Source organism: Desmodus rotundus, chromosome 3 (genome assembly GCF_022682495.2).
Source record: "Desmodus rotundus isolate HL8 chromosome 3, HLdesRot8A.1, whole genome shotgun sequence".
NCBI classification, from domain to species: domain Eukaryota; kingdom Metazoa; phylum Chordata; class Mammalia; order Chiroptera; family Phyllostomidae; genus Desmodus; species Desmodus rotundus.
Genome location: NC_071389.1, coordinates 168705071 through 169858503, shown reverse-complemented (window position 1 = coordinate 169858503; position 1153433 = coordinate 168705071). Strand labels below are relative to the sequence as shown.

The window sequence follows — 1153433 nt, the reverse complement described above, 5'->3', positions numbered from 1 at the left end:
GATTTGTTGGTAGATGAAGTGTTCTGGCAAATGGAGCCCTTGGCACAGGAGAGAAGAAAATTGGCGACTTCCTGCGTTTTGTGCTCTGATAGTCCCAGGTTCTCCTTCAAAGTGTCACTTCACTCCATGTTTGAGGTCGTAAAGGTAAAACAAATGTGAATGTGTTTTTCCAACTCTGAAAATATAAACACATTTTAATAATTATCATGGCTATTAAAACAAAAATTAATGTGTCTGTGTAGAGCTTAGCTCAGTTGATCATATTTTACTGTAGTGTGGTTTTTAAGGATGTGTGTTCTGAATTCAGGCTGCCAGGCTTAGAAACCTTAATTTTTCAGTGCCTCAAAAGTCTCATCTCTAGAATGGGTGTACAGATAGAATTTACTGCATACATTGTCTTGAATATTAAGTGAGATAATTCATATAAAGTTCCTAGTGCAGTGCCCAGGACATAGTAGGAGCTCAATACATAGTCGGTGTTATTTTTACTGTCTTCAATACAGGATGGCCCTTTAGATTTCTTTAACCAAGACCAGGTGTATTTATACATGGTCACCACTAGATGGCAGATGTACCATTTTTATTGCTCAGAGTGGTTCCCAGCAGTACTTTGCCCTTTGCCTCATCCTAGAATTCAAGGATCATGGGGAACCTGGAAAATAGCACTTTGAATAAAGTAGTAATATTTTTTTAAATAAGTAATTTTAAGTAATGACTATTAATAAGGTTTGGGGTCTTCATGAGAAAGAAACATAATATGATATGACATAAGCTTAATGGTAGGATATAACATGTAACAATAATGGCATGATATAATGACAATGGTATCAATAACAGTACCACAAGGCCAATCCCGGTGTTGTAGAACAATTGATCCATGGCTAGGAGAGCTCACTTACCTGTGAGAGGTTCGGGGAAGTGCTCAAAAGAAGGTAATGTGGGAGTTAGGTCTTGAAAATGACAAAGAGGGTAGGAGATGAAAAAGGGAAAATGGTCTTCCCGCCCCCCTCTCCCCAAATGTATGCACAAACCACGAAGCTGTGAAAAGACATGATGCATTTGAGAACAAAGAGAAATATCTGGGCCAGAGCGGGCAGGGCCTTGAATGTTACAGAAGAACTTGTAGAGAGTGTTCCGAGGAAGGTCACGAGATCTAAATGAGTTTTTGGAAAATAACTTTTACCAAAAAGCTACATTTTATGAAGGCATGAGACTTCAGTAAATGCTCATTCATTTCACTATGACTGTATCTTCATCTCTCTCACTTCTCCTCTCCTCCGTTTTGGACATGTGTTGCTAACCGTAAACAGCTGTTTGCCAAACACGCTGTTCTGAACCCAGAAGTAACTCTCCACTAGCTGACTGGGTCATAGACAAGTTGGTCTTAGGAGCCATTTGGGGTAAATTAAGTGGGATGGCCTTCCATGCTTCTTGTCCTTGTCCTCCACTTGTAAATGCCCCTTGGAGCCATACTCAGTAGCTTGGAATTTATTTTAAGAGCAATGAGAACCTGGTGCAGAGTTTTGACCAGGGGAGCAAAAGGGGGTTGGGCTGAATGAGGCCAGTGATCAGAGGGGACCATGAGTGAATGCCACGGTCTAGATGAGAGATGGTGGCAACTTCAGCTTAATGCAGTAGCATTGGAGAGATTTGCAATATGTTTAATAGGTGAAAAACCAAACTTGGCAACCAGTTGTCCGTGAGTCTTCCAAAAGGCCCTGCTATTAAACATTTAATTTCAGCTTGTCTCTCTATTGCTAAATTCTTCACATCAGGAGCTATAACAGAAAAGGACAAGCCTCCAATCTGCAAGCATAGACAATTTTTTTTCCATAGGCTCCTGATGTGGGTCCTCATGTCTTAATTTATCTGCTTTAGAATATTGCCAAAGTCATCTCCAGCAGTTAGCAAGGGTCAGGCTCTGCAGAGGTAACAGCGGCAAAATCTCAGTGGCCTAACCCCAAACAGATTCCTTCCCCCTCATGGGCCATGTTCAGCGTGAGCAAGAGGCTTGGCTGGACGTGGTCCCTCAGAAAACTAGCCCGACAGAGGCTCAGCCCTCTTGTGGCTGCTCCCCTGGAAGTAAGTAAAGAGAGAATTGAGAAGCCCACCTGTGTCTATTCATGCTGCACCCCAAAGTGACATTTTATTTCCACGCGTTTCATTTGATCAGTTGCACGACCTCGCTTACTACAAGAAAGCAAATGGGAATATCTAGGGCGTGTTGCAGCCTCTGCCACTCACACAGCGACCATTTTTCACACAGGGCCTTTCTAAAAAGTGTCCTCCTCTGCGAGAATGCTCCTGGCTGGGGAGGAGCAAGTGACCCGCTGTGAGAGGTGGATCTTGGGTTATACCAGTTAGATGCACTCACTGACTAAGAAACTTTTTCCTCTAGACAAACACAATTTAAAGCTGGGCTTTATCGTTACAAACAGCTCAGTCGGGGACCCTCAGGTGTGTAGAAGAGGAGCCCACTACAAATGGGAATGTGAAAGCTCGCCCGGCTGCCGTGTCCTCCCGAGCGCCCCGGGCTCTCCTTCTCTGGGGGTAGGAGCTCAGCGGCTTCCCCTTTTCCATCCCAGGACCTTCCCTGAACTGCAGCTTTTCTAATTGAGTTGTCACCCCTCAGTCAGGATGGCAGCTAGAGCCCCTTCTCAAAGCTCGTCTGTTGAGTGGAAAGGGATTTAAACTGACATTAACACCAACCTGAACTGTCCACGGGCTTGCGGAATTTCTTCCTCCTGGCAGCCCGGGGTCTCCTTCAGATCCTCGCTAATAGAGTCCTGCCTTCCACTCCTTGAGTCATTAGACGAACTGGGAGACGTTTTTCTCAGCCCCTTTGGCTTAGTTCTAAATGAAAAGGAACACAAATGGAGTCCAGGGTCTTTCTTCCCGTGTGATTGCTTTCTCCCCCGAAAGGGAAACTGCGAAGGCCAGCAGGGCAGCGTTTAAGCTCACAGTGGTCTCAGCCCAGGATGCTGCTCCTCCAGTCTCTCTGTCCCCCCTTCCCCTCAGGCAAACGATTTCCTCATGTTGCTACCCTCCTGAAGCTCTTGAATCACAAAACACATAACAGGCGATTGTTTTTGAGATCAAATCTGTGTAACTGGCAATTAAAAAGACAATTTCACATCCCTTCAAAATGCTATTGTTTGTTATATGGTAAAATTCCAGAAACATTTGATAAAAAATACTATCGTCTGTGTGGTCACAGTTAAGTGTCTATGGCAAGTTTCCTCAAATGTAAAGGGACAACACTAAACACTACCGAGAGCATCAAGTTGTTTCATAAAAAAAAAAAATACACGTGGATGCTCCTTCAAAATCTTTTAATCACCAGACAAACAAAGTGTTCATTTTACATGTTTTCTGTTGCAAAGAAGATAGATTCGAGGGACCTCCAAAACTAATTTGTCCTCTCAGGAAGTAATGCTACACACAAGCCATTGAAAATATTCATGGAGTGACGTCAGCAATGGCTACCGAGCAGGACTTCCATGGCTGGAGTGACCACTGTTGCTTTGTAAGCGTGGGAATATGCAGGACTGCGATTGCCCCCACCTCCTTCGCAGGTCTTTCTAAATTACTGCCGCGTGCTCTTTACCTTCAAAGCCCCTCGAAGTGAAGGATAACTAAACTTTTCAGTTTGGAGTGAGGCAGGGCTCCCTGTTCTGTACATTGTTACGGTGTCAGGGTCTATTTCAATACAGCAAATGAACAGAGAGGGATTTGGGGAGCCACTCGTTCGGATTAGGAGACACTGTCTGTGGAATACAGTGTTCATCATCCTTGAAATATAAATGATTCTATTTATATCTCAAGTAATGATGGGTTGAAGTGTTATTATGAAAGGAGAGACACAGATTTTCTATAAATGTGTTTTTCTTGTGATAATATGTGAAATTACATTCCATGTTAAATTGCTTGAGGCAAGCAAGGTTTAATATGTATCTAAATAATTAAGCTAATTGTGTAAAAATATATTTGCAGAATTCACCAAATGTGTTAATACATTTCACATCATGTTTACCCATTTTACATGACTAAAGTTTGCTTTGTGAAACGTTCTCCAAAATACTGAAAGCCCTCAGTCTTCACAATTGTTGTCAACATTCACTGCTTTCTGGGGAGGAGTAAGAGATGCTAACAGTCACATCTTAAAACATGGTACGCCGGCTTTCCCTTTCCTTTATTCTACCTGTTTCTCTCCCTTTTCCTCTACTGCATTGCAAATTCACGTTCTTAAATGCATACTTTGGGCTATTCATGACATATTTCTAAATGGCATTGTCAAAACAAAAAGACATTCTTACGGGTCGACGTTCCCCATCTCAATTAATTTTGCAGGACCCATAGTTTTCAGTTTGCCAACAGATTCCTGTTGCAGTGTGTGGGCTGAGCTGATGTCACATGATCTTTCCAGTCCTTCCCTGAGTGAATTTCACAGAGTGCTGGGTGTGGAGCAAGAGTGCTGCCACGGAAAAAAGAAGAAAAAAAATTTACTGCTTCTCATCACTTCTTAGGGTGAATGTATGTTATATTTTGGTGCACAGAAGAGTGATGTGGGTCAGGCCATGTTTTGGCATGTGAACATGCTGTTAATGCCAAATGACTCAGTTTTTTGACTGGATGTGTGTTCCTGTTGCTCAGTTAAAAAGTGCTGGTGTGCTGTCAGCACAGTTTCTAAGATGAGTAAGTAGATGGCATCTCTGGGATGCCTCTCCCACTGACCTCTGGGGGTTCCCCGACCCTCTCAGCTTCTGCTCAGGGTTAACTCGTGCCTTGCCTGGCCCCCGACGTGCTTCTTCCCTACAGCTGATTCTCACTTCCTCTTCTCTACCACAGATGGGTCTTATATCTAGTTCTTTCATGTTGTATTAGAATTATGTGACCAAGATTCCATCTTTCCCAGTAGACGGGTCACTGGTGGTCTGCACTTTATTCATTTTGTCACCCATATTTTCCTAGACCAGAACAGCCAGGAGAAGAGCACAGGACAGGGTCTCCAGGGGAACAACTCGAGGGTCATAACCCACTTTGAGGTCTATTCAAGAAAGTTGCTCTTCAGTGACCGAGCGCAGGTTATCACAGGATATTTACATTGGAGGGGAAGCATGGAGGATTCTCCCCACATGGGCTTTTCTCCGGTTTGTATATAAACTTGCTCTCAAAACTTTTTATCTGCACTCTCTCTCTCAACTTGCCTTTTATGGCAGCAAGTTAGCTGCCTAGGGCAATGCATTAATTTTATGGCAACTCAGAGGCCATTTAGAGAGCAGTGGACCTAACCCTCCACTGACCCAACGCTGGGAGCACATGAGAATGCAGGGCATTGACCCAGTAGCCTGGATTTAGACAGCCACCCACCCCCTTTGCATTGATCGTCTGCTGCTCCCTGTTCTCATTCGCTAGGTTCTTGTACACTCTTCCAGTGCCTGTTTGTGCCCTCATTTCTTCATCCATAAAGGGGAATGACAACATTGTCTATGTTTTAAGGATCTTTTATGAATTGAGTAAACAAATGTGAAACTTTTAAAACAGCCCACAATAGTAATAGCAGTAGTAAATAATAAATAAGTCTATGAAACATAAATATAATAGTGGTAGCCATCAATAGTTAACAAAGTAAAAGAAGGTATAAGCAATTATCACCACCATCATCATCAATGACATCATCATTATCATTGTCTCAGCACCCCATGCTTGATTCTTGTGCTGTAGAATCAAATTTACTTGGGTGTAATTGCCTGGCTCACCCTCAGCATTCTCCCTAAAACTGTGCTGTGTAATAGGGTAGCCACTAGTCACACATGGCTACTGAGAGCTTGAAATGTAGCTAGTTGAGTTCATACTGAGGCATGCCATTAGAATAAAATGCATGCCAGATTTAAAAGACTTACTATGTGAAATATCTCAATAATTTTATACTGATTACATGTTTAAATTGTAATATTTTTACTATAGTGGATTGCTTAAAATATATTAAGTCAAATTTCCTGGTTGTTGGATTTTTTTTTTCACTTTTTAAAATGTAGCTACCAGAAAGCTCAAATTAAGTATAGGGCTCGCATTTGTGGCTCATATTATAGTTCTATTGGACAGTGCTGCCCAAGATTATAATTCTTTCAGATTTCTTTCAGGAATCCCACATCCGGACTGTGAGCAAGAGACACTCCTGCCTTCTATTATGGATTTGCAGGGCCTGGTTGCCCAGGGCAGTTAAGCCCAGCCAGCCCTGCCAAGAGAGAGCAATGGGAAGAAAACTGATGGGTGTGCAACTTACAAGTCCGTTACTAAGGACTTAACTGGAGCCCTCAGGAAAGAGTTATTGCCTCTTAAATAGCACCTTACTCTCTGAGAGTGAATGAAGGGAGGAACTCTTTCTGTTAAAGTCATTTAAGATCCTTTGCTGAAAGGAACCATATGCTACACAATGAAATATATTCCAGACAAGATGCATATGTTTTGCACAATAAACACGTATGCAAATCTTGCAAAGATTTTCAAGGAGAAAAATGTGCTGATATTATTCACATCAATATCATTTAACCACATCCTTGTTCTTCTGATCTGAAGTTAAACTATTGCTTTTCTCCTCCGCCCCAACCGTTGACAATGAATATTTTATACGAAGCAATATTAAGACTTTTGTTTTTGGTCAAGAGGAATTTGTTTCTGAGGCTGAAATTTAAGGCTCAATAAATCATACACTCCAAACAGATTGGCAGATATCCAATGGGCCTGGCAGCATCTGTAAATGCCTCCTTCCTCTTGGGGACAGTCTGGGTGGGAACAGCACTGCGCTAGAATCCCAAGTCCTGAAGCTGCAGTCTGTCCTTTTCAAATCAAAGATTCACAAAGCATTTTCTCTTTAGGGCTGTTCTCAGGCTCATAATATTTTGAACACAGAGCTGTGATGCATAATTGGAGCCAGTGCTGAAAGGAAATTAGAATGCTCCTTGAATCACAACCAGGCAAGGTTTCTCCTGGCCCAAATGAGTCTCCGTTGCAGGTGATAGAGTAGGAGAGGCCTTGTGGGGTCCCAATAAAGTTGTGCTGGCTGGTAAATAAACGTGAAAATTCAGAAATCAGTGCAGTCCTGGGAAACTCCATTCAGGGTGTAAAAGGTCTCGCCGAGCATGGTGCTCTTCCTTTAATTGTCCCCTGCTCCTTCTGTTGCTTCCTAGCATCCATTCTTTTCAAAAGCCATATTGCTACAAATACACATTTAGGATTTGATTACAGAGTCTCATCCATTTCCATGTACAAGATAGAGCCTACTGTGACAGATTAATGCCCCTAAAGTTTGTACAGGAAGGTTAAATAAAGTGTTACTTTTACGACATCGAATATCTTTATGATGCTTTTGCTCAATCAGAGACCGCTTGGTGATACTGCAGATGGGCGAGACCCATACCTCGAGCTGGCAGCGTGCCATCAGTGCTTTCCCATCTATCACACTCTTTACCTTTCTGCACAGACACCCTCGCTGCTGTGTGTAATACAATATTCTCCAGACAGCTTTCCCGTCTCCACATTTAGTCAAAGTGAAACAATTCAAGTCCTGACATCCTGAAACATTGCCATGTACTAGCAAGGGTGAAACTCAAAATTTCACACACAGTTCTGCTCTTTTCGACACAGATATAACACACACACTCACACACACACACACACACACACACACACACACCCTATCTTAGGGATTGTAAGGCCATAGTGAAATCTGCCAGCCACAGTTTATCATCTTTTCCTCCTGTACTTCTTTCTTTTTTTTTTTTTTAAGATTTTATTTATTTTATTTTTAGACAGAGGGGGAAAGTAGGAAGAAAGAGAGGCAGAGAAACATTAGTGCGTGGTTGCCTCTAACATGCCCACTACTGGGGAACTGGCCTGCAACCCAGGCATGTGCCATAGGCTGGGAATCAAGCCAGTGACCCTGTGGTTTGCAGGCCGGGGCTCAGTCCACTGAGCTCCACCAGCCAGGGCTGCTCTCTTTTTTTTTTGTTGATATCTATCCACTTAAGTTGCTTTGCCCTTCTTCACACTGTGAAGCTTGGAATATTCTCTGGTGATCTATGGCCACACTGAATTTTCTGTCTGCTTCCAATTCCTTCATAAACATCTATGTTGAATCTTATCTAATTAGGTCAGATTCTTTGTGTTTTCCTTTAAAAAAAAAATAGGTACTTAAAAAACTGGGGCAAAAGCACCCCTTGGCTGAGCCATAACTTGGCCAGTGTTATGTATCACTAATGCTTGCTATTGGACCAATGGAAGAAAGCTACAGGAGGTAAAGAGATCCCCTGAAGGTATTACATGTATGTTTTAATTACCTAGTTAATTTTTCTATGTATGTTTTAAAAGTATGACAAAGACCTTTCAGTCGTTTGCCTGCTCTAATAGTGTAACAGTGTGAATTTCAAGCCATGTTTGATGGTTTAAAACTGAACACCAGGGTGTTTAAGAGAGGGTCAAATGGTACTATAGAGACAGCTCTGTACTTTGCATCTGAACAATGCAAGGACCTTAAGCATCTCTGGTGAAGGATGTAGCAATGCAAGGAGTGCTCTTTTCTACCGGAGATGGGTCTTCCTAGTACAAAATGAAATTGCTGCTTAAATAGTGCAAAAAGAGGCAGGGAAGGGACCTTGAGCATTACACTGGAGCACTGTAGGAGAGCTGTTAAAATAACACTCCCCTCCCCCACATGGTGGCCATATAAAGTAGATTTACTTTTAGCCAACACTGAGCCAGCTTTTCAACTCCCTCTCAACTTTAAAGAGTTTCTTGTGGAATCAGGGAAAGTGATGGAGCCCAGATGAAGTCAGTGGGGAAATTTAGTCCTTGGGGCAAATGTTCTCTGATATCATCTACCTTCCTCACTGGTACTCAGGCATTCACTGGAATTGCAGCAGGAGTAGAAACACAGCAAATCCTTATTCCATTTGGTTTCTTATGGATGGAGTCACTCATAAAAATATTTTAAAATACAGAGAAATTCAGACCATACTAATAAGTTTCATTTATGTTCTTAGGTCGTATTCTTAGAGATTGCTAATGTGAAAAATGACTATTGATTCCTTCTTTGTTTATTAAAATGAGAACAGATATATTTAGCCATTAGCCAAAGCTTTGTGATCACGAGATGATGAATATAAAGATGCTTTGCAAACTGCAAGTTATGATACCTGAGTGAGAAAGCACTTGTAAAGTACCACATAGAATGGAATATTATACTGCCCTTAAAAGAACATGTATCGAAGCAGAGAGACGTCATGTACTTAGGCAGAAAAGCCAGTTGTCAGTGTCATGTGTGTAACAGTGTCATGTATGTAATATGATTCAAATTTGAGGAAAAAGTGCTGTGTGTGTAGATATATGTGTAGTGTATGTCCATAAAAATGTTTGAAAGCAGGAGACCAGCTTTGCACAGTAGTTGCCTCTGGAGTGAGGGCTTGGTAGGGGAAGGAGTCCTTATGTTATGCATTTCTATGTCGTTTAAACAAAAGGCTATGTCATCTGTTCATTGACTTTATCCAAACAGCCTTTATACAGTCTCTGCAGAGTGGCATGCTGTTAGGTCCAAGGCTAACCCACAATCGTCCCGTTCACTCTTGGGCTAGTATTTTGTTCACTGTAGAAAACCAGAACATCATGGATAAGATGGACTCTTGAGACAGGTTACTTGTGATCAAATTCTGGCCTCTCCGTGTTCTAGCTGTGAAACCTTGAGTGAGTTACTTGGCATCTCAGGTTTATCATGCTTAGTTTGGAGATCATATAGAACCTACTCCTAGGACTGTTACAAGAAATAAATAAGTTAATATATGCAAAGCACTTGAATTCATAGGAAGTACTATATCAATGTCCATTAGACAAAATAAATATGGGAAAGGTATTGTCTCAGGAAACTTATATTTTCATAAGTAAAAAAACAGGACATACAACAAAATACAGACCAAAGGCATGTTAACCACCCAAAAGTGTGATCAATGTTTTAGATAAGTATGTCTAATACCCATTTTTGCCCTCCTTATATTTGACAGGCTAAAAAATGCATAACCAGATGCTTCTGCAGCTAGGATTGTGGATTCAAATTAGGTTCCACTGAATTAGGCGCATTGTTTGGTGAGTGTCAGAGGCAATTATAGTAGAAACGTCCTTATTGCTAGATCACAACTAAGAGTGTCACATACAGCCAACAAATGAGTGGCAGGTTCTCGATCTGCCAGCTCTTCCAGCTCGTCCCCTGCACTGGAATGAATACCTGGGGAGATTCCATTTCTGCTTGAAATACCTGGAGTAGTTTCTGTTTCCTGGACTCAACTCTGACTAATACAAAGAGAGGAAACAATTACTGACCTTAGTCCATGGAGAGATCAAGATATTTTGATGGCATTATGAGGGTAGGGTGTACATTCCCGCAGGAGCCATGGAATAAGAACAATCCTAGATTCAAGGATGTATGTGGCATGACTAGAATACATTGATAAGAGTAGAAGACATTCTTGGAGGTATTAAAACTTCAAATTAAAAAGAAAGGTTGAATATGATTTTGGAGAGCACTGAATACAAGGTGAAAAGTTTTGCACTGTCCTTTATACAGTAAAGGAGTAAGAAAGTTTTTGAGAAGTTCAACAATTAAAGTGTGTGTGTGAGTGTGTGTGTGAGAGAGAGAAGGATGGAGTGACAGAGAGAGTCTTTGCAAAAATGTTATCCTGTGCTAACTTTTCCATGGGACTTTTAAGTTCAATTTAATAAACATTTACTGAAAGTATACATGAGCATGGCACAAAAGGAATGATTGTGTGATTTGTCTCTTTACCTGCTGACAGGGAGACCAGAGAGTGTAAATCTAGTAGCATCCAAACAAGTAGGAATTAAGATAGGCGAACGTGAGCAAATCTTAGGCTAATGGTGTGGTAAAGGCAGCCTGATATCATCATCCCAGGAGCATGTCTGGATCTCATGAGACATGATGCCTTCTGGACAAACGACTTTTTTACTGCTTACAAGTGAAGTTCAAGACCATGAAATAAAATTGCATGGGGGCCTGGATGTGTAACCCCCTTCCTGAGTCCTTGGGTAGGTAATTTAAACACCCTATGCTTCATTTTCAGTTTAGTACAAATAGAAATAATACTGACACCATTATAGTGTTGGGAAGATTAATTGAAATTATATGTACAAAGCACTTTAGATGGAAAACCTTACAAAAATATCAAGTATACCAATGTGTTTCCAGGTGGACAGACTTGCTATGTGCAAAGATTTTCCAAGAATTTTCTTTTCACAGGGTGTCAGGAGTGTTTCAGCTAGCAGAAATAAATATGCTAATTGAAAGTAGATGAATCATAACCTGTGTCTTTTTTTTTTTGCAAAGGTTAGGTGTGATCTGAACTATGTGTGGCTAACAAAAGAGAAGCATAATTAAAACAATTAGTTGGTGGTCCATTCAATGTGTCTCCAAAAGACACCCTGTCAGTAAAGTCTCAGCCTCTCCATTCAAACACCTAGTTCACACCCTGTTCTCTTCACACAGTCAGTTCTGGAATATTGTATGTGTTTTTCCTTCTGTGTCTGCATTTCTTTATGCTTTATATTTATCCAATCTCTTTACTCTAGGTTTAATCTGTACTTATTTCAGAATTAAAATAGAACTGCCCTTAGTCTCATCCACTGCCCCTTGCACTCCATCATCATATAATGTGCTTTTCTGCTTTACCTGTGCTTTTTCTTAGGACAATATAAAGTGAGAGATGCAAGAGTGAGAAAGAAACAGAAGGGGGCAGTAGAGAGTGAGTACCCCAAAGGCAGGAGACTGGCAGGAGAGCAGGGAGAGAAGTCGAAGACTTGTCTGCAGGGTTGTCTTAGGCTGCATGTGCCTCCTCTCAAAGGACAGTATTTCTTTCAAAATGGACTTCTCTCCAAGATTCTTGTGTATTCTGATGATAGTCACTGTCTTCTCTCGACCAAAGAGCCCAGAGGAGTGAGCCCCTCCACAGTTGCTCAGCCTTAGGTGCCTGTACTTTTTTTGTTGCTCCCCTTCCTTTTTCCACACATCTGTAAATCTTCCTTTTGTAAGTAAATCCCCATAAATTATCCTAATCTGAACATGCCATTTTTTTTTCTGGTGATAATCCACTGGTACATTCCTTTTCCCCACCAAGGTGATACTCTATGATACTCACTTTGGATGTGATCAAGGAGTTTGATAGACAAGAAACAACTTTGTGGAGGTGGATCAAGAGGCCACAGAAAAATCCTGACATGGGGTTTCTTCCAGAGAGCAGAATCAGGGTCTAATCAGAGAGATGCTCCCACCTTTAGGTCCATTACCTTCAAATGTGTGCCCAGGGGGATTTAAAAATGCTCCCATTCTTTCATTCCTTGGGTGGGAGTTGCTTTCCTGCCTCTTTCCAGGGGTAGGACAGCCTTTGTGCAGAATCTCAGTGACACGTGATTCGCTCTGTATCTCAGCCTGGTGAGGTTCTGTTCTCTTCCTGGTACTGTTTGCTTTCTTGGCTGGGCTCTCCTCCATTATATGATCGCTGCAGCAGCTCCAGAATGCTCTGTCTCTCAGCTTCATTGACATGCTGACCCAATCACGTTTACTGCTCATGGGTAGGTAGTAGGCTGAGGCAAATGTGGCGCCCCCCACAATCAAACGATACGGAATTGGAGTGGAGAAGATGATGATCCCAGAGGAAAGTCAGGGTATTTCTCCTTCCCCTCAAACACAAACATGCCCAGTACATTTAAAACAAAAATGACTTCTTACTCTTTTTTTCTCATGTTTTTAATGTTTAGATAAGTATTAGTCTGGTAAAGCTATTGTGTGTTACTGTTTTTAATTGCAAATTTAAGCTACACTGTGTGAAATAGATTTTTGTGAAGTGGTCTAGGAACCTTACAAGTAAGCGTGACACCCTAACTAAAGGAAGATGTGTTCTGAGTTTCAACAAGTCAACTTATAAGTGTTCTTTTAAAACACAACTAATTTGTAAATGGGGGGGTGCTCTTTCATTTATTTTATGCTATGTAACAGACCACTCAAATGCTTTTTGGCACCAAATGATTTGAGATGTGTCTCATGGTTCTGTGAGTTGTCTGCTCAGGTGGTTGGCTCTTGCTTGGGAACCTCTCAGGTAGTTGCAGCTGGGACTTCCATCATCCGAAAACTGGACTAAGCCTGACGTCTAAGATGGATTGCACAGATGACTGGTGGTGGACACTGGCTGTCATCTGGCAGCTGGATGTTGATGGAGAAACTTCACATGGCTACCCCATGTGGCTTTGGCTTCTCAGAGTGTGGTAGCTGGGTTCTGAGAGGAAAAATTCAGAAAAAGCTCCAAGGGGACCAGGTGGAAGTTGCATGGTTTCCTAAGACCTAGCCTCCGATGTCCTAGAATGTCATTCCAACTACTTTCCATGGGTCAAGGAAGTCGCTAAGACCCACTCAGATTCTAGAGGATACGGGTTAGACTTCACCTCTCAATCTGAAAAGCAGCAAAGAGTTTGCAGCCATTTTTAACGTGCCGTGGAGCGTATCAGCATCTGTCTAGGAGTAATACAGAGGCAGTGCTTAAAAGCTGGGCTACCTATGTTCACATCTAGACTTCTCTTTCTTAACCCTTCCGTGCCTTGGCCTCTTCACCTTCAAACTTAGTGATAAATACTTAGCTTACAGAACAATTCAGTAATAATAAGTAATGCATTAAAAAGTGCTTGGTTCAGTTCCTGGCAAGTATTACCTATTATTATTATCGTCAGCATTTGAGGATATTGTTGCAAGACACGTATACTTGACAGACATTGCTTCCATGTAGATTACACAGGCATGCAAAAGTATGTATGTTTGTATGTATAATATGAAACTATCAGCAGAACATGACACATTTGTGGACTGCTGTTTTTGATTTTAAGGACTGGGCATTAACTCCCTCACTTCCCTTCCATGATGGAGCTGCTTTGATTGCTATCAGTGACATCTTAAGTCGGTTACACAAATGCTTTCTTCATTGGCCGGGTTGTTAGTTCCTTGCTTTTGATTGGTTACTGCTGTGTCATTTATGTATCATGTCTTTTTTTTTCAAGGACTCCAGAATGGTTTGTCATGCTGGCTGGTGGATCTCTTCTACCACTGAATTTGGTGATTGATATTAAAGAACCTACTTTTTTAAGGTGAAATAATTAATATGCTCTATTGTACATCATGTGTTCTAGGAAATAGTTCTTTAAACTGCAAGTGAAGTTTTAAGTGAGAAAAGAGAAAGTAATGTTTATGGCATGGTGAACTCCAAAAAATGTTCTTTTCTAGTGAAGGTAGTCCACAGATTGTTTTTCAATAATAAATAGACAACTAGAGTTAACTTCTTTAAAACAAGACTTCTGTGGTGACTTTTTCCATTCATTCTTTTTTTTAAAGATTGTATTCATTTATTTTTAGAGAGGGGGGAAGGGAGGAAGATAGAGAGGGAGGGAAACATCACTGTGTGTTTGCCTCTCCAGTGCCCCCAACTGGGGACCTGGCCGGCAACCTAGGCATGTGCCCTGACTGGGAATCAAACTGGCCACCCTTTGGTTCGCAGGCTGGTGCTAAACCACTGAGCCACACCAGCCAGGGCTTTCATTTATTCTTAAACAGGACATCCCATGAAAATTATCAGGCTACTAGAAATAAACTAGATTTTAATTTTTGCCAAAAGAACTCTAAATAGCTGTTATACAAACCAAAACAATATTGGCAGAAAAGATTGTAGGAATTATTACTATGCTGGAGGACATTTTCTATTTCTAGAAGAAAATGTTACTTGTATCCAAGGAGCATTGTCGTTTAGGATTTGGGCTCCCTTTCCAAAGAAGTCTGAACATTTTTTAAATCTCAGCCTACAGAGAAGCGTAGTTAGGTGCGGCAATAACTTAGAAGATTGCCTTTTTGGGTCAAGTATAAAGGTTTTGTGGCACTACTGGGACTCAAGCAGAGTACATGCTCAGGTCATCTTGACCTTAAGGGATCACTGATACTGTTTCTCCCATAAAAGCTGTTTTCTCTAGTCTCTTCAGTGACAGAATGTTAGCACAGCTAGGTTCCAGGGAGCTCAGAGATGATTCCTTTTATTTTACAATTGGGGAACTAAAGACAAAAGTGGGTAATTATTTGTAGTCCATTTTTGGTAGTGTGTAAGAATTCAGACTTCCATATTTTCTCTTTAGTAGACCAGGAAGTCCTCTGAGTGGTCCCCACCCCTGTTTCAATCCAGAGGGTGCATCTTTGGTTAGATGTCTACCGTGGCTCAGGGCGTCAGTGAAGATGGCTGTGGGGACAGACAGTACACCGCTGGAATTTGTACCTCAGTTCTGAGGTCTAGTGTCATTTGGGTAGCTCTCAGGTTGGTATTGCTCAGGGACTTGATTTTCAGCCCCCCTTCTGCTTATATTGAACTATCTCTTAGCCTTGTGGAAAACCAGTTGTGCATCAGAGGGTCTTAACCTGTATAGCATCAAATAAGGGGCACTCCTTCATTCCTTCATGGAGGTATCCACACGTTTATTCACAGATATTCATTCATCGTTGACTCTGTGCTAAGCATCATGTGTAGCACTGGGAGAGCAGCACATACTGCTCTTGTCCCCACAGTGCATGGAAAGTGAAAAAAATGTTAACCCTAGTCAAATTCCAAATATATAACTTTCTGAGCCTACCCTCCAGCTTGCCTTTTCACCATCTTAACATTGTTTTTTTGATGAAGAGGAATTCATAATTTTAATAAAATTGTTATAAACTCTTTATGATTAGCAATTTTGAGAATATCACAGAAATGGCCACTGGTGAAATCCCTTACACAGAGGGTGTGCAGTGGGTCTCAGTAAACCATAGAAGGTGATGGAGAAGCCGTTATCTACAGCAGCCGAAAGACTTTCTCAGGATTGAGCTCTGTTTACTGAACTTTTCCCCCATTTCCTACTATGTTCAGTCAAACTGGTTCTAATGCTTAGTTCAAGGATTCCTGTATTTTTAGAATTGTGACAGCAAATCACACTTTAGTTTGCACGTGACTCTTACCAATTTTGTAAAAGTGCTATATATATTTTTTAAATTAATTATAGTGGAATCAATCACATTTGAGGATTGTTGTTGCATCTCTTGAAACAATGTCTCCTAAGGGTGTTATGAAACAAAGGGTTTAATCACTTAGAGCCTTTTCTCACCTTTAAGCGAGCTACAGACACAAAGTACATATCTCGGCAGTAAAATTTAGATTTTGGCTCACAAACTAAAAAAAAAAATGTGTCCCATCCCACCAACTGACAGTGCTTTAAGCTATTAATAACCCGATCCTAGTATATTGGTTCTCTGATATTTTTAGAGTTTGCTTTGGAGTGCATTAAATTGTTTTTTCTCTTTTCTTAAAGAAGTAATTATTGAGACTAGATTCTGTTAACAACATGTTGCAAAATAAAATAATAGCTTGGAATTGTTTTGAACTACAATATTACTACTTTCGCTTTATTACCATATGAAGTATTTTTAGTGGCTTATTTCATGAAAACAGCGTTCTCTGTAACCCATTATTACATTAGTTGATGTTAACTGTACTTTCCTTAAAATTGCCCTTGTAGGGGGTACAAAACTCATCTTTCCTTTCAACAAGGGAATACTACACACTGGAAAGTCAAATCAAGAGGAAACCACTTTGGGAAATGGTTACAGTCAAAGGTATGAAATTACACCCACTTCACTAATTACTGCTAATCTAATTTTATTTTTAGCTCCTAAGACAATAAAAACTCACTTCTCTTAGATAACCTATATAGTCATTTTACAAACCCATTGAAAATAATTTAGTGGTAGTTAAAAGTCAAGGAGAACCTACCTTGGAAGAAGAGCCTTTAGTCTGAGTTCCCAGTTACAGCACGTTCTCTCTGAAGTAGTCCAGGGTGAATGCGACCCGCACATCTCGCCAGGGATGCATGGTGCTAGCAGGCCTGTATGCCAGCCCCTCAGACCTAGCTGCAGAGGGCAGTTGCGGCGCGGAGGAAGGGACTCCAGGGTTCAGAACGGTGAAGTCCCCTACCCACTATGAGTCAAGGACCGCTGTCTGAGGTCTCATCTATGAGGTTACTTTTGAGTCAGGCCTCTTAGGATTCAGAAATCTCAACTTAGCATTCCTGAGCCATAGCTAAATGGTCTAGGTCTTCAAAAGATTCATGTCAAAAAATGATTTCTTAGGGCACTTGATAATAAAGTCAACCAGATGAAGCTTTCTTGAACCATTTTTCTTCTTTTTCTCGCCCTTTTCTTTAAGTAGTGTCTCTAGCCCAGACCTCTACTCAAGTCCAGATAAGTTAATTTGGTAGCCTCCTGAACATCTCTGCCTACAAGATAAATATAAAATATTAAACAACTTATTATTCTGATTAATAACACCCTACAGAAAGTTCAGACACTCTAGTGTAATAAATATGTGTATCCTTTCTATGTACTTTTATGTTTTCTGTTTCCTCATGAATACCCTTTTCTTTGGCCTAAAAATAAACAAGTAAACAAACCAACCAACAAAGACTTCCAGTCTCCAAACCCTATGCCAAGAACACACTTTCTCCATCATTGCTCTGTTGTTTTTATTGTTTTCCTTCAAAACCTAGCCAAATGTAAAATTTCTGATGTTTCACCTTTCTTATCTTAATTTCAAAAGAATTAAGTGGTTCATCCTGGGTTCTGAAAGTAATTTTAGAAGCCCTGCATTTAGTAGTAATAGGTTTAGCTATAAGGGTGTGTGTGTGTGTGTGTGTGTGTGTGTGTGTCTGTATTAGCATTTCTTTAGAACTGCAATGTCCAGTGTGGTTGCCACTAGCCATATTAAACTACTCAAATTTAAATTTTAATATGTTGAAATTAAGTAAAGTTAAAAGCATAGTTCCTCAGTTTCACTATCTACTAGTAAATATTGGCTAGGCTTACCATCACTGCAAAAAAGTCTATTGGGTGGTGCTGCCTACAGAGTGAACAATGTGGACAGACAGTATTTCCCATGAATATCACAGTGGTTGCTCTACAAGACATGCTCAGAAGTGATTGTTGATTGAATAAATAAGCACAGTTTTATAATCCTAGTATATGGCAAATAATCAATAAATATTTACCAACAGAGGAATTTGATGAATAATTACCTAAAATATTACTGACTTGATCCCTGATTTTTTATCCTGTTCTTTATTTTGATGTCCTAGACCATCACCTCTTTTCTTGATTAATGATATTCCTTAACTAATGTTTCTACCTTCAGTCTAACCCATAATCAATATACTGTCTAAATTTCTGCTATAGTGATCTTCCTAAATAACGTTACTGTACTTAATCACATTTTCCCTTGCATTAAAAACCTTGCAATGGGACTTCTACTTCCAGGTTCATTGGTGTAACTAACACCAGAGAGCCTTTCATCATATACAACTAGAAAACTGAGCAAAATTTAGAACAAATCATGTTGCAAACATGTGAACGTGCAGCAGAAGATCGTAATTCTGGAGAGCGGGAAAATGAGGTACCAACCTTGGCTTGGTAGCACTTTTCAGATCATGGTCCATGGAGGGGGCCTCCAGCGGAGAGTGGCAGCTTGAGTTCAGACAGCCCAAACTGGAGGTAGAAACTGAAGAACAGAGAGGGACAACAAAAAGGCATGCACACAAACACAGCAACATGAAAATAAGCAGAGATTAGTGACCTGTGGGACAATAAGTAGTAGCCTAATGAACATGTAATTGTATTCTCAAAAGGAATTTTCAGAGGCTGTAAATATTTGAAGACATAATGGATGGAAAGTTATTTTACTAAAGACTATAAAATGACAGATATAGACATCTAGCATATAGCAAGCAGGATAAACATAAGGAAAACCAACCAAGGATGTGTCAGAATCAAATCAATGTAAATCAACAATAATGACATTAAAAAATTTTGATAAAAGTTAAGGAGAAAAGATTCATTATTACACACAGAGCAATGAAGATAATAATTATAATTGATTTAACCTTGAAAACAATGTAAATCAGGAGACAATAGAAGGACAGTTTTAAGGTATTAAAATAATTGTCAACTTAAAATTACATATTTGGTATAAATACCTTTCAAAAGTGAAAGTAAAATAGATTTTCACTCAAAAAAACCTGAGAGAATCAATTACCAGCAGATCTACACTAAAAAGAAATGTTAAAGGAACTTCTCAGGCTGAAAAATAAATGAAACCAGATGAAAGTTTAAATAAACAGCAAAGTATGTAGCAAACTACAGTTGATAAATATACAAGTAAATATAAATATATTTTTCTCAATTTAAATTTCTCTAAAACCTATTTGACTACATAAAGGAAAAATAATGAAGTGTTTTGGGATTTGCAACACTCATAGATGTCAACTCTATGATCAAAATTACATAAAAGAGAAGAAAATGAAAGTATAATATCATTATCAATAAAAGGGAATAATATACTTTGAAGGTAAACAGATAAGTTAATGATGCATATTGTCGACTCAGAAGAAACCATTGAGGATAAACTGAAGCCATATGGTGAGTGAGCCAACAGAGAGGATAAAATGGAACACTTAAAGTAATTAATTTTAAAAATGGGGGGAGGGGCAGAAATGGAAATAAGCAACAAAGAACAGGTTGGAAAGTAGAAAATAAATACCCGGATGGCAAATTTAAGTCAACCAATTTGATATTATATTAAATATAAATAGCCTTTAGGATTAAAAAGAACTTGTCTACTGTATTATAAAGCAATAACAAACTATACACTGCCTTCAAGAAACATACTTGGAATATAAAAACATAGATATATTGAAAGAAAATATCATACCAAGCAAATACTGCTCTTAGGAATGCTGGATAATATTATAGATTTCATTTTGGGGCAAGGGCATCCTCAAGGCCCAGAGAGATCCCTGCTGTCCCTCTGGCTTGGCAGTTTAAAGCTTCCTTAAATTTCACCAGTATTTATTTAGTTATTTAGTTAGGTAGGTAGGTAGTTTTTTGTCTTTTCCTTTTTTATTGTCTATGCTATTACAGTTGTCCCAATTTTTTTCCCCTTTTGCCCCCCTCCACCCAGCCCACCCCTTGCCCACAGTCAATCCCCACACTGTTGTCCATGTCCATGAGCCATTCAGACATGTTCTTTGACTAGTCACTTCCCCTTCCTCCCACCGTTCCCCCCTTCTCATCTTCCCTCCTCCAGCTCTCAGTCTGTTCTGTGTTTCTATATCTGTGGTTCTTTCTCGTTATTTTGTTCATAGATTCCAGTTATAAATGAGGTCATATGGTATTTGTCTTTTGCCGACTGGCTTATTTCACTGAACATAATAGTCTCCAGTTCTATCCTATTTAGAGATAGATTTTTGTCCCACATGACCAAAATTCAAGTAACATGGATATATAGGAATTTCTACCTTACAGGGTATGGCATTAATGAGAAGAGAGTTGACTTCTGGTCTAAGACTGCCACTTCTACTCTGAAAAATATAGGGAGCAACTTTCCCAGTTGCCTCTTTTCTTATTTTAAGTCACCATAAAGAAACAGTATATATTAATGTTTGAGTGGTTTAAGTTCTCTAGGCCTTTCCTCTTTTTGGTCTTACAGAAAGAAGCCTGTGATGAACTTTGACAAATGGAAGTTAGGTCAGTAAATTTGTTATGAAAATATTGTTATCTTAGAAAAATTTTAAAACTAAATATAAGTATGTCATTAAGACCAGGGAAATTTATTATTAACTTAAAAAACAAAATTAGGGCATTTTAGGACAAATTGTAAGAATTCATACATACCTCTTTTTATTATGCTTTGCTTTATTGAGCATTGCAAAAAATTACATTTTTTTTACAAATTGAAGGTTTGTGGCAACCCTGAGTCAAGAAAATCTGTTGATATTAGCACCTTTAACAAGGTATATAATTTATTTTAGACATAATGCTATTGCACATTTAATGTGTGCTCATATAGTATAAATGTATTTTATACGCACTGGGAAATAAAAATTTTGTGCAGCTGACTTCATTGCAATATCTGCTTTATTATGGCGATCTGGAACCAAACCTGCAATATATCTGAGGCATGCCCGAAAGTGAAAGGGTAATATTTCTAAATACAGGTGGTCCTGAGAGCTTAACGTAAGTCGGCCTAAACGAAAGTTCCCAGACAATCCAGCAAGTTTCAGAGGCAATAGCAGAAATCCACTCAAGTCTGTAAGTATTTGCTCACTTTCATATTGAAATGTATTGATAGAGATTGAGAAACATCCTGGTGACAATGTGATCATTTTATCATTTTGCCACTTGTTGATTGACAAAGATTTACGTTTGAAATCAAGAGTAGTAACCCTCGAAAGCCGACGGCGTGCCCCCGTGCTGCAGGTGCTAACGCCAGCACTCCAGAAAACAAGTGCTTGTGCCCTGGATGCTTGTAAAAGTAATACATATCTTGGCAGAAAATTGTGAAGGACGAGAAAGGGTAAGAAAGAAAAAGAAAATGCCCGTAGCCTTATATTCATCTGTACTATGAGGATAATAATAGTATTTATCTCAAAGCGTGGCTGCAAAAATTAAGACAATTCATGTTAAATCTGATATGAAGAGGTGCTCAGTAAATTTAAGTTATGCTTATTAGTATTGTGCTGTCTCTGTTCAAATGTTAGTCTTAGTTTGGCTTTCCAGCAGCAAAGGTGCTACGGGAAACAAGGTTGTACAGTGGGTAGCTGTGGGTCGACCCACAGGAGAGAGATGTCCCAATTAGAGCAAGAGGATGTATGTTCCCTTCAGTCACTGGTTAAGGGCTGCCCCTGGGGTCTGTATATTCCCAGGCGCTTTTAGTAAAGCCAAGAGCAGCCAATCAATGGAGACGCAAGCTCTGGCTTGGGGAGGGAAAGCACACACAAGAAGTCGTGCCCCAAAAGTGGTACAGGGATCTGAGGGATACAAATGCAGTGTCCACTACAATCCCTTCTACTCTCTTGCTTATGCCTGCTTATTTTGATTGCCTGGTTGTTTGTTTACATAGTTAAAAGAACATTATTAAATACACCAGAAATTAATAATACGCAAGGGAAGAGATTTCTTTCTTTCTTTTCTTTTCTTTTTTTTTTTTTTGCTGTTTGGGGCTCTGTAGTCATCCCTCTAGACTTAGAACAATGCTTGTTCCATGGTCAGCCTTAACAAATATTTATTGAAAGACTACAATAAGCTTTTATCACTTAATATTACATCATGAGAATCTTTTCCTAATGATAAAATTTTTATTTTTCAATTGTGTTCATATTCATGGGGCAAATGTACTGATTTATACAACCATTTATGTTTTATGTAATTTTTAATATTATAAATAATGTTTTTATACTTACTTTTTATGTAAAGTATTGCTACTTTATGATTATTTTCTCACAACAGAATCACAGAAATAGAAACATTGGGTTTAATAGTACCCTTGGTCTTATTTACAAAGGTTTTCCTTTTTTTCAGATATTTTGACAAGCGCAACTAGTAATATTGACCATGAACTAAGTCATTGGCAGCTGAAAATATTAGGCAGATTGTATTTTTAACTCAGTTGATTCTCTGTAAACCAATAAAGTTGTCAAAACTTCTGGTCAAAAGAGAGTGTTGAACTTTCAATATATGATGTATCTGGATCAAATATGACACATTTTAATGACCATTAAATGTGGAAACCAAATGCCAGGAAGGGCTCTGTCCACAGGCATCAAAGTCACCCAGACCAGCAGCTCAGTGTCCGTGAACTTGTTATGTGAAGAGGTCCACCAACACCAGAAGCACAAGTGTTTCCTGCTTGATGCGCATAGAAGGGTACTGTTGCATATGTGAAAGTGCCAGAGACTCGTGTCCCTGAAGGCAGTGCTATGTGATTGGCGGTTTCAGGTCACCCTGATTATACATTGACTCTGTTCTTTTGATGGCAGCTGCCAGATACCGCTTGCAGGGTTTGCATTCTGCCATCTTCTCCACCAGGTCAGCATGACATCTTTGTTCAAAGGGAGTCATCCATCTCTGATTGCTGCACACCACTGGGCTCTGGTGGCTTCAACCCTTTCCCCATCTATTGGAATCACTGAGCCGTTTCATTTCTTTCCCCGTATATGGTTCCGTTCACTCAACAATGCAGGCGCATTTCTGTGAGTTGCGTGTCATATATTCGACCCCCCAGCAAAATCAGGCATGTTGCATTAAAAAACAAAAACTATTTATGTTAAGAAATGTAGACTAGATTTTCTGGGCACTGCTAGACAAATAAACTGATTTTATTTTTTTTCACCAGACTTCTTATTTTTCAGACTCGAACCAATTTGTATTTTGAAGTTTTTGAGAATAGAAACTATCATATATCATTTTTATGTCTACATGTATAGTGTTGCGTATATGAGAAGTTCCTTATATACACCTTTTGATTTAAGTGAAAACAGGTTAATTATAGTTTTTTATGTGTTAAAAGAAATTGGATTCCTTTGTGAAATGTGGGCAAAACAGCCAGCTGGATGGCTGATATTTTTCTCTTCTCAGAGAATTCTGGCTTTGTGTGGAGAAGACTTTGGTCTCTTAGGTCTGATTCCATCTGCAGCCCTCTGAGTACATTATCAATTGCCCCTTTCAAATAGCCTCGAAAAGTTCCATGAGGTTGAGGCCTGGCAAAGCTTTTAGATTGCTTTATGGCATTCTTTCCTTTCTTTGCACAGGTTGTCAGTATGTACTTTCTCTAAGCTTAAATAAACCTCTTCTTTGCTTATAAGAAGTCATGTACAGTATATTGTGTTTCTCAAGGGTAATATTCATCCTTCTGGATAAATTCCCCAAATGAGAGAACTGTCAACATCTGTTTCTGGCAAGCTAAGAAAGAGAAGGGATGTCAGAGCCAGCAACTTGCTTCCTGTGGGAATAATTTTGGGTTTGTACACCTCCTTGACTGTTAATTTATAAACATGCTAATCATATTATTATTCCCATCAAAACTTCATGCCAGTTTTGAGGAGTCTTAGAAAAAAAAATCCTAAATGTAAAATCAAATTCTCAAGCTTCCATTAAATAAAGTGGACATCAAGGATAACTTAGCAAAGGTTTCAATGTCTGTTATGCATTTTAAAATCTAAAATATGTACAAGTAACAGAAATAAAGTTTAGCATTATAGATGCAAAATAATTTAACTTATTCCCCACTTTTCCAGATAGAATAAGAAAACTCACCCAGATGTGGGTGGCAGCTAGTGTGACTGATTAGGCAGGAACCAGAAAGCTGGGTGTGCAAGGTAGTCTGAGTGTTGAGGGCCAGATGACTGCTGAATTGTGAGAGAGCCAGGAATTTGAAATCCAGGGCATCAGGCCATAGGCATGAAGCTTGCAGGTCTTGGAAGCCAAGAGAAAGCCAAAGGGGGAGAAGCTCAGGAACCAGTCAGGGAAGGTTGGAACAGTCAGTTTTCCTAGAGATGAAGCAATAGAGAAGGTAATGGAGTTTGATGCTGTGCAAGTTTTTAATTGAACTGGTAAAATCAGACTGATCCTCACATGGTGAATTTGTTTTTCTAATTGCTTCCATAGATCTCACTGGGCATGGAGTATAAGAGTGAAAAGGAGGCAGTGGCAGCCAGAGAGAAAGTCAAATGCTGTTTGGTAGATGTCAGGATTAGGAGATAGATATAGTGGGAGAGAGCCAGACCTGGAGAATAAACAGCCTTTTGGAGAAGGGCTCAGCAGCTTGGAAATACAAAAAGATGGCAGAACCTGCTGTCCAGGGGCTTTGGCAACAGGTAGAAGCTAAATGTCCAGGCAGGCAGGTGGTTGGCAAAAATGATGGCCAGAGGTGAGCAATAGATGGCTCCCTAGCAGGTGGGCAGATCACAGGATGAGGGCATGTTGGCAGTAGCAGATAGGGTGCCAGCCATGAGGAATAGGGATCAGATGGAGACTTTTGTCTTTAAAACAAATGGGACTGGTAGGCAGAAAAATTGGCAGGAAATGAGAGGGACCTGATTCTTTCAGCGAGGGCACAAAGCTTGGCCTAGACCCTGGGAAACCAGAGAAAGAAGTACTTAAGATCAGAGAAGCACCAGAAAGGAGGGCAAACTTGATGTAAAGCCTCAACTGTGAAATGCTTATATTTCTTATAACCAAGGACCAAGGGGATCACAGGGACTACAACAAGATGGAAATTTTGGTTGTGAGAGCCTATAACAGTAGGGATGAAAAAAAAAAAGTAATAGTGAGGAGGCCCAGACACAGAGCTGGAAGATATAGGGAGCCTGAGAGTATTCCCTAAGATCTGAACTGGAACTATAGACATGAGGGAGTTTTTATAGTATCTTCTCCGGTGTAATGGTGTCCTCACTGCTTTCTGGGTTCCAGGTTTGTTGCATTAGATGCAGTAAAATGCCTAGGAATTTGCAGGAGCATGGGATTAATGTTCATGTTTTCACTACTGTTGTCCAGTTGGTACCTGTATAATTTACGCTGTTGGGTGATTGTTTTCAAAGTGTCCTCAAACTCTTGCATACTCCTTCTATGAAGAGATGGAGTCTAATTCTTCTGCCGTCAAATATGGGTGACCTTAGAGACTTGCTCCTAAAGAACAGGAGCAAGGAAGTGAGCCTGCGTGATTTCTGAGGCTTACTTCTGCCTCTATCTTGGAACCCCTGTCCTTGGAACGTATCCTCTATGAAGGCCAGGTCACATGGACAGGCCATGTGTAGTTGTTTGATCAACAGTCCCCACCATGGCCCCAGCTGACAGCCAGCACCAACAACCAGACATATGAGGGAGGAAGTCTGAGATGACTTCAGACACAGCTGCCATCTGATTGCAGGTACATGTGAGACCTAGTCAGACCTACCTTAGCTGAGTTAGTTAACTCCGAGGCTGTGAGATGGTGATGACGATAATAGACAACTGTTGTTTTACACTACTAAATTTGGGATAATATGTTCCACAGCAATAGATAACTAAAATAAAAAGATTTTGGTACCTGAAACTAGTACCAAACTACTACTGTAGCAAAAACAAATGTATGACCTTGGCTTTGGGACTGAACCGTGGGCAGATGCTAGAATGGCGTTGAGGAGGCTGTTAGTGATGGGTTGAAGCAAAGTGAGGAAAAAATTACTGGAGACTGAAGGAAAGGAGACATTTGTTATATGGTGTTAGACATTTTAACAACACTGTTGCTTATAGTAATCAGGTAAACTGGATGATTCAGCTAGAGATTTTCAGGCAGATTGTTGAAGATGTCTCCTACTTTCTCCTTGTTGCCTATTAGAAAATGAGAGAGGAGAGAACTGAACTGAAAATAGAGTTAAATATAATATAATTGTGCCAGGACACACTGGGTTATAAAAAATAAAGGTTTTTTTTTCCCTCATCTTCACCCCTACAGATGGAAAACAATTTTCTTGCCTTTTTTCCAACCATAAAAAGATACTATTCAATCTTTCCTAATTAAATATGATGATAGCTTGTTTTTCTTAGATGCCCTTTATTTGATCAAGGAAGTTTCCTTCTACTGCTAGTACGCTGATGGATGCTGTATTTTGTCTAATATATTTTCTGCATCTATTGAGATTATGTTTTCTGGTTTGGATATATTTTTTGTTTTTTAGTTTGCTAATAGGTAAATTACATTGAATTGTTTCCAGATGTTAAATCAACCTTGCATTCTTGAGATAAACCCAACTCGATCATGTTGTATTGCTCCTTACTATGTATCACTCTACTCAATTATGTAAAATTATATTACAGATTCTTGTGTCTATATTAATCAGGGCCATTGTTCCATAGTTTCCTTTTCTTGTGATTTTTAAAAATTAGTTATTTTATCAGGGCAATCTGGAAACGTAATCCTTCCTGGGAAGTGATCCCTGCTCTTCTCTTTCCTGAAAGAGTTTGTATACAACATGTATTACTCCTTCCTTAACCCTTTAGTAAAATTTACCAGTAAAGTATCTGAACCTGCAGTTAAGTTCTTAGTGAGAAAATCTATTTAATTTAAATTTAATTAAATTAAACAGGTAATTTAATTCTTTTTTAAAAACTAACTGTTTTGTATACAGATTACATTTATTATTATTTGTGTTGGTTGCAGGTGTACAACACAGTGGTTAGACAATCATATGCTTTACAAAGTGATCCCTCTGATATTTCAAGTTACAATATTATTGACTATGTTCCATATGCTGTATTTTATGTCTCTGCAATAATTTTTTCATTGTTTTTTTTCTCTATATTGTATCTTTTTCCATTACCATTTAGTCCCACATGCTCCCCACCCCCCCAGCAATCACCACACTGTTGTCCAAGCCCATGAGTCCTTTTTCATTTTTGCTCCACCCTCTAACGTAACCTCTGGCCCCAGAGGTCATCCTACTCTCCCTCTATAAGTCTATCTCTATTTTCCTTGTTAGTTCAGTTTGTTCATTAGATTCCACATATGAGTGAAATCATACAGTCTTTCTCTGACTGGCTTATTTCACTTAGCATAATGCTCTCCAGGTCCATCCTTGTTGTCACAAAGAGTAAAATTTTCTTCTTTTTTTATGGCTGAGTGGTACTCCACTGTGTAAATGTCCCACAGTTGTTTTATCCACTCATCTATTGTTGGACATTTGGGCTGCTTCCATATCTTGGCGATTATAAATAATGCTGTAATGAACATAAAGGCGCTTATGTTCTCTCAAATTAGTGTTTTGGGTCCCTTTGGTTAAATTCCCAGAAGTGGAATCACTGGGTCAAAACACAGGTCCGTTTTTATCTTTTTGAGGTATCTCCATACTGCTTTCCACAGTGGCTGCACCAATCTGCATTCCCACCAACAGTGCAGAAGGATCCCCCTTTCTCCACATGCTCACCAGCACTTGTCTGTTGATTTATTGATGATATAGCCATTCTGACCTGGTGTGAAGTGGTATCTCACTGTGGTTTTAATTTACATTTTTCTGATGATTAGTTTAATATTTCTATTGGGCATCTGTATAGCCTCCTGGAGAAGTGTGTATTCAGATACTTTGCCCATTTTTAAATTGGGTTGTTTGTTTTTTTCGTGTTGAGTTTTGTAAGTACTTTATAAATTTTGGGGATTAACTCCTTATTAGATGTATTAGCGAATATATTACCTCATTCTGTGGGTTGTCTTTTCACTTTGTTGATGAATTCCTTTGCTGTGCAAAACCTTATCAGTTTGATATAGTCCTGTTTGTTGATTTTTTTTTTCTTTTGTTTCCCTTGCCTGGGGAGATATATCCAATAAGACATTTCTATTAGCAATATCCAAGATTTTGCTGCCTATGTTTTCTTCTGCAGTTTTTATGGTTTCAGGTCTAACATTTAAGTCTTTGATCCATTTTGCATTTATTTTTGTATGTGGTGTAAAAAGGTGGTCTGGTTTAATTTTTCTGCATGTATCTGTCCAATTTTCCCAAAACCATTCATTGAATAAACTGTCTTTAACCCATGGTATGTGATTGCTTCCTCTGTCAAATATTAATTGACTATAAAAGTGTGGGTTTACTTCTGGGCTCTCTATTCTGTTCCATTGAACTATGTGTCTTTTTATGCCAGTTTTCATGTTGTTTTGATTACTATGGCCTTGTGGTATAGTTTGATATTAGGTAGCATGCTTCCTCCAACTTTGTTCTTCTTTTTCAGGATCATTGTTTCTATGCAGGGCCTTTTGTTGTTCCATATAAATTTTTGAAATATTTGTTCTAGTTCTGTGAAACATGTCATTGGAGTCTTGATAGGAATTGCATTGAATCTATAGATTTCTTTGGGTAATATGGACATTTTAATGATGTTAATTTTTCCTATCCATGATCACTGTATCTGCTTCTATTTACTTGTAGCTTTTTCAGTTCCTTTCTTCAGTGTCTTATAATGTACAGGTCTTTTACATCCTTGGTTAGGTTTATTCCCAAGTATTTTATTCTTTTTGAAGCAATTGTGAATGGGATTGTGTTCTTAATTTCCCTTTCTTTTAGTTCATTATTGGCATATAAAAATGCAGTTGATTTCTGGATATTAATTTTGTATACTGCTTTTTTGCTGAATTCATTTATCAGTTCTAGTAGTTTCTTGGTGGAATCTCCAGGTTTCTCTATGTACAGTATCATATCACTGGCAAATAAAGACAGTTGTACTACTTCCTTTCCAATTTGGATGCCATTTATTTCTTGTTGTTGTTTGATTGCTGTGGCGAGGACTTCTAGTACTACGTTGAATAAGAGAGGTTAAAGCGGACACCCTTATCTTGTTCTCGATCTTAGGGGGAACGCTTGTAGTTTTTGCCCATTGAGTATGATACTGGCAGTGGGTTTGTCATATATAGACTTTATTATGTTTAAGTATGTTCCCTCTATTCTCATTTTGCTGAGAGGTTTTTTTTTTTTTATCATAAACAGGTGCTGGATTTTATCAAATGCATTTTCTGCATCTATTGATGTGATCATGTGGTTTTTATCCTTCATTTTGTTTATGTGGTGAATCACATTTATTGATTTACAAGTGTTGTACCAACCTTTCATTCCCATAATAAATCCTATTTGATCATAGTGTATTCGTGTATGCTGTATTCGGTTTGCTAATATTTTGTTGAGTTTAGCATCTATGTTCATCAGGGATATTGGCCTATAATTTTCTTTCTTTGTAGTGTCTTTATCTGGTTTTGTAATTAGAACAATGTTGGCCTCATAAAATGGAGTTGGGAGCTTTCCTTCTTCTTGAATATTTTGAAATAGTTTGAGAAGGAGAGGTGTCAGTTCTTCTTAGAATGTTTGGTAAAATTCACCTGGGAAGCCATCCAGTCCAGAGCTTTTGTTTTTTGGGGGTTTTTCGATTACTGTTTCAATATCATTAGGTGCAATCTGTCTATTCAGATTCTCTGATTATTCCTGATTTAGTTTTGGAAAGTTGCATGTTTCTAGGAATTTAATCATTTCATCCAGGTTGTCCAGGTTGGCATATAGTTGTTCATATTTTCTTATAACCCTTTGTATTTCCTTAGTGTCAGTTGTTATTTCTCCTCTTTCATTTCTGATTTTATTTATTTGGGTCCTTTCTCCTTTTTTCTTGATGAGTCTGGTTAAAGGTTTGTCAATCTTGTTTATTTTTTCAAAGAACCAATCTTGGAATCATTAATCTTCTGTGTCATTTTTTTTAAGACTCTGTTTCGTCTATTTCTTCTCTGATGTTTATTATTTCCTTCCTTCTACACTTTGGGCTTTGTTTGTTTTTCTTTTTCAAGTTCCTTTGAGTGTCAAGTTAGATTTTTATTTGATCTTTTTCTTGTTTTTTGAGAGAGACCTGTAACACTATGGATTTCCCTCTTAGGGTTACTTTCCCAGTGTCCCACAGATTTTGGATTGTCATGTCCTCATTTTCATTTATTTCAAGGCATCTTTTGATTTCTTCCTTGATCTCGTTTTTGACTCATTCATTGTTTAATAACATGTTATTTAGCTTCCATGGTTTTGCATGTTTTCAGTGTTCTTCTTGTGATTGATTTCTAGTTTCATAGCATTGTGGTCAAAGAAGATGCTTGATATGATTTTAACTGTCTTAAATTTATTGAGATTTGTTTTGTGCCCTAACATGCAATTTATCCTAGAAAATGTTCCAGGTGCACTTGAAAACTATGTATATTCTGCTCTTTGAAGTGAAATGCTCTGTAAATATCAATTAAATCCATTTGATCTAGTGTGTCGTTTAAGGCTGCTACCTCCTTGTTGATGTTCTGCCTGGAGGGTCTATTCATTGAAGTCAATGGCATGTTAAAATCCCCGACTATGTTTCCTATACTATTCTTACCCTCCCCCTGTCTATTTTCTACCTACCATTTATGCTACTTATTCTCTGTACCTTTTCCTCCCTCTCCCCTCCCACTCCCCTGTTGATAACCCTCCATGTGATAGTATAGGAAATGTAGAAGCCAAAGAACTTATATGTATGACCCATGGACATGAACTATAGGGGGGGAATGTGGGAGGGAGGGGGTGAGCAGGATGGAGTGGAGTGAAGGGGGGAAACGGGACAACTGTAATAGCATAATCAATAAATATATTTTAAAAAACTTAAAAAAAAATCCCCGACTATGACTGTTTCTATTATTCTCTGCCTTTATGTCCAGCAAGATTTGCTTTACATATTTAGGTGCTCCTATGTTGGGTGTGTAAATGTTTACTAGGGTTATATCCTCTTGTTGGATTGTTCCCTTTATCATTATGTAGTGTCCTTTGTCTCTTACTATAGCCTTGGTTTTAAAGTCTGTTTTGTTGGATATAAAAAGCTGCTACTCCAGCTTTTTTTTCCCCTTTCCATTTGAATGCTATATCTTTTTCCATCCCTTTACTTTTAGTCTGTGTGTATCTTCAATTGTGATGGGTCTCTTGGAGGCAGCATATATATGGATCTTGTTTATCTTAGCCATTCAGCTATTCTATGTCTTTTGGTTGTCATAAAGTAAGTTTAAGGCCATTTACATTTAAGGTGATTATTGGTAGGTACATATGTAGTGCCATTTTATTGTTAGACTGTTTTCCTATGTTTTTTTTTTCTTCTTCTATAGCAAGCCCTACAATAAAGGGCTTGCTTTACATCACCTTGAATATTTCATGCCACGCCCTTCTTGCCTGAAATGTTTCTGTTGAGAAATCAGATGACAGTCTAATGGGAGCTCCTTTCTAGGCAACTACCTGCTTTTCTCTTGTGGCTTTTAGGATTCTCTCCTTTCATGACTTTTTTGTAAATACCAATCTATACTTCTTAATCTTATAGTGTCTGTATGTTCTGTCATGTCCCCCATTTCATTTCTGTTACTGGTAATTTATGTTGTCACCTTCCTTTTCCTCATCATATGGCTAAAAGTTCATAAACTCCATTGATCTTAAAAAATGGTTTATTTGAGTTTCTCTATTGTTTTTCTATATGTTGATTTCTGTTCCAATATTATTTTCTTAATTCTGCCTACTTTGTGTTTAATCTGTTCCAGTCTTTGATTCTAGTTTAAATATAATTTACTTTTAAATATAAACATTTAATATTATAAAATTACCTCTATGCTGCATACAGGAACTTCAGTGTTGTATTGTGTTTTTATTTCCATTTTGTATTTCTGACAGTATTTCTAATTTCACTTTTTTAAATTGTTTAAAATTGTTTTAAACTATTTAAAAATGAAAATTTTTATTTCCAAATATTTGGGGATTTTATAAATATCTTTCTGTTGCTGATTTCTTGTTTAATGCTGTGAAGGATCTGTGGACGCCTTACTGTTAATTTATTTGGGCATGTCTTGTTGTCTGAAATGTTGTCTATTTTCATGAATAGTCTACGTGCTCTTGAAAAGAATGTGTATTCTTTGCTATTGGGTGGATTGTTCTACAACTATAAGTTGATCTAAATTGTTTTAAAGATTTACTCAAATTTTCTATATAGTTACTGATATTCTATGTAATTGTTCTATCATATACTGAGCACAGTATGTTGAATTCTCCAACTTTAATTTTGGATCTTTTAATTTTTCTTTTCATCCTGTTGGTTTTACCTTTCTACATGTTGAAGCTCTGTTATTAGGTGCATGCATATTTAGGATTGTTTGGTTCTCTTGGTGAATAGCTTCTTCATCATAATTGAATGTTTCTTTTTATTCATAGAAATAATCCTAGTCCTGAAAACTACTTTGTCTGTTATATAACTACTTTACCTTTCTTTTGATTAGTGTGAAAAGGATATATTTTTTTCATTATTTTACTTTTTAATCTATATTTTGATAGTTACAATTGACTTCTTATAATCTGAAAAGCTGTTGCATTTCACTAGTTTATATTATTAATGTTTAATTTAATTATTGATATTTATGGGTTTATATATCATCTTGTTATTTGTTTTCTACTTATACCATCTTTTCTTCATCCTCCTTTCTTTTTCTGACTGTTTTTTTAATTGAGTGTTTTTTTTATCTTATTTTACCTCCACTATTGGTTTACTAGGAAATTCTTTGTTTTATTTATTTAATTTAGTCATTTATCCAGAGTTTAGAATAAATATTTTAAATATATCACAATATGCTTTTAAAATATGCAATTTCATCTATATTTTCTTTACTCCTTCTTGTTTGTGTAGGTTTATTTGTCCTACATTAATTTATTCATATGTTATAATCCCACAACACAGTTATTAGTTTGGTTTGAACAATAAATTATCTTTTAAAGAGGTTGTCTTAATGTTTAATAGTTTTCTCTTAATTTTTCTATGTGTTACTGGTTGTGTTCTTAATTTCTTTGTGAAATCCAAATTTTCATCTGTTTGCATCTTTTTCTTGAAGAGCTTTCTATAAAATTATTCTAATTAAAATCTGTTGGAAATGAATTACCTAACTTTCCTTCTTCCTAAGAGTCATTATTTCCCTTTAGTTTGTGTAAGACATTTCACTGGGTGTATGATTTATTTCAGTACTTTAAAGACACTGGTTAACTTTCTGTAAACTTGTATAGATTCTGACAGGAAATCTACTGTCATTCTTCTCTATTTGGATGTAATATATCATTTTTATTTGGTTGCTTTAAGATGGTTTTTTAAACAACCCCTGGTTTTCAGCAATTTTACTATGTTGTGCATTAGTTTGATTTCATTTTGTTTAATTTCTTTGAATATTATCAATTTTCTTTATCAGAGGTATATGCTTTTACCAAATTTGGGGAAATTTAGGACATAGTTTCTTTTCGTTTCTCTATTCTTACTTTGCTCTCCTCACTTCTGGGTCTCTGATTACATATATGTTAGTCAACTTAATGTTATTTACAAATCACTGATGACTTCTTCATTACTGAATCTTTTTCATCTCTGTGCTTTATTTTGACAAGTTTTTATACTTAGGCATTCGATTTCAAAGATAATTTTTCCTGCAGTATCTAACATACTGTTAACCCCATCTAGTCATTATTAAATTTCAAATGTTATGTCACTTTTATTTTAGCAGATCCATTTGGTGTTCTTTTTTAAGATTTCATATTTTTACCATCATTTTTTATTTTTTTCCTCTACTACCTTGTGCATATTAGCATATTTATAAGTATTTCAATGCCTTTTTTGATATTTTTATTATCTCTGTTATTTATAAGCTAGTATTTATTGATTTTATGCCTGATAATGGAGCATCATTTTTTGTGCCTTTGCCTGTCTAATAATTTTTTATTGGATGTTAGACATTGTATTTTATTTATTAAGTTCTAGATTTTATTGTTGCCCTTTAAACTTTTTAAATCAATATAAAGGGCAGCAATTACTTTATGGCATTCAGTTAATTTACTTGGAAAGTTTGATACTTTTGAGGATTGCTTCAGGCTTCATTAAAGTGAGAACAGCTTTAATCTTGGGCTAATTTAGATCCTTTAAGTAAGATGCCATCCTTCAGAAGATTTTACACTATATCTGGAACAAATACTTTTTGTTCCAATCTGGAACAAATACTTTTCAGCCCTGTGTAAGCTCTGGAAATTGTTTGGCCTGCTGCTTTTTTTGTTGTTATTTTTTTGGCTTAAAACAATTTCCCATCAAAATGTAGAGATTAGCATACAGCCAGTGATTTGAGGGAATCTCTCTCCTTTCATCTGTCATGATTTTTCTCAGTGTAGCTCTCTCTTTTTTTTCATTCTGTGCAAAAAAAAATTTTTCACCTATTTTTATCTTCCCAAAGTCCAATTTCCATCTCTTTTACTTGGCAAGACTGAAAGGATCTGTTTTAGTTTCTGCTTCTTGCACTGGAAACTGCTTCTAGGCAATAAACTGGGAAAATTGTAAGGCTCACATTCTTTTTTCCACTTTTTCAGAAAGCATAGTCCTGTACTGCCTACTAGCCAGTGTCTGAAAGATATTGTTTTATATGTGATTCCTGGTTGCCTAGTTGTTTAAAGTTAAATTTATCAGGAGCTAGATTTTATTGTTTAAAATGAAAAAGTAAATTTGATTTCTGTCACTCCATCAGAAGCAGAAGTGTTTACCATGTTTATTAAAATCTATGCTTCTTATCATGACTAAAAAGAACCTATTAACCTGGTACCTGACCAGATCTCTTTAATTTCATACCTACTCTCTCTTTATCTCACTATGTTGCTGATACACTGACCTCGTTACAGTTTTGTAAGTACCGTAAGCACTTTAGGGCTTCTGCCTAGATTGTTCTTTATTTAACATAGTCCATAGATTACTTCTTGTCATTCTTCAGGATTCAGTTCCAACGTTACATTCCCAAGTGTCCATTGCATCAAAATAATTACTACTCATTATCCCAGTTTTTTTATACCTTCATATCTGGTAATTAATTTTTATTGGTTTATTTGTTCATCAAAACCAAGGAACTTTTCTCTGTTTTGAGTGTTTCTCCAACATTACTTAGAATTGTGTCTTGCATATAGTAGCATTGTCCTTGTTTTATTTTGTTTTTTAGTTGAAATATGAAATACTCAGATCTTAAGTATATAATTCAGTTTTTATGAATGTATATCAATTTACAGAATATTTCTATCACCCAGGAAGGCTCTCTTGTGCCCCTTTGTATTAATCCTTCCCAACAAATCAACTGCTCTGTGATTTTTATCAACACAGGTTAGTTTTTTCTATCCTAGAATTTCATTTAAATGCAATAATGCAGGATACGTTTTTGTGTTTGCAATCTATCACTGAACAAATATTCTTGAGTTTAATCCCTGTTGTTGCATGAATCAGCAGACCATTTGTTTTTATTAGTAATAGTATTCCTTTGCATAGACAATGAGGTTCGTGTAGCCATTCTTCCACTGATATAAATCAAGATTGTTTCTAGTTTTGGACTATGATAGAGATAATATACTTTTTTGTACAAATCTATTTGTGGTCAAGTGTTTTTATTTCCCTTGAATCAATACCTACAAATGAAATTGCTGGATCACAGGGGAGATGTACATTTAATTTTATAGAACTGACAGTTTTTCAAAATGTTGGTATCATTTAACATTTCTGCTGCCATTGCCCGAGAGCTCCCATTGTTGTCTATCTTCTCCAAAATTTGATGTTTTTATTTTTTTATTTGATAATTTGCTATTCTAGTAGGTGTTTATGTTGGTATTTCCTGGTGTATTTAATTGGCATTTTCTTGATAAGTAATGATATTAAGCGCCTATTCATTTTAGCCATTCTCACAAATTCTTTTGTCAGGTGTCTGTTTGATTCTAATGTTTAGTCCATTTACATTTGCTGTAACTATTAGTGTATTTCTATTTAACTCTACCATGTTGATATTTTATTTTTATTTATTCTTCCTGTTCTTTGTTCCTCTTTTTCTCTGTGTACTTTTTATATTAGGACTGAATAAAATGTATATTTTTGCATTCCTGTGACCTTTCCTAATGAATTTTTAGTTATGCCTCTGTGGGATTTTTAAATCATCAGTTTAGATACTACGATATCAAAAACATTTTTGAGTTGTAATAGGCATCTTTAACATATCATAGCCTACATTAAAAAAAATTATATTGTTGTCACAAAATGAGAACTTTACAGCAATTTATAGCCAATTACTGTAATTCCATTACCCCCATTATTTGTGTTCTTGTTGTCATGTATTTTCCACAGATCTTACATGCTCAGTTATTTTTTTCCTCATTACATTTAAATTTACATAATTTTTATAACCTAATTTTCAGTTTATGATTCTTTTCTCTCTGTGTCCAGTTTGCTGATCTTCCCCTAAGAGCAAAGTTTTTTTATCTCTAATATTGTATTTTCATTCCTAGCATTTTCATTTGTCTCTTTTTTTTACATTTCTTATCTTTCTCTAAATTCTTTCACTTATTTCAACTATATTCTTTAACATATTAAGTATAGAAAAACAAAAAAGAAGAGCTCTCAACAGGAAAAGATAGCATATTTAAGCATAAGAGGTCTGCAAATTAAAATAGGGAATGGTCAGTTTTGAGACTCAAAAACAGAGAGATCTATCTCAAATGCAGAGCAAGTACAGAGGAGTTAAAAATTATTAGAGAGAAACAACCAAGGTACATAAAAGATAGATTCAGGTAACATAACATGAAAATGATCAAACTCACAAAAAAGAAAAAGAAACATAAAATTAATAATTGATAAAAATAGCAAAATAAAAGTTGCTAAAGCAGATGAAATGCACACTTGCAGAAGAGGTTCTTTGTATGCCAGGAGCAATTGATGAGAAAACATATTCGATTGTAAATTCTTAGAATCCAAACACTAAAAGAACATCATTACAAGCTTATGGACAAAATAAATAAATTACTTCCAAAGAAAAAAACCAATCTGTCTGGCATCGTATTGCACTTCTTATTTGGAACACTGGATGCTAGAAGGTGGTAGAATAGAATACGTCTACAAAATTATTGTGGGGGATGGGAGGCAGGAAGGTAACTCAGGAATCATTCACTCAGTGCAAACTGTATTCACTGTCAACGTGAAATAAGACATTTGTACACATGTAAACTTAGAATATATGTTTTGATCCTAAATTCCAAAATGCAATACCCCAAAAAAGATAGAAATTTATTTCTTTCATGTAACAGTACACAGGAGAGACAGTGAATTGGGGTGCCCTATGGGTTAATTCAGGAATTTAGTTTCTTCTCAATCTGCCGTTCTGCTGTTCTGGAAGACAGGGCTTCATAGCATTTGCTTGTGTCATTGAACCCTCTGGCAGACTGGTAAGACCTATCTCAAAGTAAATCTTGTAGACGAATAAATAATTACAATGTCTTACAAGCAATAATTAACAATTCTGGTGGTGGGCCTAGTAATTACCTTAATTTTGAAGTAGTGATGAGTGTAAATACCAGCCGAATGTGGAAAGTTTATCATAGTTCCCATTTTGTAGATGAGGGAACGGAGTTATGAGTGACCAAATAGCTCATCCAAAGTCCCATGCCTAGTATTTCATAGCCCGACTGCCCAGGCTGTAGAGTTACAGCCTGGGCAGTCGGGCTATGAAATCACTGTTCTTAGCCACTACATAAATAAGAGAAACAGGAAAATAAAATTAATTAATAACAAAAATCAGTGAACTAAAAAAAGAGCATAAGTAAAAACCTAAACAGATTATTTTAAAAGGATCAATAAGATATAAACAAGTAGTTAACCTAAATAGGGAAAAAATAGAGAGGAAAGAAAACAAGTAGAAATGAGAAAAAAGACAGAGCTACAGATGTAATTGAGAATAAAAGTGTGACTGCTCATGATGAATGACATATTTCCTGGGCTCCCCCGAGGCCTCAGTGAAGTTATCAGTCACAGCCATCCTGTACAGTCAGTCTCTGGTCCCGGACTAGCCAGCTAGCCATTGACACTTGTCACTTGCATCAATGAGTTTGGCTTGTTCTTTCAAATTTGAACACTAGATTAAAATGTCTAGAGAAATCTAGTGGAGTCAAGCCAGAGTTTAAGGCAAAGCCAGACAGGCTGCTGGTCCACCATCCCAGTCCAGCCAGAGACCAGAGCTTGGAAACCCGGCCGGTTGCCAGGGCTTTGCAGCTAGAGGTGAGTCAGGGCAGGCTGAGGGTCTAGAAGCCAAGGAGTCGGTTAACACAGGAGTGAACAAGTAGGTTCTCCAGGTCAAGTGAACCAAAGCCAGGCTGAGTCAGAGTCACCATGGAGCAGGAACACCAGACTGAGTCTAATGGGCTGACAGGAAGTGTTTGCCCACTGGGCACTGTAGCCAGGGAGGGAATGAAAAGCTGGTCAGCCACGCCAGGTCCAGACAGAGCTGCAGTGATGCAAATGAAATCCCAGAAAGGTTCCTACTTACAGTGAGGACACACAGCTCTGTCCTTCCCATGAACATATATTTTCATGAATAAAATTTTGATGACCTGATGGTTTTATCTACACTGGGTGATTATATCTTTCCATTTAAAATCTAATACAAGAGGAACTTTATAAAATAAACTAAGCACTACAGATAGGAATATCTTCAACAACCATATACACAAAAACAAGGACTTAATGTCATATTAAATATGTCCACAATGTTTTCCAGAAGTACTTTGTTTACTTTAATGTCACTGCCCCCAATCCTAGAAGAAATTCTGACCATTTCCACTGGTTAAAATAAAGAAGTTCCCCATCTCAGACTTGGTTCAAGCCAGGAGCAGACCAACCAGAAGACATTGCTCTTCTCAGACAAAGAGAAGCAGGGTAGTGAAGGCATGAAGCCCTCAGGCCAGGTGAGGTAGATGGGGCTACTGTGGTAGGGAGCTGAAATTTCCAGACCTAATTTATCTAACCTACTTCACTAGCTCATCCTTGAGCTACTGTCCAGATCCTTTGAACAAGCAGTTAAGATCAATTGGAAATGTACACTTGAACACTTTGATGTCTGCATTGGAGATATCTCCAATTTATGGACTAGGACATGTGTTATATTCACTTTACATGCATAAACTCATTTCATGTTCACAGTAACTTTAGGAGATTGGTACCATTATTCCCGTTTTATAGACGAGGAAATGGACAAAGAAAGGTAAAGTATCAATAAATTACCCAAGGCTTCCATAACAATATTATCTATTCTCCAAATTTTGGAGTGAATGTATTTTATCAACATATTTTTCAGATTATTTATTAGCTGCTCTAGATCTTTATTAGAGGAATCTGTGTGGATTTTGATTTAGGACTTCATGAGAATATCCTGAAAAGTTCAACTCCATTCAGAATGCACAAAACTAACTATAAAGAATGACTGTAAAGGAGACAGGATTTTACAATATATTTAGAGTTGTCCAAAGTCATTGCTCAGGCAACATCATCTTTTATTAAGTGTAATCTGCATTGTTAAATGAGAGAGGAAACTGGCTAGTCTGCTCATACATTTGATTAATAAATTTTGGGGACAGTCTTCCATCTCTCAGACCAGAGGCAACACTGTGGACATTTCGCAGGCAGCTGAATTTATAAACTCAGAAATACAGGGAATAATTTTGCAAAGCCCAATACACATAGTATCCCAGAACTAGACCCCAATAAGTCTAAAGAAGGCACTGAAGCCTTTTATTTTAATCTCTCACTCTTTTCGGTTAGACACAGAATGTGCATGGACACAGCAAAAACCCTCATAATCACATATGTTAACTCTACATTTTCTCTAATCTACAGCACACCTGAAGCTACCCAAAGAAGGGGAAAAAAAGAGGATATGAAATAACAATATAGATAGCAGCTGTTTGGTGTGGTCATTATTTACCTATTTTCTCATGGTCGTCTGCTCACTCTTGCATATTTGTTTGTCAATGCTGGAGCTGAGAACTGCATTCCAGAATCCCGTGTGATCTCACTGCCTGATAGGTTTTGCTAATAGGAGCTACAGATGGGAAATCAGAAGTTGTGAGGAGAGAACTAGTGTTCGTCGCATTTCTGCCCTCTCTCCCTTCTCCCGTCTTCTGGTGGTGCCAGGAAGTGTCTGGATTCCTTCCACCATTCCAGCTCATGCAGGGCCACAGTGCCAGCAGCACCAGCCCCTCTTCCACACCCTCAGGTTCCACTGACCCTTGCTTTGTGCTACTCAGCCTAGAGATGATTACTAACTTCTGGGTTCCTTCACACTACATTTTGTGCTTTTCCAACATTATAATTCTCATGTAACTCATTTCCTGCACTAAACTGCCTCAGTTTAAATACCAGCATGATTTCTATTTTTTTCTCCTGGACCCAGACCGATTATATGTACCCTTTGATCCACCCTTGTTCCTGAAGACAGTCCCTGCTGTTCTTCAGAACAGTGCCCCTGGCTGATGAGTGAGGAAAAAACCCAGAGGGCAGGTGAGGCATGGCAATCCTTTTGTGCACCAGGCCAGAAAGTCCCGCTATGCTAAAAACAACACTTTTACAGTATGGGTGTTCCTAGTTGGAAAGGCTACCTCAAGGCTGATACCACTTTCTTCAGGATGAATATCACTCCAGGAACATGAGCGAAGAAAGGATGCCCGTGGGTTCTGCCCAGACGGTAGTGTTTGCTACCTGCGCTCCCCAGATCACAGCATAACACTTAGCGACTATATGAAATATTGAGGCTTTTAAAAAAAATCATTGACAACCTAGAACTTTCCATCTCACAAAGGATGAAAAATGAAATCTGAGTTAGGATATTAAACAAACAATGTGGATTTTCCACTTAGAGAACAATAGAATATCACAGCTGAAAACCAACGTAGAGGCATCAGTTCCAGTCATCTTACTTCAGGAAGACAAAGGCCAAACCTGAGGCCTATGGAAAGTAAAAGACATAACCAAGGGTCATTGTACTACCACTGTCTTGACAAACCTCAACAGCAATAACTTCTGATGAAAAGAAATCAGATACACTGGAGTGAGTCCAACAAGGTTCCTTTATGATGCAACAGGCACATTGGAGCAATAGTCTCCGATGACTGATGGAGGTACACCAATAGAGTTCCTCCCAAACAGGCCTCACCATAGGCCACACTGCACCATGAACCAAGTCTGCATAGACCTCTGGACTGCAATTTCCCATCCAATCCCATCTTTATATTTGTAGCACTCTTAACACGCCAGAAATGTGCTAGAGACACCTTCAAGTTAGTCAATCTTCATCAATCTTGGGGTCACACAGAATACAGTATTCTGTGGAGAAGAACACAGGACATGCACTCAGGAAAGGACACAGCCCTCATTTATCACGCTGCCCTCCTAGACCCACCGAACTGAACAGGCCCTTTGACCAGCTACCATACCGTCCTGCAGTCACAGAATTACTTAGGGAATCTGGTCAAGATTCCAGGACTTCTCATGCCAAGTCAAATGCTTTCTCCACGAAAGCACGAAAGAGTGATAAAATTGTATAACTATACTAGAATTTTCTTGTACTGTATACTTTTTAAAATAAGTGAATTGGGAATTATAATTCTATTGAATATTGAAACCAGACCCAGATGTAAATAAACAACCTTTTCCCTAATTAACACAAAGGAATGTGATACATTTTTTAAATGTATTTTTAAATGAGCCCTATTTTTAACTAAAATACAGTAGTCTATACCCAATTCACTTGTAGAATTTAGCTAAAATAAATCACGAGGCATTTTAAAAATATAAACTGACACTGGTTCCAATGTGTTTAAACTGTTGATTGATTTTGTTATTTAAATTCTGCATTTCAGCAGCATTCCAATATATTTTTAAGTAAGTTCTCTAGTAGTTTTTCAGATAATTGTTCAGAATTACTTACACCGTTCACAAAAAAATGATTTCCATTGAACACTCACCTGAAACCAGAGAATTGCCGATTTCTAAATCATATTTTTATTATTACCTTGGTTAGTTTTATTTAAAAGAAGAATACATTGGCTGTATATATTCAGAAGGATTTTTTGAGAAAGCAAGCAATTTTTTAAAATAGTGCTTCTATTTCAAAAGAGTGAATATCTTCAGTTATAACAGGATGCTACATTTTAATCATATGGCTCTTTGTCCCATAAAAAAGTACCATTATTCATAAAAATATGGAAAGCTATTGATTCTAATTAAGACTTAATAGTTAGGGTTTTGGTAAACATTTGAATATAAAACTTTAAAAGAATTTATGCTTATTGAAATAGCTTCAGCTGAATTTCCACAAATCCAGTTTTTAAAAACCCAAGTGAGCATACTTAAATGTAAAAATCTTAAAACTAAAAGCTTATCTCACAGACAAATTGGTTGAATAAGCATAATTCTCAATCAAAATGCAATAATGTTTTGTTAATACCAAAGCAAACAATTAGATTTTACAGTTTTTCCATTCATAGGTAGAAGGCAAATGCTTCCATCCCAGATGTCTCAGTGATAAAATATTTAATGAAACATTGCTTAATAGATATATAAAAGCAAATAGGACTTAGATGATAAACTTTAAATAAAGGTCAAATTTAAATGTTTTAGACTTTCCAAATTTCTGCTTATTTGTTTACTTTATTTAGTCTGCTTTCTCCCTAGGAATACACATGTACCATACACACCAAGTGTTTTTTGACAAACTACTATAGTCACAAAAATACAATATTCCTAGAAAAAGAAAAACAGGGTATGTGTGTGTGTATAAATATATATATATGCTAAAACTCACATCTTTTTCCTCAAAGTTTTTTTCAAATAACTCCCCAAGCCAGCCTTTGTCACTAGATGTCAATGTGGTTCACCTTATTTTTTGCACTCTCTGGACCCTCCCCCAGAGCGCTGCACAGAGCAGGCCCAGCAATGATTCGCTAGTTTGCTGAACAAAGGACGATGAGACTCGCACCCATGACTGTGCTCCCTGGCAGGCAGCCACAGTTACACACCACCTGAATATTTGTTTCTGCAAACATAATTTCATCCAACCAACTTACTTCAAATATTAAACGTAGTTTTTAAGTTTCCCTTTTTTTAATTTATGCCTTTGCAATAAAACTAGACATGATATTATTTAAGAACAATTTTTACCTCAAAATCAAACCATCTCAACCCTCTAACCCTGAAGCTGGGGGACAGCTCTCAACATCACGCTCAAGTTTACTTTAGATAATAGATAAGGCTACACTTGACAAGTACCTTATCTTAAAAATCATTAAAAATTTGCCCTACAGGATTATGGAAAATGAACAATACTACTAATGTATTACCTTGACGTTGAACATAGGCTATAAAACATTAATAAATACTAGTTTTCAACATACTGTGCTATTTTTATCATTAAGCTAGGAGAATTCAAGATTTGTAATCCCAAATTGCACTGCATGCAAATTTTCATATTAAAGAGAAATAAACACAGAAAGAGGCTATAAAGCTAAATGTTTAATAAAGTAGCATGAAGAATGTGTTAAGAAGGAAAAAAGTACATAGAAATAATATATACCCAGCAACATGATGAAAATGAAAATTTTGTCATATAAACCTGGAGCTAGAACCAAGCAAAACTGAGAAGGAAGCAGACAAAATTGTGTCTGTAAATTTATGCCCCGTCTTTTCTTCTTCCCACCCAACCTGAACACTCAGAAATCCTGGATAAGAATTTTCACTGAACCAAATCGGTACTTGATCAAAGGTAGCAAAGCTCTGAGTCTTTTTAGGGTATACGGCCTCTCTGTATTAAAGGAAACTTCACAACTGTTGAATTATAACTATAGGTTTAATTATAATGTGACTAAGTAGTCACTCTATTTCTTTTCCTTGGTACCATTTCTTCCCTTTCAGTTTGCTTGATTTAATATTGTCAATTACAGTTACTTTGTAATTAACTAAAATATATATTTTATGTTTTGATTTAAAAAATTTAGGATCTTGAGGAAATGAAGCTGAGGGTTACCACTATATCATTCCAGAGTCTGAATTTACATGAAACATTTTAGCTAGTGCAGATTTCTTTGTGGAGGACTTAGCAGAGATAAACATAAAATTCATCCCAGAAACGTGATTGGAATAAGAGTAATAAGGAACCTGGTGCATTTTCATGATCTCCTAAACTGTTGTTGCATGGATACTTATGATTGTTTCCCCCTTTTGGGGAAATTTCAGAGCTAAAGACCAGGATGTACACATTTCCCTTCTAGTCCTGTACTGACTGTGCTGTCTAGAAAATGCACTGAGCTATAAAATGAAACTAACATTGGCTCCTCCCAAGAGGTCAGGTGAGGGATAATGAATTTAGCTTTTTAAAAAAGTTCTGTGAAACCATAATACACACTGATTCTTTATATATTATTAATTTCAACTCAAAAGTCTGATAACCGAAACATGGTCTTACTGCAACTTCCTTCTCTTGGCTGAGGCTCAACAATTCCTAAAGACAAGGATCATTGCAGACATCTGATTTCTGAATTGTTGAACTAAAGAGAGGCATATACTAGGGCCATGTTCCTCTGGGCACTTGTTTATCTTGGGTTCAGTTGGTGTGTTACAGAAATATATTAGACCTTCGATCCCAGGAGGAATGTGAAACTGTGAGAAAGACAAAATCTGGCTGACCTTCTGCAAAAACAGCCAGCCAACCCTGCTGAGAGGCAGCAGCAGCAAAAACAGAGGCCAGGACTATTGAGTTTTTGTTTTGGAGGATGATAATTTGTTAAAAAATGTTTAACTATAGAAGGAGCAACTGGGCTACACCCTCCCGTTTCATCTGCATTAGGGCAGATAACAAATGGCGACGTGTAATCTATATGGGTAATAGTGTCAATGAAAGATCAAGATTATACATGATACTTGCTAAATTTGTTATGCCTCATTAGTGTTGTGGCTTATTACGGAGAGCTCCACAGTTCCCAGGCATTCTCTCATGGGCTGTCCTGATGGATAATGCAAATAAAGAACGGAAAAGCACCAATGACAATGCTCACAGTGCATTTGTCAGGGGCATAGTTAGCGGGATTAGGTATGCTCTGCATTTTCTTTCACCGTCACATATTGATCTGAATTTATAGTCACGCTCACTTAGCGCTGCAGTATTTTCCACGATGGTGTTCTCTCAAAGTACAAATGGCACTCAAACCAAATTTTCCAGAAGAATATCTGTGTTTTCCAATATAAAAATGCCACTTGGCTAGTCAGTTCTCCTTTGGATCTTTAATTGAAAGAAAAATTTATATATAGGGTAGACTTTTTAAGGATTTCCTTAAAAGGGAAAAAGAGCATAATGATTCTAAAGGCAGTTTGCAAATGGCAAAGCATTGAAAAATTGTATACCTGAGTTCTTTTTGAGGTTAATTAAAGGTAAGAAACAAGTTCATTAACCTTATAATCCTAAAGAGACAACCTTAGTTTAGGATCTGGGTATCTCTCCCTTTCTCCTCACTAGATTCCAACCACGGATGCTCTTAAGGAAGGTCCTGTTTCCCAGGGCACTTTGAATGCGTCACCTGCACCTAGATTACGTCCAAGATTCATGCATTGTACTTTCTTTGAATGCCACCAGAGAAGGCCCTGCTTTTTACTTGATAATATGGCATCTATTTTTATTAAGCCATAGCAGAGAAAGAGGTGGGGTGCTAAGAATCAATGTCATCAAGAGCACCTGGGCGTGTTAAGGGATAACCGCGTAGAACATTGAAAAGAGCATGGGGCACTGTAAGAGATTATAATCTGTAATGAGGTGTTGGACCATCCATTTTCACCTTTGATTGGCTCTGCCAATTCCTTTAGTTATTTTACACAATACCCGGTAAACATGTCTACTTATCCAAGAAAAAATTTTGATAACTGCTTTCTTTAATACTCACATATTTATCATGGCTATTTTTTAATGGGGCTATACCATGGGTGAAATGCTCTGGTTAAAGAGAATTTTATGGGGGGAAAAAGCTGGAAAGGTCATCAGGTGAAGAAAAAAACATATTATTGAAAAAGAAACATATGAGGATATTCATTGGTAATAATCACTCTATTTTTGCACATGAATAGGAAAAATGAATTTAGGAATAAATCAGGGAAACAAACAAACAGTGTCTTATCAGGAATCTCCAGAGAGAGAAGTTGCCACTAGAAGTGGAAACAGTTCAGGCTTTTTGAATGGGAGAGATGGGAGGAACCTTAGCGGCCCTCTTGCTTGAATTACAGAACACCAGAGCTGGAGTGGGAACTTGATAGTATGTTTCCTTTAAAGAAACTAAGGTATAGCTAAAGGGCCTAGAAATCCAGGTGTTCCAAATACGATACAGGGCTTTTTCCCTCACATTACACTGCTCCACATACCTGGGAATCTAGGGTCATCCACATGCCACAGAAAGGTCTAAGGAGACCTTAAACAGAGACTGAAACCAGCTTTCTAGGTAGGTCTGGAGTAAGCCAGGGTTATGATACTTAAGGTAAAATGCAACGAAATTGCATTGTTGCAAGAACAGAGTTGAATTGTACTTTGTGTGTGTGCATGGGGGTAGGTACAGAATTATTACTATTAAGCTTAATTGTTAATAAAATATCTGTTTTCAATATTTGAAAAGAACCCATGAGTGAGAAAGTATGTTAATCTTCTATGTTACCCATTCCCATTGTGGTCTGGCTGTTTGATCCAGAAATCTATAGCCTAGGCATCACTTTTCTAAACATAGGAAAGTTATGCTGAAAAAACAAGAAGCATCCAGAGAGAAGCTTACAAGCACTAATCTTACTAACTATGCCCCAAATACTGTATTGCTATTGATTATAATATAGCAATAACTCCTTTTAAAAATACTAGGATTTATAAAATCAATATTTGATTGTTGTAAATCAAATCTTTTTAAAGATAATTTACTTGACAGGTGTTATACTTATTTAATCATTCAGCCAATGTCTCATTTCCTATAATGTGCTAAGCATGGTTCTAGGTACTAAGGCAAGATCAACAAGCACTTCAAACATAGCGCTGTGGCTTTCAAACTTTTTTGGCAATGCTTCCCAGAAAAAAGTACATATTGCGTAGCAAATTCATGTTTGTTTGTGTTTAGCCAACAGTTTCACAAAACCATATTTTTTCTATCTGCACTGATATTTTATTTTCTGTTCTATATTCTTCCTTTCCTTTCCACTCCATTTCATCTTATCCCATCCGTTTCATTTTCTAACTACTACATTGACCTTGTGTCCTAAAAATAGATGGCATCCAGCATTCTGAAAAGCACCTGGGGCCAGGACTGAAAGCATGATTATCATAATAAGTAAGTTAGTGATTATGTTATAGTGCGAAGGTATTTCATACCATAGACTAGGTAGTCGTCTGAGTAGGTAATTCAGATTGAGGGGGGCATGTTTGGATAAGAAGTAAGGTGAGGTTAGGAGTACTGAAGGAGAATAGGTGTTAGGTAATTAGATGTAGAAGATGCTTCAAAATAAATCGACAAACAAAATTAACCCAGTGGCATGGATACATGGAATAGCCTGACAGATCTTAGACGGGAGGGTGTGGGAGGACCAGAAGAGATTAGCGAGAGAACATATATGCATATATGCGTGGCCCATGGACAGCAATGTGTTGAAGGCTAGGGGTGGAGTATAGGGGCTGGGTAAAGGGAGGCAAAGGGGGGGAATGGGGAACATCTGCAATAGTGTCAACAATAAAAAAAAGACACTTCCTGAGGAGGAATGAGAAAATGTAAATACAATGAAGCATAGCATAGACAGAGAATTACAAAAACATTAGTATATATGAAAGATATTGTGCTGGCAAAAGAAGCAATACAGTGCAGTATCTCAGCTTACCAACTGAGAAATTTATCAAGAAAATTCTTGATTAATTGTAAAATAATCAAACTCTATTTTAGGATGATCAATCTTTGCAGTGATATTGTCATTATTCAAAGCAATTGCTGAACTTTCCCACTTGAAATTGCCTTTAAAGTTTATTTAATGAGCATCAAAATAAATTAATCTTATTACTGTATAGCCACACCTTGACTTTGGATAATTTGGGGGTAGTCCCAAAGATCAAATCTATTCTCAATGCTTCAAGAGTTGTTAGCTCAGAGAACCATCAAAAGGATATTCAAAGCACTGTTTGATTTAACAAGACACTTGGCTAGCAGAGTCTGATACAGCTTCTCAAACTGCACACTGAAAGAAGCAAAGAAGGATAGAAATTCGAATCACTACCAAATGAATGATTGATCATATAGGAGATATATCTTGCACTGTTAGAAAAATAAAACCGCATAGAGGAAACACCACCTCCACTCTACCTCATGGAGATACACTTATGAAAACATAATTTTATGAAATGTAGACAAACATAAAGCATAATAAGACTACCATTTCATATGTCCTCAATTCCTTGCCCCCAAACTCACAGCCCAAAGACAGGCCCTAATCAAGTTCCCTGGAAATGGTTTGGGTAGTTTTTGTCACCCATATGTGATGCATACAGAAACTTAGAGTGCTTGGAAACCTCCACAGGCACGTGACACTGTGTTGTATTCAAGCACCTGATTAGTGCGTTAGTTTTGTTGCATAGGAAATAAACCAGGCTCCGTATTGTTAAAATCGTGAGGTATGTCGCATGTGCAGCAAGATGCAGACTGGTCATACATGGTACCCACGTGCTATACATTAAGGTCAGTTTCCAATTATAACCTGTCAGTGTACAATTCTTTTAAAATTATTATTGTCACTTGTACTTTTAGCAATCACGTTAATTTTTAGTCAAACCTGTTTTTAAATTTAAAGTCTAGCATTATGTACTAAATATGAGATGTGCAATTCACATTATTTTTAACCCAAATCTGCAGGTAGCAAACCCTCTCTGGAAATTTCTTGTAAAAACCATTTTTTAGTGCATTAGTAGTGATTAGCCAAATGATGATTATGAAAACAATTTCATACATATAAAGACTGAAGAGTGTAGATCAGTTTTACTTGGAAGTAAATATCTTCATATGTTGAATTCAACCTTGTAGCCATAAATACATTGAAGTGTACAAACCCCCGGTGTGCCATTCGCAGAGATACACTGACTATTGAAACAATGGAGCCATTGTAAGGTAAGCAGTATTTACGTTTTTCAAAAGACATAAAATAATAAGTCCAGAACTGAAAGAATTTTTCAAAGGAAAAACTACGGATTTTAAAAGCCAGAAAAAACAGATGTCACTATTTCATAGTGTATTCCTGCAAAGAAGGACTTTGGGTTACTAAAAGTAAAACATCATAGGTAATTTCCAAGACATTAGTTAAAGTCTGCACTGAAAATGTTTGCCTAGAACTGTTGAAAGATCTGCAGCATAGAAGAGAGTTCAAGTGTCACTCTCCCATGACACAACGTTCCAGAATACTCAGGAATTCATTTCTGATGTGAAAGACCAACTTACAGAACAAATAATACTAGCAAAGTACTTTTTATTGCAACTTGATAAATGCATACATATTTCCAATGTGACATTTTTAAGTATATGTACAATTTGTACATGATAATATAAAAGAATTTTTCAGCTTTATTCAGAATAAACAATAATTTCTAAATCACTGCTACTACTTTTCAGCATTATTCAGGATAAACAATAATTTTTAAATTGCTACTACTACCATGAATGACTGTATTGTCAACAATTCTGGTTTAGAGTTCAAGTTCTATATAGGATATATTTTATAGCACAGCTGAACTTACAGGAAAACAAACATTCTGGAGTTATTAACTAGATGAAGGAAGTTATTTCAGAACGTGAATCAACATGCTGCATCCATGATTGAGACACTCTTGCTACAAAAAATAAAAGTCACTTGTACAAAACAGTTTGTGTTTGACAGAGTAAAAATCATGAATTACATAAAAGCTAGTGTTTATATTTGATGTTATTCCTATAAATATAATATTAAAGCTGATCATAGGTAACTGTTACTGCATTTTGAGGTAAGATGTTCATCCAGGGGAAAAAAATCTATTAAAAAATGCTTGAATTATAAAATGGATTGATAATAATTCTGCCAAATAAATTCAGTTAGTTCCAATTTTTAAATGATGTAAATCATTCAGCCAGCCTTTCCTTATTTTCTTATATTGTTATATAGTTAATGCTCTTGATACAGCCATGTAATGAAGTAATTCAACAGAAGTACAGAACCCTGGTGACAAATCATATTTTGAGATCCATGCAAGGAAAGTATACATCATTGACAAGCAAGCAAGAATCTGAAGAATAGAAGTTCACTTTTGAAACTTTTAAATCAGAATTATGTAGTGTTAAACTTATTAAAATGTCTTTTATAAGAGTTTAGATTTAGGATGTAGCATGGTATCAGTAGAATTGAAATGCAGTATTGGAAAGTTAACCCTTCGGATTTCAGTTTTCCTAATGCACAATAGCTATGCCTCACAAAAGTATTATTGTGTTAATGAAGGGATTCTGACAGGAAGTGTCTGTTACCTTTTCAAAGAACCAACTCTTGGTTTCATGGATCTTTTGTGATGTTTATTTAGTCCCAATGTCATTTATATGCATTCCTATTTTTTATTCTCTTCCTTCTACTTACTCTGGTCTTTGTTGTTCTTTTCTAGTTCTTCTAGATATAAAGTTAGATTATTTATTGGAGATTTTTCTTGCTTCTTGAGGTAGGCCTGTAATTCTATGAACTTCCCTCTCAGGACTGCTTTGCTGTGTCCCATAGGTTTTGGGTTGTTGTGTATTCACTTTATTTGTTTATTTGGGAAGATAGAACAAAACGTCTCCCTTTGGGGGTGGTGCTGGTTGAGCCTGCAGATGGGGAGGAAAGACTGGCTCCTGCTCCAAAGTCTCACAGTTCAACGTCTGTCTGAGTGTCTACCTATTACCTCTCCAGAGAAAGAGTACACCATAGGTCCCTGTTGGGTGTAGCCAACAGTCCTTTCTGCTGGACTCAAGCTTGGCAGGGTGGTGTTGCCAGTGTTTGGAGGACCAGGTTAGAGCACTTACCAGACTGGTGCTGTAAAAAAAGGAGCACCCAGCCCTGGGAAGATAGTATCTGAGGGCACTGTGGGATACTGACTCAGAACTGGGACCCCCAGATCTTTCTTTGGGGTCATACCACTGAGATCTTCCCTTTATGACTCTCGTATGCCTTGAGTCACCTTCTCTCTACCAGAGCCCTGGGTGAGTGCCCAACAGCAAGCTCCTGTGCATTGACCTTTTAGGAGATCAGCTGGAATTCTAGCTGACTCCCTCCTCTTCCAGGAGGACAGAGTCCCTGCTGATTTCCACTGCCAGATGCTATTCAGGCTCCACTCTCAGCCCTGGTGCTCTGGGTTGGAGGTCCTAGCAAAAGATCCAGGAGGGGTCTTTTGCAGCTGAGATATCCCTTTGGCTTCTTAGTCACCACACGTGGGTGCAGGGGCCAGTCCTCTCTGTGTTTCAGCCTTTCTTACTAGTATCTATGTAGATTTTTCTATAAATCCTTGGATATAATACTTTTGTTCAGCTTCCCTGTGGTTGATCATTCATGTTGATTGTACTATAATTTAGCTGTTAATTTGGTTTGGCACCAGAAGGAGATGAGTGTAATTTCTACCTACTCTACAGCCTTCTTGAAACTCCTGAGACCAATTATATTTTAAAAAGAACTTGTACAAATGAAAATATATAACATATAACATATATAATTATAAACCTGTTTTATGGGATGGGATTAATATCAAGCAGACAATGCAGAAGAAAATATCAGTGAACTTGAAGATGTAGCAATAGAAACTGTTCAAAATGAAACAAAGAAAGAAGCCCAAAAATATAATCAGTAACCTAAAAGACAATATCACGCAAACTCAAACAAATTAACATACATGTAAATAGGCCCCAGAAAGAAAAGATGTGAAGAGAAAAAATAATGTAAGTAATACCACAAAAAATTCTAAAATTGATGGCAATTACAAACAACAGATCCAAGAACCTTAATGAATGACAGCTAGAATAAACACTAAAAGCACACACATTCATGTACACACACATCAATCATATGCTCATCAAATTACTTAAGAACAAAAATAAATAAAAAGAATCTGATGAGAATCCAGAGAAGAAAAAGTCACATTATATACAAAGGAACAAACTGTTCTTGAATTAAAAACAATCTAATTGTAAAACAACTACGAAGAGGCTACTAGAACTAATAAGTGAGTTCAGCAAGATTTTAGTGTTAAATATTAATCTATAAAAATCAATCATGGCTCTAAATCCAATAAGTTTTTGAAATAAAGACACCATTTACAATAGCATTAGAAAATCTAAATTACTCAGAAGTGAGTTTAACCAAGATGTACTTGGCCCGTACACTAAAAACTTCAATTGCTGAAAGAAATTAAGAAACATCTAAATAAATGCAGAGGGATACCATTTTTGTGTACTGAAGGCCTTGAGTTGTTAATGTTAAATATATTAAATATTAAATATTATTCAGGACTTGAATAATATTTCCCCAAAGAAGTGCAAATGACCAATAAGCACAAGATTCCCAACATCTTTATCCATTAGAGAAATGCAACTGAAAACCATAATAAGATACCACTTTATTCCTCCTAGAATGACTATATTAAAGAAGACATATAACAACAAGTGTTAGGAGAAGGAATTGTAAGCCTCATACATTGATGATGGAGATGTAAAATGGTGCACTTTGGAAAACAGTTTAACAGTTCTTCAAAAAAGTTTAAGAACTGGCAAATCTAGAAATTGAGAGTAGATAAGAGGATGCCAGAGGCCTGAGTGAGGTGGAGTGAGGCATGACTTGCTAACAGCTTTTGGGTTTCTTTGGAGATAATGAAAATGTTCTGGAATTATGTATTGGTGATGGTTGCACAACTCTGTGAGTACACCAAAATCCATTGAATTGTACACCTTAGAAGGGTAAATGTTATGGTATATAAATTATATATCAACTTGAAAATTGATTAGATCTAATTATAAGTGTTAAAACTATAAAAATTTTAGAACAGGAGAGTATCTTAAAGAAATTGGGTAAAGATTTTGAAATTTAATTTTTTTAAATACCGGCTATTATATGAAAGGATGCTCAGCACCACTAGCCATCAGAGAAATGCAAATTAAAACCAATGAGATACCACTTTACACCAGTCAGAATAGCCATCATAAATAAATAAACAAGTGCTGGCAAGGTAGTGGAGAAAAGGGAATCCTAGTACACTATTGGTGGGAATGCAGACTGGTGTAGCCACTGTGGAAAACAGTATGGAATTTCCTCAAAAAACTAAAAATGGAACTGCCTTTTGACCCAGCAATTCCACTGCTAGACTATATCCTAAGAATCCCGAAACACCAATTCAAAAGAACCTATGCACCCCAATGTTCATAGCAGCCTTATTTACAATAGCCAAGTACTGGAAACAGCCAAAATGCCCATCAGTAAATGAATGGATCAAAAAACCGGTACATTTACACAATGGAATACTACACAGCAGAAAAAAAGAAGGAGCTCTCCTTTGAGACAGCATGGATGGGACTGAAGAGTATTATGCTAAATGAAATAAGCCAGGTGGTGAAAGACAAATACCTCAAATACCATATGATCTCACCTATAAGTGGAACCTAATCAACAAAACAAACAAGTGAGTAAAATAGAACCAGAGACATGGGAATAAAGATCGAACTGACAGGGGCCAGAAGGGAGGGGGGAGGAGGATAGTGGGGGAAAGAAGGGGAAAGGTCAAGTCAAGGAACATGTATAAAGGACCCATGAATAAAGACAAGAGGGGAGGAGGATTGAATGCGGGAGGTGGAGGGTGGGTAGGGCAGGGGAGAGTAATGAGGGAAATATGGAAACAACTGTAATTGAACAATAAAATAAAGAAAAATAAAAATAATAACTTGGTTTTATCTGTTGTTTTTGGTTTATTCTAACTTGTATAGATGTTTCAATATCATGACATATGTTAATATAGCACACCATTCATATATTTTTCAATAAATATAATAAAAGCATTAGGTAAGTTTGATTACCTATTTCTGATTTTAAAATACAATGATAGGAATAGAAAATAATATATTTAACTTGATAAAGTTTATATGCATATATCAAAAATCTTAAGAAAATGTTTTAATGGAAATATTTAGGTGTATCTCCTTTAATACAGAAAATAGAGTATGCTAGTGTTATTTCTAATATTATAGTACCAGAGGGCTGTCAAACAGTATGAGACATGACAACATAGAAAGGCATAGGTGCTTCAATAAAAGAGGTTTAATATCCCATTTTTATTATGTGATCATCTCCAGAAAAGAGACAAAATTAGGGCAGCAAGTATTATACAAATATTTTCTTGACACTAGCAAGGATCATCCAAAATTATAATAATTGAAAAATGTTATTCACATAACAACAAAATATAAAATATCTAGGAATTTCACTTAAGAAAGAATAAGCCAATCCTTTACAGGTAAGATTTTAAAAACACCATTAAGTGAGACTAAACAAAATAATGCATATTCCATTTATTGTATAGAATGTTTTAATATTATAAGCATTTTATTTAAATTAATTTATAATTTGGATATAATACCAATCAAAATACCACCTGGCATTTTATAGGAATGTGACCAATATATTTCAATTCACATGAAAATATTAAGGGACCAAAAACCTTATCAACTTTAATAAAGAGATCAAAGAAGGGACACTTGTCCCTCCAGATGTTGGGGTATAACAAGCTACAGAAATGAACAGTGTGATACTCATATAAAAAATGGGATGGAAAAGAGCATAGAGAAAGAACTATTTATATACAGACAATAAAGGTTAAAATTGCACAAAAAATATCAGTGGAGGAAGACAAAATATTTAGCAGATGGTGTTGAGACACTGCTCACTACATATGGAGATACTGAACTCACAGCACACTAAAAAGAAATGAATTGCAGATGAAATAAAAACCAAAATAAGAAAAGTAAAAGTATGATAACCTATCTAATGCTCTGGCTTTGAGGTCCAACAGGAGAACACAGGAAGGGGCTGATGCACACAAATAATGGGCTGAGTGATTTGAAGTACAGTGGAAGTATCTGCAGGGCAGGGTAAGAAAAAAGGCTCAGATGAGATAGAGCAGCACAGGAATGAGGGGGCCTGGATAACAAATAATTAAATATGTTTGGGTTGCTAGAGGAGACGGAGGCATGAAAAGGAGATGGTGCTTTGAGAAGTCAGTGATAATTTTATTTTAGCTTTATTTTTGCTAATACGGTATTTCTCAAACATTTGCATGCATCAGAATAATCTAGAAGGTTTGCTAATGCCCAGAGGGGAAGGTCTGACCTCCAGAATTTCTGACTCAGTAGATCTGGGCTGAGGCCTGAGAATGTTCATTTCTGATGAGTCCCTGGGTGATGTTAAACTGTTGCTACTCCAGGAACCACTTGGGAAACAGTGCTTTATACTTCAAAGCCAGGATCACATAGTACCATACTTTGCCTTGTATAATGTGCACTTTTTGCCCATATTTTTGAGGACAAAATAAGGGTGCGCATTATGCATGAATAGTACCTGAAATACCTTGTATCTGTTCCTATGTTTTGTAATTATTTGTTACATAAAATTTCTTGTACCATAATGTTAAAAAATAAATGCTAAAATTCCTCTATAATACAAAAAACAAGTATCTAAATATAAATAAATAAATAATTGAATTAAAAAATTAAAACGAAAGATTTTTTTTCCTGGAAGTTTGGGTGCAAAACATGGGTGCACATTATACATGACAAAATATGGTAGGTAGTGAAGGTCCAGGGCGGTCACTGTCTTTGGGAGCACTGACTGGTTGGTCATTTACATAACTTCGGTTTTTAGGAACATGCTTAATATATAGAAATATTCGTTAAAACCTTGCCCCACAGATGAACAAATGAATAAATGACCCATTTTATGGATCAGGAAATGGAGGTTTGAGGAGAGTGAGGGAATTTGTCCAAATTATGCTAATAGTTACCAGTTTCCAAATCCAGTAGCTCTCCCAGTGTATTATCCATGTGGAATCAGAGGTGGGGCAGGATCCTTCTCAGCTTAGGTGAGAAAGACTTCAATGAATGAACATTAGAGCTGAGTGTTAAAGGAGAAAGCAGGAGCAGTGTGGGCTGATCTGTGGAGGTGGAACTGGGAACTTGAGTGGCAATCAAGTAGTCTGACAAGTTGTATTTTGACACAGTCCAGTCGTTCTCAAAATGTGCACCATGCATATTTTGAGAAACCCTGGGACATATAGGTCAAAAGAGGTAAAACTGAAAAAAGCTTCACTATACTGTATACCTTTTAAATACTGAAGAGTCTGTGCCTCTTGCTGTAGGCAACTGAAAGCCATTAAATATCTTTGCCCAGTGAAATTATGTGATTAGAGCTGTTCTTTAGGGCAACAATTTAGACAATAACTCTACTCAGATTCTTTCCTAGAGGTGGAAGAAAGTAGGTTCTGGGTTTGCTATCTGGACATCTAGCCTAAAGCCAGCAATGCTTTTGCACCCTAGTTTACATATGGCAAACTGCCAACTCAGGAACACGAATTATATGTATTTAAAAACTAAAAATAAGAAAAGCTTGTAATAATTACTGCCACAATGTGGTGATAAAATTTCATTCTATAATCAAGTAATTAGATTCTTCTGTTTCTTGGTTGTCCATATGGAAGAAAATGCTGAGTTGAACGCCTGGAAATGAGGGACCACTTGCTTCTAAATCCCTGATGGTTGTTCTAAGACTGCTTATCGCAACATTTCCATCGATTTGATTTCATCTGCTCTCAATAGTTATCTTTGTATCTTGTTCTTCAAAAAGATGGTCTCTTTGGAGAAAAGGGCTAGCATAGATTTGAATGGTTCTTTGAAATGGTATCATAAAATACAAAGAATTCAGCTAGGGGAAGGGACACAAACAGGATTACCTAGGACATGGGTTTAGTTCCTGTGTTATGGAAGCATGGAAAGGATGGAGAGGAAGCCAGAGATAACCTAAGAGTTCATGACAGCTAAGTAGCACAAAGGTAGAAGTTACTGTGCAGAAAAACACCTCCAATTTAGCAGTCCATTCTGCATCTTGCAAGGGCCTTAGGGATGTCTAATCTTGAGACAGACTTTATGAGAGAAGGCTTTCCTAATATGTTTCCAGAAGCTCAAATCTACCATCTGGTTGAAGCAGCTGTGAGGAAAACCTTTGTTGTGTTGTTTAGCAATTTGTTTCTGCTAGTGTCAGACAGAAGCTTGATGCAGAAGGGAAGGGCTACAGTACAAACAAAATTAAATTATTTAAAATAAATAATTGGAATTAGGGTGTCAGAAGTGTCTAGGAAATTACTGACATGCCAGTAAATTCCATTGTGGCGCAATAAAGAAAACATTTCTAGAAATAGTGGTCTACAGGAGTGCTACTTTTTGGAATTTTTACTTAGATAACCAGAATTAAAATAATGATTCTGTATTTAATTTTGGATCATGGCTATAAGGTATTCCCAACATTATAAAAAAATAATTTAATAGTATATTAACATTAAAAAGTTATACTGAAATGCATCTTTAATAAGGAATATGATTTAGAAGTTAAATGTACTTTTGTATAAAAATAACATGTAGTTATGGGAGAGAATCAAAATAAAAATATTTTTGAAAACCATCCATAATCCCACCATACAAAAATAACTTAGTATTTGCCTATATTGTATAAAGTATTGTGTATATGTAGTATCATGAATTATATCAAATTAAAAGCTCCATTAAGGCAGGGATTTATTGTTATCTTGTTTAATTTTGTTTATTGCTGTATATTCTGTGTCTAGATCATTATCTATAGTATGTACAACAAGTTTTGAGTTAATGAATATGCACATTATAGTTGCATATCTAAAAAAATACATATGTAATTTAACATTATAGATGGGTCACCTTGTATCCTCATTTTTTCATTTAATATTAAGTCATCTGCTAGCAAATAATTCAATAGTTACATTAAATTCATCTTATGAATATATGATAAAATTTGCTTAGGAAAACTTCATCATTCCTTAGGATTTAGCCTTAGAAGTGGAATGTAAAAACCACAAAATGTTATCATATTCATCAAACCAATATAAGAATCTTTTTCTCTTTCATTAAAAATATGACCCATTTGTATTTATCATTACTATGAATATATTTATCTGACTTTGGTTATATCTTCTTAAGCATTATATTTTAAATTTTTCTTTGCTGATTAATTTATTTTAATCTTTGTTAAATAGATTATGTTTTCTCTGTATTTTATTGAAAATCTGTTATTTTAAGTCTATTAGTGGTTATCTTATGCTTACCCCCAAAATTAACTGTAATTCTCCTGAATTCTCCTGAATTCAGCTGAACATAAGTTGAAATCACAACTTTTAACTTCTTTTAAAGACACATAATTAAACTAAATCTTGCTTCCACCCGAACTTAAAGTCATGTGCATTTCTCTGGGTAGTATACCAATATGAGAATAAGAGTGTCGTTTATTAAAATTTATATATTTATACATATTGCTTTCTGAATAATTTTGACATTGTAACACTTAAAGTCACATATAAACATTATTTCAAGTGAATTTCTATTTAACTTGCTTTATTACGTATTGCATGTCCTTAAATTCTCATTTTTTATTTTCCCTCATGTCTGGTTTTTTTTAGGTCAAATACAAACTATACAGAAAGCAGTGTATCATTTATATTCTTCCATATTTGAGGATATATTTTTCTCATATTGAAAGAGAAACTTTCTGTCATCTTAATCTACAAAAGTTTTCCCTCAGATCTCTACATATATAGCAATATTACTGTTTATTAGTATTTATTAGTGATAGAAAGCCACTTGCCATTTTAATATATTCACAATGCCTGAGGAAATTTTCATAATCCTTGTATTTCATATATTTAATCTGAAAATGTTTAATGATGTGACTTTCTCCCAGTTATTAACCATAAAATGTGGGATGACTGTGCATTCTCTTACATGAGTCTGTCAGTTCAGAATATTTTCTCTAGTTATATCGTTCATTGTGACCAAGTTTCTTGCTTCTTTAGGTCATTGCTTATAGTTACATTTTTATTTTCTGTTGTCTAATTGTCTCACTTCCTCAGTACTTACTTTTAACATCTTTATCTTTTTGCTCTGCGCTCTAAGTTGATTTGCAAGTCTGTACACGGCAGGACTAATTAAAGTTTTTTTCTTTGTTGTTTCTGTATTTTACTACCTCCAATTGTTGTGTATTTGTTTCCTGGAAGTGTTTCCTATTTATATTCACTTATAGTTCATCCTACTGACACTTCTTTCAGGTTTTGTCTTTTAACAGATTAATAGTATTATAGTGGCCATATATTTTTACATTTTATTGAGTGTGCCCATTTGTTTTCTGAAACTTATTTTCTGGTTTCCAAAGCAGATATATTTTGAGCTGTTTCTTTTTAAAATTTGTTGCTCTGTTGTTTAAAATATATTTTTCAAAAACCACGTATACATACATTTTTTACTTTGATCTTATTCAAATGAGGCAAGATATTTATTTCCAGATTTAGCATTTACTAATGCACATGAGTGTGTGTTACATGAAGCTGAGAGATGATCAATAATCTCCTATTATTTTTCTTAGGTGGAATTCAAGTTGCACAACACAGACCTAATTCTCTGCATTTGGCAGGAGTTAATATACTATTTAATAACCGGTGGAGCATGTGAAATGCTAGACTACTAAGCTGGCACTCCTCTGGGGTGTTTTTTTTTTTTTAATCTCTGTTTAACCTAATTCATTTTACTTGTCAAGACTATATACCTCTCAAATGCAAAGCATGAAAATTGTCAGTTTAATGCTCTCCTGGCTTTGGTAATTTGCTGAATCTAGTGGATAGCTGGGTTGAAGAAACACAAACAGAAATAGTCTTCATGCTTCTTACAAAGCAGAGAGAAGGCTTGTAAGCAAACTTGAGTTGGCATAGCCTATGAGTGTCTGAGTTCATGAGAAATACAATACAGTGTATCTTCATAATTTTTTTAAGGTAGTATTCATTCAGAGGCAAATCCTGGGGAAGATTTTTCCAAATCAAACCTCATGTGCCTTATACTTGGTAAGATTCCTCTAAGATTCTAACATATGTTTTTCTTTCTTTCTTTGGTATTAATGTTTGTGAGTTCTTTTTTTAAATTGTCTGTATAGGTTTTTAAGCTGGAATTTGTGAGGATCTGAATGTAGGATTAAACTTAAGGTCAATCTATATATGTCCATTTTTGATGATTTTAGAAAAATGTAGTGCCTATGAATTAAGTACTTGAATTATGCAAAGTCACATGACTAATAAAAAGTACACGCCTACATTGTTGACAATTTCTAAATCTGTGAAGAAGTATCGACTAGTGGTTTGCTAATACATAATAGCAAAAATAAGAAGTAAAACCTTAAATATCTCCAATTTCTTAATATAAATGTGTATTTCATAACTTAGTATCAATGTAATAAACAGCACTATTGTAATACCCAGATGGCATTCATGATTATGACTCCAAACTCAGAAACTCAAAACCTGGAAGGATCAAATACTGTTCAAATGTTTACACTCTACCCCCTGCTAAAGTTGGGTTTGAATTCTGCTTAATTTATTCATCCTAACACCTTGGTGTCTGCTAAAACACCTCCATTAAAGTACTTAAAACTCTCACCATCTATTTACATCTTTCTATGAAGGGAATGTAGATGAAAGAAAAGAGAAAGAAGAATGAAGAGCAAGGCTGTAGTTGATCAAACCATGTTTGGGAGGTGGAATTCCTTGACCATGTTCAGTTGTTGAGTATGATTTTGAGGTTTTGCGATGTGCTATTTGCTACAACTATCAACATGGCTTTTATTTCCCTGAGCCCAAGTGTACACATGGAAAAAAAAAAAAAAAGAAAACAGAGCTCTAAAAAGACAGGGAGTCTGCACTTTTTCCTCCTGTTTCCCTGACATTGAGGAGGAGAGCGTTTGGCACGTAATAGTTGCTCAGTAAATATTTGTTGGTTGGAGAGTAGGTAAATGGATGATAAATGAAGTCAGCTATCATCAAGAGGCAGGATCAAGGTTTCTGGACTTTAGAAAAGGTTGTCTCTTGTAATGGTTTGAGCAGCGATTTTCAACCTTTTTCATCTCTTGATGCACATAAACTAATTACTAAAATCCTGTGGCACACCAAAACATACATTTTTTGCTGGTCTCACCAAAAAAGATAGGTATAATTTTGATTCATTCACACAAAATGATTATTGTGTTGGCTGTTGTCATTTTACTTGAGAATCTAAGGGAAAAGAGGTCAGTGCCCCGGCTAAATAGTCAAGTATTGCATGCTTTAAAAATTCTTGTGGCACACCAGTTGAACATTGCTGGAATAGTGTTGGAAGAGATGTCAGAATTGAATTCTCCCTCCTGGCATGGGGTTAAATTGCTGTGTAACATTTAGATTAACAGCTTTAGCCCAGCTATTGTTTTTCCCAACCTAAGTTTTCTCTTTTGTAATCTGAGTATTGAAAGAGTTTTAATGAATATAACCAGCATAAATTCTTCCACAAACTCAAATAGCAAATATAGTCATAAGAAATTAATTTTTCCAAATAATTAATATCCCATGTATACATTAGCTATAAAATATTTGCTTCTTTCTTCCCGTAAACTTCTGTTAACCTCGGGGCTTATGCAGCACAAAGCCAGGAGAACATTAGAGTCTCACCAGCCCGCTGCTGCTCTGGCTTTGCACTGCCACATGGTGTCACGCTCGACAGATGATATCAGGCCACCCAGAGAAGCTACTGTGTTCCACATGGCTGATCTTTCTGCTCTGACATCAGTAGAGAGGGAGGAAAATTCCTGTCACTGGGGCCAGCTCAGTCAGCTCTTAGATTGCGACAATTAGTGCTCAACTCTTTGAATCCTAAACGCAGCCGTCTCCCAGGGTGCCCAGGAGCGTGAGGACATGGTTTGTTCTCCTGTCTGCCGTCTTTCTGAACCAGAGCCACTACTCTCTTTCCGTTGTAGGGTCCACACCTGCAGTGTGGGCTGGCTTTCCTTTAAACCTTCAGAACACAGATTGTCTCATCATGGTATCCATTGACTAGAAAGACACACTTGCATTTGACATATATCAGTGTAAGTGTTGCCCTCCAAATTTTTCTCCAGGGAGGGTCTCTTTACACACTCTTTAACTGCCCAGGGGCCTGTCAGACAGTCAAGAAGGCTACCGAGAAGTCCCGTGATGTCCAGGCCTGACAGTCTCTTTCATCGGGAAAGTGGGGATAGCAACTGAGATCAGCTCTGATTAGCTATCTGGAAGCAGCTGGAAGCATATTGGTATAGAGGGGGTAATTACATTTTCTATTCTGGCAAATATGATAACAAACCCTTTCCCCAGGCAATGGGGCACTTTGCCAACCTTCTAAGTAAAAAATCTCTTGATGGTTCCAGAGATTCCAAAACCCACCAACTGGAAAAAGACCAGTCTCTCTCCAGAGGTGATTTACCATTTTAGGAATTAGAAGAGCAATACACAATCTTCATCTATCTCTGGACAGTGTGAATGGAAAAAAACAAAGCATTGTCCCCAGCATTGCTGAATTTAATTTTGAGCTTCATTGTCAAAGCCAATATGAGAGAAAATTGTGAAACAGATAGAGACCTACCATTAACACCATGCCCTCTCCCCCATCAGCTCCTGTCTCTATTTATCATCCCCTTCCCACAATTCCTGTGCTCAGGTTCTCGGGGCCTCATGTGTACATGTGTGTCTCTCTCTCTCAGTGGGTCATCAAGTAAGTTCTACCAAGGCTTTATGAGTACAGTTCTGTTCGCTGGTATATATTAAAGAATAGCTCTGTACAAGGAGAATTTGCATTGCCAAGTCTTTCATTGGATGATGGGTCTAATATGTTTGGTGGGAGTGTTGCCTAGTATTTCAAGTTGACCTGGGCATAGAAGTCCTACTAAAGAAGCTTTTGGAAAATGTCAGGACTCCAGCTCAGCCTTCCAGCATCACGATTAGGGATTTTCTGAACATCTGGTCATAGCCTGCCTGGCTTCATTGATAATCTTTTCTGATCCCATTCTTCCACCAGGATATGAAATGTTAGGCTGCAAACTCACCCAAAAGGCTTTTGTGTATGTGCGGGAAGAGTTGAATATGGGAAGTCTGGCTCTTCAGTTTGACACTTCTCTCACTCTAACAGAGGAGACCGGCTCTGTCTCACCACATTTGCTTCCACAACGCCAACGAGGCAGTGAATGAAACGAAGAATTGGAAACCTCTTCAGAAAGATTATTTCATTAAGCAAAATACTATTAGCTACACTTTTTTGTTTTCTTTCCCAATGCACATGCTTTTCACTGCCTCTCCTAATAGGCATTATAAAATTAAAAATACAAGCATGTCCAATTGAAGCTTGCTTATATGGTCAATGCTATGTCAACTAGCTAGATCATCACAATAGAAATTCCAGGTGTGGTAAGTTTGTCCAGACAGCCAGACTGTGGTAGCATCTCCAGAACGTGAGGTCTGTCCAGAAAGTATCCAGCCACATACTGTGAAAAATAGAGGCATTTATTGAAGGAGATACAAGATACAAGAAACATTGTACATAGGACAATGATACCTCAGTCCCCTTCCAGGTAGGCACCTTAGGATCTCACATAGTTCTCCTAATCGCCATAAGCTGTCCCATTGTATTTTCCTGAATCTCAGTGATGGTCTGAAATCTCTTACCTTTCAAAGATGATTTTAGTTTGGGGAAAAGCCAGAAGTGGTAAGGCACCAAGTCTGGGCTGTGGTGGGGCTGAGTCACGTGGGTGATTTGATGTTTCACCAAAAAACTTTGCACAAGATGTGATGTATGAGCAGGTGTGTTTTTGTGATGAAGCTACCAATCAGCAGTTGCCCGTAGCTGTGGCCTTCTGACTCATCCAAATAGTTTCCGCAGAGGAATGTTCAAGCTTAATGCAAAATTTGGTGTGTATTTGTTGATCTACTCTCTAAGTCATTGTGAATGCAACAGCCACACAGTGCACATGCTTACCCAATGGCATCTATACCCCCACCGACTTGTACAGTGATATTGTCATTGTTCACACATGTGCATTCCAGTCCCCTCTCTTTGGCTGCCTGGTTATATCCATCTCATGCAAACAGTTCTCATTATATTAATAATGGCTGGACTTTTTGTGGACAGACCTCATATAATCGTAAAAATCTATTAAATGCAAGCGCTTTGATTAGCTCTTCAGATGTAATATGTGTGTCTGCAGGAGGATGTTCTTAAATACGGTATTACATTTTAAGAGACATTACGACCATTAATTGATACGACAAAATCTGCAGAAGATGAAAGTCATGATTCTAATTTTAAGTATAATCAGCCACATATAATTTCAAGTTCTACATGCTTGAGTTGTTGGTTTTAAAATCATTTAGTTTACAGTCAGGTTAGATGTAAGAGGGGTAAAGAGGCAGTAAACCAAACTGCAACCAAGTTGTACAATCCGTTGTTATTTCTACTTCTACTTGTGGGATTTGAGGATAAGCTATATTTAAAATCTGTATCTCTAGCACATACTCTAAGCCCTGACTTTTTTATTAGTAATGTAGAACTGTTTTCTTTTTTAGGAGGGGTGAAATAATTGCATAGACTTTCTTCAATTATATTGTACCATATGTTGTAAGATAAGTTACATGAGCATATGTATTTCATTATGAATATGAGCATATCAAGAAGAGAACACAGGATATTTGGACACTTCCACTGTATGCCATATCTTCTCCAACCTCATCAAAACCCCTGAAGTCTCAGGAAATTTGGATGCTAATCACCTGTGAATCTTCTCACATAAAATTTCCAGTAGTTCCTGAAGTTAATACACCAAAAATGCCAATAGAACAGACTTTGCTATATTACAGAACATCTGGTTCTGATCTTGGCAAGAGAAAATGAAAAGTAATGGAAACCAACATTTTGCCAGGATATGTTTTTTTCAAGGTTCCTTTTTAGAAATGGGCAGAAATTCAATGGGCATCAATTCCAGGAATTGCTCGTTCCCTCCCCATTTTCGTTTCTATAGCTCTTTCAATGATGCACACACCCAGATTTATATGCAGCCATATCTTCCTCTATTTGTAGAGCAAATCTTCACTAGAAATTTCTGATCTGTAAGGTGGTACACTTGCAATATAGTCAGCACGATAAATCTTTCAAGTAACAGGGTTATAGCTACTAATTAGAATGTGTTTTGCATTTACTATTTAAAAAACAAGTGGTGGGTGTTTACGATATGTCAGTGACTCTGGCCTCCTTTATTATATTCATATTTTAAAAGCTTATAAATCCACAAGAGATCTCGTGTTTCACAGAAACAATACACTTCTGAAGACAAAATGTGCTATTATGTTTGCTGTTAAAAAAGGAATTTTTAAAAGTTCTACATTTAAAAAGAGGAAAATAATAGTGTGTGTGTATATATATACATATGTATATATACAGGCACACACACATATATATATGTACCCACATGTCATAGATACAATTTAACTTCATATAGAAATAAAAACCTCACCTTCTTTTGGATCTTTTAATGAAAAAGAATAAATTTGTTCCTGGATTTAATATTATGGCACTCTTTACCAATAAACCACATTCTAAGAGAGGCATGAAGAAATATAACAAGGCATAATAAACTGTTTGACTAGGGTTGCATTACATTTCATTTTATTTGAAATTAAAGCTAAAGATGGTCAGATGTTTGACTCTCCTAGGAAAAAGAATATTTTCATTTTCCCATCTCTGTATATCCCTTTCTGCCCTGTAATCAAAGTGTATTTCTTGTGAGAAGTGGGATTTTACATATTTTGGATAAAGAAAAGTAACTCAGTAGAAACAAAGAGATGATATGAAAGAAGTCATATAAAACATGGACAAAACAGGCATTGGGAGAAGCCAGAAATTTAGAAAATTAGGACTTTTTTAAAGCAACCCCTGGCATTACAAATATTTTATTGTTAAACTGATATCATATTCACATTACATTTATATGATTCATTGTTTCATAATTCACATTACTAAATATAGGGTCCAGCACAAATAATGCCCCTTTTTTGTTACAAAATCATAAGCATGTAATTCTGTAACGTAACAATATCACACTCAAGCACATCAAGTGACACATTAGGTGAAATGTTTAATTTCTGTCCATCTCATGCGAGACATTCACGTCCCGTACCCACCACTCAAGCAAGACTTATTTCTGCCAGACCCCGTATATCTTATACACAGTTCGAATCTTCATAATTTTTTTTAAAAAAAACTTTTCTCTCCAGTGTTTTTATTCAACTTCTTGTTTTAAAAGAACAGATCTGCTAGAGGTAGAGCAAAATATTGAGGGAATAAAAGATGTGCTATCTTTTCAGACCTTTTTAGAGTATGGGCATAATGCTATGAAATCTGCCCGCTGCTACGTCTTCCAGGTTCCTGTTAGTAAAATGGATCTATAACGTGTGGTGCTTCCTCCTTCTCTCTGAAGCTTGTGTTTGATCACGGACAAACACAATTCTACTTTCCTCGTATCACAAAATTCCCTAGGAATGAAGAAAAATTTGCACTAAATCCTTCAAAACATTAAGTCCTGTGTAACCAAAATTAAACCTACACAAAATATTTTTCAAAGTTTTCAGCACTCTCTGTTATCCTTCCTTATGTTCCCTGTTTGTTTTTCGTGCTGAACAAATACAAAGGGGAAATTCATTTTCAGAGTAGTATGTTAGAGTTGCTTTAGTGAAGTGCTGCCTCTCTATCAAAGCCATCCCCAGTATTGCTGCAGACTGGATGTGAAATTTAATTAATATGTATATTCAATATCAGGGCATGAAAAATGTACATACCCCAAAGGTTTAGGCAGGCCATGATCTGTCAGGTAAATACATTTTGATATGTGTCCAAACCCCAAATAAAACTTCGAAACCATTTGGGGAGGTCTCGAGTAAGTGTTCTTGATATTTAAAATATGCTCTGCTTACCATATGTTTGTGGAATTATGAATATTGGCCAGTTTCTCTTCGCGAACAGTTGCAGTGCTAGGACTGACTTTTATAAATTCCTCACTACAGAAGAGTGTCTCTAGGATCATGTGAATTCTGTGTGTATGAACTATATGAATTTTTAAGTTTTAAAGGATTAGTGTCAAGGCAGTGGGGTTGGTTTAAATCAAGGACTTGGAGGCAAAATTAGTTGCAAAGAGGGAAGGTATAATCTTTAGAAATAACAGGCATTTGGCAGCAACGGGGTCTCTTTCCTTTCAGCGTCTTTGGCCGGGTCTTGTGTATTGTTGGGCCACCTGCAAGTGGGTGAAGACAAAGTTCTGTGAGACACACACAGCAGGGAGAGCACCGGGAACAGAGGTCGCAGTGGCAGGTGAAGGCCCCTAGCTCTGCATCTTGAGAGCTGGGAGCAGTAAGCCATGGAGACTAGAATAAGAGCTGTAGAACCAAATGGGCTGGTTTTATGGTTCAATTGTCTTTCCAATTGGTGGCTCTGAGTAAGCTGCTTAAACTCTCAGACCTTTGGGTTTATCGTCCATAAAATAGGGGTAATGAAATCTCTCTACACAGTCTTATGTTGAAGATGAATGCATGAATAAGTAACTGTGTCTAGCACATACTAGTCTTTCAATAAAAACTGTTCTGCCTCAGCCTGTTCTCTTTGCATGATCTTATCCATGCTCAAGGGTTAAACTAAGATATATGCTGATAACTCCCAAATCTATATAATACAACCAGACTTCTCTTCCGTGTTTCAGACTCATAAACCCAGCCTCTCCGCCCACACTTTCCCTCACATGGGCTAACACACTAGTTCTCTAAGCATCCTTCCTGCCTCCTTCCCTCAAATTCATCCCCCACACTTTTGACCAAATGATCTATCTAAAATGCAAACATAACAGATCTTTCCCTTGTGAAAAACATTCAATCGTGCTCTGTTACCTATAGCAGAGATCTTCACTCTATGGCCCAAGGGCCACACACACACACAAAGAGTGTGCCACATGACTGTATGTAATCTGTAAAGCCAAACATATTTACTACTGAACCTCTACAAAAAAGTTTGTCAAACAGAACACATTACGAGTCCTGCCTTGCACACACCACTCCTAATTCGTACTTGTCCCCCTCTATCTTCAGCCACAGTGGACCACTTACACATTGTTTAGTGGTAGAGAAGCTCCACTTGCATGCCTCCCTGCTGTGGTCTCAGTTGGAAATGCCTTTTCTCTTATCCTCACCTGGTTTGAATCTTCATATTAGCTCTCTCCTCCACGAAGCCTTCTTTGAATACCTACCTCACACATACTAACCAAGCAGAGTTCATTGTCACTTCCTCAGTACTCCCATAATTTCTTTTGAATATTCCTAATATTACAACCATTAATTTTCATACACAAGTCATAAGTTGCAGCTTTTCTGCGTGCTTAATAATGTTTGATTGGATGCCAGACATTGAGAATTTAACCTTGTTAGATATGGATATTTTTGTATTGTTACAAATATTGGTGAGCTTTGTTCTGAGATATATTTAAGTTCTTGGAAAAAGTTCAACTCTTTTGGGTCTTGGTTATAAGCTTTACTAAGCTGACTGAAACACTAGGGCTAATTTGGGGCCATTACCGAGTAGTCAGCCTGATGCTCTGTGAATTATGAAACTTTCCACTCTGGCTGGTGGAAAAACAAATTATTCTCAGCTGTCTGTGAGCTCCAAGTATCATTCCTTCTAATCCTTTTAGGTCATTTTTCCATTGGCCTTAGACAGTTCCATCAGCGACACGGACTGATCGGTCCTTAATGAAGGTTGGAGGGGACTGTCCTGGGTCTCCAGGGCTCTCTGTGTGCAACGCTCTTCTTTGCTATATTCTACCACGATAACTCTAGCTGCTTGGTCTCCCAGAACTCTCAGAGCCAACTCCTCAGCTCAGAGAATCCTCTGAGCCGGGACTGGGTTCCTTCTCCTTGCATCAAGGCCTGGAAGCTCCCCCTAGGCAGTGAGCTAGGGCAGTCTTAGGGCTCCCCTGGCTATTTCTCATCCCTCAGACATCACCGTCTTTTGTTGCCTGATGTTCAGTGTCTTAAGAATCATTAATTTATAGATTTTGTCATTTTTTTAGTTGCTTCAGCAGGAGGCTAGATTCCTTTACTTCATCTTGATCAGAAGCGGAAGTACCACACTGTTTTAATTATTGATTTATGAGTGTATTTCCCCTTACTAAATTGTGAGGTCCATAATTGTAGGACCTTGAACTTCTAACACCTAATATAATGCTGTGTTTTACACATACTAGTTTCTCAAAAGGTTTTTTTTTTGTTTTTTTTTTAAACAGATGATTGTGGCAAAAGAAAAGGGAGGAAGAGACAAAATTCAGTGGATCCTGTGTCTTCTATGGGGATCCCCAGAACATCATTATTGCCAGAGCACTCTTCAAACACAAGGCTGAACTCTCTCCAGTACAAATCTTAAATTAAAGCTCCCTACAAAGATGCTTCAGACAATGGTAGTCAATATATAATGCAGGAACTATTTATCACTATTAATCAGAGACCACGAAAAATGTGGTATAACAATATGAAAATCAAACAATATAGTTTGATTTAGTCTGGCAATAGTAAGTACTGAAGCTCCCTGAATTACAGAGGTTCTCTCATTGATAACGATTTGACCTTCTCTGATTACACTGCCATGTTGTGGGAAGACAATTATATGGTGTTTAACTAAAGAAATGTTTCAGTTACTGCTTTCATTAAACATATCCTGTACGTTATTAGACTAAACATTATACCTGACTATCTGACAAACCTGCACTCATTAGTGGAAGAAAATGACATGGGATTGACAATTATTAACATCAAATTCCTCTTTTACAAAAAGCTGTCACTAGTAGCGATAGCTTGAATACTATTATAGATTGAATTGTATCCCCTCAAAATTCATACATTGGAGTCCTAACGCCTAGTGCACAGTTGGCAGACACAAGGCCCATGGGCCGAACCTGGCCCTCCACCTTGTTTCTACCTGGCGGCAGCTCCGAGCTCTTGCTTAACTGTTAGGGGGTAGTTACATTTCTACAGTCCTAAAATTACATTCAGTCCTTTGAAGGCAACTGCGAGAGACTGATGTGGCCCCCCTGCCCCCGCCCCAGTGAAAATGTGTTTGACACCTCTGATCTAGTGCCTCAGAATGTTACCCTATTTGGAAATAGGGTCATTGCGGATGTAGTTAAGATAAAGTCATACTGGAGTAAGGTGGGCCCCTAATCAAATGTGACTGATGTCCTTATTTTTAAAAAGGGAAATTTGGATACAGACATACATGGACATGGGAGAATGTCATGTGAAGGTGCAGGCAGAGTTTGGGATGATGCCTTTAGAAACGAAGGAATGTCAAACATTACCAGCAGATGATCAGAAGATAGGCAAGAGATGTAGAGCAGATTCTCCACACAGCCCTCAGAAGGAACCAGTTCTGCTGACACCTTGATGCTGGCCTTCCAGCCTCTAGAACTGTGAGATGATACATTTCTGTTTTAAGCCACTCGGTTTGTGGTACTTTATTACATCAAAACTAGCAAACTAATGCAAATACTAAGTTCTTTAAGTTAAGATATAGATTGTTTATCTAGTCCTTCCAACACGTAAGGGTACAGAGTTGGAAATTAACATCTTTTGGGCATCATCCCTGGTAATATCTCATTTAAATATCACGTTTCTGTAATGTACGTCTTCTCATCCTTATTGTATTCATAAATAAACTGAGACCCTGGTTAAATAACCATTCCAATCTGTAGAATCAGAATTGTAATACCTATTTTGTCTGATCCCAAGCCCACGTGCTTTCTTTTATATCCCAGTGTCCTGCAAACATCAGACATTGAAGAAACAGGAAATGCAGATGTAATGGTCAGTTGATGAGTAACCTGGATCCCATCTTCAACCTTAATTCCCATTTGCCATGTAAGGGTAATATTCACAGTTCTAGGCATTAGGACTTAGGCATCTTTGAGAAAGGAGGTATTCTGCTCACTTCAGGGTCTAAGGCATGTTATATGGGGCTTCTAACAAATCTAAGTAGAAGAATCACTGCAGAATTCTTTAGAGTTTTGGAGTGAAGCCATTTCATTTTTCCCAACTGTTTGTTCTCCTGTTGGGAAATAGCTAATGGTTTGACTCGCAACGAACTCTGATGGAACATCAAGTGAAAATGTGTTGGAAGACAATTCTCTGTGGATCCCTTGTGTTTCAGCGCATCTTGTTCTTAGGTCTATCTACCAGACTGTCTTTTTACGGGCGATTCCATAGAAAACAGCCTGAGAAGGTAGAAATTATGTGTCCTTTCAGTACAAACATGAGGCATGTATGCTAATAGCCCCTTTAAAAGATTGGGGTTTCCTAAGTATAGGGCTCCTCAGCTGTGACATAGGCCCACTGTGTGAGCAGCATCCACTGGGGCCCATGGAACTTTGGAGAAAAAGGGAACAGAGGCAAATACAAAACTTTGTCTGTCTACTCTGCCAAGTCCTTCATCTCTAACCCAGGAATTGTATATCTTCCACCAGCATCTGTGAAACTGTAGCAGTCTAACTTGTTCGTGTATCAGAGAATAAGACCTCAGACCCTTTCAGTTTATGACAGTTTTGGTGACAAGGATGGGGTGCTGACAGAAACATGGCTTTCTGGAAGAGGAAAGGACAAGGGCTCTTTATGGGCTGGGTTAGGGGGTCTGAGAAGCCTCCCCAGAGTCCAGTAGCAGATGCTGTCCCCCAAGTGGTGAATGAAATGGCAGAGTAAGGGTCTCCTACTGTCTTGCCTTTCAGTGAGGCTGAGAGCCAGCATGTAGAAAAGAAATAAGCTACCTCATCGTGCATTTATTGTTGTTCACTCCCCTTCAGGCAGGAAGAGGAGGAGCCAAGGAGTCTCTAAATCTAATACGGAGACCTGAGTGGAACGCAGGCATTAGAAGTTCTTCTAGCTGAGCCATGATGCAGTTACTGAAAACCCACTGTGCCTTGCTTACTAGCACCGAAAGTAAATGTCTTGCTTTCATGAAGTCTGTCTCCATCTGTCCCTGTCTTTGTCTCTGTCTGTCTCTATGTCTGTTTCTATTATTTCTATCTGTCTCTATCTCTGTCTCTCCAACTCTGTTCCTTCACTCTCTCACTCTCACTCGACCCCAAACTCACCTACTTCCTGAGTATACTGGGGAATACCAAAGAGGGAAGCTCTCTATCTTCCATGGCCGTGGCTCTGTTATATACAAGAGTCCAGTCTTCATTCTACACAGACCTGAAGAAGTGGTGCTTGGATCCCGCTGGTGGTTTTAGGCAGGGATCACATTGGAGGAGACAAGCTAACAAGATCTGTTGCATGGGGCGTGGCCAATTCTATGTATTATTTTTGTTGCTTCTACAAATTGATGTGTTGTCTGCTTGTACATTCTGGCTGTATAAATGCCCAAGGAGATTATCCCAATCTAGAAAGAACTGCAGGTAAAGAAATGCTTCTGGGGCTTTGGGATTAAATATGAGCATTTTTCTTCCCTCTGATGTCTGAAGTTTTCACTATAGAGACCACATCCTCCTTTCTTTTGGCAATTCAGAATTCTCAGTCTTGATGGCTCTGAGAAGGGTACTGTCACACTTCTGTCAACAAGAGTTGTTGACTAACCCTGAGAAACTCAGGCTTACCAAACAAACCTTGGGACTAGAAGGATGGATTCACAGTGCTCAGTCTATATAGCTAGCAGCTCCTCATCATCAACAAAGAGGTGCAACACCTTATTGGGTCCCTTGGTTATTGGAAATAGTGCAAGTCTCTGGAACTGATGCTTTTGTCAATTGGAGCCTCTAACAAAGGGAGGCAGCCTCCACCTGGAGGCAGCCTTGGGGCTTTAAACTTGTGGCCTCTCTGATGTGTCTACTAGGTTCACACCTTTGGGAAAAAATGTGCTAGATTTCTACTGAACTCTAACCAAAACTTAATGTGTGGGCCATGGAGGTCTTGTGACTCTCTGACTTGACATCCATTTTTAGGTGGCTTAATTTGGACTCGGCAACCAGCAAAATGGGAAAGGCTGAAAAGGCATGTTTCTCAAATGGGAATGATATATTCCAGAGTGCACCCTGCCTGGCCCCAGAGCCTGTCAGTTTTACATACACAAAGAGTGGCAGGTATTCTTTTGGAGGAAACTTCATTCCTACCTCTTCCACATGAAACAAAACCACTGGCTAATAGGAAACTTGATTTTCAGATTCTCTTAAATGCCTGGGCCTGGTTCACCAATGTTGACACTTTTCTTCAAGCTACTAATCAGCTGACTTCAGACACACCACAGGACGAGGATGTCAAACTCATTTTCACTGGGGGCCACATCAGCCTCACGGTTGCCTTCAAAGGGCCGAATATAATTTTAGAACTGGATAAATGTAACTACTCTTTAACAGTTATGCGAGAGCTCAGCGTTGCCGCCAGGTAGAAACGAGGTGCCAGGCTGGATAAAACAAGGCGGAGGGCCTTGGGCCCATGGGCCTTGTGTTTGCCACCTGTACCATAGGTGCTCTTGAACTTACTGTGTGTCATGTTTTTGTCTTTTCAGACCATTAATAATGCACCTTTATCTCTCTCTCCCTCTCACACACACTATCTTTCTTAGCTCCCTTTCCCTTAGACCATAAACCTTAGTAATGCAATTTGGTCATTGATTATGGCCCTCCCCAGAAAGAAACATTCTTTTTCACCTACTTCTGTGGGGATCTTCAGGAGTGGTTGGAGTCAAGTGGATTTAATTTAAAAATTCAGAATTCCATTTTGAACATTATTGGGGATGATGCAACTTTATTTTCCCTAACAGTAATCCCTGTCTAGCCTGGTTGATACATCTTCTAGGTGGCAACCTGGCCAGAAGGGGGCCAATGGGAATCAAACTTAATTCTGCTTAAGTTTTACAGAAGTGCCCTTGAGTGTCTTGTGCCTGACCCCTCTCGCTGAAGAGATTGGATACAAGTAAAGAATGACTGGGGAACAAATGAAGTTATAGCTCCCAAAATGGAACACACTGATTTGTGACAAGAGAAAGAAAACAACAGCCTGAAACTTGGAGAGGGGCCACCTTTTACCCTGGAGAATATGGGACAGGGAGGGACACGGATGATCATGGTGCCTTCCCCCAGAAAGACCCTGGTTCAGCTCTCCCAAACTGTTGCAAATGCCTTAAAATGAACTGACTGCTGGGTCTGCTATCACTTGCAAGGTGGCTTTGACCATGGTTTCATCGCCAATCCCTTTAGCCTTAGCTTGAAATCTATCAGAGACAGCAGCATACCTATCAACATCTCTTGTGTTGCCTGTCCCCAATTCTCAATCACTTAACAGGGTAGATCAATGCCACCTAGCTGGTGTCATGGACAAATAGGACAAATTAGACTGGCTCCCCTCAGGCAGTCCCTCCACCAAGTACTGGACTCAGCTATTCAAAATGAACTACTGATTATAAGACCCTTAGGCAGGGAGCCACATAGAAAGTGCTGTTAACCTATGCTACCCATGGATACAATGTCACTGAATGTCCCAACACTTGTACACACTTCTTTTCCAGGAGAAGCACCATGTCTACACTCAGGATTATACTTCTTTTGTGGAAGACAGACATTCCTTTGCTTTCCTCTGTAAGACATAAACTCACTGTATATGCAGCACCCAATTGGGACTCCCTCCACATCGTCCCCATGGGATGGATTCAAACATCAAAATGATACAAGTGGGCTACTTACTGTGCCATGAGTAATAAAGTCCTGACCCAGGAGTCTTGTGTCTTCTGCCAGCATCTGTATAAAACTGGCAGAACAACTTCTTAGCCACAAGCAGGATAAAAACTGAGCTCCTTCACAGTTATTGGCAAGCTACCATCAGGAGCTGGGTATAAGCACCTCTCCTGACTCTGAAGTTGAACAAACAGAAATCTAATGGAAATAGTGCCAGTGGATAAGCAATAAGCTAACCTAGAAGGTAAAAGTTAGTTGCATGAGCCAATTACCCCCTTAGCTTTTCTAGTGTTTTATTGCTTTCTCTCTCTTTTTTAATTGGTATGACTTTCTGGAGAGTCTCCTATGACTTGTTGGCCAGGAATGAAGAAACATGAAGCCTACTTTATTAGCTTTTCTTGATATGTTAACACAAGCTGAAGCGGTAGACAGCCCCATTTCATCATGACTCTGAAATCTTCTCAGTGGGGAGGATCTCCTCACTTGGAAAGAGGGGAAGAATAAACTGAGGTCAGGTTCCATGGTGATTCCTGCCTAAGACGTCAGTCAATACGTAGAAGTTCTAAAAGTAGGACAAGAGCACGAGAATAGCCATATGTTATGGGATTGCTCGGGTAACAACGGTCTACATGTTTTATAGAAACCAATAGCCCTAAATTCTCAATAACTTTCAAACTCTGACCTCACTTTCTCTGGCTTGATTTTATCTTGGTACCTTACCAAACCTGCTCTTTTTTTATGACATAATGCATTAAAGACTAACTTCTCTAAATAAGTAATCTCAGTATATTCAGTTCATTCAATAAGCACATTTTTAAGCTCTTACAACTTGTTTATTATTGCCTTATGATTAGGGGAACGGAGAGATGCACAGGCCAACTCCTGTCCTTATGTCGTGGGCAATTACCGAATGTTTTACCGTTCATCCAGTAAAGACTTCACTCAGACCTCTAAACTCTTTGAATCTGAAGAAAATGCTGAAAGATCCATAGTTGGAATAACATCTTTTAGTGTAGCAAAAAGACAATATTAGCCTAAAGATATTCCAGCACCAATAGACTGCCACCCCCTCTGAACCACCTAAATGCAGTTAAATATAGATATTAAGCCAGAAAGTCATATTTTGTTTAATTTGGGGTTCTTTATGTTTCTTACTGACAGCGTTATAAGCTGTTCAGTTTCTTCCCTGAAAAGTTTGAATTCTGGTGTCTCTAAGAGATTTAAATTTTTAACTTTGTATTTCTATTTCATTTAATAAGCACTTTTCATAAACCATCATTTCAACTCTTTGCTCAAGAAAAGTTTTGTTGTAACATTTCACCTAATTTTGGAAGACATTTTTTTTTTAAAAAACTAGTCTCCAACAGGCAAGGAAATTATCATCTACTGCAACATTAACTAGAATGAACTTAAAAATAGTACAACTTATTTTATAAACTGGCATTTTCTTTACAATTCTTCCCAATGTTTTTCTTTAACAATTTATATTATAATTTTTTAAAAAACTTCACAATAATGATGTAACTGCTGTGCAGCTAGGTTATAATAATTGCATAGCAAGGATTTCCAAGCATCTCACTCTTTGTACAATATCTTTTTTTTACTCCCTGAGAGAAGGTTATTGTATAATAATTACACACCTTGTTATACCTTATTACTTTAGTATTGTACACTCTTTTCTGTTACCTTGTTAGCAAAGAGGATGGGATGCAACAGAGGACTAATAGAAAGTATTGACAGGAATAAGCCTATAATAATTTCTGGCTCCAAGGAGAAGTGTTGATTATGATTAATATAATTAGATTAAACTAATGAGAAAGAAAAATACAAGTAATATATTCAAGTCCCTCCATACTTCTTTCTTATTTCTATCCATAATGAAACAATAGGAAAGAGTTGAGAATGGTCATGTTAAGGAGAGCTAGGGAGGAGAGAGAGACGCAGAAATATGAATCAGGGGAAGGGCTTCATTTCTTCCTTCATATCTAACTTCCTTACTATCAAAATTCTGGTCATCACCCACACAGAAAATTTTAAAAATAATACATATACCATCTATTGTTGTCTTCTCCCAATTTTCAGACCCTTTCTCTCATCTATTTCAGTGAGTTAGCTGCCAGTGATTCCAACATGCCATCTCAATTTCCACTGTAATGCCTTAGACTTTGTTCCTGGTGATCAGGTGAGTCCTAGCCCACGACTTCAGGTGATCAATAGGTAAATCAAACCTGGCCGCACAGAAACTCACTCACTCAAATACTTATTAAAATTACTCACTAAAAACTTATTAAATGCCATCGTGGTCCAGCCACTGGTTCATGACAACACATTTATTGGTGAGAAAGATAGATATAAATTCATGTAATCAGGAAGCTTCTAGTGTGGGAGGAGATAAATGCTGAGCAAGAAATTAATGTGAAAAATGTCATGAAGCAGAAGTCCAGATGGGAGCATGTAATAGGGACCTAAAATACTCTGGAGCAGGACCAATTGATTTAGAGAAAGTGAATAAACTCTTCCTGGTAGAACACTTTAATCACTGTAGCCTAATAGAAGTTAGCGACAATGTTTGGGGGTGGGAAAGGAGAGTAGATAGAGATTAGAAACAATAATTCCACAAATAAAACGTGTGCAAAGAGGTGGAGAAAAGCCTGCTGCAGTCCATGGACTTAAAAAGGGTTCATATATAGTGGGAGCATTGAGAACAAGCGGGGCGTTCTTCAAAGGAGTTTCTTAAATCTCTGTCCTAAGCCCTTTTTTCCTCTCATTTATGCTGTTTCTATAGCTTCAAGGGACCATGGCTTTTATTTTGACCTACAAGAAAACGGTTCCCAATTCTATTTCAGTAGATCAGATATCTCTGAAGTCTACATCGTTATATACTAGTTTATTGAAGGTCTTCAACTAAATATTGCAAAAGCACCTCAAAGTCCATATGTATAAAATCCTCCTCCTCCTCCTCCTCTGAAAAGCATCCTCTTCTAGGGTCCTCTGTCTTTCCATTATCTTGTCTCATAAACCAGAAAATTAAGAGTCATTTTGGACAATTAAGTCTATCTCCCTTCCCTACCGCATCCAATCTATAATCAAATATGTTCATTTTATTTCTTACCTATGTCTTGATTGGGTCTATTTATCTCCACCTCCATCATCACCAGCTTAGTCTGAGAAATCATCAGCTCCCTTGTAACAGAGACCTCACTTCCTGGCTCTCTTGCTTCCATTTTCTAGTAATACCATACATTTTTCTCCAAACTGCAACATTGAAACTATTCCATACATTATAGATTATTTACTTCTGCTTAGTAAAGAAAATCATTTTCACCCTTACAAAAAAACAACAAAAATACTGGACAATCTCCAAATTCACATATTTTCTTGAACTACTTATAGAGCAAAGGTCATAGGACAAACAACTAACCTGAGATCTAAGGAAGACAGATGCATGGGAAAAGAGACATGAAGTTAACTTTACCTTACCTGAGGTACATGCCGTAGAGTAATGGTAAGAATAGAGCAGCTAAATTTTTTAAGGAATTGGTAAATTTCTTAAAAGTTTTTCATTTTTGAAGTGTGAGCTAACAAGAGAACAGAACTCCTAGGGAACACAGATATGTAAGTACAAAAGAGTCCGAAGAAAGCATCACTTTTAGTGCTGTGGGAAGAGGGAAACAGCAGGCACTGTGAGGAAGACAGGAACATCACCACCACCTCTCCCCGGTCTTCGTCACTGAACGAAGGTCTCAAAGTGCTGTGAGAAGGGCAGCAAACAACAGCCTTCTTAGCGCACTGTTAAAAACTCATTCCGGCCATCAGCTGGCTAGGTAGTATTCTTACGTTTGGTGGAAATATGAGAGACCAGACATGTGATTGTAATGGACTTCCAGTTAAAAGAAATTTCTGACTTGTAGAAGCATGCTCTAAAAATACAAGCTGACTCTTTGTAAGTTTAAAAAACAACTCATTGCCTTTGGGGAAGGGCAACAGAAAAAAAAGCCCTCTACACTCAGGCTAGAATGTGTGCTGTGCCAAGAAGTGAAGCTGGGGAAGGGCTAGGGCACTGACAAGGCCACACAACCCCAGTCAAAGGGCAGAGTGCTTCCTAAGTGAGGCTTCATCAGAAAAAGAGAAAAATAACTCCATACTTCCCCCTGCCACCAAGCTGAAAGGTTTGGAGTAACAAATAACAAATACTGACTGGAAAAAATAGCTGGATAAGAGCATGAAAAGAGTCCCTCTCTTATAAAACAAAGGAGACACCACTAAGATTGGAACATATATTGAGAAAAATTCTTTCACAAAACAGCTCTCGCCCCAAACACAAAGTAATATTGGAGAAGTTTGAAATCAGTTGGACACTTATAATAACCATAGCAATAACAAGCCTCAAGTCTTGCTCAACTCTGAAAATGCAGACTCTAAATCTCACACTTATGTCCTAGAACAAGCAAAATTATGACTAATTTTAGCCATAAAATCTCAGTCTCTGCTCTTCTAAATATGATGTTTAAGTTTCAACAACAACAAAAAAATGAGGCATACAAAAATCAAGAAAAATCAATACAATAGCAAAAAACAACACAGTCTCTTAGATTTGAACCAAATTCAAACATGATACCTATGTTGGAACTATCAACACACAAAAAATCAAGTGCTTTAATGAAAAAGGTAGGAAAAAGCTAGATGAAATAAATTATTTCAGCTTAGAGATAGAAAATATTTTCAAAAATTAATCAAAATGCTATAAATGAAAACTACAATAACAGAGGGGAAGATTTCCTTCAATGAGTGCATAAGTAGACTCAACACAGCCAAAGGAAGAATAAGAGAAAAAGATGGCAGAAACACAAATACCCTGCAACATACATGAAGCAAAAACTAACAGAATTAAAGGGAGAAGCAGAGAATTCAACAATAACTGTTGGGGGCTTTAATACCTCACTTATAATAATGAATAGAATAATTGAGCATAAGATCAACAAGGAAACAGAAGACTTAAACAACTGTAAACCCTCTAGATACCAGACCACAATGGAGCATTCCCCCTCATATCAGCAGAACACATATCCTTCTTAATTGCACATGGCATATTCTCCATGCTAGACCATTATCGTGGGCTATAAAATAAGCCTTAATAAATTTAAAAGCATTGAAATACAGGATTCTGTCTCACCAGCATACAGTAAAATTAGAAATCAATAAAAGAAGAAAATTTTGGGAATTCACAAATATGTGGAAATTATCACAATCTTAAATGATAACAGGTCAAAAGAATGATCAAAGAGAACTAGAAAATACGTTGGTATGAATAGAAATGAGAAAACAGTATACCAAAATCTATAAAGTGCAGCTTAAGCAGTGCTTTGGGGGAAAATGAGAGCTGCAAATGCCCATAATAAAAAAGAAAAATGGTCTTAGATCAATACCATAATATTCTGTCTTAAAAAACTAGAAAAAGAAAACCAAACTAAACCTAAACCGAGGGCAATAAAAGAAATAATGAAGGGTAAAATGAAAATAAATGATTTAGAGAATAGAAAACTAATAGTGAATCTCAGAACCAAAAGTTGGTTTTTTGAAAGGACCGACAAAATTGAAACCTTTATCTGTATTGACCAAGGGAAAGAGAGAAAATTCAAATTAGCAAACTCAAAGACAGCAAAGAGGACATCACTGTAATCCCTGCGGAAATAAAAAGGATTATAAGAAAATAATATAAAAAACTATATGCCAACAAACTAGTGAAGCAAATCAAGAAGAAATAGAAAGCCTGAATATGCCAATTGACAAGTATACAGATTAGTTAGTAATTTTTTAAAAAGCTTTATACAAAGAAAAGTCCCAAAACCAGATGCTTTTACTGGTGAATTTTACCAAACATGTAAAGAGACTCTTCAAAGAAGTCAAGATGGGAACACTTCTCAACTCACTAAATAAGTATTAACCTTTTATTAAAACCAGACAGATTTTGCCCAAGCAAACAGTAGACCAATATTTCTTCTGAATATAGATGTAAAAGTCCTCAAGAAATTTCTGGCAAACTGGATTCAGTAACATGTATAAGGAATTACAGGTATGCCCTGCTTTTTGAAAGCTTGCATGTGTCACTTCAGTTTATGAAAGACCTATATTAGTACCTGTTTTTGCTGACTAAAAGAAACCCAAAGAGGATTTTACTTCTACAAAAAAAAAAGGTGAAAAGCAAAAATATTGTTCAGCATTTGTTCTGCGTCAAGCCGTCATAAAGGCAGCACCCACCAGAGCAGTGAGCGCAGCCCCGCCGAACTCCTTTCCCGGGAACTATGCTAATCATGTCAGCGTCAAAGCCATAGCTTTGAACGGTGTCCATGGGCATCTCTACTTTATTTAGATTTATTTTGTGCATCTGTCAGCAAGATGTGTCCTAAGGTATCAGAAAAGCCTAAGAGCTTGTAAGGGTATTAACGCTTAGGATAAAACTCAATATAACAGTGTATTTGGTAAGACTTGGCAGGATAGGTTTGGATCTGGGAATGCTCAAAACTTTTCCCACATGTATTAATGATGTGTGCTTTTGACTCTCTGCTACTTCACCTTACAAAAGCTCTCATAAGAATGTACTACTTTTGAATAACTATAACTGAGATTCATTCCAGAATGCAAGATTTGTACAATGCACAAAAATCAATCAATGTAATACACCACAATAGCCTAAAGTATAATAATACCTAATCATGTCAATAGATGCAGAAAAAAAAACCTGACAAAGCCTAACACTCTTTCACAGTTAATACTCTGAACACACTAAGAAGAAGAGTGTTCAGCCTAAAGAGGGCATATACAAAGATGCCCATAGCTGCCATACTACTTCTGGTGAAAAGCTGAAAGCTCCTCTCCTAATTTCAGGAAGAGAAGAAGACAAGAATGTCAGCTCTTGACACTTCTATTCAATGTTGTGCTGTAGGTTCTAGCCACGGCAATTAGACAAGAAAGATAAATAAATGGTACCAGACTGGGAAAAGAAGGTAAAACAATCTCTCTTTGCAGATAACATGATACAGAAAATCCTAAGGAAATCACCAAAAACCTATTAGAATTCATAATCAAGCTCAATAAGTCTACACGAACAATATACAAAATTAAATCACAATACTGTACTGTAGCAAGTAACATTCAAAATGTGAAATGAAGAAAACAATTTCTCTTATAATCACACCAAGAAAAAAATATTTTAAGTATAAATTCAAACAATAATTGTAAGACTTGTACACTTTAAACAACAATGAAGTGTATTGGAAAGAAATTAAAGAAAATCTAAGCAAATAGATAGAAATCCCAAAATTGATCTACAGATTTAATCTCTATCAAATTCCCAATTAAATTTTTTTTTTTTTGCAGAAATTGGCAGTATGGTTCTAAAATTTACATGGAAATTCCAGGAACCCAAAATTTCCAAAGCAATCTTGAAGAATAAAAGCACTAAGTTGGAGAACTCATGATTCCTGGTTTCAAAACCTACTACAAAGTTATAGCAATTAAAACAGTATGGCACTGGCATAAGGACAGGCACAGAAAGCAATGAAATAGAGATCTCAGTAATAAACCCCTTTATATATACTCAATTGCTTTTTAACAAGGGTACCAAAATCATTCAATGGGCAAAGGAGAATCTTTTCAATAAATGGTGCAGGAGAAATTGGTCATCTACATGTCAAAGAATGGGTTTCAATTTCTTCCCGTACTATATACTGTGGACTTAAATGTAAGAACTAAAACTATAAACCTCAAGAAAATAAGACAGTAATCTTGTCACTTTGACTTAGGTAATGTTCTCTTAGATACGACACTAAAATCACAAGTGACAAAAATATATATTGGACTATGTCAAAATGAAAGTCCTTTTTTGCTGCAAACTGTACCATCAAAAAGTGAAAAAACAGTCACCATATGGAAGAGAATCTTGTTCAAATTCTATATATGATGGGACTTGTGTATAAAATATGTGAAGAATACTTACAACTCAACAATAAAAATGACAAATAACACAGTTTGAAAGTTTGTAAACTGTGTTCCTAGTTTTTACAAACTTGATGCTTTAACATCTGCCTTAAATGCATGTGCTGGACATGCCATATTCTAGTCAAGTTGATTATATATCTGAATCACCTGCCTCTCTTGGGGCTCCTCTTCCATGGGGTGCAATTTTCAAATACAAACCAATCAATCCAGAGTCCACAACTTCAGCTATCTCCTCTATCAGACTCTCACCCACTAGGCCACTATCTACCTGCCCTAATCAACCTAGTAGCAGTAACAGAGACGGTCCCTAACGCCCCAGAGCCTGCTGAAATTATTCAAACTAACCAATCCTACGCTTGCTTGCCCTACCTTATCTGTTTCTTCCTGCAGAAATTGCATGTGCTTGCCCACAGTTTCCCCCACCTCATCTCTGCCTCGTAACTGACTTTGGTGCTTCCCCATTGGACCTTGCCAGCATGGCATGTTCCCTCCTCTTGAAAACTGTAACAGTCTACGGCCATATCACCCTGAACGCACCTGATCTCGTCTGAAAACTGTAACAAACTGTTGCCTGGCTGGTGTGGCTCAGTGGATTGAGCACCAGTTTGTGAACCAAAGGGTCGCCAGTTCGATTCCCAGTCAGGGCACATGCCTGAGTTGCAGGCCAGGTCCCCAAAAGGGGGCACACAGGGGGCAACCACACACTGATGTTTCTCTTCCTCTCTTTCTCTCTCCCTTCCCCTCTTTAGAAATAAATAAACAAAATCTTTAAAAAGAAAAGAAATCTGTAACAAACTGTCTCTTCAATGACAATTACCTTTTGATCTATGGGCCTTATTATACCTCAAAATTTTATTAATACAGTATATTTTAAAATAAAAAATAGGCCAAGAATTTGGATTGATATATCTCTGAGAAGATATACAAATGGCTAAAAAACCATATAAAAGGATGCTGAACATAATTATTCATTAGGAAAATGCAAATGCAAATCACATGAGATAACTACTTCGCATCCACTGAGATGGCTGTAAGAAAACAGACAAGTAACAACAAGTGTTCACAGGGACATGAAGAAATTGGATTCCACATAAAATGCTTGTGGGAATATAAAATGATGCAGCCACTAGGGAAAATCGTTTGGTAGTGCCTCAAAATATGCATCCTAGACTTACCATGTGACCTGGTAAATCCATTTCTTTTATATACCCAAGAGAAATAAAAACACATGCCCACCCCAACACTGGGACATGAATGTTCATAGTGGTGTTATTCAGATTAGCCAAAAGGCAGAGACAAGCCAAATGTCTATTATCTGATAAATAGATAAACTGATGTTCTACATCCATATAATGGAGTACTAGTCAGCCGTAAAAATAAATAAAAGGCTACAGCATGAATGAACCTTAAAAACATCCCATGATTCCATTTACAGAAAATGGGAAGAATAAGCAGGCCGTATAAACACAGAAAGTAGAATAATGGCTGCCTCGGCTGTGGGGTCGGGTGGGAAGTTACTGCTGATGGGTATGGAGTTTATTTGGGAGAAAAGAAAATGCAACACTAGATTATGCCGATGGCAATCTAAATTTTAGTGAGCCCACTGAAAAATGAGTTGTACTCTTTAAGTGGATACATTGTATAATGTGTGAATTATACCTCTCTAAAGCTGTTAAAACTATTAGAAATCCCTCTACCATCCAAGTGAAGATGCCAAGTGCCTAGCTGTAAATATGAATTTGATAGGCATTTGCGCATAACGGAGTAGATACGAGCTATCAGAGGGAAGCAAGAAGGTGAAACCAAGGGCTCAGTCGACTTGCTTTACTTTGCTAATTCGTCAAAGTAAGTGTTTTTCCAAACCTTGAATGTCTTCCTCACTACTTCTAATAAGTACAATTTTATAGTGTGTATTATAATTGCAGTTGCTATTACACGTTCATTGTTAATAGCTCGCTTTCCTGTAGGCTTTGCCATTGCAGTTGGCTTTAAAAGTGTCTTAATGGTATTGTAAAGGTGGGCAAGATGATTGGCCTATTTGCAGACAATGTGCCTATTTGGGGAGCAGAGGAAAGAAAAGCAGAAAAGAGGAGAAGAGAGGGAGTAATAGAAATAGTAATAGCTTAATAACTCCACTAGCATTTTTTTTATTAGGGCTTTCTATGCTGTGGCCACCACCCAGTGAGTGAGATATCTCGCAGTTGATACTGGGGCCCGGGGAAAATGGAATCCACCAAATCCTTAGTAACTTCGGTGACCAAATTTCAAACATAATCACTCCTCTTATTCATTTATGAAAGTTTATAAATCTGTAACTGTATCTAACAGGGGAGACATTAAGTAATTTGATTTTTATAAGAATGGGGAAGTTAGTATTTTTCATTCATTTATGGCATATTGTTTCCTCAAGGACAGTTTTCAAGAGCAATAGATGCATCTGAAATGTCAGCTGAGTACACAGTAGCAGGCCCTCACAGGGGTGCTTTCCTCTGAGTAGAAATGCGGAAGACCTTTTGAATACAATCTCAACTGTGCTTTAATTAACTTGCCTGAAGACTACAAGTGTAATTCAAAAAAAAAAAAAGTCTAGCAAAGTTGTTTAGGTACGTGTTTGAGCAGCTAATAATCAAAAAGGGGAAACCAACAAGACTGGGGACGGGTGAATTTCACTTAAGGCAACTGAAAAGTTAACCGCTTAACTGCATTGATGTGCAGCATCTCACAATTTCAAAGAAATCATCACGCCTAGTTAGTTGGGAATTATTCCTCACATTTCAGCTTTATGCTTTTCTTTTCTGTTCTCACCTAGCTCCCTACATAGTAGGCAGAGATCATGTGAGAGCACTCAAGTATATACGAGTATTTAAAATTTGAAATCCAGAAATATGTTAGATTGCAATGGCAAATCAGAATTTTTAGAAGAGGTGGACAGATAAGGTATAATTTTAAAATCACATCGTATGTTTATATTGTGAGAGAGAGAGGAAAAAAAAAACTACTGTTCTTGTAAGAAAAACTATAAGGAATAAAGCTTAGCAGAAATACTAGGAGACATGTACATGAAATTCTAGGTTTTATGTAAAGGCAAAAATGTCTTAGGAAGTTTGGAAACACTGATTTAAATAAATTACCTCTTATGTGTAGATACTATAACTTTGAATTTTTGCAATTTTTTTCCCTTCAAGTATATGTATACATAACACACATATGTATATATAGATAAGCATTTTAATTTTATTGAGGCAGAAATTTAAAAAATTAATTTAAAATAACTGACCTCACCATTTTCATAAAACATTTTCTATAGTATGTGTTATGATATAATTATTTAAGACAATGTTAGCCCAATATTTTCTGTCCCTTCCTGTGGGAGAACATGTGTGGTTATTAGGAGATATTTCCAGATTAGATCATGAATCAAAAAGAATCATAAGTACCTGTCCTATTCAACTGCTTACATCTGGTCGGACCAATAGTTTAACTCAGAATAATGAAACTCTGATTAATGAGAAATCTCCAGAGAAAACATGCCTATAACCTCAACCACAACAGCCTCTACTTTATGCTTAAGTGGAATCACTGTTCCTATACTGTATTTCTTTTTATTCTCTTCTCATGGAAGGTAGAAATTTATTTACTGGCCACCATCTTTCAAATAACATCTGTACTACACATCACATTTTATAAACATTTTTCAAAGTAAAGAAGCACAAAAGAAGTCCTATTAAAGCCTCATTGGTTTTGGGAAAATACATATTGGTTCAATCTAAGTTCTCCACTTATTAAATGTGTGAATGTTACTTAGCTCAACCTCTTGGTGATAAATGGCCACAGTCAGATCTATGTCAGGGTAATTGCAAAGATTAAATGAGACAAAGCAAATGAAGTGTCCAGTACATCATAACTACACATAGATAATACCTCTTATCAATAGTATGCATCAAAATTGGTAAGATTTCATAGACTGTCTCTGCTCCCTCTTTTGTCATTTGTGAGAAAATAAACCCCACTATTTAAGTGGTATTTTGTCTAACGCCGGTCAGCTCATGGATGACCGTCAGTACCAGAAACTAGCTTCCTGACTCCCCCCTGCACCAGCCTCCAAAGGCTTTCCATTTCACGCAGGAAAAATTCCAAATTCCTCAGCAAGTCATAAGTACCCTAAGTGAGCCCTGTCTACCTATCCATGCTCATTTCCTGTTGTGCAGCCCACTGTGCTCACATCTTAGTTTGCATAATCACCCTCATGTCTTATGGGATATCCGAATCTTCCAGAATTCCCAGACCTCCCCGCCTTCCCTCTTCCATGCCACACTGTGTTCGTTACAGCCTTCCCTCAAAACCCTGCACCTGGGCTGCACTGGCTTGTTTCTGTCTGCATCTCTCCACTAGCAAAGAAGTTCTTGCAGAAAAGCAGCTGAGTTGGTAGCACTCCTGTATCTGCTCCTGTTTCCATCCTTGAGATGTTGTCAACAGAGAAATGCAGGACATTTTGGAGGTGATCATTTTGCTGTGAACCTTCAACAACAGCTGGGAGGGTTCCACTAAGGTCTTCTGAACAAATGTTGTCTCTAAGCATCATGGGAGAGGGGGACAATGGCAGGTATTCCCATAAATTTTTAAGTGGAGTCAGATGATAAATATTTGCTCTCTTAGGAATAAAATGATTCTACCTGAATATTATGCTCAACTGGGGATTTCCTCTGCTATTTGTTTACTTTTCATTGTATTTATACTTATCCTAATTGTTATTACTTTACCTTTATCTTTAATAAGCACACTGTGTTTTTAAACCTTTCTTGCATCTGTAATTGCAAAAGTAGGCTTTTTACTATGTACAGTATGCTCTAAATTTGTGACCTGTTATGTATATCTCAGACCTACTTGGTAGCTGATCTACAAAGCTTTGTTTGCCCTCAGGAGAGTCTCTTTTGTGTTCTTCAAATCTCTCTCTCTCTCTCTCTCTCTCTCTCTCTCTCTCTCTCACACACACACACACACACACACACACACACAAGTCTTGGTTGGTATCTCCCTCCTTACTCTGTTACAGAGCTTCTAGCTGCTACAGAATAACTGGCAGGAAAAAAGAAAAAAAAATTTAAAGATCAAAAACAAGTATGACATGGCGATAGAAAAAAATGAAAAAGAAAAACTTTAAGCAAAAACTGAAATGAGTGAGTGGCAGGACTGAATTATGAGATGTTGGCATAGGTCCAAAAAACTGTCTAAAAACAAAGACCAAAATAATATAAATGTTTGGTTGTGAATTCAAAGAGGAAGGAAAATCAAGGACATGTCAATTGTATATCAAAAAGGTCCTCTTGCTCCTAAAGGCAGAAGGACAGATGTCCATAACCTCTATTCTGAGTTCACGTATTTGACTTCCTATGCGTGGGTATACGTGTGCACACAACTCTCCAATAATTACTTTCCAATAATCACTACTATTTGCAAAATACTGAATTTAGATAACTAAAAGATTCTTAAAGAAGTATCATGCTCAGAGACATTTTTTCATGAAGCAATTTTTAGGTCTCAGGAGCTAAATTAAATAAGCTAATAATTTAGTGCCCTTTCAAATAATCTTTAAACCATTTTCTTTCAAATTGACTTGGTGAAGAAGGAGAGACACCAATTTTCTATTAATAAGCATTATATTCACATATAAATTTGCTTACTCATTTGCTTCCAGTAACTGAAGTAAAAAAGACAATATGTTTTCTAATTCTTGCGGTTTACGTTCCACCTTCAATTTTCTTTTCTGAACCAGGTGTGTTTGGGAAGCAGCACAGGAAAGTGCTGTTTCCCATTTTTTATTTCCCAGCTTCACATTTATTTTCATACTGATTAAAATTTAGATGATAAAGAACATCACTTGTTCTCAGTAACTAGCATTATATGCAATCATTATTCTGTTTCAGAACTTCAGCTGTTAGTGGCTGCCAAGTTCAGGTGACTGTCTACAAGCTAGCTTCAGAGTTGGCTGGCAAAGAGTGTTTTTTTAAATAAATTTCCATTCAGGGCATCACCACTTTGGTGGGAGCAGGACCAATATTCATTTTGCCAATAATATAAGGAATTGCTTGTGGAAACCTGAGTTTTTTGGCACAGTACATTTGATTTATTCCACTGAAGTTTTAGCGCCCCTTACAGATTAACACCCCTGGTGAGAACCAGCTGGCCCTTAATCCAGTTTGTCCCTCACTCAGAGGGCATTTGCTATTCACCATTGTGCTGGACTTTTTAGCACATGAAACAAGAAATAGAACGTGTAAAGATTGGAAAGTGAAAAAAAAAGTGTTAGTATTTTCGGATAGTATGCTTACTTACCTACAGACAAAAAATCCAAATGAATCTATACAAACAAATGCAAAGGTTAACCAGACCAAAGGCTTAACGGTGTCCCTTTACGCCCTCGCCCAACAAAGATAAAAACTACTAAGGTCTTTCCATCCAGAAAGCATTAATATAACCAGGAGTTAGTTTATCAAAACATATAGAAGGTCTTTATGAAAAATTTAGAAAGTGTATTGAAAATATCAGAGATCTACCTAAATAAAGTGGGTTATGCATAAGGATGTGAATACTCCATATTGTAATAGTGTCCATTATTTCCAAATTACTCTGTAAATATAAGACAACTCTGAGCAAATCCCCAACTTTTTTTAATGGAAATTTGCTAATTCTAAAATTTATGGCATGGTGAAGCATCAAGAGCCAGTGATGTGGAAGAAAAAGATGAAGGGGTTAGCATTTGCTCTAAGAGTGATAAAACATATTATGAAATTATGGTAATTAAAACTGTGTTGTATTGCAATAGAACTAGACTAAATTAAAGAGCTGTGGAAGAACCCCAAGTGGAAGAGGAAACAGGGATCGTGATAAGAAGGACACTATGTGTCAAGGAGGGAAAGGATGAAATAATAAATTGTGCAGTTATTTGTCATTATAAAAATTTTAAATTATATTTCTCTCTTTTACAATCCTCAAAAATACATTCCAGACTGATGAATCCTTAAATGTGAAGAGTAAAAAATTTAGAAGAAAATGGACAGACTTATCTTATTACCTCCATATAGAGAATAACTTTTGAAAGACACACAAGCCCAAATTGTAAAGAAGAGCGTTGACAAGTTTGATGGCATTACAATCAAAGTTTCTTTATGACAAAAACTTGCACCGACTGAAAGAAGATATCTGCAGTGCACACAACCAACAATAATTAGTGGTCAGAATAAATCAATCAATAAATGTATAAATCATTAAAAAAAGACAACCAGCCAAAAAAAATCGGCAATGCATGTGAACATGCATTCAATTCATCAGAGAAAATAATACATGGGCCCAACAAACAGTTGGAAGGTCCTCAGCTTCAGTGCTCATCAGGCACAGTGGGGAGAGTGTATTCATTCATTCTGTATCCATTCCTCCCTTCCCATTTGGAAAGGGGAGAAAGCTAAATGTACATTTCTAGACCTTCTGTGTCAGTATTCCAGATGGAAATTAGGTCTGTCTCTAATTGTACACAGGAGAGATTCAAAAGGCAGAGAGAAGAGGGGGTCATTTTCTTTGTCCCTTCCAGCTGCTTTTTGCAGGCACGTGGTAGAAAGAAACGTGATCCTGCCCGGGGACAGGCTTCCGATTCCATTCTCTAGCTGCCTGCGTTGTGAGTGTTTGCAGCACATCAGTGATAGAGGAGGCCCTTCAGTCCTGACTTTCTGGTCATTGGTTGGCAGCTATGGAGTGTGTGACTTCCACTCCTGATTTCCAGAAGTAGGTGGGAATTGTAGTCATCTAAAAGGGCAGTTCTGCTTTGCTCTGGCATTACTGTAGAGGGCTCCCAATCTCTCTATCAAATGTCTTTCTTCTCAATCGACCCAGAGAGTCTTTTGTTTTTCCTGCACTGAACATTGATACAAAAGGTACATGTTAATTAAAATTATGCCCATTTCACAGCCTGCTTGTAAACAAAAATTTTAATTTCTTTCATTAATAATCACCAAACATTGCTGAGGAGAGTTGGAAGTAGTGTGAGTGAGAAAGCTATCAATGGTAATTTTCAAGATAAAAAAATAGAGAACTGGCATTACAGTTTAGTGACCAAGGGCATAGGTTCCAGATCTGGGTACATAATTGTTTGAATCATGCCTCTCCTACTCCCCTTGGCAAGTCCCTTTATCTAAATTTCAGTGTCCTCAGCTCTAAGATGTAAAAAATGATAGCTACCTGTAGTGTGAGAATGAAATGCAACAATAAATATTATTTGTTGAGTCCGAAACCCCATAATGGTAGACATTATCAGATTATACTTCTATGAAATGAAAAGGAAAAGAATAAAAAGTAAAAGGGAAAAATGAGAAACTGTAGAAAATAGAAACCATTAGGATATGTTAGAATTTAGGAGGAAATGAGAAATTTATGCCTCCTGGACTTTAAACTATGTCCAAAGAATGAGGTTACCCAACCTTTTAATACATAAATCAATTATGTTATAATTCCTCACCAATCTAGTTATTATAATCATCACCCCCAAACTGTACCCCTCAGGCTTTTTGCCACTGAATTTCATGGGACTGCTGGGCCCCACTCCCCTTCACTTGTGATGGTTCCACTCTGGCCCTAGAGAAGCAGCACAGTTCTTTCCATTTTCCATAATATAACTCAGACCAAAGGGAGAGAGTGAACAAGACTGCTGAAGGCTTGAGAAAAAAGACATATTAACACACCAAACAGCTGACACCTGCTTCAGGCAGTATTTGTTAGAACTCCCATATTCATAACAAAACTCAGAGCCCTTGCATTAGTGCTCGCAGACGGTTACTCGATAGGAGCCACCTCCCTGTCACTGTCAGGGTCTGCAGCCATCTCCACATGGTAAGGTTCTGGCCCATGTTTCTGTTGGCCCCAGAAAATGAATGTTCATCTCAGTTTTTGCTGCAGGAGGATTGTGGGAAATTTTAAATTATTTCAGAAAAAAATTTTATATCCCAATACATTTTTTTAAAATCCCAAATCTGTTAATCAAAATGTTTTACACTGCTAAGTGTTTTGATATTGAACTATTTTTACATTCCAGGATAAATCACATTTGGTCAATACATTGTTCTTGGAATGGACTGCTGTATTAATTTTATGTATATAATTTTACATTTATTTCTATAATGAAATTATCCACCAGCTGATTTCTTCTGTGAAGTTTTTGCTTGGTTTCATATATAAAATTACTAACCTCAAAAAATTAGTTGCCTAGTTCACCATCATTGTTGATATTGTGGAACAAATTGTAAAAGTTACAGAACAGATCTGTTCTGTGACAGTTTAGTAGATCTATAAAATCACCTTTGTTTGATGTCTTTTTTAGGAAAATATCTTTACCACCATTTTGCTTTCTTGGACTTTGGTTTGATCCAGTGAAAACATTTTTTATTAATTTATATCTCCCTAACGTTTTAATTTTATCTGAACTTCCAAATTTTCATTATGTAAGTTTGTGGATAATAGTATCTTATAGATTTTAATAAATCTCTTCGCTCTGAATTATCTCCTCTCTCCCATTCTTAATGTCATTTATAATTTTTCTCTTGATTAATTTTCCAGGAGTTTGTCTGCTTTGGTAGTCCATTAAAGATATGTTTCATTTTTATTTGTTGGTTATCACCATTGGTTTTAGTATTCTACTCCATTATTTCTATTTTATATTTATCACCTTCCATTTTATTTGGATTTCTTCTGTTTTCCTTCTGACAGTATCTTCAGCTGAACAGTTAAATTGCTTTTCTTTCTAATTTGTTAAAACCTTGAAAAATGATATTTTCCTGGTCATTTGGTTATAAATGTTTATCATTTTTATTTAGGTTTTCTTGTTAATCCAAATGTTATTTATTAATGTGCTTTTTATTTTCCAAATGGGGAGGCATAGTGGTTAGTTGGTCAGTTTTCTGAAAAAGATGAAGTTTTACAGTGCTGTATACTCAATATTTCCTTTCATTATATGGCTTGTAATCATAATTTGGTCATATAATATTCCATAATGCCAATATTCCATAATTTATATAACCATCTTCCAAGTATTAGACTTCAGCTTGCTTGTAATTTTTTGTTGATAAAGTTAGTGCTTCAGTAATTTTAGATACAATGCTGTTTTTTTTCCTATGGGGAAAATGAAGCTGGTTAATAAAAGAAAATCTGGGAATGAAAGTCATCAGTAGGGAGAAGATTTAGGACAGTATCCTAATGCAGGATTAAATGGGAGCAAAAGCTGTCAGCACCATTAAAGGAATAATTTTCTCTCTCAAATAACAGGAAATTAAGGGAATTCAGTATTATCAAATTTAGTAAGTCATGATCATGACTTAAGTTGTGGAGATGAATCAAGTAATATTTTAAATACAGCAGAGCAAGTTCTACAAATTCATAGTGCTCTTGCTTATGAACAGCTTCTTGGTCTCTCTTGGATTTTTTAACAAAGGCCGAGTGACCAGTTGCTGCTGTTTTCAAGGCTTCAGCATTTAGGACCACTTTCCCCGAGCACTTCACACCTCATCAAAGGATCTGGGCAATGAGGCATAGCCCTCACCACCTTTGGAGACCTTTCCACCCTTGCCATTCCCCAAGGCTGAGTGTGAATCCTCTTCTCCTCAGCGCATTTTCACTCCTTCCAATTCCTTTTCCTCGAGGGACTTAAAAATTTAATTAATGTGGGGTTTCTGATTGTTTTCTGGTTTTGTTTTTAACATTCAGACCTGTACAACAAAACAAAACAATGTAGGTCTTTTTTCCTGGAAAGGAAGATGCTCTATTTTTCTTCAACAGCCCACAGCAGCCAAAACCAAAACCAAAACAAAATAAAAACCCTCATCAGATTTTGTTTACCCTTAATAACTCCTTGCAATATACCCATCAAGAAACCTCTCCAATGTCACCTTCCTGAGTGTCTTAGTGAAAATGAAAAGACAGCCTACGTCCTTGTTAAAGTCAAACTAGGGATATTTTGTTAATGTTCATTGCCTGAAAGGAATCTCTTACTTACCTCCCTCTGTTTCGTGTAACTTTGCCCAGCTCCGACCTGGAGCTGTGCCCAATGTCTACAGTCATATATGGCAGAGACCGTGGATTTTAAATAATGTTTCCCTTCATAAGGGAACTGAGAAAACCACACCATTGCGGCAGGTCGAACGTGCTGTGTGTGCAGGTAATGTTAGCGTTATCCTGGGAGGAAATTTGAAACTTGGTGGTCTCCTGAGTCACTGGAGCTCAAGTTTTAGCAGATCAAACATGAAAAGGGATTTGGAAGTATTCAGGGAGCGCAGCGTGCTGCTGTGCTCAAGGCCTCCCTGTCTTTGGTCATTCTCTTTGCCTCCGAAATCGTGTGTCATTTCGGAGATCTGTAAAGAAGGTGTAAGAATAATTTTAAAAGAGAAGTATCTACATGAAAAAGGAGTAATCTAGATAAGAAAAAAGATGATTAAAACAAAGTTGACACCAGAAAAACAATAGAAATGCATCCTAATGGAATAAAGTAGAAAAATAGAAAAAGTTAACATTTTAAAAGTTAAAGAACAAAACAAACTCAAATAGCAGAATTGTAAAGACATTAAATCTCATTTTGGAGCAAAATCAAACTATAAAATCTTGACAAAATGTTAAAAAGGGTATGCATTAACAAGTCAAAATAGACAATAATAGTAAAAGAGAAAAAATGAAATCCCAAACTAAAAGATTGAGAATGAAAAATAAAATGGGTAGTGAAGTATTTTAAAAAGCAAAATTTGTATTAACACCCAGAACCCCTCTAGGTACGTCCGGCCGGTCGTGCATCCCGGGTTGTGCATCACGTTTCACCTTGTTGGCGATGTTTGGTGGGGAAAGATCATGGTGCTCTCACCTCGTCATCGCACGTGTCTTCCATTCTGAACAGGGTCTTGTCAGGCCCAGGTGCACAAGGGGTTTGTCACGTGGACTCCCCAGTTTACAGACGTATCTGAAAAAACGAAGCTTTTGTTCAGAGTGAGCATTCCAGCCTCCCGCCACCACTCTGTCATCTCCCTGACTCCCCCAACCATCAGGTTCTATGTGAAAGTAAAGAGGAGGGAGAAGAAAAGGTACGTTCTTACTAAGGTGCCCCCTGGGACACAACCCATGTGTCATTGCCAAGAAAAATTTGCCACTGGGAATGCTGGTGCTGACTCCCGCGTCCCCATCTTCTCTCCCACACTGAGTTTTGAGGAGTGTAGGTTTGCAAAGGAGTCCTGAGGAATGGCTTAGGGTTGGAGGTGCATCTGAACCCAGCAAAGGGTGCCATGGAGTTGGCTGCAGCCTGGAATTAGTCCTGCAGCTCCACTGCACCTCCAGTTACACTCGGATGAAGGCCGCTGAGCTGGCTGGTCTCCATCAGTGCAGTTGCCTCTGAAGGTAGGCAAGGAAACACAACATCGTGTAAATAATTCACATAGAGCCTCAGAACAAATTCCACCGAGCTCCCTCTCCTCCCCACGTGCCGAGCCCAGATATCTCCTACACGGAAATCCTGGAGCCACCACATGCTCCAGCAGCAAAGCAGTGAGGCCAACCACATGGCAGTGGCCTGGCCATGTCTGTGGACCTCAGCACAGTGTCCGCGGGCAGAGCTGGATGGCTTTAGTACTCTGAAGTGGCCTCCTTTCTCGTGATAACAGGGACCAGCAGCAACAGGCATGACAAAATGCACATTTACATATTGGTACTAAGTGGGGAAGATGAAGAGTGGCCGTGTGAATATGTTCGCAAGTACATGTGAGACATCTTCCTAGGACGCCAAGAAACAAGTGGGGGAGGGTACAGAACAAGGCCTTGAAGGACTAGGGTATTGGAGCGTGGTAAGAAAGAGCCAGGGAAATATTCCTACCTATCTCATTTTTATTCAAAGTCGACTGTGACTAGAGAAAATATATAAAGGCATAAAGAATGTAACTTAAAATGGCAGTAGCCTGAAGTCTACAACTGAGATGGAGTCTGACATAAATTGCATGTCCTGTATTAAATCCTCAGCCCTTGATTCTCTAACCGTCTCTAAGATTTTACTCCCTAGGGAATCGCTCTCTGCCACAATGCAATATCATTTTCCCCTACTAGTTTGCACAGAAAAAGGAAATTCATACTTACAAATTATGTGAAGAGGGTCCAAAATATTGTAACAAAGATGATCAAGCTTGTTAACATGACCAATTAGAAAACGTTAAAGGAATCAGAGTGGTGTGTCCTTGAGAAAAGAAAAAAAGATGCCCTCATAAAAAGTTCCGGTTTTTCCTTTTCAGTCCTGAGTGAGAGTGTTTGATAAGATAAAAGGGCGCAGAGAGGGGAGTGAAGGAATGTTAATGCAGTTGGGGGTGTGCCTTGAGGGATGATCCCTTTGAGCAAACAGCGGAAAAAAATAAAGCATCAACGGAAAAAAGAGTGTCGGTGCTGCAATTCATCTTTAAAAAGATAATTAAAACCCTACACTACATTCAACCTCAAAATTTAGAAAGCATTAGGTAATATTTGAAATGTGGGAAGAGGGTTATACTATGACGAGGGACCAGTTAGCTGAGGGACTGGCTTACCTGTGTCCTTTGCACCTGTGAGAGCTGCTATGGACGAAGCTCTAGAACAACAGAAGGCGATCTCTGGGTTAAAGCAGGGAAGAAGTATATGATGAAACTTATTTCAGAGAAAGTCATTTGCTATATGTAGGAAAATATATGAATACAATGTCTGGAAAATGAAAAGAATTCCTGAACTGACATGAAGTTCAGAAGCCTCGGGCTTAGGGCTTAGCAAGCTTGTCTAACTTTTTTTTTTTAATATAAAAACGAAAGAAACAGTCATGGATTGTTCTTCCTTAGGCAGTTGTATATTTCACATGGCTGTTCGGCAGCTGTCGGCGTCAGTAATGAACTATGAAAATGGAAATCTGAAATTTAAAAAAAAGGTCCTGTTTATATTGATAAAAAAAGTCTACTAACCAACTAAAAGAAGCACAATAACGAGCAAATACATGAGTAGTGAACCAAATATATACTTCTTATCCTTGAATTTTCTCAAGAAAATTCTGATAAAAAGAAATGAATCTGAATTTGTGGTCTAAGAGGAGAGAGAATCATATTTGGGTCAAAAGGAGATGACACTTTCGCTGTCCTGGTTCTTTACAACAGTTTATGTGAGTTCCCTAATAAAGACTTACAGCAACACCTCATTTTACCGCCATCGTGCCCATGCGTTAGGCAAGCAGGAGCCGCAAAGGGCGGGTTTAGAAGGCAGGGCTTGAAACAAGCCCTTGCCTTCCTTGACAGGTGAGTTTCTGTATTAGCGAAGTTTGTTTAGCCTAGTTTTTTTTTCCAGGTCTGAATAAGTTTTTGCTTTTATTTTTTTAATGTAGTATGCAAAAAGTAGTTCAGTTTGGTTTTAAAATTATTTATTTATTTTTTAAATTAAAAAATTTTCCCATTACCATTTAGCCCCCTTACTCACACACCCCCGCCTCCCCCTGCAATCACCACTCTGTTGTCCGTGTCCATGAGTCCCTTGTCCGTCCTAATTTTAAAGATTGCCGTTGTTACAACTCCAAATTTCCTCAGTGGTGCACTCCTACTTTAAGAGTTCTCTCTTTAGTCCAAATGAAGTATTTACATATATAAATCAGCCATGTTTTCTCACTTAGATACAGAATGCTCATTATAGAATCTTTAATTTTCTCTTTCACAGGCGAAACAGTGGCAATTGCTATAAACTTTTTCAGAGTCCCTTTAACCAAGTTCTTATCTAAACCACCTCAACATTCAGAATTTCTCATGGCTTAGAAATGTAGACATTTTCAAAACTGACACTGCAGTATGAACGGCTCGGGGCAGCGTTAAGGCGATGAGCTTCGCCACAAGTATGCATTTGGGTTTGTTTGTTCAAGAGTGCTGCATTGCTGCTTAAATGGGACCATCCTAAAACAGGCAGGATAGTATTCGTGATGGTTGGTTAATAGATCAGGTTTCCTAGGGAAGAGTATTCCCTTTTTAAAAATATTCACATTAGCTCAAATACATAACACTCAACATATAAATGAGTTAATGAGATACTTTGTTATACACAGAAACAAAGCATTACTGGGAACCACGGTTAACTCTAATAATAAAAGTGGAAAAAGAAACAAAATGAATAAATGTTCTCCTTTTTTCCTCTTGTGCTTTTTATTTTCTTTCCTCCTCAGTCTAGTTGTCTCTCTCCTCAGAGTCCATAGTTTATCACTGAAGCACCAGAGAAAGTGGGCCCACTCAGTTCAGAACACCCGCTCAGGCTCCACTTCTCTCCCTTACCTATGCCGCTTTGAGGCTGCATGGCCAATCAGCGGCAGACAGTTGCCTGGTTCCAAGGTGGGGAATAACCACATGCTGTAGGTGTATTCATTTCAGGTGACAGTATAGTACAATTCTGAAGTGAACCAGGATGAGCTTTAATTTTGTATCAGGTGGAATCTAGCTATAGTTTCTTCTCTCCCCCTGGGTTTTAGGCCATCCCTCCATCTGGCCAGTGTCAATTTGCCCACTGCCCCCTTGCACAATGCTTGACATTGTGAGGCTGTGATCCCCACATCTGGTGCACTGGCCTTCCCCTAGTCTGCCAACATCATTCATCTGGTTCCTGTACATGAATATCTCTTCAAGCGCACCTCTATGGTATGACTTTTTTTCTCATTAAATAAAAATGAAGGTCTTTCTCAATGAATGGCACAGAGTAACTATTTATATCCAAATCTATTGTACATCATAACTCTTAATTTTCTTTCTTTCTGTTTGCTTTGTAATTTAATTTCAGCATATAATCTTATGGTGGCTTATTATCAGTTTTCTCAGTCTATTGTCATCTGTTTTCAATTGGGAACTTTAAAGAGCAGCAGGGAGTGTGCCTGTGAGCTGCTCTGTGTGGTGTCCAGGGCAGCATTACACAGAGGTCAGTGTCACCTGGATGTTCATTAATGACAGTGTCCAGGAGGTTCTGCCTTCCCAGTTCACTCTCTCATTGAACTGCCTATTAGTGAAAGAGTGTTTGGGAAAACGTTTTTGTTGGATTCTGATCGGAATGCCACAGTACTGTTTCACTCTCTGTGCCATGGCCTACAGTGCCGTGGCATTCACGTGAGGGGCAAAGGAGAGAGAATACCCACATTTCACATAGGCAATGGTGTAGAAGATTTAGGACTTAGTGTTTTTTTAGTGGTGTGTAGTTGTGATTCTATTTGAATCATACCATTTACTCTACTGAAAAGAGTTTCTTCTTTCTTTCTTTCTTTCTTTCTTTCTTTCTTTCTTTCTTTCTTTCTCTCTTTCTCTCTTTCTCTCTTTCTCTCTTTCTCTCTTTCTTCTTCTCTAGACCTATTCAGCATTGAACAATTACAACAGAGAATATTTTATATCACCAAAGACACAATTACATGGTGAATGTAAGAAATAACAGTTTGGTGCAGGTTTCTATAGAAAAATGTATTTTCCATTGTTAATTCAAATACCTTTCCTCACCCTACCTTGAAAGAAAAGCTCTTTCAAAGAGGCATTTGGCTTTTTATCATCTATCTGTTTAGCCATCTCTCCTTGGTGTGTGCATACAGTGAGTTAACAGAAACAACCCTTTTTGTTTCTCTTGAAGATATCTAAGTAAAGTTTCAAGTAGCCAATTAGCTTTTTGACCTAAGCTTTGTTGGCTGCAGAAAGCTTGAATCTCAGGAACATTTGGTTCTCAAGGCATTTGGATCTCATAAGAAAGACTCAGTGCCAGCACCAATCAGAATGGCTGCCAGTTGTTATTCTTCTTCACAACTGGCGGCCATTTCCAGCACTGTTACGGAGCCGTGATCAATCTCTGCACCTGTCTATCAGTGGATGTTCACAGAGAGAACGGTGTGGGCTGCATCTGCAGATACCACATGTAACCAGAAGGGAGAAAGGAGGAGGGAGAGTGTCAACCCCCAAATGTGTACAACGAGAAAGGCTACAGGGAGAGAAAAATAACGTACAAGAGCATGCACCAGCGAGCTATATGTCATTATATAAATTCAGAAGAAAAGAGGAAAACAGTGACCTATAAGAGGAGGCCTATTGTTGGAATATGTAGTTCCACCCCATGCATGAGCTCAGTTTTTAATTTAACCCTTGAACAGGTTATCTCAGTGTTTCACAGATATGTCTTGTCTTTGCAATGATACTTCCAGAGAGAGAATCTGAGAGTCTTATATTTATATACCCTATACCTTCTGTGCCTACAGTTAGAATCCCTCTGTGCCTACAGTTATGTGTTAGTGTGTAAGAATGTGGCGTGTTGATTATTTTATAAATGGTTTTGTTTTTTTTCTGTTTCATTTGTTTTGGTTTGAGGGGCTTTGGGGTTTTGGGGTTTTTTTTTGCAAATCTATTATCAACTTCTTTCTTACAAATGAGGAAACTGAGCAATCATTTTGAAAATTAATAAAAGAAATTGTCATATGTTTTTATGCAGGAGTCTATTAAGTGCTGATTATGTGTACCTGTATTTTGTTTGTAATTATAATTTTTTCTTGAAAACTGGAATAGGAAATTCTAAATTCTATCAGACTTAATTTAAAAGTATTGCATAATTTTTTACCTTTACAGATGCATAAATTTATTTATGTCTTTTATACATTTATTGCAAGCTGCAACATATGATTCCTGAAGCAGTTTGATTCTGTGTTGAAAGGTGGGTTCACATTGAATGAAATTTCTGTCTAATTGCTGTGCAATGATCTTAGCTCCTCAGTGTTTCTCTCTGAGTAAACTTAGACTGCCTTATGTGGTCAATCAGTAAACAATTTAATATCCCTGCTCTTATTTCATAAGGATTATGAAATGCTGTTTTATAAGTATTCTCTTCAACTTCTGCATTCAATAAAATTCTCTTGAATAAATGGATTCATGTTAGTTTTAAAATGAAAGAAGAAAAAGCACTATCTAAAATCTTAAATCTAACAAGATGTTTTATATAGTTGAAAGATCAAACAGTCTGAATGAAAGGGTGAAACAAAAATATTTCAAATTTAACAAAACATTAAAAATATTCCACATCTGTCCAGGGATCTCAGCCCTCTCCCCGTATCAGTTAAATCAGATGAAGCAGTAGACATTTTGGGGAAAATGTGTATTGGTAGGAAAAATTATCTCTATGTCTGCTTTTCCATCTATGTTTCTTGAGACCATGACCATATGGATCTCTAAAGGGAAAGGAAGAGTACAGAAAAAATATTTTAGAACTATTGCAAAGAGAATATTCAGAGTAAATATAGATAAATTATTTTATTTAACTCACAATATCTGTAGACTCTCCGGTAAAAATCCAGCCTCAGTTAAATATTATTCTCAAGTTGGCATACAGCTCAGTTCTTCGTTTGATAAAACTAGGTCCAAAAGGATAGTAAGTTTGTATCTTCCAAAGTTAAGCTATGAATTTCTTCTGCAGTAACAACATTTGCATTTATCAAATCTACCAGACCCTAGTGTGAAAGGAGGCAGAATTTTTCTTGATAAAATCTCATCACTTGAAGAATATTCTGATATTTTTTTTTCATGAAAAAGAAACCAAGCCTTCTGAAGATGTGGGTTTAAGTAAAGGATGAGTTGTCTTTTTCCTAGAATATTCCTTAGGTTATATGGGGAAAATGGTGGAACAGCAAAAGATTATCTTAATTGCATATCATTTTAAGAGATAGACATTAATATTTCTGTTTTTTAATTCAGTCTTTTTTTTTACCTGAGTAGTAACAGAGCCTGAGCTTTCCCATGAAATTAAGAATCCCACAATTCATTTGCTGTCCATTAAATGCTCCAAGCTGTAGTCCTGAAACAATTACAGTTCCACCATCACTTCTCTCAATAAGCCAGAATGTAGAGGAAGCCTCTGGGCAGTTTGGCAAAGTGCTTCAGCATCCCCCAGGACTTTCTGTGCATACACTTACCTCTTAGTGATCACTGTCTTCACGGACAGCCCAGTGACCAAGACAAGGCTCTTATCTTTCTCTGAGAGAGTTCCCCCCAAATGTGTTCCTTTCATATCTCAGTCCCTTAGAACCCTACTGGAAAACAAAAGTAAACAGATACAAGTAAATTAATTAGATTTAAAATGTGAACGGTTCTAGATGGTTTTATCTGATGCTCTCCCAGGTAACCTATCCATTAAAATAATAGAATAAGTACCATTCTAGGATTTTAGGCATGATGGCAAAACAAGTGAAGAGGTATTTGGGGGCAAGAATTTCAGTGCCTATGAAATCAGAACAATAAAGGCAACCACATTTCCAAGGAGTTTCAGTTTTTGCTTGGATGCTGGGCCTTGGGAAAGGGCAAGGCTCGCCAACCCTCATCTCTTCATGCCCATTGCTTTTGTTGCTATTCCAAGTTCATATGTAACAACAGCCTAGTTGACTGTGACCTGCTATACCGCCACTTTTAGAGTTTACAGGTAGAAGGTCTTCCAACATGCTAAGATCAAAATCTTACTAATGAGTTCTTGCCCTCTGCCTGCCTTTCTTTCCAATCTTGTAAGCATGAGCTTCTGCCTTCCTGCTTTATCCTATGGACACTCTAGCTTCACTTTCATCACCTGAACTGGCTTGCTGGCAATTGTCCTCTGAGCTTTGCTAAAAGGGGGAGGATAAAAAAGAAGACTTATTTTTAGGATTTTATATACCTTTAATGAGGAAAAGAGATTTTTGTACAACACCACAGGTCCATATCCTGACAGCAAGGAAGCATATCTCCATATGGCACCAAATCCCTGACGCAAGTACAGTTCTAGAAAATAAGATAAAAACTACAAAAGATGGTCACTTCTGCTGTAATGTTACCCATATTATTTTCTTCCTGGAGTTTAGAAGTGATGTGTGGAGATAAAGTCACAAAGCATAATTTCACGAAAACACCACTAACTACTTTTAAGCCAAGTCAACTTCTGCAATCACTCAACGTATATCTGCATTTTAGCAGCAGTGAAATGGGAGATTATCCAGTTGCCTTTTATTATAAAATGAGGTTTTTTTAAAATAAAAATTAAATTCCCAATGTGCAAACTGCAAAAGGAGAGAGGCCCAAGTTAGTTAAGATATTCATTCACTAAATTTCAATAGAGTAGCTACCTTGTACAATAAATATTACATTTGAGTGCTTATAATGAATTTTAGATGCACTAAGCCATTTATTCCCCCAAATAGCCCTATAAAAACCAACATGAGGCCCAGAGAAGTTAAGTAACTTGCCAGTACTCATAACTACTTGGGGTATACAGATGTATAAGGCATGTTTCTTCTCCTCAAGAATGTTCATTTTAAAGTATCCCATTTAAAAAGTATGATCACAGAAGATGAGTCCTATATTCTATATTCTGTCCTCCAAACCTGGCACAGGACTTGGAACCCAATGTATATTCTGAAAACATCTGGGGGAAGAATAAAGTAATCAATATGATAACATCTTGAGAAGAGTATCTAGTGCCTAGGAAAGGCACTTGAATTAGTGAGGGAGGGGTTCTGGGGGAGGATCAATGAGTGTGACTAGGAATCTTAAGTTCAACATATGTATTACCTTCAAACTGTTTCTTCAGGTCTACTTTTAAAACCATTTAAAGTAAGTGGAGCTAATTTAAAATGCTTTTGATGACATTGCTTTAGTAAAACATTGTTTGGATACTTATTTTCAAATACCTTCTTTATCACTTGAGAGAAAAATAAAGAAATCAGAAATTTTCCATTAAATGATAACAAAGATCACAATCTAAATGTCAAATGACTGGGGGAAGTTTAAGAATAGAGAACAATTTAAAATGAACCTAAAATATTACATCAAGTTTTGTATCCTGTTATTCTCTAGCTTTAAAAGTGTGAAGTCTCTTTTCTCTTACAGAATAAAATTAACATATTAGCTTAGTATTTAAGTTTCTCTACAATCTAATACCATCATTCAACACCAAACTCAAAAGCTACCTCTCTATACAGTATCCCTAGATTACCCCAGAGATTAATTTTCTCCACCCTCCTAGGCATAGCTACTTCATTTAATATATTTTGTACAATGTTTAAAATAATACCCTACCTTTTATTACAGCATTCTGTGTTGCCTCCACTTTTTATTTCTATTACAGCAACTAAAAAATATAAAATGGCCAAGAAATATTTGGTTATTTAAAATATTTTATTTATTTATTTTTACAGAGAAGGGGAGGGAGGGAGAAAGAGAGGGAGAGAAACATTGATGTGCAAGAGAAACATCGATTGGTTGCCTCTCACAGGCCTGCAACCAGGGATCTGGCCCGCAACCCAGGCACATGCCCAGACCGGGAATCAAACCAGGAATAACACCCAACCCACTGAGCCACACCAGTCAGGGCAAAATGTTTGTTTAATAACAGCAACTTGGAGATGAGAAGATGTAAAAAAATTTTTTAAAATATGAGCCCATAAAACTCTTGACTATTGGCTGTCTCTGTTAATGTCATGTAGAGTTTGTATTACCCCAATGAACAGAATACATCATTCCACCATTCTTTTTTGGAAGTCTCTTTAGGAATTCACAAACAAAAATGATTTCAGTTTAACACCTTTTTGTTTTCACTTTCTTTTTTTAAATTTAATCTTCATTGTAATTTTTTCCATTACCATTTAGTCCTCTTATAGCCCCCACCCCCCAGCAATCACCACACTGTTGTCCATGTCCATGAGTCCTTTTTCCTTTTTGCTCGGTCCCTCCCCACCCAACCTCCCCCACCCCAACTAGCTGTCATCTGTTCTCCATCTATGAGTCTGTCTCTTTTGCTTATTAGTTCAGTCAGTTCATTAGATTCCACAAATGAGTGAAATCATACAGTATTTGTCTTTCTCTGACTAGCTTATTTCACTTAGCATAATATTCTCCAGGTCCATCCATATTGTTGCAAAGGGTTAGATTTTCATCTTTTTTTTTTTTTACAACCAAGTAGTATTCCATTGTAAATGTCCCATAATTATTTTATCCACTTATCTACTGATGCACACTTGGGCTGCTTCCATATCTTGGTGATTGTAAAAACTGCTGCAATAAACATAGGGGTGCTTATGTTCTTTCAAATTAGTGTTTTGGATTCCTTTGGATACATTCCCAGAAGTGGGATGGCTGGGTTAAAAGGCACATCCATTTTTAATCTTTTGAGGTACTGCTTCCCACAGTGTCTGCTCCAAACTGCATTCTACCAGTAGTGCAAAGGCATTCCCCTCTCTCCACATCCTTGCCAGCACTTGTTGTTTGTTGATTGAGTGATGATAACCATTCTGACAGGTGTGAGATGGTATTTCATTGTGGTTTTAATTTGCATTTTTCTCATGATTAGTGACATTGAGCATCTTCTCATATGTCTATTGGCCATATGTATGTCCTCTATGGAGAAATGTCTGTTCAGGTCCTTTGCCCATTTTTTAATTGAGTTGTTCATTTTTTTGGTGTTGAGTTTTATAATTACTTTATTTGTTTTGGATATAAACCCCTTAAGAGATGTATTGGTGAATATGTTCTCCCTTTCTGTGGGTTGTCTTTTTATTTTGTTGATCTTTTCCTTTGTTGTGCTTTTTAGTTTGAGATGCTCCCATTTGTTTATTTTTTCCTTTGTTTCCCTTGGCTGGGGAGATACATCTGAAACAATATTGCTTCCAGCAATGTCCAAGACTTTGCTACCTATTTTTTTTCTAGGATTTTCATGGTTTGGGGTCTAACATTATAGTCTTTGATCCATTTTGAAATAATTCTTGTGTGTGGTGTAAGACGGTGGCCTAGTTTCTTTTTTCTACGCGTATTTGTCCAGTTTTCCCAACACCATTTATTGAATAAACTATCTTTAGCGTATTGTATGTGTTTGCTTCCTCTGTCAAATATTAATTGAGTGCAAAGATGTGGGTTTATTTCTGGGCTCTCGTCTGTTCCATTGAGCTATGTGTCTGTTTTTACACCAGTACCAGGCTGTTTGGATTACCATGGCCTTGTAGTATAGTTTGATATTAGCGTGATTCCTCCAACTTTGTTCTTCTTTCTCAAGATTGCTGTTGCTATGCAGGGCCTTTTGTGGTTCCACATAAATTTTTGAAATACTTGTCCTATTTCTGTGAAAAGAAACTGTCATATGGCATCCAAAAGCTTCATGAAATAGTAATAATAGTGAACCAGAATAACCTACAAATTGAGCCATAAGCCTCTGATCATGTAAAAATGTGGTCAGACTGTAGCACAGAGACACGCCTAACTGAGGGGAAGAGGTAAAATTGCAGAAAAGACACTTATGTAGGATCACTACAGAAAAGAAACTACAAGAAGGAAGCTGTCATTTTTCTCCTCACATCTTGGGAGTTCATGTTTCAAACAAGACTGGTTTCTGTAATAATCAATGAAACAGGTACTAACGATTGAGCCCCTGCAGTGTAGCAAGTCCTGTTAGGTTTCAAAATCACTGAAAGGTTTCACTGAAAGGAACATGTCATTTAGGTTCCATGAAAGATAACATGGGAATGGGATTTATTGAAACCAACTCTGATCAGAATCACTTCTTTTATTAAGGATTACTAAACTAAATACAGCTGCATTTGGCAAGCCCCGATACATAATAAAGTTTCATTGATACCTAAGAGAACAAAGAGAGAAAGTGTGAGAATGAAGTCTTGGATAATTTTTAAGTGACTCCTAATATCAAAACATTCTTTTAATTATTACTATAAACCTCTTTTCCAATCAAAACACTACAAAAGTTATTAAAATATTTAAATTGCCTGATTTTGGCATTGACTTTTTCCCATTCCATTGGCAGCTTTTCCACTTTATGCCTCCATTTTTACTTACACAAAATGAGTATAATACCTGCCAGACTATATTCAGCATTGTAGTGAGAACAAATACATATAAGAGAGTGATACATTTAAAAAACACATGAAAAATTGTCACTGATATTGCAATATATTATTCAAAGATACTAATGTTCTGAAAAAGGAGCTATATAACACAGGAGAAATGTAATTTAGAGATTATTTAATTATTTCTCACTTTGTCTAGAAATAACATTACAGAGAAAGTGAAATATAACATTATCGATAGCTATTATGGGTTAGAAAAATAAGCTTTATCCTGACTCTAAATTATGAATCAGGGTATTTAAATAGTCGTTCAATTATTTGGAGAGGGGAGAAAAAAGACTTTACCCTTTGGCTTCCCATCACACATGGGTGGTAATATGGTAAGGATTTTCATTACATATGTGAGTTAATATTTCAGTTTAGAAAACTGAATTATTAACTCACTTCCAGAAAAATTATACCTTATGTATCTTTGAAGGAAATAATAGAGACGTAAAATGTTGAAATTTTTACTTTGCCAGAGGAAACTGACCTTGTGTTTACACTTCACCAGAACAGGCTGCTGAATTTTTTAAAATATCAGGAGAAGCAGGTACTTAGAATTGTTAAAGGGAAAACAAAAAAGGAGTTTCTTTTCATTGGACTGATTAACTGCTTTGTTTTGTTTTGCTTTGTTTTTTAATCCTGGCAATTAGTTCTGGTTGCATCAATGGAGTGGACTTGCCCTGGAAGGAAAGAGCTAGTGCGGTTGAGGGGTACGGCTGGGGCTCTCCTCTCAGCGCAATCTGTGATTGCACCCTGCAGGGAGCAGGGAGCAGCCGGGTCTGTGAGATACTGAAAAAGCAAGAATATTGCACCATAACAAAATACGGAGAGAAAGACAAGGGCTTGCCGTACAATAAATTAATGTTGAAAAATTAAGGACACCATTTAAGAAAAGAAGGAAGTACCAGAAATTATAAGGGGAGTTCATGATCCTCCTTCATGGCAATTGTTATGTTATTACATTTAGTACAGTCTAAATAAAGGGGGGATTGAATAATCCATCATGAACTGAGCAATCATTGACATTATCTCTTTTTCCATTGGGAAGGCTTTGGTTATGTTGATTTTTAACTATTGCTTCTACTTTACATGTTAATAAATATGTGAGGATTAAAGAATATCTATAAATGTTTGAGGTCTTCCAGTATAATACAAATATTGTTATAAGATACATTATTTTATACACCAGAGGAAATTGTGAGTTAAAGCAAAAAAAAAAATCTTTTGGTGGGGAGGGGACTTAACCTCAAGGTTTTGACTTTAGAATAATAGTTACCTTTTATCTAAATTTATCCTCTCGGCTACATGATGGGTAATTCAGAAAAATTGAGATGAGTTTTGAAGATGATGCCTTCATTGATCTTGATGATTTAGGGAAGCTGGTTCATCCTTCTTTCATGCAGGATTATCTTTAATGATTTCCAGGGAACCCACGTGCATCCATGCAGTGGCTCCCTAAATCTTTTGCTTTACAAAATAACCAGCCAGAGTTCTAGGGATGGGCTATGAAAGAGGCAGAGACATTAGGATTCTCCAATGCACTAATTGATTTAGCAGCAGTTTAAAACAATGTTGAGCATTGTCAGAGTTGTTCCTTTGAGGTATTAAATCAAGTTTCCCAAGATGGATTGCATGCTAACCACATACTATCTAAAAATCTCAAGGGCTATTTATTGTTCTGCAATTTATGATCGCCTTGTTAGAGGATTGCACATCAGCTTCCCCGGAGCCTAGGAAGAAACAGAGACAAATAGCATACAAACTATATTGAACAATTCATTATATTATATTGTAGAAACCTAAGCACAGTGTGGAGATAACCCTTTTATGTATGCTGGCTTATTGAACAGTAATCACTCTGTAATGCTTTAGATATTTAAATCATATTTATAATAACACATATTAATGTAACATCCCTCATAAAGTTCTCAAGGCACTTTATGGGGTATATAAACCATGGAAAAATACAAAATTTTAAAATGCAGATATACCTACCCTAGGGTCTTTGAAACAACCTAATGAGGAATATATACAAAATCCCAGGCTGACAGTTTAACTATTTAAGTAGCATATAGAATAATTCAAACACATTTTAAGATATTGCTGGTTACAAACTCATTCTTTATCTAAATATTTGGCCAGGTTGCATAAGTGCTTATTTTTAGTTTTACTGTAATGGGTAGGAAGAAAGATTTAAAATGTTTAGAACATTTTCAATCAAAACTTTCAAATTTACATGCCTGAAAATCAATCATTGATTTGGTTCTATGTATTGTAGAAAATTACATGCTTAGAGCAGTAATGTTAAATTTGTTTCTTTATTTATCTATTTTTATTATTGTTCAGTTACAATTGTCCTGCCTTTTCCCCCATTGCTCTCCCCTTCCCCATCCTCCCCACCCCGCTCACTCCCACAGTCAATCCCCACCCTCCATTGTCCATGCCCATGAGTCCTCTTTTTGTGTTCCTCAGCTTGTGGGGTTAATTTTAAAACAAATGAAGTTATTGATCTTGGTATGGCTTGCCTAGATTTGGTACAGTGCTGTGCACCTGTATGTCCAGTAGGTAATTCAATAATCAGCTATTGACTGATTAGTCAGTTTATCTTCAAAGAAAAGAAGTTATGAGTCTTGGGGTTTCATGAGAGTATTCTGTACTTTTCACCATATGGGGGTCTACCTAGTCTAAACTGGTTAGTTGCTTCACTTGAATTTTTAAGTCATTTTTTTACCATTTAGTGGTTAAATATAGAACTATAAAAAAGTTTGCAATAAACCTAACTATGTAAATGGCAGTATTTGATGCTCTGGGTTCTGTTTGTTAAACTTATCACATGCAACACAAATAATATGAGTTAAAGAGCATTCTCATTTATAGTTACACTGCTTTCATACGAATGAAACATATAACGTTTCGTTTCTCTAAAACAAAGCACGTTCATAAGTCAGGTGGAGAGAAAATAAGAACAGAACTCTCTGACTCTGAGCCAGGCATACCGTTAGAAGCGATACCACCAGCTGCAGCCGTTCACTTTCCTTTACTGCTCTTGGTTCGATTCTATTGTTCGCCTACTTTATTCTGTGGCTAGGAAGACACCAAGTATTCCAGGAAAGGAATAGAATAAATGGAGGATAACCAAATCCCAAGTTGTTCAGTAGTTGTTCCAGGGTCAGAAACCTTTCTTGTCAACATCATCTGCAACACATTAATACAACTGAGAATGTTTCGCATGAAGGAAACATTTTAATGCGAATAAATGGTTTCCTTTTTGCTGGGAAAGAATGGCACCCAGCAGGAATCAGTTATTAGCATTGACATTCAATTGTTTAAATATAATAAAAATTTTCTCAGTGGTATCCTGCTGGCTGTCTGGTTTTGTGTTCTTAATTTTTAACAAAGTTGTTAAATCCAGAGGTCTGCCCACTGGTACTGCCATACTCTAAGTTGTAGTACATACAAAGTTATTTTTATGAAAATAGGGTTTCCTGAAAATACAGCTAAGCTCAGGTCTAACTGTAAAAGAAAGAATCTTTTTCTTAAAATAAATGAGCTGCTCTGCTGTTTTAAGCAGAACTGTCTAGACAACTTCTCTCCACTTTTCTCAAGTTCTGAACTCAAGTGTTTGGAGTCAAATGTAAAGAAATAGGAAAGATTAAAAAATATTTTTCAGAAGTCCTGTGACTTAAATAATATCAATTCACTCCTGATCATCATTTTTATACAATTTCTGGGGATGACTACCTGTTGCATTTGCTGTAATTCGCACAACTATGTATTGTGCAAGGTTCTCTGCTAGGTGTTGAGAACTCAGCAATGAACACAGAAGCCCTGACTGCATGGGTTTTCCAGTGTGAGGATTTGCAGCTCCCAATTGGGGGTAAAGGTATATATAAAACCTTCAACAGCATGGGTTTGAATTGCATGGGTCCAGTTATACACAAATTTTTCTCAATAAATACAAACAGTACTGTAAATGTATTTCCTCTTCCTGATGACACTCAACATTGTTTCAGTAGCTTGCTTTTTTGTAAGAATACAGTATATAATACACATAACACACAAAATGTGTTAACTGAATGTTTCTGTTATTGGTAAGGCTTCCAGTCATCTGTAGGCTCTTAGTAGTTAAGTTTTTGAGGAGTCCAAATTTACATGTGTATTTTTAACTGCCAGGTGTTGGCACCCCTAACCCCCACAATGTTCAAGAGTTAACTGTATGTATAATCTCCAAAGTATTTTCATGCCTGTGTTTGTATGGCTTTTATCAGTAAATCTGACAGAAGCCTGACATGGGCTTCTGATACAGGGTTTTCTCTGGTGCTGTTTGTGGACTGCACTCCAGAAAAGTGATGCACAATAGGATGTTCATAGAATGATGGTTGATTAATGAATTAATTCCAAATCAGTCTCCACACTGTGACTTTTATTGAAGGGCTCTTATCTGTGTCTTTGGATCAACCCAGAGTTAACCTCTTTCCTTTATCACATGACAGCTTTTAAAATGTTTTAACTAAGTTCTAATGTTCCTACTAAATCTTGTCTCTATGAAACCAAATCCATTACGTCTTAAGAAAACATACATCACTTAATGTGGTTCTGAGATTCCCAAACATACTAGTCACTCCCTTCTCTCTGACATAGTTCAGGTACCTCTCCATTCTTCTACTCTGGTGAGATATTGATAAAATTTCCGAGGGAGAGCATTTTCCATATTGCTTTCTATTTTGTCTATTAGTCTGGTTTTCCATGAGTGTCCTGATCAAATAATTTGATCACTGTTCACAAAAGGTTATACAGCAGTGATTAAAATGCTGACTCTGAAATTGGACTTCCTCTCTTCCAATCTGAGCTTTGCTGATACCAGCTCTGTAATCTTGAAGCAATTGATTAACTTACAATTTTCTGAATGTAAAATGGGGAAATTTTTTGAGCTCATTTGGTTATTTTGAGAGAATTGCAATAAATGAGGTAAGGTAGTAAGCACCCACATAGAAACTGGAATACAGTAAGAACTGTAAGAAAGTTGAGGTACTTTTATTAATACTGAGAATACTTCCAGAAAGGGCATATAACATGATACCTAATTCAGCTAATAAAGTTCATTTTTTGTCCTGAGTATAAGAACAACTAGAATATCTGTTTTTCTTTTTTCAGACATGATATCTAAAATGATGCGGGTCTTGTAAGTCCTTTGTGAAATCAAATTATGATTTACTTTGACACTTGGAAACTCTTAACTCTGTTGAACTTTGAACATGAGAGCTCATTCCAAAGGTTATAGCATGATCATTTTAAAATGTCATTGTCCCAAATGTATACAGCTCTGATTCATATGTCTTAAATATATCTAGTTCTTTTTATAAGACTGAGAGAGTTTTAGAAATATAATCTCATTTTCTGAAAATATTCTTGAGTATAAAATGAGGAATATGGCAGTTATTCGTATTTAGTAAATGGGGAAACTAAGGATTGAAGGTTTAATTGAGTTATGAAAGACCATTTTGCCACTTAAAAGTAGAATGAATGCTATAAAAAGTTTCCTATTTCTTGTGAAGTTTGAGTATTTATTGCTCTTAAGACTATTTTGAATAAGAAATTATATCTTGCTTACCTCCTGAAAGATTAACTTACAGAGGAAATGAACAAAACAAAAGATAAAGAAATAAATTAATTGGCATTGGTTAAGACTTAAAGGAAATAGGACATGGGCTGCCAAAAATACAAAAGTAAATAAATAAATAAATAAATAAATAAAGGACATAAAGAGTAGTTAAACAAGGAGTACTAAAACATCACCAGTAAGAGCAAACACAAAGTGAAAACTGAGTGTGAAATTTGTGTGACTTTGAAGTGGCTAAAATATTAAATTCATTTTAAAAAATCTCTTTAGTATAAAAGAAGAAATTGAGCTGCAAGATCATGAAATCTTGAAAAAAAAATTTCAACTAAAAACCTGTTTGCCAAGTACTTTTGCACTTTAAGATGGATCAGTGTGTCCAGATGTGGGGGATCCATGGGTATTAGTACAAATGGCAAGTAAGATTTTTGAGCTTCTTACAGCTATGTGAGAAGTCTCATCTAGTCACAGAATAGTCTAGAAATTGTCTTCTTGGTTGATATTTCCCTTATCGATCCCTCATAATAAGTATTTAGGTAGAAGATTGTCTGAATAAATAATCTCAAAGTTTAAGTAACCCAGAGACCTTACTGTTCTAAATATTTAGAAAGCCATAATATAGCATTTTTTTATTCATAACACAACTTATGTTATTAGATTTAGTCTTTGTTCATTTTAATGTCCTACACCGCTACTACTTTAATCTAATCTGTCAATTCAATTAAACAAACAAACCAGTTATTTTTTATGTGGACACATATAATAGATGCACATTAAGTCAGCTGTTGCTTAATTTTGAATTTCTTAGAGGACATATTATTTGAGCCTAGGTTGATATAGCAAATCTAGAATAGAAGAACCATAAAACTTGGTTTGCAACTTTGCTTTGCCAATTTGAGTGAGCCACTTTATCTCATTTAGTCTTTGTTTTCCCCTCTGTAAAATGCTATATCAGTCAGGATAAGCTAAGCTATGCTGCAACAACCAATATGATTCTTTATGGTAGTCACTCAAGGACACATGCTTATGGAGGCAATATTTGCATGTTTTCATCATTGCTGTGAGAGAAGAAAAGTCACTTTGGCAATTAAGTGTTTTTGTCTGAATGTGATACATAAGGTCTGTCCAGAAAAAGTCTGACCATTGTTAATATAATGGGAATGGTTTTCATGACATTGATGTAACCTGGCAGCCAAGGAGAGGGGACTGGAATATGCATGCACGAACAATGATGACTTCACAGTACCAGTCAGTGGGGGCGGTAGACAACATTGATTGAGCATGTGTACTGTGTGGCCATCACATTCAAAATCACTGGATGAGTTGAGCAACGAATCCCCACCAAATTTTGCATTAAGCTTGAACGTTCCTCCACGGAAACTATTTGGATGATACACAAGGCTGCAACTATGAGCAACTGGTGATTGGCAGCTTCACCATGACAACGTACCCACTCATGCATCACGTCTGGTGCAGTGTTTTGGTGAAACATCAAATCACCCAGGTGCCTCAGGCCCCCTACATCTGGCTTTTCCCAAAACTAAAATCATCTTTGAAAGGGAAAAGATTTCAGACTGTCCATGAGATTTGGGAAAATATAATGGGGCAGCTGATGGAGACTGGGAGGTGAGTTCCTGAGGTGCCTACTTTGAAGGGTACAGAAGCATCATTGTCCTATGTACAATGCTTCTTGTATCTTGTACCTTCTCAATAAATGTATCTATGTTTCATAGTACGTGGCTGGATACTTTCTGGACAGAATTTGCATGTCAATTCTGCTTAGATTTCATGAGTTAGTGCTAGTCACACGGCTATACCTATCTTCAAAGGAGTGGGAAAGAACAATCTTACCATATGCCTGAAAGCAGAAAAACTAGGTTAATTATAAATAGTCCTATTACTCTCTGGGATAAAGGGGATTACTTATTTGAAAATGTGTGGAATATAATACACTTAATCAATGATGATATTTTGTTTATATGTATTTTAAAAGTAAAAGAAAATGAATGTTATAAGAATGGTATCATATGAGCAGAATTTGCCAATATGCACAATCACATGAAAGTTCAGATTTTGTTATAATTTTACAACATTTCTGTGCACAGAGGCTATGGGGATGCTTGAGGCTATCTAAAAGCACCAAACAGGTTCATGTTTAAAAATTAAGGTGCCTTTTTTAACTTACAAGGTTAAAACAATTTAATTTAAAGACATGAATGTTAAATTGAAAAGATTGAATTTCTTTTCAAATTTACTTGTATATGTGGACCAAGTTGTTAAAATCGTCTCAGGGTTTTGTTTTTTTTTTTTTTTTTTTGTATCTGTGAAGTAAATTTGAAAATGAAGATAATTCAAGCAAATGTTACTTTTGTTCATTTTCTTGCAGACTGAATTACCTGGCTAAATTAGAGCAAAAGTTAGGCAGAAATACAGTGTTTTAAAGGAAAATGACTTGCTTTCCCTAGGTTGGAAGACATCTGATTTCTCCTATTTCTGTCCTTTTAGTTTCCAGGGCAAAGAAAGCTCCAAACACGTAGAGAGAAAAACAACAGGCACCTCACCGGAGGAGAGCAACCTCCACAGTAGGTGGAAGAAGCCGGAGAAGCCAAGGAGGAGTTGGTTTACACCCAGTCACTCCTCTCCTGGCTCCATCCCAGGCTGAGGACTTCTTAATAAAAATGTGTCCTCAGCTGAGTATGGAGAAAGCCCGCCAAAGCAAATTCTGTGCATACAAGTTCCGAACACGTGAGCAAGGCAAGCGCTACTACTTAGTGGGAAGCAAACCTGTCGCTTCCCTGATGTGTGACTTGAGTGATTCCCTAAATCTGTTCAAATCTCCATGTCCTCATCTGTAAAATGGTTAAAATATCACTTGCCTATACACCTTGCAGGGTTCGGGGAAAAGTCAAAGGAGACGACGCAGAAGTAAGAAATCTGCAGCTGTAAAAATCAAATAAATGTGTGTTACAGTTTCTCCACCAATCTGCTTTCAACCTTTGTTTTCTTTCTACACACAGGAGATGCTGCTGCTTTGTGTGGTGCAATCCAAGTATGAGGCCCAGCACTGAGGGCAACAGAGGGAGGAGTTCCACCCTTTCCTTGCCACTCAAGAAAGCACAGCATAACTCAGGTACAATAGGAGCGATACTGTCAGAGAAAATAAAAACTGAATCCCTGTAAATTTATTTTAAAAAGTAAATAATTTTCAAAGGTGGAGACTTGTGTTTAGGAAAATTGTTGTGGCATGTCTCACAATAGAAATAACCTGCCCAGGGGTCCAGACTGGTAGAAAGCCCCGCTTACATTCAGTAGAGAAAGATGGCATGCCTATGGGCCAGAGGGTCCGGTACTCTGTTGTGGCAATAAGAAGGTGGTATTTGCAGCATCCCTTATTGACTCAAGGGGTGAACAGCAGCAGAGGCCACAGTGGCAGTAGCGAAGGCAGCGTCCCCACAGGCAGCAGACACTTGACTCCTGAGGTAGTCAGTGACTGCCCAAGCATAACAATCTGACAGGTCTCATTACTGGTCGAATAAATGATAGTGTGTTAGAGAAAACAAGATGGATAACAGGCTCGTGTATGTCAGATTGTAGGTACCACTGGAGCTCTCACAAAGGGCATCAGTCATAAGAAGGGGACAAATTACAGAGACGCTCACCCATGACTTTCCACATCATTTCCCCAACACTTCTTCACCGCCCATCAATTCCAAAGAAAACGACTATTTTAGATCCTAACTTGAATTGAGTGCTTCCCCCTTGCGTCTTGTTGTACTGTTTTCTGTCTAGTCATAATATGCACCTAAAACACCATGTGAGGACACCTTCTACTTAGGATGTACCCTGTGGCTTGGGCACATGGCTCATCACAGAGCTGCGAGCAGTCATACCTTGGCAGTTTTACTTAATGGAATAACAGATAGAGAGCAAGAATAATAGCTCCCTTGTCTCTCAGTCTATTAATAGTGGAACCATTAATATTGCAAAATGACTGGTAATAAGAATATTTTAAGGGGGGAGAAACCTTTGCAATCAATGAACTTTTATAGCTAAAATGGTTGTTAGGGCATAAGTCTAATTCTTAAGAAAATAGAACACTAGTTTACTGGATACACATATTTGCTATTAGTTATTATTGTTTGTTTATTATGTTATTCTTCCTTTCTAAAAAAGATGGTTAGTCATTTCCCTCTTAGCTTCAAAGTCCAAAAAATACATGGCAACTCATGACCTAGGACTATATTTATATAGCATCACAAACGTTTTCCATGGCAACAAGCCTTGTCACGCTGACAGAGGCCACAAGGCAGACTTCTGAGAAGTTCCCAAGTAAATATAAGTCTAATATAGGAATGAATAAGAATCCTGATTTTCTAAAATGGTATCTAATATTGAAACCACAAAAAGATAGGACTGCACACCAAAATATAAAAATAAGTATAAAAAGGAAAAAAGTGCATGCCATCATTGTCTAAACTCCATTTACTTGGACAGTAGTTTATTTGCAGAAGATGGTGACCATTGCCTTAAAGTTATGGTGATTTTTTTCAAGCAACCTTATTTCATAAACAGTGACAATTCAATAAAATTTTAGACATTCAACAGTCAAAGTAAACATTGCACCATCGATATTTTGCTAATGAGAATTATAAAGACTTAAAATTGAGGTAGTAAGAAAGACAAAATTATGGCTTCTTATTTCACCTCTCCTGTACTTGCTGGTGGCCCAGAAAGCCACACAGTAAAACACAGGTTTGATATAGAATTGCAGGCTAGTTCTTTGGTAGCAAGGTATGGATGGTAGATAACAGGTAAATGAATGAATGAATGGAAGGATAGATACATCTGTCTCCTGGTTAACTAACGGATAACTGTCATCAATCTGAACGTAATACAGTATATTTTAGTCAATAACTTAATTATTATGTAAATCTTGCAGTTGAGCACACAGGGAACAAAGAAGTACCTTTACTCTTTCTGCATTCTTTATTAAGCTTTTGTAATAGTTAAGAGTAAAATCTGACAGTATGAATTCCATGCCCTAGAAGACCTTCATTCTAGAGCTCAGAAGACTAGATTCTTGTTCCGGTTCTGCCATTATTTTGATTCGTCATTGCCCTGTAACATACCATCCTAAAACTCAGTGGCTTAAGAAAAATCAGATCTTATGATTCTGTGGGCTGGCCGGACTCAGTTAAGCCAGTCTTGAGGGCGATCACCCACGTGCTGCATTCATCTGGGGGAGTCACCTGGGATTGGGACACTGGGCCAGCCAGACTTTCTCTCTCTCCGTGATGTCTCAGGGCCCGTCCCTCTCCACATGGTCCCTTCATGTGGTCCCTCCTACAGAGTAACCAGACTTCTTAGTGGGCCTTGAGGATTCCAAGAGTATAAAAGTAGAAACTACCAAGTCGTCTGAACGTTTAGTCTTGAAAGTAGTACAGTGTCACTTGTGCTGAATTCTACTCATTATAGCGAATCTTAGATTTGGATAGGGGGTTACATGATTCAGCTCAGAGGAGCTGGGCTGTAATCATGTGTAGAAACTGCTAGCAATTAGTAGCTAATAATTAATTAGCTGAATGAACTAGACATATGGCGTGGGTTAAAATTATTCGGAAGGCCATGATTCTGAGGTGAGTCTCTCAGTAACAGGTTTAATCGGTTACTTTGTATCTATTCTAGTTAAAAACTTCTGGGAAGAAATGAGAAATGTTAGGCGAGGTCATGGCTACCGACTTTAAATACTTCTGAAACTATTTTTAATACAATGTTAGTGTAGGGGTACAAGATAAGGTCTTTGAAATACTTGAAGTATATGTGAAGGTTTTTCTGGAAATAAGGGAAACTATGGTGGAAATGTTTCTTTTCCTGAGAATGAAATAAATCAACAAATTACTATTTACATGTGAATAATCCCCTTTCCCCAACTTTTTCAAATTACTTGTTATGACTTTGAATATTTTTGCCACTAATTCTCATTGCAAAAAGAAAAATACCACATTGGCGAGAGTGTATGCCTGTTTTCTTTGAAGTTATTCAACAGCTGCAGTTTGGCCGATCACTCTCCCCCTGCCTGTCTCCTGGCAGCTGTTTGACAGTAAGGACCCTGGGGGGACCATCCCTGGGGATGGGGGAGGAATTTCTTCCCTTTTTGGTGTTCCCCGAGGCCATACATTAAAGACTTCACACAGACCTAATAAACACTGATCTAAACTGTCTCTGCAAGTTCTTGTGTGTTCATTCACTCAGAGATTGGTTAATCTGATGAGTAAACATTCCTCAGATCTGCCCTCATTCCGTGGTTCCCCATTTCGTCCAGGCTTAATAGAAGCTACCATTTGGTATATATTTCCTCCTTATTCCATCCCGGCCTTCTGGCGATTCCTGAGTCTACTACATCTAAATTCATCTATTGATTTCTATTAAACTCCTATACATTTATATGTTAAAAAGACACACTAATAACAATGTAAAAGAAGGGGTGTGGACATACTAATCCCTCCTGCTGCCTCAGTTAAGTGTGAGGCATTTTTCCCCCTCGCAGTGTGTTCATCTAAGGCTGTGCCGCACAGGGAGAGCAGAACGAGCTCATTAGGATGCTTTGGTCTGCGGCCCAGCGCCCAGTGCCCACTCTGCTGCCTGATCCCAAGTGACCCATTCAGAGCACTTTTCTCATGGCATCGCTGGCCGCAGCCAGAGAACCGAAGCCGCTCTTACTTCTGTGTGACGCATAGCTCAGTTGTGTTTTATTCGAAGAGACATAAGTTTCTTGGGTTTATTTTTATAAAAATAGAAACACTTTAGGAATATATTTCACCCAAATTCTGAGTTCCAAAAAGGGACAATTTTAGAGAGCCCTCAAATTCCATTCTCTTGCTGTCTGTCTTCACAGCCACCGCCTCTGTGTCTGTGGCATTGTCTCCCACGTGGGCCATGGACAGCCATCCACTTCCCTAACTCCAGGCATCACCCCCGACACACACACACACACACACACGCACAAACACACAGGCTGCCATCTTACTGAAATATTAGCCTGACGGACCACACTATTCCCTGGCTTAGAAACCTCCACTGACTTGCCATTCCCAGTTGGATAAAGTCTAAACAAAACAGCATGGACTTTCCACTCTCTTCCAACCTTCTTTACTAATCTAATCACTATCCCTTCCCTTCTATCTTATGTTCAGACAGGCCAGACAAGTCACTGTTCCCCAAAAAGCATCAAGTTCTTTCATACCTCTCAACCTTTGCACAAACTGAAATCTCTGTCTATATGCCCTCCTCCCCTTCTCCTCCCAGTGAAACTCCTGCACATCTTTAAAGACCCAAATGAAGTGCTGTCTTCTGTGGAGGCTTTCCCAATACTCACAGGGAGCGTTAGCGTGTAGTTACTGTATGCTTCAACGACGGTTCAGACATACCTGCTAAAGCACATGCCACACTGGATTCATCTCTTCCCGCTGGGGACCAAGCATGAAGCTCGTATCTCATACATCTTTCAGTCTAGATTAATGCCTTGTACAGAGAAAGCACTTCAGAAGTTTATCTATTCATTCATTCATTTTTTGAATAAATATGGAGTAATTGCTGGTTTGCTATTGAAAAACATATTAAACATAGTCCCTGCTATCAGGTATTATAACGAAGGTGGAGAGAGGGAAACTAGACAGACTCACAAATGAATATACAATTACTGTCTCTAATGTGCTTTGATAGAAAAATGGGGCACAAGAAAGACCATAAGAAATGGATGGAAGAGCTAATTTACGTGGGGAGAGGAGCATGAAAGACATTTCTGAGAGTGGCCTTTAAGTTGGGATCTGAAAGATGGGTAGAGATTAGCCAAGACATGAGTGAGAAAAAGCATGTGTGAAGGTCTCCAAATGGGAACCAGCTTGTGAAAGGAACTGGAAATTGGTCAGTGTGGTACCATGGAGTGAGGTGGACAAGGCGAGTAGATGTAGAGAGGCCTGAGGGACAGGCAAGGACAAGTCACAAAGAATTTGTATTTCATTGGAAATTCGTTGGGAAGCCATTGAAGGGTTAATGAATGTTGAAAGTAAGTTCCAGACACAGACAGCATAGTAACTTTGGAGTGACAAGAGGTTTTCTTCCTCGGGGACCCTGGATGAGAGATTAATTGAGCTAGTGCTAGGATGGAGAGCCCAGAGGAGGAACGAGTTTATCACTCATCCTTACAGAACAGAATTATTGACAGTTCCCTTTGGAACAAGCCGACTCTATTTGTCGCCAAGAGCTACAATTTCAACTGTTTGAAAAGTTATTAGATCTCTCCCCTATGAATGAGAAAAACATGGAATATGTCCTCAAAGGAGTAATGTTCTGATTAAGGACCAGGACACAGAGCTGTAGAGCAAATGTATAACTATCAGCACCCCAGACAACTTCACATGGATTCTAAAAGTCACTTCAAACTCAATCTGCCTAAAGCTGAACTTCCCATTCCAGGTCCCCACCTTCCTGTCACCACCTCCGTCCAGGTGGCCCTCCCCGTGCTCCTGATCTCAGTGCCTGGCGCTCCCATCAATTCCGGATGTGAGCACTGATACCTCCCTCTCCCTTCTCACCCAGAACTAAGCCATCACCAAGTCCTGATTATTTTACTTTCTAAGAAATCTCCAGATCTGTCGACATTCCTCCTTCTCCACTGCCATCACACAGCTCCAGCTATTATCATCCCTTTTCTGGACCTCTGTAATAATAATGGATAGACTATAGGACACTAATGGGTATCTCCTGTTAATTCTTTAACCCTCAAGCTTAATTTTTTCAAGTGTTACAAATGTTATTAAAGTTAACATTCTACAAGGTCATATTCACACAAAGCAAACTGAAAATAATTCCAGGAATACAAACTATGATCTCTGTTAATGTACTATCTTTTGTCTCCAAATGTCAAACATAGACATGTCTTAATGACACAAAACATCTTTAGAAAGTCAAATCCACATTCTCTTTGTGTTGGGTAAAAACCCTATTGTCTTCATTCATTTCATGAAATTCATGTTAAAAAACTGTGTCCTGGTTGTATATTCAAGCTTATTCTTAAACAGCAGTTAGAGAGAACTTTTGAAGTACAAATTGGCATCTCCCCACCACTGACATCGTTTGTGGCAAACTTTGGAAGAACAAAACTCCTTATGGTGACTTTGGATGCCCTAACTAACTGGGCTGGATTCTGCCTGCTCTTGATTTTATATATCTCTTGAGCTTAATCCTGTGTTGTTTCCCCTATGCTCTGTAAGCCTGCTTCACTGGCTGTCCTTTCGTTTCATGAGGGCATCATGCTCCATCTTTCTACCAAACCTTTATGCACAATGCTCAATCCATTTGAAAAGACTTATCCACTCTCTGCCCTACTAACACATATACCTCCTGCATAGTTCAGATCAACCATCACTTACTAATAGAATTACCCTCAACGCCTTAACTATTGGAAATCCCTCTATAATACATAGTCATAGACCAATGGACCCATCCTGTGTAGTCCTCACGATATGAATGTTTTGATTAATGTTTCTCTCTCCTGCTCTACTATGGGCTTTAAAGAGCAGGAATCTTATCTGCCCATGGGGCATGGTTGTGTTATTGAAGGCATCTGATGTGGTCTCTAATGAGCCTGGGAAACAGAAATGGGTTAATTTGTGTAATTGTCAAAGGTCCCAACAAGAAACGGATGGCACAAGTAGAAGAATGCATGGAAGGTTTATTTACAAAGGTAGTATTCGCAAAGGTGTGGGCATAGGAGAGGCAAAAGGCAGAGGGCATGGAAACTGTTGGCTTATTTCATATGGGTCAGTGTGCAGAGCAGAAAGCAGAATGGATAAGGATGGAGAACGGCTCGGCAGGGGCAATGGAAAGTCTGATCCTTCAGTGCTAATACAATCACGTTCATATGCACAGGCTAATATTATCTAAGGTCATTTAGGTTAAGCCCATTTATTGTTTATATCCTTCACTAGACTGAAAACTCAGTGACTGTGGAGATTACACTAGATAGTACATGGTTGTATCCTTAGCACTTTGCACATGGTCTGGCACATAGTATATGCTTAATAAACATTTGTTAAGTAGATGAATGAATTAACAAATGAATGAATGAATGAATGAATGAATGAAAAAGCAAACATCTAAGACTTTCTCTATAAAGACACGGTGCCAAAGGATAACTGAGAAAGAGGATATGTTGTCCAGAAGAAGACCCAGCTGATCAATAGAAATCACAGAGACTGCCAGAGGGAGCAAAATGTCTCCAAGGCGAATCATCCATTGAAAAGAGATCCACATGCAAGTGGTCTGAGGATGGTAGCCTAGGCTCCAAGTATTCTAAAATGGAACAGTTCCCTCTGGTAATTGAAGGTGATTAATACTCCTAGTTGTGTATTAAGAAACTATAGTACTTACAGTTAATGTGATGTCTATTGTAGGTCTTCTGTTCATTACACTTCCTGCCTACTCATTCTGGCAAATAAATCTGCCTTAGAGACCCTAGAATGTCCAATAGGTTCTATTTTGTAGGTTGCACATTTTGGGTAAAGGAGTGTGTGACTGCCTTGTACCCCTGCCCCTCACACTGAGCCAAGTTCTATACGTGCTCTCTTTTACCAACCTGGTTTGCCTAGCATGGTAGTGTTATCACAGGAAATCCCATGTGCTAGGAAATCCCTCCAGCCCCAACAGACTGGGAAAGTATGTTCTATTACCTCAGTATACGTATAAGTTACTGAAGTGTATTTTTCAAAATATGATTGACAAACGAAATTACTGCTACACACTGCTTTTTTAATTTTGTTTAGTAGCATTCCTATTTTTCTACTTATTTCCATTATTGTCTCAGAGACTGTGTTTGATTTTTAATCATTAAAAATGTTTCTAAATAATACTATCCAAATAATAATAATAATAATGGTATTAATGGTATTTATTTTAATTCGGCAATATATTGTTAACCTTGTCAACCATGGTCAGGAACCTGAGAAGAGAGTGGTCATCACAGGAATTGCAATCTCTATTCTTTCCCTGCTTTTGTTCTTGGCACAGAAGTGGTGTCCAGGATCTTTGGAAGCCAAGGAGATCCAGTCAGTGGCTTCTAAGGAGCACGCTAGGCTTTGAATGGAAATGCACCCAATCAGATTTTTTTACAGACTGCAAGGTGGGCAAAATAGCCCTAAATTTACCCTGTAACTTGTACATGCATCAAAGAAAGTAAGTAACATATACGTGTTTTATCCAAAGATTACTGGTGGGTGGAATCCTCAAACTCAAAGAAAAGGAAAACCATATGGGCATAAGATGGACTTGGTGTTAAAAGTGGATTTCTTTTCCTGTACTGAATTGTTCTATACTTTATGGAAATAAATTTGTTAAAGTTTCTCTAGGAAAGAATTATTATAGCTTGCCCACTGAGTGGGTATGTTATGAAAGACAGTAGTGAGAACTTGAGCGAATTTAAGTTGCTTCTAGCCTTGTGGAAATGAAATTTGCCACACTGATGAGTCCACATGTGAATTAACTTCCTTGAGTCACTTACTTTCCCGGAGTTGATTATCTGTCCTGCTGGATATGAACTTGATTCCAAGAGTCACTGAAGCATCATGGCCTGATCTAGGCTCGAGGGAGCTGATGATATTCTCCTTGGATACCTGTTTGGGTAAATCTAGCTGAAATGTCTTAGTCATAAGCCAATATAAATACTTGATCTAGAACATATCAAAATGCTAAATGTTAAATGCTCTTCTGAATTTGTATTCTAACTTTGAGCAGTGTTCTATATTACTATTTCTAAACTTTTGTGTATAATGCACATCAAAAAAACCCACTTTCCTTAAAACCCCAGGAGCAGCTCCAGTTCAGTGATAGATAGAATGAAAGAGAGAAGTTATTCATTATGATAAATAAGGAGAAATCATTTTGATGTTTTTGTTTCTGCTTAGTTAGAGGGTAAAAACTAATGAGTACCTGAATTGTGACAATTATAATGTTAATAATAAATAACACTATTTGTTCTTTATTCTTAAGGCACTAAATAGTTTGCATGTGTTACCTCATTTACTCCTATGAAGTGGATATGATGATTACTTCCATTTCGTAGACAGGTAGACTGAGCCACATAAAAATGGAGCCGTGCAGGGTCACACAGCTCATAATAAATAGAGACGAGTACTGGGCACAAGTGTCTGTGTAACAGAATGGGCTGTCTTTGATGACACCCTCTACTCATAGATTAGTAGTAAAACTCCAGTGAAACCACAGACTTTTTTTTTAAAGCTCAACTGCTAAACCAGGCAAAGACAAAAAAGCAGTTCAAAAGAGAGTACTTTTGAATAATTGAGGACAATTTTCTAGGCAGCCCTCAGGCTACAAGCTGAGCCTTTCTCATATAAAATAAGAAAGGTTTGACAACATATCTTCTACCTGCTTCTTGGAAGGAATAGGCAAGTATTTGACCATCAAATATTTTACAAAGGCCATGCTGTGACCATGTTGATATTGGGAAAAATGTCTTTCTCCACAATTACCTGCATCCACATTGCTTTGTTCAGGCTCAAATATGACCTGTTGAAATTCAAAATGATAAAATTTGGAATAACGTCAAAGCAGTTTATATAGTACCAGACAGAAGTTCTCTACACTTTAAGGTTTTTTATTCTATCTCTTCCTGTTTCCTTCCATTCCTGAATAAGTCAAGTCTGAAGCCACCAGGTGTGTCAGAGAAAGATAGATGTCCTGGGGCAACAGAGCTGTAGGAGCCAGGAGTGGGAAGTTGGATCCCAAATGCGGTGAAGAGGGCTTACAATGAGGAGTGGCCTAACACCGCATGCTGGACGCCAAGCAGGACGAAGAAGACACCTATGCTTGGAAGTGGCCTGGCATGGTGTTTCAGAAACCAAGTGGGAGTGGAGGGTGTCCGCACACCCTGGCTTGGCCCAGGATGAGGAGGCCATGCTGGAGGGGAACTGGCAGCAGAGAAGGGAGATTGGTAATCACAGGGGACTGAATAAAAATGTAAATAGGTAAGTGATGATGGAATCAGGTTCCTCATTGTTGGGAAAGGCTGTTACAAGTATAGAAAGTAAGATACTAGAATAAACCCTGAGGTTTAGGATTAGATTGGAAGTGTCTGTATATTCATACACAGGATGAGTAGATGGGTGGATAAACAGATAGATGATAGATAGGTAGATAGATAGATAGATGGATGTATACCCACAAGTACATATACATACATATGTTCTATAGCTCTGTGTGCTGAGAGGACCTGGGAATAGCACATCTCATAGCAGTGAGCACACTTATATTTCAAAATTGTGGCTTCTAAATACTATTCTCCACTAAGTAGATCAAGAATCTTTGAAAAAATAATTTATTCCATAGCTGTGGCAAAAGAAATGCAACAAAAGTCTAAAATACCCTGTTGCAGAAATCAAGGAAGTACTCCAAGAATGATGGAGATGTGTCAAAAGTACAGGGAGTGCAGCTTGCAGGGGCTGCTGTTATAAATCTAGCACAGTTTGACATCAAAATAAATAATGCTTGTAACAAATTTAACTCATAGAATAAAGTGGAAACCATGATACCAAGCAGTTATAAATGAATAAATTGAAAGGATATAAATCAATACATTTAAAATTTAATGAGAAATGAGCTATTTAATCATGGCTTCAAAGTACCTAGTACAAAAAAATAGATATTAAGAAAAAAGAGAAAAAGTAACTTTAAAGTGGGGAAACCTAGCAGACACCATTGTAAAGTGACCTAAATGAATAACATCAAGTGGATCCCATTAAAATCATGTGCCCATAGACATGATACAATAAAAACATAGCATTACTTCAATGATTTTCTTGTCAAAGATATAATCCGTAAGGCAAATCAGATAAACTCAATTTAAGAGATATTATAGCTGGCCTTTCATCTTCAAAAGTATAACAATCATGAAAGTAAAAATGGAGGAAGTGATCCGGAATGAAGGAACTAAAAAAAATTACAAATAAATGCAACCTGAGATTCTGGGTTGAATCATTTTGTTATAAAGGTGATTACTGTGATAACTGGCAAAGCTGGAATAGGGTCTGTGGATTAAATGGGAACAATACATTACTGCTAATTGCCTGACTCTTATGGTTGTGTTGTAATTTTGTAGGAGAATGTCATTATCTGTCACAATTACACACTAAAGTGTTCAAAGGTATTAGGGTTAATATCAACAATTTACTCCTCAATGGTTTTGGGAAAAGAAATGATCTTTGTACTATATTTGCAACCTTTTGTAAGTTTTTGAGACTTTCAAAATTCAATAAAATATTTTTAAATAAAGCTTTCATTATAATTACCTCTGTAACTAATATTTCAGCTGTGATACAGGGGTTATCACTAGCTTAATATGTGCATATCAAGCAATACTGAAGCAATCAGAGTATGGGGATAAACAAAGCAAAGAAAGGAAAACGGCATAAACCTGAATGCCAGGAGACACTGCTCAGGATTAAATGTTTTCTACTAGTACCTCGATGTGTAAGGATTTACAGTTACCTATAAGAATAGAGTTAAAGTGTTCAAAATTTATTTAATAGTGAAGGTTTATTCTTCTCAACTTTTTGGTCATTGTTGAATTCTTGGAAGTCTTGTATTAGAGGATGTCAAATGCAGGGATTCAATGGTCTTTGCTCTTTTAATGAGCAACAGATAACATGCTTTCACAGAATGATCTCTGAATAGGGAAAATTATTGTCAGGAGTTGAAGCCATTAAATTTGATGGAAGTCCAATTGCCTTATTCATAAGTACTAAACTTATTCACCTTGGTCTTAGAGAAGATTGTATGAATTGGACCCCAAGACAAGAGAAGTAAAGGCAAAAATAAATAAATGAAACTATATCAAAATAAAAAGTGTCTGCACAGCAAAAGAAACTGCCAACAAAACAAAAAGGCAGCCAATCAAATGGGAGAAGATATTTGCAAACAACAACTCTGCAAGGGGTTGATATGCAAAATATATAAAGAATTCACACAACTCAACACCAAACAAACAATCCAATTTAAAAAATGGGCAGAGGACCTGGACACTTCTCTTAAGAAGACACAAATGGCCAACAGATGTATGAAAAGATTCTCAACTGCACTATTAGAGAAATGCAAATAAAAACCACAAGTGAGCCCTGGCTGGTGTGGCTCTGTTGGTTGGGCATCACGCTGTAAAACTAAAAGGTTGTCAGTTCAATTCCTGGTCAGGGCACGTGCCTGGATTACGGGTTCGGACCTTGGTCAGGGCGAGCAGCCAGTCAATGTTTCTCTCTCATGTTGGTGTTTTTCTTTCTTTCTCTACAGGCAACAAACAAAAAAATATCCTCAGGTGAGGATTTAAAAAACTACAATGAAATACCACCTCATACTTGTTAGCATAGCTATTATCAACAAGACAAGTAATAACAACTCAGTCTACTTTTACTCAGTGGAAAAAATCACAATACATACACTCATATATTCACACTATGTATATTTAGAAGAAAAATGGAGTTGAGAGACTCTTGAGTTAACCAACTCTGTCAAATGTAAGTAAAAAAATATATAAATGGACAATTTTGCAAATTTCTCATTTTTTTCTCTAAAAATACATAAGTTTAAAGTAGTAATTTTATATAGCTTTATTTCTAATGCAGAATATTTAGATGTCTTAGAAATTTATTATTTTATATTACTTATTTCTAAACTGTTGTCCTTTAAAAGTAAATTTGCCTTAATTTTTAAAATTATTTTCAAGTTTCTTCTCTCTAAAAATGGGGTTCTCTTGGTGGTTCTCTTTAAAAGGATAAATATTAATATGCACTTTCAGAGAGATGATAAATAAAAGTGTAGACATATGAAGTCACTTATATTCATATCCATATTTTAGTGATTTTTATACTAAGCGAAAATAAAATTAGGTCCAATGTCATTTAATCAGCAATGTAGAATATAATGAAGTATCTACTGAAAAATTTTTAACTTTTCTATGGTTTATTAATAAGAATAAGTGAACATTTCCCTTGAAAAGAAACTGCATTTTAAAGGAGAATAATGATTTTTTTTCCACATGGAACTTAAATGCAGAATACTAATTTCACCAAAGGTGGTAGCTAGTTGTAGTTTTTCCCCCATCTTTAACCTATAAGTGGCTTTCCTTGGCATTAATCACATAGTTCCATGTATCTATATTTATAATTTTAACAGATACTTCATAAATATGGAATCAGGCTATTATCTTGATAATCTGCCACTTTTCTATAAATACAGAGATAGAGTAATTACCACTAGAACTATCTGATAAAATTTAAAAATAGATAAATAATGAATAAGTCTTCCATTCAGTCATTAAAATTCAGAAAACAAAACAAAATATATTTAGCCATTATCCTTTTGACGAATTTGGCTCTCTGCCTTCAAACCACTACCAATTTCAGCTGGCGTGTAAGGAGCAGTTTTGAATACTGCCCAGTGTGTGATGACACTAGTCAATAACAACCCATAGTATTACCCAAATGAAGAAGCAAATAAAGCATAACACTGTTTAAACACCATAAAAGTTGACATGCAAAATAGAAAAATCTAAACATTTTAAGTGAAGTTCAGCATGTCCTATAACCTGAGTTTTGCTTTAAAACTGGGAGACAAGATTACTATTATAAATACATATCAGTTGCTATAAATTCTGGTGTAGGTTTGCAGGACAGTGTGATGTTTATCATGATAGTATGACATAGCATTGTCTCATGTTGCAGTAGTGTTAGATGGTCCAGTTTATGAGAATTAATTCCACTCTACATGATCCTCAAGCCCATATGTGGAATATCATGTTCAACCACTCATTTTAGAAATACTAAGTTTTAGAGAGAGGATAAGGGACGGAGGAAGAGAGGGAGAGGGACATTGATATGCAAGAGAAACATCAGTTGGTTGCCTCTCGAACAGCCCCAGCCGGGGACCTGGCCCACAACCCAGGCATGTACCTTGACCAGGAATCAAGCCCATGACCTTTTGGTTTGCAGGACAACACCCAACCCATTGAACAACACCAGTTAGAGATGTGATTCTTGCAATACAACAATGAATAAAACATTGTCTCTAGTTGCCCAAATAAACAGACAATTTAAAAACCACAGTAAGGCTATGATGATGTTCAGCACTGTGTGCTACAGAAACATAAAGAAAGTCATCCAGCTAGCTTTTGAGGGGTCAAGGAAGAATTTCCACTGAAGAGATCACTTTCTCCAAAAAGATATTCCGGACTGCCTGGTGCATGTCAGATTCTGGCACTCTATCTTTCCTCGAGACCAGATCTTGCAGTGTGAAATTTTATGTCAATTTGGGAGTATTTTTTTCAGTTCAGTCCCCTCCATTAAATTTGAAGCACCAGAAAGACACATAGTCTGTATACCATCGCCTGCTCATTCCTTGGAACAAATCTGTGTATAATACCTGATGAGTAAAGAAAATGATATCTAAGGTTAAATTCCAAGAAAAAGTAGGAGTGTGTAAAGAAGGAAAGGGACTCACTTCTAACAAGTAGTCCAAAGGCAGTAGGGTGAAAAATGTCATAGCAGATCTAGGAACAAAGTAAAACCTAGTGTGGCTGAAAACAGCAAATAGGGGTGGGCTGAGGGGCAAAATGAGGGGAAGACTTACAAGAGTTTGAAGCTGAAGAATTGAGCAGGAGCTAGATGGCAGATCCAGGAGAGCCTTGAGAAATCGTTAAAATCATCGTTGTATAGTGGTTTGCAAAGTATCTCACACATAGTAAACAAAATTAAAATATGGTTTTATCATTAAGAATTTATTCTTTTAATTTTACATAATATGTTAAATTATATGTATGTTTCATATATATTATATATATTGTGTTTTTCTAGATAAAGGGAGTTGGCATTTCACAAGATGCAAGTCTCTTAATTCATGGAGTTTACATTCTGGGGGGTGAGGGTAGGACATGAGATAAGTAATAAATAATTTAAAAATAATCAGGTAGTGGTAAAGGCTAAGATATTAATAACACTGGTAATGTGATAACTGGAAGACTATGTAAGGTGGTCAAAAAAGAACTCTGAGAAGATGACTTCTAGGTTGAGATTTGAGTTAAAAGAGTAAGGCAGCAGTATTGGAGCCTTAGAAATGAGAATTCTAAGCCGAAGAAAGAGTTCGTACAATTGTTGCTCTGAGAACCAGCTTGGCATGCTTAAGGAATAAAAAGAGGACCAGTTTGATGACAGTGTAATGAGCTAGAGGAGTCACTGGTGGAGGTGATTTAGAAGAGCTAGGCAGGGGCCATATACGAGTTCTGTCCAGAAGGTATCCAGTCATGTACTCTGAAAAATAGAGACATTTATTGAGGGAGATACAAGATACAAGAAACATCGTACATAAGACAATGACACTTTAGTCCTCTTCAAAGTGGGCACCTTGGAAACTCAGAGTTCTCTGATCTTTGTTGATTGCATCCTTTCCATGTTCAACATTCTTAGGAGTTCTGCTTGTTGCAGGCCTTCTGGAACATGGGTCACTTTCAACAGATTCTTGGCCATCTTTGAAGTGTTTGTGCCCCATTTTTATTTGCAGTACACTCATTGAGTTGTCCCCAAAAGCCTTCTGAGTCACCCGGATAGTTTCCACAGTAGAATGTTCGAGCTTAATGCAAAATTTAAGGCATATTTTTGCTCTACTTGTTCAGTCATTTCGAATGCAATAGCCACACAGTGCACATGCTCACTCAATGGCGTCTACCACCCCCACTGACTAATACAGCTGAGTCTTCGTTGTTCACACATGCACATTCCAGTCCACTCTCCTTGGCTGCCAGATTACATAGATGTCACACAAACCATTCTCATTATATTAACAATGGCTGGACTTTTTCCAGACAGACCTCGCACTTTTCAGCTTTACTAGTTATGGTTGGCAGTTTGGGTTTTGTTATTAGTATAACAAGAAAATAGAGGGTTGTAAGGTGAGGAATTATCAAATAGATTTATGTTTTAGAAATATCTCTTTGAGTATTAAAAGATGAGTTAGTCACAGTAGATAGGCAAATCATTGTAAAATACTGTTTGGTGGGGATGTAATAAGGGAAGAGAAACATTTCCCTGTCTGAGCAGAAGGCTAATCACAGATGGTCTAAGCTATTCTCATCTCAAATAAATTATTACAATAGTCTTATGCATTGCCTCACCACTTCGTCTATTATCTGCCTTCAGTCTATTCCTAAGACAAAAGCCTGAGTGATTCTTTAAAGAAGGTATTGATAGTTATACCTTCTTATATTGCAAGTAGAACAATGCAATGCCTTTTATCTCACTCAGAGTATCAGCCAAGGACCTTAAAATGGCCATAAAAATAAACATAAGCTGGGTTTCCTGCTATCTATCTTTATTCATCACCTAATACTTTCCTACTCACTCCCTCTGCTTTAGTCATACCAGCCTTTGTTTCCTCTAATAAGACTGAAAAACAAGTCCTTACCTCAGGGCCTTTGCACTGACTGTTTCTTCTGCCCAGTCTGCTCTTCCCCCAAACATTTCATGTCTTAATTTTGTTCTTCATTCTAGTCTCTTGAAACACTGCCTTTATCAGTAATGCTAATATCCATAACTTGGATAAAATACTACAGCCTCCAAAGATATGGGCACATCCTAATCTCTGGAATTTGTGAATATTACCTTATTTGGATAAAGGTCTTTGCAGGTGTGATTAAGTCAAGGATCTTGATTTGAGTAGATTATGTCCTGGATTATCCCAGTGGGCCTTAAATATCATCACAAGTGTCCTTAAAAGAGAAATACAGTATTCGAACAAATACACACAGAAGGGAAGATAAGGTAAAAACTGAGGCAAAGATTCAATGGATGTGACCTCAAGCCCAGGAATGCCAGCATCCACCGGAAGCTAGAAGCAGCAAAAAACAGATTTTCTCCCTCAAGTTTCTGGTGTAAGCACAGCTCTGCTGACACCTTGATTTTAAATGCATGGCTTCCAGAACTTTAAGAGAATAAATTTGTTTTTCAGATACCAAATTTATGTAACTTGTAATAGCAGCAGTAGGAAACTAACACACATATCAAATACCTAGTCTATTTACCTTGTGAAACCCGAGGGAAATAAAAAGAAACGTGTAATGAGAAGAGCTCCTGGTGGCTAACTGGCTTCAAATAAAATTTAAAAAGCAGAGCCTAGCAGTCATTTCTGCCGAGGGGGCTCTCACACAAGCTGCACATCACAGAGAAGCCGGCACTAAAGTACTTGCCACTGCACTGAACTGCCCACTTGCACAGTGTTCCTGCCATCTGAACCAGCCCTTATAAAAGAGTTGCTGCAATTCTATTTCAACCAGTAGAACTGAAACTTTCCCTATATAATCAGAGCTGCATAGCTCCAGCCAATCAGAGTGGCTCTATTCTGACCAATCAGGAAACTTCCTTTTGGGCCAACCAAACTGAGGAGTCCTTATTTGCATGAGGACAGACCAATCAAGCCAAGTGCAGGATGTCTGTCCTTGTAAGCCAGGTACCCTGTGGCTCAGAGAGTACCCTACCCTTTTCATTGAAGAATGAAGACAGGGTCTCCCTGCCTGAGCTGAAACACCCATCTCCGGAATAAAGGAATAAAGCGGAAGTAGACCAGTGCAGCGCAAAGCAGATAAGCACACAGCAGACCACAGAGGAGCAAGCAGATCAGAGCTGCCTAGCCAGAGAGGAGCCTGGGACCAGGGCCGCCTTACAGCCATGCTGTTTTCACACCTGTGCTATTTCAGAGTTGAGCTGTTTTGCACTAAATAGTTTCGTTCTTCACCATGCCCCAAATTGGGATTCCTGTTGCCGTTGGGTTGGTGCCAACAACCATAGATTGACAAACATTGTTTTTATTTCATAACATGTATCATCTGCCATCATATTCAATTACCTGTTTTTTGTGTGGTTGTAAATCATGTGCTACTAGAATATGAGCATCTTAATTACAGGAACTTTTTGTGCTATATTTCCTTCCAGGCACAATAGTTCTCAATGGTTATTTGTGAGAGGAAGGAAAGGAAGAAGGAAGGGAAGGAGAGAGGAGAAGAGGGAGAAAAGAAGTAAGAACTGAACCTTAAAATTTTCAAGGCGGAAAGGGGACAGCATTCCAGGAAGAAAACTTGTCTTTTTCTTATAACTCTGATTATATGGACAGAAAAATTAAGTATATTCAGAGGAGAGCAATTCAGAGAGAAAGATAGTGAAGGGATTAGAACATTACTATGCAAAATGTGCCTATGGAATCTAGACCTGTTTCATTTAAAGAAGATAATTGTTGGTCTGGGTGTGGGGAATAGATTATAATGGATATAAACCAATGGATTAAAAAAAGCTCTATGACATTCCAAAAGAAATTCTAGAAGGTAATCCTATCCACATTAGAACATTAGAATTGACTACATCGTGACGTATTTCATGACAGAGAAAGTGGTGGAGTAGGCTGGCTGGGCGATCATTAGGAAAGTTAAAGGGGAAACTCCCACGTTATACAGTGAGACATCTAAGATTTCTTCCAGTTAATTGGAAAGCAATGAATCATGCCAGTACATCTCCCTGCTCTGATTTAATCGACAGAATTAGGACACTAGTTCAGAGGTGGCACTAATAGTTTACAACAGTTTATCTTATCCTCTTTTTTTTGCATCAATAAGGCAGAAAATAAACAAATGCCTATAAAAATGATGGATCACTCCACAGTAGTTTTCAGCCTAAGGGAGGGCATCAAAATCTCCCAGGATATGAGTGAAGTCATGTGCAGAGTGTGGCTTGAGTAAAAACTTCTTAGATGGTTCTGATATGTTTACTGAGCTGGCATGCCTCCACATTTACTCATTGGCCTAAATCAAAGCTATCTTTTTTTTGATCCCAAGATTATCCTTTTCTAATGAGTTCAAGATCTTGATATTTGGCATGAGGGGAGGCTTCAACCTCTTAAACTGTTCTTTGTTTATTTCACTTTGGATTAAAAAAATAGAAAGAGGACTCATGGACACAGACAACAGTGTGGTGATTGTGGGGGAGGGGAGTGGCAGTGGAAGAGGATAAGGGGGATTCATGGTAATGGAAACAATACAATAAAAATAAACTACACAAATTTTTAACAAGGTAGTGATAGTGATAATGCATAGAAGAGTTTTTCTGAAATCACTTTATTTTTAGAACAAAAATATTATTCAAAAGAAAGCTTGATATGATTTGAAACATTTTAAGAGACTAGTAGTTATTTCAGAAGAATTAAGAAAGTTTATTTTTGTTCATTTGTGTTTTTAGTTTCAGGTAAGAAGAAAGTGAAAGAAAGAGGGGAAAAGAAAAATAACTTCCCAAAACTATCTCAATAAAAGATAGGAAAGCCTGAATAGACTTATAAATGTTAAATTAAATTAATTAAAAATAAAATATTTTCCTCCTTAAAAAAAGAAAAACACCAGATCTAGATGTTTGCAAGGATGAATTCTACTAAATAGTCAAGGAACAAATTATTGTCATCTATACTATAAAGTATTCAAAAGTTAAGAAAAAGAGCAGAAGCACCATCTGATTTGAGGAGCCTAACATAACCTTAATAACAAATCCAGACAAGGACCATTGAAGAAAGAAAAAAATGGCCTCCATTAGAATATAATTATACATGAAAGAAGTGCCAAAAATATTAGCAAATCAAGTACACCAATGTATAAAAAAGATAATATCCCAAGACCAAACTAGTTATGTCCTGGGAATGTAACATTGATTTAACATTAGGAATTCACCAGATTAATGGAGAAAAGTCATATGGTTATCTCAAAAGATGTAGAAAAAATATTAGGTGTAATTCCACATCTATTCTTCTCTTTAACCTGAAAAAGACTATGTACACATAACATAAAGAAATCTTCACATTTCATTGTAAAAGGGTGAAATCTTTTTTTTTTTTTTGAACTTAGGAGCAAGAGTTGTTGCTTTCCTCAGTTCTATTCACATTGCATTAGAGATCTAGGCAGTGCAGTAAGGAAAGAACATTAAATTAAAAAGAAAGCAGATGTGAAAAAAAGAAACAAAACTGTCATTATATAAAGATAATATGAGTTTATACCTATAAATCCAAAAGACTCATTATGGGAATTCATTGGAAACTTACCAATGTTGTTTGAAATAAATTTTAATACCTATTTGTTATACATCAACAACCAACCATTAGAAAATGTAATCTTTAAAAAAGGCATCATTTGCAATAGTTTGTAATAACAGTTAAAAATAGAACCTTCCTGACAATCACTCTCACAAAAGTTGTACAATTTTAAAATATGATCCTAAAATTCTTTGACAGTTTTCTCACCAGAGGGTGAGATGTATGTCCCTCCCCTTGAATCTGGGTCCTGTAACTGCTTGGCCAGTACAATGTAGTAGATGTGATGCTGTTTCAGTTTGCAGACACAGGTCTTAAAGGAATTAGCATTTCCACTTCCTGTTACTTAGAATGCTGGCTGTTAGGACTCAGTCACCTGCTGGAGGGCACTCTACCAACTAGCCCTTGAGGGGAGACCCAAGGCAGAGGCCCTGAGACCACATGAAGAAAGATACAGGACCATCTGTATCTCCCAGCTTTTCAAAGCCACCCTTCTCATGTGCCCCCGCCCCATTCCAGACTCAGTCATCATCTCACTACAACCACACGGAGAGATGTTGGGCCAGAACTGTCCAGCTGAGCCCATCACTTTCAAATACCCTGACCACAGAAACCATAGAAGACAATGAGGTGTTTTTGTTGTTTCAAAGTTGCTGAGTTTGGGGATGGTGTATTACATCCATGATAGCAAACAAGAGTGATCTCAATGGAGAAATTTCTAAATTTCGCTGAATAACATTTAGACATATTAATGAAGATATAGTTGCAATGCAATTCATCAAAATCTCAATAGTCTTTTTGTTGGGACTCTTTAAGAACAAGATGAAAAATTTTCATATAGCAACAATTATTTTGACATTATAATAGTTAAATTGGCATGGTATTGTAGCAGATATTAACAAATTCGCCAAGAGAAATAATTCTGGAAAACAATTCTCTCAGTCATGTCTTATTTTTTAACGTGTTAGTTGTTCTTGTGAGGGGGAGCAAGGTCAGGAACAATCTATGTTACCACCCTGATGACATTAATCACTGGATAGCTCAATATTAAGTAAAGTTAAGAATGGCACAGGAATTTCACTGTTGTTTTATACTGTAAAGAAACTCTTATGAATGGACACAAGGAAGCATGTACAAGAATGTAGTACTGTGTGAAACAGCAAAAATCTGGAAACAACACAAATCCGTCAATGGTAAAATGGCTAAATATATTGTGGGAATCAAATATTGGAAAATATATACCAGCAGAAACATCAAGGAACTAGATCTGCTATAGGTTATTTGCAGTACAAAACCATTTATATACAAATTTTAAATCATGTAAAATAATTTTATGCTTGATTTAGGAGTAGATATATAATAAAAAATAAAATCCATGGGATTGTTAACCAAATTCAAGACTGTGGTTTCCTCAGGTTGTGGGATTGAATGACGTTGGGGAGGGGCACTCGAGTGTCATACCTGTAGGCTTGGTGTCAAGCTCAATGTCTACCAACTTGTTTAGTATACTATTCCTTATTTATTTATTTTATCTTAAGTAGTCCATAAACATTTTTCAGTTTTTAGATCAGATATTGGCTGCTTGGAAAATGTACAATGCCCTGTACATGTGTGGATACCTATTGATTTTATGAGAAAGTCAGATCATAATTTCAAGGAATACGTTCCGTGTGTTAGAGAAAGTTCAGAGGTTGACATTTTAATGTTAACTGAAAGCAGACCTGTAGCTCATGATTCTACTTGGAAAGTGTCCTTTCCAGATGGCAGGACTGAAAAATGTCTGAATCTTAAGCGGAAATTAATTTTTAATAATCTCTTATAGATAGGTAGGATTAAGGCAGTACAGGAAGTTTAAAAGATCAGAATCTTCACCTTGATTCTCAACTCTGCAACTGTGACAGTCATCGAGAAATGAGTTCCAACAGAAAGACTGGTGAATACAACCGCAGAGGCAAAATGGGGCATCTGATTTTTGTTGTGTTGCTGTTGTTTTAAGATTCAAGATTTATGCTTACCAGCTCCCTTTGGAATATTTATACCTGGTTTATCAGCCTCAGATGAGATACAGGGATCCAAAGTGGTTCAGGATTGTTTTTATGAGCTTTCTAGTCTTTGTTTTTTGTTTGTTTAGATTGTTTTGTTCTATGTGAATAAAGATATTTAAAATGATAAACAGGGACACATGCTTGTCAAGGATCAAAGTTATAAACTGGGAAGAATTTATATAGTAATCTAAAAATAATTTGAGAGTTAATTTTTTTTTTTGCGGATGACCTATATACTTTTGAGGAGTTGACATGTGATTCCCTTAAGAACATTGACATGAATTATGTCATGGTCTGCATGAAGAGCCAGCTTACATGTCAAATATTTTCACCCTTTATTTTGCACATTAACTGACAGAGCTCAGGGTTGGAGAGAGAAAGAGAGAAGTCATATTCAACAGGGAAAAGATTAAATGTGGTCAGTTGTGAAATCCCTACCCTGTTCAATTCCCAGACTAGCCATCTCTTTAGTCAAAGAATGTTCTGCCTACAACTTTCTATGGATTACATAAACACTTTTTTGTCTTATTTATAAATTCCTATGGCAATGTTAGTGGTGGAACAATGGTACCAGGTGTTAGAACTCGGTTCAGTAACCTTGGTACTTGAGTTATAGCTAAGAGAAGAATTCAGAACCAAGACTCAAATGATAAGAGAAAGTTTACTTAGAAAGTCACAAAAGTGAGTCATGGAAGAAATGAGCTCCGGAGACAAGTTACAAAGACAAAGAAGGCCCCTTGGAGCTTAGGAGAAAGAGAAAGACAAAGAACAAAGAAAAGACACCTTAAAGGAAGAAGAGGGGGAAAGGTCTGGGCACGCTGGGTGGGTGGAGGAGGGAGAGTAATCACCTTGGGGAAAGATGGAGGAGAGGAAAGACATGGGCATGGTCCATAGACACTCACACACATAGGATCCTTGGTCCTAAGGACTTGTATCTGGAGGTCTCAGAGGAGGATCTCAACAGAATATTCATCAGCTTTCCAGATGGGTCCCTTGTGGTTTCCACTGACTGGTCAGTGCCAGGGGGTCATTAGTCAATGCATCTGGTCCTGATGCCAGGCATGGCGGCATACCATTTGATTTTGCTGCTTCTCCGGGCCTAGAGCTGAAAGACACAGGAAACCTAGATGTCATCTTCCAGAGGTTAATGCGTGAGGGACCAGTTGTGCAAGGGCTTGTAGCTTTGCCCATTTGCTAGGCACCTGCAGCTCTCCGGCCTGGTGACCCACTGCCCCTAGCCTCTCGTTCTCACTCTGCTCATGCCTGTCTAACTTCCTACTACCGTAATATGTCTTTTTGTGTCTTTATAGCATTTTTCACATCTGGAATCATAACATTAGCTACAGAATTTCCTTGACACATTAGGCCTTTATTTTGCTTGCTTTTTGATCATAATATCTCTATGTGACATGGTTTGGCATTTGCTCATGTAGTAGTCTTCCATACAATTTTAATTATTTTATCCACATCCCTAAATATTTTGACAGGTTAAGCTGCTCTGATTCATTTGCAACAACCTCAGCTCTGAGAAAGAATGCCTTCAATTAATACACTAACAAGTGAACAGTTCAAGGAAAATGTTACAGAGAAACAAGAAAGGAATGCATAGCCACTGTCTATGCCTCACTGCTGAACACTGCAGCTTTTCCCACAGAGACATAACTTTGGGCTTCACTTTTGCTGTTAAAGACTCAGGGCCTTCAAGTACTGTGGTCTCACTGCCTTAAAAAAATGATCCAATGTGAGCAAAATTCTAGCAAATAAAAACATTTACCTTGTATGTTGTTAAAATCCTATAAATGCCAGATTTCAGGACCAGGAATGACCATGTTTCAATAAATTGCATGACTGGGTGCTAGCTATCCCATTGCACAGGCTGTAGAATGAAACGCATTCCACTCGCACGGGTATGTCCCCATAAAATGAAACACAGTTTGTGGCAGTGTGATCAACTGCAGCAAAAGGAAAGCTTGTCATTTATACCACCAGTAACATGAGCATGCCCAAAAGAGCCAGGTGTTAGCGATTGAAATACGGGTGTATGGGAAGGCATGATCACTGAGCAGGAAGACCAGCACATCTCCATTCAGATGTTTTTAAGAAGCGTGTAAATTCTCAGTCAAATGTTACACAGACCCTCTTTCTTAGGTTTCCCCCTTCCCTTCTAACAAAACACGTACAAGAATTTTTTTTTATAATTTAAAATACTGATGAAATATGTAGGTAAGTGAAAATGGTTATAAAATCTAAACATCCCTTTCCCGATTATTTACACACAGATAGAACCTCAGAGAAAAAGAGTTACCATTTACTTTCAACATGAAATCGAAGTTCCTAAGAATATAAGAAAGACAACATTGGCTCAAACCCACATTCCACCAAGCCCAATAGTCTGTGTATTATCACACCAAAAGCTACCTAATGACTGTGCCAGGGATGTCATCCTCAAAACTCAGGACGTTCGTTTCACATAGTTGAATCAAACACGTGCATATCAATGATTATTTGTTTACACACCTCTTTATTCTCTTTAAAAATATGCAAGTCTTCTACCTTTCACTGCTAACTCCTACTTTAGGAGAAGTTGGGGCTATGCTAATATACATCTTCATGTTTATTGTAGAAATAGGATACAATTTGTTCTATTTAGACTCAAAGAAGCTTGCAGATTGAATTGTGTAATAGCCTGTCCCCTCTCTGTGTAGCTTAAACAATATGAGCATGAAATGTTAAAAGTAACATGTATGGCTGCTCTAGGCAGAGAGATAGTCGATCACATAATATAAGAAGAACACAGAGTTCATGAGAGTTGGTTTCCTTATTGTACTCAGACTGAAAATTATGCTTTTCCAATGAAAGAATCCTAACGAACAATATGAAGAAGATATAGGCAAAGGGGAGGAAGAGGAGAAATGAGTTTGCAATACGAGAAAAAGCAGAACAAAAGAGAAAGTGAGTCAAAGAAGAGATGGAATTAGTCAACAACACTTAAAGATGGAGGGTGGCTAATGAAGATGAAGGCAAAGACAAGTACTACTTTTAAACATTGGACTAATCATCATGGGGGCAGTCACGCAGCCACCCAATATTTTAGAAGTAAAACTATTGGGAAAATGATAGAACTTTAAGAAGCACCAGAAATCATCAACGTTGTCAGTAATCAGTAATGCTGATTACTGAAAACGATATAAAAAGATCCATGTGTGTGTGGTTTTTTTCCCCTTGAGAGTCTTTGTTGAGAATGTAGCTCCAATAACCCCCGTCTCTTTGCCACTGCTCTCCATTGCTCTCACGTGGTTGATGGGTTTAACTGGCACTTCCTCCACCTGGCTAGGAGTTCCTGACAGACGTTAGCTGGGGAACCCCCAGGCCCCATCTAGGAAGTCTGGTAAGGATGAAGCATTGACCAGAGAAAACACTGCTCCTTCCTCCCTCCTTTTTCCTACCCTCTATCAGAATCCCCAAAGCATTTACCTGTATTAGGTGGTCATAAATAAACTTAAGGAGATCATTGTTTGAAAGGCTCAGGGTAAAATTTAGATTTCAATGGACTGAGAAGTAATTGCAAGTAAGTAAATATTTGTAAGTAAATAGCATAACTGTAAGAGTTTCTCTGAGAAAGTTATTGCTAAAGAGGAAGATGCGGCAGCAGTTAAAAGGGTTTTCAGTTAGCATAGCAAGAGCAAATGCTACCTGGAGATGCTTACTAGAGAATCTTGTGTATGGTCATCAGTGGGTGACCCCTTTCTACTTTATTGATTAATCAATGCTTCTGATAAAAGTAAGTATGTGGTTATGCCAGGGATGTAGACTTCCATTGTTTTTAAGCATTTTTCTGTGATCTGTAATCTATGAGGATCACTTAGATATTTATGATTGTTTAAGTGAACAAACCTTTAAAATAGTCCATACCATGTTTACAATCATTAAAAATCCTTTAATCAAAAAGTAAAAATTGCAATATTCTAGTGAGATTTACCCAATTCAGTTCTATTACCAACACATGATCCTTTTTCTTAGTAGAAGAAAAGCATGTTTACTAAAGGACTTTAGAAGCCGTTATTTGGTGTCACTCTATTCTTATCCTCAAAATTATTTGCATAGAGAAACATTGATGTGGCATTCTTATTTTGAATGAGATTTTTTTCCTATGTAGCCTTCACCTTGGTGTGGTACTGGCTTTGTTAAATAAATAAAAGAGCTGGCATACTTGAAGGGGGTTGGTAAAAAATAAAAAAACTGAATGCTAACGTGGAAATATTAAATTTCTCTTTTGACAGTTTTTCCTATAGCAAAGATGAGAGATACTTTAGAAGCATAAACAGGACTCTCCAGTGAGGTTTTGAATGGTCTTATTTGGTCAGCATTGAGCTAGTTACCTGGCCATCTGCCAAAAAGCCCCTTTACCTTGTGCTATTTAGAGTCTAATGTTAGATAATATCTAATTTTTAATGCTAAGAAGTGGCATTTGATGTTGTTACCAGTACCTGGTGGAAAGCAAGGGGCAGGAGGTCAGAAACAGTTTCCTGGGAAGTACTCTTAAACTGTTTTCTAGGCAGTAGGGAAAGTGAACAAAGAGAAACCCTGTAGCCACCATTTCCTTATCCTTCATAAGAATAAAGAAAAAGCAAAAGATTTAACATAACCTGCTCAGCAGGAAACTCAACTTTACAGCTTCACAACAGCATAATTGGGTATTTTATACTAGTCTATCATATCTAAGCATTTCAAAAATAAAACAGGAACAGCTTTTAATGCAATCTGTGTTTACTAATATCAGCTAATAAAATCTCATAATATTATTTTGTATTTCCCTAATGGGTATTGCATTATAGGATATTAGTTAAATCACCCATTATTTCAGTATTTGATGTGATACTCATAGTGGCAGCATACATAGCATAGTATGAGAGATCTGGTGGGAAAAAGTAGGGTGCCGAAGTAAATGTGGACTTTTTAAAATAGGTTTTTAAAATAGACCAGTGAAGAGAGGAGAAAGAGAGGGAGCAATGATGCAGAGGGGCATTCCGTTGTTGGAGACCTGAACCTTCTGAAGAGGCGCTGGGTACCTTCTGGGATTGCAGCGGTGTCTGCCACAGGTCGCTCCTGTGAGTCGACGTATGGAGATGATGGTGGTTTGATTGGTTACAGCTTTAGATCCTGAACTTGGACCTCCTCAAGTTTGCTATCTTCCCGTTAGTCCCTCCAATCTGAACAATGCACTTGGGTACTGAAGTGGTGTCAAGCCCAAGATCAGATGGACAACAAATAAGGGAATGGGGATTTTCATCCAAGCTGTCAGAGACAGTGCCATTACGTGATACTGCCTTCTTATCATTTGTTTCTTTTCTTTTAAGCTACAACATGTAACTCTGTGCTACATCAGACACCATTACATACTGGGGCTATTATCGATGGATCAAAGTAGGAACCAAACAGTTATGAAAGAACATCATGTGTTCCTGGATGAAAAGAATAAGTGTGAAGATTAGAAATGAAAAATGGTCTGAAGTCTGGACGCCTTCATCTACTTTTTGCATCAGTGTAATGAGAGATTATGGATTGAATGTGAGTGGAGCAAGTATACAGAGTATCTGCTAAGAGCATGGATCTTGGAGTCAGAGACAGGCTCTTTCAGTCCCAGTTTAACCTTTACAAGATGTGTGATCTCGGGAAGGCAATTAAAATTTCTGTCATTTGGTTTCTCTATCCAAATTATATGGATAACAAACATTTCCTTGAATGTATTTTAATAATATTAAATAAAGTCATGACAGAGCTTTTATTAAGTACCAGACATGTAATAAATTTTTATTAAATAGACATGATAATTACTTTGAGGGGCATAATATTAATTACTGGGCTGGCCATATAGGATGGTTACTGTTATATGTCAATTTGACTGCGCTAAGGGGTGCCAGACAGCTGGTAAAACATTATCTCAGAGTATACCCGTAAGGGTGTTTCCTGAAGAGATTATCATTTGGAATCAGTAGACTGAGTAAGAAGATCACCCTCACCAGTGTGGGCGGGCATCACCAATCCGTTAAGGGATATATACAAATATAACAAAAGGGAAAAGGAAGGGCATGTTTGCTCTTTGCTTGAATTGGGTCATCCATTTTTTTCTGCCTTCAGACATGGTGCTCCTGGTTCTCAGTTCTTTGGCTCAAACAGGGACTGACTCCATTGTCCCCACCCTAACACACACACACACACACACACACTTCTTGAGCCTTTGGACTAGGACTAGGACTTAGACCATTGGCTCCTCTAGTTCACAGGCCTTTGGATTTGGACTGAATTATGCCACCAACTTTAGTGTTTCTCCAGCTATGGACAGCAAATCATGGGACTTTTGACTTTCTAATATCCTACTGGTTCTGTTTCGCTGGAGAACCCTGACTAATATGCCATACAGCCCGGTTTATCTTATTCACACCTTTTATCCCCACATAATAATTTATGTTGCTCTCTTTTACTTTCAAAAGTATCCTGGTTTGGGCAATAAAGTATTCCCTGACCTGGATACTATAACCATGCATTGGTTTTATTCATTACAGTTTCTATATGAGGCCAAATTAATCACATGCCCTAAGACATGTTTGAATTTCTACTTTCTATAGTAATTCTTCCACAAATATTAATTCCTTTCCTTTTTAAAAAATATTTTCTTTATTTTATGTTAGATAGAGGGGAAGGGAGGGAGACAGACAGGAAGAGAAACATCAATGTGTGGTTGCCTCTTGTGCACCCCCTACTGGGGACTTGGCCTGCAATCCAGGCATGTGCCTGACTGGGAATCGAACTGGCAACCATGTTTGGTTCACAGGCTGGTGCTCAATCTGCTGAGCCACACCAGCCAGCGCTCCTCTCCTTTTCTTTATGACATTTATGAAATGACAAACAGTGATACTTTATAAAAGTATCACATGATTTGGACTTGTCTATTTGCTCATGATTAGATTTGTGCTATGCATTTTGGGAAGAACTTCTACATGAATGAAGTGCCTGCTGAAGGCATTACCTCAGGGGTCACAGCATGTCACTTTGTCTCATTATTTTTTACATTCACTTTGATAACATGGCTAAAGGCAGCATCCATCAAATTTTTCCACGAAAAGGTACATTTCTTTTCCTTTGTAGTTACTACATGATAGTTGATGAATACTTGAGACTGTCTAAAAATACCCTATTACCTAACACCATTCTCTCATTTTTTGAGAAGGCATTAGTGATTTCTCCCTGAATCAATTATTCTATGGTTGTAAATAGTGATTTCCTAAGTATTCATTGGCATTCCACTATTTAAAAAAATATTTCCAAGATATCTTCCCCCTCTTTCTTGCCTTTATTAGATTTTCTTAAAAAATTCAATGTGTTGTAATTCATTACTGACTATTCATTTTGCTGCTCAAACTGCCCCATATTTGGCCAGTAGGAGTTGCATCAAGCAGGCTCTTATTGACATCTTTTATTTATTTTTAATTAAATTCATTAGGATGACATTTGTCAATAAAATTATATAGGTTCCTATGTCTTTTTAACAAGCTCCCTCTTAATTTCTGAACCATCTTATTTTCTGATACAACAACATATTTGAAGCACAACTTGTTCTTTCCTTTACTTAACCCATAAACAGTCATTTTTTCAAGGTTTCCTTGTTCCTTTAGTGAGGAAGGGTATCTAGAAACCAAGATACAGGTACTAAGTGAGCTCAATGATACTGGAATATCATTATTAAGAGGATGTGTATATACATATATATGTATACACACACACATATATATATAGTGAGTTGCATGGATATGTACACATATATCATGCATTACATATAGATCACGAAACATAAAAATATGTTCTGTATTCTGGGTTCACATTACTTGTCATAGTTCCAATCGAATACCACAGCACCCTTCCTTGCATCCCCCAATTACTCTGGGATCTCCCTTTAGTAAGAACCCTAGCTGCTAACAATATCAATCTATTTAGTGATTTCCTGATTCCCTTAGTTCACAAACAATAACTTCAGAATTGCTACAATATCACTACAAACAACAACTAACCTACTATGTAAAGTTCAAGTTTTTTTTTTTTAATATAGCTCTTTGTGTCTCTACACATAAGGCATGCAAAGTAATGTGTTTAAAAGTTACTTGGATAAATTCTTTCTTTTTTCTTCACCCTGGTTATCTTTATACATTATATATATATTTAGGTTCACTTGTTTCTGTTGGTAGTCATTTTTAGGAAGTGAGATCTGTCTTGGTTAATTTAAACTTTTTGAATCTATATAATATTAATATGGTTTTAAGTGTGAAAAGTATAAAAAGCGTGTACCCAACTAATATATACCAAAAATGACCAATGATCAGCAACGGAAACTAAGAAAACCATCTCATTTACAATTGCATAAAAAGGTATACCCAGAGAAGCATTGCTCTCTCCCATACCCCTTGTATCTCTTCCCCATCTAACCCTTGCAAATAATGGTTGGTTAATTTACAGTCTCTCTTTACTGTCTCCATATGTTTCCCTGTGTAATTAAAAGCATTATACACACACTACCTTATTTCTTCCTTTTTTTATAATACTCTTTTGCATTCAGATTTTCTAATTTAAAAATACATCCTGTAAATCATTCCATATCAATTTCTAGAGCTCTTTCTCATTCTATACCATTAGATAGATGTACCACAGTTTATTCAAGCAATCACTTATGTATGGGCATTTGCATTTGTGAGATGATAGAAAATATATATATTAGTCTCTGGTCTCAGTTCCTGGCACAGAGCTTTTGAAACCTTTATAACTTACTGAGTGATAAGAGCACTAGGAACATCTTTTGTTCTAATATTTGGCCTTTGACCATGGTTTCTGACACAGAGTTCCTAAACTTCTTGGAATTACGTAAGTAATAGAAGTGTCTTTTGTTTTAATGAGGTGACTCTTGATGGGTTCCAGAAAGGGGATGGTCAGCAGAAAGACCAAGCAATGATTAGAAGCTTGGAATTTTTAGCTCCATTCTGCAGAGAGGGTAGAGGGGCTAGAAATGGAGTTAATGGTCAATTGTGTCTACTTGGATAAAGCCTCCATCTAAATCCCTAAAGTACCAAAAGTGCAGGGTTCAGAGAGCTTACAGGTTGGTGAACAGATAGAAGAACTGGGAGAGTGACCCCCACATAAAGAGCATGGAAGATCTATGCTCCTTCTTACATACATTGCCCAATGCATCCCTTTCATTTGAATTTAATCCACGTCCTTTATTATATGTTGTTTAAACTGATAAAGAGTAAGTAAACTATTTTTTCTAAGTACTGTGAGTCACTCTAGCAAATTAATTAAACCCAGTGAGGGAGTCATGGGAACTTCTGAATTATAGCTGATCAGTTCAAAGCACAGATAATAACCTGGATTTGGGATCAGCCTCTGAGTTAGAGTGGGAGAAGTCTTGTAGGACTGAACCTATAACCTATGGGATCAAGTTAGATTGCAGGACACTCAGGGTACCAGAATTGCTTGGTGTGGGTTGATGCCCCACAAACATGGTGTCAGGAGGGTTGTAAGCATGGGTAAAGGGAAACACAAGAGAAGTTAGATTTTCCCATGAGTTATTTCTGAAAATTTGCAATTACATGTAATGTAATGTGCTATAATGCTGCAATGAATATCTTGCACAATTATTTTCTATTAATGGAGATGTATCCCCAGGTGAATACCTACCATTTGCTGGACACAAGTGCAGACATAGCATTACAAGATATTCCCAAATCCCACCTCATAGATATTGTGTCACTTCCCATTTCCTCCACTAACACGAGTAAGTGCCTGTTCCACCACAGCCTCAACAGCAAGGCGGGTGTTCAAGCCTTTGATTTTTTGCCAGGGTGATAGGTAAGAATGGAATCGTACAAGTTTCAATTTTCATTTGCCTTATTGTGAGTAAAGTTGAAAATCTTTCCATTTGTTTAGAGACTATTTTTGTATCATTTTTTATTTTTTTCTCAATTTTTTAAAAGTTCTTTATATGTTAAGAATAACAGCCTTTCATTTGTGACATACATTGAAAATAGTATCTCCCGGTTTGTCATTTGTCTTCTGAATGTGTCTATGGTGAATTTTGTCATTGAAAAAATTACTTTTAGATATTTAAATTCATCAACATTTAATTTTGAGTTGTAGTTAAAAAGTCATTTCTCTCTCATCAGGTTCTAAAGGAATTCCCCTACATTTTCTACTTACATGGTTTTATTTTTTATATTTAGATCTCCTGTACTTTCAAAGTTTATTTTTGTGTATAGTGTGAAACATGAATCCAACTTTATCTTCATCCCAAACTGTTCATTTGTCACAACACCATCTATTAAAATGTATACTTTGTCCCGGATAATCTGACAATTTTTAATATAGTACCTTACTAGATATATAAAAGAAGTACTTTTTATTATCAATAGATTCTTGATGCCAGCTGTTATTACATTAACATTCCAAAACACAGTTGTTATTGTGTAACATTTGCCTTATTCTAAATAACGCCACCCAAACCTCCCATATGTGGCAGTTTTAAAATTAAGTACAAAAATTTAAGCTTTCTGCTGCTCCTTGCAATGTGGCAGACAAGGTATTCTGAAAAATCACTTTATTTAAACATTTAGAAATTCTGGATAATATTCAACAAATTATACTGATAATGCATTTCTGGTCTAACAGTAAGCCGAATCCATCTGGGGCCAAATGAACAGAGAATTAAAACTGAATAGGGACACAGAATGGGAAACAGAGGTGGGGTCACTTGTTTACATCAGGAAACAAAGTGCTACAGCCGTTAGCCCATATAAGACAGGGAAACTAAGCTTTTACCCCAGAAAAAGTCAGATATCTCAATGCTGCCCCCTCATCGAAGGAGCGGGGGTTTAAAAAGCTACCTTGTGGCAAAATGAGCTCAGAGGAAAATTTTGGACCAGCCAATCCCACTGCTTATGCAACCTAGAGAAATGTATGTATTGCATACATGTTCCAGGAGACACGTACAAATACAAAAATAAGCCCAAGTTCTCCCGCATGTATCCTTAGTAATCGTGACCTCATTTGGTAGAAAAGTACAGCATTAGAAATGAATAAACTACAGCATCATTATCAACATGGATGAACCTCACAAACATAATGTTGAGCAAGAGAAGAAGTACAGAGACATGTTTTTAATTTAAAATACATGCAAACTAAAGAATGTACTTTCGTCTAGGCCTGCCCACCTGTGAGGTATAACTCTGAGGATGTTCAAAGGAATGATAAAGTCTGCTTGTGTTTAGCTCTGGAAGTGGAGGGGAAAGGTGTGTGTGAGGAGTGCATAGAGGGCTTCAAAGTTTTAATAATATTTTATTTCTCAAGCTGGGCATTGTTTTGCTAACATCTGTTTATATCTTATGTTCAATTCATTTATTTACTCCACAGAGATTTGTTGAGCACCTACAGTGTGGCAGGTGTGGTTTAAGGCAATCGGTACACCAGTGAACAAAACAGATGAAAAATCACTGCCTTTGTGCATCCTGTGTTCTAGAGGAGGAGCATGAAAGAATAAACTTAAAATATTATAAGTAAACTATGTGTAGTATGTTGAAAGAAAAGGTGTAGCAGCATAAGGAGGGTTGGCAGTACGGGTGATACAAGAAACATTCATTCAGAATAGTGCAGGCTAGGAGGTCTTGTTGAGGCAGCATTTTAGCAAAAACTCAAAGGAAATGCAGGATAACAAAATATTTTGAAGGAAAAACATTTTTGCGGGTGCAACAGCCAGTACGGAGCCCTAAAACCGGAGCGTGCCTAGGGGGTTCATGGCTAAGCAAGGATGACGAGGCAGTGGGCTAAGAGCAATTGAAAGGGACAACAGCAGAACACGAGCTCAGAAACGTCATGGGTGGTGGCCAGAGAATTTCTAGAAATTTGAAAGTAAATGCAAGAATTTTTATTTTACTCTAAGTAAAAGGGGAGCCAGTGTAAGACTTTGATCATCGAATTGACAGGTTTTCACTTAATTTTTAAAGCCTGAGTCCAGCTGAGGTGTGAAGAGCAGACTGTGTGAGGACAGGGACATAATTGAGATAACCAGTTAAAAGGCCATTGCCGTAATCAGGGCAAGAGCTGACGGTGACCTGGACCAAGGTGGCAGTAAAGAGCTAAAGAGGAGTAGTCAGATTCCTCAAAGACACAGAGACAAGACTGCCGATTGCCAGTGGGGAGGGGTTGGAAGCCTGGGTGAAAAAGGTGAAGAAATTAAAAGGTACAAATCAGCAGTTACAAAATGGTCACAGGGTTGTAAAATACAGCATAAGAAATATGGTCAATGATATTGTAATAACTGTATATGGTGCCAGGTGGGTACTGGAAATATTGGGGGAACACTTTGTAAAGCATACAGTACTCTACACCATGTGGTACACTTGAAACTAATATAAAATAATGTTGAATGCAAGCTGTAACTGAAAAACAAAGTTTAACAAAAGTAGATTGATTCTATTCTGAATCTAGAGACAAGATTTCTGGATGGACAGAACATAGAATGCGAGGGGAAAAAAAATGAGTCCTGGAAAACTCCCAAGTTTTTGACATGGGCAAAAGAATGGAGTTGTTATGAACTGACTTAGGAAAGATGGGGTGTATTTGTTTGCTAGGGCTGCCATGAAACAAATATCATGGAGCAGGTGCCTTAAACAACAGAAATTCATTTTTGCAGGGTCCTGGTGACTAGAAGTCTGAGATGAGGATGTCAGCAGCTTAGGTTTCTTCAGAGGCCTCTCTCCTCGGCTTGCAGATGGCTGCGTTCTGTGTGTTCACATGGCCTTTCCTTTTTGCGCATGTGTGTTTTGTATCTCCCTGAGTGTCTTCATCTCCTGGCCTTATAAGCCCACCAGTTGGTATTGGAACAGGGAGCGCCCTCATGACCTCACTTCACCTTACTTTCCTCTTTAAAGACCCTGTCTCCAAATACAGTCACACTCTGAGGTACTGGAGGTTAGATTTTCCACATATGAATTGAAGTGGGGACACAACGGAGCCCATAACAGTGGGTAAGTAGGTTTGGGGATGGAAGATCAAGAAGTTTAAGTACATGTTAATTTAAGATATTCTGGACATCTCCCTAGAGATGTTGAGTGAGCAATGTGAAACATGGGTCTGGAATTCAGGGGAGAGATAACGGCTAAAGGTATAATTGTTAGTGTTCTCAGCAGTGGAGTTTAAAGCCATCATATTTGGTGGGATCATCAAGAGAGTAAGGATAAGCAGAAAGGAATAAGAGAACCAAAGTTGGAGTCATTGTGCTCCCTGCCAATAAATAACCAACGATAAGCAGGGACTGTCAAAGAAAACTGATGAAAGACTGTAAGAAGAAAATTGAACAAACCCTGAAAAACAAGAAGTAGCAAGAAGGAGAAGAGAGAGTATATGTAGTAAATATTGCTTATAGGTCAAATAAGATGCGGTCTAAGGATTGGTCACTGAATTTGTCAATGTGAAGGTCACTGGTGAAATTGGTGAGTGTAATATTGGTAAAGTGGTGGAGGACAGAGGCCTGAGTGGAGAGGGCTTAAGAGAAAATAGAATCAGAGAAATTGAAGTCAGAGTAAAGATAATTGTTTTAAGAAATTTTGTCCTAAAGAGGAGCAGATGGGGGATATGGGATCAAGAGAAAGTTTTCATTTTAAAGATGGAAGAATAATAGCATGTATGAGTGCTGATGAGAAAGAGCCCATAGAGAGTGCAAAATTAGTGATGTAGGAGAGAAAAAAGGAAATTGCTAGAGTAATTTCCTCAAGTAAATGAGTGAAAATGTGATCTGCTAGAGAGAGTATTTTCAGATAGGAAGGAGACAAGATAATAACAGGCATATATATATTATATATACTTTATATAATGTATTAATATATTGTATATCTACATATATATTTCAGACTTAAGTATAATTTTATATACCTACTTTATATAATACATATAATATATACTTTATATAGAATACCTATACTTTATATGTAATCCATATAATATATAAGAATATAAATGTTATACATAATATATAATGTGTATATAATATATTTACATATTTACTTATATGTAAATATAAGGTATAAAGATATAAAGTATAAAAGATATTTCAGACTTAAGTCTCACTTAATGAATAATTTTTGCCTGCCCATCCCTTTATTCCATTTTTCTAGATATGCCCATTCATAAAAGGTGGGTACTTCTGGAGAGGGATGTGCACTTCCCATTGACCAGAGAAATGAATATATAATTCACAGCAATTTATAGTAAATGGCCCAGGTATAATCATGTGACCACTCAGTGTCCTTCTGTGAATTTTTAAAATAGTAACAGCAAAGGTACTTCTTTTCTCCTTGATCACAGTATTGCCAGGCTGTAAACTTGAAACTTCCTGCCATATTGACAAGCTGTTCTAGAGAATGAAGTCCCAAAATCACCAAAGAGAGAAGATGGAGAAGAATATATTTCTGACATTGTTCGTGTCCATGTTCTAGTTATCCTTAAGATAATTTCTGCAGAGTCCTTCTAGTAACCCGAACTGTGAATTAATTAATCTCTCTGTCCCTGTCTCTGTCTCTCTCTAAAAGAGGTTAGTCAAGGTATTCAAGGACCTACAGAGCTGAAACAAATATGTCTGATCTTTTCTTTCCATCATAGTATTTGTTCCTCGTGTTTCACCCACACTATAATACTTGTAGCTGGAATTAACCTTCACTCCTGCTTTTTTTTCTCACACCTCACATCCTAATAATCAACCAATTCTTTAGCCTCCAGAAAGTATTTCCTGAGTCCGACCCTCACCTCCATCATTCCAGTCCAAGCCACCATTATTTCTTACCTTATTGACTGAACAAATGACTCTTGATTCCTCACATTTTTTTTCTAGGTTACTTCATTCTGTTTACTCTACCTGGAATTCTCCGTCTAGTCAGCCAAAAATGTCCCCCCAACTAGGTAGTAGTTTCTGACCTTTTCAACGTGAAATGACTTCTTCCACATTAAAACCCTTTAGACCTCTTTCATGTCATTTGTTTTAGTTTCGCTTTGCTCCAGTTATTTGGGATCTCTTATGGGGTGATAATCATTAAGGTGAGAGCAGCTTTGATCAACAATGTGCACCTTCAGCAGCTTGTATATACAATGTTCTCAGTAAGTATATACTTATACATATACTTACATATTTTTATATCTAGGTAAGAGAATTTGGCGGGGAAATAGTAAGACCTCTAGATTATGATATACACTACTACTATTTGTAAAGTGACTTTTGGCAAGTTTTGGAACTAGTAATGATTGGTGATGAAAAGAGATAAGAATTTATGCCACATGGCATCCTATGTTTACATGATTTTATGTTCCCTTTTTTCATTTTAAAACCTGTTTAAGACTGAGAGAATAATGAAGGAAAAGAATTTGGAAATGTAGCATTCCAGAAAAGAACATGGATATGCCAGTATTTTTAGACTGTAATTTTTGGTTCTATAGAAAAATATCATCATGACCTCTCTTTAAGATGGCCCTCATAAACAGAAACACATCGGTTAGTATCTCCATATAAATGTTGACCTGGCAACTGGTATCTTTGCTTTATAAATATGGTCTAATTTTGGAAACTTATCTGATTAAACAAAAGCTGCTGCTATGAGGCCTATAGGTTAATTGTGCCTATTCACACACACGAAAATGTTTAAATTTGTTGCTAAAAATTTCTGAGTTTAGTAACAAAATTTATTTTAATACAAAAAATGTTATTTAACATTTTAATTAAGGGCTGATAGAGAGAGCTGCCACTGAGTCATCGATACTCTTACACTCTGAACCACTTATATCTCTTCCTTTAATACCACGTTTTGACAACATGACATGACAAAGATTAAACAGCTGATGATTGTCTGAGTAAAACCATCTTTTCAGCATTAACGTTAATGCCAAACATTAGAAGATCCTAAACTGAAAGGAGCTCTAGCCCATGATCATCCATTCTCCAATTTTGATTTTACAGATGGTGAAACTAAATAATAAAATAGATTATCCTGTTAACCTATACCAAGAAATCCCTGGTGCATGCTGAAGCTAATAGCTTGTCGCAGCTACGAAAATGAAAAAGCATCACCATTAGACTAATAATGCCATATGATCTCCCATGTAATGCAAATACCAAATATTGTATTCCTGAAGAGAACGAAATGGAAATTTTGTTCTGCGGTTATGGAATGTTATGTCCCATTTGGATTATCTTCTTTGGGCCCATTTTTACCCTGAGATAATGAAAGCTTTGCATGAGTAACCTAGGAGAGACTATGGTCTTTGAAACTAACTTTTTATTACTGCCAAATAAATCTCTTTTAAATATGTTCTCTGTGAGGCAATCATGACATCCATTGGCCAACTGGATCTGGGGTTATGCCTGGATACTTTCCACATTGCACGTGGTTGTCAATTTGAATTGTGTATCAACTACCCATCATATTTGGCACATCTGTACTTAACATTGGCATTAATTTTACCCTATTGTTCTAATTGCAGTACTTTGATGTAATGACACCATTCAATTCACAGATGGTACTGGTGGGGGGTTTTCCCAAAAAATATAATGTAATTTTAATTTGGAATGTGAGAATGCCAAAAATAAGAGCTTCATTGATTAAGTTATCTGAGCCTGCTAAACAGTTGAACATTTGAACTAAATAGGAAAAACTGGGAACAAGAAGAGCAGGTTTCAATACCATCCTACTGCAAGGGTTTTGTTTTTTGATTATAGTCTACAGGACTCATAAGACTAATCTGTTCACAAACAAAATTTGAGATACTTAGAAGTAAGCAAAATAAAATCTAATTTTCAAAAAATATTTTTTAAATGATGAAACCATTGATTGGGTGAATTGAGAAATGTTCAATTTGAAATGAATGTAATTTAAATTATTAAAATGATTTAAAGAATTATTATAGATTTGATATGCATATATGCTATATTTTGCTATCAAAAGATTTCCCTGAACTATCACTCGCAATTTTCTATGACATAATAAAGTAGTGCCTATCACAACTAATATTTTATAGAATCACATCAGGGGAAAACTGGGTAACTTTCCAAAGGCCACAGAACCCCTTACTGATGAAGGAATGACTAGAATATAGATTGTTACTTTTCATTTGAATTTATTTTATGAGCCACTGCCCACTTTGTTGAGTCAAAATCTGCTACCATGTTGTTTCAACAGGAAACAGACTATGTTCCAAATAAGGTAGGGTGGCAGATGTGTAAGTGTAGGACCATGGTACTTAGCTTTAGGATGGGAGCGTGGAAGGGAGAGACATTAAGCCAAAAGAACAACTAATTTTAGTAATTGACCTAGAAATAAAAATAAAAGCTGGAGGGAAACACAGAGGGAATGAGAGGCATCTGACTGCATAATGAGTGAAAATCCCAAAGAGCTATGCAACTAATCATTAATTTACTTTAGTAAAATACAGGAAGCCAGGGTCCCAATGAGCTAAGATAGTTCTAACATAGCTGGGTACAGTTAATGAAGTGATGGGATGGTGGACTCATTGATTTTTTTTTTCAGTAAACTTGCCTGAGACTGAAGGGTCCCCAAGACAGACCTTGATGTGTGAGCAACACCTGGAGAAGGCTGAAAGCTAATTCCAGGTCCTCCCCTAGGACTATTGCTGGAACCCATGAGAAAGAGACTGCTGGCTGAAACCAAAAGAGTTATTTTTTGTAAAGGATATTTATAGCCAAGTGCTGGAAACAGCCTAAGTGCCCATCAGTAAATGAATGGGTCAAAAAACTGTAGTACATTTGTATAATGGAATACTATGCAGCAGAAAGAAAGAAGGAAATTCTACCCTTTGCATGGATGGAATTAGAGAGCATTATGCTACGTGAAATAAGCCAGGCAGTGAAAGACAAATACCATATGATCTCATCTATAGGTGGAACCTAATCAACAAAACAAGCTAACAAAATACAACCAGAGACATGGAAATAAAAAACAAACTGACAGTGATCAGAGGGGAGGTGAGAAGGGGATATAGGGACAGAAGGGGAAAGGTGAAGTCAAGGAACATGTATAAAGGACCCATGGACAAAGCCAAATGGGGAGGATTGAAACTGGAAGGTGGGGGTTGGATAGGACAGGGGAGAGTAAGAGCTGGGAAATGGGGACAACTATAATTGAACAAGAGTAAAAAAATTTTTTAAAGGATATTTATTAGTCTTGAGGGTCACAAGCAGTACTTTTCTGGCATATAGGAGACAAAGTTTCTCCCACAGAGAGCTGAGTGGAACACAGAGTGACTCCAGTTTATTGATGATGTAAGAAACGCTATTATTTGGCTCCATAACTGTTCATTGAAGTGGAAGCCCCATCCCTCATCCGAGGGAAAAGTAGAAAGTGCCTTGGCATCATTCTGAAGTGGACTTGTAAGTAGGAGATAACAGGAGGATGCCTCAGACATTAGAGCATTGCTCCTGTATATATCAGAGACACTCCAAAGTTCTTTGAGATATAACTCGAGAGAATTCCAAGGGTCACCAAAGGCTTGTTCATCAGTTTACAGTAGTCTCCCCTTATCCACTGTTTCACTTTCCACAGTTTCAGTTGCCCACAGTCAACTGTGGTCTGAAAATATTAAATGGAAAACTCCAGTTACAAACAATTCATAAGTTTTAAATTGGGCACTGTTTTAAGTATCATGATAAAATCTCACACCATGAAGCTCTGTCGCAAGCCATGAATAACCCCATTGGCTGGTGTCTCCGTATGATCCCTACCCATCAGTCGTTTAGTAGCCATCTGGCTTATCGGATAGATTGGTGTGGTATTGCAGGACGTGTTTTCAAATCACCCATATTTTACTTAATAATGGCCCCAAAGTGCAAGAGCTGGGTTGCTGGCAACTTGGGTATGCCAAAAAGGAGCCATAAAGTGCTTACTTTAAGTGAAAAGGTAAAAGTTTTTGACTTTATAAAGAAATAAAATAAAACATATGCTGAGGCCGCTAAGATGTACAGTAAGAATGAATTTTCTGTGGAACTATAAAGAAGAAAAAATAAATTTGTACTAGGGTTGCTGTCCCACCTCGAACTGCAGAAGTTATGGCCACAGCATGTAAGGGCTTAGTTTATATGAAAAAGGCGTTAAATTTGTGGGTACAAGACGTGAACAGAAAATGTATTCAGATTGATGTATGTCACACCAGAAAGCACTGAGCCTGTTTGAACATTTCAGCAAGGGATCCCTGAAACAAGTGACCATATTCATGTAACTTCTATTACAGTACATTGTTGTAATTGTCCTATTTTATTATTATTTAGTGTTGTTAATTCCTTACTGTGCCTAATTTATAAATGAAACTTTATCATAAGTAAGTATGCGTAGGAAGAACATAGTATATATAGGGTTTGGTATGGGTTCAGACATCCATTTACCCTGAGGATAAGGGGTGACTGATGTACACTAACAATAGAAGTTTGGATTTTAATTTGCTATAAAACTCGTAGGCTGGAATGTCTTGAGATTTGAGTTTTAAACATGCAAATCCTTAATGCGGTGACCTCCCTACACCCTGCCCCCTGCCAATGGTCACAAGCTGCACCAGCCCAGTAAAATTGCCAGTTTTATGAGTTAGCATCAAGGATGTGTGCACTCTGTAGCAGAGTGTGATAGGAGGCTGGCCTGGGAAGTACTGGTCATTAAATGGTACTGATTCACTTTGAACATACTTCTGGAATTTTCTCCTGCATCCCTCTTCAGCCTCTTTTCTCCAAGGCCCTCTAATTGTTTGCATAAGGCATAGTTCTTTCTGTAAACACCCTCCACCATGCAAAAACTTGCACTAAGTTCTCTTTCCATCTCTCAGTGTTTCTTGTGGAGTTTCAACGTCAGTCCTCTCCAAATTTGTATTGCCACTATCTGCAGTGATTGTTATTAAAATGATAGCCTACCCTTGATTTTTCTAGATCATGCCCTGAGTGGTAAATTAGGTGTCATGAAGTCAGTTGGAAGCCTTGGTTGGGGAAACGCCAGTTCTACCTCACAGTGCCTTTTCAGATCTTTAAACATTCTTGTATGCATTGGGCTCCATGGAAAGCTAATTGTGGAGAATATGTGTGTGCTAAGATCCTTGGAACACAGCCTCTCAGAAAGGCTATGACTCACAGCTGGTGCTCCGGTACACTGCAGAGAATCATGGGAAGATGGCCATTAAAAATGTAGGGGCTCATTCTCCTCATAGCTATAAAGAGGCATCTTAAATTTTGATAGGCATCCTTTCTGAGTAAGTAAAAAAAGTTAAGGGGACACTTTGCTTTTCTACTTTTCACCACCATTTTTTGAATCATCTAGAAGTTATTTCTCTTCCACAGATATGCTCCCATATCTCTTTTCCATTTAGATTTATCTGTTTCCATATCTCTTTTACCATAATTTTCTAAAACAGCTTTCCCTCCAAGTACATATATTTATTTTAGATATATGTGTGCATGTGTGTGTATATACAAACTTCCTCATCTACTGCCAACAGTTACTGCATTCTAGGTAATTTTTGAGGCTTGTGCAGCTGTTAATTAAAGTGGCCATTACAAGATGATTTAGCATATAATTTTAGAAAAGCATACTGCAAGTTTGAAACATCTACACCTGTGTTTACCTGTGTACTAGAACTGGTTCTAGGGAAATCCAGATGAGACCCAGGTGCCCAGCCCACTTTGTTGCAATATTTATATTTTGCACTAAATATGTTTATACCACATATTTCTAGTTACACAGTCCTAATTATGATGAACAACATTTCTATACCTCTCTCTGGGAAGGGAAATTTCTTTTCTTTAGAGAAGTAGAAGTATAAACTTGACTTACTGTTGTGCCAATTTTTCAAGCTTATTGGAATGAAAATTCCAGGATATTGCTCTTCAATGAGTCTCACTTTAAGCTAGTTTCTAGATAACTAAAATAGCAAAGCATATTTCACATAAAATCTGCTTGGAAGAGAAACATATTAAGAGATTGGAGTGTAAAATTTCAGTGTCTGATCAGATGAACTCAGAAGCATTGTTAGAGTGTGCACGGCTTTTAGTTGACAATACTGACCAGTCACACTACGTGGCATTAAAGGTTTGACTTTATCTGCGGTACTGAAATTTTTGAATGCACTCTTGCTGCCTTTCTTCCTACTTGATCCATGTGGCATTTGTTGTGCTAAGAACTGAGGAATTCTGAAATGTTGTCTTCCAGCTAGAAAGTTCTGGTTGTTAGGGTTTCGGATTTTACAGATTCAGACATGTTTCTATTAATTTTCTGAAATAAGGTCTAGATTTATGACACTCAGCATTTCAGATTATTAAGTGACCTAGCAGTTTTCTCAGTAGCCAAAAATATAATTGCCTAACTAAGATAAGTTTGATCTCATTGTCTTAATCACCACACTGAAGTCTTCAGTAGCTAAAACAAAAAATGTTTTTTCAGCTCTTCTTCATCTGGACAGTTGTTCATTTACACCAAACCTGGGGGTCCTTCAATCAAGATGTGCTGAAGGTAGCAAGATGTGAATGTATTTTTAATAGCTCTGTGGAGTGTTGGTTAGCCTCACTCTTTTCTGGTAAATGTGAATTGAAAACCTTTCAACCATTTTTTCCCTTAGTTTTAGATGTTCATAGTATTGATTTCCTAACTTGTCTGTACAGTCAGGATTTTTTTCACACATAAGAGTACCTTTAGAACCACTTGATTCAGTATGCAATATTTTGAATGACCTGAAGTCATTCGCTGGGCCGATAATAAGACCGTATCATTTCTCTGTCATCACTTTTAAGTGGTATTCATGTCCTGAGACTTAAGAAAATATTTCAGCACTGTTATAGTCTCTACAGTGTATGTGTGTGCTGGTAATAACTGAGCCTTGCCTAGTACTATCAAACTCCTTCGTAGGAGACATATTTAACTGAATTAATTATAATAGAAATGAATGAAGGCTACTCAAATAATTTTCTTGTAACTTCCTTTATATATTAAAACAATAACATTTCCCTAATAAAAGAACAACATGAATGCAAAATATCCACAATTTTATTCCATTTAAAAATGAAACAAACTTACAAACACTTCACTGAGGTCACATCTTTTATAATGGTACTATTTATTCATTCAAATAATATTATGACATATAACCATGCAAAAATCTCGATTAGTTTGCTGTTTTGTCATAATGCCAATCCATTGTCTTACACTTTGATTTTTGGATTTCCATCAATCAAATATTCTGTCAAAAGAAGAGTGATTATTTTATATTTGGAACACAATGTATGATATAAATCAATTAGAACAAGATAAATATGTTTTAAATGAGAAGCAACTGACTCTAATTTGTGTCCTGAAGAAATAGAGATGAAAACTACAAGTTTCTTAGTGATTACTCTGTTCTAGGGACTAAGCTAAGCATCTTACATCTTTTTATTCATGTACTCGTAAGATATTGTATAATTTTTATTTTATAATTAAGGAAAATAAATTCTAGAGTGCTTACACAACATTTTTATGGTTTTTTTCAAGTACATCCTTATGGAATTCCTTGAATTTATTTATATATTCATTCTTTATTTATGAGATCACATTCAATTTTGGGGCAAAAATCACCTGCTAAGTATATCACAAATTTCTCATACACCTGATTTTGAACTTCTCACAAAAACATCAGTTACATCTATATGTCAAGTAACATCAAGCTAAATAAAAAATGAGCCCATGTTCTTAGCATAATCAGTAACAGACTTCTTATTAACCTGCCAATTCTCTCAAAAATAGAGTTCACTTTTGCTTTATAAATGAGAATAGATTAAGCAATTTTTCTTCCACTGATTTTTTATTGACTGCAGTTATTACAGTTTCTTCACACATACAAGTAAGAACTTAAAAAGTACTTCTTTGTGTAACTTCATTATGCAGGTGAGATATAGACTTGATAATGTAAGCTTTCTTTACCTACTGCATGGGTCACCCATGTTCAGCTACTCTTCTGTTTATTGTGTCTGTTCTACTGGTCCAGGAATCAACAGAAAATAAGAGGAAAAACAGAGGTAATTTCAAATGCCTCCTATGAGTTGTAATTTACAAGGATTATTTAATAACACCTCAAGGATATTTCCTGATGCAACATCATAATTAGGACTGTGTAACTGGAAATATGACTGTATAATATACAAGGAAAGTGAAAGCTACCAATTATGGAATATCTACTATGTGACAGGCACTATGCTCTATGCCCGGGGTCAAGAAAGTTTTTTCTGAAAAGGCCAAATAGTAAATATTATAGGCATTGCAAGCTATTTGGTCTCTGTAGCATGTACTCAGTGCTGCCATTGTAGTGGGAAAGCAGCATTTAAAAGAAGCAAATGAACAAGCATGGCCGTGTTCTAATATTTTCTGTATAAACACCAGCAGTGGCCTGCTTTTGACTGAAAAGCCATAGTTGGTGACCTTCTATATAAATTACCTATAGTCATTGGCACAAACATCCAAGAGTGGTAATGTTGAATTTATTCTATAGGTGAAGAAAGTAGGATTCAGACAGATGTAGGATATATAGGATCTCATTGGGAAAACAAAGCTGACCTTCATCAGATGAATTTGATAACAAGGCACTACTTAACAGTGTCAGAAGTGCTAAGAAGTCAACCAGGGTGCAGAGAGACAACCCCAAGGTCAACAACAGAAGAAAGTTGTTACCACCCAAAAGGAGACAGTGGCATTGATAGAACCCAAGCGACGTCCATCAAGGACCTTGTTGGAAAAGAGATGTTAAGAGAAACCTAGAAACAGAGGTTACTATTTGGGGGAGCCTTCAGCAGAAAGGGGAAGAGATACTCTGGCATTCTTCCTGCCCTCCAACTACGTTGGCGGACTTTAGCTGGATTACAGTTTGTAGATTATCAGCCTCTTGAGGTACAGAGCAGAGCAGGGAATTAATCTCGGAGCACACAAAAAGTATCAGTAACATGTACAAGTAAGGTTAGACTCTAAGTCTGTCTTTCCCAACTTTTTGGGATGTCCACTGTACTACAGTATAAATACAGCTTACCTCTTATCTTTTCCTCTTCTGTTTTATATATGGAATGTTTCTTAATCCCTCGAAATAAAACTCTTGAAATCTTTACCTTCGTTCTATAGCACTCAGTATAAACAATATTCTATTTCTGTGAAGAACTAAACCAGTATTTCTGTTAATTGGCCAATGCATTATTTCACAATGTTGAAAGGAACATGTTTACAAAAAAATTAGCCGATTGGCTTTAAGTTATGTACTCAAGTAAAGATTCATATAGAAGACATACATAAAAGATTATTTCATTTTCATTTGATCATTAACTTGGTAGATTTTTATTTCCATTAAGTCTTAGTTTTAACAGATTATTTTCAGGACTGAGAGAAAAAGAGGCCTTGATAAATTGGCAATCTTAGTAGTATCCACAAACATTTTTTAAAAGACTGTTGTCTCAGTGTTTGCTGGAGACATTGCAAACATCTGCAGTCTACAGAACAGCGAGCACATGGTTAACTTTGGGTTTCCGGGGGGGGCTGCAAGAAGATAGACAATGAATTGAGATGCTCAGATATTATCATTTGCTCTAAGATTCTCTACCTTCTTGGGGGACCCTTTCAGTTACGTTTCAACATGCAACTATTTCATTACCCAAAGATCCAAAATGAAGATAAATAACATCATGACTACAGCAAGTAAATCATGAGTGTCCTTAGAGATTTGGAGAGGAACACAAAGCCACAGCAGCCAGCGAGGGAGAAACCTAATTCCCAGGAAACAAAAGAAACACTGGGAGTTTTGCAGAGTATCTCCATAGTATAGAAGTACGTCACTTAACTTGAGGCATAATTAAATATGTTGATGCAGAATTTAGTTTGAATTGTAAGCAACTGCAAGATGGAGAGACTGAGGGTTCTCTGCAGTTAAAATTCAGACTCCTGTAAGAAAAAATGGATGACTGTTGTATCAGCTGACGTGAGAGCAAAGAGAAGGCCCAGGGAACAATGACAAGCCTGCACCCTAGGGAACACATTTGCTTTAGCCACACTCACCTCTAATGGTTTCACCACTTCCCAGGAAGAAATTAAACAGAACCACACCGTTTATTATTTACAATCAGCTGCATATTTATTTCCTTTGAAAGGTCCTGGATAGTGGCCAGAATTTAGCTCTCATTTCAGATTATGGCTACCTCTGTTCTCAGTTGAGACTCTGAATCTTTCCCTTAGTCTTAAATCAAAAGAAAAAATTTAAATGGTATTGAAGAATAATGTTGGGTGAATCCAACTGGCAATTGCTTGTGAGTTTCTTGTGCCCACTGTGAGCTGACCAAGGGAACTGAATAATGTAGTCGTGCAGGCATGGGTGCTGGATTTATGGATTTGAACCATGCTCTGCTAGTAACTAACTGCAGGCACATAGTTAACTCTATTTATACTCTCTCTGCTCCAATAACATGAGAATAATAACTGTATTTTTAATATTGCTGCTGTGAGGATTAACTATGTAAATCATTCTGATATAGTGTTTCCAAAACTTAATGTGCATGTGAATCACCTGGAAATCTTGTTAGAATGTAAATTTTGTTTTAGTAAGTCTGGGGTGGGGCAGAAATCCTACATTTCTAACAAGCTGTAGATAATGCTGAAGGTGTTGGTCTGTGAACCGTAGAGTAGCGAGGATTGATAGAAGTGACTGGTACGTGGTAAGGTTTCAGTAAGTGTTGTTGCTGTTTTTGTTGTTGTTATCATTACACAGCATCCTTGGAGAATGGTGCTTTTGCACATCTCATGCCCATTAGGGTGTTGCTCATTTCATACATTATTTTGCAGATAATATTTTCCAGAACAGTTACTTTTTCTGCCTTACTTGCCCTAGGATGAGTTTTGTGTGTGTGTTTGTTTTCGCTGAGGCTTTCCTTTTTTTCCTCATCACTTCCACCTGAAGGAATCTTTATTTTCTCAATTATCAACTATTTTCTGTAACACTTTTGCAAAACGACTATGTACTATTCCTCGACAACTTGTCTACTGTGTAAGAAAATTTCCCTCCAAACAGAACTCATGTTCTGATGCCTTATTGGCTTTTTGAATCAGGTACTTTTTCATCCCAATGCCCTGAACGTGTGAAGTCCTAAGTGTGCTTATTTGAATTGGAGAAGCCATTGCTTGTCCATACTTCCTTCTTTCTGAGATGAGCTGACACAGGTTGGGATATGGGGACCTGTCCCTACATGCTATTCTTGGGATATCTGCCTTACCATATTACCTTAACCATATTGCCAAACCCATCTGAGACAGACAGGCACAACACATTCCTTTCCACTAGAACAGAGGGTAGTGCAAATAGGTTCTTTCCAAAAATACCTATTGAGACTGTCAGAATCTTTAAAGTTACTTGTAAAAGATTTGAGGATAAACAATGATATATATTTTTTCAAATATTCTGTGTATGCCTAGTGAAACACAAGTTCTAATCAATCCTTTTGATCTTTCCTGTCTGCTGAAAAATTCAAGTTGCTTCATGTCTGAGTCTGTGCTGGTGATTGGATGACTTTACTAGGGATTTTTTTTTTCTTTTAATTTGAATAGAATCTTCCTGCTGTTGTCAATTTTGTGAGTGTGAACACTTTTGGAAGGGAACATAAATGTGCAAACACCAGAGTCTTGAAGACTGGATCTCATCTTCACCATTTTCTGGCTCTGCGGCTCAGCAAAACACCTAACCTACCTGTTCCTCATGTTTCTCCTTGATTATGTGAAAGGAATAATTATTATATATATGTATAGTTACTTACAACAAAATTGATCAATGAATTTGAGTCGTGTTTATTGTACATATTTTTCATATTTAGAAAAGCCAACTTGAAGGGCATGGTTAAAAGATCTTTCAAAAAACTATAATTTTTGTTCTCACTAGAAATCAAAGCTTCATTCTAAACACATAATTTATTAACCAATAAGCACTATGAATTGAATCAGAGGAAGTACAAGTTAGATTCATGTCCTAATTTTCATAATAATCTCATGGGATAGAGTTATTAAATTATATTATTCTAAAAAGTTGTGATTTTTTTGTTTTGCTTTACTTCTTAAAAGATCAAGTGTGTTAAGTCTTGAATTTTGGTCAATCAAAATGTGAAGAGGAAGGAAGGAACAAAGGCAGGTAGGCAGGCAAAGGAAGAAAGAAAGAAAGAAAGAAAGAAAGAAAGAAAGAAAGAAAGAAAGAAAGAAAGAAAGAAAGAAAGAAAGAAAGAAAGAAAGAAAGAAAAGAAAGAGAAAGAAAGAAAGAAAGAAAGAAAGAAAGAAAGAAAGAAAGAAAGAAAGAAAGAAAGAAAGAAAGAAATAGAATGATAACAACAGAAGGCAGTGAAGGAACAGAAAGAAAGGGAGGGAGGTGGAAAGGAACAGAAATGGGAGAAAGGTTTCAGAAACCAGCTGTGTTAAGGAGAAACTGAGAAATAAGCAGTCAGGTGAAATCTCTCTAGAGGGAGGACAGGTGAGCATAACTTGACTTTCATATAACCCTTGATCTATTCAGAGGAGGATGAATCAGGGAATGAAGTTGTTCTCAGCAGTAGTTTAAGTCAAGAACTTAATTTACTTCAATTTTAAGTGATAAGACTTTTTTTTTACTCTGAAGAAGCCACAATTTCACACTACCAGGTTCTAGTACAATGTTGACAAAACACCTACTTTGCAAAATCAGACAAACTACTCACCACCAATTGCATGGCATCCCAAATGCTTTTATTGTATGAGATGATCACTCTTCTGCCTGTTAAATGAATGAGAGAATGAGGAAGAGGGTGCTTGTTTCCATGATGGACATGGTTCCTAGTGGGCCCTGAAGTAAAAGCTGTCCTCACTCTGCACTGTTTGAAACAGTAACCAACTGTAGTGTCTCCACCCATACAGCCCAGCGTTCATATTGACCTCATATATTGAAAATGCCATTAAAGCCTTTTGGGATAAAACAATCTTTTAAAGCAAGGATACACTTTTAATCTGAAACCTTTACATACTAAATGCATACTAGTATAATTTAATAAAAATACAAAATTATTATAAAACACCATAGCCAAAATTTTCGTTCTGAAAAATTGATACCAAGAAAAAAAAATAAATTTAAAAAAACATTATTTTCTAGATAATAGTACACAATGTTTGTATTATAAATTTATTTAAAATCATTGTATGATAAAAATGCAAATGACCAGAAGCTACCAGACGGTCGAGGATCCAGTTAAAGAATCTCTTACAGTCGGAAGAAAGGTGAAGAAAAGACTCCAATCAAGCAACTGAAGAATGAGCCAGTTCATATTTACTAGAAATCTCAACATTTAAAGACTAAGAGTAATAAAAATTGAATTTGGGAAAGGGTCTATTCTATCAGTAAATATTTTTAATTCAGATTTTTTTCCTGTTCTGTCTGTCTTTCAAAACAGAAAAAAATGCAATCTTAATACCTCATGTTTTCATGTATTATATTTTAAATGTGGATGCATCCAAGACTCAGGAAAAGCAGTGAGGTAATTATCTACTATAGACGCATTCACTACAGTTGGACAGTGCTGAGCATCAGGATGAGGTCTTAGTGGTATCACGATGGGGCAAAGCCAGAGAACAAGACATGTGTGGACTCTGCCCTGACAATTACCCTCTCCCTTTGGGGTTTTGAACTGAGGAAATTAGACTCAACTAATATGTAGCTATATTAAAAGGTTTAAGAATCGAAGGCCTATATCCATAGTTCTCAAATAGGGCTGCACATTGGAATCACCCAGTAGAACTTCTAAAAAATTCCAAAGTCCTGGCCTCACCTCATGGATTCTAACTGAATTGATTTAGATTAGGGTCTCAGATTTGGCAACTTCTTCAAAGTCACAAGGTGACTTTCAGGTGCAGTCAGCATTAAGCTCTGCTGGCCTGAACAGTCTTCCTCTCCCATCGCTCTGTCTGCCGCACACCCCTCTCTAGATATGAATCCCGGAGCCACATGGTTCGGTTTGCTTTATGGAAAAAGAGTGAAGGGACAGGAAGGGAAGGGGAGGGAAGGGAGGAGAGGCCAGGTCTCAAGAGGCACTTTGCATTTGCCTGCCATGGAAGGAAGCGAGGGTGGCAGCTCTACCCCCGTGTTTTATAATATTTGAAGACTCTTCTGGTGGTAGGACACAGCAGACTGAGCGTCAGATAGATGAGAGTCAGAACTCAGTAACTCACATCTCTAAATGGGAAGAGGCTGCCAGGCAGGGCTCCATGGGCACTGCACTCAGGCCCAGGGGAAGCTGGAGGTCTAGGGGTAGCTTATGTAGGTTAGGCAGGGTGGGTTTAGCTAAGGTTCACAGGCTTCCTGCAGATTGCCTGCAGGAATAAAATTTCACAAGCTCAGGGGGTCGGGCGCAGGAGCTGTCCCCAGTTGTCAGGTACCTGCCTCTAGGATGATTAGGGCAAGTGCATAGTGGCCCAGATTGTGAGAGCCAATAAAGAAAGAGGTTGGGGTGTGGATTTAATCAGCTGTCCAAAAAGCTTGTGGGCAGGATTTCAAAACTGGGTCAAGACAACATTAAAAAAAAAAAAACGAAACAAAACCCTTATAGCCTAAGAGCCATCAAAGTGATGCCTAGCTCAAAGGAAACAAAAGTCCTGCCACAGTGTGACTCCCTGAATGTCCTGCACTCTGACTGATCGGACTCACGGCTCCTTCATTCTCAGGAAGGGGTCAGAAGGGAGTGGTCAGAGCTTGGAAAGGAGCACAAACTACAGGCCTCCAGCTGAAAGCACAGGTCACGCCCCCTTGTCCAGAAGAGACCAGATGCATAATGGAATTCAGAAGTGTCTTGGTAACATTCCTGACAGAATCTGGGACAGCGATGCGAAATACATGAATATTTCTGCAGTTAAATTTATTAATATTTATTTTAAGTATGATAAATAAGGGTTATAAGTAGCCTCGTGTCACTTCAGATCACGTTTGCAGCTGCAAAGTTCAGGTTCGGTCACATACTACTGTAAAGTGAGGTAGAAACAAACACTTCTGTTTTAAGATCTTTAGACATTTCAGACCTTCAGATAAGAGGTTTTAGGGATGAGCAAAAGTAGGTTGACAGCCCTGGGTGGTGTGGCTCAGTGGATTAAACTCAGGCCTGAGAACCAAAGGGTCGCTGGTTCAATTCCCAGCCAGGGCACATGCATGGGTTGTGGGCCAGGTCCCCAGTTGGGGGTGCAAGAGAGGCAACCACACATTGATGTGTCTCTCCCTCTCTTTCTCCCTCCCTTCCCCGCTCTCTAAAAAATAAATAAAATCTTTAAAAACGAGGTTGATTATTGTTTATATGGAAAAAACCCTGCAGATTATGATTATCACAATAGCTTTATTAACTCAAAAGAATGTCACAATGGCACAGTGCACTTGGGAACAATCTCATAAGTGCTCAAGTAAATAATACAATAATGCACTTTGTTTCATGGACTCATAACTGTAAACCTACTTTTGCCCACCTATGTATATCTTAGATATTATCTGAATCTCCACTGTTACACTACAGGTGATAATGACATATGAAGGTTAAAAACCCCAAGATAATTTACTCATTCCATAAGTACTTACTACATACTCAGCAGGCGCTGAGTATTGTCAGGGGCACTGGGGATACAGAGGAGGCCATGACAGAGTACCTGCTCTTGTAACAGTGGGAACTGTAGCAGAGGGGAATTCTAACCCACTGCATAGTTTTTTTGACATTGTTTCTGTAAGTGCTGACTCTGACCGATATGTAGCTTGTAGATAAATAGTATGTTTGTATAAGAATCCTAGGGAATTACTTCAGAAGAGACAGACTGTGACTGTCAAGCATCCCAGTTCCAAGAGATTTGCTGACCTTCATCCATGGAGCCGGGATGACATGAAGTCAGGATGACGCGAAGCCAGACTGACTAAACTGGGATGATACACACTGGACCACCACTTGCCTTATCAGAATGGACTGTGCTTATGGGCACACGGAGACCTTTTCGACCCCTCCCTTGATCTCTTTGTTCTATTCCCCTCTGCCTCCTTGTAAAAATGTCTGCCTCCACTGAGATGGGAATATGGGCTTTGTGACAATAATCCCCCATCTTCCGGGTGGCTGGCCCCTGAAAATAAATCACTTTCTTTTACATCAGCACCTGCCTCTCGAGTATTGGCTTTCGTAGTGGCAGGCAGCTGGGCCTGCATTTGGTTACACTCTCAGGGGGCGTATGCTCTGGTAGAGAATGTTACTGTGTAAGAGCAATGTGCAATGCAGCTCCCCCGGTGCCCTGTTCCCAGTACGGTGCTAAGGTGCAAAGGTCACAGAGCCAGATAGAACAGGAGTCAAGACCAAGATCCCAGTCTCCCGATTCCACACATAAGAACATCTTGCAAAAATAATTTCGAGTCATTTATACAAAAGCAAGTTATATTTAATGGTGAGATGTTGAAAGGTACAAATAGTTACCCAGAAGAAAATAAAAATCCGCTGCTATTTCACCTCCCTGAGATAACCAGGATCAAGGCAGTGTTCCTCCTCTTCATTGCACAGGTTAGTGGGTAAGAGCTGGTATTTTGGAATTCTGCTGCTTTGGTTTTCATGCCCTGCCCCCACTTCCCAGCTGTTTGACCTTAAGCATTACTTCGGTTTTTTGGGCCACATTACTTTACCTGTAAAGTGGCACCAATAATAATAATATTTCTGTCTAGTGTTGTTGTCAGGATTACATGAGTTAATAGATGCAAGATGCCTAGTGTAGAGCCAGACGTGCAGTCAATACGCTGTAAATGTTTGCTGTCCGTTGAACTCCAGGCATGTGCTGGGTTGCCAGCTGCCCACTTCGCATCGCTACCACCCACTTCTAAGGAGGCCTCTTCTCTGCAGAGCAGAGGTCATGTTTTGGGTTAGATTTTGCCTATCCAAAGGACCCCCTAAGGTTTGGAAGGCAAGAGGGTGGTGATGGTGTGAGGCAGTTTCAGTGGCTGGGTCTAAGGGCGGCTGCCAAGTGCTCATCAGCTTCTCAGGCTTCTCAGTAGTTTCTGCCTCACAGCTGTAGACACGGCATCTCCAAAGACAAGAATTGAGGCCAGTTCCCAGAAACGTCCAGAAGCCACCCTTCCATTTCTATATTAAACCAATTTATTCCTATAATAGTTAAAGTGCCTCTGGTTTTTTTTAAATTTTATTTTATGCTACAGCCACTTCGAAAGACAGTCTGACAGTTTCTTTTCTTTTCGTTCTTTCTTTTTCCTTTTAATCCTCACCTGAAGACATATCCACTGATTCCAATGAGAGCGAGGAAGGAAGTGAGAGAGCAACAGTGATGTGAGGGGAACATCGATCAATTGCTCCCCCATATTAGCCCCGATGGGACCGAACCCCCAACGCAGGCCCGTGTTTTAACCCGGAATCAACCTTTTGAGTGCGGGTCAGTGCACCAACCAACTGAGCCACACTGGCCAGGGCTAAAGTGCCTTTGTTTTTTTGACTGAACTCATAAAGTTCCTTTAGGTGTTTTTGGGGTTTTTTGTTTGTTTGTTTTTTGGTACCAGGAGTGGTGCTGGGGAAGGGAAGCTTTACAGAGAGGAATCAGGAATTAGATTAGATTTGACTAGTTTGGTTAGATTTTAAGGCTCCGTGGAGAATGGAAGATGAGGCCCTGGTACTACTTACCATACCATAGCGATTATGTTACTCAGATCATGCATCCTTGCTGGAGTCAAGAACCTTACAGAGGTCAAGAGTTTGGGAGACAGGTCTTACGCAAAACCAGCCCCGATGGCACCTCGATCTTAGACTTCCAGGCTCCGGAACTGTGAGAAAATACATTTGTGCTGTGTAAGCCTCCCGGTGTGTGGCACTGTGTTATGGCAGCCCTAGCAGGCTAACACAGAGTTTTCTGTATATACTTGTACACATGGTAATTGGTAAATAAAGTTTCGTCAAAGTAATTAGAGTTGAAAAATAAAGAATAAAGCATCTAATACTAAAGGACAGTTAGTAAAAAGAAGCTGCATATACGACAGTGAATAAGATAGGATATTTCAGCTATATGTAAACAGAAGGATTTTAGTTCCAAATATTCTATTTATAGTTTATGTACCTTGAAGATACTTTCTGTTGGAAATAATGTGATACTTTCTAGTTACATGTAGCTGGGTCAGATATCTTCCGAGTCCATTCTTTACTCCTACCTCCCTTGACCACGACTGAGATTTCAGTATAAAAAAATATTCCTCCTAAAGGCTCTTGTCTCTTATGACAATATGTAAAGTTGTCCCAGGCACTTGACCCATTATCCCATTTTGCTTTCTTCATAACATTTATCTCCATCTGAACTTATCTTAAATATATTTTTCTTTTTATACCTCTCAATAAAATATAAATTCTGTATAACCTTGTTTTTGTGCTCACTGCAGTATGCCTAGCACCTAAAACATTGCAAGGATTCAATAAATATTATATGAGAAGAATATTTTTGCAACTGACTGCAGGAAGTCTTTGAACTAAATTTATGACCTACAGTATGGCCTAAATTTGGGGAATTAGCTTTAATTCTTCTAGCATTTATACCCTTATTTTTCGTTGTTATAATCTGATTTCATCTCACGATGTTATAAAAATCTATGTGAATTTTCTAAACATTTTTAGAGTAAGTTTGCATACAAATAAACAAAACTCAAGGTAGGTTTAGATTTCAGGTTATCCTCTCAAAATGTGTTTACTCTGTAATGAACCTAAAGTACACCACAAAACTGGCATTTATCTATATAATATAATATATACAGCACAGAATATATAGTTAACATGTTTGTTTTATTGTATATTTCAAATCCATTGAAAAGTACATATATGCATATATATTTATATATAATAATATATGATAATATATTTAATATAATATAATGTATAATATTCTTACATATAAGAAAGATATATATAACATTATTTCTAACAGCTTACAGACACTAATTAGATTTTTCCAACTATAATAATGTACTCTTGTTCTCTGTCTCCTTTTTCCTCCCATGATCCATTACCCATATTTTTTTGCTCTGCTTTCTGTCTCACTGGGTGACATCCAGAATGGCATCGCTCAGGTCCCCTTGCCATCTGGCTTCCAAGTGGATTCAGCCAATAGCAGGCACAGACCAGAGCCTGATGGGAGGAGATCAAGATAAGGTATTCATCACCCTGTGCCTGTACCCATGCTGCCTCCTGCCTTGCCACTGGTCTGACAGTGAGTATGTTCTGCTATGACCTTGATCCATTTAGACAACTTTTCTGCCACACCTCTAGCTTCCTATCTGCCACAGGAATGGCATGCCTTCCTCTTACTCCCTCAAACTTAGGGTGGCAATGGTTTCCTACTATTGCTTTACCCTTTTGGCTTCCTTAACCCTGCCCCATTACTATGATTGATTCCTTCATTGACCTCTCTTTAGTTAAAAGCTTTGAATGTGCTATCTCTTTCCTGCCAGAAACTGGACTAAATCTAATAATGAAAAATTTTCCGGCTATGTTTTAGTAGAATAGGGTAATGGTAAAACCACTATTAACCATATAGTTAGCTGGTAGATGTTTATTAAAAATATAATATATGCAAGGCACCATGCTCTTGGATTTAATAACTACGATGTTGCATAAGACATAACCCCTCTCCTCAAAGGAACATTTAAACAAAGGGAAAAATATCATAAGTTACTCTCTATATCCTGATGTTAAAAGGAACAATTCCTGCTGTCTCTATTTTGGCTGAGGTCCCAAAAATCTGAGAACAAAGGATGTTAATACCTTTTCACAATAAAACAGAGTTGTTTGATCATCCTTGCGTAACTTCCTCAGAGATGACCCAAAATATATCAGATAACACTTAGTCATCACTCACCTGGAAAGCACATATGGATAGGAAGGGAGGGAATGTCAAGAGAACAGTATTGTACCAATTCCTGTCTCTTCTCAAATCTGAGAGATTCAGGAACCCGATTCATGTCTAAAAAGCAGGCTAAATGTAAAAAACAGTATCTTTGTTGAAATATTAAAAAGAACGTATTGCACTCTTATCAATTATAAAGTATAAGTTTAATTGCTGAAGTCAATTGTACACTCTGATGAAGAAACATGGCCCTGAATTGCCTTAAAGTCTAATACAAATTGTAAAGGAAAAAGTGGACTTGGAGAACCAGGGATCAGGTGGAAGGTATAAGGAGCAAGTGATCTGGGAACTGAAGCTGAAGTTCCCAACTGGGGAGTCTCTAAAGAACTCATCAAAGAAAGGATCAGTATTTGGATGGCTACACCCCTGCCAGACTGCACAACTAGCAGTCAAGCTATACCTTTGTATCCTTCACCTCTATTTCCTCTTCCCATTTCACCCCAAAGCATCCCAGAGACCACATATTGAATGGAGGAGGAAGACCAAGGTGGCTGCAATAATATTTCTCAGACTGAGCTGTAAGAGAAAAAATAGTTTGAATTGAACAAGAGATTTAACGTTGAATTGTCAGATTGGACTGTACTTTTACTATAACTAGAAAATAAAATAATTAGTTTAAAGATGATGAGGAAGAATTTGGGATCACCCCAAAATATTTCAAGGAGATTCAGCTGAGCATGGAGGAATATAAGGATATGACAGAATAAAGCTGCTTTTGACTGGCTTCTACCTAAACCAATTCATTAAGTAATAAATTGGTCAACACTTTGACTAGAAGAAGAATAAATGTGATCAAAAAATACCTTATATTTACATTTTGGCTTGAATGAGAAAGACTATATCTGCCAAAACAACAGATATTACTAATTAGATTGATCTTTCCTACCATCCCATTGGTCAAAACCATATACAAGATGAAAATTTTATTGAGTTTGGTTGAGAGAATTTTTCACCAAATTACCCAAGGAATTCCAAGACTTGATTTAAATTTGTAGCAAAATTTGTAGTGCATTTTTTAAAATCATGGCTGCAAACTCTCTACTTTTGCACTTTTTCGTGTGCCAACACTCTTGTATGAGTTTCATTTTTCTGCATCCAAGATCCAGGAAATTCAATTATTAGACATGCATCTTAGTTCCAGTTTAGTATTAGTAGTAACTGTAGTAATAGCAGTAGAAGTAGTAGCGGCCACAGTGATGATAGTAACAGGAAGCGTTAACTACTTACAGCTCACAAGACAAAGTCCTAGGTGCTTGGCATGAAACATCTAAATTTTGTTAGATATTTTTTTTTCCTGAAAGGTTTTATTTATTTATTTTTAGAGAGCAGGGAGGGAGGGAGAAGGAGAGCAAGAGAATCATCGATGTGTGGGAGAAATATTGGTCTGTTGCCTCTGGTCCACACTGCAACCAGGAACCAGGACCGCAGCCCAGTACATAGCCTGACTGGGACTCACAAGGGCCACCTCTTGCTCTGCAGGACGATGCTCAATCACCTGAGCCATGCTGGTCAGGGCTTTACTGAATTTTTAATAATCCCAGGGGACCAGATAATGTTGTTTCAATTTCCATATGTCCTTAAAAATACCATCAAATCTAAGTGAAAGAAAAAAAACATAGCTTGAAACTATGGAAGGTCATTAGTTTATAGCCAAAGCAGATTTTAATAAGACTGCATTTAATGAATTTTCCCTATCCTAGAACCTGACATAGTACAAGAAGTAACTAATAAGGAGTAGACTATTTAATAGGTCTACTGTTAAATAAATTAATATCGCTAAATAAATTAACATTGATTAGTGGTAAAAGAATGTATAGGAGACTAAATTTTCTGCATCTTTATAATAGAAGTCATAAAATGTAAAATAGAATTCCAACTCTTAAAATTATGCATATCTCAAGTAAATATAAATTCATATCCAAGTATTTCATCCCATTCATTTTATTATTTATTCACTGCTGACAGTAGTAAGCATTCAGCTCAGCAATAAGGATATTAAAATCCTGACAATGGTAATGCCCTAATTGAGGTTAATTTGGGATCAATTAAAATCTGATTGAATTTTTAACCCTGTGATAGGGATATTAACATTGCACACAATATTTTTTTCTCAGCTAAAATCGTAAGGCTACCTAACAATAAGGACTTAATCTAAATAAATGAAAACTGTGAAACTAAAGCACAGTGGTCTCTACAGCAATTATTAAGTAAGTGCAGTGGAGGTTGCCTTTTTGCACCATTCCAGAAGCATAGCCTGTGGTATTTTTGGCTGTCTGTCCACTCTGTAGGTGAGGTAAACACACATCATTGAGTTCAAAGTTCAGCTCCAATTGTCACCTTGTCCGTGGAGCCTTCACTGACCTTTGCAGACCAACACACTGGTTCTGTCTTCTGTCCCCTCACAGAACCTGGTTTCTATTAACATGAATGAGGACAGGGCAACATGGTCGGTATATTTTAGTCATCTTTGAAATATGGTGATAAATTTATCTCCAGGTTTCCTCTTTAGAGCAGCATAACGCATGTGTCAAACAGATTTCCATGAGGAAGAAATAGAAAGAAGAGAAGGAGCCAGCTGTTGACTCAGCAGCTTTCCCAAGAAATTTGCAGCTTGCATCTTGTTCTGGATGGCTATAAAAATGAGCACAAATATTAAAGGACGGCGGTGGCATTTGGGAAATAGGGAACTGCTCATGGGTCTTAGATACCATGTTTGTTTTCAAGAAGACAGCAGATTTGTGAGAAAAGAGTCAGAATCTGAGTTGAAAGGTCCATACCGTGTATTTAGAAGAATACAAAAGACAAGCAGGTCTGTAGACTGGGGGTCACTTCTTCCTCATCTGAGCAAGGCTCGCTCTCCTCTACTTCCATGTCTCTCTACATCCTATGCTGATTCTCCTGTCCTTGCTGTATTTGACAGTGTTCTAAATAAGAGGAAAGTTTTATGTATACACATATATGCACTTATTTATTTAACCAGAATACCTAAAAGTGGGCAAAAATTGCTAACAAAGGTAATGCTGGGAAATAGAAGGCAGCCCAAATAGAGAATCATCCTCAAATCTCAAAACAGACTAAGCATCACACTGGGCGTAAGAAGGCCTGAAAGTAAGAAAATAATCTTATGCATTTCACTAGACTCTTTCTAATGGGCATGATAAAACCAAATGTCCAATTGTACTGTAGAAATAGCAGTGATTTTTGTGGGAAACCTTTTAAAATAATTTTACACTTATGGTGCACAACTATTTTTATAATAATGTTCCATCTCTGTTTTGCAGAGAAGCTGAGGAAAAAAATCTGGTATCATCAGCTGGCAGTGAACTCAAATAAGAGTTACTCCAAATTTTCCAATTTTTCCAATTATTCCAATTTTCAATGGCTTATCATATAATTCAGTTCTATGTAAAAATCTGTGCCTGACTTTGAACCCAAGTATTTACACTGAAGCTTTGAGCATTTACATAGGTTACCACCTTTTTTGTTGTTATTGTTTTGATTTCAAATTAATTAATTTATTTTATACAAGTTACTTTCTAATCTTTTAGCCTCACTTTGTTCCTCCCATATTTGTAATAAAACCTTAGAGAACTGGGGAGATAATTTGCAACACTATATAAAATATTCTTGGCTATACAGTTCCAGGTAGCTGGCAAACCTCAATAAATTGCAGCAGTAGTTATTGTAGCTGTCTTGGTTTGTAATGGAAAACAATCACATTTCTTAGTCACACTTGATTCAACAAAATGGTCTGGACAAACAGTGCCTAAAGGACTTCCCCTTAGATAAGATCTGAATTCCATTCTTCTCCAGGCTCTAGTTTTGGTGGAGACCTGCCTTTAGGTTGCCTTAAAAGAATAGTTACAGCTATTACACTGATCCTAATAAATAGCAAAGTGTGGCTGATAGAAAAGTAATTTATATTCATGGATTAGCTGGGTACATAGGTTTAATAATATTGACATTACAGTAACATGCTTAATAGCACATTGTCACAGTATCATCTGTTAAATATTTCTTACCAATCCATTTCATATTCTGGCTAAAAATAATTTGTTAAAGGCAATGTAACTGCACATGTTAATTCTTTAGTAAAAAATGTGAATATCTCATTCTTGAATGGCACATGACTTAATTCATGTTAACTCGGGTTGTAATTATATGAATAGAAATTCAGCCTCATCTGAATGGGAAGATTGCACATTTGTAGACCTGTTACAGTTGGGAAATTAAATGTGAGTGGAATGACAACTGCGAAGGTCTGCGGTAGAAAACATTTGACTAAACGCAGTGAAACTGGTCTGTGTCACCATTGCCACTCAGTCGTTGCCATTTCATCCTCTGACTCTGAAATGTATGGCAAGATGGCTGAGACGAAGTGAAGATATGACCCTTCTCCTCAGCTACCCAGATTGTATTTAGCAGTCACTTCAACTTGTGCAAAATAAAATTAGTGGACTTCATCCCATCACATTTTTGTCTATCAGAGTTGTAGGAATGCCTTAAGTTTCATTGACTTATTTAATAAACATTTATTAACCACCTGCTATCACACGGTGCTGGATTAAGCACTGTAGATACAAATTGAAGATAGATACCCTGTCTACAGAGCATCTCAATTAAGATGGAGATTATGAAATGAATTACAGATTGAAAAGAAAGGTCATAAGTAAGATGCAGCAATAGCTGTCAAAATTTCCAGACACAAAAATCATGCACTTAGGATTCTTAAAAGCTGGTCAAACAAGTTGCTTGCCTTCTAAGAAATCTTATTGTCGCTGAATATGATGTAGTATAAGAAAGATTACATAAGGGTGTTTTAAATAGTTGATGTTAAACATGGTGGACAGGTATGATTCCCAGGTCTTCTTTATTGCTCATCCTAAAAATATTGCTAAGATCCACAAGAAATCTTCCTTCTCGCCATGAGTATTTCCATTTTAAATTATTTTCTGTACTACTTGTGGTTTTGCATACTTTATACATATTATCTCCTGTGATAAAAATGATAATTTGAAACTTAATCAATTTATACTTCAATTGGGATATCTGATCTTATTAAAAAGCATCAACAGAAAGGTAAACAAACAATTCATTCCTTTTTCATTTGTATATGATGATGTTTGCTTTCCAGGTAGGATGAAAACATGAATTAGAAGAAAATATTACCTTACTTGTCTCATTTTTTCCCCTCCTCTCAGACACCTGTTGTTCTTCTGGTTTTTCAATTTTGATTTAAAAAAAAATGATGAGTTACTCTTAAAATTTATGTTAATATTTAAGGGACCAAAATTAGCCCAAACAATCTTGAAATTAAAAAAAAGAGTTTGAGAACTCAAATGCCCTAATTTAAAAATGTACTGCAAAGTGACAGGAATTAAAAGAGTGTGGTACTGGCATGAGGATATACATACATCAATGAAATAGAGTTGATAATACAGATATAAACCTTCATATTTATTGTCAATTAATTTCTAACAAGGGTACCAAAGCAATTAAATGGAAAAGAATAGTCTTATCAACAAAGGATGTTAGGATAATTGGATATAAGCATATAAAAGAATGAAATTTGGCCCTCCTACCTCACGCCATATACAAAAATTAACTTAGTATAGATCATATACCCAAATGTAAGATGTATTATAAGACTCTTAGAAGAAAACATTGTTGTAAATTCTCATGACCTTAAGTTAGGTAATGATTTCTTAGATAAGATACCAAAAGCACACGAACAAGAAAGAAAATATACATGAACTGAGCATCTTCAAAATTTTAAAATTTGAGCTTCAAAGGCCACCATTATTAGAGTAATGAGATAATCTATAGGAGACTGTTCCGGGTGGCGTGGGCCCAGCTGCCACGTGGAAAAGCCAGGGGGAGCGAGGTGTGGCGCACAGGACCCATGCCCTTGGATAGATTCTCCCGTGGGGAATCAGGCCTGCATTGTACCTAGGCTGCTATGAGGCTTGCTTTTGCTAAAACTCCTCCACCCTGAATTGAGGCAGCAAACGTTTACTGCATGTCTTTAAAGTAACTTCCTAAAATCTATGCTAAACCTTCCAAGGACGAGTGTAACCAGTTCAACCACTTTTCCTTTTACATTTGTAAATATCCTTCCCTTTTGATGTAATTATCAACATCCTCTCCTTTGTTTTCTGCAAAATGTAACCATCTAAAGTGAACCTGTGCATAGTAAATGAGGACCATCCTCAATGTAATGTGCCCAGAAAAGCAATAAAAGCCTGTCCAGGCAGGGGTCGGGCTTTCTTGGGTGCTCTCTCTGGCCCTCATACCCTCTGTTACTTACAGAGTGGCCATGCCGTCCCTTTTTGTCCACAGGATTTCTGTAGTCCGTGTGACTTTGTCCACTGCTGCCATAATACACTGATACGTGGGAGGGGATCCGCATCAATAATCCACAGAGAGGAAGAAAATATTTGAAAGTCATATATCTGATACCTTGTATCCAGAATTTTTATGGAACTATTGCAACTCAATCATTAAAAGATAAATATCACAATTTTTAAGTGGACAAAAGATATAGATGTTTCTCCAAAGAAGATATGCAAATGGCCAATGACAGATGAAAAAAGGTACATCATTAGCCATCAGGAAAATTCCAGTCAATACCACAATGAGATACCACTTCACACTTAGTGAGATGACTGTAATAAAAAAGAAAGATAATAGCAGGTGTTGGTGAAGGAGTGGTGAAGTCAATCTCTCATACACTGCTGGTTGCAGCCCCTTTGAAAAGCAAAGCAGCCATTCCTCAAGTTTAAACATAGAATTACCATATGATCTAGTAATTACCCTTCTACATATATACCCAAGACAAATAAAAATATGTATCTACACATGAAATGTATGAATTTTCATAGCAGTAATATTCATTATTGCCAAAAATTGGATATGATCCAAAGTCCATTAACTGATAAGCAGTTTCTTTCATTCATAATGCTTTTTTAAAATTTATTTCTCTAACTTCTTTTTTTATTGTTGTTCATTTCCAGTTGTCCCCATTTTTTCTACATTACTCTCCCCTGACCTACCTACCCACCCCCACCTCCCACACTTAATCCTCCCCCCTGTTGTCTTTATGCATGGGTCCTTTAAACATGTTCTTTATGTTTTAATGTTTATCCATGTTATATATGTATGTTTATGTGTGTGTATATAGTTATATATATAAATATGTATCAGTACTTTATTTCTTGTTACTACCGAATAATAGTACATTGTATGGCAATCAAGAGGGAGCAGCCATGGTCAGGTACAAGGCTAACGAGGACAAAGGAGAACACTGGAACTGAGCAAAGAAACTATTTTGATAATGAAAGAATGACCAACTTTGTTAAATGATGCTAAGAGGTTGAATAAGGTTAGGATTTAAAATTTACCGTTAGATTTTTTAAAACATAGACCTTAACAGAATTCTTTGAGTAAAATGGTTGGACAGAGTTCAAGAGAGAAAAGGGAAAGGTAGAGACTGTGGAGACAACAAGCAATGCCCAATCTTCTAAGGATTTACATAAAGAAGAGCAGAGAAATGACACAGCAGCTGGAGAGAGTATGTGGGTGAAGCCCTGTTTTTGTACTTTTCGTAAGATGGATGGTATTATGGTGTATAGGACACTAATGGAAAAGTCTTGGACAGTCGAATCAGGTGGTGGTGCAGGAGAGAGAGAGAGAAGTTGATGTGTAAGGTTGTGGGAGGTTATAGAAGTTTTCTTCTAATTCCTTCTCTTTTTTTGTTGCTGTTTTGTCATAGGATTTTTAAGAGTACTTTCAGAGCAGCTTTAGGTTCACAGCAAAATTAAGAGGGTAGCACAGAGATATTCCTTACATCCTCCTCCTACCACACATAGCCTCCTCCTTTATAACATCTTCCACCAAAGTGCTACATTTGTTACAACTCATGAACCTGCAATTGAGTTGCTCCTGTTTTTACCCATGAAATACGAAGCATGCTTCTGAGCTGCAAGCAAGGAGAAGGAAGCCACAGTGGGGCCTGGTCTCTGGGACAATGAGAGAGTAAACTGATTGGAAAATGACCAAGAAAACCATGGAATTGAACATCACTTTCAAGTGCCCATTTTCAACCTGTGGCCATAATAAGTTCAGTTTGAGGCCAAACATTATAGTTGCTCGATTGTGATTGCCACTTTCCATTCCTTGGCTGCAAGCTTAGAGTAGGAGAGTTGGAGCTTAACAAAACTGGGTTTTTTTGTTTGTTTTTTACCAGATACATATGGCAAACAGGGAAAAACAATAAAGTAGTGGTTTTATAAGGGAATATGATAATGATGGGTAATGATGGACCCTGCTAATCTGCCTCTAGTTGGAAGGGATATGGTGACAAGAGAAATGATATACAGTGAGAGAGCAATCGGGTTCATGGATTAGAGGTATTGGTTTAGTAAGGAGTTAGAGAATGTCAGATGGAATTATAGTTGGTAGCAGACAGAGAGTGCAGTGATTTACACTGAGAGGTTAGAACTCGGGAAGTTACTGTTGTTGGTGTGGATGACTGTAAAACCACGGCAGAGGGTGGCTGACGTTAATGGACAACTAGATCAGTGAAGGTAAGTCAATAACTGAGGGACGAGAACTCTCCCATTGGATCATCCATGGGGATATGGAAACAACACAGGCAGGAAGTACATAATGATCTCAAAATGGCCAGCAAAAGGAAAACTGGCCACTCTTTGAGAACATGGAAGACAAAGCATCATTGTTAGAACCAGAATATTTCAGGTGTAATAACAAGGTGAAGGAAATATTCAGAGGAAAAACTGAGGATATAGGAACTTTTTTTTAATCGATGGGAGAACATACGCCTGTCCTGGGAAAGTGTCTGGGATGAGATGAGGTCAGGACAGCACATGCAGGGTTTGTAAAGAAGCCGAGTGAGCATGGCCAGATTAAGTTTACAAGCTGTGTTTATAACTGCAGATGTGGCCGACCCTCCACACTTCATCCAGTGGTTTGGAAACCTTCAGACAACACGAGCACATGAAACATCACTTGCCAACAGAAAGGAATGGTTTGAAGGGTTATTTCATCTAATTTTGTGTTCGTGCAGCAGATAAATCAGAACACTTGATCATGTTGTTCTGTGAGATGCTGTATTCATTAGCATTATTTCCATTTCCTTTGAGTATAGCCAGGAGATTTTCCCCCCACACAGAATACATAAGGACTGAGTATCTGCTTGCCAATGGACCACTGGATGGGATAAAGACAGCTCATTCTTTATTCCACTTCGATCTCTGGCCTGTGTGGTGGTGCTGTCAACGAGGGGGTGACACATTGCCAAGTATCGTTGTGATTTTTATGACCTGGACATCTGTCTCGTATGTACTAGACTAGGACCACAAGTTCTGTCACAGAGGCCGTGGAAAAACTGCCAGATGGTAATGAATTTTAGCCACTGCTGACTTCAGCTGGATACAAACAAATGACCGAAGGGGACCAGATTCCATATCTCACTTCTAATCCTTTCAAGCTAACCACTCCTTCCAAGATATGATTACAAATGCAACATTAATGCAGAAACAAACTTGAAGCCAGAGAGTAACATTAAGGTAAACAATTTGGATTATACAGCAAAAATTAAACACTTTTGTAGAGAGATACTAAACCAAATAATTCCTGTTTTTATTTTTTGCAAACCTTTATGCATTTTTTCTTCATCTAAAAGGGTCAGAAGCAAAACTAATGAAAATTTGCCACATTTAGTTTTTTTTGTTTTGTTTTGTTAACCCCACATAGAAAAGTTTATTATAATTATTGTCTCACAACATTCAGAGAATAATGTATAATAAAATGACACATATTTTTACCAGTATTATAACCAAAGGATAGTGTGTTTTGACCTGACAAATTTAATTTTCTGATAAACAGAGTGTTTTTATTTATTTTGTTTTATTCTCATTTTTGCTTTCATTTCAAGCCACACCAAATTTTTTATATGTATAAGCAGTTATCTCAATAATATAGTGAATGGAAATAACTACTGAATTTTTTACAGGGTCTTATGATTGCAATAGTGAGTCTTAATTTGGATGGTAGAGAGACTAGACTGGGTTTGTACTTATATGAGCTTGTTTTGTTCACTCTAGTATGTGATTGAATTCCTGTTTTTTTTCCACCTTTTTCCTAAAAATGAGAAGAGAAAAATACTAGCTCTCTATGGCCATGATTAGTTTGTGCCCGACTAATTAGTTTAGTTGGCAAATTGAGTGTTACAGTCATTGTAACTTTTTGATCTCTAAACTCACTTTCTCTATATATATTCATATGGTAATCGCATGGGATCTTGGTAGAACTGTGCAGAAAGGATATGGTAGACAAATTATTAAGAAAAAACAATTTGGGGCACTTTCTTTTTAACATACTATCCAGAAATGAGGACCCCATGCTCTTTTGTCTGCATACCAAGTGGAGATATAACGGAAAATCTCTTTCCTGACAAGTTATGGAGGACCTATGGCAAACAATCCTTTCTCAGTGTTCAGCGATGTGAGTTTTGATGAAAGCTCAGTCTGAAACTTTAATTTAAAGGATTAAACTAAATATTTTTAGGGCTTATATAGAGAAGTAAAATTTTAAAATGATATTAAATTTAAAGTAAATGGAGTCTTCAAAGAAATAGCGTAGAGGACAATAGTTGCCTGATTACCTGGATATATGGTGCATTCTTTGAAACAAGGATGTACCATGTCTTACAACAAGACACCCCATCTTATCTTTCCTGCTGGACTATAAATGCTTAGATAGAAAGACCTGTGTCTTGTCCATCTTCGTATTTTCCACAGGTCCGTCTATACAACCGATGCTCAATAGTATGTGTTAAATGAATCTCTAGGAGAAGTTATCTCCAGAAACAGTGAAATTTCAACCAGAAATTTTTAAAAGCTAACAGAAAAGGGATTTGGGAAATTAACAAATCTATGAAAAGTCATGAAGTATTAATTGAAAGTCGTTTAACTTCCCACAGGTAGAATTAGTCCTAGAAGAATCCAAAAAATAAAAACAAAAAGGATAGTCCCTTCAACCTAAAGAGCTAATAATCTGCAAAGACAAAGAAAGATTTTTGAAAAAGAAACTAAGATAAATACCAACAATTATGTAATAAAATGAGAAATGGAGAGGCATGGACTAACATGCTATAGATAATGGTTACCAAAATCAGTAAAGATTCCAGAAAGCTTTCTCTTTTAATGTAAACATATCTATTGAATATGCCATATTAAAAGTTAAAACAATTTTAATTCATTTAAAAATACTGGTAAAAATAACAGTAGAATACCATTATATGTCAAAGTAATGTTTTATTTTGCAGAAAAATATATATGTCAAAACAAAAAATAAAGAAAAAGAACCACATATTTAGACATTTTTAGTTATTTATTTTTCATATAAAAACAATTTCATTATTTTTAATTGTTATAGAGTGGAGGCCATACCTTGAGAAGGACTTAGGTTCAAAAGTCATTAAGAAAAGTAGTATTTACTTGAGGTAGACATTTGAAAAAAAATCTCTTTAATGTCTGACTCAATAGAAGTCACCTGGATTGTCATACCTTCTTGTGCATTCTTTCTGTTGAGATTTCACATATCATGTAGCTTCTAGAAAATTCTACTCTATACTCATGAGAAAATGAGAGAGAAAAGGCAAATAATGTCTTAGTTTGATTATGAAAATAGTTTTGATTACATCAGTCCCCTGAGAGGATCTTGGAACTCCCCCTGGTCACTGGTCTACACTTTGGGGATCTCTGATGTAGGAGGTCTGAGATAAGACAGAGGGTGATAAGACTTGGAAGAGTAGGGGAAACTTTAACGGGACATTTTTTGAAGTGTTTATCCTAGAAAGGCCTGTGAAATATAAAGCTTTTTAAACCTGCTATTGTTTTTGTTTAGTGGGATCTTGAATTAGGATGCAAAGGATGGATAATTAGCATCTGGATGTCAAGATCAGAGAGAACACAAATGTTCCATTTTAGTGTTGTCCAATAATCCACTTGCTTCCTCAGGGCACTGGCCCTACTGAAATAGTTGACAGTGGTTATCAGTCTCTCTCCCTTTAAACACTTTATCAATCAGACTAACAATCAGAATGCTGCTCTCTCCTTTCTTTACCTGGCCATTCTTTTTCAGCTGCTCCTCTTCTCTCTGAGCAATTACTGTTGGGCTTCACCAGGGCACAAACTTTGTCCCTCTTCTCCATTCCATCTACACTACCCCCTATATGACTTCATCCCACCTCATGACCTTAAATAACACCTTTGTGCTGATGAATCCCAAATGCATCCCTAAACTTAAACAACCAGCTGCCTATCATGCATATCTACTTGGAGGGCCAATAAGAATCTCATACTCTATATGTCTAAACACAAACCCTACCTCCACCTTACAGACCCATCTCCTACTCCTTGCTCCCTTCCTGTTGAGGTACATAGGATTTCCTGACTTTCCAGCAAGTCCTTTCTACAGCTCTTCTCCCCACCTACTCGGCTCTAAGTACACTGGTGGCACTCTTCCTATTTAATCTTTGCTCCAATGTCACTTTCTCACTCAGGCCTGTTAAAAACCTACACACTTATTACAATTTGCAACTCTGTGCTCCTCACTGTTTCCTGGAACTCTCTATCCTAGTAATTATATTATATTATAGTATGTATGACATACTAAAATTTTATAATTATCTATTTGTTTGTTTTCCCCTTATGTGCCAGCTTTGTTTATTTTCTATGTAAGCTCCACCAGACAAGAACTTTTGCTTTATTTGTTAATGTATGCACAGCAATCCTCTCTTATCGGCAGGGAACATATTCGAAGGCCCCCAGTAGGTGCCTGAAACTGCAGATACTGCTGAACCCTATCTATACAGTATATTTTCCTATACATCCATACCTATGATAAAATTTAATTTATAAATTAAGCACAGTAAGAGGTAAAAAACAACAATAATAAAATAGAACAACCATGTCAGTATACAGTAATAAAAGTTATGTGGATGTGGTGTCTCTCTCAAAATATCTTGTTGTACTGTACTTATCCTTCTTGTGATGTGAGATTATGAAATGCCTACTGGGGAGATAAAACGGAGTGAATGAGGCAGGCATTGTTAAGCCACTGTACCTCAGGGTCAATATTAAGTAAAATAAGGGGAATTGAACACAAGCACTGCAATACCATGACAATCAATCTGATAACCAAGACAGCGACTAAGTGACTAATGGGCAGAGAGTGTATATACTGTGTGGAAATGCTGGACGAAGAGATGATTCATATCCTGGGGTGGATGGAGAGCATTGGCGCAAGATTTAACGATGCTATTCAGAATGCAATTTAAAGCTTATGAATTGTTTATTTCTGGAATTTTCCATTTAATATTTTCAGAAGACAGGTAACAAACCACAAACAAGAAAACCCACAGATAAAGGGGGGAACTACTGTATTCTCAGGTCCTAGAATGGCACACAGTAGGCACTCAAATGTTTATTAAATGTATAAATATTTACATAAAAATCTAAAAGTCATGGCAACCAGAAAGAGCAGGAAATGCCAAAGGTAACAGGTCAAAGTGGGGCAAATGAGGGGAGGCAAGCACAGTAAGTGCAAGTTTGCTTGGAAGAGCTTTCATGCTTCAGGGCTGTGGATGGGAAAGGTGTTCTTGACAATAATGAAATGTAGCCTTTATATAGGCTTTCATGGGATGCTATGGCATATTTTTTCACTGAGACTGCTAAAAATAGAAAGGGCCATTTCTCAGCCATTTTTAAGTCTAATCCATGTGTAGGTAGAGACTGAATGAGATTATGTCTTGGTCCTTTTTAGTGATGTGTTGTGATATATGAATATGAGTTTCAGCTTGGAAAACAAGTCCCTCATGAGTTCACTCTGTAACCAGTCTGTTACCTAATATATGTAATGTTGACCATATAAGCCTATTTTTGTGAGACTGTAGATAATAGTGTGAGAGAGCATGAGTAAGAATACAGATCGAAGAGGATTTGAATGATCTTCTATGATAGTTAATGTTATTTTTTTTAAGTCACAATTTGGTTTTGCTAATTTGCCAAAAGTAATACTAGCAACTAGGTCTCAATCTTTTCATATCCAGTGCCTTGATGGTTTACTGTACCATTACAAAATATTTCCCAATCCTCAATAAAGATAAAATTTTCAACAAGGGAAAACCTGTCGAGCCAAGTTTGGAGGTTAAAGGCTCAGTAATGAATGTTCTTGTTCTTGTGGGTTATCTCAGATCCTTAGCATTATTTTAATGTCATTTTTAATGTGAATTTCCATGCTATTTTAATTCATTAGTCATGGGCTATCATTTTTCGAAGTAATTACTGTAATTTCATCAAATGACATAATTATAGTAAATACTTTGATGTAATTACCATAAATATGGAAAGAGACACCCAAAGGTGTAATAATGTCACAAACTAAGATATTTATGATGTGTAAAGACAAATTATGATGACATTTATGACATGTAATAACATCATAGAGTTCTATGTTTATGTTGTATAAAGAATAATGATATAAATAGAATGTAAAATTACATCATGAAGATTAATTTCTTTTACAAATAGTATAGAAAGTTGAGAGCTCTACAACACTTCAGGTTTGGATTAATAGATCATTGCCACTTTCTGGCATTTGTCCCTTTGAACCATAATAAATGACTATGCTATTTTTTTAGGGATAAAAGTATTTCCCCTTAAAAGCACAGACATAGAAACAAAGCAGAAACACAAAATGAGAAACCACATTTAGTTCTTGAAAAAAATATTTATTTGAGGAATTGAAAAATAATTTTATGTTTTGAAGAAAAGTCAATGTTTGGTCCGTATTGGCGATTCAGACTCTCAGGTCATTTCAGTATTTTCTTGACCACTTGGCACTTGGCGAAGCAGCCACCAATTTAAATGAAAGATTTCTTCCCTTGTCACATTATTAAGCTTTGAGTCCATGAAAGAATAACTTTGCATGTCTACATTCTGACTATTGGGATGATGTGAAAATATGTTTTAAGGAAAAAGGAAAGTAGAAGACCACTAGCCTGCAGCAACGTAAAATTTTGTAAACTTGTTTACTTTTTGTTGTTGACTGAGACAAACAAGTACCATCGAATTAATTTCTACTGCAAAATTGTAGCCTGGAGTGAAAGGTAATATGGACATCAATTAATTTATGTATGATATTATTAGTGATCAGCATCTTCTGGTATACAAGAGAAATACAGTGTCAGAAGAAGAATAGCCTTTACCTAATGTATTAGCCAAAGGATTTTTGGAGCATTCACTTCAACTGAACATACCTTGAATGTGGAATTTAGCAACTGAGAAGCTGAGACTCATTCTCTTTCCTTCTATTTATTCTCTAGGGCAATTTAAAAGAGACTTCCCAGTCTGCAGCCTTAGAATTCCTCACAGCCTTGATAGTGTTTTAGGGCACGGTAATTTTCCTTCCATGGACACTAATTCCAGGTGACCGTCACGATAATTTTCTTAAATGTTTTGCCACTTTTCACAGTGGGCTGCAAAGCTATATTTACTAATAACAATTGAATTATTCCTGGTTTTGTTTGTTTGTTTTTGTTTTTTCATTTCAAAAACAATCAGACCCAACAGTCAACCCACAGATTTATATTTCCTTGAAGGGTTGTTGCCTACAAGTACAATATTTCTGATACAAATTTCTGCATTTGTAAGTGTTCTTAATTGCAAACAACAGAATCCACTTCACTTAAGTTAAAGAGTAAACAAATTTATTAAATCATACTCTGCAATTCACATCATCTCCACGAGGGCCAACAAAGTAGACCCAGAAGCTACAGTACTGTCAGGAAAACACCCAAATCAGCCCCTGGACTCCTTGTGGGCATAACAGCACTTCCACAGGTACAGCATACCCCTTCCCGGGGAAGATGGGTGCGGAGCCTTGGAAAGTTACTCCTGGGACTTCTGTCCCTGCTACATCTGATAGCTCATTGTCCCTGTGCCATATCCCTCTACACATGTCAGCAAAACGGCGGCTGCACAGAGCTCAGTCCTCATACTGTTCTCTGCTGCAAGAAGTCATTGCCATGGTTGGATCTGATTGTGGGAACCGAACACACTTGGCTTTGCCTCACCTGCAAAAAAGACAAAAGGGTAAGGTCCTGGCCTCACACTTGGAGAAGAGGAAATTAGAATGTGGAAAGTTACCTTAAAATATGAAAATGGTTTTCAGAAGTTTCTAGGTTGACAAAAATTTCACACGTGTCCACTATATCGGAGAAATAATCTCAAGCAGTGGCCCCCAACCTTTTTGGCACCTGGGACCAGTTTCATGGAAGACAATTTTTTCACAGATGGGATGAGGGGAGGACAGCAGGTGGAGCTCAGGTGGTAACAATGCCAGCGAAGCTTTGCTCCTTAGAGCTTGGGGACCCTGCTCTAAGGGGCCTCAGGTTTAGGAAACACTGGAGATACTTTTAAGCTGTTCCTGACCGTCTCACTCAAGGTTTACCCTTTAGTGAAATTGCAAAAGCGCTTGCATGCTTTTGAGTTTACCCTGTGTCTCAGTCCCTCTGCCTGTTAGGATCAAGATACGATGATCAGGATGAAGATACAAACGGACTCGTCTCCGAATGAATGTGAGTTGCTAAAACAAGGCATTGTTTTAAACAAAATGCCATCACGCATTATTAAGTTTCATCTGTCATCAGGCTCCCGATATCAATTTGGAATGCTCTTTATTTCTACTAAATTACTAGGGGTCACCACAACATATATGCCACAGAACTGACCAATTCTTATGTAATGTGAGGTCAGTCCCAGTTTCTCAAAATGATTTTAACAGGCAAGAGAGTCACTGACCATCACTGGGGTAACCTGAACACTAGAATGACCCTCTTTCAAGTCCATGATTTTCATTTTGGAGACGATCATGGTGGTTCAGTATCACAACAAAGATATATGTGTCCCCATTCAGCTGAGGGTCCTGTTTCCAGGCAGAGTTAGCATCTAGCTTAGCTCAAATGGAAGTAGTTCTCCTACCTCCCCCAAAAAGCTCATTCATACCAAGGATGCTGACAGGTTTAAACACAAACAAAATGCGATTAAAAATAATAGTCTGCATTAAACCTACAGGATTTTCCAGATATTTGGAGTGTAGTAAATCATTAAAAAACTAAGAGAAATTTAGTCTACGGCAGTGAAAAACACGAGGCCTAGCTTGATAAAAATCTAGCTAAGAAACTGAGGGGGGAAAGTCACAATAATTTCTTTTCAAAGTATTGAGACAGTAATAGCTGAATACTGCAGAATGTATATAGTTAGCAAAGAGATGACATAAACAAAGTTAGAATTTATAAGCAAAATGGGATAGCATAAAAAATTATATTTTTAGTGGTGGTTGTTTTCCTACAGCGGAATGTTCTCTTCCGTTTACCAACAGTGTCCCCAGGACAGACATGGAAACGATCCGCTTCCAATCCCAGCTCCATTTTGCTCTGTGTTCTTTTTTAACCACATTACATCAATGGGTTTCCTAATCACCAGAATTATTTGCCATTTAAAGTCTAAGTGGTGTAATTGTAACCAGCTCTTATAATTTCCACTTTATTCCACTTTTTAAATTAGTTTTATAGCACCCAGCTCTTGGAGTTTTGGTTAAAAGCTCCACTTTCTTCAGACCCTCTTTAGTTAAAGTACATCTGAATGGGAATGGATGCTACCAAATCTCAACATCAAATATCGGGGGTGGTTCAGGGAGGTATTAAGCAGCCCAAGATGGTGGGTGTATTTAAAACATGTGAATCTGAACCTGACTCCTTCCCTGCCTGCCTGTCTGCCGCCCTCAACAGATCATCTAACCTCCCTTGCTTCTGTTTTTATTATCTATCAGATTAAATATGGTGCAATAGTATGCTTGTCAAATTGCCACAGTATGACAGGGATATGTTTGAAACTAGTAGAAAATGGTTTGTCCATCTCCTCAGCAAAATGAAACAAGCCCCTATTGTGTTTTAAGAGTGAACTCAATTGCCTGATTTATGCTGTCACATGTTTGCAAAGAGTGTAAATTGATTTTCACTCAAAGGAGTCTGAAAAGCCAAAGTGCTTGCCAAAGTCGAAATCGCTAACCTGTCTGAAATAGCTCACCCACGCCTACAGAATTCGAGGGAATATAGATGTTTAAATCAGACGCTTGGAGAAAGCAAGTCCAGCCAGAATCATTCCACAGAGCCAGCTAATTAAAAGCTACACAAACAAATAAACAAACATCCTTCTCAGGAGTGCAATGGTCAATTTTTTTTTACTTGATTAAATTTCAGCGCAACTGGACTGAAAAGGCTTCACACATATTTATTGTGAGAAAACAAATTTCTCTAAGCGTGCCTATAGTGTTTACATGGGCGAACTTTATTAGGGGCAGGGAGTATCTAAACAGTAGAGCCGACTTTTTCGGGGTAGACATGGAAGTTTCTGAGAGTTGGAAAAAAACCCCTCAGTAACAACAAACCTACTATTTCACCACATTTGAACATCGTGGTCAGAAACGCAGACCCAGCTTTGCACAAGCCCGAGTCTGAAATCCAGTTCTGTGCCTGAATATTCTGTGCTTGCCCTTCCTCATCTGTCAGCGCAGATGGTGATGGCTCTTCCTCCCAGGGCTGCTGTGAGCATTAACAAGGTGCAGCCCAGACCGAGATGTGCTCGGTAAATGCCGAACATGTATCAGCATCCACTGAATCACTTTACCTTGTAGCTACTTTTTAAATGAAAACCAGGTAAATTTGCTCGATAAAGTGACTCACATCCAGGTTTACCTGGGACTGGGATTGATCAAGGATGTAGGATGTTCAGAGGACTGTCCCTGCGAGGCTTGGGTGCCATAGTCTTTACTACGAAGTAACGGAGACACAGAGTCAGAATTGCACGAAAAGGTAGTGGGGCCCTGGAATGGAGTAACACCAACTGTACGTTATTCCTTTGACCACGTATCCATCAATGTAATGCATGTGATTCAGCAATGCGTGCAGCCCTCTCCTCCATTTAATCAGTCAGTAAATAAAGTGAAGAGAAAATATACTAGATGTTTCCACAAATTTTTATTGAGAATCTGCTATATGCGCAGTGTAGCTAGAATGATAAATATGTGATTTGTAAGTGATATAAACTGTGATAGGTGCTCCAGTAAAGGTACTTAAAGGTACAGTATGTGGACACATTTTGCTTTTTTCCAAATTCATGGTGTTAGTATTTGCTAACAATGGCTTCCCACAGTATTTTGCAGACTCCTTGGCAACAGGACCTACACATGTCTTCTCTACCTGTAAGTCCACAATATGTAAGACAGTGTTATATAATAGTCCCCCTGTAAACATGGATAAAATAAACTATTATATGACATATAAGTGTGATCCTATAGCACATTGTCATAGCATCATCGATTATTTTTACCAAGAGATTTATCAAGATCTAAAAATGTCCAGATCAAGACAATTGTCCAGCAATATATCAAACTCTATGTTTAACTTTTGAAGAAATGTCTATTATCCAAAATAGTGGTGCTATTTACCTTTCTGTAAATTTGCCACTTCCTACAGCATTTATTATTGTTTGTCACTTTTATTTTAGCCATCTTATTGAGAACAAAGTGTTTTCTCATTTAATGTATGTTAATGTTTTTTTCCTGATGGTTGATAATGATGAACATTTTTATTGGCCATTTGTATTATCTTTTTGAAAAAATGTCTCAGATTCTTTGCACATTTTTAACACTCGGTTGTTTTTTTATTGTCACATTGTAAAGGTTCTTCATATTTTATAATACACATTGCTTACCAATATGATTTGCTTTTTCTTTTCTTTCATATTTAGGATGTTTTTACAACACTTTTGAATTTTAGTGACTCCCATGTTAGCTTTTCTTTTGTCACTTGTGCTTTTGACATTGTAGCTAAGAAACCATTGTATAACAGGGTCACACATATTTCTTCCTATGTTTTCTTCTAAGAGTTTTTTAGTTTTAGATCTAATTGGGTTTCTGATTGGGTATTTGAGTTAATTTTTGCATGTGGTGTGAGGTAGGGGTCCAGCTGCATGCTTTTGCATTCAGCTCTCCAGTTGTTCTGACACCCTTTGTTGGTAAGATCTTTCCATGTAATCGTCTTAGCACCCTTCTTGAAATCTAATCAACCGAAATGTAAGGACTGCACCCATGTTTTCTACGTTCTTTTTTCTCTTTTATTTATTTTGCATATTATTGACTCTCTGCCTTCCTAGTTACTGGTTCTATGTTCAGATTATTCTAAATTGTTAAATACTTTCACTTAATTTTTGATTTCAGACATTATAGTATTTGGGTCCAGAATGTCCACTGGATAAATTATATAAGTGTAAATTCTGATGAAATTCTCTACTCCTGTCATCTCTTTTGTTCATATTTATTCTCCTTTTTGAACATGTTAATTATAGTTATTTTAATTTTTTAGTTTTTAAAATATTTTTTTAAATATTTATTTTTATTTTTAGAGAGGGCGGTGGGAGGGAGAAAGAGAGGGAGAGAAACCTCAATGTGTGGTTGCCTATAATGTGGCCCCCACTGGGGACATGGCCTGCAACCTAGGCATGTGCCCTGACCGGGAATCAAACCGGCAACCCTGTGGTTTGCAGGCTAGTGCTCAATTCACTGAGCCAGAGCAGCCAGGGCTATTTTAAAGTATTTTATATAATTCCAATAACTGGACTATTTGCTTTCGGTTTTTCTCTTTTCATTTTTTTGCTTTTGTTATTATTTTTATTTTCTCTCTATATAGTAATTTTTATTCCATTTTAGATTAGATATAAAAGAAATATGGAGACTCTACATTAATATTATTTTTTCCCAGACATGTATCCCATTTCTTTTAAAGAGATAGGTGAGGAACTGATTACCTCAATCAGCAATTCATCTGGGCCATTCCAGATTGCAATAATAGTAACTAACTAAATCTACTTCTGTTTTTCCCCTGTTTCTAGGGCGTGGCTTTCCTGGGCCTTTGATTAGAAGCTAAGGGGTCTGTGTCTGATTAGCTGGACAGTACTACAGGAAGCCCTGTTTTGTCCTTCAGAGTTTCCCAGTTCAGCTCTCTAGCATTTCATGCTTTGCAACTTCAAAATCTAGCAAATACCTTGAGAAGGAAAAGAGCATGACTTGATGGAGGCCCTTTCCTCTGGTGGGACTTTGTTTTCTAAGCACTGTGAGGCTGTGCTTTTCATTCTGTCAACTCACCCCAAAAAACGAGGTCCAGCTGTATATCTTCAAACCGCCCTGGAAGGAACTGGTAAGAAATGTGGGTCTACCGTATGTTTTGGACTATAAGACACACTCCCCCCACCAAATTTGGGAGGAAAATGGTGGTGTGTCTTATAGTCTGAATGTAGCTTACCTGGCTCACTGCAGGGTGGGGGGGGAGTTATTTATGTTATTAAATATTTTACCACATTTTTTGTTTCAAAACGTTTTTTCTTATTTTCCTCCTCTAAAATCTAGGTGTGTCTTATGATCTGAAAAATATGGTAATTACTCACAACTAATCCCTGTGTTTTTTCAATAAAATTATGAGTTAACAAAACTAATTTTGAGAAATGCTATACACTGTGTCCCTGATTTTGTATAATAATTCATAGTGGCATATAAAGACTCTGGAAAGAAGTATAAAGACATTGTATGCCTTTAATTTTTCAGACATTTTCCCAACTTTTTTTCAATCTTGGAACTCTATTTTTAGATATTAAATATTAACATCCTGCCAAACACATTTTTAAAGATATTATTAGAGGATGGATAATATCTGGACCTATTCATATCTATCTATGACTAATATAGTAATTGAGAATATATGTATATTGGTTTGTTTACCTAACTTTTGCCCAGGAATAATTTATAATATTTTATAAGGATATACATAATGAAATACAATAGTATAAATTAAAATAGTACAAATGATTAAAAGAAGAAAAGGGGGGTAGTGTATTAGGTCAGGAATGAATCATAAAATACATGCTAAAATAAATAAGATATTTATTAGAGATGGGTGATAAATTTTATTCAAGATTTTGATACCTAAAGTGGAAAAAAAGGCAATTCATTTCCACAATGCTGTTTTTGTTATTTTTAATTGTTTTTTTCTTCTTTTTTTCTTTTTTTCCTCTATGTGGGATGGTTGATTTTGAGCCTGCAGGGAGTAAGCTGGCCCCAGATTTTTCCAAGTCCACATTTCTTTGCCTCCAATTCTTATGTGTCCAAAGACAGGGAACCACAGGCATGCCTTCATAGGAGGATTGTTATTTTTAATTGTTGTTTGCACAGTTATTTGTATTTTCACATATCTTAAGTTACTACTAGCTAATCAGATAAAATTTATCAAAACTACTTTATAAGAATAAATAACTTGATCAAGATTACACAGGTACTAAGGGCATTTAACTAATACTTATTGGACCCATATAATGTGTCAGTCACATTACTGAATAAATCAAAAACTTATAACATCTCTGAAGGGTAGGTATTATGATCTACACTTTTTGGATAATGTGTAGGTGTCAAATATCAATTGGTTTCATCATAGAAGGGTGGTTAATGAACACATTTACAGCTCAGTGGGATCAATAATCAATTCATTTCATCACTATAGTTGTCAGGGGGAGGGTGTGGAATTAAAGCAAGGAGAGGGAATTATTTTCCAAACCCTGGTTTCCAGTTAACCCTGCAACAAACAGTATTCCTAGACCCAGGAAAATTATTGCCTGTTTGTGACCCTCAAATTCGTATTTTGAAATTAACCTCCAATGGGGTGGTGTTAGGGAGGTTGTAATTAGGTTCAGATGAGGTCATGAAGTAGAGCTCACATGATGGCATTAGTATCCTCAGAAAAAGAGAAGGAGAAGGAGTCTAGCTCTGACCAGGCTGGCTCAGTTGGTTGGGAGTGGTCTTGCACAGTGAAAGATCACTGGTTCAATTCCCAGTCAGGGCACATACCTGCATTATGGGTTTGATCCCCAGTTGGGGCGTGTATGGGAGGCAGCCAATCAATGTTTCTCTCTCACATCAATGTTTCTCTTCCATTCTTTCTACCTGCTTTCCTCTGTCTCTCTAAAAAAAAAAAAAATACGGTGAGGTGCCACCACTACCATACATGTCAGGAAGAAGACCCTTCCCAGACATTGAATCTTGGGAGTTCCTGGACTTCAGAACCATGGGAAACATCTGTTGTTTAAGCTACCCAGTCAATAGCAGCTCAAACTGACTGAAACAGACCGATAAGATATGGAAGAGTAAAACAATGTGGATGATAGGAAATATTAAAATAGGCACATGATTTTGTTGCTAGCATCTATCAGCCTCCAAAATTTAATAGAAGAGAAAATATTAAGTAAGCTATTGGTGATCAGTTAGCCACCATCTTTAGCTTCTGTTGAAATCGTGGTTTTACCTTAAGCATAAACCTGCTTTGGGGTTTTTGATGTTGCTAGTGAAGTCTGGGGTCAGCAAGGTCACCTTCCCCCTCTTTGTTAATGGAAACTTGTTTAACTATGAGTAGTAGCTGGTAAAAATTCTAAGGAAGGACACTTTAGAGTCCCAAGTCATCTGTTCAACCAAAGTTGTATCTTAAGCCATTAAACCTTTGACTTATACCTCTGGGCATGTGCCCAAATGAAAAAACTAAAACAAAAAACCTCAGTCCCATTACCACTTCTTGCCCTAAGCTCTTTGTCTTTATGAATAATTTGTATAGGGCGGAATTATATCTGTTCTTGGCAAATGCTTACTTACTCACAGTTCTTTTGAGATGAAGAATATCCTCCACAAAACTGATGCCAAATGTTCTTGCTTAATTCCTTCAGGTAAGAACATAGGAGGGTATAGAGAAGTTTTTTAAATCTACTGCTTGTGCAGTTATATTTCTTCTTGACTAGTTATTCTGATGTATTTATGCACAAAGGCAATTTCTAAAACTTAGTGATTAAGCAAATAAAATTCTAATACCAAAGGTAGTCTTCTGTAAAAATCTTATTTTGATAAAATTGAACAGAGACCTGAGGACTTCCAGCCAAGATGGTGGTGTAGGTAGACATATGTGCCTCCTCACACAACCAAAAGAAGGACAACAACAAATTTAAAAACAAAAACAACCAGAACTGACAGAAAATTGAACTGTATGGAGGTCCAACAACCAAGGAGTTAAAGAAGAACAGTCATCCATACCAGTAGGAGGGGCAGAGACAGGCAGCAGGGTGGAGAGGACTCACAGCAAGGTGGTGGCTGAAGGACCAGGGTGGGCAAGACGGTGGCTGGAGGACAGGTGAGGCAGCAGCTGGCAGAGCAGGTGGTCCCACATTTGTGTGTGGATAAACCAACAGGAACAACTGGGGAGCGAGACAGACCTCTAAACCCAGGATTCCAGTGCAGGGAAATAAAGCCTCAAAACCTTTGGCTGAAAAAATCTGTGAGGGTTGAGGCTGCAGGAGAAACTCCCAGCCTCACAGGAGAGTTCGCTGGAGAGACCACAGGATCCTAGAATGCACACAAACCCACCCACCCAGAAATCAGCACCAGAAGGGCCCAATTTGATTGTGGGTATCGGGGGAAGTGACTGAAAGCCCCAAGAGCTGAACAAGCAGCATTGTTCCCTCTCAGACCCCTCCCCCCATACAGCATAACAATGCAGCGATGAGGGTTGCCCTGCCCTGGTGAACACCTAAGGCTCTGCCCCTTACTAAGTAACAGGCTCGCTGAGACAAAAAAAAAAAAAAAGGCCCAAATGAAAGAACAGATGAAAACTCCAGAAAAGGAACTAAGCGACGAGGAGATAGCCAACCTATCAGATGCACAGTTCAAAACACTGGTAATCAGGATGCTCAGAGAATAGGTTGCGTATGGTCACAAACTAGAGGAAAAAGCGAAGGCTATGAAAAGTGAAATAAAGGAAAACATACAGGGAACCAAGAGTGATGGGAAGGAAATCAGTACTCATATCAATGATTTGGACCAAAAGGAAGAAATAAACAGTCAACCAGAATAGAATGAAGAAACAAGAATTCAAAAAAATGAGGAGAGCTTCAGGAACCTCCAGGACTTTAAACGTTTGGACATCTGAATCATAGGTGTGCCAGGAGAAGAGGAAGAGCAAGAAATGGAAAACTTATTTGAAAACATAATGAAGAAGAATTTCCTAAAGCTGGTAAAGGAAATAGACTTCCAGGAAGTTTAGGAAGCTCAGAGAGTCCCAAAGAAGTTGGACCCAAGGAAGCACACATTATGGGTTTACCATAATTTGTTCAATCATATCCTTTTCCACAGTCATTCCATTTGTTTCTAGTTTTTTGAAATGCTAATAACTATTAACAATATTGCAATAATTATCTTTATACATATTCATACACATTGATGCTTTTAATTCTTTAGAATAGATGTCCAAGACACAAATTATTAGGTTGAAGTACATACCAGTTTCTGTAGGTTAGACAGTGTAACTCAGGCTCTGCCAAGCATATTCCATGTGTGGGAGGTTTGTTTGAGCTGTCCTAGCAGAGGTGATGTTACTGTTATGGATTGAATGTTTGTGTTCCATCCCCCACCCCAAACTTCTGTGTAGAATCTTAACCCTCAATGCAATTGTATTTAGAAGTGGAAACTTTGGAGGTATTAGGTTTAGAAGAGATGATTAGTATTCTTTTCTTAAAAGAAGCCGAAGAGACACCAGATACTCTCCCTCTCCCTCTCCCTCTCCCTCCCTCTCTCTCTCTCTCTCTCTCTCTGCCATGTTAGGACACAGCAAGAAGACTATAAGCCAGGAAGAGGACCCTCACTAAGAACCCAATCTCCTGGTACGTGAGCTTGCACTTCTAGTTTCCAGAACTGTGAGAAGAAGTATATCAGTTGTATACATATATCAAAGCACTATGTTGTACACTTTAAATATATACAATAATTATTTGTTAATAAAGCTGAAGAAAATATGGTATTCTGTTTCAGTAGCACAAGCTGACTGATACAGGCACATACCAGTCCTACTCAGTCATTGGCTGGAATTAAGTCGAATGAGGAGGAAAAAATGTAATCTAACCACTTACCAAGGAAAGACAGAAAAATGGATTTTGAGGAGCAGCAGGCATTCTCTATCAATAAGTGTGTGTGCGTCTATATTTCACCAAATAACAGTGCTTTGCTTTTTAAAAAGTCTGTGACTCCACGTTTCTTTATTGGCTGAACACAGGTATTATATTTTCTTTTAACTTTAGGCATTATGATGATTTAAAGTGATATTTTATTTTAAATTTAATTTGCACTTCTTTTTCTGACAAGTAAAGTTGACCCTCATTTCAAATGTTTGCCGGACACTTGTGTTTGCCGCTCTGTGAATTATCCCTTGTATTCTTTGGCCATTTTTTAATTGAAGTGTTTGTTTTCTTCTTATTAAATTATAAGAGATTTATTATAGTTATTAACTTTTGAATTGCAAATATCTTCCAAATCTTTACTACATTTGTGCTATCTTTTCCTATAAAAGTGTTATATTTTAAAATAATAAAATATCTATCTTTTTATGGTTTCTGGTATACCATCTTGGTTAAATAATTGTCTTCCACAAAAGTTGTACATATAAGTCTTCCATATTTTTATGTTTTACTTTACTGCTAAAGTTTAAACATTTTTATCTATCAGGATATTATTCATGTTAAGGGAAGTAATAAATTGTGGGTATAAGTAGAGAGGAGAATTCATAATAATAAAATTGGATTGACTCAAATAAATTTGGGCAGAACACTGACATGTACAGTGTAAAATAAAGGTCAATTTTATTTTCTTACAAATGTATAAGGGCCCAACCTCTAAGTTTTGGGATTCTCTATAATATTTCAGCCAATAGTAAAATTTTTTGTCCTTTTTTTTCTCCCACTGTTCATCTCTTAGAGTATAGGGGAATAGCTCAGTGAGATCACCGTAAATGCCTCTCGAGATTTTGTGAGAAAATGAGCATCCCCTATCACACTAAGCATGCTTCTATCACAGAACAGAAGCCCTATACATGCTTATCCAGGAACTGATCAAACTCTAAAAGTCATCACTTAGTCTCGTAAGAAATAGTGTAACTATATAAAGCAACTTCAGGCTTAAAATCATGATAAACATTATAATAAAAATCTATACTATTAAGGAAACCATAGATGGATGTGAAGTCTCACCCTCACACAGACGCATTTGTTTTCTTTCATTCCTTTTGCCTTTATGTTCAGGAAGCAATTGTGACCCACTGATTCTTTCCTTTCATTGTCAAAAAAGTTAAGGTTAGAAACCATTGCCAGTCATGTGACTCTGGAGCCACACTTTTCTTTCACTTTATACTTTTAAAAGCTCTTTGCTTGAGCTTAGTAGGGCAAGTTGACTGCCTGAGATCTAAAATGTCATAAATAAATGCTCTTGTAAAAAAAACACACACACACACACATTTCCATGAACAGAAATATTCAGAACACAAGGAGAGGATAGCACATTTTAAAATACCAAAGTAAACCATGGTATTCTTTCCCCAATCAGCTGAACACAGCTTCTGTTAGATTGTATGCTAACAGGGCCCTCACACACAGAATGTCATTGACATGAAGAAATTCTAAGGAAAAAAATGTAAGTGCCGTTTGATTTTCCTGGCAGACATTGCTAAAGCTATTCCAGTTTAGATGTTCTGCACACAGCCTTGAATTTCAGCACTTCTCTAGTTTCAATCACTTCCCCAGGCATATCTTTATTTAATCATTTCAGTTTGAAAGGCATATTTGTTGTCCATTTTAAGCACATTTCTTTCATTATCACTTTGTCACCCCAAAATAGTATTTTCTTGAGGGCTCATTTTTATTTAGCAAAAGTGACCATAATGCCCTTTAAAAGTTGTGAAATCTTCTTTTGAATATTTTCAATACCTAGAGCCACAGACTCAAAGATATTTCAGAATGATTTTAACTTGTGTTCACATATCAGGCTAAAATATGTTTGAAGAAGAAATAAAATAATGTGTATGGCAAAGTGGTGATTTCTTAATTGTAAAATTTGGAATAATTCAAACAAACTTGTTGGGTAAGAGCCTTTCCTGTGACTACTCTGTCCATTCTATTGAAAGCATTTTCTCATCTGATAATTAATTCCTGCCTCTTGGAGAGACCTGCTGTGCTGATCTGGTTTCTGAGTTTTCTGGTTGGAAAGTCGCTTGACTCAGTGACTTCTCTAACAGCTATTAACTATATTACACATCCAAATGAAATAAAAAATATAGTTGTATGACAGCAGCCATTATCCACTTGGGTTGTGGAGAATTCTGAGAAACTGAGAAAAACTAAGTTCACTCTTTCATGAAGAATGAATGTAAGAACAAACATTGGTGGGCTGATGAGGCGTTTCTTCAATTCCATGAAGCCCATTAATTGACCACACTCTAAGGTTCAGTTTCCTCATTGCAGTTATCCATAACTGTGTAACTATAGTGCCGCCGCAAACTTTCACTTAAAAGTACACATATTTATTATCTCCCAGTTGCAGTTGGTAGGAGTCTAGACCGAGCTTCTGGGTTCTCAGCTTCCGTGTCTCACCAAGTTGCAGTCCAAGGTGTTGGCTGGGTCTGCAGTCTCTTCTGAGTCTTGACTAGGATCCACTTCGAAACTTGTGTGGTTGTTGGTGGCAGTCAGGTTCTTGCAAGGCCTCAAAAGCCTTGTTTCTTGCCAGCTCTTGGGCAGAGGCTGCCCTGAGGAGCTTGCCACATGCTGTGCTACACGGGCAACTCACGACATGGCATTGTAACTAGCTTCTGTAAATCCAGCTGGAAAAGAGACTCTTCTAGCGAGACCAGCCTACAGCTTTTTTTCTTTCAGCTATTGAAAGATAATGAACACCTAAAAATTGTATATATTTAAGGCATAGCACTTGAGGTTTTGATATATGTATACATTGTGAAATGATCACCACTATCAAGCTAATTAAATTTCCGTCACCTCGTGCTTACCTTTGTGTATGTGTGTGGTGAAAATACTTAAGATCTACCATATAAGCAAATTTTATAATAACCATACAATAGTTTTCTTAACTGTAGTTACTATACTGTATATTAGATCTCTAGAACTAATGCGTCTTGCATAACCGCAACTTTGTACTCTTTGACAAACATCTTCCCACTTCTCCCTCCCCCGAAGCCCTAGCAAGTGTCATCCTACTCTCTGCAGTTTTGAATTTGACTATTTTAGATTCCTCATATAAGTGATATTATGCAGGATTTGTCTTTCAGTGTCTGCTTTGTTCCATTTAGCTTGTGTCTTCCAGGTTCATCCATGTTGTCGCCAATGGAAGAATTTCCTTCTTCTTAGAGGCTGAGTTACATTCCATTATACACCTAGATATATGTAGATATAGATAGAAAGATAGACAGATAGATAGACAGACAGAAAGAAAGATGGATGGTAGACTGATCTAGCTCACATTTCTGTTATCCAGTCATCTGTCAACAGACACAGCAGACACTTTGGTTGTTTCCATGTCTTGGCTATTGTGAAAACTGCTGCTTGAACATGGGAGTGCAGATTTTTCTTCAAAATTCTCAGTTTCTTCCCTTTAGATCTATAGTCAGAAGTGGGTTGCTGGATCATACGGTAGCTCTACTTTTAATTTTCTGAGGAGCCTCCATACTGTTTTCCACAGTGGCTGTACCAATACTGTACCAACAGTGTAGAAGGGTTCACTTCTCTTCACATCCTTTCCAATATTTCTACTTTTTTGTCTTTTTGATAATAGCCTTTTAACAATCTTAAACATGTATGTGTTTATAAAACAGTGTTCTATGTTCAAATCAACTAAGTAATTTTTATAAAATTGATGGGTTACTACGTATCACCTCACAATTTTTTTTTTAAGAAAGTGGTTTGGGTTTATACTTATTATTTTCAAAATGAAAAGATCATTTTCAAGCCATGTAATCTGCTTATTTCATGAGTAAGTTCTTGATATTTATTAAATCATTTAAAGATCGTGTAAGGCAGTAAGACAGGCATGGTTTTCCTAGGCACCTGTGTTGGTCAGGGCACTTGGACAACAAATAACTTACCAGTGAGGGTGAGGAGAGGGAGCATTTAAATCCCACTGAAGTGATCACAGAGAACTTCATGAAGAAGATTCATAAAAAAATATTGAACCTGGAGAAAACTGTAAGATTACTCACTCCAAGGACATAACGTTGCAGGTGTGAGGACTGGCACACAGGCCCTTAAGTTATACATACAGCTGCTGGTGAAGCTGGACGTTAAATCCTAGGACGTGGGTGCTCTGTCCTGTCTATTTCATGATACTGTTTCTGTCTTTAAAGTTTTTCCAGGCAGAAGCGAGGAGTTTTACTTAACTCGTAATTTAGAAATTGGGTGTGGAAAAGAGTCTTTTATCATAAATGGAGGTCATTTTGTCTTTCATGGAGACTTTACGCTTGTTACTTTAGAAACAAGAGAAATCTTTTCTGAGATGAACCAAGGTTGAGAGTAGAGATCCAATTGCCTTAGCATGGAGGTGGTACAGAATGGACCAGAAGCGGAAGAGAGGGAAATCTGTACATTTTCTGGAAAGAAACTTGACCAGAATAGTTTCAACCATTTTGATCTGTTAATATTTATAAGGAAAAAGTACCAACAAAGATTTATATAATACATAAATGTTCACAACATTATTTATACAGTAAAATTGAAAATTATCTACATGTCCAATTAGCATGCAAACAATTTAAACCAGAAAGGAAAAAATATTACATTCATTATATTTTCAACTTTGTAAAATATCATGTGTGAAGGTAAGTCTCCAGAGGTAAAAACTCCAAAGTGACTAAATTTTTTCCTGTTTTATACTTTCTACATTTTTAGTGCAGAATTTTTTAAACCATAAAAATACATATTTTTAAAATAGTTCTCATTCATTCTGCTCCATTTGGATTATTAAAATATCATGACACCTCGAATTGATATTCCTTTATATTTTAATCATGAAAAAGCTGAAATTTATCTTTTATATTACAATAGAGAAAAGCAAGCTTGAGAATACTTAAAGTTAGCTGAGGGGAACAGGAATTGATTTCTTTGTGAAGCCCTTGTTTGGTGAACAACTGACCAGATGTAACCTGGCAAATGTCCACACCTGTCGCAGAGACTCCAACTGCCATCCTTCCATACTTGGAAAATAAATTAGTAATGTAGCAAGCCATGATTGCATGAATAGTGTAAAAGTTGCCTATTGATGAAATGGAATGGACAGTATTATATGGAAGTTATATTTTGGACGAGTAGATAAAATAGTCATGGTGCATATATACAATAAACTATTACTTGGCCATAAAAAAGAATGAGATGTTACCATTTGCAACAGCATAGATGGACCTAGAAGGTATTATGCTAAGTGAAATAAGTCAGTCAGAGAAAGACAAATACCATACGATTTCACTTATATGTGGAAAGTAATGAACAACACCAACAAGCCAACAAAGCAAACACAGACTCATAGATGCAGAGAACAGACTGATGGTTGCCAGAGGCGGAAGAGTGATGGGGGACTGGGTGGAAAAGGTGAAGGGATTGAGCAGTACAGATTGGCAGTCACAAAATAGCCATGGGGATATAAAGAGCAGCATGAGGAATATAATTAAATACATTGTAATAACGATGTATGATGATGAAATATTGGGGGCACATTTTGTAAAGTATGTTCCTTTATATTCTGAATCTCTACTTTCGGTTAAGTTCACTGTTATAATAGAAATAGAATGCTAACTTGTCAGTGGAACTGTGCTAGTCTGAATCAAGACTAATTCGGTTGTTCTGTCATTTTGGCAATTTGCAGAATTACCACAAATTATAAAAATGAATTCCTAAGCTGCAAAAAAATATCATTGGTTAAAACAAAGAGTTTCTATTTGGCTAAAATCTTTAAGAGAATAGTCATTAACATTTTTTAAAACTCCATCATTTGTTATTCCTGATTAAATGTCCATAAAATGGAAACTCAATGCAAGAATTCCTACAGCAGTAAAACAAAATAAAATAAAATATGAAAAATAAAAAAAGCATTCTTACAGTAAAATATAACAAGAGGTTTTCTTTTTCTTTTTCTCAGTTGTTTAGAGACAAAGCTAACACTACAAGAAATTTTGAAAACGTGGCTTCAAAGAACAGCTCCACTGTCTTATTGATAAACTGATATATTATTATTAAAATCATTTGAATTCATCCTTCAAAATGTAATAGTTATTTCAGGAAAACTGGGAGACACTTTTTAAGAATAATGCATTTTGCCCATCATTTACCTTCACCTGTCATTTAAATACTATACTGATTTTTTCCCCATGGGAAAAAAAAAAGTTTTACCACTGTTTTCAACATGCTGTCAAGGATGCCTATTGTCATTCCAGGAGTTGTCTATGCAATTTTCTCCTCCCTGATGGGATAATATATTGACCTTCCTTATTCAAGCAGAATAAAGTAGGTTATGATGGCACTACCTACCTCCTACATATAACTTCACTTGCTATCAGGAAAGAGACAAAAGAACCTTTGAGAATCAAAATCATTTATACTTTGTGTCTTCAGTGTTCCTTTCAGGTGTTATTTGGAAACCAACTGATGTTGAACATTAATTAAGATCTTAAGATTTGCAAACTTCCTTTCAAAATCAACTCAACTGCAAGTTGTTCTGCTTAGTGATGAGAGAGAAAGGAGAAAGTCGGGAAGTATTTTCTGAGACCACAGAGGCAGGAAGTGTTCAGCAGAGGTGCCCAGGAAAAGTGGCAGTTACAATATGCCCTTTTTATTCCTCTTTAAATAAGAATTTTATCGTTAAGAAAGAAAACATATATTTTATGGAATGTTATAAAGGTATCCATGTAAGAAACATTCAAAACTTATGAGTTTATTCGAGCCCAACTGATGACCTGTACTGGGAAGCAAGATCTCGAATGCTCCAGGGAACAACAGTTTTGCAGCTTCTTTTATTCATTCGAAATTCAGGAGGGGATTTAGGAAGGTTGGAGAAAGCAAGGTGAGGGCCGGATTACCGGACAGTTAACAAGATTATGTGCTCCGTTAAGGGTTAATACCTACTTCAACACATATTGCTTCTGGCATTTCAAAGGTGTGTTAACCGGATACACAAGAACAATGGACAGGGCTGGCTTAAAAACTTTTACTAAAGAAGTCATAGGCCAGGAGCCTGACTACCCACTCTGACCTGCTCAGTTAGGAATTTATGATCAGATAAACCTGTAAGGTTACTTTTCAAAGAACTCCTGTTTTTTTTGTTTTGTTTTGTCCACAAAGGCGTGGTGTCAAAAATCACGGGGGTGCGCGCATGTGTGTGTGTGTGTGTTTTGGCTAAAATGGTTTAATTATGTCTTCATCAATTTTGTTTTCAGAAAGTTGAGAATTAAAGCATGATCCCAAAGTTAGGAACAAAGATTAAAGACTGTGTAAAGAATATATGTACTCAGTTTAGGTTAATGAATTTGATAAGAACGACCTCTGAGACATTAATAGGATAAGTGCCTGTAGGCTGAGGTGTAGCTTGTCTAGCCTTTGTGTAACCAAACAAAAAACAGAGGTTCAGCTGCCTGTTGCCACAAAAGCCAAACTCCTGTGTCAGATGCTGGTGCAAAAGAAAAGAGGTTTTATTCAGGTGTTGCACGACCTGGGAGAATGGCAGACTCCTGTTTCAAAGATCATTTCTTCTTTTTGCCATGAAAAAAGTCTAACCATGTTCTCAGCAAGGCCCAGACAATAGCCAGTGTCCAGAGTTCCTGCTCCATTTTAAAGCGTGGTCCTTTGGAGCCACAGGCAGCTGCGAAAAGGTCTTATCCCTGACCAGGTAGCTTAGCTTCTTCCCAGCTGCTGTCCATTTCAGGCTCCCTCCCACAGCCTGTGTGGATCCTGCATGGCCATGGGCCATGAGGCTGTTGGGGCCATAGTTGCGTGCTCCCAGGTGAGACAGCATGTGAACACACAGGCAATTGCATCAGCAGGTGGAAAACAGAGTGAGAGGCTTGCTCCTGGAGGCCATGGGCCAGCCACACGGCTGATAAGACTGCTAAGGCCATGTGGCCAGAAGAGAGAATAGACGAGTGCAGCATCGAGTGCATGACGTGGGCAGGAGTTATCTTTGTTCACTTGAAATTATATTAGGCTGGGTGTGAGAGGTGCCAAGTGCTTTCTCCACTGACCGATCAGTTTCCCAAACACTTTGACTTCTATGGCACATGTGCCTGCCTTCACCTGGTTCCACCCACAATCTTGCATCAGAAGGAGGGCTTTTTTCTACCCAGTTATCTTGCTAGCTTTTCGTGCATTCAGTGTAAGAACCTCCTCCTGTCGACATCTTGGTTGATGGGGAGATTCCCTAAGGTTCCAACTGACCGTTTAATGGTAAAACTGCAGACGAGTTATCAAGTGTCAATGAGTGTCATTCTTTAAAATTTAGATAGCAATCCCATTGATATTATTAAAATCATTTTGTCCCTGATAAAACTAACATCCACCTGGCATAGCTATTACAAGATTATTGATACATTCTCTATGCAATACTTTATATCCCCATGACTGTTCTGTAACTACCAATTTGTGCTTCTTTTTTTAAAACTAAATTTATTAGAGTGACCAAATACTGGTTATGTGGCAGTGAGGGAAAATCAATTATATTTATTGTGAATCACCTTGTCTTCCAACTTATTTAGAAATTAGCAAAAATACCACTGCTGATGAATTGTAATGGTGAAATATTTGTGGAGACTGCACTATTCATAAAAAATCATGTTTTTCAATTGTACATATATTTATTTACAGTTTTGGTACAGGGGGAATTTATTTACAGTTTTATTAAATCCCATCATTTTTTACGTGGAGCTCATGCTTTCAATAAAAACAGTAGAATTTAGGGAGAACATCTTGTTTAATTCCCTTATCGCCATCTGAAAGATACTCTAGTATTTGTATCCTTTCTTTGGCTGTAGAGTATATTATTTTTGTGGGTCTGAGTGTGAGCTGGCTGTGACATCAGCATCCTGCTGCCTACTAGGGTTGATTCAACGGATTTGGCTGACGGGGCTGGGGTTTATGTTCTTCATTCACCACCCTGAAAGCTGTGCATTGGCGGAAGATGATAACGCCCCCAGGGAGACCAGAACCACTTAATTTTTGTCAAAATGAAAATGATGTTTTGCTGTTAGCAGTCTTGATTCAACCTGTGACTCAGGTTCTCATAGACTTTTAAAATAAAAGCTAAAATTGTTTGACAAAAATATATAAAAATTTTTAAAAATCATGTTGTTATTTTAAGCTGATTTTCAAGCAATTTCTCTTGCAGATAAGAGTAGAAGATTCATTAGTATAAAATTATACACAAGACCTATTATTGAAGCATCCTTGTTCATCATCCATCCACGCATTCTTTATTATCTTATTTATCCTATAAAGCTTATTTTCAAGTGACATGTACTATCCCAGCAACTGAGGTCATACAACTAGAAAAGGTACACTTGCTCCTTCAAGGAAGTTCACAGTCTTCATAGACAAACAGATTTGCAAGATAAAAAATGTATTATTTTATTTTCAATAGTAATTATAAAGTATATGCAGCTGTCAGGGAGACACAAAATCAAGAGTGGTAAATTCTACTATAAATAAAGAAAGCCAGGCCTTGGCTGATGTGGCTCAGTTGGTTGGAGAGTTGTTCCATACACTGAAAGCTCATGGGTCTGATTCCTGGTCAGGGTACGTAACTAGGTTGCATGTTCATCCCTAGTCACTGGATGGGCACATAAGGGAGACAACCAATTGATGTTTCTCTCACAGAAATGCCTCTCTTTCTCTGCCTGTCTCTCTCTCTTTCCATTCTTCTCTCTCTGGAATCAGTGCATATGCCCTCAGGTGAGGATTAAAAAAAAAAGGGATTTTTCTGGAGACAGGTTCCAAGATGGAGGCATAGGCAGAAATGCTTTGCTTCCTCACACAATCAAAAGAAGGAAAACAATCAATTAAAAAACAAAGAACAACCAGAACTGCCAGAAAAATGTTGGCATAGAAGTCCAACAACCAAGGAGTTGGAGAAACATTCAACCAGAGGTAGGAAGGGCAGAGAGGGCATGGCAAGGTGGTGGCTGGTGGACAGTGCAGGCAATCACACGTTCATGCAAAACAGCCTGGGGGAAAGTGGGGCAGAAAGACGAACCGCCAAACCCTGGGTTTCAGTGATGCAACTGAGGACTCAAAACCACAGTTTGAGGAAAAGATCTGCAGGGATTGTGGCGGCAGAAGAAACTCCCAGACTCATGGGAGAGTACATTGCAGAGACACACAGGATCCTAGAACGAGCACAAACCCATCCACCTGCAAATCAGCACCTAAAGTGTACAAACTGCTTGTGGGAAGTGAGGGAAGTGATGGAAAGTGGGATGAGAACAAAGCAAGTGGCATTGTTCCTTCTGTGACCCCTCCCTCACAGCTCCACAAAGCAGCAAAGAGGGGTTCCCTGCCCTGGCGAATACCTAAGAGTCTGCTCCTTACATGTAACACGTGCGCCAAGACAAAGAAATATGGCCCAAATGAAAGAACAGATGAAAACTCCAGAAAAAGAACTAAGCAACAAGGAGATAGCCAGCCTATCAGATGCAGAATTCAAAACACTGGTAATCAGGATGCTCACAGAATTGGTTGAGCTCAGTCACAAAATGAAGGAAGAAATGAAGGCTACACAAAGTGAAATAAAGGAAAATATACAGGGGACCAGCAGTGAAGGGAAGGAAACCAGGACTCACATCAATGATTTGGAACAAAAGGGAAAAATAAACATCTGACTGGAACAGAATGAAGAAACAAGAATGCAAAAAATTGAGGAGACACTTAGGAGTCTCTGGGACTTTAAGTGTTCCAATATCCGCATCATAGGGATGCCAGAAGGAAAAGAAGAAGAGCAAGATATTGAAAACTTATTTGAACAAATCATGAAGGAAAACTTCCCCAATCTGGCAAAGGAAATAGACTTCCAGGAAGTCCAGGAAGCCCAGAGAGTTCCAAAGAAATTGGACCCAAGGAGGAGCGCACCGAGGCACATCATAATTATGTTACCCAAGATTACAGATAAGGAGAGAATCTTAAAAGCAGCAAGAGGGAAGGAGAGAGTTACCTATAAAGGAATTCACATAAGGCTATCAGCTGATTTCTCCAAAGAGACCTTACAGGCAAGAAGGGGCTGGAAAGATGTATTTGAAGTCATGAAAGGCAAAGACCTGCATCCAAAATTACTCTATCTGGCACAGCTGTCATTTAGAATGGAAGGGCAGATAAAGTGCTTCCCAGATAAGGTCAAGTTAAAGGAGTTTATCATCACCAAGCCCTGATTACATGAAATGTTAAAAGGACTTATCTAAGAAATAGAAGATCAAAAACTATGAATAGTAAAATGACAACAAACCCACAACTATCAACAACTGAACCTAAAAAACAAAAACTAAGCAAACAACAAGAACAGAAACAGAATCGCAGAAATGGAGATCACATAGATGGTTGTCAGTGGGGAGGGAGAAGAGGACAATGGGGGTAAAAGGTACAGAGAATAAAGCAGAATAGGTAGGCACAAAATAGTCAGGGGAAGGTTAATAGGATAGGAAATGGAGAAACCAGAGAACTTACGTGTATGACCCATAGACATGACCAGGGGCAGGGTGCTGGAGTGTGAGGGGGGCGGTGCAGGGAGGAAGGCAATAAAGGGGAGAAAAAAATCGGGACAACTGTAATAGCATAATCAATAAAATATACTTTAAAAAAGTCAGCAACAATTTTATGAGGAAACAACAGAGAACTATAGCAAAACTATACTAAAATGAAATGAATTACTCTTACCTTGAATCCTTAACAAAACCCCTCCTGAGATTTATCATTTTCTATTAAAGTTAAATCTCAAAGAGATCGATTAATTGCCTAAAGTTGCTTAGTCACTAGAAGTAATATGAGTTTTGAATCCAGGCCATTATGTCTCCAAAACCCACGTCCTTTCCACCGTGCTACCCTGCTCATTCTCATGCCACCTTTCCCTTGAGCCTGTTGTAATGCTTTCTCTCCGTCCTTCTGCTCACTTGTTTTCCAAACCATTGCCATCCAAGGTGTTTCTTCCTTTTTTGGATGCTCATTCTATTTACATTCAAAGAACTATGTGTAGAATCTTAGAATTGGAAGGGATATTTGAAGCTACCTGATTCAATACTATCTGATATAGCAATGAATAAAAAAGGTGCCAGAGAAGTTAAATGATCTCATTAAATTTATAAAGCTAGTTAGTTGCAGACTAGTTCCAGAATTACCTAACAAGTTTAGGGATCTTCCCTTGTGCCTAAGCTGTCCTTTCCCTGGGTGGTCATAGTACCTAGTGTCTAGCTCCAATGGATCGTTTGTTTTAGGGAAAGAACTGGCTTTTTTCATTTTTTCCTCAAAATATATGTTTTGTGTGGGGGGCTGAAAAGCCTAGCGGGTAACAACAAAAGAAATAGTTCTGTACAGCAGAAGAAATGAAAAGGGATTGGTGTGTGAAAGAATAGAAGGAGAATTGAGAAAGCAAAGCATCCAAGTGGGAGCTCTAAACTGTCAGGGTTTGAGAGCATATTTAGAAGCATAATTGGCATATTAACATTGTTGTATGGCTGTACGTTGAATCATCTTTGTATTCTTAAACTTACAGGAACACCTACCATAAGCATCGCTACTTTGGAGTATAAAAATGAAGAAAAAGGAATTACATTCCATTTCTGGGTTTATATTGTCAATTTTTTTAAAACTCTGATTTATAAGGAGAGACTGTATTGAAAGGGATCATGGCAAGAGGAGGTGGGGAGGAAGGGACTATTGCAGTGAGGGGGTGTTTTTACCATAAGGAGAACTCTGGCAGTAACATTTGCAACGGTCTCAGGGGTTCGGCACAAAGGATTTTTGTTTTGTAGGGAGGAATAAATAAGTGTGTCCAGAACCAGACCCAAAGAAGTGGGATGAAAGAGTGCCCTGATGGGACAGTAGATCACAGAATGTTTGACCCTGAAGCGGGGCTGCTCCCAGAAAGAGCTGTGTGCTTGCTTGAACTGAGGGTGGGTCTCCCGGTTTGCAGGGAGGAGGAAAACTTAACCAAAGTTTTTTGCTCCCACTGATCAAGGAACACAAGTAGTTAAACTAATCATTTATGGGTCAAAGAATGGGATTTTAGTCTGGCTTTATTATAGGTAAATTAGAGGGGGGAGAATTTATGAGTTTCATTTAACTCATACGAGGCAGGCTACTTCCTTGCAGTAAATCCTTTTCCAGAACACAGAGGGTGGGGGATATTTCTTAAGCTTTTCTATTTTCCGGGAACACAAGGATCAGGTAAAATTCAACACTGTCAACTTGGGGCAGAAAGAAGAACATATCTTTGAGAAATGAGATGGGAGTCAGATAAGAGGACTGTGGAAATAGCAATTTAAAGTCATCAAAATTTTACCGGATGTCTCCAGTAAAGAATTCTCGTGCAAGTTCTGTGGATTACATCATCATGACGTCCCTCTCCATTATCATAACGGTATTTGTCTGCCACCAGGCCTCCTCTGGGAAATAAGCAACTTGAGGGCACATCATTTGCCTTTCTTCTCTGTATTCCTAACACCTGAGGTGAAATAAGTGCCAAAGTTAACTTGTGTTTTTAGCGCTCATTCCATTAATCTACAGCATTTTTATAGAGAAAGCACCAGGATTTTTGTTGATCTATCACAGCAAAGATGAACTCAGTCTATGGCTGCCCAATGCAGCAATGGGCAGGAACACCTGGGACACCGGCCCAGTGTGGGGCAGTGCCTCTGGAGGAGGGGTTGCTCTGGGCTGCCCCCACTGCGGGAGTGACCAGAGGGCCTCAGGGAACCCAGCAGGAGTCATTGGTAGTGGAGAAGAGGAGAGGAAATTCTAAAGTTCCCCGTGGAAATAAACCATGAATAGACTGAGATTAAAAATCGATGAGATTTTTTTTTGGTGTTGAGTTTGATATGTTTTTATAAATTTTGGATAATAACCCCTTCTTAGAGGAATTGGCGACTGTTTTCCCATTCAGTTGGTTGTTTTTTTATTTTGTTGATGGCTTCCTTTACAGTGCAAAAAGCTTTTTTAGTTTGATGTAATCTTATTTATTTGGTTTTTTCTTTTGTTTCCCTTGCCTGAGGAGATATATCAGAAAAAATATTGCTATGAACAATGTCTGAGATTTTATTGCCTATGTTTTCTTCTAGGATTTTTATTGTTTCAAGTCTAATATTTATGTCTTTAATGCATTTTGAATTTATTCTTATGTGTGGTATAAGAAGGTGGTCTAGTTTCATTTTTATGCACAAATCTGTCCAATTTTCCCAACACTATTTATTGAATAAACTATTTTTAGCCCATTGTATGTGCTTGCTTCTTCTGTCAAATATTAATTGACTATAAAGATGTGGGTTTATTTCTGGGCTCTCTATTCTGTTTCATTGATCTATGTTTCTGTTTTCATTCCAGTACCCGACTGTTTTGATTACTATGGCCTTATAGTATAGTTTGATATTATGTAGCATGACTCCGCCAACTTTGTTCTTCTTTCTCAAGATTGCTGTTGTTATGTGGGGTCCTTTGTGGTTCACATAAACTTTTGAAATATGTCATTAATATATTGATAGGAATTGTGTTGAATCTATAGATTGCTTTGGGTAGTATGGGCATTTTAATAATGTTAATTATTTTTATCCATGAACATGATATGCACTTCCACTTGTTTGTGTCTTTAGTTTCTTTCTCTAGTGTCTTGTAATTTTCTGAGTACAGGTTTTTTACATTGTTGGTTAAATTTATCACTAAGTATTTTATTCTTTTTGAAGCAATTATGAAGTGTAATGATTGCTGGGAGGGAGGGGGTAGAAGAGAGTGGAAGAGAGTATAATTGATAAATGGTAATGGAAAAATACAATACAATACAATAATAATAATAATAATAATAATAATCAATTAATGAGAGTCCTGAGCAGTGTGGCTCAGTTGGTTGGAGTATCATCCCATAACCAAAAGGTTGTGGGTTTGATTCCCAGTCCAGGCACATGATTAGGTTGCAGGTTCAATGCCCAGTTGGGGCACATATGGGAGGCAACCTTTCATTGATGTTTCTCTCTCTCCTTTCCTCTGTCTCTGAAAACAATGAAAAAAAAGTGTCCTTGGGTAAGGCTAAAAATATATTAATTAATTAATTAAAATCGATGAGATTAAAAAATAAAGACAACTGTTGGACAGAACACATTAATTATAGCTAGGCATGGGTTATGTTTTTTTTTAATATTTTATTTATTTATTTTTAGAGAAAGGGAGGGAGAAAGAGAGGTAGAGAAACATCAATGTGTGGTTGTCTCTTTCATGTCCCCTACTGGGGACCTGGTCCACAACCTAGACATGTGCCCTGGCTGGGAATAGAACCGGTGGCTCTTTGGTTCACTGGCTGGTGCTCAACCCACCAAGCCACACCAGCCAGGGCTGTTTTTTAAGATTACTTAGTAGGACTGGAGATGACTCAATGACATTTTTGCTGGGATTCTTGTCTATTAAAGCCTTCTCTGTCCAAATACTGAAAAAGTAAATAAATAAGAATTTTCTGAAATGGTACCAGTCATTAATGAACAACAACCTATTGGTCAACACTGGGATGACTGAGGAGCCTCCACCTTTAACTGAATCAATTAGATCACAGTTACATAGGGAGTGGTCACAGTTTGAATACAGCCTGACCAACCTGGTTCTAAACCCACATTTACATACTTGTTGGAAAGAAATGAAAAAGAAAGTTTCACAGTAGCATTACCCAGAAATGAAAGTGAGCATTCCCTCACAATGGGATGATAGTCTGTACTTGGGTGTTCTTTGTAATGTTCCATAGCTGTAGCAAGGTTTTTAGCAGATTGCACTAATGTGAACTCAGACTTCCTGTTGCCTGATCTAAGTCAAGGAACAATGGGATGCCCTGAAGCCCTGTTTTCTCATAGCCCCTACTGTTTGAGGGAGGTGAGGTACAGAGGAGGAGAGAAGAAGTTCAGAGGGATATTCTGATTGAGAAAAAACCCAGAAAAGAAATGGTGTGAGGCAATAAAAGCTATCTGGGGCACAAGACAATAAATAAAAGCAAGGGAGAAATTAATAGTCTTATTGACCTGTGATATTATTTCATTTCCATGCAGATGGAATTTTTTTAGTTATATGTTAGTTGCTTATTTGTGGTTCAATTTTGTTGGGTCAGAACACATACTGTGTGATTTCTTTATTGTGCTGCACCTTGCCAATTGTGGTTAAAGTTCTGCAGGCACTTGAAAGGAATGTTAACTCTATTATCATCCGGAGAAGTGAGCTATACCTGTCAATTAGGTCATGTTGGTTCACTGTCTCACTCAGACCTTCCATTTCTTTACCGATTTTCTCTGTTTGTTCTAATAGCCATTGAATGAACTATATTAAAGCTTTTTGTTATGCTAGAGGATTTGTATATTTCTCAGTTTAGTTCTGTCTTTTTTTGTTTGCTTTATATATCATTTGAAGTCATACTTCTTGGTATATAGATTAAAAACTTTTCATATATTCCAATTGGATGACTCTTTTATCATTTGAAATATATTTATCTTTTGTGATGCTTCTTGTGTGAAAATCATCTTTCTCTGTTATTGTTAAAGCTACAGTAGCTTTTTATTTCATTAGTGTTTGCATGGTATATCTTCTTCCATCCTTTTATTTCAGTTGTTTTGGGTTATATTTCCTGTAGCAGCATGTATTTATTTTATTCAGCCAGACATTCTAGTCTTCTTTTAGATTATTTTTTAATCATTCTGTTTTCTTCTATCAAAAAGTTAATTATACATTTTTTCACCATTCTATTTTTTGTTATTCTAGACAGCAGAGCAGGGATCATTGTTTTCCTGCGACTGCTAAATAAATAATGTTTATTTATTTAAAACTTGACAAGCCGTTGTATACAAATCCAACTCAATTATATTAACACACTTTTAATGTCATTTCTAATGATCTTCATTCATATCTGGAATTCCTTTTTTTTATGTGGAATCATTTTCCTTTGAAATGATTCTGAAGAAATCTCAAACATCCCTTGGTCAGATCTGCTGCTGCTAAGTACTCCAAGATTTTGTTTGTCGGAAAATGTCTTTATTGCAACGCTTTTGTGGTAGAATAGTGTTTAGAATTCTAGTTTAGCAAATTTTTCTTGCAGCGCTATAAAAATATGTTTCATTGTTTCTAGATTTCATTGTTTTTATTGAGCAGTCAGCTGTAAGTCTTATTGCAACTTTTTTTTATTACAATGTGTTTTTTTCCTCAGGCTCTTTTGAGACTTTATTTTTTTCCTTTACTTTTAATGGTTTCACTATGTTGTTGGTATATATCTTTTTATTTATTCTACTTGGATTGCCTGAGCTTTTCTATATTTTAAATACTTCCTTGGACAAATGTGTACATATTTATTAATTGTTTTACTTTACAGCAATCCTGTGCTCTTCTGTGTCCACTTGATTGTTATTCATAGATTTCATCTATTTTCTTGAATATGTTACCTATAGTTATGTTAAAGTCTTTGCTAACTTCAATATCAGTATCATTTTGGGGTCAACATCTGTGCATTTTTTCTTTGATTATTAGTCTTTTTGGGCCTTTTCATATTATTAAATTTTTTTATTCCTAAATGTTTATTATAAAAAGAAATACAAAGACTCAGGTGGTTTAAATCTTCTGCCAGAATGTAGTTGCCCATTCTTGTGTTAGAGAGGGTGAAGGGGTGATCATTTTACTTTTATCAGAGATTTAGCTGTATCAATGTTGCTTGGAAGATTTATTAATACTTAGGGTACATCCATTTTGTCTCAGCATATGATTTCTCCCAAGCTTGACTTGTGAGCATGGTGGGCATTTTTCTCCTCAGTTGGGTCTGCTCTTCTAAAACCTCCTGCCCAAATGTCCAGACCTCTGCCCCTTGAAAATAAAAGCTGGCAAATACTTTGAGGAGACTGGCTGTACAGTTGCTGCAGGTCCCATAACTTTGGTTGGGTTTTGTTTCCTGAGCACTAAATATCAGCAGGAGACTTTAATTTTTCCTCTATGAATTTCCCCTATAAATCTCCAGCATCCCTCACAGCCCCAGAACCCATCAAATATGCCATTAGAAAAACCGTCTTGCATTTGAGGTCCCTCACGTTTCCAATTGGTCACTTCAGATCCACACAACTGCTAGGCTATTCTCTCTTTCACCCAGGAGTTGTCAAGCCTATGACAGCACCTCAGAACTTGCTAATGCCTTCAATAAATAAAGATGACTAGCAACTATGAGCGGACTCTTGCTTTTCTGGAACTGTGGTTCACCTAGTCCTCATTTCTCCCATAGGTTTCTAATGTCTTTAAAACATAATTTTGTATTTTCCAGCTTCTTCTAGGTGTTTCAGTGGGAGATTGCCCATTCATCACCTATTACATTTATTTAGAAGGTGGAGTCTCAGGAAATATAAAGTAATTCTTGTTTTCATTCAAAATCCTGTACCACTTACAGGTTCTGGTTCATTCATTATATTCTTATATTGTTTTATTACTTAATGTGTGTTAGCCTTATTCCCTTAGAAGTTACAAATGTTGAGGGAAGAAACATTTATATCTTGCATATACCTATTACAATACTGAACACAGCATAATTAAAAGCCTATTTGAAACATCTGATAGTTGAAAAACCTAGTCAAGGTGATGTGATAAATATTCATCACAATCACAGTTCTTCCAGCTTTATCCTTGTAAATCCGTGTCTAATCCATATATCCAGTTATCTATTCACAGGTATACTCTCTCTCTCTCTCTCACCCCCTGCAAATTATCTTCATAAAGCTCTGCTCAAGGACTGATAGAGTAAGTATATATGAAACAAACCTACAGCTTTTGTAAATCTGCTTATGAAAAAGTGGCTCTTCGTATTGTTTCTTATCCATTAAATGTGAAATCCATCTGAAGATGAACGGCAATAAAGCTTTATTTCTCATGATAAAGTTGTATGCTTCCTTCAATTAAACAATGAGAATTTTCTAACCCATGTAGTTTTTTGTTTTGCCCTGACTGCTATGAAAATAAGAGCTTTTTAAAACTTTTTTCAGTTGTTGAAGTGTCCTTCTCGGTCAATATATACATACATATACATATTCCTCTTGTGAAGAGACAAAAGGTAGAGACATAAAGATAAGAAATAAAAAGGAATCCATACACATGTGTGTGAATGTGTGTTTGTATAGTGCCTGTGTATATTTCTTATTCTTTACCTTTTGTCCCTTTGTTTGCTATGTGCTAATTGTGCTGACAGTTTCAAACTTGTGTATTTTTTGTAAACCACACCAAATTTTGAAAATGGCTGAAGGAGCCCAGGAACTTACATAAAGCCAGTATGGTGAATTAGGGAGCCAGAGACTCACCAACCTTGACAAGAGCTAGGCTTTCTATGACCAGCAGAATGAGGGTAGCATCATTTATTCAGTATTTGTCAAATCATTAAGACAACACAAACTACACAACTTCCTAAGATCCTTTTCTCATCATTCATTTTCCCTGACTTGTATTTTTGATTTATGAAAATGTCTAAACATCTTCCCATGATGCAACCTCAGGCTTTGTGTGTTTAAAATTTACATGAAAAGTAAAATTTATACAAGTTTCTGAAAGTTTGCCAACATAAACTTTGGGAATCTTCAAGTATCTGAAATATTAAGTGGCCTTTTAGTTTTTTACTTTAACAATAAGGGACAAAGATAAATCTCTACCAGAGAATATTATAAGCAAGTATCTAATATATAGGGGATATAATATGCTGTAATATGAAAGCTTATATATCTGTGGAATCAGGGGGTTAGGAGGAAATTGATAACTCTTTAGTGAGGGCAACCTAAATTTTTTAACTAATATCTATAGTTAGCTGTTTGTGCCCAAATGTTATACCATTGTCAATTTTACTTTATTTTCCAGATATCAAAAGCTATGATCATAAGGAAGATTGTTAATTCCATTTGTGCATAAGACAATGTTGCTTGAAGAATCATTTCAAAATAAAAAGGACACTTTGTATAATTATTTGGGGCCTACTAGGAATGCCTGTAGTCCTGAATCAAACCGAAGTTCCGGCAACCACAATTTGTAAACTGAACTGCAGTCGATTGCAGGTTTGGAATTTGAGGCGAGTCGAATGCTTGCTGAGGGCCAGTGTTGGAGCGAGTTGAATAAAGTCAGTCATCTGTGTAACAATTATCTAAATAAGTTCTAGGGTTTCTCCAACTTTCTACCAGGACCACGTGAATTTATTTAAAACTTATCACAGCGGTGATTTTTATAAACAAAAGACTTTATTCCAAATATATTTTACAGTTTGCTTGTAATTAAGATTGCTTTGCAGACTGAAATTTTATACTAAATTGAACAAGCAATATACAAAATGATGGTGTTTACTTAGGCCTACTTAATTCCTACGATGGTTCTGCTAATTTTTTTCCTTTTAAAACTAAATCAGTAGAGACATCAATATCAATGATAATATGAATTTCATCCTCTTGGTTATATTTTGAATAGCAACTAAGTACCATTTCATTTCATATTCACTTGTGTGTTTAGAAAGCAGTCTAATAGGGGAAGCAAAAGCTCATGTATGTGGATCTAATTAAAAAAATGATGATAGGTTGTGACCAGAGCCGAGCTGGTTTATTCTTGGTGGTACAAGTAGTTTGCTAAGCAAATCAGTAGAACAAACAAATTGTAGGACAGATGTTTTAGCCTGTTTAAAAAACACTATTTTTAAGAACTTTTAGCAATACTACTGCATACACTTTACATACTAATTACAACGCTTACTTATAAAACAGGTCTTCTCAGTTAGCTATCAGGTGGCTTTAGAAGCTAGGAAAAATAAATAATTATTTTTCATAAATAATTTTTAACTTAGGCATTGCACTAATTCATGCTTACCTTCACCTCCATTGTTATAACTGAGGTTTCAATGATAATGTCAAGTTATAAATGGGGATGACTTCTGAGCTTTAAAATTTGGTAAGAATGACAGTGTACTGCTTTTTTAAAAACACAAATATGGACTTTCTCAAACATCAATAACTGAAGTTGGCAAAATCGAGATACATTTTAAACAATGGGTTTCTTTCCACTACTGCCAGTATTTGTGTGGTTGTTCAAGGCATTGGCAGTGAAAAACACAATGTTTTATTGCCTGCTAGCCCTAAATATTCCGTAAGAAACTGAAAACAAAGGCCAAGACAATAAGTTTCTAAATTGGTGTATCACAAGACAAAACGAAGTGAACTTTATTCGACAGGAGAAAATGAGTGGTGGTTGGGACTTGACACCTCCGGTGAGCCAAGTTGTCATCCGACCCGATTTCCCCACTCATCGAAGCGATCCCCACGGTGCTGCTTCCTGAAGAAACGGGATCTGACTGTGACCAGCGTAGGCGTAGGTGGTCTCTTATAAACACTACACGGCAGGTTTCTCAACGTCTACCGTGGCTTTATTCCTTTCCAAAGAACCTCAATTTGCTTTCCAAACATTCGGTGGGTGTCGTTTGTGTGTTTCTGTTATATTTTGAGTGTTCCATTCTCCTGGAGACTGTGAAGCCCACTGTTTTGCAGTGAGGAACGTGAGAAGCAGGGAAACAAGGATAAGGTGTAAGCATGGTCCTGGTGGATCAAATGCCTTCAAAAACAACCTATGAAGAGAGAGACTGAGTGCTCTTTCCCATCTCAAACTCTTGTCTACTCACCGACCTTAAATTTTGAGGTTTTCACGTAGGCCTAAACTTGAAGTATGGTAGACAGTATGATCTGCAGAAGGGCCTTTAAAAGGTAGATGGAGGAGTAAAATAGCCCCACCTCCTGGTTGGTTTGAAACCCCGGAGAGCGCAGAATAATTTTTGGAGCTGTTAAACAGCAACAGCTTTGTCTCTGTCCCTAGATATTCTGATTAACTGCATCTGCACTTGGACCCAGGAATCTGCATTTCTAACATAAATTCTGAATGAGGTGGTCCACGGACAAGCTTTTGTACTCGTAAAATACAAGGTACACAGCGGGCAATGTGTTTGTAGGATATTTTGTTATCTGACCCAGTGTCTTGATACTTACTCAAAAAACTAACCAACCAACTAAACAAAAAGCCTTCCAGGCAACAATTACACACAGACCTATCAAAATAGAAAAAAAATTACTATGGTTTGAGAGATAAGCAAAAAATGGTCATTGGAAAAAAGGACTTTTTGTGTTTAATATTTGCTAAAAAGTTGGAGGTAGAATCTAGAGGCTAATGTCAGATTGTTAAACAATTTAGAATATTTGCTATTCAAAATTAGACAAAAGGAAGTTGAAAATTATACTTATTAATAATTTCATAATCTGAAATTTAAATTTTTTAAAATAAGCAACAGGATGAAAGACAACTCTGAAGTGGCGACAACTCACCCCACTGTGTCAGGTTTCGGAAAATGGCACTAAGGGTGCTTCTGGCTGCAGGGTCAAACTCAAGTATGTGCACAAGAGGGGTGTCTATTGACATTACAGTGAAGCTGTAACACGGTCTGCCTGTCCTTCTCAGAATGGTCACCTTTAAGAATTAAAGCCTTCGTTTTCAGTTCGAAGTACACTTCAGGAAGTGGGGTTATTTATGTTGAAGACAAAATTATTTTTGATACCTTTGCTCTTTTCGTAAGAAAACTGATTGCCCTTTCATAACAATAATTGTGAAAAGAAACACAATATAATATGTAAAGAACACATTTGCTGTTTTTATTGGTGCCTTGCATGGCAGTAATACTGAAAAAAAAGAGAATGCAAAAACAAAAAAACAAAAACAAAAACAGGTTGGTGGCAACCCACATCTTTTTTTTTAAGAGCACATAAACTCCTGTTTTATTTTTATTGTGGCATGAATGATAACATAAAACCAAAAACATGAAAATATACAACTTATATTACACTATGTGTTATGAACAAAATATAAATCTATAACTCTATGTTATATTTACATAATTATTTATTTTATTAAATTTCAAGTGAGATGGTAGGTTGCACATACTTTGTTTTAAGCTCCAGGCATTTGATTGTCTCTTTTCTACTTTTTTTTTACCATTTTCACTCATAAAATCCAAAATGTTAGAAGGACGAAGAGCTTTAGAGCCAGTGGAGCTATATAAATACTGTTTAGTGAACCAGTGACAGCAACACTGGGGAGGACAGGAGTCAATCAGTAGAAAACTCAACACAACATCATTTTCAACCTGGGAAACTGATAGTTACAGGGAATTTTAAAATTAAATACTGTAAAAGCCTGTCTAAACAAAAACCTATGCCCCATAAGACAAAGAGATATCTGAACCACTTTAAGTGGGCTTCATATTTTTCTTTGCAGACCCCATAATTTTTATTTTACTATTAACTTGATAAACAAATATCTTATAAACCTGTTTGTAAATATATAGTTGTTTATTAAAATTCAATAATTTACCTGTTAGAATGATTGAAAATGTAATTATTTGTGATGTTTTAAATGTGACATAAGAAGATTCTTCTGGGAACAGTAACAACTTCTGGATTAAGAAAATATCTGAAATGGGACCATGAAATACTTGAATAATTACCTTTAAATGAATTAAGGTAAAAGTCTACTCCAGAAACCAAAGCTATGAAATGATTTCATCAAAGAAAACTTATATTTGTTCCTTATAAGAGGATTTGGTTCCAATAATAATTATGTTCTTGGGGGGGGTGGGATTTTATACATGGTTAACTCTTAACTGCAGATGCCAAATAAATGTTTAAAATTGACTGAACTGGTTTAAGTATAAGTGTACTGAAGAATACCTTTTGTATTTTAACCAATTATAGTAACTAGCCGGATTATGAGTAACTTATAAATGAGCAACTTTAACTTCCTTTTCTCCAGTAATGCTCTCTCAGATTCATATTAAAACATGACTGTTTCCAGAGGAACTGATTACAACAGCCATAAAAAGCAGAATTCTGGCACACTTATTCTTCGGTTCTGCTGTGTATGTGTGTGTTTGAGGAGGGGGGAGAAGGAGGGGGGAGAGGGAGGGGCAGAGAGAGAGGTGAATGAGGAAGTAGGGAAAGGAAGGAGAGAGGAGGGAGATTATGTTCATTTTGGTTTGATATTACTTTCATTTCCTCTGCCTTATCTGTTTTGGTCACCATGGGGCACAGAAAAAGAATACAAGGTTTTAGGATCCTTTACAAAAATTATAAACCAATCAAATGCCAAAAAGGCAATGTGTTAACACAGTATGTTGCTATTCATAGCACCTTTATCAAATAACTTCAAAGCACTTTAAACATTAATATAATTTTTTGTTTCTTTTGGGGAAAACTAAGGCAAAGAAATTGTAACACCAATGAGATGTCAGAACAAGAGACTATAATGCTGGGTTATGAACTTGTTTTTTGTTTCAGTCCATGAACAGTTTAGTCTCTTATGACATAAATTTAACTAAATAAAATTATCTTATGAATTTCAGCAGTTAAAGGTCACCATTAACAATTTTCTCTTTTAAATAAAACAAGATAAAAAGCAAACACAAAGGACAGAGGTGTCTTGTCGATTCACTGGTATGTCGGTTAGAATTGGTTTCAGCCATGAACGCCCGCGAGTGGCATTTACCTGGAGCTAAAACAAAGTATTCTTGTAGCCCAAAGTCATGAAATGAAAACCAAGTACTTTTATAACATGGAGTAAAGTAAGTATCCAGCAAACGTGAGAGGTGAACCCACATAAATCAGAGAGAATTTCTTAATGAAGACAGAACAAATTTTTTAAAGTCTGTTTCACATTGTACGTAATAACGATATAAAAACAAGTGTCTAATTTTTTCTTATCCAGAGTGCTTAAAAACAAAATAAAACAAACAAAAACAAAAAAATTGGCTCTAGATGACTGAGGCAATTAAATAACTAAAATGACTATGAGAGCATAAGTTAATTAAGATTGAACACGACCCTCCTATTAATTCACTCCTTTGTATTAAACACCAGAACTTGACATTATTGGGGCCAGATTTTTTTAAAGGAAAAAACTTATGGAAGGAGCAGTAAAATGATCTGGGTAGATGTGTGTGTGTGTGTGTGTGTGTGTGGAAATTTATTTTAAATATCTAACAGCTTATTGGCTGCACTTCCAAATCAGAGCAGAATAGAATAGAAAGGGAGAAATAAATTATACATAACTTACTAATCTGGGAACAGCTGACCATTATTATTATTATTACTATTATTATTATTATTTTATCATCATCATCATTATTACAACACTAGCAAAAAAGAGGCAGTTCAAATGAAAATACAGTCATCAAAAACAAACAGAAAAACAAACAAAACAAAATCTCTGACATGCAGGATATGATCAGCTCCTCCAAGCAAAACCCCAGAGCAAATCTTTTAAGAGAGAAAAATGAAAAGGACTTTTTCCTTATTTATATGTAAAAATCAAATTTTAGAGTCAGGTTTCGAAGGGGGGGAGATAAGAAAGTGATGACTGGAGTTAAAATCATAGCACATCAAACCACTGGTGGGAGTACTTACTGTCTGATACTTCTGCACAAATAATGGCAACTGACTTTAAATGAGTTTGCATTTATTTATACAAGCCCTACCACCGCCTTAGCATTTGGCTGGCAAAATTTAAACAAGCAGTCCCGTCACCATCCGTTGTCGCTCTACGCGCGCACGTACTCTGCTGGAACCTCAACTTGGACTCCAGTGGACTCGTCTGACAGCGAGGGAAGAGTGGCGGCAAAGATCGCTGGGTTCAGCCAGTCTCCATTGTGCTGGGCTGCAATGACTTTGAATCAAATCCTGCTTTTTTGGCATGAGAGGCATGTGGCCTACAATTCTGAAATGCAAATGGCCTCCACCTCGTGTAATGGAGAGATGAAAAGTACCTTATAAAATCATCAGTTCCATTTCCTCATCAGGAGAGGATGGAATGTTGAAGAAATAAGCTAATTCTCTATTTCTGCAAAATGGGCAAATATAGTCAAGGAAAACAATTGTTTTGCTCGAAGTTATCAACAGGAAAAACAAACAGAAATCATTAAGTAGCAAACATTAGTGAAACCAAGTGACCGGGGAGAGGGGGCATCTGGGAGCAGCTTGCTAGTAGCTTCCATATTATACACGCACACGTCTCTTGTACAGGGCCACCGGATTCATCCAATAATAATCGTATTAGAAATTTAAAAATATAATTTCTGAGCCCTATATTGGTTAAGTTGTCATTTGAAGTGCAAAGTCAAGGTCAAGGTTGCTTCTAGACCAGTCACTTAAGAGGATGTGGGATTTCATCCCCAGGTGTGGGTTTAACTCACAATGGTCCAACGTTATTCCTATTAGTACCGTAGTCACACACGTACATACGCACACACACAAATCCAAGATCAGAAAATATTTTTCTCTAAATTTCTTATGTCTCTCTCTCTCTCTTTTCACCTGAGAACAGCACCTACAGTTTCCATTAAAAAAAAGTCAAATCTCACCAGCTGCTGGTATTTCAGGTTTTTCAAGGGATTGTCTAAGATATAACACTGTCCTAACTTAAGAAGGAACAGGAAAAAGAAAAGGAAAGAAATGCACTGGGTCAACACTTCAGTACAAATTTGGCACTTGCTCAAAGATGTAGTGTGGTGTGCAACAGATAAAGTCCTCTAAAGAAAATAATTGCTTATTTTGTGATGGATAGCAAGGAAGTTAAAAACAGGCTCTTTTTCCCTCTTCCGCCCCGCCCCCATGCACAGACTTCCATCTTTAAAGTATAGAGATGGAGAAGGTGGAGAGAAGTAAAGAGAAATTCATCTTTCTTTTTTCTGTCAGGTGCATTACAAAAAAAAAAGGAAAAGAAAAAACAGGAAAGGAAAGAAAAAGAAAAGGAAAACCCCCAGAAAACTCCCAAAACAAAGCAAAACTTATTTCTTTTTAAAAATTGTAGCACAAAACAACAAAACACATTCACAAGCCACTTGTTGGCACTGTGTACCTGAGTGAGAATTTCTAGAACATTGTAGAACAAACAGCCATAAAGTTTATTTAAAAAAAAAAGTTGACGGGTAAGACTTCAGTGCTTGAATGTAGCAGCTGAATTACTGGCATTATTTTACCCATAGCTTATTTCAATCTCTTGTTGTTGATATTGTTGTTTGCTTGTTGTTGTTGTTGTTGTTGTTTTTTCTTTCCAAGCCTTTTGAGGCTGAGGTCTATTAGTCAGCTGATGTCCCAACTATTTAAGACTAACAGTTAAAGTAACAGTCAGTGTATGAGAAAGTTAATGTGCTTGGCCACTGGTAAGGATGAACCAGCTAGGGCTTCTTTAAGTCCTAAGGTCACAACAATCTTTTGACCCTTATCAGTTGGCTTGTCCTGCGATATGGTTTTCACTGTCACTCCCATAATCTACATCTGGGTCATCCTCTTCCTCATCGTACTCATCATAAATTTCTCCGTTGATGTCCTCAGCCTGTATCTCTTCTTTGATATGTGGCTCCTCTCCTTTCACACCGTAAGTGCTCTGGATGACGGGCATTCCCGGCTCTGGGCTGCTGGACACGCTTGAGTGCTCGGAGGGCAGGTGAGGGGAGGGCATTCCGGCCATGGTGATGGCTCCCGGGTACACAACACCAGCAGTAGCGATGGGGATCTGTGCTTGTTGCCTGTCAGAGAGAAATTCCCCAAAAGAGACCATGGTGAGTGAATAGTTAGGGGCAGGCCTTGGTATATAATGAACTGGCTCAGCTTGTCCAACTCTGAGGCAGTGAGTTTCACCCTATTGCCCAACATTTTAAAAACTGTATCCTCCTGTGATTCTAATGCCTCACTTCCATGTAGTGCTTTATAGATGACAAGACACAGGTGTTACTCACTGGATTCTTAAAATAATTCTGTTCTGTTACTATTCTATTTTATGAAAAAATTGAGGTGCAGAAAGATTAAGCTAAAGAACCAGAGTCCTGGACCCCAAGTTAATTTTTTCCATCATTACAGCATGCAGAAATATTTTTAAAAAGAATTATAGTTCAATTTTAATGGGAAAATCCTAAAGTATTAGACCTCTGAAAAAACCCCCACAACTGCCCAGAAGTCACCAGAACTGAACAATATCACTGTTTTCCTAGCCCCTGGCATAGTTTTAGGTGGGGGTAGGAAACAGGGCCAGTCTTATGAGTGGACAGTCTCTGAAACCGCAGTGGCTGAAGGGCTGAGAAGGATCCTGCACTTGTCTTGAAGATTTGTTGTCACACTCTTGAAATTCTAAATACCTTTTAAACAGGGACCCTGTATTTTCATTGTGCACTGGGATCCACAAATTATGTAGCAGGAAGGGATTAATAAGTGGTGTTCATTCATGCATTTTTTTCCACTCATTCATAGGTTCATTATTTCCCCAATAAGTATTGGGTTTCATTCTTAGCTTTGAGAAGAGCCAGGCACTGGCATCTGAATCACAGACCCTTGGATGAAGCCGGGATGAGCCTTTCAAGGGAATGGAGGGGATGGGGCAGATTGCAAAAGGTTTTTTCTAAGGTATCCTCTGACCATTTTCATAACCGTATTTATTCTTAAAAGCAGTTGGGATCTTACTAACTTTCGTTCTAAATATGAGCAACTGTATTTCTGTGTTTTCTTGAGAAAATTCTGCAGAAGTGATGTGGGTACAGGCAGCATATTATGGGGTGGTTAACAGCATCGCTGTAGGAAGCAGGTAAAACATCCTGAGAGCTGCATCCTTCATGCAGAAGGGAACTTCCCCATTCACACCTGCTTGGGCCCTAAATAGAGTTCTTACTCTACAAAGGCCACACATGGGCCTGGACAGCCCAGTAACCCCTCTATACTCAGAAACTAGTGTTTCTTGCTTTTGAAATCATTTTTATATTGATTTCTCAACTCGATTGTTAGTTGGGGTGGCATTTATCTCTGTCAATCCTTGGAAGTAATGAAAGCCAACAAGGAAAAGAACCAGTAACACTTCAAAGTTTTTAATAGCAAACTTCAAAATTATTTACTTTCAGATATTAGATTTGCAAACCAGCCATAAACAAAGTGTACATTAGAGCCGTTGTTCTGGGAGCTTAGAGTGAAGACTGTATTCTTTTCCAGGGTCGTGTGGGGGAGTTTAGTTTCTGAAAACACACTACGTTGAGGTTCTTTTTCAAAATCCTGCTTTGCCAACTAAACGATTATGTTTCACATCTCATCGAGTGTAAGAGGAGTGCTCCCTAGAAAAACAGGACTGGAAGGCCCATACCCGACGTTGAAGTACTGCCGCATCTCCTGCCGCCTGTTCCGCATGATGGCCTTGTATTCACCGATGCGCAGCTTTTTGCCGTCCACGAGGCAGGTGCGCTTGGGCCTGGGCTTGTATTTGTAGTCAGGGTACTTCTCCAGGTGCTGCTTGCTGAGACGGGCCTGCTCCTCATAATATGGCTGTTTCTCTAGGTTTGTCATAGCTTTCCAGCGAGACCCTGTGAGAAAAAGGAGGTTAGGATTCCAATTTGTGCAGCTGCTAAGGATCCAAAAAAGATACACCCGAGAACAAGAAAATCTAAAGTGAAAAGTTAGGCTCAAACCCAGAAATACATAATCATGTTTCTGATTCATAAGCATTGACTCCGGAGGTGAGATTCCACAAGGATGGAGGTGTTAGTGGTTCTGTCCTCAAAGAAACTGTACACCCGAAGGTACAAAATCTGGGCAATATATATATTTTTTCTGGCACGAACTAACAACTTAGCCAAAGTTGTCTGGTATGTGCTTAAAAGCTCACAGATAATTTAAAGGATATATCTTTCATTTCAGTATTAGACCATGTTATAATTCACGTGTGAACTGAAAAATTATGCAAGAACTCATTACATATTTTGAATCTGAGGTTAATTATATAGTTTTTAGTGATTTTATGTAGAGACACATTACTTACGACAAAGGTTTCTAATGTTTATTATGTGTAATTCTCTTTCTCCCAACATGTTTAAGTATATTTACAGTTTAAAAATTCATCTCATTCAAATTTTAATTATAAAATATTATATTAACACATATACACTGTTTAACTACTGTGTGCTAGGAATTGTGCTAAAATTTCACATAAAAAGTCTCATTTTCACCTGGCACCACAATCCTGTAATATAGGCAGCATTTATACCTATTTCCATAAGCTGAGAACATTGAAATTCAAACAGATGAAGTAACTTACCCAAGGTCACACAACTATGAAATTGCAGATTTGTGACTCTAAATCACGTGGCGGAATTGAAAGCGTGCTGTAATGGAGGTCTTTACGTACCTACACCCACGTACTATACGTGATCTAGCAGAAGTCAGAACTTCAGTAACAGGTAAGTAAGACTCTTCTCTTAAGGAAACACTGCCAGTAATATGTTATGTCATTTCCTGTGATAAGTATGCATTAATAATGTTAACCCATTATTTTTTAACTTAATTAATTAAAACCTGTCAATAATTTCCCCTTCTTTTTCCTTTTAATTTTGGTTTGGATTCAACTAGGATTGCAAAAAGCAACTATTAAAGCTTAATTACAAATAGTTTATGCAAGTTCTCAATGTAGATACGATTTCAAGCTTAGATTCTATCAGTATGCCTAAGTGTAGTACTAACAGAAGTTGTAGTAGTAATGTTTATTTTTTATTGAGTGTGTGAAAAAAAATCTATTTGAAGGTGGAGTGTATTTATCTGCAAGAATTCAGTTGGTACTGCAGTTTTCACCTGCCTTCCAGAGTCATCTAAGCAAGATCTTAAAAGCTTTCCAATGGGTTCATTACTCAGACATAATTCCATCTCAAATGCAAATAGTCCTGATGAACAGTTCTTACAGAGAATTTGTCAATATGGGCTGTTATATTTATTGAAGAAATACGGTGGAAGGGATAATATCTCTTTCCTTAGAATTGTTTCTTATTGGAACAGATGTTGCCCCGGTGGGTATATCCACACAGCTGTTACAAAGATTTATAAACAGATTCCTGATCTAGACAGTCAATATGATTTTATTCTGTTTACAATAGAAACCTAGGTTGCAGTTCAAATAATAGAATTTCTTTTTCTATTCTTTTACCAAATTTGTGCTTAATTAGCGGTATCCAACATTGTCTTTTGTAGGTAGTCTCATATTCCTTATTGCCCAACATTATTTTCTAGAAGTATTTGAAAACCATTGTTATTTTCACAGGTATATACACAGATAAAGTTTTAATACTGTTGAACTGAATCAATTCTTGTAGTGGAGTTTCTTACATGTATATATAATATGCCAGAATTTTAGACCTTGAATCATGGAGTGAAAAAGTGAGCTGATCAAAAATAATTTACTGAATAATTATAGGAATACACTGAAAAGTAGATCAAGAATGTTTGACTTAAAATTCACTAGTTACCTTTATCACCACATAGAACAAAAAAACTAACATTCTCATTTCAAACAGGAGTGGCCTCTGATACTTCCCTAAGTTTAAATACTCTATAAGAATGTTTCTCTAAGAAATGAAAATGTTTATGCCTCATGGTACCCTGCCTTGGTGTGTGAAAACTCTTTAGTTTTCCCACTGTGTGGATGATGCTGTTTTAGTTACTGGATATGCAGTGGTGAATCATTACAGCTCTTCTTACAGTAAAGAAGAAATATATTAAACAGATAATTATAAATTTATTATTTTAATTATAATTGAGGAAAGTACAAGAAGCTATAAGAACATATATAGTAAAGAGGTGAAACCAATCTTCTGTAGGTGAAGAAGGCTCTGCTGCAGAAATGACTCCTACTGGTATTAGAGAGAGAAGAGCATCCTGTGCAGGAAGAACGGAATGGTCAAGGCCTTGCAGTAGGAAGGGGGATTGGAGGAACTTCAAGAGAGTTAGGTGTGGCTAAAAACAGAGAAAAAATGGAGATATATATACCCACACCCACACATACACACATAGGTAAAGTTATATTCATCTTTAATAAAAGATGAATAAATTTTCTAAATCTTACATGACCTGGAATGACAAAATATTTAGACATTTAGTAATATAATTTCTCTGGAGTTATCACTGAATCCTGAGCTACATTTTAAAATATGGCCATATCATAGTTACTAGTCCCTTTAAAATTAAGAATTAAGATACCTTAATAATTTTCTGAGTACAGGTCTTTTACCTCCTTGGTTAAACTTATTCATATATATATATATATATATATATATATGCAATTGTAAATGGGATTGTCTTTGTAGTTTCACTTCGATAGTTCATTATTAGCGTATTTTAAAAAATAGCTTAAGCACTGACTGGGGTACAATGGCTCCCTGTTCCATTTTATGAGAGGGCAAGAAAGTGTTTCAGTTTAGTGGCAAATGCAGTTTTACTCTTTAATAATGATTTCTGAATAGAGATAACCAAATGACAAGGTAGGTTTTGGTTTCAATGGCTTTGCAGGTCCCACCACTGCAATGCAACCCCCTGAAAGCCACTAGATGAGAATGATAGGACAGCATTTCATGTACTCCAAAAGTATGAAAACATCAGCTCAATTTGGGTGTGACTGGTTGCTTCTCCTGGACCACGGACAGGGACTAAGTTCCTTGTTTTGGCAGAAGACTGGCCTTTGACAATTAAAAATAGAGAAGGACATTTGGGTATTCCTTCCGATGACAAGAGGAAGATTTGGTCAAAAATATCGGATGTTCAGGAGAAAGGAAGAAGGGGTCTTGACAGTGCTTTTTTCCTTTCTGAACTTGGCAATATAATAAAAATGAGGAGTCTTAGCTGAGCAACACTGTCATCTCCATGGGGTCTGTAATGAATTTGCACACTTCACTCCAACTACTGTATGTCTAATCAGAAAAAGATGTCCCCCATTCCCTGATCTAGTGCCAAGCAGTAAAAGGTGATTCCTTATGTTAACAATTTCAGCAGAATGGCTTATTAAAACCAGATTTTAGGGTATTATAAAATGCTTAGAAGCCCTTTAAAATGTCAACTAGGATCCCCAGAGACTATGTAAAATGTCAACCCAGCTCAAGCGCCTGTTTTAAGCAGAATGAATTAGCGGCGTGCTGTCGGAGGCTGTTATCCAAAACAATCAGTAAAAAGGACAACATCAAGCTTTCTCTGTACTTTTTTATGAAATGGCCATTCAGAATAATCTCATGTATATTTAAAGATCACTTATGTATTTGAAGCTATGACTAAATATTGAGGTTCCCAACACCTCGGTGATTTCTTTTTCCTCACTATGTCTTTATTAATGCAACTTCATTGAAAAGTCTGAAATTAGGCAGCACTCTCCTTCAGGTAGTCTATTATTATAATGCAATCATACGGCTACTGCAATATTCCTAACTTTTAACCAGAAATGAGTTCTTTTAGCTGGTCATCTCTTTCCCATAAAGGCTTTTGCTAAATTTTCCTATAATATTTCACATCATCAAAACTGCTATGTCTCTCATACTCAGGATGAAGTTCTCACCAGTGATTATCAGCTTTTTAGTATTCTGACAGATGAGTTTAGTGACATAAAGACAATTTAAACAATCTTAGTATTTAGTTGGTTTTACTTTTACAGTTGGGATTTCTATTGGATTGGCTAAAAAGTTCATTAGGCTTTTTCATAAGAGAGCTCTAGTAGTGCTTAGTTGTCTCTAACTTCATTCAAAACAATTTTGTTAGATTGTATTGTGACAGCTGTAATACCAGTGTGTGTTTTAAAAAAAAGTTAACAAAATTGGTGAAGTTTTGTGTAGCCATTTTAATATCAAAGGTGGAAGAAAATAAGCAACACTTTGGACATATTATGCTTTATTATTTCAAGAAAGGTAGAAATGCAACTGAAATGCAAGAAAAAGTTTCGTGCAGTGTATGGAGAAGGTGCTGTGACTGATCGAACGTGTCAAAAGTGGTTAGTGAAATTTCGTGCCGCAGATCTCTCGCTGGAGGATGCTCCACTGTCGGGTAGACCAGTTGAACTTGACAGTGATCAAATCGAGACATGAACTGAGAACAATCAACATTACACCATGCAGGAGATAGCCGACATACTCAAAATCTCCAAATCAATACAGTTATTGGTGAAAAGGAAAACAAGTCCCTTTTGTTTTATGAAAAAAACTAAACAAGATGTTTTGGCCAACCCAGTAATTTGAAAATTATGATAAAATATGAAATATGGTTACCTAAAGCATTTTATTCATTTCTAGAGTCTTTCCAAATGAAACAGGTATGATGTTTTTTAAAGAATGAATAAGTCCATATGTCAGGTAGAAAATAGTCATAAAATGAAAAAATGGATCAGAGATGGTAAGAGATGCAAAAAATGTGCATTTCCCTTTGATGAATTCCATTATTTGATTATACAAGTATATACACTTTTATACTTAAGTATTCACATTTCCTAGGTACACCTAAAGCTTCATATCCTTTTAAAAATGACATTTATTTAAAAATCTCAAAATCATTTCAGATGAAAACTGAGACAGAAGTTTAAGTGGTTAGCATTTTTTGTTTGTTTTGATCTCTACAAATGCTTGCTGTGGACTGCTCGGCATTGAGTACATTGTTGAGAATATGGGATCATAAAAACACATGTATACGTTTAATAGCTACTTTTAGGTGATCAGTTGCTTAATGTAAATACTCAAAAGGGACACTATATTAACTACATGTAGTTCCAAAAGTATTATGAATTTTAATAAAGTTTTAATAACTTAAACAAATTTTGTTACCTATTTATTAAAGCTAAAATTTGTTGATAGAGTTAGGTGTTCCTGTTGCATTTTTATCATTTACCTCTTAGAAGGCTGAGAATAAATAATCAAAACTTGCTTAGGTTGTCCAGTAACTGGCTATCACAGTACTTGAAGATGAAGATGCTGATGATGCCAATAATGATGGTGATGATGCACAAAAGAAATGGAATCTTCCCTTCCTCTTCTCTGGGATTTAAATCAGTCAATAACAGTCAGTACCCTTTCCCTTCACCCATCTGTCCGGTGTGCTTCAGTGTCGATGTAGGTAGGGTAACTATGAACCATTCTATCTGCTTGACATGAAGTGCAATGGCACTACGGAAACGCACGCTCTCCATCTTGTTAGTCCCGGCATTGCAAACCAGCTTGTAGTTCTAGTCCTGGAGCAAACACCATCTCCACCCGACCCCTCCCACACCACATGGTGAATTCCACAGTTGAAAAGGGAAAAGATAAATATGATCGATACCAATATTGACCGGCTCATATGAAACAAACTTTTATCCTCTAAGGGGAGGGATTTGGGGGACTGGGTGAAAAAGGTGAAGGGGTTAGAAGTGCAAAATAGTAGTTACAAAATAGTCACAGGGATGTAAAGTACAGCATAGGGAATATAGTCACTAATATTGTATTGTATTACAACAATTAGTATAGAGACACAGAACTAAATAAATTAGCTGTGGTAACTGGGCACATTTCTCAATGAACACGGACTGTTTCACCATCAGAAGAAAAGGCTCCGACGATGGTACTTACTTTTACATATGCAGATAACACGAGCTGGCTGGCCTCCAAACCTAGGATCTTTCAACAAGTGTAGAAAACAGCACTGTACATTTAATCCGTCCATCACTTAACCTGTAATACTTTTCTTACCCAGTATCTTGCTGATGTTGGAGTTGTGCATGTCAGGAAAGGCTTGAAGGATTTTTCTTCGTTCATCTTTAGCCCACACCATGAAGGCATTCATTGGACGCTTTATGTGGGGTTCATTGCTACCACGCCCCCTGGATTCCCTATAAATTCTTGATTCTGAGACTCCAGCACTTCCTAAAACCAGGGAACGTTGTTTCACATTAGTGTTAAAACTTTTGGCATTTCTACTCCTTTCATTACTGTCTTTTAGTCTATTAAAATATCTGAAAATAAACAGTACATGTGATAATGGTACTTCCAGTTCTTAAGACAGATGCTTGTTTATGAAGCGTTTGTGATAAGACTTGTGGTGGCAAATGTTGTATTTTTAATCCATTTATACTGCATTTCCCTTTCTTACAATGGTGGATTATTTCACCCTTTACTTTTAAGAGCACCAAAGAAACTTGAATACGGGATCTTTGATGCAAACTGGAAAGAGAAGAGTTGGATTAGATCACGACAGGGAGGCTCTGTAGATATATTAAATAGGGGAGAAGCTCACCAAACTGTGAAACACTAATACATTCTACAGAATGGATGTGTACAGGTAGGTGGGTGTCTCTGCTACCTACGGACTATTGGAACATAAAGTATTCCCGCCCTTTTCCTCTCTTGGAGGTTACAAAATTGAAATGTTGCTAGCTTAAATTTGGAGGTTAAAGTATAATATCACCTGTAATGTGTCTGGCTTTTCTTTGAAATTATGTGCTAATAATAAGTGCAGCAAATATGCTGATGCAGAATGATAGTCTGCTCCCCAAGATATACTTAAAATAGGAAAACAGGCAAATAAATAGTTGCATTACTCTGGTTTCTTAAAAAGTCAACAGCCACATTTAAGATAAAAATAATATACCCATTTCCCTTAACTTTGCTCCTAATGTCTAAGTTATCCAGAGACCCACTGAAAGTTACATTCCAATCAACGAGACTCATGATAATAAAACACAACCAAGAGTCACAGTGGAACCTCATGGAGCTGCAGTCACCGCCCTAGGTTTAATGTGACTTTGTAGAATAGCCACAGCAGATCAAAATGCTTCTACAGTACTTAGGTCTGGGGCAGGGGGGAGAGTGGGGGCAACACATGAAATTTTGACACTAAGTTTTCCAGGGTCATCATTATAAAAGGTGGAAGAGAGGATATTGATAGCATAATATTTTAAAAATAATTTGGAAGTCTTAGAGCATGTATTATTAATTTTAAAAAGCATTGTTTTTTTCTCCTTCAGTCTTCTTTCTTTCTTTTCTTAATTTGAAGGGATAAGAATCAACCACAATTGCCCACATTTGAAGACCTCTACAAAAGCAGACCAAAAAAACACACCGCATATATGTTGGTGGAGTTTCTCATTATTTTTCACCCATTATATGCTCTTTGGTCTCATGAAGATTGGCAAATATTTTGCATAAAAGCATGACTGAATTTAACAAACAACATAACAAAATTTTGATGTTTTAATGCTGATCACCATGCATATATTTTATCATGCTAATACAACTTAAAATTTATGAGGTGTGTTATACCAGTAATTGTTTTTTTTTACTGACAAAAATGAGTGCTAATATATGGTAACATCTTTCTAAAATGGGTTTGTAACTAGCAAATGATCATTTGCACATCTGCCTTTTCTTGTTCTTACACCTTACAGCAACATAAGCGATAAAATGAATGTTATGTGGCTTCATCAAAGCTAAACAAGCTCTTTGTATGTACTTAGGCCAGTTCTATCTTATCCAAGCAAAGTAGAAAATAGAAGGAAACGTTTGGATATAACAGGCCAGAAAAACACAGCCTTTTCTTGGCTATCCAGTAGAATAAAATTCAGTTTTGACAGAATTATCTGGTTAAACGCTCAAGTTTGGCTAGTCCCTTGGACAGTGCAGAATTGGACTTAAAAGAATTGGCCCAGGGCACAAATTGGCATTGTGTATTTTGGGAGATTCAAAGGCACTCCTCTGTCCTGAGGAACGGTTTGTCCTGGCACAGGCCTTTCCATAGGCAGGCAACTCCCTCTGGAATAGTAACAATTGGAAAACAGCACTCTCACAATACAGGTATGTCACCTGATACTGGAGGGACACTTCCAGCTGGGGCTTTGTGTAACAATACTTTTTTCTTTTCCCCTCTTTGTTGGTGCTATTAAAATTATAGTATCATTTTACATAGTTATCACTGTGGATGTGAGAAGTTCAGAGATGCAGACAATGAAGTGTCGAGGCATGTGAGGAAGGCAACACTGGTAGCTGGAGTTCCAGTTGGGTTACAGGGAGGGGTAGGCAGGATACCTACCTCACTGTATGGTACACAGTATAAGAGGGAAAAGTTTCAAAATGCAAGAAACCATCCTAAACACATCCTCTGAGTCATGTGTCCTGCCTGGTTTGACAAATGAAAACTGGAAAATGAGCCTATAGATACAAATTGCTGAAAAGTTTGTTTCAGGTGTAAGGGATAGAGAAGCTAGAGACAGGGTAGATGGTGATTGAGAATATTTGCTTTGGAATCATTCCATTTGAATCCAAGACCTGCCTCTGGCACTGACAGCCCTGTAACCTTGGGAAAAATGATTCAAAATTTGAGGACCAATCTCTTTATCCGTATGACTGCTTCTCTCACAGGCCATGCTCAGGATGAATGAGACGACTGACACAAAGAGCTCGGCCGAGGGCTTGGTTCATGGGGCCTGCTCCGCACACATGAGCTCCTCTTGTAATGATCAGGTATGAGGTCACTGTCTTGTATACTTTTTAGTAGTTGCAACTGGCACTAAATAGATACTTCTGTCCACTACTGGAATACATATGAAGAATTTTTACAAACCATCAGAATCTCCACTCATATTGAAATCCATCATGGCATGGCTAAATTTTCCTTCTTCATTCTGTTTAACTGCCAGTTGCTGAGTCAGACTCTCCAGTGTTGTTTTTTCCTGAAAAAAAATTTATAATGAGAGCTCAATCTGGAAATTGTAATAATTCCAAGACATTTTTCTTCTTGGGCCATAGATAATACATCAGCTTTGAGAAGGGATGGGATGTTGATTTATTCACCTTTGCACATTCAGCACCTTATGTAATTAAAGCAAGCGATCAACAGGATTTTGGAAGACACGCATTGTTAGAATCCCCTTTACAATCTCAGCATTTGGATTTGGTGTGCCAAAAAGATATATGCTGGGATCCTTGGAGATAACCTTCCCAAATCACAAAGTGTACATAGAAATTTCCCAAAATAAACCTGTTTTGTAACATTTGGAATGCCTACTTTATTTTTAGAAAGACAGGAGAAGTATAGAAGTGGCATGGGGCCCAGAGAAAGTCTTCCAATAGTTAGGTGACCAACTGATAGGAACATAATTCAAGACTACTGCCCCCTGGTTGCCGTCTCCTTAAATGCCATCTGCATTCCTCATGAAAGGGTAATGAAGACATTGAAATATTCATTGTTAATTGCTTGTCAAGGCTCTGTACATTCAATGTGAGTGCCTGCTACTTGGACCACAATTTGGTTTGGATTGCTAAGCCAAAATATTGAGTTGGCGAATTATTTGAAATACAAATATACCCAAATTAGATCTGCAAAGAAACCAAGTCATTTAAAAGCATGCAGTGCATGACTTGAATTCATGGAGAACATTGACATTGCAAACTAAATTATTTTCAAGGAAAATATAATGCTTAATACAAACTACAGGAGATATTAAACCACTTCAAAATTAACTGGATGAGTTTAAGAACAGAAAAAGCATGCAATGAAAGGTTTACAACTTTCTCTAGCACGCTCCATCATTGCTCTGAGGACAATGTGGTTCTAAAATAGTTATAAGAAAACCATCTATTGGACTTTATAAAACTTGCTCACATTTCTTCATAACTAGTCACCTCGTTTTCTGAAGAACACAGAACAAGTTAACCACATACACTGTGCAACAGCTATTGACACAATAAAATGTTCACAGGAAATAACTATTTAAGATAATTGTATTACAAGTGAAGAGCCTAAGTAGTGTTTCCACCAATAGCCAAAAGGGCACTGAAATGAATACAGAGCATGCTTTCCTCTGCACAGTCTCTGACAGTATGACAGTTGCACTTACTAGATAAAAAATTCTCTTACTTTAATAGCCTGGGATCTCCTATTCTCTGTATGTCAAATTTTGTATGTGACTTATTAAAAATATTTGTAAATTGTAAATCACTATAAAATACTGTAGGGAAACTGGGAATAAAATAGTTTTATCTACTTTAGGATTATCTAGTATGAACATTAAAATAAATTATCAATTTAAAAATATAGAGCCTGTCCCAATTTGTTTTGTGTGTAAAGTTGGTATTTTCAACTGCTTTATATGTTCTGGATTTTTTTCTGCTGAGAGTCTGCTGTATATATTTAGCTGAGCTCAGGAGCACTAAGGATACCAGCTCGACAGACTCTCTTTATAGTAAATGTAACTGTTGAAGTAGAAGACAGTTACATAAAAAAACCACATTCCATCAACATGATATGAGAGTCGCCAGGTCAATGAAGACGGCTGTTCTGTCTTTGGGAAATACACTGGGCATAATCACCCCTCAGGTTTTGATTTAGCAGTGTATAGGAAAATTATGCCACATATATTCTAGAGAGTTTTCCATTCGGAAGCAAAGACTTTCAAGAAAAGAAAGAAAAATGAAGGTGATCAGAGTAGAAAAAGAGTGAAATGTTAAGTGACTTCTAAGATTTTGAGTTCAGCTGTAAAGATCTCGCACCATCTTACCAAGAGGCAAAATGAGCAATGAATGAGTAGGAAAGCCTTAGCTAGGTTTTATAATAGTGACCTCTAATCATCTACCTCTAAAGCACATACTATAAAAAATGACTCAATTAGTTACCCCAAAGTGGAATTTACAATAAGAGGATGTCAGTGGGAGATAGTGGAAGTTAACATGGTAGAATGTACCTCTTTTGTGACATTTTGCGTAGTTACTTAAGGTAATTCTTAGACATGTGAACAGGGAAAATTGGAGGAATTGGAGAATAGCGTGCCTTTAATTAAAACACATGTAAATCAAAATGGTAACACTGCCACACTTTAGAAGCCCTCACTGACAATAAAGTCAGGAGACAATCAAAGAATAGAGGTATGGAGGAAATAAGAAAATGGTTACATGGTAATACATATAGGTTATAAAAATATAGTGCTTATATTTTAAATCGTTGTTATGTAATTCCATATAAAAATTGATCCTGTGGTAAAAATTTTTATTTGAGTCTTTGTATAAAGGTAGATATAAATCTCCGCATGGATAGAAGTCTAGATTGGTGAACCACCAATAGAAAGAGACTGATTTAACAATAGTTCTTAAGGTTTAAATTCAATCTGTTTAGGCATGCAGGAGAAGAAAGCATTAGCCAAACGTTATAAAGCACAAATGCTAGCACATTGGGAATATCCTTATTTCCTTCCAGTCCCACACATTTCAGGCTGTTCCCCTCCCAAGAGTCTACCTATGTACTATCAGTCTAAAACTCAGCCATTTGATATTCTGTTCCTTGAGTTAAATATCTCCCTTTCCAAAAGCCTTTATTCAAATGTGCAAATATTACTGAGAATGCTCTTACTGTCAAATTAATTCTTTGTAAATATAGGCAATTAAAACAAAATGAGGGCAGGAAGGGGATAAATAGGAAAATGTTGAACATGGGAAACACCAAAGAGATTGAGTTTGGGGAAACAGAAAAAAATGTTGACAGGCAGAGGTGACAATTTTTACCAAATTTATACCCTTAGTTCCAACGGGTTCCAATAAAAACCACATTAATCAATAATTTATACAAAAAAAGAGTACTTCCTGCCTCCACTTTAAGATCAGTGTTCTAGAGCACAAATTTAGTCACTTTCCTGCCCTCTTAATGCAATCCAAGCACTGAACTGAAACTGACAAGATTCATTTAGTCTTTTGCTGCCTTTTTTCCTATTAGATATAAAACAAAAATCAAAGAAAAACAAACACATTTAAAGAAATACTTGCCAAAATTCTGTATTGCTCTGAGTAATTTCAGAGCAGAGGATGCAAACAGATTTATTACTACAAAGTAGTCAAAATTAAATAGTCTTGACCTATATGCTTTCTTTCTTGAATAAAAACTATTAATCAGGTAACTACTAGATTTCTTTTGGGAAGATGATTCTTATCTGGCCAATCAAATTTTATACAACTACGTGGGTTTACTAAGGGGGGAAACATTAGGTAAAGTCTGGTTTTACTTGAAAAATCTTATGATTCTTTGTTTTCTTGTACAAAGATCCAAATGAATGGCATCTCATCTAGAGAAGAAAGGAAAGTGTTAGACTATGTAGTTTCTTGGGGTCAAATGCATAACTCTAAAAGTCAACATTCAAAGAACTATTATTACTGTGTTAATATTCACTTAGGGGATTTGACAGCTGGTCTTGGGTTTTGTGGCTTATCCAATGACTTGAAAAACTGGAAACAGCATGTGTACATTTGGACATGAGGCCAGGCTATGGCGGGAATCAACAAGGAGAGCCACAAAACATCTAAAGAAATGAGGTCAATGAGTTGATTAGAGTGGTCAGTAAAAAATCTGTATTTTCTAAGTCAAGAACTCTCTGAAGGGCGAGAGGCCACAGGGATTAATGGGAAGACAACATATTTGTAAATACAGACATAAACAATGTAGAAAATAATGGATTTGGGGATCAGGAACATCATGTCTTAATCCAACTACCTTATATATTAGCTGTACTACTTTAGACAAATTAGTTATCTTCCTTGTGTCCCAGATTCATAATTTGTAAAATTGGGTTTAAATATATGATATATTCTCATTAGTTTAAAAAAATCAAGATACACTTTTAATATTAGGTAAAAAAGTCAGAGTGTAATTTAAAAGAATAAGATTCTTTCTAACATATAAGAATTATAGGAATAGTTAGTTTGATGGGCAGTAAGTACTGTGACATGGTTAAGATCTTCTATTCAATGGGGCCAAGTAGTGGACTAACGTGTTAAAGAGGAGAGTGCTGGTATGAACCCTAAAAATTATTGAGGGTTATTTTTTCCTCTTGTCCACCAGCTACAATAATATATTTAATGTTTTTTTTCCACTTGATGCTCATGCATTATGGTTTATAGCTCCATCATATAAGTTTACCAGATATTTAAATTGAAAATTTCTCCTATTCCAATTACTTCAACTAATACAGAAAACATCTAAAAAGTCACAGTTTGTAAAGCCTGAAATGTACATCCTTTGTTGATATTTAATAGAACAGTCAACACACACACAAGCCCCTCCCCCCCAAACTGTACTTCAGAAGAGGTAGATATTTCCTTATACCTAAGCCTGAATTAAACTGTTCATCAGTAGATGGTCCCTCTATTACCCCTTGAAATTGGAATTCGTCTAAGTGATGAGCTTTGCTCCCCACCAGACACGCATACACAAAGGGAGAGATGGGTTATGGATCAGCTATCCTAATGGACATCCCTGAAATAAAGCTCACAAAGCTATAAAACTCATAAAAAGCACATGCATGAAATGACAGAACAGAGTGTGACTGTCAAATGTTGACTCAGTAATAGTTAAACTCCTTCTGGCTACACTTTTTTTATGGTCTCCTTCTATACTAATGACATGGGAAGAACAAAGACAGGAAAAAGGTTTTTAACCCTGCATTTATGTGAATCTCACAGACCACCAAAGAAGATGAAAGATTATTTATAATGTCATAACAATTTATTAGTTGGAAAATTTCTCCTCAGTGTAAGGAAAATACAAAGAGACAATGCATGTGTCTACCCCCCAACCTCTCAGTTTTACCCTTGCTTATTAAGATCACCATTTCCTAAAAAATAATAATCCACCCACCTAATCTAACAGCACAAATGGAAGAAAAGGCTTTCTTGTAAATTGCATATAAATTACACACAAATACATACACACACTTGCTCTCTCTCACACACACACTTCCCTCCTATATCAACAATAATGTAAGTTGAAGAAATCACTCACTAATTTTACTCTGGTCAAATATTAATCTATCCATTAAGATACTATCAGACACTTTGGTACTCTGAAATCTTGTATTCCTTAGGAATATTTTTCCATTCATTTTCTCCATCAGAGTATCACAGGGGTAGATTCACTAAGTAGTTGGAAAGGTCCTTAAGTGTCCTCTGGTCTGATCATCTACAAAATCAGCCTTCTCCAATTCTGATTTTTTTCCCCTTCTAAATTCCACTAGATTCTCCTGATGAAGAAAGCATGAACTAGGAGTCACACTATGATTCCACCATCAATTTCCTTTTATGAAATTTGGTAGCCAGCTTCAAGAAATATTTCTGGAAGTGTAATTCTAAGTAAATTTCTTAGGATTGTAACTTCACTGGGCAACCAGCTGTAACCAAAATGTATTGCAGATCAAGTTTTCCTAAGAAATATTATGAAGTTGAAGGTAAATGGAATGGTTTTGAAGGAAACACACAGTTTTTGTAAATTCAAGCCTTTTTCCACATGAATAACTTTCCAAGATAGTAAAATGATGTGGATAAAATTGAATCCTTATTTATGACTTTTAAAGAATTGATTTTAAAGTGGAAGAAATATTAGAAAACTGAGGACAAACAATTAATTCTGATTCACGAATGAAGAGAGAAATGTGAGGACCAGTGTCACTTAATGTATGTTCCAGAAAGATAGAGCCTATTGTTATGAGGATTAGTCAAGAGCACTTAGTAGAGGATATGGTAATAACAAGAAGCTAGTGAGGATTTAAGAAAAACAATGGTATAATAACCTCATTTTTTTTTCCAATAGGAACTGGAATGAAGGCCAGGAAAGGTCAATGGCCACAGTGTTTTGGACTCAAACTCAGCATTGGGATAGATTCCTACCAATATCCTGTTGCCATAATGGAGAAACTGCATAGGACCCCGAAAAAGAGAGTTGAATGGAGTGGAAAAAGGAGATCAACAATAGCTATCTTTAAATACTTAAGACCCTCCATATTTAAAAACAATAAAGACCTGTTATTTGTGAAAAATAGATAGAAGTTGGCCATATGTAGTCAAGAAACAGCACCCTGACCGACGGCTGTAAGTTGCCTGGTGAAGGACGGCAAAGCGCTGACGGAAGAGTTCTCCGACGGTCAGAGCTGTCTATCCATTGGAAAGGACCGCCTTGGGATGTGAGAAACTGCGGCTCCCCAGAGGTTTTCAAGTATTGGCGTATTAGAGATATCGAAGAGCTAATCCAACCACGGTCAAGTGGCACGTTGGATTAAAGATCCTTATATAAACCTAACCTGCAACCCTATGTCCTCCTTGACATAGTTTCTCTATCCATAAATGATAATTTCCTCAAAAGTTGTTTAAGTTTCAAAACTTAAAGGCACTCCATTTTTAATTGAGAATAATATAATCATTTTCTTAAATTCAAGAAAGATAATTCAGCCTTGGCTGGTGTGGCTCAGTGGATTGAGTGCAAGCCTGTGAACCTAAGGGTTGCCTGTTTGATTCTTAGTCAGGGCATATGCCTGGGTTGCAGGCCAGGTCCCCAGTAGCGGGTGCACACAAAGCAACCACACATTGACGTTTCTTTCTTTTTCTTTCTCCCTCCTTTCCTCTATCTCTAAAAATAAATAAATTTTTTTTTAAAAAAGAAAGATAATTCAAGTTATTAAAAACAAAAAATGTGGTTATTGAAATATATTTTATGAAGAGATTGTCCAATAATAATCAGATTTACAGATTCAGGTACTTTGTAAAAGACACAGTTATATGTGCTCAATTCAGCATTATAATTTAGTCCTTCAACAGGAAAACCAGTGCCATCAGGGAGAAGTTGTCATGGGGGCGGGCTGTATGATGCAGAGAAAAGCCACTCAAGGAATCTGCAGAAAACAAATCACTCATAAAGAAGGTAGACAAGAATATTGTCATGGTAAAACATTGACCCGTATTTATTTGTTGTGATGGTGCTTATGGTGGGTACATGTGGAAGAGGAGGCAGGAGAGGAAAACAGTAAGACTCAAGGTTTCAAATGTCTGTATATGTGGTCAGCACTCAACGACAGTCTAAAAATGACTTTGATATAATTTCAGGCCAGGGTAGATATAGATACTATGCACACTGAGTCAAATCAGAAGAGTTAATGGGAAAAAAGCACAGGAGGCTAACAGAGACAAATGACAGAATTCACTGCATACACAGGATGTCCAGTAAGTGGGAGGGCTACACAGACGGAAGTGAAACTGGATGTTGTCTGATCATAATTGTTCTATAAACAATGGGTAACTCAGTTACTGAGTTATGTATAGAATCATTCTCTTTTATTTTTCCTTTTCGTGAAATAAAAACTATGAAACAGTCAGCATTCTTAACAAATGCAGCCTCAGTAGTCAGTAGTTACCTCAGTTAAATAAATATAATTGGACTATTTTAAAGAATTGCAGTTTGGTTCAGAAATGCTGGTCTGACAAAGAGAAGCAGGCACATCAGGGTTACAGTTCACTTCTCAATTATCCACAGCGGTTTAGAGGAAGGGAGAGAAAAATGTAGTTTAGAATCTCACTTAAATCTCACTTAATGAATGCTAAAATTCTACATTTTATAAGATCAGCTACGAAATGCAAAATAAGATTGAACATATTCTTTTTGGTTTTCTAGTTCATTCTCTGGTGAAGGGGCTAGTGCATGGTGAAGAAAGGAAGACCTAGAAAGGGAGCAGAAACAGGAAAAAAAAAGAATTGGAAAAAAGATATACAAACTGTGGAGATGGTCATTGCTCAAATGAGATTTTTGTTGTAAAGACTCAGAAAGAACATACTAACTAATGCATGTGAGCAACCCCGGAGCACAGGCCCTGAGTGACTGGGGTGAACTTCTCCAGCATGTCCATTGGTCCATTAGAAAAGATACTGAAGTTCTAGCCAGACGACCTTGGTTTACAAACCAATCTACCACTTGAGTTCCTGTCATCTTCGCAAATCTCGGGGTATTTTTAAAAAATTTAAAGCAAAGTAGCATAAATGGTAGGTAGCAAATAGACAGGGGGAGGTTAAGAATAGTATAGGAAATGTAGAAGCCAAAGAACTTATCTGTATGACCCATGGACATGAACTAAAGGGGAGGAATGTGTGGGGATGTGTGCAGGGCAGAGGGGAATAGAGGGGGGGAAATGGGACAACTGATAGCATAATCAATAAAATATATTATTAAAAAAATAAAGCAAAGATAAGTATACTGTTCTGCTTATATTACAGTGCATATAGGATTGAAATTTAATGTGAAAGCACTCTGAAAATGGTAGGGCACAAAATAAATGTCAGTAGCTCTTATTGCTCCTAGGACTCATAAGCAAGTGTTCCTCATTTGATCTTCAGGATGAGGAAGGGAGCAAGGGAGAAGAGAAGGGAAGGAAGGGCCATTTTTAAGAAACCACATTTAAAAAAATAATAATTACAGTCCAACAGCAAAAGCGATTCTTATTTTACATACGGAAAATTTAGAAAAATTGGAAATGTGGGGTCATATATGCAAATTTATAACCCTATCATTTCTGTATAATTATGTTTATTATTCTTCTAGTCTTATATCTATCTACTGTGAAAATGTACTTTTAAAAATATGTAGGTTATCTAGATTGTTCTCTACATAGTGTTTTCAAATTGGCCTTGTACAGTGATCACCAGAGGCAAAAGGGAGGGGGAGGTAGAGGCAGGCAAAGAGGGATGAGCAGTGATGGAAGGAGACTTGACTTGGGGTGCGGAACACACAGTACAATGTACAGATGATGTGTTATAGAACTGTCCACCTGAAACCTCTATAATTTTATTAAGCAATGTCACCCCAATAAATTCAATAAAAAATTAAAAAGAAAGAATACTATTGTAAGCACAGCCTCAGATCTTTGAGTGAAGAGAGAATCTCAGCCACCAGAGCGGCCAGTGGGTGTCTCTCTGAAAGCCCCCTCTGGTGTGGCCTGTGTGACCCATTTTACTAAGCCATCCTGCACAACCCTCTACCAGAATGATGTAAAGAACACAAGACTCTCTGTTTGAAAACACGCATAGCTTTTCTAGGCTTGAAAATTAAACCATAAAAAGTTTACTGAAAAAAAAAACCCTTTAAAAAGCTCCTTAAAAACTCACACCATAATTGCTCCCCACCAAGCGTGGGCACTTGCTAGCTGCAAGTAGTGGCACTGTGACAAATGTAGCAAAACTGAAAGCGGGCTATACTAAGAGAAAGAAAAAGTCTTCCACTGGCCATCTGTGAAAATAAGGCATGTGGCCATTAAATGCAGAGGCTGTAAATATACACAAACTCCATGAAGCAAATGGCAAAAAAAGGACTAAACTTCAAGCTCAAACAAATCAAAATGTTTAATGCATAGTTACCACTGCTGGACGAAAACAGCTCTGATCTTTGCAGTCTGCAATCTCGGCATGTATTTCAATTAAATACGCCCAGAAAGAAAAGAAAGAAATGAAAAGACACAGAAAAAAAAACCCATCTGGAACAAAAGACTATAGACAGCCTATACTCAATTTCTGGAAACAAACAGCCCCTTTAACTTGCACCAGCCTGTCGAGAATGTCGATTGGAATTATTGAAAGGCTGACATATAGAATGATGGATGGGTGATGACATAATACCTATTTGCCTTTTTGTCATGGTCTTTCAAAACGGGCTGCTCTGTGCTGATAATATTCACTAAGGGGTTTTCCTCTCCCTTCCTGTCCCATAAGAAGTGTTCCCTAGCTAAGACCCTCAGAATTAAGAAGGTTTTATGAATGAAAAACAAAAGAAAAGGAAACCTAAGAAAGAATGAAATGCCAACTTGCATGTAAGAAGCTGGCCTAGATTTTTAAATAATCAGTTGCCTAGAAAGCAGTTCCCCATCCATTTATATAAATTTGCAATGTAGAAAGACTCCAACAATAAAAGGCAAGTATTCAACACCAGATTTTGTATATCTTTTAGTTAAAGTCACCAAATACATACTTATATGTAGGAATTAAAAAATAATATATACTCACTTTTATAAAGATAAAATATCAATCATTTTGTTATTTTAATTTGTTCCTAGGCAAATTCTAGCCAGTGGCCTTAAAAGTTAGGGATTTTTTAACATCCCCCCTACCCCCCTTAGTAAAAGCTCCTGCTTGGCCACAACTGTTGCAATATCTCATTTCCTCTTGAAGGGTTTATCTAACATACATTTTTCCTTCATGAAGTCTCTCTCTAACCACTGAAATATCTAGTTCTAATTTGACTTCTCTAATGCATTTTAGCTAAAGGAAACATATTCAAAAGCAATTTATAAATCATTAAATAATTGTAGAATCTTCCATTGAATGCAGAGGCATGAGTCCCTTCATATTCACCTTTTTCAAAGAAAAACCTGTAGTTCACAATTGCTCACATGCCTCCTCCTCGTCGAAGGGAAGGGGCATGTGTTAAGTAATGCTGAACTAGACGCGCTGTGTCAGTTTCTGAAGAGTTAACGCTGCTGGCCCCATCCATCAGATGGCCAGCGAAGCATCAGGAAAGAATGATGGATGTAAAATTATTACAGGGCTGCCATCCGATACACTTACTGCCATTTGTAACTAATGCTGGGGCTGACACACTTTTTTCATTATTAAACATCCACATTAAGTCAACATTGGTCACTGTCGTTCCACGTTTGGCACTCTGTTAGAGGGAGAGAAAAGGGATGACAGAGGCAGCAAAGAGGAGGCTGTAATGGAAGAATTTCCAAGTGCCAGAGTAGTGAAAAGTCACCTTTATTTACAAATCAGTCTCGGTATATATAGTCTGTGGTAAGGCTTCCTATGAATATGACTGACGACTGGAAAGAGAAACTGATGTTATTAATGAGTAAATTATAATCTACAATACACATGTTATTCACCAAATTTTCATCTCATTCTATGGAAATTTGCAAAGAATTTTCACTGAATCTCAGAAGAAAAAGAAAGACATTTTTCCAGCTATTCTACTTTGTGGTTCTAGATGCATTCACTGCACATGCAGGTGTTTAAATTTCAGGTACACTAAAGGGGATTAATATTTAGTGAATACATTCTCCCTCTTAAGAAATGTATGCACACGTTTGCATGTTTATTTTCATGAGTGACATCTGTTTTATATCAGAAAAGCAACACAGAAGTTGGCCTTAACAGGTAGAGAGCATGTGCGTGACACTATTTATTGATTCAACCTATTTATTGTTACCAAGCAATGCTTTCTTTTGGACATGATTACATATTATATAATTCTTTATGAATCACAGGCAAGTTATCAGGAAGGTCCTAAACATGCACTAGGGGAAGAGCAAAAGTAGCTACATGGATGACAACAAACATGAAACAATAAAAACAAAGCAATTTCCAGAGCTCGACCTAACTTTTCTAATGCAGCTGTGGTTCACAATGGTCTTTTTTTTCTTTCTTGCCAATATCATCTTTCATCTTAATATATCCCTTGATTTAAGGAAGGATAGAATAAGGGCTCTCATTCACTCCCAGAAAATAATTCATGATCAATTTAAAGCAATCTCTCTCCCTCTACCTAGTATTGTTACAAAGGTATGCACATGGTCCAGCACCACCCAAAGGAGATGTCTGTGGAGGCCAACCTGAGGGGCACAGTGAAACATCCTTGTGAGAATCACATGAAAACCAAGGCTATGTGAATGAAGGAGGAATGCAAAACACCCCCATGTGAAGGAAGACCGAACTTAGCAAAGAGAAAACTAATTTTCCTTCCTAGAACTGCGTGCTTTCATGGGATAGCTGTAGGTGCAACAACATTTTGTGACCCTATAAGAAAACTAAGAAAATCACAGAGATTTTAACCCTGACATCACTGAGCTGATAAACTCATGTCACCAACCTTCTGCTCCTTACTTCATTCTATGCTAAAACTTAATCCTTGTTGAAGCTACAGTATTTAGATTTTTTGATACATGTAATAATTAAATTTCTTTTAAAAAGTTATTATTTTTTATTTTCAATTATAGTTAACGTAAATTATTATATTAGGTTCAGGTGTACACCCCAGTGATTAGGCTTACACAATTTACTAAGTGATCATCCCGATATATCTTGCTCCCATCTGACACCATACATAATTTTTAGAATATTATTGACTATATTCTTTATGCTGTGCTTTTCATCCATCTCCATTACAATTCTTTAACAATCATTTGTAATTCTTAATTCCTTCACTTCTTTCACCCATTCTCCAGCCACCCCCACTCCCCGCTCGCAATCTGGCAACTGTCAAACTGTTCTCTGTAACTGTGTGTCTGCTTCTGCTGTGCTTGTTCATTTATTTTGGTTTTAGATTTTGTTGATAGATATGTATTTATTGCCATTTTATTGTTATATTTTTTATCTTTTTTTTTGTATTCTTAAGACCATTTAACATTTCATATAGCACTGGTTTGGTGATGATGAACTCTTTTAGCTTTCTTTTGCCTAGGAAGCTCTTTATCTGTCTTTTGATTCTAAATGATGTGGGTAGAGTAATCTTGGTTGTAGGTCCTTGCTTTTCATCACTGAATATTTCTCGCAAATATATTCTGGCCTGCAAAGTTTCTATTGAGAAATCAGCTGACAATCTTATGGGAACTCCGTTGTAGGTAACTACTTTTCTCTTGCTGCTTTTAAGATTCTCTCTTTCTTTTTAACCTTTGGCTTTTTAATTATGATGTGTCTCGGTGTGGGCCTCTTTGGGTTCATCTTGTGTGGGGCTCTCTGCTCTTCTTAGACTTGTATGCCTATTTCCTTCACCAAGTTAGGGAAGTTTTCTGTTATTAGTTTTTCAAATAGGTTTTCAATTTCTTGTTCTGTCTCCTCTCCTTCAGGCACCCACATTATGCAAGTGTTAGCATGCTTGAAAATTTCCTAGAGATTCTGTAGAGTATCCACATTTTTTGGGGGGGGATTCTTTTTCTTTTTGCTGTTCTGATTGGGTGTTTTTTGCTTCCTTATATTCCAAATTGCTGATTTGATTCTCAGCTTCATCTACTCTACTGCTGAATCCCATAAATTATTCTTCATTCCAGTTAGTGTATCCTTCATTTCTGACATGTTTTTTTTAATACTGTTGAGGCTCTTATTAAATTAATTGGCATCCTTTTACCCAATGTTTTGAACTCTGCATCTAGATGCTTGTCTCTATTTTCTTTAGTTCTTTTTCTGGAGTCTTCTTTGGTTTTTGCATTTGGGACATGTTTCTTTGTCTCCTCATTTTTATAAGCTCCATGTGTTTGAGTCTATGTATTAGGTAGAGCTGCTACATCTCCCAGGCTTGGTAGAATGTCCTAATGTAGTAGCTGTCATGTAGGATCCAGTGACATATCCTCTCCGGTCACCCAAGCTGGGCACTCGAGGTGTACCCCCATATGGGCTACACACTCCTCTTTTGGTTGAGTCTTGATAGCTCTTGGCATGTCAATGGGAGAGACTTACCCCCAGGCCAATCAGCTGCAATCACTGGCTGCAACCACCAATCATTGACCTCCTACCACCTTGGTGAATCAGCTGTGCATGGGCCCACCCCACAGAACAGGACTTACTTCAGAAGAGCTTTGGTTCCCAATGAGTCTACCCCTTGAGCGTGCTGTTTATGGAGGTGGTTGGGTGGTGATAATTTGACATCATCTAAACATGTCCCCTGGGTTTGTTGTCTCTGAGGCCATTGTCAGCCACCACCTGTGTTCTGTGCAGGATCCCCCAGCAAGAACTACAAAGTGATCTGCAGATAGCTGCTACTTGTGCTGGGCTTGGAGGTGCCCAATCAAGTCCAAGCTGCAAACCAGGGCTGGCTGCTGCTAATGCCAGGGCTGGGGCCAGTTAGCAAGAGGTATGAGGCTTGCTGAGGCCAGATGCTGCTTGTTTGAAATATTTTAGAAAAATCTAAAGCATGAGCCCAAACAGGCTATTTATATAGGAAAGCCACTGGAAGCAGCTTGGGTAGGCCTGAGAGTTGGGTGGGGTGGGGCCTCAGGGAATCACCAGGGTGGGGTAAACAGCAATAGCCAGGATGAAAGAGGCTCAGATATAGCACCTGCCTGCCAGCTCTGTGGGGGGAGGGCTTAGCAAAGAAACAGTAGACTCTGCCAGCTCTGCTATCTGGGAGAAAGCTGTCTCTTAGTTCTTGTCCTGATGATGGACATTCTAGTTCCTCCCCATATGCCTCTGGTGCCTTTCAAGCTGCTGTCCCCCACACTGGAGCTCAGAGGGGATGAGTCTGAGTATGTTCATTCTTGGGCCCTTTAAGAGGAGCTGTCTGGGACTCCAGAAGCTTCCATCTTCCTTAGCCTCAATTACTGCTGGTTTTTATAGCCAGGACTCTGGGAACTTCTCTTCCTGGCACTGGAACCCTGGGCTGGGGTCCCTGATATGGAGCTGGGACCCCTCGCTCCTCCAGGGGAGACCTCCACAGCCCAGATACCCCTCCCAATTTGTTCCACCACATGTCGATGTGGGACCAGCCCCTATCACAACTCTGCCCCTCCTACCATCCTTGATGTGGCTTCTTTAATTCCCTAGTTTTAGGACTTCCATTCAGCTCAATTTCAGGTGGTTCTGAATGATGGCTTTTCAGTAGTTTAGTTGTAATTTTGATGTGACTGTGGGAGGAGGTAAGTACTGTGTTCACCATCTTGACTGAAAGTTTAAATACATTTCTTACTGATATCATAGCATAAATCATCTTCCTAAGATAACAATAATGGGAGTGAGAGGAAAGGGCAGGGAAACTTCTGGTCTACATTTCAGTCCAGAGCATTGGGTCTCTATTATATTTGTATTGCCTGGTAGACTCACCTTTTAGGTACGGATACCTTCAAACTCAAGGTCAGAACCTGAGTATGCAGTGGAATGTGCGGCCAAAACTGCCATTTACATGTTAATGAAGCAAATGGGTGTTCCTTACAAAACAAATATATGAGGGTCTTCTTTCTGAGTCTTTCTATCTAAGAGGCTTACGTATTCATCCATAACACTAATCTGTAGCAGAGCTGTGTGGTAAAAAGATAACATTATTTGAATATACAATCAGGCTATAATTAACCAGAGATGACAATTATAAATAACACTGTGTCCCAGAGTTTCCAAGAAACCTGACATACACAGTTCTTGAGTATGTTGAAACACTTCCAAGAAAAGTTAAGAAGTAAAAAATCTTTTAGAAGTCTTCAATTAAAATGTGTTTCAGTAAAAATGACTTCCACTGCATGCTTTAGTACATGTTACTGGAATACAGTCATCCCTTTCTTCACACCTCTAATTGTTGTCACTGTCCAATGCAGCTTTTCAGAACTAAGACTTTCTAGTTGGGGCAACCATACTGGTCATGTGAAATGTGAAGAAAAGTTAATATGTATAAAGTTTGTGTACTCAAAAAAAAAACCCACAAAAAACCATCTCCACTACAGGATTCCAATTATCTGGACCTCAGGTTTTGCTATCACCTTTTAGACTGATGGAAAGCACCAGGTTGAATTTCTTTCCCCCTTTCCTTTCTCCCAGCTTCTTCCTATCTTCTTCTCTCCTTTATCATACCCACTCCTTATATTTTCTGGGTTATGAAAATTGAGAGTATTGTTTTAGAGAGAAAAAGTTCTCCTTTTGTCATTCACCCAACATGAGAATATAATAGTGCAGACTATAAAAGGATGTTTTCCTATGTTCTGTTTGTCCTTCATTAAGAACTACAAAGGAAAATGCCAAACCAATTACTAATCTACCTATGCTTTGGCATGGCTAAAACTGGATGACTATAAAAATCTATTAAAAAGGTAGGTACTAGAGAAATACACAACATATTTAGTGATGTCACTTTATGTGGAAGAACAAGCATCCCCCTTTGTCAACTCAGGTATATAACTGATCTGATATGCCAAGCAATATGGGGTTCTTATTCAATTCCCATAGGTAGACCTACAAACATAAATATGTCATGATTAATGGTCAAAATAATTTGATCTCCACTATAAACACTATAAAGGCAGAGGACGTTTTTCTTATTCAGTGTGGTACCTCAAGTACATAGCATCATCCCTAATCCATAATAGGTGTTAACGTTGAATAATTATTAATTGACATATATAAATTTGACATCATCTCATTCCTATGAGTTGTACAGACATATATTATTGATCATTGATATTGTAGAAGTGATACACAAGTTAGTTCCACAAGAAAAGGCAACCGCAATGATACCCATTTCTAAGAGAACCTGAGTAATCTTAATTTTATTGTCAGGTGTCAAGGGTAACATAAGGGGTGGACTAGTTTGGATCCTGCTGAAAATGTTTACGTGTACATTATGAGAGTTTGCCATACTATTATGCCAATGGAACTGCTCACCTTCATATTTTAAGATTTTCACTTGAAAACTCCTACCTATATATTGCAGATATAATGCAACTGCATCCAAAGTGCATGGTTAAGACATCTTAATTGGCCAACAGATTTTGGCAGGTATTACTTCAAAAAGAGTCTTTTAAAAACATTGTAATTCTACAAAAGAGGAAAACTGAAAGCAGTAGCTTTCAACAGAGGCAACTCTAATTCCTGCACCTTGAATAGGAGGTGCTAATCGGAGAAACAAAATAAAGTATAATGGTGGAGGTAGAACAAGAAGTGGAAATGAGGTCCCCTAGCAATGGACAACTATGGAATGAAGTCAATGCAGATGGTTCCACTCCTGTTACTTAATCAAAAGGCTGAGCAGAGTCACTGGAGCCAGGATAGAGTCATGTGTTAGAACAACAGCTGATCTGTATTAGAGAAGATTAACTCGCAGTGCCATGGTGGAGGGCCCGGGATTATTTCATGCACTTCCATTGCTTTACAAGCCTTCGGCACAATTATTGCCCTCCGATGTGAATGACTGAGCTGTAACCAGAGCTAAACTGCACGCTGCTTAGGGGCCTAGGAGCTTCGTGAAGATGAATTTCCATACCATCAAAGTGCTTTTAATGGGCTCCCTGATCCAACCACAAGGCCTGTTTTGCAAGTATATAGAACTTAGCATGAAGGCTTCCTGTCCAAAAGGATTTGGTCGGTTGTCACTTGAAAATTCCCAGCCAGCGCAGGGGAGGAGAGGGGGGAGATAGGTAGAGTTGTCTCTGCTTTGGAGGATTAAAAAAAAAAGAAGAAGAAAGGTACAGATGCTTGCTGAATGCAACCAACTGCTGTATCCACAGCTGAATTCAATGCGCTTAACAAATAACGGCAATTTAGCTATGCTTGCGAGGAATAGCTTGAGTCACTTTGCATTAGCATCTGGCTGAGTGTTAAACTCATTTCTACGTGGGGAGCAGAAAAAAAGGAATTTCTGTACAAGCATCCTTTCAAGAATGTTTAAATATTTGAATATAAATTCCTTTATGCTTGCTATCATTTCTTCTCATAGCTGTCACTTTGCTTTCCCCCTTCCCTTCTGGTGCTGAGCTAGACAAATTTTGTGCCCTTCTTGATGCACCAATGTCTTCGCATGTCGTGAGACTGCAAGGGGTGATATGCTGACCCGTGTTTTGCTCTCCCCTTCAGAAACAGAACAGAATTAAACCTTTTGACCCATATTTGGAACAGAAAAAAAGGGTATGGTTGTGATAGGATCATGCATACACTTCTTCACTATGCAGTTTGCAAGCTTCTTAGAGATTATAAAACCTGGGTAACCAGAAAGCTATCCAAAGTACCAAACTGCTCCTTCTATACAACTCTGTTTGATTCATGTTTCCTGTGATGATTAACCGTCAAGTTATTGCTCAGAAGTTGGTCATGTTCCCCTTTTATCTATTGTACCTATGTAACTAGAGGGTTATTTAAAGGAAGTTCAATAACTTTGAATTGAACTTTCACATTTCAATTCAAAACACACAATACATTACCAAAAGAAGTACATCACTGTAAGCTTTCTATAATTTTTTTTTCTGAAAAAAATACAATCTAGTTTAGACAACAGTTGAAAATTATTACACCTCAGATAAATCCAGAAGTTTCTCTGGTCTTAGGTAGAATAATAATGTCCAAGTTTTAAAAAACCACATTTTGTTTTATAATAAAGTTAAATTTTCCAATTGTGGAGTCACCTGAAACTTGACAGTGCTTTACATTAGAAACATATGACATGCTCAGGATCCTAGGCACTTAGATTATGAGCACGGGTATCATCCAAGCTTATGCTGGTTAAAGAAGATTCGGCATTCTCAAATCCGGCTCATCCCCAAATACAAGTTAAGCATCTCTGTAAAGCAAAACTTTCACTCGGACTCATGTCACAAATGCCATTTCATTTGAATATAAATGGATGGCAGAAAAGGAGATACTAATTGTCAATAAAGTTTGAAGACAGATACAAGATATAACCCTGCCTGTTTATCACTGGTTTTGATTAGAATGGACATGGAGATTTCTGAATTGACAAAAGAAAAAAGGGATGAGAACCACTACTTTGAGATGATGAGAAGATTGAAATGATAAAAAAGAGGGGAAATATTCAGGCAATTGAAGTACTTTTGGAAAGTCACTTAGTTTAGGAACTAACCTTTTCTGTCCGGCAGTTATTGAGACCTAGACTATTCACAACAGCCACCTTCCCATCAAGCACCTGTTGTTCCCGCCGAAGTTGCTCCTTCATCTGCCGAGCTTCTTGGATTGCCTTGGTGACTGCATCGTGGTCATTTAAGTAACCTGAAGATGTGACAGAACAAAGGATATATTTTGTGCAAATGCATGGAAAAGTTAACATTTAACCATAACAATTACTTCTTTTGGCGGTAATGGCTAGTGTCTGGCATATACTAATGCTCAGTAGAATTTGTCTAAATGAATGAATGAATAAGTAATTGATGATGACTGATTCACATAGTCACATATGAACACAGTGCCAAACATCTGTAATAAAAACATAATATTTAAGTGAAATATAGTTTTCACACATTTAGAAAGAAGTTTAAAATATTATTTTTAAACAAACTCTTTCTAGTTATGTGAATATTTGGTAGTGCAAAACTAAAACCTACCTTTGATTTTTTTCATGTAAGGATTATTTGACTGTTACCATAGGATACAGATATTGAGAATTATCAGTACAATTACTGACACTCTCATAGCGTTAAAAAGGTCAACTTAAAGTTTCTGTATAGCATGTTTAGATTGTTACTTACAGGAAGAATAAATCAGTTTAACTGACAAAGAAGAGCATTTTGCTTCTGAATCCATTTATGGGGAAATAAATCCCAGGTGGCAGTGGTTTACTATGGATACATCCTTGCAATAGTTAAGAGGCTAAATTTCAAGCACAGACTGTAACCAAGCACCTGTAATTGTTTGATTAAAAAAAAATTGGCTACTGGTAAGTATAGTCACTCAATTCACACTCTTAATAAGATGGTCAAATGACCAACCCCTGTCTGCTCTACAATCCAGAGTTAGCATAAAAAAATAAGTCAAAATATGTGTTTTTAAAAATAACAGATATAAGAAGCAAAAGTAATTTAAATTGAACTTTAACACTGGTCCTTTATTTACTTGATGTACATTATTATGATAACTTGCAAGATCTGAAGGTAGAATACTAATGAGAAAAGATTGTTTTGCAAATATTGAAAGGAAAGCTAATATCTCATATTCTGCTCTCCTTATTTTTTAACTAGGGCATAAAATGGCATCAACTGAATCTATAATATGAAATTGCCCAGAAAAGGGACTTGTTTGTGACATGAGGCTAAATCTAACCAGATCCATTGGTGAATTGTGACAGATGGCGGGACTGTGAGACAGAAGGCAGGCACTAATCACACATAAAATGACCGGCTTGCCTCAACATGTTCCATGGATTCCAGCAAACTTTACACCCTAATCCATTTTTAGAACAAAAAACATCTGGGCCATAAATCCTCTAATCTGCCAAAACACACTATTAAATCCCATGATTTGTTGAAAAACACTAAGATTAAAGAAAGGAAATATAAAATGGCTAACTGCCGTGTTAGGAAAGTGTTATTAATACTATTTCTTTGTCTCAATTATGAATGTTCTGGTACTAAAGAGCCTTGTCTAATCATGTCAGATTACACATCCTCGTTGTATTGCTAGGCTCTTCTATCTGATCTGCTGATTGCCAAAAAACATAGGGTACTTTCTTGCTGCTTAAACATTTCTGTTGAAGAAGCTGATGGGAGATTAGCGCAGCACTGCCTCTCCCCCCACCCCTCTTTGCTGTGCACAGGCCAGACCTCGCCCTCCGATCTCCTTCAGGCAGAAAGATAAGTTCCAGGGTAGTACAAGAGGGAGCCAGGAGCTACTATACAGGGTGGGTCAAAACAAGGCTTACAGTTGTGAGCATGTGAAAGAGAGTTTATTCTTGCATTATTATTTATTAATCACTGTATTATTTTCCATATGAACAACTTTGTAGACCCAAGCCAGACCTTTAGGGTTAAGATTTAATATAAAAGGTGGTTGTTTTTCACATCAACATCATATTACCCTGGCTTGAACAACCTTCTTTATATATTATTCTTGAACTGTTCTGTTCATAAACACTACCACTCTAGAGAGAAATACAGCTCTTATATGGCAGTGATGGTCTTGGTATATGTTCATTTAGTAACATGCTGAGGGAACTGGCTTGATTTCCCTGCCCTCTAACTCCTGTTTATGCACAACCTGACATTGCACACTTTTGTAGTCTGTTTAGCTGTTCCAGAGCACAAATATACGTGAAATGGCTTGACACATGGCATTGAATAAAAGTGTAAAATTCTTTATGCTTTTTAGGTGCTGCCAAGATAATATTGTGTAGAAAAAATGATTAACATAGATGCAGAAGAGATGCAAATTATTGTGGGGGTAAATGACTGGCAGATGTATCTTCCGTAACGGCTTCTTCCAAGTTGAGGTGTGTGCTTGTGTGTAGGTGGAAATAGGCGTTCGTTTTAAAGTGAACATTCTTGCTTTCAGAGACTCTTGAGTATTAGTTAACATGCTATATGAAAACTAACACTGGTACCTCTTGTATTAAATCATGAAAGCTATTTCTACACTCTAGAGTTAACACTACAGGGATTGTTTGGTGGTTGTTTACAGTTTGTTCTTATTGCAGTCACCAAATTCCCAAACCTGTGACTCCCTCTCTTGGTAAATGGTCTGGCCTCTGATTTTGGACCTTCCTGTTCCCCCTCCCATTCTTACTACCCCATGCTAGCTTCAGATCTATCTCCATTTATGCCTCTTCCTGCTTCTGTGAAAATAGTGCCTCTAATTTCATTCAAGGCAACTCATTTACACTCGTGTTCCAGACTCCTATACCTTGTCATTGGTTATTCTCTTTCACATTTGTCATCTCTCTGCTCTTCTCTCGCATCTCCACCATCTCAGCTTGCACGTATGTAAAGTTTTCCTCCTAAAACAGGCAAATTAAGTCTCTCTCTCAACTTTCTGTTGCTCCCTTGCTCCAATCCTGTCTCTCTATTTACATTGTAAGCCAAACTTCTCAAAGATTCATACTCTCCCACTCCTTCCTCACCCTCCCGTTCCTAATACAATCTTGTTTCTGCTTCCTGTGTCCTTTTAATTGCCAAATAAAAGAGGCATTTTCCATTCCTTACAGAATGGCAGCACCAAGCAACTCCTCATTGAAACTCCTTCCTGCCTTGTTTCTCATCATAGCCCTGGGTCCCCTCTCCTCTTGGACTCCTCCATCTTCATATATTTTCCTGGGATCCTTTTTTCACCTGCTCTTTAGATTTTGCTGCAGAGTTTCAACCCTTTGGAGAAAGAAGCGTGTGTTTTAGAGTTGGACAAGCCTGAACTACAATCCCAGCTTTTTCACTTACTAGCTATAAAATTGTCCGTGTTGTTTTACTTTTCTAAGTCTCAATAGACTCATTGGTTATATGGCAATAACATTCACCAGACAACACAAATATTGTGAAGATTAAACGAGTTGAGATAGTTTTTTTTGTACAATAGTCATTTTGTAACCATTGGTTTATCTGCCAAATAGCATGAGTGAAACAGGTAAAATTTGGGTTTGATGGATCTGGGTTTCTAATTCTTGGAAAGTGCAATATTTGACAAATTGTAACAATCTCACTGGGTTTCCAATTCCCTCACCTGTAAAATAAATGTAAGGTCTGGAAGAATTAAACAAAATAACACATGGAAGGTATATATAACACTTGGTACCTGAGGAGACAATAGAAAATGTTAATTCCTTTCTTTTCTTTCTGTTTTCATTTCCTATCTATGCTTACCCCCAGCAGTCTTATATATGGTTTGAACCCGTACGATAAAGTCTGTAAGGAGATATCATTCCTTGTTGGTGGAGAGGTTCAATTAAATGGAAGTCCCCCACTAGAGTGCAAAGAGACCCCAAATGATCGCTTGATACATTTTATTCTTCCCTCCTTGTATATTGAGACAACAATTTTATCTAAAGGCAGGATCAGAAGGCAGGTATGTGTTTAGGAGAGGTTTAGTGAGCCTCAATCTTAGGAGGGAAATGAGAAGGCAAAGGCCAACATGGCTCCAGTTGGCATCTCAGATGAGATTTGGGAAATGCAAGTTGGGAACCATAAACATAGTTGCAAGATTCTGTAACCTCATAAAATTTACCATGAATTAATGTTTTATGTCTCAGTGTGTTTTCTTAACCACTACCAACAAAATTCTCCAAATTAAAAAAGGCCCCTATTATATATTTTCAGGGGCAGAAAGAAATGTACAAATTGCAAATTCCAATCTAAGAGAGGATAAAATGTAAACAGAAAAAGTGAGTAATGGCTGCTCCACAATGAAACAAGCTGCTGAAAGGTGCAAGGGAAAACAGGAAACTACTTGTAATTGGGTTAAGTTGTGTCTCTCAGAAACATATGTCTGTGTCTTACCCTCACCCCCCGTGTCTGTGAATGTAACCTGGTTTGGAAATGGAGTCCTTGCAGATGTAATTAAATTAAGGATCTTGAAATGAGATCACCTGTATTTAGGGTGAGCCTGAAATCCAATGACAGATGCCCTTGTAAGAGAAAGGTGAGAAAGATTTGACATGCAGAGACACAGGGAAGGTCACATGATTTTGGAGACAGAGATTGAAGTTATGCATCTAAAAACCAAGACACACTAAGGAAAGCCAGCAGCCACCAGGAGCTAAGCAAGAGGCTTGGAAGAGACCCCCCCCCCCCCCCCCCCCCGCCCTCAGAGACTCCAGAAGGAACTAATACTTACTGACATCTTGACTTGGGATTTCTAGTTTCTGAATTGCAACAGAATAAGTTTGTTTTAAGCCACCCAGTTTATGATTTGTTGCATCGGCTGCAGACCCATTATGTTACAATAAACGTAATCCTAAGACTCAAGGGCTGATTCCTAGCACTGTAAAACATCGTCTATCTGCCTCCAATCCTTCCTGATTCCCAGACACATATTATATCTGTCTCCTCAGCTTCTCTACTCGAATGTATCATGAGTACCTGAAATGTCTAGAACAGAGTTTATCACCTTCCCACTGCCTCAGTCTCTTCTTTCTACATTAATGGACATGAGTTTCAGGTTACCCATGCAGTCACTTGGGAGTCATCCAAGATATCTTTTTTAAGCAGACATCTAGAAGGCAACCAAGCCCCGATAGCTGTGTCTCCTCCTCAGATTTCAAATATGCTTCCTCTCCATACCCATGTTACTTGCTTTGCTAAAGCCACCTCACATCCCTCTTGGGCTAATGCCTTAACCTCCTAACTAGTTTCCCTGTCTTTAGGTTTATGCTCCTTGAACCCACCTCCTACTCTGCTTCCAGATAAAGCATTCCCAAATATTCCAAAATGAGGAATTTGGGTCATGTCACTTTACCTGATTAAAACCCCATCTCTTGGTACCCTAATGCTTTAAAGGAGCATTTCATAAGAGGATGGTCTGTAATATTCTGAGGAGAAGAATGATTCCATGTTCAAATAAATGTGGGAAATACTAATTAAAGTTAAAAAAGTTTCTTCATTGCAAAAATTCTCAAAATCTTGAATATGTTAATGTGCATCATGAATCTTCAAGAAGCAACAAAAATATGCAGCCTTTCCAAGCCTGGAACGAGAAACAATGCTCCCCCCAAAACGTCATTCCAGGATAAATTCCAGACTCTAAAATGGCCTAAAAGTCTCTTGATGATGTCAACTCTGCTTATCTTTCCCGTGTCACTTCTTGCTGAAGCTGCACAGGACTATTTCCGGTTCCAAGGACAGGCCTTCCTCCTCCAGCCCCACCTCTGTCTCCCAAGATTTCCTTTCACTACAATACTCTCCTTCCTGGTGTGTCTGGGAAGTTATTCAGATGTCACCTCTTCTGTAAGGACTTCACTGACATACCCCAGACATGCTCCTTGGCAACATTAGTACTTCCCATTTATATGCTTCTTCAAAACCTAGGCTTTTTCTGTCACATTATCCTTCATTTTTCTACACTTGTCTTTCACACCAGTCTTTGAACTAACTGCTTGAGGGATTTTTTTTTCTCTTTTAGTCTTTTATTCCTTTGGCCCATGGCAGACTGTTGAAGGAATACATGCATATTTCTAAATTAAAAGTATTCAGTTTATAATTCTAAGTTCATTGATTTTCTATGTCATCATATCAGTGGAAGCCTGTACCATATGCCATAGATTTATTAAAATTTATGGACTTAACAGATGCTATCAGGGTAATACAAATTCTTGTTTAGTACATATTTATTTTACATAAGACTTTTAAGCTATAAGCAAAAAGTAAGGGCACAGGTGTTTCAAATTATTTTCAACAAATATTAATTTTTTCCTATTTTTGAGGTCACATCATCATCAAATATTTGGCATCCTGGTATTTCTTCATCTATGAAACCTCACAGGAATTAATTAAATAATAAATGTGAGAGCAAACTGTAAATTATAAGGTGCTTTGTAAATGTTAATTGCCAGGTGTTGAATGATACCCCTAATGTCCTGATAATCCAATGGCTTTCTATGTAACCATTACAATATTCTCGTTCAATGACACACTCATAGAAGGTCTGCTCATTAGAAATGTAAATGTATTCAAGGTAATATTCTCCTTCATGTCATCATATTTTAAATTAGCAAGTTGTAGAAATCAAGTACCAAATTAATAGGCCTGAATATATTTCCCTTCATTTTATTGAATCTGTCTGTATATACTACATATGCTCAGGTAAAGTTTTACTTATATGTCAATGCCCCTGAGGAATGGAGGATAAGAATAGTATGTTCCGGTGTCTTCCAAAGACGTGATAGAACAGACAGTAGGCATCTAAAGCCCCAGTCCAACACTTTCATGCTTATCCTTCAGACTTAGCAAAATGTGTGGCATAGAGATGATGTTTAACACCCATTTGTTGAATGAATGAGTGAAAGGTTAAGTAGGTGACTGAAAAAAACATGTAATACAGACAGACGACCAATAGGCAATAACTACAAAGGTGAAAGAGGGTATAAGGAGGATAAATAGCAACAGAAAATACAATAAAAATGAACCATTAAAATCATTTTTTAAAGGTTTTACTTATTTTGAGAGAGAGAGGAAGGGAGAAAGAGAGGGAGAGAAACATAGATGTGTGAGAGACACATCAATTGGTTGCCTCTCACATGCCCCCAACTGGTGACCTGGCCTGAAACCCAGGCATGTGCCCTGACTGGGAATTGAACCAGCAGCCTTTTGGTTCTCAGGCCAGTGCTCAATCCACTAAGCCACACCAGCCAGGGCTAAAAATATGTTTAATAAAAACATCCCAACTCAGAGACTCTGACTGTAAGGCCTCAACCTTCACTGGCTGGGAGTTTGGGCAAGTTACTTGGTCTTTATGTACATTTGTTTCCTCGAAATCAAACAGAGGTGATAAACACAATCACAGAGCTGTCTACACTGTGAGACACTTAGAATATCTGGTAAGTACTTAGCCACATACGGTCCCTGTTCCTCGTCTGTAAAATAACAAGTTTTGACTACGTGATATGGATATTTTCTCTGTCTAGTTAAGGGTCTAAAATTTTAAAGTTTGCGGCAGAGAGAAAATAGATTAAAAATGCACTGAAAAAAGTTAAAAATGATCTATATATGTGCAACATTAAGTGAAAAAGTCCAATGAGGGAAATATAACATCTGGCCCAGATATTCTAAAATTATACATCATTCTTCTGAACCATTCAGAGCTTTTATGGGTTCCCTTTCTTTGGAGCTCCCTATCATTTGCCCACCATATCAAAGGCATTCTTATATAATATAATATAATACTGGTCACCAACCTCAAAAACTCACTTTCCATATTGATAGCTGATAGGTATGTAACAAAGAGCCCCACGTCATTAACAATATCTTAAGTTATCTTTTGGTTCACAGTTTTCCATGCTTTATTAATGTCATAACACATTAATTCTTCTTTCAGGAGTGACCTTTACAGCACCATTAATGCTCACAGCTTTTATCCAACTACATTATTACTCATTACTGTTTCAGCTTTCAACATCTGCATTTATTGAAAAGAGAAAAGTAAATTATAGTGGCTTCAACTCCTTGGAAAATATGAGGGATGTTGTGTATGTGGTGAAGGGATGTTTCGGGGAACAAAATAAGAGAAGTTTCAGGAGTGGAGAAAGTCAGATGATAAATACCATTAAATACATTCTTGCCTTTCAAAAATGTTTTGTCATGCTTAATCCTTGGAATGCCAAAGTACAAAATCCTCATATGATAAAAATGCAAATGCATTAGTTAGTCCATTAGTTTAATATTCCAGTTCTGATGACATTACAAAAGTAGCTCATATACCAACACTGTGATATTTATGAGCCTTCATGTCTGCTGTGGAAAGAAATCATTCTTGCCAAACAAAATGTTTTTTTCTTTTTCCTACCTGGGACATGAAAGCAAGTCTTATCTCAGTGTCCATTTTGGATGTGGGGCAGAGTACCTGAGAGCGCAACCATGATAGAATGGTGCATAAGAAACCATTCTTCAAACTTCTCCGATCTTAAGTTTTCATTGTTTCTCTTCTCACTGCTGCCACACTGCCCCAGACTGACCTCCTCTTGGCAAATAACCCGGAATTCTACTTTGCGAAGATAGAAGCAATTGAAATAGACCCGTTCAGCTTTCTCTCTATCCATCCCATAATTTCTCTGTAACTTTACGCTTTTTTCTTCATTTCCTTTAGTCTCAGAAAATATAATGGGCTTTTCTCCTTTCCAAGGTTAATTCTCCTTCATCATCTCTTCTCCTTGCTGTATCACATGATTTTCCTAAAATCGGTTGCTTCTCAGCCTCCTCAAAATCACTTCTCAACCCCAATCTTTAAAGAGACTGGTCTATATATCAACTGTACTTTCATTCCCCATATTCTTTAAATCTTTGTAATTGAAAGATGTAATTGGAATTCTGCTAAAACCTTCTACTAAAACCTCTCTGTCTGAGTCTGTCTATCCATGGGCTCCAACCAAATCCTAATGCTTTTCTTCTTCACCATCTTCAACTTTTCTGCAAGTGTGATACTATTAATAACTCCTCCTTCTTGGACTATTTTTTTTTTTAGTCTAGCATGACACCGTTCTATCTTCACTCTCATTGTAAGACACTCACTTGCTTTTTATCAGTTATTCCCCTAAAAATATGTGATGGTTTTAGAATATGTCCAAAGATATTTTATGTTCCTCTCTTCAGACAGGAAGCCTAATTCCCCTTCTTTTGAGTTGGGTTGGACTTTCTGGTTCTCCTATAATAGTAATAAAAAGAATAAAACAGAACTGACTGTGTGTGACTTTGGAGACCAGGTCACTAAAGGCACTGTGGCTTCCTCTTTGATCTCTCTCTGTCACTCAATCTGAGGAAGAGTGAGATGCCATGTTAGGAGCAGAAAATGGGAAGACCCATGCGGCAGAGAACTGAGCTCTCCAGCTAATAGTCACATGAGTAAGTCTTCTTGGAAAATTATCAGCCATCCCCAGTGAGGTCTGCAACCCTGGCTAACATCTTGGTTGCAACCATACGAGAAACCCTAAACCAGAACCACCTAACTAATCTTTTCCCAGATCCTTGACCTTTAGAAACTATGAGATAATAAGTGTTGGGTGTTTTTAATGCTGAGTTTTGAGTTGATTAGTCAGGTAGCAGGAGATAACTAAAACAGTGGGCAACATCTATGATTCTTTAGCCTACTTTTCTTCTTACCATACACACTCTTTTTTATTTTGTGAAATTACTTGCTTTGATGATTTCAACAAGCTCAATAAGAAATAATTTCCATGTCAAAAATTATAGCAATCCCTTTGAATATCAGGCTTATATTTACAATTTCTTCTTGAACTACTCCACATTAGTGGTTCCTTGTGCTTCAAATTCAACATTTATTACATTGTTATATTATATCTTCCCCCAAACCTGCTTCCATTCTGGTCTCTTCTTTCACAGTTAAGGCGCTACCCTAATTTTATAAATTGAAAATCTTAGCCTCTGTCTCCAACCCGAACCCCACCAGGTGCATTCTATTGTGGATAAGTTATGCCAATTCCTCTTTAACAATATCCCTGCCATCTAGTCTTTCCTTTGCTTATCATTGGTTATTTTTATTTCATGCCATTTACTCTTCTCCAACAATAAAACAATGATTTCCCTGTTTCCAATCTATCTCTGCTGCCAATACTCTCCTTAAAGTTCTTATCAGATTGCTGTCAGGAGAAAAAGTCAAAATTTCTTTAGGGCACCCTTCACTCAGATTCCATCTGCCCCTTTCAGTTTTAGCTCTGATCACTTTCCACTACACAATTACTCTATGTCTAGCTAGATCAATATATTTCTCAAAAATATACTAGCTTACTCTTTTTTCCTCACAATCTAAAATGGCTAGGGATATATCTTTTCTTCAAGGCTCCATTTGAATTAAATTATCCCCAGCCTAGTCTCCCTTGATCCTTCCCAAATAGAATTCAACACTCTCCTCTCTCGGACCAAAGGGTTGTATGTGTGCTCTTGAATACACCTGGCTATGGCTGACTTGTACAGTAAGATGACTTTTCCCCCAACGAAACCCTGAGCTACGTGAGGGCTGGTCTGTGTTAGGCTTCTCATAACTGTCTGCAAATAATAAACATATCAATAAATGTGAGTTAAGTATTTACAGTCTAATTTATGTTATTAAAATACAAATTATTGAAAAAATTTAAAAGCTTATAGAAACACTTTCTAATGTTTGGTTACTGAAATGACAATTATGGAAAAATAAAGCTACCCACTTTTATAATACTTCAATATATCGAGATAAATTTTAAGCAGTATGGAACTAAACAAACTTCATATCCTGATGATTGACTGCTGATATAGACAGAAGGTGTGTCATTATTACGTATACTTTGTACACATCACAAAAAAGAGAAATAAATTTCAGTGATGGAAAATGCAAGTCACCTAACAAAAACATTCTGGAACCATTCCTCTCTGTGATTAGTCATTAGGCTTCTTTCATATAAGCTAAAGAACATCAGGTATGTCAATACACATAAGCAGTTCAGTTTGATTTTCAGGGGGGCATTATAACTTGGGGCTCAGTTATAAATTTTAATTGCATGTTTAAAACAGAACTATGAGGTTCATCAAATTGGAACTCTTGTAAGGAACTAAAGCCATGCATAGGGTATGCGTGATTTGCCATTAAAAGATGATTCCATTCAATTGCCATAAACAGAAAATCAGCAAGAACAAAAGAAACAGAACTTACCTATTGTGCTAACTCTGGCTGAAGGACTAGCTAATGCTGCTGGGACAGAGGCTTTGAGGGGGCCTGCCCCACTGTTTATTCTCAGAGCTGGCATATGGGGAGAGGTGGGTGATGTGGGTGATTTGCCATCAGAGGTCTTGGGTTTGGCTGATAGGTTCAGTGGCTGGGCCACTTCATCCTGCAATGATCATCAGAACATGAGCTGTGATAAGGAAAAGCTGATTTAAAATGTCTAGAAAAACACAGGTACAGTGCCTGTCATTTCCCAACAAATGACTCTACCAATCAGTGATCTTAACATTCAATCTGAACAGTACAAGTGTTTGGTTAGCTGTCAAAAACATCACTTTCAGCTACATATTATGAAATACCTTTTGTATAAGATAAGGTATGCGTGCACCCAACTATCCAGAAAGCATGTAAATGATATCACCTGTAAGAAATATTCTGAAAGAGCTATTATTTGTACTTTTAATTTTTATTGAGAGACAATGCATAGTTCACATAAAATTACGGTGCAGATAGGTTTTTTCCAACCTCCAAAGCACAGGGGTTGAGTCCCAAACATCTTCGTACCCTGATGCTTAGGAAGAGTGCCTGAAGCACCCATGATGGAGGAGGTAACTGGTGCACACCTCTGATCAGAACTGCTCTCCAAGTTAAAGACAAAAAAGAAGAAACCTTTCTAACTGTCTTATAAAATAGCCCCTTGTCTTAATTTTCACAGAAGTACTTTTGGTTTTAATCTAAAATTGAAAGTAAATATAATTAACATTATACAAATATATACTATTTATTTACGTGCAACACTGTTCTAAACACTTAACATTACATTTTTAAAATCCAAATTTGTTTTACAGATTTTCCTTATGGTGCACTATATGATACTCTAAAGATTTGTATGTAGTCAATTTCAGCACGTATAGAGGTTTTCAACTGTTCTATGCTTGAATAGTTCATGTTCATTGTTTAGATTTTATTATATATATACACACACACACATAAATATATATGTATTAGTTATTATGGATACAATTATCACTGAAATTTTAATCACAATATATAATAATCAGATATTAACACTACATAACTTTTCTTTCATTACAAATAAAAGGTTATTCTTTTTTGTTCTCTAAAATTGAAATATTATATCCTTTGTTTTTAGTATTTACATTATATCCAATTTTACGTAGGTATTATTGTGGAATAAAAATAGATTTTCCACTTAGTTACAGTTTAATCTTCATGAGTTAAGTACATCAAATCTCCACCAGCAGTAGCAGGGTGACTTTGAAAGTAGAAGTATTTAGAATCAAATGGTGTGATTTGGTGACATGGGAACATGTTTATAAACATGCTAATTAATGTGCACAAAATTTTACATGTATCTTTTCAAAAACACTGAAACAAGGCACTTTATTAAAATGTTAAAATGGTATAATATAACATCTATTTAAACTTTGTATTTTTAAAAGTGGTTTAATGTTATTAGATTTTGTAGTTAGCTGCACTTATGAGACCCATGGACAGGCTAGGAAAATAGACTAACACTTTTTTCAACTCTATTTTCTGTTTCATAGAAAAGAACAGTTACTTGAAAACCCAAGAGTTAATCAAATGGCAGTCTGTAATTATATCAGATGTATAATAAATTAATGACTATTATTTCAAATTTATATGGATTCATAGAACCTTGAAAGAAAGTGAAGTAAGATAATTCCATGACTGGCCTAATATATAATTTTGCAAAGTTTACTTTAGCATTTTAAAAAGTACATGGGTAAAATCATTCCTACATTCCTCAATTTGAACATTTAGTTGAGCTGGTCAGACATAATCTGTGTATAAGATGCTATGGTTGGCAGAAATCCAGAGGTATGGTGTTTTTTTTACTCTACTCCAGTATGAATGACTGCTTCTTAAAATGTGGTCCTTGAACTAACCACCAGCACCACCAGGACCTATCAGAAAGGCATATTCTCTCTCCTAGAAACATTGGAGGTGGGTTCCAGCAGTTTGTGTTTTAACGAGCATTCCCAGGTGATACACACCAGCATTTGAGAGACACTGCTTTATATAATATACAGGGAGATTATTAAAATATACATTTACTGGCTTTGAAACACTTTAAAAACCTCCTCAATATAAGGAGGTAACATTAAAAATTATGTAATATTTTTTCAATCTTTAAAAGTTTATGAGAACATACCATATACACTAATAATAATAAATAAAAGCATGCATATACATAATAAACTAAATGCTGCTGAGATTGAGTGAGCCAATAAGGATTAGAATCCATATTTTCTCCCTGTTATTCAGCCAGGTAGGAGCTTAATACTTACTATACAGCTATAAATATTCTAGGCACTCTCCCCCCATCAAACGTTGCACCTGCTAGCTGCTACCTTCCGTGTTAAACCACTGGCTTTTGTCATGACAGCCTGCAAACTTCCTTTGACAGCATCACAACTCCTGCAAAAGTTTTGAGGGGATGCTTGAAGAAATTAAAGGTGACTGTTTCACTTGACTGTGCAGAAAAAAGGAGGAGGTTATATATTCATAGATTTGCAACACAGATTTCTGAGCACAAGGAAAGTGTGTGTGTGTGTGTGTGTGTGTGTGTGTGTGTGTGGAGAGAAGGAGCAGTGGTGTCGATGAAGATGATGCAGATGTGGTGCTGATGGGGTGAAATGCCACCGGCTGTGTTTTAAGCACTAAGAACTATTGCACGAGCATACTAAAAAATGACTACTCAAGGCAGTTATCAAGAGATCCACTGGAACTCTTAATATTCTCCTCCATTCAAGGCAGCACAGATGTCTGAAAGCCAAAAAGTGCAAAGCCCCAAGGACATAATAGAGGTTGACAGTTCCAAAGTTGATAGAAATGTCATTCACGATTGCCCTTTCATTCGCTTTCATTGTGTGACCTGGCTAATGGTGTATTAATAAGAATCCCCATGCTTGATCCTTATACTGGTAACTATAAAAATAATTTTGACCCATTGCATGCTATTATTTCACAATTTGATTCTTTTAATAATTTATTACAGAGCCACTATACCAAATGCTTATTATTCACGAATACAAAAATCACAGTATTTCCCTATTTTAGTAATTATTTTTACTTGACTAGATAAAGATTTAAAAATCCAAACTGTAAAGTGGAAGTGGACTATTCATTTATGACATGCATTCCTCATTATAATGAATATGCAAAATAAACACTGAGAGTAAGGCTTTTTCTACTTTATTATTTGCAATATCTCATCTGGGAGAAATTTGAAAGCTTAGCATGATTAACTTTATTTTTACATATAAAACATACATTTAAAAATTAAGATAATCTAGATATAAACAAATATAAGAAATTTTAAGGTCAAGAAAGCATTGTAAAAGAGTATTTCTATCAAGTTCACCATCAAGCAGTGAGGAAAGCAATTTCCTTTAAATACTTGTTTAATTGTTAAATTATGTTGTCAGTTCAAACTTTTGAAAAGAGCATATATACTTATTTCATTTCTATAAAAAATGATAGTTAAAAAGACTCCTATGTGCCTGTTGAATAGCTCTAAACTTGCATATGATAAATATAAAACAAGCATGTAAGCTAAAGTAAATGTGTAAGTTAAGGTAAACAAGTTTTAACTAACAGAAGACTATTATTTACATTGGTAGAATTATAAATATTTGAAGTCATTTATTTAATTTCTAATACTATGAAGTAATTAATATCTCAAGAAGAATCTATGGTTCAGAAAGATTTTTAAAAAAAATTTTCATTTCTGTAAGTTTTTATCTTTAAAGATTTTATTTATTTATTTTTAGAGAGAGGAAGGGAGGGAGAAAGAGGGGAAGTGGAACATCAATGTGTGGTTGCCTCTTGAGCGCCTTCTGCTGGGGACATGGCCTGCAACCAGGTATGTGCCCTGACTGGGAATTGAACAGGCAATGCTTTGGTTCGCAGACCCATGCTCAATCCACTGAACTACACCAGCCAGGGCTCCAGAAAATTCTAATGAACTCAGGTTTTTGACTTCAACATACAATATTGTTCATTCACATGACAAATTTAAACTTAAATATAAAAAATATTGACGAATATAATTTCTGAAATTTAGGCTTAACCATATTATCACAAAATGGTCAATCACATAAAATAATAAAATGAAGTAATACACATGTTATTTTATATATTAGTTTAAAAGTTGAGGCACAAATCATTAACTTATTTAGATTTGTTTATGCCTCTCTCTTCCTTACACTGTATAGCATCAAAAATTTCCTTCCTTAATATTAAAGAATTAACTTAGACTATTTTTTGAGAAAAAATACCAAGGGTTTGTATACAATATGCCAGAAATATAACAATTTATACGATAATGTATAAGAGAATACTGTTTTGTACATCCAAATGCAAGCTTTAGGAAACTATTCATGTTATAGTTTCTCCTAATAAAGTATTTTCTAATCTTAGTTGTCTGGGATAGACAAAGCACACATGCACAACCCAAACAACTGTAACAGTTCAGGCATGTTCCATTTACTTACAGCTACTATAACTTGTCTGGAAGCAAACATTTCACTTATTATCAGCTCGTGGTCACAGTACTAAAATTATCATGGAGGTCCTAATGAAATTGTATCCCAGCCAATGAACCCCCATCCATATAAATAATAAATCAGATAAGGAGATAATTTGACACAAATATGTAGCCTTAGATGCACTGGAGAAATATCACTTGTCATCATGAATGCAGGATTATACCATTTAAACTTCCCAAACACTGTAAAATATAAAGTTAAAATATATTTCATTTAGAAAAACATTTAATGTAGATGATTTTCAAGTAATAAGTTTATTGTAGAGAAAAACATGTTACTCTAACATAACTGTATAATGTCCATAATTTTATAATGAACAAAGACCAAATACATTCTGATGTTTGATTACTTATAGAAATAAATGATAATTTAGAAAAGAAAAATCATTCTCCAGAACCCTGGAGGGTTCTTTTTCTTTCTTTCTACTCCTTAGCCTTCATTCATTTCTTTGCTAAGGAATTTTAATAGAGAGCTAGAAAATAAGGATATCACTATCCTAAAGAAGTCTATCCCTTCCTTCCTTCCTTCCTTCCTTCCTTCCTTCCTTCCTTCCTTCCTGCATTCTTGTTCTTCACAACATGAATGTGGAAATATACCCACATGTAGACCTTAGATCACAAGATGGACCACTAAGTATGTGCAAATGATTGTACTCTCCAGAAAAAAAATCTTATTTATTCATTCTCTTCATCTAATTGATGATCTAGTTTATGCCACATCACAATTGTCTCAAAATTCAACTTCCTTGAATATTTATCTAAAGTAGTTATTGTAAAATCGAACCCTTATTTGGTAGTTAACAAATTTATAGTACTCTAATGGTAATGGACAAGACAATATAAATTTATTCATCCATCCATTCATTATTTATTGAATACAATTTCAACTATTTATTAATGGCTGTAATATGTCAGGCGTTAGAAAAACACAAATGACCTGACATCTCTAGGCATGAGGCTCTGAGGCTTTTGTTTTGTGTGTTCAGTAATAAAGGAGCAAAGAAATGCATTTTTTAAAAAATTTGAGATCTAGTTGTACATGTATGTGGAATTGCATCTTATTAAACTGGATTCTTTGAGGATGCATTCAATATATTATTTCATTTAAAAATATGCTTTAATCTTTTAATAGTATACAATGATTGAATTATATATATTTATATATAAGTTTAAATATATATATATAATATATATATATAAATTTTCAGGCTACTTTCTCTGCACAATTTCAAAACTGCAATTGTCCTTTTATTCATCATAAACACTCAGGTGAAGGAAGTAGCAATACTGACATATGGACAAGAGTAAAGGCATTCATGAAACATGCTGCAAGATTAACCACGCTGTTGCTATTGTCCTCTCTGATGAAATCATTGTATTAAGCTAAGTAGGGAAGTCATATGACGGGCTGCACTGCCTCATGTGCACGAATGCCGCCCCTTTCTTCCCTCGCTTGTGGTCACATTCATCTTCTGCTTCCCTTACTGTTCACTGTGGGAGCCCTCTTTCACCTTTCCCACCCAAACAAGATATGCCCTTCTACAATCCAGCAGAGGTTTACTACAGAGAAAAACAAAACACAACAGACATATAATGAGGATCTCCAAAAAGTTTGCCATATGCCTCCCTGATCCTTCCTTCAAGCGGAACTTAGATGAGAAAAGTTTACATTTAAGTGCAAGAGTCAATTAAAGAAATATAATATAAAAATAGTTTTAACAATCATTCCTTTTTTAACCTCTGAAGAATTGGAAATCCTACTCATGTGGTCACCCCGTCTCCATACTTAATTAGTAGGTTCATCCGGCAGAGCAGAGTCCTGAAGGCTCTCTCATGAACACGTGCTTGCTTTGGGACTTGGCGATTGCAACATGCCTTACTACCCGCACAGACAGAGCTCCAGGAGTTCCTCAGTAGGTATGCTTTTGCCGTGTTAAAGCTATCATCACACTTGACTGCCGTTTAAATGCAAGACTCCAGTTAATTAGCCCAGGGTAATATGTTCTAGCTTCTCTTTTGGCTTCCTCATTTTGCCATTTTATACTTTTGCTTAATGTCCACCTACTTGTTTTAAAAGTAGATGCTGGTAGTGTAATTGGGGGATATTTGCTTCTATGTGGTAATTTATTATTGCATTTACATTTAAATTGTTGGCCCTTTTAATTTAAATCAATTCAAATAGTAGTCATCATTTAATTTGTTGTGTAAAATGCCCCCTGGGCCTTCTCCATTAATACTTTATGATAAAGTATTTCCTTGTTTTCTGACTTTGTTGATTTGATGCCTCAAAACTATAAATTATATCCACAAACACATACATAGATATTTAAAAACAAATACAGCAAAGAATAAAAAGCCTGGTTTCTGGACTATCATATATTTCACATTCACTTTTTAATTTAAAAATTGTTTTGACACACTTAAACTAAATACTGCTGTTCTCTCTGTACACAAAGTGCTTCTGTGACAGCCAGCCTCTGAGATGGGCCACAGTCATTTTTGCCTCTGGGTTTTTATGTCCACATGTGTTCTTCTGTAATGAATAGGGCTGATCTAGATAACCCAGCGGATACTGCAGAAGTGTAAGTTTGACTCCTGATGCTAGGTCATAAAAGACTCAAATTTCCACCTTCCTCTTTTTTGGATCACTTGGTTCTGGAACAAGGTTTCTCAACATTTTAGAAGGAATAATTCTTTGTTGTGAGTGATTGTCCTATGTATTGTAGGAAGTTTTACAATCTCTCTGCCATCTACCACTGGATGCTTGTTAGTACTCCTACCCAAGTCTCAGAAGCTCAATGTATTTCCACGCATTTTCAAATGTTTCCTGAGGGACATCACCCCCAGGAAGAAGCTAGCTGTCATGTCAGGAGGACACGCAAAACAGCTGATTGGAGATGCCTACCTGGAAGGAACTGAGGCCTTTTGCCAACAACCGATGCTAACTTGTTAGGCCTGTGAGAGTATGAGCGAGTCACTTTGGAAGTGGATATATCAGCACCAGTCAAGCTATGCCAAGCATAGATCAGTAAGAGTTGATGTTAATACTGCAGTCCTCACCTTATCCAAGGTTTTGCTTTCCTCCTCATCAGTTATCTGAAATCATTCACAGTCCAAAATATTAAATGGAAAATTCCAGAATTAAACAATTCAGAAGTTGTAAGTTGCATGCTATTTTGAGCATCATGATGAACTCTTGCACTGACCTACTCTTCCCGCCAGGGACATGAACCATTTCTTTGTCCAGCAACTCCACACTGTATATGCTACTCACCCATCAGTCACGTAGTACCCCTCTGGGTTACCAGATCAGCTGTCAGAGTACCACAGTGCTTATGTTCAAGTAATCCTTGTTTTACTTAATAGCGGCCCCAAAGCACAAGAGTAGTGGTGCTGGAAATTTGAGTATGTCCAAGAGAAGCTGTTAGTGTATGTATGTTTAGGGAGAAACATACTGCGTATAGGGTTGGTACTACCTGAATTTTGGGCACCCACTGGGAGGGGCTCTTGGAACGTAGCACCTGCAGATAAAGGGGGACTATCATAATCATACCAGTCAGTTCCTCTTATTTACTCCTAAATGCAAATCTCCAAAAGTTTTTAAAAATGCTCTAGAAAAATTAAAAAGTTGGTCATTCCATATAAAAGAATATAATGTTTTCTTGGCACCACCTGATCAGTCCTTAACTTCATAATTAACAAGCATTTGTCACTGTTATTTTCCTATTAGTTCCACTAAGATATATGAAAAAAAATGAAGAACTATGAAATTATCAAACGACAGAGTGGATTTACAAATAAAGACGGCAGGAGCTCTCAGAGCAATACAGTTTTACAAAATAGAAGCCACCCTGTCCACATTGTATCGCCACCTCACTGTTGGGGATGGCACCTCTGCCAGTTCCTGGATGCACAAAGTGAGCACACCCCTCTACCCGAATCCACAAAAGGAATTCCTATTGAAAGGACAGCAGGAAAATATAAACACCACCAATACAATGAGTAGAGACTCTCTGTCCCACTGGAGTGCGGTAAAGGACAGGTAAATACCACAAGGAAGCCTATTATTGAGAGGGAGGGTAACGCTCATAAAAACTTTAAATGAAAGAATGAGTTGATGTTGAAACAAACAAAATCAAATACTTTCAAAGACCTCAGAAGACTAAAAAAGTCCCTTGCAAAAAAAATATATGTTTTTTTTGAGGAATTGAAGTTTTTTTAGATCCTGGAGAACATTTGGCCTGGTTTAAGAAGACAGACCATCTTTAGATAGTTCACCTAGAAGAAAGGGGCAGAAGAAATAGAAGGTATCATCATACATAAGTCATTTAATACTAACTCTAAATATTAATAGAAGACCACATTTCCAATGTCCGCATACATGCATGTACAGGTTCTAATGGGTACAAATCTCTAGCAGTCTGGTGAACCAACTAGGACTAACTTCAATGATTAATGACAGTCATGAGAGTGAGCTAGTGTATTGGTGTACATTTGGGAGACTTGAGGAAGGGCCAAATTGTCCAAGGCATAGACCCTTGGGGAAGAAAGAATGTGTGTGTGTGCATTCATGTGTGTGTAATGGGTTTGAAGGTGAACTGGACACAAAGCAAGATGGTCAGGGAAGACTCAGGTAGCACCCTGTCATTACTGATTGTGACAGTCATATCACTGGATTTCATTGTACTGAATTAGCTTTTTTCCTGAATTGATGAAAAATATTCAGGCTTTAAATAGTTTAAGAAGACTACTCTTTAAAGGAATCTTTGCAGATGTTCTTGAGTACTCTCCCCCTTTACAGTGTGATTCTGTTGAGGGTAAGCATTACTATATTAATTGTTTTTATCACCCACATATGCCTTAAATAAAAATAATAAACATTAATTACTGAAGTTTAGTTATATGGAGAGTTAAGATAAATCAATGACTAACTCTTGATAAATTCCAAGTTTTTCTATTATCTTTCATAGGTGTTTTACAAATTCTTTACATCTACATACAGCACAAATGACACTTTGACTAGTGAATAACAAACTAGAAGCACATGCACAACCATAATGTATCCCTCCGCATTTAAGTCTCTTCAAATGAATTCCTCTCACCACTTGAATTTTATAGCTCTTTCCAGTCTTCAGAGCTTTGCTCTCTTTTCTTCTTGCTTTCCCCTTAGAGCTGAAGGTTTGACATCTCTGGGACTCACTGCTTTCTATGTGGAGATGTCAGTTAACAGAGCCATTGTCAGAACTTCTTAGTGACAGGCTTCCTATTAATTTAACCTGAAACTTGACTAGTCAGTACAAGCAAACTAAACGCCTTTCACTCCATTCATTGCAGACAGAGCCAAAGGGGCAGTCACTGAAGATAAAGGGTAAAAAGTCTGAAGATAACTAAAAATAAAATTAAATGCAAAACTCTGTCTTCTTCCTCCCACTTGCTTTCACCCAGACTGATTCTCACCCTTCAGATTAAGAGCAGTATTAGCGATGTTCATTTCTGAATATAGAATGAAAAGACTTGTTCCATATGCCCTTTTTTTCTCACGTGGTATTTTTATTCTTTAATTTCTTACAAAAGCATCTTTGAGGCATTATTTCCAACACTGGTAGTAATGAGAAGGAAAGAATTCATTTTCTGATTGGTGAAATAGTATAGAGACACTAAATCACAGTACAGTTTAAAGCTATTAAATTCCTAGAAAATATAATATTTAAAGAAATATCATTGCAATTAATCTGAAAGAACCTCACAAAGGAAGTTCTTTTGAAAACAATTGTATTTCATTTAATCTGGATTATTTAGACTGAATTCTTTGTAACAAATGTGACTGGCTCACTAGTCTAGGACTGGGATTTAGATTTTGGATCATAGATGTTTAAATGCAATTTTCAGAATTATTCATAAGGTTATAATTTCCTTATTCTGTGGCTCCTCACACCACTTTTCCTGGAGTCTGCAAACACAAAAGGTACCAAGCACATGAGATTTTGGAACATTAAACTCTATGAAATTTGCTATTTAGGATCAGATCATTTCATTTTTCCTTCCTCAAGATAGTTATCAAAAACAATTATATTTGGCTCTGGCTTGTGTGGCTCAGTGGACTGAGTGCTGGCCTGTGAACCAAAGGGTTGCTGGTTCAATTCCCAGTCAGGGCACATGCCTGAGTTGCGGGCCAGTTCCCCCATAGGGGGCACAAGAGAGGCAACCACACATTGATGTTTCTCTTCCTCTCTTTCTCCCTCCTTTCCCTTCTCTAAAAATAAATAATAAAATCTTTAAAAAAAGCAATTATTTCCCAATTATTTTTGACAAAAAGTGTTTTTTTCCCTTTCTCCTTCTGTCATAATTAACCTATTAGAGAGTGAATTAAGACAAAAAGGTATGGTATATGCCTAATTGAACACAGGAATTATGCAATTTTCTCATTAAGAGGGTTAGTTTCCAAACAAGAAATAAATGCTTATAGCCCTGTTCATTCTTAGTTACATAAATATTTAGGGGGAGTGTCAGTTAAATATTAGAAGATATATAAAAGTACATTTAGTAAGTTTAGTAACCTAAAAACTAATACATTTTAAAATTAATTTGTATATTTCTATATCTGTTCATTTCTAATGCTGATTTTCTAATACTATTCACTTTACTCCCTGAAATCAAAATTTTATTTTAAAAGTTACAAAGCTTTCTGATATATTTTCTCTTATTTTGGTCTCAGAGCAAGAGTATACGGCATAATCAATTTCACTTCACAGATAAGGAAGCGGAGATTACAGATACTCTGATTTGTCAACAGTCAAACTTATAGTAAGCCTGGGACTCCACTTGGGTGTATATGCTTAGGCAACTTTTCAGAGCCGCCTCTCTATCATCTAAATGCCAGCAGGGAAAAGTATTGTTAAGCAACAATTTCTTTGAAAAATCACACTAACCACTGTAATCTTGTCATTTCTTCTTAATTCTAAAGAAATTTTTATCTCCCATTATGATAGAGACTATACAGAGTTCCATCTGGGTAACATTAATCTGAACCCTCACAAAAGGTTTATAATTGCCCAATCATGAAAGATTTTAACAAAGTATCTACATGTACATTCCAAATGCATTTATAGATCTGAAGTATGTATCAAAAGAGTAAATATTTCAAGTAAATGCCATAAACATCTTCAACACTATAATCTGAATGGACCTCTTTTATTTCAACATGAAACACATGTCAATTTATATATATCCAGGTGCTGTCTAGTCATTTCTAGAGGAAGTAATATTGCAAGAAATGAAGGAGGGAATGGAAAAGACCTTTAGCCCACCGAGTGGCTTGACCAAAGGCTATGAATCCATCCCAGGTTCATTTCAAATGAGTTGTGTCAAAGGTTACCCACAGGCCATTTTTTAGTGATTTATAGCTGATGCCTGCAAATCTCCTTTTATTTTAATGATAACCTCAATAGAGTCATTAAGGCTCTCTTTGTCTTTACTGCAGTGACCAGGAGGGGACTGACATGTCTTTAAGTAAGTCTAAGGGGTGATGACTATTTACATAGAATGTCAGTTCGGACCAGTTTTTATGTTGTGCCCTGGAGACAAAATATTTTTTTCTCAACATATTGAGGATGTTTAGCTTGATTATATATTCTGCCTACCATTGTTATAATATTAAATTGAAAGTATAGGCCAAAGAAATTCAATAAAGATGAAAAGGCTTAGAATTGAGCATCAGGTAAGAGACTGATTTTAATTATAATCTCAAATTTATATTAAAGCTCTCATAGAATAATGATTCTTAAGTGTCTGTATTGAGTTAAGGATGTCATGAAGCATGAGGAATTGCAAGATTGACTTATCAGTTATTCATTCAAGAAACAGTCAATTAAAATAATTAATGTGTAGTGAAACTCAGCTGTAATGCTTCATAACTAATTTTTCCCAGCCCATAAAATTAAGAGAATAACACATTTCACAGTCTGGATGGCATAAATGATTTTATATAGTAACCGTTATGGTATTACCACATAGGAGTTTTGATCATACTTTTTAGACACAACTAAAGAGAAAGAATGAGTACATTTGCTTTACACTTGACCTTAGCTTGAATATTGCTTTGGGTCATTAGATTCCCAAATAAAATGAATCTACATCCTTGATTCTTGCATTAATAAATGTAATATATGTATATTTAAATATAATATATAATATAAAACAAATATGTGACTGTGTATACATAAGGTAATTTCTCTGCCATATTTGAGCTAGATTGTTCATTATAAATGAGAAGCAGTGAAACATAATCTTATAAAAATAAGAAGGGAAATCATAATTTTCCTCCTCAAATTTTATTTGAACTGCCAATTAAACAATATAACAAAACTATCCAGTATTAGTATAAGCCTGTGCCTTTCATTTCAGCATCCATTTAATTCTTCAGCATAGGTCTGGGAGGCCATTCGCTTGAACATGAGTTCATACTAAACAGACTCAGGAAGCTAATGTACAAACTGCAGTGCCAGTTAATTAATTCATACATGACTAGAATACTGCTGAGATTTTTTTTAAGGTAAACTTTTTCTAATTTCAAGATACTTAGAAAAGCAAATTTCGCAATCAGAATCAGGGCCAAGAGAAGTAACTAATGAGCGCTTCATTCAGATCATAGTAAGAACTGGGAAAGTTAAGCATGCACAGTTTACCTAAGGTACTCTCTCTCCAATGACCAGAATGCTCACATTTCCTATACCCAGTGAATCTCACCTAGACTGACAACAGGATGAACCAGGACAAGCCTTACTTTTAGTTTTCATAATCTTATTGTGCATATGGCCTTTCTACGTAGGACAATAGCATTGACTGTTTCATTATTCATAGGTAAAATTTTTGATGCTGCATTGAGATCATCCTCCAGTGATCCAAGCCATTGAGCTTTGATGCTTCCACTCTAGGGGTCCCCAAATCAGTCATATGTTTGAACCTGATATCTTGCTTGGTTTACTTCCACAGATGATTTGCTGATTTGTTTGTTTGTTTAGTGGTTTAACAGAACTACAGCAATGACTCTAGGTTAATTATTATGCTTGGTGCTAAGGATGAATAAGATATAATCATCCCTACCCTCATGTGACTCCATGTCATACTAGGGATAAAAAGTATAATCAAGTGTCATAGGGGTGCTGTGGTACTACTCAAGGAGTATCTGTGCGGTGGGGTCACATGATAAAATAGCCAATTCGGCATAAAGGTGGTAGTTGACATAGTTCTTAAATGTAGGCGCAAGAGACAAAGTGGAACAAAGAGGGCACCAGCAATTCAGAGAGGCAGACTGTGATGCCATTCGAGCACACATTGGTGTTAGGAAGGAGAGAAAGGCAGAAGTAATAAATTAGGCCAACGAGGTGGGTGAGGCTAGATCAGAGAATGTGTGGTAAGGTTACACTCCCTCCTTTAGACACTTCCATCTTTCTTTACATTTTTATTCTTCTCAGATTCTCTTCCAGAGTTCTAGAGATGCATTATAGTCAGCCTTATTTGTTTATAATTCAGACAAAATCCAATACTCAATTCTTTTATACCCTTGTGTCTTTGCACAGGCTGTTTCATTTTCTTTTAAAAACCTTCTAAGTGGCACATTTTCTGGAAGTCTCTCATTGCTGTATTTCTCCTCAGGTTGTGCTGGAAACTATTTTCTTTACCTCTGCATTATTCTTTGACTAGTACTTAGCCCATATTATTTTAATTCTTTGTCTGCATTCTTCAATACACTATACAGGATGTCGATTACTGTTCTTTTTTGTTCTACCACAGTATCAAGCACATTGTAGGTGTTCAATAAATATTGTTTGATATCTTCCAAAAGTGACTCTAGAAACCTCATTTATGACTAAAATAGTCATCAGGTGATTTTTTAAAATTATATAAACAAATTAAGAAATGTATAGGTTTGTTTCATGCAAAATGTAAAGTCTAATGCTTGGAACATGTCTTTTTCCAAAAGAAGACATTCTTTTCCTGGTAGAACATATCTCATTTAGGATAAATTATACTTTATTAACTGAGTTTAAGTGGATATTGTTTATTTTTTAAAAAAGGATTCGAGTATATTTTAAAAGAATATTTTAAAGCTTAAAAATATTTATTTTAGTCTTATTATATTCTCAATGTATATTTTATATGCCCAGAACTCTATAACATAATATAGTTACATCAAAGTCTCCAAAGTTCACTTGCAAAGAATTAAAAATATATGTTACTGAATTTTAAAAGAATCCATATATGAAGCCCTGGCTGGTGTAGCTCAGTGGACTGAACATGGGCTGCAAACCAAAGTGTCATCAGTTTGATTCCCAGTCAGGGCACATGCCTGGGTTGCGGGTCAGGTCCCCAGTAGGGGGCGCATGAGAGGCAACCACACATTGATATTTTTCTCCCTCTCTTTCTTCTTCCCTTCCGCTCTCTCTATAAATAAATAAATAAAATCTTAAAAAAATAAAAATAAAAGAATCCATGTATGGATACATTCTCTTAAATCATGCTTCATTAGTAAATGTAATTGCAGAAACATATAGTGAAAACTATATCACCCTGATACCTAAGATTTAACTACTTATTATTAAGATCAAGCAGTATAATATAAACATTTTGTCCAGTAAACATTTACTGAGCATATACTATGAGCCAGCCACTTAAAATTCAATGGATAAAGGTGTACCTACTATGATCAATCTTGTGGAATTGATCTTCCCTTCACTTAGTTTGTTGCAAGTCCATAAATTATAGTTCCAGATATAATAAATCAAAATTGTATCTTACTGTAACATTATGAATGCTAATATAAAAAGATAAGCAAACCCAAATCCAACGAGAATTACCCAGAGATTCTCTTAAAACTGGATCAGAATCATCATTTTAAAAATAAATGACAGCACTATTTACATGAAAACTGGCACTAAAAATTCTATCATTTGACCCAAAATTCTTGTCTTGCCCTCAATTTATATAGGGTTGACCTGAATATTGAGCTCCTGTTGACTTAAAATAAAACTTTGATCATCAAAAGAGTTGCATAGAGAACTACAAAAACCACAAATCTATACCTATTTAGGGACATTCCTATTGTTGTCTTAATACTTTTATACATACCTCACAACTGCATTTAGATCTTATGTTATTTTAAGTGCTGCTGGAAATCCTGGAAATAGCACAAAAGAAAAATTTTTGCAGGATTTCATCTTTTCTATTTTGGTCTAAATTTTTTCTCCTATTTGTGAAATATCCACACTGCCAAAAGTCCTCAAAATTGCACAGCAAACCATAACAGCTCAAATTATGTAATAAACTTGAAAAAAATAAGATTCCTTGGTTATTGAAGGACCCGATCTAAGTGAAAGTCTCATACAGAATCTCATTACTGGTAATGATTACTGAAAGTCTCATATAGAATCTCATTACTGGTAATTTAGTTCTTTGCAAGAACTAAAACAGAGCTTTAATACAAAAATATTTTGTCATTTTATGAAAAATGTAAGGGTCATAGTCTTTTCTGGTATTAGCAAACAATGTGAGAGAAAGTGAATTTTTATCTAGTTGAGTATATATTTGTTTCCTTCACATTACTTTGGTTATGTACATCTATGAAATGAAAATTCTGGTCTTTGTTTTCTCTCAATCAGAGATCTCATCTTTATCTGCTTGAAAATAAAGATATTAAAGGGTTTTTTTTGTACTCTTGGGTTCTGATAAAAGTCACCCAGTGGAATCAGCTAGTCCACCGTTAGAAGTACAAGTGCTAAAAGCTGTGGGATATTGCATTTGTAAGCCCTGCTGCTCACAGGGATGGGGGTTGTAATTCTAAGAAGCATCCAATTCTATTATCTACAAGGGTACCCAGAACGAGAAAAGGGTATATTCTTGCCCTGCGATGCTTAGGACACCTTAGGACTCAGGTTAAGGGAAATTGCTAGCCGTTTATGATATTTAGACATGTGCATTCATAGGTATGTAGCAAGTAGCACCTGCTACATAAGTTCTTCTCAATAGTCAATGTTCTGAACCATTAAGAATGTATTTTCAAATTTAACACTTATTAAAATTTCCATGACCAAAATTCTTATTTCAGTATAGAAAATATTCAAATATATTTTCACGTAAAAGAAGAGTTATAAAATTTTTCCTATTTCCAAAATATCTATTTGATATTTTCAGTGTTATTTTGTGTCTATGTTCTCAAAATTTAAGGTACACGAGATAAGAAATATGTGTTTGCAAATTCCTCTGCTCATATTCGGCAGACCCTAAACAGTAATTAGCAATCGATATGAATTATACCACTCACTGTGCATCAGTTGAAGGCATTTTTTTCACATTTAATACTAGTCAAGTTATACAATTTTTAACTGTTCTTTGTTTAAAAGAACCATAATTAAGAATATGTGTTCTTCAATTGGTTATTAGAAGTAATTAAAAACAATATGAATGATGATGGAAAACTTCATTATCTTATAACACTTTGGAAAGGTACTGTATTAAAATAGTCTCTGTTTCTCCATAAGTTAACCGTGCAATTAATACCACTTCCATATTGTATATGCTTGATAAAATGTAAAAATAAGTATAACTGAAAAAGTATCTCCCTTTATAGAACAATAAAATAGATATATGAGAATTTTGTATATAAACTCAAAATCAGTAAAATAAAAAGAATTTTAAGTGTATTATAAATGTACAATTTTAAATAAATCATATAATAAATTTTTTGGCCAAGAAAATACACTATTTATGAATTTTGTACAAAAACTTTATAAAGTTTTTTTTAAGTGGATAGCACCTATGACAAGGGGTGTGACTGATAAAACTTATAACTGGAAGAAGAAAGGGAGCGGAAGGAGGGAGGAAGAGGAAGAAGAGATGGAGGAAAGAAGGGGGGGCGCTGATTTTGAAAGAACGTTGTCCTTTCACAAATTCTCTATTTAGGAGATTGCAGGTTTAGCCCAATGATGAAAATGAAGCTATTTAAAACTTAAAAACTACTCCGCTGCAGTTCTTTTAAGATTGTAGCACATTTTTCACTGATAGCTACAAGTCTGCTGCACTTGGCAAAGGTGCTGAAATAATTCTGCCTTATAAATTTGGGTGTAAAAATTTAAAAATTAAAAAAAACAAATATCAAAAGCAAAAACTAGGTTAATTACAAATTAGGGTCTATTTTCTTATGTGGCTTTTTAACTTGCTCAAAAGACATTAAGTAAAATAAAAATTCCAAAACTCTTAAGAGCACTTATACACAGCAATTCTAATTTTTAAGGGGGCTATGTTTAAATCAACACTCATATGTTAGTGTTAGTACCAACATATCACTCTCAAACCTCAACCTTTAATTTGCTTCACACAGGTGATGATGAATACTATCAATTTCATGTGCTTTCTTACCTAATGGAAAATCCCTAATGAAGTGAATCTGAAAAGTCCCCAGGAACTACTCGAAGTTCAATCCGTACCCTTGGCACTCACTTGCCACCCGTACATATGATTGTCTCTTTCTGCCCGTGTCCCTCACCATGTTCCTCACTGTGAACTCTGTGCTCCATCGGGACAGAGAGCTGTCGACACTGTTCACCAGCATCCGCATGTCCAAGGACTCAGGTCACCACCTTATGGGCAATTAACAGATAGTTGTTGAATTAAATGGCCTTGTCTCTCCAATGGCAAGGTCCAAGACAAGCTATTAGGGCTCAAATATATCAGAGTGTTTCTAGGGAAGTATTGTATAGATGATTAAAATATTAATGGGTCCAAGGGATAAAAGAAAAAAAAATTGCTTCAAAGACATATTACCGTAAGAAAGGAAGACATTAAGTAGATAATTACAACAGCTTAGTAAGTGGTATGACAAATGGAAAATATATGTCTCTTTAAACATGAATACATTTAGAATATATTTCAAACTCCCAACTGTGAGAAAGTCCTACGTGATCGAGTCTTTTTCATTCCCAGCCTTACTTCATATCATTCCGCTCATGTTCACTGCATTCTAGCTTCCCCAGCCTATTTTCTGAACCTGGAGTCTGTCAACCTCACTGACAGCAGGGTCTTTGCAATTAATTGCTGTTTTTCCTATATTGGAAGACCTTTCCCTCAGCCCTTGGTAGGTACTTTCATTTTCACGATTCAGAGAGGGCTTCCTTTGTAACTCAAGAAGATCACCTCACTTGTCCCCGGGCACTCTGTATTTTACCATGTTTAATTTTCTTCATAGCACTTACAATATATGAAATCATCTATTTGGTTAATTACTCATAGTTTGTCTCCTACCCTTAACCTGCAAAATCTTAAGAGGGCAAACTGTTACGTTCTTTGTTGCAGTAGCTGTAATTCTACTGCCTTGAACTGAATTTGGCAGCGGTGAGGCATACATTAAGTTTGACGAATCAGCGAAGGATAGGCGTAAGCACAGGGGGCCACAGAACACTACAGAGGGGCAGTTCTTTGAAGAATGAGAAAAGAACAGAGCTAAGATATAGAAACCAATTCCATGTCCTTCTGTTTGAGTTTCTGAGTAAGCTACACCTGATTTCAGAATCACCTTTTAAAAAATGTTAATGAATACATTGCCTTTTTGCTTAATCCATTTGGGCTGGGTTTTCTATCACTTGCAACTGAAAGAGTACTAACGAATACAATTGCCATTCAACAGAACCCCGAGTTGGAATACTGGAAAGTTTATTATAGTTCCATCTAAATGTGAATAATGTGACATTAATAGCTACTCTTTAGAAAATAATGCCACCTCATGAAGTGCCTAGTAGGAGTCTAGGCAGAGGCAAAGTGACCTCGCGACTGGCCATCACGGGTTGGACTACAAGCTTTCTGGGTTTCCTTCTTCTTTCAACTTCCATAATTCTATAAACAAAATGTCTGATATATTTTGTTAAATAAATGAAACTTTGGAATATTTTGGGTTTTGAACTTACCTGTCTTCAAGTTAGAATGTTACATCTCTTTATTTTTGACTCTTACAACTATATCTGTTTAATTACTACGTTGTCTTCTATCTCCTGTCCACTCTTAAAAGCATTAGTCAAATGAGAGACCATTAACATTCCTCTTATTTATGAATATGAAAGAATTTTTAAGCAGAATATATTTAACTCAATACACAGAGAGAAATTTGAGGTGTCGAATAATCTTTCATGGCGTCACTTCTCAATCCTCTTTTCAAACACTTCTAACCCAGGGGAGGCCAAAGGGGAGAAAGGGGCCGGTAATCAGTAGCTCAGATGAGGCTCTGATCAATTACTTAGGATAGATAATAAAAGATTTTAATTGACTTGAAGAATGTTGTAGGAAGTCAAAAGGACAAATGATTCCATAAAAAGAAAGATAACAGATGTGTACTGTTGCTTTCTCCAACTCTGACAAGGCCAGAGAGTGAAAGAGACAAGAGATGTTAATGAGTTAATTGCTGGTGGAAACCAACAACCAGCAAAAGTCTGATAACATTTCTAAGTGTATGTGGAAACTTTGAATTAATTTCCAGGTGGCTATTTCTACATTGATCTAGAGAGAATAGCCAAAGAGACGACTACTGAGTTGGACATGATCTTTTCTGGACTGTTAACCACAACCAATCCAAAAGAGCAAACGCTTCTTCCTTACAGACTATGCTCCTATCCCAGAACTATCCCCACTCCACCTCCTCCCATCCCCTTTATCGATAGCCAGTGTAATCCTTTCAAAGTAACTAACATCTTTCCTCCCCAAAGTGTTTGTGTGGAAGAGCCCTGTCAATCCCAGGATGGGAAACACTGTGTCTTCTCCAACTAGCACTGCTGCTCGTGATTCAGACTGCATGCCCCAGCACCTGGTCCCTTTCTCAGCTCGCATATGGCTCAGTACATCCTTTCTTTGAGAAAAACTTCCGGGTGCGAGCATTTTTTTGTTCGGCACGTGTTGAGCTGTGATGTTCATCGAGGTTGTGCTGCAGACTGCAGTGCAGGAACATCCTTTCATATTGTCCTGTTGTTCTTTCATATACTATTTAGGTTTAACTGCCTGGTTTTAAAATTAAAATGCTTTAAATACACAGCTTTTAGGATGGTCAATCTGCTTCAGGTTGGACCAATTGGAGAGGGCGACATTCACTTAAAAAATGTGATTCTGTGGATATTCCTGTGTCTGCACCATGCTCAACACCTTGGTTTGCATTATGAAAGAGCTTTGACACGACTCATCAGAGCTAGCTGCTGCGTGCAAGACAGGCCCCTGTCAAAACAAAATGGTACACTGGGAAGCAGAGGCCAGGCCCGCTGAATTCAAAGGCCATTACCTGAATCCCTCTGTATATTTTGCCTTTTTTTAAATGCCAAGAACATAACTAGTCTACCTCTCTTTGGTTTTTTTTGTAATTCTTACTGTTTTTATGTCACACATGTGACCAAGCCCCTTCTTCCTGAGTCACAAGAATATATCACCAAATGACCTCCTTGGACGTTTAATACCACGGCACTCAGAAGTGCTCTGTTTATGTACCTGGCTTTTTGAGATTCCTGTCAACTGAATGTACCGATAGATGAAAAAAAGGAAGGAGGAAGCTCATCGCAGGGGTTCTGTTGATAACAGTTCATTTAACATATTTCAGTTTAGCCGCATGGGACTACAAAAAGAAAACTATTTCATTTAAAATGACAGAGCCACTATATTACAGCCACTGTAAATACGTCCCACCCAGAAAGTGATGATAATGATAATGGGCCACATTTACAGTTTAACTCTCCGCAAATGAATTCACCTCTTGCATAAGGCACATGCATATCACATCTCAAAGGCTCACAAAATAGGCACTTCACAGATACTGAAATAGGAGGGAGAGAAGAGTGTTCAACAGCTATTTCACAAAGCACAAAGCAGCTGTACATAGCAAGGTCTTAAGGAGATTCTAGCATTTAATTGATATGCCAGACAGTGTTTAAAGCATAAGAATAGAAACCGGTCACTTTGAATGTCGTTATAATTAGCTGAGACTAACATCTCTTTCTGTTCTGAAGTTGTAGGAGAAATGAAATCTACAAAAGAACAGGTCCAACAGTTTCAGGATGGATCAGTGATTTTATTGTATCTTACATATATAGATGGATGGCATCTACTTTTTCTTGATACTGTTTAAGTAGATTAGTTGCAGATACAACATTCAGAGACCAGTTCTAGCCCTGTGTAGTGAGTGAGTAGTAATTATTTGAGATCTTGACCTGGAAAGCTCTAAGACTAAGTCAAATAGTAGTATTCAAGGAAATTTAACAGAATGGAAATTACATCTTAGCAACTACTGTGACTCAAAATTTTTCATGGCCAGATAAAATGTGAAAAATACTAAATGAAGTCATAGTTATACTGAGCAGCGCTTTTTGAACTTTCCTTCACGGAAATACTCCTGTGGAGGCCTTGGCACTTCTCTATTTCAAACTTATAGAATCTCTTTGATGTCTTGTGCTTTATCTTGAAAGGGTGTTTTTTTCAAATAGTAAAAATAGTATTTTTATAGTAAGTGTTGGTGATGGTTGAACTTGGTTGTGGCTATACTGTATGCGTTCAGCCGGCTCTCCTCCCCCAGCATTATAGAACGGTTTCAAAGTTAGCAAAAAAGCTTTATTTCCCAAATCTCCTGTTAGAACTAATTTTCATTTAAGATGAATTATGATTATCCTCTGGTTTCTCGTACTCACACATAATGCTGAACGTCCTGGTGGGTATGTGCACCACGGTTTGTGACTCAGTATTAAACTACCAAATTCCCCGCTGCAGATCAGTGCGTACAGATATCCTGACTTGATAGCATGGAACTACTTGACTGGTACCATTACCACAAAAAATAGGCGCCCTAACAGGAGTCCCTGGCACTTCCAACATTACTAACTCAAGCACGTGGCTAGCAAATCAGAAAAGATGGTCATTACTGTGCCTGTGATTTAGGATCAGCTAACGGTATAGTTCCACTTCTGGCTTCTGAATTTGAAGCCATGTTTAAAGGATATTACCCCTCAAAAAATCTGATTATGTCTGGTAAGCTGGCCAGGACTGTTTCTGGCTTGTTGGAAAAATATATTTCTTCTTCTTGTCATAATTCCCAGGTGCTACTGCTGAGCAAATGGGAACATCACTGCTGGGAGTATTTGAAAACAACAACAAAAAATGGGTTGGGACGATCCATATGATCCTGTCATCGACAGAGACGTAACTGCGACCAGGGGGAGGACTAGGGTCACAGCAAGGTTAACAGAAAAGCACCCAGAAATTGTCTCTTGTCATCGGCTTTTCAAATGAACTCTTCTTGGTTACTGTAGGCAATACGTTTTCGTCAAATACTAAGAGATATTTAATAGTATTTATAAGTTGCTTTTATAATTTTCCCAATAGATGGGCATATATTTGGCTACTTTTGCCAAGGAAAAACACTTGCAATATGAAGTTCAGATTGTTAACACATTTATGACGTACGATGATTTCTTGATAACATGGAATTGTAAGCTTATACGTTGCCAACAATTGTGTGAGTCATGTGTAAAACTGAGTAAAAATAGTCTTCTCCTAAGAGGACTATTTTAAGGCTGATACTAATTCTCTTATTAAAAATATGACTATTCTTACAAAACAAACGTTATCAAGACATCAATTGCTATCACAAACCAAAGGCTATCTAGGTTAGTAAAAACCTGAAACACATAATGCAGAAATAATTTAGGTAAAGAAAGATGTGGTACAAAAGTGAAAATATACTGAATACACGGTGTCCATCCTGTGACAGAAAGCTGAGCTGTAACAAAAATTCAACATTTGTTAAGAAAAGTAAGCAGATTCAAAGCAGCAATAATTGAATTTGAAATATAAGAGCCAATACTGCTAAATAATACCTTAACTAATTTTACCCAATATGAAAAGTAAAATTATTTCTAAATTTTCCTTTAAACAGGATCTCTTGTGCACAAAAGTTGAAGATTTCATTTTTTCATTCAGTTTTTTTTAACCAATATTTAGTCATAAACACAGCTGTGAGGACATGAACTATTAGAATATCTCTGAAGAATTAAATATATTTCCTTTCATTGAACAATAAAAAATTGTCCTGGGGTAGAATTAAGAGGAGAAAAAATTGTCACTGCAAAAAGATGAGTACACATGAATTAAGATTTTATGTAACACCTGAGAAACTTTAAAAACCTGCTGATGATCTGAATTTTGAACCGTTGGCAAAATAGAGCATGAAAAAAAATATTTTCTTGGCCTATGCCTAATAAAATCAAAGCACCTTTTAAAAAAGTTAAACCAATTGACCCTATGTCAGCCATTAATGAAAACAGTTCACAAACTAAGTTCAAGGACATATGTATAACTCAACAAGCAACACTGTCCGTGTTCTCCAATGCGCATTTTGAAGAGACCGGATTCCTTTTCGAGTTTTCCCCTTCACCGAACCCATTTCCTATGTGCAGGTTTTAGAGGTTCACTGTGAGTTCTCTAAAGGCTTTTTTAAAATCATTGAATATTATAAATAATTATGTTCCGAAGCGGCAGTTCAAAGCTCAGTATAGCACTCAGACAACACCAAGCGCAGGTCAGGTGACCTTTCTCCCATTCTCTCTCTGGTGCTGAGGACAAAGTGATATGTCTGTCATACGCCATTACCATTAGAACAGAATCTTGTTCTTTTATTACAACTGCACTCCGCCAGATTTCTCAGCAGGAATGCTAAGTGAAATCAATGTCTTGGATTTCCAGGCTGAGCTTGGAGGTCACAGCCACTCTATCATTTCTCAGCATTATCCTTTCTCGTTCGCGCACACACTCCCCAAGCCTCCAACTGGCACACAGCAGATTGAAAACAGCATGCATCAGAGGACTCATGCTGTACAATTTTACAGTCTTTTGGAGCCCCCTCCCTTTGATTCCCCCCTTCTATTTTTTTGCAAATTGCAAATAAGTTTTGTTTGTGTCCTTCTCTACAGTCGTGAGTCAAAGGCAAAGGCACGCCTAGGAAAAAGGGCAGGCAAAAAACACCCAGAGAACATGATTTTTGACAGCTGCCAATAAGATCATTTTCCTTACATCAGCACCTAGATGTGGCTTGCAAGTCCATTGTCCCAAACAATAAATGTACTCTCGATGTCAACCTTGAATGTGGCTTATGCTGGGAATGTAGGCAGACAACAGAAAGCCCTTTAATAAAATACTTCTACAATATATAAGACACACAGGAAAATTCACTAATAAATCACACAGAAAATACTCCCAGGACCTTTATAGCTAATTGTATAAAAATATAAAGATAATAATAAATTATTATTATATAGAAGTAAAATATCTTGTGAACTGAAAATATTTATTATGCTATGTATAAATGTCAATTTCAGGCCTCTTTATTTACCGCTGGTTTTATTTATTTTGGGCCATTTTCTTCACTAAAATGACAATGTTAATATTCATTAGTCAGGCCATTTCTAACCCACCAAACTTTTAAAACACAAGCACATTTAGGGCATTTTCTTCTGGCAGTAATTGCTGCAGACAGTGTGCTAGAGGGCACTGAACAAAGAAAGGGTATCTTCCCACTGAATTGTGGTTGTTACTTGAAAAGAGGCACTTTATTTGTGGTTAAACTTTTTATGTTTTTTATAATAATTGCAGATGGAAGGATGTATAACATCCACAGTTATATTAAATTTTATATGATAGAAAATTTATGAGGGCTAATGTTCAAAATTAAGAGCTTTAAAGATAAAGTATAAATATATTTGTTAAATTTGTATGATCATAGCTATAAAAACAATGCATTTTCCTCTAGTACTAAATACATGTAGGTATAGGAAACCATAAAATGTGGTAGAATTTTAACATTACTTAAATAATCAGTCTCTATACTTAGTCTGTAAAGTTCTGTGAGTGTCTAGAACCACATGGTATATAAAGCAGCATCCTAATTTTGGCAAAACAAATATTCAGTCACTTTTATGTTTGCCTAAAACATAAAACATGGTTACCTAAAAAAAGTATCATAGTAGCAACTGTCAGTAAGTATCTGACTGGATGAATGAATGAATGAGTGGATGGATGCATAAATGGATAAGGCTAACATCCGAAGCTTCATGATTAAGTGATTTGGGGAGAAGACATTAATGATAACATTTTTATAAATGATAAATAATAAAACAAAATGTCATATACAAAATAATATTAAATGTAAACCGTAACTGAAAAATAAAAAAGAAAGGCCCTAATGGAAAGCATCATTATAAAGCATGATACAAAATAACATTACTACATTTAGAAAACATTAATAATGCCTCACATAGTTATTTGTGTGTGACAATGACTACTCTGCTACAGCTATTTATCTTACTCACAGTTAGCCTGTATATGCATTACGTTAGAACTGCTGGTCCAAGAGACACCAAAATATCAGTGCTTTAAAATTAAATTTTATTGACTGAATGTTATTAGCAAGTTTTAGAAGATGTATGTTTCAGACTGACAGCTGTCAGCGGGGAGGGGAGTAGGGGAACTGGGTGAAAGAGGTGAAGGGATTAAGCAGCATAAACTGATAGCTACAAATAGGCACAAAGGTGTGGGTTACAGCACAGGACGCAAATAGTCAACAGAGTTATGAGGATTGTGTGTGGGGGGGGCGGGGGGGTGTTGGAAGTATCGGGGGTGCCACTCTGAAAAGTACAGGATTTTCTGGATACTTTTTGTACATCCAAAGCTAATACAGGATAATATTGAATGTAAACTGTAACTGAAAAAAATATGTTCTGCTGTCATTATAAAGAAAAGCAGACCAGGCCTTAAGTATATACTAAGCACTCAACACGCAAGGTCCATTACAAAGCTGAACGAGATCTCAGAAGTGGCGTGTGTATATTTCCCAATGTCAGGAGTGTGTACAATAATTTGTACTATATATTTGCACATACTGCTGTTGAATCACCTTCTAAGGTCCTTTTCCAGGTTACGTTATACTTCCAAGTATATTTATCTCTTAACGGGACAGCGAAGGGCTTTGGAGTTTTGAGGAGATAGAGGTTGGAATGCACTTTCCAAACTGATCTCTTCTCTCTCCCCATTCACTCTCTGCTTAACTGCGAAAGGGATCTGTTAGAGTACAAGAGGTTAAAAAAATCTTGGAATTTTTCTCTCTTTCAACATTCTCTGTTTTTTTCCCTGTACATTTTTAAACTCTTGTGAATATTCTTAAACTGTTACACTTTAGACATTTCAGCATGGCTCTGATGAAATGAAGAACAGAAGCAATTTTCTAGGTAATTCAGCAAAAGACAAAACTGTTATTTTGAGGGTACATTAGTGTGTCAGGTTTCTACTTAACATTTTCTAACAGTCAGAAAATATTTGTGATTATTTTCTTGAGTATTCTCAGGGAAACTACTTTATGATTACTCTTTTAATTCACCCATAGAAAGTTTAATATAGTCATATATCATCTAATGAATAAGGTCTCCACAAACACACAAAAAAATCAAATACATTTTTCTGCATTCCTCTTCTAAGTCAAGAAACAACTGACTGACTTCGGGTCAAGATAGCGGCATAGGTAAACGTGGCCCACCTCCTCACACAACCACATCAAAATTACAACTAAAACAGGGAACGACCGTCACTCAGAACTCTCAGAAATCCAGTTGAATAGAAGTCTGAAGACTACAAAATTAAAGAACCCACATCTATACAGACTGGTAGGAAGGGCAGAGTTGTGGAATGGGTGGATCTCACATCCACATGTGGTGGATAAAAATTTGGGAGGGATATCTTGGGAGCGAGGAGTCCCAGCCCCAAACCATGGCCCCTAGCCCAGGGTTCCAGTGACAGGAAGTAAGTCCCCATAACTTCTGGCTGCAAAAACTAGTAGAGATGAGTCAGTGGTAGAAACTTCTGGAGTCCCAAACATTTCTTCTTTTTTATTTTATTTTCTTAAAATTTTATTTATTTAGTTTTAGAGAGATGGGAGGGGAAGGAAAAAGAGAGGGAGAGAAACATCAATGTGTTGTTGCCTCTTGTGCACCCCCCACTGGGGACCTGGCCTGCAACCCAGGCATGTGCACTGACTGGGAATCGAACCAGCAATTCTTTGGTTTGTAGGCTTGTGCTCAATCCACTGAGATATACCAGCCAGGGCCCAAGCAGTTCTTCTTAAAGAACCTACACAGACTTACTCAGACTCACTCACTCCCTCTGAGCTCCAGCACTAGGGTAGCAGCTGGAAAGGCATCAATGGCATACAGGGAGAAACTGAAGTGTCCAGCATCAAGGCGAGAGCAGGGGTACATCTTTCTCCCAGACAGAAAGGCGGGCAGAGGCCATTGTCCCTTTTCTGAACCCTCCCCCCAAAAAGCCACAGAGCTATAGAGCTGGCATGCTAGTGCCATATCTAAGACTCCAACAACCTGGCTAACACTGTTTGCCCTACCCTGGATATCCCCAAAGTCTTTATCCCATGCAGCCTATGTCAGGCCCACCCAAGCTGCTTTTCCATCTGAATGGCTGGTCTTGGTTCTTGCTTCACAACTTCTTAAATCCTCTCAAACAAGCAACAGCAAGCCTCAGTGAGTCCCTTGCTCCTATACCTCTTGAAAAGTGGCCCCAGGCACAGCATTAGCAGCATCCAGCCTAGATTTACAGTTTGGCTTCTCCTGGGAATAAGTAGCAAAGTAGCAGCCATCTCAGATTGCTTTATAGCTCAGGCAGGGTGGACCTGGGCAAAATACTGGTGGGGGCTGGCCTTGGCCTGTACCACCCAGGAAATCCTAGGGCCAACATACCTAGTGGAAAGCTACAGACCATGTTGGAGCACCACCACCCTGCCCTTCGCACAGCTGGTCCTCCATGGAGGGCAGAGGTTGGTGGTCAGTGATCACTGCCAATCCTTGTGGCTGACTGGCCTTGGTAAATCCCTTCCATTGATCTGCCAATAGCCACCAAGGCTCAAGTACAAGAGGGGGGAGGGTGTACTCATCCCACAGAAAGGGTACATCTCAAGTACCCAGCTTGGGTGGTAGGGGAGGCTGTGCCACTGACCCTACAGGACACCTACTACATTAGGCCAGGATACCAATACAGGGGGTCATAGCAGCTCTACCTAATACATAGGAAAAAACACAGAGAGGCTGCTAAAATGAGCAGACAATGAAACAGGGCCCAAATGAAAGAACAGATCAAAACTCCATAAAAAGAACTAAAAAAAATGGAGATAAGCAATCTATCAGATGCAAAGTTCAAAACACTGGTTATAAGGATGCTCAAGGAACTTAGTGAGGACCTAAACAGCATAAAAAAGATCCAGTCAGAAATGAAGGATACGCTAATTGAAGTAAAGAACATTTTACAGGGAAACAACAGTAGAGTGGATGAAGCTAAGAATCAAATCAATGATTTGAAATATAGGAAGCAAAAAGCAACCAATCAGAACAACAAGAAGAAAAAAGAATCCCCCAAACATGAGGATAGTTTAAGCAGCCTCTGGGACAATTTCAAGAGGTTCAACATTCTCATCATAGGGGTGTCAGAAGAAGAGAAAGAACAAGAAACTGGAAATCTAGTTGAAATAATGAAAGAAAACTTCCTTAATTTGGTGAAGGAAGTAGACATGCAAGTCCAGGAAGCACAGAGAGTCTCCAACAAGGTGGATGCAAAGGGACCCTCTCCAAGGCACATCATAATTAAAATGACAAAGGTTAAGGATAAAGAGAAAACCTTTAAAGCAACAAGAAAAAAAGAATTTAGTTACCTACAGGGGAATTCTCCTAAGACTGTCAGCTGATTTCTCAAAAGAAACTTTGTGAGCTAGAAGGGATTGGAAAGAAATATTCAAAGTCACGAAAGGCAGGGAACTACAGACAAGATTGCTCTATCCTGCAAAGCTGTCATTCAGAATCGAAGGGCAGATACAGAGCCTTCCAGACAAGAAAAAAACTAAAGGAATTAATCATCACCAAACCATTATTATATGAAATGTTAAAGGGAGTTATTTAAGAAAAAGAGAATCAAACTATGGAAAATAAAGTGGCAATAAATATTTATCTATCAACAAATTGAATCCAAAAACAAACTAAGCAAACAACAAGAACAGAGACAGAATCATGGATATGGAGAGCATTTTGATGGCTGCCAGATGGGAGGGGGTGTGGGGGAATGGGTGAAGAGGTGAGGGGATTAAGAAGTACAAATAGGTAGTTACAGAATAGCCATGGGGATGTAAAGTACAGTGAAGGAAATGGAATAGACAAAGAATTTATATGCATGACCCATGGACATGAACAATGGTGTGGGGATTGCCTGAGGGAATAGGGGGTGCGGGATGGAGGGGCAAAGTGGGAAAAACTGGGACAACTGTAATAGCACAATCAATAAAACATATTATTTTTTTTAAAAAGAAACACATTATTTAAAAGTCCCCTGATCTTTTTTCATGTTCTCTCAGAAAATGTTTCCTATTTAGCTTCTAAAACAAAACTAATTTTAAACAGCCTTACTTGTGACTCTATTATTATCTTCATATCTTTACAAGATAATCCCACGGGATGAGTGATCTATAGATCTAAAAATGTATCTATACTGGTAACACATTATAACAGTTACTGATATTTAAATTAAACATTTTCTGTATGCCTTAATGGTACTCATATTTTAAGTTCCATTTCAGGTGCCCTCCCTTTGGGAATCCCTTCCCAGGATGCCTCACTGAAGGTAATCTGTCTGTCCCAATAACACCCAGAGCACTTTATCTGTAACTCTTATAGGACTTTGTATCATAGAGGATGGATGTCTATATTTTATCACACTGTAAGCTACTTGGGTACAATACACCCAACCTTATACATCTTTGCATTACTCACATTTCTTACTTAAGCCATCAATGCATGTTTGTGGAATAAATGGATGACTACATGTATGTATATAAATTTATACACACACGTCACTGATCCTACTAGCCTCTTGTTCCCTTGAAGACCCACAGTTAACCCAGTTGCTGGCACATAATAAATATTCAATAAATATCACTGAATTAAAAATAAAACTCTAAATGTTAAGCCATGTAGCTTCTTGAAAAGGGTACCTTGCTTTTGGGTGGTGGGCTGTTTGTGCTCTTGTCTGTGTGAATGCTGGTAGGAGATACAGCAGCACCAAGGTTGCCTTGGGGTATGCCTGGGAGCTTTCCTCCTGGAGATACCTGCATTGCAGCTAGCTGGGCAGCATATAACTGCTACAGAAGAAAAAGAGAGAGAGAGAGGAAAGATAAAAAAGGCCATCAGTGATAACATTAATGCACCCCTCAGCAAGTGCCTTATCAGATGTGGTATTTTCCTGTGGGTACTTTTGCTCAGTGCCCTGGAATATTTTAAGAAAAAAAGCTGTCACCCAGACATCCATGACTTACTTCAGCGTCAGTATGTCCAGAGACTCCAAGCAAATAACACTCAGCCATAGTTACTCATTCCCAATGTCTCTGGAAAGCAGGTATATCATTCTTTGGTCCAGACCTCTTTTGGCTGTATTTTAAATTGTACTCATCGTGTTACAAACAATGCAGTTTCATATACAAAGTAACTTTTATGTTTATGCTTCAAGTTTTGTACCTTCTTTTTTTGACTTGCTGAAATGAGTATCTAACAATTTTTTTTTGTGATTGTTAGTTGTGTTAGACATTAAAAAAGCTATTAAGAGGGACTGGAAGGAGAGTATTGAAGAACATTATCTGGTCAGTCTACCTACACTGATAAAAACTGAGATATTTCCCAGAAGTCCACTTTATTTCATAATATATAAACACAGACAAACCTGAAATTATCATGAGAATTCAGGTTTTAAGGAATACTATCTAAACCAGAGATTGTCAATCTTTTTCATTCTATAAAGGGAGATAAATTCAAAGAAAGGAACAGGAGCGGGAGTGAGCTAGATGTTGCAAAGGGAACATAGGGTACTGCGGAGCCGGGAGCGGTGTAGAGGAGGTGGTAGAGGGGACGATGACCTAACTGAGTGCATCCTCTGGGAAGAATAAAATGGGACTGGATTTGTAGGCTTAGTTTGTCTTATAGAAAGGCTTGAAATACAGTCAAATGAGTTTAAACTTAGTATGTAGACAAGAGAAAGCCACCGAATGTTTGAGAGCAATATGTGGGTTGTTTTTGACTAAAGATAAAGCAAGATGATCAGTTATGAGGTTATCAAAATAACTAGTGATAATTTTAGTGATAACTTGAGTTGAAAAGTTACAGTTGTGACAGTGAAGAGGGAAAAATAATTCCAAGTCATATTAACTGCAGAAAAGAAAAAAGAAGGAGAACAGGGTGAACCGTGTAATTTCTACAGAGTCTTCATTTCATAGATGTGATGTGTTAAAGCATTCACCTGTCATACATTCACATTCATGTACACAGTCATTGGATTGTCTCTGTAAGGTAGCCAAAACAAATGCATGTGTATATATACATATAGTTTTCCTTTTCTGAAAAAGGAAGAAGTCACAGAGAGAAATTTTATTATAATTTTACACTGGGATAGTAAAAATGCTAGAACCCTTCAATCATGGGCTTCCCCTAAAATCTAGCTCACGCAGTACTTCTTCAAGTGCTGAGAGGATGGTGTACTGCGTCTACAGTATGAGCGGGAACTGTATTTGGCTTAGCCAAACCTCATCAGTGTTTCCTCCATGCCATGCGCACGTGCACCAGGGCACTGCTAGGCTGGCAGTGGGCCGACAGCTCGTTAGCCGGCATTCTAGGTGCTGAGCTGTCACGATCCAGTGCAGTCTGATGGGATGATAAAGAACAGATATTTTAACTTGAACTAGGTAGTACAAATGATAGTACTAATTAATATGTATAAATAAATCAATTGCTAATTTGGGGAAAATAGAACAATTGCATTTGGACAACATACCTGTCAACCAGTAAGATATAACTGTATCTTCTTATGAAGGTAACATTTTACTTGGATATTCTAAGCTAGTGTTTAGTACTTTTCAGTGCTAGGGGTGGAGAAATTTCATAAAACAGCCTATTTAAATTCTAAGGTACACCATTTTGTTGATTCCCGGAGATGGTAAATTTCTGCCATTTCTCCCTAACAAGTTATTTTCCCCAAATTGCTAAGAAAACAACTTTTCCCACTGGCTATTAGCCTAGTGCTTAATTGCCATCTGGAGAGTGTGGATTCAAAGCATTAGAAGTGATGAAAATATCTATCACTGTTTATTCCCTCAAACCATTTATGACTAGTAAACCCCTTGAAGGCAGGGATTATGTCTATTATTTAATGTGTTCTCAGAAAATCTTAGAAGCAAGAAAAAAGAAGAAATGAATAAAGGCAGAAATGAACTGCATAAAATAGTATCATTTATTTTTAACAAAACTACATTTCTAGGACATATTTAATATTTAATAATAATAGTGACTATATAGATTTTAAAATCTGGAAAGGAATTGACATTGTTTTACTATTTGAGGAATTAGAAGGCTTACTGGTGATGTTGATAAAACTCATCATTCATTCATTCATTTACTTAAAAGGACAAAGAAAATTAATTTCAAAATCATATCAGCATAAAAACAAAAGATAGTTTAATATACTCATCATACCCATACTCTTAATAGTCCATGAATAAATCAATTTGGAATTATGAACAGGAAAAAATGGTAAGATTATTATAAAAATATATTTTGAAAAGATGATAAAACCAAGACTTTAAGCATATAGATATTCTTAAACATTTTGGAAAAGACAAATGAGAAATGCCTTATTTCTGATAAATGGATATACATAATTACTGAATCTTAAATACTTATAACTTAGAGAGTAAAGTTATTTAGTAGACATAAACTCTTTTGGGGATCCTTTTTTATTGCTTAGGTCAAAGTTTACTTTTCTATTTGAACTGGAATCTAGTATTAGGTGTTCCTTTTGTGTGAAAAAAAAATTGACTACAGGCCCAGGGGACAGGACTGACGCTCCATTCTGACAATTACTCAGGAGTCAGTAGCATATGACAGTATTTGGTTTGATCCAACTGCCTTATCTTCCCCTGCTGCAGGCATGAGTTGAGAGACAGGGACATTCACATTTTAGTGAGAAAACAGTGCACAACAAGTCATGTCCACCAGTCTTTCCGTGTCCGCACCCTCCCTTTTCCTCACACCCCACATGTCTCTTTCCCATGTCGCCAACTTCACACTAGATAGGAGAGCTGGGTACAAAAAGCAATTAAAGAAAACAAAAAAGGACATTAAAAATATGAGTGAAAATGTTGTCTTTCCTAAATGCTATATGGTAAAACATACTGATTCTTTAGGAAAATTTGTGAACTTGTACATTGTCATTGTCAGAATGGAGAGTGCTGACAGACTGAAAAACCATTTAATATTGTTTTTGCGGAGTTAATTACAATTATTTGTATATGTAGAATCATTTTCTCCAAATGGTATCTCATACCCAATACCAATACCTAACAGAGAGAGAAGAAAGGTATATTGTAACTACAAACAAATTTTACATGCTTTTTTATCCTCACATGGGGACATTTCTTTTCATTGCTTTTTAGAGAGAGAAATGGAGAGAGAGAGAGAGAGAAGGACAGTGGGGGAGAGAGACATTTCTGTAAAGGAGAAATATTGATTGATGGCCTTCTTGAATGTGCCCGGACTGGGGATCGACCCCACAACCTGGGTATGTGCCCTGACTGGGAATTGCGGGGCATTTTGTTCTGTGGGACAACACTCCAACCAAGTGAGTCAGACCAGCCAGGGCAAATTTTACACACTTTTCATTTTTAATCCATGAGACCAATGAGGTTGTTTTAATTTAATAACTTAAACAGGTAAAAGCCCAGAAGTTCAAGTCCTTTATCACCTTTGGTGATCAAGAAAGCCCTTACTCAGAAATTAGTAGTGACTTCTAAACTCTTGAGTAAGCAAACACATAGAGACCTAAATTTTCAAAAATAACATTACAGCTAAGTAGAGCTAAAACCTCCCTGATTAATATCACCATGAAGTTCAAACACATTCATAGAAATGGCTGATGATTTTGTTTAAGTGCAAGGACTAAATCTGGCAATAAAAGTAATATGTATTCACTCTGTTAACCACTTGGATTAAAAATTTTAAAATGTGTGCATTGACTTTTATTACGATTTTGAAAATAGGTGCACATGCAATTCTAATTTTAGGATATAGGTTAGATGTGATGTGTAAGAAAAGCATTTGTGTTTTTAAGGGAAAGGACAAAAAATAACATTTGTGAGGAAAAACTTCAGAAAACAATTTCAAGGCTCTGTAAGTGTTATCTTTATAGCTTAATTTCAACTACTTAATGTAACTTAAATGTGGAGTTTAAAGAGAAACTAATGTACTGGGGAAAATCTTTCAAAACGTATCAGTATGTTTCAATGTGAATAAATTTGCTTTGCCCATTAGTTTTCACAATATTTCTTCAGAGCAAATTATCAAAGCAACTCCCTAACACTATTCTTTTTGATATTATTCTAGTATATTGTGGAAAAAAAAGAATAGGCCTTAAATTTACTGGATCCCAGGGCAAAGGTGCACATAGAAACTCACATGCCAAATTTATAAAGAATTACGTTTTACAAATCAAGTATGTTTCATTCTCTCATCTTGACAAACGCACCTTCAAAATACCTGTATGCAAACAAAAACCACAAGATGCCATTTCACAATAGGATGGCTATTATTAAAACAAACAAACAAAAAATGTAAGAAAAACACCAGACAATAACAAAAGTTGGCAAAGATGTGGAGAAGTTGGAACCCTTGTATATTGCCAGTGGGAATGTAAAATGTTGCAGCTGCTATGGAAAACGGTATGGCAATTCATCCAAAAAAATTAAACAGAACTATCATATGATCCAGCAATCCCACTTCTGGGTATATACCCAAAATAACAGAAAGCAGGGACAGGAACAGATATCTGTACACCCACACCCAGAACGGCATTCGTCACAATAGCCAAAAAGTGAAAGAAACGTCCATGCCCATCAACAGAATACTAGCACTTGTACCCATCAAGGAATGTACTAGCATGCCAAAGAGAGCTCAAAAAGTTGATGCCTTTTACTAATCACTAAGGTGACAGCTGGAAAAAAAATGAAGACTAGACAGAGCTGACAGCTAGGGAGGAGGAGAGGGTTAGAATTCTCTCCTAGCCTCCTGGGTGATTAGCCCACAGAAGTGAGGTGGAGGCTGGAGTAGTGAAGCATTTCTCTTGCTGCTTTGGAGGCTGTAACATAAACCATGGGACAAGGTGACTGGAGAAAGGTGCCTGGGGAATTTAGTAAGAGTTTTCACTTCTCCAGTGTAAAGTTCCACCTGGGGAGTTTATCCCGAGGGAGTGAAAGGAGTAGTGGTCTGGGTAAGCCAGGGACTATCCAGTCACTTGGAGGGGCAAGTTCAAGCAGGTATGCACAACAGTGGAGATTCAGGATCTTCTGGACACAATTCTTAAGGCAACTTGAGGATAAGAAATATAATAAACTGAAAAAAGTAAGTAAACTCAGATTTGTCCAAATGGAGGAAGCCATATCATGGGGCCTAATTTGAAAAATGAACAAGTTGGAGCTATCAGAATATAGGAGTTTCAAAAGCAGGTTATGCAAGAAAATGACCTGAGTAGACAAAACCTCCGAAAGGCTGATGATCAGCTGACATCCAGCAATGAGTTCGAGACCGTGGGGGAACAAGCCACAGGGGAAAAATAAAAGTTATCAACTTCAGAAAATGAGTGCTCTGCCTTTAGAGAAGACAGGGGAGCCACTTGGAAAACATGGCTGAGGAAATAAGGGACTCGCTGGTAGGGCTCCAAGGCAGAGACTAATACCGTCATGACCCACAACTCTGTGTGTGTGTGTATCACTCCTGGGTGATATTTCCTGGAAAAGCTGGAATGAAGTAAAATATTATGTCTGGCTGTAGTGCAGTTTTACCATTAAAAAGCTGTAGGGTGCCAAGTATGTACTGGGAATATCTGGGGGATCACTTTGTAAAGTATATGATTGTCTAACCACTAGGCTACACACCTGAAACTAATAAAAAATTATGTTGAATGTAAACTGTAATTTAAAAAAAAAGCTATTGTGAATACATGCACAAAAGCTATACTGTTACCTTTGTACAGCTACTATCATCAATTATTAATAATACACAGACCAACTTTACTATTTTATTTCAAATTCAGTCTCACTCACTATGAAACTTGGAATGCTGAGCTATCCGTTAGGAGCAGAGGGAGTGAAAATGGCCTCCTGCTAAAAATTAAAGAATACATTTGACCTTAAATCTTAAGACCTATTTCACAGGTATGGTGCTCTCATGGTGTTTCTGTTACATTACAGATACCAAAGTATATACATAAGGAACACCTCAAATGTCCTGTAATAAAAGGCTTTCTTTATTTTATTACATACCAATAAATCTTGAAAAGCTAGGAAAAAAAACATTTTGACTTTTATAATTGAAGCAGTTCCATAAAGAACCAGATCTATTTGTGAGAGTCATGCAAGAAAACACCAACTGATAGTTTATCTCTCGTTCTCTCCCTCCTCCCTGTTTTTCCATTCCACGAGCCCTCTCCATGTACTGCACAGTGATCCATTACAATATGTTCTAACATCTGCCTCCCCATATGATGTATGACCTATTCGATTGACCCTTTTTATGCCGCTCCAGACTTGCTGTTCAGGACTGTGGGAGGATGAACACTGCCTCTATTCCTGAGGTCACCAACCAGTAAATACATCTCCATTTGGCAAGGTAAGAAGGACACTCGCTGCAGAGCTCTTCAAATCTTTCCATATCAGTTACTATGCTCATATCTCTAATTAGTGTAATTTATGGGGGAATAAAACACACTGCTGAAATTCCTTTCAAAGTAACGATAAGAAAAGAAATGCTTGTTTCCTGGGTGGGGTTGGGGGGAGTTCTGTTGTTACTGAATACTCATCATTTAAAACAGGAAAGCTGAGTATAATGAGGAAGATTTTTAAAGCAAACACTTACTTTTGCCTAAATTTACAATTGTGAAATTATTGTTCAGTTTATCCCAATAGATGGGGGGGGGGCGGTAATAGTCTTCACAGCATTAGTAACAACATTTTTCTCAATATAAAAATAAATTGTTAGCTTATATTAGGTCAGACGACATATTATTTTGCATAGTATTAAAATCAGATTCACTTCCAGAATACATGACTATGGATTCTTGAAACGATAAGGCACATGTAAGGGAGAGAAAATAAGAGCCATGATTTTCTCAGTGATTCGGCAGGGCCAACCTAGAAGTCTGCTTACCATTTTAGGGATCGCCATAACAACTCTGTTCAGAGGAGAAAACGAAGGCTCGCAGTGGTTCCATAACTTCCCAAAGGTAATCAACTAGTCGTTTCAGACGCCTGAGTATCCCTGGTAGTTCTCCTTTCCAGTCTGTGCCATATAAACTTGCCCCATGGGTAGTCATGTTACTATGTTAAATGAGATTCCCTTACCCACTGGTCAGTGAAAATAGGGATGGTCCCTAACTAAATTCAGAGTCAATGATAACTCCCAAGGCCAGAGTTAGAGCTTTAAGAGTAAAGGAGTTCTTGAATCTGGTGACAGAGCTCTGCTCTCCCTGAAGAAAGCACATAGCCATTCAGGACTTTTTTCCTTCGTTTTTCTGTTTTACTGCTAGTACTAATAGACACCACATGTGATGGGTTAAAATTAAAACAACTTCTTCCAATGGATTTCCCCCTTATTTTTTTCACATTTTTCCCTGTAAACCTTTCAGATTAAGAAAAACTTGCATAGTAACATTAGTATTGATTATTTGAATACATAAATTAAGAAAAATTAATCTAAGTTTCAAGAGAAATATGGACACAGAATAAGAACAACAGCAGCAAAAAAATAACTGTAACAGCTAACATTGAAAGAGGGATGCTACTTTTGTGTCAGGTCTATGCCATACCTGACATGGTTTGAGCCTTCTGAACAACCTTAGAAAATAGATACTATTCTTATTTTGTGGAGGAGGACATTAAAGAACAGAGAGAGTAAAAATCATTTGTCCAAAGTAACATAGGTAAGAGGCACAGCTGAGGTTAGAATCCAAGTCTTTTTAGAGAGCCTATAACTTTTAACTTCTGTGCTTTGTGAACTTTTTTTTCTGGTTGTTTTAATACAGTAGTTGGGGCTGGGACTTTAGGTCAAAGAGTTGGACAAGCCTGGGGAGGGCAATTCTAACAATACTTCTGATAAAAACTATATTATTGCAGATTTAGGGCAGGAAGTGACAAGTATTCCAGAGGATGCTCTTCCCAGCATTTTCGTCCTCCTTCTTCCTGTTGGCTATTGTCAATTAAAAAAAAATATTTCGGTTTGGCTTTCTTCTCAATTCATGGTGTTGTAAGAACATGGAAGACAGAGCTCTAATGTGCCCAGGCAAACGAGGAAAGGCATCCCTATAAATACCATCCCTATAAATACCAAAAGTAAGGCACTGAGAAGGTAGGAGAAGGTACTAATGGAACACCCTCGTGGCAGCAGAGAACAGGACAAGCACAGGGTGTTGGAAGGAGGCCGGGGAGGTTCCATGGCAGGTGAGGGGGTGGGGGATGTCTGGAAAGGTAGATGGGAAGCTCTAACAGCTTACGAAGAGGAATGGCATAATTAGATCTGCGTTTCTACAAAATTAGTCTAGACATAATAAGAAGAATTGACTGAAAGGGTTTGGTTCACCTACAACCTGCCTTCAAGTGGAATAACATCTACCTAATCACTTTTTCTTACATGATTTAAAATTGATTCAAAATCAATTGCAGAATAAATCTAGATATAGAATTTTCAACATTCTGAGTCCCATTCTTATTTGAATATTTGTTCTTTCCTGTATAATTTACACTAAGAACTTAACCATATCTTTAAAAAATCTGTATTTGGATATAATGCATAGTCACTAAACTTGGTTTTTCTAGAGCATTTAAATGGAATAATACAGAGATATTAAAAAGGAGCCATTTGCACTACCCAAGTTGCACATTACTCTTAAATAAATTACAATAACAAAACACACTCTAGTAGCACCCTTCATTTACAATGTGTTTTGACTTTCATTAGCTGCTTTGAACACAACAGGCTTCTTTTTCAGTTGCACAGAACGCCCTTCTCATACATCACCCAAATCATCCGGAGATGTAATCAGCAACTGCAACTTCTGCTTTCCTGCCTTAAATGGACTGACTCACTTAAAATTTCTTTACGAGCACTTATTATGTGCCAAGCACTGTTATAGACACTTACAACCCATCAGTGAAAAGAGATCTCTTCCTTAATGAAAGGATTTTTGATGGTTTTTTTCACCAAGTGACTTGCAAGACTTTAACCTTCCATTCTATCTATCCAGTAGCTATCTACTGTCTCCATATGCACTATGTATTACTTATAATTATTGTGAGAGGGGTTTATATAACCATGTTTTAAACATCTGTCAATGAACGTTGTTCTTCAAAGAACTAAAGTCATTCTTAAAAGCGCATGATTGAGAGATACATGCTTCAACATGGATAAACCTTGAAAACACCATGCTAAGTAAAATAAGTCAGACACAAAAGGACAAATATTGTATGATTCCACTTACATGAGGTGCCTGGAATAGGCAAATTTATAGAGACAGAGAGTGGAACAGAAATTCTGAGGGAAGGGGGGATGGGGAATGGAGATATTATTTATGGGTACAGAATTTTCATTTGGAATGAATACAAAGTTCTGGAAACACTGTGAAGGGATTTTAAAGCTACTGAATTGTACATTTAATAATGTTTAAGACTGCTAAATGCTTAAAATGATTAAAATTATGAATTCATTGTTATGCATACTTTATCACAGTAAAAATGTATATGATCAAGAGGAAAATAGAAAAACATCAGAGATCAGGCTGAGAGCTCTTGGGGTTGGGGTTGGGGTTGGGGTGGCAGGATCAAGCAAAAACTAAAAAGAGCTCATGGACACGGACAACAGTGTGGGGACTGTGGCGGGGACGGTGTGGGTGGATGTGGAAGAGGGTATGGGGAGGATAAATGGTAATGGAAAAAATATAATACAAATAAACTTTTTTTCCAAAAAGAACAACCTCACTGTTTTTCAGTACCATATTAATCTTTATTTTTTTAAACAATTTTTCTCTTAATTTGCTCCCATGTGCTGGATCATTTTGTACATTAATTCAAGAGAACAGTTTTAAAGGGAGAAAGAAGTACTGTTATTTTAAGTTAAAAACAAGGTTGGAAATATTAGAGTCTTAAAAACAATTACTAAAAGTTACCCCGGGCTTTGGAAACACATATAAATAAAAGCAAAAGGCAAGAGTACCTGATTCTAAATCAACCAAATCAATCAATGTCCATTTCAAATTAAAGGTGGCTTTGAAACAGACACTACGAGATCATGTGGACCCTTCACTGAATTCGCAAAAGCAAGCATGTTCTGGTCCTACTGTAAAAGGTAGTTCTCTCTTCACTTCCCTTGCTACAGCAAAGCTGCTTCTTTTTCATATTCACATGACTGTTTATGAGCTCAATCCTGTTTCAACTGCCACTCTTTACATCAAGGAAAGATAGATGGGACACACCAACCCCAACCTAAATGACCTTTGGATGTGACAAGAGTTTTAGGTCAGCCTTGCTAAATGGAGGCCTTGGTGTATGGAGACATGCCTTGGGGTGAAATTTACAGTGAATTTATTATCTCCCAATGCCCTTTGGACTGCTTCCCACCATCAAACACCATGGCAGCACTTGGAACAGGAAGAAATACATTAACTGGAATCTGATCGTTTTAAAAGGTTACAGCTGCCCAAATATAATTTAATTTCATACTTGCCCTTTGAGGGTTTGGTGTATATTTTCATTTTATGACTGCAATGATAAAGCTCTTAAGATTCCAGGCAATAAAAAAAGAAAAGTATTTTAAGGGTTAGAAGTCTATTCAGTTCATACTCAATGAGTGAAGTGACAAATTAGCTTTAAAAAAAAATCTTAACATTTCTCTTTTTTTTATTTGGACCATCTCTTATTCCTCTTTTGACCCTACACTTCAACATTTGGTTGAAATCAGTATGTAAACACCAACTTCTGATCTTTGTCAGTTTGAAAATAAAAAGGATGATAAAAAAAAATGAAGATCAAGTCAATCTGATTTAAAGCGAAAATATATTAGTGGAGAGTACAGATATTCTCGGTAGCGTTTCCTCTCATATAATTGGGACAACTTACCCAATAAAGTATATCAACGCCAAATTGACTTACAACTGATCGTGTACTTTTCTAGTCTATCCCACTTCCACCAATGAACGAAAGGTTCACAAAGTCTTCTATAAATGCCACACCATGTCCTCATTGAATTAATTAGAACATTAGTAAAGATTGTTATTATTATTTTATATTTAGGAGACAAGAGATATTGTGTTACTAATGCCAAAGAAATAATCAGAAGTAAAAACCAGACCAAAAATTCACATAAAATCACCTACAGTTTATTTTAGCCATCATAACAAAACAAAAAGCCCAAAACTAACTTTTGCCCTTTCCCTTTAACTCAATATTTTACCAGCGACTCAACATATCTTTAAATATCAATCCAATAGAGTTTGAGGCAACACAATACTTTGGATTTACTGTGAGTAATAAGAAAAGCCACTTAGTGAAACTTTTAACCCATGCAGGTCAAATGTGACATTAAGTTGCGCGTGTGTGCCCACATACCTATTCATTCATCACTATTAACTTAGCTAACAAGTATTTCTTGAAAGATATTGAGCTAGTTCCAGTGAAGTTTATACTCTAAAAATTATTTTAGATTTTTGAGAGTACTCCTAACATATGAACAGCAAAATATACAAGTAAATAGCATTTTAAGTATTATAAAACTTAAATATATTGGATAATTATAAATATTAACTACATATTTTATTAGCAAGCTTTAATTTCATGTGGACATATCATTATTTTAAAAGTATTTTATACAGTTTTTAATCTGCATAACAACCCTATGGGGCAGGCATTAATATCCCCATTTATAGGTTGTGAAAATGTAGCCTCGCAAAGTTAAGGAGCTTTCCCAAGATAGCAAATCTAGTGTCTACTGAGACTCAAACGCTCTGGAGCAGGGAGTCCAACCCAAGGCCCACGGGCCGCATGTGGTCCAGGATGGCTGTGAATGTGGCCCAACACAAAATCGTAAACCTTTTTTTGCTCATCAGTTTTTGTTACTGTTTGTGTATTTAATGTGTGGCCCAAGACAACTCTTCTTGTTCCAGTGTGGCCCAGAGATGCCAAAAGGCTGGACAACCCTGCATGATAATGGGAGACAGTACCTACTCTTTACTCCTTCATTTACTTATTTCTCTTTCAGTCAACACACCCACAAAAAGAATCTTACTTCAACATCTGGGACTTAAATATTTTGGCCTTCCTTGCCAAAAAAAGTATCAGGAAAAGTGGAAGTTGATAACATTGTAGATTATGAATACTTTTTAAAACACTACAAAATTTAGACTTGATACTTCTATTTCTCTAACATGTCCACATGGATTTAAAGAATGAGTAGCAAGTGGTGTGGGTGTGCAGGAGAGCAGGTAGCTGGGGATCACCACCCACCATTTGAGATAATAGGAGTATAAAGTACTGAGAGAAGGCTATTCAATAAACTAAGTGAAAGCAATTCTTTCCATTTCAGTTGATGCTAAGAAACCAATTGTGCAGTACTTTCTTAGTATAAAAATAATGAACTGTACTTCCACCTCTATGTTTTTCCTTTCCAGGAGAACTCACACTTCTTTCAAGTACAGTTTGAGAGCATCCCAATTCTAACTGGATGGTGGATAGAAACAGGACTGATATGGTTTTATGGTCTAAAGGACTGCCTCTACCATTGATGTTTTCCTGGCATTATTTGATTGTATTAATAGAGAAGATAAATTATGGATGTTATCAATGCTGTTTAACCAAAAAACGTAGGGAGGGGGAGCCCGATATATTTTCCACTCTTTGCCATTTGGTACTCCCAATTCTAACTCTTGACTCATCTGCTCATATCTAGTTACTGGTATAAATGTTTAGCCAATAGCAAGTACTTCTGAAGGAGGTGGTTCCTCTATTTTCACAATTGTGGGAAAATTTAAAAAAAAAATAGGCAGAGGCCCAGAACTTTGATAAACAAGAGAGAGGAGAAAATAACTAAAGAAAAGAGGTATGGAAAAAACAGGTAGAGAAGGATTAACATAAATGGGTAGGTAAAAAAACCCCAAAGTTAAGAAATCAAAAGTTAAATGAAGAAAAAGAAGAAAAGGAAGATATAAAAGTGAAAAAGTGAGAGGGAAATATTTTCAAGAAATAAGAATAGAAAGGGAGAATTTTTTTTTTTTTGCAAAAGGTTCCTATTTTAAAATTTTTAGCAGCCTTCAGGTCCAAAAAGTTTATAGTTCCTAATCAGTTGGCTGTGTAGTTCAAAATTACAGAGCACTCAGATTACTGCTATAACGGTATTCCCACTTCAGAGCATTATTTATTTCCAGATAGCCCTTCCTCTTCTTGTTGTTACGTAGTTTGTTGGGTAATCTCGCACTTGTCTGACCAGCATCTTCTTTCTTATCCCATGGAGATGTAATGGGAATAATTAAACCTTTCTAATTGGATCTTCAGAGCTAGCTGGACTATTTTTGACTATTTTTAAATCTATAAAGCATTTCTTTTGAATGCCTCAGATCAGTAACTGCCTCATCACCCTTCTCCCTTGCTTTCCCTGACAGCACCTGAATATGAATAAATGTATTCACGAGTCAGACAAGTCCACTTGTAAGTTGTGAAGGCTCCTCCGGGCTACTTTTATTAGCGCATCTTTTGCTTCATATTTTTCCCCTTCTCCCATGATATATAAGTAAGGCAGCTATACTTACATGCATTTTTAAAACAAGGAAACCTGCGTACTGGCCAGGTTAAATGACTTGAAATCAGACACACGCCTTACTTCAGAGACAGGTTGAGACTAGAACCCTTATTTGTTAAACTGCATTTGTTGACCTGTCTGGGAGCTTAGAGGGATCTTGAGTGTTAGGCCAACCCCTTTGGCTACCTTTGTTATACTCTACTTACCCCTCTTGCTGGAAAACTCTCCTTAATATAAAAAACACTACAACTTTCCAATAACACATGGCTTGCCCTGCGAAGGGAAAAGGTTGCTCCTTTCATAAATATTCCTTAATGTCATAAAAGCAAAAATGTTCCAGTAACTTTTATGGAATGAAAGGAGATGGAGAAATTGTTTACTTTTAGGAATACTTGAAACACAGATTTTTGTGTGTGATCTTACATGTAGAACAAAGATTTTCATAATGAAAGGGTATTTTATTTTCATAAAGATTTTCTGCTTGCGTTAGATGTAGGGGTGTGGCTCCCATAGGTGTACAGCCCATACTTGAATTAGATGGATTTCTCCATTTGCCATACATCTTTGTACTACATGACATAATTGCTATACTCTAGAAAATTATTTGCTAAACTGAAATATGGAAGAATTTGTTAGGCTCATTTCTGATAGTGGGAAATCCCTGAATCCGGGAGAAAATGATGAGGGTGATGATAGCAGCTAACGATGTCTGAATACTTCTGCTAGACTAAGCATTTTGTATGTATTACCTCATCGAAACCTCAGATAGCTTTATCGTGTGGGAACAGTATTATCACATTTTACAGGGGAGGAAACTGAGAACAAGAGGTATTCAGTATCTTGACCCAAGACACACACACAAAAAGGTCTCTTATCATAAAGCTCAAGCTCATAACACATTATACTATACATAAAATACATACGTACATAAGTACTTATACTATACATAAGTACATTTAAATAGTACTTAGTTATAAGATTTATTTTAACATTTTAAAATGTTTAAAACTTGGGGAACATCCTTTCAAGGGATTAAAAGCTTGTCATCTAAATTTTCTGACTGGCTGCTATACCAGTATACCAGTATACTACTAAGTGGTTAGTTACAAGGCAAAGATATAACCTATGAAAATCATGTATTTTATGGTTTCATACCACATTTAATGCTAGCTTCTGTCTAAGGTGACACTAAAATAACCGAACCTAAAATTGCTCTGGAGGTAAGCCAGCTGCAAAATGAACCAAATCAAGATGAGGATAAACATGCAGAACATTTAAGGGCCTTTGCATTTTTTTTATTGCTTAGTTACATGTCTTGGATGATCTTCTATATGTTCACCGCCACATGTTTTAGCTATACTATTTCTAATAATTCAAAATTTCTTTAAAACGAAATAACTAAATTTAGGGGAAACTAGTCATATGAAAAATATTTAGGGCACACATTGGAAGTAGTAGGAGTTGTAGAGCATAGTACAGTCACATTTCAGGCGGGAACACCTTAAAGCACCCGCAACAGACAAAGGCTCTGCACTGTGAGTGACTCTACCTTATTCCCAAATGGAAGTCACTGCCGTTGGAACTATCACTATTCCTTTTTTCATTCGATGTTACAGAAGTCCTACAGTAATGGGGAAAGCAAGAGGATGCTGCGTGTTGGAGGCATTAACTATGTGAGTCCACTGCTCATCGCCTCAGACCATTGGGGAGCATACTTTGCCTCTGTTCCTCCATTCCTTCCCGTCTACTTTCTTTATCCAAGAAGATGGGTAAGAAAAAAAGAGTATGGCCTTACGAGAAAGGTCAGGATTAAAAAAATGGAATAATTAAGAGTTTGTTTCCCTCCTACCCTTTATTTTTATGCCCTCAGTTTGGCAAGCCAATACTGAGAAACTTCCACAGGAAACAGTAAATTTGAAATGTGCTGGGCTGGCTTAAGCTTTTTATCTGAAGGAATCGAACAGGGCTCTGTTTTCAACCCTCATAAAGACACTTGCCAACCAAACACAACTCAAAATTGTAATGTGGTTTTTCTCCTTGGTCTTTCTCTTAGAACCGTTCATTCATGACTGCGAAATCTTATCTGCATGATTATATAATGATCTTTGAATACTATCTTTCTTCTAAGAAGCAAATGAAATATCAGGAAGACTTGTGATGTAAACAATCTCACTTTGAACCTTCTATGAACAAATAGATATGAAACAGCACGCTCCTCTGTTGTTTTGTTTTCTGAATTCCTTGATCTTTCAATAGCTTTTCACAAAAGAATTAATTCACAGAGCACAATCACTGAACTCAGCAAAATGAAAGCAATTCAGAAGGTTGCCATTGTTACTAATATGCAAATCCTACCCATTATTTTGTTCATCCTTAATTTAATAGTCTGAATGCAAAAATAGCAATTTTTCTCCCTTCATTTTACCCAAAATAACTTAAAATTAATATATAAATATGTGCATTTATTTTTAAAGATATCATGTTTAAATAGGAGAAAGCTAGATTTAGTTTTCATTCACTAGGATTCCAGGCACATTTCTGTTAAAGTCTGATTTAGGTCACTACTTAGAGTCTAAATTGTCTCATCAATAAAACTAAGGAGTTAGAATTGAAGAAAGGTTTTTAAATTTTGTTTTAGCAGCAGAATCTTTAATTCAAACAATCTTAGCCAATAAGAATCAATGTAAAAAACAAATAAATGGATGGTACTGTTTGGGGTACTTAAAGGCCCTGAACTTCTTTAAATAGTTTGAAACAACTGTTTTTAACAGTCTCTGATGTCCTTTGCATTTCAGATATTCTTGTTAGAACAGGAAGCTGTAAGACTTTATTCTCATTCTATCCCATACTCATACTCAATACATTCTCTTTAATTTCAAGCTTCTCTATGACACCAAGAATTCTTAACTGACTCATCTGCATTCCTTATGATGCTTAGCTTAATAGCTTACGAAGAATATTTGCTGAGTAAATAAAACTCCAGGACACTATGGGGTTTATAGAAATGATCTGCTTCCACATTTAAGTTTGAAACCATAGGAACTACTTCTTTAAATTCCTTTAAAGAATTTACTTCTGTAATGCGAGTTTACAAATTTTCTCATATTTATATGACAAATAGCTTAGCTCTACACAATACAGTAGAGAGAATAAGGTCTATATTCCTTAGTGTATATTTTATTAACATATCTTAAACAAGAGTAAGATTTGAAGGGTTATACCAGAAAATCTTACATTGTCTATTTTAAAATATGTACATTACATGAAAAACATCTATGTGAACAACTTCTATGTGAATAACTTATTTTAAATTTTATAAAGTATTTATTTAGAATAAATTGCAGGCAGCTTATAGAGACGATTCATTTACATTATACCAATGGAAAAATAGGGCTCAACAGGAGGCATTATTTTTATGTTACAGATATAAATATTGAGATAAAGAGTGAACAACAGCAAAATATAGAACACTACATCCCAGATAACTAGATAGTCAGGGGTTTTGGGGTTTTTTTTTTGGATAAGTAAACTCATTATCTCCCATAGATTCCTGTGATGGGCTTTAAAATTATGCCACAGAGGGGAATAAAAGTATTTCCTCATAAATATGATGATATGCCTCTATTTTACTAACTTGCTTTAGATGTTGCCCTGAAAAGTAAATCCACAGAAAAAAGATCTACTAAGTTGCAGTCTGAAAGACTTCCTTTAAGCAATAAAAAACAGTTTTAATACCAGTTAGTAACAGTTATTAACTAACTAGTAATTCCAAGCATTTATTATTACCTAGCACGTAGTATTTGATAAATGGCAATTTACTCTTTTTTTGCTCTAAGCACTTTCTGTATATTATCTCATTTAAACCTCACACTATCAATTATATCCACATTTTACAGAGAAGCAAACTAAGGCATGGAGAGGTTAGGTAACTTGCCTTAAGTCAGAACTAGTAAATGGCAGAACTATCATCTAAAGCTAAACAATTAGGTTATAATGACTCTCACTAATAGTGAGCCTTAAAATATTGATCTAAAGATAATGCCTTAATAGAATGAAAACTTTTACTTTAGTGCTTACGTTATCTTCCCTCTAATTGTCCCCTGCTGAGAGACTAAATTTTTCTGTGTATAATCAATTAACTACAAAGAAGTCTGTTCTGTGTTCACCAGTTGCAGGTAATGCAATTTGCATGTTCCAGTTGCATGCTTTGAGATTTAGCCACGCAAATGATGGATACTATTCAACGGTTTTCTAGTACCTACAGACCCAGCACTTGTTTCTCTTGCCTTCATCTGGGCTCTCTAGGCTCAAGATTCTTATTGGTCCTGTTAAGGTGATAATTTTACTTATGTACAATTGTTCTACTAAGGTTGAATTCATCTTCATAAAACATTCCTTGAATAAATTAAAGGATACAGGTAATATAAACTAAATGGACAATTAAGTTAAAGAAAAATTTTAATATAAATACAATCTGTAAATCTGAAGAATATTAGTTACTCTCTCTTTTTACATGTAGCCAAGATTAAAATATTAAGTAGTTCTGTTTTTCCTGATAGAGTAAAAAACTGCATACTTTGAACAGTTCAATAAACTGGTATTGTTCCTAGTATTGCATCTACTGTTGGCCTTGAGCCTAGCAACGCTTTGATGTACGATAATTGGCCCAGAGACATTTTAGGGTAACTTAACCATGTTTTGATTAAGAGAAGACAGAATGCCATCGAGGAATTGGCATGGCCTTGTGACCAGAAATCCTGGCACTGACAAATACTCATATTACCTCAGTGTACAACATGATAGAACTTTAAATATAACTTTAGAATTTACCATTTCTTTGATTGGTCATTACAATAAAAATGTGTGCTGTGGAAGAGCACACGTGGACTGATGTTTCCATTAGCATGTATGGAGACACCATAAAGCAGCTGGAAACAAACAAATACAGAAATAGCATGAAAAAGACACCGCCTGTACTGTCTCCATTGTCCAAATGTCAAACAGCTCCCGGGAACCCTGTGGGTAGTAATAGCTGTGGATGTAGCTCTTACCAAGTCCTTCCTTAAAGGAGATTCTTGAACACGGCTGGGGTCTGACTCTACCCCATATGGGCTTAGAAAAGTCAGGGAAAATGTTGGCTGCATTTTTCCAGGCCTATTTGCATATGTTCTTTAGTATGCAGAATGTTTCTGTATATAATTTAATTGTTGTTGGGTTTTTTGCCTCTATTAATACACATGCAAATGACTCACACTTGCAGCTGTGCTGTATTAATCATATGTGCGCTTCTGTCTGTCTGCCCTGCAGGCTCAGGGTCGAAGGGAAAGGAAAAGAGGGAATTCATTCTTTTAACCTGCAAGAAAACTCACTCATGCAGACAGAAGTCCAACAGCAAACAGTACTCCAGGGTTGCCACTAAAATGAGGAGCAGTGGATCGTTTTTCACCCTGTATGGAAACAACTATGACCTAAATGTTAAGCTGAATAGTAGACTATGTAGGTAGGTAAAGATGAATACTTTACAAGTATTTCTCCTTGTAAGTAATGCCTTCAATGTGAAACTAAAAATTCTCATATCCAGACCTCTCCATATGGTTATTGGTTATTTTTTTCTTATTGATTTTCTGGGCGTTTCTCTCCGTAAGACGGAGAAAGCCATAATCAGCCACTTACAGAGCTCTGGGGATTAGGGAGCATTTGCCCCTGTCTTGTCATAATTATTGACCTCCTTCTGAGGTCAGAGACTGGCAGGAGGTTGATAACAAGATGAACTTGGTTTTTTCATCCACGTCCACCTTGACGTTACTTTCTTTTAGATAGAAGCTTAAGCCATGTCCACTGTGACTCCACGTACCTTTGATAACTATGAAGAAAGATTGATTTCAGTTGACATTGTGTACGATTCATTCTCCACCGTGATCACACGTCATCTCTCATTTCCTCTATCCCAGAAAATGCATATTATTGATGCTACTGGTCACTGAAACTGCACCCCATGTGATTTCATTTATGACAGCTTGTAATGTTGAATCTTTATTCAAACAATACTATTTTAGATTTAAAAATAATCCACCTAAAAGTATTAGACAATTTGACACTAACTTTAGTTGAGTTCTGATAATACACTACCATCGGACCAGCCAGTATTAGACAATTAATTCAATAAAATTCTTGAATGAATGTGACTTGCTTATTTTGAGTAAACTGTAATGATTCAAGAAAACTTTGTATCTTTTTCCCCATTGGTTTTCACTGTCGATCTTGGTTGGAGTCAACATTTGGGCTTCCTATAGATAAAAGAGGCAGCAACCATCTTTTGGTCAATACAAATTCAGTATTTATAAAGTGAGGAATGAGTGGATAAATATTTTTTTCTAATTCTGAATCTTAGAAACCTAGTTAAAAATTAGAAATAGTGTACTATACCACAACCATTACTAATAAAAAATTCATGATGCCCATCAAGTAACATGCAAATTAATAACAATAAAGATGAGAGATAAATGTTAGATGGGTTGTCGCCATTGTTTGCTTTTATTGATTAGAAGTAGATGATAGGCCTACCTCCTTCTGTACAGCCACAAAGATCTGTAAGTTTCAAAGTGTAACTTTAGTTTTCTAAAATAATTCTACTCAATGTTTAATATTACAATGAAGCTAGATTAGGGTTCTATATAAATTAATCCTTTTTCTTTTAAAAGGGACAATATCAAGAGCACAAATGTCCAAAGTATCTTTAGCTTTTGGAAGAAAGTTGAAAGATGAAGAGGGAACAAACAAGAAAAGGACGGGGAGTAAGAAAAAGAAGGTGAACGCAGTATAAGAGATCGGTAACTGGCTAGTTACAATTTTTATAAAACATCTTTCCATTATTTAGAAATAATTTACTTTAGTGTTGTATTGGCAAGGTGAGCCGTACTGAGTTGAAAGTAACTTCAGAGTTCATATTCTTAAATACGTTTATGCATTGTTTGTTATGTACTCTTAGACATTAACAAACAGTAAAGGAATAACCAATGTTGCAATGTTTGGTCTTTTTTTCATTAAATACGAGCTTAAAGGAATTATATAAACAAATGCTAAAACACATTCTTTATGCAGCAGCCCACGGTTATGATAATATAAAGGAAGCGAAAAGGAGAGAGATAGAGCTAGAGATTTCTCACATACAAAAGGAACTCCTAGCAGGGGCTGAAAAAGTGAAAGTTCCCTTGTCTTTAGATGAATATCACTTGTTCAATGAATTAATCATATATTGCTTTGTTGTTTTAATTAAAAATCGTTATGACCATTAGCTCACAAGGGTTTCTTCCATTTTATACATATGTACTCAGCACCAGCTATTTGCCAGGTATTCTTCTGAACACTTAAGATACATTAATGAAAAATATAGCATTTCCTGCTCTGGTGGAGCATAGAGAATATTTGGGACAAACAGACAATAAATAAGGAACACAAGTAAGTTATATGGTGTGTTTTAAGATTATTAGTGCTATAGAAAGAAGGCAGAAAGAGGGAAATAGAAAAGTATGGTCTTTCTGGGAGCGTTATTTTATGAGGTAAATAGGTTAGATAGGTTAGGCCTCAGAGAGACGACATTAGAGCAAATTCTCGAATGAGGTGAGAGGCAACGGGAAGAGCCTTTCAGGTGGAAGTACAGCTAATGCAAAACTCTAGGCAGGCACGTGCTTCAGCAAGTCGAAGGACAGCAAAGGGCCCAGTGGTAGCTGGAGCAGACTAAGAACGCTAGTATGGACTAAAACTGTTACATAAGTGGTTTTTTAAAATACTGTAGTGCCAAAAATGGTACTAACCATATAGTGTTTTCATAAATCTCCTTTATTTCACTAAATGCGAATAGTTTTTATTATAAATTTCAATGTATATTTTATTGAATAAAATTCAAACTATTACTTTTTTCTTCCATGAACCACTAGTGCTCTTGATATTTGTATTTCTGCTATTGCCTTTTTAAAGAATGAAAATAAATTTATATATGAAATTAATCGTTAATATTCAGCTTAATTCCAATATTATAAAGCAGAATAGCTATTTGAGCATAATAGACACATAATTTATTGAAAGTGTAATGTTAAGGTTCACTTTTCATGTATTCATTTAATATATATTTATTGAGTCCATAAATATTTCAAGATCTGGGGCCCTGGCTGTTGTGGCTCAGTGGATTGAATGCTGGCCCACGAACCAAAGGGTCGCTGGTTGGATTCCCAGTCAGGGCACATGCCTGGGTTGTGGGCCACATCCCCAGTAGGGGCATGTGAAAGGCAACCACACAATGCTGTTTCTCTCCCTCTCTTTCTTTCTCCCTTCCACTCTCTAAAAATAAATAAAATCTTTAAAAAAATATTTCAAGGCAAACGATAATGAGTCACTGACTTCATGGATTTTGCCATCTGGTAGAGGTGAGAATGTAGGATTTCGAACATGTTCTACAAGGCTGTGTGAGTGGGGAAATATCGTGTGCTCTGGGAACATGCACGAGCTGCATTAATCCAGACTTGGGGACACTGAAGTCTCCCCTGAAAAAATGATGTTCAAACTTGGAATATTAGGGATAAGTGGGAGTTGGCTTGGTAAAGATGTAGGTAAAGCTCCAGGAAGAAGAAACACCATATGTAAAGATCCAGAAAGGAAAGAGGGTTTGATAACACCAGGGTGTCATTTGAGGTCTTTATGTGGGTGTGGGAGGATGTGATAAGATTTTTTAAAATCAAAAGGATCATTCTGACTAATCTATAAGCAGTGAGTACATTGGAGGAGGCAAGATGAGGACAGAAAGACCAGTTTAGTGGCTATTGTAAATTAGCCAAGCAACTAAGGTAGCTCCACCCAGAAGAGTGACAGTTGCAGAAGATACAAATAAATGGATTCTTGATGTATTTAGTAGGTAGAATGAATGAATTGGTACAGAGGAAGAAAAGTTAAGCACGGCTCTCATGTTTCCAGGTTGAGTGGTAGATGGAATTAAGCTATTTGCAAAGACCAAAGAATGGGCAGGTTGCGGGGGGCAAGGAAAAGAACCAGTGAGTTTTATTTTATTCTCAATTTCTACCGTCTGTAAACATCTACATATTTCATCTGAATATCAAACAAGTAACCAATAAATAGTTGGCTATATGCATCTCAAGTTCAGGAAAGACTTAAGAGGCAGAAGAAACAAAGATATTTTATTACAAAAGAAATAAATACAAAGGCACTTTGGTAAAATGTTAATTTGTATGCTTTATGTACTTAATCTAAATCAGTCAATTTTTTCTATGAAAAATAAATACAAGTCAATGCTTAGATTATTTTAACTGCGCCTAAAAGTACACAGTAAGGTGATGTTTAAATGAAAAGTATTTTTATTACATGGTAAATATTTCATTATTCTATCTGTGAACAAGAAATAATATTTAATAAAAGGTGGTTTAATTTAAAACATGCCATTTCACTGTACTTTTCATCTAATTGTACTTATCTTTATTCTTTTTTAAAATAAAGATTCTGTTTATGGGTTTTCCTTAACATAATACTATCCAAGATGAACAATTATATGCATACAATTATTTAAAAGGAAAACACAAATGGTTTAAAAAAAGTCAACCGTAGGCAAGAATATATAGTGTCCCTTCTTAGATCTAGATATTTTTATTTTTAATTTTTTAAATATTTTATTTATTTTTAGAGAGAGGGGGAAGGAGGGAGAAAGAAGGGGAGAGAAACATCAATGTGTGGTTGCCTCTCACACATCCCCAATTGGGGACTTGGCCCACACCCCAGGCATGCGGCCTGACTGGAAATCCAACCAGTGACCCTTTGGTTTGCAGGCGGCACTCAATCCACTGAGCTATACCAGCTGGAGCAGATCTAGATACTTTTGAAAAAGAAGCTTGAATTGATATGTGTGTGTGTGTATCTTTACAAAGAGGTATGAAATAAAGCATGCAAAAACTGAAGTAGAGAGCTGTCATTTCAGTATTGTAATTCATAAAGAGCATTTGTATAAGTGCCAATTAATCAGCATTACTGTTACAATTTTATTAGCATATTACTGAGTTAGCAAATGTCCTAAGAGGAGCAATGCCTCCAAAGTATCAAATAATATCACTTGTATTGGGAGAAGCAAATATAATTGTTTAAAAAACTATGGATTTTGGATTCTGTGACTCAACGTTTTCTTCTTTGTCAAATGGAGACATGAACACACAACACAAAGTAGTATAATAAAAATGAAATGATATAATCCTTGTGAAAACCTTGCCAGAGAATCTGGCATAAGTATCTAGAGCGGAAACTTAAAAAAATTAATTATTTTTATTGATTGTACTATTATTACAATTGTCCCAATTTTGCCCCTTTGGTCCCCCTCCACTCAGCACCCCCTACGCTCTCCAGCAATCCCCCCTCCTTTGTTCATGTCCATGGGCCACACTTGTAAGTTCTTTGGCAACTCCATTTCTTACATAAACAAAAGAGAATCTTAGTAACTGAAAGGGACTTGAAAGGCATATTAAGGTGTGGGAAATGGAAATTTAACAGAGTATAATTAAAAGCAGAGTTTGGAGAAAATTAAAACTGGCTCATACATTATACTCCACTTATATGAAACTTCTTAGAAATAGTTTCCCAAGTTTAGTGTGAATGTTGGATCAGAGTTAAGACTTTTGACTAGACATTGTAGTTAGCTTTTCTCTGACCAATCTGGGTAGGTTTGTGAAGAAGAAAAGAATTTGGATCCTATTTTAAAGCAAGGGGAGGGGAAGTATTACAGGTCTCTTGTAACTCTGGGGAAAGCTGAAGTCAAGGTCAGGGATCTGTGAATTCAGTATCAGTAATATGAGAAGAAAGTGAATTGATGCAGGCAGCCCAGCAAAGGTAAGACTCAGTCCACTTCCAAGAAAAGCCAGCATAGCAGCTATGTCATAAGTTTTGGCTGCGTTTGCATTTGAATACCATTTTTTAATTATGAGCATAAAATGTGTGTGTGTGTTAACAGTAGCTAATAGCTTATCATGACAGAGTTTTAGATTATTAACCTTCTTGTTATACCACAGTGTTGATTTACTGAGATCTTAATTAAAACTTGTATATTAAAATCAGGGACAAAAACTGTAATAGCATAAGCAGTAAAATACAATAAAAAATCTTGTATTTTTTAATGGGTACAATGCAACTTATATAAAGGATCCTTATTCTGTTTATAGGTCAAGCATATTTGATGCCTTTTTTTCTTGTTTTCTGATAAAGAAAAACATTTTATACCTTTAAATTTTAAGGGAATCTGTTATTATATCATAAGAACAGAAATAAAACTTGTGTCAAATATTCTAATTCCTTGTAGGAAAGGAAGTTTGGATTGTTGGCTAAGGAAGCTATGTTCTGCAAGAATCCTGTAATGATGCTCTGTCTGGTGTAGCTCAGTGGATTGAGCATGGGCTGCAAACCAAAGGGTCACCTGTTCAATCCCCAGTCAGGGCACACGCCTGGGTTGTGGGCCATGTCCCTAGTGGGGACTACCTGAGAGGCAACCACACATTGATGTTTCTCTCCTTCTCTCTCTCCCTCCCTTCCCTTCTGTCTAAAAATAAATAAAATCTTTAAAAAAGAAAGAATCCTGCAATGAAACATAGGGAAAGCCCCCAGCTTGCCCTTGTCCCACTTCCCACTAACCCAAGGGTGAAAGGAAAAGATAACATCTAACTTGCTTTGAAAACAGACATTCTCAATCTCTAAAATTCTTATTTTTTCACATTCAAATCTATTGCTGGATATTCTTCCCTTTTTCTTTAATTCTACCACTCTATTTAGTTTTACCTGTAACAACCACTTTTCTGTAGTATAGAATTTCACAGGTGCCATTTCAAAGCATAAGAAATGTCCTGTTACTTTTATTGTCCCTATGGTTCCAACAATTCCCAAGGTATTTCCAGCTCAAAGACACAGAAACTCACACTGCAGGTTTTTGCAGAAACGGTAAAATAGGAATGGCTGTTATTAACCTCTGTGGAACACAGTATGAGCTTCTCCTGCAAGGTTCAGCTGGGTTTTCCAAACCCAAGGTCTTCTGACAATCTCCTTTGCTGAGCAGATGTATCTGTGTCTTGATGCTAACATAAAAAACTATAGCTTTCCTCATTGACGAAGATCATCCATCATGACAATGCACTCTCATGCATATGAATAAATTGTACTAAGCACAACTGCTTTATATCTGGCTTCACAGGCAAAGAAAAATATGAAACTTCTTGAAATGGGAGATTATAGTTGTGTAACTATATAGTCCACAATAAGAGAAACTAGGGAAGATTTTGGAGGATGCTGATTCAAAGATTTAAATAGTGAAAAATGCCTTTAATATAATTTTATTGATATTCTTTTCAACCCCAGATATAAAATTTCCGAGAATCACTTGGTTGTTTAGTAAAGTTATCACTGGCATTCTTGGATGTGTAAGAATACGTATTCTGCAAGGATAAAAAGGTCTTAATTGGGTTGTCTAGATAAAGCAGTGCTCATTTGGGTACCTGCCTGTTTGGTCTACTTACCCTTCCTTGCTTGCCCAACCTCGCAGTTGTTAGCAGGGAAATAAAGAGACCTACAGAGTGCTTCAGAAATACTGGCACCTTGAACAATTTCATAAGTAATTTGGTTAAGTTGCCTTGATCCGTAAGTACCTGTTTGAATACCTTTTGTAGGTTTTTTGTTCTATGAGTCTTAATGAGGAGCATTCTGTGACAAAATTATGGCACATGGTAATCCAAGCAAAACTATAGCTCTTTTTGTTAAATCATTCCAGGCAATTTAAAAAAAAATACAATAAGCTATCTTTAGTACAGAAAACAGGCTAAAAATTAAAAGAATCAACATCTCAACTTTTGGTTGAGGATCAGCACAAATAAATTCAAAAACAAAAAAGTGTGAGACAGCTATCAGTAGTTGGGTTTATTTTGCTTTAACAGGATAATAGCTGTTTTCAGTATTTACTTAACCTTTGTCTCCTCCGTATTGTTTCCCGACTTACCTGCAGTTGGAGTGGGCCTAAGCCTGGTGTTGCTGCGGCAGCAGCTGCCATGGTAGTTGGGATCAGCTGAACAGGGTAAGGGTCACCTAAGTAAGAGAATAATAGAGGCGTCAGCACCTTTTATCTACTCTCCACCTGCAAATTAAACTCATGCATTCATTCTTTCCAAAAGCCTTCTTTTGTGTGCCTTGCTGAGGCCTAATGAAAAGCTCTATTGTGCAGCCTTTTACTAACACTCTTTTCACAATTCTGGCTGAGAGAGGAATGTGAATAAAAGGCACAAGCAATTAAGGCGGAAACCTCATCCTTTTTTCATGATGTATTTAGAAAAATGGGAGGAAAAAGTGCACACTGATCAGAGGGCTGCACTTTATAACACACACACATACACACACCTGACAATCTTGAATTGGGCATACGACTCCTCGGCCAATTTAAAATGGTATTGTAATGGGAACGGAACAAACTTAATGCTGTTTTAACAACTAAACTCTAAAGATTTAAGCCAGTAGCATACTTTTCAAATGCTGTGATTCAAGTAACCATTTAAACAATGCCTTGTGGACAAATTCATAATAAAGAAAACATTTAATGCACTTTTTAAGTTCCATAAAATATTGGTGCTTTTATTATTCCGGAAACAAATGTTTATAAAAATATAAAGAAAATAGAAAAATAGATGTTTCTTCCCAAAGGATTTCTATTGGTGGAGATATCTAAAAAGTAAATCTTAACAATTTAAAATTAATCTTACCGTGTTAATATATATGACCTATAAATATGTAGACACACATATATACACATATACACATAAAAGATTATCATGTATATTTTTGGTGCAAAAAAAAGTTTTTTCCACTTAGTAAAGAGATGCAACAGACTTTTTGAATAGGGCCTAAGGATATGTACATTATTAGTATTTGAAACATGTCATAGCAAATAATTAAAAATAGTAACCATAGAAAGAATTATTTAGTATATAAAACATATTTTAAAAATCTAATTTGTGAAAAACTTATTAAATGTCAAATGTATAAAAGCATAACTAATAATAACTCAGTTAACATATTCATTCAAAAATATTTATTGAGTACCTGCTGTGTTGGTAAGCACTGCTCTTGATACTAGATATACCACTTTAAAGAAGACTAATATGCACAGGTGTATTTATTAGGAAGTTAAAAAAGCTTAGTCTTTGGGATTCTGGGGCGGGCTCCAAGCAATATTCATAGGGTCATATATTTTAATATTTTTCAGCTTCCCTAATATTTTTACTTTGCTGGAATTTCTTTTTATAAGTGAATATTCAAATTTCACTTACATATGTGTGTATATATTTTTCATATTTTTATTCTTAAAGAGGTCTCCCAAATTAGATGTTTCAGGCTTCAAAATACCAATATCTGAATCTACTGCTGAGCTGGCTTTCCCAGATTTTAGAGCTTAATGGAAGAAAATGATAAAGATACTTTAAAAGAAAAAGATAATACAAGTATAAAATATAATGACTGTTAAGATAAGGATGTATATAATACTACAGATTACACTGTGGATGCTCCAAACCCAGACTAAGAGGTCAAAGACCTCTAAGAAGAGGTGATGTTTAAGCTAAAACTTGAAGTAAGTGAAAGCTAGTCAGGCAAAGAAAGGAAGGAAGAGCATTCCAAGAACGGAAATAATTTTCATGACTCTAAGTAAGATGGGAAGGTTTTATCAGAGCCCAGACACTGAATTGCTGAAGTTCAGGGGAAGTAAAGATAAGTGGGGCCAGAGAGGGGAGCAGGGACCAGATTCTGTATGGTTTTATAAACAATTTTAAAGAATCTAAACTTCATCCTACAGAATAAAAGACACTATGAGCATGGACAAAAGAGAGGTTGGGTAAAATCCTTTGAGCTAGCAGCAGGAAGATGCAGAACTCTGTGTAATATGTAGCAATGGTCTGGACCAGGGTGATGATGTTGGGATGGAGAATGGCAAAGTCAAGTGGTATTTAAGAGGCAGAATTGACAAAACCTAACAATTGTTTATAGTGAGAGAAAGAAGAGAAAACTCAAAGGCGACTTGCCCGGGTTTTGACTCGAACAGCTGATTTTACAGTGGTACCATTTGTTGTTGGGTTTTCAGATGTGGATGTGAAGCAAGAGTGCCAGCAGGGCTGGTTAGAGGAAAAGGCAAGGGAGGGGAGGAGGGATAAAGAGTTCAGATTTGAATATTTAAGCTTGTCATTATTATATATCCAAGGAGAGGTGTTCATTAAGGCACTTGATAAACATTAAACATGTCAGCATTCTAGGGGAAAAATCCACATAGGAGACCTACATTTGAGAGTGGCCAGCATATATCTGGAATTTTCAGCTATATAAGCATTCATGAGGCCATTTTGGAGTTAATAAAAAAACAAAATCAGAGGTCCAAAGATTGATTAAATCATGGGATACACTACACTTAAAGTCAGGGATAGGTAGCTAGCAGAAAAACTGAGGAGAAATATAAATTTGGTGTTCCAGAACCCAAGTCAAGACAGATATTCAGAAAGAGTGATCAATTTTTTCAAAGGCTGAGTTTAGTAATGTGGAAGCCAATGGTAACTTCAAAAAGGGCGGTATCCGTGGAGTGGAGGGGGAGAAAACCTGACTGGAGTGAGTGAGATCAACAGAGGATGACCGAAGTTAAGAAAATGGAGGTAGAGAATATAGATCCTTGTTTACTGAAAGACAGTCATTGAAAAGCAGCACTTCGGAGTTTCTTAGAAATGCAGAATTTCAGACCCCACCCCAAATCCACTAAGGCAGGCTGCCTTTAGGATGGAACCTCCAAGGACTCCCACTTTCTGTAATGCCTCTTTGTGTGACTCCCTCCTCTTGAACAGAAGACAAAAGTGAGGAGATGCTACTTTTGAGATGAGGTTACACAAAGTCTCTGGCTCTTTCTTGCCTACCCTCTTGCATCCCTACCTTCTCTCTGTTGTGGAGCAAGCAGCTATGTTGTGAGTTGCCCTATAGAGAGACTCACGTAGCAAAGGACTGATGTTGCTGGACAATGGCAAGCAAAGACAGAGGCCTGCCAACAGCCAAAGGAGGGAGTTTGGTAGAATACCCCTCCCTAAGGAAGCCTAAAGATGTCTACAGTCCGTGCCAACACCTTGACTGCAGGTATGCGAAAGTTCCTGAGCCAGAAGGACCCAGAGTGGCTGTGTCCGAATAAATGTTCGTTGTTTTAAGCCACTAAGCTTTAAAATAATTTGTTAAAGCAGCAAGCACATACACTCTGAACTAGAATTTAAATTTTGATGAGAGCCCCAAATGGCGTCCAGTCCTTTGAGAAGTACTGAAACACACAATTGCACTGTGGCGTTTTGCAGTCGCTAGTGAGGGATGTATGCTCAAGGAAACTTTATTTAAAAGGTACATACTTGTTAAAATTGTAGCACGCTTATACACCAATGAGAAAGATCCAGTAAACGGGGGGGAAAAAAAAACAACGATGAGGGGGCACAGTTGATGTTACATGGTAAGAATTTACTTATTATTTGGTATTTTAAATCTTTAATGTAGAAAACACTTACCATATTTTATCAAGTAAAGGGAATTTTAAATGTTTCAATGGTGAATTTGTATTTATGGAAAACTAAAATAACAAATGTTATAGCATGACTATTAGAATTGGCAATTTAAATACTTAAAACAATGTAATTCACTTATATTCTTCATTTAATGAATATAATAAAATTAACTATAGCAAACGTACAGAAGCTTTGGTGTTTTACAATGATAATTCATTTTATTGAATTTACCTCCCTTGTTGTGAATTAATCAATTAATAAGCACTTATAACATCTATCATGTGACCAGGAATTTGCTTGGTGGTATGGGAGACAAAAACAAAAGCAAAACATAATGAAGCTTACTCTCTATAACACATCTATGTTTTCTAATTAAGTGATTATTTGAGTAGTACTGTCCATCAGTGAGCGTACAGGACTGAAGGGAAGCCTATTGTCCTCCGAGAACAAAGGCAAAAAGTAAGAGTGAGCTTGGCCTTTGAACGTTTGCAGGTGGAAGGGAGAAAGGATGTTTTAGGCAGGGTGAAATGTGTCAAAGTTTGACTATGACATGATGAAGGAATGGAGAGAAAACTAGATTAATTGAGAGGTGGTAATATAGAGGGAAAAGAGACTGACAGCAGGGAGTTGGAAAACTTTTCATACTTTTGACTGGAGGATATTTGGATATGAAAAGGCAATGACTATGAAATGAAGTTTTAACAAGTGTCATTAACGAAGTTGGGTAGTAGGAGGTCTTAAGCATGATACTGGAACCCAGGGACAAAAACGCTCACAAATTTGGATTGATAGCGAACACCTGCAGAGGTTGTGTTGCGCACTTGCAAATTACTAGCATCCAATTGTTAATGACAAATGGAGTATTATACATACATTTGGAGCTCATTTTAGTTAAAATATAGACTATTCCATAACATTAAAAGGCATATATTGGAATCTAATCTTCATTCTTTAATTTCATCAATATGTACTAATACAATGAATATAATTTTTCTTTTGGATATATATATCCACACAGTACCCTTGAACAACACAGGTTTAAACTGCATAGGTCCACTTATGTATGAATTTTTTTCTGTAAATACCCTATTGTTTTTGACCCATGGCTGGGAGTCAGCAGACACACCTGGCTGACTGTGTGCATTGATGATCTACACCATTTTATACAGTAAATTTGAGCATCTGCAGATTTTGGTATCCATGGCAGGTCCTGAAGCCCATCCTTTGTGGATGCCAAGGTAAAATGAGTTTTAGGGAAGTTGAAAGTAATATGCAACTTTTCAGTTGCAGGGGGGTCGGTGGCCCTAACCACTGTCAACTTGTGTGTGTATATATGTATTAATATACATGTCATATTGTACAAATTTATGTATGCATATATGAAACGGTAAGCATTTATATAAGCTAAATAATTATATGTGTATGTATATGTATATGTATATATGTATATGGGCTGGATTGTTTACCCCTCAAAATTATATGCTTAAGTCCTAACACTCAGTATCTCAGAATGTGGTTATATTTGGGGATAGAGTTTTTAAAACATAATTGAGGTAAAATGAGGCAGGATGTGTGGGTTCTAATCCAATATGACTGCTTTCTTTATAAGTAGGACACAAACAACCCAGGCAGAGGACAACCATGTGAAGACAAAGAGAAAGACCATTATCTTAAAACAAGGAAAGAGGCCTCAAAATGGAATCTACCCTGTTGACACCTTGATCTTGGACTTCCAGGCCCTAGAACTGTTAGAAAATAACTTTTGTGGTTTTTCAAAACCACACAGTTTGTGATACTTGTTATGGCAGCCCTAGCAAACTAACACAAAATGTTTGCCATCAAAAGCCACAAGTCAATATATTGGGTTGGGCAGAAAGTTGATTTAGTTTTTTCTGTAGGATGGCTCTAGTGGTGCTTCGTTGTCTTTAACTTCATTTGACACAATTTTGTTAGGTTGTATTGTGACAGCTGTCATATCAGTGTGCATTTAAAAAAAAACATCAAAATTGGTGAATTTTTTGCAACCATTTTAATTTTGAAGATGGAAGAAGATATACAACAGTTTCAGTGTATTATGTTTTATTATTTCAAGAAAGGTAAAAATGCAACTGAAAGTGAAAAAAAAGATGTGTGCAGTATATGGAGAAGGTGCTGTGACTGATCAAACATGTCAAAAGTGGTTTGTGAAGTTTCTTGGTACTATTGATAGTTTAGCCAAATAATTCTTTGCTGTGGGGCTGTCTTATGTACTGGACGATGTTTAGCAGCACCCCTGGCCTCTACCCACTAGAAGCCAATAGTGGGAGGTAGCCGACATACTCAAAATATCCAAATCAATAAAGTTATTGATGAAAATGAAAAATATATCTTTTATTTTATGGAAAAAACTCAACGGACTTTTTGGCCAACCCAGTATTTTATGTTTAAGTGAATTCAAGAAAACAAAAGATTGACAGTGGGAATTAGAAAATCTACTGTAGTTGTATCATGAATCTGTAACTGCATACAGTTCCCAAGACATAAATATATAATCATAGGCAAGGTATCGGATTTCCAAAGGGTTGTGTCTAAGGGGCCACAGATAGCATCCACCTCCACCGCACATACAAACATACAACAATGGAAGCATCTCTACCTTACAACCAATTTTTCAGTCCAAGAATATCCAGCTTCATTGAAATTTGCCTCAAGTTACTAAGTAAACACAAATACGACAACTATGAAAAAGGCCAACATATCTATTTAAGTCTTAATAAAATTCAAAATATATTACATGCATGTGTCAGTGTTCTAAAGTGGACAACAATAATCTACAAAACTTAAGAAAGAAGGTCAAGGGTAGTTTTTAATGGCAAAAGAAAAATTCAGAAATTGGTGGGGAAAATCTTTTATTGATGTAAATAATGTCATCTATTTGTGGCATCCCTCAATTAACCATACTAAAAAATATTACAACAGGTTTATTTTGTAAATACTGCATGAAGTACTTATTTTGTAAAAATTAGATAATGGAAAATTCTGACTTTTAAAGTTCAACCATGTGTAAGTTATTCAAATTGACTTTCAACTAGTTAAAAGTAATTTCTTTTACTCTTTCCTAGGTTTTAACCATTTGAACAGTTTTTCCCTAAGCCTTTCCAAAATTAATTTGCTTCTTACTTGAAAGCCAAGTATGGAAAATTCTAGCTCAAAACTAAAGGTTTTCAAAGTTGAAAATACACTGAGGCATATTAGTCAATTGTTTTCACAATACAAGCTACCTTACACTAGATACCTATTGATACAAATGATACAGCTAGTATTAAATAACTTGACCCCTTGGAAAGTATATTAATTGTATTAGTATTAAATTAATAAATGTTTAGATAATAATTACCTCCAGCAACACTATGAAGGATTCACTTCTATGCTACACAGCACAGAGTAAGAAAAACATTTTCCCACGAGTTTATTTAGGCTGAGGGGCATGGTGAAAAGCAATTATGTCCTTATCCTGGGTCAGAGACACACACACACACACACACACACACACACACACACACACACCCTTCGTCCACTGAGCTAATATAAAGGTTCTGGAAAGTTTCTGGAATTATTTTAACTAAAATAATGGGATTTGTTCCGTTATTAGTCTTACATGATTGGGTTTTTTGTTGTTGTTGTTGTTTAGTTTTATTTTGCTTTCTCAACAAATACCAGATTAACTTCTCTAGGTGCTGGGAAGTATAAAAATTAAACCTATACATGGACATGCACAAAATCCCTGCCGTAGGCCAATTTTGAATTAAGTGAGGGAGGTAAACATGCAAACCAATCCAATCCAATGATTCAAGGAGCAATGCAGAAGAGTGAAGAAGGTATTCTGGACACCTCAAAAAAATTACCCTGTAAAAGAGTATCGATGAAGTAAGTGAAGTGTCTCTTAAAAATGGCTACTTCAACATCAGATTATCTTCCAGGACTATTTTACTATCTACTTTCCACGTCTTTTAACTGCTGGAGAATCACACAGCAAACCCCCACTATTTAGTGCAATTAGGATGGCTCTTTTTTAGCCATCTTCTCAGCCTGGTACTTAAAATACCCTGCTCTTACCACTCCGACTTTCAGGTGGAGGGAGCTCTGCAAAAGTCTAAGAAAAAAGAAAGTTAAAAATGACACCACGGATGGAACTTTTGAAGGAAGTCACTGTCTTTCATCTCATGGGCCAATAGATGAATTAGTGGGTTCTTTCTGCTCGGAAGGAGCCTTTCTGCTCTTGGTAGGAAATGGTAATCTGTGCAGGTAAAAGCAGGTAGGACACATATCTTGTAGCAAATTGTGTTTTATTTGGAAGGCAATGTTAAGTCACTGAAAGATTTTAAGCAGGGAAGTGACATGCTCTTATTTCTATTTTAGAAAGATGAATTTTGTGCAAGGGCTAGAATTGACTGGAAGAAGGAGAGACGGAGACAAATAGATGTGTTAAAAAGTATTTTAGCAAATCTAGTGGGAAATAATAATGTCCTACCCTTATCATAAGGGAAAGAGAGGAGGTAACAGATTTGGGAGACAGACTTGATGATCAGTTTGATGGGGGGAAAAGAGATTCAAGGGGAGAAACAGGAGGGAAAAAACATAGTTTAGGCTATTTATGTAGAGAGGTATTACATTTTTTAACTTCATTTTTGAATGATTGACTATTCTCCCACTGATTTATACTGTGAGCAACTAATATTTGTTAACTTTTGGTGCTTTGTTAAAACATATTACCTATGTACATGTCAATATACACATATGCATCCATATAGACATGTATATAAACATCTCATCTAATCCTCACAACTCAGTAAGGTAGATATTACTATTTTGATTCTACAAGTTAGAAACAACAATATATTCAGGATTGCACAGTAAGTGATGTAGTCATTACTAATTTAGTAAGAAATCACTATAGATTATTTTAGAGCAATATTCAAAAATATAATTTAATTAAAAAATATATGTATTCAAAATAGATACAGTTATAGATATATTCATTCAATGTGCATTCACCAAATGTGTATCATATACTGTGTGGAGGACACAAATGAATAAAGACAGTCCTTGCCTTCATGATATTTTCAGTTATACAAATAAGACTTACAAATATGTAACATGAAATGAATAAAGCCATGTGATTAGAATCAAATGAATAAGAAAGGCAGTAATGACCAAAGCAGGAAAAATAATTATTGGAGCTGAAGTCATTGGGGAAAGTATCAGAGAAGAGGCTGGTCTCAAATTTTTAAAAAAGAAAAGAACTAGAAAAGATGAGACAGTCCAAGAGCTGCGATGACTGGCGCCCACAGACATATAAATATTTGCTGAATGAACGAATGGGTGACCCTAAACGTAAGGATCAGAAAAATGAGCAAAATGTCTTAATGAACTAGCCTGCAGTTGTACCTTTTTCACACAGTAGCTAAAAGTAGTTAGAAGGTTGATTGAAGTCCACTGAGTACTTCAAATATCAGTGTAAAAATCTATACATGTCACGTCTTTAAACACTATGCAGAATTACCTCTGACCCTAAAAAACAACAAAATATCTACATTCTATAACCCTTCTAAACACTTTCTCTAGTATTTATTAAGAAACAATTTATTTATATTCATTTTCTTATCAATTTGCTAGAAATTAGTTTTCCAACACTTTAGTCTCAATCCAAAAACTTTTCTTGGAAGTGCTTTATACATTTACTAATAACCTCCAAATTGCAACATTTCAATGGACACTGCTGTGCAGCTACTGATATTGCTAATGGTGCCCTACTTTTTAACTATTTGAGTTTTTTATAACATGCTCTTCTGATTCTCTTCGCACCTTGTTCATGGCTCATTCTTCAAATATTGGTAGTCCTTGGGATTTAATCTTTAGTGTTTCACTCTTCTCCCTCTCTTCACTTTACCTGAATGACCTTATCCAATCCTGTGGTCCAACTACCATATACAAACTAATGTACTCTAAACCAGGGTCTCCAAACTAGACCTCACCCACTGTTTTTGGACAATCACTCCCCGTCTTCCCCAGATGTCTCATAGGACACTTATTCTTCACATGTGCAAAAACTTAATTCACCATTTTTCTCACAAAACCTCCTTCTACCAATGCTATTTCTGTCTCTTTTGGTGACACCTGGTCACCTAGGCTACAAATACTGTCAAATCCTTGATTTCTCCCTCCCTTTGACCTGCCATGGCTAATTGATCACAAGGGTTTTTTTTTTTTTTTTTAGTAACTCCAAGGCTATTATTTCTTACTACTAGAAGAGCCTCCCAATTGGTCTCTATGGCTCCAGTCCACTGCTGAAGAAATTAATTCTTTATTCACCTTTCAATAGCACTCATTAAAAGCATACAATAAATATTCACTGGTTGTAATTAAAGTTTAATAAATATTTATCGACCTGATATACCACGTGTTAAGGACTGAAAATTGCAAAACTGAACCAGAGAAGTAAGTCTTGTCATGGATAGATGGATGGATGGATGGATGCATGGATGGGTGGATAGATGGATGGATGGATGGAAGAATGAACAGATGCCAGTATGATCTCGGCTCTGCCTTTTAGGCTTTCAATGTTTTTTCAGTACCTCCAGCATCCAAAGTCTACAAATATTTCCAAATTGTCTCTTCTTATGTTCTTAGACTACTTACTTCTCACTTATTGCCTTATAATACATTCTGAAAACCAAATTCTATATAGGTCCATGTACAACCTGTTTTAACCTTTGCTTTCTGGACTTTATCCAAGCAGGGTTTTTTTTTTTTAATTGCCTGAAATGTTGTTTCTGTATTCTTCCATCCCCAAAACAACTTCTTCAATTGCTTAGTTGCCTTTCATCCTCTGAGATTTGACTTAAGGCTCCCCACTCCAATAAATCATCCCTGACACCATCCACCACTCTTAGATTTAAACTCTTTGCCTTTCCTCTGTGTAGTGTTCAATGTTCAATGTTCTGCATTTTTCTATCATGTCACATCTATTTACATCCCATTCTTCCCAACTACACTATGAGCATCCTGAAGGCAGGGATTTTATCTTACTCATCTTTAAATCCCCAGTTCCTAGCATGGGAATTGTTACAATGCAGAATTCTGTTAAATACATAATACAAGCTGTTAAAGTGTTTGTTGACTAAATAAATTAAGGAATAATTTATTTATTTCAAAGTTAACAAATATCAAACACGAGAGACAACTCAGCCCATGTCAAAAGCTCAAGTTTTAGTAGAAGAAACAAATGGGTATAATAATAAGGAACAAATTACTTTTTTGTACAGGATTTATTTCGAACAATAATGGAGTTTTATATCAGCTACCAATGACAAAAATGTAGAATAGGAAATGAAAGGGGAAAGAAAAGCCTAGAGTTTTTGGGATATGAGAAAATAAGAACCTGGAAGAGGTAGTTAAAGTATTTTCTGTCAAATGCTTTCATACGTTGACTGCTTCTTTGATAATATTTCATAATTTTTCTCTGTTGTAAGATTTGATTTTTAAAGCATTTCATATCCCATTGGATATTAAAAATAAATAATGTGAACTTCCTAAATCTTAAAATGATCTGTGTTCGTGGACAAAAACCCACTGTCCTGATGGCGCTGCAGCACCTGAGTAGGGCCAAGGTGTCCGCTGGACTGAAAGATGTTCTATGTACAAGCAGACGATAAAAACAAAAGCTTCATCACCGTGATTGCTCCAGATCACTTTAGACTTCCTGAAATCCAAGCGAATTGAACTTTGCTTTCTTATAGCAATAAGTTCAGCTATACTTTTTCTTCATTTTAGGTATTTAAATCAATAATTCCTCTAAATCAACTGTGGAACCCAAGAAATTCAGAAAGATTGATATACTATGTACAATAACAGTGAAGGGGCTGCTAAGTGCATAAAATCTATAATACCTTTATAGATTTGCTAGAATAGTATATGACTTTACTATTTAAAATTTTTATGATGAATGTCAATATTTTTATAGTAAACTCATAAGATAAGTAATCAATATAAATATTTTACTTGATAAGGTAAAATGAAGAAATCATCTCTTGTTTGATTATACAACTATTTTAAAAGATGATATTTTTAGGTAATTGTTAATCCCTAACTGATTTGCCACAGGCTTACTTTTTTCAGTAACATACTTTTTAAAATAAAAATATATTTGTCTTTGTAATGTAGCATAGAAAGTAAAAACTTTATCCTACTTAATTTAATAGTTACCTAGTTGGCTAGTTTAGTAAGAGATTATAAACCCTTTAAGAAACATCTCTCCAAATGGGAAGATGTTTTTGCACATAAAAGATGAAAGCATTCTTTCCTCACCTCTTTTCCCATAATTTGAATGAATTGTGATACCAGTGAAAATTCCTGGATTAATTATCTAAGAAATTTGAATATCCCTGAAAAGGTGACAATGAATCAAAAAGTCTCCTTCTGGAATCAGCACTAGTATTAAGGCATCATTTATCCCATTCTATAATTCATTTTAAGCTGCTCAAAGAGAAACATTAGTTAAGGAACTGCTTCTCTCTCCAGATCTCTATTAGACTACTATGCCTAATTTTGTCTCTGTGTCTTCTGAGGAAATAAGTGATGCAGAGAAAAGCAAATAAGGTGACTCAAGTATTAGAAAGTAGGGATTTGGAAGAGGGGCATTTGTATGACCCATTTAACAGCAAATCAAATGCTATTTCTCTTTTATTTTCCACTTTTAGTATTAAGGTTTAGCAAGCATTTCATTATTTGACACTTTTTTTTGACATTTTTTGACATTTTATAACCTTTCTACTTTTCTATCAGGGCTTTTTGATATACTTCCTTCCTGCTGGAATGCAGCCAGAGTCTGTGATCTGCAATCTGAGATCAGGAAGCTTCCTACACCACGTGAAAATAAGCCTATGGGATATACACTTGAGCTTTCTAGGAGAATGGTGAATTTAAAGCTCCGGGAATTAACAAGCATTAAGAAATTTCCCTCCTCCCTAAAAAATGAAAAACAAATAATTCAAATGTCTTGAATGGTCAGAAATATACTGACCTAGAGTAAATTCCTGAAGTCCTTTCATCATGTCACATTCAAAATTTTCAAAACCCATTAATACATTTAATCAATAACACTGACACATTATACGTATACGATAATTTAACATCTTTAGAAATGCAAACCCTCATCCCATCTAATTCTCATAATCTCCTGTGAAATGAGTTGGGAGAACATTACTAATGTCTGCAGCTACCGTAAAGATTAAAAAGCTAAGGCACGAAGAGAAAAATGACTTGCCCAAGAACATAAAATAATATGAGATGGGATTGTGACTACAAAGTCTTCTAATACCTTGTTTAATGTTTTTTCTGAAAGAATTTATTAAGTCCAGACAATAGTTTCTATTATGTCTTCTCGGTGCTTATTTGTAGCTTAACTCAGAGGGGTCAATTTTGAAAGTTTTAAAGCCTGTATTAACCATCTCAGCCTTAGAATTTAGAGGCAATATCTTGGTTAAAAAAAGTGTTCAAAAAGGAATAAAATGAATAAAATTAAAATACCATAAACTGGGAATGGGACTGGTTACATAAAAATTAATTTGGGGCAAAAATAATGCACACAAAAATGTTTATTGTTACATTGTTTAAAACTCTCAGTACTGCAGACAAACCTAAGCATAGATCAGTGGGAAACAGAAATAAAATATGGAACATCCAGCTTAATAAAATATGATGCAGTATGAGTTAGGTCTGAAAGTATAAAAGATGAAAGGTGGCCATAACATAATTTTTACTTATAAGTAGAATATACTCTTTTCACCCTCATATACATTATATGTGGTAGTACATATCATTATATATAATGTATAGGTATCATAGGATACATATTATAATATACAGATATGCTAACATCCTATATCTATATTTAGATATAGATTTCTATATCTAAATATAAAAGATGTATATACATAATTATATATAAATCTTTACATATTTGTGTCTACATCTACTTCTGGAAAAATATGTATCAACTTGTCCACAGTAATTACCTCTAGGGAGTGGCGTTATAGGAGTATATGGGCATAGGCAGATAACTTTAGTTTCTGTTTTCAATACTTCTGCATTATTTGAGGTTTGTACAGTCAGCAGATGTTGTCTTTATTAGAAAACATGTGAAGGGTCATTATGAGCTGACTATATATAATAGGTTTAAGAAAAGTTTAAACATATTCTTTGAAAACAGAGCCAGAAGAAATTATTAGAGAAACCGCACTGCTTGCTTAGTATCTGTAGTTCTCCCTGCCTCTGCTCTTCCTGCAGACTGCAGCTGTAAGGCGGGGAAGGTAGCGGGAGAAGACACCTGACTGAAATGGAAGCCGTAATTTACGCACAGTGATAGTAAAGAGAGGACGATCCTGGGACCTGATATCATGGGGCTACTAAATGAGCAGTGAGTGCCTGAAATATCATGTGCGTGAAAAATATTCTTTTCCCATGTTTCACCTAGTATTATTGTGGCCTTTTACAGTAAGTAATCTTAACAGAGTATCTGATTTCACATGATATTCCAAGAGCATGACTTACTCAGTCTTTGTGGACAATACATTATCTATGGTAGAGTTAGAAGCAAAATGCTATCTTAGCCTGTTTTATTAAATATGGGGTTGGCCAAAAAGTCCAGTTTTTTCCATAAAATAAAACATATGTTTTTCATTTTCACCAACACCTTTGTTGATTTGGATATTCTGAGGATGTCAGCTATCCCCCGTGTGGTATAGCACTGACTGTTCTCAGTTAATGTCTCCATTTGATCGCTATCAGCTTCAACTGGTCTACTGGACTGTGGAGCATCATCCAGCGAGAAACCTCCAGCAGGAAACTTTGCAAACCACTTTTGATAAGTTCTGTCAGTCCCAGCACCTTCTCCACACACTGCACTGAAGTTTTTTGTGTGTGTTTCAGTTTTATTCTTACTTTTCTTGAAATAATAAAGGGTGATATGCCAAAAATGTTGTTTATTTTCTTCCATCTTCAATATTATAATGGCTACACAAAAATTCACCAATTTTGACTTTATTAAATGCACGTTGCAATGACATCTGTCACAATACAACCTAACAAAATAGTTTTGAATGAAGTTACAGACAATTAAATGATACTAGAACCATGTTAGAAAAAACAAACAAACAAAGTTTTAGGCCAACCCAATATTTTTTTCTGCTTCCCTACTTTTCCTATCAACCTTATAACTGAAGTTTGTCTTCTAATGGAACTTTCAACCATGAAAGAGCAAGTTTACTGGAGAATACAGTGTCCAGTTATCATTAATAGTTACACTTATTCTCATAAAATCATATAATGCTGCTCTGGGCTTATATTGCAGTTTGATGACCTTAGCATGAGTCTATTACTGAGATATTTTCTCATATTTTCTGTGGCAACAAAAATATGAAGTTAGAATTCCGAGGGTTAGGCTGCACTAAGGCAACTTCATACACTGATACCACATTTCTAGGCCTCTTGGCTGAGAGCTCATAGTGTCATTCATTAGCTAAGCACTCTTTTCATTTGACATTCTTACGTCATTAAGAATGAGAATCATGCCAAAAAGAAAATACTGAGCTAAAGGGGCTAATATTTAAATTGAACGGCATTCTTATGTTCCTAACTGTTAAAAATCAAATGATGTGGGTTAAAATATTAATATAGTTACAATCGAATACAATTTGAGGAATTCATCAAAAAAAGGTCTTTCACTTTTTGTTTGTTTGTGCGTGTATGTTTCTGTGGTGGTAGTGTGGGGGGTGGTGGAGGGCTAGATCAAACCGTGGTCACTAACACAGCTCAGTTACCACCTCACTGATATGCTTAAATTAGCTATGTGTCTGTTTATAAATAATAATGCACAACATAAGCTGTTATTTTTATACCATGTTATGATACTGTCACAATATAGAAATATACACACAATAAAGAAATATATATCTATCTCTTTTTTCTCAGTGATGAAACATGTAAAATTATTATAAACTAATTTAGCAAGAAACATATTTTATTGACTTATGAGAAGTGGAGGGTGGCTGTTATCATATAATTCTGGAATGTTACATACAACATTGTACTCAGTTCTTTTTCCTTTTTAATCATTTCCTATTCTTAAGCCATCAATCTAACTTCCTTCGGGTGGAGATTTAAATGATTGGCTATTCAGGTACCAAAGCTATTCTTTAAAAGTATAAATATTTTTACAGAGAACAGACTGATGGTTGCCAGAGGGGTGGAGGGTTGGGTGAGCAGTACGGGTTGGTAGTTACAGAATAGTCATGGGATGTAAAGTACAGCATAGGGAACATAGTTAATAATATTCTAATGACAATGTGTGGTACCATGTGGGTACTGGGGATATCGGGCGAAACACTATGCTGTACACTGGAAGCTAATACAAAGTAATACTGAATGTAAATAGCGATTGAAAAATAACAAAGAAATACAAAACAAAAAATAAAATAAAAATATGAATTATTTCCAACAAAGTCAAGTTCACCCAAAGTCTTTGATTTACAAGATATTTGGGAGAGGGGAAGGGAGGAAAGGAAGAGCTGGTCACAATAATTCTCACACACACAAACACAGCAGACTGAGATCTGATTACAACCTCTTCTCTCCACTTACATAGCATGCAATCCTGACAACACATTTCCTGTTTTGTCAGTTTGATAAAGGCGTACCACCTCAATGGCTTTTAGCTTGTAACTTGGTGATTGTTTCATCACTGACTGTCAATGACCTGTATGTCAGCTGACAAAGTGAAATCAGAAATTAGCATGCAGTCTCCTAAAATGCCAGACACGAGGACCCGTTGCACATGAGAGATATAATGGAAACCACATGGCACCCCATTAAACAATAAAACACGTGACACTAACTAAAAGCAGGAACACATCAGCAAATATGCCTGAGGAAGTTTATGGTATTTAACTCCTAAACATTAATTTTATTGTGGTGTATGAGGAACTAATTAACTGAGAGTTTCCTCTTTTATTGGAAGCGGAAATACTGTTCAGAAAACTCATGAAGAGTAAATACAACATATTTTAAGTTTATTAAGCTTGGCTCATCTACTCCTATTTATTTAAGTTAATCTCATAAGGCAATTTAATATTTCAATCAGTAACTCTATATGGCTATTTTATTTAGCACATTTCTAAAAAATTAATCAATGCATTAAAATGCAGAATAGGTATGTGAATACATTTCTAGTTTCACACTGCCAAAACAATGACTAAATACATTTTTTAAATCGTATGATCTTTTCCAACACAAACTCTGATAGACCAGTGGAAAACGACAATAGAAAAACATTTAAAACTCAGTGATTATAATGAAAATAGTTAAGGTTAAGGTTATATCTATATGAGATAAATGTTTCCATCAGCACTGTAATACTTTTCTCTAAACAATAATGTTTTCCTAGTCAGAGGAAGCTTTATTCAGTTGTGGCCAGAATGAATTTGATCCTAGATAGGATATAAAATGTGGTTAATTGATGGGTGGGGGTTTAGAATAGAATCTTCTTTTATTTATTTATTTTTTTGAAACAGGATCTGTGTTTTCCTGGCTTTATACTCAGTATTTATCATTTATATATAACTTAATAAGAGAAACAATGGTGGGCACTCTTTCATATGTAACCCTATCTAATCTCTAACAATTTAGTAGAATGAACTTCATTAACCCACTTTGTAGATGAGGGAGCTGAAGCTCAGTAATGTGTACAAGGCCAATCAAAGTAGCAGAAGGAGGCCAAACTTGACTCCAAGTCCACGCTCTCTCACCCAAGTACCTCTTTATTTGTAGTTGCCTATTTGAGATTAGGTTAACTAAACCAAGCAGACAAGACATTGGAATGTATGAAATCATATAGACCAAGGAATCAATTACTTATATATGTAATATTGTACACAGTGCTGTAAATGACAGATGCATTTTGTTATAACATGTATTCTGTTCTGTGGTTGAAATATGATAGGTGAACAACTTCCCAAAAAGGTTATAATAATTTAAAAAGTGAATATATACTAGGCTAGACCAGAAGTTCCTGAACTTTCTTGGATTGAGGCACCACCAGTGTGGCTCAATAGTTTCTCATGGCACCCCTAGGATGAAAGAAATGTCCAGCTATTCCATTTTATTAAGTAGTTTGGTCCGAACAACTAAGGTAGTTTATGTAGTGTCTCTGTATTTTCCTTGAAGTTTTAAAATATGATGAATGTCCCTGAGAATTAGCCACAGCACCCTGGAACCTTGGCACACACAGTTTGGAAACTATAACACCAGGCACACGCCCATCAAAGGGGAAAGGCTATATCTGTAGCTATGTGATTGACACATTCGATCGGTCAGTTTGTGCTAAATTATCAAGCTGACTCTTTTACACTGTTTTATGATATATATACATATATAGAAAATGGGTTATTTTATTAGACTTTGCCTTTCTGTAGATTTTTTATATCCACATAAAATGTCTTTATGTCAAAAAATTCTAAAGTATCTATTAGAATTGCATGACTAAAAATTATACACCCAAACAGGAATAGCACTTGACCTAAGAGTAGGATGGAGGAAGCTGTGTGATGGGGAAAGAGAACTCGAACTCGGTATTAAAGAAATGGGTATTGACCAAACTTAGGACTTTCAACCACCTTATCTAAAACCCATTCTGAAGTCTAAAATGTGAGGCTAAAACCAACATTCAAAAATATTTTGAATGTTGGTACATGTTTTTCTATGATAAGCAAATACAAAAGAGATGTCTTCCTAACAACAAAAATTGTTCTGCAGGTATCAAAGGAATGTATATTTTACTCCAAAAATATCTACCCAATGCAAGCTTTGCAGTTCACAAGTTGAAGTATTTGGTTAAGAGGTGAGACTTCCCACCAGAAGCAAATGGACTGTGTCTCTAGATTCTTCCATCACTCAAAGTGTCCTTCATTCATATGCCCATTTACTTCATAATTCAGAATTGGAACCTTTGTTATTTTTCAAATGTATTTCAGGACTACAATGATTGTTTTCTAATTAGAATGAGCTAGTACCCATAAATATAATTTAAAACTGTGATTTTTATACTGGTATTGTTTAATGATGTGCAGCTATATTCTGTAGGTGTCCGTCCACTGCACACCATATTTCTAATTCTGCCATTATATTTCTTAAAGGAAAAGTATCTTTATGTCCAACAAAAAGCTTCTTTTTTGAGAAAAGATGTTAGCTAATTATATGATAGTTAGGTCTCCTGACCTATAATTTTATTTTATAATTCCCTGTTGAGAACGTTTTAGCTTTTCAGTGAAGTCCCAGAGATTTTTATTTTATTTATTTTATTAGGACACATTGTCTACACAGGAAAATTTATTGATACTTTCTATGAAGTTTATGAAAAGCATTTGAGTTACTGATAACAAATGGTATATTTTTCATATTTACTTGAAACTCAAATCAAGATGGATGAGTCAGTCTCTGTCATCAACAACTATTAATATTACTCTAAATAACTGACAAACGGAGAAGTCACATATGGCTGACATCTATGAGAGGATAAAAACTAAGGCACATTGAAGACAGGAGATGTTAGGATTTGTCTCTCTCCCTCCCCCTATTCCTTCCCCACAACGTGATTAGGCAGGGAGGAGTTTGGAGTATTTACCACTTTCACCAGGCTCCCCAATCAAACTGACTCAGAGTGCCAGGGTGTCCACAAAGGGTGGCGCTTTCTTTTGCTACTGGCTTCTTAGTTTTACAGTTTGGTGCTGGTTTCAAGCTTGCCTGCAATTGTAGAGACTTTATTCTATTTTATTTCCAAGGTTATAAAAGAAGTGGCATTGTTTTATAACTTTAAGCACTGCAGGTACAAATATCAAATGGTTAACACACTAACAATTTTCAAAAGGAAAAACTTCTGCATGCCACACTATATTCACACTGAACAAATTTAGTATGCCAACTCTGTCAACTGGGAGTGAGGCTGAGGTGTTCTTGACCTTTTCCAAGCCTACAGTTATGCTATTGTTCATACTCAATGTGGTTTTCTCTTCAGCACAATATTTGCTAATGGGACTTATTTCTACAGTAGCTTAAAAAAGTTCTTTTTGGAAAACAGAACTAGTCTATATGTGTGTACTGCAGGTGCAGTCTGAGGCAACTGATAATTTTTAAAAGTGTCTTTTTTCTTCATCTAGTAACCAAGGTTACCAAAACCACATTGGAAACATATGTTTAATGTGAATAGTAATTCCTGAGGAAAATGGAACCAAAACAGCACAAAAATCTTTTATGATTAAAATCTCAAAATGTAGTATAGCAATAGAATTTTGAATTCCATTTTTAGAGTTTAAACTATTATTAGAATGTAAATATTTAAAATATATAGCCCTTAATTATTAAACATGTTGATGTTTGTGGATGTATTGATCTACAAATATAGAATGATGTGGCAAATAATATTAAATGAATAAATTAAGGAGCCAGAGTGAGAACACCATCTTAAAACACAGGAAAATGAAGTCAAAAGAAAGATGTGCAGACATATTGGGAAACCCACAAAGGGTACAGTACCATAAAAGTGTGAATTTTTATAGTGCCAAGTTGAGTTTAGTTTTTATCTGAACTTCATAGTTGCAATTATGCATCTCAAATGATTTTGCATATTTGAAAATATATATCCTATTTCTTCAATATTACATAGAGAAAGGTTTGAAGACTAGAAGTAAGTGGTAAATATGAAAATTCACAACATCATTTAACAAGAAACATAGATCTGATTTCTATTAATGTTGGATAGAGTTCTGCAAATGTAGTAAGTACTGAAGCATAGGAAGATGCTAATTTATTAACATATAAATGAATGAAGACCTACTGTTATTTATAAAATGATATTCTACATAAATATCTAAAATGATATTATTTCACTAATTGTTTTCAGTAAATTTGCTTTCCCTATATTCTTTCTAATCCTGATAATGTTTTAGAAGATATTTAGCTTATCAGTTTAGAGCCTTTTTGGAATTTATTACTATTTTTATTTAACACATTATAGCTAGCATTTTGGTTATATACATTTTAGAAAATGAAGTATTTGTTTTCTAAACTGACAATAGCTCTGAATGATGTGGTTCAGTTGGTTAGGTGTCTTCCTGGAAAGTGAAAGGTCAGCGGTTTGATTCCCAGTCAGGGCACTTGCCTACATTGTGGGTTAGGTCCTGGGATGGGACACTTATGGACACAGTGATGTTTTTCTCACACATTGATATTTCTGATGTTTCTCAGCCTTTCTTTCTCCCTCCCTTCCCCTCACTCTAAAAATAAATCAATAAAGTCTTTAAAAATATATAACAATGCATAGTTTCAGTTTTGGTAAAAAAGGCAGTCATCAAATTACAGACATCTAAAATTAATAAGCAATATTAACGGTTATGTTGGTAACGTATCACTTAGTACAAAATGCCCTTGTATTCTTTGTAATAAGTACTCATTCACTATTCATTCATTCACTTAACAGATAGTTTACTGGTATACTAGAATTTGAGATACAACAATAAATAAGACAGAATCAGCACCTGCTTTCATGGAGCATTCAATTGAAGTGAAGAGAAAAAATAGGATGGGCAAAAGCAGGTTTACAGTTGTGAGTATGCAAAACAGAGTTTATTCTTGTACTGAATATTATTTATTTATTTATTTACTTACTTATTTATTTATTATTGTATTAGTAATATAATACAATTGTAAACTTACTTTTTCAAATCTCTTTATTCAGGACCCAAAGGATCCAAAAGAAAGAGATCTAACTAGGTCAGCTGAGCTCTCTCAGGTCTGATTTGAAAGAGGTTCAGAATATCAAAGAGAATGGACACACTAATAATTCCAGCCCATAGTTAAGAAAGAGGTTTGGTCTAGGAACTAAAAGAAGACAAGGGCACTTGGGCTGCTTCCATATAAACAACTATGGGACATTTACACAATGGAAAAACAACTCGGCTGCAAAAATGAAGAAAATTTGACCCTTTGCAACAGTGTGGATGGACCTGGAGAACATTATGCTAAGTGAAATAGGATAGTCAGAGAAAGAGAAGTACTGTATGATTTCACTCACATGTGGAATCTAATGAACAAACTGAACTCACGAGCGAAACAGAGAAGGACTCATAGATGGGGAGCAGATGACAGCTTAGAGGGTGGAGGGATTGAACATAAAGGAAAAAGGACTCATGGACTGGACAACAGTGTGGTGATTGCTGGGGGGTGGAGGGGTATAAGGGGACTAGATGGTAATGGAAAAAGTAAAAGAAGACTAGAGAAAAAGAGGTTATAAACATAGGGTGAGACAGATAATGGAAGAACAACTAATTCACATCAGGAAACTGGGTTTCCTAATTAAAGGACTTTGGAAAGTTATTGAAAAGCATATTCCTATCTTATCTATGCAAAATAAATTTAGCCTGAATATTATATTCATATTTTAAGAATACACTGGAAATAGAAATTATGAAACTGAATTTTAAAAAGTAAATTTTGGCTTCAGAAGCATAGAAGTAATCTAAGCTCTTTTAAATACCAACATAAATCCTTTTCAATACCTTCTGTGTGTTTCCTCTTTAAAATAAAAATGCTATATGGGTGATCTCATTTCTTGGTGTGGCAGAAATGTTAAATTGCCTAATTTAACGCCATATCCTCCACCCACTCCCAGATGAAAAGTCAGGGATACTCACTACATCCAGCCTTATAGCTGAAGCCTGGAGGGAGGAGGAATCCTTGCTGGGCAGCGGCAGCCAGTGTCCGTTGATCAGGAGGGAATACGGGAATCATTAATGGCGGTAGTTGACCTTGAACCTGCTGAACATGATAAAGTGGATCAAAGAGAAGAAGTTTGGGTGCTCCATGCTTCCCACCCTCCTTACTTTATGATAAAAGAAAATCATCTATTCAATTCAATATACTGGCATACAAACTCGTTACAAGTCATGCTTTGGGATTATCTTAGGAAAATCAAAATATACTATAGTTGAAAGGTTTTATCAAGTTCACTGACTACCCTGGTGAATAATTTCCCTACATGATATCATTGAGAGTGATAAAGCATCACTATTTCACACAATAAGCCTTCTTCTCATTGCATGAAAGTTTTAAAAAGTTATCTCTTAGGTGGAACTAAAATCTCATGTAAATCTTACCTGTTAGGAATCATTCTACTTTCTAAAACAAAACAAACTAAAATAGTATCATTTTATATGTTAACAGCTCTTCATTACTTGAAGATAATGCTTCTGTTTACATATAATATTGAAATTTTATAATTATTGAATAAAATAGCTGGAAGAAAGCTTAGAGAATAAGATTTCCCCCTCCTTTTTTACAGAACTGGGGCCACAAAAGACAACTTACTTGGCCAGGCCATTGAATGGGATAGTCAAAGCTAGGTGTAGAATCCAGCCCCTTAAATCCTACCCTGTGCTGTACTATTGTCTTTGTCTGTCATTTGTCAAGCTTTAAACTCCTCAAATGACATAACCTCTGCTTTGGTTGCTCTCTTTGGACTACACCTTATTAGCTGGTATAACTCTCAAAACTTAGGGTTCTCACCAGAAAAAGAATAATACAGCACAATGGAATAACCATCTTCTTTGAACTGAACAAGACTTTCCAGAAGTATAACCTAATGTTGTCATTTCCGCAGCTATGTCACATTAGTGACTAATGCAGATAATGTCATTAACTAAAATACTCAGGATAATTTTTTCCAAATATTTAGCAAGACCTCCCTGGCAAACATGATTATTGGTTAGTGTTTGTCACCGAATCTGTGGATGGGAATTCAGGATCATACTGAAAATCACCTACCAACACTGTGTTTTCACTTACTACTCCTTCCACACATTGATTCAGTTACTTGGAAAATATTTGATAAACACCTACTATGTACAAGAAAATGAACTAGGCAGCAGGAATATAATAGTGAACAAGGAAACCAAGGTCTTATACCCACGGAGCTTACATTACAATGGGAGGAATAGTAAAACGTAAAACAGGTATACAAAAATAATTACAAATCCATTCATTTTCTAATCCTAACAGCAACTCTGAGATATCTTCCAGACTTGTTGTCCTTTCTCCCCTGTCTCCGAACATTCTTAGGGCACTTATGATTCTTAGAGTTCTCATCATTTCTCACTCTGAAAGTCCACCTTCAGTTTCTCCTTCATCTTTCACACTCAACCTCTGAGCTATTTCTGAGATTTTGATGGGTGAGTGTCCTTTTAGGGGTGGGAAGTGAGAGAGAGGGAGAGCATGGAAGGGAGAGAGGAAATGGGGGAGAGAGTGTGAGAGTGAGAGAGAGGGAGAGAGAGAAATAAGCACTGTAAGAATGAGGGATCTGCTTTCAGCAATGACTCCAAATTGGAAAGCATTTCTTTTAGCCAATAGGAGTTTAAACCTACCACTAGCATACCGTTTTAGTAAAACTAAAATGGAATGGCAACAACGTGGGGGGGCAGTATCTTAAGGTTAGAGCTGAAAGTTATACCACTACAACCAGCATTTTTTAATATCCTGGAGAAAAGATAAACCTTATGTAGAAATCAATGAAAATCAATTGGTTAAAGACTCAAAATATTAGAGATTATACAGTGAGCAAGTGTAGAGGAATAAGTGGCCTAAAACCAGAGGTAAACATTGGAGGGCAAAACTGTGTAGGGACTAGTTCAGTGCAAGCAGAGGGTGCTGGCTAGAATAGCGTGCAGAGAGACACCCAAGAAACCAGACACACTGGATAAGGGTTACACCAGCTACTGTATATCCTGTGTGTTTCATTGTTAGTAAGTTATATTTTATAGAGTACTTCTCTTCCTTTCTAAGACAACACTGGTTCTAAGAGGTGTTATAAATTTAATAGAATTTTGGAGGGTAGAAGAAACAAAATTAAACACATACTTGTATTATGAGAGCCATTCAAATTTCAGATACCTTAGGATTTGGGAAAAATAACAACTAGAATTGCAGAAACAACAGGTTTTAGGGTTAGTGTAGTAGTTCTCAAGCTTGAATGGATATTAGAATCACTGGACAAGCTCTGAAGACCTCCCAAGGCTCAGACTGCTTCCCAGACCAATTAAATCTGAATTAGGGGTGAGACCCAGCCATCAGCATTTTTAAAGCCCCCCTGATGATTCCAATGTGCATACAGACTTGAGAAGTACTGTCTCAAAGAATGTTTTCAGTCACTGTCAATGCACCTTTTTGTCTTCTTCATTTTTGCCTTGAGTTACAAAACACCTTCCCATATATCAGTAGTTGAAAGGGAGACTCTGCCTGACTTTTACAGGTTCTGGTGCCCACAGGATAAAATCAGACATTAAGCTATATTCCTCATAGAATTCCTTCAGAATGAATCTTGTATCTGTTTTTTACATGCTGTTCTTGAAAAAAAACCCAAAACCCTTCTGATGGTAGGCTCTTACCAAGCAATAATGACTAAATCCCCCCACCTGCAAGTTTCTTCACAGTTTGTCCCCGTCTCTTTCCAGACATTTCTGCTGTCCTCCTTCAGATATCCTGTACTCTTGCCTCATGGACCACGAGGAGTTCTCGCATACTCGGTGTTTTTCCACGCTTGAATGCTTTCAAGACTATTTTCTTCTGTTTTGAGTAATTTCTCTTTTCCTTTTCTTCTTGGCAAAATTCTACTTATTTTTCAAAGGGTTTTGAGACATACATAATGCCTCTGCCTGTGAAGCATTTCTTCTTACGGTGCGAATTTTCAGGCAGAAAGAAGTGTTACTTCTTTTAACCTCATAAAGCTAATGAAATACTTACTGTATTGAATAATAGTTACTTGTGAAAGATGAGTTTCCCTATGACTTATGAGCTTAATAAGGAAAGAAATTGTAACTTATTTGTTATTGTACCTTCAGAGCTCAGAACAATAGGTGGAACTATTCTATGTATTGATAATTCACAAATAAAGAAGAATGAACTATTAGTCCCATCTTTCTAAATGCAGTCACGGGTACCAACTGCAAATGTCCAAAAAAGTCATGTGGACAAAAAGTTATTTAATGACCATAAAGTAATTCAATTTCACCAAGAATAAAGTACCAATTGTTTTGTGTGTCTATTCTTAATCTATAGCAAAATGGTCTTATATATTATGATATACCCATGACTCTTGGAATTATGTGTGTGTGAAGAAATAAAAAGACTCCAGAAATATCAGAAATTTATTACATGCTTTTCTAATGAACAGACATATCTGCTTATTATGTTTAATAACATATGTTTAATTTATGTTTTACTTATTATAGCTTTGCAAAATGTTTTAGTAAAAGTACTCTATTCTTACTATTTTGTTTTCAAATACATCCTGGCTTTCTTGACATCTATTTTTCCACACTAATTTTAGGACACAAAATTTCTATTTGAATTCATCAACCTGATGGTTTGATGGCTAATAGGAGGTTATATTTTGCAATTAAATTAAATCTTCTTTTGCTTCATATCATTCTTATAGTTATTAGGTAACTTTATTTTTAAGATTTTAAAAAATATTTTTATTGCTATTGTAAAGGAAATTTTTTTGTTATTTTGTTTAACTGGTTGTTGTATGCACCTAAGCTTTTCTACTCTTGTATGACAGTTTTTTATCAGGTCACTCATTTATACTCTAATAATTTATACTATTTTTCAGCTAAAAATTTTAGTATTTTAAAGAATAAACTGTAAGGAATTTCAGAGTTTTCAAAAACATGTGTATCTTCCACTTTTGCCTTATTATAATTATTGAAGTTAATTTTGCTCTAGTAGTATAATTTGTTTCAATGTATAAATTTTCCAAGATCCACATACATAGAATAAAAGAGTTTTAAGGCTGAGAAAGATCCGAGAGGTTGCCTGGCACAACACAATCATTGTGACCATAGGAGGTAGGACTTAGTTTGGCCATACAAGTTGTTTATGGTTCCACATTGAGGTAACAGCAAAATTAACACTGAAACTACCTCTTCTAACTCTGACTTTAGCACTCCTTCACATGATGCAAAGTGTACAGGGGACAGGAGGGAAGCAGAAGGACCTCCAAGGGGCAGACAGGAACTAGAACAGAAAATGGGCCTAATTTCATAGTCCCAATGATGGGTTTTCTTTAGAATATCATAGAATAGATTATAAAGCATTGTACTAATATTGAGAATAAACTAAGAGGCAAAATAAATATAACCCCCAAATGTGTGGCTTCTGCACGTAAGCAACTAGAAATGCACTTCAAAATACAATTGATCCTCATTATCTGCAGATTTTGTATTTGCAGATTTGACTTCTCATGAAAATTTACTTGCACCCCACAAAATTTGCTTGTGCCAGTGCTTCTGCAGCCACAAACTTGAGCAAAGTAGAAAGAAAGCTTGGTGATTTCACCATTTAAAAGCATTTAGAATCAATAACGAAAAGAAGGTCTCTTTAAACAGAAACATGTAAAATAAGGTTATGTTATTGATTGGTTGATGGAAATGGTGTGACTAAAGGCTCTCGGAAACCTAACTCTCTGAATATCCCCCTCAGGACAATTGCTCAGTATTCACGAATCAGTGTTCATGGCAACTTTGCGGAACACAGTACAAATAATGAGCATCAACTATATTATCGCTACATATGAATTAATGTTCAGGTCACTGCTGCTGAAATTTAGGCACTTTTTGGGAGAAAAGGACACATTACATCAGCACAGTAAAATGTTTTCTGGATAAATTTTAAAACTAATTTAGTTATAAGGGTTAGTTATTCCTTTTTGCATATTTGCCAGTGTTGAATATTTCCAAATCCTATTCACTATTAACTTCATTTATGTCCTTTCACCTAATGAATGAAATTCCCTTTAAGCACCTAATTAAGTTTTAAAATGTGTGACATTTATAATTAAGTTTCTGTGAAATACTTTTGTCACAAAATTTTAGTCTTTTTATTAGGGGTCATGTTATTCACAAGTTAAAGACAACCTATTAAAATTTAAAATCCTATATTTTTAACTTTAAGATGAAATATCATGTTTTAACTCTTTTTATAATTCTACCATATAGATAGTGCATGTAGACTTGCCCTCTAAAATCTTAAGAATCCAAAACAAATGAAACACATCATCACACTATAAAAGAAAAAGCAAATTCTTATCAATTATTCAGTTAAATTTTTATATTTTATGTAAATATTCTATGGCAAAACACTTCAGTGGTTCCTTGAAAGCAATATATCAAATAGATATTTAAGATTATTAATTTACTTTCCAATTGCATGGGTCTGTTTTTTACTTTATTCTTTCAATTGACATTTTTACTAAGCAGAACATTCACTTTTTGGATAACTAGGGATACAAAGATGAATTCACAGAGAATATCTGCGCACAAGGACCTGACTCTGGTGGGGCAAATGTACAGTCACATTGCTGTTAATTCAACACAATAGAGTTGTATAGCACACTATGGAAGCACAGACAAGAGACTCCCAACAGAAGTCAAGGCAGGCCTCGTGGAGGTCGATACAGCAGGTGTAGGGACAGATCGTTAAGTAGGAGTTAGCCAGGCAAAGAGACAGGAATGTGAGGCAAGGATTCTGAGAGGGGGAGGCATGAGCAAAGGAACAGGGACAAGAAAAACTGTCATGTGAGGCGAACACCACCAACAGTCTAGAATTGCAAAAAATGTAAGAGGGAACCAGTGGTGTGAAAGTCTGCCTGAATCAGTGTGTGTGCTGGGGTGAGAGACTTAAGACTCACCCCCACCATAGGCCCTGGGGAACCACTGAGGGATTTAAAGTAGCTTAGGCAGAATGTTCTGATGAGTATCCAGAGAAGAGATTTGAGAGGCCAAGCATAGAGAAGAGGTAGGTTAATACAATTAATTAGGTGATAGATTATGAGGGCTTAATCAGTAATAGAAGGGTTATAAATGAGGAAAAAAGCCAAAAAATTATTTAGGGGAAATATGCAGAACATCAATGATAGGTAAGGTTATGTATGTGAGGGTATATGAGAAATCTCTGTAGATATGTGTAAATATGTACAGGGTGAACAAAATTAGGTTTACAGTTGTAATATAAATAAATGACAAAATAATAATATAAGAATAAACTGTGTTTCAAGTACTCACAACTATAAACCTACTTTAGCCCACCCTGGTATATATATAAATACACATACGCTGAAAACTTGGATGTGAAGAAAAGGACAGACTCAAAGATAACTCTTGGGTGTCAACTTCATGTAACTATTTATACAAGTATAAAAGAAAAAATGCATAGGGGGTAGTGATCGTTTTCATGGAAAGCTAATGAATATGGTTTTGGATGTGATGTGTTTTAAGTGCCTAAATAATATTCTATTGGATTTATGTTACAGGCAGATGGATATTCCAGTCTGAAATTAGGGAACAGATTTTTAGAGGCCATGGTATGGGGAGTCATTCACTGCTGACAGTGAACTAGTTAATCTAGAAAGAATCTGAATGATAAAGAGAAGAAATGGCTCATAAGATAAGAATAAAGAAAATCATGATTATAGTGTCACAAAAACCGATAGAATTTGAAGATTGAGATAGTGACTGATAGTGAGAAATATAGTGGAAAGAATACTGTAGATACAAAAAAAATCTTCTAGAATTGTTAATTAGAAGATTGTGACACTTCTAATAACATCGAGTCCATTAGAACAGAGGGCAGAAACCATACAGCAAAAGGTTGAGGACTGAATGACAAGCAGGAAAAAAGAGAAAGAAGACATATACTATTCTTCAGAGAAGGCTGGATGAGAAGTTAGGAAACATTAGAGAGCAGCCGCATGGGATACATGGGCTTTATTTAGGTTGCAGAGTTGTGAGCACATTAACTGGCTAAAAGGGACAAACAGAAATTGACATTTTTAAAAGTAGGGAAGAGAGAAACTAAGTGGCGAATGAACCAAAGTTTCAGAGTAGAGTGGAAAACAAGTGAGGAGAACAGATACTACTTTTGAATGGGAATGGCATTGCGTCCTCTGAGCCCTGAGGAGGAGAGGTATACAAGCGAAATAAACAGGTATGTTTTATACACAGTTAGGGAAATGCAGAGGCAAAGAAAATCAGGCCTGATGGAAGATACTTTCTCAAGATAGAGGTAAGCTCATATTGTCACTGTAAAAGAGTCCATTGGTGTGCCAGAGAGTCACCCCCATTGACCAAGATGGCAGCAAGGGGAGGTTCTTACACAGGACACGTGAAAGCCAGAAAAATAATTGAATAGAAAAAGTCATTTTCCCCCCTTTCAGTACCAGCTTGGGGCCAGGACCTGGGAAGGCAGGCACATGGGCCACAGCGGTCAAAATGGCTGGTGGTAGGGGGGTAGTCTAGCCTGGGGAAAGAAGGGGTTAGTGGGAAGATGGACTGACTGAAGCACTCGAAAGTTTGGAGAGTTGACTGCTCATTTTGAGAAAGCACCTGGTCTGTCCCACACCCAGTCTAATATAAACCCAGGGGAACAAAGAAGCTCTTGCTGGCTTGTGACCTACACTGGCACAGTGACCTCGCCTGTTCTCTCCATGGCCATGTGGCCCTAGCAGCCAAGTGGCCCATGGCCTCCAGAAGGGAGCCTCCCTCCCTCTCTCTCTTGCCCACTTGGTGATGCATTTAACCATGGGTGTGCGCATTCTCACCCAGGACCACACGGCTGTGTGGTGCTGGCAGCCGCATGGGCCATGGCTGTGTGGGCTCCACACACAGGCTCCAGGAGGAAGCCTGAAATGGACAGCAGCCAGGGACAAGCTAGCTACATGGACGGGGACTAAAACCACTTAGCAGCCACCTACGGGCTCCAAAGTGCTGTCCTTTAAAATGGAGCAAGAGCTTTGGATACTGGCTTTTGTCTTGGCCTTACATGGCCTTGCTTGGCCTTGCATGGACTTTTTCCATGGCAGAAAGTAGAGGTGGACTTGGAGATGGGAGTCCACCATTCTCCCAGGTTGCACAGCACCTGAATAAAACCTCTTTCCTTTTGCACCAGCATCTCCCTCATGAGTTTGGCTTTTGTGGTGACAGGCAGCTGAACCTCCATTTTTGTTCAGTTACAGTATCTTCAAAATAAGAGAGACTGGGAATGAGAAAGGGAGTTCAGCAAAGGTAAGGGTGTTCTATGGTCACTGTGAGAAATGAAAAATAAAGTAAACCATAGAAAATTACAAAGAGTGATAGAAAAGTCTAAGGCCTTAGAAATGACCACATGAATTCTGATGCTGTCAGTCTTCTCTTTTGTGTGAGTGTGCACTTTGTTTTTAGAGTGCCTGGCCCTGCAGATGAGGATCGGAGAAGGTCATTGCAGCATGCATGCTGGGGAAGAAACAGGGCTCGCGGGGGACACCAACAAGCAGAGGTTAGGAGGAAATCAAAGTTGCTTTTGAACAACAATTGGCTTTTTGCTTTATCCCACCAAGAGAGGCCTGGAAGGTGTTACTACCCAGGGGACAATATAACAACCAAAGAAGTAGAGAAACTCCCATGGTATCAAGGAGCACTTTGCATGAGAGCTCAACCAGTACATTATGGTAGAAGACTTTTTAAAAATACATACACAGATATCAAAATGAAAGGCAGCTCTATGATTTAAGTCAGTACAATTTCAAATAAAATGTAAAATCTGCAACTTTTCCAATGTTCAAGTGTTTATTCCGATGACTACCATAGTATTCAAGCACGTATCATCTTTAGGGGTCGGCTCACCTACAACCGAGATTCAGCCACCTTCGGTGGGGAACAGAGCAGCTGTTTAGAGGCACACAGTGACACTACACAGCAGTTCTGAGAAAATGAAGAATATAATATCCAAATGAGATTACAACAGGGGTTTAGGTTGGAGGATGTAATTACCCAAACTGGAGTCACCAGGATCACAAAGTTGACTTTCCACCATTTACAACAAGAGGCATGGGATCTTCAATGACCAGTAATAGTCTGTGATTTTCCATTTCAAAGAACAGAAAGTTGATTTGCCAGTTTATCCCACCCAATGCAGGTCTTTAGAAAAAAAACAGCTCTGCAAAAATTAAAAATAAAGGAGTCAATTTATTTCCCAATTAATCTACTAGGACGACTAAAGAAAATCTCATTGAGAGATAGATGCGGGAACATAAAAACACTGCTAAAATTGAAATCCCTACCTCTCACTTCCCAACAGTCACATTGGAATTGTATCACTTCTAATTTCATTTGATTGAAGACAAAGACGAAGTAGCCATATTCTTTTAGAACAAAAAGGAACAGCCATGTGGATTTTTTACATAGTACTCTTCTTCGGCAAAAAGCCACAGAACTTTTTTAAAAAATCGTTTCCAAGGATGAAAGTGACTTTGCCAAGCAAAGTGGCTTCAAAACAGGCCTCAAAAATACTAATAGAAAGACAGATGGTTCTACTAAGAGCTTGGCTGCCAAAATTAAAAAAAAAAAAAAGTAGGAAAAAAAAGAGTGATGCTATTGAAGCTGACTGCAAAGTTATCTGATGACTACAAATACTTTTGTCCCACTGCAAGTGCTAACTCTGCCTCCAGGGCTGATACAGCCAAAATACTAACTTCCCCACATTTGATCCCCCGGTATTCCCACCCCTCCTAAATAAAACCTGTCAGTGCCAAATCCCACAAAACAGCACAAGCACAAACTTACTGGATTCTGACTGACTCTCTGTGGAAGCAAAAATACTGCACCGAAGGACTCCTACTTAGGAAAAGACCCACAAGGAAAATTGCTTTTCTTTTCAAAACTGCCCATCACATTTCCTTTTTCTAATTCCTTTTCCTCCTCCTCCCAGTTACCCAAGGGCCCCTGGGCCCTCTGAGTTTACATGATACAAACTCAATTTGTATAAAAAAGGCAAGAAGCAGCACTAACATCAGAGGTGGAGATAGTTTGCAAGGACAGAGAAATAATCCAGTCAAGAGGCAGCGGCAATTTTCTGTTGGAACTACTCCTACAGTAATACCTACACTTGACTTCCTCCAGGGCAACTGTCATTTCCTTTTAACTAGATTGCTACTAGATACAATAGAAACCAAAATATTATATGGTCACTGACTCTTCCTTTCAATGGCTCATTTCACTACTGCACTTTTACTTTTGCATGATGTGTTTATTGTTGGCGTTGTTACTAGGATACAACCACTTTCAAATAATGTAGAATTAAGAGCTCTGTCATAAAAGCAGTGAAATTTCATTCTTAATACTATACAAGTTGACATACATATTCTTTCTTCCTAGCAGTATCCTGTACTTATTTTCATAACTTAAGCATTACATTCTTATTAAGTACCGTTTTAATATATATTAAACTCCTGTCAACAAAATGAAGACATTTATTATAAAGATAACACAGGCTTAAACGAAGTACATTTGCTGACTTCAAGAAAAACATTCTATTTTAAAAATTGATCATCATTAACTGGTGGGTGGCAAAAATACGATATTAAGAAAGCATTGGGGAACACTATGAAAAAAACAACATGGCTATTTTTTTGGCCAAGGGCAATTTTGAGCCAAAGGACAGAATTTAAAAACACAATGATTAAAATATCTCAAAGAATGCACTGTTTAGGATTGCTATCATCTATTTCTTAAAGGCACTGTTTTACCTAGCTTGATAGCTGTTAGTTGATGAAAACCAAAGTTTCTTTAAAAAGCAATGCTATTTGTTTCCTCAAATGTGTGTGACTACTTGTATTACTTATCATGGTTTTTCACAACAATAAGACTGGCTCATACAAGGATGCATGGTTCTCTGTTCCTAGGAACAAAATCAGGCTTTGTAAATAGTGGCACAATCTCATTTTATATCACACATTACTATGTCAATTGTCATTTACATGCAAATGAAAGACAACAAAAAATATAATGCTCAACATAAAATACAATGTATTTTTCAATTATATTTCTCAGGAGCCCATGATTAGAAATTTAATAAAATTCTCTATTGATTTGTGATTTCTGATGTTTTGATGAAGGGTTTATAATAGATTATTACTGATTTTTTCTCATGCATTATAAGTCTCGGTTCAACATTTTTTAAAGTTTTTAAAAATATTATACCTCAAAAAATCATCACTTTGTGGGGAGGGCTGAAATGAGAGTGACAGCTAATGGTTACAGGGTTTCTTTAAAAGATAAACTATGAAAACAATCCCATTTATTATTGCAACAACAACAACAGAGGGCACCTAGGAGTAAATTTAACCAAGGATTTAAAAGTTCCTGTACTTGGAAAACAATAGAACTTTGAAGAAAGAAATTGAGAAAGATACAAATAAGTGGAAGTATATACTGAGTTCATGGATTGGAAGAATTAACATTATTAAAATGTCCATACTACCCAAAACATCTATAGATTCGACATAATTTTTATTAAAATATCAATGGCACATTTCACAGATATAGAACAAATATGCCAGAAATTTACATGGAACCAAAAAAGAACTTGAATCACCTCAGCAAAATTGGAGGGATCACAATACCCGATAAAAAAAAATTATACTACTAGGCCATTGTAATTGAAAGAGCCTGGTACTGGCATAAGAACAGGCACATAGATCAATGGAACAGAACAGCGAGCCCAGAAATCAACCCACTTCTATATGGTCAATTGATATTTGACAAAGGGGTAAGAGCATGCAAAGAAGTAAAGGCAGTGTCTTCAATAATGGAAAGGGACATGCAAAAAGAATGAAACTAGACCACCATACACAATAATTAACTCAAAATGGATAAAAGACTTAAATGTAAGACTCAAAACCATAAAATTCCTAGAAGGATATACAAATGGCTAATATAGGCAGTAAAGTCTCAGATATCTCTCTTAGGGCAAGGGAAATGAAGGAAAAAATAAACAAATGGGTCTGCATCAAACTAACAAGTTTCCGTACAGCTAAAGAAACCATCACAAAATGAAAAGGCAACCTACCATGTGGGAGAACAATTTGCCAATGACACATCTGATAAGGGGTTAATTTCCAAAATATGTAAAGAACTTATACAACTCAACCACAGGATGGCAAACAATACTATTAAAAAATGGGCAAAGGACTGAAGAGACACTTCTCCAAAGAGGATATAGAAATGGCTAATAGAAATATTGAAAAATGTTCAATGTCTCTAACCATCAGAGAGATGCAAATTAAAACCACAGTGAGATATCACCTCATATCTACCAGATAGCTACCATCAGTAAAACAACAAACAACAAGTGCTGGCTAGGATGCTGAGAAAAGGGAGCCCTGGTGCACTGTTGGTGGGAATGCAGGCTGGTGCAGTCATGGGGGAAACATTATGGAGTTTCTGCAAAAAATTAAAATGGAAACTGCTTTTTGACCCAGCAGTCCCACTTCTGGTAATATACTCCAAGAATCCCAAAACACCAATTCAAAAGATTATATATGCATCCTGATGTTCACAGCAGTGTTATTTACAGTAGCCAAGACCTGGAAATAAGCCAAGTGCCCATCAGTAGATGAGTGGATTAAAAAGATGTGGTATATTTACACAATGAAATACGATGCAGCCATAAAAAAGAAGGAAATCTTACCTTTTTCAACAGCATGGATAGACCTGGAGATTATTATGCTATGTGAAATAAGACAGTCAGAGAAAGACAAATGGCATATGATCTCACTTATATGTAGAATGCAATGAACAAAATAAACCGATGAACAAAACAGAAACAGAGGCATGGACACATGGAACAGACTGACAGCTGTCAAGGTGATAGTTGGGGGAATGGATGAAAGAAGGTAAAGGGATTAGCCAAAGAACGTACATTCCTAACTCACGGACACAGACAATAATGTGGTGATGGCCAGAGGAAGGGGGTAAGGGGCGGGTGGAGGCGGGCAGAAGGGGGAGTGGAAATGGGGACACTGGTAATAGGGTCAACAGTAAAAATAAAGAAAAAAGCATAGAAAATAAGTTCAAATGTCACACATTGCCATTAAATACACTTCAACTATTGGCTCTCTCAGTTAACAATATATAAAACAATGTGCCTTAAAGGTATCAAAACACCTAAAGAACAGAGAACTTAATTTGTGGACACGACCTTGTATATGTTAAAAAAAACCCCAAAACCTCTTGACTAAAAGAATTAAAGTAAATAGTTGTACCCTTAAACTCTGAATATTATTCTCATTTTGTTTAAGAAAATAATCGTGATTACACTGCTTCCGTTTGTTTTGTCCAAAGTTTTCCCAGTGCTTAATTTCAGTTTTTAGCCAGCAGGAGCAAGAGTGGCGTGAATGACTAGTGTACGGGGATTTCTTTGCAGCACGCAGAGTGTACCAAGTCAGTAATGTTAGATAAATGGGAAGAAGCCCTTACGGCAATGTTCCTGCCAAAAAAAAAAAAAAAAAAAACCCTCCAAAAAACAGCATTCAAACACCTCCCCCAAAATGCAACCCGAGTAGGAATACGTGACTGTCCAGTCCCATTCCTTAGGGTGTGAAGAATCCATGCTCTTTGTGTAATAATGGGTGCTGCCTCACAGTCGCTGTTGGAACTTGGTCTTCAGATGTTTGTCTAACTCTATGATAGCTGAGGCCACTCTGACAGTAAGTCACTCACTCACTAGAACATTTGTCACTGAAAATAAGATGTGTGAAGTTACCAGAAAGGGCACTGTGGATGTTTCTTAAGTTGAAAATGTGAAATATTTTTGTAGTTGGACAATCCATTAAACACAGTGTCATTTATATGTTTTTAAAATCTTTATTCCAGAAAGATTAATACATAATACACCAATGTAAATACATTCAATAATAGGGAATTAGGCATTACTTGCAACAATCTATGTAAGTACAGTTAATTTTACTACTTGGCAAATTTACTTGATACTTTCTAGCAAAAAGCACTGTAACTTGCCTACACACGATGACATTATTTAAATAAAGATGAATTATGCAATACTGTAGGTATTTACTGCTTTCTTAATTTAAAACTTTTTTTGTTTAGTCACCAAAACTGTGATAATTCTTTTGTATGGATATTTTTAAAAAGATTTTATTTATTTTATTTTTAGAGAGAGGGGAAAGGGAGGAGAGAGGGAGAGAGAAACATCGATGTGTGGTTGCCTCTCATGTGCCTCGTACTGGGGACCTGGCCCACAACCCAGGCATGTGCCCTGACTGGTAATCAAACTGGAGACCCTTTGGTTCACAGGCTCATGCTCAATCCACTGAGCTACACCAGCCAGGTATATGGAAATTTTATTAGACAAAGAGAACAAGGATTATATAAATTCTTTCCATCTTTCTGCCCTTTCCCAAAAGAAGTTGGTAGATGGTTATGAATGTTAATACTATTCTCCCTAAGCCTCTCTCATGATACACTTTTTTCATATTGACTTTTGCACACTTCTATGTTCACTTGTCCAAACACACAAAACCCCTCCATCACCCCATTTATAAAAGTGGAAAATGAGTAATGCCTAAAATCAGAAAGCCAGCAAGTAAAAGAACTACAATTCAAATCTAGGCAGCCAAGCTACAAAGTAGGCTTTTAATCACTATGCTTTAGTCACTTGAATAAAAGATATAATACTTATAAATAAATATTAACCATATCAAAAAATTATAACTTGCTTAAAAATTTTAAAAATGACAAAAACTTGGAGTAAACATTTGAAAAATAACTATTTCAAGACCTAATTTTTAAAGTGTAATAAAAACTGTATTAAATATTAGGTTCCTAGAAATCCCTGCTACTACAGTACAAGTAGATCCCGGTACATAACAACCAACATATTTTTTGAGGCATATTCCAAGGAAGTTCGACATGGGAGAAAGGGAGGACCAGTGAACTGAAAGTGGGTGTGGCAGGTGAGGGTTATCTTGGTAAGACATGTAGGTAACAGCACCTGAAAAACAAGATGAAGCCTTGGGTCCCTCAAAAGCTAAATTCCAGACCCCTGTACAAACCCAGGACAATCAAAAGGGGGTATATCATTAGTAAAAGATTGCAATTAAGGTAAACATACTGGAATGTTTCTATAACAGCTTTGGTAAAAAAAAACAAAAACAAAACACTGATGATTATGATGAAGATAATGATGATTCTTTCACAAATATTTATGGAATGCCTACAATGTACCAAGCATTTTCCAAGGTACTTGGAAACAAGAGTAAAAAAATGAAATGAAAACAAACGTTAAAATCCCTGATATCATGGGGGTTTACATTCTCCTACTATAAAATACTAATGGTAATAATACACTTCCACTTTTCAACCACAGACCTTGCGTCACTGGGGTCTGCAATGCAAATCACACTTCGTATAGTCAGTGAAACGCCCAGCAACAAAATTAAAAATAAGTGATCTCTGGTTTGTATTGCTTTCTGTAATCTAGCCGAATAATTCAGTCCCGTCCCCAGCAGCACTAATTTAGATACTCTGATTTCCCACAGATGAAGTTCAGCCAAATGTAAACTCACAACAGAAATTAATAAACACATGCATAACCCAGCACGTGTAAAACAGAATCAAGAAGCATCCGACTTAGATACTAAAAGTCATGTGAGTATTGGATTATCTGATGAAGAATAAAAGAATATACTTAAAATGTTTACTAAAGTAAAAGGTAGAATAGCAATTAAGGATAAATAAAAAAAACTAACAAAGATATTCAGAAGGACTTTAAACATAATTGAATAGAATTTTGATAAATGAAAAGAACAGGAATGTAAAACTAATTGAAGGCTAGAGAGCAAATTAGACACAGATGATGAGAGAAGTCATTAACTGGAAAAGACCCTTAAAGAAATTAGCCAGGTTTCGGGCCACGGAGACAAGGCGGTAGAAAACAGGAAGGAGTAGTTGGATGTCATCGAGACTAGAATAAGATGGTACAGCAAATGTCTAGACAAATGTTTAGGGCAGAATAAAAAAAAAAAGGTTGACAATATTTAAAAAAATAAGTCATTGAGAATCTTTCTACGTTTCAAAGGTATAGGCCTACTGATGCAAAGGACAAAATATATACCATCAGAATGAGAGAAAATACCACTTAATAATCTGAAATAGAACTGCAAAAGCCAAAGGAACAGAAATATTAAAAGCAGCCAGATAGAAGCCATCAACTAAGGCATGTCAATTAGTTTGACAAGAAAATTATAAATAGTAATATTAGAAGTAATTGGAGAGATAAAAGAAACTATCAACTTCGAAGTGTTTTCCCACTTAGAACAATGAATACAAAATCAACCCCTTTTCCCCAGAAAAGAGTTGATGCCAAATTCCTTCATTAGAGGAATTTCTAAACAATATTTCTCAGAAAGAAAGGAAGAAAGAAAGAAAGAAAGAGAAAGAAAGGAACCCTAGAAAGAATAGTGAGTAAAGAAACTGGTGAACATGTGAGTAAATTAAAAAAAAAAAACAAAAAAAAACAAAACTGTTCAATGAAGATAATGTCCAGTATGTGGATTAAAAAAAGAAAAAAACAAAACCCAGGACTTAATCCAAACCCAATAACATTTAAATAAAGAGAAAAATATTCACAATATAGAATTATAAGATTATTTTATAATTCAGGAGCAAAAATAAAATATTTGTCAAATTTAGACTTTCTTACACATAATGAGACATGTTAAATTATCAACAACAACCCATAAAAATGGAATAGAGTAAATAATGACCAAACTAATAGAGAAAAAAAGATATAAGAAAAAAGTTAAAATTGATACATAAAATAAGCAAAAAGGTACATACAAAATGTAGTACAAACAGAAAGCATGAATAAAACAACAGAATTACATTTAATCCCAATAAATGTAAGTGGACTATGCTCATGCTCACAGGTTAAAAAGCAGACAACAGATTAAATTTTTAAGAAAATTCAGCTCCTATTAAAGGGGCAGGAAATGCAGACAACTGTATTTGAAAACAATAAAATAATTTTTTTAAAAAGAAAATCCAGCTCCATCTGGTTTATAAGAAAGAGATATGCTGACATCATCATGACAAAGAAAGGTTGAAAAAGGGTGGCAAACTGTACCAGGGAAATATTAACCAAATTAAAAGGTAAACTAAAAGTTAAACTAAAAGGCAGAAGAACCCATTTTAGCACCATTCAAATCAGCCTTTAATACAGAAAGGGTTATTGTGGACACAGTTTCTAGAGGCAACAATAAAAGTTGCAATTCATCAGGAAGCTTTAAAATTTTAATTTTAATTCATCTACTAAAAGACTCTCATAATTCATAAAGCAAATATTGATAGAGCTACAAGGAGAAATTAGTAAACCATCATCATGGGCCATATTAGCATAACTTCTAAAATTGTTAACAGCTCATGTAGACAAAAAATTAGTAAAGATATAGGTAGTTTGCACAACACAATTAGAAAGTTTAATCTAATGGACCTTTATAGAATTCTGTACCTGAAAATTACAGAATACAAACATTTTCTAGATAAACAGAACATTTAAAAAAAATGTCCACAAAGTAAGGCATAAAACAAGGTTCAATAGATTTTAGAGTTTTAATACTGTGTAAAATTATGATAAAAACATTTGGTTTCAGACATAGGGAAAAAATGTGAGTTTTTAAAAAGGGACTCCAGAAATAACAATTTCTCTTTTTGAATGAGTGGTGGTGTCTAACTTCTGGTTTATGAGGTGTATTTTAGAAGAGACTGCAGTATTTACCTGGGGACTGAGTTTATATTTTTAATAAAAATACGACTTGATTATTGAAGTGTCAGCCTGATTTTCTAAATGTGCTTTACCATGGACAAGTGGGATCATTAAAACTGCCGTGTTTGTTCTAATTAATGTGTGGGTGGTTGGCAGGAATTAGAGTTATTTAATACCACATAGTGGTTAGCGATTTAAAACTTGTACAGTTTGAAGATTATACTATTGGGGAAAACAAGCAAGAAGAATACATTTAAAACCACTTTGTTTTTTTTTTAAGTCAACAAACATCACACATAATGCTTTAAAACTCTAAACATGTATATTAAACTTTTTAAAGTAGTTTGTTCACTTAAATGACAAAAAGGACTAAAATCCTTGTAGATGTTCGAAAAAATATAGATGGTATGTATAAAAATGTTTTTCAAAAATTTGAAGAAAATCATACAAATAATGTTAAGATACCAGCAGTAAATAAAGTGAACATTGATTTAATCTTGTAAAATAAAATGCCATTTAACAAGTTGAGTATAGATTTTGACAGAACCAAAATCTTTAACATTTTCACTAAATCCCTATTTTTAACTGGCTTTCTGAGCTCAATATACTTCATAACTGATCTAAAATTGCCAGTGTATCTATCACAGTTTTATTGGGTCATTCATCTTTCAAAACTACTCTTTTAGTTATTAGTCTAGGCACAATTAATATTGCTTACATAGCTACTACTCCTAAAGTTCACACGTGGTTCTCAATACCACACACGTATTTAGCAAGACCTGATTCTTATCGAAGAGGAACTTTAGTCTATGAATGGTTCACCTGGCAGAAAACTGTAAGAGAGGGGAAAAACTTAATGTTTTAGTATATGAATTTATCAGCAATAGAAAGCATTAGAGTTCAGAATGAAAATAAATAATAGTATTTCAATTTTATTGGCAACTGGTTTTTACTTGACATTTTCTATATATTTGCTGACAGCTTTCTTATTAAATCTTTCTCTACATTAATCTTAACACCCCACTGGTTTGTAAGTACTTTTCACCAGATAATGTTGAGTAGGAGAAAAAAAAGAAAAAAATAACTTTTTAGGCAGGCTTACAGAGTTAAAAATATTGAAGTTAAAGGGTTAAGAAAGATGGAACTAGGGGTGGAAGGACGAGTGCAGAGAGGTGTGAAAGAAATAAATGCATGACATCATATAGGCACTGTACAGACAGGAAAATAAAAAGAAAATGAATTTTTAGCATCTTCCTAGTTTCAGTATTATACTAAACATATAATGAAGATACCAAGGATCGTCTCTTTTACCTAGAAATGTGCTCTACTCTTAGTTCCATTTCTAAGCCACTATAGGTATTAAAGAGCAATTTACATGTGATTTGCATTTTTTTTGTACTTGTGGTTTTGGTAAGTTTTCCAAACCTAATGACTGTTCCTTTGGCCAGCAACATAAATGCTATAATCACACAATTATTGTGCTGGGAACAGTTTAATTCAGCATTTTGTTCTCAACCACAGAACAATTATTCAACAATTTCGGTTAACCAGACTAGCTAGCTGCCTGGAGAGAAAGAGGAATATTCACAAGATCTATTGTCTTACATAAAAGCAGCTACTAGATCAGCTGGAACTTTCTAGTATTGCTCTGTTCACAGTTTCTTTTCAGGATCTTTCACATATCTTTCCTAATGAACATGACAAATGTCACGTTTTCCTGTATGGATTTGAATATTTGTTCAGTTCTTTTAATTACACATTTGCATATTTTTAAAAGAACATGAGGTTTTTTTTGTGTCTGGAACTATAAGCCTATAGATAAATGTACTTAAAAAAAAAACTTAGTTAATACAAAGAGCTGCAAATCAAAAGTTTAAGTTCAAAACTCTTTCTTACAGCTACCCTGGAGTGCTTAAAGTGATGGGAAAGGCTTCGGAACTGTGGGTGATCTCATCTATCATTTAAATTACATGACTTTCTAACAGTGCAACTGGCTTCATGTCAACTTTCATTCCATATTTTTAATTTTTTAAAAATGGAAACAAAGGCGATTCACATAATCATGGCTGTTTAAAGTTCACTCTGTATTGTTATTTTGTTTAATACTAATTTAAATTTATCAGAACAACAATGTAGGGGTGCTTAAGCATATCATTATAAAAATATTTAGAGATACAGAATTAAATAACTTATGCACCAGAGTAAAAACATATATATATTGAGATTGTCATCCTCCTCAACCACTCCGCATAAGCACAGACAACGATTAGGCTAACCCTGGAAGCCAGCGAGAAACAAGGAAGTCAATTGGGAACTGGGACAGTAAGTAGTCAAGGGCGGTGGTAGATGAAAGTAGGTGACCCTAAAGAAAGAGGTCTTCCTTTCTCTCCCAGTGTTCTCTCTCTAGTCTCTTTGTTCCTGCTTTCTCTGGGTTTTCTTATTCTCCCACTTTTACTTAAAAAAGTACAGGGAAAAAGGTAGAGAACTTATGATTTCATTGTTAGGAACATCATAACTTAGGATAAAGATACCCCCCAAATCAGAAAAGATCTTAGACATAAAGAAAAGAAGATTTGAGAATTCTGGCAACTTAAACTTTTAATTCTGTCTGTCTATATATTTGAATGAGCAAATAACAATAAGGTAGGAAAATACATGGACAAAAGATTCTTTATGCCTAGGTTATTCACCCCTGAATTACGGTTGTCTACAAAGAGAATCTTAAGGGTATTAGTTTCAAATATTTTTCAAGCTACAAAAATCCTTTTTGCAGACACACCTAATATATAATCCTAATTATGAAAATTTAGCGTGGAGACTCAGGTTCATCCATACCCACTGGGGCCCCTTTGTCTCTTAATACATGATCCCATCTTAGGTACAAAATGGATCCTGTCAATATAATTTGAAAATCACTGATTTAACACTTTCCTGTGTGATTACACAGTACCAAAATCTAATGCTATAGATGATATAGTACACAATACTGTATCTAATTAACAGAATTGTATGCTCAGATATGATAGTGTCATGTAATAATGATTTGTAGTAAAGCACAGGCTATTCCAACTTCGAGTCTTTATGACTTCTAAATAAAAATTAAGAACAACATCTTCTACACAATAGTCACAGAGTTAAATTTATTTTGTCATAAAATCCATTTACAATATAGTTTAAGCCCCTGGTATAATTTCTAATTCTTTAATCCACGTATTGAAATGAGCTGTAATTAGAGGGCAAACATTTGTACAACTGAGTACAGTTTCTAAAACGAGAATGCCAAAATAATATCAGGTTCTTCTGAATGAAAATAACTCAATTTAGTACAAAATTTATGCCTAAAAAATGAGCCAGATATTAAATTCAGAATGAAAAAAAATTGGCTATATCCTTGCCATTCCCTGGTTAATTTGTCCGAGGGCCAATCTTCTGATATTATGACCATCCTGTAGCCCCAGTAAGTGTTTTATTTATTTATTTTTGTATTGCATAAAAATACCAGCTCATGAAGGGAAAATGTGAAATGGATGACATATTTTAGAACAGCTTCTCCCAGAATACAAAAATATTCCCCCACTCAAAACTGAAACAAATAGTAGAACTACCGAGCGATGCCAATTGGCGACTCTCTAATGCCATTCAAACTTCACAAATACTGGGCTCTCAAACTGATTTTAATTATTCAAAAGAAAATGAGGAAATGATTCAAATAGCAATTGCTTTCACAGAAATACAAATTCTCTTTTAAGAGAAGCATATGACATATCTTTTCTTTATCTTGTAACACTGCATTAATCACCTGGTTAGTTGTTTCTTTGAGTAGGGTAGTAGCAAAAACGGGAGTTCCCTTCTGTAGTTCTCCAGATTACATTATGCCTCTAAAAAGTTACTTTCTATTGATATAGATTAGAAAACAAGTGAAAAGAGGTACATTTATTATTGAAAATTGGAGGAGACAGTAACACTGAATAAAAGATCGTTCACTATGTCCAGGTGCTTTTCCATTAGAACTAATTCCACAGACATTTAAAAAAATCATTTCTATCGACAGGCATCCTTTGTGAAAAAGGGCCTCTGGTATAAGTTTAGTGTCAAGTTACACATGAACCATTGGCAACTCATTTTGTTACTGGAGATTTACCTTACTGTCTGATACTGGGTATGTGCAAAGATGACTGTATCGAGTTTCAGTGAAACAGCATGATGACATTTAAGTGTTTTCATATATATTATAAATGGTAATGCCATTAACCTCAAAAAATTGTCCAGGCCTCCATGTGTGGTCATTAAGGAACAATAGTGGTTTTTCAAAATGGAATTTTGTGAACCTAAGGCAAAATAACTTATAATCAAAATTATTGGGTTTTCTGAAATGCATGCCCAAATACAACAACATATCGAGCACTGCACTCAGCTTAGCAGAGAAACGACAGCATTACTTTTAGAAAACACTTTTTGGATGAACTGATTCTAAAAGAAAATAAAGCTTTCATTGACTTAGCCCAACTAAACTTTCAGCGAGAAATTCATAGAATTTTAAATATATCTAAACTCTTAAATAACAAATTAGAAACTGCATATTCAGAGTCTGTTTTTCAACATGTCTCATTCATTTACAAAAGCCATGGATCTTGTAGCTGGCTTACGGTAGCACTCTAAATTAGTAGTCACACAATAGAGAGCTTATGAGATTGCAATGGTCCATATCCAGTAAAACTGCCTAAACACCCAGAATAATAGGCTCAGTCTCCAATAATTCAGAAAGAACCACTTACAGCTGCAGACCACATATGACTATCTCTACAATGGCTAAAATGAAACACAGGGACTATTTCCTCTGAATCAGTGTTACCGGGTAGAGTTGGTTCAGATTTTTTTCATCTTAACAAAAAGGTATTGTTTTGCGCTCCAGTCAGCCTGCCACCGATCACCTTTCACATATTAGCCTCTGCCCTAGAATACTCTGGACAATAGTAATGGTTCCATCTGTGCTTTCCATTAAATCCTGATAATCCTTCAAGAACAGCTGGACCTATGGGTCCCCCCCACACAAACTCTTTCTGTAGATCTGTTTGGTTACAATTATGCTGGTGCTATACTTACATCTGCTTTCAAATGCCTTTTATGTGGTCCTTTGGGGCTCGGAAGTAGAATGGCCTGACATCACCAATTCAACGATACAATGATATAGTTTTCATCTCAATTATCATGTGATATTTAGTCACCTCTAATACTGAGCTGCACTTAGAAAATTATTTTTAGACATATGACAACATTAATGACAAGCTTCCAACTATAATGTGTCATTAAATAATCTGGAAGTAACATTTCCAGTTAACCAAATGATTTTGATATACTCTTGGTATCGGAAACACTGCAAATCTTACATTTCACTTACGCAATTTTTATGTGCAACATAGTAACTTGTTCTAGGGTATAATAGTTTCATCAGATTCACATGACTACACGATAATAAACAAAATATTTCAATGACAACATGTAAGTGGCTATAAAGTCACATGAATGGTCTAAACAGTCTATGATACTACTGGTTTCTTGTGTCTCACTTACATTCTATACCTCTCTCTTCCCTTATTTATTTCCCAGTAGTTTGGCACGTTAGCAGAAATCCTCTGCTAAATCCTGCCTAAGTAATTGCCATCAGCTGAGTCTCACATTTTCCATTTTTGTGTGAATAATTCCATCATTAACTAGAAAAAACACATCTCAATATACCCATAATCATGCAAATAGTAACTATCTATTCACTATACTGTAAGATCCACAGGGGCAGGGATTGCATATATCTTATTTTAACAAAATCATTTAGGTAGAAGGACTACCTGAAGGAGAAGCAGTTCAATAAATGTGTATTATATGAATAATTAAGTAGATAAGAATATATACTTAAAGATCAGGAAATTTTGTTCAACCTTCCTTATCTATTGCAATATTTCACAAGCATCTTTCAGAAAATTTTTACCTGAAACACTCCCTAAGCTGTGGTATAAGCTCCTTTTCTTCTGCTTTTCCTTCCATGTAAACGGAAACACCTCTTCTCATATTTGATGTTTGTTATAAGTCAATGTCAACATTCTTTTACTTTTTTTTCCAGGCCGTTTAGATGCAATTTCTTCAACTTTTCTCACTGCGTAAGTTGTCTTCATTCTCTTCTGTGCAACGACACTGGCTACAGCATTCGCCTACAGGTGTAACTAAATACCTACAGAGGAGTTTGTGTTCCCTGTGTACATTATGAGCTGTGGAGTCAGCTCCCACCCCTGGCGACCCTATGAAGGAGTATCGTCCACAATGTCCTGTGCTCAACAGCCCTGCTCAGCTCCTGCTGACTCACACCTGTGCTTATTGTATTGCGTGACCCCATCTCATATTTATTCTTTCTCTTTTCCCGCTGCCTTCTACTTTTCCCCAGCATCATAGTCTTTTCAAAGGAGACTACACAATGTGCAAGCATGTTTCAGGCTTAGTTTGTCTGAGGACATGCTTGTCTTTCTGGTGGTCCAAGGTAAGCAGAGTGCTCTCCCCCAACACCATGGTTCAAATGAATCATTTTTTTTTCTTATCAGCCTTCTTTACTGTCCAACTTTCACATCTATACATAGTTACTGGGATAACCAAGTTGTATATTCTTAGGTTGTATTGTTTCACATGCTTTCAAAATTAAGTTTAAAAAATAACTTGGCAGACATGATAGTTATCTGCTGCCCAACTCGTCCTCATTGGCTCAGGGTTGCTTCTGTTGTCCTCATTCATAGACTAGCCTTCAAATATTTCTTGTTCATCACCAGCGTCCCGCCCCCAGCCCCAGGCATGCACTGCTGTACTACTTTCATTTTCATTGACTGCATTTCTCCAATTTACCTGTCATTCTGCAGTCTATTTCAACCTCTGGAGTTCTAAACACTTCTTCTCATCCATTTGTATGCCTTTACTGTCAGACAAAACTTAGTCTAGTCATCATGTCATTCAGATTGTTAAGTCTTCATCCCAAAGCCCAACAATACACACCACATACATTACCTCCTATGATGTCTGGATTTTATCACGATAAAGTGAAGAAAGGAAAAGAATAAAGGGCATTGTTAAGGAGAGGCATGACAGGAAAAACAAGGGTTGAGAAAGAGGAATAAAAGTATTTGAAAGTATATTTAGAGAAAGGTAAATAAATAATCTCTCACACTGAGAGATGTACTCGGTGTTAAAAGATATACTTGCGGCACAATGTTGGAACTGAAGCTACCTGGAGAAACTGCTTTCTGATATTCAAATATATGTATCCAATTTCATGTTGGATATTGTTTATTTCATGAGGACCTCAAGTTCGTCATGGATAAAATTGAGTTTAGACACTTTACTTACAATTTCTAAATCATTTAGTCACTATCTCAAGTTGGATCATGTCATCAGTTGAGTAATTTCACTGTCTACCTCCTACTCACCATACATTCAGTTCAAGCTTCAGTTTTTCTAGGAAGATTTCTCTGGCCCAAATCTTTACTCATGTCCCTCTCACTTCCAAGTTTGGGGGAGGGAACGTATCTGCACTATTTTATTCATCACATGAATTACAATTTCATGTTGCAGAATATAAAATAATTTCTGGCTAACACATATGAGGTCTGTCCAGAAAAAGTGCAACCATTGTTAATTTAACTGGAAGAGTTTGAGCGACAACAAAGTAGCCTGGCAGCCAAGGCAAGTAGTCTGGAATGGACACACATGAACAATGACGACCACTGTACTAGTCAGTGGGGGCGGTAGATGCCATTGAGTGAGCTGTGTGCTGTGTGGTCATCACATTCAAAATGATTTAGTGAGTAGAGCAACAAATCTGCACCAAATTTTTCATTACACTTGAGTATTCCTCCATAGAAACTATTGGGATGACTAAGAAAGCCATAGCCATGGACAACCGGTGATTGGCAGCTTCATCCTGACAACATGCCTGCTCATACATCACGTCTTCTACAGAGTTTTATTGCAAAACATCAAGTCATCCAATTGACTCAGCCCTCCTACAGCCCAGATTTGGTGCCCTGTGACTTCTGGCTTTTCCCAAAACTACAATCACCTTTGAAAGGGAAGAGATTTCAAACTGTCAATGAGATTCAGGAAAATATGATGGGGCAGCTGGTGGTGATTGGGAGAATTGTGTGAATTCCCAAGGTGCCTACTTTGAAGGGGACTGAGGATCATTGTCCTATGTACAATGTTTCTTATATCTTGTATCTTCATCAATAAATGTCTCTGTTTTTCATATTTCGTGGCTGGATACCTTCTGGACGGACCTCATATATCAGAACTGGGCTTAAGTGACAGTCAAATTCTAACCCTTCAATTTTCCATGAAATACATGTAAAAAACAGTCATATTTATTCACTCAATTTTACATTAAATGATTTATTTTGTTGCCTTTTATATGCCAGACATTGTAAGACGATGATATTAGAAAGAATCGGTCTGATCAATTGCCAAGTTGATAAGTATTTATTGAATACAACCTTACTCTTTTTTCCTACCAATTTCCAATTGTAATTTAGATCCTCTTCATCTCTTTCTCCCAGTATTGATAGGCTTTAAACCTGGTTTCCACTTATATGCCAAGTGCACCTAAAATGGAAATCTCGCCACTTCAAAACGACTCAATAGTTCTCCATCCCTAGAGTATAAAGCACTAATTCCTCAACCTGCAGAGTGGCCTTGACCTAACTTTCTCCTACCTTATCTCCTACATAGGTCAGATTGCCAGAATCCCAATGGTTGACTCACTTTTTTCACTCTGCCTGAGACGTTCCTCTCCCCACTTAAATGACTCACTTGCATTCATCTTTTAGCCATCAGCTCAGGCTGACCTTTCCAGTAAGCCTTCCTTAGCTATTAATTCCTCATTCTCCCCACCCCCAGACCCCCAACCCAGCTCTTCCAGACTGAGGAAAAGGAGCACCCTTTTACACTATTACACTCACCATACTGAATTACAATTACTGTACTCATCTTCTTATCAAATGGTCTTAATATCTTGGGAACAGTGCTCAGAGTGTAGTAGAACCAAGGGCAAGTTGATGAGTGGTTTTAAGTATGGTAGAGACTAGGAAGAACAAACTGAAAGCAATGAGAAGGAACCTGGAGAGGCAGCTAGGCCAAAGGCAATGGGGCAAAGAGGGTCTATGCAGGAGAAGGTATAGGCATAAAACAAGACAGTGGTGATGAGAAAACAGCACAATCCCTAAACTCTGTCTCCCCATCAAACACTATTATTTCCTGCCTTACTGTCACAAAGGGGCCTCCCTCCAGAAGATAACTCTGGGTTTTTTGGGTCCCCCCTCATGAATTAGAATGATCTATTCTTTGAAGAATTGGTAGAATAGATTTGTAAAATTATGCAGTATTTTTCTGTGGGGAGACTTTAGACTACTAAATGAATTTATTTAATGATTGTAAAATCATTCAAGCTTTCTATTTTTGATTGAAGTTTCTATATTCCATTTTTCCTAGGAATTTGTCTATTCCTTTTATTTTAAAATAAAATTATTAGCAAAATTATTCATAGTGTTTTATTATTATATTTTTAACCTTTGCTGTAGCTCAACTTCTATTTTTATTACGTGTATTATTTATTTCTGTCTTCTTTTTCAGCTTTATTGACGTATAAATGACAAATGAGATTGTAAGCTACTTAAAGTGTACAACATGATACATATTCATTGTAAAAGGATTTGCCCCATTGGATTAATTAGCAGACCCATCACCTCACATATTTAACCACAATTTGTGCTTGTTTGTTCTGCTGAGAAAATTTAAGTTCAACCCTCTAAGCAAATTTCAATTACATAATATGGTATTATCAACTATATAGTCTGCATGTTACATACTAGATTCTTAGGCCTTATTTATTTTCTCTTTTATTAGTGATAAATCTCTCTAAAGTTTTGACTATTTTTTGCATGCCTGTTCAAATAATAACCCTTTGGTTTTACTGAGCTTCTGTACTATAAATATCTGTTTTTAGTTATTAATTCATCTAATATTTATTAGCATTTCTTTTTGTTGTTTTGCAGTTCGTCTATTATTATTTTCCTAATACCTTAAGTGAACAATAACTTACTGTTTTTCTTTCTTTACCTATATGTAAGAACTTAGTATTAAATAGAAGACACCTATTTTGGCTGTCCAAATTTTTAAATGTTATTAGGAACATAAATTCTGAGAATGTATGTTTGTTTTTACAAATTCCCCACACTCCAAAATTCTTTCTCTGCTTATAGATTATTTAAGAGATTGTTAACATATTTCTAGATATTTTGGGTTTTGTTTGTATTTGTTACTGATTTCCAAGTTAATTACATTATTATCAGTAAACACTGTTGATACTAAATTCTATGATAATTATTGAGAAATTATCTTGTATATGTGTTTCAGAAGAATATTTATTCTATAAATATTAGATGTAGGGTTCCAAAAATTCCCATTATATCATGTCTTTCACTGTTTCCAATTATTCTGTATCTTTAATAATAATGTATCTTCTTAACATCACAATAATCGAAAGAGACATGTAAAATACAGTTTCCCACAATGACGGTTTGTTTCACACTTTCTCCTTTTAGTGCTATCAGTTTTGTTTTATACAATTAGAGAATATTTTAATAGATGAATTCAGGTTTAGAATGGTACTATCTTTTTGGTGAAATATATCTTTTATTTTTATGTAAAAGCCCTCTTTATCCTTAGTAATGCTTTTTGGCTTGAACTCTATTTTGTCAAATGCTGTTATAATTCCTTAGCTTTCTTTAGGTTGGTATTTGCCCATTATGTCTTATTTTTAATCCTTTGACCTACAAACATTCTATGGACTATGCTATTTTGAATTTCCACTGGCAATTCATGAGAGTTTATATTTACACCTACAGGTACATTTGCATTAATTTTTGAATATGGTATGAGAGAATAGTTGTTATGCATTTGTGTGCATATAGATATCCAATTGCCCCTGCACCATTTGTTTAAAAGATTATTTTTTTCCCATTGAATTGCCTGGACACTTTCATCAAAAATCAATTGAAGATACTTTTGTGTGTGTATATTTCTGTTTTTCCTATTCTGTTTCACTGATCTGTACATCTGCCATTATGCCAACACATTTTATTGATTAGCATAGCTTGAAAGTAAACCAAAATCAGGAAGTATAAATGCTTTAACTTTGTCCATCTTTTTAACAAATGTTTTGAATGTCAATAAACACTTAAAAATAAGTTAGTCGATTATGGCAAAAACAAAAACCCCAAACATTTAATTCAGATGGCATTAAATCTATTGAGAAGTTTATGGAGTAGTAACATTTTAAAAATACTGAGTCCTCCAACCCATGAATGTGGTATATGTCTACATCTCTTTAGGTCTTCTTTTCACTCAGCAAAATTTTGTAATTTACATAATGCATGTCTTGCTTATCTATTGTCAAATTTATTCCCAAATATTTGACAATTTTAATGAAATTTTAATGCTTTTTATATACTTCAATTTCTGATTTTTTAAATTCTAGTACTATATTTTTTATGTTGACACTATATCTTGTGTTCTTGCTGAACTCATCAGTCTCTTTTTAATAGATTTCTTAGCATTTTCCACATAATCATGTTATTCATGAATAAATATAGTTTAGTGTCTTCCATTCCAATCTGCATGCCTTTTATTTATTTTTGTTGACTTATTGCATTGAAGAACTGGACCACAGTAAAATAATGAATAAAAAAATTAAGAATGGTCAACCTTAGAAAAATAATGTTCAATTTTTCAACATTAAATATGAGTATAGTTATGTTTTTTGTAGAAATTTTTCATTCAATTGAGAATCTTAACTTATATTTCTAATCTGAAGAGTGATTTTTATCATTAATAGGCATTGAAGTTGGTCAAATGATTTTTTCTACATCTATTAAGATGATTTTTTCATTGATAATCAATTTATAATGTTTTATGAAAGAGTTTGTATAGAATTAACATTATTTTTTATTCCTAAATATTTGGTACAATTTATCCGTGAATCCATATGAACCTGGGATTTTCTTTGTAGGAAGATTTTTAACTGAAAATTCAAGTTCTTTAATATTGTATGTGTATGCAGGGTCTGTGTTTCTTCTGAGTGAGTTCTGGTAGTTTGTCTTTCAAGGAATGTGTCTTTTATCTGTAAGTTGTGAAATTTATGGGCATAGAGTTTTTCATAGTAGCTCCTTGTCCTTTTATAGTCTGTGGAAGCTATAGATGATGTCTCTTCTCATTCCTGATATTCATAATTTGTATCTGCCTTTTTACTCAGCAGTTTAACTGAAGCTTTATCAATGTCTTAACCTCAAGAAGCAAGTTTTAATTCACTTTTTTGTGTCTTTTGTTTTTCTATTTTACATGCCAATGATTACTACTCTTTATTTTTTCCCCTTCTGCATAATTTGTATTTAATTTTCTCTTGCTCTTCTACTTCTAGATTCTAAAGGGGAATATTAACTAATTGATTTAAAAGCTTTCTCTTTTCTAGTATAAACGTTTTTCAAGGTTTTATCAACTTTAATATCTTCATTAAATGTATTGGGGTAACATTGATTAAGAAACTTTTAATGCTATACTTTTTCCTCTAAAGCACTGCTTTAGCTATGTGTCACAAATTTAAAATATTAGATTAATTCATTTTGATTCACTTCAAAATATTTTCTCATTGTACTTGTGGCTTCTTATTTGATCCATTGCATTATTTAGAACTGTGTTGTTTTTTAATTTTCAAATATCTTGGAATTTTATAGATATTTCTGCCTTACTATTTTCAATTTACTTCTATTATGATCAGAGAGCATACAGTATTTTAAATTAGTTCAATCCTTTTATATTTATTGAGACTTTTCATGGTCCAGAATAAGACCTGCATGATAATTTTCTATGTGTACTTTAAAAGAATAATTATGTGCTCTTGTTTAATGGAGAATGCTGTGCATGTCAGTGAGGTCTGGGTGGTGAATAGTGTTGTTTGACTCTTTCCAATTTCTCGTCCAATAAATTGCCGATAGAGAGCTATTGAAATATCCAGCTATAATTGTGGTTTGTATGTTTGTCCTTTTAGTTCTATAACATTTTATCACACAGAATTTGAACTTTGGTTATTAGGCACACAAATATTTAGGAATTTTATATCCTCTTGATGAACTGCCCACTTTATCATTATGAAATAATATTTTATATTCCTTTTTTGATATATTTTGCTCTGGAATCTACTTTATATTGTATAGTCATCACAGTTTTTAAAAAAATTACTGTTAACTTGTTATGCCTTTTCCTAATCCTTTGGTTTAACCTGTCTGAATCTTTATATTTAAACTGTTTCCTGGAAACAACATATAGGTGGGTCTTGCTTGTATTAAAAAAATAAAAAGGAGTATGACAATCTTTGACTTTTAGTTTTTCTACATATTTCACATTTAATGTGATTAGCAACACAATTGTGAATAAATCTACAATCTTGCTACCTGTTTCTTAGTTATTTCACTTGTTCTTAGTTCCCTTTTTAACTCTTTCCTTCCTTTGGTCAAAGTAACTTTTTATGATTCCATTAGATCTCCATTATTGGCTTCTGAGTATTACCTGTTTGTTTTGTTCTGTCTCAGTGGCTGCTCTGTGCTTTACAGTACACCCATCTATCACAGTCTACTTTGAAAAATACTATACCACTTCGTATCTAGTATAAGAAGAAACTTTCAGAAACTTACTCTCTATATGGAATGTGTCTTTTGTCTTGGGATGCTTTTTGGTGTCCATTTCACCACTGCTTTTCAGCAATTTGATCATGTGTCTTCTGCTTCATCTCACTGAATTTGTCAGATACATAAATTTATAGTTTATAAAATATTTTGAAAATTTGGGGGCATTGTATCTTCAAATAATTTCTCTGCCTTCTTTTATCTCCTTCCCTAGCTCACTGGTTCTCTATTTTTATGTTTTTTCCTGTTTTATTTCTGAATAGTTTCTAGTGCTATGTCTTTAAATGCACTAATCTTACCATCTGCAGTTCCTAATCCCATTCAGTATATTTTTCATCTGCAATATTACACTTTTAATCTCTAAAAGTTCAATCTTGAACTTTTAAAAACATCTTCCATTCATTTCCTCATCATGCTCTTGAACATATGGAGTGTATTTGTAATAGCTGTTTCACCATCTTTGTCTGCTAATTCTAACATCTGTGCCACTTTGGGCTTGGTTTTTGTTGATTAACTTTTCTCCTGATTATATATTATATTTTATTGCTTCTTTACATGTATGATAGTTTTTGAATGATAAAAAAGATTTTGAATTTTTCTTTCACTTTTTGTAAAAATATTTCATTAGATATTTTTGGGTTTATTCTGGAATGCACTTTTTAAACTTAGAAACAATTTGATCCTTCCAAGTCTTAGAATAGCTGTCAGCCTAAAATTAATCTGATGCTATTACTAAGGTAATATCCTTCTCAAAGGCTAGACCCAATGGCCCATGTGTTAGGAGTCTCTACATGGTGGCTGGTAAAAACACAAATTTTCCTAGCCCCATGTGAGAACTGGAGATTAGCGTTTCTGCCAGCTCTTTTCCAAAGGTTCTTTACCTGGCTTCAGTAGTTTACATGCATGTGCTCCAATCACTGTTCAGCCAAAACCTGACAGAAAAACCCTCTGCAGATTTCCAGAGAGTAAATCAGTCTTCCTCTTTTTCTCTCCTATGCAAAGCTGCCCTCCAAAACTCTGTCCTGCAAATGTATCTGTTTATCTGCCTTGGTATTCCTGAAATCCAACGTGTATGTCTTCAACTCAAAAAGCCTATCAGGCTCTCTCTGCCTGGGGTCACTACTCCCTGCAGGCAGAGAGCTGGGGACATTCACTGAACTCTCCTCACTTACTGCCTCTCTCTCAAGGAACACTGAACTACCTACTCTCCAATGTTGGATACTTTTGTTTCTTTTTTTTTTCTGATTTTCTAAATGTTTAATGTAGTATAATTAATCTGGTCTGTAATGAGAAGCCAGAATATGTCCATTTATTGAATTTTTAATTACAGCTACCATAGTGTTCATTTCTACAGACTCATTTTCAAATAGTCCTATTAATTTTTGAGAGTTTTAGATGCTTTCTTTCTGTGATTTCATTATTTGTTTTCCTAAGTATTTCATGCATATTTTTATATTACCTACATGACATTTCCAATTCTGAAGTCTTTGGAGCATAGGGCTAAATCCTTGAGTTTTTCTCCCAACTCTTATTCTTTATGGATTACTTCTTTGTGTGTTACACAATTTTAAAAATTTGAGTCTATGTTTCTTTCATCATACTTTGTGGGAATCTTGGGCAACTAAATTAGAGATACTTTCCTCCAGAGGGTGTTTGTTTGATTCTGTTAGGTTTTCAGGGGCACTACTGAGCTTGAACCCCTAAATCCCTATAGTAGAGTTTATTTAAAAATAATTAATGCATAGATCCATGCAGTAGGACTTTACTTTTCCTATCACTGATCTCAGACTTGGTCATGTGTCTTGCTTTGGCCTATAAAATAAGAGAAGATGATGGATGCAACTTTGAGCAAAACCTTAAGAGCCCTTGCATATTTCTCCTATAACCTTTCTCCCTCTGTCATTAGACTATCATGCCCCAGGCCAGAGCTGCTCCTTAAGTCTTGCTTGGTCTTGGATTGAAGAGAAGGTGGAACAAAGCTGGTGCTGATACACAATGGACATAAATATGAATGAAATTTGTATCTCTAAGACTTAGGCTTTGTTGTTGTTGTTACTGTAGCATGAGTTTGCCTAAGCTTGATGAGGGAATCTCAGGTTAAGCTCCACCACAACTCATGGGTTATCAACCCAAAGCTTATTATTCTCTGATCCAGTACTGTTGGTATTGGCATTTGGCCCCAGGAGCAGCCCAGTTTTTGTAATAGCTTATTCTGTAGTCCTCCATGTTCTGGACTCACCTTAAACATTTCTCCTTCTTATATATAAGGTTGAGATTTTCCCTTAATTCATGCGAGAGCAGAAATTACATACATACAAAGATTTTTATTCAGAAACAAGGTGTGTGTGTGTGTGTGTGTGTGTTTTAGCATCAGGAGTCTTTAAGCACTTACTCCTTTAGGGAGCCATCTAAACAAGCTCACAATTCAGGGGGAGTAGATGAAAGGGAGCAAATGTTAAGCATTCTTTCACGGTCAAAAGCTCCTTTTGGTGATGGCCACTGCAATTTTAAATGCTAAAACATGGAAGATGGTGTAGAAATTAATCAAACTCTTTCCTTTCTGAAGTAAAGAATGGGTTACTAGTTTCTATCAACATGTAGAGAACAATCAAGGTGACAAAGGTATTCAAGCCAAATGAAAAATCATAAAACTGGATTACCCAGAAAATACAGACGAGTCCAAATGAGGTTTTCCTTAGTCACTGTGACTATTTATGTATCTTTAAATGTTTTTATTAGGTTGATAGCTAATAAAAGTTTCACAAGTTTCAAAGAGAAACATATTACATATACCCCAGTCTCATAACTTTTTATGGAGAATTTAGTGGTTTTAAAATTAAAATTTATTTTCATTTAATTATTCTTACTTATCTGTAATTTCATTGTATATGAATAGCTTTTAAATTGCTTAAAGAAACTTGAGGTAGCCTATTTAGAACTCTCAGGTACAGCTCTTCAAAACTGCAGTTGTACTTTTATTTGACTTTGATCAAACTTTCCAGCCACTACTAAAAGAAACTGTGGTAACGTTCGTGTGCGCCAACCCATGTGGCATAGCAACCGCCTGTTTTCTTATCTCTCACAGGCCTAGTACAACCCAAAATCACAAACAACCTTTATTAGAATGTGGGAGGTGGGACTGTGGATGGGGCAGGGGAGAGTAATGAGGGAAGGGAAATGGGGACAACTGTAATTGAACAATAATAAAAAAAAGAATTTCTCAAAAAAAAAAGAAATGGCAAATACAGACTAGAATTTTAGAGTCTCGAGAAAACATTGTTTAATGAGAAGCATCTTTTTCTTAAGTTGCAGCTAAATTTTGATAACATTGTTTATCCTCTTTTCCAAACTCTTTTTCTGTCTTCATCATCGCATAGCAATGGTTAATTCACACATTGAAAAATTAAACCAACAAGTGAATTAATAATCTTTATAAACATAATATTAAATTCAAATGCAGTCTCTTTCCAAACTTTGGCCAGTATTTAGAACTACAAATCAATTATTAATACCCTCAATATTGACTATCTGTTTCTCATCAGCCAATATATTATTATATGATTATTTAAAATGTGAACAAGACCTTTTATAGAGGTTATATTTCAGCAAAAAAAAAAAAAGAAAAGAAACATTTTTAGACCCTCCAGTCCTTACTGTTTATTTGTACAGATGTATATTTATATAAATGTAACCACTTATCCACATCCTGGTAATTGATACTAGCTCTCTCCTACCATCACTACCACTCACATCATCATAGTTATAAACCCAAAAATGTGTACATTCTCTTCCATTTCTCTTCTAACACTAGTTGTTCTCCACTACCCCTTCCCCAACACACACTAACTTGCACCAATCCTTAAGAATAGCAGCACTTGGTAGCTAGCTTTTCATAGGCTACCCATGAGTATTCTAACATCAAATTACCTAGTAACAAAATATAAAAGAATTAGGGAGAAAAAAATGAAGAAAGATTTACATTATGGAATATAAAGCTGAAAGAACCCAAGCCTCTTGTCTTTGCCTTTGGCTGAAATAGGTTTGTATCTTCTAATTTTCTCTTTTGCATAGAATAATAATACCTTCAGCAGAGTATCTGTATACTAAGGATTTACGTATTTAGTGCCTGTGTTACCGTATTACTTAATATAACAGATTAAAGAGATGTGTCATGTCTAAGGTGAAGATCAGAAGGTTGACTATTTTAAAACTTATCTTTTAAGATAAAAACTACTTTTTAAACAGAGTTGCTGCCTGAGTGTATATTCATTTCCAGGTCTCAAAAGATTTCTCCAAAAATTTACCACCGAAGATGTTTAAATCCATTTTGATACACACAAATCAAAGTTGGGTTATAAAACTGAGTGGTAGTAGTAGTCATTCATTATATTTGATGTGAACCAAATGAAGCTATTTGTTTATTCAAACTAGAGAGGCCAGGTTTTACTCGGGCTGAATCAGCGCTTAAATGTGAATTCCTGCTGGTGACAATGGCAATCCTGAATAGAGTTCAAGGACAGTCTTTGGCCCTAGCAGTAACCCTAAGTCTCTTGAAATGATACGGAAAAAAATAAACTTGAGAAAGATTGTTACCCAAACAGTAAAATTCCAGATTTTCTATCATTCAGACATGCATGAATTAAATATCACCAGTGAGTTAAACTTATTCTGAAGGAACATGAACCAACAAGAGAGAGATGTGTGTGTGTGTCTGTACATGCATGTCTGTCTGTGTACGGAGTAATCAAAACAGTGACCATATAATTTAAATGTAAAAGAATTCTCTCATCTTTTCTAACAGAAAAGGCAATGAGTGTGAGCCTCACAAAAACAAAAGAACTTCTTCTTATAATTTGCAATTGTCCGTGGGTAACTGCACATTCATTTGAAATCCTGAAAAACTGAATCTTGTAAAGAGAACAAGATGGGCCCATATTAAAACTTTTAATGACTTTAGTAAAAAAAGGTGGAACTTTGCAGCCAGCTGGCTCCATACCGAAAGCCAGGCTGCACAGCTTGAACTTAAAGCTATCTTAACATAATGAATAAGTGCCAATAATTAGCATATGTAGTGTGAACAGGTTTGCTGGCACAAGCAAGTGAAAAACTCCAAGGTAAAGTTATTATTAGGGAGTAATTAGCTCTGTGAAGTAAATGAGTGAAACAATAGCTGCCAGCACTGACAATATGGCTAACATCTGACTATGTGGAAGATAACATTGTAAAGTATTGCTCCCTGAGCTAGAATCTGTTAATAACCATATGTTAGTGTAATTAATGCAGAGTCTTTTTGACCTGTTGTCACATAAGAACAATACTTTCTTGGAAACATTCAAACAGGCAGTCCCACACTCTGGGTAAGAAATAATTGTGAAAGTTGCTTACAAACAACTCTTACATCTTTATTTTTTTAAGAAAAGAAAACAAATTCAGTGAGTGAAAAAGCTGAAGGACAGAGAATGAGAGGAGGTAAACCTGTTTCTTGTCTGACATCCCAGACACCAAGAATGCAACTGCAACAGAATGGATCATTCAAGGTGAGTGGAATTCAGCATATGTTTGTACAGATTAAATTATGGATAGACAAAGTGCATTTCAATATGAAATTTGGAGCTCTCCACCAAAGGCTTCCCCCTAGTTTTCATGGGAAACACACACACATGCACACACTTGTGTGCACACACACACACACCATGCCACAGCTTGAGAAACACTTCAAAACAATTTCAAGTTCCAGTACTATTAAGCTCCTTTTGCACCTCCACCAAAACTCCTCAGGAATAAGAACTGTATCTTATTAAACTATTTGTTGTCTGTGAGTGTTAATAATATCTTATGCACAGTACTATCTTCAGTAAGTATTGGTTAAATATAGAAGACATTTTTGGATTGTCAGTGATTTTGGCAACACAACTACAATAGAGGGGGTGGGCAGGGAAGGAGATTATACAACACGATTTCTAAAACATAGTCTTAGATAATAAATACCATGATAGAAAGCAGTATATAGAACTAAGTGGCTTTTTCCATTCAACAATTGTTATTATCCTTCCCTTTCTGCTTTCTTATTTTTTTCTCCTATTTCCTTCACCCTTTTCCTCCTCCTTTTAAAAATATTTTACACCCTTATAAAGTCTTTGTTAGTTCAAAGAACTCTTTCATATACAATATTTCACAATAATTTTCTGTGCCTATAAGTTTATTAATTTTTCTACTAGTTCACTATTAGTTCCATTAATTTGCAAACCTTCCTATTAGTGGTAATCCAATTGACAGCCCTATTTTGTTTAAACTGAATTTAATACTGAAAAAGTTGAAAAATTGACATTTTCTAATAATGGCACTTTCTAGTGCAAAATATGTAAAATCAATCATTTTCCCTTATATTTTCAATCATATGTAAATGTTTCCCTGAGACTTTATAAGAACCTTCTCATACAGCCATGGCTTAAGGTATTAAAAGTGCCAAGACTAGCTCTGGCTGGTGTGGCTCAATGGATTGAGTGCTGGTCTGAGAACCAAAGGGTCCCCGGTTTGATTCCCAGTCAGAGCACATACCTGGGTTGCAGGCCAGGTCCCCAGTAGGGGGCATGTGAGAGGCAACCACACATTGATGTTTCTCTCTTTGTCTCTCCCTTCCCCTGTCTAAAAGTAAATAAATACAATCTTAAAAAAAAAGGTACCAAGACTAATTGAATATTTCTTTAAATAGTTTGTATGATTCTACCATAACAAGGTGAGGGCAATTTATCATGATACCTAACAAAGTTGTTACCACCAGTATGAAAAAGTACTACAAGGACAGAAACCTCAGGTCCATAGTCCCCTGTAATAGTGATAAAATGACAAAATAATTGATGGTCCTATCTAGTTAGCTCGATACATCATTTACACACATAAATGCAGAGACGTATGTACTACACAAATTTAACTTCTTGTCAAAGAAGGAAATAAAAGGCATTCACAGCATTTCATAGTTAAAGACACACAAAATTATCAAATATAACACAGTTCATGATGGAAATTCAGTTAAATATATGTTTGGTATATTTTCATGATTATGAAGTTTTCAACCCATATTATTTCAAAATTATATATGAAAAATATAAAGTGATGCTGCTTGAACATTTCTGGGTTATGACTAAACTTAATTTACCTTGAATCTTCTACCTATTCCAACTACACTTAAATATAGCTCATGAGGCAGAACACTCACAGACTCATTAATAAGCACTTCACAAACTATAAGAGGAAGTTTTCATTAATCCCTGCAGAAAGTTTGGTAACTTTCAAATCTAAGCTGTCTCAAATCTGGATAATAAAAGAAAGTTTGAGATTTCTTTTATTAACGGAAGCTTGTTAGTAACTTTCTCACCCCCTTTAGAGGAGGGGTTTTCTTTAGCTACGTTTAATACTTCACAGAGTGCAGTGGCCCAGTGACAGAACGCTGTGCGTTTGAGATCTCACACATTCATCTTCGCACTAAACATCTGTTTAAGGCCTGTGTGATCTACCTGTCAGCACCAGTGATCCATAAAGTGTTTGAACCTCCTGTCACAAACCTCCGAGCTGGTTTGATCAGAGGCTTTGTGCACACTAATCACAGCCTTTATCTTTCTAATGTTAGATGGGGAAACACACGCGTGCACACACACACAGCAAGACGGTCTTCTCAACCTGACTGTAATTAATCTTTCCAAGGGGAAACCTGCCTGGTTTGAAAAGCAAAGATCTGATGGGCTGTTGCTCTTTTTGTATAAAGGCCTTATTTTCCTACCAGGCATCTTTATACTTGGGTGATACCCTTTACAAACCACCTTAAATGTGGCTCAGTGACAGTGAAACAACCTTCAAGATCACCTTATGAATGAACCTGTTGGTAACTTTACGTAAGAAAAGAAACCAATGAAAGGGAGTTCTACAGGAGCTCTTTAAATGATTCTCTCTTTGTAACTGCATGCAGGAAGAAAGAAGCCAGAATGGGAAGCGGTCCCCTTTTCATGTTCCTTGTAAGCTCCTCTCTCCACTAATAATCCCACTGCTACTTTTCTCTAGCTCAGTTGTTCACAAATGTATCAAGAGCTGCAGGAGCTCCTACAGAGGGAACATTTAACATCTTTTTTTTTTAACTGTTTAATGGAATGCTTTATGCATCTTGCCTCTTACCACTATTTGCTTTTTATTGCTTTAAGTGAGATTAATGCCATGGTTGAAATAACTTGGAATGGCACTGATATTCAAAACGTAATGGACCATTCCCAAGGGACATAATCCCTTGTGTAACAGTTTAAAAACAATTTGGAACATAGTAAACAAAAGGCAAAGATGGGGAAAGCACTATATGTCAGCCATAAAAGTGGATAAAAGAGTACAAATCACAGTCATCTGATGATCTTTCCCAATTACTGACCCTGGTGTGAAATATTATGTTAGTACTTATACACCCTACTGAAATTAAAGACCACATGTTATCAGCATGCACATAAATCCCACAAATAAGATATTTAGTCAATTGGTGGATACATTCTATCTTGTTAGGCAGATAAATTCTTATAGGATTGTGTAGCATGGACTAAATGAAAATGAAAGCATGTCTAATGCCTGGCCCCATGAAGTTTATACCCAAACTCCTACTAGTCATAAAATATCAAGAAGGCTCTATGACAGAGGAACAAAATATATATCTACTTCATGGTATCTCTGGTTAAGGGAAGAACATTTAACTGTATAATGACAAATTATTCGAAATATATTTTTACCAAAGAAAAATGCATTCATTCAAATAGGTCTAAACATTTAAGTTAAAACGCATGAGGTCAATATAAAGAAGTTCAAATAAGTAGTATTTAGAATTTTTTATTTATAAAAACTCTTTAAAAAACTAAAAACAATAACAATTGGGAAATTTTACATTTAATAAATTTAGCACTTTATGTCAATATAATTTATTATCTGCTGATGATAGGCTATGTTAGTGCTAATCCAATGTTATTATTAATATATTTGAAATAATAATCCAATGTTATTATAAATATATTTGAAATAGTTGCAGAATGAGACAGCGGCTATACCTAAAACACTATCTGTGCAACCCAAAACTGTAGATCCACAGTTAAAACGCATGTTTTTAAAGACATTTTAACTTAGCTCATAGTTAAAAAAAATTCTCCGTGATGTCCAAAAGGACAGTAATAGAAACTAGAATTACTATACATGAGCAGTTATGAAATAAAGAACAAAATAATTAACCCGTGCGGGGTTCTAGGACCAGATTTAAGTTTCATTCTATTGAAAGTACTGCCCAGCCATCAACATGAACCTTGTCCTCAGTGCTAACAAAAAAAAGCCTATGCATTTTCTTGGCTCCATTGAGAGGTTTATTTTGCTTCTAGGACAGTGCATTGGGTCACCCAGTCTTTAGTAGGCACTAAGAGGCTTACCATAGGACTTGGCTTTGAAGGTAACTTCCAAACAGCAAAACAAATTGCAGGAATTCCTGTCTGTTGAGCCCCTTGGTCCTGGCCACTGAGTGAATTAGTCTGGGTTTCAGCACTGGGAGGCAGACTAAACTTCCACGGCTTTAGCCGGGCTTCAGGGAGGATGGGGTGCCATGGAACAGCACATCCTGAATAGGCCAGAGCCTTCTACGCTGGAGATGGGAGCAGTATATACAGGAACTTCCTCTCTTTTTACATGACACTAGAGTTTCAAAATAGGCACCTATTCATTATTATTAAGGAATTAACTAAAAATTGATTTGCACATATAAAAGGACTCATGGACGTGGACAACAGTGTAGTGATTGCTGAGGTGGGGGCGGAGGGTGGGAGGGGGCATAAGGGGATTAAATGGTAATGGAAAAAATACAAGGAAAACAAAACAAAACAAAAACAACAAAAAAATTGAAAATCTTGCTGATTGTGAAGATTCTTGATTCAATTAAGGCACCTTTGAGATTTAGAATTTTTCTTATTTATACCAGCTTTCTCTAGGTTAGGAAGTTGGGGACTTTTAATTATTTTCAATTGATGTCTTTATTGAGCAATTAATATGCTTCTCATAAGGAAATCAAATGTATGCTATAAAAATACAAAGACAAATTCTTATCAAGATTCTCCTTTCAATGAGAAAGATAAAACATTGCGTAGGTGCAGCCTGAGGCAGAAAGCAGGAGGACCATAAAGAGGTATAGAATGGTAAACTCCATAGGAGTTCAGAGGAACTTTTTGTTCTAGGGAGATTAGGGAACAGTTATGGGTAAGAGAACATGTAAATCTGTCTTGTGTATGTGATTGTACTTGACATGAGGGGAAGAAAAAGAGAATACCATTACAGGAAAAGGAATCCACATGAGTAAAACTCAGGGGTCAGAGAGCATAAAAATGTCAGAAATGGAAAAGTAGTTAAGTTAGCTGGATCACCAAGTTCACAAGAGGAAATAAGAGAAAACAAAGTTAGAAAAGTAAGCTAGCACCAAAGGGGAAGGGTAATGAATGACAGGCTAATAACAAAGCATTTAATCTTGTAAATAGTTGGGAGCTGTTCAAGATTTTGCACGAGGGATGGGCATTAGGGGATGTTTTCTTAAGGCTGATCCAACAGCAAAAATCACTGACTGTTACACCTAAAAACAAGTTATTTTACAGTGTGTAAATTATACCTCAATACATCTATTTACGGGTTTAAAAATTTTTAAAAACTAACCAAGGAACAGCAGTGAACAGAGAACTGGAAAGTAAAGCTACTAGCGTCAGACTAAATAGGAAGCCATTGTAGAGAAGGCATATCCCCCAATACATTTGGATAGTTTCACAAACTTTTAAACTTAGAACCATCAATTAATAATTACCAAACACATCTTGTGTCTTGTTTTGGAATGATATTTGTCAAAATTTAAAATATAGGCAACAAAGTCTGTGTGTGTCTATATACGAAGAAAATAGTTATGCATTTGAATATGTATTTATGAAAAATCAGCAATGTTGCCACACATCTGCTGTGGATCTTTGAAGCAAAATATAGTATTTAATTAATACATTTGAGATTAAAAGCATATTTCTCTGTTCTGATATATTATATGTATTTCTGTATACAAATGCATTTTTATGAAAACATATGCTGATCAACTTGCTATAGCTTATAAAACATAAGATGAAATGTTAGCTATATGTCAACAAAACTAAACAGAAAAATTTTAACAGGAACCCAAAGTGATTGCAATCAGAAAACAGAACTGGAAGGCATTAAAGTATTATATTGAAAAAGTAATTGTTCTGTCACAATGTGACAAATCCTGTCTCTTATTTCAGAAGGAAATAAAACAGTTCATTTCATTGGACGTTCTGTCATCATCTTCATCACAGACGCTATTAATATTTTATTTTAACTATTATTTATTAAGCACCTCCTGTTAGCTGGTCACTAACTTGGTGCTTTAATTTATCTCTAATGAGCATAATAAACTTGAAACAAAGACATATTACCTGTATTTGAGAAAGGAGGAGAGTGAGTAAATGGTTCATGTCATACCATTAATAGCTGGTAAAGCAGCCATTTAAACTTTGTTCTGTTTGACTAAGGTGTCCTTGCTATTTTTCACCACACTTCTCATCTGACACCTGTCCTGTCAGGACAATGCCAACACACCAGCCACCATTGTTGTGACCTCAATAAAAAAGGATTCAAGATCTTTTCTTTAAAAATCTGACTGGATTCGTCAAATATTAGTCATCAGATTAAACATATAGCCCAAGAGTGATACATAATTCTCTTTCCAGATGGTCAGAAGTCTAGTATATGGTGATGAGAATGATAAAAATTATGTTAAACTGGTATTTAACATTTCTTAATGATAAAGACAGTTTGTACAGATTTCATCAGCTGAACAAGTATGGATTAGGTACCAATGACCCTTAGGCAATGTCCACATGCTCAGCAGCCGAGTGTGCTCCATCTCTATTGAGTGTAACCTCAGGAGAGACCAAACAGCCAGAGCCCACCTGGAGGAAACATATGATTACAATAATCATCACTAATTATGAACTTTACACTTGCAGTGCTGCCTAGAATTTACATATGAATAAACTGGAACTACAGAAGATTAAATATCTTTCTAAGCTTATAAAACTACTCAATGATAGAGCCAAGATTTAAACTAAAGCTAAGTTCAGAATGCTGTCGATTGTGTTGCTCAATAATAATTCTGTATCACTACAAAGTACAGCCACACTAAAACACGATTCAGTCTGACCAAAAGTTAAAATTTACATGCTTATGGCATGATAAAGCAGTTTTGTATATAGACAGTGTTTTGGGTAGTCATGTATTGATTCTTCTCTCTACTCAATACTTTCTCAAAGAAACAAGATATCCAGTAGTCAAAATACCTGTGCCAGTAGTACAATGTATAAATAAACTTAATAGCTGTAATAGGTTGAAATGTGCCCCCCAAGGAGATGTGTCCAAGTCTAAACCCCTGGTACCTATGAATATGGCCAAAATTATTTGGTATTAGGGCATTTGTAGATATAATTAAGAATCTAGAGCTGACAACATCCTGAATTTAGGCTGAGCCCTATACCCAAACACTAGAGTTCTATAAGAGAATAGAGAAGTATATTTGAGACAAGCAGAGAGGAAGAGGAGAAGATGACGAGAAGATGGAAGCAAAGACTAGAGTGATGTACCTACGAACCAAGGAGCCCCAAGGATGCCGCACAGCCAATGGAAATTAGGGAAGAGGCATAATATGAATTCTCCCTCAGAACCTGCAGAATAAACCAACCCTGCCAATACCTTGATATCAGACCCTGGCCCCAGAACTGTGAGAGGATAAACTTCTGTTATTGTAAACCTCCAAGTTTTGGGGGGTTTGTTATGGCAAGCCTATGATAGTAACACATTAGCAGTTCTAAAAATACTAAATAGAAACCTTACTTCCCCAATATGTGGTACTGAAGGATATAAAATTTTTCCTGCAGTCCTGGATGATATATAGAGTCCAAAATCATTAATTCAGCCCTAAAGGATTTCTGAGATGTTGACTCTACTGGTGGTATCTGAACCATGGATGCTGTGGCATTATCTAGTTGTCCTTTAGGTTTTGTGTTCCACTAATAGGATAAGAGACAGATGTGTTCTTGTTCCCTTTCTTTCTTTTTTTAAAGTATTTGACCTAGAAAATCATATATATTTTGTTTTATGACTAGCATTGGTCACTGAACAATATATACAAGGTAGGGCAAAGTAGGTTTACAGTTGAGAATATGAGAAACAGAGAGTTTATTCTTGTATTATTATTAAACTACTGTATTATTCTCCATATGAACAACTGTAGGAATGGATCATATTTCCTGGCTGAGACATGTGCCCAGCCTTACTCTTTTTAGTATCTGTGAAATATTACATAGTATGAATGTGCCACATAAATTTATATCTAAATAATTCTCTACAGTATAATGTAAAGGTGACTGCAATAGACTAATTTTTATACTGTAAGCCACCATTGAAGTTAGTAGTATTTAAAAGTAATTTTAAACAGTATGTCTACAGTTTGTTATTTTCTGCATCAGCATGTCTGGCTTTGAGATTACTTGATTTAATATGTATAAAATTCAAATGCAAAGAATATACTGAAAAATTATCTATACTTGAAAAGAAATGTTGACTTTTCAAAAGAATAAATCAATGTAAGTAGTCTTTAAATGCTCCACTCAAATTTTAAAGTCTCATTTTTTAGTAAGAATATTTATAAAGTTTTGATCAAATATCTATGTAATAAGACACATCAGCAAGGAGAAATCTATATTAATTTTAAAATTAATGTATGGTAAAATTTTATGGAATTATTTACAACTGTCTTTCTGTGACACATAGGGTTTTCTATTAAAAAATGCATTTTGTGATGGCATTGGCAATGTTACTTTTTCTGCAATTTTAAAGTAAGTGTGAGTCTTTAAATTCCATACCACCTGGTTAGTGAACTAGGATGCAGTAAACATTATCGAGTTTGGAAACAATATTTGGAATAAAATAAAATGGTTGTAACACACATATTAATTTTATATTGTAGGATAGGTCAGAGACATTTAAAAAGGCCATATAGAAATTATATTCTTACTCCTACTCTGCAGAAAGCCCATTATTACTCTAAGTACCTTAACGATTTTTATAACCAAAAACAACATTAGTAGTTATCCACTAAATACAGCTATGCCAGGTTATTGGACACAGCTGGAAGCAAGATGCCAGTTGTGATGAAGCAATCAACTGCTCCCATATGGTCCTTTTAAGGAATGAATTCTATACAGAAATGTCAGTGGCAAAAAATGCAGCAACTCAGCACAGAGTCCAGTGAGTGGCGTAAAAAGGACAGAGTAGTCATTCCTCCGAAGAAATGTCTGGCCTCAAACAATTAGCAACGCAGTTAACAATTAAACAACCTTAATCTCACTGCCCGTTTTCCAAACATGACTATCACTAGTAATACATCTTATGAAATCTGGACTTAGCTTAACTGTTTCTTGGTCTGCAGAGGCCTGATGAAATTTTCATAACGAAAAATCGATTTAAATGCTTCATACAGATGATTCTAGTTTTTTCAAAGTTTACCAAAATTTTCAATCCAAAAATATGGAGGAACCATAAGTTATACAACCCACAGAATATACTGGGACCCATTGTGAAACTAAAATTACATTTTGTTAAACCATACAGATTGGTGTGCTTACATACAAATTAATTTAGGCTAATGTTTGAATTCAATTTGACTAAGGACAAAGTTAATTCAGAAACATAAGTCAATAATGATACTGAAAGCTAGCATTTACTCTTGTTAATAAAAGCAAAAAGAACCTTGGAATAGTTCATGGTTTTGTCAGATCGTTGTTCTGGACAATAAGCAGACACGCTTGTTATTTCATATGTGTGGTAATGAAATGTGGTGGAAGGCGTGACCTTGGGAAATGAGGCTGTAGTCAAGCAAACTCCTTTAGACACACACTAATACACACACTAACACGGACGCCACAAACTAAGGTTGATTATATCAATTGTAAAGTATAGTCATAATTCTGTTTTTCTCTCCTGCTCCGCTTCCCCAAGGGGGAAAAACAACTAAGAAACAAACAAAAACCTTGTTGGGATGTTGATTGTTCCAATTCCAAGTTCAGAGTAATGATATGAAGCAAAGGAGGGGAAACAGGTTACCATCAACAATGTACATTTGCTCTAGTGCTCTACAGATTTTAAGACATCCTCACATTGTTATTTGACTATTTTATCATGGCAATCACATGAGAGATGCTAAAATTTCCAATTTACAGTTGAAGAGGCTGAAAATGAGTAACATTAAATGACTTGTCCAAAGTCATACAAGTAGAAAATAGTAAAATCTCCAGTTTCTAAACCCTATGGTCTGTGTATAGCCCGTATGGCTTTCCAAGGAAAAGATAATCATCCATCCTCAATTCTCGTCCCCATGTGTCCTCTCCAGGCCCTTCCCTAAAAGATGAGGTGGCCAAAATCCACCCGCAAAGAAGCGCTGCGGCCCTCCTGTGCGCGGTCCCTCCAAGTCCTGCGTCGTGTTTCTCATCCCGTGCACTGTGGCCCTTCAGTGTTTGAAATCACTTCGCCACAACCATTGCCTCGGTTTGCACTGGTAACGAAACCGTGCTACTGGCTTTCCCCCACTGGATTCTGAAAATCTTAGTAATACAGGAGCATTGATTAAAAGTGACAAGAATGTCCTCATTGTAGTTGAGCAGGGTATCTGAAATATTTGATCCCTACCTAACTGATAGTACCTTGAGGTCCTCTCTCTACTTCACATAAAGAAATGTAAAGATAACTAAATTTTCAAAGGCCAAGAAATCCAATGTTATTAATTACATACATTGTAATAAATAACTTATATATTAAAAATATGTAGAAAATACAATATATACCTCATGCTTTGTAGTCAGTTCTCAACCTTGATTTTTTTCCTATTGCCTCAGTAACTACCCACCAAAGACAAGCATTTGTATTCTTAATTACTGCTCTTTCCCTTTTAGCAAGTTTTTAAACAGTGAACAGAAAAGAGGCCTGTAGCATTTCTCACCACCGTGTTTATTAAGACCAGCCCGGGACTGTATAAGGGGAGAATCATATTTCATATGCGAGCAGGTGGGTTTGCAGGATTGTAAAAGGAGAGCTTCAGTGAATGTGCCCCTATGAGTAGGAATAGATCATTACAACAGATGATGTGCGCAGACATCCCACTGACATTTAGTACAGCTTAACGTAGCCAGAGCAGAGTAACGCTTAACAGTGGTCAAGGTGGAGAGAAGGGACAAGTAGTCGTAAAACAAGGGCAATGCATCCTGAGGTTATTGTCTGTTTCTCCTTCAGTTGCAAAGCAGCACCATAAGGAGAGTGGTCCCCTAACTACACGGCAGGTATTTAAATAGTCGCTAGTACTAGAGGAAGATGTCTACTTGACTTTGTGCATCTTTCCTTGATGAGTTTTTTTTCCTTCATGACTTCAATAGGTAAACTATAATATGCACTCTACTGTCTGAATGCTTTTTATTTAGAAAAATATTAAAATTTCCTAAACATGTCAGGAGCACCCGTAAAATATTTAAAGAGCAAAGGCATGCTCCAAGTTCGAGATACTTAATAGTTTAAATCTTTATGCAAAAGAATCAATAAAAGGAACCAGGCCATAAATGTGGGTTTATGGGGTAAAGGTTTCAAAGAGAATATGAACATTTTAGTATATTACAACTTTTTAATGCTATTACAAGGCCCTAATCAGAGGAAGTTAAAAAATGAACTGAGGCAATTATTCTGGGATATACATATTCCTTGAACTTTCTAGAATATTCTCAATGAAAATCAATTAAAAATTCAAGATTTATTTCTTCATGTAAGCTTTTCAGTTTCATTCTGAGGCTGTAATCCCCTCAAAGATAAGGACTAAACTTCCTATCCTAATCTTTACATCTAGAAAAAGAGATTGGACCAATAGATTCGACATCCTAGGGTCCATAATTTCAGATGCTTGATGGAATGATATCACAGAAGGTTAGTCTAAATTGAACTGGGCTGGTTGAAAAATAAAATATTTTTACAAACCACATTTATCCTTTCATTTTTTCCTGTGAAAACTCAGATAATTTTGAATTTCATAAGTCTCTCTGTCTCCCAGGTATGATGTCATTACCTATTATTCTGTATCAAAAACTTCATAAAACATCACTGTTAACTTGAGGGTTTTAATTTTTTCATAGTTTTATATTTTTTCTGTTCTAGTCTAAAATGACAAAAATTAATTAAATGCTTTTACAAAAAAGAAAAGAGTGTAAAAATGGCTGTTAAATAAATATACAGAGAGGAGAGGAGCTAAAGGGGAATATTAACTCCGTGTGGCTCTGAACAGGGCACTGAAAAGCTTAGAGCACCTCTTTCTCATTTTAGATAAAAGAATTCTGAGGATTGACTTAGAAAGTGAAAGAACAATGATGATTGTATCATATCTTACCATCAGAAGCCACTAATAACCTTCACAAAGTGGGCAAAGTGACGTCCACAAGCATTTGAGGACTTCAGTGTTCATCGTAAATACAGTCTGCCTGACTTTCTTTAACCAAGGAATGCTCACTGATTTGCTTTATCATTTATTTTTTCCTGTGGTAGATCCTTGTTATGTTATTTCTAGGATTATTATTATGCAAAAAGAAAATAGTCAGATACCTGAATTTGTCATGATAGGGATGATCATAGATTTACTAGATGAATTAAAGCTAACTGCTGCATTACTCAAAGTGAGTTTTGTTTACATGTATTATTAACCTCGTTTCTTACAGTGCCTATGTAAGAGAAATAAAATATAATGACACTGCTGTGAGAAGATTTACCAGATAGCTGTCACGTGAGTGTAAGGGTTATTGGCATGGTCGTGCTCTCAGGGTACCAAATTTTCAAAGGAGGTATTTACAAAATAACATTCGATAGACAGTAATATCTGCATCGTGTTCTATCTCCCAAAATCTCACTAAGTTGATATCTAGGAAAAGGTTTGTGTCACAAACATAGAATAATTGGAGAGAATGAAATTGTGTAAGAAATTGTGCCCCCCCCAAAATATATAAAGTAGCAGAAGAAGACAGGTTAAAGAGAAGACAGTTGAAAGTAATGACGTGTTCATGGAAGTATTTGTATACCTCAAGACTGTGCTTGCAATGCATTTAAGATTAGTAGCCTATTTTAATGAAAAAAAAAAAAAAGACTTCACTTACTGTCTAAGGGATGAAGATTTTAGAAAAAAGATCTTGCTTTTCTGTTCCCCATATGAATAAAGAACTGTTACAGAATGAAACAGAAAGAAGATGTTTTAAAACAATAGGAGACTGGATGGTAAAGCTTTCAATAAGGATAGAAAAAAAGTGTATCAACTATCTGAAAGGGGGCGCTGAGGAATGGGCATCATTTTACAGTGGAAGAAAAAGAAAAATCAACTGCATAATAGGGAAGTATTCTCCTTTGCCAAAATATTCATTTCCTAATATAGGTTTCTAAAAGCATATCTAGAAATCATAGAGTTCCTGAAAAAATTTCAGTTTTACTTTAAAAGAGTCTCAGCTACTATTTATCAAAAGAACATTTTTCTTAGAAAAGCATATTGATATTATTTTCATAGTAGAATATCATTTTTTTGCATTTTATAGTTTATTGACTCTAGTGATATGTCATTATAAATTTTGATCTAAAGTGGGTCAATCAGAGATACTAATTCACTGTAAAAATGATAATTTTCTTAAAAAACTTAAGTACCATCATGAGCCAATGAAATAAATGTTAAGAAAGTTTTGCGTGTATGTCTTCCAAAATGATATACTGACAATTTTAGTGCATCAGAATTAGATTAACACTTCCTAATTGTTTTCTCCTAAGTGATGTGTCATTTAAAATTTCCATGGAAACATTAAAATATTGTTGCTAATTTCTTTAGCAAAAGACTTCATATCACTTTCAAATTCCAGTTAAAATAATAACCTCAATTTGATGGACTCTGAAGAACTGCTGCTCATTTTTCGTTCGGAGTGCTAATGATCTAGAATTATTTAATATTGTCATCCAGGACAAAGAGACCAGGGCCTACATCTAATTACTTTTGGGAACTGGGCATAGCTCTTATCATTTTTGGGCCATATCTTCACCATCTATGAAAAACAAAATGACTAAGTTATCTCTACAGTCTAAGTCTTTATATCAATTATTTTATTGATCAAAGAGTTTTAATTCAGTACTACTCAAAGTACTGTGATGAGGTCAGGAGCTTGTAGTAGGATGTCAATCAGAAAACTGCTTCCTTCATCTGGATACTTATGCAGTGAAAAAAATGTCAGCTGAATTAAAGTGGGTTTAGCAAGCTCCTTATCTCACAGAAGACTTGTAGCAGTTCATAGACTGGTCTGGGAGCCATATTGTCTGAACACTTTTTATAATGATGTAAACATCAGTAGTCTTCAATCCTACAGCAATTGAGATGAGTGACATACTTTTCAGGTTTCATCATTATACCTCTGAAGCATGCAATTGGCTATTCCTTAAATTATTGAGAGACTATACAGTGAGTGTAGCCTCCTCAAACCAATGAAGCTTGAAGAATTAATGCTAGCTATGGTTATTATTGTGACTTTACCTCCGAACCTAAAATTGGAGCACAGGTCTGACAAAAACAAGTGTCTTTATAGGTTTTCAAACTAAAACAAGTTATTTAAATAAACAGCAAGGCATATGCAGGAGGGTTAAAATAATTGGAAGGATATTGCATCTCTCTTAATAGAGATCTATGAAGTAAAGAAAAACAAATACCTTTTGTTAGTAGACAGACAAAATACTTGAGATATGAATGTCCTAGAAAATTAAGAGTAGGATATACACTGCAGTATACATATAAGCCTAATAACTGAGTACAAAATTATCATTTCAGAAGCTTCTTTTTGTAGAAATTATAGTCCAATGAATCCATATATTCTTTCATCAATATCATGTCAAAATTATGATAAAAATGAAAAGAAACAGCCGTGACTGGTGTGGCTCAGTGAGTTGGGCATCGTTTCACAAACTGAAAGGTCCCTAGTTTGATTTCTGATCAGGGCACCTGCCTGGGTTGTGGGCCAGGGTCCCTTGTTGGGGACATGAGAGAGGCAGCCAGTTGATGTTTCTGTTGCACACCGATGTTTCTCTCACTCTTTCTCCTTCCCTTCCCCTCTCTAAAAAGAAATCAATACAATCTTAAAAAAGTAAAAGAATCCCATCTCATCCTACTGTATTATATAATCATGGTGTGTAAGTTAGATATAACAGAATATTTTACACATATATTTTAAATGTTAAATATTTACACACAGAAAAGGTAAAGAGAATGTGGATTCTTCCTCGGGGTGAAATGACTACATAAGTAGATGGCATTTTTGTTATTCAGGTGCTTCATGGCATGCATTTGGTCAAAGCTCATTGATTATATAAACAATGGTGGATGGAGCATTATAGGTAATTTTAAATTTGGATGTTTCGAACTAAGTGTAAATTTCATCAAAATATGTGTAAATCACTTAACCATTGATTCATTTCACAAATATTGACACCTAACAACACTCTTTCTTTCACCCCTTCGCAGCTATTTGCTTGTTGAATAACTTTCGTCTCTCTCCGTATACACATATCCATATACCGCATCTCTATATACATTACTTCCTTTCAAATGTCTTTTAGTGCTTCTGAGTCTGACTGATGTAGGATGTTATTTTGAACATGCCAAAGCATCTAAACGGCTCCAGCCTTTTCTTTTCATCCCGCATTCCTTGATAAGTGGCGAAGCTTCCCACTTATCAGTCACTCAAAGTGACTGTAGCTGTCAGTTGTGTACAAAGCGCAATCAGTTTAGAAGCGGAGACACCAGCATTTTTCTTCTCAGCTTGAAGCAAACACGTTTTGACTGCTAGTCATTCAATTTTAAAGCATCCTCAATTAGGGGCGGATGAAGATATAAAGAAAACACATCCTGCACACCTCCGGACCAGGCAACAGAAAAAATGTATTGTTATCTCTGGATTTACCTTACGGCACCACAGTCCCTCCTCTTTTCCTGACTGCATGAGACGGTGCTCACGACAACACACCCTCTGTCATGGAACAATAGCAGTAATATATTGCACTACCACTCTGTGAACCCTGTCTGCAAGCCTGTTTATGTTTCCTTTGCTCTCTCCCTCTTGAATCACCCCACAGAAATTTAAGTAATTTACTTTGAAAATTAAAACAAGTGTGTCCACTTACTTTATTTCTTAGGGAACAACATTCTAGTCAATGAAAACATAAAATCCAACTGAACAATGAAAAGGAGGAGGAGAAAAGTTAGAGAAAGGCCTATGAGAGAAAAATTAGAAAGGACCAAGGCAATGACTAGGGGCTGTGTCAGAGGGGCAACAGCAGGTACGGACGTGGGTATCGGCAAAGTCGTGAAGAGGAATGTAGAGGTAGGAGTAAAAAACTGTACTCAGAATTAGGTGGTGGGATGGTAGAAGAAAACCTTTTCAAATATATATCTTGGTGATAAATTTTAAAATGAAGGAAAATAATGATTTAAAAATTATAGAAACTTGAGTGCATGTATACATATACATTAAATAAATCTCTCAATACAATGTATTATATAAAAATTGGCTTATAACTAATTTTACCTCTTTTAGATAAACATATGTTTATACAATGAAAGAGATGACTCTGCTCATTTCCTTTTTAAGTATAACAAGTTTTCCAACATAAAATAATTCTTTTAAAACATATATATTCTTTATAAACATGGTGTCCATTTTTTGGCATTTGTTGGTGAAGATGAGCTATATGCAACATTTGCTTATGTGAAACATATCTTTCCTCCACTTACATATATTTACTTCTCTCACTAATAAAAGATCACTCTTTTACTTGGCTTACTGTAGAAAGAAAACTAAATCACTTAAACAAACGAACAAACAAATCTCCTACCGCATTTGCCTGTTGAAAAGATTAACTTAGTTTGATAAGATCAATTATTCTTATGTTCTAGAAATTATCTGAATTAAATCACTATTGATACTCTACTAAGGAGAAAGAGAAAGAAGGCACCTTTTCAGTTTACATGGTACTCTACTGTCAGGATCTCAGAAGCGCACGTGCGTGCGCGCGCGCACACACACACACACACACACACACACACGCTTCTTAGTTCCACTGGCTGGAAAATGGAGATAAGGCCATAACTTATCTGAATCCTTGTGATAATTATATGAAATGACCTCTGCAGAGAGATAAGCACTTAAGATGCAATGGGCTGCTCCTTCTTACCAGTATAGTACCAGATACAAAATGATTTTACAAATCATATACAGCATGGAGAATGCTCGTTATCTAGTTTGATGGCTCCCTAAACATCTATTTGAACCCCTAGAGAAAATTATTGTCTAGCTTATTATATACACTACAGACTAGGTGATGTGATCTTACTTTAATGAGTCATTCATTCATACATTCAATAAATATTTTGAAGTTCTTATATGCCAGGAACTATTATAAGTACTTCCAGTACAGTGGTGATGAAGACATAAAATCTTTGACCCCACAGAATTTATTGCCAGTGTGTATTGTGATAGTGGTTAGAGGCACAGCCAAAACCAAGTAAATATAACTGTATAATTAGTGCTGTGAAGAAAAGCAAAGGTATAAGTGACCTAGATGCCCAGGGGATACAAGACCATTTTGGATTGGCTGGTCAGAGTCAGCCTCCCTGAGAAGGGTGGCATTTGAAGAGATATCTGAATAAAGTGAGGGTATGAGTTACACAATGACTTGAAGCAAGCATTCCTGGTCAGGAGAATGATAAATGTAAATGTCCCGTGCCAGACCATTCTTGGCATGGTCTTTGAAACCAGGAGGGACATGTTGCGGGGGTGGAAGGAATGAGAGTTAGAGATTGGCAGTGGTGCAATGAAGGGCAGCCCAATGGACTAAGGTGAGAAAATCTATTTCAAATAACTTAATTTTGAACATGGTTATAGCACAATTAAATTTCAAAGAGCACTGCAGTAGCTATGTGAACAATCTACTTAGGGGGTCAGTAGAGGAAATAAGATGACCGACTTGGTTAGGAGCCTACTGTGGTCATCTAGGTGAGAAAGATGGTGACTTAGACTAGAGTGATGGTGGGAGAAGTTGGTCAATTGATAGTTTTTGAGGACATAAACCAATGCTGATGGGTGGGTCGTGAGGTGTAAGAGAATGAATGAAAGGATTCAAGGACAGCTTCTAGGTCTTTGGCAACAACAACAAGACAAGTAGTATATTATTCATTGTTGTATAAAAAGAGAAATAGTTTGGGAAAGATAAAGGTTCTGTTTTGGAAATATGAATACTGAGTACCTATTAGTTATCTATGTAAATAGACTGAGTAGGCAGTTGGATATTGGACTCTGTGGTCCAGGAGAGAGATGAAGGATAAAAAGATGAATTCTGGACTATTATCTTTAGGATAGTGTATAATGCCAGTGGATGAGATCATTTAGGACGTAAGTGAAGATAAAGAAGTCGGATGTTGGAGAACTGCAGCAAATCATCCTTTTAAGAATGGGAAGGAATCCACCAAATGAGACAGAATGAGGAACAGAAAGTTTAAATGTAAAACAGACTGTGATTTTTTTAGAGGTCAACTGAAGAGTGTCACAGGAAAGTGGGAGTGATCAATTTTATTAAAAGATGGTGTGAGCTCAAGTATAATGAAGACTGTGAATTCACCCCTCCTGGAATATTCATAGAAGAAGAAGTAATTTCAGTTTTTCTTTTTGCTTGTCCCTACATGGAACACTTGGGACCATCCTGGTGTCCTAAAGGCAACCATTGTGTTCTCTCTTTCCTTCCCCATTGTATTGACTGTAGCCTTTCTTTTTTTGAAGATACAGTCAAATAGATACACACCTACACACACAGTAAAAATTCAATTAGTTTCTCATTGACTGTAAGTTACATAAAATTTGCTAGCCTTTGAGTAGAAATTAGTATTCTCATTAGATGGCAGAAGCAAATTTGCCACATGCTAGGGAGGTCTGAAATGTATATCTTGACTCACGATGTAACTACTCTTTATAGAATAATTCATTTTATGGTAACACTCTGTTAATTTCATTGGCACCTAATTTTTTACCTATTTATCAGCTCACTGCAAAGACAGAAGACAGAAAATCTTTCTAAAGATTTTTTGAGCAGTCCTTGCTACAGCATTTATTTTACTACACTAATGCATAAACCGAGATGAAATAAAAGAGCTTCATTTTAGACTAACACATTGACTTTTGACCTATATATTCAAATATGTTGTTAACTTGCTCTGTTTTGTTTTGTTTCCCCCTATTTGGTAATTACATTCCCGGGGTTTTGTCTAAGTACTGTGGACCCTGTTTTGTTAACTGATTAAAATGCGGACTGCAGAGCATCAGTGAGGAACAGTGTTCAACTTTTTCCACAGGTGATGTTGTTTGGGAAAAGGCTGCAAAGCCATGGAAATACTGCTGTCAGTCTGCTCTCTGGGCTAGTCTCAGTGGTTCCAAAATATCCATATTAAATTAAATGAACACAGGCTTCACTTCAGAAATCATATTGCAAGGATTGGAGAAAGAAGAAACATGGAAACAGCACAGATACAGGAAGGCAGAAAAAGAAAAACCATGAGGAAGATCATTTGAGATTCCACATAAAATATGAGGGGAAAAATGTCTGTTTCCATGAAACGTACTCTTTATGTTTTCAGTGACGAGCCTACGTTAGGATAAATGAATTACAGAACCAGGATTACAGCTTTTAAAAGCTACTGTCAACATCACATCAAATACAGTTTTTCCAACTAGGGTCTTCATAATAATGTTAAAAAGCTTAAAATAAAAAGTCATAGTTTAAAAATCTACATAAATATAAACTTATTTTACTTGATAAATTTATTAAAATTAGAAGAAGAATCAAGAAACTCTCCATATCTATCTATGCCCCTTGTCCCGGCTATCTTCCCATCAAAGAAACTAAAATATAAATTATGTATTATATAAACCTTAGAACTATTAAAGTTTGGTTTTAGATCCTCAAGTTTTATTTTTCTACAGTAACTCATCCTCTTTATAAAAACTCCTTCATTCCCAGTCACTGGTTCTTGTCTTGAATATTTTCTCCTATTTGAAAAAAAAATTTAAAAATCGATGTCCTGATCTACCATCCAAGTTGATAGACTAAGTGTGTATTGAGTACCTCCATTATTGCATGAGACACCATTAAAATGATAAAAACAAATAAATTTATAAACCTTAAGTGATAAGTTTATTATCACTTAAGATAATAAAGAATAAGACTCACGCCTAGGCAAGAAAATTGACCCAATTTCTGGAAAATTAAGAGCAACTGCAGAGTTTTAACCAATGGGGGTGGGTAAAACAGACTGGAGTATACATGGAAGGGGTTAAGTGCACATGGAGCATAATGTGCCCTCAGAGTCCCCCAGAGGAAAAAAAAAGTCTTGGGACTTGAAATCTCAGGTATGGGAGAGAGTAGGAGTGAGACCTGTGTTGAAAACTGTAGTATTAGATGAAACTGGGTCTCATCGGTCCACCTGTACTCTAGCTATGTCACACTCCCTCAACAGAAATTGAACAGTCTGGAGAAACATAAGATAGCTACCATGATCACTGGTATCTCAGAACAAAGACACTTCTTTATCTGTATGCAGTGTTCACATAATATATGACCAGCTTCCTGTTCTCACTGAAGCAGTGCCCACCTGTTTGTTGATAAGCCTCATTCACAGAGCTCCCAATATATTTTTTCTAATCTCATTCTTAAATCTGAATGGGTAACCATTTTAATTCAAGTGGAACTTGAAGCTGAAAGAGAAGCATCAAAAGAAAGTGAAAAAAAATAAAGTAAAAGGTAATTTAAGGAAATGCAAGTTTAAGTTTTTTAAAAATCCTCAAATTTGCATAGCCCAAGATATTCCAGGAGAAATAATCCATTACACAGGAATAGAATAACCTAAAAAAAGAGTTATCAGGGAACAAGAAGAAGCTCATGAAAATTAAAAAGGCAATTTCTCAAAGTAGATTCAATTAAAAAGTTTAAAAATAAAGTTTAGGCAATCCCCTGAAAGAATCAAGAAACAGAGACAAAAAATATGAACAATAGGAAACACAGTTAGTAACCCAGAAAATACAGTATCTGCCTAATGGGAGATCCAGAGATAACTGGAGAAAAAGGGGTAAGTGTCAAACAAACAAAAGAGAAAAGAGTATTTTCCAGAGCAAAAAACACAACTCTTTAGACTAAAAGGTTCATGGTATTTACAAAATAATCAGTGAAATATATCTGTACACATTTCAGTGAATGTCACAGTAAAAGAGACAGACTGAGCCCCTCAGTGATAATATAGCCCGTCCAGCACCTTTATTATAGCCCCACGAGACCTGAGAAGTGGACGCTGGCAAGCTGCTGAGATTCCTGGCCCCCAGAAAATGTGAGATAATAGTTGTATGTTGTTTTTAAGCTGATATATTTGTGGTAATTTATTATGCAATAAAAAATTAAGACAAAAAAGAGCTATGAAAAGCTTTCAGAAAGAAAAATATCAGTTACCACCACCAATAAAAAAAATCAGATCAACATTGTATTTCTCATAGATGTTAGAAGATGATGACAATGGATTTGAAATATAAAATCATTTGAAAAGTGATTTCTAAGTTAGTTTTATTTATAGCCAAATTGCCAACCAAGTGGGGGGATGGAAATGGAACATTATTACATATGTATACATTTTGGACATTTTAATCTCAGAAACTTTATATGCTATGCATCCCCCTGCCCCTCCTTTTCTTTTAGGAAGTTTTTTGATGTGTTTCTGGAGCAAACCAAGGAGAAATATCAAGAAAGAGGATGATACTGGAAACAGTGATTCCAGCTCTGGAGAGTTATAAATGGACATCTGACAATGTCTGCAGGACGAGCCAATCCTCATGAAAGCAGGAGGGCAGAGGACAAAGGGATGGGTATCACAGGGAAGGGGTTTTGGAAATTTGATTTATTCTTGAGAATGCAAAGAAATAATAAGGCAAATATCAAGAAGAACTAAAAATAAGGGCATTTTTTTTTGCCTTTTTGTCTTTGTGCATTAGAAAGCATAAAGCTACACAGAAAGGAAAATAGGAGCATCCTATTAAAACTATTCAGAAAACAATACATAGATGTATTTTAATGTAAGCATCATTTACTGATTTTCCACTTTTATTATTAACCTATTAGATACAGCTAATACATACACACATACTATATAAATTGAGAGTAAGCACAGCAATAATGGAAATTGGCAACTGGAAGTGAGAGAAGAGGGATGCCATCTTCATCTGAGAAGGCAAATATCAAGAGACACTATGTATAGTGTCTGATTGAATGAGAAAAGTGATGAAAGTAAGCTATTTAAAGTTTAAAAGTATTTATTGGAAAAACTTAAATGAAGACATATATTTGAGGTGAAAGAGGGGAATATGAGGGGATGTCAGGTTGGCGATACAGGAACTAAGTAAATCGCTGTGTTTCCAAGTTAACGGTATTTAATGTTGATAGTTAGAAATAGCACTGGATACATATACTAGAGGCTATTAAAAAACTTTAAAGATTTTAAAGTGGTTTCTTCTTAGTAAAAGGACTGGGCACAGAACAGCAGCCTGGGCTTTCATTACTCCCCTATGCTCTTTTAGCCATGTGGCATGTGCTATATCAATAAAAATGAAAAAAAATATGAATATCAGTCTGTCTTTACCCACAGAGACACACTTGTCTGGACATAAAAATAATGTGAATGACGGAAATACTACCATTAAGTCATCATCAGGAGATGCATTTTAAAAATGCCAAAAGGATTTAAAAGTAGCTCCCTCCTAGTGCAAGGACAGAGGTGCAGTTCTGATCACCGCTCTTTTAGAAGAGGTTGCCTACTCTTCACCCTTGCAGAAAGTACAAGGAAGAGAGGAAAGCCATCTGTAAAGTGACTTCTGTGTATCGTATCACCATAGTTTTCTCCTCTACTAATCTATCTGAATGTCAAGAACTATATTCTTTCCAGCTGTGCTATGTATTTTTTCATACGGCAAAACATTAGTTGGTGCTCGAGGAGTTAATGCATTTCCTTCTCAGGTTGAAATGCTACCTTAATTGCATGGTGCTTATTCTTGGCATTTCCAGTCTCCTAAGTAGACAAGGTTACTTTGCAATCTCTTTGTGCTCCTGTACGTGTGTGGGGTCTTGTGAGGGGGGTGAAATGTTTCCAACTTACCACACTCAGAGAAAGAAATCATAAATCAGCAGGTCGGTCAGGTACTATGATTTCACCTTTAATGTTATTTTGTTTTCAATACAATGTTTTAATGGATTTCATTCTGCATAATAATTTATCAAGAATTACCAAAACTCTTAATAAGCTTAGAGAACTTTGGCTCCAATCAAATAAAACCTTTGTCACAAATTGGTTGAGCCCATGACTACAACTTAATCATTCAATTGTACATGAGTCACATTATATTTTTGCTTCATAGGGATAAGTTCCCAGTGAAAGAAAACTCATTTTAAAACTTTGGGCCATTAAGCCTTAAATGGTAGAATATCAGTGAAATAAAAATGAACTGAGCCGAGATTTGAAAAACTTGGAATCCAGCCATTGTTCCACAAGTGAAAACTTTTGTTGACTTTGGGAAAATCTAACCTTCCCTGGTTTCAGTTTACAACTGTCAAAAAGAGAGATAGGCCTAAATAAAGGCTTTCTAAAAATCCCTTGTAATTCTAAAATCATATGAATTTGGAATACTGAATGCACAGTTTTCAGGGGCCACTGCCATGTAGATTATAGTCGTATGTTCCTAGAAATTCTCCTTTTGCTGGTAATATTCATTAAATTGTCCGACATCAGAAATGTAGAAAGAACACGTTTTTTACTGTAATGATCGGTGAAAAATGTTAGCATTGTGTGCTCGCTACATGCCAGGCATGATCCCATCGAATCCTCAGAGTAACCAATTGTGATTTATGTATTATAATTCCCATTATATAGATGGAAATAATGAAACTAGAGGGATTAAGCAATTATCCCAAGATCACACAGCAGATGATGTGTGAAGATGCAAAGACGAAATTCAGGTATGTTTAATTTCAGAAAACCTGCTCTCCTATCTTTTCAAAAAATAATTTAACACAATTAAAACTGTATTTCACAGTTAGATATATTCTTATATTACATAAAGAGCCAAGTTCTTTCCTACACACTATGGAATATACACTGGCCAACGAACAATACAAAGGAACCAGAGGTGTGTACTTTGCTCTATCTTTAGCTCCAGACAGAATCATCAACCCAAAACTGTTACTGGACCAGAACAAGCTTAATTTATGAATCAGAAACAATAACAGAGTTATCAAATATCAATTCTTTGCCCCCAAGCAAATACAATGAACAACTGTTGGAAAAGCTTATCAGAAGCGGAATGCAACAAATTTAAGGAATCTCTTTATGAAAATTCAAACACTGAACTTTAAGCATGGGAATCATGACAAATATTCATCTGACAAAAAGTATAATTTCTTTAGATTTGCTCTTAGAAATATCTCAAATGAATTTCATAGTAAAGCACATTGTTGAGTTGGCCATGGTAGATGCAAATAAGAACATTATATTCCATTAAGTATTATTTAAAAAGAATAAAAAATGCAAAATTAGGACATGCTTCCCCAGCCCAAAGCTGTAGAAATTCTGTCCCATAGAGAGCTTCAAGATAAAAGGGAAAGTGGGTGCCCAGGGATATTCAGATTGTCACCATAATGGAGGCTCAGCAGAAGTCACATTCACTTAGTTTAAAAAGTTTTGGTAACAGTGAATGAAGTCGAAATGAACTATTGCTGGAAACATAAACCACCCAACTATCAGTACTAGGAGTCAGTTGATTAATATAAAAATAGATTAGTCAGAAAATAAAATTGCTAAAAAGATGGAGACTATGTAGCGGAAGCAATAGAGTAAAAAATATTACCCTCAAAAACTCTAGAAAGATATTTCTCTATGACATACATTTCATCTAATATACTAATATGCATTAAAAGTGAGCTAGATGCAGTATATGGAAATGCAAAAATGTTCTTTTTCAAGGACAATTAAAGGAAAATATTGCCAAATAATAGAAAAGAAGACAGACTTCTTGGTGTTCCTAAAATTAAGAATCTAATAAAGAAAGGAACAAGTTCTAGAAGGATAATGGGATGGTTCTTGGCATTATATTATTTTATTTGTAGAATAAGCTGATTTATGATCTTGCAAAGCATAACAGAAAAATATCTTAATTTTTCTTTTAATCTTGAATTATGTGTAAACCTGGAAAATGACTTTAACTCTATAAATGCTTTATGAGGAAGTAGTGCAGATTGTGTTTTCAATCTAATTAGAATCATGCAGTTTTAAAGTTAAGGATGCTTTTGAAAGAGAGAAAACCAATTCGTCAAGAATTGATCCTAAGTTATTAACTAAAGCTGGTTAATTTGCTAAATCTTATGACATTCTCTCTTCAAATAACTAGAGTAAAACCTACCACCACCCTTTTTATCTGATATTGAAAAAAAAAGAATTACAGGCCCAAATAAATTTTAAATCACTGGGTCATAAAAATAAATGAATGTTTGTGCATATACATGCATACAAACATTAAATGACATATTTCAAATAAAGTAAACATGTCTAAATTAGCCTCTCATTTAAAGAGATCTGAGTAAAAGAAGGAGAAAAATATTGGGGAATGTCATCTTCCTGTCATTTACCAAATCCATCAAGCGTGGAAATCTCTCTTGCTCCCTTACCTAGATCAGTCTAACCCACAGAGCACATCTGTGGAATCCATGTAAGGTACTGCATGCCTTTACCAATATTTGGGCCAAATTAATGTGCTACGTATTTTAATTGAAACAAAAATTGTAAAGGCAGCCTTTTCTGTGGACTAGAAACATTGTGGTACACTATTCTATCAATAAAGGAACTGGAACACATTGTTTTCTCAAGTCCAGAGCGACAATAGAACAAAACATCAAAGAAAATGAAATCAAAATGAGTAACGTAACTTGGTATGTTTATTTCCACAAGGTCTTAAAGCTCCATATTTAAGAAAGAAAAAAGTAAATCAAATATTTTTGGATATCAAAGGAATTTTAATCTCTGGTAAATTTTTATGGGAGAATTTGACTATATATGCATTGAAAAATACACTTTATAATAAAATTTGTTTTATATTTTATTTGCCTTCCACTACAGCAGGTTTGATTTTTACTCTTCTTCCTCTTTGTCCTATGCTTCCAAGGGAAAGGAGGAAAAAAAAGAGAAAACATTCTAAAAAAGAAATATGATAAGGATTTGTGTGAGAAAAAACAGGATATATTTTATCTTTTTAATCTTTTGTTTCTACATATACCACTATATTAGTGCTTCCCATAACTGTTTGAACAATCTCTCAATAAACTATTTTAAATATATTGTGACTTTTATAACTATTGACTGCTTGTAAGACTGCCCCAAATTAATAGTTTATAAAATAAGCTTTAGAACTACGCTTTTAGTTAATGAATATACTAGAAGCTCTGAAATGAATTCCTTTCAGATTGCCATCTTGCTCAGTCCTTATTTTTTACCCCAAACATTCCCTACTTCCCAGACTTTTTAAAAATAATAGTTTGATGGCGTTTGACTCCATCAGGATCCTTTACCTGTACTGCAAGTAGAAAGAGGACAACCACACTGATACAACATCTCAAAGTTTCTCTTAATGTTCCCCAAATTACTATCTCTGTGAACTAGTGTAAGCCAGCAGCTTAACATTTTGATCAAATAAAAATTCTAAGCTTTTAAATTGCTCATGCTTAGCAAAATTTCTATTACCAGTCAGACAACTTTGTCTTTGATCCTACCTGTACCTATCACTGGCCGTGGGATCTTGGGCAAATCATTCATTTTGGGTTCAGCTCTCTAGAACACAGTCTCTATAGTCATGTCTTCTCTAGCTCAGATAATTTTAAGGCACTTTCTTTTCAAAATGCTCTCACTTATAAATTAGAGCGCTCTATACTCTGGAGCAAGAATCCACCCATTTCAACATTTGGTCATTGTGACAGAGCTTAAAACCCACATTATGAATGTAGTAGTCATAATTATGAAATAATTCCAAAAAAAGAACTGAAGGTATTGGCTCAATTTAAATGGTCAAAACAAAGCTTATCCTTCTACATATTTATAATATGGATTTAGACATATTTTTGCAATTCTACTTAACAAAGAACTCTCTCAGTCTCAAAAAAAATTATAAAAATTTTAAACCATTTATGCCCTCATCAAAGTACAGTGAAACCAAGTGATTTACAAAGGGCCATATCTCTGATTATGGAATTATATCTTATTTAAAATAAGAAATTGCCATAACAGTTTTATTACCATAGATTTTCAATAACTAAAAACATTTAAAATCAGATAACCTGGTACCATCCACTAAAACTGTGTTCAAAGTCAGCATAGTTAGACTGAACCTGGAAATCCCATAACCAGTTTTAAACCATTGAACAACCACACTCCACATATGAACTGATGGATCATATCACATTAGAACTGTACTTCTTCTAATTACTGCTAAGGAGGGTGAAGATTTGGGGCTGGGTCATCTCACTGATGTTTCTGTCTCACTGAAGCTGTGACCCGCTCACCGAAATCTCAGGGAGAACAAACCCGAGTAAACGCTGTAGGCTACATAAGGAAACTAAGTGCCTGACCCAGTTAGATTAAATGTAATAAGCTTGGTCGGCAAAGATGTCTAAACACAACCAACAAAGGAATGAAATAATTTTGACCCGTTTTCTTCCATCATTTATAATATTCAAATTTAATGCCATGTGTTGGATTATCAAGATAAAACCTGGAGAGCACGATGAATTTCTCCCCAGATAACCTAACTGCACATCTAACAGTTACTTCCAGATGGATGATGTTACACAGGGTTGGACTGCTGGACCCATGATTTAGGTTCCTTTTCTAGATGGCCAGAGCAAGGAAGTATTGAGCATTTTCTATTTGTCTTGACACTAGGCTAAAGCTATCCACTCATGACTTCGTTAAATCCTCATAAGTACTCTATGATGTAAGTGCTTTCAGAAAGGGAATTTTCAGGACGGGATGCACATTTTGTCAAAGTTTGTGCAGCAAGTGGTGGAGACAGGACACCCCCGGCAAGTTACGTTTTCCTTTTGCTACCAATACAGCTGCTTTATTTCTTCCTTATCAATGCTCCTTCTCATTGCAAACTTTCACATAAGAAAAATAACAGGCTATAGAGCCCTCCGTCTTGGTTTCTTCCAGTAACAGTAAGGGTGAGATTCTACTGGAACACAAAATCATACGCTCCCTAAATTCCACCTTTATCACACCCAGCTCTTCAGCATACAGTAAAGTTCTCACCACCACTGCTCTTCATCAGTGATTTTCAATCTTTTCATCTCACAGCCACATAAACTAATTAATAAAATTTAGCAGTACAGGAAAAAAAATAAGTATATTTTTGATTGATTTATGCCAGGCAGCTGGCGTGTTGGCTGTTGTCATTTTTTTTTATTGGACGATCTAAGAGATAAGAGGCCAGTGCCCTCGGCTAAATAGTCAGGTATTGCATGTTTCAGAAATTCTCGTGGCGCACCAGCTGAAAATCGCTGCTCTAAATGAAAACTCGCTACACCCTCTGCTTTGGTTCCCCTGCACCTCCCCCAGTAAGAACACTTTCAGGACTTCCAGCTACACTTTAAACATTAAACCATAGAGAAAACAAAACATTTCTAACATTAATTTCCCCTCAATATAGGATGAAAAGTACTGTCAGCTTGCTGAGGCTGACGCTCCCTGTGACAGAGAGCCACCCTCCACATCCTTCTCGTGACACAGGAGGCATGGAGTCACGAATTATGCTGAAAGTCATTTGTGCTTTGCAAATTGTTTCAAGTAGGCCCAACTAAGAATGAGAAACAAAATATTTTTCACTGGAAGCATGTATGAAATTATGATTTCTGACCTGGATCTGTTGCTGAAGCAAGTTGATTTTGTGTTGCTGCTGCAGGAGTTGCTGCTGCTGTCTGGCAATCTGCGGAGAGACGGCACACGAAAGTGTTAAAGTGGAACGTAGCCCTGGGGGAATTGCCAGTGTTCTGCTTCTCAAAGTTTGGTTGGGCACCGATCATTAAGATGATGGTAATAGATGTACTTGTGTCTCTATGGTCCCAGCAATTCATCCTTAAGTAGGATCAAACATGACATTCAGTCTTTAGGAACATGTATGGTTCTTTTGGCCTAGAACAAATGAAGACCTAAGACACTACAGCAATGATCTAATCCAGTTTGAAATGTTAGTTTCAAAAACCTCACTTCCTGGAAATATGTTGAAAAGCCACACAACTGTAATTGAATAACAATAAAAAATTAAAATTAAAAAAAAGAAGCTACTGTCTAGGATATTTTCAGCTGTATTTTATGAAAGAAAGTATTGATAAAATGGGGTTTGGGAATCAATGAGTTCAGAGTAGCACAAAGTATTGTAAGACGCTTTATTTCTTAGTGATGTTATAGTTTTTGTGTTGGTTTGTTTCTTGCTAAAATACTATCCTCATTTCTGCTTCCCATAAACCTCTAAACTGCCATCTCCTCCACGCACCCCATTCTAGTGTCTGCTCCCATTCTCAACTAAAATGATTCTTAATAAAGTCACCAGTCACTTCTATTTCCTAAAAATTCTGAAGCATTTTTTATTCCTCACCCTTTGACCTTTCATCAGAAGTCAATGCTCCAGTGCTGTCAATGATCCTGAACCTTATTTCTCAGCTTCTGGGACATCACATATTCCTGCTTCTGCTCCCGCCTCTCAGTCTGTTCCTTCTCAGTCCCCTTCAAAGGCTTTATCCAATGTTATAGTTCTATAAGGCTTAATTGTAGACTCAATTCTTTTCCCTCTATACCTACTTCCACATGTATGCCAAGTGTTTATAAATTTGTTTATCTAGATTAGACCATTGCTTCAAGCTTAAGACCCATTTATCCCAGGACATTCCCAAAGGAACTTCAAATTCAACAGGTTCAAAACTAAATTCAGACTTACCCTTTCATGTGGTCGTCTGAAATGTTTTCTAAGCCAGTGACTAGCACAATCACCCCCTATGTGCTCTGATTACAATCTCTTCCTTATATGTACTATGCTATGGATCATATATATTTTGTTCACCATTTGCAAAAAAGCCTGGAGCAAAAGGAGTACGGAATAAATAGTTGATAAGGAATGCTTGGTTGAATAGATGAGAAGAAAATTTTAGGCATTTTCAATGCATCATAAAGGGTAAGTAGCCCTCTCAAGAGATTTTAACATCAGTCTCTTATAAATAAGCTCTGATTCTTATCCTCATCACAATGATTTTCATTAAAAAGTATACTTCCTTAAATTCAGTATCAGGAAGCTGAAAATTCAGGATAAATATGATTCAAGCAGTCCTTTACTATGAATGCAAGAACCCATATGAACGGATGGGTCTGCCTGGCCACGCAGTGAACTTTTTATTTCTCTTATGGATATTAGTACAAGTATAATTATCTTAATGCTTTATTTTATCTTAGGAATGTAGTAAAAATTATTTTTTTCTGAAGAAAGGTAGGAAAGGATATGAAAAGGGAGTATCACTTTTTCCTCATCCAGTTCTTTCCTGCCACATACCAATATTCCAGCTCTATTTAAATCCTCTCATTAGCATCTTAAGACTTTAATCAAGAAACTGACCTCTTCATACCCTCTACCCTTATTGCTGTTCCAAGTTACCATTCCTTCTTGCCTGGATTGTTGTGATAGCCTCCTACTTGCTTTTTTGGCTTCTGCCCTTGCTCCCTAAAACCTATTTTAAACTAGCATCTGGAAGGATCCTTTGAAAATATAAGTTGTATCATATTATTCATCGTTTCAAAACACTGTCTCAGTCAGAGTAAAGGCCAGTGTGCAGGTAATGCCCGCAAGCCCAGTATGACTCGGCCACCTCTCTAATTTCATCTCCTCCTTCTCTTCCCTTTGTCCCTCCACTCTGGCTACACTGCTCTCCTGTCTCTTCAACACACCGAGGATGTTCCTACCTCTCAAGGATACTCCTGCCTCTGCACCTCTTGCTTTCCCCTTGTTGGAAACACTCTTCTGAGATGACTGCATTGCTCACTCCCTCACCTCCTACAAGCCTCTACTCAAACATGACCCTGTCAACAATGTCTTCCCTGACCACTCACTTTAAAAGAGCTACTCTACCTGTCATCCTCATCCCTAATTCTCTGCTTTAGTACTCACCGTAATCAACACACACTACATTTTACTTTAAAAAAATTTAACATCTATCTCTTCCCAACTACAATTCCATATATGAAGGATTTTTGTCTGTTTCATTCTTTGCTGGATCCCAATCACTAGAACAGAACCTGGAATCAAATTGGTACTCAGTAGGTACTTGTTGAACCAATGAAGGTGGAATGGAATGCAGAGTATCGTGGAAAGGCTGAGCAGTAAACAGGTTCATTAGTATCTCCCAGGGCTTTCAGAAGAAGATTAGCATGTACGGAGTAGGCATACACTATAGGAAGTATACTAAGTAGGGATTGTTAGAAGGAGAGCCAGAAAAGAAGTCCTCAAGAGAAGAGAAACCTAACCTGTATCTTAAGGAATATCTACTAAATGCCATTCAGAGATTTTAATGAGGCATTTCATTATAGATAAAAATGTCATCTTTCAAGTAGTTATGAACCACCAAGTAGAGAGAATAAATGGAAAGAAAGGGGATCCGTTCAAATATAATCTGAATATTTCTTTACCTCTTTCAACTATGCTAGTTTACCCTTTGAAAGCTGTATTGAATACCCTTGACTAAACAGTGGTTCTCCTCTACTGTGGACGGCGAGGGGACTGAACCCAGAACATGGGATATTAAAGGGAGTTAGCCCTACAAAAGATGAACCATCTCTGTATGTAAGCTCAGCTTATGACACCCTCTGTCTTCACTTATTACTACCAACTTTCCTTTAAGTAATAGTTGTTATGCTTTGTCTCCCATTTCCCACTAAATATCAATTATTCTACAGGCCAATTCTTATTGTCTGATTTCTGCTTTTAAAGCTACATAGAAGCCATACTCTTAAAGGTCAACAATAAGAATCTAAATGACAAATCCAGTAACTCCTTGTTTCTAGATTTGTTCATTTTCCTATCTCTAGCAGCTGAACAACAGTACCTCCCAAGGATCTACCCTTTAAGGCCTTCAAAGCTGCCATTTCTCTGCATGAAACACTCTGAACCCAAGATATTAATATGGGTTTCTCTGGTATGTCATTTAAATATGAGCTTAAGTGCCAAACCCAATCTAAGAAAACATTACCTTACCATATAAATCAGTATCACTTTTCTTACATTTCTTCAAATTACTTATCATTACTTAAAAATGTTTTATTCATTTCCTTTGTTTATTTGTTAATCATCCCTTTCCACTAGAATTTTGGGGCTTTGTCTTTCTGATTAATGGAGGTGGCCTCAGCAGTTGGGAAAGTGCCTGGCATGTAAGAAGCACTCAGTTGAACAGGTGGATAAAACTGATCTACTCCGGTGTTTTAAGCTCTCATCTCTACGTAGAAAATCTAAAACATTTAGCTCAACCCTCCCTTCCAAGCCATTGATTGACATTCTACCGGTCTCTCATGTACCTCTAGAGGGACAACCTGACACCGGCTCTAGTTCAGTATAACACACCCCTTGCTGTTCCAAAGTTGCCTTCCCCCCCGACTTTCCCGATTACTCAGGCTCAGCGCTTTTCCTCTGCCTTTTGCCCACTCAGAAAACTCAACTAACCGTTAACTCTTCCAGCTGTTTATTTCCTTCTTCTTTTTACCCATGGTCATTACCTTATCTAGTTTAGATTCTCACTCGTTCTTATTATTTCAAATTCCTGCCCCGTGATTGAAAATTTACTTCACTTGGTAAATCCTACCTTTCTTCAAAGCTCATAACAAACCTCTTTAATAAAGTCTTTTATAATGTCCCTGACTGGAAATGTTCTCTTGACTCTCCACGTTTCTTTTTGGTAATTCTCATGTGACTTACCAGCACCTGACCTTGATTATAATTACCTCCATGTTACATAGCGCTAAAGTAGTTGGTAACCTTCTTCGGATCAGAGTTTGCGTTGGTGTTTTGCCTTTTTATTTATTTATGTGGGGGAAAGGGGAGAGAGGCTTTAATTGCTCTTTGTATTCCTAGGACAGTGACATAAATAGCACAAAAAACAAAGCAAAGGAATTTGACTTTGTCTCTAGTCCTTACTCACCTGTTCTTGTTGCTGCTTGGCCAGCTCCATTTGCTGGCGCTGCTTCTCGATCTGAGACGCAGCCAGTTTCTTCTGCTCGTCGTGGGCAGCCAACAACTGCTCTCGCAGGCTGGTCAGCTGATTGATCATACCCATGAGCTGCCTCTCCTTCTCAGCTAGGCTTTCAGGAGTCCCTGAAAATAATACAGCAATAAAACATATAAGAAAGGATACATGAGATGAGAGTAATTTTTCAACAACAATGATTCTGTTGTGTAGAGAACTGTTCCAATTATAAGGTTGAACACACAAACGCTACTTTCTTTTGGATTTGAACTCAGTAGTAAAAAGTGATGGTTATTTACCCATAGCAAAATATCAGAATGAATGAATATTATAATTGTTTTTGTTATTTATAACAAGCAACAATTTATAGCTTTTCCCCCTTTATTGTACAAGTAAACCAAAAGCTGTAGGCTGACAAGCTACTATTTTTAATGTTCTACGTTGGAGCCTGATGGAAGTAAAAAGAAGTCCAAAGCACAATTCTCCTGGGCCTACGTAGTTTTTCAAATCAAATTAAAGAGGTAGTACAAAGACGTGAAAATTTAATAACCACAATTATTAAGAGTTCAAGATATTATTATCAGTGATACGATTCCTTAAAAAGAAACTTGAGGAATCAGAACTAAGGAAGCCAACATTAAAAGGGGAAAACAAGCTCTTCACCAATCAAGTCTCAGCCTGGTTTCTCACATGCCACTCATACTTTCTTCAAAAATAGAATATAGCTAGCAGAGAAAATATCTAAGTTTGAGATATAAATTTAGTTTATCATGAAATAATGTAATATGGTTGAAAATAAACAGACCACATTATGGTCACCTAAGATTACACTTAAATCTAAGATTTGAAGAAGTCACAGCAGTCATTTAAAATAAATAGCATGCTCAAGATTTGAAAGTACCAGTGAATCATCTAAGTGGGGTTAACATACTTATTTGATACAATGGAAAGGTGAGTAGTTCACTGAAACAGAAACATTATCACTTTTAATTGTTCTAAAACTCACCAGAGATAAGACCTCTATGGTAAAGTAATAGCGGAAGGAGAGAACATACTTTTTAATTACAATTTTCGCTTGAAACATAAGACACTAAGCACTGTTTTAATAATGCATTTGCCACCTGTACATATGTAATTAGATAGAAGAATCTGTTATAACTCAGTTACCCTTCCCCATCCCACTGCATTTCTCCCTACCAATTTATGCTGAAAAAGCATGTGCTTTTTAAAGAAGTAGTAGCTAGAGTTAGTGGCTTTAAATTTTCATTTGCCCATTGGGAATGGAAATAAAGTTTCTAATGCAATTTACATAGGCTAGAAAAGAAACATCCATACAAAAAATTCTGAGTGAATTTAAGGCAAGAATCATGCCTTATACTCCTGCCTTATTCATTGCCGGTACTCATTAGATTGACACTAATAATTTATTATGCCTCAGATATTTAGGTGCATCAAAAAGAAGGACACTGACTCAAAGAATAACTATGTGACTATTATAATTAGAATTCTAACATTAAAAAATGTAAGTGCTGGAAACGTTTTTTAAATAAAAAATATCCAGCCCTGGCTGGTGTGGCTCAGTGGATTGAGTGTAGGCCTGCAAGAGATTCCCCACTTAGATTCCCAGTCAGGGCACAACCTGGGAATCGAACAGGTCCCCAGCAGGGGGCGTGTGAGAGGCAACCACAGACTGATGTTTCTCTCCCTCTCTTTCTCCCTCCCTTCCCTTCTCTAAAAATAAATAAATAATAAAAATCTAAAAAAAGGAAAACAACAGGAAATTCAACCCATAACAGTTTCCTTCAGACGAGTGACAATATAACATCAATACTGCTCTCCCATACTTAGGGAGAGCTCTTGCTCCAGATTCCCTTCTCTGTCTCCATTGTCATTCTTCATCATCTTTCTCATGCATTGTTATGGCAAACTTTTAATAGAATTTCCTGTCATTAATTTTTCTCTCCATAAGCCTATCCTTTTAACAGGCACCAAAATTATCTTCCTAGAAAACAAATATTGTAATATCACTTTCTATGTTTAAATACTTCCAGTATTTTCTGAATAAAATGTCAACTGATCCTTAAAAAAATGAATGAATTGCTTCAAAATATAACCCAACCTTCCCATTCCTTTGTGAATCTTATATTCTAGTCACACCGAATTCTCCACTATTCTTCCCAAATAACACCCTTCACAAGTGCCAACTACATAAACATTCCTTTTTCATGCTGGAGCTCATGTGTCTTATTTTTTGTGATTCTTTTCCTTATTTTCACTAATAACAGCCATTCCCTTCCTTAGGAATCCAAACAGTATGTATCTTTATTATGGTAATTAATCACTAATTGTATTATCTTATTTTTGCATTGTGTCCTAAAGCTGGCAGAGATAGTTGTGACAGCAACAGTCGTAAATTACCATTTTTTATATTTTCATTACCTGTTACAGAACCTGGCATATAGTGAATCATCTAAACATGTTTAATGAATAACAGAAATAATAAAGTCCATTCCCTTTATACCACTCTGAATGTTGGGCATGCCATACAGCCAAGGAAAATGGGGAGATGTTTTATCTTATAAAATACTTGCATAAGTATGTATTCTGGTTTTGACTCAAAAAAGTTAAGCCAAGGAATCTAAGCTTTCATAAAAGAAAATTCCCCCATTTTTATGAGTACTAAATGAAGATGAAGGAGTAAGTTCCATGGATTCATCTCTAAATTATCATGTTCTTTGTAATTGTCTCCCAGTGTGTGGGGAGGTTGTAACAAATGATCTTATGAATATTGGAAATTCTGGTAATAGTTACAAAACATCCTAGACTTAAAAGAGAATTAAGTAGATCATTGGCAAATCCCAGAGGCTCACTAAACAAAAAGAGTAGCTACTTTCTTTACTTAGATTCAGATTTTTAGGATTTATACAAGTTTGTAACACCATGAGGACCCAACTGCGTATGTATGGATGGATTAGCTCCGTTGGATTCAAATCATGTCATGCCAATGACAGTAATTTATTTTCCTTTTCTCAGTTATTTGAACTCAAGTGTTTTAATCTATTCTAGTCTGGCTTTAATTTCTTAGGATGAAGGATTACTGAAGTAAAAGACCAAATATACTCTACATTCCAGTTTTTCCTGCTGCTTAGTAGCTACAGGCATGTTAATCATTTGAGTGATTCCTATAGTTCTGTAGGTTCCAGAAGAGAAGCAGCACAAGTCAGAATATTCCTTAGTAAAATAATGTACAGATGTCACGAGGGAAGGAAACCAGCTTCAGTCATCCGCAGCTCAGTAAGAGGTATTGCCACCCATACCATGTCTGAATTTCTTTTCCTGCCTCACTTTCTATATCCAGTGCACTGGGAATCCAGTTAACCCAAGACCATATTATAAAGCAGCCCAAGAATTGTCATTTCCACTACTCCTCCTCACTCCAGACCACCACCACCACGGGCTTGCCTTGAAGACTACAACAGTTTCTAACCATTCCACCTGCTTCTACTTCTTCCCCTACTAAATCCATTCTCCAAGCAAAAGTTCAGAATACTGTTCAGAAAGGTATATCAAACCCTATCACATAGCTGTATAAAACCATGTCATAGCTTTGTACTGCCTATAGAATGAAATTCAAAGTCCCTACCCTTACAAAGCCCTGAATGGTCAGGCTCTGAACTTCTGTGGCATCATCACACCCATTTTCATCACATCCTTCTTCTTTCACCCATTGGTTTCTCTAAGACCAATATACAAACATGCTCCCACCTTAGGGCTTTTGCCTCCAGTTGTTTCCCCTGGAAACGTCTCCTCCTACATCAGGGTCTCCCAGTCGGGGCACTTACTCACACTTCAGGCCATAGCATTCTTTTTCTGGAGCTGTACTCAATGCCTCTGGCTAGATGTTGGTAATACTCCCCACCTAGCTACAACACCCCCCAAAATGTCTCCAGACACTGCCGAATTTCCCCTTGTAGAGCAAAAACATCCCCAGTTGAGAACTACATCCAATGACTGGTTATTTTCTTTAACTCATTCAGCATCTGTACAGAGTCCCTCCCATGTGCCTCACACCAGTCTGCGTGCTGGAGATGCCGCAGTGCACAAGCCTGAAGAAAAGTCTGCTTTATAGACTTTACATTTAAATGAAGGAGATAATCAATCAATCAATCAGTCAGTCAAATGCAGATGCATCCAGATAGCAGCATTTGTTGGATTAACTGAAAATACAGTGATAAATAGACTAACTTAAGTTAGTCTAAATTTATGACTAAAGCTTCTTTTAGTGGCATGCTTATCCAACAAGAGAGAAAGGCAGACCCCCCTCAGATTTATTACTTGGGATCTGATTCTTATCCCAAATCTGCTCGCTTTCAAATTGTTTAATGTATTTAAACAGAATTATCTCTTTCAAGCCACACACTAAATCAATATCTTTCTTTTATCTCAAAATGTTATGTCACCTAAGAGAGGATCTACTTTAATCCACATGTTGAATTCACCAAGGATGTCTTTAATTCATGAGTTCTGAAAGGCCATAGTATTGCTGAATGGATTATTTCCTTGAATCTATTCATTTCTGGCATTATAGAACTGTTTGGTGTTTGCCTTTGTGTCCCAACTTCTAGAAAGAACAAAATTATAACTTTCAAAAACAGTCAATTTTTTACTATCTTAACTTCAGCTGGCTTTTTCCATAATACCAGACACCACACGCTGCCTGCCTGAATGAATGCATTCTGAGCAGGGTGAGGAGGGTCTGGGAGGGAAACTGAGGGGAAAGAAACCAGGCTCTACAGAAGGCCGGTGGAGACACTGATCTAGGCATTTCTGAGTAGCCTAGCCAGAAAACCTCTCAAACAGTGCCCTTCTTTCACACCCTCACCAAACAGAAATACTATGCTAGAGAACTTTGCAGGCAGATATTTTTTGTTATAACTCTACAGCTAAATTTAAGTCAGGAAAAATACAAACTTGCAATGACATTACTGAAAAACGAAAGATCTGTTTAGATTAGTCAAAGCCACCACGGATCCGCAGATACGGTTCTCAGGTGAAGTGCCAATGCAATGACCTTCGTGCTCACGGAAACATTGTGTGACACAATTGGCTGTCATCTGGAATGCAGCCATTGTTGTCTTCCCCCTTCGGGAGCTATGAGGCTATAAAAGGTCTTTCTTTATTTCACAGGACCTTTAGATAAAGGCAAAAAAAAAATGTAAACTGGCCAGTTCCACTATATGGCTGATAAGAGAAGAAATAACTGTTTTGTGTGGGGTTTTTTTTTAGGCAGCTAATAAGTTTGTTAGATAGATGGACTGTTTGCTGTCAGCAGAACTTTTTAGTCAAACTGCAAAACTAGATCTAGTGTCCTTTTTCTGTATTGTTGCTAATGTAACTTTAAGACCTAATTACTTCACACTTCCAAAGTACCAGACCATAAAATGGTATAAATTCTTACAGACAAAGTCATCTAGCCTGAAAAATAATTTTATGCTTTTCAAAGTGGTGACCTTTAAGGGCTCACATTGTTTCTTAAGAAGTGAGATTGACTTTAAGCAGGTATGACAACAATTTATTATTGATAGCTGAACTATCCAAATCAAATGCTATTTATTTTTCCTACTTTTAAAAAATTAGCATTTTTACTTTTTTAACAGTAAGAAACACATCTTTGAACTCTGCTGAGCTGTAACTATATCTTTGTCTGCACGCTCTGAAAGTAACTCACAGCAACTGGAAGCCAGCACTTAGGGACTGAGCTCTGTCCTCGCTTGGCTGTAGTCTTAGATGCTCAAGAATAGGTGTGTGCTGATGTGTGTACACACACACAAACACACACATTCATTCACCCACTTGCAATTTTCCTGGAACTAATTAAAAGTTAAATGAAAACCGGTCAGCATAAATGGTGGAGAAAAGTTTCAATCCGCGAGAAGACTCGGTAAATACCATAGAGGGGATACACATCCTAATGTAAGCAAAGATTCTACTCCAATAATTATTCTAAGGTGTCATTATTAAATCATCTAATAATGGAATAAGTTCATATTTTCAGACGAAAAAAGCTCATACTTATCCTTCCCTACCCCGACCGAGTCCATGAGACTTACACCTTTCTTTGCCTCATAAAAAAGCAGCTGCCGAACAGCTAAGCCATTGTTCTTGTCCAACTTCTGAGGAGGCATGAAAAACACATTCCTGGGCCCTACATAATCATGGGGAGTCTGACCCCCCAAGAACCATTAAGTAAAATTTATTTACCCCCAGAGGGCAACCCACAATTGTATCCTCTTCACTTTCTAGCCACCTATGAACAATGGATAGTAATTGCAACTGTCACGGGCAGTCAGCAGGGAAAGCAGCCCAGCGCAATTTTCCCAGTCTTCTGCCAAACCCGATCCGAGCACCTAATAACCATGCCCCCAACAGAAGAAAGATCTACAGTTGCTTTTAAAGTGCATCAGAAAACAGCATTTTGAACAGAACCAGAGCACAATAACCAAACTCGTGCTCCGAATGCGAAGCTTAAAAAACTCAAAATTAAAGACAGAAACTTCTTTTTTGACTGCACTACAGCTTCCTGAACAAACCCCACAGGCAAGCCTGAAAGGACAGCTGAGCTTCTTTCCTCTAAGCTTATCATCACTGCTGTTGCTGCTTTTAAGTCTGACTTGTGAGGAAAACCAGGGAGGGAAAAATGTGTGTCCTCCAATGCAACGAGATCACAAGGTTTGAAATGGGCTCTTCGTTCAGTCATTACCTAGGTCAGAGGAGAATACAGAACCTTGGAGAATAATGCATCCTTTATCTCAGGTGCAAATGGGTTAAAATCCAACAAAATAATACAAAATATATGCTGCCTCAGTAAAAACTTCTTTGTTCTCTTTCAACTTTGTCCTCAAGCCCTTTTAGGAATATTACTACTTGCTTAAATTGGATCCCAATACAGATTTTGTTGATTAGCACCTATTCATTCTCTCACCACCCATTCATATCTAATCATCGCCTGAATATACGTAAACTCCAAATATATTGACGAAAAGTGAACTACTCAGGCAAATATTTTCTGGAAGTTTCAAATTACCATGATGTTAGTGGCATGGAGGCCAGACATTTGTGAAGACCAATCTGGGCTTCGCCTTCCTCCAGGATGCTCTCCTGTGGAGACTTCAGAGGCAATGACCTCTCATTGGGGGCATGCACACACATGCTAAGAAGCTACTTACACACATAGTTGAACATGTATACCAATATAAATCCGGTGATATTTGAACAGATATTCAGTCCCTATCACAAAATATACAGAGGAATATATAGCAATATTTTAATATTGATAAGTTTTTTTCCTGAAAGAATATCCTTCAGAACTCAGAATTAAAACTGTCCTATTAGCAACAAATAGAAAACCATAGATTGCCTACTGTGCTCTAAGAAACCACACTTCTAAATTAATTTGAAAGGATCATTTGACCATATTTTTATGGGAAATTTAATCTTCTCCCTTTGTTATTAGGATAAGTTCATTAAGATATGAATATTCAGTATTATTGGAAGTCCATATAGAATTTTTCTCTTATTTGTATGTAATTTCTGACTCAAAAAACAAAAATGTTGCCCTTATTTGTACAAAACAACCTTCTTTTAAGATTTCCTCATTCATCATTCTGATTTTAAATGTAGATTATGTACATCCATACTTCTAATAGGTGGCATGTAGGAAATCAACTTGTAATATGCAGTTTTTAAACCTTTAGGTACATTCCTACTTAAAAAGTATATCGCTAATTTTTTATATGAATCTCAAAGCCTGCTAAAGGTACAGTAAGATCATTCTATTCAAACAACACACCACTATCCTGTAAGGTACAAACAGGGAAAAACAAGAACTCCGATACATCTACTTCCAAGCTAGAACGAAGAAACACCAAGACAGTGAACGCACAAGGCAAAACAGGGAGGGAGCAGAAGTACTTTATTACCATCCATATTCCTAAATATTAACTTAATTTTGATACATTTTGGATCAAAATAATTAACAAACATATTACCTTTTATTTCACCAAAGTTCCCTGATCCCATTGCAAGAAGCTTGTCTTTCCAGTCCTTTGATAGTAGCTTCTCAATACTGGGGGTTTCTAAGTAAAGAAGAAAAAAAGATGTAAGCAATCCACATGGCTGTCTTTACAATGGAGCTTATCAAAAGTCTAGCTGTCAGACCCTGGCAGGGGAGCTCAGTGGGTTGGAGTGTCGTCCTGATACACTTATGTTGTGGGTTCCATCCCCAGTCAGGGCACATACAAGAAGCAACCAATGAATGTGTAAATAAGTGGAACACCATATTGATGTTTCTCTTTTTCTCTCTCTCTCTCTCACTGACCCCCCTTCCTCTTTCTCTCTAAAATCAAGTGAAGTTTTTAATTTTTTTTTAAAAGTCTATCTGCTAAAAATAAGGCCATCCCAATCCCAGCCCCAGTTCATAATGACTTCATCAACAAACTGATGGCAGGGGAGGAAAAAAAAAGAATGTTTTGTCACTTGCTGTTTCAAAATCATTAGCTTTTTCCTTTTGCAGAACAAAGCGGTTCTAATTCTTTATGACAATGGGTACATATAAGCCTGCAGTTCATTGTTTTTCAATTTGGTGAATAAATTCCTGCTATAATGGATGCTTGTCAATTTCAGGGTGTTAGTCTGCAGTCAAAAAATAATTATGTTGATAAAATGCAGAGAAAAAAAGGCAAAGAATTAGCTCTTAAATCTGCTACATGTAATTATATCCCTCTGTGTGTTTACAATTACATCCACTTTATAATATGTGTTTAACATCATGTGGTGGTAAGCACACTGTGGAAAGATTTGCCGTGAACATTAAAAAAAAAGTTGGTACAAAAGAAGCTTTACAAAGATTGCAAAATCTAGAGAAGTGAGTAATGCCTATAATGGAAACCTATTATTTGCTTATTTCAGATTTGTGTCACACTTTTTAAAAAATGCCCTGCATTGGGACCGGGCACACATATTTTAGAGAGCCAAGTTATGCTTTAGTCTGATATTTGTTTCTATATATTACACAGTTTTGACCTCCCCTTTTGTGTCTGAATTTTAATGTATAACTAAATATAAATGCTAATAAAACCCCCAAACATTAAACTCAGTTCCAAACAATGTAATTGTATATTCTTGTCAGCATTTAGATGGGTCCACAGTTACAATGGCTTTCAATCCCACGATTAGCACTGCATTCAGTTAGAAAATGGAGTGTGCTAAAAGATAAGTGTCCCAGTATGCTCCATCTAAATAACAATACCCACACTTATTATCTGGGTCTGAGACGCACACTGCCATCCTCCCCACTGGTGTTTATGCGTATTTGTGTTTGTGCAGACATTTGTCGACCCCCTACTAGGAGCATAAAGGGAGTACATGTTAACTTATCAAAGGGACCGTCTGGCCTAGAGACCATAAGATTATTAGAAACTGGTTAATTTTCCCCACATCAAATGCATTTTAAGGCTCCTCCATCCTCATCTTTAGCTACTGCTATCTACTCTTCTTAAGGCCATGATCTTGCTGCCATCCGATATCAGAATCTCAAAGCCTGTGTGGAGCTCTCAACAAACTAAGGTGAAATTTGCCTTGGAGTAACTGTAACAACATGGAATGTTCAGTTTTCAGATGTCAAAAACTTGTGGAAAATAAAACGGTGAAAAGACTCTGATTACTGCTTTACATGGTCTGTATGTATGGTGAAAATTATATATATCACCACTACTGTGTGCACGTTTACCGATAGAATGCATGAAATGCATTTTTTCCTTTGTAGCAAAGTATGTCTTTCCATTTTTCACATTTAGGGGAAACATCCTAAACAATTTACTTTTTCTTAAAATATCCCTTTTTATACCATATTGTTTTTAAAATGGTAATGACAATTCTACAAGCAATAAAATGAATTAAATATTTTCTTACTGTTATTGATATTTCTGTTTATTTAAGCTTTAAAGGTAACTGTAAGTACTTCTGCAAGGACTTCCAAGGTCTATGTCCCCAGTACACACTTTCATGAGTGAAATTATTTTTTAAGCCTTATCAGAGTAGGTCAAACACACACCACCGTTTCTTTTTTCTAGCACTCTACAAAAATTCTTGAGAAGCATGTAAACAGGGCACAGCCAATATGGTATTTGCAATAGAGCACTGTCAGTCATTAAAAGCTAACAAACCTTTGCAAAGCAGGAATGCAGCAATAGAAACCCATTGTGCACTAACAATAGGCCCCTGAACCTCCCGGCACCAAAAGCAGACCATTTTACTTTTAAGGCTATTGTCTGCAAAGTCCATGACAAAGCTTTTCCCCTGCAGCTAGACAAAATATTCACTGTAGTGTGCTTATAAAGAAACAGAAGTCTTCTGTCTAAGTTGCAGAGTTAAAGAAACAGCCACCAGATTTCTGAAACCTGCAGAGCATTCCTGGCCTCTTTATTAACTTACATAAAGATAGAAGGCTCATATACAGAGCCGCTTTTTTCAAGTACCTGCCTTTTAACATAGACTACAGAAAAATGAATAACTTCTTTGAGAACAAGCAATCTGGAAGATGCAAAATCAGAAGCATATCTTACTCGGGGTTGTCATGTCTGCGGCTGAATAAAGACACTAATATTTGCAATTTGGATGAAGATTATGCTTTAAATTCAGATTCGGTGAACATTTACTGAGCAGCCTATGTTTCAGGACCTATGCTAGATGCCTTTACCTGCATTTTCTCATTTAATCACAGCAAACACCTGAAGACTGGGCTTGTGTTGTTATATCCACTTTACAGGTTTAAAAAAGAAGAAGAAAAGGGCTTGAGTCTTGAACTGTTTTGTCTTGTTGTTCCCTACAAATTCCTGACTCCCTGGACAACAATGAAACCCTGAGGAGAGCTACTGTTTTGAGGGCTAAATGCCGAACAATACACCAGGTTCTCTGCATGTGGCATCTTAAACTTCTCACAATAATTATCTGAATTAGATTTTTATACATCCATTTTACCGTATAAGAAACCAAAGTTTCGGGAACTATTCGTGATAGTTCAATACGAAGTTAGTTCAAACTACTGAATCTCAAAGCCTTTGCTCTTTCTAGTACACACACACACACGTATGTCTTCTCTTCATCTGCAAAACAAGTGTGGACAGTGTGTGGAAACTAGTGCTACTGTGGGATTTGAAGGGAGTCTCCCCAGAATGTGCCACCCTGGCTGGCAGATTACTTCCAGCTGAAAACAATGAAAGCCCAACAAAGTCAAGAATAGTATTTGTTTTTGTGTTTAACCTCCCCCTTACCTGCCTAAAAAGATTCATATAGAAAAACCTGCTTCAGGAAGGGCATTTCAGCATATTCACCTTAGCACATACGGTGAGTGTGGCAGATGGGGAGGATCCAAGCGAAAATCTGGTCACTAGACTCCCCTCAGTGTCCCACTGTTTCTACGTGGCCCTGCAAGAATTTGTTTTTACCAAATGTTTGCTCTTTCTCATCTACCTGTGAACTGCCTACCTTCTTTCCCCTCCTTAGTCCCAAATGACCTATAAGTTTCATTTTTCCCCACGGTCTTTGGAATTTTCATGCTACGTGAATTTCCTCTGCATATGTATTAAAGTTAGATTTGTCTCCTGTTAATCTGCTGTATGGAGTTTGAATTATTCAAACAGCCAGAAGAACTAAAGGGGCATGTGGGAAGCTTCTCAGCCCCAAAATTATTAACTCCATTGGATGGGTGAGGTAAAAACTTGAAAGAATAATCGAATTCCCTGGTGACATGTACCTATGAGCAGTATGGGGGGATTAAAAGCAAAGATCTCTTACAGTTCTCTTTAAGTGCAGGATACAGTCCCACAGTATGACTTTGCACTTTAGAATTTTGTGTGATCTAAGGAAAACCTGTGACCATTTGGCAGCGATGTACGATGAAATGAAAATGCACTCATATAGGGGAAAGATTATAGGCCTGTGAGTCAAACAGTCTGGGTTCTCACCAAGACTTCCTCCCTGGCTGGCTCGGAGGGGCCAAAAGTACATTATTTTACTCACTTCACCTCCCTATCCAAATTACTGTAAAACGAAGTGTTTTAAACAAATCCACACCTGGTATTCTATCAGCTAGTGTTTCAACTTGTTTCCATCGTAGTTCTTGAAGGAGTGGCAAGAAATGATCTCACAATAATCAGCACAATGGATAGATAGGTACAAATGATTGAAATTTCTCTAAAAAATGGTAAAGACTATAGAATATTGATATAATTATAAAGGATCAAATGTCAAAACCTCAATATTTATAATACACTGTTCATGAATGTGTGAATACAAGTAAAGCAAAACTTTAAACAATTTGAAAAATTTAATATATAAGATCTGCTTTAGTGCTTATGGAGTAAAAGATAGTAATTACCTATTAAATATTCCATTTTCTAAAATATAATGTGTTTTTATAAATACATATCAACATCCATTTTATATTACTGTGAGTAAGGAATGTTTGTGTGCTTAATTATTTCCAAATGTTCAAATCTTGTATTACCCATTATTTTCATGTTAAGATATACCATAATTTAATTGAAAAAACTTTTTTATTTTTTTGGTCCTCACCTGAGGCTATGTTGAGAGAGAGGAAGATGGTAGAGAGAGAGAAGAGGGTGGGGAGGGAGAGAGACACAGAGAGCAAGCAAGGGAGAGAAACATTGATGTGAGACGCCCATGCATGACCAGAAATCAAACCCACAACCTTTTTAGGTGTATGGGGGGATGCCCCCACTAACTAAGGCATCTGCCCAGGGGTTAATTGAAAAACTTTTAAAGATTTTTCAGAGATTACTTCTCCCAAGTACAAGAGTATCACAGTTAATGTGAAAATAAAAATTACAGCTCCATATATGAAAATAAATGTGAGGAATAATAATAGCTATTGTTATTTGCATAGCATTTCATGTGTAGAATGATTTCAGATGCAAACAAAAATTTTGTCAATAGTATACATTATTGTTATATCTATTTTGCATATGAGAAAATTAAAGCTCAGAATGACACTGTCTGACATCACCTGGGCAGAAAGAGGAACAAATGAAATACAAAAGCAAGTACGCTTAATTCAAGGATCTGTCTCTTTAAAGGAAAGGCCAATTTTGTATATACTTTAAAAGAGAAAATAAAATAAATGTTAAGAAATAAACTATGAGCTAAATTGGAGAGATATGAAAGATATCCTTATCAGCATATTAATATTAAGATGACTCTGATTGGTTTACTTCTGTCCCTTTTTGCCAACTGGACCCTTTTGATACGTTTGCTTGCTTTCCCTTCTTAACCTTGCCTCTCTTGCTCACATATGCTTCTTCACATCAATGACTGTAGCAATCCCCACCAGCGAATGTCCCCCCCAACTGTGCCAGCCATTGTTACAACAGCATCCTGCCTCTTTAGGGCCTGTTCATTCCCTATAACTCTCACTCCTTTTTCCCTTCAGTGCCAAACACTCTTAAGACTGACTCCCTCATCTGGAACAATGAGGCCTAGAGACTCATGCCAACATATTGTAATTCTCCAACAAGCTGCCAGTGCCAAGAATTAAACCACATTCGCTCCAGTGCAGTAGCTTTACACACAAGCTCAGGTTTTTGCTTTGTGTTTATGTAGGTTTCCCCCCTTAATCTCCCTTGAGCTGCAGTGGCAGAGCTCATTGAAAAATCAAACAAGCAAAAAAATATGTATGTGTAATATTTGACTTTTTAAACAAAGTCCCAGGAGTTAGGTCATGCCAAATCTACCACTGTTTATATTTTAATTGTGTAGCTTAGACTAAGCTGTGTTATCTCTGACATGTGATAGCATGCACGTTTAGGAATGGGAGTCTTCTTTTGAAAGGAAAAATGCTACGGCTGAACTTCGGAATCGACCAATAGCTGCTTGGAAGTCAACAAGTACAAAGCATATGTAGATTATTTATGTCATAGAATCAGAATTTTAAATATGGGAAGATATTTAGATATCATTTAGATAAGCAGTTCATAAAAGTGATTCACTAAGACATACTGGACATAAATAGAACATATATTGTTTGGTTACTTAAAACTAACTCATACTAAACAGGCATTCCATTATCATGTAAATCTAATTAACTTTAAACATATTTACATTTCTTTCTACAAGATTTAGATCTTCTTATGCGTTGACTGTCAATCTTTGAGTAACGTATTGTATAGTATTATTTAAATATTTGCCCAAGCAAATTAGTGTTAAGAGATGACTACTTTATTCAATACAATTTGTTAATAGGTGGCTTAGATCAAATTCTTCATTTTACAGACTGAAAATTGTAAATTAAGGTTAAAACGTGCCAAAGATCACTAATCTAATTAATGATAAAGGCAGAACTTGAAGCCTAACTCCTAATTCAGTGCCCTTTTCAATGTATTATACACAAGTTCTTTTAATAAAGAGTCAAAATTTAAAAACATGAAATGTTAGTCTAGTTTTAGTCATCTCATCTAGTTTCAGACAATAGTTACACACCATGGGTGGTCCTGACCCCTAATCTCTGTTGGAGTTATAGGCAATGTTAACTCCAATGGCGACTCCTCTAGTTAATATTACCTGATTCTAACAGAGATAAGGGGTCAGGACCACCCCTTAGAAGCTTTCTTTTCATGGCCCCCATAAAATTGAAAAATAAATGCAAGTTAGTGCACTTGGCCAAATATATTTTTCTTCAAAAAGCTCATTACAATTCAATAGGTCGATATTTAATCATTAAATAACTAAAATTATTACTGAGAGGAAGATTGAGCCAAATCTGGAATTCATATATCAGTAACAGTTCAGATCATGTTGACAATAGCTACATGTCTAGAAAACATTTGGGGACAAATATTAAACAATGCAATGGAAGCAGTGTAAAACTTTTAAATATCTAGAAAGTTATTTGTGCAATGAAGACCAGAAGGCCTTGGAACAGTCCCATTAGCCAAGCACTGCAGCTAGTCTGCCACTGGAAATGTCAAGTTCTTCTAGGAAATGTTAAAAAATAACACATACCACAACACACAACAGAAACACATCTGAAATTCCAAAGCATTAGGATTTGCAGTAAGCCTCATTTTTACATGTGCTTGTCCTAAAAGGAATGAAAGTCTAGAAATACTTTACACTCAGTAGTGCCAGAAAAAAAAAGTTGTCTGGCCTGCTGATGCAAGTTTTGAAATTTTTAATATGAACTACATTTTTGGAAGACTGTAATATCTAAATCATTACTCACAGGCTTAAATTTTCTTCTTGCAAAAACTGAAACTATTAAGACCTTAGTCAATTATACCCAATCTTATATCACATTTGAGAAGAACAGCACGTGACTAAATAGGCCACAATCCATATGGTATAATTGCTACATATCAATAACCTTGAGTAACCTTGGGAGCACTCCTCACAAGACGGCTCTATGCTTTCTACCCCAAAATTCCCATGAAAAGATAAACTTATAAAACTCTCATAGTTTTATCCACTCCATTACTCAGAAAATAAGTGCATTTTCTTGCATTGACTACAACACTTTGGTTTGTTTTTGTTTCAAATATTGGATTCCAGCAAAAATAACAAATAATTTGAGGGCAGCATTTCAGAAAGTAATTGCATACAGTTAATCTCACATACAAAATCTTCCATGTTTTGCTACTAATTATAAAAATAACAATTTGATGTCATACGACTTGTCTCCATCACTTACTAGTTTTGTAACTTTTGGCAAGTGATTTAACCTCTCTGCTTCAACATACGCATTTGTAAAGGGAATAGTAACTGCATTTATCACATACAACTGTCAAAAGAATTAAAGGAGCTAATTTATGTAAAGTGCTTAAAGCAGTGCTAGGTACACAATAACACGCAAAAATGTTGATAAATATTACAAGTGCAACTCAATACACAACAACCCTAGAAAAGTACTTCACAAATCAAATGAAATTAATATATATATGTATGAATATACATACGTATATGTGCTTCACTTTCCATCACTAAAACTACCTAGAAATCAAAAGCCTCATCAAAGAGTGATAGCTCTCTCTCTATACATTTTCATGATAATGACCCACAATCCTTATTTCATTTATTATCTGTGGTTCTTATGAATTTTTCAGTTGGTTCATGTCAATAAAGATGATACAGAAAGAGATGTAGTAGTATGAGGGACAAGGAAATTTGTCACTTCCATTAGGTTAATGTATGAATTGTCTCAAAACATCACAGACATACAAAAAAACACTCAACTAATCTTTGTGAGATTTTTTTTGACAGTTGTCTTTCTAACTTTCCAAAGGTTTTATTAGGTCCTCAACAATGACTAAAGCTTTTAAGTCAGTGCTGTTGACAAGTGAAAGGGAACAACAAATAGCTTTGTAGTGCACTTTTCCCAGGGTCACTCAGCCAACGGTAATAGTTATTATTTTTATTTATTAGCATTGTAGCCCTGTCCTCTATCATCGCTAACTCACCCCAACCCCCATGACAGCAGAAGCATTTTAACTTTTAATAAAAATGGGAGCATGCAGCACTCCTGTGTAAAGATCTTTCAGTAAAGTGCACAGCTAATGAATACTGTCCATTTGTATCCGAATAATTTATGATGTTAGCAAAGGGTGGGTGGGGAAATGTGAATTAAGTTCTTGCCATTAGTTACAATGCAAAGGGTGAGAGTGGAGAGTAGGAGGAAGCGAAGGGATGAGTAAGGCAAGAGGGGTGGAACATAAAAGCAGAAGCAATTCGACAGAAAGACAGTTGGGAGAAAGACAATCACGATGTATCAGTAACAGTCACCATATGAAAGTGAAAATGAAAATATTTTTCATAAGAGATTTTCACGGCTATTTTTACTATTTCATACACCAAATAACCAACTTCAATTGTAATAAACCTGTTACTTTCCATATAATTTTTTTTGAAATAGTATTTTCTCAACAGTACATATGTGAGATAGAGCAAGAAAGAAAAATAGAAGACAATCTATAAGAACTAAATTATAGCAAAAGGCATTTGAGAAGCAGGCATATTTTTAAAAGTTCTAACATACAAATAAAAATATATAAACAAGTAAGAAAAGTTTAAGATAGCTTAAACATATCATAGTTTAGTGAAGATGAGACTGCATAGTTTTAAGCAAATTATATTATATCTATTGATATATTTAAGAAAAATGACCTAAATATGTATTTGAATTATAAATGAAGCACTTATCTTTCCAAAAAAGTGTCTCCACATAATCATCCATTTAATTTAGCTAGCTACACCATGCTGAAAACAAAAATTAATGATCATATTTGTAGAGTTTTTATGTTGTTCAAAATTGTAAAAGTGAGTAGTGGAGATGATAAAGAAGATACAAAAAGCATAGAAATAGAAAACCACTTAACATACATTAGAATAAGAATTCCAATACTTAAAAAATATGACAGAATGTTTTACCACTGGAAGTGAGAATTCAAGCGCATGCAGCCTGATGCTAAACCACTACACATCCTGAATCTTCTCTATCACAACATATGTGAAAACAAATCGCAATCCCAACTTGCCAGATGCCTGAAAAGATATGAACAATAAAAACTGACATGATTCATATGATAAATCAGAGATTGTGATGTGCAGGTAGTTGAACAGTTGAGCTGAAGAGCTACTTATAACGCAGATTATATTTTTATGTTCAGTACATAACATCAGATTTTAAAATTAAGAAAAATATCCTCTGATTTGCCTAAAATCATATATCCAAATTTTGCATATCCTTCTCAACCAAAGTAGTCCATCTGCCTTAACAACTTGTTATATTTCTTATAACCTTTCATGGATTTTTGGATCATGTCATTTTAAGAGTAATTTTAGATGAGGAAATACAATAGTTTGGGGGTTTTTTTGGCAAAAAGGCATTTAATGTTCACAAGCTTAGTCAAAATCTACTCAAAAATGAAATCTAAAATCGTGTGTTAGCTATAATATGCTGTGACCCCCAAAGCGTAGAACAGTAAGAAAAGAACCTGTAAGAGTTTCCTTTCAAATGCATTTTCATTTAAGAAAGAAAAGTGAAAAAAAATTTTTAAAGAAACAAACAAAAAAGAAAAAAATATCTAGATACATAGAAAAAAAGAATAGTTTGCTTTACACTTTTTCTGTACCACCAGACTTGTAACTCTCAAGGTCAAAGGCAGTGGGTATAAAATTAGGCATGTATAATCTATTGGCATATTCATTGAATTTCTGAATTCAGTGAACATACAAACCTACTGTACTATCTTTTCTTCTGGTGTCATGTATAGATACTCTCATTTTCTTTATTTTGTACCATTTATACACATGCATGTAGCATGCAAGATCGGGAGGCATCAGATTCTATTTATGTTAATTTATCTACCAATTATCTGTTAAGCAGCTACTGCGGCACTGTGATAGGCACTAAGACATGGCCAATGCACCTTAAGTAAATCACCATCTCCTGGGGAGGATGGGTGGACTAACGGTAGCCTGGCACTAAACCTTCCTCTCAGATTATTAGTGTCATTGAGTTGCTCTCCTATTGTTTCTTTTGTTGAAGTAAAAGTAAAGAGAACAATGCCTTACTTGAATTATTATAGTAAATAAATCTTTTGATGGATTGTTTCTAAAACTACTATCACAGTATGGCCATAAAGAATTCTAAAATAGTCTTCTGTTTATCAATCAAACCTGTTATAAAAATATTCTATCAGGCAATAATTTCCAAAATTGGGACCAATTTATTATCTTGTCTGTAGTTAGAAAAATAATATGAATTAAGTCACTCTAACACTATAAAGTTAAAATAAAATATAATTTTCTTGGCATTGGGTACACAAATGAGCAAAACAAAAGTGGACAAACTGATTAGAGTTCATAGTAATAGGAAAGCTTCCTTAAAACACAAATTTCCATGGGAGAGTCTGGCTCTTTAGGTCCCAGGAATCTGCACTTGTCCAAGACCTAAGGTAATTTTTTTGTTGAACATACACTGATTCAGGATATAAAAATATGGATAAAAATGTTCTATTAAATCTTTGGAAATTTGAGTTGAAAACATTTCTCAAGTAACTAAGACCTAAAGTAGAATTGACTGAATTCTTAGAATGGTAAAAGAATTTTACTAACACCATAGTGTCACTTAAGTGATAATTTAATCATTATCAATTAAAAAAATTTCAAATACATACCAACACTTTCCTATTTTACAACTCAGTGAAATACAGCATATCTAGTTTTAACAAGTCACAGTAAAATGCTGTAATGAACTAGCACAAACTCATATATATTTTATTTACTATAAGGGAAGAAATGACAAATTACTACTGGAGTGTGGTAAATAAAAATTTTCTTCAAAAGTCTCAAATAAGGGAGCACGAATAATGCTAGGTATACATTTATATTTTTCAATACAATGTGCCACACGCATAGGAGAGGTACACGTGTTTACGTGCAGGCGAACAGAAAAGAGAGACTCCTGGGATGCAGACAAATGGCAGGCCATTCTCTCTGAATGTGGTAGAAGTGAGGTGGAAAAAATGATGAATTAATGTTACAAGTAATTTGGTAGATCTGAGAAAAATTGATGGGATAATACCCTCATTATGCATTTAAAGGAATGGCAGGACAACAAATTACTAATCTTAGGAAGGGCATTAATGCTAGAAAATAAAATAATCTATACCTTGAATGTAATTAACACATAGCGTTGTGAACTTTTGGTTCTTATTTTTTCTATATTATTAAAAACATCAATTAGTAAAATCTATAGAATTATGTTTCACATCTAGTAACTGAGAGGAAAACATGATACATCAACATTTGGAAGGAAGGATAAAGAATTACTCAGGGACAGAAGGAAGAGCCAAAAAGAAAATCTGTGGAAAATTCCTTCTTTTTGCTGTGCTTAGCTTTCCAGAGGTAATTATTGAACAACTTCACTCTCATTTATGTAGTAAAGTATGTACATGTGTGTGTGCATATATATATATACTTGTGTATGTGTGACATAAACCTTTCTCATTCACATATACTTAGTATAATTAATATAATATTTAAATATAATTTGAAATCACTCATTACAAATGTATCTGAGAAAAAAAGTGACTTGGGGTGGGAAGGGCTGGAGGGGTGTTCACCACACTATGACACGCATTCCATGCTTTTTCATTGGTTCACTGATTTAAAACGATAAACAAATGTTAAAAATATAAAGCATATCTAAAATAGCTTAGGGATTTGGAGGGAGTACAGTAAAGTATTAGCAGTTAAACATTAAAATATCAATCAGTTTTTACACCAAAAAATGGGTATCTAGTAAAATGACAGACGACCCAATTCCCTGACCTGGGAGTGAGAGAGCAAGTGTACACGGACTTGGGGATGGTCTTTCAAAAGCTGCAAAGCCCTGTGTTCCACATGCTGAAAATTCAAAAGTGTTTATAACTCTGCAACCCTCCCCTGAGGCACGTGAGAACCCCCAGGAACCTGCTATCTCAGTTCTCACAAAAGGTGCAGAGTGTGTTGAAGCCCCACAGGCTTCGCTGTCACAGGACATCAAGTCTCCCACCCTAAGGGAACACTGGGGTAAGTGCTGAAGACTCCAAAAAGGCTTCCCAGACTTCAACCACTTCAGAAAATCTCATACCTCTCCCATGAAAAAGATTCAGATAAGACGCTGTTAACAATTATGGTATGTTAGAAACATATATTTAATCATTCTTATAAATTAAAATATTCTAATAAAGAGTTGAATCTTCAGTTAAATTACAAGCATTCCAAAGAGGTCATTCCAAATATGGCAGCTGCCTATAATCTTATTTGCTGAAGGCGAAAAATTTATTGCAAAAATAAAAGAGTAAAAACTTGTAAATCATCGCAATAAATTTGTAATCAACAAAATTGATCTTTAATAAGTGCATTATCTATTTAACATATATGTTTATGAAATTAACAACTAAAGAGTTCCATTTCTAAAGAGAGAGAGGAAAACATCACTATTCCTAGGCAGCTACCAAAGAACAATAGAGACATTACTTGTTTAAAGAGGGGGTTAAATCATTTATAGGGAAATTTCTTAATTTATTAATTACATTAGATACATAATCTAACAGGTTTCCTATTATATAGTAAGTGTCAATTTATTTTTTTTAGGCCATAATTCTAGATGTAAAACCTAATTTATTTATTTTTCTCTTTTCTCCTCAGCAAATTGTTCCAAGCTTACAGCGCAACACCCTCAAAATTACAAAGCAGCACAGCCAAATCTCAAAACATGTGAGGACTTCTTTGCCAAACAAAGCTGTATAAAAACTAAAAACCAACACCTTTAAAAGATACTTGATTTGGGTTTAATTGAAATGCTTGTTTTCATACATATCTCCGCATTTCTGGTTTTGTTGTGACACTTGAAGTGCCTGAAAAATAATGATCAGCGAGGGTTCACAGCATGGAGGGGAAAAATAATAGAAAAAAAAGTTTCTTCCACACTATTTGAATTCCATTTAAATAGTTCTCTATGGGACTGCCACCAAATCCTTTAAGCCCACCAGCCTCTTACCTACATTAAATTAATGAGGCATCTCAAGCACTCATTCTCCACCAGCATCTCTAGGCTCTCCAGTTGGACACCTACAATTTACTAAATTACAAATAGTGACCTAGGGGAGACATCTGTTTGTTATATACAATACTGTGTTATAGTATAATCTAGGCAAATATTCGGGAGATTAAGATGATAAGATATACGTTGAATTATATTTTCTGGGGTTAAGAAGGCCGGCCTATAATTCTGTGATCTTCTCTTTACCAATTCAAGTTCTTATTTACCCATCAGGAAGTAAAGGCCTCCAGCAATCAACATTATGAAATACAATACTTATGAACAATCCAATACTAAGAGGTCTCTATTATGCCATGATACTCGCTACCCCCACACAATAGTTTTATTAAGCCTCAAATACATTAAGCTTGATTATAATCAATTTTTAAAAAAATACCACCTTCTTACTAATGCTCATAACACTTGGCTCCCAGGGATGCACTTGTAATGAGATGGCCGGGTGTATTTTCCATTAAAGGCCTCTGTTGGAGTTTCTATAGCGCTTTTCCTCATATATTTCAAGTTAAATGCTCCCTCTATTTTTATGTTTGCCTCACAATAGCCAGTCCCTTTCAATGATTAATTTTCTATTCAAAAACAATTTGCTTTTTTTCCCCTTTGTCCTGTCATGCTTTCAGAACAACCTCTTTCCTTTTCCCTTATCCATTGCTGGTGAGACTTACCTCCTCCCCCTTCCCCCACTACCTTCTGGACTCCAAATTCTTTTTAGTGACATATAGTCCAAAATATTTAGGAGCTCCTCCCAGCAGGAGGCTACTCAATTAACAAAAACAAAAGCCCTGAGAGATCAAGGCTATAACTGAGCCAAGAAGTACTGTAGCCATTTATATTATATGACCTCAGCAGTCTCCTGATTGAATTGCAACCCTGCATTAAATCAAACACTATGTGTTGTGTGTGTGATTTTATAAATGCTGGGTGTGTGAGGTGGAATCAGGAAAGGGAGAGGGGTGGCAAAGAGATTATAATATGCTCAGAAAAAAATTCTCGATTCAGAATGCATTCGGTGTTCTCTTTTTTAACACGCTCTTTACTTTGTTTTGGAACTTAGATTCGTTTCGTGAAATCCTCTGAACTGGTATTCCTCAGTATGTTTAAACAACAGAAATAATGGAAGCATAATTGATTGCAGCTGGGAACTGTCACCCTATCAGTAAGCAGCACCTAACTGGCAAATACTACAAGCTTGTTACAGATTCCTTTATGAATTGGGCACTGTATGAAGACTGGGCATTCTTTATACCACACACTCAAATCAAAATCTTCACTGATTTATTTCTCAAATTTTACTAGACTAGAAACAGTAAGTGGTTAGTCTGTTGGCCTCTATCCAGTATGTTTGGGCAGAGAAGGTAGGGTACTTGTTTCATAAAGTGAAATACATAGCAGATTTATAAACATGCTAGATCTTTTGTCGTGGAAGGGATATAGAGTAAAAACAATCTTCTCCACGAACTTTGATAGGAGAAAGGAGGGAAAGTGAGAATACCTTACTCAGAACTTTTTGTGAATCAAATTGCTATAAATTTCTCCATAGATATCATATTCTAATCAGGAACTACCAAGATTCAGTTCTTATCCAAAAACTAGCTTTTATATCACTCTTTAAGTTTATTTACTTAACTCATACTTTTCCCAAAAAGGGAGAGAAAAAAAAAGAAAAGAAAGGAAAACTAATAATTCCACATTAACTTACTAAGAGAAAAGCTACAGTAAGGCCCTTTTCCTATTTTCTTATATTTGTGTAGCTGTTAGACATTTTGCAAAGGAGGGGAGTACCAGCCAGCCTCTCACAACAAAAGACCCACTGTCACTGAGCCAGTCCCAGACATGGTGGAAACCAGCCCACAGGAAAAGGCCTGGCTCCAATGTTAGGCCCCGGCCGAGTACAGTCACTATATTCACTCAAATTGGCAACAGGTCTCAGTGTTCCTGGCTTTGAGCTGTGAACAAGGGTCGGGATTGAATAACCAATTATACAACCGCTGACTGAGTTTATCCAAGGTTTGCAAACTGCTATAATAGCCCAGTATTCAACCAACTGTTTTATCCTTTTCCAGATATAGTGTCATATCTCCCCTTGTGCTCCATTTACATGTCACTTTATTACATACATCCATTAAAGAGGTTAATACAGTGTCACACTCAATGCCTAAATGTTGCCTTACAGGGGTTCTGCTTCTCTCCGGGGCATTTCATATAGACACCTTTCTCTGTCTTTCACTTTCTCTCTGCAAGTTAAACCAAGTTTCTGTCAAGACTACAGAACAGTGGATGAAAGAACAGTAGCCAAATGTCAACAGTTTCAAAAATACTCCTTATACTAATAGGCTGTTTTAACCCACTTTGGTATATTAAGAATGTGAAAATTCCAAAGTTTGGCAGTTCAGACTAGCACCCAAATTTCAGGGGTACATACAAATTTATCCACATGTGTGCCTCCCCCTTTGCTAAAATGGACATCTCTCTTAATGTTCAAGAAGACCTAGAGTTCTTTCCTGACATATTTGTGTGCCTGCCTTTATACTAAGTGGCTGTGATAGAAAAAGAAAAAAAATAGAATTGCAAGTCCTTTTCCTAAATCTCTACAAAACTGAAATTCCTGAATGAGTACCTTCCAACTCAATACATAGGATAAAAGAAATGGTAGAAATATCAAATAGTTATAAAAGAAGTTATTGGGGTTTTTTTGATGCCTTAAACTTTGGTCTTTCATTTTTACTCCATGTTTGGTATTAACATGTTTGGTTTTCCACTGTGTAATCTTATCTTCACCACTGTGGCTTTTTATCTTTAAAGCCATTAATACATATTCCTTCTAGAAGTCTAAGAGATATCCACTGGATTATATAAAAAGCAAATCAACATCCAATAACAAAGCTGGCTAAAAATAAAAATAACCAATATTTTACAAGATCATTTACAGATTTAAATATCTGGAGGTTTTTATTTTTTTAATCTGTAATTAAAATTAGAAAAAAGTTCCCTCTAAATCCACAATGAAAACTTTTTATATAATTATATATTGTAATTATAATAGCTAAGCCGGAGTAATACTTACGAGTACTGACCGAAGTAATGCTTAAGTGGTGTTGACTCTAGGTGCTTTACATCTAATTCTTTTTAATTCCATCAAAGTCTTATCCGTAGTTGTTAAGAGCTGGACTTTGTAATCAGAGTCTCCCTCCTTCACTTACAAGCTTAGACATCCTGTGAAATGACAACCTCACAGTGTGACGTAGTATCCTCATCTATGAAGTTAGTGCTACCTAGTAAACCTACCATATAGGGCTATTGAGGCATTAAATGACTTTCTCTAAGTAAAGTGTCTTATTACAGTATTTTTAGAAGCTTTTCATCCTTGCTCTCCTCCTCCTCCTCATCTCCATCTTTGTAAGTAATATACTGCTCACATTACCAAATGTGAAGCAAGTCAGTGAGTAACAGAGATTATAAGAACACTTTGCTTCTTCAAGCAAATCAGTACCTGCATGAATGTTACATGTTTGGAGGGCTTATTAATAATAGCAGTCTTCATTTATTGAATATCTATTATGTTTAGCTATTTGCAAAGCAATTGTAGTAGAAATACTATTTTAATAAAGAGTTCTAATCTTATTTCTGCAACTCAGGAGTGTGATACACTCAACTATTTGAATTCTACCATAGGTTTGCTTTAATCATTATTAATTCTAGCTACAAGTGTTAAGCATAACTCTTTTGGCTATTATGTATAAAAGCATAAACACTTCTAATTTCTTGTTGCTCATCTGAGACTAGAAATAAGTTGCTCACTGAACGCAATGGGTAAGAGGGATAGAATCCATTCTGAAAACCAAAAGTATAAATTGTAAGTAGTCCTTCACTGTTACCAGGGCATTCAGGAAGTTAGAACTTGTTGCTGATCTTTTTATTTTTATTCATTTTTAAAAGATTTTATTTATTTATTTTTAGAGAGAGTGGAAGGGACGGAGAAAGAGAGGGAGAGAAACATCAGTGTGTGGTTGCCTCTCCTGAGCCCCCTTGCTAGGAACCTGATAGACATTCTGGGCAGGTGCCCTAGACTGGGAATTGAACCCACGACCCTTTGTTTCGCAGGCAGCACTAAGCCCCACCAGCCAGGGGTTGCTGATCATTTTAAAAGGAAAACAAAAACAGCTGAGTTTTTACATTTTATCATGTTTGGGTGATACAAAGATGCCAGCTATGAAACCTAAATTTCCATATAAAACATTAAAATGTTAATGAGAATCAAGTGCCTGCCTTTATACAAAGTGGCTGTGATAGAAAAAGAAAAAAAAATAGAATTGCAAGTCATTTTGCAATAAGGCTGAATTTTGAATAAGGCTGACATTTTCAGGTACCCGAAAAAAATTAGTTTCATTACTTTTTCAAAGGTAGTGTAGCATAGGGAGAAGAAAACTTTAGAGTCAGAATCAGATTTGAATCTTGGTTCTATTCTTCACTCACAAGTGGCCTTGGCCAAGCTATTCAACAGTTTCAGTTTGCTCATTTTCAAAAGTGAAATTAGGATGTCTGTCTGTCTCACAGGGAGAAGGAAAAAGACAGAGACACAGACACAGACTATAACGGTGTCTAACACACACTAAGTGTATAACAGAGGATGGATGATATTGGCATCTCAGCATCCTCATCATTTTCATCAACGTCATCATGTTACCCTTTTACTGCCACTATGAGCACACACCTGTAAGCAGAACAATTTTCTCATTAAGCAGTATTCTGGAACAAACGACTCCAAGTAGTTAACTGTGCATTTCAATTTACGTTTTCTAAAGCAAATCGATGCTCTGATCTGGGCCCTATAACTGGACAATGGTAGGGAAAAGGACAATAAAAAATAAACCACTTTTTTTTAACATATTTTGGCTGTAATTATACATGGAATTAGCTGAAATATGTATCTAATGAGTTTCATTTAAATTTTGGAGTAATATAAAAGACTGGGATTGAAAAATATATTTTACTGGTTTTTTTCTTTCTTTCTCCCAAAGTGTTAAAACCATGAGAAATTATTAATGTTTTGACTACTATTATAATTATTATACTTTGATAGTATCGGCTTAACAAAGAGGGAAAGTAAAGGCAGATGAGAAATATTTCACGCTAAGGAAAAGAGCAATTCTGCACTGAGAAGCCTTCTGTTCTTACACTGAGTCTTCTTTAGGTCACTTTCTCTAAGGAAAAAAATAATGCTGGAAAATTATACCAACTAAGTGGAGAACTTTGAATAAAGTAGGATTATACAATCTACACAGGTAAATATTTAACTATTGAAAATATTTTTTCTGGGATACATCTTTAATCTGAATCAAAGACTTTATAGGGAGATTTTTCCCCGTGATGCTCTTTTAAAATATGCAAATTTAAGCTACCTATCTTCTTTTGTGTGTATGCAAAGTAGAATTTACCTTATAACAGATTCTGCATCTGTAATGCCTATGAAAAACCTGTGTAGCTTAACAAATTATAAAAATTACAAGACCAAAGAGACAGCTTTGTAATCCCAAATCAATTGAACAAATGCTCTAAGTATCATGAAGTCATTAATATTTGACTTCACTCATGTACCATGCATAGTACTATAGTTTATGTAATTATCTCATTGAATTCTTAAAACAACCTTAAGAGGTAGGTACTATTATCATCTATTTTACAGAGGAAATTGAGGCGAGAAATGTGAAGTCTTTTCTCTAGAACACACAGCTATTGAGGAAATAAGCCAGGATTCGAGCTTACATATGTTTGACTTCAGAGTTTGCTCTCTTCACCAGTAACCCCACTGACTCCACAAGCTTACAATAGGTGACATACTGAAAAGAGAACTGAGTGCATATAATGCAGTAACAACCTGAGCTCCCGCTGGTGATGATTTCTGAGTTCTTAAGGATATCCCTATGGTTTGGGATTAGAATAAGACGCACACCTCTTACCAAGGCTGATACAGTTACGTCAGCACTTTCTCCAGTCATTTTCTACTACGCTTCCCATAATGCACTCGCCACTATGGCCATCTTTATACTCCTCCAACTCGCTAAGTTCACCCTCACTTCTGTGTGTTTCCACCTTGAGTTCTGTTCCCTTTATTTCCGACACTGTTCTCCAAAAATGTCACATGATTGAGTCCTTTCATCCACATTTTAACTGGTACTTAACCTTTTTAGAAAGGCTTTCATTGACATACCTTCTAGAGGAATATAGCTGTACTATCATTTCCAGTCAATTTCTTCCCGATTCCTTTATTTTTTATAGCACTGATCTCTAATGAAAATCATCTTATTTATTCATTTATTTATTTTCCCTTTTTTCCTACTAAAATGTAAGCTTCAGGAGAACTGAGAACTTATCTGCCTTGTTGACTATGTACTTCCATTTCCTAAACTGAAGCCTGGCGTATATCAGACACACAAAAAATATTTATTGAATGAATGAATGAGTATATGAATTTCTGCCAGACTCTCAGATTCTTCTGCTATAGGATGATTCAAAGTTATTATAATTTGGAAGTCATTCCTGATGTGTAGGAAGACCATTCTTCAAGTTAACTATAATTACAGTATAAAATGACAAATTTGCATTATCCAACTTCCTTATCTCTGATAACATAAAAGAGTTACATTGTGGATATAGGCAGGGCTATAATTGTTATCTCTAATTAAATACATTAAGAGAAAATGTAATCAGAACAGTATCAGCCATATAATTTCCTTGTCCTACACATGATTCTGGACTCACATTTTTCCTAATTTTTGGTGAGTTTAGATTCTTTCTGGATGCATTAATTATGTTAGACTGAGATAACCAATAACCTCAGCATCTGTCTGTCCCCAAATCTGCATGTGTACATACACATGCAAATACACACAAATTTTTTTACTGCACATGCATTTAACATATCTACATGTGCATGTTTTCTGAAGGATCTATAAAACTGTGACAATTATTTGGGTAACTTGACAAAAAATCCTTTAATTCATTTACCGTGGAGTCACATTGTACAAATATTTAACTCAGTTAAATTCAACTATATTTGTAATTCTAAATCTAAATTTAGATTTGTAATTACATCTAAATCTAACACCTATATTCTAAATCTAAAGCTACTTTTGTAATTACATCTAAAGTCAAGTTCATTTGTGAAAAAAACGTAAGTAAAGGAACTAACAATTTAAGTAGGGCAGATGATTCTGTTTGTCACTGCCATCAATGAACTGCACCGAGTTGTCATATGGTGCACATGATTTGAGACTGCCGTTCCCTCAGCTGGTCCCAGTTCCTGTCTGCCTTTCCCAGTTTGAGCACCTCACACTCTTAGAAGTGAGTTTCATGTATAAAGAAACATACATTTCATTCTCTATGAAACTAAAGTCAACAACTCTGTGTAAGGTTCCACCAAAGAAACAGCGATACGCTGCAGAGCTGCGTTGGACTGACCGAGGGATAATGGTGAGATGGTCTCACTGTGGCAAGTTCTGGAGTTCTTTTCCAGTGTGATTATGTTCTTCCCACTGACTTTAGAATCTAAACACAATAAATGTGACACTATTATATTGGTTGTAAATAAAGATTAGTTAAGCATTGAATTTTTACTTTACTATGTACATATAAGTAAGGATGTTATATTTTTCTACTTCCTTTTATTTTCTAAAATTTTGGACATAATATCCCAAATCTTTATAATCTTTTCAAAAATCAACATGGATTAAGAATTGAGAATAGGAACAACTATTGTCCCTATATATTCTGTGCCCACGGTGTGCCCGTGACTATGCTATGCACTGTAGTTACAAAAGGAGCATACTCCCTGACCTGAAATGCTTACAAGTCAGACACATAAATTACCACCGGACCAGGAGCTATGGCAGAGACATGCTCAGGATGCTGTGGATCACAGAATGAGGTAATGTAGCTCAGAGTAGGAAGGCCAAAATGTAAAAAGGAGCACCAAAAAGAAAGAGTATGTTAACTGAGACAAGTTTTGAGAGCTAAAAGAAGTTTTCCATGTGAGGAAAAAGGACAATATCACCCAACAAAGGAAAGCAAATAAAAAAGGGCATGGTAACAAGAGAGACTGATGTGTACTTTGATTGCTTCCAGCATAAGGCAAATGTTTTCCATAATGTGAAACACACAGTAAAACTTCCATAATGAATTTTAATGTTTAACTTTGTGCCCTCAAATATAAGATGGCAATTTTCATAAATCTTCATTTAACAATACCTCACCTCATAAAGGTCTTAATAAATGTTGTTTTGAGAAATACTAATTTTTTCCTCATGACACTTTAGCCACAAGAGCAAGTTCAAGGGTAATCATTGCTAAAAGGAGGGATTACACTCATTACAAAATCATCTGAATCCAATAAAATCACTTGACTTTACTTCTTCTGAATGGTCTAACTCAGACTTCTCTAAGACTTTTGAGACTTGTTACTGAGTGTGTGCCAACAAGTACATTCAAATGACAAAAATAAATGAACAAGTAAGAAAGGAATTTTAATAAATATTAGTACATAAATTCAAAAATAACCAATTATGCTTAGTTTGACAGTTTTTGATTAAATTCATAGACTAATTTGAAGATACCTGTGAATTTAATATGCATACCTATAAATACAGTAATATTCTCTGCTGAAATTATTCTTGGTCCATATGATGAAATTAAAAGTTAAAGGGTTTGACAAAAAGTATATTATGAGTAAAAAAATACTGGCCTAAATTAATTGCATGGGAACTTCTTGTTATTTCAGTTTTCTAGCAATTTTTGATCTCAAACATATGGCTTTGGGAAATTTCCCAAAAATTTCACTTGTTTCTTTACTATATGATCATATATTCATGCATACATGAGTAAAAAAATACTAGCCTAAATTAATTGCATGGGAACATCTTGTTTTTTTCAGTTTTCTAGCAATTTGTTTTATTTCAAACATATGGCTTTGCAAAATTTCCCAAAAGTTTCACTTGTTTCTTTAGGATATGATCATGTATGCACACACACGTATGCACACACATATATGCACACATAAATATATATATATGTGCACACCCACATACTAATGGGGGTTAGAATGAATTTGGCATTTCATGTTTGTTGGATGCCTCAAATGAGCTAGTTGTAATGCTATGGAATTCCCTAGTCTGTAAAATAAACCATATGTATTCTGTTTCCCCATCAAATCCCAGTCTTTTAAACCTAAGTTCCCCTTTGTTTTAACCTTAAGAAGGTAGCGAAGTGGGGTAGGAGTAGGTAGAAGAGGGTATGGTGATGGAAGGAGGCTTGACTTGGGGTGGTGAACACAAAGCACAATACACAGATGAATTATAGAAGTGTACACCTGAAACTTATATAACTTTATTAAATAATGTCACCCCAATAAATTCAATAAAAAAGAAATAACAGAAAAAAAGTTTTCACTGAGAAGTGATGCACTCTACTAACATTTCATTGGCCAAAGCAAGTCACATGGCCACTATTTTTTTTAAAAAGTTATTATTTTCTGTTAGTTTAACAATCATCATGATTCATTATTTAGTTTAACTTAGCCTAAATAAAAGTAGTGTCTGGATTTGGCCTTTAATTTCACTTCAGTTTTCCAAATTCTTTCAACTATGTTGATTTAGGAATACAGAGAAAACACACTCTATAAAGAAAGACTGATTGTGTTCAAAAGAATGAACAGGAGGAAAAATACACATACAAAGAGACAAAAGACAGAGAATAAAACACATTCAAATATGTTTTAAGTTTTACTTTATGTTCAATTTTCTTTGGCTAATATCATTCTTTGTTTTCAATAGTTTACTTGAAACATGTTTTTTGCTTTTTTACTTTTCATCATTTAAAAGTAATTTTTGAATTAAAATTAAACTATGTTTTGCTTTCTCCTTCATGGTCTTTCAGAAAAACGCCAACAGATATGATTTTAACAACCAGGCCTTGTGTGATTTCATGGGTTTTTTTTACTTTCTTGATTTCTGCAGTTATCTATAAGTAACAGTTATCTCTTAGCAGCATTATAACATATAGATTGGAAGGGAGGCAGTTTTTAGTCCTATGGTTAGTTGGCCAGAGCAGAGAGATGGAAAACAACAACAACAAAAGACAAAAACTTTCCATAGTAACAGAAGAGGTTTTCATTAAAAGCACGAAAGACATGAAGTACAGAAAAGTTGATCTACTTATCCTCCTAAGGTAAGAAATCTTACCCTTGGTTCCTAGCCTCTATCCAAAATATGAGCACCACTATCTTTGTCTTCATTTCCCAACCCCAGGGAAAGGTTTAGAATTGACAACAGGAGTGGAGAGCTATAAGTATTTACATTACATCAATATATATTTTTTCAACAATAGTCTAGAATCACACTATTCTATAAAAGGTTTTATCTTGTATCATCTTCAACCAGGTAGACATAAGTTTTATGAGTATATGAGTTTTTCATGCTTTCTCTGAGATTTTAGTAATAAGAAAATATAATTCTCTAATAGAGATACAAAGAAAACCTCAGAATCAAAACATAATGGAAGAAATCCGACATGTAAAATCAGAATGGCTCCTCAGGTCTTTAAGAATTTGACTTAACGTGTTTGAAGTTATTAACATGTCTAACAAAGAATACAACAAAGAAAGGAAGTTCTAGGCATCCAAAAATTGAAGGGAAGGATTGAGGTTGGATGAATATAGGAAAGGTGCAGAAAAGTAGACTCGCTGAAAATGACCAAGGGTCTGGACACATTGTCAGGGCTGTCCCGAGGCAGACATGGAGGGCTACAGTCACAGCCAGCATGAGCCACGCCAGTCCCATTGGTAACTGCCATTACTGTTGTAGTTACATTAGCATGTAACTCTCTCATTCTAATAACATGGTTACCAACACCTGTAAGACAATTATTGGGCTTACCACATGAATCTGCCTAAGGAATGGAAAAAGGTTGTTTTGTCATAGGGGTGTTCAGTATTCTAAACTTTGTAGTAGTTACTTTTTTACTTTAAAACTATACTTTTGCATCTGATTATATAAATTAACTCCTGAGCTTAAAGGAAGTAAATCTACTGCTGAGAGGTGGATCTGCTCTCATTAGCTGGTAAAATCCTACTCATAAGCCTATAAGCTTGTTGATCACTGAGTGAATGAATACTCTCCTGTAAGATATCTTGAAAATCTTCCTTATGAGGGACAAATACCATATGATCTCACCTTTAACTGGAACATAATCAACAAAAGAAAAAAGCAAACAAAATACCACCAGAGACATTGAGGGGGGGAACTGTCTAGCAGTGGCCAGGGGGGAGTGAGGTGGGGACAGTGGGAAGAGGGGATTGCAGGAACTATTATAAAGGACACATGGACAAAATCGGGGGGGATGGTGGGGGTAGGGGAGGGAGGTGGGTTCAGCCAGGGTGGGGGGAGGGAAGGGGAGAAAAGGCATACAACTGTAATTGAATAACAATAAAAAAAAAAACCCAACACACTGCCATCCTTATTAGTTCTCATTTCAAATACCACTTCCCTAGCAGACTTTTCTGACCACTGCATCTAAACTAGCTCATCATCGTCACTGTCTGTTATACTAATTCATTTTCTTCATAGCTCATATTATCTGAAAGAATCTTATCTGTTTCCGTCTATTGGAATATATGTTCCATGATCGTCCATTTTGCTAAACGATATATCTGGTGTCTAAAACAATGTGTAAATCATAAAAACAACTTTGCAATGTCAGTTTAAATGTTGAATACAGGAAAGATAGGGAAACTATGCCTGGTTTCCGTAATTTTAAAAAGTAGTAGTTTGAGGTGGATAATAGGACCTTAGTCACTGCGCAGTCCTGGAGGGTGTGCGTTTGGGGACAGAAGGAGAAATCAAATTATTTTACTTGACAACTTAGAATTGAGCAAAATTTTAAAATATTTTGAGCTTATTACTATTTAGGAATATAGAACACTAGACCTAATTCTGAGGGACTGAGTTGAAATAGTTTGCTTTATTTAGCCAAACATAAATTTAATTTCAAAGACTCTTCTGTCTAAAAGACTGCTTTTGTCTTTGTTCTAGCAAACATAAAATAAAATAAAATAATAATAATAATAATAATAATAAAACACTGCAAGCAAAGGAGCAGAAAGCAAGTCATTAATCCACAGATTAAATAACAAATGAAAATCATGCAGTACAAGTGACACTTATAAATTTTACTTTTGTCTTAATTTCAGAGTAAATTTATTCAAATTTTGTGAAAAATAGATCAGACATTTTGTTATTATTTTGTTGATATGGAACTGACAAGCTCCAGATAAACCACTGAAGTTCATTCCCTCAACATTCAACAAATTCATACAGAGAATCCAGTACCAGACATTGAACAAGCACCTGCAAACTCAGCGACGAACAAGGTGCGCGCTTGTACCTGCTTTCATGGAGTTTATAACCTAGAGGACAGCTGTAAGCTGAACTCCCATGACCCAGTTATTCTAGTCTTCCTAACAACCTGTGTCAACCAGAACGTAATTGCTGAACAATTAACACCTGAAATTTCCAAACGTATATTTAAAATAACCTAACAAAACAAGGAAACGAGGAGTAATGGGAAGAACGTAGGCCAGAGGGTGGAAAAACCTGGTTCCTGCCCCGGCTTTCCAACCAATCATCGGATAGTTATGGGCAAATACATATCCTTGTAGGGCTTTCCTTGGTGAGAGGAAGGATTGCATGACAGAACCTCTAAAGTTCTATCTGGACCTATGAAAGTCTCCCAGATTCATTTGATTAACACATTACATTTATATATAAACAAGAATAAAATGGGGATATGCAGCAAAAGTGGTCTTGTGTGAATAGACAGTCTTCTCTAAAGGTCTGCTAATTACTCAATTTTGAAGAAGACCCGTCTTATCTGCAGTTTCACGTTCCATGGTTTCATTTACTCACAGTTACTGTAGTCGAAAATGGGAAATCCCAGAAATAAATAATTTATAAGTTTTAAATTGCACACTGTTCTGAGTAGCGCGATAAAATCTCACACCTTTCCACTCTGTCCAGCCCGTTATCCAGCAAGTCCACACTGTATACCCTCCTTTTAGTCACTTAGTAACTGTCTGGGTTATCAGATCACCTGTTGCAGTACACAGGGCTTGTGCTCAACTAACCCTTATTTTACTTAGTAATATCCCCAAAGCCCAGGAGTAATGATGCTGGCAGTTTGGCTATGCCAAAGAGAAGCCATAAAGTGCTTCCTTTAAGTGATAAGGTATGCATGTACAGGAAAACAACATAATCCACATATAGGGGACAGTGGTACCCACGGTTTGAGACACTGACTGAGGGTCTTGAAACCTATCTCCTGTGGGTAAGTGAGGACTCCTTACTGCAGTTCTATCTCCATGGCATTAAAAAAAATGTCATCTATTTAATTAAGGCCTTGAACTTCCTCTTTGGAGAAGATCACAACAACTGACAAGTATTTTGATACACGTTTTTCAAAGACACATAAAGCATGATTCACACAAAGGAAACTTTATGAGGCGATGGCTTTCCAAACTGGGAGCTTTTATTGAGAGTTTGGACATCTGACTAGCCGTAGAATTCACCTTTCACTGTTTGAAATTAGTCTTTAGAAGTTGTAAATCAAAATCTACTTTCTAAAATACCTGATTTTTCCATTTCCATCAGTTTGTTGTTATAGGATTAGTATGAATGTTGAACTGGTGTCATTTGTGTTTAAACTAAACATTGAATTATTTGTGGAAAAAATAACAAGTAGATGAATCTTGCAAATTAAATAAAAACATTTCAATAAAAAGTTTAAATCATTATAAATATTAAGTAAATTTTGATGTTTATTTCAAAAGGATTTTTTATCTAATAACTTACTTTCCCTGTAAGAAATTATATGAACGTAATACTTAGCTGAGCAATTTTTTGTTTTGTTTTTGTTTTGTTATTTATCAATTCCAAATACACTCATTACAAACCATGAAAATCACTTACATGGATAATAATGTTAATTACTGCTATGTATTTTTAGAAAGTGTTTATAAAACCCTGGAGTAAAATTATACATATACACACACATAAACACACATCACATACTCACTACTAGAATGCACTGGGAATACTTTTTGGATATAAAGAAAACATGATTCCTTAACTGTAATAAGTTCATATGAAGCTACTTAGTCTCTCCAAAACCAAGAACAGAACTAGAGATGTGTGTGTGTGTTACTAAATTAAAATTTATTTCTTCCATTTTTGTTTGCATTTCCTTTTGTTATTTGGGTCAGAATTGTAAACAGGAAAGCAGATTATGGGGAAATTTTAAATAATGGGGAAAACATGTTACCTAAGCTCCTTTGAATTTAAAATGAGAACAACTTTTCTCATTATCAATCCAGTGCTTTTTATTTTAAAAAGAACCATTGGAATATTATTTTTCTGCTCCTCACTCAATTCTTTCTGCAAGGATAATGAAGTATAATAGTTTACAGATTATAAGAAATCATTGGTTTTTCCCACAACCACTAGGATCAGACCAGAAAGTCATCCTTCCACACCCTTCTGCTCCCAGGTATTTGTCTAGAGTACTGAACAATAAATTCTGTATTCTTGGTCACAGGTTTTAGGCAATAAGTTGAAACTATTTTTTTATAGCTATTTAAATTTAAAGAGAGAAAAAAAACCAGGATACAATTTCCTCCCTGAGTCCCCTGCCAAAGTTATGGAGCTTTGGGTAAATCACAGAACTTCTTTTGGTCTCAGGTGCTAGGATTAGAGGAGTAAAGAATGTACTAGAACCACATAATTTCTAGATATCTTCCTCATGATTTTCAAAATTTAAATAATCATAAAATATTTTAAATCTCAGTACAAAGAATAGACAGAGCTGTATTTATGACATATGAAAGTAAATTATATGGTAAACATACTTACAATTTTGAATATATGGATCAAGAAAAGATGAAATTCTGAAGCACCAATGTTTTCTCTAGTATGAACATGCTATTTTAAGAAGTATCGAGAACTTTTAGCTCACTTTTTCAACTATCAAGTCTTTCTGATTATTTCTAAAAAGCAATTCAGATTTACTGATTACAAAATAGGATCCCAATTTGGCAATTATTTTGAGTTACTATAAAGTAAGAATAAAGGTTTAAAAGATATACTTTTAGTTAATTCTGCCCCAAGAGAAAAAAAAAATTAAGAATTCAAAGTTTCCAAAGACAGACTCAGTTGCCTGTGAGGTCCTTCTTCATTCAAGGTTGTTCAAGTAAGGATTGGCTGATGAAGTAATTATTGATGATGTCGTAAAAGGTCGTCATTTTCTTTGCCTCTAACTAATGCCCACTAATTTTTTGAAGTTGGATTAAGCACAGCCTCCTCCAGAAAGCCCTCTCTGAGGTTTGATTTGGATATCACTGTGTGTGTCTGTACCCTGGCTTTATATTCACAATACAGTTTTAACAAATCCAACACATTAACCACCAGTATCGCAGGCCCAATAAGAAAAGCAGGGCCATGAAGGCCTTATGTTAATCTCCAGGCATTAATCCTTGGATCTTAGAGAGGCTAAAAGGTTCCTGGAGGGAGGAGGGCTGAGCCAGCCAGAGTAGTAAAGGGGCGTTCAGGAGCTTGAAAGGCTGTCTAGTCACCAATAATGAAGAATAATTTTAATATTTACTAATGTGTAGCTGATGAATATCAACTTTGTCTTACTGAAATGTTGGTCAGGATGTGGCATCAAGTATAGACTTTATTTTCCGGTCTCCCACCTAAACAGCAAAGTCCTTGAGAGAAGAGTCTATATTTTCCTATTTTCTTTGTATTCCTAAGATTTAGGACAGTGTCTAACACAAAGTAGGCAATCAGAGCATATTTCTTGGGTGTATCAAATCACATGGATCAACTTAGAGGGTGAACTAAATGGTTTTGACAATTAAAGATTATGTAATTGTATTTTGCAGTACAGTTGTTTACCTTCTGAAAACATCAGGGGTGCAATATAGTGGTCATATGATTTTATAAGGTATTGAATTTAAAGTGGTTTTGAATTCTTAAGAAAAGAAAATACTTTATTAGCAATAAGTTTTAAATAGAGGGCAGTGAGATTCTAAATCTTATTCATCCTAAAAATGTCATTGTAAGGTACTGTTCAGGGAGGTTTTAAACAGGACACAACTGGGAAACGGAAATGACAGAATTAATAGATATTGGGCTTTTTATGCTGAGTCAGCAGAAGCGCATGCAGTACATCACGTCTCCCGAATCCTAGCCCCAAATGTTCTATACTCTATTATACTGAAAGGCAATTTAAAATCTCTTGCCCATATACTCTTTAAAAAGAATTTCACATTTGCTCCGATCCAAGATTTGCACATATGATGAACACGGCCATTTAAAATATATCAGTACCAACCTAATTATTGTCATAATTATATTCCTTACAAGAACACAGTATTGGGTGTTATACTGCATTATTTTGAGAAATAAACCATAATGCCTCCTGTCTTCTAATTAATCAAAGACACTTCAGCTAAGTACAGAAGTACTATGACATCTAGAAATATTACTGCTGTTTTTTGTAAAGTGAGAGTTATAAATCATGGCATTATAGTTCAAGGTTCAACGAACATGTTTATTCCCAACATTAGCAGGGGAAGCATGCGGGAAAAGATAAAATGCTCTTCTTTGAACCTGAGATGCAGCAGAAGTAGTCACAGTCTTCAATAAAAAAGAGGGAAAGTAGTATTCTCACGTAAACACAGTGAGAAGGATAACTGCTCATATATTTATTTTACACTGGCATTCCTGCATTTATTATACTAGGTAAGATTGAATGGTAGGCAAAGTAAGTGCTAACATGTTTTGAAAAAGTTTAAATATTCTATTAAATCTAAGAATTGAAGTTACATGTAGACTTAAACTGCAACCACAAAGGTGAGAAAGTACAGAAAAGGAAAAGATGGATCTTACATAAAATGAATTGAGTGGTCAGGTGACAGAGTAGCATAGATAAACCTAAGGTACTGCCGGCACTTCCTACTCTTCAGAGCTGCAAGAGAGACAGTTTACAGCCTTATGATGTCTATCAGGTAAACACAAATACGGGGCAGAGGTATAAAATAGCTTGTCCTGATGCACAAATCGGAGTGAAGATCTTCCCATGGGTCCTCATTAATGGAACACCCGGTTTGATATAGTGAACTATGCATATCCTTTTAAATTCTTCAATGCAGTCCAATGATATAATGCCAAAGCATAGTTTAATAAAAGCATTGTACATTGTTGTACATGGACTAAGAGTAGAAATGATGAATTTCTGCTTTATTCAGCGATAAAATTTTTAACTTCCAGGTCTGTTTGGACTTAGAATAATCAGATATAAATATTCTATTTTGCAGCTGAGTTTTTTGTAACAATTGAAAAACAGTTCAGATGTTATACAGATTGATAAGAACATGGGATATGGAAACTATTACTCACAGTAATCGGATATATTCTATTTTGCAACTGAGCTTTTGGTAACAATTGAAAACAGTTCAGATGTTATACAGATTGATAAGAACATGGCATATGGAAACTATCACTTAGAGTAATCAGATATATTCTATTTTGCAACTGAGCTTTTGATAACAATTGAAAAACTGTTCAGATGTTGTACAGATTGATAAGAACATGAAATATGGAAATTATATATTACTTAGTAGATAGATTCAATAAGTATTTATTGAGCACATAATGTGTGCCTGGCACCATTTGTTGGAAATGAAGAATAAGAGTTCAAACAAAGGAAAAGATTATGTATTGATCATTGTACTTTTCTGTGTTTATTGTAGCTGAAGAAGTCCCATGTAAGGTAAAAATAAATATATTAAGGGCCACAGAGAATAGTTGTAACCTATCTGTATGGTCTGTCAATGAAATTTTCCTTCAGATAGCAAAACTGTCACATTTAAATAAGAATGTTTTAGAACTTTATAAGATAAATCACAAATCTCTATGGCTGATTAAAAAATATGTCCAAAAAATCTAGTTTTATAAGAAGATACAGGTAAGCTACTTTTGACTCTACTCCTTGCCTGTTTCTCAGATGCCTCTCCTTGGTTCCCAGAAAATTCTGTATGTGTGTCCACAGAGGGTAATTTTTGGTGTCTCCCATCACCCAGATAAGAATAATAACAGTAATTGTCATATCCTATATGCTTGATGACTTGTATAATATATAACATAGAGGGTCCACAAAAAGAAGAAAGGAAGGAAAGAAAAAGAGATGACCAAAGAGATAATTGAATAAATGATGAATCCAAATGTAATCCTGGACTATCCATTTTTCTAATTTAGCTCTAATCATTTTGAAACAAAAAAATTATGGTAACATTTTCAAAGCACATATGATGAACGCTGTCTGTGCTGTCCTTAAGGATACTTTCAGAAAACACTCTGTGATAGATACTATATAATTCTTTCTAAGGGTGACGCATGAGTTTGAGCTTGATAGCGCTGGAATGTTACATTTTATTGAGGCACAGATTTGTTGTTTTTGAAAAGCATGATATGTATCTATATTTCTATGTGTGATTTTTTTTTATTATTTTCCTTCTCACGTATACCTGATAATACCTAGATCAAAAAGATTTGATTTGGTTGTATTCAAACAACAGAAAAAGTGATTTTGCATTCTATTATCTTTTTCTGTGATCTTCTGGTAGACCTTGAAATTGAAGTTGGCATATTTGTAAACATGATTTACCTTCCTAGGTCTTTTGAAAGTTCATTCACTTGGCAGATATATAATCCTAAGAATTCAGTGGTAACATTGTTTATATTAACACAATAGGAAATTAGCCTGTAGAGTTCTAGGTTAACATATTTCTCTGTACTACCGTGAAAGTAATTGGTTCTAACATGATAATTTAAAAATTGAGGCTCTCTTAGTGCATAAGTCAGTTCTTGGAATAGGTTAGTCCAGAAAGCTAAACTACATACCACATTTATAAACCTTACCTGTATTAGTTTTAATTTTGAAACAGCCAGCCAGACAAAATCTATTTTGAAGTGAACATGTAAGAAGGTTGTTTGAATGGATAGACAAACACTCCTATCCCCTTATAAGTAAACTACAGGAAAAGCTAGCTTGTTTTGAAAGCTTTCCAAGGAGTAGTGATATATTTGCAGTGATTCATTCACTCATTCTGGGCTTCCGTAATCAATAGCATGTGGGCAAGGGACAGTTTAAATCTCTCTGGCTCATGTAGGTATTTAACCTGTGACTTTGCCCCTGTGCACATGATGCTTTCATTTAGAAAATGATGTAAAAAAGAAATATTGTATTCTCCTTTAAGAACAGGCCAAAGGCAGAATGTGTAAAAATCAACAAATGGTTCCCCTCCCCCTCGTATCACATTTGCTAGAAAGGATGTCTTCTGTTATATCATTTCAGAGGATAATGCCAGTAAGAATAGGGAAAAGCACATGTTCTTTGGATATTGTTGGAAATAGGTAAGGTATTACTATTGTTGGACTTAAAAAACATGTTAATAAGACAACTATGTAAACAAATAATATTTAATCTGTGTGTTAGAACATCAAATATAAAAATTTCATTCCTATAGAATGTATTTATAAGTTTGGGTTCAATATGAGAATTGTTGTAACCATAAAATTAGTAATAGAACATTTGCTTTAACTTTCCCAGTTTATATGTTTTACTTATTCTCCAGAAAATATTATTTTTCTTCATTTAAATAATTATCTCTGTGTTTCTGAGTTTGATTATTTCATAATGACAACTTAAGTGTACTGATTTGCAAATTGTACATAAGCATCTCTTAAATCTGGATAAGTTTTCAAGAAAAGAATAGCATTAGATTATCTCTGTGTTGTTTAGTTCTTTTTCTAGGGGTTTGTTCTGTTCTTTTGCTTGGTCTTTATTTCTTTGTGTCCTCAATTTGGCAGCCTCCCTGTGTCTGTTTTTGTGTATTAGGTAGAGCTGCTTTGACTCCCTGTCTTAGAAAACACATTTGTAAATTATGTGGGGCAGAGCCTTAGGTAATCACCAGGGCCCGGCAACCTTCTTCACTGCTTTGTGGATCTGTGTGGAGGGAGGGCTCAGAGAGGGGACAATGCCACAGCCTAGTTTCTGGAGGTATGCCCAGCACTTGTCCCCTTTCCAGTCACTTCACCCACTTCCTGTAAGCAACTGGCACCCTTCCAGCTGTTGCCCTGGTGGTGAATCCCAATAACCAACCTATTGGATGCAGAGTTCAAAACACTGGTGATGAGGATGCCCAAAGAACTCACTAAGTACAGCAAAAACATAAGGGAAGTAATGAAGATTACACTAAGTGGAATAAATAAAAATTTATAGAGAACCAACAGTAGAGAGGATGAAGCCAAGAATCACATCAACAATTTGGAACACAAGCAAGGAAAAAACATTCAATGGGAAAAGGAGGAAGAAAAAGGAATTAAAAAAAAAACGAGGATAGGTTTAGGAACCTCTGGGATATCTCCAAATGTGCCAACATTTAAATTATAGGGGTGCCAAAAGAAGAAGAGGAAAAACAAGAAAATGAAAATTTATTTGAAAAAATAATGAAAGAAAATTTCCCTGATTTGGTGAAGAAAATGGACATACAAGTCCAGGAAGCACAGAGAGTCCCAAACAAGTTGGACCCAAAGAGGACCACACCAAGACACATCATAATTAAAATGCCAAAGGTTAAAGATAAAGAAAGAATCTCAAAAAGCAACAAGAGAAAAGAAGATGGTTACCTACAAAGGAGTTCCCATAAGACTACTAGCTGATCTCTCAAGAGAAACTTTGTAGGCAAAAAACATTCAAAGTGATGAAAAGCAAAGACCTACAACCAAGATTACTCTATCCAGCAAAGCTATCATTTAGAATGGAAGGACGGATAAAGTGCTTCCAGACAAAGTAAAGCTGAAGGAGTTTATCATCACCAAACCATTATTACATGAAATGTTAAAGGGACTTAAGAAAAAGAAGAAGATCAAAATTATGAACATTAAAAAGGCAACACAACTATCAACAACTGAATCTAAAAAAAAAAAAACAAACTAAGCGAACAACCAGACCAGGAAGAGAAACATAGACATGGAGATCACATGGAGGGTTATCAGTGGGGACAGGGAGGGGAGAATGGTGGAGAAGGTATAGGGAATAAGAAGCATAAACGATAGGTGCAAAATAGAGAGGAGGATGTCAAGAATAGTATAGAAAATGGGAAGCCAAAGAAATTATATGCATGATCCATGGACATGAACTAAGCGGGGAATGCTGGAGGGTAGGGGGTTACTGGGCAGAGAGGGGCAAAGGGGAAAAATTAGGACAACTGTAATAGCATAATCAATAAAATATATTTAAAAAATAAAAATAGCATCAGAAAACTAAAGATTACATCAAGACCTAGATGTGGTGCATACAATAAATGACTCAATAACAATTTGTTATATTACACTTAGTTCTCCTCTTCCTCTTTGAACTCTTCTGACTCTTCTTTCAATGTCTGCCCATCCCTTACCTTCTCTGTCTCTCTGTCTCTCTCTCACACACACATAAACACATACACATGTGTTTATGTGTGTGTGCTTTATATGCTTTATAAATATATGCTTTATTGGGGAGAGACATTGATTTTGAGAGTATTACATCTGCAGTGATTAATGAGCTGGATATTGACAGCTATTCTGAGTACAAAACGATAACTATATTCTGTGGAAACTTTATTGCAATTTCTGTATCCACAATCTGTGTTCTTGTGATGTCCATCAAAAACTAAAGTTTGGATCAATTAGACTGCAAATTCAGTCAATTAAAAATATCTTCTAGATGGTCTGCATTGTGAAGACTGGCCACACTTAGAGCAGTTTGTTTAGATGCATTACTGGGGCTCAGTCATTGGTTCTTCGCATGTGGCACAGATTAACTGAAATACTGATGCTCCCACAGTTTGAACTAGTTTCAACTGTGTCTCGAGACAAGAGAGACTTCAGCAAAAATTAGTAGAGGATAATGGGGTGAAATTATCCCATAGCTCTTTATGGTTTTAACTCCCCCTAATCAGAAAAGATTTTAAAATTGTATTTATAAATTTGGATTTTTATGTGTGAAAATTATAATATGTAAAATGGGCCATTATAGAGAAAATCACTGAAACCTTAATTAAGGTTTTTGAAATTCAAACCCAATTATCAAGGAAAAAATTTCAAAGGCAAAACATATGAAAAAAACTTGAAACTTTCCTCTTGTGTGACTTTCACCTAGGGATTTTAGAACTACCATTAAAATAGCAATAATTTTCCCCTAACTGCAAATATCCCTTTTATGAAAATAAGTAGATATCTATTTGCATACTCTTTTCATCACTGCAAGAATTCTTGATAGAATACCTATGAATCATAAGTAACTCCAAGTTTTAAAGTAAAAGAACAAGCAAACAGAAAAACCTGGTAGTTACTACATAAGCCATTATTCAACAGGCATTTATGAAGCACCTTGTGTGCGCTATGCACCCTGGTCAGCCCTCTCCTCCTAGGCCCCCGGGTGAGGGGTGAGAGGCAGACTAAAATCAGCACTTAGCCTAAAGTAGCTTATAAGAAAAATAACCTTGAAAAATGTTGTGTTTGCCCGGAAGGTACAATATGCATTTTTGTGTTACTCACCCCTAAAGAGTAACTTCTAAGCCCGTGAATATTTAAGAACTAACTAAATTAGACTAAAGGAGAAATACACAGAATGCCTATATAAACATGAAAGCCATTATGTACTTAGGAAAGCCATCAAATCCCTAACCTAAGGTTGGAAAGAGGATACAGGGTTCTAAAAGACTCCTACCTTTCTGCAGAATTTACTCCATTGCTTGAGGTATGTGTAGGGTAGGCAACACAATATGTGAGGATTAAGCATAATAATGGTGAAGAGGTAGGCAGTCAAGTTCTGAATTTAGTATTACATTAATTAAATGTGTTTGTGTTACAACTATGGGGTATAGCAAGGAGCATCTGCCTTCAGAGCTGCATCCTGAGAGGCGCCCAGGGAGCAAAAGTTTAGGAGACTGTCACTCTGAGTCCTGCACTTGTAGACTCTCATTTGCAAGACACAGAGCGAATGCCTTCTTACATATTGTGGTCAAGGACTAACCTTTTATATCAACCATCCCGAGAGACTGAATGCTTCTCCAGGTTTCTTCCTTTTACAGGGTATGGTGACTGTGGCCATTTGTTTTGTTAAAGATAAACCTATAAAGATGCATGCACTTTTTGTATAATCCTTCATTGAAATGATTCCCATAAAATGAATTAACCAGTATTTCATTGAAACTACATAGGAAGCATATTGAAAAAGCTTTATCAAGGGATAACCCTCTATTTTAATGGACTCATATATAATATGAAAGAATTTACTGATATTCTCTTTTAATTGGTGTGCTATTCCTACTAGTTTATTTTTGGAATGTAAAAATAAATATTATACACATATTTACCTACATATATATTTATATAGGTAGACTTGTAATTCTGGTTCTCTCTAAAATCTTAACTCCTTTAAGCAAATTCTTCTTACTATGAGATTTTTCAAAAATCCAATCACACTGCTGATATCAGAATGCTTTTCACAAGTCCTGTTGTCTGACAATCACAGATAGGAGGTGTGTATCGCTGTCTCCCTCTCATGGGTTAAATGAGATGCCATAAGAAAAATGTTATGGCCAATCTTCATTTTCCCCTGGGAGGTGGACAGGATGAGGCTTTATTTGTTTTAGCATTCCCTGCAACAGACAGTATATCTGTCATGTAGTAGTCATTTAATAAACATGAGAAAAGCACAGCATAATTTTTACTGGGAATATTTTGTGTTTGTAAAAAGCTTAAAAACAATATTACTGAAAAATATATAAATATATGTATTTAGTCTTTTTCATCAAAGTATGGCTGCTATATATATATGGTCATATCTTTAGCTGACAACATGGCAGACTGATTTGGAACTAATTTATTTAGGTCTATGAGAGTATTTCATTTTTATAGTTTTTGCATTAAAATAATTGTTAGTCAAATAAAAGGTAGATTCTCTTATAAATGCTCATCATCTCTTATGGTAGTTTTAAAAAATTTAATGTACTATTTAACTTCTGTTAGAAAGATGATTTCTAACAATCCAGCTTATGTATTCAAATATAAAATAACATTTCTAACAAATACACAATAAGAGAATCTCAAAAGGAGACTGTAATACTACTGAGTATCAGGTGCCACCATCCCTATGTTTAAAGTTGTATTAGCAGACTTGATCAGAATTGTTTGCGATGCAGTGCCCTAAATGGTTGACTTCAAAAGATTATCTAAAGGTGAGTACTTAGCGTTTGACCTCTAGAACAGAGTAATACTTTGAATTTTCCGAAAAATGGGAGGAATCAGTTCAAATGGCACTAAAAATAGTGTTGGAAAAAAAGATTCACAAGGGTGAATCTCTTACCATTGATTTTTTTTTGATGGGGGGACTACTATAAAATTTTCAAAGAACAGAGTGTTCATAAAAACTGCTAGCAAGAGATATTCTAGAGACTTATTCTGTTTAGTACAGAAAAGTTACATTATGACTTTAAATATAATTTCCCCCTTTCCTTACCACAAATATGCTGCTCAAATTGTACCTTTTGGGACTACTTCTGGATACCTTTTTAATAGAGTTAACACAAGCTCGTTAAGTCCTGCCTTGTGGCTCACTTGAGGATCAGATGAGAGCCAAATGGGAGGGTGGTTTTTGTGATGTGGGGTAAGCATGTACGTGTGAGTGTGTGCTCGTGTGTATGTGCCCATTAACTGTTCAAATAATCCAGGAAAACAGAAAAAATGCTGAATGGAAGTTTTGTGGGTAGGACTAGCCATGGAACAGAGCCTTAGCTGTGCATTATTAGTTAGTGAATTTCCAAAGATTGCTGCCACACAGTGAAGCTACAGTTTACAGAAGGCCGCCCCTAGCAAGGAACGTGTGTTTGTGTGCAGGTGTGTGGGTGCACAGGCAAAATATAAAATAGTTTGTAACATCTCTATTGATCACCATTTTCTCTTCCTGGAAACAATCTTAAAAGAAAATGGAGCTTTCTAGTATTTAAATGACTGGGTAGTATTTAACTAATAAACTAAGAAATCGTCTGGAGTCTGGACGACAACGTCTAGAAAGGGTATAATTTTGGAGTCTGAACCTGCCTGATATGTGGCTCTCATTCAGCCACATGAAAGGGAGTGTGGCAAACCCCTAACTGTTACCTGTCTATACCCAATCATCCACCATGTCCTTTTCAGTACAACTCAGTTATGATGAATATTTTCACACTACAATGAATGCTTGGTGTTTGCAACTCAAATTATACACTGCCATTTCATTCAAAGTTCTTTTGCCTAAAGTCTTGCCTGGCAGCTAAATTCTTTCTTTCTTACAAGTGTAGAGTGTAATGCAACATTGAACAAAACCCTGCAAAACCCAGTAAGATAGCAGTGGTCAATGGAGAAAAGCGGGGAAAGCAAATGCACCATTATTCTAAAGATGTTTAAATATCCCTGGAGGAAAACATTCAGGGGAAGGGTAAAAGAAAACTATATGTTAATGAGTAGTCAGAATTTTATAAGTTACCAGGAGTCAAAGGGCACATTTTTTATAATGGAGTTGCATAGCTAATGCTAAAAAATCATATCAAGCAGTTTAATGAAAGTAAAAGTTGGAGAACAGGCAGGCAAAAAATATGAGTTATCACTGGTGGTGGGATTTTCATATTCCAATGGGCCTTCCTAGGAACTAAATAGGAGGGATTAAGTCTGGATTAAACTCTCAAACTGCGTTTAGCTCCTAAACTGGATCTCCTAAATGAAGACCAATTGTTCCTAATTGCAAAATGATAGGGTTTTACAATTCCAATGCATGAAAGAGCTAACTGAAAACTACCTACAGAGATCAGCAATACAGTAATTTCCATTCCAATTTAGTGTGTGTACTCATTCTTACACAGTATTATATGTGTACGTATTGAAACATGTTCTACACTGCAGAAAGCTTTAAAGTAAAATATATTTATAAATAGATGAGAGGTGGAGCTAATCTTAATGTGCTTCCTGATCTTGTGTCCCTACTATAGATACTTTTATTTGAAGAGAAATTAGTAACTGTATGTTACACATCTTAAAAAAGCAAAACACGAATCTAAGTTGAATGTAAAATCTGAAAAATAATACAGCTTCAAAGTGGTCTTAATCATCGCCAGATGCTTAATGAGTTTAAATCCTATTACTGGAATGGATTCCTGATGCCCTTCTGTTCTTTTGGTACCTTATTTGTTCGAACTCTTTTAAAATGAAAGCATCTTATTATTTTATAGACTAGGTATTGGTATGATCAGAATAATAGAGAATATTCTCTTTAACAATACTTTGGGCAGTTGTTCAGAAATCTGCTTTTAAAGTATTGAGAATATAGACAACTGTATGTTGGTCATAAACATGCAATAATGCAATAATACATACATGCAATATAATACAGGCAAAGAGCAAAACCCTCAGCAATTCTAGCTAAGGGTCAAGTTTGGTAAAGCAACTGAAGGAATAATCCAGAATAAAAATCTGCCCAGAGAAGATTTCTGTACGAGAATGTTATATGTGAGTTGTCCCTGAGTGGACATCAGCTAACTCCTAAACTCTTTATTCCACCAGGTAAGCTTAGTCATTCTCAACTAATATTTTGTTGTCTATTTTATAAAGTGTACAATAAGGAAAACCTTTTCAGTATCATTTATCTGAACAAAGTCCATCAAACAGAAAATCACAGTCAGTGTTCTAAAGTCAGGATTAAGGAGGCTGCATTTTATAACTGTGCTCATTTTTGCTTGACACACTATGTAAAGCTTAACAACCTATCTTTTACCTATGATGATTTAAATGTGTACACAATATATTTCACAACAGGTAATAAACTACATAAATTTTCAATAATGTAATTTCAATGCCAATCTTCTAAAGGTACTGAATGCAAATCTAAACTTTTTAAAATAACAGTGCACTTGACTGTTATTTGAACTTTTCTAAAGGGCTGAAATATTCTTCCGGTGAGATCTAAATTGTCAGTGAGAATAATGGAAGATGCCGTGATACTTTCTTTTTTGATTTAATCTTTATTGTATTTTTTCCATTACCATTTAGTCCCCTTAACTTCCCCCCAGCAGTCCCCACACTGTTGTCCATGTCCAAGTCATTTTTCTAGTATCAAACACTGATAAGACTTTAATGAAATTGCATCAACCCAGGGCCCAAACATACTAAGAATTCCAGAAATAGTTGTTAATATATGAATAAGCCATTGTCATGTGATGAACCAAAGGAATGAACATAATGAGAAAGAAGTGCTTTAAATATACACATTAATGAAAAGGAAGATATGGCAATACTTCAACATTGGGACAAAATTATATAATGTTTAGCTGTCACTTTTCTTTATAAAACAAAAGTTCTGTATACAAAATATTTAAGGGGTTAAGTACCTATAGCACTGATGCACTAATAGAAAGAGAGAGCAGAAAATGTGATTCCTACGGTTTTCCTTTTATACCTGTCATGGCAAATGTTCCTGTAATGTGCTGCGTGGGGAGAGAGAGCACTGCAGCTGCTCAGACGGCAAACTGCACCTACGGTAGCGTCAGGAAACGAACCCACGTTCTCCTTAGAGATTTCTCTGCGAGTATCTCACACAGCCTTTACAACTGTTTCCTCACCTGTACAATTGGGATGATCTTACCTGACAGAGTTGTAAAGTTAACTAAGTAATGTAAAGCTTTTTGTTATCTGGAGAACTTGTTAAAGTGCAGACGTATTAAAAAACACTCTGGTCATTACAAAGCAATCGGTAGGGCACAGGGCCACACTTTAAGAAATATCCCTCTAGGAAATTGCCATCTTTGCTGCATCCCATTACTGTTTGGGCTTATATCTCCAAAAGGCAATGAGAAGCCTTACCAGCAACAGGGTGTCTGGTTACCCAATTTTTTCTTGGTTTCCAGGGGCAATTTTACAGCACCCACACCTAGTGACAGTATATCAGCAAAACACAGTGGGGATATATTATTACCAGAAATAATATAGCTGAGGACCTGTTGTAATTGTAAAGTAGTGGTCCACAAGAAGAAAAGGGAAGAGAGAGGCAGAAAAGAAGACAACGAAGCAGAAGACGAAAAGGAGGAGGAAAAGAGAACATGGAGAAGATGAATAGGATATAAGAAGATAGGGCGCAATTATAAGGTCTTCCCGTAATCTTCCAAACCCAGATCGCCTAGAGAATATTTTTGGAGGTGGTTTTCAACAGACAATGGTCATTCAATCACAATCAAAATCTAGCTTATTCAATGGGTTATATATTATACTAAAGCTCAAGAGAATGAGCCCAAATCCATTTTTTAGTTTTTTCTCTTTTTTTCTTTGTTTGCTCAATCCTTCCACCCTCTACCCAGTTCCCCCAATCAACAGCTGCCAGCCTGCTCTCTATGTCTGTCACTATTTTGCTTGCTACTTATTTTTGTTCATTAAGTTGCCCAAATCTCTACCTGAGTAATTCCTTTAAAAATACATCTTTTGTTGGTGAAACTAAAAATCCACTTGATATAGTCAAATAGTAGGCCATAATATCTCATATATTTTATATAGAATATTTTACTTTTTAGCAAAGTATGAATTCTTATGCCTAGTATTTTCTCTATATGTTTTAACATTATTAATGTTACAAAAATTTGTTTACACATAGTTTTTCAGTTGGTTACTATTACATTCATTAAATTACTGTGATACTTGTATTCCACTCCTACTGCTGAGTTCAGATGTCAATGGTAATTTTGCTTTCACTTGCCTTAAAAAATTTATAGTTGAGAGAAACAAACCAGGTATTTCACTTTGTTTATTTTTATTAAATTTATTGGGGTGACATAGGTTAATAAAATTATACAGGGTTCAGGTGTACAGTTCTATAATCCGCCATCTGTACATTGTATTGTGTGTTCAGCACTCTAAGTCGAGTGCCCTCCCCTCACCATTCACCCCCAGTTATCTTCTTCTCTCTCCCCTCCTCCCCCGCCCCCCCAGTAAGCACCATGCTGTTGTTTGTGTCTATGAGTTGGGTTTTGTTCTTTCGGTTGTTGTTTTTTACTTTATTTTTTCACTTTTTTCACCCAGACCCACAGGTATTTTAGTTCATTTCACCATCCTTCATACCCTAGGAATCCTATGGAAAAAAAGATGGGTCTTCAGAATCCACTTTTTAAGCCCTCTTTCAGGATATACATCCTACAATGCTATAGTTCAAAATATTAGAAATGGATCAAACTTCAGGGGACAATTTATTCTCTTCTTACTCGAATTTTCAACACATGAGACCTGAGAGTTTTATATATAAAGTAGCCAGTCTATGGATATACACAATGCGACTCAGGTTACAAATACTAGTCATTCAGATTCTTCATACATTTCCTAATTCTAGAGTCCTACATCTCAAAATGTAACACATTTATAACACACGGTTTACTCATGAAAATCAGAATAGTTTGGTTGTGTGATTTTTCTTTCTACTCAAGTGTAAAATCTTCCCACAAAGTCCACCTTCCACTTTATGTCTTCCCAGGTATAGGGGGGATATAAGTGGCAACTGTAATTGTTTGTGAAATTTGTGTTTCAACAATATACTTTAATGCTATCCACATAAATATTCCCCGTGGGCTTGTACACCTTTTTAGTTGAAAGTGGAAATGCCCCCCAAACAATTATTTATCCTAACTGCTATTCACATAACTTATCATTCCACTGCTTTCCTTCTTATGTACTTAATCTTTTGTAAGCTGACTTCTGACCAGGTCAGTAACTATTTGCTTCTAAACTACATTAGCGAATATTTGCTAACAACTTCCACTCCAGCCACTCTTCTCCAACATTCTTAAAACTACATAATTAACTAGATGGTAGGAATCTTTTCCCAATGTATATTTATATCAAATTATCAAAATGTATGTACACTTTCAATATTTTTTCCATTTTATTGACAATTATACCTCAATACAGCTGGAAGGAAAGAATATACAAAAACCTCTATTTAGACATAATTGAAATTGTTCTTTCCCTGTTTTTCTCTCTCATTATTTATTCCCTGGTACCTTTCCTCTGAGTGTGCTACAACTAGGTGTCCCACAAGATTCCACCATTCCTGTCTCCTCTAAATTCACTGTTAAAATCTCTCCCACTCATGCATTTAATTATCATTACTATGTGAATGATTCACAAATTCTAATGCCCTTTCCTGACATCTTTCAACATCTCCATATGGCCCAAGGGTCACTCAAAAATACTATTGCAAAGTGAGGGCTTATCTGTCTCAACAAAAAATCAGGTCCTACTCCTGAGTCATCTGCCTCCTTTACTGGCACTTTCATATCACCAATCACTTTGTATCGCTAACTTCTCTCTTCATTTTCACCTTCACATACAATCTGCCACCAAGTGCCATTAAGTTTTACCCTTCAATATATTTCTGAAATTTTTGTTCCACTCTCTATCCCTAAAGTCCAAAACTTTGTTAACTAATTCTATCACAGAGCCCTCTGACAGCTTCCTGACAAATGTCCCAACCTTTAGTCCATCATTCTTTCATCAAATACTTAATACTACCAAATATGTTTAGTGTGAAAACACAAAAATGAAATGAAATAGTCCCTGCTCTCGAGACAGGAAAAATCTCCCAGAGAAAGAGATTATGAAGTATTGTGACTAAGTGCTATGAGGTATAAAAGGTAAATCTCATGTAAGCATAAAAAATGAGCACAAAGCTTGCATTTCTAACCTGCCTGATGAGAGATTAGAAAATCCTTCTTAGAAGAGGTACTGTATAGCCGAGTTTGAAAGGACTTAAACACATTACCCCAGAAAGTGAGGAGTTAAAAGCTTTCAAAAAGATGGTACAGTATTAATAGTATCTTCTCAGTATGAAAAGCTATAATAAGGTCACAAAACCTCAGATGTGAATGTCTGTTCAGACACAGCTGCAGGTACAGGGAGACAAAGAGTGCCATGGTTTCAGTTTTGCTTATTTAAATTTTATCCATTTAGGGAATGATTATATTATTAGCAATCCAACATTTCCTCATTAATCCCCTTATTCAATAAACAATAATTAGGCAAATATGATTTATTAAGCCATGCTCTTTAGTAAAAAACAAACTTCCTGGCCTCAAGGTACTTCAAATTTAATGGCGGAAATGAATTATTCCGAAGATTATAGTAAAAATCAAATTCCGTGAAGAAATAACAAAATCAAGGGTAGATGCAGCATATAAACATGGGGTTAACTAGTCACAGTATCTGCAACACCTCTCACCTAAAATCCCATTAAAATGGAACATAAATCCATACACATTGATCTGTATCAGCTTATCCGTGGTGCTACTGTTTGACTATTGTTAGCCAAAGAAACGCAAGCAAGTGTGTAAGCAGGAATGATCAATGATGAAAATAGGTTTTGAGAAGATAACTCTCATCAGACCACTCCCCTGAGGGAAAGTAATCAAAAGCTTTTTCAATGATTAACTTACAGAAAGTTTCAACTCCTTTTAGGGCTTCTCAAAACTGACCCTAAACAACATTTGGAACCTAATTTGTTTTCCTTTTCTCAATTTATTTGCCCTATGTTCCCCCAAAGTAAGTTGCTTATTTATTACCCCTGATAATACCTGACTCATTTTAATCTCTATGCTTTTAATTAAACTATTAAGCTTTTCATGCCCACTGGACTTCACTCAGAGAACTCTGAGTATCCTCTTTCGTCTCTGCCTTTCGTATGTTGCCATCTTCAATGACATCACTCCATCATGAAATAATCCACTTTTTTCCATCAAGATCTGTGCCTTTTTTATAGAATTTTATCATTTCTTGGTGTCTGCCTTTTTCTCTATCTACCTATTGTTGCATACAGCTATTGACATACTTGGGAAAAAGTCTTCAACACGAGAATTCAATTCATATGCAGAGGTTGGTGCAGTCCTTGTTATGTTGTGTGTCAGAGAACTTTGTAAGCCTAGGTGTTTGAAAAAATGATCTGTGGAATGAATGAGCGAGTGAATTAACTCATTCATTACCTAAAAAATTCACATTAACTGCTCATCGTAATATTTGAAGCTGTGATAAATAATGTAGCAAAAGAGGTAAAAAACTAATTTTGCAAGAGATATATCAGAGGTGAAATCTTGGTTTTACAAACTTTTCATTCAATTTGTTTGGCCCATGTAGACATGTTTCCCTATAGAGAGAGTGCATGTTACCTGAAAAAAAACGTATGTTCAATAAATGTTATCTACAATTATTAAAAGGTAGCATCATCAAGGTTAGTACAATCTTTCAAGCTAATCAAAATTAGTTTATAATTTTTTTTCTGTTTCTACTTCCTACCATTAAATGATAAAGAGAACAATGCTTCTGCATTTTATACAACCTGAACACGATGTGTTAGGAATCTGATAAACAAGCATCAGACTGGTCTATACAAATACACACAGCCAAACAAGGTCATTCCGAACTCGGTGAAGATTATCATCGAAGTGCAAGTTTTAGCGACCTGCAAATTTTTTATATACTGCTATCACTTCCTCTTAAAAGCCTTGAAATTTAATATTTGACTGAATAACTTACTGTATGTACAGTTCCATTTTAATATTGGATTAGACAATGTATGCTGTGGAAAGCATTTGCTTAACACTCTTCCAAGGATACTGCAGATACAAATAGAATGCATTACTGTAATACATTCTCGAATTTATGAAACTGGCAATGTTTTAAGGTTTACACAATCAATTTTATGAGTAATTTCATTTTTTTCTGGCAAAATGAAAATGAAAGAAAAGGCCAGTGGTAATCCTCTCAATTCTTTTTCTGCTTTGACTTATGCCTTACAGAGCCTAGGAACAGGAAGAATCTTTCACTTCCCCTCTCAGGGTTTTTCTTTCTTCCATTAACCTTCCATACTTCAATGAAAAATCAGTCCTCCACACTTAGACCTAACGTTTCGCAGCACAGCTCCTGAGAATGCCATGAAAAGCACAAGGCAGAAGTACAGAAAACACCTCTGTCTCCCGCAGGAAAGGTCAACCAGCATGCACCCGCGTCTTATCCTGCCCAGTCATGAGCACTCACATTGGAGGACGGGCTTGGACTACAACACTCGGCTCCTCCTAGGTGGCGGGGACATGTTTAACTCTCACATAAATACAAAGAGGTTAGCTTGAGTCAGTTTTACTTAAACATTTCTTTTGATCTTTGGTTTAAAACATTGGAATCAATGTAAAATATAAACGAAAAACTGAGGTGCTATTACAATGGAAAAATTATCCTTGTTCTATTGAAAACAGAAAGAAAGAAAGAAAGAAAGAAAAAGAAAGAAGGAAAGAAAGAAACTTTTCCTATAGTAAGAATAGTGGTATGAAGGGGAAAAGACAGGATTTGCAATAATTTCTGGCTTTGTTTTTTTAAACAATAAGAGGTTTTTTTTTACAAAATAGTCACAGTCTCAGTCACAATGGGATACAAGTTCCAAAAAGAAAGAAAAGAAAAACATGAACTCCCTATACAGCCTTTCCCGTTACAAGATACATACTTTCTTCAAGCCCACAATACACCAGGACCTGCATCTTTGAGCAACAAGACAGCTTTCAGGGACACACAGCATTTTATTATACGGTTTTCGTTTCTACTTTGCAACCTTCTCATTTTTCTTTCAGAATAATTTCCTAATTTTTCTCCGCTTATAGTATCTATTCAGGGTCCTTAGGTCAACTTTTGGATGCCCATGTTTGCCACTGAAAAATCTGTTTAGATGGAGTGGCCTATATCAATGCTTCTATAAAATCAGAAATATACTATCCTCTTTTATATGCCAGTATTTATCTTTATATAGCAATCCAAACTCACACTATGATTAAATAAGTTCATAGCAATTTATGAAGGGTCAACTGGCCCATCATTTGTGTACTTTTAAGAATGCTATGGGCTGAATTGTGTCCACACAAAAGTTATGTTGGCATCCTAAGCCCTAACGCCTGTGAATCAAACCTTATTTGTAAAGACTTATCCCAAAGTCTTTGCAGATTTGAGTTAAGGTGAGAATATTATGGGGGGGGATAATTCAATATCACTGGGGTCTTTATAAGAAGATGCATGTAAGCACACACACACACACAACCACGTAACAAAAGAGGTGGAGATCAGAATGAATCAGGTAGAAGCCAAGGAATAACAGGGCTTGACAACCACCACTGGAAAGCTAAGAAGAGGTAAGGATGGATTCTACCAAGGGTCTCTGAGAAGGCATGGCTTTGCTGACAATGTTGACATCAGACTCCTCGCATCCAGAATTGTGAAAGAACAAATTTCCATTGTTTTAAGCCAGCCAGTTTGCGTCACTTGGTTACAACAGCCCTAGGAAACTAATACAAAGAGTAGCTTATTCATTCAAATACATTAATCTTTACCACAATGTGTTCAGAATATAGTTTTGAGCAAGACATACCAGTTTCCCTGGCATCTATAAAGTGTGAGCAAGTATATTGTGATGAGCTTTCTTCCTGTTTTTCCATCATTTGTTTTAAAGGGCAGATATTTCTATCCACCATACTTTCTTATAATACTTGGCATTCCCCTGTTTGCCACCTTTCACCCTAACTTAGTGCTCTCACATATATATTTTATACACTACATTAGCATTTAATGACTATTTATTTCTATGACAATTAATGTTTACAGAAACTAAAAGCAAAATCCATGAGTAATTGATTCTTATTAGCATTACTAATATTCTTATTCAGTATCTATTATAATTTTCAGCTACAATAAATTATGTAATTTGCATCAGTATGTATCATGTACATTGTAACCTTACCATTTATGCTCACAAACACATATGCTTTCTTAGGGAATAAACATTATATAATTAAATTCGGGGTAATGACATCCAAGTTATGGTGTAAGTGAGTGTAATATCCTTCTGATACACACCACCCACCCATACACACTCATATTCATACATGTGTGTGCACAAAATATCCTTGGAGATATACTGGAGTAAACATTAAATAAATACCCCGAGAAGAAGAATTGGGTGGGTGAAGAACAGGAGTAGGGAGAATGGAGAAATACTGTCCATTATACACATTTTATTACATTTTTCATTGTTTACCTTGTGCATGTAATATTATCCTAAAAATGAGCTACATTTTTATAAATTTAGATAAATATGGAATTGTAAATTCCTTAGAAATTAATAAATATAGAGCACAGTAACTAAATCAGCATAAATTTATTCAATATCTGCATTGTATAAATTTAAATAATATTGTAAATTAGCCAGAAGTTTTGTGACTGATATATTTGATTAAAAATCATTTTCATTGTTAATTGTATATTATTCCTAAACATAAATAATTTAAATCAATTTAAGCCACTTCTTCCTTTATTTTTCCTTTGAAACATACTTTTAGCACCCAAATTTAGACTTCATAAAAGAAAAAGAAAACCTATAATTGTTCCATTTTATAATGCATAATGTTAGGATAGGAGGAAAACTCACTGGCTCCAAACAGTTATCTCAGTGGCAAATGAAAAAGGGCTCTTTCTTTTTTAAAGAGTTGAGATTACTGTACATGTGTAGTGGGTTGCAATTGCTGATAATAGAATGAATTTCCTCATAGCGTTTCCTCCTTTCCACAATATTAGCTTTCCATGCTACTTACTGAAACAGATCCCAAATATTGAAATTATACATAAAATGTCTGTTATGATTTAAAATGTTCAGTAGGAGATCTTGCCAGAAACATTATATTTGGCTTAAAAGTGCAGAGTTACTCAAACTGTTAAAAATTTTTTAATTCAATATTTCAGTGAAAGAAAAATCATAAATCTACCAGAAGGAACTATTATTTCTGGAAACATAGAAACCATTGTAAGCAGGTGCAGTACTATCTTCTGTCTCCTAACTTCATCATACCTCCCTCTTTCATGCTTTCTAAGTTGACTTATTGGTCATTAAATTAAATACCCCCAAAAGTTGTGTCACATAACTCTAGAATATAGAAAGAGGTGGCATTCAGCACAGGGCTTGTTTATATATTACAAAACAAGGCACCAGCGAGTCTTTTGAAATTATAACGATCATGTTGTGTGTGCAGCATCACAATACAAGCCCCTTTAAAATGCCACAAATTGTTACTCTATTGCATTCAGAGAGACACACAATGCAGGCTCGGATCTTGGCAACCTGTGAAAGTGCCCAGTCCAAAATTACTAACAGCTGGAGATGACAGTTGTTTTAACAGCTGAGCTGACAGGATTAATTTAAATGCACTGAAATCAAAAGTAGATAACACCTGTTTAGTCTTCCAGGGCCATTCGACAAGGTAGGCCGAAGGAAAAACGCAGAGCCAAAATTGTGTCTCTTTCTCTCTTGGAAGGACAGAGGGGCTTCAGAGGAGAATGTCACCTTTCCTTGGAGGTGGGGTTAGATTTCCACAGCAGGGGGTTGGTCAGCCCTTATCAGTTTTTAACATCTGGTTCCTATAATGTACCTCCTTCCTTTTTTTCCTTCTCTGTCCAAGGTCTTTGACCCAAACTCAACAGTGGATAAAGATCACTAGATTTCAAAGCTACAGTTTCTCACTACAGCTTCCTAGAAATTCTCTTGGGTTAATTAATGTATTCTCTTTGAGCTTCACAGCCACGGCCACAGACGAGCTGCTTGCTTTTCTTTCTTTTTTTTTTGTTCTCCCTTCTTATCTTTGGTTTTAAAATACATCATGTCATACATGACTTTGCATTTCAAATGGTTGTCAAAAATTATTCAGAGTTGGATTTTGTATAGGATATTTGTCAATAGTTGATGGTTTTAATCAAGAAAACTATTTCTCCAAAAGGAGGAATATTAAAATGAATCTTTTTGAATTGGGGAATAATGAAAAAATGGTTTACGTTTGCATGGGTAGGGATGATAGGAGACTGTCATTTCCTCAGGAGGTCTAGATTTATATATTCTTATTAACACAAGGACATAAATGAATCAAAATCAAATAGTCTGGAAGCAGAAGTATTTATTTTGCTCCACTTCCAGGAATGAGGACCTACATTTACTTGAGGAATGTAAAGACTGGTTTTCATTCACACAGAGGAATATGTTGGCCTGATATTAAGAATCCTAATATGCACAAATTAAAAAAAGCATGTATTAAGATATTTTGCTAAAATTATACTCATATCATCTGCAGGAACCATATATAATATGGAGTGAATTTTGGGTAGACACAAATTATGCCCTTCAAAATCTGACCAAATTCTATACCTGCTCTATTTAAAAGAAAGTATACATCTATTCTGTGAAGCAGAAAGGGGAATATTTTCAGGATGAAGGCTGCATCCTTCTTAGCCAGCTCTGGATGTTGAAAAATGCAGAGCATAAGGTTGTTATGTTTATTTGATTTACAGCCAAAATAAAGAGATAAGACAATAATGATTTTCTCATTTGTGGAAAAAATATATGTGCATAAGCTATTTTGAGAAGACAAAAATTTTTGAAAATTTCAAAATTTTGGAGGTATTAAAATGTTCAAGAGTGTTTTACATTTAAAACAAATGCATGACTTAGAATTTTGGCTAATTATGGGAAATGTAGGATAACACACTTTATGAGTAGGCCAACATCTGAATCCACAGGACTTCCAGTTTTCCCGTTTCATAAATGTAAGTTCTGCATTAGATATACTGAAAAAACCCCCTCATTCATAGTAATCCAGAAACTCTTCTTGAAACACTCTCATTAAAAAGGCTTATATTTGTTAACCTCAGAATAACATGGCTTACCCACAACTCAAAGCAAAAGTCAGCCTTTAAAATGTCTAATTTTAATAAATTGAGCTGTTTAATTTCCAAATATTTGGGAATTTTCTAGCTAGGCATTTCTCTGCTGTTGTTTTCTTGTTTAATTCCATTGTTTCCTGAGAACATACTTTTCATGTTTTCTCTTCTTTTAAATTTTCCTTCATGTTTTAATGAGGTATATTACATTGATTGGTTTTTGTTTGTCAAACCATCTTGCATTTTAGGGATAAATTACCTACTTGGTCATAGTAAGAAAAAGAATGCTTTAATTTTGTTCACTCACTGGGGGAGAAAAAAGTGCAGTTACTGAAGCAATTCTAAATAAGGGTGTCATGTTCTTATTTTTCCAAATAAATTGCAATGGTATTGGGATATTTTTAAATATTAGAGACCCATTAAAGAATTACATTCCATGAAATACATTGCAACAGTCTCTTTTAAAAAGCCAAGAAATGAATTACTTCTGGTAGTTACAGTTTCTACAACTAACATCTGGTGATCAACTGAAGTTGTATGGTAGAAAATAGCTACTTATGGTATACGTTTCTGTTTTATTAATATTCTAATAACAGGTTCACACAAATATTAATTCTGGTGTGACTGAAGTTTTATTACCTAATGGACTGTAATAAAGGAACTCTTGATAAAATAATGACCGTCATTTTTTCTTGTCAACATCAAAGTTATGACAGTGTTATGAACATTAAAAGTGCAATGACATATTTTAAGTACTTTGGGTCAGAGTATATCTAGTGATAATTTGTTCCTCTCAGTAGTTTCTTAGAGCAATTTCCAAAGAAAAACACAGATGGGAATTTTTTTTAAGAAAACAACATTTATGCTTTAAAGGACAATCTGTTATATGGTATTAGTTATTAGATCTCTTTAGAGAAAGACACAGAAGAAAATTTCGAACCCAGAAATAATGTGAGTTAGGCCAAAACCAAACTCAAGGGGGATTTTAAGAAGCATAATATGCTTATTGTTTGTTTCTTTTAATATCCACTGTTTATATGTGATTGGTGAGAGAGAATGGTGACTCTACAAAGTTTAAAACCTCAATTATTACAATCCCATTTACTGATAAGTAATTTTGCCTAAAAAAGATGAATATCAACATAGTATACCTCAGCCAATATATGCTTTTCATAAATGTACACTAAAATACTTCTACTTAAAGCATAAATAAATGATGTAACATATAAAGAAAAAGACAATACAGACTGTGACCTTCAAGTGGCAGTTATTGTGAAAACTAAAAAATGTGTGTGTGTGTATATTTGCCAAATGATATGAAGAAAAATTCTTCAAACTGCATTTCATTTTTCTCTTACATTCAGGTTTGTTTTTTAAAACATCATACATTTTCAGAAAATCTAATTGTATTTCTAAATCATTAAGTTCCAGAAAAATCTTTTGGTTTTTCTGTTTTATAGTTATAGCAAAGTTTTTGGTCTATTGGGCATACAACAATAATTGTTGATCTATTCTAATAATAGCTTCTTCAACTTTAATAAAATAAGGATCAGTTTCTTCCCTGCATTTTCTCTCTTTACATGACTCAGAGACTCGAAGAAGATAATTACGAACAATGCCTGAAGAATGGTCCAGTTAATGTTAATTTATACAACAAACTAATTACTACCAAATGGTAAAAATCACATGTGGAAGTCCCTCTCTCCCACGCACATAACTGAACCAGCAGCCATCTGTCTCAGCTTGGGGAGAGCTCAGGGAGACCCAGAGACGACAGGGAAAAGGAAGGGTGCAGATGCATCAGCTCATTCACCTCCACGCAAATCACAGGATTCGATCACCACATTTCTGAACGTTAAAAGCTTTCAGGAAAAGCGGAAAAGTGAATATATAGAAAGACGTTGTGGCAAACCTGTTTTAATAAATGCACATGTTCTGAAATCATCATCATATGTTGAAACCTATATTCAGCAAGTAAATGCTTATTTTGTTTTAGACACAAACTACATATTGTTTGACTGTCATTCCTCATCTACGTACCATTTTGCTATGGAAGACATAGCATGCATACTTGAATTTTCTTAAGGAAGTTAATTTCTGAGTTCTGACAAGTGTGTATCTATATTTTTAACATTAGTTTAAAAACCTCCTTTTATATGATGACTGAAACTTGAGGGATACTTGCTAAATTACTCTTATTGAAATAAGTGTGTACATTTTAATGAATAATATAAAGCAATTGATATTTTGACATGTAATTAGGCTAGAATTATATCAAATGCAGCAAAATAAGGGTGATCTTATTCCTTTACAATTACAAGGTAAATCTTGACATATAAACAGTAATGGATTTTCATATGGAAAAGTCTAAATGGGAATGTAAGAATATTAATATGTTTTTTATTTTTTTAATTAAAAGAATACTCATCTTTTCCCAGTAGGGGATTATGATCTTACCTGAGTGTAGCACTTAGGGGAATGGGTGCATTTAAAATAAAAATAAGATAAAACAAAAATAGAATATTAATTCATAAGATATGTTCAGCTATGTTTTTAATGTCATTTATAATTCTAATTGGAGGAAGAAGTGCTTGGAAAATATTTGTTGAGTGAATAACTGAATTAGAAAACTGAATGAGAAAACTAGAGGTAGGAATAATATTAATTTCCCATAACATATACACCCTGTGGAATTAGAAATGTTTTACAAAGAGCATGCTCCTATCTCACTGAAATCAGTTCTCTTGCTCGCCCTTCATATACTTGCTGGTAGCTGACCTGGTCTGATGACAGACCACACAGCAAACCCTGAAGCAGGTGGGTTTGCAGGAAACATCCCCTTCCGCAACCAGATATCCCATACGGGAGAGATGCAGGCCTTCAGTGTAAGAGATTCCTGTAGAAGCCAATGAAAAAGATGGTGCAGCAACGCAGGAGGACCTTAATACTGGCAGTGAGGACACTGTAAATATATCTATTTTTAAAGTTATTTCTTGAAATTATTTCATAAAAGTTGATATACAGCTACTAGAAAATTTTTTTTCTAAATCTTCCTGGTGGTACACAATTTTTCAATTCATTTACTGGCTTTTATATTGTTGGCAGTATTTTTCTAGTATTTTTCAACTTAAAGTTCTACATGTGGGAAAACCAGGAAAAATTAATTTGAAAGCCAATTCTATTGTGGGTATTCCATATAACCAGTTAAGCTTTTTAGCAAACACTGCAGAACATTAAAAAAAAAAATTTCAGTGCTGCATTTTAATTCAGTATATAGTGAAAGGTAGAAACACATGTAATTATCCATTTTTTAAAATAATATTTTAAAACTATCTTTCCATTTTTGTTCTTTTAACTGTACTATTTTTATAGATATGTATGATTATCAATTTTTCTCGAGAATATTCTAATACAGGTAAGAATATTTTAAAATAAAAGTCAAATTTTGTTTGCCTTTTTAAAATATGTTAGAAATAGGTATAAACTGCAAAAGGGTTTTCACCCAAACAGCATTTAAACTATGTCATGATATTTTCATTCCAGATAACTTTATGACTGCCCAAGGTTATAACTGGCACACCTACTAGAATCAGAGAAGTCACTTTAGAGATGTAATGACTTTATAATTTTCAAAATTTATAAAGTAAGATATGCAGATTGGTAGCCAAATGGCCCTTCGTTTAGCTTGTAATATCTCTGGGGAGGCAGCTTCATGTGAGAGGCAAACATGATAAAAAGAGAGAGATAGAGAGAGAGGGAAGAGGATAATTCAGGATTCTAGAAAAACTAACAGTAAAAGTATCTGTCTCATTATTTGCACAAAATTATCACCTAAAGCAATGTAGATAAGTTATAAGCCACAAATTTTACAATAAAAGATTTTATTTTCTATCCCCGTGTGTTAGTACTGGAGATGCATTTATTTGGATTACTGCAGAACACATAATCAACACCTATAATAACAAACATGTTGTATAACAAATCTATTAGAGTTCACTGTTCTTTTCCTTTTGCCTGTAATTCTTAATAAACAGCTCTCTAGTTCTGTTTTATCCTTATTTTTACATATTGACTTAATAAAAATATTGATATACCTCTAGAATTTTATATCCAGAAAGAAGTATAAAACCCATTAATGTAATAATTTTATTTTCCAATATACAAAATGAAAATGAATAAAAGAAAATGAAGCCCTTGTCCATGATTACACAGGTGACAGAGAAAAACTAGCACCCATGTCTTCATAATTTCATATTTCCTCTCCTAAACTGTCTTTAGCAAGAGAGCTAGAAACCCTGGGATGAATACTTTGGTCCAGGTCAAAGATAGCTCATTCAGCCACTTAATTAACTCATTCAACTAGGACTGTGGATAATGGGATGACTGAGACTCTGTTCCTGCCTTCTAGGACATTCATTCACTGACTTCTCTATAAAGGGCCAGATAGCAAATATTTGGGGCTTTGTGGGGTATACCAATCAACTTTAGCACTGTAATACTAAAGTGCTTACATTACAAGACACTACCTCAATATGTAAATGATGAGCATTGGTGTGTTCTAATAAAACTTTATTTATACATATGTTTGAATTTCACATAAAGTTCAAGTGTCAGAAAATATTACTTTTAGCTCATGGGTCATACAAAATCAAGCAGCAGCCTAGACTTGGGCTACGAGCCATATAAGATCAAAATGTAATGGATGAGAGAGACACACACAAAATGTCTTAAGGGAGGGAAGATGGGGCAGTTAGAGTTAGCAAAAAATTCCTAGTAGGGGTGAAATCTAAGCTAAATATTAAGAATAAATGGACATCACCCAGGTGCAAAGCAAGGCAAAAGGTATTGCAACTGACATCATGAGTGAAGAAAAGCAAGGTGGCTGTGAAAAGCCACAGGCAATTCAGCATTGCTAGGAAATGAGAAAGGAAGCTGGAGAGTAAGACAGGAAGTGAACTCACTGCAGCTGCTGGCTGACTACATTCCCACTTTAATAAGGATCTGTGGGAGACCCAATAAAAGACATAGGATAGTACATGCCAACTGAGGCTCTTTCTCCACTCTTGAGAAGATTTTAAATAAGTCTACTTCTATACCTCTGATGCTGCTCCACCATTGTCTTTTTTTCCTCTTTGGGAAAAAATAATTTAAAGTATGGATTAGATTTTATTAACTGCCAGCATAGCATGTGAGAATGTCAGAAAAAGTGATTAATACTTTGTCCTGTTATGTATGTATCTGTACCTATTATGTATGTGTTATATACAAAAATATATAAATAAAACATGAATATATGTGTGTGTGCTAACTCAAACAGTTCTGTTTAAAATTAAGGTTACAATTACAAACAAACTTTTAATAAGTTATACCTAAGCTTTCAAACTTTTGACATGAACCAACTTTCAAAGTTAAGTGTCTTTTCACTGTCTGCGTCAGATTTAATTTAGGTACTCATTATTATCATCATAATTTTGGCTTGACTTTCCAAACATCATTTTGCTAGTACTAAAACTAAAATTCAAAAACTAATATCCTCTACTATTTTAGTAAGGAAAGGCTAAACACTGCTGGAGGGGAGATAATGCATTATATGTCTGACCTTATTAGCAGGATTACCTGGGGAAAGCAATTAGAATATCTTCTTTAGAGCTGTAAATTTTTCTTGGAAAGCTGTGGATAAGCAGAAATCAATAGCCTTGAAAATGCCCAGACAAGATGGGAGGGTGAAGGAAAGTACATTAAAAGAAGTTATGTCATAGAGAGATGGATCCAGCGAATGCCGTGACATGTTTTTGCAAAAGCACTTGAGAATCGGCTAGAGAGGTCATAATGACCTCATAGGTAACATAAACAACAAAAACATGCATTAATATGTAAAATATTAATTCAGTTTAGAAGATAATTATGTGCACTGATTATAAACATATGTATAAGGCCCCTCCTCTCCACTTCCAGAGTTTCCTGTACCTTCTCACTCACAGTTCTTTTCACTGTGAAGTCACATGGCTTGTCTCCCCTGAAAGAACATGAGAAACTTAAGAACAGAAAGTGTATCTTCCATTTCTGCCTCCTCATTAGCCTATAAAATAACTAGCATACAATAGGACCTCAGTAAATGTTTTCTGTCAGAATGAGAGAATGAGTGAATAGATGAACAAACACTAACAGTGTTACAGGAGAAAGCGGGTATTGACTCTATATTGGGCATCTGGAGAGACTTTACACAGATGTTAACAGGAACCCAAAGATAATGAAAACTGAAATCTAGAACAGAATGGGGAGTTCTATTCTGTACTGAGATCCAGATCAAGTTTTGTCAAAAATTGTTCTAGGTCGGAGTTTTTAGTTTGGAGATTAAGAGTGAGACAAATTCTCCCCCAAATCTGTCACTTACTATAGTGTGTGTGTGCGTGTTATTCATTTATTCCAGGGAAATTTTAGAGATCTAATGGAATTGGAAGGATTTTGTCCTATGTATATAAGCATAAATATCAATTAAAAACTGAGAGAGATTTAATACATTTTAAATTCTAAGTCTTTGAAAACAATTAGACAATATTTTAGAAGGTTTCACAATTTTTGTAATTTAGATAAACCATTTCAAAGCATAAGACTATATACATCTCTAATAATGCAATAAACTTTGAAAATAGCAATGATTTTTAATTTCAATGTTTTCAATTTAGAAATCAAAGAAAAAAACCTTGGCAACAAAAAAATGACTCCAAGGGTTACTATGGTTTTTTTTTTTTTACTTAATTAATACTCTTTATTAAACCATAATCATAATATTCTTTAAGTGAAAAAGTGTCTAAATATGTGTAAGTTCAATTTATCTTTAGTTCTGTTGGTTCATTCTTCATGATTCCTATGAGCTACATGGGGAAAACATTAAGTAAATCAACGAGGTGGCTGTCCTCCTTTAGCACAGAACAGAAATAGCTCAACTTAAGCATTGACGAGGTAAAACATGAGCAAACACGTCTAATTCTTATCCCTCATATCTTGCTATTGGGTTTTTTTCCTTCCTGGAATTTGGAGCCCTATATGAAGGCTAAGAACTGACCCTCCTATTTACATTGTACTGTTCTTGACTTTGCAAACTCCCTTGTTTGTATGCTTTTCTTCACTTACACATGGTATGTTGACATTGATGAAAAATATTAGAATGCCTGAACAAGACCAAAGCATAAATATTAGGGTTAAAAAAAAAAAACAGAGAGAAAACAAAACTCCAAAGGGCGGAGGGTGTGTTTTGTTCATTCATATGGCTGTCTGCTCTCAACTCTTCCACATGACCAATGTCACAGGGTGGTGTGTAAACCTTTCAGGCAAATTTCTACAAACCAAGCATAACTTCTCAGAAAAGAAAGGCCTGTGCAACAGAGGTTTAATTCATCTTGAAACAGCAAATCAACTCTTATCTATTAACAAACTAAATACCAGCACAGGAGCACTGTCCTGTTATAAGAAGCAGACATACTCAATTATGGTGTGCTTTCCTAGCTACTGATCTCTTCAGTAATTACACCATGCAAAGAGTTGTACATTGATATTACATTAATTTGCAGGGAGGAGACAACTTAAGTACAAATTAAATCGAGGCTAAACATTTCAGTGAAGCTTACGTAAGGCATGAGAGCAAATGGTATGTGTCTTAGGAGGGAAAAATGATGATTTGTATATCATTTTCAGTTTCTAATTAAAAAGTTTAGAAATGAAAACTATCTTAGAATTCTAGTCCCTTACGTGTCCGTTTCAAAGTAGGTAAAACTATCGTGTTTTGTAATCACCTGCAATTGTCATATGAATAGCAATGACAATCTTCAACAACCATTTTATATAGACAGGTGGCAATAAAAAGAGAATAGCAAATAGAAAACTTGTCCTACAGACAAAACAAAAAGATAAAGTTCAAGAAAAGATTCCTCACCCTTTTGCAGAACTGTCAAACAACTTCTATTGACCAAGAATAGCACACAGTAAACACACCAAACAAAAGGAATGATGAAAGATGTATTTACTTGTTCAAGACTTTTCTTTTTCTTTTTCTTTTATGTACGCCCACACTGAACAGTCTGGATTGTGTTAATAAATAACCAGTAGCAACCTAAGTGGACCGAGGAGGGGTTTCTCTGATGCTGTGAAGTAAGACACGGTTATCCAGCACTACTAATACAGTTCTCTACATGTGAGTTGCACGCCCACCTGGAAAGACAGCCCATGGGTTAAGGGACGGGTCCTTTCATCTATTACCAAATAATGGAAGGAAAGGAAGAAAAATGGGAAAACACTGGTTTGTTTTTGGTAATTGTCCAACCCTTTCAATTTGGGAAGAAACAAATCAATTTTATAAACCATGTCCTGCCAGAGTAATCTTTTCTCAGATAACTTGCTGTGGTTACTTGGAAATTTACTAAACCATAACTCCAAACTCTTTAGCATTAAAGAGTACTCATTACTTTATTTTTCAGCTTGTTTCCAATGTGGGCTCCATGCTTTGTTACATGTAAATCAACTGAGATCAAATTTGAAACATCCTGAATAAATCTTTCCGTTTTCATTTTCTAAAATACAAAAAGTGCAAATAATAAGCATAAATAGAGACTAAAATTCACAAACTCAGTGATGAGAGTGTTAAAAGTTTACTTCATTTATGACATTACGCACACAAACAAGAGTGCTACTGTGTTAAGTCAGCTTAAGACATTTTCAGTATTTCGAGTTTATTCTTCATCAAAGTTTGTTTCCAAATGCCCCATGACAGTCTTCCCTAAAGCTATGGGGAGAGTGTAACATAAAGGAAACTAGGTTAAGTCTAAACTATGAGAATGGAAGTAAACTTGTGTATATAATATATAATCTATCTTTCTATATAATATATAATATACATATGAGTTACTACCTCAAATTGGTTTATATGATATGTAGATAATCTAAGAAATATTAATTGAAAAGATAGGTGAATAAAAGTTGGCTTTCAAATTCAAGACATAAAAAAAAGGGCATTCATTCTGAATTTCACACAAGATCTTTTCTCCAGCCATCAAAGATCATATCCAAAAATGAGAGTATGGCGGTGGAGGGAAAAGACAGAAAACTATACTTGAACAACAATAAAATTGAAAAAAAAAAGAGAGCACAGAGCAGTCTGGTATCCAAAGTTCATCAACATGTACGATGGACTATCTTAATCAACCCAAATGTCCAGGTCATATGCTCCCCCTGTTTGCCCTAGCCTCATTGCTCTCTCACGATCCTGGCCATATTTCTCCTCAACATTAAGGGTAGTTAAAGAAGGCACACTGGGAGTCCTTGAGGTCTCCGAACTCTGGGAGCAGGTGGCAAAGGAAACCCTGAGTGAGCTCTCCATGACTCTAGTGCCACCCGTGCCTTCCCCATAAACAACTCCTATTAAAAAAAAAAGACCAAGCATCCACTAGAACAAAACCAAGCAGGCCTATTTAATTAGGGCATTTGCTCGATATCCACTTCTTCATGTTAAACACACAGCCACACAGGCCTAGGAGGTCTGATTAATTTTAATATGCGCGGTCATGACAAGGGCCTCGAGGGTAACTGAGTGAAAAACAAACACGCAAACACACAAAATCCTCCTGCTAGTTGAGTCTGACAAATCAGTTTCAGAAAAATGTTGTGTGTGTTCCCCAGATTAGAGTGTTACTATTCAGCAAGGGCCTGGACCTTTAATGTGAAGAGAAAAGAGGCCTCAGAAACAGGTGGCTGGCTCTTCACTCTTGAATAAATGATATATCCAAAGGCTGAGGCACCTAAGGAACAAGAAGGGCTGCCACATTCCCCTAATGTTTATTCCTAATATACAGCCTGGGTCCGTGGAAAGTGCTCCATTTGTTATAACTAGAAGCCCAGCACTGACAGTTTTAGTTAAGAACAAGAAAAACAGGGGTCCCTTACTTATCTGAAAGGTTTAAAAATATTAGAGACACTTGGGCAAAGAGATATTCGGGATGATACGCACAGTCCTGTTACAGTAGACAAAATCACGTGTGAGCAGGAATGAAATACAACTCTTCTAATATTAACAGACAAGAAGCCATCTTTAAAAAAGGACGTTGACTTGAATGCTGTCCTCAAAAGGATACAAATTAAGGACATAATCTTAAATATGATTGTATTTTATTAATAAAAGTACAAGTTCTACTTAAAAAGGAGAATAGAAGCTTTCTTGAGCTGAATGAGGTTCTTGTACAGACCACCTTAGATCTCAGCCCCGGGACATCCTCTGGGTAGATCCCCAAAGGCTCTCCCTGAGCCTTTATAATCCAAGTAAAAAGGCCTTTCAAAAATATAAATTAATTCTCTATAACACTTAATGAAATCAACAATATCAAGATAAACTGCTCTGACAGACAGCACTTGAAAAAGAGATGACAGGGAACAAGTTTCACTTTAATGTGAAAAATCACAAGGCTTCAAACTCAGCTTTACTGCATGCTACAGTTAAAACACTTCTTCCTGAAGAAATAGGCTCTACAGCATTCGAGGGTGTCTTCTTGTCCTGATCTTTAAAAAATAAACTCTTTCCTTTCTCATCATTTTATGAGTTTCAGTTTCCATACAGTGGTGCCTTTGAGAAGGGTGCCTGGAGGTTAGACTCCAGCTTGCTCAACAAGAAGAGAGACATTTTTCAGTGACAGGCTGCAGAGATGAACACGTAGCCACAATGCATTAGGAGGAGCCTCCAACAGCAGCGGGAGTGTGAGGAACAAAACTTAAAAGGCCTCAACTGAAAAGTACCCTTGTTTGTCCTTCAGTGGAACAGCACTTACAAAGCCTCTTCAACATGTCAAAAGGACAGTGAGTAACTAAACAAAGCAACTCCAACCTCTGCCAATTAAAGTATCTTTAGGCTTTTCCCCTGATCCATTCACTTTTTATTTTTCCCACCTCATCAAATGAGGTTTTAAAACAAGAGTGAATTTCAAAGTGAATTTCAATATTCTTAATTTAATGGAATGCTTTGGGATTTTGAATTTGGGAAAGCCAATCTCCATAATTCCCTATAAAAAAACAATAATTAAAAAGTTGGTAAAATTAGGGGGTAATTTTGAATTTCCATTTCAACTTGTCTGTTAATGTAATATGGTTCGATTTAATTTTTAAAAGGCTGCTCACCAACAGACATTTAAATTAAAAGAACAGGCATCGCGATTTATACTGTAAACTCAAGCATCAAACATGCAATGCCTGTAGGGATGTTCACAAGGCCAAGTATCACGCACCAGGGGCCTGTCTTTTCCACAGAAGAATTATATGCAATGTTGCAGAACACCACAGATGAAAATATATTGCTTATATCATCTCTTTTAAGACCCCTAAAATATGTCTTAAAACAAAGGGGGAAAGCTTTATATCCATTAGAGGATCTAATGGTTCTATGTGTCAACACATTTGTAATAAAAATTGAAAGGCCATTAACACATAATTATATCTGGGGGAAAAGCACAAGTAAGGTAACATAGAAGGTGCAATAAACCAAACTGAATTGTTTTCAGTAGATGTGACTGACAGATGCAAACATCAAAGAGATACGCTATACAATAAAAATACATATTTTTCAGTTTTAAGAGAGGATAATTCATAAGCAACAATTAATACATTTTTGTCTCATAAGCTACCGGTTAGAAACTTAAACACTGTCCAATCTATTCCTATAAATGGTTCAAATGAAGTGGAAGTTTTTTTTTTAATATTTACCACTGAGATTTTGCATTGCAGTACATGATGTCAAAGTGATACCCACTTATGGTTTTCCACCTAAAACATCAATCTCCCCTATTGTGTCTGAGAGAGAGAGAGAGAGAGAGGATGAATATGAATGAGAACCCAGTATTTTCTTCACTCAATGACAGCTCTACAGATGACGCTGAGAGTGAGGGCTTGAGGTCTGCCACAGTACATACTTGTCCAACTCATTCCATTTTTTAGTTCTCACAAGAAAAGAACTAACCATTTCTGTGAAGTCTGTACTAAAAGCAATGGATTGTTTTTATGTAGAGTAACATTAGGTTACTTTGCTAATAGGTTATACCTTTGGGGTCTTGCAATATAAAATTGTGAGCAAAGATTTTCTGCAGTCAGGAAAAAAGTTCCTGTTGTGTAATAACGATGAAGTCTAGTTTGGGTAGAAACAACATTTCACACATAAATGCAGTTTCTCACACACAAGCACACTCTCCATGGCATGAGGATTTGGAAGGTGTGGGGTTCACAGTCTCAGAAGGGAGAATACTGACAGATACAGATGCTAAATAAAAGGCAAGCTTGTGTGGGATCTGAAAAGAGGATCGCACTCACATGTATAAACAAGAATAATGAAGAAGAAAAAAATCAAAGTGGGTGGGAAGTAATAACACTTAGAACACACAAAAAAGTTAAAATGTCAGAAAAATTATGAAACTTTGGTCAAGAGAGCCATCAACTACCTCCCTTATATTTGTCTTTAGTACATGTTCACATTATTGCAGAAACAAGATTATAGCAAATCCACACCCAATGTGAAAAGCCTCTCCTAGATTCACGTTGGTTACCATTTACTATTTCATCTATTTCAATTAAGATGAAATTTTCTTTCTGTTTGAAAATTAATTCTTCACAAGGAAACTAGCCTACCCATATTTTATTTAGGAAAATTTATATAAATAAACTTCAAAGCAACTACCTATCCCAGGATTTTTAAGAATGTTGGGTGTGTTGTTGTTTTTGTTGTTGACGACCTGTCTTAAATTTCCAGACTGTGAAGGTCTGAATCAGAACTTTTTAGTACATAAAAGCACCCTGGGAAAGCAGCACTGGAAACTATACACTGTTTCCATCATGCCTAAAATAACAACGTTTCCAACCAGTCAAAATGTGATAATGACAATAACTGGTACAATTCCAAGTTGGTTATAATTTATAAAGTACTTTAATATGCGTTACCTCATTTGTTTTCTTCAACAGTCCTTTGATGAAAGTAGGGCAGTCAGCATTGCCAGTTGAGGGCAGATATTCATTACGTTAATACAGTTATTATAGCAACTTAAAGGCAAGCAAATATAATGTTTTTTTACAATGCAAATTATAAGGTTGGTGCTCAGTTTTATGTAAAGAGTTCTTATTTAAAATTAAAATTTGCATTTCCCAAATTGTTGCAAAATAGATAAAATGGTATTCCCAAATACTGCTAAATACTTATGTTATTGCCTCAAAATTGATCAGAGACTAAACTATGGAGGTGTTACACCATAATCACATAGTAATCAGTGGCAGAATCAAGACTAAATTCCAAACTTTGACTCACAGTGTAGTTACTCTTTGTCATCATGGGTTGATTTGAATGTGAGATAAGAATTATGGATTATGTCTCCAAAAATGCACAAGAAACATATATTGTCACCATTTTGCATACACTTTCTAGGATTTCTAAGTCCTCTGAAGGGGCTTAGGAGTCCTGAATTGGAAACTACCCTTGAGTTAACATGTTAGAGTCCTTGGAAGACTATGCGGAAGCAGCAATGTTTTGAAAGGAATCAGTTACTTTTCTTCCACCATCGCCCTCCTAAGATGAACTGTGCAAATGTCGGTGGGGTAGGCATTGTGGACTGGAAGATCCAATAATAAACTGTCCTCATCGTGAGCCCCTTGTAAGAAATAATAACCTTCTCTCCCATGCCAGCTATGTATACCTACAAAAGGGTACTGGTCTCCGTTATGTTGAAACAATATTAAAGACCAGTTATAGCTTTGTACTTTGGAAAAGTGTTCACAGATGAATCCAATTTACTGGACAAGAATTATTTTCTATGGCCACAAATTCACAGAAAATGCCAATAAATTTTATTTGAGAAACATTTATTATTAGAGTTATTTAAAAGGTTAATGTGAATGTAAACTTTTCATTATGTGTTCTTCAACAATATCTAGTTTTGTGACCTAGGACTACACTAAACTCCAAGTCATACACACACACAAAAAATTGAAAGTAATGATCTCAAAGTTTCAATTTGATCAGGGTATGCATATGATAAGATGAAGGTTGGAAAAGACGGGATGAACGAAATAATGAGGTTGGGAGGTGAAGGAAGAGTTTGAGTAGGACATGGCGAATAAAGGACACTAAAATCAGAAGTAGACAAGTGAAACCTTGCCAGTTTTTACAGGAGTGTTGGGCAATAAAATGTCAATCACTGGGCTGACTCTCATCCACTATTAACACAATCACCTACTATGTGCCAAGTCCATTCAAAGGAAGCAGGGAGGCACAGATAACTGAACCAAGAACTCTTCATCTCAACATTCACACACTTACTACTGTGGAAAACACAAGTAAATAAACAATGTGGTAATGTGGTCAGAACGAACAGAGATGAGTCCATGTAAGCAAAATTCTGACAAAGGTGTTCAGAGAAGGTGCTGACTGATAAAAGGTGCATACAAATTCAATAGGTAGATAAGATAGGAATGACATTTAAGGCCAAGGGAACAGCATATGAAAAGGCAGAAAAGCAAGGGGGCAGCACAAAAACAGGAGAAACATCTCAACAAATATTTTTAATAGTGTGTGCACTATTTGCTCCCTAAGGAGTTTAATATGTGTGCAGAAACTGACAAATAAATGGACAATTATATTGTAGTAAAGAAAGGGTAACAATAGAGACAAGTAACAGTTCTTTACAAGGTGAAAAAATTAATGCAGGGAGTGTAAATAACTTCCTAGCAATTACACTTGGGTTAAGGCACTTGGGTGGATGAGGAATAGAATTACAGATACAGGAGATGGGATTAAGAAAAGGTGTTGTGTTTCTAGGAGGAAGAGATGTAAATTTGTCCATAATCTGAAGTAGCAATTCCAAAGAGTTATTAAACATAATATAAATGTTAACATAAACATTAAAATAAGAAGCCTGCTATAATCTTTGCATCTAAAAGGATTCTCTTTTGAGATATCAAAAGTTCTCATCAAGGTAAAAATTATTTTGACCTGCACCGTTAATGAACCTAAGTTTTGAATGAAAATCAAGTTAAGTGCATCTGACCCTAAATTTAAACGCTGCTTTGTTTTAGAAACCATTATTAGCTGTCTGGAACTTGAGAACACATAGTGTTTGTGGATGCCTGTCTATCTTGGTTTTATTAGCTAAATTAAGATATCTGGTTGTCTTAGATTCACTTAAATTTAACGGACAATGAAAAACTTTAAGAGGAGGTAATGGCATTATTTCTAAAATAATCAAGAAAAGGCAAATATCAAAAGTGTAGGCTGTCACTGGACAGGCTAAAATAAATAAGGCCCCGGGCCTGTGGGATGAGAACTGCATTCTCACTCTGGCTGTAGCAGCCCCCCCCTCCCCCCTTGCTGCAGGACTGCAAGTGCACCTCTGCCCCCTCTCACTTACAAATGCGTCTCCGTTTCTCTCCAAGTCCAAACTTCTGCTACTCCACAGCTAATTTGCTCCCGCTTTTCTAAAACAAGTTTTTATTGAGCTATAGCCTAAGGTTTTTGTTTGTTTTGTTTTTTGCTTTTTTTCTTGAATACTTGAAATTCAAACAGTTTAAGTTGAGATGATTGTTTTAACTTTCTGGAAATTTGATCACCATTCAGGCATAAGAAATTTACTTTAGCAGAATATTACTGAATACTAGTTTATTATTCATTATTTCAAATGAATTTAGGCACATAGGTGCTAAAGAATACCATTAAACTATTACTGACAAAATTCTTAATTTGCAAAAATAGCGTAACAAGAGATGAAGGGCATGGATTCTAGTTTAAGATTGACTTCACTTTGAATGATGACCCTGACAGTCACCCTGTGACATAGTTAATCATTAGTTTCTTCATCTGAAAATGGAGATAATAAGAATCAGATTATCTAGTTCCTGGGTATGGCACTTCCCGAAATTGGAATAGCCACACACAGTAGCCTGGTTCTAAGGTTTATATAAGATTAAAGAAAGTGTTTCATATAAATTACTTACCAAGATATGCACTGAATATATGCTTCCATTTTTCCCCAATATATAATTATTTATTCAATATTTTATATAGGAATTCTGTGTCACATGTCATTAAAACTCAATGTCATTCTCAACTTCTAGGTCTAATAATATCAGTCAACTGGTATGACATAGTGACTACCAAATATAATGTGACTATATTTTATCAGCTAGACATTTTGAACTTTGAGTTCACCATGGACTTTGGCATGCTCCACGTCAATTAAGTGACCCTGGACAAACAATAGTCTTTAGCAGCAGACCATTGTGAGTCATGCCAGGCAAAACTTCTGATGGAGGAAAAAGACACAACCAAAAAAATACATCACTATACACTCCCCCTACTTACAACTTTTAAAGTATATTTAATTAATTGCTGGAAACAATAAGCTAGCTGCAATAAGAGAGCCATTTTTTTCAACCCATTTGCACATCCAATTTTCTTTCTGACCACTTCACCTCAGTGGCCTTCTTTAGTATGCCACACCGTTCTCCGGTGACTTCTGAATTTCTCTTAGTTTACTGTCGGCAGGGGTAAGGTTGGAAATAATACGAACTTTCTATTGAAATCTGTTCTCCCCCCTCAACGAGAGGAAGCAAAGGCATGAATATGGCACCCTCATAATGATTTAGCTGGGACTTAATGACTTAATGAAATTTTCATCACAACCTGCTGTTCACTTTAATGGCCTTTGAAAAACAATGGGAAAAATAGCTTGAGGGAAGAAAAGATTTTTCTGTGGCATATATTTGTAAGCTTAACATTTGGGTTCATTCACTCTACCTCTCTGCTCCCCTCACCCCCATATTGCTGCTCTCACCCAAGAGCTGTAGCAATGTTTTGTAGTTTTTCAAATACACATTTTGTAGTTCTTTTGTTAATTTTTTTTCCTATGTATTTTCCCTTTTGATGCCACAGTACCTCACAGAGCTGCCAATTGTTTATTTGTACTGTGCTCAGGGTCGCTGTTCTGATGCTTGAATAATGTCAGGTGCCCATTCTCATAGCCAAACATACACCTTGATTAGTAGTCTTTTAAAGCCAGTACAACTTTCTACTTGCTGTGGAGATTTTTACACATTTTCCTAGATAAAGTTCCTCCTTTTTCTCTCTTCGCAGTAAAAATATAAATAAAAAATAATAGAAATCCCCTTCAATTTCCTATTCCTTTTCTATAAAACAATTTTTGGCTTTGCTATTATTTAAAAAATTTTAATTTTTGGGCTTTAGAGAGAGAGGAAAGAAGGTGGGTAGGAGGGGGGAGAGAGAGAGAGAGAGAGAGAGAATGTGTTGTTCCACTTATACATGCATTCATTGGTTGCTTCTTGTATGTGCCCTGACTGGGGATTGAACATGCAGCCCTGGTGTATCAGGATGATGTTCTTACCAACTGAGCTATTTGGCTGGGGCAGCTATTATCTTTTTCTTGATGATTAAGATCATCACTTTACTCAAATGTATAAATTGCTCCTTGACAAATCTCCCAGTTATCACAGTTATTAAACATTCTTGCCATGGTAAATGTCTTTATCAATAATAGTGAGTCTATTTACTGTATATTTTTGAGTATTCAATGTACATCTAAGGATCTTATGTGCATATAAAATGTATCGTGTGGTTCTGTATTTATAACAAAGTTATCTTTCTGAAACTCAGGCTTGTCATGTCCAATTTATATTCTAGTTTTCCATAAAGTTGTTTCTGTATTTTCTAGATAGCTTTATATTATTCAATAACAAATCACTCTTGAGCTGAGCTTTTATTGTAATTGATGGGGAAAAAGTACCAAAGAAGTTGTGGGAAATCGAATAATAAAAACAGTCTAATGCCCACATGCAATAGTGATGTTTCTCTGTGCATCTCTTCCTTCTGTGGATGCTCTCTCTCTCTCCTCTTTTGCCTGTTTCTAGCCATTACTAGATATTATTCTTTTCTCCTAATTCCCAGTACCTCTGAATATCTTCACTAAGCAAACTGGGGGGCATAGTCTCCTCCTCTCTTTGCTAGTATGAATGATTCATTTGGCTCTGCCATGTCTTAAACTTCCAAACTGAGAGTCCGTGCAGGCACTAGAAGTCAATATGACACGCTGGGGAAATGCCACGGTCATATACCAAATCTCTTGTAGGACGTCATCTAAAGATACGCCCCCAAACACACACACTAATATACCCCACAGCACTGCTGGTTCTTGGGCCTTAGTCCTGGACTAGAAACACATCTCAAACAAAAATTGAAAGTATACAAGTGAGAGTAACACCCCATAACTCATTCTATGAGGTCAATGTTACCCTAATATCAACAGGAGATAAATACATTACATGACAAACTATAGACCTAGAACCAGGAATGCACAAGATGAGTTCATGGTACCTTATATGCCAGAAAGTTAAAAAAGGCTAAAAAAATACCCACAATTATAGCTCTATGTCAAAGTGACACGGAAGCCAATGAAAGTGATTCCAATGGCTGAAGCTGAACAATTTGAGCAACAAAATAAAATAGAATTAGGCTATAACTCAAAATGTAACAAAATTTCCACAAGTCCATACTTATATAAGTGAATAATTGAATAAAATTAATAAATGGTGGAGAAGAGATAAATATCCTATGGAGAAGGATTACAAATAAATCATGTAGATACCCCACTCTGAAGAAGGGGAGCAAAGCTCCCTGCTCATTCACTGTGGGTTGCACACAGCACCTTCCTTCTAGAGAGTATGGTATGGAAAGGGGCCCAGGAGGCTTCGTAGTGCAAAAACCTGACAAACACCTTATCAGTCAGTTGATCGAGGTCATCATCCAAATTTACAAATCATGTATTTACCCTTGATATGATGTACTTTTTAATAGTACTTTACTTCTATGGTCTTCTTCCCCAAACCCCAAACCCCAGTTTAATTAAAAGAAAAACCACCAGGCAAATTCCAATAGAGATGCACTCTACAATATATTTGAACAGTATTTCTCAAGACTTTTATGGTTGTCAAAGACAAGAACAGTCTGAGAAACTGGGACAGCCCAAGGAGCCATGCCTATTAAATGTAACGTGTCATCTCTGAAGGCACCCAGAGCAGAGAAAAGCACACTTGGCGAAAACAAAAATAAATGAATAAACTGTGGGCTTTAGTTAATAATAATGTATCCCAGCATAAAAGAAGGAAATATAATTTTGAAAATAGAAAGTTAATCATGCAAAATGAACAGAAAATGTAAAAAGAAAGATAAAGGAATATATAATAAGCTTAAGACTAGTCTGGAAAAGCTACAATTGTGGGTGATTTTTTATTTTCTTCCTTTTAATATTTCTGTTTTTTTAAACAATTCTTAGAGTAATATAAGATTTTATAACATCAGAAAACATCCCAAATATTAAAAGAAATTGTCATCTGGGTCTTCCTCAAAATCTTATTTTTATCTGCATGCAGATGAGAGCCAAAAAGTTTTTGACTGACTAGATTATCTCTAAAACCTTCCAACTGTAGGATCATGTGAATTACATACATTTTAACTAGAATCCATGTCCTAACTATGCATCTGATAGGGACCCAGAAATTTTAATTACCACATGACTCCCAAATATACTGGTTGACATACATTTTGTCCCAAATACTCACAATTTACCAGTTTCCTAATAGCAGAATAAAAATAAATCTGAGTATTACACAGTATAAATGCAGTATATTTTTGGTATAAAGTATGTCTTTTTTATATTCCTGGTTTTTGTTTGTTTTCATTTTTCATCTGACTCTAAAACAGGAGGCATGTTCTTTCATGCAGTATGGTGCCCATGCCTTCGATGGACACAGGTTTAAATAGGATTTAGAAAACATCTGTAACATACAGGATGGCTGTCAGTTATGCATAAATTACCCAACTTGAATCAGTTGTTTTATTAGTTTGTTTCCTTTAATTTTAAGATTAGTCCATGTGCATATCACCCAAAGTCTGCTATCTGTAACTATAAAAGAAATTTACAAGATAGAACCTTAAAAGCAAGGCATTCTGTAAGCTGAACAAATGTGAAGTTCAGGACAGCCAAAAGAGTTAGAGAATCCGCACTTTTCAAATTTCAGTAGGCCTAGCTGTATTAATTGTGAACCATACAAGAATAATCCTAACTATCAGAGTGGTATGAGATGCATTAATATATAAAGGTTATAAAATGTAACAAAGTTATAAAATTGCCTCTTGGACTCTGCTGCCATATTCTATTCCTTTTTTAAAAAACAATGAAACATTTTTATTAGCAACTGTAATTTAATATGAGATTAGTATTTCAATCAACAAATGTGAAGCCATACAACACATTTAATAAATAATAATTGATTATTAAGGTCACCTGCCTACTCTTACATGCAATTCACCATCCACTCTGTTTTACAATTCAACACTCCTTGACCACAGGGAGTAAAAGGGAAATGGATGTATACAGATAGTGTTGCTAGCTGGACTAAGTACTCAACGTTTGTGTCAAATTGAGATACATTTATAAGAGCACCTCGAGAACACAGAGGAAACCACTCCAGTTACAAAGTGCTTTTTCCTTCCTATTAGCTGGGGAGCCCCTCCCGGCAAAACTCCTTCCCATTCACCTGTCATAGGCACTTCATAAGTCACATTCTAGTCTTTTTATTTTCTGTTTTTAAGTGTATTTTATTGATTATGCTATTACAGTTGTCCGATTTTTTTCTTCACTTTATTCCTCTCTGCCCTGCACTGCTCCCCCTCTAACATCCCTCCCCCTTAGTTCATGTCTGCGGGTCATACATGGAAGTTCTTTGGTTTCTCCATTTCCTATACTAGTCTTAACATCTTTGTTTCACTCAACCACAACTTCACTCATGTGTGAAAATAAGATAGCACAGCAGAACTTGGTGATCTTAAAAAATAGGATAGCCCCATTTAAATAGTACCCATTTTCAGAGCAATAGGTTCCTATTTTGTCCAATTTAACTCAGAGAGGATAAGTCAAAAACAGAACTGGAGGTTATAATCAAAATATTAAAATAAGGAGATGACAACAACTTCCTGTCCCAGCCTTTACCTTCCGGCTCGTTTTTGATGAGCTCCTCCATTTTCCTCTGCTTCAGGGTGTCCACGACGTCAGCTAAGCTGCCTTTGCGCCGCTCCGGGGTTCCCAGGGCTGTGCTGGACGCGGACTCGCCACTCTGTCGCCCACCTTCTTCTGCCTTCTGAGGTGAGGTAGATGAGTTGTGTGGGGCAAATGAAGATATAACTTTATTGCCATCAACTTCCTGAAAGAGAAAACAAAGAAAGAAATTGTGTTTAAAATTCAGTAAGTTTATTTTTTAACGTTTACGTGGCTTGAAACGTTAAAAAGTGAAATGTCACTCTGCAAGAGATAAAGGAAGGAAGAAATTTCCAAAAAGAATATATTAACTTTACAGGTTAGCACCTGAATAAAAGATTAATTCATCATAGTAATGAAAATATGAAGACACTGTCCCTTAGACTGAGTGTGAATGGCACTAGAGCCTTATACAAAGCCTATATGATTAGATTCATTTATGGTTCTGCATTTGTTTGCAAGTCTTAGATTTTTCCTATGAACATTAAATGTAACAATCATCTCTATTGATTCAACTTCTTCATGACATCATAAAACTTAAATAACATTATATATATCTTATTTTCATTTTAAGCAGTCACCTCTTCTTGATGGGACTCTTAAAGTAGGGCTCTCGTTTGGTTCTCTTCCTCCCTCTTATTTTTTAAAGAAAGTATCAGCCACACAGGTTATTTTGACATCAGACAGGAACATCGCAAGTTTATTTCTGCCGAGGCCGAAGATATTTCCAATGGCATTTGTTACCTCAAGCACTGTTTCTGTCAATACCCTGCTATTTTGTACTTTAAGCCTCATTTGCCAGACAAAATTAAGTTTCTTGCAGTCTTTACCTATTCGTAATTGTGCATTTGTATAAAAATGATTTATTCTGTAACTCTAAAATTTAAACATTTGGGGTGTTCCTTTTTTCATTATTTTCTCCACAATTTCTAGCACAGCTCTGGCAAGCTGTATAATATTTGTGGTACATCCTACATAAAAGGCACTAAACTGATTTTTCAGAGTGTCAAGAAGATATTGAAATGATGAAAAATAATTATCTTATTTAAAGCTTTTCCTCACTTTCATAATCTTTTACTTACTTCCATAATCCTTTGACTTCCCACAAAGCAGAGCTGTTCTTAAAAGAAACTCTGTATCTTAAGGTCTTTGAGGAAGTTAGTTTTCCCCTAAGTATATTTCTTAATTTCACATTATTAAAAGTTTCCATTAAAATGTACTTGAGTGTGTGCATTTTGAATATTCAGAATAATAGATTTCATCTGTCTACAATTTCTTTTCTGTTTAAGACATGCTACTAGAATATGTTGACCCCAGAAAAGTGACAAATCATATTGATTTGACATCTAATGTTTTAAGGCTAATACTAACATTTTAACTAGCTTAAAAATATCCCAAAAAATACTCAATAAATCTGTCATCCTAATTTTTAAAAAAATAGATTTAAATTGGAAGGTCAGCACAAAGATAATCATAATATGTTCATACAATTTTTTTGTTAGTAGATATTAATGAGTACAAGGACATTAGCTATGGTGCAAGCAACAGTTTGTTGGGTGGGGCCAGGGAAATGGGGAGGAAGCAAAAGTAAAAAACAAGTGTGTGCTAACAGAATCTTTGAAATTATAATTCTAAACCCCAATATGATTTCCATTTCTCTTTTTAAGATTTTATTTATTTATTTTTAGACAGAGGGGAAGGGAGGGAGAAAGAGAAGGAGAGAAACATCAATGTGTGGTTGCCTCTTGCTCACCTATCACTGGGAACCTGGCCCACAACCCAGGCATGTGCCCTGACTGGGAATTGAACCAGTGGCCCTTTGGTTCACAGGCCCACACTCAATCCACTGAGCTACACACAGCCAGGGCTGATTTCCATTTCTTATAAACATTACAGAATAAGCCTGTGAATGAATATTCTATAGATAATACTTTCACAGATGAATCTTAGCTTATAATGTATTTGGATTTAGATCAATATACATAATGTAATAATTACAAGCCCCTGCAGACTAAGTTAAAGTACATTTCTGGAATTATTTATTTAAAACCTACACATAAATACAAGTAAATGCATAAATACACACACAGAGCAATCACAAACTCATTCAGTAAACTGAGGAATGTTTTTATTAATGGTCCATAAAACATATTAGCTCAGTTTAATGTGCATACCAGACATAGAAAAACTTGTATATTCATTTTTCACAGATCTTTCTTCTCATTTATTTCCAGAGACAAAGGCAGAAACATACCAGTTTTAGCCTCGCTTTGGACATTTCTATATTATTCTGTTTTCACATTATCTGAGGACAAAGTTTACAAACAAGAACTTGGCAGGTGAACTTCACTTGCCATAATTAAGAAGTACACACATCTTCTTACAGCATCACCAGCAGAGACTATGACACCCAAACTGTATGCAATTAAGTCTATGAAAATATCAGAAAATATTTCAAATGAATGTAAAACGTAATAATTTCCCATTCTGCATGTCTCTAACTCTCTACACCTTGCAAGATGAAAGGGCATATTTTAAAGAGTATAATATATTTCACAAATACTCTAAACTCAGTTACTACCCAGTATAAGCATAAATAAAGTGTTACCGCTATTTCAGAAAGGAATATTTATCTTATCGATGTTTTACCTGTCTGATTACATTCTAGCCTCTTGCAAGGTCAATCCCTTTAAGCGTTTTGTGTAGTTAACACGTTTTGGCACCAGACTCCCTTGTTTATCTTTGTGGTGAATGGCTTGCTCAGGAGCTGGCACAGTCAAGGAAGTCCAACCTTTTTTCAGTTTCCACCCTGGGATAGCATTTGCCTTACCTGAAATAATGACTGAATATTTCTCTTCACTTTTCTGTCAGGTGACCACCCAGAGAGTCTACTAACGATGGCATTAGTGGTACAGACCAGAAATACATATTTAGTCAAGTTTTGTGAACTCTAAGGAACGCTAAGGACCAGCCTCAGTATTTTGCTGAAGAGGTCGCAGAACTGTGATATATGATGTCTAAAGTCTACTGATAAAAAAAGAATTATAAACTTTTAGAATGAGGTTGATAATCTTTTGTTATTCTTAAATGAGCTTCACTTAATTTTGCTCCCTTTGCCACTTTTGCAACCACGAGACAGAGGCAAGGCTCTGCCTAATGAATCCATCCTCATTGAAATATGTATTTTTTCATTTTTAAATTGATTCCAAAGAGACGAGAAAGAGAGGGAGAGAAACATCAGTGTGAGAGAGAAACATTGGTCAATTGTCCCTTGCACACTCCCTGAGTAGGGACCAGACCTGCAACCCCGGCATGTGCCCTGACCTGGAATCCAAATTGCAACCTTCAGTTTCTGGGATGGTGCCCAACCAGCTGAGCCACACCCGCCCGGGCAAAAACGTATTTTTAAAAGTGCATTATTTTTAATTAATTCTAAAGATAGCATTTGGTATGAATACTTTGAGAGAAATAATATTTCAGCCTTATTATCCAAATATTTGTTTAAATAATATGGTGATTAAATAAATAAATAAATAAATAATATGGTGATTAAAAAGAACGAACTCATTTGAAAGCAGAGGTTATACGTGACTCAACCACATATATGTATTCCTTTTATTGTCCAAATGACATTCATCTTTGACTTCTGGCCACAAGAAACTCATTATCATGCTGGTTTTTGATCTATCAACTGAAATTAGATTCATACAAGGTAGTAAAAACATTACATTTAATAGTCAATCTACTAGATTATAATTGCTTAGAATAATAGTCAATATTTATTTAATATTTACTTTGTGTCAGGCACTGTTTAAAGTGCCTTACATGCATTTACTTAGTTAAGTCTCCCAGGAATGATTAAGTCTCCTAGTGATGATTGTGTTTCATAACTGGAGAAACTGAGGCACGTAGACTGAACAAATCCCTGTGATTGTATGAATAATTAATGGTAGAGTAGATAATCAATCTGAACTTGGTTGGCTTCAGAGCCCTGGTTCTCAACCACAGTGCTAATACCACCTCTAATAAAATAAAAACAAAACCCCAAACTAAGTCTGTACCTATCAATGCTATCAGTGAACTAGATACACTGTCTTCTTCTTAAAACCTAAGTATGAAATTGAGAGGTTTTCACTCCTATCTGATCAATTCTTATAGAAATGATATAAATGCACTGAAATTAATTAATCCAACTATATTCTAGATTTACAGAGCTCTCTTAGTTCAAATACCCAATGGTTTATGGCATATTAAAAAAGATAAAGCTTAAGGGTTAAATAATTATTTAAACTAAACACATAGTATTGACCTTCAAGTGGCTAATCAAAGAAATGGTGTTCAGTAGCTTATGATTTTTTAATCCATCTTTTAAAAATGTGTGGGCATTTCTAGCATCCTTTCTAGTATAATAAAGATTTGAACTTGGAATTAAAACAGTACAGAAGATTTAGACTATATTAAACTAGCTTCTGAGTAATACAAGTTCATTAATTTTGAAATTGCATGAAATGAACTACATGGAGAAAGTGTTCTGATGATGAACAAGTTTTGACATGGTCACGTTCTTCTTCCAGTAATGGGCTGCTCTCATAAATATCACCAGGACAAGGCAAAAAACCCTGGAAAATATTTAAAACCTATATGATTTGGTTGAAATGAGTGTAGGTGGTCAAAAGTTACAAAATTCCAATTATAAAATAAATAAGTTCCGGGGATGTAATGTACAGCACAGTGACTATGGTTGATAATTCTGTTATATGTGTTTGAAGTATCTAAGTATGAGCATGAAAAGTTTTTGCCCCTATACATCCAATTCTTAAAGAAATGATAAAAATGCATGAAGGTTTTCATCACAAGAAAAAAATTATAACTATGTGCATGATGGATGTTAACTGAACTTAGTACAGTGATCACTTCATAGTCCAGACAAATAGCAGTTCATTATGTGGTATATGTCAAACTAATATATGTTATATATCAATTACATCTCAAATAAAAAGCTATATTATTTGGTTATTCCTTAAACTCTTAATAGATATTATGTTATTATTATGTGTTTATTTCTAAGCAAAACTGTGTTACTTATAACTTACTTTGTCAAAATTCATTTAGTAATAGAAAAATACTTAATTATTGTGTAAAAGCTCAATTATTTTTAGAGTTTCTTGGTTAAGATGATTTTTTCATAAGGGTTCTGCATGACACCCTAAACCAGTAAGTAATGCTTACTCTTTTCGGATTACAGATTCTGGGTGACAGCTGTAGGTGCTCTCCCAAACCCACATGCACATGTGCACAGCCAACACACACATGCAACTACACACACTTTCACAGACTTAGAAAGTGAATTTTCTACTCTTATAGTTCCAACTACGAACTTCCTCCATGAAATCTCCTAGAAACTCCTTAAAACCACAGATTACAGGATAAGAAACTCTGCCCTAAGTGTATATCTTCACAGAAAAGTACTATGGAACCATTAATAAATACAAATTAGACAATTTTTAAATGACCAATTATTTGCAAAAGAGCCTCAAACTCCTGAAAGTATTGACATTTTATTCAGACAAACTTAAAGGTATATATTGGAATAACTTATTTTTTTTACTGTTCCCAAGGTAAGCATTTAGAAAGAGATCTATATTTTAATTGTACTTAAAGAATAAGAAACACATTGAAGAAAAAATACTTTATTAATGGCAGCTCTTTTCTAACTTAGCAATAACCTTGGGATAATACATATATATTTGAAATGGAAGGTAGAACAAATTGCTAACTTTTATAAATTAATGTGATCATTTTGACAAGTTATACCAATTCAATTTTCAAATACAAATTTTCCTGAAAAGAGGATGTAAACATATAAAGGATATTCTGAAGCAAAAAATAACACTTAAAATGCTTGATAGAGAACATTAAGAGTCTTTCTTTGGTTAATATGGTCAGATTCAATATTCTAGGAATAGGATATGGTCAGTTCCCAAGACCTATAAAACAAAATCAGCACTTATAATAGATCTCTGAAGGTTGTTACTTATACTTGTAATTAAGGCTGGTGTTAAAGCTATCCAACTTGAAATCTTTTCTAAAATTTTGCCTTAAAAAAAGATGCCTAATGTGTGCTTAGTTCAGCAGTTCAAAAAAGAAAAATTGACATTTTCATTTGGGCAATTTCCATAGTCATCTACAGAGGCAGAGCTTATCACAACTGGTCCCTTTTCTATGTTAAAAAAAATCACTGATAAACCTTTGAAACTTGCTGAGTTTTATAAAGTCAACAGTTTTTAGTTCCTAAACAACTACAAAGTAAACTAACTGAGATTGCAGATATTAGATGAGTGGTTTACATGACTGCCTAGGGAAGGCACTAGCAAACTATGGATATGCATATTTTTTATTATTATTATTCAATTACAGTTGTCCCCATTTTCCCCCTATTATTCTCTGTCACCATACACACTCACACTTCCCACATTCAGTCCTCCCCTACCCCTGATTATCTTTGTCCACGGGTCCTTTATACATGTTCCTTGGTGACCCTTCCCCTTCTTTCCTTCATTATTCCCCTCCTCCTGCCCCTCTGGTCACTGTCAGTTTGATCTTTATTCCCATGTCTCTGGTTCCATTTTGCTCATTTGTTTGTTTTGTTGAATAGGTTCCATTTATAACTGAGATCATATGGTATTTGTCTTTCACAGCCTGGCTTATTTCACTTAGCATAATGCTCTCCAGTTTCATCCATGTTGTCACAAAGGGTAGGAGCTCCTTCTTTCTTTCTGCTGCGTAGTATTCCATTGTGTAATGTACCACAGATTTTTGATCCACTCATTTACTGATGGGCACCTAGGCTGCTTCCAGTACTTGGCCATTGTAAATTGTGCTGCTATGAACATTGGGGTGCACAGGTTCTTTTGAGTTGGTGTTTCAGAATTCTCAGGGTATAATCCCAGCAGTGGAAATGATGGGTCAAAAGGCAGTTCTGTTTTTAGTTTTTTGAGGAAATTACATACTGTTTCCTACAGTGGTTGTACCAGTCTGCATTCCCACCACCAGTGTGCTAGGGTTCCCTTTTCTCCATAACCTCACCAGCACTTGTTGTTTGTTGATTTGTTTATGATAGCCATTCTGACAGGTGTGAAGTGGTATCTCATTGTGGTTTTAATTTGCATCTCTCTAATGGCTAATGATGCTGATCATCCTCTCATATATCTCTGGGCCCTCTGTATGTCTTCCTTGGAGAAGTATCTGTTCAGGTCCTTTGCCCATTTTTTAATTGGATTGTTTGTTTTCTTGGTGTGGAGTTGTGTGAGTTCTTTATATATTTTGGAGATCAAACCCTTGTCCAAGGTATCGCTGGCAAATATATTTTCCCATATGGTTCATTCCCTTTTCATTTTGCTGGTTTTGTTTAGCTGTGCAGAAGCTTTTTAATGGATATGCATATTTTTTAAAGTTCCCTGGGGTTTGTGACAATCAGATTCTAGGCTAGGATGTACTCAGCCTACGCTATGTTGCATGCAAGCTAGTTATAAGAAACCAAAGTCAGTTTTTAAGGAAACCTTATGTTTCCTATATTTCAACATTTTATGAGATCATTGAAATTCCCTAAAAAGTAGTACTATAAATCATTAAAATAATTCAATTGTCACCATATAAAAATGGATGAAAATTCTAAAATATTCAAACATGTACCAGTATCTTTTTTGCTCTATGATCTATGGAAATGTCTAATTCTACACTCTTCTCAGTTCTAACTTTTAAAAAATACTACAAGAACTTAAGAGGTACATCAGCCTCTCTAATGTGGACACCAACTAGTCGGGGCAAATATAATATGCTAAATAATTACAGGCCTCACTAAGATTAGGCAAAAGATTATTATTTTATAAAAATTGCTCTATTATATTTCAAATACAGTACCTAGTCCATATTTTAAAGACTTTTTTTTGTATTTTGAACAGTGAAAACAGAAAAAGTGAAAACTGTTTGATGTTTCTTCAAAGCCTATAAATAGAGAACCTTTTAAAGATTGCTGTGCAATAGGATAAAAATTCAGCAAAAGTCTTAAGTCATTTTTTTAGGGGGTTTTTTTTTGTAATTTTTTGCCAAGTACTGAGATGAAAGGTTAGCTCAAGCTCATGTTTAATTATTGATCAGAAAACTAAATAAACATTAAAAGTGTGTTCTTTCTTAAAATGCATTCACACAGTACTAGACAACAATAAAGGAGTCCTAGCTGGTATAGCTCAGAGGGTTAAGCGTGGACTTGCCAACCAAAGCATTGCTGGTTGGATTCCCATTCAGGGCACATGCCTGGGTTGCAGGCCAGGTCCCCAGTAGGGGGTGACCAAGAGGCAACCACACATTGATGTTTCTCTCTCTCTCTCTCTCCCTCCCTTCTCCTCTCTCTAAAAATAAATAAATAAAATCTTTCAAAAAACAACAATAAAGGACAGGTGATTTGTACAGATACGATTTTCAAATGGTGGACTTCTTGAATGAGAAAGTCAGAGGGCAGGGTCCAGAAGTGTGATGTAACAAGTCTTTCTGGGGAGACTGACACACTGATGAAGTTTGAGTACATAAAGGAAAAATCGAAAGAGTTAAAAAGAGGAAGTTGAGTAAAAGCTGCAGTGGTGAAGAAAGGTGTCATAAAACTGGTGGAATGAATGGTTTGAGAGGAGAACTAAAAGGTAATATATTCCAGGAAGGAGAAGTGGAGGGTAGGGGAGAGGGAGAAGAATTACCAAACATGCAGGAAAAATGACTAACACATATTGGCGGAAAATGACATCAACTTAATTCTTTCAACATCCATGCTGGCACATGTTGAAATGGGTTTAGGTTTATGATTTTCTTCCTAATTGTATTGATGAAGGAATCTGTTTTATGTCAGAATTGCATTATGGAGAGAGATGGTTTTTAGAAATATATTAAAATTTGGTTTAATTTTACTAATGGTTCAATGTCATCTGTAATATTCACATAAAACAATGATAGTGTTTCTATTGTTCTTTTAAAATCAATACCATATTTGTTATCTAATTTAATTCCAGTGAGGGAAACAGAAATTTAAGCACAAATTTTCTCATTTGATAAGGGGCTGTGCCAATGGGAAATACAGTTTCGGAAAATATTTTCATTTGTAGGTGGATGCTACATGGGTAGAAGTGCCGAATGGTTGTTTTTCAGAATCACATTTACTAAGAATCTCAGAAATGCTACATTCAAGAATAAAATGTATGTTTTCATGTGCTCTCAAAACCACTTAATAAGCAAAAGTGGCATTTAGAGAATTCTAACACATTAACTAATAGAACCTGTGAAAACAAAGAACATGTTGTGCTGGGACAGCTCATTATCTCCCCGCTGATGATGTGCGCACTGCCTTATGTTTAAACATCTAGTAAATGTGCTTTAAGGTATTTGATGATCTGTTCCCCCAGGGCTCAAAGGTCAACCATAAGATGTTTCTAAACAAAAATTAGACTACACAGTAAAACATTTCCATTTACCACTATCACTATGGATTATATAATAATATTTTAAGAAATAAAAAACTTTTAACTAGTCACTAATTATATATAATACTCCATCTATCATTTTCCTAACAAGCCTCCAGAATATTCTTATAATATGGTTGTGAATACGTTTGACTAAACACTTATTCACTCTGAGTCTGAAGAAAGGCATGAGAATCTTGAGGAATTTCTCAAATTGTGATCTGTTTGGGTAATGACTTCTTTTTATCCCACAGAGCGATGAGCACAGAGTCTTATACACAGCAGATAATCAGTAAAGTTAATAAGCTAACTGCTGGCACTGCTTATAATTGAGCACTGACTAAATGTTCAGTGAGAAGTGAAATAAATTGTGATTCCCAATCAGTAGAACATGATGTCAGCAAAGCAGTATAAAGCAGAGTTAAGCAAGCTGGAGTCCAGAGTGAGGATATTTGAGTTCAAATCCAGGCTCTGTCCTCAGTAACTATACAACCTTGGGCAAGTTATCTATACTCTCCAAACTTCAGTTTCCTCATCTATAAAATGAAATAATAAGTGATAAGTAATTCATATGAGATATAGTAACATCAATAGTAATAAAACATTATAAAAATGTAAAATATTTTATTCACACAATTTTCTTTCATTCATGTAATAAAAATGCATTGAATACTAACCTGAGAGGCAGGATAATGATGTTTTCAGTTTAGCACAGTGAATCTAAAGCCAAATAGTTTGGGTTCAAATCTTGATTCCACATTCCCTAGCTATGTGAGCCTTGGCAAGTTATTTAATCTTTCTATGTCTCAGTTTCTTCATCTCTAAAATGGGCATAAAACTATTATCTACCTCATTGGGTTATCAGTGGGTTGAGTTACAAAATGATGAGTGATATGAGTTAGGGATTACAGTATATTACTTAATTTTATTTTACAAATTATGAAACTCATAAAATGGTAACTGGAAAATGACAAGAGATACACAGTATTGATTAAAGTAAGTATGCTCTGTGAATTAATGAGAAGCAAAACACAGAAAATATAAAACTGAATAAAAAAAAGCCAGGCCCTTTGCCTGGGAAGGGAGAAGAGGCAAACGCCTCCCCCTACCAGCTCACCATAAAAGAAAAGAATGGAAAATACATAAACAATTAGGTTCATAGTTCTTTCTGCTGAAATCAAACTACATCTGTGCAGTCAATTTTTAAAAAAATAATTTAAATATTTTAAGGTGACCCATTTTTAAAGATAACCTAATACAAACTTTTTTAAAGAAAATACTGTATCCACAAAATGCCATGTGACATTAATGCGCTTTTATCTCTGTTGCATAGTCAATTTTTAAATTTCACAGTTTCATGGTTCTCTACAAAGTGATAACTCATGGAAATGATCAAAGAAAGAATGTTCAATTACTCCTCATTATGAAATAAAACTTTTTAAAGTCAATGTCTATAAAAATAGAGTAATAAGTTATTTTTCAAAAATACATGACACCAATTACTTATTGTGCCATATTTCTAACTTTTGTATTCCTCCTCCTTTTTGTGAGATAGACATACAGAGATTTTTGTTTATTCATGAGAAAATTAGCACCACTAGATTCTCTTGCAAATAGACCCTTAGGTTCCTTACACTATAAACACAAAACGACAGAAAAGGTAGTGTGAGGAAGGCTAGATTAAGTACTCACTGCTTTTGCTAGCTTCCATCATCTATGCTCCGTTAAACCTTGAGTAGCATTTTGTCTCCTTACCACATCAGGCTAATGACTTCATAGCCTAATGTCAGTCAACTTTGTTATGTCATTGCACTAATCCAATTTTCCAATTAAAAACAACAACAACAATGATAAAGGACTATTTTTCTATACTAATCAAAACTTTCAACAGAGCACTATGTTTATAGCACAAGTAGCTCTTTTTCTCTCAAAGGGAATTGACGTTAAGCAATGATTTGAGATATAAGAAGCATGAGCATCAGATCTCATTGCAAAAGTAATGATAAGACATTAAGCAGCCACATACTCATAACATTTCCCAACTGGCTAAATTATTTATTCATGGTATAAATCATAATTTCCTGAGCCTACTTCAGCAGGCATATAAGGACTATTTTGTAGCATATGTAATCAGAGACACTGTTATTCTTACCGGTGAAACATTGTATTCTCTGCAAATATTATTTTCCCATGGTTTATGTGAGTAATCTTATAAATAAATTTTATTTTAGCCTTATAGGTCTGAAGACTTTAAAAAACACTACTGAACTATTGGGAATTTCCCTGACCAAATACACAGAATTTACTTAAAGTCACTAACGTTTCTGTAAAAGTATAGCTGCCGCTCCTGGAGTTCTGAAAGGCACTGCTCTAAAAGTTTTATGGACATAATCTTTTATAATTCTCATAGAAATTCCTAAAGACTATTATTCATATGTAACAGATGAGGGAATTAAGTTCCTAAGAGTAATTTACCCAAAGTAATATTAGGAAATAGTAAATTAGGGAATTGAACCCAACACCGTCTAACTTTAATATCCATGCTGGTCATCATTAAGTTATACTGCTTTCCTCAAATAATCCAGGTGCTGTAAAAGATGTCAAATGTATATTTAAAAATAGGGCTGGTTCTCTGTCCTCAAAGAGTTTAAAATTAAATTTGAGTGGCACGTGCACATGACGAGGTCTGTCCGGAAATAATCCAGCCATTATCAATGCAATGAGAACGGTTTGCAGGACATTGATGTAACCTGGCAGCCAAGGAGAGGAGACCGGAATGCACATGTGTGAACAATGACAACAGCGACTGTACGAGTCAGTGGGGGCAATAGATGCCATTGAGTGAGCATGTGTACTGTGTGGCCATCACATTTAAAATGACTGAGTATGTAGTGCAATGAATCAGCATCACATTTTGCATTAACCTTCAACATTCCTCTGTGGAAAGTATTCAAATGATTCAGAAGGTCACAGCTATGGGCAACTGGTGATTAGCAGCTTCATTATAACAATGCACCTGCTCGTGCATCACATCTCTTGTAGAGATTTTTGGCAAAACATCAAATCACCCAGGTGACTCAGCCCCTCTACAGCCCTGATTTGGTGCCCTGTGACTTCTGGCTTTTCCCAAAACTAAAATCACCTTTGAAAGGGAAGGGATTTCAGACTGTCAATGAGATTCAGGAAAATACAACACAACAGGGCAGCAGATGGACATTGGAGAACTGTGCGAGGTCCCATGGTGCTTACTTTAAAGGGGTCTGAGGTGTCATTGTCTTATGTACAATGTTTCTTGTATCTTTTATGTTCTTCAATAAATGTCTCCATTTTTCATATTATATGGCTAAATACCTTCTGGACAGACCTCGTCATTTACAAGAAAATATTAGTAATGATAACAACTATAACAAATACTAAATTGTATAGCAAATTATACATGCAGAAGAAATTTAAAAAAGAAAGAACACTGGAAATCAAAGGAAGGTGGAAACCTTTTATCATATCACTTAGCACACTGTGTTGGAATCACTTATTTAATTTTCTTTCTGTACAATGAAGGCAGGAAACATGTGTAATTATTCATAATGTACCCTGGATCATATTATTAGTTCCTAACTTATACATACTGAGTCAATTTCTTAATTTCCTAAATACAAATAATCATACACTTTCAAAATTTCATACACTTTTCAAAATAGTATTTATGTGTAAATACTATTTTTGTCTAAGTCTAAAAAATAGATAGAAAAGAAAAGGTATAGAGCATTCCTCCCTAGAGAAATCATTCAGAAAATTTTATATTGTATACACACATACAGAAGGTAGTGGCTTGACCCAAATAATTAGAGAATAATAAATAAGAAGAATGACTATCATAGGAAGGTCATCTTATAAAGAGTCTTGAAAGTCAAATGAAATTGTTTACATTTGACCTGAAAAGCCATGGAGAATTATGCTCATTTCTAATCCTGGGTGATTCTCTTGAGGTAGGTTGTTAGGAAGATTAGCCTCGTAATGATAAGGAGAATGAATTGGGTAGAAGAGACAGTAAAGATCTCCACCGAATAGGAAACTGCTACCAGGCCACATATGTGATTACGAAAAGCTTTCCACTAGATTGTTGGAATTGAGAAGAACCACTAAATTCTAAAGATGATTTGAAGCAAGTAATGACAAAACTAGAAAACTTGAAAATAAGGAAGAAGGAGAAAAAGATAAACATATTTCTTGCTTGGGAGATTGAAATAATGATTATGGTACAGAGAAAAACAGTATGGTTGGCAAATAGAGACAACTATTAAAATAAAATCATTATAACTAAAAATTAATAAATCCACATAACTAAATTAGTCTGTAACTTGAGTGTTACTCCTAGCTTCTGAGACGGGCAATGTAAAGAATAGGTGTTCTCCAATCCCCCTCAGTATTCAAATGATGAGTTTATATTGCTCAAAATCTTTAAATGTGTATGTGGAACATTGAAATATAGATGTGCCTCAAAATATAAGAGGCTGGGAAAGAAATAAGGGTTGTAAAATGATGATTTATGAACCATTAATTTCTAGTGAATGGTTAAATCCATATCTGTTCATGAGCTCTCAGAACTTACCCTCCCCCTGCCTTCCAGGGATATGAGCCAATGGTCAAGCCTTCTTCACTATATCTAAAAATGGAGTTCACCATCTCCTTCAGTGACTTGGATTTACCATGTAAATTTTTGAAAGTGTATGATTATTTGTAATTAGATTTTGAAAGATAAAAGAGGTTTTGGAAAGAAAAGTGCATACATGGAAATAACAATGGACACCTACAGAATATGCAAAGCAGAGAGAGAAAGTGAAAAATAAGAAAACTCTAGAATGCAAATGTTAGTATAAATGATACTTGTTATTCTAGGAAGTAAGACTAAAGTATGATTAAAAAGATAGCACTGTCCAAAAACTATGGTATATTTACACAATGGAATTCTACGCAGCAGAGAGAAAGAAGGAGCTTATACCCTTTGCAACAGCATAGATGGAACTGGAGGGCATTATGCTAAGTGAAATAAGCCAGGCGGTGAGGGACAAATACCATATGACCTCACCCTTAACTGGAACATAATCAATAGAAGAAAAAAGCAAACAAAATATAACCAGAGACATTGAGGTTGGGAACAGTCTGGCAGTGGCCAGGGGGGAGTGGGGTGGGGACAGTGGGAAGAGGGGATTGCAGGAACTATTATAAAGGACACATGGACAAAATCAGGGGGGATGGTGGGGGTGGGGAGGGAGGTGGGCTCAGCTGGGGTGAGGGGGAGGGAAGGGGAGAAAAGGCATACAACTGTAATTGAAAAACAATAAAAATTTTTAAAAAAGATAGCACTATCTAAAAGAAATTGGAAATAAACACACTTTTCCTAATTTACAATAATTTACCTCTCAGAATGCTATATTTTAACCTCTACAATTCTTGCCATATAGATGTTAGAATGAGGGGGAAAGAGAAACAAAATTTATCAACACCGAGAAGTTCTACAGAAACCTACTGCCAAGAGTGCTTTACTGAGTTGTGATCACAGGCGTAAATAAGAGGAGATGGTATTTGCTCCTCTTATATCATTATTAAAATATCATTCTGTCAAACAAACTCAGGGTATATGTATAAAAAATAAAAATTGTGTTTGTCATACTAAATTCTATGCAGTGTAGATAGGAGCTAAGTAATTTTGGATTTTGGACAGATGCATTTTCTTCTACAATTCTACTTGATTTCCTGACTTCTGAATATACCTGGCTTTTTTTTTTGATATCTCCAAGTGATTCTGCCTTGGTGTTCAATAACCCACAAAAATGCCAATCCAAAATAAAGGCATATTTTCTTTATATTCCCCACACCAAGAGAATATAAGCTTTACTTGTGTTACAAAGCTACATTGTTTGACTAATGGAGCTCTGTTTAAATAGTCATTCTCTTTAAGCCTGCAATTTATTAAGACTACTTCTCAGGATGGGGTCCAACAAGGTATTGTTAGGCTCACCAGCTCTGAAATGAAACATACACAGGGTCTTCTTACAAAGGCCTTTTGCTGTATCCATTTGTTATACTTAGCAATAGTAAACAGGGAAAAATAATTAAATAGCTCCTATTGAGCACCTAGAGACCTTCAACATAGACAGGGGGTAAACACAAAGACAGAATATTTTGTTACAAGAGTCACGCATCATTTCTTATTAATTTTTTTACAGTACAGTTTTGGTGTTTCCATTATTTTTCTTCTACTCCCTTAGTTTTAACTTAAATGTGTGTGTATATGTATATATATTTATATTTACATATTTAAGTATGTACGTACTTATTTAAGTGTGTGTGTATATATGTATATATATATTTCATTAAGAGGAAATAAAACGGTTGTCTTTAGTTAAGATATTTCTATTCACAGAGACTACACATTTAAAAAATAAATTGCCTGAATAAATTCAATTATCTAGAGAAGCAAAGAAAATCACATGCAAATGACATTATATGCAGAGGCCATTCCGACAGCTTCATGTTTATTTTTATTGTTTCAGTCAGTGGAAGACAGAAGCTGTCAAAAATGTAACATCTCTTCCTTTTTTAAAGGCCCAATGTCTCTGGTACTGAAAATTGCATGAGCAATAATATCAAGAGAAGAAATCTGTCTACCACTGAAAATAGAAGAAGGTTTACACTCCCTCCGACTTAATGCCAGCTAACAAGTTGGCACCTCTACACCTTGGTTGTATGTTGCCTACAAAAAACAAAGGATAACGTTACACTTGCAAGTAGTCCAGTATCAGTCCAGCCACTAAAGACTGGCTTAAAACCCAGTGTATCCAAAAAATAAGTAAGTCAGTCCACATCTTAAAGTAGCCTATAACATTACTCTTAGTCCTATCTTCTGATACCAGGATTGTAAAGAATATGTTCTACGAACTGACAATAACCAGAGGGGAGGTGGGAGGGCATACTGGAGGGGAAAGGGGGAAGGTTTGTCAAGGAACATGTATAAAGGGCATATGGACAAAGCTAAAGGGGGGTAGGACCAAGGGTGGGAGTTGGGGATGGCTAGTGTCAGGGGGAAAATGAAGACAACTGTACTTGAACAACAATTTAAAAAAATACATTCTATACATGATTTTATCAGAAGAGATTCTTCAGCTTCTTACATTGCAGTAAGAAGTAATTAAAAATAATATTTTTGCCTTGTTCTTTGAATGTGACAAAAGTACATGGAGAAGATTTAAGCTGACTTTGAAATAGCTTCCTGCTGAAAATCTCTGGCTTTTTATACAGAATTTGAGTGCTACCTGAGTTCTCTTGAAGCATGAATGTACCAAGTAAATGTGGCATATGTTTGTATTTTCTTGCCAATTCCAAATTCATTCATTCAAATCACTCATTGTAGGCCAAATTCTTATCCAATTCCACAGAGCCACCAATTTTCCTGGAAGTGAATAGTTGCTTTGTGCATGGAACCAGGGAAGTCAATAGCAGGTTTGTGCATGGAAGACCTATGCAACTAGTGGAAAGGATAAGAATTTGACCACAGAGATTCTTGAGTGTGGTAAAACCTAGTTTAAAATGACCTGCACTATGAAGCTTTCAACACTTTCACTTGAGTGTCAATTCCAAAACTTGATAATTTGAGTAACTGTGTGTTTTTATATGGCTATCTCATATACCACTACTTTTACAATATGCATGAGGATAATTATTTCATTTAATATATCTGTATTACAATTTCTTTATCATAATTAACCTCAGATTTTCTCAGAACTTGAAGGCAGATTCTTAGCAAAATGATAAAAATGCTGTTTATTAAACTTACCAATGTGTCAGTCACCATACTGGGGTTTCTAGCTTGCTATTACTCTGATCCCTTCTAACAGACTTATGAAGTAGGTATTATTATTACTGAATTAATACATACAGAAACTGAGTTTAAATGGTGTATTTCAAGTTAAATAACAAATAATTTGAACCCATGCAAATTTAATCATCTTACACAGCTTCTGTTTGGACCAAAAATACCTACTCATTCTAATTTTACTAATCTTAATCTAATTTTCTACTCAAAGTCTGCTCTATCTCCATATATCTCATCTCTCAATCCTGTACAATGTTTCTAACATTCCAGTTTGTTTTTATAATACACTTTAATACCTATTCAATTTTCTATACTATTTTTTTAATCTCACCTGAGGGCATTTTGGGAGAGAGAGGAAGGGGAGAGAGGAAGGGAGAGAGAGAAACATTGATGGGAGAGAAGCATCGATTGGTTGCCTTCCAGACACACCCAGACTGGGGTTGATCGGGGTCTGGACCTGGGAGGTGGTTGCATGTGCCTGCTCCCGTGCCCAGGCCAGAATCGAACCCACAACCCAGGGATGTGCCCTGAGTGGGAAGCAAACCTGAAGTCTTTTGATTCCACAATGCTCCAATCAACTGAGCTACACCAGCCAGGGCTCTATACTATTTTTAACTGGCTATTTTTATTTTATTTTTAAAATATATTTTATTGATTATGCTATTACAGTTTCCCATTTTCCCCTTTTTATTCCCCTCCACCCTGCACTCTGCCCCCCCCACAGCTATATTTTATATTTCAAACTCCTTGACTTGTATTTCCAAATGAAAATTAAGCACTGTCAAACTCCTAATAATATTTTTAACACTGCCCCCCACACACCAATGAGGCATGAATACAAAATTGTTAAACATGTGTCTATTTTTTGAAAAACATTATATTGAGTCCTAGAAGAAAAACAAATAGTCGTCTAATAGTTGAATCAAATATCTTTTATAACTTCTTCAAAATGTTTCCGACTATCAAACAGTTCTGAGGGCCCACTGTCTGCTGTTCATTCTTATCCCAGGCACGGCCTGTTTCGACCTTAAATCCTCTAAAATGTATTCAGCAGCCATAATAATTTTCTACTTCTCTCTCTCTCTCTCAAGGATATGATCTTGACATTATCTATTAGAGATCCTTCAGTGGTTTCCATGCAGCTTTCAGGAAAAACCTAAGAACTCCTTTGGATGATGCATGAACTTTATCATCACTCTCCGCCCCTCTTAGTGATACAAGAATAATGTACTTCCTGCTTTCCCCAGGCCACGTGCTCCTTATTTTCTCACTCCACTGCCTCTTTCAAGGCAACTTCAAGCTTTAAAATGTGGTTTAGGTTTACTTCCTTGGGGAGTTGTAAATTCTCAATGAATATTTGTGGAATAAATGACTCTTCTTAAAATTGCAATTTCAAAACTTGCCTCTATGCAGGTAGTTTTCACATTTCCATCTGTTAGCAGGGAAATTTCAATCACATATTTCCAATAATCTGTTTTCCACCCAAATATCTCAGTATCTCAAACCTAACATATATAAATGTGAACTCAGAATTCTGTCACCCAAACCAGCTGTTGCTCTTGGCTCATTTTGTTTTCTTCCTTTGGGCGGCATCAATGTTATCCTTGTCACACAATGAAGCAAAATTCACTATTTTTGATCTTAAACAAGTCTCTTAACCTCTATGAACCTTAATTTTTCCATCTCAAAATGAGTATGTGAACTAAAAGCCATCTAAGATGTAATGCCAGCTTTAAATTTCATAGATCTGTGAGTGGTAAATATGTTACCAGGGAGACCTGAGTCAGGGGGCTGCCTCTCCTCGGTTCATCTTGCTTGCAAGAGAAGAATTCAGGTGAGAGACAATGCATATAATGGAAATGAGATAGCAAGTTTATTCATGAAACACATATGAGCACAAAGCCACAAGCAGGAACCCAGCTAGTCTGAATGGCCCATGTACAGAGGAAATAAGGTTGTTAGCAAGTTTGTAAGTTTGTTCTCTAAACCTGAGCACCTGACTACAAGTGGCCGGCCACTCAGGTAATCTGAGTGTGCCAACTATTGGGGTTCAAGGGTTATATACTTTTGTCAGTTTCTAGGGTGCCCCTCCTCCTCTCCCTTCCAGACCTTGGAACAGATCCAAAGGCTTTCTTTCCCAGCTAGTGAAGATGATACACACAGAATTTCAAGGGCTTCCCTCCTCCTGCGCTATTATAGTTTTGCTTGTGATATTTGGAACGCCAGGCAATCTTACCAGACCGGGCTCGGGACTGATGGGTCAACCGGTGAGACATGGCCTCCCTTCTGTTTCTAGCCTCCTGTTTTAAGTTCTTTATTAGATTGTAAAGGCAGGGGCCCTGCCTTATTTCCCCTCTGGCTGCTCATTCCTAGCTGCTACCTAACAAATACAAGAAAATAACAACAGATCTTACCTTTAGTCTTTAATCTTTCTAAAACTATTATCATTCCATCTTTCTTTAAGTAGTCCACATTAAAAACAATCTGGGTTTACAGTAAGATAAATGAGGAATTTTTATTATTTGCCACCACTGAAATGGACTAAATGGCCTAAGTCTGCCCCTCTGGTAAGGAATAAGTTTTTTTCCCCCTAGGCACTATGACACCACCCACTGGACACTGATATCTTTTCCTCTGGAAAGTGGATCTGTAATCTCTAGCTGGGTGTGAGTTACAAACAAGACAGTTTCCAAAAAATCTACATACATGTGTACACCTAGTATAAAATTGAACATATTGCTAACATATATATGTGTGTGTATATGTATTTGTGTGTATATATGTTTATATATCAAATAAAACTGCTGACCAGGTAGTTTTAACTTCAATTGAAAAGAAAATGACAGTTTCAAGAAAATGTGATGAAATGACACAAAAATCAAGGTATAAAACTTTAATTTCCTTCTTTACTTCCTTTTTCCTTGCTATTTTCAACAAATGTGTTAAAACTTCAACTTCTTTTAATATTATCTCTCTTAATCCAGATTTCATATCTTTCTTGCCTTTTCCACTTGCAGCGTACTGTTCTATTTTAAGACTCTACTCAGTATTTCTAGGAACAACAAGGCAAGATTTCTTTTCATTTATCTCTCCAAAATGCTTAATTATTCACCTGATTTTGTCACATTCTGATTGGCCTGGATGAATAAATAATATTAAGACTGAGAAGAAAATAAATTGCAAGTATTGTGAAGCAAATAAAAATTATGTTTTTCATAAGGACCAAGAAAATTAAATACAGAAAGCCCTGGTCATTTCTCAAACTCCTAACAGAACCTACTCTCTTTTGTTTTTGGTAATATCTGTATAAGCTAATCCTCAGTTGCATATAGCAGGGTTTTTTTTTTTTTGTTTTGGGTTTTTTTTGGCTTGATACATAATGGACAAAAAATGTTTTGTTTTGTCTTTTTTTATAGAACTTACTTGACACTTGATGTGTTTCTCTAAACTACAAATAATTACCAGCCCAAATATTTGAAGGCTTTTCTTAAACAGGACACCTACCTCCTCTCACTCTTACCCCATCCCAGAATAAACCCTGGTTCAGTTTTGCTTATATCAAGTCTGAAATCAAATGAGGATTAGACTTGTTTCTCCTTTTCCTTAAGATGCATATTTAGAGTCTAAACGAAACCATATACTGATATTTAGTTCATGTAGGATTTTTATAAAGTCGTTGTGCTTCCACAAACTTGATCATTCCCCGCCAGTTACAAGTTATATAAACTCCAAACTTTTGATAGCCGTCAAGGCCCTCCACACTGGCCTTTTCTTTTTATTGTTTTGTAAAGATTTTATTTATTTATTTTTAGAGGGGGGGAGGCAAGGAGAGAGGGAGAGAAATATCGATGTGTGGTTGCCTCTTGTGTGGCCCCCCATTGGGGACCTGGCCAGCAACCCAGGCATATGCCCTGGCTAGGAATTGAACCAGAGACCCTTTGGTTCACAGGCCAACACTCAGTCCACTGAGCCACACCAGCCAGGGCTAATCTACCTTTTCAACTTTTTCCCATCAAAACATGATCTTTTGAGTCAGGCCCATTCTTACTGGCTGTGTGACTTTATTTTAGTATCTCCACTTTGGTATCCCTGACAGAAAATGCAGATAATAATACTTTCTTTGTAGAGGGTTGAAAAGATTTTATAACATGATAAATATAAATGCTTAGCATAATTCCTAGCCCGTAGTGTATCTACCTCTTGCTAAATGATATTCCCTTTTTACTGGACTCCTTTAAAGCTCAAAGTTGCCTAGGTTTCCACACACATACCTAGAAATTCTCCGTTAAGATACAAATAATAGTACAGGTTGTACACTACATAACCTTCACAACCATCACTAGAAGGTCTGCTCCTTATTGTGAGCTCTTTTCCTTGAGTCTACTTGGACTGTCTCCTTCCCCTCAATTCTCTCCATCCCAACTCGCTTCTTCAAATCATACCCATCCTAGATGAGTCAACTTAATTACCTTACTTTTAAGAATGGCTTTCATTAAACTAAGCCTTACTTAATACTCTCTCAGTAAAACCTATCCATGTACTACCCTAGTGCCCTTTTGAAACTGGTCCCACTCACTTCTGCTTTATTAGGAATTGTCCATGTATAGAGATGTACTAGGGATATTCATCTCCCCTCTGCTGATCTATACAGATGATGAACATCTATAGATATAGAACACATTTCCCATGGTTCTCTAGAGGAGTCACCCTCAAGCACCAGGCCACAAGATAAGTAGCTGCCCCGGAATGGAAATCAATTATATTACTAAGCACCCTGTTAATTCAGCTGATGTTCTTTTCATAACAAGAATTCTCAAATGGAGTAGGTAGCACAGACCACATTTTGAGAAACACTGTTTAGGAACCATTTGTTCAGCAATGTCCTTTCCTCTTCAGTCAGAAAATGTTCTTCCCCCATAAACTTCTGCAACATATCATAAATCCTTCCATCTGTACCGCTCACCACAATATGATCAGAGCCTTAATTAGGATTTATGTGTGTACCCATTTTCCCCACCAGATTGTGAATTCCCACAGGATGAAATGTGCCTTTTCCATGTCTGCATCGAATATATTTTATACATAGGAGATATTCAATGGATCCTAGTTTAATTGAATTGACTTCTCTCCCTTGTCATCACACTGAAGAAGGAGGCATTTATGATTTAGGTAAAACATGACCCCCTCCTTTAGGACAACTTTCTCCCATCATACTGGTACTCATAATGCACGTAGGTGTCTACACTGTTTGAAAGAGAGTTCTGAAATGAGGGCTAAAAATAGAGGGTGCTTCAAATGAGACAAAGACTAAGAAAAAAGTAATTAAAAATTAAATGAAGAAAAGAGTACACAGAAGTCTGTGCCTTAAGTAAAAGGAAAGTTGAGCAATTTCTCATAGATTTAACACAGTATTAAGAAACCATCTGTTGTTCAACTAGAATATTATGGAGATGGGGGAATGGTGCAATAGTTTTGGTACAGTGAGAATTATACCTGACTTCCAAACTTTTCTTCTATACCAAAGATTCTAATTGGAAAGGGGGGGTCATTATAAATCTAGAGGTCTTTCAAAGCTTAACACATTTCCCCAGCAAATATAAGCTCTATACAAACTCTAACTCTACCCATTCTTTTTCCAGATAAGAAAGCATGTAACAATGCAAATTATAAAAAGTAATTAAAATAAGAAAATGATTCTGAATACCAATATATGTATATTTATACATACATAACATTATGTGAAGCTTTTAAAATTAAAAAATGCAATATTTCAAGCTACTTAGGCTACACCAGAAAACTGATATAGATGTACTTGCAAAGTCTAACACCATAGTTAAGCCCATTTTTAGCTAACCCATAGGAACTAAGATTCTTATCACAAACCCACAATAACTATTCAACTGACTTTTCCCCTGTAGTGATGTTTGGATATAAAAGCAAGATTTGGTGCTAAATTTTACTCTAAATTGGATTTGTGCCATTCCTACTGATTTTACTGTATTCCTATTTCTTAGCTATGTCTTCTAGTTTCACTGGTCTTTCAATTTTTTCACTACTGCTACTTATGTAAGATTAAATATGATGTATTTTTTGCAGTAGAGGTGCATAAATGAGGCACTTCACTCACTAAGGAAATCTCTTCATAATTACAGGTATCATATAAGAATCCCTTTATCCACCATGGAAATCTGTACCTATTTGAATGCAACAAAAATACTTAACTATTCAATATTAGATGAAAGAACTGTTTCTTTTCTAAATCATAAAATTAAAAATTTGAACGCACATATTTTCCTCAAAAATAATAAACAACATCTTTAAGAATTATTTAAAGAAACTAAATGCCTGTGCATACATAGCACATATATTAAACTAAAAACACCTCAATTACAAATAATCAAAAACTGTCTTATTGATATTAGCTTTTGACTGTTTCATTATATCTGAATAAACTATCCAGCAAGTTAAAAGGAAATGAAAGAACGTGGAAAGAAAAATATAACTAAACATCTTTTTTTGTTTTAGTTTTCTATTAAATTTGTTTTATTTGTCTTATTGTTAATTATATTACATAGTTACCTATTGGTATAATGACTATATTTTATGTAATATGCAAATTAATTAACATGGGCCAAAACTGATAAATAACTTGATCTTTGTTTCGGACTACACAGTAGTTGAACGTTGAGATCAGTTGCTCAATATCACAATTTAAGCTACCAAAGGATTGTGATAACAAAATGACCTGAATAAAAATGACATTCCAATTTCAGACACACTCCAATGACAAACCATGGAATGTAAATGAGTGGGTATGCTGGTTGATGATGAAGAAGAAAGAGAGTGATAGGGGCTCCATATAAAGGGCACCTTTGAACATGTTTTCAAAATTGTTCTGGGTGTTTTACCCACCACAAGGGCCATATCATAACTTCCCTGGTTCCTAAGCATTTTTGCCTTCATAAACCTATTCCCTCCATGAATATAAATAGGAAAATGAACACATACATACATACATACAATACAATAAAATCTTTCAAATATATTTTCTGGCTCCACTGGTATAAGAACAGACACATGTGAACTATAAAGTATTTTCTTCAACCTAAAAGTTCACTTTTTCTATTCTGATTTTAAAGGAAACCAAACCATTCTCAATGGCCCCTGAAAGTATTGTGGATTCCTGGTACTGTGTCAACAGTGCCTAGTGGACTAGATGGTCCTGTCTACAATAGATTTTCTGCCTATCTTTACTTTCTCCTGATTATTCTAAGAACATTTGGCAGTATAACATTTTTGCAAAGCTTAATTTAACACAAGCATTATTGCATTTATTCTCACTGAATCTTTTGTACATGTTATATTTATCTACTTCTATACCTTCAACTTGCTGAGTAACAATTCTATGAGCTTTTATCATGAATAGTCAAAAATATAAGCACCAGCATATATATCACCAGACCAATTCTCTTCTAGAAATTATACTATTTATCATTATAAAAATACCAGAAAATGTAATGTCTTTAATGGTTTGGTATGAGAGAAGGCATTCAAAAAATTCAAACCTGTGTATTTATTCTGAGTATAGACTGGCAGAGCTATAAAAAAGCTTACTAATTTATATTTAAAGGGTTTTCCTATAAGTTTCTTGGATTATGAAATCATAGACACTTAATACACACTTATATGATCATCTTACTATTTCACTGTACTATTGGTGACTAGTTGCTATACAGCATGGGAGTTCTATCACAAACTTATTGAGATAACTCTGATTATAGAACAATGGGAAGATGGTTGTCTTCAAAAGAATGCTGAAGGCTGGATAGAACTGCAAGAAAAAGAGGCATAAATCTAGCCACTCACATTAACCAAATGTACCCTGGAAATTGAAGGGAGAATGAATATCCCTGGTAGATTGTCTTCATGTTCAGTGGCAATTAAAGCTAAGCTAGTGGAATAAATGTTTCCACCAAAAGCAAAGACAATCAAAATGACCTTTGCTCTCAAATTCTCTAAACCTGTAAAATATTAGCAAAGTTTAGTTTCATATCTTATTTTCCCCACATGACACAGCTTTAACAAATGAAAAGGAATCATTCTTAAAAAGTTATATTATTTCAGCTAACAGGAAAAACAGTTTTTTTCATTGTAACTCAAGTTTGATATTTGTGTTTCTCATTAAATCATATATGAGCATTTGATTCCAGCCAAGAATTAACTCCAATGTCATTGGTGACACCAAAAATAAACCACTTGTTCATATGTTAATGAACCTTTATTATAAAGTACCAGTTTGTAGGTCTGCTAGCTAAGGAACTCATTTTCATCCACATGTCAATTATAAGTTATTTATGTATACTGTGATTCCCATATAATACTCATTCTTAAATCAAACAATCTCTTATTTCTGACTTAGATAAGATCATTGCATCTTCTTTGGTAAAAAGGACATACAGGAGCCTACTGGGAAGGGATTACTACACTGTGGAAGGACTGTATAAAGCACACAGAGATAAATTTTATTTAAAAGATTCATGAAGCAAGTTTGAAAAGCTACATATCATTAACTGGTCAATGTGCTACCAATATGTAAATTATTAAATTAAAAAAATCTTTTCTGATAATTTGATTATCTAAGACTTTCACCAGATAGACTTTACTATGCTAAGGGTTCATTGCCAAAATTATGGTTAACTGTGAGACTTTTTTCAGTGAACTGTCTGAAGAAGAACAAACATTGACTAGCAGGTTCTTTGAAGATGGTGATTCATGAAACTACATTTGGTTGTGTGAAACATCAAGGAATGAGAAACAAGCATAAGAAAATGTATAAACCCAAATCATATCAGAAAGAAAAGGAAAAGATGAGGATAAATTTTCTCTGGCCTAGAAACCAAAAGATAATTAATTTCCAGTAAGATTCAAAATGATATCTCCTTATTTGAGTTCTTAGGTGAAGAGTCCCATGAAAACAGCATTTTAGTATTTGTTTATTTATGTTTAATAAATTGACACCATAGCTATTCAAAGAGGAAACCAACCTCAATGCTTCCATTTGTTCTTGGGTGGTCATTGCTGGTTGTGAAGTCCTGGTAGCAGCCAAGGCGGTCAGGTTCAGTGAGACACTATCATAGAGAACACTATAACCTACTTGCTTCTAGAAACCTCTAGGACAATTGAGATGGGCCCCATGAAATGACTGTCTTTTTTAAAGTGCCCTAAAGTGAAAGGGAATGGGATAGGACATCTGAAAAAGACATAACAGGGTTTATCAGTAGGTAATGGCCTGCCATATAGAAGAGAAGTTAGAAATATTACACATAGCAACATGGAAGAGAATTGAACCAAAAGCTGGAGTTACAGAAAGGGACATGCAATGAAGAGGTGATCCCAACATATACAGATGCAAGATGAACCCAAAGAGGCACAAGGCGAGTCCAAGGACTCTGCTGAATCTAAACATACTCTCCAGGGATCCAATATAAAACTGAACCTAAGGGAAAGGATTAATTCTATAAATGATGAGAAAATGCTTTGAAAAGACAGATTGTACGTAAAACAAACTCCCTGAAAACTTGTATTAGTGTTATTTTCCAACTCAAACCATAGGGTGCACAAAAAAAGGGGGGATAGGAATTGGTGGGTGTCCCCTCGTTTATAGCTTAAAAAACCTCAGGCTACATGTACTTTGAACAGACATTTTCTAGGAACAGGGGAGAGTTTGAGAGTAAGCCATCAACCTCCATTCCCCGTCATGGTCCCAGTGTAAGGCTATGACCATAGAATGTTGAGTTTTCTTGTCAAGTTGCAAGTTCAAAATGTGAAGTTTACCTAATGTTAGTAACAAATGGTTAAGAGGGAATTTTACTGGTCTGTGGAAGTGAGAAATTAAAACAATGCAGAAAGTTTCTGTTCAATAATCACAAATTATAATATTCTGACTCAAAACAATAATACATAAAAAACATCATCAAGAGAATCTTTAATTTTTCTGAGGAAATCAAAGAGCATAGAAAAAATAATTTGTTCTGTATCATTAAGAATGTTTTCTGTTGAAAGGTTTCAATAGTACAATGGAGGACTTTAGAAGATCATTTTAAGTTCTATAATTCTGGAAAAATTCCTCACTGTTTTTTCTTGAATGCTCCAATATCTTTTCTTAATAGTAAGAAAGGAAGGAAGAATAAAAGTAGAGAAATGAGAAAGGATTGGAGAGAGAAAAGATAGTCATGCTATTACTTTTTAAATACCTTGAAGTTAAATTTTTTAATTTTAACAAAATAATTTTTAGTAATGTACTGTCCTAAATTTATTCAAGTGGTTTATATATAGACCCATATTAAGCCAACCTTACTAACTATACTTAACCAATCATCTATGTATTTATTCATTGTTTTCAGTCTAACCCATTTGTGAAAGAGAAAAGAATACTTTACTACCTCTCAGGATACTTTGTTTCTGTCAACAAAATGTATTTTCCTTTTCCATAGATTGATGTATTGAAGTAATGTTTTCCTTTATATAGTTCATTTAATGTATAAATATTCATGACATTTAATCTCTATAACAATATAAAAGGCTTCTATCTCTGGCATTTGGTTCAACTTGGTCTAATAATAATAATGCTGCCTCTGTTTCCTGTCTGTGGATGTCCACTATATTTTTATCTTTCCTTTTGTTTTCAACATTTCACATTGTTTTTAGATTTCTGACATTTTTAAGAAGTATAAAACTATATTTAAACAAATTTTGAAAATATTAATCTTTTAAATGCAAAGTTTACCCATTTATACTTAGTGTGGTAACTGCCAACAATTTTTACTTTTACAGGCTTTCTCTTTTGGTCTGTTTATATATATTTTTCTCTTTCCTTTAGTTTTTCTGCTTTTTGTGGAAAATCCTGTATCACATTGACTTTCTGAATAATAAATATCTCAAAAAGAATCTCTAGTATTCAACTAGCCTACTTATTGCAGGCAACCCATCCCAGAATAAAGTTCTCTACCATTCCATATTTCTGGTGGTTTCAGCTGCCTGCTCCTTGGACTGCACCACTCCCCCAAGACTGGCTCTGAGTTAGGAGGTAATAGTACATTTTTCCAGGGCCCTATCCTGTTCCTTATTGATTCATTGCCATTTTGTAAGATATAAAATTGTATCCATCTTCCATGACTTCCTGTATCAAATTCCCAATTTATCTTCAAAGTTTTAATATATGAGTGTGTACTCATTAAACATATTTATTAAATAAATAAGATGAAACAGAAAGTGAGGGATAGGAGAAAGCAACGTATTTTTAATTACCATATTAAAGTTCAAAAGGAATTATTTCTCAAGGCTGGAAACAGTTCACTATAGAGGAGAGTGGCTACTCAGTGATTTTCTATTTTAACCAAGAGTTCCTAAAGCGCTTAAACCAGTGATTTTCAAACTTTTTTATCTGATGGCAAACATAAACTAATTACTAAAATTCTATCGCTATTGTCATCTTTAAAAATTTGACAGTCTAAGGGAAAAGAGGCAGTGCCCATGACTAAATAGTCAGGTATTCCATGCTTTAAAAATTCTTACAGCACACTGATGGAAAATTGCTAATCTAAACTGATGAAAAATACTAGGGAAGAAAAAATTGGCAACAGGACAAGAAGGAGAAAAGGACTGAATTCAATAGCCAACTTAATCTTAACATACAAAGGAAACTTGGTGAAAATTTTGGTCATTTTATTTTATTTTGTTTGAAGAAAAACACTATGCTTATGACAATGTTGAGCATAAACAAATTGCTTTGACATTAAAAAGTCTGTTGTCTAACAGGGCATCTGAGGAAGGGCATCTGAGGTAGAATTTAATCAGGTCACTCCTAAATTAATGTGTTTTCTTTTTCATAGTTCTGACATGCTAACTTAAGAAAAGAGGGGAGGGAGGACAATGGGCAGAAGAAAGCAAATTATCAGGAAAAAAAGAAAAAAAATGCACTGTCCTTGTTCCACATCCCTTGCAAGCTAAATGGTCTTTTTGTGTTTCTAGGGTCTGGAGTCTAAATCCAGGATACTAGAGAATTGGAGCCCATCCTGATACCAGAATTATAGCCAGGCTCTTGAGCTACTTTGCTCCCAAAGTGGGCCCAGGAAAAGGATGCTGAAAGAAAAAGCGTTAAGTAGTCAGGACCAGTAAGTAGACAAAGGACTAATTCCCACATGGCAGCCCTATGAAAACACTCCAAGGCAGGCTCGGCAGATAAAATTCCTGACTACAATATAGATGGGGCCATAACTGTGTCTGTAAGTCAGTATCTTCATTGCTAGACATATAGCAATGGATTGCAATATGAGGATTGCAGTAATACCTTAAGACAGACTTAAATTCTAGAGAAGGAATCATCTATTTTGTGGCCCATGCCCCTCAGAGAATCTAATGAAAGCTATGGATACCCTCTCTAGAAAAATTTCTAAGTGAATATATCACAGTTTCAGGAGGTTCACAGATTCCATACAGCTCTCCCTACAATTCTTAAAGTGATTTAACACCCATGTTGAAAACACTTGCTCTAGAGGTTAATAAAGAAATATGAAGCTGTACCTGGGAAACTCTGGAGGAAGAGGTAACTTGGGTCTTCTAGCGAAGGCACAATAACGTTGCTAGTTTTCCTGGGCATGAGTTTTCCTCCACACGACCAGCAGGAAAACCAGTGCCTGAGCCTTATTTCCCCTATTTCTTTACTACCAATCAAATGGAAAGTACAGAAATTAACTCTTATGGAAACTATAGAAATTAACTCTTACACAAATTACTAGGTTATTTGTAAGATAAAAGCAATTAAATAGCAGCAAATATATTCCTAATTCCAGTGCATTGATGTGTAAAGATGTCATACCATGTTTAGAACATTGGATAAGTAAAATCTTATTATTCCACCCAAAGTGTCGATTTTATCTAATTGCACCTACCTGTTGTCACCTTAATATAAAAATTATATTTTCTATACCAATTTTAAAAATGGCAATAGTCTAACCCCAAAATGCTTTAAGGATAGATAGATAGATAGATAGATAGATAGATAGATAGATAGAAAGAAATAGAGATACATAGATATATATAGAGAGAATGTATATATATGGAGAGAGAGAGAGAGACTTAGATACCATTTCTCTTCTAGGCAGCAGCAACTTCCCCAGAGGAAGAGGTCGCCAGTGTTCAACAATGTGCTGCCGTGTTAATTTACCATGACAAGATAAGCAGTAATCTCTGCTCTTAGAGGCTGTAAACTGCCTGCTATCCGGGGACATGCTCGAGTCGATTTGCACTGTATATCACCTTATACAATCGCCATGACAAATCCCCCTGAGTCCTCACATGTAAATCTCTCCGTCCCTCTCTTCTTGCTGCCCCCCTTTTTTCTTTTTCATTTCCTCCCAATTTCTTTCTCCCTGCTTCACGTCTAGGTAGAGGACATCCACTCAGCACTAAGCTCTGAAAACTTAATGCTCCGCACATGACAAGGAACACACAATATACATCCCTCTCACAACCACTCTGTCAAGTCCCCCAATTTAAGAGAAGATGTTCAGGGACTTAGATAATCCATTGATCCCACTTGCGTTGGCTTTTATATTTCAATCTGTCATGTTAAGTTGTCAAGGGGAGAGATTAAACTGATGTTCCGTGATTTGAGATTTACTTTCCTAGCAATGATAGTTTTCAAAGCTTGTCTTTCTAAGTTCTGCTTAAAGATTATCCTTAAGAAAGCTGATGCATCTTTACGGGTATGAGTCTAGTAATGAAACGATGAAGTGTTTTAGGTAAGGACATTTTGAAGATATGCAGGGTTATAAACATAAAAATGTAAAACTGAACAAAATTTGGATTTTTTAAAAAAAATGTCATCTGTGTAGCTCTCTCTGCATGAAGCAAAACACCATATGTAAAAAAAGAAGGAAAAACATGTTTCTATCTATGTAAAACAAAAATAATTATAGAATCACTAAAGAGGACATAAATGAACAGGGAAGAGTTTATATGACAGGAAATAAAAAGATCCCCTGAAGCCCATGAGGGAAGTGACAAGTCAAAGTTTTATCCATTAAAACAAAGGCAGAGAAATACGTTTAATCATCAAGAATTAACAGCTAGTGATTATCCTGTTTCGGTTAGGTGTGACAGTTTTAGGCACAACATGTCAGATTTTTGACAGGTCGAGCTGTTATATATATCCTTTTGTATTATTCCTCTTATCCATATCACATCCTGTTTTCACCATCTCAAGGTGCCCTTATGGGTAAACAGAAATGAGAGTTAAAGGATGAAAAAACAATAAACACAATACTAACAAACAAAGGACTGAATTCCCCACGATATCTCAAAAATTTCCCAAATCACACACAAATTTTAAAACATATAGAAACATAAAAACAAAACAAAGCAAAAAGTGGATATGCTAATAAAACCATAGTAATAAATAAGAACTTCATCAGCCACATCCTAGAAGGAAATCATTATGTAGCCTCCAGGATATTCATGCAAGAAACCTTAAGCAATGTTTAAAGATACTCTGTTCCAAAATATTTTTGCAGTTTTGTTCGTGTTGATGTTCTTTCCCTCTGGTACACTACTTGCAGAAGCGAAATATGTGAAGCCACAGAAGAATGCTGTGATTTTTGGTGAGTGATTGGGAGAGTAATTGGTCTGAGAGAGTTAGAAAGGAAAGAGAATTCACATTAACTGAATATTTACAACATGACAAGCACTGTGGTAGCTAATTATTGCATTCATTCAATCAACTACGTATGAGTTAAAGGTCACAATTTCAACGTATAGGTAAGAAAAGGTGCATTCAGTATCTTCTATAAGCACAGGCTTTGGAGACAGTCATCCATCCATCCAACTATATATGGGAAACTTGCAGTTCATCGGCCACAGTGCCAGACTCTAGAAATACAGTGTGGAACAAGACATATTACTGTGGAGCTTTCCCCTTTAAACGAGTTCACATCTCACGTTCATGATGAATTATATCTAAAAATACTGGCAGAAGTTACTGGTGAGACTACTGGGCCACTTAAAATAGAGCAGGAACATGGGTGATATTTCTCCAGGTGACTAAAAGGAAAACATGAGTATTGGGAGCCCAAAAGGAAACCGGGTTTTGTTCTGGTAATTAATAGTGATTAGCCACCAGGGTACAAATTATTCAAAAACTATAACATCTATTAACCTTATGCCATGTGCCAGGCATGATTCAAAACCACCCCTGAGAATTCTACTATTCAGTCCTCACACCACCTCTGTATGTTGGGAGATTCTGTTACGATCCCCATTTTCAGATGAGAAAAAAGGCACGAAGAGACGCCACAAAACACAGTCAACATCACACACATCACCAAATGTGGAATTACGGCTAGAACCCATGCTATTTAAGGGCAAATTCAGGCTCTTTACCACTGCATTTCATAATCATATCAAAACGCAGTTCTGACTTGGCTTAGGTAAATCAAGGAATGTACATATTTCTTTAGAAAATTGTTTAACCAATAAATAACACTAAGTTCCTGATATATTCCAGGCACCAGAGTACCATATATACATAAAATATACTTTAATATTATAAGCACTCTGTAAGTTAGATGCTATTGATTGTTCTCATTTTACAGATGACAAAAAATAAGATACAGAAAATTAGAAAAACTTGCCAATTGCCATGCAGGTGTCAAACAACAGAACTTGGAATAAACTCAGGAATTCTTTTCACCAACAGCCATGTGATAAGCCATGCTATGCCAACATTTGCAGCCAGAACACAACATTTATAGCCAGAGTACAAATTAATGCTAATCTGTATGCGGAAGGTTTAACAAATAATCCTATGGAATAGCATAGATTGCCTAACATCCTAGGTAAAACTTCCCGTACACCTTCTGAAATAATTAAATCTCTTGGTCCATTCAAGTTGTCTCTGAGTTAAGATAGAATAATCACGCAATGATTAGCTATAAGTCTTTCTAGATGCTTTTAAAAGTATTTATTCCGATGAACCATAAAGATGACTTCAATGTTTGTATGAGTAGGGAGGCACTAAGCGCAGTTTTTCAGGGCTTGGATTGTGAGGTCCTGCGTCCGAACTCTACCACTGACCTGCTAGACAAGTTACTGCTACCAAGACTGTTTTCCATCAGTAAATCAGGGGTAGTCACAGTGGCTCAACTCAGTGGGTTGACCGAAAAATTGGCTAATATAGGGATGATGGCTGGTACATAGAAAACATGAAGTATCACACATTCATATTATTAGTAATTATTAAATGCCATATTCTAAAGAGTACTGATTCTTTGAAATCTCCCCTATTTGAGTTGCAATGATCAGGTAGGCTGTAAGATATATTCACACAAGACTTTCAAAGATTCTTCTTATGTTCTACTGGTGACCCTGGGGAAATCAGAATCTCAGATAGAGAAGAAGCATATTCTCTGACCGTGTGTCCCTAGTGTGTAAAGCATTCCAGCCACAGCCACAAAACCTAAAGATGGATAGTATAACAGCCCAGCCATCGCCCCTCTCCAGGATATATGTTTATTTAGGTCCAGGATGGCAGGAGAGGTGATTATGAGACTGAAGTATGTTATTAACTGTAATACTGTAGGTTATTGTACTTTATGTTTTGTTACCCATTAATATAGGTTTTGACTTTTTAGCATGGTATATATTTATTTTTTCTAAATACATACAAAGCTATTTAACACTACCTTTGTAATTATACCCTTTTCCATATCCTACCTTCACTTTAAATTTTTATTAACCCTTAGAACATTATTCTCTCGTTTAGGGATATCGACCAACAAGATTAACTGTTTTATCTTGAGACAGGCTAGATTTTTTAAGAGCTAAGAGGAGACACTGAAGTAAACACCGCTTCTCTATATAATGATAAGATTGTTTGCTCTGCTGCCACAGAAGCCGCCTTGACTAAATAAGACACAAAATCCAGTCACTTGTGTTCATTTACTTTACGATGCGATGTCAGTGTCACAGAGCTGGCCAAGGCTGCTCTCCTTACATTCACACCTCATCTGCTCACATAGATCATTCCTAAAAACGGCCTGTAGGAGACTTAAGAAAAAAACATTTTGCCTTTACACAAAGAAGATACGTAAATAAAGGGACATATTACAACTGTCGACTTAGCTTTACATTTATTTCCTATTTCAAATACCAAAGATCCCCTCCCATATCTAGTAGAACACAGAAAAAGATAAAATTTACTTTCTGAAACAAGAAATGGGGGAAAGTGGCACAAGACGACCAAAACTGGTACCATACTGAAATACTGTCGTAAACTTAATGTCAGCATTAATGCTGGTACAGATTGTGGACATCTCAGACTTTGTGGAGGGAGTACAGAATTTAAATACACATAATGCTTTCAAATGCACCTAATGTGGCACCAAGAGTGTTCTAAGCATTTTGAATTCATTTCTTAAAGAATCATTTCTCTTGAAAATACCTGCCCCCATCTTATTAGATTTGCCCCTACAGAATTCCTTTCTATATGTCAACTTATCTCCTACTCCCACAAATTTAGGTATTTGTCCCTGTCTGTATTTTTTAAAGAGAAAGCTATATGAGTCTAATTGCCAAAATAAGTGAGAATAATAAATTAAAAAGGTAATCTAACACATCCTTACATTGTGACTTCACTTTAAGATCCAAATTAACTGCTACATGGTTATGCTTTTTCAAGTGGCTGCTACACAAAGATCCCTTTTCCCTTTTTAGGTACAGTGGAGAGCAGTATTAAGCTGATACAGCCAAGAGGGAATACAGTGTAAAGTATTATCTGAAATATTTTGAGGTTCCATTGGCAACTGAGTTACAGAGTCTACAAGACTGCATTCCAATTCCTAGAATTCTGGCACCGATGCTGCCAAATTCCTATTTTTGGATTCCCTTAGAAAAAAAATGAATACAAAAATCAACTAAGTGAAAAAAACAATAACTGATTGAAAATACTGACAGAGGCTGTCAAAAAATTTAACATGGAAGCTACTCCAGGCACACAAAGGGCACAGGAACCCATGGAAGCACTAGATTGAAGACCTTTAGATTTGCAGTTAAGTGCAATTTAAAAAAATAATTTGGGAACCAACACAGAATTTTAAGTGGTTTTTTTTTTTTTCCAAGCAAGGACATTAAAAATAAACTTATCAGTACTATTAACATTGGCTCATAAGAGAAAAGTAAAAGAATGCAATCTGAATAAGTTGAAGAAATACAGTTTTGTGAAGAACTCACTATACTGTGCCTGTTGACTAAAAATCAATGAAAACTTCATCACAGAACCAATTGACCCATTAATCACATACAGTAAGAGAAACCTAGGCTTACTGCAGGAAGGTTTGGCAAAGCCCCAAGAGGCAATATATGCAAATAAGAAGGAAGTCCATATCAGTGCACAATGGTGCTGATTCTCCTACCCCGTCTCCCTTCCTGATAATGGCTCCATTGAGATCCACAAGAGCACCCATTAAGAATGTTTTCTGATAGAGGCGAATTAAAGGAGAGAGAAAAAAAGAGGAGCAAAGGAGGAATAGAATCAAAAGAAGAAACTAATGAAGAAGTGGAAACACAGCATCGAAGATACAGAATGAAGCTTGGTTCCCAAAATTTTCAGTACTTTTAACATCCACGTTCAAATGATCCCATTATGCAGGTCCCAGAATAACAAGTGAAATGAAAAATGAACACCTATCCATTCAACAAAATCTGAAGAAACGCCATTCAAGTCTCCAGCACAGCTTCTTAGTGTCCCTGCTATTTCCAGTACCTAGCCAAGCAGATCACCCCTCTTTCCACTTCATGTAAGGTGGTCATCCAGATAAAGAAAGGAAATATTTAAAAACCCAATGACTAAAATAGTTGTATTTCTGTTAATATGAGATGCATATATTAATACTTTCCCCACTTTTTATTTTATGACCTTTACAGTGAACTTTGCCTTCAGTGCTGTTTTAACTTGTTCTTTTCTCTTTCATATTTATTCTGGGTAAAAATATGGAAAAAGCAAAACTATACTATAAATTAAAGATCTTGCATTACTTATAATTGATCCAATGTGAATATATATTTTTAAAAATATTTTGGCATCTAGTATGTTTTTTGTGGAAACAATTCCAAAGACATTTCTTTTGGTTTCCCACAAGTGGGATATCTTTTAACTGTGAGTCTCCTCAGCACTTATTAGCCTGTATCAGGGTTCTAACATTTTATACAACAGTATAGTGACTTCTGTGCATATATGACATCCATATTTTACCAGAAGCTATAAGGGGGAAGTGACTAGTTATTATTTATTTCTGTATCTCTGCTCATGGGTATTCATTGTATTGAGTTGAACCTTTCTACAACACTCCCTATTAAATAAGTCATTAAATTCCATTAGGCCAAACCTTCCTTTGCAAACACATGTTCCCCATTACCACAGCACAGAAGTTCTTTCTTATTCCCCTGTCACCACACAGCACTACATGGGGATGCTTACAGTAGACCTTCATTAAGTGTCCTCCACGAGCTCACAACTCCAATATGAAGCTATTTTTTATGCGAGAGTACATTCATTAATTTCTCCAGGCTCAGTTAGCTTTCAACTCAACAGCAAATACTGTGGACGTCATATGAACCAAGGGTTTCTCAACTTGCTATTGGACCCTCCCCCAACCATACAGAATGGAACTGTAGAGCAATAGGACAACCGATCTATTGCACAACTTATCCAGTGGCTTAGTGGGAACCCAACTGATTGTTTTTCTCATGTCTTCATTCCTGCTACCTCTAGGGGTAATTTTCAGAACAATAAATTATAAAGATTGAACCACTTACATCCAAACAAAGGCCTGGGTTTATATGTAAATAACTTTATGTGGTATTTTCTGACATTTACAGAATAATGTTTGTAACAATGTAATTTTATTGTATGATAAACATCAATTTACCATAAACACAAATACAAACTTGTCACCATTATCACCTTGTTTCAGTTGAATTGGCCCTGTTCAGATAAGCAGGCCTATCTCTTACAGAAACAACAGTTTATAGATAAACTGTGTGAAATCCAGTATGTGTGCGTAGAATTATACTGCCTACTATCATAATTTTACACTGCCACGCCGCACATATGGCTTGCAAGCTTACTTTATCTGAATCTTTCTGAATCTATTCTCCATGCTATTAAACTGAGCACATTCCACATCGTTCAAAAGTAATTACACTTTTGTCTAGAGTGTAGAATGGTCTCCCTAAACAATGAAATTCTCATTATTAGAACTGGCACAATAATCACACTGGTGTTAACAACTGTGTGCATTATACTACCACAATAACTTCTGCTAAGTTTACTGTACAAAGGTAACCAGAAATTTAAAAGCTTATAAAAACCACTATATAAAAATAGGAATCTTTACCATACCATAATTAAGGTCTTATTCTGTGACTTATTTTTAAATAACACATGCATTTTTTCTTTTTTAAGTTTTCTGAACAGTACTTCACACATAAAGTTATACCAGTCATACATCAAACACACATTACATGCCCTGGTCAGCTCAATAAGCTCAGGGAGAACATCATCCTAATACACCAAGGTTGCAGGTTCAATTCTGGCCAGGGCACACATGTAAGAATCAACCAATAAATGCATAAATAAGTGGAACAGCCTCTGTGTGTGTGTGTCTTCCTTCCCCTCTCTCTCTAAAACCAATAAAGAAAAAATTTAAAATGTATTACTAATGACTGTTAGATTATAAACAAAATTTACATAAAGGGCATGTCAAGACACAGCTATCATAGAGCATTAAAATTATTTTAGGTAAATAAAGAATCCCAGGAAGTGAAAGTGCGTCTGAGAAAGTAAAAGGCTTTCTCTAGCACATGTGCACTGAATCAATTATTTCAGTGTTTAAGTTTGAATTTCATATGTTGCAGACTTGCAATTGTTATACTTGATTCTAAGCTATATGTCCAACTTCTATAGAATATCAGCTTGAGTAGACACCTTTTTCTTTTCTTTTTTTGATGAATTTCAGGGAGAAACTGATTCTCACTGAATGTTGCTTCATGATGTGACCCTGAAATGTTTAAACACACTAGGATACAACAAGTTTTTTATTAAACCTAATACAGACCCAGATTTCTTTAACAATTCCAGGAAAATGTTATCGATATAAACAATAAATAAAATATTAAAACATATTGATATGTTTTAATATTAAAACATATTAATATGTTTGCAAATCAAATAGATCTTTAAAATTAAAAAATACATAGTATTTATTTCATATGTAATTCTGCTATCAGTAGAATGGGCAACTCAAATTATTTTTTAATAAAACATTATATTGTTAAAATAAATACCTATATTTTAAAAATCAATCTTGGGAAGCAGCCACTCTACACTTAATACAAAGCCATTCAATCAACTCAAGAGAGACTTAAGGATCAAGAAGAGAGTTTGGCTGAGGCAAGAATAGGATTTTTGTGGGGGAAAAAAAGGCAACTGATAATTCAGTAACCACAGGTGGTCAAGGCTTTCATTTCACATCACATTTGACACAAGAACAACAATCTCACCAGCAGAAGTAGCATGATAGAAGATAAGCACCCAAATGGCCACCCAGAGTCCCCGGGCTGTCTCTAATGCCCTACTTGATTTTTCTTCAGACTTACTCCCTCTGGTGCTCATAATAATCATGTTGATTGGCATGGGGACATGTCCAGAATAGTTCTTCACATCATAAAATAAATCCATCTACATCATATCTACTATTAAACATGAGCCAGAAATTAGTGAGTCTTGCTTTTCTCTGAAACCCTGAAGGGACAGCCTCCAACTGCATGTTAAAAAGAAGAAGTGGAGCAAGATGGTCAGACCTTCAATAAAAATGAAACTGAGGGCTGCTTTTCCATTCATGTCAGAATCAGACTTGCCTACCTTGCCTTTTACCTTTTTGAAGATAATGTGAGAACAAGATTTGCTGTTAATTGCTTGGCGAGATTTTAAGTGCTTCACAGAAGGAACCAACATTCTTTTTCATACATACACCTATCTGCATCTCAGTCTTGTATTGATTAAAAATCCAACAGTACTTTATAAATACATGTGTATAATCCACTTAATACAGTTCATCTATAGTGCACTCTGAATAGTAGTAAAACCTTCCAAGAATAGAAGGAGCCAGAGCACTCATATCAGTTACAACTGTTTCAGAGTTGCTCTTGGTTAGGACCTTAGTTTATTTCTCGAAAATACTAAGGTAACAAACACAAGTTCAGAAAGGAAGAATTGAATCCTTAGCTGACCCAATTCCAAATGCTAGTGCTTGCATACCCTGAATATGAACAAAGGGTCTGGACCCTAATTCCTCAAAGCTTTTATATGACAACAGTTATGAAGTATACAGAACTTAGATCTCAGGAAATATTTTCCAACTTAAAATTTATATTGAAAGTATGTCTCTATAACTTCAAGCCATTATTATAAAGATTACTCATCAGTTTTATTTTGTCTCTGAACTATGTGGGAAATAAAAAGGTAGACCTCTCAATATCTTTCTTTTTTATTTAAGAATATAGCATGAATGTCACATACAAGTTGGCAATGAAATCTAGAAAGCTGTTTTTCCCCCTAATTGAATGCTATGATACAAACACCATGAAACATTCTATTGTTTTCAGAGATATTGAATAGGAAAAGTATATAAAATGCATTTTTCTACTGAAATAAAAGGACATATTATGTGACTATGACAATTATCTAGTATCTAGGCAGAAATATAAAGTGTTTGCATTAGTAACAATTCTATAAAGATATTCGATCATTTTGATAAATGGGTAAAATGTCTTAATAAGCTTAACAGTTGAATATATCATAGCTATTATACTTTCTGCTTTTGGAATATACTACATTAGTAGATTCTTTTTGAGTTTTAAAATTTCTAGAAAATCAGCATATTCACCATGAAAAGTGTCTTAGCTTTGCCCCAAACATACATTTAACCATTCATATAAACCCTGCCACTTAATGAGTAATCACGAATTAGTTATCCATTACATGCTGGGTCTCAGAAATACAAATATAGATGACTGCGCTTTTAAGGTGTACATGGGAAAGTAGACATGTCAACACGCAAATTTAATATAGGCCATTGGAAAAGTCATGAGCAAGTGCCATAGATAAAAGAATTACACAGCAACCATTCCACCTTGGGAGGTCAATGAAAACATCTAAGAAGAAGCAATTTCTGAACCCAGTCTTCTGTGAGATAGAAGATAATCACTGGGAAGGTAAAACATGAAAAGAGAGTTTTCCAGTAGAACGAATAAAGCTGTGTCATTCGAGGTCACTTGGTGTGTTTATGTATACTTTTCAAATGTCCGGCATGACTGGAGCACTGGTCCCACGACAGGATGTGGCAGGAGAGGACAGTAAAGCCATAATTCAATGCTTGTCTTTATAGGATTTAATGCTAAGATAAAGAGTTTTACACTAATTCCCGTAAGCACCAAGGACACATTAGATTGCAAAGTGGGGTAAATAAGCTAACTCATTTCTCAGGGAAACAAGTCTTTTGGAAGTTGAAGGAAAGACTGGAAAGAAAAGAAACTGAAAACTTGAGATGACATAGGAGACTCTTCCAACTGCCTACTCAAGAGACGAAAAGCTGGTGGAATCAAGAAACATTTGAGGAGGAAACAAATTTAGAAACCAATTAGACATACAGTAAGAGAAAACTGTCAGTTGTGATGTCAGTAAAATGAAGTTAAATCATTTGTATTCAAACCGTTTTAACTTCTAGAACAGCAGATCTTAACCTATTTGGGTTACAGATCTACTTGAAAATCTGATGAACACCATATTCCTACTCACACATGTGCACATACAGAATTCTCCATTCATTTTCAGATCCATACACCCTGGCTAAAAACTTCTCCTCTCGACGAAGTTGTTTGAGGAAGGAGTTGTGTCTGATTTGAATCTCTTTCCATAGTACTCCACAAAAAACTTGGTACGAAGCAGGCCGTTTACAGTTTTATTTAGTGAAACTGAATACTCCATTACAAACTGAATGGTTTCATTTTCACTACATTCTGCATCACAGAATTCCTTCCTATCAACTACAGTATGTAATTTAATATGCCTTTCTCTTACCCATCCTTGAGTATACTTAAAATAATCTCGCCTTTATCTTTGTGGTTTTCTTCTAATCATAACTATTTATATCCACACCTTCAAACTTGCCTTTATCTTTATGGTAATATCTCCAGAAAACCAAACCAAGAAGCACTCTCAATAGGGCATTCCCTGAGGGAAAGCAGGGGCAAACATATTGAGAGGAAAAAGGCATTAGCAGGGATGCAATGTCAAACGAAGGGTCCGACATCACCTCCCTCCCGGTGGACCGCGCACTAACATCTTCCAAGTTCTCTTCCCAGTTTCTCCTCTGTGAGAGGAGGCCAAAGGGTCATGTCATTGCACACAACTAACATAAACTCACAGTAGATGGAGAAGGGGGAAATTATGGACAGTATGACTTAACTTACCAAATAAAATATGCCTGTGCTCTTGGGAAGAGCTTATAATATACGTAAGCATGGACTCTAAAACTAGACTGCCTGGGTAAAACCTTGGTTCTCCCACTTATTAACTATGACCTGGAATAAGTTATTTAATCTCCTTGTGCCTCAGTTCCTTCCCCTATAAAATGGGATTAATAATAACACCTCAATGAAATACTGTGATGATTAAAGGAGTTAATATTTGTAATATGCTTAAATCTATATAAGTGCTATATATGTGTTAGCTAAAACATTTTTCTTGGTAGAAAAATCTTGCACACAGTTAAATGCCCATAGAAATTTTTATCTATAAGGCTTAAAATGTTGAATGAGAGTATTTCAATCTAATGTGACTATCAAAGATGACTGTCTATTTCACAGCTATTAGGGGATATCTGATTCTTCTTGTGGATTTAACGCCACATGCATTTAGGCAATAACATCAACAAGTGCGCCTATCTCAGTACTATGCACATTGTGATGCATAATAATTTCCTAGAGAAAGCAAAAAAAAGTATTTAACAGAATCAGAGCTGTCTTTAAAGATATGAGCATGTGTGATGAAACATTTTTGTTGGTGTAATCTGGTTCACATTAATGGCACTGCCATTCCTGAAGGTGGAGAGGAGGAGAGGTTGCAAAAATGTGACATTCACCCTAGTAGCCAGGTGGAAAACGCAAGGGTGGCTCTGCGGGCAGCTAGTGCCCTGCCACCTTGCCAACAAGTAGATCCCATGTATTTGTGTTTCGCGACGGGCCTAAAGGCCTTATTAGTGTATCTGCTGTCTATGCTTCTGCCGAAGATGCAATGTTGCCTTCTTTCCTCTCATCTGTGAAACCACAGTTTCCCAGTGATCCACACCCCAGGATGAGAAGCCAGATAAATTATTCTGAGTTTCAAATTCTGGAATAGGATGCACCAGGGAATTACTGAATTATCAAAACAACAGCATGAATGGGGCTGAATTAGAAATTAGTGTGGTCACATTAAAAACTATAGTCTCTACGAAACATGTACTTTTATAATAATGCCAGTGCTTTAAGAAATACTGGAGCCCAATCTGGGCAAATAAAAAAAGTTGGAAAAAAAAAAGATTTATTATGGTACAAATCTGCAAAGTATGTTGTACCTCTATCTGGAAGAGGCTTTTACTAGAAATGGTACGACATCTAACTTTTCTGCTGACTAATTTTAAATATGTTACCCTGAAATCATTCTTATATTTACATGTTTTCCCTCAAATTAAATCATAAGTATCTCAAAAGCAGAATTTTGAAAAACAAAAGATAGCATATCTTTTACTACCTACTGAAATCAATGTACTTATAAAGCATTCTAAGATGGTAAGAATGAATCTTGTGTATGGCTATTAAGTAGATGATAGTTGTAAAGCAAAGGACTGAAGCCAAACTGTTATTAGAAGACTAGACTGGTCGAAAAGTGAGTGTAGGCACAATAGTCCATGAGAAACCTACCATTGTATTGTGCTGAGAAGTGGGAGTCCTATGGCCACAAGTCTCTTGCGTCAGCAGAGAAACTGGCTGAAATTCCTCAGAGTGAGGCTTGTTGGGAAAACTCACATGCAAGGGAAGGTGAAAGGCTGGGAGCCCGTCACTCTCCTCTTCTTCCACTTTCTGTCTGCTTGTCACCATGGCTACCTCTCCATCTGCTTCCCCATACGGAGAGGCTGGTCGCTTGGAAGACATCCTGGAAGGAACAAAAGAGGAGAAAATAATGAAACCTCCACATAAATCCTTAATGCCGTCATTGTGTGGTTAGGGGCCATTGTAACAGAAATGCCTTTCTGGGCTGGCAGAGAGCAGGAAACCATCCAAACACCACTGCAAAGCACACACAGTCAGAAACAATGGCCAAGCAGGTAGCAACAGAACAGTGCTTGTTTGTTGGGAGAATAATACACTAATATAGCACTCTCTTGTATTCTGGCTCCTTAAACAAGGGAATTCACCTAAGAATACTGCATAATGAAAGACCATTCTGGTTTAAAGAAAAGAAAAATACCCGTCTAGTTTTACACTTTGATAGACCTTATTGAAAACAGAACATCTATGAATAGCAAATACAGTTGGGAGTTAAAAGAAGGGAAATAACTAAACCATGTTTCATCAAAAGTAGACAAAATAAATAAATGATTGTCATCATAAAAGTTTGCATTTAATTTAAAGTAAGATTATTATGAAATGCAGGTATTGGTTATATGTAAACCTCAGAACACATGATAGACAAAAAGTTTGATATTTGTTTAAAGCTTAAGAATTAAATAAATTTGATAATTACTGTACATCTTGAAACATTTGAGAATTTTTCTTCCCTCAAATTCTAAATCACCCAATTGAGGCATTTAGTTCTAATATCAAATTTGCAGAATAGTATTAAGAGGTGAGAAGATAAAAATATTGTAATATTATTTCTATAATTCTATGACAGATTTTGATATGACATCAGACTTATTTACTCAGATACCTAAGTAAAAGAAAAAACAATCAAATAAGGATGTTTTGTTTGGGTAAGCTAATACCTATATGACAATGCAGTTAGCTAACTGAACAAAATTAAATATTTTTGTAATTACATCTGATTGAGAATATAATCAGAGGTAAAAATATGTGGCAAATATTTTAAAATAGATTTCCTTTTTCCTTCATTAAAAGTTTTACAGACATGTATATAGTTAAAATTTTTAATAAAAAATAAACTCTTCTTTTCACAACTTGATCTGACCTTGAAAAATCTATGCTTTGTTCAACAAACAAAGAGTGTGAACAGAATCATCTATTCTTCTCCAGAAGACCGGGGTAGGAGGCCGGGTATTAACTGACTGCAATACCACTTCATATATTCCACTGGTTTTTACATTTAAAATATAATCCCCCAAAAAGAGATGTCTCTAATCTTTCTTGATTAATAGTATTCTTAGTGTCAGAAATTTCAAAAGAAAAGTAGTGGAGTACTGAGGACATTCTCTATTAAGAAATAATAGGACTGCAGAAAAAAATAAGATCGCTGGAAGCAGACAAACATGGATTAAAAAACTGATTCCACTACTTAGAAACAGTGAGACTTTCTCTCAATTTGCTCACCTTTAAAGTGAGATGTGATATCTACTTATAAAGCTTTTTGAGAATGAACTGCATACCATCTGAAAATGACTTGTAGAGCACTTATCACAGAGTAGATGCTCAATAAACAATACCTGTTGTTTACTTTAATACACATTTTAAACTACAGTATGACACACACCCTCATCTGAAAACAAAACCACATAACTCCATAATTAGGAAAGCGGATTTGTCTTTGAGGCGGACTTAAACTATAAAGTCAACATTAAACACAAAGGCTCCTAATAGAGAAATATCCATGGCCAGTCAGACTTGACAATGAACTGATCAAATGTACAGGCAAATGTTAAAGAAGATATGTTAACAGTAGAGATCTTGAACAGGTGAAGAACAGAGAAAGAAAAGGAAATGCTTGTGGCTCCCACGTAAGCACTGTCTAAAGAAGTAGACTGAGCCAACACATTTCAGGTACCCTTAACTATTTCTAATCTCATCACCAAGGTTTACTTCAAGTACATTCAAGTATGAAGAAAAGAAATTAGGGGCTGGAGTTAACAGAATTAGAATAATCTTAGTCTCATTGGCAACATCACCTCGGTATGTTAACTTATACACACTAACTCTGAACACTGGGGGCATTTAACTTGCGCTGTCCTGCTTCCAGGCTCTCCAAGCAAATTTCTGATTCCCATATTTAAAAAAATGGGCTGACAGAACAGATTTAACGTATTTTAAGGTCTTTGTGATTTATAAGAATAAATCAATAGAGGAACTTTTAATTATTTCTTGGTTTCGGATGCAGCATGACTTCAAGGAGATTTCACCTTTTGTGCGGGCATTGTCATTCTTGCTGGAATTACTAATTGGTATTCTGGTGTCTGCCTCAGTGTTACGTATAGTCTCCTACTGTCTGGAAACTCCAGGCTATTGGCAAGAGCCGGTCTCCAGGTGATCAAAGCAGAAAGCTGGGTCGTCTAGCCTTTTCTAAGTTAACACACAATTCTATGACTTTCAGAAGGTATAGGCTTTTGCTGGCCTCTACATTATAAATATAATTATCAAATATTTATAATAAATACAGTTATCCATAATAATTATGAGAAGTGAAAGCCCAAAAGTAGTTATTAGGCAGACAATTATCATTACTCTTCTCAAAACTTGTAGTCATTTCAATACCTAAATTATTTTTACATACAACTGGATAAACATTCTATATAAATATTTATATCTATATAAATACATGTAAAGTTTTATATAAATAAATGTTTCTACGAAGCAAAAATGACAAAGTCCAAAACATTGAAAATGAAGAAATTATGGTGCTAGAAGGCAACTGATCCTGAAATATGATGTATTTCATATTTATTTTGATTCTATTTTCAGAGACCTATAATTTCTTAGTGTGTTGAATTTAAGAGTATTTTTTTACAATTAAGGTAAAAGATTTCTTAAAGAGTTTTAAATTAATACAATAAAATGGCCATAGTTATAGTTCAATAATAGGCTACTAATTTAAAAAAAATAAAATACTTAAATTATGTACAGAGATATCAATCTGCACTGCTTCTAGACATATTGATAACAAAATTACCAGTAACTTTAGATTCTTAAATTTTTGTTCATCTACTAATGGGTTTCATTTTGGACAGAGAAGAGCCTCATTCATTTCTAAAGATGGTAAGAAAGCACTGCAAGTTCCCATGTGTTTCCTATGTGGGATGTGTAGGGTTCCAATTCTTGCAGCTGAAGCTATAGGGATGTGACGCAGTGAAGGGGTACGTGGAAACGATTTAAGGATCTAGGCTGCGGTATGCTCTTATGTATTAATTCAGAGATGATTATTGTTATTACTGTGCTAGGTGCTAGACATATCAATAAACAAAACTCAGACTTCAAAGAAACCAACATCAGGCAGATAAATATAATCCAGTGTGAAACTAACTAGTGGAGCTAAAATGACAATAGTAATTTTTAACTAAGTTTTGTGTGTGGACAAGAAAATCTTAAAAGATCTCTTGTTTAATTCCAGGGCAAAAGGGAATTTCAAATCATTAACAATTGACTGACCACTGCCTATGAATAAGACGTTTATCTATTGAGAATTAAAACATGTAATTCAGGCTCTCTGCTTTAACAAGTTTATGAACCCACTGACAAGATTTTAAATAATCCTGAAAGCAGTTCTAGTTAAGGGTAAGATGACATTACAGCCAACAGCCTGAGGGCTTCCTGAAGCCTCCAGCATCCTGGAATGCTTCAGGGAATGGCTGACCAGCTTGGGTTTTGAGGAAAGAGAGGACAAATTGGAAGCTTTGAGATAAAACGAAGAGGGAATTTCACCTAGGAAGTAATGAAAAAAGCAAAGATGCATAGAGCATTTTAGAAAGCACAATATAAATTTGTTTCAAGTTTACTTTAAAAAGGGGGAAATTGAGGAATATGGACAAAATCCCCTCTCTAGTCTACAACATTCCTACAGTTGCTAAGTTACCTAAATGGAATAGATAAGAAATGGCCTCCCTTATTAGGAGTAACTTGCTTTTACAAGGAGGTGCTTTTTCTTTACTTGTCCCTGTAGCAATCTGCATAATCAGGCTACTCTAGTCCATATGTGAAAGTAATTTTAAAGCTACTGGAGTCCTCTGCTATTGGCTACAGGCTTGCTATGTGCACAATAATCACTCTAACCAGGAGGTGCTCAATTGTATTTAGACATGGGTAGCAAACTGAGGAGTAGGGTAAAGGGTGTGGGACTGCAACAGAAAACCAAACCAGTGGTTTTCAACCTTGGCTGCACATCGGACTTACATGGAGACGTTTAAAAAACACAGTTGCTTGGGTCATACTCCTTGACATTCTGTCATTATTGGTCTTTGAGTGCACGCAGGGTTATCAGAATTTTTTGAAGCTTTTAGGTTTTACTAACGCACAGTCAAGTTTGCAAATCATTTGCTTCAGTCAGAATAATGCCCCTCACCCAAGATGCCCAAATCCTAATCCCTGAAACCTGTGAATATGTTACCTTACAAGGCAGAAAGAGGCTTTTTGCTGATGTGATCAGTTTAAGGATCTTGCAATGAGATGATTCTGGATATTCTGGGTGGGCCCACAGCAATCACAGAGGTCTTTACAAGAGGGGAAAGCAGGAGGGTCATACAGTCAGAGACATTGAAAGATATGAGAGGCTTGCTGTGAAAATAGATGATGGGGCCATTCACCAAAGGCTGCAGGTGGCCTTCAGAGGCTAGAAAAGGCAAAGAAACAGATTCTTTCTAGAGCCTCTAGGCAGGAGCCCTGCCAACACCTTGATTGTAAGACTTCTGAGCTCCTGAACTATTTGTATTGTCAAAGTCATTAAAGTTGCGATAGCTTGCTACAACAGCACCAGAAAACTAACGCACCACTCACCTAAATGTATCTCTTTCGAGGTTCATATTTTTTTTCCAATCTGAAATCCTCCTAGCTCAGATATGCACCTGCCTGTTCCTCACTTTATTTAGCTTTCTCACCAACATCATTTCCCAGTAAGGCCTCCCATGCTTATTCCCCGTGAACCAGCACCTCCTCCCTCTATTGCTCTTTACTCTCTACTTTGTTCACAGCTCTTATCACTACCTGAAAATTTTCATATTTATTTCTTTGTTTCTTATCTTTCTCTACCACTATAAGATACAAGACGGTAGATTTCATTTTTGTTCACTGCTACTTACCCAGTACTTAGAATTGTTTCTGAAAAGAGTAATGTTTAAATAAATATCTGTCACATGACAGTTACTAAATAAAACCAGCAACTCCCTCACTATTCTCCATGACTAGGGTAACTAACATCTAGTCTTACAGGACAAGTATACACAATGGTTTTATATTGTCAGAGAAAAAAGGAAATGTAGCTCAGGGATCCCATAGCCTTTTTAAAAAATAGTTTCCATGGAAGTGAATTGGTAAACTGTATTTAATTATATTTTTAAGGTATTATAAAAAAATCTTATAGTTCTTTCTAAAGTGGTAAAAGACTATAAAAGTGAGATAACTGTAAAAATGCTGCATAATTAATTATTAATAGACCTATTATTGAGGAATCATCTACTATTACTTTAAACTTAACTCTATCTGCTTAGGATATGTTCTTTGCTTTAATTATTTTGGAAAGTGACAGGCACAAAGTCTAAGAATTGGTATATGAAACAAACAAAACGGAAGACTCAGAATAATAATTGCTTTTCTTTTATACAGGTGGATCTTTAAAGTTTCTTTCTTTCTCTAATTTTTTCAAAACTTTAACTGGTTAATTCCGAGATAAAGTACTAGCAAGCAGTGCCTTCTACTGGTTATTCTTTTGGCATGTTAGTATTTCTTTTAAGGTTTGCAGTTTTGTATAAAAAGTGGGAAAAAAACTATAAAGAACCAACTCAAATTTTCACTGTTCTACAGAGTGTGGAGACCGTGAAGTCACCACAGTCGAGGTGACTTCGCCCCACCTCAAGCTACACCAACTCTTCTAATTGCCCACATGAAAAACAACATCAGTGTAACCTGGGACATTTATTCAATAGTTCATTTTTCCTTCTCTACTTATTAGTATATACAGTATCTAAAGTTAAACACAAGTACTTGGAAAGCAAGAATGTTATATTTTAATTTCTTAAAGTTACCATGACACTTAAAATGTCTTGCATTTAGTAAGATTTTAGTAAGTACAGGTCTATTTTTTACCACTTCACCTGGTCTTTCTAAGATTAATGCTAAGTTTATAACTGACTACATGATAAAGGTCTTTCCCATTGCTCTGTATTTTTTCCCTAAGTAGTCTAATCCTCTATGCTGAATGAGATACAATTAATTATATGGCAGCACAATCCCTAGCACATGGTTGGCCACTCACCGTAGTTTTCTATAAATAAGTGGATGAATTGAATGAGTGTTTACTTTGTGCTCGGCAAATTACCTTTGCGTTATGAGGAAACAGATGATTTAGATATGAAGCCCCTTCTGCTTCCCCCTTAAAGCAGTACAGTTTAGATGAAAATAGATAGAACTATACCCACTCATCCATTCATTCATTAATGGAAAATAAATAATGAAAGAAAATGTACTGAAAGACTACCTTATGCCTTTAGGTAGCAACATAATTATGAAATCAATGAAGAGTATTTTAAGGTAAATTACTTCTTATAAATATTAGTACTATAATAGAGAGACACCATCTTGCTAAAATAATGAGAGAATACTACAAATTACGAGAATTCAACAGGCTGATAAAAAGTGGATTAGACGTCAATAGAGAGAGAAGAGGAGAAATTACAGAGAGGAGAAATGACATCAGCAAATAAAAACATATATAAAGCTATGGGACCGTGAGCAGGATAGTTTGGTTAAAGCAGTAGATTCTAGGATGAGCAAATGCACCTACTAATGAAAGGTAGTGAGCATAAGATCATGATTTTTGTTAAATCCTATCAGGTTTGAATGTCTAAACAAAAATTAGAACTCGGTCCTAAAGGCAGTAGGGAACTGGTGATGGCTTGTAAGTCACATAATAATATAATCAAACTTGTATTTTAGAAAGAAAATTTCTTTGAGATTAGTAGATGATAGAAGGTTTAAGGTGGGAAGCATAGGTGGAGAACAATGTGGTGAGATATTTCAAAGATAAAGAGATGACTTGAATGTCTAATTTAGAGAATACTGCTATGTAGATAAATACATGAATTAGAAAGAACGACTAATTTGTAGGGAAATAAGTTCAGTTTAGAAGTAAATCTTTGTTCAATGCAGGATTAAAAAAAAGAAATCGCACATAATCAGAAAATGCAGGATTTCTGTGGAAGGAACCAAGGCTATGAAGTCTTTCACACACAAGTAGAGGGTTAACCTCTGACTGAAATTATTTCTCATTGACTTGTTCCATAATGCCGAGTCAGCGTTTTTATTCTTCTTCTTTTATAAAATAGAAAACTGAGTCATAAAGTGGTTAAATACTTTTCATTGTTGTAGTACTCAATCTTAGCGCTATCATAGATAGCAGTTAAGAGCAGAATTGTCTCTCCCAGGGAAAAATAAGGAGAAAATAGAGCAAAGAAGAGAATAATCTGAATCTTGCAGTCCATCCTAGTTTGGGAGACCAGTGTATAAAAAGGATTGAGCAAACAAGACAGATAAAGAAAAGTCAAAATGATAAGCAAAGCAGCTTAATTATTCTCTAAACAATTCTAGAAAACTAAACATTCTGAGTATGAACGTTAAAATGCTGGATCATGGCATTTATTTAATTTAGCACAAATGAACAGGTTTTGATTCAAATGAATGAAACAACCAACACTTCTATGTGATTTATTAACGTAGAATTACACAAACTCAGCACGTCATTTTATAAAGAAAAATCAACTTCATTACCTTTAACTATGAATTTCAATTGTTATTCATATCTTATAGTTTGTTATTTTTCTTTATAACATGTTTTGACTATCTTCATTTTCCTACAAGTTCAGAGTCAGCTTTGTGTTTACCCTGTGAACACTCTATGTATATTTTATAACCAAATCTGTCATATATAATGTTCAAAAGCTTTTTAAATAGAAAATTGATTTGTGATACATTTTTCTTCTCTTTTCTCTAAATCCTCTTTGCCATCAATTTCTGATATAGAATATGCCAATCTCTATACTTCTCTCCCTGTTGCTTCCCACGTACAATGACTGCATTCATTATACTGTTATTTAGAGGCATCAACAAGTTCATCAGATCTTGGCACATACTATAAATGGAAGTAGAAACACAGATTTCATATAAATACAAAAACAGGTAACAGAGAATGATAAATAAGACTAGTCTCCCTCTTAAAACTTACTATACTTTTTACCAGAGCAGACCCTTATTTCTGCTAGTATTTATAAACAAAACTTACCATAACACTGAAGTCTAAAAATAGAAGTAATTTTTGAGCTATAGCTACTTAGGAAGAAATGTATTATTTTGGTCTCAAATGCAACTTGAATTTAGATAAAAAATGTAATAAAAATTACAAAAGCTTAAACTGCATTTAAAACGATGTTAATTAAAAATGTAGTCACTAAGAGTTTTGTCAAGGCTGTTGCTTGTGTTTACCTCATCATATGATTTGATTCTGAGATGGTCTCTACACTGAAGTTATGTGGTCCATTACTTTTCCTTTTCTCTGATAAGAATAGCATCACTTTTAACTTGTACACCACCTGTTTGCCCCTCTATTTGCTCACATCTCTGCTCTTACCAAATAGCTCTCTCCAGAACTGTCCAAACAACCAAAGAGTCAGAACATAGAGGGAAGAATTAAGAAGGAGAAAAAATTAAAAGGTACAGGATTCTCCTCAGAATATGTAGAAAATGAAAAGAAAAAAAGCAGAAGTGAAAGAGTGATAAGGAATGACTCAAAAAGAGAACTGAATTCTTGTCAGTACCTGAAAGAAATGAGTGCATCTTTATTAGTTGGATACAGGATATTTCAGGAGTGCTTGAATAATGTAACCAAAGTACACAATAAAATTAACTTTATAGTGTCCATTCGTTTTTGTTTTCTACTCAAGGGAGACAAGTACCAAAGGTAAGCATTTATAAATAGTTTATGATAGTAAACTTCCATCTTATAATGATTCGGAATTCAGTTTTATTCTTTTTCTACTTTCTTGTCTTACTGTTTTACTAATAATCGTAAGTTATAACTTATTCCAATGTTAAAACATGTGTTACTGGATGAAGACCCACAAAACTTCTATAAATAACAAGATTGCTTTATATGAGCAACCTCATCACTGGGCTCTAAAGCCCAGACTTATCTAAATAAATGCATCTGCCAGCTAAAAATTTGGATGTTTATGTTATATGGTATTATTTAAAAATTAATCCATGCTTGCTAAAGGCTTAAGACAATACTATGCATGATATATATAATGATATAAAAATTATTAAATTTAATTAAACTCATCCCATAGTATTCTACTTAGAAAATATAGAATTAATTATGAGTCTGACAAGCTGAAGGAAAACTAGTTAGGGGAACTTTCATAGTGAATACAAAGTCACTTTTATAAAGAGAAGAGCTATTAAGCATTTTTACAGAATGCTAGATTATTTTGAAAAATTATCAAAAATTTTCTCATGATTTGCAATACAAGGCAATGGCAATAAGCACTCTCTACTGAAAAATAATCTAATTTTATTTGACTCACTTAATAATTGTTATAATTTTATTTTCTTATCTCAAACACTTATTTGTGAACTATTAAATATTTGATTACACAATCTTTTTAATCACCAAATACACTAACTTCAATTAAATCTATAGAAAACAACATAAATAAGATTTTTAAATATTGAAGAGAAATTTCTTTTAAGTTATAAATAAATGACAAAATGCATACATTTAGAAGAAAAAATAAAAGTTATAAAATACCAATTTGCTGCAAATTATTTAATCTGTGTATTGTTATGAATTTGTCACTAATCAAAAACAAACAAACAAAATAACATTTAACCTTGAGCCATCTACAGGTTAAAAAATGTCAAAGTCCTTTTGTTCCGATTATTTATAAATTACTTTGAATGATCTAGCATTAAGATTTGTGGTTCTAAAAACTTGTAATTATAGTTAGAGAAGGTATACTTTTTAAGGAAATAAAAAGCTTTTTCCATTTGAGCCTGGGTTTTGCCTTTCTGACAGCTCTAAGTCCACAGGATGTGGAGGGATGATTTAAATTTTACATCAAAATTGTGACTGCACTAGACTTTTTTCTCCCTTCTCAAGGGAGGCATTGTTCTTGCCTTTCCATAACCAGGCATGACAGCGCCAGACTGGAGTCATACGGCTGGTCTCTGAGTCAGCGTGAAAGTGCTCACCTCCTGAGTTTCCCCAGATGCTCGGCTCCTTGTAAGTCTGAAAGCTGAGCACTGAGTAGCCACATACTCCAGTCCTGGGACAGACAGAGAATTGGAGGGGGAAACCTAGAGATTAGCAAAAACTGTGTCTTCCAGTGCACACTGTACAACTCTATTAATAACAATAAGAAGAAACAACAACAAAAACCCATACATTGAATAGGAGTACCATTTATCTAGACCAAAAATTGGGACAATTTGTTAACAAGTATTGCATGCTTCTGAGTTAAAGAAATAAAGTTAAAAAATCAGAAGCCTTTTGGATGTTTCTCAGACATGTGGTTGCCACATGTATAAATTTCAGGTTAAAGACAACTGGATAGAAGAGTGAAAGAATATTGTATGAAATGCGTATCAATTCTCAAGATCTCTACAAAGGTAATTTTAAGAACTGTCTGTAGAATCCCTGCAAAGGAATAATCTTTACTGCTGTCTATCAGAACAATTGCTAGTGAATCAGGGACTCAATTTCTGTTGTTCTCTCCTTGAATAAAGCTCACTGGGTAATTTGAGAGTATCCATGTCTTGTGTATATGTGCAATCCTATGTGTGTGTATGTGTGTGGGGGGGGTGAGAGAGAGAGAGAGAGAAGGGGGAAGAGGAGGGTGAGCAGGAGGAGGAAGGCAGAGAAGACTTTTACTGCATAATGATATGTTAATGGGAATTAATACTCTCTTTTTATACAACCATGTTATTAAGAATTGGACATCACCATTTTAATTTAATCCTAATCATATCCTAACATTCTTTATTTACAATAAAATTTAAACTATTTGGTTGGAAGTTTTCGGTATTTTAAAGGGAAAAATAAAGAAGTAGAAACAAACTCTTTTTCAGTTTGTTAACCCATATACAACATAAAAGAAAAACAACCTAAAGGAAATGTAATATGTAACCATTACTATCATAGTGAGTAATATTAACCTGTAACTTTTTCTTTCTGAAATAATGCCACTCATTTTTTTCATATTATCTGCATGAGGATATGTGCATATCTACATATGTTCCCATGTTCACACATATGTGGACATGTTTATAATAACCTATAAAAACAGTTCACCAGTTTCTTCATATTTATAGTGAAAGAATATGTATTTTCACTCAAATATCACTGGTCAAATGAAATGCATATGCAAAAAAATAAACAGTTTTTAAGCAAGAAAGAACATCTATTTAGGTTTAATGATATTGACCCCTCTGTAAAAATATGATTTCACTAATTTTAATGACTTTGTCATTTTGACTCTCCCAAGAGATTCTCCCTTTGGCAGAACCACAAACAGGATATAAAATTTTATTTTCCAAATTACCCTGAAGTACTTATTTTGAGTCTCTTCCCTATCTTCTTATCTGAGCATCCTCTGAAAAGCCCACCCCCCACCCTTGCTCTCTCTCCCTTCTCACATTACTGGCTAAGTCTAAATAAATAGCAAATTGTTCCATAATCAAAAGTGACTTATTCTTAGCATGGTGTATGCCTTGAAATAAAATCTGTGGCATGTTTAATTTATTTAGGATCTAATAACGATGACAAAAATAATTAAGTAACCAGTCTCGTTTTAATTTCTTTTGTTTTCAAAGGTCATTGTGAAATCAAGCAAGTTAAGCCTTCAAAAGTAAACCTCTAGAGAATGGTGTGCTGTTTTTTTTCCCCTAGCAGAAATGAGAAAGGAGGCTCACAACTAAAAGCAATACTGAACATCAATGTCAGATTTGTTGGGAATGACTAAGTAGTTCAATGAAGAAAAATATTATGACCCCTACCCTTTCTGGAATCAAAATAACCCTGGCAAGGAAAAGTTTACGCTTTGCTAAATTCAGGCCAAAGTTAGGGGACTCGCTCTTCCTTTCCAGCCCCATACACACTTGGGTGCAGTCTGTTTCTACAACAGCTGGTGAAATATGAACAAAGTAAAAAATATTTATGTTATATTCAAAATAGACTGCAAAGAACATATATACCGTGTACAAAGCTTTCCTAGGACAACAGCTTCTGATGGGCAAGTTAGGCACACTAGGCAAAGGCACATTTCTGAACTTCCCGGCAAAATGAAGAATTTGCCATTATAATCATGAAAAGTCCAAAAGTAAGGGTGCAGTGCCAAAGACGATGAGCATCTATCAACCCAAACTCCAAAACAGCGGGATGCAGCCCGGGTTGATGTTACGAGAATGCTGAGTCTCTTCATTGGTTCCTTTCATGCCAAAGCTTCTTTGCTTGGATGAATATGAATTAAATCCATAAGCTTTCTTATTTTTCTAGCTTGACCTCTAAACTCATTTTACGTCTTAACTGTTTATCTTCTTCCCCCATTAATCTTTCTGGTTTTAGCACATTCTCTGTTGTTTTTAAAGGGGAAAAAAACCTTTAAAAGCATGGTTCATACTGCCACTGTGGACAAGTCAGGAATGTTAGCTCTTCTCTATAAATGGGTACAAACTATTTATTCAGTAGTGACTTAAAGGCTATCAGTTCCCCGCCTGTGAAATAAAAATTCAATGATATGGCTGGCATATTTTGTAGAGAAAAAAATCATCAAACTCTTATGAAGGTATGACACGTGTAAAAGCACAAAATGATCTCAGTGCAGGGTTCACATGGGAGTTCAAACAGGGCTGACAGTAGTGTCACCATCAAATTTCCATTTAAAAATGTTTTTAAGTATGTCACCTAGACAAACTTTTTTTAAACAAATACTTTTCCTATTTGCTTTCTCTTTTCAAACAGTTCTATGGCTAAGCACACACAATGTAGATGTTCCTTAAAATACTATATCACTACAATAGGAATGTCTAATTTATTGTAATTTCAGTCAGTAATATGGCTGAGTTCTTCCCTGTTTTGTTCATTAAAATATAGCTGATAAGAAATTTCACTGGTTAACACAATGAATTTACCCATATCACCATGAAGTCTGTCAGTAGAAAACCTAAGAATTTTAAAGATGTTCATTTTACAAATCTATAAAAGAAGAACTAATCAACCAAAAGCAAAACTTTAAAGGTGAAATCTTGCACTCAATAGAGTGTTTACCATTTAGTTTTATAGATCCTCTGCCATATTTTCTGCTGTTCTGTAGTATTTCCCCCAAAGCTTAACAAAGGCCCAGCTGTATAAACCAGTTCTGTCAAAAAACACAGTTAAGGGATGGATAAAACAGGGAGGGGTGTCTAACATGCTGACCACTGTCTGAGCTTATGAGGATAAAGGAGCCTTGATGGAGAAAAGTAATCATCCATTGCTGTTTTTTTTTTAAACCTCATTACCACATGCTAGAACATTTTTTTCCACTACCCAAACACCCCCATTCTGATCCCCCACAACTGAAAGACCTTTGTGTTCCAAAGGGGACAGAGTTCTCCCCTCCTCCCCTCTCCTTCTCTCTCACTCTCTCTTGGTGTCTCTCTCTCTCTCTCTCTCTCTCTCTCTCTCTCTCTCTCTCTCTCTTTCTCTCTGTCTCTTGTTATTCTGCTGTAGGCATGATCATTTAAAGGCTTCTTAAAATACTGGTTTCCTCTCCATTAAACCACCCATACCCAGTTCCCTAAAAACATTTTTAATGGCTATATATAACCATATTAGCCATTCATATAACTAAATATTATCAACAGCTTTGGATTGCAAGACAGTTACTTCTGCCAAGACTACAAGAGAACATACATTAGTTTAAAAGATAATAAAGCATATAAAATTGAAGTAGAATGAGTGCTGGACATTCTAAAGAATGTTTAGTGTAGAACACACATTTCAAAAGAATTGGCTATGAGCACACTCAGGATAGCCTACATGAGACATGTTTCTGAAGTTCGAAGGAAAGTTCAGATGGAGATAATTAATCCTTTCAAAATCATCTTCTCATGTGTCCAAGAACATCAAACCATAGAGATGATTTTCCAGAGTCTTAAATACTCATTTCCTATTTTCACGTTTGTCATTCTTATATACTACACTGGCATTATTTATAAAGGACTGAAGCCAAGTTGCACACAAAGAGAACTACCATAACTGCATTTAAAGAGTCAGGGAAGCATATGAAGTGTCCAAGGAAGTCCCTAGGCAAGAGCCACCAGAATGTATATGGAGAGAGCTGTATCATCTGTGAAGTTCTATTTCAGGGTGCCCTTTGAGGTTGGGACAAATACTTGTGTGTTATTAAAGCCTCTATTTACCCATAGATCGCAGCAGCTGCAATCACACTGTCTTCTTCACACTGTCTAGTCAATGACCGGAAGGAATTACCCTTTTCGAGATGGGGTAAATGTGATTCCTTTGGCAATCTGTACACTCTTCTATAAAATGTGTATTCATAATGCAAGGCATCGTTTTGTTTAGAATGAACTATGTTGCTTTCAGAGTTTATCTCTTTCCATATCCACACCTGGAGTAGGCCCTAGAGCAACAGGCACTCATATTTCTGCTTGCTTCATGTGGTATTCTGCTCTCAGAAGTAATGAAATAGTCTCCTTGCAATAAATACTTGGTCCTGATGAAACAAGCTGAGCATATCAAAGTGCATCAAAAACAATACCTGCCAATGTTGTATTCAAATCAAGTAAAATACAGAAAAATAATTGTATACTCCATATAGCAAAAGAGAGCAATGGTTAAACAGTCACTTCTTTACAATCATGAACTTATAACCTTGCCTTTCATTAATATACTTAGTAAACTCTCCAGAAATACTTGTGCATAATCTATTGAACAGTCACAAAATCCACCAAAATATTACTATAAAAAAGAAAACCGGTCCTGACCAGTGTAGCTGAGTTGATGGGGCATCATCTCGCAAAGTGAAAGGCCCTTGGTTCTTTCCCGGTCAGGTCACATGCCTGGGTTTTGGACTGTCTCCAGTAGGGACAAGAGCAAGAGAAACAACTGATGTTTCTCTCACCCATCGAAGGTTCTCTCCCTCTCTTTCACCCTTCCGTCCCCTCTTTCTAAAATTAAATAAATATAATCTTACAAAGAAACCCCACTAAAATTAGCACAATTCTATGACATCTTAAGCAAATTTATGATAATTTAAATGATTATTTTATGTAAAGCAAATTACTGCAATATATGTTTTTAAATGATTTTTCTCCAAAAATAAAAATATATTTATAACTTCTGTCACTTTTATTTAAATGTGAGCTTTTACTGAACATTGTTGTTAGATCTACACTAAGTAAATGTTCTTTTTGCTTCTAAATTTTTTTCATTAGGTTCTTTTTTTTCTTTTAGCACCCTCTTTGCAACATCCTCTTTTTGTGGAACCACGATACACAAATATTTAATGACGAAAACCACATACAGAATCACTCCTAATGCCCACATCAGCCAGATGATATCCTGTTCTCACATGATATCTTCACAGTGGTAGGCTATCAATTTTTACTTGGGTTTCTACTAATTTCTTCATTTAAATGCTTATAGAAGATACAATGTGTTATTACACTTCCAAAATAGTTCAGTCTGGAGTAGTTTGACCCAGCATTTTAGTTTTGTTAATACAGGGAAGATTTTGGGGAAGTAGCTTAACCTCCAATTTCTCTTGAGGAAACGTCTAAAGAAATCACAACCTTTGTAAACAATTTGTGGAATCATCTCCAAAATAATTACCTTGAGCCCAAAATTAAATCATTTCCTATCAAATCAACTACTGTTGGTGCTAGCTGTGTAATCAAGCCTTAAAAATTATAGTAGGGAAACAGAATGTATAACCTGACTGTGTTTTTAATTTTTTCTTAGTAGTTTGTCTACAAATACATATCCACCATAATAAAAGTAGGACATTGTCCTCACTTATTAACATTCTATAATATATTCTAAGATGCTTTAATAGTTTGAAGTGATTTAGGTCAAATCAACATAGGCTTATTAAATAAACATTTAGGTAAATATAGTAGCAACTGTTTCAATTTTATTTATTTTCTTTTTAAAAAATTTTTATTGTTATTCAATTACAGTTGTATGCCTTTTCTCCCCATCCCTCCACCCCACCCCAGCTGAACCCACCTCCCCCCCACCTCCACCCTCCCCCTTGATTCTGTCCATGTGTCCTTTATAGTAGTTCCTGTAATCCCGTCTCCTCACTGTCCCCTCCCCACTCCCCCCTGACCATTGTTAGATTGTTCTTAACTTCAATGTCTCTGGTTATATTTTGTTTCCTTTTTTCTTCTATTGATTATGTTCCAGTTAAAGGTGAGATCATATGGTATTTGTCCCTCACTGCCTGGCTTATTTCACTTAGCATAATGCTCTCCAGTTCCATCCATGATGTTGCAAAGGGTATAAGCTCCTTCTTTCTCTCTGCTGCGTAGAATTCCATTGTGTAAATATACCATAATTTTTGGATCCACTCGTTTGCTGAGGGGCACTTAGGTTGCTTCCAGTACTTGGTTATTGTAAATTGTGCTGCTATGAACATTGGGGTGCATAGGTTCTTTTGGATTGGTGTTTCAGAGTTCTTAGGGTATAATCCCAGCAGCGGAATTGCTGGGTCAAAGGGCAGTTCCATTTTTAGTTTTCTGAGGAAATTCCACACTGTTTTCCACAGTGGCCTCACCAGTTTGCATTCCCACCAACAGTGCACTAGGGTTCCCTTTTCTCCGCATCCTCTCCAACATTTGTTTGTGGATTTGTTTATGTTGGCCACTCTGACTGGCGTGAGATGATACCTCATTGTGGTTTTAATTTGCATCTCTCTGATGGCTAGTGATGCTGAGCATCTTTTCATATGTCTCTAGGCCCTCTGTATGTCTTCCTTGGAGAAGTGTCTGTTCAAGTCCTTTGCCCATTTTTTAATTGGGTTGTTTGTCTTCCTGGAGTGGAGTCGTGTGAGTTCTTTATATATTTTGGAGATCAGTCCCTTGTCTGAGTTATCATTGGCAAATATGTTTTCCCATACTGTTGGTTCTCTCAATTTTATTTCTTTAAAAATAATTTATACTTTCTCATGGTGGAGAAATTCATTAGGAGGAAAAGGCACAGACATTTGTGTAATTATAATAACAAAATTACGTATCTAAGTGTAGTAAAGCACAGGGGTTTACTGATTCCGAAGGAACCAGATATTTTTCAAATCAACTACTATTATCTTAATAATTTAAGAATTGTTTTTCAAATCTGTGCTAGTGGTTCACATTTATTTATTTTTATCTTTATTCAATCTTTATACAACTTTTGTACTATAAGTAATCTACTTGAAAATTCTAGATTAAAATACAAAACCTCACATTCTAATCTTTATCTCTAATACTGAAACCCATCTATCAAACTTTTTAATCCCAAAGAAACTTTTTAAACCACAATCAAAATGAGTTTACCCACTTTGGATATTGAACTTCCAGAGTTACTTTGTGAGGTACTCACTTTGAATTATAAACTCCTTGACCCACAACAATATTACTCATTTTTGGATCTCAAGCAGGATTTTGCATAGAACATAATAAACCAAAGTGAAGGAATGTGGACAGTACTGAAGAGCAAGCTTTGATTAAACAAACATGAGGTGAGTCTTAGTTACACTATCTCCCAGCTTTGTGACCTTGACCATATTACTTAACCTCTCTGAGTCTCTGTTTCCTTACTGTACAAAGTATCAGCTGCATTTACAAGGAAGTAAATAAGTATATATATAAGCAAGTAGCACTTTACCAAACACACTATATGTATTGGCTAAATGCTCTCTACTGTTATTATTATTAGGGATTGAATTGAGTTGAATCTAATTTAAACAATTCAGTTGTAAAGCATAGTTAAGGTTAGGGTATGGTCCAACCTAATTAGCTATGAGAAGCCATCTGTGTTTAATATATTTTGACCAATGAAAAATAGCCAAGAGTTATTTTAATACTTCTATACAGCCATATTTTTTATTTTTGAATTAAAAATATAAGGTTTAGTTGGCTGCACTAGGCTAAGATTTCTGAATCTTGCTAGAAAAGTGAGTAATCAACTCTACTATCTGGTAACGCAGCGTGTTTGGCCTTCAAATAATTTTAGTTGCAAGCTAAGTGAAAAGAAATCACTCTTGTGTGACACTGAGAAGTATGCTAGCAGTCTTTGGACTACTGAAGTAGCCCAATGTTACCCCACTGCTAGGAATTCAGAATATGGACTTTGCTGCATGACACTTACATCCAAACAACTTATATAAAATAGGCTCCTTCTACCTGCTTTCAGAGGGTGAGGTAAATCCCTTTAGGATAAGGGTAAGTAGTACATGGTATTACAAGATTCAGTCATTGTAAAGGTTTCATTAGAAATTGTTGTCCACATAAACAATTTCCCCATTTTAGATATGGGACTTAACACTTCCAGACAAAGAGATGGTTTCAGTTGGGAAGAACCAGTGTGGAGGACTCCTCGCATCACTGGGTTTGCTGCACTAGTACAGTGAGAAACTCCCAGTTTGGCTTAGATTGACGCCTAACATTTTGTACGACCATCTGAGGACTCTGAGGCTAAACCCAAAAAGGATAATTTTGACTAGAAAAATCAAGCTATTACAACAGAGTGGGAAAAAATAACTAGCAAACTACTCAGAATTTCATTTTCAATCTCTATAACTATTCAGTTACTGAAACAATTGATGAACTCTGTTCTTTCCCCATATATTATCAATCAATAATTTTAGCCATCCCCATTCCCCAAATGACCCTGTAGTTCTCCTAAAAACATTTTGCACTTCTAATAAAATACTTTAAAACAAAGAAAGATAGCCACAAATACTCCAAGAGAAAAACAATTGAGTTAGAATGCTCTATCATCATTTGGCAAAAGAAAATCAATCTAAAATGTAAAGTTTCAGGCAGGTATCTTCTGGCTATCACCAAAAAGCAGACTGAAATAATAGCTACTTCAAAACTGAGTGATGTCAAGAGAGATTAAACACCACCAATCCCTTTCCATATGGACTATATCCCTTCAGCTCATGGAGTATTTAGAAACGAATCAGAATTAATAACCACCGCTGTCACAATACTCTCAAGAAATGTAAACCTTCGTTCATATTTTGGAGGTACTGCAGACAAATACAAGAAACAGCACAGAACTATAATCTAATGGAAGGTAATACAATTAAATTATATTTTCTGTTGAACATCAATGTTACCAATATTATTTTTTATATTATTTTAAAGGCAAACACTGGGTAAAAGGTTTTATAATAAATAATCACCGTAGCCTTCCTGATTCTTGAAACCCACAGAGCATTATCAAGGAGTGTGTTGTTAGAATCCGCACTTCAAATGTTAATATGGGCATCAGTCCAGGAGCCACTGCTAAAGTTCAGGTCTTAGATGTTTTTACCAACTTGTGTGGCAATTTCTGCCTATGGAGGAATTTCTATCCGGGATTTCTGAATACACAAAAATGTGTTAACTTCTAAAATATTATACATGGATTTTTGTGCTATACACAGCACACACATCTCTCTCTCTATATACACATATATATGTATGTATATATGTGTGTATACATATATAAACAAAAATTGTTGAAATATAAACTTCTGCTTTGGCAGAGGTTATTTTGTTTTTTTGTGTGTGTGGTTTTAGAGACATTACCAGGACTATTCATTCATTCATTTATTGATAATACTTATTGAAGGTCTGCTATGTGTTAGTTGCCCTACTTTGCAGAAGCTAGCATATAAAAAGAAAATTATAATGCTATGCAATATACAAAATATATACAAATAGTGAAGAGAGAATAAAAGAAGAGTTAAAAGCAGAAGTTCAGAGAAGGTACATTTAGGCTCAGTGTTAAAAAGAACCTGCTAACTGCCACAGCCGCCCAAAAATGAAATTGCTTGTCTCGTGGGATGATGAGGGCCACGGCACTTTCAGGATCCAAAGGGAAGACAGATCACACATCAGAAATGCTACCGAGAGGACTCATGCGCACCTTTAAGCAGCCGAACTAGTCAACCTTTATGGTTCCTTCCAATGCCTCTGCATTTTACTCTTCTTAAAAAGATCAAGTATGATTTGCTAATACTATTATTATGCTATATATTATAATAAACAACAGAATTTACTGCATCTAAAATGACAGTGAAAATGTTGGAAAATGAAAATTATAAGGGCATAAATAGAAATTTTCATTAGAACCAATCAATTGGACATACAGGGTGGGACAAAAGTAGGTTTGGAGTTGTTTGTACAGAAAGTAATATAATTAATAAATAATAACACAAGAATAAACTGTGTCTCATGAACTGTAAACCTACTTTTGTCCCACCCTGTATACTACATATTCTTGGATAATTCTTTATAATATGGTCATTGACAATGTGACTATTTTATAAATTACACAGTATATTTTCCTTCAGTTTTAAAGTAACGCAAAAGCTGACAATAGGTTATATGAGTTATATCTTAAGATTGATGGTGGATTGAACATGACTGCTCTTCCCTCATCCTTCTTTCAAGCCATTAATATGCATTTATATTTGATATAAACACAGGGAGACATATCAATATGGTATATGCATCTTTTATGCCTACTAGCAATACAGCTCTAGTATTTTCTTTAAATTTCTGTTTTTCCATTTCCTAATGAATTTAGGGACTTCATATGGATTTTTTTTCTTTACTCAAAGTATTTCATTTTAAATCTCAAAGCATATGGTTCCTAGGGATTTCTATTTTGAGGTAGCATGGGCATGCAGTTTTAACATCTTCTCTTTCCTCCATCTAAGTGTCATGCGATCTTCCACCACAGAGAAAGGGCTGGTACCAACTTCTGCACTGCCAGTTAAAATACCTGAAGCTGGTAATCATCAACATCGTGGGATCAACCAAAAGTATCAGAATGAACATTTTACCATATGACTCATTTCAGATAATGAATCTGATTCTTTGTTTGCTGACTATATTTATATTGGATTGGCCAAAAAGTCTGTTTAGTTTTTTTCTGAAAAATAGAACACACGTTTTTTTCATTTTCACCAATAGCTTTACTGATTTGGATATTTTGAGTATGTCGGCTATCTCCCATGTAGAATAACATTGACTGTTCTCAATTAATGTCTCCATTTGATCGCTATCAACTTCAACTGGTCTACCCAACCGTGGATCATCGTCTAATGAGAAATCTCCAGCCCAAAACTTTGCAAACCACTTTTGACATGTTCAATCAGTCACAGCACCTTCTCCATACATTGCACAATCTTTTTTTTGTTGCATTTCAGTTGTGTTTTTATCTTTCTTTTAATAATACAGCATAATATGCCAACATTTTGCTTATTTTCTTCTATCTTTAATACTAAAATGGCTACACAAAAAAATCACCAATTGTGATTTTTTAAATGTATGCTGATATGACAGCTGTCACAATACAATCTAATAAAATTGTTTTGAATGACGTTAAAGACAATTAAGTGCTACTAGAGCCATCTTAAAAAAAAAAACCAAATGAACTTTTTGACCAACCCAAAAGATATACGAATTTGCTGTAATAAAGTTCTGCTATATTTGATCATACATTTCAGAAGTTCATCCACTTGTATTTCAGAAACTTATATATAAAGATAACAATGCTCCTAAACCATCCATTTTAACATTTTTCCTAAAATAGTCAATATTATAAAAAAAATCAACTAGAAATCAGAATGCATTTCAGAGAGTCACAAAAATCCAGAAACTGCGAGGCACTCGGCAGATAATACCATGAATAAAGGACATAGTGTCGCGTGCAGGTGCCAGCAGCGTAATGGGGTATCGGCGACAGGCAGACTGTAGAAATTCACAGAGTGTACGACCAGACTTAGAGCGGTTGTTGGGACCTCACTCAGGTTCATGGTGCTCAGCGGCGGTTGCTGGTTCAGTGTGATCAAAACATCCAGTTATGAAGAAAAACCAAATATCTGGATTTTCATGAGAAATCTCCAAAAATTTAATGTTAGTAGAACAAGAACAACAATAAACAACCATAGCAAGTTCGTCAGTTTTTGACCTTCAGTTTAATGTGAATCTAACAGTGAATAGAAAGCATTTGGTATTAGAACTATTTCTGAATATTTTAGCATTTCTTGTCACTTTAGCTATAGTTTCTTCACTTAAATGTAGTAATGACAAAATGTGGCTAATACTTCCACAGCACTGAGCATAAAACAGTAACTAGAATGTATATCTATTATCTATCTACTTACCTATCTAATCTTTACAACCCTACAAACAGTCACTATTACTGTTCCTATATGTGGCTAAGGAAACTAAGGGACTGAGGTAAAGTGACCCACCCAAAGTCACCCAGTTAGTAGAGAGCAGGGCGGAATTCAATCCGGAGAGTCCATGTTTTCAACCACTACACTGTTTCTATGGCAAATGTCTATGAGGTGCATCAAACATACAAACTTTCACCCCCCAAAAAACCCTACCAAAAAGTTGACATATCTACTGGTAAGTATATTTGTACCACTTATTAATGAGTGAGACAGTCTGGAAAACAGAGACTCCAAAATGCTGAAGCATTTGGATGATTTGGACAGCGTACTATAATATTTGACACTAAAATTATCCCAGAAAATGCTGTTCACATGATTAGTAAACTCTATTGTAAATCTAATATATTCTCTGTAGCCCCGTTGCCAACTATCAGGATTATTTAACCCGCACTCTTTTTGCCTAAATGTCTATTTACTTATGGCATATTATCTTTTCTAAAATAGGTTTTCCCACCCCTGCTGCCAATGGAAAAAAATGATTTTAAAAGGATTAGCTAAATTAGAAATTAGAAATTTCTAAATTGAAATTTTCTAATAGAAAATATTATTATGCCAAAGCAATAGAAAAAAATCCTTATTTATAATGAGTTTCAATTTGTTTAATTTTAATTTACCTAAAATATAATTTCCTAATTCCCAGATTGTTTGTATTTTACTTGCAGATGACCTTTGATGTATTTCCAGTATGAGACAAACTTTAAGAATGCTTAGTATAGTCTTTGAGGGAATCTGGTAGTCTAGCCAGTTAATTCTTTAACATTAATAATAAACCAAGACAAAATTCCCAGCATAGAACAATGACATTTCTTGTTTATGTCCCTTAATTTTCCATTTTGATTTCAGTCTCAACTGGGTATAGGAATGATAACTTTCACACAGATTACATGTGAACTGGAAGCAGAAACTCATTGACACAGTTTCCATGAATCTTCTCATGAAGAGCCAGAGGAAACCAGATTGTCACTGGCCTGATCCATGGACCTGCTCTTATGAAATATACCTGACAAGAATTGTCTATAAATAGGAGAAAAAAAAGTAGATTAGTGGACAGAATCTAAAACATATCTTACCTAGACCTACATTTCTGTAGTAACTTTGAGAGCCTCAAAATAAGCAGTGTATAAAATACAACTACAATAGCATAATTCAAATAAAAAAATTTTGTTCATTAAGGTTTATAAACAATGCTGATAAAAGCTAATAACGTTGTGAAAGAATAAATGTTTAATAGATAGCAAGGTGAGCTGCTATTTAGACAGGCAATTTTAGGAGGATGGAGACTATGTATATATATATTTTTCATTTCTATCTATCTCAGGCTAACACAGTGTCTGACAGTGTGTTTTTGTTGAGTGATTGTCCAAATACATAAAATAATTCTTCCATCTACATTGTTTAAACTATTACTGGTACACAATTCACCTAATACACTCTTTCAAAGGGAATATATGAGTTAGAACAGGCTCTGAACTGCCAAGAAAGCCTAATAAAAAAGTACAAAAATAATCAACAGGAGCAGTGCATCAATCAGAGGAGGTCTGATCATGATTAGGTAAGAGCATTTAAAAAACCTCAAATTTCCGTTCATAAGTAGAATTTAAAGCAGCTGTTCAGCACTAGCACAAAGTCTGCCCTAAGAATTAAAAAAGAAAAAAAAATATAAAGCAAATCATGGCAGCAGAGAAATTATTGCTCTAAGACCTCAAAGTTGATATGACCTTAAAAAAAATTAGAAATCCAAAGGAACAATTTTGCCTTTTCATATTGCACAGCAGACAAAAAAGAATCTGGTATTCCAACGGTGGGGCCTCTGTTTTTAAACATGAAGAAGAGGTGTTTCCCTTAAAAGCAAAGGTCTTAGGGGACATGTCTGTCACAGCAGTTATTTTCTGTTTCACTTGTTGGCAAACTTACATTTCAAAACAACAACAAAAACGAGCCTCCCCAGCTCCCTGTAAACCAAGGAGGTAGAAACAAAAAATATTTCAAAGCAAGAAAGCAAACAGACTGTGAGGACTGAAACTCAGACCAAAGGCATCTGCTCTCCAACTCACACTCCCCACAACCACCCAGCCTTCTTACAATCTTACAGATTTTCCTAAGAGATGTTGCCATTTTAGCTTTGTTTTTCCCCAAGTTCTGGCAATACCCATCACTGCAGGCAAGGCAGCAAAGCCACTAGCAGAATCCAAACCGGAAAACAGAAAAGCTGTTCTGTCTTTTCTTCCCCGCCACTCCATTACTAATTTATTTTTTCCAAAGTAAAACTCCATTCTATCCAAAACAGCAATCACTAACTTCCAGCATATAACAATTATTTCATTAGGAGCAAGGAATACAGAAATGATTACCGTCTGCAGGGGGAAAAAAAAGACTAGTTGACACACCAAACAATTTCCCCTTCGGCTCCCAGTTTTTTCAAAACTGAATAATACTATAAACTAGCTAGTGGGTTCCTCCTTTAAAAAAAAAAAGACCAAAGCGATCTTTGTTTTCACTCTTTTCTACTATACCTACTCCTGAATTCTACCCAATATGGTCATTGCCAACACAGCTTCCTGTTGTTCAGTCTTGATTTAAAAAAAAATGAAAGAAGGAAAAAAAGGAAGAAAATAATAGAAAAGAACAAAATGTCAGATGCCATGTTGCCATTGATTATCAATATATCATTTAGAATATAAGAATAATACTAAGACAAGACTCTTCGAAAGATACCAGTTTTGAAGTTCTACCGACACATAGTGCTTATATTTTTCCCCTTTAAATTTACAATCGACAGCCCACAAAATGAAGCCAGGGTTTTGTGTCAAGAAAAGTATCTCTAGTTGTATGAATACAAAGAGAATAGGAAATCCGCCTGCATTCATGGGTCACTTGTGCCTTACAAATATTTCTCTCTGTGAGATTTAGTACACTTAGCTTCATATGTGTAATTGAAGTTCAAATGAGTTTTTAGGTGATAATATTACAGAGAAAATGAGACCCTATAAATAAATGACAGTTTCCACAATATTCATATGTAAAATGTATCAGATATACCCTGTTCAAAGTATATAAGTTCAACTGCCATTAAATCTATATTTTGAAAAAGTCAATCCAATTTACTTTGCGAGAAACAAGAGTTTCTCAAATGTTGATATTGTTTTTAGTGCAAGGAAATAAAGATGAAGAAATTTTAGCTGATGCACTCACAGTCTAGGGACATCACAACCCAGTGAGGAGACAAAACTATGAGAAATACTGTAAACAGAGGTAGAAAGAATCCTTTGAAAGTCATGGAGGGAATACATGACTTTCTCAGTCACAGGGGGCTTCAGAGAGCAGGCACCACCCGAAAGGATAGTTATTCAATAAAAAATGAAGTTATACCAAAAAAGAGAGAGAGAAGCACAGAATTGAAAGAAGGATAGAGTGATATAGAGCAGCTAGAGAATAGCTTGCAGAAGGGAATTGATAGGTAAATGACTATATAAATGGTAAAATAAAGAGCCAGAAAGTCAGAATGGGAATTGATAGGTTAAAGAAAACCTAGATATATGGTGGAATAAAGAGCCAGAGAGTCTTGAACACCAACATTATACTTAACACTGGAGCTGAGGATGCTGCTGAATTATCAGGTGTAGTGCCATGACCAAATAATACATTAACATAAAATTGCTTTAACATGCACTCATTGCACCTAAGTTCAAAAATCAATACTTTTCCATTGCCTACAGGCTAAAAGCCAATCCTGAGGTTGAGCACCCTCCACAGCCTGTCCCTAACTTACATGTTTATACCCTGTGTCTTAGTCACACAAGATTCTTGCCATGTCCAAAGCTGAGCATGGTGGTACAGTTTAGTTCATGTCAATGCACAATCTTTCAACCCTATGCCAGGGGATCTAACAGCCTACACAACCTCCAGAAGCCAGTTAAAAAGGGAGCACCTTTATATAACCTTCTTCTGGCTTCATCGTTTGAATTTATTTTCCCCTCTTTGAACTCCTGTGGCATTCTGTATCCATTGTAGTTATAAAATATATTCTTGTCAGGTTTACGTGGAGTTTTCTGCTATGCAAATGAAGCGTGAGGGAAAATTTGTTCCCCCAAATATTGCCTAAAAAGCTTATGCATTAGTATATGTTCAATGACTATTAACTGAATTGTACTAAGATAAAAGATTTAGGTAGGTTTGTTTACTTTTTAAAAGTGATCTTAATATATGAAAAATCATCTATGAATTTAACATCAGAAATGAAGCAACATGAAGCATGCCACTACTTCCTTAGTCTGTACAAATGTGGTAAGCCTTCCCAATTTTTTTACCCAGAAGCAGATTTTGAACATCAAAAAGTTATATACTGATAAGGATATACCTATGCTTGATCTTAGCCAAAGGCCAAGAAGCAAATCAAAACTACAGTGAGATGTCACATCGCACTTGTTAGAATGACTATTATCAACAGGACAGGTAATAACAAGAGTTAGAGATGTTGTGGAGAAAAAGGAACCTTCCTTCACTGCTGGTGGGAATGTAAACTGGTACAGCCCTACGGAAAACAGTATGGAGGTTCCTCAAAAAATTAAGAATAGAGTTACCATCGACACAGCAATCCCTCTGATGGGTGTCTACCCAAGAACCTCGAAAACATTTATTCATAGAGACATATACACCCCATGTTCACTGCAGCACTATTCACAGTGGCCAAGACATGGAGCCAAGCAAAATGTCCTTTTACAGAGGATTAGATAAAGAAGATGTGGTACATGCATACAATGGAATACTACTCAGCCATAAGAAAAGAGGAAATACCACCACTTGCAACAACAAGGATGGACCTTGAGAATATTATGCTAAGCAAAATAAGTCAGTCAGAAAAAGTAGAGAATATATGATTTCAGTCATATGTGGGATATAACGCTGAAACTTGTAGACACAGACAGCAGCATGGTAGCTACCAAAGAAAAGTGGGTAGAGGGGTAGTAAAGGGTAAAGGGGGCCAGATATATGGTGACAGAAGATTATCTGACTTTGGGTGGTGGGCACGCAATGCTACATACAGATCATGTATCACAGAAATGTACACTTGAAACCTATATGATCCTATTACCAATGTGACCCCGATAAATTTGATTTTGAAAAGTTACAGAAGCTGACATAAGGTGTTTGAAGCTAAATTTACAAATCTTATATAATTTGACAAATTAAAGTGAAATTTTTAGTGAAAACACCAAAAATGGTGAGGTAATATCTTTTTCTCTTTCTACCAGATGCTTCTCAGTCATGAGTAAAAATGATATACATTTAAATCAGGTGCAATGAGAAAATATCACAAAGTTTTTAAGGTGCACAACTTGTAGATTACTCATAACTTCCACTTATTATAATCCTTAGAGAATAAATGAATGTTTGCTAAAGTTTTAAATATGAGGGAAAATTTTAATATATATATATAGATAGATAGATATATCAAGGAATTCACAGAATTAACATAAAAGAGATATTTTTAGATATTTAAATTATTACTACTGACTTCAGGACATTGAGTAATTGACTCTTTGATACTGTCAACATTTCCAGCCTAAGAAAATCTTAGTTAAGCTCATATAGTTAACTCCATATATTTTAATTTTAAATTTCTTTTATTCTTGTCACATGAAATAAGTTAATAGAAAACCCAAGCCACAGTGTATTTCCCATGTATCATGCCCACAAATCATCACAAATGTTACTGTGAATGTGAATTTTTGCAATCATCATAGCTGTATGCTGCTTTTGTAATACAGCCACAAACCACAATTATAACCCCATATATCAGCATAGTGTTTTGGCTCTCTATTATAGGTAAAATTAAGTGGCATTTCTCTTACACAAGAAATATGCATAAGGTGACTTGATATCTCTCTGTTATATTTGAATTAATTTACTGAGTAGGTTTAATATCAGAGGAAAGCAAGTGGCACATCAGTGTAATTTTTAACATCTCCTTAGTGGGTCCCTTACATCATCTTCTTTATGACTCTTATATAACCATAAAATGTCACATACAATTTCATAATGTTCTTGGTAACTTAGTGATAGGTGCCAGAAGTAGTATTTTCCTTTGAAAACTCCATCCCAAGGTCCAGTTAAATATGAAGATGAATAGTAAATATAAAAGGTGAATAGTAATCTGTACATCAGAAAGTAATTTATAGTGTTGTTTTTAACTTTGAGAGATTTACAACCACATTACATTGTTTCAAGGTGAATATTCAATGCCATAAATGATCTTACCAAAATAAATCTGTTTTAAATCCAATAGCATTTTTAAAAAAGTGATATAAAACTTATTTGTTTACCCTAATTTTCCTATAAATAAATACATCTTGCAAACAATGTGGCAAATGTTATACCTGGGTATGTTGCTCTGACACTATGAAACATAATATTTTATTTCATTTAATCCTCACAACAACCTGTGGTCAAAGATGACAATTTGAATATCTTACTAGGGAGTACAGCCTGGCACCGACCAATGAGAATGTATTCTGGCTATCAGCCACCAACGGAGCCACACTGGTTGTAGCTGCCCCACATCAGCCTGCAGGGTTCTGAGGAGGATGCTGCCTCAGTCAGGGTAAGATGCCAGAGTTTTCTATATCCGCAACACCAAGATGACTTGATATTGTCATTAATAATTAACTCAATGATTTACTGTGGTATTTTTGTATTATTGGATTTGGTTGGATCAGGAGTGGTACTCCCCACCCTTACCGTCTCTTTACATAGGTATTTGCAGTATTGTATTCTGTGGCACGTCTCCGAAGAAGAAAAAGGGTGTTGTAAAAAATAAGTTTCTCTCATCAAAATAATTAGGAGAAAGCTTATATTAAACGAGTTTTTTTTAGGTCTTTGTTTTTTTATGAAGGTCTTGTTGGAGCCTCTAATACATATACTGGGAAGGGAGAAAAAAAAGTACTGTGTTTTTCAACCAAAGAATCATTCACATGGGAAAAGGAAATATGAAGATATAAAATCTCCTCATTTCACAGGTTAAATCTACTTTTGGTCAACATTCCACTGAACACAACTGAGTTTATGAATGATGCTCAGTATACTCAAAACTCTTGCCTTTTTTTCTAAAGCCCTTTGTCCCATTGATTTAAAACATTACTACAGCCATTTTTGTCCTACCAAAAGGGGCATCACTTTGCTAATAGATTAGAGTGATTTTTTTAAAAAGTGTCAAAGAGTACATACATTTGGGTACAGTTGCTCATGGGTTCTTTTTTATTGTAAATTATATTTTATTGATTATGCTATTACAGTTGTCCCAATTCTTCCTTCTTTGTCCCCAGCACCCCCACTCCCTCAGGCAATCCCCATAGTATCATTCATGTCCATGGGCCATGAGTTTAAGTTCTCTGGCTACTCCATTTCCCATACTGTACTTTATGTCCCCATGGCTACTCTGTAACCACCTATTTGTACTTCTTAATCAGAAAGACCAATTCTTAAAAACTTGGATTGGAAGATTCACCAGCCTCAGAAGAGAGGGAGAAATCAAGAAGCTTATTTCAAAGAGGACTTAAATACATTCACACTGATTTTTAAGATAAAGAACTTATCTGTTATATTAAGTACAAAAAGAAAAAGAAAGGATCTACCTAATACAAACATAAATAAAATAAGGACAATTACAATTAATTTGAAAACTTGATTTTAAAAATGAACATTCCTTTCTTTGTCCTGCACCACCCTCCCACAGCCAAAATGTTAGTATGCATCAACATTATCAAAATCCTTACACATTAGCAATGTCCCTTTTCACTGATCCTCACTATCATTGCAACTATTCAAATTTACCCGAAATAAGCTCCATAACCTCTTTAGGGGAGGCTCTTGATTCTATAATAACGTCTATCTATGAGAGAAAGTAGGGTTATCCTTTCTACTGGAAGCATATCACTTCTGTGAAGAATGCCTAGTATTTTACTGAGGGCACTCCCTCTCATTTTTCATTACTTTCTCTGTTTGTCTCTAAGTTGGCACCTCTCTCTCTCCCCTCTTCTCCTACTCTCTCTCTTTCTCTCATTCTTACTTCTGCTTTCACTGTCTTTCAGTCTCTCTTTATATGCATAGATACACCTATTTCACACATACGAGTGGGGTTACAAGACACAAGATCAGAGATAGTATACTTTCCATAATTAGTGGAAAATACTCCACCTTATTAAAATGATCATGATAACAAATAGCTATTTTAATTTTCCGATTTTCCTCACAGGCTCTGTAATACCTACAAATCACTGGCCATCATTGTTCAATGACAAGTTATATCAATATTTTGTTCTGAGGAACCAATTATGATGTAAAGATTCACCTTAGACAAATATGCAAAATAGTGCTTCTGTTTGGTTTTACTGGGTCTCCGAGAGCTACAGGTAGTCTGCTATAAGTGGCTTATACTTTAAAAGCGTGCGATATCATATATTCTACAAAACATTGAGATCCTCACAAACTCCCAAGGAAGTTCACCTTGAAATTCATTAGTCTCCAAATGGGTGTTATATTTCCCAGGATCCAGAAGATTTACAGCCCGTGTGATGGTTCTAAAACACACTCCAAAGTAGTAGGATCACCCAGGAGCAGAGGGAGAGGACACAAGCAGGGTATCTAACAATCATGGAGCTCCCCAGTGAAAATCCACCCGGCAAATGAGAAAGGACACTGGACTGTAGCATGACTCACAGGAGCAACAGGGAACAAACCATGAAGGGAGGCCAGATCAGTCACCCGAAATACAGAGTAAAAACCAAGAAGGGTGAACAGGGTGAGGTACGAGGAAAAACACGAGTCCTGCTGTGAGTCCAAGCACACAGGAAAACTGAGCACCTGAGATTCAGTATCTATGAGCAGAAGGCCCTTTGGAGGCAGAACTGTGGATTTCCTTTCTGGCCTTAATGGAGCTCGGTACTCGTGTGTAGTCAAGGAATTTCATGGGAATCGACAGTCACACTTGAACCAAAACAGAACTCTTTAATATTAAAGCCCAACTAACTAACTTTGGAAAGATGCATGAATTTTTCACCTGTAATCCTTATTAGACATTTAAATTTATAAACCTTTAAAAATACTTTTAAGTGTTTGATTCATCTCTAAGTCAAAATAGGTAAAGTATAGAAAAATACAAATTTATTTATTATAAAATAATTTAAACACTCCTTGACTTTTAAATAGCCATTCCAAATAAAAATAGTCATTTATAAGTAAGGAAATTAATTTTGGCTGCTCTTAGGTACAGTAGAACAGATAGCATTTTCACCTGCCTGACTTTCAGGTAAAAAAAAAAAAAAAGTACTTTCCTTCTGGTAATGATATTTAAGCATCTTAGCTCTTACAGCCAATAAAAGAGGCAAGCAATAGCTAATGAGTAGAAATTTGAACTCCTAAAAATAAGGAATGCAAAAGAAAATTGTCTATCATATGGGTGTCTTAATTTCTATCACCCACTACTATGTTAAAATTGCCTATTCATATTCAATTAGCTTTATTACTAATTTATGCAAGTAAATATAATTATAAATATATCCAAATATAAATTACAATAAGTTATGAGTTTCTCTGGTAATATTATTTTAAATCTGCCTCCTAAAAAAATAAAAACATAAGCTCAACATTAAAAATGTAGTAGTATTTGGAACAGATAAAGAAATTCAAAGTGGAGTAATCAGCAGAGAATTTGATAGTACCCTACAGAGAGCACCTCCTTAGATAACAATGGCCCATTTCTCTCCAAATACAGAATGCTCATATCAAAATTTGTAAAAATCAACAAACGAATATAAAATCCTACTGAAAACATTATAAAACTATGTAGGAAAAGCAAAGTTATATATTAGATCATGCTATAAATCAAAAAGAAAGAAATGAAAGGCAAATCATTTGAGAAGCTGTTAAAAAGGTAATGTTCTTTATTTCTTACCCTTTTTTAAATTAAAAAATATACTTAAGTTATGTATTTTTGAGCTGAATAATACTGAACAGCCAATTAAATTAAGGATTCTTCAGAATAAAAGTCAAAGTTCAAACATCCTGGGGCTGGCCTTTACCTGAGCACTGAACAAATCCAATACAGAAAAATAAAAACTGAAATGAAGAGCACTGTGAAAGAAAATAAACTTTCAAAAAACCCCAACCTTTCTAAACACAGGAAATTCAACCAATTATAAGTAAAGTCACACCAGAGAACATAATTAAAAAGTATATGTCAGGATAAGTATAAGCTATACTTGTATAATAATTTTTAATTTTTATGAACATACATGTTTCCACCTGGGGATACCTAATACCTTTAGAAACCAATTTTTAAAACTCTGGGTTTTTTTTTTTATCTCTCACATGACAGCTTGTATTGAATCAACAAAATGTTATATTTAGAAATTCTGCAGTAGAAAAAAAGCATTGAAGTTTATCAGACTCTATCAATCAGCAGGATAAAAACAACTTTACAGTTTCATCAAATTAAATCATTCTTTAGCATTTCCATTCAATAAAATGGGACAATCAACAGGCTGTTCAAAACGAAAACTTCCCTACAATTTCTCTACTCATCCTCATTCTGACCACACAGCGACTCTTTTCAATTCCAACCATGCATTCTGAAGCTCCCTTTCTCACCCCTCACAAACCTTAGTGGAATGAAGGGCATTAAAAGTAAGTAAACAACCAATAAATGTAACTATGTTACTGAGTCATGTGGGGAGGAGGGCAACATGCAGAGAAAATGGCCAAGTTGTTCACATTGGTAAAGCAGACTTTGTTCCGTAAACTTTCCAAGAACATTGATAGAATGCTTCATTTTTAATTCATTCAGACCCATTTAAAATTTACCTGACTACAGCAATTTGACTAGGTTATTTCTTGCTCTTACAAAATGCCAGTTCCATTAACACACCCAAGAAAAAAATAAATGTGTTCAGCTTGATATTTTGACTTATGTTTTGAAGATCAAACTCATGTGAACCTACAAAAGAAAGCTCTGTAACCGTTTATAGGGGAAGGAGAATGAAAGCCAAAGGAAATTTGCAACAAAGGATCATGGCCCAGTCACATCTGAGAAATAAATGAAGGCACTTTGGGTCCTTTAGTTGATTATACTGGTATTACCAGGACTTTGAATAAGCTGAATACTCTGATAATACAGCCAACATTTTATTGGGTACTTAAAATGCAAAAATGACAGTTCTGAGTTGTCCATGAATCACTTCTTTTAACTCTTGGAACAACCCCATGAGGTAGGTAATATTGGGATCACCACTTCAAAAATGAAGAAACAGGCAGACACTGACAGGTTAAAAAGTTCACCCAAGGGAAACCATGTTGCATATGGTTGAACCAGGGTTGTAAACTAGACAACCTTACTCTAGAGCCCACATCTGTGACCCATACAACTGCCTAGCTATGGAAAATTCTACCATTCTTCATCTTCTGTCCTCAGCCCTCCTCAAAAGGGCTCTAACACACAGACCAGGAATAGATCTCCTCGTGTTCAGCCATAACACCTCATACTTATACTTCTCCACTCACAAGATTTGCCTTTATGCAGGGGGAGACAAACGTGGGTTTGCAGTTGTTTATATGGAAATACAATAATTAATAAATAATAACACAAGAATAAACTGTTTTGCGTACTCACAACTGTAAACGTACTTTTGCCCCGCCCTGCACACTGCAATGGCTTGCTTAATGTTTGTCTCCCTTTCCAGACTACAAGCTTGATGAGGACAAGAGCCGTACATCTCTTGTTCATTATTAAATCTCCAGAAGCGAGCATTGTCCAGTATATACAAAGTACTCATGAATATTTCATAAAGGAATGCACAAACATTTTGCTATTGTTTAAAAAATCTGTTCTCTCAAGGGCCATTCAAAAATTTCTGTTAGTAACTTCAAAAATGATAAGTTCCCATCAATAATAGCTAATGTGTATTCAGCACTTACTATCGTAAGTCCGATTCTAAGCACTTAATTTATATTTGATTACTTAATAGTCCAAATTTTTCATATATAGGGGAAATGAAATTTCAAGGCGTTAACTAACTAGCCCTATACCACACAGCAAGTGAAATGCACAACCAGGACCTGCACACAAGCATCTGACTCTGGAGCCTGAGCTGTACACTACCTCTAAATAGGAGCGATTTTCAAAGGGCTAAATTTTCTGATTGAATAAAGGACTGCTTTATGCTGCAAAGCAGTTAAGAATTGGAAAATGTAGGGAAAGATCTCCATTCCTTAATCTTAACATATATTTAGTAAATAGTAGAGTGGTGGAGATAAAACAGAATTAAATAGCCTGTACTTATCCTTAATTTTTTTCAAAATTATAAAATATTTTAGAAACTTTAAAAATATTATTTCTGATTTTCAAAATATGAGAATGGGGTGTGAAGAATAAGAAAAATAATTCAATTAGTTTTTCTGAGGTAGTCAACTTTTAGCATTTTTTTTATAAACAATGAACACTAGTCCTAAGTAAGAATTCCAATCCAACGAAATACACATTTATAGTGCTTTACTATTTATAGACTTTGTAAGCAATATTTTGAGATTATTACTTGCATAAAATTTTATATTTATGGCCATTTTCAAAGTAGACTTTATGGATAAATTGTGATGGTTTCTTGGATTAAGAAAGCACTGTTTTCTTAAATAGCAGCAAATAGTTCTTTGCAAGAGAAATCACTAACTCAAATAGCTTTCTGATCACAGATTAGTTCTCTTAAAATCTAAGCTAGAGAAAAAAAATGTCTCCGTGAACTTGGTACGCCAAAATTTCAACTTGGTATGTATTTACTTCTGACAGACCTGATTATAATCATAAGTGATTTTAAAAAGGACCATGGTCTAATACTTGCCCAAAAAGTTTGTATCGAACCTGAATCTATGATGACACAATATGGCAATACAGATTGTGAGATACTATATGAGAAAAATAGCCTGGACTTTTCAAAAAGGTTGATGTGAATGTCAAGATAAAAATATGGCAGGGAACTATTTATAATGAAACCAGACCTAGAGAGATATGAAAAGTAAATGCAATACCTGATGCTTAATTTCAACCTGGATTTAAGTTTTTAAAAAGTATAAAAGGAATTATTGGAATAATGGGAAAATGTGAAATAAGCCCTGGCTGGTGTGGCTCAATGGATCGTGTGCCAGCCTATGAACCAGATAATATTACTGTATTAATGTTAATTTCTAGGATGTGCTAATGCTCTTGTGGTTATGTAGGAGAATGCCCCAGTTCTTGGAACTGTTAATCTGCAACTTACTTACAAATAAGTCAGGAAAGAAAAATAAATAGAGAAAGCAAAGGGACCAAAAGTTAATAATTAGCAAAACAAGCTGAAAAGTATATGGATGCTCCTTGTACTACTATTTAAACTTTCCTGTAAATCTGGAATTTTAAAAATAAAGACATGGAAACACTAAGGACAGCTGTATGTCCAAATCACTGTACTGTATTTTAGATGACTGGGATGTTTTCAGTTGTAACAAATGTAAAATCAAAAACCTTCCGGTCCTGGGAGTTACATTTGCCACTGTGATTTGTAAGTGCCTGAATGTCATTGTAAAGAGCAGTTCTAAAATAATGATGCCTAAACCCAAACCATCGGCTTTGGTGATACTCCAGTTTGCAAATGGAAAATAGAGTACTTTTCAATAATGTTCTCATATTGATGAAGTGATAAATTATAAATATATTTTTATGCTCTTTTCTGCCTCGTCACTCCCTCCCCTTTCCTTATTCACATTGATGTGTACCACTGTCTTGCCAAATTATCTGCATAGTAAGTATTCACTAAATATTTTTAAATGAATAAATTAATATGGGAATAATGTCTCTGGGTATATCACTCTCTATATACATGTAGTACCAAATCATACGAAAGCTTCTAAACTTATATGCTAATTTAACTTATTTTCATTAACTTGGAATGACTTTTCAAGACAAGTCAACTCAGAGGACTCAATGAAATGCTGTGCTGTTCAACATCTGCAAAAACAACACATCTACCAGAGCGGACCATCACTGACAGACAATTTTAACATGCTTCGAATGAAGATAACCCCTGCTTTATTGTACCCCTCCACACTCCAGGGCCTCAGTGCGCTGTTCTTTGGGTGCTCAAGCAGAACCAAAACTGTTCGCTGAGGAAAAGCCTGGCTCTGTCTTTGTGTACTCCTAAGGATAGAGGTGGGCGTGCTCCCAAATCTAAGGCAAGAACACAACTCAGTCAAGAACTTTTTCTTCCTCATCTCTTAGCAACAGTCTTGGTGTAACTTCTGTTATTTAAAGGCGATAGTTTAAGGGACACATGAGCATTTTCTTAGAACCCTACAGTATCCTTTCATCAGGAAGTCGACATACCTGGCAAACAGCAGTTTATCTACTTTTAAAAATGCCTTCCTACACTAAGTTGTCACTCAATATTCTTTCTCTTATTGGGTCTCTACTAAAAATGGCAATGTGAAGAATGTCTTAAGAATCTCCTATAATACTATTGAAGAAAGATAATTTAATTGAAGATAATTTAAAGAGTCATATAATAAATTACTCCCTCAGACATCAGGGCTCTCAAAAAAGTTGTGATTGCTGATAAAACATTAACTTTCTTTTTAATCAGAAAATGATAACCATTAACCTTATTATGACTCTCAGGTAACACAGAGTTAATTCTCAGCCATAGTTTTAGAAATAATTATCCCTTTTGTTATCTACCTATCTGTACATATACTTACATAATATATATGGTATCCAGACACTATGTACAATATATACTGTTATGAAATATGTGCATAGCATATTTATATAACAAAACATATATTATATGTATAATATGTAAAATATGTGATTCTATGACATGAATATTTAATTTTAAATATTTTAATTCTTTCGTAAGTACTTGAAGTTCTACTAAGTCTTATAAAACCTATGGGCTTCAACATTATTTACTAATTACTTGACATTTATGTGTCAAAATGTAGCCCAATATTATTTGCCATATTACATGAAATATACTTAGAATTATTCCTACACTATTAAAATCTGTTCAAGGGAATAGTAATATATATTTCCGGAGCATGTTAAGTTACATATGTTTTCTTACTTAAGCAGTAAAATGACCTAAATGATGGGAATTAAAATCCCCGTTTCAAAGATAAAGACATTAAGGCATGGAGAATTTATTTAACTTGCAAAAATCATGCAGCTAATAAGTGATGAAGTTGTAAAATAAATATAAGCCTTCTGACTCCAAAGCCCATGGGTAACTATAGTTATATGGTCTCTCCTTAGTAAGGTATCAAGAAATTAGAGAAAGCACCAGAAACCAGCAATATCCACACACAAAAAAACACTTAAAAGATTAAGATTTAATAGAGACAGAACAATTCAAAACTGTATTAAAATATACGAATTTAACAGCAAAATTGGAAAAATTCATAGAATTTAGCCATGGGGTTTATCCCCATTCCCAAATGCCTTATTATTCCCAGGAACCTGCAATCTTTTTATCAGTCACATTATTTTGTTATACCTGATTGAGTTTACTACTCAAATTTAGCAACATTCCTGCCTGCTACCCAATAAAATCAATATGTCATGGCTACAAGTTAAATCAAAGGATTAATGTGCTATTAATTATATCATTATTTACCAATTCATCCTGAGGTTTTCCATATTAATATCACCATATAAGATGGTGACCCTAAATATTTAAAAATTACTATCCTGTAAAGAGGCTTTCTGCCCATTAAAAAAGCAAAACCTAATCAGATAAACTTCCTGAGCCTTTGGAGCTGGATTGTTTGGGTTTATATCCCAGATCTGCCACTTATTACCTGTGAGAAATGAGGCCACTGTTTGCTTTTCTTCATTTGTGAAATGGGGATAACAAATAGGACTTCTGAGACCCTAATTCGGCACACAGTAAGTCCGTATTAAGTGTTGGTGCTACCTCTACATCTATATCCATAAGTAAATCTCTGTATCAATGGGGAAAGAGCTCACATCACATCTTGTGGATCAATTTAAAAAACTGTATGTAGTTTCAGCTGTGATGCAAAAGGGAAAAGTATGCCTACCCAACCACAAACTTCTTTAAACCCCGTAGAGAAATTACAGATAAACAAGGTGGCATTTCAAATAGTAAATGTAGTTGTCTCTTTCAAACCTACAATCTCTAAAATAATCCATACAATCTTTAATCAAAAGCCTTCCTTTCCAATGTAACTCCATGGGAGTTTGGAGAAACAGACTGTATTCATTGGGTAATTGATATAAACCTCTGTACAAGTCAGTGTTACTACTAAGATTTTTTTTTAAATGTGATAAAATTTCACCATCTTATAAAAGAAAGCTAAGAAGGAAGACAGTTAATAAAATCTTAAGTCTTTGTGACTCATTGCTATCCTACTAAGCTGTGAACTGCTGGAATCTAGATATAGATAAAAGTTTTGATTCTCCTCCCTCCACAGAAAGGGATCAAACAGTACCATCCTGTAGAAATATAATGTGAGCCACAAATATAAGCCTCACATGTAATCTGAAATTTTCTAGTTGCCACATTAAAACAGTGAAAAGAAACAGGTGAAAATAACTTTAATAACATACTTTATTTAAGTCGACATATCCAAATATTATCATTTCAACACATAATCAATATTAAAAAAACATAAGATATTTTGCATTCTGTCTTTCAAACTAGGTCTTCAAATTCAAGTGTGTGTTTGTGGTCACAGCCAATCTCAATTCCGACTAACTGCACTTCAAGTGCTCCAACAGCAGCGTGAGGCTAGTGGCTATAGTACAGGAAAGCACAGGTACACAGGATTCTGAGGGTATTTGTTTATCCTTTCTACTAAATCATACACCTCTTCCTCAAGAGCTAAGATGGGCTCAAGAGAGCTATGGTAATTCATGCAATCTAGATAAATCAGGAAACTAACACATTCGAATAGCTCATTTTCCCCCAACATTCAAAAATACAAAATATATTTATTTCAGTTAAAATAAAATAGATGAAATCACTTGGTCAAAGAAGTTTTTTTTTTTTTTTTTGCTTATTACATGCTAAGTAACAGTCTATAATAGCTCTTACCAACTACTCTATAAATTTAAAAACTTCTAGTATATAATACCTGCCAACATTCTTTTATTGAGGATTTCTTCCATACCTTTGAGGTAAATGAAATGGGTGAAATAATTAGATTTTGCCTATAATTTACTATCTATGGCATGATTTTCTTTTACTGAACTAGTGATGAAACAGCACTGGTCTGATTTAATACTATAAATTCAGAACAAATGGGAAAGCATTAAATTCAGAAGTGCTTCTGGACGATTAACTTCCATGCTGATTTGACATGCACCATCGTACTCAGGCAACAGACTCAGGAATAAAACCTATTCCTAAAGCAAACAGTACTTTGTCTCATAACCATCTGGGGTTCACGTCCTTAGGGCCACTGTGCACTCTTGTCTGGTATATTTTAATATCTTGAGAGATATAGCACTAAGACTTACTTTATTAGTGAAACTCATTTTGCCAGAAAAAGAAGACTGACATAGAAGAGATTATAGAGGGAACAAAATTTTGGATAAGGCCCTTGTTTTCATTATTTAGCTGAAGAAAATTGTGGGTTATATACTCTTTCAAACCCTATGGTTTTTCTAAGGTACCAATAAAAGTGATACCATTCATAACATGGACAGTGGTCTCTTTCATATATTGCCTATAGTCGCAAACTTAAGTGCCAAGCAGATGGTTGAAATCTGTTTTGTATAAAATGTGTGCTTTTTTCCCCCAACTGTGTTCTTTGTATTCATATTCAGCCTAGGTTTTAGCCATCAAAACACTGGCACTATGTCGATCATTAGCAGCATTTTAGACAACTGGCAACTAAGGTATTCACTGTTCTCCACAAAATGTTCAGCTAATATTTCCCAGATGTATAATTAAGGCAAAAGATCATCTTCTTAAATTGGTATCAGCACTTTGGATGGCTTCTGGATTTCAACAGATTATTTTAGTGGAAAACAATTTTATATCAAAAATAAGCGTTCTTTTTCTTAGGTGCTTCTATTTGCACGTAATACAACTGCTCATGAAGAGAAATCTATTAATTTGTCCAAGCTTCACCTACAGTCTAAGGAATAAGTAGCTAGCTAAGGCTACTTAGCCAAATTTCTATGATGTACTATATTTGTATCGATAAGTTTCTTATAGCTATTTAAAATTTTCTAATTTTCAAAATATTTGTACAATACTTTAAAAAGCAATAAATGGTATATGACCTTTTTTTTTGGCCTTAACTGAAAACCTTTTTCTGCTGTCCAATATTTTGTTCTATAAAAATATTCAGTATAATAATTATATACAAGTAAATGAATTTTAACTGGCATAGGTTTTAAAGCATAGGAATAAGATAAGTTAGCAAATTCATTACTTAAATACTAGATATACTGATACTTCCAAAAACAGCAGTTAGTGTATCAGATTTCCTGTATATAAAATGGGAAGAGATCTTTCTTAAGATATATTATTAACAGTCAGCTGTCAGAAGAAACTATAGCTATATTGCTGCTATTAAGGTACAAGTTACCTGGAATCAGTAATCATAAGTGCATTTAAAACAATTATAGTTGTATTAACTACAAAGTAAAAAATAAATAAATCAATACATTTTTTACAGGTATTGTTTTATAGGATAAAATAATTTTCAACTATTAGGCTAGAATGTTATGAAACAAAAATATATAATTTTTATCGAAGTGCTGGTCATTTTATATTTTCCAAAATGTCAAACTAGTTTTCAAAGTTTGAATTCAGTGGCTTGCATTCAGAAATATACAAATGTTTTTTTCTAAATTTTCTAAGTTTAAGATGACTCATTAACATTGAGGAATAAATAATGTTATACTCATTTTGAAGTCCATTTTATAGATGCATGGCTAAAACCCAAAGAATCTGAGTGACTTAAGCATCACAAAGTTTTAATTCTGGATTTAGAAACTGTAGGAACATATGCCAACTTTGTATATCAGTAAATGCTGGATGATATAATATATTAGCAATAAGTTGTCCAACTGAATGATTTCCAGATTTTCTTACTTTTTTAAGAGTAGGATATTTGCACATTTCCCTTTGGTCCTTGTTTTACATTTAGTTCTTGTTCAATAAGACACTTTTCTGTTTGTTTTTTTACAACCTTTATATCTGCATTAGGAGAATAAAATAACACCAATTCTTTATTCCCAAAACCAAAGTGACAGGAATATAATAAAATGGATATTATAATTATTAGTCAAATAATTAATTTAAACATATTGCCAATTCTATTGTTATCCCCAACACATGAATCTATATTTAAAGCTTGTATCTAATTTATACGTCATGATACCATAGTTATATTTTCAAGGTATACATAATCAAGAAGGACCTTGCTGTATAGTCAAAGATTATGTTGCTGATAGTATAATTACAAAATTTTAAACACTGGGTTAAAAAAAGCATGCAATCTGCCGAATGCAGTATACTACTACTATGTGGACTTTCTCCTCTAAGAGAATATAACTTTGTAAATGCATCTTTCACTGGTTGCTCCTCTACTCCTGGCTTCACAGTATTCAGCATTTCTTTTCTTGAACTTGCCAACCATCAACTGATGTATACTAGGTTGGCTGGCCAGATGCTAATGCTAATAATTGTCTATTTTGAAAATCACTTAAAATCTTTCTTTAGACTACTTATTTGTAATCTTAGTTGATTGTGACATTTCCAAGCCCTATGTTTTATTTTTTCACATAAAAACATATACTGTTTACAGACGCTGTGTTGTCCTAATATTCTACTCTCTTTTTTTTATATTTTATCTTATACTTATAAATAGATTTTCAGCACTTTGACCTACAATGCCATTCTCATGCTTTTCATGTTACTCCAGAGTGTCTTGTTCAATAATCCATATGTAATTTATTTTCCACAATATTTGTAATAGTTGAGGATGGTGACCCGATACATCTAAGAGTTTTAATACATGAAAATAAGAATCTTGCCTTTGAAGCTTTGAAACACATAGCTTCAAAATAGTTCATAGCAAATTTGAGCACTTAATCCTACATAAGAACTATACATACTATTTAGATTTCAAATTCCAAAAATATGCTATGGTTACTTGTTCCTGCACACCACCACTCAGTTGACAGGTAAGGCGAATTGAGAAGTGGTTCCACATGTGAAAGTTTGTTATATGAGATACTCTGTCCTCAACAAGCTACACAAATTCAAGAATTCTGACCACAATAGTAAAGAGCTAGGGATCTTCCAAATGTAGTTCGAAGTGATGAAATTTTGAGATTTTGAGAGAATTTAGAATTGATTCAGCCCGTCTTTCTTTGCATTTCACAGATGCATACACTAAAACCTCAAACCTCTTCTCAATCTGTAAGAAACAGCTAGAACTTAAGATCTTACACCCAGCTAATAACACTTTCTATTATGGTACACTTTCCCCAAAAAACAGTGCTATCACTGGCAAATGTATTTTTACCAAAAAATAGGAAATTTTTCTATGCTTCAGGAGTAAACACTCAAAATCCACAAAAGATTGTCCATTTTTTATGTATGCCTTAGGCCTCTATTCTGAACTTTCTCATCTCAATCTGAAATATCAGATTTTACAAAAGCAAATATTAACATACCCAACTTTTTGAATTCAAATTTTCCATTAAATACGCATCACAGTGCCACATTCAGATTTTTAAAGCTGGAAAACTGTTGTAGGTCCTTATAGCTGATGACAAAGAATTCTGTGTTACAAGTGAGAAAGTGGGAATGAATCTTGTTTGTATTTACATGCAATATTTCTGCATTTCAAGATTTTCTTCCCCAAACTGCAGCTTCATCAGTGTTTAGTAGGATTTATTCAAAATCAATTTATACAAAATTCAATTACCCTATAAGTGAAAAACTTTCTCCTGAATTCCAAACTTTTTTACATGTATGTGTATAATTATTATATTCCCCCAAATCTTCATATAACTGTTACTGACTCCCAATTATCCTTTAATTTACTTATAAAAGTCTATATATTCTGCTTCTTCACTCTAAATCTTCATATTGCAATAAGGATCTCCTAGATATGATTTTCTTTTTCTAGGAAAATGCTTTTAAAGCATTAAACATCCCTAAATTGTTTTTAGGTCAAATTAGATCCATTTTATTTTTCCAGTAATGCAAAATTTTCAAGAAACAATTACACTGCCATGTTTGTATCCCATAATTCTTAGGGTTCTAAAAACAATATCTTTTTCAGTTTCCTAAATTGTGGCTATGTTTAGGACTACAGGAAAAAGAAGTTCTTCCCTCAGAAATAGCATTCATTATCTTTGTCCATTCTGAGGTCTTCTATTTGATTAATGGTACTTGGAATATTGCATAACATTTTCTTCACATCTTGATGACACTGTGGTAGAGATGATAATCTGAATCTGATATTGTATATTTAGCTATCACTCATTCGAAGTCGAAGTTGAATTAGTGAATGAATCAAAACTAGTTTTTATCACCAGGACATTTCTTTCTCTACTAAAGAGTAAGAACACTATACGTTATTTAACAAATCTTCAACATATCTCTTGTAAAACCGATAAAGAAGAAAAGAAAACTATTAACATGATTTATGTGACATCATCCTGCAAACTCTTTTCAAACATATTATGAAACTCAATAGCAAATAAAAAAAGGGGGAGGTGTTGAAACAAAGGGATAACAGGAAAGGAGTTCACTTTACTTGAACTTAGTAAAGTATTGCCCAACAAACTCTGGCCCAGGTAAATAACCAAAAGGAAGAGTTGTGGGCAAACAAGTAATACCTTAACTTAAGAATCAGAATTAAAATGTTTTGAAACTGTGTCATGCAACCTCTATTAACTGTGTATAAAAAATTAATAGCATATATAAAGCATTCCTCTTTATTGTGTGTTCTTATGTGAATGCATATTTTTCATTTTCAGTGTTTGTGTTTCTTTTTCACTGGATGCCCTTTTATTAGATAAATATGAGATTGTTTAAAATGAAAAGTCAACGGATAATATGTGAAAGTTCTACAACCAGTTCTCAAACAGTCTACCACCTTGCTATCTTCACCCTAATTAACATAAAAACAGAAAACTAAACCAAAATCTGTTCTCAAGTAAATGATTTACTATATCTCAAAATAAATTTTAATTAAACATGTAGCAGGAAAACACTATTTGGATCTATGTCTTTCTTTTACTACTAGATTTAAAAACTATCAACATGCAAAGTAGGTTAACCCTTCCCTTTCTTTTCTCAATAATGTTCCTAAAGTCCTAAAGGAGAGAACGCATCTTTTATGAAATTGCTGCTTAATGTCCCAAATGACCTAACTGTCTTAAACTGTATACAAAAATCTTACAAGGTTTTTGAGGGTATCTTTTTGGGAGCCCCTATGAGGTGTACTTCATTTCTTCAAAATGCATCTTTTCTCAGTGCACCTGATTCTTAGGTTTCAATGTGACAGAAATGATTGGGATGGGTAGAGTAGGCACATATGCATAGAATATAATAAATATGCACCTCTACAATAAGAAACATTAAAAATGAAGCTACTAATACATTTTAAGAAATATCATATCTTGTGTTTTTTAACATTTTCTTTTCTTAAAAAAAGCATTCTTTCAAAGATGTGAAAAGCAGAAATAGAAATGCTGTTACATATGAAAGTTTCAACAGATTTGCTTCCAGAAGCTTTTCTTTATAGTGTTCTCTTACCTACAGTGTATGTTGGCACTGGCAGGTAGCCCTAATTCGTTAGTAGCCAAATTATTTTTGTCCCTGAAGTACGAGAGATCTCCATAGCACATGAATGAGACATGGTTTACTAGTTTACACACATTTTTATAACTCCAAGGAACCAAAACTCATTCACAAATGCTTTCATTTCAGCAAAGAGAAGGGCTATAGAATATCAGAGATATCTACTTTGAATTCCCTGTCCCCATTCTCCAGGAGAAAACGAAGAGAAAAAAATCTTATTAACTTCAATAGAGAACTTTGGTCTTTAATGCAAGAAAAATAAACAGCTTTCTATTTGCCATAGTCCACATTTCAATTAAGTCAAAATATTTCAGTATAAAGAATTAAGGAAAAAATTATATTTTAGTAATAAACCTAAATGTCTCCACGTTAAAATGCATCACAACGGCATAGTAGTTTAAGAGAATGTGGTTCACAATAACTAGCATCCTTATACTGCAGGATCACCAGCTACAATTATATACTGCTGTACCACCTTCACTAAGTTATAGAGAAGAAACAGGAAGATGAAATAAGCAACACTTAGAAATAAACATATAACACAAGTGATGATTCAGCCATGGCAAAAGAAAAAAATATCTCTGAATTTTAAGGCCAAGACAAAACTAAAGAGCCAAGTGCCTGAAATGTTACTTAGGTAAAAGAAAGAGAGATCTGAAATACAATACGCCAAGTTCAGGTTTGAATTGATTAAAGGTTAGACACTGATTTCAAATGTCTATGAACATCCACAAGCTTTTGTTTTTAATTTTCGTTCTGTCATGTTTTATGGGTAAAAAGTCCTTAAACTACCTTGTAATAGATTAATTGCTTTCAAGCTGGGTGACAAAAGGGCATAATGACCAGAAAAATGATACAAAAGAAGCAGAAAAAGCATGTTAACAAGTTTATCAACAAACCTGGGTAATTCTCATCAAGTACAGATTAAGGTTCAGTGGTTCCAAACTGGCAGCATTCAAGTTGGGTTCATATTTGGGTTTTTTGTTTTGTTTGTTTTTTGAAACCACCTGTCCTAAAACGACATTGTTTATGCTAATTATCTTTGTTTATGCCACAATTCTGTTTGTTTACTACATTCTTTTAAAATACCATATCCGTATAAACAGTTCTCACCAGAATTCTTCTCAATCTTGTTTCGGTCTGGTCCTTCTCGGCAGCCCACTGAGCAGAATGCAGTTCTACAGTGAAGGCGCAAGAGCTGGGAGCAACTTTGAATCTCTGACTCCTCGGGCTGGCAAAGGCAGGGAGTACTGCTGAGGTTTTACTCAGACTCCAACGGTAAAGGATACTGAACGTGTAGAAATGCAACACTCCCCTATTGGACAAGCAGAACCATACGCCACTGTATCTCCAGAGGAGATGTATAAGCTCTCAACTAGTAAGTGAAGAAGAGAATAGATAATACTAAGGGGAAGGGAGTGCAGTTTTCAAACTGCAGGAGAAAATGCACAGGGTAAAAAAAGAGAGAGAGAAGATCTCCTGAGCCGTTATCAGTTCCTGATCAATATGAGGGAATATATAGATAGCATTCTCCTAAAGGATGTCCAATAAATGCTTAAGCAAAAGAATATCAGTCTTTAAAATTTTTCTTCTCTAGCAAAACGACTTAATCATCTATGTAACAAACACTATGTTAACAATACCACTGCATGTATAAACATTCCAATTTTGTATTTAATAGAAATGACGATGATATCAATTGATGGAAAGAAGGATAGAATGAATGAAACCAGGAGGAACTTGCTCTGTTTTAGTTCATTTCTGGTTCAACAAAATATTTCCATTAGAAGGACGGTATTTCAGATTATGGTGAAATCTATGGGCATCTTTTTTCTGATTGCCATCATCTGAGTCAGAGACATGACATACTAAACTATATGTGAATTAGTACAAGAGAAACATATTGGTTTATTTCCCATCCTATTAGTTCACCTCATTGAAATGATAAGTGAATAACAAGTTATAGAAGAAAACAAAAATCCACCAGTTATCTATGAAAAGGGATGTGCTCAACCTATACAATACATATCTGCATTATGCATATATACTCATTAGGAGGCTGGAGAGATGACAGTGGAAACAATAGACAATAAAAATCAGACTTTTCCATGAATGTAATTTTGTTATTTAAATGCTTTATGAATGTAATTCATTTGAAATAGCTTCCAGCCCTGTGGAGGAGTAATGTGCTAAAGTATTAGAACAGGATTTATTATTTGCCTCTCAGGTATGATGCATGTATTTTAGTTAAAAGCTCCCTAAGAACAGGTAAATACTTTATTGTATGTTTATTATAATTGAGAAATATAAGAAAAGAACACACCAATATGTGAAGTAATCAAAACCTTCACACATTTCTATATCTATTAACCTGCTAAACACTGAGCAGTATACATTGCCACCTGATTTAACCCTTAATTGTCCTTGGCGATCAGTCAGGTCTCCTGCTAGGTCTTCGGGACAGTACTCCCATGTGGGTGTGATAGAAGTAGTTCATCCACTGCTTCGCGCAAGCTGCTCGCCAAGCTAATGTTTCAGCTCGCTTAACTTGCAGCTTATTGAGATGGTGATTAAAATTTATAATCAGTGATAGGCACCTTTTCCTCTACAAAGTATAAGTACATAAGAGTAATAAAATGAACAAAGGCAAATATCAGAACACCCTGAAAACTTAATATCAAAGTTACAGGTTTACAGTTGCCATTAGGTGACAGAATGTGAACAGGTAAGTTCCCTTTGATTCATAGCTAGAGATTACCTGCTAACTTGAATGTGCTTATCACATGAGAACAATGGGGTTTTTTTAAGTTTCTAATTAAGTCAAATAAATCTGTCTAGGTTATAAATATTTTATTAATATTGCCAAACTTTAGGTAGTAATGTGAATGTCAGAGATATTCTTGTAGACCGCTAATAGTAATTTGTCATGGTAGTTTAACAAATTAGTTTCTCACAATACCTGATGCTTATTTATTTCTTCAGAAAAACACTTAAAAGTTTCTTAATGTGAAAAAATTATCTTTAGTCAATATGACCACAAATAACTATGATAGGTATATAAGTCAAATACATTAAATTTTCAGTAAAGAAGGTTTTACCCTTGTAGTGTTGTCTCCAACATGTAGAAAATAGGCAGTCTGTTGTCTGCACCCGTTTTGAGAGAAGCAGCCAAATAGGTGATACTATGAACTTAATTTGCTGCATCCTAGTATATTCAATCCTACTTTTTCTATTTATCAAACTTTTTCTTAAGCAATCATCTTCCACTTGCTTTTTACTTAAGCCTCTAACATTGAGCAATTAGAAAGTGACAAGTAGCTTAGTCATAACACTATCAACATTATCAAATTAAATAAATATAAAAGAAATGAACAGAATACTGACAGTACCAAAATTACCTTTTTTTATTCATCAGAAACAAATATTGAAATTTAAGGCATATTTTAAAGATTTTCATTTTAGAAATATGAATAAATAAATGGAATTCTTACAGGACAAATCTTAACTCACAATATTTTATTATTTATTTTCAAATAAATACATAATTTCACTGTCTTCCTTTAAAATTTGTTAGGAGAGCTCATGCATTCATTCTAATGACGCTATTACTAACATTTAGACCATGTTGCCAATTATGTCTCCTCTAAACTGTATGACCTAAAAGACTTTGCTTACAATTTCTTAGAACATACTTTGCCTATTCATGTCCCACCTGAGAATCGTGTTTTTCATTAGTCATAACCAGTTATGACAATAATGCTTGAAAATAAAAATAAAATATTTCAATTCCTTTACTTTTCAGAATCACTGTTTAATTTGCTGTACCTCCTGAATGTTTTTTAACAGACAATGAAACTGTTACTAGAGCTGAATTACTTAACTGTTTATTAGACTGACAGCATTGACCATGTACGTTTCTAGGGCAAAAACACACACATAAAAAATCTAAATCCAAATTTTGATCCTGATATTTAAGTTTTGAATATTCCTTAAAGTTCCAACTAGTCTACAGGTTGCACAGAATAATAGAAGACGGACACAACTCTACCAATGAAATTAGAAAAAAAGATCACATAAAACTTCCAAAATACATCACCCCCTAGCACCTTGTTTATATCCTCTAGAGCAAAGTTCTCTATTTCATAAAGAAATTTTGAAGTCTTCTTTTCAGATTTCTGACTAAGTTTAGTGAACAAACTCATTTATAGCAGGTAAATAAATAGAATAAAAATTAGCACTTGATTGAAATAACCTACTTATTCAAAGAAGGTTGCAAATATTTGAAAAGGGGAAAATAACTGGCTATGATAGTGTAGTTATAGAATATATACCTCCTTTGGAGAATATAAATATTCAAAATTGAAAGTGCAAGATATATACTCTATGTGGTGGATGACTCTCTCTCTCTCTCTCTCTCTCTCTCTACACACACACACACACATTCACCCATACAAACTAATAATGATTTACTGAGATTTTTGTATATATTACCAATTAAAACCACAGGGGAAATTATTAAGAAATTTTATATTATATGACAGTTTCTAAAATTATTTAACTGCTAATATTTACAAATATGCTGTCTATACTAACAACTCAATTGATTATCACTTGCTTATTTAATTAGACAGTTAGAAAAGCATGCCTCTGGGTGACCAAAAAGAAAAGAAAAGAAAGAAAAGAAAAAGAAAAAAAAAAAGAAAATCTCACCAGGAGGAAAAAAATCATTAAGAGATTTGACCATCAGAATAGGAAAGGGAAAAGTTTAGTTTAAAAAGGGATAACTGAAAAAATACAAATAAAGTTCACAGCAGGAAAGCTTGCCTATATAGAGAAATAGGCTACAGCCTGTTAATGTGTAACTACCTTTTTATAAGAACAGTCTGTTAACACGCTTAAGAATCAGACTCAGAGTTTATTTCCAAAAAGTATAGAGTTGAAGAATACTGTTATTTAAGTGCTACTCTGCGCACATGCTGGAAAACTTACTGTGGTATATTAACAAACTGCTACATTAAGCAATAGTATGTTCCAATATTAATAACTTCAACATCTACATATGAAATCAGCTACATTTGCAAACAAAACCTTTTTAAAGAGTTAATATATAGAACTTTGAAGAGATAAATTCAAACTATTAAGAAAGCTCAATCATTCACTGGAATTATCTAGTTAGGATTCACCTTAATTTAAAAAAAAAAAAGACGAAGAGGAAATGAAAGAAAGGAGACAGTATTAAAGTATATATGTTGGCTATTTTACTTTCTTCCCTGATCTGATAATGGCTTCTCTAATATTTGGTCACATTCAAGTATTATTTTATCCTCAATATCCTTCTCTTCTATTGCTTTATTCTAGAATGTTTTAATCTTTGTCCTTTCTTTTTTCATCTTTTCATATCAAATTCAGTTGTTTGAGCGATGAACAGCTTGACTTAGCATATTTTTAACCAGCTGGTCTAGCACCTAGCTTGCATTGCATAGTCAGATACAACAAATGTTTATACAGAAGGTAGCTTTCATGAAATTGAAAAAAAAAAAGCCAGGGTATCATGCATCCTGGCTTTTTTTAGCGATTTTTTTTTAATTCACCATACAGAATACAAAGTTTGAATTCTTTTTAATGGCAAACAAAATTCTATTTATAGTTCTAAAAATGAACTCATGCTGGGATAAGAACTCAAATTTAAAAATTGCAATGTGTACTTATAGGAACACTAAGAGGGCTAAAATTCTTTCAAAGCCCTGCTTTACTTGCAATAACATCAAATGAAAGGATATTGTACATATTTCTCCAAATAGGAACTACTTAATTACAAATACACTTATTCCCATCATAGCAAAAGGAGAACATGGAGTAAATCACAATTTACTTTAAGACAGCTCGTGCAAAAAGTGGCCACTAAAACTTAGAAAGAGATCATCACTATTTCCCCCTTTTTTGACATTTCAAAAGTAATCTACTAATAGAGTGTTGTGATGTTAAATATTCTTTTAAAAGAATCTGCTCTCTTATATCAACAAAAGGTCATGTGCTTTACTGAGTAGCTTCCAAAGTTTTTCGGAAGGATCAAATAGGAACTTATAGCCTCCGTTTAACCACCACTAAAATCTTCTGTCACCCCAGGAATTGCCAGACAGAGATGTTGAAAATGGTTAACACTCTGCACAAAAGCATTTTAAAAGGTGTAGAAGGGAAGGAAAATATCAATGAAGGAAGAAAGTAAGAGAGTGAATGAGAAAGAGAAAAGCTGCGAGTGGGGGGAGAGAGAGATGCTTAATGCTCATTTAATTTCCTGTTATAGGACGCAACCTAAAAACATTGAAATCTCGGAGACTTTACAAATCAGTTCAATTGGGTCCGGGCAATCAGCACAAAAATCAGCTAACAAGATTGCAGAAACACTGGCTAAAGGCTTTTCTAACAAACAGGGGAGCATCTTCCAACTGATTCGGAGACGACTGTAAAAGGGGAGAGTTGGACTTCAATATATTAGGGGGTAAAAACTGTACTCACCTTTCAAACTCCTGAGGTAAATCAGGGTCAGTAAGCATGCTGGAAAAGCACAATTTCCCTTTGTCACAGCAGCCACCTATGATCGTCTCCAACTGAACCTGTCAAGTGAGTCCAAACCTTCTGAACCAATTGATTTTCTCTCTCTCTCTCTCTCTCTCTCTCTCTCTCTCTCTCTCTCTCTCTCTGTCTCAATCTCTCTCTCTCCCCCCTCTTCCCCCTCCCTTTCCTAGGACTCCTTGACCAGTCTCTTAAAGGGGTAGCGCACTTCCAGCAGCGGGGTCTGGCTGCTCCCCCTGCACGGAGCCGCACGCTCTCTCAGGCTGCAAAGCACTAGACAACCTCAGGATGCCTGTCCTTTCCTTTTAATTCTCTCTTCCAGACATCACCGAATGTGAGAAGTCAACTCATTTAACACATCTCCCATACTCTCCTCTAAATAACATAAGTCCTCTCCCCTCTCTCTCTCTCTCTCTCTCTCTCTCTCATACACACACCAGTAGGATTTTTTAAAATGCATTTGCTGCTGATTAAAAGAGAAATCTGTATACTAGCAGAATTGATTAAACTGCATTATTAACTTATTAAGCAAAGAAATGATAGTAATCGCCTTTTACACAAAGAATTGTTATTCCTTCTCACCCCTTTCTAGGCTCTCTAGAGCACACACGGAAACGCACACACACATACACATACACACTCACACACAACAATCAGGCATTGTTCTGAGGGAAGAAAAGCAACTTTGACAGATTGAAATATAGCAGAGGCCCCTTCAAGGAAACCTGTAAACAACTTGTCACTCACTCTGTCGGTCTCACTGTTAGCTCCTGCTTTCCACAAAGTGGTGCGAACGTCCTGGCAACCCAACCAAAGTTTCCTCAGCTCCAAACTCCATAAAACACGACGTGCGATGTGGAGGGGAATAGGTATCCACATGCCAAAATAATACGCACACACAAACACACACACCCACGAGGGGACAAAAAGCACCAGCCAAACACCCCAAAATGAAAACAAAAAGATGGGACTAAGAAACTGTCCTGCTTGGGATCGCTGAGGAGGTCAGGGATAGGAAGCGCTCCTCTAGCTGTGGGTCTCTTTAATTTCCTCTGCCCAAGCAGCCACAGATAACAAGGTGGACAAACTATGGCTTTACAGATCCTAAGCTGGCTGGCAAGGCACAGCCTCCATAGCAGTTCCAATTATCTAGATAAAAATCTGGCAGGCGAGGAAGGTAATCAGGTAATGTACCTTTGACATGAAATGACAGAGGCACATGCACACACAGACACTTACACAGACACGCACGCAGAGATGGTGGCTGCCCTGTGCACTGCAGCATCTGGTCAGGGAGTAAGCACACACTCACCAACACGAGATAGTGTGCATTCTTCACACACACACACACACACACACACACTCAGTCACACACGCTCTCCACTCCTACTGGGAGGGTTCATTCTGCACAAAAGGCTACATTACAGAGCCCGCCCCAATAAGGGAAAGAGAGAAAAAAAAGCCTTCCATTGTTGAGAGGGCAGGTCAGTTGATTAGATTTTCTGTGGAGAATTCCACGAGGAAATTCCCTTCAAAGCCGAAGTGATTAACTGGGGGCTATTCTGGAAATGGAGCAGACAATGGCTCAATAGTCTGCACAGCCAATGTCCAGGCTGGCACTGAACTCACTTTAAAAAAAAAAAATAAAAGCCAGACTCCCTGTTCTTTTCCACACATTCCCCCCCAACCCCCTCCACTCCTTCCAACTTCCCCTCCCAATTCCTTTTATTTTGCAGCTGGACAACATTAAGGGCCTTTAAAACCACAAGGGTTGACCCCACAGCAGTTTGATTAGGTCCCACTTTTTTTCCCTGGCGACAGGCAGACAGTAAGTTTACTTTCTTAGACATACCCAATGTGGCACCATACACATATTCCAAATATCAAGATCAATGATCAACCTTCTAATATTAATAAATTTATTCTTCAATCAAAGCTTATACATTTTTTGACAAAGTTGATAATAACTTAATAATGAGAGCCATCATTCACCGGGTAGCCTAAAAATAAATGTATGTCTACTACAAAATCAATGTGGAATAAGATTTAAACATGTCACTATGGAGTTAAGACACTAACAAAACACAGAATTATGACCCACCCTGAAAAAGCTGTTAAGAAGGGATGTGGCAAAAATGACTTGATGCTGACATGATTTTCATTTTCAGCAGTTGGGGAAGGGGGAAGGATATTACTCACTATTCTTTCTTGTCGTTAGCCTCAAATTATTTTTTATTACAGCAACAACCTACTCCTACATAGAAAAATGAGAAAATTATTACACTTATTTTAAATATCTGTTTTTTCAGCCCTTCTGAGACCTACAATCTGATATACTCTAATTAATAAATATACAAAAAATAAATGTTTTCTATTGTTAATATTGTTTATGGGAACTAGGGAATGGTAGCTGCATGGCTATTACATACCCTTTAAAAATAGTTTTTGCAAAAAAAAATTCTAATTAGAGAATCTTGTTTCCTCTTATATAAATAGAGAAAAATGAAGAAGGAGGGAGGTAAGTTACAGGGGCAATGGGAGCTGGAGTCAGGAAAAGGAGGAGGCAGTGAGGAGAGGATGCAGGGAGAGCACAAGGAGACATAGTGGCAGCATAAAGATAGAAACAAAGATAATGGCCATAAGGCAGGATGCTGAGATCCGTATGGTCCCAGCTGCTGTCTTGCTACAGCTAGTACCTCTGGTTGTTTCTCTGAAACTCTAATCCAGAAGGTCAGCGGAGCAGGTAGGAAAGAGAGTATGAGTGTTTGAGGCCAACTATAATATAATAAAAAAGATGCTCATATCAGAATCTTCCTTGTCTGTGGTTCTGTTTTTATAGACACTTAATATACGTACGTGTAAGTACACATATGCCAAATAAACACAAAGCACATACAGGAAAATAGTAAATGGTTTGGAAATCAGTTTAAGACCTCAACATATAAACATTACTGTAGCCATTCAAAAACAAATTATTTCTTGCACAATCATCCCTGCTGAACGATTTGAAATAAAGTAGGAACTAGACAGAAAATTTGCCAAATATAATAATGATCATTTTAATAATGGTATTTTGAAGTAGTGGAATTCTCAAGCTAATAAGGAATTTTGTTCATGTAGATTAGCTCATGGATCATAGGCAGCACAGAAAAAAGAGGTATGTATACCCCTAAGTTCCCCAGTGTATAAACTTGGGCAAAAGGAATTTAAAGTCATACAACTGGTTAGTGGTCCATTTGTTACTTGAAGCCAGATCTTATTTTGCTTGTGACACCATAACATAGAATAAAATAACACTCAAGAATTTATAGCTGAATGAAAATCCCAAGAAGGTACTCACTTTTTAAGTGACATAAAAGGCTTTCAAATAATTGCTAATGAAATTAAATTTGATATAATCTCATTGGCATGCAGTTAGAACTGTATTTGATGGTTGAATGGAATAAATATTTTTAAATATAGCTCTCTCGGCCATAAAAGTTTTCTTTCATTTGAATTCTATATTGCAAATTAGAATTTCTATAAGATTTAGAATGTCAGCCAAAGAGAAGGCAGTTCCAAAATGTTCTCATCAAATCTTATCATTGGCAATTTCATTAAAGGATTGAATTGATCTAATTGATCCAATAATGAATGGGAAATTGCTGTTATAAACTTTTTATTTTACATTAAATGTTAACATGTTTAAAAATTAAACATGTTAATGACTACCATATGATATGTGTTAAATAAAATCATATTCTTTATCTATTACCTAAAACTTTTATCATAATCAATTGGTTATGTACTTGGTATTCTCTACATAGGAATTAACATTTGAATATGATTTTGCTGTACTATTATAAGTAGATCTCCAGTAGGTTTCATAAGATCTGTAGATTAAGATACACTTTATTTTTTTAATTTTTAAAAATTTTTATTGTTATTCAATTACAGTTGTCTGCATTTTCTCCCCACCCCTCCACCCCACCCCAGCCAAACCCACCTCCCTCCCCCTTGATTTTGTCCATGTGTCCTTATAGTAGTTCCTGAAAACCCCTCTCCCCAGATTAAGATACACTTTAGTATTCACTGAACATCTATTAAATGCTTACCAATATGTTAAGTACTAAGACTTTAAAAAAAGAAATCAAGAAAAATTTGTGACAAATCTAATATATATGGTCAAAATCCAAATTGTTTCATGCCCAAACCCTCTAAAGCAAATATGTTAAGAAAAGTTACGACCAAAATAAATAAGCAAATAAAAAAAATGATGAGAACTTAATTGAATAATAATTAAATTAGTGGGAAATATGAAAATGATCTACAAATGCAAATATAAAAATATAAATACATCTTCTGAGAAGACCAGAGCACAAACTGCAACAGCCTATTAAAAATTATTTTTCATTTAATGAGTCTCTTTGACACTGCTGCATTAGTATATGGAAAATGGAATGAACCTGGAAAAGTGTGCTTTTGAGCTCATGTTGTTTGCATTGCAAATATAAACAGGAGGCTCACACAGGCTAAGGAAATGTAAGATATGCTACTGAATTCTGCTGGAAAATTCTCAAAGAGAATAGAGGAACTTTTAAGATCATAAACAAATTATTTCCAAATCACCTCTTACAGGTATTGTTTCAAGCAAGAATTTCTAATATCTCTCTCATTTAAAAGGAAGTACTTCTGTTCCCACATTTTAAGAGAATTGTAAATATTTTCTATTTTAATAACTGAAATAGAAATATGTGGTCACAGATACAGATTATACTTTAATATTTGATATATGTTCCTACCATCAATCTTTAGTTTTTTCATTTTATGGAATTTGAAAGGCTATTTTTGAGAAATGAAACATTCAGTGCTACAATCACAATGAATTCAAAGCAAATCAGTGTCAGATGGTACAAAATTGTATTGAATAAACTTGACACGGAGGCATTAAGAAACTGTTCACCTATTTTTTTCTCCTCACTGTTTTATTCTCCTTACTTGGTCACAAAAACACTAAAAAAGAACCTTCTACTTAAAAAAAAAAAGAGATCATTGACCTAATATGTGTAGTTTAAAACTTTTAGTCTTATAATTGAAAGTCAATAGCCTATCTTTTTAATATTTTATTTATTTTTAACTTTATTTTTGTTGTTGACACTATTACATGTGTCTCCATCCCCCCACTTTGCCCACCTCCACCAAGCCCCCACCCCCTTCTCTCTGGCTTTAACCTTCTTTCATCCAATCCCTTCCTAACCCTTCCCCTCTGACATGTATTTTCTTTTTTAAATACCTAAACTTCGATTCTCTACAACATTTATGCCAGAGAATTGGCACATAAGCCTACTTATGGTATTGTCAGTTAGTTACTTACTTAGCTAGTTAGTTAATTAGAATACAAATATGAATTGTCCTCAAATCACATTTTTGACCAACTAGTGCTATTTAAGAACACATTAAAAATGTGTTCACTTTAGAAACTCTAGTCTCATAATTTTCAGAAAGAGATGATGTCATTCTCAGTAACACCTCCCACCAATTGATATCGTACTCTTTATTACCTTCAGAATAATTTGAAGAAATTAAAAAATAATAGGTTTTACTTTTTAAGACTTTCTACCAGTCACTGTGAGGCACATAAAATGAAATTATCTCATTTAATATTCAAAACTACAATAGGAGGCATGTAGTTGTATTATCCCAAGTAAAAATGAGGAAACTGAGGCTTATAAAAAGAAGTGAATTGATTTGTCTGAGGTCCCCAAACTAGCAAGTGCAGATAGGGAAGCCAAAGATATGAAATCTTCCCTCTAAAGTTCTCAAAAGGCACCTAATGCTAATTATTTCAAAAATAGCTTTATAGCAATTAAATATCTAGTACAAGGAATGTGCTTAATAATTATGTTTTAATGCTAAGTGAATGACCAAACTTTGGACAAAGTTAGGTTGATTGTCCCATCCTGACAAATAATTTGATCGAAAAGTTGATTTTTACACAGCATTAAAAAGTTTAAGAAAGTACTCATTGCATTTTTGGTGATCATAAACACAAAACTTAACAGAAATAATATATTTGGGTCTCTATTAAAATAATATTTAAACATTCCCTTCCTTATTATGATTACATTTTTGGAATCTGAGGCAAAATACCTGTTTTCTAGTCCCCGTGTTACTACTTCGCATTGGAATATTTGTCTTACAGAAAGAATAGTTTCAGGCAAAGAGTGTCTATTAGGAAGATAAGACCAACTGCAGTTATACTTTTATTATTTTTACTCATTACACCATCATCTCTCCTTGTGATGGGGAGTGATGTTTAATGGCTGTCAGCTCATGGGGATGAGAAAGACATGAACCAATCACTCAGGTAGTAAAACTCAGTAGACACCTAGCGAGTAAAATATCCATATAACCTATGAGAAGATAAGCCATTCAAATGGGATCATATCTTTAAAAAGTGTCTTTGGCTATTCAGCCCTTGGCCTATTTTTAAATTAGGGATTTTTTTTTTTGGTTTTTTTGTTTTGTTCTTTTTTTGGCGTTGAGTTGTATAAGTTCTTTATAAATTTTGGATATTAACACCTTATCAGATGTATCAGCAAATATGTTCTCCTATTCTGTGGGTTGCCTTATTATTTTGTTGATGTTTTTCTTTGCTGTGCAAAAACTTTGTAGTTTGAAGTAGTATCATTTGTTTGTTTTTTCTTTTGTTTCTCCAAGGAAGACATACAGATGGCCAATAGACATATGAAAAGATGCTCAACGTCACTAATCATCAAAGAAATGCAAATTAAAACCACAATGAGATAACATCTTACACCTGTCAGAACAGCTATCATCAATAAATCAACAAAAAACAAGTGCTGGTGAGGATGCGGAGAAAGGAAAACCCTTTTGCACTGTTGGTGGGAATGCAGACTGGTGCAGCCACTGTGGAAAGCAATATGGAGTTTTCTCAAAAAATTAAAAATGGATCTGCCTTTTGATCCAGCGATCACCCTTCTGGGAATACATCTGAAGGAAACCAACACACTACTTTGGAAGAACATAAGCACCCCTACGTTCATTGCAGCATTATTTACAATCACCAAGATACACAAGCAGCCCAAGGGCCCCCCCAGTAGATGAGTGGATAAAACAGCATTGGGACATTTACACAATGGAATACTACTTGGTTGTAAAAAAAAAAAAAAAAGAATATTTTACCCTTTGTGACAGTATGGATGGACCTGGAGAACATCATGCAAAGTGAAATAAGCCAGTCAAAGAAAGACAAATACCATATGATTTCACTCATAGGTGAAAATCTAATGAACAAACTAATAAGCAAAATAGAGACAGACTCATAGATAGAGAGCAGGATGACAGGTAAGGGGGAGAAATTTAGGGGATAGAGGGATTGAGCAAAGAGGAAAAGACTCATGGACATGGGCAACAGTGTGTTGATTCTCAGGGGAAGGAGGGTATAAGATCAGCAAATGGTAATAGAAAAAATACAAAAAATAAAAAAATAAAAATAGTATCATCTGGAAAAGAAAAGTGCTTTTGGCTACTAAATAGTAATTTCTCAACCTGGAAATACATCTGCGGAGAACACTGCACTGACGTTTTATTGTAAATGAGAGGACAGCTCAGTGAGTAGTAGCACCATGACCTTGCTAACACAGGACTTGGGTTCTTATGTTATTTCTGCAAAAATTTTAGTACACACCTTCCAGCAAACTTTCCCACTGTCCATGTATGTATTTCTTGATACTAACTAATTAGAACAGAAATAAGAGCTAAAACTGGGTAAAGTATGAAACTATTTGGACACTTAGCTTCATTTTGAAGTTGATTATGCTTGTCTATTCTCTATATTCTCCTGTGATAGCTTAGTAAGTGACAAATAAATCTTATCATAGTAAATGAAAATGTTGCCCCTTAACAATGTTCAGTGTATTTCTATCTAGAATAGCACAGAAAGAATTATGACTAAGGAAGTTAGGAGGCCTGTCCTCTAAACTAGGAGTCTCCACCCCCCAAGCCGTGGACCAGTACAGGTCTGTGGCCTGTTAGGAACTGGGCCTGGAGGAAAGCTCACCTGAGCTCCACCTCCAGTCTCCATCTTCTGAGACCCTCACCTGGTCCACAGTAGGAGGTGAGTGACAGGTGAGGGGCGGGGAGGAAGTGAGGGTTGCTCCGTCTCCTGCCCCCTCCTCCCTGTCTGTGGGAAAACGGGTCCCTGGTGCCAAAAAGGTTGGGGACCTTGCTCTAAGGAGAGCCTGTGTTCGTTCCCAACTAGTCATGTGGTCTCACCTAAATCTAACATCTCAGGAAAGATGAGTTTTAAGGTCCGTTTTCACTCTCAAATTCTGATACAATAACTGCTTCTTTGATGAGTCAATTTATAATTTGCAAAATAAAATTTCTTACCCTTCTCACTGTTAAAACGGTTACATAGGCTTTTTAAAACTTTTAAGACTTGTCCTTGTAATTTTTTTAACCCTTTAAAGTATAATTACATAATTTCATTCACACACATATAAGATGATAAGGAAAATAAAACTTTTATTAATTAAAGTTAATTCAGCTAAGTTCTATTAAATTGAAATGATCAGGAGAATTTGATCACAAAAAAGACCATGTTTTCAAAAGAACTAATTTTATAACTGATATAATCTATTTGTAAATCTGAAAGATTTGTGTGCTTGAATTTTCAAGTCACTACTTTCGTTTTCTCAGCTACAATGGCATTTATTAGCATTACCTAATTCATGAGAGAATTAAAAGCAGTTCATTACTATATTGAACATGTCACATGTGTGTGATGACAGTGACTGGCGTGTCGGGAGAAATAAAAGCAAAGTCTGCTGTTATCCAGAATTTCAAAACACAAATGAGAGACTCAAAGACAGACTAAGAAGTTGAAATGTTAGAAATCCTGACAGGCAAATTGTATTCAAGAAAACCTAGTTTTTAAAATGAATTTTGTGAACACTCTGTAGAACTCCTGCCAAATAACATCTTTTTTATGTTATCGGTAAAAAAATTACTTACTGCCATAATATAGAGATCAATTCATTACGACTATCCACAGGATAAAAAAATGCAAGAAAGCAGACTTTACCAAAAGAATGCATTCATTCAATTACTCAACAAATACTTTCAGAAACTTGAATCTACACTTGTACTGTAAACCATCTACATATTAAGATTTTATTGTGTATACTGCATACTTTCACAAAATGGAAAAAAGATAAATTAGTGCTAATTTACAACTATTAATGGTATCAAATGATACATTAGTATTTAAAGACACCTATATATTAATTAACAGTAAACAAATTATGTGTCTATAATTAGAAACATTTATTTTTAATTTTGCTTCAAGTCAAGGCATAGACTAAAGTGTGACAAGCATTTGTAAGATATGACAGCATCCTAAGCGCATCTTTAAAGATATGTCTATGTCTACTATGTCCTTCCTGGTTTGTGGCCCATTTACGCTCAATAAATCCAATCATATAAACACCAAAAATTCTAAATGACAAAAGGCTCTCAAGTTGGAAAAAATATGGCTCCATGATATATAAAGAGCTCTTTGAAATCAATAAGAAAAATATAATCTAAGAGCACAAGAGAAAAATAAGTTGTTCCAAGAAAATAAGAATGATTCTTAAACAAAGGAATGATGCTCAGCATCCTTCAGTGAAGTACAATTTACAACTACAATGTGATAGCCATTTTCAACCTATCAGCTTGGCAAAAAATCAAAGCTTGGATTAACATTTTATATTAAATTGTACTATTTATTCATAAATGATTTCTTATCTCCCTTGCTATACTGCCATGGTGATGGAATTTATTTCTTATTCCATTGACTTTATCTTAGTCTTATAACTAGTGTTTGATTTAGCCTAGCCACCTGATCTTGTTTCTGCCTTCCACCATGATATAACATATCCTAGACAAAGCCTGCTCCATCAGCCTGGGTCCGCCAGTGAGAAGAAACATGGGGTAAGTTTTCAATGTGAGTCCACTGTTTTTAAAAAAAATATATGTAAGTATACATAAATTCAATTATTCAAATACACATGTAATTAAATTAAACCTTTCTAATCATTACCCATCAACTATATACAATATTTCCCAAATTCAGATAGGCAGACCCAACACATATTTTTGGAGGCCTATAATTAATGTGTGATTTTTAATTATTAAAAAGTATTTTACCTGCTTGGAAAAAAATTCTCATTTTTAACAATAATCCTCATTTAAAGATGTTTTCACTGAATATAACTTTCTTTTCTAGAAGAAACATTCCTTTAAAAAAAATTCAAAGATTGCAGTGAATATATTCTTGGAGTATGTAATTTTTTCTTTATTTTTCTTTAAAAGAAGCTTGTGTATAATTCAAGTTTGAGAGGTGACAGCCTTATTATAAATCAAATATTTGGCTCTCACTCTGCCATCTCTTCCTTACCCAGCCTCCTCTCTGCCAACATGCCATGAACTTCATGCCCCTGCTCCACTAGACAGGTCTAGTTGTGGGCAAACAGCCTGTCATTTCTTCCTTTAATGATTTTGTGTGAACTGTTTATTCTTCCTGGAATATCTTCCAAACTCCCGTACCACTATGTGGCATGCTAATTTCTACTTATCTTGTAAGATCTGTTGAAGCATCAGACCTTATTGGAATCTTATCTTCATCCCTCACCTGTTAACTTTCTTGGGATTCCCATAATACAAGTAGAGCATAAGTTCCCATTACGTGGCTCTAAGCTTTATAAAGATACACGGTTTTGATTTGTTCATTTCTGCCCAGGGGTGTCCAACCTGCAACCCATGGGCCACATGCAGCCCCAGATGGCTGTGAATGCCACCCAACACAAAATCATAGATTTACTTAAAACATTCTGAGTTTTGTGTGTGTGTGTGTGATTATGTGCCATGATGTACTTAATGTGTGGCCCAAGACACAGAAAGAGACGCATGATGCAGAGACACGAAAAGGTTGGACTCCCCTGCTAGACCAACCATTTCAAGTTCTGTAATACCTATGGCATTCTCTAACTAAAGAAAAAAAATCCAGAGACTCAGAACCCTGTGTTTCTGGGTACTGGTACATATGTGTGTGGGTGTGTATACATACCTATGTGTGTGTATGCACACACACATATATTATTATGATGATGACCATTATTATTATCAATATTATTATAAAAGGTTACCCATCACAATCATTTACCTCAATGTTTTCGAGCACAGTCTCTTTCCTAAGATCAGGACATGCTCCCCACTCATATCATCACCTTTACAGCTAGGTTTAAATACTGCTTCCTCAAGAAAGCTTTCCCGGGACAAGGATTGAAGTACAAGAAACAACATGTCCTGAAGTGTTAAAGTTCATGGACAACAATGATATTAACAGAAGTTTGGAAGTTGGCATTGATTGTGGGAAAAGTGATATTACATTGAATATGACATAATGGCAGAACATATAAGTATGGTTTCCAACTTAGAGATGGAAATATTCCACTTAATTATGTAAAAATATCATAGAAAAAGTAAATTTTATTTATATGTATGAAAGGCTCTTTTATAAGGTAATATACTAAACTAACAAGGTTAAAAGCTTCAAGAAAGGATAAACAACATAATGACTATCTTTTTAAAAAGAGGCTTATTTAAAAGCCACAGACCTGAGGAATTAGGCAGTCCCTGGTGAGAGATTCTCTTACAATACCAAGAGAACAGAGTCCATCTCTGGCAAATGAAATCATAAATTCTATAGGCGTCCCCCACCCCTCTGGCACATGCACACATGCCCACACACACACACGCATGCCCAAACACAGCACATAGAAGCATGCACGCACATATTTTATTCCCTTTCACAACAAGGTCTCCAGAAGGAACATAGGGCCTCCATATTAGGAACTGCATCTGAAAAGGAAAGTATCGCCTGAAGGTATCCTCCAGGAAAAACACATGAGTGAAAATGCTAAAATTAAAATATCTAAAGTTTTTGAGAAAAAGGTAACGTGCTAGCCACGACTTTCGAACATAATGGACTTCTTCATTCATTTCATAATGGCAATAACTCCTACCAAACACAACGGCCATTTCATTGTTATGTGTCCAGATGCTGTTTTGGCAATTAGGCAGTCAATGCCATTTTCACTGCATTGAAAGTGATCAAGTATGCAATTGCCCACTGTTGTCCTTTTCTTCCAGTACAAAGATTTGAACCTTATTTTTGATCTAAAAATATTCCATTTATATCTCTTTGTTGATAGATTTTCCTGTTGCTTTACTTCAAGGTCCTGTAGAAATCATTAGTGACATTATGCCAAGGGCTGAACCTCATAAGCAACCTGAACAGTTTGATTCACTGAAAAACCAACCCACAATTCACTAAAAGAAAATGTAATAATGACCTGTCCAATTAAAACGGTTAAATTAAATGGAGAGAATCTAATGATTTCCCCTTATCATTCTGATATTCTAGAAGCATGGCAGGGGAACAGTAAATACCAACGCATGTGAAAGATGCCCACTCTATTGTAGTTTAAGGAAAGCGAGCAAAATCTTTTAAAAGGAAACTGCACTATTACATAAAGGGCACTCTAATGGATGCATCTAAGTACAAAAAGGGGCAAATAACCTCCTCTAAATTAAAACATATTTAAATAAATTCTTCAGCCAATTAGACAAGTAGGAAGCTATCCTATTAACATGCTGAGGAAGTACAGAGAAAATAGGAAAGGCTGCCTAAGCATAAGAGTAGTTATGAAAAACACAAATGAGACATCACTTATGTTCTATTAGTTTAAAAATAATACATTTCTCTAGTTTCTATAATTCTTGTCAAATACATATAACCGTGCCTTCCAGTCATATACATGCATTTTTGTTTGCATACCTTCAGTTAAAGAAATTATAAAAGCAGACTCGAGGAACTGTCCTTCATCCTGAATGTGGCATACCCATAGAAAAGCAAACTCCAGCACCAGGGAGAAGTACACTGGTTAATTTAATGACCTGACTGTAGAAAGCTTGCAGAGATATGTTCAACAGGATTAGAACTGACGATATCTGAGTCTAGCATGCATGAATGAATGAGGTACAAGAAGTTGGAAGACTCTAAATTGTATTCAGCGAATGGTTTTTGCATTTGAAGTGTACACTATTTAAATAAGCATTCTGCAAGTAAAAACAGGCTGCTAATAAACTAGCTATAATTGGTTAATAAAAATCTAAAGCAGTCGTCTCCAAACTTATTAGCCTTGGAACAACACTTTCTCAAAAATGAAACAACAAACCTTGAGGAAAATAGAAATATGAAACTAAAGAGTAGGTGTGAGTTTGTGTGGTGGTGTTTGGAGCATAGTCAGTAACAGAGTATTTCACTAAATCTCTCCCTTCGAAGCATAGTTAGAAAAACATCACACCAAAATAATTCTAAATATCTACAGAGGCAAATTAAAATATATTTTGGGAAATACCTATTGGAACATCAAAAGAATTTAAACTAGATTCTTATAGGTATTTTTTAACTTATACCATAAAATACCCGATTTTATCACACTTGCTCTTTTTCCCTATATCTATGATTTTGTCACTATCCTAAGTACTATACAAATATAATTGTTATATTCCCTACTGTTCACATGTATTCCTCAGAAACAATCATTTACTATCCCTTTTATTTATGTTACTACCAATCCTGGGGCAGGAAAATCATATCTAAGTTACTAAGTATTTTATTCTTTCTTCGAAGACACGTAGCTCTCCTGTTAGCACAGGAGTTTCAACATAAGATATCCAGGAAAATATAACATGTTCACATTTCCTTCTAGGTCAATCTTGAAAGGGAACCTAACATAATATATTCCTAGAGAAGATTGTTCATTGTTTTGTTGTGTAAAGTCCATCATAACAATGATTGCCTAAGTTTTCCTGTATTTGCTCCATAAAAAGTCCAGCCATTGTTAATATATAAAAAACAGTTTGTACAACATCGATGTAACCTGGCAGCCATGGAGAGTGGACTGGAATATGTATGTGTGAAAATGACAACTTCACTGTACTAGTCAGTGGGAGCAGTAGACACTGTTCAGTGAACATGTGCACTGTGTGGCCGTCACATTCAAAATGACTGAGCAAGTAGAGCAACACATCTGCATCAAGTTTTCTGTTAAGCTTGAACATTCCTCTGCAGAAACTGTGTGGATGATTCCAATGCAGCGATGGGCAACTGGCGATTTGCATCTTCATCACCACAATGCACCTGCTCATGCATCACGTCTCATGCAGTTTTTTGGTGAAACATCAAATCACTCAGGTGACTCAGCCCAGATATGGCACCCTGTGACTTCTGGTTTTCCCAAAACTAAAATCACCTTTGAAAGGGAAGAGATTTCAGACCATCAATGAAATTCAGGAAAATACGACGGGGCACCTGATAGAGACTGGGAAAACTGTGTGAGGTCCTGAGGTGCCTACAGTGGGTAGGGGACTGAGGCGTCATTGTCCTATATACAATGTTTCTTGTATCTTCTTCAGTAAATGTCTCTATTTTTTATATTACATGGCCAGATACCTTCTGGACAGACCATATATATATATACATATATATATGTGCATACACACACTCACATATATACACACACACACATATATATATATATACACATATATATATATAATTTTAAATATACCAGGTAACCCAGTAAATGAATGCAATCATTTACCTCAGTATTTACCTTAGAATTTTTTAAACACCTCAAACACCTCAAATAGGGCAAAAAAGGCTTTACTTGGTTATTTTAAATATATACAATATGTTTGTACACATCAATGCACATATATGGACATCTGTCTAACCATAAAATTAAAAATATATTTACATATTTCCACTAAGTTTGGCCCCCACTGAGAAGTGAATCTTTGACAGTGACTCATAACATAAAGCTGGCAGACTGCACTTGCAAACAACTAAACTTGAAGAAGCAGCCACTAGGGGTGCAGACCCTAGGCGGGGTATAGGCCAGAACCAAGGTGAGGGGGGCTGGGGGGTGCAGACTCAGTGCAGGCAGGGCAGGAGAAGAACGTGCCTGGTGTGCATGTCGATATCCACACTGCACCCTAGGCACACATCATATACCATGGGACAGGACTGCCTCTGCGGCACTGTCAACTGCCCTTCTCCAGGAGTCCACGCAACTTACCCACACACAGTATCCAGAACAGGTGGTCAGTGTCATGTGTGGTGGCCTGCACACTAAGAGTGGCCAGTGTCCAATCAGTCTCAGGTGTCCTGTTCTGCCATGTTTGGGCAAAAAGCCTACCAACTTGTCATTTCATTTTACTTAGGACTTAAGTTTCAACACTGGTGGCCAGAGCACGTTAGACCACTGGCAGATTCTGCCTGGAAAACACCAGCCACCACAGCTAGGTGGTGGCGGTGACCTGTGGCAAAAAAGACCAGAAGTAAAGTGTGCCAGCACTGCACAACCTCCTGCACAAATTGTGCACAGACCCTCTGCACAGGGGCGTAGGGTCCCCCGATGATGCTCTTAAGTGTTAACACCAACCAATAAGCAGATGCACATATTTAAGTGACATCTGTTTTCCTCCTTACAATTGGCTTTGTAGCACCTTGAGACTGACTGTCAGCCTTAGAAGTTTTGTGTTGTCTACTACTTGATGCAGATCATTTCATTATTCAAGATTTCAGAAAAGCAGTGGAAATAACCTTTTGCATATTCAGTTTTCCAAGTTGAGAGGTAGCAGTGTTGGGAAAAAAGGGATGGGAATCCAACACCTTTTTTCCTCTCCCTCTACCCTCCATTTCTTCTCCATTACAGAGGGAAACCCAATATCACCAAAAAAAGAAAAGAGAAGAAAAAGCAACTGACTACATTAGAAGGTTTGCCTGGGTACGTGGCCTGTACTAGACATTTGTTCCTCCCAAACAAGGGACAGGAGCAAGTCTGTTTCTATTTAGTTAGAAGCTGAAGGGCAGGCAATTTCAGATGGTGATTGTCATAAACATTTAAGTAATAAGTTTTAATTTCAATGTATGGTATATTTTGAAAATAAACATATTAAAATTAAGTTGATCAAAATAAAATATTTTACTTGACCTGAAATAAGATTACCGAAATGCAATGAAGAAATCTATATTGAGCTTTCCCAGTAAAGTTAATTAAATCTTATTAATTTAATTAGCAAATAGGACAGTTTCTGAACATTGACATGTTATATCATGATAGCCAGTCCAAATTTAATGTAATATGCATACTGAGTAGGTAATGATCTATAACAGATATTTATTGATTGAATTATATACCAAAATCTCAGAGGCAATATAATATGGTGAATAAATACAAACATTTATTATGTGAAGCCAGAAAGCCCAGGTTCAAGTCATAATTCTTCTCTAATACCTCTCTGATCCTTAGTTGACTCATTTGCAAATTGAGAATGATAACAATAACTATCTTGCAAAGATGGTATAAACATTTAATATTTACTATACATGAAAAATGTTTTGTAAATTGTGAAATGCAATATGCGTTAGCAATTACTAGTCAATAAGGCATTGTTTATAAACTAAGAAAAGGAACTCCAGTGCATAAGATAAATCACACAAATTCTTATATAAAATGACTTCTTTCAGTATTGCTACTTTTCATACCAGTGATTATATTTTCCTCTTCAGTGAGTGATGCTGAAAAGAGCAATAGGATGCTTTCTAGCAGCTGCATGTTTAACCCACTGTCAATTATTTTCGTACTGTTTACGTTGCATACGATGCATGCCATAAGAAAAGAAACAACAACATTAAGTTTCTGAAGTGAGCTTCTAAATGTTCAGATTGTTTAAGCATTTCATTTATTATATGATTTATATGATGTTTAGCTTAAGCATATGCACACATAAGGGAATGAATTTGAAAAGTCAACACTAGGTGGGTCCAGAGTAATGAACTGAACATTTTAAATTGAAATGTGAGAAATATCCTTGTTTAAAAAGATACGTTACAGCTAAAAAAAAAAAAAATCATAAACCAATGAAATGAAGAGGAAGAAAAGCTCAATTGGTATTTTTAAAAGGCATATAAAATATACATAAATAGGAAATATAAAAAGTAACTAAATATGCAAAATATTCTAAATTATTTTTAATTTAGAGATTTAGCATCTGCCAAAACAGTTTCTTTCCATATAATTATACAGAAAATATGCAACATACAGTAGAAATAGGGAGATAATGTAAAGTGTGTAAGTTATCTAGAATAATAGTTCCCCAGATAAATGTATCTTTTATTAAAAACAATAATTTAAAAATACCCTTATAATTTCACAATAATTTTAGCTAATGGATGTAAGAAAAACATTGTATTTTATCTCATTCATAAAACATTGTAGAATAGTAGGAAATGTGTAAAAAATATGTGGATATAGAAATGGGAAACTGGAAAGACTTTTTAACCAGGTATTAGTAATTAAAATCAGTATAAACAGACCTTAATTTCTCCAAAGTGTCTCTATCCTCTCATTTCCCTGGCTTTGGTGTTCCTAAATAGACATTTTTTGAACAGTATGATGTTTTGGTTTTGTGGTTGAGAAGATCCCTGTGATAGACGTTCTCGTGATCCTGTCTCACAGTGGGCAATTTCATTTAATCTCTTCTGTTTTAACAATATCTATATGTCAGGACTTCCAAATAATATTTCTAACTCAGATTCCTCTTCTAGTCTTTTAACCCCACTTGGATGTCTTACAAGCATCTCAAACTCAACAAGTCCTGAAAATAAGCCCTTCACCTCTTCACTCTCCATCCCAATTTCTCTATCATGATGCAACAACATCTACCCAATTGCTTTGCCCCCAAACCTAGGATTCAGTTATTCTTTTCTTAAAAAGATTTTATTTATTTATTTTTAGAGAGAGAGAGAGGAAGGGAAGGAGGAAGAGAGAAACATCAATGTGTGGTTGTCTCTCACATACCCACTACATGGGACCTGGCCCATAACTCAGGCATGTGCTCTGATTGGGAATCAAACCGATGGCCCCTTGGTTCACAACCAGCCCTCAACCCACTGAGCTACACCAGCCAGGGTAGGATTCAGTTATTCTTGACTCTCTCCCTTAGGCTCCCAAATTAATTTGTCTCAAGTTTTTCCAGCTCTATTTCCTAAATGTATCTTGAATCATTTAATTTTCTCTAATGTCATCGTCACCACAGCAATCCAAAGCATCATCATCTCCTGCTAAGGTACTACAATTTACTTTGAATCAGTCTCCCTCTACTTACTCTTTATTCTCTTCAATCCACTTTTTACCCCCACAATACCCAGATTGCTGTGCTTTGCACAAAAATCTGATCTCAATATTATTTCCCATGATTAAAATTCACCAGCCTTCACACTTTCACTTGGAATAAAATCTATAAACCTTACTGTGGCCTATAGAACACTTCTTTATTGCTACCAGCTCCAGTCATAACATTGTTATCTCTTTTAACAGAATATACGGAATCATTCTGAACTAAGTCTCCTCTCCTCTGCTATTTTCTCTGTTTGTAATAATGTTTATCTAATTTTTATTTGCTAACTTCCACTTACACTTTATTTCAATTTAAATTCTACTTTACCTCCAAACTAAGCTGGCCTAATTTTCAGCTTTGGAACATCCGTTGTTGGTTATTCCATTTATTTTCATGGTAAAATGTGGTTAAAAATAGTTCATAATGTATTAAACAATACTAGAGCTTAGAGTCAGGTGCCATTTCAAAGATGGCTGGCTACGGCTCTGGACAGCATTCTTTCAGTTTACTACCAAACCAGCATAATGGTGTAAATATACATGTGCTAGACAAGTGTACAAGTGTGAGGATGAAGCTCCAAATGACTCTCTAATGTGAGAAATACCAAAGCTCTGCAGTCATCTGTCCCTAGTGCCAACTACCCGAACAATTCACCGAACTGGAGAAGTCCAGAAACATTTTATAGCACAATAGTGTGTCAACATGCACAAATTCTCCCTATTAACACATAACACACTACTGCTGGGTAACAGTCACAGTATCATTCTATTTTACACTGAGAGATGTATTGATATGACCTATCCCACTGCCTATCACAGGGAAAGAAAAGTATCCTTCCTTCTTCCTAGCAAAGGAGCACCTCGCAGACTTTCAGCTCTTTAGCAACTTTATTGAGATGTGATTCACATACATGCAACTCATCCATTTAAAGTATATACTTCAATGGTCTGTGGTTTATTACATTACTAATTTTTTAAAGTTGTGGATATATATAATAAAATGTAGTATTTTACATGAATAATTCAGAGCATTGATTGCATTCACAATGTTTTCTAACCAGTACTACTGTTTTCAAAATGTTTTTATCACAGCAAAGAAAAACTCTGTAACCATTAAGCAGTAACTTCCCATCCTCCCTTTCCCTTCAACCTCTAAAACCTCTAATCTGCTTTTTGTCTCTATGAATTTCCCTATTATAGTATTTAATATAAGTGAAATCGTACAGTATTGTCCATTTGTGCCTGGCTTGTTTCACTTACCATAACGTTTTCAAGGTTCATCCATGCTGTAGCATCTATCATTCATTCTTATGGCTGAAAAATGTTCTATTGTATAAAAATACCCCATATGCTTATTCACTGATAGGAAATTAAATTGTTTGCACATTTTTCCTATTGATAATAGTGCTACAATGAACACTGATGTAGAAGTATGTGTTCAAGTTCCTGTTTTCAGTTTTGGGGCTACTTATCACCGAATAGAATTGCTGAATCATACGGCATTTCTATTTAACTTTTTGAGTCAATATTTTCCATAGCATTTCAGCCAGCAAAACAAGATGGTTCCAATTTCTCTACAACTTTGTCAACACTTGTTATTTTGCATTTTTGTTTGTGTTTTGTTTTTTATTATAGGGATGATGCTTTCAACCAACTGAGTCACACTGGCCAGGGCAAATTTTTTACTAGTTTTTCATCTCTGTATTTAATAAATATGTATTAAGTACTTACTAACATCTTACATAGCATTTCCAAATATAAAAGAGATCAAAATTATACTGCTTTGGTTAAAGGCTGTGGGAAGGTCAGGATATGCACCAGGAGCCCTGGTTCTCCAAGGCTTCCCATAGGTCTGCAGTTTGACATGAAAAAGATGAGATAATACCACTGTTCCTTAATCTATAATGTCAGTTGAGCATTTCCATTTAGGATTCAAAAACTGAGCACAAACACTTTGGGATAACATAGATTGCAAAACTAAAAAGCTGACTCTAAACATATCCTGGACAAATCTTTTTTTCTCTTTTTTTCTAAAATTTTTTATCTTTTTGTTTTATGTTGTTGACGCTAACATTATCTTAGTGCCTCCAAATTCTACACTCTCATTCCAAGTTACAAGAAAATATAAAATATCACCTAGGCATAATCTAGTATAAAAAGATGGTGGGATTCCAAACCTTGACTACTATAAGCAGCCCAAGTGCTCATCAGTAGATGAGTGGATAAAAATGTGGCGGTACATGTATACAATAGAAAACCACATGGCTGTAGAAAAGAAGGAAATCATCCTTTGCAACTGCATAAATAGACCTGGAGACCATTATGCTAAGTAAAATAAGCAAGTCAGAGAAAGACAAATACCATATGATTTCACTTACATGTAGAATCTAATGAACAAAACAAACAAACAAAATAGAAATAGACTGACAGCTGTCAGAGGGGAAGGGAGTGGAGGGTAGTAAAAAAGGTGAAGGGATTAAACAACAACAACAAAAAACAAACAAAAAACCTCACAGACACAAACAATATGGTGATAATAGAAAGAAAGGGACTTGGTGGGAGGTAGAGGAGGATAAAGGGGGAATGAATGGTGATGGAAAGGAACTTGGGGTGGTGAACACACAATACAGTATACAATGGAGGTATTATAAAATTGTACCACTGAAATCTATATATCTTACTAACCAATGTCACCCCAATAAATTCAATAGTAAAAAAAGATGAGATTATGGGCTGTAGACTCGTGATTGTTCAATAAACTCATAACCAGTCTATGGTCTTCCTTTTCAAAACCAGATTATGATTTTCCTGCAAAAATATTAGGTCCATGCCTTAGTTCTCTAAAATAACTAGTCTTCTGGACAGAAATGACAGGAAGATAGTATGGAGAAGAGAATGGATCACTCTGTAAGCAAATGAAAAAGAAAAGTAATTTGTGGAATCATAATCTTAAAAATGAATTGATGCATAGAAGGCAAAACACATGAGTAAGGATAAAGTTTTAGTCTTATTTAAAATAGGGAACGTTCTTGTACAAAAAAACTTAGGAGAATTAGGAAAAATTTACAAAAGAAAATTTTGAAATGTGTTATAGAAAGGAAGAAAAGTTAAAAAGAATATAATCTTGATGTTTGGAAAAATCAACAAAATCATGTTGACAAAAATAAGCTGAAATATCAGTCTAAAAGTAAATCACTTCTATTTGAAGTTAAGGTAAAGTAAATCACTTCTATTCCACTATAAATCTGCATTGTATTAAATGTTTCAGTTAAAAGAACAATATAAATTAACTTGTCAGTCTTTTTCTTAACTTACACATAAGCATTCTATAATCCTAAATCAATAGGCATAGAACAATGGAAAATGTTCAATTATTATGTTTATTTTTTCTTTTTGTATAAAATATATTTTATTGATTATGCTATTATAGTTGTCCCATTTTGCCCCCTTTATTCCCCTCTGTCCTGCATACCCTCTCCCACCCACATTTCCACCCCCCTTAGTTCATGTCCATGAACTAAGTACATATAAGTTTTTTGGCTTCTACATTTCCAATACTATTCTTAACCTCCCCTATCTATTTTCTACCTACTATTTATGCTACTTATTCCCTGTACCTTTTCTCCCATTCCCCTCCTCCTCTTCACTGCTGATAACCTTCCATGTGATCTTCATTTCTGTGATTCTGTTCCTGTTCTAGTTGTTTGCTTAGTTTGTTTTAGTTTTTGTGGGGGTTTTTTAGGTTCAGTTGTTGATAGTTGTGAGTTTGTTGTCACTTTACTGTTCATAGTTTTGATCACCTTCTTTTTCTTAGATAAGTCCCTTTAACATTTTATATAATAAGGGCTTGGTGATGATGAACTTCTTTACCTTGACCTTATCTGGGAGGCACTTTATCTGCCCTTCCATTCTAAATGATAGCTTTGCTGGATAGAGTAATCTTCAATGTAGGTCCTTGCCTTGCATGACTTTGAATACTTCTTTCCCGCCCCTTCTTGCCAGCAAGGTTTCTTTTGAGAAATCAGCTGATAGTCTGATGGGAACTTATTTGTAGGTAACTGTCTCCTTTTCTCTTGCTGTTTTTAAGATTCTCTCCTTATCTTTAATCTTACATAATGTAATTATGATTTGCCTTGGTGTGCACTTCCTTAGGTCCAACTTCTTTGAGACTCCCTGAGCTTCCTGGACTTCGTGGAAGTCTATTTCCTTTGCCAGATTAGGGAGGTTCCCCATTATTTTTTCAAATAACTTCTCAATTTCTTGCTCTTTCTCTTCTCCTTCTGGCATCCCTATGATTCGGATGTTGGAGTGTTTAAAGTTGTCCTGGAGGTTCCTAAGCCTCTTATTTTTTAAAATTCTTGTTTCTTCATTCTGTCCTGGTTGAATGTTTATTTCTTCCTTCTGGTCCAAACCATTGTGGTGCATGCCTGCAGTCCTAGCTATTTGGGAGGCTGAGGCAGGAGGATTGTTTGAGCCCAGGAGTTCTGGGCTGTAGTGAGTTATGCTGATTGAGTGTCTGCACTAAGTTCAGCATCAGTATGGTGACTTCCTGGGAGCTGGGGGCCACCAGGTTGCCTAAGGAGGGGTGAACCAGCCCAGGTGGGAAACGGAGCAGGTCAAAACTCCTGTGCTGATGAATTACTAAATTTAAAATAAAATAGTTTTTTAAAAATCTTAAAATATTATCATAGATAGCCAGTGAAGAGCACCATCTAAATCTTCCCTTATTGATTTCTTTTTTCTTATTGACAACTCAGGCCAATAACAATAGACACCTAAAGCAGACCCTAATTCTTGAGATAATTTGATAAACTTATATAAAAAATAAAAATGAAGCAGGATTAATTATAAAACATGAAAGATCAAATACCAAGTTCATTGATTTTGGTCCTATTTATTCCTCATGTATTCAAATAGGACTTCGTGTTGGTTAGTTGGTTGTTTTGAAGTATGGTTTATTTTGTCTTTTTTATGGTCATTAGTGCCCTGCTATGTCTCATTTGTTTGAGTTACAAAATTCATAACTCAAACAATTCTGAAACAATTTGGAATATGATGTATTTTCTTCTAGTGTAGCAGTGTGATGTCATGACTAGAATCGTGGGTTTTAGACAAGGTTCACATTGCATCTCTGCCATTCATTAGCTACTCTCTGTGCCTCAGTCTTCTCATGTGTTAAGTGAGGCTGATGATAATAATCCCTACTTGATAAGATTATGGTAAGGACAAATTCAATAAATATGCTTAAGTGCCTTGCACATAACATACATTCTTTAAGTTTTCCTATTAAGATCAGAAAGGAAGACTTGTAATTAATCTACCATGTTACTTACCCTAACAAAAGTTTATCCTTCTCAACTTATTTGTAAGCAAAATGACAATGGGTATAAATTAGAATTAGTATGCTTTTTCTAGATATAGACATCAGCTTCAAATATAGCTCATATAACTCATTTTAACTATTAAATACAGCGATGAGTAAAAATGATATGTTCTGTATATCACATAAATATATAAATTTAAAGAACAAACATTTTATTTCACTCTTGTGAAACACCTGATTTTAATATAAAATTGTAGTAATTTAAATACTCTCAGAGCATAGAATTAAATGAAATCCTTGAATATTCTAAAGATATTATCTGAACCAATTAAAGGAAAAAAAGTTCTATCTGGAATTAAATAAACCTAAAACCTATTTTGTTAAAATTGCTAAGAAACTAACACTGGACAGTTTGACTAAATTTTAGGGAAAAAGGTAAACAGTCTTTCCAAAGAATTTCAGTCTCTTATAGACTATGTCTTCAATCACTTCTATGAGGTCAACACTATTAAAAAACTAAGTGGAAGATAAGAACTGTAAACAAGAAGAGAAGAAACGGAGAGGCCTACAAGTTACTAAAACCCAAGAAACAAATCCAGGGATTGGCTTAATTTTAGTTATTTTATTGAAGATTAGATGAACATAAGATTTGTTAGGACTAGAAACCACGTGATTATAAGATTGGAAAACAGAAGGAATATTACTTCGGAAGTGATGTAGAACTCCATTAGACATTCATTAGAAGGTGTATTTATAGCTGTCACAGAAGTCAGAGAACTATATCTCTCATTATAATAATATATTGAATTCCTTTTATATGCCTGGGGTATACAGAGATAGTCAAAACCCTGATAAGTTCCCTTTCCAAGACCCTGTATTCACTGTAAACTCATTACTTGTTTAATAAACAAACAGAAAAAAATACCAACTTTTATTTTAAAGATCTGTTACTTTAGAAACAGAAGAAAAAATATGCTGTGAAAAGCAAATATAAGTTGTTAAAACAAAAAAGGAGGAAAGAAATTAGAAGGACGAGATTCAAATTCCATAAAATGGCCCATCTAAATATAGTAAAAATACCTTGCTTTATTGTAACTGAACTTGGCATTTAACCTCATTAGCTTCCCTGACAGATCATTGAATTCATACTTGCATTAAAACTGTTGGAGGTTGATAAATAAGGACAATAGCAAGGAGATAAGATTTGTATAAGAGATTATCATCTATAACTTAATATGAATTAATTTAATCAACATGAATTTCTTCTAACATTTTATTGAGGTCATCCTCACAATATGGAGGTGGCTCAAAGAGGATGTAGCAAGCAATAATTTTGGAATGTGGAACATGCTATAAAATGATCCTCTACTACTCTATCCTTCTCCCAGCTCCCAAATCCCAAAATAGAGAGTCGATGAGACTGAAGTTTGAGTAAACAGAAAATTGTTATAATTAAAAAGGTTGAGATGTAGGCACTGGCCAGGTAGCTCACTTGGTGAGAACATCATCTCCATGAACCAAGGTTATGGGTTCCATTTCCAGTCAGGACATATATAAGAAATAAGCAATGAACACAAAAATGGTTGGAGTAATGGATCAATGTTTCTCTCTTTTTCTCTCTATCTCCCTCTCTAAAAATTGATAAAATTTAAAAAAAAGATGCATAAAGAAAGGCTGAAAATGTTGAAGACAAAATTTATCTCCTTATTTTATCCAGGCCACCCCATGCATAAGAAACAAAAAAGAAACAAAATGATTTTCTTATCCCCCTTGAACCACAAGGACCCTCCCACACACACAACTACCACTCTCAACCTGTTAGCACTGTAGCCCAGACACTAACTTGTAGATTAAATAGGCTTTCATGGGCTGGCCCAGTTATTCAAACACAATTCATAACTTTAATTCTGTAAGAAAATGTGTTGTGAATTCCAAATCCCAAACAATTTGAAACAACCTGTTCACAAGTTTGTGACAGCTTGAATACTGGGTGTTTTGTGTTTAAGAAGTTAAATAACACCTTACTTGATAAAAATGTATTAGGACATGTGATTTGTATTGCTGTTATTAATCTTCAATAAATTCATCTGGAGTAAGTACCCAAAGGTGTGCTAACTTAATTTAAACATCTGCAACATTTGGCTGGTAAATTTCCAAGAACAGATTGACTCACGATATTTTCAATGTCCAAAAATTTGTCTTCCAGTAGTAAAGAATAGCACGTTGCACATTTCAACACGTCTTACATCTTAAATAAAAATGAAATGTAATGCAGCCAATAACAAATGCAATCCAATCAAGAATATCAAACTTTAAACCGTGTCTTTTGATTTATGTTTTATATAGGAAGCAAAACTTTGGAATTAATCATGGAAAGTGTAAACAGTATCAATTATACACAAACACTAAAACATGAGACTGTAGATGTGATATCAAACTTCCCTCCAAATGCCCTGCTATGCTATGTCTGAAGTCAGTGTGAAGCTTGTATGGTCTATTTTAAGAGGTTTCTAAATTGAGTCTCTATGGTGGGAGTCCTCAAACAGTAGCCAAGATTTACTAATAGATAGCCAATTCTAGTTCCAATACCTACATGCCTCCCTAAGAGGTATACCAAAATTGCAGTTAGTAGCCCTCCCTTTAGAGATTTGTATTAATACTCCTTCCCATTCCATTAGCACTAGTTTAGAGGACTGCTAAATCTTTCCATTCTGGGAAACTCAAAGTTTCAATGAAATGAAAAAAAAAGTGATACTTCCTTTAACTGAAATTCCAGAATTTAAAAAAATATCATAAACTCTTCAAGATGCATTAGGAATAATGATTTAAGTACATTGGGGTATTATCTATTAGATTCTTTTTTTTCAATTGTATTTCCTAATCTTTCATGGTCAACATTCTATTTGCCATATGCCCTGGTGCTAATCAGGACACTCCCTGACCACAGTGAAGAACTACTACTCTTCAACTATCGCCACGGTACATAATTTTTTCTGGACAGTTTGCACACACACACACATTTATGAGAAGTTTGGGTTTTAGATTCTGATTTATTTAGCTCATTGTTTATTTTTGAAAAAATCATTGAAGGTGGCCTTTAAAAAGTTATTTCTGAGTGAAGAATCCTGAAAATGTAGGATGACATTTGTTTGTTTTTATTTTGTTTGTTTTCCAAGAAGGAAATTCTTAGGTATATTTCCTACAGAGGCTCAGAAATGTTATCAAATCGATGTTCATTTTTCTAACTTCTTCCTTAATATCTGCTGGTTATTTTTGCCAATTCATAAATGTAAATCCTTGTTTTCTACTAATGTACTCCATGATTACTAGGAAAATTTACTCACATTCCTTGATATGGGAAAATATTGCCTATGTCCCTGGAATATTTATGAGAACACTGTATTGTAATATGTAATACTGATTTAACAATTTAACAAGCCCTACAGTATACACCTAGAGGGCAGAGGACATACTGTTTTCTATATGTGATCAGCATCCAGAATAGTCAGCGAAAGACGTATGACTGAGGGACTATGCACATGTATGATCTCCTTGAGAAGGATGTTAGTACTAAAGAACATTTTGAAGTCAAACTTTAATTCTAAGCTTTGGGGAATGTGTTTGGAAAGAATCTTTTGAATGAATATAATCATAAAAGCCCATGTTTCATAAAAGTCCATTTCATAGCTTACAGAACAATGCATCCCCCTCCTTCCCCATTTTCACCCTTAATCAAGGAGAAATATCATTTCTACATCACCAAGAAGTTACAAACTAGATACCTTGTATATTTTGTCCTAACTTATTATTTGTCAAATTATTTAAGGTGAAGAAAGGGAAGTCATTTTTTAAAATAATATCTTTCAACAGTGTTCTTTAAACATAATTTTAGGTCAAAGTGAATTAAAACAAAAATTTAAACAAAATTTAAAAACAAAGTAAAGCTTAATGTGTAGCCTTGGAAATCAGAATCCTCAAGAATGATCAGAGACAATACCAGAAACAGCATAATTTCCAAATTATTTTCCAGCTTTGAAGCTACAGGCTCAGAGGAAAAAAATTAAAAGAGTAACCTCTCCTCCTTTGATTTCTCTCAATACTTAATTTCTCTATATGTCTTTTATATAGTCATTGCTCCATTTATTTAGTAACTATTTACTGAAAACCTATTATATGCCAGTACTGTGCTAATAAGCATCAGAGAAATAATAATGTACAAGGCGTGATCCTTGCCTTAGAGAAGCTCATGGATATTGAGGGAGGAAAACAAGTAAAAAGGCAATTTCAACATGCTGTGTTAAGTGCTACAAAAGGAGTAAATTTAAATTATAAGGGCCTGTGAAATGCACAAAGTAGTGTAGGAGAAACACTTAGCTCAGTCTTGGATTAGTCGTGGAAAGCATTTTACATAAAAGACTTCTAAACTGAAGTGATTTAGAAGTCCACCAATGGGGGGAAGCAGTGGCTGGCTGAACTGCATGTTTCCTGATAAGGAACAGTGTACTTACAATTCCAGAAGTGAGAGAGAATGCAACCCATTTGGGGGAATAGTAGGGTGTCTAGTATGATTATATCACCAGTTACAGTGAAGCAGTGATGACAGTGAAGACATATAATCTGGGTTCTTACCATCGGTATCTGATACATGAGAAAATCAATAAAGATTATCTGAATAAACAGATAATAATGCCAAAATGAGGGTAGATTTCAAACTATCTACATTTTTATTCTGGAAACCTATCACTTCCATTAAATTGACACTCTATGCTTAAATTAGACATTCTGTAGATCTAGCAAATCAAAGTTTGAAAATGTTGCCTAGTAAATATTGAGTAGGCATTTGATATAATGGACAGATAAAAATAACTGTAAGTAATTATTGTTTCTTTGTAAATGTATTTTTAAAGTATTTGAAAATGCTTTAAAATCATTTGTTCTCTGAAGTATTTTAAGTGCCCCCCCATGAGCTCAAATACAAACTTCATTTATATCATTTTAATTTTGTTAAAAAGAGAAACTGTTGCCCAGCATTTGTAAAATGGCTACACCTTCTAACTTGGCAAAATTAATATGATCAGTTTTTTTACTATATTTGTTTTTATACATTTTCTTCTCTGATAGTAAGTACATGTTCATACTAAAAAGAGATAACTTAAAGTTTATAATTAAATTACATTGTCCAAGTTTGTCTTTGTGTTCTTACAGTATGGGGGGGATGCCCCAAAACAGAATTATCTTCTAGAGGGCAGACCCCTTGTAGTACAGGCTTCCCCTGCTAAGTGATTGTTCTAGGAGCCTATCTGTATCAGTGTACCAGCTGGTGTTGTTGTGAGAGGATGCATTTGGCTTCAGTGAAAATTTTTGACAACTCAACGTGTTTGCCCATTTCATGATGGGTGATTTATGAGCGCACCTGCCCACACCATGATGAGTGTTCAACAGTTTTTGACAAAAAAGTGGTATGGCCCCTGTGCTTCACTCTCCATATTCACCTGATGTCATCTTGAACAACTTTTTTTTTATTTCCCTGATAAAAACATCCTTAAAGGGAAATGATGTGGAAAAGGTGAAACAAAAAATGGCAGAAACACTAAAAGGCGTCAAAATTGACAAGTTCCAATGCTGTTTTGAGCAGCGGAAAAAATGTCTCATTAGGTGTATTGCATCGAATGGAGAGTGCTTTGGAGGTGACTGAAGTTTAACCATATAGGAATAAATACGTGACTTTTATAAATAAATTCCATTTTTTGGTCCCCCTCATATGTAACCTAAAGAGTTTGCACAATGAACAAAAAGAACTTGAAAGAATTGTAATGCCATTGCTAAGCAAAAAACCCTCATAGGCACACATCCAAACCACTTGATATGCTCTTTTATACTTTGTTGCTGAAAAGAAAACCAAGAGGGAAACTGTATTAGTTTCCTATTGCTGCTTTACCGAATTATCACAAACTTAGTGGCTTAAAACAACAAAAATTTATTATTTTGCAATTTGGGGATCAGAAGTCCAAAATGGGTCTCACTGGCCTAAAATCAAGGTATTGGCAGGACTGCCCTCCTTCCTGGAGGCTCTTGGGGGCATTTCATTGTCTTGCTTTTTCTAGCTTCTTGAGGCTAGATTCGTTACTTGTCTCATGACCCACATCCATGGTCAAAGTCAGCAATGTTGAGCCTTTCTGAGAATGCCATCTCTCTGCCTCCTTCTTCCCTATTTAAGGAGGCCTGCGATTAATTGGGCCCATCTGGATAATCCAGGATGATCTCCATGTTTGAACCAATTGGCTTTCTCAATTTCACCTACAACTTTAATTCCCCCTTGCTATGTGATATAACATATTTTCAGGTTGTGGGGATTGGGATGTGGATATCTTTGGGGGGCTATTATTCTCCCTGCTGAGGAAACAGAGTAAGAAACAATCCATTTTGAACCTATACTATATATAAACTATATTTTGTTTTTGCCCAGTAAGATCCAATGGGAAAATGATGTTAAGCTTTCATTAAATTTCAAAGAAGACACAAGACAAAATCCCTGTCTTCATGAAGTTTGCAAAGAGAAAAAATATATATCTATATATCTTATCGATATAGATAGAGATATATAGATAGAGATATATAGATACAGATATACATATACATATACATACATCCAAAGTAGAAATCTTTGGGCACAACAACCTTGCACCACTTTAAGTACTTATTAAGTTCAAAAATAATCACTGTTATTATCAACATCAATCAAATTAATGTGATAATGTATCAATAGTAACAGTTTCATTACGTAAATCATAATATACTATTAGAAGAAGAACATAATATGTCTTTCATCAGTTGGGTGATTCATCAGTACCCACAGAGAAAGTAAAAAAAATTTAGTCATTCAACCAACTAAGCGACATGGTAATAACTAACTGATTTGAATGATCTTTTATTTCATCAACATGAATGTTTTTTTTTCACTGAGGTGACAGGCCATTGTAGTATCAAGTAGGGGTGGTGCTAGTTCTAGGGATGAAAAAAATACTTTGGGGATTATAATACCATTTATGATCCTTGAGGGGTTTGCATTATAGACTTTATCAAGTTAGCCAAACTTTTCCTTTATATTTCATTATTTTCCAGAAAAAAAAGCTTGAAATTCTACTTTGAGTTCCTCTTCTTTTTGTGCTAATCAAAAACTCACTTTAAAAAATTACTCTTAGGTCTTCGTTAGGGAAAAAAAAAGTTGCTTACTTTCTTTTGTCAACTACAGAATGTGGTAGAGTTTAATTAACAGATTTTACTTGCTATTGCAGTTCATAAAGCTAATGTTAATGATTGGTTTAACATGCCATTGAGTGACTACTAAGTGTAGTACTATTCTAGAAAGTAATTATAGAAAGTATGAATATAGTAGAAAATAAGACAGACATGGGGAGAATAAAATGCATACATAAGCCAGAACAAAAGAATCAAATGGTGATATCTGTCATGCAGAGAATTAAAGAGAATAGTGTGATCTAGAGTGACTGGGTGTCCTGACTGTGTGGTCAGACACGGTCTCCCTCAAAGGATGGCATTTAAGCTGGGGTCTTAATAACAAGGAGAAGCCAACCATGCATACATTGGTAGAAGTACACTTTAGTGGTCCGTGGGACCACTAATGGAAATAGGCATTAATGCAAGCTTGGTGTGTTTGAGACACAGAAGACCATTGAAGCCAGAGCATAGTAGGCAAACAGGCTGGCAAGCTGAAGGGACAGTAATACAAAATGGCCTTAGAGAGGCAGCCACACCACATCTAGAGGATTCTGAAAGCCATGGTAAAATAGGTGTTGGGAATTCATTGAAAGGTTTAAAATAAGAAGAGAATTTTATTTGATATACATTATAAAATGATGCCTCTGGCTATTATGTGAAAAGATAATTAATTGTTGGGGGGGAACTGGTAGTAGAAGAAAAAAACAAAGTAGAGACTATATTACATTAATCCAAGTGAGTGAAGATGGTGATTTGGCTAAAATAATGTAACAGAAATTAAGAACACTGGCTGGCTTTGTGTTATCTTTTGAGGGTAACACAAAAACTTCAGTGACTGCCTGGATGTGGAAGAGAAAAAGAAAAGAATTAAAAATAACTGACATGTTTTTGCATTGAGAAAGCAATTGAAAGATTGTGCTATTTATAGAGATGCAGAAGAAAAATAGAGAAGTGGGTTGGTGGAGAAAATGAAGAGTCCTATTTTATGGGAGATGCATGTGTCTCCTATGAAAAGGACTTGAGAGTAATGTGGGAGTTGGTATAGGAAGGACTCAATAAAGAAAGAAGACCATAAGTTAACAAGCACTAATAATGTGATTGTGCGATTTCCTTCAGAAATGTTTAATAGTCAGGTACAGAAACTGAGAAGGTTGTTTAAACCAACATCCTTGTGGTAGTAAAAGTGGTATTAAAAGAGCTAAGTGAGAGTTTGAAAGCTCTCGTAAGAGTGAGAGAAGTGATGTTGAAATGGGTCTGGAATCAACAGGGAATTACGTGAAGTTAAGGAACCAATGGGTTAAGAGACAAGGGAGGACTGAAAGGATTGAAGTTTTACAAGACTGAAAACCAAGGCTAGTTGGAGCACGAAAGAGCTTCCTTTGCACTTCTCCAGGGAACATCATTCACATTAAATTCCTACTGTTGTGCTCATAGAGAATACAAAGTGAGTAGTGTTCCCTAGAGTCATTCTATGTGGCATCTTCAGAAGGAAGTTGGAGGTACAGAAAAGTCACAGTTAGAGTCTTAAATGTGAGGTTATGATTTCAGATGTGGGATGTTAAGAAAGGGGTTTGGTCATGCAAATAAGTGGCTGAATAGACAGACTGGTAGAGCACACTGAATGGACAGTTCATGAACACTAGTCATCCTCAAAAGAGGCATAAAAACTGTTGCAATGAATTGTCAAAGAATGATTAGCTCTAGAAAGAGAAGACATTGAGGGAGAGACAAATATTTATAAAAGTGTATGAAAAGATAGTATCATTATTGACCATAAATAATACAATTCTAGGGAAAAATAGAAGAGGAGAAAGGAATGAGGGAGAGAGAAATAGAGGGAGGGAAGAAAAAGGGAATAAATTAAAAGATAGGAAAGTATGTTTTGACAAATTAGAATCAAAAGACCATGGTACATATTATGGCATCTGTCCCCTTAATTGCATTATTCTCTTAAATGGTCTCTGTCTTGTTCCCATCTGGTACATTTTCACAAGGCTTCACAAGAGAGCTTTTTAAAATACCAAATGGATCACAGCACTCACCTCCATAAACCCTTCAATAGTCTCCCATTATCCACAGAATAATGTCCAAGCATGGCAATCAAGGACCTTGATGATCTGATCACTGCGTATCCTCCAACTACATTTCCCACACGTTCCCCCGTAATTCCCTTGCAATACAATTACTTGTCCATCTATTCAAATACCATGTCACTTCTCACATCTGTTTTATGCTCTGGCTATTTCCTTTAACTGTGCTGTAATTTGAAAGCTACATCACATTCTCTGTGAAGCCTTCCATAATTCTCCACCTGTTCCATTCGTCCATTTCTTGACATCTCTATGCCAAGAAAGAACCATCACCTTATCACCTCCTATTCTATACCACACTCTGTATCTTCTACATGCTTCTATGATGCCGTATTTTCCACTGTGTTATTTTGTAAGCTTTTTGAGGGCACAGACATTGTGTTTCTTTAGGACCCAGAACAGTGCCTAGAAAATAGTTGTTGCTCCATAGTGTTTGCTGAATAGATGTTTTCTCATGTAAGGTGGAAGGCATGATACAGAATTAATGAAGATGCTATATAGCATAAGGTAGAATGTTTGAAAGTAATCAGACCACATTAGAACATTTTTTATCTTTTTCTAAGATAATTGGTAGACTTAAATTTAACTATTAATAGTATAGGTTAACAATCTTATCCAAGACCCCAGAGGCCAAATGGGTTTCAGAACACTGAAAAAACTGGGTTACAGAAATGTAACATGGTATATATATCACATATTATATAGCACTACCAGTGAGGTCTGGGACACTATCCCATAATCTAATATATTGATATTCCTCCATAAAATACATGAATATTCACACTAAATAAATAGTCTTTTGCCAGGTCCATTTAGGTTTACCATTAAGTTAATTACTAAACATTTTATATTTCTAATTTTCCACTTACAAAATGACTTACAAAAGTTCCAGAACTGTCATAGGAATTGTAAGTCTGAAATGCTATTAAGTTCGTAGTCAATATTGCCATAGGAGGAACCTATTGCAACTACTTTAATTCCCTTCTTTTGTTAATAAAATTATTTGTAACAAAATGAATCAAATGAAGGAACCAGATAGACAAATACAGGTTCTTGGTCCCTTTCCTTTTTTAAAAAAAACTTGTTGTATAATTATGCAGATTGAGTCCTTAAAAGAATAACTAATAAAGAGAGTACACAAATAATATAGACCTAATCATCTCATTCTAAGAAATGACTGCTTGGGCTGATCCATAGCCCTCTGGTAACATTTTGCCTTTTTTAAAAAACACCTCGTCAATAATTTTCAGATATCACTTGCTAGAAAGACTTTGAAGAGAGAAACAATATAAAACTTGTCTTCTACTATGAAGCTTTCCACAACTTATATCTTGTACTCATGTTATATTATGAGCCTTAATCATCATCAATAGCAAAAACAAAATAATAAATTTGCAGTACGAGGAAACAATGATCAGTGTTGGCTGGAGCTTATGCAAGGAAGAAATCACCTTCCTTAATGTTTCCTTAAGACCTGTGCCTCAACAGCTCCTAAATATTTCCTGAGGAGCTTTGATGCTTGCTCTAGCAACATTGCTAGTTAATAACACTCTTAGTTAACAGGAAGACATTTTAAAAGCTAAACATTTTCCCTTATTATCCTCATGTAGAATATTTCTTCAGGAAATTTTCATAGAAATTGATGTGCTACCCCCCAAAAACCCTTTCCTTAATCAGTTTGTTAATTTGAATATATTTATTGACATTGCTTCAAAGTCAAATTGTGTAAATAAACTATTAAACATAATATTTAATATATCATTTGTAAAAACTTCTTTTATAATGTGAATTATTAAAATAGTAAGTCACCCAGAAGTTTACTATTTTATCCATTCCATAAATGCATCTAATTTTTAGAATAATATTTCCATGAGTTCTCACTCACTGTCCAATAACCATTTTGTAGCTGTCCAGAAAAAGAAAATGTCTATAGAACTCTTTAAAAATCCAAATGTGGATATACATTTTTTTCACAATTTTTTCTTTGAGGTCCATATTATATACCAGTAACACTTAAGGGCCCCCCCCCAAAAGGAAACTCTCTTTTCATTATATAACAAGTTTCTCAAGGCCAATGTGAACTTTCTTTATTGCCACTGCAAATCTGGTTAGATAGCTCCGTATCACGACCATAAAAGTATGTGTAAGAAAGGGGGCAAATCCATGCTGGTAATAATTCTACTGAACCACTTTGCAGAGGAGGATGTAAAGAAAGGGGTTAACAAAATTATTATAATATCTTCTCATTCTGTTTCTCTGTATCCCTTCCTTATCAGTGGACACACTGACAATTAAACCTACCCAGAGGACTGGGGCAATTCCACAAAGAGTTGTCCTGGAGATTTAATAATCAGAATTTGTAATAACTTGTGCTCTGGCCCATAGGTTAGATATCTTAGACTATTTGGAATTAGAACACCATAAGGCACTTCACATTTATTGACACTATTCAAAACAATAAATATAGATCCATGAAATACTGAATTTCACTTTTAACAAGCTGACTTCCCAGTGACACCAATGCATATTTCAAATATTGTCCTTTTAAACACAACAAGTAAGCTATATTGAAGAACAAGGACTTTGGTAAATCAGACCATAATACTAAAAACAAGACAAAATAAAAAACACCCTCACAGACATTTTAGTATCTACCTTTAATCTAGTTCAAGAATATACCAGTGGATTAAGTCCCCAGACACAATGTTTATTTTTTCAGTTGGAGCCACAAAGCAAGTCAATGCTATCAAATCAGAATAAACTCCAAACGTCCATCATGACAATTTCAGCTCGGCCTTTCGGCATGGCAAATCATTCTCCCAGCCCCTCTGTGGTCCAGACTCAGTACCCTGCGCCTTTATAACCCCCAACGTATTCCTTCATTGCCTCAAAGCCACAAAGGATCAAAAACAGGGAAGGCATTTTCAGGAATCTTTGGTAAAATATTCATTTTAGTCATTATTTGAAGCAAAGATAGTGAGAGAAATTAAAAGGCAATATACACGAGAGGGTTTCTGAAAATATTTAGCATAAGGAGGGAATGTGCAGTGAATGAGTAAAAGACATATAGGAATAATGGAGTGACATAGTAAAAAGAGGTAATTTTAAAGTAAAATAAAGGAAGAATAGCACTAATGAAATAGATTTTTAAAGGCTGGAAGGCACATTTCTGGCACAGGGAGAGAGGAGATATCCAAATTAAAGTAATAATGATATTTTTTCCTGATAGGCTAATATCTACATTTATGGTCAGCAGAGGAGGTGCAGTAGAAACTTGTCCCAACCTCCATAGGCAGACATGAAAGAGTCAGAATGAACATTTTTGTGCTGGTGGCCGAACATAAGAAAACAAGCTGTTATTGCTTACATTTCTGTAGATGTTCGTAATTTGATGGACAACATATCTCGAACAATTGGACAACAAAGTGAAAAATTGCAGTAGTATAAAAATGTATCAATTACCTACATTATGTCCAGAATCAGTCTTTACAAAGGATGATTATGGTTTGACCCAAGATCTGTCAAGTATAATTTCTTCCAAGGAGTCCCTGGTGCTTCCAAGCACAGTCCCTGCTGGGGCTGCATTATAGGCTCCAAAACGAACAGAATGTTAAAAACTAACAAGATCTGTAAGAGTCTTTTCTTGGCAAATTTGACAACAATTAGTGTCTATTAGGTTTTCATTACCTACATAGTAAATGAAACAGAGGACATGATATTTAAAGATATACATTTGACATTTAGCAAGAAATATTATGTATATAAATACTGCTAGAAAAAAATAAACGATTGGGAGGAGGAAAGGAAAAGGGAGAGTGGGAGAGAGAAAGAGAAATAACTTGGCATTATTTGCCCACCTGAACGAAGTCAGAATGAATCTATAGTATAAATATATATTCTAAGAAATCCAAAGGTAGACATTAAAAATCTCTATTCGAAACAGGTCCCTCCGTCTTCTTCACTTAGCTCCAGGAACCATGACAACTTGTTTGGGACATTATAATAGTCTGTTATTTCATCTATTCTCATCCACAATGCCGTACCTCCCTTGACTATCCACAGAACAGCAGAATTATTTTTCACAGTGAATCTGACCATGTCATCCAGAATCGCAGGTACTGTATCGTCAGAAGAGAGCTTACAAGGTGAAGCAGGGTCTTTACCTGCCACCTCTCCAGTCTAATCTTGTACCATGCTCTCTTACTTGGTGCAAGCAACAGTCACAGGAGTCTTTGGAGGCCCTTAAATTTACCAAACTCTTCTTGCAATGGAATTTTTGGAAATATTGTCTCCTCTTTCAGGAAAGATGTTCCAGCCCTCTCACTGCCTAATTAACTCCTGGTAGGTTTTAAATATCATTCCTCAGAGAAGCCTTACGTGGCTCTTCCCCAAAGCTCTGTCAACTCCGCTTCAGAGCACACTGTTACAGGTGCATTTTGTTAGTTTTATGATTATTTGATTATGTACCTCCCATTAGACTGAAAGGTCCATGAATGGAGGAAAGATAACACTTCTTTCTCGTAACTGTTTCTAGGGCCAGTAGAGAACTTGGCACACATGTTAGATACACAAGAAATATCACTGAATGACTGCATAAATGAAAAGAATGAGTGAAATGGGTCAGATGGTACACTCAATATCTTCCTCAACTTCATTATTTAGTAACATAAGCTTTTCATCATAATCAGAGTAACCACATTCAAGATCGTTTATCAGTCCTTTAGAAAACTATCTTTCCATGTGGTTTTTAATGAACTAAAAGAATTAGAAGCTAACAGGAGACAATCTAAACCTATGCTCTTCAAACAGACAAAAAATATGTAGACAAACAAGCATATTCACATTAAATAATAATTTAGAATTATTGCTATTGGTGTGGTGTCAAAGTGCTACAACTATAATGACAGAAGAAAAAAGAACCCTGCATCTTCAAATTTGAAAGAAAAGTAGCAATGCAGATGAGTTCAATGGTGCTCAGATCTTATTCGAGAATTTCCATTTATGAGGAAGGCGGCAAGGAATATCAAAATCTAATGCTCTGCTCATAAAAGTTAAACATTATTCACCTAATAAAATTTTCCACATATGAATATTAAATTGGATATTTCCTTTATATTCAGTTAAGTTTGTTTTTAATAAGTAATTTCTTTTTTAAGTTTTCTTGTAATGTTATTTCAAAAAGATATGTTTACTGGTGTTGAAGGCAAACCTACAAAATCAGTTGTTTTAGAAAAGTGTAACCTCTTCCCCTCTCTGACTCTCATCTATAGAAAATCACAGCATATGGTTTTCCTTTGATTTTTAAATAAAGGAGACATTTAGATCAATCTCTCTTTAGATATCTGGATATATTTTTCCCTTTCTCTTGGTTATGTAGTGGCATACCATACAAAAATTTCTCTATCTTGCTTTTGTTTTTCTTTTGTTAACAATACATGCCCCCCAAACAATAAATAATATATATATAAATATATGAAATATAGTAATATATACATATATGTGTATGTGTGTGTATATTATGTATGCATATTGATATACATATATACGTATGTGTATGCATATTAATAGTACATACAATTGATTTTAGGTGTTTTAATAAGTATGTGGTGATATTCCAATGTGGTTTTAATCCCCATACCTTAATGGACAATGATGTTAACCACCTTTTCATGTGCTTATCTGACAACTATCTTACCTGATAAAATGTTTGTTTAAAATATTTTGCCCATATCTTTAATTAAGTTATTTATATTCTTCTTATTGTTTTTTACATACAAAAGCTGTTTAATTAATATATACAATTTGATATCTTTGGAGATAAGTGTACATCTGTGAACCCATCATTACAACTTACACCATAAACCTATCTTGCACCTCCAAAAGTTTGCTCCCTTACACTTATTTATTAGTACTATTAATGTTTTTGTAATAAAAACACCTAAAATAAGATTAATATTTCTAGACAAATATTAAGTATATAGTACAATATTAACTCTAGGTACTATAGTACAGTAGAGCTCTAGGATTTGTTCACCTTGTAAAATTGAAACAAAAATATAATTGAGGATTTCAATAGCAGATTAAACCTCTGCATGGAAGAAAGTCCAATGTGAGGGGTTTAGGTATGAAAGTTCTTTAAAATGTTTTATCTTAGGATACATGGCACCTCACATATATGAAAAATAAGACTAAAACATAAATACAAATGTAAGATACATTTATTTAGTTCACCTTGATTATTGAAATAAGTCTATTTCATTCAGTGAAGACAGACTTGTATTATTCACTGTTTGGGTAAAATAAATAAGGGCAAGACAAATTCAAGACATTAAATGACATCATGTAACATATAGCAGAACACACTGTCGTACTGAGAAAAGACCACCGAACTGAAATTCCAGAGACCTGAAATCTAATCCATGGATTGTTCTATGATTTTAGTTTAAAATTTTAAGAAAAATGAAAAGATGTTCAATGTTGCTAGTCATTAGGGAAATGTAAACCAAACCCACAATGAAATACTCTTTTCCATCCACTAGTATGACTATAGTAACCAAGTGGAATTTATCTCAGTGATGCAAGGTTGCTATAATAACTGAATATAATTTACTCTAACACAGCATAGTAGTAGGTTAAAAGACAAAAGATACATGACCATCACAATGATGAAGACAAAAATTGGCTAAATCTGACACCTGTTCATGTTAAAACTTCCCATCCAACAAGGAATGGAAGCAAACTTTCTCAACACTAAACATTGCATCTGCAAATTGAGTGGGGGAGTGCGGGTGGGTGGAGGTAGAAGAAGTTATGGGGGATAAATGGTAATTGAAACATTTTTTTAAATTAAAATAAAGGAATATAAGGGCATGGTGGGATACATTCAACCAATGTAATGAAAATTTGGCAAAGCACCATGAAAGATGCATTAAATAATTCTAAATGATATCATTGCTAGGTAGAGCAATCTTGGCTATAGATCCCTGCTTTTCATGACTTTGAATATTTCTTGCCAATCCCTTCCAGCCTGAAAAGTTTCTTTTGAGAAATCAGCTGACAGTCTTATGGGAACTCCCCTGTAGGTAACTAACTGTTTTTTTCTTGCTGCTGTTAAGATTTTCTCTTTATCTTTAACCTTTGGCATTTTAATTATGATGTGTCTTGGACTGGGCCTCTTTGCATCAATCCTGTTTAGGACTCTGTGCTCCATGCTTCAGGGACCTATATGTCTATTTCCTTCACCAAATTAGGGAATTTTTCTTGATTTATTTTTTCAAGTAGATTTCCAATTTCTTGCTCTTACTCTTGTTCTGTGCCTGCCATCTCTATGATGTGAGTGTTGGAATGCTTGAATTTGTCCCAGAGACTATTTACCCTATCCTCATTTTTTTGGATTCTTTTTTTCTTCTTGTTGTTCTGATTGGTTGTTTTTTGCTTCCTTATTTTTCAAATCATTGATTTGATTCTCAGCTTCATCCACTCTACTGTTGTTTCCCTGTAAATATTTTTTTAAAACTCAATTAATGTAGCCTGTATTTCTGACTGAATCTTTTTTTTATGCTGTTGAGGTCCTGTCTAAGTTCCTTGAGCATCCTTATAAACAGTGTTTTGAATTGTGCATCTGATAGATCATTTATTTCCATTTTGTTTAGTTCTTTTTCTGGAGATTTGATCTGTTCTTTCACTTGTGCAAGGTTTCTTTGTCTCCTCATTTTGGCAATCTCCTTGTGTGTGTTTATGTGTATTAGGTAGAGCTTCTATGAATCCCTGTCTTGGTAGTGTGGCCTAATGTAGTAAGTATCCTGTAGGACCTATCAGCACAGCCTCCCCTATCACTCACACTGGGTACTCAAGGTGCACTCTTAGTGTGGGCTGAGCACACCTTCTTCATGTAGTTGACCCTTAACTGCTGTTGGTAGGTCAAAGGGAGAGGCAGACAAAGAGCTTCCCAGATAAGAAAACAACTGAAGGACTTTTCATCAGCAAATTATTATTATATGAAATGTTAAAGGGACTTATTTAAGAAAAAGAAGAAGATCAAAACTAGGAACAATAAAATGGCAATAAATGCATGTCAACAATTAAATGTAAAAAACAAACTAAGCAAACAAGAAAAACAGAGACAGAATCATGGATACAAAGAGGGTTTTGATGGTTGCCAGATGGGAAGGGAGTGTGGGCAAATGGGTGAAGAAGCAAAAGGATTAAGAATTACAACTAGATAGTCACAGAATAGCCAAGGGGATGTAAAGTACGATATAGGAAATGGAGTAGCCAGAGAACTTATATGCATGACCCATGGACATGAACAATGGTGGGGGGGTTGCTTGAGGGTGTGTGTAGGGGATACTGGGTGGAGGGGGGCAAAGAGTGAAAAATTAGGACAACTGTAATAGCACAATCAATAAAATACAACTTAAAAAATAAATTCTACATTGTGAAAAAACTATATTTAACTGTGAAAATTTTAATGTTTTTCTCTAAGATAGGAAACTAATCAATAATGTCTGCTCTCATGACTTCTAATTAACATAGTACTGAAGGTTCTAGCAGTACAATAAGTTCAGATAAATAAATAAAATTATCCATAATGGAAAATAAGATGTAAAAGAGTCTATTTCTACAGATTATTTGACCATATGTATAGAAAATCTAAAGGAGTTGTAAAAACTGCAAAAATAATGAACAAGTTTAGCAAAATTGATGAATAAAAGGTCTATATACAAAAATATTTGTACATTTGAGCAATGAATAATTGAAAAATAAAATTAGGAAAATAGTTTCATTCACAACAGCATCAAAAATAAAAAGTGTAAAGGAATAACTAACAAAAGAAATACACGACTTATATACTGATAACTATCAAATGTCACTAGAAGAAGTTAGAGAACTAAATAAAAGGAGGCATTCCACGTTCACAAATTGGAAGCATACATATATTAACATGGAATTTCCCACTCAATTTTTCTACACATTAAACCCAATCCATATAAAATGCCAGCAGGCTTTTTCTTGCAGAAATTTATAAGCTGATTTTATAATTTATATGATTATTCAGAGGACACAGAGTAGAAAAATCAACTCTGAAAAGGAAGAACAAATTTGGAGGAACTCATTTTTCAGTAAAATATTCAGGTTTTCTTCCTCACTGCTAAAAATCAAATTCATGTTGAAGATGAAATCCACTTTTTTTGTCACATCTGGCCACGCTGTCATACTAGTTGCATGTTAGGCATGTTTCTGTCTCAGAGCCTTTGCATCTGAAATTCCCTCTCTATGGCATTCGTTTCTGGAATAAGTATAGTATTTCATGGCTCATTCCTTCACTTCCAACTACTTGTCGAAGACTTCTCTATCTAAAACAGGCTTTCTATCTTCTCTCATCCCCACTACTCTAGATAAATTTTCCTCATTACATTTAAGTGTATTATTAAATATAGAAGCAAACTATCAAAGATACAGCTATTACCATGGGTAACATAACTTGAAACTATGTTTTAAAAAAACTTTATAAAATACACAGCATTTAAAATAATAAAAAATATACATTTGCTTCTCTAGCTATTATATAAATTATCAAAGCTTGAAAAAATTACTATATATTCATTTTAGAAAATTTTCCAATAGAACAAAATATAAAGGGGGGAAAAATTTAAATCAAGATTGAACCTATTTACATCTGGAATAGTTTTATATTCACATCCATGCTGGATTCATTCTTTTGGCTAGGTTTAACATGGGCTCATTCAGATGAGCTCTTGATGCCAAAAGCCTTTATAGTAATCATGAATGGAAAAGAATTATTCTCTTGACTCAGTCAATGAATAGGACAGCTCTTGTCCAAGTATACCATGGTCACTTTTATGCATATAAAGAGAAGCTCCATCTTTTCATTAGGGTGGTAGAAGAGAAAGAATATTAAAATAGGAGACCCTCTTGAAAAGAAAGGTAACAGAATTATTTTCATGTGGTATCTTGTTAATGGTTTAATGATTAAACCCAAGATGATTAAAAAAATAAAACAGGGGAAAAGTAGCATCAAAATACTTTTCCCTATCGTCCTTACTTATGGAGCCAATCCCATTATCATACCCTCCTGGTTTCTCACTGTCCTCTCTATCACTGCTTTTTATAGAGGGGGCAGTAATTTGTGGGTATGTGCAGGGAATGGTGGGAGAAACTAAAGATGCTCAGCTCTTTCCTCTTCTTCTTGGGACCTGGCTGTACAGGGATCCCAACTTTTGCTTGGTTATATCCCTGTGGGAGGAGATCTGCCCCTATTCACTCACACAACTGGGTGGTCAAATCTGCTTCATCCTGTTATTCAGTATTAGCAAGACTCCTTTCCCCACATTCTCTGACATCACATTTATCAGTAAAAGGCAACCTTCTTGCCCTCAACTATTTTATTCTTTTTTTATAATTGTTGGTTGACAAAAAAGAAAAATCAGGCAGAGATCTTTTTATTAGACTTCCTCAAACAACTCAAAATAGGTCTTAACTGACCAGTGTTAATATCTTAACTGAAACCAAAAGCCAAAAATGACAACAACAACAAAAACTCAAAACTGAAGCAGTGAGAATTAGGGAGTAGGCAGTAAAAATTAAGGAGAGTTTAAGTCTCTAATGTTTAACATTTTAAAATTATTTTATAATGTGTCAGCTTCCTTATTTATTAAGTATTGTTCAAAAGTCTTCTTAATTAAATTTAAGGAATAGGCCAAGAGAGAAAGAATATCTTTTCTTCAGTTTAAACCCCTTAGGTATTTTTACATGTAGCTGCCCCCCCCCAGGAAACTATACGTGATTACGGAGAGGAATGACTATGGAAAACAGTAAATGTATGCAAGTAAGAGATGAAGATCACAGTCTACTAACTGATGGGCACTTTGATTGAAACCATTTGAGATGATAGGAGTAAAAGAAAGGATGAAAAACTGTGAAACTTCTTTTACCAAAATACTTTTATAAAGGATTTTCTTTGTACATTTTCTAAAATATCATGGCAAATAAACAACTATTCTAATATAAAGGACCCATAGTATCAATTATTATCACTGTCAATCAGAGCATGAAAGCATTCTACAATGGGACTTGACAGACCAACTCTTATGACTGTTTCTGCAAAAATTTGAAATATGCAAATGAAGACACTTCAAAAAGATTTTGACACAACAGGTTTAAAAGCTAAGGCCTAATTATGTCAGCCAGTGGAGTTCAGTTGCCAGGAGGAATAGATGGACATCCTCGATCAGAGGTTCGATTAAATCTGTACATATATTCTCAAGATTTAGTTCCAAATAGAAAAGATACTCAAGATCTCAATTCCCTGAGAGTCTATTTTTAAAGGATTATGATCTCCTATTTTAATGTTAATCAGAAAAATAAGTATTAGAAAATAGATTATTTTAAGAGGATAATTTAAATATTCAAATTCTGAAAAACTTGCTGGTAAATTTTTATGTTCTTAAAGAAGTCCCTCCTCAAAAGTCAGATATGGCTAACACCTGACAGGAGGATATAGCAAGTCTCCAAAGAGAGACCTCCAATGCACACTGCTTTCCCAAATTCCTATCTGTGCTCTTCATCTGGGCTGCCCCTGGGATCTGATGTTTGGCCAGTAGAATACAGCAGAAATATGCTACCTGACTTCCAAGGGCAGATCACAATAAATCTTGAAGCCCCCATTTGGGTCTTCTGAAATGCCCACTCGGGAGGAGTCCAGATGCCATCTAAGAGTCTGCTGTGCTTGTTAAGAGCTAGTATGTGGAGAGGCTGCATGGTCGCTATTCTGACTATCTCAGCTGTGCTACCAGACATGGAAATGAAGAAATTACCTAGGATATTCAGCTGCATGAAATACCCTAAGTGCAAGTCCTCCAGCTAAACCCTATCAAACTTCAGGACCATAATGGGTAATTGTAGGCTTAAGACTCTAAGTTTTGGGCTGGGTTGTAATGCAGCTACACATAACCAGAATAGAAAGAAGTAGAGTGAAAAGAAGACTAGGTGCAAATCAGGACAGTTCTTCATATTTTTGGTTGACACCACTACTTGCGTGTTCTTAAATAAATCATAATGCACCTGCATCTCTATATTTTTAATTATAAAATGAATGAACTAGACTAGATCTAGGTCAAATCTGAAAGGCCACTGAATGGATTCATAGTATCCACAAGATACCAAAAAATTAGAGCAGGCATAGTTTTTTGGGGCATATGGCTTTCAAGAGATTTTCAATGGGATGCTAAACCTCAAGAAGAGATTAATGAGATCAAAGTATTTCTAAAACCTTCTGTTTGAAACTTCCATTGTTTTATGAAAGCCAAAAAGAAAATGAAAGCAGAACGATTAACCTATAATCATTGATCAAGAATTTTTTAAATATTTTACATTTTTATAAGCAAGGGATATCAGGTCATATTTTTATTTAAGAATGTTTAAAATGTTTTTGATAAAAATGGTATTGGTTCTACCCATCCCTGATACCCTCCTTTATTATTTCACTAGAAAATCTCCTAAACTAAGATACAAGTTCTAAAGGGTTAAAGAAAGAACAATGAGCAAAGTAGAGATTACCTTGAGGAATTATTTTGTGGGTCTTTTGTTCTTCCAAAGCAGGTATCTTCCAACCTCTAGCGTGGCCCTCAGTACCTGGTATTTTTTTCCCTGCATTCAACTGTCTATATGTAGCATAAGCTTCAGATTCAGTTTTCCACTGCAGAAAAAGAACTATGCTCCATGCATTTCCTCACAATAAAACAACTTCTCAATTAAAACAACAAAAATTACTGAATGACTCCTATGTGCCAGGAACTTTCTACTTTTTATTACTCAATGCATTTCTCAACACTTTCAGAGTCAAGATAAGCTTTTTTGTTTTGGCCTATCTCCCTCCTCAAATATAATTCAACAAGGGCAGTGATCTTTGCCAGTTTTGTTTACTGATGCCAAGGTGTCCCCCCAAAACAGTGCCTGGCACATATGGGAACTCAATAAGTGCGTGCAAAACAAATGACTAAGTGTGTGAATCTCGGGAGTAGTACTGAAAGAAAGTCCTAGAAGTGACATATTGCTCTGCATCCTGAGAAGCATGATCCCTAGAAGAAAAAATGTTACAGAAACAAACAAAAAGAAGTAGCTTAAGAGGGTTAATTACAAGAAGTTACATCAAAGGACTAACAACCAGCATCGAGGACAATGGAAAGAAAAGACTTTGCAACTTACATAAAAATTGTCATTTCTACCAGTTGCTGTGTATTTCTTGAAAAATCTTTATTTAGAAATTAGAATAGTGTTCTATAATATTAATAGCATTTTGATGACAAAGATATAAGTAAACTAAATTTCAAATAATATACAATCATTTTTTGATCCAAATGATATGCTAATCATTTTTTCTTGGTTTAAAGAGGTATGGGGAGAAAAGGCAGACAACTGTAATTGAATAACAATAAAATTTTTTAAAAAAAATAATAAAAATAAAGAGGTAATATCAGCCCTGGCTGGTGTGGCTCAATGAACTGAGTACTGGCCTGTGAACCAAAAGGTCACTGGTTCGATTCCCAGTCAGGGCATATGCCTGGGGTTGTGGGCTGGGTCCCAAGCGCAAAGCACTTGAGAGGCAACCACACACTGTTGTTTCTCTCCCTCTCTTTCTCCTTCCCTTGCTCTCTGTCCAAAAATAAATAAATAAAATATTTTTAAAATAAAAGGAAAAAGTTCAGGTATGTCAGAGGGAAAATCAACAATTTAGTAATATAACAATATAGTGAAGTATGCTATTTCAAAAATTATACTGTGGGAGTCTTACTTATGCGTAGACAGGATTATTTACTTGCAGAATGACTGTAGAAATAAAATAACTGTTCTAAAGTAACAATTAAAAATAAATAAACTGCATTAGGGATGTTTCACTCTGGATAAACATGCATCAGGCCACCTATTATCTTTAAATTTGCCAAACTTTAAAAATAGGAAACAGTGTTCCCTATAGTGTGTACATATGTGCACACATACACTCAAATTCACCTCACCTAAGTAAAAACAGACACCACGACTCGTATCAATGGTTTACTAGTGTCTAGAGATTGGAAAATACATTTTATTTTACTAAAATTATTCATGAACCCTTTGCGACTAAATTTCGTATTTTTTCTTTCCATCTATTCTCTTTTATTCTCCAAAATGAAGAGAATTCCATCTTGTTTTGTTAACAAGTTTAATCTGGTAGAACAGGAAGAGATATTGACAATTTGGCCCATTTTTAGAGCTGCTCCTTTGTGGAAACAACCCCTCTGTTGCTCATTCTTCTTGCTGTGCCTGCAACCTGATTCATGCCTGAGCTGATTGGAGATAAAACTCACCTTAACACTGGAGGCACAGGTTAATGGGAACTGTTCTAAAGGAACAATTAAGAATAAATAAACTGCAATAAATAAACTAAAAGAATAAATAAACTAGATGAGTCTCACTTTAGATAAGCATGCATCAGCCCACCCATTATCGTGGTCAACTTTTAAAATTATATTTAAGTCGAAAGTGTTTTTTAAAGAATGGGTATTAGCATGGACCATTTCCTCTGCCATTTGACTAATAAAAAGAGTTTTCTCCTATTAACGGGTGGTATAAGTGTGACAAAAAAAGTTACACATATTTCTGACGTCAGGATCACACTCAGTTGAAAATTATTCCTAGAGCTTCCATCTATTTTTATTCATCACCTACAGGTTCATGTCTTTCTTTAACACACATCACTTTTCCTAGCTTCCCAATACTTTGTAATTACATAGTAATAATTATTTAAAAACTTACAAAACGTTTCCAACTGCAAAATTTAGCAGGAAAAACAGAAATCATCATTTTCTACAATATGAACTTGCAAATGGGCCTTTCATGGGAAAGTTAATCTTTACATTTAAAAAAACTATTTATTTTTATAGACAGTGGGGAAGGGAGGGAGAAAGAGAGGGAAAGAAACATCATTGTGTGGTTCCCTCTAGCATGTCACCCTACTGGCAGCCTGGCCCGCAATCCAGACTTGGGCCCTGACTGGGAACCAAATCAGCGACCTTTTTGGTTCGCAGGCCTGTGCTCAATCCACTGAGCTACACCGGCCAGGGTTTACTTTCAATTTAAGTAATTTTCTTCCATAGTGACAGAGGCAACTAGAATAATATGCTCCTGTGTGAGACCGAATGGAGCAAAGTCATGCTCAGGAGAGTGACCTCCAAGTCAACGTGAAAACACCGCTTTCATTGGACGTTCATTTCCACACTGGGAGATCCAGAAGAAATTCAGGACAATGAAATTTTGCATGACACGGAAGTCATATTCCTATTGCCTGCACTTTTCCCTCTAATAATAGGAAAAATATTTAATAATTGAGGAAATGACAGACTAGAATTTTTTGAAAGCCATCGTATGAAGAAGAGAATTTTGAATTAAATGAAAACATTTTGTAATCAATCCTTGAGTCCCTCTGAATCAACCTAAGAACTAACTCCACGATCACAAAACTGTAGCCCACAACTCCAGGCTTTGTGCTTGTAGTGTATGACAATAAACAATAGCAGGCACTGCTAGATCTTGTCTGAGAAACCTCCAAGGAACTCAGAATTGCTTTAGGATGAGAAATCAGCAGGTGGCACTCTTTCCTCTGCATCCATTTGAACCACTTTTTCAGGGCAGAATATTAGAAGTTATTCCTCAGTGGGGGAAACCCAAGGTCTTGAGTGAGCTATAATAATAAGTCGGCAGCGAATACAAGGATGATTAATGCAATAGAGAACTACCAAATCCTTCCTAAACCTATCAGACGGACACACTCTTACTCGCTATTACTTCCAGTCATACTGGTAAGTAGACTCTGCAATCATCTGGTGATAACTGCACCCCCATATTAGACTAAAACACATTTTGTGGGTGAAGAATTCCATCTTATTCAACACAGACAAAATAGGTTTCTGCATATACTAAACAGTTTTGTCATTTTTATTTTTCCACCTTCTCAGCATAGAATCAATCAGAGCCTTTATAAAGAGACTAGTGCTGTGTGGACTCCAGGAAGCCAAGAACAGGAACTGGATGGACGGACTCTGCAGTCGGTCCGTGAGGAGAGAGGCGCTGGAGTCTGTCTAGAGACTGCTTTTTAAAGGTCCGATACACTCTGAAAAGAAAACAATTCTGAGCAGGGTTGACTTACTTGCTACAACCATTTCTCCACCTAAGTGTATAACTTACTAAAGTTCTTCATTAAAAAAAGAAAGGTATTGAGAGCACATGCCCTCAAAGCTTAACATAGCTTTATAAATGTAATGAAAAAAGCTCATACCCAAATAAGAAGAGACCCATGTGTCTGTTTGAAAGTGTGCTTTTAAATACATCTGCACATTTAGTGCCCATGGTTGCCAACAGTACCCTTGGTCTCACAAACTTCAGAAAGATGTTCCAGCTTTTTATAACAATGTAGTATTTGGTAATTTGTCCTTATATAGTAAGTGGTTACTGGGAGAAGACTCTTGTTGAGGGTTTGCCATCATAAACTAATTCATCTCTTGTCTTATTTGAGGTACTCAAGAGTACATTAGAAAGCTTATCTGATTTCCTGCAAAGGCTCAGACAAACAGAGTACCATTCTGAGGGCTTAAGTTTGGCACAAGAAGCAAGATTTTGTTTTTGTTTTTATGCATAAAATCTAATAAACTTTAGAACAAATTAGAATTGCATGATTTAAACATTTTCATAGATTTCTTAGACTGCTTATAAATCCTATGAGATGCATCACTTGTAGCTGCCCAAATGCTATAATGGGATTAAGAAATAATACAGATGCTCTAGAGGACTGGGTGAGTGAAAAGCAGGGAATCAACTTGGGTAGGTATCTTTTTCCCATTTGCAAATAAACAAGAGAAATGGGTAATATCCTTTGAAGAGAAGCGTGTATTAACATATACAGCATACTGAGAATGGATAGTAAGTTGTCGTTGTTATGAGAAGATTTATTTTCCTTTTACTAAGAATGCATTTTGAAAGAGAACTGAGGAGGAGACACTCACGGGTGTGAAGTGTGGATTTTGCAGGGCATTTTTTAAATAAGCTAGTCGCTCTAATTTAATCAATACATTTCATGACTAGAAAGCTCATATAAGCCAAGATTCCTCTGCTGGAGTCTCCTTTAACTGTATGTCATCACACATAACCTTCCTGGATAACTATTCATTATGCACGATGGCACACCAACCAGCAAGAACATGATGCCGAAAGCATTATGCTCATCAGAGGCTGTGGGTTTAGCCAATTCTCAGAAAGAAGCCCTGAGACGTTTGAGCCTTTCAGCTGAACGCTTTCGGCTTCTGTGCCATACTCAGCCCTTTCTCTGGGGACTGTGCAAGAGGCAGCAAACAGCCTGGCAACACTCACTCACTGCACCTGAGCAAACTAAATAGCTGTCCCATTTTAAAGACTTAAAAGTTTGATGTACAACACAAGCAACTGGAAGTGACTAATAAGCCTCAATATTGGGTTGAGTCAATAGGTTTGTTTTATTCCAAGTAAAATAATTAAACATTGTATGTCACCTCAATAGAATGGTAGGTTTGGGGAAAGCCAATTGGGGAAAAAAGTAGAAAAGTCAAAGTTAACTTGCCTTGACAAAAACTGGAGCCATAAGTAGTTTCTTAGAGTCACTGGTTATTCAGTATAAACTGAAGAATGACTTCTTAAAGCCCCAATTTGAGGGCCTTGTTCCTTAATATAGACTACAGGGTGTTGAGAAGCACAGTATATTATTTCATTAAGTGCTTTTTGGGAGAAAGGGATTTAGAGGTAAAACTGCTGGCTTTGTGTGGCAAGGTCATGACCTTTGACAACTTTGGAGTTTATATCTCTTTCATCTTCTCATTCCCCTGAGACCCCTCACTTGCAGAGGAATCAAGCCTGTAAGCCAGGGCTAGACAGGATTCAGCATTGTTGTGGAGCTAGGTTCTCTCCCTCTCTCTCTTTCTCTCTTTCTTTCTCTCTCTCTTTCCCTCTCTCTTTTTTTCCTCCTCTAAACAAAACAGAACTGAACTGAGCCAAGGAAACAAAAATGTATTGTTCCTCACAGATGGAAGCGAGTGTCGCCTAGGTAACCAGATTAATCTCCTTTTTCTCTCCCTTCCTCTCTTGTAGTGCGGTAATCGGTGGGCTCTTTTCACAAAAAAGCCAGCCTCAAAGCTGGGGCTCTAACTAGGTTCCTAATTAGCTGCAATTTACAATGAAGACAACATGATGAGATAATAGAAATTTGCAAAATAATGACATACCTCAGCAAAATATTCCTCCTCCTAAGAACCATTTTTATACAAAAACAATAAAGAGGGCCCTTCTAAAGCAAAGCTGGAAAATGGTGGTGTATTATGTGACACAGAACATTATTGTTCGCCTCTTGTTCCCCCAATCAACAGCTTATTGTTTGGCATCTTAAATAAAAATGACTCAAATACAGGCCACATAATGATCTCCATTGCGCTAATACACTGTATATACTGAGTAGTCAAAGTGGGGCTGATAAAGTAGCAGGGCCCAGGAAGGTAATTTACAATACAATGTAATAAGCATTATTACTGTCCTTAATCACACATATCTTTCTGATTCCTGTCAGGATGCACTCTGACATCAAAAAAGGGCACCCAAAAGGAGGACAGCTAGTTAATGAAATATGATGGATCACATTTGTTTTCATGTGGTGGTTAGCTCAAATGAAGCAGCCTCCAGACTGTTAGCCAACAGTATTCTCTTGAGTGACATCAAAGACTACCATTCAATGAGGGCAGGGAAAAAAAATCACAGTAAGACAGCACAGAGGGAGGAGCTCCTAGGAACTGAAAGAACCATTAATAGTAATCTCTACCTTATGTCCAAAAGAACAGAGCATGAGCGAAAACGGCCAAGGCCAACCAGGCGCTGATTGCACAATGGGGCTCATCAGCACCTACGCTGACTTGAGAGAGAATAGTATGGTTAACATGCGATGGGTGAGATTTGACATTTTGCTACACAGGAGCAATTTGTCACCAGTGACAGGAGGTATATTCCCTTGTGCCTTGTCTGAATCAAGATTACAGCATCCAATGGAACATGGAATCCAAATAATAAACTAGAATTCAATGCCATGTTTTGCATCAACAAGAATCATTCATAAATGGCAACAGATTGTCTAACCAATCAGGGGGAAAAAAACAACTGTACACAAAAAGTAAGTCCACATTTGCTTATGGTCTAGTAATTGGGAAGAGTACAGCTGCACATACTTGCAAACTAATGGCCCTGGACCTTCCCATAAATAACTACTGACTAAAAACCAATTGGCCGGGACAGAAAAGGCATTAACCCCTTGGTCATTTGGCCCTCAGCAACAAGAGGACTAGATCCCCTCACAAAGTAATTAAAAGGTAACAAGTAGGACAGATTAGAGAAGGTGCCAAATAGGCTCTAATGACTTTGGAGGAAAATTTGTTGTATTTGGTAATAACATTTGCAGAAATGCAAAAAAAAAAAGAGAAGACCATCTGGGTGTATCACAACCCCAAAGAGTTTGGCATCCACATTTTGGAAATGTCGCAATAATATCTTGACTTGCATAGGGCTATCAACCTTTTCCAAAGGTTTAATTTTTTTTTTTTTTTTTTGAATCTCAGCCAAGAGAGAAAGAGAGCAAAGGCTGTGACACAGTGATGAAAGCCAAGGGCTGGTGGTCATAAATACCTGAGTTTCTGCTTCTAGATTTCCTATGGATTTGCTATGTCCCAAATGGTTTACTTTGAGTTTCACATAATCCTTAGAAGAAATGTTCTCACCCATAGAATTCAGTGAATGACTCCATATAATCATTTTGAAGGAAATAAGGAAGGGGAATCGTTACACCGTCAAACAACAGTATAAGATGCAAGGACAAGAATGTTTGACTTTTCCGCATTATCTACCTTCCTGAAACCTCTGTTTCCACCTCTTTAGGTCAATAGGCATGTTTATCTTCCAAGATTGTTTGAGGAATTAATAAATCAATGCACTGAGGCATATCCACTTGTCTTTATCCTTGCACACACCTCCCCCAGGAGCTCCCATCCTGAACCAACGCTACAATCTGCTTCTGAAGCTCATCCACCCTGGGACGGCTGAACAAAAATGGAGAAAATTACACAGCAGCCCAGAACCGTGCCACTACCCTACCCCGACCTGGGCTCTAACCCCACACAAGAATCTGCTTAGTTGTGTTTTCTCACTCCCTTTTGTCAGCTTTCCTAAAACTTCACCACTGTCTTTAATGCACCCCTCACTTTCCTTTCAGATGACCTCACTTTCCATTAGTGTGCACTACCTGACCCCTCCACACACACATCAGTCTCTGCAACCCACCTAATCAACTTCTATGCAGGGTCATAGGATAAAGCATCTTTCTTCTGTTGGGGGTGAATCTCCCCACCAATAGTTGGGATCCACTCTGCTCACATCACCTTAGGACCTCGCTTCATCAGTTTTCACCATTCCTTGGGATACCTTCTGTTCTATCAACTCATTCTCATTAACCTCCAAACATGTTCAAATCATCCTCATCCTGTTACATTTTTCCTTCTCACCCTCTTATTCCCTTTAGTACTGCCCTCTCACCTCTCTCCTAGATTCTTTTTTTTTCAGACTAACCTCATTGGTCACTTTTGCAGCCTGTTATTCTAAAAGTAAAACTTAGATTTTAAAATATAGATGAAAATACATTTTCCTTAAAGATTGCTGTTATTTTTATCATTTGCTAAGGCATGTTACCAATATTTTTATCTATCAATAAAGCACTGAAGTATTCTAGAATGAAAAACATAATAGTCAACACATCTGACGAATTAGCTCAAAATCCTCATAATGATGAAACTATCAGAATCATATAAAGTCAGAATTGAAAGAAACTTATGCTTTATTCTTCCTAATTTTGCTTAAGTTGGAAATAATATAGCAAGTTAAGAGAAGAACCATACCTGACTTAAACGTCCCTGGCTCCCAGTTTATTGTTCTTTCCTTTACAAATTGAATTCTACTCTCTAAAATATTTCTCTTCACATATACTATTCATTCACTTACGAAGAAACACAATGTGACATTGAGTGCAACCATAAGAGGAGGCCAATTTAAAATATACAATAATAATGCATTTAAACTAAAATGCTTTCCAGCCTTTAATTCTATGGAAAATAGGCATCTCTGCTCAATGAAAGCCTACTAATTTTCATAGGCAGAGACAAAACAGAGATTAGAGAAATAAATGACCAAATCTGGGATTTGGAATGGAATATGTAAATATAGAATTACAGTTTTAAAGATGAAAGGAACCATCTAGATTGTCTGGCCCAACTTCCTGTTATTTCTTTGTTTGATGTTTATTTGTTTATTTGGAAAGCTGAGTCTCAGGGGGAAAAAAGGTCATCCACCAAGTGAGCAGCTCTCTTTATTTCATTCTATACCTTTGTCCAAGATTGAACTATATAGCAATGAAGAGAAAATTTCTCCTAGGGTAGTCAGACAGTTGGAGAAGTTACCTGTGGCTTTGTATAAAGGTCCTAACAAGTTCACTGCACTAGTGGTTAATAAACCACTGTCTCGGAGCTGATTTACCACAACAAGGAAGCATTTTCTTCCAGGGAGGGACATAGGAACTCTGTAAATTGGCATTCAATTTTAGTTAACATCATTGGATCTATATCTATATGTTATATATTCCCTTCTAAAATATGAGAAGCAGGTGAAGGAATGGAGGCAATTAATAACTTTTACCAAAGGGAAAATAGTTATTATTAAAATCCCACATTATCCATGCTGGGTTCCACACTGTGTGGCAATGCCTGTTTGGTAGACCTGAACTATAATTAGGTCCTTCCAGTAATTAAATCCCTTTGGAAAAAGGAGGAGACAGAACCATGTGATACTGAATTCCAGAATAATGTAAGTTGCGTTAAATTTCAATTTATTTACTCAGTTCGGACTAAGCAATGTTGAGCTGTCCTGAAAGTATCAACGGCGCCAGACTCTACACAATAACTAGGTAACCAGGGGTCGCAGCTCTTTGACTTGGCCCCCACCGCCAACCAAGTTCCCATTCCACAGGAAGATGTGCCGTGCGGTTTCAATCAGTTACTCAAACTGTGGTTTGGGTAATCCCTCCCGTCAGTACACCTGAGGGTAAAAGCAAGACCCTGGATTTCTCTCTGCTCTATCCCAAACTCGAGACAAGCAACACATGAAAGAAACTCCTCCAGCCTGAATTACCAACGTTCAGCCAGTGCTCTTTACTTAAAGGAAGAAAACAATTAAGTGAAACCTTGAAGTAGTCTCAGTCTGCCTGTTTAGCCTCTTTATCCCTCAATGTGTGGTTAGCAAGTGTGGCAATCAGGGCTAAGGCCTGCTATCATTCGGCCTTAATTTAAAAAGACACAAGCAGCAGAGCTGTGAATCAGAAATGTAGCTACGCACTACCCCTGATTAATTCGAGGCCCATGTTGGATTAATAACTCCAAACAAAGAACAAAAGGAAATTGTTATGCGAATTGCAGCCCTCCCAGGCCAGACAAAGGTCAAATCACAGGATTTCAATTTCATCCGGAGTCGCTTAATCAACTCCCTCAGAAGGAAGACCATGTGTAGTTCTGAAAGCTACTCATTGTAGTCCTCTTGTCGCGGGACCTGAGGGACGACACAGTCATCCTCTCACACTATTCTCAATCGCTTCTTCTTTCCCCTTTAATATGACAAAAACTTCATTATTACCAGTGATTAAAGAAGGAGAGATCTGCCCTGAAGAAAACATCCCAACAACTGCTGGTTTATAGAGGAAGCTGGACGCTGTTGGCACCAAGCCTACAGAGAGCTTGCTCCCTTTCCCCAAAAAGGTCTTCTTCAGCAGTGATCGAGGCTCGTCTACCCCAGCGGTGATGTCACTGGCAGAGCATTGGGAGGGCTGTGGTACTACAATGAATTTATCAAGAGAGGAAGAGATACAAAAACTTCTGCCTATTAAATGAAAGGAAGGTGAATGAAAGATACAGTCCGTGTGATTTCAGGTCTCAGAAGACACAGTGCTCTGCTGTGGCTAGATTAGAAGCTCTGCATGAGATGGGAACAGAGGTCCAAGCCCCTCAGGAGACCTGAGGGGAATAGCCAGGAACAGCCACCCCTACCCCCGCCATTCTCAAGTTCATCTGCATTTGGGGTTTTTTCCCCTGGAGGCTGAAGGAGGACGGATGTAGGCGAACAGTGGCAGACTCTCATTAGCAAGACGGGTTTAAGTGGTTTGAAGATGTGATGACTTGCACAGCAGCTTGAACACTTTTCGCCCTGTCAACACCAAGGTGCCACTAATGGTAACCTCTCAGGACCCTTAGAACATTTTCCTGCGGAATCAAGGCCCAGTGGTCCTCAAAAGGAATTCTAGAAAATAAGGTAATTCTCCCAAAGGACATATATAATCTTTGGGGGATTATAAGGAGAATTTCAAGGCAGCCCTTTGGCATAATGAGGTCATCATCTTACAGCAATGTTAGTGGGTAGAATTATTATCTGGGGGACTCACTGGGGTACTTTATAAAGTCCCCTACATAGGACAGACCTCAGTCATTGCAGACTGTCAAGACTTGTAGTGTGCAATCAGACGTGGCAAGATTTTCAGCCTCTGCCTTCTTCAGAGGATGCAATAACAGTTGTCACTTCCATCTATTCTAGATTGAGTCATTTAGAAAATTAATTTATTCCTCTGAACTCCCATGGTGTTTTGTTAGGACTTCTTTTATTGAATGTAACATATTCTCATGTATATCATATTATTCTTTCATTTACTTAGCCCTTTATTCATTGAGCAAATATTGATTGAGTACCTGTCATGTGTCAGGCACTGTGCTATTCACTGGAGGTAAAAGGATGACTAAACGCAGACAACATTCTTGCTCTCGTGGTCTTTACAGTTTAGTCAATGAGAAAGATAATCAAATGAATGCATAAATAGATGTAAAATTAAATTGTATTCTGTGTCACAAAGGAGAAGTTCATTGTAACATGAGGTTTTAACCTATTAAGGGAGGGTGTGGGTGGTTTCCCCAAGAAATTGACACTTTTTCCTCTGATGTGAAGTAAAATGAAAGTTCAACTTGGTAGAAAGAGAAAAGACAGAGGCAGGGATTCTATTGTCTGGGTGAGCATGACACGTAGATTGGTCTGCAAGAGGTCTGTGCTTAGAACATAGGTGGCAAGGCGGGGAGCAGTGTGAGCTGATTTGGGGGAGGCAGCTGGACCCTAGAACATAAAAAGCAGCCTTCTGGGCCATATAAGGATTCCAGTGTCATCCCAAAGACAGAGAAAACATAAAATTCTGTAATAGGAGGCATCAAGATATAATCAAAATGTTTATCCATCTTACAAGATCTCTAGTGGTTAAAAGCAACTCAATATTGTCCTTTCCCAGCGCCTAACACAATGCTTTGTAGAGCAGAGTGGCATCTCCCTCTCAAGGACTGGCAGGGATAATTCAGTACCAACTACTCCATAGGCATATCCCATGCCTGAGCCACGAGCCTTGTTCAAGAAGACTATCTTCTCAGGAGGAGGAAAACCATTTTTGGAAGAAAGGTAATTATAAGTAAATTAAATTCAAAATCATTGTACTATGCTGTTTGTTCAATACTGTTGAATGAATGAATGGCTTTTACCTTAGCTGCAAGACGGCAGTCAGCACCCTCAACCAAACTCCTGACCACAGGTAAAGAACTTGCATGCTGTCCTCCCTGAAATTCATGGCTCTTGTATGTGGTGGATGACTCCTCTCAGGAAAATGATAACTTCCTTGTCTGAGACATCCAGAGGGGCAATGGCATGCCTCTTTGCAAACGGACCCCCATATCTGAAGCCTGAAGTTTTATATTTCATTTTGATGGGTATCCAAGAAGTTACAAATGTATCTGTGAGTCACAATTCCCAGAGAGCATTCATGCGAGCTTTGTTTCTTATGGGACATGCAACTAGCACATAATGAGCACGTTCAGGAAGCAGATTCGGATGTTTGTTACACATGATAGAACAGCTGCATCAAGAGCTTTTTGAGGATTACTCTTCAACTTTCTCTTAAAGCCACTTCATTTCCTTTCTGAAAAGCACTACTACTTGATCTGCATAGTTAATACAAACTTTGGGAATTAGATAAATGTTAAATTCTCCATATTAGTCTGAAACCCAGAAAAGCTTTCCAAATACCAGATATAAAATGCACAATTATCTTGCAGACATTTTAAGTCTTATGGTGTCTGATTTGGAGAACAAAAATGTATCTCAGTACAGAACTTGTTGACTATTTTGAGGTAGTTTGCGAGCACTACTTCAAATTATAGTCAACCAAATGAACAACCAAAGTAATAGCTAAACTTGACTATTCCTTTGACTGAATTTTGACACTGGCATATACAGTACTAAATTAGGGGTTATTTTCAATGTTTATCCTTAGAGTTGACATAGAAGACTCATAAAAGTAACTCCCATTAGTTGAGCAATTAAATGTATCATATACTCAGCTATATAAATGTGTGTGTGTATGTACGTATTTATTAATGAATTTACTTTTAACTAAATTTTTAAGAGCCATGAAGTACAAGTATCTATTCATCAGTCCATTCAATATTTACTGAGTACTTGCTAGGTGCCAGGCACTGTGAATATAGCAGGGGAAAAGCAGACATCATCCCTTTTGTTATCTTTTTGACGTGTGAGGAAAATGTGACTTACAGAAACATGTAAATTGCTCCCCATCATATCCTAGGTAAGTGGTAGATCCATGCTTCTGAAATTCAGAGTGTTAGGTTGTAACTATTATGCTATGCTTTTCTTAAAATAGTGTGCCCTTTGGTAAGCATTTAGATAGATTCCCTCATATGAGAAGTTAATTTAGACTAAGATAAGTTTCTTGAGAATATTCTCAAGTTATTAGAATACAAAGAAGTATATGCATTATTGCTTTTGTATTTTGAAATATAATGGAAATGAAGTTTAATAATTAGATGTTAATTATGCTTTCTAAGATGGCAAAGTTCTATTTTATACACTGTAAGATACTTTGTTTTAACTTCAAAACAATTTCTTTCAATATATTATAAAGCATTACCCAATCAAAATATCAAATTAATTTTATATCAAGACAATGAAATCATAGAGTCTATTTCATCTACATTGCATTGTATCACATTAACTAAAACCAAACCAAATTTCATAGCAATACAAATCGATTTTGATTTAACTGCTAAATAACTGCTACATGACAATTATGAAAAGTAAGTAGTATGGCTTAAAATAACCACCAGAATTCTGAAAATATGGGAATTCACAGGCATTTGCTCAAAATGAATATTTTGCTTTAAAACAAGTTCAGTTAACTAAAGCTGACCACATTTCAGAGATTTTTTTAAAAATGTGCAACGTTTTTCAATATTTCCAAATTATTAGTCACAGATACTGCCAAAGTGACACATGGAAGGGGTTCCATAATGTGTTAGGGTTGGACAGAATATGTAAAAATCAAACCAAAACAAACAAACAAAACTACAATCCTTCACCTCCATAACATACCCAACCTGTAACTCTGAGCATTTTATCTGGCCTAGTTATGAGAGTTAGAAGGCCTTAGATTTTCACTGAGCAAAGCAGACTAAGACCCTCACTGAGTGTCCCTGTTCTGTAGGGAATTTCAGAAATAGTTTCTCTGAACACAATAAGCTATACGTATATTGAAATAGGATTACTAACAAATAAAATAAACTACAAGCTGCATTCTGTAGTTAAACATTTATTAAAATCCTTCCTTTTACAACATTTTAAATGTGAAGTTAATTTAACAATATTCTTTAATAATAATATAAAGAAACCCATGGAAAATATTTTTAAGGTGTTATCTATCCCCTTTTGGGGGCATAAAGTACAAAAAAGATGAAGAAAGGAAAAATGGCACTGGCCAAGTGGCTCAGTTGGTTGGAACATTGTTGTGTTCACCAAAAGGTTGTGAGTGGGTTCTATTCCCAGGAAGAGCACAAACCTACGTAGCAGGTTTGATCCCGCTTTGGGGAATGTGCAGGAGGTAATGGATCAATGCTCCTTTCTCTCCCTTTCCCTCTCTCAAATCAATAAACATATCCTTGCATGAGAATTAAAAATAAAATAAGAAAGGAAATGATGAAACAAAAACAAAAGAGAAAACCCCAGAATAGAGGGTATCTGGGCAAAAGTGGAGAAGGTGGGCCTTATACTTACAAGATAGCACTGGAGTGAGAAATGAAAAGACAGAAACCCATGGATGGGAATTCGAAGAGCATGGCTGCCAGGAATCTGGGATGACAGTAAACTCAATGTGTGTCTTAAGGAAAGAAACCTACTTTCCAAACATAAAAAAAGGTCTCAAGGTTACATAAACAATGAAAAGAATCTAGTCTAGTGAAAAAGACTGAAAGTTACTAGCTCAACTCTAGTTCTCTTGCTCAAATATCTTCATTTCCACTTTTTAAGACAATACATTTCCTAGAAGTTTTCCCAAAGATAATATTACTTTAGATATAGGGAACAGAGACACTTTGTATGGCCTTCCAATATTCACAGAGATGAGTCCTTCTTTGGCTGTAGAGACTGCCTGCCCCTACCTAGTGGTGCCTACTACTTATTATAGGGACAGTAAAATACTCTCACATCGTAAAATTAATTGGTAGGCGATAAACAAATGGGCAATGGCACAATACCAATAACACTTTCTGTTATTCAGAAAATAAAATAGCACACTTAAAACGATATCAGTGACTACAACAATTACTGAAAAGAAACATTCCATGCAATAAATAACAATACAATTGGTCTCCATAGCTGCAGTTTTGCATGTACAGACTCAACTGCCCTCAGACTGCACATTTTTGAAAAAAAAAAAAGAAAGAATTTCACGTTGTTACTGATGATACTAAGTAGTGAAGCCTACAATGGCTGTGTCCGTATTGAACATGAACAGACTTTACTCTTGTCATTATTCCCTATACAATATAGTGTCACAACTATTTACATACCATGCACATGGTTTTAGGTGTTACAAGTAATCCAGAGATGACTTAAATTATATGGAAGGATGTGCATAGGTTATATGAAAACATTACCCCATTTTATGTTAAGGACTTAAGCATCCTTACCTTTTGACATCCTCGGGGGTCTTGAAGGCAACTCCCCTCGGAGACCAAGGGATGACTATACTCATTTGTGGACACCTAAATTTCTCCTCAAATAAATCAGAAAAGTGAGCTGGCTCTCACTGAGGTGAATATTAAGATTGGCAGGATGGAAGTAATAAACATAGGAACTCTGTGTACTTAACAATTAGCTCCTGGAGACCAAATTTGCTTTCTAATCTACATCCCTATTAGATTACTATATTTAAATAAAATCTTAGATCTGAACATAACCTAGCACAGCTTAACTTCTTTTTGAATGGTTACATTCAACATAGCTACACTCTTAAAAAGCAGTAAGAAGGAAGCAAAATATCCCATTATATTTAGGATGAGCATAATGAAAGAGGAAGCAAAGGAGAACTAAATTTTGTGTTGGCAGCATAACTCTTTGCTTTCCCGAAGGAATGACTTAGACAGGGTGGCCGTGGGAGGAAAGCTTTCAGTGCTACTTCCTGGACTGCAGAAGACAACACGATCCTAACACGCAGAGAATTGCTCCAACTCTGCCTTAGATGTTCTGAGTACAAAATATTTCTAATCTCAAAAGAAAGAGGCCTAAAAAGAAATCTTACTCGCTCCCCCCAAAAATCTTTGATTATAATTAGATAGTGGCTGGGAAGTTCCCATACTATGGATAGAATTGATGAAGGCTTGACTCTAGGAAAGCTGTTAACTGTGGCAATGGGTGTTCAATTTTGTGCAAAGATTTTGTGAAAGTTCTCCACTGCACATCTGCAACAGAGTTAATGTAATCTCATCCACTCTGCGAAGAGGAAACCACCAAGGGAATGATGTATCACCATCGCAAACTCACACCAGGCTCCAAGGACTTTGCAGTGATGTGGATATAAAACCCTAGGCCACAGCAGTAAGGAAGCATTAAGTAAGATTTATACATAGGTAAACTTTGAAAGTTAATCTGAAAGCCAGGTGAATCCATAAAGCTTTATGTTGGTATAGTTATCATCTTATTGCTTAATATGGGTTCCTCACAGAAAAAACAAAACAAAACAAAAAAACCCTCTCAAAATGGCCTTTGATCCCCCACTTAGTACATGTTAACCCACTAAAACTCTTCATTCACATTGATAAAGCTAGCAAACACTCACTCACATATCCCTTCTCTTGCTTAATTCCAGAGCAAGTCTATTACTACCAAATGATGTTTCCTCCAAACTCCCTTCTCCCTTGGTTTCTGACATTCCAGCCTACTGGACAAGACCCTTCAATCTGGCAATTCCTCCTGATCCTTCTTTGTGTACTTTATGTGTCATCAATCCCATGACTTCAAGCACCATCCACACAAAAGAGAACACTGCTCACTCAACTCCAGGCTACACCATTCTGCTGCCTTCCACAAGGTCCTTTGGATGCTTTGCAGGCACCCCAAATTCAGAATGTTTAAAATTAAATTCATTATCTCCCCTCGCTGCTTCTCAACATTGTCTAAATGAAACCACCATTTGCTGAAACTCCACAGCTAGAAATTTAGGAATAATCCCAAACATCTGGGAAAAGATTAGATCCTATTAATTCACCCTCCTGTATGTCTCTCAAATTGGATGCCATTGTTACAGTGCTCCACTTGGGGTGGAAGCACAGCAAGATAAAATGATCATCAGGGATGAGGACACCCCTCAACATGCTTGCTAAAAGCAGTCTTCTTTCTGTGTACGGTTATTCAAGTTGCTATCTGAAGGTAATATAGCATGATATTTTTTAAGACCAAGATGAAAAGTCACAAGGAGGGCATTGTGGAAGCAAGATGGAGACACATACAGAACAGCCTTCATCATGTGTCTACTCTTCCATGAATCAAAATCATCTTCCTGCCTGCAGGTCACCTAATGTTAAAACTTGGAGGCGGGGAAGGGTCTAATTGATGAACAGGTATAAATGACCCATGGACATGGACAAGGTGGGCATTGACTGTGGGAAGGGATAGCAACAGTGGAAAATTGGGACAACTGTAATAGAATAACAATTTGAAAAAAACAAAGAACTTAGCTGTGCCTTTTTAGGTTACCATGAACTCTTCCCTGGACCACTAACGTGTGCTACTCACACACCTCCCTGCTTCCCGTCTTGTTCCGCTTTTATACATCCTCCACCCCGTAGTTAAACTCAACTTTTGAAAATGAAAATCCAATCACATCAAATATTTCCCATTACCACCATAATTCTAGGGGAAGTCCATATTTTTAACAGGCTTCCAGGGCCCTCCCCAATCTGGTTCCTGTTAACTATGTCCCAACTATTCTCTTCGCTAGCCCATGTTTCTAACCTTGTAGTTCCATGATTCCATCGTGTTTTCTCTCACTCTGGACCTTAAAAAATGCACCTATGATTTTTGTCCTTTGTGAATGGGAGGAGCTTCCCTAGTTGCATAAGTTATGACACTTTCCTCTTAGGCAACCTGTGCAGCCAAAACAATTGCAGTAGTCAACACTTTCTTAATTCTAGAATTTTTTTAAATGACCATATTGGCCATAAGATCCCTGGAGGCAGGAGATCATAACTGTCCTATTCAGTGCAAAAATCCTAGCACTTAGCACGGTGCCTGTCGCACAGCAGGGACTTACTGAATTAATTTAGTTGGATGAATGTAGTTGGCAGTTCCCTTATAATATAAATTAATAGGAGCCATGAATAAGAGTTGTAAAGTAGTAATATATCAAATAGCTGAAATGAAGCTTTGTCTAAAGTTTAACTAAAAGGTGGATAGTTAGAAAAATATATGCTGACTGTCTCATAATATGATGTGGAATGTTCCTCTAACCTCTTGCTGCTATGCTGGAATGACAAACAGACTAATTTAAAAATCAAATAACTGACTCTAAGAAGTTGCAACAATCCCTGGATTAGTACAGCATGATGACTAAAGGATGTACTATATTAAATCATGACAATAAAAGTAAAATCCCTCCATCTTTTCTTGGATTACATTTAGAGCTCAAACCAGAGAGCACTAAATGAATAATAATGAATGTATGCCTCTGTGAATGATTGAAGACTGAATCACATTTTAACTAGACTATATTGGTAAGTCCCTTTGGATGACATAATTACAATTCAAGCCACACACTAATTAGCAGTAAACATCCTCTTACTAGTTAGTCACTTATACACACACACACACACACATGCATACACATATACATATATGTATACACATATACACATATGTATATATACATATAGATAGATAGATATTGTTTCTGAAAACAAATAATAGAAGGGGCACTTTATACAAAAAAAGAATGATAAGAACCTAAATCAACAAATAAATTCATGCTACTTAGTAGAAAAACCAGTCATATTTTATAAATAAATAAGTATATTTTATTTTAATGAGAAATAATGATGGTGGGAATGTATTCATATATTGAGACACAGCAAGAAAATTTAAAATACAGTTTTCCCCCAAATAATATTTGTAATAACAAATTCACATTTTTTGCATTTTATACTTCTTAGCAATGTTTCATAATTACTTTAAAATTGAGATATCTCTTCATCAGTTTTATACAACACTTAAATGCACCTCAGTGGGGTATTTATCAATATCTAAAGCTTTCCCAACTCTTTATTTGTATAGATAAAACTCCATTTGCCCAGCTTTGCCTGACCCATGAATCCTTCATTAATTGGGGTGAGCTCTTAATTGCATTTATATTTCAAAATGTTGACCATTAACTTCAAATATTATTTTTCTTTTAAGTTTCTATGCTTTTTTAAGTTCCTAAATGGAACTTAAAGAAATAAAGAACCCCTGTACAATTTCAAAATAATAGTACTTGAAAATAAATTTGTTTTATTTAAATAGGATAATCAACTTTCAACACTGTGTTTTGTAAGGTATTGTTGGATAGCTCTATTTAATTAAAAAATTAAGAAATATTGATGGCTCAAACTTATCACATCTATGCTGCACTTCACATGTGCCAGGTTTTGTTCTAACTTCTTTATACGTATTAACACATGTGAAGTAGGTTTTCACCTTTGTTTTACTGATGGAACACTGAGGCCCAGATGGGTGAACTCATATGCTTCCTCACAGGGTGAGTAAAGGGAGGGGCTTGGGTGTGAACTGAGTCCGTCTCGCTCTCGAGTCCAAGCTCTGCATGGCTGTGCTATGCCAACTCTGTAGAACACAAAGAGTGGTCATGTTTGCCTAGTTCACGAACAAAAATATGCTCCTCAGAGTATGATGTTCTGATGTGTGCTAGTTTCTAACTTCCAAATACTAGCCTTCTTAAAAGTCAGTTATAAATTATTATCTTAGTACTCTGATTACACTAAGCCATAAATACTATATAATGCTCTGTTTCTATGCATCTCGAGAAATCAGAGGAACTGACATACAACACATCAAAAAAGAAAAAGCCTCAGTGTAACTCAGTACGGCCGGAGAGCTGCAAGAACTGAGGCAGAGGCCATGTTATGAAAAATGATGGTGCCAGCTATACCTTCTCAATTTTATTCATAGGTAATGAGGAACCCAGACTGTTTTTAAATATAGACATGGCAGAGTCAAATCCATGTTTTTGAAGGATCATAACAAGGGAAATATTGAATCTAAGCTGGGGGCAAAGATATTATTTAAGTGCTGTGACTGTTACTAAGATATAAGGAAGCCTAAATTAAAGTATTTAGAGTGGAGAAGAAGAAAACTGGACAAAAATCAACAATATAGTAGTTTTGCTGTAGCCACTTATAATACCTCACTGGGACTACAAGTGAGGTAATAAATTATGGGAAAAATTAGAGTAACAGCTAATATTGTATGAACATCAATGTTTTGACATTATTTAATTTTCTAAAAAATAATCACAGTCAGCACAAGAATAAGCCACAGTGGTTAAAAGAAGAGATAACATTATAAATATTAGTTTTTGTCATATACCATTATAACATTGAAAATCCATTAAAATCTGCATTTTATATAGCATTTAAAAGAACTTAGTTCTTGAAAATATTAGTACTTTAGAAAAGTTTACCTATAATAAAATCATCCAGCATAACCAGTTAAATATTGTTATAGCAAAACTTTAATATAATACACTAGAAATTTAAGATTGAATATATTTTTCTTGTTCAATTTTTAGAAATGCAAATACAGGTAACATTTTTAATAGCAAACTTTGTATGAAGAATTAGATCAGTGTGGTAGCATTTCCTGTTGTTAACTGTAGCAGCTGCCAAAAAATGACATTTAAAATTAACTCGTTTGTTCGTTTGTTCGTTCATTCATTCATTCATTCAATAAGACCATGCTAAGTGAGTAATGGATGGGTAAAGCTGTACTAAATTCTTTGTGAAGTCTAAGTGAAAGAGAAAGCATGATTCCTGTCTGAAAGAAATTTGAAATTTAACTAAGGAAACTAAAAACAGGCACATCTCTTTCTAACAGTAGCAACTAAACATTTTTTAAACAGCACATTTCATTTAAATTTTCAGACTATATCCTATTCTACCACTTACTAGGACTAAATACAGCAAGCAGGTCATATATTTCACACTTTGTTACACTTGAATTTGTGAGGATTTTCTTGGTGGGGGAAATACGAAGGCTCTAAAATGTGAACTCTCAAACTGGATGCTGAATTTGGGAAGGTCCTAAATTACATTTGTGAGAAGAAGGTTTATAGATTTTATCAAACTTTCAAATGATTCCATGATACCAAATGGGTTAAAAATCACTGGGTCTTTTATCTAAATAGGAAATGAATCTAAACCACAGTTTTCCAAAACCAGTTGAAGTAATGTTTTTAATTTATTTTTTCCCAAATGTCTTTATGATTTTACTGCAGGATTGGAAATAATAAAAGATCACCCAAAAAGCACTGCCATAAAATTGCTCGTAAAATACCTAGCCAGTCTTGAAATTTTCAGTTGTAAAATTCAAGATTTGTATAAATTATTTATTCAAGATTTTTGATGTCTGACTTTAAAAAGTACTTTGAAACTCTAGGATCAATACAAAGTGAAATTATTTTAAAAAATTATCAATCCCAGCACTAAATAAATAATAGTTAAAGTCTCTATGCTTTTATGAGAATCCAACTTATGATGTCATTTTAAGCCACGATTTTCTGCAGTGTCAAAATGTTCCATTTTGAAAACCAGAGGTTTCATCTAGACAGAATAGTTCTCACTGGCTTTCCAAAACAATCTATGTCTACAGACAGAAGTACATAGTAAATGAGAAGATAGACTAACATTTTCAGAAATAATAGAGTTTCTTAGGACTTCATTTAATATCTGTGGAGCATAGTGAGTAGGAACAAATCCAAACTTCCAGGGAATTTCCTTGTAAATTCTACAAATAAAATATTTAATCTCAAGGGTCTGCAGTCAGTACTTTTTCCTACTAAAGGTAGCACAGTTGTATGAAAGACAGAGGCCACTTCAGTCCACGCCTGGCTTGGATTGAAATTAGGAATAGATGAGAACCCTGCCCTCCTGTTTTCAAGGATGCTTAGTTGGGATTTGCGATTTGCAGATAAATGTTTTTACAAGTCATTTACAAATTTTAAAGTCCAGTCTCTACTCAGAGACCCTAAATGCAGGACCATCAATCTCAGCCATTAGAAAAACATAATTGTTTGAAAATCCAGGTAATTTTCATTTACTCTGATGGAGAAAGTGAAGCATTTCCAACACGCTGATAGTCACAGAAGGTTATAATATTTTAAAGAAAACAAAGAATTCTGTTCAGCTTCGAGAGAATGAGTTAATGAGAAGGCATTTCATTTTTCCAACTCCCATCTCATTTCTCTAACACAATACACTGAGAAACAAAAGGCAGATTATTGAATTTGAAATGACCCTACTGGTCTCTCTCCCCTCTCTGGATGCCTCACCCGCTTCGCCCACCTCGCCCTTGCCTCTCAGCACATCTGGTTACCATGTGTGGTAGTGCTAATGAAGACCTTCCTGAGTGAGTTACAATTAGTTCCGACTGCCACGTGCTTTCCTGGGCCGTACCAAAGTCAAAGACAGGAATGGGGGTGAAGGAGAACCAACAACTCTTCCACCTCACAAAACAGAATTCTCCCCTGCCCTGAGACTCTCATCACCATCACTCCAAAGGAGTTTTTGACAAAGAGGTGTAAGCAAATCCTTTCAGAGTTTCCTCCTTCCTTTTCTCCAAGCAGCGGTTTACCCAACATGATTGAATGCGACAGGCCAGCAACAGAACTTCTATGATCCTTTGAACAATAGAGAATTGTTAAACAGATGCCATTTCCCCTTTCGGTCCACTATTATACTCACCTAACAATTTTATCTACTTTAATAAAATAAATTTGGGTGTTTTCCTATCTGATGGATTAGAGGGAACTGCGGAAGCAAATGTACTGCACACAATTAGGCTGCTTGAAAGCGCACACTTCTGTTTACCCTAGGCCCTTCCCCTTCTCAGTCAAGGTACTAATAGAGCTGCTTTAAGTTTCAGCAAGGACCATATTAACTGTGGGTCTCCACATGCAACAGAACGCTAAAGCCCAGCATCTCCTGACCATGTAAACTCACAAAATCTCCCAAACCCTGTTTTACATTCTGTCTGAAATCACAGTCATTTCTTTCCAATGCTTTTTTTCCGTACCTAGAAAATGAGGAGTTCTCAATAAATACTAAATGATGGCAGCAACAGTCTTCGCAAGAGGATTCTAAGTGACTCTCAGAGTAGAACACTTAATATAATTATTTTTGGCAACTTGTACTTAAACCTCATCATAGTGACCTCTATTTTTTAAAATTTTACCAACTTGGGTCTTACCGTATGCATTTAGCCAAAAAATGATAACCAATGGTAACAACCACAGTTTTCATTTCAGCCCATCATATATGCTCATGTACACACAGTCAGCACATAAACTCCTATGCCTATGAACAGTTAAAAATAAACATTTACAAATAAAAATTTTAAATAACAATGAAACCGCTTTCCTATAGGATCCTTTGAAGGTATTACAATGTATAAGCATCTCTAAACCAAAGAAACATAGCAATAAAAAAAAAAAAAAACAGCATAGAAGGAAGTTATGGGAATAGTTTTTCTTCTTTTAATAGAAACCAAAACTACACATACACATCCAGGAGTAGTGACCGTAAATAAAACGCGATAAGCATATTAGGTTCAAAACATAAATCGCAGTCCTTCAACTCACCTGGCACTTACATGTAACTAAGTTATTAATAAAAAAGAGAAAAACCTCCCCCCCTCACTACATATAATTGAGAATATTTTAACTTTATAAAAGTGAAATTTCTACAACTACTTCTGTCACTGCCCTCCCATCTTGGCCCCCAATGTGCATGGTTTAACCGCATGGCACCACGCCCTCAGACTGGAGGAGGCTGGGCTCTGGGCTGGCCAGCTCTTTGCTTCCATCTCTAGGCAGTCCTCCCTCCAAACCGATCTCTGTTCCTCTTGGTAACGATCAAATTAAAACAAAAACAAAACTCCTCTGCCGATCTTTTGAAAGTTTTTTTTTTAACATGCCAGGATAACCTTTGTGAAAGGAAAATGTACACACACACACACACACGCAACACACAGTTTGTTTGTTTTTTTAATGCTTTAACTGTGGTGATGAAAACATTGAGATGTATCAACATTTCAAAATGCCAATAGAATTCTCAAATACAGAATAAGTTAGTTAGAAACACAAACACTGTATTATAGAACGGCATGCTTTTCACCATTATTTTTCTTTATTTTTACGAATAGGAAGCTGACTTTACTAGCAACAACGACAGTTCATGACAACCCAGTGAGTCATTGCCTCCTGGGTCTTATGGAGGGTAGTTCCATGTCTAAATGATAATTAATGCCATTAAACATTCCAACACTACACTCACGTAACAGCTTTGGGCACTCAAACTCAAATGCTTCCACGGTACCTCACCAAATACTTAAACACTGTGAAGGCACACTGACAGCGTTGCTCTGCAAGGTAACTGACTGGGATTGCTCGGGCATATCTCTTAAGGACTGAGTCTGTCAGTATATTCACGTTCACCAATCACTTTGCATGTGGGCACTATGTTTTTATCAGAGTGAATTATAAGCTGTATAAAAATTCAATACCCAGTAAGCCGCTCCCCTGTTTTGGTTGACAACTCCTCTCAGTCCTCGTGCTGCTAACTTTTGCTCTGCAGCCTGCTGCTGCTGCGGCCAGTCAACCTGCTTTAAGATGTGATTCAAATTCATTCTGATAAACCATAGAGTCACTGATATATAGTCTGATCAGAGCCCTTCTCTTCATATTTCAGGAAGGCAGTGGGAGGAAAACTGAGTAAAGTAATAAAGTAGTCACGTGTTAGATAACAACTTTAAAAGTTATTTAAAACTGGTAAACACATAAAAGGATCTGATTTCTTGATAATAAAGGATTCTTTTATTGTATGTACAGATGTTTAAATTAGCACACACATTCCATTCTTATCTCTCTCAAATTCAGCAGAATAACTGTAAGTCTTTACAAGGCATGTTATCAATGTAAAAGCAATAAAAAAGTCACCCTCTTGTGAGTTACTATATACAGTATTTCACAAGAATGGCACTCACACGTTCCAAATGAACAAGGTTGTCTCTTTAAATTGTAGGCCCCTGCCTGCACTCTTCATCAGTTAGCATTAGCGATAGGGGGAAGGGGCGGGGAGAAAACAAACCATTTTTCTATCATTTGAACTCTCTTTGACCTTTGCAAGCTATTCAAGTATGCACTCAGGACAATTCAAATAAATAACGTGAATGCACGGGCACAGAGCAGATACACAGACAGAGAAAGAGTGAGTCCTGATGAAGTAGGCAGGTTGCTCTCTACAGATGAACCATCTCGGAGCCTGTTCCTTGGCACCGCCATTGACAGCACAAGTGAAATTCCCATCCATAGGAGGCAATGCCATTTCGTGAATTGAATCAATAGCTCTGTGAGTCAGGGTATAAAAACTTACCATGAATCCACTACAGCTAAAAGAGCTCCCTGAGCTAAGAAAAAGAGGGAGCTACCTTGTTCCCATTATAACTTAAAAAATTTTAATTCACGATCATAATTATACCAGGGGAGTGTCAAGGAGGCTGGCAAATATAAAATGCAGTGAGAAGTATATGATGAAATATATCATTTAAGTGATATTTAGTTTAAATTTTTTCAAAATATTCATCTTAAACTTATTTCTATTCCAAAAGCTAAATATAAAATTTTATGAAAAGATGTTGCATCTCATAAATGTGTGCTTGTACATATCTATAGCTACAAGAATTATTTATTCATCTCTACTAAAATATTTCCTCAAAATAGAGACTAATTGGTGTCTGTCTAGCAATTTCCAGCACTACCTCTCCACTCTAATGGTACTACATGCTATAGTTTTAAATGTACACTTAACGATAGTATTATTGGATCTACTGCGAATCTTTTTACACAGAACCCCGATAAAAGTAGTAACACTAACTTGACTGTTAAATGCATAAAGAATCATGCATGTCGTAAATGCTTTTAGGATGCTGTCTAAAGTCAGACATTTCTCTCTTTCCCTCAAAAAAAAAAAGATGCAAAAGGAGAAAAGAACAGAAATGAAGATTTAAAATAGGAAAAACCTACTTTGTAAATTTTCTTAATGTTCAGAGAGCTTTAATCATACAGTTTGTAGAAACACAAACACAACTCTACCAGAATTAACAGAGGAAGATAGATGTAAATGAGTCACTGAGTAAACCTTTCTTTCAGCCAGAAACCATGTGGATGTGAAGGTTTCTTCACAGCAAAACATGGGCCTTGAGTTCCCAGGAAGCGCTGTCGGTGGCAAGGACTTGGAAATCAGTGGTCCTGAACATTCCCCCCACCCCTGCTTTCCTGTTACCTTCTGGAGCAATGACAATACCAACTCTAGAAACCAACTCAAGAGGGAACTGCCCTGCCATGATTCTCGGTGACCCACGGGGTGGCATTTCACCACAGTCCTGTGACATGTGACTGGGGGAGTTCCACTGTCAGATCCAAAAATTCTAATGGGGGCTCTTCCCTTTGTGAAACAAATTAATTACTCAACCAGAGATTGCCACATTCTTGAGGCCTATTGACATAATTGGGACTTCAACCTCCACTTTGCTTTGTATTTGTTCAAAAGAGTAAAAAGAGATCCAGGGAGAGCCCAGTATAACTCAAGTAAAGGAAGAAAAAAAGGCGAAAGATGTTTTGATTCAGTACCCATGGTAGGAAATTCTATATTTTAGATTTGAAGCCCAAGTGAAAAGAATTCAAATTTGTACTATTCACTTGTGTGGTTTCTGCTAGAGAATGAAGGGAAATTGGGTTGTCCACTATTTCTGAGTCTTCTAAGCTATAATATTTTCATCAATATTGACAACCCCCCAGTCCTGTTTATAGATGTGTATCAATAACATCAGCTTCCACTACCTTGCAGAACTCCCTATGATTTTTATGTGGATATACTAGTTAAAAATTATAAATTTTGTTCTCACAATTAAACTGGCTTTTAAAAGCTAGTTTATTTATTATATTTTCTTCTTATTCCTAGCTTCAAAATAAGAAAAATTACCTGTATTTATTGCATAGCCTATCCAATCTAAGTTTTATCAAGAAGTAGACTTTAGGAGCTCTTCCCCCTTCTCACATCCCTGGTGGGATAAAATGCCATTTCTAATGGTAAACACTAAAGTCAAAAAAGTGAGCAATCATGGAAACTGTGAGTTTTCGCAACACATGTGAGTCACTTACATCCCCAGAAGTAATGAAGTCTCCCGAAAAATCATAGACATTAAAAAAAACCGATAATTTGATGGTTTTTTCCTGTGTCTAAGTGTGATTGGCTATGACTAAATAATTTCTCAATTGCTAGACTAAAACAGGCCAAAACAAATAGCTTTTAAAACTAAAGTATATTGTGTAGTGGTAACTGTTCAAGGTTTCATTAAAGTCAACATTGGATAGGTAATACTGAGATGAGTTCAAAGCAAAAGGCTATTCTTGGATTCATTGATTATAGGGGGAAAAAAACTTGGCAAGACTGCTGCAACTAAAAATGTCAATTAAAAATAAAATACTCTTACTTACATATTAACACATATGATACGGTTTATACTTAATAAAAAGTAGAAGTGATATATACTTAAGGTAGCTAAAGGGCAAATGCTTGCAAAAAATGTTAAAATATGTTTCTAGATATAATAATGATAGTAGAGTAATCTCACCACTTTCAGATCAATGAAAATTTTATCTAAACCCCACAATACATACATATTAATTCCCCTACTCCTTTTAAATCTTTTGTATTTTTTCTACAGACATAAACACAAGGAGGATAATGTATGAAATATACTTAATTAAAACACCTGAAGAAAATCCATTCATTTAATCAAGAAACTTTTATCAATTGTCTATTTTGTCCAACCGGAAGTAGCCCAGTAGGAAGCTAAACTACAATGGAAGCAAATGCTTGTTTCCTAACCTTGCTCATCTTAATCTTATGGGAACTAGGTAGACATACCAATTTTTTCAATAAAAGTTTAATTCAGGCAAATGGGATCAAACAGGCAAGTCTATAGCATTACCCTGGTATGATTATGTTAGTGATACTTTTCCAGGAAGATGAAATGATTTCTCTATGATTGAATCCTACCACTGTGATAACTGTACGGTGGGTGTTTAACACATAACTATGGATGGATTATGAGACAAATCCAATGGACAAGCATGTGGAAAAATTTAGTTCCAAATATTACTTCTTTATCAGTTAGACTTAGAAAAACAAATAGAAATTAAAGTTGAAAATACCCAAAGTCCTAACATTCTCACTGCATGACCTTAGACAAATTACATAACAATCTTGAATCTTTAATTTCTATACTATAAAATGGCTTGTTATGAAACTTCATCAAGAAAAAAAGATAGCAAATTTATCAAACATGAATTCCTTGTAAATGCTTGCACATGTCAGCAAGGATGTGATTGTAGGAAGATTATTATACTGTCATAAGACACTACATCCCTTGGTTGCTCATAATCTACATGAACATCTACTGATAACTAAAGAAACATGTATGTTTTTGATGTTTCCCCACATGTATTAAATATTTAACTAAGCTATAAGTTTGCAATACTTATTAAACATTCCTCTAACTGTTTGGAATACTTGTCATTGGGAAAAAATCTTTGTAAACAATACCAAACATTTAATAAATGAAGTATAACTCTAAAAAATATTTCACAATTATCAGCCATGAAAGTATAGTAATATTTCTTAAATTAGAAAACCTGGGCATCTAGGAAAACTTTTGTATCTATAAAGGAACCACAGCTGCACAATACCAAATATTAACTTTAATGCCCCTGGGGGTATACATGAGGGGGGGTTCCCTAGCTTCTGAATCCGGAAGAGCTTTGTGTATCATAAGACTCCCTGAGTACTTGTGAACTCAGTGACACCTGTCTCAGGTGTGTGTGCACTTTCAGCCCTTCTATCTTAAACAATGAAAATATTTGTCAAGATGAGAATATGGAAATGAAAAACTCCAGAGAACTGCTTTCTAGAGATATCAGGAAAAATATCAAATTCCTGGATTCAGAAGGCAGAGGGAGAAATCCATTTGGGGCTGAAGAAATGCTGTCACAGTATTTAGACTTCCTTTGATTAAAGACCATGTCTCTGCCTCTATCTATCATCTCTATCTCTATCTACCCATGGATATGTCACCATAACTACATATGTTAAAGTCCTTAACCAGTCTTATGAATTTATACCTGCAAGAAAAAGAAAATCACTTCTCAAAATGTTTGCATTGACAGGAGCCTAATGGTGAACAAAATGTTGAAAGATCCTTATGAAAATTAAAGCACACACAAGCAAATAATGCTGCCCAAGCTCAGGACAGAGCAAGATGCCTAAGTGAAAGTTAGATAGCACGCTTAGATAAAAATTTCTGTACTTGCCTATAAAGAAATAGTCAGTAAATCTTTAAAAATACTACCCCTAAATTTCAGAAAGTCTTTGTGATAAATGAGAAACTAATGAATTTGGGAAAGACTTGCTTTATTCCATATATCGGTTAATAATAAGTTATCACTGTTGCTGAGAGCTGCATTTCAAAATGAACATCAAGTGTACTACAAATAGCACCCAGTCCTCTCGTTGGAGCCCCAAAGGAATAACTGAAGTCTTTATTTAACATCTACCATGCACAACACACAGTCCTGAGCCCTTCGCCTGGACTCTAAAGTGACTGACCAACACTGCATTTCACCCTTTTTAATATGTCTTCAAATAACATGAAATCAAGTTAGGGTAGAATTGGATGCAAAGAACATTACAAAAATAAGGGACAAAACACAAACACACATAAGGCATATAAACAAAGAATTTGAGTTTTAGGAAGACTTAGTATTATTGTTCATTCTAATAAATGTTCTTTAATTTTAGCATAGTAATATCAGTATGTACCTTTATGGTGTCATATATACAAGGTAGTTATAAAGTAATTAAAATTGATCAAACAGATTATACAATATTTATCTTGATTTTGTATTTCTTGAATATTTCCTAGTATTCACAGTAGATTCTGGAGTTCAATAATACATCAAGTATGCTATGTGAAAAAAATGGAATATTTCTTCCTGACCAAATAATTATTCTGTTCTAAAGTTGTCTGACTGGACTTGCTTAGCATTTCTGTAGATGATATAATTAAACTGTTCTCCATATCCGCAAAAAATTATTTACCCTTTTTAAAAAGTATACCTAATACCATTTGCTCAATAATAGTCTGCCCCAATGAACTCTACCGTTAAGTTGCATGTTGTGTAAAAACGTCTTCCTTTGAACTGTTTTGCTCATGCCATTTGATTGCATTGGGCATTTCCTCATGAAGAAAGGTGAAGAATTACACGACTTAAATGTACTTTTGTTGCCATCATTGGCCCGTACAGAGAATATTGTAAATTGGAATTTCACCTTTTACTCATGGCAACAGTACAGTGCTGGTGTTTGCAATTCTTCGTTTGTCAATAATTTCATTTTCCACTTTAGGAAGCACACAGAATCTTCAGCAAATGTGTTTCTCAAGTATTATGTAATAGTTATCGAAGTTGAACCATCATATCCTAAATGTGAGCATTAATACGGGAGAAATAGGAACAGATAACTCAATGTTGGATCACATCAAAATAATGACGATTGCTCTCCACCAGAGTCAGAGGTGACCTTAGCTTCACACTGTTGCAAACCACCTAAGGAAGAGATGAATTGTCTCCACAGATTTTCTGGTCATACATTTCCTGTAGAAAGGAAGTAATTGTTTTTGTTTAAAGGAAACATCCTGGCTTAGATTAAGCAGAGTCCCATTTTCTGTCAACAGAAGACAAAGCAGCAAGGTTAAAAGGCCAATAAATATCAAAAATCTAAAGACTAGCCAGTACCTATTAGGCGCCTGTATATGCAAGTATTGAAGGCATCATGAAAACATTTTCAGAATGTCTGAGTTAATTTTCTCATTTTGTTCAAATATTCTGCATTCAATATAGGCATAATATATGAATTGATGACTAAATATGTAATAAATGTAAATGCCTACCTTTTAAAATAAATTTCAAAGTTATAAACCATAGCTTTCTAATTCAAAATGAAGCATCGTGCAACAGTGCAATCTTCTGCTCCACCCACATGCGTTCCATTGGTCTAATAGAATTTTCCTACTGATTTTATCCAGGAGTTAAGGCAAAGGTTCCCCAAGTGCACTATGGGGCATTTCTTTGTTCTCCATATTCTAACAATGCACAGGTTTCCTCATACAATTGTACATTGCCCAAAGCAAATCTTTCCTGATCTACACGAGTTTTCTTCTTCATAAATACAGACATTTTTATAGAATTGGAAATAAAGATATAAATGTAGGCTATAGTTACCTCTTGAACTTGGGATTATGTTATTATTTTTTAGAAATGGGGGAGAATATTTGCATCTTCTTATGTCTTTTCCTTTAATAATAGTAACAATAAATTTAATTATATAATATTTTAAGTAAAGAGATCCATCACTTATATCACTTTCAATTTTATCTTATAACAAAGTATATATGCTTCATGGATTAAGGTTAAGGATTAAATTAAATAACCCATCTTAGAAATATGCAAACAGGTGTTACTAGGCCTTCTAAACATTCGAATAAATTACCTATTATAGTATTGTTGTTATTTTATAAAAGGAATAATCATTGTCTTTAATAGCACAATTTGCCTTGGACAATCCACAGTTTGCACATCACACATATAAAAGTGCGTGGACGAGCCTCTTATTTGTTGTGTGCACAAAGTATATGCATTGATTCATTTAGTAATCAGATACTGAGTAATTTCTCTATGCTGGGTAATACGACAGGTACTGGAAAACAAAGATGAAGAACATAATACCCTTACTCAGGAAGCTTAGTTTAGCAGGTAAGTACAGTATAATTCCATTACATCTAATAGGTAAGTGTAATATAATGGTATGTGCAACAATAGAATAATGCACAGTATGTATATTTTAAGAGCTTAAATACTTCTACTTTTTCTAGTCTAGAAAGGGCAAGGAGGATCACAGAAGACTACAGATTAAGACTTTAACACTTCACCTTGGTTAGTGTGGCTCAGTGTATTGAGTGCCAACCTGCGAACCAAAGGGTCTCAGGTTCAATTCCCAGTCAGGGCATATGCCTGGGTTGCAGGCCAGGTCCCAAGTTGGGGGTGTGCAAGAGGCAACCACACATAGATATTTCTCCTCCTCTCTATCTCCCTCCCTTCTCCTCTCTCTAAAAATAAATAATGTCTTTAAAAAAGACTTTAATGCTTCTTAGAGACATTCTCTCAATGAGGCATGCTCTTTCTCTGAAGTATGTATGTCCATTGTCATTATGGAATGAAGTGGGCAAAGGATATTTTGATCTCTTTGTGGTAACTTCAAAATGTTTGATTCAAAAGCTTAAAACACTTCATTCTGAGTTAAAAATTTTTCTGATTCTCTCTATATATGACTAGTATTCATCTTTAAGAATTTTGCTATCTTCTTGACTTGCTACTCCTGTACCTAATTACACCTAAAATGCATCCTTGATTGACTATGTGTCAGCCAAGAGACCATCCCATCACCCATCACAGTGCCTAACATGTAGTATGCACTCAATGATGAGCATTTGTTGAAAGAACAAATAAATGAATGAACTCTCAGTCCCTAACCATCTTGGAAGAGCTCCGGACAAAAGTAAAATACTCAGCATTGTTAATGAATGTAGCATGCTTTCACTATTTTTTATATATTTCTGGGTCTGACATATGCATTCAGAAGTCTCATTGTGGTTCTGAAACGAATAATAGATTTCAAAAGAATCTGAGCAGGGCTTGCAAACAACTAAGATTTGTAAAATGTCATGCTAGCATTGTATGGCCATGTATTCAGCAAACCATAGTAATTAAGAGAGAGGACCCTGGACCCCTGCCTCTTGGGATCCAATGGAGACTGTAGCCCTAACTTGCCACTGACTGTTAAGTTCCTTCACCTCTCAGTGCCTCAGGCTTTTTAACTATAAAATGAGAGTACAACAATGCCTCCCTCTGAGGGTTGTTTTAAGGATTAGTGGGATTAAATATTTGAAATAACTTTAAACAGCACCTGTAGCTAGCAGGCACTATTGGAATTTGTTTACTAAATCAGCAGTCATTTAAAAGTCAACTTTCTTACAGATGGGGACAATGATAACCACTATGTATATCCGTTGAATTAAATTTGGGAGTTCCTTCCTGTGGCTCTTTTCAAATTTCAGTGTGTAGCCCAGAGATACTCGGAAATCAGTGCATATGATTTTCATTCTGAAACTGACTTGGTCAAAAGTGGCAGCCACACAGGTGTGTTTCAGCGTTTATGAAACTCTGGCCTGTACAGGGGAACCCCTCCCCAAGTTTCAGTCCTGTTCTTAGGATTCCCTACTCACACAATTTGAATGTGTTTTCTGTGGCCAAGTTGTTGCACAGATTCCCCTCTGTTTTATATGTTTTGGTTTATTCCACAGCTATTATGAGTCTGCTGTCACTCTGGCTGTTTTGGTTTTGTTGTCTGTATTCAAAGGAGGCCTGTGGTTGTGTCTATCCCCAGCGTCTGTGTTTCGAGTTGTGCGGTTTGCCCCCTCTGCCTCTCATCATTGCTTTTGGCTCAGTCCCTTGACAGGAAATGAGAGATTTATTTTATCTGGCTTGAACTACATTGTTCCTTCCTGACTACTGGTGTTACTTCACTCTAAATAACATGACTTTGTGCTCACAGTCTGCCCAAGGTCAAAGCCTGAGGGTAATAGACACATTTAAGAGCAGGGGAGGAGAATGAGAGTATAACCAGAGTGGAGGAGTGGGCAAGGAAAGAATAAAAAAAAGTACTGATGCAAAAGTTAAACTTGCAGCAGGTCTAAATTTTCTGGCGGGCTTGAAATGGAATCTGTCCGAAAGAGCTGAAAGGCAAACTTTTTTTCTCCCTTCCAGATGTTATCAATTTACAGTGACACTATGAAGTAATCTAGGGTTGAAATTCAAATTTAGGTTTAAAAGAAAGCATGAGTTGTCTGGAAGGAGGGTTTACAAAGCTTATTAATATCTATGATATTGTAATTGTAGTGTGTTTTTAATAATTTAAATTAAAATGATTATTGGAATTCAAATATCCCTCTTGGGCTTCACTCAGAAATATGGAATTGTGATAGTGCATACAATTCATAAAGGCAAGTTAATTATTTTAAAAAGTTAAACTTAATAAATGATACCAAACTTGGAACTTAAGGCCATAAAAATTATTTAAGATTTTGTTTGAATTTAAACATAAATAAGAGTTTATCTGAATCACATCTCCCGACCTGTTCATGGTTTTTTTTTTTCCCTTCATTTCTTTCCCCTTTAAGGGTGTGAATAAAACTTTCTCGGTTTCTTCAACTCCCTCTAGAATTTCAAAGGGTCAGCAGGATGACCACCCAACAGCATGGCAAAAGAAAACATCTCAGTTTCACCAGCCACACCATTTATGCTGATCCGAACCTCCCTGGGATACTCTAAAAGATCGCGGGACAGGGAGAAAACTGGCTAAACTAGACACATATTTTTTCCTGCTCTTTTAACAGATTTTCATGCCATTTGATAATAGTTTTGCCTCAGGAAAGTGAACTTAATGAAAATGAACTTTAAATGAAGCCAAAAGGATTTAGGTTGCAGGTAAGGACAAATTTTACATGCAGAAAATTATTTCACATGGGTATTCCATTTGGTGGGGGGGCAGTGATGAAATCCTCTTTGCTAATGATCTTTCAACACACATGTCATTGTACACAGTAAGCTTGATTTATGCTGCAGTTAGGAGGACATCCCCAATGACATTTTAAAGACTGTACATGTTTATGACTTACAACACCTCCTTCAGAGAGCCCTAATCTCTTCTATGGAACTATGTAAACACCACCATTCTGTGTCGGACAAGGGCCCAAATGTCTGCAAATCATACATTCCTTTTTCTTTATGCAAATGCCCCACCTTGAAACTCTAATTGGAAATTATTCCTCAGCCCCCCTTAAACTTACATGGTATATGTCAATTACATCTTAATTAAAACAAAAATATATTCTTCAGAATCATACTTCCTTCTCATGTCAATTCTTTTTTTTAAGATTTTATTTATTTTATTTTTAGACAGAGGGGAAGGGAGGAAGAAAGAGAGGGAGAGAAACAACAATGTGTGTTCGCCTCTCATGTGCCCCCCGACTGGGGGCCTAGCCTGAAACCTAGGCATGTGTCCTAGACTCGGAATTGAACTGGCAACCCTTTGAATTGCAGTCCATCACTCAACCAATGAGCTACTCGAACCAGGGCTAGGTCAATTATTTTTTTTTAATTGTTATTGTTATTCAATTATAGTTGTCTGCATTTTCTCTCCATCCCTCCACCACCCCCAGCCAAACCCACCTCCCTCCCCCACCTCCACTCTCCCCCTTGATTTTGTCCATGTGTCCTTTATAGTAGTTCCTGAAAACCCCTCTCCCCACTATCCCCCCCCCACCATTCCCCTCTGGTTATTGTTAGATTGTTCTTAACTTCAATGTCTCTGGTTATATTTTGTTTGCATTTTTCTTTTGTTGATTATGTTCCAGTTAAAGGTGAGATCATACAGTATTTGTCCCTCACCGCCTGGCTTATTTCACTTAGCATAATGCTCTCCAGTTCCATCCATGCTGTCGAAAAGGGTATAAGCTCCTTCTTTCTCTCTGCTGCGTAGAATTCCATGTCAATTCTTTATGAGATGATCTACATGTGGAGTAACAACCAAATTCTACAATGTGGTAGACACAGCTGTATCAGAATTTCAGTAAATTCTCATTTTAATACTGTTACAGCAATGCTTTCTACATAGCATCTTGTATTCTGATTATTAAATCCTCAACATAGTCCTACAGAGTAAACATAAAATTGTGATTCCTTTCTCCAGGGAGCCACTAAACCAGCCAAGAAGGCCCTCACATGAGTACCTAACTCATCCCTACAAGCTTTTCCTTAAGTCCATCCCTATACCTCGGGGTACTCAGGAGCAAAAGCAAAGAATCCAAAGAAAATAGCAATTATTAGAAAGTTATTGTGTAATTATCAATGTGCTAGCTGCTAGCTTCTTGAGGGTACATCACCATGTTCAATGCACACAAACTTCAGACCAAATCATTGTTATTATCTTCATGTTACAGATGTCAGAATGAAATTAAGATGCATTAAGCAACATACCTAAGATCAGAGTTCCAAAGTGATAAAATTGGGATTCAAATTTAGGTAAGTCTAATTCTAAAACCAATGCCCATTCTCAATTCTAGAATAGGAATTAAAATGTTGAGTTACAAAAATCCAGTGTGTTTACAGCCCAACTGTGTCTCTCACCTGTGCAAAATAAGGAGGTACAACTAATACAGCCCTTGTGCTCCTCAACAGGTAAAACATAGAGCTACCAGCTGACCCAGCAATTCTAGTCCCATAGGTGTGCTCCCCCCAAATAAAAAATATGTCCACACACAAAATCTTGTACCCAAATGTGCATAGCCACCTTCCCACCAAAGGTGGAAACAAGCTTGATGCCCATCAGCTAACAAATGGATTAAAAAATATGCTCTATCCATACAATGGAATATTACTTGGCAAAGAAAGATGTGGAGTTTTGACACATAGCATGGATGAACCTTAAAAACATTAATGCTCAGTGAAAGAAGCCACTCACAAAAGACCATATATTATAGGATTCCACTTAATTTAAATATCCAGAACAGAAAAATCTACAGAGGCAGAAAATAGATTGGCTGTGGGGTTGGGGGAGAAATGAGGACTGTCTATTAATGAATATAGGATTTCTTCTGGGTGATGAAGACATCCTAAAATTGATTGCAGTGATGTTTACATAACTCTGTGAATGTATTAACAATAATTTAATTATACATTTTAAATGAGTGAACTGTAGATTACACATATACACATATATACATTATATCTTAATAAAGCTCTTTTTAAAAATTGTTATTTTTTTTGAGAGAGAGAGACATCAATTCATTGTTTCACTGATTTATGCTTTCACTGGTTGACTCACAAGAATCAGCACTGATCAGGGATCTAACCCGCAACCTGGTTGTATCTGGACCAAACTCTGAGCAACTGAGCTACCCAACCAAGGCAATAAAGCTCTTACTAAAAAAATTTAGTTGTGTAAAATGTTTATATACATATCATCAAGAAGAAATAGGCAGGTCATCCGCTATGGAAAAGAGAAACTACTAAGGAAATCTAACTAGTGCAATGGGAGGGGAGACGTGGTTATCTTTGATCATTTCCCCTAAATATCAGCAAATATTGTTAGTTGGCTAGGTTCAGGTGGTATTCTGCTTCACTGAGAGAACTGGAAAGCTATCCCTCTCCGGCCAAGTATGCTCTGAGACCAAAGTTTGTTGACAAAGTTAGAACCACAATCTGGTAGTTTATTTACTTAATGTTAAATGGCTTGTTTGACATTTTTCATCTAAACTGACTAGTGATTTGAGTGTTGTGTAGACAACCACAAAGAACAACTGAACAAGTAGGGAAGTCCTATTATTAACACTTAGAGAGTAGAATTCCCTGCTTTTACCCAGATTCAGTTCCTCATGTTCCAATGTGAATTAAGTTGTCCAATTGGTATATTTGTCAGTGTAATTCTTAGTCCTGCGGCCCATCATTAGATAACGGGGAAACATCGTGTTGTAGCAAAGAATCAGTAAGCAGGAATCAAATGTCCCACGAGGCTGACCTTCCCCAAGCTTCCAGAGACTTTTTTTTTTTTCCAGAGAGAATCTCAGAGGTACTAGCGTACAGACAGCATGTTTGTGAAGGACCAGCTCTCTGGAGATTATGACACATTTTATCTTGCTAATTTTTAGATGTTTATACCTTAAAAGTTATTCAGTTGAAATTGCTTTCAAATTAAACACCATCGCTACAGTGTTTCTGTTGTGATTGTCGGAGGAAGTGGAGCCAGTGCAATTTGTCCATGTTTTACAAATCACCATCTGGCAGGAATATGGCAACATGTGAAATCTTCACAGGACTCTTGTTTTTCTACTATCTGCTGGATAACTAAGGAGATCACCAGACTGCTGGGATGCCTGCCAGATGGTAAGCAGGTATGTTTACGAGTTTAAGATTCTCATTTTCTTTCAATGCTTTCACATGCTGTGGGCGCAGAGGCAGAAAAGTGAAAGGGAACAAGAACAACGGAGTGGATAAGTGAGTGACTGTGTATGATCATACCAATGCCTTGGAAGTTTCTCGAAATGTGAATTTTCCAAAGTCTAAATTGAATTGTTTTCTACCCAGTAGAAAAATCACCAGTCATATGGTCCCAGGATTTTTTGTAAATGCTACATTTTTCATTTTCATACAAATAAACAGGTGTAAGGTTTCCTCGGTCCTGGTGAGTAGGCATGCGTTACTCAGAGGATCGTGAGCATCATCAACAAACATTTGGTGAGTGTATACCCTGTGCATGGTACTCGGCTAGCCATTTCAGCAAAATAAAAGTGAGGGTCTTTTTTTGTTTTACTTTGATTTTTTAAATGGACTATCAAAGGGAAAGAACATCTATTTAGTAGAGTCATAATAAAAAACCCTCTAGCAATCGAAGTTTCACATGGCTGAGTCTAGGAAGTAAGCAGTCATTATTAGAGTAGCTTCTATGAAAAGAAAAGGGCATCCTAACCAATTTTGACAGATAATAAATAAATACCACAAAAGAGATAGAGTCTGTTTACATAGAGTGGTACAGTTCTTTAAAGTTGGGTTTGAATGCCTACTTAGCAATATGCCAGCAATGGGATCCAAGGCAAGTTTCTGGAATTCTGCAAGCTTCAGGAAGTTCCATCATAAAAATGTTGATAATAATTCTATCTCTTATTGTTGCTGTGAGATTAGAAATATAAATAATGCAAATTGTTAGGAAGACTAAACAGGAGTCCCCCTTATCTGTGGTTTCACCCAACAGTTTCAGTTACCTGTGGTCAACCAGAGCCCAAACATATTAAATGGTAAATTTTGGAAATAAACAACTCATAAGTTTTAAATTGCATGCCCTCATGAGGACAGTGATGATCTCTTGAGCCCCCCCATTCCATCTCCCGCAGGACACAAAGCATTTCCTTGCCCAGCGTATTCATGTTGTGCAGCCTACCCACCCGGAGTCACTCAGTCGCCATCTCGGTGATCACACTGACTGTCACAGCACTGCAGGGCTTGTGTTCCAGTCACCCTTTGAACTTAATACTGTCCCAAAATGCAAGAGTAATGATGATGGCAATTTAGATATGCCAAAGAGAGGCTGTAGAGTGCTGCCTTTAAAGGAAAAGATAAATACAGTACAATAAGGAATTTTGAGACAGCGAGAGAGACCACATTCACTTAACTTTTATTACAGTATATTGTTATAATTGTTCTATTTTATTATTAGTTATTGTTAATCTGTTACTGTACCTTAGTTATAAATTGAATTCCATCACAGGTGTATATGTAGGGTTCAGCACTATCTGCAGTTTCAAACTTCCCCTGGGGGTCTTGGAATGGATGCCCTGTGGATAAGGAGGGACTACTATAGTCGCTCAGTAAATGAAGCTATTGTCATTATTATTGATGTTAACATAAGCTAGAGAGGACTACTTCTACATTAAAGCCCTAGATGAAGAAGTTACTCATATGAATTATATAAATATACACCTAATTTTATAAACCATATTTGTATATTTAGACACACATAAGGCTTACATACAGCTGTGTGCTTAAAGGCAAAAAAATGCACAAATAAAGGTATACATGCATAATAGTAGACACATTTTGCCCAATCACAGGAACCAAAATAAATATTTTGGCTTAAAGCTCTGTAATCACATTGAGTAAATACTAATAAGAGCTTCACAGCTTTCAGAAGTGATTTTTAGGCAAATGACTGAACCTCACTGAGCCCTCAGCTATAGAATGGAGAGAATAAACCCTGCTTCATGGGGCTGAATGAAGAGTAAGTGTGATTATTTCTTCGTAACACATTGCAAAATGACTGGCAGAGAAAAAATGAATAAATACATGCTTCCTTCACCTTCCCCTTTAATTAACAATTTTCCTCCACCTCTAAATTGAATTTATTTGTGCCCATCCTTAACTCCTTCTCTCAAGTTAAAAAAGATAGATGTTTTTGTTTATTTCTGGCCCTTCCAATTACATTAATTCCATCACTCCTTCCACCAGAATAACTTTTCTCTTCAATTACATAGTTCCTCTGTCCATTTTTATCAGAAATTCCTTCTTCACTCATTCCTCCTCCTTAGCTGAAAATATACTAAAGTATCCGAACAATAACTGTCTTGCAGATAAGCTACCAAATGTCTAAGAGATAGAAAGCCTAATAGGCCAATGACCATAGAAGAAATTGAAGATTGTTAAAGATCCATCTCTAAAAACTTTCATACACAGGTAGATTTTTTCTGACTCATGTAGTAGGTACTTTTATATTGGTGCCAATGAAACTAAGTTCAAAATAATATTTTTTTCTTGTTTAAACAGTCCCAAAACATTAACATGAGTAAAAGGCTCATAGTTCTTCTCCAAGTTTAGTACAACTCTGATAACAAGGCATGGCCAACACAGCATAGTGTACACACACACACACACAACACACACACACACATGCCAGGACAGACCAAACTCACTCCAAAATAAAGAAGCAATATTCTAGCAAGTGGACCTCAAGAGTAAGTCAAAGAATGAGGCACCATAACCATATGGCACTCACTGCAGGATGAAAGGCTAGTTCAATATGAAGATACATATTTAAGTAATTTTCAACATTTAAAATAGTAGACAAAAGGGAAAAAAACTCACAAGCAACTGTTTAAAAGTCTTTGAGGAAAAAAAGTGTCAACCATTCCAGACTTGTCTGATATAAGTTAGGAAGAGAAGAAAACTGCCTTCTATGGGAGTTTGTCGTAAATAGTGCTAAAACACATAGATAATGGTAAAAGAGTCAAATTATCAAAAATGACCCAGCTTCCCTTATTGCTAGCTCCCTTTACCTTTCGCCAACAACCACATTGCCTGCGAGCTAGGTCCTGGTCCATACTTCTTACCCATCTCTTGGACAATTTCAACCCATTGCAAATGCTTCTGCTCCTATCTGTTTTTGCAGCTCATTTCTTCAAGGTACTAATACCCACTTCACTTCAAGTCCAGTGGCCTGTTCTTTGGCTTCAGTCTCTTTAACTTCTCTTTAGCATGCAAACCAGTCCACAAACCCCTCAATTCTTTGTCTCCCTCAGCTTTAAGAATGCCTCTTGCTTGATTCTCCTGCCTCTTTGGCCTTGTACAGCCTTTTACCATCTCATCTTGTTCTACCCACTGCTCAACATGAAGGATCCCCAGAAGTCTACCATTTATCCTATTATGTCGTGGCTTACCCATGAGGATGGAGATCAGTTTAAAAGGAATTAGAAAATCAGTAAACTATTACTAAACTATTACTAAAACTATAAATAAAATTGCATCAAACAAAATAACTTATAAATGACTTTCAACTTTTCAGGTTCCAGTCTAAGTGAAATAAATTTTTAAAAATACACACAGCAACATGGACAATCTCTGCCTGTATTACCTTCAGTATGCTTAATACCCCCATATTAGTAATGAAAAGTTTTTAATATTTAACTTCATGAATGTCTTTTCTGTTATTATTCATGTGTCATACATACTATATTATTGACAGCTATATGAGGATGTGTGTCCAGAAAGTATCCAGCCATGTACTATGACAAATAGAGACATTTATTGAAGAAGATACAAGACACATTGTACAAAGGACAATGATGCCTCAGTCCCCTTCAGAGCAGGCACCTGGGGACCTCACACAGTTCTTCCAGTGTCTCTTCCGCTGTTCAATACACTCTACAGAATCCTTTGCTGGACTCGCCATTAGCTGCTCTGTTGTATTTTCCTGAATCTCATTGATGGTCTGAAATCTCTTCCCTTTCAAAGGTGATTTTAGTTTTGGGAAAAGCCAGAAGTCACAGGGTGCCAAATCTGGGTTGTATAGTAACTGAGTCACCTGAGTGATTTGATGTTTTGCCAAAAAACTCTGCAGGAGACATGATGCATGAGCAGGCACATTTGTTGTGATGAAGCTGCCAATCACCAGTTGCCCATAGCTGGCTTTCTGAGTCATCTGAATAGTTTCTGCGGAGGAATGTTCAAGCTTAACACAGAATTTGATGTAGATTCCTTGCTCTACTTGCTCAGCCATTTTGAATGTGACGGCCACACAGTACACATGCTCACTCAATGGTGTTTATCACCCCCCAGTGACTAGTACAGTGAAGTCATCATTGGTCACCCATGTAAATTCCAGTCCCCTCTCCTTGGCTGCCAGGTTACACTGATGTTGTGCAAACCATTCTTGTTATATTAACAATGGCTGGACTTTTTCTGGGCAGACCTCTAATTTCAATACAAAATACCAGTTTTCTAATTTTATATAATCTTGTTTCTTAACCCTTTCACTATTGAATTTGAAGTCAGCTAGTGCTACTAGAATTATTAGGATGCATCTGCAATTTAGAATTCAGTAATCATTTATTGAATAACAGTAACATGTGAAAAATCATTTTTATAATCATTCTTTAATATTTAAATTTCAACTAGATGTTACATAGATTAAACTGATTTTAGAACATAAAGTAAGAATTTTAAGAAAGTGCTGATGCTTTAATCATTATAATTCTGAAGTAACTTTCTCTAATTTATAACCCAATAGTAAATTTTAAGCAAAAATATCAGAAAGACAATTACATCGGTGTCTTCGAATTCCTCATTAAACAGTTATCAAACCCTCAATAAAAGCTCTTCAGCAAACTAGATCATCTTTCTCCATTCTCTCATCTCCAAATTATTTCCAGATCATTTTCTGCTGCTATGGTCTCCCCCTACTTCTGTAAAACTTTACACATCATTTGTAAATAAATCTTCCTTCGATCCTTTACTTCTTTTCTTTCCTCTGATATTTGTACATCTAATGCTGCATTTTGCAGGTAATTTCGGCAGTCAGTGCTACTGTGCTATCTCTTATTCGATACATGTTACTCCCTTAAAGAAAATATAAATAATAATACTGAAACCCAAAGTAAAATAGGGTGTATTCACTTTATGAAGATATCCTTATCTTTTAAAAAAATTGCTTATGGAATCCCACTGAATAGTGATTTTTTTCTAATACATGAAGAGTGTAAATCAATTAAATAGCATACATTTATACTCAACTTTTCCAAAATTGTATCAGTTTTGCATAGTAAGCTACAATTTGTTCTCATTCAATTGTTGCACCCCATGCTATACAGATTGAAAATGAGGCACAGCCAGACTAAACAACATGGTTTATTGACACGAGCTAAGGTAGTTATTCTTCAAGAACAGTGGATTTCGAACTTTTTTTTAAACCATTGAAATAGTTATTCACTAGATATCTTACAAGAACACAATTTGCGAAAGATAAAAGTAGTAGGGTCATGTTCCTTCTCCTTCCCTTCACTAACTGACCACAGGATCCCCTACTGAAAACCAAAAGCCTCCTTCAGGGCTCAGACTGAAAACTATTGTCCTAGCTTGTTTTCTACTTACTGCTAAATATCTGGCAACCAAAATCACATTCTGACTACAGAGTCCCAACATGGCCATTTGGGAGGTCCTTGGGCACTACCCAGGAGCATGCCCATTCTTTGTTTAAAATGGAACTCAGGACACAGGTCACACACAAGAAATGGTCAATGGTGGAAAAAATAATAATTTTTAAAATAATGAATAGATAAATCTCCTTGACACAGGAATGGTTTCCCCTTTCCGTGCCAGTTGTTCTGTCGGTGCCAACTCTAACACACACCCCTTCCAGGAATGGCATGCAGCCATCCTGGCAACCAGAATTAGAGCAAAGAAAATATGAAATTTCTCTTCAAAACATAAGTGGAAAGATGAATGCAAAGCCAAGCAAAAAGCACCCAGATTCAACATGCACATTGTTAAATGTCACGTCATAGTAAGACACGCTATGAACATCAAGTGAACATGGACGTGTATCTATTGTCAAAAGGAGAATAGGTACAACCTTTCAAGAGGATCAAGCAAGAAAAGACAGTCCAGAAGAACATACAAGTTACCAGCTCAATTGTTAGGGCCCAAGGGGAATGGAAACTGGGTAGGTAAACAATGAGCAGGAATGGGAGAAATATTTTCTGTTGTACACATTTTAATACTTTTTGAATTCCAAACCATGGGACTAGAAAGCAATTTAATAATTTGAATTTTTCAAAAAGCAAGGATAAAAAAATAATTCCAATAGACCATTCTGAGTAACTGTCAGCATAACAATGAACTGTTTTGGTTTGGGGGTAAAATCTGTAACAGGGAAACGTTTCATTCTAAGAATCTAGATTTAGGCCAAACAGGCTTATCAGTCAGGTGTACTGCTTCTTCTCCTTCAGAGAGAGGCAAGAAAGAGGTAGTTATTGATTGATGCCAAGGACTCCTGTCCAGATTACCAAAGAGAAAGAAAAAGTGGCAGAGGTTCTCAGCAGCCCAGCTAACTGACAGGAGTCTCTACATTACAGGTCAATTGTCCATGGGATTTGGAAAAGAAGAGTCAATGTCGTGTCTCAAATTAAAAATCAGAGAGAGAATTACACAGCTCTCCCTTTGTAACATACCAGTTGCAAAGATCAAAGATAAATGCTCATTTTACCACCCTGAATGGCATATATTTTTCAATACATAGTGTTTCCTGTGTGCAAACCAGGAACATGATGCTTGTTGACTGACGGATCTTGCTCTGAGCATTTTATCACCAAAGGGGTTCTTTAGAAGAGAATAATTAAATCCTAATAAAAATGAAAAAAGTGAGATTTCTTTCAAAATAGACACGTTAACCAAATTTTAGTATCTCAAAACATCTTGACAAACCATTAGATAGAAAGAATATTATAAATGAGGAAAGAAGTACAAAATACAATGACACCTTTGAAGCACCATGGTTTATTTAACTGGGTGAAAAGGCAACATTTTATTGGTAGATGCCACATCCCTGTGAGCTGATTGAAGGTAGCAGACACTCCCCCACGAAGTTTGCATTACTTTCCAATTAGCTAAACAGGTCAGACTTACCTCTGGGACCAAGAGCCTACAGCACTGTGATTTGAGAGGAAGGAATGGCATAAAACATTCTCGATCTTTAATCAGTTCTAAGGTCATACAGCAACGGTTTTTAATGTCTTTATGCCACACCTCCCACAACATAGGAGAGTTGCATGCTGAATGGAAGTATTATTAGTGTATGGGACTATTTGTCATTTCAAAACCACACTAGTTAGATGCCTAGTTGTGTACGTTGTTGAAATGAGTGCTTTGCAACGGTCAGGCAGAGAGACTCATCCTCACTTTTGAGGAGCTCACAGTCAAAGACGGACAGATACACTGATAAGATTGCAGCAGAGGTAATTTATATATTTAAATAAAATGCTAATTCCTGATAAATATATAAGTACAGGTGAATTCTGTAACACAGCATAAAATAATTTCAGCTTCATTTCATTCTATGTTTCGAGCTTAAAATTCCTTTTTTTCTTTAAGCCAACAATAGTTTTCAAACCTATTAATACTTAATATCACAGAATGAATACTAGATTTTTAAAAAGTGGATCAATATACATGATTGCACTACTTATCTTTCATTCACACCCCCCTTAATCTGTTCAAAGTAGTAGTATTCAAGACAACTCAGCTCTCTTCAATCCCATGGCTTTAAAGGACTTAGGTGCATACTAATATGATTCATCGCTCAGCTGCCTGCACGAACTTTGGGGGCTCCTCCTACTCAAAGGAAAGGGGTCAGGCACTGTAAGAAAAAAAAAGAGCCCTAAAAAAGAGAAAGTAAATGGGCACTTTGTTCATTTTACAATGCTTTTTTAGATGAGCTTAAATTTAGAAGAAAACATAGTCAAAAGAGCGGTACATTTTACTCTGCACATCATACTATCAAAAAGATTTTTTAAAAAAGAGGAAGGAGAAAAGAGAAAAAACAAGGCCTGGCTAAATTGGCCTCAGAATGGTGTGCAAGACAAAGAAAATTAAGGAGGAAAATATAGAAATGATCATGTAAAGAAAGAATTAATAAAATATTACAATCAAAGTAAATGTGAAAATAAAAATATGTGAAAAGAAAAAGGAGGACAAAGTAATTTTAGGGCAATTATATTACAGATAAATATAACTAAAGCATCAGACACATTCTTTTAGATTTATTTTTTTTTTCCTATGGAAACAATCAGGGATCCCCACCTCCATCCTCTTTATCTACTAACAAATTATTATTAACATTTTGTGTTCACTTACATAATTTTTTTAAAAGCTACTTTCAAGTGCATTTTATTGCCTGACTTATAATCTTTGAAAGCCGGGTTTTAAATTTCATTGCAAATGCAAACTGACTCATATATATTTGTGTTATTAGTAACTCATAATTTAAAACAACAAAAATATATGGCATCCAAATGATTGTTAAACTTTCATAAGTTGACTTATTTTCAATAAATGCTTAGTTAACAAAATGAACTTTTTCCTATTACCACGGCATAACTCAGGCAAAAAATGTATTGTGCAGCCAGGGATACATTTTTTGTAATATTGTGTTTTCCATGTTCCAGATGACAGCATGTAAATATTTTATTTGGGAGCTCAGGTATTCACAAAAAGATGGCGCTCCCTGGAATGGCATAATGTAGCCAACAGCAGGGAATCAGTCTGCTGGTGAAAAATCTAAAAACTAGTAGTAGTCTTCAGTTTTTTGTAAAGAGAAAAATACACAAAATAAGCCTGGGTTTTTTTCTTCCATATATTCTAACATGGGCCATTCTTTCAAGTAAATCCTCTGAGCATAATTTGTACATTATGACTGCCAACCCTTTGCAGCTCAGTAAAGCAAGGTAAGATAGCTTAGCATAGCTTTTATCTGCAAGGATTCCCTGAGGCACTTTCTGTAAAAGGGTTAATGACAGATGTTTCCATTAAATCTGACCTACCTCTTAATTTCGCCATTGCTTGATAATATCCTGGCTTTGTGCTTATTTGCATGGGCAAATGGAGTCACTCCGTAACAAGTAACACACCGCCCTCATTGAAACAAAGGTCAATTCATTTTAAACTGATGTGCACAATATTTTTTGTAGTTGCAGTTAAAAAAAAAAAGAAAGAAAACCTTTCATACAATGCTACTATTTACAAAGAATTAAAAGCTCTGTTTTCTAAATCCCTGGACACAATGTACTACTGTAGGCAGAAACAAGTATTATGAATAGAAATCAATACATCTCCGTTTAGGTAACTGACTAGAAAAATCACTTCTGTCTCTAAGATGTTCCTCTTATTTTTACATTAAATACAACCAGGACACAGTACATTTTCTTTGCTGAGGAATTAGTTGAAAACTCCAAAATGCTAGCAGCACTTTCTTGTTTACTGAGTGTTATTACTTTTGCAAAGAAAATAAGCTATAGAGGGAATAGTTATTATCTTAGGTTGGGTAAAAGATATAGACATTTTAGCCTTTAGACTGATATTCCAAATGCTACCAATTTAGAAAGTGGCCAAACTGTTTTATCATGTGAAGAGAATAAGTGACCTTGACCTTTGACCAGGTTGCTGTAATAAGCCCCTTAAAAAATAGATAAAGTCCGTTTAAATAGTTAAGTGTAAGGCTCTTATGCAAGCCTCTTCTGAGGGGAGGATCAAATTAGCCGAAGACAAATGTCAACGGGCCTTCCATTATTCTCGTGCTCACACACTTCAAATGTGTGCTTCCTTTATGAACAGTCTATCGCCAAGACTCAAGAAACACTGCCTCATCTAACTATGCTATTTTACTTTTTTGTAACATTTAAGGAGTTTAAAATTATCACTTGCTCGAGATGTTCCTTCTATGTAATTATATACAGAGTCTTATCCATATATATACAGATATCCTATATGCGAATCGTATTTTATTTTACCATTACAGTTTAATCTCTAAGACATTTAAATATTGAAATTCTGGCATTAAATTTCACCTTACTCTGAAAACAGTTCTCCTGTGTTTTATTGATAGTAAATCCATATTCAAAAAACTCCCATTATACCAAAAACTTTAATTATCTGCAAAGGAAATGGGCTAAATTGGTGGTTAGTAAAGTGATACTTGCTAAATAGCTACTTTTCTTCATGTCAGATAAATAAAGCTAATTTTCTTCACGTCAGATAAATAAAGCCCACAGTTGGCACTTGGGCAATGCAAAGCATTGAAACAATTTAGAGAACCCACTTGCCTAGTCCAAAGTTTTGTTTTGTTTGATTTACTAAAAAAATTTTTATTCTCACCATGCTGCCATAACTTTAACAGAAAATGGCACAGATGAGAAAGGAAAGATGAATGATCCTCAGGAAGGGAATCTTCTCTGCTGGCTCATGTGCCTATGTGTGTGGGGAGGGGGGAGGGGGGACAGAGCAGGAGGGAGGGGCTCATATTCTCCCTTCCCAGAGGTCACCAGGATGTGATGGCCAGTCCCAGCCTCAAGCCTGCAGTTGTCTAGGAAGCTGGGCAAAAGGGACCCATGTCTTCCCTGCTAATCCCCTGTGGGTGGTCTATCAAGACACAACTTAAAATTCAAAGTATAAAAATCAAATGAAATCAACAAATATTTACTGAGTACATAATTTATACAGGATTCTAAGTACTGTAAAGGATAGACTCAGAAAAATATGTTTCCCTTTCTGTACAAACTTACCCCTTCATTAAGTAATAATAAAAAGTTAAACAGTAAAATCAGACTACACAAATAATATTAAAATGTAAAAATTTAATTATATATGGAATTGACTGTGTTGAACAACAGAAGAAATTAGGGATTTTCATCAGGTGATGTTTGGGGTTTATAAATCCAATCTGAACTTGCGGTCAATCAGCAAATAAAAGTGAAGTCAGAACAACTGGGGTTTTCAGTCATAGTTGTGTAGTTCATTAAAAAACAAAACAAAACGCCATAATAATAACCAGAATTTACTTAGCACTTACGTTTCAAGACTACACAAAGCAGTCTGTCTATTATGCCACCTAATCTTCACAGTTACTATAAAGGAGATGAAACTATTACCCCCATTTTATGTGTAATAAAACTGAGGCTTGAAAAGATCAATTCTCTGTCAAGGCCACAGAGCTGGTGTAAGCTCTGGAGCCAGGAATCACACCCACCCATTCTAACTCTAGCCTTCCACTCTCAGGCTGGATACCTCCTTTTTGGACACACGGCCTTTGGAATCAAGCAGATGGGTTATAGTCCACTTCTCCAATATATTTACTATGTGAGTTAAGGCAAAGTTCTTATATTTGTAAACTAGGAAAAACGAAACTGCACCTTTGTCATGGAGATTGGTTGTTTTGGCCTGCCTGGTACCTTCTCTTTAAAACAAAACAAAATAAAACAAAACAACCCATCTTCTGTGTGGTAAAAAGTCAGTCCCCCATTCTCAAACAACTGATAAGTATATGACTACTCCCTAGACAAAAATGCACTTCATTCTCTTAGCCACAAAGATAGGTTCAGTTTTGGACCCAATATAAAAGCTAAACTTATAGACGGGCTGTATAGGACTTATGATAGAGCTATGAAGAGAGAAGCCCTAACTTTTAAAATTTTAGGATAAAGGACTAGATCTCCTTGAGCTGAAACCATATGCACAAAGCCTGTCTTAAAATGAAGCCAGCCCAGAGGAAAGCAGAGATAAATGAGAGATGGAGAGAGTGAAGGAGCCCCAGGGTGGCCATGCCAGAAGCAAGGCAGCTCTCGGTAGTTCCCCTTATTTCAACAACAGCAATCCCTCCTCTTTTACATTCAAGACTATTTGAATTGGGTTTCTGTCACTTATGGCGAAAATAGCTCAAGCTAATAAATCACCTCACAAAGACAATGCATGTGAAGAACTCAAGATACCTGGAGTTAGTACGTACTCAGTGAATGTTGGCTGTTTTCCTTGTTCTTTTAGTTATTACCGTTGTCAGGTGTTCTTACCAGCATTAGCATCCTTAGATGAAAACCAGGAATGGAGACAGAAGAAATGACTATAGTTCAGTTTCCTTGTGCCAGTTATCATGAAAGAACAAAGGGATACGTTTTAAAAAGTTTAAGTATTAAGGAACACCCAAAGACAGTTTCTCTTGCTTCCCAGCCAATGTTAGCATTCCAAATCGGCTTCTCCGTGTCTCCCTCCAAAGGGGCAGAACCAACCATCACCACGTGCCCACTTGGGAGCCACAGGGTAGGGTCACACATCTAAATGATTCTCTAGAAAGAAATAGACTTTTATAAAAACCAAGTCCCCACTTTAGTTTGCTGCTATTGCAGTGTCAATGACAACTTTTTCACAAAGCTCAGAACACGAGGCCTTGCAAAAAGCTAAGAAATCTGGTTCTGAGAAGTTTCTTCTATGTCACCCAAAAGTCTCAGGTCAGTAATTGGAGCACAGTAATAACTGAATCACTTAAAGTTTACATGGTTGCAAGATACCCTTTGCATCAATATGACAGGGAAAAACAAAACAAAACAAACTTTCCCCATTCAGCTCCCTTCCTTAAACAGGCCTTATAATGCAAGAAGCAAGAACGGTTCCAGAGGAACTGCTGTGAACCACTGCGTCAATCTCAAGAACATTAAAGCACGGCTTGCTAGTCATTACGGTATAAAGTATTCTCTTGCTCTGTTGAAAATGGTTTCAAATAATTGTTGTGTTCAAACGGGAGTTTTGTTCTTTTTTTAATATAGCAATTTGAGAGAGAGAAAAATAGAAAGGAAGATATACTCAAGAAAGAGACCAATATTAAAATAGTTGAATCAACCAATTGTCGTCAAATGGTAACACCGTTATTGCATAGAAGCCATACATTGTATGTTTCTAGACCCAAAAGGCAGGCTCACATCCTGACAGTATAGTTGGAAAACTGAGGAATAACAATAGCAAGAAAGGGACAAGAATCTGACCTGACCTACTCATGCAAAGGAAATTCTCCTCTGACTTTAAAACACTATTGTTTCTTCCAGTAAGCCCGAGTAGAATCAAGTCCGAAAGATTTTCACCTTTAGCTCTGAATTCTCCATCTGGTTCCAGCAAAGTTGATTTTTAACACTGTTAGTTTTTGGTTTGTGTTAGAGAATATGTGATATAAGAATAATGCAGGTATTTGCCAAAAAGAAATGAACTGGGCTAGTAGTCAAATATCAGGAGCTCTAAATGTTCCTATGTGACAGAAACTGATGAAGGAATATATTACAGTGCCTTAAATTCAAGCCAACAAAGACTCATACCATTATTATAGACCAGAGCTCTTCCGCTAGGGTTTCTCTGTAGGAAAAAGTAGTAGGCAGTAGAAGGGTGTGGCCTTCTGACAGCTTTCAAAAGGCATGGCCCTAAAGAGCTAGAGCTTGCCAATGGGCCACCCACGGAAAATTCTACTGCTTATATGAACCATCACATTAAGTTATAAGAACATAAATGAACAAAATAGCCAGTCTAGCAATTCTTGCAAAGAAGTTCGGAGCCTCAGAAATTGGACAGAGAATGATGAGATGGTATGAGGCCAATCTTTTGTGGAGTGGCCCTGGGCAAGTGGTTTCATGTCTCACCCTCTGCAGATATAGGCTGGGGCTGACACTGCGATTAGTGATAATAAAAAAAAAAATCCTAATAACTCCTATTAACATTATCGTGAGAATTAATGTGTAACCAGTGATTTAAGAATGAGGGAAGAAAGGTACAACGTTATACTATTACAAAGTGCTTTATCAACCAGCGTATTACATAATGTGTTATAATGTACCATGTGCCCATGGAAACATGAAATCATTCATAGTTCTTAAGTACTGCCAGATGCGTAGCTATAACAAATTTCAACCCTTTCAGCAAATTCACCCACACACTCACTTCTCCAACCAATATTTCCACTGGTAACTGTCAGAGTTGAGAAATCATAGAACAGACCCTTATTCACATCTCTGTGGTAATTACATATAGTTTGCTTAATATTTGGGTAGGGAACATGTCTTATTCATAAATTTATAACTAGTGACTTGCCCTGTTCTAGTACCTAATTAGTGCTCAATAAATGTTTATTGAATGAATGAGTGAACAAGCAAACAGATAACAGTCAGACATAGTAAATCAAAGAATGAACCTTAGAAATGGCACTACCTACACTAAGAAGAGTCTCTGACATAAGAAACATTTAGAACGGAGGTGGTCAAAGATTGGCTCCTTCCCAGGGAGTCTATATGTTATTTCCTAGTATTAGTTCATTTGTCACTTGTTATAACTTTCTGGAATGTACAAGTAATCCTATTACAAAAGATCCTTGCCATTCTCAATGGAGGCATCTGGCTTTACTTAAGAATGTTGAATGATTTCATTTTTTAATGGCTGGGAACATAGTACATTACATCCTTCACAAAGATTGAGGAATCTCTGAATATTATAATATACCTGTGGTAGGTGAAGAAATACTCTAAATTTCACCCTAATAATCCTAAGGCACACAAATGCAATGAATTGGGGAAAAATCTGGACTTGGAGTCAAAGAATCTAGGCCTGCCACATACTTGCTCTATGATTTTGGCCTACTTAACTAGTTTAGCCCAAGCTTCTGTTTTAATCTGTAATGACAACTATGTGTAATTAAAAAACTCATCCATCCAGGGTCAATGAGGTAATGTAATAAGTCACATAGTGTAGGCAAAAGTAGCGTATAAGTCGAAATGCCACATTATAGCATGACAGCTGGTTATGAAGTGGCAGAGGAGTCCATGGTGTGAATAAACTGTGAGATCCTTCAGCTCAGGGTTCATTAATTATTTACCTCAATAGTCGGTGTGCCTAGCACATGGCCTGAAAAAAATCACACGGACCGCCAGTTTCAGTGGCTGAACTGAAGGCACCAACAAGGTATGTGTGTTCCATTCTCGGAGTGGCCCTTCCATGCTCCCTTCTGATAAATGCTCTAATACAGTGTTCTTCCAAGTGTGGTCCTCCCATAGCCAGCATTAGAATTGGCTAGTTTGCTTGTAAAACTTCAGGCTCCCAAAACTCATCCAAAAAGATTTTAATGCAATATATCAAGCACCGAAGATAACTGCTATGTACACTAGTATAGTAGGTTTTAAATTTGTTTTTGAACATCCAGTACCTATGGCACAAGATCAGACAGGGGATGTGCTCTTAACTTATACGTTTTATATATCCATCTTCTTTACAGTTTACAAACTGCTTTCAAATACATAAAACAGAACATTGAAAACAATGAGAAATGGTTTTTACCCTTTGCAACAGCATGGATGGAACTGAAGAGCATTGTGCTAAGTGAAATAAGCCAGACGGTGAGGGACAAATACCATATGATCTCACCTTTAACTGGAACATAATCAACAAGAGAAAAAAGCAAACAAAATATAACCAGAGACATTGAAGTTAAGAGCAATCTAACAATAGCCAGAGGGGAGTGGGGAGGGGATAGTGGGGAGAGGGGTTTACAGGAACTACTATAAAGGACACATGGACAAAATCAAGGGGGAGGGTGGAGGTGGGGGAGGGAGGTGGGTTCAGCTAGGGTGAGGTGGAGGGATGGAGAGAAAATGCAGACAACTGTAATTGAATAACAATAAAATAAATAAAGAAATAAATAAGCTTTATAATAGTGCAGAAATGTAAGATAACACAATATTAAAATAAAGTTGTGTCCATAATAAATTTAAATATTATTGGTTTTTCTTAACACATTTATGTGGTTATTGTCTGTGTCTCCCTGTGAAAACTGTGCTGTATTTGATTCTGAAATCTCACGTTGTTCCCTGCTATATCCTGGCCTTAAAAGTGGCCTGATGCATAGTAGTTGCTCAATAAATGTTTGTAGAATAAAACAATGGACACACACACACACAAAGAGAATATGCACATCTCAGAAAAGTTGTTTCCTGAAAATATGCCTGTTCCTTCATACATAAGGATTGGTTCATATGAAAGAATGGATAGCCCAGGGTCTGTTTATCAGAAGAATGTAGGTGCACAGAATACAAAAATAGGCTATCAGTCAAAGAGATTTTAAATATTCCTCTGAGACCCTAACTTTTAAACTGAGGTTTAAAATGCAAACTGGAAGGCAATTTCTCAAATTTACAGAGCTTTTACTCCAAAATTAAACCCAGTTGCACAGAAAGGCCTTCTGAATAATGAGACTTAGCGAGAGCGGCAACAGGGTGTGATAGTTTCGTGACAGGAGTGTAAGTAGTGGTCAGAGTCCCCTGTAGTTATGAGAAGAATGACTGTGGTCTGGCAGAGATATTAAGTTTAAGAGCTGAACCTTGACTGGCTGCTGTCCCCAAGACTCCACTGCTGGCAAGCTCCCTCTGTACCCTCCAATCCCTCAAAGTTAAGGGAGGGGGAACTAGTTGTAGGCATCAGGAACAGTGATAAGAAGACAAGAGAACCATATGGATGTTTAGCAGTGATGTTCAGCAGTAGAGTTCTTGCTAAACAAAGAGTGTAAGTTCAGTTTCCACAGGGATGACATTTGGCTCTGATTACGCTTATGGGTACATGGTGGTGGATTTGGGAATATGTAAGTTAATAAGGTAAAGGTTGGGGCACAGCAACTCCAAAATGAATAATAACTAAATGGGTTCAGTGCTAAAGTCCATGCTTTTTAATTGCTAAGTTCCCACAATGACCGTTGTCAACATGCCCATCTCCTCCCTTCATGGTCTCTGTGAAACGTTGTCCTTATCTATCTGGCTCTGCTTTGCAAATGATAAGAAGGCTCAACACCCATAATTACAAAACCACCTGAATCCTTAATCAAGTCGGAGTAGGTGATGGCATAGTCAACTTCACGCTAAAGGAGTTTTGTTCTTTTTTTTAATTAATTAATTAATTTTTATTCAGTTACAATTGTCTGCATTTTTTCCCCTTCCCTCTACCCCACCCCAGCCAGTCCCACCTCCCTCCCCCAACTCTCTGCTCCCCCTTGATTTTGTCCTTGTGTCCTTTATAGTAGCTCCTATAGACCCCTCTCCCCACTATCCCCTCCCCATTCCCCTGTGGCTATTGTAAAGGAGTTTTGTTCTTGAGAAGAGACCATGCTTACTGACCCATGTATTTCTATATTCTTTCATTTGGATGGGGAGAAAAGGCATACAACTGTAATTGAATAACAATAAAAATTAAAAACAAAAAACAAAAAAAAACCCCAAATATTAGAATGCCTCTAGAAACTTACAACCTAATGGTGCTTGGTAGGGAATCAATAATTATGTATTAAATGAATAAATACAGAATGAACACATGTGCTGGGATTAAAATAGTTACAATTCTGCAATGAACCAACCATACGAAGTTGCCAAAGAGGTAGAAACCTTTCTCTTCATTATCAGCTGATATGGAAGACTGATAAATGCACAAAGGTCTTAAAATTTGCTGTTGCTGCTGAACTAGCAAGTGTCAAAAACAAACAACCAGAAAAACAAAAAAACCACAATCTAACCCCTACAGGTATTTGTAAAGTTTAATAAAATACTGAATTTTCAGATGGTGTGAAGTAGAAATCAATCAATTATGGAAATGAAAATATTCTAAAATAGTTTCTGATACAGATAAAGTAAAAAAGATGAAATAGCTGCACATAATAAGTGTTCAACAAGTGTTTGTTAAATGAATCCTTAGAAATACAGTTTTCAGAAGTATATAGAAACAGAATGAACAAAAAGTATGAAAACTGCAATGGAAGGTTTTTGTACATAAACAGAATAAGCAGCAAATTCTAGGGTGTAAGTATCTAGAGAGATATTCTCCAATGTTTATCAGAAGGTCAGAGTAGAAAAATAATGTTACATTTCTGCAGAAATTAGTTAATACATTACTAAAACAAAGTCACCTCTGGTATATAAAAGGCACCAGTGGTTAAAAGTTCACAGTTATCCTTAAAAATGTTTTAAGAAAACAGAAAGGAAAATATTACTCCTACTTGTAACTAAGCAGTGGGGAAAAGGTGAAGGGTCAGAAATATCCCAAATGGCACAGAGCTGAACCACAACAAGATGAACACAGGTGGTCAGATATTCCATTTAACCTTTCACCTAAAAACTGCCATCTTCCTGAAAGAGCTAATTCTACCAGTGGCTTAATTCTGATTCAGAAGGAAAAGAGTCACTTTCTGAGTCATAACATCACCCTGGTTTTCCTTTTGGTCCTTCGTTCCAAGCCTACCAAAACCCAACCCATTTTAATTTGTCTAAAGGTGGCCTGGCCAGCACCAGAATTTAATGCTTCCATAAATGAACTCTGATTGACATGAAAGATGACTCACTCCCCCCCCCCAAAAAAAAAAACTTGTATTGCTGCCATTTGGTCAGTTTTGGGTTTGTTTTTAAAATGAACGCCAGTTGAGGCTGAGCAGAAGCCAGGGTGTGTTTTTATTTTATGTCTCAAATAAAAATAAAGAGCTGGGTATGAATAATCAAAGTGGCAGGCGCCTCCCTGGATACTTCTAAACCTTCCAAAAGCAGTGCCGAGGCTCAGCAAAATGTAACATAGTCAAAACACCCATGAACAGCATTAATGCCAAGGGTTTGTCCCAGAAAAACAAAATAATAATACAGATTCCCTTGTAGCCCCAAATTCTAGTGCCTTTTAACATTATATTAAATTAAAATATCCTTTTTGGAGGGTGGTAGTCCTAGAAAGAGTATTTCTAGAAGTTAGAAGGGTTTTATACAAAACATAGATGTTATTATATAGTATGACTCTTAAAACAAGCAGAGATTCTTCCAATTAACTATATATACTTTATCACTCCCTATCAGACAGTAGGAGACATATGGTGAACTTCTTATTATTCTGACAATGATCACCAGTTTTACGTATTGCATGTGTTCTTCACTTCCATCTCTACAGTTTGCATTTTCTTTGGATAGCGCACAATGCTTACTCACTCAGAAAAAAGAGAGGAGAGGAGGGGGGAGGAGAAGAGGGGAGGAGAGGGGAAGGGAAGGGAGAAGGGAGAGAAGGTGAGGGGAGGGGAGGGAAGAGATGGAGGGGGAGGTATTTGAAAAGCAAGATGAAACTAAGAGTGAAACCCAATAAGCAATGGATCAATTCTTTTAAAAATAACTGTAATAGTGATAAGAAAAAGAAAATGAGCAGATTAAATGGGGCTTCTGTACATTTTATGTATTTTAGTCAACATTGTATCCAAGGAAAAGAAGCAGAAATGAGAGGCAAGTATGCAACAGGATGGTGGGAAGTTTTGAGGATATTGTTCCAAGAATTTGGAACATCAAATCAAAAGTAATCTGAAAATTTAAAATTGTATTATGGAATAAAGAGAAGAGTAAGGAGTTTTAGTGGAAAAACATCTACTCCTAGATCATTATGGATTTGGAAGTAATTAGCCTTAGTATATATCATGATGATAAATAAAATGACATTTTGGAAAGTTGTGATGGAAAAGAACCTTCACTTGCATGTGGGCTCGGTCAAATTGAACGGCACTGCCTTGCTGCGGAATGGAGGCTATTTGTCTTTAAGACCTGCTACTGCTGCTTTACTTGTGGCCTTAGCAAAACAACTCTCATAATATCCTTATTTAAAGAAAGGCCAAAGCCTTTCATGTACATTAGCCTATGAGCCCCCAGTCTATTTCTCAGATAGATAGGTATGTTATCACCAGTCTAAACACAGGGCAGAAAGAGGCAGACATGCTGGCTTGCTGAGTGCGAGGTGGGTCCTGAACTAGTCTAGCGAGGCACACCTCCTTCTCTCCCCCAGCACTGAAGCCTCAAAAACAGGGACTCATTTCCACACAGCACCAAGCAAGTGAGCACTGCCGCAGAAACTTAGCAGGAATTAAAATTAATAAATAGAAATTGAAAGTTGAACTCAGCAATTCCGAGCTCTCTGGCAGCAGGCTGCCTCTGTAACCAGATGTCACGTTTAGGGCTGTCAAATGGCACTACAGTGTTAGGGTCTTCAAAATATAGGCAAGTCTCCCCAGAGAAGGGAACCAATGGCCGAAATTTCTCTTAGCGCTGTAAGGGACAACGATTTGTAAAGTGTCTTCAATTTAATTGATCTCAATCAGAGCATGGAAACCTAAGTCATGTTTTCTGTCCAGAAGCCCTGCCTCAGAAACGGATGCACTGTCACCTCCACACCTGAAGTTCCTGTCCTCGCACACCAGACTGAAGCTTTGCCATCACCCTGGCTCTGCCAGCAGAGTAAACTAAACAGCTTTTCTGTATATAAAGTGAAAAGTTTAATAATTTCATTACAACCATGTGATTACAACAGTTATATCTCATTTTAAAGCTACAGTGTTATACAAATTATTGTGAGCAGAACAGACTCAGCATTACAAGTGACTCTGCAGTATCAGAAAGACTCTCCGGTGCTGAGATAGCAGTGATTACACTGTGACGGATTAGTGTATCTGCACAAGGGAAATCCCTAGTTAGGGACCACAGCAGGATCCCATCCATCATATTACATGTTAGTTCATAGAACTAAAACTCTTGAAGCATTTTTGGCAGCAGGGAGAACTTTCAGCATCCTAATGCTTTTACAAGGCTGGATTTTTCTTTTTTCCCCAATGTGCTGCAAGATTTCATAACACGAGAAATATAGGAGCAAAAGTTAAAATGCTTTAATGGTCCCCATAGACTATTTAAATAAACACTGTGATTGCAATTTAGACAATCTGGAGTCCATTCAATATCAAATCCCCACCCTAAGCTTACAGCTACTACACAAATAGGGAATTCATGGTATACTCCACATGGCCATTTACTACAACAACCATTGCCTCTTGACAATCATGGGGAGGAGCTAGCCAGGCCTAACATCACACCAGTTAAATCTGTCAACAACTGGAGAGAAACCTCCACAGAGCAAACACACTGCGCCCTCTCACACAGCCTGTCTTTGTGCTGACTTTGCCATGACTCCACTAATCTCAAACTATCTTCAACAATGCCAGCAGAAACTTCTACACCCAGTGGTAACAAAAACGCCTTTCTTTATTTTCACACACTGTATGTATATATTTATGCTGTCCCTTCCGTTCCCTCCCCTGCCATTTCTACCCCTTCCTACAGACCCAATCCCAGATACCGCTTGATTGGAATAAATCATAAGCTATTCCTCATCTCAGAAAAGTACTTGAAGAAAGAGGCAATAGGACTGATCGCATCTTTTTGACCAGGCCCTTGTAAGAATTATACTCCATAATGTACAGTTTGTCTACACCAGGGAAAAGGGTAGAACCAAGAACTAGCCAGGCAATAAATATCCTAAAATACGGTGTGCCAAATTGAAGCAAATGGGTGGTGAAACACGTAGAACCACTGAATGTTCCTCCAACTACTTTCAGACACCAGGGGATGCAGGAATCATGGAACGCTTTTCATTTTTATGTACTGCTGAAACAATACTGAGTGGGAATAATATTTTGGTTATGGAATTCAAAAATATTATTATGTATTGAGATTTTTTCCTAGTTATAAAATAGAATATATTGTTCATGCTTAGGAAGGAAAACAAACAATGTTTAGGCAAAATTTACATTCAATAAAATAAAAGATCATTTTTTACCTATGGATTCATCTATGTCATAACTCTCAGATTAAGATACAGCACATTTCTGTCATTGCTGATGGTTTATTTACGCCCTTTCTCAGGCAGTTCTCCACCAGATGTAACCCCTACAGATTAGTTTTGTCAGGAAGAAAACTAGGTTAGTTTTGCCTAATCACCATAGGTTAGTTTTGCCTGAAACAAACACTTAAACCTTATATGCCAAACATTATCCTGCAATTTTTTTATACATTATCTCATTTTAAACTCATTTAAGTCTTAGTATAAGGGGAGACCAGTGTTTCTGCAGCAAGTTTCTGAGAGAGAGGATAAGTAACTTGCTCAACATAAAACTGCACGGAACATTTTTAATCTATTACATTAAAAAATCAGCAATGCCTTATTTACACTCTATATACTATTAAATGTGATCCCCAATTAATAGTTTACAAATTAAATCCATCACATAGTAACAGTGTGAATAACAACACTGATCCCATTCTATCCGGCAGGCGCTGGACTGAATGCTTGACGCCATTGCCTCATTTCACCCTCACACCGACCCCATAAGGCAGCCTCACTATTTCTATTTTACAGAAGGTTCAAGAAGGTGAAAATATTTCCCCACATTTCATTAATAATTGGATTCAAATCTTGTACTTTTTGACTCATAGTGCTTGGCTCGTAAGTACTCAAAAAATATGTGTTGACTCACTCCATTAAAGGGTAAATAAAAATGTTTGAGGAAGAGTGGCTTATATTATAAAAATCATAAGCAAAGTTGTTCATCACTTCCATAATAGAATTTACAGGAAAAAATATAGAAATTGAAAGTTAGATGGAATCTTACATATTACTTGGCCCTTCCCTGCATTTTAGAGATGAGTAAACTGAAACGCAGACTGACCGGTTCAAGGGCACATAGTCCAATAATGTTGAACCTTAAACTGGAGTTCCGGTTTCCTGATTCCCATTCAAGTGTTAGTGATGTGCTATTTTTATGATTCTGAATCAAGTATACTGCATGGATTCTAAATAACTGCAATTGCATTTGCTAAGTTTATCAACACTTAGCCATGACAACAACTTTGTAATATGTTAAGAGGAGAAAGGAGGAAAAAAGTAATATAGTGCACGGTTACTTTCCTCAGGATGCTTAGATACTTCATTGTCAAGATAAGAATTAACCTTATGAGACAGTAAAGTTATTAAAATGTGTGCTCCCGAAAGAAGAAAACAGGTTGCCATATAAAAGATGGTTAATGAGGTATATCATTAAATAAATCAAGCACCACAATTTATGGAACAGATAATACCCACAATGAAAGGAAGAAGAAATGAGATTGGGGTTGGCAGCGAATATCCAGACACTTGAGACCTGTTTAGCAGTTGTCTAGGTTCACAGATTTGAGAAATCATCAGTTGCTAACCTCTCGCTTTGTGCAGAGGAAGTGTGCACAGGGAGGTGGCAGTTTCCGCCCACAGACACGAACTCCTCGGTAAACAGTGTGGTCACAGCCACTCTCTTCCAGTCCAGGATTCTGTCCATTAGCACTATTTTATCAACTTCTCCATGAGACATTGACAGAGAAAACCTACTCTTCACCCGAAACAGCAAAATAAATTAAAACATTAATAAAGTGGTTCACGTGCCTTAAACAAGACCCATGGAAGTACTGCTTAGTAGAATGATGATCAAGTCGCTATTATTTTGAAAGCATGGTGCAACTGGACTTTGGCACTTACTGCACATTAATTTCTTTCAGCTTATTTTAAAAAAACAAGCCTAGATAAGTCACAGAGAATGTTGGGATATAACATACATCTTCTAACTCATTCACTATACTAAAATATATAGCTCAAAGGAGAGTAAACATGGAAAGTATATATTTTTTAGCAAAGAATTTTTGCTGACATCTTATGATGGAATATACTTTTCTTCTCCATTTAAAATTGTCAATGGTGCACAAGTGACTTCATTATGTGAACTCTTGAGAACTGCAACCACATCAAGCCTTCCAGCTGTTGTTCATCAAGAATGGTAATATTTATTCTGGAAGAAGCAAACAACAGATGCATTTGGAGAATGTGAGTTCACCTGTTTCCTATAGCCTGTGAGTTCAAATTCAATTTGCTATCCAACAAACATCTTGTAAAGGAACAACACTACCAACCCCTCCCCACAACCCCCGCCCCCACCAAGTTCTGCAAATTTAAAATGTAGCTTCCACTGACAACCTTGATTTTAATCTTTATCTTCCATATCCCTCCCATATATATGGCAATTAATGAGTAACTGGCTGGGGAAAATTATCTAGGACCATTTTTTTTTCTATTTATTTCAACACCTTATCATGATGTCTTTTGTAAAAATGGCCTGTCCATGTTTTGGAATGATAACTTACAGTTGCTTTAGAAATGAAATAAAATATATTTTCAGCTCTCTTTCCTGATTTACAGCCATTTTCAATAAAACTGCCAACCAGGCATGAGAATCCATGAAAACACTTCAGGGTCCCTGAAGGACCATCTATCATTTTCAAATGAACATCTGTATTAGAAACCAGAATTTTTCAATAGTGATTCAAATTTAACCTTTTACCTAGCAAGTGCTCCAATTACATACTTCTGATATCTTCTAAAAGGAAAAAAAAGGAATAATATAAAATGAATTGAAGCAATTGTACTTAACCATGCAGAACGAATAGAAAATTTTTATTTATTTATTGCTTTATTCTTGCTCCCAGCTTTTGGTTATTTGAGAGGTAATATACAAAAGAATAAACTTGAGTTTAGAAAAAAAGTAAAACACCTCAGACAACTCCCTGATAAATTTCTAATAAAATCTTAGTGGTCTAAATAACCTTTTTCAGATAATCTACAAATTTTTGTTGTTTTTACTAATTGGGGGCGTCCCTTTTAGCATGATTTTTAAAGAGTGAGTCAACTAAAATGATGTTAGCATGAAAAATTAAGAGGTATCTTCTCTCTAAAAGCTACATTAAATCTTAACTTTTCACTGGAAATTAAACACTACTATTTACTATAAAGATACTGAATATCCATTAATTCAGGCTCAGAATATGTTTACCTTTGTTTCTATAAAAGTTCAATGTAGACAAAGTATAGAATAAGTTCAATGGAACCATACTGCTTCCATTTCCTTTCAAATTCAGTTTTTACTTCCAAATTCATAGTTATTTCCAAATAGGAATATAGATGTGCTTGACTTTAATGAGGCCACACATAAAAATCAAATGAATTTATTTCCTCTCCCCCAACACTTAAGTAATGTTCATGATTATTAAATCCTGCATTGCCACTAGATCTCAAATTATACCAATTTCAACAGATCAAATCAAACCTGTATGCTCAGATTCTATTTCCATAGAAAGACAGTGAATGATCTCACAATCTTAAAGCAGGAAGAAAAAAAGCTACCACCTGCACCTGGATAGCTACCAGCAATGATTATAAAAACTAACGGCATTAAATACAGATAAACATTGCTGTACATTTTAGTATCTATTTGATTAATGAGAAGAGTAGTGGCAGACAGTAGCAATATGGAATCTAAATGTTTACACCAAACAGTACATCAGTCATTTAGCCCAAATTTACCTTACTCCCACACAAACCTGGTGTCAGGCTCAATGTTTATTTCTGTAAATTACCCAAAAAAGCTCAATATTCCATTTAAAATGTCTTACTTTTTCACACAAACAAAATTTATACATGTGATAAAAGCCTTTCGAACCTGAAGCATTTATCACAACTTTCTCAAAAGTTCTGTGCCCTACTCAGATATCTTAACGATGACTACTGCATGACCTGGAAAAATTTGGTTTGCTTTGCCTTTTTACCCTCCGATATAAATTTGCTACCTTCCTGATAACAGATCATTTACTTCATTAATAGTCATTGGCGTTTAGAAGCAAAGCCTGCAGGTTTTCCTACTTTTGTACCATGTGAGACTTCAATGAAAACAGCAAGAATATATTTATCAAACTCTTCTTTCAAGAGGCAAGACTGTCAGTAAAAATCCGATACTTTCACATCAGAGTGCGATGGCCTGAGTCAACTGCACTCTAGAAGGAGTGAAAAATATGCATTCGGTCTAACAGTACTCACTGTAACACTACAAACAGGTATTAGGGAATAGAGCCATAATCCGAAGATGCCCACCCGAATTTGAGAAACTTAGTGTTGTAGTATGTAAGGAAATTATACATTAAAAGACATGGCTAAACCATAGTTTAAAAAAAAAAAAAACATGGTTGAAATAAACTGAAAGTTTAAATGTTCCTCAGCTGCAATCATACTGAAAGTAATCACAGAATCTCCTGGCTTGAGTTTTGTTTATTTGTTTCTTTGACTTTGGCTAAACTGTTTAATTCCTGACTCTGTTTTAAAGGAGTTAAGGAGTAGGAAGTAAAATTATACTAATGTGAAATGTGATACAAAGGAAACACTCAGAGTGCACAAGCGCCTGCACACGAAGACATGATGCTTTTTCCCTTACTTAACGTACATACAAGGTCTGTCCACAAAAGGACCAGCCATTGTTAATAGAACGAGAATGGTTTGCATGACATCAAGGTAACCTGGCAGCCAAAGAGTGTGGACTGGAATGCATAAGTGTGAACACTGACAACTTCACTGTACTAGTCAGTGGGGTCAGGAGACACCACTGAGTGAGCATGGGTACTGTGTGGCTGTCGCTTTCAAAATGACTGAGTAAGTAGAACAACGAATCTGCATCAGATTTTGTGTTAAGCTTGAATACTCCTCTGCGGAAACTATTTGGATGATTCTGAGGTAGCTACGGGCAACTGGTGATTGGCAGCTTCATCACGACAGCACGCCTGCTCATGCATCATGTCTGGTGAAGAGATCGTTGGCAAAATATCAAATCATCCAGGTGACTCATCCCTCCTACAGCCCTGATGTGGTACCCTGTGACTTTGGCTTTTCCCAAAACTAAAATCACCTTTGAAAGAAAATAAATTTCAGACTGTCAATGAAATTCAGGAAAATACAATGGGGCAGCTGATGGCGACTGGGAGAACTGTGTGAGGTCCTCAGGTGCCTACTCTGAAGGAGACTGAGGCATCCCTGTCCTATGTACGATGTATCTTGTATCTTCTTCAGTAAATGCCTCTATTTTTTTATATTACGTGGCTGGATACCTTCTGGACAGCCCTAGCATGCTAACACACATACTTAGCATGATATATATATATAGAGAGAGAGAGAGAGTAAACAAGCAAATGAAAGAAATGAAGTTAGCAATTGAAGATGATGAAATGGAGATAGCTGATAATTAGATGTGGAGTAAGGGAGAGGGGGAGGTGTGGAGGAGACTTTTGGAGATGGAAAACAAAAATGGTTGTAACTTTTCCCTCATTGGCTTAATTTAAATCCAGTTTGCAGAATGAGGGAGTGCTTGGGTTTTTTTTTCTTAGAGCCCTTCTCCAACATGCCCACATGTGTGGCATCTAGCATCTGGGTTTGGAGGGCTTATTATTATCGTTCTAAACATATAGTTTGATATTCCATTAATTAAAATGGTGACCATCATCAAAAACAACGTTTCTGCAGAGAGACCTTGTAAACCCACAAAACCCAGGCATGGGTTTGTCGAACCTACAGGCAGTTTTGTTTAAGTGAGCATTAAAGACTTGGCAAGACCTCTCTGCTCTCATTTTCTTATTCTCTATTATCTATCCACTTAATAATTTCAGAAACCTTAATCAGACCCTGACCAAAAAATCCACATAGCGCTTGGGAGAGAATGATAATACCATCTGTTTTCATTCTTACGTGGGTTCTTTCCAGCTGTACAATCCAGCATTCTGCTTGCTTACTTTGTAACGATCCTGACATTATAGGTGCTTTAAAGGAAACTCTCCGGTGTCACCTGCTTCTTGCAAACATGCAGAACCTTTTCAGTTTCAAAAAGTTTGGAGTAGTTTTATCTACATCTTAATTACAGTTGAATTTTACAGAAAAATAAGACCGATCCCAATATTAAAAAAGATCCAAACTATTTCCTTCTTTTTTTTTTTTGTAATGGTTGGTAAGAACAAAATTCTCATCTAAAAGAATTTATTTGACATGAGACTTCTAATTCTCTTCAAGTCTACATGACAATTTTAAAAATAAAAAATCTAAGGCATCTCTAGAGAAACAACTGACTTACTGAGAACCTTCATACAATGAATTTTCAAATGTGCAGCTATCCTTTATTCTTTAGGAATTAGATTACAAGATTATTGTTCAAATATAATGAATAAAGAAATGGTGATATAGTTTCCTTCTAGTCACAGTAACAACTAAGAATTCAGAGCACAGGTCAAATGCTTTTAAACTCTTTGGCACAGGAAAAATTAGCCAATGACATGGAAAAAATACACTCCAAATAACTCAGTTTTGCAGATTTTAACAATCAATATGGAGCACCATATGATAGATATGGCTCCAACAATCTGTATCAATCACGAAGATTGGCAGTGGCAAACCACACAGACCAATTTTTGTCATGCTACCGCAGTCGGCTTTGCAGACTCTGTGGAACCAAGACTTACTCTGGTGCTTTCCCCGACGCACCACACAGCCCCTTCCAAGATGTGCTTCCAACACATTCAAGGGCTTTTCTGAACCAAACCTGACTGCAAACCTTTGGAGACTGGCACACAATTCTTACGATACTCCATGTTTTCCTTCCAAAGGCTGCATCTTTAATACATTATATTGGGTTTTTCCCATCACACATTTAATGTGTGAAATTTCTAAACTCTTCCCCTCCACTTATCTAAATTGAACTTTGGCAGCCAACAGTTAACTGTTAGAGAGTTGCTTAAAAACGATCAAACCCTTTCTAGAACTGATTGCAAGAAGTACCAGTGCCAAGATAGAAATTTCAGTCTTCATCATACACAAAATCAATACGTATGCTTTACTCTGGAAAGAAAGCCACCTTGAACATAATTAATAAAACATCAAAGCTGCATACAACTTCAAAAATCCACATGCGACCGAAGCATCTGAGGCAATTAAAAGAAATTACTAATTTATATAAGGTGGTAATTCTCTTTGAAAGGTATTTTCATAAATACATGTAAATAAATAAACTGAAATCTCAGTAACTTAGTTTTGGCTTCAAAACAGCAATTTAAAATCTTAACAACATACCCACAGCGATTATGAATGTTACCTTAAATACATAAACTTTGACAAACCTTAAGAATAATTTGGAAATATTTGAATAATATCAAAAACTATAGAGAACCGCATCCTATATTTTCACTGAAGCACAATCCATAGACAAAGTATTAGAAATTGCTAAAGACATGTGAAATACATTTGGCAACAAAATAAGTCTCACCTATCAGTTGCATTTTACTGTTCTGCAGAGTTAACTTTTATTTATTCTTGAGTATATATACTGTGCTTGGTGGTAAATATTTAAAAATTGGTTTAATAAGAGGTGACTAAAAAGCCCAGTAGGTATGGAAGGGAGAAAAGGGAGGGGAGGGGAGACAAAGTAGAGGGAAAGGGGGGGGAGAGAAAGGGGAGGCAGGGGGAGAGAGAGAAAAGGTACCTGGGAAAAGGAAAGCTTGGCAGAAGAGATGAGGTTTGTTTTGGCTTTTGAAGATAAGGAATAGTTTTTGAAGGCTGTCAGTGCCCATCTTGGACAAGGGTGCACACTGTAGGAAGAGGAGGCTGGAAGCTGTGCTGGGGTGAGATAAATAAAGGCCTTATTTGACTGACTTAGGTGTTCAGACTTTATCTTTAAGGCCAAGGAAAGTCATCAGAGGTTTCCAGTCAGGAAGAGGACATAAACAGATTTACATTTTTAAAAGATAAGTGGCATCACCTATGAGATAAATGGATCTGTAACAGGAGACGGGAGGCGGGGAGTCTACTCTGGAGAATTTGTGATGCACCTTGACAGACCACGAGGACCAGAGCTCCCAGGAAGGCAGAAGGACTGAGGCTGGAGAGCCACTTCCTGCTCGAGATAAGGCCCTAACCCCAGGCACCCAATGTATTGATTTCAAGGAACTATATGCAACACCACAATGCTTTCTAAAACTTTATTTAGCGTTTCCAGAATATGTATCTCTGCAGAACACCTTTTTTTCTAATTTTGATAATATCCAAAAAATGGAATGTTAATTTGTTTTAAATTGAGGTATCCTTTATATAAACATAATATTAGGTTCAGGTGTATAACATGATTTTAGAGGACATTTTTAGGCATCTTTTAATCAAACCTCTCAACCTCCTTAGCAATGAAAGGTTGAAAATTTTTACTCTCAATGTAGATTTTTTAATTAAATTATTGTTACAATGACTCAGTGCCTCCATGTCAACAACTGGGGAGCATCAGGTGGCCCACTCTTCACTGTTGTTCCTTGTCTTGTACACCTGCTGAAGCTACAGAAGGACAACGGTGTACCGTTGCAGACGGGGCTCTCTCTTCCCATGAGTTCTTTTCTGCTTAACGTGACCTCACGAAGCTGGCAAAAATGATGAAAAGCCATGAAATGTGTTTGGAATTAGACACAAAGTAGAATGGGAAGAAATGCTCTAGTCATGCAAGGAAAGGCCAAGAAGCTGTTTTACAATTTATGTTGTATTTTCATTTTAAAGTGGAGAAAACTGGACCCAGTGAGATTAAGTAATCTGCTTAAAATAAAATCAACTGCTGCCAGGGATTTTCTAATAAGACCATATTAATATGAGTTAATATGTTAATTCATATTTGGAAGCTGTTTATTTTATAAATTACAAGGTGTTAATGAAATTTTCAAAAAATGTATTTTCCAAGCACCTACAGAGAGCATGACATGAAAATAATAAACATGTTTTTATATTTCCTAAATTAAGGAAGATGTTTATTTTATTTTTACTTTTATTAAATGAGAGGGACAATCATTTAATAACTGTTCACCAAGTTTTATTAAAGATGTCCTCATTCAGCAATGGCACTAAAACACATACACCTAATTTGAAAATATTAATTAAAATGATTGTTTCCTCAGATTCAATACATAACTTGAGATCAGAAAGCCCTTTGGGATATTGTCATTGATGACTTTGATGTTATAACATGACTGAACTGGTCAACTCTCCTTTTTGAGAACTGATATTTCAATAACATTTTTTCTGATTATAGCCTTTAGGTGGTTTATATTTTGATAAATGAGTAAATGATTTAATATATTAGTATCTAAGCTCACCAATGAGTTTTACAACAAACTGCTCCATACAGAACTAAAAGGTACTGCCAGAGAGAATGCTTGTGTTGGAAGCGTTCACTACCACTTTATTTCCTCAGAGCACACTCAATGCCAGGTTCAAGGTGCACATGTCCACTCAACGACACGTGGTCTAAAGTGAGGAAAAGAGAGCACCACTTTTACTTCTTACTATTCTGAATAAACTTAGCAATATTTCAAAAAAGTTACTTGAGGGGGGATTCACATAAAAATACTCTTCTAAAAAGAAAAATATCTAAATGCAACTTGTAAAATTGAAAAATTGCCTTTTCCTATTTCTGTCAGAAATTGACACCAAAACATGAAGATACTTAGGAAAATATTTAGTATATTAATTAACTCTGTCTCTAAACCAATGCTAAGAATATAGAGGAGCTCAACAAATTAACATTTTTGTCTAATCCAAATTTGATATTAAAAAGTACACAATTTTATCTCCCACATTTTTAATATTCTTCCATATTGCTATAAAGTAACAATACATACTTAAAAGAATGAAAACAATATTTGGCTTAAATTTAATTTTTGTATGCACTTGTGCAGGCACATATAATTTTTATGCATATTTGAAACTAATATGGCTAATACTAGTTTCCATTGTCTGTCTGTATACTTTCCCTAGGACTATGGACTGTGTGTTGAAACTTCAATGTTTGAAGATCTGCTTCTTTACCCTTTGAACTGTAAGTCACTTTTGTTCCAAAATATTGTTTGCTACATTTTGATTGATCTATGTGTTTTTGCATCTTCCCCAGGACTCCAGAGCTTTGCCACATTGCTTAAACCATGCAGAGCAAGCACAAATATTTGATAAGCAAAGCTGATTTTTTTAAGTCTTTGTGGGGGTTAGAAGTGGCATTTTAATCCATCTCACTGTGATGGTTAAATTTAAGGGGAAAAAAAAAAAGATTGTCAAGGAAGTCAAAACAAAAAATTTTAAGGACAATTGTATGTACTTGTACATATATAAATTAGGATTACTTTAGCTTGGGCTCTATAATCATTAGCAGTAATATGCTTATTAATTTGTTAGTTTAATACATATGGCATCAAAGTAAAACCCAATGATGGAAACAAGCAAAATCACAAAATGATCGTTTTCTCTCTTTACTCTAAGCTGAGCAAGGAACCTTTCCAAACAGTGTGAACTCATTGGCTTCCGCCTAAGTCTACAGAGCTCACGCTGCCATATAACTGGGAATCGAAGAGGTGAGGTCATTTCATCACTCCTTGCAAAAAAATGCAAAACGTCTGCTAAAATCTGACTTCATTTGATTTACTCTCCAAGACTGTTTTTTATTAAATATGTTTGACTGCTATCTCTAATTAAATGTAGAATTAATTTTGGCAAACTAACCACAGATGCAGTTTATGTTCAATTTTATCAGACAGATTTATTTATAAGCTGTCAACTTCTTGAAAGACTTCATTTTGGAGCAGTTTTAAATTGCTAACAGTAGCTGTAAATGGAGCTACTGTTCTCTGGAACACTAAAGGAAAAGTATGCTATAAATGTCCATTCCATCTGTGAGGAATCATAAAACAATCACATTCCTTTATTTTTTTTCCCTCCTTAGGACCTTTATTAAATTAGTTCAACTCAATTAAAAATAACTTCAAAAACATTTCAGAGCCTTTTGTTTCATGGAATACTTGGAACTCTCTGCACGGAACGTCACCCTTTTAACTAATCCCTTTTAGTAAATGGAGGAGAATAGTGGTATTGTGACTTCAGACAGTGCTTTCAAGGGTCTCTACTGTACCGAATTGAGGTCACTGCAAGACAATGCTCAACACCCAATAGCCATTCAAACATTCTTCACAACTCTATCAAACGTGTCTTTCTTTCTCTCGCCCGCTTTCTCTCATGGCAAGCTCAGAGGACAATGGAAAAGCCTTCAGCACCATTTATGGTCACCATATTTGCACATGACAAAGTCTATTCTTCCTGGTTTGCCAACTCCCTGTAAAAAGAATGAATCCTGGGATAGATTTTCCCACCATTACTGTTATTCAAACTTAGTTCGTATTTAATCTGTTGTTGTTGTTGTTCGAGGGCTGGTCCGTGGCGTCTGAGAAGCTGACTTGCTATTTTTGTGCATGAGTAACAAAGCAGCGACTAAATGCAGAATCAAATTTGTCACATTATAGCCAGCATATGCATGATGGAGTGTACAATTTAGTATAAAAGAGAGTCAAATGATGAAGTTGGAATTATTATACCTTGTCTTATTGTCTAGCATTAACAATAGTATAAAACTTGCTGTTTGCCAATGGACTTCCATGTCTGTGCCCCACAAGCACTGTTAAGTTTTGCTTGGGGATTTTTATGGCTGTAGCCACAAACAAACAAAATCAATTGCTGTAAATTTTTTCTCACCAGGGCTGCTTCTTTAAAAAAAAAAAAAAGATATATCCAGAGCGTCATCCTCCAAACAAACAAGAAGAACACACATTTGCCAGCTATATAGTAAAGTTGTTACCATGAAGATTTTGATTTTAATTAAGAATGGGATTTGTAGGACAATTAGTGAGATGTAATATTCTTTGCAAGAAACAGTGCCCTTATTGGAAATACTATCTAAAATGAAATGGGGGCATTTGGAGCTGCACAGAGACTTATTTCTATGGGTTTCTACAGTTAATGAGAAAGAAAAAGACAAGGAAAATGTAGAAACCTCACCTGAAATGCAGGAGCACAAATATAGTTTGCACTTTCCACCCCCTTATATATTTTTTCTTTTCACAACTCATAGGTATCTATGCTATTGAGAGTTCAATCAGGCAATCTGCTTATCATTGGTATACTTTGTAAGTTATTTTCTTCACAGTTATTTTAAACCACTAATTCCTAGGAGCATACCTTATCTCATTTGATGATTTTACAAACATATAATATATATTTAACGATAATAATGGCAACGAACTTCATTTTGGATATGCTCAGCTACCCTAATATTAAAAAGAGGGCTTTCTCTGATACAGAATAGGATTTGTATAATTCTTAAATGTTGGAATGAACATTTCCTTTGCAGTACATACGTTTTCATGTGTTATGAAAACTAAAAGTGAATTTCCTAATAAAATGCCTGATGATTTCTCAAATAATTATTCAATTAATTTATAACATATTTTTCACTTTTCCTTTCTATACAGTAAAGATTAAACATTACAAATTAAATTTAGGGACATCTTCTATAGCAAACAGAAAAATATCTTTAAATATATCATCAGATATTGTGCTCTGAATTATAAAGACCAAATATATACTGTCAGATATATGTGGTTTAAAACATGTATTGAGCACCAAAATGCTGCCACATTTATTCTACAGTATTCGCTGGGCATATTCTATCTGCCAGGCAATGCACCAAGCAATCATACAGTGCCGTACACCTGGAAGGTACCCTAATGCAGTTCACATTAGAAGGGACTTCATACACTAAACCAGAGTAATCACTCCCACTGTGTGAAGGCCTATAGATACACAAACAGGTATAGGATTTCTTTCATTTTGTAATTCAAACACAAACTCCCCAGAACCATTCACACAGGCTAAGTGTAGTTTATGGCATTTATTGAGTACCCATTTGAAAAGTGTCATGGTAAGTGTATTAGGGTTGAGAGTGAAAAACAAACCTGTTTTACCTTGAGGAAGACACAGAGGAGCAAGAATAAACAAAATAGAAAGGAAATAGAAACATATGGATCATAACAAGCACTATTTAGTGGCCCATTATGTCTATAGTGAGGCTGTTTCTATGGAATTGGGGCAGATAGGCCTGGGAACCTAGACTAGGGCCACAGTGTAGTCACTGGTGCTTAAATGCCTTTGGTATAGCTGCATGGAAGCCACAGAAAGCCAGGAAAGGAATTCCAAGGCAACTTCAGGATTCCAACTGAGAAGGGATGAGTGCATGGTGTTTCTGCTGTGCCAAAGGAAATGGGGAGATGTATTAAAGTGAGAAAAAAAATCTGCATGCTCTGGAAGCCAGAGATGGCGGCTGGGAAGGGGAAGGGAGTCAACATGATCTCAAAAGGTTTCACACCAGGCTGGCAGCATTGATTAGACTGAACTATGTGAAACTGCCGACCTAATACGTCCAAGCATTGTTGGAATATTTGGTAGAGAGAGAAGAAAAATCCAAGGAGAGAAACGTGGTTTGTGTTTAGACGCAGGAAGCAGAAGGGTGAAGCAGAGTCAGCACGACGGTTACAGGAAACAGTCGCTCCTAGAGACAGGATTCATACTTCATTTCTTCAGTAACCCTCAAACAGAGGAGAGCTCCTGGTTTTCTGTTCTAGTATTAGCTTCAGAACACAACAGATTTCACATTTGGCGTATCTCTCCGAGACCTAAGGAACCTGAATTATTATTTTGCTTCTTCATTGTCCTTTAATGAAAGCTCCTGGGTGACAGCTTTTAAAATGAAATTTCAGTTAAAAAATAGTCCCCTATACATTTTACTTCAGAATACATACTAGAAAAATATTGAAAATGAATATGGAGCACTTTGCCAATTCAAACACCCATACATCCTACCAGTTACAATAACTTTGTACTTATTATCAGTTATCACTATCAATGTCAAAAACCCTCCTCCTCATAGGGTTTGTAATCCTGGTCTACCTCCCATTCTACTCTATATATCCAGTGGAAATTCAGAAAGTGTATGTTGTCTTTTAATAGCTGTCCCGCTACACATGGCCCTATCCTATCACTAAGTAGGTTATCTAAATTAGTGTAAATGCTAAATCTTAACTATGGCCATCTTTCTCCTAAGTAATATGTCTTATATAATATCAATGATGCTAAATGGAGCTTAAATATAATCACTTGGATATTTGTCTTATAGACTTTCTAACTACCTTGTGGAGGAAGTATTGTTAACATCACACTTTCATAATGACTATGTGAAACAGGGGCTCCCTTCAAAATCCCAGAACTGAAAAAGGAGAGTGTGTGATAATAATAAAGACAGCTGACATATAGAGCCACCACTAACCTACCTGGTATCTTTGTAATAAAAGGACACCTCCTTCTGAGTAACCTTGTCCAGCAAGCAAGAGCAACTCCAGCAAAAATGGGGCAAGGGGTGAATTTCAACCCCACTGACCCCCTATCCATATCCTCTAGTGGGCACCTTTGGGCCGTGTAAAAACCCCACCAGTGTGGGGCTCTGGCTTACCACAGGCCAGGAGCTCTGTTCTACACCTTCCATATACACTAATTCCGTTAATGCCCACAACAGCTCTTTGAATTAGGCACAATTATTGTGCCCATTTTACAGAGATAAACTACCTTGCCTGAGGTCACAGCTGGTCAGTGGAAGCATCACAATTGTCAGATGGGCATTCTGAACTCAGAGCCCTCATTCTTAGAATAAATTACTGTAAGTATCATTATGTGAAACCTAGTTTTTTCACACTCTTACATAATTATATATTGTTAATTATTTGGCTATAATATACATGCATGTTGCTGGTCATGGGATGAGTAAATCCCCAATGCACACTATAATCTACTGTTCCCTTATGCAACTACTTACTAATAAATGGGAAGCAAGTGTACATAGAAAGCTATTTCCCCAATGGTTTCAAATCTGTCATACTTAAAAGAACAAATTCTTCATTTTGAAAAAAAAAACTTGTCATTAACAGAAAAGAAAAACTACTATTAATGTGTAAATGGGTAATAAAATTAACTCTAAAAATACACCATCATCTGACACCGAACAAAAGCTTAGTCAGTACACTTGAATTAGTAAAGATAAACCCCAAAGGTCACTTGTACACACAGACAAGCAAGCATATGCTCAAAAACATATTTAAATTACATTAAAAATATTTTACTTGGTAGTAAAATACTACTTAAAGTATTTCTCAACTCAAACTACTTCTGCCAAATCAAAAGTTTACTTTTGGGTGGTTAAAAAAAGCCAAGAGTATTCAAAATGATTTCAAAACCATTTTACCTATTACTATCTGTTTCCAAGGGAAGCATTGGCAAACACAAGTTGGCTGTTAAAGGACCAAAAAAAAAAAAAAAAAAAAAACCCACTGTGCAATCTTTATTATTGTCAAAACAAACCTTTATTTAAGAAACTCCTGGTTGGAAATCATTTAAAACCTCTTAAGTATTGGGTAAAGTCAGGATATACTGCAGGCTACACTGACTCGTAGAATGGGGTTTTTTCCTTGAGAAATGATTCAAGAAACAACTGAGGGTATAGTGCTAAATCCCTATAGAATTTATACATATGCCACAAGAATAGAACGTTGATTTGCTTGTTTTTAGTGTGACCTTAAACTTAGATAGTTTTGGATTATAGAACGTAGCAAAGAAGAAGTAGGAGAGGAGAAGAAGAGTGAGCCAGGCCTTAGGATGAGAAGTTTCAAAATACATCGTTGGAGCTAGTTGGAAGGAGAAAATTACAGAAATGATTTCCCAGGTACTATGTTTCAACCTCAAAATCAAACTTTAAAAGGAATGTTATTATTTCATTTCTAGTGTCTAGAGTTCTCTCTGTGGAATCTGGTGGGCCCAGGAGAGTTGTATCATTCAGGGAGATAACTATACTTTTCCTTCTTTAAATTAGTCACTGGATACAAATCTGCTAAGGTTGGTGAGAATATCCAAACTCAGTCAACACTTAACTGTCAAATACAAAAACACAATCAAATAGTCAAGGTTTAGAATGTTACATTAATTCATTCAATGATTATATTTGTTACAATGATGTTTTAAGAATATTTCTGAAAGTACCAAAGACAGGATTCCAAGGTCATTAAACACAAATGTCATATAAATATCCTGGTTTCAGGAAATTTAGAGTGACCTGCTTTCTTAATTGTTTAAATATACATGTAATTAACTTAGTACCAAGAACTTCTGCACATGTGTCTCCATGGTGGACGCTACATACAACCACAGGTCTGAAACCACAACCACAGGCCTGCAAGGACTAGCAAAGTATGTGTTCTTGTTCTCTCTCACGCTCGCTCTCTCTCTCTCTCTATATATATATATATGTATATAGACACACATATATATAATTTAAGAACTCTTTATTATATAAGCATTATTAATAATAATTAACCATGATTATTGTTCCATAAATTACTAAAATTTTATTATAACTTATGAGCAAGGTGTTGAGAAAACAAAAGTGTATATTGAGAAATTTTCAAAGAGAGATGCTACGCTTTAATTGCAGAACCTCCCCTGCACATATATATAAAAGAGTAATATAGAGTAATATGAAATGATACATATCCTTTACTTTATTATTCATCTTGGATTGGCCAAAAGCCAAAAAGTCTGCTTAGCTTTTTCCATAAAATAAAGGACACATTTTTCATTTTCACCAATAACTTTATTGATTTAGATATTTGGAATATGTCAGCTATATCCCGCTATTGTCTTCTAGTGGGTAGAGGCCAAAGGTGCTGCTAAACATCTTCCAACACATACAACAGCCCCACATCACAGAGTTATTTGGCCAAAATGTCAATAATACCAAGAAACTTTGCAAACCACTTTTGACACATTCGATCAGTCACAGCATCTTCTCCACACACTGCACAAATCTTTTTTCTTTTTTTTTGCGTTTCAGTTATGTTTTTACCTTTCTTGAATGATAAGGCACAATATACCAAAAATGTTGCATATTTTGTTCCATGTCAGCATGAAAATGGTTGCACAAAAATTCACCAATTTTAATGTTTTTTTAAATGCACACTGCTACGCCAGCTGTCGCAATACAATCTAACAAGACTGTTTCAATGAAGTTAAAGACAACTAACTAAGCACTACTAGAGCCATCATACCAAAAAAACTAAACACACTTTAGCCAAACCAATAGTTTCCATTTTAACTTATGTGTTTATTTAAGTGTACAACATAAAAGCAGTCTGGTGCTTACGGGCATTAGGCAGATTTAGTTCATTGTCAGGTTTACGTGGAGTCCATTAATTTTTTTTTATCTTTGCAAAATTAATTTACATGCCAGGTAATGTGCATTTTTTTGGCTGACAGTAACTACTCTGAAAGGAATTATGAATGTGATATATTGGTGATCAATGAACTTCAAGTTAAGGTGTAACTCCCAATTATAAATTCTGAAATCATTTAATTTACTACTAGAGATAATACATTTAGAATATGCGGGGAAATCACATTCTTTTTTCTAGGAGCCAATTCTTAAATATTTTTTCTATGGTATTTTAGAATACCAAAGGAAGTTAGTATTTAAAAATAGACTTTTCTAAATGTTCACAGCCTTCATTTATTCCAACAACAGGGAAACTAAACGCATGTCTTGTTTCCCTCCTCTGCTAATAGAACCAACAGGGTCTCAGCATAATGAAGAAAAAGAAACAGGGCTCTTTAGTCCTCACCTTCTTCCAAACAGTGAGTCTCTACTGCTGTCTCAGAGATGGAAACAGGAAAAGGCACTTACATCTCCCAGGAAAAATGGGAGCAACAGCTAAAAATCTCTGCCTTTATATTTTAAAAGTACTGAAAGTATAGACACCCCTTTCCATAAAACTCATCTTTAAAAATAAATCAAGGATGTATGTATCAACACAGGACTTCTGAATCTAAAACATACTCACTCATCTTAAATATTTTCAATTTCAATCTAATAGCGAATGTAGATTTTAGGGAAAAGGGGCTCATCTTGAAGATGGGCAACCTCCTGTTCCCTGTAATTGTCAATTATATAATATAGTAAATGTTTTTGCTTAAGAACAGGTTAGTATCACAATTTCTGCTACCAAAGCTGCTTTAGTGAGGTTGGTATAGACAGCGAATTACCAGACCTTCCCATGTGTACCTGCTGAATCAGGAAAAGCTAACAGAACACCAATTGGTGAACTGGCAAAGCATTAGGAAAGACACGTGTGGATTTGATTACTTGCGTGTAAGTGAATGATTTCGCAATCTATATTAATAAAGATATTTTGAGTGGCTTATTTAACATTGAGGGGTAGTTTTAGTCTTCCTTCCAATCACTAATTCCAAAGATCTGGGGTTTCCACTTGAATATAGCTATAGATTCTTGCACACAAGTTTCCTAAATCAGTCATTTGCAAAACTTTTCTATCGCAGCACACTTGAGGGACATTATATGACCCTACTAGCAACAGTGGCCCATTATGGCAGTAAATCTTAGTTAGGAATATATATTTAAAAGAGAAATATTATTTTTAAAGAGCCCGCCTTCATCCAGCCTTCTGAATCACACCCCATAGAAACGTGTCCTGTGATGGAGAATCCTCTCCTACTTAGGAATGGAACAAAATGTTTAATTACCAGTTTTCTGCCTGAGATGCCTATAATGAAATTGCTGATGACTCGTTAAAGAGTATTTAGATAACACCAGTAATATACTCCTGGTTGCAAATGAAAAATATTGGTATTCATCCAAAAGTTAGTAATATATCTGCATAAAAAATCCATACGTTTTCAAAGGGTAAAATATTAGTAAAGCGGAAAGATAAAAGGAATGTAATTTCTAGCTGTAATTTCAAGGATCTTTAATTCCTTGATCTTGTCCTTCTTCTAGCAAATTCCTCCATATAGAGAGAAGATTTTTCCCCTTCATTCTAAAAAAAAACAAAGGATTGCTACTCCCTTCCCCCCACGTTCTTACATACAGTCACTAAGAGCCATCTGCATTCCAGTTGTCATTACAAATAATAACTTTGCCAGATCTGGTCCCCAAAATTGATATATTGGAAAAGCTGGCATGAATATTTTAATGTTCTGACATTCTAAAGAATAAGCTTTAGGTTTTACATTTATATATGAATGTTAGAAATTTATATAGGACTATATATACATATGCCTTTATATATTCATGCAGAGAAAAAAAATTAACCAAATAGAAAATTTAATTTTTGTTAAGATTTTTAGTGTATATACTCCAGACCTATATTGTCATCTTTGATAAATGTGGGAAATTGAGGCACAGAAGTATCTTCTAGGTGAGAACCAAACAGCATATGACCAAGAGCAGAAAGACTGGTAAAATGCCCAGGCCTTATGTGCTTTCCTCTCCGGTCTAAACACCAGATTGCCGTAGAGATTCCTATAAGGAATTCTTTAAGATGAGACCTGAATAGTTAAATTAAATGTAAGATATATTCTGAATATGGGAATTCTCAGCTACTCTATTTCTTTTTTTCATTTCTGGAAGGTTAGTTGGCTCTCGCCAAGTGTTTTGTATAATAACAGTTACCGGTATAAAGGTGATTCTAATTGTGTTTTGCAGTTATCACACCACCTCTGTTCTATAAAAAATGGAGTGCATATAGGTATACATTACTTCAATGAAAAGAATTGATACATAAGACCAGGTAGAACAATTTAAAGATAGCGAATCAGTATGCCCAAAAAGACATTTTGACTAAATATTTTAGATGATTAACAGATTATATATTTGATTTAAAAATACCTTGTAATCTCCAAAAAATTATTACCCAATTACAATGTATTTTTATTAAAAACCTTTGTAAAATATTTCTACAAGTTTTTATTTACTTAAATTTTGATTTTAAAGAAAACAGCACATATGTAGTTTACAAGTAACCTTTTCAAATTTTTAGCTTCAAACTCAGTGAAGGTAATCACTTACCTCACTGGAACGATAGTTGGCTAATGAAAGGGGAGTGTAAACTCACACTCGCTTATATTTCTACATGACCACAAAGAACACTCGTGGAATTTTAAAGTGTTCTCTCTTACTGTTTGGTCAAAGACCTCAAAGACCTTACTGAATTACTCCAAGAATCTAAAGCGACATATATAATGCCAGTTGGTGAGGCAATAAAATTATATAGTAGTAGCATAGCTCTCTATAAAGAAAATACAAAATAACTGTATGGTCAAAGAGTCCCCTCAATGAAAAAGTATATGAATATATTCGATCCATATTTGCATAAATTAAAATATTTGGATTAAATACATCCCAAATACACACTTACTTTACTATAAAACTTTCACTGTTTTGTTAATGATTATATTTTACCAATACACTATCAATGTAATATAGACCAAGGTCTGTGTCATAGGCACTTTTGGGGTAATGGGCGGCGTGCTGTAGGCATCCAATCTGAAAGTCAATCACGAGATGGGGAGGGACTGGCCTTTAGAGACAGAATGAATTACATAGCGCTGACGCGTCTGAATGGGAGCTCTGAGTGTGCGGGAGGGTGGGGGGAGGGACGCAGCAGACACCTGACAAATGGGACTGCTTTCTGTGTTTCAAACCCACAAGTTGACAGAGAACTGTCGACACCTTATGGAAAAACCTGAAAAACATTCCAGTGAGCAAGAGTTCTGGCACTCTATTTTCTTTACTTTCTCTCTTTTGTCATTCAGAACAACTTTTGAAGAACAAAGCCCAAGTGGATTCTTAAGTTTGATTCTTTGTTCACAGATTCAAAAAACACACTTGCTTTGTGACATTGCCTGACAAGAAATCACAGTATTTCAGAAATGTTTGACTCCTCTGAGGAATACACAGCAAGTATGGATGTTTTGAAAATTGTACAGATCTTTTATTTAAGCTGTCTTAATAAGTATTTTACACAATAAGGAGACATAAAATATAAACAAAATATAACTCCATATCATGACAAAATCATGATATATTATCATCATATATAGTGCCAATGGTATTTTACTGGTTAAAGCTAATGGCAAAATTTGAAATTTGAAGTTTCTAAAAGTAGAAAATATAAGTTAGGCATTTACAAAGGGGTGTAAAATGAATTGAGGATACTATTGTATAATAAATTTTAATGAAACAGTCCAATAATGGGGTGAGGTAGATGCAAATAAAAAACAATTTGCTAGAAAAGAGGGAATCCATGCTAAGATTGAAAATATACTATTTTTCTTTAAAAGAATCCAATCATTCAAGCTGTGATATATGAAACTCGTAGTCCAGTGGGGGCTTATGGCAGCCATCTAGTCATTTATTTTTTCCTAACTGCTCTTTCATTTCTACCCACCCTGGCCTTTTTTATCTACTGAACTTCTACTCATCCATTTCAACTCCCCCATGATGCCTTCCCTGAAATTTACAGTCAGACTTATTAACTCTTTCAAAGACATTGCTTGTTTCATCCAGCTCCGTCTGGTGTTTACTGCTTGACGGAGCACTGCATTTTTGAACTACTTTTTGTCTTAGAGAATTATTTTTCATGGTGAGCCAATGTGAACTCCCCATAATTTGTGCATGCATGCCATAACATTTAGACATTGGTACCTATAAAGGATTAAAATGGGTATGAGGTATAAATGTAAATAATATAGTGTCTCTAGCCTGGATTTAAATCCTGGCTCTGGGAAGTTTCTTCTCCCATGATTTTTAACATAATATGTGTTCATTGGAGCTATTACAAACTTCAGAAACCATAAAGAAGAAAACATTGATGACCCATACCTCAGGTATCAAATGGACGGTAACTGTTAAAGTTTGGCCCATCTCTATCTGGTTTTCTCTCTACCCTGTGCCCCTCAGCTGGGTATCTTTTATCAGAGTTAGGAGCTAAACTGGTTACTGCTTAACTGGCTACCACTGCAGGCTTTCAACCACAGTGTACCTAGAATGTCAGTGCCAAGGAAGGGAAGCCCATTTGACCTCAGGGGTTGGGTTTTCATCCAACCCCTGCTCCTTAGAAAACTTCTCAGGTTATAGAAAAGTGGATGTGACTGGATTTCTCTGATCCGTGGCCTTCTTTCTCTGATACTCTGGGGAAAATAAATTCTAAAGGATTTACTTTTCATGCCAAGGCCAAATGCTGCTGATTTTTTTTCAATTATCTTTTTGGATTTACTTTAAATACCCCAGTAAGGGGAACTCTCTCTTCACAACAGGGCCTTAACATTATTACAGAAGCAGAGTCTCTCATTTCTTATCCAGCCTTGGCAAGTGATGGCTGTCCTAACCTTCAGAAGCCCCTGGAGTACGTTGCTTCATCAGTAAATCCCAGTCCACCAGAGAGAGTCTGGCCCTGGAAGCCTATAGCCTCTTTCCCTGGCAGAAACTGGTTAGACCTATGGCCCTGGGTACAAAAATGGGGGTAAAGCCATTCTATGAAAAGCTGCATCTTAACCTGGTCCTAAGTAAAGAATCCTTATCCAAGTGACTTATACAAAAGTTTCATAGCCCAAGTGCAGATACCTGTGTAAAACCACCTGTAATTGAGTGCAAAAACATCCACACACTTTTCCCATATGGATACCTTTCTGCAAGGTAACTTTGTGGTGCCTCCCATTAAGAGTGAGGTCTATTTCTCCACCCCTAAATCTCAGCTTGGCCATGTGACTTGCTTTGGACACTGAACCTTGGTAGTGGTTTCAGAAAGTCCTTGTGCTTTGGGAGTGTGTACTTTACTGTGTCTTAGAACCCAGAGACCTCCTTCTGAAGCCAAGGCCAATCTTCTAAAAGACGTGAGACCACACGGTGAGAGGACCCCACCATCCAAAGTCTCAGTCATCCCAGCCAACCAACAAAATCATGAGCTAAATAAAACATTGGCTGTTTTAAGCCATTATGTTTTGAGATGGTTTGTTAATGATCAAAAATGCTAATGGTACAACACCTTACCCAATCCATTAATCAACACTTTGTGGTTAGGACAAACCAACCAGTTAAAATGTCATTAAATTGTCTGTTCTGTGATCAACACCTTCAAAGCAGTCTTTCTCTATTTTCTCTAAAGATAATTCATTATATCAAAAAATAGAGTAATTTCACATATTTATCCATATTGATACTTGCCATCCTAGTTCATTCATTTAACCACTGTATGAATAAGCCCTATAATTATTTTGTCTGTGGAAAATATTTTAGATTTTCATTATTATCCAATTGAATATTGCCAAATGGCTCTCTAACGTGACTGTACCAATTTCCACCACCACTAAAATTGTAGATGAGTTCCCGTTGCTCTGCACCCTCACCAACATTGCCACAGTCACTCATTTTTGGGCAATCTGCAGGGTATGACATAGAACATCACTTTGAATTTCTCTCATAACTAGTAAAGTTGTACATAATTTCATTGAACATTTATGTTGCTTTTTCTGTGAAATGCCTGTTTATTCCCTTTGCCCATTTTACTATTAGGTTGCTTGTCTTTTTCCTACTGATAAAGTTCTAAATACTTATCCTTTGGTGACTACAGGGTTTTCAGTATCTCCTTTCTTCCCTTCTGTCAGAGGCTTCATCTTCCTCTTTTTTTTAATTTTCTTATAGGTCCTTTTAATGTATAGAAAATGCCATTTATGAAATCCTTCCTTAACCTGAGGTCATAAGAACACTCCTATTTTTGATTGTAGAACCGTTAAAGTGTTTCTTTTCACTTTCAGATTTTTTAAGCCACCTGGGATTTATTCTGTCCCCAGAACCTAATTTTACTTTTTTCCATATGGAGAACTAATTGTCCTACCAGCAGGCACTGAAGAGCTCATACCTTCTCACCATTTTAATGCCACCACTGTCGAGGATCATGCTTTCATATATGAACTTCATGGTTTCTGGACTGTCAAGTCTTCCCCTCTCTGGCCCTAATAGACTTCATGCCAATTCCACAATGTCTAGGTTTTTGTCTTTATAATAAGTAAGGAAATTTTAGAGAAAGTCATCCCCAAATCTGGACTTCTTCAAAATTGTCATGGCTACCTCCGCCTTTCTTCTGTTTCCCCAGGTAAATAATTTATAAAAGTAGTCTCTCTATCAGGAATGACTGATAATATTCTTCAATGTAAAGACTAAGCATTAGAATCCTCTTTAATTCCACGTCATGTTCAGCCACAAGAACACACACAGAGACATAGATACACACGACAGAGAGCGAGAGAGGGAGAGGGAGAAAGGGGGGGAAAGAGAAAGAGAGAGATTTCATTATTCTAGAACAAATAACCTTCTAAAATTACCTACAGATTACTGGATTTTACAGTTAAATGAAATAAAGTTTGAATAGTTTGTTTTATTTCTTAACTCTGTTATACAACATCATCGTCCTCAAGTAGTTGATCTCTTCCTTTCACACTTCGTACAATGTTGGAATACAATGTCAGATTCTAAAAAGGAAGATGAGTCTAAAGAAATAAGTTGCTATTTAAAAAGTTATTTTTGACAGTGCAATCAAAGGGATCCTAATGCAGAAGAAAAGAAAAAGGCATCAGGAATCTCCTGTCAGGAAAACTAAAATTAGATTTCATTTATGTTTCAAAAGAAAACTGCAAAAGCAAAACACTAAGGGAGAGGGCAAACATCACACACACACACACACACACACAGAGTTTTCAATCCCTTGGGATATTGGTATCAACTTGACCCTTTTACTGAATTATTTTGCCCTCTATTCCCACCATGGGCTCTTCCTGTAGATTATCAAACTTATTAATAGGGCAAGGTTTTGAAAACAGCCACAGAGCTTACAAAAATGAATTTGAATGCTACCACTACCTTGATAAACTATGTGCTCTTGGATTTCAGAATGAATCTAGAAATGTGACAATGAGAGCAAAATTTCCATTAGTTAAAGCAGCTTTTCTTCCCAGAAATGTGTATCATTTCTTTGTCTTAAACTCTCAGCTCTCACCTTCTCTAGCTTCTCTCTGTTACTCCCCACTCGCTGAAGAAGCAGCTAGTCTAGCTCCTGAGCTCACACTGGCCAAGGTTAGTAGTGACCAGAAGCCATATTCCTACCAGAAGGAAAGGTCTGGAATTAGCTGTGTGTTACTATTCTCAGAGTCATGTTAGCCCTGAGCACCTATGTGCCTTCCCATGAGTACAGCTTTCTTGTTCACTGGGTTTCAACATGGTTTACGCTTAATCAAAAGGCTATTTGTTAGTGCTGACATCACTTCTGAGCCTAGACATCAGACCCGAGGCTCTGGTGGTTCTAAATTTTTTGTATGCTACTTCTCCACTAGGCCAAAACCTGGTAACCACAACTCCCAACCTCTAGCTAAGGTCATATTCTGAATTGAGTCAATTCTCCACCATTATAACCCTGACACAAAGTATGACTTCAGTCATTCCCTTTGCTAAACATAATCTACCCAGCACTTGTGACTTTTTTAAACTATCCAAGCTGCATATGATTAATCCCAATATTATTGCTGCATTAAAGTTTTAATTATCATTCATATCCTTTGTGGGTTTTGTAGATCAGGGTCCCCAAGAAAGCAGATCCTGCAATGAAAACTTGCAAGCAAGAAGATTATTTGGTATACACTTGGTGTCAACAACTTGAGAGGAAACAGGATTTGGCTGAGAGACGAGCTAAACTGTGATGTAGTCCAAACAAAAACCTCAGCAGATCCTTCAGAAATCTTTCGTGGCCATTCAGAATTGCCCAGAATTGGGATGAAGGATTTGAACCATTACATTTAATTAACCAATCATTGGATGCAGTGTGCCCACAGGAAGAGAGTTGGACAATGACAAAGTAGCTCTCTTCAGATGAGGCAAGTCTCAGAAAGTGACCCAGCTGAGAGTGATCAGATGCTGATCATTCCAGCAGCTGGGGGATGAGGGCTTCAGTCCCGATGGGTGACACAGCATGGCACGTACTAAAGTCACTACATCTCAGTCAGAGCCACTATCCTACCTACTGGCTTGCTGAAGAGGTACTAGGTTTGCTTATGGATGCAAATGCACTGGTTATGGCATTAAGTAGCAAAAGGCTTCCTACTTCCTACATTCTCCCTTTATCAACAAATAGTGCTCACTGTACGCTCCCCAATTTATTAATTAAGCTGTAAGACAAAGGTGTAAGTCTCACCTCATACCTGTAGCTTTGTTCTGGTCAGTTATAAAATAAGAAATCTGGGTATGATGTGCATTCCAACGCTACTATTATATGATGGTAATCACATTATGCCTGATGAAATGTAATGTAGATACAGAAATACAGATCATGAATTTAGAATCCTATACACACAGTACTCCTCTTAAAATACTTCTCTACTTCAGTTCTTGCCCCTACTTCCAGCATTTACAATTCCTGCCTTTTCAGTGGATTGTGGGTATTAGAGTATCAATACATGTTCTGGTATTTTCCATCTTAAGTCAAGTAAACAAACACAATTTCCCTTGACCTCTATGTCCCACTACCATCCCTGTTTTAGCCTCCTTATCCACAGCTAACATTCTGGAACAGCATTTCTAAACTCCCATTCTCCACTTCCACATCACCCAGCTCATTCTTCCATCCACTCCTTCCACTCTGCTTCCATTCCCACCAACGCACTGAAGTGGCTTTCTTCAAAGGTGAATATTACCACTGTTTTCCTGAGTCAGCAGCATCTAATGCCATTGGCTTTAGTGAGGTCACCTAAAGAGGGTGTAGATAAAGAGGTCCCCAAACCCAGATTGAAGGACTCCACTTTCACAGGCTGTGCAAGGAAGGAGACTAAGTCACACACCCCGTGACTTAGGAGGAAGACAGGAGAAGAGAAAGTGGCAGAAGTTAGGAGTCAACTGAGTCAGCTCTGCCAGTGCTGGGTTTTGTTCTGGCTTTCTTCCCCGTTGCTACCCTGTGCGGCTCACCTTCCTTTAGCATAAATTGGTACATTCAGGAAATTCAAGTTACCTTTAGCATTAAGCTAAAAATATGATGTAGAGCACAGACTCGTTCCAAAATATTCACAGAGTTCTTTTAAAAATATAGAGAAACGAACTCTGGATTATCCAATGGTTTAAATCATCTACATTCCATTATCTTCCATTCGACTGGAGTCTCATGAGTTGAGTCTAAGTCTCTGCAGCAGAGGATTTCCTCTAGCCATGTCGCTCAGTTGGTCCTATTTTTCAAGTATTGTATAACCCTGACATTACAAATAAATAAGCTCCAAATCTCCATTAAATTGTCTGTTCTTCTCCTTTGCTGAATACAGAATTGTTGTTTTGGCTAGAATTAGTCAGGCACAGTTAGTACAATAACACTCAGTGCCTTCCTGTGTAGTACCTGCTGCATGTTATTTATTTCTTGTTAGCTACATAGTACAACAAATTGTGTCTTTTAACAGCTCATTGAGTAGAGGAGGAGGAAGTGATGGCAGTGGGATTGTTGATAATGTTCAGGGATGTCAATATATCTCTTCTCAAATAATCCAGCTAGTAAATTTGCAATAATACTATTCATTTCTTTGGAAAATTTTTCTGCAACATAATTTCCAAATAACCTTGAACAGACAGCAGCATAAGTAGAATAAGTACAGACAGTGGCCTGTGACTTTAACCTGTTAGCAAAGGCAATTTTAATTGAATAAATGCAGTATATGGAAATGAACCAATACTCCTTTACAAAAAGATTTGAAATGTTAAAATAGTGGTCAGATATTAAATTTCCATGCATTATTCAGAGCTTCAGATTTAACAATATGGTTAAACAATCTCCACACCTTCAAGAGAATAAAATTTACATTAAGAACTTTTCCAGGGTACTTCCATGCCGTTGAAACATCTAGAACAGCACAGCTGTATCAAGGTCTCTCTCATCAGTGCAGATGCACACATCTGACAATTTCACATCCTGCCCAGTAATTCAGTTTCACCCGTGGGCAGAATGCAACAAACAGGGCTTGAACAAAGTACAGGGATGGGCAATGACTACTAATTTTTTTCATCTGTGCATTTTGTTTATTATGTTAGAGACTCTAATTGAACTTTGTTCCAAGCTATTAAGCTATGACAAGAGATGGTAGAGATAAGATTTCACTGACATATAGAACAAAGAAAAAGAAAGGGCGTGAAAATTCCAATGACAAGGTTGCCTTCGCAGTTTTGAGGCGGTAAAATGAAATCCCTGACTAATAGGCCTAGCTAACACAGGGATGGCGAGGGCGTGAAGAAGGGAGGACGACCTCCAGTGGAGCCCCAGAGGCTCCTCCAAGGATCCTAATAGATACACACTGTTATTGCAAAGTTCAAATTGCAAAGCAAATTAAACTATGCCTCTAATTGTTATATGCTGTACAAGAGGTCCACATACAAGGAATAAATTAAGAAGAATTCAGAGTAAATTGTTGATGTTATCTAAGTTGTTTTTTTGTGTGTGTGCATGTTTGTTTTAGAAAACACTAAAATCTTTTCTTTACATTTTATAAATTACTTAGTGTTCTTGTCAGGAACTCAAAGTTTTGAGGCTCTATTCTGCAACCAAGTTTTGAATATCTCTGTTTTTTAAACATTGTAATTTCTTGTACATCCTGATATAAATAGTGGATAAAATTTTCACCTGTTATTGCTTGGCTTGTTGTGAACATACATGCAGGAAAGTTTATTGAAAGCATAATAGTACTGAAGTTGAAAAATAATGTGTTGAGAAATTCAGAAGTTAGAAAAGACTATCACAATAAATGAGTTAGTAAATTCTTTACTGAAATCACTGCTGTTTTGGTTTCTTATTTATTTTATATCATTTACAGATTTTATTTATTTAAAGGTCAAAAATGACTTGCTCACTGCAAAGGATACGTATCTTGTTTAATCTAGAAATCATTTCTGGGAAACCAAATGCACACCTTTAGGGGATCGTACAATCTAGAGACTCATGGATTTAAGCAACTTCTCACACTTTTCTTTAAGGATTTTAAAGAAAAGTTTAAAAAGTTCATAGTATCTAAAACACCTTAAAATGGTTATTGACATCACCAGCATTAGCAGCGTTGATACAATGTCACTGCAAACAATTATTAATGCACAGCTCATGTGACATGATATCTACCATTCCAATATCCCATCAACCTGAGCCAGTGTGCAGCACCAGGAGTAGCCCTTTTAGAAATGTCTCTGCCAAAGGAGCTCTTTGCAGAGGAGCTCAGATAAGGGCAGAGCCCTGGCCTGTGTGAATGCAATATTATGTCCCAACACAGGAGTTGGATTTTATATTCAATTGCTTTATTCCAGGACAGCCATACAACTGGGGGCCTTTATCATCAGTCAATAAAGTCTCGGACTACTATTGTTTTACTCAAGCCACATATCATTCTGTCAGACTTGACTTACTGAGTTGTTCAGATCCCCAGTTTAGAATGGTCTGTAAGTCTCTGTATGGAAAGAAACTACTAAGGACAAGGGACACAGTATATTAATTCACCGCAGAGCGAAGGCCGCTATCAGTTTAGTCCTTCTGATAATGTCAGTTACATCACCGGTAGCAGATAAATTAATTTCAATGCCTCTATCTTAACTTATTTGCCTTATCAAAGATGAAGTGACCCCTAAAGCACACTTATTCAGGGTTTATGCTATCAATTTTTTATCCAAGTCCTTATGTTGGAAAAATGTGATTTAAAGCCACATTGCTTTATAAAATGTTCAGACAGAACCATGACAAATCTGTAACCAACCGAACTAAAGATTTGGTGAAATATACTATAATTTCTTAAGACATATATTTGCTATGCTTCAATTTGCAAATAAATATGAAATATTTCCTCACTCTTACAACAATAAATTTTTCTTGCCAGTGAACAGGTCATTTAATGTTACTAAATTCAGAGTATGTGAATTACAGAGAATTTTCTGATAGGGAAAGCATTCAGAATAAGTTTTTCTCAGAGACAAAAAGGACAGAAAGAAGCTTTAGTTTAATAATAAATAATCCAAGCATTCTTCTCTTTTTCACAATTCAGGAAATGTTTGATTATTTTACCTAATACTGGAGTATATCTTGCATCATAAGAAAATAGATTAGTCTACTCTACTACTACTTCCCTAATCTTAAAAATGTTAAAGGGAAAAAGGAGCAAATCTTTGCCCTTGGACCAGGCAAAGATTTCTCAAACAAGACATAACAAACAGAAACTATAAAAAAAAAAAAACACTGGTAAGTTGAATTTTGTTTTTAAAAAATCACAAATATTTGCACTTTAAAAGGCAATGCTGACCAAAAAAAAAGGGCAAGCTAAAGAATGGAAGAATATATTTGCAATATATGTATATGACAAACAACTTACATACAGAAAAAAAAAACACTACTCAATAATTAAATAATTCAATTAAAAAATGAGCAAAATATTTGAATAGACTTTTTGTCAAAAAAGATATATGCATGGCCAAATAGTACACAATGAGACAATGAGCTTCATTAGGCATTGGAAATCAAGTTACAAGCGCAATGAGGTACTAGTTGATGACTATTTACTAAATGACTAAAATTTAAAAGACTGACGATGAGTATGGGTGAGGACACACAGCAAGTGAGTCACTCATACACCGATGATGGGAATACAAAAATGTCACATCAACTTTGGAACGCTCTTTGCCAGGTGTTCGTTAAGATTATATATATAATTGCCCAAGAGAAATAATATCTATATGTATATATCCCAAGACTTGCATACAAACACACTTAAGATATTTATTCAGAATAATCAAAAGTAAAAATAACATAATGTTCTTCCTCAGGTGAATAAACAGAATGTGGTATGTCCATACCATGAAATTCACAATAAAAATGAAAGAAATGCTGATTCACACAATGTGATGAATTTCAAAAGTATTATGCTGGGTGAAAGAAGCCAAACATAAAAGAATACATATTGCATGATTTCATTAATTTGCAAGTCTAGAAAAGGCAAACCAATTTAGAGAAAGCAGATCAACAGGTGTCTGGGGCCAGCGGTAGGGGAAGTGCCTGAAAAGAGGCAGCAGAGAACTTTGGGGATGGAAGCACTCTGACCTGACTGATAGTGATACATCTGTCAAAGCTCATTGAATCATGTACAGTAGTGGGTATGGGTAATTGCATGTAAATTAAAGCAATAAAGGTAATTTTGTAGAGTACCTTCACAAACCATGGTTTTAAAATTGTGTATTCCATTGGACAAATACCCAAATGTACATATAATCTCTAGATAAACAAGGCAATGTAAAATATGAAATATTTTATGTAAAATGTATACGCTAAAGATTGTGAAGATAGTAAAGTCAAAAGGGTTGAAAATAATAAGGAAAACGCATTGGAATCATGTTATATAATATGCATAAAAGAAACTAGAAATACCCTAAAAGGAATGATAAATTTGATTAGCTAGTCTCAAATACCAATGAAATCTGATACAAAAATCAAATGGGATAAAATTGCCACAAAATTTGAGGGGAGATAAAGAACCCTAAAAATACTGAGTTAATATTAACAATCCTAAGTAAAATGAAAGAAAATTAGTTAAGACAAGCATTTTATCGTGTACACTATTCCTCTGGCCTATATCTCTGATGACTGGGTACCCATTCATCCCCATCCCTAATCCCTCCAGGAAAATTTTGTTTCTTTCATCCAAAGCATGTAATGGATTAAAACACTCATCACTGTCTGCCTCATCTACAAACAAGCTGTAAGCATCTTTGGGCACAAACTCTTCTTAGTTGAAAAAAAACATCTAAACAATGCCAACGTGTATTCAGTCACTCAATCAATACTTCTTCCCGATCTAGGGTGCTTCAGGAGACTGTAGCCCAAGGAAGAACGATGGCACCAAAACCACCACCGGTGCCTTCCAAACATACCGTTTGGGTAAATACACTAAATGCGAAGGGGCATTTCAGTTCCTGCAAAAAAGGTATGAAAGTAGAAATATCTATGAACTGTATAGGCTAAACAGAATTTTAACAAACTACCACTCAAACATCACTGAATTTTAAATAAAGAATGCCAGGGCAACTTCTTGAAAAATAAAAATAAAAAAAACCATTAGTGTTTCACTGGTATTTAGTGAAGTGTGTTTCATTCCTTCCAAGATAAAGTCGCCCAAAAGGAGGGTTTACAAGGTGTATCTGAATCTTTAACCTAAGAGGACAGAGACCTTGATATGAAGAAAGGACAAAGCTAAGGTTGCCGGGGAGGGAAAAAAATTGGAAACAATCAATGTGTTGATGCCAGCTTAAAGAGGGTCACTGAGAGATCAGCCTTACCTGCATCTGTTCCTTAATTAAACAGAGAAAGATGACAGTGTCCACTACTCATCACTATGGTAACATGTAAATATCAGGCAATGTGGACTAACAGTGACTCAAAAGCAAAGCAAAGTGAATGTTTAAGTAAATCCATGCCATATAATGGCTTATTCCAAATATGATGTAGCAGAGCTACAAATAAAGTTCTTAAAACCAAGGCACATGTTTATTTTCCTCAGGCCCTTTGTAGATTAGAAAGTTTAAAGAAACCTTGCTAAGGAAAAGGCAGAATAAGAAATGCTATGTGTGAGGGGGAGGCCTTTTCAAAGAGCTTTTGAACAAACAGATTTCCATTGTTTCTACATACAAGTTGTATTACACTCTCTGTTGCCTTTCACCACGGCTGTGATCCACGCCACATCCACCCTAGTTGTCTCTGATTTTCCCTGCTCACTTCGTTTCATTTTTATTCTGCAGAAATATATTTCACTTACACTAATTATTGTTTGTGTATAGTTTTTGTTAATTATAGATTTTCCATCCTTTTATCTTCTGGATTCCTATCTCCTCATCCAATTCATGCATCATCATTACTGTCATCAGTGAATGTTAATCACTGAAAAATGTGGATTTTCTCACTAAATCAAGCAAAATATGTAGAACTTCTCATTATCTGATTGATGTTATGGATCATTTATGGTTCTATATCCTACACCTTGTAATCGGTGAGTTCTGTCAACAAGTTAGGTATTTAGTTATTTCTTCTATAGGTATTTTCCAACATGAAAAAAGGGAAAATGTTTAAAAGATATTAACTACAGTTATTACAAAATGAAACAATCATATTTACATAAAGAGCACATACATTTGTTTTATAATGTATACAGATTTTATATCAGAAAATGATTATTAACAAACATGACTTTTTGATATGCTGCATTTGCAAAATCATTGTATTTAACAAGGTACTATCCTCTATCAGGGTTTAAATCCTTTACAAAGACACAGGGTATTTTCCTACTTAAGTGGTATGTTTCTTAGAATAGTAGCAGATTCATGAACCAGCAAGGCATTTTTCAAAACAGGAAAATAATCACCCTGTTCGCTTAGGCAATTCAATGATCTGTCAATGCTGTGTTCATTACATGGTCATCATTAACGTTATTTTTATTTGAACATCGTAAAGACTTTTGAGCTAGCAATATAAGTCTTCCCCATCTCACAGAGCCTTTATCTCTATTCTCCCGGCCCTGTTTCCAATGTTCTGAAGGGTAGCATATTTGGAACTTGTAGGCTGAACATTCTACTTCACTCAGTCAAAATGAATCTTTGTTTTGGAAGTTTTATTGGACAGCGACACAAGTAGATGCCTTAAACATCTTACTTTGATAGCATGGCTTTATAAAGCACGTTCCTTATAGGTAATTGATTTTCATATCATCAATTTTCCTTCATATTTATTTGTGCTTTAAAGTAAACTTCTAGATAACAGCACCAGATTGCACTAGGACTACTTTTAAAAAGTTAGTCAGTTTAAATAAAGGAACACAAAATAATTAGGGAAACCCTTTCATTTAAGAAGTGTTTTTGAAAAATTGCACATGCGTCACTCCAACTTTTGTTTAAGATATTTATATTTTTCTAACTTTACAGGATTATGCACTTCTGTCACTTTCTGCCTCATTAAGGGTTTCTGAAAAGGCAATTTAATCACTAGGAGTTCCTCTATAAAAAATAGTAAAGACAGTCCTGATCTTGTAAAGGACTTCTGAAAGTGAGAAGCAAGTGGCAAGTCTCACCCACGGTCACCTGCTTCTTTATGCAAATCCTGAAGTTAGCTGCTTCGTACATCCACTAGGGGGACCACTACACAGTAAAAATAGATTGGTCTCTTCATACGTGTTTTGTTTCTTTCTCACTTAATAGTACCAACAATTCTGTCTTAAACAACAATAAAAAATCACTTCAACAGAATAAATTGTAAAATCTTTTAATATAAAATTTTTAACATATTTGTTTATTTTAAAGGATATTATTTAAAAATCCATATTCGGAAACTAAGCTTACACAGTCCATGTCCTAGTTTCTAAAATATAAAGACAGAAGCAGAGTCCTTGAGACACCTACATCCACAAGTTCAAATATGCTGTAGCACAAACTTACTTTAATGCCAATGTCTTTGGAATTTTTGTGCAAGGGTGCATTAGTGGAATGGCACGGCTCACATTTTTGAAAGAAACAGAGTCCCTGACTGCATCCCTCTGCTCATAAGAGCTATAAATCACTAGTGGCTCCTCAACAATTTTGGTCTATGGGGTTACTTGTGTAAAAACAAGAGCTAAAGATCTAAATCAACTATCTGGCTCTATTCTCCTGCCAGTGCAAATACAGCTTCCAAAACTTCAGCATCAGCCTATCCTTGCTTTGAATGAAGCCCAAGGAGCTGCTATCAAGTACCAAAAGATTACAAAAGTCATGGAGAGCCACCACCACACAGGCACCGTCACTGTCCAGCAGTAATCTAGAGTAAGACCTTCTCTTATTTAGCTTTGGATAGTCAGCCCAGGCCCCACATCAAGTGTTCATTGAATATTTGAGGAACAAATGAATGACTGACCTGGGAAGAAGTATGGACAATCACTGATTTTTTTTTCCCTATGAGTCAGGTATATAGAGAGATGCTGCATTTTTACATGTCTCCATAACAAAGAGCTGAAGTACCGACCTCATTGGTGAGCATTTATATGGTATTGATTTGAAGAATTCTGAAGGGGTGTTTCCTACATTTTAAACTAAGTCAGAGTTTCTCAACCTCAGCATTATCAACTGTTTGGGTCAGTTAAGGCTTTACTGTGGGAGACTGTGCTCAGCCTTATAGGACATTTGGCAGCATCCTAGGACTTTACTCTCTAGATGTCCTTAGCATGTCCTGGTTGTGACAAGCAAAATGTCTCCAGACATGGCTGACTGCCACCAGAGAGTTAAAATCACTCCCAGTTGGGAGCATTACACTAAGCAAATCACATTTCTAAAGTTGAAATAACCCAGAAAAATCCAGGAAAGACTTCATGGAAGATTTTAAATATTAGTTAACATCTACCCAAGGGGCAAAATTGACAGTCACCATCTCTGTTTGCACTGCAAAAAAAGGAGAGGGGGCACGACACAGCCTATGAGGGTGTGTTACACCAGCCCGCCTGGCGGATCTCAAGCCGTATCACACCCAACCGAAACAACGACCAGAAATAAAAGTCGTACTTTACTATCATCATTAATAGCATTGAAAGGCATTACTATATCAGTTGTTCTAATACTTAAGAAACTTGTACGTATCATTGAAAAAAAAATCTGTTATCTCTCCAGTTTAGTTCAAAAACCAATGATTATTGTATCTAAATATGTTAAAGTTGAGGGTAAATGGGGGATAAGTGGGGATGGAAGGAGACTTGACTTGGGGTGGCTAACCCACAATACAATATACAGATGTTGTATCATAGAATAGTATACCCAATACCTGTATAACTTTATTAACCAATATGCAGGTGTATTATAGAATTGAATACCTGATACCTATATAACTCTATTAACCAATGTCACCCCAATAAATTCAACAAAAAGAATTTTTAAATGAAAATAAATAAATAAATAAAATGAAACCACACACGTAGATATGCCCAAGGACGTTCACTGCAGCATTGCTTGTAATGGTCTCTAACCTCAAATTACCTAACTGCTAACCAATAGGAGATTGATACATATAAAGGTTTGATATCATGCAGACATTAAAGAGAATAAATGAGAGCTGTTCATATTGATCTGGAGGGACACTCACGATGCATTGCCAGTTGAAAAAAAAAGGCATGCCAAAAGAGGGGAAATTCCAATAATTCATTTTGTCAGCTGATTTGTGAGAGCTGCTGATTCTTACGACCATGACGGTCCTCATATGTAAACCTCTAATCAAGTGTGTGTGTGTGTGTGTGTGTGTGTCTGTGTGTTTGAGAGCTTTTCTTGTTACATTGTCAAGGCTGAAAAAAATAAAAACCAGCAACCATTAAACCTAAGAATCCTTCATGGTAATTATTCAAATATGTGATGACTCATAGGAGGCCCTCAAAAGCTTTTCTTTTTCTTTACTAATCACAGCTTCAATCATTACTCGTAAATTATTTTTCTTGACCTTTAATTATTTTAGGTTAATCCACTGTGGATATTTTCCACTCTCTCTACATTCCTTCTTAATGGAATGATTTCTACTTGGTTCAGATTTTGTAAAGGATCTTGTTATCACCAAGTATGGTGAGAGAGTTAACAGTAGTGTTTTTCTTTCTATGTATAAAGTAACTAAGATTATCAATCATCACAACAAACAACTGAATAGAGAACAAGAAACCTTCAGGGAAAAAAAAAAACCCAACAACTTCCAAAGCCATGTTATCATGGATCAACAACTAAAATAAAAGCCAATATTTCAAGATGTTTAAATGGTTTTGCTATCAGATAATAATGTCATCACTAATGACAGTCCATTAAAACTGAAAGGTTTAATAATCATGAAGATCAAGGGTTTGGAAAACTATGGCTTGGGTGCCAAATTCAGCCTGGTGTTTATCTTTTTTGAAAATAAAGTTTTATTGGAACACAGCCACACTTACTTGTTTGTAACTTCTCTATGGCTGCTTTTGTGCTATACTAGCAGTGTTAAGTAGTTGCAATAGAGATGGTCTAGCCCTTGAAGCCTAAATGTCTACTGTCTGGTCCTTTAGAGAGAAGGTTTGTTGGTTTCTGTTGGAGAATATCCAAGTAAGACTTCATCAAGTAGAGAACAGGCAGATGGAATGTTGCTGATTTACAATCATGTTCAGGAATACAGAACACTTCCTGGTACTTATTTCTAATTCAGTGATTTTAAAAAGCATCAGTGGAAGGAGTTTCTTTATTTTTCTCTTTCAATATTTGGAAGTTTATTCCCATGTTCCTTATATAGGCTGAAGGGCAGAAAACAATTAGTTCTATGATTCAGATCACTGTTTCTCAGCCTTATCAGATCCAGGACAAATACTTAAGTAAAGATTTTTATTGTCCATTACTATTCTGAAATGAAAGTCATAAATAATGTAAATTATTTAGATATTGATTTCAACAAAATCAATATAATTTCCTAGCTATAATATAAGCAAGAATATAAAAAGGGAGTCATTTATAATCTAACAATATGTATTCAAGTATATTAATATTCAATATGTCTGCACTTGAAAAATGCTTAAGACCAATATTTGCAACTATATGTGGAATCACTAAAAATCCAGAGGTAATCCAGAGGTAAAAGTGCATATTGACACAATTGGGTTGTTATTTATTGACTTAAATATCATAACGTGAAGTGATATTTTAAATGGTGAACACCTTTAATAAAGTTCAGAACAAAATGATATGTAATCTTTCTTTGTTCTATCATTTTTTATTCCATTTGTGAAAAAGTAATATATGTTAAACTATACTACAATATTTTGTTTTGATATGTAATACAAAGTTAGGCCACTGGGTCAATTATAAACAATATAAAATTTTATTATTATACTGTGATACTCAAGGCTTCTGGATGAAGATTATGAACAGACTTCTCCAATCTCTCAGAGACAACTTGGAGGTGTAATAATGAATTATAGAGAGATCTTAAAAACAATGCCATAAAGAATACGGGATGGAACGATCACTGGATTAAGACTTTGCAAAACATTTCTGGACAATGAAAAGGTATGGGAGACAGGATAACATAAAACCAAACAGAGAAAACTGTAAACAGGAAGAGTCATGGAGAGGCTACAAATGGAAATGGAAATGGGTACCTACCCTCTCATACTTCAGGAAGGTTCAGGACTTAGCAATTCTAGCCAACATGGCGGGCAGAAAGGAAATGTGCAATGGGAAACCTAACAAGTAGTGGGCTCAAATCCTGACTCACCTGCTTCATCCCTGTGTGCATATTGCCTGGGATTCAGTGATACACTAAATTCCCAAAAGGGTTTTTGCTAACGAGACTGACAATCCTCCAAAAACCAAACTTCTGTTTGAAGGACTAAGGGTACTTTAGATTTATGGCTGGCCATCTGACCCTCCCCCTAAGGAAAGCTTGCCTATTGACAAGCTCTGTCCAGATGTACAGACCTGAGCAACTTCTTTTTGTAACTTTGTATAGGCAAATCAAGACTCAGCAAACATTGGAAGGAAGTCTGCAGCATGAAAGGAGAGATGAAATTAAATGAAAAATATTCTAGTAGAAACAGATAATTCAGGGAAGAAAACTTAAAGATAAATATCAAATTAAAATCTTCAAAGAAACTTGAAGAGATACTGAATTTATAAAATAAGATTCTATGAATAATGAAGTATCATAAAAATATATATTTAAAAATTAAAAAGGAATGGCTAAAGATTTTTTTCCAGTTTCAAGATAAGCTCAGAGATTGAGATGAACAAAATTACAAATGAAATGTATCAGAAAAAAGCTATGAAGGATCAATAGAAAAAGTTTAACAAACAAAGAGGAAAAGGGAAGGCAAAATGGCAAACATTAGAGGGGAAGAACTCAATCCAAAAACCACCACTATTCTTGATAAAAGGACACATAGATGACCTAGTCTGAGTATTCTAAAATAAGCAAATTATTTCTCATAAAGCAACATATCAATTAAATAAACAACTAATCTCAAAACATCTTCATGAAATTTCAGAAAACTGAAATGGTTATTGACTTGGAATTCTCTATTCTGCCAAATTATATAAGTCAAGTGTTTGAGCTGAGTAAAATCATTTTTAGACCTGTAAAGTCTCAGAAATTTTAGTTGCTGTGCAAAGTTTCTTTGTTCCTATGCAGATGTATCCTGATAAGCTCTGCAGTGAGTCTAAAAAACAATGTGAATAGTGTGAATAGAACAGTCAGAAGAAGAGTTCAAAAATGGTAATTACCAGGAATTAAAGGGGGAAAAAAAAACCCTAAGCAGGAGTAAGGTACTTCCTAAAATCAGTAATATGCCAGGAAGTTTGAATAAATTGAGGCTGGTACATAGGCAAATATGGCTGATAAATAAATAAATAAGGCTGAAGGCAGGCAATCAGAAACTTCAGCATGAAACATGAAGGTCGTAACCGCAGTTTGCAGTTTGCATGTTAGACGTGCAGTAAAAATTTGCATAGTCATAACAAGGTAAACACTGCAGATTTTTAACATTTGGAATCAACACACAGATAAAAAATTGGGGATTTAATTATGTTTTCAGAATGTCATTATGTCTTTAGAAGAGATTACAAATATTATTGCATTTAACATTGTTAATAGAGAAGTAAAAAATGACAGAAATGGTTAAGGAGGAAGGAGGAAATGAAAGCCAAAGAAAAAGATAGGAATGCTAATGCCTCCCTTTAGGAAAATGGATTCAAGAGATATGGTCAATACCAACAGTAATTAAAAGCATAAGTAGATTCCTAATTTTAAAAGATAACCAATAAAAAAGCAAAGTGGAATCATATAACCATATCAAAGAATAGGAGAAAGAAAAATAAAAGAAATGGTGAGCTGAATCCTCCTACATCATAGCAGAGGGTGACCCAAAAGCCTTACTGATAAGTCAAGAAACAGTGGGATACGCATAATACTATTTACAGCAAAAATTTTTAACACACACTTGGAATGGACTCCACTCTCAGTCTGGTTAAGCCTATGGCACTGCTCTCAAAATAATTTTTACCTGCATAAAACAAAATATATAGAATTGCAAAGAAATTAGTTATATTGAAACACAAAAATACTAAGCAAATGGGTGATATAAAAATAGATATACCTCTTCATTAAATAACAAGATCTAATTTGGAAGTGGAGATGAGTATAAACAATACTTCAAGATAGATTTTTGCAACAACTTACTGTAATACAAAATATTTCTGGATTCTGTATCTGATAAAGTCACAGCACTGCTAATACTACTGCGGGTTGTTGGCTGTGCCCCATTTACATGTAATCCCCTCCCCCCAAGTCCAAGCATACAGATGTCCTGAATCCTATTCATTAACTCCACGTTAAAAATTCTTTTTTTAGAATTATGGAGGAGAAATCCAAATAAAATGAAAACATTTGCCCCTGGAAAACTCCATAGGGTTTGTGACTGTGGCAAGGGACAGAACTACTGATAGGTACTATTTGATTTTTATAATCATATGTATGTATTACTTTGATAAACAACATTTAAAGTACATTGCTCAAAATTTAAATTATGCATATATAAAGCAATATGTATATATATGTATATGTTATATGGTCATTGATATGGCATATATGATATAATATATGACATGATAGGTTGGGCATTAGATTTCTCAAACTTGGTTCAATTACCTAAAAATGAAAAATTTTTAGGTCTTTACATATCTTGAAATCATTAACATAGATAGCTCTCAATGCTCCATTAAAAGACAACAAATTATCAAAGGTCATTCAACATTTTGATAATATCAAAACTATTATATAAGATGACTTCACATGGCCACAGATCCTTTTCCAAAACAGTAGGAAATCCTTCATCTGTAATTGTATTTACTTAATTGTGGGCAGGAACGTTCATCTGCAGATGAAAGAAGACATCTGGCTTGGTCAAACCTGAAAAAGCTTTAAGTAAAATAGAATCTAAAGGACTTATGTTATTCCTTAATCAAGGCATCTACAGTGTTAAGGAGAATAACATAACATAAAAATACACTGATACCACTGTAGGGTTATTATAAACAGGCATATGGCAGATAATATGAGAATGACCTTAAACTACACAAATGTGTTTCTATTAATACTAGCAATTACTGAGATTATGCTTGTGAACATACTCAGTCGACTGAAAAGACAGACATTGAAAAATATTGAAGAGTTTTGGTCTCAGTAATGCAAAGCATTAATGAGGTATCTTTAGTCATATCCCTTAACCTTTCTGGTCTGTTTCCTCATGAAAAAAAAGGGGAGGGGGGAATTACTCTGTGATCACACAATTCTAAAAATTCAGAGTTCAGACTATGATTTAAATTTAAGTTGGTATTTCTTTATGAAATCATTTTTAATTGTTGTTCTATTACAGTGGCCCCTTACTAGCAGAAGAAACTAAATGAGCATTTGGTTCTTTGTAAGGAATATTTCTATTTTTTATTTTTTAAATATTTCATTTATTTATTTTTAGAGAGAGGGGAAGAGAAGCAGAAAGAAAGGGAGAGAAACATTAATGTGTGGTTTCACTCATGCACCCTACTGGAGACCTAACCTGCAATCCAGGCATGTGCCCTGACTGGTAATCAAACCAGCGACGCTTTGGTTCGCAGGCCAGCACTCAATCCACTGAGACACAACAGCCGGAGCCAGAGAGGAATGTTTCTTCAACAATGGTGAGGAGAGTTAAGTACAATTTGAGGAAACTTGCTCTGGGTGTAATATTCTGTATAATATATCTAAAATTCCTTAACTTTCATAGTGAACAAAAATTGAAAAGCAGTTTCCCATTTTATAAAAGTATTTGCATCATTGGAACCATTTGCACTATTAAACGTCATAAGAAATCATTAAAACTGAAAGGCATTATATTGGGTATGCTGTATGCATACTAGGTGATTTATGCTTGAGGACACATTTTACTTTACAAATGTTTTGAAAGGAGTACAGAGTCTTAAAAACATCTCTGAACTTGGCAAGAATCATACCTTAAATATAATCATGTAAGACCATAATTTAAAGAGTATTTCATTTAACAATCTACTCTACTCAATTTGTCCTAATTCTACACTAAAATGTGCAATAAGATCATGGGGAATATTAAAAATAAATATATTTCCTTCAATCACAAATAATTATTTCATTGAATTTCAAAGATCTATTATTTTTCACTTGAATGTATCATTAAGGCATATATACATAAAAAAAGTGCACAAGCTGTAGTGTCCAGCTTGATAACTAACAATTGAACATATCTGTGTAATGCTGCATCCAGATTAAGAACTAAAACATGAGCAGGGCCACATAAGACTCTCCTCTTATATCCCTTTCTAGTTCCTGACATCCCCAGGGTAACAAGTATTCCTGCTTTATAAGCAGTATAGATCAGCTTTGCCAATTTTTGTACTTCAGATAAGTGGGATCATACAGTATATTCTATTTTGTGTTTGGCTCATGTGCTCAACATTATGCTTATAAAATTATATATAGTTGTGTGCAGCTATAGATCATATGTTTTCATTACTCTATAGTTTTCCATTTTAAAAATAAACAAAAATTTATTTATGTGTTCTATATTTTTTTAGGCATCTGGGTAGTTTCTTGTTTTGCCTATTATGAGCAGTGATACTCTGAACATTTCAGTATATATCTTCCAGTGAACATATATATGTATATCTGTTGGATATACACTTAGAAGTGGAATTGGAGTTACAGTTACTCATTCATAACTTCAACTTTAGTAGACAGTGCTGATGAGTTTCTTAGCTGGTTATGCCAATTTCCATTCTAACCAGCAATGTATTAAAACTACATTTTCTCCATATCCTTACTGACACTAAATATTTTCTGTTTAAGAGTCATTTTATTTTCAATTCAGTAAATATTCATGGAGTACTTACTAAATGTTAACTACTTTAAATTGATTATTTTTCTAATTATCACAAGTGATAAAGACCAAGAAAGCAAACATGACTTTATTACCCAAAGTACATTTTCAAACTATTATTTCAGAACTATCCAACTCTCTGTCACCTGAACAACAAAAAGCAAAATGATTTTATTTGAAACAGAAGAAAGAAGATATTATTAGAAACTATGACATGACCTTCAAAAGTAGAGGGTTCAACATCTCCTATCTGACCTATTAGTCATTTAAGACTAAATAAAGCAACAATGTATTTCATTAAGAACAATATATGAACTATAAGGAACAATATGTGAATATATGAATAATATAAAAAAACCGATATACCTGTAACTTTTCCTTAAGGCAAAGGACTCAAATGGATGATCCAAGGACCTTACCTGACTCGAGAGATGTGTTTTGTTTAGTCTCCAGTGTGATTTTTGTCCCTCTTTTTTGAGAAACATTTAAAAATCAGGACATTTTTCATAAATATCTAGACTTCTGACTTTTCTTGGAGAAAAAAAAAAGACTAGTAAAAACAAATACAACACATAAGAAAAATTAACAGCCTGCTTTGATCAAGGCAGGTGTTATCCTGTTTTCCAGGGTCACCAGGATCCCCAGTTCATCCTGAACATGAAACCTGGGCCCAGGGCAAAACCGAGCACCTCTAGTCAAAATTTGGGGCACAGCTGAATTCTTACACTGGGCTAGTTCACAAGTTGCATTACCTTCTAAGCTCTGGGGACTAAATGCTTACAAAACAGACTCTTAATTTGTGACATCAATATTTTTAACAAGCTATCAAGGACTTAGGAAATTTTAGAAAAAAAAGTATGACAACTGAAAATGGCTACAGATTCACAAATATACTGTAACATAGGGAATGACCTGACCTACAAGCCAGGTAGGACATTGGAGCTCGGGGTCTTGGCATCTCTCCTTACATAGAGGTGACTCCTTCAATTTTAAGAATTATAAAATTCTAAATTGTTCCACAGTGGCATCAGAAGTACCAGCACGGACACAAAGTCTGGTTCATTAAGGAGGGGAAGGTTATGATTCAAGACAAACTGCCATCACAGATTAAAGTACATTATCACCCCAAGCACAGTAGTCCCTTCATGGACTGTTACATGTCCTTTTGACATTTTGACAACAAGACAAAAGTGAACCACAAGATCAGAATATTTAGAGGTAATCAATACTGTAAAAACACACAGAGTAGGAAAATAAGAGATTAGGCTCTTTAGTAAAATTAACGTATCACTACGGGATGTTTAGTTTACATTATATAGCATAATAACCCCTGGAATAGCTCAGTGGGATAAACTATTATCTCTTTGTTTTCCCGTTATTTTGTTTATGTTTCTTTCCTGAAAAATATAAAAAATAAAGTTTCTTAAAAGTAATTCCTGTACATGGAGGTCAGCAGAACATAACTCTACAGAAAAAGTGGGTGAAGGACACAATGTGCTGTTAACTTGAAGTAATGTGATATTAACTTAAGGAGCTGAGAAATTGCTGTTGGGGTGCTGTGAAACCATTAGAGGCAAGTTCAATGTCAACCAAGGTGAGAGGTTAGTATAAAGCTCACCAACAAAAGCCAAGAGTTGACCAGCAATTTTTAGCTATGAACATTATAAGGAAGTTGTGTGTGCTGCAGTTAAGTCATATAACATATCTCAAGAGCAATATATATAACAGTAATATGTACCTCTTTCTTTTAATTCCTTGTGCCACTCTTCAAATTTAATGCGGAGCTCATGATAAATCATTTTGGCATAAATATCAGACCTATTCCAAAACAGAGAAACCACTATAATTGTGCGGACCAAAGAAACTGCCTATCATTTCTGAGATGTAGGCTATGAAGATGTTCTTTCTAAAACATCCTCACGCCACTGAGGACCAGAGTTGAGCAGCTGGGACTCCATCCAAACTATGTAAGTGATCACATCCCCTCTCATTCTTATTATCTCCTTCCAGAAGTCGCATGCCAAATTCAAGAGTCTCACCTTTCCCCAAAAGAAGAGTATCATCCTTCTTGTGACACAAAATTTCTGAAGTTATGTCGAAAATGTAATCAATGGCTGCTGAAATACTTAGGTAGAGCTTTTGTTTAAAAAAACGTAGAACAGTAATAGACTCATCTTAAATACTGCATGCCATTTTTCTTTTTTTTTTTAATTAAAAAACTATCTCCATCCTCTCTTGATCCTCCCTGATCCTGATTCACTTTGTGTATGTACTTTTTCTTCCACATAATAATCTTTGATAACATGTCTGCTCAGCAGCAAACCATTCTTATTGGCTAATGCAAGGTAGGAAAATTTTGCTCTGTGACCCCCTGCACACAAATTCCTTGGAAACCAGAATCATTAAATGCATGCAACAGGTCAGTGCCAACAATAGCCTTAGGACATTAGAGTATGGCTTTTCCTGACAAAGCCATTCACTGAGGAGTTTAGAGAAGAATGTGAGGTCAAACTCCTGGGACACACCAGTAATTCCTCCAGCACAAAAAACAATCTGAAATCGCAGGCCTCATTGAAAATAGCATACGTTGACTCACCTTCCATTATGCAAATGTTCTTACATAAATCACTTGTGGAATATATTGTGGAATAGGACCAAATAAAGGAAAAAAACGGATTTCATTTTGGACGGATCCCCAGGACTGCAGCCTGATACGTATTTGGTTAAGAGTGTTTTACTTAGAAAAGAAGAATTAGGGCCCAAGGAGCTACACTCACTGCTGGTCTCCATTGGAGACTAATGGACTTATTGGAATAAAATATTCCTCAAAGATAGCCACTATTGTTTCTAAATCTAAAAGGAGTTATTCAGCCTTTATTATAATTTAGACATTCGGCATATAATAAATGAAGACTAACCATAAATACATGATGATAGTATTTGTGACACAATCAGATATACCCGTATGGGTAAAACAGGGTTTTGTTCTCCCCCAAATTCCATTCTGAATAATGCAGTGACATCATAGACTTCCTCAAGTTCTAAGGACAAAGAGAATCTCTGTGAAAGTAAGATGAGAGACATTTCCTGGTGATTATAAATATAGCTATTTTTTTTCTAAAAAAGAAAATAATGAATTACATTAAAATTAGATTGACTTTTAATCCTGGGTCAAAAATAAATTTTTAAAAGCCCTTATTTTTAATGCAAACACAATTCTCCATTGTAAAATTTCTTTTTACAGATTTATTATACAGGTCAGAATTTCCTGAAGGAGGAATTTCAGAGCAATTTAATAAGGGATAGAAAGACCTTGAAGATATAAACACAGACTCAATTAGGAAATATCAGTTGCAGACTTATTCCTCGTTACCTTTCTTCTTCTCACTTCCCTTTTCTCCCCCTAAATCATAATCACTCCCAATTTCAAAAATCATTTCCTTTCTCCCCTTTTTTTCTTCTCCTCAGGAATAGCTTGAGGCACAAAACACTTATTCAGTAGTCATTCAGCAAACAGCTACCCGTACCTACAAAATCTGTAGCAACGGAACTGCTTCCGGCATGGTCTACCATCATGCTTTCCATTCACTTCAGCGTCCCTCTTGGTCCCTTTATTTCCCTAACTCTCTTTGACCATGACCTCTGAGTAGCTATAAAAAGAAAACTCATCAGGTAACATTTATAAATTCTCTCTCTGTTGGTCTAATAGATGTGTTGAAGTTAGAATACATTTTCAGTACATATACTCTAACCTCTCCCTTTCCTTCCATCAGCATTAAACAAAAGTCTCTTTCATCTTAAATACATATATTTAAATATTAAAAAATAAACTTTCCTTAGACATTAAACATCCCTTAAATTTTACTTTCAAAGAAAGAAAGGGTTGGAAAATTTTTTTTTCTAAACATTCTCTAACTTGTTACTCTCTCCTCCACTCACACCATTTTGGTTTCCACACCATCATTCTTCCAAGGCTGTTGGACCAGCACACACTGCATCCAAGAGCACTTTTAGTTGCAAACTTTGCTTGATGTCTCAGTAGATTTTAAACACCATGGCTACTTCCTTCCTTACTCACTCTCTTCCCTGGGCTTTCAGGACACTCCACTTTATGGGCTCCCTTTCTCTCAGCCTTCTCTCTCAACTCTTTCTCCTCCTCAGCCTGAACCCTGAATGCATGAGTTCTCCAGACCTGCATTCCAGGTTCTCTTTTGATTCACTATAAAATCACATCCACTCCCATATGTTAAATTTCCACCCACAGGCCAATGCCTTCAAAATTTGTATCTCTTTCCTTGACTCTTATGGCATTCTCCAAAACCCACTCACTCAAATATCTATTCAACATCCCCATTGGAGGCGGTTCAGAAAATGCAAAATCAACATGCCCCAAAATGGATCCTTCCATTTATGCAACCCTGCTGGTACTCCTCATTTCCATAAAGATAGCGCAAAGCACCCTACTGCTCAGGGAAAAGCCAGAAAATCATTATTACTCCTTTCCCCAGCCCACCCTATCTGCCACCCAACTAATAAATAACTGTGACTTAATAGATTTCTAATCCAACACTTCTCTGCATCTCCACAACCACTGTCCCATTCAGCCCACCAGCAATTTTCCTTTGGACTGATGAAAGACCTATAGAAACTTTGTTTCATAATGCAAATCTGGCCCTGTCATTCCCTAGGTAAAATAAGTGGCTTGGCTTCCCTCTCACAAAATCTTGCACCTGTGTACAGAATCTTTCATAATCCAGCTGCATGTGGTCGTCCAGCTTGTCATTCAGTCAGCACCTTGCTCTCTGGACTGCAGCATGTTGCTCTCTCTGGGGTCATTGCCCAAGAGGGGTTAACTCATCTCTGCTCCCACCTTCACAGAAGCTGCTCCTTGTATGAAATTCTATTCTTTCCTTGCACCCTTTACTTTAACCACATCCTGCATCAGGTCTAATCATATAAAGCTTCACAGGGATGCCTTCCTTGAAGTTCAACAAACTAGTATTATGGTTATATGCCTACATTAAATATCATATGAAGTTATATATTACAAATGGATTTAACGTGAGATTGCACATTATAAACAAATATCAAAATTTTCAAATTAAGGCCAAATACAATAAGTTGGTTACCTAGTTTTGTTCTTTGTCCTAATAATGCCATCAGGAAACTGTTGTGACGCTTCTAAATATCTATTTTTATATTCATTTATAAGTAACTGAGGGTTAGAGGTTGAGGAATTTCCTAAGCTTCTCCTCCATACTTCTGCTGTCACTCCTGATGCCGCGATGCAGAAATGAAATGCCACAGCCTTGGCAAAGCATTTGCATTCTTGAGTGCCCTCAGTGCCCATCCCCAATGAGACAACAAATCACCACTGCCTCTTGTATGCCTGCAACCCCACCTCCAACACCACCAGACTCTAACTTGGGAAGCTGGAGCCCCAAGCCAAACACATAGAGAAGTGTGTGCATTACAAGTAACACTGTCTCATTTCATCTAATTTTTATATCAGTTGCTCCCTGGAGCCCTGAGATTAGCCTGTAGTCCCCATGGCAGCCTACCATTTTCCTTAGAGCAGTAGTCCCGAACTTTTTTGGCACCAGGGACTGGTTTATTGGAAGAATAGGGTTGGGAAGGAGCAGAAGGAGGCTGAGCTCAGGTGAGCTCCAGGCCTGGTTCCTGATAGGCCACAGACCCGGTCCTAACCCCAGGGGTTGGGGGCCCCTGCCTTAGAGAAATAAGACCCATTCTGGCAGATACAATTTCCTGGAATTCATTGAAAAATCTTTATTAACAATAATTTTTACCCTTTGAATTATTATTTTTTCTTTCTGTAATCATCCAGCCAGGTCAGTCATCTGTAGGGTTTTTTGGTTTGGTTTGGTATTGTCCCTCCACTTGATGAACTTCCTTTCTCTTTTTAGCAGTGTTTGCTGCTGTTGTTGTTCAGGGATTCCTCCCCCAACCCACCCATTGTTATCATCATATAGAGGTATATTTTTAAATTAATTCTCAAGTGGATGGATTTTTAAAATGTGGTTACTAAGTTTATTCTGTTCATCATTTAACAAGTATTTCCTAAACAAAAAATCTGTGCCAACCACTGTGCTAAATATTAACAGTACATGGTGAAGAAACATGCTCGACCTTTACTCTTCTCTCACGAAGCTACAGACTGGTAGGGGAGATAGGCAATAAACAAGTGAGCACATTTTTCTGCATGCATCTGTCCAATTTTCCCAACACCATTTATTGAGTAAACTATCTTTAGCCCATAGTATGTGCTTGTTTCCTCTGTCAAATATTAATTAACTATAAAGGTGTGGGTTTATTTCTGTTTCCTCTATTCTGTTCTATTATCCACGTGTCTGTTTTTATACCAGTACCATGTTGTTTTGATTACTGTGGTAACATGATTTCTCCATCTTTGTTCTTTTTAATGTGGATCATTATTGTTATACAGGGCCTTCTGTGGTTCCACTAAATTTTTGAAATATTTCTACTAGTTCCATGAAATATGTCATTAGAATCTTGATAAGAATTGTGTTGAACCTATAGATTGCTTTGGGTAGTATGGACATTTTAATGATGCCAATTCTTTCTATCCATGAACATGGTATTAGTTTCCACTTATTTGTATCTTTTGTGGTTTCTTTCTTCAGTGTCTTATAATTTTCCAAGTACAGGTCTTTTACATCCTTGGTTAGGTTTATTTCTAGGTATTTTATTCTTTTTGAAGCAGTTGTGAATGGAATTCTTTTATTAATTTCACTTTCTATTAGTTCATTATTGGTATATTAAAATGCAACTGATTTCTGGATATTAATTTTGTATCTTGCTACTTTGCTGAATTCATTTATCAGTTTAATAGTTTCTTGGTGGAATCTTCGGGGTTTTCTATGTACAGTATCATGTCACCTGCAAATAAATACAGTTTTCCTTCTTCCTTTCCAATTTTGATGTCACTTATTTCTCCTTCTTTTTTGATTGTTGTGGCTAGGAGTTCCAGTACTATGTTGAATAAGAGAGGTGAAAGCGGACATCCCTGTCTTATTCCTAATCTTAAGGGGAGCACTTGTAGTTTTCACCCATTGAGTATGGTGCTGACAGTAGGTTTGTCATATATGGCCTTTATTCTGTTTAGATATGTTCCCTCTTTCCCCTTTGCTGAGGGTTTTTTTTAATCATAAATGGGTGCTGCATCTTACATCAAATGTTTTTTCTGCATCTATTGATATGACCATGTAGTTTTTGTCTTACATTTTGTTTAAGCGGTGACTTGTATTTATTGATTTATGAATGTTGAACCAACCTTGCATTCCCAGAATAAATCCCACTTTATCATGGTGGATGATCTTTCTGATGCATGATGTATTTGTTTTGCTAATATTTTGTTGAGGATTTTAGTATCTATGTTCATTGGGAATATTGGCCACCTTCTTACACCACACAAAAGAATACATTCAAAATGGATTTTAAAGACTTAAATATTAGACCTGAAAACATAAAAATCATCGAAGAAAACATAGGCAACCAAATCTCAGACACACCTTTTATCAATATTTTATCAGATATGTCTCCCCAGGCAAGGGAAACAAAATAAAAAATAAACAAATGGGACTATATAAAATTAAACAGATTTTGCACAGCAAAAGAAAGCATCAATGATATAAAAAAGACAACCAACAGAATGGGAGAATATATTTGCTGATACATCTGATAAGGGATTAATATCCAAAATTTATAAAGAACTTATAAAACTTAAAACACCAAAATCCCCAAACAACCCAATAAAAAATGGGAAAAGGACCTGAATAGACACTTCTCCAAAGAGGAAATACAGATGGCCCATAGATATATGAAAAGATGCTCAATATCACCAATCATCAGAGAAATATAAACTAAAACCATGAGATATTATCTCATGCCTGTCAAAATGGCTATCATCAATAAATCAACAAACAAGAGGTACTGGCGAGGATGTGGAGAAAAGGTAACATTTTTGCACCATTGGAGGGAATGCAGACCAGTGCAGCCACTGTGGAAAGCAGTGTGGAGACACCGCAAAAAATTAAAAATGGATCTGCCTTTTGACCTAGTGATCCCACATCTGGGAATATATCCAAGTGAACCCAAACCAGTAATTCAAAATAACATAAGCACTGCTATATTCATTGTAATGTTATCTACAATTGTCAAGATATGGAAGCAGCCCAAGTATCCATCAGTAGATAAGTGGATAAAACAATTATAAAATATTTACACAATGGAATACTACTCAATCATAGAAAAGAAGAAAATTTTACCATTTGCATGTACCTGGAGAACATTATGCTAAGTGAAATAAGCCAGTCAGAGAGTGACAAATACCATATGATTTCACTCATATGTGGCATCCAATGAACAAACTGAACTAACAAGCAAAATACAGACAGACTCATAGATAGAGCATAGATTAACAGCTAAGGGGGGATGGGGTTTTCAGGTGGTGGGATTGAGCAAAAAGGAGAAAGGACTCATGGACATGGAGAACAGTGTGGTGATTGTAGGGGGTGGTGTATAAGGGGACTAAATGCTAATGGGAAATAAATAAATAAATAAAATAAAATAAAAGTAAACACAATGACACAAAATTCTATTATTGCTAGCATTCAAAGGAAACAACATGGTGAAAAGCTAGAGGAAAAAGGGGCAGGATACTACTTAGACTCTCTAAACTTGATATTTTAGTGAAGGTCTGAAGGCTGAAACAGTGCCAGACATGGTGGGTGGATGTGGAGGAGGGGCAGCAGAAACAGTATGTGCAAAGGCCCCGATTTGGGGACTGCTTCCACCATCTTCCCCAAACTGAATGGTAGTGTGATTTAGCTTCATAAACAAAAGGTTAGAGGCTCAAGTTGAAATCACAATAGTAAGCAGAAGCCACATACTGCAAGGCCTTACTGACCAAGACAAAGAATTTGGATTTAATTCCAGTTGCAATGAGAACATACTGGAGGTTTTTAAACAGGAAAAAGCATGATATAATTCTGATATAATCTGGTTTATGTTTGAAAGGGGTCCCTTGGGTTTTGTGGAGATCAGATTTGTGGAACGGGGTGAGAGGGTAAGCAGTTGGGGACATATTGCTGAGTCCAGAAGAAAACTTGTGGAATAGGAAAACATCAAGGAAGAAAGAACAGAATGGAGAGCTACAAGATACAATTTTCAAATAGAAACATCAGGACTTGTTGATGGATTTAAACACAATTATGCACATTTACAAGAACATCTGACTACTATTAATCTATATAAACATTCAATCAAGACTTAACTTTAAATTGTGATTATAATGGATATAATCAGTTGGATGGATGATACTAATTTAAAGCAAAGAATAATTTAGAGAAAATATTGAAAATACATCCATAATGAAGGTTTCTTTGAAGGAATGTTAAACACCTTTTCAGTTGAATAAGCCCTTTATAATCATTAGCAACATATTAAGAGCTTAAGTCTGTTAAAAACAAGTTTAGTACAATAGGAATATCATTTTTGTCATGACTAATGTACCTTTTACTAATCTTTGTAAAGATTCTGTGGACTGTGTTAGCTATACATTTCATTGGCCCAGCATGCTCTTTATTCCTCATTTCATAAAACATCCTCATTTCTTTCAGGGTATTCCTCTCCTATACTTGCAGTTTGGGTATGCGCATGGTCCCTGCCTGGCTCTGTACCTAACCATGGTGACCACAGAATAATTGCACTGGGATGGGTGCATAGTCAGGACTGCTCTGCATTTTTTGAATTGCACAGAGAGGGTGCCTATACCTTCCTGAGGGACACCCAGAACTGCCAGTGCAGAGGAAGCCTGAGTTCAGAGCAGCATCAACTAGAAGATAATAGAAAAGAAGTAGGCTCAAAAAGAGCTTCTAAAATCAAACTAGTTTCAGTTAGTCTGAAATGAGTTTGTTTCCCTACAACTGAAAAAGTCCTATAGAAGAGTAGATAAATTTAATTAAAAAACCCAAAAAGATATTAGGTGAAGTGTCAAAGGTTAAAAGGTTGAAAAGCCAACATTAGTTTTGGGTTTTTGTTCATTTGTTTTAGAGCAGAATTCTAAAATGCCCATGGTAAAAACTGTAACAAAATTGATTTTGCATTTGTGTGGGTGCGTTCCCAATTGCATACGTATAGCATATATCTGAAAGAACATTCAAGAAACAGTTAACGGTGCTTGCCTCTGGGAGAGGGAAGAAAACAAAAGGGATAGGCATGAAAGAGAGAACTATGGGATATGTGCAAAATGTAACCAAGGAGCAGGGAAGGCAGATCTGAAATAGCATATTTGAAAGCAGTTGTATAAAAAACATATATAGATATGTCAGAATTGCCTTCAACAATTCATCAGTCAAGATTCAATTCCAATGATATGGCCTCTGAAAACTTTAATTAACCTCCTCATACTTACAACTATTCTGGGTACATCTGCAGTATTTTTTAAATGTTTTAAATATAGCATTTATAACACTGTATTACATGGTTTTATTTGTATGGCATCTTTGACATTAGAGCGGGAGTTTCTAGAGGGCAAGAGATACATATCTAATGCATTTTTCAAAACCTAGAATCATTTAAGTAAAAGTTCAATTATTATTCATTAAATTTTATTTTTCTAAACCATTTGATGTCACTTCACAAAATAAGAGTAGTCCATTTTATATTAAAATGCATTACCAAACTAACGTTTTACATTTGCAGCATTAACTTTACATATATTTATAATATCACCATAAGAAGATAGAAAAGATGAAAAGGTACAACAGAAGTACATATCAGGTGGATGCCTTTAGATCTGCAGCTGCTATTATTTATACTTGAAGAATTATGAACTCTGTGAGTAACGGCGTACAGTATAAATTCATGTGATTGCCATGTGCAAGATATGTGAGAAAAAGAGAGGGAGAGAAGTGATACACATCTGTGTTATTATAACAGAGTCTATGTTTAAAACGAGTATTTTTCAGACTTCACAGGATCATTGGGTACAAATGCACTACTACCACATTTTGTCTGTGCTGAACTAGATTCTAAAGCATTTTTTCTTTATTTTTTTTCCCCTTTCATGTCAGAGGCTGATTCAGCCTCACTCAAGTCCTAAAGAACTCAGGGAACATGACCACATCTTTGTTAATAATTTAAGGAGGACTGTTTGCTTTACCACCCTGTCAAGTTCCCATCCCTGGTTCTTTTCAACACCCAATGCGAAGCAAAAAAGTTAGAATGAAGTTCAATTCAGTTACGTTCAAGAAACATGTATTGATCACACATGAACCAGAGCATTCTGCTGTGGGCCAGGATACAGAGATGATAAATAGAGACAACACCCATTCTCAAGTAGCTTTCAATTAAGAAAAAATAGAAGTTCTGAATAAAATTTATAAATCTTACCACACATACCCAGTGCGCAATCCACTAAGGAAATCCATCAGCCACAGAGCAAAGTGTTCCAACAGGGTGACTGATTTTTTTTTAAGGTTTAATACATTTTACAAAAACAAAGTCTGTCTTACAGATACTTTAGGTAAATAATTATATGTAGGATTAAAAAAAATTTGTCTTCCATGCCCTGTTCTGAAAGCTTGTACCAGAATAATAAATGCCCATCCATGTTCCTGTGGAGTGGAAAGCAAGGAAAAGATAAAGAGGGGTCTTAAAATTAAGTTACTGAGGACAAACTGCACAGGAGTACCTACGTCTTGAGCTGGAATATTAAGAACCAGTCCTGGAAAGCCACAGTTATATAGAAATTACTGTCTTAATTTCAGTATAAATTGTGAGATGATTACCACAATAAGTTTAGCAAACTTCCATCACTAAACATAGTTGCATTTTTTTCCTCAAGATGAGAACTTTTCACATTTACATTCTTAGCAACTGTCGATTATATAATACTCAGTTATAAGAAAATATATAAGAAGTTACCTAAGAAATTATTCTTAAAGAGAGAATCTTCAAATGCCCTCACACTGAAACCTATTTTCCTTCTAGTTTTAAAATCAACTAAAACCAACGAAGACAATAGAATAAATCACAACCAAATGATGATAGAAAAAATACAGAATTCATAAACTAAATTTTGAATCCTGACATTCTTAAAGACACTTTAAAGAGAGAGGACGGGAGGAAGGAAAGCCATGTATTATGGCGTGAAGCTAGTACGGCATTGCCCTGGAACACACACGAATGCCCAGACAGGACGGCCTACGGTATACTAAGTCCACTACACATCAGGAGATCAGGAACCCTGGTAGGTGAAAAATAAAATCAGCCTAGCATTGCGATTCTGAAAGGCAAGGGGGAATGCTCTCTGATTCTGTAGATTTTCATATTTCTCTAATATCTCCAATACCGCAATTAAAACATAGAAAACAGTGGTTGGCATACTAGCTTCCTGTTCTGCTTTAATAAGAAGGAAACTCAAATGTAGAAAGTTACTGATGAGATTCTGGGTCTTGCTACTGTGAGCAAGTAGATCACTCAGGACGTGTCACTCCCTGGAGAAAGAGTCACTTGCATGGCTTTAAAAAGTCGCAAAGGAGAAGTCCAGTGTCATTTTCTTTCATCCAGGGTAACCAGTTTATGAACTATGCTACAGGCCCTGGCACCTCACCCAGATACCACAATCATTTGGAACATCTTCTGCATTTAAGAAAGATAAACAAGAGATGAGTGTGGTGTGAAATGGGGAGGGGGGCCTGGAAGGGTGAGGGACTGCCTTCCCCTTTTAAAAGCAGCATCAATTAAGCCCAGGGGAGAGGGGTACAGTTTACTAGTTAATTAGTCCAGGGATGAAGTTCTTTCATGTGTAATTCAGAACAGGAACACCTGGTGTTCGGCTCTTCAAAGCACCAGGGGGAGTAGGGAAGCCAAACAATGCGAGAGAGGTCACAACAGAAGCAACAGCAAGAGAACAAAAACTGTTTCTCTCTGACCTTCACCCTGCTGTAAATAAAATGAGATTCCTGAGGGTCCCTTCCCCCATAGGTCTGGGGAGAACAAACAGCTCCGGGCCCACTTGGGGAGTTCTAAAAAGACACGGTGTTAACTAATTGTTTTATAACCCAATTAAAAAGAAAACAGAGAGCCAGAGAAATGCAAATAGCGATGTAATGATTATAATCACATTCTGACATATAGCACACACCAAAAATATTGACATGCTCTCTCTGCTGTGTGACCAGGGCTGCCCAGGTAACATTCAACAAAATTAGGAAAGGGGCTTCCATTTAGGACAAATTACCTTGTTTTATTGAATCAAAAATTGAGCAGTTTGCTAATGGAACACCTCTCCTTGTGAATTCTAAAATGGTGAGGTCATTTCTTCAAAAACTGTTGCTTCTAAACATTCCGGTTGTAGACAGGTTGATAAATGCAGGTGAAGAAACATTAACGTTTAAATTGAGCCAAATAATATATGATTTCAGCTGTGGTATCCATTTAAAGAAAAAATAATAAATTTTTAGGGTTTTATTAGTGGGGTCATTCAGAAAGAGTGAGGGAAAGAAACCTGGGATGGATGGAATCTAGTACCTTTTAAAAACTGCTGCCATGAGGAATTCTATAACAGAGAACACAGTGTCTAAAGACACCATGAAAAGTGTGCCATAAAGGTTTTAACCTAATTTGAAAGATTGCAGTTTTTGAAGAAAATGGATTAACAATTTCTAGCATTGATTATGCTTGTTACTTATCTAGGGAAACCTTCAATAAAAACAGGCAGAACCCCTCTTTCGTGCGTGTGGATGGGAGGTGGTAAATGTGTATTTATTTATACTACACATACACAAACATAACACATATATACAGAACACACCCAGGCTTCCGATCCATTAAACCAAAGGCATTTGAAGGACAGGGCTATGAAAAAAAAAAGTGAAGAAATTGTGAAAAGGTTTTTAGCACATCTCTATAGCTATAGAGCTATATTAAGTATAAACAATGAGCCAGAGACAGGAGCGTTGAATAAAAACAGAATCATCTGGTGGCACAAAGAAAAGAACGTCACTCAAAGGAACAGTAAAAATAAGTGTAGACAATTGAATTGAGACTTAAATGTGCATGAATATGCATTCTTAAACTACTGAGCACAAGGAGAATGATATTCTACTCACCATTCAAAATTATTAGTTTCAGAGTCTAGCCATTTAAATAATAATCCATAAAAATAAAAGCATCTTTTCTCTGTGTTTTTTTTTTTAATTCATTCACTCATTTGAAAGAATCAAAATCTGTCCTGGACAAAAAGAATGAATGTTAGCTCAAACTGGAAAGAAGAGGAAGCAGCCGCCCCGGAAGTCAGACTAAGAGGACAGACAAGAAGAGTTAAATGGTAAAACCAGAAAGCACTGTTTCTTCCAAGGCCATGAAAGCAGTTGTAAAATGTCATAAGACCCCTTCATTATTACCAATGTCATCCTGACACACTTTAATATTTTCATTTCTTATCAGAAATAGCCAATTGCTGTCAAACTGTCCTGGTCTAGATTATGAAAGCACCCAGTGCTTAGTGAATGCCAGCTTCTAATCCCACCTCAGAAACAGCAACCAGCCAGAAACTGAGCTCTCCTTCCCTTAGACCCTCCTCAGAGTCTTCGGTAGGAACCCAACCTCAAAACTCGTTCCCTTTTAGCTCTTGTGAAGAGAATCTCTTGGTTCTTTGGAATTCCCTCCCTCACCTCACATCTGACTCTGTCCAACTGCAGGCTTGTCCTTGGTGGTCTCTGACTGATCAGGTTTTACACTTTTAGTAAGCAACTGTCGGGTCTTTACTATGTGGAATGCGCTGGTGTTCCAGGGATGATAACTCAAAGTATGCAGCATTGCTTGCTTTCCCGAGGTTTCCTTATCTTGGAGAGATAAGACAGGTGTATAAATAATGCAAATGAACGCCAGACACAATAATTAAAATGAGACAGGTATAAACAAAGTATGCTAAGTGTTCGGAGGACAGAAGGATGGTCATCAGGATGGATCTGTGGATGCTTGGAAAGAAAGTAGCATATGACCTGGACCTTAAAACAGATTTCCTGAGGCCTGGGGGCAGGCAGTCCAAGGGGACGCAAAGCAGGAGCCCAGATGTAAAGACTGGGAAGAACATTCTCCTACTTCCTAATAAGGTAGGACAATGGCAACCTACCTTAGTTGGACTACAAAGCATACACTGGGAAGGCAGCCTGAAACCTGAGGTTAAAGTCAATATATTTTGTTTGGTAGATGATATGAAATCACTACAGGTTTCTGAACAAAGAAATGGCTCCATGAGAGGTATACTTTGGGATCATTTACCCTTTAATATTATGAGAAACTGGAAAGTATTAAAGAAAAATTTTCATTCTTGACATTTGTTAAAGCAGTGAGGTGGACTTTATTTAGGGGACTATCTCGATAGAAATAGGGACTACAGGGCTCCAATGGGGTATTGTAGTAGCAGAAAGAGATTGGGCTGAACTCAGAAATACCAAAAGGAAAAGTGGGAATTTATAGCAAAGGAGCAGAATGGCAAGGGTGGGGAGTGGTCAGTGGATGGAAAATTACTAAAAGGAAACATCAGGGGTGAGGAGAGATTTGTGGCTAAAGAAACCTAAAGGACTCTTGCTGAAGGCAGGCCCTGGTGAGCAGACATCATCGGGGAGAGGTGAAAGATTAAGAACCTAGTCAGATATTGAGGAAGGGCACTCTGGCTAAACTGACTCAGTAAGATTCTTGCTCCAATTGGGCAATGTCAAGGTGAAATAGGAAGCACAACAGTCAAGGCCTGCCTAGAAGAGAGTTCAGAGTAGCCTGAGTAAAAATCCTGTCCCGGAGAGACTGTCAGAAGATGGAAGGCTTTCTAAAGCAATCCCAATAGGCGTTATCCAGAGTCTAAAGTGGATGGCGAAAACGGGAATGGAAAGGCAAGAAGCATCTAAGAGACCCTGAAGGCCGAGTGTCAGACAATGGTGACAGATAGGTCACGAGAAGAAGAGAGAGGAGTCCGGGAGGACTGCATGTGGAGAGCTTGAGTAACCCTAAGTGACCATGCGACCTATAGAGCCCTGAAAAGAAGTAGGAAAATCTGGAGGGGAGATCACACAGTGGAGCAGAGCCCTGCGTTCACATTCCCACACCATCCATTCCACAGCAGTCCCCTTCCCATATGGACTCTTTTATTTTAATAGCCATCCTGGGGAGAAAATGAGCTACCCTTTCAACTAAAGGAAGTGAATATCTTATGGTGACGCGTGAGTTTAAGTATCACTCTCCGTCAGGACTAGGTATGACAACTTGGCAATTATGAACTTTTCTAACCCTCGAAGTCTCTTTGTTATGGTCTCTGTGCAAAAGAGACTATGACAGTGCCTGTCTCAAAGAGGTGTTGTGTTGACTGAATTCAGTGAGTGAGGGATGTGAAGTGTTTGGCTGGAACTGCTGGGGCTTAAATGGGATTCAGACTTTGGGGAGTGGCGGTGGGAGTGGGGGCAGTTTTGCTGACCAGAGGCTTTTTCTGTTCTCCTACAAGCACACCCAAAAAGCATGACTTCCTGTATCTATTTAAAAAGCAATAAAAGCACCAAACTCCTGTTCTGGAAAGGACCTTTGTCTTCTCTTCTAAAGTTGTTTCTGTTTGTGTGGGGTTGTTTTTAAATGTGGATATCATCTGATGTATTCAGACTGGATTGGGAGCCTTTAATTTGTTACTCTACCTCAAAAAAAATGGAATTTTAATAAGTCTATTATGCTTATTAGATCTGTTCTCACTCAAAGTCTTGTGTTGTACTTCAAATATATCATTCACTCCTGAACAAGTCTAATAAAGGTCTCGAAATGTAAGGTGCATGGGTCTTAGAACAGACAAGAACAAAGTTACTATTTCCATTTCAAAGTGATCTTCCAGTTTCCAAAAATGTAGGTTTTTAAAAAATCAGTTTGTAGTGCATAGAAAAAAAGGTAATTTGTTAAATAAACACCAAAAAAAAGTGGAGTCATTATTGACAATTTAGGGTAGCATATGCAGTCTAGTAAATAAATGCAACATTTGAATCTCAGGCTCCTTCCATCCTGAGATTTGCTGTACTCTGTGGTGAGGAGGTGCAGTAACAGTGGAGGGGGCTGGAGGATTCAGATATCAACCTCCTTTTACTGAGTTGCGAAACTCTTTTCTAGAATATTCTAAGTTTGTAATTTACAGTCATCTTACATAACAATGAGAGAATACATGAGAGCTTATTTGTGGGGATCAGTGAAAACAAAATGCGTTAAGTCCAAAGTTGTTCTCGTCCAGGATAATGACGCTGTTTGTGCCTTTCAACTAGAGAAGATCAAATCCGCCACCAATGGCTGGGATGTAGCGTCTCTCGGATTAGAGTGCCCTGCTGTTGGGCAGTTTGAAATGGAAAGTAAAGAACCTGGTAGCTAACAGAGAACCTGCAAGGAAGGTATGCGTGGTGCAATGCACTTACGTGGTGAGAACTCAGCAGCATACTAGCCTTAACACGCAGAAGGAATTGTGCTATTTTGGAGGCCACTGGTGGGTAGACTCTGCTTTACATCTCATCTTAAATATAAACTTTTAGCAAAATCTTGCCACTTTAAAAAAAATGTCAGAGTAAGATTCAGTGCACCAACTGAGAGAACAGAGGCATACCCACTTGTAGCAGAAATACCAAAGCAAAAAAAAAAAAAAAAGGAAATGTGCTTGCTTTTGACAATTGAATTTTTCTCATGTTCATCTGCTAACACTTTCTTACATTGTAGTTTGCATTTATTTTGCAAAGACTATATTGATCCTACACACAGAGATGACACCACTCCCCTCCAGGCTGGCCTGTCAATCAACATACCATGTCTTCCCATACAACATGTTCCATATTTTCTTTGCTAACATAGCCAGTGGTGTTTTGGTTTAGTGGTACATTAAGTTAATCCTACATTTTCATGAACACTTACACATCAAATCTAAAGATTTAGGGAGATAGCGGGCATTTTTTTACAGAAGCATTTGTGGGTTTGCAGGGTGGGAGTGGGAAAATATGTTGGTAGGTCAGGTAAGAAAACACGCATTTTCATTTTAAACACATTTAGTCTTAAAAATACAGGCCTAAAATTCTACTCTAACAAAATGACCTCATGTTCTTAGTACATGCAGGTGAAAGAGCAGATCCTAATAGGTGTACTTAAAAGACATAAAAATTTGCCCCATCAATTTCAACCCTGTCCATCTATAGGATAATCCTGGAGACATTCTCCCCATTTTAAAAATTGCCGGAGGATGTTCCAGAGATCGCAACTCTGTGTGTCCCAGGCAACATAATAGATTATACCTCGACTCCTTAAAGAGCACCCTGATAATACGCAAGGCTAGAATGTCAGAAGCTATTAGAAACTCTCAGATGCACAATATATCTCCATCCCTGAGTTTTCCCCTTACACTGCGAAACACCAGACAACAGGCATGCAAACTGCTCAGCTGCAACTGTTCCAAGTCGAATAATTACAACTTGTCAGAAAGAATTAATTTTCCCATTTCTCATAAAGATGTGTAAAAATTACCATGTTATTATACACTGACACTCTCTGGAGGCAGACACAAAATTTAATTTTGAATTCTTTCCGCATATTAAATTAAATCCATAAATAAGAGTTTAGGCATTCACTCGGAAGCATATGTTCATTGGGAGCGAAAGCCAACACGAGCCCGGCTGTAATGGCTGTTGTAATGTTTTAATAGCTCGCTTCTTCTAAGCACCAATAAATTTACATGATCATAACAGTCGTGGGCATACAAGAAGCCCATTACTGTCTGGGCACAGGCAGCAGCGTTAACAGGATGGAAAAATGGAAAAAGGAAAAAAACTCTTAAATAAAATTAGGCAACCGCACTTGTCAGCTGCTCCATGATTGAATTTTTAATATTGTGGTCAATTGGTCAAAACAAATAATGGGATAAAATATTTTAATGTATTTAGAACCTGTTTCTGTGGTTAGCCCACAAGACAGTGTTATGTTTGTTGGTTTTTCAAAAAACAGACCTATCTTGCTGTTTTGAACAATTTGATTTTTAAAGATACACACTGTAGTATTTCATCTGTTAGAGCACATTTGCTCTCTATGTGCCCATATTTGAAATCAGAGCATTTCAAACTGGGCTCAAAGGGTGGTTCTTTCTATCCAATGGAATCTCGCCTTAGGGAAACTGCTTGGGGTGCTCAGAAGTGATCTCTAAGGCAAGCCTAGAGGGACACACTAGTGCATTACCTGCCTGCCCTCTGCCTGGATCAGAGAATGCTTTCTTTTGGAGATTTTAATGAATACATGTTCCATAACTAGAATTCAGATGGAAAAGAAAACATTGCTGCCTTTAGACAATTGTAGGTGTGATGTAGATTCCATTTGTTAGGGTTTGTTTTCTGAATAAACAGCTCACTTCCTAAGTTCTATGAGCAAATTCACCCTGGTTATTAAAAATATACAGGAAAACCTATACCATATATCATAATTATTTAAGGGTTTATCAAGGATAAAGAGTCCAAAGCAGTGATGGTCTCATAGTATAGGTCAACGCTCGCCAGTTGGCATTTCTGACACTACTTGTATAGATGCTGTCACTGACGGAAGCTATGAGGGTGAGGCGAGGGCACGTGTTAGTGGAGAATTAGGGAAGGAATAATGTTCTGGACTAAAAAAGTTTTGCGAGGAAGAAAATATGAATGGACCAAGGCTTCCTTCATAAAGTCATAATGAGTGATGCATGCCTAGAGAAGTGATATGAATTAAGGCTGTAAAGGACAAAAACAATCATTTTTGGAACATATGGATTTGATTTTACTTGCCCTATAGTTACAAAACTATAAGCTGCATAGGTAATGATTATCCCTATGATCAGTTTTATGGAGAAACTAATGTCATCTAAATATATTTTGGTTTTATGGCTTAGTTCTGAATTATGAGGTGTTTTATACATATTCAGATTAACAAAAAAGTCAAAGGATTGAGAGCTCTCTGCGACAAAAGACTAAACCTAGTAACGTACACTGCAAAGATAGTTACCAAACGCTTACCTTAACAAGATCTTAGAATCTTTTCTACAACTCTCGAATTCATTGTTGTTGTTTAATAGAAAGTCAGAATAACTTCTCTAGTGTTCCAAAGCACTCAGAGATGCAACCCGAATTTATTTAAAAAAACAAAACAAGCACTGACGTTGCTTAATACCAGATGAAGTCAGCTTCAGGTTTTCAATTAAATGTATAAAAATGATCTAAATGCCCTAATATTCCAAGTAGCACATAACCGTATTTCTATCAAACCTACATATTAAAACATCACTAATTCTCAAAAGCTTCAGAGGAAAGGACAAAACATGTGCATTAGGTATTTCTAGATCAGAAATAGAAGAAAGAATATAGAACCATTAGAACATTAAGGCAAAAAAGACACGCCTTCCCCAAACTTTATGACTCTGAAGCCTTTCTGCAAACATTTCTCTTTTCTGCTAAAAACAAGATATATATGAAGTATTTTTAAACCTCCTTTTAAGTATTTCTTCTCTGCCATGATTTAATCCAGATCGCTATTAAAATAGTTTACCAGGTGAAATATATTTATATCCAAAGTGTTGCAAAGTATTATTAAACAAAGTAAAATCTGTCAGCAAGAAGTTTTAAGGAACAAATGGTTGTGGACTATACATAGGAATAGAGGACGGTGAACACATTGAAGGAAGTTAGAAGGTTTCACAGCTAAATATGCACATAGGCTGACAAACAGAACGCAACTATATTAATAGTATTACCTGTGGTACAGAGAAAGATTTTGACTAGAAATGATACTACATTAAATGATCGCTTTTTCTCAAGAGGGCCTATTACAATGTACATGGTTGGAAAATCCTCCAGGAGCCAAATGACCATTCTGCCCATTTCAGAAAAGACACTGGTTGTCCCAAAGGACAAGTACCTTCTTTGACACTAGTTAATCCCAATAAACAAATGAAATGCATTTTATAAAATCTATTTGAAGAACTATTTCTCAAATACTATAAACTGCTCTGTTTGATTGTTTATTGTTCATACTACTACATCAATGTGCCAGGTGCCCAAAATTCTCGTAAAAAAATGTAAACAGGTGGTAATAACAATGTGGGTTATTAAGATCAGAAATCTGATAAAAGGCAAGTTGATATAGTTATCGGGAGGTTGGGAAATGTAATTAGCCAAACTGTTGAATTAATCAGTGGTTGAATCATGTTTGTATTTAGGTATGGTAAACTTTGTGAGTGGAAAGAAGTTCTTAAATTATAAAATGAGAGAAGCATTAAAAGTCTACTAGAGGTTTCTTTATAATAAAATATAAGGACTCAAATTATGCAATATTTATATTTTCCCTTTCACATGCCTCCCCTTGAATCAAATTTAGAAAAAATGTATAAAATATCTCCTTTCCCTACTCTTTCCTACTTTAAAAAATGAACTGTCATTGTTAACAGAGGAAATTTTCCCCCAGTAAACAGAAGAAAATTACAGTCACAGATAGGCACTCACTGGTATAAGGCAAGGAGAGAAGGAACCAGGAGGAGGGGGATATCTCCAACTTTTTTCTTTATTCCATCTCTTGAGATTGGGTTTAAATTGTAGATCCCTATAACACTGAGACCCCAAATATAAAATGGAGATTTAATATATTGCTATCTATATACTTGCACTAATGTGTCGTGCCTCTAATGAGGTAAAAAATCTGGATTATGGTAGATCTGTTCTAGACTCTGTCCAAAGAAGGTTTGTTGCTTGCGGTATTAACAGTGGTGTGCAGATACCTTTTTTTTTAATTTCCCTTTTCCTTTCTATATGGAAAATTTGTGGAGTGGGTGTTTAATAAAGATAATCTCCTCATCTCTGGTAAGCCTTTGTTGATTCTCTTCTACATTTACATATTCTATCTACTTTTCTATATTTTTAACATATGCTATAAGGACAAGATGGAGTAAGAGGGACTGGATTTACCTTTCTGCCTGCAACAACTAAAAGAAAGAGACATATATGTAAAACAATGCTTTTTAAAATACTGCACAGCAGGTCCCAGAGGACATTGATCCTTGAGGACCAAGAAACAATCAGTCCTATGATTAACCCAGGTTACTCACTTGAAAGAGTTTCAGGCTATAGTTCAGTAAAAGGGAGCTCAGGAAGAATTGGTAGACTCCCTGAGTTCAGGAGACACAGTTGATTCTAGGAAGACAAAGGCAGCTAGGGTTCATAGGATAAACTATCAGAGAAGAGAGGACTACACAGAGGATTTAGAAGATGCTAGAGGGTTCCTCCTCAAGCATTTAGTGCAGTACTGATCAGTACATGTCTGAGAAAACTGCCTGAGGCAGGGAAAAGAACCATGGATAAGAATTAGAGGAAAGAGTAATGAGTGTTCACACAGGCTAGGCATAGGGCCCATTTCTACCAGCCACACTGGAAAAACTTACAATTCAGTTAGAGTACTCAAGAGTGTCTTGCCTTAGTAGCAAAGAAAAATGAGTTCTAGAAAAAAATGCTGGTTTGGTAGCAACTAACATAAAATCAAGACCCCAAAAAGGGTTAATCTGTTTCCACCAAGTGCCAGAAGAATGCTCGAGAATATAGGAATAAAAAATATCCAGGATCCAACAAGGCAAACGTCACAAAATTTGTTATCTAATTAAAAAAATACTAGGCATGCAAAGAAGTAGGAAAATATATGACCTACAGTCAGAAGAAAAATCAATTCCTAAAAATAGACCCCAAACTAACATACAGGTTAGAACTAGCAGAAATGTTAAAAATAATTTTAAGTTATTTAACTGTATTCCGCATGTTCAAAACCTGAGGGAAAGAAGAAAGACAATAAGAAAAGACATGAAAATATTTTAAAATATAAAATATTTTAGGTATAAAATCTAGAATGTTTCCAGGGATGGCAAAAAGTTTTAATCATAATACATATAATTAAAAATATATTGGATGGGATTCCTGACAGATAAAGACTAAAGAAAAAAATGTTGGTGAACTTGAAGACATAGAAATGAGTAATATCCTAAATGGAAAATAGAAAGAAAAAAAAGGCACAAAAAAAGAACAGAGAATCAATGAGTTACGGGACAGCTCAAGGAACTGTACATTCTGAATTCTGACATATGTACAGATGGAATAACAGAAGCTGAGGAGGAATAAACAGTGTATGAGACATAATGGCAGAAAAATTTCAAAGTTGATGAAAAGCATAAACTCAGATAAAAGAAGATTGAAAACAACTGACAACCTTGAATTCTATACCCAGCAAAAATATCTTGCAAAAACCAAATGAGAAACATAAAATACAAAAGCCAAAATAATTTGTTACAAGTATATCCACCACACAGAAATGATAAAGGAAATCCTTGAAGCAGAAGGTTGCAAATGATACCAGATGGAAACATGGATCTACAAATTGGAACGGAGAACACTGGAAATAGAAACTCTCTGGGTAAATTACAACTGTTTTCTATTTGTCCCAATCACTTTAAAATATAGTTGAAGCAAAAATAATAATCACATAGCATTGACTTTACAATAAATGTAGGAAAAAAGTATATGACACAAATAGCACAAATGCCAGGAGGGAAAAAATGGAAACGTAATATTTCAAGGTTCTCATGCCAAATGAAAAATGGTACAATAGCACACAAATGTAAAGTATGATGAGCTGAAGATGTTTAGATTATATATCCTACAGCAACCCTGTAACAACAAGACATTTACAGCCTATATTTCAAAGACGAAATAAAATAGCATTATAAAAATATCAAAATGAATCTCAAAAAACAAAAAATAAAAAAGGGTTAAAAAAGAAATGAACAAATACATAACAAATAGCAACAAGATAGATTTACATCTAAACCTGTCAATGATAACATTAAATATAAATTGTATGAATTGCCTAATTAAAAGAGATTGTTAGAGTGAATTAAAAAAACAATACTTAACTACATGCTACTGAAAACACCCCACTTTAAATATATAGACATAAAAATGTTAAAGGAAATGAACACAAAAGATATTGCAATATAACAAATTTCTTTTGAAGATTTTATTTATTTATTTTTAGAGAGGGGCAATGGAGGGAGAAAGAGAGGAAGAGAAACATCAAAGGGAGAGAGAAACATTGATTGGCTGCTTTATGCACGTACATAACCCAGGGACAGAGCCCACAACCCAGGCACATGCGTGCCCGGAAAGGGAATCAAACTGGTGACTTTATATTTTATGGAACAATGCCCAACCAACTGAGCCACACCAGTCAGGGATGCAAGACAACAAATTTTTAAAAGCTGGAGCAGCTGTATTAATATCAGATAAAGTAATTTCAGAAGAAAGATCATAACCAGGAATGGATAAAATTATTTCATAATAATAAAGAGGTAAATTTATCAAGAGGACATAGCAAACCTGATATTTATCAGACACCAGATGTGCAAAATACATGAAGTTAAAATGAAAGAGCTGCGGGAAAAAATAGACAAATCAACAATTACAGTCACAGATTTCAAAATCCTTCTCTCAAGAATTGATAGAAAAGTATATGGAAAATAACTAAGTAGAGAAGATTTGAAGAACATTATCAATCAATTTGACCTAATTGACATTTATAGAACACTGTATCCAACAAGAGCAGAGCATATATACTTTCCAAGTCCATGTAAAACATTTACAAAGACAACCCCTATTCAGTCGATAAAATAAGTCTCAATAAATTTTAAATGATTCACCACTGGGTGGTATGTTCCCTTACCACATGGACTTACGTTAGAAATCAGTGACTTTATGATATTTGGAACATCCCACATATTTGGAGACTAAACACTATACTTCCAAATAACCTGAGGGTTAAATATAAACTCAAAAGAGAATTAGAAAATAATTTGAACTAAAGAAAATGTAAACATAGCATATGAAAATTGTTAAGATTCTGCTAAACAATATTTGGGGGAAATTTCTAGTTTTAAATGCCTATATTGGAAAAAAGATAAAGCCTCAAACCAGTGGCCTCGGTTTCTACTGTAAGAACCTAAACAAAAAGAGCAAAAAAAAAAAAAGGGGAGAGCCAAAGTAAACAGAAGATAGAAAATAATGAGGATCAGAATGAATTCAATTAAATAAAAAGCAATAGAGAAAAATTAATGAGACCAAAATCTGGCTCTTTGAGAAGATCAATGCAATTGGTAAATCTCTGGCTAGACTGATCAGGAAAAGAAAAGAGACAAAGGAGACACACTTTACCCACCACCAATGACAGAAGTGGCATCAGGGGAGATTCTTCAGATGTTAAAATGATGATAATACTATGAAAACTTTATGCCAAGAAATTTGACAACTTGTACAAAATGAACATATTCATTAAAAGATACAGAATACCAATGTCTATTAATGAATAAATAAATAACATAAAGAGCTATGTTGATTTTTTTAAAAATTAGATTGTAGTAAAGAAAATCTTTCTCACAAAAAGAAAAATATCTAGGTCCAGATTGCTTTACTGGTAAATTCTTACAAACATTTAGTAAATATTAATGTCTATGCAAACTCTCCCACAAAATTGAAAAGAAAGGAACACATTGCATATAACTCTTTAAGGTCATTATACCCTGATAGCAAACTAGACAAAGAAATACAAGAAAAATTAAGTATCACTCATGAACATAAATACAAATATTCTTAAAGTGATAACCAACTGAGTCCAAGTGGAGTTTACACCAAAATTATAAAGTTGCTTTCATATTTGCAAATTGGTTAATGTAATTTACAATATTAACAAATAAAGAAAAGACTAAATCATATTGATAGATATATAGAAAAAGCATTTACAAAGGCCAACATCTATTCTTGAAAATTCTCAATGAAGTAGATCACTTCTCAGCCTTTTGGCTAAGATCAAGTGTACAAGTAGGACAGAAATTTCTCAACTTGATAAAGAACATCCACAAAAAAACTTAAAGGTAAATCATACCAAAATATGAAAGAGTAAATGCTATCTCTTTTTTAAAAATCATTTTATTGTTGTTCAAGTACAGTCATCAAATGCTATCTCTTAAGATCAGGAATAGGACAAGGTGTCCACTTATCACAATTTCTATTTAACTTTGTATTGGAGATTGTATCAGAGTGCAATAAGGCAATAAAAAGCAATAAAGGACAGCTAAGTAAAAAAGCAGTAAGTAAAACTGTCTTTATGCAGAAAATCTGATTCAATTTACAATAGAGCTACTAGAACTAATGAGTTTAGGTAACAGAAATAAGAGTGATACACAAAAATCAATCGTATTCTCTACACCAAAAAGGACATTCAAAAATTAAAATTTAAAATACAATATCATTTATAGTAGTATCAAAATTGTGAAGCAGGGATTAACCTGAAAAAACTGTGCCAGGCCTGTTCATTGAGTATTATATGTCTCTGCTGAGAGAAAATGAAGGAAACCTAAATAAACAGAGTGATATAAGACTCATACTTTTTTCATTGGTTAGAAGACCCGATGTCGTTCAGATGTCACTTCTCCTCTTCTCATTTTATATGTTACAGACAGCAGTTCCAACACAATCTCAACTAAAATCCCAGAAGATATTTCTATGAAACAAACAAATTAATTATAACATGCATGTGAAGTATAAAGGCCCTGAAGTACCACATAACTGGAGGGGAAAATACAAAAGTGGGGTACTGACTGACCTCACTTGATTTCAAGTCTTACTATGAATCAATAGTAATTTTTTAAAAAGTGTGGTTTTGACACAAAGAGGGACATATAGGTCAATGGAACATCAGAAAGCATTTAGAAATGGACCTGAAGATATGTGAAAAACTGATTTTTGATAAAGGTGAAAAGTGGAATTTCAGTGGAGAAAGTATACTCTTTTTAAACATTGATGCTGAAACAACTGGCTATCCACACGGAGAGGAAAAATATTGATCCACACCTTGCACCATATATTAATGTTAACTCAAAATGGATCATAGCCTAATTATAAACCCTAAGTCTATGGAACATCTAGAACACACAGAAGAAAATTTTTGTGACTTTGGGTTTGGCAAATATTTCTTAGATATAACATCAAACATAAATCATGGAAATAAAAAATAAGTTGACTTCATAAAACATAAAAAGGTATAGTCCTCAAAATTCAAGTTATAGGCAATAGGAAAATATTTTCAAAACATGTTTGATGAAACATTTATATTCAAAATGTATAAAGGACTCTCAAAGCTCAATAAGAAAACAAATACATAGCCCAATTTAAAAATGGGCAAGAGATATAAACAAACACTTCACCAAGAAAATATGAATGTATCAAATAAACAAATGAAAATATTCTCACCATTGTTAGTCATTAAATAAATGTAAATTAAAAGCACTGTGAGATATAACTGCACATTTATTAGAATGACTCCAATTAAAAAGACCAACCATCCCAAATGGTGGTGAGGATGTGGAGGGACTATTAAGAAACCCCATTTACTACTGATGAGAAAACAGTGGCAGGTTCTTAAAAAATTAAACATATGCCTACCCTTTGATCCAATCATTTCCCTTCTAGTTATTTACTCCAGAAAATATTTTAAAATATAGACAATAATATTGCAGATGTAAATGCTAATAGCAGCTTTATTTGTAATAATCAAACTGGAAGTAATGGAGACATGTATCAACACATGAATAAACAAATTGTCTATATACATAAGATAAAATATGATGTCACAATAATAAGAAATCAAATGTTGATACATATAACATGAATAAATCTAAACAGTGTTGATGAGCGAAAAAACAGACCAAAGGAAAAAATATATACATAATATACGACCCCATTTGTATTAAATTTAAGAAATAAAAACTATCATGACAGAAAGAACAGAGGAATATAAGGGTGATGGATATGTTCACTATCTAATTACAGTGATTACTTTGGAGGATCTACATTTATATTAATACTTATCAACTTTTATACTTGAAACATGAACAGATTATAAATATCAATTATACCTCAATAAAATAGAAACTATTATTATACTATATATGTTATATTTTCTTCTACTAGAATATATGCTTTATTCAAGCATAGATTTTTGTCTGTTTACTGTTATATAGCCAATGCCTAAAGAAATGCTTGGCAGACATAGGTGCTAAATAAATATTTGTATGATAAGTAGTCTAGGAAGGTTCTTAGGCTCTGACTCATCCAAGTGCAGAAGTGGTGGGTTCATTCACAGAGATGTAGAAACAGAGTTAAGGAAACGTTTTAGTTAAAGTGGGAAAAATAATATCAATTAGGAAATGTGAACTTGAGGTGTTTGTGGTACCTTCAAATGTAGATATTTAGTAAGCAGTTGAAAAAAGTGAGTTTATGGGCTAAAGATAAAAAATTAGGTGACTACCAGCAGTTAGGTAGTAGTCAAAGACATTGACTTCAGTGAAATTATTCAGCGATAGTTGACAAGGTACAAAGATAAAGGTCAAACAGAACCTACAAGAGAACCATCATTTAAGGGATGGTCTGAGGAAGAAGACACTATAAAGGAGATTAAGATAGGGTAGCTAGAATGATGGAGAAAAAGCCAGTTTACCATTGTCTCAAAATCCAATAGAGACTAACAGTTTGGAAAAGAAGAAACAGTCAACAACTCACAGGAAGAACAGGCACTAAGTAAAACAAGGGCTGAATCACAGCTCCTGGGCATGGTAACAGAGAAAACGGGGTCTCGGGAAGAACAGAGTTGTGGTGGACTTGGTAGTAAAGGCAAGATATCAGTGACAAGAGAGTTTTTGAATAAAGAATCAACATAGCAAAGGCTGTGTTTTAGGAAGATATCGTGGTAATTGCATGACACGTGAATTTAAAGAGAATTCGGAAAATCACTTGTAAAGCAATGTATTGCAGTGAGGTAGAGAGTCTATAAAAATGCTGACAGTGGAGGAGCAAGGAAAAACACTACACAATATCACAGAGAAAACATTATATAACTTATTAATGTATTAGATATAAAAGTCAAAGGAGATTGAGAACTAAGAGGAGATTCCATGTTTAAAATCATGGCAGAATAAAAATAGGGATATTAATTAGCAATAAGAAAGTTGGGTATGAGACCTGGTTGAAGAAGAAGAGAGGGGCATTCTAATTTACTAAGTATTTTTGTTCTTCTTTCATTTCCTAGTCCAAGTTTTAGAGTAACTGCAAAGGTATACATAACGTATCTATAATTCATAGCAAAGAAATCCCACACAGTCACTAGAATTTTTATAAAAATTAGGTATGCTGACTTAATGAGATAGCATATCATCTATCATTTATTTGAGTGTTGTTGGTAAAATCACAGCCATAGTTTCAGCTGCATAATTATAATTAAGGAAAAGTTTTCTCTGATATATTTGTTAAAGATTTAGCTAGTTGGTGAGGATGATATGATGATGATGACATGATGATGATGTGTGTTTTAAAGAAACTTTGATGTGGCAGCAGTGTCCTGAGGGCATCAGACTAGTGGCTTGGTGTTTGAAAGACAACTTCTTCCTGAGCTAGTCAAACAGCAAAATGAACACAATATACTCTCCAGCTACTGCTATGCCCTCAAGCTTGGGTTGGAAGTAGGGGAGAAAAAAAGAATCTCATTGAAGTTCTTTTTAATTAGGACTGCAGAAAACCAATTTCTCTCTTTGTTAAAAAAAAAGTATGATTTTTTAACAAGAATTTGAGGTAAGAGGTAAAAAATAAGGATATTGTTTCTCAAGACCACATGCAATATATTCAATCACAATACCATTTGATGTATATTTCTCTATACTTTATTCTTAATCATAAAGATTTGATTAAGCTAGGAAAATGTCTCATGTCATTGAAATCATTAAGAAACATTCAAGCATTTAAAACCCTTAATTTCCCTCTATCACTGAAATGTTTTCAACTAATTTGTTTTCCAACAAACGGGCATTTTTTTTATTGTGTAGAAACCTTATCTTGAATCTTTGTGAACTTCTTTAAGCTTCCATTAATATACTATGTACAGAAGTAAAAATGTAAGTTGCCACATGTCTTGAGTAAACATTTTTTTGAGAGTGCAAAGATTTTTTAGGTCATCGATTAGTTAAAAGTATATTAAACATTTCATATGACATTGATTAGAGGTCTTTAGTCAATTTATTACCAATCCCGCATGACTTTTGTGCACATGTTATGAGTTTCTATCTGGTGGATTTTAACTACCTTGAGCAAAAGTACTTCAATAGCTCTTGTGCAGGGACGCCCCCAGAAAGCCAGCTCTAAGCTGCACATCTTACCATCCTTGCTTTGCAACAAATCTCCTTAACCTCCCTGGATTCCTCATATGGGAAATGAAGACACTTTTTTCTTGCACCAAACTGACAATTTTGAAATAAAAAATTACAGAACATCACCTTTAAAGTGTCCCAAAAAAGTCATAAGTGGATGTGGTAACATGTTTTTCTACCAAGACCAACACATCCAATTGATTGTTGTTGTTACCGTTTTGTTTCATTGTTGAAATCACCCTAAATTTGGTAGAGGTTTTCAAACATGTCAACATGCTAGAACAAATACCATGAGACAGGATCGCATTATTTGGTAAGATTTGGTTACAAAATTAAGCCAAGTCAAGCCAAATGAAGGTGCTCAGTGCAGCTCAGCCTTCACATAGAGAAAAAAGCTGTAATCATATCTAATTAGTGTTAAAGTAATGTTTCCCTTTGAAAGCTTTAATTAAATTAGCTCTGTTTTATCACATAAACATTCTTGATGTGGAGCACACTGTAGAGCTCAAAGACTCTGACGAGGTACAGGGTGCAAAGTGTTTTTGCGCCCTGTGTGGGGCAGAGCCGGACAAGGTGTGGCTGCTATTAGCAGATGTCTGGACCATTGGTGGAGCCAGGATGCTTGCTCCAAACAGCAGGCCTTCCCTTTGACCTTTGTTGCTTCTACCAAACCTCCCATGGAGCTTTCAAATTTACAGCATCACAAGGAGACAAAGAAATTTCTTACAATTTGCCCCTCAGTTCAGAGACGAATTCTATTTAAACTTGTCTAACCTCTCCTGACGTATTAGTTATTGTTGCCAGCCCATGTGCGCCCCTGGCAATGAACTACTTGTTCTTGGAGGAGGAGGGGTGTCCTTCAGTCTGATGAAGCAGGGCCAGATTTACTGGCACACTTACAGTATGCTTGTCTCAAGACTGCAGCAAATTTAATTAACCTTATTACAAACATGGTTTTCTCAATGATTGCATCACAGTTTGGTCTTACTTTGCCTACTGCTGTTTCCAAGTAATACATGCTTTCTCAAATAGGTTTCTAGAAAATCTCAGGCTATTGGAAAAACTACACTTACCCTTGTCATGACCAGGATATCTATGATCATTTTCTCACATATACGTAGGTTAATATCATCTTCTTCCCTCATCCTTGTGACCTTACTATTTTCCCCCCATACCTTGTTGAAATAATGGCAAGAAGTGACTTCACAATTAAACTAAAGTGATTCTAAGGCACTAAACATACATAAAAGTTCTGGTGTGAACATCAGTGCAAGACTAACTGCTGCCCAAAATTCTTAGAGAGATTATCCTGGTCTATGAACGTGCAAGGGATTGTATTGCTTTCAAAGCACTAGTTGGGTCCTTAACAAATAAAACATTGTCATTTATACACACACACACACACACACACCCCTAAATGTGTATTTATCTCTAAAGTACTTTTGTCTCCCTAGCCCCTAACATCTTCAGTCACTAGAAGTAAATTAAGAGATTGGGAAGACACATTCAGCCTATCGGCTAATCCTCAGCACATGCCCAGAACACTCCACCTCCAATTTAATGTGCTTTCCTTTAGGCAAGCAACTCATTAGAGTCTACTAGATTTCCCAAGGAAGCCAGGAGAAAGGTAGTAACTTCCACCCCAGTGAGAGCAACTCCCAAGGTTCCATCTAATCTCTAAAGAAGCAAGTGTCTTTTTGCTTCTACCCAAGGTTGGCCTGTGGAAACATCTCTAAAGTGTAAGCCCCTTTGGGCTATTCAGATTTAGGTAAGAAACTAAGAAATGGAAAATAAAGGAGTGTATCCTCCTTGAGAACAGGTATTACTGTGCTCTCAGCCCTGCTCAAATGGGTTTCCTCACACTGCATTTCCTCTATAAATATCTGAAGAATAAATACAATGAACAGTCCAGATACACATCGTTTCCAGGAGTTTCTTACAGACACATTAGATATAGGTCAACCCTACATAAATAATATAGGAGAATTTAGTCAGCCATATGCACTGGTGGTGGATGAATAGAAAAAATTCTATTTATAAAGTCTAAGATAAATGAGAAATATTTCCATTCGATTATTTTTTTTACTTATCATTTGTTTGTTAAAGTATTTTAATTATTTCGAAAGAGCTTCCAAAATTACTTATTATCCAACTCCCTACTTTTTGGATATTGCTTCCCTGATGCACTATCATGACATGCAATTATTTTGAAAACAACCCTCCGCAAGCTGCAGACATGAAAAAACATTTGGCTTCAGAGGTGCAAAAAAGTGAGACTAGTCGAGGCCCACTTTCTGCTAACATGGTGGCCTCCACGCGGTAAAATGTCTTCCGTTGTACCTACCCTGCCTGTGTTCCTTCACTTAAACTGTCTGAAATGTTATGAGTAAGGTGCTCACTTAGGTCAACAAATAGCTGTTAAAAAACAAAATATAAAGTTATGCATGAATTTGAACGCATCTCTTCTCAATGCTTAGTTGAGCTGTGCTAACAATATGAGAATTTCATGTAGAAAAAAAAATTAGGTGGTGAAGCATGAGAAAGGAGGGTGGGCCTGGATTTGGGCACCTGGATGGCAGCTATAGGATATCAGATACTTGAAAATATTTGGAAAGAGCCACAGCAGGAGGTGAAAGTAAATGCAGAAAGAGGGGGGGGGGGGACAGCAAAAATAATGGCTTCTATTTTAAAATTCTATTTATGAATTTCAATTTACTATAGATACTAGATCAGACCCCCTCTTCTGAGACCCCAATACCAGCATCCACAGGTGCTTTTTCTCCTGCTGGGAACCTACAAGTTTTCTTCTGAAGATCTGCCCTTAGACTACAGTGGCATCTTGCACTGAAGGAGCAGGGAGCTGGAAGTGCCAGGCAATGCGTATCTTATCCCCTTATGCCCTGCCCTGTAAGCTTGACCACCTGGTCCCTGTGAAAGTCCAACTCATTTGACTTTAGGAGATAACTCTAAGGTGTAATGTATATTCCCAGTACCATCACAAGGCAAGGCCAGGACTCCTCCTGAAATCACACCAGGCTTGGCTTTCAGCCTTCCCTGTCCTGCATCCCCCACTCCCTGACTGATTTCTCCTGGGAGCATCCCTTATTAAATAACTTGCCCATGAATCCTTGTCTCTGGTTGTGCCTCTGAATGACTATAACATTACCACAAAAAGCAGTACGCATGGCCACTTTTCCTTCTTCCTTTTTGTCTTTTTCCTCTTCTGCCCTCCTGCATCCATTCCTCCCTTACACCAGTGCCCAGAACTTGTACCTGGCCATTATTCCTAATGCTTGTCTTTTATTTATATAAAACCAGCTGGATCCAGTGTAATTCTAGCCGAATTTAGCACTTAATAAAATATTGTGCAATTAATTTATGCATTAATATCTTAGATATAGTAGTAAATGAGTTCAATGACTGAATTCTAAAAACCACATAAGTTGTCCATAACAAAGAAAATAAAGGATTATGAAGTATTATAATATTTCCTCCATGCACTTAAAAATCTATCCAGGGACTAGTTAATTAAGAAGGTGAAATTTGTGGGAAAATGTGTTTTTGTAAATAATAGTGTTTGACTACATGAAATGAGAGGTGTGCATGGTATGAAAAGAGCATCCAAGTTCTCTGCAGTGTTCCAAGTTCTCAGACATATACTATCTTATGCTTTTCCATGATGAGTACAACATTTTTCTAACATTCTGTACTTCTCTTTGATTAATCTAGTGACACTTCACTTTCCCTCTCATTTCCACTTTTTCATCTTCAGTGTTCTCTTTCCATTTTTATTGTAGTGGGGTTTCATTTCAGCTTCACAATCTATTTGATCTCTACTTTCATTTCATTAGCATTTCTATGGAATTTTAGCATTTTTATGCATAGTTAAACTTTTAAACTTCTTAAAATGTGTAAATATTTGATTAAGTATATATAAATCCAGAATATTAAAAAATTCTTCATTCAACTAAATTAATACTTAGAATTGTATGCAATTATTATAACACATTTAACTATGACACTAAGTTCAAAACAGGTGAAATATGTTAAATATTACATTCTGTAGAAATTATAAGCTTAATTAAAACAATAATTAGATGCACAGAAGCAAAAGCAACTCTTACAGTCACAACTTTCATCTTTCAATGTCAACAGGTATAACTTCGCAGGCTTTTTTTTTTTCATTTAATCTCTAAATGCTTACTTGTCCACTGGCTGATTAATTGGAAAGGTCTAGGGTAACATTACTAAATGTTTTAAATAGACATGAAGATAGGATTTGGTTGAGTAGATTGCAGGTCCAGTTCACAACAGTAACCCTATGGGCAAACATTCTCTGATCTTCAACAATTGATCTGCGAACGAATTCTTTCTTGTTAGATGACCTGTCCTAATAGAAACCTAATAAACACTGTTTTTCCTTTTATTTTGTAGATGAATAAATTAGTCAACTAAGCCATTCCCCTTGAACCCATCTGTCACATTAAGTGAAGTACCAATATTTACTGCATCAAAAAAAAATCATGTAACACAGGAGCAATAAATAGAGTAATAATACGGCAACGTACATGGGCTCCAGCACCCACCAATGTATTTCACCTCTTCTTTTGTATTTCATCTGTCTGTGTTCTATTTAATAATCCTGAATGTTCCAAAATAAAATAGTATATGTAATTTTTTTAGTGTTTACTAATTCAGAACACCTTACTTATTGTATTTTACTTTTGTTCCTTAAAAATGGGAGTTTTTAAAACTCAGGTTAAAGGTGAGCTAGTTATTAAAGCAAAGGCAGTTGTATCAAGGTCAGTTTTTCAAAAGAAAAATCCAACACATTTTAAAAACCCAAACCTTTCAAATGATTTTACTGAGTTAATTAGCATGGAGGTCGCAGTAACACTCCCATAAAAGGGGGCAAAGCGACAGCAAATGTCGTTGCTTTATATACCACAACAGCTAACACAATAAAAATGTTTATTTAAGGAAACAAAAATCCTTGATCCTCTTAGAATTGACACTCCATTAGTACTACATTTTAAAATTTCAGAATTTCTTTCTATCCAGGGAAATATTTTATAGAATAAATCAAGCTGAATTATCATTGCCCAGGAAGACAAAGGAATAATTCACATTTACCCAGAATACATATGTATTTGAAAAAGGTCTGAGTTCATAGAATTGCATTGATATATGTTTTTAACTTCCTTAATGGGTAAAATCGCATTAGTCTTTATGTTATTAAATGTAGCTTTGAGGTGGGCAATAATTTAGTGCGACTTTTAACAACATACTTTAAGCAAAAATGAGTTTTTGACCTTCAAAGCAATTTTCTTAGAAACAAACAAACAAATAAAAACAAAACACCTTAGTCTAGTAATTCCATTGCTCTGTTGGTTTTGAATTGTCTTTCAGGAACTGCAATACATTCCTTGGGATACATCTCAATAACCAAACTCCTCTGATGACATATGTGGTTTTTGAGACTCAGAGGTCATTTTAAGCTTGTTTTTGTTTACCGAATTGGGTGAGAACACTTAGGTAATACATTTGGTTAAATCCTTGGGATGCTCCTATAAAATAATTAAGTATTGAGGCTGGTTTTTTATATAACTTCAACATTATTCTGAAATTAAATATAAAATAAGATGTTCAGAGACCAAAGTAATAACCTTGAAAAATAACATTCATTTGAAGGGATATGTATTTAGGTATGAAATTATTCTTAGGTATAACATGTAGATAAAGATTTGTAAACTATTGTTAACATGTATTATACCTGATTCCGTAACTTCTGGACCTTTATTTCATTCATTCATTTAACCATTCACCCATCCATCCATTTAGCCATTCATTCATTTATTAATCAATCATTTAATAAACTATTACAATGTGCCAGGCTAAATCCAAAAGCATGAGATGAGTAAGATGTAAGTCCCTGCGTCTCTTTTATGTCCTTAGAATATTCCCACAAATACTGTAAATTAAATGATCTCCTCCTAAACAGAAAAATTGCTTAAAATACTTTGAATCTTAAGGGAAACATTTATTTTATAACAAAAGTCTGTTTTAAGAGACAATATTCAATGAATTTATTGGCATTGAGATTCTTGTGTTTTCCCTATTCCTGTTAACAACTAGAGTAACCTGTCACTTGGTTTTAAAACTCAATAAATTTTCCTGGATGAATGCGCTATACATCAACCAGGCATAGAAATGACTTAATCGCCCACCTCATTAGCTGAACTCTTAACCATATATTATTCTTATTCTCTACCCTAATTTTAGAAGATAGCATATGAGGATAAAACAAATTCATGTTACCAGTTTATTTTAAGGAACAGATTCCAGGGAATATTCTGGGATCAGTATCATTCAAACCAACACTCTACTCCTTCAACACTCATCTGTGAGTAATTGACAAGGTGAATAATTATGCAAAAACATGATGCTGACAGACTGTGACGATCTGTAATCCTTATGGATGTAACCTCACTCAGGATACTATTATACTTGGATGGAAAATTATATTCTCTCCAATGTTTTCAACAACAGATAATTTGCAAATTAAATATTTTTTATTTTTACAATTTTATACATATTTGTAATTTTATTTGATAAAATATTTTTAAACAAGATATGCTTTTAGGCAGAGCTTCTATCCCTGGGTATCTAATAACCAATATTTTTTAATAATCAAAGTTTTAATATAAATAAATTAACATTTATAAAAGTACAAGCAAAACTGTACTGATTATTGTCATAAACATTGCTCCCTCAGTCAAGGGAAAAAATTAAACACCTAACCTTCAGCTTTACGTGACACTATTTTCTCTAATATAAAGAGGTGAAATGATAAAAATGTCAAAACTGATTCAGTCCAGAAAGTGGTTAGTAAGTTACAGTGGTGAAAAATGAGCATACAAGAAATGACTTGCACTTAGACATATTAAATTTTATAACATTCCTGGAGCTTTAATGACCATGACATCCTGAGAGAGAAAAAATATAAGGGAAAGAGCATCACCGTAGTTCTTCGCATTCCTTGAACTCGGATCACAATACATGTGGTAAAGGAGCAGAATGGCAAATGACGACAAAGGTGGGAGGCGCGGTGAGCTTTCTGAGCTGCTATGGCATTTGCACTGCGTCCTATAAGCAGGGCTCAACTGTTGAATGTTTATAATCATAAAATAATATGGTCAGATGTCTATATTAAAAAATCACTTCAGTGGCAGTGTGGAAGTTTGATGCAAGAGGGGAAAATGGGTGGAAAGCGATTAGTTAAAGACTACAACATGAAAAACTGAAGACAGCATGGAATGAAATCAGGGTTACATCGAGAGGGGAAGGGACGGACACGAGACACTTCAGACTAATGAATTCAGGTCAAACTCCACAGAAGGGTTCCCTTCTCTATATTTTCATGGCCTAGACCAAATCGAGAAGAGTACCCACCAGTGAGAAGAGTGGCTTAACATACAAAATTCTGGACAATGAAGACATGATGTGTTTTAAAGGAAAGACAAAAAATTATTTTGCAGGAGATAATTCATATATAAAATCAGACATGAAACAATAACAACACACACACACAAGCACACAGGCCCCTGACCAACGGAGCTTTAAAGTTAACAGAGCATTTCCATAGACTTTCCTTAATGGTCACAAGGTCACTGTTGTGGTAAGTCCCACCACCCCCACTTTGTGGTGGGGTGCACTGAAACACAAAGATGGTTCTATTCCTGCGAGGTCATTCAATGGTGGACCTTCAGTGGGCTTACCTCCAGACCTTCCCACTTAGAGATGCCGTTACCCTGACACCAAGTTATATTTCTGCCTGAAGGTGGTGTACTTCTAGACAACCTCCAAAGGACCTTTTCTAGAAAGTCTTAAATCCTACACGCCTACCATTTATTCTACCTAACCATATAATCTTAGCTAAGCAAGTTACTTCTCACTGAGCCTCAGCTGTTGTGACAATAAAATAAAATAATGTACTTAAAGTGCCTTCGGCATTGTCCAGCACTCTCTTAACCCCATGTTTTTTTCCAAATATTTGAGGATACCTACTATATCAAGCAGAAAGGGGCCCCATTTTACATGTCAGGTTTAAAAGATGCAGAGGTGAACTCTGAATATATTCATAAAATCTATTTCATAGAGCAAAGAGTATAAATATTAGAGGGTTAGTGCCAAGGCCTGTATGTACACTATTAATTAACATTAGGTGAGAAGGCCAAATAACAATAGTAAGATACAAACCAATTAAGGGTAGCAATATAAAACGTCATGAGATGGGAGTTTTAAGTATTTGCATATACCCAAATCGTATCAAATATTGCAAACAGAAAAAGGGAGTGACTGCTAATAACATTTCATTGAATTTGACAATTTAAAATGTCACTGTTTATAATAATAAGATGGTCATCCATTAACTTTGCAAAATAATTAAACACAGTGCAGGGAAAAGAGAAAGTCACACTTTCCTCTGTAGAATGTCAATTGGAGCAGTGCAGTATTAAGTAACAAGAGTCCCCATATGTGTGTACACTATTTCCCAACAATTTTAAATCCAAGAACTTTTGCCATTAAAAAAAAATCAGAATTACATCAACAAACTAAGAACAAATGTGGTTTTGAAGAAAAATTTGTGGTTTATATAAAAATTTCATAGAACTCATTGGTGAGAAAACTGCTGGGCTACGCTTAAAGGCACTTTATGCTTTTAACAACATTGGCAGTAAAAAGAAAGAAAAGGATAAGTAGAAGAACCATCAAAAAAAATTCCTGAACCTAGGGTTCATCACTGCAATTTCTGGACAATAATTAAATTAATAAAAATCCTACTAGGGTTTAAGAGCTTTTGAAACCTTTTCCCTTTTATCATATGCTTCTAGTGAAAAAAAGTGCAATAGACCAGACCATCCTTAGCACACAGACCAGGTAATCCATAATCTCTAGGTATCCCAGAGATGTACAAAAGTTGAGGACACTTCTACATTAACAAGCTAGTGCCTATAACTTAAGCACACTTATCTAGATTTAGCTAAAAACATCTTCATAATTGCACACACACTAAGTAAGTTTGATATAATATGAACACAAAGTTCAATTGTTGAGGACTTTTACCGTAATTATTGACACCAGATTTCCCCTATATACAGGCATTAACCCAAATGCCACATATCACACAATACCACGAAGTGGAGTTTTAAAATAATAAAAAGAAAAACAAGAATGAAGAATGCATTCACCAGTTTTCTCAGAGAAACTCTGAATCGCCATGCCCTGCATTTTGGAATAGGGAAAAACTATCAGCTTAGAATGCTGTCAGGACAAGACACAACATGGGCAAATTATTCCTTATCTTCTTGGAAAATGAACTATCTGGTTAACTAGGTTTATGTAAAGAACACTTCTTGTTTGGGAAAGGAATCCTTTCCTCAATCCCTTTTTCTCTCAGGGTTATGAGTTACCTAGTTTGTCCTGTGGAATCTTTAAAAGCAAAGGTACTCAAAGACACATTTTCAACAGGTCTCTTTCAGCCTACAAGAGAGAAGGAGTCACTGGCTGTTGGGTCATTCACCTCCGACAGAGAGGGGTGACCCAGATGATGGGCACCGATGCCCTCAGCCTTCTTCACTTTAGTAGGATTTGCCTGGCCTTTTTTTGGTTTGTTTCCAATGTAGGTAAATGAGCTCTGCAAATATTAACCTGTGGCAGGCATGCTGTGAGCCTCTTTCTAATGAGGCCCCAAGGATGTAAGCTGGAGGAGCTATTTCAGCTGGTCTAAAGGCAATACCTAACAGTCAGACTTTTAATTTCACTTAAGTGCAAAGCAGAGAAGGGTAGCCCTGGAAAGCTTTTCAGATATGAAGAAATAAGCTCAAATCATAGTATAATCCAGTTAGCAATACAATAGGGCTTTCAGAAATGACCTAAAGCAAATAATTTTTTAAAAAATCCCAAACTAGTCACACAGCATTAAGAAGGTCGGTTATTTGAAAGTGCTCCTTTGCAGATATACCTGCATTTATTTTCATAAAGAGTAGAGTCCTGGTCGAGGCTCTGGGGGGTAGCCATACGACAATGATCTTGGTGGCAGAGCCATTTGCAGAAATGCATTAAGGAAGAGGAGATCAAACTTCAGCAATGTTCTTTTTTGTCTGGTGATCATCACACTTCTGCATCTGGGCCTTCTCTTAAATTAATTCCCTTTTTCTGTATGTATGCTGGGTTTTATTGTATAATCTATGCCTCGTAGATTCCTGCCAGTGATATCTGGTCAGGGTTATGAGCAACCAGAATACAAGGATTCTGTCGGTATAAACAGCTCTAAACAGGGTCTTCGAAACAGCAGCACGGGTCTTCAAAATGTTTTTCTGATAATGATGATGAATCTCTTCGGAGAAGTTAGTGACAGTCAAAGAAAAGGTGGAAGTAATTATCTTTAACTTTTGTCCAGAAAAATGCTTTCTTCTATAATTTTCCCTGATTTTTAAAATGGGTGGATATCTATCTGTCGATCTGCCTATCTCTTATCATTTCTCCATCTCCCCACCTGCCCCAACACTTGGCTCTTCCCACAGGCGGGGAAAAGCTTCAGAAGCCCTGGGTCTGCAAATTGTAAAACAAATAAAAATGGCAGACATGATTCAAAGTATTCATCGAGATAAAATTCTTTCAATAGAAGAGAAATAATGTGGTAGAAATTAAATTGTATAGTATATGTTATAGACTATTTGAGTGGTTTATTACAAAAATAAACCTGTATCTTTGCCCACAGAGCAACAAATCCTTCCTCTACATAAGGTCTTGGAGAATAATCTCTAGTGAGGAAATATTCCACAACTTTGTACCTTTCACTCTATTTTCTTCCACGAGTCCCTTGGCACGCAATAATGCCACATTGTGTGACACAGAACACACTAGCTGTTATGAGACAGTCATAATACCCACCAGTAGCAATGGTATAAGATACTTTATTGTTTGAACATACACCCTTCAGAGTGTATAAACTTAAAACTTCCTTAAATTACTGTCAACCCTAAACATTACAATAATATATGCTTTCTTTTTTAATTAAAAAAGCTCCAATATACATATATTTTTTCATTTAATTTCTCACTCTTGAGCATATAATATTCGCTTTTGCAACCAAAATGATCCTTTAACGTATTTACCAAGAAAAAAATAATAATGCTGTCGAGTATTTAAGTACGTGCCCTATGGAACTCTGTTAAAAGGTAAAATGTAAATTAAATTCACCTCTCACAGTTGTTAATTATTCCGGGTGTCTGTGAGCGGAAACAAGTAGTTAATTTATACTGAATTACTATCAACGTGCTGACTCGCAGGCCACCCTTTCTTTCGTGTGTTTCTAAGTATATACGAAAGAAATTGAAAGTTGGGGAAATAGATGGGAGAACATTTAAAGGTTACTTTTCACCTGTGTTACCGGAATGCTTCCTACCTCAAAATATTACTGCTCCATTTCCCTACTTTTCTGTTTTAAGATGGTAGAAATCATTAGTAAAAGATAGTTAATAGGCCATTTTGTCCAGCTGCCTTCAAAAAAAGAATTATTTTCTATGATGTAATTTTAGTGTTAAAAATATTGAAAGGCACCATTGGCAATTTGTTCTAATTATTTTACAAGTATAAAGGTATTTTTGAAAGTCATATATATTTAAATCCAGAGTATAACTAAGCAATAGAAAATTAAGTGTTTTTAATAGACCACCTTTTAGTCTAGAGGAAACTGAATATAGTATTTCCAGATATTTTGCAAATACCATTTTCTTTCATCATTTATTTACAAGTACATAAGTATAACAACGTTCACACTTTCAAATGATATTTTAAAGACCTTTTAAGTATAGGCAGTTAACATTTGCATTATTTCTGTGAGACAAAATACTATGTATTATAAAATGTTATGTTATCACATATTCTCATACTTCACCTTTTTTCCTCAATATAGCAAACACGTGTTTGGTGCCTAGTATATATAAAATGTGGAATTATGGATTATGAAGGTCACAAAATAAACACAGTTTCTGTCTTCAAACAGCTTAAAACAGAAAGGATAACTTATTTGAAGTTAAAAATCCCACAAATCTCTCATAAGTCATAAAAATTCCTACTTTTCTCTGAAATTACCATCCAATCATATACTTCTCTAGACTATTTAGATTTGTTAGAGCAACGGACTCATGTTATTCTTAGAAATTCAGTGCACCCATTTTCACTGGTTTTGTTCTAATGGACCAAAATAGCTGAATGCTATAAGTAGAAATGCATATATCACTTTTACATAGTTTTTGATTTATGAAAAAATACAAGGTAATTATATTTCTTAATAACAGAGGAAATAGAGCACACCAGGCCACCAGGGTTAGGAAGGGCATTCCAGGCAGATGGAAACACACAGGAAAAGATGTGTAGGTTGACAGGACTGAAGTCTGGGAGAAGGCAGGATGAGGAGGAGAAAAAAGAAAAGGAAGGGGTGCTTCGAGAGAAGAGTTAAAGGGGTAAGCAGTGTTTAAGGAAGACTTTGAAGCCACGCTAAGAAGTTTAGAGTCAACGTGCCAGTTAAAGAAAGCCATTATAGGGTGTTATGAGATATCTTCCTTGGAGTTTGGAAAGATCTGACAAACACACAGGGGATGTTTTTCGAAAACAGCAATACTAGAGGTGGAGGATGTTTAAAGAAATATTATAATAACCCAGGGAGAATCAGTAGAATAAATGCCCTGAGGCAGTGAGGAAAGAGGTGAAGAGGACAGGCTGGCCTGAATAGAAATTTAGGAGGAAGAAATGAGAGGACTCGGAGAAGGGTGGTGAGCTGGCAATGTCAACCCGGTTTTAGGTTGGGTATCATTTGTAAGAGGAAAATACAAAAAGATGAGGCATTGTTATTTCTTCGTGGAAGAGGAAAAGGGGGTGTGTAATATTGAACTGTTTGGGACTTTTCACATTTGAGTCATCCGTGAGATGGCCAAGTGAAGATGTCCAGCAGGCCCACAGATACACAGGCCTACTGTGTACCAAGGCAGAAACGGGAAGTAAAAATACAAACACCCATGTCATTAGCATACAGGCTGATACAGGAAATCTTGAATACGAATGAGATTCACAGTAAGTGTAGAGCAACAAAAGAAACAGTGAAGGAGAGAGCATTGATGCATCTGCACTCTCCTAATTTCTTAAACCTCATACTAATGACCAGATTTCCTAAATTTCGTTGAGCAGTTAGCTCACTATACTTGTGTCGCCATTACCTTGCTCAACTCTTCTTTCTCATTATTACTTGTCAATGATTTAAAACATTCAATCGTATCTTTGCTCCTGAAACTTTTTATTTTCACCTGGAACTATGCTTTGATACTTATCCATACTGTTATACATAGAGCTAGTTCCTTCATTTTAACTAACATGGATTGTCTGCATGAACTTTGCTTATCCACTCCACCTGTGGTAAACACTAGGTGATTTCTACTTTTTTGATCCTAAAAAACAGCACGCGATCAATGTCCTTTAATTCAGATAAGCAGCGAGTTTTACAAAGAGATATTTAGTTGGAACTGGAATGTGCTCACACCCCTTTTTTTCCTGTAAGAAGAAATCTAAAATTTATTGATATACATCGCTAAAATATGACTATAGCTCAGTACTACCATCTCTGGGGTTTTCTCCCAGAACATAATTGAATAGATGCCCATCCTTATAATTTCAGGAGATAGAAAATAAGGCAGAGGGTTAGTGAGTACAACTGAGGAATATATGTTACTGAAGAAAATAGTATATATACATTTGAGCTATAAAATGTTATTCGGTTGCTAGCTATTATTAACATTTGTTTCTCTTTTCAAAGCTAGCTTTGTTTTATTCAGTTTTCTTTATAATCATATAAAATGAACAAAAAATAACTATTATTTCCTAATGATGTCCTATCTTCTACCTGGAGAAGGTAGCCACAGTAGTATGATTTTTAAAAAAAGAATCGTGATGAAATACTTTTGGGATCCTGTGCAGGTGTACATTTCTTGTGGCATTGAAATGTATATTAAATCTTTTAAAAGCTCTAAAGATTGTTATTTAAGTTTGTTTAACTCAGTGTCTGGCAAACTTATTTCACTTAGGAACCAGAAGAGGTTCACATCTATTAACAACTTATAAAACCAGTGGCCCGTGGAGCAGGTCGGAAGAGATAAGCTTAACTCAGTGCTCACTGGTGAGCTGATAAAGCCAGAAACGGCACTGGGATTTCTGCAGGCCCTCTGAACTTGCCCCTCGTAACACGGTGTTGACTTTCCCTCCCACAATTTCCCTGACCCTCCACCACTCTGGGACTTCTAGTCAAAAATGTACTGCAAAGGAGAACCATTTCTTCTGTCTTAAAATGCTAAATCCTTGGTGGATATGTAGAAGGTACACCTTTTTCTCTGCTCTACTGAAAACAGCAACGTCTTATTCTAAACAATATTTATTTTGTTTCCGATCAGCTCCAGCTATCAAGATCTTTATTTAACAAACACAATATAGCACTTACTATGTGTCAGGCACTATTTTCTAAGTGCTTTACCAATATAAATGCACTGAAGCCCTCAAAATAGATTCTACGAGAAAGGCACTCCAAGTATCCCTAGTTTGCAGAAGGACAAGCTGAGGCTCAGAGAGATGAAGGGAAGCAGCAGAGCCAGGGTTAAAAGGCAGGCATTTCCCGCCCATGTTCTCACCTGCCATCCACCTCCCATAGGCAAAGCACGTGACTGCCATCTCTTAGGAGAAAAGGGCGTTGCTTGTATTGACATCAGCTCTATCTGTTTTTTCTGGTTTTGTAATACATGACTGAAAATATATATTATATTATTATACACATATGGTTTCTTTAAAAATAAAGATTCTAATGTGCACACATATATACTTTATACATCTGTATTTATATTTATTATGGATATGCATTACCCATGTATATACAATGTATATATACATTATATATTATTCCTATATTTATTTATTATATATTAAATATGCATATCTATGTCAAAATAGATATAACTAAAGTAGTTGACCTAACAAGAATAATTGAGTCTAAACTCTTATAGTTAAAATGGCCCTGAAGAGCAAGACTGGATTAACTTAGAATTGTGCTCACTTACTTACTGCCACACTGTGTTTTCTCTTGTAGTAAATAACAACAAAGCTAGGATTTTTTTTCATGTTTTTCTTCTATTAATTCTCTGGTTTTGCCATTTACAAACATATTGGGCATTATTCTTATCATTGATGTTAGGTTACTTTTTTTAAAAAATACATTGCATTGTCTTACTTTAAAAAAATTCAGTTAAAATAACTTCAAGGAAGTGAGGGAAAATGCCAATGATTTATAATTTATATTTCAATAGAGATACTAAAATAAGCTGCTTTATTTTGATATATTTTATAGGTTTTTAAAGCCTTCTTTTGACAGCTACTGCACTCTTATCCTAAAGCAGGAATGGCTTGGAAAATATCTCACTCTCCCAAAATATCAATAAAATGAGCGAGAAAAATTAGCTTCACGGCAGATCACTTTAATGAGACACAGAAGTAAATCGGACAAGGCAGATTTGAATAGAGATATTCAATGGAGAATAGAATTAGCAGGTATAAAGTAAGTCCCATCATTGTGTCAATCTGGCTCCCAGGGTGGAAGGCACACCTTATATATCTATGAAAAGATGGGCAGGCAGGCATTTGCCTGTAGGTACTGGGGGCTCATTTCTGTGTATCTGTTTATGTATATGGATGCAAATGTGCCCATGCATGTTTTTCTATGTGGAGGCAAGTATGCCATCACTATTGTGAATAACAGAAAATAAACATTATTATTACAACCTGAATGACCATGAAAGAGAGAAAGAAATCCTCTTGAGTGCAACATTTCCCATGTAGACAAAAACATAAAGCTGAATTTTAAAGGAGAATGAAATGATTCTTATAGTGAATAGTAATAACCAAAAAAATTAAGAATTCCACAGGATTATAAAAGCCTTCTCAAGCAAACAAAGTCATTTTTATTGTGATATAACAAAGGTAACCATCCTTTGTTATATTCTCTCTTTAAAAAAACAAGGTACGGGACTTATAAAATGTATTATTTAAAAGTCTATACTCTTTAAAAAGACATCTTCTAAAAAACTTCATAAGGTGTTTGTTTAAAGTCTAGGGAAAAAAATCACGACAAATAATTATCATCAGTCTATCAACTCCAGGGCAGAACATAAAATCTCTGGGTTATGTCTTAAAAACGAAGTTCTTATATAAATTCTTATTCTAAATCAGTTCCTCAGAAGTAGTTTTTAATAAGGGATATTTTTAAAAAACACATTATACACAATAGATTTATTTCACAGTGTTTCCACAGCAGTAGCATCTTGCCAAACAATGCGTCTGATGCTGATATAAACAGAGCATTCATTTGTTCATTCAACATTTACTTTACACCTGCTGTATGTTGTGCACCGGGCTGATGATAGAAAGTTAGACAAGAAATGAGAAGTATTAGAACTGTAGAACTCTTGAGTTAGACCTAGATTATAGTGTCAAATGAGATACAGCATAACTGTAGGCTTGGACACATTATTAGCCTCAAGGACTTTGGGGATGTCCTAGCCTCTGTCCGTACAGATACATAGTGAGGAATAGATCTGACTGACTTAGGCTATGATGTGCCGCCCTCGTCCCCACCATGCCAAAGCTGCCCGGCTTCACACATACCCAGCTCTCCGGAGGGCTGGGGGAATATGCCCTTAAGGTGTGCATTTGCCTGACCCAGAGGGTATCCCGGGAGAAAACAATAACAGAGGCTCATAAACTGAGTCTATGGACAATGAGTTAGTTTCAGAGGAGAGTGGCACTTTTAAGTACAGCAGGTTATACGGTTTAAGATTGGTTCCTGACCCCACAATTTCTCTCAGGAGCTTGTGTCAGAATCCTGGAGAAAGAAAAAGGCAACAATGAAATAAAAGAGGTGTTTCACAAAATTCATGGGAAGCACTAAAAGCACAAGGCCGCTCTCCTTTGCAGCCCATGAAATAGCAGGCGGCAGCAGTGGGACGACAGGGAACTTGTGCTGCGATGCATTGCAGAGAGATCGTAAGGGGGCTGGTGGCATCTCTGCATTCACTGGAACAAGAGAGACAAAGCACAGTAAACACCAGACGACAGTATGGGCACTGTGTCTGCAAGTACCTGTGAGGCGTTCTCAGGTGGGAAGAAGCCACCTGAAAGGGCGAGAGTCACTGTGCTTTTCCCGGATAAGGAAAACCTGATTGCACCTTCAGACATCCACAGCAATGGGAGATGTAGACTGAAAACGTGCCCTTAGGACCTCTGTCAGGTGAAGTTTTTCTGGAGTCATTTTCCACCCACTGCAAACCCCGTCTCCCCACACATGTACACATCTGCATATGAGAGAGGGAACTTGAAAATCAATGAAGACTTATTCTACTTAGTTTGCATTTAAACAAAAATAGCTGCAAAGGTTTGTTTTAATAAATTATCAAGTGCATTAGGAATACATATGCACAAAATACTCTTCCCAATTATCAAAAAAAAGAAAAAGATGAATTTGGCTTTCAATCGTATAGCTAATGTATTAGCCAAAATGATGCTCTGGATTCAGAGGACACAGCATATTGAGAAGCCACTAATGAGAAGCCTTTGCCAAGTCACTGCACCTACGCTACTTCATCTACAGCGTCATTATGGATTCACAGGATTTGGGAATAACTGCCCCTCCCCTTGAACCACCATAAGGAAGAAATGCGGCTTGGCAAATAGCTATCCTGCTGGACCACCATTTCCAGTTCTGCTTGGTCCAATGGGGTTCCAGAACACAGAGGTCCATGGTAAGTTTGGTTGCTAAATTCATGTGCCCTAGAAACACTAAAAATTGAAACTTGATCATTTATCCCCCACATATTTTACCTGTAAGCTCTTTCCACTTGCCCCCAAACACATTTATTGGGAAATACCAAGTACTGATTTTAATTGTCTCTTTTCCTTTTATTTTACCAGCCAATAGATATTTGTTAAAGTTTTATTATTATTTGCTCGGCATTTTATAAGGCAATGGAAAAAAATAAGTGAGACACAGAACCTACTTTCAAATACTGTCTCCGAGGGACAGAAACCATAGAACGCAATGATAACAGAGTTTGATGAGGGTGGAGTACACACTGTACTACCGAAACTTATAAAGAGCAGACCCCTGACGCTCTCTGAGTGAACGGAAAAGTTTCCACTTTTATAGAGTAAGAGGAATTTAAATTGCATCTTGAAGTTAGGGTTAGAGTATTTAAGGTCTTCTAGAGAGAAGGATATATTTAAACCAAAATGAGAGAGTGTGGATAGAGATGAGAGAATATGAGAATATGGCATTTTGAGGAATGACAATTCTTCAGTGGAGAACCTCGCGGGGTGTGTTGCATGTGGCTTGGAGGTCAAGGCTAGGAACAAATTCTAGGCACCAAGCATGCCCTGCATGATGCTCTTAGATTGGATTTAATACACCCTGGAGAGACACAGAAGGACTTCACGCAGGTGAGTAACATGTTAACATTTGCTTTAGAAAGTTCCAGTGTAGAATGGAGGGACTGAAGGAGGGAAGCCAGTAAGGAGAGTAGTTCACAAAAATGAGCAGTGGGTCTCCTTTTTGCGGGAAAGAGAAAAATATCTGAGGGCAAAGGAGAAAGAGGCAGGAGTTTACTGTCCCTACTGTGAAGAGAAGGTGAGATTTTAAATATCAGAAATGTCCATTCAAATAAGTTAGAAAAAAGCAAACAGGTCCAATAAAATATAGTTCATTTTGCTATGGGAAAAATAAAAAGTTTTCTTCAGAGAACAAGAAATGCCATCAATTGCTGGGCACAGTATCCTACATCTTTATTATTACGCCCTCAATAGGATGTGCTTAAAAGCACCCTAGGAATCTTTTCATAAAAATTAGGTGCTTCCCTTTGAAGTCTCTCTTTCTATTTTAATTTCCTATAGCAGAAACTCCTGAAACTAAAAATAAGGTTTACAGGGATGAGAGGAACTAAAGGAGAGAGAGAAGGAGAGAGGGGAGGGGGGAAAGACACAAAGCGAGGAATTGTGAGGTTGAATCCCCAAGCCTGGTGCACGGTGTTCTCAGAAATACTCAGAAGCTGTCTTTCCTCTCCTTTCACCTCATCTAACCCGTCCCACCATCCCACCCTCTCACACACATGTGGACACTTGAGTTTTGAGCCATAAATCTTGCAAAGTCTGTCAACTGACAGCCTAATAACATGAAAGGAGTATCTGCAAACAAGATGGTTTCGAGCCATTGCTCATGACCCTGAACAAATCAGGGACCGGTTCCCTGCGCAGCTCCGAGCCTCTGCTTTAATCACTTAACTGAGCAGATTGATGTGACACTTCGGGAGCAGACTAAGAGGTCTCTATTTTCCAGCTATCTACTAGTCTCCTTTACTTTTTCCCTAACAATTAAGTCTAGCTTGTCATATTTTGAGACCTAATCAATGTATAAATGAGGGACAGCTGATCATCTGGCCTTTTCTGCCCTGTTAGTTATTCACAAGGAAAGCAACCTTTTCCAGCTTTCTACCTGGTAATCATTGAGGAGTATTCAAATAAGGACATGGTGAGGTTAAGGGCTAAGGCAGTGGTTATCAATCTTGGCTGCACAGAAAAAAGTCACCTGTGGAGTTTTGTTGGGGAAAGGGGCGGGGAGCAAGGAGTGGTGGTATTTTAATATAAATGCTTGGGCTATAAACCAAGCATAATAAATCAGAATTTCTGGGTGTGAGGCCCAGGCACTTTTCTCAACAGCCACTGTAAACTGTAACGTTCAGTCATAGTTAAGATTAAGAAGGTATCAGGAATGTACTCCCAATTTACACCAGGAATGACTGATCTATAAGCAATGTTCCACTAAGGAAGGATGCAAAACTACAGATCCTCAGAAACTGCCAAGGCCTATTAAATCAGAATCTTGCAAAGTGGGAGCCAAATGCCTGACTTTTGACAGGCTTCTTAGATAAATTTTAGATTCTCCAAACTTTCAAAAACCATTCTGCAAGGACAACAATTAGCTGCTTTGTTTTCTGACTTTGTCAATCCTAGCAGACCTCATCATCACTTGGGGAGTTAGGAGGAGCCTGGGGAACACTCCTTAGGGCCTTGCCAGATTACTATTCCAGATATCAGCAAGAGGAAGAATGGGGGGGCACTCAAAACAAATACAAGGAAGAAATAAATTTCCTACCTTAAAAGAAGACAACTGATTGGAGAAAACAATCATTTAGCAACCTGTGAATGATTACAGATTTGCAGAAAGAAAAGTACAGAAACGCTAAAGGAAGCCTTTGCAGCCAGCTCTTTTTTTGACTAGTCATACTTGGGAAGTGCTGGTACAGGGACTAAGAGCTGCTTCTTGATTGCGAAGCTCTCCTTGGCAGACCCTACCTACAGCACCCAAATGTAGTCCACACTTGTCCTAAAACTAAAGGAAGGATGCAAATATCCTCAACTTTTACTGATTATATTTAGAATCTCACTTTATGTTTTACATGGCAATTAAACACCCCTCCCTTTTATCTCATAGTTTGTCGTCTTGGCATCGCTTTGTTCAGTTCTCTAGCATTTTTCCTATAATAGTAACACTTTAACAGCAGTTTTCCAAGTCATATTTTCAGTTAAACTTGAGTGATTGGGTGATGTCTAAATGGGGAACCCCTCAAAGGGGTAAAACAATCTCAAACCAAATTAAAACTAGGACATACCAAAAAAGTACAGAGGTTATTTGAGGTGACAGTATTTCTTTAAAAGCAGTACTCCGCTCTGAGAAGCTTTGCTTCCGAAACGGTGGGTAGACTGTCAGTTTCCTGCCCTGAAAGCACGGCATATGCTCACTGGAAGCAAAGCTTTTGCTTTTGCAGGTATAGACTGTATGTGCACGTATATTCCTCACATTCCTTCTCCATTCATCCCCAGTGGGCCCTATGAGCTGGCACAAGTCCATGGAGCCAACATGAGAAGGAACAATGACCTTAGATCATAATGTGAATGAATGGTAAGCAATATCAAATAAATTAGAAATGGGTGTGGGCACTAACATTACCTGCCAACTATACAAAAAGAAGAAGAGAAAAGATTTTTACTAGAGACAGCTTCCCTGATGTCACAGACCTTGTTACTAGGCACCTCTGGCTTCTCATCTTGGACAACCTGTCCTAGGCAATGACCCCTCTATCAGAAAGCTACTTGGCACCTCTTCCAAAGACAAGACCCGCCAGGTCCCACTAAAACAATCCCATAGAGATTCCTTTGGCAGAAATTGGGCTAAAAAAAAAAAAAGCTAAAAAAGCAGGGGGAGTACATTGACTGTAGAAATCACACGATTAAATCTTTAAGATGAGTGGAGAAAAAAATTATTAATAATGTGTTTTAAATATTATTTAAACATATAGTGGTTCACCTTGAGCTAAATCTTTGGCCAGGTATCCATGCCACACACAGCCTATTGTGGTTTAAGGGGCCCGCTGCAATGAGCACATTTCCCACCAAGGGAATTGGAGGGCTAGTGCCTGTGAGTCTCTGGTGTACAGCCCGGACTACGGAGGGTTTGAGTTTAAATAAAGAAGGTCCACTGCTAAATTCAAGATCATCACGGCAGTGAGAGGTCTCTTCCTGTTCCCTTGTGTTACTACATATACTGCACTGGGCCAGGGATTGATTACAAAAGCAGAAGTCCAAGGTAAGAATGGACTTAAACATCCTAGGTTGCTCATATTTTCAACTCCTCTGAACATTCTGAAAGGTGTCTTTTCCCTGGCACTTGGATTTGCAGCTTCAGGCTACAGACAAATAGCTAATGTCTGATGATTACTTGTCCACTAACAGAACAAGCTGTTGCTTTAGGAAATAGTTATTTACGGTATTTCGCACTACATTCAGAGCAGCCCAGCCGAGCTTTGTTTCATCAGTGTGGTTCAGACTCGGTGACTAAATAAAATAATGAGAGAATACTTCTTTTATCAAAACCTGGGTTGTGTTTAAAGTGCATCTTAAACCAAGATAAGCAATAATAAAACCTAGCATTTTGGGGGCCTTTCTGTGGGCTAAGAGCTTATTACCATTTATTCTTCTCACTAACATTATTAGGAAGTTGCTGTTATTACCCCACTTTTTTGCTGAGGAAACTGAGGCAATCTAGAGGTGGGACAACTTGGTGAAGCTCCCATACTGGCTAGTAAATGTTGGCACCTGACTTCAAATATGGGCAACCTAATTCCAAAGACCTCTTCTAACCATTGCACTGCTGTGTCTCATCAAGAGGATACACTCAGAAAAACCATGATAAGGACCCTAGAAAAATGCAAATGTGTTATTTTGTCAAATTCACTGTGATACTTTATGATTATTGCCTACATAGAAGACCATGGTGACAATTAGTGTCAGAATAATCCAGAAATTGAGCCCAAGGTTTATCTCCAGAATTTTCTCTTCCATATATCCTACACTTTAGATTTATAGTCATGCTATTTCCATATTTAATGGTTGTTTCTAGATTAAAGGAATACTTGTGCTCACCTCCCACTCTCTTAGTATATTCTGGGAGGATACTTCAGATATTGTTCATATAGGTAATGGTGTACAATTTTGGCCTGAGGGCAAACGCAATACGTTTATTTTCATTATTCTCTTGGGACACTAAAATTAATAACATTCAATGGGGTCACCAGTCACTGAGTCTTTCTCATTGAAAAGATTCACTGCTGTAACCAAACCAGGGCTACGTTTTAATTTGTGTGTCCCAATGGGATCCTTTCCAGAACATCAGATTAAAACCAGTCCTAAGTAGCTTTGCCATTTGTTTCAAGGGTGAACATAGCAGTTTAATTTTATAAATGGCGTGTAGTTGCCAACAGACTCTAGGGAAGTACAGACAACGGCAATAAAAGCATGAATACTACCTAGAAAATACACAGTAACCACTCAGTGTCATTAATCAGGTGTCCAAGTGGTTCAGAGCCACAGTGTCACAGTTTACTTATGGAGGCCTCTGTCTCAAATATTCAGTGTCAACTGCAGATCTTGAGTTAGGCCAGTTTTCAATTTGGAAAGTATGATCACCTTAGACTCCTCCAGAGAAAGAGCTTGATTTTCTTTTTAATTTAAGCACTGCAAATCCCTATTTCTACTCACATACATCTGTTCTTCTTTGGTCAAAATATCATGAAATGAAGGGCTATTAGGAAAAGGGTAAGGTGGTGAAGGAATCCCAAATGCAAAGGCCTAGTGAGGTCATCTGAATGACAAGTGGGCGGGGGGAGGGGCGGTGGTCTCCTGTGAACTGTTGAGCAAATACCCCGTGCAAAGGGGAAGCTGATACTCAGCTCGTGCCTGTTGTTCTGCACAGAAACAGGGGCGCTGTGGCCCAGAAGATACACTTTTTAAGGAAAAGTTAGAAATATAGATTTTTATAACACAGTTACTGATGTTTAGAGTTGGCTATTATTTCAAAACTAAATCTTAAAAAACTGTGTAGGCCAGATTTTGCTCTTTGGTAAAAAATAAAACCAAGCAATGCAACAAAAAAAAACTCTTGTGAATAATATCTATGGGATTTGTATTTCATCCTATTTTCCTTCTAAAAAATTTTAATATAGAAAATAAAGCTAAGTTACTTAGAACCTCCTAAGTAACAGTTAATGTACTCCATGCCACCCTATAAAACAGGTTTAATTATTCCTATTTTACAGGTGGGCAAAGTAGGAGATCAAGTAATATTCCTGAGATCACTCAGCTAGTGCTTTCATCTGCATCTGCCTCACTTCAAAGCCCATGCTTTTCCCACCAATCCTATCTTTGACAGGCTTCAGAAGGAACAGAATTTGAGGACAATCTCAGACCATATAACCCTCTGCAGTGATATTTAATAAAAATCAATGTAAAGTGGACAAGCTTTTACCATCTGAAAAAAAATGACTAGATAAAATGGTTTGTCAACATATAAATGATATCAGAGTGTTTCTTAAATCTAATTAAATGTCTCAAATGTTATCAAGAAAGCTAAAATATAACTAATGGAAGGTATTAAAACTATGAGTTAAATAAATATTTAACATTATACAGCTCTCTTTCTCTAAGTGAATGGTATCTAGAAAACCCACAAGCAAAGAAAGCACAGGGAAAGCTGTTTATTTTTTAACACCTCCGTGGAGAAGGTGCTCTGATAGGTTACCTCGACAGCTGGCTGAGTGTTCTGGTTGGTTCAGGGAGTAAACGAGTTCGAAGACGACATCTGAGGCCTCAGGGACCAGTGATACCAGTTAAAACCATCTTACTGCCCCATCCTCCCTCGATGTTGATGAAACAATCTTCAGAAATATATTAATAAGTGACCCAGGGACACTTCTCTACTGATAAGTTTTCTGGTTATGTTGGTAATTAAATGTCTTCAGTGTATACAGTAGCCCCTTGAACAATACAGGGGTTAAGGGCACCAACTTCCCACATGGTAGAAAATCTACAAGTTACTTTTGACTCTGCAAAAACTTTACTAATAACCTACTGTTGACTGCAAGCCTTTCCAATAACATTAACAGTCAATTAACACATATTTTGTATGTTATATTTATTACATACTCTATTCTTAAAGTTAGCTAGAGAAAACTTTATTAAGAAATCATGAAGAAGAGAAAATACATCTATAGTACTGTATGTATTCATTGAAAAAAAAAAATCCATGCCTAAGTGGACCTGTGCAGGTCAAAGCTGTGTTGGTTAACACAAATTAGTTCCAGGGATCTGATACTCCTAGAAGAGCTACTGCAAAGAGGTTTCTAAATGTTAAATCTCAGGACCTGCAGTGACTGTAGGAAACGTTCAATGCCCCATTTGGCCCTGTCTGGAATGTTGCAATCACTTAACAATAAGGGGACATGCACTGAAGGCCCTTTCACAGCTGCCATTACCCTGCCACTCTATAGTCTGTTCTCTCAGTCAACGTTCCGTCCGTTTTCTTCTCCATCCTTGCCCCCCAGCCAAAATGTTATGGAGAATAAATTTAAACTGCCTAGAAGTTAAAGCATTGTTTACATTACAAATTATAAAATTCCTGCATGATTGAACATTGTACTTCAATGTAACACACACATGCACTTTCTTATGAGAATTTCAACCATTCTCATCTAACAGAAACAGGGAAAAGTTTAATGAGTAACATAAATGATATAATTCTACCACTGTTCTGCTCAGCTCATTCATGGCCCAGAATAAGGAAGAAGTAGGAGAGGTGAATCTGCCATTTTCTCGGTCTCAGGTCTCTTTTGCCTGTCACAGTGTAAGCATATCACCATTAGGATGAATGTAGTTTTTAAAGAGAAGTATTTTTCACATTGGGTGGCTTTGAGCACAAGCTGTCTACTTCCCCTTGCCTCTCACCTGAAGAGGTAGCAGAATGTTCCAATGCGGTAGGGAAAACTCACTGTATTTCTTCTTACTGAGGAATTACTGGAGTTTTTCAAGAATTCATGATACTAGACATTCATCTGACACACAGACTCTAAGACCTGACTACCCTATTGGGTTTGATTCCACTGAAATGCAAATTAGACAGTGCCAAGTTAAATACAGTTCCACTCTCTACTCTTGTAGGTCTCATCATCTTTCCCAGTTGCTCCATCATCTGTCAACCAGTCCCGTCTCAATGAAAACCAGAGTGAAATGAACACATCTAAATTAATAACTGAGTAGTGAAATATAGCTAACTAATACATGCAGAAGTAACATACACAGATTCTATTCTTTTTACCTATTTATATCATTTTAGTAAGTACACCTTTACTTACTATGGGGTCATGAAACAACATACTTAAACTGCCTGTTCCTCAGTTTCCTCTTCTGTAAATGAGGGTCATAATATGGCCTGCCTGGCAGAGCCATTGTGACAACTGAATGGCGTAACTTATGGGAAGAACCTAGGCTCGTGCCTGGCACACAGCAAACAATAAAATACATCAGATATTATTATTGTCATTCTATTTTTAAAATGTACTGAGTATTATTCTAGCTTCTAGAGCCAAAAGACATGAATAAGATCTTACCCTTAGGCAGCTGAAAGTTCAGTGGGAAAGAAAAATAAAATGAAAAATCATAATTCAAAAATAGCCTTCTATATACGCCTCCTTAAACTTTGGCCTAGAGTTTTCAAATGGGTAGGTCCACAGCCTTCTTAGCTTTCATTTCCATGTATACACAAGGTAAACAAATCCAACTTCTGATTTTTTTTTTGTGGTACCAGATTTATTTGCTGTGAAATACCTTCTATATAGAATTAAATTATAAGGCAATTCATAGGTTACAAAGCACAATAGATTTTGCAGTCAAATAACCTTCTTTGAATATTTTCCCCCAAATTTTTAGAGATAATAGTTATAAATCAAGATAAGGGGATTTCTGGAGATGACAAGTGAAAATTACAGCGAATAAATACTCTCCTAAGGAACAAAAAGGCATCAGTGGGCCCCAGCAAAATTACGGCAACCAAAAAGACAAGGTATGCAGTTGAAGGGAAAGGTCCTTTTCAAATGCCCTGAGTCAAGGAGACCCATTTGCAGTTCCAGGCTTATTTAATAATATTAAGCAAGAACACCCAACTATCTACAAGAAGGACCAAGAGCATAAATCAGACATCAGTCCACATATTTCAACATCAAAGCTGTAAAGCAAAATGATTTGTAGGAGCAACTAAACAGTTTGAATATATTATAGCTTTTTTTCAGAGCCTACTTAAGCATATTAGTTGTCCAAATTAGGATTTTGTTGTTGATGATGCCAAAAAGAAAAATGTGTTATTAAGATTTTTTTCTTTTTACCTACAAGATACTTTTTGTGAAAGTAAAACTTTATTCAATACATCTTAATGATAGAATATTGATATAGATGTAATTCATTGGTAAAGTCCTAACCATAAGACTGAAAAAATCTCCAGAATTCCATATGGTTAAATTTTATTGAGATAGTGCCACATTTACCAGCATTATAATTTGTATCCATTGTGAGATTTCTCCCACAAAGAACTAAGAACCATATTCAGGCACCAAAATACAAGAATATCATATACATATTTGCTATTAGTATTCATTTTCTAAGAGACTATGCATTCCTTTTGGACCATATTAGGCTATTTTTTTAAAGTTCCAATAAAACTGTATACTACTCTATTACTGGAAAAATATTTTGAATCCTCATTTTCTTTCCATTTCACAAACAGCTGATATTGCCACAATTTAAAAAACATATTGAAAACACTATGCATGTGTTTTCTTGCACTCAGTGAATGACTGCAAAGGTCTCCCTGTATTTCCCCACAGCTAAGGGTATTTTGCATTCGCTATTATGCTGCCAGTGCACCATAAGGAACAGAACTAAGCTACCCCGGTGTGTAATTTATCTGAGTCAGAGTTTCCTCATCTATGTTCTCGCTAGACAGCGGAAACCTAGTAAGTCATTTCCAATATATAGTGTATGAAATGTTTTAGGCTTAAAGCAATACATTGTGAAGTCCTAATTAGAAAAAATTCCAAAATTACCAAAATTTCCAAATAATTCTTACTGGAAGTGCCACACAGTTTCATTGTTTTGATTTTTTCTATAGCACTTAAGAAGTGATAATTCCTGAGTCGACATGGGTTGAGCACAGATTCGGGAGCCAAACTGCAAGGGTGTGAATCCTGACTCCACCACTTTCCAACAATGTGAAGTGGCCAAATGATTTAACTTCTGTGCCTCCCTTTTCTCATCTGTACAATGTGGCCACCAATGGTACTTATGTCATTGTTTTTGGTGTGAAAATTAATTGAGTTAATGTATGAGAGCTCTCAGAAGAGTATCTGGCACAGAGTGCCTACTCTTTAGGGGCTGTTGGTATTATTTACTGACAATACATAATTTCAAATTATCTGCACTGCCTTTGTTCAAAAGCAAGCAATCAGCAAAATAATTTGATTCCGATTTTTAGCAGGGCTTGCCCTTATTCAACAGGACTACCAACAACAAAGGTAAATTGTAAAAAGGTTTATGCAAATATGCACAAAACAAAATATTAGAGATATAACTATTACACTAGATGATGGCATCACTAGTCAAAAAGATTTCAATCAAAATGATTAAATTTAAATTCAATATTGATAAAGGTAAAGCTGCCAAGATAAGCTTGCACAATCCATGGCACAAGCTTGGGATAAAAGAAATGGTTTCTGCAGAAAGGCATTTGGTAGACTGAGCATTCAACATGAGTTAACATGTTGCATTCTTTTCAAAATAGTTGCTGTAATTTTGAGCTGCATTAATTAGAATGGCCGCCCCAAATAGAGATGCTAAGAGCTCACTCTTTCTGTGCCAGGGAGAGTGCGTGGACTGTTTGATTACGGTCTCTACGGGTGAGGACAGAAAGGCTCTTCAAGAGGAGGCAGAGTCTGTTTGGTACGCCCTGTGGCTGAAGGATCTGGAACAGAAATGTTTCAAACAACTGCCTCCAATTATTTGGAGGATTATCCTAGAGGAGGATTTATACATAGTCTATATAGGTTCAAAGGCAAAATTAAGTAGAATTATAGGAAATTATCTTTTGGGGTCAAAATGAGAAAATACATTCTCACACAAAGTCGTTTAATCTGCGGTCCCCAACCTTTCTGGCAACAGGGACCAGTTTCGCAGGACAATTTGTCCACAGACCGGGGTGGGGAGGATGGTTTTGGGATGATTCAAGTGCATTACATTCAAGCTCACCTCCTGCCATACCGGTCCACAGCCTGGAGTTTGGGGACCCCTGGTTTAATGGACTGCTTTGTGAAGCACAGAGTCCCTTGTTTCTGAAAATCTTCAAGGAAAGTCACTAGAAGGATTTATTAAGTCAGTCAACAGGTACTTACTGTTTGCTACTTTTTGGAGAGTCATTTATGAGATCTGGTGAATAAAATAACAAATGAAGAAGGACACCAGCATTTGGTAAGTGTTCATGCAAGCTTCACACTGTGATAGATACTTTCAAATACATCATCTCACTTCCCTTAACAGGTATTATGGTCTGTACTGAAAAATCCTCTATACTGCAGTCAGAGGGATCTTTACAAAATAAAAATTTGCTCATGAAATAGCCTCCTTAAAAACATTTAGTCACTTTCCATTGCCCCTAGAATAGATAAGGCTTAGCGCAGCCTAGAGGATTCTGGGCCCTAACTATCTGCAGTCTCAGTTTCTCTCCAGTCACGCTGCTGGTTCTCCGGCCTTTGCACATGCCACACTCCCTCCAGCCCCACAGCTCCCGCACACACTCCTTCCTGTACCTGCGGCACACTTCCCTCTTCTCCTTACCCAGTCCACTCCTACTTTTCCCTCAGATCTAGGCTCAAATGGCACAATGTTAGGGAAAAAAGGAAGAAACATAACTCTAATAAGTATGTAAAATATATTATCATTTCTCATAGTACTATGCACGTCCTCTTCTTAGCTCCTGCCATACTATAATTTTGTATCTGTTTGCCTGCTATTTATTTGATGTATATCTCCCCCCACTAACTAACTTGGAAGTTCCACAAAGGCAGAGTCTGTGTCTAATTTTCTTTGTTTTAGGAGGCAATAAAATTTATTGACTATAACAGCAGATCCTGGAATCACATCACCCTGTTTTGCCACTTACTGGCTACGTGACCTTCACCAGTATTTAACTGGTTGGTGCCAGAATTTCCTCCTTCATAAAAGGGAGCTAGTAATAGAACTTGTCGTGAAGATCAAATGAGCCCACACACAGGCATTCCATAATAAATATTGTCCATTATCAATAGTATTTTTTCATTGTATCCCAGAGTTCTACATTAGGCTGGGAACCCAGGAGATATTTAATAATATTTGTTGAATGAATGAAAGATGAAACTGAGGTGGGGAAATCCTATCGTGTCCTGTCACTAGATTACAGAGCAGGGACAAGCACAGAACGCTATAGGGGCATAGAATTTGAGTTTACCTGCAAGGAAGGGTGGGACATTACAGGGTACAAAGAAAAGGAAGAGGCATTCTTGGGGAAAAGAAAGAATACGGGCAAAGGTATTAAAGTAGCAAAGTATTTAGGGAGTCGTAAGTAGTGGGAGGCGAATGGATGTAGGTCAACTCAAAAACATAGGTCGTGATTAAATTAGAGAAGAACCTACATAAATGCTAAGAAATGTGAACTTTATTCTGAAGAAAACTGAAATTCATCAGAGCCCTTGTTCAAGCCATGATCTTTTGAGTTGTTTATTTATTTGTTTGTTTAACTTATTTCGCAAGGATTAGATAGTTCACTGAACACAAGCAATCATTTGAACTGATTAAAATTGTCCAAGCAAGGTATGAAAAGCCCTTTGACCCCAGGAGTGGCAATGGGAATAGAAAGTAGGAAGGAGAAAGCAAACTGACCCCAAAACAAGAGAAATCAAAACTAATTGACCCAAAACAGTTTGATGCATTAACCCTGGTACATTCATATAGAAGAATATAAAATACTATGCAGTGATTAAAATGAGACATAAAATTTAACTACATGAAAGTATGTTCATATCATTAAATTAAAAAGTAGGCTCTACAAACATTACAGCATGGATCAGTTTGTATAAAAACATATATGTTGTTAATATAAATTTACATTAACTATTATACAAATTTACATGTTTAAATTGAGGACTGTTTGCCACAAATCTTACTAGTCATCTTCTTTTAGTAGCAGAATTACAGTTGTAGTTTAAATATTTTTTATTATTTTTATCTTTCTCCCCTAGTGTTTCTCCAACAAACATGGAATGCCTTGTAGAAAAGAAAAACATAATATAACATATTGAAAAAAGAAGTAAAAGTAGGGGGAAATTCCAATAGAAGTTCCGGGAAGTAGAATCATCAAACTTTGAAACAATTAAATAAGAACATCAGGGAGAAGAAGAGGAAGCATGAGGATTCTAATTTGATCTAAACACCGAGATGGGGAAAACACAGGAGCATGATCAGTTTGCTCTGCCCCGCAATAACAGCATTATTACTCAGCAATGTTTTACGCCTTTGTTCTCTAAGCACACACCTTTCTCCCTTGCAAAGACAGTGGCTGTTACCAGCACTGTGTGTTTCTTCATCACTGGATTGATGTACTGTTATGAAGTGAACCAGACATCAGTTTTTACACAAGAAAAAATTTCAAGTTGCAGAATTGTCCTGTATCCTCAGGCTTTAGCAATGAGGAACCAACAGTCTCAACCTGATATTGTCTCATATTAAACTCACATATCCTTGGGGCCTTGGACATTCTAAAGATTTTGAATAGGAGTAAACTCTGGCTTAAAAATGTAAAAAAAAAAAAATCAATCAATCCCATCCAAGCATATTATATGCAGAACTTTAACTTTGAGTAGCTAAGAGTTCAGGTATCACATCCAGTACAAAGACAACTCTAGAGAAAATATTTAATAGTATCATATTTTCTTAGTGTAATTGATCTAAGACCATGTGATGGCAAATCTACTATATTCAGAGAAATATAGTATTCTCACCCACTGAAGTCTTGCTGCCTTCTGAGCTATAAATGTGACATCTCTACATTAAAATTATATAATTCTTAAATATCTGAAAGACAATAAGATACTATGAGCATGTTAATTTATAGCAAAGAGTACAGAGCATTACATTCAAAGGAAGGCATCAATTTGAAAAGATGCAGACAAATACATTGTCATTATATCTGTACTGTATTTGAGTGTTTTTCACAAAATTGGGTGTTGTGAATTTTTTTGGTTACTATTAACCTATGTATTAGTTTAAATTTATATCGCTATCCTTGACCTCTCACCTTTTCTTCAGTTTCATTTTTCTTGCTATTTACAGGACAACTATGTTTTTTCTGAATCTATTATCACCCCTTCCTAGCATGTTCTTTGCCAACCATCCTCCTCATTACCACTTATCCTTGAGGTTGTCTGCTGTTTGTTAATGGAGTCTAGCATTGTCTTTCTGACATTAAAAAAGAAAATTCACTGTGTCTCAATCATCTGTCCAAAATGCAATCTCATGGAATATGGGAAGCTACTCCTGTGCAGTCTTCCGTGCCTGAAGGACAAGTCAAGTTTGACTGTAAAATGCCCTATTAATATCACTACTTAGCAGCAGAGTTTTAATGTAAAATCTTTTAGAAAATCTTTACTACAGCAAAAGGAATATGTAGCTTCTGCTGTTCTTATAGATTTTAAAGGATTTTTAATCTACCAATAGTAGCCTGTAAATTCAAGCTCAAAGGAAACACTACTGCAACTCAATAGGAATTTTTATTGGATTGCTTACAGAGAATTATAGTTATGATCAAAAGCCAGGAGAGAACAAAAGCTGAATGCATCCCTTCTCTTTTCAAGTGATTTGAATGCTTCATTTCTATCTGTGTAATTCCTAAGTTAGAATTTAAATGTGTAAGGCAAAAGCCTGAGTTAGGTAGCATGAAGATAAGGCAAGAAGTTTGGGAAAATTCACGAGTGACAAAGAGCTCTCTGATAATTAGTATTTTGAGATATTTATACTGAAATTTTGTTAATTTATCCTATGTATTCTCCTTCTTTGTAGTATCAAATGCATCTATTATGTACAGACTGTATGGAGAAACAAGAGGAATCAACCAACAAATATTTATTTAATACTTAAAAGTGAAAAATATATTGTTTCCAAAACAATGTGTGAATATTTTACAGAGGAAGATATTCGAACTAGGCATCAAAGAGTGGCTGTTAGCTGTAGTATCAAGGACAGGGACCAAGCACACGGGCTCTTGACTATCACCAGGCTAATAAAGTCATTCAGCTGGTCATTTAGGAAGTTATCACCATGTCTGAGCAGAAGAGTAACAGGACCAGAGTTGTGACTGAGGAAGACTAATCATCTGTGGTGTGCACAACAGATTAGCCTAGAAAGAGCCTGGAGGTGGAGAAACCAGCTCAGAGTTTAATACAACGGTGCAAGTAGGAAGTGACAATGACTCACATATTTTCTTACAAAGAAGGAGATGTGTAGTTGTAGGAAAGCAATTTCCAAAAATGATTTTTTGAAAATGATATTGCTTTATTTTAATGATGTTGTTTGAGATACATTCCACCAGAAAACATTATCTACAAGAATAAATATCCTAAACTGAATGCCTATCCCAAGTCAACTTCCACATTACATTTCATTTTTGCTATAATAACTTTTCCCTCCATGTGTCTCAAAGCTTCCACTGACTCACTGGCAATTATTGGAAACTTTTTCAATAATCAAGGCTTTGAGATGGCTGTTAGAACTTGAACTCCCCTTACAGCACAGACATTCAGCATCCAAAGTCTCTCCCTGGGACATCTAACTGGTGAAGGATATCACAAAAGCATAAGAAACAGGAACCTGCCTGTTTTCTAATACTTCAAAGGCCTAAAAGCCAAAGATGCATCCACGTTTTTAAAAACCCTGTGATTAGTCTTTTAAATTTGTAAGTGTGAAACTATGTGAAGTTCTTTTTTTTTTTTTTTTTAAGAGAGCTTTTCTGACATCCCTGTAATCAGAGATATTCAGGACACATTACTCTTCCCTTCAGGAGCAGTTGACAGGTGATTTCAAATATCATCTCAAACACTTCATCAACTCTGAATGCCGTGCTAAATGAGTGGGTAATTTCCAAGCAAGGACCCCAGGTAAGTAAGAGTGTTCTCACTTCTCACCTAGGAGGTCTCTTACTAACATCTCAGTGGTAGCTGGATATCATCTTCAAAGGAGGTCCTTGTCTCTGAGGAAAGCAGTCTGTAATTCCTTATTATAAATAGCTGTTCTCTCTTAGTCCATAGATTCTAGTTCTTACCCACAATCCTTTCATATCATTTTTTTCAAATACGGTTATATTGCACATTCTTTCTCACTGGCCCTATACACTATTTTCTTCCTATGAAAACTTTATGTGAAAAATTTTGTGTACATATGCTTGATAAAATCATGAAATCAAGGCATTGCCCAAATATTAAGGTCCAATATTGGGATGCATTCCAAATAGCAAGCTTACCAATGGGTGATGTCTGTAGCTCCTATAATAGGAGAAGAAAGGGGAGAAGAAGGACTTCTGTTTATGACAGAACAAAATATATGGTAACTCAAAAGAAATTTAAGCAATGGCATAAGTTATCTTGCAAGTATCTATTTCCTTTCAGATAGGCAATTAGAAGAAAAATATGTTCCATGTGTTACTCAAATGTTCCAGTCACAAATCTGTGCTCCTTTTAGACAAAAATGAGAATTTTGTGAGGATATTGGGACCAAAGAAGTCAATACTGAAAACACAAAATTAAACCTCAGTTTCAGGAAACTGAGAACTCAAGACTGTACCCAAGAGGTTCCTGACTGCGATGGGCTCCACTAAAGTAAGGGGAACCTGTATTCATTCCCAAACCCCTGGACGCCACTTTTGGACATATGCATAAATGCATATAAATGGAGAAGAAGGAGCTAATCTAAACTCTGATTCAAAAAATTCTATTAGGAGAAAGGAGATGTGTGATGCAATAAATACATTCCCTTATAAAGACACAAACTAGTTCTTAAAAACCTGTACAGGAGTCTCCTGTTTGGACAGCCCTCTGTGATAGCTCTCTTCCTCTATAATGAGAATGTAGCAAGTTGGGGAAGAGGTAATTTAGATACTTGGGGATTTTACAAACCACTAGGGCTCTATGAAACCCTACTGACAGTCAATGTCAGTGACATCATGTGACACTATAAATACTCTTGGGTCTTTATAAGTCAGATCTGTATGAAACCATTGTTGGCAGCAATAGACTTTTAGATAAGCTCTGTATTTCATCCAAGATGCCATTTATTTGAGGGCAACCCCATATTTTATGCATCACCAAGAAAAAATACTCTGGCAATTAAATTATGGCACAATTTTGATTTAAGACACATCCCAATCTCATGTGTTAAAATGTGCTAAAATGTGTCTTAAAATAATGAATTTTGGTGTCATTTGTAGCCAGATTATAGAAACACAAAGTAGAGAAAGCTAATGATGGTTGAGAGAAAACAGAATCAAATAAGGTAGAAAATAACCTTCCTTTGGTTGACATAAAAGTGACAAGAAGAGAGAATATAATGAGACCGTGTTCTCTGAAGGTATATAAATTTACCCCTTCTCCTGCCTTGTGTGAATTGGAAGTGAGAAAGGAGGTGGCCATTAGATGAACTTAAAGCAAGAAAGCCAAGGAAGGTTATATTGACATGTTGCTTCAGTATCAGACCCCAAAGCCAGACAGACCTAACAGTTCCAGCAGCCAGGATCCTGCTTTTCAGCAATTTCAGTAACTTAATTTTTGTGTTCTGCTCCCTTACCAAGTCTACATTTAGTTTCCATGTATATACGTTCTTTTTTTTAACCTCAGGTCTTCTGCCATCAGGTTTTTAATCTTGGATGAAAATTTAGTCTCTGCTACTTCTGCCATTTTTCCCTGTTGCTCAAGGCCATTTTATCTTTTTGACTGCTGCTTGCTATCTGTTGGTGGAGTTTCCAGTCATGGCACTCCACCCTTATTTCCTGGAATATGCCCCACTGCCCACAGACAGGCATTCAGCACCTGTCTTACATGATAATTTCCCACTATGAGATCATCTGCTCCTTGGAATGCATGAACTTCCTCATATTGCTGTGATCTCCAACAGCCTATTCCTTACTGGTCATTTTCTCCAATACTCAGTTTTCAGCCCTCTGGAGTCCTCATGACAACTGAACCCTGATTCTGTCAGGGGTAGAAATTTTCAGATTAACTAGGTGTGGCAGAGGAAGATTAAAGGCTTTTAGTTTTATCTTATGGATTCTAGATACGGAAAAAGATGAGTTAGAGAAAAGCAGAATTCTTCGGTATCAGGAAGGAAACATTTCAGAGGCTGAGACACTGGGGAAGAGAAAGGCTCCATCACACAGAACCCAGAACAAGTTTAGTCTCAAGTTAAAATTCCAGAAAACCTATGAAGAGCATTTTCTAATCGAGGGTTATACATAAACTAGTATAATAAAAGATAAAGTATTAGAAAATATTATAGTTTAGAGTTTACTTTCAAGGGAAATTATTTTCTATCATTTGGGTAGGTAAAAAATATTAGAATCATTCCTATTCACAATGCAATAAATACGATAGGGAGGCTAAGCAAATTCCCATTTGGAAATGAATGAGTTTGTAAGAGCCAGCATTTAAAAAACAGCTCTTTTGACACATGAGCTTATGCTTCTCCTACTATATAATGCTGTTGGCAGGTTAGGTTTTAAAATTAACGGATGACATTTATGGTTGGGTAAGGTCTAAATTACTTTTAATTTTGTTTTGCCATCTTTCTTATTGAATAAATAAAATAACAACAAAGCTAAAAAAAAGAGTAACTTTCATTCCAGTAGAAATATAATAGGATAAATAGTTGGTACAGGTTTTTCTTTTTCTTTTTTTTTTTTTTGACCAAATAAGGTATCTCCAAGAGTAATACATCAAATGCAGTTCTTTTAACATGGTTGGCATCCAATAAATGTTAATTTGATAGAACATTATCATCTTGTAGATTACAAAAAATAATCATGAATGAAATATCTAATTCAAAACATGGCCATCAAAATTATGACAGATCAAAATATTGCTCTTAAAATCAGATACATATCCTTCTGCCTTACAAATCCTCATTTAACATGCTTATCGATGGGGAAAAAAGAATGACATAACATGGAAACGTCAGTCTTGGACTCAAATGGAACTTAACCCATTTTTAATTCTAAGGGAACTCCCATTGCATATTCTCTTGTGATCCCTCCCCCAGTGTTATTTACGTTCTGTGCTTTCCAGTGTCTTCCTCCAAGGTAAAGGGGAGCAGTTGCACTTGGACCATGTCTCAAATAGCAGCCCGCGTCTGTCACCATATCTCTGCTTCTCCTGCCATTATTTCTGTTCATTTGTTCCTTTATGTGCACCTCTTTAAAAAAGTAAACTAAAGGAGAGTGTAAAGAATGGAACACACCTGACAAATAAAATGCACCTGACAAAACTCTTCAGGTCTCTTCTAGTACAGCCTAAAGAAGATTAAAAGCACACAACAGCTTATAACCAAGGAGAGATGTACCACCACAGCTACCGCTTCCATATAGCCAAGCAATGACAACAATAAATGCCCAAACAAACAAATAAAAAGAGAAGCTGCAGGAAGACATTAGAAGGCAGAATGTAATTACCCTATTTGGAAACTGACCAGGACACTATGGTTAGATCCTCCTTGCTGCAAGCATTCTGAGGAGTCTTTAATGGCTACAAATGGTCAGGACTTCCTGTCTACACCTCATCTGACAGATCATGACAACCAGCAGTTACTCCTCCATGTCTCTACCCAGGGGTTGAAGTCAATTCTAACTCAGAAAATAAAGGGCCACCTACAGAATTCACTGGCAATATTGCTATCCTTGAATGCTTTCGCTAACTGGCCTACATGAAGCAAATTACTTAACTATCTCAAGTATCACTGCCACATCTTAATAGAAATACATAGTGATATAATTTCTTATCTCTATATATAATTATGAATTAATGATATGCATACTCCTTGAGTAAAAATTGTTAAATTCTATTCCTTGGCTAATATTGAATAATGAGGATGCACTTATCAGTGAGGTGTTAAGTTGCCTATATTTTAATCTTTGTGTGCTTACTATCACACTAACTTATTTCTGCCTCATTTTTTTTAAGAAACTGACTCAAGTGCAGTAATTAAAATACATTATAGTAGTGAAAGTGAAATTTGGAAAAATGCCAATGTTTTAGAGCTTATAATTTTCTTTTTTAGAGAAAAAAGTAGCTTTGACATTTTTGTGCAAAACAGTCACTAACAGTTACTTACAATTTCAGGAAAATCACTGTTTTAATCATGACCTTTCAGCTGTCCTTGATTGAAAAAAATTGGCCACCTACAGAAATAATTCTGTTGGGCCCTCATTGCTTCTACTGATTGATGGCCTCATGTGGTTCTACATGTTTACAATTATAAATAAAACTATATAAAAGTGGCAGAGCTTAGCTTCCATCTAAGTAGAAAAGAATAAAACAGTTCTAATTGACAATGAAGGGGACTTGCTTTAAGTGACATCTTTCCCATGTACCTGTATCAAAAGCAAATGGCATATTTTTCTGAATAAATGTGTATTATTTTGATCACCATTCACTACAACCATTATTTTAGCATCCATTGTGTAAAAGACACTGTATTATACTCTGTGGGGGTGATGGAATGTGGATAAAATTGTTTCTGCATTAGAAAACTTATTATCTGATGAAACACTCAACAAGCTAACATACAATAAATATAAACATTATAAATGCACATGTGGAGATATTTGTATATACATATGCATAAAAACTGGGTTTGGTTAAATATATTCATATAAAACTGTGCTCACACTTCAGGAACAGTGTATCAATATATATTTAAACTTGTATAAACATATGTATATTAGGTTACACCAGAAAACTTTTTACTAAAATTTTAGTAGTCCCTACATGTTAGTCCCTGGGTTTTTCAATACAAATGAAAACAAAGACTCTTCCTACTAGCTAAAGATTTCCCACCTACTGTACAAGCAACAAAAATAGAGCTGGCGTTCAGGACTCCATTAGAAGTTTATTGAAGCTCTGTGAGGTTGGAAAGCTTTTAGGAGTTCAGCATAAATCATTCAATACACACACACACACACACACAAAAGAAAGACTTAAAAAAGGTTTTCGCCTATATTCAATTTCTATGAGTGATCTCCAATTTACAACCCTATGCTTGACCCAGAAATTGAATTAATCAATACAATTATCTTTTTAGAAATCGCTTTTGTCAACTAAGTACTTCATGGAATAGAAAAGAAGATTGAGTTTCCTTAGACAGTAGGCTCGATGGCAAGAGTCAGCTATACTGAAGGGCTAGCATCAGAAACGGCCATGGTTTAGTCTCCATATCGATGTTTTGGGGGATTACAAACATTAAGTGATCCTTATCTTTAAAATTCAAAGCAATTATCTACTGGTTGCAATCTAAAATAAATTGTTGATGATAAACAACAGAAGAAAAAAATTTATATGATCATATAATGATGAAAATATTGATGCAAAACATTACCCCACAAAATTTTAGACTAAATTAGTCATCTTTTAAAAACAAGTAAATTCACAATTCTGGAAGTCACGAAGTTGTTCATAATCGCCGACTTAAATCCAGTCACTTCCTGTGGCTGAAAAATTCTTAGTAATGCTCAAAGGCCATGATTTCAACACACCAAGAGGGAACTGAGGCAATTATTCAGCTAATCTAGGTCTATTTAATACTTTCATATAAATAGTCAAATGATTAGAGCAAAAAATTTTATATTAATTATCTTTTCATACATATGTAGTTTGAGCATATAATAAACTTTGGCAACTTTATTATTAAAAAGGGAAGGAGGAGAACTCAATAAACCTGCCTAAGTAAAACTCAGAACAGTTACTGACTAAGAGAGAACGTTACGAACCTAAATGATCGAAACTGCTTATCTCTCTAGCCTATATTCACCAATTGCCCTAATTTCCCCTTGCGGAGGTCAGTCAAAATTGACAAGAATGTATAGAACTGATTTCAATGTTAAAGATCTATATATTCTTGCTTACAAAATATTCAACTAACCAACATTTTTAGTCAATTAGAAAATACACTGATATTAGGGATTTATTAAGAACAAATTTAAAATATCCTGGAGTGGGTATAGTCTACATAACTGTTTATATATGTTTCATCTATAAAGTCATTAAAATATATATTTTGTTTGGTCCAGCGTTGTACTATCTGCATTGAAGCACGTGGTCCCTATATATGAAGGAAGTGAGGGCCAATTTGTTATCAAAACGATGTTCCATACTAAACACAGTCACAAGGACACGGTAAAACACCGTGTGCTACAGACACGGGTAAAAAGAGAAGAGCACGCAGTTAGCATTGGATCACTCAGAATTCTTGTGAACTGTCACTTTATTGTAATATATTTCACTGAAATAAACTCCATGAACAGGTCCTGTGCATTTGAGAATGTTCCTAAATGGAGAAACTGAGGTAACAGAGAGCAAAGATAAATTTTTGTCAAAGAAAGGTGATCGGGTAAAGGACCCACATACTATAATTTACAGTGATCTTCAACCAACACACTCTCACTGCTGAAGGGTAAATCTCTTGTTTTTGTTCAAACATTAGGATACAAAGGAATAAATAAGTTCGTGGAATTTTGGTCTCTTGCAGTTGAAAATATACTGCTGCCTACAGATAATTTTCTGATTAGTAATTTTTGTTTCACCAGGCTTGAGGAGAAAAATATACAATTCAAAATGGCCTAGCCTATAAGAAAACAGCTCTTTTCCAATAACTATTTGTTAATTAGCATTTTGGAACTTGGAGATGGGGTTTAATCAGTGGACAGTTTCTCTAGATTTGGGTAATGTCTCAGTTCCTCATTTCCTGATGAACTTAATAACCCCTGATAAGTAAGTCTGCTCTAAATATTTGTGGAAGATTCTATAGAAAATAGTCCATCAGAACATGGATGTCTTTCCATTCAAGAGAGATACATTTATGTGCATCTATTTGTATGTGTGTGTATATTTTAATAAGTATAACTGAAGGAAATCCTAGACAAAGGAAAATGGATGGCTTATTTTAAATTTTTATAAATCCACTATTCCTGTAATGGGACTGGAAAAGATGGTATGGCAGGGTGTTAAAAGCTGTATCAGAGAATAATAACAGGCTACCTAACACCCTCTCACTAAAATAAAGCAAATAAACATATACGAAGTCTGGCTGAAAAAAGTCCAGCCATCGTTAATGTAATGAGAATGGTCTGTGTGACATGGATATAACCTGGCAGCCCAGAAGAGTTGACTGGAATGAGCACAGGTACTGTGTGGCTGTCTCATTCAAAATGACTGAGCAAGTGGAGCAAAATTTGAATCTGCACCAAATTTTGTGTTAAGTGTGAACATTCCTCGGCAGAAACTATTCAGATGATACACAAGGCTGCAGCTATGGGCAGCTGGTGATTGGCAGCTTCAACACAACACACCTGCTCACACATCACATCTCGTGCAGAGATTTTTGGCGAAACATCAAATCAACCAGGTGAATCAGCCCCCCTACAGCCCAGATTTGGCACCCTGCGACTCCCGGCTTTTCCCAAAACTAAAATCACCTTTGAAAAAGGAAGGGATTTCAAACCATTGATGAAATTCAGGAAACTACGATGGGGCAGCTGATGGCAATTGGGAGAACTGTGTGAGATCACAAGGTGACTACTTTGAAGGGGACTGAGGTGTCATTGTCCTGTGTACAATGTTTCTTGTATCTTGTATCTTCTCCAATAAATATCTTTATTTTTCATATTACATGGCTGGATACCTCCTGGACAGCCCTTGTAAATAAAACCCTGTTAATAGCACTGGGGTATAAATGGAACTTGGTGGGAGATTTGGTGAAACTCCTTCAGAAGGGATAGCAGAAGGGACTGCTTTGGTTCTTCTGTTCTTTTCTCTTTGTGCTCCTCCTACTTCCTGCCTTGCCGTGAGCTAGAGCGAGGCTGCTGAAACCCTACCAGCCCTCTTGTAAGCATCAAAACAAGGATGTGCCCTAAGCATGGTGGAAGAGAATGCAGGAAGGAACTTGGGTTCCACATAGCATGCTGGAACAGCTGGCTTGGACGGCATGAGATCCTCTTACATTATGGAAGAAAACAAACTCTTACCATATTCAAACTACTGTCACTTGTGTTCTGTTAGTTGAATGTGAAGACAATTTCTAAGTAAAAGGGACTCAGAATTTGGTGTCAGATAAAATCCTGATCTGCTCATGTATCATGTGCTCTTAGATGGCCTGCTCTCTCTTTGCATCAGTTTGCTCAACTGTTAAATAAGGATAATAGTGATACTTTTCCCGAAGGTCTACTCAGATAATTAAATGGCATAATCCATCTAACACACATAAACCAAGGTCTACGTGTTTATTGATTATTATTCATTATCACTGATCTCATCAGGCCACTATAAGAGAGGAGCTCATCGTGGCTCAAGACTAGACAAAAATGATCACTAGAATGTGGCAAGCAGGGAACACAGACATTTACCCGAACATTTATCCAAAATAAGAGGCCAGAAAAATGTTACAGGAGGCAAGGAGGGAGAGGAAGGGGAGAGGAGTGGTTGAAACTTGTGGCGTTCTTTTCCACGTGGACAATGATTTGCTATTTTTCAACCAGACCTTCAGGATGTGATGTCTACTTCAAAGGCCTCCTTTTCATAAAATTTAAACATAATCTCTTGTTGTCTATCAAAATCTCTCTATTTGTGGATGTGTTTATATCTATTATTTTGAAGAACAACAAAAACAAATAAAGCCCATGTGAGCTCACTGTGGCCCCCATGAGGACAAGGTCTATCTTTTCTATTCATTGAGTCCCCTGCAGATGATGTAGGAAATAGCACCTTCTCCATGTATAGTCTTTCTCACTTGGGTCACAAGGAATCAGAGGGAAAAATCCTCTGTTCTTCCATATGGAAAAATCACTGTATATGTGAAACAGCAAAAGATTTTGAGTGTTGTGGGCACTTTTCACTTATGGAGAAAAAAAGAGTTGCCAGGGAAGAGAGACCTCAGATGCTAATGTGAGGGCCATGTACCCCTACTCCTGCAGGGCAAGTCCACCATAGAGGTTAGATGAGATGGGAATCAGTCGAAAACCATTTATGTTTAGGCTCTGAGCAAAAAGAAGGCTGTGGCCAACTTCCTGAATGGCTCTCTGTGAGGCAGCAGCCTTGCAGAGATCCATGAAAAACCAAAGGAGGGCACAGGTATGGCTGCACAGAGGGTCAAGGGTCAAGAGGCCCTGATGTCCCCTCTTGACTCTCCATGGTATGGGAGTTGGCTGAGGGAGAGTGATGACAGTCTGAAGGGGTCTCACTGAGGGTTGTGATAAAGGGACACAGATGGGAGCCACAGCACAGCCAGCACAACTGAGGTTGTGAGAGATGCCAGCAGAGATGAGTGTCCATGACCACAGACCGTGAGAGGACAGTGGCACAACCTCACCTGCACCAGTAAAAAATAGGTAAGGGCCTGAAAGCATACATCACTTCTCACCTTCCTCCTCACTCTTGAGCAGTTAAACGTATCAATAGGCATGTCCCAGAACCAAAATGTCAGAGCAATTCCTTCGTGACCCACAATTAAAGCAGAGTGCAATTTCCAGTCCTAACAGCCAATTCTTTCTGAGTCATTCATTGAACCAATTAAACTTAGAATCTCTGTGCCTGAAAGGATGCCTTCTAATAAAAAAAGGTGAAAGATCGTATCCTTTACATCCCATCGTATCTGTTTGGTAAACCGGGGGGAGAAGTTCAACTGCATGGCTTGGAATAGAGCCCATGCCAGCAGATTGTGCTGGGTAGAAATAACACTAGTCTGTCTAGGTAAGATCAGTGCCAATGGTTCCAACTAAAATTAGAAAAAAGGAGACAGTACCTTGGCTCATGCTTATGTTGGAGACAAGACTCTAACTCCTGCTAAAGCCAAATGATGGCAATTCAATTCCTGCCTGCCAGTTGCAAATCCCTATACTACCACTGCAGTACTATCAAAAGACATTTGCAATCCAGTGCACCTAACGAGGGAGGTGATTTCTCAGATTAGTAATTTAATGGGTTAGAAACTCAAGTGCTAGCAGTTCAAAGGTATGCATGCATTTATTCTGAAACGAGGTATTTTTCAAAACTACAGGCAGGTTGTGAAAAGAAAACATAGGTAGGTTGTGAAAAGAAGAAATTAGTAGAACCTTATTAATTCGAGGCAGATAAAGGATATTCACTTATTAATTTTTAGTGTAAAACTAAAAAAAAAATCAAGGATAGAATGACCTTATTGCCTCCACAAAACCTTATCAAAAGACCCGCAATACTTTTCATGCATTTCAACAAACGTAATTATGCTCTAATCTCATACGTGTCGTGAGGCACCATGTCAGAGTGGAAACCGGGCCAGGAATCAGGAAATCTGGGTTCTTTTTCTGGCTCTGTCACTTACTAACTGTGTAAAATGATGCAAAATTTAACCTCCTTGAGCTTCGTTTCCTTGTCTACCAAGCCAGTGACTTAGTTAAGCATTATACAGAAGTCATTATTGATCAGATTACATTGTAAATGTTGTAAGGTCTTTATAATACATCTTGATATTACATCTTTCATTAATCCTGGATTAAGATGTCAAATATGTATAATGGACAAAGGACCCTAATTCTAATGGTAAAGAATTAGTGGTTTTTTTTCAATTCGATGTACTCTGACATGGCAATACACACATTTATAGATATGGACAATATTTGTGTCTCTTGGCAGATACTATAACCTTTTTGGCAAATGTCAAAGCTATACAAAGTATCTAACATCAAAGATTTCCTCAAAGAAAAGAGTATACAGCCACTAGACAGAAGGAACTTCTCCAATGCCCCACAGTCATTTGGGAAGCTACCTCTGAGGAGAATTTCAGGTGCTAAATGACGCAATACACTCAGAATACTCACCCCAAGGCCTCTATCAGAATTAAACTGTTTCTCATTCTGCATAGGCAAGACAACTGTGTGATTTTATTATTGCCCATAACTCCACTCCTAGAATTCACAAGCAATCTACAGAATTTTATTCAAATCACCCTAATGCTCAAAATGCTAATTAATGTCTCAATAGACCATGAAACTCGGGCTGCTGTTCAAGGCTCTTTTGGGCCCAGTCTCCTCCAGGGAATAATACAGTATCTGGCCAGGAAAGCACACCTCCATTCTCGCTGTGTGACGCTAGACCATCAGTGAGTTATCTGCACTGAAAACAATTCATAATGTGGTCAATAGGATAATTGCTGCCCTGACTGCCGGCACCTAGAGTTCTGGTTTTATTCCCGGCACTAACTCTTGGGATTCTGGGCCAAGTCCTATAATTTCTCTGTGAAATACTATTGATAATGATGCTTCTTGAGTATGTATACTCTGAGAGTTCTGCATTCCCAAGTTTGGCATAAATATTTCCACTCCATATTGTGCACTAATGTGAAAAGAAAAATCTATATCTTCTCCTCTATAACACTGCAGACACCTTTGAAAAATCCAATAGAATCAATTGACCTGTATCCCTACAAATCACCCGAGTAATCTTACACACAAATTGTCGTGTACACTTAAGGAGTTCTCTGATGCTGGAAGGAGGATCATAAACTCAAGTGAACATCCTGGTCTAGAGTTCAAATCCTTTCTGTACTTATTAGCTACATGATTTTGAACATGCTGACTCTGAGTCTCTTCACCTATAAAAACATAAGGAATGAAATCAATCCCTCTGCCTACATCTTATAACCACATTGATCAATGTTTTTAATATGAGTACATGTGAAAACCATGTGGCGGTACACAGAACTCTGCAACTCTAAGTTGCTATTGTTCCAAGTTGCTATTAAATTAGGACCCTATTCCTTTAATGCTGTCACGAAGCTTGAGTCCTACTCCTGCCCCACTGGCACCATCAACCTCGGGGAGGTGTGAGTCACTAGACCCTGTTTCTTAAGACACTGAACCCCCAGGGACTGACTGGCTGGCTGCACGTGCGTTGCACCTGTACTATCTAGCATCTGCGTGATTACTGATCTTTGCATGCACATCTGTTGAACTCTGCTTGCTCTGTCTTCTCTCTCTTGAAATATTTTCATAACCTGGAGTTTCACACCTACCAAAATATAGTTGCTCCTCCATTGGCATTATATCTTAATCTTCACGTGAGTGCTTCTTAAAGTTATTGTTGCTGGGCTCCATACTCGACATCTCTGCTCTCCTCCATTGGTGTGAATAATTAGAAACCATATTGCTAAGGCCATTATCCCTATTCTATTGGCAAATAGACTAGAAAATGCAGAGCCTTGAGTACCCTCAAGGCTTACACAGTGTGTGACAGAGCCAGTTACAAGAATCAAGCCCAATTCACAATGCTACACACTTATCACTCTGTTACAGCTTTCCCTTTCTTCCTAGTGATTTTAGCCTCTTATATAGCAAACTCTTTTCTTTATAATAAGAAAGGATAGATAATACATACATACATTTGATTTGAAGCATGCATTTTAACTCTGTATTTTTCCATTTAACCTTTCGTTTTGAAATAATTTCAAACCTACAAAAATTACAAAAATAGTACAGAGTTCCTAGTTTCCTTGCATATTAACATCTGACAAAACCACAGTATCATGACCAAAACCCAGAAATTAACATTGACAACATTCACACAGCTGGAGGAACAACAGAGCTTATTCAAATTTCAACAACTGCCCCACTAAGTCCTTTTCTGGGACCAGGAGCCAATATTTAGTAGTATTGTTCTCTTAATCCTTTTCCATTTGAGACAAGTCATCAATCTCTTTTGGTTTTTCATGACGTTGATACGTTTTAAGAGCACTGCCCAGTCATTTTGGTAGTATGTTCCTCAATTTGAGTTGTCTGGTATTTCCTCATGATAAAAGTCATATTGTGCATTTTGGCAAGAACATGAAAGAAACGATTTGGGGGGCCTTTCTCAGTGAATTGCTGGAGGGGCACACGATGCCGATGTGTCTCATTACTGGTGATGTTGACTTTGATCGCTTGTTTTAGGTGGTGTCTGCCAGGTTTTTCCACTATAAAGTTCCTGCTTTCCCTTTTTGTAATTAATAAACATTTTGAGAGAAGATATTTTGATGCTATGTAAGTACCCTACTTATGATCGTATTTCATCAGTAATTTAACATCCAGAGTTGATTGTTGCCTGAAAAACTTATTACTGTGGTGGTTACTGTGGTGTTTACCAAATGGTGATTTTATACTTTCACCATGACGTCTACATTTATTATTGGTAATCTACTGCTGTAAAACAGCTTACCTCCCCCTTTATTCAATACATTTTATAAAATCATGAACTACATGAGTACAATCTATGACTATCATTATGTTCTTGCTCAAATGTCCCGGATGTGACCATTGGGAGCTACTTCAGGGTGGCCCCATGTGTCCTTTCAACATGTTTTCATCATGTTTTTAGTTCTTCTTTACTTTCTTGCACCTCACAAGATGCTCTGTTATCTCCTTATATACATACTTTTCCTGTTCTAGCCCCAGAATCAATCATTTCTACAAGAATTTTTGTTTTCCCTTATTAAATAATGGTATTCAGAAACTAAGCTCTAGGTACTCGGTGTGCTCATCACTTTTGCAGTATTATTGCTTGTAGGCCCTCCCTGAACTCTTTTTACTTGGCAGTATAGCCTGGAAATCACTCTATAGCCATTCATTACTTTATAGTTGAATGGTACCCTGCTGTGTAGTGTTGCCTCTGTAAATTCAACTACTCTCCTATGCATGATCATTTAGGTACTTTTTAATATTTTACAATTATAAACAATGCCACAATGAATAATCTCATGCATGTGATTTTCATATTGTTGAAGGTATGTCTTCAGGATAAATTCCTAGAAATGAGAGCTCAGGGTCAAATGGCATACAGATAGATAGATAGATAGATAGATAGATAGATAGAGAAATAGATTAGATATTGTTAGATATTGAAATAGAAATAGTTAGATATTGCCTAATTCTTATGTAGAAGGCTGGTACTAATTTCCCTTACCATCAGTAACCTATGAGAATAAAGCCCGTGTTCCCCCAAATCATTGTATCAGAGATGCTGAGCAGTGCTTGAGTGGTTGATTTCTACTTACCTCTTCTCTCTGACTACAATGTCATCTAACCATAGTGCTAACAATGAAAACAAAGGTTTCCATAATGGTAGAGGAAGAGGAACAGAAAGAACAAGAGCTGGGAAATATCGCTCTTTGGAAAAAAATAGTTGGCTTTGATCACAACAGCTGAGGATAGAGCTTAGAGCCTTCCCTTTGAAAGCTTAAAAACCAACAAGACTTTACAGTAACTCTTCCCATGGTCAAGATGAAGCCCTGTCTCCTTTATGTCCCCAAGACCCATACCAATATTAGAGCAAGTTGCACACAGTACTCAAGTTATCTACTTAAATGCCTGTCTAGCATCAGACTTTTAGTTTTAAAGTCGAGGCCTTGCATTGATCAACATATGGATCTCAACTCCTCACACAACGCTCGACATACAAACTTCTGCATTAAATTTTTAATGATAGTATTTTCCTGATAAAAATTTTAAAAGCTAATCAAAATCAAAACAAACATTTCCTGGGTGCTTGCTCTGCTCCACATACCATTCTAAATGCTTTACATGTATTGCCCCATTTCATTCCCATAACAATCATACAAAGGTTGGTTTTATTATTACCCCCATCTTATAGATGAGAAAACAAAGACTTGGGGAAGACAAATAACTCTCCTAAAGTGATATATTGTGGGAAAAAAAGAGTTGGGATTTGAGAGGAATTTGCATTGAGGTCTGTCTCCTTCCAAAGCTCTTGCAGCTTCGCTTCTTGATTCCTGACACCACTGACATCATAATTGTGTAGGCAGGTTCCTTCTCTTCCTACTGTAATGCCAGAGCTAATTCTAGGTAAGGGACATCAGGCCATTGTGTCACTCTTAAGGATAAAAGGAAAGGTGGTGGTTTTAATGGTTTCCAAATAGACTCAAAAAGCTGTCAGAGCTTTTTACCTTTTGGCAAACAAAGCACTGGCTCCTCTGATACATGCGCACATTTATCACCCCCTGTGACTTGGTTTGCGTACAAGCATCCTATTAAAGAGTTTTTAAAAGGCTGAAATGTGATTTCCTTTCTGACAGCAAAGGAAAATAAAAAGGTGTTCTTTGCCCTCCTGTTCTAATCCGCCTTTGGAAGTCAAGTCAGCAATTCCCAGAACTCTATCACCAGCTTGTTACATTTTCATAAATCTGTCCAAAAATACAACACTGTTCACCCCCCCAAAAAATCTAATATAAACTGTAAAACACATGCACATGATACCTGGATCCAATTCCCCCTCATTTTGTATATAAGTGAAAATAAAGCGATACTTTAACTCTCACAAATGACAATATCGCATTACTTAGACAAGTGCCCCCAAATCATGATTGAAATTCTGATAGCATTTGCCTTACTGGTAAAAGAAAATTACCTGTAATGCATAGTTTAAATAATTACTTTTAAACAAAAGCTTCTTTTCTGCATTGCTTATTTATCTTCTGAGACCAACTCAGCAGGGCTATGTACTTTATTAAAATTGCCTTCAGACTGCTAATGGCAGGGCGTCTGTTAGCACAGGAAAGTGATGGCAGTTTGACTCCTATTCCTAATATTGGGAGTTAGTCCAGACACTTAAGAGCCAGAACTCTGCTGTGCATTTGACTATGTTATCAACACTTTGCTTGCTAATGATACTAGTGACAGCATTTCAGTATGATGGGTCAGACTTAAATAGGAAAGCTTATAAATGTGCATACAAAACCAAACAAACTCTTTCCTCTCCCTCCCCCCCAAAAAAATCCCTTTATCAGAAGATCAGCTGGTAGTAAGCTTCCTGACTGGGAGTTATCTAGTAAGATTTTGTTCAATACATTTTTTTTCCTTCTTCTTTTCCCACCTTGAATGGGGAGCCTCCATCAACACCTGATATCTTACCCGCTCAGAAAATGACAACTGAAAGCCTTCCTGTGGAGCAACCGTGTGCCAACTACCCAGCAGAAGGTCACACTGATGACTTCCCTGTGGCTTTTATTTTCCCCAGGGAAATCCACAGCCAGGGCTGACTGCCTGCCAAATATGCTGAGTGCCATGAACCAGCAGTGCTGAGAACCCCTATCCTTCTTGATGGGAAACAGTAAGCAACTGTGCTGAACACCTGTGTCAGCTCCTGTTCCTGGGGACACCCCAGGCAAGTGCTCATTCGGCATTCAGAGATGGGGCTCCCTTCTTTTATCTGGCATTTCTGCCCCAAAACTTTTCACTAGTCATATGATAGTAGTTTTGTTTGTTAGATCTCTATAACGTCAGCACGTCTAACTACTGTTAAAGAGGATGACTCAAATAATCCATGAGTTAAAAATTTTCCTATAAGTGTCTAAAGGCAATCAGCAAAATGAATGTATTTCCTGCTATTATAAAAGTAAAAACAACATTCTCTATCACTTCCTTTTTTAAAGATTCTCTCATAACTGGGGGCTTAACCCACAACCTGGTCCGGGCATGTGCCCTGACCAGGTATCAAACCAGCAACCTTGTACTCTGCAATTCCCAGAACTGCAGGATGATGCCCAACCACCTGAGCCATGCTGGTCAGGGTTCCATCACTTCCTTTTACAGCTGCCCCAACCAACTTGTGGATCAGGAAACTTAGTGTGAGATGTGGAAGACAGGATTCCATAGATGAAAAAGATGAACAAATTGCATAGATAAAAAAGGCAAGAAAGAAAATGAAGACAGTGAATTAAAACTTTAAAGAAATATATATAAAAGGAGAGGTAGCTGGAGGAAGAAGAAGGATCAAGAGGAAGTTTTTGTTTGTTTACTTATGTTAATATGAGGAACCCGAGCATGTTTAAATATTAAAGGTTTCAGTAAAGAAGCTCAAGATACTAGAGTGAAAAATCAACATTTCTGAAACTGCCCAAGGAGATGGGGTGTCAGTACAGATGAAGACCCTGGACCCTCGGTGAGAAAGAGAACCTTCTTTACCCACAAAGAGATGTGAGTCAGCCCAGACTCAACAACAATTTTAGGTGTATATGTGAAGGTGATGTAGGCATGCATTCTCCTTAAAAAAATAACATGAAAGAATAGTTTCCTTATTTCTCTGTTTAATCATAAAACTGATACTCTTCTTATAATTTAAAAAACTTTAGAATAAACAAGAATTTTCAAGAAAATTATATTAAATACCCATAAACAAATAGGTTTTATATATTTGTTGCATGAATATTCTGGTAGCCAAATCATGGGAATGTAAGCTTTAGACACCTAATTATTGTTTTAAAATTATTTTTAATGTATTGTTTTAAGTTTGAAATATTTTTAATAAAATAGTTATTTGGACATTGGAAACTGCTGCTAATAACACTACTAGTAGAAGGAACCTCCACCTTTCAAATTTTCATCTTTAATAGTCACTCTATTCTTTGAAATGGTAATAGTAATAACTTTAGAAATAACCCTTCCATCTAAGGATCAGTGATATATCCCTAACCTGATAATTTTTCTAAAACTAAATATGGACATTTATCTCTTCTACTTATATGAAATAATGCCTTATTTTATATGAAATAATGCCTTATTTTTTTCATTTATATAAAAAATGGTCACTTCTAGTAGAGGTGACTCTTAATTTGACGAATTTCTATACACCACCTGTGATGTGCACACGGGCTTCACAAATGTAAAGGGACTGCAGAGATGATAAGAGGGTGCTTTTTTCAGGGAGCAAGGTGCTGGCCATTTGCAGGCAGACACAGGTAGAAGACCCCAAGTCATCAGGCTGGTAAGTTTCAGAGCTGGCTCCAAAAGTCATGCCCTCTAGTTCCTGGTTTTTTTAAACACTTCATATTTCTCCTAATAAATATTATTTTTGGTCTTGGGATAAGTATAATAAAACCATAACATAATTTTCAAATATCTTCCTTGGCAAATACAAGATGAAATTCATGACTTATTTGTGTATTTATACAAGGCTATGTAGTTAGTTTGGGTTTAAATTTTAAATGCTAAACAAGTGGGAAATTCAACTATGCAGAGGAACTAATAGAATGCACACTATTTTTAATTATTACATGTCATTGTCATTAATGTCCCTATTAGAAAACAATAAGTTATTATACAAAGTCAAAAAACAGGATTAAATTCAAAGGGATTTTGCAATTTAAGGATACGAAAAAGAAAAATAATAGCTATACTATCTATCGTTAGTTCCTTGAACACAATCATCAGACAATATCTTGATCAGATAAAATAGCCAGGATTATTGTTAATTTAAGCTTATTTTTATTCATAATTTTTATTCTGTGGATAAAGTGTAATTTTTAAAATGCTTTACACAACCTGTAAGTCTGAGTGATGCTTAAAACATGCGAGAGAATAATAGCCCTTCTCTCCCCACTCCCATCTCTCATCTGCTCCTTCCTCTCTTCCTGCCATACTGCCCTTCTTCAAACTTCTTCAACACACCAAGCACACCTCTTCTACCTGTTCTCACCGCTGAATGTTTCTCTCATCACCCACATATCCAAATGGTTCCCACTCACGCCATTCAGGTCTATGCTCCCTTCTCTCCTTATTAGAAAGGCCTTTCTTAGACACACTATCTGATGTGGTCTCCCACTGTTCCGTCCTCCATTTTGTTGTCTTCATAGTACTTATCCCCACAAACATATGTATCAAAATCTTCAATTCACATTTCCCGCCACTAGATTGAATCTCCAGGAGCGTAAAGAACTTCTGTTGTATGAATGAATGAATACATGGATGGATAAGCATCTTTCATTCTATCTAGTGGAAAAGGAAACTTCTCCAGAGAAAGAATAGTAAAACAAACAAGTAAGCGAACAAAAGAACCTTACTTGATTTCTCCAAATACCCAAAGTATCAGTATCAGTTGCATTCTGTATCAAATTATAAATTAGCAAAGATAGCATATGCTGATGGTATTTTCTGGATGTGTGCACACTGTTGTGTGCAGAATTACTTGTATTCCATAAGCTGGAAGGCAGCATAATGCAGCAGGCCTGCATCATGTCAAGAAACACAGACTGAACTCTGTTAGTAATAGTTCATGTGACACTGGGTGGCAACTTAGGTTTGTACAATAGGTGGACTGCACTGAAGTTCTTTCTGACTCTCAAGAGTAGGGATAGCCTAGGTGTTTGTGTCTTCCTTCTTGATTTTGCTGCCAAACATACAAACCCCAAACAAGTTCTAGATTCGACTTAATGTCAATATTTACATGAATAGTTGGATGCCAAGAAAAACCACCACTTTGGGCTTCAAATTATTTCTTTTTAATGTTTAGTTCAAGGATATTTGTAAACTGAAAATTTGGGGATATTGACTAGCAGAAAGCTCTTAAGAAAAGTATCACTTTAATGTGGTTCTCAAGTCTGCCAGAATCCATAGACATACTTCCAACCCAAGTAGTTAGGCATATCATTCTAAATACATCTTTTTTTCAAGACTCTCCATATTTAGCTAAAAGCAGAGACATCAGCATTTGCACTACAATAAGATCTACTTGAAATTATTTTCCTTTAAGATGGAGGGTAGCGTTCTCTCAAGATATTTAACAACAGTAATCTGTATAGTCCCCTAATACTAATGCTAGGATATCACTAAATCCCTGAAACATTCAGGGAGAATGTTAAGCTTAGCTCCTTTCTGAATAAGACATTTTTACTTAAAGAGATGTGATCAGACTGAAGGACCAAGGCATTTGCCTCTCTGTGTGAAGAAAACTAAAAACCCACTGGCAGGTGTTCAACAGGAGACCTGGATGTGGAAGAGCTAAGTCAAACTCCAGAAGAGCTGTGGAAACAGTAACACCGGAGGGGTAACAGAGAGGGAAAGGATCCCTGAGTTCTATCAATAACTAAGCAATAGTAGTGAGAGTTGTAATCACTGTTTAAAGCAAGTGGGAGGCTTCTCTGAAGCTGGTGAACACAAAGCCATCAGTCACTCACGGTGACACCCAGGGCAATGGGGCTGCAAGTGTCAGCATGGTTCCAGCTTACTGAGGAGTGTGACACCAAACCTTTCACAATGGCTGACAAATGCTCATAGTAGACCCTCTGACTGTCGTGACCTTCCTATTTACATAGAAATTGCCTGTTCTAATTAACTCATGTTTTACGCATGGTAGTCAACATGCAGTACTTAAAATTAATGCCAGCAAACGGATTGATTCTGCAGAGTGTCAAGAGCTTGTAGAGGGAAGCCCAAGCCCAAGAATAGAGCAGAGAAGAAAGGAAACTTGGTTTTCGAGCCAAGTGCTCTCCTACTACAATTACATAACTAATCACATTTTATATGTTCTAAGGTTTTGAATCTGGAAAAGTTATCGAGAAACCTTCACTTCAGTAGAATTTATATACCATAAATAATAATAGAAATTAGGATACCTATCTATATATCTTATTAGCTCAGGTATGTACTTCTAGTCTTGAAAATTTCTTTAAATTATTTTTTTTCATCTTTAAATCCTAAAAAGAGGATACCCAAATGCTGGACATTTTTTATATAAAGGTGCTAGTCATGATTTTCTAAACTAAGAACATACCAAATATATACAAGAACAAGTGGCAAGAGGCATGAAGACTCCAGAACTGATGGCAAAAGAACGATCAGCAAATGATAATGCAAATGTCCTGACCTGTTCAGTCTCCCAGTCCAATCTCTCCTACTCCCGAAGTCCTTGATATTATCTATAGCTTGCAATGCTAAAAAAATATAAAAAAGAAAAGTATTTAGCAGGAAGTCAAAGTAATTCCAAAATACTCAGGTGAAAAAAAAATAAACATCATAGAGTTAAACAAGATTCCTACAACTAAACTGTGTAAGAAGTACTATGTAATTTCCATTGTAACACTTCTAAAAGACCAGTTTCATAGTCACACAATAATGCCAGACTCGTTGGACTGTGCCAGTTAATGGTTGATGAATGAATAATGAACAGTTGAAAAACAAATTTTTATAAATGACAGTCAAGATAAAATGACAGTTTAAATATAAAAATATGAGCAAGCTATACACACACACACACATTTATACACACACGTACACACACCAGTTATTTTGGAGCTGTACCAATTAAATCACTTCTTATAAATCTCTATATTATTTGTTCAGTCATGTAAGTACATATGTGTGTGTGTAGCTCTGGGCCTAGTTTTATTGAGAGAAACAATTGTAACCATCTTTATAGTCCAAGATGGTTAACCTGCAGTATATCTATGATACAACACCACTTGCAGCTACAGTACTTTATGGAAAACATGCCAATAGGCACTAAAAGTTATTACATACAGACTAGCACTTATCAAAACACAGTGCTACATTATACTAGGATACTAAGTTGTACAAAAATATAAGGTTTACAAACTCACTGGATAATTTCTAGGTTAAAACAACAACAAAAACAGTAGAATAAAAACAGAAGCCCCCTTTTTACACTCCAGTCACTTCACCAGAGACAGACTCTGATGTCACTAAGACCAGGATTGACTCATTGGTCCCATGACAGAAGAGCTATAGGTCTTTGGAAATGTAACCTCTTGAAAGCTTATTTTACTGATCTGTAAATGATTTCATAGTCCTGACATGAACTTAAAAATGAAAAAAATATAATACATATAACTACTTTATTCAATATCCTGATTTTATTATTTATGTGTGGCTATAGAATAATTTTTATAAGGGAAAGTTCATTAGTTATTCTCAGCTTTTTAAGTTTGGCTCCCAAAATGATTAAATTCTATGGTTTTAAAATGTTTAAACATTTATTAATGATTTGTGTGGTCTTGTTTACAACAGAATTATTAAAATTGGAACAATATAAATTTTATAAATGTTCTGCCCTGGGATGGTAGAGTTGCCAGTATCACCAACCTGATTGTGCGATCAGTATTTTAAGTAAGACTTCAGAACGACACTTTCCGGCTAATGGAATGCCACTTCCGGGACACTGGTCACTTGTATAGCTTTTGATTATTAGTTTACATAAGATTTTTCACCTTCATTTTTAAAGGCCTCAATAAATTTGGGTGATCTCTGGAGTACCAAAATTCTTTTAAAGTATATAAAATAGTAAAAGGAATCATATACCAAGACCAAGTGGGATTTATCCTTGGAATGCAAAGTTGGTTTAACATCTAAATATCAAATAATGTAACATATCATACTAATAAAATAAAAGCCAAAATCATATACTCATCTCAACAGATGCTGAAAATCACTTGAGAAAAATCCAACACCCTTTCATGACAAAAACACTGACAAACTAGTAACAGATGGGAATTTCCTCACCCTAATAAAAAGCATTTGTAAAAAACACGCACAATTATGACACTGAAGGGTGAAAGACTGAGTGCTTTCCCCCTAAGATCAGGAGCAAGACTAGGATGTCCGCTCGTATCACTTCTATAGGACACTGTACTGGAGGTCACAGCCAGGGTCATTGAGAAAGAAAAGGAAATAAAGCATAGCCAGAGTAGAAGAGAAGAAATAAATAAAACTACCTCTACTTGTATATAACATTATTTTTAAAATACTAAAGAATTCACTAAAAAATATTAAAACTTACAAACAAGTGCAATAGGGTTGCAGAATACTTATCCAACCTACAAAAATCAATGGAATTTCTAGCAGTCAATATTCTGCAAGTAACATTAAAAAGACAATTTAATTTACAACACCATGAAAAAGAATAAAATACTTAAGTTTAAATTCAATAATAGATGCAGAAAACTCCTAGAATATTAAAAACAAAAACAACATAGAAAATTGGCTTCTCCTTCAAAAAAACAGCAAATGGCAGATGATGTAGGTGCTGCAGAGGCCCTGGAGCCCGAGAATGGGAGGCCAGAGCTTCCACAGAGAATTCAGCAGTAGCATTCAGGACCAAGGACACGGCTGGGTCAGGTGGGTGGGAGGCTGTAGTGGTCAAGGAGGCAAGGCCCAGGACAAGGAGTGGACCCCTGTCAGCAAGCTGGGCTGCCTAGTCAAGGACATGAAGATCAGCTCCCTGGAGGAGATCTATCTCTTCTGCCTACACATCAAGGAATCTGAGATCATTGTCTTTCCTGAGGGCATCCATCAAGGATGAGGTTTTGAAGACCATGCAGGTAGAAAAGCAGATCCAGGCTGGCCAGAGGACCTGGTTCAAGGCATTTGTTGCTATTGGGGTAAGTGATACTAATATGGAAATGAACTAGCTAGTCAGGTTACGGTGAGGAAAAATGCAAGAATTGGAAGCTTCCTCCCACCACCTGTCACTGCTCCTTTTTTTCCTATTATTTCATGCATGCTGCTTAAAACTAGTTTGTTTCATGAACTTGCCTATTGTATTCATTGCTTTATCTCTAGCACCTAGAACAGTGCCTGATTTAAGTTGGATTTTAATATACACTTGGTAGGTGAATGAATAAATATATTCATCAGGACATGTGTAAATTCTTCTCTTTACTAGCTATGTGTCCATTGACAAATTGACTAGCTTTCCAGCTTTTATATCCCCATTTCCTTAATGCAATAGTGACTAATGACTTTAACCTAATTTATTCAAATACTATTTATTGAGTACCTACTATATGCCAGATATTGTTCTAAGCAATGTTGTTATAACAGAGAACAAAACATAAATCTTACTAAGTTTGTAATCTGACGAATGAAGAAAGATAAGAATATACTGTGATAATAAGTTAGATGGTGATAACTATTTTGGAGATCAAACAGCTTGCAAATAGAAATCAGAAAGGAGGATCTATAATTTCAAGACAGGTAACTGGGAAAGAAGACATCTGAGAAAGGAGCTGAGGGATGGAGACATGCATATTGGAGCTAAAGAACTTTTCACATGGTGAAAATTGCAAGCTTGCATGACTGTATTTTCAGAGTGGCTGGATGGTGGTGAGTAAATGAGAGAGTAATAGAAACCGAAATCAGGTAAGTGAGGGAGGAGGCAAAGGCAGACTGGGTGAGATACTGGAGGCTCTTCTGTTGTAACTGTTACAGAATATGGCTTTTGTTCACAGAAAAATTAGGAGCCATTGGAAGGGTTTAAGCAGAAGTGGTATACAGTATGACTTTTAGGTTTTTATTTCTCAGCAGGGTTGCTATTGGCATTTTGGGTTGGCAACTCCTCTTTGCCTCCAACATTGAGCACATGGCAGGTCATTCAGCATCTCTAAATTCAGCCCACTGAATAAGAGTAGTAACTCCAGACCTTTAACAACCACAAAGCCACATTTTATTTCCAGATGCGTGTTAAGAATTGACTGAGGTTGGATATAAAGGTAGAGTCTATTTTAATATTCCAGGTTGGAGTTTGTTATCTTTCTTTTAAAAGATCTTATTTATTTATTTTTAGAGAGAGGGGAATGGATGGAGAAAGACAGGAAGAGAAACATCGGTGCGTGGTTGCCTCTCACATGCCCCTTACTTGGGGACTGGGCCCACAACTCAGGCATGTGTCCTGATTGGAAATTGAACTGGAGACCCTTTGGTTCGCAGGCCAATGCTGAATCCACTGAGCCACACCAGCCAGGACAACATAGTTTGTTATCTTGAGCCAGAGTGGCAGCAATGAATTTAGATTTAGATATAGATATAGATATAGATATAGATATAGATATAGATATAGATATAGATATCTCAGATAGGATTTTTCAGTCAATGAGATGTGTATATGGGTGAAAGCTAGAAGCCAAGTGGTGTTTGGAATGAGCAACTAAAAGGATGTTGTTGCTCTTCACTGAAATGGTGAAGACTGAATATGGATGGAGCAGATTTGGTAAAGAAAGCAGGCATTCAGTCAAGACATTGAAAACTACTATGTAGTTTTGCATATGTTATCCAAAAGTAGATATGCATATGTTATCCAAAAATTCTGTAAAACGAGGTAACAGGTACTAGTTCTAAACTGATGAATTTGTTAGAGTGCATTTTATGGAGGGATGGGGTTAACAGCAATAAATATTAGATGAATAAATGAATAAATGATTACTGATAACCAATAGTAACCTACTAGCTATTTTAAGCAATTAGATTATGTCATGAAAAGTTTTTTTTGTTGTTTTGTCTTAAAATAACTGCAAAGGATAAGTATAATAGTGGAATTTCAATCACTAAATGCTGTGTGGGTAGGCAGGCTTTTAAAGCTGTTAAAGTCCCACCAGGTCCACATTGCATGGAACAGACTTCCTACAGCGAGATTAAGCCCAGTCCTGGGAAAACAGTGGGTGCCCCAACTGGCCTGTACCTCATACTGACTAAACACCACCACTTCCAACATCATGGAGTCAATTGGTCAATATACACAACCTTTTCTGCATTCATGATCAATTTAAGGATTGCAGAGAAAGTGCTACTTCCAGACATTACTCAGACACCCTTTATGGACAGTCTTCAGTCACTCTTCCATGGACAAAAGAAATGATCTGAATCAGCACAATGAACTGATCGATACAAACATACAATTTAGAGTTGCTAGGAGGAAGTATCCACTCGCGTCCCTGCTGGAATCTTTTCCCCCAGTGGCAGCGTTCTGCCTGCTCATTAGAGTGGGACAGCAATGCTCTCCAGATAAACATGACATTCCCCAAAATATGTTGAATAACCGTATGAAAATTCTATTTCAATATTTTCTATTTATATTCTCTATGAATGGATACAGGTGAGGTCATTTGCACTTCAAAAGAAGTCCTTGCACACGCATACACTAGAACGCACTTTACTTCCTTTAGATTAGAACATGGCATCAGGTTTCAGACTGACTTGGCCTACTCTTAGACACGTTCTTCCTCTCTATAAAAATTAATGGAAGGCAAATGAATGCCATTCTTTGCTTAAGGTGTACCTTAAATCACCACTTAGTTAAAGAAGTCAGAAGATTCATGCAAAGGTGGTCGCTTGAGCTACAGTAGAAGAAATGTGATCAAGAAGTACCAGGGGCAGACGGATGCCCCATGGTTCCACATTGTTGTCTCACTGGAAGGACATCGTGTGCATAATGAGTTACCATTTGTTGCAGCCAGCAGTACTGTTTGACTGAGCCCAGGAACCAGGATGAAACACAGTGCCTGCACGATCATCTAATGAGGGGACGGGGCTGCTTCAGTAATGCCGCTTCACTCAATTAGTGGACATGGCTTTTAATGCTGCTCTGCACAACTAAAGCGATTTTGATTACTTAGAGCTAAGTCTCCATTTAAAATGCTTCAGAAGCTAAAACAGGGTGTGTTTTTTTCCCCTAATATAATTTATCTTCAGAGTATTTGAATGGTAATAAGCTATTTGAAAGCCAATCACATTATTTCCTATTTCTCCCTAAGTAACATTGAAATATATTTTTTAAAAGTTCAAATGATAGAATATACTGTAGCAAATGAAATGTAAATAAGATAGCAAATGATTAAGGATGTGCCGGGGGGCCCGTGTGTGTGCGCGTGTCTGCAGGCACTGTGTGTGTCTCTCTGTGCCAGAATTACAGTTGGTGAATTTCATGTCATCAGCCAACATTATCAGGAGGGTTGCATATTTATTCTATATATCCACGTTTAAAAAAAAAAAGTCCAGATCTTGCCTTCTTTGGCTGGGAGGACATATACTTCACAGCTTTTGATATGGAAAACTGACGTTTCTACTTCATTAATTTTTTCCTATGTCACTGCATGATGAGAAGCACTGATATGGACAATGATACACTTTTCTTTAAGATTGCGATCGCTGACCCATGTCGTAACGAAAACCTTACCCTAGCAGAGGCGATTGAATTCCCTCTGTTCTCCTTAGAAACATACAGCGTTCTCACCCCATATCTCACACTAGTCATCTTCTTGCCTTCTCTCAACTCAGTGTGTTTAATTCTAAGACTGCCTTGCACTGTGTAAAATTCTATGAAATTTTGCTTATTTAATTAGAAGGTCAATGGGTAAAAGGAATTACTAAAATGTAAGACACACAGGAGGTGCCAATAAATTTGTGTGAAATTGCACACAAACTCTACACTGATAAAGAAGCGGAACTTCATGATTACATCCACCCCCTTCCTTTGCTTCCCTCAGGTGAACGGCAACATCAGGACTAAAAGTGGAGAACGTGAATCTATAGCTATACTTTACCATCACCGAAGTCAGCTTTTCTTTGTAATTTGTTTTAAAAAGTAGGCCCAATACAAATCAACTTTTAAATGATACACATCTTCACAACTTTGTTTCATAAAAGAGCTGTGTGAACGAGGTGAATCAGAGTCATGTACGGCAGAAGCTAGGACAACCTTTACAAGTTTAACACTCCGAGCTACTGGAAACCCATTAGGTGAATAAAATAACAATTATCAGGCCTTTTCTATTTTTTCCAATATAATGTTTCATTTTCTTAAAATAATTTTAATGATTACTTTCTCGCCTCCGAAAGAGTGAACTCCAAAAGCATGTTACACTCTCAGGGAGCTGGTACCTATTAGTAGAAAGTGGTAGGTACATTATTGCCATAGTTTGTGTAGTAAGTAAAAATTAAGTAGAAAAGAAATATGGCTCAGGAAGCAAGCAATGCTTCCTGTAATGTGTTAGGTTTTTCATGATCATAATGACTCTCGGATCTGGCAAAGGATATGCACCGATCCTGTCCCCTGCTCCCTGGAGTACATGATGTGAAATCACATCATTGACTCGAATTATTGCCAACGTAGAGAAAACCACTAGTGGTTTCACCTATCTCTCCTCTTGTTAAAGGGTTCATGAGACAGGGAGAAGGGATTTTTCTTAGTTGTAGGATTTTTTAAAAATTAGAATTTCTGGATTGAGTTTAATGGGAAAGTTCCAGTAACATGAAGTTCAATAGGTATACATCTCTTAAATGCTTCCCCCTCACTTCCTCTTTGTTCTTAGTAAACTATTGGTCAGAAGTACCATCGGCAATGATGACCATTCAGTTTTCTACTAATGGTAGTATGTAACATCACAGATATGTTTCCATCCCAGTTGATTAACTTTAATTTTGAATTTTAATTTTTATGTATATGATATTTGCATGGTTCAAAAGTAAAAAAAAGGTATATAAAGAGGTAACTCTGAAGAGACTTATTTCCATCCATCTCCCTTCTATTCAATCCCATGCGCACATTATATGTGTTATTTTCATTAATTCTGGCTTATCCCTCTTGTATTTCTTTTTGTAAAAATAAGCACACACATATATATATACATATATATTCTTATTTGTTGTTCTATTTTGTGCAAAAGATAGCATACTGTCTATACTCCTTTAAGTCTTTTAAAAATTTCAACTAACAATGTATCCTGAAAATGCCTCCATACTAGTACACAGAGATCCTCCTCATTATGTTTTACAACTCTGAAATAGTTCATTGTATGGGCATACTTCCATTTATTCAACAGCTCTTTTATGGATGGAAGTTTACATTATTTCCAATACTTGAAAACTGCAAAGTCTGTGAAAATTAATAACCTATCATGAATGTTTTTTTAAATCCTTGTAAGAGACACAGAGAAGGAAGTTGCCTTACTCTACTGAGCTGGCATCAGATGCTTCCGCATTTCTCCTGTGAGAGAAGAGTTAAAACTGGTCAGCCTGAATTACCTTTGATGCTTTCAGTAGAGCTCAGTGTTACTCCTACTCCTGAATATAGATCTCTGTGAGTAAAGTAAATACGAAATAGTCTTGGTTGGTATTAAGGGCAAAAAACATATTTTAGAATTTTTCTAACCTTTTCTTCACTTCACAGGACTTTGAGACCCTAAGCAAACCTAAACTCACAAGAAGTCCTAAAAAAACACAAGACAGGAAATATTCTCCTATGTACAAACATCTTCGTAGCAAGGAGCAACCCTTACCTTTCCTTAAGTGGAGAACTCGTGTATTCAGGGCTTGGTAATAGTGATGGATTGAATGAATGGATGGATGGATCTACTGGATCCAATAGAAACCTGACACAAAAGCCTGGGAATAACTTCCAGGAAATGTAAGTCTGAGTTAGAGCTCTGAAAGCAGGAAGATGTGATTAACTTTTTTCCACTCTTCCAAAAACGAGGCAGCCAAACATAATGCCAAGACCATCTCTAGTGCAGTCCCAATGTAATGGATAGACATGGATCTCATTTCATGGCTTAAGGTCACTGTGTGTCCAATAGCACATTCCTTTGTGTAGCCGTAACTGTTATAGGAATGATGAGTAATGGTTTGGGGGGAAAGTAGAGGTCAGACAACAAGCAAAGAGAAAACTGCCAGGACCAAGGAGGTTTTACTCAACATGTTCCTGTGACGCATCCCTTTCTTGCTGAATGGACTAGAGTTCCTCAGGGGAGAAAGGTAAGAGGAAAGAAAAAAAGAATGGTTGTGTTAGAGCTTGCCAAAATATAAAAGACTGAGAAATCCTTGAGAAACCCCGAAAGGGAGGTAAAATGTACCTTTCCTGAGACTACTGTTGATTTTACCTTTGCCCTTGGAGCAGACTGAAGTACAGCTAATGCTCCACGGAAGCTCAGGGATTCTAAGAGAGAATATAACATAGGTTAATGCTTTTGCACCAAGATGTAATTGATTTTTAATACCAGTTTTTCATTCACTTGTATCATTTTTAATTCAAATATCTGATTCATCTGTATGACTTCAGAGAGGAAAAATGGGGTATGGATGGCTGCCTAAGCAACAAAATCGTTGCTAATATAAGCATTTTACTGTATCACCATTTCATTATCACATGCAGGGCATTAATCAAAGCACCTCGCTGAAGGTGGGAAAGAGCTTGAGAAGGGACGATCGTTCAGCACCGCACCTTCCAATGTGTTGTGTCATCTCAAACCCTTTTTAGAAGTAGGCAGAGTGTAACTAATAAGTAAAATGTGAGCCTTTATTTATCAAGAAGTTACATGGTGCATTTTTTTTAAGTTTCTGTGGCCACAGTCTTATTAAATTGTCTCTAAAACTGCCCCGTCAGAGTATGTATACTAAATGTATTTCATTTGTAAAAGGCACCCCAGAGGTATGAGATGTGGATGGGTGTGAAGAGTAAATCTGGGGAACCAAACGGGTGCAGATGCCCCACTGACAAAGGAAAAAGGCATATGGCCCCCTTCCTTCCTGGGGCTCAAAGAGAGCTCTAGATTTCCCAGTGACTCACTTCTGCGTGCAAGCTTCACTGGGAAGATATTTTGTATGCCACAGAAAACCAAGATGTTTGCATTCCCACTGATCCAGGGATAAGGCATTTTCCTCATACAGACACAAAACATACAGTATATGAATGTTTAATGGAGGCTAAAACTGGGAGAGGAACAGAAAACAAGAACAGAGCAGGTTAAAAAAATATCTGGTTTCTCTCTATCAAAATACTAATTAAAATTCATGTTCATGGGGATGATTATACATATATTTTTGAACTAAAAGTCTAACCTGGCACTATTTTTTGGCCTTATTTTTGTGACAACATTTTAGTCCATATGGCATGAAGTGAATCATTTTACATCTTTTTTTAAGCTCTATGTGTTTTTCTTGTTGTCTATTCCCTCTTCTCCCACCACACACACACTGGCAGCCGCTACCAAGTTACCAAATGCCAACTCAACCCTGCAAGCTGGCTGCATGAAGCTATATAGTACTGGCATTTTCCTTTCTTTGCAGAAATAGTCTCATTCTCTCTCTCTCCCTCTCTCTATCTTACACACACACATACACACACTCACACACGTGTGTGCACACACAACCCCATTGAAACATTCTGAATATTTCCCCTTCATTTCCATGCTTATCTTTCGATTCTGCAGGATTCCACCCAGTTCCAGTGTGTGTGAAGCCCGGGCTACTGGTTTGTGGCATGCCACCCCAGCTGACTCAGGGCCTCTCACCCCTGGCCTTCCTCCTGTATGGCACTATGACAATTAGCAGGACACTTAAGAACCGCTATAAATAAATGGTTAATTGAGCCCATGTAATTAGTTTAGTCACAGCAAACTGCAAAAACTATGATTGTCCAGTGATCAGCTTTTCTTGCTTCCTTTTTTTTTCAATCATAATAACCCATGCTCCTGCTTTTTCAGACAGAAGAATGCTTCTGATCTGTAGCACAGCCACACGGCCTGACCGTTTGGGTCCTGTGTAGCACACGTTTAGTACACGTGCTGCCTCCTCTGGTATCAGGCACTGCTGAGTTTGTGTGGAGGGGCAGCAACTCTACCTAACAAATGTAACTTTAACAACAGTAAAACAACCTAATAGCTTAGCATGCCAGGGGGCTAATGTGGCGGGCCATTTACTGCTACACTAAATAGCCCCAGTTTGATTCTCATTGCCAAGTGTCGAACTGAGAATTGCAAGGCAGGAGTGGCTCCTAATTCATTAGATAAAGGGGGTCATTGCTCATAGGGCTGGAGAAATTGTAGCAGGATAAGAAATTGTACAAGGCATTCACCTTTCAAATGCCACGAAAAGCTGGGCTCTCTGTGATGTGGGATAGCAGAGTCCCTCAACACAAGGGCTCCTTTCCTGGCACTCATGCAAACATCTGACTTGGGGCAAGTCTGCTTTATCTTACAACGTTCACCTGGAAAGAGGCTACAAGGGGAGGTGGTCCTAACACTGAAGCTATTTTTTATTATTTGGAAATCACTTTGACACGCTTGGAACAAAAGCAGCAACATTAGAAAAGCGTATGATTTAGCCTTGGCTATAAAATAAATGACTCCTGAGATGCCCCTGCCAGCTACTCTGCCTCGTGTGCCCTGGAAAAGTTGCTGTGGACGGTTGTGACCTGGTGAACTGGCTGGGGAGGAGAGAGACTGCTAGCAATCAGAGGGAGACCAAAATTCTTGTTAGCATTGCCACATCTCATCATATTGTCTGTCTTTATTTTGATTCCTTTTTTATTTTTCTTTCAGGCAGTCATAAAGAGTTCTAAGTTCAAACTACCCTGAATAGTCAGGGTAAAGTTACACGGACGAAATAACACCCTTATCTTGTTTTTTCAATAGAATAAAAATCAAAAATTTCAAATGAGATCACTAAAATGGGACATCTTTATTTCTTCAACATTAGCCCTAAAACAACTGATTTCTCTAATTCCTGCCATCACTCAGATTGGCCTTGAATTACCTCCCAATAGGCCTCCCATGTGCTTCTAGATGAGAGTGTGTAATGGGGGATCTGTTAATTAACTAGAAGCAAAGTTGCTCGGTGGGGATCAAACACTGGATACGTCCTAAAACTCCCACAGAGAAGATGAAATGCAGCGCAAACTTTAAAGACTTCCCGTCATTAGCTGAGACCTTGCTGCTCCTGGCCCAGACCCCTCCTGTTTCAGAGAACAATGAGGACAATGATGGCAGAAATGAAATAGTGCAGCCGGGGACAAAGGAACTAGCTATTTACCCGCAGAAAAAGAAAGAAAGCGGGGGAGGGGGAGAAAAGGGGAGAACTTTCTTTTTCTGTGGTTCCTGTCTACTTTTAATTAATTTATGACTGCCAGGAAATTGCACAGAGCTCACCCAAACACATTGTACTGGAGCACAGTGTTAATGTCTGTACCATTTACTGTTTACTCCCAGGAAAAGTGCACCAGGTTGGGGAGTGGGGGGATGTCGAGGAAGGAGAGAGAGAACAGGATGGAATCAATGAAAAAGAACCTATTGTTCGAGTGAATTTTCACTCTTAGGATCAAGGTTCAAACTGGCAGATGATGAAAACAAAAGAAAAAAAAAAAGCAACACTGTCCTGCGAGTAATAAATCAATTTAGATCAGTTTTTTAATCACAGTAAAAACGAGCAACTGTGCCTTGACACAAGCTCAACTTGTGCAGTTTTCAGAGGTTTTCTAATACCTTCTATACAGAGTAACAATCAGTATCAGAAGCACACAGTTATATTGGCTTATGCTTTCCTGTTTCTTGACAAGACACAAATATGAAACATTATACTGAAAATTGAGCAAACTGTTGAGTTACAAAACCTGACTACTGAAGGCCCTCATCTCATTTTGCATTTTGCATTGTTGCAGAACTCAAATCAGGAGTGTTCCCATATATCTAAAGTGCAAGGCTTCAAGGAGATTAAGAGAACAAATAAGAACACCAATAAGGGTCACAGAGAGGAAGACTTGGCTCTCCCCACTTTATGTTGAAGCTCTGACTTTGAGATGGACCAGTAGGATGAAGGGAGCCGTTACTCAGAGGGGCTGATGGTTCTGCTTCCTCTCTGAAATGTCAGTTGATGTGGCCACACTAGAACAATATTATTTGTAAATCTCAGTGACAAGCCTCATTCCTGTGTTTGCAAATCGCATGTTTAGAACAATCAGTGTAAACTAGGCCTATGGATGAAACAAGAAAATCCCCTAGGACTGTTTTGTGACTACTTCCCTCACTTCTCCCTTTTTCAGTATGAAGGGTTTGGAATTAATAGGCTCAACTACAAACTCAAGTATAGGGAAAACATTCTTAAGCATATAGTTCAACCAACTGAAAATACTATATAATCAAAAGGAAGTGGATGTTGGAGGTATACCCATTAGCTGCTTGTACATTCAAACCAGTATAAAAATAGACAATTAAACAAATGAAAATTCCACCTTGAAGTGAAAGAAACATCATCAGTTATTGAGAATCTTACCTAGTGTTTCCACACATAAACCTGCAAAGAGTAAGGATCCCCAGCTATATTTTGTGACTGATACGGCTGTGACACTATGGCAGAATAGCAGAATGGTGTGATAGATTAGGAAAAAAGAGCCTAAAGTTATATTTCTGGCATCTAAGAACTGTGTGTCTCAGGAAAGATTTATTCTCCTCGGTATCCTGATTATTCTATAGGGTTGTTTTAAGTGTCAAATGACGTTATATATGTCAAAGTTTTCAAAAAAAACCACCAATTTACTTTCAATTTGACTGTCCTCTATGTTCCTAGAACTGCACTGGGTCCAGAATACAAGGTAGTTAGGACCTAAAAATATACAATAGGTTTACCAATTCCTTTGGGATTTCATAACTTTTCAAACTTTCTGAACAGGTTTAGAAATCAGTCTAGGGCCCTGGCTGGTGTGGCTCAGTGGATTGAGCACCAGCCTGTGAACCAAAGGGTCGCTGGTTGATTCCCAGTCAGGGCACATGCCTGGGCTGCGGGCCAAGAGGCAACCCACTGATGTTCCCCTCACACGTTGATGTTTCTCTTTCTTTCTCCCTGCCACTCTCTCTAAAAATAAATAAATAAAATCTTTAAAAAAGAAGAGAGGAAGAAATCAGTCTAAGAATAATCACTTTTTCTAATCCATCCCAGCTAACTTTGTCTTGCCTTTCATTCAGCTTGTATTTTCTTTCCATCTATCCACCCTGAGATCTCACAGGCAAGGTTACACACTTTCTCCAAAAACAGCAATGGTTACTCCAAGTTTCACTCCATTCAACAATTTTCATCTCTCCATTCATGCAATATTCTATCTATGCAAGTCTCTAAAATTCTTCATATATATTTCTAACATTTCTGTCCTTATAATAATTTGACCAAAATTTGAGACATTTCCTTTATATTTAATAAGCATTTGATAGGTAGTATTAAAGTCAAAATAATAATAATAGGACAGGACTTCACATTCTAACTGTAGAGATATAAGAGCAATAACACAGAGAGAAATCAACTGATATTTAATATGTTTAGGATTCAAATAACCAAATATTAGAAAAATAAATCTATTCCTAAAAAAGGAAAGGACCCTAACCATTAATATTATAATTGTTAGAGAAATGTCCAAGGATAGAAAAATAGGGCAAATATTACTAATCTGTGGCCCCATTATCAAACATTACTAATTGATAAGAGTGGCCTTCTAGTTTAATTAATTATTATTTGGCCAGCAATATCACCTGAGTTTAACGGCCCCTACAATAGCTTTGAGAAGTAACTGAATACCACCATCTTATGTTCTGTTTGACCTGTACAGCACTAACACTTTTAAATAGCATTTTCCAATATCTAGAAATTGAAAAAATCCATATTTCTAACCCCTTTGGAAAACTTGGAAGATTTGGCAATGCCGTGTCCACCTTTGCACATGACAGCCATCTGCCACCACTGAGTGGAGGCTGCCCACGTGACAGATCCACACTCTTGGGTTCGCCACAGTCCTCCCTAGTTCTGCGGGGCTCCCACAGCGAGTTGACTTTTTGACACTTGAGATTTTAGAATAGGCTTGAGGCGGTTGGAGGAATGAAATATTCAGAGACTTTTTTCAGATTATAAGTATTATAGGTGTTGCTCTTACACAAAGCCTTTTTACGAAACACAAAAATGTGAAAATCAACAGAAAAATACAAGATTATACAAGTCATACAAAAGAAATCAGTAAATGAACAACCCTTATAATACTCATAAATGCAAAGGAAATGGGATGAGGATAAAAATTATAGAGTATTCTAAACTATAAATGAATACAATGAAAATACATAAAATGCAGCAAAAATTTAATCAGGAATAAAAATGATAAGTATATACAATAATGAAGACAAAAGAAATGACAAAAATTAATAGACAAACAAGTATACCACAGAAACAATAGATTGAGATCCTATGTTAAAACGATGGTAAGAGGATATCAGTACAAGTTGTGCAACTAGGGGATCAAAAAATAACATGGAAAATATGTTAAAGGAAAAAAGTTAAATTTAAGCTGGCAATGCAAAACCCAAAACTTTTTGTTCTTTTTGGAGTTTTCCCCCCCATTTCTTAAGATAACTTTAATGTGAGGTAGCTGTGGACAGGCAGCCAATCTCCCACAAAGGTGTCCTTCTACACCTTTTCTTGAAGGGATTTCTTGAAGGGATTACCTAGTGGGTGAGGTCTGAGAATTCTCTGAATTTAAAGTGTTAAACATAAGAGTGTAATAGATGGAACTTTCAACTGTGCTACTTGATCCCATTTGGGTATAGGAGTAGCCGGCACAAGGAAGGCCTATATGCATATTTGGGACTAAATAACCAGAGAGATTTTTAAAATAGATCCATAGAAAGAACAAGCTGGGGATACAAGCAGTCTTTTCCAATATGCTGAATTATGAACAGATCAAAGACTAGAGCATGTGTCATGATTTTTATGTAGGAAAATACGCTCAAAAGAATAAAAGAAAGGTACAACTTCCTTTCCAAACTATCAGGAACAATCTTTAGGGGAACTTTCTTTGTTTCGTGAGCACTTGATTCACATCCAATTTTGGCAGTCCAAATCTAAACATGGAATCCAAGGCCAACTCCCTCCTACTTCCTATTGTGCTACGGCTGTTTCCACCCACTGTCCTATAATGTGTGCTCAGGAAACTGAAGATAATTTTAGTGTCAGCTTCAGGGGCCATGCCAGAGGGCCTATAATATTTGACTACGTAATTATGGAGGCAAATATTTTACAAAGTAATGATATTCAATAATTTGTTTTTCCAGTGTCACAGGAATATAAGGGATTATACCTGGATTCCTGAATCATTGACATTTACCATATAAGCAATACCAATTTTTAAAAAATTCTAATTACTAGAATATAGAGCTTTCTAAAATGTATCACGTATTCACCTGTCATCTTAAAGACAGAGAGCTGAAGATAAACATTTTGATGGCTAGATTTATTATAAGAAACAGCACAATTATATTTTGAAGGATTATCAAGGTTAAATGCTACATCAGTGGTCCTCAGCAGGGGCTGATCTTGTCCCCCCAGGGACCTTTGTCAAAGTCTGGAGACAATTTTGTTTGTGTCAACACTGAGTGAAGTGGGGGAGGTGCTACTGGCATCTAGTGGATAGAAGCCAAGATTGCTGCTCAAAGTCCTGAAACGCACAGAACAACTCCTCTTTCCACCCACATCCTCTACAAAAAAATTATCCGGCCCCAAATGTCAACAGCACTGCAGGTAAGAAACCCTATACTGCTAAATGGGAGCAACCCATTATGACTGAAGCACTTGCACTAATTTTTATGTCTTGCTTTGTTCTGCGTTATTTTTGTTCCTCCCCTGCACTGCCTCACGCTGTGAGGCCTTCAGAATGGCCCTTCTTCATTCTGATTTGCTACGTTATTCTGCTGTGGGTTTGGAAAACATTCTTTTAAGCTTATTACTGTACGACCATATAGCCTATGAAAGAAGGCTTTAAAGCTACCTTATGAGTAAATCTTGGTAGTTTAGAGGTAGATTAAATGAAATAATTTTAAATTTTCTAAGCTTATTTTGATTCATATTCTAATTACTAGAGATCACCGGACTTCAAGTATGTGAAGTATTGCTATGGTTTATTCAAAACTAAAGAACCAACAAACAACTGAAAAACACACGAAACCAAATAACAAGAACAAACGCTGTGTGTTAATCTACTAATACCAGATTAATATCTTCAAAAAACTGAGCTAAAATGTGCCTTCTGCTCTGAGTAATAGAACTATTGTAGCGAAATGAATCTGATAAACAACACTTGGAAGAGGAAGGGTAAAATGTTTACCTCTTCAAGAAAGTATCCTTTATTATACGTGTTAAACTTTTTATATATCGAATTATAATTTCAGATTTAGGTTCATAATTTTATGTGGTAATGGCACATAATTTTCAACAGTCCAATTGAGCTATTTAAGGTATTCAAGAGTAATACAATTGAATATAAAATAAGGTTACTTATATATAAGACTTTAGCGAAAACTTACGGAAGTGTAACTAGTCATTCTGGAAGTAATAAAGAAGGAACTATGATCAGATGGTAGGACTTGCTCTTTTCGTCTCATACTCTGTGAACCTGCATATCTAGTACTAAGCCACACTGCTTAGTGTTTAACCCAATCCATTAATCAATCAGAGAACACATAAAATTGATTAACTTCATGATAAAAGTGTTACCATCTGGAAATCTCAGAAATGAAGATGAAATTTAGAATATCCACAGGAAACCATTTAAAACTCCAGACTGTTGCAGGCTAGCAGGGAAGAAATGGGGCCAGGGGCACAGAGACCTCAATTCTGATTCACTGCAGCTGCCACTACTTCACTGAGCATTCCCGATCGATGTGCACAGGGTTATCGATTATAGTTTTCTTATCTTCTGACTAGAAGGATCTGAAATTCAGTGGTGGAAACTAGGGGAGGAATACACGCAAGTGGCAGGGTCGAGTAAGTTTGCAAAGCAGTTGATTGGCAATAAGAGACATGGACCAGACACCATTGCTTGTTTGGAAGTTTTTAGCCTTTAACCATCAGGACGGTTCGTAGCCTGCATTTTTGTAGCTATTCAGGTGGAGTGCCATGAGGGCATTAAAGCAGGGGAAAGTAATAAAAACACATTGGGGAGTTCAGTGAAAAGTCCTTCCCCAAAATAGGTCAGGATCTACAACTCAGAAACACAGTGCAGATCTGGCATGCTCAGTGCGTCCTCTAGAAGCTCCAAACAGGGCACCACTTGGGCAAAGGATCAGGGAACCCGGCCAAAGTCTCCTCATCATTAGAGGTGCAAATGTCTATTGGAAAACGAGATGGCTGCCAAGAAATTGTTGCTTTTCTGTAGAAATTGGTGCCATAACTATAGAGGATAAGTGCTGATGGCTTATGGATATTCTGAACTTAACTTGTTATTTGGTCCAAACAAATGTTTCAGTACCAAGCCTCTCCTGGAAGTCCTGGTAGCTGAATCCCTTCAGTGGTAGCCCCGGGGAAGTGGGGGGCGGTGGCAGAGAGGGGTGTTCAGTAACCCTTCCAGAGACAGAGTTGCCCAGAGCTGCCCTAGATCCTTCCTATCCAAGATTTGGGGCACTATGATACTCCAGTATTCTACAGTTTTATAAAAGCTAGCTAAGTTACTGTGACCTGGAAACAAATGAAACTTAATTGATTAATTGGACTCCAACTAGTAAATACCAAAATCATCAATAAAGTGGGTATGTGGTATTGAATCCTAAAAATAAAACATTCTAACAATTAGAAGTCCAAGTTTATATTGCAATTTCCTTCCAACAACTTACAAATTGAATAATCTCAATTCTAAACCTAGAAATCTCTCTTAGACTTTTTTGAAATAAGTAAACAAACCAGTAAAAAAAAAGTAATAACTATTAAATATTTGAAATAATCAAGTCACACTTTTTGACACATGAATATTGCACTTACAACTCATTTACTATCTCATTTAATTATCATTTCCTACGTAAAAATCTTGCTTACACAGCTAGCTCACATAAGTCATTTGGGGCAGGCCTGGCATTTTCGATTCCCCATAGCATCAAGCATGAATGATAGTCATCTCTAAGGTATAATTAGATCAAAGTGAAATTGTTCTAAGTAAATTTAAATTTTTTGTTATTTTTATGAAAAGAATCTAATGGTTACCAGAATATATTCAAAATAATTCCATACTAATTGTCATTTAGGATCACAAAATTGATATAGTTATATATTTTCAAATGAAACATATGGAATATCCCCTCACGTTTGTAATGAAGGAAGGATTCCCTCTTATTTCCTTCTTTTCCCTCTGTGCCTCCCCTCCCCATCACTGTGTCCCTGAGGCCTCCCTCCTAGGTGCAGGGCTGTCACTGGTGCACACGTGTGTACCGCTGAGAACGGTGGCAGCTTTTCAGACTGTGAGGGAGTGCGACCAGGGTAGGGGAGAGGACAGCATGGCCAGCACAGCCCTTAGGCATCCCTGGTCCTTCCTCTTCACAGCCCAGAGAGGACCCTGTTGGCCCATAATAACTAAGAAGCAAAACAACACTCCTGGTGTTGACAACCTCAGCGGGAGAGGAACAACTCTCCTTGTAACCCAAGAGACCAGGAAAAATACAAGTGGAAACTCTCCATTTTCTTATTGTTAGACTCCTTCGAGGATAACAGAGTGAATTGAGTATAATTTATAGCCATGACCCCAACACATTAAATTTTGGACAATATAAAGTTACTGAAAGAAAGGCTAATTGATGAGGATCTCTTAAGAGTACAATATACCACCTTCCCTCCCATGAGAGATAGTAGAGAGGCAGAGGGAGAAAGAGATGGGAGAAAGAAAAGGACGAGCAAGGCAGAAATAAAGGGTCCATCCACAGGGAGCTGGGCTCTGCGTTAGGCACTTAAAAGAGTAGTCTTATTGCCATGAGGTGACTTGTTAGGCTCCACACCCCCGCGGCTGAGCTCTCAATTCCCACCTTCACTGCCGTCCTCTTAGAGCCTGCACATTCCACACTGTCCAAATCCTGAACCTACCCGTAGACACACTAGAACCTGAATCCCCGTTGGTACATGCCATATTTGAGTGTACTGTCAGAGAAAACTTCTGCCCCTCTCCAACATTCCACGCTGAATAAAGAAGCCTAAACACATGGGGATTACCTCTCCCCAGTGCTGTTTTATTTCCCAATTGTTCATTAGTGTGTGGGCCACAGGCACTAACAAAGGTTTGACAGATGAAGAGATTTGCCTTTTATTTATAAGCATCTGTTTATATATTAACTACAACAGAAATATCATATTTTGGTCAGCCTAAGAGAAAAAAGGCAACAACCTTCAGAATCCCAACACTATCATTATTCAATATTGCATTACAATTGCCGTTCAGAAGAGGCTCTGAGTGGACTAAATATGTAAAGTGAATTACTGCACTCCACTAAAAGAGAGAGTCCTACCAAATAATAACTGCACTAATTGGTTAAACTATTTATAAATGCTTAGAGTATGGCTGCTTTGGCAGTAGCTCATTAGATGACAACAACAACAAAAGACATACTTTTCAAATTCAATGGTAACTTTTCTTAGAGATGATAAGGAATAAAATAGAACCTAATGCCACAAAAATATCAAATTGTATCTTTGGAAAAGGATATCACATTTCACACTGTTGCCCCAAAGTGCAAATTTGGACTTTTTTCCAGACTTAATCTTGGCCTGGTGTGCCTCATTTTTATAGGACTTCTGAAACTAGAAATCGCCAGCATGGGGAGAGACCATTAAAGGCAGAGGTGTCTCCTAGAAGCACGACATGTGACTGGGTAATATTGTCTGGATTAGCAGCTTTACAACCTAACTAAGCCCTGAAGCTACAATTATCTGGCTACATTAAACTGAAATCACCTGAAAAACTTCCCACTGAACAAGCCCTTGGAAACATCTAATCTTCCAGTTTACACTGAGAAGAGAAAGTGGGGTTCAGTGGTTAAAGACAAGAAAACAAAGTTTTCTGGAAGGAAAAGTCTCATCTTAGAGTCAGTGTATGGTTCTAAATGACTAAAGACATTTCTGCAATTTATTTTGTGCCATTTTTAAACTTGTATTTAAAAAGGCAATTTAACCTGACCATTGCCTTTCAAGCAAATGTCCAAAGTATATATGTTTGATGAGGGTATAGAAGATGTAAAGAATAAAACTGCATTTCCACAGAGGGGAATACGCAGCTTCTGATATGAGGTCTTATGCTAATTTTAGCAAAATGTATGTATCTTTTTATATACGTAAAGTTATGGCACTATATAAAGAGATCCTTAAATGTGACATACTGAAATCCTATTTACTGCCTGACTACCCATTTTTAAAAATAAAAATTCCACATAGCAAGTGGTTGTATTCATATTAAACTGTCTCAAAAATTCATTTTAGTTTATCTAAAGGTTTTCTTTTTTTTTAACTTGTAAGAATAGTCAAATCATAATCCCAATCTTAAAATTCTGATTTCCGTTCAGTTTATTTAATGGCAAATCAAAGAAGCTGATGGCAGGCTCCAAATTGGGGGCCTTACTACTATGTCTGCTGTAAGACCGCACTTGCCGCTGATGCTTCCTGTTCTTCATTTGTGAATTTTGACACTGAAAGTTCATTTTACCAGCTTGTAACATATTCTATAAAACCACATTTTCCAAAAGAACAAAAGTTTTCTGCACAAAGATGCAATGTACGTTTATCTGACTATGCTGTATCTGGAAGTCCAAAGCCAAGATTTCCAGATGATAAGATTAAATCCTTAAGTGTGCAAATATTCAAATCCCATCTCTTACACTTTACTGTTTTATTGGCCAAATTCTTGTTTAGGCAATAAGTCCTCTGCCCTGTCTTCCCTCCAACAAAATTAGTAGGATAAAAATTTAACTTTTATCCCAAACTGATACATAACTATGAATCGCAAGATTGTCAGGACCGGCAGCTGAACTTCACTCCAGAAAACCCTGCCCTGGGCGGGCAAGTAGAGGAAATTTATACGTGAAATGAGATGACTGCACCAAGTGGTTTTTGCTATTAAACAACGTCTATGGTGACGATACTGTGTTTCATTCAGTTATTCTATTTTTCCATTAAAATTAATTGTAATATAAATTTTCAAGTTGAGATACTTATCACTACACAGATTTTTCTTAGTGACATGATTTTTAAAAATGTGTAACTCAAGTATTCAATGAGAATAGGTTGCCAAATCTCTTTTCTATGGCTAGAGTTTTGCTTAAGTGTAATGGTTTATATGTGGAGCTGTGAAAGAGAAAGATTGATTAGATGTGCTCTGAATTCCCTCCCTTGGTTTTTAAAATCTATTAACAGTAGAGAATACCTGGACATTGTTGGAAGGTTCATGGTCAAAATTTCCCTTATTTATGACTAAGCCATACTATTTTACCATTAAAGTATAATAAAAAGATATATCAATACATCTAAAACAACAAGATATTTCCTCCTAAAGGAATGTAGATCTGAGAACAACTTAAAATAATTTCACTATATAGACAGATTTTAAATACACGAGCGGCTTTCCCTGCTTTGATTCCAAAAGCTTCTTTTTTCCTATCTTATGATTTAAAATTTCTTTCAAAGAAAATTTAAAACTCAGAATACTTTTTCAAAACAGGAAAAAAAAATCAGGACAATTAAAACCAATCTATCTCTCAGTTACTGGTCACGACTATGGCAAGATGATCTCTTAGAACTAAGGAGCACATCGAGAGATGATCTAAAAGACATTCAATGAAAAAGAAAAGCCAGCCTCTGTCTTCATGGTTTCTGCACAAGTGGTGCTCTCCAGATCAAAGCTTCATCGCTAGTTTGCAGCAGGGAGGTGTCCACAGGTACCTCTGGAGAAGACAATGAGAAGTACTCACTGCTCTTGCGGTCTCCACGGAACAGCCCAGCTCATTAGGCTGCCAGTCGGAAACGGTGCCGCCAATCTACAGCACGCAGGTCTGGCAAACGGCAAAGTTACTATTTGTGGAATATCAGTATTCTGGATTTCTCTTCAATTTATGTTTCTAAGATGTAGTAAGTTTTGGATGATTCATAAAAATTAATCAGCTACTAAATTTTCTAACTGTTTTCAAAGCTATTGGAAACAAGGTAAGTTTTCTTGCTGTATATAGTTTTACTTTTTCAGTGAATTCAGGCAATGGGAAACAGAAAAAAATTAATATTAAGTAGACCAGAAGAGTTCATTAAAATCATTTGTCACTATTCACTCTATGAACCAAAATAATTCAACATTGTCAATGGCAGTTTTTTCTTTGGGTGAGGTCAGCTGGCCATGAAAAGTTGCTTTGTCTATTTTTGTCAAGTTATGTGAAGAACTTCAGAGATTTGCACAGAAAAACAAGTGTCCTCAAGATGGGAGGAATATTAATACAAGTTGAAAACCTTAAACTGAACTAATTGATTTGGAGCTATAGACTGGTTAGAAGCTATTTTCTGATACGGGAGTGGAGAAAAATGTTTAACCTGGTTATGGCTATGAATACTGCACCTCTTCCAAATTAAATCAATTCTCTTGATGAAACTAATTTCTTGCCTGAAAGGTATTAAAATAATTTTGTGATAAATAAGGTTTTGCTACAGTTCTGCTCATTCCTCCACTGAAGTGAACGGTTCAGTGTATGTGTCACGACATGCAAACTGTTTTTACAAAAATGAGGGCATTCTGAAAACACTGGAAGATATGAAAAAGGCCCATGTGCAAGATCCATTCTCAACTTTCTGTGCCAAACTGATCTTTATTGTCACTGAGCTATACAGAGGCGGTTTGTGTCTTCTTCTTACGTGATATATTTTCCAAACACAAATATACAGTAATAATCAAAGTCATGCAAATTAAAGGTGCAATGAGATATCATACCGCCATCCAACTGAAACAGTTTCAAAAGATCATTCCCAGTGCTTATATCTGGGAGACAACAGATCCTCAAATACAGGATTCCAATAAATATTAGTGAGTAAGTTCATGTATTAGTTAATGAATACAGAAAACAGGAAATGAGAAGCAACTTTTTTAAAGAAAGAAACCCAGGCAGCACACTTAAGAAAATGGAAACAAAACAATGTACCTGAGATTGAGCTGGAAAAGCTAATTTGATCTGCCCACAACTTGAGCTTAGATTTTGCGCTATATCCTGGACACCTTAACACAAGTGGCAGTTAGGGTAGCTCATTCGATTCATTACAATTTGAGTTGGGGCCTTAACTAGGTGGGGTTTGGAGGAAGGACTGGGTGTGTTTGCACACGTGTGTATGTTATTTTGGCCCACATCTAGTATTGGTTGATGTGAAACTTGGCTAATTTTTAACAAGAATTAAAATCCAAACAATAACAACAACAACAAGATTTGACTAAGTGGTTACATAAGTGAAAGCTACAACACAGATATAATATGGAGAGCCTAAAAAAAAGATATATGGGAATACACACTTCAAATTTAATAAATGAGGAGCTAAAGAAAAAACTCCTTAGTGAAAGAGAGAAGAAAGTATCCATTTTACATATTTTTGTCTTAACCTGTGGAAAATTCTACATTCTACTTATCCGAAAGAAAAAATGGCTTCAGTGTAGAACTGAATAAGCACCAACCACTTTGTGTTTATTATCTCACCTGTTAAGTGCTAATACCAATGGCTCACATCAAGTGACCATATCAGATTTCAGCCAAGTTCAGTCTTTGGCCATGAAATAAATCAATGCCTTCAACATTATACAACTGGTGTGTATGCATTTAAAGTTTTAGTTTTAGCCTTGAACCTTGTATTTTAACATTTTTTCATAAATTGTCTACATAGGTGCCACAACACATCAACTATTTTAAAAATTGCTTATTTCAATTCTTTGATATTATTTTTCCTGTTGATTTTCTCAAGTCACTTAGTTTTATACAAATAATATATTTATATAATTTATCAAACTGAGTTTTAAAGGGTGTTTGAAATAAAATCTTTTATGACAGTCATATCAGTCATTGTCAGTCATATAAAACTCAATGCTTAAAAAAAAGTTCAGAATAATAATTCCACAGCAATGACTACCATAACTACCCACCTAGCATTACACCACCTGAGTGAAATGGCAGGGACTAAGAGCCAGGAATACATTCTCATGTTATCAACTTTCTTTTTTTTAATTCTGAAATTTTGGCTCTTTTTGCCTCAGTTCCTCCATACTATAAACACTGACATGTTGGCAGCTAATCAAGTAATGATTGGAAAGTGCTTCAAGCTTAAATATTCTTGGAAGAGAAGTAGTGTACAGGTGCAAAGTAAGAGAAATTTTTTAAATGTTCCCCCAAATTGAGGGAAAAAAATCACTAAATCCTTCTTTAGCCATGTTTATACAAGGATAAATTATTCCAACATTGTTATAATGGAAATGGGCTCAGCTGGGGTTGACTTATCTCATTTATTACTGTATATCCTCCCCAATACTTCCAAAAAGCTCTGAAACAGCTTATAATAAAATACAAAGTAAAAAGACCATAGTTAGATGTTAAAGAAAATAGGATTCATACAATAGTCATATAGAGAACTAAGAGAAGCTCTAGCTGGGGTGTATATATACATACATGCACACACATACATATATATAATATTTATATAAATAAATATATATATTATATATAACATATATTTACAATTCCCATATATAAATGTATAAATATATCTATTTATAAGTATATGGTCTGTCCAGAAGGTATCCAGCCATATAGTATGAAAAATAGAGACATTTATTAAAGAAGATACAAAATACAAGAAATATTGTACATAGGACAATGACACCTCAGTCCCCTTCAGAGTAGGCACCTTGAGACCTCGCACAGTTCTCCCAATCGCCATCAGCCACCCTGTCATATTTTCCTGAGTCTCATTGATGGTCTGAAATCTCTTCCTTTTCAAAGGTAATTTCAGTTTGGGGAAAAGCCTGAAGTCACAGAGAACCAAATCTGGGCTGCAGGGGTACTGAGTCACCTGGATGATTTAATGTTTTGTCAAAAAACACTGCATGAGATGTGATGCATGAGCAGGCATGTTGCCATAATGAAATTGTCAATCAGCAGTTGCCCGTAGCTGTGGCTACTGAATCATCCAAATTGTTTCTGTGGAGGAGTGTTCAAGCTTAATTCAAAATTTGATACATATTCAAATTTTGCTCTACTCAGTCATTTGAATGTGACAGCCACACAGTACACATGCTCACTCAATGGTGTCTACTGTCCCCACTGACCAGTACAGTGAAGTTGTCATTGTTCACGCATGCACATTCCAGTCCATGCTCCTTGGCTACCAAGTTACATCAATGTCGCTCAAACTGTTCTCATTATATTAACAATGGTTGGACTTTTTCCAGACAAATCATATATGTGTTTTTTAAAAAAACACTGTCAAAGGAAAAATATGATGGCCTACAAAGATTACATTAAAAACTAATAAACAAAAGCATACCTGTTCTTCAAGAAAAGAGAAATGAGAGAAATGTACCAGCCCTCAACTACATGAGTAATTTATTTTTGGAGATGTCACAAAGGGGCATTCATTCATACATATATACAGGGTCTGGCAGAAGTAAGGCCTGCCTGAGTGTGACTGGTAAAGTAATAAAATTGATGTAATAATTTATGGTTTTAATTTGAACATTTCACCTAAAATGCCATATGGTATGCTTGAGTGTGATATTGTTATGTTACAGAATCCCAAGCTTATGATTTTTGTAATAAAAGATTTTATAATACAAAGGGGTGTTATTTGTGCCAGACCCTGTATATATACTGTCTCTTAGGTGCTAGATACAGTGCTGGGAGGTAAGGACACCCAGGGGAGATAAAAAGGCTGGTGTCTGCTTGGAGCTCATAGTTTAGAAAGGGAGATGGGCATTAATCAACCAATCACACAAAAAATGAGTACATAATTTCTGGCAGAGATAGTTATGGTGGGAAGGAATATAATAAAAGGGTGGACATCTGGACGACAGACTGAGGGAAGATTCCAGGAAGAAGTTAGGCTGCAAATGAAATCTACTCAATGATTAAGAGTTCAATCAGAAAAGGATGAGGTTAGTTAGGAAACCTTCTAGAGAGAGAGAGAAGAGTTGGTGCCAAAGCCCAAAGGCAGAAGAGAACGGGGTGCTTTTGAGGACTGGAAGGGAAGACCAGAGTGGTTGAAGCATCGAGCACGGTAAGATAAGGCTGAGGAAGTTCCACAGAGGCCAGAGGAGCAGAGCCTTGTGGGCATATTAAGTCTTTACCCTAAAGCGATGTAGAGCTGTTGATGGCAATTCAAGAAACTAACAAAAAAGCCAGAGATATTTTTTTAGAGATTTTTAAAAATATTTGATTTATTTATTTTTAGAGAGAGGGGAAGGGCAGGAGAAAGAGCGGGAGAGAAACATCAAGGCAAAGGAGAAACATCCACTGGTTGCCTCTCAAACACACTCAACTAGAGACAGAACCTGCAACCCAGGCATGTGCCCTCACTGAGAATCGAACCAGCAACTTTTCACTTTGTTGGACCACACCCAACCAACTGAGCCACACGGGTCACAGTGAGACATTTTCTATAAGATCATTTCTCATACGGACTCTTAGAGAATCTAGGAGAATCTCTCTGGGGCTTATTCAAGATGAAGTTTTACTGAACTTGTCAGCAAATACATAATAAAGAAAGAATTGTGTTGAGCCTCCCTTTTCAGAGCAGGAGAAACAGTGAAAACAATTTCCTGGAAGCACATTTTGAAGGACTTGAATGGGAGGCATGTAAAAGAGGGTTTGAATTTGGCATGTGGTGATTTGCTTTTGGAGTGGATTTTTTAAACCCCATGCTCAGAGAGCCAATATTTCTGAGGTAGATTGTAGCCTTCAGGGAGGTTTGATGCAAAAAGTTGGACCCCAGTGTTTGTTCAGTAAGAAGGAAGAAATGGGAAGTTCCTTTTGTTTCTTCTATTTTCTTTTGTTTAGCCTTCTTAGGCCCATTTTCAGTCTCTCCCCTTCATGGTCTCCCTTTGACTGCACTCTCTTTGTTGCATGCTCTTTCTCTGCACAGTGCCTTTCTTTCCAACTTGGTTTAGGTTACTCATGTTTTTCAGAATGCTTCATTCTAGGTGGATGCAGGACAGTAACAAAGGAAATGATGAAGAGGATCTTTTCATTAAAAACGATCAAAGAAATGTGGTGCCCAGAAACAGGCTTAGAAATCACACAGTAATGATCATTCTCGGAACTGGTGGTTAAACACATGGCCTGTCAGTGGAAAAGATGCCAAAGAATGACTGCTTGGTCATATCGATCTATCATGCCTATACCATTGATCAGCTCTCTGCATTGACAACAGTATTTATCCTAAAGGAATAATTTGACGGTTACCCATCATATTACCCTGCATAGAATAGCACTTAGTAAATGCTTAGTCTTAAATGAAATGTTTTCTGTGTACTGAGGAGGAGGAGAGAGTGCATATAAAAAGGTCTTTCACAGGCTTGTTCTTGCCCTCCAAAACAAATTCCCTCCCATTTGAACTTCCCTCTGTGCAATCACAGGCTCTAGCCTTTGTTTTGTATAGTTGAAAAGACTTTTCCCATTCTACTGGGTCAGTATTGATGAATCAGGGTACATTTTATATATCTACAGAGAAATGGGGTCAAGGCAGAAATATGGGTACATAAATGATACATAACACAAGACCCTTTTCAAAAGCATCATACCTGTTTTAGACCTTTCAGGGACAGGTTTCAGTGCATTTTCTTTTTACTAATCTTACATCTAATCAGACAGCAGCCTGTGACTTTACTCATCATTACATATGGCCTATTGACAGTTGACAACAACTTTACTCATCATTACATATGGCCATTTACAGTTGACAGCTGTCAACCAGGCAAGTTCACATACGTTGCTTCACAATCACATGGCATCGCAAACGCTGGGGTGAGATATGAGGCCAACATGCCCTTGATCAGCCTGGAAGGAACCACTGCAGCTGGAAACCACCTCACTGAAATAAAAGAGATCCCACACTCATGCATTTAACCTCAGCATCTCGCCATTAAAAAGCTACTACCACATTCTAATTAAATGGTCTTTTATTTCACTCAGTACTCTGAGAGCACTTTTGTTCTGGTACTTACTTCTGATACTCATGCTTTTCTTCCTTTTCTATTCAAGTTGATTCCCTGTACATGAAAAGGAAATGGTGTTGTGATATCTAGACCATAAGGAAACCCTGCTCCTTAAGACAGAGAAGTAGGCATATCTCCACATTGAGCATAACCAAACACTGCTTTTAAACACAGTGAATGAAATATCCTAGGAGTTAAGAAACAAAGTTAAATCACAAAGATATAAGACTTCAGAGATCTAGCTGAACTATTTGACTCTATTGGAAAATAGGCATTATTTCCAAAACTCTAGTTTGAAATATGGCAGAATAAACCTGCTACCAGTACCATGAATGGAAAAGGAAAAGTCTGTGATGCCGTTTGTTATACAGACAGTATATTGCATACACATATAGTAAACAGGAAAAAAGTTATGAGAGGCACCTTCCTCAGTACAATTTGTTCACCTAGCACATTTTACATCGCCACCGCAGTATTTATGCATAACAACTCCAAGCAGGTCTTATGGGAAGGATTTTAGCCAATACGCCAACCAACTGCAGCCAGTGGTTTCTAACCTTTCCCACCCCAGCAAGAGACAGAGAACTCGTGAAACACACCTAAACAGGTCAGAAGGTTGGTTTTCCGTCAATACTAGCAAGAGTCGTAAATGAAACAGCAGTTGTCCTTGGAACAGAGAAGCTGGCAGATTTGCTGAAAGGTTCAGCCATCGTAGGATTTTGTTAAAAAAACTAAAGGCTGCAACGTGTCTCTGTAAAGTTATGAAAGTTCTAAAGTTCTGAAGTCCTTGGAATTCAAAAAGCTCAACAAAGAATAATGTGGATAATTGGGTTTTTCAAAACTCCATTTTAGTTTAGCTTTTAAAATATTATGTCAAGATATTTGGGGTATTGACTCACTGAAAAGTACAAAGTAAGATCATTAAAAGTTGGGATTAAGAACTACAAACTGGTAGTCACAAAACAGTCATGGGGATGTGAAGTACAGAGCAGGGAATATAGTCAATGATACTGTAATAACTATGTGTGGTACCAGGCAGGTACTGGAAATGTCAGGGGGAACACTGTGTAAAGTATATGATTGTCTAAGCACTATGCTATACACCTGAAACTAATATAAAACAACATTGAATATAAACTTTCACTGAAAAATAAAATTAAAAAGAAAAATGAAAGAGAAAATAAAAATATTTTTTAAAGAATTTTCACTAAAACTACACAAAGAGATTTCCTGTTCAGAGGACATATGCCAGGGTATAATAAGTTTAATTTAAACATCCTACCTTACCCCTGGGCGTTCCCAATAATTTAAGTTGAAAGGCACATAACAGACACAGGTCCACAATTCTGAGTATTATATACTGGCTCCTATACTGAAGATCTTTTCCATTCAGAATATGAAAAATCAGATCCTTAATCACTTGTCCTTTATAATTCCTACAGTTCTTTTTTCTAGTTAAACTTACCCACTAAGCATTAAAGTAAAGACCAATGCCCAAGACTAAATTTCCTGCAGTTGGCAGCTATATTATTCGGCAGTGAAATACTCAAGAGAGAACTGTACAGTGTTTGGTAGCAGCAACAGGCTGAGTGAGTCAGCTGAGACTAACCAAAAACTTCTGCTAAGGTTTATACAATTAAAACATACTGTGTGTGTTTCTTCAAGATAAAAAGCAGGTCTTAGCTACTATTCTCATAAACCTGATCTTTAGGAAATTAACTTGGTTCATTCTTACCCTAATTTTTAATAGAATTGATGAAATTTTAATGTTTATCTAATTAATTAACTGCCAAAAGCATGCTGATGTTGAACAGCTGTCTTAATATATGTGTCAGGAGCTTAGCATGGCAGCGAGTTCTAGCCCCTTGCTTAGCAGTTAAATGACATTCTTGAATTCAAAAATACAAATACTTTCTATATTGAATAAAATGCGGTAAAATAACTACCACTTATTTCCTTGTCTCTTCTGGTGTATGTTATGCCATAAATCTACATTTGATTGAAAGTTCCAGTCTTCCTTCAGGAACATCCCAGTCCTTACAGAACTACGATATTCTATCATAGCCCAAAAGACTTCAACACTGCAAACCCAGTTATTAAAAGAAATACTGCTAAAAAAAAAAAAGAAGCACAGAATTTGTTTTATTTTTCAGCTTAGGTTTAATATGTGTTTTTTGTTCTACAGATCTCAATCATTTTTGCACTACCAACCTTACAAAATGAACAAATGTTGGCCCAGCCGTGAGGAAAGGGAGAAAGAAAAGACAATCTCTATGTACTCTTACAAAAATGAACACATTCCCTAGAAAATACTCTCATTTCTCGCATTCCATAGAAGAAAAAAAATGGCCTTGACAAACATTCCAATTGTATCACCTCTATGGAAAATTAGGAAGAAAATAAAACAAGTTAATGTCCTAAATACTAGTCTTATAAGAATAATAGCAAAGACCTATGAAAATTTACCTCTGGTATCTAAGCCCCACTCAGTTGCTGTTAAAATTTGCTACACTTGCCTTAGTTTTTACATAGAGAATGTGTTTGGTTTCACAGGTAATTGGTAGCCTTGAGCACATGTAACTTACAATCACTGAATGAAAAGATTTGCTTTGGTGAATTAAAATGGAACAATTTCTCCAAAATAAAGGGGAAAGGGCAAAAAAAGTTAAGGGGATTAATAGGCAAGCGTTTCATCTACTTTTTTTTTGCATTTAATTTGATGTTATAAAAGCTTTAGGCATCTAAAAATATATCTCTTTTATTCTTCTAACTCTGCAAGATTTGGCTTTTGGAATAGAAAGAGTTTAGATGGGGAGGGAATTGTTGAATTCTGTATCTATGTTTAAAAAAAATAAAAGGGGTTGACCATAACCTGAGGCCCTAGCTCCTGCAGAGTGCCTGTTGTTATGAAAGCAAGGTGCTCCACACGATCTAATCATAGCACTAAACCTTGTTACAAGCCCTTTTACAGCTCCAATATCTGGGTTACATGGAAACACGCTGGAGAGCCTCCTTGTACTATGAAATAAATGTCATTCTGACTGTCATCCTCTCTTCCAGCAAGTAATTTCCCTCTGCTGATAAATCGATACAGCAAAAACAAATGAGAGCACACAATGGGCACAGTGAGGATTGCATTTTTATTCATTTCAGAGCCCCTGCAGCCAAGTTTTTTAAGCACAATAGCAGAAAATGATGCACTTGAGCTAGGAAACAAGAGAGACACAGAGAGACTTTAAGATAAGAAAAGACAGACAAAAAGGAAAAAAGGAAGGGAATGGGAACAAAGAGAGAGCCAAGAGACAGGAGGCAAGAGTGTCCCCACCACGCAGTTCAGTCACCAACTTTTGTTTGAGGGTTAGATGATTATTTGAATTCCTGTCCAGCTCCTCACAGGTATGAGAGGAGAGACACATGTACATCCTTGTTTACTTCTTTACTCTGTAAGGTTGCAGATAATTTGAAAAGGATCTCAGATCTTACTTTTCTTTGATTGATTATTTATATCAACATAGGTCCACACATGAAAATGCATCCAGGAAAAAAAAAAACCCAGAACTAGAAATGGTTGAAGAGACACAGTCTATCTTCATTCATCTCCTGAAGTCCCCTCAAGTCATTTACATTTTTTGTTGCCTTTCAGGCAAAGATGGAAAGGGCAAAACAAAGGGAAAGCAAGAACACAGCGACTACATATAAGAGGAATGGGAAATTCCCATGCAAGTATTATTTAAGGTTGATTTTATAAGTCCCAAAATAAATGAATAGGTTATCATATCAAAGGAATGTGACACATGTTTTCGAGTGAAAATTTCAAGACATTTTGTCTTTTGAAGGGAAAAGAGAAAAGACTACTTCATGAAACCTTAAGACCCCAAATTTCCTTTGGAGGGACAGTAGTACACTTTCTGTTGTTTGCCATGGCAGTTAACTCCTCTTAAGGCAATGGAAATAAAAACGAAAGAATTGTAAAGTCTTAATAAGGCTTTATAGATTGTATGCTATTGTAATCCTTACCCTCGGAATAAATTCTTGGGCAAGTTACTTAACTATCTATGCCTTAATTTCCTAATCTATAAAAATAGGGATGATGGTAATAGTAACTAACTCAGGGTTTTTGATACAATTAAATTTGTATAAGTAAAGTGCTTAGAGCAGTTTCTAACCCAGAGTTGGTGTCACATAAGTGTAATCATTGTCATCATCATCATCATCATCATCACCACTAGCATCATCATCCATTGCTTCTCAACATACATTTACTTGTTTGGGTGTTGTTAACATATTTTAATTGGCCTACAAAGTAACAGTGTATTCATAATAATACATTCATAGCAACATGAGGTAACAATGTATTCATAACACATTCATAACATCATATTCCAGTCACTGCATAGTACCAGGCAAAATTTTTAAATATTCTTAACTGTTTTGTGACATCCCAAATTCAGTATACTCGTCAGTATACTCTCTTAGTAAAGCAAGTTGGAAAATGCATCACTCTATCCAACCCATTCGAATTTTTTAATTTTTTTATTTAACTACTAAAGTGTAGAAGACAGTATGTGCCCTTTTCCTCTATAAATATATATTAAACAAATATTCCCTACTATCTCTCCGATGATAATTCTAAGTCATTGTTTAATATAGTCTTAATGTTATTTACGATCTTTCTCTTTAGGCTTTAATTTGATTACTCTTCATTCTTTTAAGTGCTTGGATTAATGGATATTTATAACTCCTCAGTCATTCACTATGGCATTCCATTGGTCCATCCATTTTACTTCTAAAGAGTGGGTGAGAAATAGAGCAGATCATGCTGGCTCTTCATCTGGACCACAGACATTGATAACACATGAAGACAGACAAGAAAAGGAAGCAAGGCAAAAAGAATGGTGTTGAGTCCTCCTGAACTCTGCCATTGTTTCTTTCTTGAACCATCAATAAATAAGGGTGGACATAAGCCTGAATCAGTCTCTCGATATTTTCTTCACTATCATCATCCCCAATGAACCTCTTTATAAAACCTTGCCTAATATCCCCCCATGAAATTTTAACACAACAGATATACTGTACGCAGTGTATTTGTATCTGTGCATTTTGCATAAAAAGGGTAAACCCTTTCTTGCCTAAGAACCCATTTTTGCCCCTTTAGTAGCAAGCTCACCTTTTGAGGATGCATGAACTAATTCTTGTTAGGAAAACAGCTTTCTGCTTGGCACAGTGGATCCACTGTATCTCCAAAAGGTGAGTGGAAATTCTAAATAGTTGTGTGTGTGTGTGTTTTGTTTTGAGTAAATCTTTAAGTATTAATTCATGGCTGTATAATTTATCTTACCCCAAATCCAAAACAGTATGTTTGTGGATGGGAGATATATGGTAGCTTGTGAAACATGCCTAAGAAGCTACAAGGCAGTTTATGGATGAGAAAAGGGGGATGGACAGTAAAATGGAATTGTTTCCAATTAAAGCGGCTAGGGAATTAGGTAGGTGGAATGTAATTATCTGCACTGGAGTTTGGCCAGGCTTCTGGGCTCTTTTGGAAAAAAAAAAATGCTCTGTGATCTTTAATGAATAGAGAGGTAGGTCCAAGTTTAACATCTCATCAAAAAAAAAAAAAAAAAAAAAAAAGGAATAAGATTTCTAAGTTCTTCTTTCCTGGAACCTAAGTGGCATTCTTCTTTAACGAATTAGAAATTGCTTATAAGTCTCATACTTTGATTTGAAATAATTATTTCATAAAGCAATGACCTTGGAAATGGGAGTGTTGGAGAAGAGACAGTAAAATAGTTCCAGCAATCAATGAAAGAAGAGGCACAATTTATAGCAAATAAAAGTCAAATCCGCAGCATTTTGAAATATAAGCTCTTGTTAAGTCGTATCAACTTTTATCTAAAATTGAACAAGTCTGTTTATGGTTTTCTTCTTGTTTGTTTTTTCTTTTTCTTGGTTACCTGAAGAAGTAATTCTTAAAACAGGTTGGTTCTGCTCAAAGTGTACAAACCCTTCCCCAATGATGGGGCTGCCAAGGCAGTGTAATGAAAACGGACATCTTTGCAAACTGGGGAAGCCGGAGATGTGCACCCAATAAATGTAAGCAGACATTATATCCTTCATAATCAGGCAGAATGAAGATGTGAACTGAATAAATGCTTGAGAAATATCATAACTTCTATTAGATGTAAAGATTGAAGTGTTAGACACTTTTTAGCTCAACTTTCATTTAATTTACAGCTTCCCTCCCTGTAGCTTAAAAGGAGTGAAAAATTCTTCTCTCTAATTTCCCCCCCTTTCATGACTAGACCACGAAGATGAAATCAGGGTACTTTAATTACCATTCAGAGCCAAAGGCTTGCCCTTTGATATGGAAATCCCACTTCTGCGACCGCCTTTTCCCGGCCCCTTCTTCCAGTTGCCCAACAGGAATTTTAAGTAGCTTTGTCACCAGCTGATAGTGAAAGCTAAGTGTAGCTCTTTCCTGTTAAGTTTTGTTTTAAGTTACACTATGTTTCTTTCACCAAATTGGAACTGTGAAAAGCAAGGAGTGAGGGGGAACAGAAGAGAGAGGGAGAAAAAGCCAAAAGACAGAGAGAGAATATGAAAAAGAACATGACTGACTCTACCCAGTAAAGTTGCTGCATTACAGCTTCTACCCCACCGGTAGGACGTGAGGCCGTCAGCACAAAGCCTCTCACTTTAAGCAGACACACAGAGCGCAAACCGACGAAAGCTGCCGTGGACAGCTACCCCCTTATTGTCATCTGCCTGCCGCGTGACTCCCGGCTTTGCTATCATTATTAATTGCACTTGTCAACTGCCATTAATTCCTCTTTAGCATCCCTGTCTTTGAGTAATTAGACAGAACAGCCTCACTGAGCTCATTGTTTAGAGTCCCTTGAAAGCGCCCACTGGGCTTTCTGCGGAGAAAACCGTCAGAACACAATAGAGCACGTCTCGGTTAACCCTTTGGAAGTGTGGATAAAAAAGAAAGTGCTTTCACAGGTCTGTGTGGCCTACTTTGCTTGGTGGGCACTTAAAGTCATGGTCAGCTACCTTACACATGGAACCGTATTTCCTGCAGAGAAGGGCTGTTTAAATTAATTGAAAAGTCAGAGAAAGTCCTTAAGAAAAACAAAATTTCCAAATTAGCATCGGTGATTGTTTTTTACCATTTTTTTCCATGTGACCTTCTGTTCTGTGTATTGGAGAAGCCACATTTTGCAGAAATAATATTTCCACACACTTATATGCATGGACACATATGTGTGTATATATTAATTACGCACAAAGTTTTTCCAGGAGACTACTGACTTCTCTAAATCACAGTTTACAATCTAAATTTTAGATTGACAGATTGAAGCTCTAGTTTTTACTTAGTCCTTCTACCAGACTCCCACGTAAGGAGTCAGTTGACAATGCTTTGAATTGTAGAACTGGTGGCTCTGAATACACTTTTGAATTTTAATTTAAAACTCCTACACTGAAAACTAAGACATAATTGGCATTTGGCCCATGCACTCTTAAAAGTTCCCTGAACTTAGCCAGTCTCAGCTGGTAAAAGGAAAAATGGGCTACGTGATCTCCATATCAGCAGTAACTCTAAATGAGAGTTACTATGTTATCATGTAAAGTAACATGATACATAAGAAAGCACTTTAAAACTCCGAAGTGTTATACTATGTCACATTATTATTTTATCATTATTGGCACATAAAACTAACTCCTTTGATACTGTTATATTTATTTGCAGATTTAAATACTTCAGCAATTAAAAATACATTAGTAGAGTTGAGCCCATTAGCAACAATGCACATTATAACTTCAGATTTTCATTTTTATGTTTAACTATGTAACTATTATCTGATGTTTGGAGCTTGGGTATACAGAATACAAGTACAGTTCTTGTATTTGTACTATTTCTGGTTCATCTGCAGTACAGCCTTAGACATGCAATGGAGACGTTTTCTGTCTGTGGTGACCTCACATCACAGAACTATTAGCAAACGAGGTCAAATAATAAAGGTACAATCAGTGCAAAAAAAGAAAAAAAGAATGAGAAGAATTTAGCCATTTTCTAATAATAACACTTAATAATAATATCACCATAGCTGTCTATGATTTGTTTAAAGCAGTCATACAGTAAAGCTTCTCAAAGGAGCTGTTCCACTAAGAAGAAAAATCATAGGAATTTGTCTTGAAAACAAGGTCTATGAAGTCTTGGAAAATAAACTGAAGCAAATTTGGTCACTAGAGATCATTAGAGCTATTTCCAACTTTTTCTTAGCTACAAAATTTTTTCAGATATGAGATGAGTGCTTTTTAGCAATAATAACATTTATTGAAATCTTCATATGTGCTTTATGTATTTTATATCCATCAATTCATTTAATGCTCAAGTCTATAAAATAAGTACTATTATCTCAATGTTAGAGATGGAAAAACTGGCAACCAGTAGTTAAGAAAGTTGTCCAGTGTTGTACAGCTAGTCAATGGCAGCCAAGGCCTGGTGAGCCCCAAATTTCTGCTCTTAACCACTCTTCTAGACCACCTCTCCAGGGACTAAGATACTATCCTAATTAAGTTTCCATTCAATAGGCAATGGATCTAGATTTCTAGGAGTGTTTCCAAAAGAGCAAAATAGATTAGCATAACTGAAATACTTATCATATGTGCTGGACATCTTTGGAACTTGGCATTTAATACGTTTAATCCATACATTTAAAATGAAACTGTGTGTGTGTGTGTGTGTGCGGAGAGAGAAAACGTGTCACAAATGTCGAAGATTACTCCAGCTATCCTTGAGAGGCATGAATTGTAATTCCCAACTAAAAGGGCTTTTCAGACTTACTGAAGAGACAGAATTTTGAGAAACATACAATTAACACACTACAAAGTGCTAAATGGAATACAATCAATGAAATGTATTGTAGATTAAACGAAAGTGCTAAGATCAATGACAAGCCATTACAGGGAGGGAAAATGTGACTTATTAAAAGAAAAAACATTCTAAGTATCAGAGGTAACTAAGAATGAATTCGGCTGGTTTGAGAAGTAATAAATACCCATCACTAAAGTCATTCAAGTTGGGTGATGACCTGTAAAGAATGATATACAGGAATTTCTGCAGTGCCTCTAAGGTGGAGCCAGCCTACACACTGTCGAGTGTCATCTTGCATCCTAGATTCCACAATTCCATAAAATGCACTATTATGAAGGGAGGGAACTTATATTTTGCTTGTTCTTTACAGAGAAATCATCTTGAAGAAATTTTATATTAAATTTGACTTTGAAAGATTAATTGGAGATTAAAAAGTGGTGAGTAAAAAAAAAAAATCCAGATAGAATTACAAACTCAAAAATAAAGAGGTAGAAATAATAAACTCTTATGAGAAAGATACGTTAAAAAGACCTGACACAAAGACTAACTTGAACTTGGGGGAGCAGGACCGGTGAGGAGGGTGTGAGGGGTAGTAGATTGAAAGGAACAATTTAAAAAGCTGTCTCAGCAAAAAGGAGGCAAACTCCCCGCCCAAAGCAGGATCAGGAGGTTTTCTCATGACTCAGTTGGAAGAGATGGGGTTGATGGAGGACAAAGACCATAACGGAGGAGAGGTGGATTTGGCACTCAGTTCTGTGGGGCTACAAATCTGAGTTTTCACTGCTAACTGTGACCTTAGGCAACGTACTTGACCTCCCTCTACCTCAGTATCCATCCCATTGGATTGTGAATGAGGGTAAAAGAGTTAATCCATGCAAAGCATCCAGATAAAGTGCCAGCACATAGTGAGCACTCAATACATGTTAGCTATTATTAATGTTACAATATTGTTGCTAACCAATGCATTAGAATGTATGTCTAGTTGGTATGAAATTTACGGTAAATGTGAGAAGAGATGATTTAGGTGCTCCAGAGTGGAATGGACTACCGTGGGAAGAAGTAAGTTTTTATTGTTATTAAAGTATTTATGACAAGAAGGGAATATTATCTATCATAATGTTGTGAAGAAGTTTTCTGCAATAAATTGGAACTTGGAACACACGTCTCTTTGCTCCTTATTCTAAAATGCTGGAGTTCTAACTGATGAACAGTAAATTTAGCAAGTTATTAAGAAATTCATATTTTTTAGTCTTTGGAGAAAAATAAAATGGAGGGAAGTATTTTCCTCAACTTTGGACTGTGAGGTACTCCACTATCAAGGGTGTAAGCTCTAGAGCAAGGCTACAGAACAAACCCAAGCAGTCATTCAATTCGCCCGTGTCAGCTTGGGCACTGCTTTTCAATTTTCCCACGCTCCACATTTCCCCAAATGTAGAACCGAGATAATTGAACCAATCGTAGGATTGTTCTGAGGGCTGACTGAGTTTTAAAATGTAAAGTGCTTATGAAGTATGTATTTATGAGCATTCAATATATGTTACTTATATCCTTGTCACTGAGATTTAAAATGCGGAATGTGAAAAAACAGGAAATTCTAAATTTTAGGCAAAAAATTAGCTGTTGTATATTGAGGCGAGCATACATTTTTCAACTTTCTTTTTATACTTTTCTATTCACACTTTTTAATCCTTAAATCAATGTGACTAAAATTTATAGCAGGAAAGTGAGCTGCTGGGCTCAGCTTAAGAGTAGCTAAGCCATAAAGGACTCTAGTGAAGTATCGATTAACTGAGTTTGTATCACTTGGATTTACCATGGCTACCAACACCCACTCTATTAAATGACTTTTTATAGTTTCTATGGGGAAAATTATATTACATTTTACTTTGTGTCTCCTGAATTTCAATATCAGACCCACTCTCCGCCCCCCTCCCCACACAAACTACATACCACGCGGCAAACCAGAGAAATCTTTGTGGCAGTGGATGAGGCATGCTAAATACCGACATTCTCCCTATGGAAAAAAATAAAATACCTATACCATCTAACTATCAAATTAGACAAGACTGTGCATAGGCTTCTTAGGTTGAATTTCAGGACCAGAAATTGACAGACTGACATGCCCCTACTTGGACCTTACCATTTCTGAGCCAAATGGAACTACCCAGTTTTTCAATCGTGCACCTTTGCCCGTGCAACCTTTTCTCAACACTCTCCTCCTTTCCACGTTCAAGGCCTGCCTGTGTATGTTGTCTTAGCTACGCCTTTTTGATTTCCCACTTCCACACGAGACTCCCCTACTTCCATCCCCTGCCTGTGAAATTTCCTCCTTCTCTGATACAAGAACTGTAACAGAGAACATCCACCATTAAAAGTATATGAGATAGTGGAAATAAAAGCAAAAGGAGGGCTATAATTATGGTAAATATACTCCATAAATGTTATACCTTTGGTTGCAAAGATTAAATGTGGCCCTAAGCTTTTCCATAGTGAATGACAAAGGGGCAATGGTCAGTTATACAACTGGCAGGCAGGCATCAGTAGACCCACTCATCAGAAACAGCACACAAAAGGGGTCAGAAATGTCTCCAAGTAGTGTCATTGAGTGCAAACTGTGGGTTGCAATGCATTGGGTCTGGAACACAAGTCTTGGTAGGCAAAATTTGTTTTATGGGGCTTTTCTTTACAGCAATCCTGAGTCAGGGCCAACGACACCACACTAAAGCACAGATCACAAAAGCCACTTACTTGGGGTAATTAGTAGAAGCACCTACTGTGTTCACAGACAGGAAGAATTAACATCATTAAAATGTCCATGCTACCCAAAACAATCTATAGATTCAATGCAATTCCTATCAAGGCTCCAATGACATATTTAACAGAACTAGAACCAATATTTCAAAACTTTTTATGGAACCAGCAAAGGAAGCCATCAACAAAATAAAAAGACAACCCATGGAATGGGAGAACATATTCACAGATACATCTGATAAGAGGTTAATATCCAACATTTATAAAGAACTTATAAAACTCAACACCAAAAACAAACATACAAACCACAATCCAATTAAAAAATGGGCAAGGGACCTGAATAAACACTTCTCCAAAGAGGACACACAGATGGCCAATAGACATATGTAAAGATATTCAACATCACTAATCATCAGAGAGATGCAAATTAAAACCACAGTGAAACATCATCTCACACTGGTCAGAATGTCTATCAATAAATCAACAAATAACAGTGCTAGTAAGGATGTAGAGAAAGGGGAACCCTTGTGCACTGTTGGTGGGATGCAAATTGGTGCACCCATTGTGGAAAGCAATATGGACAAACCTCAAAAATTAAAAATGGAACTGCTTTTGGACCCATCAATCCCACTTCTGGGACTATATCTGAAGGAACCCAAAACACTAATTTGAAAGAACATAGGTACCCCTGTGTTCATTGCAGTGTTATTTATATCGCCAAGACATGGAGGCAGCCCAAGTGTCCATCAGTAGATGAGTGGATAAAACAATTATGAGACATTTACACAATGGAATACTACTCAGCCGTAATAAAAAAGAAAAATTTACCCTTTGTGACAGCATGGATGGAACTGGAAAACATTATGCTAAGTGAAATAAGCCAGTCAGAGAAAGACAAATACCATATGATCTCACTCATATGTGGCATCTAATGAACAAACTGAACTAACAAGCAAAACAGAGACAAATTCATAGATAGAGAGCAAGATGACAGCTACGGGGTGGGGGGCAGGTTAGGGGATAGAGGGGTAGAGCAAAAAAGAAAAAAGACTTACGGACATGGACAACAGTTCAGTGATTGCAGAGGGAGGGGAGTATAGGGGGGATAAATGGCAATGGAAAAATACAATTTAAAAACAAAGAAGGCTGTCAGGGACACACCTCTAGGCATCTCTGGATTAGTTCCGAAATGGGTTTCAGACCATCTCAAAAGAACTGTGTATGCCCCAAACCATGTTCCCTTCATATTGTTTGTCCTCATTGGGTATCTCCCAGAAGTTGTGTGGCAACAAATAGGAGGTTTTTGTCTCTACAAGAAGTGGAGTTCATGTATTCTATATAGTTCAACATTACATAAAATGCATATGATTAAACTAGTAGCAAACTAACCCATCTTGAGCAAACTGGCATGCCTAGGCAATTGGGCTGCTGGATGCAAAGGACCCAGACATGAGCTATTAACATTTGCATTCTGCCTTTCACCAGAGGGACTGGTGTACTTTTGCCACCCTTGTCCCCACTTCCACCCCAGAACTTTCTAACAATTTTGAGGCCAAGGATCCCATTTTACTTATTGTTGTTTCCTCTGCAACAACCAGCATTACGCTTGGCATGTCAACAGTATAATTCTGTTATGCAGAGATGCCTCCCGCTTCCTTCTTTTCCATCAAACTCAATACGACTCTGACTAAATACTGGAGCTGATAGGTGGTGGGCACACCCAAAATGGGGATGCCATCGAAGACTGGGTGTGCATCAGACATGGCTTCCAAAATATCTCATGAAGAAATTGCTACAAAGAAGACAAATATAGAAACTGTTGAACCTTGGGGTTTTTTTTTTTTTCTGTTTTGAGTTATTTTGTTCAAGGAGTACTGAAGCAAAAGGTTAAAATCAAGAAAACAGATTAAAATCCTACTTAATGAATGTCTTAGAGGTTGCCATGCAAGTACTTAGTATCTGCTGAACTAAGACGAGCTTGCTGAGAAATATTACCTAAGTAGTATTTCTGCTTGCTCAGGAGTACTGTTTCAAACTAGAGCTTTCAGAAGGAAATCTTTAATCAGATTTCACTGCTAGTCATATTCTTGCACACTTGTGCTTTTAGGAGTTAGGCAGCCTTAATCCTCTTGAAATTTTAGATCATAATTCCAAGAGTTATTAGGTTGGAAAACAGCTTCTGGGGAAAGGATGTTATTCAAAAAAACTTTTTATAGCAAAAATAATTGTTGGATTATTTCTGCCTCACAGATAATATTGAGGTCTAGTTTCTAATGTAACATGGGTATTCTGACATGAGTAGCTTTGTCTTCTAAATAACAATAGTCTCAAAACAAAAGGGAGAGAGAAGAGAGGATACATAAAGATAATAAATGCAATAGTTTGTTAATAAATACAAAGGCTAAAGTTTCCTTGACCTTCCTTCTCTCTTCAATTCACCCTACTCTTGTGTATTTCAATGGCATTAGAGACTTTGACATTTGCTATTTTAAGGGTCTATCAACATCTTGAGTTCTGTCAGGTCTCTGTGTCACTCCTTTCTAAAATCTCTAGTCTTAATGTATACATTTCCTTTTAAAAACATATTACTTACTGTTGAAAAATCATTCCTATTCCTAAAATTAAAATATTTGTTTATGCTTTCTAATACGGCCACAGATAAAGTTTAAAAATAGATTAAATGATCATGCACCAAAATTCACTCATTTAAGTATCCATATAAAATATCCTAGGCAATAAAAGAATATACCATTCATTTTGTAAGAGTTTCTTTAAATCTAAAAAGATAAATTCACTTGAACAAATCTATGAAACATATTTAACTTTACTTCAATAAAGAGCTTCATCCCCTGGATCATTTTATTGGCATAGTCCCTATTTATTGAGGTGTTTTGTTATTATAAAAAGGATAAAAAAGGAGGAAATGCAGTAGAACTTTTTAAAAACCCCACCATACATACATCTGTGAATTCATGGATGTGAGATAATGCTTACAATAGGGAGATAATTTTACCTTCTTAAAAATGACTAAAGAAACACTAGAATAGAAGAATTTAATGATGGTTTTCAAAAGGTGAGTATATTAATGGAATAAGTATCTATTGCCCATTAGACAGGATCCAGAATTTATTTTCAAAGTATTCTAAAAACCCTATTTCTGGAGCATTTTGCTCATTGACGGTGGGACTGGCTGGAACTCAAATGAAGGCAAAGTCAGCACTACATGTGGATTACCTGAGAGCGATCAACTCCGAAGCAGTATGGCCCCAACTCTACCACAGGAATTTTCTGCATATACACTGGATAAAGTTTTTGGCAGTGTTACAACATATTATCTAGCCATGTAGGCTTCAGTTTAATATGTTGAAAATGCCCCCAAATATTTTGTTTTTCTTAAATTTTTTCTAATTAAAAAAATCAGAACCAAGAATTTAGTTATGCTTACATAGCAATCTATGTATATAGAAAATGCTATCATTAGAAAAACAATGTATGGATTACTGGTGCAATCTTTACTAAAATTCCAATGGCATTTCTTACAGAAAAAGAAAAAAATGATTCTAAAATTTGTATGGAACCACAAAAGATTCCAGATACCAAGGCAATCCTGAGGGAAAAAGAATAAAGTAGAAGACATCATACTTCCTGATTTCAAAAAATGCTACAAAGCTATAATAATTAAAACAGTAAGGTTCTGGTCTAAAAACAGACACATAGACCAATGGAACAGAATTGAGAATCCAGAAAAATATTTACATAGTATGGTCAATTAAAACTTGACAAGGGAGCAAACTATACTCAACGCCTAAAGTTGGATCTCTTCAACAAACAGTGCTGCGAAAAGTGAATACCTACATGCGGAAGAGTTAAACTGGACCCTTATTTTACACCACCTACACAAATTAACTCAAAGTAACTTAGAGATGAGCATAAGAGCTGAAACTATATAATCTCTAGAAAAAAAGATAGAGGGAAAGCTCTTAGATGTATGAATTACTACATGGTTAGAGTTAAAAATTAATGTGCATTTTTTCTTAAAATGAAAGTATCATATTTTGCTGTGTATAATGCACACCCACATTTTTGGCCCAAACTTTAGGAAAAAATCTTTTGTTTTAATTCAATTTTTAAAATTTATTTATATTTAGATACTTGTTTTTTGTATTCTAAAGGGTATCATTTTGCATATGAATATCGTTATTGCTTTCTAGAGTTACACTTTTAACACCTAAGCATAAATAACAAAATTAAAAACATTTATATAGATATGGAATTAGTATTACCCATGTATAATGCACATCCTTATTTTTCCCTGAAAAGCATTGGGGCAAAAAAAAGTGTATATTATACATGTCAAAATATGGTAATATATGTTCATTAAGAAAAGTAGCTAATACATATATCAAAAAGGCAACAAGAAATTTTAATCAGCCATAATCCTGCAGTCTAGGTATAGTCTTTTAGCATTTTTATGTATTTTCCCAGTACTTTTGTTCTGTGCACGATACACACTTGTGTGCCCATGTGTGTGCTTGCAAATGCATGTGTATTCCTCATATGTTTATGATGACCCCGGTCCTGCTTTCCCTGTCATTCAAACATCATTTTAAATGAAATTAATAATCCATAATACATAGAAGTAACAATGTTTTAACTCAGAGCCCATTTTTTTAGTATATAGGTTGTTTTCAATTTTGTGTTACTATGAACACATATGTAAAAGATTAGGTAATTTCCAGAAGGTCGACGTTAACAGTACTAATGTGCATTGTGTGAAATAAAGTTTGCTCTGGTGCAGTAACACAGCTGAGAGCACTGGCCACAGTGAGTGGGAGGCCTCATCCCAGCACGATCTCATCAGCATTGGTTCCCGTGGCATTTGAAATCTTCGTCAATTTGCTAAGTGAACTAAGATCTCATGATTAAATTCCATTTCTTGAATTCTTATAAAAATCAAATGTTTTGTTTATTCCTCATTTGATTTCTCCTTATTAGTTGAATATTCAAATTATGTCTCTACTTTTCTGTTATTTTGTAAGCGGTTTAAATTGTATTTCAGTTACAGAAGTTGAACATAGGAAATAGCTAATAGTCTGGCATTTTCACCAAAGTGGAAATTTATATAGTTAAATCTAATATATTATAAATGTATGTCTCTATTCCTCATTTGTTTGCCCATCATTTAAGATGCAAAGACATTTTTACATTTATGTGATCAAATCTAGCAAAATTTTTCTTTTGTGATTTGCTTAAGATATAATGCTTAAAAATAACTTCCAACCCTCCCCCAACTTACATAAATATTCACCAACATTATATCTTAATATCTTTATGGATTCTTTTAGTAAGAAGTTAAATCTTTACTCCTCCTAGAATTTATATTGGCAATAGTATAGAAATGTAACTTGTTTCCAAACACTTTGAAAATTGTCCTACAGCCACTTCTTTCACACAGATTTGATGTTCCTGGAATCACACTTGTATAAAAAAGATTTCTCACAATAAGAGGAAATCAAATTCCCTAATTACAGGTCTAACATCATGTTCATAGCATGTCACATACAAGATTTTTGAAAAATTCTCTACAAAAAGATGCATACATATATATATCATCTAAGAAAATAGTTCACAGTAACTTTAAAACAGTGATTTTCAATGTTTTTTATCTCAAAGCTATTGTTGTCTTGGTGTTGTCATTTATTTTTTTATTTGACAGTCTAAGAGAAAAGAGGTCAGTGCCCTCTTTTCTCTTAGTGAATAGTCGAGCACTGCATGTTTTAAAAATTCTTGCGGCACACCAGTTGAAAATCACTGCTTTAAAAATTAGTAAATATTTACTACACTTTATAAATGTAATTTTTATAATGAATCTCAGAAGCTCAACTTCACTAATTTATGCAAAATGTATTTTCATTTACAGAACGTGACCATGGGCAAGACTTATTCCACTGAGAATATGTATAACCTAATTATGCAAAAAGTTTTATGGAGACACTTTGCATTCAAGGTTTTTTCTCAAATTAAATTATTATTGTTAGAACTGTTTTTTGTTGCTTAGTATTCTAAATAAAGATGCAAAATTAAACAATTGCTTGCTCACATACATTATTCTAAAGACTTCTGGTCAGCAGCTCACGCATAATTTTATTTAGAAGAAAAAATCCTCTTAATTATAATTGATGAGTAAGAAAAACAATACTCGAGCAGTTGTTATTAAATTATTAAGACACATGATTATCTGACTTTTATAAAGTAATACAATTCTAATTTTCCTATAGCTTTTGAATGATTCTCACTCATTATTCCTTATCAATCAAGAAGCTGAAAGTCAAAGGAATTCTGCCTAGACCATTATTTTCTGCCAGGCTTGTGTTTTAGGGCTGCTTCAAGTGGATTAAAATTGGCTACTCAAGTAAGAAAATCTCGTTCCAAGACCAGTACAATGAAGCATCTCTACTTAATTGCATTATATTACTTAAGTTACATTTTGAAATGAACTCTACAATTCAAATCACGCTAATAAAATTCCCTCAGTGCATATGTATACACATTGAAACACCCGGAAAAATAAGCTGCTCACTTTGTGCTAAACTATTCAGATGGATATTTGATATTTGTAGGTAGAGCCTGAAAGCAAGCATGATGAGGAATGTAAATAAATAATTTTGAGTTAAGAAAAAAAGTAAGAGTATAATGCTATTAAACACTCCTTTAGCATGCTTTTCACAGTGCTTTTTTGCCTATAATGTTTCATTAACTTGAGGAAACTAAGCTGAAAGTATATCCAAAAAAAGGTGTTTATTTAAAAGATTGAGTGTAGCAATTAGAGATGATCTCCAATGGTTTATAAGGAAACATATCATCGCATAATGTGTTATGAATGAAGAAACAAGGTATTCAAATCAAAGACCGCACTTTTAGGTATCAGTTCTACCATATGTTTCTAAAGAACTGTGGATTAAGGGATAGAGCATGCATGGTTAGCTCCCAGGTGTAAAGCATCACAATCCCTATATCTATATATATATCTGTATAACTGCATAAATTGGTACCTTTTTTTTCTGTTTTTGTTCATTTGTTTTGTATTTTTTTTAATAACCAAGGTTTTGTTTTCAGAGGGCCACTGGATTTTGCATGGCCCTTTATCCACAGGTGGCAGACCTTTTTAAAATCAGCTTCAATCACAGTCAGCATTTTGTTTTGGTGGTATTTCCCCCCCTGCAACTGCCACCCACATTAAAATGTAAGTGTGTGCTGCTCAGAGTTCTCATTAATGTTGCACAATTTAGATGACAGATTTGTCAACAAAGTGGCTCATTCTCTAAGGCCAGTGAACCCTGTCGAGATAAATGCCTTAAAAATTGTATATTGCAGAGTAATCTTTAATTATAAAGAATTCACTCAACAATTTTCAGCACATTGGGATTATTTTTCTTTTTCAAGCAATAAAGAGTTTTGCTTTCTAGGTTTAAGGTGATAGAGAAAAAAAGTGATTTGGTTTGATAAACAATTAAAGCAAAGAGCTTGCTTTTTACAAGTAAAAGATAAAGGTGACCAAAAGGTATGTATTTAAAAAAAACCACTTAGGATCACAAATTATTAACTGGCTAAGTGGTTATAAATGCAGTGACATTTTAAAAGAATGTTATCACAGAAAGAGATAAGCAAAACAAAAATAACTGCCACCAATGTTATAAGTAACCAATATCCTCAATTTACCTCTGCAAAATCTTAGATTTATAACACCTATGTAAAGTACTATTTTTGTTGTGTTATTTTTGTTCAAGGCAGTATAAAATCTGATATTCAACCAACTCTTTTTGTAGCATCTTGTTGGTATATGCAAAGGATGTTTTAACATGGTGATCTACTTCACTATGTACACAAACAAAATATTCATAATTTTATAGTTCTGAAAACATGGTGGCAATGCTTGATAGCCTGTATTAGACTTCTTAGAAAAAGAAGAGTGGGAAAAAAATTAATGTTTATTTTAATATCCTACTACTCTTACTTTCTAGTGTGGGAAACTCTTTACAAACATCTTAAATTATTTTACCTAATTATGAAAGATGTATCAATTTAATGCATACTATTTATAACCATGTTTCTCCCTCATAAAACATAACACATTACTGAAGAAATAAAATTTGTCATAACTACTTGCTGTTTTATTGTAACACTTACCTATTATGAACTATATATTTATATTACATACAATTTAACCAGTGGTAGGAAAGCATGCGCTGCACCCACGTAGCCACCACACAGGGCGCCATGGGCACTCGCCCGCGAGTGCAAAAGGCTCTGACCCAAATCTCCCCCCTCAGCTCCGCCTCTGTCTTCATTCCTGGGATCAGCACTCCCTGGCTCTTTCAGTAGTATTTTCTTGTGTTATTTTTTAATAGTTTTACTGTCTACAATGCATCTCTGAATGATATAATTGTTTGCTTGAAATCATCCTTTGTATATTCTTATGTCTTCGCTTTTTTCCACTTACTTTTAATTAGATCAGTATGATGTGTACATTTTCATCACTTCATATTTTATTGAATGGCTATTCTACATTTTCCATCTGGCGGATGGCAACTGCATTGTGTCCAAATTTGGACAGGTACAAATATTTCTCCTGCGAACATTCTCCCACGTCTCCTGATTCACATAGGCACATATTTCTATCGGAGTATTATCTGGCATTGACATGCTTGAGCAGGGCCATGAATTCTAGCTTTACTAGATACTGTGTCAGAACATGGTTGTTCTGATTGGTATCCCGACCAGCACTCTGAATGTTACTGCTGCTCTGCCTGCTTGTCAATGCTTTCACCTGCTCGCCGTTTCTGTTTTCCCATTCTGAAGCAGTCGCGGTGGGCTTTCATTAAGAGTTAGCTTGTGTCTCCTTGACTAATACTGAGACTAAGCCCTTTTTCAATATATTGTATCTGGGCATTTGGGTATAATGGACATTTTGACTTCTTATTTTTCTATTGGATTGTGTGAATTTTTACATTGATTTGTCGTTTTAAAAAATCTATTCTTGATATTGATACCCCTTGTGTTGATGATGTTTTGCAAATTTTTTCTATTACTCCATGTCTTGTCTTTTCTCTCTTGTTATGGTGTTTCTTATAAACAAAGTAAAATAAATTTATGTGGCCCCTCATGTAAATGATGAACTCTGGTCGATAAGGATGCATCAATCCTGAATTGAAAAAGTGCATCACTAGGGTGGGGAGGTGATAATGGGGGAGTGTGTGTGTGTGTGTGTGTGTGTGTATCAGGCAGGTAGTATACAGGAAATCTCTGTACCTTTTGCTAATGGTGCTGTGAACCAAAAGTGGATCTCAATATTGGTCTACTAAAAATATAATGTAGAATATGTACTTTTTTGTTTAAAGAAATCCTTCTCTAGTCCCAAGTCATAAAATTTGCTTAGATTCTCTTATATGAGAATATGGATGACCCTCTGATAGGAGATTTTCTTATCGTTTTGCCTCTTACACTTAATTTTTGACCAGCTGAAGTTGATATTTTTGTGTGGTGTCAGGTTGATACCCAATTCGTTTTTTTCAATTCAATTAAAAATCAAATTTCCTAGTACCGTGTATTTAAAAAACTTATTTCTATACTTCTTTTAAGTACCATTCTTATTATAAATAAAATGTCCACATATCCAAGAGGTTACTGAGCTCTGTGTTCCCTCTTATTTGTCTACTTGCCCACACCTGCAGTAATGCCACACTCTCTGAGAGCTTTGTAATGTCAGTAGGGCAAGTACTCCTACCCAGACTTTCTTTTTTTTTTTTCAGGAGCGGCTTGACTATTCTTTGTTTTTTGCATTTCAGAATAAATTTGTCACATCACACACACACACACACACACACTCACACAACTAGCTAAACAAGTAACAAAGAAACAAACACGAAACAGCCAGTAGGCATTTTGACTGTGATTACATTATACTTATTAATCAACTTGGGTATAAGTATTGGGTCTTTCAGTCATAAACATGGTTTAGCTCATCATTTATTTCGGCCTTGAAACTATTTCTGAACAGTTTCACAATTTTGTGCACAGAAGCACTGCACACCTATGGTCACTGTATACTAGATGAAAATAGATACCGATATACTGAAATACACTTGATTTCAGTACATTGCATTGTATGCACCAACCTTACTAAATGCTCTTATTGGCTCATATCATCTGCTAATAATGATAATGGTTTCTTTTGCAATCCTAATAACTTTATTTCTTTATCTTGCTTTACTCCACTGGCTGTTGTAATGTCACCTGTCCTTCCTGATAATAATTATTTGACCCTTTGTCACTTGCTCTCTTGCTCAGTCTCATCACAGGTGTGGAAAACTCATTCATTATTTGCAACAATCAGTCTTTCCCTTTCTTTGTCTCCTTTTTCACTTCATTAATTTTGCTTTTACTTTAATTTCTTCCTTCTATTATATGTTTATTTTGTTGGTCTTTTTGAAATTACCTCTTGGCCTATTAATTTTCCTTTCATTTTCCTAATACATTTATTTAAGACATAATTTTCCCAGTAAATACACAGGCATTATAACTTATATGTAAAATGTTCACTTTTGTTTAGTCTAACATATTTACAATTTCTATGATGATTTCTTTTAACTTTAAAACTTTTCTAGCTATATTTGTTATTCATTTGCAGCTTAGTTTCATTACGATTCCAAACCTTTGAAATGGTTGAGAACTAATTTATGACTTAGTGCACTACTAATTTTTGTAACCATTCCATGTATTCTTCCAAATAATGTGACTTTTGTAAAAGTGCGCAAGGTTCTGTATAAGTCTATCAGGTCGTTTCTTAATCTTGTCTTTCAACTCTACTGACTTACCAATGTTTTCTGTCTATTTTACTCTCCCCATCGCTGAGAGAGATGAGATAATGTCCACTGCTATTGTGGAGTTGTTTATTTTTTCCTTGCTATTATATCAATGTTTCCTTAATAATTTTTAAATTTTGTTAGTAGGGGCATTTAGATCTAAAATTATTCAATCTTCCCACTGAATTGACATTTTAATCATTTAAAAAGTAAGTATCTTCAGTAAATGATTTGGGCTTTAAAGCCAATTTTGTTTAACATTAGTGTAGCTATACCAGTGTTCCCACGGTAAGTATTGGCATGAGGTATGATTGGCATAGTAGTGTATTCTATTATTATTTAGGTTTTCCACATGAGGAACCAGTGGTCAAGGAATGAACCCAACAAGAGAAAGGCATACGGGGCACAGTTAAGAGCTGAAACAGTGTCTCCAACACCTATGCTCCTCAACATTACGCTTCCCTTACAAGTTCCAAAGACGGAGTCAGCTTAGGTTCGGGGTGGGGTGGGGGGATGCTCTCACTATAATATCTGCAAAGAATTTCTCACAGGTTGCTACCTACTTGTGGTATTCTAAAGTAATAGAATACTATAAAAAATACTTTTATAAAATTCTTAATCCAGAAGTATATACTATTATATCACATGAAAGTACTCAAATTTATCTACCCACTACTCTATTGTTGGACAATTTAGTCAACCTCAAATTCTTCCCATTATAAATACATGGAAATTAACATATTTCCATAGTAAATTTTTATGTCCTTTAATTATTTCATTAAGTTGGTTTCTTGGAAGTAAAATTGCCAGATGTTGTTAGTTAGGCCTTAATATCTGTTCTCTTGTTATTCCACTGTAATAATTCCCCCACATTTGTATTCCAAAATAAAAACTACATGTTCCAGCCTCTTTTGCCGTGTGGCATGCTCACGTGATTATGTTCCAGCCAAGGGAATGTACATGAAAGGAGTATGGACACCTTTCAGAAGATGTCCTTAAAGGGAAGAAAGGTGATCTTCTAGGAATATTTCCTTTCTAGAGTTATTGGGCTATGAATGTGGTTGCTGGCATGCCGATACTGGCCATTCCAAGCTAAAAGTCATGTGTTCAGAGCAACACAGTGAAAGATGAAGGATCCGAGTCCCTGATGACCGTGCAACCAACCAACCGGCTCTGAACGGCCAGTACAGACTTCACAGCAAAGAAACAAAGTGCAATCTTCTAAAACTATTTGGGTTACTTGCAATCAAATGTTTGCCAAACGGACAGAGTAGAAATGTTGCAGAGAATGCTTTGGAAACATTGAAGGCTCTTAACACAGATAGCCAAATCACTTCCTGGAAAGCTGAGCAAATAGAACATTATTCTTTTTCCAACATTATTGAAAGCCCATCTCCCCACATTCTGGTTACTATCCTGTCATTCCAAAGTGCCTTCTACCAGTTATACAGTGAGTGATAGTAACTTTTCACTAGATAGATAGTAACTTTGCATTTTATTTGCTTTTTGTATCAGAATTCCATTCCTCATTAATAATCTGTCCTTGTCTTATGTTTTAAATTAAATGTGAGTGTCTTTCTTATAATAACAACTCTTTATATGTAATGTTTGTCACATTTATTAGAAGTAGCCCAGTTTGTTCTTTGCGTTTTACTTACACTGGTAGTTTTATTTGTAAAATTATAGAAGTTTCGTATTTGCAATATTTATTTGTGACTTAATTCCACTCCTATTAGCATAAATTCCATTATTCACATTGCCTTCCTGCATATTATATTTCATTTGTCTGTGACTACATGAAGTCTTATTTACAAATAAGACATTTTAACATTATTTAGATTTATAACAATTTAGTTTTTCAAGGTTAAAAAACCACTGTTGTTTCTAAAGGTTTTCACAAATACATGTGTATCTTGAGGTTCTAGAAACAGTCATAAGACTTTAGGAGTGGATCAGTGAACAGACAAGTTTTAGTTCACTTTGCAAAAAGACCACTGTTCTATTATTCTCTTCAGGCATCGAAAGGGAGTGCCTTTTCCATGTCCCTGGGGACAGACTGCTCTGAACAACAGGATCCCTCACCTCCAGACATTCCTGTTGCCCCCGCATGACCATTAGTCAGCCACGGGATTGTAAAAGGATTTCCAACTCGAGTCTGTGGTTGAACTTTCAGTTCCTGTTCCCAAGAGTATAACTTGTTTGAAAAAACAAACAAGCGTTTCATAAATGCATACAGATAGATGCCCATAAATTCTTCTGTTGAGAGAGTCGGAATATACCTGGCCTCCGCAAAACTGCGCTTTTGTGTGTGTTTATAAAAGCAAACCCTGGAATATTTAATAGCCTATGGAAATTGTTGTAAAATGACTGACCTACCTGTTGTGACCCAAAATATTTCTTTTGCAGCAACAACAAAACAGCAGCAACAACTATTTTAAAACGTATGTTTCAACAGAAATAAAAAGCTTTTGCAACTTCAGGAAACAGTATCTCTCATTAAGAAAATGAAAAGAATGTTGCTATCATCTGTTGGCTCACAGATGTTACCTTTATAAGGAGATTCAGAATTATATTTACGTATCCAGTTGTCATCGGAATATAAAAAACTATGTACAATAGTTTTATATGCATAAGTCATAAATTTTACTTATAAGTTTAATAAGAGAAGGCATATAAACTTCCATTTGGGGAAGGAGCAAATGTAGTAATCAATTTTTCAAAGGTGTGTATTATGTTTTTATGAATATACCTTTTTCCTGTCCAGTGCAGTACCAAAATTCTCCGTTTAGCTTTCAGAATCTTGTAAACAGATGCAAACAGGAATCGTGTCATCAGCAAAAGGAAGGCTGGAAAAAATAAAATTAGACCATTAATGGTGCATATTTCTTTTTTAGTAAATATATCAGCATACAACTTTTGGAAGCAGGAGATATCTACACTTTTCAAAATAAATTTATACATTACTATATATAATAAAGTCATTATTTATGGAAAAAGAGGCATTAATTTGACATTATAATGCCACCAGAGTTAATCTAAAAATGCATAGGCATATAAGTGAGTTTTATGAATATACAACAGATATATTAATCCCCTTAGAAGTTGTTCATTTTGTCTAATTTCCATGTAAACATCCCACAGATACTTTAGGACAGGAACATTTTCATTTCTGGAAATGATTTATGAGAGATCTTCAGGTGTCCTCATAGGTCCCTTCCTTGATTCCATTCAAATATATGACAGCACTGGTCAACTCATAACTATATAGTGGGAGCCACCTAGCTAACTCCCTCCACACTCTCATTCCTTCCTCTAGATATTTCTGTGATTGCCTGGCTCAGCCTCAGAAACACTGCTTTTGCCACTTTCACAGGTAAATAAAACTCTGGCTTTGTTACCAGTTTCCCCAGGTGGACAGAAATGGCATCCACTCATCAGCTGAAACTCCCAAGCATCAGACTTCGGAAAGCAGAAAACGCGATCTGGTGGTGGCCGCAGCACCGATGCCAACTCGGTCTCCTTGCTATCAGCTCAGTCCAAGGAGAACTGAGCAATGCTTCAGTGCTCGTGCTATTATGCCACTGACTGTTCGGTTTTGATCACCAGGTTTATGGTATTTGAGATGCTTGATTACCATAGAGCTGCGATCTTTTATCTTTTTCATCTCGTGGCACCAACAAACTGATTACTAAAATTATGTGGCACACCAAGAAATACATTCTTGCCGATCTGACAAAAAGTAGGTGTAATAATTTTGACTCATGCACACCAGACAGCTATTATTGGCTATTAATGGCTACTGTCATTTTTGAATTTGACAATCTCAGGGAACAGAGGTCAGTATCCCTGACTGAACAGTCAGGTATTGCAAGTTTTAAAAATTCTTGAGGCACACCATTTGAAAACCACTGCCACAGAGTGTCTCTCTAGAGAACGATGGGTAGGGAGGAATTTTACTTCATTCCAATATCAGAACTCTTGACAATATACACAGAAATCCAAAAGTCCCTACATAGACAAAGCCAAGACAGCACATTATTTCATTAGTTCACTAATTACTCCATTAGAGCATATTCACGATGACAACAGTTATTAAAAATGTTGAGCATCAGAAATTATGCTGCTGCAATAAAAGTTGCCTGCCAATTTAAAAAAGTATTTATTTTCATCAAAAATTTTGCTTAAAAATGTATCCCAGACTTTACTTTTTTTCAGGTAAGTGGAGTGTCACATCTGACTACCACAGCTGAATTTACTCAAAAGTGAAACAGATACTGTGCCATCCCCTATATGTGGGCAACAGAAATGACAAAGGTGGTAATTTTACCCACAAGAGGGAGCCTGGATTTTTATATTTTTGTCATGGAACTCAAAAGACTTGAGTTAAAATATAAAATTCTAAAAAAAAAATGTTTAACACCATAATCTTTATGTCAGGTCAAGTTTTCAGATAATCAGATTTCAATTGGCATATTTTCCCTCAACTCTAACATTTCAGCACATCAGAAGATGAAATACATAATTAGAGTTTTTAAAAATTTCCTACCTATATTATAATTAGTTTTCTTTTCAGATATAAGAAGAAAGACATAACCGCCAAAGCAGCCTAAGAGAAAATTCATTGTAGGTGGCAGCAACATTAATTGGGTGAAATTAACTAGAATTATGACGAGTTCTCTGAACCTGAGTTTAATGACACAGAAGTAAAATGATATTCCCATCATCCTCTTAGCACAGAAGAGGCTAAAGCAATGATTTTTATGTGTTTATGGAACAGGAAACACCCTATTTTAAAAATTATGGTGCTGGCCATTCTCACAATATCACAGAAAACTTGCCTCAGAAAGGACAGGCCTGTCATGACACCATGACGAGCTTTCTGACAGTTGGAGAAAGATCTTTGTTCCTTAAAAAAAATCTAAACCTGAGTCATTCACATTAAATAATCTCCATAAACAATACCTTAAATTAAGAAAACTCTCTAAATAAATACACTCTGGTTTTCTAAAAATAAAATGTATTGACTAACTTAAAAACCACCTTTAAAAATCATTTTGGCAACTCTTATCAACCCCGAAGAACCTGTTCTATCACATTCAGAGACGCTAATAATCCAGTTGAAATTTGTTTTGTGCTCCCTTGTCAAGTGCCGGGAAAACAGACGATAAACTGTCCCTTTCGCCTGGAGTCCTCTTCTCAGCAACTTGAAGATATTACATCCCAGAGGCAGGGAGTTGAGGAAGAAGGGGTTAATCGCTGCTGCTCTTCCTCTGGAATTCCAGCCTACTCTTTAAATCATTGTTTGTTTTCTCCCACTAGGGACTGTGAATCTACTAGATCTAAAACCCATACCTTATAAATGACATTAAAAATATATTCATTCGATGGACTAATGTATCCTAGTGTCTGAACCCTATTTACACCCTCTTCTTTGGAAAGGGACAACAGACTCCTTTCTGCCAGTAAGAGGTCATTCCGTCACTCCGGTGACATGCTGCAGAATGCACTGCGGCACTCAAGGGCAGTGCCAGGGAGAGAACTCCACCACAGAGAGTTTAAGCCTGGTGCCTTGCACTGTGTTAGAAGACATGGTCAGGGGAAGCACGCAGGGCTTCAGACAGCTTTGCCACGTTCTAAGATGGGTTTACATCTGCTTCCTTATCTTTTTTTTCACAACTTACTTAAAATTTTGAGTGCTTCAAACATTGCCTGATAACATTGAATGAAAAGACACACACATGACTTCCATTTAACAGTGAATTCTATAATGAATGAAAAAACAACATAAAAATCCTTAAAGGTAGAAATGTTCTCTAACATACCAAAGAGGTGTTAGTCACAGAAGCGTAAGGTGAGATCACACATTAAACCACAGACACAGGTGAACTCTGGGGAGACTGAGGGCATTTCACCTACCAGAGCCATGAGCAAAACAACCCAGAAAGATACAATGATGATCTGTTAGTTTTTCACATATTAATTTACAGGTTTTTAATTTACAGAATATTCTTTAATCCACAGGACACAAATACGTACTTCAAAAGCCACTTTTATCACTTAGAAAGTATTATTCTTAGTCCAACAACATCACCACCACCAACAACCACCTCAGTTTACAATCTATTGGGAATGTTATTTTATAGATTATCTCTTCTTCTACCTTTAATATTTTTAAGATATCAAATATAGAGCCAACCTGTAAAATGCAAAATATTTGCAATGCAAAGAAAAAAAGTATGGGCCCTGGCTACTGTGGCTCAGTTTGTTGGAGTGTCATCCCATACACTGAAAGGTTGTGGGTTTGATTCCTCATCAGGTCCCATGCCCAGGTTGCAGGTTCGATCCCCGGTTATGGTGCACACGAGAAGGCAACCCATCAAAGCTTCTCAGTCACATTGAAAAACCATCTCTCCCTCTCTCTCTCCCCTCCCCCCTTCCTCTCTCTCTAAAAGGAATAAAAAAATGTCCTTGGGTGAGGATCAAAAAAGAAAAAGAAAAAGCATGGTTAAAAAAATCCAAAGAAAGCTACACATTAAAAGAAGACCTATTTCCCTGGAAAAAATATCATTTGACTTACTTTGTTTCAACAGGTACAAATCGAAATAGTCAGAGAATAGTGAATAGAAAAGGCAACTTTAAAATATACTCTTTGAGAGAATTTTAGCAACAGGTCAGCATGAGATTTCCTGTTCAGTTTTACTGGCTGAAAATTCATAGAGTTGTCCATTTTCAAAAGAAAAAAGAAAAAAAACTGTTATTCTTCATTCCATTTGCCAACCCGAGTCATTTATCCCATATTAGATAAAGTATAATAGACTCTACCGAAAGGGTCACTGGCCTTCCATTTAATGATATTGCCATCCCCGATCTGCATTTTCCCGGCAATGTCCCTCAACACAGAATAAATGGCTGATCTCTTCACAATAACAGCTGATTTCTATTTATTAAGCTAAAAAGGTCATCATTTTCTATGGCTGGGCTGCCCTGCACTATTGATAATTTTATGCATAAACAAATGGCAAATTTGTGCCACATAAATATGCATTAGCAATTACTTTTTCCTCGGGCAACGCTTACCGCATGCAAATGTATACCTCGAAGGGCCTGGTAGCTTTTGTTTTAGCTCTTCAACAGGGAAACAAAAGAGCACAATAAACAATTTTAAAATTGCCGATCAATAAGCAATGCAAATGCAAAGGTAAATGGCAAGAAACTTGCTTAGAAACAGCAAAGAAAAAAGTGAGGTTGGGGAGGATAGTGGAAGTATTTTTTTTTAATATTGTTTCACTGCTTTCTCTTTCATAATGAAAAGGCTAAAGTACTCTTGACATAGAACAGCTAGTGAGGCTGATGCTCAAGCAGATGCCAGATGGGGAAAGTGGAAAATATACACATGTTGAGCAAACACACACACACACAAAGAGGGTATGGGAAAAATGGTGTTTCTTCGCAATTTCAATTGTATCACCTCCCAAACTAGAGATCTTGCAATTTCAGAGATTCAAATAATTTTGAAACTGGGAGGAGCGACAGAGATACACAACCAAATCTTAATTCCACCGAAATTTGCTTTATTGCTTTCCAATATCATATTCCTCAGACAAAGGGAATATACATGATATTTTAAGCAGGGTATTTTTAGGAATGTGAGGGAAAGGAGTAAATAAGGAATATACAGTAAGGAATAAGGAGCATCTCACAAAACATCTACATGCCCAGATGTTTGGGATCAAAAACCCGTTATCTCAGAGCAATTCCGGAATGGTAACAGGGCAGAAGCACAGAGAGGTAAGAGGCTAATAAGGTAAGAGGCAAGGCGGTTAAGAAAGCCTAGGGAAAAACGTGTTGCCTAATTTGAACATGAAAACGAATAATAACTCAAGGAAAGTTGCTCTTTTTTAATCAAAAGTAAACTTTAATGAGAGGGGTTTTTTTTAGTGCCATCTACAATATTCCTTTCTAAAGGCTTTACACTTAGACCTGTTACACTTGATTCTCACAGATGATGTGTCAGCACACACAGGCACAGGACGGTCGGGGAACTTGATCAATTCCTTACGGCAGTGCTGGATCTGGGCCTCGACCCAGCGTGACGCCTCAGCTGCAGGCTGTGCAGTAGCCGAACACTGCCGTCCAGTCCTTACGACCCAACCATTTCGAACCAAATGAAAAAATCTCTTTGCCTTTGTATAAAGAAGTCACACTGTATTTAAAAAATTTAAATCATCAGGCCTAATGCAAGTTTCTTTAACCAAATTTTTACAATACCTTAGCTTCTGTAAAAATATAACAATATGAATTTGCATATCAGTGCATTAGTACATGTACAGTGAGAACATGCATTGTCTTAATATAACCATTTGAGATCAAAAAACGCATTTTGTGATCCCCATCTTGATCTTACTATAATTAAAGGTTTTACTATTACACAAAGGATTAACGAGAAAGTACTAAGGATAAATAAAGTATTCTTGGCTTTAAATGTGAGTAGGCAAACCTGAAAATTTAAAACCTGAGTGTAGCTCAAAGCCCTTCCCAGAGCCAAGATGGTCTGCAAGGGGACCTCTGAGAAGCCTGATGTGGATACAAAAGGTCAGACTTCTTTCTAGAAAGCCAAGAAACTTCTCTTGGCAATATTTCCCCAATAATATCAGTGTTGGGAAATCAGGGCTGTCGCCAGCACAAAAAGCAGCTTTGTGTGAATAAGAGAAAGGAGCCCGTAAGTGGATCTTTCAGAAAATGGGTTACCTGCACCACCACGCAAGATGACGCGGAAGAAACTTTATTGTTTTTTTAGTTAGGAGAGTGTTATTTCTAGTATTGAGCTCCACCTTCTTTAGAACTAAAGATTTTTGAGGACCAAGTGCCCACTTATTAGTATAAAATTAGTATAGATGATTCTAAATATGATAGTAATATCTTATATGTTAATTCAAATAATTACATAGCTAGCATACTCCCATTTTACTATGTTTTGTTTTAATGTTCACTACTCATGGCTGAATGTATAAAAACTTAAGTATAGGGTTTTCTTATTATCAACTAAATGAAATAAATGTATGCCAAACACCAATACTATGTGAGAGGCCAAAGTTTTAATTATCATCATTCCTTGCTCAACTCCTCACTGTCTATGCAAAGTAAGAGTTTCAAACTGAAACTATGAATATTCCAACTGATCTGGAGTTTGTCCAGAATGTATAAGTACTTGTATAGTCTACTATGTAGCATGCATGTAATAATCAAGTGATCACATTGTGCATGCTTAATCCTTCTTTCATAGCAATAAAACTAGGTTTCGATACAGGGTACAACTGAGGGGCTCAGAAAGTTACAGAGAGCAACAGAAATGTCTGGCTAGGACTTCGTGTGTATAGATGGCAGGAGAGGAGCCACTGCCTCATCTGTCCTGGCAGAGGGTAGGCCAGCCTCCCTGGCCCCTGTGGGTCAAGTTTCCCAGGCTTCTCTGACATTTGGCTTGCAGGTGATTTCAACAGGGTGCAGGGGCAAGGATGACCCTTGGTGCACTTGTGTGTGTGCATGGGTGTACGTGTGCCTGCCTGAGAGTGTGCTCACGTGCCCAGGCTCTCTCTCTCTTTCATATACTTTTTGAAACAAAAGAGACACCAGGAAAAACAAACCCCATCAAGACTCTCCAAAAGCATCAATATCTGTCAACCATCTGCTTCTCTTTCTCTACTTTTCCAGGTGTCTTTGGTAGCAGCTCCATCTCTACCTGTCTCCCCCTCATGCTAGACAGATCCCCATTGTTCTAGCTTCCACCCAGTGACCCTAAAAACCTCGCCTCCTCCCTTTGGCTCCCAGCATATGGGTGGTAGTAACTTGTTGTTGTTCCAGACTTCTAGGTTGCTGTTTTAAAATTCATTATTGCCAATGTCTAAAAATTTTACAACAGTACATGCCCCCTTTTCAAATAATCACAAATGGCTCCTCTCTTCCTGCTTGGTCCCTGAATATAAGTAAATGAGCACCATATAAGTGCATATTTTATTTTACTTTTTATCAACTATTACAGAACCATTATTTATCCTCTAGTCATAGCCTCCTTGAGGCAAGCCAGGGTAAACTAAGGACAGGACCCTTTCATTACCACGAAGTCAGCATGCTGCTCTAATACTTGCCATGTCTGAAGTATGTCCCTTTATATATAACATTCATAACACATCATGGACCAGGTGATCTATTCTTATCCCATATCTCATGTTGATTGGTTATTGATGCCCTGTTATTTTATTTACTTTTCTTAATCTATGGGCCGTTGAAGGAGCAACAGAGACCTACCTACCACTTCTCCTAGAAATTATACCCCAGTGCCTAGTATCACGGGAACCTGCCAGTCTGCTTTAAGGAGCTCAATCTGTAATGAAAATGTGTTTTCCCAGTGCTAAATGACAGGGACTAGTTAACCAAGTTTATGTCTTAGAGAAGACATGTTTAACATGTAAGCATTTGTTTTTCATTAAAAAAACATGACCTTCTGATGTCAGAAATGAACACACACAAACACACACAAACATGCCATAAAAATGACTGATGTTCGATGGCTCTTACAAAATTACATTTTGAAAAATTATGGGACTATGAATCAGACATATAGATTAAATTTCCCGAAAGAGACATGTGCTTAATAATTAATGGGAAGGGATACAAATAATATTTATGATTTTATCTTATCCAAAACACTTGAATAATTATGCAGTAATCATAATGCTAAATGAATATAGACTTATCAAATTTGAACTGTAATCACTGAGGAATTTTAAAATAGGAAAAGATCTTAAAATTGAAATGATAGAGTTAAATATACAAGCTGAAACTAACTTACTTAAAATGAAGTCTTTTTGTAAAAATATCAAAATGAAAAGATTTGCTTTAAGGGAAGTTCACAAGATTTTGCAGTCTTTAATGTTGACAATCATAGTGCAAGAAAAGAAACCAGAGGGAGGTGGGGATGGGTGGAGTAGGGGGGAGTGGTGGGAGGTAAATGTAGACAACTGTACTTGAACAACAATAAAATAATTTTTAAAAAAAGAAAAGAAAAGAACCAGAGTCCTGGACAACCTGGCTCAGTTGGTTGAGCATTGCCTCGTAAGGCAAAGGGTTGCTGGTTCAATTCCCAGTCAGGGCACATGCCTGAATTGTGGGCCTGGTCCATGGTTGGGGCACATGCAAGAGGCAACCGATTGGTATTTCTCTCTCACATTGATGTTTCTCTCCCTCTCATTCTCCCTCCTTTCCCCTCTCTCTAATTAATTAATTAATCAAGTAATTAATTAGTTAAATCTATATATATATATTTTTTTTTTTTAAAGAACCAGAGGTGGCAGTGATAAAAGAGAATATACTTCATAATTGTAGAGTGTTCAAGTCAAAGCCAGGTAAAACCAATGCCCAATGTTATAACAACATTTCAAACACTGGTTCCTGAACTGGTTTCTTATAGGTGGGATATTGGGTAAGTATCAACACCCAGAAAAGGTCAAGCAGAAACAGAGTGGGTATGACAACTGTGCTAAATCAAGTCCAGTGAAGAGGCCAAGATACGTTCGTCTGATAAAGGTCAAACTTGAGAGTAGGGGAGGGGGGCAATCGTTAAGCAGACTCAGATACTTTAAGAGTTGCAATTTACAAAAGTATAGACTAGATATATTGTCTCTTACTCCATATGAAAGAACAAGGTGTTCTTTTATTTTTGCTTGTGTTGTGATGGCAGGTTTATCAAGAGGTGGATTTCAGTGTGTTATGAAAAGAACTTTATTTTCTTTTGTTTTATTGTTGTTCAATTACAGTTGTCCCCATTGCCCCCCCATTACTCTCCCCCTTCCTACCCACTGCCCACCTTCCACCTTCAACACTCCCAACATTGTCATTGTCAATGGGTCCTTCATACATGGGTTATCCATAACAGGATTGGTTGGAGCAAAACCAAATGATTTACACTTTAAGCAAGGGCTCTGGGTCCAGACATAATGGGCCATTTTCTGTCTTCGCTACTTGCTACCAAGGGACCTTGCATACAGTCACATAACCAATCTATGCCTCAGTTTTCTCATCTGCAAGATCTTCCAAACACAATCTGTATGGAGGAAATGGAGGCGATAAAACAGAAACTGCAGGGCCACCTGTCAGAGGTCTGAGAGCAGGATTTCTGAACCGAATGGTATATTGGATCATCTAGCGGTTAAGATCCATTCTAATCTGAGACTAAATTATTCTATTTCGTAAAGTTCAGGCATATATTTTCATACAATTTAAGGCAAGGAGGGCTAGCACTAAATATTTAAAAAGGAGAAAAATTTGCAGCGGTTCTGCATTATTAAAATGGTTTTAGCATCACATAGAGAAAGGATATTTATTTTTTAGACCAAAGCTATTAAGTAAAACACAAAGTGTTTTTTGTTAATAAACGATACATAACATCATAAGTCAGATATGTAATTCCTTAAATCAGCAATATCCATTGTTTTCAATTGACTTTAGAGAAAGAAAGGAGAGAGACAGAAAGAGAGAAACACTGATCTGAGGTTCCACTTATTTATGCATTCATTGGTTGATTCTTGTATATCTAATCAGGGATTGAACCCGCAACCTTTCCATATCAGGACAACGCTCTAACCAACTAAGCTACCTGGCCATAGTGAGCAATTTTTTTAAATTTACAATGTCAACTTTATTTTTTGTCCTTTTTAAAGTCTCTAGTTACACAATGAATAGATGCCCTCGGATACCGAGGAAACAGGAACAAAGTACTTCTGCTTTTTGAACACTGAGTGCTGCTCCCTTGTGCGGTGAGCCAAGCCCTCCCACCACCCCTCCAACCGCGCCTCTGCCCCAGCCACGCAGCACAGGGCAACGGGCGCCCCAGCCACGCAGCACAGGGCAACGGGCACGGAAGAGTGCACTAAGCAGGGCTAAAGGGCGTCTTCTAAAGAAGTGATTCTCAAGTCCTTCTTTTGTGATGCTCTGGAGGTTCCCCTAGTTATTTCGAGAAATACTCTAAAATGTTCAAGGACTTCTTAAAACAAAATCATTTTACTTTTTCTCATATTAACAATTATAAAGCTCATTAGACTTTTCAAGGTATTTTCACTTAAACTCTCTGATTTGATCTACACAGCAGTTCTCAAAGGCAGGTATGACGAGGAATGAGCCCTTTCTTGCAAATTAAAAAAAAAAAAAAAAACCTCTGGAAAATTATGACTTGACCCCAAATGACAAGACCACAAAGCAGTAGAAAAAAGGCAAGAACCCAAGTCCAGTCTTCCCTCCTGCCCAGGATGCTCTGACGCAGATCGCACATACTACACTACGACCTGATAGCAAGGTCACTTTCAAATCCCTCAAACTGTAGAAGCATTAATTCACTGAGGGAATTACGCATGTTTGTCAGGATTATGCTGCACTCTATTTACTTCCTCATTCACGGATAGAATGTCCCACATGTTCCCACTTTTAAAACAGGAATAGCAGAGTGGTTCTCAGCGGAGGGCAACTTTGCCCCCTGTGGGACGTTTGGCGATATCTACAGACATTTTCTATTGTGACTGGGGCTTGGGAAGGGGGAGGGCAACAACACTGGCATCCAGTGGGCAAAGGCCAAGGATGTTTCTAAACATCCTACAATGCGCAGGAAAGCTCCCCGTAACAAAGAATTTTCCGGTCCAAAATGTAAATAGCGCTGAAGTTGAAAAGCCCTGGATTAGCAGTATTTTTATTCAAGCCATCTGTTTTTGTCTTTTATTTTTGTTACATAATCATAATAATGCTTTCAGAATGTAACATTTGCTGGGTGCTAATGACTGGTTTGGCATAAGGCTATCAGCTCTTGGGTAGTCACTAATTCCACAAAATGCCCTATGCTTTAATCTTGACTGTTGACAATACATTGAACAGTGGTTCCAGTGACAGAGGTCACCATTGCTCAGACAAATGGATCATAAAACAATTTGCCAGGGTGTTTATAACACTTTGCTTATAAGAATGTTGAAAATAGGGCGATGCAAATGGGGGAAGTCAGAAGCATCCCTTTTGATAATATCAAAAGAAAAATAGAAATCTGAGTTAAGGAAATGACCTCTGACTTCTCCGTTATATATAGCTTACATCAAAAAATTCATAACAATGCATATCCAATCTTAAAAATGAATTTATATTTTTATGCACTAAATCATTTCAATAAGCATCATAACAATTAGTGATATCCTTTTCAAGGAGAAAGCCCTCACTCTCTGCCCTTACCCTGTTAACATTCCTCCCTGAAGCCAGGGCCCTCAGCCCTGTTTCTCATGCACAGGGGCCAGGGTGCCATCTGTGAACTGTGTTTCAGTTTAATATGAGTCACATAAAAGCCCTGATTCTGGGGCAGTGAGGTGCCTCAGTCATAAAGATGCCTCATGTGTCTTTTGCTTCCTTGGTGTTTACCCTTTGGTGTCCTCCGACATGTCAGCACCTAGATAATGAATTAGAGTTTGAGAGACACACTTTTAGTTCCCATATCCCTTGAAGAATCTGAGGAAAGCTCCAAACCCACTCTACAGAAAGGAAAACTTCCATGTTGTGAGACTCTTTTATATGGGTTTCACGTTTCTGTAATTCTTGTGAGTGAAGGCACCAACTGCTTCTCTTTAGGACTACCCTTTCTAGCATTTTTGTGTAGAGAAAGCCAAAGAAGATAGAGATAGTGTCTCCCCCCCAGAGCAAAAAGCAGGTTTGTTTACCATCCAGCATAATAAGGATAATGTCTCACTTAGTGGCAAAGGTTAGTCACGCTTATTGCTTGATATAAAAGAGTTGGATTCCCTAAGACCCTGTTTTCCCTCCCTGAAGCGTAGGCATCACCAGGCTCTCTTTGAATCACCAGGTGGGAACTGGGGCTCAGGGAACTGGTACAAATGCTATTACTCTGGCTACTACTATTGCTGTGAGTGATAAATTGTCATTTGTCTTTGATACAGGATTCCAGTGTCTTCTACCAGCATCCATGGAATGGTGGCAGGCTGATGCATTAGCCCTTCACAGTTCTCAACAATGCATACAAACAATATTAGCATTAATGCTTTAACAGATGGCCATTTTTGTCCCCACACACAAATTCAGAAGGCTAAAGGTATTTATTTTTATTTATTAGTAAATAGAGTGGAATGACCAAAGACTTGAATATCTGAACAAAAATACTATGTTAAGTTTATTTCAACAAAAATTTATTTAGCTAATAATAATAATAATAGTAATAGCATTGATTGAGTGCTTTCTACATGTCAGGCACTTTATGGGAAGCTTAATAGATATTACTTAAGTTTATTCTGACAATAGCACTGATGAGGCAGCCCTTATTATTATGATTCCACAGGAGGAAACAGAGACCTATGTGAATTAAGCAACTTAGTCAAGGCTACATAACCGTCAATGTTGGAGCCAAGATCCAAGTTCAGAGTTGGGATACAAATTCAGCTTACGTCCTTATCACCTTTCTTTTCTACCTCCCCCTATGAGCAACACAGTGGTGGAAGGACGGTATGGTCCCTGCCCCTGAGAGGCTCATGCTCTAAAGAGAGAGAGAAACTAATAGGTAACTTCAGCGGAATGCTATAAGGGCTTCAATGTAGTAGGCACAAAAACAGACACAGCATCCCTTTCAGGAAGCACTGGCTTCCCAAACTGAAGGATGACTGAGATGAATCTTGAAGGATGATTAGGAGTAGGCTAGGTAAAGAAGTAAGGGTAATGTATTTTCTGATTTTACACAGGAGGAAACGAAAGCTCAGAGACACAAGGCCAAAGCTACAAAGCTGCTTTGAAAAAAAAGGTTGTAGTTTTATGGTTGCTCAACTTTTCCTATCCCTTGCTGCCCTCAAAAATTATTCCTCACTTTTTATCAGGCAATAGGCAGTGCTCAGAATTTTCTAGTGTTTATATAGTCTTTGTTTCTCTTTTGTTGTTTTTTAAAAATGAAATTATTAGCTATTGGACATTCAAGGAAATAATATAGGAGGAATACAATGTCATAAGAGTCATCTCTCTGCTAAGATGGGCATAGCACAGCACACAGTATACAAAGGGTTAACAAATCACTTGGAAATTTAAATGTCATTTTCTGTTAGATTTTATTGAAGGACTTATCATGATTATAGACAAAGTTCCAACAAGGTCAACACCAATGTTCCAAAGGCATGAGCAGGTAAGCTAAAGAGAGATCAAGTAAATTGTTTAAATGTTACAGCATAGGTACTTCTCACGAATGTTTCTGCAACCAGTCTAACTTCCATTAACATAGTTAGAAACTCTCTGATATGAAGAAAATTACTATAACTTCAGATATTACTCTAAGGAGCTATTGCTGCAGAATAGAAATGAAGAGATGTAGATAAATCTGCTAATGTTCATCTTATTCACATAAAGTGTTCATAAAGGAACAGAAAACAAAAGCAAAAAATTCAAGGAAATCATGCCCAATAAAAAGACTTGAGTCCAGTTGCAACACTTTCTGATGCATGAGTGCGGTCTGTTCATACAGATTTAATAGAGACTCAGTATGGTTTGGTAGACAGTACTCTGATTTGGAAGTGAGGTACCAAGGAGTACATTTATCAAACAGCAAAATATTACCACAATACGCCTGGTTGGCCAGACTGATTTTTTTTTTCTTTAGGACAGTAATATCATCACCACCACATGTTGTATTTAGTGTCACTATACAGAAGACACTTCAGTGGTTGCTAGGAAAAATGGAAATCACTATGCTATGAATATGTCCTATAGTTGCCAGTGAAGGAATAGGTAGCAGCAATACAGAGCTAAATAAAATAACTACTGTAATTCTCCAACAAATATTTAGCAAGGACCTGCCTGAGCAAGTCCTGACGGTAGGCTGACAACTACAGAAATCCAAGTGAGCTACAAGTGAACACTGGAGCTATGGAGGAGAAAAGGTGCGAAAGGCAGGCTTCTGGCATTTCAAGTTCAATGCTTTACAGTTCTTCCCTGAGCCAGAAGTGAGCAAAGGGATTGGGATACCAAGATCAACGACAGCCTAGGATCAGAATCACATTAATATCGTCAACAGTATTCAATCTCATCAAATTGAAGGATTATTTGGGGGTAAAAAACATTGAATATTGTTTGTTCAACAGAATTTGACTAAAAGGGGAATAATACTTGAGGTTTAACTACTCAGTAGCTTTACTTAAAGTTGTATAAATAAAATTTTGATTGGGATTTAAAAAAAAATACTTAGAATCAACCCTGGCTGGTGTGGCTCAGTGGATTGAGTACTGGACTGTGAACCAAAGGGTTGCTGGTTCGATTCCCAGTCAGGGCACATGCCTGGGTTGCGGGCCAGGTTCCCAGTGGGGGGCCTGTGAGAGTCACTGATGCTTCTCTCCCTCTCTTTCTCCCTCCCTTCCCCTCTGTCAAAAAATAAATAAATAAAATCTTTAAAAAATAAACAAAAAATACTTAGAATCAAACTTGGGATAGCCTATCAATTTAAACCAATCCATAGTCACGAGGCAAATGGTTTTCAATATTTAAGGAAGCTCTGCAGACATTGTTTATTATCACAGTGTTAACCCAGTGAAAGGATCGTTGGATACTCGGCATTTTGCAACTGTCACAGTGTGTCCTTACCAGGGGAGGGTACCAGTGTCGTGAGACCTAAAGCCTACATACTTTGGGGTGTCCTCTTTAAAGGGATATAAAATTATGACCTTTTCATATCAACCATAATTTCACAGAGGAAACTTTACGTACAGAATAGAAATTTACACAGAGGATTTCATAGACACACAGATACAAGAGAAAGATAATTTAATCTTTCTAAAGGTATAGTTGATAGAATTTTGTTGTTATCCTTGATTTTACTGATGGTTGAAAAAAAGATTCTTTCATTACAACTTGTTTTTGGTAAGGTCATGTAAAATTTTCAGACTGTATCAGATTTGAGAAAATCTTTATCAAGTTTCTTATGAGATACAAGATTTGAAAAACTTGTCCACAGACTAGCTTCTGACTTGCAGACCCTGAGAAAGAAGACGCCTACTAAGAAGGGTTCCTGGGGGCTACTGGGCTCAACTTTAGAAAACAGGGTTACAAGACATAATAGTTATGTCTACACAGGGGCCTCTCAGAAAAACTGCACTTCAGAGGGAAGCCTGTGCTGGACTACCTGCCTGCACACGGAACTGCCTGCTTGCGCAGTGTGTCTGCCACCTGAGCCAGCCCGCGTAGAGGAGCTCTTGGTATCCTATTTCAGCCACCAGGATCACGGATTTCCCCATCCAACTGGAGCTGCGCAGCTATATCCGCATCAGCTTCCACTAAAACAGATGGCTGTGTTACCACATTACTAGGACTCAACCAGGGCCAGGGCAGGGACTTCAGCTTCACTCACTTCAAGGTAAACCATCCTCTGGAGCTCATCAAAGATTTTTCATTTTTATGACCTTAAACTTCAGGTGGTGGCACTAGCCATCAGTTAAATCATTTACCACAAATTATTACATCCTATAAATCTGTTATAATGATCCTTTTAGAACTTACATGGCTATGGCTGTACCTACAAAAGGAATCCTCAGCAAAATGTACAAATACCTCTGGACACATCATCAGAGATGGAAGAAGGGTATGGGAATACCAGGGACTGCTAAGGGGCAAAAATAAAATAAAGACAATTAAGAACAAGAAAATTAGGGGAGAGGGAGTCACGGATTATGCAATTTAGAGACACACATTAATATTCCAGAAGGTGCACATTTGAATACCAGCATCAGCATGATGAGCGATGATGCTTTACCGATTTTCCACTTTCGTTCTATACTTTTTTAAGCCAAGGGGAGTGTTCCCCTGACCCTGCTGATGCAGAATACTGAAAAGTAAATTACACATTTCTACTTTACTATGAAAACTGGGGTGTTTATGTAGGTGTTTTAAGCATGTCTCCTCCCCAAATAGCATAAATTATCAAATCCAGTTTACTTCTTTTGATCATCCTATACTGTGTCTAGTGAAATAAATCACCCTGACACAAGCATAAATAGTAATATAATAGAACAGCTACATTAAAGAGTAAAATGCCATTTTTAATGTTATACTGACAAGCTTAAATCCTGCAAAAACTAAGGAATAGCACTGGCTTATGTAAAAGCATCAGAAAGACATGTGTTTCTAACTGCAGATTCAAAATGCTAAACAGAGGTCTGACGTAGGGACCCCACAGGATTTGATCCCATGTCCCCATCGGGTCACCTTCGTGTAAATAATGCTCACACAACCAGTGCGGGGACCTCTTCTAGGACAGGCCCTGAGCCTTTCGTTATATCTGCTACTTCCTCTGCTTACAGCCGCCTCATCAGTAACTCATGGGATTTTCTTCTTAAACACTCGAAAACAGCATCCTGAGGAAAAATCACCAGGAAAAAAGCCATTTCTCTATTTCTCCTCCTTCTACTTGATTTCTGCCTCAGTAACTAATATTAATATCCAATGTAGTTCACTCTTCCTGGAAACATAGAAATGCTTCAAGAAAGACCTTTGGTTTCTCATTTCTGCTTCTTGAACCCCAAGGGGATTATTTCATAAGCCAATGTGAACACCTCCAAGCACGTGCTCACACTCGGAGAAGCAGAGTTCCTCTCACACTTTCTACCTCTCACATGTGGCCTATGAAATGGAGTCACCAAAATGCACAGAATCCAACAGTTTTACATAGTGTACACTGTTGTCCCCTCTAAAAACATCCCCAAGAGGAAAACAACACTACACTTGTTTAAACTGTATCTGTGGATGTTTTCGGTGACTGCCTCTTACTGAAGGCAACCAAGTTCCCATGAAAGTAAAGTGAACTTGCTGTACACAAAGTAGCTCTGACCCCACAGAGGGATGAAGCAGGCGAAGGTCAAGTTTGGGAAATCTAATCTACACAAACTGAGGGATTCATTGCTGTTGGGCTTGCAACTGGCCTATGACTGCATTTTCTGTTTCCTCTTCAAAACACTCATCAGGTGTAAAATAATGGAATTCCAAGTTTGCAGGATTTTACAGTTAGTAATGATAAATCTCCACCAAACTTTTAGCACAAATAGATCTAATCACATATGTATATGCATTTATACATATAGATGTATGAAATCAGAAATGATAGAAATTACATTTCATATACACATTTGAAGTTTCTTTTATTGGCAGCAAATATTGTCCTTAGCTAATGATTCTCTTTATGTCTGGAGGACCTTATTACTCTCTTCTACAACAAACTAACACTTTCCCTCCAATTCCCTCTGGCTTCAGCGCACCTATCTATTCAAAAATCTTTATTGCAACATGGAAAATTGAGTGGGGGAACGATGCATGTACTGGCTGTTGCAGACACATGAAAATACTTTAATCCCAAAATTTAAAACTGCATGTATGGTATATCTTGCCTGGAGAATTTGAAGGGAAACGTGTGAACACTAAAGTCCTTGCTCCGCCTCATTTGTGCTCACTAATGGATATTTTGTTCCGCGAAACTTACACTGTTTTTACATGCTACTTTTCAATATGCTGCCTTTAGACTATATGAATCAGGACTTGCGCTTGTGTGTGATATCCAGCAGACTCATTCTGTTAATGAACATTAACTACAAACCTCCTTTTACCCAGTGTATAATTTTGGAATACTTCGTTTCTTTGAAATCTGAGCCACTCATAAAAAGAATAAAGGAAAATTAAACCTGAGAAATAACATATCCTAAGATGGTGCTGGAGAACTTCATAATATCCTTTACTAGAACACCAAGCAAAAATTCATCTGAGACTCTATCACACAACATTTCGCTTCTGAATTAGCAGAAATATCTTTTTATAAGCTGATTTTATTTTTTAAGATATGATCACCAAAACTCACCTGCCTCATTTTTCCCCATGAATTTTTCAGCAGCAACAATAAATTAATGGGAAAAGTAATTCTGTTATCACATTATTGTGAGGCCACCTCACTGATACATTAAGGGAAGTCACAAACGTTTAAGACTCTTTTACAGTGAAGCCACAATGCCCTTTCTGCAGGGCCCCTCTCCGAAGCTTGGTGTCCTGGGTCAGGACAAGAGAATTCTGAATGGACATCACCGTGGTTTACAGCAATGAGGTCCTAGACCTGGACTTTTGATGCAAATTTCTCCCTTCACCTCTGACACAATTGTCTGTTATAAGTATGACCTGGATATGTAAGTATAATGTCAAACTCATGAATAAGTAAGAAAAACATCTTTTGAAGACTAGAAAAGCAACCATTGCATCAACCTCATCGTGATTTTTGATACCCTACTTTCTGACAGTAGGAACCGTGTACAAATGAGGGAACAGTAAATGCAACATGAACTCTCGCCCCTAGGCAACCCACATGTTCTCTGGATTTCTTCCCTAAGGCATTACCACTGCACAGTTCTAAAAGGTAAATCTGTACTGACCAGATACCGTGACCAGAAGGAGTAGTTTGAAAAACACACTAAACCTGTTTATTTCTTAGGTAGTCTAATTTCTTCCACCTGGACACCCACACCCCCCACATGGGCCTACCGAGCCAGACGTACAACAACGTGGCCGGCTGTTTGCCTTAGTCCACCCATCACCTGCACTGCTGGGCAACTAACTGAATTAATGATTTTTAAAAATATTTAACAAGCACAGTCATAAAGGTGGTTATACAAAGTAGTCTATAGTTTTAACTTAAATGAAACTAAAATATAGATTCTTTCTTATTCACATGCTCAAATTTCTTCCTTGTAATTAAAAGTGTGCCTCCAACCTATAATTCGGCCAAAGTCTTGAATGGCGGCGACCAATGGCTTATTACAAGGAGGCTAATCTAACATGATGTACATTTCAGAGGACAGCATTTACGGTTTTTAAATTACTGGGTCTTTCTGTGCAAAATAATCAGTGCTGAGCTTGCTCTGTTGCAGCTTCCCCATTCTCAAAAGGCTTTTTGCTTTCTTTCCAATAAAACAAGCTGTTCTTGCCTTTATCCACATAGTACCAGCTAAAAAGCAGCCCAAGACTGCAGCATGGGTATCTGGGAAAGGGATTTCATTAACTACTACAAGTGACCCACAGGCTAAATCAATTAACCAAAACAGGTAAAATGGCTACAATCTCCTTTAAAGATCACTAAAGCTACAGAATTGCTTTGAATAATGAACAGATCCATCATAGCAGGCAAATGACTCAACAAGCCAAGAAGGTATAATTCCTTTTAAGACTTTTCTTTTGTATTCTCACTGCATTCCCAGTGCTGCATTCAGGTCAGGGCAAGAACCCCGGAAACTGTGCACTGAGGAAACACAGTGTCTGTGGGTCTGGAACTGTGCGTGACTGCTCAGAACATTTTCCTAAGGAGAAGAATCGCACCAGGGCGTACGCGGGGTTCTGACTGCTCGCTCGTAGCCGGCAGGCTGCTGGGCGGGGAGCAGCGCTGCTTCTGAGAGCAGCACGGAGAGACGCTCCACAGCCAGCCTCTGCTGCCCCTCCCCTTTCTACTCCGTTTGCTCCCAGTTCTCACTTCCACAACGACTCTCAATGACAGATGTGAATGTACATTCCTGTTAACTATCAATGAAAAGTCATTAAAACCCCCCTTCAATAAACATTACTGCTACTTCCAAAATACTTTTTCTACAGTGCAATTTTCAAGTTAAAAGAAATGGATTTTCAAAGATCTTGCAAAATACTATCAAAGGTCTGACCCACTTTAACTCCATTAAAATCTGTATGTTCTCCCAATAGTGAAGAAAGTGATATGTTTACTCCATGCAAGTGAGAAATAAAGTAAAAAAAGTAGACATGTAGAAATTTTATATTCAAATGCTCGGTAGTTGCACCCATAGCAATGATGTCGATAATGTTAGTAGAGCAGTTGCTGTATGTTACACATTATCGCTAGTATTCAACATACACTTTTTTCATTTAAAGCTCAGAAAAATCCTATGAGGGCAGTACTTTGATTCACCCACATTTTATTATCCCACACAAAGAGCTACAATGTCAACATCTGTGTTTCTGGTGAGTCTTAGCCTCTTGCACTGTCTGCAATATTCTCTTCCCACTGGTCCTGGAGTAAATCACATTTCAGTGATTGGCCTGTGCAGCTTTGACTCTCGATTCCTCTATGATATGAAGGAGTATTTAGTAACTTACAAAATGTTTCATATTTGAGGTTAAACCCCTAACTTCAAATGTCAGTATAAGTAGAAAAAATATGGAAGGATAAAGGTTTATGCAAAGTTCTTGGTGTGCATCCAGGTGAGAATCTCATATATTAAGTATTCTTCCTTTTTAGCTGCTAGTGCTTATGTCTGGGTACATTAAAAAGCCTTAGAGATTATAATCTCTTTAGGTAGGGGTTTACATTTTACAACTTATTGTCTATTGTTTACAAGATTTAAAATCTTCTGCAGAGCATCTTCAAATCTCCAGAGAAGAGAGGCTGTACAAATACAAAATAAACAAATATTAGACAGCTTATGCGATAGCACTTTCAATTTTCCTGATAATGCTTTCCCTCTGGATCAAGAACATGAATTCATTTAATAAATTAATTTTAGAAAGAAAAAAAAGCCTAATTTATCCCTAGTGAATCTCACTGTTTCCTACTATGTCAACTAAGTGCTTCTAAAGTTCTGCTTCAAACAAAAATTTATTTTCAGTAACAACAATTTATGTCTTCTGAGTTGATGGTTAGCAATATTGTCTATCCTTGATATCAGGAACCTTTATCCTGAATGCCACATGGGATTTCACTTGCTAAGGCTAAAGAGGACATAACAGCATTTCATTTTCCCAAGACCATCTCAAAAGTAAGTAAAATTCTAGCGGCAGTTTCCTAAAGGAACAAGCACATACAAACTCTTCCTTACAAACTTCAATGAAGAAGAGACAATGCTGGAATTTAGAGAATAAATATCTCATAGCCAAATAAATCACTGTTGTCTCCAATTTAAAACTTATTTTAAAATAACTTTTCGAAAGGCATAATACTGTATCTTTAAAGATTGACAAAAATCTGAGACCGAAACTCTGCCAATGGTAATTTCTGGGTTCAGAAAAATAGGAAGCCATGCCAGAACAGGAAAAAACCTGAAGAAAGATGAAAGGACAACTCTACAAACACGAATTAAAGTATACTGCAATTCAGATATATCTGCATTAACTATACATGTTAGCTAGTTACAGGAAGCCTTAAAAATGGTGTTAAATGCACCATCTGGAATCTTGTAAAATGAACTTTTACCTGATGGTTAGTGGCAATTTATTACTAAACACGAGAGAGATGTGTGAGCTATTTTAGACTCAAATAGGACATTGTCCTTGCAACAAAAGAAAGCAACATATCCACTGAGCGGAGACACAGACCCCTGAAATCGTGGTAAAGATCTCGTATCATAATGGACCAAGAGTCTTCTTACTCCTTCTGTTAATCTCTCCTCACAACTTCTTTCTTCCAGGAAGCCATCCAGTAATCATTCTTCCAAAACTACAACCTCTTTTCAGCTTTCATACTTTGCATCTTAAAAACAGTACATTCCTATTCAGATAGCCGCCCATCCCTGGGTAACTGGTAGTCTGCAGGTCACAAGCTGTAGGACCCCAGCTTTAGGAATTTAATGCTGGGGAGAGCAAGCACATTTTAAAATTTCTTTTTGCCATACCATCTTGTCTCTGTGTATATTTTACAATGTGTAAAAGCAGTGAAATTTGCAGAGAATGTTCCTCTTCCACCACTACCAGAGGAAGGAAACTGCAGGGTCTCCAGACCCTGTGCCCTAGCCTGAGGTTGTCTCAGTGCGTCCAGTTGACAGCCAGCAGCTGCCCTCGCCTTCTACCACAGGGAAGACCCAGGCAAGCTCTGCTTCCCTATTTGCCTCCAACTGAATACAGGAAGTCACAGTTGATCCTGACATGGAATGCCAATATTAGCTATTGAGGAAAAAGTATTCCACTTCAATTGGCAATTTAATGCCTGAGACCTATTCCACTTTGTACGGAAATGCTGTGACAGCTTTCTCAAAACATCACCCCAAAAGCCTTTTCTTAGGTGTCTAGATTATTCATGGAAAGCACCAATCTCAGTGAATATATCTTATGATGACTATATACCCATAATGATAAATTGCATGAATATATCTTATGATATATTATGATAACCATGAATTATGTGCATTTCCCCTCTCCATGATTGAGTAAAAGAGCAAGGGCCAAAATGTAACTTTGTAGAAAGTTTCCAGCAAAGCTACAATAATTAGTTGATAAAATAGTGTTATAAAACAAGAAAAATATTCTTCAGTCCCTTATCAGAGTTTCTAAAATGTATGGTTCTGACCAAAACAGGTCTATTTCTGAAGTTACTGTTTTTCTGTTTTTCTTCCTCTCTTTTTTTAAGTACAAGTACAGTTGTCTCCATTTTACCCCCACCACTCCCACCCACCCCAGCCATCCCCACCTCCCACCCCCAATCCCACCCCCCTTTGGCTTTGTCCATGTGACCTTTATACATATTCTTGATGACCCTCTCCTCCTTTTCCCCCAGTACCCCCTCTCACCTCCCCTCTGGTTACTGTCAGTTTGTTATTTCTGTTGCTTTTTTAAACCAGTGCTAGTGACCACATGACTTTCGCTGTCCTGGGTTGAGGATGGAGAAAGATGCATTTTCCTGTCTCTGGCTACAGAAGTCAGTAAGTAATGCAGATATCAAGGATAAAATTACTGTGATCAAAGCTCATCTCAATACAGCAAAAATGTTTTTCCTCAGTTCTATTCTTTGGGCAATATATACCAATTGGATCACTTTTGGTAAAATAAGAAGAGTAAGTTTTGCTACAAATTGTATACTTACGATTATTCATATTCACATAAATACATATTATATGGTCCTTATAAAATCTTAATAACTAGCAAAGTAGATTTTTTCACTAGTGTTCCTTTGATATTCAGCCCAAAACTAAAATATTAAAATCCAACTGGTAGAAAGTTCTCATCTTTTTAACATAGTTCCTTCCATCCAGATGCAAGAGGATTCAGAGATGTCGACAAATAGCCCCTAAGGTACTTCTGTGGTGTGTGTGCATTCTCACCTCTCCCACCCCTGTCTCTCTTTCTCCTCTCTCTCTTTCTCTCTTTCCCTCTCCCTCATCTCTTTGTCTTTCACACACACACACTGTTACATATGTATCTCTATAAGGTATTCTTTGATTAAAAGAAGATATAACAAAATAATAATGTGTATGCTTATGTAACTTTAGGATCATATAGATTCATGAATATCTTGATTTCTTAGATCACTGAATCTCCCTGCAAAGGCCCACAGGGTGTAGTTTTATACAAGAAGTTTTCACTATAATGTGCACTAGAAGTACTCACGGTGCTGCTTCTTTTCTTACAAAACATAGGAAAAGCAGGTTCTAAACCAGTGTGCGTAGGGCTGGGTCAAGGGGAACCTGAAAACTCTTCTAAGCATCACAAGGTCCCAGGCCCCTGCAGTACTTAAGATAATTCTCTCCGGGCAATCAGAAAAGAGGCATTGCGAATTCTGTTGAGAATTGTAATGCGGCTGGGTGTAGAAGTTGCAGCCTTGGAGAAAACGGTGGAGAAAAATGAACTGCCAAGGATTTTAACACTGAAAGTGAAGAGAGAACATAGGCATTGTTGCCCAGAATCAGTCTCCTAAAATGAGTGATTAACGAGGGACAGGGTCCAATGTGCCACAATGGGACATATCAAAAGCCATTATACGGGGACAGCTGATGACAACAGTGCTCCGAGAGAGGAAAAAGAAATTGCTGACTTCACATTAGTTATGGGGGAAAAACAACAACAGTAATAACAACAAAAACCTAATTTTCTAAAAACAATACACACTCAATAAATTGTACTAGATTGAAAAGTGCGCCAAGATTCACGGTGACCCAGAGGGGCCCGAGAAAAGAGTGTATGTGATATAAGTCAAAGCCTACAAAGGCAGGTTTATACCCAATGTTATTAGAGAAAGGCCACCAAAAAAGCATGGAGCACAACAGAAATATCTACTAAAGAAAAGGAAAGATTTGGAAGGGTTTAAAGCATAATTTCTGGGGGAACTTGTAGCCACACACAGTTTTTTTAGATCACAAAATATGTGGAATGTACACACACCCAATATCGGAGTGGGCAGAAGTAGGTTTACAGAGGTGAGGGCATGAAACACAGAGCTCATTCTTGCACTACTATTTATTAACTTCTATTATTATTTATTAACTGTATTTCCATAGAAACGACTGTAAACCTACTTTTGTCTACCCTGTGTAATTCAGATTTTTTTTGAAGGGACTGATTTGTCTTACCCAAAAGTTAATAATAATATCTACTGTAGTATGCAAGTATATCCAGAAAAGGTCCAGCCATTGTTAATATAACAAGAACAGTTTGCATGACATCAATGTAACCTGCCAGCCAAGAGGAGTGGACTGGAATGCTCATGTGTGAACAATGACGACTTCACTGTACTAGTCAGGGGGGCAGTAGATGGCATTGACTGAGCATGTGTACTGTGTGGCTGTGGCATTAAAAATGACTAAGTAAGTAAAGCAACAAAACTGCATCAAATTTTGCATTAACCTTCAACATTCTTCCACTTAAACTATTTGGACAATTCAGAAGGCCATAGCTATGGGCAACTGGTGATTGGCAGCTTCTTCACAACAACACACCCGTTCATGCAGTCACGTCTCATGTTTGGAGAAACATGAAATCACCCAGGTGACTCAGTCCCCCTACAGACCAGATTTGGTGCCTTGTGACGTCTGGCTTTTCCCAAAACTAAAGTCACCTTTGAAAGGGAAGAGATTTCAGACCTTCAGTGAGATTCAGGAAAATACGATGGGGCAGCTGATGGTGATTGGGAGAAATGTGTGAGGTTCCAACGTGCCCACTTTGAAGGGGACTGAGGCATCATTGTCCCGTGTACAGTGTCTCCTGTTTCTTGTATCTCCTTCGATAAATATTACATGACTAGATACCTTCTGGGCAGAAGTCATACTCTATTGATTATATACAGCATAGGGATACTTATGTGTGATGCTCACAGAGAGTGAAAAAGCCTATATCTATTAGCCTTTGAAGAATGTCAAGTAAAACATATTCTGTCCCTCACATAAGCAAAAGTCTTCTTAATCACTGGGGTTAGGGACTTCACTTATATATTACAGTGTCTAAAAAAAATAGGTCATAGTTAGGCTAGCTCTCCTTTAAATACTGCAAACTTTGTATGCAGAAGTACTACACCACAGATATTCAAGATATCATTCCAATAGTCAAAGAAAGTTTGAAACATTTCTCTAAATATTTGAATTACATGATGGCATCTCCAGGCCTCCTAACATCCTTTGTAAGTGAATGAGGGACATCCTATCTCTTCTGCTGTATTATATGTGTTACAAGCAAGTCAATCAGTCCAGCCCACACTCGAGGGGAGGGATTACACAAAGGTCTGAATGCCCAGAAGTGCGGATCATGGAAGGAGACATCTTAAAGGCTGCCTACTCCAATAGGTAAAATGAACACTCAGAAAATTCTATTGATTAATTTTTTTGAAAATTCGGAAAAGTCAGGATCCATATGTACATTCTGCTAAAACATAATGTTGAGATTATTGAATCAATGGAGCTCTGAAGTTCTTTCCAATCCTAATATACAGATAATCTATGCATCTATGGCCTATTCCAGACCAAAAAAAAAAAAAGTCAGAAGTTAATACATGACTTTTAAAAAGTCATTAAGTGTAGGACCTCAAAAAAGAAAAGTAACATATATAAGGAAGAGTAAAGGAATAAGGTTTTTGTCAGGTTTACTTTGGAGTAAAGAGAATTCCATGTGAAAGGGACAACATGAACAGCGAGGGGAAGTGCGGAGGTAGGGAAGTATATGGTCATGTTCAAGAAACTGAAAATGGTCTTGTTTCAGGCTAAGGATATGTCTGGCAGAGGAAGACTGGAAAATGAAGCTGAAGTGGAAGATTGGGTTAGAGAGGAGCATGAAATCCAAACCAAAGACACTGGATTAAGCAAAGAGGAGCCACAGAAGATTTCTGAGTAAAGGAAGAATACCTGCAGAGGTACAATTGAGAACTACAGTTGACCCTTTAACAACACACGTCTGAACTGTGCAGGCCCACCGAGAGGCAGACCTTTTTCCAATAAAATCAGTTGGTCCTTTGTATGGAGGGTGGGGTTCCACATCTGTAGGCTTCAACAGCCACAGATTCAACCAACCACAGGTCAGATCAAACACAGTATTTTTGCATTACCAAACACAGTTTCCCAACCACAGATCCAGGGATCGAAATACTGTTTTCGATCTATGGTTGGTTGAATTCATAGGTGCAAAAGGTCCACAGTAGGTACATTTTTGGGGAGTCAAAAGTTGTAAGCAGATTTTTGACTACACAGGGTCAGCACCCCTGGCCTGCATGTTATTCAAAGGTTAAGTGTAAATGTTTAGCAGCCATAAGATCGCCTCAGTGCCAGACTCCCAGAGGATGAGCGAGCAGTTTGGCAGGAACATGGTCTGAAAGGTTTGTGGCTGCTGTGATAGAAAGGAAAGCTCATTCTACAGCACTGGTGTTTGCAGACTTCTGCCTTTGGCCAGGTTCTCTACTTGCTATTTTTAGCTCAAATCTCTCTCCTGATCCACATTTCCAATATGTCCATTCAAATGTTAATAAGCTCAGCAAACTTAGCATGTCTCCCAATTTAGTTGCCATGTCTCCTCTCAACTCTGCTCTCCTCTCACGTACCTCCTATTTGTTACCAGTACTATTGCTGATTGCATCCCAAGACAAGAGAGTGGGCCACCTAGACCCTCACTCTTCCTCCGCCTAGCCACCATCCCTGACTTTTGGTCTGCTTCTTACCTTCCATTGCCAGCACCGCTGTCTTATGTCAGCCCCTCAGAAGTCTTGCTACCACAACATAAAGCTAACGAATAACCTGGGGGCATCTTCCATCCTAATCAATGACTTAGTCCTGAGGAAGACCCTGGAAGAATTTTAACAATCTAATCAATGTGATGAGTCAGAAGCCTTAACAATAATTGATGTTAGATTTTCTACCAGTCTAGTAAAATGGTGGCTTGAGAATGACCAATTATGTTAGTATGACTAATTATGTTATCATAATTGTGTCAATAATTATGTTGAATAGCATAAAATAAAGGAAATGATAATGTTCAAACACATGAGATTGTGTTCTGATGTTTATCCACAGTCTACATGGTGCCCTCTTCAGGGATTGCTTAAAATCCTGGAGAGTGCATAACTGTAACAAAAAGAGATGTCAATTCTCAGAACTGAACCCAATATGCTTTGTGACACTGATTATCATTCTGCTAGACACGGGGTCCAGAAATGAGGAAGTCACATATCATTTCTGAAATGTCAGTGGCTTGTGATGAAAATGAGTTCTGCTGTAAATTCCATAAGCAGAGACAGGGTGACTGGTAGAAGTGAAGTAGTCAGGCAGCCTCGTTAGATCTGGCTAAAGAGATTACTCCTTTCTGCAGTTCCTAAGGGAATTCCCAGAAGAGGAAAGGTGAGGAAAAACATTTTAAAGGTCTCCACCTCAGATGTGAAATTTCTTTTAAAAAGACAAAATAAAAACAAGATCTGGAACTCTTCCTGGAAATGGGTGGGTTCTCCCCAAGGAACTCACGAATCAGAAAGCATAGATCTGACCTATTTAGAACAGGTTTTGGCAGGTGTAAACTGAGTGCTGTGCTCTGCTTAAGGCATCGTCAGACGAAGTCCCACACCCATCCAAAATTCTCCTGCAGCTGGAATTCAGGGCTGGCAAAAATGGGGAGGGTGGGGAAAGTTGGCATTTGCTACTCACCACTGAGGAGCCAGGGAGCCAGGCGCAGACTGGGCGATGGCTGCACCACCACCTCAGATCGTGGAGATAAGAGACTGAGGCTTGGCACCGCAATTCTGAGCTTCTGGTGGTGATTTTAGAATGCCAGTAGTAGCAAAGCGCCAAAGGATAAGGAGCCATTGGCCCTTAACCTATAATTCTTCCACTGAAGTTGTGGTCTGGGATTATTCAAAGGATGCTATTTGGAGTGTAAGGTCATACCCCACAAGGAGAGCAGAGAGAGTCCTAGCTTGCCTCAGAGAAGGGAAATTTCCAGACTGCCCTGTAGCCATAAGAAAAAGCAATCACTCTTCTGGTTTTGCTTGTGGAGAAGACAGATATTGGTTGTACCTAGATAGAGCCCATGAAGATAACCCATGACCAGCATTGGAAAAGCTAGATAATGCTTGAAGGGGTAATACTTTGGAAATCTCAGGGGGTCAGAGAGCAGGCCATTTTCCCCTCACATTCTGGATAGCGGAAATCAAAGGATGGAAGCGAAAGGGGGGAAATGTCCTTTTGGAGACAGATCCTGGATGGGAAGGTGGGCTGGGAAAGACAGCTAGCCCCCCTCTCTCACCTTGTAATGTGAGCAATGTCAGGAAACTACGCAATTTTCAGTCTGGTTCCCAGACTCCGGGAAAGACAAGGACTCTGAGATGGAAGAGAACAGAACTGCACGTACTGGGCAGCCTGTGTTACCGCCACCAAAGTATGTCTTCCATCTTCTGCCAAAGACCAAGCCTCACCTTTTAAAAGTTTTAGGGTTGGTTAAAGATGGCAACAGTGGACAGAGAGGTGTCAAATTTCCTTACGATTCAGCTGTGGTAAGACCACTGCTGGGGGAACTGCCACACTCGCAAGTTCTTGGTTAGCAAGAACTCCTCTTTTGGGTATAAATGCCACAGGGTAGCATCCTGGAGCATTCCAGGTAAAAGAATCTTGACTGTCAATCAATATTTATTGAAATTTATGTTCTGTTCACCAAGTACCTGTTACATATATTTACAAAGGAAACACGAGACTTGTGATGTTTGTCTTCAAAGACAAATATAAATATAGTCATATATTTGTCAATGAGAAGACAATCACCAAAACAATTTAAAGTAATTTTGAGGCATAATAGTGTATTTACATATGAACAACTCATATAAACAACTGTGATTTTTCTGCAGATCCACAGTAACTAAAATGAGTGAAGGAATAAACAAGCAAATAACTAACAAAGAGCCAAACAGCAACTTTCTCATTGCCTGTCTCCAACCGCAAACCTGAATTTCATTTCTTCTTTGCTCCCAGCTTCATTTTGCAAATGTACAGTGGACCTTTAATAAGCCTATGGGATGATGTCCCAAGTTCTTCTACAAGTCCCAAATGTGTATGTATACAAGATATATGTATATAAGAGCTAATTGCTCATGAATCACAATTCTATTGAGGACCTGGTATTGCCTGAGTTTCATTCCACACCACAAGTTAACATTCAAGCTTTCACTGAAGTTTGATTTCTCACTTGATGGCCGCACTTCAGAAGGACAGCGATGGCAGAATAATAAGGCCTTGCTTGATGGGATGCAAATGCTGGGAAGTCAGGAATCTTCTCTGGCTGGTAATTAAGTTAATACTAATGGTAGATTTCATTTACTGAGGGCTGACCATGTACCAGACACTTTATAAATTACCTTTATGTCTTCTCTATTTATGTTATAGCAATTCTGACAACCAGCTCTTTGAGATAGATTTCACCATCCCCACTTCACATAAAAAGCTGTAGTTTAACCCTGGCTGGTGAGGCTCAGTGGATTGAGTGCTGGCCTGCAAACCAAAGGGTTGCTGTTTCGATTCCCAATCATGGCACATGCCTGGGTTGCAGACCAGGTCCCCAGTAGGGGGTGCGTGAGAAGCAACCACACATTGATGTTTCTCTCCCTCACTTTCTCTTTCCACCTCTGTCTAAAAATAAATAAATAAAATCTTTTTTTTTTAAGTTGTAGTTTAAAGAGACTGACTAATTGTGTAGTGAAAAACTCAAATCAGGACTTTCTAACTCTGAAGCCCAGATCTGTGACCACGAAGCTACGCCACTTCCCCATGAGTTACTGCCTCTAAGACTGTCAAAGTGCATTTCAAATGTTTGCCTCAGTATAATTACATATTACTACATCACAGAGCTCCAGAGGCTATGGGGAACGTAAAAAGTATGAATGTTAATAAAATAGAATATCTGTTGTATGATATAACTAATCTCTTTCTTGACTTAAGCTACCCTCTTTCTAAAATTATAGTATTCATGGTAACCAACTCTCCTGAAACAGGAGAATTCAATTAACCTCTTAGGTACAAACTGTGTAAGAACTTCCACATATATCGCCTCCACCATTATCCCCCATGGTCTTCAGATGTGGTATTACTTTTCTTATTTACCAGGAAACTGAAGCTAAGAAACATTCAGGTATTTAGCCAAAAGATCAACCTCCTTGAACACACAGATCATGCTTTTTTCATTTATATATTTGCATGTGTTTTTATACTTGTGTAACAAGAGCCTTAGTCAATGTTGAGAAATAAATAAATAGACCAAATAAAGGAAGTAGGACCTGGCAGGAAAGAGGTGTTTCTTGTTTACCATGGTATAGCTAGATGTTCAATAAATGTTGAAGGAAGGGAGAGAGGAGTAAAGGAGGAGTTCTTACTTCAAACCTCTCTCTTTCAAGCTTGGAGCTCTGCTAGAATAATTCTTATCATCTTTCTATTTACAACATCTAGCACAATACCTGACACCCAATAGCATTCAATAACTGCAGATTGACTGTGGGATGACTACTGAAATATCAAATAAAGAAAAAAAAATCTTTTCAATACAGCCAGACACTTCCAATGGCAAAATAAACCTAAGTCAAGGATCAGGTTGAGGACTACAGAGAAGCAGATAAAGATCCAATTAAACAGAAAATCAGAGAAACTAAAATTTCTACCTGTGGAAAACTGAGTATTGAGTGTACAGAGAAACTACCATGACAGCAACTCACACACGCGTGCCTAGCGCAATACGAGGCGGGCGACAGGCGGTTTAGAGTGGTCGGAACCTACTTTCACCACCCCTGTGTAGCCCTGCAGAGACACAGATAAATAGTATTACAGAGATCTTCACGTGCAGGTCTCATACCTTTAATACCTAAAAGAAAAGGTTAAAAAAGATGATAAAATCAGCAACCAATGAGAAAAGCAGTGCTGTTAAATACGTAGAGCAACTGAATTCACACATTCCCCTCCCTTCTGGCTGTGATTTTTATAAACTGCAGAGAGCAGTAGAATAATAATATCACTGTAGATTGCATGTTCTACTTAACAAAAATGGTCAAATTCATATTTTCTTCTCCCTTTGGGAGGCTTCATCTCAAAATAACCTTTAAATAGAAACAACCCGAATTTCAGCAGAGCCTGATTATCAATTTGCACCTCTGGCAAAGGAAGGCCTAGAATTCTATTGTTTTGTTAATTGTCAATTTGCATCTTTGAAAGGTGTTGCATTTTCTCTTCTTTTCAGCAGGTTAAGACTAATTCTGTATGTTAATAAATGTTATAAAAACTTTCCAGAGAAATGTAGTTTGCTAAAAAGTAAGTTATTATTCTCTATTTTCCCCTACTTAACTACACCTTAGATTACAAAGTTGATTTTATCAAAACTAGTTGTTACTGAAACTGCTTTTGCTTTAGAAAAAAAAAAACTTTTAGACAAAATGTTGTTTTAAAATAATAGTTGTTGATAGTCATGAAAAAGTTACAAATTAATTAAGGCAAAATTTCACGAGGAGACTTTTGAATTTTACCTTGAATAAGATGATTTGAAAATATGCCTTTCCTTTCTTCTGGCACATATACAGCATAAAAAATATAAGAACTAGAAGCCAATGTCCATTTTACAAAGTAAGAGAAAACATGGAAATACACAAGTTGTAAAAAAAGAAAACATTAAGAAAAGCGATACAAATCAGATAAATATTATTCCTTAACCTTATGTTTACAAGCAGCAACCTGGACTACTAAAAGTTTTTAACGTGCCCTATCAGTACCAATTCCAGTACTTGAGCCAGAATGATATGATCTTTTTGATAGGCTTGTCAAAGCAGGTATTTTTAATCTGCAGCATTTTCCCTTTCTGATGGCTAGATATAAAATACTAAATCAAATATTATGGGGTGCTTAAAAAGATAAGTGATTACCTCCTGTTAGATACAAGAGAGGATGTTTAAAGGCCTTTTATACTGCTTAAAGAAATGGCTTCTCATGTCGTAAGTAGTTTTAGTTTACTGTATTTATTTATATTCTATCCTTTTCCTTACGGGATTTGAGAAAGGTAATCTCTATTTGTGTTACATTGGTTTCTCAATTGCCACATCACAGTTAAACAATATAACTAGACATCATTAACCAAGATAATAAACTTAACATCTGTAGAGTACTTTGTAAAATATGAATGTTACATGTGTTACTTATTACTGTCTATGGGCTTGCTCCTAAACATCCATGTTATCACTCCAAAAAACATCCACTTAATGATATACCCTTACATTATATATAAAAGCTTTTTTGAAAGTATTAACACCTTGAAAATGTTTCTCTTTAACATGTAAATCAACTTCCTTAATTCAGCCTACATCCTTGAATTTGGCTCTCTCTCTCTCTCTCTCTCTCTCTCACACACACACACACACACACACACACACACGTTGTATATGAACCCATTCTATAATGCCTTTTACTACTTTTACACATTTCTCTTAATGACAATGTGTGATACTGGCCAAACTACATCCATTTGGGGGGAATGAGAGGAAAATGATACCATGGTAACCAGAAGGAGAAGTCACTGGATACAGAGAATTAGTGGCGTAATGAAGAGGTGAGTTTTATCAAAGCAAGGAGTTAATTCCATGTGCAAATAACTCAATCCTGTCAATTATATGTCTGGAAAACATACAACATTCATTAATAGTTCAGATTAAACATTGAGCTATAAAGGATATTCAGTGTTTTGTTTTCTTTTTGTTCCCTCCTTTTTTTTTCATTTTCACTTTACAAGAACATACTTCCAAAATTTAAAATCATTCTGGAACAGCAGACATCCACTATTAAATTTCTTGAACTTTTTATAGAATACCTACTATGTGCCAAGTTTGTTGAACTAATTTAAAAAATAATCAGAGTCTGCATGTGGGACATTTTAGGAGTAGGACTGCATACAATATTATACAAATTTCCTGTTTTAGCTCAAAAAAGGTATTTCTGGGCAAAATAAATATAATTAAGACAATTATCACCAGAGACTAATTTAAGCCACTTTATGTAAATTGATTGGAATTATTTTTAGGCCAAGCTGTTAATGTAAATTTTGAAGATGGGCGGCCATACTTTTAATTCTTGATATCATTCAATTCTGTGTAAATGCTGAGGAGGTACCTATTAGACACTGGCCTCTTATAAAATCCACAAATCTGTGCCTTCTTCCTTCTTTCTTTAATGATTACAGCTGTAGTTAGGGGTGTGATGCCTGAGAGGACTTTTTACAGTATATAAAACAATAACAACATAAATACATGTTTGGACCCAGGCAACTATTTAGCAGGGTGTGAAGATCAAAAACTATACCCCCCAGAGTCTATAGAACTTAAAGAGTTTTATGAAATTCCCTTTAAAACAATTAATTAAAATCTCTGTAGAACTGAGCTTAATTGCTCAAAGAAATTGATACAAAAGAAAAGAAATTAAGGACTTTGGTTTATTTAATAAAGAGAATAAAAATGACGTCTTTTCAACTTTTGAGATCATAACTAATTCTTTTTCAAATCCCACTGATTCTGCATATATGGGAATTGGATTTAAATCACAATGTAAAGGGTATAAGTAATTTCTGCTAAATTTTTAATCTCAACTTTTCCTTCTCTAAGGCTTTATGATCACATATCCCCACTCTCCAGCGTGTTCCAAGTTGCCCATAATACTTGCCACAAAGTCTAAAACCCGTTCCCTGAGGACAACTACTCTGCACGTATTTCCATTATATGACAGTTTATTACATTCATTTGAGCATCAGGATTTGGTCCTTGTATCTATATTCACATTCGCTCTTTCTCTTTCCATTTTGTCCACTTTGGACAATGTCAGCTTATATTGGATAAAAATTTTAAAAAAATAGAGTTGAGGATGCTTAGAAAGAGTAGGTTTAGTGATGAATTGCAACAAAGAAGTGCAGTCAAGAATAAAAAGGAGGGTGGAAAGGCCTGATTGACTTGGTGAAGTCAAAGGGGTATTGTCAGCATTACTGAATGTGGGAACTTCATGGATAGTTCCTTCCGGTGGAGACTGTGTGAGGAGAGCAGGGGACTGGATTCTGTTCCATTTCACTATGTAGACACTTAACAGGAATTGCAACACTTACGTTCAAAACTGATCTATTCTTTACCCTCAGATCTGTTCTTTTCCCTAAATCTCAGAAAGGAAAATGGCCACTTCCCAGGTACTCAGGCCAAAATCCTCAGGTTATCTGTGATTTCTCTCTTTTCCGCATACCCCATTTTCATGGGAGTCAACAAATCTTCTTGACTAAATCTTTAAACTATTCTAAAGCACGGTTTTCAGCACTTCTAACCACCTCCACTGCTACTAACTACCCTGATCGAATCCAACATGATCTCTTGTCTTTCTTACTGGGAGAGCCTCCCACCAGGCCTCTCTGTTTCTAACCTTTACCAAAGCCTGTGTCTCTCCCCACTGCCAGAATTACCCTTTGAAAATACGATTCAGTTTTCTCTGCACAGAACCCTATCAAGGCTTCTCAGGTCATTCAGAGTCAAAGCCAAAGTCTTTGCTGTCTAAATAACCCCCAATTGTTTCCTGACCTCGTGTCCTGCTATTCATCTCTTCATGCACTCTGCTCCAGTCCATGTAGACACATTGGCTTGCTCTTCCTTAAGCACTACAGACAAGCTCCCATTTGTGGTTTTGTTTCATTATGTTCACTATTTGCCCATGAAGGCAGGGAATTTTTTTTAATTGCTTTGTTCATTATTATATCTTCAGCACCTAGAACTGTGCCTGGAACACAGTAGGTATTCAGTATTTCTTTACTGTTGGATGCTAACATGACTGCATTCCTTGCTTATTAGTACATTCTTAGTGTCCAGAACAGTTCCTGATCCATAATTAACATTCAATAAATGCTAACTAATTAACGAGTTAGTGGAGTTAATGAAATAATAAAACACTTTAGCAAGACACAAAGCTTTAACATAATGCAGCCACCTTGAAATCAAATGAGTTGCCTATTTACCCTCCCTCCTCTGCCACTTCATACATGTCTTCTCTCATCACTTCCACAAAGATTTCTTCAATCTTCATTTTTTTAATTAATATTCTAAGTAGATCTAGTTGAGTTAACTTCCATTTCTAGCTATTTATAGAGAAATAGCTACCAAAAATAGCAGAATTGAAGTAAGACTGTTTTTTTCCTATTATCTCTCCTTGTTTACACATATTTATTAAATTTTAAACTCTTTGCAATTAAAATATATTACTTGTTATTTGGTAAAAATAATGTAATTTTAAAAGATTAAGACATTATAGGGCAAAAATTTACAGAATCTTCATTCAACTTTTTGAGTGTAAGTAGTTTAAGAAAACATGTGTTAATCATCCTTAGAAAGTTATTTGCATATATTAGTTTCCATTATTGTGTAAAAGTGTATGCATAAAGAAACCTCTTTTTCAAATTTCAAATTAATACATATATAGGTTATGACCAACTTGATTTCTCCCCATCCCTTACTGGCCTCATTATGACTTTCATTACCAGTATCAAGAGCAGAAAAATCAAAATAAAATATAGAAGTTTCTTTTTTAAATAATTCTCATTCAGTAAATCATTGAGAAAGCTGTACTTATCCCCTCCAGTTTCAGATATAAAGGGGAAACCAGTTCACATAAGAACCATCCTTGCTGCACCTTTCCAGCATGTGGTCTTCTTTACCCTGAAAGCCTTGAGAGCAAATGAAAGTTACAACTTTAAGCCCCACAAAGAAATCTCGAAAGTGTCAAATATCTGTTCACCTAACTCAGTCCTCAGAAACAGAGGCATGTGACTCTTTTTGAACCTGCCTTCAAAGCTAAAGATCTTCAGCTACAGGCTTCCCTTTCACATGACTTGGGGCCCACTGGTGATCAGACAACTGTGAAGCTGCCTGTGTGGCCTCAAAAAACTTTGCAGCCGCTGCAGGCATGGCCATGCCAGAGACAGTCACCTGGGTAACTTGCGGTTTCTCTAGGATGTCATTACAGAGTAAAAATCACCAGAATCCTAACACGTAAAGGATGTGCGAGGAAGCTGAATTCTCTCAAGACTGTTTGAAAACGACTAATTGGATCTTTTGCTATATCTTTGGTGTAAGTGGTGTAAGGTGGTGTGAAGTGGGAGGGGAGGGGTGGTCTGGGCACCCATTCATACCTACCAACCACAGGTGCAGAGGAATCACCCCCTCTCCCACCCAGAGGAAAAGCATACATTCAATTGCCTCTTTCTGACAATTAACAACAGACTTGACATTGCATAATCTATCTTAATGATCTACCATGACAGCATTTTTTTCAGATTGCCAATTTCCCATACAAATGGCAAAATTTTCTGCACTCTGGACACACTTGCCCTAAGTGACTAGATTTCCCTATTCTGGTACTCTGACTTGTGGGTGTGGAAGGAGGAAGGAAGCAGAAAATCTGCAGAAATACAAACTAGTGCACAGAAATTCACAAGCTTCAGTATCTCTTAACATGTATATAGGAATAATGTAATAGAACCGAGCCAACTATACTTAACTGCCACACGTCATTTCAGAATGTATTTAGGGAGAAATTTTAAAATTTTAAATTAAACTTAAAGGCCTGCTTTAAAAAGTATTCTTTATTAGGTAGGATAGTCTTCACTTAAATTTTCTTTTTCTGAAAGCAAAATAGTTTTCCATTTATACCTTCTAGTGTCAAAGCAAGAAACTAGTGGTAGCATGGGATAATTTCGTCCTAAAACAACATGTTTTAAATGGGAAGATTTTTTAAAATAAATTTAGCTCCAAAAAATATATAGCAACTTTAACCCAGGGGTCAGCATCTCACAATCTCTAATTCTGCGCTGTCAGGGAGCAATCAAACTGTTAAAATGACCAAGGGGAAGCCAGCTCTCTAAATTCGTAGAACTTCAGCGCATCGGGGAGGAACTCCCATAATGAAAGAAGAGATGGAGAAGAGCTGAGGATCTTTCCTCTCACTCTGGGACAATGTCTCACAATTGGATTTAACATATGTGTCAATCATAAAATATATTCTGAGTATTATTTTAAGAAGGCAATGTGTAACACTTTTTAGAGACTTTTTCATCTGAATGGTTTGCATTGAATGAAAAGCTTCAGTTATTGGAAACATTATTGATTTTAAAGACAAGAGATTTTGAATATAACAATGACATCTGTATCAAGCAAACTTGAACTTTGACTCTTTATCAAAAATAAAACAGTAAAATCATTATCCCAGTAATAAAAAAAAGTTTTCTAAGTCCTTATCAACACTATTGTGACATATATTGAATGATAGTCATCGAAGTATTCTTGGCCTGGCCATTTAAGATCTTCATTTCCATTCTCCAACCACCTGGCCCCTAAGTATCTTCACACGAGACCGGCAAAATACAAAGAGTGTGCATTCCAGTGCTGTGGGACTTCCCCATCTCCAAAATCTTCAACTCTCACACTCTGCTTCTCACAAAATCTCTCAAGGAACTCCCCATGAAGTAATGCTGAGAAAACCTCTTTGGCCTTTACAAGTTATTCCTTCCGCCCTTCTTTTCCTTTTTCACTTCATTTCTTTGTTGTAATTCATCGCTTAACTAGACTCTTGTACCCTCAAGTCTTTATTCTTTTCTCTTTTCATCCACTGTATCTTGAAATTATCTAAAGCTAGATCAATCTAACAAAGGTAAGAGCCCTACCAACTATTTCCTCTTCCTTTATTTTAAATTTTATGTATTCTACATAAAAATATTTTACAGCCTTCTTTGTAGTTAGATGTAGCCATGCACCAAAATTCTAAGAATATAAGCAAAGGTGGGGGTGTTTTCTGGGATTGGCCAATAAATGAAAGGGAAGAGGCACGACTTTCTTGGCCTCTTTTTTTCTCAATGTGGAAAGTGTGACTGGGGCACCAGCAACCATACCGTGTCATGAGGTAGCTTGGAAATGGCACAGCAGTGATGTAGAAGAGCCCACGTACCTGAGACCATAGAGGGTCATACTAGTTTTGGACTTAAGATACTTTTACAAACAAAGTAACTTTGATCTTGCTTGAGTCTGCTCTTTTGGCTTGTCCTCCTATGGGAAGACAAACCCAAGCTGAACTAATTAGGCCAACAATCTGCCTTCTCCACATTTGTACTTCTCAATGCCTCCGTTTTCCTCTTGTGTAAAATGAGAGTAAGAATGATCCTAACTCCTGAATTTATTCTAAATAGTAAGAATTTAATAGTGCCTGGTACAAAATAAACATTCAAAAATGCTGGGTATTATAATTAGCACTATCCAGGTGCAACTCAGTGTTGCTGGGGAAATCTGCAAAGCTACAGGCGTTGGTACTACTGTTGAGCCTTCAGTGATAGTGACATTCTCTCATTTGCTTTAGTAATTTCCTAACCCATTTCCTTCAGTAATTCTTCTGTACAGGAGCACCCTCGTCAATGGTTTCCCCCTATTACACAGGCTTCATCTCGCCAGATGACACCTATACTACAAAACTGAGGCCAACAAGTATCCACTCCCTCCACAGAGAGTGACCCACCTCTGTCCACCTTCATGCTGCCTGTCTGCCATTCCCAAGAAGAAGGTGTTCCTTTGTTCAGGGCTTATCCTGCTGTCTGGCTCTTGATGCCTATGCTCTTCCTTTTCTCATTTCAACTCTTCCTTGTAGATTCAACTTTTGCTTTTCTGTCAACTCATCTCCCGCTTGTCAAAAATATCCTCCAGATTCTACTAATAATAAGCATAAATATTCACGAATACCCTGCAAGCCTGTCCATCCCCACAGCTTGCTAATCCTTCTGCACTCTAAACCCCCATTAATAAAGTTACAAATTATTTTTTTGTTTCTAAATCCATTCCTGTGTTTCTCATTAACAGCCAGTCACACACTTCCCCAAGCCAAAAAGCTGGGAGTCACTTGACTGCCCTTCTCCTTTACGCCCCATAATCAATTAATCATCGTATATTCATTTTACCCCTTAAAAATCTTTAAAAGTTTTCCTTGTTGCTCTGTCCCTGCTATTTGCTTTGTTTAAGCCTTCTTCATATCCTATGTAACTTTGTGAAATACCTATTTTCTCCTCTTGCACAAACTTGGGAATAATTTAACTGTACAACTGAACCAATTCATTATAAAGTCATGAAACTTTTTTCTGACACTAATCTAATACAAAAACATTCTTCACATTTCTATTCAGTATGTCATCTATAGGATGTGAGCTTTGCCTTTTTATTTTTTCCTGCCCATGTTGAACTAAGTCATCCCCATTCCCTGTCTCTGCCCCCTTGTTAGCTGGCCTGCTTGTGTGAGCATATTAGCCAGAGTTAACACTAGAGCTGGAATGTCAGACAGCTTCACTCCTTGCAAAGCTAGGACTAATCTATGGATTTAAAATGTCTAAAAACCCAGTTCTGATATTCGTTCATGATAGGTGAGAAACTACTATTTGTGAATCAACAAATTTCTTCATTAATTAATGAAATTCCACATGTTTAAGATACTGCTGCTCTAATTTATGTTTGAGCAGAAAATTTCAAGTGGGTAATCATACTGATAGGATTCTTACTAATTATATTTGCACAAAATTTGAAGATTAAAACATTAGATAGTTTCAATTAAAGAGATATATGAAATATACTATTGGTAGCTTTGTAAAAGGTGAACACCACAACTTTTTCACATTAAAGTGTTGAAAGGCCTACTGCATTAAAGCTACAGAATACAATACAGTCAATCTGGATAATAAGCCTCTACATGTATTTTTTTTAATTTTCAGTCCATGAATATCACATGCTTATTTCATATTCATACCATACTAGAGACTATCTCGGTATTATAGTGTTGACTCAACATGCCTGAACAATTAATCACTTGGACCATCTACCTAAAATACAAGAAAATCAAAATATATACTATTGTAATAAAACAAATCCTAACATTTCAAGGAAGCATCTTTAGGGTTACTGTAAGTAGAATATTTACTGCACACCTGCGGTAGATTGGGTAAAGAATTTTTCATTTAATTTAACCTTGAATGAAAACAGAAATTGAAAAAAAGTTTTATTATGTGAATGAACCTCAAAAGGTTCAGAAGTTGGCCCTGATATACTCACATTCTCATCCAACTGTAAGTCTGAAATATTATGTTGAAAATGGCTTAAAACTGTCTTTTTTTGAAAGATTACAGAACCTTTATTTTCTCCTTCCTACCAGACTATAAATGCTGGAAGAACAACCTGTCTTATGGCATTTTAGGCACACAATTTCCCTTCCCAGCAATAAATTGGAAGTACAGAGTTTATGTCAGTTTGATTCCCATCTGTCAACTAAACAGCAGTGAGATCAAATTCATCATTCAATTTCTAAGGCTGTTTATTAGTTATATGCTTGATCGTGGCCTTTTAGGAATCCCATTCATAAGATGAAAAAATCAAGAGAGGAGCCTCTGTCGCACTTGTGGTAAATTTAAATTAGGTGTACATCAGTTTGTTTCTCATTAGCTGTCACACGTTATCATTAATAGCAAGCAAAGTGTATTTAAGTACTTGATTAAGGTACTATTTTTTTTAATTTTTATTGTTATTCAATTACAGTTGAATGCCTTTTCTCCCCATCCCTCCACCCCTCCCCAGCTAAACCCACCTCCCTCCCCCACCTCCACCCTCCCCCTTGGTTTTGTCCATGTATCCTTTATAGTAGTTCCTGTAATCCCCTCTTCCCACTGCCCCCCCCCCCCGGCTATTGTTAGATTGTTCTTAACTTCAATGTCTCTGGTTATATTTTGTTTGCTTTTTTCTTCTATTGATTATGTTCCAGTTAAAGGTGAGATCATATGGTATTTGTCCCTCACCGCCTGGCTTATTTCACTTAGCATAATGCTCTCCAGTTCCATCCATGCTGTTGCAAAGGGTATAAGCTCCTTCTTTCTCTCTGCTGCATAGAATTCCATTGTGTAAATGTACCATAGTTTTGGATCCACTCGTTTGCTGACTTATGACACGTTAAAAAGATCACCTTCCCCCAGATAGGGAGAGGCATTAGGAAGCATAAGAACTAAACAAAGTAGCAAAGTCTGTGCTAACTACTATTGCCAACAAACAATGTTTACAGTCATGAGAGGTACTAATATCACGAATGGAGGTAATGGCAATAATGGCATTTTTGAAAGATAAAGGGTGTGTGTGCTTGCACATATGTGTGTGTGTCCCATTATCCATTCTTGTATGGATTCATCCTTAAGGCTGACCTAAATTTTCTTTCCTGTCAAAATCTGAAACTGTTATGTTGGTGTTTGAGTGAGCTGGCATTTTCCACAGTGATTATACTTAATTGTCTCACATTTTCTCTGAGTTACACCTTGATAACAAGTTAAAAGTGGAAGAAGAAGAAGAAAACACTGACTGCAAACAAGAAACCCCAGCTAATGAAATTCTGCGTCGCGTGTCAATGTGCTGCTTGGGGGAGAAACCAGACCCGTGCTTGGAAGCAGATGGGGTGGCCGTGTAGAGCGATGGAGTGTGGCCTCCCCAATCCCCAAACGTTGTTTTGGCCACACTTGCTAGTCATTATTACCTCCAAAACTTCAAGGAAGTTCAAAATCAAATCTACTCCCCCATTCAAACAAAACTTGGTTGCTCTTGTGTTCCTAAGTTGTTTGTATTTTTTCTTTCTTTTTTTTTAAATCTTCACCTGAGGACATGCTCATTGCTTTTAGAGAGAGGGGAAGGGCGGGAGTGAGAGAGGGAGGGAAACATCAAGGAGAGAGAGAAATATAGATCAGGTGTCTCTACTGGATGTGCTGTGACTGGGAGGAAACCAAACCCACAAGCCAGGCACATGCCCTGACCAGGAATCGAACCTGTGATGTTTCAGTTTACAGGACAACCCTCCAACCAACTGAGCCACACCAGCCATGGCTGTTCGGCTTTTTTCCTTAACCTCATTCAGTTTTATAAGGCAGTGCTTCTCAAAGTGTGGTCTCAAGCCCAACAGCTTCAGTATTACCGGAGAACCTGTGGGATATGCATACTCACAGACTCCACACAAACCTACAGATCTGAATCAACGGGGGTCGGCCCATTAATCTGTTTTAATAAGCCCTCCAATGATTATGCACCATTATAATAAGTGCAATAATTTTTATAATATGAATTATTCATTCTCAAAACAGTTTAGTGAGGTTGCAGACTAAAACAAACAGTTAAGGATATATAATTTTAGGATGGAGATACATACATTATTAAATTACTTAATGACTGAGTAGTGACAGAAGTGAAGTTCAAAACTCCAGAGCAAATCATATCCACTTTCTGGCACGTACACATTAAAACATACCTTTTCTTTAAGGAGAAACATAATTAAGATAATGCAGTAGATTTTTCATAATATTAATCTCTAACATGTTTTAAAGGTTAATATATTTTCATAATATTAATTTGTTTATTTTATAACAAGTTTTAAATGTTAATAATTAAAAATCACTGCTATATTTTAAATGTTCATAAGAAAAAAATGCTCCTTCTAATTGCTATCAAGTTTGAGGTAATTATAGATTTAAATACTGGAAAAATATAAATGGCTTCTTGAAATATGAAAGAGTAGCTAAGAGGTATATACACTCTTTAACATTCAGAAATAGCTGCTTCCCAGTATTGGGGCATGGTAGTAAAGGAATTGTTCGAGAAGGGGGAGAAGTTAGTATATTCATACTTCAGATGGGAGGAAAAGTAAAAAATTAAAAGGGGAGTGAGTTTCACTTTCTTTCCTTAGCTAAGTTCCTGGAGAGTAACTTGCCATTTTTTATAAAGACTGCAAAATGACTATGAGGAAATATTCAATTAATGGAGAAACATGCCTCAGTTATTAAATTAATATAATAAATTACTATGTATAGAAATGGCTGTCATAAATTAAGTGCATTAAGGATTTTTACCTTTAAAAAGAAGGATGAAGACCTTTAGACTAGGGGGACTTAGGTGACACAGAAGTGGGCTGGAGAGTCCTTGGCTGTCAGTTGCTCATACTCTACGCTTTAGGTGGAAAGGAAGCAATACATCTGTTCTTGAGTCTTACAGTTCTTCAAGTTTTACTCCAAGGGTCATTTTGCTTGAAGTTGGTTTCAAAATGTAACAATCAGTAATTAAGCATTATTTATGGTATTAATTTACTAAATATTTTGTTTGGAAAAATACTAGTCATATTCATAGTGTTCTACTTTTATGGATCCAAAACTCAAAGTTCAAACACTTCCATAAATTGTGTCTGGTAGAGGAGATGGATAAACGGGTTAAATTGATTCTAGGATTAGCTGTCTTCTGTCTGTTATTAGAGTTCTGTCAGACTATCTCTATCTCTTATTTGTTCTTTAAATTCTTTTTTAATAAAAATGTATGTCCTATGAATAGTTTTTCTATTCAGCACTAAGTACAAGGAAGGACTATTTTGCATGGGCAACTCGATAGATACTTGTGACATTTATTCATTTTTTAATCCTCACCTGAGGATATGTTTATTGATTTTAGAAAGAGAAGAAAGGGGGAGAGAGAGAAAGAGACAGAGAGAAACATTGATGTGAGACATAAACATCATTTGGTTGCCTCCTATACACACCCCAGCTGGGGATCAAACAGGCAACCTAAGTATGTGCCCTGACCAGGATTCGAACCCACAACCTCTTGGCACATGGAAGGATGCTCCAGCCAACTGAGACACCTAGCCAGGGCCATTGATTCACTTAAAAAAAAAAAGTTTTGTGATTCTGTATTACATATTAGCCATTCTTCAATTATATCTCTTTTTAAAATTATTATTTAAAAGCTCTCTTCTCTTATTGTGACAAATATCAGCACATAGCATAGCAGTTAGAAGCCTAGATGGTGAAGCCAAATTACCTAGACAATCTTTTCTACATTTAGTACTTACCTGCCTTTGCGCACCTTCTCTAAACTTCTCTGTGCCTCAGTTTCCTTGGTATCAAATGAGAATATTAACAAAACCTGGCTTGTAAAACTATTGTAAAATTTCAATGAATTAATACATTAAAGACTTATTTAATACAATATCCAGCTCCTGAGAACTATTCAATAAAGGTTACTTTAGGACTTTAGTTAGTATCTTTTATACTGGGAAAATTTATTTAATCTTTTTAAAGCCTCATGTTTCTTACACATGACAATGCAAATATTCATTTCTTCCTTTCTATTTAAAAAAACCCCAAAAATTAATAAACATCTGAGATACCAACGTGGGGAAAACAGTTAAATGTGGATATAGTTTCCCTGATTAAAAGTCAAGATAATTCCAGTTCTAGCAGTCATATAGTTGTAGAACCTTAGGAAAGTTATTTAATCTCATCAGTTTTAATAATTATTCGTAAAAATGAAGTTGACAAAAATAAACCCTTAAAAATGAGAGTATTAACTGAACATAATAAACTTTATACACATGGAAATTATCGACTGTGAAGATAAAAAGGTGGGCTTTCTGCTGGGCTTATACTAAGAAAGACTTTAGAGCTATATATCCAAAGACATAAAATATAATATTATTATATAATATAATATAATAAAGTCTCAGTGTCTCCCCCTCAGTGAAGAATCCAGCCACCGACAAGTACATGCTAATATACAAAGATGGTAAAGAATAAACCTATCTTGTTGCTGCAGAGGAAGAAGAGCGTGTATTTTCATGAAGGTAGAGAAGTGTTTTAGATATGATATTAAAAAGGGCAGAATGAGATGGATAAGCCACTTCCCAACTGAAAGCAATAAATCCTCACAGCTTTGTTGTGAGAATACACAGGAGAACACTTTATTATATAAAGAGAATAACAGCATCCACCGCAGAAGCAGGGAGTGTGTGTGTATGTCAGGTACGGTGCTCCGCACTCGGCGTTAGCTAGTTGTTATTATTAAGACTTGCCAAAAAATTCAAATTCAAGCCTTCCATGTTTAGGTGGAAACCTTATCACAGGCAATTCCAGTCCCAATAGTCTCTAACTGTATGAGATACCTCCACCTTTACCTTCATCCTATAATGTCTCCCAGTCCCCACTTGACGATGTAACTGCGGATGTGTGCAGATACCGACGTACACATTGAGAGGTAGGAAGAAGACCTCACTTGGAATCTTGGCCCGACAATTGATTCACTCTGTACTTGAGGACAAGAGCCAAAGTTTCATCATCTCTAAAACAAGGACCAGGAGACTCAGGTGCACTCTGGTGAGAACAAAGTAAGACCACGTGTACATAGTGCCTAGAACAGCACCTGGCGCCTAGTAAACAATGGCTTCCTTTACTTACTTCCCTCCACAGAACCTTAAGAAAAATCCTCTACTATATTTATGCTATTCCCTACATACAGGTGTGGGCAAAAGTAGGTTTACAGTCGTGGGTACCTGAAACACTGAGTTAATAGAGCTGTTGTAATAACCATATCCTGCATGCCTTTTTCCATATAAACAACTGTAAACTTACTTCTGAGCACACTTTTGTCCACCCCTGTATTTACAGCCATACTATAGTCCTCCTTAACCTGAGCATCTGCAAAAATAAAAAGAATTAGGAGTAATCTCTGTTGCAATTTAAATCAGGAACAGACTTGGTATGAACTCTCCTGACCTCCCATAGAGAACTGACTACTTCCTCCTTGAGGGCTCACTGTACCCTCAACAAATTCTCAGGACTCCTACACATTTTTATTCAATGGTTCTTGTTTATATGGTTTCCATCTCTACTCCATGGTAGTAAACCTCATGAGGAAATAAAGAACACATGGCATACATCCGGTGAGCAATATTTTTGAATGAGGCCATGAAGCGGTGCCATGCTGTTCCCGACAACGGCCAGCACGTTCCCACCTCAGGGCTGTGCATTTGCTGTGTCCTCTGCCTGCAGTGCTCCTATATCAGACATTGATTGGCCTGACTCCCTCCCTCACCTACTTAAGGTATTATCTCAAATGTCAGTTTCTCAGTGCAGCCTTCTCCAACCACCCTATCTAAGATGTGGATGTATGTGCTCACGTAAACAACGCACAACCTTTCCCACCATTGATCGCCACCTGACACAGTACACACCGTTCGTACTGGTTTTCTCATCTGGCTTCCCCCGTTAGATTGTAAACTTCACAAAGGCAGGGGCTTTCGTCTTTTTTTTCTTTACTACCTACCATTTAACACAATGGCTGGGGCATAGCAGACACTCAATATATATTTGTCAAATGAATGAATTTCACAATGACATAGCATCTGTTAAAGGAAAGGGTGAATGTATTTTTGATAAATAATAACAGTTAACATTTATAGTAATTCAAATGTGTATGATGATTAAGCTAATCTCTTGATACTGTGTATCTGCTCAGAATTCATTTTATGTTACTTGATTTACTACATTTTCAATTTCTTCCTCAAGCAAGAAAGCTTTCTTTCTTCTCATGAGAAACAAACTAACTAGATTTATCCAGTATTGGATTATCTCAATTATTCCTTATCAACACAGATGAAAGACAGACTGAAAGCATCCCCAAAGATGATGTGATGTATCCCCTTTGATTTACGGATGAGAGAACTGAGGTCTGGAAAGATGGAGACATCTGATGTCAGTGTCAGAATTGGAACTCAGCTCTTCTAACCAAACCTCAGTACAATTTTGAGCAACTCTATCTTTCTACAAATGATTTATAGCTGGTAAAACTTAAGTATCTTCATTGCCTACACGGTATTTGTGTCATTTAGACTAAGTTTAGTTGTTAATTATCCAATCTAAACTATTCAAGGAGATGGCAAAGATCTATCATGACAGCAAATCCTGTTTCCTAAATAAGCTCTTGTCTCAACTTCCATATTTGAAACATTAACAATGTGTCCACCTGGACTTCTTGGAGGGCTCTGGTTTGCCTGGACAATATATGCTTTGGTTTATCTATGGAACAATCAGCTTAAAAAGTTGTATTCAGATATTATTAATGTTTTCAAACCCACTTCCTATTTTCCTGCTGAAATCTCTGCCAAGCACACACTTCAGCAGACACTAAAATAATTTGGGTAGTTGACATTCAATCCAAATTTTCTATGGAAATCTGCCAGATTTGACATCTGTGAGAAAGTGGGTAATTTTTATTATCCACAGAGAGCAAAAGCTTAGTTTGATATTTCTCTACCTCCACACATCTCCCTGTAGTAGAGCTGCTATTCAGATAAACACAAAAAAGTGGGTAGCAAGGAAAATTATTTAACTCTTTCACCTTTGTCAGAATATGGAAAAGGCTTAATTAAAACTAATTTTAAAGAAACAGTAGCAGTGAGTAAAAGAAGTTTCCAAGGTGAGGGAGCTGTAAACTACCTTTATTATTACCAATTCATTTTGTCTAAAGCTCTTTAACTATGATTTATCTGTAGCTTTAATACAACTATTTGTCTTTAAAGCCCCCTTCACTTGGTTTAAAATGTGAAACCAAAATTTCAAGTTAATTTTCTTTTTGGAATGTTTTTTACAAGCCCTAATAATATTTGACTCAGCATTGATATAGGAGCATGCTTAGAAATTACACAAAAAAATATTTCTATGGATGATAAATTTTATTTCCAAAGATTTGTATTTAACTCTCAAGGTTTCTTTCACTTTTAAAAGAGAGATAAACCCAGATATTGCCGTGTCCTTATATACTAAATTCTACCAAGAATTATATACTGCAAAGGAAGTCACATTAGTTCACTATAATAAAACAGGAATTTCCCCACTCATTCTAATCTAGTTATTTAGCATGGCTTAAATTAAGAAGTTAAAAATAAATATAGCATCTAGGTCTAAAGCGACAAAGGTTTAGAAGTAGGTCATGGGGAGAGAAAAACATTGTAAATTACTAATTTTACAAAGGTAGAATCCAAACATTAGTGGCGTGTTCTTAATTTTTAACATGAGAACATGGTATTTCAAATACATATTTAACAACCTAAATGTAACCACTAGTAGAATTTTAAATAGAATATGTAACTCCTAAGTCATTGAACAAAACAGGGAAACCATACCCTTTGGCACCAATGACCAAAAAAAAAAGTTTTGATACTAAAAAAGTTTTAAATAGAAAATGTAGATCTGAAAGTTCTGACAAACTAAGATTAACATATCAATTGTGACAGCAAATAAAAAAGTTAAATTACCCTTTGGGAAAAAAATTCAGATTGGCTTAAAAATGAATTTCACATCATGCTTCCATAAGAAGTAGACCTAAAAGGAACGTTCAAGATGTAACGCAGAAGAAGGGCCAGAGCGTGCCTGCGCAGGGGTGTGATCGGGCCCTTGGGCCGGAAGGACGCTGCTTTCTAAGGTGGTGACAGAGAGAGGGAGCCTGAGTCTGCTCAGGCTGCGTGTTTGGAGCACAGTCAGGGCCTTTACTTCCCTGGGATCTGTCCTGCCTGGAGTTGACAATAGTGAGGCCACTACACTTTTTCTCAGCTTCACTATACAGCAAGTGCTCTTATTCTCTCTCTATAAGCTTCATGAAGGCAGGGATAAGTGTAAATTCAGTTGGAGGCTCTATCTTTGGGAACACTTTGTCACATGGCAGGCATGACAAGCATATGTTTGAATGAGTGAATAAAAAAATCAATGAGCCCTGGCTGGTGTGGCTCAGTAGAATGAATGCCAGCCTGCAAACCAAAGGGTCACAGGTTCCACTCCAGGTCAGGGCACATGCCTGGGTTATGGGCTGGGATCCCGGTTGGGGGCGTGTCAAAGGCAACTGATTGATGCATCTCTCACAAATCTGTGTTTCTCTCCCTCTCTTTCTCCCTCCCTTCCCCTCTCTCTAAATAAATAAAATCTTTATAAATAAATAAATAAATAAATAAATAAATAAATAAATAAAGTGTCTATACAGCATGTTAAGAGACCTACACAAAGTCACTTGAATTGATCCATCTCTTTCTCAAACTTCCACTGAAATGAATAAAACATTTTTAAAAAGTTACAAACCCAAACAGTAAAGAATAAGAGAGGAAGACTATAACTTGTCAAGCAATTAGGGGATAAAGAAATCCTTCCTCCTTCACAAATGAGTCTCCATCCACCACATGATTTCAGAAATCTCTCTAAGAGAGGGCATTGGTTTTCATTTTCGTCTCATTATAGCACAATAATAACCTTTACTGGGTATTTCATTACATATTAACTTATTTGATCCTCCCAACAACTATTATTATTCCCATTTTACAGCTCCGCTAACAAGATAGAAAAGGGTAAGTTACTTGTTAGAGGTCACTCAGAGAGTGAGTGAGACAATGGGATTCAAAGCCAGGCAATCTGGCTCCATGGCCCACCCTTTTAACTACTATGCTGTTAGAAATATATCCTGGGAAGAATTGAAAAATTTACCCAAATTCACATTAAGCTATGAGAGGCTTATCTTTTTTAGGGGCAGATTCTGGCTGGGAAGAAAAGGCTGGCATTTTGAAGGACAGGCAAGCAACACTGAAAAATGTACAGAATATTTAATTGGTGATATTGAATATAAACCTCATTATTTTATCACTGTCTTTAACTCCACATACAAAATTGGTTCAGACTAGGCATGTCCTCTGTAGATTCTATTTACACCTGTCTGCTTTCATTAGCCAAATTTTCAATATATTTTCAAGGTTTAGGAATTGAAATATTTTATGAAGTATATTTTCAATAGTTGCCGGTTTCAAACTAGGCTAGGAATATTACCTATTATGCATTCACAAAATTAAAGTTTTTGTGGCACAAATGTGCACTTGCCTACAAATATGTTAAATTCAAATCTAAAATAAAATGTGGGAATATGGTATTTTATGTTGAAGTTCAGAATCACATTCAGACAATCATTCAAAGCTGCAGAGGAACTGTTGCAGTGGGCAGGACAGGGGGGCGGTCGATAAGACACGATCCTAGCCATTGAAGAACTCCAATGTACAGCATCTATTGAGAGGCAAGAAAATCAACGAGAAGAGTTTTGCATAAAGACTCAAACACATCATTGAGGTGCAACTGAATATAATATAAAACACCTTAGAAATTCTCATACAGTAATAATTCTTACTTCTATACAGTACATGGTATATAAACCATCTTGCTTTACTACCCAAATATAGTTTGTTAAAAAAAAAAGGAAGAAAGAAAGGAAATTTCCCCTCTCTGTTAGAGGCACAAGATGTAAGAATAAAACTAAAATATAAGAAGTGTAGGAGAGGAGAGAGGACACCTGTAGGCATATGTCTCACTACAGAGCAGTGAATACAACCCTCTTTTATTAACAAGAAACCAAGTTGAGCAGAGAATGAAGATGTGGTCCAGACATCTCACGGTCAAACGCAATCCTCTGAGCATTTTTCAGGCTTTGTAACAGGATCTGTACGAGCCAAAATAAAACTTTTGTGGACATGCCCATGGAACGCATGCAATACAAGCTTCGGTTAAGGCGTTCTTGTATGCTTCGGAGCTCTTAGAACTCTCGGATGCAGTTAATGACTTTGATAGCGTGGGATCATCACATTAACAAAGCTTAACCAGAGCCCACGCAGTAATCACCCACTTAGTGTTTTGGGGGGAAAATCAAAGAGAGTGATGTCTCCAGAGAGCATATTAGCTGAGTTTCTTTTGTCTACATGGCTTTTACCACCTGAACACATGAACAATGTTCACTTTAATTCCTATAAGTTCTTTAATCAGACATTACTTCAAGTTCACAATTCTAAGATGTACGAGGTCTGTCCAGAAAGCATCCAGCCATGTAATATGAACAATAGAGACATTTACTGAAGAAGATACAAGATACAAGAAACATTGTATGTAGGACAATGACACCTCAATCCCCTTCAAAGTAGGCACCTTGGGACCTCACACAGTTCCAGTCACCATCAGCAGCCCCATCGTACTTTCCTGAATCTCACTGAAGGTCTGAAATCTCTTCCCCTTGAAAGATGATTTTAGTTTTGGGAAAAGCCAGAAATTGGAGGGCACCAAATCTGGGCTGTAGGGGCGCTGAGTCACCTGGGTGATTTGACATTTCACCAAAAAACTCTGCAAGAGACATGATGGCATGTGGTCGTGATGGAGCTGCCAATCACCAGTTGCCAATAGCTGTGGCCTTGTGAATCATCTGAATAGTTTCTGCAGAGGAATGTTCAAGCTTAACACAAAATTTGGTACAGATTTGTTGCTCTACTTGCTCAGTCATTTTGAATGTGACAGCCACACAGTGCACATGCTCATTCAACAGCATCTACTGCCCCCACTGACTAGTGCAGTGAAGTCATCATTGTTCACACATGCACTGTCCAGTCTACTCTCCTTGGCTGCCAGGGTACATCCATGTCATGCAAACCATTCTCTTTATATTAACCATTGTCAGACTTTTTCCTGACAGACCTCATATTTCAACTGTATTAACACCATTTTACTGGCTTTATATTTTTTAATCAAGCTGTTGAAAGATGACATTCCTATATTGTCTCTTTTTGGTTTGGTAGATATGTATTACTTGAGTTCTTAGAAATGACACTGTGAAAATAGTGAGCCTTAAAAATGACACTGCCACTAAAGCAGGAAAAGAAATTTTTTGCTAATGGGTAAACTTTTAAAGCACTGGAACATTTTTCAATATGTTTTTTGAAGATTTTATTTATTTATTTTTAGAGAGAGAAGAAGGGAGAGAGAAAAAGTGGGAGAGAAACATCAATGTGTGGCTGGCTCTTGCACACCCTAGGCAAGTGCTCTGACTGGGAATAGAACCAGCGACCCTTTGGATCGCAGGCCCATGTTCAATCTACTGAGCCACACCAGGCAGGGCTCCATGTGGTTTTTATCAGATGAACGGTAAATACGTCACAATAGTCACAATATATAAACTGTATGTAGATTTATTTGGTATGAAGAAATGAGGCAAGAACTTTTTTGAATCACATGTAATCAAAAGTTGACACGACAAAAAATGTGCATAAAAATTAGTTATTTTACCCAGATTGAGGTGCACTCCTTGTTTTTAAATGTAGAATTAAAGGAGTAAAATATTTATATCATTCACTTACGGGATGTCAAAGATCTTTCATATTTATAAAATATTTTATTTTATAGCTCTTATAAATGTTTTATTGACTACTTTATTGGTGACTTACTTAAATATTTCAATTATTTTTCAATATCTCAAACAAGTTATTTGAAATCCTTAATGGGTAGATATGCTAGGATGTGTTAAAATGCTAAAAGGCCAAGATACCTATAAAATATTAACTGATCACATACTGCCCTCCTGGAGCTTATACTTTAATGGCAGAAATATACCTAATCAGTCTCTCTCTCTCTCTCTCACTCACACACACACACACACACCCAGTTACTGAGGAAAAGTACAGAATGCAGTGCAGTGAAATGTGCAGAATATGTGACAAGATCTAGATCACTTCTGGAAAGTTACCATAGATTCATGGCAGGGACCTTTGGGCTGAGAGAGAAGGAGGAGCTAGTGCTGCGTGAGTGTGACAGGGAGGGGCAGAGGTACAATGTTTACAAAGACCTTAGGTGAGAAGGACAAGGTGGTTATAATACAAAGGGTAAAAAAAATGTAAATGGAAAGAAATAAAGCCGCAGATATAGCCAGAGTAGAAAACTTGAAGTCTTGTCAGGGAGTTGGGTGTTTATTCTAAGTGCACTGAGAACTATTGAACAGGTACTTTAGTGGAGTGATGGAATCAGATTTGCATTTTCCAAAGATCATTGGATAAAATGAGGAAAATAGAACACAGAAATGATTGCAAGGAAGACACCATTATGTGGCAACTGTGTCAAGTATAGCCAAAAGATGCCAGTAACTCACACTGGAATTACAGTGGTGGGTATGACAAGTGGACATTTGGGAGAAGGTAGTAATCAGATGCAGGGGATGCTGCAGTATGCCAAGAAGGTCCCCCTTCAGGATCCAGGCAGTCATTTTCCCAGCTCAGCAGAACATTAGCTGCAGAGAGCTCACAACTGAGTGACTTCTGGAAAACGGAAATTCCCCTTAGCTGAAGGAATCACTTTCTCCAAGGAAACACCTCCATGGTAGTAGCCTATGGCCAAAGTCTACATGTGAGCAGGAGGGCGGGGTGGAGCAGTGGCTTAGCCCGCTGGCCTGTATTAGGGATAAGAATGAACGGCATACCTTTCAGATAACCACCAGCCTCTCTCTAGTCTCGCTTGCCTCCTCCCTTACAGATGGTCCTGCAGCCTTCTTGCATAAACCGCCTGTACATAATCTCCTGCTGTCTTTTCCTAGGGAATCCAGCCTGAGACAGCAAAGTGTTTTCTGTTTGCTTACCTGTTTTTACATCATGATATATATTATTTCACACTCATGAATTAATACACTTCTTTAAAAGATAGTATACGGTACTTACAGAATGTATATTTTAAGGTTATCTTAGATCTGGTATTAGATTGAACCAAATAAATTGCTACTCAACATTACAATATTATAGCAAAGCTTTGGCACCCAATTCACCACCCGGGAAATTAAAATCCAAGCAAGAGACTAGCTTGACCCAGTTAATCCACCTACGGATTTTTTGTTCATTGGTTTCCCACTAAAACTTGTAAACACTTCCATTAAAACATCTGGGAGCTAAAGCTGGCGAACAAGTATCTGACTCTGGTGTGAACCAGTAGACACTAAATGGGTTTGTCTGATCTATACAACAGAGCGTTCAACCCAGTGATTTGAGCACATCCTTTCTGCTTCATTGGTCACCAATAGATTTTCTGTTAAGTTCAATTGAGTCTGGCACTCTTTTTAGCCTTTCTCTTTTGAGGGAAAGGCTGATGCTGTTTAAAGGTCTCACTAAAAAGCAGAGCCTTTTGATTGAGAACCTCAAAAATAGACTATATCAAGAGCACACCTTTTAATACAGAGCTACACACTCCCTTATTTTAAGCCCAGCATGGGAAGTCTAATTGTCAGAAGGATCTTTTATTAGTTCATTTTTAGGAAGTGCACATCCCCACCGAGGCAGCTGAGTGTGGGGAGAAGACTCAGCGAGAACACTGATCCAATGTATAAATTTAGAGTATTCAGTGGTTCTAGCTCTAATAGCCATGTGGGCAACCAAATAACATTTGGTTTTTGCACTTTTGTTTCTTAAGCCCTACTAACCTAGGGAAAAGCACAGTCTTATAGAAATGTCACAATATAAAAGTCCTCATGTTGTGAGGTAATTTTAAAAGATAATTAGTCATCTACTTGTAATAGAGTTTTAGTTCGATGAGGTCAGTGGGAGAAAAAGCACCTAATAATAACATAAAATCAAATGTCATGTCTAGTTGATTCTATTTTTATAACCATAATTTTATTTTTATTAAAAAATCTGTTTGGAGAGATGGCTGCCCACTGTCTGTTTGTTCTCAGACCAGACTAACCTGCACCCTGCTCTATACCACAGGAGGGTAAGTCTCCCACATCTTTCTCCAGGATCTATTGCTAATAAGCAGTGAGTCACATTCTTGCAATGAGAGGAATTAGTAGAATAAAGTAAGTGGGAAGAAAGAGAAGCCCTCTTTCTCTGCTTCTGGAAGCATCTCTACCAACAGCTGCATTTGCCCGGGAGGTCTAGCTCCCAGGAGACAGCCTCTCCCTCTGAGGGAAGCTGGCATTCTGGGTCCAGCTCCCACTAGGCAGACTCGGCTCCTGATTTCTGGTAAATGCTGCCTCTCCTCTTGGTTCCTCCAGCTTCAAAGGTAGTAGTTGCTTCCTGTTATTGATAATCTCATCTCAACTAATTCCCTGTGGTGATTTAAATTTCTTCTGTAGAATATTTGAACATGGGCCCTGTTTTCCTATCTTGTCACCAACTGACACATAGACAATACAAAATTACTTTAAAAACAGGTCCTGATTTACTGCCACACATTGTCCTTAGATTTGTTTTTAAGTCTTTTTTGCCTGGAATATATAGTACTATATGATAAATAAAAAGTCTTCCCAAACTGACTCCTTCCTAATCACTTCCCCATACCTACACTTCCCTCTAGCCACAACGAACTCATTTCACCCCTGCTCCCCTCATGCCTCATGAACATCATCTACACCTGCAGCTGGGAATGCCCACACCCACCTTTTTAAACTAGTAACTCAATTATTCTGGGGAGCAAGTTTAGCCATCTCCTCTCATGTCCCAAAGAAAATGTAGGAAAGTGAGGGGTTAACATTGTGGATCTAAAGCATCATCTGGAATAAGTGCTGGGCCAACAGCTTGTATAGTCTCCTGGAGATCCATCCACATTGGCTTCTTCCTCAGCTTCTCATCTTATTCTACTGTCTGTGTTAGGTCTGCCGGGTACCATTCTCCTACTTGTTCTTCCCTTTACAATTTCTCCCCTCTATCGTAAAATCTTTGAATGAAAGTCACGGTAACATAGGGAAAGACCTTTAGGATAAATCAGCTTGCTCCTTGACTCTTTACTTCCCCCCTAGCCCCAACTCATTACCTTTTTTATTTGAACTGCAGTCCATTAGCAAAAGATAAAATGAGGACACAAATGATATTATATAGATACATATGATAGATGGATGGATAGATAGATACAGACAGATGAAAGGCTATATATCCATATGTAGAACTGGAATACAGTATAACATTTAGTCTATGTTTCTAACTGTTCTCAGCTTCACATTTAGTAGATTTTGTTTTATTCATGGTTCTATTGCCAATTCTAAGGACAGTATAGACACATAAATACTTAACTACCCTGGCCTGCATGGCTCAGTTGGTTGGGCATCGTCCTGCAAACTGAAAGGTCATTGGTTCTATTTCTGGTCAAGGCTCATGCCTGAATTGCAGACCAGGTCTCCAGTTGGGGCTTGTACAAGAGGCAACCAGTCAATGTTTCTCTCACACATCTATGTTTCTCTCCCTGACTTTTCCCTCTCTTCTCTTCTCTCTAAAAATAAATGAAGCAACAAAAAATATACTTAACAAGTAATTGAATGAATATTCCTTCCAAAAAATGAGCTACTCTGGTTGAGTGACAGGTAAGAAGTTGGAGAGGCTTCTCTGAGGGGAAGGATGCAAGGCAGAAATAGGCAGTGGAGAAAGGGAGGTACTTGGTCAGGACAGGAGAAGCAACATTGTGGCCAGAAATCCAGCTGTAAATTGTTTAAATCTTTAACTTGGGGATTATTGGCATAAGAGTTTTGGTAATACTATGTAACTTTGGAGGATTTAAGAACTCAGGTACTTGAGAGTAAGTTGTCATGCTCATTCATCAAAGGAACAGAAATCACATAAAACACAAACGATGCCTTAAAAATCCCTTTTATGTTCCTTATCCTGTCCACGGTGTGCTCTCAGTGCTTCTTGATCAACGGGCGGTGTGGTATTTGATACAAACAGAAACAATGTGGGGAGGGGTTCTGACAGCAACGAGGGCTGCTGCTCTCTTTGAAAACCTCTGGGCCGAGTTTCCAAACTTGAGATGAGCGCAGATGACCACTGTCATGCCACTTAGCACAAGGACACAGAGCCAGAGAGACTGCCACCTCTGTGAGGTGACAAAAGAGCCTTGACCTTCTTCAAACATTCAAATGAAGCTGCAGTTCTCATCACTGCAGAACTCTTCTGTACTTCTCATTCTAAGCAGAATTTACCAACTGAAAGGGATGTGCTCGGGTGGCCTTTTTTTAGAGCACACCAATGTGCTCTGAATAACTGAAAAATATTTTTGACAGAGGTCAAAAAGGCTTCAGGCAGACATACAAAACAAAGGCTTGTACTTTAAAAGCAAAACTTGGAGGATGTTGATTTTGCACCCTATCATACAGCATACTATTAAAAATATATTCTTATCAGAGAATGGAACCATTTGTGCCCTAGTTATAAAAAGGAAAGCTGGGCTTCTTATAAAGCTCATCAAATTTGTACAAAAGTATGTGTACAAACACCATATGGTATAAGAGCCTTCTAATGACTAAAGAACTGTTATTTAGTCAGTCTGATGACATGCTAAGGGCCAAGAAATGCTCTTGTGTTTAAGTGCATTGTGATCCTGTGTAGCTGTGTTTCTCAAACTGGGGTTTCAGGCAAACTCCTGAGGATGTGTGTGGTGTGCTGGGGTAAGAAAATGCCATGGGTGAAACGGGCCACAACCTCCTGGTGTATCAGACTTGGAAAACAAAATTAAGTCATTTAAATGTAATGGAAACATTATTTTAGCACGAACACAGCTATTCCGTGGGACAGAATGCAAAATTCACAGCTATTTTATTATAAAGGCTGAGAGTTCACAGAACTTTCACTTTCCAAGACTTCAGGTGACTAAATCTTCAGGGCCTACCTCTGACTACACAAACTCTAAGGCCTAGTTCAAGTTCTAAGTCCCTGAGCCCCCTCCAGGGACTCCAGCCCACGCCCTTTTTCTTGGCTACTTTTTCACTGCTCGGACACCCCAAAACCACTTTCTTGCTCTATTATTTCATGTTGCAGTTGGATCTTCCCAATCATTAGAAATCTGATTGAGAACAGGGTCATGGTCTTTATATCCCTTTGTTATATCCCTTTGTCATTGGTTATACGAATCACTGCCAGAAGTCACTTTAATAGTAAGACTATGAATGTTAATACTCCAAATAAAATGTACACGATTAATATTGATAATTCTAAAAGAATGATGAAATGATTATTGTACTTAACCTTTGTCCTAGGATCTAAAAGTACTTTAAAAATATTAAGTAGTTTTCCCCTGGCTGATATGGCTCAGTGGTTGAGCGCCGGCCTGTGAACTGTGATTGCCAGTTCGATTCCCAGTTAGGGCGCATGCCTGGGTTTTGGGCCAGGTCCCCAGTTGGGGGCATGCCAGAGGCAACCACACATAGATGTTTCTCTCCCTCTCTTTCTCCTTCCCTCCCCTCTCTCTAAAAATAAAGAAATAAAAAATCTTTTAAAAATATTGAGTATTCTCATCCCCATTATTTTTTGAAACATTTAAATTCTTAAATTGCACATGGATAAACTGCAAAGTTCATCCTTACTTCACTGAGGGCATTAATAGAATTGTCAAGAAGAAGAATGTACTGGCTTTACATGGGGCTTGTTCGCATTAGCTGCGCGCTTGCCCTGTTCTTGAAGCACGCCTATTCCTCCCGCTCTGCCACTGCAGTCAGTGTAGACAAGGCAGACCGCAAGGCGTCCTTCTCATCCCGTTGCATAAATTACCCATGCTGCCCTGTCGCACAGGCTGATTGTCCAAACACAACTCAGCAGCTTTAAATTTTCACTGATGTGTCATCTCATTATGAATGTATCTCTGCTTTTCTTCAAAGCCAGACTTCAAATCTTCCAGATTCAGGACCTTCTACTGAAATGTGGGGGAATGAACATCATCGATGCATTTAGGGAAATTTTTCCTGGAATCTTTCCAGTTTACCGATAAACTGAGATACATGTTAGGTGAGAAAGGTCCAATGAAAATTTTCAGAACTACTGTGCTATTTTAAACCTTGAATAGTACAAAACAATATTGCAAAGTTGCATAAAATTATTCAACACATTTGAAGTAGAAAAAATATACATGGTGCAGAATATAGCACAAAAGTAGTATTCTATTAAAGTGGGTGTATTTTTCAAGATTATTAATGTTTTAACTAATGGCTTTTCCATCAAAGAAAATCAATATGTAATGGGGTATTTAACAATAGTAATGTACTTAAGAAAATATATTTAAATGAAGAAAGTTCCTGGTTTGATAAACTTTTAAATTCTGTACGTTAACCACTCTAGGATGTGGTACAGTATTAAACAATCTGTCCTGAATTGACACTGTTAAATGCAGCCCTAGACAGTTTTCAGCAAAGTCAGCAATACTAATTGCTCAAATTAGGGCCTGCAGAGGCTCTGAAGTCACGGTAGTGAGAATTGATGGACTGACCGGGACCCAGAAAACTTCCAGAGATGCACTGAAGCACTCTGAAGTATAAAATGAATGCAGTGTTTTAGGTCATGTCTCACAGGTATTTTACCAAGGCAGATATAAAGGGAAATTTTTTTCAGGTTCGACTCACTTAAGAAATAATATAGTGAATAAATAAAAATAAAACCCTACCAAGTTAACATACCGCTTCCAAATATATTTTAAATTGTGCAGTAAAAGATGCTTTTTGAAACAAAATGGGTACTCCAAAATTTTTGATCTCCTAAGGTGCAAAGAGCATGTACACACGCATCCAAATACACACACATACACATATATAATATTTTTATCCATTCATTCATTGATGGGCACTTAGGTTGCTTCCATCATTGCCTATTGTGAATAATGCAGTTATGAACATATCTTTTGAGACTCTACTTTCAATTCTTTTAGAGATACACACGGAAGTGGAATGGTAAATCACATTCATTTTTTAGGAACTGCTGTACTGTTTCCCAAAGTACCTATACTATTTGATATTTCCACCAATAGTCAAAAGGGTTCCAATTTCTCCATATCCTCACAGACACTTGTTATTTTCTGGGTTTTTTAAAATAGTTTATTATTTATTGTATTTTTTCCATTATCATTTATCCCCCTTTCACCTGCTTCCACCTCTACCCACCACCCTCCCCCCTGTAATCACCACACTGTTGCTGTGTCCATGAGTTATCTTTTATTGTACTATATTATATTGCATTAAATATTTTCATTGCCATTTAGCCCTGTTATACTCCCAATCTCTGCTTCAGCAATCACCACACTGTTGCTGTGTCCATGAGTCCTTCTTCCTTTTTTTGCTTAATCCCTCCCTCCCCTAAACTACTCCCACCATAGCTGTCATCCTGCTCTCCATCTATAAGTCGGTCTCTATTTTCCTTGTTAGTTCAGTTTGTTCATTAGATTTCACATGTGAGTGGAATCATGTGGTATTTGTCTTTCTCTGCCTGGCCTATTTCACTTAGCATGATGTTCTCCAGGTCCATCCATGCTGTTGCAAAGGGTATTTTTTTTCTTTTTCATGGCTAAGAAGCATTCCATTGTGTAAATGTCCCATAGTTGTTTTATCCACTCATTTATTGATGGACACTTGGGCTGCTTCCATATCTTGGTGATTATAAATAACACTGCAATGAACATAGGGGTGCTTACGTTCTTTCAAATTAGTGTTTTGGATTTCTTCAGATATATTCCCAGAAGTGCAATAGATGGGTCAAAAGGCAGATCCATTTTTAATTTTCTGAGGTATCCCCATACTGCTTTCCACAGTGGCTGCACCAGTCTGCATTCCCACCAACAGTGCAAAGAGTTCCCCTTTCTCCACATCCTTGCCAACACTTGTTTGTTGATTCATTGATGATGGCCGTTCTGACAGGTTCCTATGAAAATTTTAGAACCTAGTAGAGCCCAGCTTGGACTAGGATCTCTAATTTATTTCCTCAGATGGCCTTTCGTCAACAATTTAACCTTAGTTTCTTGACGTGAAAATGGAGTAAGTGATGTCATTTACAAGGGTGGGGTGTATGTCTGTATGAGAGTTAAATGACCATATCTTGGACACAGAAAGCACTCAATAAATGGTAGATATTGTTTTTAATTATACAACTAATTATCCCCTATGTTGTTATATACAAGATTCTTGCACCATCATGAAATTTAAATACCACCTATTTAATGTCTTTTATAGTATATTTAATGAAATGAAATTTAAAAATATATAAACTTAACTCATTAATCATGGTTTCCTATTTCATCATCTGTACCTTTACCCCCATCCACTCACCATTGTATCCCCAGGACTAGCAAAATATCTGACACACAAAGTATTTACTAGTCCTGGCAGTGACTCTAAATATCTCCCTAGTTATTGGATTCTACAACTTGCTCCTCACTTCTGAGCAGGGTTCTGTGGGAATATTCTGGCAAACCCCCCCCACCCCCCAAAAATTAAGGAATTGAGAAGAATTTTGAAATTATTCTAAGAAGCAGTTCCAGATCACCAGTAGTTTGTAGAGGCGCACTGAATCAGAATGGCCTTTAGGTAACTAGGTTGAAAGAATTGCTTAATTCCTTTCTATTATACTTAAAATATCATTTTTATTGTTATTAAAAATTGTTAATGTCAACTCAATGAACATGTTACCCAGTTCCCAGCAGCCTAAACTGCTGAGGTAAGAAATTATAATGGTTAGTTATTAGAGTGAAAACCATTACATGAGTGCAACAGGGAGTCACAAAGCAACAACTAGATAATTTCTGTCTAACTACTGGATAATTAATGCAGGAAGAAAATAACATGTACATATTTGGAATGAAGAATTATAGATTATTTGCACTTATTTTCTTTCTGTGGCAATTAAATTAACTATCTTTGATTTCTCACCTGTTGCCATGGTTATTTTCAGTGATCCAGGTCATTAATGTCTTGAATATAATAGTTAAGATTAAAATTACAGCTCTTTCAACTTTGCAAAAATATTCTGAAGGTACTGTACAAGAGAAAGCTGATGGCTTAAGGGAAAAAGTTGTCTCTTGAATGAAACTGTTTAATCATCTTAAAGCTAAGAAGTCCCATACTTTTTTCCTTCTCAATTTCACTGAGATTTTGCTCACTTAGGACAGCAATGAATGAGCAGGTGTTTTCGTGACAGTAAATTCTAACTATGCTATTAACTTTCTACTTATGTTGTTAATTCTTTCTCTTAATTATGAGAACAACACTCCAGTGGCAGAGTATGACCTCCAAAGGACTGAGTATCGTAGAAGCTTATACAGGCCTCATGGACAGGTATGAGGACTTTGGAGAGGCAATCGCAAGGTATACAATCTCCGGAGCATGTCTAGAATAGGGTCTAGGGGATTTCTCACCCACCCAGGGTGGAGGGGCACAGCTAGAAGAGGGTGAGGGTGAGGACTTTCCAATATATGAGGTGCAGGGCGGGGCTTCCAGTTTCCCTGATCATTATATGTTATGGAGAATACAATCTCCTCGAAAAGCAAACATCAATAAAGTACCTTAACTAACTCCATGGCTCAAATCTTCTCCATCTCCAAAAGCTGCCCTTGCCAATAACCTGTCTCAACGGGCTGTGTTAAGGCAGGAATCTGACACTGATTCACCAGGTCAAATCTGAGATTTGTGTATCTTCTATGAGCAAATGGGGAAGTTCAGAAAATGGAAGTCTTTGTTTCCTGTATGGAAACTTTGGAGGGCCCTCTGCCCTACCTCTATTTCTTGTATTGAACGATTCAGTTTTTGACCTCATCTCAAGAGTACAGCAACAAACCTAAAGCAACTGCTTGCACAATTTTTAATCTCAGAGAACAACAGAAAAGGTTTGAAGCCAGGTGTTCAGATGCTGCCAGGACAGAGAATGAGAATTGGGGGGGGGGGGGGGGGGCAGGAGGGCTGACAGACAACTATCCCTTGCTGTAAAAAAGAACAGAGTAAAAAAAAAAAGATAATGCTTTGCATATTCCAGTAAGACCGTAAAGAGTATATGTGAGAATTAGGAAGGGTCTCCTGCATGTGTGAGAATTTTTCTTAAATTGATTCATTTATTTTCTTACTCAACAAATATTTTTTAACAACCTTCTATATACTGAAGAATTAAGAAATCAGTGGTGAACACAATAGTCACAGTCCCTACTCTTACCAAGCTCATAATCGTAGAGACTACATTAAAATTAACCAAACCATTATATCAATGCTAATATAAAATGATAAACTGTGAAAAATATTTGGTAGGAAAATGCAAAGTATCCTATAAAAGCAGAGAATGGGTTTATTCAATCATACCTAGCGCATCAGAAAAGGCTCTCCTGAGGAAATGTCACTTCAGCTAATTTGAAAATTACAAGTTCCAGGTGAAGAATTTTCTAAACAGAAGGGAAAGGAACTGAATGGCCCTGAGAGGGGAGAGCAGTGCACCAGACACTGAAGGACGGCCAGTGTACCCAGAGTCGGAAAGTGAGGGGACAAGGATAGGTTAGACCAGGCAGAGCCTCCAAGGCCACCACATAGACTTTGGTCTTTAAGTACGGCGGGAAGCCATTGATAAGTTTGCTTTAGGGAAGACCTATGATCAGATCTGCATTTTTAAAAATCTCTTTGCATTACTGAGCATCTGCTAGAGCACAGGGTGGCAAGAATAGCATAGAAAAATCTCTCAACTGGGAGTTTATGGCAGAATACAGGAACAATGGCACCTTGGCCCAGGATGAATGGTGGTAGAGATAAACAGAAGTTGACAGATGAACAATACTTTAGGGGGTCAAATCAGCCTAGAATATCAAGATAAAGAAGAGGGAAGGTGATTCTTGGTTTCTGGCTAACACAACAAGATTCGCAGTGGTGTCATTTGTTAAGATAGGAGCATTGATGGAAAGTCATATTTGTGTGGGGGGAGAAAAGTTCCGTTGTGCATCTGAAGGTCTAAAAGACAGTAGCAGCAAATTCTCATGGAAAGAGAGTTCCAATCAAGCACTCTTAAACCAACCTGAGGATGAGAGGGAAGATTCTCTGACTTTTTATCATTGTTTCCTCACCTCTATTAATTCAAACTGAAAAAAAAAACTAATAAGAAACTGTGCATGTTGATTTTAACTCTGTATTTAAGTTTAAAACATTTCTAAACCTCACTAATATAACAAATTCACATTTCTCAAGCTGGAAAAAAATCATACAAATTATAGTAAGTTTTAAAAAATGTGCTCCCCCAGAGGTTGTGATCAGCCCCAAGGTTACTCAGTGAGTGAAGTATGAGGCAAGAAGTCAGCCAGAATTCTACTGATAACCAGACCAGTGCTGTTTCCATGACACGAACAGTGTGACTCCCAGGCTGGCGGACAGCCCCCATCACCTGGGGGTGGGGATAAGGCTGGGGCGTGGATCTTGCACACATGCTGGGCCCCCATCCCTGAGATTCTCTTCCAGGCAGTCTGGAGTGAGGCCCAAGAGTATGTCTTTAAATGCCTTCCAGATGATCTGATGATTGGCTAGTTTGAGAATCCACTGCATCAAATACCCCACAGTAGCTTTCTTTAGATCATTTTCACAATTTTAAAATTTGTATTATATTTAACAGTCAATTTGTTTCCTAATTGAATGCTTTCAGTGTATAAGCAACTAAACTTTTTCATTATGAAAAGTATTCATCACTACAGTGAATTCAAAGGTTTAAAATTAAGTTTGACATAGATGTAAATGAGAAAAGGTGTTTCCATTTCTGTGAAAAACAAGTTATTTCTAGTATAAAAATAATGCAATATAAATGCTTCCCTTTAATAAAATAAAAGTCCCTTGGTTGGGGTAAGATTCTTCTGGAAATTTAAAGTAGCTTTGTACTCTTAAGAGTAAATGTCTAATTTAGGCTTTTCACTTTAAACACTTTTTTCTCTTTTAAAAAAGAAAGATACGATAGGTCAAAATCCAGCCCAATTTACTCTTCTCAGACTACAAAACACTCAAAAGGATAAAAAAGGAGTATTTTACATATAAAACTGAACATTTTTATGTAAACAGCATAAATACCAGATTTTATAAACAATGCAAACAAGAATGTAAACTTGAAAACCATGAAAATTGGATTATTACCAATATAACATAAAATGATACCTTAAATACTGATAATCAATCTAGACCTCAGTCAGAGAGGCAGAGACCGAAGCTAAGCAAAGCAGTTCCGAAGCACAGGAATGGAGGCACGGAAGGGGTGCAGGGAGTCCAGGTAGGGAACTGGCACATCTGGCTTTAGTGGGGAAACGAATACAGTGAGTTATTTCTGTCTGACTGACCATTATGTCACAGAAACATGCAAATGCTCTCCTGGTTTCTTTCTTCGCGGATTCCATAGCACCTTTGTTTCTCTCTGTTCCTCCTCCTCCTTCTCTCCCTCTTTCTCTCTTGGTGGCCATTAACTACACTGACAGTTTGACAGGCTGGAATAAGGAAATAAAACACTTAAACATTGTTTCCTGATGTATGCATTCATCTCCTCTGCCAAACACAGATATTGAGGAGATACTTCACTCCTCCTGTCAGCTCACTAAATTATACCCCCGCTCACAGGCAACACAGCTCCGGTCTCTCAATCTCAGCACAGCTCCAGTCCTTCCAGAATACGCCAGGGCTTCGTTCTACTTGCAGAGAGCCTTCCTTTATCTTTGTTTAATACTAAATTTTCTGAAGCTATGGACTGGATTTCTGTATAAGAGTTGATTATTTTCCCACCTTTTAAAAACTGTCAGAACTCAGTTTAATTTTCTAGACTTTCCTAGGCTAGAATGATTTACTTGAGCAATGGCAAATGAAATACCAAACGGCTGGTTAAATTTCTATCTTTCTCATAACCAATGAAGAGTTCTGACTTTTTAAAACTAGGTACTAATGAATCTAACACTGATTCTCCTAACAGGTCCAGTGATAGAAAGAAAATAAGTTGATCATGACATCCAAGAAATGTGCTAGGCCACAAATGACAGATGGTTCTCCCATTATTATTTTCATGTGGCAACTGAAGTCAAACTTCTGTGCAGAAAACCTTGTACAAGGTTTTTCTTACAAGTAATATTTAACTTCTTCCAGGGGAGATTGCTGTGGATTAAATTTTGAGAAAATAGCAGGTAAGAGGGAGGGAAAATGATTTTCAATTGGTTACTTACCTCCCTCTAACCACTATTATCATGAAGAAGGAAACATTTCAATGGGAAATATTTAAGAGTTTAAGACAAAAGACAATGGAAGTAAAGCTCTAAGACCTTTCCTTTGCTTCAGTCTCTCAGAAGCATCTATTTACGCTCACTATATGTAATGCAAAACTCTATGTTCTCTGAAAGATGCTAAGGTGAATCCCACATGCATCCTGCCTGGCTCCTCAGGAACTTTCAGCCTGGAAGAGATGCTGCAATCATAAGGAACTAGAATGCAAGGTGGAATGTATTTCCAAATGGGGATACAGTTCAGATGCAATGGAAATTCAAAGGAGTAAGGAACACTCCTACCCCCGTCTATAAGTAGGAATTCACATCTCAGTTTGGTTTGAAAGATCAAAAAATTTCCTCCCTGACAAGACTTGTGTGTTTTATTATAATTACTTGTTTTACATTATGTACCTTTTCTGTCAGACCATACAATCTGTGAGGCCCTGTGCCTTGTCTACTTTGTCCATGACTGTATTTTCAAGACAGACACACACAGGGGTGGCATGCAATGTGCACCCAATAAATACTTGTTGAACGGATGAGTGAATTATCTTGTCATAAAAAGCAGTGAGTGAATCTCAATCTCCTGAGGATAGTTTTCTGAGTTTTTATTCATGCAACTCCCTATCTTATTGAAGACCACCAATAAAACAGATGAGAGACTTCTGTAAAACTGCTGGACACTCCAATGATCTGAGATACTATATGTAATTAGTGCAATTTCCAAAACCTAGCCATAACCAAATGACCATTTTCATAAAGCTAAGGGTTGTCTTTACTCACAAGGAGGCTCTTTTGCAATCTGATTATCATTAGTGATTCCAAGATTAATCACAAAGGTGATGGGCAGGAAAACTCTCTGCTGTGTTTCTTGCTCTTCTTCAGCTTCATATTTTCCCCAAAGATTAATACTTTCTAAAAATATCCTTGTATCATCTTCCAAGAATGATAATCTAGTTATTGTTGATATAAATTATCAATAGATGGGAAAGTTTGCTATAGTAAGGATTATAAAACAATAAATGCAAAGATAGGTCATTAATGAAATACATTTGAAGAAAAGCTCACCCAGATAAGATTAAATACTTTTACAATAAACTATTTATAACTAAATCATTTGGCTTTATCAAATATTATCTGAAATAATAAAGCTACTATTTATTAAGCATTTACCTGCAGGCACTAGGCATGCTGTTAAAGGAATATTTCTTCACTAAAGTCCCATGATTCCCTCACAAAAAGAAAAGGAATTGCTACCCCCACATCACAGATAAAGAAGCTGAGGCAGGGAAAGATTATCCTAGAAGTTGAGGAATATAAGTTCACCACGTTCTGATACCCCAGTCCATTTCCTTTCCAACTATCAACATTCAGCAATCATTAAAATATATAATTCAGTGATTACATTTACTTTGGCTTATTATCCTCAAATATTCCACCAGGAAATTCTCCATAGTAGTGATCATAACTTTTAAACTAAGCTCTTTCCAGTCAGTGTAACATGCAAAATACAAACTTAGGCACCTGACTTAAAAAATATGTCAATCATAACATGACATTTGTTATCACATGAAAAAAGTCTTAAACAAGTGAATTGACTGGAAATACTATTTTGATGGTGGGGCAGAGGATAACGACCAAGGCTGGGGCTGGGCAAAGAAGACCGATGAGTTGCTCTTGCTGGGGACTGGTGGGGAAATCAGGACGTAAACTGCAGGACACTTTTGACTAATGTCTCCTAGATGCCGTTTGCTCTTGCTTTCTCCCAATGTGTTCACCAATGTCTTGCCAACATGGCACCTTTAAAAATGTGGAAAAGGGCACTTTTGGGTGAAAATGCTCTTCTAGTTCCCCCCAGCCATACATTTGGGGTGAGATCAGAATAATTCTGACATCCCAAACTGCACTTTTTCTACTATAATATATTACCTTCGAATAGTTTCTTCTGGATTTAAGAGGTCAAGAGAAACCCTGCTTTGGCCATGACCCTGGACCTTTCTCTAAACTTAATTAACATGTATTTCATCAAGGGAGAGGAAAAATGCTATTTTTTCCTCAGTCTGTAAGACACCCAGACCATTTATACTCATACATGATTGTATGTATATCCTATCCTTTACCAAAAAATACATTCAATAGGACTGAAACTATCTCCTTTTACTGAAGTTATGCCTTTTCTCAATTCTATTTGAAAAATAGAATATCCACATAAAATAACACCAGATCACTACCTTGTAACATGGAAAATAAAAACAGTAAAGATAAAAATGGATGTAAAGGACAATAGAATTATATGGAGACAAGAAAAAGAAGAAAAGAAAAAAGAATGGGAGGGAAAGAGCGAGGAAGGAAGAGGCTGAAAAACCAAGAGAAGGAGCTGAATCTTTGTATATTGTCCAATCCCTTTTGTAAAGTGAGAGGTTTGCTTTAAGACAAAGTTGCCTCTTTCAGTACTCAATGACATTTTCTTCTATGTAACTTCCTTCTCAAATAGGTTAATCACAGAGGCAATTAGTCTAGCTACACACAGGATGTCACTATTCCCTTATATAAATACAACTAGCACACATGTTTCAGGCAGAGAAAATATCAGTAAGGACCAAATTTCAAAATGTATTAGAACTTTGTACTGTGAGAGGCTGTTTTGGCCCAGTCTGGCTGAAGTTTGTTATCACAATCCTTATGCAGTAAACAGTCTTTCTCTTTTATTATCATTATGGAAGTGTTGTATGTGAATTGGAAATTTTGCTCAAATCAGAATTTAAAAATCCGAAAAGAAAAGGGACCATGATACTGGCTAACTAAAGAGGAATATGTAAGGCCTATCAGCAAGGCAAATGGCTGAAAATTAAAAAACTAATTCTATATTAGTTTAAACAAGTGTTCTGTCCCATGCAGCCTCTGAGGTTCTGTGTGTGAGTGCTTTATTTTACATATTCAGAGTTTGGAAATTAGTGACTACTATTGTCCTGAGAATTAGAGGATTTGTAGCACAAGAGAGGCCTTCCTAAACACGGACCACATGCAGCCTTGGGTGGCACACAAGGAATTCGCACGCCAAGTTGTTAAGTCACTAATAACGGCATCCATGTTAGCCTGAAACTCCTAACTACTGATTACTGCACGTACACTTATTGAAACCAAAATAATAAAGTGCTCTTCAAGAGAATAAATTGCTGTATCTTGTAGTAAATACATATTCATAGAGGGCACTTTGTCCTGCTTGATGGTGGCCACCCCCATGACAAAACTGCAAAACACTGAAGACACACTAACATCTACGGTCCATTAGCTCACTTGTTTGCTGTGGTAACAGAGACAGCGCGGTCCTCGGGTCAGAGCCGTGCACGAACCGAGGCCTCCCTTTCTCTTCTACAGCCACAGACTACTTACTCAGTTTTTCCGGCTGTCTCAAAAGAAGGTTTGCTATCAGTCACCACGGGATAAGAGAGACGTACAGTGGCCATGCATACAAGGAAAAGAGCTCCAATTCCATTTCCTACTCAAGGATGGCTCCACTGCAGTCTTTCCATAGAGTATGACATACTGCTTACAAACCAACCTAGCATACAGTGCGTACTTCAGCCCTGGGCTCGCTCTGCCTGGGTTGGAATCCTGGCTCCACCTCTTTCTAGTTGTTGAGTCACGGCCAATTACTCAGTTTCTGTCTCCATTCCCTCAGCTGAAAAATGGGTATAATAATAGTACCTACTTCATGAGGTACTTAGGAAGCTTAAATTAGATACTACAGGCAAAGCAAGAACAATACCTGGAAAAAAAAAAAAAAAACTCCTCAGTAAATGATAGAAGTATTTTGGAGTGAACACAAAAGTCATGGAGCTTTTTTCTGATTTTATACTTATGTATTTAAATGTGGAGGTCTTGCATTTAAATTTAACCTCCTGTAAGAGAAAGCAGAATTTTCAAATGTGGTTAAAAATTCTACAGGATAAGTGAACTGAGGATTGTAAAGCCCTCTATCAGCACCAGAATCTTCCCAGAGTCAACTCTGGTAGAGCAGGCTTTCAAGAATTTCAGTCTGGGCTTACCTGAGTGTGTTATCAGCTGCAATGTAGAAATGGGCTTTCTCCTTCTATAATGAATCCAAAGCTACTGCTGATGACACAGGAATGGCAGGAAATGGAGTGATGCCCCCTCTAGCAGATGGACGCTGCCACTGAGAACTTCGTAAGTAACTTTTTTTGGTAAAAGATCATTGGCTTTATTGCTTCTATTTGATCTTTTTGCCCTACTTCCTCTAGGGAGCTTGGTGGTGGGTGGGTAAGTCAGCTCTGCAGCTAAGCCAGCTAGGCAAATAAGTTGCTTTGACTATAGTGCCTACAAATATAGACAGTGTGTGCATATGCATGTTCTTTCCCATGCGTGCAGCAGGATAGCTCCAGAAGGTATGACAATTAGAAGTAGGTTACAGATGTTACAAAGGAGCACACTGGAATTTTGCCTCAATGTCAGAGCCAAACAAATAGTGTTTATTACAAGTCACACACACACACACACACACACACACACACGCATGTAGTGGTTTCAAGATCATCATCTTTTCATTTGGGGATTGCCTGATGACAGTTAGTCCCTTTGTACAGAACAGGAACCTCTAGGTTTTAGAATTACTGCTCTTGTATTTTCAGCCACTGTAACAGCTGATTTGGACTGATTTCACGGGCATCCAGGTCAATTGTATAGACATTAATACTTAAGAGGACATGAGGGAAGAGAATCAACTAAAGCAGCCTATGAAATGAACAGTAAAATCACTATCAGAATAGACACTAAGAATACAATAAAATTTCGTCACAGTCCAGTTCTTCCTTACACAAATTAGGGCAATGAACAATTCAAATCAACCCTGAAGCCATGATTGTGTGGTCAGCTACAGAGTAAACACCAGGAATAGTAAAAACTTGCTGTTAATCTGGCTGGTCAGTTAGATAGATGGGTGTTACTCCTTTTTTATTTAATAATTACTTTGATCTAAAATGACCAATTATTCAATTTTTTGTTTCAAATTATTTAGGATTGCAGAAAGAAACTCACAGGAAGCTATCAAGTTAAAAAACAAGGTATCTCTCCGTGTAACAGCATTATTCACAGGACAAAATGTCCTGATGCACCATGTGATCTGAAAAACTCCATTCCTCAAACGCTTCATTCAGAAATATGCAAAAAAGTAATTAAATATTATTATTTCTGTTACACACTGAATATATTATAGACTTATTGATACAAAAATGCATGTAAATACAAAGCTGTTACTGTATTATTACCATTATCTTAATTTAAAGTTATTTAAACAATAAAAATTTACATGTGAAATGTCCTTTAACTAAATTGTGCTGAACTGGTTTTACTAATGCTTTACTCCTATTTGCTCTGCTTTTCTTCCCTTTCTCTCTCTCTTGGCTCCTGACTTTATTGGGCAAAGAATAATAACAATTTAGGTTCATTTTTTTTGCTAGTTTCATTTTCCCTTCTCACTCTTCCTTCTTTCTGCCGTCACCCCTGGAAGGCAGCCATAACCCACGTTGGAGGGGTGCCAAGGTGCCCTGCTCGCGAGCAGTTTGAGTGCCTCTGTGTACATCTCGGCTAGGCTTACCTAGGTTACCATTTACAATATTGAGTGGAAAGTGTGGGTTGGAATAGTCAGCAGTTGTAAGTCAACGGGTTATGTGATACAAAAATATATAGCCAACTTCAGAATTTATAGCAATAACATTTATGTATCGTGTTACTCCTAGAACAATCCAATTTATAAAGTGCCTATTGTGTATACATAAAGAATAATCATAAATCATTTACATTAAACAGTGTCAACTGGCAAAACACAACTTTCCCGCTAAATTCTGCACACTGAGATTAATGAGGTTTTGGGGGGGGAAGCACACGAAAGAAATCAACTCTGATTCATCCTACGTGGACAACATACCCATATAAAGGAGCAGGTGTCGGTAGCGTGATTTAGAACACCTACAGAACATCTCTGGGAAATATTAACTTTCTCTGAAGTAGAAAACCGTCCACAGAGGGAGCTGGGAATGTGGCAAGAGCCCAAGTCTGTCACCAACCTCAGGCTTTCTTCCATTTCTTCTCAGTAAAGAATGGATTTAAAACAAACAAACAGAGAACACCTTAAGGCCCTATTTGACCAGTTGTCTGACATGTTTTCTTGTGCAGGCACTTTTAGAAAACCTGGGAAAGATTATGCAGATTACCTGCTTGTATCTTTGACACCTACTGGGAGAAAAATTCCAATCACTGACCAAAGCTACGAAAAGTCCAAAAGAAAACCTCAAGTATGTATGTGGATTTTCTCCATCTGTTCACTCCTAGCTCTTCCCTATTCAGAAAGGAAGCTGTCTTTAGGAATCTATGCTTTGGGGTTCTTGAATTAAACCCATTCCTTCTCCCTAAAAAGCCCTTAAAACTAATAATCAGAATGTTTTGACAGTTCACATCTGTAAGAGCGTTTTTTTGTGTAAGAGCATTTAATCTTATCTGAAACTCACACCTACACTGCTGAATTGGACATCATATAAGAAAAATATATTTTGAATTTCTCTTACAGTATTGTGGCCCTCTATCTTCTGTCTTTAGAAAGGACACAGGAGTAAAATGTTTCTCCTGCCTTAACTCACAGCCTTAAAAATATCCATTGATTTCTTTTAGGCAAAATGGAATAACATTTTTTATATATAAAAATATTTTTTCTTTAAAAAACCTCACTTCTCCAAATTCTATTGATGACTAGTATTACTACATAGAGAAGCAACTCCCTATCTTGGTAAAAATTAAAATTGAATCTGAAAAACAAAGAGAAATGTATATATAGCAGGAAAATCTGTAAACCAGTTTTCACTGAATGGACTACCTGTTGTTTCTTAGTCAAAGTTAATTGACACTGTGTAAAGATATGTTGTAATCTAGAAAGCAAAACAAAACAAAAACCATACACGAACAGAGTAAGAATAGAGCCACACACTTCCCAGTTAAAATGAGAACTGGTAATAAGCAGAAGTTTTCCGGAGATTTTTAAAACTAACATGTTAATCTGGAAAGTCAGATACGCGATGGCTTTTGTAGAAATGTTCTGAAAACTGGGCATCCTCCCAGGTAGCCGAATTTCAGTTGCATTAGTTGGTAGGAAAAATAAGATGTAATTTTTCACAACTGAGAGTATTAAACTTAAGAAGCAGTGAACACTCACTTTCGCTATAAATAGAAGACTTTGGTGAAAAAGCTTATTCATTCAAGAGTAAGGAACAGTGTTAACCTCAGAAGGTTTTTGTTTGTGTGAAGAGAGACAAGATGGCACACTGAACCTTTATTCATTTAACATGTTTATTTTTTTAATTTATCTGGTTATCACAGAATTCTTTCCCATTCTTGAGTGGCATTTTGATTCACTTAAGAAGAAAAACTTTTGTGCTCAGTGAGGCAACTTCAAATCCCAGACTAAAGCCTTCTACTTATCAATAAACTGAGAAATCTATGTAAAAATAAAGTGCCATATGACTGCTACCTCGGCAGCGGAGGCTGCTCTAGCCTCTACATTGTGAAAGGTTCCTTTTTCCCCAAGATTAATGAAAACTGCACAATCACTATGTAGACATTTTTAAAGAATCTGTATTTTCCTATGATTAATCTATACTGCCTACCAATTCTTTCTACATTTCTAAAGTAAAAATAATTTTTAAGAAGCTAATGACTTCACCAACATATCCAAAATAAAATATGCTTAAGTTTTTTTTTTTTAAGTCAGCAAATCAACAGGTAGTGTAGGCCAATTACCAAAAAAGACTTCCTTTACACATTACTTTCATAGACCTGCTCATTACTTTTTTAACCGAACTGACTAAATGGAAGGCTTAGGATGCGCAGAAAGCGAGACTCCCATGACAATGAATGTTGTTGAACCGTCACTGGAAGACTCCTCTCTTTTTTAATGGAAGTCTTCTAATGTTGTAAAGTTCTGACCTGTCATAAAAGATTTTGCCTCATTTCCTTATACAAAATGACAGTAAATAAACACCTTCAGGCTGAACCACACTTTCCACCTCAGCTAACAAGAAAATATAACTTATTTTTCATTCTTACTTTGATATTATCATTTAAACAACTAATTATAGATTATACTTGTTTTGACTCTTTTATGCAAGAAACTATCCCAATAACAGTTCATTGTTTTTGGATGGCTAGAAACATCAATGTTGTTTTTTGTTTGTTCCAGAAGGCATTGATTCAATGTTACTTTTAGACTTTCTTAAACTAGAATCCATGGATTGCTGGGAAATCTATGTTTCTGAAATTATACGCAAAATTTCCTATGTATATTCCCATTGGGATTTTTCTGGCAGCAAACCATTCTGTTTTGCTACCTAGCATCCGTGTACCCTCTTTCAGTCATTAGTACCCCCCATTTCCCTCTGTGCATCAATCCTGAGTCCATAGAAAACTACCAAGCTGACTCTATCCCTGCTCCAATAGAGGTAGGTGTGTTTGGGTGAGCCTGTGATCGCATCAAAGCAAATTAATGTAAAGAGACTTTTGATAGGGCCTCTGGGAAAAATGTTCTTTTTCCTGTTAGACCTGAAGCCTAAAAGGATGTTACAGTTGAAGCAATGTTACTGCCACCATCTTGCTCCCAGATGAAGACAGCGACTGAAGCTCTATTAGTGGAAGCTGAGAGATGAAGAGAAATTGAGTTTTGATCACATTATTTTAACCCAAAATGTAGCTCTTTGCCTTGCCTTTCCATATTTTAATAAGCAAGTAATTAACACACGCATACATTCATGGCATCTTACTCCACAACTTTTGCATAGCAGACTCCTTTGGCTTAACTATTACAGGCTTTCTGTGGCCTTTCCTATCTAATATGAGTTTCCTTCTCTTTATTCTTTACTTATATCCATCCTAGTCCATCCTACCTGTTATTAATCTCATTACATATTCTCAAAATCATACTCCATGTGCTATTTCTTAATTTAGTACACAGAAATATGGTCATTTTCTCAATCCTTTTCCATCAAAGTTTATACAATGCAGAATTATTTTCCAGTTGAGGGAGCATGGGAGGGAAGGAAGAAAGGAGGGAAGGAGAAAGGGACGGTGGGGGAACAGGTGTTAAAAACTGAAGATTCAAATAGAAAGTCATGTGGTAAGGTTCATCAATGGTCAAACAAATTGAGATTTTGATTAGACTCAGAAAATCCATTATGGTTAAGCAAATATCTTTACCGTGGATTAGGAGGAAAAGATGTTTATGCATTTTGATCTTGATTCCAACCAGCCTTAGGTGACATAATTATGAAGCCCTTAAAAGTAACTGTTGAGGTTTAGAAGCATTTGCCACTTCCTTTGAACTAGCTCTATAAATGACAAGAGTATTTAGATTAAATGAATAGATTAATAAACATCTTTGGAATATCCACCATAAAGGTTGATTTATGTTCTATTGCCATCAGTAATTCAAGGAAATGCCAAGCTATTCAAAAAATATTGCATGTTTTTCTCACCACTTTTCCAATGTTATCACACCATGTAAGTATGACAATATCTATATTCTTTTGCCATACTAACTATGCATAAAAGCCGATAGATATTAAACCACTTTAAGTTTATATGGGCATTAGCACAGGAACTACTTATATTTATAATGCTGATGAATGACCTTTCATTTCTAAATTTATAGTGTATCCATAATTTCTTTAGGGAACCGAGAGGTTCATTCAAAAATTGCCACAACATTTATTTATGCAAAGATGATGGATATGGCTTAGAAAATTAAATACTTTTAAAAATTAAAATCGTATTGCCAAGAAAAAGGACATGTTCTTTCCTGGTTTGCTCAAATTTTTAAAGTGATCAGAACTGCACTCTCGGCAATTATACCAGTTAATCTAGATAGCATATTAATATAGTTATTAAATATGTTCAAATATATTGTTGGTAGGGTTGGATAGCATCAGTATGAACTACTGGACATTAAGTTCACTTAAATTTATTATTTTATTTTCTAACTTTATTCCTCTATATTAAGCTATAAATATATAAAGTATCTTAAGATATAACTTTTCTTATTTACACTTACTGCATTTACTGTATTCAATTCTTCAGGACTACTCCCAGAATACCATATGGTTTATTGTAAGCACAGACTATTATAAACTATAATTTAAATAAAATTACTAAAATAAAATACATATTTGCCAACAATCAAACTAAACAAGGAGTCCTATTTATCCCAGTACAAACCTTGCTCAAATGGAGAAGTCAGAGAAGTAGAAGATGAAAGATAACAATTATTACTAAAGTAACCAATAAAAATTAGAATAGTCACTGTTATTAAGTGTGAAGAAGAACTGTACTTTGTTGCTATCTGTGATGTGTTCTGGCATTTCTATTCTCCCTTCGCTTGTGGTCATTTATTGACCATTTTAAATGGGAAATACACCCAAATCTCCGAGCTTTGTTTTTAGTTTTGTTGTGTTTTTTCCTAGAGTAGTCTTACTTTTTTAAATCTACCCTATTATTACAGAATCACCAGAAGACTGAAAGTGGGTTTAATTACTTGAATTGAGTATATGAACAACAATCTCCAAATTATCAACTCTTTAGCATTAACCCATCTAGTGGAAGAAAAAAATTGTCTCAAAGCTTGCAAAATTTGTAGACAAAATATTGGGCTGGCCAAAAAGTTTGTTTAGTTTTTTCCATAAAATAAAAGACACATTTTTCATTTTCACCAATAACTGTACTGATTTGGATATTTTGAGTATGTTGGTTATCTCCTGCGTGGCATAACATTGATTGTTCTCAATTAACGTCTCAATTTGATTGCTATTAACTTTAGCTGGTCTACCCGACTGTGGAGCATCATCCATTGAGACATCTACAGCATGAAACTTTGCAAACCACTTTTGACACATCACTTAGCCACAGCACCTTCTCCACACACTGCACAGATCTTTTTTGTGTGTTTCAGTTGCATTTTTACTTTTCTTGAAATAATATAGTATTCCAAAAATGTTATTTTCTTCCAACTTCAATATTACTGGTGATGGCTGGGGGGCGGAAGGTGTAAGGGAACTAAATGGTAATAGAAACAATATAATAAAGATTATATATTTAAAACAATTTTTATAAGTTTTTGTTAAATGCATGCTGATATGACAGCTGTCACAATATAATCTAACAAAACTGTTTCAAATGAAATTAAACACCACTAAGTGCTACTAGAGCCCTCTTACTGGAAAAAAACAATTGAACTTTCTGGCCAGCCTAATATTTCTTACATATTGAATTCTGTTTTGCTTAAGATAAATTAATATTAAAAATAATAAAATGAACAGTTTACATACCCCAGTAGATCGCTAGCTCCTTGTGGGCAGGAACATATTTATCATCATCTTTGGGTCACCAGTGGCCAGCACAGCACCTGGGATAGAATGCACACCCTATAAATGTGTTTGAACTGATTGGATGATGCAGTGGTTTTTAGAATCCATTCGGAAGATACGAATTAAATGAAATAACCATTCTTTATATCAACACTCTCCCTCTATATCCTACATTATTAAAATAGCAGTGTACATTCTTATACATTTGAATGACAACTTTAGACTGAAAACTCAATTCTCAAGAATAAGTGCTTCTAAGTGCTTATTACATTGTATATTCTTATTGTCTTGGTTTGGTTGGAAGGAATTCAGTGAAGTGTTTGAGATCAAGAACTTTGGAATCAGTCTGACAGAGGTCCAAATCCTCCTTTCACCATTTCCTACTTGTGGGTCACTTAACTGCCTTAAATTTCATCTTGTCCTTAAAGTAAAGATAATTATGGCATGTTTCTAATAATGTTCAAAGGATTATAGGAAACAGGGTATAGCACACTGCCTGACACAGAGTACACCCTCAATAAATAACTACAATTTGCACTGCCTCCTTGTCTGCGCAGTGAAGAGTTAACCTTAACCAAGGAGAGGTCTTGCTTTTCCTTTCAGCTGCCAGGAGGTGATCTCTAGGCCCCCAAAATGTCATTCCTGATAGGAGTGTCTTTGTTTGCCTGAAAGCTTTGGCCAGGGGATAGTCTAACAATGTGATTGATGAGGGAGGCTTGGGGCTTTGGGCCATGCACATCAATTTTGCCTCCAGAAGGAGCTGGAGACTAAGACTAAGGGTATCAGTCCAACACTGACATCCACGAGGGGCTGGAGACTAAAGGTCAGCGGCGTGGGCAGTATATGATGAAGTCCCATTAAAAATTCCAGACCCCAAAGGCTTAGTTGAGCTTCCCCGGTTGGCAATGCTTCCTGCGTATTGTCACATATCAATGCTGGTAAAGTTACATGTCCTGACTCCGCAGTGGGAGGACAATGAAAGCTCTGTTGTTGATTGCTCTCGAGCTTCAGGCTCAGCCTTAGACACTCCTTCCTTGGCTGGTTTTAATCTGTATCCTTTCCCTGTAATAAACTTTGACTATGAGTATAACAGCTTCCATTGGGTTCTGTGAGTACTTCAAGCAAACTGTCAAACCTGAGAGTGGTTTTGGAAACCCCTCAAACTAGCAATTAGTGTTAGAATTGAGGGTGGTCTTGTGTGGAGAACTGGCTCCCTCGAACTTTGTAATTTAAGTATTGGGTTAGCCAAAAAGTCTGTTTAGTTTTTTCTGTAAAATAAAAGACACATTTTTTAATTTTCACCAATATCTTCATTGCTTTGGATATTTTGAGTATGTCAAAATATCTCCTGGTCTTGGCTTCTAGTGGGCAGAGGCCAGAGGTACTGCTAAACATCTTCCAATGCATACGACAGCCCCACAGCAAAGAATTATTGGCTAAAATGTCAATAGTACCAAGAAACTTCACAAATCACTTTGACACATTCAATCAATCACAGCACCTTCTCCACACACTGCACAAATCTTTTCTTGTGTGTGTTTCAGTTGCGTTTTTACCTTTCTTCAAATAATAAAGCATAATACACTGAAAATGTTGTTCATTTTCTTCCATCTTCAATATTAAAATGGCTTTACAAAAGTTCACCAATTTTGATAAGTTTTTTTAAATGCACGCTGATATGACAGCTGTCACAATATAATCTAACGAAATTGCTTCAAATGAAGTTAAAGACAATGAAGAGCTACTAGAGCCATTTTACAGAAAAAACTAAACAAACTTTTTGGCCAACCCATTAACTTTAGAGTTGGTGAAACTCTCACACCTTCCTTCTTTAATCTAGAGAACTCAAAAGCTATGCATCTTACTTTACTAGTCGAGTGAACTTAACAAAGCTTTCATGTTAAAAATCTCTTTGAGGGGATGGTGTTTTTGTGTAGGTTGTATGTCATCATTTTATTTTTCCCTGCACAAACAATAAAACCCTTCCCCCATAATAAATACAGAAATGTTTTGTTTGGGGCAATGTGGGTGGTAGAATTTATAAGTAAAGAGTCACATACAAATAAACTTTTTAAAGGTAGGTAACGGCATGTCTGTCAAGGTCAGATGTTAGAAAATTAACTTCATTAACAGATATACTAGTTTTTAAACAAAATATTGATTAAATCATACGCAGGATTTCTTTTTTTCCTCCATCATCCAAAAGTAGAATGTTCCTCTGAAACTTTTCATAAGCTGAAACAGTGTAAAGTACTGGTTTTGCTAACGGAAAGAAATCCAAAGAAGATTTTTACTTTTATAAACCATTACTTTACTAATGCAAGTCTTTCATAAAAGCAAAGTGGCATAACCCAAACTTTAAGAAAGTGGGGATAACTGAGCTTCTCCTAATTGCTTAGAGTACGGTATGCAAGAGATTGCTTATAGCTTTAAAAAAATAATAACTTTTATGAATAATAGTTTGGTAGGTAGAATTTTAAGATGGCTTTCAAAATCCCCCCATTGGTAAACATATTCTCATAGTGCCCAGAATTGTGAATGTGATGGGTTTTCCCCCCATGACAGGGTATGCTATATAACATAGTTGACTTTAAAACAGGAAGATTGTATGGGCAAGCCTAAAGTAATCACATATATCTTTAAATCTTGCTCTAGAGATGACAGACAGAGAAAGATGGAGATTTCAGGCATTAGAAGTATTTGACACACCACTGCTGGCTTCAGGATAGAGGGAGCCATATGGTACAGAGTATACAGAGCCTCCTGGAAGTACAGATAACCCCTAGCTCGCAACCGGCAAGGAAACAAAGACCTCAGTCTTACAACCACAAAGAGCTGAATGTCACCAACAAGAATAAATTTGGAAGTGCATTTTCCCCAAAGCCTAGAGCTCAACTTGGCCAACCTTGATTTCAGCCTTGTGATTCTCTGGGCAAAGAACCCAGCCAAGCCATGCTGGACATGCACGAACTTTGAGCTAATAATTGGCCATTGTTTTAAGCCACTAAGTTTTTGACAATTTGATACATACCAATAAAAAACTTATACACACAGGAACTAAGGATTCTGCATGTATTTTATTGACCTCTCTTTAGTCTTTCACTCTAAAAACAAGTATCACTTACTTACATGCTAGGTTTCATTAACCAAATAGACTCCAGGTTACCAGTGCCAGTACTGAAAATGTACGCAGTGTCTCTTATAATACCAAAAAATGGTACTATGCTGTATGCCCTATGTAATATACTGAATATTTGTGTCTGCCCAAAATTCATATGTTGAAACCTAATGCTCAATGTGATAATATTAGGAGGTGGGGCCTGTGGGGGGTGCTTAATTTATGGGGGTGGAGCCCTCATGAATGGGATCAGTACACTTGTAAAAGAGACCCCCCCAGAGCTCCCTAGCCCCTTCCGCCATGTGAGGTTACAGCACAGCGACAGCCATCTAGGAAGCAGCTTCTCACCCGTCACTGAATGTGCTGGTGCCATGAATGCAGGCTTCCTAGCCTCTAGAACTGTGAGAAGTAATTTCTGATTTTTATAAACCACCCGGTTTATGATACTTTGTTATAGCAACCCTTACATACTAAGACATGAATGTGTTTTTATCATTTATGCAACAGATCATTTGGAAAACTCAACTCTATGTCCTATATGGAAGGTGTTGAGATGGCAACTCTTAAATATGCTGTAAATTATCTCCAAGTTTTCGTGGACCTTTTTAAGGGGTTGATGTAGGCAGGGGTTGTGCCTTCTTGAGGCATGTGTGGGAAACTATCATATGTTCAATGAAGAGTAAGATTAGGGATCACTTAAAAGGAATCTCTGCCAGATGTCTTCCTAGAACATGCTACTACTTTGCTCCCTGTCTCATTCCCTTTTTTTTTTTCATCTACTACAATGTTACCATATTATTTTTTTGAAACACAAATCTTATCATGTTGTACTCCTACTCAAAATGATCAATTTTGATGACCTTCAAGATAAAATAATTCATTCACTGATGCAATAAATAATTAAGTGTGTATAATATGCTAAGTTCTGTGCTAGGTGATAAGGATGCAAAGGCAATTATGAAAGACAAGGTCCTGCTCTTCACTGAAATTTTCTCTTTGAAAAATGTACTTCCCATCTTGTTCAACTAGAAGACTCTGATTATCTTTAATCCCTAACTAGGGCTTCACTCCTCTGGGAATCTATCTCCCTATGAGCCTCCCAAGCAAAATGAGACACCCTTTCTCTGTGCTTACATAAAATACTGTACCTAACCATATAATAAAATGCATCACATTGTATTGCATGAGATTACAGGTCTGCATCCTCCATTAGCAGAATATAATGGAGAGAAAATTCAGAAAGTGTGCAAACCCCAAAATTCTTACAGTAAATAACAAGTTATGAATGAGTAGTTTCTCTTGGGAGAAGCCGAACATGGACCTAATCCTCTTGTAGGGTGGGATATACAGGATAGATCCAGAATGAATGGGGAATATTCTAAGTTAAGAGTAGGAACTAGGCTAGGAGGAAAGGAATGAGAACCCCTGAAATAAATACCTCTGCCAGTCCCACACCTTGAGGTGTGCTGTGATGATAGTTCCTCCTTACCTTCACATCATCTGTTTCAACTCTGAGTCCTGGATGTCTGGCCCCAAGTAGACACTCCAGTATGCGATCTGGAGGTCAACTACTATCCAGAACAAAGGGGCCAGTAATGAGCTTACTTAGTAAGACAACAAACTTGAGTAATGGATTTTGAAAGTAAAATGCAGTTTAAACATGTCCAAAGCATTCACCATGAAAAAGCGAAAGCAAAATGTGGATCATAAACAGAGCCAGGATGAGGACTCTCATGTCCCTACAGAGGAAGGGGAGGGATATCTAGGGCAAAGAGAAAGGTAGAGCCTAGGGTCAGGGCCAGGCTTTTTTCCATATCTTGGTATTTAACCTATAAGGAACAGGGGCAGGATTATATCAGGTGGATAAAAGAAATCTTTGGGCTGAGAGTCCTGTTTCATGGACATTACTTATTGGGGAGGGAATGGGAGAGGTCTCAGGTCTCTCAGGGAACCCTGTTAAAAGTTTTCATCCATCTAACCTTGTGAGAAATAAAAAACAAAAACAAACAAACAAACAAAAATGGTAAAGTAAGATGCCCAGATAGATTGACTTAAAATTGGTTACTCCTCACAGGCTGCGTGCACGTGCAAGGAATCTGAAAATTTCTTTGTTCTGTTCCATCTTCTCTATCCCCAACACACATACATGTACACACACATACAAGCAGGACACAGAGGAAGACTGGGAAACCCTGGGATGGGAAAAGAAAGCAGGACCTCAAGGTCAAGGCAATGGTAAGTCAGCAGCAGCTGCTCTGCCTCAAATTGCAGGTGGGGCCAACTGCATCAGCAAGTACGGAGGCCCCAAGGACAAGAGACACTATCAGAGGGCATAAACCAGGACGGATACAGAGGACAACCCCAAGGATACACACAGATGTGATGTTCCACACGCCCCCGCCAACTACAGTGATACACAAACCCCTCACACTTCGGCTTGTTAGTGCGGACACAGGCAGGGCCAGCACAAAACTGAGGCTTGTGTGTACCTCAGGGGGAGCAAAATGTAAGGAGACATCTCACCGGGTAACTTTTTATTACCTTTCAGTGTGCCAGTAGGGTGCAGACTCAGGAGCAGGAACACATTAGGGAAATAGCTCCATTTCTTTGTATATTAGAGTAGAAGTGGATAAATTCTGACCCAACTAGATGTGTCTCAAAAATTATTACAAGGTTTTATCAGATTATTTCCCTACTTAATTTCTATAAAAAATCTTTTTCTTCTTTATGCCTTTATTCCTTCTCTAAGCATATCAGATCCACTTTCTCTCATACTATTGAAAATTGTGCTGCCTCACTCTACACACAAAAGGAACCAAGAACATCAATTTCTTAAGAGTCAATAGGACAGAGGAACACTTGCCCTCCCCGGCCAGCCCAAAGCACATTTCCTAGTGAAGTTCTCTTGTGAAGTCTTCCAACAAGACACATGACCTAAAACCTTAAATCGCTATAGATCTGAGGCACTACAGCAATTTGCCGAATTGAAACCCTTATGATTTGTTTTATGGTTCCTTTCACAAATTTCAGCAACTTTCACATGTCTGACTTAATGATGCCATAGGTAGCTGTGTTATATTGGAAACCGTAGTTGTGATCTGTGGCTTTACCTCTGTGTTGTTCCAGTTAGCTGAGTGCTCTTGGAAGAGTCCCTTGACCTTCACCATTTTATAGTCAGCGTGTTAAAGGCTAGCCCACACAATTTCTGAAGTTCTGCCCTGATTTACTATGTCTACCTCAATTAGATAGTAACTCAGAGAGTACTGTAGCCTTTCTAATGCACGAATAATAAAACAAGTTAGCTGATATGCTAATCATAGGACAATTGGCAGCATGAGGAGCAAGAAAAAGATATTAGCTGAGACTGAGGTGATCAATAGTAACCATAATCAAACACTTTGGTATTTTATATTAGTAACTACGAGTAGGCATCATGCTAAGTGCTTTACATGTAATATCTGGCTTACAACAACTTTATGGGATAGGACTTCTATTACCCCCATTTTACAGGTGAGAAAACTGGCATGAGATACTAAGAACTGTGCTCAAGGTCATAGAGCTAGAAAGCCTTTAGCTAACTGTAATACTCCTGTTAATTGCAACCAAAAGAATCCAACTGAAACAGTGAAAAGTGCACAATAAAGAAAAGAAATTCTAGAATCACTGGATTTTAGAAATGTCTAACATAACCATTTCTGAAACCAAAGTTAAATGAAAATACAGTAGGAAGTCACTACTCAAAGAGTTAGTAGTACTGCTCAGTAGTACTGCTTCCATGAGGTAGTAGCACATGGATGCTGCTGGCATCAGGCAAGATATAATCATTTCTTCGTTTCACTCCACAGGTGAGGAAAATTAGTCGAGTAGGGTAATGGCAGGGCAGTGCCTAGAATGCAGGTCTCCTTTTTCAGCCCAGTGCTCCTCCCAGTGTTTTCCTAATCTTTGGTAAAGACAACAGTGGTTGAGAGTGCAGGCTATAAAGCCATACTGCTCAGTTTGAATTCCTGTTATCACTCGCTAGCGGTGTGATCCTCAGTTTCCACATGGGTAAAGTCTAGGTAATGATGCCTACGACATACATTTCTTGTGAGAATTAAAATGATTAAATAATTAATACAGCCTTGGCTGGTGTGGCTCAGTGGATTGAGAGCCAGCCTGCAAACCACAGGGTCGCCAGTTCAATTCCCAGCCAGGGCATATGCCTGGGTTGTGAGCCTCATCCCCAGTAGGGGGCACATGAGAAGAACCACACATTGATGTTTCTCTCCCTTTCTTTCTCCCTCCCTTCTACTCTCTCTAAAAAGAAATAAAATCTTTTAAAAAATCAAATCTTTAAAAAGTAATAATACGTATAAAATACGTAGAACTGCTCCCAGAAAAAGTACTTACTTAACAGACCGCAGACAATACATTTCTATCAGCACTAGGGAGATCAGAAACGCTAAAGGAAGCAGTGTACTTGCAAAGATTTAGGGACGAGTCCTAGCGTCCGGTCTCAGCATTATCATTAGTTACCAAATTTTGGAAAGCCAAAGCACATCTCCAAGTCTCCGTTTCCTTCTTGGAACTTTCCTACATACAGATACCCTTGGAGGTCCTCAAACTTCATTAATAGCGGAGGTCAAAAGAGAGATTTCATATATTAATTTTAATAATTCTAACCAAGTGAACAATGTATAACCTTTAATTACCAAATCTTTTGTTTTCCTTTTGCATCAGATTTCCTGCCACTATTAATTTAGGCATAATTATAGGAAAACATGTATAATTTGCAATTCAAAGAGTCTTTAATCTTAAAAGGATTTTGAAGAGTGGAATGAATGGGCACCCAGTCCTCCAGCTCTGTCCCTTGCATAGCCCACCACTTGCTCAAGGGATCTTAACTCATAAAGGAGAGGCGCTGTATAGCTTTAAAATGACTTCATTCCCATATTTACATATTTTTAATAGGGCTATGATGAATCTCCTTCCGCTTGACTCCTATTTTGAGCTGTGATATTTTAATCTCCATTCTTGCTGCAACTTAGCAGATGAATGTGCAGTGTGACAGAGCTCAGAGGAAATAGTATAAATAAAGCAAAGTGGAGCTATGACATCTCACATTTTATAGCTTTTTTATTGTAGCCGAAGCATAAACAGAGCACAGCTGTGTTATACTTACCGCTGTGAGCACTCCCTCAATCCTCACCCCCTATTGCTTTTAAAAAGACAGTGCTCTTATTCAGAAAGCTTTGGCTGTGGGTAGCACGGCCCCACCGGAGCAGCCTCTACCCCAGACCTCCACATTTGACGGGTTTCTCCCCTTTCAGATGTAGATTCGTAGTGTTCCATATCATGCCTCTGACTGAAACCAATAGGCCAACCGCAGCCTCTTCTGTGCTGCAGCAAAAGCGCACTGCCCTTACCCATTGGAGGATGGCTCACCACCACAACTACAGTTTTCACTCCTTCTCAACACATGCACCCTGCACCCAAACAGTTTACAAATGCTTTCTTAACAGGTGAAATGCAACTAGCTGGAAGTATTCAAAATAGGGCACCCTCTTAATGAAAACCCCTGTTAGAATTAAGCAGTTTTATTTTTCACTTTCAAATTAACTCTTAGACACGTTCGGGTGAAAGTTGGAAACAGCAAGAGGGCCAAACACAGTGAGAGTTAGAAGAGTTGTACTGAGATGTGCGAGACAATTCTGCATGCTACCACAGTCATGAGGTTTTAGGATTTTCCCGGCTGGTCACATGTCCCATTGAGTCCGAAGAGGACACAGTAAGACAAACAAGCACTTTCTACCCTCTGACAAAAATGAGGTTATATACACATACGCAGGATTGGTTAGTCCAGGACAAGCACCTGGTCTAAAAGGAGCCCACTGAGTCCTTCCTGAGATGTTTTATTTAAGCAGAATGGAAAAAGCCGTTGAGTGTGATTCCAGTGCTGCCATCAATGGAGTTACTTCCTCCCACGTGGAGATATATCTCTATGACAGCAAGGAAGACTCAAGTCAACATCCAAAGTGACATGGAGACAAGAGAAAGGCATGAAGCCCTGACCGAAGACGGCTCCCTGCATCCAGCTGTTCCCGAGATCCATCTACATTCCTGCCTCTCCCCAGTTTGGTTATCTGCCTTTCCAGTACTCCTTTACCCAACAAATTCCAGATGCTTTTTCTCACACTGCCTCAAATTGATTTCTACCACTTACAAAAAAAGAATCCTAACTATTACACCTTCCAGAAAAAGGTTCTTTTTTTCAGTTGGGTTAGGATTTATTCTTTCTTTTTCAAATACCACCACGCTATTTATGGGAAGGAAGGAAAACCCTCTGGGCTTGTAGGGGAATGTGTAATGAAAATTCAAAAGACACATGCATCCAAGTGAAAAGAATATAGGGGCATAGTAGCCTATACACCAGCGAAGTGAAATGAAAGAGAGGAAGATTGATTTGCATCATCATTAACATGGAAGGAGAAAAGCACAAGAACACAATAACTGCAAGAACCACCTCCTTTGACACACGTAATTGTTTCGAAACAACAGGCTCAACTGGGCTAACACAGGGGCAAAGTTGGTATCCCAAGCTTCTCACCCAAAATTGCTCTTCTGCCAAGCTCATTGTTTACGGAGCTGCCAGCCCAGCCCAGGGATCTGATTAGCAATTTGCACTTTTGTGAGAGGATTAACAGAATTCCTTTGTTTTGATGTCGGATTATCAAACTGCATCTTTAAAGAGGTGTGACCTCATCCAGATTCATAAGCCTGCTCCCTTGAGAATGAGGAATTTTACTTCGCTTGCGAAACATATAATTTCATAAAGGAGTTACTGTCAAAACACAAACACGGTCCTCAATTCTTGATGTGTGTGAAGAAGCACATTTGTAATGTAAATAACTTCAGAAGTTTTGTGATATTTTAAAATAACCCATCTGGTGGGAAAACAAGGATTTTCAACCCATTTGATTCCAGCACTCGTAAATTATCATGCGTCTAGCTCACAGAACCGAGAGATAAACCCCGTTCCCAAACTGAGACTCACCGTACTCTTATTATGAAGGGCAAGTGTTTTTAATTGTCCCATGCTCTCGACATATTTTTTAAATGGAAACTAGAATGCACAGGAGAGTAAACTGAAGAAAATCAAAGAATTTGATGACTAAGGTCAAAATGATATCAAATTGTTTACTAACTGCATGGGTTACCCCAATATAAAGATGAACATGGATAATGCAATAAGAGTTTTGTATTTCTAAGGTTTTCAGTCACAAGCAGTTACTCAGAAAGAAAAGTCCCTGCCATTTCCCCCAAAGTCTGAAGCAAGTAAAACTTCTAAGGGCGGGGAGGGGGGCATCCATAGGACAGTATGCAACAGATTGAGAATATTAGTCTTCAGACTTAGTACTACTGTAATTTTTACCTGAGGGGCCAGTCACCAATAGAACCGACAAGAGCAGTCCAGCCTGTGGAAGGCATGCATCGCGGGTGTGATGACCTGTTTGGGCAAGTACACAGATGCCCACTCAGCTACAAATGGCAAAAGCTCAGTCTGGACACATCAAACAACCAACAGCCAGACACTGCTGGAGATCAAGTGGTGACTTTTACTCAATGACAAACTAAAAATATCGAAACAAATGAGTAACCAAAACATCTTGTTTCATCAAGAGGAAGCAAGTAAAATTAAACAGTTATGTTTATTTTTAATATTAATGTAGGTTGTTACCTACATTACTAAAGAAAGATTTGGGATGTTTCTTTAAGTTAGGGAACTTGCGATTACTATGAGAGTGTAAGAGACAGGGTATAAGGTATCAGGTGTGCTTTTCTGGAAGCACGTTATGTATACACATGACTGTAACATCAATGGTTCTTAGTGGGTGGTTGTGTGGATTAATGGATTCGCCTGCAAAATCTTTTTCTAAATACTCAAGTCTTATACTCCAACTTATAGCCAGTGGATAGAATGACAGCATATTTTTCTGAAAAATCTCACTTGGGTATTTTAAGAGTCTACATTTAAACATCTCTCTCTTATATTTGAAAACAGCCCCTCTATATGGATTACTTGCTAGTCTTGTCTAACTAACTAAAAGTTGGAAAAGTAAATTCAAAAGACTTATAATTAATTAATAAGGGTGTGACAGATGTTATCATAGCAGACAAATGCTTGAGAGAGAGTAAGAATGACAAAATAATTTAGTTAAGAATTTGACTTTTACCCCAAAGCTGCCTATGTGGAATTCAAGTACAAAACAATACACATTCTTTAAGCCTTATCTGGCCATAAATACAGAACACCATCCAAAATCAACTTTGAATTATTCCCTTATTCAACATATATTTATTGAATGTCTCCATTTGCCAGGGGCTATCTAGGGCTCTGGAGAGCGAGCTGTAAACAAACCAGACAAAGCTCCTTGCCCTCATGCATCTAATATTCTACTCAGGGAGACCAAGAAAAAAAAAGATAAATTAATGGATATATTCTCTTAGGAAAGTGCTACAGAGAAAAAATATTAAAGCAAAGGATGATAGGAAGTGTTTGTGGGAGGGCTGGAAGCAATTAGAGTAGAAGGAAGGACCTCACTGAGAAGGACCATTCAAGTCAAGGCCTGAAGCAAATGCAGGAGTGAGCAGAGTCTGAGCAAGAGCGCTGCAGATGGAGAGGACCTTGCAGAACTACAGAGGCCCTAAGAGAGGCAGCGCCTACCATGTTAGAGAAAGAGCCGTGGGCGGATGATTTATGCAGAGTTAGGGGAAGAGTAGTAGTAGGTGAGGTCAGAGAGGGCAGTGTAGGTCATACTAAGAATGTTCCCTTGAGGGAGGAAGCCAGTGGAGAGTCCAGGGCAGAGAGACAATCCTACCGGTTTACTTTCAAGGCTCCTCCTGGCTGCCATATGAAGCAGACTGAAGGGGAACAAAGGTAGGAGCCTACATCACAAGCAGAAATGACAGCGGCTCTGACTAGACTACAAAGACTGGGCATGAGGACAGGTGTTTGGGTCCTGGAAATATTATCCGAAGGTAGTCTTGACAGAGTTTTGCGGAGTATAAATGGAAGCAGAAGTCAAGGATGAAAGGTTTGGGGTCTGAGCAATGGGAAGAATGGAGTTTCCTTTAAGAGCTGGGGAAGACTTCCAGAAGGGCAGGCGTGAGGGGCACATGCACAGCTCATTTGTATGCACCAAGTGGAGCTACCACATAGCCATTTGGGTTTCCGTGTATGGAGTTCAGGAGAGTGGTCACAATGTAAAAGAAATTCATATTCTCAAAATTTTTCCTAGTTCTTACCACTAAAAGCTATTGTTTTCAAATGAATCTTTATTTAAAAGACATGAGAGAATTGGCAGAATCTTCAATAATGGTCTTGTAAAAAGTGCAATTTGGTATTTGGCAACTTGGTATTTTTTTTAACTTTATTGTATTTTTTTTACCATTACCATTTAGTCTCCTTCTACCTCCCTCCCCGCAGCAATCACCACACTGTTTTCCATGAGTCCCTTTTCCTTTTTGCTCAATCCATCCACCCCCTAACCTCACCCCCATTCTGAGCTGTCAGCCTGCTCTCCATCTATGAGACTGTCCCCCTTTTCCTTTTTAGTTCAATTTGTTCATTAGATTCCACATGTGAGTGAAATCATATGGTATTTGTCTTTCTCTGACTGGCTTATTTCACTTGGCATCATGTTCTCCAGGTCCATCCATGCTGTCACAAAGGGTAAAATTTTTCTTCTTTTTTACAGCCAAGTAGTATTCCATTGTGTAAATGTCCCATAGTGGTTTTATTCACTCACCTACTGATGGACATTTGGGCTGCTTCCATAACTTGGAGATTGCAAATAAGGCTGCAATGAACAGAGGGGTGCTTGTGTTCTTTCAAATTAGTGTTTTGGATTCCTTCAGATATATTCCCAGAAGAGGGATAGCTGGGCTGAAAGGCAGATTTCATTTTTAACTTTTGGAGGTATCTCCATACTGCTTTCCACAGTGGCTGCACCAATCTACATTCCCACCAACAGTGCAAAAGGGTTCCCCTTTCTCCACATCCTTGCCAGCACTTGTTGTAGGTTGATTTATTGATGATAGCCAGTCTGACAGATGTGAGATGATATCTCATTGTGGTTTTAATTTGCACTTCTCTGATGATTAGTGACACTGAGCATTCCTTGATGTGCAGCCATTTGGTTTTAATAGAGACAATTTCTTAAAGCTCATCATATACTGATAAATCATAGGCAGCAAAATTCATGCCGTCAATGCATGTAATGCATGCTAAAGTAATAGCCGAGGGTCTGTGGTCTGCCTTGATATAGAAGCAGAGTTTAGACAATACAGCAGAGCAAGTATGGAGCACCATCCCTGGATCCGCATGTCTCACATCCTTCTAGGAATGGCAAGGAGACTTCCACTCATGCTTCCGAGAGTCTGTTGATGAGACCTTATGTTAAGTTTCATGTTTTGTCTTTAAGATGTTTGTGGAATTTTAAAAATAAATTTAAAAGATTAAATGTTTTAAAATTTTCACTAAATTACCTGATATTCCCCCAGATCATTACATAAAATTGACTTCGATAATTGTAGACCACTTTAGAGTCATCAAAACGTCATCACGATCACAATTCTTTTTATTAAGCGCTAGAATGTGTTAAGCCTTCTGTATGACATCTGTGATACCACATACCAATCCCTATATATTATTTTATATGTATTAAGTCATTTAATTCTAATATTAACCCTAACGTATTCATAAATATCTCTTACACTATAGTCAGATGTCTCATAAAAAACACTTGTAAGTAGAGAAATTTCTTCTTATTGTGAAACCAAAAAACAACAGTGAAGAGTAGAGTAACACGTATGAATAGAAAGGGAGGCACTCCTAGGCACCTGTCATGTACCTGGGAAAGGTGTGTCTGAACAATAACCCTACACCAAATATCTTATGCCAAATATAATGTCCCGTACAAGTGAAATGCCGTACATTCCACTGAACTGACAACAGTTTGAACTGCAATTTGATAAAAATTAAAAGAGTACTAGTACAAATAAAGGAAAAGTAACCTAAATCTATTAGCCTTTAGTAAATAGTAAAATTTACTGTACAAAATATTGAAGAGAAAAAACAATGTAATTTCTAAAAACCAAAAATATCTAATCAAGTATTTATGAGATATATAGGGATGTCCAGAAATACAATAAATAGAAAAATATACTTCCACAATCTTGACTATTTCTTCCAAACCCTACATCCATTTAAGTTGGCAGGGCATATCGGTGGTTTATTTGGATATTGTCCACAGTTGTAAATGAGCATCTTCATTTCTATATTTTTGGCAGTGGACCATGTAAATGATTATACTGCTATATATTTAATATAGTAGATACAAAACATGCACAAAGTAAAAATACCAATTTTAGAAAACCGTAAAATGCATCAAATAACTTCTCTAAAGTCATCAACATAAGTAGCCTGCAAACGATGTGGTTGCTGAATACAGCACCTCCATTACCATGATCACTTATGTAACCTTCCACTCTCTTCTCATACATTTAGTCCTGTAGACACTGGCTTCACAAAGAGATGAAGAGTCACATGAAGCACCCCTTCTGGGTGTAGCAGAGAGTCAGGGGTGGGATCCATGGGGGATCTATCACTCCCCCTACAAATCCAGAAGGGGTCCTGCAGGAGAGAAGACACTCATGCTTTCTTGACATCTTACATGCATCATGAAAGCCAACTATAATTTTCTTATGGAGAATATAGAAGTGCCATCTTATCCCTGTCATTTTAAACTAAAAAGGAAAGTGGGGCTAATATACATAATCAGTAAAATTCTTAAGTAGGCAATTTTATTTCTCCAAATCTTACGTCTTCTACAATGACAAGTTTCTCTATTTTTCTCCTGCCAATTCTCTCCTCAGACTGTCTCTGGCCACATTAGAATCCAATTTATTTGTTCAGTGAAGTTGAACTTAAGGTGAATACCCCATACTTACATTATTCCCTTTGATTTCTCACTCTCATCAAAATGTGTCTACTCTATGTTCTATTAGCCAACGGCCAAACCTTGAACTTCCAACAGTGCAGCTGGCCAAATGATAATACAGTCGGTGCCAATATGCCCATGGTTAGAGGCAGAAACTTGGAGTTACAAAGGGAAATTTTGGAGGTAATTAATTCAACACTTCACTTAAAACTGGAATCCTCTATATAATTTCACTATCATCATCTTAGATTCAATACAACTCTATTTCCAGACATCAAATTTTACTTCACTTTGAGGCAATGCATTCAATTTTAATTTTCCTTTACTGGTCTCAGTTCTGGATATACACAGAATCACTTGTGTTTTCACACCCAGATGCAAGCTCTACCTTTTGCCTCTCTCTGTGCCCTGGGATGCTGATTTCTGCGAATCAGATTAAGAGACTCCCTAGCTCCCAAGCTCATGACTGGGTCTTAAATAGGAGACATCAGCAGAAGATTAGAGAGAAAGAGAAGAGTGAGGTCAAGGTACATATTTCTGCAGCCTCCTCCTTGCAGAAGAATATCAGAGTCTGGCGGTGTCTCTCCAGGCAAGCAGAACATTCTATACAGGTCCCTCCCGGTTCCTTCAGGCTTAAGCATAGTGACAACTCCCAACAATTATTATCCTCGGAGTACTGTACCAACCCTTGTTGATAACAGATCTGATATAATTCACATACCATGCAATCAACCATTTAAAGTGTACAATTAATCGGTTTTCATTATATTCATAAAGGTGTATAACCATCACTATGCTCAATTTTAGAACATTTTCATCACTATGAAAAGAAACCCCATCCCATTAGCAACCCCTCAGCACTAGGCAGCCACTAATCTACTTTCCATCTTTATGGGGTCATCTATCTAAACACTTCATATAAATGAAATCATACATGTGCTCTCTTGTGACTGGTTTTTGTCACATTGAATAACTTTTCAAGGCTCATCTATATTATTAGCATTGTATTGTTTATCAATACTCCATTTCTTTTCACTGCCAAATTATATTCCATTGTATGTACATATCATATTTTATTTATCCATTCATCAGATGTTGGATATTTGGGTTTGTCTACTATTTGGCTATTATGGATAATTCTGCTGTGAACACTGTGCACAAGTTTTTGTGTGGACCTATCTTTTCATTTCTCTGGAATAACGCTAGCAATGGAGTTGCTGGTCATATGGTAACTTGTGGTTTAACATTCTGAGGCACTGCCAGACTTTTTCCCAGACAGTTGCCCATTTTACATTCCCATAGTAGGGTACAAGTGTTCTAATTTCTCCATATCCTCACCAACACTTGTCATTATCTGTCTTTTTTATTATTGTAGGCATCCTAGTGAGCGGAAAGTGGTATCTTATGGTGGTCTTGGTATTTTTAGCCCTGTCAATATATTTAAAATTACTCTCTACAGTACACTCTCTTCCTATCATTTCATTTAAGTCCATCAACTGTTTCTTGCCAGATCCTGACTGACTCAAAGGCCAATACTTATTCATATTTTTGAGGAATGTTTTGAAATTCTCCCCACGTTTCTCTTTTCAGGCTGAACAATTCCTCTTTTTTGAACTGTTCATTTCTAGATTGTTTACTCCTCTAATTCACTAGCCTTAAACACTAAGTTGTCAATGTCTTTCAAATTATTTTACCCATAAGTGACATATGTAACCTGACAAGTGTGTATTTTACTAGGCAATTATGTCATTGATTATGGAAACTACATTTCTTCTACTAATGCTATTAAAGGCAACTACCACCCTTTGCCCTACTGTTGGTTTACACGAAGGACAAAATCAACCGTACTGTTTTGACAATGGACTATCAACTCAGATATCCCCTGTAATAGACAGATAGAATTACTTTAACAATATTAAATTACCTTTCATTAAGTTTTGGCCAACATTGAGCCTATTACTGACTTCCTGAGCACCAAACGTGATAAAATGGATTAAAGTACCAAGTATATACATGCCAGAAAAGTCAGTGTTAGTTTCCTTACTTTCTTTCTTCCTTCAACAAAACTCTTAATAAAAACAATACGGAGGAAAAACCGGTGAACAGAACGGATGGCACCTGACTACAGACCCCTTTTCAGGTTGATACTGTACTATACTCATCTACACCCTTTAGATACGGTTCTTCAGCTAGTAGTCTACATCACCATACTGTCAAACAAACCAATTTCCTTCCTAATTGCTCAGAACTTTATGCCATAAAACTGTATTTTATAAATGGTACCTGATAAAAGGGTAACTCTACTGGGCCTCAGAGAACTCATACTGGCCTCTGGTGAACATCGTTATCCTTCTAAGTGCCCAGAAATGAACCATATAATAGTAGAACCTGGGACTTTGCTAAAACCCTTAACACACAGCATTTTTAAAATATAAACTTTTCTCCCATTTTAAATTCAGGATAACATTTACTCATCTTGAGCTTTGTGGCATTTTATTTCTTCTACATGCTATTTCAATTTTACCAACAATGAGTCTTCAAAAACAATGTCTACTTAGTAACCACCATGCTCCATCCTATATCCTTCCCCTATAGGTACAGGTTAATTATGGGCATTTTGACCATTCAGTAGTTGAAATCAAAACATCTAAATATCACCCCTGATTGTTCTGCTTTCCATACCTGTCCACATCCAAACCATCAGCTAGAACTTTTCATAATTCATGAAATTTGGACTACTTCTTTCCATTTCACTATTGTCACTCCAGAGCAAGGCAGAATCACCTCTCACTGAATAACTGTAACAGTGTCCCCAACGACATCCCTGCTTCTACTTTTGTCCCTACAGTCTACTCTCCACACAGCAGTCAGGGCAAGCTTTTCAAAATGTTCATCTGATCATTTAGAAAATGTTCATCTGATGCAAAAACAACCAGCTACCCATCACCCATAGGATTCAATCCAGTGACCTGACCCTGCCTTCCTCTCCAATTTCATCTTCTTAATGCTCCCTCACACTCTTACCCCCAACCCCTGCTTTAACTTCACTGGCTTTTTTGATGTTCCTAGAACTTGACGCACTCAGTGTCTCTTCTGGGCTGTTGCCTTTACCATTTCCTCTCCCCCAAGTCTCCTCATAGATTTTCACAGGACTTGTCATTACTCATGTCTCAGGGGTCATCTCCTCAGGGGACTTTCCCTGGCCTCTTTATCTAAAATAGAACTTCCAACTCTACCCTTTAACTCTACTTTATTCCCTTCATTTGATTTATCACTCTCATGAAGTATGGCGTATTTTCTTATTTCTATCTCCACCCCTAAAAGCTAAGCATTTTCAGAGCAGGGGGCTTTCTCTGTCTCGTTCACCAATATATTTCCAGAATCTATGATAATAAATAACACAAAATAGATGCTCAAAAAATGATTTTAAATAAATTGAATGTGACCCCCAAAGGAATAGGTCTAATAATATAAATTCTGACCTTGGTGGAGACAGGGAGAAACATGTAGGACTGGGAGCAACTGTGGCAATTCTTCCAGTCGCACTGTGCTTAGGCCCCCCGTGTGAGAGTGCGGTCTTCATTCACTAACCACATCAATCAACAGACCAACAGGTCCCGTCCGAACCCTCTGATATCAAAACAGCAGTACATGAGAGCCTTCAATCTCAAGTGTGAGGCAATGGTATTTTTTCCCCATCTCAACCACCACTTTCCCAATTATAATAAATGAATAAAGTAGACTGAAACTAAAGGAAAATAAAGCAAAATTAGAATCTGGCAAAAAGCAAACCCAGTGCCTGGGGCAGCCTGGGGCTGATGGATGATGACAGCTAGCAGACAAATCCTGTTCCCCATTCTAAATTCTGTCTGCTAAACAAATTAGCAAGCTCATCAATATCGGCAAGGCATTCACCTTCTGCAGCAACAGCTGCTACAAAATCACGACGCTGACTTTTTGGGTTTTGGTCTTTCCGATGGCATGCAAGTATAGGCCAATCAGGGTGGGAGATAATAAAACGATGGTCCGATATTACAGGGAAGGGTTTTGCAAGGACTGGGAGGATAAACAGTTTAAGGGTCACCTGGTCTAAATCTACCTCTCACCCTCCCTCCTCCCCCAATAACTACATGTTTGAATGATGAGATGTGAAACATTAATTCTTGTGTGCATAATTAACTATGTAAAACTTAAAATAAAACATTAACTTATTAAGCAGAAACTTATGACATATATAATCTTATATCAGGATTATATTTTAAAATATGGTCCTTTTCATGAAAACTAGTACTCAGTGTGGAAATTATATTAAAAAATGGCAAGACCCTTCTATTCATTAAAAAATATGACACAATAGACCGTCTTCTATTTTAGCACGAAAGAAATTTTGTGCTTCAAAGAAGAGAGAAAGACCAAATACTACATATATGACATAACAAATATATCTTTCTTTAAAAGTGTAAAATGAAAACATTTAAGAAGGAAAGAAAGGGTTTTATGATTAATTTTACAGGAATGGCCTATGTGCACCTACATGAAGATAAGGATGGCAAAATAGTCTTAAAACATCCTAAATCGTGGACACACAAAACTATGAGTGGCTAAGTTAATGGAACACAGAGTATTTCAGGACTGAAAACCTGACCACTATTGATTAATTAGGGGAAAGGCGACTGAAAGAAAATGGAAGGCACTCTCGACTACCTGAGTCTGTATCAGGCATTTTCTCATGAGAGCCCTGAATTTCTTCAAAGTGGACTGTATCACTTCCACCAGGAGAAGTCCTGCATCTCTCTCTGGCTAATCATGTCTTTTCATGCTAAGAGCCAGCAAAGCAGTAGAAGCATCCCAAGAGAAGGCAAGCCTTTGCTCATCTGACGAACAAAGCAAGAAGGTAATCAAGAACTTTATCATAGCTGAGTGAAGCCAAAACAAAAGACAGAGAAGTGTCAGTCACAGAACAGCCTCCCATGGGCCTTCAACAAATTTTACTATTTCAATATCTGTGTAGAGGCTGCCTCCCAACACCAATATGTAAGGTCCCCATTCCAGGGGACATGCCAGGCCGACATTCGTTGGCTGTCCAGGCCAAGCTGAAGAGCTTGCTGCTATTGGGGATGGATGTCAAAGTCCTTGTCACCTGAAGAGGTCTCACAGAGCAGGGCTGGTTATTCTCAAGCATTTGGTACCTGTCTTATTAAGGCACTCACCAAGTTGTACAATTAATATTTGTACAATTGTCTGTATTCCCATTAGATTATGAGAAAACAGCTATAATTCTTTTGGGGGCATCTTTAGAATAATAATTGAAAGAGCTGATCAATGCTTTTTAAGTGGTGAGCAATAGGGTGCTCTTGTGTTCACATTTACTTCCCTTAAGTTAAAAACGAAGATGAGCCCTGGCCGGTGTGGGCCTGAGAACTAAAGGGTCACCAGTTCAATTCCCAGTCTAGGGCACATGCCTGGTTTGTGGGCCAGGTCCCCAGTAGGGAGCATGTAAGAGGCAACCACACATTGATGTTTCTCTCCCTCTCTCCCTCCCTTCCCCTCTCTAAAAATAAATAAATGAAATCTTAAAAAGAAAACTGAAGATGAAAAGAGTAGAAGGACATTAATTTGAACAACAAAAGTAGTATTTTAATTTTTTCACAATTATAATATTCTTACTGGCTTTCTGCAGAAATCTAAACATTATTTTTTCAGATTATGATAAACCTTTTCACAAGTTTGTGGGCTTTCAGAGGTCAGAGGTAATTTTCTCTTCCCTAACATAATGCTTGATGATCTCATAGATTCTCAGTAAAAGCCTGTTGATTAATGATTATTCTATTAAGGCCAGCTACATATTAATGATTCTCTCATTTTTTCCCCTGTCACTCATTATGCTTTTCCAAAAAGAAGAAACTAATTTTAAAAGATCAGTCCCTTTCTCCTTCAGTGAACGAGAGTTTTATCTAAGATGTACCAACACAAGTGATGGGTGGGGGGACTGCAGGGGCGGTCACTCAGGGAGAAGAGAACGCACAACACAGAACTAAATTTTAAAAAGAGCCACCATTTTGTCAGCAGCCTCAGGCCTTCGGAGCCTAGAAGCCACAAGTCAGGGCCGGGTATCAACTCTCTAAAAGCTCAATCAAGGGAAATTTTAAGAGAACAGCCATTTTAGAAATGAGATAATTAATGGTGACTTGAAAGAAGTAGAAATAATTGGCATTAAAAAATCTTTTCCCATTGCTCTCTGATTTGCTGTGTGACTTCAAGATGTGTGAGCAACTTCTCTGTGCCTTACTTTCCTTATCTATGAAGCTACGGAAAAAAAAAAAAAACACTGTCAATAATTCTAATAGGATTAAGTTCAATATTTCTGTATTTTGTGACCCTGAAAGTCCCCAGCGGGTGACTAGCATACTGAAAATAATACTATAGCATCCTCCTTGTGGAAATAAACCATCAATCATGCATATTTAGGATTGCTATCTCCCTCATTATCTATTCTGGGGTGCTGAAAATAAGTAACTTTTGTCATTTTGTGGACTCTGACAGGCTGATACCTTGACACACTTCTGCTTCTAATCTCCCAGAACTCTCAAGCTGAAAACCACTTTCAAACAGGGATTTCCTGGGCACCACAAGCGCTGACATCAAAGCCTTCAGTTCAAGTGTCACATCTTCTCTCCCACTCCCCTGATGTCTCTGTCTGGCCTGCCGCACTGAACGAAATGCCCTCTTTATCTCAAAGAAGCGCAGACTGCTATGAGAAGGAGTCTGGAGAGGCAGGTTATTGGTTGCAAACGTTTGAAAGATTCTAATAATTGCAGCTAGGGATCCAACCTCTTGTGTCATGTAAGTTAGAAAATGGGTCAGACATAATGCATTTGGTTAAGTGTCTAAACTGAAAAGGTGCTATTTTATTTTAAATGGCATAGTCTTTACAAAGGCTAAGGTTACTGGTGCAATGCTCTCTCATTTTAAAACGTATCAGGAACATGCCCTCTGAGGGTCAGGCTTTCATTTGCTGATGTTAATTCTCAGCTGCCTGCTCCTCGTCCTTCATTGTACCCTGTGTCTTAGCTGGGCACGCTCCTGATTCCCTGCTATATCCAGACGGTCCATGTAAATAGTGTTTATGTTAAGGAAATCATGTTCAGTGTGACTGGAGCACACAGAAACTGATGTTGTTGTCACTTTAGATTAAGCCTTATTTTAGTAGAGGAGGCAATTGGAGCAGGCAGCTGAGTGGCCGAATGAAATATTCAGCTCATTTCATTTAGAGCTGCCCTGTTTCCATTGTTCATGCTGGCAAGGCTGGTTAACCCTGCTGGTGCCGGCACGGCAGCAGCCCCCACTCAGTCACACATGCACGCTCGGGCTTCCTCCAGCTAACTCTTTCCGAGTCATCCATCCACACACCTCGAAGCAATCAGGTGAACGCTGTAGGAACAGTCATCCCTGAATGCATCTTTGTGAACTCCTGTCCACTTGTATGCCCAAACGGATGCTTTCAAAAGGGGTTGTCTGCCCCTGTACAGATTATGTCTAAATCTCCAGGTTCAAGTGGAAGATAGGTAAGCACAGGGATGCTTGTGATAGAGTGTTTTTGTGCTGGTAGTTAAAATGTGAAATGTGAAATATATTTACCAAAGGAAGATGTCGGGCTTCATTCCTGGAACCATTGTAAGTCCTGCCCTGTGATGAGTTATTTAAAACACAGGTAGGCACAGCTAAAACAAATACACTAGTTGTACCAAATTTTGTCTGAAACTTACTATTTGGAAGGACTTATGTACGGAGAACCTTAATAAAAATTTGCTATTACTTTCCTAGGAGTGCCAATGACTCACTGTGTCCTGGCCGCGTCTCAGAACTCGAGGCACCTGCCCAGAGGCTGCCCTCTACCATCGCAACATTAAAGTACATTTCGACCAGAAGGTCTTCTGACTTATAAGGCTTTCTCTTTCCCTCCCTTCCTCCTCCCCTTCCCTGTCTTCTCCCTTCTTCCTTCCTTCCTTCCTTCCTTTTTCACTCCCCACTTTGACAAGTTAACCCAAAATATGTGGTTCAGGTAAATGATAAAGTAAATACTATTTCCATATATCAAATCCCTGGTTACATGAAGGACTTTCAAGCTTTTTATCATAAGAAAGTGCTTTGTAAAATAAATGATTTCATCACCTCAAGACCCTGAGAAGGTAGGAATTCTTCTTAGCTACAGCTTACAGATGTTATTAATGTCCACATAAAGCACCACTCATCACTGGAAGAAATAACTAAACATTATTATGGAAATGCATTCAATTCCAAACACGTAACAAGTGACAATTATATATGAGGCTCTAGGTTAACAGTGACCTTTACCTTGAAAGTATCTAAATATTTAATAAGTATTAATTCTGTGCATCCAGGTTTTCTGGAAGCCCAAAGCTTATGTAATATTAGAATAAGAACACAAATTAAAAATTTTAATTTAATATAAAAGTAAATATTTAATTACAGTGGAAAAATCCAATAAATTACTACTTTAAAATTCTGAGACATATCACAAACATCACAAAATCTGGGAAAAAGCATATTGTTCATATTAATTAGCTCTCTGACCACACCTCTCTACAGATATCAGGTATCTGGAGGGTATGTCCGCAGGACATTATGGCTCCCGACCTGTGCGTCACAGGGCTCTAGCGAACTGGCCAAGTGCAACGCCATCAGTAGACCTCTAAACATAGACCACTAAACACAGAAGTGTTCGCAAACAGCATAAGTATATCCCGCTTAATGTAAAATCACTATATCCCCAGTTTGACTGCCCCTGTGGGAGAACCCCCCACCCACACACACCGAAACAAACCCATGGCCTCTCCAAAGCCAGTGTGAAGCAGAAAAGGAATGGGGAAGGTTCAGGTAGAGGCAGTGGTCATAAATGATTGCAATTAAAATTTTTTAAAAATACCTTACTTTGCAAATTTTACAAAGTATGTGATCAATTGAATACACTGCCTACAGCTTCTCCCCAAACCTGCGAAAGAGAGAAGGCCCCAAAGCTTACTTTTGTTCCGATGAAATGATTTACTCCTTTTCTAGTTGAACTTTTTTTAAATAACAAATATCAGATATTTGTCAATAATTGTGCTTATCAGAATCTATTAAAATAATTTATTTTAAGACACAGTGATTCCAGCTGGTAATCCACAATAATTGGAAACTTCAGTGAAAAATAAAAAAGAATGATGTTTGGAGCAAACTTTGGTATTGAAATTAGAAAGTTGTCAGTACTAATTTTCTAAAAGACTAAAAACAGACCTTCAGTATCTAAAGTATAAACAAAGGGCAAAATTAAACACATTTTTAAAAAAATTACTGCATGTTTTAGCAGCTAAAAAAAACCCCAAGATAATGGTTGGGAAAAGCAGTCTGAATTAGCCACTGGCAGCAAAACCATGGAAATGTGCATTAGGAACCTTGCTTCCCAAAGAACCCATGGAAATAAATGAGAGAAGAAAGTAATCCCAAAATTATTTTTGATGGAGTTTTCTCCTGTGATGTCTCTCAGACACAAATAACAATCTAATAGCACATTATCTCTAAAAATTACACATAGCTATGCTTGTTGTATACATAGGTATAGCATGTTTGTCACCTAAACAAAATCTTAAGTCAAAATATTCTACATACCAGTAATATAAAAATTTGTTATATTTTTAAAATAAGGTTTAATATTGAGTTTATTCATTTGAATTACTCTTGATTATGCATTAGAACTACACCAATTCTTTGTGCCGTGCTGACTAAAGGCTTTCCATCCAACTGGCAGCACTTAGGGAATCCAGCCATAACTCAAAAGTGTGCCGGACGTTCAATATACACACTTGCTTTGTGTAAACAAACGTTCATAATTTTATATTAAAGATGGAATAAGCATAAAAAAAGAAGCAGCCCAGTCCCTCATTCAGCATACTCATGAAAGTAACTGAATGTATCCAAGTGTTAGTAGACTTCCCAAACCATTCAGTAAGAGTTTAAAGGACAAATTGGTCGTGGATTTAGGAATCAAATTCCAGCTGAAACTTTCGACACATATGGCCCAGTCTTCGAAGCGGGTGACATGACCTGTTTATTAGCTTTTTAAATTTCCATATCTTTCCATTTTGTTTATTTTCTTTGTTCCTCCTCCTCTTCTTTCTGGAAACCATATGAACTAGGTGGCCTTGCAAATGAAATTAGAATTATAAAATATAGTTTATAAGTTTCAGGGGGAAGGTTAAGGAAGAATTAAGACATTTTGAAATGTTGCTGAGCAACAGCAAAGCTATAACCAAAGCACAAACCTCCCCAAGTTTGTAGAAACAGATGTTAATGAACAGAACCAATTACAGCCAACTCAAAGTCAACAACAGGGAACATTCAAAGTCATTCCAATACGTACCCCAGCAGACCAAATTTGGACCTGCCAAGTCTAGTTTCCTGTTTCACTTCTCTGGTCTGTTAACCTAAATAGACAAAATGCTTCATTGCAACAGTGTTGTTACCCCAGATATATCCCAAAATACCGTTGGCAATGGAAAGTAAGGCAACCCATGCCCCACACACATACAACACGCACACGCACGTGCATTTTGGGTGTTTTACAAGTTGTAGATTACCGTGGGTTAAAGTAAAGTGTACAAGAGAACTGAAACTTATTATCAAATAAAACATTTAACAAAGCCTAGTGAGAAAAAGGACATGTAAATGTCATCGTCTACAGCAGAGGTCGGCACAGTGTGGCCCGTGACGCAGATCCAGCTCACCGCTAGGGAAAGAGGACTGGATGGATGAACTAACACTTACAATCGGTTTGATGACACAGGACATTAACTTGGAACTACAATTAAGTGAAACGTCTCCCCCCAAAAAAGAACTGAATTTTTCTCAATATTAGACTTCTGTTATGACAAATGACAAATTTACTCAATTATGATTATTACATTTTGAACTATGTCAATAAAAGTTTGGGGGGAAAATTTTCCCCTGTTAAAGTAATTTACACAAAGCCTCAATTTCATCTCCTAGCCTACAAAGCCTAAATATTTATATCTGGTCTTTATCAGAAAAAAAATGCTAATACTTGGTCTAAAACTATCTAATCTAAAAAATGGTTTTAGCCCCACCTAGTTCTAGCCTTCATAATATATATGTATATATGCATACATCTGGAGAATATAACATAATTACTTACATAAAAGATTTTCAACTACTTTCTAATGCTTCCTAAATCACTAGTAGGAAAAGACCACAATAACCACCCTTTAAAAATAGATTCCTATGGAGAGTTCACAATAATGGGTGGTATTTATCTCACCACAGAGTAATAAAATGAAAAGGAGGTACTGATTTTGCCCAGTAATTTAGTTTGAAAATTATACTGCCTGATGCTAGTGGGAGTAGACAAGAAAACCCATCTATACATTACTCGTAGCAGGGTTTAATGGCATTACCTTGGAGAGCAATTCGGTTGTAGATAACAAAATCCATTAAATACTTGTACACTGTGATATAGTAAATCCACTTTTGTAAATTCAAAAATATGAAACATACCCACAAAGATGTTCAATAAACTGTTAGTTACAATAGTGACCTGCCCCTACCATTTTTTTTTTTTTTTCTGTTCACAGCCCTATCATTCACCCAGCTACAGGAGCAAGAAATCTTGGAACTATCCTTTCCCTCACAACAGCGCAGCCCGTAAGTCCTCCCCCTTAGTCTTCCATATTCTTTTTTCATCTCTATAGCTACTATCTTGGTTTAAAAACTTGTCATTTCTCTTCTGGATTGTCACAATATCATCTTGGGAATGGATCCGCAAAGTGAGGCCTAAGCTTATGCAATGTGGGGGCCCTTTTAAAAAAAAAACAAGGTAAAATTACAAATACAAAATTTGTCACCAACGCCAACATTGAGAGAAGCATAACAGAGGGATAGTAGTATAGAAAGCAAAAGTACTCACAGCTGATTGCAGTTAACGACTTACACATTTTTCAAATTTTATAAAAACAAATGACCGTGAGAACACATTTTAGAGTCCCTATCAAATACTGCTAGAGGCTGAGGCAAGTCAATCATCATTTATTTAACCCTTATTATAGCTTCTTGGTACATATATATTAGAGATAGATAGCCATCCATCCATCCATCCATCCATCTATCCATCCATCTATCATCAATCTATCTGGCTCCTTACCAAAAAAAAAAAACCCTTAGTTCCTAAAGTCTGTAATTTCTAAGCCATCCAGCCAATCATATTGCTAAAGATTAATTTTTCTAAAATAAAATTCTAAACATACTCCTTCCCTACTTGAAAACTTTCCTGGCAATAGGATAATTGGCACTAATACTTCCATGATACCACCTCCACCTACTACTCTGACCTCATTTTCTGTCCTTACAGACATGCTACATTATGTACAGTTCCTGTATGATGCTATTTCCATCCTCCCATACCTTAGCAGATGTTCTTTCCTCAAACGAAAATGTATTTTCTTCTCTTTTCTGGCTAACAGATTTCTTCATGCGTTTCTATCCCAACTTACCTAATAAAGCTTTCCCAGACCTAACAAGAGTTGATAGCAAGCTCTTTGGCTCACAGTCCTCCAACACTGCACTTATCGCCTATTATAAGGACTCATTCACTGTCTATTTCCCCTGATAATTTAAAGGTTCCTTCAGGGCAGAAACCTTGTCCTAATCCTCCTTATTTCCCAAGGGTCTGCATTAAGTAAGTGCTCAGAAATCCTCAACTGAACAAATGAATAAAAAAGGAGGAGAGGAAAATATACCAAAAGGTTACTTTTATTGCTTTTACTTATTGGTATTGTTAGCAACTTCTTACTCTTATTTAAAAAGATTTTTTGTTATGTGGCTATATTTGGTTTATAGTGGGGAATCTAATTTACAATAAAATATGTCTTTGAGGCTTACTCTGATTTTCATTAGATCTGCTATCTAATTCTCAAAGCTCTGCACACCTGTGCTAGGCTTATTTACATTGCCAGCAGTCTACTTTACTTGATATCATGTTTAGATCCCTGTACACAATTAGGTAAATAAACATCATTAGTGTGGCTTCATCAAAGTATATTTTTCTTAAATATTTCTCAGTACACATATTTCTTGGTAAGTGAGCATCTATTAGAATTTTGGCAAAAAACAGTCTTGTAATGGACTTATTTCTGTAGGTATATATTTCAGGCACTAACTGAAAAAATAATAATTTTTTTGCCATCTGGAATAAAACAGATGAATACCATAAGACTCAAACTATGTTCATATGCACAAATCCACTTTTTGGAATAACTCGTAATTCCTATCTCCCACTAGGATGCAATAAAAAATTGTTTTAAAAGGGAAAATATCCAAAATAATCTGACAATTCTCCTAAACACAATCCTCATAGAAGTTGAATAGATATTATTCTTTTTTAGTAGGAGTTATCATTATCATTATCCAGTAAATACTTGCAGGAACATTATGGCAGAGAATTTCCCCTTTTTCTTTTGCATGATTTAAAAATGTTGCTTTACGACACTCTGTTTAAATATGCCATACGTGAAGCAGACCACATACATATGGCATATGCAGATGTGAATACAAGTCAAGAGCACCAAAAATGCAAACCACAGGACATAGAAATAACACCACCAAACTCAAGGTGACACCATTTTAGTAGTGTCAGACCTGCATGATTCCCGGCACAATCTCTACCACTAGTTCTAGCTGATGGGGTGGTGGTACACGACGGCATTAGACTGGAGCTCTCCCCAAACACGTTTCCATTTCTCCTTTGTGCCAGGAGGGTTATTCTGAGTTCATGCCATGGCACGATCTATGACTGAGTCAGAGTTCCCTTCCTAAGTTGACCCAGCCTGGTTGGGTTGTTTAAAGGAAACACAGCATTCCCCTCATTGCATTCAAAAGTTGCCTGAGATGAAGTGAGTGGGGCAGAAAGAACATGGGCCATTAAGAGTCACCCAGTTATGCTGCAGAATCCCCACAATGGCATTTCAAGGTCTGTGTAAGAATGAAGCCACTGAGCCTCTTCCAACCCTGGTGTTATCGGTTGAAACGTATGCCCCCAAAATTCATATTTTGAAGTGGTAACACCCAGTATCTCAGAATAAATATTTGAAAATAGGGTCATTGCATATATAATTAGCTAAGAAGAGATCATCGGTGTGAGACCTAATCCAATATGGCATCCTTCTTAAAAAGAAAAAAAGAAATTTGGAGATGAAGACAGACACTCACAGAAGAAAGATGATGTAAAGACTCAGAGAAAATGCCATCCACAAGCCAAGGAGAAAGCCTGGGATGGATTCTCACAGCCCTCAGAAGGAACCAACCCTTTGGCACCTTGATTTCAGATGTCTATTCTCCAGGACTACAAGACAATAAATTTCTGCTGTTTAAGATACCCTGTTTATGGTATTTTGTTATGGCAGTTCTAGCAAGGACATCTGGTCTCCTCACATGTCAAATTCTTAACATACAAGATTCAGGACCATTATAAAGATTAAACATCACACTAGGTACTCAAAAGAGGACAGGCAATATTTTTAACCATATAGGAATATAATATTTGCAGTATTTTATTTCATTTCCTTGAATTGTACTTCTTTCTTCATTCAGTCAAGGAACAGGTATAGCATCCCTCAAAAGCTTGGTACCCCATACACACATCTAGAAGTTAGCAATCTCACAATGTTGCCACATGGTTAAAGGGAGAATCTAAACATTGTAGAGAATGTGAGTATAATTTATATTTATCTACAGAAGAATAAAGTTACATTTCCTGCACACACAGTGTCTAAACAAAGACATACCTGCCACATGCGGGGAGGCTTGTCCGAGACTTCTAAGGATCCTCTTGAAATATGTCTTTATACTGTGGGCTGATTACAAAGCCTGGAAGAGAATTAAGAGCTAAGTCATCTAGAGGCAGATTCATGACATGTGGAGTCAAGGCTAACTCTTTTAAAAATTTAGTTATTTGGGGAAATACCAGTGGATGGTGATAAGCTGAGCACAATAGAATACAGCACATCTACAGTACTACAGAATCCTTACAGTCTACCTAGGCAGGTAAGGAGCCAACAGCAGAAAAAAAGAAAATAGAGTGAATGATTTTTTTAGGTCGCTTTTCTTGTTTAATTGTTTTTATTTTTATTGCATATATTGGGGTGATATTGGTTAATAAAATGACATGGTTTCAGGTGTACAATTCTATAATATATTGCCCATATATTGGGGTGTATTCATCACCCCAAGTCCAGTCTCCTTTCATCAACATTTATCCCCCTTTTACCTTCTTTTACCTCCCCCAACCCTCCTTTCCTCTGGTAATCACCATACCGTTGTCTGTGTCTATGAAGGGGTTTTTGTTTTGTTTTGTTTTGTTTTTGCTTAATCCCTTTCCCTTTTTCACCCAGGACCCCAACCCCTATCCCCTCTGACAGTTGATAGTCTGTTCTCAGTATCTATGAGTCTGTCTCTATTTTGTTTGTTAGTTTATTTTGTTCATTAGATTCCACATATAAGTGAAATCATGTGGTACTTGTGTTTCTCTGACTGGCTTATTTCACTTAACATAGTACTCTCCAGGTCCATCCATGCTGTTGCCAAGAGTAAAATTTCCTTCTTTTTTATGGCGAGTAGTTTTCCATTGTATAAATGTACCACAGTTTTTTTATTCACTCATCTACTGATGGTTATTTTGGCTGCTCACAAATCTTGGCTATTGTAAATAATGCTGCAATGAACATAGGGGTGTGTGTATTCTTCTGAATTAGTGTTTTGGGTTTTTTCAGATGTATTCCCAGGAGTGGAATCACTGCATCATAAGGCAGTTCCATTTTTTAATTTTTTGAGGTAACACCATGTTGTTTTTGAAATCAAATGTTCCAAATCATAGAACACATAGAAAGGAAGAGGCATAGTAGGAAATTCAAGGTTCCCATGCTAGAAATTTGGAATTATAAAAAACACTAAATCTGTTTCTAGTGAGAGATGAAAAATAAATCCAGGTAAGGGCACAGATTGTCAAGGGGTGCTACTCTTGACAGCATGTTCAAGGTGACATTTAAGCAGGACCAGGGTGATTAGGCAGAGCCAGAGGGAGGGGCTTTCCTGGCAGAGGGAATGGCAAGGACAGCAGTGCCCCCTTATCCAAGGTCTCACTACCCGTGATTTCAGTTACCTGCAGTCCAAAAGTATTTAATAAAAGTTTTCAGAAATAAACAACTCACTAGTTTTAAACTGCATGCTGTCCTGAGTACCTCATCTCATCTCATCATGCAGGCATTGTATCATCTGGCATCATCAAAAAGAAGGATAAGTACAGCACAATAAGATGTTTTGAGAGAGAGCTAGCATAGTCACATAAGTTTTGGTATAGTATATTGTTAGAATTGTTCTATTCTGTCATTAGTTTTTGTTGTTAATCTCTTACTGCGCTTAATTAACAAATAAAACTTTATACATGGAAAAACATAGCATGTATAGGGTTTGGTACTATCCACAGTTCAGGCTTCCATTGGGGGTTTGGAATGTACCCCTGTGGATAAGGGGGAACTGCTGCATCAAGGCTCTGCGGTGAGAGCTTGCCAAGCATGTCCATGAACAGTAAGAGGCCCCTGTGGCTGCATGACGAGTGACGTGTGTGAGGGAAAAGTAGGAAATGAATGCAGCTGGAAAGGGCCACAGGGAGGCTTTGGACTTTAATCTAAAATCTGGTAGAGGGTTCTATTCTAAGTAAGCATTTTCGTTCGAGATAACTGTAGATTCATACGCAGTTATGACACATGAATACAGAGAGATCCTGTGTATCTTCATCTGCTTTCCCCAAGAAGTAACATCTTGCAAAGCTATCGTACCAGATCGAAACCAAGACAATGACCTTGATAGAGTCAAGACACAGAACATTTCCATCACCATAAGAATCCCTCATGTTGCCTTTTTATAGCCATGCCCAATCTCTCTTACCCCACGTCCTCTTTATTGGGGGACTGGGTGAAAAAGGTGAAGGAATAAAGAAGTACAAATTGGTAGTTACAGAATAGTCAGGGGGATATAAAGCACAGCATAGGGAATCCAGTCCAATAATACTGGGCTATGTATGGTGCCAAGTGGGTACTTGGAAACATTGAGTGGACATTTTGTAAAGTATATAATTGTCTAGTTACCATGCTGTATACCCAAAACTAACACAAAATAAAATTGAATGTAAACTGAAATTGAACAATAAAATTTAAGAAAACCTGGAAGCCATTAATCTATTCACAATTTCTATAATTGTCATTTCAAGGTTATATAAATGAAATCATACATTCACTCCAAGTATCTGGATATTCCTCCAGGTTGGTGAGTGTGTCAATAGTTAGCTCATTTATTGCTGAGTCGTGTTTTATGGTATGAATCGTTTAACCAGTCACTACTGATGGACACTTCGAGATTTCCAGTTTGGGGTTATGATGAACAAAACTGTTACAGACATTCATATACAGCTTTTCGTGTGAAAGTGTAAGTTTTCCTTTCTCTGGGATACATGCCCAGGAGTGCAATTTCTGGGTTGTATGGCAGTAGCATGTTACATTTTCTTTAAAAATCTGCCAAACTATCTTGCAGAATGGCTGCACCATTTTACATCCTCCTCAGCAATGCTTGAAGTGAGCCAGTTTCTGCACATCCTTGCCAGAGTTTGGCGGTATCACTGTTTTATTTTAGCCATTCTGCTGTTCTATGATGATGAACGCGTGTCAAATTTCTTCTCGTGTACTTATTTCATATCTATAGTGTCCTCTCTGAGTATATATTCCTTCACGCCTTTTGTCTATTTTCTAATTGGATTTATTGTTTTACTATGGAGTTTTGAAAGTTTATATTCTTTTTTTCCTTGGTTCAGTTTTCTCACTCTTTATTTTTATTTTTTAAATTATTTTATTTTTGTTCAAGTACAGTTGTCTGCATTTACTCCCCACCACTCCTCCCCACCCCAGCCATCCCCCCCTCCCTCCCCTAATTCCACATCCTTCCTTGGTTTTGTCCATGTGTTCTTTATAGTTGTTCCTGAAATCCCTTTCCCCTTTCCTCCCTGTTATCCCCTCTCACTTGCCCTCTGGTTACTGTCAGATTGTTCTTAATTTCAGTGTCTCTGATTATATTTTGTTTGCTTGTTTGTTTTGTTGATTAGGTTCTATTTAAAGAAAGTTTATATTCTTAATCCTAGTCTCCTGTCAAATACCTGGTTTGTAAATATTTACTCCCAGTCTGTAGTTTGTATTCTCATCCTTCCAAAAAGTTTTTAATTTTCAGAAAGTTTTTAATTTGATAAAGTTTTCAATTTTGATAAAGTCCAATTAATCATTTTTTCCTTTCATGGATAATGCTTTTGGTACAATGATAAAAATATTTTGCCTAGCCCAAAATCTTAAAGATTTTCTATTTTATTCAAAAAAGTCTTATAGCTTTAAATTTTACAGTTAGGTTCATGACATATTTTGAGTTAATTTTTGTATAAGAAGTAAAACTTAAGTCAAGCCTGATTAGCAATGTCTAATTGCTTCAATATCATGTGTTGGAAAGGCCATGTTTCCTCCTTTGAATTAATTTTGCATCTTTGACAAAAATCAGTCAAGTACATGGTCAACTTGGGGTTCTTTGTTCTATTCCACTGACACGGGTGTCGAAGCCTCTGTCTACGTCACACAGTCCTGATTAGTGCAGCTGTACAGTAAATCTTGAAGTTGGGTAGATTAATTTCTCCCACTTTATTCCTCTATTCAAATTCCTTTGTCTTCCCATATAAATTTAGAATAATGTTGCCTATATCTACAAAAAAACATCTTGCTGGAATTACGATAGCAATTGTACTAAACGTGTATATCAGTTTGGGGAGAAGTGAAATCTTTGCTACGGTGAGTCTTCCAGCCCATGAAAATGACATATTTATTTATTTAGATCTCCATCAGTATTATGTGGCTTTCATCATACAAGACATGTATACATTTTATTAAATTTATACCTAAGTCTTTGAATTTTTGAGTGACTATAAACAGTACTATATTTTCAATTTTGGTGTCCAGTTTTTTATTGCTGTTATACATGACTATAATTAATTTTTGCATGTTTATCTTATATCCTACTACTTTGCTGAATTCACTTATTAGTTTGGCAAAAATTTTTTAATCTCCTTGGGATTTTTTATATAAGTAATCATATCACCTAAAAATAGGAAACTTTCGATTTCTTCCTTTCTTATCTCTATGTTTTTAATTAAGTTTTCTTATCTTTGCACTGGCTAGACCACATTGAGTAACAGTGTTGAGGGCAGACATTCTTGACCTTGTTCCTGATCTGAGAGGAAAGAATTCAGTCTTACATCATTAAAAGTAACGTTAGTTGTAGTTTTTATGTTTTTTTATAGATGATCTATGTCAAGTTCAGGAAGTTCTCTGTCCCTATTTTTCTAAGGGTTTTTATCATAAATGGGTGTTGAATTTTGTCATTTTTTTCTGCATGAATGAGTAGGATCATGTGCTGTTTCTTTTTAGCCTGTTAACATGGGGATTCACAGTGATAGGATTGTCCTGAGTTGAACCTTGGAATAACCCCCAATTGGTTCTGGTGCATAATTTGTTTTATATATTGTGAATTCTACTTGCTAATATTTTGCTAAGGACTTTTGTGTCTGTATTCATGAAGGACATTGGTCTCTAGTTTTCTTTTCTTTTTTTTTTTTTGTACTGTTTTTGGTTGTGGTATCTGGGTAATATGACTTTCATAAAACGAATGGTTTTCTAGATTAGGTTTTGTAGGAGTGGTGTTACTTCTTTAACTGTTTGTCAGAATCCTCTAGTGAAACCACCTGGGACTGGGTATTTATTTTTTGGAAGTTTTTAAATTACAGATTCAATTTCCTTAATACTCATCAGTCTATTCAAATTATCTATTCAATATTGAGTGAGTGGTGGTGCTTTGTGTTTTCTGAGGAGTTGGCCCACCTCATCTAAACGGTCAGATGTGTGTGCATGCAGTTGCTTAGACTATTCCCATGTCACCCTTTTGATGTCTGCAGGGTCTGCAGTGATGGACACTCTCATTCCTGATATTTGTAAATTGTGTCTTTTCTTCTTTCTTTGTCATCTTGCTAAATATTTGTCAATTTTATCAATCCTTTCAAATAACTAAATTTTAAAAATTGATTGTTTTTCTCTTTTCAATGTTATTGGCTTTTGTTATTATTATTATTTCTTCCCTTCTGCTTCCTTTGCTTATATTCACCTCTATTTTCTTTGGGTTCTTGAAATGGGAGCTTAGATGATTGATCTGAGACTTTTTCTAATGTATTCCTTTAATGCTATAAACTCCCCTTTAAGCACTTCTCTATCTGTGATCCTCAAACTTGGATGCTGTGTTTTTATTTTCACTCAGTGCAGTGCATTTTTACATCCCTCGAGGCTTCCTTTTTGACCCATGGATTATTGATGGTGTATGCTGCTTACTTTCCAAGTGCTCAGAGATTTTCCCATCATCTTTCTATTATTGATTTCTAATTTGATTCCATGGTGATTAAAGAATACATTCCATATGACTTTAATCCTTCTATGTTTGTTGAGATGTGTTTTCTGGTCCTGCAGAGAGTCTGTCTTAGTACATGTTCCATGCCACATGAAAGGAATATATGTTCTGCTGCTATCAGATGAAGTGTCAATTAGAGTCTGTTGATTACAGATGTTGTGGAATTTTCTACATCCTTACAGATTTCGCATCTAGTTTTCTATCGATTGATGAATAGGGGTGTTGAAATTTTCAGCTATGTTTGTGAACTTGTCTGTTTTACTTTTTAAATCTGTCATTTTTTTGGCCTCATGTATTTTGCAGCTCAGTAATTTAGTGCATACATACTTAGAATCACCATTCTTTTTGATGGAGCCGTTCTTTGACCATGTATAGTATTCTGCTCTGTCACTGTGATTTTCTTCACTCCAAAATCTAATGCATCTGATATTTATACAGCAATTCCTTCCTTTGTTTTATTAATGTTTGCACAATACATTTTTATCCATCCTTTTACTCTCAATGTATCTGTATCATTATAATTGAAGAGAATTTCTTATAGATAGAATATACTTGGATCCTATTTTTTAATATACTCTGACAATGTCTTTTAATTGTTGTATCTAGACCACTTACATTTAATGTAATTAGTGATATTTTAGGCCTTAAATCTGCAATTTTTTCTGTCTTTTATTTTTCATTTTTGTTTTCTGTTTCCTAACTACATGTAATATTTTTTTGTAATTCAATCTTGGTTTATTACAGTGTTTTTGAGTGACTCTTTGAATAGCTTTTTTAGTGGTTGCTTTGGGTAAGACATTATATATGCATAAATTATCACGGTCTGATGGTGTCATCAGTTTACCAGTTTGAGTGAAATTGTCATGAATCATGCCAATTGATTATTGGCAGAAATATTGAATATTTCTGCAAATCGGTGAGATGAGTAAACCAAAAATGTAAACATGAGAATAAATGTAGCTATGTGAGATATTGTTTCTGTTTTCCCCCCAACTCTCCTATTTCCCCCTATCTAGAGCATGCAGTTATATCTCAACTAAAAAGATAACTGAGAAATTAACTGAGATTAGTAAAGGGGGAAAAAACCTGACCGATTTGAAATAAGATTTCTGTTATTTGATGTACACTATTTTGGATACACAACTTTAAAGATAATGTCTAACAAAATGTCTTTTCTAATGCATTAAAGTGAATAGAAATCTTTAAGTCTTTGAAGTCTGGACAAAATGTTCCCTTTATTTTACTTATCAAGGATATGTAGTGTTGACAATTCATAATCTGTTAAAATTAAGAATACGCTCAACAATGACCTAGGCTATTGTTCACTCTTTAGGAAAATACATTTTAGAGAGATGAAGTTAACTTGTACAAGGTCCCATGCAAGTAAGTAACAGAGGTGAGCCTAGAACCAAGGTCTGATGTTACTGAACTGCACAATGAGGGACAAAAAAATATTAATTTTTCATCTAAAGTGTCAACAATCTGCATGAGAATGCGGAGTTTCATTTCCTTAAGGAAGGCAAAATAAGAACATGGCAGATGGAATATCATCACTCATCCACACTGGAATCTCACCAGGACACCAGGGTTTAAACTCACCCACTTGCCAAAAGCATCAATTGATAATAAATAAATGGCCCAACCATCGATATTATTACAGATACTGGCCCACAAGAGGTTCCAAAAATGAAATTTTGAGAGTTACCATGTTCTTTTACACTGTGTATCTGTGAGTTTTCCCATCTCTTCAGGTTACCGCAGAGTGGCAAATTTGAAGGACACTGGCTTGTTTTCAACATTATGAAATTTTTACTCACTTTAGAAGTAAAAAACACTTGAGTATGTGCAAAAGGAACTGTCCTCAATTCCCAAAATATATTTCATACTCCCTCATTCCTTTTATAAAATATCAAACCTCTAGCTTGCTGCCCTGAGTGACAGACTTCTCCTTTTAGTTATGCATCTTCTATGATCCAACTGTACAAAAATCCTTGCTCTGTATCTCCCATTTATATTCACAGATACTATAATTAAATAATAGAGTTTCATTTACTTGGGCTCAAAGCCATTATTTTTTTCTTATTTTTACTCATATCTTTTCTCTGAAACATGTCCCAGTATTATTATCATCCTTGAGCACACAAATATGCAGATTTGTGAAACTCTAATGAGGTCTCCCTATCCTTCTTAGCATCGATTTTGCTTTGATTATATGTCTAAATCACCTCTACTTGGATGCTTTCTAAATTTAAACAATATCTGATCTTTCTGAAAAAAAAATCATCTTTTAACAGCTAACCTCCTGACCAAGTACATATACTATGTTTACTCCAGGAAAAAAACTCAGTTCACGAGCTAACTTGGGTTCCTTGACCTGATGCCAGCAGAGAGTAAATGTGCTAACACTCTGCACCAAAGTGAGAATTCAAGCGCCCTTCCATTCCAGCTCAGTGTGCTGCCCGAAGACAGAACACCATTCAACACCACGTATACAGAGTCATCTACCTGCCTCTCAACCAGTGATGCCACATGTGGTGAGGGACAGGGCAAGAAGGAAGGAAGGTGCTAAACCTTCCAACAGGGACTCTCTGACTCAGAAAGGAAAACTAAGCTGTACAGCTGTCACTGTATCCAACTCTTTAACCAGACAGAACTTCCACACTCCTGAACTTTCTTTTTTTTACAAGAGGAGAAGATTGCAGAATTTGTATTCACATGTCCAATGCTGTATTCTCACCACATGCCTATGAAACTCCTCTGTCAACAAGAGCATATACCCTGGCCTTGTTCTCTCTCTCAGGATTTCTACTCCAAATCCCCAGCACACTGAAAGCAGTGATCTCAGAGGCATGCATATAGCTGGTGCAAATTCTATTTCTTTGTTTGCCTCCTTGAGGATGGGATGGGAAAGGAAGAGAAGTGTAAAAGCCCCAAAGTGGCAGCTAAAACCAAAACAGCTAATGTATGCTCATGACATTGTTCACCAGTTTGCTGAGCAAATGCCCACTGCTAACTCAGAAATGGCTTTGTGATTTATCTTACTAAAAAGTAAATTAGATATACCTGTCTACTGGTGTTTATGGACCGAAGTTGAAATTATACTTTATCAGTTAAAAATCAGTAGGTGAGTAGACCAAATACCTTCATTATACACCATGAGCTGTGAATGGGATGATAAACTATAAATCCATTATTCATTGTTTACAGCCACCTTTCAACATAAAAAAGTACCATTCCCCTTTCCAACCACAGTACCATCGCAGGTTAAATGTAAACTAAGATAACTGACATCTAGTTTGGATAAGATAGCATGTAATATTTTAATGCTTTTTACACCAAGCCAGTACTCCTGACTAGGAGCAAAAATCATAGGGAAACACCAAATTCTATATTCTAAAAACAAAAAGTGATCCCAAATCAACCCCTCAGCTGACACGTTAAAGGCTGAATGGATAAAGACGGTAAGAACTACATACCAATCAGTGGGTTTCATCCTACGGTTCTTAGCCCGAGCTGAAATTGCAGAGTAAAACAGTATTCGGGCCACCTCTTCAAATAGAATGAAATTCCTGGTCCTCATATTAGTGTCATAGAAAGTTCAACCTATCTCTGAGTACTAAGTCAAATTAAACATATTGTTGAGCAATGTCTGCAAAGTACTTTGTTAGATGATGTGGAAAAAACAAAGTCATTAAAACTTATTAATAAAGAAGCTGTGATCTAACTACTTCAAAGTTGGAAAAGTCATTAGCAGAGTAAAGTGAGGAATGCATTCCAGAATGTTAGGAAAGGGGCTGTTACCACAGAACATACGTTTGTGTGTTCATATATAAAAAGTTACATACCACCTAAGACACAGTAATGTCAAAAATAACAGAAAACTCATCTTAGACATCTGGGATTCTTGGGTCAGAAGGAGAGGAAGGGGAAGAAGACTTGGAGCTGCAGTGGACCAGTGGGTGGTCTCGTGGAGGCACTGAGAGAGCAGGAAGAACCTGAAGAACAGGGCCTGCTGGCAGGCCCAAGCAAGAGCAGGTCGGGCTCATTTAGGAAGGAGCCAGAGATAACAGGACCCATACACTTTCATCTCAGGAGCTCAAGAATCAGGGCTTCAGTACCCACAGCTCACCCTGTCCTATTTTTTATTCCTCAGGGTTGGCCAAGTGTCTTTCTACTGACAGAGCTGAGGCTAGCCCATGTAAAATACTCATGCATTTCCACCTTACACCCTATCCGTTCCCCGAGCAATGGAGGGGGATTTCAGTAGCCAACCTGCTTTTTCTCTACAAATGTCTCCCCACTGAAAAAATCTGAAATCTCTTCGAGTATAGTATCTTTGGGGCCACAAAAAGCTAGGAAAGTATTTAAATGAAAAGATCTGAATAAGGTAACATCATGACTGAAACACAGCCTTAGGAAAGCAAATCCAGTCACTCAACTAGCAAGTAATAATTTCAGATAAGCATTCACTTTCTGATTTGGTAAAAAAGATGAGATTCTATGAGAAAGTAGAGGCACCGAGTACCTGAAGACGACTGCTACTGATGATATGTAAATAAGGTCCATACAGTATGCAGGTTACTTTTATTTTGAGCGCTGGTACTGAACTAGTTTAATTAAAATACTACAATTATAGCAAAGTGGCTACTAGCATAAACTCTGGAGTGTATGCTGGGTTGAATCTTTCTATCTGGATGATTTGGAGCAAGCTACTTAATCTCTAAACCCTAGTATTATCTATAAATTAGAAATAATACTTATCAGAGTAATTGTTATTCAGCATCTTATTGAAAAACCATGCTGCTCCTATTCTCAGACTTCATGGTTCAGTACGGGTTGGCCCACACCCCCGCTCGCACTTCAGGCTTGACTGCCTAGGCCTGAGTCATCTGGGACCAGTTCTGGGAAGCTATGTGGGGATCCCCATCATCACAACAATTGCTGGAAAGATCTCTCTGTCTCTCTCTGTGTCTGTCTCTCTCTCTCTGTCTCTCTTTTTCTCTGCCCCTCCCTCCTTCATCTCTCTCTGTGACTGAGGTTATTGAAGATCATTTAAACCTGAAAGTCAATTAAGAGGAAAGCAAAGCTAAGACACAGGACAACAGAGTAGGAAAGGATGCTGGGAAAGCCTGTGATCTTAAAGGTTATTTTCTGTTAGAGTACCACTATATTCCCTTTCTGCCTGCAGCTATTTTGAGACAGGTTTTTGTTTAACCTACTACATGGAGATTTTTTGTGTATGTGAGGAAAAATAAGATACTGCCCATAAAGTATGTGTTACTTTGGGCACATAGTAAGTGCTTAATAAATGTGAGCTGTTTTCATGTCCAGAATGAGAGATTCTTTAAACTTCCCTTTCCGAGAGGACTTCATGATTTTTTCCCCCATGGGACTCATTAAGATATCAAGGATTTTTATTTTCAAGAAGGTCATAATTAATAGTAGAAGATGTTAATAATAGCTCAAAGACATAAAATAGAAAAAGTCTCCCAAGGCAGCAGATGATCTGACTAGTAAGTGAACAGAATAAAAAATAATACTTAAAGTCATCAGAGCAGAGAGAGAAAACTGCCTAAGGCTGGGTTTGTCACCGAAAGGCTTCATAGACATCGTATTTGAGCTGGGTGCTGAGGAACAGGAAAGGTCTGGGAGGTTGGAGGGAGGAGCAGACAGTACTCCAGGAATGGGTCTGGGAAAATCTGGGCGGTGGTGCTAGAGCCAGGACACGCTTGACCTGCAACAGGGTTCATGAGGACAAGCCGTGGAAGAATGGCTGGAACAAGCAGCTCGGTGCAGATGACAGCTCTTCAAGGCAAGTCCAATCACCTTTCACAGAAGCTGGTTTTCACTGAGCGCATCCAGAGGTACAAAGGAATGATATTAGGTTGCTAATGTAATCCATACTCAGTCAAATTTTAAAAATAATAAGATAAATTATTTGAAAGGTTTTTATAACCAAATCACACATCTTTGGGCATATTATATTGGGATTTTTTTTTCAATTTTCTTACTCCAATTGTAATTGCTCATTTTTTACTCACGTTCTAAAGCCAAACAACTGAACATACATATATAAATAAGCTCTAAGGCATAATGTAATAGATATTGGGGTTTTCTCCTAAATATCCCCTCCTCGGCATGTAAGAGCTGTGCAGTTTGAGGGAGTGAACCCAACCTCTGGGGTGGGTCCTGTTAAATTTAAGGCAACCAAGGTAATCCAATCCGCGTTGCCAGTGATTGGTTAGTGAACCCTGGCCTACGCCAATCTATAAATAGCACTCCCCTGGAAACACACTTTGGATCCAGAAATTTGACACCATGTGGGCCAATAAAACATGCATGAAGTTTGCTTCTGGGAAAACATTTTCCCCCTGTTAAGAGAAAGCTCCCAAAAGAGATGATCTCTTCCTCAAACTCTATGGTATCAGACCTGGAACCGCAGATGCCATCTGCTTACACTACAGAATAAAGCTGACGTACAGAGTTATGAAGGGTGGAGCTCAGGGAATTGCAGAGAGAAGACGCTGGAAGACTGGACAAAGTCAACCCAATAATCTACCCTACCGCTAATATGTGGCTATTTGAGATATTATCTTTATGAATAAATCCAGTTGGACTTTTTTTTATCCTCACTCAAGGGTATGTTTATTGATATATATATTTAGAGAGAGAAAGAGGAAGGGAGAGATAGAGAAATGACAGACATCAATCAGTAGCCCCTATACGTGTGCCTTGACTGAGGAGCAAACCTTCAACCTTCTCATGCATGGGATGACCCTCCAACCAACTGAGCCAACCTGGCCAGGGCTGGTTGGACTTTTTTTTTTTTCAAAAACTACCTTAATTTCTTATTAAAATACTCTAATGACCCAGTATTTCTGTATCATTCGCAAATGGCTGTGATCCAATAATATATCTAATCTCATAGCCCTCTGGCAAGTCTTAGAGCCTCCAGAAGACTCCCAGAAGTGGGAATCGAGACAGGTAAACACATGGAATGAGTGATCCATATGTATCTGAGAGCACCAGGCCCGGTGATCCACGTCAGATCAGCAAACACCCTTCTCTGAAAAGATGAAGTAGTTGGTTGTCAAAGTCACCCAGACTGGTCCAGGTATTCTTGTCAAACGAGGGCACTCCGAACTTATACTTAACCAAGGTTCTAATAAACATAAAGGTTTGGATCCCACAACTCCACACTTCTTCTTTCCTCCTTCATAGCTGCTCTGAGCAGGGGCATTTCATTCCAGGGTCATATTAGTTTAAAGAGTTCTTTATAGATGAGGCCCAGCTTGAAAAACATTTTCTAAACAAGCAAATATTATTGACTGTGACTTCCTGTTTCACTGACAAATGACAAGTTGGGATATAATCTATAGGAGTGCAATTAACCATTGAAGCCAACTTAGATATGGGCTATACTAGTTTGGTAAAATGATGATAATTCTGCTAGTGTTTACTCCTTTATTTTTTAAAAAACTAATTTTTAAATGTTTGAATACAGGAGTATATACATGATATAATATATATGACAACTTCTGAAGAAATTACTGTAGCAGATATACATTTGTAAATGGTGATCAAGATGAAACAGTCATGCTAAAAATGAAAGTATTGTAGAACTCTATGCATAACAGGCTGCAGAGATAGTAATTTGTAACAGATTTATCGCTAGTCAAAAGAGAGCCAACTATGAATTACACTGGGAAAAGCTTTGTCCACAGTATTAAGCCAAAAAAATACCAAGATCAGAAACATTTTAATTGTATACATTATGTTGATAGCTACAAGATGATACTCTTCCATGGCTGAAATGTGATTCTTCAAAAATAAAATTTCTGATACATCTCATATCATTAGGACATTTTTAAATGCTTTTGTTTTGACATGAAATTTGATATTTCAAAAGTAATAGTTGAGTCCTGGAAGTGAAATTTCTAAGCACATAAAATAACACTGTCTATTTAAGCCTATACATAGTGACCAAGCCAGTAGCAATGAACATAACTAGCGTTCAGGAAACAGGGCTTCTTGGATATGTGGATGGGGCAGGATACGCACAGAACGCACCCGGAACACCTTAGCATGCCAACGAAGCTGTCACAGATGACAGCCCGAAAAGGTTCCCACTAGGCAAACATGAGACAATTTGATAAAAAAGGATAAGAATTGTAATAGATCAAACTCATCAAATATGTTTAAATTTATGATTTCATGATTCTATGTAAAATAAATCACTTGGTTTCCTTCTGAAGGTGACAGGAAGCTGTTGCACCTAAGTGTTAAAATACCTACGCCCCCTTCCATGTCAAAATCCCTGTTTTCTCTTGCTTGCTATGCAAAAACGTTAAATAAGATACAAACTTTTGTCACTGGCTAAACACCTATTATGAGCTCCAAATGTTCTTTGTTTAGAAAGATACTGGGGCATTCATTACACTAAAAGTGTGCTCTCTTTTCTTTGTACATCCTATCAGAGGAAGTAAAAGAATGTACTGATTCTAATGTTTCCTTCTTTTGCAAATGGAATAGCCTCCTTTCCAACCTGAGAAACTGTTAGCTACACTTAATGTCACCAACCCTTATCAAACCTGACAAAGGATAGTCTTCTGCGATGTTTATCATTAATGCAAGTTGGTCACAGCTACAATTTAAAAGCTCACTATAATCCCATCTGTGAAGGTTGACTGCACAGTGACCTTAGTCAAGGCAAAATCTGTTCCATAAAACCCAAGAACAGCAAGGTCCGTGGATGCCTAGGCAAATGGGTGCAGCAATGAATAGAAAGAAAATCTTACTGTTTTAATAAAAATCATTCATTACAATCTTTGCTATAATTTCACCACGCATTCATGAGTGGAGTTTCATATTTCAAGGCTGTTCTGAATAAGCAGAATAAATCAATACTGGATAAAACCAATATTACTAATATTAATTAATATCTAGTTCTCCTAATTATTTTACATCCTGAGGAAATTAGAAGTGACCATGTGATTAGTCCCAGCAAGAAAATAGAAGAAGGGACGTTTGTTGCTGCTGTAATGAAGTATTTAGTTGCTAGTGCTCAACTCTCCAGCCCTCTCGCCCCTGTAGGAAGCAGGATTGGATGGACAGACCATGAATTCAAAGTCTGGGAAGTTAAACCAGCACATGGAAGACAGCTGAGCCAGTGAATCACTTAAGCTCATAAATGAGATTTTGGGGTTGTTTATATAACAGCAGCGTAATTTATTCTAATCCAAATGATGTGCATGAGTTCTGCACTTTTCTCAAACATGCTTTCCATGAAGATCTAATAAAACTACCCCCAAAATATTGATTTATTGAGGTCAACCCAATTATTTGGATTACAAAAATGTAAGAAATTAGAATTAATATTTCCAGGATTGTGAATTATTTGAAAATGTCAACTATATTTGATAAATCATGCCTAGTAACAATGAAACAACAAATCTGTACCCATATAAATATAGTTGAACAGGAATGGTATAAACATAATGTGCAGTAGCCACTCGGAACCTAGTTCTACCTTGAGAACTATGGGAAGAGCTAAGGTAAAAGGCAGTGGCTGATGACATTTATAAAATCGCTTCAGTCTCAACTGATTCTGAAATAAACTGATAAGGCTTATATTTTCTTGACCTCCTAATCCTAGGAACCAAAAAGTCTTAGCAAATGAAATTTGTCTTTCGTGACTCCTTCAAAGCTACTTGCTCTGATTAATCTAGTATGTGGTATCGAAGAGTATTGAAACTATAAAAAGCCCATTGTGAGATTTCAATAAGACAAGTTCCTAGACTTTTGTTTGATATCTTCTCTAAATAGAAATACAAGAGCACTTTTAAAGTGGAACTCTGTATCTTTCCTTACACAGGGAGTATTTCATATAGCAAGCAGTGTGTTAAAAAATCACACAATATTCCCTGGAAATATAATCCCTTTTACCCAAAGGCTCAGCAATCAATAACCGAAAATACCATGGCCTGCTGGACACACAGGTGTTTACCTGGGTCATGAACTAAAATGGCAATTAAACCAAATATTTCTATTCATTTGATGGGTGTCATAGGAGCTTAAATAGACATGCTGGAGACAGCAATGCATGGACTATTGATCTGAGTGTGACTGAGGACTAATGAAATCTCTTCCTCAGCCACAAAGGTGCCCTGGGAGGTCTGCTGGCCCAGAATGACCTGGTGGCTTTTGAGATGTGCAGGTACCATCTGACACTACACAATAATGATGGCGCTGTATGGGAAGTGGAGATAAGAGCTTCAGCGTGCATTTTTGGCAAGGAAATCCACAACATTTCATTTTTAAAAAAAAGGTAGTGGGCAATAACTGTACAGTTTAATTATTCCTTTGGGTTCCACAAAGAGCTAAAAATATATAAAATCACCAGCCACCAATCTGCTACCTGTGGCAGCAGACAAATATTATAGTGGAACTTTAGGGCAGATATTGAAATAAGCATGTCCAAATTATTTAGAAAAGGATCTGCAGCCCAAGGAGAATTGACAGCACAGCTTTAAGAACAGATAAAGAACTGCCTCAAGGATCTGTCTTGTTTCCTTACTTTTTAAAAGTAATACCTTCATTTGCATAGTAATAACCCAATTATTGTAAGATTAGGTGACTGGAATCTCATTATTGCTATTTCCACAAAACAGTCAATATTCTATTGAATATCTTTTAATGTTACGCACCTTAAAACATAATTATTTCAATATACCCTCACTCATCTTTAATGTAATTTTCTTTTCTGAAAAACCTTGCCATAATTGTTGGTTTTTTGGAATATATTAGTATTTAAACAAGTACTTTTCCCCTCAGGCTGCTTTGAGAAAAAGCAGAAACACCCAATAGCTTGGGGGCATTTCTGCCTTCCTCCCGCTCTGAGATTAAGTCAACCAAAGACCAAAAGCACTGCTACCGAAATGTGTTGTAGCATCCTCCAGACTGTTCCTAACGCTCTAGTTTCCCTCGAGCTCCACAAAGATGCTTCCATGATGAATATTGGTCTAAGGCAACTTTGAAAGTGTCAGCAAATACATTCTGTTAAATTACAAATGATAATCTGGGCTCTTTTAGTTGGTTTGTTTGTTTGTTTTTCCCCCAGGCCTCATTGTATTAACAACAAAGGCCACAATCCCCCATCCCAGACAGCTGACTTGTTGGGAAGACCATCTGCCGGCCATAGGTTTACCTGCCATGGTTTTTAGAGTTTCAATTACAAGATAATCAGTAGAGTAAGAGGCTCGTTACAAGATTAACGGTGGAAACAAGGCAAGGAAAGTACAGGGAAAAGAGATAGGACTGTGTGTGTTAAGAGACTACAGAGCCATACAGGCTATTACTTCAAAACGATATCAAAATTAATGTACAGTGAAAATATAGCAGTTAGATTTTGTCACAAGAGGAAATAATATCAAAGGGCTGTGGTTTGGAATCGGTGGTTAACACTCCTTGACTGGGGCCTTCGGGATGTTAATTTTTCTGTATTTGGTGTATTCATGACGATAACAACTCATGGAAAAAAGCACTGTGCTCCTTAGTCAACACCAACTACGTTTTCTCAAGACGTAAACTTCATCGATCATTAACATGATTCACCAGTATTTTTTACACGTTCTGATGCACAGAATTTCAACAGACATCAGACGCTCCTGAAATCCCCCCTGACCACACTCTATCGCTCACCCAGCCATCAAGCCAGCCACGCTCCACAATTCCCGTCCTGGATCTTTGTGGGAAGTACCAAGGCTGGCCCAACACCCTTCTGCAGGTTTAATGAATATCCATATTTTGTCATTTTTGATAACAATGGGGAAACCACCATTCTTTATAATGAGTTTAGTGGCTGTAGACAGTTTTTCCCCCAAACAGAAAATGTATTAGCAAATTTCTGATTTAGTAAGCCTTTACTGGAATTAAGTTGTATGGTTTATCTCTTTCAAGTCACTGGGCTGCTCTTCAGTAACTACTCTTAGCAACAGGGACATGAGTCAGACCTTCAGTACAACCCCCACTCCCCTTCGGGAAGAGTAAACTCACAGGGCACGTATAGAGTCAAGTTCACCAGTCTCAGTTTGTGGTTAAGGTAGAACTAGAGTCCTGCCTTCCAAACTCCCATTCCAGAGCTCTTCCTATTTCCTCTCCCACATATTTAAATTCCGGGTTACACTACAGTGATGGGGTGCAGTTATATTTTTATCCCTCAGTGAGGAACATTACCAAAAGATGGTCCATCAAAGAACAAACAAAAAGAGCAATAATTAAAGTCATCATTTATACACTAGATATCAATGTATTATTTCATATTAAATATCAGAACCCTTTACTGTTGAAAAGCTGAAGTCTGAGAGGTTTAGATCATTGTTCAAAATCACAGAATAACAAGTTCCAGAGTCAGGATTCAAAACTAAGCCTGTCTTAAAGAGAAAGTGTATATGTTGCCGTCATAAAAACAAAGATTTCATATGCAATTTCCTCTGCTTTTGGCCTGACTCTGGCAACCTCTCTCTTTGCTGAGCACTCCAGACACCCTCCCACAGTGCAGACAGATTGTTCTGGGTAAGGGTGACCCCAGACAATTCAGAGTCTCCAGGAAACCATGCAGTCTCGTGCCGCCTTACCTTTAGGCATGACATTCCCTTTTACTGTAATGCCCTCACCTTTTTTTATTGCCTTTATCCCCCACTATTTATTTACTAAACTTCCATTCATGCCTCAAAAATCCTGGTCTCTCATTCCCTGTTCTGTGAAATGTTGCCCTACCCAACACCTTCCAGCAGAGTTCATCCTCCCTTCCTCTGCTCCTTCTGAATGTTTAAACTACATATTCAATTATTGAATGTAATTATTAGTTTACATGCCATCTCCCCTGAGGGAAGCTCCTTGAGGACGGGGCTTAATTCATCTTGCTATCCACAGTAACTGTTTGCAATATACCTGAAGCAGAGGTGCTGTTTCCGAATGTTCAACAGTTATTGAATTAAAGATATCTGTCAGAATTCACTTACAGTAATTGTCACAGTCTACCTTGCATGGTAAATTTCTGCTTATGCCTTTTCTGTATAAGAAATAGTTCGTTTCTTGTTGCCCTCATCACACCAAGAAGAGTGCCTTACACATCACAGGTGTTCTGGAAATGTTTGTAGACTTGAATTGCTGACAGGCTTTGTAAAAAGCGGGGGGCGGGGAGGCAAATAACTAAAATCTTACAGATTGCTTTAAACCTAGCTGAGGATAATAGTAAATTTCTCCCTTCTTAAGCCACTGTCAAAGAAGTGCACTGCAGTTAAAAACTTGATGGCTGGGTCCATGGCTAAAACGCAGCTTTTCCAGAGGATTAATTGAGTGCAATCGTTTATCTGTTTCTATTCAGCATATGTACTGTATATCTGCTATGCATCTGAAGACAGCTGCCATTCTATTTACAGCATTATCCAAAAATGGCAACATTAAATGCATCTTCCATCTCTTTGAGATCTTTTTCAACCACAGAATCATCTCAGATGTTCTGCTTTTAGAGCAAAATATATGAGGTGTGAATGTGTGTAACAGTAAAAGACTAACAGGCAGAAATCCACAATGGTGGAATTACCCACTGAGGGTTGATAAAATTTTCCTCCTTTTCCTATCCCAAGAAAAGCTAGGACAAGGAAACTAGAAAACATCAGGGGGCAAATTAAAAAGGTAGAAAACCCTGCCCTTACGCCCCTATCAGGAGTCTAAGGGCCTAAATATTGATTTTTCAGGGCTGTGTTGCCAAATGAAGAGATTGTGAGCATGGACTGAAAAACAGACAGCAGACGTGTGTGCTTGATAAACCTCCCAAATAATATTTTATAGACCTGATTAGTTTTTGGACAAAGTTAAAATTAATCTTTCAGTTATTATGAGAGGGGGGAATGCTGTAACTACCTGATTATTTATTTTAACTCTCCATATTATATATCTTAACAGGAATCCTCCGTCGACTTCACTGACACCTGAGCTCCAAGAAGACACAAAACCTAATTTTACACAAGCATATATAGTACTGACCATCCTGACTAATCTGAACAACCTGGGGAAGTTTACACTCTTTTAACTGCTCTTCTACTCAAAACTTCAAAGACACACACTGTCTGTCTTACTCAAGCTTCATTCCATTTTCAAAATCAATGTGGCAACTAGACAAGACAGGACAACAGAGCAGCGCTTTCATGGTGAGTTCCAACTAGACTTGGAAAAAAGTGAAAATCCAATTAACTCCTCCCTTCAAGAATATCATTTGCTCATTATATCATCGTTCCTACGAGTAAATGAGGAAGTGATCACTCTAAAAATATTTGCAACTTGCAAACAGTGCAGTGAACTGGTTGGTGGATAGTGTATATGGGGGGGAGGTGGGGGGGCAGGGTGGAGCCAGACTGTCTGGGTTCAAATACCAGCACTACCATTTACTCAGTGTGTGACATTGAACAAGATAAATAACTTTCTGTACCTTACTCATATGGTTTTGAGGAATAATTGAGTTAGTGAGTGTAAAGTTGTTGGAATAGTACATGCCACATAGTGAGAAAGACATTACTTATTTCTATTATTAGAATAGACCCATGGACAAAATCAAGGGGGAGGGTGGAGGCAGGGGAGGGAGGTGGGTTCAGATGGGGTGGGGTGGAGGGATGGGGAGAAAAGGCAGACAACTGTAACTGAATAACAATAAAAATTAAAAAAAAAAGAATAGACCCCAACATTTACTGAATGCTCGACACTAAAGATAAATTATTTGGTTTCAACATTTTTCAAATAGGGTCAGGGTTATGTGGGGAAGATACATAAAAGAAGAATTTCTATAAAGGAAATTACAAGAATTTATTCACTAGTTGTTTCTTTCGTACCTGGTTATTGTCTTGAAACAATTATGTATACATATACATACCCATACCAAATACCCATATACATACATGTGTATATGTATGTAGCCCTCCCTTTCAAAATTAAAGTCGTTAGAAAGAGGCAATTTTTTTTAGGTCATCCAACATGTTCTTAACAATGTCTAAGACAGGTAAATACACAAATATTTTTTCTATCGGTCAACCTCTAAATTATTTTTATTCGATTAAACAAACAAAAAATCTCAAGGATCATCAGAATAACATCCAAGCAACAGGATACACACACACACACACACATATTCAGTTTGAAAAACAGCAACTCAAAAAAGCAGACAAGTACCATAATGAGACACTCATACACAGTATCTGCCATGGCATTCTCACCTATTCTACAAGTTGGGTCAAATAGAACTGAAATTACTAGTTATGAAATATTCCCTAATATGAAATTCAAATTTTGAAAAGAAAAATCAATGTTATTCCAAAAAGCCAAATCCATTAACACAAGGGTTTTTTTTTTTTTACCATATGTTTTACTCTAAAATTTACATTATCATCATTCATCAAATCATTTTTGTAAATCTTGGAGGGGCAATTTAAGTACACACCAAGAGTCTGTTTGAAACATGAGCTAAAAGTTGGAGAACTGAAAGTGGAAAATACATGTTATGCCTCTTTAAAGAAAACCTAATGCATAATTTTTGCAATATGCCAAAATCATCAATCACTCACATTATTAATCTTGGGTGTTTGCTGACTGGAAAGGCTTCTAGTGAGTCTTTCTCTAAAGGGCTATAAAGCTTTCAAAATACAGTTATAAAAAGTGGTAAATCCACAGTTTTATTACCACTAAGACAAGAAGGCATATTTTTAAAAAGTAGCATAAAAATTTAACCACAACAAAATTATATTTAAGGAAATTCTAAATGTATGTGTATATTTATAAGTATATATGTATTTAATATGTAAAATTCATTAAACTTAAGATTATCAATAAAATTACAACAAATATTTGCTCCATGAGATAAAGCATTAAATATACCACATACGCACATATACAGTCACAATATTTTGCTGAGGACAACAATTGTGCTTCATTACAAAGATCCCAGTCCTAGGAATTAAGAGATCATTTCTGACGGTATTGTATTCTCCTTATTGATGTATTAGTAACTACATTTCCAAGACTTGAATTTTCATTTGGATTACAGAAGTCAATCTTCCATATAATTTATTTTCAAGGAGCGTTCACATAATAAAGCTTCTTAAAGTTTATCTCCTTTGTCAGCCATCAGCAGTAACTTCAATAATCATTCCAACGTATAGGACAAGATGATGGAGTCTAGGTTCTGCCATTAATCAGCTTATTTCCCAGTTCTGAGCCTCAAATCTACTCATCTTTACAAGCAGTGTTGAACTGGGTTAATATGAGGTGTCTTATGTCTGAAATTTTTATAATTAAGTTACATTTTTCCAAAGAGGGATATAACCAAAATTCAACTTTACTGCAGAAGAGATGCTCAAAATGTGCTCTGCATCCTACTGAAGAACAAATACAAATCAAAAGGCTGTCTTAGTATTTTTTTAAGTAAGATTTCATATTCACTGGTCACTGTAGACCAGACAGTGTACATCTATCTAGCTCTATCTATAAATTTATATCTCAGATGATAAAAGAGAGGCTCAGAGAGATTATTCAATATTCAATAGACCAGAGAGCTAGTAAGAGCTAAAGCTGGGGATGGACCCCCGACCTTTCTGACTCTGAAGACTATATATTTTTTATCTCAGCAACAAGTTCATTAAGAACCATGACAATGGAGAGGTAACTCTATTGCTAAATCTATTAAATAGTCCACCAGTGCTGAAGTCTTCCTCACTCTCTACTTTTCTTATGCAAGTTCTCTCCATTGGTTGGTACCCAAAAAAGGAGTTTATATCTTTAACAGGGAAGTAAAATTCAAGTATTCAATGCAAGCTGCTGATGGCTGGATATAAAGGCAGGAATTAAGGTAAGTGACTCGGTAGTTGATAATACATTTATTGATGACAATGGTACCTCCTGAAAATTAGAGAGGTGTATGGGCTCTGGTGACAGTGTTGAAGCAGGGAGAAGAAACGGAACAGTGCTCTTTATAGGGCTTCTCTAACAGGACTTGAGGATCACTCTCTGAATTACCAGGGGAAGATCACTCCACACTTACCACTTGGCTTAGGGTTTCCTCGCAGTCTTGTCATAATATTATCCCACCTTAGGAATCAAAAATTGGCAGACTGAGGAAGCTGAGAGAGCGACCGCACTCAATGTGACGTCTTACTATAATGATTCTAAATGCCCTCACTGCATCGTGCTGTAGTTTTTGGCACAGACTGGAAACCAAAGACCTGGATTTGAATTTTGGTTCTGCCAATTACTAGCGCTATAAGTTTGGTCAAAATAATAAATATCTCTGTGCTTCAGGTTCTTGTCCGTGAAAGTTGGATATTGCTAGGAACCTGATGGAATTGTTGTGAGGAGTCAAATACTACATGTAAAGCAGTGAGCACAGCGCCTGTCCCATGAGAAGCCCTCAATAAAAGTTAGCTGTTGCACCCCGGAAACTAATACAAAATAACATTGAATGTAAACTGTAATTAAAAATAAAATTTAAATTTAAAAAGACAAAAAAAGGCTGTTATTAGTATCAAAAAGCAATAGAATATGAGAACTTGCATTTTTAATAGAAACCCTGATGGTAGGATGCTATTCCTAGCAGCAATTTTCTGAGGTGGTGGAAAAAAGTTGCACTCTAGTAAAATCCAGGATATTTATGATATTTTTGTTAAAAGGAGAAAATACACACACAAAGTGTCTGGTCTGACTACTGTTTCTTACAAACACAAAACAAGTTCTATTCCAAAATTTAAGCTTAGAAGCTCTATACACATTTAACAGTGGTCAGTGTGAATAAAATTTCATTTGCCTTTTTCTTGCTCAACAGTGTTTCCTAAATTTCCTATAATAACCATGTATTTTATAATAAATATTTCATTTTTTAATTTTCTTAAAATAAGGATTATATGCATGCTTCAAAAATTAAATTAAAATAAAAACCAACCTATATAAAGACAGAATGTTAGGTAGTAAAATACCAGAAGTCGATGCCATGATACAATGTTACGACTTACTGTCCAAAAGGAGAGCTAAAAATCAAGGTGATTGTCTCAGATGGTTAAAATGATGCTTTTGCTTAAAGCAATTTTAAAATTATAATTACAAATTTATAAAATTATAAAGCAAGTTTAAAATTTTAAATTGTAAACTAAATTTTAGAGTGACAGCAGTGAGAATGGTAAGAACAGAAGAGATACAAAATTATCATAAGGGAAATGTTCAATTTGTGATCTTTATGGGTCATGGAGTTTGAGATACACAGTGAGGGATCAGAACTCTGGCAGGGCCACTGGTTCATATGAGCATAGAGGCGATCATAGATGACATAAGAATAAATGGGATCGAACAGAAAAGAACATGCACAATGGGAAGAGAACTGAGCTTGAACTCTGGGGAAAGGAGACATTAAGGAGAGATGAGAAATAAAGAGGCCAGCCGCAGTGACTCAGAAAGAATGCGCAGGTGGACAGAAAAGTACCAGGAGAGAGCAGTGTCTCAGAAGAAGAGAGGGGAAAATTTCCTGAAGATGTGAATCATAGTGTCAAACACTCAGACATATCAAGTCAGACAGGGATGCAAAGGGGCAACAGGATTTGCAGATTAGGAAGTGACCAGTGACCTTTTCCAGAGCAGTAGAAGTGACAGTATACGTGGAATGGTGATCACAGTGGGGAGGGAAGGGAAAGAGAGAAACTGAGAAAAATATTAGAGAGGATAGATAACCTTCAAGATGCTAGGACCTACAGAGAGAGCCACGGGGCATTGTCTGAATTTTTCTGAGCTTTGTAAACGTCATGTATTGGCTCCTCTGCTAAGGCTGAAGCCTTCCTCTGTGTCCCACCAAACTCTCTATTGAAATCTCAAAAGCTCAGCTATTACTATGACTACTTCTTATACACTTTCTGCAATCACCAGACATCTCCCTTCTCTGTACTGTCCCTCAACCAGCTAATGGAGATAGGTTTTTGCCTGCGTTCTTTCCCCACTGCTCTCTTCTGGTGAAAGAACACCCTTCTTCTGGAGGATATGTTCCAAGTAATTCTGTCTGCAACCAGCTACCTCTACTCTCAAAAAGGGAGGCATTTAAGCAAGGGCGGCTCAATGGGAGCACTCCACCTCCCTTAGCATAGTGAGTGATTCAGAAAGGGCAGGGAACCCAAAGTGTGCCAGTCACAGGAAACCTCCTGGGCCTAACAGAAAAACAAAAAAAACCTATGCATGCTTTTCTTTGGATGTACCAGTTAAGAGAGTGGCACGGCCTCGAACTGCTTCTGTAAGAAGAAAACTACCTGTGCATGAAGCTAATACAGAAATGAGCAGAGCAGAGTAATGGGAAGAGGGAAGTATGCCCTATTTTGATGATACTAGTTATGCCTGAAATAGGTACTCCCTACACTCTCTAGTTGTTAGAGCTAATAAATCTCTTCCTTGGCTGTTATTTCAAATTGGGTTGTTGTCATTTTCAATAAGAGATTCCTAATACAATTTATATCTCACTAATTATATGCTTCTGAATACTGCAATGATCTGTACTAATGCAATCTCTCTACTCCACTAGATTATATCTTTCTTGGGGGCAGGAAAGATGTATGTCTCCTACAATGCCTTACGCATAGTACCTCTTTAATAAATACTTACCAAAGAAGCAAATGAGCAAAAGAGACTCTTTTATATCATAACATCAGGAGCTAAAATTAGACAACTCAGCAATTAAATGAGGTCACGATGAAAAACACACAGTTATCTGGTCTGCTGCTCTGTTTCTCCGTGCATCTCAAGAGACTGCCCTCAGCATGCTTATTTACGCCCAGTCTTCTCAGCCCAACCGCCTTCTCACCTTTTCACTCAAGCGGACGTGGTATGTTCACATTATAAACTAAGCCCATGGATCTGGAAATTATCTATGCAAATGCCAATTTTTTTGGAGAGGACCAAAACTGCATTAAGAACAAGATAACGGAAAAACTCATCCCTAGACATACTCCTTGAGGTGGTAAAATACATATGCCAGTATGGTGCTTTGTATGTACTAATCCTCAATAAATATGCACTAAATAAGTGAACAACTTAGTTGAAAACAGTTTAAAATTTTAGTCCGGAAAAATCTAAGTCAATTTTTGACTGCTGTCTGCATAGAGGGTGAGGAGGAGAGGAAGAATTAAGAGATAGACAAAGTCTTCCTTGTCTGGGACACTCATATTCTGCCATTGGCCCATGTCCCATTGCTGGCTGTTTCTTGTAGTTTGTGTTTTCATGGGTTCCTCAGAGATTCGCCTTGCTGAGATCCTCAGAACGTGGTTCTTGGACACTGGTCATGCCACAAATGCTGCCTGAAGAACCCCCTCAACTTCAACATCAGATCACCAAACTCTAGCCTCTTTCTTCTGAGACTGTCTTCCTCCCTATGGGAACATCTTCAGTGTGGGGCTGGGGCAGGGGGGAGGCAGTGGAGGAGGGGGTCACAATAGGCTCCCTCCTACAGGATCCATATACAACCTCTGGGAAACCACCTCTTCTCCTAAAGAGCTGTGGAAACGGGGCTTATTCCCACTGCATCCCTGTCTCTTTGCTATCGCTCCCTTCTGACCTTTGTTAACATCAGATACCAGAACCTGTGCCCCCATAGGCCAGGTTACACACCTCAAACTCCCTGGATGGTTCCTAGACTTCCCATTCACATGCACTTTTTGGGGGGTGGGAGAAAGGATGAGGGCTGAATGAAACACCTCAGCACTCTGAATTCTCTGCACAAGAATTCTTATTACCACATTCTTCACCAATCTTATTATAGTCTTCTTCCTTCCCCCCTCACCCACCCTCTCCAGCTGAGTGAGAGGCAAACAGTAAAACAAATAACAAATAAGATTTCTCAGTCTCCTAGAAAATCCTGAATAGGTGGCTTGACCCACATCATTCTTGGTCCTTTAGAGCCCTGCCGCAGCTCTGATACGACACAGTACGTCAAATGTAACAACCTGTTGTATAGGGGACGCGATGGAAAACCGTGACTTTGCTATGACTGGAGTGGTTCAAGCAAAGGATAGATCCTCCTTTTACAAAGTAATCACCTGAGGTTGCCAGTCAGGCGAGAATTCTTATTGTAGGCCATTCCCATTCACTTTTATCCACTGGTAGGGCTGGGATGAGAGCCCGGGATTTAATTCCCAATACACAGCCCCTCTACAACACTTTGATAGGAGGAATGCGAATTTTCTAATGTAACCCTGTAAGCAGAGAAATAATCAGAAATGCAAAAACAATCATCTTCCTGTCCTGCTGTATAAGAAACAAATAGCCCTCTGCATCATCCCCCACTGCGTGTGTGACAGGGGTTCCATCCCCTCCTGTATCATGTGTGGCATTTATGCAACCCTTCCCCTCCCACAGTCCACCGGGTCCCATGGACATAATTCTTTTCTCTCTTCCTCCTCCCTACACAAACTTCACTCCCGATTCTCCTGAAGTATGTGCAAACTAGTCCACTAACCTTCTCTGAAAGCGAGCATCACTTATCAACCTAAAGCAGCAACTGGACAAAGTGTGTCTACTATTTTATATTATATGAGTTCGCTTTTAGCACCTTTTACAACAAAAGTTGGAACTTTTCCCCCTGTATAATGTGGCTGTGGCATTCTGTGGCGGAATGCTACAGGCCCAAGTTCATGGCAAGTTCAGAGGAAAGGAATGTTCAAAGAAAACCGAACCCAAAGCATTGTGGGTAGTGATATGGAAAGTTGACAAAACAATGATAAACAATGAGGGGAAAAGAAATAATTAAGTGTTCTGAAGCACTGTATCAGCATTTTATGCATTGTTAACTTTTTGTTAGGAAACTGTTTTATTGTATGTGGTTTCATGGAAAGATACTAACCCAGTCTGTTGGAACAGCATTCTGCCTGTATAATGATTATAAAACTTTTTTAAATAAAAAAGAAAATAGGCAAATATGCCTGCCTGAGATAAGACTTTCTGAACAAAATATAATACATGGAAATCCTTTCTGAAAGGGCTTTGTGGATTTAAGGAGGCAGGAAACTTAAGACACTAGAGTTACAGTAAACACGCAAGTCTAAACAAGGTGTGAAAATTGGACTATAGGCAGCAACAGCCAAAGCAAGAAGTAAAAGAGAAGCAGCCAACAGAGAAAAGTAAATATTTTACCGATAAATGTTCTAAAGGTACCTCTAAAAAACAATTTGAGTAATGAGACTTGTAAAAGAGGCAAAATTTTTATATTGTTAGAATGCAATCCAATATCAATCATCGTTCAGCCTATAATTGGTGTCTTGTTTTGTCCATTTCAATATAGATTATGTCCTTTTATTTGTATTCCTTTCACTCATGCAACAAAAATTTATTTAGTTTCAGAAATTATTTTATGCATAAGGATACATGAATGAATAGAACACGCAAAACTCCCTGCACCCATGAGCAATACATTCTAGTGAGCAGAGAAGACAATAAACAATAAATAAACACGTATATATTAGAAGGAGAAAAGTAAAATGAAGACAAGCAGTGGATTGTTGTAGGGCTAAGGGGTGGGGTGGTCTTAACTTTTTAGACTTAAAAAGTTGTGAGAGGAAATATTAATGAGAAGTTTGGTTACATTTGCTCCGAGTTGAAGAAGGTAGGAAAGCAAGTCAAAGGGCCCATGGTGGGAGCTGTCCCGGGGGTTAGACAGGGAGGCTGGAGGGAAGCGAGCACAAGGTGAGATAGTTCATGATGAATTCAGAAGTCACCAGGGAACCAAAACGTTCAGGATATTGCAGACACTGTAAAGACGTTAGTTACCGGTGAGGGCGATGGGAAGTCACGGGAGTAGTCTACAAAGTGACGTGTACATTTTTAAAACTTTTAAGTTTAGGGAATATTTTTAAAAGATCTTTTAGGCTTCAAACCCTAAAATGATAAGCTAGGCCCAGGTAGATTGAAATAAGAATATTTAACATGGTTACTACGACCTAACTTTCCTTCACTCAACAAACAGCTAGGATGCTACAGGAATTCAGCAATTTCCATCAACCCCTGTTGAAAATCACTGATTGAATTTGTGGTACCAGCCAATAATGTAACCGTTCAGCATTCCAAACCAATTTGATTCTGTCACATCTTAAAGAGACAATTTACTTCTTTATATAAACTAGATTCCTACAGAGAGAAAAGGGGCATGCATTGTTGACATCAGTCAAATGTCTGTTTGTTTTGTTCAGCACATGTAAGATGCTAGAACAAGATGAGTTGTCACAGCGTTAGATACACGTATCTGATAAAGAATCACTGAGAATGTTTCGCTGCAGGAAAGATAGTATCTCCCAGCAGGCCAAGCTGCACAATAATCAGTATTGACTAAAATCAGATGTTATTGTGCATTATCAATGTAACAGGTTGAGACTAAGTTTCTTTTGCAGGAAAAATATTTTGAAAGAACAAGGAAAAGCAGCTTTTTCAACATACATTCTAGTATAGTATTATATAATAGCTGCAAAAAAAATGCACTGCTTTCTTGTCAACCATGAGCAAAGGACGGGTCAGTAAATTCTTAGAGTATTACTCATTAAATGCTAATATTCAGAAGTTTGAGAAGCTTCCAGAAACCTGCAGTTTTTAAACTAGTGTTTAAGAAAGAGTTGAAAATGGGGGAGGTGGGAGGGATTGAGCTAGTTCTGGATAATATATTACTGACTTTTTTAGGGTTCTCTGAACACATTTTATATTTCAATGCTATATCATTCTTGAAATATGCACAGGATCCAAGAAGAGGAAACTACTCTACATCCAAGGGAGGGATAGGGGTCTGTGAAACCTAATTCTTAGGGTTTTAGCCATTAGTTAAAGATGCATTCCAAGGTCTTAATAAAATTTAAAAATTTTAAAAAATTAACGTCTATTGAGCATTCAACTATGTGCTGGGCCACTGTATTTGTGTGCACACGTGTATCATTGTCCCCGCTCTCTATGCAAGGAAACTGAAGGAGGAGAGATTCAGGGCAGATATAGAACCTTCAGCAAGTACAGGAGTGTTATAATTCGAGGATGAATGCAAATGGCACAGAAGTAGGAAGTTAGGACTGACACATGAACTCTATCTGAAGTCTCCTGGAGGAGATGCTATACTATCCACACAACCTAAAATCTTCCCTTCGGTACAGACACATTCACTGCCCAGCTGCCAGCAGCACAGTAGTTTTTCCTCATCTGTGGTTTCGCTTCCCATGGTTTCAGTAACCCGCAGCCAACCCTATCCAAAAATATTAAATGGAAAATCCCAGAAATGAACAACTTATACGTTTCAGGTGGTACACCATTTGGAGTAGTGTGATGATGAAATCTCATGTGACCCATTCCATCCCACCCATATATATTAGGGTGGGATGAATCATCCCTTTGTCCATCATGTCCAAGCAGTATATGCTCTTCACCTTTAGCCTCTTAGTAGTCATCGGTTATCAGGTGGATATATCCTGCACTTGTGTTCAAGTAACCTTTATCTTACTTTATAACAGCCCCAAAGCACAAGAGCAAAGATATTGGAGATTTGAATATGCCAAAGAGGAGCTGTAACGTCCACACCTTAAGTGAAAAGGTGAAAGTTCTCAATTTAATAAGGAAATTTTAAAAAAATGCTGAGGTTGCTAAGACCTATGGTAAGAGCAAATCTTCTATCCATGAAATTGTGATGAACGAAAAATAAGTTCATGCTAGTTATACTATTGCACCTCAAACTGCAAAAGTTATGGTAACAGTGCATGGTAACTACTTGGTTAAGATGGGAAAAGCACTACATTTGTGGGAGACCTATCCATGTCAGCCCAATGGCAAAGGCCAGTCCTTTATCACAGCAGTCCAAAAGGGGTCTTGGAGAGTAGGACTTCCAGCCAAGATAGAGACATAGGTAGATACGCTTTGCTTCATCCCACATAGAAAAGAAGGACAACAGCCAATTTAAAAACAAAAAACAACCAGAACTGTCTGAAAATCGAACTGTATGGAAGTCCAGCAAACAAGGAGTTAAGGAAGAAATATTCATCCAGACAGCTCCACGATGCAGCAAAGTGGGTTGCCCCACCCTGGAAAATACCTAAGGCTTTGTCCCTTACAATGTAACAGGTGCACTGTGAAAAACAAATTAAAGAACACATCAAAACTCCAGAAAAAGAACTAAGTGATCAGGAGACAGCCAACCCATTAGATGCAGAGTTCAAAACACTGGTAATCAGGATGCTCACAGAAATCACTGAGTGTGAACACAAAATAAAGGAAGAAGTGGAGGTTATAAAAAGTGAAAATAAAGAAAAATATACAGGGAACCAACAGTGAAGGGAAGGAAATCGGGACTCAATTCAATGATATGGAACAGAAGGAATAAATAAACGTTCAACTGGAACAGAATGAAAAAACAAGAATTTTTTAAAAATGAGGAGAGGCTTAGGAGCCTCTGGGACAACCTTAAATGTTCCGACATCCAAATCATTGAGGTTCTAGAAGGAGAAGAGAAATAGCAAGAAATTGAAAATTTATTTGAAAGCAAAATGAAGGAGAACTTCCCAAATCTGGCAAAGGAAATAGACTTCCAGGAAGCTCAAGAGAGTCCTAAAGAAGTTGGATCCCAGGAAGAACACACCAAGGTACATCATAATTAAATTACTCCAGATTAAAGATATGGACAGAATCTTAAAAGCATCAAAAGAAAAGGAGAGAGTTACCTACAAAGGAGTTCCCATAAGACTATCAGCTGATTTCTCAAAAGAAACCTTGCAGGCAAGAAGGGCCTGGAAAGAAGTATTCAAAGTCATGAAAGGCAAGTACTTACATCCAAGATTACTCTATCCAGCACAGTTGTCATTTAGAATGGAAGAGCAGATAAAGTGCTTCCCAGATAAGGTCAAGTTAAAGCAGTTCATCATCACCAAGCCCTTATTATATGAAATGTTAAAGGGACTTATCTAAGAAAAAGAAGGAAAATCAAAACTATGAACAGTAAAATGACAACAAACTCACAACTCTCAACAACTGAACCTAAAACAAATGCAAAACAAAAACAAAAGCAAACTAAGCAAACAACTAGAACAGGAACAGAATCACAGAAATGGAGATCACATGGAGGGTTATCAGTGGGGAGAGGGAGGGGAGAGAATGGGGTAAGAGGTACAAGGAATAAGAAGCATAATTGGTAGGTACAAAATAGACGGGGGGGGGGGGTGGTTAAGAATAGTATAGGAAATGGAGAACTCAAAGAACTTGTATGTACGAGCCATGGACATGAACTAAGGGGGTAATGCTAGAGGGAGGCGAGGTGCAGGGCAGAGGGGAATAAAGGAGAGAAAAAAAATGGGACAACTGTAATAGCATAATCAACAAAATATACTTTAAAAATTTGTGGAAGACATGACATCTTCATGGCCCAAGATGGCTCAGAATGTCAGTAATAGCCTCAGGCTCTGTCAACTTGGCTGCAATATTCACCTCACTTCATCTCATCATGCAGGCATTGTATCATCTCACATTATTATAAGAATGGTGAGTACTGTACCGTAAGATATCTTCAGAGGGAGAGAGTTACATTCACTTAACTTTTAGTACAGTGTATTGTTGGAATTGTTCTATTCATGTTAGATATTGTTGTTAATCTCTCACTGAGCCCAATTTATAAATTAAACTTTGTAATACATATGCACATATAGGAAAAAGCATTGCATACATAGGGTTGGGTATATCCACAGTTTCAGACATCCACTGGGGATCTTGGACTGTACCCCCTGCAGACAAAGGGAACAAGAATACCAATGCTAACAGCTCACAGCTAAGCCCTTCTCTCAGCACTGCCTGGCTGAGGGGAGCTGACTAGCCAGAGGCTACACTCCTCCCCAGGGGCAGTAAATGTCTAGTGACTGCTAAATGAAGAAGTACAAAGGCTAGCCCCTCACCTCAATTCAGGAGAGCTCTGAGGGCTATCACAGCTCCAGAACTCCCGTAGCATTGGTTGAGCCCTCTGTTGCAAACGCATCTCAATTCAGTCTCTCCATCTGCCCATCTTGCTTCCCTCACCCCTCATAGGTATTGTTCCCAAGAGTGCACAACAATAAACCACGTAGATGCCATGTCAGAGGCCCAAAGCGTATTTCCAAAGGAAACTGACCAAAGACACCACCACAGCGAGAATAAATGCTAGATGATCCATTTCATACCTTTTGAAAAAAACTGAGATTAATAGGTAGTAACTGATTCTGTTGGGTACCCCCATGGGCTAATGTTAGTTTCTAATGAAATTCCCATTATAACTGGAAACAAGGCACAAGTAGTAACAGTTATGAAGTGCTAATCTTTAAGTTATTTGAAACAATAATGAATCATTGGATTAAGTGAGGAATTATTAATGAGTGATTTTATATTGACTATCAAGTGCTATATAGCTCATACAGGCTACATGGTGGTCAAATCTGCATGGTATCAGATATGTCTAATTGACAGCATGCTCCTTAACATGGTAAAACAGTACGCTTGCTTGAGAAGCTTGTTAAATTTTTTAGAATTATGTAAATGCATATGAGTTCAAGGAGAATAAAAAATGGCAAAAGGAGAAAGTAAAGTTTATAGCAACAGACTATTGATTTTCATCTAGATCCAAAGAGAGACTCCAAAATGGATTATCAAAGTGATGGCTTTCGACCATGAAAACCATGAAACAGACATCCTAGGTGTCAGAGTGCATTACAGTGATAACACAAAACACGGATCGGATGCTCCATATTGGGGCTGCAGTTAAGTTACTGACCTCATGCTGATTTTGTTGAGGTTCAGACAGAGATATATGATGGATAATAATATAAATAACTAAGGGTATAAAATGTTGAACAACCACATCCAGAGAGAACTGCTACCTTATTTGATATTAATCAAGAGAGGAAATGTCGGTGGCTCCAAGTTCTGCCTCTAGCTCTCTGATCCTGGCCTGGGGGTCTGAAAAGGAGTCATAGGGAAGGCGTGGTCAGGCTAGAAGCCAATGTTTATGGGAACAGGGTCTGCTTTATTTTCTAAGAAAATCCACTATGACAGGCACATGTTATCTGATAAATTATTGTATAATCTTAATCAGAACTATACAAGGCAATCTTATAAAAGATAATCACATGAAGTAACAAAGTATCACAACACAAGAGCTAACATATTATAGAGACCCCAGAGATAAGTGTTAGAAGAAATAACTGGTGGAAAAATTTACATCATTAAAATGCCCATACTATCCAAAGCAATCCATAGATTCAATGTAATTCCTATTAAGATACCAATGGCATTTTTCACAGTCTAGAACAAATATTCCAGAAATGTATATGGAACCAAAAAAAGACCCTGAAGAGCCTCAGCAATACTGAGAAAGAACAAAGTTGGAGGGATCGCAATACCTGATATCAAACTATACTACAAGGTCACTGTAATTTAAAGTCTGGCTCTGGCTTAAGAACAAACACATAGATCAATGGAACAGAATAGAGAGCCCAGAAATAAACCCATGTCTTTATGGTCAATTAATATTTGACAGAGGAGGCAAGAGCACACAAGGGAGTAAAGACAGTCTCTTCAATCAATGGTGCAGGGAGAGCTGGACTGGTACACACAAAAAATGAAACTAGACCACCAACCTACACCATGTACCACAATAAACTCAAAGTGGATAAAATATTTAAATATAAGTCACGATACCATTAAAATCCCAGAGGAAAATATAGGCAGTAGAATTTCAGATACCTTGCATAGCAAAATTTTTGCTGATGTATCTCCTAGGGCAAGGAAAATAAAGAGAAAAAAAAAATAAACAAATGGGACTACATCAAATTGAAAAGCTTCTGCACAGCTAAAGAAACCATCATCAAAATGACAAGGGAACTGACTATATGGGAGAACATATTTGCCAGTGATACGTTGGACAAGGGATTAATCTCCAAAATATATAAAGAACTTATATGACTCAACACCAGGAAGACAAATAATCCAATTAAAAAATGGGCAAAGGACATGAATAGACACTTCTCCAAAGAGAACATACACATGACCAATAGACATATGAAAAAATGCTCAACATCACTAGCCGTCAAAAAAATGCAAATTAAAACCACAAGGAGATATAATCTTACACCTGTCAAAACGGTCATCATTAATAAATCAACAAATGAGTGCTGATGAGGATGTGGAGAAAGGGGAACCCTAGTGCACTGTTGGTGTGAATGCAGACTGGTGCAACCATTGGAAAACAGTACAGAATTTCCTCAAAATAACTAAAAATGGAACTGCCTTTTGACCTGGTAATTCCACTGCTGGGATTATACCCTAAGAATCCTGAAACACCAATTCAGAAGAATATATGCAGCCACCTGTTCAAAGCAGTGCTATTTACAATAGCCAAGATTTGCAAACAGCTCCAGTTCTCATCAGTAGATAAATGTATTTTTTTTTAAAACTGTGGTACATCTACACAATGGAATACTATGCAGCAGAAAGAAAGAACTACTCCCTTTTGCAACAACATGGATGGAACTGGAGACTATTAAGCTAAGTGAAACAAGCCAGTTGGTCAAAGACAAATACCATATGATCTCACTTAAAAGACGAATCTAATAAACAAAATAAACTAATAAGCAAAATAGAACTAGAGGCATAGAAACATGGAAAACACTGACATCTGTAAGGGGAGAAAGGAGAGGTGGGGACTGATTAAAAGAAGGTGAAGGGATGAGTCAATGAACATAGATATAGCACCCCTGGACACAGACAGTGGTGAAGGGACTGATTATGGAAGTGGGGAGTGGGCTGAGTGGAGGAGGGGAAAGGGGGGAAAAGTGGGACAACTGTAATAGCATGAACAACATAAAAAAAAGAAATAACTGAGTCTTTAATAATCAATATTTTACACCTATTTATTGAGCTCCTCCTGTGGTCCAGGAATTGCTTTCTGCACTAGTGATGCAGCTATGAACAAAAGATACAAGACCCTGTCACATTCTAATGGTTGGAGGTCCAGAATGATAATAGATTGCTAATAAATTATTAAGAAAGTATTCCATTAGGATGATTTCTATAAAGAAAATAAAACATGGCTATATAATAGGGACAGACTGAGGCTACCCTAGATTGGATTCATGAAAAGGTCTCCCTGACACGGTGTCATCTGAGCTAAGATCTGAATACCAAGGAAAACAGCCATTTGAAGGAATGGGGGAAGAACATTCCTGGCAGAGACACCCAATGTTAGAAAAGCCTCATGCATAGAAGCTTGGCATTAGCTCTAAAGAACGGAAAGGACAGTTGTGTGGCTAAAATATACTGACTGACAGATACAAAAGTTAAGTGTTGAGATCAGAGAAATAAGCAAGAGTCGGATTACACAAAGCATTAGGCGCTGATACAGGGAAGAGGGGCATCGCTATTCATTTAGGAAGATCACCCTGGCTGCTATTGAAAAATCTGAACACCATGCAGATGGGAGTGGTTAGAATGGAGGTTCAGAGACCAGGTAAGAGGCTATTGCTGCAGTCATCGAGCTATGATGGTAATGGATAACTGTAAGAACATAAAATTTCGTAAGGGTCATCATCAAATCTGTTTTGATACCCACAGTTCTCAAATAGTACCAGAGTATAAGACGGGATAGCAGTACCACACATCTTAAAAGCACAGGGTAAACAAAATAATGGGCTATGTCAAAGGGACATAAGAACCAACCCAAAAAAGCCACCAACGCCCACAGCTGGAGCAATTCGAGCAGCAAATAAAGAGTGCCCTATTGGACTACAATCCAAAGTATCAAATAAATATCCGAGTCCCATACTGATATCAATAAATGACTGAAGAGAAAAATAAATGGGGGGAAAGAGAGAAATCACCCATATAGAATACCAAATAATTTGTGCAAATAATTTATGTTTAATTCACTGCCTCATGAGAATGGTCTGCTCTTCCAAAGAGTGCAGTGTGGAAAGGGAGAAAACAGCATATTTACAACTGGAAGCCTCAGCCAGCTGACTGTGGTTAGTGTCATCAGTGATAAGCCAAAATGACAGCATGTACCCTGGAAATGACGAGATGGGAGTGGCACTCACCTTCGTGATTGTCCTCCTCCAAACCCATAACCTAAGTCCAACCGTGAGAAAAACTTCAGACAAGCACGAACTGAGGGGTATTCTACAAAATACCTGGGTGTCTAGGGGATAGAAAACAAGGAAAATGGAAACACCACTACAATCCAAAGGAAACTAATGAAACATAATAATTAAAAGTAATGTGTATCTCGTATGGGATCCAGGAACAGAAAAACTAAGGAAATTCAAATAAAGTATAGAGTTTAGTTAAATAGCAATGTACTAATGTTGGTTCATTATTTGTGATGAACATATCACAGTAACATAAAATGTTAACTGTAAGGGAAACTAGTTGGAGAATATATGGGAACTCTCTGTACCATATTTCAAAGTTGCGATCCAAAATTATTGTGAAATTGAAGGTTTATTTTATTTATAAAAAAAATAAAGAAGAAAAAGCATAGAGCCTTGGATTGGTTCCCATTAACAGAAGTATGGCATCTACAGATTGGAAGCCGAATCCACCTCCACTCAGCCTTGTAGAAACGTAGCCACAGTACTGTGGGAAACGCAGAAATGCCAGGTGCCAGGCTTGGAGAGGGGTGTAGAAAAACACACTGGAAATAAGAGTAACCATAACAGACAGAGGGCTTAAAGTTTTGTCACACGGGGAGCAACTAAAGGTACTGGGTGAGCTTAATCTAGGAAACATAAAGGACAACAACTATATCAAGTTATGAGAGGAGTTATTATAAAAAGTGAGAATTTGACCTTCTTCTAAGTCTTAAGTTATAGGGTCTTGTAAAAATGGAGGGACAATGGGGAGTGAGAAAACATCTACTCAAGAAAAAGAAGAACTTATTGTAAACCTAGCATCACCGGTCTTAGTGGGGAAAAAACGTGATCTTCCAACATTGAGCCTTCAGACCTCCGCGGGAAGGGCGTTGTCCAGATGCTGGAGAGGAGACAGACATTTGAACTCCAGACTTTCTGCATGTAAAATCCTGAAGTTTAATGTTTTCCTGCTTCTCTACCAGCACTTACTAAATGCTAAGAACACTGTGTGAGCCCAAAATCCATACTGTGCTATAGTAATCTGTGTCCCGCATTCACTTTTAATTTATTATTAACACATATACTCATTTCTTCATTTTTTAATTTTTCTTTTTAAAATGCATTTTAACTGCGATAGACTTTCTTGACTCTATTAATGGAATGTGGGGTAATATATTCCTGTATCTCCAGCCCAGACTACACGCTTTAATTTAAGACTCACCTATGCAATTGCTGAGTTGACTTCTCCACTTGAATGACTAACAGGCATTCCCAACTTAATTTCCTCAAAGCAAAACTTCTCATTTTCCATCCAAACCTGCAGCTCCTCAGTCTTCCTTATCAACAAATACCACCAACCTACATCCAATTCGTTCCATCTACCTCCCCCCATTTCATTAGCACATCCTTAAAGCCTCTGTGTTCAACTGTCCACTCTCTGCATCATGTCTACCGCTGCTCATCCAAACTAGTCCTTCCTAGACTACCACAATCACTTGCTAGCTGGTCCCTGCTTCTCTTCTTTCCCCTTACAGGTTACTCTCCACAAAGCAGCCAGAGGGAGAGATCATACATATACACACATGTACACATACTTGGTCGAGCCCCTTCTAACATATCTCCAATAGTTAACCATCACACTTACGGAAAAAGTCTAACTCCTGACTCTGTGATCTGCTTCTTTCAATCTCTCAGAACTCCTTTTATCAGTTTCCTCCTGGCCAGTGCTCCAACTACATCAGCCTTGTCTCTATTCCTCAGTAACGTCAAGTTTGTTCCTCCCTTAGGGATATTGCACTGGCTGTCTCTCTGCCTAACATGTTGTCCTCATGATCTTCAAATGTCTGCTCCCTTCTTGTTAATCTAAAATAGCCATGGAGGCATTCTTCATCACATCAGCCTGTTTTATCTCTCTGCATCGGACTTATCACGAGTGCACATTTTCTTATCTTGGTTATGTTTGTGTTGCATTTGTCTGTGAGTTGTCTGAGGAGAGAACCCTTGCATACCTTCTTTATGGCTGTAGTCTCAGAAACCCAAACAGGGCCTGGGCAATTATAAGCAGTCAATAAATATTTGTTCATTGAATTAATAATTTTAATAATGCAAATAAAGATATCTTTTACCATCTGACTTAAAATATTCTTAAAGTGAGCTTTTCTAATATATAAAGAAATAAGGCCAATCTTCTAAAATATAATTGACACTAAGATTAATAATAAACACCCAACGACACTTACCTATCAATCTTCTTCTGCATTACCCAAATTCGCTCTTATGCTTTCCTATCTCTATGTACATATGTTTGAACTGTTCCTCTGACTGAAATAAATTCTCCCGCAATGTTCTCTAATCCCCATTATCTATGTAAATTTTATCATCTGTGAAAATATTATCCATTTTTAAGAACTAATCCCGAACGCTACCTTCCCTTTGAGGCCTTCTCTGATTGTAAAATTAATGTCTATTTTGCATGTACCCTGACTACTTTGCTTCTTAATGACAACACTTATCTCAGTAAGGGGGCTGGTATTGTTATATAAGTTTCTTAGAATGCTAGAACTTGAGATAATTTGTAAAATTCACATTAGCTTGGGAAACACTGCAAAACATATACGTACCTCTTTGGGGGTTCACAACATGCAATATGTTAAAGGCTCTAAAAAAAGTTCCACAGTAAGTGATGTGTGGGGCTTAACTGTCTGTAACTCAGATTTTGTTTTGTATTATCTGACTGTGGAATTGTCAATTGTCTTTAAGAAAAAAAAACATATCTACTAATATCTCACAGAAGACAGCTTGATATATTCCTGACTACGTGGCTAAGAACATGGGGTTTAGAAGTTAGCAAGTTAGAGGACTTCAAATTTAACCTGGGCTCCAACAGTTATTACAGGAGTGATCATAAGCAAGTAACTGATCATTTCTGAGTCTCCACATCCCCATCTTTAAATAGAGGTCAGTATGACTGCCACAAAGGGTTAGTATGATGATGAATAATATTGACATGGTGCCTGGGACTTAGCAACCACTACTCTCTAAATGGTAGTTGACATTAGAATAATCATAACTTTAATTACTGTTGTACCTTAGTGAAGTCAAATCTTAGGCGGTCATTTGTGAATCTCCCACAAGATCTAGCAAATATTATGCAAAGAGACTTAAGCGTTTGCAAACTGAACACTTCCAGCAGAACATGGCCCAAACACGTGTTTTGATTGGCTAGCACAAGGACTTAAATATTTCAGGCCTCACACCACTCCTGTTGCATTCCTGTATAGGTAGGACTCCATTCATAGATTTATGTTATCAGTCTTGTTCTCTAAGGCATTCACGTCTGCTAATTGGTGACAAGACTCATCAATTACTGTTTATTGAATCACTTCCTCTCAATGGATTCTGACTTCCTAAAATTCTCATCCACCAGAGCCCCACTCCCCTTCAAAACAATACCTAGATATTTAACATTGATCCCTTTCAAAAGATTGACTTGCTAAGGCAAGGATTTATACATTTAAATCTAAGTCAAGAAGAAAGTAAAATCTATAGTTTAAAAAATTCTCCAGTGTGTACCTCCTTTCCCCACCTGGTGCTCAATGCTGAAGCAATCCAGAAAAAGAAGTGGTCCCTTGGGACTGTCTGTTAAGGCTGACTCCCAGAAGGTGGGAGGCATCCTTGCGATGAGGGAGCTGTGCTCTGATGACCTCCAGAGGTCCATTTCACCCTTGAGTTTCTATGAAATCATTGGAATTTAAAATAGAGCACTAACAAGAACTTCGAGATCACCAAGGCCATCCCCCTGCCTGTTATAATACTTTTGTATTTCCAGGTTCAATGTTGAAGGGTGAAGGCTCAAGCTGCAAGAGAAATCAATGGGTTAGAGGGCAGACAAGCTTAGGGGGAGAGAAGAGAAAGGAAAAGGAAAATCTGAGGATAAAGGAATTTCTGCCCTCCCAATTAACCTTACGAAGGACCTCAAAATTCCCAAGGCAACCTTGATTCTACCTTTCTTTCTTTTGTTTTCAAATGTGGAATTTTCCCCAGGACTAATGTTAGAATTGAGCATATTCTTCCTTTGATTTATGAGAACATTCAGGGAATATAAGGTCATGAAAGTTACCAAACCAGCTGGCTTCACTGCAAAGTAATTAAATAAAAAGTCTTAAAAACTTAAAATCCTTCCTAGACTTCTTTCAGAAGAATGTTACATTTATTTTCCTTTACACTTAAAGTACCCACCTCTTATATTTTTTAAATATTTATTCTAGATTTACATTAACCATCTCCTTGAGGATAGGAATGGACCTAATTCAAAAAACCTATAAGAGTAGAAAGGAGAGCGTCTGTATTTGTGGTTAAAACTACTAGTGGACGAGCACAATTCAGGAAATAGGTGGTTAAAGTAATTAGATAACCAGAAATGCTTGTTATTTCAGAAAAGCAAAGTTAAATGTTGGAATTTTTTCTTCTAAAAAAAGCCACCATGATTTCAAATAAGAAAAAAAAAAAGCTGAACTGTCTTCTTAATAAGTTGAGCAAAAGTACATGCTTAAGTGGTCATGCTCTAAACATGAAAGCATTCTAATCAGAATAGCATTAAGAATTCAGTTTAAAATCTATCCACATATTAGGTAAAATATATTGTGCTGTACTATTTATTTTTCAACTCCTTTGATTCTATGCTTAAATTGTCCTTAATAATACCTTATAGACCAGAGCCCACCCAGAGCCTTTCATGGCCCCTCTATTCCAATACTGTCTTTAAGAAAAATCAGACTCTGAAATGCATGTCAGCGGCTAGGTTTGGTAATGCCATTGCAGTATGCATATTCAGATATGCATGGCTAGTAGTTTTTCTATGAAAACTGAGTTTGAAACTCAGTATGCTTACCACTGTAATCCTGAGCACAGTCTACAAGTAAATCACTTGGACATCCAGCAGCTAGAGGGCAGAGCCAATGTCTAGGAAATAAACATGAAAAACTAACTGGTAGCAAGCTTAGGAGGCAAACTATGAGACAATGTTCTGTGACTTTTGCACGTGATACCGAAGCTTGCTTTAATATAACGGCTTCGGGTGCTGATACTCTATCAGTGTCTACATTTCTCTGATTGAGTAGGACATAATAGCACTCATTTTTGAAAGCCATGTGTTTCCATTTGCTTGTATCCTATAGACATCCAAGAGCAATGAGAGTTGCTACATTTCTCCAAACAAAACCATAGGGTACTCAAATCAATCTAATTATCTGTGACTCAATTTGATACTACTGCTAAAAGCGATATTAGAACCGACCTCTTCTCTTGATTTACGCTCTTTGGTTTTTCATTCATTCTCTTGTTTTATTAATTTGGCTGAGAAAATACCCTTTTGCACCCAAAATTCACCTGCTTAGATATTTCCTGCATATGCCTAAGCCACTGTAACAATACGCTCTGTCCACCGGCATTTGGAAAATGTAATAAACGGGATCAAAATTGTCATGAGTTTCAACAGAGGTCTGAAAGATTCTAAAAATCGATGCAGCGTCATTTTCACATTTAGCAATCCCACGCAAGCACGTAATTCTGAGCTGACTACTAAAACGGGTTCAATTATCGGTTCATCAAAGATCAGAAATATCACTTGCTTGTAGATGTTTCCATGATGTTGGACATAGTGTGAGTTTTACACTTGCGTCCTTCTTATCTCACATGTATCTCTCACTCTCAACACTATTCCCTTTAGTCTCTGCCTTACAGATACAAACATGTGGCAGGCTATGGTATTTTAGAAAATAATTTTGAGTTGCATAAGTAATAGAGATGAATGGTTCTTTACAGGAATCATTTTACGTCTAATTTTTCCAGTTACAAATTTACATTGAAATTCCATCTTTGGAAGCAGGAGACAACTCAACTTTTGTGTGTTTTTTAAAAAATTTATTCTCTACTATACTGTCATTCTGAATTTTTAGTGTTTTTAATGAGCAAAATTATATGCTTGCATTGCACCCTTCAGCATAATGGTATTAAAACTAAATTTTTATTTGAATTATGTTTACAGTAATAATAACTAATGTTTTTTTCATGACATAGGTTAAAAGTCTGCAGCCTCTAATTTGACAGGGACTCTATTATCGCTCTTTGCAAAATTAGACAGGAAAAAATATTAAGACATCTAAAATCTGACACAAATAGAAATCGCTTTCTCTCACTCTCTTTTTTTAAACAAGAAAGATGATTATATGCTGTTTGTCATTCAATTTTCAGGCCAACTAAGGGAATATAGAAGTTCACACACTATTCCACCAAATAAGACCACTAAACGAATACACTGACATTTGAATACTGAACTTCTGTAGATAATGGATAAAGTTAGCTTTAACTTTTCGATGTTCTTATCCATTCAGTCACCTGTTTCAACTAACACACAAATTCCTTCACTTCAGGGTCCAGTCCAGAGGGCTAGTCCACAGCACATCGCCGATGAAACGTTCTTTCCAAAACTTGAAAAATGATCAGCTAATTAAAGATGGGCGAACAGTATTGAGATGAGAATTCCCCTATTCAAAAGTAGAACAGAATCTTATTCTAAGTTTCCAAAGTAGGCTGATTTTCTCCGTGACTTGGATGACTGCTATCATTTTTTTTTTAAAGTCTGGCACTGTACTTGGGCACTTTTTGTTTTGGTCATAACTACAAATGAAACTCTAAAAACCAGAGTGGTTTTTCATGGTGCCTTCAGAGAGATTTTTATGAAAGAGATCCCTTAGAACTAGTCCGTCCTTCTGCGAAGTTCAGCAAACATTTCACATCAAAGTACGTATTCTGATTAATTTCACTTCAGAAAATACCTAAGTGGAGGTTATGCTCAAAATAACACTCCCGAGTCCACCCAGAGATTCTAAAGCTTAGCATTTCCCCAAAACCTCTCTGAAAAAACTGCACTCCACCAGACACTGGTATCCTGCTGAGATTGAGTGGGAGACCCTGAGGCACTGGGAAGCTTACCTCCTGCCATAGAGGCCAGGCCAGATCCTCCTCACAACCAGCCACTCATTCTAGCTGCCAGAAGGCCTGGCTGCTGCTAGCTTCTAAGTGATTCCTCCTTAGGACCTGCCCCCAGGAGGAGTGGGCTGAAGTTAGGCCCCTAAAAAGGGCCTGGGGCCATAGAGGCCCGGCACTCTTGCCTCAACTGCCAACAAAACTCTGCAGGGCCATGCAGCGCCCAAGCTCCCAGTGGGATCAGCTGAGGCCTGAGTTGTAGCTGTACCTCAGGCCAGCTCCTGAGGGTCTCAACTCCCTAACAGGTGTTGATCCCAAGAGCATCCCCAGATCTCCAACTCGGCACCTCAGTGAACCCAGCCCAAGGCAGGTTACTAGGAGAGGAGCTGGAGGGCAAAAGAGGAGACATCGCAGTTCTACTCTACTCGCTTGGTAAAAGTAAAGAAACCTCAGCCAAGAACAATTAATATGCATGGAATCAAATGTCTAGTTAGTCCCAGGACCAGATCCTCTATTTTTTACTTCTTAGTGGCTGTTCTTTTCTTTATTAGAAATCAGTTACCTTAATGGACTTCAACTGGACTTTACCTAACAAAATCACGTTTTTTGAAAAAGATTTTATTTGTTTATTTATTTGTAGAGGGGAAGGGAGGGAGAAAGAGAGGGAGAGAAACATTGATGTAGAAAGAAACATCGATTGGCTGCATCTCACCCACCCAACCAAGGACCTGGCCCACAACCCAGGCACAAGCCCTGACAGGGAATTGAGCTGGTGACCCTTTGGTTTGCAGGTTGGAACTCAATCCACTGAGCCACACAAGCCAGGGCACGAAAATCACACTCGAGCTTAAATCTGATCAGATAACAATCAACAGTTTATCTCTTTTCAGCATCCTACATGCCATACTGTATTTCTAAAAACTCTACCAGGGAAGGAGAATGGCCAGTGGTCTCAATGGGTTGGAGGAATTTAGGACATCAGGATGGTTGAGGTGAAAATTAACTTTTTTCTGAATTATCAATTGGAACCAAGCCAGGAGCTTTACCTGTTATCTTAATCTTCACAACAACTCAATGAAGGAACAGTCCTCTTCTCGTCTTACAGAGGAAGGGACTGAGGTCCAGTTTGGTCACGTGAGATATGACTGCGAAGGCGTTGATGGGACTATTCACTGCAAGGATGAAACAAACACTCTCTAACCCACCTTGATTTACTGTGTCTGCAAGTGCCAATTATCATTTGCCTTCCTGATTCTCACTAATTAAGTACAGCTTCACTACATGATATACCTGTTCACCTGACTCACTATAAATATAAATCAATGCCACACCTTTCAGAATGTCAATGAGCATCTGTGATTTTATAGTGGCAAAGTAAATCCTCTAATTTGAAGGATTTGTAAAGCTAACACACACTCTTACTGGTTTTTTACCACTGTCAAAAATTCACAGTGACATCCCTCCACTGGGCACTTAAGAAATCATTTGGCGGTTTACTTTTTGCCAAGTGCCATACATTGTTTAAATGTCAGATAGGATGCAAAAGTTATTTATAAATTGAAATATAACACTATTAAAGCTCACTGTTCTATACAGCAACACATTCCAAATAGAGTTCTCAACACTACATTTTAAAGCGCAAATCACTGCATTTGGTACCAGAATGTAAATGTCTTCTTCCTTAATAGCGTACCAGATGTGTGACAAAGACTCCAAACAGGGAGGCGGCGAAAAGAAAAATGTAATAGTATCAATAATGTATTTTTTACCTTAACCTGAAAGTGAAGTTTTACAACTAAACCTTATAACCTGTTTTTTCAATGTCTGGGATTCAAAGGAGACTGCCAGCCAACAGGAGCCAGGTTAGGTGTGAGTTCACAATAATAGATGCCACTTTTAACCACGCCAGACTTTAACCTGTTCGTTAACCTAAGTGACTTTGTAAAAGATTAGCATTTATTATTTGTATATATAGAAACATTTTTAACCTTGTGGGACTGTGTTTTCATGGTCACACGATAAGCCTTCAGGTAATTCTTTCTGGGGAGTCCTGGCATTTGTAGTTTTATGAGCATAACCGATTGTTACTCTGTAGTATTACAGAAGATGACTTCTGAGTCCCATAAACAAAAGGATTATAAATGCTGTGACAATTTTTAAATAAATAAACTTAATGAAAATGTGAAATATTTTTTGATGTAAACTAATTATTGCCCTAAAAGTGAGGCAGCTGCCCTCTATTTTTGAATGCACAGAACAACCTGTCTGTCTTTGTTTCGCACACACAGTATGACACTGTGAGGTCTGTGAGCTGGTTTTATTTTATGTGAGGCTTAAAAATCTGGAGGCATTACAGACACATGAAGATGAGGTGAAATCAGAGGTAAGATATTAAAAATGTTCTGTAAACTCTAAATACTAAACAAATGTTGATTCCTTCCTCAAATAGGGTTGTCAGAAAAAATACAAGACACCCAAGTAAATGTAAATCTCAGATAAACAAATTTCTAAGTGTATCCCATGCAATATTTACATTGTGCACATGTATCACCTGAAGATCTTGTTAAAATGCAGGTTCTGATTCAGCAGGTCTGGGATGGCGCCTCAAAGTCGGTATTTTTGTTTGCTAAATCTGGCAGCCTATTCTAACTCATTTTTTTAAAAAAAGAAATTGCTAAAGATAATAATGTTAAATGTTTATTTGTAGGCTAATATTTTCAGTTAATAAACAGAATGATGAATTGGGTTTTATTTATATATTTTGTTCAGTGTCTTCTCTAAGAACTCCAGATTAACGGCAAAAATAAAAACCCTGAGGCGGGTTTTGAAAACATTATTTATACCATTATCATCTCTGGGTAATCTTCACCCCTGTCACGGGTCGTTATCTAATCAGTGATGTTCAACTTTGGCTGAACATCAAAATCACCTAGAGAACTTCTAAGACTCCAGTTACCTAGCCACACTCTACGCAATTAAGTGCCAATCACTGGGGGTAGGACAGGGCCCAGGCCTAAGTGTTTTTAATCTTCCCAGGTGATTTGACTATGCAGCCAAGATTGAGAAGCTGCCCTAAGTCTCTACTCCACCAAGTGCAGTCTGGGAATTTAGCAACATCAGCCTCACTTGGCAACACGTTAGAATCACAGAATCACAGGCCACACCCCAGGACTTTTGAATCAGAACCTGCATTTTAATGAGGTATCAGATGATTCATGCACACATTCCAGTTTGACAAACACTATGTGATTTAGAGATAACAACTAAATGGAGTCAGGCTTACGACTTTCACTACACTGTTAACTGGAATTCTAGAATATCCCAACGTAGTAAAACTTGTCTATTTAAGTGCAATTACTATAATGGAGACCAAAAAGGAAATCTTCAGTATTCTCGCAATGCACATAACTTTAGACTTCCAACAGAAATCATATGAACTATTCGTATTCTACCCTGGAACGCTAGTATCAGTTCCCAAAGGACGGCATAGCTCATCCTGGCCTGGCCAAAACCCCACAAACCAAGAAAGCAGTATCTAAATAGCAATTATTGCTTCTTCCCCCCCCCCTAATACCAATCCTAGTCAATAAAGTTACCTTTCTTATAGAAATATCAAGTTACTATGCCCAGTCGCAGCGCTTTGCCCCCAAAGTGGTGGTGCGTCTTTAGTGATCAATGACTTGTGTGTTTTCCAGCCATGAATTCACAGGTTTCCTGTATATGTTCCAGCAAGCAACTGAGTGCTTTTTTCCAAATAATGGTACTATTTAAGAAGCCTAATAAATTAACCTCCTAAACACAGTAGAACTAAGTATTCACTTCAAGGCTGAAATCTAGGTGTTATGTTTTGAAAAGTGACTGGAACGCTTCCTGTCAAATTGTCTTCCCACACTTATAACTGCAGTTCTATTAGCAGTAAATTTCTTGTGTTAAGTAACATCCTCTACTCACCCTGGCTGGTGTGGTTCAGTTGTTTGGAGCATTGACCTGAAAACCAAATAGTCACGGGTTCGATTCCCAGTCAGGGCATATGCCTAGGTTGCAGGTTTGGTCCCTAGTCGGGGATGCATACGGGAGGTAGCCGAGCTTCCCACCTACTTTGATTACCTAAGGTTGACACTTCCAATCCATATGAGCAAGAATTAATGCTTCATATTTGTATAATTTTGTTTTATAATTTATTTATAATTCATTGAACTATAAAACAAGAATTCTTTCAAGATGGCCAACTGTTGAGTTAATCTGCCAAAAAACTTAAAGAAAACCTAAGACACAGTAATTTTTACTTTCCATACATTATATATTATACCTTACAGGAGCATGAATCTGAAACAGAGAAAAGCTGAGGTTACATAGAGTGTGCTTTTGGGTGAATAAAGATTTCTGAGCATAATTTTAGTTTTATTATATTTCATGAATTGAGCAAGAGAAATTGTGTCTGCATCAATGTAGTGAAGGAGTTTCTCATCTCAAAAGCCTATCTGTATTGATATCAGAAAAGGGGAGGTGTGCAAAATGACAGCAGCCGGCCTGCCCTTTCACCTTTCTAACAGGGCTGGTAGCAGGAATGAAGCTTAATCAATGCAGCGGAAGTGACATTTTGCAGTCAAATCAAATTAAATGGAAATAAAAGGAAAATCTGAGGTCCAACCTAAAGGCTGTTCCTCTTACCACTGAGGTCATCTCCATGGCAACTAAATGCTACAAATGTGTAGAGTAAATCCTTAACAAATCTGCAGAAAGCATGTCCAATTGAATATGATAGTGTCTGTCCCCGTACTTTGTAGCTTTCTAAAAGCTTACATTAGAAGTAACAAAAAGGACTTCAGCCAGCAAGTAAGCAAGGCAGCACACTTAATCTGACCACTCCTCAGTGGCAGAGATACTCAATGCAAAGAATGAACTTCTAAGTAAGTGAGCAACTTCAAGACAGACCAAGTTAAGTGGATTGGGTTCAAACAACAATGTTTTCCAGAATTGTTTTCACTTGGACTTATTCAGTCTGGAAATCTCTCTGGTCCTTGTAAAAGCAGTGTTACATCATGAGGAATAATTTGTATGGGGATACACATGACCGTTACATTTTTCTTTTCTGGTGTACTCCCCCTAGAAATGCATTTCCTTTTAGGGGATGGATTTTAGGTTTGTGAGAAAACAGCACTGTAGTGGTACTAGCAGGAGATCAGCAGAGGTAAGAGCTCTTCAGGGTAGCTTCCTCCACATAGACTCTTCTAGAAGATTTCAACTCACTCCTATCTGCCCCTAGGTATTTTTATGTACCACATGGCCAATCCAAACTGACTTGCGTAACTTGGAATTGGTTTCCTCTTATACCCGATTTTGTTGGAGAAAGTAAATTGATATTATCAAATTGATATTCCCTATAAATTGAATAACCATTAGTCTTGCTCTCCAGAGAACATGAATTCTCAGGTATCTGGCTTTGGTGTATGTGTGGCTTTAGATTTCAATATCCTCTACTAAATGACGATACATCTACAGAAGGAAGAATAAGAATAAATGTCTAAGTACACCAGGTCCACCAGTGACGCATACTGAATTCATTGTCCAAGCTGCACAATGAGAAGCATTATTTCAAAGGCGGATTCGTTGCACCAGTTTGGCATGCTCTAAACTACCCTTTAACTAAGTCGTACAGCGGCCACTATGATTCTTGTTTGAACACGCTGAATCTGAAGTTTCTAGTGATGCTGACACTATGCAATATGAAAGATCCCAACAGATTTGTATCTTAGGAGAAATGGGAGGAAGACAATTTGATATGAAGTACACGACAGTTTTTGCTCAAATGCATAAAAGCATGGGTCATTACATTCTATCCCCATTAAAATAGCTATTCACATTAAGTAATTAATCTCTAGCAAGAAATTCCTGCTTTCTGAATGGTGGTGAAAACAGCGACAATGTGGCTCACTTAATAGTCATCCTTTACCATAAATGTATAAGAAATTATCATCTTTTTAAAGTAACACTAATTTACTTTGGCTGGGGTGGTATGTCTAGTAACTTATCAAAATCTATGTAATAAAAGACCTAACCTCCATTGAATACTTTGCCAGTGACGATAGCCATGCAACAGAAAAGCCTATTGTTCTTTGAGACACCTTTTTCCCATGTAGCACCCATGTTTTAAGGTTTATAATAAGCCACAAAACAATTGTGTTTCATATAAACATCTCCATAATATAGGGTCCAGCAGAAGTAACACCTACCTGAATGTGTTTGGTAGGGTAATAATATGGGTGTAATAATTTATAGTTTTAATTTGAACATTTCACCTAAAATATCATACGGTATGCTTGAGTGTGATATTGTTGTGTTACAGAATTACATACTTAGGATTTTGTAATAAAAGATTCTGTAGTAAAACAGGGGTGTTATTTTTGCCAGACCCTGTATTATACTTGAGTTTAATATAATGGAACATTCTCAGCTCTTGGACACTTTAATTCCAGCTCAGTTATTAATTAATAGCATTTGGGGTTACATTTTCCTCTCTCTTGACAATAACCTCAACTGCAAAATGAAGTTTATTCTTTGGGCCCTTCGTACTTCATAGGATTACCTGAGGATGCAATGACATAATATATGTGGAAGAGCTCTGGAGAGTATCCAGTGATACGCAAGATGTATATCATCATGTTATGGTTACTCTTTCACAGAGACCATCTGGTAATATAAAAATATAACTAAATATCCATAATTATATCGCAGTGGGATCAGCTTGGTAATACAGTGAGCCTGCGATCAACTGGAAAACTTCACTTTTCTAACTCTACACCTACAATTCCTACTGAAAATTAATTTTAATTTAGTAATTCTGTGTATAAAATTTGACTGAAAATATCATAACCTAAACGAACATCCCCCAAAGCTAAAAAAAATTAGCTTTTCCAAAGTCATTACCTGGTTATCGGTTTCTTTCTTAAGGATGTGCTTCTACTCCTAAAGTCAAATGTTAAAAGAAAAGAAAGAAAGGTTTATTTAGGCCTTTTCAAAGGTTTATTTGAACACAGTTCTAACAAGTTTTATTGGAGAACTTTTTGATTATTTAAAGGAGACAAACTCCGCCCTGCCCCGGATTGTTTTCTCCTAGGACACTGCATTACGCATTTAAAGCCAAATTCACATTTTTCCAGAGAAGACATAGAGATGGCCAGCGGATATATGGAAAAGTGCTCAACGTCACCAAACATCAGAGAAACCAGCACCAGGAAGACGTGTCATCTCACACCTGTTAGAATGGCTATTATCAAAAAGTTAAGAAATATCAAGTGTTGGTGAGAATGGGGAGAAAAACAGAACCTTCACAGACTGTTGGTAGAAATACAAACTGGTGTGGCTGCTAAGGAAAACAGTATAGAGGTTTTTCCAAAAGTCAAAAATAGAACTACCATATGATCCAGCAATCCCACTGCTGGTTATTTACCTAAAGAAAACAAAAACACTAACTCAAAAAGATATATGCACACCATACTCATCGCAGCAGTACTCATGATAGCCAGGATATGGAAGCAACTGACCTGCCCATCAGTGAATGGGCGGATAAAGAAAATGTGGTATACACATTATGTTCAATGGAATAGTATTCAGCCATAAACAATAAAATCTTGCCATTTGTGAAAACAAAGATGGACCTTGAGGACATTATGCTAAGTGAAATAAGTCAGACAGAATAAGACAATTACCATGTGATTTTACTCTGTGTGGAATCTGAACAAAGAAACAAAACACACACATACACACTCACACACAAACTGAGCTCATGGATACAGAGAATAGGTTAGTGGTTGCCAGAGGTGGAGGGTAGTGGTAGGTGGGTGGGGGAATGGGTGAAGAGAGTTAAAAAAGTACACATTACCAGCTTTAAACAATGGTGGATGCAGTTACAATACTGTATTGTGTATCTCAAACTCACTAAGGCAGTAGATCTTAAGTGATTCCATCACAACAACAACAACAAAAAACCCTGTAATGTATGGCGATGGATGTTAACTAGACTTATTATGCTGATCATTTCCCAACATATACAAATATCAAACCAGTATGTTATATACCTGAAACTAATGTTTAATGTCAATTATATCTATATTAAAAAAATAAAGCCATATTTTCCCCTTTAAATTTTTTGCCCCACTTTATCCAAAGAAGCATTTGGGGCAATTAGAGACATTTCATCAATTATGGATTCTAAGCTGCCAGTATGTCAATGGCTATGCTATGCTCTGTGCACAACTGAATTTGAAAACAAAGACAGGAAGCCCTGCCATAGATTATCACAAATCACACACTCTTAAGGAAACAGAATGACAAGATTTAAAAGTTACCATGTCATATTTACTTTGGAAATTGCCATTATAACTGAAATATGGTTTGACAACACAGTTTGAAACTTCTCAACGCTTAGAGATTTTTATCTAACTAATAAACTTGTGGCTTTATAAACCCACAAAGCTCCTGTGATACTATCTTATTTGAAAAGGGTGTGTGAGCTTGCCAGGTGTAAGGAAGCAGATGCAATCGAATTGGTAAACTGCAAAGTGTCTATTTTCAGAGATTATAGGGATGGCATTGGTGCTATTGGTTAAGATAGCAAATTGATTTCTTCAATAAACTAGTGCTCTCATTCACTCACCACAATTTTCTAAAATTGCCCTTTTGATCTGAAGCTTCCAATCTTGGCCAGGCATCTTTTTTTTTTTTTTGAAACAGTGAAAATGAACACTACACTCTTCAGCTATTTTTTTCTTACATGACTAGAAATACAAACTTTCTCTCCTCATTCACTCCACTGAAATTGAATAGTTCTCTTTAAATTGGCTTCATTGACTTCTAAAGAAAAGTAAAATTTTAAAAACTAATCTCAAATTTCGTAAGTTTAGAAGCGTGTTGACAAATAGGGAGTACCTACTTAACAGTCACATACAAAACGTATCTACCGCTGAATGAGTGCTGTGTGCTGGTAATTGTGCTTTATGTCTTATTTAATGCTCAGCAACTCTGTGAGGCAGATAGTATCTTCATCCTTCTCTCCTTGATGGGAAAACTGAAGCTAAGATAGGATAAATAACTGGCCCAAAGTCACTCAACTAATAAATGATAGAGCCACAACTAAACACAAACTCCACCTCTGGCACCCTTACTCCTAACGGTGACAGTGTCTTGCCTTCAGATTAACAATATGACTAACACATACTGGGCGCTTAGCAGCTGGACACTGTTCTCAATGCCTTTACACATTATTTTACTTTCTGAGTTAAATTATATTCAATTTTTTGTTTTTTAATTTTTGATTGATTTTAGAGAGAGAGCAAAACCATCAGTTTGTTGTTTCACCCATTCACTCATTCATGGGTTGATTCTTGCATGTGCCCTGACCAGGGATCAAACCCACAACCTTTGGTTTATGATGCTCCAACCAACGGAGCTACTCGCCACGGCGATTATTTTCCAATTTAGGTATTTGTTTTTTCAGTCAATCGACCAATTTTATTGAGCACATCAAGCAGTCTAGGTTCTACTTTGATTGCTAAAAATACAACAATGAGAAAAAAACACACTTGTTCCTGCCCTTCTAATGTGCACAGCCCAGTGGGAAATCGAGGCCAGAGAGGACAGTTAACCTGCACACGTCACCAAACAGGTAAGTGGCACATCTGAGACTAGAAGCCAGGCAGACTGCTGGTCTTGTGTCTTTCTACACAGCTGTGTCAGAGTCACATAAGGGAAGGAAAAGGCAGGCAAACAATTCAACAGCAAAATGAAATATCAGTTAGGCATAAAAAAATGTAAGACACAGACCAATTTGGCAAACAGAACCTAAAATTCCAGTAAAACAGATAATTGTTGACTGCAAATCATTCCTGGTCCATCATCCCAACCCCACAGAAACTTTAGAGGGCTTTCAGGAGAGTCTCCAATACAAAAAAACTATCGAGGACAGAGGGGATGTGTTACAGCACTGCCCTACAGCTGGAAAATGTCCCCTTATGTGCTACCCTACCACTTCTGTATACAATATTACCATGGTATCGTAATAGCCTTTACTCCAATAATACTATTGTAATTATGCCATACTCCAGGCAAAGGATGTGTATGTTTGTTTTCTTTGTTTTTTAAGTTTTGGATCTTTTTTCTAGACATTTTCTATACATTGAGAGGGAGGGAAGGCAGGAGGATACAGTCAGTAAATGAGAGATCTTAGAGAAAACTTCTTACTCCAAAATCCTTTAAATAAGCCTTTCGGAATTACCCTTCCCTCTTGAAATTCTCCTTAATTAGGAAGTGATCTTGGTCCTCCAAGCATCTTGGCATAGGCACAACTCTGTAGATCAGACATTGGTTGGCTTCTACCAGAGGTGCAGAGAGCCACGAAGTAGCCTGCTGACTAACGGGCACGGACTAGTGGTCTCCATGGTCCCATATGGCCAAAGGCTTCCAACACCTGACACTATATTCTAGGTACCTTCCTGTGGTACCAAACAGCAAATGCTTCACTCCTCCCCTCCCCAAGGACAAGCTCCCAATCCTAACTGGGCATCAGAATTACCCACGATGCTTCTCAAAAAACTCAGTGTGTAGGCCCCCACACAAAACCGATTAAACCTGTGAGGATGAAGTCCAAGAAATCTAGGATTTTTAAAGCTCCCTGGGTAATCTGACGTCCAGTTTGATGGAGCCACAGCGCTGGTTTTTCCACACGCCTAAAGTAAATGCGTGTTTGCCCCTATTCCCACTGTTACAGTTTTTCTATTACTTTTATATGCCTAGTCTCTCAGTGCTTAAAGTCTTTATGTTTTTCTTGTCTATCATCTGTAGCTTTAGCTGTTTTATTTTTAAATATTTGTATTTCTCTCTCTACACTTCCATTTTCTTGGTCTTTGGGGATTTTAATGATGTTTTCAAAAAAGATGAATTGTTTCTCTATTGAGCTTCAAGTGCCTGGCCTGCTTCTGCCCTAAATTTTGTAATCTCAATTTTTTTTCCTTTATTTCTGCTTTGGTTCCTGATTTACATTTTGGGGTTCTCCTCTTGGCCTCTCCCTTTTTATGGCTTGTTATTTCCAGATTCAGCTTCTCCCCCTTGTGCACTCAAGTTCTGGGTTCACAACTTTGTGATGCTTTTTATTTAACTCCTGCCTTTAGAGCTTCAATTGTGTACAAAAACACAGAAAGAACCACTTTCTCTGATGCCCCAAGTTAGCGCATCATGAAAACGTTAAACAAATAAAACAAAACAAAACAAAAATCCCCAGGCCCAAGCAGCCTATGAATAGTTATCTATTCTCGGTGGAATGAAGAAATCTGGTTTTACTTTGTAAAGCTCAGTTTATGGATGCTCAATACACTATACGAAGCTTTAAATTACAATCCTGGGTATCCACAGGGGAGACGAATGCTGCGTACCAAAAATCTTTTTTCTCCGTCAAGCTAACTGATTACAATTGGAGTTTCCTCAAATGAGCTTGTTTGATAATTTGTCTCATTACTACTGAAAAGGAAATGGAAATCAAGGACTTGAGGGCAGGAAGCTGTAAGCAAATATGATCAAAGGTGATTTTGTATGAGATGTTGATTTAGTGCAAAATGATAAAAAAAATAAAAGATTGGTGTCATATCAAATCATAGATATAATAAACATTTAAACTATTAATTAGGCTAGCATACACTAATATTATAAGCCTTACAAAATAACTGTCCATAAATAAGCTTAAAGCATTAAATACAGATGTCTTTAAATGTAAAACAAAGTACAGATGATGTAGAAACCAACACTGAGTGCCATTTATGACTTTCCTACTAATTCTAGGTTTAGGCTCTTCTTTGAATTTGATTGCCCAATTACCCACATCTATATTATATCATCTCTAAGCATCATTAAAACATCAGCTTCAATCTTGTGGGAAGGACGTAAACAAAGGCCAGTTGGCTAAAGATAGATTATTGCTGACACATCCACAATAAGGGAGGTAACTAGGAGTAATGAGTATAATCACGAGAAGTAAATTTAGGCTAAATACCAAGAAAGAATGTTCAACAGTGAGGACAGATTAAGCAGGAACCTTCCAAGATAAGTGATAAAGAGACACACTTACATCCATTTAGAATAGCTTTTCACTCAAAGGGGTGTTTGATAAAAGAGTTCCAACAGTAAGAGAGCTAGAAATGGGAAAACACTTATTCTCTTGGAAAAATTAAACATAAAGAAATAGGTTGGTGATCTCCTCACAAAAAAAAAAAAAATAAAAGAAGAAAGAAATAGGAAAACATGCTTTTTCAAAATAAATGACTGTGACAAGAATTAGGAAACAGTGTCATGGAAAGCACCCAGAGTCACAACGATCTGAAGTCAAATCTCACCTGTCACTTAATGGGTGAATAAACTTCAGCAAGACATTTGAACTTGCCAAGCCTCTGTTTCCACAACTGCAAAGGAATGTAACAAAGCCTGGTTTGCAGAGTGACTGCAGAGTTTAAACATGATAATATATAAATGAATCTAAGTGTTAATTACTTACTGAGCACAGAATACTGCCTGGGATGCTGTTACCATTAAATAAATGGTAGCTGTTATTACTAGATTTTTAACTCTAATCTAAATAACATTAGTGAGGCATTTTGATCCATGACCATCTACAAATAAGAATATTTTTTTCTTCAAAGCAGTCAATCAAAACTCAAGTTTCATAGCTGTTTTACAAATGATCTGGGGCATGTGTTTTAAATCCAAAGGTTTCCTAGACATCTAGCAAGTCGGGTTAAAGTAGGTGCTCCTATTTTAATGCAATTCAGAGTCTGCACACACCCAGAGAGCCGGGTCTTTTGTTCCTGACACCCCTGTCAGACTCTTCTTTTCTCTTTAATGTGAAAAATTATGAATTTTAAACTTCAGTTAACCAAAATGTAAAAGAGAGCTGGGTTATTCTGGTCAATTACATGTTACTTTTATTTGCTTTCCCTGACTACCTAACTAGAAATCCTCAATATAGAAGATTATATTAGTGCATATCATTATGGCTTTCTGCCTTAGAAGTAGCATATCATGAACGTATTTTCATCTTTGAGAGAGACTCTTACAATACACCCATCATCATTATTCTGAACATTGATTATCAAGGTAAAGTGCTGAGGATGTTAAAGATGAGATTGAGCTATGTCATATCAACCCATGTTCCTGAAATTGTTTTATAATAAACAAAGACCTGGAATCTGCTTGTTTCTTCTAAATGTTAAATGGGGCTGGGGGTGTGGTACACAGGAGGCTGCCAATTTAAGATGTTTCTAGAGTTCTGATAAGTTGTAACTTAATAAAAAGACATGTTAGTATGTGTTACTAATGAAATAAATAAGCATACTTTGTACTCCTGCTTATAAAATCATAAACAAACCAATTAGATGAAAATGGTGTAGCTTTCTAGCTTTCACACATCAGTTATATTAAGTTATCAAAAAAGTTTTTCAATAAGTTTATGCACTTTTAATAAGCAACAGCATTAATCAGTGAAAAACAAGGACTCTGATGCATTCAGAGCCTATAGATCTAAACCAGACAAAACAAAGCCTCATAAATGTGTTTGTTCATTAATTTTTAAAAAGCCAGACTTTGAGTCGTTATCTTGTCAACCGGCACCAAACCATACTCAATTTAGTGCAACTACAAAGTGGAACCCATAGTCTACAATGGCAAGGTTTTTGATCACACTAATTAACAGCCATTTTGTTTAAAATAAACAGATACGAGTCTAATTGCCTTTTTTACATAAGAAAGAGAAGATCTTAAAAGTAAAAACATGCAAAAGAAAAGATCAGACAAACACCACTCAGACGGATCAGCAAAGTGTGTGTGAAAGGAACCCAGAGGAAGCCGGGGCTGTTCTTTGGATTGACGGTGCACTGGAGCAGAGAGAATCAGTCTCTCAAAGGTTAAAGGGAATCCAGAGGCGCACGGCCTGAAACTACCCCTCGTTTCATCTTTCCCCTCACAAAAGACTGCACCTTAGTTTAGAATGTGGTAATCAGTAACAGGCCTGATAATCCTAATTAGGAGAGAACCTCTAATTATGGACAAATTATTCCTTCTACTCTAGCATACGCTGTCAGGAGAGGACCTGGTGGACTACAAGTTCAAAGACCAGCCCTGACTGGTGTGGCTCAGTGAGTTGGGCCTCGCTCTGCAGACGTCACAGGTTCATTCCTAGTCAGGGCACATGCCCGGGTTGCAGGCCAGGTCCCTGGTTGGGGTGTCCACATCGATGTTTTTCTCCCTCCCTTCCTGTCTTTCTGAAAATCAATTTAAAAATCTTTCTAAAAAAGAAAAATAAGTTCAAAGATCAGTTGCGGACTGGTTCAGGAAATTCCAGATGTTTTAATTAAATTTTATGTTCAAACAAAGGAGACCCTCAATGAGTGGCCTGTGTTTTCTAGGGCCTCCAAATGGTCATTAATGTAAAGATTGTACTTGGAATATATTTTGATTTATACACCAACACATAGGTTTGTGGGCATGTTGAAATTTTCACCTCCCTGGCCTGGAAAAGCAATTCCTGGAGACACTCGGAGAAGGTTTCAGTTGCCAGAGCCATCAATAAGAACATTATCAGATATCGGATACACTGCCTTATTTTAATTAAGAAATAATGTGCTAATTAAGTATTACTATATGCACACATATATAATGCTGTATGTAATAAAAGCCATGAACAAAATAAACATAATTTTAAAACAATACCTACTGAGTCACCTATAGTGAGCCATTTTAACGCAGAACCAGTATAATAGGCCTGTCACTCATCCTGCAGTCCATACTACCAATGAGTATATGAAATAATTTGTAAGTCCTTATATATGATTTTAACCTCTGCAAAGAATATTACCCCTGTGGTTACTCACGGAATATTGACAACTCTAAAAACATTCACCTTCCTATGTATCTTTACATTTCCTGTTCTAGAATAGTACCACCACACAGAGAAGGTCTTTCTAAAGTGTCTGGAAGAACCACTTTTTAAAACTAAGTAAATGTCATCAGCATACATTATTACCTGCATTCCTAATAGGATTGAAGCTAAAACCAATATTGTGCTTATGTTTAACGATGGACTCTCCAGAAGGGGAAATAAAAAGGGGGAAAAAAAAAAGCCCTGACTGGTAGCATTTCCAAATTTCATGGTGAAACATCCCTGATGGCCAATTTCAAGCCACCTCCCCACCACGGAGTCAGTGCACTGAGGGCTGGGAAGACATGCGCACGGGGGCTCTCTCAGGCCTGCCTGCTGGAGCCGGGGCTGTCACACCCCTAGCTGGGCTCGGAAACCCTTTGGAAGTACAGCAGCAAGTCCCCCAAAGAGGGTTTAAGTTGACTCTGGTGTTTTCCATGATCTATCTCTGTGGAACTCCACTAGTTAAATTTAAAATATTTACACCTGTTGTCTTCAGATCTCATAAAACCTAGGTAGGGAGTGAGTATAGGTGTGAGACAGCCTCTCAGGAGGGATTAGAGCTGGCCCTCAGTCAGAGGATTCTGCAAAGGTCTAGCCCCTCTAGTCCTTCTTGACTATCCTAATGTATTTTCCAGTATCTGAGATTTAAAGGCAGATTTGTAACCTAAAAGGAAATTAGGTGATTATTATGCTAATTGATCAAGTTGTTTTGCATATCTGATTGCTGTTTGTGGATATATAAAAATATGAAAAGCAAACAATGCTCAGAAAACTAGAAAATCATTTGTATGATTAAAATCTTGGTTAATGAATAATATGTCTTATAAAAGTGACCACTTTATAGCATACCAAACTCCTAAAGAAACACAAACATGTCTTATTTGTATAAAGAATGCTATAAATTATTGTCATCTAAGGGACTAAATGACTAGAAGACATCAAGCAGATTTAAGAAAAAAAATTATCAGATTTGAAGAATCATTTTTATTTGAAATAAAACGAGATTTTATACATATTTTGTTACATGAATAATGATACTGCATATGTCTACCTAATTTTGGCTTAAATGATTGGTTTAACAAGATTGATTAGACAGGACCCTTCTAAAATGGTTTCTCCAAGAAAAATAACGACTTACAAACCAGGAAAGTCGATTGCCTATATTTGGTGCCTTAAAATCATGTTTAAATAACTCCATCTGGATGACACACCTATTGTAATGGCACTTTAAGTCTCGATGTCTATCATGGAGAATTTGATCTTAAGAAAATTTAGAGGACTACTATATCACAGTTTAAGTGGTCTTAGATAAGTTTATTATGGAAATTAATCACGATAATTCTGTATGGACGAATTATACTGCCATGTGCTTTACTCTATATCTACATTTTTTTTAATTCTACAATTCATTTGAAATATGAAGTAGTAAAATTCAAAAAACTATCAAGTTAATAATGTTTAGATCATTTGTGTGAAAGCACATTAAAATGTAGTATATTAAACGTACAGGAAAACAGAACTTTGGCCAGAGCCTCTCCCGTGGGAAGGAAAGGGCCCTGCGGGTAGGGCCCGGCAGGGCGCCCAGCACCTCGCAGGAAGTAAGCACACCAGAATGTGAGCTGAGCTGAAGGTGGGCGTGATGAGCGTGACGTGGAAAGGAACCAGAGGCACGGAACAGACTGGAGGACCAGTGCTGTCACTTCTTGCTTTCTTGGCTCTGGCCATCCTATGCATTATCAGTGTACTGGAACAATGAGTACCTGGCAGGAGACACGCTCCATTTCAGATTGGACAAAAAGAATGAATTTTTATGAGAGTCCACAGGTTAATTCTAAGCATTAATTAGAAGCAGAAGGGAAAATTTTACAGTCAACTCCCTGGAAAGACAGCCTAACGTGTGCTCAGCGGGTTACCTGTGTAGGCTGAGGCCCACCGTCCCTTCACGAACTGCTTGTTGCCGGTTTGCAGAGAGGGGTACAGCATCCAAAACTACGGCAGAAACAAGATTTTGACAGAGCCCTGTTATGTCTGTTGAATCTAATGGTGAAAAACCAGGGTTTGGATTTTGTATATCTTTGGTTTTCTTTTCCCCATTTTTCGAATCCATTTTTATTGTGTTTTTTTAACAGCATCTGTTCAAGACAGATTAGAAATTTAAAAGTAAAATAAAATAAAAAGCTGGTCCTCGTCACAGGTAGTTTGCAAAGCACCAGTGTGGACTGCAGTGCTATGCTGAAGAATTCGACTGGCACCACGCATAGATATTCTAAGGTGGCCAATTTGGGGTCAACCATCAAAGCTGGACAACATAAAACAAAAGAGACTTTTAACAATGAAAACTAACCAACAGTTAGAAATGGCTGACCTAAAATGCGGTGAACTGACCATGTTGTAATAGTTCAAGAGGAAGGTGGAAGAATGGAAGAGGAGGTGGCCCCTCCTCCATCCTGGCTGGTACAGCTCTCTGCTTCCCTTTCTCAGTTATCATACTGCACTGCAGGCCTCTCTGTAGACTGGGACACATGCCTCTCTGTGGACCAGCCTCCCCCATTAGACTGAGATGCAGGCCTTTCTGTGGACCAGCCTCCCCCATTAGACTGGGACACATGCCTCTCTGTGGACCAGCCTTCCCCATTAGACTGGGATGCAGGCCTTTCTGTGGACCAGCCTCCCCCATTAGACTGGGATGCAGGGCTTTCTGTGGACTAGCCTCTTCCACTAGGCTGGGACCACCTTGAGGGCAAGGACATGTTTAATTAATCTTTGGTCTCTGAAAACAATGGAGGCTCTTAAGGTTTACTGCAAAAATAAATCTCTGACATCAAGATCAAACACAACGATATTGGAGCCTACCTACTCTGGGATTCTGGGATTCTGGGATTGATGAGAATGAGAATTCCAATCTGAAGAAAATTTCTTGACACATTTCAAAAATAAGGGTAACTATTCCAAAATTAAAGAGTTAACAGCCTCCCAATACCATTTCTATTTACATATTCATACTTAAGTTCTAGGATGAAAATTTAAATATTTTTATATATTGCTGCATTTAGTGAAAGAATTTTATAAACCACATACAATCACAATTTCACCAATTTAACGTTGAAAATGACCACTGTTCAGTTTTTAGAAACATTTAATGCACTGGATATGAAGGACACATTGAAAAGATAAAATTCTTCACTACTGTATGTGAACGGCAATCTCAGTTTAATTATAAGGAACTACTTTTAAAGAAATAGACAAATTCCTTCAGTTCTCTGGGTTTCAGATTCTCTTTGGAGTGATAAAAAATATTGTCATAACTTCTGTCAAATACTACTGTAAATTAAAGAGCTTGCTAAATATTATTTATTATTATATATTTTTATTTACACCATATTTAAATATAAATATTAATTATTTAGATTCTAATTATTCAGTACAGTTGTCTTTTTCTTGAAGCTTACTAATACAAACAAACAAAAGAAGCTAAATAAAGTTGTCTTTAATGGAAGCTACAAGTTAGTATAATACCTTGCCTAAAAATCACTTACTTTATTAACTTAAAGTGATGTATTAATAGGTAAAAAAATAAACAGCAAAACTTCCCAAAAAGAAACACAACATTCTGAAAATAAATATGATCAAACATTTTTTTAAAAAGGTGTCCAATACCTAGGAAATCCAGAATTAAGCACGATTTCTTTTGTTATACCCCAAATAATGTGCCTGGTAGTATATTAAAAGAGCTTTTAAAATTACTACTGAAATGCTAGAAATAATCTCAATTTTTTTCCTTTTTTACCTGTCTTATCATAAAACCTTACCACTGTTTAAACATAGTTTATTGTATCTGATATTAAAATCCCAAGTTCATAAAGGATCAGATTTCCATTTATCCATCAAGATAATGGAAGAACATATCTACAGTTTCCTCTTTGTACTTCTCTCATTTTATTTTCTTGAAAGAAAGAAACAAAAGTGCTCTCCTATTACACTGCAACTCAATAGCTTTATCAGAACACTGCAATATTCACCTTCTATCCACAAATTTCATAGTCTATAAAAGGAACTGTATTCCTTCCCACCTACTTAAAGGAAGACCTCTCCGCTGACATGACCCCGATGGAAGCCAATACCTCAAGCTCAATAAAGTCTAAATGGAGCTCACTACCTTTTCTATTCCTGGTCAGTCTGCTCCATGTCCTGTGTTCCCTACTCCCGTTAATCACAGCATCATCTTCTTAGTTACCTGAAACTAAAAATCTTAGAGTATAATCTGTCCATCCTCTTACTATTTTCCCTACCAATAGTATAAATGGATCTCTCCTTTACTCTATCCAAGCTGCACTTCTCACTGTTCCCATTAAGCACCTGATGTCTTAACTCTGAGTCTTCATTTCTGTTATTCACTCTACCTGAAATGCCATTTCTCTGCACAGAGACCATCTAAATTCCATGCATTCTTCAATGTACAAGTCAAATGCCAACCCCTCCTAACTTTCCTTGATCACCCCTCCCATCTCCCACTGCTGCCCCTTGGAAATAGGCAGCACACATTAATCTCTCTTATTGTGTCACTTTCTGCATATTTGTTTTATACATGTTTAGCTCCCAGGCTAGAATATATGCTAACATCTAATAAGTGTTTACTATGCCACTCACTAGCTAAGTACTTTGTGCATATATATATATATATATAGTATCATTTACTATTTGTAATCACCCTTTTACAGTTGAGAAAAATAAGCTAATGTGTAATATATCTCCAACTCTGAAGTGCTTATGACAATATTTGCACATATTATGGTTTCAATTAAAAATATATTAAAGGACACCCTGACCGGTGTGGCTCAGTCAGTTGGAACATTGTCCCATAGACCAAAGGGTCGTGGGTTCGATTCCCTGTCAGGGCACATACGCTGGCTGTGGGTTCTATCCTTATTTGGGATGCATAGAAGAAGGCAACCAATCGATATTTATCTCTCACATTAATGTATCTCCCTCTCTCTCTCTCTCTCACAATCTCTCTCTCTCTTGCTCTCTTACCCTTTTCTTCCTTGCTCTTTGAAAGCAGTAAAAAAAAAGTCCTCATGTGAGAATAAAAATAATTAAAGATATATTAAATGAAAAGGGAATTCTATAAAGATTTTACATTGGGAAGTATCTAAGGGATATCCAGATACTTATTCAATTTTGTGTATATTTACGTATCATGAGATCACCTAATATGAGATAGGTGTTGGAGAATTCATGACGAAATATAGTAACTAATGCTTACTGAATACCTACCACAGGCAGAATTCTAAGAACTTGACCAAGGCTAACTCACTTCATTCTGAGAGAGAAACCATTCCCATTTTCAGAAGCACATAACTGAGGTACAAAGACAAAACAAACCAGCTGACTTGCCCAAGTTCCCACAGCTAGCTAGGATCAAAGGAAGAATCCGGACTGAGGCGGCCTGGGCCCAGACCCTGCAGGCTAAGCTATGGCGCCACACTGTCTCGACACTGGGCTTCCGCATGCCGGCAAGGACCTCTGTACCTTCCGGATTATTTGCTAGTATGAGATGATTTACCTAAATTCAGAAATATTTTTAAATGAATTCTTTAAAATACCTTTTGGTAAACCTGTCTAATGTGAACTGGAAGAACTCTACATTATTCGTAATCATAGTAGTTAATATAGTCATCAAAAGCCTTATAGGTTGAGAGATTTTAAGTAGAATCACAAAGCACGTGAACAGAAGAACTATCTTTACCTTCAGACATTAGGAGAAAATTGCCACTCCCCTCAGTATCCACCCCACCCAGCACTTCTCAACAGCAACAACTCCTACGACAAGCAGCAGCAGCGAGCACTGCGGTTTATGCATGGGTAAACTGCACGCTCACATGCTGAGAAAGATTCCCATATGGGGAAAGAAGGAACATAAACAAAAGAAATATGCCAGCACAGGAACAGAAATTGTCCTTAAGTGACAGTTTCTCCTGACACAGAATGAAAGATAAGTATAACTCCCCAGAGAAGAGAACGGGGAAATCAGGACAGCGTGCGTTTGGCGATGGTAGCATATTATGAACAATTTTACTCATAGATGTTTCAGTCTTTGAAATGCTTACCAGAAATGACATCCCCCCCACTATTACTATTATACATATCAATAAACACCAGAGTAAAGATGTTAAGTAATCCTCCACCCATGCATGGGGAATGATAGATCGCCTAAGAAATAAAAATCTTCACATTTTTCTCACTGAAATTCAATTTCAGTACATATTACCCTTTTACAAATAGCATATTTATGAACAAGTTTATCCAAGAAGTAGACATTCTAATGTTTTCCTTCTATTTATGTTTCATAATAAGTTTTCATTCTTGTGATTCTATTTTATGATACTACTTATAAATTTGTGCAAAATGTATCTTTAGAAGACCACAGAGAAGAGAGGAACCAAGTAAATGCAGATTACTGATACATTATGTATGCACACTTGAAAATTTACAGTAAGAGTACTGTAAATAAAATGTTGCTCTAAATTATCACATTGATACAATGTTACTTCTGTCAGTATTATTCTTTAGTAGAAACCAATTTTGGATTTTCATGTTACTTAATGTGTATGTATGTAAATATATAAATATACAGACATATATATAAATAAACATATAAATAAACATATTTACCCACCATCTCCTCACCAGTGTAGCAGCTAGAGTGAAAATACAGAGAACCACAGTGAAAATGCAGTTAAAACATTGTTTAGGACAGCTCAAGGTCAGTTGCAATGATACTTATTTCCTCATTTTACTGACTAATGAGAGACATTTTAGATAGATTCCTCATTTTCCCTTTAAAAAGCATCAGACTTTTCTAATCTTCAAAAATAAAACTGTAGAAGATAATGCTTCTTTTTCTTTTATACAAAGCAAAACAAAACAAAAGAGAATAACATGTAGAATTTTCCTGGACCATGAAAACATTAGGTGAATTAACTTAGCTCTACAGCAATTTTCTCTTTCAGTGAAAGTTCTTTGGGGCATCTCTGACTCACTCACCACAGAAACTAAACCTTGTTTTGGGCATCCCCATTCTTTGTCACTTTAATTTAGTTACTTTAAATACACAATAAGTTTTCCTCACAGATGAGATGCTAATCATGAGAGCACTCTTCTGAGTCAAAACTGAAAAGAAAATGAGTACTTGTGTATTTTACCATCATTGCAGCTTGCTAAAGTAAAGGAGCTCCTTTGTTTCAAGGATGCATGAATGATCATCTACAGTCTCTCAGCCTCTTGTAACGAAGACACCTGCCCACGTAGGACACTTTCCTACCATGTAGTAGCCTCATGGATCAGCACCCAAATCATCCACATGCTCAGTCAGCCACCAGGTGATTTAAAATACTGGCCACAATGAGCTGAACTTGGCTACAAATTGATTTTCTAAGCCTTTTTCATATTTTAAACTCCACACAAAACTCATTTTACAATCACTCTTTTGCATTTTCTTCATTAATGTTCTGTCTCGACACAACACACAAAATCCTCAAAGTGCTTTGCCTAGATTTTTAAAAAATAATTCATTTTTTATGTAAGAAAAGTATGCTGAATCAGGTATGCCTTATGTCACAAAGGCAGAGATTAAGTCTATTTGTATTGTCCATTACATTTCAAGTTTGTACACGCTGCTGACATAAAAGAGCTGCAGGAAACGTATGACTGTTGCAGTGTGTGTGGGTAAACATCATCTTGCCTGTATGAAGTCTTTGGTCTCAACAGCCTTACACTGGAGTAAGTTTTGCTGTTTATCATGCCTCCTACCATCATACTCATTTAATCAAGCTATACATATTTAGTTCCTATAATCTTTTCTCATAAGTCAATCTCTTTAACTCTTTAATCTTTCTTGCCCCTTGACTCTGGCTGTTTCCATTTGGTCTACTAAGATAGTAGCATTTTACAAAACACTTTCCCCTGTTCTTAATTTCAACTCAAAGGATTAAAAAGAGCAAGCACCATGTTCTCTTGACTTAAATGAGTTACAGAAGTAAGATGCCTCATAGGAGATAGTTGCATCACCTTGCCTTTTGCTAGCTGACAATGTTTTAAATCATTAATTAGCAACACTCCATTCCTTGCTTCCTTCTAGGAAAGAATGAATCACAGCAGAGCATCTTCAGACCTTCAGACTGTTGCGGAGCTGTGTGTGCACTTGTGCACACAAGTGCAGGGTGTGGGGGGGGGGTGTGTTGACATACTTACTACTACCACTGAATGCCTTGTAATAAAAGAATCCTCTTAAAGGAATCAAACTACACTGTCCCAGGGGCAATTAACATTTTGCATTCATCATAACAAGTAATCCTTTTCTTCTTTAAAAAATTATTTGTCATAGGATTTCTGAATTTAATTGCTAATGAAAGTTCAGGATCTTTTTTCCAAGTAGATAGCATTCTGTCCATCCAATAATTATAACCATAATTAACATGTATTCTTCTCAACCCATTGTTTTGTATAAGATTAAATCCAAAAAGTTTAAATGAGGGGGTGGAAAAAATAAGCAAGTGATAAAATTAAATGTAAGCCCTTTACTGAAAATAACTTTAAAACCCCATGGAGAAAAAATGCTTTTGTATTCAGAAGGGTGGAAAATTCTGAGAGATAAAAAAAATTAAACCAGATTCAGAAATTGGGATTCAAAGGAGGATTCACAAGATTCTGAGAGATGGAGGAGAGAATAAGAGCTTTTAGGTATTGGGGAAATGGCCTGAAAAGAAAAATCGAGATGGGTTTAAGTAAAATAGCAGAAAGAAGTAGACGCAAGTTATTCAGCAGAACACCAATAATGTATCACTACAGAATGAAGACTGCAAAATGTGGATTCCAAATCCCAACAAATAATAATGAGAACATAGGCCAAACAAATAAATAACATTTGTGGGGTTCTTGGCTTTGAATTGTATGAACAGTTTCCAAGATTTTTCCAGCCCTCATAATCAAAAGTCCAATCTTGGAGGCTATTAAAAATAACTTTACCAGTAGTTCAAATTAGGATCGGAGTAGTTCAGAACTGGCACTAGAAGCACAGAATTGTCCAAACAAACTGTTAGAAAGACTTACAGTGGTGAAGTAGAAATAGCCGACTGGACCAGACAGACTTCGCTGTGACTCTGCCTTTGGCTTTCTATTTGGCAACCATTCTGCAGTTGGTTTTTTCATTTGTAAAATGTATGTAACAAGTGCCCCTCCTGCTTCTTGTTAGTACTAGAAAAAAATGTGTCTAAAAGCACCTATTAAAAATGTCTCACATATAACGGGTGTAAATAATTGGTAACTATTAATGTTAAATACTTTCCCACACTAAGGCTTCCTTGTATGATATGGTTAAATGTTATCACCCCTGCCCTCAACCCTGAAATGCTTGTCTTCCCTCCTCTACCTGTCAAAAACATGAGTCTTTCAAACAGATGCTATATTACATTCATACATAATTCACTACATTTTATACACATCTACTACATGCCTCCTGATACTTTTTTCCCTAAAAGCCCTTTTCATTTTTGTAACTATGTTTTGAGATGCAACTATGTTTTGTAATTATGTTTTGAGATGGTCGATTAACTAATCAACCACATCCCTTTAAATCAATAATGCGAAACTCAAGAATCCCAGGACCTACAGGAGACTTGGAAGCGACCTGGTCCAACCATTGCCAAATGTATGAGTTCCATCTCTAACATCCCAACAGAATTAATACAACTTCTGTGGAATATGTCCAGGAAGTCCACTATGTCTAATGAAAGCCCACTCAAATCTGAAACAGTTTTGCAAAAGGCTTTTCCCTTGACTGAGCCCACACTTGTCTAAGTATACTCATGTTCAAAGGCCTTTTGGATCTGAGCGCCTCTCTTCCCTGTCTCTTCCCCAAGTCTCCTCATTCTGGTTGCTTTCTCCTGTAACTGTTTTTAAGGTATGACTTAAAATTACTTAGAAAATAAAAAATAAGAGTCCTAGAATGTTACAGAGTAGTTTCAGTTCCATCTCAGTATCACAGCTCTTGAACAGAAGCTCAACTTCTGTTAATGCAACCCAACATCACACTACTTTTGGGGGCAGCCCAAACAACGTTAATAATATCACAGTATTAACCCACACTGAGTCCCCCTAAAGCCATTAATCTTTTCCCTTGCAATACAAGGAATCACTTCTTCACTATATCCCTGAGTGCAGGGACTTTACATTGATCCCAGTAGACCTATTCCATCCTGCTGAGATGAGTTGGGACCCTGATACTGTCAACCAATATACTGCTCATTTATTCCAGTCCTGACAGCTCTCCAAATTTGACCAGCCAGCCATCAGGGCGCTCACGGATAGAGTGAATTATACACCATGACCTGAGACACAGCTCTCTGGCAAGACTCTAGAAGTTTTCCCTATTATATGGATTAACGTAATCAGCATTCTTTAGCTCCAATGCCATAGTTTTCAATGTCATTAACAAATTCCTTGCTGATATCTAAATACATTATAGTTAATGTATTCCCTTCATCAACCAAGTCTTTTTTTTTTAATTAAGAAAGGAAACATAAAACATCTTATGATGCTTTGGTTTCCACAGAAAGTAAATTTAAAAAATGGTTATAGCTGCCTGTATGACACCTAGAAAAAAAAAAAAAAAAGCCTAAATGAACTGCCGAGCCACAGGCATTTGTTAAAATCGGAAGTTGATCAAAAAAGCTGATCAAATTTTATCATTGACCAGCCCGGCTCCCTATTCCCCGCCAGTAAGAGAAATCATAAATTATTCCAACAAATCTAGAATTAAAACCAAAAGATTTGTGCCTTGCTCATTGATCTGAAACCAAAATTTAAATTTAAAATATTTTTAGAAAAATCTTTCTTTATAATATTTATATATTTTATAGTTTTATATATATTATATGAATGCTTGTTTACATTTTAACTTTTTAAAACCCAAGCTGCATTCTCTAAATATGATCGATGTTTCTTTTACAAAAATCTAAAGGTCAGTACTACGGACTATAAGTCTGAACAACACAGAGCATTTTATGACTCTTCATTAAAAGGAACACAAAGCAGACTAGAGATCTGAGCGGAGGGGCTCTGCCCTGTTCCACTGTCTAAATACAAGGGAGTTGAGGGGGAGTTCTACCCCCCTCCCAAAAGGCTGAAAGCTGTTTCCTCTTCTTTCCCTGGAATGTCCCCTCCTTCTCTGCCTCCTGAACACCTCATTCCCTGAAGCTTGCCATCCATCCAAGGTGACAACCCTCAGCTCTGTATACATAGATTCCCTCATGTGCACCAAACACAAACTGTCGATTCCAATTTGACACCAATTCTGGTGAGAAAACTATGAGTAAGAAATACTGACTGTATCTCCACTTCCAGCCAAGATGACGGCATAGGTAGATATGCTTTGCATCTTTGCACAACCAAAAGGACAACAACCAATTTAAAAACAAAACAAACAAAAAAAACTGCTAGAAAATCAAACTGTATGGAAGTCTCACAACCAAGGAGTTAAAGAAGAAACATTCATCCAGACTGGTGTGCCACAACAAAGAATACAGCCCAAATGAAAGAAAAGATCAAAACTCTAGAAAAAGAACTAAGTGGCCGGGAGACAGCCAACCTATCAGATGCAGAGTTCAAAACACTGGTCATCAGGGTATTCACAGACATGACTGAGTACGGCCACAAAATAAAGGAAGAACTGAAGCCTATACAAAGTTAAATAAATACAAATATACAGGGAATCAACAGTAAAAGGAAGAAAACTGGGACTCAAATCAGTGATTTGGAAGAGGAAGAAATAAACATTCAACTGGAACAGAATGAAGAAACAAGAATTCAGAAAAATGAGGAGAGACTTAGAAACCTTTGGGACAACTTTAAATGTTCCAACATCCGAATGATAGGGGTGCCAGAAAGAGAAATGGAAGAGCAAGAAATTGAAAACTTACTTGAAAAAATAATGAAGGTAATCTTCTCCAATCTGGTGAAGGAATGAACATGAAAGTCCAGGAAGCTAAGAAAGTCCTAAAGAAGTTGGACCCAAGGAGGAACACACCAAGATACATCATAATTAAATTACTCCAGATTAAAGATATGGACAGAATCTTAAAAGCATCAAAAGAAAAGGAGAGAGTTACCTACAAAGGAGTTCCCATAAGACTATCAGCTGATTTCTCAAAAGAAACCTTGCAGGCAAGAAGGGCCTGGAAAGAAGTATTCAAAGTCATGAAAGGCAAGTACTTACATCCAAGATTACTCTATCCAGCACAGTTGTCATTTAGAATGGAAGAGCAGATAAAGTGCTTCCCAGATAAGGTCAAGTTAAAGCAGTTCATCATCACCAAGCCCTTATTATATGAAATGTTAAAGGGACTTATCTAAGAAAAAGAAGGAAAATCAAAACTATGAACAGTAAAATGACAACAAACTCACAACTCTCAACAACTGAACCTAAAACAAATGCAAAACAAAAACAAAAGCAAACTAAGCAAACAACTAGAACAGGAACAGAATCACAGAAATGGAGATCACATGGAGGGTTGTCAGTGGGGAGAGGGAGGGGAGGGAATGGGGGAAAAGGTACAGGGAATAAGAAGCATAATTGGTAGGTACAAAATAGACAGGCGGGGGTTAAGAATAGTATGGGAAATGGAGAACCCAAAGAACTTATATGAATGACCCATAGACATGAACTAAGGTTGGGGGGGGGGGATGCTGGAGGTATGGGAGGTGCAGGGAAGAGGGTGATAAAGGGGAGAAAAAAAATGGAACAACTGTAATAGCATAATCAATAAAATATACAAAAAAGGAGCACAAAACAAATACATGAAAAGACTGGATTTGCAAGAAAAAGCCAAACATTTCCCTACTATTTCTTTGAATATTTTACATAGACTATTGTGTTAAAGATTTGTATTTATTTTTTGAGGGAGGAACAGGGGGAGAAAGAAAGGGAGAGAAACATCAATGTGTGATTGCCTCTCATACACCCCCTACCAGGGACCTGGTCCACAACCCAGGCATGTGCCCTGACTGGGAATCCAACCAGCAACCCTTTGGCTCACAGACTGGCACTCAGTCCACTGAGCCACACCAGCCAGGGCCCTGTTTCTTCACTTAAAAAAAAAAAAAAGGCAATCTTCTTTAACATTCCATTTAAGACAGGAAGTTACTCCAGAGCAACAAATTTATCTCTGTAATTACTAACATTTTACTTTTAGAGATATTTCTCCCAAGGAAAGACAATAAATATTTAGTTCAGGATCCCATTCCAATAGCTTGTCATCATCACAAATTCTAATGTGTGCTTCACTAAACAAGCAGCGGCCAGGAGATGAACAAACACCTCTGCCCACCAGGTTCACAGTAGCCAGTGTCTTTTACCAGACTTTCAATAGAATTTAGGGTCTGGATGATACTAAGTGCATTCCATATATGGGGCACAGAGGATAACAGGAGTTTGGCTCTTGTCTTTCTGGCGTAGCAGGATCGGGGAACACGTTTATCTCCCAATTACAGCACAGTACAGGAAAATTAAACGAGCATTATTTCCCTGCAGCAAAACTAAAATATTTAGATTGTCAAACTGTCAAAGGAACAGATCTTAAAAAAAGGGAAAAAATGCAGATAATTGAATAATTCATCATGGATCTATTCAATAGTGACTTAAAATGTTTGCTTTTACTTAAGGTTAAAGAAATTCCTCAGCCACTTATCATATAGGTCATGTCCTATTATTTATCTGTTAGGAGTTGCCAAGTTCCCAGATACTACGCATTCCTGCTCAATGTGTTTCAAAAAGATCTATGGTATCAGCCTATCTGTAGTTAGATCTGACTAGAGAATGTTGCACTTGACTTTAAAGATGTTCACTGTTAAATCTTTTATTTTTCCATAAGTAAGAATTGTTAATACTTAAAAATCCTCCTGCACCCCTAGCCCAGTTCTTATCCAGACCCCTTTTAAGTGTGTCCACTCCAAATCATCCATCTAGTCCAGAATGTGGCCTGGGGCATAGAGGGGTAAATACTGGGGTAATATTTACATGGGGTAATTTCCACTTACAGGCGTTATCATAAAATCTCCACAGAATTCAAAAAGTAAAACATCACAAATTAATTTTAATCCATTAAGGATTTCAAGGATCCTGTAGTTTTAAAATATTCTAATAGAAAGTTAAAGCCAAGATGGGATAAGATCCCAGCAAACTCTATTTATTGTGTTTATGTACCATTTGTCTTCTGGGCAAGTAACTAAAGGTCATTTGTTCTCCGTGGCAAGTGTTGAAAATAGTTTACATCGAAGGTCTGACTTAAAGGAACAATGTGAAACTCCTGAGGCCTACAGTGACCTTCGCACACCAACACAGACGTCCAAATCCCTTAAAGAGCGGAGCAGTGACGTTTGCACTCCGATCTCCGGTTCCTTAACTCCCATCTCCTAAATGCCTCTGATGGAGAAATTAGAATCTTTTCCTGCTCGCAGATCTCAGTGTACGTGAAGAACTATCACACCCAGGCATCCAAGTTGAAAGTCAGAGTGAAGAGGGGCACCTTCCCAACCTGTATCTGTCAAATGAGAGGGAAGGTGCTGCTGAGAGAGGCACCTGGTAGAATGTGTTTGTGAGTAGGGGGCGCTTCATTCCCCAGGGGCTTGAGTGGGCTTCTGGGAGGCTGTGCAGTCACCCAACACAAGGCCTGGCAGAAACTCAGCCAAGTCTCCTCAGAGAATGAGGGAAGAGGAATAAAGAGAAACGGAGATGAGGCCTACAATTAAGGTTGCAGGCTACTTCACTTCACAAAAACACCCTCAGGCTTCCAAATGCCTGGGGGCTGTAAGGCATTCTTGCTTCCAAATCTTTCAGTAAAACTCGGAATTGCCAAGTGGTAAAAATATATACATCTGTCCAATTAACATTTACCTATATTCAGGGGACAAGTTAGCCATATCCCTTGCTGTCCCAAAGAGGGGCACCAGGGCGTCTCCTAACAGCAAACAAGGCTCTAGTGGAGATAGAGGGATGTATGTTTTCATTTTCTCTTCCAGATCAGCTGGGGCTTATTTTTCTCCTCGGGCTTTACTATCCACACATCAGGGTTTCTGCCTATGGGGAAACAAAAAAGCCCACACGTACACCTAAAACATTTTCTAACTTTTAATGTGATGCATAAAGACACGTCAATTCGAGTTCGCTCCATACTGCTCACAGAGACAAAGGCAACATTTATGTTGAAGCCCTTACAGCAAACCTCTGTGGGGTTCACGGGTCCTCCTGCCGGCTATGGCAGACTTCGCACATCCAGCAAGCTTCTTTGTCACATTTGGTGGCAAAACAATGGCACAAAACACACACCGCCATGAATAGCAGAGCCCATTTTCTCTATAGTGTGGTTTTCTTCTGGCTATACATTCTATCAACATTCAGGCCAAGAAAAGCACCCAGGACACCTAGAACAGATTCAGGTTTTGGTTTGAACTTGTGTGGAGTTCTTTTTTAAAAAATATTTTATTGTTTATGCTATTACAGTTGTCCCAATGTTTTCCCCTTTGCCCCTGTCCTGGAATTTCACCCAGCAGTTTCCCAAGACTGTTCTTGATATGGGTGATCAACATCAAGGAGAAAAAAAGAGGAAAGATAGATTGCTTTTATAGCACTTGTAGTATCATTTTCCTTTTACTTACTATAAAGTAAATTAGCCGGTCGAACTTTTTTACGAGGCATTTTCTTTAAAGGTGATCATTAGTACTACACAAACAAAATTTTGAAACAGGTATGAAGCCAGTATGTCCCAGTATGGCTCAAACCAGAACAGCTATTTTTTTCCACTTACACAGGAAAACTCAGGGAAAAATTGGTTACATGGGCAACTCACAGTTTCTTTTGGAATGCTTTCATGGAAATTCAGGCTGCATTTGATACACATACCATATTTTTTAATGGTGTTGTGTGGGTGGGTTGGAGGCACATGAGGAGTTCCAAGATCCATATAAATATCCAAAATGGGCATGGAGAAACTCACTCATTTCCTTTTTCATTGTCTATTGCTCATTGACTAACTCACTGGTAGTTTAATACTCTAATATTCCTTTATGCATATTTTGACTTAACCATTATTGGCACCAAGTTTCTAAAATGCATGGCTGAAAATGCTATCATCCCCCTCAAAAAAGTATTTAAAAATAACAAAACACCAAAGGAACTGCTACATTTAAAATAAGAGGTAAGATGAGCTTACCCCTATTCTTTTCAACCCAAGGCCAACCAAGTTGGACAAACAAACCAGCAAGAAATAAACCTAACATCACGCTCGCTCTCTCTGTCTCTCGCTCTCTCTCTCTCTCTCTCTCTCTCTCTCTTTGTGCCAAGGGTGCTGCCTGGGTGGTAGCCATTCATTCTGGCTGTGTGCACTTGGAGTAAAGGGACTAGTTAATGGGGAAATTACAGATGACTCTGTATGGTGGGTTTCATGTTTACATTTGTGGTAAAACCCAAGGCAACTGATCTGTAACCCTGACTTGAATCGAGCCCTTACATGGAAATTTTTCCAGCCTGTGGCAGCACCTAAACAGGCTTTCTGGGAAGGGTGCAAGAACCTACTCTTCATACTGTAGCCTTTGCCAGAGTACTTTATTACACTACTCATAATTGTCCTGAACAGCCCTCCCACACCCATCCCCAAGGCAATGTTCACTAGAATCACATGCTAGTGTAAAAAGATTTTCAGGCAATGCAAATCAATGAGGTTTTGGTTCTGAATTGCAGAAATAATATTTGAATCAAAAAGTGAAGACATACAAAAGTCTTTTGAAGCAAAGTAGTAACCAAAGCACATTAAACTGGCCAATATAGTAACCATAAAGAACAAAGGGATGAAGGAAGAGTGAAGAGGCAAAGGAATGGGTGCATGGAGTTCTGATGAGCACTGGAATCACATTTCAAATCCAAAGCTGTCCACTGCCGTTAACACTCACTCTAAATGTATGTAATGGAACTCAGTCTACCTTCCTTGCACTGTTTTTCCTTGTAGCATGAGGAAATGCTTTGCCTTATTCCTACCATTGTAGGGATTTGCTGTTTCACACTCCATGTAGAATTTTTTTAAGGTAGACTACGAGCTGGCAAGTCACTACATGTTCAGAATGCATTTGCCGAATTAGGAACCCAACATCTTCACTCCAATTAGTTCCTCTGAGGTGATAAAGTATAAACAACTTTGGTTAAAGCAAGAACTACAAGCAGATATACACACTTACCAAATTTTTGGTCATAATGAAATCTTTCAACTCAAACTAATAAAAAGAGGAAGGAGGAACCACCATCTGTCTCCCCTTCGTGTTAGCGTGTGAGCTTCGTACACATCGGGCTGGGCAAAGGGGCTCCACAGTGCACCCTGCAAGGGAGGCGCCAATGAAACTCAACCACCGAGGGAGCTGTGGGTGCTGGGAATGGAAGGTCAAGTAACACAGGAAATAAATGTCTTCTGATTGGTTGTTTAGCCTCATTCTCCCGATTTAAAAGTCCCTGAACAGTTTCACCTCCTTTGGTATGAAGCAAAGATAACATTTTCCCCCAAAAGGAAATAACTTGCCAAAAGGAAAATAAAGTGTCTACTATGGTGCCTCTATCTCAGGAAGTTTCAGCAAACCAAACACTTGCAAAAAAAGTGAAGGACAGGTTCTAGGCCACAGGGTACAAGACCAGTAATGTTCCTGAAATGATGAAAAGTAATCATTTTATAGTCTTTGGTGAAGTTGCTTTGAAAAGTCAGTGATTCAGTCCCCTCAAGTATTAATAGAAACAGAGAGCCAGAGTTATAATAAACACTTAAGGCTGTCTTGTCACTGGCAAGTGATGCTGAACAATGTCACCATAACTGAATGCTTTCTGGAGTCTACAAGTAATACTTATGGACTTTGTTCTTGATACTTCTGATGAAAATTGGTCTTTTATGAGAGAAAAGGCTGTAAAATAGTTTACATGTCTTGCTCTACAGAAGGTCTCAGGAATTAGGTTTAAGACATGAAGTTTTATGTGCATATTAAAAATTGTTTTAAGATAGAATGCACTGAAATAAATTCAAATATATATGAGTGCTATTCAAGCATTTTGATGACTTCTTTCCCTATTTCTACTTCATTAAGTAAAATATTTTAATTGTCATGAGCAAAACTGATAATATAACATGGTCTTTCCCATGGTTAATCCCTTTTCCACTTTACAAGTTGATTTTCCAGACAGGCACGGTGTCCTGAAGGAATTCCACCTCTTGTTAGAGTTCCTTGCTTGGACTTTGTGAGCCTTGCCTAGCCTACAGCTTCCAATAAGTGACACCCTTCTTCACACTATGGGGTTTTATTTCTGTGTGGGGGGGGTCTATTATCATTTTCTTCTAATGAGAAGGCTTGAAATCCCTGGTTAAAAGTCAGTGTCAGCAGTACTCAAACTTGTCAAGATCATTAAAAACAAGAAAAGTCTAAGAAACAGTCATAGTCAAGAGAAGCCTAAGAAGACATATTATTAAATGTAATGTGGTATCCTGGTGGAGGCCTAGAACAGAAAAAAAAAGGTGGGGGGGGATATTCAGTAACGAAGTATAGGCTTATAGTTAATAATAATGCATCGATACTGGTGCCTTAATTGTAAAACTAATGTGCCATCCTGATGCAAGATATTAATAATAGAGAAAACAGCATAGGGGTTATGTGGGAACTATTTGTACTGCTGCTTTTCTATAAATCTAAAACTCCTCTAATATAAAAAGTGTGTTTTAAAAAGTCAGTGTCAGTAATAATGCAACTGAACTCTCTTTAGAAGTACTTGTATTATTTGATAACTTGGTCAATTGTGGAATGTATTGGGTGATGTGAAAGAATTGAAAAAACTGACCCAGGCTCTTTACAAACAATCCTATCTGTTGAGACTTCCTGCCCACGGTGAAAACGACGTCAAGGATTTCATGCTTTAAAAAGAGGAAACATATCTGAGTAAATCATACTGATGTGTGGAACATACACGTGGAGAACTCCACACCCTTCTCGGACTCCTACAGCACATAGGACCAGGCAGGGAAGTGAAAGCCATGCACATAGCTCTTCTCGCACTTGTAAAGGACACAAAGGCAAGATAACCATGAGGCCTGATGGGTTTGCTGCTCCCTGAAGATCAGTTGCCAAGGCAAGAAGTGTTTTCTAAGCCAGGCCTTCCAGTGAAAATGACAGCTAATAATCATACCTTTGGAAGTTTTAAAGTGCTTTACATTTATTATTTCACTTTATCCTTGCAGCTGTATGAAACAGACAGCATAGATGATGACGGTTATTATTATCATAATTGATGGAGAAAACAAAGATAGGAAAAGGTTATGAAACTGACCTAAAGTCATATCACAAGTAAGTGACTGAATTCAAGCAAGGATCTAACTCTCCACCTCAACCTCCCACCTTAACTCATACCTGGGAATAATGTGCTTTCATGAAAAGAATTTTCTTATCTTAACATTGTGTTTCATAGTCCGGTGCACACCGTTCTAAGTATAACAGAAGTCTATGGTGAGGCGGTTCCAATGGACCACAATTTCCTGTAAAACATTAATGATAAACAGAGTGAAAAGGCCAGGATAGGGTAAGACAAACCTTATCATTCCTTCCCTCAATATCAGTGTATTAAAAACAAATACTGGAAAACAGTGTTGCTACAGAATTAAGCTCAGAATCAGTTACAGAATTCAACAGATTCATCTCTAAATATTATGACTATAGTGCCATGAATGTTGGATCTGACTAGTGCATGTTATATCGTCTTTGCCTTAAAAAAGTAATTTCACCTCTGACACCACGATAGCATGGCGACTTGGAACATTCACTCGTTGATTTGCCACTGAGACCCACTTTTGCTACAGAGTTTCTTACAGAAGATTGAAAGTCCATCTTGTTTCCAATGAACCATTACCAAATTAAGGATATCGAGTTATAGCCTGGCATTTACTCAAGAAACTAAAACGTAGTTCTTCCATTAAGCTGTAACTACAAAAGTATCAACGTGGTTTAGTCATTCACTATCTACTGGATATCCTCCACGGGCACTGCACCACCGTGTGTGCGGCCCCAGCGTACGGGAAACTTAGGTCTTACCAAGGGAAGCCAGTACAATGAGGTCAGGATCAGAAGACTTGAAGGTTATATAACATTCTGATATTCCTCTTGTTCTTTTTCCTTCCTCTGCTTAGAACTACAAATAAGCCCAAAAAGTAAAGTACTAGGAAAGTACTGTGGGAAAGATAATGTGCAAAATGCTCCTCATGGACTTCACTCCAGAGAACTTAACCTGCTTCATTAAAGACTATGAACCAATAATGAATCTGGATGTTGGTTTCTTTTCAGTTTGAGTGCACATTTGAGAACAATGGCTACTCTGAGGTCAACTTCCAGAATAACAACATCAAAAAGGTGCAAGTCATTTCTGGTTCAGGTTCAAGGGTCTGATTAAAGAATGCGTTTTAGGTTGTGAACGATATCCCATCACACACTAACATCTGAGATTGCATTCATTTATGAATATAGAAGGTGTCGATTTAGAGTAAAAATCAAAAGAACCATAGCATTGGGGAGGGTGTAGTAGGGCAAGGTCCCCAGACCTACATCTAGAGTAAAGGTCCAAGAGATTCCTTTTCTAGCAAAGTCAAAGACAGAGCTGGGATTTGACTCTGGATAATTTGTATTATAAATTAACATTATAAATTACTCTAGGTTTTTAAACTATATTTGAATATAAACATGAAGTAAATCCTGTAACTTTATTCCATGGCAATAAATTCAGTTGAATATGCCAAAATGCTCTAAACTGTTGAAAGGAGAACAAACTTAAAATAACCTAATCTCATAACCAAACAGATTTAAAGCTGAGGAACAGTATTCTCTATACTCTTTGATCCAGAAAGTATGGGGTTTTGAACTCCAGGATCTTAACAAGTTCAACTTCTGCTCATTTTCAAGCAAGTCCTACACAAGCAAAAACACCTATAAAGAAGAGTAATGCCTAAATATTAAGAAGTTATTTAAACTTTACCTAAACTTATTGAAAAAGTCAAATTGAGCTACAAATCCCTGGAGACATAGTTTGCCTCTGTCCTTTTTGGCTTTGCCTATATGGAAAAGAATAATAATTACAAAAAGTATCATTCACTTTTCACACTTCTCCCAGATTCTTTCTTATCTTCCAAAAATTATGCAGCTTCACTCTTATGTTTAAGGAAGTGAGAATTCCAGAAATTTTGACCCTCTGGCTCCGTGTACCCACGCTTCACGATTTCCAGGTAACTTATGTAATATTACTGGGAGTAGCAGAAGAGAAACAAAACAACTGTACAAAAAGCCTTGAGGGATTTTTCTTTTTGGCTGGTTAAAATGTTTCAGAATTATTTAAGAGTTGGAAAAGGAACAATAAACCACACCCTCAAAGAGCTCCAGTCTGAATTCCACCATTAGTTTATACCATGTTTTCCAATCCAAAATTTCAGTGTATTAATGAGACTAAAAAGAAAGAGTACCCCCAAAATTGTGCTCATGTCATATGAGCTGGCCTGAAATAAAACTTCTAAAACATAATTAAATTAAAGAACATAGAGTGCATTCATTACTTAACACCTTGCTCTTTATGCATATACAAGTTCTACTGGCTTCTTCCCAAGGTAAAAATGCTCAACTCTCCCCCATGCGTGGTTTCTACAAGCGCCATTAAGCATGAAATTTCTTACAACACAGAGCTGCCTGGGACTTCGCACAGAGCAGGCTGCTAGAAAAGCATCACCCCTATAACAAACGCAGTCCTTCGACAAAGACACGAAAGACAGTGCTAATAACATAGATAATGATAGAAGTGCTGGAACTTGGTATCACCTGGGCTAAAGCCAGGTTGTAGTTTCTCATATAATTTTATAGTCCAATCAATTATGAAAGAAAATTAATACGATGTATTTAGATTATGACTTTTTACCAAATGGCTGTATCCCTCACTCCAAATATATAATTTGCCGAAGATATAGTTCTCCAGCGCCACACAAGAAATAAGAAGGAGAAGTTTTTGTTTGAGCCTGTTTGTTTTTTAATAAAATAAGACTAAGTCGCTCTGTTTCAAACCACAAGAGAATCATCCTAAAATCTCAGACAAAAGGGGTAAGGAGGTCAAGGATTGGTGTGAGAGCCTGAAAGAACTTCAACAGGAGCCTCACAACAGTGAGGCTGTGGCCGGCCTTTGTTCCAACGTTCTGGGGATTTACTTATTGGGTCTTTGTCATGCGCCAGGCACCATTCTCAGTGTTTTACTCGGTGAAGCCTCAGGGCAGACTGATAAGGCAAATAGTATCACTGTCACCATCTGACCGGTTCAGAAACAAAGGCTAAGAGAGATTAAGCAACTTTCCGAAGACCCGGCAGGCCAGAGACAGACTGCCGTCTCCACTCCAGCAGTCTGACTCCCAAATCCAAACTGCATCCCCTTTGCGGGACTGCGCCTATCACGTGAGCTTGTGCTCCCCCACCTCTTTCTCCCGCAGAGGAGCATGACCGTGGCCACCGGTAAAGAGCCAGGTATGATCTTGACTCTTTCTGCTCCTCTCAAATATTAATTTCAAACCCCGATGACAATAATTTCTCAGAATCCCCTGATTTAATCCCTCAGCAATTCCACCAATATTTACTGATTGCCTCTTATCTATGAACAAAACTTACTAAATGTGTCCTTCCTACCCCAAAAGAGCCCATAATCCATTACTTTAAAAGGACTATACAAATAATTGAAATAAATGAAATGACCTGCAAAGACCAGATCATTACACTCTTGTGCCTAAATCTTTACCAAGATCTTAAAATCAACACCCTTTGTGCCTGTTCCCAAATCCCTACATGAACTGGCCTCTCCCCAGCCGTCTCGGGGAATCTTACTACTAACCCCTTGGCTCAGTGTGCTGCAGACACTTGACCTTCCTCTTATTCTTGGAACTCACCAAGATTTCTCCTGTCTCAAGACCTTTGTGCCTTTTCCCTCTTCTCCTAGATCTTCGCAGGGCTGGCTCCTCCTTTGCATTCAAGCCACGGCCTAATACTACCTTCTTGAAGTGACGTACCCTGAACAGCTCGATCTAATCTGGCCTACACTCTCTTCCCCCCGCCCCAAGAATAATTTTATCATAATGATCTAATGTATTCGTAGTATGTATTGCCATGAGAAATTGAGGATTTTAACATTGTATTTACTTGTTTATGGTCTGCAACCCCATCCTCAACCAGAGGGCAAGGCCCGTAAGACCAGGAGCCTTATTCTTGCATTTCCTGGACAGGAAAATTTGCACTAAGTTAATTGTATAAGAAATGTGCTTTCAAAGAGATGTGGCAACTCAGCAAAGATGAGTGCTATGAGCCCTACAAGGAAAGAGAATCGCGTGAGCAGAGGAGATGTCTGGAGCATGTTCAGGAAGGACAGAATAGTTTAGTTTGGGAGGTGCCACCCAAACATAGAAGTGGATTGAGTTAGTAACAGTGAGGGTCTCCAGGGCCAGGAGGAAGAATTCTGTGGGTAGTAGGGATCCACAGAATGTTTCATAGCAAGGAAGTAGCACAGACAAAGCATAGCATAGCATTAGAAAGATTAGAAGCTGAATTAATAGTCCAGACAACGGATACTAATGACATTTTAAATCATTGTGATAAAAAACTAAAAATCTCTGCCTTTTTTTTTTTAAATAAAAAACTCTCTAAAGAGAACAGGAAGAAAAGAACTATGAGCTTGGTGCTGTTAACGATTGGAACAGAAAGTACAATGTTATGAAGTATAAAGTTGAACATAATGATGAAATTTGTTTCTCTAATATCTGTTCAAAAGCCTTTTGCAAAATAAACACAGATTTATTATATCAAACCACCCAAAGTGACTCATCTCTTTGGAAGTACGTCTCTGGCATCTTCTCTCCTCAGGCCTCAAATTCTTTCGGAAAGTCTAGCAGATTAGTGGCCCGATGACAATACAGAAGTCAGAACTCGAAATCCTAAATCCGCTTCTGCCACCGACTTGCTGTCTGACAAGGAGCTTTATGTCATTTTTGTATCTGTAAAATCTTTATGTGGCAAATGTTTCATACATTAACTGATCGGTGGCTGGTAATCCCACTAATACATCAAAATGCATAGATAGACTTTCAATGAAGTCTCTTACAAAGTATTCTTACACTATCCTGTACTTAATTTTTTTTTCTGTACCAGGCAGTGAAAGTAGAAATACCCACATTAACACACAAACGTGTATGTGTACCCTACAAACGGTGGCTTGGTCCTTAAAATTTCCCAGATAACGAAATTGAAAAAAGTGTCTTTTTAAAAGACATGATGATGTAAACACAAGGAAGTTTAAAATAACACTTGTATAAACTGTTTGAAATTGAAGAGAAAAAAACACACCCCAAAAGCATTTTGTCAGAATAAAAAGAAAACAAATCCAAAATCCTGACAGCAACATAAAAGCCAAATTCTCCCCCTTCCTTTCATAATGGCTTTTCTATTGAGCTTCGTTTTGACCTTCCATTACTTTCCCAACGTTGAAGAATACTGCCTTTCAAAACTCCCCATTTCTGTGCCGGTTGTACTATTATTCCTTCCCCCATTGTTGAGAGGCCTGAGCTGCTGCTGTACAATCATAGGTCTCTCCTAACTAATAGAAACCAGCATTCTTATATACATTCCACTTTAAATTCATGCCCTGCATTAAAAAGATAACCATAAGTCCATAAACATACCAAGAAACAGAAAACAGGAAAGGTGGTTATCTCTTTGCTAGAAAAGAAGCAATCCCTGTTAGAACTGATCTATAGCCAGGGCACCCTCACCCCGCCCCTCGGCAGAGGCAACAGGATGTGCCATGTATGAAAGAAAAACAGCTTGACTTCATTAGTCAGAGCTGGGAGGGGGAACCCACTGCATGCTCTGATTGATAAAGTTTCATTACAAATTAGCCCATCTCTTTGATGAAAACAAGCAAGGCAGAGACTCGCACAATTTTATCCTCATAAATTAATCAACCAGACAAACACTAAACACAGCTTGCCACATGAGTGGCAAGCTAATTTAATTAATTCATACACAGCACCTCATTAAGAGCAGTTTTAGCACTAAGGTTGTGATCTTGTTGAGTCTGCATTCTTCTCCATGAAGATGCCCACTTTGTTGTCAGGGATGAGAGGCCAAGACAGGGGCAACATATATATATATGCCTTTGTGGACTTAGGCCACTGAGAGGACCCAGCGCAGGGAAGAATAACACAGACATGCTCTCTACGCCGACAACCCACATGGGCATATACAGAACTTTTAACCTAAGGGTTTATATTAATGGGTCACATTGTACTTTCATTTTTGTTACATGTCCCAAACTTTCAAGTAGTAGCAAAACCAAATACATTTCCTCGCTGGCACAGTATAATTCTTAGCTGATGTCATCAGCAGGAAAAAAAGAAGATGGATTGTGTGTAAAAAGTAAAGATCCTTACAAATGCTTCTAGGCCATCTTGGGAAAAGACCCACTTGAAACGCCCTCCAATGTCTTCACATCCTGAAAAGACCACTCCACCTTGTACTGGCTCCCTGGACCTACTGCTTGGAAACCGCCTTCTTGACTGCAGCTACATGCCTCTAAATATTCTGATTCATTTATTTAATATTTCTTTCTTTTTAACATGCTCTTAAAGACACAGGTCTTTTTTATAAATTCATAGGACAAGATCTTAGTCTCTAAATACCATTCTCCAGTGGTATGTAGCTAGATATAGTGGAACTCGTTGAAGTAGCTGATTCTGATGATGAGGCAGGAAAAGTACAAGATGAGCCTGTAACATCTTTTGGTGCCAGAAAATAAGAAAGTGCTAGAAAAAAATAATAAAGAACACAGGAACCTCTTAAAAGAACACAGGAAATCAACGTGAACAGTTCCCAAAGGCCAAAAAAAAATAAAGAATTTGAGCAACAAAATAATAAAGGTATTAGTAGACTGCAAACCACAAAATAAAAATGAATATCCACTAGTCCACAATGTAGGGTTAATGTAATTTATTGATGATACAAATTAGTCACTGAATATCTAAACAAATAAATTGGGGAGCAGGAACAGCTCTTCCTTACAGAAAAATTCCAAATAAATGGAAGAAATGCAAAATCACCATCAGAACACTACAGTAATAATTGTTGCAAGCAGGATCTACTGGCAGGTGCCACATTCAGTGGGCAAAAGTTCAAAACAAACAAGATATTTGCATAACATCTTGTATTTCCCCCAAGGACATTTATTAATTCAGTGGGGAAAACTAGTAAATTTACAATGAAGAAATGCAGCAGGTATTACCTTAACCAAGTTATTGAGATTAACATAAACTAGTGTCATATGATATAGTATACCCCCTCACATGATGTCCTGAGAAAAACACATAACTTCTGCAGTATTCTGGTCAAAAATGCATATCCTCAATCTCATTGTGGAAAAATCAAACCTAAACTGAGAGATATTCAACAGAGTAATTGACCAGTAATTATGAAAGTCGTCAAGATCACAAAAACCAAGGTCATGGCTAAAGAAATGTCACAGACAGGAGACTAAGCACATGCAACAGCTAAATGCAATGCAGGATTCTAGACTGGGACTTACGTCAGAAAAATAACATTAGTAGAAAACTAAGTGAAATTAGAATAAGGTATGTATCCAGAAACAATATTGTATAAATGTTAATTTCCTGTTTTTGATCACTGTACTATGGTTATATTAATTGTTAACATTAGCACAGGCTGAATGAAGGATATAAGTAAACTCTATATTATTTTGTAACTTTTCTGTAAGTCTAAAATCATTTTAAAATTAAATCTTTTTTAAAAACCACAGGTCAAAAGGAAGAGAAGATAGCATCAGAGATTCTACACTGAAGCTGCTAAAACCCAGTCTAGAATCACCAATCTAAATGAACACTCACCCAGACTGAACACTTCACATTTTTTTTTGTTTCTCAGATTAAAAATTCAAAGCTTTTTCCAACCAAATTATAGGAGACATACAATTAATGTTTTACTTTCTTTAACTCTAGAGCTATTTTCCTGTGGCTTTGCTTCATAGCAGTCTTTTAAAATATAATTAATAGCTAGTCGAGTTAAATTGGCTCCCTTATAATCTAATGTCTTACAGAACTAGCCCAATCGTTACTGCACATAATACATTCAACAATTACGTCTTTAAACTGAATATCAGACTCTAGGCCATGTCAAGAGTTGCACTGTGCTTATTCTTACAGGACTAGATGGTCACTCTGTAAACATGAGCCCAGAACAAACTTTAGGGTCCTAAATATAATATAAAATATAAAATTTTTAAAAATACATAAAAATTACAGGTTACCAAAAGGCTTTTTCTTAAAAGTCCACCTAATCCACAGATATGTTTTTAAGAGTAAAAATGGTTATCAACAGAATATGCCAATAGAGCTCTTTTAAGAATTAACACTATCACACACAAATACAAGCATGCCACAACCTCTTTCATGACAAAGCTAATATTTAAAGCATATGTACATTATTTTCAAAATGTCTACCATGTTTTCAAAACAAATGACAAGTACAAAAATAGAGAACTATATAAATAAAGTGTACATATAAACATTCAAATAGAATCCACTCATTTCTTTTTGCTCACAATGGTTAATGATATGAACTCTAACTCTGGTTTTTTTCTTTTTTACACAAAACCTGCTTTGAGTTCATATCTACCTTGATGAGTGAGTGGATTAAAAAGCCTTGCAAACTGAGCCTAGAGCTAATCCAAAAAGGTGCAATTACAATATTTCCAACCACTCTGGCTGCTCTCACTTTTTTTTTCATGCTGCATCTAAGATAAGATGAGGTGTAGATGAGGGAAAAAAATCAAAACTATTTCAAGTATTGCCTCTCAATCGCAGGGTTGGCAAACTGTGCAGAGAGAGGAGGAAATACAGATAAGGAGAGACTAAAAAACAGAATCTTTGCAGGACACTTTAAATTTAATTGTAGCACTAGTAAAATATTTGAGATCTGACCACATCGTAAACCGATACCTAAATATGGGAAAGATGAGGAAGCCCCATTGTGCCCTGTTTGTTGTTGATTTATTTCATAAGCTTCAGAAACAATGACTCAAACTACTAAATTAGATCAGTACCTGTTAATATCAGTCCTGGGCTTTGAAATGACAGCTTGCAATGTGGAAAACCTTGAGTTATATCTGGAATAAAGAAAGAAGCCAAAGAAACAAGAGAGACAGTGGTGAAGTAGAAAGTTGTCGGAGGAATATGATCAATATAAGCAAACAGATGTTATGGAAATTAAAAATAAGAAAACAGTGGTGGTTTCTTGAGCTGTTATTGAATTATGTAACAACTGAAAAAATTAAGCAGAGTCAGTATGTGTCATGCTTTTAGCATGGAGCTTCTTTTGAATATGTCAATATTTAGCCATAAGGTAAATAAACCTAACCATAAGATCTTTGTAAACACCCAGAGAAAAACAGGTGCTCCGATAACAAAAACCTATTCACAGCATCAGACCACTGCTACAGAGCTAAGTTCCTCTACACCTGAGGCAATCAACCAGCCAAGTGGATCAAAAAGCATTTTTTTCTTTATTTTACAGACAGTTATTACACAACTTCTCCAACACATGCCCCAAGAGTGCATCAATTTTTATGTCAAACACTGCTGTAATAGCATGTCGTGAAGATTAGGATTTTACCACTCCCATCCCTGGAAGTTGAAGGGTCGCGGGTCTCTGTGTGTTGCATATGGTGGTAAGGGTCAGCAAGCAGAGGGTGGGCACTTTCTCCCACAAACATGCACCACTATTTTCATAGGCATTCCCTACCCTCCCTGTTTCTGGACCCTTTCCACAGCTCTTTCCAGGGTAGCTGAAGCACACATTTCTGGCATTTTGTTCTAGCATTTCATACACATTTACTAATTTAATTCTCACAAGAACATTATGAAGTAAGTTAAATGACTACAGATGAGGAAATTGAGATATAGAAGAGTTAAGCAAGTCATCCAAGGTAAATCGTCAAGCTGGGATTGAATTTGGGGATTTTGGTGTCGTATCTGATATTAAGTCTCTACAATCTCTTTAGTAGTATGGGGAATTTCTAAATGTTATCTTTTGGAATAAATGAATGGTACCACCACATGACTCATTTAACTTAACATGCCTTTAAAGCACTAACAGCCCTTCCCATTTCTTTATTATAAAATTAAAAAAAACCCACTGCAGTCCCTACACCTCTGGGACCCGAATATTTGACTCACTGTCACTTGTGGTCAGGCGAGTCCCTGCCTCTCGGCTCCACTTCCAGAGGACAGAATTCCCCATCTGTCTCTCCTTAGATCCCTGAGTTAGCGCGGTGTTTTTCTTACCCCATCTGTGTAGTATCTCTGGATGATTAAAGTAATATAACTTACATAAGAAAATAAGGAGCTAGTTTAAACAGGGGAAGGACTGAGGGTGGGGGTTGGTAGGATGGGGGAAAGTGGTGGCAGGAAAGTGGAGACGACTGTATATGAACAATAAAAAAATAGAAAAACTCAGAACTAGTAAAAAAAAAGTCAGAATATTAATTGAAGTAGTGTAAAGACTTCAAGCAGCAAACACATAAAATACATTTCTAAATGTGTATGTCACATTGCATGTGCAAATGAAAGGAGGTAAAATGGGGGTTTGCTGGGATAAGACTCTTACAGGAAACACTTCAGACTCACACCGGAAGTAGAAGTCATGAAAAATCAAAATTTATCTCATTATGTGTACGAGGCAGACTTACTAATCAAATTTCAGGTCAGGCAGAGGTTTCCAAAATTCCCTATGGACAGAAACCTGTTGTATTTCAGTTCTGGGTACAAAGACTAAGAGACTTATTTTAAATAATGGACACCTTTGATAATCTGATAAAGGCCATGTGTGTGTGAAGCTGATATGGCTTCACACATACACACAGAGGACATATACGTAAAATTTTACACAAAATTTCATGGAAGCCATAGCCCCTGGAAGTCATTCATGGACTCTAGTTTAAAAACCCCTATTCAAGGCATAAACAGCACAAAAAGCATACAACCTGAAAGGATAGCATTTACAAAGTTCATTTGTATATAACAGTTTTTCAATGTAATATGGACCATAATTCTTCACAGATATAATTTTTATTAATAATAATTTCATCAGGACAAATCCTCAAATCTAGTCTTAATAATACCTTTTAGACCACAACCATTTATAGTTTATTCATATAGACAACTTGTTCAACCTTCCATTTGGGGCCAAGAGTCCAGCCCACTTAGGGAAACACTGTGATCACCCTAGTATGTGTCTTTCAGATCTTTTGCACACAAGCAAAAGAGCAGCATCAGGATGCATTCCCCTCTTCCCCCTGCTATCCAACCACAGGACTCCTGAGCCTGAGCCAGGGTGGCCATAGGAAGATATGAGCTTAGCACTCCACCAATCAGTGCAGCTTCCTGAGGCTTTCTCCTAGTGTGAGCATCCTGTATTTTTATGACTATTTATGGGAATGTGGAGAGTAATTTGATGCCATACTTTTTTTGCTTTGTAAGTCAAATTTTAAACTTTTTTTCATGGTATTAACAGTAATACTAATAACAATAAGGCAACATGTTTATATGTGATATAAAGATTAATGGGACCATAGTGTGTTTTTTGTAATCTTCTATCACTTCATAATAGAGCAGGAATCTGTACTTAACGATAGTTACATTTTCAGAATGTTATTTTTAATGACTGTATATTATTCCACTGTTTGGTATACTATAATTTTCTTAAACAATGTCCCATTTTAAAACATTTATATTGTTTTCAAGCTTTATTACAAAAATACTAAGTAAGCATAGCTGGCTGACAACTAATTAAATTTTTTAATTTAATGTGAAAATGGCCAAAAATGCTCCAAGATATATACAAGTTTACAAAACTACCTCACAGGAAAAGGAAATGCGATGATAATTTTGAACAAATTAGGTGATTAGTTTGTATTCTACCAAGTTTCTTGCAGCAGCATTGAATTAGACCAAATCATCTACAGTGAAATGAGTTTCCAGTTAAAAAATATGATACTTTCCATGCATTGTGAAAAAGCTAATGGCAGGTGTAAGTATGGAATCTCATGAAAGGACAAAGTAACACTTCGTTTGGCTGCAGGATTAACAATATCTCCTACAGGTGAAATCCCCTGAGCTGAGTCTTGAAGGATGGCTAAGATTTAGCCAGTAATCAAAATTTTTTAAAAATTAAAAAGACAAGCTTTTTTTTTTTCTTGTATTTCCAACCTGTATTTCAGGGTAACCAAATGTTCTTAGTTGATGAGGTCAAAATTATGCTTTATAGAAAAGTTCCAACTGGTAAATATGAAAGAAATTATAAAATTATACAATTAGTGTTTTGCAACCTTAATAAAATAAGTGATTTAATCAGTAATCATCAAAGGACTAGCCATTAGTTGCACAATGATTGATGGTGAAGTTTATAAGGGAGGGATGAGGCTGTCAGCACTTGAACCCACCCATCAGTGTTAACACCCTAAAGGAGAGAAACAAGGAAGGAAGGTAGAGAGGGAGGAAGGGAGGGAGGGAGGAAATGGAAACTTAATCTAATCAAATTCCTAGACCTAACTGCTATTCATAGGAAGTATAGTACATATAGAAACAAGTTAAGTAACACACAAGAAGACATAAATACATACAGAGTATGGAATATCCTGTAGGACAAATGACCTTTTTGCAACAAGAAAATAGCATTAATAAAAGAGGGCCGTGGAACTGGTTTTCTTAAAAGAAAATTAGAAACTTAACCAAATTTAACATGTAATACTTATTTGGATCATAATTCGAAAAATCTAATTGTAAAAAGATTCTTTTGCAACAACTTGCAAATTTTCAATATGTTCAGGGAATTAAATAATCCCAAGGAATTATTGTCAACTTGGTAGGTTTGATAATGACTTTGTTGTTATATATGAAATTGTCCACATTTTTGAAGATGTACATTTAAGTAGGGGTGTTATTTTGTGGTATCTTGGATTTGCTTTTAAATACTTGTACAAAAAAAGGGGGGAAGAATAAAAAGAACAGGGTATCAAAATCTTAACATTGAATGCAGGAATTCTTTGTGTTTTTCACTCTCCTTTTGTGATTATTTGAAATTTTTCATAATATTTTTTTTAAGTTTAGTCAAACGATACAGAGTAGGGAGACATGAGTTGGGGTCTCGTGTACTGGGCAGAGAATATGGCATAAGCAGGAACTCTAACTCAAGAAACAGCAGGACATCGTCAGACAGCAGCAAGCAATTGGGTATAAAGGGTAAGGAACACAGGAGGGCCAGCCAGGTCACAACCTTGAGTGCCAAGCTAAGGAGCTTGGGCTTTACACTGTAGAGTGTGGGAAACCTAGCAAGGGTTTTAAGCAGAGAATTACATGGTTAGATTATAGCCTAGTCTAGACCATTACTCCAGCAACCCTGGGCTGAGCGGACTTCGTGAAGGTGGTAGAAAGAGGATCAAGCCAGGAAAAATGAAGTCCAGTTAGGAGCCTACTATAAAACTGAAGGCAATGGACAACAAAGGAGTAAAACACAGTAGCAGTAAAGTAGAGGGACCAGAAATTAGTCATTGGAAGGAAAAGAAAGAATAAGAATCAAGGCTGACTTTCAACTTTCTAAAGGAGTGGCCAAGTGACTTTGACACTGAGATATGCAACTGAAAAGGAAAAGCGTATTTTGAAAAAAAGGGGTGAGAAGAAAAGGGAAGTGATAAAGTCCATGATAAGCATGTCAAATTTGATGTTTCTGTGGATCCTCTGAGCTAGTTATACACGTACACCTCAGGGCATCGATCGCAACCAGAACTATAGATTCAAGACTCCTGAGAATCTGGGCAGCAGCTTCTCCCTAAGCCCCAGGAGGAGCTAAGAGCACTCAATCAATGGCCCAAGGGATGTGTCTGTCCTTCTCTGACATTAGCACGGTATACAGCATGGTGCAGGGCTCTCCATAAGAACTAAATAAATGGTAAATGAGATTCCCCAAAGAGAACACAAAAAAGGCAAAGAACAATGGACTAAGGGCAGAACTCTGGAGGCACAATGTTGAGGTGTGAAAGCATAAGGAGGTCCCTTGAAGGCAATAAACAATGAAGTTCAGACTAGAAGAAGGACAGAGACAACACAGCCACAGAGACGGAAAGAATAGAGAACTTCAAGAAAGGATGTATCAGGTTTGGAGAAGGCCCATTCACTGGGAAAAACAGGTACCTGAAGATCTTAGACTTCCTGAACCTCTGAGGCAAATGAGCTCCTTTGGTCACCCTAAAAATAAAGATGGGTACCAGCACGATGGCCTGTCAGTAGACACACAACGCCACTATTTGTGTGACCAGGACCACGTCATTTACCCTTCCGGAATGAAGCCTATATCGATAGCATCTCTAAGGTTACATTCAATTCTAAAAATCTATAAAAGCAAATCCTTTGGTTTAAAATGTCCTGAAGATAGTAAGAGCCAAGTGCCCACTCTGAGATCCATCACACTTTATGCCGGACGTCTGCTCTACTCACGCTCTTTCCTTTGCCTCATCCTCATTTTCTCTCCCACCTTTATTTTTTTTCTATAAGCCATCTCTAAATTGCTTCAGGATGAAAGTGATGGACCTCATATGAAGAGAAAAATAAGCATGACATTTATGGCAACAAACAAAAGATGACAGATGAAGGAATATGTCAGGCCCAGCATTTATTTATGCCAGTAGTTCACAAACGCAAGAATGAGTAATAAATAAATTCCTAAAATATTCTTTGGGGATAAAGAATAATTAATAATGATAGCCAAAATGCCATCAAGCCACAAGTAATCATGAGAGTGTAGAGCACCGACTCTCCTGGGCTATGGGAGGCCAGAGAGACGCGCTAATGTGCCATGTGCTGGCCTCGTCAGCAAACTATGACGAGGCCCCCACTTTCATTTGCTCTGCACTTATGTTGTTGTCATGCTCTTGGCCCAGCAAATAACTAAAAAATTAGTTCATGTTACTCCAGCAAATCCGTTAACGTAGGTCTTATCTACACTAAGTATTTAAATCATGTCGGAATGATAGTACTTTAATGTTAGAACCAGAAATCCATTTACAGTCGTAAAGACCAGACAACGCAGCTGATGTTCCTGAACTTACTTTCACTGACAAACATTGAGAATATCAACCACAAAGTTTAGTTTAAAAATTTCCTGATTTCTTTTCACTTAATCGGTATTAATGGCTTCACAAACCATTTTAAGAATAAGAAACTTGTTATCTGATTAAGAAGTTTTACGTTTACTACATCAGAGAAATTATCCAAAAAGACTCAAATCACTTTTCACAAATTACTCTCACAATCAGGTAGTTAAAGAAACAAGTGCATTTTCATGGTCAAAATAGACATTTGTTCATCTTACTCTCTATAATCAACTCACAGGTAAGCACAGTGTGTTTGGGAAGCAATTACAGAACACAGACTAAAGATACAAAAAGCCGGATATTCCACACAATGATGATGGAGTGAATAAATACATGTCCACTGACCTGAATGGATGCTATGCACACGGCAGAGAATTTTGACTGAGTTCTGCTTCTCTACAACTCAACAAACTGGTTCCAAATTTCAAATTTTCAATGATCCTAAAAGACTGTGCCCCCAAATGTTGATTAAGGCAAATCAAATTAAACACCTAAAGGAGGGGTCATTCTAGTGGCACGAAGAGAAAAACCAGGCAGAAAGTAAGGACCAAGAAGATAAGCAAGTGAGATGCAGATCACTGGTACCAGAAATTGGATAAAGTTATCAGAAACACTGTATATATCTTTTTTAAAAATACACTTGCCAGGGCCACAGCCCCAGAAATTCTGATAGTGTGTGAATTTTAAAACTCCACAGATGATTCTGATGACCAGCGAGGACAAAAGTCAAGGGGTCTCAGGCCCAAGGCAGGAGATCCGAAGAGAGGGGACACATGGAAGTCACTAGCAGAACACTGAGGTGACCACCTGGCCCCAACAAATACTTCCTGCATACATGAGTCCCAATCAGGAGCTGGTCCCAGGACATGGGCCCCCACGGTGAACGATAGGTGTTTCTAGCTGGAAGGAGGAATGAGGGACCATCTCTCAGGTGCATTACACTTTTTTCACAATCACACAAATTGTAGGCAGTTAGAACAGACTGCTCCAGGTGTGAGTGTCTTACTCTGTCTCCATTCCCAAAGAAAGCACATTCCACAGGACCAGACAATGTGACTTATATTTCCCTGGAATAGGCTGGGTACACAGAAGACACGCAATAAATTACTGTAACTACTTGGTTCCAAGTAAATCTGTAAACCACTCCTCCTACCTTTACTGTCTTCCTCCCTGAAGTCATATGAACCAGAAAATTTTTTCTCCTTGACTTTTACTTTCAAAAACCCTAATTGCTTTTTAAATTCATGAATTTTAGTTTTCTAAATTAACATTAATTTGATAATCTACTCGTGTTTCATTTAACTTATTCACACCTCTTTCCCCATAACACCCAAGGTCCTATGATTATGTAAAATCTCTTCATTTACATGGCATGAACATAGGAATTACTGATCAGGAATAGTCCAAAAATATTAAATTGCATCCATTTGATTGTTTCTAAAGATATTTTTAGGAATAAGTTCACTTTTCAAAATCTCAATGGAATTAATAGTTGCTGAGCAGCTCTGATTTTTTTCATAGGCAATACTGGTATACTATGGTTGGTTCCCATTAAACTGGTTTATATGCACTCTTTAAAGAGGTGTATACTTTAGAGTATACATAAGTTAGAGTTGATGGAACAGATGTGTGTGGTATTTGGGGTTATTTCTATAAAAAAGTTAAAAATAGATCCTTAGGATAGTATCTCCTTTATTTTTCAGTTTTACTGTGTACTGGTTTCAGGTGCACAGCTCAGTGGTTAGAGAGACCTATACTTTACACAGTGTTCCCCTCGGGACTTCCAGTACCCCAACCAGAACCATACGCGGTTATTGCAACCTTGTTGACTATGTTTCCCATGCTGTACTTCCTTCCCATGACTATTTTGCAACTACCAATTTGGCTTTCTTTCCTTTTCATAGAATGTATTGGGATGACACTGGTTAAGAAAATTATGTCAGTTTCAGGGGTACAATTCTATAACACATCATCTACACATCGTGCTGTGTGTTCATTGCTCCATGTCAAGTCTCCGCCCATCACCCTTTATCTCACCTATGCCCTCCTCCACGCCCCACCCCACTTATCCTCCAAAAAACAACACACTGTGGTCTGTGTAGCTACCAATTTGGAGAACCTCTGGTTTTCATCATAAATTTTGGTGAGTGAGACACTCATTTTGAAATTTGCTCAATAAAAAACACATTGAAATTATCACTGCAATACATTTTAACTGACAATCCATTATTGTGATTAAATCCAATATGAATCAATTATTGTGGAAAACAATGAGAACCACTATTTAAATCTACATTCCAATAACAGGGCAGAATAAACAAAACAATCATAAGGAAAAAAATTTTAACTCAAAGACTTCGCAGCAAAATATTCAAGCATGCTGACCTTCCTCTCTGCTGGAAGTTCAGAAGCCTGAATCAACTCTAGGCAAAGTGACGTTCTGTTCAGATGCCTTACATTTGTGCAGCTTAAAATTTATCCTAAAACATGAATGCTTGATCTACCTCTTACTGGAACAGTAATCTACATAGTTTAGGAAAGTTGCTGAACTGTCATAGACTCTAAATCCTTTTGGAAATTAACTACAGGATCCTATCTCCATCTTGTGTGTTTCCACCAGAAGTTTAACAACTGACTCATTTAATTTCCAGAGATCAAAGTTTACTAAAACTAAACAATTTAAGACTTAAACATAATACCTTTAACTAAATGGAAACAATGTGAATATATGCTTCTTTTTTCCTTCTGTGTTTTGACACAACACATACCTTCAGCATAGTTTAAAACAACACATAGTGTGGTACAATAGAAAGTGACATGGATTCACTGGAATTCATAAGAGCTGGGTTCTAATCTTAACTTTGTTTCTAACTAGTAACTTAGTTACTATTTAACTTTGCAAAATTGCCTTCCATAAGTCATTCAATAACTCTAAAACTCAATTGTGCATCTGAAAAATAAGAAATTTCATTTTACTTTATCTTTCAGGTCTTTCCCAAATCCTGTATCCCAGCGTACAGAGATATCTCTATATTCAAGTAGAATCTGTTCAGCCGAAGACCATAATCCACCCAGAGTCCTTTGTGTTTTCTTGACAGATGTATATATAATATATATCAGGTAAGCCTAATGAGGTTAATTTGAGCAACATTTGATGTGGTTTTAGGTATTTAGAAACCAAACATGGTTTCTTTTTACAAACGAAACCCCCATATTTACCTCAATACAAAGGCAAGAATTGTTGGTTCCCAAATGAAGTGTGTCGTTTATAACTGGCAAGTATTTCTTCTAATCAAAGCAGCAGCAAAAACCCAGGGAATAATTGAAGGGACTTCCCCAAAATGTCTATGTTTTACCTCTCCAACATACTAGGGGTCAGATTCAGCCCACTGGGTATCTTTACGTACTTTTGTATTTATCTGGAAATAGCACAAGAATGGTTGAAGGAGAAATGCTACAGCCATTCCCCGTTCTGACTTTAATTATAGTCTTCAATATTGCCACTGAGTTTGATCAGTTTTGTTTGGGGTTTTTTTTTTAAATGCTCCACTCATGTGCATATTATTTCTCCTGGAGCAAATTGCTCTTATCTTCTCAAATTGTCATGACAAGTTTGTGAAATGACAGAACTATGCAATTTCAAAGATGTGAAAAGACGTGAAACCTTAAAGGTTTCCTAAGACAATTCTTGTCCTAACGTAAATGACGCACCCTTTCCTCTGTAACAAAATGTTCACGGCTTCACACTGTGGCCCTCACCATCATTGGGCAACTTCATTTTTGGGAGGTTTTTCATTTCATAGCACTAAGATGATCTCCATCTAGCTTTCTGGCAGTTCTTTGAAAGCAGCACAAGGCAAGTATACTAACTCTTCCACATGCAAGATCTTTAAATATCTGAAGACAGTTATGATGTCCCTAGTTAGGCCTCTGGACCAACTCAAGTTTTTCAACTGGGCCTTGCAGCAATTAACCAATCATTTTTTTTAACAGTGCCATCAGACCACTGGCTTACTAACCACTTAAACTGCACATTCATTTTTTTTTCCCCCAAGGAACTACCTCAAGAGAGCCTCTACTATTTTAGCCTTACATACTATTTTACATTTATCTAAATATTGAATCCTGATAATTTGATTGAATACATAAGCTACCCATCCAAGAGATTTGTCCTCTACACATCTAGTAAGCTGGAAGTCTGGGGAGACTGCCGGTGAACATGGAGGCGTACGTAAACACAGCTCGTCTCCTCGCACAACCACATCAAAATTATGACTAAACTACAAAACGACGTTCACTCAGAACCATCAGAAATCAATTGAATGGAAGTCTGACAACTATCGAGCTAATGAAACCACATCCATCCACACTGGTAGGAGGCTCAGAGACACCAGACAGGCTGGTCCCATACCCATGTGTGGTTGATAAAAATTTGGGAGGGATCTCTCAGGAGCAAGGAGTCCCAGCCCCACACCAGGCCCCCCAGCCCGAGGTTCCAGTGCCAGGAAGAAAAGTCCCCATAACTTCTAGTTATAAAACCAGTGAGGTATGAGTTGGTAAAAGGAACTACTGGATAAGTAACTCTTAAAGGCGCCACACACGGACTTACTTAAACTTACCCAATGGGCTCCAACATTGGGGTAGCAGCTATAAAGGCACCAGTGACAAACAAGGAGGAGCTGAAGTGGCTGATATCAGGGTGGAGCTGAAGTGGCTGATATCAGGGTGAGAGCTGGAAGACAGCTTTCTCCTGGACAGAAAGGTGGGCAGAGGCCATTGTTCCTTTTCTGAGCCCTCCCACACAGAGCCACAGAAATAGCAGGCAGGAGCCGTATCTGAGGCTCCATCAACCTGGCTAACACTATTTGCCCCATCCTGGAGATTCCCTGAGGCACTGTCCCACCCAACTTATGGCCCACCCAAGCTGTTAACAGTGGCTTTTCCATATGAAAGGCTAGTCTCAGTTCAGGCTTCACATTTTCCTAAATCTTCTCAAATAAGCAACAAGCAACCTCAGTGAGCCCCAGCCCCCATACCTCTAGCTAAGCAGCCCCAGGCTGGCCACTAGTAGCAGCCAGCTTTGGATCACAGTTTGGCTTCGCCTGGAAACCTCCAAGCCCAGCACGAGTAGCAGCCATCTGCAGATTGTTTTGTAGCTCATGCAGGGTAGCCCTGGGCAGAACACAGGTGGTAGCTGCCCCTAACCTGCACCACCTGGGAAACCCCAGAGCCTGCACACCTAGTGGACAGCTAGAGACCCCACTGGAACATCACTACCCTGTCCCTGCACTGCTGATCCTCCACGGAGGGCAGAGGTTGGTAGTCAGTAGTCACAGCCAGTCCTTGCAGCTGACCGGTCTAGCTAAATCCTTCCCATTGACCAGCCAACAGCAATCAGTTAGTATATGAAGTGTTAAAGGGACTTATTTAAGAAAAAGAAGACCAAAACTATGAACAATAAAACAGCAATAAACACATACCAATCAACAATTGAATCTAAAAAACAAACTAAGCCAACAAGAACAGACACAGAATCATGGATATGGAGAGCATTTTGATGGTTGTGAGATGGGAGGGGCATGTGGGGGAATGGGTGAAGAGGTGAGGGGGTTAAGAAATACAAACAGGTAGTCACAGAATAGCCACGGGGATGTAAAGGGCAGCACAGGAATATAGTAGCCAAAGAACTTACACGCATGACCCATGGACATGAACAAAGGTGTGGGGATTGCCCTGAGGGAGCAGTGGGTGCTGGATAGGGGTGGGAGATAAAAGGGGAAAAACTGGGACAACTGTAATAGCTTAATCAATAAAATATAATTTAAAAGAAGACAGATCTAGTAAGCTCACTTTTACTAAGATTGTTGATAAATAGTCAAAGACAAGGGCAAGGTGAGAGTCCACATATCATTAACACTTATCCGTGAATCAATTATCTATGAGTTCAGTTGTTCTACCTGCCAAAAATCTACCTAAACAACTCATGCTGTTATTTAGCCAACATTTTTTTCTCACAAAAAATAGGCAAGTTCTTTTGTAAGCTCAAATATACTTTTACCTGGGATTGGAAGCTTGAATTCATTTCAAGAAGTCCTCATTCTATCTTTATCCCAGCCTAGGCTTGCACTTCCACCTAGGTATACTAAAGCTCCACTTTCTATTTTTGAAACAAAACAGAGGTGGAGAAGTTCTTCCTTTGCTATGTCAATTATTAATATCCTAGTCCAGTGTTATCATAGTAGATTTTTGAGAGCAGAACCCTTTTACCGTTTTGGTACCCACAGTGCAAACAAGGAAATCTGGCGCAGAAAAGGCTCCCACAAATGTTTGTTGAGAGTGAACGTGCGGATAAGTGACGGTGATCATTAACTCTCCTAAAGTCCCTGCCTTTCTTAATAAGCCCTAGCTTTGTGCCCCTTTTTCTATCTTTGATACACTTATTCCTTTAAATTCTGAACTTATCAAAGAGCTCCTGATATAGTTACACTTTTATTTAACTCCTTTCCCTTCACAGTAGGGTAATTCTCAATTATATAGTCAGAATTATAATTTTAGAGCATCTCATCCTTCATGAGCTATATTTCTTCTTTATAATCTCTGTACATGGAATTATAAATCAGGCAACATTCATGCTTAATTGGTATTTTCAGTATAATTTTTTGTTTCTTCCTCCATTCTTTATGCTTCAGCTTCAAAACACTTAGGCTTCTAACACCAGAAAAGATAAAAATAATAATATAAATTTGTTCTTTTTTGTGTCTTTAAAGCTTTTATATTTTAGTTCCAATGCTTTAACTCCTTAAATTAATCTGTAGAATAATTTAAAATCTTAATACTTACTAAGCAATAAACAAGAGAATAAAAAAAGTATTCTAAGGAACTTAAATACTGTACCTAAAATACACATTAGTTTTCAAAAGCAGGCATATTATAACTGATCCTTTAAAATAATACTTAGTAATTTAAATAATAATACCTCTTCTATGTAGCAAGTGTTCAGCAAACCTCAGCCACCTGAAACACTAGCAACATCCAGTTCTATCCCCACCTTGTCTGGCTGCCATTTCACCACAGAGGAAACATCTTGAGCAACAAATTAATAAATTGTGAATAGATTTTAAAAATGGAAATCTCCAAAAATACCTTACATCATTCATAACACAAGTAACCATGCTAATGCTGCCCAACAAGAGGAGGGCCGTCACTTGCTGGGTGTGGCTGTAATGACCCAGTGGACAGACAGGCACTAAGCTCAGAAGCATGGAGAACTCACTGGAGACAGGCAGAGGGAAGATAAGACAGGAGAGGTGGGAGAGGGAGAATGTAGCAAAAGAGAGAAGCAGAGGAAGTTAAATGCAATCATTGTGAGCAGATAGTAGGAAAAAAAGGGTCATATACTCCTTGTAGTAGTCCTTGAGGATTTTAAACTTTGGAAAATAATCCATGCCTTTAATGATTATCCTGGACCACAAATGGATGTCTAACCCTGACCAAACATGTTATCTAATAACAACTAAAACGCATTTCTGTCGAAGAAAGCATATTTCTATGTCTTTTACCATTCCCAAGCCCAGGTTTAGAAATCAGCAACAGGTAGGTAAACTAGTATTTGTCCCACAACTCTCTCAGGCAAGCATTAAACAGCTGTCTTTCATCAGGACTCAAAAATTAATAACAAAAATTATATAGTAACTGTACCTCTATGAAAGTGTTGAATTTTATTTATACCAACTACCATTATTTTCAAGTAGAAAACCACTCTGAATTCACCTCAATCAATAGAAAACATAGTTACCACATACAGAAGAAAGTGCAAGCCAGTGTTTTGAATCTGTCACAAAATGACTTTCTCACAACTTTCAGTGTTATTTTATTCTATATATGACTTATGGATCACAAATATTATGAATCAGCTTTTAAACAAAACTGATTTTAAATCTGCTTAGAAATGCTTCATGTTAAAGCTCAAATTCTCCCATACTTACTTAATCAGGAAAATGTAAAAAAAAAAAAGAAATAAGAAAATAAAAGGTAGTTTTTCTTTCCTCCAGAAAATACAGAGAATCACTCATATCTCAGCCAAATATATTTAGAATATTGGCAGCTCAAACTGGCATGATTGACACTAGTAAATAACACCAGAAACAAACCCAGAGCTAGGGAACATCATTAACATACGCAGGTTTGTGATCCACTTTTCTTCCCTCTGTAAAACAGGTAAAAGAATGCTCGAAGATATCACACATAGTCATTTACATAGAGTATCATTTTATGGAATTTTCCAAGGTGTTAATTAAAGTTTTAATGAATGTTAATCATCTTCAATTTCATTAGCAATCTCTGTTCAACCATATGCTTCTCTTTTACACCTGAAAGTTTAAAAAAAAAACGTTAAATTGTTTTACTTCCTTAACATGACATTTGTATTAATATTTAGGAAACAAAGTTTCTACAGCTTATAAGCAATCTTCTATAGTTCTTTTATGTATTTCTAACTTCTTAAAATAAGGTATGAGGATGTAGGATTTCCATGATCATACTTCCAAGAGACAATGTAAAAATCTTTATTCTTTTTTAAAGAAAATATTTATTCTTTTAAAGTTAAACTGGTTTTGTGCCCAGGAAACAAGGCTGAGCTGGAATAATGAACATGGCGTTGCATCCTGGAACACTAGAAATGAAATTCAATCTCATTAAATCACTGTACAATGTTTGCTAACTTTAATTTTTCTCTGGTTCAGAGAATGTTCTCATATTCAATCATTCATTCATTCATTTAAAAATATTTACTGAGAAGTCTTCTAAGGTCTGGGTATACAGCAATGAACAGAACATACAAAAACACACCTCTCTCCTTGGAGAAGGCGACATTCTGGATGAAGGAGGCAAGAAAAGTCAGAAAAGATACAGTAAATTCAAAAAAGCAATAAGAGCTAAAAAGAAAAATAAAGCAAGAAGCAGCAAAGGGGAAGAGGATGGAATGTGTGGAGAGGGGTAGAAAGGACAGTGAGATTTCAGATAGGGTAGCTAGGAAAGAACTCACTAAGTAAATACATCAGAAAAAAGACATAAAGGAGAGAAAGCAAGCATGCAGATACCTGGAGAAAGAGCAACTAGCTCCAAAGCTCTGTGGGAGGATACAAACAGGGTTTCAGGAACAGGAAGTATAGACAGGGCCATAAGCAAAAGGGCAAGCATTTGGCTGTGAGGTCAGAGACATGGGGCAATTACAAATTGTTAAGGCCTTGTAGGCCACTGTACAACATGGCTACTGATCCACGAGAGAAGTGAAACCTTTGGAGGCTTTGAACGTAAGAGTAACATGATCTGCCTACATTTTAACATAGGCATTTTGACAGTGTGTTAAAAATTGGCTAGAGATGGGCCACGGTGGCAGCAGACACGCCAGTCAGAAGGCTATTGAAACAACCCAAATGAGAGATGATAATAGCTTGAACTATGATAGCAGCGAAGGAAGTGATAAGAAGCAGTCAGAATTTGGGTATCCTTTGAAGGCAGAGAAGACAGGACTCCCAGGAGACTCGAATACTAAGGAGTTGCTGAAGAATGACTGAGGATTTGGCCTGAGTCACTGGAAGAATGGAGTTGCCAAAACTAAGGTGAGGAAGACTGTAGAGGGGTGAGGGGTATAGGGTGGGAGGAAATCAGGAGCTCATTTTTGTGGCTATTATATTAAATTGACAATTAGACCTTCAGGGAGAGATGTCAAGTAGGCAGTGGACATATGAGTTTAAAGTTCAGGAAGGAGCTCTGGGCTCTAGGTATATATTTGGAAGTCATTGACATATGTGTGGCATTTAGAGCCGTTAGACTAGATGAAGACTTGTTTTGATAGAGAAGAGATGCAGTTCAAGAACTAAGCCCTGGGACACACCAGTGTTTTAGAGATTACAGTGACAAAAGGGCCCAAATAAAGAACAGCAGCAGCTAGCAGGGGAAAGGGAAATCAAAAAATGGAAACCAATGAAAACCGTGTTGTGAGGCATCGAGAGTAAAGAACAGTCTGCAAGGATGCAAAGTAAGACGAGAACTGACCAGCGACCCTGACAGAGCGACATGGGGGCCACTGCTGATTAAATCAGGAGTAGTTTCAGTGGCACGACAAAAGCAAGTGTCTCTTTGGACTGGTTTTGAGGGGGAAACTGGAGAACATTCATAAGACTTTGCAAGGACTTATTTAAAGAGATGGAGACAAATGTGGAGTAGCTGAAGAGGAGAGGCATCAAAAGAGTGTCTTTCTTCTTAAAATGGAAGGAATAACAAGTTGGGGGTTTGATGGGAAAGACACAGTAGAGAGGGAAAATCTGATGACACAGGAGGGAGAGTGGAACATGGGTGGAGTCACGTATGAGCAGGCCAGGGAGAACGAACAGTAGGGCCTTGTGCACCAGTGGGGGAGTCAGTCTTTCCTAGGACCGCCAACAGTTTGCATGGCATAACAGGAGAAGGCAGAGTACACGCAGGGAAGTGCATGGCTGTGGTAACAACTTTCAAGAGGTCCTCTTCCTGTTCCTTTAATTTTCTAGAAGAAATAGGAAGCAAGATCATGAACTGAGGGTGCGGATGGGAGAGGAGAGGTGACATGTGTAACCAGTGTGAGAAGAGAGGAGAAAAGTGGGTTCTCTCCACAGAACAAGCTACGCACTCGCCCATCACTGGGCCTCAGCACTTACCACCTTTCCTGAGAAATCTGTCATCCTGGGCAATCACACAGACCCTTCCCTCTTTCTCATCCTCAGTTCCCCTCCGCCACGCCCCCTTCTCCCCGACCACCCCGAACAATGCAGATCCTGAGAACTCCTTCTCTTATGATGACATTTATTCTGCTTCATTTGAAGAAAGAGAGAACTATTTCTTTACGTATAGTTTCTTTTGTATCATGCACACTAGATGTTAATCTCCTTGAGGGTAAGGACTATTTTGTTCACTGTTTCACCCCCAATGTCAAAAGAACGCATGGCACACAGTAGGTACTCAATTCGCCTCCCCATGAGCTACAGTTGGGGTGGTTTTAACTTCCCCAGAGACATGTTGTCTACACGGGACATCTGCTTAGAGAGCTTTCTCTCTCTATTGTGATTCCAAATGCACGTAACCCACAGAATAAAGGATCTGGAAAGAAAGAGGTGAGAAAGTAAATCTAGTTGTATTTCTGGTACTATTATCACTTGAACCACTAGAGTTAGAACCGGCTGCATCCACGTCCTCGCTGACACTGGCAGCAAGACCACGAAAACGAGTCACGACCTGGTCTGGGGCATGGCTGGAACTGACCTCGAGATAAAACACCGACACAACAATTCCGTTTTCAAAGTCTAGTGAAAACACATCATTGGTAATGGGGACGCTATTTCTATATTTCTTTTCATTTTCAGTATTGTAGATTTTGTTTATCTCTTTAAATGTTGCCAAATATAATCTAAAGAAAATCAAGGGAGGTTGTTGACATTCTGCAAGAAGCTCAGGTCGCATTACGCAGCATCGTGTTCAACCACATAGGTCAACGATTTTCAACTGTTTCACCTCACGGCACACATAAACTAACTACTAAAATCTGCAGCACACCAAAAGATACATTATATTTTTTGCCAATCTGACAAAAAATAGGTATAATTTTGGTTCATTCACATGGGATGGCTATTGTAGTGTTGGCTGTTGTCACTCTTTATTTGACAATCTAGGGAAGAGAGGTCAGTGCCCCAACCAAATCATCAGGTACGGCATGTTATAAAAATTATTGCAGCTCACCAGTTGGAAATCACTGACCGAGGTCCCACCTTTCACCTTGGAGGGGCTGGGGGACACATAGACACGAGCACTTCAACTAGTTTCTCAGGGGGACTGAATGTCTTACTAATTTTTTATGGAAAAAAAACCAAAAACAAAACAAAACTATTTTATTCCTTGAGAGAGTATAAGACACCACGAGTTGTAATACATGTAAACATCAAATAATTTACAAATGGTTAAGTTTACATGATCTTTAAAAGTTACTTTTCCTTTGAGGCACATTACTTATTTGATTTAAACTAGCAAAACACTCATTTACAAAAAGCTATCTTTATCAGTTACTTCCACATATGCAAGTTTACTTTTTTTATTATTTTTGTTTTATTTCAGTGCAAAATACAGGGAAAGAATAACCTCTTCATGGCTTATTATGCAGCATTTTCATGAGAAGAAAGCCAACAAATTCTAAGGACTCTGTGTGTTAATGTAAGCCGTGACTAAATGCTCTCTTCGTAGCCATTTCTCAGGGTCTCATTTACACAAAGTGGCAGAGTCGGCTCTGCTGGTTTTGAACTGAACATCCCCTTTTATGGAAAATAGCAACAGGGATTTTTTTTTTCATGGCTGGAGGTCTTTTCCTCATCTAAATATTAAAGTCTGACAAGTCTTTCCAACTTACTACTTATATAATCGTGCTTGCTACTTGTTAATTAGTAGCAGGGTGATAACTATTAAAAGTTGAAAGAGTTCCCTGGTGGTTGCAACAAGTTTCGACATGATCCCAAGCTTTGTCAATAACCGCCAGGGGAAAAAGAAAGCAAAAGGAAAATTCCTCTCTAGAGTCCTTCATTTCTGAGAGAAGGGTAAATGCTATTGACATTACATCACTGTCACTTGAAAGACTTCTTAACGCCAAAGGAGGCCAAATGGTAGACCTGGTCACGTTCAGAGTGCAGAATACAGCCCAGCGAGGGAGCCAGGAGACCTGGTTCTGCAATCAATTCTCCTGCACAGCTGTGTGACTTTAAAAGTCTCATCCAGCATCCTTGGACCTCAGAGGTCCAAGAGGCTTTGGAGGCAGGCTTATAAGCTATAGAACGTGTCCCGGTTCTAAAATTTTATTTCCACCAGCCAATGAAAAATCTTAAAGAAAATTTTGCAAAATGCACCTGAAAGCCAGGTCCTTATAGTTTGTCTTTTTAAATAGGTAAATGTTCAGTATTTTGATAGCTAATATTCCACTTTTCAATTTTAGAATATTTGAGCTTTTATTGTCTCCTTGATTCTTCTGAGCAGTCTTGGGAACTATGTTACAACTATTTCTTAGACAAGCTAGGAAAGAAAGCAGGATAAAAGAGAAAAAAGATGAAGTGACTTGCCTAAAGTCATAATGAAGGTGTCACAGCCAACACCCAGAATTATCTGCCTCTTCCACTTCACTTGGAATTATAATTTATCAGCACAAGCTCACATCTAGAGGCCGACTGCTACACAGAAAAAATAGAAACAAGCAGTTAATATGGAGAGGGAAAAAAAACCCCTCTGAGACAGGATTACAAATGTTTCCCATGAACTCAAATAATATATCATATTACCACATTGGGGTTTCCTCCCCACCATTTAATTCACCCTTCTTCAGAGAAGTCAGTCTAAAGTAAATTTGTCAGCAGTGGCAAATTTCCTAAAACAAATATTAAACACAGCTACTGGGATCTTTGCAGCATGTTATCAAAATAATGAGATATAAATACTCAATTTTTACAACACATACCTATTAACCAAGAGAAAATATACACATCATCCCCCAGGTCTAAACTAAAATTTATATCCCCATTACTCAGGAAAAAGGAAAAGAAAACAAGAAGGAGAGCCTTAGGAGAGGTCAAGGAGAAAGGTCAGGGTGGACGCTCTCAGCACTCAGTGGTGCCATCAGAAATCTCATTCCCAGCTCTAGAGGGATGGCAATGAACATCACCCAAAAGCAGACCTCGTGCTTTTTCAGGGATTATGACTTGCAGGACCAGTGTCATTCCAGTTGAACAGTGATCACGGCTGAGCTTCATCAAAATGTATGTGATAAAGAAGATCGTCAACCCATTAACAAAAAACTGCAACTCCAGCCGTAGCACTTTCTGCTCTGCATCTCACCAAATCAAGGAATGAACACCTAACATCTATTGGACTGTCACAGTGTACAAAATGTGCTGCTATCACTGAGGTATTTAATTCTCACAAAAATCCTACCAGTTAAGCCCAGTCTTACAGGTGAAGAAAGGGAAAGTCAGAGAAATTCAGTGGTCTAAGGTCAGAAACCCAGATGATGGCTTCAGATCCTCACCCCCACCGTGTGGTTTCCGAAGTAACAATACAGAACTGGGTGGGCGTTATTATGGGACCAGTGGGAACATGTATAGTTAAGCCGCTGAGAACTAGGAAAAGTCTTCTAATGATAATATTTAGAAATTTCCTAGAAAGCCTATATTTATTAAAGCCAATATTTATCCAATATGCAGTAAGAGCTCACGTGGGGATTTAGAGAAGACAAACAGAAATGGAGAAAGGAAGGACATAGGGAAAGAGAAATGGAGGAGAAATTTCCTAACTTAGCTGAGTGAGTATATGCTCTTCCCCGGACTAGACAGTGTGACAGCAACAGGCAGCTGCACAGAGTAAAGGGCGAGGTTTTAAAGGGAAACAAAAAATATGTCATTGAAATTGAGACAGAACTATTAAGATAAAGCTGTTTAAAATCTATTAAAACTGCCAGAATTCTGTGATAATAGTTTATCTACGGTAACTCACTGCATTCGTTTGGATGTAACAAAAATTTACAAGGCCTAATCTACCTTCACTTAAATTGGGGGAGGAAAAAAAAAAACCTCATCCAAATAAATCCAAGCCTTATTTTTAGTATTCATTTGAATTTTCCCCTCAATCAACTCACCAGGAAAAGTGTTCCATTTCCTAACCCTCCTCAAAAAGTGGCACTTCCCTTAGTAATTTGAGTTTTCAAATTATCTTCAATAAGATTAAATAGTAATCAACTCTTTTCTCATAATCCAACATTCTTGTTGAATCTTCTTTTACATTTTATTGATTCATTTACTTATTTTTTATTGTTGGTCAAGTGCAGTTGTCTCCATTTTGGGGACTATCAAACTGGAGGGTTTGGACATGGTGCTATCTGAGATCCACAACAAAGTGAAAATGGTATGACCTTGTGAATATACGCTTTAGTTTTAAATAAATCTCCAGAATTATGGTCTTTTAAAGTGTATTACTATCGACATTAGTCATGAAACTCCATGTGTATATACGACTGTGTGTGTCTCTTACTGTTTGTCTATGGGAACGATGCGTCTGCAAGCCACTGCTCCAGTCTACAAGGGGCGAGGCTGGTCGTGAGCCAACAAATAAACTCAAATGCAGAAACTGTCTGAAAATAAATTTCATTATTATGAACATTGGAGCAACCTCTGACCAATCCTAAGCAGAAAAAAAAAATCTACATTTAAGATTGTTAGACTCTGAAAGTACTTAATTATCTGAAAAACGAAAAACACATCACCATTATGTCTCCATTTAAAGACCTTAGCTCAGAAGTAATGGTTTTGAAAACCTGTGCATTTTTTCAAAATTTTTAAAAAGAGCATGTACACCAATCTAAAAATGGACACATTTTTTGCATTTCAGTTATAACACATGAACACAAAAAGATGAAATCTATTGTGATTATATAAGGCATGACTATAAAGTAATGTAACATTTTAAATCTGCTTTTACCATATTTTAAACCTTCACAGATGAATAAGTGGTCCTTTAAAGAACCAAACTGAAGAAACTGTAACTCATCTCCCTGTTGCTACTGTTGCTTAAAACACTTCTGGAGCCCCGGTTTCGTGATCCTCCAATCTATGACCCAAGCAAACAGACCTGCCGCTTGGGTTCTACAGTGCGTGCTGTCCTCCACTCACGCTGCCCTTCTGACCACCTGCCTGCTGTATTCAACAGATTTGGCTCACGTACGTCCTTGACTGTTGTGAAACATAAAGCCGTTCTTCAGAGTTAGAACATGTGCCCACTGAGGTTATCAAACGAGTGATCCTTGGGCCCTACAGCAGCTCCAAAGGAGGCAGTCCTGACATATCTGACAGACCTTGGAAGTGACTACACTGAATTACATTAAACATTCTTTATACTAAAAAATGTTCATTGTCTAGCCTCTAGTCATCTGACTTCCAAATACATCTTAGTAAGTAAAATATAAATAAAATATTTTTCAGGCATTTCATTTCACTCAGACAAATACATTGAGGATCATGGCTTTCTTTTTATAAAACTGAAAAAAATTAACCGAAATTAATATATTGAGGATGTTTTTGTGCAAACAAACTATTTAAATTGACAGTAAAAGTTAGGCAAAGTGATGAACTTTGTGAAGGAAGCATGCTGGGCAGAACTGAAAGCAGAAGGAAGACAACTTGTTACACAGAAGCCATGAGATACTTTTCCTCCCTATGTTTCAGAAAAGCATCCATTTAAGGGGTTGGACCCTTTTATCTACTTCTCTAATACTCAATTTATCTCTCATTTTCTAACAAACTCGCATTGCTCCAGACAACTAAAATATCTAGGTTTGGTGAATTCCATATCCTTAACCTGCCCTATTTTGGGGTCTGACTACTGGGAATTCAATCCACCACATTTGGAACTGTACATAAGACCAGAGAGTGTTTAATGTACTGCCTTCCCAATACGCAGGCATAAGCCCCACAACTACATGGAAGTCAGTGGGGTAACGGACAACACTACACTGAGGTAGGCAGAAAAAATACCAGTCAAATCCCACACCAGACTGATATCTCCTCCACATTCCCAAAGAATATGGATACTAGGAACAGTACCATTTTATCCAGATGCATATTATCGAACTTGTTGAAAAGAGATGACAAAAGAAAGATGGTTTACAATATTACCAAGAAGGTACAATTCAAATTTTCAGTGATATTTATCTGAATCAAATTCACCAGTAATCTCTCACAAAACATAAATTTCATAAGACTGATTGCAAATAAAACAGATTACTGATAAAAGCATCATTATCTTTTGAGCCTTCTCCATAAGGCTCATTCCACAGTGGCTGCACCAGTCTGCATTCCCATGAGCAGTAGGAGGGTTCCCCTTTCTCCACATCCTCACCAGCACTTGCTGTTTGTTGACTGATTGATGATGCTATCCACACAGGTGTGAGGTGATCGCACTGTGGTTTTAATTTGCATCTCTCTATGATTAGTGACATTGAGCATCTTTTCATACATCTATTGGCTGACTGTATGTCCTTTTTGGAGAAGTATCTATTCAGGTCCTTTGCCCATTTTTTAATTGAATTGTTTGGGTGTTTTTTTTGGAGGGGGGGTTGTTGAGTTTTATAAGTTCTTGATAAATTTTGGATATTAACCTCTTATCAGATGTATCATTGGTGAATATATTCTCCCATTCAGGAGTTGTCTTTTCATTTTGTTGATGATTTCCTTTGCTGTGCAAAACTTTTTATTTTGATGTAGTCCAATTTATTTTTTCTTTTGTTTCCCTTGCCCAAGGAGATATATCAGAAAAAATATTGCTCCAAGAAACGTACAGAGAAAGAAAAATACCATATAATTTCACTCATATGTGGAATCTAATGAACAAACTAAACTAACAAGCAAAACAGAGACAGTCTCATGGATGGAGAGCAAATGACAGCTAGTGGGTGTGGGGGAGGTTAGGGGATGGAGGGATTGAGCAAAAAGGAAAAAGGACACATGGACATGGACAACAGTGTGGGGATTGCTGGGAGTAGGGGGTATGAGAAGACTAAAGGGTAATGGGAAAAAATACAATAAAGATTAAATTTTTAAAAAAAGAATTGTCCAGAATTAAAAATGGAACTGCCTTATAACCCAGTAATTCCATTTCTGGGAATATATCTGAAGAAATACAAAAGACTAATTCAAAAGAATATATGCACCCCTATGTTCATTGCAGCATTATTTACAATAGCCAAGACTTGGAAACAACCCAAGTGTCCATCAGTAGATGAGTGGATAAAAAAGCTGTGGTACATTTACACAATGAAATACTACTCGGCCATAAAAAAGAAGGAAATCTTACCCTTGGTGAAAGCATGGATGGACCTGGAGAGCATTATATTAAGTGAAGTAGACCAGTCAGAGAAAGACAAATACCACATGATTTCACTTATATACAGAATCTAATGATCAAAATAAACTAAGAAACAAAATAGACTCATAGAGAACACGCTAATAGCTGTTAGTGGGGAGAGGGATTGGAGGGCTGGGTGAAGAGGTGAAGGGATTAAGGAAAAACTAAATTCACAGACACAGACAATAGTGTGGTGATTATCAGAGGGGAAGGGGGAGGGAGAAGTAGGAGAGGATAAAGGGGTACAAATGGTGATAGAAGGAGACTTGACTTGGGATGTGAACACACAATACAACATACAGATGATGTGTTATAGAATTGTACACCTGAATCCTATATAATTTTATCAACCAACGTCATTCCAATAAATCTTTTTAAAGTATCATCATCAATAAAAAAGACTAAATGGTCCTTCAAACTAAGACTACCAATTTTTATATGCTTCTAACTCAAAATTTGTTCCGAAAAGCTCTCATAATGAAGTAAAAAGTGGTCATGTGTAAAAGCACTAGATTTTGAGGACACTACGTAATTTGTAGAGTTTTCAAAGTGAACTTTCTAAAATGAGTGTACTGGTAGCTAACCTGAAGCCACATGGCTTCAAACTATTGAAAATCCACCAGCAATCCTTTGAAAAGAAGATTTATAATTTCAATGACTACTTTTACTGTATTCTGTACTATATTACTAAGATTTTCATCGTAGCATAACTTTTCAACAAATAATCATATAAAGTTTTAAATAAATTCCTTGTTTTCTTCACAGCTGTGACACAGAGGCACATTTCTACTTTTTTTCCTTTCTCTTCCAAATTAGTATTAAAAAAACAAAAAAGACAATGAATCTGATATCCTATTGCAATTAAATAGTGGCCATTTACATTTTGCAAGCAAGTGTCAGAGATAAAAAAAGAAAGTGCTAACTCCTTAACTGAATTAAAGTCATTGTTGACTTTAGAACTCACAACCTCTTTATCTTAGATTTGGAAGATAATTTGATGGTTATAATTTGATGTTAATTTCTCATATATACAACACGGTTCTTGTTGCTGCATGGAACACAGGCTCTTTATAACAAATACCCTACAGATCTTTAATTGGTAGTTAGGAAACATGCTTTTTCCAATCATCGGGTCTCTTAAATATTACATTTTTAACAACTCATTTAGGGAAACTAATGAGGTGAGATATGAGAGGGATAAAGAAGGTATGTTGTTTTCAAAATTAACATTTTCAGGACATCAGTCCAGCAGGCATAAAGCAACATAAAACAAATAACTGGATAATCAAACAATAAAAGCAAACTAGAAATAATATGAAGCCTTTTTTAGAAACTATTATTGCACATATGCAATAATTACTTCCATCAAGAGTTTTATTATACATTTCTTTTTATGAAATCATAATGCACAAGTGCATGCTATTGTTTAAACACATTCACCACATACCCCATAATGGAATATGATGACAATATGTATTAAGGATAATACAGAAAATGCATTCTGTATTATGGTTCCATAATACAGCATGCAAATGGTTCTGACTAAGCAGACACAGGAGACGGTCGTTAGTGTGCATGCTGTGAATGTATATTATGAATAATGCATAAAACTTGGCTAAATCCTAATGAGTCCATTGACATCCTATGGGGTCCAAAGGAGGCTCAGATCCCCAAGCATGGCCCTGGTACATTTCTATCCACCAATCATTATAGAAAGCAATGCCATGTAAACAAAGGACATTAAATGACAAATGCACTCTCATTCTAGGTAAAGGTTTTGAAATAAGCACAAAAATTGGAAGGAACTTTGAAAAGAGAGCTAAAAGTCCATCTTACATCATCACGCCATGTACAGTTTTTCAAAACTATCCCTTGCAATTTAAATGGGACAAAAGCTGCAGTTGAAGGTTTGATGTTATTCCTTTTCTCTGGTTTTCTTCAGGGAGCTGCTATTACAAGGAAGATCTGAGCACTCCCTACACAAAGTGACCAGACTCTTAGGCCATGGAGGTAGAAAGTCTTTCTGCTTTCAAATAGTAACATTCACAAAAAGAATTGCAGTCAATTAAAAAAGGAAACAGATATAATGTCTGAAAGCAATCTTTATGGTAGAAACTCCTTAAAATTCCAGTTTCTACACAGCCTTTTAAAGAATCAAAAAGAATGCTGTGAGCATGCTACTTGTAGCCCACTTTTCAAAAAAATTAATATGCTTCTAATAGCCATTTAAAAACTGAGTCCTTGAGCCCTGGCCAGGTAGCTCAGCTGGTTGGAACATCATGCCGTACACCAAAAGGTTGTGGGTTCGATTCTTGGTCAGGGCACAAACCTAGGCTGTAGGTTCATCCCCAGTCAGGTTGCCCAGTCGGGGCATGTAAGTGAGGCCCGATCGATGATTCCCTCACATCGACATGTCTTTCTCTCTACCTTTGGATAAGAATTGTTCAAAATTTTAAAAAACTGAGTCCCTGAAATGAGAAACCATATCTATTACCCCTTGGTGAGTGTAAGCCCAAGATGAGCACCTATACGAACATGTTCAACATGGTCACTGAGCCAAGAGTGCAGAACTGAGCAAGCTGTGCTTGAGATGCACACATTGGGTATGTGACGGGAGCCTGTGCAACCGAGCTCCTCCTTGGAGCAGGGCTGGGAAAGCCAGGACTGCGGCTCCTCCGCAGTGCTGCCAGGGGTGGTGGGAAATGGGCATTCTGAGAATACCTCCCCAGAGTACTGCGAAGAGGCATAAGGGGCAAGGGCTGGCCACTTGGGGAAGCAGCAGGCCAAGAGAAACCCTGCACTCTCAGAAAACATGCAAGAGCAAAAGGTTGAAGTAGGAGCCAGAGTTAAAGTTCTGGGATGGAGTTCTTGACAATTTGCCCAGGTCCTGAGGTTGTCCCATCCCTCAACCAGGTGTAACAACCATCACGGTCTAGGCAAAGGGGATGGAAGCTGCCACAGAGTTTAAACCATCGAAATGCATAAATACCTCCATCACTGGATTCTAAAATGCAGGTCATTTACACCATCCCACATCTGTGCTAAAATCAACTGCAAGCTTCATTGTTAATGGTAATTTAGCCCATACAGTGTGAACTGGGCACTCACTGGAAGACCCCTCCTGTGAAATCACATTGCCATATTTTCCCATCCCTCACCACCAGCATAGCCAGAAATTCTAATTCGAAACATTTATGAAAAACAACCCTTCATACACTTGTATTTAAAGTACAAATACTCCTGGGTATAGTTAAGTAAGGAAATTTATGATAATTTGCATGGGCTTTCTTTTACGAAAAGAACTAGGACAATTAGAGGAGCCTGGCACATTCAGGGTAGGTGCTGGCGATTTAAAGATAGGGAAAAAGGTTAAAGATGGGACACACCGACAGATTAACTTCTAGGGCTTTTCCGATGGGACTGACTCTGGCACAGCCCGGGATTCTGTGATGAGGAACTGGGACTTCCAGCAGACTCTTCCAGTTCAAGGCTTTCTCGTTATGTTTGTATGTACACCCGGGCAGGTGCTGGCACTGAGGCCAGAGCATGAAGTGTGCTGTTTTCCTTGTTCTAAAATCTGCCTCGTCCCAGGTACAATAGAACAAAGTTTGGTTCTTGATGTGACAATTCCATAAAGCTATTCTCCCTCTGACAGTCACTCTCCACCGCAGCTTGTCCCAGCCACATGATAAGCGACTGGCAGTTGCTTTGCCCCCACCCCACCCCCATGTTCTGTCACCCCTCCCAGATGCCACCAAAAGAATCACAGAAAGTCTCTCAGCAGCACTTTGCTTCTCAGCAGGAAACTGCACTGTTTGTGATATCCATTTCGATACAAGCCTAAATTAGGCCTCTGGAAATAGGTAATGCATAAAAAGAAGCATTTTTGTGTCACCAAATTATTATTACAGGTTACTGTTAACCCTTGGAAGATAGAGGTGAGCTCTGCAGCTCCCCACTGAGGTGACGATTTGTCATGAAATCATAGGTCCTACCTCAAAAGGTGTTTCAGGTGTGTTTGTGATGAGGCACACTGTCTGGCTGACCTACAGGGTTCTGATAGCTAGTTTAAGTGGGGAAGCTAAGGGCGCTGCCAGTTAAACAAAAGGATCCGCACAGCGTGTGGGGCCGGCAGCCAGCTAGCCCACGCTTCGCCGCTGACAGAGATGTAGGGACGTGACAACGGATTGGGGCATTTGACTATCCTCTTCAAAAGCTCTTTCTGCAAAGACACGGAGAGGGGCAAAAATTCAGAGCAACAACTGTTTTTCTAAAGGTCACCTGTTTGATAAAACCATTAACTAGTCGTGTTGAAATCATAAATTAATAGAATGTAGAATACATTGATGTTTCTAACCATTTGTTCATATAACTCAAATGGTAAATAAATGTTTTTGAAATTTGCTGCTCAAAAATTTAAAATTCTGGTCCATAATTAAGAGTCAGTGAAATCTAAAAATTTACCCTGAAGTAACTTCTGTATTATAACTTTAGTACCAGTTCTTGAAAACATTTATTATGTTACTTTGTAAAATTTAACCTTTATAATATTTGATTCTCTCTTACTCTTCTTCCTTCATCACTACCTTAAAATAAGCAGCATTCATTGTGCTAATAATTATAAATATAACCGAATTCAAGAATCCAAATAAAAGACCACTTTCTAATAACCAGTATTAGCAAAGAAAACACATTGAGTATGTATGACATCTTCTCACCTTTCAGCTCAACTCAGGTCATTTTTTGGATTAAAAGTTGTACAAGAAAGAGTCATTATACAATACAGTGTCCTATAATAATATCTCATATAATAATAATTTGGCTTTTCCTTCTTCCTTATGCATTTTTATTCTGTGTTTTGGTAAAAAATCATCATGTGTGCCTGGCTTATCTCATTAAAATAAACAGACGTGACTGAGTTCATTTCTCTTGAGACACAGTAAACCCAATGCAAAATGTATTTTCTGAAATTGGAATAGCGTATGTATTGAATAAATAACTACACAGTTAAAGCTTCTTCAATGTGAGGATCCTAGGCTTATGATGATGAAGAGCAACAGGATTACTCTGCAACTGCTATCACGGAAAATAAAACAGCTCATAAGAACAACCAAAGTTTCATAGGGAGTTGAGCAGACTATGGGTATCAGCCAAATTTCATAGCTACGTGGAGTTTTTAGCTGCTCTCTGAATTTGAAGGCAGGATGAACGCTCCTCTCCCCTTTCCTAGGCGCAACCCATAACATGATAGGCTCTTTTTCATGGCTCAGAACGTTGGTTAGGTCACATTCTGGTCAGCAATAAGATCTTCAGACTGAGAAAATGCCCGGTCAACCGCATTAAGCTGCGATACATAATATTCAAACATCAAAAGTACTGGACTCACATACATCAGGGTGAGACAAACACACGACCCCAGTACAATCTCATTCAAGGAATTCTGATGAGCTAACTACTTGGCATCCTCAGGACATCTAGCTATCCCCTGAATGCCGCTACAGGAGTTAAACCTCCTATGTATCTTTTCTCTACAGTGATTCTTCAATTTGAAAATATTCAACAGCATTACATCTGGTCGTAGTTAAGGCACCTCACTGTTGACAACATACTTTCTTGAGTTTCTGCAGACTACCTGTCCCACACCACACATACCTGCACAGTCCATTCCCTGGGGAGTTGCTTTTGCCACGGCCTCTGCCTTAAAAATATTCCTACCCCCATGCTGATTTTGTATCTGTTTGGCTCCAATTTAGATTCATTAGTACTTTTCCATAGTTACATTTCCTGTACAGTTGGTGCATCCTTTTATTTATTTTGAAGTTTTCAATGTAAGGCAACCAGGAATACCACCCTGTAAAACTATTACTATCCTCCCATCCTCGATGGGACATTAGCAGGAAGCTATACTCTCCACGGCTATGAAGCACAGACTGCCCTAAATTACATGGCAGTTGCTGCCCTGAGCTCACACATTTTTGAATAGAAAGGCTCCCAGGGATCGCTCTGTACTGACTGCCTTTACTGCTTTAAAATATTTTTAACCCAGACGCTGAAGTGCCAGCCTCGCAGTTCCTCATGCTAATCCCAGCCTGGGTGGCTGTTCTTAAGGGAAAGCATTCAAAACATTGTAACAGTGCATCAACTTTGACCCTTTTCACTTAAACATGAGACTCTTAAAAAAAGTTTGAATTCCAGAGGGAATCACTGAACTTTGACCTGCTTAAAATTAGTTTTGTTTTAGTGCCTTCATGGTGACTCAACAGGCCAATTTTCCAGACACTTAAGACGTTTCTGCCCCTGAAGATTCCAGTTCAAGTCCACAGCTATGTTTGCTAGTCAGATCAGAACACTTTGTCCCAGGGTTTCAAGCAACAAATTCCCAGATCTCCATCTCTTTGCCAGATGTTGGCATTAGTTGGTATTAAGCTGCATCTAAACACATAAGACATGCACATGCATATACACACTCCCACGTACACATGTACATGCACACACTCGTGTGCACATGTGCACAGTCACATGTACACACACTCACGTGCACAATGCACACTATCAGAGGACACACTTTTTTTTTTCCCACTTAGAGCCTTTTAGGAAACAAAGTTTTCCACTCAAAATTCAGTCATGGAGAAATGTTTATCAGGATTATATAAACATTACTTACTAGCCTAATTCCTACAAGAATAAAACTCCCAACTTTTGGGTACTACAGAAAGCTTGTATTATAAATGCTTTCTGAACCTCCTTTTCCTAGTGGGGGAAAAAACACCACTGGGGGTTGATTTTCTAATGTATTACAGATTTTAGAAACTGCCAACGAATAATTATATTGCAAATGGACATTATCCCAATGTTATACTTTCCTTCAGTGGAATTTCAAGCATGACATCTGTTGTCAAAAATCCATGACAATTAATAGGTAAAATAAAGTCACCTGAGAACTAAAGCTGTAGTACCTGTTTAGCTTCAAAACTCTTTCCACTTTTAGGTAAACAAACTTTTTGGCAAAAATGAAACAGCACCCAATTTCATTAATACAAACTAAGGTGTTTAATAAGAAGGAAATAGCTATTAGTCTGGAATGAATCCTGCATAAACTCCGTGCTTTAAAATTTTTAGAATAGTCAAGGACAAAGGCGTTCACAAAAAGAAGGCCCATTTAGTTCTATGAAACTTGAAAGAAAAGAATGGTAACACAGGAAGTTAACCAGTATGAAAGTTTCAGTATGACACAAATTTGTCTACACAAATTGCACTGGCATGTTAAACAAAACGTCTTGATTGTCTCAAAAGGGTGAGTTGGCTCCACTGAAAAGTGGTGTAAAAGTAGGCAAACACTGGCCTGCACGTCGATCTATCAATTTTCAAAGAGTGTTTGATCCCCATTGTTAATGCCCTCAGCTGGAAATCAGAAACTACAGGGTAAGGGTCACAAAAAATGATCACAGCAAAAATATATTAGAATTGCTTGCTCCCTCATATTAGACAGCACTAATTCCAATTTTAATACTCAAAAAATAAAAACTACTCAACTGAGTCTCTCCGGCAATCATTTCTTTCATTTCCCACCCACTGAAGAACGAACTTACTAGAAAAGACGTTTAAAGTGGCAGTAAATGGCAAATGTTCTGGATATGTACATTACGACTTCATTTTCATTTTATTCATAAATCATTCAACACATTGTATGAGTTGTACTAAATGGTGACAGATTATTTTACATTTCAAGCACATGTAACTGTTTGGGCTCTTAATTGATGGTTAAGAAAACAAGCACTAATAGTTTCGAAAACTGGGTCAATAACTTATATAAAGAGGTCAACTGAAATGAAAATCTCAAATGCTACCAAAGAGTACCTTCAAATAACATGAAAAATAATATGAATTATGTAAGGTTCTAATTGAAATGCACATACTTATAAATCACACAGGAAGTGGCAGTACTTAAATAAGATAAAATTTTGCACAGACGTTCCCATAGGAGGAGCATTATCTGAAGAATCTGGCAACATAGGATTAGCATTATAGTTGCTCAGTGCTCTAATTGCCTTAATAATAAAATACTCTACTAATTGTGTGAAGTACTTCGGCCTTGCATTCCAGAAGACATATTTGCATCTTCTGTAGTATGCATTGTAAAAACTAATATACAGTGTCATTAAAAAGTAATGTGACTGGTTTTTAAACAAACATACCATGTCATCCAAATAGCAGCCACCTAAGAACAACCATTCACTCTAAACATCAGCCTTGCTGATTCTGCCTCGTGTAGAAACTGCTTTCTAAGTCTGCAACACACACATGCATCTACACTTCTAAATATCCTCAATGGTGACAAATTTCATAATTTGAGAGTCAATTTTAGCCATTTTCATCATTTCAGAGAGACATTTATAGCCAACTCTGGTGAACAAAAAAGGATGATGAATCTTGGTATAAAATGCGAATAGAAAGTAATGAGATGGATGTTTTAGTGAGGCTTGCAAATGATTCAAAAGACAATTCTGAGAGGAAGTTTTCCAAAATGTTTTGAACAAGGGAATCATTGGAATCATTGCTTTTCTGGGTGACAATTTGGGAAAAAAACTATTAATATGAAGGCATAAATTATAGTGCAAACACTGTTTTTAAAAATCAAACTCCGTACTTTTCACTTACACTCTTAAAATACGAAATAGAACAGATATACATTTTCATTTCAATAGTTATACATGTACATTCTGAAGTTTCCACTGCATGAAACTAACCACAGGTCAGTTTGCAAAATATTACATGTAATATAAACTTAACTGTTATGATCTTTCAAAAAGTACAATTAAAGTTTTATTTTCATAGTCAGATATCTACATTCATCCCCAATCTATAGGCTCCTATAAACTTTTTTCTCCTATGTACAATAAAAACCTGACAAGAGCTCACGGTGGGATTATGCACAAGACTGCAAATTTAAACGAGGTGCGATCGTACACTTTTTCACACATTATTGTATCATGCTGCACCAGAACACTAATGTATGCACAGTTCCAAAATAGCTTGGGCTATTACCGCACATCCTTGAAAATGAGTAAAGCCCAGGAAGAGCACCTTTCAAAAGCTGTTCCTTCATTATGGCACACTAGCACGAGGTTGATTTCACTATTTGTAGTTTACAGTACAAAAACATAGAAATGCCTATGACATCGCCTCACAGTTCTATGGGGTCTATTTCTTATTAGGCTCTTTGTAGTTACAAAAGTTGTTTCATCAATATGAATGTGACAATGGTCCTCAATATTACTTAATCGACTCAATTTTGAAACAAGTGTGCTTTTTCCCTTATGATGCCCTACTTCCTTTTAAGTTGAATTTGAATTATTGATGGAGTTGCAATAAAGCATTTCTTTGTTACTCATCATTTAGAAGTAGAGAATGATGTTTTGTGGTTAATTTTTAGACCCACGGTAATAAAATAAACACACTTGCTGTCCTTTCAAAAAAGTCAATAGCATGTACAAGCTTAAAAGAATGACTTCTTTTTTTTTCCTACTGTCTTAAAAACATGTGGTGCTGAAATCGTGAATATAAATACAAAAATAAAAGGAGAAAATGGTAAGCAAAAGTGCACTCTAAAAAATACCTTTCCAGGTCTTCCTGGGTATGGAAAAGATTTACACTTGTGATACATTTAGGTTCTGCTTTTACTCAGGTATTTCAAGGACCCACTCGGTCATGGAGCAGAACAAGGCCCCAAAAAATCGTAGAACATATAGTTTTGGGGACAAGCACAACACTTCTTAGACTATTCAAATCACTGCATAAGGGATGGCCCACCATCCCACTTTCCAAAGTCTGGAGAGATCTGTTTAAATGCAAATCTGAACCCTGTCATTACGTGCCATTGCTTTTACGATAAAAACTTAAAACCTTAAATCGCCTCCAAGACCTTGCATGAGACGACTCCTGCCTCCTCCTCCAGCCTCATTCTCCACAAGTTTTGCCCTTCTTTTCTGTGCCCCAGCCCCTCCCGTCCCTTTTCTTTCCTCAATACTCTAAGCTTTAACACTTCAGAGCTTTGCTCATGCAGTTCTCTACTCCACACTCACCCACACTTTCTTTACCTAGTTAGCCCTTATTTTTCCCCAAATCCCAGTCCAAAGTTCCCTTCTTGAAAGCCTCCTGTGACTTCTAGACTAAATTGAGCTACCTTATAAACTCAAAGATCCCTGAATTCTTCCTCCATAGTACTACTGATCACCAGCACTATAGGTATCACTTTCCTAATTAGCCTGCCTTCACCTGGGCACCAGAGTAACGGCTGTGCTGCATGCCCTCTGTCAAATATACTATTGGCAATGGCACCCTGACAGCAAAAAGGCTACTCTAGCACATCCGCACACTTCTGCTCTGACCACTTGGTCTGCTTGATCCCAAGTCTGTTTATGTCATTTATATTTGTTATTGTATTTGGGCAAATGCATGAAATATTATGTAACTAATGAAATACGGTGTGGCTCAGTGGATTGAGCACCAGCCTGCAAACTGAAAGGCTGCCGGTTCAATTCCCTGTCAAGACGCATGCCTGGTCCCCAGCTGGGGGCGTGAGAAAGGCAACCAATAGATGTTTCTCTCATGCATCGATGTTTCTCTCCCTCTCTTACACCTTCCTTTCCCCTCTCTCTAAAAATAAATAAATAAAATCTTTTAAAAAATGGAATATGGGAGCAAAGAAGAATGTTTTTAATGACACCAGATTGAATGCTTGGTGTCAAACAGTTCAATAAAATGGGAAAATAGTTTTTAAAACCTAGACAAATTCTGTACTTAGATTGCTTGCCAAGTGCCTTTAAGCTCTCCTGACATTTTTAGTAAATGAAAGTAAGAACAGGAGAATATATTATTATGGGGTTGACTCCCCCAAGCAGACGACAAGGATCACCCATGCAGCAGACCCACAGGCAGAAGCCTTGACTGTCCATTAATTGATTGGCTAACTGAAAAACAGCAATAAACAACGAAACATTGATAAAACACATTGTTTAAAATCATAAAACATTTAAGGTAGATGTCGTTTCTTTAAGATTCTATGTCTTAGCAATTAAAAAATAACAGTCCTGCTACCTGTCACACTGGAGAAAACAATGTCTCTCTAAGCTCTCTCCTTGTTGCAACAATTAGCTGATCAATCCCCATCTTTCTCATTGATCGAAAGCTCTATATGGGCACAGCCCAAATCGCTTTTGCCTCCCATCGTAGCCCCATCACTCAATATTTGTCATGTGTGACAGAGAACAGACTCACGATAAGAAATATTTTAAATAAGGGAATAATAGATAAGATCTGTCAAAAACAACAATGTTTATTTTAAATTACTATGAAGATCAATATGCAGATAATTACAAAGAGATTAAGTCCAAGTATGGATGGAATCACCTGAAGATTTCAAGGCACAGGTTTGTTTGGGTTTTTTTAGACAATATACATCTTTTACTCAGTAATGGGAAGATCATTTGTACATATATAAAAAGAACCTGAAGTTTCCATTATTGTTAAAAGCACTGTAACACAACAAAGTTTCTACGTTTTTAACTCAGGAGCTATATTTAAGACTATGTGATTAGGGTTTCTTAAGAACCCAACATTGATCCATATCCTTATTAAGATTTCTATATACTGGTTCCAGATCCGCCACCTTTTAATTTGATCTGTAATGAAAAGTAATAGTGATGCTACTTAAAATGTATTTATCCCCTTCCTTCCAATATTCAAAGCAACAAACATTTTTGAGCAGGCCCTATTAAACATAAAAATGAGAACACAACTAAAATGAATTTTTATTAACAAAATAAAAGTTAATAAGTAAGCTAAGCTATCTAAAGTTCAGGCACAAGATGAATCTGGGATAATTCTTTTAAGCCAGGATGAGTTTTCCCAGAAAAATGCTTATAAATATTTAAAAATCCCAAAAGGACATGAAGGAACTTACCACATTTATGAAAGGTTTTTGTCTTTTCAAGTTCTCTATTGCTGAGACAACACAAATAAAGATATCTTTTAATTACTGCATGTAACTGATTTATAAATTTATGAGTCAGAGAAAAAGAAGCATCATGAAAATATTCAAAAGCATGCTGGAATAGAAGGCAGGATATGGCCCTTAGATTGAAGCCAGATACACAGAGGGGAAACAGTGTCGGTGTGGCCCTGACCTTCTCGTGAATAACGAGGACTTGCTAACCAGGAGGAACGGCCCAGGCATGGCGGCCCTGGCCAGCACACGTGCACACAGAAGACAGACAACTGCACACACAGACACACAGGCCCCCTCTGTGATTTTTAAAATATTTTAAAACATGAAAACTATAATCTAAAACCTTATTTATTTTCTATACTTGGAGTTCATACTATCTCATTTAAATAGTGGCAGTGGTCAAATTCATAAAATGTCAAAATTTGCCTCCAGTACACATTCCCCCCATTTAGAACATAACTTCTGTTCTAGAGATCTAGCTCTGAAGTCCTCGAGATGGACGGGGAAAACCATGAGCCAATGGAATGCGGACGAAAATGCCACAACTTCTATTTACATTCCTTACCTATAGATATTCTTTATTCCTTTTGAAATTGCTATCTTTGTGTTCACTATTAGGAAAGTCATACTTTTTTAGTCAGGGTGTATGTACAGGGTCCAAAAACAACGAGGAAAGTACTGACTTAGATGCCCATCCAGGAACCTGGAAAACCCTACGCCGCTGTCGGAATACTGGCCAAGAATTCCCCTACCAGCACATGCCTGTGTCCAATCAGCTGTCCTACCTCCAATTAAAATGTTCCCTTGGTCTCACTCCATAAAAAAATAATTTCTCCAAAGCTGGAAGTTCAAGATGATCCACATGGTTTTCTTTTCTAAGCGATTGCAAGGCTGCCACAAGGGGCCCCAGGGTCCTCCCATCACAATAGGAAGGAATCAATGTAATGCTCTGCTCTCTCTTTTCTCTCATCATCTTATCTCACATCATAGTTTCCATATGCTTTAGGAAGTGGTTATGGATTATACTGTGTAATTTTTAGCTAAATTAACCCTTATAAAGTTAACAGGTGGTTTTAAAATTTTTCCTTGAAAACAAAACAAAACAAAAATCTACACATTTTCAAATTATTATAATGCAAATATAAGTGAATATGGGAAAATGACAAAACTGTATCTTTTAGACCTACTGCTCTTTGTCAGCCATGTTTCAAGAAAAATCTATGAAAATTCAAAAAAATTTAAAGAAAAAGTCTCAGGAAGTTTGTGTTTAGTGGATGCCGTGGTGTGCTACCTGGTGGCACTCACTTCTCAGTTGCCAGGAGAACTGGCTGCTGAACGCTCACACCTAAGGCCCTTCCCATGAGTTGCCCTCATCCAAACTTGCACCCCAACCCAAGATGGCACACATCCAACATAAACGTGGGTTACAACGGTCTGCTGCCCTTGCCTCAGTTCAGGACGGCTCTGAGGAGCCATCTAGTTCCAGGGCTCCCCATAGCTGAGCTGAAGCCTCAGCTGCGTCACAGTCAACTTTCCCTTCAGTCCATCCTGCATCTCTCAGCCCTTTGCAGGTGTTGTTTCCAAGAGCCCTCCAATCAACCAAACCCACTGCATGCAAATCTGCCTGTCAGAGTTGGTCTCCAGGGAACTGCGATATTACTTCAGCTATCATTTAGCATAAACCATGCTCTAAGTCTTATTGTGCCCTGAATATTAACTATAGTACGACACATGTATATAAATTATCAACATATGAAGTCTGTCCAGAAGGTATCCAGCCATGTATTATGAAAAATAGAGACATTTATTGAAGAAGATACAAGATACAAGAAACACTGTACATAGGACAATGACACATCGGTAGCCTTCAAAGTAGGCACCTTGAGACCTCACACAATTCTTCCAATTGCCATCAACTGCCCCATCATACTTTCCTGAATCTCATTGACAGTCTGAAATCTCTTCCCTTTCAAAGGTGATTTTAGTTTTGGAAAAAGGCAGAAGTTGCAGGGTGGTGCCAAATCTGGGCTGCAGGGGGGTAAATCACCTGGGTGATTTGATGTTTTGCAAAAATCTCTGCACGAGACGTGATGCATGAGTGGGCACATTGTCATGAGGAAGCTGCCAATCATCAGCTGCCCAGAACTGTAGCCTTCTGAATCACCCAAATTGTTTCTGTGGAGGAATGTTCAAGCGCAACAGAAAATTTGATGCAGATTGAATGCTGTATGGCTCAGTCATTTTGAATGTGAGGGCCACACAGTACACATGCTCACTCAACAGCATCTACCGGCCCCCAGTGACTAGTACAGTGAAGTCGTCACTGTTCACACGTGTGCCTACCAGTCCACTCTCTTTGGCTGCCCAGTTACATCAATGTCATGCAAACCATTCTCATTATACTAACAATGGCTGGACTTTTTCCAGACAGACCTCATAGGTGTCTATGCATGTACATGCATACACATGTTCTGGAGGATTGTGGAATCTAAAAATTTCATTGACAGGGACCCTAAAGTATTAATATGTCACCAAATGTGCAAAGATAGCATTTTAGCTGTATATTTATGAAGTCAGTTTTCTTTTCTTTCTTTTTTTGTTGTTTTTTTTTGACTAATGTGTCATTACTTCATTCACAAGCAAAGCAGACCATGTTACCTACCACTCTAAGGTTTCCCATGGCCTAGACGACAGACTGTGGAGTAGAAATCTATGATAAAGAGATCACCTTGATCTGACCCCTACCAAACATTACAGCCACATCTCTACTGCTCCCTGTCATGTGCTTTATGTTTCACGGACTCCAAACTCTCTAAAATTTTGAAAACACTGATGCTATTTCTCACCTCCCTGCCTCTTAACTCATGCTGTCCTGCCTGCTTTCTCAGAGCACCACCCCCCGCCCTACTGAGCTTAACTCAGAGCCTTACCAAGGACAGGGTGGTGGGAGCAGTGTGCCCACGTGAGGCAGTAACGGGCTGCGATGTTGCAGGAATTTTAACAAGCATTAGGTAACTGACTAGAAGTCAATGGGCTTCTGATTATCACCTGGCTCCAACAATGCTAAATTACAGCATAATACAGTGGTCCTTCCCACTAGGACTGACTAACAGCCCTGGCCCTCCCTGAATACGCCATTCACCCATTTTAGGCCTTGACTCAGAAATTCCAGTAAACATTGAGCACTTCTAGTAAAACTTGTGGGTTTGAACAAAGGCTATTATTAACTCCAGGAAAACCAAATAAGTTGTATGCAAAGTAAAATAATCAATATATAATAATCTCAGCAATAAACAACATTCACATAGTCAAAGTAAATGAACTGATTTAACTCCCCCCCCAAAAAAAAGGATGAAATTACAGTAAGACAACAGGAAAAGGAATATGCGTGATATTGGGAAGTAGGGGTAGGGAAAAGTATTATAACAAAGCCAAGCAATAGGTAGTCAACAAAAACTAACATTTTTTAAAAAATAAAAACATGCACTGGCTGGGTGGTACAGTTGGTTGGAGTGCTGCCCTGTACACCAAAAGGTTGCGGGGTCAATCCCTATTCAGGGCACAGACCTAGGTTGCAGGTTCAATCCCCAGTCAGGGTGAATACCAGAGGAAACCAACTGATGTTTCCCTTTCCCTTTCTCTCTCTCTTTCTCCTTCCCTCTCCCACTTTGTGTTGAAAATCAATAAACATATCCTTGGGTAAGGATTAAAAAATAAAAATAAGAAACATAAGGGGTAAATATTTTATTTAGAAATACAGTGTTGAAAGTAGTAGGAACGGGGTAGGCATGATCAGAAGTAAGATTGAGTGGTACTTTATTATATAGCCTTGAGTTTTATATGATATGCACAAACTTTATTTTAATATGCATTTAATAGGTTAATAAAATACTCAGCTCATACAATTCATTTAGAAAACCTTCCCCAACCTCTCTTCAGTGATCTCAAAATACTCTATCACTATACCTATCACATTGATATATTATAATTACCAGTTTGTATTACTAGCTCCTCTATCAAATCCTGGTTCGTACAGACAACAACTATGACTTGTTTATATTTGTATCCTCTGGCAGAAAGGACACTTAAATTCAAATCTGAATTCAATAAATACTTACTGAGCTTCAAGTAGACAAAAGTAGTAATAAGATACAGGTTCCTGAGTTACAACCATAAAATATCATCACATCGGAGAGTTTATTATATGCCAAGGATTTTTTAAAATGCTTTGTATTCATTCTCTCTTGATTCCTCACAACTGCTTTATGAGGTAAACAAAATCATCCCCATTTTGCAGATGGGGAATCACAGATGGAGAAGGTTACATAAATTGCCCAACTAGAGAGAGGTCAATAATGACCCCAAAGAGCAGTATAACATTGAACTACAACACCTGCATTCCTAGGCACAAACTCACATCTCTCAAAAGATATGCTGTGTCCACTTACAATATAGAATTAAAGTCATAAAAGCAGCTACAGATGTAAATATAAAATCAGAAGGAGAAGGCTTTGGTCAGTATATTTTGTGAGGATACTGTGAAAAACTAAAATTTAATTTGGAAATTAAAGGATGGGGAGTGTTTCGAGAAATCTATAAAGACAGACATAAAAATGTGGAGGCTGACGTGCACACGCAGACAGGAGGCACGACATTTTCTGCGTCACATCTGTCTGCTGGAATGCGCAAGGGCTCGAGCAGGTACAGAGCCAGCAGCAGAGTCCCTGGGACAGGTGAGGATTTTGGCATCTGTTTTCTGAACCGATGCAACATGGCAACAATGGGTAATTACTGGGGGGGGGGGCATCCCATTAGGTGGGTGGAGTTAGAATATGGGGGGAGGAGTATTGTTACATATCACCGGAAACTGGATGATTTCCCCTCATGTTTGCTTCTGAAATCCTCTCGCGTGCATCTCCAACACTACTGCCACAGTCCAAAGTCCAAACCACCATCTGTCTCTTGCCCGATCACTGCAATTACCTCCTTATTAGCTTGCCCAAATTCATGCCTGCCTCTCTTAAATTTGATCTACACACCATAGCCACGCATTACTCAGTGGGTTTCTTTTCACCCTTGCTAGGAAGACTCAACTCTCTAACAAGGCTTCATGCTGTGATCCCCGTCTACCTCTACAGCCTAATCTACATCCATTTCCCAGTCGCTCTGCCCCAGCCATGCTGGCCTTCTAATTCCAAAAACATACCCCCCTCCCTCTCCCTGTGGAGCCTTTGCACACGCTACTCCCTATGTCTCAAAAGTGTTTTCTTCTCTTGTCTTTTTACCTCATTAACCACCCTTCAAATGTGACTTCCTCAAGACAGCCTCCTCTGACTGCCCTCCCCAAATATATCATAGGATTTTCCTATATGTTGTATGTACTTCTGTGAAAGTTCATGATTCTACAATCATGAATGTAGGTCATTGTTTGATTACAGTTTATCTTCCCTAATAAACTTTAAATCCTTGTGTGGAAGGTGTGTGCCTGCTTCACACATCACTGACTCTTCAGTAGGTAACGTGGTATCCAGCTCATCATAGTAGGTGTTCCATAAATATTTGTCGATTATTGAATGAATGAAGACATAAAACAAAAAGAGAAAGCCAAAATACAGAGTCAAGTGGACTGGGAACCAAGATAAGCCAATTGATGAGGAGGTTTGAAGTAGATGGGAAAAGCCAGTCTAGCAGGACGCCCTGAGTCGTACAGGGTTCAGGTGTGAGCAGGGGTTTTATGCATCGCCCCTGGTCTCTGGCATGAACATTCTGAGTACAGTTGATAAGGTTGGTGTGTTGCAGTCATTTTGGGAGTCATCTGGGAAATTGTGTTCAGCTCAAATCCAGATCAGAAGCAAATTGTTCTCAAAGGAAAAGTTGCAAATATGAGCCTAAAAGATAGATTTGGAGATAGATGGTAAGGCCCTCAAAAACAGGCTTAAGGTTCTCAGTCCCATCATGTGCAGTACTCAGGCACTTGGGATTTTTGAGAAAGGGCCAGCATGGTCTGCACAGCATGTGAGGAAGACTGGCCTGACAGTGGTAAATGCGGCAGACTGTAAAGAGAGATCCTAGAGTGGGGAACTTGGCAATAGCTCAGACATACACTGAAAAGAGACTGCTGCAGAGGGATAGAAGCGTGCATGCATATAAGGAAAAGGGAAAATGCAGTGTCATTGTGAGGGCTGACTCAATAGGACTTAAACGTGCTTCCTACATCACAATGGGTAAGAGCCCAGTCTTCAAAATCATACCAGTCTGGGTTCAAGTCTCAGTTCCACCACTCACCAAGGATGATTTGGGCAAGTTCAGTTTCCATATCTGTATAACAGGGCAACATCTGTATCTACATCAGAGAGTTGCTACAAAGAAGCATTAAAAATATACTGCTTCGCACAGTCCCTGGCAAGAGTAAACTATCGATTAACATCAACTATTCTTTCAAGCTAGACAGGAGGACAGTGATGGTATGCCAGGAAACATTTTTGGTCACCTATGGTAAAGGGTTAACTCCTGTTCTGGCTTCTGATCTGGATTCATGCCAAATACAATCACCTCCAACTCTGTCAGAGACCTTATTCTTCAAGCTGCTTAAACCATTTCTAAACTTAGGCTTTTGAAATTTATTACTAGTTGCCCCCCCTCACTGTAATGCTGCCCCCCTCAGAAGCTCTCCCACATACTAAACTTGGTGGCAAACCCTCCGTGGCTAAATACACCACTCCTCTCTTCCCAAGAAACGTCAGAAAGATTAGGTCGAAAGAAAATGCAATGTTAAGCTCAGTGTTTAAGAGTTAACAGAGAGTGATTTTTTTTCCTCCAAGGATAGGTAATAGCATCAGATTCTGAAATTAAGCACAGCAGGAAGAAAGAGGCAGCATAGATTTCACAGAGTATCATGGGCCTCTGCAATAAAGCACTTAAAAATGCCTTGTATTGCTAATTCTTTACACAATCTCCTTTTATTTCCAAAGCGGTATGTGGGGCTTGAGCCGTGAGACTCGCATTGATGTTAACATTACACTGCTTGAATTAGAGCCATTTTTCTACTGAAACTCCTGTTAGGTTTAGAATTACTTTTTACCTTTTTCCCCCAATACATTTTCCAGCCTGACTTTCCAGATCAAATGAATGGTTGCCTCTTCTAACAATGCTGAATCCACCTTTGTAATCATTACCTTAGCAAAACATCCTTCCCCGCGAGATTCCAATAACCAGGCCTTGAACTTATATGGGAAGCTTGCCTCCTTAAAGTTCACTGGATCACACATCAGTCTGGGAATTCGAAGTAAAGGAGTGCAGCTCTCCGGGTCTGCTTTCAATTTCCCACCTACCCCCTACCCACAGGCCCGAGTCAATACTGTGTAGTCACTGATCGGACTACCCAGCAAATGCTTATTAAATAGATAATACTGGCCAGGCACTGTGCTAAGTACCGTGGTGGGTTTTCGGAACAGTAAATGAAAGTGTCATTGGCAGCAAAGCACTGCCTCGTGACAGGCAAGGAATCCGATGGAAACATCACTACGCTCTAACTGAACCAAGAAAGTACAGTTTTACGAAGTTTTTGTAATTTTCAAGGTCACCAATCTATTGGTTAGCGTGGGTAAGGGTTTTTTCTTTTTTCACAAGACATTTTTGTATCTTGAGAAGCCTGTTTTTTCCAGTCCGTGTGAATACCCTGTCAAATATTTATCAAGTCCTGTGACCATAGGGGGAACAAAACTGATTCTGTCCCTGCCTTCCTGTAGTGACTGCTGCTCCCAAGACCCTACAAACAGCGGCCTGCTGACTTGGTCCCATACAGACCCCAGATTTGTGCCTGCACTGTTTATGTGAATGTAAGAAAGCGCTTTCCTGTAAGCACCCTACTAGTCTAGTTACAACCTTGTTCTTGTCTTCTCACTGGGGTTCCTTCTCAGTATATTCTGCCTTGACTTCTTCATCCACAATAATCATCAGCCAACTACTGTAATCTATTTTCCACATATTATACTTCCTCTGTTTCTACTCATTTGTTAAGCGAAGGTCTTTAAGCACCTACTAAGCACCAGATACTGTTGTACCTATTTGGGATACAGAGCTGGATAAATAAATCAACTTCTGGTCTTCAGTGTGCTTAGCCACCTCAGATTTGTCCTGTTAGAAAGTCCTGTCCAAGCCCAGAAGGCACATAACTGCCAGCCTGCCCCGGGCCCCAGGCCCCAGCCCACAACTAAAGCTGCACTTTGCCTCGGCACTGCTGCTCTTCTTTCCTTCCATCTGCCTCATAGGTAACTTACCACCGAAGTAAATCCATACGATTTTGTATTACTGGTTCTCAAACTGTTGTGTGCAAAAGAATCGCCAGTCATGCTTGTTAAAGATGCAGGAGATGGGGCTTCAACCACAAAGATCCAGGTTCCCTATGTCTGAGGGGGGCCAGACAGGTACATTTAAAAAAATATATCCCAGGTGGTTTTCAACTAGGTGATTGGTTACTTACTTTTAAGAAACCCTATTCTTTAACTTCCTGTGATGTCACTTGGTATGTATCCAGAATCTCCACTTCAAATGAGAAAGGACTTCTTTAAGTAAAGTTTAAACAACATGACTCTGTGTGTTCTATAATTGCTTTTTGGTTAATAAATGGAGAGAGCATAATTGATAATAACAATATTTAGAAATCACTGTGCAGCTCAGGCATCATTTTCAGTGGCAGATGTCTTCTCTCTCACCAGTTCCTCCTATCTCCTGTGGTAGAAAGGCTGGTACGGTTAGTGCTCCCATTATATTGGCAGAAATCCACAGCAGTATCTTGGCCACAGCACAGTGAAAAATTACAAATGATGGAGTCAAAAAGGACAGAAATCCCAGCATCGATTCTCCTGTTCATTAGCTGAGGGAAATGAGCAAGCACCTGACCCATCTATGAAAAGGGGAAAATACCTACCTAGTTGGTGGGCTGTGAAGTTTAAACTAGAACATAGTCAAATGCTCAACTGCTGTTAGTTTGACCACTTTCCCATCGTGCAAGGCTGCTCTGAACCACAATGAAGCTTGATTTGCAAGATATGTTGGCTCAGTGATCATTTATTCTGTTGCTGCCCTGTTCCAGGTGTCATGATTGTGCTGTGATACAACACAGTGTCCTCAGCGAGCTTCCCTTCTGCATGTTTTGTCACACTATGGCTACCCCTTTCAAACATGCAGCAATGCATTTAGCACACCTTTCATTTCTCACTTCACCCAGTGAGATTAGCACAATGCTGGGGGGTCAATGATGCCATGAGAATAAAGACCTCATGGTGAGAGGAAGGTTTCATAAGGCACAATAAGCAGTGGCAGGGAATAGAAAGAAGGGAGAGAAGGGCATTTTGGGGGACTGAGAAAAGCCCTAGAAATAAAGAGTGGGCCCATTAAGTTTCTTTATATATGGACAGATTTAGTTAGTTGTTTGTTTAGTGTGCATTAAAATGATCGCTTTATTTCCTGATTTAATGTAGCAAGGACACTGCTATTCTACTAGCAGTGAAGGTATGATAGAGATGAGGCTGAGAGAGGGGGTAAGAAAAGTCAGGACAGAATTATAAGAAGCAGTATGCACTTGTTCAAAAGCAGTGCCCAGTGCAAGAGTAAATGAGACCGATTGTGCCAGACACATATGAGAGACTGCCCATACTGCATAGTAACACCAAGTGTCGCAAGAACGTACATGCAGCCCTCAGTCAGCTGCTGGTACTACACATCGAACTTCAGCTTTCAGTAGCCACGCGTTACACAAGGAAATTTTAGCAGACATCGGATTTGAGGGCAGGCCCTACCTACCCAGAATGGAAATGCATCCGCAACTACTGTCCAGAGGATATGAAGCCTGGGTCAGCAAAGAATTAAATCAGAAGTTTAGGGAGAAACAGCATCTAGCAAACATGCCATCAAATGTTCTAATATTTTTTTCTTTTTTTTCACAAATACGAAGTTCGTCGGCCTTTTTAACTACAGACATGGAAGTAACCAGCACTCACTGTTTGGGGAAAACTATGCCAGAAGCCTCACAGTCAGCTGTCTTTATCCTGGGCACAGATTCCCCAGAGGGGTCACTTGTCTGAGGAATGTGTCAAAAATTAGCTCTCTTTTCCTGCCTCCCATCCTCCTTGGATTTTGAAGTTGTCCCAGAGCCAGTTTCCCACACAGTACAATACACAGAGCCACCTAAAAAAAGGAGGCAAAATACCAGTGGTCTCATGAATCCCACTTGAAGCTGACATGCTAAGGCAATGTCTTATATCCAAAATACAATGCTCCCTCGCTGACACACAAGAATTGCTCTCCGTTACATTACTGAGAATCAGTCCGACTGAGCCTAAAAGGCATAGTCTTCTTCCTCCACGGCAACCCCCCATGCCAGCCCCCCAAAAATAGCAACAACTCAATTCTCAGTCCAATAACGTCTTTTCTCAGATGTTGTTCTCCCAGTGGGTGGAAGAATGAACTGCCTCTATGCCACCAGCTCCTCTACAGTTTCTTTTAATTTAAAGTTACAACAGGAGGGAAGAAAAGAGACTTTCTATTAAGGGACAACTCCCTGAAGGGTCTCTTAGCTGACAAGCGAAGGACTGCTCATGGCAGTGATCAAATCCAACGCAACAAAGTGCTGGTGGCTCTGTGACTCATCACAGCAGGCGCTCGCGCTGAGGGCCACTTGAGTTCAGTGCTTTGTGGTGCGGCAAGTTGGTTTAGGAACAGTAACACAGGGAAGCAAAGACTGGCAAGGTGTTTGAGGCTCAAGATAAAATGCAGACTTACAGTGCAAGTTCCTTCTCAACTGAATAGGAAGCCTGGAGGGGTAAGGAAATTAAGGGAACATTCTGTCTACGTATTGCTTTAAGGCAATTTACGTGAAGATGGTCAAGGTCAGTTGGTCTATGTGTCGTACAGTTTATAACATGGTAAAACTAAGGATTTAAGCATGAGAAATGAACTGTACTATTTTTAAAAGGCAAACACTGGGAATGTTTGCTTACATAAACAATGTCTTATAATTACATGAGATAGAAATTGATTAAATATATTTATGATCCCCTGATACAATCCAGCTATACCTCTCGGCTGCATTTTATGAGTACATTAAAAAGAGTGCAATACATATTGAGCATTTCTTCTGTGCCATGCGTGGTACTACAGATTTACATATAATCCCATATAACCTCATTTAATCTAGGACTCTGTGAGGTGATACTATCATTATGCTCATTTTACAGTGAAGGCAAATAAAGCATCAGAGAGCTCAAAAAAAAAAGTCATGATGTTTTTAGTGGTAGGTCCACCTGACCGGAGTGACTGCTATTAACCCCTAGGCGATACCGCCAAACCATAACTGTACCACTCAGATGTCCTTTGCAAGAATATAATGGACTCAGTGTCCCCACCAGCTGCCCCTACGTCTCTAGCATCATTTATGCACCAAGACCATACATGCTTCAGAGGACCTCTCCTAGCCAATGACTGAGCACAGTGGGGGTGCGAATGCAGGCCATTCCTTAGGAACAGGACTCTCTTCCAATGGCTGCTCTCTCCTTGCCTAGCCTAACCTCAGCTTCTTCCTTCTCAGTCCTCTGTCCTTCTTTACATAAATGCCAAACCTGGATCACTGGCACAAGGCTGTCCCAGCCTTCTCCTGCTGCCTCCCCCAATAAACTTCTTAACATGTTTAACTCCATCGTGGCATCTGCTTCTTGAGGGACCAAAATTAATGCAATAATCGAGTCATTTCTTTGCTTTTTAAAAAAGCCTTTCCTTTATCTTTGGTCAGTTGTACATATAGAGAAATTTTCTCTAGCATTGGGAAGAGAAAATAACCACTAATTTCTGCATATACTACTATATGTTACCTCTTCAATGGTATAATTATTGTGCCTTTCTCCTTGCAACCAATTTAAACAACCAAACAAACCTATGAGATTCTCCTTGAAGGAACTGTTGACTCCATAGAGCAAACTATTACAAAGTCAGATTTATTTCTTTTCCAAGTAGAATTTCTCTCTATCCACATGTACTATAACTTAATATAACGTAGTGATAGATAATTATCAATGGATAAAATTACAAAAATAAATTCACTAGTTTATGTCTATAATGGGAAATCAAAAAGAATAACAAGAGATCTCCAATTAGGTCCTAAAGTTTTTGTTTGCCTTTACCTATTATGAGGATAAAATGTTAATTACTAAAGGCAGATTTATATGAATTAAAGATAGAAGTCACACTTGCACCAGATACAGCATCTTAATATAACCACATTGTCAGAGATCATGTATAGATGTTAACTGAATCTCTATTTTAAAGTGTTGATCTCAGCCTCAAGGAAGTGATATATTTTTCTCCTTACTCAAATGAGTTCAAAGTAAGTACAAAATGAAGCTTAAAACATTATTAATGATCAAAAAAAGCTTGATTGGAGGGAGAGGAGAGTGCAGCTCTCACTTACTGAGCACCTAATTCATGCCGGACCCTATTGTAGGAGTTTGACATGTATCTAGTGTGACTCATGTAAACCCCTGTAAGAAAAAGCATCATCATCCCAGCTTTAGAGGTGAAGAAAAGGGGCAGAGCACTGAATGTTCAGAACTCCAAGTCATGGGAGAATTACAAATAGACCTAACCTCAGATGCTCCAAAAACTGGTGGGATCACTTCTTCCACATCCTGGTTCTTTCCTGAATTCCCTACCTCTAAGACTTAATTGGTCCATTAGTGACAATTCAATACCTGAGCTTCCCGGAAATGTCAACTAGAGGTCAAACCAGAGCCCTACCATACTGTTCGACATGCGATACCACGTAATCATGAAGATTAATTGAATGATGAGTAACTGGGCAGCAAAGACATAGTTTTTTTAAAAAACTTATAATAAACTTTAATAAAGAATGAATAGACCTATACTTGTAGAAATCAATACCACTACCACAACCACTCCGAAAAACACATTTTTTTCTGGGCTGTTTTTTACTTTTTAAGACTCAGTTTTTAAAGGGTGGTTATTTAACATACTCTTTAAACACATTCACTTTTCCTCTACCTTTATCAACATGTTGCCCCTACTGAATGTCATTCTTACCTGTAAGCGGGGTAATTACTTGTCTATTAGGAATAATTTCAGTGGTACTAAAAAAAATCCCTATGTCTATAAATATTTCTTCTTGGCAGCTTCGCTTGACACTTATAATCCCCACAGGTCTTTCCTAAGTAATTAGATGGTCCTAATAAACTGCAAAACTAATAATAATAATAATAATACCTAGAGAATTAAACCATAATAAGCTATTGACATGTTTGAATTAATTAATTTCTGAGCCAGAGGTTAAACTGCGCAAATGGGGCAGAAATTTAGAAGGGTCCATTCAGGCAAACTGGGCAGTTAGCGAGGGCCCATCCTAAAATTCAGGCCAGTGGTCAGGAGGGCATTCAAAAGCACCCATGTAGGCAGCTAACTGGGGAGAGGTTTGTAGGAAACAACCCCAAAAGCACATTCCCCTTAATTTTAAAGACAAGGAGACCAAATCCAGTAAAGGCTATTAAATACACCACCAAATGCCCCCCACACGGCGCAAGGGAAATGACTGAAAGTGCCTGAGTGCCTGCCCGACGCCTGAGCCTGACTGAGGTGCTCCGCTCCTCTCCCTTTAAATACAAAAATGCAGTATTTTTAAGCAAAATATTAGACCCTTGCTTCACATTCTTAAAAATTTCATTTTACTCTTCTATGAAGAACAACTTTTCATGCAGATAAACTCTTGGTTTAATGAAGATCACTAAATAACTATCCTACCTCTACAATCCTTCTCCTAAATGTTAGGTGTGAGTACGTACTTATGCTACATCACACAAAGAAAATAAACAGCAAAGACCCCACTCACATTTGAGAGTCATTTACCATGCCCACTCCCCACCCGCCGTAAGGGGGATTATAGTAACAAGACTAGACTGATCATAATTGGATTAAGAACTATAATTCTTTAATTCATTCATCAAATTGAGGCATTTGGAAACATTTATTTACAGAGTTGTTTAGACAGTTTTGTGTAGTGTTTTTCAAGATAAACCAAAATGTCTTTCTGAAAGAAGTTTCAGATCCCAAATCATTAACATATGAAAACCAAATGTGGACAATTTACAAATGGGTGTTTTAAAACAATGTTTGCAACAAAATTGGACTTTTATTTTATTAACTATCTACAACTCTAAGTTCAGGATATAGTTTATATAAAACAGCCAAGCACTTTTTTCACCTTCAAACTAAATCCACAGTTCGCAGGCTAAAACACTGAGACGAGCGTGTGAGGAGTGCACTGACTTCAGGCCCAGACAAATAAGTTTTCCAGGTCCCTCTCAAAACTCAAATTGTAGCGTTCTCTACTATGGGGTGATTCACCCAGGTGATGCCAATTAATCATATCCAACAATCTGCCCTTTGAAAATCTCAAGTGTTCAACACTGGAACTCTAAATTATTTGAAGTCTGGTGTATTTTAGATTACTAAAAACAAGTCTTATCCTGCCCCATATATTTCTTTTTTAAATAATGCGAACATGCCTTCAAAATGATTGCCTACCATTCAGTAAAAGCATAGAGCTTTTTCAAGAAGACAATCCATTCTTTTAATCATTGTATCATACTTTTTCATTTGCTTTATAAGAAAAAAATTGTTCAAATTTTCAAGTTCATTCTTTTCACTGGAGAATGAAAATTTAACCTTTCCTATAGCTCTCCTATTGCACCCCTAACAAGGGCAAATAAAGAAGCCATACCATCTGAATATAAGATTCACTTTTTTATTCTTCACTATTTACTCCATGTACTCCATAGATAACATCTTTATGAGCACATATTCATTTTTTCCTTTTACAAAACCATGTGTCAGTCCAAACAGGATGTGCATTTACATGTGCAGCACTAAGTTCACTTGAAATAACCACTGGATCTCAAATGCCCGGTATTTACCAAATACCTTTGAGAGTTTTGAATCCTGTATATAACATGCCATTCAACCAGAACTGTTTAAGCTCAACAACAAAACTAGTACAGAGTTTCTGTATAGAGCTGAAGCTCTTTTTTTCATATATTAAGTGTTTACTCTTTCAAGTCTATGTCAGATTGGTTCATTCTTGCCCATTCAAAACGGCTACAAAAAGATTTTTAAAAACCCACAAGCAAATAAAAAACTCTGTAAGTCCTCCATGTATAAGGTTGTTAGAAGACCACTGGAAAGAAAAGGAAAAAAAGAAAGAATTTCAAGCGAGTGTGCTAGTATATAGTTAACACAAATAACTAAATAATTATGCACATCCCTTCCCACCCCCACAAGTAAATGTTTTTAAACAACTCATCTGATGAAAGATCTACCTTTTAGGCAAACAAAAGCAATCCCTACCAGGGGAAGGGTTTCAGGCTGTATTGCATCAGTTCTGAGCGATGCTTATGATTTTTATCTTGTACAGTTCTGAGGAGTAAACAGTTGATGACATAATTAGCAGCAGAACTTTGCACAATGCCTGACAGAACTTTCAGTGTAAGTGCTCCTGATTTTAAATCATCGTGGCTGCATTTATCTAGGCTTCAGCCTCCGAGCTATATTTAAATCAGGAAGAAGCACCCTCAGAAACTTTGTCCCATGCATCCACATTTGAAACCAGATCCCTTCCCTATCACAGGGAACAGCGGTTCGCAATACAGCTGAGTTCCTTCAAAATTAGATCAAAATCCAGCAGTTCTGTAAAGACCCTAAGAAATTGCCGGCCTTTTAGATTCTATAAAAGTCAAACTTAAAAAACATTTCCGTATACTTTAAAACCATCTGGTCCTTAACCTAATAACTCTTGGCAATCGAGCCTGACTCCTGTAATCCTGATCAAAAACCGTGCTCTGGTTTTTCTGATTGAAATGTCCATTGCCTGTGAATCTCCTGCGCGCCTACAGCATTGGCCTGTTTTGTTTGCGTGGGTTTTTTTTTCTTTTTGTAAGGATACTAGAGGGCTTTATTTATGACCATCAAGGAAACAAATCACTCTGTCTAGTCCCTTTGCAGATTCCCACACTTATTACCCAAAATCCCACAGATCTCCCTTGGTCTTGCCCTTGACTAAAGAACTGTGCTGAGCCTGAAGGCAGCCTCTGGGGAAATCGGCTCAAGCCTTCCTGGCAAACTACTTTGGATATCTGGATATTGTGAGGATCCAACTGGGATAGCACAGATTCCTAAACTTTTCTAAAGAAGTACAGTTGACTGCCACCCAGAGTGCCTGAGTTGGCTGACCCTGAGAATCTCACCCTGCATATTCACAGAATTCCTCATTTTGACCTGCTTAGTTGAGACAGAGAGACAGTGAAATGAATTCACATTCGCCACACTCTGAATTTTCGCACAGAGGCCAACGTCTTCAGACACTCACCAGGGTCGAACTATTTATTAATATCTTCCCTTTGCCAAGTGTAAGGAAAATTACTATGAAAATATGTAAATAATGCTTCGTGTGCATCCGATGCCAGCAGATCAATACGCAAGAAACTGCTGCTATCAAATGGAAACATTTCCAAATCCAATTTGACTTCAACTTGTATAACCTCTTTTCCTTGCTTATTACTGTAGCCCCAAAGTGTAAGCGAGACTTCCCAAACCCGCGCTTCAAGTGACAACACGTGAGAGGTCTTCACTTCGTGTGTGGGGTGGGGCGGGGAGGGGGGGTAAGTAGTTGCAATTAATAAAGCTTCCGGTCTCTGAAATCCCTAGAATCCTGAAGGATGAGACTTGTTTCCGAAATTCCGGGCGGGAGGGTGGGGGAGTCGTAGGGAGAGAGCTTGCAGAAAGCGAAACAAAAAGACAAAAAGGGGGAATATTCAGGTTGTAGGGTGGGCTGGGGGTCGAGCGTATATTCTAGGAAGGGGAAGGAGCTCTGCCCAACTTTTAGGGTCTGTCGTTTGACGTTAACAGAGGTGCACAGCCTAGCCTAGCATTTTCCCTGCGCTCCTGCCCTCAGCTCTCAGCTCTCAGCAGCACCTCCACCGTCACCACTTAGAAAACAATACCGGCGACAGCACGCAGGCTCCCCACCAAAAACACAAAGTTTCCCATTTCCTGGTCTGGGTTCGAGCACACACCCCAGGGTTCCCCCCCACCCCCGAGCAGGCGCCCCCCGAGGATGACAGGGCCACTTCCAGGCTCGAGCCGCCTCCCGCCTCTCCCTCGCCCCCATTCCAGTCCCTCTCCCTCTGTACTTGAGGAAACTCCGGTGGCGGCCCCCTCCCTCCCCAGCCGGCTCTCCAGCTGGAGCCGGGAACGAGTGCTGAGTGGCGGGCGCGGCGAGCGGCAGAGGGGCGCTCTGCGCCTTGGAGGTCTGCCCACAACAACATCGGGACGAACAACAAAGTTAAAACGCTGCGATTCACGCACCTTACCGGGTCTCCTTAATGTCTCCTCTGGCGTGGGATGCAAAGTGGCACAGTGGCGGGCTGGGGGCCCCCGGGAGGAGACTGGAGATGGGTTTGGTGGCTCGCCTTTTTTCACACTGTGTGCGTGTGTCTGTGTGTGTGAGTGTGTATGAGTGTGTGCGCGCGCGCGTCCCTCTCCCCGGTCTCTCGCTCGCTCGCGATCCCCGTGTAGCTCTCAAGGACGAGGTGAAATCCCTTTGCTGGTCATGAGGCGGCTTCAGAGACAAACAACACAATGCGAGTGCAAATAACAAAAGGCAAAAAGACAGTAGAACAATGGGAGAGGCGAGGGCAGAGCACCAGCCGGCGGTCACCACGGCCGGGCGCCCGCCCCGGGAGGTGCGGCGGGGGCGGGGGCGGGGGCGGCGCCGGGGGCTTCGGCTCCCGCCAGGTCGCCCCGAAGCTCCCGCAAACCCACCCTGACCTCCTTCCTGCGGCTCGCCTCCCGGCCGCCCTCTCTGTCCATCCGAAGGGAACGAGCCCCAGAGTTTGCTTCCCCGTCTGCTGCAGAGTAACTAGATTGTAAATAACGCGGTGATTACCCACACCATGCAGGAATGTTTTAAAAAAAAAAAAATCTGCCCTCCACTTAAAGGAGCGATAAAATGAAATGGCAGGAGTGGGAGGAAGACGCAGGCAGAGTGCGCTCTCTCTAGATCTCGATGGAGCTCGCGTCTATAAATACGCATTCATATTTAGTCCAGTCCCCTTTGTCAACTTCTTCCCTGCGCTGGAAGCGCACCCGCTTCCCCGTGGCCGTGACCCGCGACCCTTCTTGCCCTCACCCCGGTTGCACACAGCAAAGCTCGTCCCGAGGGCACACGTGGGGGGTTGCGGATGTCCGCAGAACCTTCTCGGAGGCAGCCGCCGACTGCCCGGCGCGGAGGCTGGAGCAGCGATAGGTCCGTTTTTAAAGCGACCACTGCCTCCCCCAACCCCGCTCGGCGCCCGCGAGTTCGCGCCACCCGCACTTTGCACCCACCTACTCCTAGTTGCGGGGGAGGGGAGAAAAGTTTTAAGGCGCTCTCATCCCTGCCTCCGGGGTGGTTGAACTGGTTTTGTTTTGAGTGGGTGAAGCCAAAAACCCCATGACCAAGAACCAGGGAATGATATTTAGGGAGAAAAAGGCTCCGTGCTGGGCTACGACTCCTCTGCTACGCCGGAGTTGGTGCGTGAAGGCGAGACGGGGACCCCGAGTTCCATCTCCCTCGGAGGAAACTGTGGGCAGTGCCCCGAGCAGAAGCTGAGGACTGAGCGAAGTGTGCTCCGACAGCTCGTGGGCTGCTCGGGCGCTTATCGCCAACGATCTTACTTTCATTGACTTAAAACAGCTGCCGGGGGGCCGGGGGGCCGGGGGGGGGGAGATGAGGGGGGATCCCATTAAATCTCAAATCCGGGGGAGGGAGGATCCTGACTGATCTTCCCAGAACTGGTGTCTAGGAAGGGGCGAGGAGGGAGGTGTCGCGAGGGGGCAGCGGGTCTGGAGGAGGGCGATGGAGAAGCGGTCTAAAACAATACGAGCAACACGTTTCTTTTCCTCTCTGTTCCCTTCCTCTTCTGTAGCTTTTTTTCACCGATTTGCATGTTGTCTTCCCTCATCTCGGTGATTTTTTTTTTTTTTTCCAGACGCGCATCCATTGAGCGAGCCGCGTCCCAGGGCACCCCCAGCATTTCCCAGAGTGCAACACCACCACCAGGGGATCAGGGACCGCAGCCGGTTTATTCTTCACGCGCCTGGAGGAGCAGGGCAGTGAGGCGGGTGGGAGGGGAGCTTAGGGCTTACCTGTCTGTGCGATCTCAGACTTCTGGCTGGTTTCTAAATGGCAGCTAGGAAGCAAATATAGTTTCTTAATGCATGCAACACCTACCAATCACAATGTATTCACTTAGAAAAGTGATACCTCCATTCTCCCCCCTTTCCACCCTTTGTAGATTTGTTTCTGGGGGTGGATTGCTAATACCTAAGATTTTGCACTTGTCTAGAGTGGAAACTTTACGGGGTGTGTGATGATCGATTATTTGGTACCTACTTTCTAAAACAGGCTACACACCTTTCCTTTGAACAAAAGTGAGAAATGCAAATCTTAATAACTCAAGGCAAAAATTTCAAAGTGTAAGCACAGTTATTATCCACTCCCACAACGAAAAGCTTCCTCTTCCACAAATATTTGATCGCATAGAGCCCAGTAATTAAGAGAGCAATCAAATAAACTCAGGGCTTTCGAGGGCACTCTAAATTATCATCTACCCAGAATTTATAAGCAGGGTAAGCATTTGCCGCTCGGATATAGCTCTGGATACAGCATTCTAAATGTGTATCCTTCAACAATTTTACTGCTTTCTTAAGTATTTAATGGGCGAGACCATGGATAATAATGTTTAAATTGCTGCATCAAGGTGGCATCAACAACTGTGTGAAAAAAATTCTCGGTATGTACACGAAACACCTTTCCTACGTGTTACTTCTCACATTTCCGATATCATCCAAGCTTCAAGTCAGAGACACTTGTTTAACAATAACGTAAGAATTCATCAGTAATTGTAGTGCAGCTTGAATTTAAGTGCTATTTTTATTTTAAAGAGTTCCCAGCATGCCTTAAGTGATTTATTCTCATAATACATATGTGCTGCTTATTACCGATTACTGTGTCAGGTCCAGATTCTTATTTAATGTGCAAGAGGCAAATCAGAACCAACTACAAAAAAAAATAAATGTCCTCTCACTACACAGTATATGAAAATATATAAAACATTTGAAAAGAGATTGTCACAGTGAATTTCCCCCAGATTTTAATCCATTTCTCCCAGCCCAGACTTAATGAAAATAAGGGGACAGAGGGAGTCCTTTTCCCCTAGGTGGGTCTCTGGCCAAGGGGGACAAAGGTGCCTGCTTGGCCTAACCTCACCAATCAAAGAGGTGCCACCTCCTCAGGGTTTCAGGATCTACTGCCTCTTCAGTGTAACAGCTTTGGGGGCAAGCAGGCTTTCTACTGGCAGGAGAGGGGAGGCTGGGCAGCGGGAGTGAAGACAAAGTAGCAAACTGCCTGGTGGGAGATACTGGCAAATGTTGAATTATACCAACAACCTCTTCCCTTTTGCTCCTACAGGCAGCGAAACGTCATGCGATTTTGGTTATCGAAACCACATGCCCTTAAGATTAACCCATGATCATTATATAGAAACAGCATAACTGATCAAAAACTTCCAGGGGGATGTTAGTGTTGGACTTAAAAAGAACAAAACACCCACATTTGAAGTGGGACTGACATATTGAAGATCAGTGTATCTATTTATCAAGCATTAACTAAGTGCCAGGCTCTGGCTCAAGTGCTTTATTTTTTAATGTATGTCATCTTTACTTCTCACCATAAATTTGCAAGAAATGTTTCATCCTTGTTTTGCAAATTAGAAAACTAATGCTCAGAAAGGTTAAACTACTTGCCCCCAGTCACATAGCTTGGAAGTGGGGGTGCCGGGATGCGAAACCAGACTGCTCCCGCTGTCAGCCTGTGCTCTTTTACTTCATCGTGACACCACTTACACTATATATTGGGTCCACTTTCTAGTGGAAATATTATTTTATTAAGTGGGTAGATTACAAATACTGAATTTATACTCCATGCAGCTTAGTCATGAGCTATGTTGGTATTTTCACTCACATTGCTCATTGGATAACTGAAATTGCCAAGAAAATGTATGTGTGTCATACATGGAGCACTCATATAGGCTACATATGAAGCATAAAAGCTATTTAGCAATATATATGACATTGTCTTATTTTGTAGGCTAAGCAATGACATAGTATATGTGCATATATACAGTGTGAGGCAAAGTAGATTTATATTTGTGTGCAAAATAGTTTATTCTTTCATTATGACTTATTAATTATTATATTATTTTATATGTGAATCACAGTAAACCTACTTTTGCCTCACCCTGGATATATCAATGCCATATATATACGAATAACAGTTACAAAGTTTTTGAATCCCTGTAACTTTAACAGGCATTGTCCTAAGTGCTTTACTTGTATGAACTCATTTAATTCTCACAGCTACCCCACGAGCTACATAATTTTATTATAATATTTACACATAAGGAAACTGAGGCACAGAGAGGTTGTATAACTTGTCCAAGATTATACAATTAGCAGGTGATGGAGCCTGGACTCAAACTGAAGTAATCTAGCTTCAAAACTCCTAGTCACTTTGCTATGCTTCATTGCAATACATACACGTTCCCTGATGAATTTACAATATCCATATACGTATTCATGGACAGATATATAGTAGATGTAGCTCTCAAAACGTGGGGAAAAAAGAAAGGTGTACAAACTCAGATTCGTATCAATCTGCAGCAGTCCCATATTCTAACTGCATCCTGAGGCAACAAGAAATATTGATAGGAAATGGCTTTACATTCAAGATTCTTCTAAAACTGTTTGAGGTGACCTCAATCCCCCCAAACTATTTGGAGATATGTTAGTAAATATTAAAGGTGTATAATATTTGACCCCAGCCAATTTATACAAAGTTTATTTTGAATTTATTTGGTTATATATATTAAAGATAGCAGAGACAAGGTTCTTAAGAACCCTAAAGAAGGTAGCTTGGGAGAGTAATACGCCTAAGTATCCAGCAGCTGAGAAGCAGAGGGAAATTCAGGTAACGTGAGAGACCAAATACGTCCTGTCCTCTTACCGGTTATGAGTTATCTGTTTTGTTTTGTTTTTTCAATCATGGTAATTGTCAACCCTTCATTAACAAGAGTGTATGATAAACTGGTGATTTAAGGTTAATAATTATGGACTCAAGCACTGATACTGCTCCAAAGAACCTTAAAATATTTGATAAGAATCCCAAGCCCATGGGTACTTACCATGTCTATTTTCACCTGTCTCACCCAACACCCAAAGGCATATCAAGTTTTAAGAGGGAGCGTCTCCAAATACAGCGTTGAGAAGCTATTCTGCGGTCCTTTTCTCTTTCTCTTTTTCTCCCCCTAAATAAAATATACAAGATTATCTGTGGAAGGAAAACTGACAACTATCTTCCTTTCTTATGTGCCCTGAATCCTGATAATTCCTGAGATACCAATATCTTAACTATTAATTTTACTGGGCCTAATATACCTCTTCGAAAATCTGAAAAAGACACCCTATACCTAACAGATGCCACACATTAAGTTGTTACTGAAAAAAAACGTTTAAAGACCTATTACAGATACATATGTTTTCATTTAAAAACTGCTATGAAATCAAGTGTTCTTTTATTTAAGCATTCCCCTGTGGCTGGACGAGTTAAGGATTGGTAGTACTGTGTTAACCGCTGACAGCCAGGCCCAACCGAACTGGTCAAAAACAGTTGGTAAAACTGCCAACGCTGGTTTTGTTGCTGAAGGTGAGTGAAATGTGAGGCGGCATGTTAATTTAAAAGTAAACTCTAATTTTTAAAACTTTCTCATTTTGGTAAATATTTAGGATGAACTTTTAAAATTTCAGCCACAGTTTTGAAGAGAAATAATGTGTATATTTTATACAACCAAAACCACAAGTGTATTGCTCTTATTAGTTAAATGTGTTTATTATCCTGATTATTAAATTTTCCTTTCCTGGGACAAAAATCAGAGAGAACAAGATTGGTTCTATTCAAGTGAAACAACTTGTAGTTCCCACATCTTGAATTTACCATTTTCAACCTGACTTCTGTCCTTTAATTTTAAATAATGAATGTAAAATGTGGGGAGGATTTAAACACGTAAACATCATTTTAAGTGTATTTTATTGATTATGCTATTACAGTTGTCCATTTTTTTCTCCCCTTTATTCCCCTCCACCCTGCAACCCCCCTCCCACCCACATTCTACTCCGCCTTAGTTCATGCCCATGGGTCATACATATAAGTTCTTTGGCTTCTCCGTTTCCTATATACTGTTCTTAACCTCTGCCTGTCTATTTTGTACCTACCATTTATGCTGCTTATTCCCTGTACCTTTTCCCTCATTCTCCTCCCTCCCCCTCCCCACTGATAACCCTCCTTGTGATCTCCATTTCTGCAATTAAGTTCCTGTTCTAGTTATTTGCTTAGTTTGTTTTTGTTTTGTGTTTTAGGTTGAGTTGTTGATAGTTGTGAGTTTGTTTTCATTTTACTGTTAACAGCAAAAATCATTTTTTATATGTGGATTTCTTTCAGACTTAGCTTTCACAATATATTCTGTGTTTTGTATTGCTAATAAATTTGTACCATAAATATACATTTAAAGGTTTGCATGCAGTGCGATACATTGATTTTATGTATAAGGAAAATTTTTCTTATATATTTTGCTGATTTAGAATTGGTGTCAGAACTAATTGCCAAGCAAAGCAATAATATTTTAAGCTTGAGTGCCAGTAAAGTGGAGTCATTTGGGTCTAAGAACTCATGATGACTCCTGTTGCTGTTACTTCATTCAGATTTTTGGTACTGTATTACCAATTGCATCATATAGAATGTGAATTATGGTGGGCAAGTGAAAAAATGGACAAAATGAAAGGTCAAAAATAGCATGAAGGCAGAGATTATAAAAAGTCACTAAAAAGGTACTTACTTGAATCCCAATAAATTATCTGAAGAGAGTAAGTAAAATTACAGTCTTTAGATATCTAGGACTTCGCCCCCCCATCTTCTCATTGGGGCTGGCAGCCTTAAACAAATTTAGAATTTAATTCATAGGTCAATTTTTAAAAAAGAATATGCTGCATTATTGCATCCTAAACTAAACTGTGCTGCGTGCTCAAAATTGCTGCTTCGCAGGCACCTTTGCTCCGGGACAGAGCAGTCAATTGGATCACCAGCCCACGGGTCATATTCGGTCATACCACTGACAATTAGTTTGACTCCCCTTCAGTTGTGCAATACACCCACCGATTTTTCAGCCACTGTTAATTTTTGTTGCATAAACAAGAACCTGACAAAACATTTATACAATAAAAATGTTGATTCCTGGAGATAGTTACCGAATGTTGAATGTTTCTCTGGACATAGCTGGGGCTCACACTGTACTTTGTCTGCCTTCCTATAGCAGCAAATTACAACTATAAAGCCTCATAGATTTTCCAGTCCAAAAAGAAATGAAAGAAATAGTGAGATGATGTGTCCAGAACAGAATGAAGGTCAATGGACATAATTGAGTGTGGTATTGTTTGTAGAAAAAAATAATAGTTTTGAGACGGTTACCCAGTAACATACATAGCTAAAGGTCTGAGAGTGTTGAATTGGCTTGGAAAAAAAAAAAAGATGAGAAGAAATCTTCAAATTAACATCAGAGGGCCTGGGTCTGAGTGTACAAAACATGAGAGAGACTGGAGTACAGAGAAAAATGACAAAACTGACTAAACCATTGAAAACAGAACCAACAGGGTAGTGACAGAGGAGGAGACAGATGACGGGTGATTGAATAACTTTCCTCACAAATTTTTAAAGATAAAAATATGGACCAGCTGTTCTCCAACTTCAAAGAGAATAGAACTAGACATAATACAGAGCACTGGCATCAGAAGACCTGGATTTGAATTCCAGCTTATTAAAAATAAAAGGTACGGATCTTTGATACACTTTTAACTGAAAGAAAAGGGAGATGAAGGTATAAAGGAACAGGGAATAAGAAAATAAAATGCAACCGTGAGTTCACTACCAAACGCACATCCCACCTCACGGTTCTGTATCCATCATTAACATTATTTACCGAAGACTTCCTTGTGCCAGAGACTGTGCATATTTAATTTCAACCTCCTCGGCATTCGAGAAAGAAGAAAAAGGGTCCATTTTTATATTTGCAATTGGTAGGGAGAAGCCCAGAATTTCCTGACATCAAGACCAATACAAAATTTTCCTGGGGCGGGGGTCTTCTTCTCAAGAGCACTGAGTCATGTTAAGACATATTTTTTATTGGCCAAGGCAACAATGAGTTTCAGAGGATTGTTTCTTACAGTTCTGTTGGGAGACAACACCTATATGGTCTCTCATGTTCCTCCTGGTCATGCTGGGGAGACCAAGAGTGCGATTCCCTGACCTTTAACCGGGCCACTTCTCAGGGTAATGTTTGCAATGAGCTAACTTTGAGAGATGAGATGATGTCTCCATCCAAAACAAAGAGTAGGTTTTTGCTGTGTGTTTTAAAAGCAGTGGGTTCTCCAAGCTCAGGGTTCCTCATCTGCCATGCAAACCCACTGCATGCTGAGCATGGAACCCTGACCATTCTTAGGCACGTCAAGTCTTTCTTTCCCTAACAGCAATCCTGGGCCATTCTGCTTGGCCCACTCTTTGAGTGGCAGCCCAGACAAAAGTGGATGTAGGGAATTCAGACTTAATTCTGGTTTGGCCACCCAGAATGTCTCTTGGGATTTACAAGCTCCTAGAGTGTAATGTTGACAAGTACTTGGTTTAGTACATGGCTTAGTGAGCTACACTATGCAGCCCACATAGGTCAAAATGGAGAGTATCATGGGCCTCCATAAGTTTTGTAAAAATGTCTTGTCTCACAGGCAACTTTTAGACAAGATGTCTACGTCCAAGTCATATGTAGGTGGACATACTAATTTCATAGCTACAGAAGAACAACACTCACAGCACTTGCGGAGGGAACACCTCAGATCTGAAGAGGTGCTAAGGGCAACATGAGGAATGACTCCTATCTCCTAGATCAAGCACCACAGTCTGGCAAGAAGCAGCAGTGTCAGCTGGCAGTGTGACCTGCTGCTGGCGCATCATCCCCATCCATATGCTATGAAAACAGAAAAACTCACGCGGACCTGGCTGTCCCCAAACTCTTCTGCTCTACCTGATGCCATCAACAGTAGTGTCAAATGTGCCCCCTCTCCTCTCAAATATGCACACACATAAACATTGACACAGCCTTAGTTCATTCTGACTGATACAAATTCGTATTCTCCTCCTGATGCCCTCACTTCCATGGTATGTCATGTATACCATCAAGGCACAACTGTTGGGTGGCACTGCTTGTGGCCGAAACAAAATAATGTCCTGGTGATCCAAATCAAGTATCATAGCACATCGGTTCTGGAATGACCTGGAACATTGGCATGATGTAGAAGTTGCCTGACCGAGACTGACAAGTATATATTAAGGATGGTTAAGAAGAAATAAGGAAGTGATTTAGGCTCTGGGAGTGATTAGAAAATTTCCCAAGACTATTCAACTGCCTACGTCTGGGTTTTTCATTATGTGAGACAAATAATACTTTTATTTGTATGCCACAATTTTGCTGTTTCTTGTTACTTGAAACTGAGTACATTTATGAAGTAAACATTTTTGCAAGCAGTCCAGCATCCTTCTCTTCTTCTGGAAACTGCTCTCTGTCCTCTATGTGAGAAGGTCTTCCCACTACTTTAGTTATAGCATCCCTTTCTTTCATGTTCCACCTCCTCGGAGGCAGGGGTAGCTAGGAGGAATAGCCCTTTTTTTCTCACTCAGGCCTCGTTTGTGAGAATTTAAGCCCAGGAGCTGATTTCAGCCATGGATCCAAGTTTGCAATGGCAGCCAACCTGAGAAAATACATCGGACACACAGAAAGCGATGGGAGGAGGTTCTGAGGGCAAATGAGGCCATTATTCCACACGGAAATGCCATCCGAGCCACCCTAGTTTTCATTCATATGCATAGTTCTAGTTTTGATCTATTCTAGTATCATTCTAATAGATTTCACAATTTTTATTTTGCTTAATTGGTTCAAGATGTTTCTGTGATCTTCAAAAGCATAGCAACTAATATAGGAATTAAAACAAGCTCCCTATAATAGGCTGAATGCTTGTGTCCCCTCAAAATTCATATGTTGAAGCCCTAACCTCCAATGTGACAATATTAGGATGTGTGGTTTGGGGAGTCGATTAGGTCATGAGAATGAAGCCCTCATGAATAAGATTCAGTCCCTTATAAAAGGAACCCTAGGGATCTCTCTCACTGTTTCCACCCTGTGAGAATACAGTAAGACCACTGTCTGTGAGCCATGAAGCAGGTCCTCACTAGATGTTAAATCTGCTGGCACCTTCATTGTGGACTTCCAAGCCTCCATAACTGTGATAAATAAATGTTTATTGTTTTAGGTACTCGGCCTACAGTATTTTTGTTATAGCAGCCCAAATGGCTTAGACACTCAAATAACGAGCATGGAGCACATTTAGGAGACACTCCCCTTAAGTTTATTCCTATCAGCCCTGGAACTGATATCACAGGGAGAGGTATTTGTGGAGCTCCTGCTGTTTATGGGGTGTTATTCTAGGTCTTGTGGATTTACTGATAACCAAAAAGATCAGGTCCTTGCTCTACAAAATCACAAATTCTATGAGAGCAAGACAAATGCCAAGGAAGTAAATAACAACAACTAAAAATATCACAAAGCAGTAGGTGCTTTAAAGAAAATAAAAGAATGTACAATGATAGTGATTGACTGAGGGAATTACATTGGACCAGGAAATACTTTGAATTAAGAAAGACCTTCCTAAAACTGTGATTAATGTTATTTTTCTCTTCTATTTCAAGGTCAGTTCCCTGCTTTCCAGAATACTCGACATCCAGCCATCCTTATTCATGCTGAATACTGGAGATTAGGGGCAAACTTCTCCTTCTTTGTTGGGCAAGAGAATCCTCGAGACGTAGAATGCAAAATCCTCTGTATATCTCATGAGGAAGTGTCAGATCCTTATGTAAAAACTATTCCTAGACATTGCTTTGATACCTCACAATTCGGGACGAGCATGTAAGTTCGGTTATATCAGAATTCTAGCAATAGCTCCTTGTCCTCTGTGTTCCTGTGTTATATAAGAATCAAATAAGATGATGGCAACAAACGTATTTTGTAACCTTCAAAGATGATTATATCAAGTGTTATTGCATAATGACTTGTCAAAACTAAACATGCTATATATATACACTCATCAAAAACAGTGAAGAGGTTGTAGATTTCCATTCTTGCTCATTTTAAAGGAAAGCCTAGAGAACCCCAAGTCCTTGATAAACTCAGACTGGAGCATACCAGGAGCTGGACTAGACAAGCTTTTCCTGCCTCATCGAGTGTTCCACTAATAACAGAAAGCATTAAACATTAAAACATTTGCATGTGTATAAAAATAAACCCTAATTTTAGGAGAAAGGAAATGATAGCTGTATTCAAAAAGTGGAACAGACTCTAAGAATTGAATGTAATAAAAAATGAAAGAAATTCTGGCATAAAATCTAGATTTCTTCTCTCTTCTACATATTGGTGAAGAAAATCTGCCTATTAAAAGTTCACATAAAGCCTTTTTAAGATTCAGGCATCTTTTAAAGTTGAACTTCTTTAAATGTGCCCTCATTTGCACTGGTGTTCATCATCATTCAACGCCACGGTTTTCCAGGAGAATGCTCCCCTCAGGCATTGTCAGATCTCCCAGCCTTGGCCCCTGCTGTAAATGGAGTTTCAGAAAGGAGCTATGATTATGCAGTTCTGAATCATGCAAGACCGTCTTTGAAATTGCTAACCCCATCTTCCCTCCATCACCAATACCTCAGTACGTACAATACAATGCTAGCAAAATCGAGAGAGGATGACTTCCTAGAAAAATAGAATTACACCACTTGAAATCTTTTAAAATATAACATTTCTATCATTGAAAACTAAAAAGCTTCCTTTTTAACTTCAAAATTTTATAAGAGACTAGCAAGGAAGACTACCTCATGCCTTTTTCCAGGGCCATTTTCCTGTTGGATTGATATGAAGCTATTGTTTATGCTGTATTATGCTGTCAGCCTGAGGAAGGGACAGGAGGTTCAAAGGAACTAATTCAGTGAACTGTGGCCCTAGCACACAATTAGGAGGATGGCTCTTTATCTGGCCCAGTTCCAGTGTGGTCAAGTCTGTAGCTCCCACATCTCTACCACCAGCTGCAGGTCAAAGTGCAGAAAATTCTAAAACAAAACAAAACAAAATCCAGAAGTGAGAATTGCAGTTAATTTTTTTTAACTTCATTTTCTATATCTGGAGAATGGCACTGACAACAATAGGATTAATAGGAAGTTAACAATATTGAGAACATGTTTTGTGCCAGATATTTACTGTGCTAAGCCTTCCTATGTACATTATCTCATCTAGCCTCCATAATAATCTAAAAGACAAGTACTATTCACACTATGTATTAAATGAGGGAACTGGGGCATGAAGAGGATAGTCACTTTCCCAAGGTCACGCAACATATATCTGCCTAATAGAAATGCTGAGAAATGCAAAAACAACAACCCTCTATGGTATGAAGTGATATCAAGAAAATGGAACCAAATACATGAGAAATTTTTTAACTCTTATTTTATATTTTAAAGACATTTAAATGTACTATTATAAGTAAGCAAAACATATTTAGACTAGGAAAAATTATTAAACACATTCCAAATGGGTTTCTGATTTTAGCTCTGATGTGTAAGGAGCTTGGAAGTTATCACGCCAAATACAGGGTAAGGCAAAATTAGGTTTACAGTTGTTTGTATGAAAATAGTGTAATAATGAATAAATGATATCAGATTAAACTATTTTATGTACTCACAAGTGTAAACGTACTTTTGACCAACCCTGTCTCCTTAAGAAAAGAACATGGTGGACAAAATAAAATTCAATGACTCTCTTTGGACCCATCAGGAGCTGAGATCATAGGGTAAACTGTCCAAAATCTGGAGAGACAGGCACATTCCAAGAATCACAGTCAAGATCTGTTTACCTGGATTAGAAGATGCTGGAGCCATAAACTTGTACAAACACTTATATGGTAATTTTGATGAATTTCTGGAGGCTGTAAGTGGTGAGAGAGTGAGAAACTCCCATCTTTAGCCTCCACCCTACTTTGGTGCAATTTACTTCCAGGAACCCCAGCAGGTTCTCCTTAGGAAGATGCATTGCCACATGACTCTGGCAAGGGGAGGAGATGGGCAATAATGAAATGGCACACCCAGAGCTTTCTCTACAGCAGAAGTCTACTCTCTAGGGGAGAAGACTTTACCAGAGCTTTATTTTCGCTGGAGGAAGGACATTTTCCCCACTTGGCCCCTCTAGTCTTCTTGTCTCACTTGCCTCCTTTAAGAGGAAGAAAACATAGTCAAGAGGGCTTCGAGGGCATCCCTACAGCTGGAAGAGAAACATTTGTGAAGATCACAGCTCGGCCCCAAGACACAGGCTCACTAAAAAACAGATTTAGTCAGATGATAGAATATTTCCCCCTCCTCCACACCTTACCACCACTGTAGCAAGGCTTCGGTAGAACAGTGATCCCAGCTGAAAGAATTGTCGGACAGATTTTCTCTAAGGAGCAGTAGTCAGGGAAGCCCAGAGTCTGGAATGGAGATCAAACAGGGACACTAGGAGAATATGAATCATCTTTGAATCATCTGGCACCTACTACTACAGCAGACATAAACCCAATATGACTCCTAGCCATATTAATAGAAATTCTCACAGTAAAGTCCTATTTACCCCAGTTTCTAATATGTGATATAACATGCCCAGCATTCAACAACAACAATAAAAAAATACAAATCATCCCAAAAGGCAAGAAAGAACAGAGTCTGAAAAGAGAAAACAATCATCATAATCAGACTTGGATATTAGAGATCTGATTTGGAATTATCAGACAAAAAGTAATATAACTGTGATCAGTACATTAAGGGCTCTAATGGAAAAAGCATTCATTGCTGACTTAAAAAATAATTAAATGAAAGTAAAATAAAGTCTTTTATTTTTCTTATTCTTAAATGATCTAAAAATGGTTGTATAAAGTAATAATAGTAACCATGTACTGGGTGATTAGAACAAATGGATGAATGAAATAAGCAATGTCACAAAGGACAGGTGGAAGAATTGGAAATATCCTGTTCTAACTAACTTGCACTATTCGGGGAACAGCATGGTGTTACCTGAATGTGGACTTAGACTAGTTTAAAACACATATCTTAAACTCAGGGAAAATCATTAAATTAAAAAAAAAAAACAGTATAATTGATATACTAAAAGAAAAGATAAAATGCAACTATATACAATGTTCAATTAAACCAAAGAATTCAGGGGAGGAAAAGAAACAAAAGACAAATGCAACAAAGAGAAAGCAGTGATGGATATGATAGATATTAAGCTAATTGTATCAACAATCCCTTAAATGTGAATGGTTGAAGTATATCAATTACGAGATAGATATATATTGTCAGAGTAAGTGAAGAAGAAGATACAACTACATGTTACCTACAAGAAATCAGTTTAAATATAATGACTCAGGCTAAAAGAAAGATACACCAGGCTAAATTAATCAAAAGAAAACTAGAGCAGCTGTATTAACTTCAGACAAAGCCAACTTCAAAACAAGCAAGACGCCAGGAATAAAAAGGGGTACCACATAATGATAATGAAGTCAATGCCCAAAAAATAGGAACTATCTTAAACATGTAAGCACCTCACAACTGAGTGTCAAAACACCCGAGGCAAAAACTGATGCAACTGAAAGAACTAGACAAATCTACCATTATGATCGCAAACTCCACCATCTCCCTGTCAGCAATTAATTATTCCAGCAGGCAGGAATTCAGCAAGGCTGTAGATGACTGAACAGCACTATCAATCAACTCGATCTAATTAATATTAATAAAATGCTCCATCTAGCAACCTTGTGAATATACATTCTATATAGAACATTTACCAAGATGAACCACATTTTGACCATAAAACACACATCAACAAATGTAAAAGTATAAAAACTATATAAAGTATGTTCTCAGACCACATTTTAAAGTAGATATCAGTAAGAAGAAAGATAGGTGGAAAATCCCTAAGTATTTGGAAATATTAGGGCACTTCTAAATAACCATAAGTTAAGAGGAAGTTTCAAGAGAAATTTTTAAACATTTTGCACTAAATGAAACTGAAATTACAACTTACCAAAATTCGTGGGATGTAGCAAACAAAGTGCTTGGAGGGAAATTTATAGCATTTAATGTGTATATTATAAAATAAAAAATATTTAAAAATCAGTATTTCAGCTCGCCTTAGAAAATTAAAAAGAGAAAAGAAAAACTAAGCCTAAAGTAAAGAGAAAAAGGAAATAATAAAGATTAGAGCAGAAATAAATGAAATTGAAAACAGAAAACAATATAAAAATTCAGCAAAAGCCAAAAGCTGATTCTTTTAAAAGATTAATAATATTGATCTGCCCCACCTAACCAAGAATTAAAGAGAGAAGATACAAATTGTCAGTATAAAAAATGAAAGACGGATAATCACTACTGGCCTCATGGACAATAGAAGTATAATAATGAAATACTGTAAACAACTACATGCTTATAAATCATGTAACTTAGGTGAAACAAACCATTCCATGAAAGACACAAATTATCCAAACACACACCAAGAAAAATAGAGGAACCGAGTCATTCCGTATCCTCAAAAGAAAATGGTCAATAATTACCTTCCTAAAAAGAAAACACCAGGTCCAAATGGTTTCATTGGTGACCTCTACCAAACGTTAAAGGCAAGTATAAGTACAATTCTCTACAACTGCAAAAACAAATAAATGAACAAACTAACTAACAAGGAGCAGAGGCATACCTTCCAACTTATTCTTTGAAGCCAGCCTTAATCTAATTCCAAAACCAAACAAAGACACTACCAGAAAAGAAACCAGACCACACATCTCATGAACTTGGATGCAAAAACCCTCTAGGAGAGGGTTCCAACTAGGAGATTGAATTCAACAATGTACTAAAAGAATTATATCCTTTCAATAAATGTAAGAACTTCACATTTAAGTTAGTATTTTACTCCATAAGCTGCTCAAGGTTGAAATGTAAGAAAGAAACGATATAAGAAAGCAACTCTACAATAAAAACAACAAAGTTCAGCTAATTATATATTTTTCTAAAGGAGCAAATATTATATGGCCCTGGTCTTAAATTCATGTATTCATTCATTCATTCATTCATTCATTCATTCTACTAATACTACTGCCACTACAAGACTACTTAGGACCTGTTATGAGTTAGGCACGTGTAGTCCTTTAATACATGCCTAGACTACAAGTATCTCCTCAAAATCTCATTTATGCTTATTTTGGGTATGTGAGCCAAGAATCAAAACACATCTTTTAACGATCAAAGAAAATAAAGTTACACTGAATTATCAGAGAGTCTAACAAACAAAATATTTGGGGTTGGTTGGGGAAGAGGATTCTCTAAAAGTAGTACCTTAATTAGTATTAATTATTTCAATGAGGATAAATCAGAGGAAGCATACAATGTAACCTAGGAAACTGGCTGATGAGCTCAGATTTGAAGAAGATAAGCATAAATTACAAAGGAGGTGAGATAACAAGAAATACAAAAGAATGACATAAATTTTTTTAAAGTGTCAGAAAAATTGAAAGTCCTGAATAAACTGAGATTATTGAAAAAGGAAAAAATCTTGAAGCCAACCAACTAGTATTTTTAGCTACTTAAGAGAAAAATAAAAAGGAAGAATTATGTCTTTTGTTCAAGATAATATAGTTCAATAGATGAGAGGGTGGGGGAAGAATGGCATCATTTCTCTATTGTTCCCAACTTTTTATTTTTAAAAAACTACTCTTTGAACAGGAAAGAATATGGTAAATATAGCCAAAAGACAGCTGAAGTCCCAAATATGCAGAAGTAACAAGACAGTGCCTATTGTATTAAAATAATATGAATCTTACAGTCCAGAAAAATCACAGCCCAAGGTACTGCAAGAACTAATGGATGGCTTGCTAAACTACTGCTAGAAATCTTCAGAAATCATGGTGCCTGATATGTGCATATATGTTAAGACCCCTTCCATGGACACAGACGACAATGTGGGGAAGGCCAGGGTGGAGGCAGAGCTTGGTGGAAGGGGAAGGAGGGGAGTAATATGAAGGACATCTGTAATAGTGTCAACAATACATTTTTTTAAAGATCTCTAATGCACGTCACCAAGAGAAACAAGAGTGAATATGTAATGTATGATCTCACATGTGTAAAAAAAGTAATAATATGTATCATGTATATTCAATGAAAAATTACCAGAAAGATATTCTTCAAGTATTCACTGCTGGTGTTATTTTTAAGATGAAAAATAAAAGCAAAAACAATAAATAATGAGACACACATGTTATAGAAAACCATGGAGTAAAAGAAATGGAGATGGGAAGAAGTATTAAATTAGACAAACGGTAAGGTGCTTTTGCCTCTAAGATTACACATGCACACATATATATACCAAACGGGTGGGACCCAGAATACAAATGTGTGCTCCATGTTCAAAAACTACTATGAATTTGAATATTCAACCACAGAGCATTAAATCAAGTGCAGAATTCTTCTAAGTATGGAGCCCTATACAACCATACAGCTAGCATATTCTTGAAGCTGGTTCTAGACATGTACACACAAACACACACCATGTCACAGGTGGCAAACACAAGGCCCGCGGGCCAAATCCAGCCCTCCACCTTGTGTTATCCAGCCTGGCACCTTGTTTCTACCCCGTGGCAGTGCAGAGCTCTCGCTTAACTGTTAAGGAGCAGTTACATTTAAACAGTTCTGAAATTACATTCGGCCCTTTGAAAGCAACCATGAGGCTGATGTGGCCCCAGTGAAAATGAGTCTGACACCCCTGTAGTATGTACATACACACATACATATATTACTTTTTCTTGAATGCAAGGATTATGTCTTTAGGGGGAAAAGTAAAGCTGATACCACAAACATGTGTTTCCATACTTGAATGCTAAGACAATCCAATCGCAATGCACAAAATAATTCAGATCTTCCAGTCCAGATAAATCGCACCCCAGGGTACAGCAAGAACGAATGTTCAGTGTGCCCAGCAGCCTGGATGCATCACCTGCCCCTCTCTTCTTGTCAGAACGCTCCTTTCCACTGCCTTTGCCTCACCTTTTGAGAGTTCAAGATCATCCATATAGTTCTCTTTATGTTTTAATAGGCCACATCAGAAACAATGATAAAATCACTCTAGGTTAATTAATGGGGTGCAAATTACATGAGAGAAGGTTATCCTAAGGTTGAAATCAAGACCTGCATTTTCCCAAGGTAACACTGATACTCACAAGAAATAAAACTTTCTGGACACTTAAGAGGCTATGACTACACTACAGTCCCAGCCAGCAGGGTGTGGATGAGTACTAGGCTTTCTTCAGCATCTCTGTACCTGCTACGCAGTGTAGATGTAGTAAGCAGTAAGATAGATAGATGATAGGTAGATAGATAGGCAAATAGGTAGGTAGATAGTTATGGTAGCAATAGAGAATACTGAAAGAAAACTCAATTCAAAGATTGTTCAGATCAAACATAACTTTTTTACACATCCTTTCTAACTGACAGAGTTGGAATGGACCTAAATCTTAAAATAAAACATCATTTATTAAGTAATTACTCTGTACTAATCACAGTACACGCATTCTCAAACCTCCTCCTCATCGGAGTTAATCTCTGTTATTTTCATTTCATGGATGAAGAAACTGGGGAGCAGAGGAGTTACACATTTTGTCAGTGTCACATAGGCTAGAATGTTGGGGCCGATCTGCGTGACTCCAAAGGATGTAACTGTACTGGCTATCATATACCATCTCCGAGGCCGTAAATATATCAAATACATTTACCTTTCTGATGTTGAATTATCTCACATCCCAACCAGTGAGTTCCACACTATTCCTGAATTTCCCCAGCTGGGGAACTCCTCTGAAACAACCTGCTCTGAGCTCAGACAGCCAGCAATTCTTTCATATTGTGCCAATATCTATCTCCTTGCAGCAACAACCTATTAGCTTTAGCCCTGCCATTCGTGAGAACATGTCTGATTTCTTTTCCATTAAAAACCCTTCCAGATCTCTGAAGATTAATTTGAAGTTAACTATCACTGCTCAAGAATCTTCTCTCCTCTAGGCTAATCTTTCCAGGTCCTTCAGATGAAACTCACAGAACATGTCCAACTCTCTCACCTGAGGATTTATTCCCCTTTGAATATAATCTAATCTGCCCACATTTCCTAGATCCTCAGACCTGAATGTAACATGCCAGTACTGTTCGGACCAGCTCCTGCAGCAGGACAATCACTGCCCGCATTTAAACCTCATAGGTCTTTTACCACACTCAAAAGGTGCCTTAGCCTTCTTAGCAGCCACATCATGTGGCTGGCTTTTATTTAAATGAATTTATGCATCTTTGTTATACAAATGCCAATAAGCCATGCTCCCTTCAGCCTATAAGAGTGCAGCTCTGTGTGTGTGTGTGTGTGAGAGAGACAGAGATTCCCAAGTGTTAAGTTCCAAATTTACTCATACTACATTTCACGTTGTTAGATTTGACCATTCTTTGCATATGTTGGTGTTTTTGGTTTTGCGTATATCTTAACTCCATCATACATGAAATTCTCTCAACTCCAAAAATTACACTTCAATGCACATGTGATAAGCATTCCTACATACCTTCATCTAAGTCTCTGACCAAAAAAAAAAAAAAAAAAAGAATAGGTGAACTGGACAAGATAGAGAGCTTAGGCTTGCCTCTAGAGACCATCCTCCAAATTGGCATAAAAACTTCTTAGTTTTGGACATACAAGCAATAACGTGTGACATTACAAGGGTATGTAGCCCATAATTCTTTATCCTAGCTAGGTTTGATAAGTGCCCCGCATGAAAGATAAGCAGGAGACAGAGGAAGAAATGGTGGTTTCTTACAGGGAAGTACTGTCTGTCAAGACAGCTGATTTATGTGGGAGACAGGTTTTCAAGGCAGGACAGTTGAGCAGCCCTCCTGCAGTTCCCCAGAAAGGCAGGTTTTCTCTCTTTAAAGTTGAACTGAAAACAAAACAATACAATTTTTCAGTGAACTCTTTCCCCCATCCCTCCCACACATGCACAGAATACATGTTAAGGATCAGAGTTATAAGTAAAAATTATTTTCATTATCTTCTGATTTTTTAAAAATTGTATCCCATTTATCAGTGTGGTGTGACCAAGAAGCCCCTGAGCTAAGCTGAGTCCTAGGGGGAGAAGCCAGTACTTGGCTTATAAAACTGCCTGTCAAGCAGTCATGGAGGGTCCAGGTAACATGTAGTCATCTAGGTACATGTCACAGGAGTTTGAACTAGATGAATTAATAGTGTCACTTATTGTCAGACCAAGACCAATACCTATGATGTCCCTTATATGTGGAATCTGAAGAGCAAAATAAACAAACAAAATAGAAACAGACACACAGATCAGACTGGTGGTTGCCACGGGGGCGGGGGTTTGCGGGACGGGATGCAAAAGGTGAAGGGATTGAGAAGCACAGATTGGTAGTTAGAAAATAGTCCTGGGGATGGAAAGTACAGCACAGGGAATACAGTCAATAACACTGTAATAACTATGTACGGTGCCAAGTGGGTTCTTGAAATACAAGAGGGACCACTTTATAAAGTATATGACTGTCTAACCACTGTGCTGTACACCTGGAACTAATACAAAATAATATTGAATGCAAACTGTAATTGAATAAAATTTTAAAAAGTGTTACCTTATCTATGCCTGTTTCATGTCTGGCTAATGCCTCAACACTTCCAATATGAAAGAAAAACAAGTCTCCCAATCCACACAAAGCCGATAATATGGCATTTGGAATTCTAGACCCCTGCTCCTGTACTATAGTTGGGGAAGAAAGAAGCTGTCAGCTGGAAAGAGCTACCATACAAATACACGTTATAGGTCACCAACTTGAAAAGGTTTCCTCACAGCCTGCAATTTTCATAATATATAATATTTTATTTTATTATTTTGCTTTGTCATGGGAAGGAACCTACCATCTTAACAACTGTGGAAGTGCACAATGCAGTGTGGTTATCTATAGGTGCCGCGCTGGTCAGCAGAGCTCTGGAACTTACTTTGATTGGCTGAAACCGCCTGCCGGTTGATTAGTAACTCCCCTCTTCTCCCTGCCCCCAGCCTCTGAGCCCATGAATTTGACTATTTCAGATACCTCATATAAGTGGAATCATGCAGTATTTGACTGGCTTATTTCACGTAGCATACTGCCTTCGAGTTTTATCCACGTTTTCACATGCTGCTGAATTTCCTTCTTTTTAGGGTTGAATAATAATCCATTGCATATAATATTAATATATGTTTAAAGGGCTTACATTCTTAGCCCATGGTCCTGCCCAAGAACTTATCTTTGCCACACCATCCCAATAATGATGGTCTTTTCCTCATGTATGTGTGTGTGTATATGTGTGTGTGTTCCTGCTGTCCCCTCTGCAGCCCTGCCTACTTCTCACTGCGCTTGACTCCCCTGTCTGTGGAACTGGTGGCCAGCTTCTCTACCTTGTTTGCACTGTGAGGGGCAATGTGAAAACTTCTCACTGTGTACCCGGATGGCTGTCCACAACAGCAACTCCAGTAGCAGCAACAGATCACTCGCCTGGGAACACAGGTGGGGGAGGTGGGAGGGGAAAGGGTTCTGTAGCTCCTTATACTTCCTCAATTCTCACTCTCTTTCTTTATCTCCTGCTTTTTTCTATTCTGTTTTTATCAACTTTTCATTCTTACCCTTTTTCTCTTTTCATTCTCTTTTTCCTTTTATTTGCTTTTTTTAAAAAGAAATCTGGCCTCTCCCATCTCTTCCTGTTTTTTCTTTCTTAATTCCCATCTTATTTTCCTGTCTGTATCTGTAGACAACTCTCTCTTTAATCTGTATCACCCCCTGTCTTCTGTGTATCCTGGGCCCTCGAGTTCACCCATTCTGATTCAATAACTGGATTTTGTTCATTCATTCATCTTCAGCCACCGGTCTTTGTTTCAACAGTGCCTTTTTATTTTCTTTCAGTCTTCTTATTTTATGCAGTTCATTTGTTCAGGGAAGAACTAGTCTCCAAACAACAAAATAAGTGAGTTTCTTCTTGAATGAAAGGTCAGGAATTGATATTCAGTACATTGGAAATTTTGACAAAGCCATAAAAAATACACCGCTACATAGAGCTACCAGATTTAGGAGGAAATTTTGTTTTTAGTATATGTAACTCCATCAATATTTCCATATGAAAACTTTTTTGTTGTCTATTTGAAATTAAAATTTAAATGTGTTTTCTGTATTTTACCTGGCAGTCCCACCACAGTTACATTGTCATATTGTCAGTTAATTAACACTTACTAAATCCAAACTGTGCCTGAATAGCCTAGTAGATGATGTGAAACACATCACAGGTGTACAAAATCAATCCTTGCCATCAACGAATCACAATGTAAAGGGTTAAGAAGTTAAAAATATAATAAACAATTTTAAAACAATGTAAAATAGCATATGACTAAATGTTTAATTGGTTCTAGTCATAAGCTAGTATACATTCAGGTGCTGCTGACGGGAGCAGCTCAGGAATTATTCCGGGTGTGGAGGCTGCGAGCTGGGTTAAAGGGATGAGATACGCCCTCCCAGCAAACTGGAGAGAAAGGGGGTCCCCGGTCTCCCGCAGGTTTTCCTGCCTCTGCCGGCTGAAACCACTCCTGTCTCCAGACACAATCCTACCTGGACTTCAGGCCTTTTCAATCCCACATACCTCTTGGAGATCATGCCTTCGTTAAACAATCTATAGTATTTTCCACATGGTATTCGTTATACTCTGCATTGTTGTTCTAACTAATTTTGGGATATCTCTTAGGTATTATTTGCTTTTTGAATAAAAATGCAGTGACTGTGCAGAGTAAATACTCTACAAACTTTGATGAAATGAATGAATTATGAATCCCGGGACCATTTCTGACCCTTCAGTGATTATCCTCAGCTACCACCTTCACTACCTCTGGACTTCTTACAGGAAGATTTGGACACTTTTTCTTCTGGGTACCCACAGCTCCCAGCGTCTCTAATATATGCAGAATGAGCTACTACATTACAATTGTTTGAATACAAATTAATTCCTTCCACTGGCCTCTGACTTGTGCCCTGTTGCTCTTTGTAGCCACAGTGTCTTCTCAGTGTACTAGAAAATGGGTGGAAAAGACCCTGTTAGAGGAAAAACAGGGATCTTTTTCTGTTTTACAGTAAGTTAGTTTCTATATTGATTAAAGTAAATCATGCACTATAAGTTAATGACAGCTATTGAAAATACATATAGAAAACCCTATTTATAGTAAAAGAAGTTACGGGTGACACATTTCATCATGAAACAGGCCAATTTGTTTTAAAGATTCTTATTTTATTTGTAGAGAGAGGGGAAGGAAGGGAAGTAGAGAGGGAGAGAGACATTGGTGCAAGAAACATCAATCGGTTGCCTCTCGCAGGCTCCCAACCCGGGACCTGGCCCGCAACCCAGGCATGTGTCCCAACCGAGAACCGAACCAGCCACCCTCCAGTTCACAGAAGGACATCCCACCCACGGAGCCACAGCGGTCAGGGCCAGGCCACTTTGTTTTAGATGCGTGTAATTTAACTTCCCAGTGACCTCACTATAATTTATTTTAATGCATATAGTAGATAAATATATTGTTCACTTTTTTAAATCGCTGTATTTTTATGGTAATATATTTACAAGAACACAGTAGTTATTAATGGGTTTTTGGTCTGTTTGGAGTTTTTGTTTGTAAATATTTTTTCTTGTCTAGAGCGAAAATTTTTCCATGATGCCGTAAGTCCTTTCTACAGCCTTTGTTCGCTGTGTTTGGAAGCTCTCCCAGCAGTACAAATTACTGAGGAACAATGCAGGACTTCAAAAGCATGTTTATTTGCACTATCCTGGGGAATGCACTGTCACGCATAGGTACTTTGAGGCCTTTACTCTCACTCAAACAATAGGAGATTTTCCTGTAAAAAGTTATAATAA

General features: G+C 36.7%; 1 protein-coding gene and 1 non-coding gene across 22 annotated transcripts; both read right to left on the bottom strand.

The window, feature by feature from the left end:
* Nucleotides 1-195253: 195253 nt before the first annotated feature.
* LOC112318730 (small nucleolar RNA SNORA38) lies at nucleotides 195254-195384 on the bottom strand. The gene has a single exon (XR_002976252.1). It is a non-coding gene; the product is annotated as a small nucleolar RNA SNORA38 (small nucleolar RNA).
* A 26570-nt stretch (nucleotides 195385-221954) lies between these two features.
* Nucleotides 221955-1129979, bottom strand: SOX5 (SRY-box transcription factor 5). Of its 21 annotated transcripts, none has more exons than XM_053921733.1 (19): nucleotides 1129534-1129979; nucleotides 1067288-1067412; nucleotides 988945-989026; nucleotides 958955-959031; nucleotides 881407-881503; nucleotides 542084-542315; nucleotides 498587-498797; nucleotides 425951-426037; nucleotides 417858-418030; nucleotides 413543-413611; nucleotides 347646-347769; nucleotides 325302-325387; nucleotides 298402-298548; nucleotides 267698-267875; nucleotides 256497-256642; nucleotides 237732-237840; nucleotides 234866-235039; nucleotides 228496-228712; nucleotides 221955-226900 (listed from the first exon to the last, which is right to left on the bottom strand). In XM_053921733.1, the coding sequence occupies exons 5-19, from the start codon at nucleotides 881487-881489 to the stop codon at nucleotides 226597-226599; spliced, it is 2340 nt and encodes a 779-aa protein (XP_053777708.1). In that variant the 5' UTR covers nucleotides 881490-881503; nucleotides 958955-959031; nucleotides 988945-989026; nucleotides 1067288-1067412; nucleotides 1129534-1129979; the 3' UTR covers nucleotides 221955-226596. The 21 variants fall into 21 exon arrangements, with proteins under 21 accessions (XP_053777708.1, XP_053777709.1, XP_024431133.2 ...); XM_053921734.1 differs by having other exon boundaries at nucleotides 1129539-1129979; XM_024575365.3 differs by lacking the exon at nucleotides 1067288-1067412.
* Nucleotides 1129980-1153433: the final 23454 nt, after the last annotated feature.

Coding starts and splice junctions, on each gene's coding strand:
- SOX5 (XM_024575362.4), bottom strand. CDS start 552,750: ATGGGTTTTTGTTGTTGTTTCTTCTTATTGTTATTAATAGAGTTGTAC. Junction 298,549..325,301: donor TAGGCCCACTCCAACTGCAG/GTAAGTCGGGAA, acceptor TTTCTTCTGTAG/CAGTTATATGCTGCCCAGCT. Junction 237,841..256,496: donor ATAACTGCCGGACAGAAAAG/GTTAGTTCCTAA, acceptor ATTTTTTTTCAG/GAAAAAACAACACTGGAGAG.